A 1,153,433-nucleotide genomic window follows, 5' to 3' on the forward strand; every position below is an offset into this window, starting at 1 on the left:
ATCTCGAAAGGTAACTTGTTGATGATGTCGTTCACGAGTCCCTTTCCTTCGGCCACGTTCCAGAATCTCGGAGGCAGCGTGTTGATAATTTTAATAAGGTAACCTATGCCCTTGTCGTCGTTCACGATGAAGTTGGAAAGTTTGGCGCTGATCATGTCCACGATGCCAACCTTCTCGTTGTAGAAATTACGATTGCCTGCATTCTCCTCTCCTGCAATAACCAACAACCTGTCTATGAGCTTGCGCACGTCGTCCACCTAAACGAATTTTTTGGGTAACGTGTTGTAGCGTTTGACGCCGCTGCCTGTTTTGACCTGGTTCCAAATCGGTTTGATGAGATTCCTGTACTTCTCGCCGCTGCTCGATTTGACGCGATTCTGCGTAGCGTCGTTGTTTTGGTACAAGGCATCCGTCATGATCAGAATTTCCTTGTAACTTTGGTAATCTTCGTCGGTGTAATCTTTCGGCTGCTTTTTGGCAACGAGTTCCCACAGTCCCACCGTACCCGGATACCTGGTCCAACTATCCTTATCGCCTAAATTAACTTTAATGTCGTTGCCTTCGAAGGTGACTTTCGATTTTCCAATCTTCCACACCACACCGCCGCCTTCGTTGCTCTCCATGGTGGGATACAATCCGAACACTTCATCCTTGTCGAACTTCCCCGTGCTCAGGTAGTCTCGTGCCAAAGGTCCCAATTCGATCTTATCCGAAGACGACGACGTGCTACCTATGGCTCGACGTCGTGCCGGTACGTCCTTCAGTTCGAACGGCGTCGAAGGAATGCTCGAAATGGGCGTGGGTACGGCATAACTTTTAGCTGCGAGCGGTACGAGTTCGTTGATCAAATTTTTATTTTGTTCCGTGACGCTTTTAATTTCTTTACCTAGACCGCTGATGGCATCGATCACAGGTTTATCTTGACGTTTCTTCTCTTCGTAGGATCCGCGATTCTCGGATTTCCAACCTTTGAAGCGCTTCACGAGGTATTTTCGCAACTTGAGATTTTCGTCTTCTTGAAATTGACGTTTTGACATTTTGCTATATACGTTGAAACGTTTTTGAAACGTCGAATTCTCAGCCTATACTTTCGGTTCTCCTAGTTTTCTGCTGTCACCCGCTTGAGACTATCCACTTTTTCTAACACTCACTTTTTGTTGTAATGGTTATTTTATATATGCTTGTCAGACGTTTGAAAAAAAGAACGTTGTTTTTTTTTTTATTTTTTTCGGCTTGTTGCAAATCTGAAATTGTCCTCTTGTTAGTCTTTGAGACGTCTAGATAAACGTTTATTTTATTCCTATATTTTCCTTTCGTCTTCTTGAAATTGACGTTTTGACATTTTTCTATATACGTTGAAACGTTTCTGAAACGTTGAATTCTCAGCCTATACGTTCGGTTCTCGTAGTTTTCTTGCCGTCACCGCTTGAGACTATCCACTTTTCTAACACACACTTTTTGTTGTAATGGTTATTTTATATATGCTTGTCAGACGTTTGAAAAAAAAAGAACGTTTTTTTCAAATTTTATTTTTTTAGATTCTCACGACCTTTTGATTTTTTTTGGGGGGGATTTTTTTCTTCTTGTTGCAAATCTGAAATTGTCCTCTTGTTAGCCTTTGAGACGTCTAGATAAACGTTTATTTTATTTCTATATTTTCCATGGTTTGCTTTTCGAGTCATGTCGATGGTCACGAATCCGAAATCGTCACTGTTCCAACAGTGGGAGCAGAATTGAGAAAATAGATCGTAATTTATGTCAGCCCCTACGTAATCATCGTGTGCGTGTTTTAAATTGGTGTGGTCTTGTCGAAACAAGCAAATGAAATTAGCGTTGTCGCGTAGCAGTTGTTTCGGAACCTTGGAAAAAGTTTGTGCCAGGTAGAAACAATCTAATCTTTTGTGACGACCTCGAGTGAAAAAATTACGAATCTCGTTTTGATTTTCTAAGATCATGTCGTCGAACACCACAACGGAATTCTCGAGACAATCGTCCAGTGGAATGATTTCAGTTGCGAAAGTTGCAATGCCCAGTCCCTCGTACAGTTTCATAAGTTGCTGGTATTTCGGTTGTTCGAGACTTTTCGAAAATACGTAGAGGTGTCTGTTTTCCCAGTCTAGCCAATTGGGTGCGAGGATAAAATTATCAGTGAGCAGTGTCGTCTTTCCGCACCCCGAAGGTCCTACGATCAGACATCGTATGATGTCGGGGAGCAATTCGCCGATCCTTTTCTTCGTTTGATTTTCCGAATCAGGTAGACGTTTCACGACATTCCACGCACTCATAGAATCACTTCGTTTGAATCGATCCAACTCGTGTCCGGAAGTCCCAGCCATTTCACCAAAAGTTTGTCGCCTCTCTTGCGCAAAACTTTTTCGATGAGGTACGTGTCGGGGTATTTAGTTTTAGAGAGTTCCTCCTCGTAGAAGCGCCCCAATAAAATTTCACCGCCACTGTCCTTTATTATATACGTGTGACGGTTCCCGGGTAGAACTCGAACTACGGTAAAAAGTTCTGTGCTCCAGTTTCGTGTGAAACCCCTGTCGAACGTTCGCTTCAATTTACTGACCCTCACCTGGTCTCCAATTTTGTATTTAGCTTTCTTTGTCGTGGGTGCGTACTTTGGACAGTAAACGCTAGAAATTAATCGCTGCTCGTCGGACTTGGTAACGTCAGCTGGCTTCATGCCTATCGTTCCGTGCACCGTGTGATTATAGTCGTTAACGAGTTCCGGAAGAATGGTGACCCACTTGTAGTTTCCCTGAAGCGTGAAGCGTGACCACATGCGCGATTTCAGAGTGCGATTGAATCTTTCCACGATGCTGGCCTTGACGTCACTGAAGGTCGAGTAATGTCGAACGTCGTGTTTGCGAATGAACTTTTGGAATACAACGTTGTAAAATTCCTTCCCCTTGTCCGTGTGCAGAAACCGAGGTCGTCTGCCGCCGCTTTCGCGAAAAATTGTCTTGAATGCTTCCGTGACGCACGTTCCCGTTTTCGCCTTCAAAGGTAGAGCCCATGCGAATTTCGAAAATGTGTCTATGACGGTGAGGAGGTACTTGTTGCCCTTGTTCAATTTATGTACGTTTTTTAAATTGCCGCTGCTCATCTCGACGAGGTCGCTTTCCCAGAGGTCATCGATGCCCTTGGTTACCACCGCCAAACGTTCGTAGTTGCGGCGTGCAGGTTTATGCAATTCTTCGACGATGGCTTGCCTAGACATTTTTTTTTTTTTTAGAGATTACGTTTGAAGAGAAGCACCAGCGTGATGGGATTCAAAGAGGGTGGTACCTCGCTCGTGTTTTGAATGATCAGATTATCGCCGGCACTCACGTCGAAAACGGTAAGATCTTCGTCTTCGTGTATTTCATATATGTTGCGCGTTTCGTTCCAACGTGCCAGAGGAATGTTTCCTGCTTTCTGGACACCACGATTCGATATCAAAGTCATGGTGGGGACGCTAGCTTTTCTGCCGTGAGACCAGTACGAAAATTCGTTTATCTGAATCGTGCCATCGAGGAGAAACTTGTAGTACGGATGATAAGGATGCAACATGTAGAGTTTGTTACCTTCGACGAACGTGGAGATTCTCTGCTGATTGGGTACGCTGTTGATTTCGATGGCTTGCAGAGAATGCAGTTTAGCGAATTTAGTATCGACGCTAACGAGGTTGCTGTGAAGCTGTCCCAGTGTATTTTGTACGGGTAACAAATGTTCGACTATGGTATCCGTTACGGTAGAAAATGACGGTTTGATTTTCACTTCCACGTTCAACTGCTTGTAGTTTTCGTTGAGTTCTTGCAACTTGGCACCGAAAGAGGCCAGCGTCGATTCCTGCGTGGATTCCAGCACTCCAACTTGATCTCTGATGTTGACGACAATACTCTGAAGGTTCTCGACTTGATTCAATTTCGAACTTTTCTCGGTGAGATCGTTCACGATGCTTCGCATCTCGGTAAACTGCGTGTGAAGGTTGGCGACGCTCTGCGAAGTGGGCAGCGTCGACACCAGCGAAGCAAGTTCGTCTCGAATCTGTTCCACGTTCGCCGTTTCCGTTTCCAGTCGTTTCAGCATACGTGATATGTTCCTTTTCAAAGCGTGCAATTCTTTGGAGGTGGGGAGATTGGCCACCCTACTCTCGAGATCGCTCAACGAACTTTTGACGTCGCTCGATTCGGATAGTGCCGTCACCGCCGTTTTCAATTTTTCCAAATCTTCGCTCGAAGGTACGCTCGTCCGTAACGATTCCAAGTCACCCTGTATGTTGTCCAGTACGTGATGAAAATGAGCAAGATTGGATTCGACGTTCAAATTTTCTAAATATTCGATTTTCTGCTGAACCGTGCTTAACGTGTCTTGAATGCTCGTCAACGCACTCGCTTCAGCGTGAATATTTTTAATTTCTTCGTTGATCAACTCCAGAGACGCCTGAAGCGTAGCGATGGTGGTTTGAATGTGTTCGAAATCTTGATAAGCCTCCAATTGAATTTTTATGTTCGCGACGCTTTTACCGATGACCTGCAGTTCGTCTGACGATGGTAGGTTCGTCATGGTATCTTCCAAAGTCTGTAACTTGGATTTAATTTCTTCCAACGTGCCGGTGAATTCTTCTTGTAATTTGGAAACGACGACATGCAAGCGTTCTGCATCGATATCGTTCACGACGGTTTGAAGTTCAGAGAAATTCTTTTCGATTGCGGAAGTTCGTTCTTCGATTTCGAGTTTCAATTTTTCCAAATCTTCATTTTTCGATTGAAATTGCTGTAATTTGGCCAAATCATTTTGAAGCGAATCCACGCTCAACTGTATATTTTGAATGTTGTCGTAAGAAGGTACGTCGACATAATTTTTTATGAGCGTTTTCAGTTCGGAATCGATTTTCAGAATGGGGTCGAGACATTGCGTTTGGAGCGTAGCGATCTCGGACTCTAAACTTTTGTTTAAGGTCTCCTGCAAAGCGATCAAATCGCTCCTCAACTTTTTAACTCGAACGTCGAGCATGAGAATTTCTTCTGCGTGGTCTACACGCTTGGTGTGGCCGAAAATGTCGTTAGGCATTTTGTTAACGGTTATTTATAATAGGATAGGTGATTTGTAATTCTACGAAGAGAGGAATGAGTTTGTCGTAATCTACGAGGAGTTCCACGTACAGGTAATCTCCTGCGGAAACATCGTACGGAATGTTAGAAAGCATCTTGTCGTGCTTGATTCGAAAAATGTTCTTGCCGGTAGATATTTTGATTTCGCCTACGTTTTCCGGATTCAAGGTGATTTGAAGTTTCCCACCGATCGGAATTTCGTAAAAATGTAAATTGTTATTGAAGACGTAAAAAATCTTGCCCACGTCCTCATCCAATTTCGTCCAAATGCTGTTGAGGTGAATGATCAACAGACCGTTGAGTTTAGGTAACACGGAAGGTAAGAGGTTTTTGGAATTTGGTTGTGCAGTGTCCATGATGGTCTGTTTGCGAAAACCGAAAAGATTCATTGTCCTTGCTAGTTACTTATTGTGTATGTGAGACAGTTTAAGTTTATTTTTTTTTCATTTGCATTGCCTACAATTTTTACTAATTTCTAAACGATAGTGTCCCCAAGGCAACGTGTGGATTCCACAAGACAAAATACATCTTTTATCGTCATGCGGATCTAATGCTACTTTCCTAACTTTGTTTGTTGTAATCACGTGGTCTACACTTTGGATTCTTTGTTCTATACTTAGTATCGTCGATTGTGAGTAAAGGCAAACGATGTAATCGTGGAATGTGAGTTTGTTCTCCACCGTATTTTTGCCCACACCTTTTGCTTTCTTCGTGACGCTACTCTCTGTTCTCATGGCATACATCTTCGAACGCAAACCCGCGAACTCGACAATAACATCACCGTTACATTCATCTTTCAGTTTACCTAGGACTTTTTTGTTACGAGATGGAATCCCAAATCTGTTGGGTTGAGGATACGCAGAAGTATCGAAATACTCGAGCATGGAAGGATTTTTTATGTCTTCGTAGAGGTTAGGTGTTTGTATGCTGTAAATGAAGCTGTCGGTGTCCGTGTACAAAAGTGATATTTTATCATTGTAGAAGGGTTTCATCACGTCGTAATGAAATTCGAACATGTAAAGTTTCGACAAGTCTAGAACCGTTGCGCCAACGTAAATTGGTTTTCTGAATTTCATCAATTTTATATCAAGATTGAAAAGTGCCAAATTCTCGTTGTAAATTTTTCTCGACTTGAATCTAGGATCGGCTATCCACTTCCGACATTTATTCTTATCGGAAATTAATTTCACGTCTACGTGCTTTCTAACATTCTCCATGGTCTTTCCGTACACTGCATTGTTCATTAATTTAAAGAAGTCCTTGTCTAAATCGGAAGTGGCAGCTGTTCTATGTTCTGTGTTAGTTTCTATGTAAGGTCTTAACCACGTGGAATGTTTAAACTTTAGTATTCTTCTAACATTTACTATCTGAACACCCCAATCAAAAACCGGAGATTCTTGTAGTGGACGACGTATCTCTGTTTAGGGTCCAATGTTAACAAAAGCTTGTCTTGAACCGAGTCGGGTGGACATTTGATTTCGGGAGTCGGAGGCAAATCCGAAAACGTGTCGTGCAGGTGGTCGGAGAATTGGAGATCTACCTCTGCGAAGAAACCACACTCGCTATCGTCGAAGTGAATAATGTCTATCGAAGTGGGATCTAACCATTCGAATCCCCCGTAAGGAAGTTTCTGAACCATGGCATGTCCGTAGAGATTATTAACGTCGGCGTAGAAGATGTAATTCGATGCTCGATTTGAATCGTAATCTTCTTTCGTGTGTACGTTATTAGCTTTTGCATGTCTCTGTACGCATTGCACCATTCCACATCGTATCCCTCTTTCGATGAAAAGTAACATGTCAACGTCCGATATCAGTTCCAGCTTGACCTTTGTCTGGAATAACATTGCCGACCACGCTAATCCCGGTAGGCTGTAAAAATACGCTGGATCTAATTTATAAATATTCGTTGCCGTTTTCCTGAACGCTTGAAAAACATCCGCGAGTATCGTCACGTCTAATTTTAAGTATGCGTCGTGGTAGTCTCCGAGTGTCATACATTCTAATTTCTCCCACATGAGTTGCGCGTGTTGGTATTCTTCGTCCGTGATTCCTTTCTCTCTGAGTCTGCTGTAAAATTCTCTTGGAAGTGGAAGAGCGTCGTCGTTAAATTTAGAATTATCACTAACGTATTCGTAAGGATAAACCCCTTTACGTCTAACGAGTTCTATGTCTACGTTGGGAAAACTAGCTCTAGTTATTTTAAATTGATCGTCGGTGAGTTTGTTCGCTAAAGCATCCAGACTTGCAGAGAGAAATCTATACGAATCCAGGAAGCGCATCTCGATTGTATTTTTCGTTCCCGGAATCGACACTTGCTTGCTGAGACTAATGTAGCGTTCTTCATTCTCGGCCAAGACACCTATACGTTTCGGATCGTAGCCAAGATGTCTCACCAGGTGGTGAAAATCATATCCGCTTCCGTTGTGAAAGAATATGGGGATGAATTTAGGTTTCTGGATTTTAAGATTGCACGTGTTGCAAATTCCACCTATGTAGTTTCCGCTGAAATGATCGTGGTGGAATATTTTTTTGTTCTCATCAGTGAAACTTTGATCACATACCGGACACACCTCAGTGGAATTGTAATTTTGAAGTTCATTTTCAGTTAAAGGTGCCATCGGTTTTGATGTAAGCAGTACGCTACCAATTACCTCAACCTCCTCCACCATTTTTTCCAGGAAGTGTTCGATTACATTTGGCCCGCGGTATATATATGATTCATTTATTTTATCACGTCGCACAACAACATAGCCGAAACTATTAGGTTGATGAAGCTGGTACGGCGTTGTGGAGGAAATTTCGGGATCCGGTTCGCAGTAGGAGAGTGGTTTCAGGAAAGACTCGAAATCTGCGACGATGATTGCGGGATGTTGCAACAATGCCTTGTGCATTTTGAATTCTTCGACTTCGTTCGTTTCGGGCATCAACATTCTAGCCGGTCTGTTGTCACCACAATAAATTTTATGTTCGGCAAGTTTCTCGATAGCAATTTGACGTCCGGTGTAATTTCGATAATCGAGTTGTTTTCGATCGTCGAACGTGGTTAGGCATCTCGGGCAAACTTCGATGCAATGTTTATACTTGGTAGTTTGACTTCTGACCAAACGTGATAGAGAACGAATTAGCGTGTAGTGATGAACATCCTCGTTTGAAATTAGAAGAAGATTAATCACACGAGCATCGTCATCGTCGATATCGCTTATCCTGACGGGATGCACGAGATATTTATCTGACTTGAAGGAATATACATTAATAGCGATACGTTTTCCTGCACGATTTTCAAACTTTGTTATATCCGACAATGTCACCGGGTATTCGATGCCAGACATTACACTTTCAAATTCGGACTCGTATTGCTTGTAATGAGAAACCCGTTCTGGATTATTTGACCAATGAACAGGATGCAGTGCAGCCAATATACACCAGAGAAAACACTTGTTATCGCCGTTCTGTATATTTAACACAGCCCTCTTGTGTTGAATGTTCGGTGGAAGAGGAACGTAGCTGGAAGCGCGAAGAGGCGAGAATCGGTTCACGTAAACGGTTAACGTGTGAGGACTTCCACACAGAGACCATCCCGACCCTTTAGCCTCGAAACCGTCATGTTTCTTAACCAGCTCGTTGGAAACTTTATAATAGAAATTGTCCAAATTTTCGACGTCAGCAAAATAAAGTGTCTGGTTTTTTGTACGATGATAAAAAATACTCGTTGTGCCATCAACTTTCTCGTATTCGGAAAACAGAACAACGTATACTTTTATAGAGTTGTTTTTAAGTTTATCTTTCAAAATATTTAGTACAGATGTTTTCGTTTCGTCCCAGAAACTAAGGATGTCACGGCCTGCTTCTGACTTAATTGAAAAATCCTGGAGTTGGTCGTTGAATGCAGATCTAATTGATTTGCGTTCATTCGATAATTTAATTTGCTTGGAAGTGGAAGCTTCCGTATCTGCATTATCGATTTTCCTTTTCGATGCTTGTCCGGTCGATGGTTTGCAAATTTTGAGGTGTTTACTTAAATGTGCAATGCTGATCATTTTTCCGCATCGAGCACAAGGCTTAGAAGGTAACGAACGATTAATTCTCGAACCTGTTTCGCTACATCTTGCCCTGTGCTTGCTAATATTAGTTTTAGATATTAATTTTTCGCAAGTAACACATTTGATCAAACTGGTGGATTCCATTATGCTTTCTCAGATCACACAAACCAAAAAAAATAATTTCCAGGTATGTTATTTTATATGGAATTTCTCGGGGTGATTACAAAACTAAAAAAAAATTCAATCTATACTGTGAATACAATTTTCAGGTATGTTATTTTATATAGAATTTCTTGGGGTGATTACAAAACTCAAAAAAAAAAATTCAATCTATACTGTGAATAGAATTTCAGGTATGTTATTTTATATAGAATTTCTCGGGGGAACAGATCGTCACGAGCATCGTGTGGCCCACGGCGAAGGCTTACCTGGAGTTCGTGGAAAGGCACGCGACTCAATTCGATCTGGGGAGGAAGCTCGATCTGTCAGCCCCGTTGGCTAGTTTCAATAGCGACTGCATTAACGCTCTAGCTTGGCGTCACGTTTTTTTCGAGAAGGTTTTCGGAAAGGATCCGGCCAGGTACCTGCGAGCGATTTTCCCGAACACCGTCTGCGACGGCCACGTTCTCAACGAATTCACGTGGACGACCCAGCATCGTTTCCACACGCATTATACTTTCTCGGCTGGGGTCTGATCTATCGATTCTGCTGCATCATCCCGACGTTCTTCATCATACACTGCAACATCAATTACCTGGTGTTGCATTATACTGTTCTGGAAAACAAGTTGAACGTCCTGAAAGATTTGTACCAGGACGTAACCGAAACTGACGCGTTCAAAACTCAATTTCTGCGCCTCCTGAGGGCGGAAAAGAGAATATCAACCCAGTACAAAATCTTCGAACGGACGATCCTGCCCGATAATTTTCGTTTCCACCAGATCGTGGAGGGTTGTGGCAGCATCGAGCAGCAGTAGCAGCACGTGTGGTCCTGGGCCACGTACATCGATTCTCTCAACCTGGACGCCAGCAAAGAACGCTATTTCCCCAAAAAGGATTCCGCGTTCGTTCGGGAGCGCATCGAACGCGTGAACTGGGTAAAGATCCCCTCGCCGTGGGTCGAAGTCGTGCGAACGCTTTTTTCGTATTTTCACATGAAAGATGATCGCAATTTCGGAGCCAGGCGATTATTTGGAATCGAGGCGAACAGCAACAATACCGTGAAAGCGGTCGTTTCTCCGAAGTTGGGATTTAACTTGATCCTCGACCAGATAGACCAGCAGGAGAACGAAGCGTGCTGCTTGCTCCATTTTATTCCGGGCATTCGCGTTGAATTCTCCTGCTGCGACGTACCTGACGCGTGCTGCGAATTTTGCCATACGATGTGCTTCTTGCAGACGCTGAGCAACACAACCCCGACGCTCATTTCTTCGGATTTGAAAGTTATACTCGTAGGCACAGAATCTTCCTCGCTGCAACCCACCACGAACAATTACAGAGTATGCCAAAAATGCCGCGCCTGGTTTAGATCGTCGTCCGACGTCGATGCTGCAAATTTGCAATTAATTCATCATCCTAGTGGATTAGTTTTAGATTTGCGCCAGCCCGACAAAATTGTTTTGAATCCTTTCTTGATAGAAGCCTTATTGTCCCGAGACCGACGACGAAATTGAGATGACGAGCATCGCCAGCACGACGGACACCGCATCTTCGACCACGAGCCCCTCGCATACTTCGAGTACGAAGACTCCCACAAACCACCTTGATGGTGCGAAAAATAAATTTCCACACTGGTCCGAGCACACCCTTCCACGCATACGAAAGCATTTCGGCAGGCGTGTGTACAATGTGGATTTTCTCTCGACGGTGCTGCAGAACGACGAGGATCCTGTCGATAAGGCGCCTCCGATCAAATTAACGCTACACACTACTATCGGGATCCAATGTAAGTTAGTTCGGTGCGCAAGTAAAAAAAAATAATAACTCATGAAACTTTACAGAGGCATATGGCTTTGATAGCCATGACCATTTAGAACTTGGTGTTGGGCACCACGCACCCACTCTCTCTCTGGCGGGATATATTTTATTCTTTTTTTTAGGGTCTCTTAACAAAAATAATTTTGAATATCACACACACACACACACACCGCAGAAGATCACACATGAGTTTTTTTTTAAAAAAAAAAAACATCGTAGCAGATTACGTTGAGAGCACAAGGTCGTAGTAGATTACACTGAGGAACCTTACAATAAGAAGAGATAGACTTATAGGAAAATGTCGTAAATCATTTCAAAAGTGTAGGTCAAAAGACGAATTAGCATAAGAGCAGGAAGTAAAAAATAGCTTAAAAAGTGTGATTCCAAAGCTTTTTTTTCTGTTCATTTTTCTCTCATTGTAGGTTAATTTAATCCGTAAAACGTCGTAAAATAAAAAGTAGGTCAAAGGATGGGTCAAGAACGTTGGCTTCCACCTACTACTCGTCAGGCGCGGAACGTGGAGAGAAAGTGAATTTTTGAAGTTTTGATGAAATTTTTGTAGGTTTGCAACACTGTGGCTCACTTCAGTGAATTAAAGTGAGTTTTTCATGTTTTGGTGCTGTTTTCTTCGCTGCGAAACATCGTCAGCGCAATAAATGAGTCGCAGAACGTGGAGAGAAAGTGAGTTTTTAAGGTTTTTTTATCCTCACTTAATGACGTTCAACCGGTGCACCTGCACTACTTTGGTGAACACCAATTGATGTTTGTCAACCCTGGCACCTGCACTACTAGAGGCTTTCGTGTAGTTTAGCACGTAATAAAAAAGGATAGGTTAAGTTATATCACGTAAGATCGTGGCATTCGTACCAAGTGTGAGGTGGGGAAAAAAAAGGGAAATTTCACTGAAACATCGCTAAACGCTAAAACATCGACAAAAAATTGTCAAAATATGTCAAAAAGTGATATTCAATTGATAAAAAAGAGGCTAAAAAAGGCCTCGTACCAAGTGTGACTTTGAAACGCTCAATATACACTACTGCTGCTTCGGAAGCCGTGCGTGCAAGTGGTGAAAATCTCTCTTCGGAAGCCGTGCGTGCAAGTGGTGAAAATCTCTATTCGGAAGCCGTGCGTGCAAGTGGTGAAAATCTCTCTTCGGAAGCCGTGCGTGCAAGTGGTGAAAATCTCTATTCGGAAGCCGTACGTGCAAGTGGTAAAATCTCTATTCGGAAGCCGTGCGTGCAAGTGGTGAAAATCCCTATTCGGGAGCCGTGCGTGCAAGTGGTGAAAATTTCTATTCGTAAGCCGTACGTGCAAGTGGTGAAAATCTCTATTCGGAAGTCGTGCGTGCAAGTGGTGAAAATCTCTCTTCGGAAGCCGTGCGTGCAAGTGGTGAAAATCTCTCTTCGGAAGTCGTGCGTGCAAGTGGTGAAAATCTCTCTTCGGAAGTCGTGCGTGCAAGTGGTGAAAATCTCTCTTCGGAAGTCGTGCGTGCAAGTGGTGAAAATCTCTCTTCGGAAGTCGTGCGTGCAAGTGGTGAAAATCTCTCTTCGGAAGTCGTGCGTGCAAGTGGTGAAAATCTCTCTTCGGAAGGTAGCAGATTCGTAAAAGATTTCGTGCTTCGTACCCTGTTTGACATTTATGCTCCTACATTCATTCCAGGAGTCCTCGAATGCCTAGCAGTAATTGCTGTCGCATTGTAATCAAAGGGTTCTTGGTTAGGTACCAGGCTGGGCCTACCAGGTGGCCGAACGGTTTAAGTTGCCGATTTACTTTTTTGGCACTTAAGGTTCCTGGTTGCATTCATGGCCAGGACATGAATTTCATCTGATCATCTTCATCGCAGCGATTAGCCAAAAGTTGCAGAAATTAAAGAAAAATAAGAAATGACCTATGGACATGTTGCAGTGGTTCATATCCCAATTCAAACTACAGTCCAGTGACGTGTGTCTACGCACAAACAACACACAAGCATAGACAATGTAAACAACGAAGCAGCAAAGCAAAGGTGATCTGAGCATAGAGGGTAATAAGTAGAAATGTAAGAGAATTATTCTGCTTTCAATTGTTAAAGTGTGAGAGGTACATCGCACTCTTCTTTACAAGTCCAATTTCCTACTAAGAATTTAAACACAATACATGAAATATTCTAGCGACTCATTGATAAATGTGCTACTTTTGTCTCACGACATGTGTTATTGTATACATTTCACTTTTTCCCAACAGATGGTTAGAAGAGAACGTGACAGTTTTTTGCCTTCAAATCAGATATTGCATTTATTTTTCGTACAGTTTATATTGTCTACGTAGATTAATTATGTAAACCAACGCGTAGGTTACTTGATGACAACACCTGTAGATGTAGACTTATTGTCTATCCCACTTCACCTTTACAGACCAGATGATGCTATTGAAATTCCCATATTCCACCCCTTTATCATTAGAGGTGCTTCGGCAGAAGTTATGAAGATGACATCATTCCCATCACAACATCAAACGTATCCATCTCCCTCTTTGCAGCACCAGTTCGCCTCAGATTGTTTGCCTACCACCATGATACTGTTAGCGCCCTCATTGTCCGGCCTTCCAGTTCACTTCCCACCTCGGCACATTACGTACATCGGCGTCGCCAAGCATGAGCTCGTACAGATCAATGACGTCATTCATTATCATGCTAAGGCTACTTTTGCGGCAGCTAACAAGCAATTAACGAAGACAAGCAAAGTGAAACTTGATCGGGTAGAGTTCTTTGGAATGAAGGATCCCTGATTTTTTAAGAGGTGCGGTAGTTACCTTGGAAACGGTTCCCGTAATCCTAATTTCGCATGACGAGAACCTAATTGGTTCAGTTTCCATTTTACGTGGTCTTTGTCTTGAGTCATTGCTCGTTGGCAGTTTTGATCCCCTGGATTTATTTTTACTTCATTCATATCTCCTTTGCAAGATAGTAAAATTGGCCTCAATCAAAGACTATCCTACACGTCCATAATTGTGCTTTGCGCATTAGTTTAAGGGAAACTAAACACAAACAATCGTTGACGCAAGAAATTCTTTTTCTGCCCATTCCCTGTTAGTGGATGTTTCAACCTACCCCTTTGGTGGCCAGGTTGTAACATTTGCAACGTTAGTTTTGTTCTTTAATTTCTCACAACAGCTCATAGTTTGTTTGCAGTTGTTGCATATTTCTAAAGTCGTAATATATAGGTGTGGGTAAAATTTCGTTTATATGCTGCCACGGGTATACATCGGCAATATGTTCGAGAACAAAAAGTGTTACAGCCATACCCGCTCTTTCTATCTAAAGCCCCTATCACACGGAACTGGATTTCTAGTAGGAATGCCCTATTTGGCGCTGAACTAACTTTCTAGGTAGCAATCATGGCCGCCTAGCTGACTGCTTGACTGGTTTGGAGGAATGGACCATGTTCTAATTGCTACTTGCTTTCCTCGACTGGATTCTGTGGAACAGCCAATCAGAGCAAAGTTTCGCCATGTGAAGATAATCTGTGAGTGTGGAAAGGAGCGTTTCTGTCTGTGGTTTCCGAGTGTTACTCCAGCAATGTATAACGTATACAGCATGAAAGGCGCGTTGAGTTACACCATCTATGCTGAGTGCACGGGGTTTACATTTGAAACAACTAAAATATTCTTCCATACGTGTACAGTAAACGTTGTAAAGTATGTAAGCAGCGCCATTGTTTTGTACCTAATAACGTTTTATACGAAACGTTATTCCTCTCTGTTCAATAGTTATCGGCTTTTAAAAATGTGAAGTGATACATTGTTTACATCTCACGCGGCGGCCATTACAACTTCCCTCGTATGGGAACAAAAGTCTATCGACAAGTGCGCTGATAAGTATCGTGTGAGGCGAAAACTAAAAAATTGGTAGCCAGTGCAGCGCCAATTAGGGCATACCTACTGGAAATCCAGTTCCGTGTGACGCGAGCTTTACTTAACATTCATAGTTGGGCCTCCCCGATGGCGTAGTGGTAACGTCGTCGCCTTGTAATCAAGGGATCCCGGTGGAGGAACATGGCACAATGGTTCGGATCCCACTTTAAACTGTAGGTCCAGTCCCCATTAGCCTTTCTGCGCATAAAGTGGATTTATAACAATAATTTAATCAATTCAACATTCATAGTCAGGGCTACTACTATTCAATACGCTTTTGTAGCAAAGCTGAAGGACTATTTTGCCCATTCACACCATTTCATCATTTCACTTACCGTCCAGTACAAACGCGTAATTAAATAACACCAAAGGAATAAACTATAAACCGCCCTAAAGCAGGGATATCCTTCCATCTCGTATTACACATTTCTCCCCTCCTCCCCCAACTCGTCGACAAATGAAAAGCGACAGCCGGAACAGCATAGCCACTACGGGAAGAGGGTGTTTTCTGCTGTCTCTTCTGAGCAACGCCATATCACCGCGTAATATTGATCGCAAATTACACTTTTATCTCCTCTGTGTGTGTTTTTTGTCCCTTTCTGCTCGGAATGTAATCGCCCTGCCTAAAGCGCCTCGTTCCATGTAAAATCCATCAGGCTTATTTTGGAGTTACCGTGCCATTGTTTATATCCGTCAATTAACCGTAGCCATTTAGAAAACAAAAACCGTGTCCGCTTGCTTCCGACTGTTAAAAATAAGCACCGCATCTGTTCCTTTTCACTTGGTTTTCGCTCTATTTCCTATTCCTCTTTTCTACCCTCCCCGTGTTTTGTTGAGAGGATGCATGCTTTCATGTCAATATAATTAGGTCTTTTGTTGTCTTTCTTTCTTCGTTATTGTCTCTTTCTATTTCAAGTTTCCCTTTGTTGTTCGTATGAAGCCAGAAACTCGGACGACTTTTCCCATTTTGAAATTTGAACAGAATTATAGGAAATAAAAATCAAGAAGCTTCCCCTCCATTTTACGCACCATTTCGTCATATTCACTTCATTGTTTCCATCTTATCGGTGTCCGGAGAAGAGGCAAAAAATACTTTCCAATTTGAGCCATATGTATTTATTTATCCCAATCTTGTATTAGACAGGAAAATAATGAATTCTAACTATAGTGTAAAATGTAACTAATTTTAAATGTGATCGTCACCAATTAGCTTAGCGACTCCGAAAGCTATGAATTCGACGCTAATCTAGGTCATTTCTGGTATTTTTATCACCCCCTATCACCCCCCTATGCCGATAGGTGATGAACTTGAAGTTGAACCTCATTAGGAGTGTCAGGAAAACTATGGATTCCACACTAATATCGGTCGGTTTCGCAACACAGCCTGAATGTTAGACAACCCGAGAAACACTATCGTTGTGCGGATTGCATAGAGTCACAGATGTCTGTTTGTGCGGAATTTATTATCGGTCGTTTTCGATTATTTTTACATGTCACCCCCTTCACACCCAACCCCTACGGGTTCCAGGGGTGTCTTCTTCCAACAGTATTTATTTCCAGATTGCAAGTGATACGTGTACCAAGTTTGGTTCAAATCGCTCCAGGCGTTCGAGAGTTATGCTGGAACAAACAAACATACACACACACACACCCACATACATCCATTTTTATATATAGAGAGATTATTTAAATTATGTTTCTTTTTATTCTGCTTGTTAGGCAGTTAGGTTCAATGTAGAGATAATTGACAAGGAATTACACGTGAATAGCTTACGCAGCTAAGTTCAAAGCATCTAGTGCATCGTTTCTCAACCTATGGGTCGCGACCCACTGCTGGGTTCCGAGGGGACGTTTGGTGGGCCGCGAAGCCTGGCTCGAAAATGTATTTACTGTGTCTTAAAAACCTTTTACATTTAAATTACTAAGATATATTGTTTTAACAATTTAAATTCAACCAGTGTTGTACGTAGTCTGAACTCTTCATTTCTGTTATTCGCGCTCTTCCATTGTTTTTTTCCTGGCATATCTCTGATGTTTAACTCAAGTGAATAGGATATCTGTCGTTTTCGATTCCGTAGCAGCAACTAGTTCTTAATTATCTGTGTGGCACATGAATGTCGATTTAAGATGTCGCTTGATATTTCCGACCGCCATCCGGATGAGGTATTAAAGTTGCTCATGAAGTTCTCCGCCTCATATTTGTGTAAAAAGGGATTTTCATCTCCGATTCAAGTGAAAAGCAAGTATACAAATTGACTTAACGCGCACTCACATTTACGACTTAAGTTAACCACCATTGAACCCAACATACTTCCAGCTTATGCGAAAAAATTATTAACGTAAATTAGTCTTTTAAATTATACATTTACTTTTCTAGCATAAAGTTTGTGTAATTTGTTTAAGCAAACGTAAGAGAGGGTTTCTTAAAGTAGTGGATGTTAGCAAAGAGATGATTATAAACTAGGTGCACACCCCTACAAGTAATTCTGCCGCGCCAATGATTATGGATCCCGTGAAGCGTAATCTCCTTTAAGGTGGGTCCCGGACTGAAAAAGGTTGAGAACCATTGCTCTAGTGTATCAAACTGTGCGGTACGAATCACTTTGAACGATGTCAAGTAATACATGTGTTACCCTGCCCCCGTGTCAGGGCAACAGTTTTTTTTCTTATTGAAATATTTATTAATATGTTAATTAATTGGGTAATCAAGTGTATAAACATATATATGTGTGATTAGTGTAAATCAATTTATTATGCATTTTTAGGTTCGTATTATTCCATGTATAAATACCATGTAGCTCTCTGTTCTTTCTTCGTGTTTCGAACGTTCAAAAGAAAGGCGGGCAGTTTAGCTGTTAGAGATTAAAATTTTGAAAGAAGGGCCGTTGGCAACTGACGCCAACAAAACGTATATAAACTCCCAGCTGAGAGTGGGGGAGGTCGGCTGTTGGAACTGAGACTTGGAAGGGAGAGGCTGTTTTTGCTTCGGTCAGCTAGGACCGGAGGACAGGTCTCCCGAAACGGATGCTGTAAGAGATTGGATTGCCGGGCAAGCTAGTGCCTTGGCATCCAGTTTACAGGTAAAAAGGTAGTTTGTACTGGATGTTATTTTGAAGTAATTACGGTGCGCCGGGCAGCCTAGTGCCTTGTCACCGTGGAGTGTTGAGAAATGTACACGTCGGGCGACCTCGCGCCTGTTGAGACGTTTCTTGGAGTAACGCGAGTCTACCTTGTGACAAGCGTACTCCCGATGTACTTCATGAAATGTAAAGCATCCAGGTACAAACAATAGAGATTTCCAACATCAAAATTAGAGTTTTGGCCCGATAATTAGAGAAATGAACGTTCGGATACGACATGTATATACTTCAAATTTTACGTTAATTAAACTTATAGAAAATACCCAAAATTTCAGTTTATAATTTCACAAATGCTGGACAAGGTAATTTATCCCCCTGATCAAAAATGTTTCGCAAAAGGTTATCCGTTGTCTGTTGTAGTTAATTATATAATTATGTTGACTTGTAGCAACCCACGTGCATTGTCGTACAAATAAAGATACCCCTAGACAAATCAGAGCCGAGTACGAAGTGCACCGAACCTCTGGTGCGGAGATAAAGTGTGGGGGGCCAGGCTAGTAACACACGGTAGTGAAGTCGAGAAAGCGAGTTGACGGAGCAATCTAGTGTGCGCTGCTGCTAACGGGTGGTAGCTGCATCCGCGTTTTCTCCTCCATGCACTCACTTCCCCTCTCATACTTGTTTTCATTCGCTTGCTCCGGAGATTCCCGCAACATGGTGCAGGTTAATTTGTGATGCTTTCTTTTCTGTTACTTTGCAAAACTCAAAGTAAATCGAATTGAAGTGAAGGTGCTTCTTGTATTTTGCGAAAAAGTATTAAGTACTAATAGTAATAGTAAGTTTCTTCGTATTATACATATCCAATAAATCGGTGGCAACAATGATTTTCTTCCGTATCCTTGAAAATTAGTTCTAACAAATTTCACTAATATATTTGAGAGATTTTATTGCCGTAGGTTTCCGCTTACAATTAAGTGAGTATTATTGTTGAAATAACGTGAAAAATATAAATTTGCAGTCGCCTTGTGCGAGAATCTTAATGTTTCGCAATACATTCTAACCCCCTTAACTGTATATGTATTTGTGCATTTAGACATTATTTCTAGTTTTTACTGAGATATCAGAAGTCTACGGGTATCATTTTCATCTAAAATTGCAGAAAGATATTATTTAGTTTTTTCACAATAACTAAACCTCGGATTTTTAGTTTCTAAACAATGTGCTTTTTGGTTCCTAAAATAGGCTCTAAAAACCCTAAAATAGGTTCTAAGAACCTTAAATTAGGCTCGAAAAATCCTGAAATAGGTTGCAAAAGGACTTAATTTGGTACAAAATTCCTAAAAAATACTGATTAGATACAATCGTTATAAACAATATTTCACAAGAACCGTTAAAACCAAATATTAATTTTCTAAACAAATTTTCATTTCTTTATATCATTTTCAAAATTATATACAAATTATTATAATACTGAACTTGTGCTGTTAGAAAAGGTTACTTGTCGATATGAAAAATGAATTACGTATGTATAATTTGCTGCACAATATCAGGGTGGCTACTAACTTGGAATTCCTTGAATTTCGGGAATTACACGTGAGTTATTGGCTCCGGAAATTATGCGTGAATTATTGGCTCTGGAAATTATTCATGAATTTTGGCAAAACGTGAAAAAAGGTACAACCGGATGTTTTCTCTATTCCAATATTTTTTCCGTAAACTTGAACTTTTGCGACTTTTATTAATCCAAATCCCATTAAATTTAAACGTGTTTATAAATGCCCTGAGGCAAGTTTCTCTCATTTAGCTTTAATTTAAATTTTTTAGAAAGAAGAAGAAAGCTACATGGAACATAAAACAAAATTTTCTCAATACGTTTACTTTGTTAGTGTTTATTGCAGAACAATCTATCTGACAGACGGAAGATTATTACAAAATAATATATCTTGAAGTTGATTAGGTAAATATTTTGGTACATTGGAATCATACAAAACCCTTTACATTGTTAATATTTTTGTGTATGGAAGGGAGGGTGAGAGTCGGTAATACGTAAGGTTGGAATAGAGAAAACATCTGCTTGTATCCTTGAATTTTTGGAAAGTTCGCCTTGAAAACAAGCAATTACACTTGAATTTTATCATGGTTCTAGTGACCACCAAGAATACTTTTGCGTTATCCACACTCAAACTCCAACTTTTGGCTGTGAGGATCATTTCATATGCTGAAAATTATTTTCCAACAGAAAAATAGTCAGTACTGCAATTGTAATCAAGGGGTTCAGGGTCCCATACTCATTGGAGGCACATAGTGGTTCGGATGCCACTTTAAACTGTAAGTCCAGTCCCGATTAGCCTTACTGTGAATAAAGTGAACTTAAAACACCAAATCAATCAATCAATCAAAGCAAATTTGAATGCTAAAACATTACTTTGCAAGGCGTGAATGCCAAAAAGGACCAAATCTGGCACGAGAGTGAGCAAGGCCGCACAGATCAGAAGTTTGCGCTTGGGACTGTGCAGGCAGTAGAGATGATTAGGTGTTATAACTGAAAATGGAGAGGACGGGGGGTGGCAAAAGGTAGTGCAGGGGCAAAAAGTAAGGGGAAACTGTCCCCTTTTTGCCACTGTCTGCAGGTGACAAGGACGTCAGACATTTTTTGTTTTGTTTCAAGTTTTCCTAAACATCATATACTTGGAGGGAGGAAAATCGACAGAAAACATGTTTCAAACACGCCAGGCATTGAAATATTTCACCACCAAACCTAGTAAATACCTCTGTGAGCTATAAAAATCCTGTAAAACCTAAAAAAAATAGAAACATAAAAAAAGTTTAATTAGGGACATAAACCTAAAATAGGTTCTAAAAAGCAAAATAGGTTATTTTAGGCACTATAAAACTTCGTCATTTGTTTCGTTTTTAATGAAAAGCTGATATCACTTTTTTCTTATTTACCTGCAAAGGAAAAAAAATAGGTTAAAAACCTAATATCCGAGGTCTAACGATAACATAGATGTTCATTGTGTTCTGATTAGTCTATTTCTAGAGTATTATAAATTTAACAGGTGGTGTGTGTGTGTGTATGTGTGCTGCTATAAATGCACGGAAAATGTTGTTAATTGTTATATTCATTGTGTGATTGTTTTACACCGGTTTAAAAATCTATACCTAGTATAACACCATTAAGCCTTGTTTCCATTATATGAAAAACTCAATATGCTGACCAAGGCAGAAATTTATTTTATTATAAAACATTAGGGAGAAGAGAGTACTAGTGAGAAAATGGAAGGAGGCCAAGGAAATAGAGAAGAAAGGAGAAGACAATGAACTGGAATGGGGGACTCAAGATAAACAAAGAATGGAATAAGGTGTTAGAAAGAGTGGAAAGGACAGGAGCGATAGAGGAGAGAAGAAGGAAGAAAAATGAAGAAAGGAAGGAAAAAGAGAGTGAGATAAAGAGTCCAGCCACTTTCCACAAGAAAGGAAATGTTCATCCAAATCGCCTGTCGGGTGAAAGTACAGTTGACAAGGGAAGGCCATCTGCTGGAATGTTCTAGAGAGAAAACAACTTTCTAATAATCTTGTGTCTGGAGGGGAGTGATTTCTGTGTATATATATCTTCCTGTTTTGTACCTTGTTTGTACTGGGTACAGAGTCTGAAGAAGACCTTGCTAGAAGGTTGAAACGTTACGTTTAGTTTGTTTTAAAATACGTAAATAAATTTTCTGCCTTGGTCAGCATATTGAGTTTTTCTATACCTAGGTAGTTTAATCGCAATGAAATATGAAATGATGAAGTAGAAGAAGATGAACACAAGCAGGATAATATAGATTCTGACATTGCGTTGCACTAACCAGTCCGCCAGGGGGGGCTGCTTATTTTATTGTTTATATAATATTGGAAACAAAAATGTTGTTCAAGTACATTTGATGCACAGAGAGGTACCTGGACTGAACTTTCAATTTAAAGTGGGATCAGAACAACTATGTGCCTCCACCTGGAATCTAACGAAAGTACACATTTTGGTGCTGTTGTAATCTCTTTTACGGGCCATTCCAGGAAACCTGTCCTACTCATTGTCTAATTCCCAGAGTACTATGACAAGGGGCAAACAACCTGCATGAAGAGGAAAGCGCATTGATGATGACTGAGCTCGCCAGCAGCGCCCGAGCAGGTCACGGGATCCACGTACAGTTCGCGAGAGCGCGAAAACTGCCTACCGTGAAGAGAAACGAATCTACTCAGGGCCGCCAGAAGCCGTGGGTAAGCAGGCCCAGTCTGAGGCAAGACCCCTCAGACCACCCAACGGGACCAGCACCAGCCGACCGTTCCTACGCCGAGGCTTGATCCAGGAACCCGAGATAAGTTAATGCTAATAGGAATAAACATGGCCAATGGGAAATTGTGTTACGTAAATTTGCTCTACCTCCGTCTCGCCGCTCGTTGGTCAACTGGACCAACCCTTCAGGATAGAGGGTGAAATCCGGCACGGCTAAGATGAATGCCCCCCATTTGAGTCTCCATTCAACCGCTCTGGGATGGAAACCTTAGACCGTAACGTGTCGAGGTATCGTAAAGTAATACTAATTAAAATTTAGTAAATATAATCGAATATAACTTGCCCAGTTTCTAGCTTAGAAACAGTTTTTCGCCTAAGACGTTTGTGTAAGACCCGCGCGACATATATAGGGTGTTCCGTATGGGACGGCGAATTAGACAATTAAATGAAAATATTGAAAATATCATGAAAATAGTTATATTTCACATATATGTAAGAAGTAACATCTCCCATTTACGTATGAAAGACAATGTCAAGCATATGTCCACCCCTACTGAGTCCGCATGCATTTATATGCTCCAGAAAATTATTGATAACCTTCTCTCAGATGTCTGTCCCGATGCCTCCAATCACCTGTATGATATTCCCTTCAGTTCCAAAAGGGTTCGTGGTTTGTTGGCGTACACCTGTGATTTCACAAACCCCCATAAGAAGAAATCACAGGGTGTAAGATCATACTCCACCTGCCAAAACCCACACCACACAGTCGTTCTCAGCGGAAGGATGGATTTCACGCTCCTGGATTATTCGAGGATTTTTGGAAGGAAACCAGAACAAACGAGTCAAAACAATTGAGGCTACATTAATCTGCTTGACAACAGATGCCAACATTGCTAAGAACAGGTCTGCCAACCTCGAAACAAAACAATAGCACTCGATCCTATACGAAACACCCTTTACAAGTAGAAAGGGTCGTGTTTGAGTTTGTTTTTAGACTTTATGCATAGACAGACTAATCAAGAATGGACTTACAGTAGTTTAAAGTGGGATACGATTAACTATGTGCTTCCACCGGGTATCCAACCCGGCGCTCCTTGGTCGCAAGACGACGACGTTACCACTACGCTATCGGGGAGCCCCGCAGGAAGGGTCGTAAATAAAAAAAATGGATAATATATAGCATCAGGGAATTTCGGAAACGGCAAGATGGCGTTTATAAGCGAGGCGAAGCGGCGCGATGCGATGCGGCTTCACTGGATTAGAGACGGGGAGACTTTTACCGGGTAAGCGTCCGTACGCCGAAATCGCGGGGACGGGCCATCAGAAACAGTTCGAAATGAAATGGACGGGACGTTTCCGCGCATGTTCAACGGTTCGGAAACAATAGTTTTATGTGGCTGTAAAGGAGATGGTATTCTGAATGGGTTAGAAGGACGGCTGCTGGGGTGGAGGGGGAAATGGTACAGGTGGGGGAAGTTGCGGGTGGAGGGAAGAGAATGGACACATGTGCACGTGGTGTTTTTTTTTCTTTTTTGTGAGGGGATGGTCATTTTCGATAACACCGTTGATAACGGTTTTTATAACACCACACACCGTTTATCGACTGTATGTAGGCCATGCCTATGTCATAGTGGGCAAACGAAATGCGATCAAAAAGTAATTTTCAACGGGCGTTTGTTCTGAAACTCTTCTTTTACGGTTTTGCGGTTTTAGTTATGTTCATTACCAATATGTGCTGTTAGTTCTACAGTAGAGATATCCACATGTAGCAAGATGTATGTGTGCGTATTTGATTGATTGATTTGGTGTTTTAAGTCCACTTTATGCACATTAAGGCTAATCGGGTCTGGGTCTACAGTTTAAAGTTGAATCCGAACCACTATGTGCCCCCACCGAGTATCGAACCCAGGACCCCTTGATTACAAGGCGACGGCGATACCACTGGTATGTGAGCGTTTATGAGAGAGAGTGGAGAGAGAGCTGGACGATGTTAAATAGGACAGCCCTTGTTGAATGACTATCCTAACTAGCACCGCCAAAATCTTCGTCTAAGGTCGAAGATTGATCAGTGTCACTGCCAAATATTTTATTGTACATTTCCTGACGTTGCCTGTGTTTCGCTAACACTTTCCTCTTTTCTACTCGTCGCAGCCAACGAATAAGATCATCGAGACTAACAAACTCTTGTTCTGCCGTTTCAAGGTATTTCTCTCAAGTCCGCCTATTATCAAATAGATGAGTTTGTCCTTAGTTATGTTGGGTACAAGTTTACGCACTAAGACTTCTTTGCTTGCCACATAATTTGTTACGGGTTCCCCTTTCAGCTGAATTCTGGCTCGGATACGATCTTCTGCTAAATGCAAGTCCCCTTTGTCGGGAAACATTGCGGTGATCTTGTATTATCATTCTTTCTTTACACCGGCGAACCATTCTAATGCCACACTGCGCATGGCTAAAGCAAGAGCTGCCTTACATTTGACAGCTGACTATCCATTAAAGGTTGCTAAATTATCAAATCTTAGTAGAAAATTGTGCACGCTTTCACTGCTTTTTCCAGCAACGACGGGGATTTGAACGGGCTAGTGGCCCTCGCCATACTTTCTTCATTTGCGGATGTGCTTACGTTATGAGGGTTGGAAGGTGAATTATTGCCAATGTTGTTTTGCTCTAAAAGTTCTAAGTGGATATTACGCCTCTGTGCTCTAGTGAAGACTCTGTTGCAAATAGGGGTCGAGGCAATGACCAAGGTTTCCAGTTCTTCCAGAGTAGTTTCCAGTTCATCGGCGAGTGTTTGCGATCTTAACATTTGTTAATGTGAAAAATTTTATGAAAAGGCCGGGGTGGGGGGGCTAAAAGATCCGGCTAGCCTCCACCATGTACGATCTTAATTAGGACAGCCCTTGTTGAATGACTATTCTAACTAGCACCGCCAAAAGAACACGCCGAAACCCTTTCATTAGTTTTTTGGACTATGTTATGTAACTCCTGGAAAAACATGCCTGCTGTAATGCCCTGCGGTGTTGTCCTGCCTAGGGCTGTTGCTCACTCTCTCTCTCACACACACGCACGCACGTGTTTCCTAAAATTCCTGCATTGCTCATGACCAAACTATCTATCGTAGCCGTCTATCACAAACTGTGTCTATAATAAAACTGTTCATCGCAACTATCACAAAACTCTTGCTCGCAATTGTCTATCAACTGTCTATCATAAATGTTCCGCAAAAAAACTGAGCTTTCCTCTCCCCCGACTGCACTGTATATTTCTTACCCTTATTCTGTTGGCGAAAGTCTGGGGACAGGCACTTTAGTGAAATGCTGAGTTAACCCTAGACAGGAAACGAACTCGACACAACCTTGGCAGGCCATATACACCACAGTGCTATCTAGAGGAAACATATGCATGATGATTTGATTTGTGTAAGAAATAAATGAGAAGAATATAGTTATTCAGGCTATCGGCATACTCATAGATATCCTGAAATGTTATACCAGCTAATTGATTCTAATTTATTTCTTCAAAGTTGAAATGTGTATATTTACTATGTGGAGTGAAATGCACCCTCTTTTAAGTCTTATTTAGTAATAATTACAAACATCTCTTCTTTTTCAGGTTCCTAAAAACATTACTGAAAATATTCTTTTGTTCCTGAGTTCATCTGAAATTTTCCAGGTAAGTGTCACAAATATTAAAATTTTCAAAAGTTCCAGGCTTGATCTTAAAAATGACAGGGCTCCGCTACGCTAGCCCAATAATGCATCTTAATTATCGTTACTGCTTCTTCTGTAGCTCAACATTAATAAAAATATATAAAGACCTAATTATGATATTTCTGAGTAATGGGGTACGACTGCATTCGTAACATCTCTGGCTGTTCTGAATTTGCAACTTGAGAGCGAGCCTCAACTATCGAAGACGTCAATCAACTATTCATACGCTGACGTGATCTCAACCCAGCGCCTAGCGCTAATCCTCTTGCTCACTCTCTACACTGTTGGTAGGCTCGCTGGCCAGACTCGCGCAATCGGCTGGGGATGTTCCGAAAATAACGCGACTCTTCCTATGCAGCGTAATGTGCGTAAACGCAGTCTACCTCCGTGCTGAAACTATTTTTCCAGTCCACCTTATGCTCAGATGTTAATCGGGACTCGAGTTAACAATTTAAAGCCGAACTCGAACTTTGTGCCTTCACCGAGATTTGATCCCGATTTCTCTTGATTACTATGTCACAGCGTAGCTACTACCCTATCCGATTTGATTTTATTTTTGTTATTTAGCCTCGCTTTTGCGCTACTTTTGGCTAATCGCGACGATAGGAAGAATAATGATTTGATGTAAGTGATGAAGGGACTCGCAAAGAACAACCATGTCCAGGCCTGGATTCGAACCCACGACACCTGGCCTCGTAGTGCGCTGTACTAACCACTCCGCCGCGGAGGTCGGCTACTATGCTGTTCATGAGGAATTTACAATGTGCTATAATGCCAAGACACTTAGTGTGAAATCTTGTGATTGTATTTGTTCCTCATTCCATTTCTAGATTCATTATTCATGCTCGTCCTCTAAATTATATTAGAACTATCTGATTACCCGGCGTTGCACGGGTGTTTAATGAATTATAACTATGGCGTAAAATGTAACTAATTTTATTTACGGGTATTTAAAATTATAAGTACAGTATACAAATTATAAAGTAATATCTTTTACAATCACTATAATCTAAAATTGTCAAAACTTGATTATGAACAACATATTAGTTCCACTTCCAGGAGCAAGAATGGCATTGGTAGTGTCACTATTCATCTAAGAAACCCCGAAAACTATTGATTCCACACCAATATCGGTCCTTTTCGATTATTTTTATATGCCACCCCCTTCCCCCACCCCTAGGGGTGCCAGGGGTGTCTTGGAGTTGAACGGCTTTGGGAGTATCACTGTTCATCTTAGCGAACCCGAAAACTATGGATTCCACACTAATACCGCTCGTTTCCGATTATTTTTACATGTCACTCCCTTCCCACCCCTAGGGGTGCCAGGGGTGTCTTACCCCCCACAGTATATATTTCCAGATTGCAAGTGATACGTGTTTCAAGTTTGGTTGAAATCACTCCAGGCGTTCGAGAGTTATGCCGCAACAAACATACACACATACATCCATTTTTATATATTAGATTAACAAAAAATAGCGCCCACCTCAGTGGCAGAGTAGTTATAGCAGAGCTCGCTAGAACGCCAGGGAACCGGGGTTCGAATCCCGGCTTGGGAATGAGTATTCTTTGTGAATTGCCTTACATAACTTTCATCATAGCATCCCCATGTACGCGATTAGTCAAAGTGGCAGAAAAGCGACGCGTAATAAAAATAATAAAAAAGGTTGCGGTAAACGCTGCTTCATTGTTTTTTGTTTTTTTTCTGTCGCCATATCTATCATTGCATTTTCCAGTTTACCATGCGGCTGTGATTGTAACAAAGCAGTTTCGTCTCTTTTATGGTGATAACCGACTTCAAGACGCTGACGCAACCATACTAAATTTTATCTCGATTGGTCAACGTTGGACAATGTCCTCCATTACGGGTACCCTCCGCCTTCCAGCATCTAAAGAAAGGAAGGAAATTTAAGTATATAAATCCATACGTGCATGCTCACCTTAATGGTTGTAGCGTTATGACCCTATACATTATACCGATATGTGCGCAAGATTTTTTTTCTTCTTGCTCCTTTTTCCGTTACGACCAACGTAGCGGAAAGAAAACACGTATATTAGGATTTGGAACAATCGCTGGAGGCGAAATATGTACCCGTGAAACTTCTTTCGTGTCGGGGTTATATCAGGTCTTCTGGAATCTTTTACAATCTTTTTCTATTCCACCGCTCTCTATGTCACTCTTTGTCTGTTTCTCTCTCTCTCTCTCTCTCTCTCTCTCTCTCTCTCTCTCTCTCTCTCTCTCTCTCTCTCTCTCTCTCTCTCTCTCTGCTTCTGTCTCCCAACCTCTCTCCCTCGACCTAGTCTATTATAGAGAAAATGGATGTAGTTCATTGTGGGCCAATGTCCCGTCTTTTTTCATCTCTCACACACACTATCGGTTTTCTTTCGCGGGTAAAAGAACCTTCAGGCTTTTGTGTGAGGAATGTGTAGAGAGATGTGATCCATTGTACACTTCTTCGATGTGATCGGAAAAAATCAATTATAAGCATGGATCTTGTGCACACATAGGCTCGCCTCATACCTTGACATTACGTGGAATACTTGGTGGGAGTTCTGAAGTTGAATTTGTCTCGTAATCGTGACTATACTGCAGGAGGCCTTAGAAAGAGCACTTCGCGAGCTAACAGCAGCCGTCGCTCGCACACTGTTGCCGATAGTCTCGTGTCGCCTGCTTCTCAGCCGAACAAACAGGCCGAGGTAGCAAGAGGCAGAGGTTACTCACCCTTCCAGAAGGGTGCAGCGAGCTAGCTGTGGCAACCGGGCTCGCTCATTCGCGGACCTGATTGGTTCTCGCAGACACACCCCCATACTGTCGTCTGCTGCAAGCCCACGAAGCGATCTTTCTAAGGACTCGGAGTATAGAGAAGCATCTATAGTCCGTATTTAAAATAATGATCCCCTCAATACAAGTCAACCAACAATTTTGGGTGTACATGCTTCTATGTCGATAACCTAATCTATTTGTTGAGGAAACTTTTGCTATGCATAAAATTATGTTTCTATGGTGATTGTTTATTCATAACTTTGTTAATAATTATTAAATTACTAGTATTTGTAAAATGATTGAGCGAATTTTGAACTTGTAAAAGTATGTTGGGACTTAATAATTTATTCCAAAATGGTACACTTTATCGTCTAACAGAACCTTTCACTTCAATAATTAATTCTAAATATTCCACTCATACAATTCACTGTGTCATTCTGCACTATTACCTCATTACCGCTTTATTTTCCTTGTAACAGATAATTTTTCTCTATTTTTATTGTCCATTTACTTTATCTGACACTTCATCCTTTGAGGTCCTTTCCAACTCATTCTCGTCAATACTCATTTGTTCATAATTTCTAACGGAAGCTTCTCTTTCCTCTTTTCCAAATACATAATTTCCGCTTTGGCATATAAAAGCAGTCCGCGGAAAAATCTGCTTGGCAGCAACTTCCTTTTGGTTACAAATTTTTAATGCTTTTCGTGTTTTTTTTTTTTTTTTTGTCCAAGTTTTATCACTGCTCATTTTCCCACTGATTTCTACGAAGCACAACGATGTTGCGTTAATCAGTTGTCAACTTATCTATCTAGAACACTTTCCGTCTACAAAATTACAAAAGGAAATCGTACAACATGAAAATGAAATAAACTTGATTTCTTAATAGTGTAGTACTTGACCCAGCATTGTTGAACTAGAAGGAAATTTATAACACGTGTAAAACAATGTTAAGCAAAATATCCATAAATGTTGCAGGATATTTTGGGTCCGTGCCGAGTGAAATTTGGCGTTCTATAAATTCGACTTTATAAGATGTGGCTATGGAAATGATTAATTTGACTACGAGTCAATAACACAATCAACAGAATACTAAAGTGATGTTATTCTCTAGCTCTAGCTAACGATGCTGTGAAGACGTTTTCGAGTAGATTATGATGAAGGTCAATGCTCTGTTGTACAAATGCGACGATTTATTTATTCGTCTTTCAACTACCACCTCCTTTTAGTAAGGGAGGAATTGCATTGACCAGGTTTAGGTGAATCTTGCCTTCTTTTGGTCCAGGCATGGATGAGAAGTCCTGCTTATAGACGATCTCTGCAATTATCAGACTTACACAATGTCCTTATTCCATGATGGGTACCGAATCGGTTTAACATCCTCTCCAACCAAATAGATATCTTCAGCTATTATCCGTCCTTTGTAACCTACAGAAAACTGTTCACAAGCAATGATATTCTGGAACTAGACTTCATTTAACCTTAGTACTGATTTGTATTCTTTCTGATATAAAATGGCTTCTGCTGCACTGGAAATTTCTTTAAATGCATTAATAAAATAATTTTGGGTGGGCTTTAATATTAGCTTAAAAATTACCTGTAAGTCGTGGAAATTTTGATGGGGAATGCGGAAACTTTAGGGAGACCAGTGCCTTCCTTACGAATGCATTAGGGCACTTCCTTCAGTCTTTCTGATTAGTGCCCTACAATTGATGGAGTGTTGGTGGTACTCGGTAAACCATACAAAGCGTTAAGAGTCGGGAGCGAAAACAGCCATCTTGGTTACCACAAATATCTCAACACGTGCCGCGAAACAACGAACACGATCTAGCTCACCGTAAATAACAGGGCTTAGCATGCAACAGTATTTTACGACAACACTAGCTGCATCTCAAGCACACTTGTTTCCAGATCTGGGCAAGAAAAGGAAAGCTTATCTTTTAAATGAAAACTCCTTCAGGCGAACGGATTTGAATTGCAAATAATTGGAGACTTGCCTTCTCCTCTTGGCAACAAAGACGGCAACTGTAATCTGGTTGGGTCCTTCCACATCAGATTATTGAACAAAGTGATTTTTGATTACAACCCCCCCCCCCACCCAATCAGAAACCCCTCTGCCGCTCCCCACCAAAACAGATCTCCTCACGAAGGAACGCAATAGCATGTCACTTGAAGAATCACTCTTATCTCGGTTCGGTTGGCTGAAGGGCAAGAATTTCTCAATATGGATCTGTCGGCGTTATTCTTTACCCCTTTCGCTCCTTCGGTCCACTGGTCCCTTGGAACCGATATATTTTATCGGAATTCGCGACAATCTCGAGAACTGTTGCGGCGTGAGAAGGGAGGAGGGGAATGGGGTTTCGCAAAGGATGGCGGGAGAGGGGGCGGAGTGGGATATTGTGATTGCTTTCTCAAAGGGCAACAATGGCGTGCAAATTCTAACGCCTCCGCCACCCTCAATTTCCTAAGTTACACCGAAGTGCTGGGAGTAGGGGGTTGAAAGTGGAGTTGAAAGTCGATAACTGTCTCAGACCGAATTCTCGGTGCTTGCTAAGGCTCTCGTGCACAAGGCATTTGGCAGGAATTAAAGCTCATTAACAGTTCATTTGACTGAGCTGAAATGTTTTGTTTCTAAACCAGGTCACTGGATGAAACGCTGACTATGTCACTTGGTTGTTGATTTTAGGTAAAAATTTATTTCTATCTTACTTGGATCTAAGTCAGATCTCTAGGTGAATCTTCACGTTGTCGTTTTGTAACTAAGGGATCCCGGGTTCGATACCCGGTGGGGGCACATTACACAGTGGTTCGGATCACACTTTAGACTGTAGGTCCAGTCCCGATTAGCCTATATGTGCTTACGGTGGACTTAACAAAACTCTGGATGAATCTCGACCTCTCTTGGATTTTGCTTGTAAGCCAGATCTCAGGGTAAATATCTTGTTTAGGTCTTTTGTTATAAGCTAGATGAATCACTATAACACTTGGATCTAACCAAGATTACTTGGTTATTCATTTCTGTCGAGTTTATATCATTGGCGAGGAATCAGACTGAGAAATAATTTGACCTTCATATACTACAACAAACAGATTATACACATGTTACAGTGTTGATATATTTCAACAAACGTCATTTGTTAATGTTAATGTGATTCAGGATGTTGGTTGTACATCAATGCGTTTTTTGGGGCTTTACCTTTAGCTCAGTGGTAGCGTCGTTGCCTTGTATCCGAGGGGTCGCGGGTTCGATACCGGTGGAGGCACATAGTGGTTCGGTCCAGTACCGATTAGCCTAACTGTGCATATAGTGAACTTAAAACACGAAATCAATCAACCAATCAATGCGTTTTTTATCTTATTTCGTGAAATTCAATATGCTTAGAATTCATTTGGATTGATTTAGCTAAGTTGTATAGATTGTGTACACATACAACTACTTATTTTATCTCTATTGCTTGTAATTTTTATGTGGTAGACGAAGGATAATTTATGTATCACCTGACTGTTTGATAGTAGCGGATATCACACTATCACCAGACATTCATGAAAAAGAATCCAAAATGCAAAGTGTTCAAAGGAATAAATCTTTCTTTGCCAGCGCTATTTTATTTTCAGAGTTGGGTCCCCGCAACAAGCTCCCACGTAGCTTCCACACTCATCTTTGGTGCTAACGGTCCTGGATTCGATCTCTGCTAGGAGCTCCAAAAAGCGCTTGTCGGGCCTAGTCTCTCAAAGGACGGTCTCGCCGCAGAGTTCAGAAGTGGTTCGGACCCTACTTTAAACTAAGTCCAGTTCTGTACATAAAACCAAAACTCAAAACTGAAACTCACCACATAGTTTATTTTAATCCATTGAATCTCTAAATCTATATTCATATTTTCTACTATCAATATTTGTTTTCTCGCACTGATATTTTACAAGCTCTAGATATGTCCGCGTAGGTATAGGGACCATTTTTCCTCGGTCCCCACTTTGGACATTGAAAGAATATACACTATTTTATTCACTGCCTATATAATAATTCTTAATTGATCCGAAAGAAAACAAGTGCATCTAGGGAGAAAGGTAACAAATGCTTTATTCAAAGTATGCGCCATCGCTAGCTATACATTTTGCCCATCTGTGTGTCAAATTGTGGATGCCCTACCAGAATAAGCGTTCACATTTTGAGGTGATCCAGTCAGCAAGCCATTTTTCGACATCTTCGTAATTGTTGAAGTGTTGCTGGGAAAGTGAGTGAGACATCGATGAAAACAAGTGGTAGTCCGAAGGGGCTAAGTGTGGTGCGTATGGCGGGTGGGGCAAGAATTCCCAGTTAAGTGCAGAAATGGTGTCTCTGACGCCTTTCGCTGTGTGTGATGAGGCGTTGTCTTGCTGCAAAATCACTTTTCCGTGTCTTTTCGCTCAATATGGATCTTTCCCATGGCATGAAGACGATCAGATATGGTTTGGCGACCAACATTTAACTTCTCTGCCAGTTGTTGTTCCGTTTGCGTATCGTCTTCGTCCAACAGTGCTTGCAATTCGGCGTCCTGGAATTTTTTCGGCTGCCCCGGGCGATCTTTGTCTTTCAAGTCGAAATCACCACTTTTGAATCGTCGAAACCAACGCACACACGCCTCTTGCGTTAGGACATTGTCACCGTACGTTTCCACAAGGATACGATGGCTTTCACTCGCGTTTTTCTTTTGATTGAACAAGAAAAGCAGGACATGCCGCACATGCTCCTTGTTTGGTTTGAAGGTCGACATGTTTACTACACAAACCCTATATCACGATCACTCGCTCTCGGTTGCACATCCACGGTGTTTTGACAGGTACTGACGTAACAGTTGAGACCATGCACCAACCCTTGCTTCCAGCGCAATCCAGCGACGAAATTAAGAATTATTAACCGGCACACCTGTATTAGGCAGGTGATGTGCGTGAAGCGTTACAAGAAACATACGTTGTGAATTGTATTCAGATTAATTTCATTTGGAACCAATATCTTCACGGAACAGATAACTAAATCAAAGGCTTCGATAATAAACGCCAGAGAAAAGCAATATTCTTTAGCTGAAAACTAAATAGGAAACGTTTATATAAACGAAAGTACGCGTCGCGTAGTTTGCATTTCAATCGCATTGTTCCTGCATCCATATAAAACTCGCATCCATTGCGTTAAAAAGGTTTGTCCTTTTCGATAGTACTTCCCTGTTTTTTTTCTTTCTTTTTTTCCAGTGCGGCGGCAGAGATACATTTCCGTAAAATTGCCTACGGAACATTTCCTCGTTCCTTTGATCTCGTACGAACACTGTGCACATCATTTACTGTAAAACCTGCACAGCAAAGGCAATGCCAATTAGCGACTGGATATGCCATTTGCGTATTCGAGAGGACACGTTACACACGGAAAGAACCTGTCATACGATGGTCGTTCGTTTTTTCTCCGAGGCTAGTGGAATGACACCTATGGGAAAGTATCCTCCGCAAACGAAAAGGCTGCGTGTTTATGATAAGTTCACAGGTATCCACAAATAACAATAAACCTCCGTAAACATTAGAAAGTTACACAAATGCGTTGCTGTATTTCCACCACTTTCCTTAGCATTACAGTAATAGAGTCCGAGTTTTCTGGAACCCTGAAATAATTACTTTGGACAGATAAAATGTCCTAAGAGGTACCAAGTAAGGAACTGTTTTCCTCTAAGGAACAAAGAAAAACCTATGAAGTGGAATGTATGTTAACATTTTAATACTTCAGTTTCTAAACAGAAGAATAAAGAAGCTTTTGTCGAAAGCAATATTTTCTCGAGCAAGAAATGGATGTATCAAATTCGTCGACTGAAATTTATCTTACTTTCTCTCTAATTAAGGCGAATGGATCGTACCATAGATAGACTTGGTGATTAGGGGACTACTTTTTCGCTACGCCGGCAACTATACTGTTAGAAGTTACCGCATAATGTAATATGTACAGTATATGTACATATATGTGAGAGAGAAACATATCTACATAGGAAAACCTTTCAAAATTAAATTTGAATATATTTTCTTTCATAAAGATAATGATTTGCTCTTGTGTACACAGTAAATATGTTTTTTAAAACTGAATCATTAAAATTGTTAACGTTTCATCGCCTTTGATATTACCTTAAAAACGGTCATGAATATTTTGGCCGTAGCTGGATAGGATGGTTTTCAGCAATTCCTCCAACCACTTTTCTTTAATCTGAAGTCTATCTCTTTGTAGGATACTAACCAGCAAATCTGAAAAGTCGTTCCCTTATGTGTCTACCCGTTCGTTAGAGTCAACTATCAGTATCTTGCAATCTACTAGAGTCCTCAACATAACTTTTGGTGAATTAATAGGCCTACCTAATAGTGCCAACCCAGCCTTTCCTTCTTGGCTATTTTCCATAACGTTTTGCTCGAACATATGTGATTTCGATGCTACGAGCCTTCAAGAAATATCCTTTTTTATTCTCGTTATATGCAACTCCGACACACAAATTCACAACTCACACTGGCAATGATAGCCTATTCTATCGAGGACATCTAAACAAAGAATGCAAGCTGCATGACAATCCAGTTGTATTTCTGGAAGGAATTCTAAATGCAATATGAACAGATTAATGTTTTATCGAAAAAGTCTTTGCTCGAGACTGACCAAACATTCAGCGCTATCGCTATCTGAGGGAGCTTTCATACCGAACGGACAAACCACACACGTCTCCACTCTATAAGAAAACATTCAGTGCGCACGCGCGACCACCGGACCGAGAATACAGCCTTCCGAACGACATGCAAGCGACAAGTGAAGCTTTCCGTGTCACTTTGTTACGAAAGGTTGCATTTATTTCTGAAGTTTGGTTTCCAAGTGACACGTGTCGCTTGTCGTTTCGGTCTGTAAGCTCACTAAATGTTCTACGACCGTACAGGTTTCTTTGTGTGTGTAATATTCGTCAGCTCTTGGCTCATTCTTGGCCGCGTTTGAAAGAAGAATTCACACGTCCATAAACCATATCTCGTACATTGTCTAAGGATTTCTGGGAAAACCCTCTTTCACAAGTCACAGGTGACATCATCATCCCTCAAGGCTCATAGAAAGTATTAAGAGGGTGCCAGAGATAACGGCGCCCCCTGTCGAGGAATAAACTTCTTTCCCCGGGAAACTAAGCAGCTGCTCGCTTTGATGTGTGAGAAAGCGGATAGCGGTATCATGCAATGAAGAAAATGGAAAGCCAAAGGGGGAAAAAATGTAAAGAAAATCCGAACTCTTCTTTTTTCCCCACCTGTCTTTCCTCTCAATCCGGATCACTGCGATTCATTGCCTCCTTGAAAAAAAGAGATGTCTTTACTCACTTTTCGCTACATCAGTCTTCGATCTCCACCTCTATCCAGCATCACTATCTGAAGATTTCCTAAACTGTCTACTCCCCGGGTCGAATCTCATGTTACCGACGGTAATAGTTTCACACTACAGAGAATGTAACTCTAAACAATAGAATACTTCATTAATGTTTAATAACGCCAGACACCTTGCAAGAATTACGAGGGTGTATCAATAGTCCGTTAGTTGTTTGTCAAAGAAAGGCGTGACCTTGAATGACTTAGGAGATCAGCGCCACTGTTCTGGAACTATTCAGTTGATGAGAGTCAGCCATTCTGTTAGGACGTGTCTCTAGTGCTCCGCATGGAATTGAGGCAACAGCAGCGCGTACAAATCAGATTTTCTTTGTCAATATTGGAACTGTGTAAGGTCATTTGGTTCGTAAACAGTCTATAATCACTGCGCAGTACTGCTCTGGTGCCACTGAAGAGGCGTATGAAAACAGATATTCGTGAACACAATTTTCAGTCAGACGGTAAGCCGAACAACAATGTTTCGGGTGTGCCATAGTAGTGGGATTTGCAATATAACCAGGACCACTTACAAGTGTAGAAAAGAAGAGATTATTTGATTGAACAACCCGATTTGCCTACACTTAAAACAATGGCAAGAGGGGCTTATACTCTAATTCTTCAGGTGTGATATGCTCTAAATTTTTAAGAATTTTGAATTCTAGTGTAGAAAAGATGAAGCCCCCTCAGACAGATTTGCCTACACTTAAAACTAAGCCAAGTTCCCATATCATCTTATTGTTTATAGTATGTTTTTCTGTCAAAATCCCAGGAGACCCAGTAGAGTGTGGTGCATAGCCCCATGGTTTTTATTGTCTTGTAAACAAGAGGCTCTGGGTTTGAGTCCTGATAAAATGTGAGGCCTCCCCTGATTGCAAAATGTTAATATTGTTGCTTTGTAAACAAGAGGCTCGGGTTTGAGTCCTGATAAAATGTGTAAAATTGAAATACATGTGGCAAAATAATATGTCCACACGTGAGATTTTGAGAATAATTATTGCTAGTTGATATACAACTGATAGCTCCCAGATCTGAAACCTGGTAAAATGTGTTGTTCAACAGCATAAAAGAGCAAAATTATTTTATATTGGGGATCACCAGAGCCTAGTTATTGCTGTTGTTTGGGTATAAAAGCACCAGCTCAGCTATTAACTGCTGTTATAATTGTTTTGACATATTGTCCATAGTTCTGTTTTTTTGGACCAAGAAATTTTATATAAATAAACAACAAAAATGCCAAAACAAAAATATTGCAATCAGAGTAATAAAAATATATCTAGTTCTAATTGGGCTAGGCATTGCCATATTTGTAACCGTAAGAAATGCAGAAAGGCCACAAAAATGTGTCCAAGATGCCATAAAATATTAAGCAAGGCATATTACAAATGGCACAAGTGTAATTCTTATGTACAGTCATCAACATTGCCCTCACAACCATCTACATCTGGTCTGAAAAGAAAGCATGAAGCACCTGTTAATGCTGGACCATCAAAACAGCCACGCTATGCACCACCTATCCTTAGCAGTTTTAATGGCCAATTAAGGGATCACTGTTTTAAATCAGAGCCAAGATGTGGTATTAAGAATTTTTTGAACAGTATAAATCCTGATGTGCAGGCAATTCTAAATGCACAAAATGGCTCTTATAAGCTGTCCCTCAAATTGTTTACACAATATAAGAAACCAAACGGCACAAAATTTACACAGCCCCACATAACAGAAACTGTACCTGTATATTCAAATGCAAATTCAGACAAAATAATAAGCAGTTTGATAGATCAATTGAATATTAAACACTCTGAATTTGCAGCAAAAGAGTCAGGATGGAGCCTATGCGGATCTCCACACAAGTTATATGTTTATATTTCTGAATTCAGCCCATTACAAGGATCTACATATTTGCCATTACCTGCCAATATTAAAAACAAAACAGCCGTGGTTAATATTAAAAATAATGATGAGAAATGCTTTTTGTGGTGTATTTTAGCTGCTTTGTATCCAGTTTCAAGGCATCCTGAGAGAATAACTTATTACAAACAACATGAGCACGATTTTGATGATGCAATGGAGGGTTTAGAATATCCAATGTCTGTTCAGAATATTGATAAATTTGAAAAAAAAGGCCAGGCATATCAATGGTAAACAATTATCTATTAATGTATTTATTTGTTCCACTGGCCGTGGCAATTGCTTGATAGCACATCTCAGAATCAGTACATTTGATGATGATTCTGCTGTTCCGATTGATCTGCTCTTAATTGAAGGGGATGGCACATATCATTACACTCTGATACATAATCTTGAAGCTTTAGTGAGAACACAACTAGACAAATCCAATACAATATTCAAGTTGTGCAGAAGATGTTTAACTGTATTTGATGGTCAAAAAATGGTGAATAGGGTTCCGGAAGTGAATGCAATAATTGCTAAAAACAAGTTAATTGAACATTTAAAATACTGTAAAAATCACAAACCTGTTCATATGGTGATGCCAATGCCAAGTGAAAATGCAAAATTCAAAAAGTTTGAAGCCTTGTTGGAACACCCAGCATATATAGTCTGTGATTTTGAATCAAATCTCAAACCTCTTGCATTCTGTAGCCCAGACCCTGAGGAATCTTCAATTACAGCATATCAATTACATGAACCTTCCAGCTTTTATTATGTGATTGTACAGGATGGTGTTGTTAGTAAAAAAGATTCATACATGGGAGCAGATGCCATCAAAAAATTTGCACATAGAATAGAAAATGAGTGCTATGACATAGCATCTAATATCTTATTAAAATCAAAACCTATGTTGCCTTTAACAGAGAAACAGATTGAAGATTTCAACAATGCAGAAAAATGCCCGGTATGTGATTCTGAATTTTCAGATACAAATATCAAGGTGAAACACCATTCTCATATAGATGGTAAATTCAAAATGGCCCTGTGTAATAGCTGTAATATTAAGATCCAGAGACCAAAATTTGTCCCTATATTTTGCCATGGTGCATCCAATTATGATTTCCATCATTTGATCAGGTACGAGGGGTTTGACAAGCAGAATTTAAATATTTTAGCTGAAAATGATGAGAAATATATTGCTATTAGCAAAATAATTAAAGTTAATGGTGTTCCTATTCACTTAAGATTTCTTGATTCATACAGAATTTTATCGGCTAGCCTGGCTACACTGGCCACTAAATTATCTGATGATCAATTCAAAATCACATGTGCCTTGTTTCCAAATCAGGACCTGAAATTAATTAGGCGGAAGGGTGTATATCCATATGATTATGTTACAGATTTTTCTAAATTTGATGAGTGTGCTCTGCCACCACAACAAGAGTTTTACAGCAAAATCAGAGCATCTGGAATCACTGATGATGATTATCACCATGCCCAATTGATGTGGAACAATTTAAAATGCCAGACATTTGGTGATTATCACATGGCATATTTAAAACTTGATGTGACCCTCTTAGCTGATATACTGCAGGCATTCAGAAAATCTTCCATGCAAAATTATAAGCTGGATCCAATGTATTTTTACAGTGCTCCGGGCCTAGCATGGTCTGCAATGTTTTTAAACACTGAAATGCAATTGGATCTGATCCAAGATCAGGACATGTATCTGTTTATGGAGCAATGTATAAGAGGGGGCATGGTGCAATGCTCTCAGAGATATGCCAGAGCAAATAATAAATATATTCCCGATTATGATCCAGAATTGCCATCAAATTATATACTGTATGTAGATGCCAACAGCCTCTATGGTTATGCTATGATGGATAAACTGCCATATGCAGGGCTTGAGTGGGTTGAAGATTTCAATATTGAAGATCTTCAGGATTTTGATGACAGTGACTATGGCCTGTTCTTAGAGGTTGATCTGACAATTCCTGATGATTTACACAACACATTTTCTGATCTGCCCCCAATTCCTGAGGTTAAGTGCTCACCTGGCTCTAAACAGAAGAAATTAATGATGACTCTGGAGCCAAAACAGGGTTATGTCATATATTACAAAAACCTCCAGTTCCTGATGCATCATGGTGTTCAAGTGAGCAAAGTTGGCAAAGTTTTGAGGTTCAGGCACTTAAAATGGTTGAAGCCATATATTAATACAAACACAGAGCTTCGAACATCTGCAATGAGCCAATTTGATAAGGCCTTGTTTAAATTGATGGTCAATTCTGTGTATGGCAAAACTATTGAAAATGTCAGAAAACATACCGATGTTAAAATAATTACTGACCCCAGCCTGAGCAAAAAATTGGTTGCAAAGCCTAATTTCAATTATAGAAGAATTTATGATGAAAATATGGCACTCTTCAACATGAAAAAAACAAAGATTAAGTTTGATAAGCCTATTTATGTAGGGGCTGTAATATTGGAATTGGCCAAATTACGCATGTTAAAATTGTATTACAATGTGTTGAAACCTTTTTATGGTGATTGTGTAAAATTGATGTACATGGACACAGATAGTTTTGTTCTTGATATTCAGACAGAAGATGTTTATCAAGATATAGCACAGCCTGCATTGCTTGAATATTTTGATACCAGTGAACATACAAAGATTCAACCCCACAACAAAAAGGTGCCTGGCAAGTTAAAAGATGAGACACTTGGTGATGTTATTGTGGCATTTGCTGGGTTAAGTGCCAAGATGTACAGTTTTGAAACATGTAGTGGTGTTGTTGCCAAAAAAGCCAAGGGCATTGGCAGAGTAACTGTTGAAAAAGAGCTTGAATTTGAAGATTACAAAAATTGCCTCAAATCATGTAGCACAATCAGAACATCAGAATCCAGAATTCAGAGTGTGGATCACTTGCTGACTAGCAATATTGTAAGAAAAGTGGCTCTGGACCCACATGATGATAAGAGATGCATTTTGTCATGTGGAATACATACTCTACCATGGGGTCATTGTTATTTGAAAAATGGCAATCAATGCCCAATTACAGAGCATGATTTGAAATAAATAAACATGCCTATGAACTTATTTGGGTTCAAAAAACAGGCTATTATGGAGCTGCCAACACCACAACCCTCTTCTGATATAATATCTAAACTAAGTGCTTTGTTAATTATTCATCTGAACAGCATACTTACAGATGTTGATGATGAAACAGGTAAAACATTGTACATATTTAACAATAATTTTAATCATTACCAATTACCTGTAGGTGGTCAATTGCAATTTATTACAACCCCTGAGGGCAATGTCAAGATTTCAATAGGGAGAAATATTTATAGAATTAAGCACTCAAACATGATTTCTGGCACTGTATATACTGTTTCTGCTGGTGACTGCTTATATATTGAGGTCCCTGGATCCTATGACAAGCTTATACCCTTTTTTATAGAATTAAGAATTAGATATTCAATAATAAATAACCGCTAAAACAAAAATGCCTAATGATATATTTGGCCATACAAGGCATGAAGATCACAGTGATGAGATTTTGATGCTTGATGTCAGAGTCAAGAAATTAAGAAGTGATTTACAAGCTTTACAAACCACACTCAATGCCAGTCTTCAATTAGAAATTACAAATTTGCAATCACAATGCATGGACCCTCTTCTTAAAATTGACTCAGAACTCAAATTGCTGCTTCAGAAATATACTGATTTGGCCACATTGGATAATTTTCAAAGTTTAGAAGAGGCTGTAGCAGCTCTCAAACGAAATTTAAGACCCAGGCCACCAACTCTGAGCAATTGAAACAACAATTGGAAGAGCAAAAAAATAATGTCCAGGCACAGCTCCAAAAAATTGTCAAAAGCATAAAATCACAAGAAGATTTTGATCTAGTGATTTCCACTCTAAAAGAACAGATTCAGTCACTCCAAATACCTAATCTGGACCCTCTGAACAATGCCATAGCCGAGGTTAAAGAAAAAATTGAGACACTTGAAAATTTTATGAACAATTTGCCATCTTCTGATGCTTTGAGTGCAATAACTCGGAGTGTTGCCAACATCAAGCTGCAACTTGAAACATATGAAGATTTTGGAAAAATTCAAAGTACCATAACCCATCTTGAAGGTACAATAGCAGCAGTGCAAAGTGATTTGGCAAATGTACAAGAATCTCTAGAATCCCGCCTGCCCGGGATTGTAGATACCCTTGTTAGTGTCCAGCAACAGATCACAAAGCTTGAAAACCTCAACACTGAATCTGAGCTATCTCATTTTCATCACTTGATTGATGATATCCAAACAAAACTTGAAATTTTACAACAATCAACACCCTCTCAGGCAGATATAGCTCTGCTCCAAGATGCTATGCAAAATGTGGCTGATGCTTCTGAATTAAACAATGTAAAATTGGCACTTGAATCTTTGCAAAATACAGTATCAAATCTGCCTACATCACAGGAACTTAAAAATATTAAGAGAGCAGTGAATCGCATATTGAAATCAGAAGATATCAAGAATATCCAGGCAGAGATCAAACAACTCACTCAGACAGTGGCCACTCTACCAACTAATCAACATATTAATGAACTGCATGCCCTGTTTGAGGATGTCAGAAGACAGGTCCATGATCTTACTGCTCAAAATTCAAAATTGGCAGTTGTTGAAAATTTACAGCAAATTGTAGCCAATATCAAGCAACAGCTAGGGACCATGGAATCCAATCAAGCAAATGCTCTGTCTGTTTTTGCCACCCAGCTACAAGAAATTGTGCAACAATACAAGAAACTTGCTGTGGACATAAGAATCAAGCCGGGGCACGATGAGATTGTTAGGACCATCAATGAGCACCTTGAATCTGTAACAAGCAGATTGCTTACAGCAGAAAAAGAAATAACAGGCATAATCGAGAATCCAAAACATACAGTAATTCTTGAATTGTACAGCATCCCCAACAAAGAATATGATTCACCATTTACACCAGGCGGCAAAATATATATGCTGTCCCCTGCACAATTTTATTACCAGTTTTTTGTTGGGGGCACATTGAGACCAATCAAGATCAAATATTGGCTTCAACCACAGGCACACCACTACCCCACCTTATCAATAACAAATGCTGATAACAAAGTGAAAATCACCAGTGTAGAATTGGAGGATTTTACAGATCCCAATACATTGGAAACAGCATATGTTGAAGATGATGGCTCTCTGGAATTTAAAATACAAATAGGGGACAAATTATATTTAGAAAATCCTGTAGTATCAGCTGCTGAACACCCTATAGTTGCAATATTCTTGTTTACATATTATGTCTAGACAAATTATTGTTGATGAATTACACAGACAAGCCAGACATAATTTTAAGAGACTGCCAGTAGTCACAAAAGGCATAGATGATTTATGGCAGAGCGACTTGATTGAAATGGCAAGTGGACAGCTGAAAAACTTAGACAAAATCAACAAGGGCTACAAGTATCTACTCACTGTTATAGATACATTTTCAAAATTTGCCTGGGCTGTGCCACTCAAATCCAAGACTGGAAAATGTGTTACAGAAGCCATCAGAACAATCATCAATCAGAGTGGAAGATCACCGCGCTATTTGCAAACAGATAATGGCAAAGAATTTTATAATTCAGTGTTTCAACAATTTATTAAAAGCCAGGCAATACAACATTATTCGAGTTACAGTGACCTCAAGGCCTCAATTGTAGAGAGATTCAACAAAACCCTAAAAAATCTTATGTATAAACAATTTACACTTCAAGGTAATTATAAATGGATTAATATTCTTCCAGAACTTCTACATAAATATAACAACTCGGTCCATTCCACAATCAACATGAAACCCTCTGAAGTAACTTCTTCTGATGAGCAAAAATTGATCAGAACTGTTTATTATCCTAGATACCAGCCAACAACAAGAAAGGCCAAATACAGGGTGGGTGATCAAGTAAGAATCAGTAAATATAAGCACTTATTCAAAAGAGGCTTTACAAGAAACTGGAGCACTGAATTATTTACAGTGGTTCAAGTTAAACCTGGGACCCTTAACACATATATAATAAAAGACCACCGAGGAGAAATTCTCAAAGGCAGGTTTTATGAAGAAGAGCTCAGCAAAACTAAACAGCCTGACACATATCTCATAGCAAAAATCATCCGCAGAAAAGGCAACAAGTTACTTGTCAAATGGCTAGGACTCCCAGAACACAGCTGGATCGATGCAAACAAAATAATAATATGAACACCTGGGATGTTATAAAAAGGCTGCCAGAACCTGAACAGCAGAATAAGAGAAATGGCAAATTGCTACCTGATAATATTAGGTGTCTTATTGTTGGGCCATCTGCTTGTGGTAAAACTACACTAATGGTTGATAATTTTTTATTGGCACCCAACTGGTTAGACTGGAAAAACAGGCACTTGTATGTCTTCTCTAAGAGCTTGCAACAATTAAAATATCAGCAACTGATGAAGCTATATGATGGATTGGATATAGCCACTTTTGAACCAGATGTTAAGCCACTCCATGAATGTCTCTTTAATTCTGTTGTTGTGTTTGATGACATTATACTGGATAATCAAAACAAGGTTAGAAATTTCTTTACACAGGGCCGACACAAAAACATTGATTGCTTCTACCTGGCACAGACTTTTTCAAAAATACCCAAGCAGCTGATCCGAGACAACAGCAATTTTATGTGTGTTTCATCAAGACCATACCAACCTCAAACACATACATGATGAATATGTAGGTGGGGACTTGAGCTACAATGATTTTTCCAAGTTTTGCAGTTGGTGCTGGAACCAAGACAGTTATGGGTTTGTCACAATTGATATGACAAGAAAACCCAATAGTGGTAAATATAGAAATAAAATCAACAATTTTCTAGACATTGAAACATAAATAAATAACCATGAAAAGGCCAATTATTGATGATCTTAAATTAAGAGATTATCTTGTAAAAAGATTTAAGGGATGGAAATCAGAGAACCGAGGAATTTATGAAAAACACAAACAAACAGAACAGCCTATTATTGACGCTATTGGTGAATTAGGTAAAAATATCAAAACTGTTACACAGCAAAATCAAAATTTGATCACAGAGCTTGTACCTCTAGCTGCTAGGAACATATTAGATTATCCATTCACCCCACTTTCTAGTATTCATACACCTAGTCCTATTGCTCCTAGAAGAATTGAAGCTACTCAGGATCCTATTGAATTGGGTCTTCTTGCTCAAAAATATTTAAGCACATCTAAAGACAACAAAGATGAGGTTTTTGGCTTATATGCTGACACAGAGCGTGATGGTAGCATCATACATAGAACTGGCAATTTCAGAGTAACATTTATGGGAGATGATCTGATTGTATATTCAGAATCTCGTCTTGGAGAAAAAGGTGCTTTTGTTAAGTACCCCGGCACACCTGGATTGTGGGAACTGATGACTCGGAAAAGGCCTGGCAGCTATACAGATCAAGATTATGAATATTACAAAGAAATATTAATAAAATCAGATGCTCTATACCAGAACAATGATCCCACACAAAAAAGAGTCAAGTCTAGCAGTGGAGCAAAATACAATAATTTAATCAAGCCCATATGGTCTCAGATCAAGACTGGCAGTGGAATTAAACAATACAACACCCTGCCTAAAGAATTTGTGTGGGTTGATGATGTCAGGAAACTTGTAGATAGGTTATTGGTGATAGCTGGGGAGGAAAATGCTGGGAACCACAATTTTTACAATGAAAAGGTTGGAATTATGGACATGATAAGCACAAAATTGTCTAATTTTATAGTGAATGACACTAAGGGGATTGGATATCTTATAAAAATTATTAATACTCTACCACCTAAATTTTGGAATATTTCTGAGGGTCGGGGGCTTGTTAGTGACATTATAAACAAGCTGCCATTTGAACTACATATTCCAGGTTATCAGTATTGTGGTCCCGGTACAAAATTGGACCATAGATTAAACAGAGGTGATCCTGGTGTTAATCCCCTAGATGCTGCTTGTAGAGACCATGACATAGCATACAACACACATTCTGATCTTGACAAGAGACATGTTGCAGACAAGAAATTAGAAGAGGCTGCATTTGGTAGATTTGTAAGCAAAGATGCTTCTTTAAGTGAAAAAATAGCAGCATTGGGGACCACCATAGATATGAGCACCAAACAAAAACTGGGGTGGGGGTTGTGAATATGTATATAATAAACCTACAATGAAGGCCAAGGGTGTTATGTATCAAATACCTTATGCAGGTCTTAAATCTCTTAAAACTATTGACAGTCTTTTAACCAAAAAGCAGCGCAAGAAAAAAAATTCTTGTCTTGCAAAGGGGCATGGTATGAAATTGTTGCTTAGCACCCCCCAATTAAAAAAATTACAACAATCTAGAAAAAAATCACATGTGGGGGGATTTATATTTACTATCCCTGCCATCTTAGCTGCTATCGGGGCTGTTGGGAGCTTGGCTGGGGGATCAGCTGCCATAGCAAAAACAGTAATAGATGCCAAAAAGAATAAGGCAGAATTAGATGAGCAGAGGCGCCATAACCTGGCCATTGAGAAACAAGGCAAAGGTGTTAAGAGAGCCATGAATAAGTTTAAAAAAAACAAGAGCCGCTTACAAACCAAGATATTGAAGCTTTAATCAAGCCACTGGGCATCAAAAATTTTAGAGGTGTGTACATGTCTGATTCTTTACCAGAACAACCACTCAACAAAGAGTGTGGCATTGTTAATTTGGATAAGTACAAAAATCAGGGCACTCACCAAATCAAATGGCATAGGCACTCACAAACAAACTGGCATTATTGCAACATTTAAACCTAATTCTGAATTCATGGAGCCCATCATCTATAATCCATCCCCAACATTATATTTTCCTGTGTGTCATAATAGAATAGATAATATTGAATTGATGGTCACTAATGAAAAAGAAGAATTAGTTGATTTTGCTGGAGCCACAACAACTGCTATCATAGAGATTAATATTTAAATAAAAATACATACAAGAAAAAAATGGAAAATATTGAGAGTTATGAGCTACAATCATTCCCCCCAAACAAGAGGACATTTGCAAATTTAAATCAACCCAACACAGAGATTGAGGTTGATCTTGATGTAGGGGATGGCTTTATACACCCCCACAGAGCAGATCTATACATCAAATTTGATGTTGTAAAGCTCGATGGTACCGATTATCCGGCAAATTCAAATATAAGATTGGTGGACAATTTTGTGCCGCATCTATTCTCTGAAATTGAGATCAGAAAACATGGTGTTGTTATAAACAGAGTGGATTATCCGGGTGTTACCTCCACAGCTTTGGCCACATTAAAATTATCCAAAACCGAGGCTTCTTACTACAAAATAGGTGGATTTGAGGCTGGTGATAAGATATTATCTTAGAACCACACAGTGCTGTTCCCTATGCGCCTGTTGCCAGGATTCTTCTCAGATTACAAAGATATGTGGAAGGGTGGTTTAAGAATCACATTTAGAAGAGCTGCCAATGATAATAATGCTTTGATGAGGTACAGTGCATTAAACTCTACAGGGGAAGCTCTGCCTAATACCCTACCTGATGAGGGCAAATGCATTATTCAGACTATGGAGCTAAGAATCCCAGTTGTTGAATATGAGGCCAGTTATGCTCTTAAATACAAAGCTGATATAATAAAAAATCCACAGGTTCCTCTACAATTTTATACATATCAATGTGTACAGAAGCCCGCAACTGGTACCTATTATGAGTTTGATGCTACAAATTCATTCTCCAGTATACAATATGACATGCCGGATTTTGTGGTGGTACTGTTTCAGACTGGAAGACACAATAATCAGGAAAAAATTCAAGTAAATTTGATAACTGCAACATCAAGAACATATATCTTAAAAATGGCAGAAATGAGGTATTTCCTATAGAAAATTATAATTTAGACATGTCCAAGGATGATTTCCTTAAATTATATGAGGCATTTTCAGCATTCAAAAGGGTCACTACTGGCAATACTGACATGTATTACACACCAGATGAATTCAAAGCACAGAGACCCATGTTTGTAATCAACACTTCAAAAAGGAAACAAGTTGTGGTTAATGACAGGACAAATATTAAAATTATCTGTGAATTCCATGAGGCATTACCTGATGACACCATATGTAGTGTTATTCTCATAGGTGAAAAATCATATGTTTATGATGTAAGAAATGAGAGAGTCACGGAGCAATTCTAGAAGATATTTGCTCTATTATGCTGTTGAACAACACACTTTGCCAGGTTTCAAACCTCAACTGTATATCAGCTAGCAGTGAATATCTCATGTGTGGGCATATTATTTTGTTGTATGTATTTCAATCTTACACATTTTATCAGGACTCAAACCCAGAGCCCCTGATTACAAAGCAGCAATATTAACACTTCTCCATATGGAATATATCCATATTTTACTGGGTTCTGAGACCCAGAAGCTAATACAGACAAAATTGGATTTTGAACTATACAATGAATTATTCTCTAAGCCTTGCCTGTGCTCGTATTATCAGAATAATGCAAAACTAGAATTGGTTTCAGCATGCAAGGCAGTTCATTGCCACTGTGTCAGAAAATTTGTATCTTTATCTCAATGATCTTTGTTACACTTTTACATGTTGTCTTGCATGACTAAGAATTTTTCCCCTGTCGCACAGAAAGATTAATGGCCCCTTCAGTGAATTACACAGAAATATCATTAATGCTCCCTTCTAGCTGTGTAGATTATATCTCTTGTGTGCCGGCAAGGCATGCAAGCAAAACGTTAGTCTTTTGATAGATTAATATCAATTCATGCATTTCCGAGCTAAATAATTGCTTACCCCGAGCAATAGAATTGATCAGAGATTAGAAAAAAAGCAGGCAACAGCTCAAATTTTGCTTGCATTTTGTATTGAATTAGATCTGTAAGTTGTAGAGCATAGGAATATGGCCAAAAACAATATCAAAAGGGCCATATTTTTGACAAGTTTATGAACAACAATCACACAGATATAGCTTTTACACACATGGCCGAATCTGTCTGAGGAGAGGAGGGGGGGGGGTTCAGATCTGGGAGCTATCAGTTGTATATCAACTTGGAGTAATTATTCTCAAAATCTCACGTGTGGAGATATTATTTTGCCACATGTATTTCAATTTTACACATTTTATCAGGACTCAAACCCGAGCCTCTTGTTTACAAAGCAACAATATTAACATTTTGCAATCAGGGGAGGCCTCACATTTTATCAGGACTCAAACCCAGAGCCTCTTGTTTACAAGACAATAAAAACCATGGGGCTATGCACCACACTCTACTGGGTCTCCTGGGATTTTGACAGAAAAACATACTATAAACAATAAGATGATATGGGAACTTGGCTTAGTTTTAAGTGTAGGCAAATCTGTCTGAGAGGCTTCATCTTTTCTACACTAGAATTCAAAATTCTTAAAAATTCAGAGCATATCACACCTGAAGAATTAGAGTATAAGCCCCTCTTGCCATTGTTTTAAGTGTAGGCAAATCGGGTTGTTCAATCAAATAACCTCTTCTTTTCTACACTTGTAAGTGGTCCTGGTTATATTGTAAATCCCACTACTTGCCAGAATGCCAAATATGATTGGTAGTTTGAATGGTTGATTAAACGTTGGAATCAGAGTCACTGAGACTATTTTCTTTGTAATTGAAATTCAATAAAGAGAGCCGATAGTCTTAAATAATACTCTTAGTCCTGTTATTTTTTTATACACCTTCACAGGACAATCTTATGTATACAGTGAAGTACAAATTACGAAAATCTTATAGTTATTCCAAACAAATATCTACAAAACCACATTATGGTTTTATTACAAAAGCAGAAAACTTGATATGGTTATGCGAACAACCTTCTAATGGAAGAAACACTAAATTTCACTTTTCTCTCGCACGTTGCTCTTCCAAACACGAGTTTCACAGTGTTTTCCGCCTTTACACAAACAACCACACAACGTTGGTTGCGGTGTTGTTCCCTCGTTTACTTCAATTTTGTTAAACTATCAAAGTGGACCGGGAAAATATGTATTACTACAGTGTGTAACATGTAACAAAGCTTTCAGATGTAAACTGTGACGCACGCAACGGTTTCTGCAGTAATCGAGGAAAGTTATACAATTTTTTGACCATTTGAAGGTTACTAAATAGGTTGCTAAGAATATTATAAATACAAGTATAATAATTAAGTTTAAGGGGTATAATTTTGGAAATAAAAAGTATCTTTATGTACATAATTTAGGTTTGACATTCCTATGTTATTAATTGTTAACTAACGTTTTCATCAGAAGTAGTTGTTAAATTACTATTTTTTTTGTTTAAGAGACCATTACTTACTTCTCAGTCATCTGATGATTGTTGTATAATTTTTATTGCAACAGAAATGATAACAACTGCCCTCACAGTAATAAAAATGTGGGTAAACCTATTTTGAAGAGTACCACTCTTTGACTTGTAGGTTCGTCGCGATCTTGTAAAAATGGCGCCAAAAATTCACCTTGAAAATGAAAGAGAAGAAGAGAGACGAAGCGTAACGCCTAAGCATGGCAAGAGCTGTAGTCTGTATTGTGATTCATTGTTTCATTCACTCAATGCTATGCAACACGGATCTTACACACCTAACACAAAGTAGAAACAATCTGAATTTATGATTATTTACACTGAATATATGGTTAGTACATAAACTGAATTTTCTTAGGTTATTATTCTCATATTCTTTGTGGTATTTAACATTTTTTCAGTGGGAAGACATTTCAGTAGCTTCCCTCGAAGTATCCGGGTGTATTATATACATTGTATCAAGTATCCAAATTTAGCAACTAGAGAAGTCTCCTCTTCAAATACCACTCTGCTCATATTTTTTGTTTATTATGGAGCTGGAGGAGGTGTAAAATGTCTCTTGGAACTAGCTTTAGGTGTTTTTGTGTGTAAGCAGAACGGAAGTCCAAATCTATTACACACTGACGGATGTGCAATGAATGACACACCCTGGGCGCCACACACACACGCGAACAATAGCTTGTCCCAAGCTTACAAAAAGAGGGGATAGGCGAATGTGCAAAATGGCGAAGAGGACCATCACAGAAGTATAAGCCTCTCCGTTCCTCCCTGGGATGTCGCAGAGCATAGTCATACCCTGCGGGTAGGAAGGGGGGACGCAAGGGAGCACTCGCCAGAAGAATGCAACCTTAACCTAATTGTAGAGGACCTTGCCGTCTCTCTCTCTTCCCTCACCCCGTCTCTTTTTGCGAAGCTACAATCTAATTCCGGATTCTGTTCTCTCCTCATTTCTGCTTTGTCCTCTTCCTTAGGCGACCGAGTTTCAAATTTACGGTGGACGAACGGAGAGCAAAGCAACAATGCACCAGCAGGCAGGAGTCGCGTGAGATGTCGGGAGAGGGTTGGGGGTGATTTTAGCTTTGCTTCACTCTTCACTTCAATCAGGGCCTTGTCTGCGGCCCACTACATCGCCGCGGATAATGGACTCGACGAGGTAGCAACGCTTGGGTATTCTCAGTAGCACGAATAGGAACCCAAACCGCACAGGCCTGGGGGATCCTGCGTTTCATGATCCTCCAGTGAAAGGATCCTTAATTCGAGACCACAGCAAAAATAGCAGCAAGTCTGTGTTTCATTGGGGAGTCATCTTGACACTAAATCTTGTAGAGTATTTGTTCCCTAGCGTACACTGTATCTTGAATGACAGTGGCCCCTCCCTCATTTGTAGGTGGAACTTTGTTTGTTTTTAAGGCCACATTATGCACATAAAGGCTAACCGGGACTGGACCTACAGTTTAAAGTGGGATCGAACCACTGTGCACCTCTACCGGCTATCGAACGTAGGACCCCTTGATTGTCTAGGCTAAACTCTTTGCCCGGTTCTGATATTCTACAGAGCATTGCCTTACATTCGCTACGAGACTCGGCGGCAAGCAGCCCGGCGTCAGCGCTTGTCTTTCCCGGTGAACGGGGTCCGCGACAGTTTTCATATTGTGTACTAACCTTGACTACAGAAGGTGTTGAAAATGATGTCCCTCTGCTGCAACACATTCCTGGTATCTCCGAAGGAAATTGGGATTTACACGTGCATGTTCGTCTACTGTAATTCTCCTGATTTCTCGTAAAATACTCTCTTTTCACTCACGGATGGTGTGCGGATTGTCTTTGTATACTTTATTTTTTAGATTTACGAGGTTTAATATAGTGGTCCTATGTGGAACGTTAACACCAGGAAATTTCGTTGCAAAACGTCGTCGCACTTCTCCACAATTCCTCTTTCCGAAGTAACACTCGACAAAGATAAATCCTTTGTTGTAATGTAAACTTTTGTGGTGCCATATTAAGCCACAATCTTCAACACACGGACACGACACAACGCAACTTCCGAAGGAGGATTATACTGGCGTCAGTCTGCAACGTCAACAGAAAGGAAAAGAGAGCGAAGGCAGGGAAAGCGAAAGAAACAGACTGTAGCGTGCGACTGTCGCGGACCCGTTCACCGGGAAAGACAAGCACTGACGCCGGTCCGCTTGCCGCCGAGTCTCGTAGCGAATGTCAGGGAATGATCTGTAGATCCTGCGTGTAAGGGATGGGCGTTTCTGAAGATACCAAAATTTAAACCTCTCTCCACGTAGTACACCCTGGACTGCATTATCACACTAACGAGGCTCCTGCGTCTGGGCTCTCAGTCAGCATAATCCTCTGTGGGGCTACACTCTCTTCCAGGAATCTCTGGAGCAAGCGAATGAAAATAAGTGTCTGCGCAAGTAGTGATTCGAGAGGGCTCGGCCAGTGACGTGTGAAAAGGGAAGTGAGAGGACGAATGGGAAAACTAAGCTACAGCTACCAGCCGTCCCCCTTCACTACCTTTATGAGCGGCCTTGCTCTACAGATTCTCGGGACAGAGTATACTGTTTTGTCGCCCATACATGTTTATGACTGCCAATTCATCCTCATCTTCGCGATTAGCCAAAACAGAAATGAAACCAACAACAACATATCCGAGGTCCATTATTCACGGCACGGCACACTACTATACCAGAGCTCCTATGTTCGAACAAGGCTCAAATTTTGCTTGAAATGCCTATTTTGTTCCTAAAAAAGGTAAAAGGTAAAGTGCTCCCCTGTGCTTCGCACCACGCCATGTAGGCGTATAGGGGGTGTGGGGGTAACGCCCCACACTTTCTTGATCCGGTCATGACTGGGGGTGATGTGATCAGCATCACGCACCTGACCGCCTTTACCCCCCCCCCCAAAGGTTTCCCCCAGGTACCCATGTCATTCGACGCTGGATGGGCGCCGGGGATCGAACCCGGGACCTTGAGCATAGTAGTCAGACGCGTTACCGACTGAGCCACCGCGGCCTATTTTGTTCCTGTGAACAAATTTTTTAGGCTTTCAGTATAGAAAGTAATGCGTAACATTTCTTTCTTTTCGAAGATTTTGAACGTACATGTCACAAATGCTTCACAGTTAATTGCGATGCTCTCTGCAAGAAGAGAATAAAAACTAAAAATTACTTAATAAAGAAAATTCTCAAGAGTATACGCAGAAAACCTGCGTGTTTTTTTATTTTTTCAGATCATCAAATTAAGACGTGACGAAATACTCGTTCTAATTTATTTTCATCTTACATTTTTAGTTAAGAATTCTCTTAGGATATTCATACGGTTCAAAGAAGGCAAGGACGCAGATTTTTCCACTTGACTTTTTTGGAGAAGAAAAGTTCATGTCCTTTCGCCTCAAAAGCTTAGTTCTCCAAGTTCGTTGATCCAGCGAGTGAAGATAAAAAACGAAAATACCGGTTTGTTGGCGTTTGCTCTTTGGTGTAGCCTTAACTTCGGAGAAAGCCGGTTGGCCCGAAACTTTTTACAAAGCCTAGTTTAAAAAACCTTCTTAACCTTCGATTCAGTGGAAATTGATATTTTCTAAGGTCTTTACGAACTCTCTCTCTGGCTTGGCGTGAAGCAGTGGCCAAAATAAAAGTGGAGAGAAGGCAAAACCGAATTTCACGTCGTTACGTAGACCACGGGCTTAAATGACCTTCAGAATTGATTTGGCTGTTTGTTTGACTTTGTTTTTAAGCCTACTTTATTTACAGGAAGGCACTGGACCTACAGTTTAAAGTGGGATCCGAACCGCTCACGTATCCCCATTCAGGATTGATTGAATTAGTTAATTTACGTCGTTTTTCTGCAACTTATGGCTAATCTCGGCAACGAGGATGGGTGTTGATCAGATGAAATTATACAGGAGGCCTCGCAAAGGACTCCTATGTTTAGATATCCGGGTACTTCCAGGGCGAGGTCGACAGTCGACCACTTAAAGCATAGCGCCCACTGAGACGCGGCCACAGAACGCAACAGATCTTTTGTTGTCTGCTTCTTTTGACATCAAATAGTGTAACGCCCACTACAGGGAAACAAGCGAAACCGAAGCGGGAATTTCCGTGCCAGAAGTCTGCAGGTTATCTTAGTAACGGTTATCACCCACCGAGACGCCGGAAAACCGTGTGTTGCGTTGTGTTGCCGATTTTCTCGGCGTCTCTGTGGGCGTGAAGCTTAACGCAGTGGGTCAACGAAATGATGGCACTCCGTCTTGGCGTTGGCACTGATTTTCAAGGAAATTACTGACCCTTAACCTCTGTGGTTCTTCAGGCACAGAGTTAAAATTTACTCCTTTGAGCCCATTTTTATGATTGAACTAGCCGATTGCCTGGCATTGCCCGGGTATTTATTTATCCCAATTTTCTATTAGACAGGAATATAATTAATTGTAACTATAGTGCAAAATGAACTAGGAGTTGAACGACATTGGGAGTGTCACTATTCATCTCAGCTGCCCCGAAACTATATATTCCACACTAATATCGGTTGTTTTACATGTCACCCCCTTCCACCCCCACCCCTAAGGGTGCCAGGAGTGTATTTGAGTTGAACGGCATGGGGAGTGTCACTATTCATTTTAGCGACCCCGAAAACTATGAATTCTACACTAATATCGGTCGTTTTCGATTATTATTTTTACATGTCACACCCTTCCCACCCCTACCCGTAGGGGTGCCAGGGGTATCTTGGAGTTGAACTGCATTGGGAGAGAGACTATTCATCATAGCGACCCCGAAAACTATGGATTCCACACTAATACCGCTCGTTTTACATGCCACCCCTTCCCACCCCAACCCCTAGGGGTGCCAGGGGTGTGTTGGAGTTCAGCGTAAGTAGTATAGGTGGCCCGGTTCTGCGCCCGAAAATGGGGCTCGGTGGGGCTCGCCTTAATGGTGTGCTCTCGTAAGGCATGAGCCCCATTTTCTCGCAGTGTTGCCAACACCTTACTCGAAAAAATCACCAAGGTTTTTTTTGGGTCTAACCTAACCTAAAACAAGGAGCTGGCAACCTTGCTTGAGGCTTGCCTTGCAGCGTTGCCAACATCTTACTCGAAAAAATCACCAAGGTTTTTATCTTGGTCTAACCTAATCTAAAGCAAGGAGCTGGCAATTTTGCTTGAGGCTTGTCTTGCAGTATTGCCAGCACCTTACTCGAAAAGTCACCAAGGTTTTTATTTTGGTCTAACCTAACCTAAAGCAAGGAGTTGGCAACCTTGCTTGAGGCTTGCCTTACAGTGCATAAAGCAATTTGCCAACCTACTGGTACTTTTGCCATAGCCTTTTACAAAAAAGAGAGAGGAAAGAGAGGGGGGAAGAGTTAAACAACCGACAGTGTTGCCAACACCTACCTACAGCCCTTTTTTTTTTACTTGGCAAGGGCTACCTTGCTTGAGGCTTAGCCAATTTATATACTGGCGTAACATACACACACTGGGCAAGGAGAGCCGGCAACAAATATATACTGCCGTAAAAGGGAGAGAGGGATGGATGGATGGCAACACAGTATGTGTGTGCGTGTGTGTGTATAATATGTAGCATTATTAACTAGATTGTGTTGGCAACCCACCTACAACTAAAAAAATAGAGATGCCAATGTTGCTGTAAGATAAAGAGGGAGAGACCTATCGTGACCTTTGTAAACCTCTCTCGGGGGAAACACGATGTGCTATACACACGTGCGCGCGCTGGCGCCTCTCATTATTTTCGTATTGTGAGGCAAACAAACAAATAAATAATTGTTTTTTTTTTAGGATTCCTGGCCCCTATAACCTCGCCAGGGTGCGTGGTGCCCAACCAAAAAAGTAAAAGGTTCTAACGGCTGCGGTTCCGTACAGCCTTCGAACGTAGAATTGATTGACGTGGGGGGGCGAATCTCTTCCGGAATGTTTTTCAATTCGTACATCTGACTATACATGCTGTTTATCATCAATTTAGCCGTATTCTGTTTGTTGTCTATTTCGAGCAGTTTGCCCGGCGGTAAAGTTGTTGTTTATCGCGGCGTTATGAATCCAACAGGATACACGTGGAGACCTGCTTCTGTGCAGCCGGTGAGATTTGTGCTCCCGCGATAAACATCAATTTTTGTTCTGCCCAGCACTGTATTTCTCATGGGGACACGCTCAACGCGCCACGTGTATCCTGTTGGATTCATAACGTCGCGATAAACATCAACTTTTGTGCCGGGCGGAACGGATGTTTTGGTGTGGAATTTGCGCCACTCCCCAAGTTCATGTTGAAAGAGAGAGGAGGAGAGGGGGAAGGGGGGTGATTTTTGTTCTGTGGTGTCGATGTAGGTTAGATCAAACACAGTAATGTGAAAGCTTCTGCACAGAAGAGTAATGTTTTTACAACTGTACGCGATTATACTACTGTTTTGTGTGTGTTAAATGGTAGCAGCTTTTTGTAGGTAAGTTTTGTTTCTTGTTATTTCTCTTGCATGTGTGTGTGTTAATAATAATAATTGCGAGTTGCGTTAGTGAACAGAAAGTGTTGTTTTGATTAAACAACGAAATTATGCTAAACAAAAAAAATATGAGCATATATAACGTGCGCTTGAAAAAACTATTCTTCATCGCGAATAACATAAAAGCGAGGTAACAATCGGAGGGAGGGGTGGGACGATGATTATGATCATGTTAGTTTACTCATGGTGGATAGTATTGACGCGTGTACTCTGGGTTGGATTTGTTGTTTTAAGTCTATTTTATGCACAGTAAGGCTAATCGAAACTGGACCTACAGTGGGATCCGAACCACCTCCGCCGGGTATCGAACTTGGAGTTTAAAATTATACAAGTGTACAGAAGGAAATTTTATTTTTTGAATTTGTTGATACTTTGGGTTGGTTTTGTTGTTTTAAGTCTACTTTATGCACAGTAAGGCTAATCGAAACTGGACCTACAGTGGGATCCGAACCACCTCCGCCGGGTATCGAACTTGGAGTGTACAGAGGGAAATTTTATTTTATTGAATTTGTTGATACTCTGGGTTGGATTTGTTGTTTTAAGTCTATTTTATGCACAGTATGGCTAATCGGGACTAGGCCTACAGTTTTTTTTAAAGTAGGATCCGAACCACTATATATTTTTATCGGGTTCGAACCTAGGACCTCTTGATTACAAGGCAACAACACAACCACAGCACTATTGAACCCTAGTAAATATGTAGGAAAAAACAATGGTATATACATAATCCAAAGTTGCGTGGTTCTAGGCCCCATAGGAACCAAGAAAATCAATGTCTTGGAAAAACATCTTAAGATATTTGTCTTAATCTTTAAGAAAGTCGACTTCCGGTCTGTCAAGATGTTACTTCCGGTTTGTCAAGAAAATTTTCTTAAGACATTTGTCTTAAGATGTTTTCCAAGACATTGATTTTCTTGGCTCCTAATTGACCTAGGATGATGATTTTAAGTTTGTTGGATAGAATTTGACGAAAACTATTCGACTAGCAAATAAAATCGATTCCACCCCCTCAAATTTCAAAAATATAGACAATTTTTTTATTTTTTGAGAAACTTGATTTGCTGGTTTAGTTTTTACCCTATTTTGAAAATTTTAATAACATTTGATAAAAAATTAAATGTACTCTACAATCTATTGGAAACATAATGATTGTGCTTACTGTTTTCGAGTTATTTTAAATTTAAATTTCAAGATGTAATTTCTAAGTTGTTTTGTAACTCGAAAACTATGGGTCGTAGAAAACCCATTCTTGTTTTATCTGCTATTACCCGACAAATACTATAAACAAAAATAGTGTTTATTGTTTGATTTAAAAAATGGAGATCGAAAATAACTTTGTTTTCTGAAAATAATGTGTGTATGGAAAAAAAACACGATTGTGTAATTTTTTATGATGTATGTTTGCATGTAAAAAATAAGTATACCTGAAAGTTTTAGAATTTCAAAATAGCTATATATATATATTTGCTATTATATCAGCCAAAACAATAGAATATATGTAAACAAAAACATTTTCATAGTTTCACACCTCTACTAGAATGGTAGAAAAATATACTAATGGGCAATAAAATCTGAAGAATATTCGTGTCTAGCAAAAATAAGCTAAATAGAATTACACATGCATACAATATTTATTGTGCTTTTTCTATCTACAATCATATTTTTCTTATATATTTTTTTTTATTTTTTTATAGGGTTGATTAAAGCACATATTTGAGGAAGACAACACCACCTATATATAAATAAACCCCTCAAACTAACACTAATTAGAATTAGCTTACAAAATTTTTCTCATAAGGCATTTTTTGTTTTGTAAACACACTACCACCAACAGATCACATATAAATAAACATTTCCCCCCAAAAATGCGCTCTATGAAAAGTTGCCATGTTTGCAAAAAAACCATATCAAGCAAACATTTTGCAAGACATTGTCGTACCTGCGTGCCAGGCAGGCATTTGGCTGCCACTGAACTATGTTCCGGATGCAATAAATATATTACAATTGCGTATGCCAAAAAGCATAAGCTTACTTGTTTAAGCAAAAGTACATCTGGGGCTCAACCGTCGACCAGCTCAACCAAGAGGAAAGCGGAAGCCGACTCGCCACCATCCGCCAAGCGCATCAAGACTGTGGCGAAAGCGAACCAGTCTGCTTTCGAGCGTTTGTTAGAGGACTTTGTCCTCACTTCGGAGGGCTCATGCGACGTGCGTAGCTTTTTGGAGAACGTGCAAGCCCAAATTATTTCCATCCTCGGCGATGCGCTTGCAACGCACTCCACCAAATTCTACGCATCGCTACGTTGCCAGTACAAGAAGCCGTCTGATAAAATTTACAGCTTCTGCCACAACACCAAGGCGAAGACGCTGCATCTGGCGGATGTCGAAAACCTAGAGGCCATCTACAACAAGTTTGCCGAGGAGCTGGTGGCAAAGCAGGAGGAACATCAAGCCAAGGGCTCGGGGGGTTCGCTCTGCGGCGAGCCTCACGAACTGTGCGTCAAACTTTGCAAGTTTGTGCCTCTCTCCGCCTCCAGCTACGTCCCCTTACCATCTTCCATCACGGAAAAGAAGGCCGTCGTGAACATTCAGAACAGTGACGCCAAGTGCTTTCTCTGGTCGGTGCTTGCGGCGTTACACCCTGTCGACCGGAAAAACCATCCACACCGAGTTAACCACTACCTACCCTACGAGCCAGAGCTGGAAGATGCGATGGCTGGGATCGACTACCCGGTGGAGGTCTCGGATATTCGCAAGTTTGAGGCCCGTACACACAACCCGCGGTTGGCCATCAACGTTTATGGCCTCACTGACAAAAATGTAGTGTACCCCATCCGGGTGAGCGACGTAGACAACGATGATGCTCGACAAATCCATCTCCTACTCATCAAGGACGAGGCCCATCACCACTACACCCTTATTCGCTCGCTCTCTCGGCTTGTTTCGAGCCAACGGAGCAGTGATAGTCACCACGTCGAGGTGTGTCGCAGGTGCTTGTCTACATTTCGTAATCGAGAACAGCAGAATTACCAGCGCATCAGAGGTTCCAACATCGCTGCCGAGAAGCTCGCTAACCACAAACTTTATTGCAATGCCAACGAACCGGGTGTGGCAGTCTTGCCCAAACCTGGCACCGTGGAGCGTTTCCACAAGCACGGTGCCATGGTGGAGCACCCCGCTATCATCATCGCGGATTTCGAGGCCTTCCTCAAACCCCTGTCCACTTGCGATCCCGATCCAGAAGTTTCCTCCACCACCCCTTACCAACTCCACGAGGCATCCAGTTTCGCATACGTTGTAGTGCGACGAGACCAACACATCACCCCCGAGCCCTACGTGTACCGTGGTCCCGACGCAGCCAAACACTTCCTCGAGAGGATGGTTGTCGAGGCCATCGAGATAGGGAAGGTGCTGTTGGCTCCCAAGTCTATGCTCCCACTGTCTCCCGACGATCAACGTAGACACGACGAGGCCATCGCTTGCCCTGTCTGCGTCGAGGAGTACACCGCCAACAACCGTAAAGTCCATCACCACGATCACTTTAACGGTAGGTACGTTGGTCCTTGGTGCAACGGATGCAACCTCATGGCCCAGGACACGCGCTTCATCCCTGTGTTTTTTCACAATAGCTCGGGATACGACTTCCACCATCTGGTGCCTCACTTTGGGTACGACGACATGCAAATCAACGTCCTGGCGCAGAACGAGGAGAGTTACATCAGTGTGAGCAAACAAGTGTCGATCCCAGGATTATGCTCTACCGTCGAGCTTCGCTTTCTCGACTCCCTGAGGTTCCTCCCAGCCAGCCTCGATGCCCTGGCGAAAAAGCTCAGCGACGAGCAAATGCTCATCACCTCTGCAAACTTTCCAAACTTGGACGCCGGTCTTTTTAGGCGTAAGGGGGTCTACCCCTACGAATACGTCACAGACCCTGCCAACTTCGAGGAGACGTCGCTACCTCCCCAGGCGAAGTTCTACAGTCAGCTACGAGGCTCGAACATCACCGACGAAGAATATCACCACGCCCAGTCCATGTGGCGCGAGCTGGGTTGTCGAACTCTCGGGGACTACCACGACGCCTACCTCAAACTTGATGTGACGCTCCTCGCCGACGTGTTCCAGGCGTTCCGTGCAACTGCGAAGACCATCTACAAGCTGGACCCCGCCTACTTCTATAGTCTCCCCGGACTGGCGTGGTCAGCCATGTTTCTGGTGACGAAAGTCAGGCTTGAGCTTCTTTCGGACGTGGACATGATGCTGTTTGTAGAACGTGCCGTGCGGGGTGGAATGGTACAGGTGTCGCAACGGCACGCGCGCGCCAACAACCATCACATGGCTACTGGCTACGACTCCACCCAACCGTCGAGCTACATCATGCACACGGACGTGAATAACTTGTACGGGCACTCCATGATGCAGCCACTCCCCTTTAGAGGGTTCGAGTGGGCTGATCCTTCCAAATTTGACGTTGAAGGTTTCGACGATTCGGAACATGGGTTCTTCGCCGAGGTGGACTTTGAGTTCTCCGAGAAGCTGCAGGATTTGTTCTGAGATCTTCCCCCTGCACCCGAGTTCAAGTGTCCACCCGATTCCAACCAGAAGAAGCTCGTCATGGATTTCGAACCCAAGAAGAATTACGTCCTTCACTACCAGAATCTCCGGTGGTTGATGCAGCGAGGGGTCACGGTCCACGCAGTTCACCACATCCTCAAGTTCGAGCATTCTCCATGGTTGCGTCCATATATCGAAGTCAACACCAAACACCGCACCGCAGCCAGGTCCGAGCTTGATAAGGATTTCTTCAAGCTCATGAATAATGCGGTGTTTGGCAAAACCATGGAGAATGTACGGAATCGCGTGGACATAAAATTGGTGACGAGGAAAGAGCGATGTCGTCAGCTTGTCGCAAGTCCATTGTTCAAGTCTCGAACAATCTACAACGAGCAGCTGGCTCTGATTCACATGAAGCAAGGTGAGGTGAGGCTCACCAAGCCCATCTACGTTGGAGCCACGGTTCTGGATCTGAGCAAGCTCCACATGTTCGAGACGTACTACGGCATATTATGTCCACACTATGGCCACAGCATCTCGCTTCTCTACACGGACACGGACAGCTTGGTGTACCACGTTCGCACAGCCGACGCATATGGGGATATAGCCACAGTTCCATCTTTGGTTAACCTCTTCGACACCTCGGGCTACCCCCAACCGAACCAGTACGGTATCCTGGCTCGCAACAAAAAGGTGCCTGGCAAACTCAAAGATGAGAAGGACGGAGACGTGATTCTTGAGTTTGCAGGTCTTCGCGCCAAGGCCTATACCATCAAAGCCGAGGGCAGCGTTACCAAGAAGGCCAAGGGTGTCGGCAGACAGGTGGTTCGGGAGCATCTCACATTCGAGGACTTCGTGGATTGCCTCAAGACCAGGTCGTCGGTTCTAAGAGTAGAACAGCGCATCCAGAGCGTCGACCATGTGTTGACCACCAACAAGGTGAGGAAGATTGCCCTGGATCCCAACGACGACAAGAGGTGCGTCCTCGAGTGTGGTATTCACACATTGCCGTGGGGGCACTATCGCTTAGCAGAAAGCAAAACCTGCAACATATGCCCATCTTCAACAGAAGATTCATAAAAAAAAAAACAAAAAAAAAATCATTTTGTTAGTCATTACAAAAAAAACAACAAAAAAAAACACTGTTATTACAAAATAAAACTTTGACCGTATTCTTAAATAACCAGCATGCCAATGAATCTTTTTGGTTTCCGAAAGCAAACAATGGAGACTGTACACCGCGCGACGACAGATCATAAATTTCTACCTTCCATGTTAACTAAACTCAACGGTCTGTTGATCATTCACCTCAACAGCATTTGGACGAAATTGGACGAGGATGTGGGCAAAAACTTTTACGTCTTCAACAACAATTTACATTTTTACGAAATTCCGATCGACGGGAAACTTCAAATCACAGTGAATCCGGAAAACGTAGGCGAAATCAAAATATCTGGCGGCAAGAACATTTTTCGAATGAAGCACGACAAGATGCTTTCTAACATGGCGTACGACGTTTCCGTAGGAGATTATTTTTACGTGGAACTCCTAGGAGATTATGATAAACTCATTCCTCTCTTCGTAGAATTACGAATCGTCTATCCTATTATAAATAACCGTTAACCAAAAATGCCTAACGACATTTTCGGCCACACCAAGCGTGTGGACCACGCAGACGAGATTCTCATGTTGGACGTTCGAGTCAAAAAGTTGAGGAGCGATTTGATCGCTTTGCAGGAGACCTTAAACAAAAGTTTAGAGTTGGAAATAGCTACGCTCCAAACGCAATGTCTCGACCCTATTCTGAAAATCGATTCCGAACTGAAAACGCTCATAAAAAATTATGTTGACGCATCTTCTTACGACAACGTTCAAAATATACAGTTGAGCGTGGATTCGCTTCAAAATGATTTGGCCAAATTACAGGAATTTCAATCGAAAAATGAAGATTTGGAAAAATTGAAACTCGAAATCGAAGAACGAACTTCCGCAATAGAAAAGAATTTCTCTGAACTTCAAACCGTTGTGAAGGATATTGATGTAGAACGCTTGCACGTCGTCGTTTCCAAATTACAAGAAGAATTCACCGGCACATTGGAAGAAATTAAATCCAAGTTAGTAGACACAATTAGAGAGTTCTGCGCCCTCATTTGGGGCTCGAATCATCATGTGGGGTTCAGTGTTGCCAACTCACCCCACGAAAATTTCACCAACTGATATTTTGAAGCCTTTCACGGTGTATGTTAACCTCACAAGCAGTGTTGCCAACTCAGGCGAGGCGTAGCCTTTTATGGTGTATGTTAACCTTACCAGCAGTGTTTCCAACTCGACGTAGCTTTTCACGGTGTATAATTTTTTTAGCTTTTTTTGTGTGTGTGAGTGTACATGTGTTCGGGCGAGGCGTAGCCTTTTACGGTGTATCTTAACCCCACTAGCCTCAGCGTACATGAGAGTTCTGAATCATTTTTTGAGGCTCGAATCATCATTTGAGGCTCGTCGTAGCCTTTTATGATGTATATTTTGAGGGCACAGAGTTGGCAACACTGTGGTCTATTACTGTAGCTTTTTATGAGGGGCCTATGTGCGCCCAGTGTTGCAAACTCTGTGGGCCCTTGTCGTAGCTTTTTATGATGTATATTTTGAGGACAGAGTTGGCAACACTGTGGGCCCTTACTGTAGCTTTTATGAGGGGGGTCTATTGCTTTTTGTTTACATCTGGCAACACTGCCGTAGATTTTCTGACAGTGTTGTCAACCTACTGGGTTTTTCACTGTAAATTTTCATTAAAGGGCCTGAGGGGCCCATGTACCCTTTATGTTTGGCAACACTGTTGGGGGCCTAGTGTTGGCGACCTGTGGGCCCTTACTGTAACCTTTTATGAGGGGGGTTTGTTGTTTTTTATATTTGGCAACTCTATTGGATGTTTTTTTTTTTTTTGAGGCTTGGGTTTTGCCAACCTATTCGAAGAAAATTCCACTATATGATCTTTCACTGGCTAAGCTAACCTACAAATAGGAATTGGCAGCACTGACAAGGCTCGAATTATCATTTAAGGCTCGAATCATCATTTGACGCTCGAATTATTATTTGAGGCTCGAAAACAAATCGCTAAATATAAAATAAAATAACAATGCCTATGAACCTGTTTGGCTTCAGGAAGCAGGCTATGGAGGCATTCGCCCAAAGTGCACCGTCGCCACCTGCGAGCTTGGACCTGTTACCCTCCCTATTATCTAAACTCAACGGTTTGTTGATTATACACTTGAATAGCATCCTGACCCAGTACGACGAGGATGTGGGCAAGATTTTCTACATATTCAACAACAACTTGAATTATTACCAATTCCCCATCTCCGGCAAACTGCAGTTTGACATGAATCCCGAGAATAAAGGAGAGGCCAAAATTTCCTCCGGCAAGAACATCTATCGCATCAAACACGATAGGATGAACAGTACCACCACGTACGATGTATCTGCTGGCGACCGCCTGTACATAGAGCTCTTGGACGACTACGACAAACTCATCCCTTTTTTCATAGAAATGAAAATTAGCTATCCTATAATAAATAACAATAATGCCTAACGATATTTTTGGCCATACAAAACGCGACGACCATGGCGACGAGCTTCTCATGCTCGACGTCAGGGTCAAGAAGCTGCGAAGCGATCTGCAGGCCCTCCAGTCCACGCTCAACTCTAGCCTCCAGTCCGAGATAGCCAGCTTGCAGTCTCAGTGCTTGGACCCTGTACTCAAGATTGATGCAGAGCTAAAATCGCTGCTGCAAAAATACACCGACCTCGCGTCGATAGACAATCTCGACAAGCTGGCACTGAGTGTGGGCAATCTGCAGAACGAACTTCTGAAGCTGCAACAAACGCAAACCTCAGACGTTGAACAGCTGAAACAACGCTTGCAGGATCAAACAAGCAACATCCAGACCGAACTGCAAACTATCATCCAAAGCATTAAAACACAAGGCGACTACGATCGCGTGAACGCTAGTATTGCTAAATTGCGCGAACAGTTTCAATCTTTCGAAATGCCTACGTTGGAAAGCATCAAGGCTGAGCTTCAAACGGATGCTTTGCATGCGGCCATCAACGAAGTAAAAACTAAACTCCAAACGCTGGAGGATTTTATCAACAATCTACCGTCGTCCAGCGAACTGAACGCCATTGCCCGTAGCGTGGCCAACATCAAACTCCAACTTGAGACCTACGAGGATTTCGGGAAGCTGCAAGGCACCATAACCCATATTGAGGATGCTCTTGCTGCCATTAGAAATGATCTGGCGAACGTTCACGATGAGCTGGAAACCAAACTGCCGGGCATCAGGGATACACTGGCCAATGTCCAACAGCAAATCGCCAAACTGGAAAATCTGAATGCAGAATCTGAGTTGTCTCATTTCCATCACTTGATCGACGACATACAGACTAAGTTGGAAACCCTGCAACAATCTACCCCCACCCAGGATGACATAACGCAACTGCAAGAAGGCATACGTGCTGCTGCCGATGCCTCCGAGTTGGACGCGGTGAAAAAAGCTTTGGAATCGCTCCAAAACACGGTGGCCACCCTGCCTACTTCTCAGGAACTGAAAAGCGTGAAGAGAACTCTCAACAGAATACTCAAATCCGACGACATCAAAAACATCCAATCCGAAATTGAATCGATACGGGGGTCTGTCGCGACTTTACCTACCAACCAGAACATCACCGAGCTGCATGAATTGTTTGCGGAAATTAGAACCCAGGTCCACGACCTTGTAATACAGAGCTCCAAGTTGACGCTTGTAGAAAGCCTGCAGCAGATTATTGCCAGCGTGAAAGAGCAAATTGGGAGTATCGAGGCAAGTCAGGAATCGACTATAGCTAATTTCAGCACCCAACTACATGACATAAATGAAAAATTCAAGAGCCTTATTGTCGATGTAAAGATCAAACCAAACTACGACACTGTTGTTCATGCTATCGAGGAACACCTGGAATCGGTGAATGGCAGATTGGAGGATGTGGAAACTGAGGTTCGAACCAACGTAAACACTCTAAATACCAGCATCGACAATCTCAAGTCTACGATTGTCATCGAACTGTACAGCATACCAAACAGAGAGTTCTCCTCCCCTTTCAATCCAGGTTACAAACTCTACATGTTGACTCCTGCAAAAGCCTATCATCAATTTTTCCTCGCTGGCACACTTCAGTTCGTCAAGGTTTCCTACTGGTCTTTGCCTCACGCAACCCACTACCCAACCATGACCGTGACGAACATTGGCGATGAGCCTAAAATATGAGGAGTTGAGCTGGTCGATTTCACACACCCCGAAAGTCGCGAGACTGCCTATGCCGAAGATACCACTCAAATTATCGACATAGAAATAGGTGACAAGCTGTATATAGAAAACCCAGCATTGTCTGCAGCCAGAAATCCCATCCAGGCTATATTCTTATTTTCGCGCCATGTCTAGGCAGGGTATCGTGACGAGCTGCATAAACCTGCACGACGAAACTACAATCGACTGGCGGTGGTGACCAAAGACGTGGATGACCTTTGGCAGGCTGACCTTGTGGAAATGAGTAGCGGCAACCTAAAAAATTTACATAAAATCAACAAAGGATACAAGTATCTTCTTACTGTTATAGATACATTTTCAAAATTTGCGTGGGCTTTGCCCCTCAAGGCTAAAACAGGTGTGTGCGTAATGAAAGTATTCAAAACTATTTTCAATGAAAGTGGCAGGCGACCTCGATTTCTTCAAACGGATAACGGAAAGGAATTTTACAACTCGATATTTCAACAGTTTGTTCAGAAGCAAAATTTTCAACATTACTCGACTTTCAGTCACATCAAAGCCAGCATAGTGGAACGTTTTAACCGTACTCTCAAAACACGCATGTGGAAACGATTCACGCTTCAAGGTAACCACAAGTGGGTCAATGTGCTTCCGGAACTCGTAAACGACTATAATCACAGTTTGCATAGCACGATACGCATGAAGCCTGCCGATGTCAGCAAGTCTGATGAGGCACAATTGATCTCTACTGTTTATTGCCCCAAGTACCGGCCCACTAACAAAAAACCGAAATTCAAAATTGGAGACCAAGTAAGAATTAGTAAATTTAAGCGCATGTTTGAAAAAGGCTTTACCAAAAACTGGAGTACGGAACTTTTCACTGTTGCTCGATTGTTACCCGGTAACCGTCACACGTATATAATAAAAGATAATCGCGACGAAATTTTGAAAGGGCGATTCTACGAGGAGGAACTCTCTAAAACAAAATACCCCAATACGTATCTTATCGAAAAAGTATTACGTAGAAAAGGTGACAAACTGTTGGTGAAATGGTTGGGACTCGAGGAAAAAAGTTGGATCGACGCAAACGAGGTGATTGTGTAACGGGTGCTTGGGATGTGGTGAGGCGACTGCCAGATTTTCCCCCGGAGCGTCAGGCTAGGAAAAACGGCGAACTGTTGCCGGACAACATTCGCTGCCTTATTGTCGGACCTTCAGGGTGTGGGAAAACAACTTTACTTATTGATAATTTTCTTCTTGCTCCCGACTGGTTAGATTGGAAGAACAGGCACTTGTATGTTTTTTCCAAAAGTTTGGAGCAAGCAAAATATCAACAGCTGACAAAACTGTACGAAGGGCTGAGCATAGCTACTTTTGCCTCCGAAGTAATGCCACTAGACTGCTGCCATGAAAATTCGGTGGTGGTCTTCGACGATGTCATCCTGGAGAACCATAACGAAATTCGCAATTTTTTTACACAGGGGCGGCACAGAGGCATGGACTGCTTCTACCTTGCTCAGACTTTTTCTAAAATTCCCAAGCAGCTTCTCCGAGACAACGCTAATTTTATGTGCTTGTTTCGTCAAGACCACACCAATTTAAAACATGCTTACGATGATTATGTAGGCGGGGACATGAACTACAATCAGTTTTCCAAATTTTGCTCTTCATGCTGGAATCAAGATGATTTCGGATTCGCCACGATAGACATGACGAGGAAACCCAATGACGGAAAATACAGAAACAAAATAAACAACTTTCTAAACGTTGCGACGTTACAAGAAACGTCTTGACGTATTATAAATAACAAATAATGAAACGCAAACTCGCAGACGACAACTTGAAGCTGCGCGACTACCTGGCCAAACGCTTCAGGGGTTGGAAATCAGAGAATCGCGGAATTTACGAAGAGAAAAAGCGACAGGACCAACCTATTATTGATGCTATAAGTGGACTAGGTAAAGACATCAAAGATGTTACCGAGCAAAATAAAGATTTAATCAACGAGCTCGTGCCACTTGCTGCTCGAAATTATGCTGTGCCTACACCGATATCCAGTATTCACACTACCCCGTTCGAACTTGGAGCTGCACCTCTGAGACGTCAGGTTCTAGGCAGTACCTCTTCGGACAAGGTAGTTGAATTAGGTCCGTTGGCAAGAGATTACCTGAGCACCGGGAAATTTGAAAAGGACGAGGTGTTTGGATTGTACCCCTCTGTGGAAGCTAACGAGGGTGTGGTTTGGAAAATTGGAAAGTCAAAAGTTACGTTCGAAGGTGACGACGTGAAAATTAATTTGGTCGAGAAGAACAGCTGGACTAGGTATCCTGGCACTGTGGGCCTGTGGGAACTTATCACCAAAAAGCAACCTAAAGATTACACAGACGAGGATTACCAAAGTTACACAGAAATTTTAATCATGACGGATGCCCTGTACCAAAACAACGATGCAACACAGAATCGCGTAAAATCAAGCAGTGGAGAAAAATACAGGAACCTCATCAAGCCAATATGGAACCAGCTCAAGACTGGCAGCGGTGTCAAACTCTACAATACCCTACCTAAAGAGTTTGTTTGGGTAGACGACGTAAGGAAGCTTGTAGATCGATTGCTGGTTATCGCAGGCGAAGAAAATGCAGGCAATCGCAACTTCCACAACGAGAAGGTGGGCATCATGGACATGATTAGCACCAAGCTTAGCAACTTTATTGTCAACGACAACAAAGGTATAGGTTACCTTATCAAAATCATCAACACCCTGCCTCCCAAATTCTGGAATGTGGCCGAGGGTCGAGGTCTCGTGAACGACATCATCAACAAGCTACCCTTCGAGATGCACCTACCAGGTTACCAATACTGCGGACCGGGTACTAAACTGGAACGGCGACTGGAGAGAGGAGACAAGGGGGTAAATCTGCTGGATGCTGCATGCAAGAATCACAACATTGCTTACAACACATATACGAATTTAGATGCGCGTCACGATGCTGATAGAAAATTGGAGCATGCCGCGTTCGGGAGACTCGTCAGCAGAGACGCCTCGCTGGGTGAACGGGTTGCAGCATTAGGCACGACCATTGCCATAAATACAAAACGAAAATTGGGGTGGGGGCTGTAATTAAATAACATACAGTAAAAAAATGTCTACGCATATAACAGACTTACCAACAGAAGTGTTATACAAAATATTTACATTTACTTTCGACGATAGTCACGAGGATGTTAAAAAACTTATTGATTTAGTTAAAATAACACCACAATTTCACTTGCCCTGTGAAATGCTACTTCTGGATCATCTGAGAAAAATAAGCGGTGTAAAATCTTCTTCTTCTCCCTATGCTCTTTTTCGGGCTGCTGATGAAAAATTGGCTGATAAGATGGACGAACTTCACGAGTGGAGACAGGGGAGGAGACGATATACAGACGACTGGTATGCTTCAAATGCTGAAACCAGCAGGATCATCGATCACTTGATCGCATTAGGCAATGCCGAAATTTTTTTCTATAAATAACACACTGTAAAAATCTACGAGACCAAAAAAAATATTTCTTCGATATGAGTGAAAAAATTAGTGACGTCCAGGCATTAAAACAAATGCTAAATTTGTCAGTCGAATATATAAAAATTCAGGAATTGGAAGTGGACAAACCTTATGCAATAACTTCTGGTTCAATTGTTGCAACCCAGTTTGGTCCTAAAGTACGTCTGTTGCTCAACGGACAATACAGTCTATTTTTACCAGATCGATACGCTAGCATGTTATCCGACGAGAAGCTATCCATTTTAATCGAGAACACAACTCGAATCGTGTACAAGGGGACAAAAGAACTTCTTGGTAAGAAAGCAAAGCACATAATCGAATTTGTTTAATAGCTGCAAAGTATATATAAATAACATACCGTAAAAAAATTACACGGGGGGGGGGAAACAAAAAATCTCTGAACATATATAAAATAACATACCGTAAAAAAAAATTACATCATGAAGGCCAAGGGCGTCGTGTACCAGATACCATATTCGAATCTGAAAACGCTGGGTGCCCTCGATGGGTTACTCACCAAGAAACAACGCGAGAAGAAACGTTCATGCTTGTCTAAAAGACACGGAATGAAATTGCTGCTCAGCACTCCACAATTGAAAAAGTTGCAGCATTCGCGGAAGCAGCAGAAGATTGGAGGTTTCATATTTAGCATTCCGGCCATCTTGGCAGCTTTGGGTGCAGTGGGCAGCTTGGCAGGAGGCAGTGCTGCCATTGCCAAAACCGTCATCGATGCAAAAAAGAACAAGGCCGAGCTGGATGAACAGAAACGTCACAACCTGGCTATGGAAAAGAAGGGGAAAGGTGTGACCAAAAAGCGAAAAAACAACCTCGATGCTTTGAAGAAATATATAAAAAAGAAAAAGCCCTGTCCAACTTCGATATTGAATCTCTGATCGAACCGTTGGGAATAAGGAACTTCAGGGGTGTTTTCATGTCCGATTCTCTACCCTCTGCTGTGAAGAAAAAGGAGTATGGCGTGGTCAACCTGGACAGTTACAAAAATCCTGGTACACATTGGATATGCTACCTCAAAATTAACGATAACAATGCATTTGTTTTCGATTCGTTCGGTGGCACACCGCCTGCCAGGTTGGTGAAGTATCTCAGTGTTGCCAACCTCTACTACAATGACAAACGCATCCAGGGTTTCACCGATGTTAACTGCGGCCACCTATGCCTTTCCGTTCTCGCATACATGTCTAAAATAAATAACCCCTCAGTGGAACATTTTCAGAAAGCATTGTGGTACCTAAAACACCATGGGAGTGTTCCATCTTACCAGCGAGACTTCGGTCTTGAAACTCACGTTGCATGACGACATCATCTATCCTAAATCTATTGCTCTTCGTGCATTCTACAGCATGTACCTGATACCCAATGTCACGGAGCACAATAACAAAATTACTGTTGGAAATGAAAAAATAGTTATCACGCCAGGACAGTACAATCTGTCTACCTTGCAAGCCCAATTGCCAAGAAATATACTGCTATCTCAAAATTCTGTAACTCACAGAGTTGAAATTGTGTCTGCTACGGAAACAGTAGACCTAGGCACTGTTGGAGAGCTTCTGGGATTCGAGAACAACACAAAGCTTGAACCTGGCATCAAGCACATCGGTGCCAACATTCCTAAATTTCTAGCCATCGAGACTCTGAACGTACATTGCAATGTGGCAGAAGGCATGATCACCAAATCCTCGGATGGTATCCCAGGCAGCCACAAGCAAACAGGTATCATCGCTACGTTCAAACCAAACTCTGAATTCATGGAACCGATTATCTACACACCCTCACCACCGATATACTTCCCTATATCTCGTAATCGCATAGACAACATAGAATTGGCAGTGACAAACGAAAAAATGAGGTGGTGAATTTTGCCGGAGCTACTACCACCGCCGTCGTGGAGATTAACATATAATAAATAACAATCATGGAGCAAATCGAAAGTTACGAGTTGCAATCTTTCCCACCCAATCGTCGCACGTTCGCCAATTTGAACGAACCGAACAGGGAGATTGAATACGATGTGGACGTTGGGGATGGGTTTATTCACCCTCACAGAGCTGATTTGTATATCAAGTTTGATGTGGTGAAGAGAGACAACGGGGAAGCATTTAACGCCAATGCAAATTTAAAACTTGTGGACAATTTTGTACCGCATCTGTTCTCGCAAGTGGAAGTTAGAAAGCATGGCACCGTCATCGATAGGGTTGACTACCCTGGGATTACTTCTACAGCTGTGGGAACACTGAAGCTCTCCAAGACCGATGCAGCATACTACCAGGCAGGGGATTCGAAGCAGGTACAAAAATCAAAACTCGAAGCCACACAGTACTGTTTCCCATGCGCTTGCTTCCAGGCTTTTTCTCCGACTACACGGAGATTATGTGGAAGGGTGGCTTGCGCGTCACTTTTCGCAGAAGCGCCAACGACAACGATGTGCTGATGCGTTACAGCACCTTGGGTGCAGACGGTACAGCACTTGCCAACACACTACCCGACGCTGCCAAGTGCGTCATCCAGTCCATGGAGCTGCGCATGCCTGTGGTAGAATACGAATCTAATTACGGTCTCAAGTACAAAGCCGACATCTTGAAGAACCCCCAAGTACCCATCCAATTTTACGGCTACCAGTGCGTGCAGAAACCTGCTTCCGGCAACCATTTTGAATTTGATGTTACTACGCAGTTCAACAGCATCCGGTACGATATGCCAGAGTTTACCGTCGTGCTCTTCCAGACAGGGAAAGATAATAACCAAGAGAAAGATTCTAGCCAGTTTGATAATTGCAAAATTAAGAATGTTTACCTCAAAAATGGAAGGAATGAAGTTTTTCCACGCGAGAATTATAACTTAAACATTACGAACAACGATTACCTGAAACTTTACGAGGCGTACACAGCTTACAAGAGAGTGACCTCCGGCAATATGGACGTGTACTACAACCCCGACGAGTTCATAGCTCGCAGACCCATGTTTGTCATCAACACATCTAAGAGGAAGCAGGTGGTTGTCAACGATCGTACTGTGATGCACGGCTGAGGCTGTAGCTCGGTAGACGCGCCGGTAGAGCATGGATACTAAGCGAAAAGTCGCTGGAGTTGAAATAAATTTTGATATGCTCGTCTACCTCACCAAGTCGCCAGCCAATGCCCACGAGCTCTGCATTAGAAGAGGGTGATGCATTGGAGAAAAGCAAATAGTCGACTTTATACATATATTATATAGACACACGAAAATACTCTACAGATCCTATTACACAAGATATATATACAAACATAAAGCAACCATCTACGTTGGCCAACGTACCCCTACACATTCCCCCCTGGGCCCTTTTATAGTGTTGCGCGCTGTCACTCACAAAATCACTGTTGTGGGGATGGTGGCCACAATCCTACCTTGTCCGGCCGATGTATGTATGCCGTCCTCCGTCCAGCGCTGGTCCGTGTGCAGGGTCACAGGGTCACGGTGAGGTCCTCGGGTCGAGTCCCGACGGCATGGGGAAGAAAGCTCGGGCAACGACACTACGACTGCGGTCAGTGCGCGAGGTTACACTTCCGTGCGGTGTCACGGTCCACGGTCACTCGAACACATACGTAACCGACAGTTTTTCACCAACTCGGAAACTTACTTCTTTAATCACCAAAATGATGTCACCGGAACTACTTCGGTATATCTTCGCGGTAGTACAAGTGTCCAGAAACTCACTTCTCTATCTCACCGCGGTTCTAAGTCAACTGTCTCTTCTCTCTCAAAAATTGTCCTCCTCCGGTCCCCTTCGATTCCAGGGTTGCCACATATTTTGGCGTCATCCCCTCCTTTGGAATGACCACCGAATCTAAATGGGAACCAATAGACACACTTGGACCCGTGGTACTGCTGGAAGCGGCCCTGGGGCTGTTGCTCGTCGGGGCCCCAAAGATGTCCTTACCGTCCGGTGCTGCCGTCTAGGGACTCCTCCACGCAAACACGCACACACCGATGAACACCACTATTCCATTTGCATGTCTTGGGCAGTTATATTAATTAACCCCCAAATGCACTGTTTCATTGAACATAAATGTTCCCCCTTTAACAATAAAATAATACACATATCTTCTATACAATATCAAAGTCCCCCCCTTTAATAGTAAATACATGGTTCTCATTGACAAGCTGAACTACCCCTAAACACAATATTAATATTCTTACACCGAACTTATGCCGATTGTGATTGAAGGAACGTTTTCAACACGGAATATAAGTATAATTTAGATAGTAGATGGTGAATTTCTAAGGGGGTTTGCAATCGCTGCTGCGGGCAAGCGAAACGTGGTTGGCAACACTGGCATGGCACCTTTCGGCAAAAAAACAGACCCCTCCTTGGACGCAAGTGCGGAAAGCAATGAATCAAGGCTACCCTATACATTTCTGGACAGGAGAAGCGGCAAAACGATGCCCACCGGCGCTTAGGTTCGAGGAGAGATCAGGCGTCGGTCCTACGTTGCGACATGTCGTCAGTAACGAAGGACTTAGCCTCCTTTTTTAATACAAAAAAACAGAATTTGGTTGAAGACCGGGAGAGGCTAGCGCACGATTGGGGTGGAATAACGGTGCATGCCGATATTTAGGAAGAATTCCCCCCGTACCCGTGAAATTGGGAAAAGTGGATTTCGCAATAAAAAGTATTCCTGTAGCCGAACAAGGGTGCCGAAGAACGCGTTCCTCAACCGGCAGAGGGAGCGAGCAACGAGGCAGGCCAATGTAAAATATATCTATACACACACACCTAAAAAATTTGTATTTACATAAATCAGGAAAAAGCTGTACATTACAGTACCAACATCAAGATTGTATGCGAGTTCCACGACGCCTTGCCTGCAGATACTCTGTGCAGCGTTATTCTTATTGCAGAGAAAACATTTGTGTATGACGTCAAGAATGAAAGAGTAACTGAACAGTTTTAAATAAATAAAAAAAAATTAAAAAAATAGCACACAATAAGAAATGTGGAATTTTATATATATAAGTACAAATTGCAATTAGCAGTTTCCAGAAGTTTAATTTTGCTGTGCCATGCATGCATGTAATCGAGGAAGTGGAAGTAAATTAAAATTGTTTTTTTTTCTTTTCGCATTGCCTATTACTTTTTGTTACACTCTGGGCAGGCCTTACTAGTTTGGAGGCGATAGTGGCCCCACGGAAGTGTATGGACCCCACATTCAAGAATACACCTCTTGTCGTCGTGTGCATCCAGAGCAACTTTCCTGACAATATTAGTTGTAAGCACATGATCGACGCTTTGGATACGATGCTCTTTTTGTAAAATAGGCGATTTTGTTCTGAGGCACTCGAGGTAATCCTCAAACTTGAGGTGCTCCCGAACCACTTGCCTGCTTACACCCTTTGCCTTTTTTGTTACAGAACCCTCAGCCCGGATCGCATAGGCTTTGGGACGAAGTCCAGCAAACTCCACAATCACATCCCCGTCTTTCTCGTCCTTGAGTTTGCCGGGCTCTTTTTTGTTTCGGGGCAGGATGCCGTACCGGTTCGGCTGGGGATAGCCCGATGTGTCGAAGAGCTTGACAAGAGCTGGAACTTTGGCTATATCACCATACGCATCGGCCGTGCGAACATGGTACACCAAGCTGTCTGTGTCTGTGTAGAGGAGCGAGATATTGTGGTTGTAGTGTGCACGTAGTATGTCGTAATATGTCTCGAACATGCACAACTTGCTCAGATCCAAAACTGCAGCTCCCACATAAATGGGCTTGTTGAATAGCACCTCGCCCCGGTTCATGTGAATCAGAGACATCTGTTCGTTGTAAATTGTTCGAGAGCTTGAACAGCGGGCTTGCAACAAGTCGACGACACTGTGTTTTCTTTGTCACCAACCTCACATCAACGCGATTTCGCACATTCTCCATGGTCTTCCCAAATACCGCATTGTTCATTAATTTGAAAAAATCGCGATCAAGTTCCGAAGTGGCAGCAGTGCGATGTTTGGTGTTCAGTTCGATGTACGGCTTCAACCATGGAGACTGCCTGAACAAGAGCACGCTGTAAACTGCTTTGACCGAGACCCCTTGCTGCATTAACCACTGGAGGTTCCGGTAGTGTAGCACATAACGTTTTTTGGGCTCCAAGTCCATGACGAGCTTCGGTTGATCCGAGCCAGGTGGACACTTGAATTCCGGAGCAGGCGAAAGGTCACAGAATGTATCCTGCAGCTTCTCGGGGAAGTCAAGGTCGACCTCGGCAAAAAACCCAAACTCGTTGCACTCTTTTTCGATGTCGTGGTATAAAGGATCAACCCACTCAAACTGTCCTGTTGGGAGTGGCTGCATCATGGAGTGCCCATAAAGATTATTCACATCAGTGTACATGATGTAGCTTGATGGTTGGGAGGGGTCGTAACCAGTGGCCATGTGGTGATTGTTGGCGTGTGCGAAGCGTTGCGACACTTGGACCATGCCGCCCCGGATAGCTCTCTCGATGAAAAGCATGATATTAATATCGGAGATAAGTGAAAGTTTAATTTTAGTCAGCAGGAGCATGGCCGACCATGCCAGTCCAGGAAGGCTGTAAAAATATACAGGGTCCAGGTTGTAAATGTTTATCGCAGTCGCCCGAAACGCCTGGAACACATCGGCAAGAAGCGTCACATCAAGCTTCAGGTATGCATCGTGGTAATCACCAAAAGTTCGGCAATCCAACTTGACCCACATAGACTGAGCATGCTTGTACTCCTCGTCGGTAATACCTGAACCTCTCAGCTGGCTGTAGAACTTATCCTGGGGAGGCAGCAACTCTTCTTCGAACTTGGAAGGGTCGGTGACGTATTCGTAGGGGTAGACCCCTTTACGTCTGATGAGTGCGACATCTAAGTTCGAGAAACTTGATGTGGTAATGCCTAGTTGGTCGTCTCTGAGCTTCCCAGCAAGAGCATCCAGGCTTGCCTGGAGGAACCTCAAAGAGTCGAGGAACCGAAGCTCGATGCTCCTGCTTTTTGAGTCCGGGATCGGCACCCACTTGCTGACGCTAATATAACGCTCCTCGTTTTGTGCCAGGACATTGATTCTTGCATTGTCGTACCCTAGATGTGTGACCAAGTGATGGAAATCATATCCCGAGCCATTGTGAAAAAAGACCGGTATGAAGCGCGGGTCCCAGGCTCTCAAGTTACACCTGTTGCACCACGGGCCAATGTAGCTTCCGGTCCCATAATGGTCATGGTGGTGGACCTTTTTGTTATCGTCATTGAAGACTGAGTTGCAAACAGGACAATTTAGAGCCATTTCGTGCTGATGCTTGTCTTCCGGAGACAGAGGCAGCATGGGCTTGGGGGCCAACAGCATCTTCCCTATCTTGATGCCTTCCTGTTGCATTCTCTCCAGGAAGTGTTTGACCGGGTCGGGACCGCGATACACATAGGGCTCGGAGGCAATATGTTGGTCTCGCCACACCACAACATAGGAGTAACTCGAGGCCTCGTGGATTTGGAAAGGAATAGTAGAGGATGTTTCGGGGTTGGGATGGCAGTTAGACAGAGGTTGAAGAAAGGCCTCGAAGTCTGCTACAATATAGGCAGGATGCTTCACCATAGCACTGTGCATGCGAAAACACTCCACTGCACCAGGTTCGGGCAGGATAGTTCGTGCAGGCTTGTTGGTACCACAGTAGAGCATGTGGCGAGTTAGCTTCTCAGCAGCAATGTTGGGTCCTCGAGAGTGTTTGAATTTATATTGTTTTTGGTTGTCGAAAGTGGACAGGCACCTGCGACACACCACGATGTGACCATTATGCCTATTTTTCTGATTTGAAACAAGTCTGGAAAGAGAGCGAATAAGCATATAATGGTGATGGGTTTTGTTCTTGATGAGCAGGAGGTTAATTTGCTGTGCACTATCATCATCTACATCATTTACCCGAATAGGGTAGACGATGTTTGCCTCGGTCAGACCGTAAACATTGATGGCTAATTGCAGGCCCAACAAGTCGCGAGCACGAACCTCAAACTTGCGAATATGCGAGACTTCTACAGGGTAGGCAATCCCAGCCATTGCATCCTCCAGTTCCGACTCATACTGCTTGTAGTGTGCAACACGGTATGGATGGTTTTCCCGAGGTATAGGGTGCAATGCTGCCAGCACCGACCAGAGGAAGCATTTGGTGTCTTTGTTCTGAATATTGAGAACAGCTTTCCTTGCTTCAACCTCGGGTGGCAGGGCAATATAGCTAGACCCTGCCAGTGGCAGGAACTTGTTCAGTGTTAGACAAAGTTCGTGGGGGTCGCCACACAGCGAACCGCCTGAGCCTTTAGCCTGATGCTCCTCGTGCTTTGCCACAAGCTCCTCAACAAACTTGTCGTAGATGCTGTCGAGGTCAGTGACATCTGCCTGATGCAGTGTTTTTGCTTTTGTGGCATGGAAGAATTTATATATTTTATCAGACGGTTTCTTATACTTGCAGCATAGCACAGCATAGAATTTAGTGGAGTGTGTGGCCAATGCATCGTTGAGGATGGATATTATCTTAGCTCGCTCACTCCCCAGAAAACTTTGCACATCGCAGAAGCTGTCTGATGTTATGTCAAAGTCTTCTAATAAATGCTCAAACGCAAACCGGTCTGCTTTCTTCGCCAGCTTGACGCGTTTGGTAGGTGGCGATGCATCGAGGGAGGTTACTTCTACCTTTCGCTTGGAAGGTTGCGGTAGAGATGTTCCAGTGCTCTTGCAAGTAAGCTGGTGTCGCTTGAAGTTGGCAATAGAAATATTTTTTCCACACTTAGGGCACAGTTTGGTCGCACATATTTGTTTTCCCGGCACACAAGTACGACAGTGTCTTTGAAAATGTTTACTTGACACAGCAGTTTGGCACGTAGGGCAATTTTTTACAGAACGCATAATGCAGAAATTTTTTGGGGGTATGTTATTTAATATCCAATGCTGTGCAATGCAAAATATAATTGTTTATTTTTTTAACTATTCTCTATGACCTTACTTGGGTTTTTTTTTCGCCTATACAATACAATATACGTACAATATTGTCAACAGTATCATATTTGAGCAGGTCGCTTGTCACCTAAACACTACAGCTCACAGGTTGGTAAAATCTGACATGAAAGCAGAAAATACGCTTAAGTCTTATTTATATATAATTTTCACGGGCGTACAATATTGTCAACAGTATCATATTTGAGCAGGTCGCTTGTCACCTAAACACTACAGCTCACAGGTTGGTAAAATTTCACATGAAAGCAGATAATACGCTTAAGTCTTATTTATATGAAATTTGCACGGGCGTACAATATTGTCTACAGTATCATATTTGAGCAGGTCGCTTGTCACCTAAACACTACAGCTCACAGGTTGGCAAAATCTGACATGAAAGCAGATAATACGCTTAAGTCTTATTTATATGTAATTTTCACGGGCGTACAATATTGTCAACAGTATCATATTTGAGCAGGTCGCTTGTCACCTAAACACTACAGCTCACAGGTTGGTAAAATTTCACATGAAAGCAGATAATACGCTTAAGTCTTATTTATATATAATTTTCACGGGCGTACAATATTGTCAACAGTATCATATTTGAGCAGGTCGCTTGTCACCTAAACACTACAGCTCACAGGTTGGCAAAATCTGACATGAAAGCAGATAATACGCTTAAGTCTTATTTATATGTAATTTTCACGGGCGTGCAATATTGTCAACAGTATCATATTTGAGCAGGTCGCTTGTCACCTAAACACTACAGCTCACAGGTTGGCAAAATCTGACATGAAAGCAGATAATACGCTTAAGTCTTATTTATATGTAATTTTCACGGGCGTACAATATTGTCAACAGTATCATATTTGAGCAGGTCGCTTGTCACCTAAACACTACAGCTCACAGGTTGGCAAAATCTCACATGAAAGCAGATAATACGCTTAAGTCTTATTTATATATAATTTTCACGGGCGTACAATATTGTTAAGAGCGTCAGTTTCCGTAGAGCTCTCTTTTTCTATCTTCCCTCTATACAGTGAAGCTGTAGAAGACACAATTAGCTAACCTAGCATACAACATACTTTCCTAATTAACCCATCCGCTTACCTAGTCGTCGAATCGACGGCCTGACTGGATGTTTTCTTCCTGTACCTAATTGTCGAATCGACGGGTTCCTGATTTTCATCACGTAGTTTCTTTTTCATTCAATAGATGGCAGAGGTTGTATGATCTTTCAAATCTATGACGTATATGTTTGTGCTGCTAAGTTTTTCATACCATTTCAAGCGTGTTTTGTTCAGTAATTTCTTATGTAAACAAACCTTCAATTGTTACATCTTGCAAACATGTTGCTTAAGAATGTTGTAGATGATTCTGCAATTGAAAAGTTGCTTTTCGATAGCGATGAAGAGGAAAATGTGGATTTTGAAACGGGAGATGAACACGGGGGTTCATTTTATGTTATTGAAATTGAAGAATGTAGTGAAAGTGAGGAAGAGGTGGCTGTGGCAGGAAAAATATAAAAGGTTGAGGAATGGAAATGGAATGCAAAGATGTGTGTGATCAAATTTATTAGGTGAGTTTCTAATTATCTTTCAAGTAAACTGCATATGTGCATACTTATTACTATACTTCCACTTCAATATATAAAATTTTCACTTAAATTGCTTGAATAGTTTAAACAATATTTGACATCTTGTCTTGCTGTGCAACCTTCACAGGAGATAGCCAAATTTAAATGGTATTTCATAGCAAAAAAATTGGCATTTAAATAGTAAGCGGATAGGTTAATATGGATATTGTCACACATTCCTCTTATTTTATACTGTTGTAAATGGAAAAGATTATGTACGGTAAATGTTTTGTACATTATAGGGAAAAAATGCAAAATATCCCCCAATTTTAATTCGATCCACCTCTGAATCGAATTTTTACATATTCTCACGCTGGCACATATGTTGTTCTATTTTGCTTCTTTTACTTGCCTTGCTTAATTAACTCTCGCTAATTAGCATTTTTTTGGAAGAAGTCAACTAGAACAACATATGGCGGTATGAAAAATATGCAAATTAAAGAATATTTTAGTAATATAAGGGCCCTAGCAATTAGCTTCGTCGACTAAGAGTACTCTTTTAAACGTCTTCAGCTAGATCGTATTACTACGCGAGGACGTTTAAAATGTTTGGGTGTTGAAAAAGTTTGACCTACTTTTTATTTCTATTGTTTGCTAATAGATGGCGCTGATAGTACCTCCTCTCTCTCTCCCCTCTTCTCCTCTCCCCCTCTTTCTCCTCCTCCTCTGCTGTATGACAAATAGCACAAACATAAAATCAAGATTTTGGAGAGCAAAACATAAAATTTGCATGCATCTGATGTCGAACTAGGAACTTTATCTATCGGGGAGTCAACATTATTTTTTTACTCAGTCGTCATATAACATGAACACACGCAAACATTCACATGTGTTTTTATTATTTTGTGTTCGGTAAGTACAAGTATATTCTTACATAAATTATTGTTTAATTTAATAAATTGTAAACTCGGAGCCTGTTATACTAACACTCCTTCTGTGTTTCATTATACTATTGAAAGCGAATGTTGCGTGCATACGGAAATAACACAGAAAAAAAAGCGGATGGAAGCAATTTAAAATCAGTGGAGCAAGGTTAGTATTACGAGAACGTAAAAACATGTGCTTTCATTCAACTTCGAAAAATAAGAATAAATGTGTGCATACAGAACACATATGCTTTCTTTTCACAGTTGTAAAATCATATAAATTGTACATGAAGTAAGTTACGGGAAGGTTCTTTCTTTTATGTCTGTGTATATGTATGTTGTACAATTAGGTACAAGTATTGTACAATTAGGTACAAATTGTTGTACAATTATTTCCCCCAGTTGCCCAGTTGGAGTTGGGGGCATAACACTGGTACTATTTGTACTCACAGTGCTTACTCATGTATTTTGTTTAATATTTTATTTCAAATTCACTGTCAGAAACTAGTGTTGCCAGTTCCTGGATGTAGGTTTACCTACTCTGTTGGTTGTCACTGTCAAGCTTCCAGTATTCGTACAGCATAAAAAGCTAAAAATTATACACCGTGAAAGGCTACGACGAGTTGGAAACACTGCTGGTAAGGTTAACATACACCATAAAAGGCTACGCCTCGCCCCGAGTTGGCAACACTGCTTGTGAGGTTAACATACACCGTGAAAGGCTTCAAAATATCATATAGTAGAATTTTTGTAGAGTGAGTTGGCAACACCGACGAGCATCAAATAATAATTCGAGCCTCAAATGATGATTCGAACCTCAAATGATGATTCGAGCCTCAAATGATAATTCGAGCCTTGTCAGTGCTGCCAATTCCTATTTGTAGGTTAGCTTAGCCAGTGAAAGATCATATAGTGGAATTTTCTTCGAATAGGTTGGCAAAACCCAAGCCTCAAAAAAAAAAACATCCAATAGAGTTGCCAAATATAAAAAACAATAAACCCCCCTCATAAAAGGTTACAGTAAGGGCCCACAGGTCGCCAACACTAGGCCCCCAACAGTGTTGCCAAACATAAAGGGTACATGGGTCCCTCAGGCCCTTTAATGAAAATTTACAGTGAAAAACCCAGTAGGTTGACAACACTGTCAGAAAATCTACGGCAGTGTTGCCAGATGTAAACAGAGGGCAATGGACCCCCCTCATAAAAGGCTACAGTAAGGGCCCACAGTGTTGCCAACTCTGTCCTCAAAATATACATCATAAAAAACTACGACAAGGGCCCACAGAGTTTGCAACACTGGGCGCACATAGGCCCCTCATAAAAAGCTACAGTAATAGACCACAGTGTTGCCAACTCTGTGCCCTCAAAATATACATCATAAAAGGCTACGACGAGCCTCAAATGATGATTCGAGCCTCAAAAAATGATTCAGAACTCTCATGTACGCTGAGGCTAGTGGGGTTAACATACACCGTAAAAGGCTACGCCTCGCCCGAACACATGTACACTCACACACACAAAAAAAAGCTAAAAAAATTATACACCGTGAAAGGCTACGCCGAGTTGGAAACACTGCTGGTAAGGTTAACATACACCATAAAAGGCTACGCCTCGCCTGAGTTGGCAACACTGCTTGTGAGGTTAACATACACCGTGAAAGGCTTCAAAATATCAGTTGGTGAAATTTTCGTGGGGTGAGTTGGCAACACTGAGCCCCACATGATGATTCGAGCCCCAAATGAGGGCGCAGAACTCTCTAATTGTGTCTACTCAAGTTGCAGACTTTGGAAGATACCATGACGAACCTACCATCGTCAGAGGAACTGCAGGTCATCGGTAAAAGCGTCGCGAACATAAAAATTCAATTGGAGGCGTATCAAGATTTCGAACACATTCAAACCACCATCGCTACGCTTCAGGCGTCTCTGGAGTTGATCAACGAAGAAATTAAAAATATTCACGCTGAAGCAAGCGCATTGACGAGCATTCAAGACACGTTAAGCACGGTCCAGCAGAAGATGGAATATTTGGAAAATTTGAACGTCGAATCCAATCTTACTCATTTTCATCACGTACTCGACAACATACAGGGTGACTTGGAATCGTTACGGACGAGCGTACCTTCGAGCGAAGATTTGGAAAAATTGAAAACGGCCGTGACGGCACTATCCGATTCGAGCGACGTCAAAAGTTCGTTGAGCGATCTCGAGAGTAGGGTGGCCAATCTCCCCACCTCCAAAGAATTATACGTTTTGAAAAGGAACATATCTCGAATGCTGAAACGACTGGAAACGGAAACGGCAAACGTGGAACAGATTCGAGACGAACTTGCTTCGCTGGTGTCGACGCTGCCCACTTCGCAGAGCGTCGCCGACCTTCACACGCAGTTTACCGAGATGCGAAGCATCGTGAACGATCTTACCGAGAAAAGTTCGAAATTAAATCAAGTCGAGAACCTTCAGAGTATTGTCGTCAACATCAGAGATCAAGTTGGAGTGCTGGAATCCACGCAGGAATCGACGCTGGCCTCTTTCGGTGCCAAGTTGCAAGAACTCAACGAAAACTACAAGCAGTTGAACGTGGAAGTGAAAATCAAACCGTCGTTTTCTACCGTAACGAATACCATAGTCGAATATTTGTTGCCCTTACAAAATACACTGGGACAGCTTCACAGCAACCTCGTTAGCGTCGATACTAAATTCGCTAAACTGCATTCTCTGCAAGCCATCGAAATCAACAGCGTACCCAATCAACAGAGAATCTCCACGTTCGTCGAAGGTAACAAACTGTACATGCTACATCCTTATCATCCGTACTACAAGTTTCTCCTCGATGGCACGATTCAGATAAACGAATTTTCGTACTGGTCTCACGGCAGAAAAGCTAGCGTTCCCACCATGATGTTGATATCGAATCGTGGTGTCCAGAAAGCAGGAAACATTCCTCTGGCACGTTGGAACGAAACGCGCAACGTATATGAAATACACGAAGACGAAGATCTTACCGTTTTCGACGTGAGTGCCGGCGATAAGCTGATCATTCAAAACACGAGCGAGGTGCCACCTTCTTTGAATCCCATCACGCTGGTGCTTCTCTTCAAACGTAATCTCTAAAAAATGTCTAGGCAAGCCATCGTCGAAGAATTGCATAAACCTGCACGGCGCAACTACGAACGTTTGGCGGTGGTGACCAAGGGAATCGACGACCTCTGGCAAAGTGACCTTGTGGAGATGAGCAGCGGCAATTTGAAAAATGTACATAAATTGAACAAGGGCAACAAGTACCTCCTCACCGTCATAGACACATTTTCGAAATTCGCATGGGCTCTACCTTTGAAGGCCAAAACAGGAACGTGCGTCACGGAAGCATTCAAGACAATTTTTCGCGAAAGCAACAGACGACCTCGGTTTTTGCAAACAGACAACGGTAAAGAATTTTACAACATCGTATTCCAAAAGTTTATTCAAAAACAGGACATTCGACATTACTCGACCTTCAGTCACATCAAAGCCAGCATCGTGGAAAGATTTAATCGAATCTTGAAAACACACATGTGGAAACGATTCACGCTTCGGGGAAATTACAAATGGGTTGACATCCTGCCGGAACTCGTCGACACCTATAATGATGCGGTACACAGAACCATAGGCATGAAGCCAGCTGACGTTACGAAATCCGACGAGCAGCGTTTAATTTCTACAGTTTACTGTCCAAAGTACACTCCCACGACTACCAAGAAATCAAAATTCAAAATTGGAGACCAGGTGAGGATCAGCAAATTCAAACGCACCTTCGAGAAGGGATTCACAAAAAATTGGAGCACGGAACTTTTTACGGTGGTTCGAGTTTTACCCGGAAACCGACACACGTATATAATAAAAGATAGTAGCGGCGAGATTTTGAAAGGAAGATTTTACAAAGAGGAACTCTCTAAAACGAAACATCCTGACACGTACCTCATCGAGAAAGTATTGCGTAGAAAAGGTGACAAACTGTTTGTCATATGGCTGGGACTTCCGGAAAAGAGTTGGATCGACGCGAACGAAGTGATCTTGTGAGTACGTGGAACGTGGTGAAGCGTCTACCGGATTCGGAAAGTCAAACGAAAAAAAAGAACGGGGAGTTGCTTCCCGACAGCATCCGCTGTCTAATCGTAGGTCCTTCAGGGTGTGGAAAAACAACACTGCTCGTGGACAATTTTCTCCTTGCACCTAATTGGTTAGATTGGAAGAACAGGCATCTGTACGTGTTCTCGAAAAGTTTGGAGCAATCCAAATACCAGCAACTGATGAAACTGTATGATGGTCTGGACATTGCAACGTTCGCTTCGGAAATAAAACCACTCGACGATTGTCGTGAAAATTCAGTCGTTGTGTTCGACGATGTCATCCTGGAAAATCAAAATGAAATTCGCAACTTTTTCACGCAGGGTCGTCACAAAGAAATAGATTGCTTTTACCTAGCTCAAACGTTTTCCAAAATTCCAAAACAGTTAGTACGCGACAACGCTAATTTCATATGTTTGTTTCGTCAAGATCACACCAACCTCAAGCACGCGTACGATGACTACGTAGGCGGAGACATGAACTACAATCAATTTTCGGAACGCTGCTGCTCTTCTTGCTGGAACAGTGACGATTTCGGATTCGCGACGATCGACATGACGAGGAAACCCAACGACGGAAAATACAGAAACAAAATCAACGACTTTCTAAACGTTGCAACGTTGTGAGAAACGACGTGTATAAATAACGTTATGACAAAACGAAAAATCGAAGACGAAAATCTCAAGCTTCGCGATTACCTCGCGAAACGCTTCAAAGGTTGGAAATCCGAGAACCGCGGATGCTACGAAGAGAAGAAACGTCAAGATCAACCTGTGATCGATGCCATCAGCGATCTAGGTAAAGAAATTAAAGGCGTCACGGAACAAAATAAAAATTTGATCAACGAACTCGTACCACTTGCAGCTAAAAGTTACACCGTACCCACGCCCATTTCGAGCATTCCTTCGACGCCGTTCGAACTGAAGGAAGTACCGGCACGACGTCAAGCCATAGGTAGCACGTCGTCGTCTTTGGATAAGATCGAGTTGGGACCTTTGGCACGAGACTACCTGAGCACGGGCAAGTTCGACAAGGATGAAGTGTTCGGATTGTATCCGAGCATGGAGAGCAATGAAGGCGGCGGTGTGGTTTGGAAGATTGGAAAATCGAAGGTGACCTTCGAAGGCAACGACATTAAAGTCAATTTAGGCGATAAGGATAGTTGGACCAGGTATCCGGGTACGGTGGGACTGTGGGAACTCGTTGCCAAAAAGCAGCCAAAGGATTACACCGACGAAGATTACCAGAGTTACAAGGAAATTTTGATCATGACGGATGCCTTGTACCAAAACAACGACGCCTCGCAGAATAGGGTGAAATCGAGCAGCGGTGAGAAGTACAGGAATCTCATCAAACCAATATGGAACCAGGTCAAAACAGGCAGCGGCGTCAAACTCTACAACACGTTACCCAAAGAATTCGTTTGGGTGGACGACGTGCGCAAGCTCATAGACAGGTTGTTGGTTATTGCAGGAGAGGAGAATGCAGGCAATCGTAATTTCTACAACGAGAAGGTTGGCATCGTGGACATGATCAGCACCAAACTTTCCAACTTCATCGTGAACGACGACAAGGGCATAGGTTACCTCATCAAAATCATCAACACGCTGCCTCCGAGATTCTGGAACGTAGCCGAAGGAAAAGGGCTCGTGAACGACATCATCAACAAGTTACCTTTCGAGATGCATTTACCTGGCTACCAGTACTGCGGACCGGGTACCAAACTCGAGAAAAGATTGAAGAGAGGAGACAAGGGTGTGAATCCGTTGGACGCGGCATGCAAAAATCACGACATCGCTTACAACACCACGCAGACGAATCTGGATGCACGTCACGAAGCAGACAGAAAGTTAGAGCACGCAGCTTTCGAAAGATTCGTCAGCAGAGACGCATCGTTGAGTGAACGAGTTGCAGCACTGGGTACCACCATCGCCATGAACACGAAACAAAAACTTGGGTGGGGTATATAAATAACATAGAGTAAAAAACAACATGTCTCGTATAACCGATTTGCCGCACGAACTGCTATGTCAAATATTCCAACAGGTAGTAAACAGAGATGTTAATAAACTTTTAATCATAGCAAGATCAACGCCGGAATTTCACATCCCTTGTAAAATGGCTATCAAGGACCGTCTTCGGGGGATCAGTGGCATGAGGTGCGGTGATCTCTACACTCTTCTTTCGGCTGCAGGGGAAAAAATTAAACAAGAGAATGGACGAACTGCACAAGGCAAGGCAGGGAAGAAGACGATACACAGATAATTGGCGTAAGTCCAAACAGGAAACTGAAGAAATCATCACGCACATCATCGCGTTTTCCGAAGCACGAATTTTCTTCCTCTGTTAAAAAATAATAATAATATATATATACGTGTCAAAACTTGATATATAAATAATACACATCGTGAAAAAAAAAGTATATATAAATAACACACTGAAATTTCTCTTTGATATGACGACTGAAAAAATGAGTGACCTCCAAGCATTAAAACAAATGCTAAATTTGTCAGTAGAGTATGTAAAAATTCAGGAATTGGAAGTCGGCAAACCTTACGCGATAACTTCCGGTTCAATTGTTTCTACCCAGTATGGTCCCAGGGTGCGTCTGTTGCTCAACGCACAATACAGTCTATTTTTACCAGATCGATATACTAACATGTTATCCGACGAAAAGCTATCTATTTTAATCGAGAACAAAACTCGAATTGTGTACAAGGGTACAAAGGAACTTCTTGGTAAGAAAACAAAGCACGTAATAGAATTTGTTTAACAACGCTGCGCGGAGTATATCCTTGAAAAAAAAAATTACACAAAACAAAAAAAAATCTCGGAACATAAATATATATATATATAAATAACATACCGTGAAAAAAATTACACGGGAAAAATCTCAGAACATTTATATATATAAATAACATACCGTGAAAAAAAAAATAACAACATGAAGCCCAAGGGTGTCGTGTACCAGATACCATACTCCAATCTGAAAAATCTAGGTGCCCTGGATGGGTTACTCACCAAGAAACAACGCGAGAAGAAACGTTCTTGCTTAACGAAAGGACACGGAATGAAATTACTTCTCAGCACACCTCAATTGAGACGCTTGCAGCGTTCGCGGAAACAGCAAAAAATCGGAGGTTTCATATTCAGCATCCCGGCCATCCTGGCAGCATTGGGGGCCGTTGGAAGTTTGGCCGGCGGAAGCGCCGCCATCGCAAAAACCGTCATCGACTCGAAGAAAAACAAGGCCGAATTGGAAGAACAGAAGCGTCACAACCTGGCCATGGAGAAGAGAGGGAAGGGCGTGATGAAAAAGTTTTAAAAAAAAGAAACAACAGCACTCACCAACCGAGACATTAAATCTCTAATCGAACCGTTACAAATCAAACACTTCAGAGGAGTTTTCATGTCCGACTCGTTACCTTCGACCGTTAAAAGAAGAGAATGCGGCGTAGTCAACTTGGACAGTCAAGAAAATCCAGGCACGCATTGGATATGTTACCACAAAAATAATGACAATAACAAAGCATTCGTTTTCGATTCTTTCGGAGGCGTTCCACCTACAAATTTAGTCCATTATCTGAAAACAAACAAAACTTCTATATACTACAACAACGAACGCATTCAAGATTTCGGAGACGTGAACTGCGGTCATCTCTGCCTCTCCGTGCTCGCGTTTCTCTCTAAAATAAATAAGCCTACGATCGAAGATTTCCAGAAAGCATTGTGGAACCTCAAACACGATGGGCGTGTTCCATCTCACGAGCGAATCTTCGATCTTGAAACTCACGCTGCACGACGACATCGTCTATCCTAAATCCGTGGCTCTGCGTGCATTCTACAGCATGTACCTCATACCTAACGTCACGCAGCACAACAACAAAATTAGCGTCGGAGGCGAACACGTCGTCGTCACGCCAGGTCAATACAATCTTTCCACTTTGCAAGCTCAGTTACCCAAAGGCACGTACCTTTCTCAAAATTCGGTCACGCACAGAGTGGAAATTGTGTCCGCGACGGAGACCGTGGACCTGGGCACCATGGGAGAACTTTTAGGTTTCGAGAACGACACAAAACTCGAAGCTGGCATCAAGCACACGGCAGCAAACATTCCTAAATTCTTGGCCATCGAGACTCTAAACGTACACTGCAACGTGGCGGAAGGCATGATCACGAAATCTTCGGACGGATTGTTAGGAAGTCACAAGCAGACGGGGATCATCGCCACGTTCAAACCCAGTTCCGAATTCATGGAACCGATCATCTACACACCCTCTTCGCCGATCTATTTTCCAGTATGTCGCAACCGCATAGACGACATAGAGTTGGTGGTGACGAACGAGAAAGGAGACGTGGTGAATTTCGCAGGTGCAACAACCACTGCCATCGTGGAGATCAACGTATAATAAATAACACACATAGTGAAAATGGAGCAAATCGAAAGTTACGAATTGCAATCTTTTCCTCCCAACCGTCGCACGTTCGCCAATCTCAACGAAGCGAACAGGGAGATCGAATACGACGTGGACGTAGGCGATGGGTTCGTTCATCCTCACAGAGCGGACCTCTACCTTCAATTCGACGTGGTGAAGAAAGAAAGCGGAGACGCGTTTCCGCCCAATGCAAATTTGATACTCGTGGACAACTTCGTGCCTCATCTGTTCTCGCAGGTGGAGGTGAGGAAACACAACACCGTCATCGACAGAATCGATTATCCAGGCATCACGTCGACGGCAGTGGGAACATTGAAATTATCCAAAACAGACGCAGCGTACTATCAAGCGGGAGGATTCGAAGCAGGGACGAAAATATCGACGACAAGTCACACGGTGCTCTTTCCCATGCGTCTGCTGCCGGGATTCTTCTCGGACTACAAAGAGATCATGTGGAAGGGAGGATTGCGCGTCACTTTTCGAAGAGCAGCCAACGACAACGACGCGCTGATGCGATACACCAACTTGAACACCGACGGCACGCCGATAGCCAACACATTACCCGAAGCAGCCAAGTGCGTCATCTGGAGCATGGAGTTGAGAATTCCGATCGTGGAATACGAAACAAACTACGCCCTCAAGTACAAAGCGGAGATCTTGAAGAGTCCGCAGGTGCCGATTCACTTTCACGGTTACCAGTGCGTGCAGAAGGTGGCGTCGGGAAGTCACACGGAATTCGACGTGACGACGCAGTTCAACAACATACAGTTCGACATGCCAGATTTCGTCGTGGTGCTCTTTCAGACCGGGCGCGATAAGAATCAGGAAAAAAATTCCAGCAAATTCGACGACTGCAAGATCAAGAACGTTTATCTGAAGAATGGAAGAAACGAAGTGTTCCCGCGCGAGAATTACAACCTCGACATGACCAAAGACGATTACCTAAAACTTTACGAAGCTTACACCTCTTTCAAACGCGTGACCGAGGGAAACGTAGACATGTACTACACGCCCAGCGAATTCATAACCCACAGACCCATGTCCGTCATCAATACCACAAAGAGGAAGCAGGGGGTGGTCAACGATCGCACCAACATCAAGGTCGTCTGCGAGTTCAACAGTCCGTTGCCCGAGGACACCGTATGCAGTGTGATCCTGGTCGCCGAGAAGTCCTTCGTCCACGACGTGAAGAACGAGAGGGTCACAGAGCAGTTTTAACAAGTTTTTAACATTTTTTCTTGCACAATAAGAAATTTTTGTACTAGCACAATCAGTTTCAATGGCACAATACGAAAATTTCACTAGTTCAAGATCAGTTACAATATCAATTTCATCAGTTATCAGTTACAATATCTTTTTTCTCATCAGTTTTTGCACTATAGCACGAGACAATCAGAAATTTTTGCACAAAAATTTTGTTGTTGTTGTTTTTACATGAGAAAATTAACAATAAAATTCTTTTTTTATCGTTTCAGATGCTGTCGAACATCAAAAACACATACACATACAAACACACTAAAAAAAAACATGCAACTTTATTTGTAACACACACATACATTCTCCATCTTCATCAAAAAAATATTATAATAAACATAATTATTTTTATCTATCACACAATAAAACTCTATATCCAAAATATTACAACATCAAATAACACTAGAGTCGTTAGTACACGTTGCATGCATTACGGAGGTCCTCTGTAGGGTTTCATGGAAGTTTGGGGGAAAAAAAACACGTGAAACCCTACAGAGGTGCGGTTATCTACAACCGCAACCGTTAGAACCTTTTACTTTTTTGGTTGGGCACCACGCACCCTGGCGAGGTTATAGGGGCCAGGAATCCTAAAAAAAAAACAATTATTTATTTGTTTGTTTGCCTCACAATACGAAAATAATGAGAGGCGCCAGCGCGCGCACGTGTGTATAGCACATCGTGTTTCCCCCGAGAGAGGTTTACAAAGGTCACGATAGGTCTCTCCCTCTTTATCTTACAGCAACATTGGCATCTCTATTTTTTTAGTTGTAGGTGGGTTGCCAACACAATCTAGTTAATAATGCTACATATTATACACACACACGCACACACATACTGTGTTGCCATCCATCCATCCCTCTCTCCCTTTTACGGCAGTATATATTTGTTGCCGGCTCTCCTTGCCCAGTGTGTGTATGTTACGCCAGTATATAAATTGGCTAAGCCTCAAGCAAGGTAGCCCTTGCCAAGTAAAAAAAAAAAAGAGCTGTAGGTAGGTGTTGGCAACACTGTCGGTTGTTTAACTCTTCCCCCCTCTCTTTCCTCTCTCTTTTTTGTAAAAAGCTATGGCAAAAGTACCAGTAGGTTGGCAAATTGCTTTATGCACTGTAAGGCAAGCCTCAAGCAAGGTTGCCAACTCCTTGCTTTAGGTTAGGTTAGACCAAAATAAAAACCTTGGTGACTTTTCGAGTAAGGTGCTGGCAATACTGCAAGACAAGCCTCAAGCAAAATTGCCAGCTCCTTGCTTTAGATTAGGTTAGACCAAGATAAAAACCTTGGTGATTTTTTCGAGTAAGATGTTGGCAACGCTGCAAGGCAAGCCTCAAGCAAGGTTGCCAGCTCCTTGTTTTAGGTTAGGTTAGACCCAAAAAAAACCTTGGTGATTTTCTCGAGTAAGGTGTTGGCAACACTGCGAGAAAATGGGGCTCATGCCTTACGAGAGCAAACCATTAAGGCGAGCCCCACCGAGCCCCATTTTCGGGCGCAGAACCGGGCCACCTATACTACTAGCGTAATTGGGAGTGTCACTATTAATCTTAGCGACCGCGACAACTGTGGATTCCACACTAATACCGCTCATTTCCGATTACTTTTACATGTCACACCCTTCCCACACCCACCCCCAAGTGGGTCCTGCAGACTATTGTCGCTTTCTTCTCTACAGGTCTTTTGAGGAATATAAACATTCAAGTCGACGGATCTGCTTTTATATTCAGGAAACGACGCTTCCGCTGAGCTAATGGATGCTGACGTTTAGTTGCTGTCAGAAATGCTCGTATATTTGCTTCCGTAATTAGGCGTTTCATAACAGAACTTTTCCCGTTAGGCGTCTCTCAGATAGGAAACTGAGAAATGACATGTTTTCCTATTGTACATCAAGAAAGTTTTAGCTTATTCATTGAAGAAGAAAATACATGTAGACAAAGTAAACTTGATAATACATATATTTAAATATACAAGTCATAACATTGCCATACTTTTTGTTTCAACTTTCGGGTGCAAAGTAATTGAAAATGTATAATTTCGTTCATACGTTACGTATATCTCAGGCTAAATCAATATGATTCTTCATTGTACAAATTCCATGTTTTGCGTTTGAAGATACATCGACTACATGTCCATAGAAATAAGGAAAAGTCTAAAAATTTGTTTATATTCCTTAAAAATGTTCTATGTGGCTCACCAGGATCACATGGATAACATCCCAACAACAATTCCTGCCTTACGCGATTAAGGTTGTTTGTAGTTAACATCGTAAAGAATAGCAACGTCACACATATGTACGTAGCGTAGTACGTATCACATGCAATAGAAACGCATGAGTTTTCGAATCTCACCGATAGAGTGATCCATATTAGCATTTGTATGTTCGTCTTTTGTTTAACGAAGGTTCTGAACTGTTGGATTGGTCGCTCTGGATCTCACGGTATGGTGTCCTGCAAGTAGCCCGCCTGGTTTCTGGACCTAACCCCATGAGAATTTTTATTTATGGGGATATTCATTAACCATATTGTGTGTATGCCAGCAGCGTTACCCACAAATCTAGACGAACTGAACTCAAAGCTCACTTTCTTGGTGTTCTGGAAGCAGGATTTGGGTTATCGTATAGATGACCATGGCGAGTCACAGATAACATTTGTAAAGTATGTAAACAAAATTAAGGACTGCTTTTTTTCTTCTACGAACATGCAATAGCTGCATAATCAAAAAAGCAAATCGTACAGTTTACACAAGATGAACCATTTTGATTAACCCTGTATTATGCTGATATTGCAGTAATCATTTTAAAATGTGTAACCAAAAAACATCAAAGGACTTTTCACTCCATTCGTAAGTAGGTGATTATCCAGTGGTAACTTTGGGAATTTGTGTTTGGGAGTTGTTGTGGTTGTGGTGGTGTAGGGAAAAGACCCCGAATATGAAACCCTTTTGTTAGAATTCGATTTACATGTTAATTAAAGCACAAACGATTTATGTTGTTTTTTAAATATATTTTATAGGAAGTCTATTTTATGATACAAGGTATTGGAATATAAAAAAAAAAGTAACAATGATAAATTATATATTAAAAAATGAACACAAGTGCTACTGAGCTATATTTATAGGGGGTACCGAATAAGAGATCCCGACCTTGTTTGGGTTATGTAAATCATTTCTTGATAAGTTCAGCATTTGAACTAAATTATTTTTGAACTAAATGAACTAAATTATTTTTTTACCCAACTGTAAGTGAAACGAAATTATTTTTACACCATGTTGAAAAAGTTTAGGCTATTCTAAAAAAGAAACTGACTATTTTTACCATACTGTCCCAGTAGCTGTCATGTTGTCACCAAAATTGGTCCACTTCAAATGAAACTATGAAAAGTAATTGAACTTAGCCTATTAGGCCTCGGCCTACATTGTGTTACACATAAACTAGCTACCAGGTCTGATAATAGGACCTTCGCAGGGTAAACAGATGAACAGCGCTATCTCTCTTACAAGTGGAAGAAATGTAGCAACTCATTATATGATACAAACACTACGAAACACAGTAAAAAGGAGATCAGTAACAACTTACCTTATCCATTTTGAGCAGCTAATTTCAAAACGACAGCAACATTTCAAGGAGCACGTTTTCCTTTGCATATTCGCTCTGTCACCAACACTATACACAAAGAGCTCACGTGACTTCCAGTGCTATGGCGCGATTTCTCCTTGTGTTTTAGCTTCTTTCCGCCACGGCGCAGCTCTTTCTTCACAAGATACATGGGGGTATCATTTTAGGTGCATATCCTCATATTCGGGGTCATTACCCTATTCCCATCGAGGAAATTTTAGTTCAAATCTCGTGGTTCCCTGATTCATTCACAGCGAATGCTGAAGTGTTGTTATTAAGGAAAGTGACGGACTTTTTTTGGTACCATTTCCTTGTCTCTTTGCTAACATTCATCTCTTCACGATTAGCAACAAATAAGCGACAGGAAAATTGTGTAATATGGAGACTGGAAAACATTAATGGTTGCGAAAAATTGCAAGCAAATGTTCGACATTATCGAACCCGTTCTGAATACCAAGCATATGCATATGAACTCTCCGAGTGCTAATGACATTATGATTGCCAATTAAAAACCCATCAGTCGACTTTCTAAATCAGATGGTCAGCAAAAACGTTCACGAAATATTTACTTTTGCACATTTGAAACAGCACTCGCGTTGGTCATTTGATAAATATAACAATATAAACAAGAATATGTTCTGGTGCTGGAATCTCTGGAACGAGCAAAGAAAAACAAGTAGTGACTCGAGAGGTTTGCACCAATGAACGGGATTGCGTGGAGGAGGAAAATACTGGAGCTACCAGCCTTTGCTGCTTCGCTCCGTCCACTCGCTTTCCTCCCTTCTCTACCGTTATGCGCGACCTTCCTCCAGAGATTCCCGGCATACAGTATACATCAGAATACTAGCATTTGGAAAAGAAAATGGAAGAAGAAAGGAACGAATTTTGAAAAGGGGAAGTGGAGAGGGAGGGGGAGAGAGAGAGAGAGAGAGAGAAGGGGGGAGAAGGAAAAATTGTCGTGTCATTAGCACTTCGACAAATCAGGACCTTATCGTCCTCACATGAATATGTAGAGGCTGAAACACATTAACACTCCACCTAGTTATATCACAGCTCTGATTTCAGCAAGGGCTTGCTGAAATTTATGGTTGAAGTTTCAGCACGCAAGCGGCGTTCCATGCTAGGCTTCTTCATGAGAAGGGACGAAAAAAGAATAGAGAATGTTCTGGAAACGAAAATGTTTATTGATGAGTTACGGCCGAGATACGACAAGCGCAATAAACAACAATAATCTAAATTACCGCTTTCATGTCACCTCACGTGATGTCAGATTCGGCGAAATTAGATGCATTGCCTGAATGGGTGCTCGCAGCACAGGGCATTACCATCTTTCGTACACGTGGTTGATCTCGAACATTTCGACATGAGAACTTCCTTGGTAGGTTCTTTTACGCCACTTGTACATCTTGTAATTTTCTTTCTTGGAAAATATGCTAAGTTCATGAAGCAATGCTATTGAATGATGATACAATTCTTAATAGATTGATTTGGTTCGGTTTTTCTGCCACTTACGGATCATCGCCGAGGTAAAGGTAAGTATGATATGATAAAATTGATAAAGGAACATTTGCAATGAACACCGCCATTCGAAGCCGGGATGTCTGACGTCGTAGCGTGCTGTACTAACTATTCCGCCACGTTGGTCGGCGATTGAGTATTTGAGTTCACAGCCTTCCTTCCGTTAAGAATTGTGCCCAACACAAAAATTAATGTTAAGAAACATCCTGAAAGGAATCCCTAATATTGGGACGAAGTAAAAGTCAATCGAGATAATCTTCGGCCAGAAGTCTTCAAGCATCTTTTTCTGCATCCGTTCAACTTTGACGATAAAGAAGCCTGCTCCATGCAAGGACGTATTTAGGGGGGGGGGGGGTCCGGACCCCCCGAAAGATTTATCAAGTACTAAAATTAAATAATGAAAAATATATTCGTTTAGCCGTTGTTGTATAATTTCCTCTGAACTTATTGGAAGACAAGGATTATATTGGGATAATACGGCCTTGAAGGACAGGAAGGACGTATTTAGGGGTCCGGACCCCCCTCCCACACACACACACCCGATAGACTTATTAAGTATGAAAATTAAATAATGAAAATATACTCGATTAGCATTTGTTGTATAATTTCCTCTGAACTTATTGGAAGACAAAGATTATATTGGGATCATACAGCTTTGAAGGACAGGAAGGACGTATTTAAGGGGGGGTCCAGGGGTCCGGACGCCCCGAGAGACTCACCAAGTACTAAAATTAAGTAATGAAAATAGTAGTATTTGTTGCATAATCGATGGTTATTAATTTCCTCTGAACTTTTAGAAGGCAAGGAATATATTGAGATCATATCATATGGCTTTCAATGTCATTACAAAGAAGATTTATGTACACTACTACTCTAAATAATATGCATAAAATTTTAATCAGAAACTTACTTTTCTCCAACTACATGTAACATCATTTTTATTATTCAATAAATATTCAATTATTCAGCTATTTTACATTAATTTTATTTGCCAGGGCACTTGTTTTTAAGTAAATTAGTCCGATCTTAACTACAGGTAAGCTACGTAATGAATATGCACTCTTATATCTCTATTCTTGTACAGTATTTTTTCCTAATCGTGTAATAATAATACAATATTAATTTATGTATTGTAATTGGTATTAATTTGGTTTATAGTTACTTTAATATAAACATTATTATTAATATTATTTTTCCTGAGACACTTGGTTCGGACACCCCGCCCCAAAACATATTTTTAGATACGTGCCTGGCTCCACGGTATTCCTCCCCTACACGGGCGAGTACGATGCTCACGGCACGTCGTTCTGCGCAGGTTCTTTTGCATTGTCGTTGCACTATACAAGAGATTTCCCCACATCACAGTCAGTGGAACCAATTATAGTTATTACTATGGGCGCTGTTAAGAGCAAGAACCAATAGCAGCACGTTCCTCACATTACGTAACAGTCTATATATGGTCTATATGGATACAGTTAAGGACTCGCTGTACTTTCGACCTGCGCAGCAATGTTGCTTTCGAGAAACCTCTATGATATTCCAATTCTAAAAAAATAAAGCTTTTTATAATTCTCCTTCTACAGCATGGACACGAATTATCTTGTGGTTTTATTCCGCTGTTGTCTAAATATCTGATGGAAAATAGGCTTACCTATATTCCTTTTCCGGAATGTCTGGAGTAGCGATGCGCAGAGGCGAAAGCATGTGGGTGGGGCCAGACTATGCGGCGCTCTCCTGAATGCAGAATTCCCACAGAACTACTGGACCGCGAATGACAAGTCGAGTTGCCCCCTCCCGCTCAACCCTCCCCCTCCGCGCGTTCATTGGACGAGGCACACACCGCAACGTGCGCGCAGGACGCGTTCGCGTTCTCTTACTCCAGACATTCCGGAAAAGGAATATAGCCACTTTGATATCCTGGCCTGGATTTGTCCCTTCATCTGTAGCTTATCACCAGCTGATTAGCCGGCGTCGCCCAGGTATTTATTTATCCCAATCTTCTATTAGGCAGGGAAATAATGAATTCTAACTATAGTGTAAAATTGAACTAATTTTATTTACAGGTATTTAAAAGTATAAGTACAGTATACAAATTATAAAGTAAAATCTTTTACAAATTCACTATAATATTAATTTAACTCAAAACTTGATTATAAACAACATTTTTTAGTTTCACCTCCAGGAGCAAGAATAAATAAATTGAACGGCGTTGGGAGTGTCAGTATTCATCTTAGCGACCCCGAAAACTATGGATTCCACATTAATATCGGTTGTCTTCGTTTATTTTTACATGTCACCACTTCTCACCCCCACCCTTATGTGTGCCAGGGGTGTCTTACCCCCACAGTATTTCTTTCCAGATTGTAAATCATATGCGTAGCACGTTTGGTTGAAATTGCTCCAGGCGTTCCAAGAGTTATGCCGGAGCAAACATACACACACATACATCCATTTATATATATATTTCACCGTCACTGTCGGTATTAACCTGGTGAGATAGATATGGGAAGTGTAATAATGAAAATAGAAACTACACAAAACATCATAATAGGTGGCCACAATTAAAGTTCCCTTGCTCAGAGATGGATTGCGGTGAAACTTGATGTAGAGACTACGGAGACCACGGGAAAGCGAATGCTGATTTTCCCCACCAGGTGGAAATGTGGCGCTGAAGTAAGAACAACCTGTGAAATTTGAGTTTGTGAGTACAGCAGCGTGAATATGCACCCTGTCAACGCGAACGACTCTTTGGAATAACAGGAAAACGTCTAATGGAAAATATAATCAAAATTGAATTAGAGTCGTCTATCCCTTAGGATGTATGACGTCTCACATCACGCCACTGTCATTTGGACCCATCATTTCCAAAATCACCATGGGCGGAAGACACAGCTGATGACACAACGCGGTTTAAGTTCGTGACTCCGTGATTCACGCGAGCTTGAATTATTAATCGGCCAAAACGACCTTTACTTCCGGAACCACAATCTCCCTGGAGCCGGATGATAAGCAGAACTTTCAAACGATAGCACCTAAATAATTAAGAAGCCGAGGCTTCTTGGACCGAGCGAGAGAGAGAGAAAGAGAGAGAGAGAGAGAGAGAGAGAGAGAGAGAGAGAGCTTACGCGGGAACATCAAAGTGTGAGAGCCTGAAGGTCCGTGTGAGGTGTCTGGAAATAAAATAAATATCATTTCTTCCACTTCATATAAGCAGGATGCGAATTTACATACATCGGCGTTGAGGACGTTTCCAGAGACTGTTAGGAAAGCGCATTTATTTCCTTCTATTGTCCTTTCATCTCGTCAAGGAAATGATGTTAATTAAACAAACCGCCCAAACCACTAAAACCATAATACCGATAAATTAACCTCAAAAGCATGCGGTGAACGGCACAAAATGCGACGGAACGAGGTGAAACGAACAAGGGAACGGATCGGGACGTAACAAAACGGAACGAGGTGGAACGGATCGGACGTAACAAGACGGAACAAGGTGAAACAGAGCGGGACGTAAAAAGACGGAACGAGGTGAAACGGAACGGAACGAAGACGGAACGAGGTGAAACGGAGAGGGACGTAAAATGACGGAACGAGGTGAAACGTAGCGGGACGTAAGAAGACGGAACGAGGTGAAACTGAGGGGAACGTAAGAAGACGGAACGAGGTGAAACGGAGCGGGACGAAAGGAGGTGGAACGAGGTGAAACGGAGTGGAACGTAAGAAGACGGAACTAGGTGGAACGGAGCGGGACGTAAGAAGAAGGAATTATTTGAAACGGTGAAACGGAAAGGGACGTAAGAAGAAGGAATTATTTGAAACGGTGAAACGGAAAGGGACGTAACAAAATTGAACTAGGTGAAACGGAACAGGACGTAGTAAGCCACAATGGGGTAGAACGAAACGGAATTATGTTGAGCGGCACTAAAGGCTACTAGAAAAGAAAAGAGGGGTGAGAAAGATTGAACAGAACAGAGTAGGACGTAAGAAGACAGAATGAAATTGAACGTATCTGAACCAAATGGAATGGGAGGAAACCGAACTACATACATCAAGATGATATTGCATGCAGTGACCTGTGAATGACAAGGTGAAATGTTGCTTTATGAAACGGAAGAGGAGTGACACGGCAGAATAGTGCGAACGGGATTAAAAGGACATAAAAATCCTAAGTGAACGGTACTAAAGAAAAGTAACAACACTGAAGTCAACGGTATGGAACCGAAACGGACTTATAAATTCGAAATGCGGTTTCACGAAACAGACTTGCACTGAACTCAACTCTACGGAACTTTAAAGTGATACTTCCAAACGTCAGGCGACGATCAACAACTAAAATTATGCTCGTCAATACAATTTGCATATTTGGTTCTATTACAAGCATTTTACCTGTCCAAGTTAATCACAGCGATGAAGATAAATTCGAAAAAAACACGATGAATCGCCCATATTTTGACGGTAGATTACAACGAACTACAATCATATTTCTCTATTAATTTACGGGTGTTAAATTATGATGTACACCTCAGACTGAAAGAAGAGAAATTGACTTCATAAATCGAATCGATGACGATATTAAGTAGACGTCAATGTAGAATCGACAACGCTGAAGAGGGAGCATGCTATGATGAAAATACCGCGCAGTCCTTCAAGAGAAAAAAATAGGCCACATATGATGAATGCAAATTTCTTGAGCAGGGAAGGCTGGTCGTTTATTTCTGGCAAAAATTACTCTGGTGGAAGGTGATGTATGGAGCAATTTACCTCCTTCCCCCCTTCCAAAGAAAGAAACTCCTTAAGCGACGCATTTTTCGTCGGACCCCGACAAAACGAAATCGCGGAAAGAGCGGGGGCGGTTAGAATGTAACATTCATTACCGAAAGACAAGTGACACGCAATTTGCTTTTTCTCGTCGAGAAGACCGCAACCAAAAATAACCTCTAGGCGTCATTCTTGATGTCTTGAAAGTAACAGTATAATAGAGTTTAACAAGACAAGGAAATTAGTGACCCATCCTTGCTGCACCGGAGAGACAAGAAGCCTTCAACTTTGTAAAACGTGTCTGGGAGAGTGAGATACGGGGGAAAGTTGTTAGCCCAAGATTAATGGACAGAGAAGACGTAAAGACGTCCATGAAATATGGAACAATAATAGGGGTTGGCTTAGAAGAATAAGATCGTTGGGGAAGAAGAGGGGAAGGACGGCCAGAAGGAAGAAGGAACTACCCTTATTTTACCTCCCCACGGTTCGAAGAAATAGGGGAGATGAACAAGAACACGTGCAGTAAGCACCCGGTAGTCGCGAAGCGAAAAGAATTATAGCTACTTAGTTGCTTATAACCGTGTGTTTTTATGGCCTGTTCAGAACCTTAACGTATTGGACAAACGCTTATATTGGCAACTGACAATTAACTATCAAAACGTTACCGTTCGTCCAACAGTTCCGAGATTGTTAACAGGACATAAACATATGTGCCATTGTGGAATTAAGTACTTAGCTATCATCATAAACTCGACAAAGAAGTAAAACTTATAATAATGCCCAATGGAAGATCTAGCAAGGGATTTTCTATTAAAAAAAATGTCCCTCGCAATTTCAGCATCTACCATATACATTCCAGGAGCCAATTTCTCCCCAAGATTGAATTATCTACCCCTAAGTTCCACCTAATAAAAGATAAGAATATGTACGTTTCTAATTTCTTTGGTTTCAATCACCCAGTCATTGCAACTGCTCGTGTTACATAGCTCACTTTCGCGTCCATGTCATAAGTTATGTGAAATCTGCCACTTTTCGTAACACAAAACTTTATTCGGTAGAATTTTTTCCCGTTGTGGAGACTGACAAATATTACAAGCATATTGTATAACACGAACCTAATAAAGATACTCACTTCTTCCATATTAACATTAAGGCAGCATTGTGAAATAGAGGGGGTATGAAATACTGTGTTTTAAAGCTTGCAAATCCTGTATTTTACCCTAGTTTCGCATAACCAATTATTTTACAAAACCTTCGAAACCAGAAGAATTTTATAAGGGGGGCCCTAGTCTTGGCAGGTAGGAGTACACAAAACTTCTCAAAAGTTGGCAAATTGATACTTAATATTCAATTATGCTCAGTAACTATAAAGTTCATAAAATATTTGTGGCCTTCCCGATGGCGCAGTGGTAGCGTCGTCGCCTTGTAATCAAGGGGTCCCGGGTTCGATTCCCGGTGAAGGCACATACTGGTTCGGATTCCGCTTTAAACTGTAGGTCCAGTCCCGATTAGCCTTACTGTGCATAAAGTGAACTTAAAACAACAAATCAATCAATCAAATCATGAAATATTTGTAAAAATCAATATATTTAAACAATTCAGAAACATGCATTATGCACCAAGCGAGAGACACTGCCTCAGCGTAGTTGTAGAAGCAACCGGCAGAGACGCCACCAAGGCAGTGTGCAGTCGTGACGACGAACCAGGTCGAGAAAGCGTTTTGTGTACTACTACGTTGGCCACCAAGGTTACCGGACTTGACCCATACAATTTCTTTAGGACATTTCTTCGTTACCGAATCCCCACTAACTTTAGCACAGTCACTCCTGATATGATGGATCGGTTTGTGGCCAGAATGGACAAAGAGTGGACTTGCTGAACACTTATCAGAACTGTGAAACTCGAATTTGTTGGGTTTTCACTTAACCTATGATTCGTTGCATATATCTGAACAGTTTAATTATACTGATGTTGTCAAATCGTTCACGGATGCTGTAATATTTTCTTTTAAATCTTTGGTGCAGTCGCTTTCCTGAGGGGGGGGATATAGGGCCCCACCACTGCCCTGTCTCTTCCCCAAACCTATCTACGAGCGATTCAATAATGATTTCGCCCAAGAAAGTTACGCGGTTCTTCCTATGTACAGTCAACGGCAATAAAACTAGGACACGTAGATCCTGAAATACTCGCTTCCATGCAAGGCGTTATGTGTGTAACCTTACAGCGATAAGTGAATGTTAATAGCAACTTTTCAATGGTAACTTGTACCACCGCCGCAGATGTAGGCAGCACATATAACGCCTTGCAGTGCAGGGAAGCGAATATTTCAGGATCTACCTGTTATATTTATATTGTCGGTGACTGTACCTTCACAGCACGGTTTTAGTCCACAACCGTGTTAAACTTAGTGCCTAGCTACCAGAGAATTTAAAGTCTCTAGTATCATATCAGATTCACATAGAGGATCCGTTCCTCTTTTAAAGAACGCTGCCGTTCGACGAAAGGAAAGTGCTTCATTACCCGTAATGTTGTTAGTTTCGCATAGCGCAAGCTCCAAATTTGCTACCATCAAACTTATTTGGTAAACATTCACTTCGCTGCTCTTCTTGCCCCCTCCCACCCTCCTCCCTGGAGCAGCCAGCCTTTATGTTTCAATGCAGAATTCTGCAATTTGCTCCCGTAGTATTTGACGGTGAAGTCATTTCCTAATAGCATTTCGTAAGAACAGAACTAATGTAGTTTCCTTTGTGTTCGCGCGCAGATAAAAGACCTTCCATCTGCGGTACAAAGGCAACGGCATCATTGGGAATGAACCACTCTCTCCCAGAAAATTGCACAACGTAGAAACCAGGAAATGAAAGTCGTTCTACTCAGTCAAGAAGACAGAGAGAGAGAGAGAGAGAGAGAAAAATTTGCTTTGCTTGCAACATCTCCCAGATTTTTGGTAGGGAAATTGCGTTTTTTTCTTTATTTTTTTTATCATTTTAAAATTCTTGATAAATTTTACCTCAAGGAAAGACATTTTACCATAATATATATGTTTTTGCCAAAAAATGGTACAAGGACGTTCACGAGTCATTAGACTAATTGGCTTGGTGCGTTGGTTTTATTCTCTTCACAGGACATTCCACCGTGGACTCTTCATCAATTTACTCCAATCATCATTCATCTTCATCGTTGCGGTTAAAAGAGCAGGAAAGTGACATAAAATTATACAAATACAAAAATTGCAGGCAACAGACTAGTTGGAGAAAATATACTTAATGAGAAAATTATGAAATTGGTAAATGTAGAAAAGTACAAGGGAAAACAGGGAGAGGAGGGTGTTAAGGACATAGGATAGTTGAGTTTGTTTGAGTTTGTTTTTGAGTCCACTTTATGCATAGAAGGGCTAATCGGGATCCGATCAACTATGAGCCTCCAGCGGGTATCCAACCAGGAAGCTGTTGATTACAAGGCGACGACGTTACCATTACGCCTTCGGGGGGGGGGGTCTTGGAAGGATAATAGAGAAACGCAGGCTAAGAAGGAAGTCCTATGAAATAAAGTTGGAAGAGAAGAACAAGGTCGCGGAGAAAATGAAGTTAGTTAAAGGATGGGGGATGCCCCCCTCCTAAAGGTTGGTAACATACCATAATAAGTTGTCACCCTTTCTTATATCATAAATTAAGATGTTTAATTCGTGACCATGAAATAAATTGTTTCCAGCAGGGCTCATGTTATATTGAAATTATGCATAGCGAGGTATTTCTGGTGAAATTCTAGCTCATTTTGATGTTACGTGGCCATCTTTCCATATAAGAAAATGAAGTTGACTACAAAATTACCACTATGGAGGTAAGATAACCTGTATTCCTTTTCCGGAGTGTCTGGAGTAGCGACGCGCAGAGGCGAAAGCTTGTGGGAGGGGCCAGACTATGCGGCGCTCTCCTTAATGCAGAATTCCCACAGAACTACTGGGCCGCGAATGACAAGTCGAGTCTCCCCCTCCCGCGCGACCCCTCTCCTCCGCACGTTCCTTGGATGAGGCACACACCGCAACGTCCGCGCAGGTCGCGTTCGCGTTCTCTTACTCCAGACATTCCGGAAAAGGAATATAACAAGTTATCCCCTTTTCCTATCATTGATCAGAATATTTGATTTGGGTATTACCGCCTTACCTCTTCTAAATGTGTTCTTCAGCACACGCTGTATATACGTACTTTTAAGTATGTGGAGTTCTATGGTTCTGCAATACCTAATTGTTCGATCCCAGATAATAGAACCACCCAAAATGAAAATAAATGTTACTTTCTTTGTTCAATTGCCATGTGCCTATTGTCAGTTGAGAAAGTGGCACCTCCGCTCTGACTGTTTCCCTGTTGTTGAAACGCAAACGGAGCACAAAACCAGCCCTTTGAAGTGTAACCCGAAGCTTTCTATAACAATCCTATAGGTAGGGACGTGAAATTTTCTTTTTATATTTCCCTACATTTTGATGTTATTACTTACTGCAATTCGGTGATATTTTTCGAAGTTTAGGGCAAAGTTAGGTGTTATTAATTGAAAATCGGTGTTATTTTTATATACATTTTTACTATCCTTTCTATGCTTAAGATTTTCACATCGTTTTAGTTCTGGAAAATTCAGACAAATTTTAGTTTTAATGACAAGAAGAAATTATAGCTTACCTTTGTGAAAAATAACCAAATTTCTTCCCTTTGGAAAACTATTTCATCTCATCAGCCACTAAATATGAAATATTTATTGAACGACACAACACCCAAATCTTTGAACACAATGTTTCCCTAACAATGCCAAACGATCCCTCTGCATCCTCAAAATAATGTTTTGTGTACACACACACACACATATACACGCCCTCCCAGCCACCCCCTCCAAAACACAACAGATTCTTCTCGCTGAAAATTTTCCCGTTCCTACGAAATTTTCCTCTGTGAAGATATCCCCGAGCGAATTCTATTCCAGGACGAGGTTAAACACTGTTAGTCATGTCTGCGACGAACTGAAATAAATGAAGTATGATAATCTCTCTTTAATCGAACTATCACCAGCTACACTACAAATATCAGAATAGCGCTTCAGGTAGTTCTTTTTTAACAAAAAGAAAGTGTTATTTCGCGATTCCGAAACACCGAAAATTTGCCTCTTTTACCTACACAAATACATTTTAAGCACTTTATTCTGCTTTTCTAACTTGTCGGTGTTATCGTTTAAAACGAAAACTTAACGACCCTACCTATAGGTAATACATTCTTCCATAAGCTATCTGGTAGCTTAAGCTATAAGTGGAAACACAAGCAAAAACAAACGTGCGCAGACCCGCGACTGCTGTGAAACCGTACTCCCGCGTGGAGAGGAGGGGCAGAGTGGAACATGCTTCCTTATGGCCCGAGTTGGACGAAAGAAGGACAAGGTGCGCAGAGACTTTTCGCGGAAGGTTCTTTTCCTTGTGGTCGCTCTATAGTTTGATTTCGTCCCCTTGGTATGTTTTGGTTTTGTTTCTGTGATATTATACATCGAAGGTATTCGAAATGTTACTTCTAAAAGTAATTCGGTTACATTTACTCGTTTTTAAAGTAACTCAGTTACAGTTACTGGTACCTGAAAAACCAACTTTGTTACTTTTAGTTTCTATCTGCTGAAAATTTTCTTTCAAACAAATTACAATCATCCAACGATCATTAATTGTAATAAAATAAATATGTGGAAACTTACATGTGCTTCATTTATATTTCTGGTACATAGTATAAGTCTTTATATATTTCTATTATTACAACAAATAAATACCAGATCAAGAAGTTAGGTTTGTTTGAATGTTTTTAATTCGAAAATCGTACGTATGCCGACCACAGTACTTTGCATCTGGCAGCATCAGACACACTTTCACCTTCACATTTTACAACCTTGTCTTAGGCTATTCCCTGGAGATCCTGTCACCTCTGAATCCAGAGAAGTCACATAATTGGTAATTGGATACAGAGCTTTGGAATTTAGCTTTTTCCTCACATTACAAATTTTCGAGTCAATTTAAGTGTCATGAAATTACTATTGGTAACATTATTATATTATCTATTGCAAGATGGTTAATGTTAAAGTTCCAGATACTTAATTAAAAGTAGTTATAGCTCTTTTCAGTTCTTATGGCGGGCGCTCTAGAAGCTGGCAGGGGAAGTGGGGAGCGGGGAAGCTACCAATCCAGCGCGATAAGAAACTCAGCAGCCAGTAGAACGAGGTTCAGGTAGTACTTTTTTCTGCCGCGTCCTGTCACTCGGCGCCACTGCTGTTGTCTGGTTGGTCTGTGGCGTAATCCCCGCACCCCACTTCATCTGCCAGCTTCTAGAGCGCCCGCCGTAAGAACTGAAAAGAGCTATAGTTGCAGTTAGAATTCCTCAAAAAGTAACCTTTACTCCAAAACACTAACAATACTTTCGTGTAAGGAGTGAGACATAACTATTCTAAGGCTCTACGAAAATCGATCCGAAGAATCGTTTCGTATAACAGTTATCGAAGAAATATCTCCAGCAAAATCTGTCCGTTGTATTCCCCGCATCAAATACTGCTACGCAATTCCATTATTATGAATGATATGATGAGTGAATAATAGATCCAATGAGGTTCGAAAGGACAGCTGAGTCATCGAACTGATTCGATTTCGTCCAATAAAAACACGTTCTTACAAAGCGGAAACGATACAGGAAGAAATAATGAATATTTCATCATGCAGTGGAATGAGAAAAGGAAATGTTATGGGCGGAAGCGGATCAACTAGGGAGGACGGAAGGCAAGATGGCGGGGGGCGGGGGGAGCTGTCAGTTTTGAAAAATAGCATCTCGAATACATTTTGTTCTTCGTAAAGAAGTTACCCCTATTCATAACGTAGAGTGAGATGATCGTAATAATTAATTACTCGAAAAAAAAACACGTCTAGGGATAAATAATTTGGAAGACATTGTCTTGTTAGTCACGCAAATCCTCTTAAACCAGTAAAAGTAGTTCATCATCTGCTGTTCTCTCGTGTGATTTATTCAGTGTAAATGTCAGAACATGTCACCACACGTACATACACACTTTTTTTGCAGCAATTAATATTTTTCGGTGTTATTGCGTTTGAGAAAAATCAAGGCCACTATTTATACTCCCTTGAGGGTTTCCCCCTTCACCATGTTTGCTTCCACCCCCTTAATCCGAACCATGCTAACCCTGCTTTTACAACCACAACGATTTTCCAAGTGAATTCGAAGTACTTATAACAATAATTTCCTAAACGCTCATGCATGAGAATTATAGATACTAGGCTTACTGTATGTAAATGTTAACATTAGTTTTCCATAATAAAATACGACCTTGTTACTTTTTAGATGATTTTTCTTTGCGTTATTGTTACGTTACTTGCTGTACAGTCATTAATATTTTCTATGTAGCAATATATTAAAGCTTATTGTTTCCTGTGTTGTAAATATTTGCAGAACCTTTTCTTCCGAGATATAAATATTTATAGGGATGTTTGATACGTTCTAAGCACAATTACTTCACGCGTCGTATTATTTTACTATTAATATTAACTTAATAATACTCAGCGGTGAACGATGAGACTCGGTGAAGTACACAGACTCCTCTCAGGTACAGGGATAGTGTTAGGCAAAGACAATATTCACAGCACAGAGAAATAAAACCACATTTCTGCAGTATGTATAAACTGAAAGGTATTATTCTTTATTTATTGCAATTATAATGCAACTATACTTGAGACAAAGGCGAGGACTTCGCTTTGTCGATGAATTGACTCAACTAAAACGCATAAACTAAATGCGTGGCTATCGGCAAGTTTATGATCACATAGACCTAGCTTGCTTCCCGAACTACCACGCCAAGAGATATGCAATGATAACCGAGCCAATAATTGCTCTTTAGCCTTTTATTTCCAAATTAATCCTTAGGCTAACTTTATTATTTGACGTAGAATGGTTGCAGTATTGTGAATATCATCAATGCATGGCTATCGGCGTACCTATGATCACATAGGCCTAGCTTGCGCCCCGAACTACCATATCAAGATGTATGCACAACACCGAGGAGTTCTTTTTAATTTTAAAAGCTTTGTCGATCCGTGGGGAAAAAGTGTGATGATTCTTACGCGATATCCTCGCTTTTATACTATTTTCGAGAACACAGATTAAAGTACAGATGAATCATTCACTATCTACAAAAGGATACTATCAACAAAACTGACATCTATACATCTTTAGAAATACAAATTCGTATAGTGCACTCTTGCAAACATGAAGGTACATTAAACTACTCATAACAGAGCATAAAATACAATAAACATTAAACAAAAGATATATATTACAAACAGGGTGCAATATTACATATAATAACAAAGAAATTACGCTTTCTTTTACAAAAATAAATATATTAGTGACATATCTTCTACTGGTGACGTCACATAAAAATGTGGATCATATCATGTTGATGTCAACTTAGTGTGCGGTAACTAGGACAATTACGTCATTTTTTCATTAATTGCAGACGTGTGGTATTGTGGATGTCGCCATCTCTTCAAGGAGTGGGGTGTTCGTTTGGGGGGGGGGTTCGTTCAGCCCCCCAATCCCTCGATAAGCCCCCCAATTTTTGTTTTCCCTGTAGACATAGGCCAGACAGGTAAGGCAGATCCTGAATTTACCAGTATTGGTGTTCGTAACTGGAAAAAGGCTATAGACAAATTTAAAGATCACGAGAAATGTGCTTCTCATGTAATAGGAACTGAAAAATGGCTGACATTCCAAAGTACAGAAAAACTGGGGACAGTAGTTTTAACAAACTCCAGTGTGAATGAAATAAAAAAACGCCGTTCTTATCTTCATCGCGTTGTTGAAGTGTTATTGCTCACAGGTAGGCAGTGCATAGCACAAAGAGGCCATGATGAAAGTGAAGAAAGTTTGAATCAAGGAAATGTGCGTGAAATTCTGAAGACATTAGGGAAGTTTGATATTGATTTTAGTGTAACATTTCAAAACGTTATGCCAAAGAATGGCACGTATCATTCTCCAGACTCCCAGAACGTTCTGCTGGAATGTAGTGCAGCTTTGCTGAGAAAACAATATGAACGGAGGTAAATAAAAGTGGCTATTTTGCAGTTATTGCAGACGATACAAGGGACATAGGTAAGGTTGAACAAATGAGCGTGTGTCTTCGCTATTTTATTTATAACAAACTTAATGAAAGGTTTTTGTGTTTCTTGAATGTTAAAGATTTAAGTGCAATGGGACTAAAGGCACGACTTTGTGAAAAGCTGTCTGAATATGATATAAATAATGCAATATGTGTTGGTCAGGGGTATGATGGTGCCGCTGTCATGAGTGGCCAAAATAGTGGTGTTCAACAAACAGGAAGAACATCCCTTTGCACTATACGTTCATTGCTATGCTCACAGGTTAAATTTGGTTCTAGTTAACATTTGTACAGATATTCCTGAAGTTGGAAATTTTTTTGATATCCTCAAGTGCTTGTATACCTACTTTTCTACGTCCGGAATAGCTCATACACGGTTTGTAGAAATACAGACAGAGTTAAATGTTCGTGCAGAACTAAAAAATCTAAGTAGCACTAGATGGGCTTGCCAAATAAGGTCTGTACTTGCGGCGAGAAAAAGTTATGATGCTCTTTTGAAATATCTGAGGAAACCATCAGATTCAGCAGATAAATGTACAGCCCTAGGCCTTTATGAATTTTTGAGAAAATTCTCAACCATGATGTCTCTGTTTATTTTCATTGAGCTTCTGTCCATAACAGAAATTCTCAATAACAAGTTGCAGTCACCAAGCCTTGATATTGCGGAGGCAATTGCAGGTGTTAATGCAGTGCTTGACACTTTACGCGGTATGCGAAATGAAGAATATTTTAACTCTGTATATAAAGAGCCAGAGTCATTTGCGAAACAGAAGGTAACTCTCAATGAAACAAGTGTTGAATATTATTCAAAAGTTCATAAATGTGTTCACACATTACCATCATCACTGAAAGACCACGTTGTAAATGAAACCCTGGGGCACAAAACTGATACTGATAAACCTGCATTCTGCAGACTTTTTTACACTATCATTGATCGAATGATAAATGAGCTGGAAAGTCATTTCAAAGATAAAGCAACTTCCAGTGTTCTAGTTGGAATTCAGCATATGTCACCTTCTTTACTTACAACAAATTTTGACTTGTTTTTGAACCCTCAATTCTTGTGTGGTTTTTGTGACTATTTTCAATTACAAGTGCCGATCGCTGAAATACTGGTTGCAAAAAATTACCTAAAGAACTTGACATACACCATCACATCCATAGTACATTTAATGAACGCCATTCCAAAAGACATGTTTCCGAACTTAAGCAGAATGTTGCAAATTGCAGTGACAATTCCTGTGACATCAGCATCGTGTGAGAGGAGTTTTAGCTGTTTGAAGAGAATCAAGACATTTTTGCGTAATAGTATGGGCCAAGACAGACTTTCCTCACTTGCAATATTGGCCATAGAAAAGGAAGAGTGTCATGACTTGTGTGTGGATTGTGTTATTGATAATTTTGCAAGAAATTTAAAACCGCAGAGTAGCCTACAGCTGATACATAAAGACATAGTTCACCAGCATTAGAAAAACAGGACAAGAATATCAATCTGTTTTCATAAAATTAATGCAGTAAGCCTACGTTAGTTTTAATTCCTTATGCTTTTTATATATTATTGTCTTATTAATCACTTTGCTATTTTCAAACATTAAAAATATTTACAATATTAGTAAGTCATGTATCTGGTTGAAACCCCCCCAAATCAGATGGCCTAGCGACGCCACTGATGAACAGACTGGATCCTTGTCATTTTAGTATAATTTTGATGTTGATCCTACTATTTAGCCGTGTCCTTTTTCAATTGATCAACAGGAAAACCTAAGAGTATTGTTCGCGGAGTTCAAATATATTGAAGTGGACTGGAAATAAAGTCTCCATTAACAACTAATATGTACGCGAAGAGGGGAGAGGGAAGTGAGAATATTTTTTTAACTGACAGTCCTATTTAATTTACAATTAAAAATGAACTTCACGTGTAATACCCTTCGTTTTGAGGGTAAAAGACCTTATTTTATATTACGTTACATTACGAATTATGCATTACTGTTACTGCTTTGCTCCATATTGCTTTCGCACGTTTCTCAAGGCTTTCTGTTTCTTATCCTTCCAGTTTACATTATTTTACTTTTTTGGTCCATCACTTTCCATAACAATGTTAATCATGATGCCTGCACTACGATACCTGCCGGTAGGATTCCTCCTATTAGCGGAGACGCGAAACAAGCACCTATCACAACATGCGTAAGTCTACAGTTCGGGTCACAGGGGGGTATGCCTTTCTTCCCCGCTTAAAATGGTGAATCGTTTTTCACTTATATTTTATGTACTCATTTATGTCAAGTAGGGCATGTTCCATTTCCTGCTAGTTCTTTCCCATGTTCAGAGATGGCGTTATCTATCGGATGTGATCATTATCTCACTTTCTGTAGGATATACCCCCTTTCCAGCAGCCTCCTCAATTGTTATTTACGACACTTTTCAACTTACACAAATTGACATTATCAAAAAGAAATACCCCCTGTTTGTCGTGGAATATTGAGAGCGGCCTATAGACACACATGCGTGAACGTAGGAAATAGATTGGGTACTATTATAGTATAAGGGAAACATCTATAAATCATATATTTCGCACTTTTTTTACATTGCTAACGTACTATTTTGGAATGCGGAACATTTCCTAAGGTGAAATAATGCGTTTATAACTAAGATAATGTCTATTTCTTACATTTCCGAGTACTTACTGTTACTTGTTATTTCGATTCTGTAACACATTATGGCGGGCGATAGCGTACTGGTTCAGGGCGCGTTGTGAGAGTGTTTTGTCGATTTATGCAGTGTTATAATCGCGTTTACCGGAAAATATCTACTTTCTTGCCCGGATTTAGCCCCACAAACCATTGACGTTAACCCCAAAAACCATTTTCCGTAAGGTTAGGTTAAGTTAGGTTAGGCAATCATAGTTTAAAAAAAAATACTCGACCAGTCATGTTCTAGTGAAAACACGGCGAGGCTGAAACACTGACTATGGGGTTGCATCATCTTAACACACGGAACATTGTACTCTCGTGCAGAAGGCAAATGGCGGCAGCAGAAACAGCGTGTCGGACAGAGATTTCCGCAGAAAACGACATGTTTTCGCATTAAAATGGATCAAAACTACATTCACGAACTTCCACAACGCTACAGAAAATGATTTCCGTAAGTACTTTCTCCTGTAAATTTGAAGAAATCCGTTTCCCTTATACTATAATGTTACCATATTTTGTTACAAATGCGGAACAATATAGCAAAAAAATAAAATAAAAGTTTAAATGTGACATTTTCAGCAAAAGTGGATAACTTTACAGTGTTCCTTGTTTGTGTGGCGATTTAGCCTTTTCTTCTTATTGTCTACGACAATAGATTATATTCGTACTTACTTTTCGTGTTAATTTTTATTTTACATATTCTTTGCACTCTTTAGTTTCTTATGGCATGTTTGCATGCATATTTTGCTAGCTTTTAGAACATACAAATCCTCAGTCTAATCATGTGAAGGAGAACAATCGCAACCATATGTGCGTTATCCGTGGATCGAACTGAGAATCGTTATTTACACACACACACACTTAGACTATTAAACCACGCGTTTATAGATTAGTGTAGTGATACCGTCCTTTTTGAAAGCACAAAAAACAAAATCCTGCCTGGAAAACTACATAATGAGAATTAAGATACAATATATAATTTCATATGTTAAAAAATTTCACGTGCTGTTGCGTCAGTGTGTCGTAATTTCGCGCCTGTTTCTTCATTCAGTAAAGCTCCAGACGAAGCTTCTGTATAATTTGTTTCGCAGTGGAAAGCTCAAAATTAACATTTGCATTCTTTATGCTCTCGGTTCCTGTCCCCCTCTTCCCCACGCTCATTCCTTTTGTCTCCCGTTTGAGGTCGAGTGATGGAAATTTCATGGATTGCTGCTCTTCATGTTTGTTCTCCGGGGCATGATGCATGCGTTGAGTAATTCGTTCTTTCCTCTTTGGAAACCCAGCCTCCCTCTCCATCCCAAAACCTTGCTTCAAGAAAACTGGCTTAATGTGATATCACAGTTGCACGCTTTTGCTTGGAAAATCCCACAGTCGAAATGGAAATATAGAAATGCATACCCGTATAACATTTGGCGGTGAACCTTTTTCGTAACATGTAGGCAAGCCAAATTTTGCACTTTGAACAGAATCACAAAGACGCAACCTTTAGATCTCTGCCTTGGTTGCAGATAAGGTGGTGTCATTATAGTCCATAAGGTTATCTTGCTTTCCCGCCAAGACATTGTCTCTTGCGGGGCATTGTTGCCAGACTTTCTTTCTGCAAATATGGTGACTGTTGTTGCTCGAGTCCTTGGAAACCGAATCAAGTAATATAAATGAGCTCATCAATCCATTAGGGGGCAAATTCTTCTTCTCTCGACACCTGCAACGTCCCCTGGTTAAACACCAGTCGTCAGAAAGTTAGTCCGCTACCCCTTTAGTCAGGAACATGAGAATCTTTGCAAATCATCAGGGCTTTCTGGGTAAAAAAGAAACACAACACAGTATTCCAAGTTAAACGCAGTTTTATAATCACTTATATTTCCTACCGTATGTGGACTTACAAGCAAGGTACAGATTTGCTCACGTTTCTGCCTGAAGAGGAACAATATAGCATATTAAATCACATCACAATCACTAAACACACTTGCATATAGAATTAACGTTGGACAAGACAAACGTAAATACACGTAAGTTTCTGTACTTAATTATTATGTCCAAGTATAGCCAGAATGAAACGAAAGTAATTACCAATTACACTTTTCGGGCATTCCATTAACCGTTACCACGTTTCTGTTGATTTCTCACCTTCACCTGTTTTCTAACTGAGTCTGTCGTCAGGTGAAAAACATTCAGGTGGGTTCACTTCCTCTGCTGAGATGAGAAAGTGACGTCAACACGAACAGATTATGACGTATTTCTAAACATATACACAAGTTCCAACCACAACTGTATCAATCTAACTATAGTTGTCTGTGACAGCTTGCACATTATTTGAAGTAACAATCAATTTAAGAATCTTAACTACTTACAAATATAAAACCTTAAACTCTCAGGTACGTTACACACCTGACATGATCTTTTATGTCGATTGCCCTCCCCTCCCATTTGCTGCGAATGTGGCCAAGAAGTTTTCGAATTCCCCTTTTACAGAGAACTGTGAGCTCTGATTGGCAGCTATCTCCAGCGCTCATCCCTCAGAAGGCTCATTTTTGTATCGCTCCCGCCACTCGGTGGCCTGTCGTCTGCTGAGAGATCTTGCCAGCCATCACGTAAGAAATTCAACCCAAAGAGGAACGTTGGAGCAGGTGCTTTGCTCTCTGCCAGCCAGAGCTCGCAGTTTCCTTTACGAAGGGTATAACAAAAAAAAAAAAAAAAAAATACCGCGTGACATTTTAGTGGATTCTAATTATCTTGGAAATTACGTAGAATTCAAACTTCTTTATATTTTACACAACGAACTATTTTGATCACATAACATCTATTTCAATATTCTGACTTATTTCTTGAATATTCTAAAGCAAATTTCTTGGTAAATTGATGCATATAGTGGCAAGGGAATATTTACACACCAATATTGATCAATATTTTGAACAAATATTAATCATTGCAATTTTCAATTATCGGTTTCGGTTTGAATCTGTAAAAGTATTGCTCAAAGTGGTATCGGCTCAGCCCTAATAACTAGGAAAAGTCACTTGTCAAATTCAGTTTGTTTTCAAATGCAGGATTTCATTGGTACATGGATGGGAAACAGATGGTGGTTGTTAAAATTTTACGAACTCCTGAAAAAATTACAGATCTTAATCTTTCAACTTGAAGAACCGTGGCTTACAAACTCGTAATAAACAATGAATTTGTACCTGGCACGGACGGACCAGTCACGAGCCTTGGGAAACTGACCAACCCAACCCTCCTGGCTTCTCGAATCTGTCCAAATGTATATATATATTTCCTGGAATGCTGCGTTGTTATTTTGACCTTCGTGGAAAGTTAATCATGAGAAAAGGCATCTGAACTTCATTTATTTATTTGGTATCTATTGATTTATTGGATGTAAACTCACTAAGTGCTAATGGACTACTACTACTAGTGAAAGCGGACTGTTTTTACACTTACGCACCATTGCCAACAGGCAGTGCCCAGGATTTTCGTAAGGGGGGAGGAAGATGTGGCCAGTTCATATGACCAGCTTCTTCTGACAGTAATATGCAGTAATACAACTTCAATTATAAGTTATAAAGTGTAAGTACATTGAAAATCCACGTTTAATGTAAACATAATCATTATAATGAATTGTAACTAAACTTTGATTACACCTTCAATGTTCGCAATGAAGTATTTCCTCTGTGGATACTTCATGTTTTTTTTCCTCACTAGCTGATTGCCCGGGTATTTATTTATCCCAATCTTCTTTTAGACAGGAAAATAATGAATTCTAACTTTAGTGTAAAATGAACTTGGGGTTGAACGACATTGGGAGTGTCACTATTCATCTTAACGACACCGAAAACTATGGATTCCACACTAATATCGGTCGTTTTACATGCCACCCCTTCCTACCTCCACCCCCACCCCTAGGAGTGCCAGGGGTGTCTTATCCCCAAAGTATTTCTTTTCGGATTGTAAGTCAAATGTATACCAAGTTTGGTCATCGTCAATGTCACCAATTAGCTTAGCGGCTCGGCAAACTATGGATTCACACTAATCTAGGTCATTTGTGACATTTTATTTTTCAACCCCTCTCATCCCCCAATTTGGAGTTGAACGGCATTGGGAGTGTCACTCTTGATCTTAGCGACCACGAAAACTATGGATTGTACACTAATAGCAGTCATTTTCCATTATTTTTACATGTCACCTCCTTTCCACCCCCACCCCTAGGGGTGTCGGGAGTGTCTTGGAGTTGAGCGGCATTGGTAATGTCACTATTCATTTTACCGACCCCAAAACTATGATTCCACACTAATATCGGTCGTTTTACATGTCACCCCCTTCCCACCCCCACCCATAGGGCTGGCTGGGAGTTGAAAGGCATTGGGAGTGTCACTTTTCATCTTAGCGACCCCGACAACTATGGATTCCACACTAATATCGGTCGTTTTCGATTATTTTTATATGTCACACCTTTCCCACCCCCACCCCTAGGGGTGCCTGGGATGTCTTACCCCCACAGTATTTCTTTCTAGATTGTAAGTCATATGTGTACCAAGTTTGGTCTTCGTGAATGTCACCAATTGGCTTAGCAACTGCGAAAACTATAGATTCGACACTAATCTTGGTCATTTTTGACATTTTAATTTTCACCACCTCGCACCCACCCGCATCCCGATAGGTGATGAACTTGGAGTTGAACGACTTTGGAAGTGTCACTATTGATCTTACCGACCCCCCCCCCCCCAACTATTAATTCCACACTAATATCGGTTGTTTTCGATTATTTTTACATGTCATCCTTCCCATCCCCACCCCTAGGGGTGCCAGGGTTGTCTTCCCCCCCACAGTATTTCTTTCTAGGTTGCAAGTGATACGCGTACCAAGTTGAAATCGCTTCAGGCGTTCGAGAGTTATGTCGGAACAAACACACATAGACATACATCCATTTTTATATATTACATTTCACACTTATGATAATTTTTCTTTTCAATTCTTTTACCATGTAAAGGCTTACCACTTTAAAATTTTCAATTATTAATATATTTGATTATCATTTATTATAATATCACATTTAAACAGTAAAATATGTGTACTCTATTAGTTATGTGCAGTTCCGTGTGCCTGAACGCCATCGAAACAGCCGCTCATTGCAGTAGCATCATCACATCCTTTTTCATTAAACATAGGATTGAAAACCAGCTTTAACCATCAATTGTTTCAAGTTTTCTCACGAGAGAAATATGACCAGGGTAAATGAAGTTCATTACCTGGCAAATTACCTTGCCAAACATATTGATTATTGCAGGAACATTTTTGGCAGTTACCTTATTTCTTCGAATCTGAGGCGCACCTTTTTTCGTTTTTTGTGGTGTTCAAAATTTAGGTGCACCTTGGATTCGATAGTGTCTTGGATTCGAAGAAATACGGTATTACAACCGCTGGACAGCCAGACGTAATAACGTTATCTAAAGAAAGGGGGCGTTTTGATAATCAAAGACTTCCTGTAAGACTGAACACAATATGGTAATACAATTTCATAGTTATGAGAGACTTTTTTCCGCAATTGATCCTACCACAAAATATCTTAGATTCGTGTATGTAAAGGGTGTTCAATAAGTTTTGCACAGATGGTTATAATATTGTTATTTGTTGCAATATGATGATGAAATTTTAGGTGAACATACTTTGATCCTTTGGCTTTAAAATGATACTATTTTTTCCTATTGTTCACAGGTAAACCACAATGGACACTGAAGTAGACATCAGGACCCGACAACGGTCGGTAATGGAATTCCTGTTCAAAACCGGTGATGAATCAGCCACATCAATTCATAGGAAGCTGCTTCCGGTTTATGGGGATAACACATTGGACCGTGCCAGTATCCAACTATGGTTGCAGAGGTTTAAAGATGGTGATTTCACTCTTTTGGACAAACCAAGATGTGGTAGACAAGCCCCCCAGAGGATTATACTGACTGTGAGTCCAGGCGCCAGGGCCTCGTTGGTCTTTCAAGACTGTAGTTATCACGGTGCACTTCGAGAAAGTATGTTTATTTTGTCTTACTTCTGAATAGGCCACCCCCTCTGTGTCGCTCCTCCCACGCCAAATGCACTTATTGAACGCGAAACTATCGTTATACACTTTATCTCCCCTCCTTATCAGATGCAGAAAATATGTTGGGTATGCAGTGAGAACAAAGAAAATGGGATTTTTATTCGAATGGAGAAGGAAATTGTTTTCGAGGACTGACGACAACAACGCATGACAGCTCATGGTACGCTCAGACTGAGAGAAGCGTACAGACTGTCTTTTACAGAAAATGGATTCCGTAAATAGATGTGACGTACGTTGTGCCTTGAATTCTTGGAATCCGTAGGCGAAATATTCCTTTCACGAATAGTAATGTATGTATGAAGTTTTAAAATGTATTCTCGCTTAATTTTCTAGTTAGAGGAACGTTCTCTATGAACCGGCTACTAGAAAACATCTAACAAACAATTCAAAATAATGATGAGTGTTCTAACGAAGCAGATTGTTTGTTGCTGTGGTAACAAGAGAGGACAGAAAATCATATTTTAATAAGAGCGTGGGCCTAAACTTAACATATTCATATTTATTTGGAGCATTCTTATGAAACTGGAGGATGACAAAATGTTTATATTTTATACACGACTACACGAACATTAACAACACTTTCAAAAACTCGTGTTCAATAATATTCGTTTACAGAAAGGAATTCGTTGTCATATTTCTGTTCATATCAGGACATAATATATAAGTTCGTAGAGTAGTCACTCTAAGTCACTCAGGAAACATAATTAAACCCTGTAGATCTTCCAGTAATAATTTTCTTAACAGTAAGATGGTTAAATGCATTATTTTAATCGCTAAAATCGTGTTGACTGTACTTTCTGCAACTACAGTCAAACTTCGTTAATCCGGACCCCGATAAGCCGGACTTCACTTAATCCGGACAGGTAAAAGGCAAAAAAAGAAAAGAAAAATCAGAATGCAAAGTTTTAAGTGCGGCTAGAAGTCAACAAGAGAACTTCCCAAAGAAAAGGCAGTCAACCACTGATGAAATGCTGTTTTCCGCAGACTTTGTACTGTACTGTATAGTGTATTTAGGCCTATGCCCTTTAAATACACTTCGTTTGCTATAAACGAAGTTTTATTGCACTTTTTACTGTTCTTTTAGGTTGTTTCAGTTAATCCGGACCTTTGTTAAACCGGTCAACTTATCCCCCATTAGTCCGGATTAACGAGGTTTTACTGTATTTTCATTACGTAGAATTTGTTTTGTTTTCTGTACAAGATTTTATTGCATTGTTATTCGTGTTTATGCTTAGTTATGAAAAACTGTTGTTTGCCACTGTTGGGAATTTTGAATTATTAAAAATGGTACCGAGTATGGCCACCCAAGAAACGTAACTTCAGAATTAATTATAAAATTTAGTTGTATGTTCTTATATTCGTATCATATTTTACTGAAATTATGCTCGTAAGTTACCAACTCGAGTGCTACGAGCGGAGAAAAGAGAACTTGCCCCCCCCCCCTCCCCTCTATGAAAGCAGCTGCTACCATGCCTTCGTGAGTATGCACAAGCTTCAGCAACGTGACTCATTATTAATACAGAACACACAATTAGAATTTATTCTTCTTTGTTAGCTACAAATATCGCAGCTGAATTCATTTGGACAACGTTATTAACCTGTGCCTTAGGAGCGTGGCGAACACGCAAGTGGCCAGTTTAAATTTCGTCAATACGCAGGAGTTTGAGTGTATTTAATCAGATCCAATTTTAAAGCGAAACTTCTCCGGTTGCATAACTTCCGCTTTGAGCCTACAAATTTACCAAAATATGCTTATTAAATCAAGTACTGTACATTATTACAAACTGGACAGTTACAAGAGACATAAAAAATTTATTGATAAAGTCTTTGTTGTTTCTGAAGGTTACATACATTTCATTTCAAATATCAATACATAATTTATATAAATTATTGTCTTGTTTTACCACAACAATAACCTTTTTACCTTTACTGATTAAACACTTGTTATTGTTGAATTGAACATTCAAACCTTTACTTTTCCTACTAGCTTGTGTACAGACAACAAACTACCTCATAATTCCGGTACAAACAATACAGATTTAACAGTAATCTCTTGATCATGTTCAGAATTAGTACATTTCAGAATGCCTTCTCCTAAACCTTCTGCATCCAATGTGCTTCCATCTGCTAAATGAACTTTACCTTTTAAATTTGAATCAAGCACACTGAAAAATTCTTTGTTACTTGACATATGACAGGTAGCAGCAGAATCCACATACCAATTTTGTCAACTTAGATTTCCTTCACTTGCTTTAAAGCATGCATAACCACAAACATTTTTCTCTTCTTCATCACTATCTTGATCATGCTTCACATAACTTCTCACTTTGTTAACCTTATGAGCATTTCTTTGATATGCCTGGTACTTACCACAATTTCTTTTAAAATGACCTGGTAATTTACAAAAGTAACATACACACCTTTGTTCTTGAATACATCGTTTTTAGTGACACTTCCGGTTAATCACTGTGAGTACCTTGCACTTCCTTTCTTCGTTTATGTTCGCCTATTAGCTTACCTTAACCAAGTTCTAGTGTTAAATTTTCTTCAGGTCGAGTTTCTAGTGCTGTAACCAAGGTTTGATAGGTGTCTGGTAGACTGAACAGCAACCACTAAATGTTCTGCTAAAACTTCACCTAAACCAATAAGTTGATTCACAAAATTCAGCATCAAGTTGATATGTTTTTCCATATCACCTCCTTCATCGAATTGCATTCGACACAGTTTCTTCAGAAAGAAAACACTTTATTGGTCAGCGACAATTTTTCATGATATTTCTTCAAAGCTTCCCAGCAACCTCTACCTGATTCAAGCCGACGCACGTGCACGAGTTGATTATCTTCTTGTAACAATCCAATCATTGCTTTAGCTTTTCCATCCTTCTTCATTCATTCTGTATCTGGATCTGCAGGTTTCTCACTAGTCACGATGTTCCATGAATCTTCCTTTATTAATAACAGTTCTACCTTGTACTTCCAAGTCTGGAAGTTGCTATTATTGAACTTTGGAATCGCAAACTTCACAGTGTCCGCCATTTCGTGTAGATTCTTAATCCACTATGCGCCTGTGCTTCTCAAAACGAAATCCGAACTTCACGCACATTATATCCATGGCTGAGCCCATGAACTGTCGTTTTATTAGTCAAATTAGATATATTATACAAAGAAAGTTCATACACATGTAAACCAGAACGACAGAATAAATACATACAGGCGTATTCGTTGCATACGCTGTTCTTCTAGGAAAAAAACAAAAGAAGATACACAGGTCAAGTGCCCATATTTCGGATACTTAATTTCAAATTAGATTTTCAGTACCTAAATGTAAACAGAATAAGCCATAAATGTGTTGATAAACATTGAACATATATTTATTAATGTTTCTGAAAGTTATATTAACATTTATAAGAAATATTTGGTATATTTTATGAAACAAAGAATTGTATGCATATTTTTAGTCTGACAAAAAGGTTGCCTAATGTCGGATAGGGTATTTCCTAATTTCGGATAGGGTTACTAATGAGTATTTGGAAAGGGTGCACAATTTCGGATAGTCGAAATTAGGTACCTGTGTAGCATCCGAAATTAGGAAACCCAGTCGCATATTCAATATGGCAATTCTGTGCGTTCCCCCTCTGAAATAATGTGACTGAAACTACGTAATAATGTTTGCTGAATCTCTCAAGATTATATAAAATTTAGACAGAAGTGAGTAAATACTAAACTTCCAGTTGTAGGCCTTAAGTTTGGATGGTGAAATATTACATCAAAAGTCCGGAAAAGTCAGAAATATCAGCCACACACTAAAGAAACATTGCTCAAGGTCACGCGCAAGGGTGAAACTTTGGGACGAAGTAGGGTGTTAGTTAGCACTATCTGCACTTCGGCGCTGCTGTTCTAAGGTGGAAATTTCTTGGTATCCGAAATTAGGAACCTATCCGAAATATGGGCACTTGACCCTACTTCTAATAACCTTGAGAGCATAGATTATGCACAGACTAACAAAACATCGTAGGCTACATGCAGTGTCTCATCTCTTGACTTTATGGGTGTCGTTGCTATATACCAACACTCATAAGTAGTGAACTGTGTATACGAAACTCTGGTTCGTATTGATGGAATGGTAGGAAGGGCGCATTAGACGCTTTTAAAATATCTTGTGCATGTTCCAGACGTACTACGCTGTAAAATGTTGGAAAATTACGGTCCATGTTTGTTGTTGTAGATTATGAGTGAAGAAAGCTGCTCGGGGAATTATAATTTTATTATTTCATTTATGCAAAGTTATGTTTATATAGCTTACAACAAAGCTTAACATTGACTGTGTTAGGAAAAATATTAGTTGTTGTAAACAATATTATTTGATTAAACTCCTTTTTGCTTTCAAAAAGTAATGTAATTTGTTTACTATAGAAATGCGAAGGAGTAGTAATCGAGTTTCACAACTAACTATAAAAGTTTGCAGCTTTTTCTGAAATAATGTACAACCTCTAGACGATGATAGAAAAATCCTTCTTTTATTATTACCGTCTGATCTCACTGCGTTCCACCTACCGTAAAACAATTACCATGACTATTTTGAAGTATAACTGCTGTTACGTGGCTGTAATAAATGTAATTTTAATTATTAATTTTTTTAAAATTTATTTATGGAGCACACAACTGCAACTTATAATCATTAATTGTCTCTATGTAACTTAAATATTGAATAGACCTGTATAACAAGTATGAGTGCATTTCTATATTTAATATCCAAAGCAGTTACCAACGCCGTGTTTACATCGCTTTCTAACTACAGAACAAGGAAGTGATTATTAGAATGTGTTTACACTCACGTAGAAAAAATGTGTCCCATTTTTGTACATTATCAGCATAGTGAGCCAGCCAGCCACACAACCAAACATTTCTGTAGTGCGAGAAGGACTTTTGCCTAGGTGAAAGAGGGGCATCTTTGTCGACCTGAAAGATAAAAGGAAACGATAGCATGTGACAAAAATCAATGATGTTTATCAGCGATCGCTCGCTCAGTGTTTGCGAGTTTGACCTCGTATTTGAATGGACCCAATAAGTAAACTTTTGCCATCAAACTAATGGATGTCCTCCCTTCCTCCGTTTCCCTTACGCTGGATCGCATTCGGGAGGAGAAAGGTTGCTGATGTCCTCAAGATGGTTCGGTGCCTTGCATCTTCGAATGCAAATTCACCTCTCTCTCTCTCTCTCTCTTTTATCCTCGTTCTCTCTCCTCCTCTCGCTCTCTTTCGGGCTCTGTCCCTTTCTTCCGTGTAATGGATATCAAAGAAGCGGTGTGTGGAAGCTAACCAAGGAGTCCATGGACCGCTCCGGCTCCCATTGCAAGAGGACAGGCCTGGACACTAGCCAAGACAATATCTTACGGTGGCTGGGCAGATCAAACAACCACGCAGATATGGTCTTCAAGGGGATAGGATGCTATCTAACATATGGCGGGACCGAGAGGAATCCATTTCATTTTTTTTGCATGGTATTTTCAAAATCTTTCGTAACGCATTTTTATGTTCATTGTTACTCTCACGGAATGCTTCTGTAAAAATGGAATTCTTCAGTCTTTATTGGTAATTTCGTGCACCGTCCACACACCACGCATTTAGAAGATTATCGCGTACGCCCTTATTCAGCTTCTACCTAATCCTTTCGTTTTTATTCCTCTTTAAGACACATCCATTTGCTATCATTTCGTTTTGAATTTAATCATTTTCTTCTTATTGCAATTCTAGGTTAATGCTTTTGATTTTATACCAATTCGAGTTTAAATCTTTCGCTGTTTTTTCACTGCGAACTTAATACTTTCGCTCATGTACTGCTTAATCTATCTCTTATACCACTTCATCCATTCACTCTTACACCATTTCCAGCTTAGTCGTTCCGCTCTTATTCCACTTTGAGCTTAGACGTTTCGCTCTTATTCCACTTTGATCTTGGTTGTTTCGCTCTTATTCCACTTTGAGATTAGTCGTATCGCTCTTATTCCACTTTGAGCTTAGTCGTTTCGCTGTTATTGCACTTTGAGCTTAGTCGTTTCGCCTTATTCCACTTTCAGCTTAGTCGTTTCGCTCTTATTGCACTTTGAGCTTAGTCGTTTCGCTCTTATTCCACTTTGAGATTAGTTTTCGTTCTTATTTAACTTTGAGCTTAGTAGTTTCTCTCTTATTTCACTTTGAGCTTAGTTTTCGTTCTTATTTCACTTTGAACTTAGTTCTCGCTCTTATTTTACTTTGAGCTTAGTAGTTTCGCTCTTATTTCACTTTCAGCTTAGTTTTCGTTCTTATTCCACTTTGAACTTAGTTTTCGGTCTTATTTCACTTTGAGCTTAGTAGCTTCGCTCTTATTCCACTTTGAGCTTAGACGTTTCGCTCTTATTCCACTTTGATCTTGGTTGTTTCGCTCTTATTCCACTTTGAGATTAGTCGTATCGCTCTTATTCCACTTTGAGCTTAGTCGTTTCGCTGTTATTGCACTTTGAGCTTAGTCGTTTCGCTCTTATTCCACTTTGAGATTAGTTTTCGTTCTTATTTAACTTTGAGCTTAGTAGTTTCTCTCTTATTTCACTTTGAGCTTAGTTTTCGTTCTTATTTCACTTTGAACTTAGTTCTCGCTCTTATTTTACTTTGAGCTTAGTAGTTTCGCTCTTATTTCACTTTCAGCTTAGTTTTCGTTCTTATTCCACTTTGAACTTAGTTTTCGCTCTTATTTCACTTTGAGCTTAGTAGCTTCGCTCTTATTCCACTTTGAGCTTAGTCGTTTCGCTCTTATTCCACTTTGAGATTAGTTTTCGTTCTTATTTAACTTTGAGCTTAGTAGTTTCTCTCTTATTTCACTTTGAGCTTAGTTTTCGTTCTTATTTCACTTTGAACTTAGTTCTCGCTCTTATTTTACTTTGAGCTTAGTAGTTTCGTTCTTATTTCACTCTCAGCTTAGTTTTCGTTCTTATTCCATTTTGAACTTAGTTTTTGCTCTTATTTCACTTTTGGTACACCCCAGTAACTGGAATATTGCAGGCTTACTAGGCTCTGGCGCTTGGAATCAAAGCCAGTGTAATCCTCTGTGGGACTGTTGTTGTGTCATCCCATATATGTAAGTTCCTTCATACATTTCATTTCATCCCCATTCATCCCCATCGTTTAGCTAAAGTGGCAGAAATACGACGTTAAAAAACTAATTCGATTAATCGACTACTTCGATCTTAATCCTATCATTTTATTCCACTTTGAGCTTTATCCATTCGCTCATGTAGCTCTTATTCCGTTTCGAGATTGTTCTGTCGCCTTCATTTAACTTGGAGCTTAATTTCCTCACTCAAATTCTAATGAACTTAATCTTCTGTCTCCATCACGCTTTTAGCAAAACATTTTATTATTTCGTTTCGGGATAAACCCTTTCACACGTATTCCACTCCAATTTTATTCCTTTCGCTAATATCTTCATTTTTATTCTTTGTTGTTTCGGCACTCATATGAACCTATCATATTACGAAACTCCAACCCGTAACATTTCGTTACTTCTAATTTGTCATCAGCTCTTCCCAGTGTTGGGGTCGCCTATTTATATTTCCTTACATATTTTTACTCGATGCAGTTAATCTTCTGGACATGATTAAGTAACACGCTCAATGCATATTTTCTCTTTTCTATGATTAACATTTTACCCTGCAAATTGAAAGCGTGACTTCCTCAACACGTATCGGATTTCATATCATTATTTTAGTCCTTTCTCTCCGAATGGTTCCTGGAACCCTTTACCGTCATCCTGTTGGGTGAAATGGGCGAGAAAGGGTGCATTGTCCTTGCTTCTACACCCTCCGCCCCCACCTTACCCTGCGTCAACTTTCCCATTCTTGTGGTATTTGAGTAGCAGCTGTTCGTGATTTACTCCGTGGTTTCGCCAGCCAATGGGAGACAAAACCTGAGGAAAGCGACTCTGTGTGGATTTTAGAGAAATGAATTGTCGGGTGCGCGCTGGGGCAAGAAAACGGACGATAAGACACTCTAGCTTGCAAGCCAAGTGAAAACAAATTACATTCTGTTCTTGCTGGGAATGAAGATTGAAATTGGAGAGTATTATAAAAGTTTTTATTTTTACGTTCGTAAATTGGACGACTGAACGAGTTGGGTGAGCGGTTTAAATGACTTCCTCGTACTCGTGGGTTTGTGAGTTCAAGCTTTGGATTCCTGGCATCTTTTCATAGTGGATTCTAGGATCGTATGTTACCTCTAACGAAAGTCTTCTATTTGGTTGTGACTCTCTCTACGTCTTTTTGTCTTCTCACCCTCTATGTCGCGGCTAGCCAAACGCTATTCGTGATCCCAGTTATCTGATATGACAACTGTCGATAAATTTTGTAACTACTCTTTCCGTGTATGTTTGTTTCGTCATGTGTACGTAAATGAGGAAAATGTATGAAAAGTGCATTGATTATTGAGCGAGAATGTGTGTTTATATAGGCTTCAAAACCAACCACCACCACCTGAAGCCTCCTCAGTCACATTTCGATGTGCAAGGGGTCCCATAATCTGGATCCACAGATTTCCTAATACCTCTAATATTATTATTGGAGATCAACAATGTGTGAGTCATGAGGCACTTTTATGAAAAATTATATTCTCTGATGAAGCGAACTTTTAAGTTTCTTGGGCAGATACAGATTACAAGCAAATCCTCATTGTTGTGATACCTCCAAATAACAAGGTGCCCAACGTCTCGTGGTTTGGTGTGGAAGAACAGAATCATTGTTCCATTCTTCTTTGATAAGACTGTAGCCAGTGACATGTACCTCAAGATGTTACGGAACAAAGCTTGTCCGTATTATTTATTATTTTTTCCTATGGGTCCAGATTTATGGGACACCCTGTAATTCATATGTTTTCGTCGCAGCATGTTAATATATCTTACTGGTTTAAAATGGGAATAAAAAGAATGATAGAAATAATGTTAGAAGGAAAGATAGAGAGAGAGAGAGAGAGAAAGAAATCAAAGCGAAAGAAAGAAACTTAGCTATTATGACTGCCTAAGTGATCCATATGAAAATATTTAGTTTTCTGTTGAAACCACCCGAACGAATATTTGACAACGCCACCTCTCAACGATACGAACGTCTTACCTAATTAGCATGGAATACTTGAAAATACTTATTACTTACTGTTGAAGTTACGAACGAATAGCTTATTTTGAGAAACTTTCCAGACACTTATATTACGCAAATGGTATTAAATATACTAGTATGTCTTAACTATTTAGAGTTTCACTCTTAATGTTCAATTACAAAAATAATTCCTCTTAATGTGTGTCAAGAAAGTTTTGAGATGAACAAACTTTTGAAAGATTTCAATTATTTTGAAGAATGCTTAGTTCTCATCTTTGCTAATTGACTACTTCTATTTTTCAAACATGTTTCTCTTAATAAAGGTAGCATTCAATCGACAAAGTCATATAAAGCTCTAGCAATGTAATACTATTTTCTTCTCTTACTCAAACGCATTCTGTAGCGTTATAAAACTTGTCTTGAACTTTCACCAACAGTTTATAAGTACCTCGAATCTGTTTCTAGAGATTTGCTACAACATAACATTTTAATATTTTTAAAGACTTCTGTGTTCTATCTTGTAGCGCTGAGAAAGAACAGAAAGCTTATACTGGGTTGTTTAAACGTAGGGTTACCAGATCGCTGTAAGGGAAATGTAGGACATGCTGTCCCAAAATGTAGGACATTGAGTCAAAATGTAGGACACAAAATTGTCTCAATAAATAATACATATTTCTATAGAACACGTTAGAAAGTAGTTGAAAATGACACTTTTAAGATTTAAAAAATATAATAATGAATGTTTAAATGCAAAATTTCTAAACTTGCAATCATACTAATCAATGCACCTCTTACTACATGATTTAAGTGGTACATCTCAGAGGAGACAATTTCTATCAAAATTTCAGGTTTAGTCAAACTGTATATTTATGCTAGAGTGGAAAGTCAAACTCTGAAATTATAGGGACCTGTACCAAACATTTCACAGACTTTATGAAAAAAATAATTTCTCTCGTGAGTCTATTGTGCTGATGGTAATGAAAGTACTCTATCAACATTTGAATTATGACCTTTAATGGCAAACAAATATCCAGCAATTACCGTAATTTAAAATTGTTCCAGAAGTTTCATCTTGCGTAGTTTTTAGTTAAATAACAGGATCTCTACCAAAATAACACATCCACAATTCTTGACCTTTTCTGGACTTTTCTAGATCTTTGTTCCGTTTTTCTTAACGTTTATTAATTAAGAAGACAAATATTTATTTAATGAAAACCCCTACCAAAGTGTCAATTAAGATAAAAACTGAAGCTGAATTTAAGAAGATTAATGCATCCTGAACTGTGTTTGGCAGACAAGCGAGGCTTTGGTGTATATTTGCTTACCACCATTCATCATCATCTTCGCGATTAGCCAAAGGGACAGAAAAAGTGAAGTAAAATAAACTAAATCAACCAATCAGTTATTATGATAGCAAAACTTCTTGACCACAAGAATAATTTATTGCCTTCTTATTGACTTCTTGGCCTACTTGTTGATTTCTTTACTTTTTCTTGACTTCCATGACTTTCTTCACTGGCAGACACCCTGAATAACTTTGTTCTCTATACCCCTGCTTTACAATCAAAATATTGAATAAGAATGGGCAACACCTTGTTCCATCAGCATAAACCCTAAGGCAAGAAATTCTTCTCAGGCATTGAACAGTGACGTTATCAGAAAGTGGTCCCAAAACTTTGTTCATTAATTGCTCCGTTTACCCGTTTGTTTAATAGCAGGACAAACTTTTTTTCTTTCTGGGTAATGACTGAATCAAAATAAATTTCACTATTGAGTTTGGAAGCGCAGTTCATAGACTTGTAACTTGCATAATTTTTTTCTGTCACGTATTTTCATAATTAATATTATGTGACGCTCAAAATGTAGGACATTTATGATATTTTTCAAATTCCTCCCGGACGCCGGACATAAGGCTAAAATGTAGGACATGTCCGGGGAAAACCGGACGTCTGGTAACCCTATTTAAAACGTAACGATTGTGACTCTGCGTTAACGTCAATTGAATCAGCCAATGAGCGTAGTGTAATATCTACACGCCTCCACCATTTTTTTTTAAAAAAAAAACACCTTAATGCCGTGTAAGAACTGCCCTGAGTGGTGAGTTTGTGAAATGTTTCATGTACATTCACTGGAATTCTATAATGGGTTACATACAATATATACCTCAGAAAAGTTCATAAGGATGATACTAGCGCCGCAAAGCGGCTGAGTTGAACATAATCCAGTCCCTGGCCATAAGTCCAGCAGAAATTTTAAGGTGGACGAGTTTTCTCTTTTGTTCCTGTTAGGACATGCCTAAAGAAAGGAACAGATCTTGGGTAGACATCTGGCATACCGGTCCCAAGTTTTGTAGGGGCCCATAAATTCAAGAAGACCGCCGCTTCACACATCAACAAAATAAATCAATCATAACTAATTTAAAAATGTTTTTTTGACAATTTTTCATAGCGACATATTTTGTTCAGAATTGAAAACGGAACAAAAAATATTCCTATTTTCTTTTTCATATCTTGCACTGTTATGGATATCCATAAAATTGATCATCGCGAAGATCTCTATTTGAGTCTGTTCCTCTCAAATATTCTTCGACCGACACCTGTGTGCAAAGACCTCTGCGTGTGTAAGTGCTTCTGTAGAAGTCGTTACGCTTAGACTTTGTGGCGGGAATCTCTGGAACCACCGAACGAAAACAAGGGGCGATTCTAGAGGGCTCGACCAATGAACGCTCGAGAGGGGAAGTGAGCGTAGCTACTAACCATTTACAGAAGCGTGAACGCCTTTGCTCCGTTATGTGCGTGCTTGCTCCACAAATTCCCGTGACAGAGTATTTATAGTTTATTTCTCACCTTGCGAGTTAAAGTCGAAGAACAGTTTTATGGATGTATAAAAATGTACTGGTACCTTGTGTTACGACCCTACTTATTTTGTAACTTTGCAATTCCATGTTAAAAGAAGAATTGATATAGTGTTACATCGAGTTCTTGTTAATGTCTATGATACTACATGTTGAATGGCTCAGGTTGTGACGCAAATATGAACGCGCCAATAAAGGCGTTGTCGAACTAATGTATTAACCTTTCTGTAGCAATCTAATGTAGTTAGCTCGCTTAGAAACAACGGGCATTTATTATGATGTAAATATAGATTCGCCCATCAAAGATTATCAATGCTTGATGAACTAACCTAATTGTAATTAAATAATGGCGGAACATTTAAATTTGTATATTTCCAGAATGTAAGATTTTATCAACGTTAAATAAATATTTATTAACTCAAATGAATTTGTAAACTTTCTTTGTAAATTATTCATAGCCAAACTATGTATTTTTCAAATATCCTTCTGTTATAATTTGGAATATTGTAATAAGAAATTACCTAAAGGCAGGTGTTCCAGGCTGGAAATTTGGGTATAAATACGAAGCAGTTTGGTCTGTGAGGAGGTCTGTTCTGGTGGCAGTCTAGGAAGAAGTGAATAGGTGCAAGCCGCTCTTCTGTAAAACCTAGACTGGCCAAATAGGAACGGTCTAATCTAGGAAGAAGTGAACAGGTGTATGCCGCTCTTCTGTAAAAGTTTAAATTGACCGTCTCGGGTGATAATTCCAAGTCTGGGAAGAAGTGAACAGGTGTATGCCGCTCTTCTGTAAAACCTAGGCTTGGGCCACCCTAGTTTGACCTTTCTACTAAGTTTTAAATTATCTACTAACAATTGATCTCCAAGTTCCAATTACGAGTTACCTAACCACTGGCTGTAAGTACTCAAGCGGTAAATAAACATTTGATTAAAACTTCACGACTTTAGTTTTATTTGTTCTACACCTACCCTGAAGATAAGTCTCAGTGTAGTCCTTTAGAGCCTCAATGCTCCCGAGTATATGAGTTAAGAGTGAGGAAAGTTACTAGGAACGTAACACTTGGATTACCAATAACAGTGAAGAGAATCTCTCTGGTGTTGAAAAGTATGAACCAGTACCTTGGAGTTCCAGAAAATGGAATTGTAGATAAGGAATCTGCAAATTAGCACCGGTGACGTCAGCAGAGGACCAGAACCCCACTTTGAGGTAGCTTGAAGGTTACGGCCCGAGTTTTGATCCCGGCGTTGGAATGGAAATCCGAGCCAATTACACGTTGCTTCACAAACTAACTGGTCGCTTCAAGTTGGTTGAAGCAACAGCGCGGAGCTCATTAGCCACTAGTTGTGGATGTGCAGAAACCGTTTGCCCAAAATTCAGGGTGCAAGTTCGTCAACCTGCTCTATCCCTTCTGCTCAGTGTTGCTAAACGAAGTTATATTTCTCTAGGAGGAGATGATTTTGGGCTTCTCATTTTTTCTCAGAGATGGCAGCAGGAAATTTAGATATGTCTAAATTCGTCTGATTGTTAATATTTCTTCTTTTTACAGAATTATCACATGTATATATGTAGATTCTACTTCCGAGACTTTTTCTTTACTTTATAAATCCACATAATCGTACTTCAATTCACATACCTACACATTTTCGTCAAAGTGTCTCCATCAATATTCTTCTTGGACATCATCATCACCGTGCTTCTTCGATTTTCATTCTTAATGGTTATTTCACTAAATCACCCTGTATCGGCATCTCGTATCAAGTTTTCTTCGCCTATATCCCAGTATTCTTATAACATGTTACATGGTCTTCAGCCGAGAAGTATGCCGTCAACTCAGTAAAAAATATCTTTGGTTCAATTTCATTGTAAAGTTTTCTTTAAATAGAGCACTACTGGGACTATGTTGGACTAAGTGAGTCAACTCTCTTTCTAGTTTCATTTTCACCATAATGCAAATGGTTAAAAGAATCAAATCAATTTATTGAGTTTGATATAATTAAGGAAATATTACTATTTCTATTATTGTTTATATTTATAAAGCAGATTAGTAGCTGTAGTTGTAACAGAGTTACATTTTTTTATCTAAAGTTACCTTAAAACAGTTAAAATGTTAACTTGAAAAATTGTAACGTGGAGGAAGAGGTTAATTTTGTCACACTGTTTCCAACTATGTGTTGCCTTCTCTGGATGCTAAGATGCTTCTCTGGATGCTAAGATGCTTCTCTGGATGCCTAACGCTTTGTTGCATGCTAAATTTAGTTCACTACTTATCCCATCATTAATTTATGGTAATAATTTAAAGATATGAATACATATTATGTACCAGAAACATAAACAAAACATGGTAAGCGTTCATATATTTATATTATTACAATTAATGATCATTGGTTGGGTGTAATTTGTTAGCAAGAATTTTTCTAGCAGAAAGGAACTGTAAAAATAACTAAGTTTCTTTCCAAGTACCAGTTACTCAGCTACATTTTAAATTGAATAACTGTAACCGAGATACATTTTAAACTGAATATCTGTAACTCAATTACTTCTTGAATCAAACAACTGTAACTTAATTACTTTTAAAATTGACTACTGTAGAGGAATTTTTTTAACTGCTCGAGAGAAATTTTGTAACTGCTTGAGAGGAATAGTGAGAACTTTAGTACATTAATTCTAGGAACTTTAGGAGACGAATTGTGCAAATATTAGGAGAGGAATTGTGCAAATATTAGGAGATGAATTGTGCGAATATTAGGAGATGAATTGTTCGAATATTAGATGAATTGTGGGAATATTACGAGATGAATTGTGAAAATATTAGATGAATTGTGAAAATATTAGGAAATGAATTGTGCAAATATTAGGAGAGGAATTGTGCGAAAATTAGGAGAGAAATTGTGCGAATATTAGGAGAGGAATTGTGCGAATATTAATAGAGGAATTGTGCGAATATTAATAGAGGAATTGTACGAATATTAATAGAGGAATTGTACGAATATTAATATAGGAATTGTGCGAATATTAATAGAGGAATTGTGCGAATAGTAGGAGAGGAATTGTGCGAATATTAATAGAGGAATTGTGCGAATATTAATAGAGGAATTGTGCGAATATTAATAGAGGAATTGTGCGAATATTAATAGAGGAATTGTGCGAATATTAATAGAGGAATTGTGCGAATATTAATAGAGGAATTGTGCGAATAGGAGGAGAGGAATTCTTGGAATTTTGTGAAAGGAATTCTTGGATCCTTGGGAGTGGGATTATGGCAACTTTAGGAGATAATTTGTGGAAGGTTTAGGAGAGAATTGGTTAACAGTTGGAGGGATAATTTGTTGCTCGGAGATATACTTTTTTTCTCAAGAGGTGACAACACTGTTTCTCCACCTCTCCCTTTTTGAAAAGAGCCTGATTTTGCGGCGCGTGGATTTCCCAGTCCTCGTTTTGGAGAGGAAGGGAGTCGGCAACTCTCCAGGATTCTGCCACACTGACATGCCGGGATCTGCCATTGATAATAGGAATCCAAGGTGACGTTCTCCAGGGCTGATTTACACGGAGGCCATGATGTATCGCAACCTCCCGGGCTTCCTTGTTATCGGCATTGTTCGTCTGTGTAACGACATCACCCTGCAATCAGGTTGTTATGGCGAAAAGGCGAGAGAAATTCTAGTTTCTAGTGAAGCGTCGGTGCAGGAAACATCTGGAAACGAACATAAAACTGCCTGATTGTGATTAACGGCAATTGTGACTTATGAGAAAGCTGAATGATGCCTATTTGGTTATTAAATCGTGTTGTTAGACGGTGGACAGGTATGTGACAGTAGAAAATGCTGAATTAATGGAGATGTAACCGAATAAAGGGAATATCGAATACAAGATACTGTTTTATATTTCCGTTTTGGCCTTTTCGGTCGTGTTTCTGTCACTTGGGTTAATTACGACGCCTAAGACGTGTGATTAAATCGATGGGACATACCTAACGCAGGACTCAAATTGATTTTGACTTGTTTTATTTTTCGTCGCTTCCCTGCCACTTTTGGCTAATCGCGAAGATGAGGATGAGTGCTGATGTGATGAAATTGATGAAGGAGGCTCACAAATAAACACATGCTCAGGCCGGAATTCGATCACCTATCTTTAATCAGGAAAAAGTTATGACAGAATGATTGTAACACATGTATCATTTTCCAGGTGTGAGAAAACAATTATATATATATATATATATATATATATATATATATATATATATATATATATATATCACATCATCATGGACGCCGAAACCGGAGGGACCAGGGCATCCGGGCTCCTCTGGTTCTGCCCCGTCATCAAACGCGCCTATAAGGGGCCCAATGTATAACTTTCAAAATAATACATAACTTTTGCACACAGAAACTTCGCACACAACAAGTGGGAAATTACGCAGGATTTTGCTCTGAGATGGACAGAATCAATAACGTGTTTCAGTTTGTGTGTCTTTCTTGTGCTTATGAGTTTATTATTTCAGTATTTCCTATTTCAAACCCACAATGAATTAAGGAAAACGCATGGTATATTATGAATGAATATGTGTGAGAGTAGAGGAAGAAGCATGGGAATACTGCAGTCTTCATACTCTTGAATGAGCCAGTTCATTTGTTTCACTTTGGAGAATTCAAGCAGAAGTTGAAAATATTCAGTTTTCAATATGCCACAGCTTTATGGATTACTATTTTCTTTTACATGTACCTGTAAACATGTGTGTGCAACTTCATACTGCATTGACGTAGCTGAAAGTTGCATTGTTATGTTACATATTTGTACCAATGCTTAACCAACGTTCAAAACAATACGTGTATGTGTGTGTGTGAGGGAAGGGGGAGGCTTAAGCATACCCGGGGCAGCGGCGCCTCGACGGCGCCAGACCAGGGCTTCCCGATTTAGTAGAGCCAAACCCTTATTTCTGATTACATAAATGTGGATATTTGTTTCATAAAGAGTTGGATTTGTGTAGAGAAAAAAATAATTGAAGTTACTTTTCAATGACCAATGTATATTGAAAAATCATGTAGCAATTTAAACTAAGAGACTACTGTTATTTTGATATCAACCTACGATATACGCGTTCTTTGACATTAAGACATTGAAATTACAAGGCTATTATTTATCGTCTTTAAAACCGTAAATATACAGCAAGGCCATGATTTTTTTTATTGGCCGAAGGTGGAAAGTAGAGGTATCAGGGTAAAAAGATGAGGCGGGGGTGACAGAGTGGGCAGTTGGGATGACAAAAATCGCCTGGATGAAAATTTTATCTTGGGCCTTCTTTTTTTTTATGTAAATATGTGTGACGATATTAAACTCTTATAAAGGATTGTAGGAATAAGTATAAACCGATTATATTAATCAAATTCTCCGTCAAAAGTTAAATGTAAGGTATTATGATGTATAATTACATAATCACAGTAGTACAGTGAATTTTTTGTCCTGCTAATAAAGTTCGATGCACCATGATATATATGTTTTGTTGTTAAAGCTATTGCAATTACAATTTTTCAAAGGTTAACTCAAGTGCATTAGGTCCCCTTGAACAAGAGAAACCTTTGCCCCCGCAAATAGAAAGAAATCAGTATTTATGCTTTACTTAGCTTTGCTTCCCCCCAATCTCTGAAGAAATCGGGGCCTATGCACATCACCCCCCCCTTTCCATTTAAAAAAGTGAATAGAACTCAATATGGCGGACGTTCGCTTGGAACACACCAATATGGTTTCCCATAAGCCTAACCTGTTTCTATCATGACCAATTGTACGCAGCCTAACTACTTTACTTTGTGAAGAGGGGAGTTAAGGGACTTTTCAATCACCCTCTAGTTCCTTATATGTGACTTTGTCAACATGAGATCAAGAATTACACACACACATACATTATATATATATATATATATATATATATATATATATATATATATATATATATATATATATGAAAACACAATTGGCTTCAAACTTATTTTTTATGTGTTTTATTTCAATTCAAAGTTCTATCACTATAAAAAAAACACCCTATATACTCTATGTGATCAAAAATATCCGGACACTCACAGGAATTAGGGCGTAAAGTTTGAAGCATCCTCCATCGGATGCACTGGCAATCAATACCATGTAGGGCCACCCTTGACCTTGATGACAGCCTCCACTCTCGCAGGTATAATGGCAATCAGGTGGCGAAAGGTATCTTGGGAAATGGCGGTCCATTCTTCGCGGAGTGCCGAGATGAGAAGAGCAGTGGATGTTGGTCGGCATGGTCTGGCACGAAGTCGGCGTTCCAAAACATCCCAGAGATGTTCAATGGGATTCAAATCGAGGCTTTGGGCAGGCCAGGTAATAAGTGGGACGTTGTTCTCTTGAAACCACTGTCCCACACGGCCCACAGTGTGGAAGGGCGCATCGTCATGTTGAAACACGCAATCATCATCTGGGAACTGTTCTTCGATGGTAGGCAGCATGAACATTTGTAAAATGTCAACGTAATGATGTGCAGAGACAGTACCATGCAAAGCAACGAGGGGACCAAGCTCCTTCCAGGAAAAACATGCCCACACTGTCAACCCACCTCCACCGAATTTCACTGTTGGCACAACACAGGATGCTAAATGTTGTTCATGAGGCATTCGCCCCACTCACACACGATCATCGGATCGCCACATGGTATAACGCGATTCGTCACTCCACACCACGGATTTCCACTCTCCTAACGACCAGTTGCACCTCTCCTTACACCATGCGAGGCGGCGTTTCGCATTTCGTTGGGTGATGGGGGGCTTATGGGCAGCCGCTCGTCCATGGTAACCGAGTCGTCGTACCTCACGTCGCACACTCATGCTGCTAGGATTACATCCTGCCCTGGTTTGGAATTCCTGTGTGATGGTGGTGATCGCTGATTGCCGGTTCTCTCGCACTACCCTATTCAACACTCGACGGTCTCTGTCTGTCAACATGGGCGCTTGGCCAGAACGTTTTGAGGTTGTACACGTCCCATTATGTTTCCATTTTACTATCACACCGGCGACAGTGGATTTCGGGATGTTTAGGAGGGTGGATATCTCGCGCACTGACTTGTTACTCCTGTGGCACCCAATCACTTCACCACATTCGAAGCCTGTAAGTTCCTTCAACGGACCCATTCTGCTGTCTCGTGCACTATGCTGCCTGTAGTGGTCCCTTGCTTGCCTCACCTCACTGTAGATGGCACCACAGAGTGGCCTACTATGCACAACACACATTTTGACTGGTGTCCGGATATTTTTGACCACATAGAGTATATGTGTGTGTGTGTGTTTGAAGGTAGGTAGGTAGAGGGTGGCTTTGGTAATATTTTGCGGGGGGCCCAAGATTTGTAGATCCGGCACTGGCATGATCAGTTTAAATATAGTGAACAAGTTTTTGCAATATTCTAATTCGGATAGAAAAGACTGTCCATGTACTTCCTTCAAGTGTTCGAGAGTATTACTCACATTATTTATGGAACATCTCCAACTGACTGTGCTATTGTATCTAGCGAGCCTACCAATAGCATAGATACTGAGCAAGCGAATTAGCGATAGGTGCTGTGTTGAGATGACGTCATCGGCTTACTTGTTGATTGGAAGCTCCTGGGGTTGTGGATCGCACCAAAGCTGCTAATGCATAACAACCAGAGATGTAAGGAAAATAATTTGACTTTAACTGAGTAGTTAAAAAGTGTATTTATTTAAGCCGTTAGTGTAATAGCACTCACGATTGTCTTTCCTTTTTCTCAGATCTTAAGAAGAATTCCGTACAAGATCTCCAACTGAGAGAGATACATTGTCAGTGTTCCTGAAGCGAAGGCGTTACACATCTAAAAAGGTAGGATCATTTGAGACATCTTTCTCAAGTTAGTTTTTGGATTGTTTGTTTCTTGTTATCTTCCTTGTTAGGTCCTGTCGCTCACGCAACACGAGCATCAGTAAACACACAGATCTGCATTTATTATTGCCACAAGCTTCATAAATTATCTTATACGAGAATTGGGGGAGGGGAGTGCCCCCTTTGCCCCTCGTATTATTAACAAGAAGAGATCGATATACACGCCTTTACATGTAAGCAACATATTTCATACATTATTCAAATTATTGTCACTGTATTTTAATAGATTAAAGGTTTGAAAAACAAACGATTGATTTCTGGGTGTTTTAAAATGTGTGGATTGTAGTCATCCACCAACATACCGTGTTGCATACGTTGGGATATTTTGCACTCGTTGATTTTTTTAATCGCAGTAGATAAGCAAACTCGTATGATATGTTGACGCATGGATGGTTGCAAATCTTCCTCAACTCCCATGACGATCAAATTAAAAAAAGCATGTAGGCATCATGCTGGTTTATTTTACGCGTCGGCGAATACCTATCTCATTAATTATGGCGGCAAACGTAGCATTTGGAACACACCGTCCTACGAATGTTGTCTGAACTCTTCTCATTTCGCATGTACTTTCTACCGCATTGCACTGGGTTCTCTAACCAGTAGCGGATTTAGTCTGGTGCATATCTGACAAATTTACAATTCATGATGGATTAAAACAAGGAGATGTATTATCTCCATTGCTCTTTAATTTTGCCTTAGAATATGCTGTTAGGAAGGTAAAAGAAACTAAAGAAGGACTAAAATTAAATGGTGTGACTCAGTTGTTAGCATATGCAGATGATGTAGACTTACTGGGGGATGATGTGAATACAATTAAGAATAATGCTAAAATATTTTTCAAAACTGCTAAAGAGATAGGCTTGGAAGTTAACAAAGATAGAACTAAATTTATGCTTACAGGCCGAAACCAAGTGTTAGGTAATAATCAAAATCTAATTATTGATAACAACTCGTTTGAACCAGTATCCAAATTCAAATACTTAGGAGTAATATTAACAAATGAAAATTATATTAAAGAGGAAATAAAATGTAGGCTTAATTCAGGAAATGCATGTTACTTCTCTCTTCATAAACTTTTGTCTTCTCGTTTAATATCTAAGAAACTAAAAGTTAAAATATACAAAACAGTAATTTTGCCTGTAGTATTATATGGATGTGAAACTTGGTCCCTTACATTGAAAGAGGAACATAAATTGAGATTATTTGAAAATAAGATCCTTAGGAAAATCTTTGGACCTAAAAGGGATGAGGAGACAGGTGAGTGGAGAAGGTTACATAATTTAGAACTACATAATTTGTATTCATGTGGGCAGGCCATGTGGCACGAATGGGAGAGGAAAGAGGAGTTTACAGGATTCTTGTTGGGAAACCTGATGGTAAGAGACCTGCAGGAAGGCCAAGGCGAAGATGAAGGGACAACGTTGAGATGGACCTAAGGGAAATCGATAGGGATGGAAAGGAGTATATAGATCTTGATCAAGATAGGGAAAGATGGAAGGCCTGTGTTGCTGCAGCCGTGAACCTTCGGGTTTAAGAAGGCTAGAGAGTTAGTTAGTTAGCATATTTGACCTTGGAGTGGTTCTTTAAACACTAGTGCCTTACTACCTTGGAATGATGATTACGTGTGAAATACAGTGGCGGCTCCTAAACATCCTTTTACGGGCAATGCACACCTAACATTCCACAACCGGTTGTTCTAATTACACATTTTGTGTTGTGGGTGGGTAACTGGATGATTGCTAATCATTTGGGTGGGAACATATTTAAAAAAATGTATATTCGTAATTACCAGTCCACTTTCGTTTTATTATATCGCGAAATTCACCTATTACATTTTAGCATTGTGGCCAAACGATTCTGTCCCGATTTCGGACCACTCTTGGCACCACTACTGGTGATTGATTGATTGATTGAGTTTATTTTACTTCGCGTTTTGTGCCTCTTGGTTAATTTGCGAAGAATGGATGAGTGATGAAATGATGAAATTGATGAATGGACATTCACAAACAACCAAGCCCGAGCGGGATTCGAACCCGGGATTCTTGGCATCGCAGCGCGACGTGCTAACAACTCGGCCACAGGGTCCGATTGAGTTGGTATTTTAAGTCCACTTTTTGCACTGGAAAGCTAATCGGGACTGTAAAGTGTAAAGTGGGATCCGAACCCGCTGTGTGCCTCCACCGTGTATCGAACCCGGGACCCCTTGACTACAAGGCGACGACTCTATCACCACGCCATCGGGGAGGGCAGAAATAGTGAAACAGTGGCCATTGATCAAAGTTTTGGTTTGGAATCAGTAACCATAAAATAGTATGCAGCCTCCTGTTAGAAATGAAATTATCGACAAACTTCATTCAACGGCGACCCATATGGTAATACAGTAAATACTCGTTAACACAAACTCGTTTAAGACGAACACTCGCTTAACATGAACAAAATGTTGGTCCTTGCAGGGATGTCTTATATCTTATAGAAAGTTTTATCGGTTAACACGAATTTCGGTTACCACGAATTACGAACTGTTTTTTAGTCCGTTGTGTCATTAGATCTCATTTAACACGAACATTCAAAGTTTTTCATATTATTTTTTTTCTGTTGTTCCTCTGTCGTTCCCCTGCTTGGTATGTAAGAAATCGCTCAACAATCTCTATCATCTTGTCACCAATCAACTTATACAGTATTGCAACCAACAGATTCAGATCACAATGTGTTCAAAGGTGTTTTTCTATACTTTCAAACATAGCCAGTACGAGCAACACAAAGATTAAAATTTGGTTGCAATTGCTCGACAATCGCCATCATTGCAACAATGAGCTTATACGTATTTAATCAACAAATTCAGTTATGTGTTCAGATGTGTTTTGCTATTCTATTCTTTAAAACGTAGAAGACTGAAACCCGAAGTAGGAGAGTGCTTCATACAATAAAAGCTATCGCCTCATCCTGGGAATCTGTGTCATCACAACACATACTGAACTGTTTTTCACCAGAAAATGATCTGTGAGTACTTTTTTTAAAAGTTAATTACTGTAGTATTGTAGTAGTGTCTTCTATAATGACATACATAATACGTATTGTAAATTGTTAATGTGTAGAAAGAACTCTATATTTGAGTTCCCTGTCAACACGAATTTTTTTAACACGAACTCTTGATTTTTCGGTTCCTTGGAATTCGTGTTAACGAGGGTTTACTGTAGCTCTCTAAATATACTGTACTGTCGCTCTCAGTACATTCCGACTGCATCCTGTAGAGGTCTCTAGTAGTCTTATGAAATGAATGTTTCGACGATAAATTTGCTATACGTGTTGAAATTTAGCCCGAGTGTAGAAGACCCAGCTCGTCCATTTGTGTTTGCTTTTGAGTTGTACAAATGTGACATTGTTTTCAGTTCATATGACACAAATAACTGAAAGGAAGAAGGTGCTCTAGATATAAATCGTAGCCGAACGTTATTTTAGTCTTAAGCTTTTTGTTCACAGTCTCGATTAAAGGACGCTGATTGACATCGGGGTCCCTCGCACATGGTGACTGGTCCACATCGTCTCTCTCTGAAACTTTTGAACAGGCTTTTTACACAATGAACGATGACATGAACCATGTCGCGACACCGTGATGACAGACTGCATTTACTTCATAAGGTTCCGTTTCAAGGGGCCTGTCACTTTAATTTGGAAGTTGGGTTGAACAAAGGATCCTCCAAGACTGGTAGCAAATGGACAAATATTATAATTATTAAAATATCTGCGAAAAAATATACTTAGCAAGGTTGAGTTTGGTTTCAAGTCTACTTTATGTACAGATGGGCTAATCGGGATGGATCTACAGTTTAAAGTGCGATCCGAACCACAATGCAATGTGCCTTCACCTGGTATCGAACCAGGTACCTCTAGATTACAAGGCAAGGACGTTATCACAGCGCCATCGGGGAGGCAATTTAGTACAGTTTTAATCGAGAAATAAAATATAAGTACGAGTATTATAGACTTCTTTCGAATGTAGTAAGTTTATTAATTGAAATCATTTTATCTGTAAGGAACTATGAAAATCTCTGAAGTAATTCTACAAGTTCGTCGGAGTTCCATCGGAACTGGGTGATCAGATGAATAATGTGAAAACACAATACCTGTGGCGCACATTTAATTTTCATTCTCCGACATCATTGTACTTTTTTGATAGTTTTCTATATTTACTGAGTAGTACCACAACTTCCCGAGCACAATTGCTTTGACATGATCAGAAATTCCTAGGGAACGCTTTGTGTTAAAGTAAGCGAGTTGCGAACTGCAGCGCTGGGGAAACTTCGTTTGTTAGCGTCATATAAGACACAGTCTGTGTCAGCACTTTGGTGTCTTTCTACAAAGACCAGAAACAAAACCTTTTTTCAATTTTAAGAGCTAAAACTTGCTCAGCATGCAATTTTAATTGGCTTCGTCCATTGTCTACCGGTTCTACTACAGGGTATCCAAAAAATTGCCCGACAGATATTTTGAATATATATATAGTTCATTCAAATGAAAAGGTCCATTTTATTTTTTCTGAAAAAGCATTTTATGCGAGACAGTAATTTCATGTGTTTTGTATACCCACAGGTATATGTGACGTTTTAGTAATGAGGCATCTGCACATGTGCAAGTGTGTCCAGGTAGCACGTGTCCGTTATCTAATCACCTTCACTTTCTTCCCCCCAGGTGGAACGCTGTGCTGAACAATGGAGCTACCATTAAGGGATGTGTCCAAGGAAGAACAGCGGGGTGTCATTCGGTTTCTTCATGCGGAATGAGTACATCCAGCGGACATTCATAGGAGAATGAAAGTTGTGTATGAAAAATGTGTATCGGACAAAACAGTGAGGAAATGGTGTAGGCGTTTTCATGGTGGATGAAACACATTGAAGGACGATGCTCGGCTGGGACAGTTGAAAAATCGCATTCCTGATTGGACAGTGGCTGCTATTGACAACCTTATTCAAGAAGACAGACGAATATCCATGGCAGCCATTAGCGAACAAGTGAACGTGTCATTGGGTAGTGTGCATGACATTGTGAGGCACAGACTGGGTTACAGGAAAGTGTGCACACAATGGGTGCCAAAGTGTTTGTCAGAGGAACAAAAAATGTGCAGAATGGGAATGTCATTGGCTCATTTGATGCAATACAGGAATGAAGGTGAGGACTTTATCAGCAAAATCATTACTGGAGATGAATTTATCTGCCCGTTTACCAGCCAGAATCAAGGAGGGACAGTATGGAATGGAAGCATACAGGATCACCAAAACCAAAGAAAAGCAAGTCACAACCTAAAGTCGGCAAACTTATGATGACCGTATTTTTCGATGACCAGGGGCCACTGCTAGTAGAGTTCCTTCCGGAGGGACACACAATTAACGCAAACACGTACTGTGAAACACTGCATCCTCTATGGACATCAATCAAGAATAAGTGTCAAGGAAAACTCAGCAAAGGCATCATTTTACTCCAGGACAATGCTCGTCCCCATACAGCCAGACAGACACAGGATCTGTTGCAATCATTCCATTGGGAAGTGCTAGACCACCCTGCATACAGTCCCGACTTGAGTCCATGTCATTTTCACATTTTCGGACCTATGAAGAAACACCTCAGAGGACGATGCTTTGCCTCGAGTCCTGAGCTGCAGGAAGCTGTCAGGGAATGGTTTCATTCCCAGCACAAGGACTTCTTCTACCAAGGAATTCATAACCTTATTTCAAAGTGGGACCAGTGTCTTACCTCATACGGTGAATATGTGTAGCCAACTACTGTAATAAAGTTTCTGCAAGGAAATGGACCTTTTCATTTGAATGCACCAAGTACAGTGGTGGAAAAAAGTTCTTCCCCATAAGACGTAATGGCAGTAAATAATACCGGAAGGGTAGGCAACACACATTGCACCATTAGGTGATCGGGTGATTCTGTCTGTCTCAAGGAGCAACTCGTCTTTCATGCAATAGCCAACAGACACAGGAAATGTAGGAAAGTCACGTGACTTGTTAGGTGGAATGTTGTTCGTCATAAAATCGCCTTTTCTCAAGCCAGGTCGCAGAACCGACAAAAGTTATAGCCTATGTCTGAAAATGATTCCCCTAAAACCGTTGAACGAAACGCTAAAATAATTATTGCCTTAATTACAAAGGCTACTATACTATATGTGCCGCGGTAGCTCGGTCGTTAGGGAGTTTGATTACCATGCGAGAGATCTGAGTTCGATCTCCGACTGGGGAGAATTGGAATTTTGTCCACCTGTTCAAGTGGCTCCGGCGCCCACCCAGCGTCGTATAAAGTGGGTACCTCTAGGAAACTTTGGGGGGGGGGTAAAGGCGGCCAGGGGCGTGGTGCTGATCACATTAACCCCACCTTCGACCGTAACAAGAAAGTGTGGGACCCTAACTCCGCACCCCCTACACGCCTTCATGGCTTGGTGCAAAGCACAAGGTAGCACTTTGCTTTTTCATTTACTATACGTCCCGAGTTTGTCGGAATAGAACTTTCTAATTTCTATGTGGACTTTCCTCCAAGTTCCGTAGGGATGTGAATAGGATCCAGTTTTTTTGACACAATTCATCCATGTTATATTTCGTTATAAAAACCACGACCGATATCCTGTGTGTGTGTGTGGGGGGGGGGGGGGCTAAAATTCAAACACTACTCCATTCTCCGATTCTTCGTATCAGAAATAAATCTTAATTCCACACACTGAAAATGTAGCATTTCCTACATCTTAGCATGCAAATATCTAGCAGCAAAGTAATGTGTAGGCACATATTGGTTCGGATACCACTTTAAACTGTAGGTGCATTCCCGATTAGCTTACTGTGCATAAAGTGGACTTAGACACCAAATCAACCAACCAACACAATCCCGTTATTGTCCAGATTATCGAAACCAGAAGCTTCGTCGCGAATAACATAAGCAGGAAGACAATGTGAAATTACCGAACAGAAACAGAACCTAGAACGGCTAGATTGGATTAAATCGACGATACAGCACGCGTTCTGAAATGAAGAAGAATACGAAAGTTGAAGGACCTCGATACACACACACACACACTTTTCCTCCCTTCAATGGTAAGATATCTTTCTTGCAGAGAAGCCTTTACGTAGGCCTTCAAGGCCACAAGGAGAAAGTGTTCATCATGCAATGACGGGACCAAAACACAGGTCTAGTTTGATATGAAAGCTGTGTTCCTCCTTATTTCGTTCGTCATTGATAACAGGAACACGGGCCTCGTCTGCTAACCCTAGTTTCGTAGAGCAGACGCCTGTTCGCCACCCTTTGGTTCAGTGACCTTCGCTCGTAGTTAGCAAGAGTGAATGACTCACCAGATACCTGTTGCCTGTGAGCTTATACAAGAATAGATATTTCGTTAGCGTCTGTAAGTATTGTTTCATCTGCAGTTATATCAGTTAACGTTCGAATTGTTTCCTAATGGTTACGTTATTTATAAATTAGTTCTCGAGAGTGAGCTTTCTATCTATTTGTATGGGGGGAGGGGTATACAGCCTGCATGTATTATTTTTTTCGTGAAACAAGAAGAAATTCCAATACAAAAAAGATACATAGAAGAGTATTTAACAAAATGAAAGAAGATAACGAAAATGTAAATGTTTAAATAAATTATTTTATAGATCGAGTGAATAATATTTTCTCACGGTGCCTCTTCGATGGCTTAATGATAACGTCGTCACCTTATAATCAAGGGATCCCAGGTTCGATACACGGTGGATGCACGTAGTAGTTCGTATGTCATTTTAAACTGAAGGTCCAGTCCAGATTAGCTTATCTGTGCAGAAAACTAAAAAAAGAAATTGTCACAGTGTAAGAAAATGTCATGTTCAACCACATACAAAAACCAACACAATTATGGATCGCAACGTATTTTCTCAGATCCATTTTAATTATACGTGCATGATAAAATAACAGAAGTTGAGGAAAGATAAAGCCAAGCGAAACACAGATGCCTTCTCCAGAATTTCAAATCTCGTTACGTAAGGTTCTGGGTTGAAGTCCCAGGCAGGCATGGCTTTCTTGTTCTTGCCCTTTTATCTGCTTTATTTCATCATAAATCGTCGTTATTTCATCATAAATCGTGGTTTACCTACAGGGGAAGAATAATGACAATTGCCAATACAAAGCCAATAACGAACAGAACAACAACTCAATTAGGGAGATGTCAAGAAAGAAACAAGACTTTACAGTGTTTCCGTCCCTCGGTTTCTCGAATTGAAAATTGCTCTCCCTTTCTCGGTCTCGGCTAGTTAAATATAGAAATCGAAAAAGTATGTGAAGATACATATATTTCATATATCCCGGTTTTATAGGAGATTTCGTGAGAGATGAAATAAGTACTCTTCGATCATGTTTATTTTTATTAGTTTTGTTACGTAACATCGCTTTTCTTTGTAGTCGCGGACGAGTGATCATTACATGAAATTAATGACGAAAAACTCAAACACCTGTGACAAGAACGGTACTCAAATCCGGGAACTTTGGTGACGAGATCGAAGGTTGACCACTTAATGAATTTGCCCACCGAGTCTGCTTAACGTTGCTTGTGTCAGGTAATTCGAAATAACTGTCAATATCCCACATTCATTATCATTTGTTTCATAATTTATCTTATTGATGTTATTAACCTGAAGTCGAAGAAATAGTTGAAAGGCAATAATGCAAGATTGAATGTCTATGATGTTACTTCGTGCCGAATAATATGACGTGATATTATGATATGAATATATTAATAATGTAATATGCCTAGTCATTCCATTGATTGATCCCAATTGCGCACACAAAATATGGTATAATGTCCACTCCTAACCAACCTCCATGGCAGAGTGGTTAGCACAGCGCGCTACGACAGCATGGGCCCCTGGTTCGAATCTCGGCTTGGCCATGGGTGTTCTTGGTGAGTGTCCGTTAATCAATGTCATCATATCATCACTCATTACTCATCTTCATCGTCGCTATTTTCCAAAAGTGAAAGAATAGCGACACTAAATAACAAAAATCCAATCAAATGGAACATCTTCACCGATTTAATTCTGTACCGTACCAAATTCCCAGTTTATTACTGCTTCTTGCTTCATTTTACTGCATCTCAATTGTTTTCCGATTCGAAAAAAATTGGAATGTTGAGCAGTTGATTGTGCATTGTTTCGTTGTTTGGATTGTTTAATTAACGTCGCATTAATTAGTTTTAGACCAATCGTGACAGAGGGAATCGAGAGCACAAAGGAAGGGGAAAAGACAAGTTAGAGACCACGGCTCTCTTTAAAGGTAGCATTCCTTGAACACGACTGAAGTGACTGCAGAATATTATGGATAAAATTTGTTTCGCTTTTTCCTATTTCTGTTTCAGTTATATTATTTCGCTTTTCTTCTCTCACTGGCGTTAATCGTGTCGGTGAGGAAGAATTATAAACTCGTGAAATGGACGATGGGACAAAAAGTGCCTCTCCCACGGTTCGAAACTGTGACTACAAAATATTGTCTTATTTTTAAAATTTACGCCAAATATGGTTTCACTCGTCTCTTTCTCAAGGCGCTCCATTACCTCTCCGATGGCGTAGTGGTAACGTCTTCGACATGTAACCAAAGGCTTCCGAATTCAATACCAGATAGAGGAACATTTGGTTCGGATCCCACTTTAATCTGTAGGTCCAGTGCATAAACTGGACTTAAACCATTAACGTGTGGCATGTGGCCTGTGATGAGAACCATCATTTCAGTGAACCTTCTTGACAATGAGTAGTATCACTCGAAAAATATTTTCTTACCAGTAGATCTTGTTAAGAAACCAGTTGCTGAAATGTTCTTCTTGCTAGCACCCAGCTGTTGTTTGTTGTTGCTGGGGCGGCATGAGTCATGTGACTCATGCTATCAATGCTCAATCCTTCCCGAGAACTCAGATCCACCAGACAAACTTAAGCGAATAATTTGTTATTTGGGTTGCATAAACAACAGGCTTTAAGACGTTACGAAATTCTAGGTCCCGTGGCCCAGGTAATTCTTTCTCCGACTGTACAAGGGTTGGATAAAAAGTAATGGCAACACTGGTATAATTGGTACTTGACTGTATTGGCAGAGGAGCACGTGTTACATTCCTTCAAAGTAATCGCCCCTCATCTCTACGACCTTCTGTCACACGTATGGAAGGCGTCGTACACCGTCAGCGCGTCCATCTCTGTCGATGTCCCGCAGTGACCGCCCTATAGCACGTATGATGGCTTCGCGTGTGTCGTAGTGCTTCCCGCCCAGTGGTTCCTTCATTTTGACAAAACAGTCGTAATCCCACAGTCTCATACCGGTGAATACGGCGGATGTTCCAGTACCTCCCACTACCAGTTATGCAGGAGCGCCGTCACATTGTTCGCAGTGTGACACCTTGCATTGTCAAGCAGGATGATGGGACACCGTGCCGTCGCTTCCTTCTTAATGCGAGACGAAGGTGGTGTTGCAAGAAGGTGCAGAAGTAGGCTGCGTTGACCGTCTGCCTGAGAGACGGTGTTCTTCTTGCCTAAACATATTGTTAGGGCGCTTGCACTCTCGTCCTCTGCTTCAGAGCACTGCTGTTTTTGACTGAATAACATACAATCGCTCCCACTCACTATACTTCCTCGTCTGACATTCCTTTATCAGCCACGAAACGCTTGTGGCGCTGTGACTCACCCCTCTCACGGGACAGCAGTGTTGCCATTACTTTTTATCCAACCCTTGTACATAACTTTTGTACAAAATGTGATAAATACATTAACACTTACACTGGGTATTAACTTTGTCTAAGTGGATATTTGTGAAACATTACGCAAGAAAATCATACTCTACATCAACGTTCAATATGTGGAAAAGGTTACTAAGGTGTGTACGAAGTAAAAAGAAACATGAATAAAATACACCTGTGGTGTAGTTAGCACACTGGCTTTGGAGTAAAAGCCATACGTCTCCAAATGGTTCGATTTCCACCACCACCGTCAAGAAGTGTTCACCTGAAGACGAGAAAAGACATGCTCTCTCACAATGTATTTTTGGATTAGGTATTAATACACACACGGTACAAAGTAAATGCATCAGTTGAGACAACAATGCATAAAATGTGTACCTCAGACCAAATGTGTTAAGTGCATCATGGGGAAAGATAAAGGAATACATAAGAAACGCATCAGTTGATGCATTAAAATACAGCTCGCCATAGAGATACTTCCATCATATTGGCGTTACTTTTACACGAACTCTAAATCTCATTCTTGGCAAAAGCCAAAAACACACTTTAGTGCATCAATCTGTGCATTTCTGGTGAATCAAATCGATTTGATGCTTTTAGTTTTATGTGTGTAGTACATACTGGTGTGCATTGTTTGAAGGCTGACGAGGCTCCGGAACCTGGACCCACATCTAGGATAATCCTTTGTGTTGTATCATCCGCATATGTTTCTCATTATACCTCCATCCATCTTCTCACTATTCATCTCCATCGTCGCAAAGTGAACTAAATCAATCATTAAATAAGGCAATAAAGGATATACGCAGGCAATTTTAGATACAATAAAGTTCCCATACAAGCATAGTTATGCGGCGAGGGCCTACGAACAGAATAGGCATTTTGCATAAAATTCGGCTCCAACTTGTAATGTTGCTTTGGCGATTTGATAGCGGTGCAACCATTCCTCAGCCCCAGTTTTATTTTCGACCCGTTTCACGCATTTATCAGCTCAAAGCAGCCGGAATAATAACGCCGAGTTAATAATCAGGCTGTATTTGCCAACGTTGCAGAGATCGGCACAAAACATCCATCCATCGGTTTGTCGGGGACTTTCCTTTATTTCCAACGGACGGAGCTTTTTAAATTTTTCATTAATTTCCGTGCAACCGGGGAGCCATTCCCTTCGCTGCTGGCGTAATTGGCATGGCTTCGTGTTGGCATTACTCACGTACCGAGCGTTGGTCCATTTGGCCGGCTGGATCAGCATGAGATGCATCTCCTAGGCTGGGGGAGTTATACGGCATCTGTTGCTCTGCGGAGTGCGCTATTGATGCCGCGTTTTGGATACCGAGATGGCGTGGATGCGGTGTTTAATCAGAACTCTATTGCATCGGTGCAACCAGGGGGTTACTTACTATCCCGCAAGCGGACACCACATTGGTGCTGCTGGTGCACGATTTGATGAAAGGTATTCCCCTGCCACTAGCCATATATACGCCGTGGCAATATAGCAGACTCGTCCAACTGGCGTTATCGCGTGTAGAGTTTCTCGCTGTTCACCGTTCAATTTGATGGTAACTGCAAGAGATATATTACATGTAAAGTATATGTAGCTCCCGTCCCAATCTACATATAGGGGAAACCGGGGTATTTCCGAACACTTAATCTTTGATGGTGAATTATAGAATTATTTGAAAATATTTTAGATTTAATTGATTTGGAGTTTTAAGTCCTCTTTATGCACAGTTATGCTTATTAGGACTGGACCTACAGTTTAAAGTGGGATCCGAACCACTATGTGCATCCACCAAGTATCGAACCCGGGACCCCTTGATTACAAGGCAACAATGCTACCACTGCGCCATCGAGGAGGCCGAACTATTTTAGACACTGCATAGATTCTAAGGAAATCTTAATACCTTCACTTCAAAATCAACTCGGTAACAGTATTCCAAATCTATTTTGCACAAGAATTTTAATTTGATTTTGCACCCGTTACATTATACGAGGTCTAGCCCCTTATCGTTACGAATAACTCTAACGTTGAATAACTAAAATCTTAAAATATTCTGACTTCCGTTAAAAGCTGAGGCTGTAAACGGCACTCAGCGCACATAAGGATAAAAAACAGGACAACACACAGAAAATTATACTGGCCAGAGTGCCAGTCGCCAGAGTCTCGTTCGTCTACAAAACGCAGTCCAGGGTGTACTAACGTGGAAGTGAGGTTGACAGTTGGGTGTACTACGTCGAAGATCACCCGTTACACCCCTATTTTACACAAGAAACAAAAAAGGGACACAGTTGTCACGTTTCGCATTGCACTGATTTTTAGTTTTACAACTTTACCGTCGCGGTTAAATTGATAGTAAATATAAATGGCATTAATTAAATCTATCGATTTTACATTTTATCTATCTACACATTTATGTAGATATATAGTTAAACTTAAAAAAAACAGCAGGTACTTTGACGACAAGGCATGGGTGTTTTTTGTGAGAGTTCCTTCATCAATTTGGTCGTCAACATCTTCTTGGCGAATAGCCAAAAGTGGGATAAGAGCAAAGAAAACTAAACCAAATCAGTCAATCGGTCAATAAAAATAACAAATTTAACTTGAATGCATGACATTGCCAAAAGTCTTCATGAAATCACTTCTTGCGTAAACTCAAAGAGTTCCTTTATAAACCTAAGAATAGCATCGGTAATGAAGATGCTTTCTTTGAAGAAGGTGCCAATTGCAACAGTCCTTACGGGAATTGTTTGTCGTTCCTAAGAGAGGCGACTGTTTTGTTGACTAATTATAACAAAGAGACCGACGCCAGGAACCTGTCAAGCTTCCGGCGAACCGAGATGGAGCAGAGTGAAGACACCATCTTCGACCTTCAGATGAGGTTCGTGGGAGTGTTTTGTTCCGAGGTTGTTAATAGAGGATGTACACCGAAAGGAGGCAAGGTTCTCATTATTCCAAGCACGTCTCCGCATCGTATGTCTTTAAAAGAGACATTTTCCGTGTGGCTCTTGTCAACTCGGCAATTCTAACAACCGTCTCTTCCCCCTCCTCTCACTCTCCCGCGCGAACTTTGTCTCACCTCTTCCCTGCTTCTGTCGAATATCACTGACACATCCCTTTCTCGAGCGCCTCTTCCAATATGTGCTAGCCGGAGAGGCAAATGCCGAAGAATTCCTCCTTCCAGTTCCTGGAGACGGGCCGCAATATCCTGCAGGCTCCAGCGGAGCGTATAGAAAAAGGAAACTAGCGGCGTCTGGATGTCTACGTCACTGGTTTGGAAGAGCTCTTGACAAGGATGCTTTCCATGTGTTTCTGAAACTTGTTTTCTCCCCTCATGAATTTTCATATTTTCTTTCTTCCTGCCTTCGTTTCGAATGGCTGGTTAACGTACGTTATTTGTTCGGTGCAGGGTGACTCGAAAGCTGGGCCCATTTTTTTTGGTAAACGCTCCTTTTGTATACTACGATCCTTGAAGTAATTCCTACAGTTCGGTTTACTGGGCACAAAATGGTATGCCAATAGATAGGCAAAAGTCAATAGAAGTTAAGGGAAGAAAATATCAACAATAGGCACTTTTATTATTGTGGGTAAAAAAAATATTGAAGTCAAACTCTATTTTCCCTGAACATTAAAGGCGGGTATTCTTGTAATATTAGCAACAAATTGCGAAATTTTGATTAAGAGAAACCATAAATGGTTTCATTGTATAGGCAGTATCTAATATAATATCTTTCACTGGGAAGCGTGGTACATATAAACGTGTTCGGAGGAGTCATTTACATGTTCTTTCCCAGAATGAGTTATTTTGAAGATGACTCTATAGTGAAATCACTTAAGAACGCACTGATACACACAGTGTATCTCTGGTCTTATCGTGCTGTTCAGCGGCTTAAATACTCATGGAGGGTGGATGATACAATGGCTGTGCCATGCCATGAAATATTTTGTTGTTTTAAAACAAGAAGTCACATGCGCCTCAAATTTTCAGCAAGTTAAAGAGTTTTTCCACTACTACAGATACCACTACGCAAGGTTGTTTGCCATCTAGGGTAACACATTCAAACAGCTGTAAGTGATGAAAAACCACGCATCCACGTTCGATGTGGTGGCTATAGTTCTGCATTGCAGTTTTCTCTGCAGCTAGCTGTTTCGAAGTACAGGATATCCAGTATATTCCACTGCTCCTGGCAGGCTTTTCAGAGACCGTGCACGGTTCGCAGTTGTCTGCGTCCAAGGGCCTTTTTCAATAACCCAAATGCACAGAAAACCATTGACAACGCATCAGGTGATTTAACAGGGATTTCGCTGTAAGGGATGGAATATATTTCCGTTTCTCTCTCCCTATCTTCAAAGAATTGGCGGGTTGAAGCAGACGTGTGGGTTGAAACCTTATCCTGATGCTGCCAGACCTTAGTGGAATCTGCACCATAGAGAGATGGGATTTCATTTCTGTGCAAAGAATTGGGGTCAGAACATGAGTCTGTTAATAGGCAGAGTTGACTTTCACATTCGTAGCCACACAGCGAATGATTCACTTGCCGTGTCAATAATCTGCGCCATTACCAGGCAATATCGCCACCTGTTAATTCTGGGTCATTCCACGTCAAATCATCCAGGCCATGTCACCCACCATCCCCGATTTTGATGAAATTCGGTATACTTATAGAACTTTTGATGCTGATTACAAATATGACAACTTTTTTAAAATTGGTCAAGGGGTTCAGAAGTTACGCACTTTTTAAAATCTCAGTGTACGCCACATGCGGCTCTACTTTGAATGACACGCATTAGGTTATAAACGATCGTATCTTCCCGCAGGTTTGCCGTAGAAACTTCAACTTTGTTTTCTTTTGTTCAGAATAGTATAAGATTTCATTTAAATAAGGTTTCAGATGAATGCATCAAAAACATGTATTTTTATATATAGTTTTATGTATTTTTTTAGAAAAATAAATGACTAACTTCAAGAGCAAATTTCATGCAATGCCCCCCCTTCAATTATCCCCCAATTTTATACGTAGGTAGCTCAGAGTGTGTACTAATGTCTGATGGAAAAATTGGGATGGGCGGTTCAGAGACAGGGCAATAAAAATATAATTTGCATAAAATGACATTAAAAGTAAATCTTATTAAAAATGCTTATGTATTTAGCACAAAGCCTGAAGTACAATATATTTCAAGCTACAATATTCAAAATTTATGTTCACTATGTGTGAATGTAAGCATAGGGTTAACCTGGTAGGGGCAAAGGGAAGCACTTGCCCTCTCCCAAATTTATAATTAATTTTAAATTTGCAAGTAATAATTACAGTTGAACCCCAATTTAAGTTCCTCGATTTTACATTTTCCTTCATTTTGCATTCAATCTTGGTGGTCCCAACATAGCAAATTGTTTAGAAATTCTCCAAGATCTTACATTTTCTCGCGTATTTAGTTTTTCAGCTTGGTCTCCTGGATAACGTAAAATCGAGGTTCAACTGTATCTAAGTTAGTTTCAACTGTCTTCAATTTTTTTAAAATTATATATATTATATAATTATATATATATAATCATTATTAACATTCCCAAGTTTAGCAAATTTATCTTCGAGAACATTCTTTTTGTGCATTTTATCTCAATATGGAAGTTCTTTTTTGGCTACTCTTCATGGGGATACTAATATGAAGTAAGCATTAATACTAGACATTTGCGCTGATTGAAGTTTTTTCAAATGGAGCTTTTTCGCCACATACCACAGAAATATCCTTGTGACGGGATGGGTGGAACAGTAAAAATACTTCTATAGTATAAAGCAACAATACGGCAATTATGTACCAATTCCGTAGAAATAGTATTCAAGGCATAAATTTCTTAGTAATGATCTAAGGCGAAATGACAACAACCCACAGTACAATGTGTCAGCGATTGCAAAGTACTACAACAGTACCAGGAAATACCTATGCAGTATTTTGAACTTACAGGTTCCGTAAGTTACTTTTTACAAGTAACAGTTACAGTCACTCATTTAAAAAGTTACTCAGTTATTGTTACTGGTACTTGAAAGTAACTGAGTTTCTTTTACAGTTACTGTAACAGTAAAATACTGTTAATGATCATTGATTTGTGTAAAAGTTACACACAATCAATGACCATGAAGACTTCCGTGTTTTAATTATGTTTCTAGTACATAATATGTATTCATATATTTACATTATTACTGCTAATAAATGATGGAAAACACAGTCAGCTTTGCTTGAACGATTATAATTTTTAAAAAATCATTTGTATGTTGACCACAGCATTATGAATATGGTGTAATTGATTGATTCCCCTTCCACCTATTTCTCTCTCCTCCATTCCAAGTTCAACAAGATCCAAAGATCCACTCCCTCGACAATGACATTTTCCTAGCTGGACAACCACATTCCAAACGAACACAGCAGTCTACCAAAAACAATGGAGTTTTCACATACAATTAGAAATGAATTACAGTAAAGCGTGGATGTTCTAAATTTAGCATGCAACAAAGCATAGCTTCCTTGCCAGCAATTCCAATATATTTATGAAAGGCTAAAAATATGGAGGAAGAAATAGAAAAGAAAGTAATGAATTTGGAGAAAAAAGCGTTGGTAGAGTTGAGAAGAATATGGAAGAAGGTACATGGAGAAGAAGCGCCCCAAGAAAATTCTTTCATGTAGCATCCGGAGAAGGTACATATTTTATTTTTATAGTCTTGAACAGAATTGTCCAATTTTACTATTTCCCTACCGCAAAAAATAATTATGTTACCGTTGTTAACGTTACTACTACTTTTAAAAGTAGCTAGTTGCAGTTAGAATTTCTAAGTAAAAAGTAACTTACTTGTAACTTTGCAACTAGTTACTTCGAAACACTAGTTGTTTAACAGTCAGAGCAAAAATAGTAAGTGCTGATGTAATATGTTTTTTATAACTGTATGGTTTGACTTTTGTGAAGAACTGGCATTCCAAATTCCAACTGTAATGTAGTAGCATGTGTGTGCGTGACTCAAACTTCTTTGTAGTATTGCTTCAAAAGTCGACATGAAAATGGAAATGCAGCTATTAAATTCTTGCGTCCACTTGGTCCATCAACTTCCTACTACTGGCCAAAAAGTATGCTGTATCCAGTGGACATCAACAACACAAATGAAAGGACATATTTACTTAGTGATAAGTCAAATACTTTAGTGTGTTTGAAATGGTCAAAATATCCATCTAAAATGTGAACGGCACAATTTATAGTACATTAAATTTTGGCAATGCATAGAGTACAATTTTTAGGTACTATATTAATGGGTGTAACTTGGAAACTATCTTTGGGTTGAGATAATCATGAAGTTTTCCATCGCATAAAAATAATGTCCAGGATTATTTGATAAACACATTTGAAAAATTACAATTATTACTCTTTATTCATTTATTCCTCAAGTGCCAGGAGGATCACAAAATATATTTAACTTGTAAATTTTAATTAATCTATAAATTTGGGAGGGGGCAAGTGTTTCCCTTTGCCCCTACCAGGTTAACCCTATGCTTACATTCACACATAGTGAACATAAATTTTGAATATTGTAGCTTGAAACATGTACTTCAGGCTTTGTGCTAAATACATAAGCATTTTTAATAAGATTTACTTTTAATGTAATTTTATGCAAATTATTTTTTTATCACCCTGTCTCTGAACCGCCCATCCCAATTTTTCCATCAGACATTAGTACACACTTTGAGCTACCTACTTATAAAATTGGGGGGAAATTGAAGGGGGGCATTGCATGAAATTTGCTCTTGAAGTTAGTCATTTATTTTTCTAAAAAAATACATAAAACTATACATAAAATACATGTTTATTGATGCATTCATCTGAAACCTTATTTAAATGAAATCTTATACTATTCTGAACAAAAGAAAACAAAGTTGAAGTTTCCATGGCAAAACCGAGGGAAGATACGATCGTTTATAACCTAATGCGTGTCATTCAAAGTAGAGCCGCATGTGGCGTACACTGAGATTTTAAAAAGTGCGTAACTTCTGAACCCCTTGACCAATTTTAAAAAAGTTGTCATATTTGTAATCAGCATCAAAAGTTCTATAAGCATACCAAATTTCATCAAAATCGGGGATGGTGGGTGACATTTTAAAAAAAATTCTGGATGATTTAACATGGAATGACCCTTCTAGCAGTTAGTTTCAGAAATAACGAACTGGTCCATTTTACCCTCTGGTCCATCTCTCCCGGAATTACCCTACATACATGCATACATACATGCATGTACATGCATAATATTTCTCTAGATTGGAAAGTATAACAAAGATAATATTAAAAATACGAAAATAGAGCGTATGCTCACGTCTTCAGTTACTGCTGTAGCACGTGTTCATGAGCCTCCTAACTTTTATTAATAAAACCCATTGTCTATTTGATAGTGTCTTCCTTGTTATTTAGCAAATAGGTTTCCAGTTATTTCTAGGCCTCCCCGATGGCGCAGTGGTAGCGTCGTTGCCTTGTAATCAAGGGGTCCCGGGTTCGATACCCGGTGGAGGCACAAGTGGGTCGGATCCCACTTTAAACTGTAGGTACAGTTCCGATTAGGCTTCCTGTGAATAAAGTGGATTTAAAACAACAAAATCAATCAATCCAGTGATTTCTTTGTTTTACTATTATCTTAATATAACCAACCCAATTCCTGAGCTTTGATTTTCCTTATTATATTTTACAGTTTTATTATTACTGATTTCATAATATTCAGGCCGGACCCTGTGGCCGAGTGGTTAGCACATTGCGCTGCGACGCCAAGGGTCCCGGTTACGAATTCCGCTCGGGCTTGGTTGTTGGTGGATGTCCATTCATCAATTTCATCATTTCATCACTCATCCCCATCACAAATTAGCCAAGAGGCACAAAACGCGAAGTAAAATAAACTAAATCAATCAATCATAATATTCAGAATTCACTATGTTACGTACCCAATAGGACCAAGTAATGTGAATAGTTTGTCAAAGACGAATAGAGATGGCAGCACCAGGCGTGCAAGGTTAAGAATTGGCATAATATATGTGAATAATTTTATAAATAAGAACAAAGCAAATTGGAAAGATGAAAAACAATAGAATATATTATAAGAAGACAAAGAATAAATATGAAAGAAGTAAATTAATATATATATTTTATAAATCAAATCAGTGATCACATGTAAGTTAATATGAAAATTAAGGAAGTCAAAGCACTGATACAAGTTTGTGTCTGAACAGATATTGCATCTGTCTGATTGATTTACCATTCCCATAGGGGAAATTTTGTTCACATCAGTGGCGAGCGCGTTCTGATCGACGCCCCACAGCACTTTTTGGTTGCGCGGTTTAACGGTAGCACCTACTTGGATGCGCGTGTCAATCGTTTGCACCAAGTATACACTCTGTTGTACCTAGTTAGTGGTGGCGCGTTCCAATTGCAGCCCCAAGGGAGGATATTAGTATTATTCCCAAAGCTTAAAGGATAAAGGAATTCGTTAAATAGTCAAAACCTAAATAAATTGAAATCCAGAGGGAAGTTCACAAAGAAGACAAGAAGGAAGTCCAGATCCAGAACGTCCATTAAGAGGGAAGTCCAGATCCTCCATATTGAGAAGGAAGTCCAGATCCAGACCGTCCATTGAGAATGAAGTTCCGATCCAGACCGTCCATTGAGAAGGAAGTCCCGATCCAGATCTGACCATTACGAAGGAAGTACAAATAGAAGAATATCCAAATAGAGAAAATAAATAATAAAAAGAATATTGAGATGAAAATTGACTGTGAACGAGAAAATTATAGAAGAATGTAGCTTATCATGTAAATATTCTTACTCGCATCCTGTGTTTAAATAATATATTCGTTTAAACGTCTCCATTGGAAGGCATCCTGTCTTGTTTCGTTGTCTACAAAGAACCCTACCCTGTAGATAAGCTAGCTGAGTTTTAAGATTAAGGTTTATGTACCTTTGCACCAAATGAAGGTAGCAACTATTCACATATTTTGTCGCGTTTTATATTTTCCTCAAAAATTTATTTTCAAATATATTTAGTTTTCATATTATGTCGTCTTTGAGTATCCGATTTGGTAATCACAGGCTACTGTAAGAACTATTTTGAGTTTCTAAATTTAAGCTTGAAGTAAAGAAGTTGATGAAACCATCATACACAAAACAAAGGGTAGCAGTTGTACAGTAACGGGCACTTCTGTTGTCCGCATTGAAAATGAGTGGCGTTGTTACAACCCAGAAATGTCCCTGAGTGTACAGTACGTTGAAGTGATGGTAAACGTACCATGTTTTCGATCTCTTTCTCCTTTTTTTTAATATTATTTGCTCTGTGTTAGGATATTAATCTTGTATTTGGTGCAGGAATTAATCTTATTCTATGGAAGGAAATGGAATGTTTTCAGAAGGTTTGTATACTTCTGAATTTCAAACACAATGCGTTTACCATGATAAATATGAACTTTCAGGAGGACGGAAGCTCTCCTCAGGTTATTTTATGTTTACGCTATATTGAAGCTTGGTTTTCGCAAAATGTTTAGCGGGAGAAAATTTCCACATGTGCTGTTTATAAACATACTCTATCCATGGAATCTATGGAGCTAGGCCGCGCATAAAGGTAGAGAAGGGGAGACAGCGAGTGTGCGGAGCGAAGCAGTACACGCTGCTGCTAATGCTGTTAACTACAGTCACTTCTCCCCTGGACGCAATCCCGTTCCCTCCAGCGCGTTCGTTGGTCGAGCCCTATCGAGTCATTACTTGCGCAGTGACTTGCTTTCGTTTGCTCGCTCCAGAGATTTCCGGGACAGAGTATGGTTTATAGTATGGATGCCCGTAAGACTTTCTTTTCATGAGGGACAACGAAGATATGTCTTCCAATGCTGTTCTTCCTGGTGGTGCCAGATCATCATAAACAAGAACTTTGAGATGTCAGAAAAGTAAACCTTCATACACAAGAGGTTACTGTACGTATCGCCGAGCAGCTTGTTGTAATATAAGCAGAAAGGATGAACGTTTCGAATGAGTGGAAGTTTACAGACTTCAGCAACATGACGGCGCTGATGTGCATGGTAACAAAGGTGGTGATCTCGTCACAACAGCGCACACAGTATGTCGTATGGTATGCGAAATTTTCTAGTATTACATGCATGCTACTGCCGCGACGCAGCTGAAGTAAACCTAAAATCACTCGAAACTTACATCCTTTCTGCTTATATTACAACAAGCTGCTCGGAGATACATATATACATTAACCTCTTGTATATAGCGGTTTACTTTTCTGACATCTCAAACGGATCACCCGGTAGAACGTATTTATACATTACTAGAAAATTGAAACAAACATTTTCAGTTCAGAAATAACGCAGTTTTAGATGAACTCTTGAGTACAAATTTCTTAAACTTACAATCAAAAACTCTACTAGGTCTTGTAAGATAAGAGTTTACAAGCATGCTTATCTAGGACCCGAATTTTCTAAAATAAGTTTTTTTTTAAATTTGATCCCATTCTCTTGTTCTTCGACTGAAACATGTATTTTCTTAATGCATAGAGGAAAAGGACTAAATATGGACCCCCTTTTTTATGTTGTCATTTTCAGAGGAAAAAATTTTATATATCCAGCACCTGCCTTTAAAATGCATATCTATGAAATATGTACTTAAATGTAATAACATGCTAAAGTATAGAAGGTCTCGATTTTTCTAAAAAAAAAGCAATTTCCAAAGAATGGTAAAATGATGTATTTCAAAATTGTGGTCTAAATATGGGCTACTAGTGGCAATATCACAAAAAGCAATTAAAATTTAAAAAACAGTCGCTAAAATATTATAAAATTCACATTTATGAATAATCTGTTGTTTTGAAAATCACGCAGAATGGAAAAAATCGAAATTTAGAAAAACATCCCAATATTTGTTGAAAATGTGATATCAACATTAAACCTCATGTCATAGCCCATATTTAGACTATCACCCTATTTTTCTTCTTCAATTTAGTTTCGCTCTCTGCTATATATATTTCACAATCAAATCATGGCATTATAAAAGCCCACATTTGTTTTATGTATAACTAATATCATAACCTATACAAAGCAGATGAGAATTCAGAAAACGCTGAGTTAAAACATACCTGCAAAAAGTTTTCGGAGGTCGCAATTCTATAACATCGCCCGACCCTGTGGCCGAGTGGTTAGCACATCGCGCTGCGACGCCAAGGGTCCCGGGTTCGAATCCCGGTCGGGCTTGGTTGTTTGTGAATGTCCTTTCATCAATTTCTTCATTTCATCACTCATCCCCATCTTCGCAAATTAGCCAAGAGGCACAAAACGCGAAGTAAAATAAACTAAATCAAATCAAAATCTATAACATCGTCCAAGGCCAAAACTAACCACCACTTACTCTTGCGAATTGGTGCCGCAACCTTTGACCTTGTCAGATAACCAGTTCCAACAGCGTGTGCCAGGCTGCACCACCCGGGAGCGGTAATAACTCCAAAACCCATATTTAAACCTTCGCCCATATTTAAACCTTCGCCCATATTTAGACCTTCTCCTCTATTATACGGATTTTTTAATATTTTCAAATTTCTCCTGGACGCCGGACGGAAGATTTCAATGCAGAAGATGCCCGGGAAATAGACGAGGTTTGGTATTCCAAATTATTTACCTTCCAGAAATTGAATTGAAGTTCCGTACTTCGTGTGACGAACCTGTACCAAGGTTTCTTCGATATTTATTTGCCATCTTTAACAATTGATGTATTGTAATTGGAAGGAGACGCCGGGGTCCAGGAAGTATGGAGTCTAACCGCCACGCGAGAAACTCAGTTTCGATTCCCGGGGTGGTGATTGCAGTTGGGAATTCTTCATGGAGAGGCTCTCAGGTTCACCCAGCCTCTAATCAATGGGTACCTGGAGATGTGGTTAAGGTGGACGGATAATGTTGATTGCTTCACTCCTACAAATGGCCGAGATTGTGAATATGTGAGGGCCCTACCTAAGCATCCCTCCTATGTCTTCACCGCATGTTGCAATGGAAACAGGGTAGCTCAACCTTTCATTCTTTGATTGATTTAGTTTATTTTACTTCGTTTTTCTGCCACTTTTGGCTAATCGCGAAGATGACGATGGGTGTTGATACGTTAAATGGGTGAATGAACACTCGCAAAGAACATCCATGCCCATATTGGATTCGAACCCGGGACCCCTCCCGTCGTAGCGTGCTGTGATAACCACTCTGTCACGGTGTCGGATCTATTGTAATTGGAATGTAATATGTATGAAATATATAATTTTCGCACACAATCATTTTCCTGAGGACGCTCCTTCGGGACGAACATGGCTTGAGTTGGTGTTTTAAGTCCACTTTATGCACAGTAAGGCTAATCGGGACTGGACCTACAGTTTAAAGTGGGATGCGAACCACTTGTGCCTCCACCGGGTATCGAACCCGGGACCCCTTGATTACAAGGCGACGAAGCTACCACTGCGCCATGGGGGAGGCCCTAGGGACGAACATGGCGATTAGTATTCTGCATTAATTAATCTTAGGATGTAATTAAGCAACGCTTCCATTAATTTTTACTGTACAAACGAAACGCTCGTAAGGCGTGTACTGGTTCTTGGTACATGTCCATTGACATATGCACGGAAACACTACTGCTTTAACATGTTCCCCCATGTTTTCGGAGAAAATGTGCTATTGGCCTAGCCTCGGCAGAACACTTTTAAAGCTCGATCCCGTAGCCAGTACTATCAGCGGCCAGAGCACTTCCAATTCATCACAGCTTCCTCTTCGATCGCGCAAAAAGATAGCGTAGCCTGCTCTTAAGTATGCAGGCGATATGAAGTGGAAACTGCGTCGCTATCTTCCCGATACTTCCTGCTGGATCGGGCATCTTGGAGATGCATGCAAGTCGGAGTGGGGCTACTTCCCCCCACCGCCAGCCGAGCCCCGGCTCCATTCTGCGTGACCTCTCGTTGCATCCCCGCTTCCCGCGACAGAATCTCGTTCCCGGATCCCCCCCCCCGGTCCCCTCCCGTCTCCCCCCGGTTTCCCCGCCCACGGATCCCGGCGCTGGCGTCCCGAGCGGCGGGAACGAGCAGTGCTAGCCGGAGTTCCGTGGCAACAACTCGCCCAGGCCGCTCTCCCGAACTCAGCGCTTCAACCCAAAGAGCTCACCGCACACATCTTCTCTCCCGTCTCCTGAACGGTTCGGTATTTCCTCAGCCGGTGACCTCCGTGCGACCTTGAACTCGAAGTCACGTGCTCTTGCTATTGTTGCGGACAACAATGATTACAGAGACGGTCACGCATCGTGCTGACGTCAGTCGATACGTAACATAACATTACCGCAGCTCTCCCTCTCGTTGCTCCTGTGGATGTGTTACCGGAACTAACCGAAACCATAAGAGTGAAGGAGGCAACAATGTAATGTGAGTGTGGTAATCAAGCATTGTTAACGAAGTTCAACTCAGTATGACAGTGTGTGACAGTTCAGTGTTCGTGAGCGGTGATCTACCCTTTATCTACTAACGATTCATCTTGTTTTATAAATTAAAATATCATCAATACAAGGACTAATAACGAGAACAACCTGTACAACGAAGAAGTTGTAAATATTCAAAACTAAACAAGTGCGTGTGCGGTTGATTCATCTTATTTATTCCTATAATTCTTCTTGACAAAAAAGCGATAATTAATTTTGGATTTAGCATAAACTGTGTACTTTAAACCATTCTTATCTCGAGACTTAGGGAACTTACATAAGAAATTATAGCATGCTGAAATCAGTTGTTTAGACAGGTGTTTGTGCAGTTTTGTTGTGCGTTGCAGTGTAACACTTTCCATACATATATAACCTGAGTTTTTACTGGTGTTGCAAAGGACACCCTAACACACCATTGGGAGAAAAATTTCTGTCTAATTGTTCTACAATTTGAATCGAATATTGGTGTTAATAGTAGTGAAGACGTTTGCTACACTTGAAAGTCATAAAGGAAACTCATTTTCCGTTTCTGTTACATCTACGTGATATCTATTTTATCGAGCGAAAGTGCGTGAGTGTGTGTAAGTGCGTGAAGTGGTTGTCAATTCTTGTGTACGTTTCGTTCGTAACAACGTAAGACAAGTAAGGCACATATCTCTCTCTCGTGAACTGATACGAACACGACACAATGGGGAAAATGTCGAAGTCAAACGGACTAACGCATCTTCACGTTTGGAGAACGATGTTCCGTCTAGGCTGGATATGCATACTGTTTCATTTCTTAACGCAGGTCTCCATTACAGGTGAGTTTCTAGAGCAGAGATTGTAATTTCTGTGTCAGGACTTAATATTGTATATTGATTAGTATGCTTATAGTTTTTCCTGGTTGCTTATTGACACTTTAAAGTCGTGAATTTAACATTGAGTTGAACAATGCGAGACTTGAACCAAGGACTGCTAGCTACGGATCGTATTACTCCATACTATGCCAGCGGGGGTGCTAGGGGTGGTTACCCTCTTACGCTCCAAAAGAAAGGCTATTTTACATGTGGTTGCCATTTAGGCATCGTTAGCGTCTGTGTAACTTTTATCAGTGTGGGATGTGTATAATGTTGAGAAATGTCACTAAATATACACAGGGTCTTTCAAAAGTCACTATTTTGACTAATTGAAATTAAGAAAAACTGGTTTGAATTGAAAAATAATTGGAATTACGAGTTGTTTTACGATTGATTGCTGGGCCTACAGTTCAAAGTGGAATCCGAACCACTATGTGCCTCCATCGGGTATCGAACCCGGGACCCCTTGATTACAAGGCGACGACGCTACCACTGCGCCATTAGGAAGACCCTAGTTAGAATTACGAAAAACAGGTTTAAGACATGATCAATATATTAATTTCGAAGTATATGCCGCGAAGAATTAGTGGTTCGCATGGCGACAGAGATCAAAGCGATAAGTCAAACATTCACTTTGTGTGTCTCGTTGCCATTCAAGTAAATTTGTTGGTCTCTCGTCTGCCCAAATGTGACAATTATATCAATTAAACTTTCCATATGCGTGGAATCAGTGAGCAGAATTTTGTTGTGTAAATCGGCATCGTCAGTGATATGGGGCAGAAGACACAAACCAATTAACTTGTTTTTTTTAATACACAAATTTACAAGAAATCCTAATTACAACATAGCATTTTTTTTAGAAATCTAATTTCGCAGGAACAGAAAGTGAATTTTAAGGCACCATGTATTTAACCTGATAGGACTATAACTACTATATATAACTACTATAGTTATATTTTGCGTATTGCCGATATTGTGAGACACTCGTAGGCAAACAAAAAAGACCTGGTCGAAATGTATCGTTTCAAAACTTAGTTTATACTACACTCAAAGCGTTTGGTCACCTATATCCCTTCGGAGAAGAAACTCTGATCATTTTGACACAATATTTAGTCAACTTTAATAAACTTGCTATTATGCTTTATTTCTCATTATGAAGAAAATACGAGCTCAAAATATACATGTTGTCGCCACTTTCAGGAAATTCCTTATTGTTCAATATGAATTAATACTAAAGGTGGTGTGTTAACATCTGACAAAGATAGGAGATCATTCAAGAAAAAGGAACATGGGATTTTAAAATATGTGGGCGCGTCGGCACCTTGGTTAATAAAACAAGAACCGGGAAGCATCTTACCGGACAGACATATGATGCAATAAAGTTACGATTCTGTCAAGTTTATGGTAAGAAATAAAATGCCAAATAGAAGCTGAAGAACAAAGACATCTCCCATAAAAGCTGAAGTTGAATACGGCAGTGAAGGAGATCACCTTATAACTTAACAGAATACTGGTGTAATATTCTTCAATATGGACAAAGGGCGATTAATTTTAGCATTTGTACTTTTGGCCGCACCCTAAAGAAATATTGAAAAGTCAATAATACTTGGCTTGTACAGGGTGTGTCAAAAGTGATAGCGCAAACTGAAACAGTGAAAAGTACACGATGACAGAAGCAAAAAAGGCTCAATAACCATGAGTTCACAAAATAATCATTTGCGACATAATTGCGAATGTATGGTTACGAACCGCTACTTACTTGATTGTTTGTGCACATCGCACGCTTGTCTCCTCGCGCATTCCCATGTTTCTTTGTTTAAAACTGAACATTGCCGCACATGTAATACTGTACAATACAATAGTCCTTCGTAATAAAAACAACAGTAACGTCTAGCGAGGTGAACCTTTGAATTCTTTTTTTTTTTACTAAGTAGGACTATAGCACTTCACACGTGAAAAGCATACGGTGTGTTCAAACAATCAAGTCATCGACGCCATGCTTACTGAGACTTTTTTGATTCCACTATCGTGTACTTTTCACCGTTTTAGTTTGAGCTGTTACTTCTGATACACCCTGTAGAGGAAGCAATTCCGGAACCTAGAATTTAAGCGAACGGGCTACGAGACGAGAGGGGACGTATTTTTACCCAAGGTCCGTCCAACGCTAGTTTCCCCCGCAGGCGGCAAACCCAAGTCAGCAGACCTTGTGTTTTACCCACCGCCTAATGGAGATGCAACCCGTAGCACAACGAAAATAAGCGGGATTGCATATCGTGCGAGGATGTAAACTTGAGTTGGCTTAATTTGATTTGGTTTATTTTACTTCTCCCTTGTGCCACGTTCGGCTAATCGTGAAAATGGGGATGAGTGATGACATGATGAAATTTAAAAGGGACACTCACAAATAACACTCGTGCCCAGACCGGTATTAAACCCGGGACCCGTGGTTTCGTAGCGCGATATGCTAACCAACCACTCTGCCACGGCGGTCGGGAAGAGAAATGCGACTGATATTTTTCTGCGTTGAGTTGATTGATAAAGCAATTTTGGGGAAATAATTGTACGTAGAAATAGGCATGGCCTGTGCTCCCGTATCTTATCGTGCTGAACAGAGGGTTGGTGAGGATTATATTTTATATTTTCCCGAGCCTGTATTAAGAAGAAAGATCTTATATATACTGTACTTAGATTGTATAATGTAGGACTGTTCAGCAAGAAACCCGTATACCTCTCTTAAAGCCTCCTATCTCCTTGTGCACGCTAATGACTTCGTGAACTCTGCAATGTATGTATGAATGGACATTAGTACAGCGGGTTGGATGATTATATAACCTAATTAACATTACAAACTGTCCGGTATACGTAATGCTATAAACCTTGCAATCAATGGTTTACCGGTTTCGTTCTCGGTGGAGTTGCACAGTGATTCTGGTCCGAATGGCAACGTCCCTTCCATACAGCACACCCTGAAATGCGCCATAAGACTATGGGTGTCCGCTGTCTACACAGAAAAAGTTATTTGTTTGATTTAACTAAACGTGTGTGGTTCTTGTTTTTGGTAAAACTGAGGAAAATATTTGGCACCCTTACTAAATGTGTTAACTGAAGAAATATTTGGCAAATGGGCACGATTATGAAAATAGTTTGTTTCTGGTAAACAGCTATTTGCTTCCCGCATATTTAAACAAGTGTTTGGTGCCAATACACTATTTTTTGTTTGTGTCAAACAAACGTTTCTCTGCGTGAGGATCGACAGTGCTTTGACGTAAAACAAAATAAGCCAACCTACTAAACACCATCTTAGTTCTCTATATAAGTGTGGAAGGCTAACGAGACCCTGGCACCTGGACCAACAACCAGTATAATCTTCTGCGATACTGTGTAGTGCGTCCTGTTCGTTTATGTTTGTGAGTATTCCTTTGCAATGTCTGCTAATCACGATTTGAATTTTGAAATTGAATTGTTGTTTTAAGCAGGGTTGTTAAAGGTCCAGGAATTTTAAATGATTTCAATTCCGGTCCAGGAGAGAAAATCAGAAAGCGTAAATGGGTTCTGGACCGTAAAGAATCTTTCTATCTGTAACGTATTTCAATTCGGTCCAGGAACATTTTTTCCGGATAAATTTACATACGGTCCAGGAACTCTTTTTTCTAAACGAATTTAAATACGGTCCAGTAACCTTTTTTCTGGATTAATTTCAATACGGTCCAGAAACCTTTTTACCGAATTATTTTAAATAGAGTCCAAGTTCCGTATTGAAATGAAACAATACGCAACTTGGATCGATTACGGACCTGACGATAAACAATTATCCACTTGTGAGCATGAAAGACTAATCCAGATGCTGGCTGTCTCAAGAATCAAGGTACAAGGTAGAAACGAGCGAAACGCAAACGCTGCAGTTACGTTACCCCTCTCCATTTAGCCCCATTCTCTCGCGCATGTTCCTTCACTTGATTGTAACAACACCTCTGGCAACACTACCTGTCCCTGTTGTGATATCTGCTGGGCGGCTCCTATTGGCTGCAGTTCCTGGATCGGATGCCGGAGCAACACGTAACGGGTTTGTTTGAGCTCAATCTGACGACGCCACACTAATATAGTCCATTGCGTTATGTACAGTAACTCTTCGACAAGGGAGTTTTTGATCCTGACCCACGAGAGAACAACAGCGTTATTATTTATTCCCTGTGCTACGCTTTCTACAACCTTAGTGACAATGAAATTCGACCAGTCACAAATATAGGAGTGCGTTGTGAAAGAAGGAGAACACATGCATATGCTGAACATATTTTATTCAGCAGGCTACATGGAACAAAGGAAAACATAAATTTCCGCTGCAACGCAGCAATGTATGGTGTCCACACAAAATAAAACATTTTCGTCCATCTGCACGTGACATTGAAGTTCGACCACTGTTAGAGGGGATCCTGTTTACCATGGTGTCATGTGGCGAATAACTGTGGCAATGCGTCGGGGCATGCTGCGGACGAGTCGTTCAAGGTATTCCACATCGATGCGGTGCCATTCCTCCTGCAGGCAGGCGATAAGAGCAGCCACTGTCGTGGGTCCCCTCTGTTGCACACGTCGCTTAAAAACACGCCACACATTCTCAATGGGCGAGAGGTCGGGACTCGATGGTGGCCATGGCAGAGTTCGAACGTGATGGCGAGTCAACCATTCTCTTGTCAGCCGCGCTGTATGAGGCCTGGCATTGTCGTGTTGAAAGATGAGACGCCGCCTGTGGAACAGGTGCCTGCGCACTGTGGGAAGATGCCACTCCAGTATGCGTGTATAGGCGTGTGCATTCACAATGCCCTCACAGACGTGTAGTGGGCCAACCCCAGATGCCGTCATGCATCCCCATACCATCACTGACGCAGGTTTCTGTACCCGACGTGCATAACATTTTGCTTCATTCTGTTCCTCCTTCCGACAAATGACTGTTTTACGTATTTTCCCGTACACAACATTGAAAATGGATTCGTCCGTCCACAAAACCCTGTTCCACTGCCGAAATGTCCATTCCCGGTACATTCGTGCCCACCGTAGTCGATTGCCTTTGTTCAACATGGAAAGGAAGGGTTTACGTTTCGCCTTGTACACTCGGTAACCGCATCGCTGTAGGTAACGGCGAATGGTTCTGGTTGACACTTCAATGTGAAAGCGTTCTCGAGTCCACAGTCGTAATTCGGCCACAGAAACATGATTGTTGGTCTGCATATAGCGCCTAAATATCCGTAGGTCACGCACGCTCAGCAGGCGTTTTCGACCGGGGGCCTTACCTGGCTCTGTAGTACCCGTATTTTGGTGGTGTTTGATGATGCAGTGGACGGTTGACTTGGGTAAGTTCAGTTGGCGCCCTATTTCCCGTTCACTGAGTCCATCCCGTTGCAACTCCACCACTCTTCTCCTCACGGTGTTGTCAATAGGTTTGTCCCTGGCCATGGTGATGATGCACTGCGGTTCGTCGGTGCACAGCACGCGCTTATATACGGAGGACTCCCTTATCGTGTCTGTGACGTCATGCTTCCGTTGAATGCGCCACTATCTGGAATTTTTCCGTATGGGTCTGGTGCCTGGTCGAATTTCAATGTCAAGCGTATTGTTCCCCGTTTTCGTTCTTTACGTGACCTTGGGTGCAACATGCTGGGATCACGATTCTTGCCTGCTCACACGCCTCCTCTTACACATATGCGTCACTTCTGCGGGTCACCCATTCCACCGCATATGCCTCTGTGCATTCAATCACGTATTCCTTTCTGGTCGAACTTCATTGTCACCAAGGTTGTACAACAGCAGCGTGACATTCCGATGTAAAACATACTCGCGGACATTTTAGAAGGCAACTTTTAATCGGTCAACCCTGGTCCAGGAATTGTAAATAAGTTCAATCCCGGACTGGGAGAGAAAATCAGCAAACGGAAATGAGTTCCAGACAGTGCATAACCTTTTCATATTTAAAGCATTTCAATCAGGTCCAGGAACCTTTTACCGGATCAATTTAAAACGGTTCCGGAACATCTTTTCCGGATGAATTTAAATTCGGTCCAGGAACATTTTTCCAGAATGAATTTAAATTCGGTCCAAGAACCTTTTCCCCCACATCAATTTAAATAAGGTTCAGGAACCCTTTTTTCAGAAACAATTAAAATACGGTCCAGGAACGTTTTTCAATGTAACAATACGCAACTTGGACCGAATTTAAATTGTGCGAGAAAAAAGGTTCCGGTCCTGCAGCAGAACCCAATAGGACCCATTAGAATTTATTGGTTCCTGGATCTTTAACAACCCTGGTTTTAAGTTCACTTTATACACAGATAGGTTAATCAGGACTTGACCTACAGTTTAAAGTGGGATCCGAACCACTGTACAATGTGCCTCCACCGGGTATCGATCCCGGGACCCCTTGATGGCAAGGCGACGACGGCTTATCACCATACATTGCTCTCGTCTGTATTAGCCAAAAGTGGAATAAAAAGAGCGTACAGTAATAAATAGCTCGCAACGCTGATGCAGCAGTTTTCATTAATATTAATATTTGGAAGTATAAAATCGTTATGCAATAACTTCGAATAGAATAACCGATAACTTATACCTTCTAATAACTAAAGGCGGCAAACTACCAGGGGGATTATATTAGTTGAATATTCACGCAATATTTCGATGTGGTGGAGAGATTAAGCAAATGCACCATCCAAATCTGAGTTCGATTTTCATGTAGGATTTCTGCTAGCATTAGCCCGTGTCGCTCTTCTGATTTAGGATAATTCAATTGTCCATGTTGTGATCCCTGAGTAAATTGGAGAAATTAGCGATGATGATGATATAAACTATTCATCAATATACGCTGGATTTGAATTTATTCATGTTTAGAGAGACATTCATCCACTATACGCAATGGATTGTGCTATGAGTTCCGACGACTACCAGTTGACAAAAGATGAGCTTATTTTTTATCCTTGCTCCAACAATGAAAGCTATCTAGCCAAGGCTCTGCATTCGTGTCTCGAACTGGGTAAGCGTTTGGTCTGAACTGCATCACTCACGTCCATCCAACTTAATTGTTGCGATTACCCACACGTGGTAGAAAGCGACACGTAATTTTAAAAAAATGCAAATGCAAACATTTGCAAAGGCTGGTTAGTAAGAATTTATTGACAAGAAATTTGGCACTTTTCATTAATTGATAATCTAGTTGTTCAGTCATACAAAATGCCCGAAAGTGAGAAAAAAAAATCGACACCAGGTTCCCTTTCATGTTCTTCGTAAGCTTCCTTACATAAATTTCATCTTATTATCCCTAACCCTCATCGTCGTGACGTAAAAGAACAAAATTACAAATATGTTATTCAATTATTGTTATAAGTGTTGCAAAAAAAAGGAAGAACAATTCATGAAATATCAAAATTCAGTTGGAGTCAACAGTGAAAGATTCTATGTTCGAACACGGCCTGTTTGGAAATTAATGTGTAGTTTTATACAAGCTCTTCTTGAAGTGTTTGCCAATAATAAAAATGTATTATTTCCTCCTAAAAGAGATAAATTGCAATTATACTAATTTCCTCTGTAGCGGCATTTAGAGCAATCGCTGACTTGATTTGTTTGATTAAGTATGTCGCCATTCTGTCACCTTTGGCTAACTGCGAGGATGGGGTTGAATGGTGATGAGATGAAAGGATAATAGCAAAAGCAAATGGACAGAATACACAACACAACCTCGCAGAAATTATGTTGGCTATGGACCCAGGTGTTACAGCCTTGTTAGCCTGCAAGCATGCATTTTCCAGGGTGTACTGCGTGGAAAAGGTAGACATTTTGAGTACCGTTGTAAAGGTCACTCTTTACACCCCTACAGCCGTTATTTGATCCCAAAATCAAATGTTTAATTCACACATGTGAAACTGTCTAGTGTGGTTGCATACATAGGGAAGAGTGGGAGGTAATGGTGAACGCGGGGTATTCGCGAACACACAAGTATGAAGCTTCCGTTAAGTTTCAAAGAGGCTTGATCGGTGCTACCACCTTCCATATACGAGGGTAAGTCAAAAGTTATGTACATTTTTGCCACAACTTCTTTCAGGTTTGCCGCACTGCCTTCAAGCAGACCAGAGAAATCGTATCATTGATCGCTATTCTTGCTTCGTGCATACTGCCAGTGGAGCGACCATGGTTAATCTGTAGCAAAAGAAAGAAAAATGGAGCGATTAAGATCAAATCTCGGCCACATGACTACAGAAGTACAACCTTACAGCACACAAGCGCTGAAGGCAGTGTGGCCAACCTCAGAAAAGTTGTGGCAAAAGTGTAGTTAATTTTTGACTTACCCTAGTACAACTGGATATACTTCTCTTGTAACCTCACTACTGAAGAAAACTGTTCAGTAGTAAATCAGTTTTTTTTCTGTTCGTTTGCCATTTCTTACAAGTAGAAGACATATTTCGGAAGGCGGTTAGTGTTATTTGCTTTACCTTCATTCTAGAATTCACATATTATTAAAAACTAGGAAGTCAGAAGAGTGTTTCTGTATTTCTTGCATTGAATACGGAAGGTTGTAACTTCAGTATTGCTGGATAAAGTAAATGGAGAGTTTTTGGGTAATAACGAACAGTCCTCGTCCTCGTCCTCGTCATTATCTGGCGCTGTTAAGTGAAAGTTCTCTCTCAATATCTCTATTAAACTCTTATAAAGCATGTTTATTGATTGCCATTAACGATGATACATATAAACTGTGTTTGAATTGTTGGTTTTATGTTTTATTGGGTTTATATTTTGGCTTTTTTATGTTTCACATCACCTTCAAGGTTACAAAACTGTTGTTTAGAAATGGCATATAGATTTTTCTTAGTCTTTAAGTTAAATCAACCTCTTAAGAAGAAACAAAACTTGATGCATAACATATTTTTTTATATAATATCAAATTTGTTCAGCATTACCCCACGACATGCCACATTTCATGTAATGTATAATATGCCTGAACCAGACTTCAATGTAACATTGTCTGTGAGCAATGTAATTATTCGTCACAAAATACTGAATAAGCAAAGCATCATTCGAAGCATTTTAGTTGCTAAGTAGTAATCTAAAATGCACATCTCCCTTAACTGTTTACTATTACCTTACTCTTACTTACAGGATAAATATTAAGTGTTGCTTTTTTAGAGATTCCCAGCGCCAAAGCAAGCCCTTGGAGAAAACCATGTTCTTTAAAGAGTCTTATAGTTTGTCTGTTTTACAGTAACACCCTGTATGCATATATTTTTTTTATATATATATATACACACACGTATATGTACGTATGTATGTATGTAAGGGGTGATCCTTTCTGAAAACACCAAAATGTCAACCTCACTTCCATGTAATACACCCTGGATTTCACTTGCAGACTTACGAGGCTCTGGACCCATGGTTAGTGGAATCCTGTATGGGACTTGTGTACAGAGCATATGTGTTTGTCATTGTACTTTCATATATTCCATCTTATTACCATTACCATTATACATACTGCCGGACCCCATGGCCGTGTGGTTAGCACATCGCGCTGCGACGCTAGGGGTCCCGGGTTCGAATCCCGCTCGTGCATGGTTGTTTGTAAATGTCCATTTCATCCTCATCCCATGGAAGTGAATGGCAAACCACCATGGGTTAACCTTGCCCAGCGACCTTCCGGTCAAAAGACCTGCCTTCAGGCAGACAACTCATCATCATCATCATCATCATATATATACTGTATATATATCTTTTGATCGCAAAGTAATACTGTACACTCTACATACCAGTTCTTGAATGTTCGCTCTAGAGGAGCAACGTCTGCCGATGCTGGAATCCGACAAGATGCGATCGATGTGGCGTTTTTGTGAGTCGAACCGAGGGCCTCGGATTGGAACGACCTCTCCCTCTACGTCTTGCGGATCACGTTTCCGAGTTGTACCAGTTCGATCACACGGAAAGCGATGAAAGCCACAATCTGCTACGAGTCGGGGAACGCAAAACGAGATCCGCCTTCCATAATTCGACGTAATTGGAACCTGGGAAATCGATACTAACATAATAACAGCAGCAGCAACAGAGAGTTGGAGTAAGACAATAGACGTGTTTGAGGAAACTTCCGAAGGAACGTTTCTTAAAGGGTCTGCGTGGCATTCCTTCACTGAAGGAATCTACTTGTTCTTGGATAAGTTCCATAAAGAATTCTCAACTTGCTGAAGCCAAACGTTATGAAACAATTCTGGTGTATGTAGTTCCATAGGCCCAACACTTAGAAGTTGTAGAAATGCTGGAATGGTTTCTATCTTAATGTACAGGGCGTTTCAAAATGATTTATCGGTTTCAAGTGTATTCGGAGTTTACGTCAGCTTGATAAGTAATACGTCACTCTGAAGGAAAACTCATCACAATTCCCATCATACCTTACAAGTGTATTTGTTTGTTTCAAGTTCACTTTCTGCACAGATTGGGTAATCGGGACTGAACCTACAGTTTAAAGTGGGATCCAAACGACTATTTACCTGTGGGAACCCGGGACCTGTTGATTACAATGCGACGACGTTACCATTACGCCATCAGGGAGGTCAACTTCATGTGTCACAAACGTCATCATGTCCGTTCTTCCTGAACCCCACAGCAGTAACGATGCAATTTTTCAGCTCATGCACAGCTGTGGCAACGGTGGCAGGTAACAGCATCCTTACTGTATCGAGCAAGTCTGTAAGTTCCTGCAGTCTGTTTACTCCAAGATGGTTTTGGAGTTTGTAGCTTGGCACATTCATATTAGCAGTAAAGATAAAGCTATCTCATCTCGTACACATTGCAACATTCCATGGAGGCATATTAGTACAGGAAAGATAGAAAAAATAATGATCTATCATATAAATAATAGCAAGACAAATCGTTCTTGTACTCGATTGTTCGGAATGGTATAGTGAATAATATATTGAAAATCCAGCACTTTGGAAAATGATTGGAAGAACCTGCTTCTTGAGATATTTGAGAATTTTTTCATCAGCTTATTTATTTACATGCATATGTGCGTGCTTGTGCTTGAATTTTAGATATCTCTGACATGATTCAAATTGAAACTTTGAAACAATTTTCCTTTCTTCAAAGGCAATACTGAAAGCGCATGAAGCAAACAGGCTCCAGCCATTATTGTTCTGGCCACCATCTGGATCGATGGCCTTTCGGTCTGGTTTCGACTGCAATAGTAGAAAATTCTTTCGCGCCAGTAGCGGTGATGAATCGAACAGTCGATCTGGCGGGTTTGTTCCATTCTTCCTCAAAATTTGAAGTTTGATCGTTAGGCTCTTTGAGAGTTGGATGTGATCAGCACAGCTTTCTGGGTTGTTCTTGGATGCTCAATTATTGGAGGTCGTGTGAGCTCCAGAGCTGCTTCATCCTCGAACGTTGTTTGAGAACTCACCCACCAACGGAATCGAACCCGGACCAGTCCAGTCCAGTAGCTTCTCTTAAAATACGCTACTGGCCACAGTAGATTCAAACAGGCCACGTTTTCGGAGTAGTAGCTAGTGCAGCAGTGGAACAATATCCATTTGTATCAATTCTGAAGAGAAGGTCAACTTTAAAAAAATATTAACCAGGTTTTAATCCCTTTTAACATCACCCCCGACAAGATACACGTAAATCTCATATTTCAGAATAGTGTGTGTGTGTACAAGTTCCGCTCAGCCAAGTTAATAGGGGCAATATATTTCAGTCATTCTTCTTCCCTTCTAGCTAAAGACTGACAGTGAATTAGTGTATCGCTATGCATGCGAGCGGACGGGAGATTTATATTCAAAATCGGGAATATCTCCCTAAGAGCACAGATTCAAATATTTGCCCAGCGTGACTTGACAGCCGAACACGCCGCCCAGCCTCTCTGGGAGGCCGAAAGCGTTGGCAGAGCCTTGCGGATACAGGATGTTTCTGTGATGGAGAAAACGCTTTAATGTCGTGCTTTCTCGTTATATAGCGTTTTCGCTACTGACACTTAACAGAGTAAAGGACGAACCTTTGACGTTACCGGGTGTTCCATATAACCAATAGAGGTTTTCCATGTTTGAGAAATATACACACACACACCTCCCGCCCACACACACACACATATACACATACATTGGCCAGAGTAGAGTTAGCGGATCCCTACAGCAAAAAGGTAGGCCTCTTATTACTACCACTACATCTTCTATGACCTTACAGACAGTGAAGAAAGATCCTTTAAGTCATCTTTCTTCCAAATTCCTCGTCTTCATGTTTTTCAATCACCACTTCTCTGCACGCACCACCTTCACACACCGCTCCTCAAGCCGACCTCTTTGCCGGGGTTGTTTCCATCTCGCCAGGGGTCTCTTTTTCGCATCTCGCCCGCATGGATGTGCGGTGATGTGAGTGCCCATTGTGCATAAAGTGTACTAAAAACAAACTCAGTGTTGATTTGCTTATAGCAAATTTGCAAGGGTATAAGGAGTTACCCTTTCTCAAGATATACAAATGTTAACCTGATTTGCACGTAGTACACCCTGGACTGCATTTTAAAGACCAACGAGGCTCCAGGAATTCCACTTCGAGTGCCTATGCGCACAACACGCAACACAAATCTATTTTAGAAAAAAGATTTCTCTCCCACAGACTTCCCACTCAATATAACCACCTGCCATCAAGTGCTGATGTATTTTCCACAGAGTATGCCTTTCAGTCAACCATCAGAACATATGTTGCTAAATAATATTTAATTGTGCTATCTTGACTTATTTATATTAATATTTTGTCTTATTTTGTTATTTTTATTTTTGTTATTTTTTGTTCTTTCCATTGTTATTGATTTCAGTGTAAAATAGCTACGTGGTGTATCTGAAATTTTCTCAATAAATACGGCTATGGCGTGGGCACATGGCCAGTGGAATCCTCTATGGAACTTTTGTGCTGTCCATGTGGGTTTATGATTGTCCCTTCATGTATTTCATCTTATCACTAAGGCCCGGGACGTTATGCCCTATAAAACTGTAAAACGTGTATGTAATTATGTCATAAAGATGGGAAATTGTGTCACGGAAAATAAAAAATATGGCAGACATATTCCCAGTAAAGTCGAAGATATTCACAACAGTACTTTCGAATTTCTAATTATACAGGACGTCAGTATATTCCAGAGAAGATCGACTAGGGTTGGGGGTAGGTATTAAACTAAGTCAGAATTCCTTTAACCTAAGAAGAAAGGTACGAAGAATAAATTATAAAATAACCGATTATATGCAAGACAATTACGAAATTATGCAGGAATATATCTTATTATGAGAAAATTGAATAAATATGTTGTAAAAACGCTAAGTTGGTAAAATATGTCAATATATGCCTTTTCAAGTTCGTCTACTTTCGCCGATTTTCATTAGATATGTAAAGATATCACCCCAGTATTTGATCCGATTCCAAGTAAAAAACATGTTATAACGTAAAGTCCTGAGCACCTACTTATCACCATTCTAGCACATCATTGCAATTAGACAAGAGTGACAGAATCCCGAAGTAAAACAAATGAAATCATTCATTCGTTTATAGCAAATTTGCAATGAGTTCTCACACTGATGTCGTACTAAGAAACAAGAAGTTCATTGACTCAGTAGAAAATTAGTATCCTTGAATGATATGTTACGGTTACGGCCTATGTAATGTAATGTGTGTTGCTTACTCTAAGGATACACAATTACAAACTACAATTTTCCCCGAGACTGTACAACTGAGATATTTTGGAAGCTCATTACCACAATGCTATTTTCGTGCACCAAGGACATAAATACACGGCTCCAGCCACGTCTTCTAGTTTCAGATACCGCACTTGAGTGTTTCGATAAAAATGATCCCCATCTAGTATGCCGGGACACGGCTCAGATTTCATCCGAGAAAAATGGGATTCGTGACGTATGTGCAAACAACAGAGCACGAAGTTCATTTTGACAAATCATTAGTTATATTTACTCTGCAACCATTGCGACAAACCTTAAAATATCTTGCCGGGCGCGTACATCATTCTTCAACAACGTTTCTCGCTGCAGAAAAACATAATACACAAGTAATATTCCAAGTGGTGTAGGCTACGTGAATTTGCATCAGGGAGCAGACTGCATTTAACGCGGAGACGTATCCAAGTATTGCGTGGACTAATTTGGAGAAAAAGAAAGGAAATCGAAAAAATGTGCATTAATTGCTTTAATGGAACCTTTTTTGTGCAGTACGTGGAGAAGTCTTTAGGAAATCTATTTTTGTTCTCGATGTATTCTATTGCTTGGTTTGCTCACCTATGGCGGAGTAGTCAGAACAGCACGCTACGACGCAGGGTGTCCCGTGTTCGAATCCCGCCCTGGGCATAGGTGTTCTTTGTGAATGTCCCTTCATCAGTTTCATCATATCATCACTCATCGTCATCGTTGTGGTTAGCCAAAAGTGGCAGAAAAGCGTCGCTAAATAATAAAAAAATAAATGAATCCGCTATTGCATGGTTGATTTGCTTTGTTTGAATCATTCTAGGTTGCACGCAACGCAGAGGACGAATGATGAATTGTTATCGAATTTTGTTTTTTCGTTGCTTTTCTGCTACTTTGGCCAATTGCGACGACGATAATGAGTGATGATTAGACGAAATTGATGAAGCGGATACTCGCAAAGGACATCAATGTCCACGATGAGATTTGAACTCGTGAAGTCAGGTGACGAGATTGAAAGCCGGACACTTAACGATCTCACCCAGCGAGCCGGCTGCAATTAGAGTTGTAAGTTATTGATGTGAATCAATAAAAGATGATCCCAAGTTCGAGTTCACGTCAGAGTAAAAATTTAAGCAGCATTTTCTTGCAGTTTCTGTGCAATGAAGTATGAAAGTTAACACCTTTGATAAAACTACCCCTAAAATACTTACCAAGATTTGTAGCTGTACAGTTTTGTGTCAAGGGTGGGACAGACAAAACACTGCCTCTTTACCTAATAAGAAATTTATTTTAATTTCTGTGAATTGTCAAATGATGAAAAATAAATTATATAAGAGAAAGAGAATATTTGAATATTCTAATGGAGTTGAGGGCGAAATGTAACAGTTAAAGGAGAAATTAATTGTTTTTTGGTGTCATGGGTGGGACACAATAGAAAGCACAACTAAATTAGAAAGTTAAAATAAGCGAAGAATATGTAAAATACCATCTACTTTCTAACTGAATTATGTATAATACTTGAAGTTTTGTGCAAATGAATTTCAGATTGTTCATTCACAAGATAGGATAAAGTTACAGCATTGCATTTAATTTTAAAAATTGAGATTCAGGGTCACTTTCAAATGATCAGAATTTTCATTTTGTGTCTTCCCTTATTTACGTCGGTTTTCTGCCTTTAGGATAATCGCTACGATGGAAATGAATGAATGATTAGATGAAGCTTATGAGCGGACACTCACAAAGGAACACCCACATCAAGGTTAAAACTCGAACATGGAACTTGAGTACAGCACTAATCGTCTCGACCACCATGATGGCGAAGATTGTAGTCGTTTTGTATTTGATTTAAAGCAATATACAGGTCATGAAGTCCAAATTACATTAGAGTAAAGAAGAGATAGAAGAAATGAAAAGAACAAACATCCACGCCTTGCCTTGAAATAAAACCCAGTAACTCTAGTTTCTATACACATTACGCTAAGTATTACACCTCGCAAAAGCTTGAAGACAGAAACTGAAATGTGGCAATTAGTTTTCCTGGGCCAATTTTTACTAAAACTTCGCACAATATTCCGTTCGTTTTAAGGTTGAATAGTTATATCTGTAATGAACGTTCCACCCACAGGTGAAAGTATCGAGTAACTTCTAATCCCCGTTGCGAGCATGTATTACTACTGTCCCTGAACAAGAGGCTATTTGAAATTGTTTGGAATGGAACCCAGGACCGCTCGCACTAAAGGCAATAGTGCTAACCATTTGGCCGCAGTTCCAAAATGTTTCCTTAGCCGGAATCGAACCACGTTTCTCGTGGTAAAACTTCTTAATCACTTGGCTACACTCCTAAGTGGACTTCTTAGTAACCCTTAAAAGGTACAGATGTACTGTAGTGGAAAGAAAATCCTCAGAACAGAGCAAACTTTTCACAATAATTTTTACATACCTGGAAAACAGCTCGTTAAAACCAGTCCTGTGTGCGTCTTGGGGAACATCATACGGATACTAACTGTAAACCTACACTATACCCACCCAAGAATAAGTAGACTTCAGAGCACAATAGCTACACGTCTGGGAAGAGGGTGTGCGAGTCCTTTGCAATTGCATTTCGCGAATTATCGTCTGCCGCTACCTTTTATTACATTAGAACAAGTTCGTCCACCGCCGCAGCCTCTCCTGCGTGCTCTCCGTTCTTTGTCTTCCACCACCTGCTAAATTAATTTTGAGCCCAAGGTGACTTTCGAAAATTGCATTTACTTTCCTTTTCCGCTTGCTTGATTCGGATATCCCTCAAGGAGCGAAGACATCACAAAAGAAGCTGAAGAATATAACAACAAAGCAACCATACCAAAGAAGATGGAATTTTATTAAACTGGATGAGCAAATTCCGCTTCGCAAGCCGAACGTGTCGCGTGTCCCACTCACACTCTGCAAGTTATTGGGTCATGTCCCAGCAAGCACGTGTTAAGTATGCAGTTTTCCCTTGGACATTAACAATTGTCCATTTAACCCTTAGCCCAGGGGTTCCCAAACTTGTTCGTTTCACGACGCCCCTAGTGTTTCAAGATTTTTCCACGGCGCCCTGGTCAGAATGTGCGCCTATCCAACACTTGCAACGCTCAGTTAGTGTGTTTAGGTTGCTTTTCTTAGTTAAAAAATATACACATTTCAAATTCAGAAACATTTTACATGTAAAAAGTACTAAATACGCAAATATCTGGAACAATCATACCATTTCAGTGAAAATAATGTAATATTTCGCGGCGCTCCTGTAATCCAGCCACGGCGCACACTTTGAGAATCACCGCCTTAACTTATTAAAAGCTTGAGGTAAGCGATCGCTCAGTCCGGTGCGAGCTTCCCGACTAGAACTCAAGAACAGTTAGCTGTAGAGTAGAAGTGTGGGAACCGCTTGCGTTGCACTGTTACTCACGAATCAGAGTTTCCCACTGCGCGAACGCCCTTCTTTCCGCCCTCTTCAAACGCTACAGTAACGCTGTTCGCTTTGTAGTCTGCGCGTGCATTCGAGAACGATTTCTCTCTCTCTCTCTCTCTCTCTCTCTCTCTCTCTCTCTCTCTCTCTCTCTCTCTCTCTCTCTTTCTTCTTTCTTTTTTACAAACAGCGGGTTTGACCAAGTCTGATCTATTCTGAATCTATACTTCAAGAGATGTATTCTCTCATCTCCAGGTGAACATTTCTCCATCTTCTTGCCAGTGATTAGAAAAGAACTTAACGACAGGCCTGATTAGATTCCTGGAAGGCGTAGTAGTAACGTCACCGACTTGTCATGAAGGGCACTGTGCGAATTAAGGTGAGGAGGGACAATTTCGCACCAGGCATGCATTTATTTAAATATCGTCGGAACTGGCACTGCTACTAAAGAAAATCCACGCATAATTTGAGAGTATGAATTTCTCCCCATGTTGCAAGTGGAAGCGGTTTTTAAAGTTGATTATTAAGCTAGATGCCATGTTTGAAAAAAGTGATGAATACGTACTTACAGAATCCCATGTATTCCTTATGGAGAGACAACTTTAAATTGAATTTACGGCTAAACAAATGGGAGTTTCGACTATTTCTAGCGCAAATATCATCTTCAATGGATCCTTTACCCGATCATATATTTTTTTCCGCCATCGGAAGTTTGATATCTCCAAGAAAACGAGTAAAATAATTCTCCTATAAGCGTAATGTATTTCTCCTTGCCTCCTACAGCCATCCTGGCAGTGTCGCCAAACCTGATGTGCATAAAAGAGCTACATTTCACCAAGAGCTAAAGATGACTTTCAAGGATCTAGATTAACGAAGGCTGCATAAAGTGTCTCCTAGGGTAATTTAGGTGTCAGAGGGGTGGGGGCGCTGCTATTACCGTTATCTTTAAAGTGATGGAAATGTATTCTTAGTTTTCATCGCCTAGATTTGGCGGCATTACCCATCTCAATAATTTTATGATGTTCATATGAAATCGAAAATAAAGGATTCCCGGATAATAATATTGACATCTTCACCTTAAGCCACAGCTCCATATATAAAAATACCTGGGGAGGAAAGAGGGGTGTGGGTGACACAGCCTATATATGAATATCACGTCACGTGCAAAATGTACACTCATGACAAAGGTTGGTCCTTATGGGCCGGAGCCAGTGGTGACATCATGGTGGGGTAGAGGGCGGGTGCCACAGTTCACAGTAACGAGTGCACGAAAGAGCCAGATCTGGCTCCAAAAGAGCGAAGTTGTCAACAGTGATCGACAGCTGTCCCAGCGAGGGGAAATTGTCCCTCCTCGCCTTAAGTTTTTTTGCTTTGGGTGGAGGCCCACTCAGTGGCGTACTTGCGATTTCATTTCGTGAGCTATGTCTTTATCTATATGCAAATTTGTGTTGCCAGTCAGTACACTAAACCATTAGTTTGCGGCTATAAGTATCTTAGAATGAACATTGGTTCATACCAAGGTCATTAAATCTTATGATAACATAAATAAAATTAGAAACTGTATACAGGGTGGCGGAAAAGCCAGTTTACTCAAGAAGCACATTGATAATAGTATTAAGATAGTGAATGTGCTTCTTGTGCTAAGTAATATTTTTTAGGTATATGGTTGGCTTGTTGTAGTGTTGTTGTTTGTTGTTTGCAGCAAGATGGAGCTCCTCCACATTATGGACGTGATGTTCGATTTTTTACATGACATATTTCAAGAGTGGACGCCGTGGTACCATTGATTGGCCTGCGCATTGTTCTGATTTCACGCCATGCGATTTCGCTTTGTGGGAAATTGTTAAGGATATGGTATAATATCATCACCGGGAGATTTGGATTATAACACCATTAAGCCTTGTTTCGATGATATGAAAATCTCAATATGCTGACCAAGGCACAAATATATTTTATTACAAAACATAAACTAAACGTAAGTCTTCTTCAGACTCTGCACCAAGTACGGTACAGACTCTGCACCACAGAAAAGATATGCAAAGTGCTCAGGAAAGCGGGTATTAAAACTTACAGGAAGGGAGGGAGAAGAATCTTAAGAATAGGAAAGAATGCAAACAAGAAAAAGGAAAACAAAGAAGAGGAAGAGTGAAGGATTATCTACGAAGTGAAATGTAAAGAATGTCAGAGTGTGTACATAGGAGAAACGAAAAAGAGGCTGAAAGACAGGTTGAAACAATATAGGGATGATGTACGACTTAAGAGAGAGAAAAATAAGATATTTAAACACACGAGAGAAACAGGACATGACATAGAGTGGGATGAGGCTAAGCAGATAGGAAGGGAGAAGAAAATACTAGTGAGAAAATGGAAGGAGGACAAGGAAATAGAGAATAAAGGTGAAGAAGACACAATGAACTGGAATGGGGGACTGAAGTTAAACAAAGAATGGAAGAAGGTGTTAGAAAGAGTGGAAAGGACAAGAGAGAAAGAGGAGAGAAGAAGGAAGAGGAACGAAGAAATAAAAAAGGAAAAAGAATGTGAGATATAGAGTCCAACCACTTTCTAGATGAAAAGGGGGAGATATCCCCGGCATCCACCACCGTTAAATCGTACAGTAATCAAGGGAGACACATGGTGGTAGCAGTATCCCACTGTAGGCCCAGTCCCGATTAGCCTATCTTTGCATAAAGTGCGCTTACAGGGTGGTTACTCACCTGGAATTCCGGGAATTGTGGTTGATTTATTGCATCATGGAATTCTGCGTGAATTTTTCTCCGTAAACTTGAAAAATTTCAACTTTTATTAATCCAAATTCCATTCAATTTATACATATTTATAAATCCCCTGAGGCAAGTATTTTACAGTTTAGCTTTTATTTTTATCGAGGAAGGAAAAGAAAGCTGCCTGGAAAATAAAACAGAATTATCTCAATCCGTTTACTTTGTTAATCCCCTTTGCAGAACAATCTACCTGACAGGTGGAAGATTATTGCAAGATAAGATATCTCGAGGTTGATAGGCAAATTTGTGTTTGAAATTCTTGAAGAAATAACAATTTTTCCTAGATTAGTATATCTCACAACATTTGTGACTTGTCTTTGTAGATGTATTTCGAGTCTAAGTATGTGAAATGGCAAATACAAACTCCACGCCTTAAATTATATATTTTAAATCTATATTTAATTGAATTAGAATCTTGGATAGCTTGGAATCACACAGACCATTTACATTGTTACTATATTTGTGTGTGTGTGTGTGGAGAGAGGGGGGAATGTGAGAGGCAGTAATACATAAAGTTGAAATTGAGGAAACAAACATCTGCTTGTGTCTTTGAATTTTTGGAAAGTTCTGCTTGAAATACGGGAATTGAATTTTATCATGGTCCTAGAGTGGCCACCCTGTCTTAAAACAAAAACTCAATCCCAAACGACAAGCCTACCAGTTACTACCCATCCAGTGCGGTAACTACTATTCACAGGCTTGTTGCACGTTCGATTCTCACTTCAGCAAAAGGATCAGAAAAGTTCCCTGAAAATGAAAAGAAAAAAACATCTCGAAATGAGCAAACTATCGACAATGAATGTTCGATTAAGGTTGATGTTGGTAAAGTACTTTGTCACCAACATTCAAAAGTATCCTTGTACTAATTGTTATTTCATCTAATGCATTTGTCGCAATTAATGTGAAAAAGATTAAACTATCCACCTTTTGGTGGCTACATTGTAGGCTATATCCCCTAATCAACGAGCTCTGTCACAGAGACGAGCATTATCTTAGTGACTATAGAGCAACCTTCGGCCAAAAGTATCCACGCACCTTTTCCTCCATCCGTTCAGATCGGGCCATAAGGAAACATGCTATTTTCTCCCCTTCCCCTCCTCGAGGGAGTACGGTTCACAGGAGTTGCGGATCTGCGCAGGTCCATTTTCTGGTGGTTCCACTATAGCACATTATTTGTTGAAATACTGACGTTCTAATATTTTAGAAGTAATGCTCTAGTCACCAAGACAGTCGCTTTCGTGGTCGAGCGCATAGGGAACTGTACTCACAATTTCTCCAATATACCCTATCCCAGTTAACTGTAGAGAAAGGCTACGCATAGCGTCAGAGAAGAGAGGGAAATCTATTGGCCCGAGCGAAGCAGTAGACGCTGATGTGCTGGCTCGTAATTTCAGTCCCTTTCCCCCCACTCCACGAAATTCCGTTCCTCTCACGTGTTCATTGGTAGAGCTGTCTCGCATCTCTACTTGCGCAGAGACTTGCTTTCGTTTGCCTGCTCCACAGTTAGCTGGTGCAGATTATAACGTCCCGGGTTCGAACCTGGACATGGTTGTTCCTTTCTAAGTGTTCATTAATCCATTTCATCTTATCATTGTTAATCCTCATCGTCGTGATTAAGCTAAAGACGTAAAATAAGAAAAATGCAAGCAGAAGGATAGTAAAATTACGTTAAATAATTACAATGAACAATAGAAGAGCACGGACGCACTAAAATTGAGAAGGGGAAGTACAAAAATAGATTCTTTTTATTGTTTTACAGCTGAGCTAAGGGGCATGAATGATGTATTTGTGAAGGATGTGAAACCAGAAACTCTTCTAGAAGTGTGTGGAGCAAGCGAACGGAAACAAGTTCTCTGCGCAAGTATGGTGACTCTAGAGAGCTCGACCAATGAGTTTGTTAGAGGAAAGGGATTGCATTGAGGAGGAAACGTAGCAGCAGTTACGAACCGTTTGCAGCAGCGTGCACCGCTTTCTTCCCATCTCTACCGTAACGCGCTGCGTTGCTCCATTGACTCCAGCGCTCAATATGCATTCCCTCTGTTTACGCATTGAGATAGACTTAGTTCAGTAAGTGAAATTTCGTCACTTCAATGACGTATAAACTGTTTCTCCAGCATGGACATTTTCGCGCTCTTCCTCCCCACCCTTTCGTTTCGCAGTTCTCCATCGGAGTAATGAAATATGACTCCACCTTGGTTTTCACACGCCATGAGCACGCAGGACAACATAAGGGATGAAATGTAATTGTCGCCTGGACCACGGAAAAATCACCATATGGCGTGAGTGAAATATGGACCTGGTGAGGCTCGCGCTAATGGAAAATTCTGCTAAACGCAGCTGACCTTTCTGTTTTTTTCCCAATTTGACGGTGCATGGCGCAAGTACTGTTTAATCTTAACATAAACCCAGTTGAAAGCAAATGTCGAGAGAAGGAAAAAGTAGGGGGTAAAAATGGTAGGTTGCCGTAAGCCTGGGAAAAGCGCTTTCAAATCCGTTTATTAAAAATGTTAAAGGGAGAATTAATTGTACTGGAACGTATGTTTAATTGCTTTCCTGGTTCACACCCTAATTCTTCATGTGTCTTTTTTGTTAGACCGAAAGGTAAGCTAGATTACTCTGACACGAGCGAGAAAATGGACGTTGTTGTGGTGTTGACATGTCCACTACTTTGGCGAGAAACAGAAAAGTGTGAAAAATTGAAATTTGTGACTCGAAGATAGAAGAATGTTACCATCTCTCTAATTGAATTATGACTTATCCATAGACGTACCTACTGAGGGGACAATGGTGGGCTTCAGCCCATTCGAAATAGTTCGTGCACACTACTCCCCAGCCATATACCTTATGTGATAAATTTGGAATCTCATTTATTGCAGATCAAGAATATCACAGGTGAATAGTTAGAAAGAATAAGGCAGCAATTGAGATACAGGAGATAAAAGAAAGAACAGGTTAAGAAAGAGAGACTCTGGAATAAAGAAAAATAGAAACGAGTAGTGATGTTTGTTTCAATTTTTAAGTCCACTTTATGCACAGATAAGCTATCGGGACTGGACCTACAGTTTAAAGTGAGATCCGAACCACTTTGTGTCCCCACCGGGTATTGAATCCTGGGCCCCTTGATTACAAGGCGACGACATTACCACTACGTCATCGGGAGGCTTCTTTGCCATTACTATCCAACGTGTTTGTACCTATGATTTGTACGAGGGCTACTTTTTTCAACCTGCGATAGGGCATGAAATCAAAACCACAGTGAATAGCAAAATGGTGTTATTGACAAAAGTTACGTACACGTATAATCTACTTTTCAACGTAATGGCCAAGAAGATTCAGACATTTCTCGTACCGATGCACCAGCTTTCCAATACCCTCTGCAAAAACAAAAGGTGCCGCCTGTCTGTTGAGCCAGGTCTGCAAGGTGTCCCGAAGCTCCTCATTGTCCTCCCAACCACTTCTTCATTGCCGGGAAAAGATGGAAGTCACTCGGCACCAGGTATGGGATGTAGGGACGATGATTAAACACTTCCCAGTGGAATCGTTGAAGATGGTCTTGAGTTGGACGCAGCAACATGTGGTCGGGCATTATCATGAAGCAGGACAATGAAGACAGCATGCCTCTCCGTTTCTTCTGGATAGCTCTGCGTAGTCTGCGCAATGTCTCACAGTATGCAGCCGCACTGATTGTGGTCCTGAACTCCATAGCGTCAACCAGTAACACACCTCGCACGTGGCGGGAGAGTCGATTGTAGCAGACATCTCTACGCGCCCGTCGCTCAGCTTCAACTGAAGCGCTGGCCTTGGCATGGATGGTGGTAGTGGCAGGGGAGACACCAATCACGCTACGTGACGCCCCGCTTCCTAGAGCTTCACGGGCCACCTTGGCGGCGCCATCGGGGGTTGAAAAAAATAGCTCTCGTAAAACGATAAACAAACCACATGAAAATGTCTGGCGCTGCATGCGGTCACAGAATACTTACAAACTAACCAACTATCACGTCTCTCATTGTCTTACAATCAATCAACGTCGTCTTGTATATGTGATGTTGGACAAGCAACTTCTCTTTTGGATCAAAAACTACCAGTGTTGTCATTATTTTCTGACGCACAAAATAACCCCCGAACACCACTGACGTATGATAATCTATTGTTTACCACATTTTTTATTTCAACTCAAGGAAGATCAAATTGAATTTCCCTTAAACTCCACATTCTCGTGCCAGAAGACGAACGCCCTAGTTGCGGATGAACACCTCATGAGCGTTCGCCTCGGAGGCGCCTTTCCACGTTCCCAGCTTCTGAAAACAATCTTCAGTGCGTCAATTTAAGGATAATTTGGAAAGAAGCCTTGCCTCAGGGGCCTCCGTTTTAGACAGCGCGGAGGAGACGGGGACGCCATTTTCTTCGCCGACTCTTTCATTATTCAAAGTATATCCTTTCCGAAGTCACTTTTCTCCAAAAGGAGACCTGTAGCCGTTCTCTTTGACATTAAGGCAAGAGAGAGAGAGAGAAAGTGGCCGGGGTAGTCTCACAAAATGCTCTAGAATAAAATGTCTCTTATGGTACTTTTTAAAAGTGTTCTTTCCGAAAGGTGACTCGAGCGAGAAATAAAAGGACTGGAGAAAACTGGAAGCAAGCGCCCCCTCCCTCCGCCTCCAGGTGCAGTACACTTCCAGCCTAGACGCTGGGTTGTCTTGAACGTTAAAGACACTCCTGTATCATCTCTGGGAGCATGCAGCATGCAGATCTCCCCACTCGTTCCAGCATCTGTCTTGGAGGAGAGGTTTTTGGGCTGCAACGAATCGTGAGTGAAAGTTATGGAAATACTTCCCCTGCCCCTCGCTTCATCCCCTTTCCAGGGAGTCGATCCCATAAGGGGGACACAAAAGAAGAAGCGGAAAGCAGCGTCGAAGACGAAGAACAAGATTACACGAGGAGAAGTCGACCTTTAAGCTGCTGGAAATGAAAGAAACGATTCGAGCATCGATTTTACATATGAAAGAGTCCAATGTGCGAGGGAAACTTAAGTTTTATGACACTATTGTTATCATTGAAGAGATGGATTCAACTTGTCTTACATTTATAAACAGAAATGTACATAAGCGTGTTGGACGCAGATTTTTCAATATCAAAATGCCAAAGTCTTTTCTGAAATGTCCGAAGGACTATGAAAGGAATGAAGTAATTTATTGACCATAGAAAATAAAGGTCGTAGAATCATAATTCCTCTTCAATTTATTCAGCTTGCATCTTTCCTGTTATCTCGTATTCCGGAGCCAGGCCTCCCCGATGGTGTAGAGGTAACGTTGTCTTGTAATCAATGTGTCCCGGGTTTGATACCCGGTGAGGCACATAATGCATTCGGACTCCACTTTAAACAGTAGATCCAGTCCCGATTAGAATATCTGTGCATAAAGTAGAACAAAATTCATGTTCAGGAGGTTGCTGGTTCAGATATCGTAACCAGTCTACCTCAATAAGCTGACGAATTGGTGCCTATAAGGAAAAATCCGGATGTTCCCTTGCAGAAGGGACGTAAAATACTTGCCAAAGCCGCGTTCTCACAGCTCCACTATCACTTTTCTCTTATTTTCCTGCTGGTTTTACTTGATGAGACGCATTTTATCTGAGCAGGAGTTCACTTCGTGGCGAAACTCTTGTCAAGTACCACCGAGAAGTGATCGTGTGCTCACTTGATCACAATGTAACGTCGTTAACCATTATGCTATCGGGAATGCACAAAACCACTCTCCTTACATCATTAAGATCATCACCATGAGAACTAAAACGTTCTTGGAAAGATAGTGACGAAACTAAGGACTAGCAGATGTCAATAGCTATAAGGAAGTCAACATTATACCGTGAAATTATACCATTGGAGATAATCTCTACGGTGTAATCTCACACGCGGCCACTCTGTGTCGTGTCTTTGCTGTCATTTTTATCGGATATTCTCATTAAATGTGCCGATTTGGCTTTCCTCAGGAAAATTTTTAATCTTCCCAGCAATTTATTCTCCTTGTTGGGAGATAACGAGAGTGTTGCATGTTCTGGCTTTCTGAGAAGCGCTGGTATCCTCGACTGTCTGCGAGGAAGCTTTAAGTTTTCACAGTTTTTATCTGTTATTTGTCCAATGCCGTTTCCTTAACAACCTTGCACTTTTAACTTTTCGCCAGGGGATTTTTACACCTTTTTTTAATTCTTAGAAAATAATTTTAGATTAGGGGCTATATATCCCCGTATAGATTGGAGGGAGCAAAATGGCCGAAGCACCCAACAATTTATTCATGCATTCATTAGACTGTGTAACGACATGCTACACATTTGAGATATCCGTAAAAGTACTTCGTCATTGGCATTAATAAATAGCTGTAGATAAGTTTACCTAGAAGGCTAAAAGATGGAGCTAACACAAGTATATTCTGCTGAAAATGTCACCTTCTCTATAAGCTTATATTTACCTTCTTCCTTGTCTTCTCTTTATTGTTAAAAATATGAAACCACTTTCGAAATTACATAGACGTGTACCTCATTCGGAGTTAGTTTTATAATTACATTCTAGCTGAGTGTGATTGGAAATCTTCTATATACAGTGCGTCCATTTCGATCTTCAGCCGAGAGATCGGGAGAAGCGTGGCGGGAGGCGCTGACGGAGATGCCGACATTTGCGGCCTGTAATGCCCGCTTATTTTTATGGACATATGCAGACATTTATATAAATATTGCAAAACGAGCACTAACCTGTGTTATAAGAGTACGGTTTTAATTTTAGTAGCTTAGTGGCTGTATGTGCCGATGATTTTGACACGCCCACCTCTTGTGAAACACGGCGTAGAGGTTTGTTTGGAGAACATTCTAACGCTGCACCCATATCATCGAGTTTTGCTCCGGTTAGAATCGTGTTTTAAAATTCAATGATCCAGTTTCTCGTAATTTAAGGACAAGATGTCTAACCGTATCTCTGTGTGGAGTTGAAACGCCTGGGAATTTCTGTACAAATTGCCTACACACGTCTCGACACGAGTCTATTTTCACGTACGTGTCATACATAAAAAATCCTTGTTCTAACGTGAACCTTGCGGCTGGCATTCGAATCGTCTCACTGACACAACACACATACACACTGCAATAACACAAACAAGTAACTGCAAGTAACCAAGAATAACACTCTTGCGCACAGTACGAAATTAACACGCTCTTGGTTTACATTGCTCGCCACTATATTCACAGCTCTGTCTTCATCTAGTCGCGAAGGAACAAAAAAACTCGAGCTCGGATATTTCGGATTGCAAGGAAGCTCACGAAAACCATTCACTTTTAACGGTTTCGTCTGCAGCGTAATCTTGATACAGTGTTGCACATTCGAAACCTCCAAACGATTCTCATCGCCACAAAACTCTTTCAAGGATATAAACTTAAGCAGGACGTTACTGGTCAAAATTATGATTAAAATGTTCTATTATCTGTGGGTCTTAACGTCGTTTCTAAAGCGTATTTTTTGTATATATAAGGGCAGAACTTGGATGAATTACAGATGATAAATTATAACACAGGTTAGTGCTCGTTTTGCAATATTTATATAAATGTCTGCATATGTCCATAAAAATAAGCGGGCATTACAGGCCACAAATATCGGCATCTCCGTCAGCGCCGCCCGCCACGCTTCTCCCGATCTCTCGGCTGAAGATCGAAATGGACGCACGGTATATAAAAATGGATGTATGTGTGTTCATTCCGGCATAACTCTCGAACGCCTTGAGTAATTTCAACCACACTTGGTACACGTATCACTTGCAATCTGGAAAGAATACTTTAGGGGTAAGACACCCCTGGCACCCCTAGGGGTGGGTGGGAAGGGGTGACGTAAAAATAATCGAAGAAGACCGATATCAAATTCCGCACATAAAGATATTCGTCGTAGCTCTATGCAATCCCGCACAACGATAGTGCTTCTCGTGTTGTCTAACATTCAGGCTGATATGACTTTGTGTTGCGAAAACGCCCGATATTAGTGTGGAATCCATAGTTTTCGGAGTCGCTCCCAATGCCGTTCAACTCCAAGTTGACCTATCGGCATTGGGGCATTGGGGGTGAGAGGGGGTGAGAATAAAATGGCACAAATTACCTAGATTAGTGTCGAATCCATAGTTTTCGAAGTCGCTAAGCTAATTGGTGACATTTACGATCACATCTAAAATTAGTTACATTGTGCACTATAGTTAGAATTCATTATTTTCCTGTCTAATACAAGATTGGGATAAATAAATGCCCGGGCAACGCCGGGTAATCAGCTACTTATACAGTATATATATATATATATATATATATTCTGGAATCTCTTCGCCTATATCATAAACAAGCATCTATTTTACGTTTGTGTAGTCCAGTGATCCAGTGAGAGATTTGTGCTTTGGAAGCTTCCTGCCTGCACACTGCACCTCAAGCCAGGAAACACAACTGGTGGAGCCACTTGCATTGAGGATAAAAGTATTGCGAGCGAAGGCGTTCCATTTTGCGTAATCACGTTTCCTCTGCCATGATTATAATGCCACGCTGCGCTGTTATTCATGAATAAGACGGCTAGAGGTTTCCCTCCACCCGAAGGCGACACAGTACCGCTTCTCGCTCTGGAGTCCACACGTTCATCAGAGATAGTTCTTCCATATATACAGCGGGTTGGCGTGCACAGTTTTAAGAATTGAATGCATCGAGTTTTATTAAATACAATAGTTGATTTTCTTCGTGTCCACCAATTCTAATTATCGATATATGGCGATCTATAAAACTTAGAAAATGAAAGGTTGCCGTACAAACATAACTTTAACAGACTAGCTTAAACGTGAATATTTTACAATGAACTTCTGTGCGTTTAAAAGGAAGAACTAACCATGTATGGAACTTCTTTTTTTATCTGAAACACTCAATGGCTTAAGGCGTCAAATTAAGGGGTCTTTCTGATTTTGACTATATTAATGCCACTATGCTTCCCGATGCTATTCCTTCTACTAGCCATAATCTCTTAATAATGTTGAAACGTTAATATCAGGAAAGTTCTTTGTATATTACTGTCATTGGCCGGAAAATAAAACGTGCAGTGAATAATATAAAATACCAAATTGGGAAATAACGATTGATAGATACAAAGACGGAATTGCCTTTGACCCAAACCTTTCAGTCCTTTTACATGTAAAAAGTTTAAACTAGCTCTAAATACACCCTTTGTAGTTGTATTTACGCCGACCGAACATTACAATATACGTATGACTTTTTTCGGATATCAGCGCTTGCGAAATTGAAAATTACAGACTACATTAAATCTGTAGGTAGTTGATTAAGGTTTCCATGCAAGTTTATCATGAAAGTAGGTCATACCTCTTTAATGAACGCCTCAGGCTTATTTCACTCAATGACCATGCATGCAAATTGTATGCAGAGGCCCCACGACAATAAAATGTTCATTGAAAAAAAGCAGCTATTCATATGCAACGAGCTGGAATGCATGGATTCTGGTAACAAAGTTTCGATCATGTACGTTGTCATCTGCAGCGCGGGACAATGCGGCTATTCTGTCATGGAATGCCAAAGCTCGTCCTTGGGAGCGGCGTATAGGTGGGAAGAGTAAATTGAAACGAGCCAAATGTAATCGGTGGTGGCCTGGATGACTTTCGTTGGCTAATTTCGCGAGTTTTTATGTTCGCCCCGTTCCAGTTTTAATTTATCGTCACCGGATGCTCAGGTCGACCGACAGCGTGAAACAGTAAGCACTACGTAGAAATTTTGCGAAAAATTCAGGGGACTCGAACCCGGGTCTCTAACATACCTTCCCATTGGCCTTGGTTGCCGAGCCAGTCTTGTTGTCTGCTGATTTTTCATTGCCGCTGATTGCCTGTGAGGAATTGTCTCTGTTAAATGCTGACGGCAGGAGGTCCTTTGTGGTTGAAACACTAATGACGTCGACAGTGCCTTGTGTTTCCAAGCGTAGAATTGTTTATTACCTTATGATTGGCAAACAGGACTAGCTGCGACTGGCTGAAGTGAGTCGTGTGTGCGTGCGTGTAGTAATCAAGTGATTCCGGTTTCGATACCTGCTGGAGGCACTAGGGGTTTGGATCCCAGTTTAACGAAGGTCCAGTCTTCATTATCCTATCTGTGCATAAAATGGGTTTAAACTCAAGAAACCATTATGTTAATTAACGGTTTATATTGATGGAAATACAATTTGGGAAGCCAAATTTCACACTTCGAACACCAGAAAGATGTTGAGAAAAATTTAATAAAATATAATTGATTAAATGGAATTTTGAAAATAAATTTTGGAAAACAAGCTAGAAAAGATATTCAAATTAGATACCATAACATAATTTCAAAACCGGCTGTTCTATATGGTAGGGAATGTTGGACTCCTAGTGCACATTATAAGACTAGAATAAATTGTTCACAAATGTGATTTTTGTGGTCTTTAAGTGCAGTAACCTTTCGAGACAAAATTAGATATGAAGAAATTCAAAATAAATGGAAGGTCGAAACAATGATTAAAATATTAGTTAAAGTGGAATCAATATATTCTGAGAATGTCAGGTAGCCGTTTGCCAAGAAAATTATTAAATTACATGCCAAGAGGAAAAAATAAATTTATCAAGACCATATTGCCGATGGAAAGATCAATTTTTGTAGTCAAAGAGTGTGCTTTTGTTACCAAGACCTGTAAGAGGAGGAAGAAGAAGACGACGTTTTGATATTAGTTTCGATGCCTCTGCAATAGCGTAGTGGTAACGTTGACATCTTATAATCAAGAGGTCACTGCGACGAACCCCGATGCAGTTACATTTCACAGTAGTTTGGAACACAATTTTAATTTTTGGACCGAGCATAAAATGAATTTATGGTGAAAAGAAATGTCAAAATAGAAATTGCCATTTCTTTGATACGTGTTTGCAATCGTGATCGAATAATTTAAATCAACGTTATGTGAGTGATATCCCCATTTACTCTAATATTAATCGACAATTTTGTTGTATTTTTAGACCTTGAGAGATGTACGCCCTCCTATCTTTTAACCCTTACTACGCCCACGAGCTACATTCACTTGTGACATCCTCCTTAAATAAAACATGACATATTGTTTGTGTCATTGTTCAGGAATATCATCAACTTGACATGAGTCGGAAAACATCTTTTCTCCGGACGTCCGCGTCTCCTTGCGACCACCGGTGGTCCATTGTGTAGCGAGATTCTGTCGTAGGGAAACCTAATTTCGCCCCATCGGGCACCCAGAGTACGGAAACCGGAGATTGACTCTACTTTGGTCGTTACCGAGATTCCCCTCTGCTCCTCGCGACCCTATATCATGTTCGCTCTCCAGGCAGGCATAACTCAGCTCCCTATTCAATGGAGGAGACGTTATGCAACCTCCAGTGAATGTTCATTCTGGGAACTTTTCATAAGTGTTAAGAAATATTGTTATAATTGTTCATATTATTCCCTCTTATGTTGAGAAAAGGCAAGATACAATGAGGAAAATGAAAGAGTATTTGCTCTGGAAACATAGAGTATGCGTATGCTCAGAGAAAACCGAGATAGAGACAGTAGGAGAAGGAAGAAGGAGAAAGAAACACATAATTTCTACACAAAAAAGATACTGTATAGAGATATAGTGAAAGCAGACAAAGAAAAGGACTAAGAGAGGAAAGAGGAAGAGAAAAAGAGACTGTATAGAGATATAGGGAAAGCAGACAGAGAAAAGGACTAAGAGAGGAAAGAGGAAGAGAAAAAGAGACTGTATAGAGATACAGGGAAAGCAGACAGAGAAAAGGACTAAGAGAGGAAAGAGGAAGAGAAAAGAGACTGTATAGAGATATAGGGAAAGCAGACAGAGAAAAGGACTAAGAGAGGAAAGAGGAATATAAAAAGAGACTGTGTAGAGATACAGTGAAAGCAGACAGAGAAAAGGACTAAGAGAGGAAAGAGGAAAAGAAAAAGAGACTGTATAGAGATACAGTGAAAGCAGACAAAGAAAAGGACAAAGATAGGAAAGAGGAAGAGAAAGAGAGACTCTGTAGAGATACAGTGAAAGCAGACAGAGAAAAGGACTAAGAGAAGGAAGAGGAAGAGAAAAAGAGACTGTGTAGAGATACAGGGAAAGCAGACAGAGAAAAGGACTAAGAGAGGAAAGAGGAAGGAAGAGAAAAATGAAAGTAAAGAAGAAGAGAGATAAAGAGAGAAGGACGGAAGGAAGACGGACACACAGAGAAGAAAGCAACTGAGCCAGGAAAATACGTAGAAACACAAAGCAAATATACTCTATCCCGGGAATCTCTGGAGCAAGACAGTAGAGAAGTGGAGAAAACGTGTGGGCGGAGCGAAGTAGTACACGCTGCTGCAATGAGCAGGTAGCTGCAGTGGCCTTTTCCCCTTCCATGCAATTTCGTCCCCTCTCACGTGATCATTGGGCAAGCCCTTTCAGGTCACTGCTTGCGCAGAGACTTGTTTTCGTTCGTTCGCTCCAGAGATTCAGAGACAGAGTATAGAAATACCGATAATGAAGAAAATATGAGCTGGAAGAGAAGGCTGATGAGGAAAGAGAAATAAAGGAGACAGGGATTAGGAAGGAAGAAATAGAGCAAGCCAGTACAGGAAGGATTTTGATTTTGATTTGAATTAAAAATTTTGGGTGCGTCAGCATTTAGGTTATTTTGCACCCGTCACATCATACGGGGGCCAGACCCTTTCCATTACGAATAACAACTCTAACGTTGCATATCTAGAATCTTAAAATATTCTGACTTCTGTTAAAAGCTGAGGCTGTAAACGGGCACTCAGCACACACAAGGACAAAAAAGAGGGCAACACACAGAATTATACTGGCCATAGGGCCAGTCGCGAGAGCCTCGTTAGTCTGCAAAATGCAGTCCAGGGTGTACTACGTGGAAGTGATGTTGACCTTTGGGCGCCTACGTGGAAGGTACCCCTTACACCCCGGAAAAGTAAGGAAGATAGAGAACCAGTGAAAGGGGGGGCAGCGAGAATAGAGATACAACTAAAACAGAGAAAGGGGGTCAGACAGTCAGACAGAGAGAGAATTTTGCAAAAAGAACCCGTGAAAAGTTCAAGCGATCGATGTCAAACCTTATTGCGTGACAAGTTTGTCTATCTCATCAACTGGTGATCGATAGACTGTCTGCCGAGAATATAAATGTTTGAACGACGTGCCTGAAGTTATTGAATCGCCGTGATTGTAAAAGAATGAGCTTTCTTACTTAACAAGAAAAATATATAAAATTAGAGCTCCAATTTAAAAAAAAAAACTATTTCTCTGTGGATTTTCTAAATGTACAGTATTTGAAATTTCCTTTCATGATTTATCAACTTGTTGACTACTGCCATAGAGTTCGTGTGCGTGCGTGTGTGAACGCAGTTTACAAGAGAAAGCCGAAACTTTACTACAATCCAGCAGGTTGTTTGAAAATGGAAACTCTAGAATTCTTCAGAAGTTCTCGAACACATGTAAAGAAGACGTTTATTCAGGTAAAACATACAAATAAATTATCATTCTTGGAATAAATTTAATCTCCAGATATGTTTCTCTCATATCTTTCTAGCGATTTTTGATTCAATCACAACCATACTTGGCCAGTTTGAATGCCAGAAACTTTTCGTGCAGAAATTAAGTCAGAGGCCAAAAATGGCAAGGTCGGGAATGTAGGGTGTGTGTGGCACAATTTCGACCCTGTTCTTCCGCTGATCGCGCTGGAGCGTCGTCTTGGTGGAACAGTATGTTCTTTCGAGTGCTGGATAATAGGTGTAGAACTTTAGATCATATGGTAGGCCGTTTTCAATCAGCTCCTGCTGCAATGGACCCAGGATCTTTTGTTTGAACTTGTCCAACTTAATTGGTTCAAAGGTTCATGTGCCCTCCTCTACTTTCCTGTGAAAGAGCCAATAATAAAATTCCCACTAGGTTCTCTGATTGCTTTAGTTCTGACTTCAAATCATCAGTAGGTGTATGGTGCCTGGACCAAAATCCCAGATCTCCTTACAGTACCGCTAGTGTAGGTAAGATAAAGGTAAGTTCCCCGTGCATACAGAATCGTTCCAAGACGGCACATTTAGGGAACGTGGGGGTAGGTCCTCACACATTCTCGATATCGGTCATTTTGGAGGTGATGTGATCAGCACCAGGTTTCGGTCGCCTTCACCCCCCAGAGTTGTCCCCAGGTTGAGACTTTGTGAGCCCCAGAGCCACTTTATGCAGGGGCAAGGTCTTAGACCACCCACTACGGGAATCGAACCCGGTTCTCTTGCGTGGCAGACAGACACCCTCCCGACCAGACCTGGCTCTTAGGTAATTGATATTAAAAGGATTGATTGAAGTAATGTTATTTTACTTCGCTTTCCTATCACTTTTTTACTAATCGCAACAATAAGAATGAGTGATGATATAATGAAGTTCATGGAAGGACAGGCCGAGATTTGAACCCGTGACCACTGTACTACTCTACGGACATCGGCTATGTAACAGATATTTATGTGGCTTGCCTGCGATCGGTTATCGGAATTAACCAATGAAATTTGCCATTATTTACTTCGTTCCTTCAATGGATGAAGAATAGTTTGTCATTCGCTGCTCAGTGCTGCAAAAGCTTCAGCTTTCTCCCGCGAATAGCGGACACATTTTCTGACCAACAATAGACGGAGGAGGAAAATATGTAGCTACGAAAACACCGTCTTCCAAAAAAAGACGAAGTGTTAAACACCAGTTGATTGATAGGTTATTTCGTCCGAACGACAGCGTTCGTGTTACCCCCTTTGAGGACGGATATTGTGGAACACCATTATTCATTGTCGTCACCTTTCACGTTTCATCCCATCCACTCCCTTCTCCTTAGAGGAGTATGTCACGCCTCGCTCTTTATATCAATCTTTCTCCGCCTCAATAAGAGATGACGGCATCCCTTGCCGAAGCGGGGACAGAATTTTTGTCCTTGCCCAGCTTTTGGCCCGCTCACGCCCTGCTTGATTGTCAGGATGAATGAGGACGGGGCATCCATCTGACTTGACCCGAATATTGCGTCACAGTTAACTCCGCCGTCCTATATCTGCGCCGAACGAGGTCGCCTGCGTGTAGGGAGCGGAACGAATACAGGGGCGACGCTCCGTGATTCGAATATCCCTTTCTTTATCATCACTGAAAAGGGCAAAGAAAGATTCTTCTTTTTGTTATTTTGCCTCGGTATCAATCGTGCCTATGCGTCTCGATGACCGAGTGGGTCGCAGTAATAAAAATGGGTAACTCCTGAGCATCTGTTCAGCTATGGTGGAGCAAGTTCTCAAGAAGCGAGCTTCATTGTGTTCCTTCTTGCATAAGATACACACGACTATAGAGCGACAACAAGGAAATGAACCTTCGGTCAAAAGTCTCCGCGCACCTTCCCCTCCATCAGTTCAACTCGGACTACAACGAAGCATGCTTTACTCTGCCCCTCCCCTCCACGCGGGAGTACGATGAATAGGAGTCGCCGGTCTGCGGAGGCTCTTTTGCCTGTGGTTCTGGAATCTCTGGAGCAAGCCAATGGCAAGAGAGGGCTCAATGGTCGACCAATGAACGCGCAAGAGTGGAAGTGAGTGCATGAAGAGGACAAATACGGCTGCAGCTACCATCTGTTATAGATGACGCGTTTACATGGTTAACGTCCAAGATCTGAAGAGGGCTGCCGCCACGAACGTGGGTGGGGATAAACAGCGGGCGTTGTTTTCGTCCAGTCACACTAAACCTTTAGCTGTCATTCTGCTCGTCTACTCCACGTGGAGTCTCAATCACATGACTGCGGAAACGCTGTTTCCGTACTTTGCAACTTCAATGTGGACACCGTGGGAGGGAGGAGGGACAAGGTGCCGTAGACTAGATGTGGAGAGTAGATGTGTGGCAACACTGTGGGTTAAATGTGATTGTTGAAGCTGGTGGGCGCGCTCCGTGGACTTCAAAGCCAGCCGGTCGTTAACGTAGCTAGCGCTTCGACTATAGTAGCAGCGTGGACTGCTTCGCACCACGCACTCAATTTCTCCCTTCTGTAACGCGTATTCTCAACAAACTGTCAAAAGGGTGACGGTATTTCAAAAGTGGATAGGCAGATGGCACAAGTTCGTTCAGACGCAAGGACAGCACTTGGTTATTACCCTTGTGTGTTTACTATTTCGTCTGATTTGGCCCTCGTGCATTCATTCACGCCACTGTACAGTTGTGAATAACAACTAAAATTCAGGTGAAAATTCAGGTGCACCTTGGAACTGATGGAGTCTTGGAATCGATGCCACGTATTAGTGTAATATTGTGAAATCTGCTGTTATTGTTCAAATAAAAATGTTAGTGCTAATAACAATGGCAGTATTGTGAACTGGAAATATAGCATTTATATAAATTTAATACTACGGTATTGTTCTAATTTATTATCGATATTAATATTATGTACCACATGTTAAATTAGAAATAATTATTTTCTCAAAATCGGAAGCAAATGTGCCTTGCATTCGAAGAAATACGGTAAATAAATGAAAAGAGATGGTAGCACCAAACCTTTACAAACATCAAGGTGAAGCAATTGAACGAAAATCGGACAAATGTCATTAAAAATACAAATAATTAGTGCACCATATTGTTCTATGATACATGTGACCAAAGAATGCAAGATAAGTAAGAAGCAAGGGAATAATCATTAAATATAAGTACGAGTTCACAGGTGGAAATGAACACCAGGCGCTAAAATTCGGAACTGCCTGCGGAACAGAATGCTTACTCTTTTTTTAAAGGAATTACTCACGTGCTGTAGAATTTTGAAAAATGAGTAGTTGCTCGGTTTTATTCATGCGATTCAGTGGAGGCGATTAGGGTTAACGGGAGGGCGGTTTTGCAGGGTTTCTATAAGTTGATTATTAAGCTAGATATAATGTTTTAAAAATATAATGAATAAGAATTTTCAGAATCCCATGTACTCCTTATGGAGAAGAAAAAGGCAACATCTTCAAGTTACAGCTAACCAAATGGAAGTTTGGACTTTCCGCCTGTCAATCAAATCTCTAACCTGTCCTCTTTCCGTTGAAGTGTTTTTTGGTGCCATTTAAAGTTTGATATTCCCAAGAGAACAAGTAAACTAATACTCCCATAAGCATAATGCTAAATTGTCTCCTCTTGCGACCATCCAGCGCATAGACCTCTGTTTCTCCAGCTCTCCGAGGTACGGAGAAGCTGTTTAGGGTCCTCGCGTCTGGCCGGATACAAACTCTCTCTCCTGCCCTTAATGCCAAGCCTTGTCTACCAAGAAAAGTGAACTATCCTTGCCCCCTATTATTTTCATTCAATCACGGCTACTTATACGATCCAATGAAACACGCACGCTTTACTCTTCTTTACAACTATGCTGCCGGACCTCCCCGATGGGATAGTAGCAGCGCAGTCTCGTAATCAAGTGGTCCCAGGTTTGAACCGCGGTGGAAGCGCATTGTACAGTTGTTCGTGTTCCACCTTAAACCGTTGGTCCAGTCCCGATTACCCTATTTGAGCATAAAGTGGAGTTAAAACGAACTTTGATGAGTTGGAAGACTTCGTTCCTGCCTCTATTGGCCGCAGACAGGTAGTATCGGAAAGGGAAGCATTACCAATTTACATTACGTACTCCCAGTAATACGTATAAGATTAATAATAAATAAAACATTAAAAAGCTGACCAAGGAAAAATTTATAGTATAAAAATATACACTAAAAACTAGAATTTTTATTATGAAGAAGACCCTGTTAGAGGATGAAAACGTTACGTATTTAGTGTATATTTTTATACTATAAATTTTTCCTTGGTCAGCATTTTAATGTTTTATTAAGTTGGAAACAAGGCTTAACAGTGTTGCCATTAGTAATAATAAATGAGTAAAAACACTTTGATACGAGTGAAGGAAATAATTCAACAGAGCCGCAAGTATTGATAGTAAGGGAATCGTACACCTCCTCTCACTTTATAGAGTTCGGTTTTAAGTCCATTTTATTTATGTTCAGGAAGGCCAATCGGACTGGACTTTGTTTAAAGTGGGATCCGAAGCACGGTGCAGCCCACAGAACCCCATTACATTAAATCGTTGGGTGAGAACCAGAGGGACGTATCTCCAATTGATCAATCTACAGGAGACAGGAAATAATGTATTCTTAGGAATATGTCTGACTCGGAAGAATTCAGGAAATCTTTACTGCTAAGGATTAGAAGTGGAGATTCAAAGGAGAATCAAAAAGTAAGGTGAATATTGCATTTATTCTGAAAAGTGAATGAGTACAAATATGAAACTTCAGTATGTTATGCACATGGATGGTATCACACTACAATCCCACAGCCTGTCGTAGTGCTCCTCTGCGTTTTTGGCGTTTGGCGGTTTTAAGTCTGTCCTTAGTTTGTCAGTACCTCTCGGCTGTAATTGTTGTACCCTGTGGCAGGAACTCCACATCACCGAAACGGTCCCAAAACACAGTGGCATTACACTACGCACCTCCACTTTTGTGTAATGTTCCAGTTTCTGCGCCATGTTTCGACTGGCGTATTCAACGGAAGATACCTCGACACCTACAACATACAAAAAATATAATTACGCACGTGCAAAACAATCGATTGTACAGCTAAATTCAACTTATTTTTCGATATACTCTTGTTTACAGGATTCTTGTTGGGAAACCTGATGGTAAGTGACCTGTAGGAAGGCCAAGACGAAGATGGACGGACAACGTTGAGATAGACCTAAAGGAAATCGGTAGGGAAGGAAAAGAGTATATAGATCTTGCTCAAGATAGGGACAAATCGAAGGCCTGTGTTGCTGCAGCCGTGAACCTTCGGGTCTAAGAAGGCTAGAGAGTTAGTTAGTTAGTTACATATTGAACCCAGGAATGGCACGTTCAACAAAATGGAAAACTTCGGAATAACACTAGAGAGCAGTGTCATGACGGTCCTTTCATCAACAGCGAACGATCGTACAAAAAACCTGAAGGACCATGATGAACTGGAACTAGTCTGTGAAAAAGAAAAAAAAGAAACTCTGAGCGGTTTTGCAAGGGGGAATGCGTGACGCTTCACAAGTATCGTCGTTAGATACAGAGTGAAGGGATTAAAAAATACGGAACAAGCTTGGTAGAGGATTACTGGATCGAAACGTTAATGAACGTGGAACCTAAGGTGCTGGGAACAAAAAAAAAACTGAGCACAATTTATTATTCTACTCTAACGAAGATGTCACTAAAACAAAAGCAGGAATCTGGAGCTGGAATCACTTTTAGTTATAGTTTTTTTTTTCATTTGCGCCGACTAAAATGAAAAACGAAACAGGAACATCTGAGGGGAAAAGTCGGAAATCTGAAAGAGATGGTTCGAGGAAGGAAGAAAAAAGCGAAACGGGCCGAGGGACAGCCAGAGGCCTGTCTCCTTCGCTAATGAGGATTGTGACGAGCGGGATGCTGCAGCTGAGTCTTTCTCTTCTCATTTTTCCTTCCTCTTCCTCTTTTTTCCAATTTCGTTTTCCAGAAGCGACCGTAACGTTTGGCTTAAACTGTTGCTTTGTGTCCGCCATTGTTTTTGTCAATTATCCATGACATGTTATGTCTGTCTTGCAAATGAAGCTTGGAGAAGTTTAATGAGATAAGTGCCATGTTTGTTTGTTTCCCGTAATGGCTTTATTCTTGTCGTGTGTGATTGATTGAGTGAATTGTAGAAGGGTGTGTATCCGGTTGTTTACCACCTCTTGTCAACAGTGGGGCAGAACTGTTTTTATTTGTTTATTGAAGAAAATTCCAAATGCAGCTCTTACATTTTTTACCTTGCACAACAGGAAAAAAACAAAAGAATGAAGTATGTAAAGGAAATGGCATTTTTTCCATCTCAAGCGTGTTTAATTTACAATAAAAATACATTAGAGGTCGTTGTCATGGCTAGACGAATAAGTGAAAAGGTTGAGTTATTTTAGTAGAGCGAGAAGGCACTCGTTTATACTTTCTGCGTATCGTCGTATATACGAATTTGTGATCTGTAGGTTTGTCATCAGCAATGTGAATATTTTAACATTTTTACAAGGAAAGGATTTTGCAAATGTCCTGCAGATACAACTCGCTACGTTGTCAAGCCCGCCATGATAGTATTGGTGATCTCCAGTTATGGCGATAGTGTTGTTTCGTGGTGCGCAGCAGAAGACTGTTCCACTGCGCATCGAACGTCTGCTGTAGGAGACACCGAAACAAAAGTCAGCGAGCCACCTTCTTTACTGTTTTTTACGAGCAAAAATTCAACGACAAATCGATGGTATTAAGAAACACTAATTTTAAAATCAATTAAGGGAAACTAGTAAAATAATCGTAAAGATTACGTAATCAAAATACAACTACATTCTCATATTTGTTTGGTGCTTTAAGTCCACTTTATGCATAGGGACTGGACATACAGTTTAAAGTGAGGTCCGATGTGCCTCCAGCGGGTATCAAACCCGGGACCCCTTGATTACAAGGCGAGCACGCTACCACTGTGTCATCAGGGAAGCACTAGCTCGTCATAAGTTCAATAACCAGTCGAAACAAGGGAGCACACAATCAGACAAGAAACCACTTGACACCCAGGGACGACCTTTTGCCTGGATATTTCCCGGCCTCGTTCCCTCTTCCCAACACTTGTTTGCAGCCTGATATTTTTAGCTTCTCATATCGCGGAAAACATATGAAACTAATACGTTTTTGTAAGACGATATGGATTGTATGTAAAAGAAAGGGTAGAATGATAACATTACATTCTCTACACCTGAGGCGTAGTCATTCTTGTCTACTTAAATATTAACGACTTTCCTTTCTGACCAAACAATATTTTTGGGCGTGCTGATCTCGAAAGCAAAGCTCACAAGACCTCGAAATGAAACCTTTAAGTTGGGATTATGTAGATATGTACATGCCAAATAATGGCTTTCATTGTAACTCCACCACAATAAAGGAATTCATAATAATATAGTAATGATAAGCAATGGCTAGGACGAAATATACAACGGAGATCAGTTAGCTAGTTTGGGAGATCGAGAAACGGGTGTTTTACTGCCTTTCGATGTACCACGTGCCAAAGACCGGAAGATAAGAACACCAACCATCACGTACAGTCACCAGCAATAAAAATATGACACCTAGATCCTGAAATAATCGCTTCCATGCATGTCCTTATGTGTGTTTCCTAACTTCACGGCGAATAATGTATCTTAAAGGAAAATTCCAATGTACACTTCTGCTACCGCCGTAGACTTAGGCAACACCAACCTGCAGGGAAGAGAGTAGGATCTAGGTGTTCTCTTTTTATTGCCGGTGACTGTACCTAACCTACTTATTTAAGAGTATAATAGAGGGAAATACTTTTTTTACACCAAAGAAACATGTGACTAGGTAAGGTGGGAGGGAGGCCCCAGAGAAGGCATTAAATCAAGTTTTCATACATAACTTCCAACACTATTCAGTCAATAACCCATACGTACGTATGGTAAGAAACCCAGGGAAAATGTAATAAGGAAATCTGCCGCTGCTTGATGTCGAATTCCCTGCGCCAAGAATCGAAACGTGGAAGGTAAAATAAAACAAAACACAAGCGACGTGCGTGCAGTCAGTCAACGAATTGTAACTACACGAAATTGACTCTAGAGTGGGTCTGAAATGAAAAACTTGTCACGCAATGTATCTGCGATAACAAATAACCATGTTATCGCCTTGCAAAACCTTTCGTCGAAATGGGAGAACTGAGATAAAAATAAAATGACTGGGAAATATTGCGGTACGTAGAACCAACCAGTTTTACTTGTATACTCATTTCTTTCTCCTGTAATTGGGCGACAAGCTCCACACGCATAGATTTCTTCCACGTGAGATATTTTTTTTTTCTTTCTTGATCAATGATTTCTTCTTGTCATTTTCAATAGAAATTTGACATCTCATTTGGTTTAGTCAACACTTACTTCGTACAATGAAAGTAACTGATATCCATAAGTATGGAAGAACCTATTTTACATAACGGTAACTGAGCCAAGGGGTCAAGGCCGGTTGATTGAACACCTCCGATTGAACAGACTACCCTACCTTACCGACCTCGGCAAACAAACAAGGCCACAAGGTTACCACTGCGCTACCTTGGAGTTTGAGTTTGAATTTTTTTTATCTAAGTCCACTTTATACACAGATAGGCTACTGGGGATTGAACCTACAGTTTAAATTGGGATCCAAATCACTATGTGTCTCCATCGTGTATCGAACAATTCACCCCTGTATTACAAGACGACGACACATCACTACGCTATCCGGAAGTCTCCCATTACATATGTGAACATACTATACATCATAACTGTGTCGTCGTATTTCAGCATATATATTTGCAAAGAGATGTGAAGTTTACCCAAGGAAAATATAATTGAAGAACGTTAATGTTCAATAATATTCTCGTGAGAATAAACGTAAATATAGTGCAAATTTATATTTCTTCACTTTAAAATGTGCGCCCACAGTTTGGGATATTTTTTCAGTTAACATATTCCGTGTCGTGCCTATGTCTACAGAAGCAACAACTCTTTTTTCCAACAACATATAAGGAGCTCATAGCCGTGTCAGGCCATGCCGTTTACACACTGCCACTGGAGAAAATAAAATGTCAAAATAGACTGGAATCTAAGCCATGAAGTCGCAAGACTATGAAGCTTGAGGAAAAAAAAGGACAGACAGTAGGTGAAATGGGAGGGCAGGAAGATGCATCACTGCATTGTGGCCCTCTGTATTAACTCAGCTGTTATCCTTGCTGTCCTGTTCTCTTGGGGGGGGGGGGGGGTGAAGTAATGCAAGTTATATGTGGTGTAAAAACATTAGTTTTTGCTCGCTTGGCTTGTGTGGTAGGGGGCGAGAAATGGTTTCAGAACGGGCTATACATAACAGGTCACGCTTGAAACAACAAAGAGGAGAAAAATTTGCAGGGCTATATTTACCAGAGACGTGGTAGCTGGCAAGGCTGGTTGACGTTAACTTTTTAAAAAACATGGTGTGCAAGGCGGAAACCATATAACATTTAGAGTTTAAAAGCTAGGTTGCTGCATATTCTCAGCTGGGTCGTAATTTTTTAGTGTTTTTAGAAATAAAATAGCTCACTCAGGATTTGCGAGATAAGTTTATAGGCTCGTTGAATTAGCTTTAAAGTCAATCTTGTACGTAGAATTGAATTCATGCTGTGGTAAGTAAACACTGTACGTATACTGCATTGTTTTGTCACCCCCGTAGGATAATGGTTAGCACAACGTGCTACGATGCCGCATGGGTGTTCTTTGTGAATATCCCTTCATCAATTTCATCATATCATTCATCCTCATCTTCGCTATTAGCCAAAAGTGACAGGGAAGCGAAGTAAAATAAACTCAATCAATATTGCATCGTTTTATTTGTACCTCGTCTATACATAGTTACGTGGTTATCAAGTGGATGTGGGTTTGTACAGTCACGGACACTTCTGGGTTGTAATGGTCCCATTTAATTCAGCAGTGTTGTTACAACCCAAAAGTAGCCTTGACTGTATCAGAGGCCTCAGGGAGAATGCAAACCGCGGCCATCTTGAACTACTTCAAACATGTCTTCGATGCCATCTCTGTTGTCAGTATTGATGCGAAACCCAGGGAACGGAGGCAACTCTGGTTCCTCCAATCTCGGATCAACTCTTCCAGTTCACTGAGCGCCCGGCTAGAAGCGGGGGGAGGGAAGGGGGAAGACACGAAATCAGGACTGCAATGGAGGCTCTTGGAGGCGATCCAAACCAAATCCGATGAGTAATCGTTGGATTCATACAGTCTCAAGGCGATTCCGTATTATCACACATAAAAGGTGCTTTGCAAGGGGTCGTATACGAGATCTAGCTAACGAACTTAACTACGTGGGGATTGATCTTAAGTCTTCAACATAAGTCAGAAGTAATACCTCCCGGCTAGAATTTAGTGGGGTCTTCGGGGGCTACAACCCCAGGCGTTCATCTATGAACAGGGCACCACCGGGAAAGGACCACAAAATTAATAAAAAATAGATTTTTGAATGTGGTAAAAACATAGAACGTATATGAAACCATATGTCACAAATTGGCGTAAACATTTCCATTGAAGTCTTAACCGCGGGTCTTCACATACGTAAATCCAAGAAGGAATGGTTTATATTTATTGTGTTGAGTTGTTTTTTTAAGTCACCTTATGCACAGTGACTCCGTAGCGTATCCGCTCGGTTAAAGAAATATTGACCCTGGCAGACCTTGCCAGAGTCTGCTAAGAAATGTGTAGCATAAGACTTTTACAGAAAATGGTAAGAACACTGGCCTTTGTCTAGAGGTGACGGGAGGCCAAGGGAGGGATTAAAAAGGTGCGCATGAGAGCGACACAAGGTCTTTTTGCCTGGAATCGTCTGAGAAACAGGAGCTATTGGTCTATTTTCTAAACCGATCAGGGTAAGCTATCCTTCGCCCTTATCTGCCAATCGCATTGCTCAGTTCAGTATGAAACCTAATCATGAGTTTATATTAATGTTAATTTAGATATTTGTACCTGGCCCTTTCAGGGCTGTCTCTACCATCAGTAGTGATAATCGGGAAGGGCAAGTTACATCCCTATTTAAGATCCCCGCGTTCATGTTTGAACGCTACGACTCACCCTGTAGATAATCATTACCGTAAGAAAGAGAGTCATAAATGTTTCAAATAACTTTCTTGTCCATATGCAGCATACCAGATATCTCGCATATATGTGTATGTGGGCGTGTGATAGATTTACAAGTCAAATATTCACGAGGAGTTAACATTTTAGTAATTATTAAACAAATATGATAAAATACAAGTTTTCTGGCGACACACAGAAATTACTGATTTCTTTGTATTAACAAAACGCGTTTGGTTAAACATTTCGGTAACCATAAAGAAAAAAAAATATATAGCTTTTACTAAATTTGGTAATTTTGATCAATTTATTTCGTCAGTCTAAACAAATGTTTAGCTACTATTAATTTAAGGATTTTGGTTCTCGTGAACAATCATTTGTTTTTCGGTTATTTTAGCCAATATTTCGTTATTTTTTTTAGTATTCCTCAGCCCATAGATTGAATTTAAATCTAAGTGAATTATAACAGCCTAGAGATGAACGTTGTTTCCCCGTTATGCACTAGGCATTCATATATTCACGCACGCACTTATTAACAGGAGAAAGGCGGGCATACGCATGATGTCAATCCGCCGAAATAGAGATGATACACTCTCGTTCCGTGGAAACTGCAAAATCCGGACGTTCATGAAAAATTAAAGCATCGGATGCGAATGATGAAAGCGTAGGGGAAGTCAATTTTGGATGTTAGTAATGCTAATCCTAGAAACTACCTCATGGTAATGGTTACAAAACAGGGGGGAGTGCATTGCAGGGTGGGTCATTAGTGGGATCAGTTTTAGTGTTTAACGCGAACCGAAAAATAGCAAGAGTGGAATTTGGTGGTGGCTGGAATGCGTGCTCGTGTGGCTCTCGTGAGAGAGAAAGTGACCAGTAGATTGCAGCAATGCGGATCCAAGTGTTTTGTTTTGAAATGTCTCGGAGAAGCCTCTTCATGGTATTCTTCCTAACTCTCGCGCTTGCCTTGTTTCATGTCTTCTATCCTTTTCTCAGTTTTTCCTGTTCTTTGCTATCCCCCACTTTTTGTCTCGTTTTATCTCCCTTGTACCGTTTTTATCTATTTCTTTGTCTCCTCGTCTTTACCTTCCTCTTGTATTCACTCATTTTTGTTTATTTCTTTACCCTACATCCCTTGCTTTTCTCTCTATTTTAGTCGGCCTCCGTGCTGGGGTTGTTTGTACAGCGCGCTACGGCTCCAGGGGTTCCGAGTTCGAATGCCGGCCTGGACATGGGTGTTCATTGTGAGTGTCCATCAATTTCGTCGCATCATCACTTATTCTCATCTTCAAGATTAGCTAAAAGTGGTAGAAAGGCAAGATCAAATGAATGAATCAATCAATCATCATTTCAGTACTCTTTCCTGTCACTCTCTTCTTCTAATTCTCTCCCTAAAACGTCATGTTTTTGTTCCTCTACATTATTTTCCTTGTTATCTTTGTAATTCTCTTCCTGTCACGTGAGAAGCAATGAGCATAGCACTAGATGATTGCGTTTGCTGCCCGGTAGGGCCCTGATTGTCTCCCTGGAATGGATTGTATCACCATAGACCTGAGTTCACCGCGATCTTCTTGAGGTGTAAAGAAAATACAGGCACTTACTAAAAACTATAACGTTGTATTATAATAAATATGTACACATAACACGTAATTACACTGTCCTGCACTCCTGCCTCAGTAAACTGTGTATATGAAGTTGGAAGCCGATGTTATAATAACACGTCACTAGTTCTTCACTGAATGATATCAGCACTGTAATGTTCCTGTGATACTGAACTACATATCACTGCACTTCACTGATATGCCGAATGAAACGTAGCCACGTTAGGCTTACGTTTTTTTATGAATATCCGCAACGCGGCGACTTTCGGCTGCTGCCGGAGTGACTTCTGCACGAACACTGGCGGAAATAAGCTACCCCGCAAAGACGGCGGCAACTAGGCACCGCACCCGATATGAACTGACCAATGGGAGTGCAGGTTTCTTAAAGCACTGGATATACACAAAATAAAGAATTAAAGTAATATAGAAACAAAGGCATAGCAAAATGAGCAAGATAAAAGTTCTGTTATATTCGAATATAAGAATATATAAAAAAGATATATCGTGGTTAGTTTTTAGAGATAAATCTCCAACATTCATCATGTTTTTCTTCCTCTACATTATTTTCCTTGTTATCTTTGTAATTCTCTTCCTGTCACGTGAGAAGCAATGAGCATAGCACTCGCAGAGGCTTGTGTTGGATTCATTGGTCGATCCATCGTTTACCCGAGGGCTATTGAAAGTTAGTTAATTACAAATTTGTTGATTTTGAATAACCCGAGAGTCTGAATTTTAACTACTCTTGCACTTATTCGTACACAGTTGCAAATCAAGTAATTTGTGTTTTACTTATTCCTTAATGATGATGATGATGATAATGATGATAATAAGTGGACGAGGATCACTTGGGGTGGAGCGTGCTTCATGAAATGCATCTAAATGATCCACAGCAAACCAGTGGTTTTGTGTGAAGTTACCCGTATTTCAAACCTCTCATACCTTTACTCTTATGGATGGGAACGGTATGGGTTATTGCATGAGTTATCATATCTCCAGTGACTATAGCTCTTTTCAGTTCTTACGGCGGGCGCTCTAGAAGCTGGCAAGGGAAGTGGGGAGCGGGGAATTCGCTGCAGACCAACCAGAGAACAGCAGTGGCGCCGAGAGATACGACGTGGCGGAAATAAGTACTACGTGAACCTCGTTCTACAGGCTGCTGAGATTCTTATCGCGCTGAATTGGTCGCTTCCCTGCTCCTCACTTCCCTTGCCAGCTTCTAGAGCGCCCGCCGTAAGAACTGAAAAGATCTATAGTTCCCAAAAATGCATATCGTGCGCTATTCTCTACCTTCTCTTTCCCTCGCTTGCCGACTTTTATGCAGGAGTAATTAGTACAAGTCGCTATGGCACCAAAGGTCCCGGGATCGAATCCCGACATATGTGTTATGTCAGGCCGGTTCGGGGAAAAAGCACCCAAGTTAAAATAGTAATTTTACAACGGACATTTTTGTGTACTCCTTTAATAGCAAACATTACAGACATGATATAAAATGTTGGATCATCTCTGGTTACAATCTTTACACATTCCGAATACAAAATTATACTTATAATATTTTCTTCCATTGATTGAGTATGACTTAAGTGAATGCAACAGCAAATCGCATTTTTTTGACGTATGCGCCTTTTCCCGGACACCTTAGATTTTCGAGCGTTTCTTCATCAATTTCATCATATCATCATTCATCCTTATCTTAGCGATTAGCCAAAAGTGGCACAAAAGCGACATAAAATAACCTGATTGAATCAATCAATCTTTAGTTTCTCGCTTAGAGCTTTATTTTAAAACAAAGATGGCCAATCAATGGCACGCATGCCAGTAGTGGTAGGCTGAAACTTTGTTAGCGCCACCCTTGAAGCTACCACATTGAACAATGAGTGAACGAAATTAAATTGTCGTGTAGGTGCAGGAAATTTGACATGTAGTGGAATTATTTGTCCAGGCAGAACATCTGCAAACTACATGACCTACCTCCCTCGCTAGTTTCTTCTTGCATACTATATTAACTTTTATTTATCTTAATACGGTCATACTTAAGCCATACAATTCTTCATTTAATACACACACGTACGTATATTATTTTCGACAACGATGTTACGTTATGGTGGAGTGACATAATCAAATCTCTGCACATTAAAAGTGGCACATAGTGTACTGAGCTGGCTACCCCTGTTTTAAAACAGAGAGAAAGTTGAAAGAGTTTACTTTTTCAAGCGGTTGGCAACACTGCGCTCACTCCCCATTGCTCGTTCCCAGCCCTGTTCCTCTCATAATCTGGTTCGCTTGATTAAGCAGGGGGACTATTTAAGCTGGAAGAAGCACACATCGGCTGGCTACTCCTATCAGAGCACCATCATTCATAAATGGCCTGCTTGCTCATCGTAGTGGCCACTCCCTGTCCTTGGCGATTGACTATCGATTGACGCATTACGCAGTCACATTATGACGCATGGCCCTTCCGCTTGCGAATGCACGGCTGTCGACATGTGCACACTCCTATCTCCCTTGTTTTGCTTTCGTTGCAGTGGCCATCCCAAAAGCAAACGCAAATCTTATTATGTATATGGAACGTTCATTCATACGTGCTTTGCACAAGCATAAAGGGAGCCACGATGTTTTTGTTATTTACATATCAAATTAAAGAGAAGGATGGGGTTGTTATGTTGTTATGTCCAGCGCAGCTCCCCTATGCATGCTAAATCTAGTCTATTGTAGATAGAATGATGGCATACACTGTGATGAAAGGTCAAAGAGCAAAGAGACATGCTGCTTCTAAAGTAAAATTTCTGGAGAGAGTCCGTTGTGTCCCATCTCCGCTGTTAACTTACTTTCGAGACCATATTCCCCTCACATTGCTTTGAAGTAGCTCTCTAATTGCCCTCTTTCCATGGTGGATCGAACCGGTATCACTAGCACCGAAGGCTCGAGTCTTAACTATTCTGCTAAGAGCGAGTCCAGGATTTTTGTTCCAGAGGTCCAAGACTGCTCACCCCCACCAGAGTATCTTATTCACCAAGTTTTGATCTTTAATGTTTTTTCAGTGATGCAGATTTTAAATATTTTTGTGTGTGCATGTCAAAAATATTTACGTTTTTTTCGTATAGTAATTTATAACTAACCTAATTGAGGTTAACTACGAAACCAAAAGATGCACACACACACACATACACATAATGCCTCTGTATTAATTTACGATAAAAATATTTGTTAATTTTGAGGTTATTGGAGGATGGCAAGGATGCGTTTGCCCCTTCCTGAGTATATTTGAAGGGGTATAGAAAGTGCCATCAACGTCATTAAATGTTAATATGTAAATTACTTGTTGAATATTTTGTTGATCTGCAGCGAGGTTCTCGGCGGAGAATCGAGAGTATTTGTACAATCTACAATATAAGATCAATATTTGTTACTGTGGAAATTGTTTGTTCGAAAACCAGTATCTACATAAATAAGCATGGACGTTTGGATCATAGTCGCGTTTACTTAACCTTAAAGCACAGTATTACCCATTCTTCGTGATGTATCTCCAATAAGTAAACAGGTGTACCTAGAAATCCGTTTATCTTAGACGGAAGCAAGTGGGTATTAGCTTTATTATTTCGTTCTAGGATAGCTATCTAGTATGTTTTTGTTCGGGATACAAATTGGCTTAATGGTGTTTACGGAAGACCTTTGCTGCGTTTCTAAGGGATTTATTATTTTTCGTATTCTTCTTGTTTAGCCGCGTCTGACTACCATGCTAAAGGTTCCGGGTTCGATCCGCGGTCGGTTCAAATCCGGGAACTTTTCTAACGTTGAGAGCAGCGCCGGCGCCCACCCAGCGTCGAATGTCATGGGTACCTGGGGGGTATAGGCGGTCAGGGGCGTGATGCTGATCAAATCACCCCCACGCACGTCCGGATCAAGAAAGTGTACCCGCGTTACCCCACACCCCCTATACGCCTTCATGGCGTTATGCTAAGCACTTTACATTTTTTTATTCTCGTTTGTTTTATTATTCTAGGTTTTTGCTTACATAGGCTAATCGAATCTAAAACGAAATGCATCAAATCTATTCGATTCGCCAGAAAAGCATTAATTGATGCAATAATGTGTGTGATTTCTGGTCTTTGCCAAGAAGCAGGCTTACAGTTTTTTGCATGTTCTATATTGGTTGTATAGATAACACCAAAGTGCATCACGTGATGCAACGCAAGTGAGTATTTCTATGTCGAGCTGTACTTGAATGCAGGTGGTGCATTTTTTATGAACCTTCCTGCATCTTTCTCTATGATGTACGCACTTAAAAATTTGATCTTAGCCTCTCTGCATTTTATTTTTCAACTGATCCATTTACTTTTCTATGTCCCTTCACCGTATCGAACCCAGGACCTTTTAGTTACAATGCGTCGCCGTTACCACAACTTTATCTGGAGGCCCCTTCTGCTTCTTCATAAACAAATCTTGTTATATGAAGGGACGAGGAGCAGGTGCGGATGTTTCTCGCTTTTGCCTCAGTTTACGGGGGGAGGGGACAAAAATACATTAAAAAAGAACGCGAACGCGCGCGGATTACCACAAAAGGGGAAAAAAAATCGTGGTGGAGAAACTCATGTTTTTCACAATCATTTAGTGTCCGGAACTGTCCCTGACATCCTGGTTCCCTCCCCCTTCCCTTTCTTTCATTCCCTTCTCTGGCGCAATGCCCAATCCTCAGAGCGACCTCATAGCTCCAAATACATGGTGTGGACAATCCATGGAACAGTAGGTCGTACACGGCCCGCTGCGCTTCTGTAATTTTTTTTTGCGAGCTTGAAAGGAAGGTATCTTCACAGAAAACGGTGCGAGCCCGGAGAAGGGGGAAGGGGGGACCATCCAATGGGGGAGGTGGATATCCTTCTACCCAAAATCCCTTTGTGAGAAAGCATAAAGAAAGGGACTTAGGTTTGGAATCCTGATGGTTGGGCAGTTTTTGCACAAAGCTCCATCCCGGCGGGCGTTGGTCAGCAGCTTCGCGTTTCATTCTTCCTACTTTCCGGAAGGAATGAGGAAGGGGCTTACATTGTTCTGTATCTGGAACAACTTGGAGTACTTGTATTGGAAACCTCCATCCTTATAATTCTGCACTATCGCAAACTACACCTAGCTGTGAAGATGAAATATATTTTCATTCCGATGGATGTGAAGTATATGTTTCAGTTCCTTCCCGCCCCGTACGTTTACTGTCTTATTAATTCAGTGTTATCTTATTAGTGAATGTGATCGATTTCTGTCGTACGGTGGCTCCGAAGTCGCCAATACTATCTCCCGTGAATCTACGGAGCAAAGCCGCTCATAACGGTAGAGAAGGGGAGGAAGCGAATGGGCCGAGAGAAGCATGGCACTCTGCTTCAAAGGCTGGTAAGTGCAGTCGCTTTCCCTCCTTCACGCGATCCCGTTCCCTCGCAGATGGTCGAGTCACTACAAGCAGAGGCTTGTTTCGTTCGCTCACTCCATTCATTCCGGGTACAGAGAATAGGATTTTTACGTATGTATCTTGTCACCCTTCTAGCCAAACAAGCTAAATTGTGTAGAAATTTCAGGCAAAGATGCAGACTTTACCAGGACTTGACCGGATCTCTGGCATACCGTGCCATTGCTCTATCAACTTCTCTTTGTTTTTCGTCATTGTATATCTTAGTCTTTCCCATTTGTTAGTTTTCCTGAATTCTCTATTTTCTCATTTTCGGACTTACACGAACATCCTTGTCTTACCGGTGAGTCCTGGCGTCGTAGCGCGCTGTACAGTGGGATCCATGAGTATTACCGTGCAAATTGTCCATCACCATGTTCATGCACTTTATTTGAATCAATAAGAGCTTCAAGAATTAAAATAAAACTCAAAACAAGCTGTTGATAACTTCTGCACCAGCATACATAAAAATCCATCGCTTAAAAACACATGGAATGTAAGAGAAATGGTCATGGGCAATTTGTACGGTAACACTCATGGATCCCACTGAACTAACCACTTCGCCACAGAGGTCGACCCAACTGAGCTACCGAGCCAGCCATTGCTGAGCTTGATCTTTTACTGTCTCTTTTTACCTGTGTGGAATTGTTCTTGTGTGCGCCAAATGTGTGCTAAATTGTACTTACATAAACAGGGTAACACACCATATTAACATGCAACTTCTTGCATAAGAAAAACAGTGATGCAAGAGGTATTTAGAAGTTTGCGTCGCTAGAAAATGAGTCTCGTTGATTGACGTAATTACTTACGTTAAACAAAGCGGAGAAGATTAGAGGGCCGAATCAAGGGACACAGGAGGAGAGAAGGAACAGTAATTGAGAGGGGAATAGAAGGGATAAGGATGGAGAGAAGAGATAAAGATTAACCAAATTTTTTTTTAAGTCAACCCAGACAGGCTAGTCGCAACTGGACCTACAGTTTAATAAATTGAATCCGAACTTATGTGCAACCGGAGATCGAACCTTAGACTCCTTCATTACATGGAGAAAGGATTACCACTACACAATCGGCAAGGCCCTGGGAGAAAAGACAAGGATGTCAAGGAAGTAGAGGCAAGACAGTGATGAAGTCAAAACATGGATTGATGCAAGCAATAAAATTTAAAAGCAGTCACAAGAAAACAGGTGTTTTCGCCCTTCCTGTACATCTTGGTAGGTGGCCGCGGTGGCTCAGTCGGTAACTCGTCTGACTACCATGCTAAAGGTTCCGGGTTCGATCCCCGGCCGGTTCAAATCCGGGAACTTTTCTAACGATAGAAGCGGCCCGGCACCCAGCGTCGAATAACATGGGTACCTGGGGGAAACCCTGGGGGTAAAGGCGGTCAGGGGCGTGATGCTGATCACCTCACCCCCACTCACGACCGGATCAAGAAAGCGTTACCCCCACACCCCCTATACGCCTTCATGGCATGGTGTTATGCACAGGGGAGCACGTTACTTTTTTTATTTTACCTGTACATCTGGGTGTTCACCGACATGAGATTAGCCTATGTCCAAGGCGGAGTTGTTAGCACAGCGCGATACTATGCCAACGGTCCCGGGTTCGAATTCCGACCTTGGCATGACTGTTCTTTGTGTGTCTTCATCAATTTCATCATGTCATCACTCATCCTTATCTTCGCGACTACCCAAAAGTGCTATAAATGCGAAGTAAAATAAAGCAAATCAATGAACTGAGAATGGGTGTCTGAAAATTGTCGAACCACAAATAAGATTCATGCTTTTTGTGGAAGCTCGTTTTATAAACCAACCTTTTCCTCTCGGCGCGACGGTACAAGCATGTGGAAACATTAATTTTAATGAGTTTTGAAAAAAATCACCGCCAAACTCAGCATCACGTAACGATCGCATCTCGCGTGTTGTAACGGATATATCAACATCGTATCATCCAATCGGCAATGACTAGTTCAATAAACATCGACGTGTTTCATTCAAAAAGCCGGAAGGTGGGGGGTGGGAAGGAGACAAAAACGCCATCCCGTAAAAGCGATCGGCGGAATTCAGACGAGTGTAATTCATCATGCAATCAATATGCATGGTCCGGTCCCTCGGGTTTCCACAGTTATCAAGTATTGATGCCAATTGTGTCCAGCTTCCCTTCAAACCGATGCATGGTCGGGGCATTTCGGGGAGGGTAATTTCTGCTCCTGAGGCCATTAATTCCGTCCATGTCAAAGGCGGGAAATTACATCTTCTTGCAAGAGCGAATACTAGAAAAACGCAATGCCAAAATATACGGCATCACACACGCCGCTAAAGCATATTTCGTAATTTTAGGTTCTGAATGGTCAATATCTCGTGAATGCTGGAACAGGTGCAATTTGTCAAAGTGGAAAGGTAGCTTTTTGCGGCCTGGCTGTGAAAGGAAGATGTATAAATAGCGCACGGCGTTGGTGCTTTGTTGATTTTGCTGTTTTTTCCGCTTCTTATGTCTTTATATCGTGTAAATTACGTCAGATCACGATTGAAAATGGAAGTTCAAACATCTCCACGATGTTTCTAGAAGAAGTATACTCTGTATCGGGATTCTCTGGAGCAAGGAAGGAAAACAACTGTCCGTGCAAGTAGTGACTCGAGGGTAAATGGAGGGGTTAACGTATCTGCAGCTACCAGCCGTTTGCAGCACCGCCACTGCTTTGCTCCGCCCACTCGATTTATCTAATTCTCTGCCATTATGCGCTGCATTGCTCCACAGATTCCTGGGACAGGCTGTAGAGAAAAATATTGATCCACCGTGTACTGTGTTGTGAAAAATGTATTATTTACAAATATCTTCCCTTCTTTTTCTCATCAATGTAGTATGTGCGTTTCTTCTTGATCATTCATCTAACTTAATTCTGTCGCTTCTTTTTGTATAACTTGCTGATTACCCGGCGTTGCCCGGATATTTATTTATCCCAATCTTGTATTAGACAGGAACATAATGAATTCTAACTAGAGTGTAAAATGTAAATAATTTTAAATGTGATCGTGAATGTCACCAATTAGCTTAGCGACTCCGAAAACTATGGATTCGACACTAATCTAGGTCATTTGTGGCATTTAATTTTCACCCTCTCTCACACCCATGGCGATAGGTGATGAACTTGAAGTTGAAACGCATTGAGTGTGTCACGAAAACTATGGATGCCACACCAATATCGGTCGTTTTAGCAACACAGCCTGAATGATAGACAACCCGAGAAACACTATCGTTGTGCTGGCTTGCATAGAGTCACGGATGTCTGTTTGTGCGGAAATTAATATGGGTCGTTTTCCATTATTTTTACATGTCACCCTTTGCCACCCCACCCCTAGGGGTGCCAGGGGGTGTCTTATCCCAAAAGTATTCTTTCCAGATTACAAGTGATACATATACCAAGTTTGGTTGAAATTGTCCCAGGCGTTCGAGAGTTATGTTGGAACAAACATATATACACACCCCCACACACACAGCCACACACATACACACATTTTTATATATATAGATTTTTGTTGGTGGTGTGGTCCTACCGACAGTGGACAAAAATCCTATGTAAATAAGTGCCATTACTAAGTGAGGCAAGTGTACTACGTAGCTGCCTTGGTGGTCGACTCTGCTTCTAACCACAAACGGTTCCGAGTTCAAATCCCGATCAGGACATGGGGCTTCCCTTGTGAGTGTTCCTTCATCAATATCATTTAATCATTACTCATCGTGACAATTAGCCAAAAGTTGCCGAAAAGCGACAAAATAACAAAAATGCAAATTAATCAATTTAATGTAGTCATCTTGGCTGTTAACCTAAATAAATGGTTGAGAGGTAAAGGTAAATCATACGACAAACCCATCTCCTAACCTGAACCACACTACTCCTTACGTCTTCCATGAACTTCTCCACATGGTGTCTCCCTTTCCTCGTTTCTGTTCCTGCCTTCACATCCCATTGCGGCTTTTATCCGTAATTTGGTTTCACAACATGGAAAGCTTTAATAAGGGTTGATCCTAAGACTGAATCCAACCAGAGCAGACGCTGTTTCAAAGCGGAGAAACACAGCAACCCGCTCAATCTGTTGCTCCAGATTTTATGCGGATGATGACAATTTCCTCCGAAAATAGGCTCTTCAATTAGCGTGCGACTAGAAGTAGGATTCACCCCATCCACCCCTCTGTAATAGCCTTATTGTCACGGAAGGGCCTCCGCCCGAGGCGAAGAGAACTTCTTGAGGGCGTTAAGGGCTCTTGCATGCATCACGAAAGCCGCTCGCCCTATTATATAGATCAATCACGAAGCTTCTTCCTTCGCAGCACGTTTTCGAGTCAGCTTCTGAAGAGATGTCTTATCAGCTCTGACACTGTTAGATAACGCGGTTATTCTGAAGGTTTCTATTCATGCAATACGTCACTAAATCTCCTTCATATTTGTTTGCCAGCATCTTCACGATACTATCTGTCAGTCTCCGTGAAGGCCAGGGGAAATTATGGGAATGTATTATAAAAATTAGTGCTCAGAAAGTGCTACGAAAGTAACTCATCAAAGATATTGGTGTTGTTTTATTGAAGATAAAAGCGCAATTATTGTACTGCACAGAGGGAAAATGTTTGTTTGGGATAGCCAGAACCAAATTTCCGGCAACCGACAAACAAATGACAATTTAGTTGGATTTAGTACACATTTGTTGATAATTACTAGGGCTCGGATAGTTATTCACTAAAAAAAATGCAAAATATGCATGCAAATATGCACTGCAAAAGTATAAAATATGCACTTAAATATTCACTTTAAAACTAGTTTAATTTATAAACGCTCTTTTTACAAACTATGAAAGATTACATACCAGGCAATTAATATGCATTATTCTGAATGACCATTCGCTACACAGATTTTTTCAATTAATATGGTTCTGCGTTAAATGAAACACAATACATTACAGATCAAGATCATGATTGCATTTGATAACAACTTGATGTCTCAAATTTTCGAATTTGAAACTCCTGTTTTCAGCTAGAATAGTCCTTATATTCAGAAAACACATGTTCCACTTCGCAAGATACAAGTGGGCTGTATTTTAGGGCAACAAAGTCACACATCAAGTTCCAGATCATCCACACGTTGTCCATTTGTATGCAGAATTTTGCAAACTTTCACCATTGTTGTATACCCACTGTTCGTTTTCAATACTGCATCCAATTTCTGTACATACACAGGATCTTCAACCTGGGCGAGGGCCTCTTTAACGTCTTCAATAATTTTGTTGCTTGTTTGAAGTTGCAACCCTTTGCACACGGCGTTGGCAGCTTAGTCGATTGTTGAGGTGAGAATGACGTACTTGCCACATTTCATACAATCCAGGAAAAATGAAAGAAGAATGACAGTGAAAAGATAAAGAAAAGAGAAGAGAAGCGAGGAGAAGAAAAATACAGTATATGCTCGGTGTTGGTTGTGTTCACAAAAACATGCACATCAACTTATTTTCATACAAATATGCATCTGCATATGAAATATGCATTTTTAGTTAAAAATCCTTAAATATGCATTTTCATATGCATTATGCATTATTATCCGAGCCCTAAAAATTAACAAAGAATTTGGTCAAAATTACCACATTTAGTAAGAATTACCACATTTGTCCAAATATTGTCCATGTCATGTCCGAATATTATGGCGTGTAAGGGGTGACTTTTTGGAAAGGCACCCAAAATTCAGTCCCGGTAATTGCTTCATGCAGGCTAACGAGGCTCTGGTGTCTGAACCCGTCCAATATAATCCTCTGTAAGACCACTTGTTCTCCTGTGTTTTGTCCATATATGTGCTGAGTGCTCTTTTACAACCTCAGCTTTTAAGTACGTAAGAAGATATTATTCGTCAGAGACTAGTGTTAATTTTAGTTACGGTAAGGGGCTGGTGCAATGTGACGGGTGCAAAATAACCAAAGTTTTGACACACCCGAAAATTCTACTTCAATCAATGAATGAATTAAACTAAATATGTACAGCGTGTACCGCTTATACGTATAATAAAAGAAACATTCATAACTTCTAAACAAACTGTCAGAATGATGTGATTGTTGTTTCATTTTAAAGAATGACTCAGAAATTGTTTTTAGCAACACATTCAGTGGTAGTTGCGCATGCGCAGTAGCCAGAATGTCTTGAAAACTGATATTATCAGTTCCTCAGTAGCCATTCGTCACGTGGTCGCCACAAGAAAAGGTGTTTTGTGTTTTAACGTTGTCTGAAGTGAAGTCTGTGACACTTGTGCACAGACGATTTCGTGCACGTTATGGTTTAAGTGCTAAAGAAGTAGTTCCATCGTACATTTCAATAAAGAAATGGTAAAAACAGTTACGCGAAACCGGGTCATTTCTCAAATCTCGTTAGAGACTTCCTGGACGAGCATTTCAATAGAAAATGGATAGGAAGAGGTTCGAATATTATTGAATGGCCCCCACGGTCACCAGACCTCACTGTGTGTAATTTTTTGTTGTGGGGGTGTGTTAAGGACAAAGTTTACTGTACACCGGTTAGAGATTTGCAAGACTTGCGTGAAATAATTGTGGTTGCAGTAAGTAACATTACCCCGCACATGCTTCAAAACGTGTGGCTTGAGGCTGACAACTCTGTTTGACATTTGCCGTGCCACTAACGGTTCAGATGTCGAAGTGCGCTAGTTTTCTTGATTTGTAAAAAAAATTCTGAGTTGTTGCATGTTTGTACAAAGTTTGGACAAAAAATATTGGTAAATAAAAAAGTTGTAATTTTTTTCTTTTATTATACGTATAAGCGGGACACGCTGTATTATTAGAATAGTGACATAAACATGCACGTTTTGAAGAGAAAGAAGTTTTGCAAGTTTCGTGGGAAATTTGATGGCAAGAGATTTGTATAAAAGCCAGGAGTAATGTGTAGTGATAATATTGAGATGGGCACGTTTAGCATTTTTGTTTAAGTAAGATCGTGACTCGAGACAAAATAAGATCGAGGCCTTCCTTTCGAGACCGAGAAAACAGTTTAGAATTCTAGATGAGAACGGAGTTGGGATGAAAACTCGTGATAAGAGGAAGAAGTCAAGCATTTGTAACGGGACATACAGAGTCCAGACTTTTGAAACACACTGCACTGATAGAAACTAATAACAAACAAGTTCCTCGACAGTCCTTGAACGATGCCGACACTTCCCGCCCATTTTACATTCACCCTAATGTACATAAAAACCTAAAATTCATTTTTCTCCAATAACTCGCATTGAAATGATTTTATTAAATAAATAAGAATAAATTTATACCCCCGTTAAGTTGACTCCATATTTATGAAAAATAAAGATATTCCGAGGAGAAGGCTATCGCTCGCCCTGTTAACTTCTCATATGGAACCTTGCTGGTCTTTTCACAAGCTATGCCGCGCATAACGTTACAGAAGGGGAAAAAGCGAGTGGGCGGGGCGAAGCAGTACATGTTGCTGCAATCAGCTGGTAGCCGCGTTTTCCACTCCATGCACTTACTTCCCCTCTCACGCGTTCATTGGTCGAGCCATGTCGAGTCACTACTTGCGCAGAGACTTGCTTTCGTTCCTCGCTCCAAAGATTCCCAAGACAGAGTGTAGAGCTTCTCTGGTCTCAGCTCCAAGGTGCAGCATCGGAGATGATTTTGGAGGTGCTATAACAATTTTTAAATTAAATTTAGAATGAGAAAAAGTAATAGCTACAACCGGAAGTGTTCATGGTGTCATTAAATGTTATTGAATATTTTATTACTAGAAAATTCATTTATCCTGGCGTCGTTACAACCTGCCTACCAGCTCTCACTCAAAACTAAATACAAGAAAGCACCATTTCATCATTCATCATCATCATTTCGATTAGAATATACAGTTATAACACCATTAAGCCTTTTCCATGATATGAAAAACTCAATATGCTGACTAAGGCAGAAATTTATTTGATTATAAAACATAAACTGTACTTGGTGCAGAGTCTGAAGAAGACTTTGCTAGAAGGTTGAAATGTTACTTTAGTTTATATTTTATAATAAAATAGATTTCTGCCTTGGTCAGCATATTGAGTTTTTCAGAATATACAGGTAGAAGAACGACAGAAAGTACAGGAGATTCTCGAGACAAAGTGCTGTTTGAACAACTGTTCTCAAGCAAGAGCTTTTATGCTGCCGACGCAACAAAAGGAAAAGAAAAGTGAAACCATTAGCAGCGGTAATATCTCCGCAGACAGTATCTGTTGCAGCGTCTTCTGATGTCCCTTTGTCTCAGCTACGTGCCAACAGAGTCTGCAACCTCTGCAGATCTTCCCACCCAGGGTTCCTAATCCCTGGACAGAAGCCAAACGCGAACGAATAGAAATTAAGTGTCAGCCTCGTTGAAACCATGGTCGATCTCTCCTTATCTAAACGTCACCGCACGTTTCACACCACGTTCGTTGCTAACTGGCAGATGTATGGAGCGGTACCGCAGTCGGAGCTCTGTCTGCGGGGACGGGCGAAATCAACAACATCCCTTCTTCCCGAATTGCATGGTTTGGTGTGGATCGACTTCCCCGGAATGGCCATGAGTTGAGTTACCCCAATTCCTCCGTTCGGTCTATTTGCAGTGAACGGTCTTCTTCCCGTCTAGACAAAATTGACACGAGCTGGAGCTGATAGTCCCGATCTCAACCCAGTTGAAAGACCTAAGCGGCAAAGTTAGAGATGACCATGTACAGAAAAACATGGCTAAAACGCATAGTTATGTACAGAGTGTCCCAAAATAGTGTTTACACTCTTTGAACATTAATAACAGGGGCGCTAATAACAGGATGTATGAACTTTTCTTTTGGTGTCGCAAACCTTGAAGATGTGGATGTTCTAAATGACATAGCACATTGACAGCAATACATCATCTGCAATGTTGAATAGATCGACAGGCAGGAGCAGGTATGGTTTCCACAAGACGGGAAGCACGGTAGCCTCATTCGCATGTTTCTTTACATCTATTTAGCCCGACCCTCTGGCCGAGTGGTTAGCACATCGCGCTGCGACGCCAAGGGTCCCGGGTTCGAATCCCGGTCGGGCTTGGTTGTTTGTGAATGTCCATTCATCAATTTCATCATTACATCACTCATCCCCATCTTCGCAAATTAGCCTAGAGGCACAAAACGCGAAGTAAAATAAACTAAATCAATCAATCAAATCAATCAATTTACATCTATTTACATCGTTCTTCAGGGTTCCCCAAATTAGAAACCTAATGGTGTAAAATCAGATCTGGGTCGCCCTTCTTACGTTTCTCGAAAGATACATTTCTCACCTCTGCAACTCTGTGTACACTAATGCCTACTACCTGATGGTCTGTGACGGAACTAAAACAACAGCATGCCTGCATGTGCTCACACACACTCAACGAATACGTTTCAGCATCAAATATAAACAAGTCCAGTCAAGTTTTTCTGTTAACGTTATAGTGCAAACACTATTTTTGGACACTCTGTATGTGTCTCGTTCGTAACTAGTATGTTATGTTATCTCTGTACAGGGTCGAATGAACCTCGCACAAGACGTTGAATAACCCACTGAAAGGAAGTATCGTCTAGGAATAAGTAATGCTATTCCTTGCACTCGAAATTGACAAGCTTTTAATGACTTTTGTGGCATTTGATTGGTCCGAGAATCACCAATAGTTGGACTTCTTGAATAGATTTCTAGAATAATGGTGAACCAAGCTCTACGTAGTTTCTGCGCAGGAGTTCTTAACTTATATCCTTTGGAATCAAATAGTTAGTACTCTTTCTAAGCTTTTATTTTACTTGGAATATTTCAAATACTTTTATCTGACTGATGTAGCAAAGATTTGTAGTATATTTTCCAAATTTTCTGTAGTATTTTGAGTTCTGGCGTATGTTAGAATGTTCTTTAAGCTGTGAAGAAATTCTTTCAACTTCAGAGGAAGATAATGGATGAGATTTGCTCTATAAAGTTCATATTTTTCTTTGTTGTTTCGTACAGATTTTGGCTAAGTAGGACAATAAGGAAATCTACAAAGAGACCAAGACTCGAACACGGAACCTTCGGTGACGAGCTAGTAAACTTACCAACGCTTCTGTTACAGGGCTTCGGCGAAAGAGATGTTACAACCTTTTTCAGTCACCCTCAAATGCCATTACTCTTCATAAATTAACATTGGAATAAAACATTTCACCTCACCACTAACAAATATATCCCCTATATCTGCATTTCCACCTACGACAATGCATCACCAGCCACCCTACCACCAGAATAACCACGTCTCATCGAAAAACAGACAACTCGGTTTTTTTTTCTCTCCGATATGCAAATACGGAACCTTTCATACACCGAAACTAGGCCACTGCAGACCCAGTACATCATATGAATTGTGCTGTTTTGAACGTCACACATTACGGTGGAATTGTTACCATTTACGCAAGCGGATGATTAATATGTGCCGCAGCCGAATGTGGAGAACGACACAGTGCTTTTAGGTGTCTAATTGGCAATGCGTTGGAAGGGCGAAGTTTGCCAATACTGCTTTCGCGATAAATCAAGGTTCTAGCATAATATTTAATTATTGAATATACTATTTATGGACTCCCGGGTAGTTCAATGTCCACCTTCGTGGCCGAGTGGTTAGCACAACGGGTTACGACACCAAGGCCATCGTTTCGAATTCTTGGAAAGACATGAATTTTTGTGTTTGTCTGTCCTGAATGAAGAAGTAGAAAAAATAAGTGAAACTGTTAGGAAAATATGAGAAAATATAACAGAATTTCCATATTTTTTTTAAGAAAAGTTGGTTAGCTCTCTCGTCTTTGATTCAGAAGTCCCTGGTTTTGATTCCCGGCGAAACTCCTTAGAATTTTGGTGCTGACCTGGCATCGTAAGGAAAATCGCAGAGGTACTTGGAAACAAGTAGCGGGCTTCGATCTTCAGTCAAAAACAGTAGCGATGGTACTCGATGCCCTGACCACGCGTAACCCAATGAAAAAGCCGTTTGGTAGACCCTGGACCTCAGAGGGCTCTCGTGCTATCGATTTTATATATATTTTAAACACAATGATACATCCATGTCCTGACCAGGGTACGAACCTGACACCTCGTATTGATTTTTCGCTGACCACTATGTCACAGAAGCTGGCTGTTTATTGTTTTTATTATTAATATATTAATGAATATAATTTAATTTGTGTTCTTACGTTTACAATAGCAGCAAACTTTTAAAATTTCAGGTGTATTAGAGAAAAAAAAATAATGTTGTATAACTGACTGTTGATTTTCCCTTTTTACAAATACCTAGCTTATGCCTCAAAACGAATTAACACTTTTCCTTCTTAAAACTCAATAATAATATTGCGAGTTGTTACTCAATAATAGAAATTACTATAGCTCTTTTCAGTTCTTACGGCGGGGGCTCTAGAAGCTAGCAGGGGACGTGAGGAGCGGGAATTACGCCGCAGACCAACCAGACAACAGCAGTGGCGCCGAGTGACAGGACGCTGCAGAAAAAAGTACTACTTGAACCTCGTTCTACTGGCTGCTGAGTTCCCTATCGCGCTGGATTGGTCGCTTCCCCGCTCCCCACTTCCCCTGCCAGCTTCTAGAGCGCTCACCATAAGAACTGAAAAGAGCTATAGTAACTGTGTGTATATATATATATATATATATATATATATATATATATATAAATTTTTAAAGTCCACTTTATGCTCAGTTTGGCTAGTCGTGACTTGGCCTACTGTTCCAATTGACATCGGAACGGCTATGCCCCCCAACCGGGATCGAAACAAGTCCGCTTGATAATATATTTTCGAAGGTGAGGAAATAGGAATAAACTTATACATGCAGAGCCTAGGGAAAGATAATTCAAGGGAGAGTGGTAGGGGATTGTCCCTTGCTTTCTATTCGTTCGGTATCAACTCTGGTTATCAAGAGAGGGGTGTACATGGAGGTAACGCAATATTTTTGTAGTGTTACTTTAAAGATTTGGAATTTCTTCCGGTGACTCAGAGCCGTAGAGGTCCTTTACAGGGTCCCAGTAAACAGAATGACACCAGCAGCTTCTCGTCTGTTAGTGAGGTTGATTCGGAAACCTCGTAAGGTGTTTGCGGATGGACTTACATCCAGAGTGCGTCTCGCAGGAGGGAGAAGTGAATTTTCTCCTCCTCCCCGTTGAAGTGCCATCATTTGTAACGTCGTTTCGCCTTCAACGCGCCTCTGATGCCTCTCGACTCTTTCCTTTCCCCATGTGGAATATATCAGTTCGCTGCCTCTTTTGAGAGCGACGCACAACTTGGGGATCGGACCATTTCTGCGTAGAGCCGGGGATGGTAACATATTCGGTGCTGAGTGTATCGGCTTCAAGCGTAAACATTCCTCCATCAATATTTACACAAGCTTGACAGCTTGAGATTTCTGCGTTGTTCCGAAAATAACACAGTTCGCTTTATCTTGCTTTTCCTAATATTGGCAGCCGGGGAAAATGCTCTCAGCGTATGAACTGGAATTTTACCGAGAAGCGGTGAAGTATACTCTGTCCCCGGAATCTCTGGAGCGAGAGAACGAAACTAGTGACTCGAGAGGGTTCGATGAATAAATACGTGCGACGGAACGGGACTCTGTGGAGGGGGGAAAGCGACTGCTGCTACGCCCCTTGGGGGTACGTATTAAAATGTTATTTACCACGGCTATAGATATCTTAATCTCAGGGGGATAGGTTCTTATTTCGAGAATTCCGAATGAAAAAGCGTTTTATAGCCAAGAGGATATAGTAAAATGCGGATCTATATTCTGATAATCAATACAAAATACAGAGGAATATATATATATCTATTTCTTCTATAGGAAACAGGCTTCTTCTTCTTTTATCATTGAAAAGGCATCTTCTTCTTTTATCATCAAAAGGCTTCTTCTTCTTTTAAAAGGCTTCTTCTTCTTTGATTATCGAAAAGGTTTCTTCTTCTTTGGATAATCTTCTTTTTCTTTCTTCTACCTTTTATGACAATCTCTTTCTTCTATTTTTCAAAGAATAGTCATTCCCTTTTATTCATCGCTGTTTCTTATTTCCTCTATTCATAGCAATTGTTATTTCTCCTTTCTGCAGCAATTCTTATTATCTTCTATATTCCGACGAGATATTCTTATTTTCTCGATAAATTCTTCTATTTATTCTTTCCACAGCAAATTCTTATTTCTTCTATTCTTCTTTGCCACTGGAAAAAGTCTTATTTCTCTCATTGATCGCAAATATTTCTCTTTACCATATCTCTTCTCAATAATATAAACAAATCATTGTGCTGCATTCCTTGTAGAGAATTGAACCAAAGCTATAGAGGATTTTTAGGAGCGTCTAATCTGACAATAGCGCCTCTTTTTAAGACAACAACCAAGGGAAATAACCAGGATCGCTTATAACAAGCACTGCCGATGGCCCAGTGCGACTAATAAAGAGCGCAACCGTAAAGTGCTTCGGGGCGTCTAATTTGACAACAGCGCCACCGGGGACAAGGAACCAAAACATGGCGACGTTCTCCTCGCCAGAGATTCAAAAAGAGATAGATTTCTGAATTCGTTCGCTTACTTAATAACTTTCCTAAACGTTTCATGTGCGGCCATATTCTTAATTATTTTAATTTACTATATACAACATTCTATTTATTTCTTTTATAGTTTTTGAACTCTTCTTTTATATATTTCTCAATTTACTATAATATATATAATCCCTCTTCTCCGCTTTAAGTTTTTTATAATTTCTTTTGCTCCTCTTTATATAGCGTGCTGCCATCTCTCGTCGATTCCGAGAAACCATTCCTCCTTGCAACTTTCATTGTGTCATCGAAACTGGCGCGTGACAGCTGATATCATCCTTTGTAGCAGCCTGTACTGCTTCGCTCCGCCCACTCGGTTTCTCCCCTTCTCTACCGTTGTGCACGAACTTGCTCCAGAGATTATTCGGATAGAACGCAGACACATTAAATCATTTGAAAGTTGATGCTTTAATATCAGCCTGCAAGAACCTAAGTAGCTTTCAATCGAAACGACAGGCGACAATGGTCGCTTGTAAGGGAACCCTCAGTAATCAATGCAAGCTTTCGTAACGAAGCGACACGACAAGCTATCTGCACGTGTCGCTTGCCCGTCGCTCGTACTGCACCTTTTTTCTCAACGACTTGCATCATGTCACTTCGGGTTGTTCGCGCATGCGCAGTGAATGTTTGCTGATACGGTGAAGTCACCGTGTCGCTTGTCATTTCTTTTTACCTTTCTCTACCTCCTGTCGCGCGGAGCTTGTCGAGTGTTGCTTGAGTCTGAAAGCTCCCTGAGGAGTTTACAATTTCAAAAATCAGTGCATTAATATTAAGTTGTCTAAGTGGGAAAAGTACTACGAAAAACAGTTTACCCTGTGCGAGTGCTGACAATTACGATGACATGTTGCAGTAGGCCTATATCGTGTCCCAAATCATTTTTAGACCTCCCCGATGGCGCAGTGGTAACATCGTCGGACTGTAATCAAGGGATACCTCGTTGGATACCGTATGGAGGCACATAGTGCTTCGGATTCGACTTTGTAACCGATCTTGACGAACCCCTACAAAAGTTGACCCGCCCTAGCTGGGGGGAAAAAGGACGGTAAAAGCGGTTAACGTTTTTTCCAGGGGACGGTTGAGGTGCGTTGCAACACAACGCAGTTGCAAGCCGCGCGTTGATACGAGTAAGATCCGCGTCGGTTCATGAACTCAGTCTTTTCCACTCGGGTGTGCAGATTTAGTACATCATTTGGAATAAGTCTAAATGAAACTAAATGGAATACTGTTAAGACTAAAATTGTGAGGTTTACTGTAATTACTATGTTGCGATTAGAAGTTTTATTGGAAAGGAATCCAATCTATTGCTAACTGTTAAGAAGCAAAGTCATGTTCGTTTGAAAAGGAAAGTTCTTCTATCGCGAGCTGTGAAAGTACTAAAGGTCACTACAGGATACATGTGAGAATATTTACATATCTCTATGGAAGAGAGACAGGATCGGCGAAACTAAAGAAAGATAGAAGATAAACAACTGGGTTTTAGTCACCATCAAGATTTATACTCCCCCCCCCCCAACCCCCTCCATGTCTTTAGTGCGTCAGTGTGTTAATTGATTAGTATGTCTATAAAGTGGCTGAACCTTAAAAGTCAGTATAGAAGTAAATGGAGTACTTCTCTCTCTCTCTCTAATAGATACATGAGTTTTGCCAATAGCTCTGTCCTAATATACCACCGCTGTGTTGCGAGATGCTACAAAATTTACAAAATGTAAAAGTCAAAAAATTCAGACAGTGAAATCATTATCCTGTAGAGTTTTTTATGCTCTTTTTACTGAGGGCATTATATATATAACCTGTCATAAATTCATAAGATCTGAATCTTTCATAATTATGCAATTTTGAAAAACGCTTAATTTGTTTTCTAGTAAATACTTCAAAAGCCATAAATATTAAACCGCTTGAACAACTTCGCCAATTTTTTTCAACGAGATCTATGATGTTTGTAGATATGATACTCTTCGCCTGAGTCAATTAATTTGCTTACGAGAAGAGTTGTATACAAAATATCCAACGTGTGTGTGTATATATATATCATCAGACCGTAACACGAAAAAGTTGGTTAGCAAGAAACTTTTCGGTTTGTCGCGATACACATGCAGACCAAGCAAGAAAAGTGTTTACCATAGTTCGAAGTTATTTTTAGAATACATTGTTACTCCACAGCACCGTTATTTATTCCGCAATCGTAGTTTGTTTATGCGGGCTCTCTCGCGTATCAAATTCATTACGCGCCACCAAGGTTACAATTCAGTTGCAGACAGGTGTATCTTAATGTTTGTTTTGCATTTATTTAATTCTGTTTATGTAAAGGATACAACATTCAACGAAAGAAGTAACAATAGTTGCGTCGTGTATTACACATATAATGCAAATGTAAAATGGTAAATTGTTACGTCGAAATATAAACATTTACATTCAAATCTTGAGGTAACTATCTTTTTTTTTTTTTTCCAAAATGCATCAGATACATAGTTTAGATTTTGATGATTTCCTATACGATATTAAGGAAGTAATCATTAGCGATTAACAGCGATTCGATGCGACTCAGTTTGTTGATCTGGCAACGCCGCGCTCCATTTAACCCATACTGACTCTTAAGGTTGAGACGCTCTATAGTGTTCAGTGAATTTATTAAGCACCCCAAGGAAGTAAACGCCTGTAGTGATGAAATTAACAATATATAGTAACAATACAATAATAAATAAATAAAGATGGGTAGGTAGTTTCTTGCCAAGTGTAGTAGGCAACCTTGGTTACAACACGAAATAATAAATTTGTGTACGGTACAAAAGGTTATTGAAAAAGTGTTATTGTATCTCAACAATACAAGAAGCTTGCCGGTCAACGTATTCCGGAAACGTTTATAAACCGTTGATGTCAGGTACCTGGGCCTTGATTATTTACTAATACAGTCTTTAGTGTATTTAAAACACAGTTATATAGATTATTACAAATCCAATATATATAAAGCCACAATCCCACCACTGACTCACTGACTCACTGACATAAATGTTCTCCATGAAGGAAGCCCCGGAGGCGAAAAATGCCCGATTACGACCCCCCATGAAATCGTCCCAAAAGGCCGAGAAAATCCAAAAATCTCTCAATCGGCCCTCCTTAAGGGTGAAAATGCCCTTTTCTCACGTCCTTAGCAACCGTTGCCAAGGGCATTTCTTTTGCACACATTGTTTCCTTCAATTCTTAATTGTCTAGCTACATTATATTTCTCACAGATCAGTAACACACAGATGAATCAACCCCTGGTTAGAATTGATGCTTCAAATAAAAGTGACATCTACATAATAAGGAGTTTCAGTCCAGATACAATTGCGTATATATTGGTATACTCAATGCGAAAATATTATGTTCATCGGGCCTTTTTTAACTAAATGTTTGAGGCATAACAAACAATTCTCTAGAGCTTGCCGTGCTTGTTGTTGTCCATGGAAACGTACGTTGCTAGGAAACTTAAAAAAGTTTATTTTCACCCCGAAAACTACTGTAAGGGAATTATTCTAGACTTTTCGAATTTCAAAACATGAGCATCAGATTTTATTACAGAGGAGAGGTAGGAATTTGAGGGGAATGACGGAAAACAATTATTTTTCAATTACGTTTACAAATGTGAAAATGACAAAAGACGTAAATACTGCTTTTCCAATATAGTGTCACTATTCAATTCGTTTATATGAAATATCTAACTATTTTGAAACTGACAATATTTACCCAGTTTATTATTATGAAAATAGACAATTATGTGTTACATATTTGTACAATATTAGAGTACATACATAAAGTTATTTTCTAAAGTTTTCAAATTTGCAAATTTATACACTTGTTTCCCTTCATCCAATACAACATGCAGACATTTTCAAAGTCAATAAGGAACCCTGTGGCTGTAGATCACGCATGCGAGCGTATAAGACGTGGCCAAAGGCCACGTCGAAAGTACGCGAGTCCAATATATATATAGCCCCAATCCCACCACTCACTCACTGACATAAATGTTCTCCATGAAGGAAGCCCCGGAGGCGAAAAACTCCCGATTACGACCCCCCATGAAATCGTCCCAAAAGGCCGAGAAAATTCAAAAATCTCTCAATCGGCCCTTCCTTAAGGGTGAAAATGCCCTTTTCTCACGTCCTTAGCAACCGTTGCCACGGGCATTTCTTTTGCACACATTGTTTCCTTCAATTCTTAATTGTCCAGCTACATTATATTTCTCACAGATAAGTAACACACAGATGAATCAACTCCTGGTTTTGAAAAGGTGCCTGAAACAAGGGTGACATCTACATAATAAAGAGTTTCAGCCCAGATACAATTACGTATATATTGTTATACTCAATGCGTAAATATCTGCATCGTGCTTGTTTCAACTAAATGTTTAGGGGGTATAATGACATGCAATTCCTTAGAGCTTGCCGTGCTTGTTGTTCACCATGGAAACGGACGTTGCTAGGGAACTTAAAGAAAGTTTATTTTCACCCCAAATGCTAATGTAAGGGAATTATGCTAGAGTTTTCGATTGATTGATTGATTGATTGATTTGGTGTTTTAAGTCCACTTTGTGCACAGTATTAGAGTTTTCGAATTTTAAAATGTGAGCATCAGAATTCATTGCAGAGGAGAGATAGAAATTTGCGAAGAATGAAGGAAAACATTTCTTTATTTCAATTATTTTTAAAAATGTAAAACTGACTACAGAAGTAAAATGTTACTTTTCCAATTTAGTGTCGCTATTGAATTCGTTTACATAAAACATCTAACTAACTATCCTGAAACTGTTATTACTTACCCAGCTTATTATTAAGAAAGAAACCAATAATATTTTGATTATTTGTACATATTACAGCGCATACACACATAAATTTACGTTCAAAACTTTCCAAATAAGCGAACCACGTCGGCGAGCGCACGAGACGTGGCCACAGGCCACGTTGAAAGTGCGCGAGTCCAATATATATATAGCCCCAATCCCACCACTGACTCACTCACTGACATAAATGTTCTCCATGAAGGAAGGCCCGGAGGCGAAAAACGCCCGATTACGACCCCCCATGAAATTGTCCCAAATGACCGAGAAAATTCAAAAATCGCTCAATTAGCCCTTCTTTAAGGGTGAAAATGCCCTTTTCTCACGTCCCTAGCAACCGTTTCCAAGGCTTTTCTTTTTTGCTCACATTGTTTCCTTCAATTCTTAATTGTCTAGCTACATTATATTTGTCACAGATCACACATAGATGAATCAACACCTGGTTCAAAAAGGTGCCTTAAACAAGGGTAACATCTACATAAAGGAGTTTCAGCCCAGAATCAATTACTTACGTATATATTGGTAAACTCAATGCGAAAATGTTATCTACATCGTGGTTCTTTTAACTAAATTTTTATTGGGTATAATGACATGCAATTCCTTAGAGCTTGCCGTACCTGTTGTTGTCCATGGAAACGGACGTTGTTAGGGAACTTAAAGAAAGTTTATTTTCACCCCGAAAACTACTGTAAGGGAATTATACTAGACTTTTCGAATTTCAAAATACGAGCATCAGAATTTATTACAGAGGCAAGGTAGGAATTTGAGGGGAATGACGGAAAACAGTTATTATCCAATTACGTTCAAAAATGTGAAAATAACAAAATATGTAAATATTGCATTTTCAATTTAGTCGCTATTCAATTCGTTTATGCAAAACATCCAACTACTTATCTTGAAACGGTTATTACTTTCTCAGTTCATTATTAAGAAAATAGACAATAATAGTTTGAATATTTGTACCTTATTAGAGCCCATACACACATAAAGTTACTTTCTAAACTTTTCAAATTAGCGAACTTGTACACATGTTCCCCATCATCCAATACAACATGCAGACATTTGCAAAGTCATTAAGATCATTGAGGAACCCCATCTAAAACATGATTGCGATCACAACGTGGCCGAAGGTCACGCATGCGAGCGTACAAGACGTGGCCAAAGGCCACGTCGACAGTACGCGAGTTTTAAATATAAAAATCCACTGTTGGTTTTCATTTTGCTTTCGACGTCAGTCCACAACAAAACTTCAACTTCAACTACGTTTATGGAACCATACAACTTTAAACTGTAGGTCCAGTCCTGATTAACCTATCTCTACAAAAAGTAAACTTCAAACAATAACTCAATCTCAAATAAGTCATTTTTCAAATCTCTGTACTGACATAGCTGTTTTTACATTTAAAAAAAACACTGAAATATGAAGCATCAACAATGAAAGCAAATAGTGCCGCCTCTTAACAAATGTGTTGATGCATGGCCCCCCATCAAAACTTAACCCCTTCCCTCCAATTTTTTTCGATAATAACGAAACGAAAAAATGTCGCGAGCGCCATTTTTGCCTGGTGTAATCACGATATACCACATATTTACCAATCGGTCAAACAAACAAACAAATAAATCTCACCTTGACCCAAGAGAGTACATCCGATCAGAGCTGGATTGGGTGATATTTTTTTTACCTTCCGATATATTTTACCTTGACAACTTCCATGGGATTATTCTTCAGGGCTTTTGATATTTATTTTTATGGGGAGAGATTTTTGTCAGCTCCGCGCCCAATCTGTGACACATATGGCGGGAAGGGGGATCGCTAATTATTGGTCATCAAATCCATTGGACCTCAACTGGAGAACAGTATATTACTTGACCAACCGTACTTTGTCTCTGCCATTAGGGTTGTTTGTAGATTTATGACGTAATTTCTTTAATTCCCTGCAGTAGTGCTGCAAAAAATATTGACACAGATAGATAGCTACACACATACAATGTATGTGTGTAGCTATCTATGTATGTATGTCATACATACATACATCCCCGCACAGTCCAAGAACTGGGATATCTGGAATTGAAACAAAAAATGTGCTATTTTGGGAGATGCCTCTTCTCGTTTATTTCTTGAGATTTTTGAGATAAAAAAATGTGTCCAATTATTCTGTAAATTTATGTATTATTGTGAAAGTTACAAAATTATTATGTAAAATTATGTATAATGATTGATTTATTGATTTGGTGTTTTAAGTTTACCTTATGCACAGTAAGGCTAATCGGGACTGGACCTACAGTTTAAAGTGGGATCCGAACCACGATGTGCCACCACCGAAAAGTATGTATAAGTACATGCAAGTGTGAATGTATATACATATGTATGTATGTATGTGTGTCTGTCTATGTATACATACTTTTGAAACGCCAGAATGTCCAAATGACTTGCACCATATTTATGTATGTATATACAGTATATGGCTCCTATACATATATATGTGTGTGTGTTAGTGTGTGTATATACATATGTACGTATAATTATCCTAATATCAACTCATCTGTGCACTACAAAGCATGTTTTCTCCCCTCCATCAAATGACCAATACTTCCATGCAAGTACATTTATGTGTCTTCATGGGAAGTTACAAAAAACAAAGATTTATGACTGCATTTATATATCTCCAAATAAATAATTGCCATGAGGAGGTACATCGAAAGATTTTCAAATATCTCTAAATTGTACAGCAGGATCAGAAAGTAGGCTTCTGATTTCCGTTCATACACTTGTAAGGACTTATCGTAAACGTCTACAGGGATATTTTCGGCTGTCAAACTTTTTGTCCTAATTCAAATAGTTTGATTCCAAGACTCCGACCTGGAGGGCAGTGCTTACTATGGTGTTAAATTTATTCCTTTCGGGTACAATCCGAAGTTCGTTTCGTTTGAAGCAATAGTAGGTCTTAGTGTTATCCTCTCGTGGATAAGATTCGTCTCCCCAACTTCTACCAGTATCCTTGCCAGATAAGTAATTCCAAACCGTTCTGGTACGATCGCGGTTTTGCATTGCCCCCAATTCCTTCCTGTGTGATTTTGATTTTGATTTTTATTTAGCGTCGCTTTTCTTCCACTTTTTGCTAATAGCCACGATAAGAATGAATGATGATATGATGAAATTGATGAAGGTACACTCACAGAGAACATCCATGTCCAAGCCTGGATTCGAATCCACCCGGGATCCCTGGCGTTGCAGTCTGCAGAGCCCTGTGCTAACCACTCCATCACGAAGGTCAGTTAATGTATGCATGTATAATATGTGTGTGTGTGTGTCTACAATAGATACATGTATTTTCATTTTTCTCATTTTGCGCTTCTTTTCTGCCTCCTCTGGTTACCTTGCCGATGAGGATAAATAATGATTCAATGCAATTGATGAAGCAAAACTGAATAAAAAAACTGTCCTGGATTCGCACTAGGATCGATCTGTAGCGAGGCAATGTGTATATGTGCATTGATACATATAAGTTTGTGTATGTTTTAGTCTCTATTCCTCTAAAACTAATTTATATTTTTGTTTCGTTTCATTTCAGGTAAGCATTATCGGGCTTCTCCACGAACGACAATCACAATTTAGTAAGTGCTCTATTTTTTATCATAAAACATTTGTAAATTGTTATGTTTGTTGCGGTTGATACATTAGAGTGTGTTCCAGGGAGAGAGAATTTCGCAGTCGAATGATTTTTTGATTATTATAAGAATGGTTTCATTTTGCTGAACATTTTAAAGAATTCCCCAAGGGACTGTTGCAAGGTAATATTGTAAGGGAGGTGTATATATGTGTGTGTGTGTGTGTGTGAAGGAAGCTCCCAGGACGAAAACGGGCTATGCTCTGTCCCAGGAATCTCTGGAGCAAGCGAAAGAAAGCAAGTCTGTGCACAAGTAGTGACTCGAGAAGGCTCGACCAATGAACACGCGCGAAGGTTAGGGAAGAGCAACCGAAGCTACCAGCCTTTGCAGCAACGTGATCTCCTTCGCTCCGTCCACTCGCTATGTCCCTTTCTCTACCTTTGTCCTTGACTTTGTTCCAGAGATTCCTGGGATATAGTATACACGATCTTGATTTGTTATAGCTCTTTTCCAGTCTTACGGCGGACGCTCTACATGCTGGCAAGGGGAGTGGGGAAGAGACCAATCCAGCACGATAAGAAATGCAGCAGCCTGTAGAACGAGGTGCACGTAGTACAGGGTAAGGCAGTCAAACGGGAAGATTTGAAAAAATCACAAAAATAGAGAGAGCAAATATTAGTTAATTTTTTGAACATGAATGTACTGTACATGAGTGGAAATTACTAGTGCACCTGAAAAATGTTCATTTTTTAATATGGTGTCAGTAAGATGGCGTCCTTGGTTTTGCACACATTATCGGAGTCCCAGAGTAAATCCGCCCATCCGAAATTAATGCACACACTCTCCATGAAACGCCTCTCCATTCAGAAAAAGTGACAGTGTAGTGTAATCATCGGCCCCAACTTTTTCGAAAATGAACACGGTGACAGTAAACACTGGACGATATGCTGACATCTTCGTAACCTTTTTCCTGTCTGCCCTCGGTGGCTATGACCCAGATGAAGAAACACTCTTTCAGCAAGATGGTGCGACAAGCCTTACTGCCAGAGTGTTTATGGATGTGCTTAGACTCGCATTTCCTGGTCGTCTCATCAGCAGATTCGTCGATATTCCGTGACCTGCCCGTTCACCCGACTTGCCGGCTCCTGACTTTCTCTCTTTGGGGTTACCTCAAATCAAAAGTATTCAAGGACAACCCTCCAAGAACCAGGGATGATTTGAATGAGCGAATTCGGCAAGAGATCCACAACATTCCGTTGGAGATGCTACGCAAGGTCATGGGCGGATTTACTCTGAGACTCCGAGAATGTGTGCAAAACCAAGGACGCCATCTTACTGACACCATATTCAAAAAATGAACATTTTTCAGGTACACTAGTAATTTCCACTCGTGCACAGTACACACATGTTCAAAAAATAAATAATATTTGCTCTCCCTATTCTTTGTGATTTTTTTAAATCTTCCCGTTTGACTGCCTCCCCTGTACTTCTTCCCGCCACGTCGTAACTCTCGGCACCACCGGTGTTGTCTAGTTGGTCTGATGCGTATTCCCCGCTCCACATTTCCCTTGCCAGCATGTAGAGCGCCCGCCGTAAGACTAGAAAAGACATAGGTTTTTTTTTTTTTTTTTTTTTTAGTTTGTTCGGCCAATCGTTTCATCCTTCTAGCAATGAACATACAGAGATAGAAAGTAAACTAAATGACAAACAAATTGAAGATGTCAAATTCTGTAATACTTGACTCAAAGTATCCAAGCGCGACATGACATCGTTGGTTGCGGAACCCAATATTCCCGTCCAAGTTTAAAACATAGCGCTTGCAAGTTCACGAAAGAGTTCGCAAAGTCTGAATTTGTTACGCCAGCCTGTCGCGAACCGGAAGCAGTGACGTCACTTTTGGCGACATGAGGATGATCCAACCCCCGAAAGCTCGATCCGCCCCGAGTTAATACGGCCAAAAGCCCTCCCTCGCCCCCCCCCCCCCTGCACAAACAGGCCCTTCATCAGGCCATCGGAAAACTGAAGAAACAGCCGAGCATCAAATGTTGTTTGGGTCCTGCATTGTAATCCGGCGAGAGGAGATGATGCGGGATGTAATGGCGTGGGGATTTCCAGAGCCTCGTGATCAGATCGGGGGGTGAGATCGGGGGGTTGGTTTCCCACCACCGACGATAACAAAATGTCTCCCTGAGTCACGGGCGCTAATTATCCGGATGAATCACGTGACAAAAGAGAGCGCTCCACACCATCCGGGAGGGATACACGTCGAGCTAAATACAGAGCAAGGAGTAAATTGCACCCCCTCCGAACAATGCCCCCTAATAAACAATGCTGCGTCCAACACACGCGGGACTTGACTTCAAGCTAGGCAGCAGCGAACACAAAAGAAGTTGAACCACAATGCTTGCTTAACGACGTACAGTTTCGCCTTGCACTTAGATGCAAAACATCGGACACTTCTGTATCCTCACAGTGTGAGGGTAACATGGTTCTCTCGATGCACAAGGATTGGTTAGAGTTTGTCCTCCTCGTCACTTCAGCACTAAAGTAACCAATAATATTATTATGCTATAATACTATGTAAAACCGCAAAACAGAGTATAAATTCTCGTTCCAATACAAGCACAACGCGAAAAAAACTATTGATTGACATAGTTCATTTTACATCACATTTCTACCACTTCTGGCTTACAGCGACAATAGATTTGAATGATGATAAGATGAAGAAAAGCAGGAACCCCGAAAGCTTCACCTGCACATATTCGAGGGGGTGAGCATTCTATCTTGTTGCCTTAAATTTAAACCCTGATGTATTTTCTCAGAATTTTATTGGCCGCCTATCTTGGTTCTTGTTATTTTTTAGTTTCTTACATATAATGAAGGGAAAACCACAAAAATATGTATGGACTAAACAACACAAGCCCACACAGTGTTGTACAGACTATGGGTTCATGCGCCAGAGCCACATTCGACTGCAACATTGCAAATACCATGGTGTACTACGTGGCAGCGAGATTGACTTGTGGGTGCCTTCACCCCTTAGGCCCGTGAACAAATTAATGGAAAATATGAACATATGGTGTTAGACAAGGCAAAGTTTGTTTGAAGCCCCATTTTATACTCAAATAAATTGATAGGGACTGGACTTACAGTCAAACGTAGGATCCTACAACTGTGTAGTGGAAATACCTTGACCGCTACACTTATTATAGCAGGGATGGCCAACGCGTCGACCGGGAAGCCGCGAGAGGTAACACGAGGTGCTCCTGTCATATTACCTAGGTATACGGATTTATTATGCATAGTCACAAAACATTTTATCAGAAATATGAAAACTATTGCATGAAGACTTCTATCCAAATATTCGCAAACTGGGTTTTATTTGACTGCATTTTTCGGATCTACATATCTATGTGAGTCAGCGTTCTACAATGAATGCTATAAAATCAAAGGAGAGGAATCGATTAACTGATGATCATTTGATTTCCTGCTTGAGAGTAGCAGTAACGTCATATGACTTGCAATATGATAAACTCATTGGCGGAATGCAGTGTCAAGTGTCTGGAAACAAGTGAACTGACTGCTGAAAAGTACAAAATAGTTGTGTAATTTTTTTACTGGTGCCCAGCAACAAGTGAAATACTTTTCTTAAAATGAGTGTTTATGAAAGAATGAAATTGTAGTAATTATGTTTATGTAAAACGAAAATACCTTCTCATTAAAAGGATGAAGAGATGCTAATGATGAACTGGGGAGATACGGTCTAAAACAAGTGTCAGGCCCACAGTACTGAAGCCAAAACGTATTTATTAAATAAATAAGTAAATAAATAAATAAATACATAACATAAAATAAAATAATCAATGTCAGTTTTATGGTATTGGCCCTTTGCTTCCTTTAGGATCTCGTTGTTAGGTCTATTAAGATAAGTAGACCGCCAGTGATTCTTGGAATCTAAATTAGCTCTAAAACCAAAAAAGGTTGGCCACCGCTGTATTATAGGATAAGGAACGTCTGATACGAAAAACATGGTGGCTGTTAACTTTATGAGGAAAACTTTGGTTGCCTCGGCCAAGCTATACATACTCTTGCAATATACCTGTACACTGTCTCGGGAATCTGTGGAGCAAGTCCACTCAAAACGGTAGAGAGGAGGAGAAAACGAGAGGGCGGAGCAAAGCAGTGCGCGGTGCTGAAAACACCTGGCAGCTGGAGCCGCGCTTTCCAACCATGCACTCAAATCTCCTCTAACGCATTCACTGGTGGAGCCCTCTCGAGTCCTACTTGCGTAGAGGACTGGTTTTCGATCGCCTGCTCCAGCGATTTCCGGGACAGAGAATAGTATATGTGATCCCATGGCGAGTTTCGTCGTACATCTTGTTATGTAATTTTTAAAATTAATATCCCTTCTTTTCACACCTTGCGCACTTGAAACAGCAAGAAACATTTATCTCTTCTCTCTATATATAAGAATGGATGCATGTGTGTATATGTGTGTGTTTGTTTATTCAGCAATAACTCTCGACCGTCTGGAGCAATTTCAACTAAATTTGGTACGCGTATCACTTGCAACCTGGAAAGAAATACTGTGGGGGTAAGACAACCCTGGCACCCCTAGAGAAGGAATGACATGTAAAAATGATCGAGAACTACCTATATTAAATTCCGCACACACAGACATCCGTGACTATGCAATCCGCACAACGATAGTGTTTCTCGGGTTGTCTAACATTCAGGCTGTGTTGCAAATGGAATCCATAGTTCTCGTGACACTCCCAATGCGGTTCAACTCCAATTTCATTACCTATCGGAATGGGAGGGTGAGAAGGGGTGAAAAATAAAATGCCACAAATGACCTAGATTAGTGTCGAATCCATAGTTTTCGGAGTCGCTAAGCTAATTGGTAACATTCACGATCACATTTAAAAATAGTTACATTTTACACTATAGTTAGAATTCATTATTTTCCTGTCTAATACAAGATTGGGATAAATAAATACCCTGGCAACGCCGGCTAATCAGCTAGTATTAATATATAATCGACACTTTTCAGTAGTGTTGCCCACGAGACGAGACTTTGGCCTGTCTCGTCTCGTGGAGTCTCGTGGAAATGCTGTCTCGTCTCGAAAATATTCGTTTGTCTTATGACATGGTCAATCTCGTCTCGTCTCGAATTTTTAAAAGCCTGTCCCGTCTCGTCCCGTGGGCAACACTACTTTTCAGACACACCGAGATTTAAAGCCTGATTACGACTCTAGTTCTAGATCAAGGTTAGTCTAACTTGCCTTAACATTAGTTCGTGGCTCGAAGTGCAATACTAAATACTTCAAGCTGACACCCTCTTTAATCTTTCGTAATTGAATGTGGGTTAAGTTGAAAGAGGTTTTTATTAAATTGATAGTACCTCGTTATCTCTTCAAAACCACGGTTCTTGTGGGAATTCGTAGTTACTCGCAATGAACACGAGTTATAAGGTGGCGTGGAGCAAGAAAAATGATGGGCCAACACGTCACAATGCCAGCTGCGCATGAAACCTTGGAATATACTGCTCTGTGGCACGCTTATCCATCCCTGCTGTAAGTTTATTAAAGGGTTACGTGTTCCGTTCTTCCGAAATATAGATCACAAGTATTCTCGACCTGAAAAGAAATGAGCGCTGATGGGACTTCTGCAAGTCATCCGTTACAGCAGCAGCCGTAATTCTTAATTTCATTCCGTGGAAATGTAAAACGAAAGTGGAAAATTAGAATCTTATATTTTTTAAAACAAGGTTCAAAATTAGACTTCTAACTACTGCAATTGGTGACTAATGCATAACATTTAGGCGCCAAAATTGAAAATATATCGCCAAAATTTGAGAGAACGCTAATGCTCTTTGTCGAAATCGCAAACGATATAATGTTGTTTTTTTTTGCTTCATCTACGCAATCATCTGATACTATATACAGCCAGTACTGATATTTTGAGGATATTTGTAGTTCATATTAGAATTTTTGCTTTAGTCTCGGTGGCTTAGTTGTTAGGGCATCTGACTGTCAGGTGTAAGAGCCAGGTTCGATTCCAAGGGTGGTTGATATGACATGAAAAGTTTTCCGGTCTTATCCAACACAAAGCGGCTCTTGGGTACACTAGCCTCAAATATATGGGTATCTGGAACCGGAGCGTGGTGATAATCACATCAGCTCCACAGCCATCTCTGTGTTCTCATCGCACATTGAAATGAGCACCTTACCTTGTTGGAAATTTGGCGTAGAATGTATGCATTCTCATTGAACGAAATATCAAGTGTAGTGTTAAAAAGAATGTATCGAATACGTGTTTCTCTTCTTTGTTTTAATACACATCAAAAGGGGAAGGAATATGCTAATGAATCTGATTTTTATTTTTATAAAAAACATTCATTTTTGTGTTGATTTTACTATGAGACTTTAAATGCGAAATATATAGGCCATTGTCAGGAACGTTGATAATGTTTTCGGCTGTGAATCAATCCAGGACGCCTGGTATGAAATTCAGAACAAAGAATTCTTTCTGGTTGTTTTGTTATGTAGTTTATCTAATTGTCACTCATTCTAATCGTATCCATTAAGCCAAAGAGGCAGAAAGCGACCCAAATTAATCAACACAAGTCTAATACAATTTGTTTTCGCTAACAGGTGTAAATGAAAGTGCCACAATCCAATTATCTGAAATCAATAAATTTTCCACGCTCCTACTCTAAAATATCGAAGGAAACGAGCAAATTTTCCATCTTGTTTATGTGGATCAGAATTGTGTGGTTACATATTAAGACATGCTCATTTTGCGATAGCGATCAATTGACGCTGTTATCAACATGTGCAATCAAAATGTTAGTTTTTATTATCTTACAATGTTTATTGGACATTGTGTATTGTCTAGGGTCTTTACCTATGCTTATCTACGCAGTGGAGTGAGCGCAACGGATTTGTAGCAGGTAATGTCTGTCGTGGGTTCGATCCCTACCACTGACAAAATGAAATTTGTTCGCCTGAAGACGAGAAAAGAGGTACTCATAGAAACGTGGTGTTAGAATATTTAAAATATATCGACACAACCCAAAATGTGTTAATTGATACAAATATATTGACTCCAATAACACATTGAAGTGCATAAACTGTTAATGATGCACTCTTTTGGTGCAAAAATACAAACCGAACTGCATCACCTGCTGTTTCATGTGTTGCACTAGAAACACATTAATTGATGAAATCAGCCACAATAATTTCTAAGAGCTGTGCCAATTGATGCACCAAAAATGTATTAACACTAATTTGATGTATTCCGAGTTCTATGTAAAGATGAAACCAATGGACAGTGTTCAATTAACATTAACTTTCCATGTAGCTACAATCATGTTTGCTTGATATAATCTGTAGTAAAAGAATCGGAAATGTTATACAAGGTAGAGAAAAGAGAAATGACAAGAGACAGAAACGATCAGGGGTAGACAAAACTAAAAATAGTACGAGAGCTTCTTTTTCGTAGGAGCCAGCATTTTTTTTCTTTTTGGTACACGGGCTTAGAAAACCATGAATTCAACTAAGATATGCTATGAAATGTAATCACAAAACATTTAATTTATTAAAAAAAGTAAACATGCTGACCAAGTCAGTAATTTATTTTATTATAAAACATAAACTAAACGTAACGTTTCAACCTTTTAGCAAGGTCTTCTTCAGACTCTGCACCAAGTACAAATGTAATAAGGTACAGAAATAGGACGAGATATATACACAAACATTACTCCCCTCCAGACTATTAAAAAGTTGTTCTGGAACATTCTAGCAGGTGGCTTTCCCTTGTAGTACAGTACAGTGGAGGAAGATTATCTGGTAAGTTAGGGATCCTCAGGAGTTCCCTTTCCCATATTCTCTGCCATACAGTTGACAAGGGAAAGCCACCTACTAGAATGTTCCAGAACAACTTTCTAATAGTCTGGAGGGGAGTAATTTTTGTGTATATATATATCGTCCTGTTTTGTACCTTGTTACATTTGTACTTGGTGCAGAGTGTGAAGAAGACCTTGCTAGAAGGTTGAAACGTTACGTAAAGTCTATGTTTTATAATAAAATAAATTACTGCCTTGGTCAGCATATTTAGTTTTTCATATCATGGAAACAAGGCTTAATAGTGTTTTAATTTATTAATTAATTCAAGATTGGATTAAAAGTTATTAACTATTACCGCGGAGTGGCCTTCCTAAAGAAGCTTCAACTGGTAACAGCATGAATAATTATGCAGTACATTCTAATATATGGCTGACCTTACCATATCGCTACAGATTTAAAAATTCGGCTAGTAGCAGTGCAAGAATTTATAATATTTTATGATAAGTGAGTTTCAGAGAGCACAAAAACATTGTAACACACACTGTACTTATTATTTAAAAAAGGATAATCGAGATTTCCATAAGCGAACTCGAAATATTTTTTAAAAAATATTTTAGAACTAGTTGAAAAATTGAGGCGGCAAGTAAAATTTCTCAGGCCCCGTGGCAAGAGGGCCCCCTGTAGTTTTCTAGAAACGATAGAGGCAGAAGAGAGGAATTGCAGAGATAAGAGGGGAAAATAGTAATAACAGATACGAGAGAAGCAGAAAAGAGAGAGAGAGAAATGACAGGGATAAAAACAATAGCAGTAGAAGAAGAAGAGAAAGAGTGAAAGGGGAAGTAAAAATGAAGAGAATATGATACAATGACAGTATAGAAAAAGAGAGAGGGGCAGGGAGTATGTGAGAGGAAACCCCTGACGATCCCTACCTTACCAGATAATCTTCCTCCAGTTATCCAGATACATCTTTCTCCAAGATCCCTTGACGTCTATCTGCTTAAGTTCTCCTCTGCATTCTCCACTCTTCGACCTTCCTTCATTTCTTTTCTCTTCACATTTTCTTTTTAAAAAATCTTCATATTCTACTTAGTGAGTATGAACTCCTTCTAAATGTCACGCCAAGGCAGTAAAACCTTCTTCGTACTCCTCTTCCTCACCTTCTTGACGCTTCTTAATTCCTTAAGCACTTTTAATGAAATCCACACAAGAAAACAACTTGCAATCAGCTTAACCTATTCAAAATTTCTCCACAAGGCGATTCCCCATTTTGAATAACGCCGTACAAGTTCTTGAAACCTGAGACTGAACAATTGCCATCCGGTTTAGAGGTCTGAGGAAACAAGAAAATCAGTTTTTAATTGGTCGTCCATTGAGTTCTTTTGCGGATTATTACAAGAGTCGGTTCCAGAGTTCCAGGCTTCCATTGTCTACCTATTTCGAGGTTCGTTTCACTCGCGAGCGACTTCGGAAGTCCGGGAACAATAAGTGCTGCAAAGAACGGAAATTTCTTCATTGAATTGCAGTCAGATTTCTATGCATGGAATGATAATTACAAGTTCCTGTGTTTCCTTCTTCCAGAACTCCCCTCCCATCCACTCGTCTATTTCAGGGATTCAGAAAGAAATTTGCATCTCAATGTCTGTTGGTGTTGACGTTTCCTTTTTTGGTGACGCCCCCTTCCCCCCTTCGAGTTTTCTGCTCCTGACATTTAAATGTTGACTATGTATATATGTATATATGATAATGGCCTTATTTCATATGGATGAGGAGTTCCTGACGTGAAGAATGGAGCCGGCAAAAAATATTAATGTGAAGGCGGAAATGCATCATACATGTAGGCAATGCTCACAAAAGCGTGCCACGCAGTGTGCGTACGAGCGTCGACGAACAACAAGTGCTTACTGAAAAGAGTTTGTTCTCTTTTTTACAATTGCGACAATAGTGCGTGGACTGTCACAAATCTTGTCTAGGTTTCCATAGATCATTAAGACGTTTTAATCGTATTTTAAACATGCATATGTCAACGCAGATTTGTACTTAATTACATGTAGTTCTGCAAGAAAAATATGTTTGGACTGAATTAAAGAAAATAAAAAGACAACAAGCACCTTCTATTTTCACATTTATCAATGCGAATATTTAATCAAAGTAAGTATCAGATTCTTGTTGTGCAATACTCAAATTAGCCATTTCGAGCAATACAAAGAGAATTTTTTCTGGCGACGTTGCTACAGGACAGCCGACGTTCTTCATAGAACGTTTGCTTTGCAACTGATATTGCTGCCCTGTCCAATGCACACGATTTCGAAGACAATTGGCAGATAGATTTCGCTCCCAAAGTCAGACGCCAGTCGAAAATGCGTTCCGTAATATTTGGACTGTTGTCAATGGGCCAGGTATTGGGACGGCAGAAACGGCTGCAGGGAAGAATACGCAGTCTTTGTAGTTTAAACATTTCTGAAAAGCCCGAATAGCAGCTCAAGTGGATTGAATGATTCAAAGTTAATGGTTGTGATTTACCTAGAGAGGCAGAAAATTACGTAAAAGGACCAAAAAAAATAATATTCAAAGTTCAATCAATGACACCCGGATAAGAGTCAAGTGCAACAGAAACTGTCAGAGAATGATCAGAACAAACTGTTGGAGTTCTGTGAGTATACAAAGCCGTTGACATTTTAATTAATATTCCATTAAAACCTACCAAATTAATAATAAAGTGTGTGTGTCAGCGCGTGTTTTGTACATTAGTTTTAATCCATGAGGGAAAAAAAACAGTTTGTATAATTCTCGAAGTTTTCGACTACTCCGCTTGACGATTGAAAATAGCTTGTCATGTGTTAATAACCAACCACTCACGTACACGATGAAATCTGATTGGTGGAAAGGACGACAACCTCCATGACAGGTGTTATAATTTTCCAGTGTAGTGAATTTTGACAAATGAAGCATTGATGGAAGGTACGGATGACCGGGCATTTTGGAATTTGTGATCTGATGAAATCCACTCCGCTGATAACGGCCTGTCGTCCCTTCCCCCTAAAGGCACGCTGTTCCGCGGACCGAATCAAAATGTTTGTATTAAAACAGCATTGCCTGCTTCGAATTTTGTGTGTTATTTCCTCGTTTTAAACTGTTAGTGATGACAACTTTTTCTATTATGAGATCTCTTCTAACATGAAACCCTAAGCTTTCTCATCAGGATTGTGCCGAACTCTGCCGAAAGTTGTAGTTGGTCGTGTGCAGATGTGTAGCGGTGTACCCGCTATTAGGATGTGGGCTCTTGACATGCATTGACTTTACGTTTCAGCTTCAGGAAATTAATTCATTGGAGCTATTCTGCAACATGTTTCAGAACTGAAGTTCACGGGTTCGAGTCCCGGACTGAGCATGGATGTTATTTACGAGTGTCCAATGTATCACCATTCATTTTCATCGTCGCATCATCAGAAAAGCGACATAACACAAATACAGTAGAGCGTCGATTATCCGAAGTAATTGGGGGACATGGGTGTTCGGAAAACTGGTTTGTTCGGATAATCGAATTGTACATTAAACATTGCCAAAAAGAAGTACTGTACAGTAAATTTATTCATAAAAACAGGCATCTCTTTAAGTATGTATTACAAAGTAACGTACAAAGGCAACTTTAGTAGGAATATATAGTATGTGGTACAGTTTATTAAACAAAAATATGTACATATTACATACGCATTTTGCATGAACAATACACACAGTACACAAAATTAACGTTTAAAAAAATCCTTTATTTTGGTCTGTCTAAGCAAGCCTACACGCTTACGAGCAGCTAAGTCACGTACTTTTTTCATTACAGATATCTGAAAGTGAGCGAGTACACAGTTCGGTTAAGCGGTCGTTCGGTTGACCGACGTTCGGATAATCGACGCTCTACTGTACATACACATACGTTTGAACGTAGCTCATGTTGCTCCTTGTAATACATCCCAAGTACATGAAGCTTGCCTCAAATTCTCACTTTAATTTTTCTCCCTCCCCACCCCCATCCCCCACCCAATAACCATTGCATTTGTCTTGTTCAAAATTCTTCATCCCGAACTGCTCGCAGTACGTATTTAAGTCTTCTAACATACTATTTACCGCCTTGGATTTGAATTTAAAATGTTTGGTGCGTCAGCACTTAGGCTATTTTCCCCCAGTCACACTATACGGAGACCAGCCTATTATCATAACAAAATTTAAAGTATGTCTGTAAACTAAATTATATCCTTACCTGGGTAATGAGCTGAGGCTGCAAAAGAGCACTTAGCACAAACGAGGACAAAACACAGTCCTACAAAGATTATACTGACCGTAAGTCCAGGCAGCAGAGCCTCGTTAGTCTGCAAGATGGGGTCCAGGGTGTATTACGAGGGAGTGAGGTTGCCAATTGGGTGTACTACGTGGAAGGTACACTCCTTATCACCTTGGAGTAATTTGATAAAATACCATGTTGTCTTCAAATACACATCATATTTCTTCTTATTATTTCCCATCAATTTTTCTGGAATCAGTTCTTTACTAATTCTTCTAAGTAGATCTTGAATAGTGTGGCTGATAGGCAGAATCCTTGTACTATTCTCCCAATTTCCACTTCCCTCTATCATTTCTTCTATTGCTTTTGGAATGAATTTTCACCCTGTTTCGTAAATTTAACAAACAGTGCCAATTTCCAGCACCTACTTGGTTCCGGGTTCGATACACGGTGGAGGCACATTGCACAGTGACTCAGATCCCACCTTCAACTGTAGATCCAGTCCAGAATAACACATCTGTTCATAAAGTGGATTTAAAAACTCGATTTCCAGCCCCTTGCAATACTTACGATACAGTTATAGATTTTGAAACTCTTGAAATCCAAATGCAGGGCGAACTTTCTCTTGATCTCTATCTACAGAGAAGAGGAAGAGGAAGGGATTATCTACGAAGTGAAATGTAAATAATGTCAGAGTGTGTACATAGGAGAAACGAAAAAGAGGCCGAAAGACAGGTTGAAACAAAATAGGGATGATGTACGACTTAAGAGAGAGAGAAATGCGATATTTAAACACACCAGAGAAACAGGACATGACATAGAGTGTGATGAAGCTAAGCAGATAGGAAGGGAGAAGAGAATACTGGTGATAAAATGGAAGGAGGACAAGGAAATAGAGAAGAAAGGAGAAGAAGACACAATGAACTGGAATGTAGGACTGAAGATAAACAAAGAATGGAAGACCGTGTTAGAAAGAGTGGAAAGGACAAGAGAGAAAGAGGAGAGAAGAAGGAAGAAGAATGAAGGAAAAAGAGCGTGAGATAAAAAGTCTAACCACATTCTAGATGGAAGAAAATATGTTTAGCCTTTTAGATGAAAATACAGTTGACAAGGGGAAGCCACCTGCTAGGTTCCAGAACAACTTTCTAATAATCTGGAGGGTAGTAATGTTTGTGTATATATATCGTCCTGTTTTGTATCTTGTTACATTTGTACATGGTGCAGAGTCTGAAGAAGACCTTGCTAGAAGGTCGAAACTTTACGTTTAGTTTGTTTTATAGTAAAATAAATTTCTGCCTTGGTCAGCATATTGAGTTTTTCTCTATCTGCTGCATTACTCTCACAATTATAGCTTAGTCGAATGGTTAACGCTCCGACTTTTGTTGTGAGCGGTTTCAGATTCGATTCTCGAAAGGAACTGAAAATTTCCGTGCTGAACCAGAATCGTGAAGGCAATCGGGGGCTACTGGAAAGCAAGGCCTCAAAAGTCGAAAAACAGCAGCAATGGGACTCGAAGCACTGATCGCATTTCACCCAATGTAAATTCGCTTGGTGAGACCCGGCCCTCAGAGGCCGTTGGGTCACGGAGTTAGGTTTTTTAGTTCAAACACAGCATGTAAATGGGTGTAGCAAAATTAGCCCCGAGAATAATTAGACGAAATAATGCAACTGCACAGTGAACTAGAAAGGAGCGTGACATTTGGTGGTGCACAACGAGTTCTGATTCACAAGGGGGAAGAGGGCAGTTCCCATACGGAACAGCAGCATATGGAGGCATGGACCGCAATGCATCTCTCCTCTTTTTAAAACCGCAACAAGCACTAAATTAAATTTATGATGCGGGACGCTCTGATTTCTATAAAAGCCATATCCGGTTACATAGTTCCCATTAAGATTTATCGTTCCCAGCAGGGGAGAGAGGTCTTTCCTCTGACGAATATAATAGACAATGGTGCCCTGGGGAGGCCGTAGAAGATAGTGTGAAGGGAGGAAAGAAGATCAGTCCTCTGGTCCTGTAATTTGCATCGAACCGAGGTTGGAACTAATTCGAGACACACTTTGTCGGTGGTGAATCATTCGTCGATTTATTTGAACACTTAGCCGATGTCATCCCTTCTTTCTCCTTGTGAAAAGTTGTTCATTAGGAAGATGATCAATTATAATTTTTCCCTGCATCTGCTACGATACATCCTTTATATGGATAATCAGAGGCTGCTTTGGGTGATAAAGGTAAAGTGTTCCCCTGTGCATAGCACCACGCCATGAAGGCGTATAGGGGGTGTGGGGGTTTCCATTTGTATAATATAAATTACTTTTTTTTAAATCTTATATTAAATGTGTATAATGCTGGTTATTATGTCAGGTTTAAAAATACTTTCCATGCAACAGTTTCAGTCAGTTGATGCTCTCAATCAACAGTTATCTATTTACTCCCCTTAAAATATCCGTTAATCGACACACGTATACACACACACACACACATATACATACATGCATTCTATATTTTATTTATACCACTTTCCTCAATTTCATTTTTATTCTTTTTGTATTTTTTCTATATTTTCGCTTTTTCCCTTAGTCTTACAATCTCTTCTTCTGTACGTATTCCCTCCTTCTGTCTTTCTTTTTCGTCGTCTGTTGTAGTCTTGTCCCTGTTTTTCTCTCTCTTTTCCTGCCTTGTCTGTTTTGTGTTTGTTTTCTCTCTATCTCTTATTTCATTTTGATCTTACTCTCTCTCTCCTTTCTATTTATCTTATTATGTCTTTCTCTAGTTTTATTTGTTTCTTTGTATCTCTATCGCCTCTTTCATTTCTCTTCTCATTTCTGTCTTTCTATTCTGGTTATATTTCTTTTTCTCACTGTATTGTCTTTATCCGAATGCCTTCCAATGCATTTTTCTCATTATGTTTGCCGCTTCTTTCATTCCTTTACTTTTTCTGCATTAAAATATTGATATTTTACCAGTATATTTAAATATGGTGCAACACACTATTCAACACATAGCCTACTTCAAAATAACATCATTTGAATTTTGACTCTACTTAGAAGATATCTGCGGGGGTCTATTTACATACATACGAGCTGTGTATACACAAATAAAAATTGATTTTAATTGCAAATATTTGCGTTTACTGAGCCAACTGGTAACTCTACACTACTTTGTATGATAACAGAAATAGTTTTCCGTTGTTCTACATGGTGTAAGGAGTAATCCATCGTTTTGAAATAATGTTTGTACTGTGTCTGGCAAGAAAGAGACATTGGATCGCTCTAAGTTTGATGAGGTTTGTGGAAGGAACTTATTGTCTACGCTGAAGACCGCCGTCCACCCTGGAGGTTGCTGTCTATTCTGGATGTCGGTGTCTACGGTGGAAGTCATTGTCTACGCTGAAAGTCGCTGCCTACTCTAGATGTTCTCCATACTGGAGGTCGGTGTCTACGGTGGAACTCATTGTCTACGCTGGAGGTGGTTGTCTGTACTGGAGGTCTCTGTTTACGGTTGAACTCATTGTCTATGCTGGATGTTGCTGTCTGTACTGGAGGTCACTGTCTACTCTGAAGGTGGTTGTCTGTACTGAAGATTGATGTCTACGGTGGAACTCTTTATCTACGCTGGAGGTGGTTGTCTGTACTGGAGGTCTCTATCTACGGTGGAACTCATTGTCTATGCTGGAGGTTGCTGTCTGTACTGGAGATCGGTGTCTACTGTAAAGGTGGTTGTCTGTACTGAAGATTGATGTCTACGGTGGAACTCATTGTCTACGCTGGAGGTGGTTGTATCTACTTGAGGTCTCTGTCTACGGTTGAACTCATTGTCTACTCTGAAGTTGGTTGTCTGTACTGAAGATCGATGTCTACGGTGGAACTCATTGTCTACGCTGGAGTTGGTTGTCTGTACTGGAGGTCTCTGTCACAGATAATCTCTGTCTACGGCGAAACTCAATGTCTACGCCGAAGGTCGCTGCTTACGCTGAAGGTCGCGTCTAACACGACCACCAAAACTTAACGGTCTTTACCCTTTTGTCAAAGCTTAAATCATTCCATATGTTTCACCGTATTCGAGTAATAAATATTTACAGAACTGAATTTTTTTTTCGATGATTATGCATAAGAATTTTACAAAATAAAGAAATTTAAAGGACCTAGTTGATCTACGTGTATGCATAATTTAACTTTGGATCAAATATTTATAATCTGAAACTAGTTATTTACAGAAGTGGAAGTTGCAACATCGGTGCAGCATAATCTACCTGAAAGGAATAACCTCAGGATACTCTCGGGAGGGGGGAAAACTAGGAAACTAGATTCAATCCCTGTTGGTAAAAACTGAAGGAAACTTGAGCTTTAGAATGAGGAGCTTCGGTTGCAAATTGAAACACAGCTGCTAGTTTCCCTTACATAATTTACGGCTGCGCCAAAAGCGGGCTCAAGAGCAAGATGCATTCCTCCATCTCAAGTGATAGATTTATATTGACGAATTTACCTTACGTAGGCATCCATTGACTGGGGAGGGAAATAGGACGACGGACTGGAAAAAAATGAGAACAGGACGAAAGTTTAATTAAACGAAAGGATTCGACGCTGTCATTCCCCTAGACATCTTCCCTCCCCCCTTTTTTCCGGCTTTGAGAAAGAAATAGATTAAAGAGGGAGAATGGAGGAGGGGGAGAGATAGATTGCCATCAGTCTTTGTGTGTTCAATTGCATCTTCTGCCCCCGAGGTCCACGGGGCGAGAGAAATAAAAAAAAGGATAAGATAAAAGGGCGGGTAGAGAAAGGGGGAGAGAAATGGTAACGAATTTGCGATAGGTAGATGGGAAATTCAGATGAGCAAGTAAGGAAGCCAGATCGATACGTGTACAGAGGGAACCGTGAGATAAATGGGAAACCGATATAGATCAAGGAAAGCCAGAAGGCGACTGTAGGAAACGGAGTGGTGGAGAAATCAGGCTTGCAACACTCGCAAACAGTGGATTGGAGTCGATGGATTGCATCACGTAACTCTGAGGAACTAAACGCTGTCCCAGGAATATCTGGCGCAAGGCCGCGCATAACGATAGAGAAAGGGAGAAAGCGATTGGACGGAGCGAAGCAGTACGCGCTGCTGCAAAAGCTGGTAGCTGCAGTTGCTTTTACCCCTCCACGGAATCCCGTTCCATCTCGAGTCGCTACTTGCGCAGAAATTTGCTTTCGTTCGCTCGCTCCAAAGATTCTCCGGACAGAGTGTAGCTACTCGCGGGGGCTCGTGAATGAAGGCGTGGGTGGGAAAAGCGGAACAGGTACTAGCCGTTTGCAGCAGTGCGCACTGCTTCGCTCTGGCCACTCGATTTCTCCCATACTCTACCGTATTGTTCGGCGTTTTTCCACAGATTCGTGGAACAGAGTAGGTGTAACTTTAAGAAGTGAGAGGGGTTATTGAAGTGACAGGAAAGCGAGAGATCTATATCTCTCCCTGGAATATGTGGAGCAAGGTCACGAGTAACGGAGGAGAAGGGGAGAAAGTGAGTTGTCGGAGCAATGTATGGTAGTACGGCTGGTAGCTGCATTCACTTCCCCTCCCACGACTTCAATGGTCGAGCCCTCTCGAATTATTAAACCCTGTCTCAGCTAACTGTGGAGCTAGGCCACGGAAAGCGGCAGAGAAAGAGGGAAATCTAGTGGCGAAAGCACAGCGTTGCCAATCGTACGGTCCTGATCGTACATGTACGGAAATTTCATGGCATGTACCGACCATAGTCCGTACACTAAATGTACGGCTTGTCGAAATTTACACTTGCTGTTTTATTCCTAATATTTCCCTAAGAAATTCTTAAACCTCGAGACAAGAATACGGTCCGTTTGCCATGTACGTACGGTATTATCGTTTTCAAAAGTTTGCAACGCTGCAGATCAAAGCAGAGAAAGCGGGTACCTCCAGTCGTCTCTCGTTGTTCATTGGTGGAGCCGTCTCGCGTCACTACTTGCGCAGAGACGTGTTCTCGTTCGCCTGGTCTACAGTTAGGTGGTACATAGTATACTTGTGCAGAGGCTTGTTTTCGTTCGTTCGTTCGCTCGGCGAGTGGATAACACAGACCGCTATGACACCAGGGTTCCGTGTTCGAATCCCGGTCTGGGCATTGGTGTTCTTTGTGAGTGTTCCTTCATCACTTTCTTCATATCATCACTCATTCTCATCTTCGCGATTACGCGGTGGAGGACAAAGTGGTTCGGATCCCACTTTAAACTTTAGGTCCAGTCCCGATTAGCCTTTATGTGCATAAAATGAACTTAAAACACCAAGTAAATCAATCAGCTTTGCGATTAGCCAAAAGTGGCTGGAAAGCAAAGTAAAATTAACCAAATCAATCGATCGCTCGCTCGCTCCAGAGATTCCCGGAACATAATGAAGCTAATTACATTTCTAGCACGGTGCCTACGTATATTCCCGTTGGAATTCCTACTGCATGATTTGCATCCTTGCTCAGAGAGCAACACAGCTGAGCAACGTCGGCGTCGGGAGGGAGGTATACAACCGGTCCGTTGACTACCCTGGGAATTAGCATAAATCACTGCAATTTAAAAAAACAGAAAGCTATATTATTTTTCTTGTTAACAGAAATAAAGTTCAGCTAGTGAGTGTTCGAACAGAATAATCAACGTATCAATAGCATTAAAACGAAAATATGAGTGTAAAATACAAGTACGAGTTATGTTTTCATGCTCTACCATTTTAAAGCATAGAATGAATGGTTTCATAGTTTTCAAAATCAAAAAAAGTAGAGTTCTATGTGAGTGGTCGAACCACATAGACTTCATGACTAGAATTTCCAAGTAACGTTTAAAGTTTTTACTTGGACCCGGTATGTAAAAGTTATTAACAAAATAGAATGACAATGCATTTTAGTACAATAACTGAAGTGTAAAAGATAATGAAAAACAGTTGTGCTGGGGATTCAATCATCTCGTCGACCAAGTTGTAAAGTCTCCCCGAGGATATGATTGGAACACACCAACTGCAGATACAGGGTTGACCTCTGTTTATGACAACTTAATTATGGCTGACCCCCTGGTTATGTAAGGTTAATAGCTCGAACGTCATTGGTAGGAGCATTTCCGGTTTCGATCTTCGGTAAGAGCACCATACGTTCTGTGTTGATTGAGCATCGCGAGCACTTGTAGAGGAGTAGATGTCTCCGGTCTAGAAAGCAGGTGAGATACGCATATCCAATGAACAGCCACTATATCATTCTTGACCCTTCGAGGCTCTTGCACTACAGTTTATTGTGTAGTTAGAGACATGGACTCGAGATGAGTATTTATGGTGTTTGTTCGTCCTCAAACTCGCTTACATAAGAAGGCAATTGTTTGTATGTACACTACTCAAACACATTGTTACATAATTTGATATTTACAGAAGGGAATGTGATAGATCTTGCAGGGAATTGGATATGCCAGGATATGAGTCAGAAAGCAAATGCCTTTATTTGAAACCAAAGGCGACGTGTTTTACACGAAACAAGATTTTAAAAAAAATATACAATTGCACTGTTCAAAGCAAACCAAAACAACTGAGGTGCATAATGAGTATTAACAATCCCATTGGCCATTGCTGATGCATTTGTCCCTGCCCTTCAGGAGTCAATGGCTCCTTCCCTAGCACGTATGCAACTCACATGCCGTGGCATGCTTCGCAACAGGTTGTCCAGTGCAAAGTGAGTTGAGGTCCAGTGTATCCAGAGAAATACGATCCCATTCCTGTGGATGCCCTCAGTGAGCAGTCTGTCGTATGTTGGAACGATTATGTATTTTCAGGATATGACGAATTCCATTGTAACGGGTGGAACACCCAGACTTAATTTATGACATTAAGTAACTATTCTACTGATAGTTCTGTGCAACGAAACATGAAACTAAACACTGTTGATTTAACGTAAATACCCTTAAAATATTTTCCCAGATTTATAGCTTTTATGCGAACAATTTTGTTACTGGTGGGACAGATAAGACACTGGGTCTTCACTTACTAAGAAAGTTATTTTAATTTTCTGTGAATTTTCAAAAGATGAGAAATAAATCATTTAAGAAAAAGAGAGAAGGTAATTGATCTTTGAATATTCTGGTGGAGTGGAAGGGGAAATGTAACAATTTAAGGAGAAATTAATTGTTTTCTGGTGTCACGAGTTGGATACAATACAATGCAAAACTAAATAGAAAAGTTAAACGAACAATATGTAAAACATTCTACCTTATAATTTAATTATGTATAATACTTCAATGTTTAACCAAATTACAAGTCTAGATTGTTGACTCACAATCTAATATATAAAAATGTATGTATGTATGTATGTATGTATGTATGTATGTGTGTGTGTTTGTTCCGGCATAACTCTCGAACGCCTGGAGCATTTTCAACCAAAATTGGGACACGTATCACTTGCAATCTGGAAAGAAATACTGTGGGGGTAAGACACTCCTGGAATCCCTGGGGGTAGGAAGAGGATGACATGTAAAAATAATAAAAAACGACCGATATTAGTGTGGAATCAATAATTTTCGGGGTCGCTAAGATGAGTTGGCTACAATTTGGTTTGAGTTGCTTTACTTGACTTCGCTTCTTGTGCGACTTTTGGCTAATTTGTGATGATAGGGATGAGTGATGATATGATGAAATTGATGAATGGATACTCAAAAACATCCATGCCCATGCCAGAATTCGAACCCGGGACCTCTGGCGTCGTAGTGCGATGTGCTAACGACTCCGCCACGGGGGCCGGCTTGCTAAGATGAATAGTGACACTACAAATGCCGTTCAAGTCCAAGTTCATCACCTATCGGCATGGGGGGTGAAAAATAAAATGTCAAAAAATACCTAGATTAGTGTCGAATCCATAGTTTTCGGAGTCGCTAAGCTAATTGGTGACATTCACGATGAAATTTGAGAGAGAGAGAGACACTTGCTTTCTCGATCACGATCAACAAGTCACAGGGTAGTCTATTAAGTACTGCGGAGTGGATTTAAGATCGCCATGTTTCTCCCACGGACAATTTTAATAGAAGATTGGGACAAATAAATACCCGGACAACGCCGGGCAATCAGGTAGTATAGAATAAAGTTACAGTATTCAATTTAATTTAAAAAATTGAGCTTCAAGGACACTTTGATATGGAATTCCCCATATATAAATCTGCATATGCATTCCTTGGGCGTGGAGTTTGTAGGAAAATTCTCATGATTATTATTTCGCGTCGTTACGATGTGTATCATGTGTATCACAATATGAGTACTGTATTATATCGTTGGTGTTGCTAACACTGATCAATATAAACGCCGAATATTTTACTTATAGAAGCGGTTATGGCCGACCCTTAATAAAAGCTGCTTCCTTCCTCAATAATCCAAAGCTTGGCTCGGTATTCTTGCTGGAGGGGGAGGAGGAAGCAACGCTATCTTCCAGCAAACTTCATTAACTGCATGTGCTGCAGTCTTGGACGATGCGACTACAAAAATAAGAGTCCTTCCTTCCCCTCACACCACCATAACTGTCTTCGTCGCCATTAGGGACTTGGGGCCTTATCCGCATTTCATGTTTAGTCTTTCCGGGCGGAATTAAGGACCGAGCTTTATTCCTTTTTGCTTTAGTTTCCTCCTCCACCCGGAGCGTCCTCCAAAAAACCCTCCAAGGGCCTCCGACGTTACGGAGCGAGTCTTAGCCGAGTGGCTGCGGCGGGAATACAAATTGATGTTTTGTTCTTTTTTCTTGAGATTCCGTTCCATTTTTCCCCCATTCGACGTCCTTGTTTTCCTGTGCACTGTGGATATGTGTCGGCGGGGATATTTGTTTGCGCCTCTGCTAAAACCTTCCTTCTTCCTCTTGGTCTCCCGCTCTTGAGGGGCGGGTAAAAAAGTCTCGTCTATTGTTGGCCCTTAATGGAAATAATTTATGACTTGCAGAGGCGGCTAGATTTCTCCAAGTCCAAGAAACTTTTGCTGGCAGAAGACCTTATTTCCACAACCGCCTAATTATGTTTTTGTCTTCTCTCCTTCTTATCCATGATGGTGTCGCTTGCGGAAGGTCGTTGATGTAAACTCTTGATCGTTGGGGTTGCTCGAAGTCCATACGCCATTTTTCCATGGTCACTCCTGGCAAGTGGCAGAAAATTTCCTGTGAGTAACATTCAGTAGCTCTTACACATCCATCAGACTATATATCCTAGTTTTATAGTTGGATCTGAACCCCTGCTATGGGAATCGGCAGAAATTCTAATGGTTCTCTTAAAACTGTACCCATCTTAGTGGCGGAATTGTTATCACAGTGCATTACGACACCAGAGGTTCCGGATATGCATCGCTGCCTGGGCATGGATGTTCTTTGGGAGTGACCCTTAATCGATTTAATCATATAATTACTCATCCTCATCATTGCGATTAGCCAAGAGTGACAGGAAAGCAATGGAAAATAAAGAAATCAGTCAATGAATCAATCTTAACACTGCTGAATGATTTTGGTACACACAGTCTCTTCTTTATGCAGAATTCTTGTCCGAGATACAGTTAGACGGGCATTGTTAGGTTCTTTTTACGCGGAAGTTCTTACTCTAATTGGCTCTAATTCTCTTTGGTTAACGCAAAAACGTTTCTAATTGATCTTACAATAAGTAAAAATGAGTGCATCACAGTACGCTACATTAATTTACTGTACTCGTGGTTCAACTAGAGTAGCATTTTCTTTAGAGACGCGGTAGCATTGTGTGTTCGGAAAATTCGTTCATCAGATTGTATAACTTTCGATTCACCAGTTAGCAACCTTGGATCAATAATGATTCTTTCTTTCCCATAAGTGTTCAACCATGATGTAAGTTTACTAAAGCTTTAGATTGCTTCTTAAAAAAAAAATGTACGTTTCCAGTCATTTATATGCGTGTTTATTTCATATTTTGTCTTTCCTCTTCACCACGTCTTGGAATTTACGAAAGGTGTGGATGATACTGTTTTGCACTGTGTTGTTATTATTTGTTGCGTTTCTCGATTTGTCTTCCTTTTCCCCTTGACTTCTCTTAATGTCTTAATTTCTCTGTGCCTTTCTCAATTGACATGCTTAGAAATTTGTTTGATGTAGTCCATCCTGGACTTACAAGTGTTTCCCCTTTCTATTCTAAGTTGCTGTTTTTGTGATTCTTTCGTTTCTAAGGATATGGTGGATCTAACTTCATCATTTATCTTCCTTGAGATTCTCTTGCTATGTACGTATTTATCTCAGGACATCTTTGTTTGCTATTCTTGTGTATCCATTTGATCTTCAGCATCCTCCACCACATTCCCATTATTTTCATTTCAGCTTCAGCCATAGTGCTTAGCTTCGGGCAAATGCATTTAAGAACCTCTTCCTTAGAGTTAAATCTATATCCCTGGAGGTTAGTAATTGTTTTCTCTGGTAAAATGTATCTTCTCTGCACATCTTACTTGTTATCTGTGATTTATCATTCGTCACTATATTCCCAAAGTAGAAAAATTCTTCCACTTCGTCTACTGCTCTATTGTTAAGTTTGTTTTTTGTTACCTAAACTATTTCTTACATTTTTTAATTAGTAAAAGTCACTTTACGTGAGTTAGAAATAGTAATCTACGTACCTCAGCGCTACATTTGGAAATATTTGTGGATTCTTATCTCAGCATACGTTACTTCATGATTCTGTAATGCAGGGCTTAACTTAATCACTTTGCAATCAAGGAAATCCAGTGTTAATTCCTGGTAAGGGAAGCTGCCGAGGTTGTCATCAGTTCAAAATGTGGATTATGTACATTTTTCTTGTTCATACATATATTGTTTTCCTATATGGAGGATGTATTCGCATAACGCGAGAAAGTTTTATCCTCAAATGCTGCTGCGAGTTCTGTCTTAGATATTCAATATTTTTTTTTTGAAGGTCAAAAGTTACCGGCTTACTTTTAATTCAACGTGCGAGGGAGAGCAAGGGAGTGCAAATGAAATCTCGAATGTCAAAGGGAAGGAGAGAATCTATACACTGTACAAATACCTCTGTGAAACAGGAAGCGTTGAAACCTTCAGGATGGGGGAAGGTGATATTGATGTACCGTGAATGGATCTAACTCATATTTTAGGGTAAGGTGATGGTGAGAAGTGTGATTTATCACAATATCTCCCTTTGAATTATCCAGTGACGTCTTCCTCAATTTATTGTATCTATGTATGACAATGGGTACCCTTGCATCGTATGCAAAACTGTAATTTGTTGTGCATTTGGAGGTGCCTGATTTGGAGGTGCTTCTAATGTTATAACTGTCACTAGTTGTCATCTGTGTTTAGTATACTGTGACAATTCATCATGGCTAAATACACGCTTCAAGAACGTTTGGTTCTGGGCTTTAGAGAAACTTGAAACGGATCATAATTCTTGGCAAAAAATTATCATGAGATGAAACTCATTTCTGATTAAATGGATATGTTAACAAACAAAATTGTCGTTTTTGGTGTGAAAACAATCTACAAGAGATTCACGAGAAGCCCTTGCATCCGCAAAGGTCACTGTGTGGTTTATGGCATGGTGACATCATCGGACCATTTGTTTTCCTAAACTACGTAGGATTGCACAAGTCGTCGAAAATTGGGTTCATCGAATTCACTCGTGTGCACGAAGTCGAAGTGGACACTTAAATGGTGTGTTATTCAAAACATAATGTATTAAACTATGCTTCAAAATAATATAAAAAGTTTCGTTGTATCTGAAATAGTTTTTATGGCAATTCGGAAAAAGAACTCCGTTTGCGCATGTAAAATATCCCGGGATAGCGACGTCAGTCTTGTGGCGCTGTGCGCAGTAGTTCTGCAGGCAGTGAGAAGTGACAGGAGAAGGTTGTGTAGCAGATGACTCGTCCGCTACAACAATTGAAAATGAATGCTACAATAGAAAATCCCGCCAAATGTGAAGTTCGTGCAGTAATACGATTTCTGTGTGCGAAAAAACTTTCCGCAGCTTGATTCATCGCGAACTGTGCAATGTTTACGGACGAAACGTGATGAGTGAAGGTGTCATACGTAAATGGTTGTATGTTTAAAGATGGACGAACTGACGTGCACGATACGGCAAGAAGTTGGTGCACATCTGTAGTCAGCAATGAAATTGACAAGCGTCGGGGAATGCTGACTTCCGGTGTGGTGTTGGTTCACGATAATGCTCGCCCGCACACCGCTGGACACACGCAAGAACTTTTGGATCAGTTCCGTTGGGATGCGTTTGATCATCCTCCCTATAGCCCAGATTTGGCGCCGAGCAAATACATACAACATTGTTCCAGCTAATGACACCCGTGTGCACAACACTAACAGAGTCACACAATTGCTCTTCAGTCACATGAAACAGTGGCTTGCGTCGCACCGCTTCGACAATGACAATGCGCTTCAAGATGCTGTTACAGGGTGGCTTCATTCCCAGCGGGAAAGTTTTTTGCAGAACGAATTTCAAACCTTGTAAAACGTTATGACAAGTGCTTCAATTTGAATGGTAATTATGTCGAAAAGTAATGTAATGTTTTACTTTTCTAATAAAAGTTCTGTATCTACCAGTGTCTGTCATTGATAACCAAACGGAGGGATTTTTCCGAATTGCCCTCGTATTTCATGTTAAAATCATATCATTCTTATTGAAAAACCCTATACAAGTCGCACGCAATAGAAATATTTTCTACGTTGGTAGGTTGATACCTTGAGGTACACTGCACGGTGTAATGCTGACTTTTTCTACTATCGTGTTTATATGCGACGCGTTTTCCTTTTTGGTAATCTTTCATTTTCGTGCCGTCTTTATTTTATTGCCGTGATTAGAAATCTTCTTGATTCTATCATATGAAATTGATCGTGTAGAATTTTATGCACGAGTTTTAGCCGAGAATGTATGTTCAGTTTCCTGACCGCCATTTATTTGTGGCCTTTTATTATGTCATTCGGGAAGGCCTGACGTAATCTATCCGTCGACTTCCAGCTTTACGTTACTTTTTGCAAGATTCGGCCATTGGTTTGCTCAAAATTAATGTGCGACTACATTTAATGTGCAAGTTGTCTGTTCATGAAGCATCTATTGAGCCCATGTGACATTTTTTCCAAGGCGCACATCTGGTTGGGTCTCATATTTTTCAGCTTTTCTTCTTTCATCGCCTTAAAAAATATGTCATTGACGGCCCAATTATGGGTAGCTACGTACTTTAAGTCAATAATCTGTCCCAGGAGTCTGTGGAACAAGAGAAGAAAACAAGTTCTCTGGATGTAGTAACTCACGAGGGTTCAACCAAACCACGTGTGAAAAGGGAAAGGGATTGTATGGAGGGACAACCTAGCTCCAGCTACCATCCGTTTGCAGCAGCGCGCACCGCTTTGCTCCTCCCACTTGTTTTCTTCTCTACCGTTATGCGTGGCTTTGCTCTACAGACTCCTGGGAAAAACTGCAATGACAAGAATGAAAAATGGATTGGTGAAATAGTGTAGAGCAGAAGTCGTCAAACTTCCCGAGCCGTGGAACTCCTTCCCACATTTGAAACTGTGGCGAGCTACCAAGGGTAAACTGAATTTTTATGATAATTTCCTGAGCCATAAAAACTTTAAGATGTAATGAAATGACTTCTTTGCTAGAGATGACGGACGGGGTAATAAAAATTATGTCACGTTGAACTTCTATTTGCAAGAGCTCTAACATTTAGAGAATTTTATGTGATCTCATTTGCTAGTGTCTGTGATATGGGTAAGCTATTTTCCATCAATTGTTCACTGTCAAACATATCGATCGAGTTAGTTTATTTTATTTATTTTTATTTATTTATTTATGCTAGTATTATCCTGCTGAAAAACAGCTGGCTGGCCTTAGTACAGCAGTACGTATACATGTAAATACAAAAAAGTCATAAATTTATAATACAAGATTGAATGATAAAAATGTGACTACAAAAGAGGTACTAAATACAATAAGAGGTACAATAAAATATGAATCATAAATGCATTAAAATATACATGATAAGTCATTAAAATAGGCCTGGTGAATGATTAAAATATAATTGATCTTTAGGCTCGTTGGAAATCATTATAACTACTGACTATGAAGTTTAAAAACTCATTATAGTTATGATCTGTAGATGTTGTCAATAACGACCCTTTAGTGCGTACTCGATACGGCGTAGCTCGTGTAGATATTCTCGATAAAAGCGTAGGGACAGAGTAGTAACCGTCTAAAATTTTCTCAACGAATTTTATATCATTTCTATTTCTTCTAACTGAAAGGGATTCAACTTTTAACTTATTCAATAGGTTGTCATAACTATAAAATAATTTAAACAGTTTAAATCTAAAATATAAATAGGAAAGAAATTTCTTTTGTATATTCTCAATGATGTCACGTTTTCCAACACCACAGGAAAAATTCCATGTTACAGAACTGAATTCCAGAATGGGTCTAACAAATGCCATGTACATAACTAAGAGCTACTATTTGTTAGGTCTATCAGTCCAACAAAATGCATTTTTGTAATTCACGTGAGTTGCTGAAAGATCGCAGTTGAGACCAACGGATATGATGGGACCATAGGATCCTTTTAAATAATTAGTACCCTAAAAATCGTTATTCTTATTGGCACGTGCGTAATCACCGAATAAAGGTTTGTGAACTGACAATAATTCTAGTGTATTTGGAGGGTTATTGTTTCTATTGATTCTCGATATATGACTAGGCTCTCCACTGACTATGGCTCAATTCAATTCAGTTCAATTATTCTTTATTAAAGAGCGAGGTTCAGTCTGGAGCTGTTCTGCCACTTAACCCCAATGGATACATGTACTACACACTAGATACACATAAAAAACAATTATAACACCATTAAGTCTTGTTTCCAGGATATGAAAAACTCAATATGCTGACCAAGGCAGAAATTTATTTTATTATAAAACACAAACTAAACGTAACTTTTCAACCTTCTAGCAAGGTCTTCTTCAGACTCTGCACCAAGTACAAATGTAACAAGGTACAAAAAGAATATCGAGTATGGGGAAGACCACAGAGAAGATATGCAAAGTGCTTAGGAAAGAGGGCATTAAAACTTACAGGAAGGTAGGGAGAAGCATCTTAAGAATAGCGAAGAATTCAAACAGGAAAAGAGAGAAGTGAAATGTAAAGAATGTCAGAGTGTGTACATAGGAGAAACGAAAAAGAGGCTGAAAGACAGGTTGAAACAACATAGGATGATGTACGACTTAAGGGAGAGAGAAATGCGATATTTAAAATCACGAGAGAAACAGGACATGACATAGAGCGGGATGAGGCTAAGCAGATAGGAAGGGAGAAGAGAATGCTAGTGAGAAAATGGAAGGTGGCCAAGGAAATAGAGAAGAAAGGTGAAGAAGACACAATGAACTGGAATGGGGGACTGAAGTTAAACAAAGAATGGAAGAAGGTGTTAGAAAGAGTGGAAAGGACAAGAGAGAAAGAAGAGAGAAGAGTGAAGGAAAAAGAGCGTGAGATAGAGTCCAACCACATTCTATATGGAAGTAAATATGTTTAGCCTTTTAGGTGAAAGTACAGTTGACAAGGGAAAGCCACCTGCTAGAATGTTCCAGAAAAACTTTCTAATAGTCTGGAGGGGAGTAATGTTTGTGTAATATATCGTTCTGTTTTTGAACCTTGTTACATTTGTACTTGGTGCAGAGTCTGAAGAAGACCTTGCTAGAAGGTTGAAACGTTACGTTTAGTTTACGTTTTATAATAAAATAAATTACTGCCTTGGTCAGCATATTGACTTTTAATAAAGAACAAGAAGAAACTAAAGGAACGCACACCAAAGGTGAAAGCAAAGGCTTACTTACACAACAAAATTGGACAGGAGGATACACACGTGACTAGACGAGTTTGTGCTTGGTGTTATTCACGTACAATTAATGCAAATTAAGATAAGACAAACATAAGAATATGTACACGAGTGGTGAAGTGGTTAGCATAGAGCGCTACGACGGCAGAGGTCCAGGTTCGAATCCCGGCCTGGCCATGGTCGTTTTTTTTTTTTTTTTTTTTATTTCTTTAGTGTCCCTTCTTAATATCATCCATCACTTATTCTCATCGTCATTAGCCAGACATGGTAGGAAAGCGAGGCTAAACAACAACAGATATTAATAATTTAAAAACAGATTTTTGAGTTTGTCTTTGAAGTTGCGATTAGTGACAATTAGTGTGGGTGCAATCGGCATGAAGAAACGACATTGCCAAGCTTTATTTAAAAATAGGTAACAGAACCTGCAACGTACAACCAACCTTCCACGAGCCACTCAAAATACAGCCTGGACCAGCGGTAGCTCGCGATCCACGATTTGGCAATTCCTGCTCTAGGGAATTTAACACTCATTGCAAAGGGTTCGAACATGAAACTGCTGAAATATCTGCTGCTTTAGCAATTGACCAAACTTAATTCGAATGAACAGGAAAAAATGTCCATTGGCAGAGACAACCCTTCTGCGTGAATAATCACATTCATCATCTTCGGCTTTCGGAACATCCCCCCTGACTTATTGCTGGCGGCTTTCGGGGGTTCGATGACTCAATTGGCAGTTCATCATCGGAAGTGGCTCAAATCCCGAACTTAACTACCGAATTCGGCTCACACACGCTACGTCATCACTGATAAGTGACCTGAATTCGGAACGCGGCTTCCCCCATCAGTCTTTCTCCCCTAGCGTCCCTTGTATCATCCGATCTTTGGAGGACCCTTGTATGACTCCTGCAGGTGACGGAACCTTGATCGTCATCCAAGAGGGAGAAATTGATGGGCAGATCTAATAAATAGCCAATTCGACCACGATGCAGGACAGGACTGCATATTGGATTAATGTATTAGCAAGAGCGAGGCTTCTGATAATGCTGTATTATCATTATGCCACTCTCTTTTTCTTTCCTTCTTGTACTTTCTTTTCCTCTTAATGTCTTTCACATTTTAAGTTCTCTATCTTTACCTCCCTCCGTTTTTCTCTCTCATATTTCAGCTCATATATCAGCTTTTCTTCTCCTTCCCTTTCCCTGCCATTTCCCTCTGGATCTGCCACCCTCTCTCTCTCACACACACATACACACACACATACATACGTTACACACCCAGACAGACACACACATAATATACACACATATATTATTTCTACCTTCTCTCTACCTCTATCTATCTATTTCAATTTTTCTTTATTAGAGGGCAATGTACAGCCGGCGTCTGTTCTGCCACCTAACCCCAATGGATACATATACTACATACTAAATACAAATATGAAATAAACGAAACAAAAAGAGAAGAAAATGAAGGGAAGACACACAAAAAGAACAAATACAAAAGTGAGACCATAGGCTCGCTCACACACAAAAAAGGGAAGAGGCACATCGGATATCACTTTACACTGCAGGCCCAGTCCCGTTTGCGTTTCTGTGCACAAAGTTGACTTAAAAAGCAAACTCAACAAGTATCCTCTCTCTGCGGTTTCTCTCTCTCTCTCTCTCTCTCTCTTACTCTCTCTCTCTCTCTACCTCAGCCTGATCTCATTTCTTCTTTACGTCTCTCTCTCTCTCTGTACCTCAGCCAGATCTTCTCCTTTCCTCTTTGCGTCTTTCTCTCTCTCTACCAAAGCCTGATCTTCTTCCTTCCTTTTTGCGTCTCTCTCTCTCTCTCTCTCTCTCCCTCTCTGTATACCCCACCTTGATCTTCTCCTTTCCTTTTTGCGTCTCTCTCTTTCTCTCTCTCTCTACCTCAGCCTGATCTTCTCCTTTCCTCTTTGCGTCTCTCTTTCTCTCTCTCTCTCTCTTTCTCTCTCTCTCTCTCTCTCTCTCTCTCTCTCTCTCTCTCTCTCCGTCTCTGTACCTTAGCCAGATCTTCTCCTTTCTTCTATGCGTATTTCTCTATCTACCTAAGCCTGATCTTCTCCTTTCCTCTTTGCGTCTTTCTTTCTCTACCTAAGCCTGGTCTTCTCCTTTCCTCTTTGCGTTACTCTCTCTTTCTGTCTACCTCAGCCTGATCTTCTCCTTTCCTTTTGCGTCTCTCTCTCTCTCTCTCTGTACCTCAGCCTGATCTTCTCCTTTCCTCTTCGCGTCTTTCTATATCTGTCTACCTAAGCCTGATCTTCTCCTTTCCTCTTTGCGTCTTTCTATCTCTGTCTATCTAAGCCTGATCTTCTCCTTTCCTTTTGCGTCTCTCTCTCTCTCTGTACCTCAGCCTGATCTTCTCCTTTCCTCTTTGCGTCTTTCTATCTCTGTCTATCTAAGCCTGATCTTCTCCTTTCCTCTTTGCGTCTCCTCTCTCTCTCTCTCTCTCTCTCTCTCTCTCTCTCTCTCTCTCTCTCTCTCTCTCTCTCTCTCTCTCTACATAAGCCTGATCTTCTCCTTTCCTCTTTACGTCTTTATCTCTCTCTCTACCTAAGTCTGATCTTCTCCTTTCCTCTGTGCGTCTTTCTCTCTCTCTCTCTCTCTACCTCAGCCCGACCTTCTCCTTTCCTTTTTGCGTCTTTCTCTCTCTCTCTCTCTCTCTCTCTCTCTCTCTCTCTCTCTCTACATAAGCCTGATCTTCTCCTTTCTTTCCTCTTTGCGTCTTTTTTTATCTCTCTCCCTATTTCTATTTATGCGTGTCTGTCTTTTCACATCCCTTCGACCCCTCTCTGTCTTTCTCTGTCTCTCTACCTTTACCTCTGTTTTTCTCTTTCTCTATCTCTCTATCCCTGTCTTTTTCTTTCTCTGCATTTCTCTCTCTCTCCTTCACTGTGTGTGTATGTGTCCTTTCATCTCTCTCCGCATTCCCACGTGCCTTTTTCTTTCTATCATCCTCTTTCCCTTTTTATCGCTCTCAGTATTTCTCGTCTTCTGCCCTCTCCTTCCCTCTCACCCTCCCTTTCCCTTAGAACCCCTCCCCACGATCGAGAAATTTCCATAGATAATCGTTACCGCGTCTTCCAAACTTTAATAAACGACTATATCTGTCATCTCCCCCCGCTCTGGAAAACTGGGAGGATTCAACAAGCATGGAAATCAGTAGAGAGGAAACGGAGATAGAATTGGGAGGAAGATGGGGAGGGAATTCTTGTATCATGTGACATCCTGGGAGCTCTATGGAGCATTTCCTCTCTTTTTCCGTCTTCTTTTGAATACGTCATGAATGGGAGGAAGCAGTAAATAACATACGTACCAGAAAATATATGGTCGTTTTGCGAGAAAAAAATGAGGTGGAGGGAAAATTTCCTGAGTCGACTTTCAGTCCAAAAATTTCTAAATCGTTTCGCAGGGTGCCCGATAAGATTTACAACGTTTCCTACTTCCATTGCTATGTTATGGTGTTTCTGATTGAATGTGTAAAGGGTATTATGGGACGGTCGTGTTAATCCATCTTTTTGTGTCAGCTAAGGATATTTTGCTTGCTGCGAGAACTAGAGACGAATAAGCTTTCAAAATTCAAAGATTTTACTTCTCGAAACATATATTCAGTTCTTTTCCCATGTTGGTTGCTAGCTAAGTACATCTGTATCGTGTTTTTACTTCGTAACTGCTACCTATTTTTGATGTTGATTAGATAGATCGACAGAGTGACGATGAACACTCAGCTTACTGTCATCTATTGTTTGGAGCACAGTTCCACACACAGAGTCGTTGTAGATACCATAATTTGCTAAGTTCTGTTTATACGTGTGTAAATCACACGAGGCAGCAGGTTTGGAGCTTGTGAGAAGAATCTGCAGCCATAAAAAAAACAAAAATGGTAAAGTGATCCCCTATGCATAGCACCACGCCATGAAGGCGTATAGAGGGTGTGGGGGGTAACGCCCCACACTTTCTTGATCCGGTCGTGAGTGGGGTGATGTGATCAGCATCACGCCCCTGACCGCCTTTACCACCCAGGGTTTCCCCCAGGTACCCATGTTATTCGACGCTGGGTGGGCGCCGGGGCCGCTTCCATCTGCAGCCATTCAGGGTTAATTTCATGAGGTAAGAAGACAATTTTTCAGGTAATAGTTTTTTGTACGTTGCTGTATTAACAGTGTGCAATAATATTCCCAAGAGAAAAAGAAACTGAATTATATTTGGTGTAAAGATACGAGTCAGGGAAACATATCTGCAGAGTGAAACTGCCGCATGGTGCTCACAGTTGCCAACCCAGTGATTCCATTTTCTGCTTGTAGCTGTGGGGTGATATGCCCACAGAAATTAAGTACAATATGCCCATGGGCATTACTAATGTGACTGGATCCAGTGTAATCGTTGTAGTATGTGGATGCATGAAATATGTATCAAATTCACCTCCATGTGTCCAAAGTGCAATGCAATTTCTCACAAATGTAAACAGTAAAAGAGGCTATGGTAAATTCAAAATAAATGTTATTAGAAACGCTGTGCTTGTCTGTTCAAATGATGTTCTGTTTACGAAACAAATGTTATTAATCTTACAGTTAATCCTGTGTATTATTTTCCTTTAAATATGTCATGTCAAGTATTACAACAATGGTTTCCTGTATTGGGCATTTTACTCCTAATGGGTGGGCATTTTACCCAGAACACGGGGTGATTTGCCCAAATTGACGTTCATCTGTATATTTTTCTATGGTTCTTTTGCTATAAGTCTTACAGTAATAAAACTTATAGGTAACAATAACAAAACATGTAGCTTTCATTTGACATACTTTTCATTGCGACACTTCTTCATTTAGCGAAGCTATAAACCGCCGAAAAAAGAGTTGGGCGTATTCCTCCGAGTGACTCTTATCGTTTAATTTAATGTCAGTAGTAGGGTCAGTTTATTTGGGAAACATCTACAGCTGACTGCGCGACTGTAGCTAGTGAGCCTACCAGCAGTGTAGAGTGTGAGCAAGAAGATTAGCGATAAGAGCTGAGTTGAGATGACGTCAGCGACTCACTTGTTGATTGGTGGCTTTGGAAGTTACGACTCGCGCCCAAGTTGCACATGTAAAACAGCCACAGAGATGTGCAGAAAATAATCTCCCTACGTACATGAATTTTTTAAACAAAGCAAAGTAAGAATTGATTAATATCCTCCAATCCCACTAAAAGAGATCGTCCAAGTAAAATACAGTCAATAAATTGAGCACGTGAATCGAATAAAAAAGGTATGAAGTTCCCAATTAAGAGAAGAAAAAATACTTGTAAAGAAGAGGCAATAACAAGCATAAAACAAGGTTAATTTCAAAAAGAGGGGGGGGGGGATAAAATGCACTTTGCTAAAACAGCGAATGGGAGTGAAACGAAAGGACAATTACGAGAGAAAAATGTTAAAAAGAGAGAGTAAGACAAGGACACAAATCGTACAATAAAGGGAGGAAACTGTAAAGGGAATGTCCTGTTGCGATAACCTTCGTGGCATTTATTTCTCGTTTCGCTACTCCCCGCGAGTAATTCTCATTGTTCTCCGCTAACTTAATAGGCTATTAAGGCCGAATGGTTGGTGGAAAATGTAATAAATAGGACTGTAAAAGGTAATAAAGAAATGCACGGAATGTAACATTTAGCATACGACTGCATTATTTCGGACGTATCTGAACGTCGTTTATCCATTGTGCATGAATCGGTATGGAATAAATTCTTCTGAACATGTCCTGGCTGTTTCTGTGCCGGGAGAGGGTTGTTTCTGAACGGGAAATATATCGCTTGAGAATCATATCTTGGTAACAGCATATCCAGGATAGAATCATATAAAAATATTATGGAAAATTGGATTTCAAGCGGTCTGTCAATACTGAAGAAGAGCGCGCGCCCGAGAGACTGTCTTCATCCACAGATTGCCTGCCTCCGTGGCGGAGTGGTTAGCACAGCGCGCTACGACGCCAGGAGTCCCGGGTTCGAATGCTGGCCTGGGCATGGATGATCAATTTTATCATATCATCATTCATCCTCATCTTCGCGATTAGCCAAAAGAGACAGGAATGCGAAGTAAGATAAGCCAATCTAAAACAATCAATCCACAATTGTTATATCATGAGCTTCATCTTGCTCCTTTTATCATTGAAGGAAACCTGACATGATTCGCAGAGGATTCCGGGTTCAAGTCCTTACCTAGGCGTGGGTCATTTCTCTTTACAAATTTCATCTAACCATCATCGTCGCGATTAGCCAAGAGTTAAGAAAACCGATGCAAATTACTGAAATGCAGAAAGATTAATTCACACAACCAAAGATCATCTCCTTCCAATACTTAGTAACAACCTTCTTTCTTTCACTAGAAACAACACTTAGAAAAGCGAACATGGGAACTGACTTCATGTAGACATTCTTTAACGTTGTCAGGTCTAAACAGGTTTTCAAAATTAGTCAGATCTTCAGTTATGCGCAATCACTGTTACGAGAACCTTATTAAATATGTGGAGTTCGGATCAATGTTGATGCATGTGTCAGAGCAGGAAAGAAAAATAATCTCATAGCCTATCAGTAAGATAAATTATACTATCAATGAACATGGTGTTGCAATAAGAATAATATGTTAAGATGTAAGAAGAAAGATTGTAAGAGTGAAATTTGTCTAGGATATTTCGTTCTTCATCAATGACTATCAAGAACTGAAAACGCTGGATATGAGTTAAATTTCTAATTTAATTATGTTTAACGAAATTCATTCAATTTGGTGGGATTTGAAGCAATTTTCTGTACGTGTAACAATAACCAATTGCTAGCTAGCTTTTGTTGTTTTTCTCGGGGTTATCCATCGCAAGGTTCAGGAATTATGAGTAAAAGCGTATATTTGTAAAAAAATATGTATTAAAAAGAGAGAGGGTTATGGCTGGATTAATAAATCACCAAGAATATGTGATATTACACCTAATGCACATCAAATTTACTTTTGGATTCGATCATAAAAGCCACTTTATTGATAAGAGATGCCATACCATTGTGCTTCTGTGGTCGTACGTTACTTCTCTTGTCACCCCACGGGGATTTATTCAAGGGTCGTAAGCTCATCTGATCTATCAAAGCACCTTAAGACACATTGGGTGATGATCAAGATAGGATGCGATAAGTGGTCGCCAGGGGAGCGAGATGAAGATGTCCAAAGGGGAGGGGAGAAGAGAGAGATGTTTCCTGGGAGGGAGCAACCCCAGACATAAACAACCTTTCCTTCAGATTTCCTTCCTCCAGGTATCATTCCCTAAGAGCAAGGGGATGGACTATCTCTTTCGATGATGACGTAGAAAGTTTTCCCTCTTGTTAGATGACCCTATTGTTTTCCTTTCCTGTTCTTTATCTCTCGAGGTCTTTTGTGGCCTATTCGTTCTGCCTCCCCAGGGCCCATCCGACGCCCGGGCTGACATTTTTCTTTCCAAAGGCCGATACAGCAAAAGCCCCCGAAGCGCGCCTCTCGCAAGTCAATTTTGTTAAATCGGTCACGTAGGAAGTCGATGACCGACGCGTTCCCACTGGATTATTGTCAAGCCAACGTAATCTTCGGCAATCAAGTCTGGCCCTTCTCGATAGGCAGGCCGCACCATGCGGTTCGTATGGAGGGTTAATTGTTCCTAGGGTCCTAAAGAGCAAAAAAGTAAAGAGCGCCGGAAATTGTTCGCGCAAACTTTCGATGGTTATATCTACGCCATTTTCCTGCTCTTTAGTGTTCTCTCCTGTGTTCTTCTACATAAACCTCTCATAATAGACACAATTACGATATTTTCCAGTTCTTTGTTCAAAAATCTATGCAGCAACAGTGATTCATTGCGTATCAATCCCTAAGATTGTTTTTCTAAGAAAATACATGGAATTTGCGAACCTGGGTCATGTCAAGCTTTGCGATTTGACTTTTAAATTTTCAACATGGAATTTTTTTTCCACCGCGGCAGAACGTATCAGTCCCTAAGATTATATGTTTATTTTATTAAGTCTCTCTGAATGCTTCACGTTGACCAGGGCATTCACTTGTTTTTCTCAGTTGTCTCAACCTCTGAGGCATGTTTATAATGCACAGTGTTGCGCTATGCAAACCTCCTTAGCATTCAGGAAACAGGTAATTCTTCTGGTTATAGAGTCAGCGGTTTGCATGGTGGCAATTAAAAAACACGATTCGGCATAGAGGAAGGGCTCGATGGCCTAGTGATATAGAGGTGAGACAAGCTGAGAGGGGACTGACTTTTGGGATTGTAGTTGAGAGAAGAGGTGGTTAGCAGAGCAGTAGGTTAGAAGTGGAACGACGCTCTGGTCGACAAATTGGAGAAGCTAACAGAGGACTTCGCATATTATATTCAGCCTAATACTTCAGATAGACAGGTAATTATTAGTGTTGCCCACGAGACGAGACTTTGGCCTGTCTCGTCTCGTGGAAATGCTGTGAAATGCTGTCTCGTCTCGAAAATATTCGTTTGTCTCGGGATACATGATCAATCTCGTCTCGTCTCGAATTTTTAAAAGCCTGTCCCGTCTCGTCCCGTGGGCAACACTAGTAATTATCCTAACACCCAGCCGTGATTCAGGTTCAACGGTTCACAAAACCCAACGAGTGACCATTGTCTTTTCTGCAGTTTAGTTTTTTAGTGTAATTTTGTTCCTTTCGCATTGCCAAGCGTTGACTCGTCATGCCAATGACGAGTGCTCTCATCAGAGGATGAATGATGAGTAATTTACATCACCCAGCAATTAATTGCACACACACTGGTTTAGATCCCTTCATTCTTTAGAATGACACGATTGATTGAATTGAAAATTGTGGGTCTGTTAGCACTTAGGCTATTTTGTGTCCAGCCCCTTACCATAACTAAAATAAATGCGTGTGTGAGGGCTAAAATATTCTTACTTGTACAGTAAAACCTGTCTATCCCGAAACATGATGGTTCCGAGCAATATTATCCGTCTTAACAGTTTTCCTTCTTATACAGGGTTGACTTTAAATACAGCGCTGCAGGAAATAATGGAAAGACAGATTTACATTTCGCATTACTTTTAATGTAGAGTACTAATGCATATACGTACATGAATAAAAATGCGATACAGTCGAAATAAGCATAGCAGAGATTACAATTATGTAACTACACAACATGTTGGTACACTTTTTACAGTATTGTAAGAACGTACAGTTGTACTTATGTATCTTTTCGAACCCGGGACCCTGGCGTCGTAGCGCGATGTGCATAGAGGGAAAGATAAAGATTGAAAGATGGAATAAGAGAGGTGAAGAAAGATTGAGATAAGTGAAGAAAAAAGAAAGAAACAAAGAGAGATAACAAGATAAATAGAAAGATGACGAAAGAACAGAGGAGAAATAGACAAAAGGTGGAGAAAGAGGGTAAGAGATGAAAGAAAGAAACGTAATCGTAACAGCTATGAGTATTGTACCGCATTCTTTCATATCGACAATGTTACCGATAAGCGAGTGGCAACAGAGGCGTGTTCCACTTACAGTATTGCATTGTTTTCTTGCGAGCGAAAAATAAAGGAAGAAATTTCCGTCTAACTGAGAATAAAAACATCTGTATGGTGTTTAAATGGTGTTCCGTTTCCGCCCTAAGCAGGTCATTTTCAGGTATAAAATCGGTCCGTTCTGGGGACTTTTTTTTCCGTATTTTCAGGTTTCCTTCTTATAGAGGTTCCGGGATATACAGTTTTTACTGTATTAAAAGCAGAGACTGTAAAGGGGCACTCAGCACATATAAGAACAAAACCCAAAACAACACTATACCTCTAATAGTAATTATTGTCACGCATTGTGTTTCTTGGGTGTAAGATGTGACCCCTCTACGTAGTGCACCCAAATATCAACCACACTTCCACGTAGTACACCCTGCACTGCATTTTGCAGAGGAACGAGGTTCTGGCGACTGGCCCTTTGGCCAGTATAATTCTGTTTGTTGTCTTGTGTTTTGTCCTTATGTGTGCTGAGTGCCTCTTAACAACCTCAGCTTTTAACCGGTCAGAATATTTTAATATTTTAGTTACGACACGACATTACAGTTATCTTATTTAGATCTGGTAAGGGGCTGGGCGTCGTACACCGTGACGGGTGCAAAATAGCCTACGTGCTGACGCACCCAAAATTTTAAATTCAAAATAAAATAAAAAATCTAAATCTAACATATTTTATCTGTGTAATTTTGTACGTTTCTACTTGACTTAGTGCTATATTAGTTTCTAAACTGTGCTCATCACTTCACATATACTATTATTATTTGTATTATGCAATATTTTCAATATTTGATGTTAGTGATTTTGACATTGCAAGTTCCAAACACAGCCAAGATATCCACTCATTCATTCATTCACCGTCCTCTTCCTTAATATATAGGTTTTTTGTCTGTAACCGTCAGGTTTTTCTTACGCCTTACGCTTAATGTCAGTGTAGAATCCACTTACATTTACATCGTCCATCATCTGATAACTTCTTTTCTGGATCCGTTTACATTAAACCATCCTTCCAGTGTGTCTTTCAGCAGGCAGTTCCTGCTTAGCCAGTGTCCCAGTTAATTTTATTTTCTTTTCTTGATGTCTTCCAGCATTACTCTTCCTTCACCAAGTCTTTCCAACGACACTTTCATTTCTTACTTTGTCCGTTTTACACACTCCATTCTTCGTCACAGCCACATTTCTAAAGCCTCTATACTCTATCCCGGGTATCTATTGATCAAGCGAACGAAAGCAAGTGTCTGCGCAAGAAGTGACGCCAAACGGCTCCAGCAGTGAACACGTGAGAGGGAACGGGATTGCGTGGAGGGGGAAAGCGACTGCCGTTACTAGTCTTCAAAACAACGTGTATTGCTTCGCTCTGACCACTCGTTTTCCATCCTACTCTGCCGCAATCCGCGGCCTTGCTCCACAGATTCCGAGGATAGAGTATAGTCACTTATTTGTCTGTTATGCTAGTTGCGATCGGAGCACTAAACCTAACCTATTCACACATTTATTTCTGCTATTAGTTGCATGCTCGAATAGGTTAGGCAGTTTAGGTTTGGTGTTGTACTGAGCCGGCCACAAGTAAGTAGTCCGGCTCCACAGTACCCGATCCCAGCGTTTATCTTCTATATATTATTATTTTTTATTTTATTATATATATAAAAATGTATGTATGTGTGTTTGTTTGTTCAGCAATAACTCTCGAACGCCTGAAGCGATTTCAACCAAACTTGGTACGCGTATCACTTGCAATCTGGAAAGATATACTGTGGGGGTAAGACACCCCTGTCATCCCTAGGGGTGGGGGTGGGAAGGGTTGACATATAAAAATAATCGAGAACCACCGATATTAAATTCCGCACAAACAGACATCCGTGACTTTATGCAATCCGCACAACGATAGTGTTTCTCGGGTTGTCTAACATTCAGGCTGTGTTACGAATGGAATCCATAGTTTTCGTCACACTCGCAATGCGGTTCAATGGAGGGTGAGAGGGGGTGAAAAATAAAATGCCACAAATGTCCCAGATTAGTGTCGAATCCATAGTTTTCGGAGTCGCTAAGCTAATTCACGATCACATTTAAAATTAGTAACATTTTACACTATAGTTAGAATTCATTAATTTTCCTGTCTAATACTAGATAGGATAAATAAATACCCGGGCCACTCCGGTTAATCAGCTAGTTGTTAATATAAACAGAATCCATTTCCAACACATCTTATAGCAAGTGAGCATGTTACCAAGCCTTTACAAAAAATATGATTAACTGTAATAATGAGGGTATAAGGGGTGATCTTCCACGTATTACACCCAAATGTCAACCTCACTTCCACGTAGTACACCTTGGACTGCATTTTGTAGACTATCGAGGCTCTGGCGACTGGTCGTATGGCCAATATAATTATGCGTGTTGTCCTGTGTTTTGTCCTTGTGTGTGCTGAGTGCCTCCTTACAGCCTCAGCTTTTAACCTAAGTCAGAATGTTTTAAAATTTTAGTTATGCGATGTTACAGATATACATCGTAGAACGTGACGGGTGCAAAATAGCCTAAGTGCTGACGCACCCAAAGTTTTAAAATTCAAATTCAAACTGTAATAATGGTAATAATAAAGTAGTAGTTTTATATTATCCACTTGCTCGTTTCAGTCTGAGGATACTTTTTCATGACCCCATCCGCTTCTCTCTCTCTCTCTCTCTCTCTCTCTTTCTGTGTGTCGAAGTTTCTACAGCTGTCACTAGCCGTTAATGGTTTCAACACCCAAGACACAGCATGCTTCCCGTGCCCGGTCGAAAACTCAAACCAACGAAAACTACCCTCAGGTCCTGCACGGAAGCTGGGGCCAGAGATGACGCTCATAAATAAAGCACGTTTATATAGGTCCCGCCTGGAAGCGAGAGACCATGCTCAGAGCGAATACAATTTTACACAGCACGAGTTCTCCCTCTGAAGTCTTACTCAATGGAGTTGTAAAGAGGGAAGGAGGGGGACTTTCGGATTGCCTTCTCATCTCCGTGTCAGCCTCTATATCAGCCTGCTTTTCCAACAAACTGGCCATTCAAATCTTAAAGTTATGTCTCGCCCAAGGACCGTAATCTCGATATTATGTGTATCCTGCGGGAGGGTGTAAACCCTGTTCTCCCACGACATCCGTCCTCGAGGGATACCAGCGCCAGATATCTCCGCTAGGATGAGGCAGTTATGGTGCAAAAAAATGGAAGGGGTGAGCTAGGATCGAAAACTCCGGCCAAGAGATGGCACCCCCATCGCCTTCGGTTCTTCTTTTTTTTCTATCTCTTTTTTTTCTCCACTCTTGCCCACATGGCCCCGTTATCTCACCCTTACGCTTCGCATACCCGCATCGAATCTCATATTTATTCGACTCTTCCGTCTTTCTTTCATTTTTTATGGAGCTTCCAGTTCGTGTCTGTAAGTGTTGTCATCCATTAGAACTGTTAACTAACTCTTAGGCAATAGTTTGAATAGAACAGAACACCGATAGTAGTTTCTGTTTCATCATGTTAGGTGGATCACATTGACAACTCAACACCCAGTTCAAGTGCGTCTGGCTTCCAGACTTTGTTTCTTGAAAGTCAGTGCTCAATTTCTCTTTGCACATGTTTTACAATGTTTGGTTCACGCATCTCTAAAATTACAACACTAAAGGGATTATCGTGGTTCTCCTCTGGCGTGGATCTATTCAGAGGTCATCGGGAGATGCGGCAATGACAAAGCAAAATAATAAACATTTTGCTTTTTAAATATTTTAGAGAAGAAGTAAAAAAAAAATTAAGTCAGAATACTCGCATATTTGAGCGAAATTAGTCACGTGACGCCATGAAACAGCTAGAAATACACAAGAGATTCACTAAGTTTTGCGCGTCGAAAGGAGAGCCCAGTTCTACCCCTCGTGCCCAACCGTCCCGCTACGTTTCCTGTTGAGTGCAATGGTGTCAGGCGGGCCAAGTCATCGCAGCAGGTCTGCGAATCAAAGGTCCTTCGACCGCTTTTCCCCCGCTCTTGAAGGTCTGGTCATAAGACACCGTTTTTCAGCCCCCGTGTTTACAAACACGGCAGGGTTTCTGTGACGTCATCAAGATGAAACTTCTCAATGTCCAGCACTGTAGGCCTAAAGCATGCAACGCTCTTGTTTTTTTTAAAGAGAAAAACACACGCAACTTACACAGAATACATTAAAGTACATAGAAAAATATATAATAAGCAAAAACATAAATTTCTCCACGGTTAGTTCTAGAGAGAACTGGGAAAATAAGCAGTTCTGGATCCATTGTATTTCCTTCACAGTATTTCTCCTTTTCAATTTTTTTTTTTTTTTTTTTTTTTTTTTTTTTTTTTTTTTTTTCCTGTGGTTCAAATATCGATTTCGGAAAATAATGTTCTTGCTTTACAAAACACTAAGTACTTCCTGTTGTTTTGTGTTAGCTATGCTTACGAATGACAAGACTGATCCAAATTTTTGTTCTCGAGGTGACAGATATATGCTTACAGACCTTTTCCCTAACATATCTTACTTTCACACCAGGGATGGTCAAAAACATCAGGATTCATGAAAATTTTAAATCTTGATTCGAAAATTTTGCTGTCCGGAATTCGGAGGAAATTCGAATTTTGGAGAGAAAGGTTTAACAATTTTTCCATTTTTCGGGTAGAATTTAAGAAAGTTTAGTCTTCCTTATTTTACGATCATATACTCCGTAGAAGAAATGATTTGGCAATCTCTACTTCACACGTCTGTAAGAACACTGTTATCATTATTATCAATGTAGGAATCCCCCCCCCCCTCCAAGGTTGAAAGATTGACCCTGACGTTTGGCAAGTCTTGCGATTACTACGTAAAAATGTCACGCTTCGCCACTGGATCTATTGTAGCTGATCTAGCGGCTGTAGCTGACCTTGTGGAAGATTATATCCATCCAGTGGAGCGACCTGCCAATTTCCCTCATTTAAACCCAATAGAGCATGCTATGAGAGACGTCTAGCTTAGATCAAACCGCCAACAAGCACGGATCCTGAGCATTCCTGTCGCAGTAATTGTTCAATAGACTCTTCTGAGCGAGCCATGCATATCTGTTACATGGCACTAAGGATGTCAGAAACTTCGTGCGAGTATCAAATGATTTGCAGCTACGCGATATAATGCTTCATTCATTGACACGCATTAACTAAACGAACTCTCTAGTATTCCTAAACCTGAAGGTTTATTGTTGCAGCAACATATGTTTTCCACCTGTTTATATTCTTGAAAAGATCAATTCACTTTAGACCACCTTATCAATTTCCTTCAGGTTCATCTTAATATTGTCATTCGATCTTCGTCTCAGGTCTCTTACCATGAGGTTTACCAACAAGAACCCTGTAAACTTTTCTATCCTCTCCCATGCATGTTACATGGCTGCCCACCGAAGTCTGCTCGATTTAATTATTCTAATAATAGCAGGGCTTGAATAGAGATGGCGCAGTTGAGTATTATGTAACTTTCTCCACTCTCCTGCTGTTTCATCTGTTTTGGGTCCAAACACCTATCTTACTTATTTTATTTTCAAGCTCTCTTAATTTATGTTACATTTCTAGGGTAAGGAACAATGTTTCGTTGATATTACTCCTAAGAATTTAGAAACTGTTCCAAATGAATTGTTATTATAATTAGGTTTTAATTATTTCCTAACATTTGGTTTCGATATTTTTAGGATCAAATCTCTCCGCATAGCAGATAGAACAGGTAATCTGGTAATTTTACTGAACCAAAATGGGAGGGGGTGTTGGACCCGTTGAACTCCACCCCTTAAATACGCCCAATGATTTCACCTTAAGGCATAGCAATCGAAGAAGTTTTGGCACCTGATATTTTCCCTCTAAAATAGATGGCGCTCATGTGAAATATATGGCTTAGATTTGATTCATGAATCTCCATATCCTTTCATCACAACCATATATATATTCATAAATATTACATTCATATAAAGTCCGATAAACGTACCTCATCTAGGACTTAAAAAAATGTTTATCATTATAATTGAAAAGGTAATGACGTTTCCACAAGAATCGATGAACGATTCGAGACTATGTTAGGTTATAATTATGAAGAACAAACTTTGGATTCTTTACATTCATTCTAACTCGCAAGATACAAATAAACATCTGTAGAATCGAAAAATCGTGAAATGATCGACCAACCAAATAATAGCTAAATGCAATATAACGTAACGCGATCGGCACGTAGCCAGCCAGAACTGTAGGCCCGGGTATACGGCGTTAACGTGCGTATAGTTTCAGCTAGGCATGGCGCGGATGCCGGCAGTTTCGATCCGTAACGTCCCACTTATGTTTACGCACATATTTTTAGCATGCAGAAAATTGTATTTTCATTGCATTGCATTTCACTGTGTTCGCTAAGAGCACGTGTTCGATATGAGCACGTTCGCTAACAGCACGGCACCATTTTCCTCCATAATGAACTCACCTGCTTTGTCCAGTGTCTGATTGGTATCCATGGGCATGCCGCGATTGCACGACAAATAGAACTCAATTTTGTTTTATGCAGCAGCTTGCTAGAAATTTATCCTCACACTAAATATAGTAGGCCTACGTTTGTTTGAACACCTAAATAATATATTCGTAACTAATTTATAGATTTGTTTGCGTAGCTCGAGTACTGTTTCAGTAGAGGAATTTGTGCTTGAATCCGTACACTAGTTAGCATGATCGCAACAAAGAAGATAAAAGAACTAAGAAAGAACGGATGTGTATAAGGGAATTGAACGAAGCGTGTGTGGTCTTCGTTAAAGGTATCGCTCCGAAGTTCGCCTGGTTTGGGTGTATGAAACTACTGGGGGGAGAAAGAATGGGGAAGAAAGTGAGAATACAAGACAAAAAGGAAGGTAAGGAAGACATAGAAGCAGATTAGAAAATCATTACGTTAGGAGGAGGATGGGTAAGACAGGGAGAAGTGGAGAGACATTGTAAGAGCAGCCAGAGCACACCCAGAGCTGTAGCAACAACGGAAATATTCAAGTGAAGAAGAAACTTAAATCAAGTCGACTGTGAGCTCAAATAGGCTTATCGAGACTGGATCTACACTTTACATTGATAAGCGATGTGCAATGTGCCGAGTATGAAACCCGGTACCCTTTGATTACGGTATATGAGAGTTCTTATTATGCCGAGAGGCCAAGAGAGACTCCAGCTAACGATACAGAAGTTCCACATCGAAGTACAAGGATACCATCCAGTCTGTCCCGAGCTCCGTGGTTGAGTGGTTATCACAGAGTGCTACGACGCAGAGGACCCGGATTCGATTCCCGGCTTAAGCATAGGTATTCTTTGTGTGTGCCCCTTTATCAATTTCATCATATCATCGTTCTCGCGATTGGCCAAAAGTGGCAGAGGAGCGACGTAAAAATAACCTAATTGAATCGATCATATACACCCAGTCTCTAGAAAAGCATTCACTGCGCATACGCTAACAAGAGACTGTGGTGGCACGGTGCAAGATGAGAAAAAGGAGAAAACGCGCATATTATCATGTCGTTTTAGTGCGTAAGGTTGCATTTATTTGTGAAGGATGGTTTTCAAGTGACACGTGCCGGTTGTCCTATGTTCCTTCCGTCTCAAGCGCCTTAAGATTGTACACTTACAAGTGGGTTTGGATAAGAGTTCGAAAGAGCATTGGGAAGAAATGCCCTTGGAACTTGAACCAGATTAGAAATCATTCAGAAACAAACCATCATGTTCTATACTTTTCAAGTACACACTAACACTCTCCCAGAGGTCCTAAGTTCGAATCCCGGCCTGGGTATGAATGTTCTTTGTGAATGTCTATCCATCAATTGCATCATATCCTCATCTTCGCGATTAGCCAAAAGTGGCAGAAAAGCGAAGTAAAATAAACCAAATAAATCAATTAACTACCACCCCCCTGTTATCCAGCTATCAACCTATATCCTAGGCTTAGCACACTGGAATAATCCAAATCATTGCGTTTTGAGTTGAATATTTATAAGTGTGCACTTATCTATTATTAATTAAAGTGCAACCCACTTTTCAATTGACTGTACATGGAAATAGACACGCTTACTTGCTATTGCTGTGCATTTTTACTAAAGAGTATTCCAGACTAACCTCTGTTCCGGCTAGGCTGCATACATAGACAGCGCTTGGTTCTAATGCAAGCAAACCAAGGCTGTGCATCAATCAATATCTCCATGCAAATTTCCCAGAAACGGTTTCGAATGTTCCCTCACACGATGACATGTACATCTAATTTTTCCATACCCATTCCCGCCGCCTGGGGACCAGATGTAATTTCACTCGAAATCGGTAACACAGAAAAAAATAGAGAAGAAAAAGGTAAAAAAATCTTCTATAGAGTCCGTCGTCACCAATCAAATCCAATAACTGGAACCCATTGTTAGTCCGTCACCTATTCAACACGTATGATAGAACAATGCGATTATTTCCCGCCAAACGTGAAGATTCGCAGGTTCTCTCACAAAAGGCGTAGTTTGGTATTGGGAAGGGAGGAGTATGCCTCTGTATGCATCAGTTGGCAGTTTCGAATCCTTTTAATATTGTTGTAAGGGACAGATGTTTTTGCTTCTCGCAGTTTAAATTCATTCTCACCTCTTGAGTTACATAGATTTTTTTGTTGTTGGTCTTGTTGCAGTTTGTTGTCCTTCTGTGTTTTGTTGTTGTTTTGCCGCTGCTGTTCTGCTAATTAGATTGGCTTTTGTGTGCTCCATACTTCGACAATCATCTAAATTGGATTGTTATTAGCAAATAAACTGATTTCTACAAAAGCAATATTTTTCTATATTGTTGACGTATGTGATTGACATTTTTTGTACACGAAAATTTCCAAATGGGGAAAGTCCTTTTGATCCAATATTATCGAAGTATGAACGCTGCAAATTAATTCCTGTGTCGAGAATTGTAGCCCACGCTCGACTCTCATCAAAACAAATATCCAAATAAACGATTATTTTTATCCAATAGAATTACGAAAATGGATAAATATACAACAAATTGAATTATGAAATTGCACAGAACATCGTCAAGCATTTGTACTCCGTGTCAGGATTGCGAATAATGGAAATTACATTCGCACACCCATCTATCACTTAGTTCAGCCTGTGCCTGTGAATATCTCTCGCTGTCGAATCTTAAGTTTCCGAGATAAAGAGAAAACAGTGAAGTGTATTGGAATGATATTTTTAAATGGAGCGTAACGAATTCAATAGTGAAACTTTCGAAATATTGACCAAATCCCATTTCTTTAAAGGAAGACGAATATGCATCCCAAAGCATCATTATTTTCTAGACATGTCCAAAGATTTCTTCTTTGGACTAAAATCGAATTTCGAGTATGCTTCAAGTTAAAATAGAATAACAGAGTGCCCATAAAAGTTGTCTACAATTTCACATTTTTATAACAAGAATTATAATTGACATACAGAAGCACACTATGGTCCACACGATGCACCAACTCAAAGACTTTCTTGGTGTTCAGGCTACTTAGACATGTACACCTCACACTGTGCGTGCATCATCTTAACGCAGTTCCCATTCTTTCCATACTCGACGTAGCATGACCCCGTCAACAGTGGCAATGGTATTGTTTCTTATCATCTTTATATCAGCAGGAAAAATTGCAGGAGTTTTTGGTCCAGAGGGTGTAATATCAGGGGACCTAGAAAGCCAGGCAATTGGCCAACGTCAAGCAGAAGCTGTGTCCATGTATTTATTACTATTTCGATTATTAATTATTTTATTATATATATATATATATATATATATATATATATATATATATACAGTAAAAACTGCATATCCCGGAAGGAAACCTGTAAATACGGAAAAAAGTTCACAGAACGGACCGATTTTATACCTGAAAATGACCTGCTTAAGGCGGAAACCTCCTTAACGCGGAAACGGAACACCATTTAAAGACCAACAGATGTTTTTATTCTCAGTAAGATGGAAATTTCTTCCTTTATTTTCTTCGCTCGCAAGAAAACAATGCAATACTGTAAGTGGAACAAGCCTCTGTTGCCACTCGCTTATCGGTAACATTGTCGATATGAAAGAATGCGCTACAATACTCATAGCTGTTACGATTCCGTTTTTCTTTCATCTCTTACCCTCTTTCTCCACCTTTCTTTCTCTATTTCTCCTCTGTTCTTTCGTCATCTTTCTATTTTTCTTGTTATCTCTCTTTGATTCTATCATCACTTTTATCTCAATCTTTCTTCACCTCTCTTATTCCATCTTTCAATCTTTCTCTTTCCCTCTATGCACATCGCGCTACGACGCGAGGGGTCCCGGGTTCGAAAATATACATAAGTACGTACTGTACGTTCTTACAATACTATAAAAGGTGTACCAACATGTTGTGTAGTTACATAATTGTAATCTCTGCTATGCGTATTCCGACTGTATCGCATTTTTTATTCATGTACGTACATGCATTAGTACTCTACATTATAAGTAATGCGAAATGTAAATCTGTCTTTCCGTTATTTCCTGCAGCGCTCTATACTGTATTTAAAGTCAACCCTGTATAAGAAGGAAAACTGTGAAGACGGAAAATTTTGCTCGGAACCATCATGTTCCGGGATAGACAGGTTTTACTGTATATATATATATATATATATATATATATATATATATATATATATATATATATATATATATATATATATATACACACACACAGAGTGTTCCTCACTTTGGAACACCAACTTCAGGGGTCGGAATTGTTTTGGTCGTCATTTTGAAACCGATCAGTGGATTATAAAATCATGTTCGCATCCTTTTTACGTTTTATGTGACCTTTAAAACGAGGTATTACTCGACACCACCCCTTTTGCCATTTGAAATTTTCGAGTGCTTCCCTAACTTTAGATCCCCTTTTTTGGGTCACGCGGTTTCATCCTTTTTTAGTCCCGCAGTCATCATGTGGCATATCGTTGGAAAGCTTGTGTCCTGCACTTTTCGAAACTGTTGTGGTGCTGCACTTATCTTAATTGTTAAACTCGGTATACTCGATTTGGCTCACCTTCCTTTTTTTGCAAAACCATTTTCTACACAAAAAACGGTGGGTGGTACAGACAAATGTTTCATATGACAATCGTATTTTTTCCCCGCCTTTCCTAATGTGCATTCCAAACATACTCGTCCCATTTCAAAATCGCACGAACGGGGCATGTGCCTCCCACTAAAACCACAAAGGGTGGCTTTCGGGCTGTTGCAAATACTTTCTACGAATTCTTTGGGCCCAACTTAATGGTGCATTTTTTTGTTTCAACTTGATGCGATCTCCCGTTCTCGAGAAAGAGGTAGTGTCTGGGTCGCTCTGAAACACCCTGTATATATACACACACGTGTAAACCTTCTGTAATCAGAGAAAGTTCCATGTTTGGTTTTGAATCCAATTTATGCTCATATTGGCTAATCGGGAACTAGACCTACAGTTGCAATTAGGATATGAACCGCTCTGCAGTGCGTCTCCAAGACGGGATTGAAGCCGACGACAGAGTTGCCACTAAGTCACGTGGGAGGCCGCAAACTCAGCTCCAATTTGTCCTTCGCAGGTTAAGAGCAATTAATCTATGATTGATTACCCTAACATTCGATTTGCCCCTTTCACTACCTCCTAAGCATTCGGCAATCAGGCAAACATCCTCGGAAAGACGTGCGTACCGGCGTGACGCTCGTTCCAATTTACCGGTACAGACAAAGCTCATTTGAACAAGTGGATCATTAGCGTGTTAATTCATCCGTCACTGTCTCAGCTTTTCGATTTGCTAAGGAGACCTCGCGGCACCATGGAAACTAAACAGGCAGTCGGGTGTTCCATCTAAAACCACCCGTACACTCGTATCAATCATGAGCAAACCAACTGCTACAGTTCTCATCAAAGCTTACAACATTTTCAAGTTGAACCTCCTTTTTTTCAAGGGGTTTCTCCTCATTCTCTTCTGGGTATATCAATCTAATTTTCTCGTGGAAACTTTTCTTTTTCATTTTTGTCGTGTTGCGTGACTGAAAATTTCCTAGAGTTGGTCTGCGGAGGTAACAAGTGGATCAGTCGCTCACGTCAGCTGCCCTGTGTGACATTCTCGTCCAGGCCGTGCACGAAATGTACTATCTTCGTTTTCTCCTGTAAATATCAGCCAATCAGCTTCAGGTTTCTTCATTCTGAACTAACTGAATGCGATTGTATCGATCTATTAGGGATGGAAACGATTTCTTCCTCGTATCATATGAAAGGGAGATGTCCATATAATACGTGTATCGATATGTTAAATATGAAACTAATTGGCATTGCTTTTACTGCACAAGCGCAATTTTCTTCGTAAGCACTAATCAGAACTTTGTTATGTAATATATTCCTGAATACTCTATCCCGGGAATCTGTGGAGCAAGCGAACGAGAACAAGTCTCTGCGCAAGTAGTGACTAGAGAGGGCTCGACCAATGAACGCGCGAGAGGGGAAGTGAGTGCGTGACGGGGAAAGTGCGGCTGCAGCTACCAGCTTCACTCACGCACTTTCTCCGGCTTCTCTACCGTTATGCACGGTCTTGCTGCACAGAGTACAGACAGGATTTTTAGGACACAAATTTTCTCCTTACAGTTTCTTAATTTGAATTTAAAATTTTGGGTGCGTCAGCACTTAGGCTATTTTGCACTCGTCACGTTATGCGGGGTCCAGCCCCTTACCATAACTAAAATGACATAAGTGTAATGTCGTGTAACTAAAATATTAAAATATTCTCACTTCGGTTAAAAGCTGAGGCTTCAAAGGGGCACTCAGCACACATAAGGACAAAACCCAGGACAACACAACACTCCTACGAAGATTATACTAGCTGTAGGTCTAGGCGTCAGAGCCTCGTTAGTCTGCAAAATGCAGTACAGGGTGTAATACGTGGAAATTAGGTTGACAAATGAGGGTACTTTACCCTTAAGTAAGTCACTAGAAGTGAGGCCATGAAATTGGTACGCTATTGGACCATCAGTCCATGTTTAACTGACTTTCATGTTGATTACGTACTATTATTAACCATTGACTACTGACATGTATACGTATATATACCCTACATGCTTGATTTTAACACCAATATCGGTTACCAGCGGATATTAGGTAAACGACAGATATATCATACGGGTTTCCAATCTTCAAAGAGGTATTCTTGAGTTACCAGCCAGGTTACATCGGCGTTGTTCTCATTGTTCCGATGATGAGAACAGAACGATGTATGTGTTCGAAATGTTGGAAGTAATCGCCGTCTTAACGTTACTGGTAACCCAAGAACACTTGTTTGACTCACGTCGCCAGGAAAGCTGCAATTCATATTTTGGTATTCAAAAGTGTTTCATTGCGTCATATTCTAACAGGGACACATGCACACACAAGAACGTATCTGCCAATACGTATGCATGTGTACTACATACGCTTTACCTTTTAGATATTCTTGACATCATTATTGTAGGTCGGAGAACAATTTATTTCATGCTTCATATGAACTAAAAATGTAAATATTTGCATACATTATTAATATTAGTACTTTGTAATCGTTACGTTAAAAAAAAATGTGCATTAATTATGTTGTTGAAGATAATAAAAGTTTAGTTTACTGTGATACTAAAATAAAGTTTTAATTTTTCAGGTAAGCGGAATGAAATTTTCTTGGGTGTCTGCTGTTGTAACTTGTATGTAAGTACATTTATACTTTTCTGCTGTAAAATGTTGTTCAATTGTGGAGGCACATAGTGGTCCGGATGCCACTTTAAACTGTAGGTCCAGTCCCGATTAGCCTTACTGTGCATAAAGTGGACTTAAAACACCAAATCAATCAATGTTGTTCAATTAAAATAATAAAAATGCCAAGGAATGCGTGATGGCTTAAGAAGATACCACACCTAAGCGACACCTGTTGTATGTCAATCGAATATAGCCTATGCTTATGCAGCGTGTTATACCACAATTTGTAAAACCGGGGTTGCATCTGCTCGTTCTCAAATGATGTGTGTCGCATGTCGCTACGGTATAAAATCTCAACGGGGGGGGGGGGGGGATTTCAGATCGAACCGATGAGTTTCTCGTGTCACTTGGAAACCAACGTACAGAAATAAATGCAACCTTTCGTACTGGGAGGACACGAACGTCGCCTCGATCTGATTGCCGCACATGCGCAGTGAATATATTTGAACAGAAAGTAACTTCATTGTGAAATCTCCGTGTCGCATAAGTCTGAAAGCTCCCTTACGGCTAGGCCTTGACCGCCCGAAGACAAACACATCGCCATAACCCCTCAGGGAGCTCAAGCGTCGCTCTGCGCCCCTTTATCCTGGAAGAGGGTGTAATGAACGCCATCCTTACGGCACCCCCGCCCTCGACCATGTTTGCAAATTGCTTTGCTAAACAAGCTCTCCCTTTCGCGGACTTTCAGCCCGTCGCCAATTTTCTCCGAGCCTTGTTGATGACCAGATAAAAGTAACGTGTAAAATGAAGCTATACGTGCTGATGAGCCCTTCATCGACGCCAAAAGTAATTAAAGCCGCGCTTTTGAATATAAAGGATGGAAGGAAAACGGAAGGTGATAATGAGGAGACCATGAAAAGCGGATGAACCGGAATATAAAATCGAAGGGTGGGACCCTCTGTTTACGTGCTCCCTTCGCTTTTTCATGCCAACACGGAACATAGAGTGTATTCATATTTAAGGGGTTATCTGCAGATCGCCAGGCTTCATGTTCGGCATTGATTTTTCATGGTGTTTGCCAACCTTTATTCTCGCGGTACTTTACGCGAAGCTAGTTACTCCTCGAAAGAAAAATGTAAATGGATAATTAAGAAATCCTTTTACGGCACGGCTCTTCCTCAAGCACTCTCTGGAATGGCTTTAATCCTCTTTTCGTCCGAGATGCGTTCCAGCATTTTATTTTTACATTGTGTTTTGTTATTTATCTTCTCTGCCACTTTTGGCAATTCGCGACGAGAGGCCGGGTTTTGAACCCGGTCACTTCGATGACGTAATCGAAAGTCTACAATCGAGCGCCCTCGGACAGAGATTCAGTGAAATATTTGAGCAATTAATAAGAATACTAATAGGTCTAATAATGTATTTTGTACGATATTTGAACCTAGCATAATCGAAATGCTATCCAGAAATGTTTGAAGATGGATCTTTTCAATGTAGAAATGTATTTTTTTTTTTAGATTTCCACATTAAGAAGTACTACGTTGAAAATTAATTTCTAGTTATAGCTATAGAAAAATTAGTTTTAGAGCATTTTATGCTCATATACGTAGTCGAATCGGAACTTAATCTATAGATTAGTGCACTGAAGAGAGACACTAATGTTCAAGCGACACAGACAGTTATCCCACGTCAAAGTTTAACCTCATTGGTGCTTAAAAGGTATTATTACAACCATTTACGTCACGTTAAGTCAACAGCTCTGAGAGTAAACATTGACGTGGACATCCTGAGACCACTGTGTGCGTAGTTTTAAAACTATTATTTGTACAGTGTGGAATTCGAACCGCTGTGCAATGATTCTTCACCGCGAATCGTGCCTGGGACACCTAATTTACAAAATTAAGGTGTTTTCAGTGCTATCGAGGATGCACTTAGGGAGCTTTCAGACTGAAGCGACACGCGACTGACGCCCCGAATTTTCACACCGAAGTGACAAGGGTCCAAACCAATCTGCACAGAAGCATTCACTAAGCATGCGCTACCAACACACCGAGATGACACGATATTGAGAAAACAATCCAGTCCGAACGACACTTGCAACCTGAAACCTTCATCCTAACATCCATCCATCGACATGTCTGTATTTATCAATGACAACATCAATAATGAAGTACATCAAAAGTATGGCATAACCCTTCTTAAACTCAACGTTACTCTTTCTCAAGTAAGCCAAAGACTTCAAGTTCGACATGCCGTATCACTTTGCAAACTCTTTCTCCCGATATCGTCGATTGTTATCAATGCTGATATTGCAATAATTCTGCGGAATAGTTGCAGGATGGAAATAGCTTCCTGAACATGTAATACATAGAACGGCCTTGCACGAAAACGGGTGCTTGGCGAGCACGGCATGTTTTTATCTGCCTTCGTCTTTATGAGCGAAAGCACGAAAAAGCAATGTAAAAGTGTTTGATGGATCGTAAATTGTTGGTCAAATCTGTTGCGAAGATGGAGTTTCCTGATGCATTTTTTTAGTATTTTAAGTGAGAACAAGGTAACATATCAATATTACTCAATTCTCATATCGCACCATTCTATGTCGATTAACATGCATAATAAAATGAGGTCATGGAATTGAGGAAATTCATCCTATTATGCGTATTTTTTCCTTCTACGACACTGCAACTTTGCTGTGTAAGGTAGCCCCTTCAAGGCTCTCCATGCAATGGCTTTGTCGTCCATTCCACTATTCCTAGCATTGAGGGCCTCCTTGATAGCGTAGTGGTAACGTCTTCGTCTCGTAATCAAGGGATCTCGGTTTCGATAGCCTGTGGATACACATAATAGTTGCAATCCAACTTAATACTGTTATAACAGTCCTGATTAGTTTATCTTCTGACGTACGCAGGGGGTAGGGAGCCCCCACTCGAAATTTTAAGATAATAATAATTTTCAAATGAAAGCAGTTAATAACTGCAAAAACCAAAGTGGTCAATGCAAACCTCCCTTAATATCATCCCCGATTGGCATTTTCGTATTTGAACAACTTTTAGAACGAAGGCTAATAATGGTAATTACGAACTATGTACCCCCCCCCTCAGAACGCAGATATATACAGGGTGTCTCATAAGTAATAGCGTAAACTGACACAGGTGAAAGTACACGATAATGTCTCAGTAAACATGGGTCTGCAAACGAACAGTTTTCGAGATAATTGTGAATGTGTGGCTACAAGCCGCCACTGACTTCATTGTTTTTTGTAAACGTCGTCCTAGTTGGTAAAATGCTAAGAATGTTTTCGAATGTGTGGTTAATAGACGTCATTGATTGAATTTTGTGAACACCGAGTGCTTTACTCCTTGCGCGGTCCGAGGTTTGCTCTTTGTTTACAAAACAGAACATTTCCGAGAGGTGGCGTTGTAATCAAACAGGATGGATACAATCAGTACAGAGAATTGTACATGCTTGTGACCAATTCCTAAATTTACCGTGGGTGTTCGAAAGCATTTTACCAACTAGGACGACGTTTACAAACAATGAAGTCCGTTGCGGCTTGTAATCACACATTCGCGATTATCTCGAAAACGGCTCGTTTGCAGACCCATGTTTACTGAGACCTTCTTTCTTCTATTATCGTGTACTTTCAACTGTGTCAGTTTTGCGCTATTACTTTTGAAACACCCTGTAATATTATCCTTTACAATTCCAGCCCCTCCAAAAAAAAAATCTGCGTACATTAGTGAACCTATCTGTCCATAAAGTAGACTTAAACTTCAGCCCACTCATAGCTTTGGTGACACACCCTGGTTCCTGCACAAACTACTCCGAAGCTCACCCAGCCTCTAACCCAAAATGACCGAGATCGAGAATGTGCGGGACCCTTACATCCCTGATGGGACTGTTCATGCGTAAGAACCATAACACTTCGAATCCTCCTTCGCTGCTTCATCTTCTAGAATTTTCCACCGTTCTCCCATCCCCTACTTTATATCCTTTTCCCTCTTATCTCGTACTCTTTCATAAGATTTGCATTGGAGGAATGCATGTTATATAACTTTTTTGATGGCTGTATAAATATTATAGTGTTAAATTAAAAAGTGTTGATGCTGATATAGTATCTATCAGAAATCATTATTCTGAATAATTCATATCGTTACAAATAGGCAATAGTCTTCTTCCCCGAGTATCCAGTTACACAGAGAGTAGAAAATTACTGAATACACAATGTGTTACTAATTTTAAACAAAATCACATTTCAATTTCTAATTAACAAGGAAATGAAACAAATGTGTAATTATATTCGTTAGCCATATATATTTAAATTGGAGAGGAAATAAAAGAATATACTTAATTAGGCGTTTGCATGATTAACGATGTTAATGGATTTTTAACTGACGGTCCTCACACTTAATTAACCTTTATATGAAATCTTCATTATCATCGACCCTTTTGCCTGTACTAGAAGAGATTCATCAGAACCCGTAACAGGATGTAGCTAATTAGTTTCTTTCACTTTGTTCATTATACGGAGTAATTATCCTTTCATTAGCTGTACATCCAACCAATCGAAATCCTGTGTTGGTTTCTTAATCTATAGTTAACAGTAATTGCTGCCAGTATCAATGCTCCTTCCCGAATACATTATATATAACACACTTCTTTCAAAACCGCTCGAGAATAAATTGATTGTGTTTGAAGATACTATGTAGCTGATATGTAAACAAAGATGAAGACATAAGGATAATGGTAGAATGCTTATTCTTATGTACAATTACTTTATCTAACTGTGCTATTCTAATTAGATTCCAGGCAAACATTACAAATGTAATAATAAATTAATAGAAAAAAATTGTTTCATTGCTTTTGCGTTGTATATTTTATGTCTCCTTTCTGTCACTTTTGGCTAATGGCGACGACGAGAATGAATGAGGTTAAGATAAAATTAACGAAGGGACAATCACAAACGCACGCAAGTTCTACTGAGGATTATCCTGACTGAGTAAAAATGCCTGAGCCTTGTTAGTCTGCAAGCAAACAGTCAAGGGTATATACCACACTCTTTCCCGGGAATTCCTGCAGCGAGCAGTCAGCCACTCGAGAAGGCTCCACGAATGAACTTGTGGTAGTGAGTGCAGGTATCAGCCGTTTACGGCAGCGCGCACTGTCAACTTGATTTCTGCCCTTCTTTTCTTTTATGCGCGGCCTTGATCAACTGATTCCAGAAACAGTGCATACGTGGAAGTGACGTTGGCCCTTGAATGCATTCTAAAAAAGTGACCACTTTAAGCTCCATAGGGAAATTATAATAGAGAATTAACACTATACTATACCGCGTTTGTTACAACCTGTCCCGCTTCCCGCGCTAGCTGATCGCTGGGTTTTCTAGCATAAACCACGCGGCGTTGCTGCTGCAGACCGCGTGAACTCCGTGCTGGGGAAAGCCGAAGCCAGGCAGCAAATTAAAATACGCAACGTCGTAACAGCGTCTACGTAAGCTCCTCTCTTCTGGCTTCCATTCGCTCCTCGCTGTCCAGCAGACGACTTTTTCTCGTTTCTCATTGTCACCGAAACTGTCGAGCGATCGCTAGCGTGGGAAACGGGACAGGTTCTAACAAACGCGGTATACACTGTACCGGGAATCTGTGGAGCAAGGTCGCGCATAACATCCCAATCTTGTATTAGACAGGAAAATAATGAAAATCTAACTATAGTGTAAAATGTAACTAATTTGAAATGTGATCGTCAATGTCACTAATTAGCTTAGCGACTCAGAAAACTATGGATTCGACACTAACCTATGTCATTTGTGGCATTTTATTTTTCACCCCCTCTCAACTCCCATGCCGATAGGTAATGAACTTGGAGTTGAACCGCATTGGAAGTGTCACGAAAACTATGGATTCCATTTGCAACACAGCCTGAATGTTAGACAACCCGAGAAACACTATCGTTGTGCGGATTGCATAGAGTCACGGATGTCTGTCTGTGCTGAATTTAATATCGGTAGTTCTCGATTATTTTTACATGTCAATCCTTCCTAACCCTCCCCTAAGGGTTCCAGGGGTGTCTTACCCCCACAGTATTTCTTTTCAGGTTGCAAGTGATACGCGTACCAAGTTTGGTTGAAATCGCCCCAGGCGTTCGAGAGCTATTGCTGAACAAACAAACACATATACACACATACATGTATTTTTATATACGAGCTATCTCGGCCCAGAGCCAAAACGAAAGCACTGTATTTCAATGAAAGAACGTATTAAGTATATTTCTAGTATCTTCAGTGCTAGAGAATATAATTTTCTAACTTATTCTGTTACTATATTGGCAAGACAGGGTGTGAAAGGGTCGTTTTGTAAGAGGCTTTGTTTTAGATTTACATATTTATCTGTAGTCTTTCATTAATTTATATTTCAATTTTAGAAATTATCTGTTTTCTTTTACCTTGTTCCTTGTTCCAACTAATAAAATTTAATTTTGAACACAGTTCGTGTACATACCACACATTACCTGAATGTCATTGCAGAGGGCTGTCGCCAACCCGACAATATACGTCACTGGTTTGTGTTAACATATTTTGGTTCTCCAACTGTAAAAAAAATAATCATGAATTAAATGGGAAAGTTTTGTGGCGGGGTATTCCTGGAATTATAATATGAATTCATCCCACATGCCGATAAAGCTCTGTTTTCATATGTACGTTTCGCTTACACGTGTCCCTTATTATCACATAATCCCTCCTCCCTTCACTGGTGGCTTAAACTGGAGCGTTTTGCATGGCCAGATTCATTTCAACAAATCGTAGCAATGAACCATGCAAATGAACTTTTGTTCTTTCGGCTGATGTTAATTATTTCCCCTGTGATGTGCAGCATGTGTATCCTTGTTTATAGTTTATACTAATCACTCACTTGCGAACCTATTTCATGTTAGGTTCACTATCTTGAACCGTATAGTGTCTAAGGTCTAGTCCTGGTCTAGATATGATTGATCTTCTATTTCAACTAACCCCGTCACGATTAAACTAGTGAAAGGTAGAAAAATATATACCGATTCACTAAAATGCAAAACGTAATTGCGGCTCAGTCGGTTACGTACAGATTAATTAATGATGCAGAATATTTAGTAAAATATGAGTTAAAGACGTGAAATGTTCTTGGAGGCAATCTTGACTTAATTTATTGAAGAAAAGTCTCTAAAGAATGAAGAAAAATGTCTGGAATTGAAATCTCTAGCTTGGGGAATTTGGGGGCCGCAGGATTTTCGTTAATCTGTACTCACTTCCCCAAGAGGATGTAGTGCAACAAAAATCTTTAAAAATAATATGATATAAAGGTGGTATGTGTCGCCTAGGTAACACTGAAGGTTTCATATTCGAGTTCTAACTAGGGAATGCATGTCTCATTTTGAGCACTGCTTAATACAATCCATTTCGTCTAATTATCGTTCATCATCATCGTTGCGATTAGCCAGAGTATGCAGAGAAGCGACGCAAAGTAAGAAACATAATGTATAGCTATACTCGTAAATATAATAATAGTCTTGCAACATATTCTCCAGGCAGAGGTGAGCAAGATATTAAGAAAAAAAACAAGACATTATTACCCTCATGAAGAGATTCTCTCGGGGTGTCGACCAGGTGAGTTCTGGAAAAATCTCCAAGCTCTCGAGATCTAACATCACTCTCATCTTCATGGTAGAGGTAACATCACCTGAAGATGAGAGTAACATTAGTCCGATAGAGCTTTAAAATCTATGCAGAACTATCTATGGACACTCTGAGAGAATCTGTTCATCATTCGACACCAGAAAACTTAATGATTTACTTCATTGTATCATCCTTCCCAAAATAGCTTCAATTTGAAATTATGTAATTCTTGCAATGAACTCACACTCGGTGACGGTGTTGTAGAAAATGAGTCTTTGTAAAGAAGAGGGCAGTCGCATACCGTACAAAATGCACATTTTATCTAATAGAACATTTATTTATCTAGTTGTTCTTGTTCTCTGGGACCACTGGCTGCCCTTCTGGTATCATCACTGCTTACAGTCCTTTTGCAATGATTAGAACATTGCATTTCCCTTGTAATGAAATCTGTATTCACTTTCCTGGCTGTTACAAATACCAAGTGCCCAAAATTTGAAAACAAGTCGTTGATTCCTTCCTCTCATGAGAGTCTCGTGGACGCCGCTTAAGATATTTTTTCTATCCACAAAAAAGTCTAGTCCCATTCACTTCCCTCATATTTTTATCTCCACTTATCTTCCTTAAATTCTTTATCTTCTGGAAATCCCTCCCCTCCCTGGCTTGGAAATCGTAAAGTAGTTCCGCGATATCTTGGAGCTAACCACGCAGTCTTTAGAGCAAGCTATATTCGTGACCTCTGAGAGTTTCTCTGGGGAAATCTCGGTGGCCACAAAGGATCCAACTAGCTTGCGATTTACAGCCCTGTGTGGCCTCCCCCTATCCCCCCTCTTCCCAATCCCTCGCTTACGGACCTACTAACTCGGTGAATTTCTTCCAAAAAACTCCGCAGAGACTATTGATTTCGACAGAGGATCCAGATAGGGCCATAGATGGGAGTGTAGGCACTGGTCGGGAATGGGGGAAGGGGGTAGACCGAGATTTGTTGCAAGGGGGCTGAGATTGGATGTAATTAACGTAAGAGCATCGATCCCCCATTTTTCTGTCCGTTCTCGCCACATTTATCCTGCTTTTGGCTCTGCATAAGAAAGTACAAGTGAAGCTTAATTATCGGTGAGGAAATTTATACGGGCTTCTTTGCCTTCACGTGTAAATATTCTCCTTAATCCCTTTATTGCTGCGACATCGTCGTTTTGGGAAAGAAATTCTCAAGTTGAGTGGCCTCGTGGTTTCGTTATCTTAACTATTTTATTTTCCCTCCAAAATTTCCCGCCACTGGAAAGGGAGGAACCAATCGGATAGAGCGTCAACAGAGTCTGACTGAAGTTGATTGGTTGCTTGTCTCACGTGCGCGCTATTATATCAGAATTTTCTCGCGGGAAGTGAGTATATGAACTATAAAACAAGCAAAGTAAGTATGCGTTGATTCCATATACGTACTCAGCTCAACATAGCAGCAAGTTAAATTTGTTTACAACTAGCAATTTGTGGCCATATAGAATTTTCTGCAGAGTGAAAATATGAAACTTTTATACTGGTAACTGCAGTCACTCTTCTCCTTAACGAATCCCCGCCTCCTCGCACGTGTTCATTGGTCGAGCCCTCTCGAGTCACTACATGCACAGACACTTGCTTTCGTTCGCTCCCTTCAGAGATTCCCGAGATCTGTGGATACCTTCCCAGTTTAACACAAAAATTACAATCCACATTCTTGACGGTATGAGTAATCATGGCGATTTTGATTTTGTTGAAGTTTCGGCCCCTTCCGAGTCTTTCATCAACAAACAATAATCAATCCTCAACATACAGTGTGTCACTAGGCTCCCTCTTGCAACGCCACGCAACACAACGCTTGTGAACCATCTTTCAAGTACACGTTGGTGCAGATCACACCTCGCATCTTTGAATAAAGCACAACGGAATAACTTCGGTAATAACACAGATATTAATTATTAATATATTTCCGGAACGCTTCCAGCAAAGTTATACATTAACTGGTATTATTGATGATTTTTGTACGGTATAGTAATAATTGTGTTCAACGAACTATTCGTAATTTTTTCAAATAGCGAAGAAGACCCTGATTTTAAGAAATTTTTTTTTTTAAAATTTCAATGCCTATTTCCAATGAATGTGTGTACTAGTATGTTATTCTGACTTCTACTTATTAGAGACAAAAGCGCTTTCTGTAGAAAAGTGTGTTCAGTATAGTAATTTAGGTGTGTGTTATATAAATATCCCTTCCAGATTTTTGAACGGTTTTGCCAATCCCGTAATTTTTCTGTGGCTTTCTTTTAAAATGGTTGATTTACCCGACTTTTGCAGATTTTCTTGGATCTTTGTCGGTTAAAATATGTAGTTCTTATTAAATATGGAAGCTTTTTTTTTAAATAAAAACGCCAAATTGTATGAATTCTCGCAGTCTAATAATTACGGCAACTTTCTCTAAGGAAATCTAAGTTATTCAACTTCTCCAATTAAATTTGTAAATGCGACCCCGAACAAGACCGCCGCTTCAGCGAAATGGGAATGAATCATTGTTCCAGCTTTGCCTCCCTCTTAACCCTTTCACCAATGTATGGAGTTAAGTTGCATCTACTTAGACACTGGAGAACGCCGCAGCGGAAAGGGAAACCGGAATCATGAACGACCTCAGCTCTTCGCCCCTCCCCCCCCTCTCACCAGCTCTGTTTGCGTTCGCACCAAGGAAAGGTTTTATCGACCCGCTTCCTCTGAAGGTGCTAAGATTTGTGTAATTCCCCGCCATCTATGAGAAGCGAAGAATCAGGAGGAAACCCCCCTCCCCTCCTCCTCCCTCCCAAACTTAAGCGTATGGTCATATTTCCTTTCCTCTTCCACCCCCTTTGCTGTGCGGTTTCGCAAAGTCTCCGCCATCCGTCATCTTAGTCCCGACCTCTGAACAGCTCCTAAAAGTACAAATTGCTGGGCAAGTGCAATTTTCCATAGCGATATAAGATTGTGAAGAGAGATAGTCTAGTCTGGTGCACTAGTAACGATACCCGCTTTTAAAGTGTGAACTAAAGAATGTAGTGTGCGTCGAGACGATACAAGACTCTCTTGACATTTGATTTACATTAGGATATATCTAGCAAGTTTCTTAACATGTTCAAGAAGTTTTATGAATATAGTTCATGGAGGACATGGACTGTTTACCATTCAAAATCGCGTGAAATGCATTATAGGTGACGAGCTGTATCTTTGCGGGTGGCCTTGGCTACTCCACGCAGTGTGTGAGAGAGATAAGTTTATGTACTTGCCACCTACTCGCCCTTTGGGTGGTCGACAGCAAGGACAGAAAACAAGGATAATGACGCGCAGCCGGTAGCTCCTCCCCCTTGCTACTGCGCAGCCGAGCTTGGACAGGGTTCACCCGCAAAGATACAGCTCGTCAACTCTAGTTAATATTTTAATGATGAACTTACGGGAAATTTGGTCACTGTTCAATTGTGCCACAACAGGGCTGTTCAAATCTGTCCCACAGGGCTGTGACATACAAATCCACGTATTATAGAGAAAAGCTAATAGATATATACGTTTCAAAATAGTAGCACACAAACCTATTCATAAGCAATGATATTCTATTCCAAAAACAACACTTGGCCTTTTACGTGGTTGTTATCTTACAACTTTAATGAGTAGAATTACTTTTCAAGGAGTTAGACATACGATCTCACAATAAATGTTTACGAACTGATGAATGGTCCGACTATACCAGCTGACAGCGAATCTGCAGGGCTGTCATTTACGGCGGCTGCTGCAAACTCCACACAATTTCTTCGTTTTGCCGGTAAATTCACTATGTTCAAATCTGCTCCATGCTCAAATGTGCCCCAGTCTCCCCTACATTATAATGTTTAACCAGCCTATCAATTATAGAACTGTTTCCTCACTTATAGAACTGTTTGCTCTGATTGCTCCAGTAGTAACAACGTAATAGCGCCATTTTGTATAATTAGAAATCCTGAAGAATATTTCTGAATATTTTTTTCCATTACTGTAACTGTAATTAGGTATTAGTCAAGATATTTAAAATAAGTTGGTACCCGATTTTATGACATTTTGTTTCAATACTATCTAACATTAGATATACACGCACTCACATCAATGCACACGTAAAATATATTAAGCCTTTAAAATTGTAGAAAATTATTTTGTGACGTTCCTTTTCTGGTGTTCGCCACTGGATCACGGATTACTACGTCACGGTAGCTACCCAATCTCCCTGTGCGGCGGAGTTATGATACTCACCTTAATGTATACTACACTTGGTTCTCAGGACGAAACGATTTGAACAAAAAATTAGCTTCTTACTATTTTACAAATTTAATAAAACATTTTACTTTTAAACAATCACTGCAAATTAATAACAATATTCACCAACATAATCACTTTTGAATTAAGTTGCTGCTTTTCCTTTAAAACAGCGTTTTTCACAAAATAGACGTCATCTTCCGCAACTCAACTTATTTTTTTCTCTTTTTGCACTGTTGTCCTCGCAACCGAATCAATAAAAGATTGGACAGTTCTACACATCTTCACAAACCGGAAATGACTTCCACTTCCGATATTGCGTGTAACAAATGTACAACAAAAATTACAAATTTAAGCCAATATCAAAATATCAAACAACAGTATTGAAACTAACAAATAAATCAAATGTGAAATTAACAGAAAACAAATAAAATATTTCATATGGTCAAAATAAACAAAGCGTATCAATTTGAACTCCCTTTATTGATTCTATATTTTAGTACAGAAAGAATACCAGACTGGACATGAGTAATCTAATAGTAACAATAATAAACCTAGGAAAATCATGGCCCACAGAATTTTGATGTACTATATAAAGAAAGGTGTATTTAATGAAGGCTCTTTCCCAGGTGAAAAATGTGAAGGTCTGTCTAATTTAAGTTGTCACACTGACAGTTTTTGGCTTTTTGTAGTTCCTTGCTTGAACTGATCTTAAAGATTCAGATATCTTGAGTCAGCTTCTATGTTACAATTGACAAGATCCACCTCCTTATGTAGTTTGTGGAGCACACACGTTGTAGTCTGATGCGCACGTGCTGTTTTCCTCACATGTCAAACTTTACGAAATGAATCTCTTGGACGAGGGTTGCTATTTATGTATCCGGAATAACTAACAAAAAAAATTATGTATAATTGAAAATGGTTTTATTGTTTTTCAAAATATTCTCCATGATGATCGATGAACTTTTGCATACGTTTGAACCAATTCTCATAGCACTTTGTCCATTCCAATTGAGGTATCTCGAAAACATGCATTTTGAACGCATCAATCGCTTCTTCTGGCGTCGAAAATCGTTGACCACGTAGCTTATTCTTAACGTACGGGAACAAAAAGAAATCATTGGGTACTAAATCAGGGCTATATGGCGGATGACCGATCAATTCAATGTTTTCACCGGTCAAATACTGAGTTGTTTGGACCGATGTGTTGTCATGATCCTGCGTCGCTGGATGTTTCTTTTTCTGATTTCCCCAAAGACTTCTGGAAAACAAATGGTTGTGTACCATTCAGAATTGACGGTTCTACGATTCTCTAGTGGTACTGTAGCCACATGTCCATTTTCCCCCCAAAAAACAGGCGACCATTTGCTTCGAAGTGCTTCTTGCACGAACAACTTTTGTTGGGTTTGGCTCATCTTGGAACACCCACACCGTCGACTGCTGTTTGCTTTCGGGCTCATATGCATAGATCCAAGATTTGTCAACTGTGTAGATGTTATACAAGGCTTTTGAAGCACCACGATTGTATTTTGTGAGTATTTGTTTGCACCAATCGACACGAGTCTTTTTTTGAGCGACTGTCAAATTATGCGGGATCGAAAGCGAACAAATCTTCACGGTTAAAGGTTCATGCAATATCTTATGTACGCTAGTCATAATAATGCCCATTGATGCCTCAATCTCACGATATGTCACATGACGATCTTGCATTATCAGTTCTCGCACAGCATCAATCTTTTCTGGACGCCCTTCTTTAGATTAGTCCGACGGCCACGATTGAATTCACTAAACCAGTGATATACAGTGCTTTTAGATGGTGCTTCATCGCCAAAAGTCGAAGTGAGTTCATCGATGCACTGTTGTTGAGATAATCCACGTCGAAAGTCGTAGAAAATCATTGCTAGAAAATGTTATAGAGTTAATTCCATTGTTGGCCTCCGATGAAATTTTCAAGTTCCTGTAACAAACAAAAATGGCAACCGTAACCACAACGTTCTGGGTACATATACCATAGAAATGTCCAACTTTACGATTAATATATTAGATGTTACCTAGCAACATTAGTGTTGCAAGTTCCGGATACATAAATACCAACCTATGTACGTACCAAATAAGAAGGAATTTTTGGTTTGCTTCAAGTTTTATATCTAGTCTCTTTCAGCAAGAACACTACCATGCATTTTAAGACGGCCATTTCAACGTGGAGCTTCCCAACACGATGAGACTCTTATCGTCTTCACATAGTGTGAACCACTGAACCCAGTTCGATATTTTGAATATTGGTTGGTCGCATGCAATAATTGGAACTGTCCTGGTTTCAGAAGATTTACGATTTTTTGAGTGACGTCAAACACCCGTCACATCATTGCTACTTATTTAGTCATGCATTGTCTCTAAGCAGCAGTCCCGTTAGTTACATCACGTGGATGAGTTGAAGTTTGAACTGGTGTCCAAACACACTGCTTGTTGCACAGTGTGATTGCTATCAACTCATCTGAGCTAATGCAGTCCATAATATGTGAAAACATGCTGGTTGCTTTACTTGCAAGTTCTGATTGATTGATTGAGTTGGTGTTTTAGTCCACTTTATGCACAGTAAGGCTAATAGGGACTGGACCTACAGTTTTAAAGTGGGATCTGAACCACTGTGCTTTGTGCCTCCACCGAGTATCGAACCCGGAATCCCTTCATTACAAGGCGATGACGCCACCACTGCCCTATCGGGGAGGCCCTTGCAAGTTCTGAGCTCATCCAAACTTGAAGGCTGAAAGTTCTGAGGTTAAGTCATTGACTCACACTCTAGCCTTCTTACACCCGTAGGTTTATGGCTGCAGCAAGGCAGGCCTTCCATCTGTCCCTATCTTGAGCAAGATCTATATACTCTTTTCCATCCATACCTATTTCCATTAGGTCCATCTCAACATTAGCTCCCTATCTTCGATTTGGCCTTCCTACAGGTCTCTTACCATCAGGTTTCCGAACAAGAATCATGTAAACTCTTCTTTCCTCTCCCACTCGGACCACATGACCTGCCCACCTAAGTCTTCCTGATTTAATTATTCTAATAATATCTTGACATGAATACAAATTATGTAGTTCTAAATTACGTAACCTTCTCCACTCACCTGTCTTCTCATCCCTTTTAGGTCCAAATATTTCTCTAAGGATTTTATTTTCAAATACTCTTAATTTATGTTCCTCTTTTAATGCAATGAATCAAATTTCGCATCCATATAATACTACAGACAAAATTACTGTTTGTATATTTTAACTTTTAGTTTCTTAGATATGAGAGGATAAAAAAGTTTATGATGAGAAAAGTGTTCTGAGCTTAAGTCTTTCCGGAAATGTGTAGTTATGTTTACTCGTTTTGACATGGTGAGAATGAGGATTTTAGATTAATAAAATTTCTTATAGTCATGGGGTGCTTATCTTTGTTGTAAGTGCCGTTGATGTCATCCCCGCTCTACTGATTTCTGATGGAGGAGTACAGAGCGAAAGTGGTCCTTGGATACCTCAAGGCAAATTACGGCAAAACCACTGACATTATCGAAAAATTAAACAGATTTTTCTTGTAGCCCAGCTAATGCTAACTAACTAAACTAACTCTCTAGCTTTCTTAAACCCGAAGGTTCATGGCTGCAGCAACACAGGCCTTCCATCCGTCCCTATCTTGAGCAAGATCTATATACTGTTTTCCATCCCTACCGATTTCCTTTAGGTCTATCTCAACGTTGTCCCTCCATCTTCGTCTTGGCCTTACTACAGGTCTCTTACCATCAGGTTTCCCAACAAGAATCCCGTATCTGGACATGAATACAAATTATGTATTTCTAAATTATGTAACCTTCTCCACTCACCTGTCTCCTCATCCCAGCTAATGAGGATTAAGAATAAAAAGGATAACCTGCCTACGACCATTAGTTACGAAGATATAGGTCAATAACTGAGAGACTGCAAAATTGATGTTTGGGAGGCCGTTGGGGGGGGGGGGAAGCATCGCAGGATGCCCAGGTAGTTCTTGCACTCCCGTGTACACGCCTATGCAAGGTTCGCAAGATACCCCTGTAACATGAAATAATGTTATTTCTAGCAAGACCAACTCCTTTTCCGTATTGGCGGGGTTATGCACTCTCCGTAATGCCTTTTCCAGTCTTTACTATCATCTCCCCCTCCTTCTGAATTCGTTCACGCACGTGTGCCCGTAAGGTCGTTCTTTGCATTTCCTTCTCTTCCTATCTTATTTCCTTCTTGTCACTTTCACGTGAGAGATGTAAACTGGAAGCGCCAGTGTGGAAGTATTTCCGCGTCTCAGAGGAATCTTTTCCGTGTAGAAAAATCCTGGAGCTTGAGGAGGGAAGAGTCCCCGACCAGCATATGGCCGATTTCCCTGAAGGTTCGACCCCGTTTCTGCAAAATGAGAGATCTGGAGAAATCAGTTCTGCTGGAGACAACCTCATCCACGTAGAATACTAACCACGGGAGCAACGTATCAGAATAAATGTTTATGTATAGAAAAGGTTGCGATGGATGTGTCTTGTGCAGAAACATCATCTCATTTGGTCCATTCTCTAAATTTATCTCTGCATCTTTTGATCTCTGTGTGAGCAATGGTCCTTCGAGGTAAGGATAATTCGAGAAAATCTACTATTCATTTCATAATGATTACCCCTGATTTCGTGCCTCGTTGCTCATGTTGCTCTACAGGCACTATAAACGTGGCATCGTTACAGTGCCTTCTTTCCAGTCACGGATAAATATATTTTTCCTTCGCATATGTTTGAAAACTACAAAAATAATAAAATACAAATTTTTACCCTTTATAGTAAACTTTCAGGTGTGTAAGGGGTTAACACTGAGTGCGCTCAAATGTCTGCCTGCACCCCAATAAACTGCTTGTGCGGTTAAGCGAGGCTCTGGCGTGTGGACCTACGGCAAACGTAGTCCTCTATAGCTGTGTTTTGTCCTAATATGTGCTCACTGCCCCTTTACAGCATCACCTTTTAACCTAGGTAAAGAGATTTCAGTCTTCGGAAACACATTTTGATTTTAGCTATAATGTGATGGTGGAAATAGCCCAAATGCTGACTGACACAATCGAAATTTTCATTTTAATCCATCAATAGGTAGGTTTACAAATCCAAACGACCAAATTGTAGAAACTGTATGGCTTTACAACATTCTATGCACGAGATCCCTTCCCTACCACATGAAAAACTTTCTATGTGTTGCAGTGACAAATGCCGCTAATATAAATGTCAAATGCGGCTGTTGGCTTTGTCATAATAAATACCTTAATGCAGAAACTGGAGTACGAAGTTACCAGATTTTTTTGATGGAATTCTTGTCTTTTATATCAAAAGTTTACATATAACACGTAGCATTCTGACGCCTCATTCTGAAAAACGTGTGGCAACATGGCGACAGCATGCGCATTCTGCATTGTCATTTTTGTAGACGCCACCACGAGGCCCGAAGTAACTTATTTCAGTGATATACTAGAAATTAAATATAATTTCGTGTAAAAGTTAAGAGCTTACCCCTGTGAATTGCTTCGTGCCATGAGGACATTTATGCTGGCGGTGGAGTACAGCACACCACCATGAAAGTGATATGATCAGCACCACGTTCCAGGCCCTAGTTATCCCTCTGGGTTGTCTCAGATTCGCTCTATTTCTTGTAATAACCTGCATAGAATTATGAAGAAATTGAAAGGAAATGCAATTCTGCAGATTCGTAATTATTACCTTACCATCTTATTTGCATTGTAGTTTAACTCGCTGCTCTATAATCATAATTTCCTCGTCAATATAGTGATGCAAACATATTGAATGCGGATATATACATATTAATTAATAATATGTACACATTAAAAATAATTTGGTGCATTTTGCATTTGTTGTTCTTCCTTAATATCTTATTTCCGAGTATTTGTATTCAAGCATGGGCTGTTCGTTTTAAAATGCATTTAAATCTACAATACTTGAATATTTCAATAATTGAATATAATTTGCAACAATAACAGCGATTTTGGTAGATTTAATCATAGTGGAGGCCGTAACCCACCCATCTTCAAATCCCCCATGATTGTATATTAATTCTAAAAATATACCGTGCCGAATATATGAGTTTTGGAAAGTGAATTAGCGTTGATTGTCGTACGTTATCTCGGTGATTGTTGCATTTGCTGCGCGTTGAAGTGAGCTGAAGGTTTTAACAATGCCTCGCTCGCCAACAATGCTGGTCGATTAAAAATTTGTGGACCAAGTTGGAGCATCCTGGCGGTTCACATTAGCTAAATAGGGGGAGGGGGATGAGAGCAGGTGGTTCCCACTGCCGTGTATAATGACATCAAACGCTCCACAGGATTCGAACGATGAGAGTCCATTTACTTTGTCTACACGCGCAATTACCTCCGATCCACAAATCTCAGCCCGGGCTTTTAATGAATTGCTAACTCGTTTCGATTGAAGGGGATCAGGCGAATCAAACCGCCCCCTTCGGCTCATTTTTTTGTGGATGGAGAGTTATCCCCAGGGGCCACTCCCCTCAAGCCCCCACCCCCACACAATAACTTTGAATGCCCGCGGTCATTATCTAGTTCCGAAACTTCCTCTCTACTCTAAATTTTATGATAAAGGAATTTTTAATTCCATAGCTTGTTCCGATGATGATGGTTCCAGGCGTTCAGTCACATAGTTTCTGATTGGTTCAAGCCAATCACTGGCAGGTCTATATTAAAAAAGGGCCACTTCAAATAATATATCCCCAAGCGTCATTAGAGTGAAATGATGGTTGGACGCTGGAGGTACTGCCAGCTACGAAGGCGATTGGCAGAAAGCGCGAGGAAATCCGACGAATAGCGGACGAGCGCTGTTGTCATTTCTTCAACTTGGTTCATTCCCACGGTTCTTGGGCCAGCTTTCTGTTTGGGTGGTGATAAATTGGCCAGGCCACAGCCTAGCAGCCCGAACGTGGCCAGTGAAATACCCGAAATTTGTAGCAGACAATATAGTTGGTAACTTCCAGTGACGTTCGGTTTCGCAACAGCGCGCTCGTTCTCCAATCGCATTGCAGATTATCGACCGCTTTCTTAGTTGGTGCTTCGTATAGTCATGTTAGAAGAATTAATTCTACAGGATGTCCACGTTGGATCTTCCGAGTTTTAACTTGCAATTACACCACGAGCCCTTCGTGATCGCACAAAAATTAACACTTCCCAAATTTCTGTGCAAAATGAAGATGAGACTTTCACCACACGTGTTCTTTTAAAGTCGGGACGCGCTAGCAACCGGCGTGGAACCACCCACTACGTGTAGGATTTAGTGATGGGTCATGGCAGTTCCTTTGCGGGAAGCAGTTCACCGGAGCTCGCTCACCGAAAGGAAGCGTTCAAAGGAAGTCATTCAAAGGAACTACGAAGCCACGGAGCATGCTTTGCTCTCGGACGATGCAGTTCCTTTTAGAAAGGCAGTTCACTGGAACTTGCCCGTTGAAGGAGTCGTTCACAGGAGGAGCTACCATACCAACACAGCTCGAAGTTTGTTTCGTTGGGCGGAGGAGGGGATGTGGGAGACTGCTTCTGGAGTGGGTGAAAAGAATTAGAGGGGAGGAATCCACCTTCGCGCAAGAATGGAAGAGCACATAAACAGCTAAAAGAAACAATGTACTTACTGACCGACCGATAGCTGCTTTCATGGTGTGGGTGGGGAGGGGGGTGGCAATGAAAATATATTTTAATGGATAATTGAACCTTAGCGGACAAAAAGTCCTCATCGGAAAGTCGAAGGCAAGCCTGAACAAAGCGGAGCCGTTAATAAAGGAAAAGTTGGACAAGTTATATTCTCCCGTCCCGTCTTCCTTTTCAGAAATGAATTCCTACCCCTGCAGTGCAGCGCCTGGCGATAAGAGGGGGAGGGGGAATCATTGTAAATATTTTCAGCGAGAGGGCTCGTCACGACTCGCGTTGCATTCGTTACGTTATTACAGAAGGAGAGGAGTAGTTTGGATTTGTAATGAAAGTATACGACCTTCCACAAAATTAAGTTTTGTGTTTTGTAGCTTGGACATTTCTGCGTGTACGCACATCTTCGTAGCTGATTTTGATCCAGTAATGGCTACAAAATCTAAACCGCGGAAAAGTGAAATATCGTGTTTTTTTGCCGAACAAGCTAGCAGTTCAGCAAAATGTAACTTCTGTGCGAAGAACATCTCTTTCAAAGGAGGAAATACATTTAATCTGACCCGGCATTTAAGAAGAGTCACCCAACAGTTTCTCTATTCATTGAACGTTTGAGACCTGCATAGAACCCCCTGGATAGTGAAATTAACATAAATTGAGATTGAAATTAAATTATATGTGTAAAATGTACAAATTATAGGTTCAAATTTATTTCCCCACCTTTCCAAATGTTCATGCAATTAAATGGATATGCGGTGAAACAAACACCCATAAGAGAATGGAAGAAAGGACGCTAAACTTTGGACTACGAAAAATAGCATTCATTGTATTTTTCAAGATCTCTCCGCCTCCCGTACCCCACTTTTACTTTACGTTAATGGAAGAGCACGGAAACGGAACGTTGTCGTAAGTTTCATATGATGATGTTCTATCTGTCTTCCTTCTACAGTTCCTTGCAATGCGAGTTGCGAAAACATGCTACAAAAAAGGTTAAAGATGAATTACTTGCCAATCCCTCCCTCATTGTTGAGCTTCTGCAGCATTGCTGTAAACAGAGTTGTACACATAGCTACGCGGAAAACCGCCCCTCCAATATCAACATTCAGAAACAAAAGACGGGACCTCGTTCTCTCTCTCTCTCTCTCTCTCGAAGTGAGTCATCGACTGGAAGCGTTGGCAACATACAAGCAAAGCTCACGACTCCTGAGGAACTGCCACGGATCATGGCACTTCCTTTTCGGGAAGCACTTCACCGGAGATCGCTCACTCAAGCATTCGTTCCAAGGAACGACCAACTCCTCCTGATGTTGGTTTCGTGCAGCTGAAGTGAAGGGGGTGGGGGAAAACTTGCGGGAGTTAGCTTTTGTGAGAAGGATTAGGGGAGAGGGAACTGTGCTTACTACTAGACTTCCGACAAGAAAACCAGAGAACATACACAGCAATAACAAAACAAAACACGGTCGCTCTCCCTCGCAATGAGTCATCGACGAAGCTGGAACTGCCGGAGCGGTTGACAACGTACACGCAAATCTCACGACTCCTGGAACGAGGAACTCCTCGTTCACTCCGAAGGAGCGACCAGTTCACAGTTCCCAAGAGGGAGTAGTTCAAAAGGAACGGTTCGTTCACGAACGACCCATCACTAGTAGGATTAAACATCTGGTTAAATAGTCAACAACGGGACCCTTCCATTGTTCTCATTCCGACTTTGTTCATATTTGAAGGAACAACGTTAACTACTTCTCTTCTTTCATTCATTTTTAATGTTTTTTTTATACAGGTAGCTCGAAAACACATGTACCAAATGTATCACTAATGTTACAAAATTCGAGCAATTGCCAACCGTTTCGTTGTAATTTATTGAACTCTGCATTGCCAGAGCTTGTATTCTCATGTAGCTTCCCAAATTATCTCACTTCACACACCCACATGTGCCTCGCCGATGGTACAGTGGTAGGGTAAGCGTCGTCGCCTTGTAATCAAGTAGTCCTGGGTTCGATACCCTGTCGAGGCACATAGTGGTTCGGATCCCACTTCCAACTGTAGGTCCATTCCAGATTAACCGTAGGGTGCATAGGCACTTTAAAACACCAACTCAATCAATCAATTCACACACAATTGATTTGTCCTTGATAAATTCTTCTCCGTAATACAGTAACTCAGTTCTGTGAAATTCTGTTTTAGAGGTGAATTTTTGTAGGTTCCGCAAAATATAATTTAAGGAGTGTTAACGAAACCAAGTTGTACGTAATTTGTTTATACGTAATTAGCCCTAATTTTCAAAAAATCCATTTCATTTGTACGTTCTGAAGCTTCATCAATGTTACAGAAGTATAAATTCCATGTCTTTACAAAATAAAGGGCGAGTTTCGTATACAAAAACAATAGGCGGGTATAGCTGCGGTCGGTATCGAGTTGCGAAAAAGAGGAACGCCGCGGCGTGACAAAGAAGTCAAAGAGAGGCGGCATGAAATCAAAGGAGAACGATTTATCACAGTTGTTCATAATAACACAAGACGTATTTTCTTTTGTTTGTAATTGTGATACGATACAACACAAGTAAAAAAGATGCCGGTAGCTGATGCTTGCAATGTACCATAATAAAAACACAACAAAGGTTCTTTCAGTGAAGGTTTTCGGTTGCTGTGTAGAGCAGGAAGAGAAAATGTTTCATGCTTGCCAGAAAGTAAAATTCATACGGGAAGTTAACGTTAACCTACAAGAAACTTCAGATCCAAACTTCTAGATTCGTTAATTTATTACTTTACGACGGAAATAACATATAATAGCATACTGATACGTACGTGCTTAATTTGGCGAGACGTTTTATTTTTTCCCGACAGCTGATTAGCCTGTCTGCCTGCTTGTGTGAACGTGGCAAAACAGAAAACCCCCAGCCACATGGCAGCCAACGAGGAGACAGAATTTGGTCACGTTCTGCCGTTCTGCGTTCTGATTGCACACTACTTCTTATCGCTGCCCGACTGTAGAAGCGCACCCGATAGTCTATCTCCACTCAGCACCTATATTTGTCTTCTTTTGCAACACAAATCTTACAATTCTGTTTAGTCGCACGTTGAGGATGAATAACGATTAGGTGTAATTCACAAAAATTCATTTGTAAATTGAGTTGCCAATTTATCAGTGATGTGCGTCTACGCGTAAACAACGATAGTCTACATTCTACACGTAGACTATTTTATACACGTAGATTACGTAATCTATGTAAACAACATGGCGAAAGTTGATAACTTAGCAAAGGGCGCAGTGGAATTTAAAAAACATTATACTGCGTATCAGTTGCTGATGTGTAAGGTGAACTTTTTATACTATTTCTTCCAAATTCGAACATTTTCTCACCTAGGAAGAAACCTAATATAGGAAATATTCTAGTGTTTTATGGGGAACAAACCACTCTTGCTACACGACTGCCATCTGTTGTTGTTTTTTGCATACTATCTATCTTCTTCCATAGTTGGTAATAGAAGAGAAGAGAAATTTTGTTATAAATAGGGTTATTTTCATTTCGTTAGGAACCAATATAGTTGAAAATGTCACTTTCCTTTCAAGAAAGCCTTGAAAATTGATTTTAGTGCACTTTGGATTGTCTACGTAGTCTATGTAAACTACAACCCTATGTATTCTACGCGTAGATTACGTGTAGACAACGCATGTAGACGTAAACATATAGTCTACGGCACATCACTGCAATTTATTTAAATAAATAAATTCACCATCCCCAAAATTCTTCCAAAACTTGCTTTTTGTTTCTTATTTCAAATGAGAGACATTTTCTACAATGCATTTTCTTTATCTTCATACTATTCGAAGTTGGCAGCACTGTTCCATTGCTGGAACTTAAAACTACAATGGTGATATTGCTCTCGATCGTCTTTTCTTCCAGTTCAGTAACAAAATAAGCGAGTGTTGATTGTCGATGTTTTTGCAGCCAAGGTTCATGGAAGCGTGGCATTGTCGTGTTGATTCAGAGTGAGAAGGCAATCCCACCGATAGGGGCTTCAGTGTATACCTAGGTAGAGGATGTGATGTTCGGTATACAACACAGGAACTAGGTGATATTCGTGGTGGGCGTGAACAAAATAATGTCTGGGTCTCTGTCTGCGTCTTCTGCCCAAAGACTAAGGGTCTTTACTCCCGTTCTTTGGGTTCTTCTCCTGCTGATTCTTCATCCCGGGTTTGCCAGAGTTCCTTGCGTTGATCCAGAAAGTGAACCCGATAGCTGCGAGGCAATGTTCCGCTAGAACAACGAACGTTCTGTAGGAGGCTTGCGAGATCATGTGAGTGCTCCAGTAAACGGACGCTGTTCTCTGGGGACGTTTGAAAGATGGATTTCATGCTCGTATCCCGCTGAGGAATTTTTCTGTAGAAGAAAATGCATTGCAAAGTTTGAACTAATGTTATACCAGGTGGTTATAATTAAAGTGACGGTGTTCAGAGTGGTACAGCACGGGCTGTAATGAGAGTAGAAGTCTGAAACTTCGTAGATATGCTAATGAAGCAATGCGCTCGCGAATTATGCCAAAAAAAAGTAGTTCCAATTCTCGCCACCAGGGTAAAAAACGGCGCTGTAAGCAGTCAAAACGTGGAATTTTCCATAACTCTGACGTCAAAGTCGGTGAAATTGCCTAACCATTGTGTGAGCTCCGTGGTTGTTGTTGGTGACGCTTGTTGCTTTTTCCTTTAGTAATGTTCATGTAATTCGAATAGTGAAATTGTAGCGATATTTTATTACAAAGAGTATTGTTTTCTGCGATTTATAGTGTTTTTCCTGTAACTATACCAAGTTTTGACTGCTTACAGCGCCATTTTTTAACCTGGTGGCGAGAATTGGAACTATTTTTTTTTTTTGGCATAATTCGCGAGCGCATTGCTTCATTAGCATATCTACGAAGTTTCAGACTGCTACTCTCATTACAGCCCGTGCTGTACCACTCTGAACACCGTCACTTTAATTATAACCACCTGATACCTAAGGCACGAAAGGTGGGGGTGGTTTATTTATTTAAATGTATTTTAGGGAATGTTGCAGACACTTACAGCCATGGACATCAGAAGAATTTCTTCCATTGAAGGACACTCCAGGTATTTGTTTTCAAGGAGGGGGCAAACTATACCCTGTCCCGCCAATCTCTGAAGCAAGGCCGCGCATGGCGGCAGAGAAGGGGGTGGGAATCGAGTGGGCAGAGCTAAGCAGTACACGCTGCTCGAAGGCTGGTAACTGCAAACGTTTTTCCCATTCACGCAATCCCGTTCCCTCTCGTGTTTATTGGCGAGGCCGTCTCGGGTCACTATACTTCCGCAGACTTGTTTGCGTTCGCTTGCTCCAGATATAGCCGAATCAGACAGGGTATAGCCATATTTCCCCGAGGGGCGTGACTCCGATTTTTGGACGTCTATGCCTTCAGTATATAGAGGCAATTTTACACAGCAAGGTAGTACACACTTTTTTAAAAAAATCACCAATTTTTTTTCCAAAATGGCGTGAGTTAATTATTTGAAAGTATTTATTCTTATGGGGGAGGGGGTGTCTGTCTCCAGGCTATTTAAGCCGCTAACAGTACGAAAATGTATTGCTAAGAGCCCTAACCTAACCACATATGCATTATTAAAACTAGGCGGAAATGTAACTGCAATAAATGCGTATGTGATTAGGTTAGGAGGGCCAGGTTTAGAGCAATCAATTTTCGTTATTGTTAGCGGCTTGATGTGCCTGGACCCATTTTAATAGATGACCGAAGAAGTACGTATACAGTAAAACATATCAAACATATCCACAATTAGTAGTAATAATGGCGCAGGTGATCTTCCACAGAAAAAATTAAATTATGTACACATTATATTCTCTCAATTAGCAGTTGGTACTTTCCATACTGTTGTCTTCTATTTTACTCACCACCACTTTCTACAAGACCCCTTCCCGAGACAACGTTGGTTATTGTGTACATGCCGTTGTCCTGTCTGGATATTTCTGGAGAACTCTAATAGGGTTTACATAGCAAAACCTTACAACGCAACAATCGTTTCGCTCCCTTCAAAACCTCCTTCACCTTCACCCATTGTCTCCTGCAGATTACCTTGCAGTTGTTTACCTTCATTGTTTGCCAGCCATAATGCGAAACAATGAACGCTCTACAAAGGTGTGTGCTCCACATTGTGCTTGGATAATGTACTAACAAGCATTTGAACTCTGTGATTTGTTTTCCGAATTGTGTTTTCGAACATTCACCACAGCATTCAAAGGGAAATCATTTGGATTGTCGATGAGCTGGAGCAGCAAATTCTCGTTCTTCTGAATTACGTCCCCGGTACCAAAATAGTCCAGTAAAGGTCACGCCATCTACCTACAGTGTTGCCAATATGCAACAATTTCAACTTTCATTAATAAGTCCGAAAAAAATGCCAGAATATAGTACTTAACGTAAAGAACATTACGAGGTAATTTTGAAATTGAAATACAATCTTGGCCATTCAGAAAATAAATAAAAACGTTTCCATGAAATTCAAAAGGAAAATTATTTTTTTACTTCAAAACTAAAAACAATAGAAGCAGTGACACAAGAGAGTTGAAAAAAATAGTGAAACATTCTTATGGTTCATAGATGGTACGTATTATACGGCATACATAAGAATTATACATGTTTCTGTGTACATGGGTATGTTTGTAAATATAATTATGTCCGTATGTGTGTATCTTTGTTTATATATTTAACCTTCTAGCGGGCGCGTTCATAATCGTGTCACCAGCGGGCGCGTGACACATTTTTTGCGTCATTTAGTATCATTCATTATGAGCAAGAATTTTTATAATATAAACGAAAATGTTTTTGGGTCTACATTTATTTATATCATATCTGAGGTTAATATAAATTAAATATAATGAAATACAAGTTAGAATGCTGAAAAAAGAAAAAAACCGTACGTAACTTATTACATATTTATAGCGCACCACGCTTTTCATCAGCAGGCGCGTGTCGTACTTTTTGCGACATATATTCCTGCTGAAAACCTAAATGTTACAAGTCTATGTACAAACACTTTACATTCCAAGTTCAAGAGGGACCGAGTCGAGTAAAAATTCTCTACGTCATATGAAAAATTATGGGCAGACTATGGCAATATCCTGTGTACACACTCCCGCCTCCCCTTCCCTCCCCGCACGCGCGCGCGCGAGCACACACACACACACACACACACACTATATCTCGTATAAACTAAGTAAAATAAACCAAATAATAAGAACTTACTTTCACATTTTCGGATATGTCCTTCTCAAAACATCCTGGGAACGAGCCTAGCTACCAAAGTAGGTCAAGTCGCGATTAGCCTTTCTGTGCATAAAGCGGACTCAAAATCAAAATCAATCAATCTATTCTATTCGAGAAACTTGAAGGATACGCTGAATTTCGCTAACGTCTACGTTTTGTCTACTCATTTTCAACAATGACCTCACGAAATAATTACAGAACAGGAGCAGGCGCGCAGCGCAAACTTTACGACACGGTGTTCTGAACTGAAATAAACAACAATTGACAGAGCATAACATATGGATTAGTAACAATGACTTCTAATAAGCAACACAAAATACCTCTTTGAGGAATACATAAAAAGCATAGGTCGATAAATTCAAAGGAAACACAAGAAAATTAAAGAAAATTACTTTTGGCGTAAATTTTGCGCAGGCGCGCCCGCTCGAAGGTTAACTTAACGTTAATTACCATGAGTATTTATTCATCATAACATGCACATCCACCATAAAGAAGTTATGTATACTGTTATAATACATAATTTTCTGCTTCATTTATTCTTGTAAGAGTAGGAAAATATTAATAACAGAGAATTTTCAGACATCTGGAAACCCTGTTTGATACCACCCCGCTCTTGTAAAGTCGTTGTAAAAAAGTAGCCAATTTATAAAGGGGGAAGTTGTGAGTAGAAATTACCCCAACGACATTTTTTATTGGCTAAGACGATTTGCGAGATAAATTCCCCTCGAGGGTATAAAAGGGGAAATTGCTCCATACACTGGCGTGGGAATATTTCATCTCTTTCTTGTCCTGTCGTTTGGAGGAAGGAAGTAAGGACAACAGGGGGTGGCTCCGTCTTTTATTATCAATTGTTTTGTTTCCGCTGTATATTGGAAAGCACAGTTTGTCTTGTATTAAGCGATAGACATGGGCCGGGGGAGTAGGAATGGACCAATGAGGAAATTGAACGGTCTTCCCTTGCACGTAACAAACTGAAAATGATATTTATATCCGTAATAAGTCACACGCGAGGGGCTATGTTGGGGGTTTGGAAAAAACACGAATCAGAAGATTCTATTTCCCCCTGCTAGTATGGCACGTGTAATAATAGTAATAGTATACATATTAGTAATTTTTTACCATTCATGTTATGGCCGGCGTGCAGAGTATTTAAAAGAAATATTATTCAACCAACAGTGTTTCCATGCGTAAATAGTATTGGTCGAATGATGACGTTATATCTTTGTAAATATTTTTTCTGTGCTGGTTAACTGTTTTCTTGTTGTTTTTTTTTTACTTCGTTTTGTTCTGCCAGTTTTAGCGAATCGCGAAGATGAGGATGAAAAGTCATGAGATGAAATTGATGAAAGGATAATCACAATCACAAGGACATTGCACAACACAAGTTCCAGAAAGGTTTATACTGCTTACGAGTCCAGAACCCAGAGCCCCTTTAATCTGCACCCTTTGAAATGAATTTCATTATGGTGACAAAGGCTTCCATTTTGTGACAATCCCTAATACACGTGTGTACGTTTGTCAGCCTCCCCAGTGTCGTGGTGATAGTGTCGTCGCCTTCTGATCAAGGAGTCCTGGGTTCGATACTCGGTGAAGGCACATAGTGGTTCGGACCTCACACTAAACAGTAGGCCCAGTCTCGTTTGGTCTGCGCATAAAGTTGGCTTGAATAAAAAAACTCAAATATTTGTGTGTGTGTGTGAGCATGGTTTTACGAGTAATATAAATGGTTAAATTTAATACCACTTTCATATTAATACTATATAGGATGCCGAGACTTGAGAGAGTAAAATTGAAATAATCTGAACATATTTGATTATTTATGACACTCCAATTGTTTGCCCTAGGTATCCTCCTCGCATCTAAAGTCCGCCCCTGGTCCGGATCCCATCTTACATTTTCTGTTATACTTGAATATTACAGGTTTACGATAATTTTCATCTGAATTTTAACTTTTGTTTTCCAATTCTAATATAAAATATTCACAACATTAACATTCAGGTTTAGCAGCGATTACGATCTCAAGGCGCCTAGTTTCCTTTTGTTTTGAGTGCATCGAAATTTTCTCAGCTCCCATAAATATTAATTGTACATGCTCGGGTAATATCCTTCCATTTGAATCTAGATCCAAGAATCTTCGAAATTTACTTTAATCTTATGGAAATTGCGAAGGGTCGAGAAGATAAATCGTGTAACTTGAGAAAGTATACAGTGTGTTTCAATAAATTTGATATCATTTCGTAATCTAATAACGTTACAAGTTCTCGAGCAAATGATCTGAAAATTTAACAGTGTGTGTAGAAACACCTTAAAAGGCTATGTGCAGTGTGGTATGTTTTTGTTTTTACAGGAATAGACATGCCATTCACTGGAAAGGAAAATGCATTTTGTGTGTTAGAGCATGCTCGAACACAGTCGAACAAGACTTTGTAGCGTGCATTTGTGAAGGAATTTGCCACAAATGCACGAACTGCAATGCAGATATGGATGTGGCACAAAAAGAGCGGGTTCGGTACGCATTTGTTCGAAGCTCCAGGAAGTCTATAAGAAGAGCAAGTCAGGAAAAGCAGTTTGGATTGTCGTGAGGAAACGCTTGCTGAAGCTCGTCCAGGCCTTCAAGACAGATGACAAGCGAATGCGCAAGCAATTCTGTGTCGATATGTCATTCACCAGATCTAACCCCTTGTGATTTTCATTTCTTGGGCAATGTGAAGGACCTCGTCTATGTCCCCCCCCCCCGCCTCTTCCTACAAGCCCAGAGAAACTCCAGCAGAGAATCACAACCGCACTGGAGACTGTTACCAGACATGCTGCAGCGTGTTTGACAGGAGCTGGACTCCCGACTTGACGTGTGCCGTGCCACAGGTGGTGCGCATATTGAACACTTGTGAACAATCATTTGTGACATCCACATACCTTCGAATTTCTTATCAAATTTTTATGCTCAAATCTTATTGAGTTTAGCATTACACTTGTGTAGGTTCCTTTACCTTCACTGTGTAGTTTATGAGATATTTACATTTTGTAATGATATCAATTTTTTTAAAACGCACTGTACTTTGGAGAAACTCAGACCCCCCCTACCCCTACCCGCTGCATAAATGCAAGGAATGCATTTTACCTGGAAAGATGAGCTCCTTGCAGGTGCACCGCATAAACCAATACCATTCCTCTATTGAAATATTCGCGACTTGAAGACACTTTGCCCGATTCCAAGTTGGTTTCCGCGACTAGATTTACGAGTACGATTCTCTGTGTCTAAGTTGCATTTAGACGCAATTTAGAGTCATTAAGCGGTTTTTATTGCTACCAGAATGCAGTTTGTAACGTGGAAGCAAGTGCAAGCTGCACCGTTAAACTCGCCGTGTCCTCCCCCCACGTTCGGCTACAACGAGAGTTCTTACGACATCATAAATGGTAACGAAATTACTTCACTTCCTCTTCACCCCAGATGCTACGAAACGTCTTAACTGCTCATAAATCCTACAAGGACCAGTTTCAGTCATTACTGTTGTTACCTGCAGCTGAAACTTTTTTCTTCAGAATGCGGAATTGCTGAAACGTCCCGTCTTCAAGTTCTCATTTTACATCATCGTAGACAATGCGTAAAGTGTTTAGTGCCATTGTTAAGTATGCAGCAAGAATTTTACGCGAAGAGATAGGCAAGGTACACCGGGATTTGTGGAAACCCGATCTTGGTTGAAAGGCAAGATATACAGGGCTCACTAGATAGCGCCATTTTCACATTGTTTTCAGGCTAGTCAAATGGCACTTAGGCTATCGCTTTGTTCTTTAATAAACAAAGTATTTTCTGCATATTATCTTTATGACTGCGAATGTTCCATTGCTTTCAAACTAGATCATTGGAACAGTATACATTGCTTTCCTCGCGTCAGATTTAAAACAAACGTAAAGCATATAACTGTATGATATATATACAGGGTGACCATAATAACTCATCTCATTCCGTACTGTCGTGTGTGACGCTGCGATCGATCAAAGAGTGTAAATTAACTCTACGGTTTACAATACCTTAGAAAAGGGGAAAATGTTTAAGTAACAGATTGTGTTTTGTTTTATGTATGAAGTTTGTTGTAAAATGTTTAGTTGCTCTTGGTGTTAGTTAAATGATGTAAGATTATGCGGTACATATCTTTGAAGTATACTCGACACCTTAAATTAGATCTGCGTGTTTTTTAATACACAACATATACTAATAAATTTGAGGTGCTCTAAGTTTTGTGAAGATTCTAAGCATGTCTGCAGTCCACAAGTGACTCCAGAGTAGTCCTAGGGAGGGTCCTTTTACACTCCCAAATATTGTCTCAGTAGTTGTAATAATAATAAGTCCAAACTGTAGGTCCAGTCGAAATTAACAAAATTACAATTTACTGTTACTTAACTGCCATTGACAATTTCTTTTTATAAAACGAACGAAAATGGTTTCTTTCTTTGTTTTTAATAGCCCTCTATATACTTCTTGCCACAATACTTATTGTCTCGTTGTACATTGTATACTTTTAAATGTTAATTTTTCTGTTTTTATTTCAACGCAGTTTCTGTCGTTGGGCAAAAGAGGTAAGTTCCTCTTAAAGATTAAATTTGAGCCTCGTATAAATTCTGACTGAATGTATTCAGAAGCAGTTGAAAGTACACCTTATGTGTGAACACCGTATGCTCGATGCTTGCACTTGGAACATATTTATGTAGTAAATTATAAATTTATTATTCTACGTCATGTCTTGTTGCAAGAGATGGTTCAAAAAACTACCCTTCATGATACAAAAGGCACAGCTGCCTTCAGGGATGAACAAAATAGACTCTTCTGGAAATGAAACAGACATTACATTTGATTGTGCTTTCTGCGGGAGAAATTCGCTTCAAATATTACATTGTCACTCATTTCTTATTCCTTTACTCTGAGCACGGAAGGAGGAGAAGGGGACAAGAAGTGGAGATTTATGAATAAAGAATTAAGCATGAGAGCAGAATGAAACACCATATGCTTCCAGAAATAACTTACCGCTTTCCATTTACGGTGTTCTTTTTTCTCTTTCTTTTAATTTCTTCCAGAAATTAATTCTGTAAAAATTATTTCTTCCAAAACTTTGGTTGTTCTTTGCAGGAATACTTCTCTCTGGCTTCCACTTTTATTTTTAATACTTTCCGTTTCTCTTAAGAGGAATGAGAAAGAGAGAGAGAGATTTTTTCGGTACAAGATTATGAAATTTCGTCGACAGAAAAGAGTGAAGTTGTAAGGCGACCAAAAAGTTCCCATGAAATATTCAGGGAAGTTTCTAAAAGTGTTTTCCTTGTCTTACCATGAGAAACGACCAGGAGGAATAAGAGGATCCTTGTCATCTCCCGAAAAAACATGGATTTTTATTTTTTCCCCTTTCCCTCTGATATTTTTTAGCTTTTTATATCTTGTGTCAAACAGTGCAGCAGTTTTGTTTTCCATTTTCATCCTTCTTCCATCGGGTATAGGCTCATTCTTGATGAGAGTCAAACCTTTGTACTCCCGATTGGGGAAGGGGGATTGGTCCTCGAGCCTGCGAACATCGTTTTTCCATAGAAAAGTGATTTATGTTGAAATTACTTCGTTGTATACTTCGTTCTTAACTGTTTTTTCCATATTCTTATGAGAAAATCCTAATTATGTATACATATATGTTATAAAAATAGTGCTTCTTTTATGGATTCTATCATTGATTGATTTGCTTTATTTTAACTCTCTTTTCTGTCACCTGTGGGTAGTTGCGAAGATGAGAATCAAAGGGGATATATCAAAACTGTGAAAGGACAATTACAAACAAACATGGACAGGACACAAGCTGAGCTCCACAGAGGGATTATAACGCCTGTGGGCCCAGGCGCCAGTATCTCGTTAATCTACAAAATGCAGTCCATGGTGTACTAGGTGGAGGAGAGGTTGACATTTGATGTCTAAAGAAAGGGTCACCCCATACACCTCTTTGACTCCAGGAGTATTAGTGGAATGTTTGTTAGGAAGTTGCTGATAAGTAGAACACCGTATTAATGGAACATTACTATGGAGAATATTAACATTTAATAAAGTCGATTTATTTTTTCATTAACTTCAATACCTACGTTCATAATCTAAGTTTAGATTTTAAAAAAATAATATGTTGAATGACATGTGCGGATGGTAATTCTTATAAACATTGATTGAATGAAATATAATTTTTGAGTGCTTCGACCCTTGGGTTACTTACACCCATCATGATTTTGGTAACTAAAATGAAGACTTGTCTCCGAGGACTAATATATCCATACCTAGTTAAAAGCAGTGGTTGTTGAGGGGGACTCAGTACATACGAGGTGTGGCAATAAAGTTTCCGGATTGATTATCTTATTTATTTCAGGTTACGTCGATAACAAAGAACTGGATAGGGTACTGACCTGTGGACTATCCTCTGCCTGCGCACAAACTTTTACGCACATGCGTGGAACAGCCTGGCTGTATCATTTGTTAGAAGCGGACCGTGCATCTGAGCTCCGTCGGAATCATGTTAAGTTAAAAAGTGGATTAACATGTTAATGTCACAAAACTTGGGAAATCCGCCATGGAAACTTACAGTTAGTTGAAAGAAATTTGTGGTGATCAATGTTTACTTCGCACACTAGTTTTCGAGTCGTTTAAGAAGTTTAAAGAGGATAAAGAATGCGTTGGGGGCGATCCATGATCAGGCCGCCCTTGCTCTTCGAAAACTCAAGTCAGTATCGAGAAGGTCGCTAAAATTGGTATTATAAGAATCTTGGGGACCCTTCGTGAATGGGTGAGAAGGAGACCAGACATGGGGAAGAATGGCTCATGTATTCTTCATCAGGACTACGCGCTATCTGTGAAGAAGTTTTTGGTAAAACACAACATTCCAGTGTTGGAATATCAACCGTACTCGCCGGACCTAGCCCCGTGCGACTTTTTTCTCTTTCCAGAAGTAAAGTCTGCACTAAAAGGAACCCGGTTCGAGTCTGCGGACGCGGTGAAAGCCAAAGCGACGCAACTCATGAACAGCATATCAGAAAATGACCTGCAACACTGCTTCTAACAATGGAAGGTCCGCGTGGAGTGGAGTAGGGATCAAGGAGGGGACTACATTGAAGATTACAACATTTCGATTGTATAACTTTTTCAATATAAGAGTTACAGCATGAGTCCGGAAACTTTATTGCCATACCTCGTATAAGTACAAAACACAGAACAATACACAGGCGGCCTACAGAGGATTATACTGGCCGTAGGTCCAGATGCCAAAGCCTCCTTGGGCTTGCCGTTACCGGAGTGTACTTCCTGGAAGTTTCTACATAGCTTTTTTTTAAATAATAATGTGACATCAGCAAATTTTCAACTAACGTTTGAGCGAAATTACTTTATTGTGCTTCTCATGTACTGTTAACATCTACATAATGATCGGTATATTTCTTCTTAAACTTGAGAAAAGGACACCACCGACTTTACTGCCTCGGAGACATGAAATTTTGTGACACCGATTCCCGAACAAAGTACTTTTTGAAACTTTTTTATTGCTGATTCTCGTACGTTCGCTGAAGGAGGCTGGGGTGACAGCATGTACGAGCGGAAGGTGGACAGTAAACTCTGGGGCTCTGAAGAAATAAAAAACTTCCAAAGGCGGATGGATGAAAGGATTTCTTGTTATTGCCCTGGAAATGACCAAAGCGTTTGATGTAAACCATAAATAAGTCAAGTTCACTGATCGTAAACCAAATATGTTTCTCGTGTTTGTTCCTGTATTTTATGTTGTTGTTCTACCTGTACATTATAATGGAAATGATGATGAATCATGAAATGGTGCTTTTATGTACATAGATCTGACTGAAAGGTGGTGAAAAGATTGTAGCGACATCAGAATAAATATATTTTCTTGTAATAAAATATTCAATAACATTTATTGACATACTGAACAACTTTTCCCATTCATCATTTAATTTCAAAATTATTACATCAAATGGTGCTCTTGAGAGCTGATACCTAGAAGGTCTACTTTGTGAAATGACTACGATAACTGAAGTAAACATATGCAACGATGAGAATGCTAATTATAGTCCTTTCCAATAACTTTACGTGTAAAATGTAATTTGTATTTTATATTTCTTTATTTAGCGTGGCTTTTCTGCCACTTTTTGCTTATCTCGACGCTGAGGATGAATGATGAAAGTGAACACCCATAATCAGGACGTGATTCGAACCTTGTAACTTAGATGGCGAGTTCAAAAGTCGACCACTTAACGCGTACTGCCATAGAGTTGGTAGACAGGAACACCTGAGATGGAACCATTAGCACCTGTATTCACTGAAAAGAAGGAAAAACAATTTCCTCCTTAAAGTTCCCAAGAAATGCAAAACTTAATGCATTCTTCTAAACTACTAACAGCAAAATGATTTTTTCCTAAAACTAAAAGGCACAAAGGGGAAGGGAAATGTCTTTATATTGGCCCCCTTAACATTACCACTGAATCGTGTATGCTTCTTATTTCCTGTCAAGTAGGAGACAATTTTTTTAATACTTAACGTCAATTCATAATGCTAGACTGTAAGATACTATTTGTTGTTTTCTGAGTTAGCATTAATGGAAATGCTACACTATTCTTCGATTAATAATAAAACGAGCTTCTGTGACTAAATTCTTTTTTTCTTTTTTCAGGTAAGCCCTATGAACTTTACTTTGAGAACAGGGAGCAACTATGAGTAAGTACTTTTTTGTTGTTCTGTCGCTCAATTCGCCATTTGCTTAAAAATTGCATTATCTACACTAGCTTGCGTCACGTTTTTGTCGTCTTGAAGGAGTATTATCACAGATAAAGTGACCCAAATAAGGAATACAGTTTTGTTTTTATATATTTTTTTTGTATTTCATAACTTTGCCCTTGGAAATAAATAGGAAATTTATTGTACTGCCTGAAATGAGCGTTAGAATTCGATTACGTTCGAATGTTTGCAGTACAGACGTGTACTGCCCCATTACTATCTAACCTCCACTGTTTGTGTTAGGTAGAACTAACGAACGTTGAATTTGAGTACTTGTAGAGGATAATGTTGTCTTCACCAGTTAACAACTGTCATAAAAACGATCGAATTCTGAAGTTTCCAGCATGTAACAGTTTTGCAGGATACTCGATGACGCATTTCAATCTATCTCTCTCTCTCTCTCTCTCTCTCTCTCTCTCTCTCTCTCTCTAATGAAAGGCGATAAATCATCTCGATTACTTTATTGCTAATGTCAAAGAGGATATAAAACATGGCGGCATGATCGTTAATTCCTGCATAATGATCTCTCTGCAATTGTACACGTCACTTCATCCTTTTTCTATGGTGCTCTGTGCTCGGAATTTGAGAGAAGAAATCAATATTTTGCGTGAGACAACCAAACTTATTATCATTGTTTTCTGCCCATATTTTCCTACTGAAACCTACAGCTTTCTATACTTGACACTTGACTTACGTAAAATTTACAATATTGTAAAGTACAAATTTAACAGTCTGCCTGTTGATTTACAAAAGCGAGACGCAACCCTTTTTATGTCGGTGCTTGTATATTAATTTCGTCACTTTTCTGTTCTGTGGCTATAATGAGTAGCATGCATGCATGGCGTCGGTGGCCGTTTGGATTATAAAACACACACACTGCCATGTGTTATACATATGTATTGTGCAGCATTGAGAAAATAAAAACGAAATATAAATTTGAATATTTTATCCGGTATATTAGATAATGATTATAAATTTCAGTTGCGTGTCCCATAAATGCATTTTTAAGACTGAATAATTAAAATTTCATTATTTATGATCAACTTTCTAATAACCGTTAGTACTTTTAAAAACGTCATGGAAATAGTTGTTTTTTTTACCATAGGTGGACGGTAGTGAAATTTGACTATCTAAGATCGTAATTTCTCTAGTGAGCCTTTCACATTGTAACATTTTTTTTCCAATGCATCTTGTAACGGATAGGTCCATGTTATTAGCATATAATCTTAATTGAACACTATCCATTACATTTTTTTATCTACTGTATATTATATCACTACGTATATAGAGAGAGCACCTCCTCGCTTATCTTCAAGTGAAGAAATATCTTTCTTAGTAGCGTGCCCAGGATATTCGAAGAGGGGGGGGGGGTGCGTGTACTTTTTTAGTAGCCAGCCTTCATTTTGTCTTCTTTTCATGCCTTTGGCGTAAATGTTTTTAGGAATACTGTGGCTATAGGGGGAGTATGACTCTCGCCGAACACCCCATTGGGCACGTCAATGATCGTTCTGGCCTTGATGATGGGCTAACCAAGCGCTCCAATATGCACCAGATGTAACAAGATGACAGGTTTGACAGGTAGGCTTGATCTCCATCAAGGACAGAGGACGGGAGAATATGTGCTCTCTCGAAACGTAGTGATGGAAAATATAGTACAACTTTGTAATTTAAAAAATATAAACAATGGACAATGCCCCATTAGGATTTCATGCTAATAAATTGATTTTTTTTCTGTAATTACTTTCTTCCATCTCAAAATAATGAACTTGTAGGCTTCCTTAGTTCATTTTTGAGATGGAAACCCTTAGCTCCATCTTATGGCGATTTGACAAAACATATGTGGAATTTACCCAACACCTCAGGCTCAGGGTAAGCAGGACATGGAAATGGGACTAAGTGACCTTAAGCCACCCAATGAAGGGCAGCTTCTATGGAGGATGCCTTTACCCCTAATCGACAAGGGCTGAAGTACAGTCGCAGTACATGAGCAAAGCCTGCTGCTCTATTTACCGTGATGTTGCAAACTATACGGTTAAATATCTATGTACATGGATTTTTTTTGTACCTTATGATGGCATTGCCAGCCTTGAGGCACATCAGAGAAGCAGTTTAGAGAAGTTATAATTAAGAGCTTTGAAGAACAATAGGCACACAAAATTATGATCTTGACAGAATAACAACATACGTACGTATTATGTATGAGGGTGATTGATTGAAAACAAACTTTTGCAAATATTGAAAGCAAAGGACATTATTATCCAGAAATGACTTAGTGAGTTTCCAAAGGTAAAGGAAGATTATCTTCCACCTTCAAATATTCACTAATTAAAGATCTATTTGAAGGAAGAAATACGTTAAGAATTTCTGACTTACTTAATATTTCTAGGGCTGCTTCTACAAGGATAACTACCATGTAATGCCATCCCATACCTCTTAACCCATGCATGGACCACCATAAATTACATTACACCATAACCACGGAGAGCAGCTCTTTGAGCGTCTTTCATGTGTGCCTGACATGAAAGGCAACGTGTGTCGAGAACTTGAAGACAGCGCGATGCAAATCCATCTTGCAAAATGTGCAACTTGTTGAAACTTCGTCACGGACCAGAGCGTGGTTCGATGCCAGACGAACACCAAGAAACTTAACGTGCTTAGGAAGAAGGCATTAGGCAACCCCTGGAAGTCGCTTTATACTAATAAACCAAGCGAGTCCAAATTCAAAACCAACCTTCCACCATTGATCTACTTATATCCTTAACCCTCGGAGTAGAACGCTACTTCAAAGTTAGCTTTTATCCTTCCTCCCACCCCTACCTTCATCGGAGGTACCTGAAGCTTAGAGCCAGAATCCTATCACGGAAGAACTTTACGTACCCTCCCTCTCCCCATTTCCCCCCTCCTCTTTGGGAAACTTCGTAAGACGGAGGGAAATCTCTTAGTAAACTTGATGAAACTTTCTTAACTCGCTTTACTCAAACGTAACGTTCGTCTCCGAGTACATCCCAGTCGATCCTTCCCTGAATGCCGAAGTAGCAGAAAGGAAATTACGAATACCGACCGCCTCTGCAGACCCATCTCGTCGTTCTATCAAAAAGCGGGGTCTCTCTCCGTCAAAGGAACTTTATGGCAATTGTATGTAAATAATTTAGCTTCCTAAGCTTGCTGCCGTGATAGGATTTGCAACTTCCTCTCTTTTCTTTGTTATGAAAATTCCAATACTATCCTCGACAATTTATTGGTCTCGCACTAGTTAACTTCGTTAACATTATTTGCAGAAGTGTATAAGTTACACGAAGGCATCATAAATTTTGCATACCCACTGATTTTGCAAAAATTCCTTTGAGGATACAAATTTGAAACACATTATGAAGATGCAAACTTTTGTCCATGTAAAATTCGATTTTAGTGTTAATTATACCAACGGTTACTTTTCCTTGAATTTATATTTTTATCAAGATATATAATAGTTTACATTTACCTTTAATACAATTGCTCAGTGAAGGCACGGTAAACGTGGCTGCGGAGCACGTTTGCCGAAATTAAGACCCACAGCTTTGAGATGACTTTGGCACTGTACGCTTCAGTGCTTCAGTATCCAGATAGCTGGTGTCCAGTTTGCACGTGTTTGTGAAGTGCTAAGGTCCTGCCTTTCTACGTTCATTTTCCAGCGAGTTATTCGAAATTTTTACTGCATGCCCAGTGGCGGACGGAGAACTCGGGGGTCCGAGACCCAGCGTTTTCGAGCCTTTTTCGTTCGTTTTTCCCAAAAAATCTGAGCACTCCTGAAAAGTTTCTCACATTTTGATCACATTACCTGTCTTTATCTTTCCTTTTTAACCAACAATGGATTTTTTTTGCCATTGTTGAACTCACTTTGGCAAGAAGCACAAAGTAACCATGAGGGGAGCCTTAACCATTTTTGTTTCGTTTTCTGTACCGTGCCCTTTTTTCCCATAAGGTCCCAAGAATTGGAAATTTTGGAAAAATCGAAAGTTTGACACTCCGTAACCTAAAATGAGGAGAGAGGAAAATATGAGTCATAAACTTTGGGATCTATAAGTATTACCAAGCAAATTGTCCATCACCACGTTCACTCCCTTAGTTTTATGCAATGAGAGCTTCAAGAACGGGCACACAACATCAAACAATCTGCTTACAACCTCTGAACCATTATACGCAAAAACACACTCCTTAAAATTATGTAGGATGAAAATAAAAATAAACGAAAATAGTCATGGACAATTTGCTGAGCAATACTTATGGATTCCACTGTACAGTCACCAGAAATGAAGATAAGCCACATTGATACTGAAATATTCTCTTCCCTAAATGGTTTTAAGTGTGTTGCCTAACTCTACGTGGATAAAATAACTTGAATAGAAAATCTTCAATATAAAGTTCGGATAACCAGGGCGCTATAAGGTGCAATGAAATATTTCAGGATTTCTTTTAATTGCTGGTGATTGCGCATCACATGATAGCACGCAATGACACGCCATTTGTAGAGAAGTTCCGGGTGGAGATATGGGCAGATCCCACTTAAAGCCCGAACAGTGTCCCACAATTCGGTCCGAATCTCTCTCCACTCCTTACGTGCTACCTTGGTGGAGATGCTTCCATTGTGACGGCCATAATTACCATTCTCTGTGGCAGGAAGTGAGCCTATTGTAGATCTCTTCTTCGCCATCAGCGGAACGTTCTCCCGCAGGATACCATAACGCTGGAAAAAGGCAACAATTCGCAAGGGGAGAGCGAGTTACTAGGGATTGTAAAAATCGTTCATCCATTCTAATCCCCTCTCAGAAGGCAATAATGGAGCTCCCATTTCGAACTTGCATAAAGAGGGTTGTTTACTACAGAACCTTACACCAAGGTACCAAAGTGCTCAACATACAGGAATGGAGAATCATGTCATTACCAAGGCATACGGGGCGAAGAGGAAATGCGACATACCGGCGTATATGTCAAGAAAAATAGCATATATCATATTTTGGCAACATTATCGTTTATTATTATTGCACAATGCAAAATTACACTCGCTAGCCTGAGCACTGTTGCTATGTTAATGTGAACTCAAGCAGATCCATGGCCTCGCAGCCAATGTTGTAGGTATAACACACTAAGAGATCTCAGATTCGACCCCTCCGTAAGGCATTGATGTATCATTGTGTTTGACCCCATGAAAATTTATCAGTTCATTGTTCATTCTCATCGTTGCTATTAACCCAAGGGACAGAAAAATGACATGAAAGAACCGAAATAAGAAGACGGAAGAACAATTCTGAAGTTGCACCCCATTTCCCTCTGCTGTGCTATTTTTTTTTCTTTCCATCAGCTTAAAATTACTATTTTCCTACTGAAATATACTTACCGCTTATCAAATTATCTTGTACGTTTTATAAATTTTACTCCATTTTCTGCCTTTTCTTATAATAATGAAAGATGTGAAAATTAATTATTAATTCTTGACTTGAACCCCTAATTTTGCGAAACGACTGGAAGGAGTAGTCATATAAAGTTGATTGATTGATTTGTTTTATTTTGCTTCGATTTCCTGATACTTTTGGTTATACCTTGTCCCAACTTTCTCTGGAGCAAGGTCGCGCATAGAAGCAGAGCATAAGTGGGGGAAAACGAGTGGACAGAGCGAAGCGGTACACGATGCTTGGAAGGCTGGTAGGTGCAGTCGTTTTCTCCCACTCCACACAATACCGTTCCCTTTCGCGTGTTCATTGGTGGACCCGTTTCGCGTCACTACTTGCGCAGAGACTTGTTCTCGTTCGCCTGCTCCAGAGATGTCTGAAACAGAGTATAATTTGCGAAGATGAGAATGAATGATAAACTTGATGAAGGAACACACAAAGAAAGTACATGCCCAGATCGGAATTCCAACTCGGCTCTATTGGTACTCGCACAGGGAGATAATTTTGGAAGCTACTAATATTGGAACAATAGAACTATCTCCCCAATACCATGGCGGTAATGTCAATGTGAACTAGCTGGTCAAGAAACGGGTCCTCCACATCCTATCCATCGACCAGGAAAGTTTGTGTCCACCATGGCTCGAACCTGAATGGAGTAGTGAGTAGTGTTGTTCATATGAAATTGTTCCTTGAAACCAAAGAGTTGGAACAAATTAATATTATTTATTGTTACACAAAAACATAAATTGCAAACAATTTTCTTTTGCCGAATTCTTTGCACACATTTTTTGAATAAAATTCGTTTATGCAATGTTCTCAACGGAAACCAAAACTGTTATTACATAAAGGGAAAAAATGAATCTGAAACTACTAAATGTTTATAAATGTTCAAAGTTTGCAATTTTTTTACAAACTTTTTCGAACAAAAAATACTTCTTTTTCAACACGGAATCCAAATATGTAAAACGAATGGGGGTGTTCCGTTAGAAATTTCAAACTTACCCCCCCCCCCCAAGGGATGGGTGGCGGCGACGAATTTTTGCGGCATTGACTTACGCCCTCAATAGTATCAAACTTTTATTCTGTGCAATTTCTCGATTGGATGCATTCTGCATGCGATATTCCATACTATCATTATAAATGGACCACCCGGTATATGTTTATTAATGTGAAGGATGTGTATGTTTAGAAACGAATAATTGTGAAAGAAATTCCCGTAAAGGAATAAACGTGACGGAGTTTAACATAAATACAATAACCGCGAATAGACATAAATGTGATGCAGATAAGTTATTATTTTCAGGCATATTCATTTTAACGGGGGGTAAAACTAAGTGTGAAAGGATTAATAGAAAAATAATAACGGTGGGATGATGAAATGGACTGCGAATTTTAATATTTTTGAGAGGAACTGAAATGCACTAAGCGCAAGAATGTCCCTCTATCGTTCGTTCATTTCCTATCGCGGATATAACAGAAGCGCCTTTGGCTAACAAGTGAAATAGTCCTTATTTTTACATAAGCTTCTCTATGATTGCAGCAGGCTTCACCTTGCACAAGAAATAATGTATCACGAAATCTGCGACTGCAATACACTTCAAGTGCAATAGAGCCAGGAAGAGAGAGAAATGCTTATCGCTAAAAGTTGCGTTCAAAGGCATTTAAGAGGATTACTCGAACTTCTCTGCATGCAGTACCATGGAAACCGTTTATGAATTTCAGAAAGCACCGAAGGAGGTAAACAGGCATATGCAAGGGGCTACCAACTCTGCGCATGCATTCAACTCACATTCAAGTACATGTGCCTAGGGTTGAACAACACGAAGCCTGGAGTATAAGCACATATATAATTAAAACTTTGAGGCTAAGCACCTGCCCTTGATAAGAGAGAACTGAAATTACATTGAAAACTTACAAAAATCGACGTTGTTAGAACTTTACTGACAAATACGTTGAAATTTTTTGAATCGTGTTTTTCCTTGTGAGGGAATTTAGATCATGGGATTTTTAAGATATGTTTTAAAGTTTCCATGAAAGAAATTTGCTTCCGTCCGTACAACTGGCAGCAAAGATACCGCTAACCAAGTTAGGGTCCAAATGATAATGGTAGTCTCAGCATCAATACAATACTAGCTTTGAAGGTTCCGCTGGGCATTTAGCCTGAGTCCGTCAAGCACTTTCCGAAATCTTTCCATTCAAAAACCACTTTTATAATCAAAATTCTAATGAATTATATCTACTTGGAATTCCTTGTACAGCATTCACCTGTAATGGGGGAAAATGCTTTCATAGCCACGAATGAACCACATGAATAATCACGTGAATTCTCTGCAAGGAATTTCTGAGGAGATGTATTTTTTGAAAATTTGGAATATCCCATAGGTTTTTCAAAAGGGAGGAATTTTCGAAAACTGTTTTGCTGGCGTCGGCCCTTAATAATATGCAGTGCAAAACGATACATTGAGAAGAGCAATGGCCAGTTTGCTCTTTCTCTTTCCAGCTTTCGTGATGACGTAGTGGTTACGTCATCGCTTCGTGATTGTGATTCGATATGCTGTGGAGAAACAATAGTGGTTCCGACCTCACTTTAAACCTGTAGGTTCAATCCCGATTAGCCATTCTCTGCATAAACTGGGCATAAGAAAAAAACTCAATCTCTTTCTTTCCTTTGTTTCTCTATATTAATTGTCCTTTTTCATTTCCCCCTCTATATCTTTCTTTATTTCTATTTCTTCTTATCTTACATTCTGTCTGTTTCTGTTATCTTCTTCTATCCTTTCTCTCTCTACGTCTTCTCTCATTGTGCCAATCTCGTTTTCTCCTTTTGTCAGTGTATGCTTATGGGATTCTCATCTAAGCTAATCGACTGGACAGGAGGGAGAGATAGTGCCCATCTTTTCTCCTTGCTTGCGACGTCTCTATTTAGGATTTTCTTATCCATATTAACTCACATCCTGATAGATATGCAGTAAGATATGTTTGAAAGCAATTTAATTGCCTAGGCGTCCCACTCGTTATTCGCACATACGATAATGGTGGATTTGTCCCTCTGGCCAAAATATTTAGACAATTGTCAATCTAATGCTGTCTAACCGGTGTGAAAGTATAACAACGACGCGATCCAGAAAACACTGAACACCACCACATCTACGTCCCTTGCCAAATGTTCCTCCACTGTGACGTTCCCAGTCTCCATGGGTCTATGGAGGTGCTTGTGTGGTTTTATCAACAAGTAAGTTTTCATGTATGGAAACCTGAGAAGTCCGACGGATCGAGTTAGCAACCTAAGAAACAAACTCCCTCGTACCTCGACGCACAGGTTTCCAATGTCGCTCACAACTCGCTTCCAGAGGACAACTGGAGAAAGTTCTTGCATTTGCCGCCCAAACGTGATCCTTGGTAGGATTATCCGAGGCAGGAGGACCTTCCTTAAATATAGGTTCGTTACCCGGTAGAGGCACACAGTGGTTCACATTACACTTTAAACTGTGGGCCCAGTCCCAATTAGCCTTTCTGTGTATAAAAGTAGACTTAGAACTCAAAACAAACAAACGCAATATGATTTGGGAGAGAAGACAGCAGGTGTAAATATAGGCGGGCCTTAATGTACGCAGAGAGGCTATAAGCAGAAGCGAATCCTTATTGTTGACAGCACACATGAGACAGTTGTCGAATAGAAACACGAGGTTCCTTGGTGGTACAACACACATTAATCAGTGTTGCCGACTTGGTTCTTTTGTAGCTAGATGAGGGCCTTTTGGACTATCACTTACCTCCTAAAATCATGAAATTCTCCAAAGAGGAATTTAGCTCGAACAGGAAAATACTGCCTCCACGTATGTCACATTTTAAACTTAATTTCAATAGACAATTGGATGCAACTTTTTTTACGTTTCATATATTTACCGTTAGGTTATGTTATACGCAGAAAACTGTACAAGGGGTCAGAAATATAGGTTATTACATATCAGGCGAAAGAATGCAATTTTAGTTTTACCTCATATTTAACAGAGATTAGCTTGCATTCAATAGTATTTTGAATATCTCTGATAAACATGGCTTGTAGTTGTTTCGTCCGTATTTTTAAGCAGTTTTACGTGCTAATGAAACCAAGGCTTGAGTTAGATTTTTCGCAACGTCTCCAACGGAGTGAGTTTAGTAAATCTAAAGTATGAACAAAAGGGTAAGCGATAGGTGCTGCTTTGAAATGATGTCATCGAATAGCAATGTGATTGGAAAACTTGGAGAACTGGAAACATTGATAAAGATGAACATCGAGAGATGTTACGAAAACAACCTCACTCTACCTATCTTCGGAGTGTGCTGTGATAATCCATAAGGCATGAAAACCAATTTTTGCGCCTTCGTAAATCCAGCTTTTTGTTAGTGATTGCAGCTCCATTTTTATGTGCAATTATGCACATTTTTGAAAACCTATTTTGGCAACAGTGATGAGGTTAGGCTTGTTAATCAGAAGCCAAAGCAGTTCTCAGAAGTTTCATGTGTCCACTGAAACTAATTTAACTGTTCCGCCGAGAGCGAATATTTGGTTTTATCATCCAGCGCGAACGTTAAAACTAAAGTTTCTCGTTGTGTGTTACGTGATATATCGCCTACTACGTGCGGCCGTTTTTCTTGCAAGTAAACTCGTTGCGCGTGTGCATAAGGAGATGGTGCGTATTTTGTGCGTGAGAATTGTGTCGGTTAATTTGAGGGCCTGCGCCGACTTCCATGCGGGGAGGAAATGAGGAGGCATTATACGGCGGAATGCTTACGTTGGAATATTTTATGATTACCCGTTCTTCTCCTTCGTAGAGAGAAATTTCTCGCCATGACAGAAAGTAAGCTAACATTTTAAAATCCTCTTGGATCGCAGAACATTCTGCTTTGCTTAGCAGAAAAAGAACAAAAATAAATATTAAATATAATTTTACAGTCCACGCAAAATATTTCCATTGCAAATATAATGAAATCACGTCAGACAATAACGGAATATTAATAAAAAAACTAATAATTTAATGATGATAATAATGCATGAATTATTGAAAATATTCGCAAGGCTTTACAAATTTATTCGTGTCTCATAAATGCAAATACGTTTATTAATTTTTCAATTCATCGAAAATATTTTCGAAGCTTCCATATTTAAAGCTTAACGAAAATTTTCATGTCAGCGTACGCACAGTGAGGCGATGAGAGAGCACATACACATATACAGAATGTTAAAAAAATCTCACCTTTTCTAACTTGGGTGTTCACACAGATAGAGGCACTTTTTTCTCACCGGACGGTGAGAATATGTTCTAGTTAAGTTTTTGTCGAGGTAGAGTGAAATTATTTTCGTGACTTTTCTAGTAATAAATTTGCAGCTTACGAGCAAGTCGGAACTCCCAAAGAGCTCCAATCAAAGAGTGAGCCGGTGACTTAATCTCAACCCAGCACCTATGGCTAATCATCTTGCACACACTCTTCTACACTGCTGGTAGGCTCGCTAGCTAGCTACCGGAGATGTTACTAAAATAATCCTGGCACTAAATTTTGTTCCAATAATCTGTGCCAAAGAGCAATACTGCAGTTAAATATCAAAGCCGAAATTACATAACTGTGAAAAGCAATTAACATCATATCAGGTTCATATTATCATGCATGTGTGTCCAATGAGTCGAGCATTGCTCAATTATGTGCTTGAACAAATTGTAACGAAAGAGGATTCAAGTAACTGTTCAAGTGTTTATTTGCCGTCGGTGTTTCTCCATTTTGCTCGCCTTCGACAATATCTACCAACAGATCCGAACAAGCAGAACTTCCAGACTTGTACTTTCTCATTTGCCACTACCAGGTTTTGCTCCTCTTTTCTGTCCAATATTTAACATCCTCCCTACTCACCAGATCGCTACCCAGGACACATTCACCAGTACCTAATATAACTCTAAGATATTTTATTTTTCGACACTTAAAGAGGTTTCAAGGTAAATCGCACGTTTCGATAGCACATTCGCCTTGTAATTCAGCGGATCCCAGTTTCGATCTTCGATGGAGACACATTGAATAGTGGTTTAGTTTGAAATGTATGTACAGTCTTGATTAGTCTATTGGTACATAGAATGAACTAAACCAATTTTTGGTAAAATTTCTGGTGATGTGTTTCTTGAGTTTGAGTTTTAAGTACATTTACGCACATATAGGCTAATCTGGACTGGACCTACAGTTTAAAGTTTGATCCAAACCATCATGTACTATCACCGGATATCAAACCCAGGACCCTTTAATTACAAGGCGACGACGTTACTGAATCACCATCAGGGAGGCAAGGATTGTTACTGAAATACTTCTACAGCTAAGAAAAGAGTACTTCCAATTTGCTTAATAAGAACTGGAAATTTTGACCCGAACACAAGATAAATCGCCGGCTCAATGACTTGAGTGCTTTAAGCGGCCCACTTTCAATCTGTATACCAAAGTTTCCGGGTTGAAATCCCTACCTGGGCGTAGCTGTTATTTGCGAGTGTCCGTCCATGAATTTCATCTAATCTCTATCGTTACGATTAAACCAAAGTGGCAGAAAAAGCAACGCTAAATGACAAGAAGCACACCAAATATGCCTCCATTGCAATTTAATCTTTAAACCCTTTCTGATGGCAAATTCCACCTGGCAATATAAATCACAAGCTTGCATGTAAAGGCTCTTCGAGCTGTTTCCTCTAAATCCGCAGTCGATACTTTTAAAGACATGCAATAAATGAAACGGTGAGCCGTAAAAGATCGAATTGTTCGTGCTGTCGCTAATAAATGCTTTGGCGTTTTCGGAAAGTTTGTCCGCGACAGACATAACATAATGGAAAGCTCCTTTGGCAGCACGAAGGGTTAAACCGTGGCCCAAATGTAAATAACACGGGCGGAAGAATTGCGACCAATCACGCAACGCAATAAGCGTAAAATGGCTTTTGATTGGTAGCTATGCGGGTCACCATGCATCCCTATGCAGTCCGTAATGATAGGTTTTTGAAGAAGTCTCACTCTTGTCCCAACCAGAAGGCAAAGATGGAATATTGAAGCAGAGACGTGCACCGAATGACGTAAGGACTTCAATCTGAATGTTTCATTTATTGTCGCGTTTTTAACACTAGAACGGCGAAGGATCTGATACCTCCTTGAACAGCGGAAAGGGGTCATTTCGACCCCTCATAAAAAATGCTTTAAAATTCTAATTATTTTGGGATGGGAACTTATTTTTAATTTATATTATTTTCTGTGCTTTATGTATTATAATCAAAGTGTTTATGTGGTTTATGATACATTTCGATTGCAAACAAAAATTATAATCATGAACAACTGAACACTCACAGAATATGCACCATTTCACCACGAGAAACTGCTACTATGTGACATGTTCGGAGACGACCTTCCCGGTCCAAGAACACTACCTACATGACGACATGTAAACTGTGACATGTGGGAACATGCTGAAGACAGGTTGGCACAGGAACCACAACTTGTTATACTTGTTTACGTAATGTGCTATTGTAGATTTACTTTTTCACCTACTAGCAGGCCTTCGTCCTCGTGGAAGAAAAGCGAAGTAAAATAAAACAAACCAATAAACCTATACTCTGTCCCGGGTGTGTGCGGAGCTAGCGAACGAAAACAAGTCTCTGCGCAAGTAGTGATGTGGGAGAGACGACTCCACCAATGAACGTGTGGGAGGGAACGGGATTGCGTGGAGGAGGAGAAAGCGACTGCAGTTACCAGCCTTTGAGCAGCTTCGGTGTACCCACTCTATTCGTCCCCTTCTCCGCCATGCGCGGCCTTGCTCCACAGATTCCGGGGATGAAGTATACCATATCCAGAACTGTCACCAGCGCGGATTGCTATCACATCTACACATTCTCCATTTGGGGGGGGCGTGCGTGATTATCAATAGTTGACTGGCCTCTCTATGCAAGTTCCAAAAACGTCATGTAAAAAAGCTGCGAAATAGGTTACCAGCACGCGTCAAAATGTAAGAAAGTCTAAATACCATGTGTGCCTTTTACAGTTCTGAACCAATGAGATATTTGAAAAGGGCAAAACAAGCTGGTGGAAAACGAAATATGCGAAGAAATCATGGCAGTCTCTGTAGCTTATGAGTAGAGAAATTGCATAGGAGCTGTTTGTTTTGTGGCGTTTTCAGGTTATTACTTCCAATTATTGTAAGCATTTGAATAAATTTTTCCTGAAGGAGAGAGGTACAATTTTTAACCATCATTTCAACAGAGGAAATCAGTTAATATTGAAACAGAGAATGAGTTTATCAAAAGTCAAACTCGGACAGGCCTCAATACTCAATGATGACAACCGATGGTATTACTGGGCATGGCTTGGCTTACCGAGTTTCCAGTTATTGAATACATTGAATAACCATACGTAGTATTTTAAAGTTATCCATGTATGTTCGAACATTCCAATTCTTACATAGATGTTGCAAGTATGTTACAAAGTGACTTTCACTTCAAACTTCTTACGAAAATTCCACTTACGGAAATGAAGGACTAAAACGTTTTTCACATGACTGAAATATGCATTTCAACCTGTGTACGCACCACTATATTCTGGTTACGCGACGTCGTTTCAGAGATCATCCTATCTTGCGGATGATTTGCCTACTACGAGCCATCCTAATTTGAAACTGAACATGTGACGTAACAATCGGTCATTCACATTACGTGTACTTATGTGTAAAGGGTATAATCCCTTTACACAATTTCTGTTCCCTGTATATTTTTACTTGTTCTTGAAGGGATTTACATTTACAGAACACCAGCACCATCGTCCTCAAATTAACATCACACATACGCGCGTGGGAATCGGATCGGTAGGTGTGTGTATAATACCAGTGGCGTTCACTGCAAATAAACTTGGAAATGACTAGATTAATATGAATGAAAAATACTCAATACTAACAGCATACATTCAAGTGCAACAGTAAAGCTTGTAACACCAGTCCGGATTAGGCCAGGGTAGAACATGAGATACCTAGTGCTATTAAAACTGAATAACAACGTTAAGGTAAGAAAGGAAACGACTCATTTAACTCACAACTGAGAGTAATGATACTTCATATATTCTTGTATCATCAGGTTACACATGTTTGATACACATCACATATTCCTTTTAAGCTGTCTGTATATATATATATATATATATATATATATATATATATATATATATATATATATATATATTTGAAGATATTTCGATGTCTATATTCCTATAGGCTTCTTCTTCTTGTTACATATAACGTAGGGAAACTTCTTCTTATCATATTCTACTTCTTATATCTTATCTTACCTTATATGATCTTACGAGTATATGATATATAAAAGGAAAAAACAAATCCGAAATCGTTTCCTGACTACTTTAATCTTCTCACTGCGAAATATGTTATTGTTAGTAATCAATCAATCTTATTCTCCTTTTTCGTAATCCATTGTTGTCAGGTTAATATAAATCAAGCATCAATTATCTATTAACAATATATACATTTGACTTTCGTTTCCTTTATCTTATTTAAATCGTTTAAGCAATACGAATTCCAGGCTTTCTCTCTCTCAATTGTTGAATATTTCTTATCGGCTTTGATTATTTTACTAATTCACTCGCTTCACATCATTCGTCTTTTTGTTTCTCTTCCAATCTCCGTCATTAAACTACTTTTGACATCAGATCCAGAAGTTTTGTGAAAAATACGTCTTTCATACTCTCCACCTCCGTGTTAATTTTACTATATTCCTCTTTGTTTCTTTAGCTTTATAATTTTTCTCCTTTTTCCCTAACAGTCTAGCAATCTGTTCCTTTCCTCCTCTTCATCCTCACGTCCTCCTCACAATTATTCTTGTAGCCCGTTGTTGATTACCCACAAACTGATTTTTCCCTATTTTTTCCCTATTATTATAATACCTCTAACATTTCTTCCCTTTAAGTCCTTGATTCCTTCGAGATAAGTTATTCCTTCCATTATTCTTTTTCACATTTTCCATTATTCTCTCCTGTATTTTCTCATTCCCAGATTAATGTTCATAGCATTTCACCTATCTCTATCAATATCTATTACTCATTAATACCTGTATATGTTTGGTTCCCCGTGTCTCATTTTGTCAGAAGATTTACTACCTTTCTTTCGCCTACTGTCAATTTGTCCGTCTTCCCGAGCATCTCAATCTTTATTATTAATGGTTATGTCTTGTTCTCACGTTCCGAATCTAATTGCAAAACTTTCATATCTTCCTCCATTGTGTTTTCTTTATAAGTGTGTTTCTAACATGTATGTTTACTACCAATACTTTAACAAATTTTAGCTGTTGCATTTTTTCTATGTTTTCCCAATGGTCTGTGTAAGCCTTGTTTTGTTGTGTGTGTGTTCTAATCTATACATTTACAAGACATACAAAATACGTAGGTTCAAATTAAACAATATAACTTTAATACATGGAAGCCATTCACGTACATCTTACACACGGTTACTATAACAACCAATCAATAACATGCTGTAGAATACAAATTCTTCTTCTTCCTCTTATAATGCGTCTATCATCTCCTCCTGGAGTCTCTTTTTTTGTTTTAAGTGCTGGTCTCACCGTATCTATCAGGAGGTCTCCTAAGTCTATTCGATCTTCTGATTGGTGTGTGCCCAGCGTCTGTATATGGTTGGTTTTGGTTATCTCTTCCCTCTGCATCCTCCGGCTGTCCTTCTGGTATCGATTCATGGTTTGGATCAGGTAGATCTGTTGATGAGGGGTTTGGTTCACATTCACGTTTTCGTAGCCACCTGACGTGTACCGTTCGTGTCGATCCGTCGAACAACTGCACTTTATATATCCGGCTGTTGCCAACTCTAGACAATACCATCCCTGGTACATGCTTCGGAGAATTTACTTTCGGGGTCTGCACCCAGACTGGATCATTCGGAAGATATGCAAGATAAGTTTTGTCAAGTGTCTTCCTCTCTACTCGGCTCCGCCGTGATCCAAGAAATGGTGGGCGATCCATTCGCCTTTCCCGCTCAGTCATATCTGTTACCATCCACCAGAGTCTTGGTTGAAATCGCAACACGGAAGCAGAAGGCAAACTTTGAGTTTCTCCTAATCTGGAATTTCTCAAAAACAGAAGAACTTCCGCGATCCTCGCGTCCATTTGTAATGAACTTAAATTGGGGTGTTCCAATACCAATTTTCTCAAGTGGTCTTTAACGGTCCGAATATATCTCTCGGCCATTCCGTTACTCGGACTATGGTACGGAGGTATGGTTAAGTGCCTTATTCCATATTGTGAACAGAAGTTCTGGAAAGTTAGGCTACTGAACGCAGGACCATTATCTGACACAATATTGTCTGGTAGGCCTAAGTAAGAACAAGATTGTAATATCCAACGTATGGTTTCCGCCGAATCTAGAGAATGAACTGGCCATATGTCAACCCATTTACTGAATGCGTCGACTAGAATAAGGAATTTCTTTCCTCCGAAGAAAAAGTGGTCTACGTGTATTCTCTCTGCTACGCGTGAAGCTTCTGGCCACTCATTTATAGGGCCTTTTCTTACTTTCCTCCGTTCCGATTGACAAATATTGCAATTATCAACATATTTGTCTATGTCCTTGAGCATCTTTGGCCACCAGTATATTGACGAAGCTGCATCTTTCATAACACGAGATGCTGAATGATTACAATGTAGTAATTTTAATACCTTTTCACGTAATATGGATGGTACAACAATTTTTCCCATCCAGCTAAGGTAATCATCCTCCACAGATAAAAGACGTCGTCGCTCGAAGAAAACACCCAATCCGGATTGAATATCTTCTACAGATAATCTATTTGGCCAACCATGTTTGGCAAACAAAATTACCTTGTTTAACAGTGGGTCTTCTAATGTGGCTTTATTAAATTCATTCAAAGAGATTTTTGAATCACGTGTGTCAACGCTGTTGCAAGTTGTCGCGTCTATGTCTATTGGAGCTTCACTTTGTTGTGGTAACCGACTCAACATGTCCGCCACAGGTACATGCGATGAAGAAACTACACGGTAATTATACCCCGATAAGAATAATGACCATCTTAATAGTCGGTTCGATGTGTGTTTCGAGATACCTCTATCAGGATTAAATATATACTTAATAGCACTGGCATCTGACACAATTTCAAACTGTTGACCCTGCAAAAACTTATGGAATTTCTTAATTCCAAAAATTACACTCAATGCTTCACGTTCAATTTGAGCATAACGCTGCTCGGCTTCTGACAACGTTGTAGATGCACATGCAATTGTTTGAATTTTTCTATCTACTCGATGACAAAGTCTTGCTCCGCATCCATAAGGTGATCCATCGCAAATTAACACTACTGGTTTTGAAGGATCATAAGGTATTATAGGTTGTAGTTCTTTAAGTTCCTGTGATATGTGAGCAAACTCTTGAACGCACTCTTTCGACCAATCCCAAGTTACATTTTTCTTCAAAAGTCCTGTAATATGGCGTATCTTGGCCGAAAGATTAGGGATGAACTTTCTAAAAGTGTTCAACATTCCCAAGTATGAACGTAGCTGCGAAGTATTCTGTGGTACTGGACAATTAACCACTGCGTCCCAATTCTTCTCAGATGGAATAATTCCATCTTTACTAATAGTGTATCCGAGGTACTCAACTTGAGAGGCAACAAATACACATTTCGTTAAACTTGCTTTTACGTTATGTGCATCTAATTTTGACAGTACAGCACATGTTCTATTGTAACACTCACGTTCCGAAGTTCCACCGATGATTACATCATCAAAATAAAAGGAAACACCAGGAGTATCTCCTAATATCTTTGCAAGACACATCTGGAATATGTCACCGCTAATAGAGATTCCAAAGCAGAGTCGCTTTATCCGGAATAATCCAACATGAGTATTGACGACTGTGATGTGCTGCGCCTCTTCAGTCAACATCAACTGACAATAAGCCATCTGAAGGTCTATAATACTATAATGTGTACAATCCCTTAATTTTACAAAGATGTCTTCTGGCTTGGCTATGTTAAATTTCACATTTTCAGTCATTTTATTGACAGTACCAGAAAAGTCAACGCAAAGGCGTAATGAACCATCTTTTTTCTTAACTACGACGAGAGGTGATGCCCAGTCAGAGTACATAATAGGCTCCCAGAGTCCTATTTCGACCAACTTCGCTATTTCACTTTCCACTTTATCTCGTAGTCCATATGGAACTTCATAGTGTCGTTTAAAAACAGGTGAAGCATTCCTTCTCAAAGGTATATCAACTTTAAACGGTGTGATGGGCTTTGATAGATCACCATCAAAAACTCTAGCATATTTGCTAGATAATAAATTAGCTGGTCTCAAACCTTCACTTTCCGGTATTTTAGTATTAATATTTCCATTATTCTTTTGTTCAGATCCCGTGTTTGTTAACACAGTGTTACATTGTGTTAACAGTTTTCTCCAACCTGGATGAATACTGTCGAGCCATGAACGTCCAATCAACGGATAACGCAGTTCTTCTTCACACAATATAACCGGCAATTTATACAATACATCATTCAATGATAAATCCACTAAGGTTTGACCTTTCAACTTTAACGTATCATTATTCACGCCTCGTAACGTTAGTGAAGTAAATTGTGTTCGCCGATGTGGAAACAATTGTTTGAAATACTTGTTATTAAACAAAGTAACTGTAGATCCAGTATCTAGTTCACATTGTACAATTCGCTTATCAATACACAAATCAACTATGCACGGTTCTGCTGACACAAGAACATTAGTGCCATCTATAGCTTGTGCTCTTGGCTTGAAACTAACACTCCTTGCTTTTGAACGAGTGAGTGTTGCATCTTCCACTTGCGTATTTTCTGTGTTCGATGAAATAGTGCAAGTACTATCTTCTGGCGGATGAGAATCACTGACTTCAACGTGCAATAAAGACAAATCATGAAATTCGTTATGTTTGTTTTGTTCAACAATAGCTTCTAAAGGTTTAATATTAGGCGTAGATATTTGATCACTTGTAATTGTCTTACTCGCAACTCCACCATTATTTTTCCTAAACTTGCATTTTACATGCCAATGACCTTTCTTTTTGCAAAATGAACATATCGAATATTTTGCTGGACAATGTCCAAGATCATGTCTTCTGGACCATCTATCACATTCTTTAGTGCTTTTATAACTTCTATTCTGAGGATTAACGAAGTTCTTTTTGTGCGCTTGCGAGGACTGGAAACATGGTTTAAATTTCTGTGTCCCAGCAAATGCAACTACATTAGAACTGCATTCCTTTTCACGATGTGTGAACATTTGTGTTTCCCGTTCAATTAATTCCATTCGAAGCACAATATCTTGACATTTTGCTGGAGTCAATGTAGGTTCAGAAAGTAATTTCTTTCTAATGGCGTCAGACCGAACGCCTACAATTATTTGCTCTACAATGGCTTCCTGTAAGTACTGGCCAAAACTACATTTAAGTGTTTGTTGCTTAACACGTACCATAAATCGTGTTGCATCCTCGCCGCTTTCCTGCATGCATTGCCTGAACTTAAAACGTTCCACATATTTGTTTGTTCTCTGGCCATAATGTTTAAGCAGATTGTCCTTGAGGATCGAATACGTTTGACGATCTACTGGTTCAGGTGCAAGGATGTTCTTCAGCACTTTGAAAGCTTCAGACCCTATAACTGCAATCAGTATGGGTACCTTCCTGGCTTCATTAACATCATGAGCCAAGCAAGACTGTTCAAACCTCGTTAAATAATCTTCTATTTCTTCCGAATCTGGCCGGAACTCAGAGAATAAATTCAAACCGAACATATTCATAATTGTGGTAAACTAAACATCACAATATCTTAAACTCAATCCGTATCACACTGATTTAAACTTTGTTCTTGTACAATTATTGTAATCAATACACAAACCGTGTAATCTTGGTTCTTACCGTAGAAATTGATCAAGCCGACACAATTTCTGCTTGCATAAACCTATGCTGGAATGATGATCGTCGCGTACTCTTCGTGACGTCTTCATCCATACTTCTTCTTACGAAGAATCACCAAGAATATCCTGTACGACTGCGCCATAGATGTAAGCCTTGTTTTGTTGTGTGTGTGTTCTAATCTATACATTTACAAGACATACAAAATACGTAGGTTCAAATTAAACAATATAACTTTAATACATGGAAGCCATTCACGTACATCTTACACACGGTTACTATAACAACCAATCAATAACATGCTGTAGAATACAAATTCTTCTTCTTCCTCTTATAATGCGTCTATCAGTCTGCTATCCGTGAACAGATTAAATTACGCTCTTTTTCAGCATTTCCTTTCTGACATTTTATTTTTCCACTATCTCTCCTTGTATAATTTTTCGAATGTATTTTCACTATCATCTCTCCCTTTCCTGGCATTTCCTTCTTTCTCTCTGAGTCGTTTATAGTTCAATGTCGGATTTGGATTTAACCATCACACCACCTCTCAATTCCTTTCCTTCTGAGCAATTTGATTTTACATATTTTTTTTCTACAGAGGCAAGAGCATATTCTGTTCATATTTCATGTGCATCGATATGTTATTGCATTTTCCTTTTTCTTTCTACTTATCTTTATCAGCCTTTTTACTCATATAACATTGTATATCCAAATTAATCATTTTCAATAAATTTCTAGACATTTCTGTTGCAATATATTTCGTTCATATTTCATTTTCTTTATTTCTTTGTTTCTCAAATTATCGTCATTTCTATCTCTCTTGCTTGTCTTGTTGCTATAGAGTCTTATTTTTGATATTAGACTCTAACCCTCCCGCCTCCTCTCGCTTTCTCCCCAGCTCCATATTTTCCTTTTTCAATTACTCCTTCTCTGTCTAATCGAGTTTCCTTCATATTCTCTTCCAATTAACGTGTTTCAAATGCTTCTCTTCTTTTTGCTCTCTTGATCATATCTTCTCATTTCATTATATATAACTTATGGTTTCGAAAAGATTCAATCTCAGTTCCTCTCTCTCAATTGTTGAATATTTCTTATCGGCTTTGATTATTTTACTAATTCACTCTCTTCTCATCATTTGTCTTTTTGTTTCTCTTCCAATCTCCGTCATTGAACTACTTTTGACATCAGATCCAGAAGTTTTGTGAAAAATACGTGTTTCATACTCTCCACCTCCGTGTTAATTTTACTATATTCCTCTTTGTTTCTTTAGTTTTATAATTTTTCTCCTTTCTCCCTAACAGTCTAGCAATCTGTTCCTTTCCTCCTCTTCATCCTCACGTCCTCCTCACAATTATTCTTGTAGCCCGTTGTTGATTACCCACAAACTGATTTTTCCCTATTTTTTCCCTATTATTATAATACCTCTAACATTTCTTTCCTTTAAGTCCTTGCTTCCTTCGAGATAAGTTATTCCTTCCATTATTCTTTTTCACATTTTCCATTATTTTCTCCTGTATTTTCTCATTCCCAGATTAATGTTCATAGCATTTCACCTATCTCTATCAATATCTATTACTCATTAATACCTCTATATGTTTGGTTCCCCGTGTCTCATTTTGTCAGAGGATTTACTACCTTTCTTTCGCCTACTGTCAATTTGTCCGTCTTCCCGAGCATCTCAATCCTTATTATTAATGGTTATGTCTTGTTCTCACGTTCCGAATCTAATTGCAAAACTTTCATATCTTCCTCTATTGTGTTTTCTTTATAAGTGTGTTTCTAACATGTATGTTTACTACCAATACTTTAACAAATTTTAGCTGTTGCATTTTTTCTATGTTTTCCCAATGGTCTGCTATCCGTGAACAGATTAAATTACGCTCTTTTTCAGCATTTCCTTTCTGACATTTTATTTTTCCACTATCTCTCCTTGTATAATTTTTCGAATGTATTTTCACTATCATCTCTCTCTTTCCTGGCATTTCCTTCTTTCTCTCTGAGTCGTTTATAGTTCAATGTCTGATTTGGATTTAACCATCACACCACCTCTCAATTCCTTTCCTTCTGAGCAATTTGATTTTCATATTTTTTTTCTACAGAGGCAAGAGCATATTCTGTTCATATTTCATGTGCATCGATATGTTATTGCATTTTCCTTTTTCTTTCTACTTATCTTTATCAGCCTTTTTACTCATATAACATTGTATATCCAAATTAATCATTTTCAATAAATTTCTAGACATTTCTGTTGCAATATATTTCGTTCATATTTCATTTTCTTTATTTCTTTGTTTCTCAAATTATCGTCATTTCTATCTCTCTTGCTTGTCTTGTTGCTATAGAGTCTTATTTTTGATATTAGACTCTAACCCTCCCGCCTCCTCTCGCTTTCTCCCCAGCTCCATATTTTCCTTTTTCAATTACTCTTTCTCTGTCTAATCGAGTTTCCTTCATATTCTCTTCCAATTAACGTGTTTCAAATGCTTCTCTTCTTTTTGCTCTCTTGATCATATCTTCTCATTTCATTATATATAACTTATGGTTTCGAAAAGATTCAATCTCAGTTCCTCTCTCTCAATTGTTGAATATTTCTTATCGGCTTTGATTATTTTACTAATTCACTCTCTTCTCATCATTCGTCTTTTTGTTTCTCTTCCAATCTCCGTCATTGAACTACTTTTGACATCAGATCAAGAAGTTTTGTGAAAAATACGTGTTTCATACTCTCCACCTCCGTGTTAATTTTACTATATTCCTCTTTGTTTCTTTAGTTTTATAATTTTTCTCCTTTTTCCCTAACAGTCTAGCAATCTGTTCCTTTCCTCCTCTTCATCCTCACGTCCTCCTCACAATTATTCTTGTAGCCCGTTTTTGATTACCCACTAACTGATTTTTCCCTATTTTTTCCCTATTATTATAATACCTCTAACATTTCTTCCCTTTAAGTCCTTGCTTCCTTCGAGATAAGTTATTCCTTCCATTATTCTTTTTCACATTTTCCATTATTCTCTCCTGTATTTTCTCATTCCCAGATTAATGTTCATAGCATTTCACCTATCTCTATCAATATCTATTACTCATTAATACCTGTATATGTTTGGTTCCCCGTGTCTCATTTTGTCAGAAGATTTACTACCTTTCTTTCGCCTACTGTCAATTTGTCCGTCTTCCCGAGCATCTCAATCTTTATTATTAATGGTTATGTCTTGTTCTCACGTTCCGAATCTAATTGCAAAACTTTCATATCTTCCTCTATTGTGTTTTCTTTATAAGTGTGTTTCTAACATGTATGTTTACTACCAATACTTTAACAAATTTTAGCTGTTGCATTTTTTCTATGTTTTCCCAATGGTCTGCTATCCGTGAACAGATTAAATTACGCTCTTTTTCAGCATTTCCTTTCTGACATTTTATTTTTCCACTATCTCTCCTTGTATAATTTTTCGAATGTATTTTCACTATCATCTCTCCCTTTCCTGGCATTTCCTTCTTTCTCTCTGAGTCGTTTATAGTTCAATGTCGGATTTGGATTTAACCATCACACCACCTCTCAATTCCTTTCCTTCTGAGCAATTTGATTTTACATATTTTTTTTCTACAGAGGCAAGAGCATATTCTGTTCATATTTCATGTGCATCGATATGTTATTGCATTTTCCTTTTTCTTTCTACTTATCTTTATCAGCCTTTTTACTCATATAACATTGTATATCCAAATTAATCATTTTCAATAAATTTCTAGACATTTCTGTTGCAATATATTTCGTTCATATTTCATTTTCTTTATTTCTTTGTTTCTCAAATTATCGTCATTTCTATCTCTCTTGCTTGTCTTGTTGCTATAGAGTCTTATTTTTGATATTAGACTCTAACCCTCCCGCCTCCTCTCGCTTTCTCCCCAGCTCCATATTTTCCTTTTTCAATTACTCCTTCTCTGTCTAATCGAGTTTCCTTCATATTCTCTTCCAATTAACGTGTTTCAAATGCTTCTCTTCTTTTTGCTCTCTTGATCATATCTTCTCATTTCATTATATATAACTTATGGTTTCGAAAAGATTCAATCTCAGTTCCTCTCTCTCAATTGTTGAATATTTCTTATCGGCTTTGATTATTTTACTAATTCACTCTCTTCTCATCATTCGTCTTTTTGTTTCTCTTCCAATCTCCGTCATTGAACTACTTTTGACATCAGATCCAGAAGTTTTGTGAAAAATACGTGTTTCATACTCTCCACCTCCGTGTTAATTTTACTATATTCCTCTTTGTTTCTTTAGTTTTATAATTTTTCTCCTTTCTCCCTAACAGTCTAGCAATCTGTTCCTTTCCTCCTCTTCATCCTCACGTCCTCCTCACAATTATTCTTGTAGCCCGTTGTTGATTACCCACAAACTGATTTTTCCCTATTTTTTCCCTATTATTATAATACCTCTAACATTTCTTCCCTTTAAGTCCTTGCTTCCTTCGAGATAAGTTATTCCTTCCATTATTCTTTTTCACATTTTCCATTATTTTCTCCTGTATTTTCTCATTCCCAGATTAATGTTGATAGCATTTCACCAGGATATAGATATTAACGACTCGGAACGAGATAACAGGCCTTCTCACCCCAAAAGGAGTCCTGAGATTGATTCAGTAGATACACATTGTACAGTGGTTCGAATTCCACTTTATACTGGAGATCTTGTCCCAGTTACCCCATCTGAGCATAAATTGGACATAAAATGAACTTTGACAATTTTTTTAGTCGAGACCAAGACCAGAACAGGAACAGACATTTATAACTCGAGGCAATAACGAGAACGACCTCATCTCGATACCACTCCAAGTTGAAATGGAGCAGGCATGTTTCAGAGACATTTGCATGCAACTTTCATATTACTAACTTTTGATTTTCCATTTTATTACATTTCAAACAAGCTCAGAACGAGGTTCAGAGTGTCATCTGTTCCGGAATTATGTTTTTAAAACCTGAGTTTATAAAACTTATCTTTAAAATAAGAATACATTTCTAAAGAAATAGGTTCTACAAGTTCAGAGTAATTGTGAGCCCTGTGGTTGCTAAGGAAATTGCGACACACACCCTTGAACGCACCCCATGCTGCTTTCTCACATTCACTTCACAGTTCTTCAAAATTGGGATCGTTCATTTGTTTGTGTTTGTCTTGTGTAGTAGTTGTGGTGTGTTTGTGTTTATATTGTGTTATAGTTGTGAAGTGTTTGTGTGTGTCTTGTGTAGTAGTTGTGCTGTCTAATGTGTTTGTGATTGTCTTCTGTAGTAGTTCCTCCATTCATATTGGGGGTTAGGCGTAGAGCTGACAACTCTGCACTGTAAAAAGCCATGTCAAGAATCAGCAATATAAGGCCATGGATGTTCCCAAGGTAAAATATTCCGGAGGTAAAATAGTCCCCCGTTCGGATCTCCGGGTGGGGACTACTTTGGGAGGTCCCTGGACTAAGGATAAGATCTACGTTAGGAATAAGAAAAATATTAAATTAGGCACCTGGAATGTTCTGAGCCTTTACCGGCCTGGGGCATTTCAGTGTACAGTTAATGAGATAGTCAAGTATAAATTAGATGTAGTAGCTGTCCAGGAAGTTAGGTGGCCAGGAGAAGGGAATTGTAAAACTAAAAATTATACTTTTTTCTATGGTGGTACTGAAAATCATAATTTTGGAACAGGCTTTTTCATAAATAATAGAATTATCTCGGCTCTTAAAACAATAGAATTTATTAATGATAGGATATCATATGCAGTTTTACAGGGTAGGTGGTGTAAAATTATTTTAATAAACATACATGCACCAACGGAAGATAAAGATGATAATACTAAAGATGATTTTTATACAGAGTTAGAACAGGTCTTTGATAAATTTTCTCAGTATGATATGAAAATTCTGTTAGGTGACTGTAATGCACAGATTGGGAAAGAAGAGACATTTAAACCCACGATTGGTAAAGAAAGTCTTCATGAATTAAGTAATGATAATGGTATAAGATTGATTACTTTTGCAACCTCAAAGAATTTAATTGTGAAAAGTACCACTTTTAAACATAAAGATATCCATAAATATACCTGGTCTTCTCCAGATGGTAAAACTCATAATCAGATAGATCATATTCTCATTGATAAGAGAAGGCATACTAGTATAATTGACGTTCGTACACATAGAGGTGCTGACTGTGCCAGTGACCATTATTTAGTAATTGCTAAATTAAGAGAAAGACTCTCAGTGATAAATCATAAGCAACAAAATCTAAAAGTTCTAAAATTTGATACAGGAAAGTTTACTGATGAAAGAATTAAGAAAGATTACCAAATTAAACTGTCAAATAGATTTGATGTTTTGCAGGATTTAAATGATGATGAAAATATAAATGAAACAGACGTAAATAAGAATTGGGAGCACATACGTAATGCAATAGAATCAGCAGCTAAAGAAAGTATAGGATACCATAAACCGAGAAAAAGTAAGCCATGGTTTGATAATGAATGTCATAATCTAATAGAAATAAGAAATCAGGCTAGACTTAGGTGGATAAATAACTCTGATGATACAAATCTAAACAATTATAATAGAATAAAGCGAGAAGTTAACCGCACGTTTAGAAGTAAAAAAAGAGATTACTTGAAAAGCAAAATTAACGAAATTGAAACAAACAGCAAAAATAAAAATATCAGAGATTTATATAAAGGTGTAAATGAGTTTAGAAAGGGGTGGCAACCTAAAGTAAACTTGATAAAAGATAAAGACGGTGATTTTCTAGCTGACCCAAGCGATATTCTAAATAGATGGAAGAACTACTTTAATGACCTTTTAAATGTCCATGTAGGAGATAAATCAGAAGTGAATGAAGTACACACAGCAGAACCTTTAGTCCCAGAACCTAACTTGACTGAAGTTAAAGATGCTATTAAAAGGCTAAAGAATAACAAAGCACCTGGCATTGATTTAATACCAGCTGAGTTAATTAAATATGGTGGAAATTCATTAATTTGTCAAATTCATAAATTAATTTGTTTAATATGGAATAAAGAAGAAATCCCTCAACAGTGGAAAGAATCCATAATTGTTCCTGTGTTTAAGAAAGGTGATAAAATGAACTGCAATAATTACCGTGGAATTTCTCTACTCTCAACAACATATAAAATATTATCTAACATTCTTTTAACAAGACTAACCCCATATGCTAATGAAATTATAGGTGATTATCAATGTGGATTTAAACGCAACAGATCAACTACAGATCAAATTTTTCACATCAGACAGACACTTGAAAAAAGTGGGAATATAATCAAAATGTCCATCAGCTATTCATTGATTTCAAAAAAGCATATGATTCGGTCAAAAGAGATAAATTATATAATATATTAGTAGAGTTTGGAATACCTAAGAAGCTTGTTAGTATGATAAAAATATGCACCAGTGAAACAGAAAGTAAAATTCGTGTGGGTATTAATATGTCTGACAAATTTACAATTCATGATGGGTTAAAACAAGGAGATGCATTATCTCCATTGCTCTTTAATTTTGCCTTAGAATATGCTGTTAGGAAGGTAAACGAAACTAAAGAAGGACTAAAATTAAATGGTGTGACTCAGTTGTTAGCATATGCAGATGATGTAGACTTACTGGGGGATGATGTGAATACAATTAAGAATAATGCTAAAATATTTTTCAAAACTGCTAAAGAGATAGGTTTGGAAGTTAACAAAGAGAAAACTAAATATATGCTTACAGGCCGAAACCAAGTGTTAGGTAATAATCAAAATCTAATTATTGATAACAACTCGTTTGAAACAGTTTCCAAATTCAAATACTTAGGAGTAATATTAACAAATGAAAATTATATTAAAGATGAAATAAAAAGTAGGCTTAATTCAGGAAATGCATGTTACTTCTCTCTTCATAAACTTTTGTCTTCTCGTTTAATATCTAATAATCTAAAAGTTAAAATATACAAAACAGTAATTTTGCCTGTAGTATTATATGGGTGTGAAACTTGGTCCCTTACATTGAAAGAGGAACATAAATTGAGAGTATTTGAAAATAGGATCCTTAGGAAAAGGAAAATATTTGGACCTAAAAGGGATGAGGAGACAGGTGGGTGGAGAAGGTTACATAATTTAGAACTACATAATTTGTATTCATGTCCAGACATTATTAGAATAATTAAATCTAGAAGACTTAGGTGGGCAGGCCATGTGGCACGAATGGGAGAGGAAAGAGGAGTTTTCAGGATTCTTGTTGGGAAACCTGATGGTAAGAGACCAGTAGGAAGGCCAAGACGAAGATGGAGGGACAACGTCGAGATGGACCTAAGGGAAATCGGTAGGGATGGAAAAGAGTATATAGATGTTGCTCAAGATAGGGACAGATGGAAGGCCTGTGTTGCTGCAGCCATGAACCTTCGGGTTTAAGAAGGCTAGAGAGTTAGTTAGTTAGTTAGTTAGGCTTTATCTAGTGCTGTCATCTGTTAGTTACCTTTTTAGCTATTTACAATTTGTTTTACCCATACAGCCACGTGACATGTTTTCAAAATAAGTTCCCTGAAACATTGTGTTCTTAATACTCATTGCTTAAGAAGAAGTTTCTGTATTCTATTGCAATCAACATTTTATAACCCTGAAAGTGTAATCTCATTTAAATGATCTACTGAAAATTGTCAATTATGATTGAGTGGCTGGTAAGGGGAGGGCAAAAGATGTCCCGATTTGCCCACCATCCTAACATCGACCGCTATTCCTTGGTCAAGTGTATTATTATTGATTAGCTGAAAGTGTTTGTGTATGTTCATGGTGACAGATAAGATATTAAGGGAAATTCTACGTCTCATTGTAACTTGTAGTTTTGTTATTTAGCTTCACTTTTCTAATGATGATGAGTATTCAGATGCAGTTGATGATAGGACATTCTCAAGGACAAACCATATGAAGGCCAGAACACGAACAATAAACTTAGGTAGCGAGCTCAAGAGCCGACCACTTAACGCACTCGGCCAGCGAGCCGGCTTCATTGAAATAGGGAAATATTAGAGCTTGAACATGTTGGTAACATATAATTGCTACGTTGTTGCAGATATAATTTGGTAATTATCCAACTCTTCTTCTGCGTGTATGCTCAACGTGACCAGGAATATTTTTACGCGCTAGGGAGCCGTAGAATTACTAACAAATACAACAATAAAATTATATTTTCCAATTTGCAATATGCACGTACGTAACCACTACCATGGAGAAATTTTCTCAGGCTCAAATTGACTTGGCTCCGCACACGGAAAAATGAATATTAAAGTGTTTACCTTGCATTTGCTACGACCTTATGGCTTTCATGTACCCGAGGTACTCCAATTGGTTCCCAGCGAATGCACCATCAAAAACCGCTCTCGAGGCAGCCTGACCAAGGGTTTCGAAGCGGGACGTAGCAAATTGGGACACCATCGTGGAAATCCCCCGGGGCAGAATGTTTGCGCAATCTGCCCTGTTTATTTGGCTAAGTGAAAATTAGGCAGACATCGCGGTGCCCGTTAAATTTTGCATGCGGTTGCCCAAATGGATGGAGCTTTTCGCGAGCGATAACCGTTTCCGTATGTTAAACAAGAACGCGTGATAACTATCTGATAACTTACCGTACTGTGGCGTTATCGTTCGTTTACGCGGCTTAATCCGGCCATTCAAGCGAAAGTTAACGATGCACAACATTTGGAAACTTCCCTTCAGTGTGAATGTTGGGCAGTATACATATGTAACCAGGGATTTGTTCTATACAATAGCTGAATCCCATTGTAAATTGGTAGATTTATGAGGAGTTACAAGCCTGGTTTCCTTCTGTTAACATTAAGTGACGAGAAAGTGAGAGCTTAACCGAATTATAGTCCGTGGTGGTATGACTCTTTGTTATTTTCGCGCCAAAAATATTTACGTACGCTGCGCACGTGAGTGCATTCATCCAGCTTCATTTACTCGTTAGCCAGGACTTGTCTGATGGAGGAAATAAGTGAAACATACACTGTGCACTGGAAGGGGTGGCCCAATTTCGTGGTCGCCTCATCCCCAGATGATATAACCCCTATCAATTACCCCTACGTCAAAGAGGCCTTCCATTTTTCGATGCACCGAACACGGCTGAAATTTGAGCATTGGCTGCCAGCAACAAATTGTAATATTTTGGGGCGAAATACATCTGGATTGGTATGGTTTGGTTGATGGACACAATTTAAACTCAACATGGAGGACAGTAGTGAAGAAAATACAAAAATGCTACATTTTCCTTCAGTGTTAAGAAACAATGTATGCAGAAAAAAATATGTTAGGAAGATAAAGGAATCTAAATTTGAAATTATATGACGAAGTGGCTAGGTACGGCGGAAGAAGAGGAAAGAGGGAACAGTGATCATTCTTAGATTATGTCGGGTTAAGATGAGCAAATCCTTTGGGGAAAGGAGTGAAAATAAATGAATGCTGTTTATTAAATCTTCTAAGAATACCTATTAAATAAATTAGTGATAGTAGGAAATGAAAAGGTGATAGTTGTTGACTCATAATAAACGAATAGGTCAAAGAGAAGAAGTGATATAGAAAACTAATCTATTATAGTAAGATATGTTCAATTGTAAAACTTCGTACTTGGAATATATTCTATTTTAATCTCTTGTATAAAAATAACGTATCGATAATGGGACTAGTATCCTTCCTGGAGACATGATTCAAACATGTGTTCTGGAATTACCAGTAAGGTTATGTCGGCGTTTATTTCCAACGCTTCGAGAGCAACCATTGCTCTCACCTTCAGGTAATGTATGCACCTGAACAAATGCCAACTTTACCTAACTGATTACTCAAGAACACCTGTTTGGAACATAACGCGCTGCAAAACGAATCAAAGAAACTTCAACGCCTTTTCATACACTGTTGTCAAATTGATAGGAAACTTCATGGGCACCCTGTATTGGTAACGGCTTAGCAGCTTCCGCAGTGCCAAAACTTGAAGATTTTACCGACGACGACGGTGGTAATAGAAATACATTACGCATTATAAACGTCGCTGTACCCTTTGTCCTTGCGTAGAATCCAATAATGAACAGTGGAAAGCTACTGTAGCATAGATTTCGAGGGCGGCTGTATTTGCACAATACAAAAGCCGGGTTGACTCGTTTGTTTGTGAACCGTGTGTGAGGACAAGACCAAAATTACATTGTCAAGTTTGAATTGCTGCTTTCGAACATGAAAACAGCATGGTAACACAAACAACAATGACATGAGGGGAAACGAGTAATGAACATAGGGACTCTTGTTAAGTCCGCAATGCAAATATGGCAGGTTTTCAGTTGTGAAAAAAACAAAAACAAGAATCGTGTCGGTGCATTGATGAACACTGCACAAGGGAGCTTAGCACATCATAAATTATGTGTTAATATCTGATTTGAACTTCATAATTTAGGTTTCCGCTTGATAAGTCAACACCATATGGAAGCAGGCCATGCTTTCATATATATATATATATATATATATATATATATATATATATATATATATACTGTGTTTGAATATACCTTGTGGTTAAAATATTTCTATAATCCTTAAATAACCTCAATTGTTGGTATGAGAACAAACACAACATTGACAGAGCACAATTGTTATTTATTAAACAATGTTATCTCACCATCAATCACGCTGGCACAAAGGAAATTAATCAAAGCGAGAAATGCTACCTTTGATTGAGTTTAATTAATAATCTTCTTACCCTCGTGTTAGAAAAGTGAGAATAGCAATGGCAAAGTAAACCTTTAATAGCAGAAGTGGTTTGTGTTGAACAAACAACTTAGAGAGAGACTAATGAAGTATTTTGTGTAGTGTTGTATGATGCAAAAAACCTGGACGCTATAAAAAAAGAGAAGCAAGGCGACTGGAAGCTTTAGAAATGTGCCTCTGGAGAAGAATGTAGCGTATAAATTGAACAAAGAGATAAATAAAAGTGTGCTGGAAAGAGCTGGTGAAAGAATAGCAATGCTTGAAATAATCAAGAAAAGGAAAACAAATTGGCTGAGAGACTGGCTAAGCAGGAACTGCTTGCTGGAAGACCCGCTGATCAGTGAAACTTACAATGACATGAAGTGTAAGGCACAGGATAAGAGGTTGAGGTTGCAGTGAAAAACCTGCCTATAAGGAAGGAATGAATGAATGAGATTTTTAGGAACTGTATATAATGCAACAGATAAGATTATTCTGTATCAAGGTAAATTTACTAAATTCAAGTTCCACTGCAAGTGGTTTCCGTTTCAGTTCACAAAATCGTCGGAATGATGTATTAATTTCATTACACACACAGTACAAAACTAACAATGGTTGATTTAAATGTATGTTAGCGTTTTCGTTGTACGTAGGCTAACTTATAAAGTAGGGTCTTCCGGTGCGCAGTGGTAGCGTCGTCGCTTTGAAATAAAGGGGTCTCGAATTCGATACCCGGTGGAGATACAAGTGGTTCGGATTCTACTTTAAACTGTAGGTCCAGTCTCGATTGGAATATCTGTGCATAAAGTGGACTAAGCACCAAACTTGAATCCAATAACATACGACTTGACTCTTCATAATACCTAAACGTATTCGCAATAGGAAGCTTCAGAATCCAATGGATATTTTGAGTTGAATGTCAATCTGTTTCATCCGTTCGTCGTATTTGACTGCGAGGAGATGAAAGTGTACCAAGACCCTGTTAGGCGGAAAGTCAATTTATACGTAAGAGATGCGCGTTCGCAGCATAAGGACACTTGTCCCACTGTACAACAAGTCTTGTGATTCTGATTTTACACGCTCATGGAAGTTCTTCGGTAACCGGGTTAGAATGCCTGTACTATCTCTTGAACGTCACATTCAAAAGGCACCTTTGAGCTTACATGTGTAATTGTGTGCGGCGTCTCGGGTCATCTCTGCAGCTGGCATGTCCTTCCTTGCAGAGTTTGCACCATCGTTCCACAGTGGCCAACGAAATGCAATGCTCTCATTAAATTGCGGGCATGCGACGACATATTTTTCGTTGTGAAGCACCTTTAGCAGTCAAAAATCTGACCACACTACGCCGTTCCTCTAGCTTCCATTGCTTAACGCGCAGTAACCCCTGATACGAAGCACAACAATGCGCAACCTTACGCGCTGTTGCGTCATACACACGGATTTCCAAATCACAGGACGTAAACATTAGGCCTAGGGGGAGACTGGGTCACTTTAATTGGACTCGCTCTAACATGTTTGCAATGGGTGTACAAAAAAGAACGAACCTTTGTTATTTCATTTGGCGTACAACAATGATATATATTAAACACACACAGTTTTTTTGGTTCACAAATGTTCAATGTGTGATCCTTTTGTGACCCGGCACACATCCAAACGATAAGACAGCTCTTCCCACACTCTAACAAGCATGTCTGTAGTGATTAAGGTTGCAGCTGTTCGTATTCGTTTCAAATTGCTTATACCAACGTCTTATGTTCTTCGCAAGTGGAGCTTCAACATGCAACTTCGAAGGGAAAGCACGCTGCACAGATATCACTGATTCACATTTCACAAAGTTCAGAACACAGAAGGGCTTCTGCTCGGGGCTCACCATCTCTCTTCCTTTGCTACGCCAGCGCCGCCAACCTGGAAAACGGAGAACTAATGAACACCAACAAAATGTCAAACATTTCAAGTCATGAATGAACACTGTTCACTTATTCTACAAGAAGTTATAACAATTTAAACTAGAATATTCTTTTTTGTACACACTGTATATGTTCATTTTCGACTGATCGACGCTTTTTGCAGTTCAATGTTTACTTGCATATATTTTGAATGTAATCAGAATAAATTGTCCTAAATATTGCATTAAAGCGGATAGACGTTAACATTGGTAGTAACGATCGCCGACCGCCGTGGCGGAACGTTTAGCCGCTGTTACGCCAGAGGTCCTGTGTTCGAATCCCGGCCAGCGGTTTGATTGATCGATTGATTTTTATATTATTTCAGCACATAGGTTAATTTTCCCGTCACACAATACGGGGATACTGCCCTTAACTAAATAAAGATTGACTACGGATCCATAACAATAAAATAAAATGTTTGTGAAAATCTTCCTCATACAGTTTATAAAACAAGTTCATTCATTCATTACTAAACATGAACTAAAACTACTTTGTACCTGAGGGCTAAAATCTCCTTACCTAGGTTAAAAGATAAGTCTCTAAAGGGCCACTCAGCACACACAAGGACAAACACAGTACAGCACAAACCCCCAGAGGATTATCCTGGCCATGGTGCCAGGCGCCAGAGCGTCGTTGGCCTGCAAGAAGCAGTTACCGTAGTGTACTATGGGCAAGTAAGGTTGACATTTGGATTTCTTTACCTCTTACACGCCCGCCAGAGCATGGGTGTTTCTTGTGGGTTTATCTAATCACCTCATCCTCATCGTCGCGGTTTCTCAAACGTGGCATAAAAGCGACGTAAAATAATGAAATGAAAAATCTAGCACCGATCGAAGATGCCAAAAAAATTACACTGTTTTGCGACGTGATAAATTTCACTTAAGTAGAGGTGCAATGACTAAGTCTCTCTTGTCCTACAACGTAATTCCTTACTTACGTTCCAAAATCAGTATATCAACATGCAATGCAGTGATGTGTGTTACTGTATAAACCAGGATGGTTATCACGCCGAGTAATATAAATTAAAATGCGCACACGCACATATTCGCACATGCATATTTGTTAAACATATCGTTTGCAGGATAATCTTGTTTTTCTTGTAGGTTTAAATATGTCCCACATCGGCTTGATCAGAGTTTTTGGTTAAGCACCGTGCACGTGTAATAAAAATTTTCAGTTAGCATACCAACTTTGACATATACTAGGCATAACGTTCTGTAAATTTTATTCTATTAATATTCCACATTCTTAGCAAGTTTCTCAAAGGGAATGCGATAAGGACTTAAACATTGTAAATATACTTATATGTACACCACATTCCACTGTATGGACCGTGTTATATATGTCTCCGTCTCATGCAATCATTGTTCCCATGTCGGGAAAGAGGAGTGCATCGTCCTTCTCCACGTGGGTAAAATCTACCGAGCACTCGTTTTGGAAGCCGAAAAGATTTTTGTGCCCAGCAACGCTGATGATATCGCAGGTCGCGATGTTAATGCCTGCTTCCGCGTCCGTCCAATCCCATCATGAACTCTGCCAAGACGTCACGCACGCATGCACGCACATGTTTCCCAGAACATGATATTTCAAGGATCTGGGTCGAGTGGGTGCGTACGCGGGAATCATTCAATCTGGAGATTGTTAGGGACAGACTTGTGGATACGTGGTCGACATCTAAGTCTTACTGCGTTAGGATCGCGCTTTCTAGAGGTTTAGGGTAACTCATATTGTGCTTTGTTTATATATAAATTATGCTTACTGTTTTTGCAAATTATGTATTATTATATACTTTATGTGAGTTTTGTTACATGTACAGTGAGCGGCAATAAAAAATGGTCATCTCGTATACGAGGGGCGATCAGGTTGCTCCGACCCTAACATAGAAGGAATGACGTCACGATTGATTTTTTATTTTGTTATTGTTTAGTGATCCTTTATACGCTTTCAATCTGAATTGCAAGTCTAAGTAACGTACAGTTTTCTTTTTACAGGGGTTTAACTGAGTGAAGTTGTGTCAATGTGCCAGAATGGAGAAAACTGAAGTGAGAGCGGTGATCAAATATTTTGTGAAAAAAAGTGGACGGTATCCAAAATTCATGAGGACTTGTTGGATACATTAGGGGACAGTGCTCCTTCATACAGTATGGTGAAGAGATGGTGTCGTGAGTTTAATTGTGGGAGAGAGTCGTGTGAGGATAAACATGCAGGTGGAGCACCAAAAACTGTCATGACGACCGAAAACATTAACAAAGTCCACGATATCGTGCTGAAGGATCGTCGAGTCACTATCCGTCATGTTGCTGAGATGTGTGGCCAGTCATATGGCACTGTGCAAAACATAATTACCCAGGAATTGCAAATGAAAAAAGTTGCTGCAAGATGGGTCCCTCGAAACCTCACCCCAGATCAGAAGCGCACCCGAGTGCACATCAGTCAAGAACTTCTTGACACGTTTCGTGCTGATATAGACGATTTCCTTGCCTGATTTGTAACTGTGGATGAAACATGGGTCCATCACTTCGACCCAGAAACAAAATCACAAAGCATGGGGTGGAAACACCCACATTTTCCACCAACGAAGGAGTTCAAGGTGCAAACGTCAGCCAAGAATGTGATGGCCTCAATTTTCTGACACTGCAAGGGTGTCCTTCTTGTGGACTATCTACAAAGAGGCAAAACCATCACTGGCACATACTACAAAGACCTAATCAAGAAATTACGTGATTCCATCAAGAAAAAGCGGCGTGGGATGTTGAACCGTTGTGTGCTCCTTCACCAGGACAATGCACCTGTCCACACCTCACGCATTGCGAGGGCCGCTATCGCAGATGCATCGTTCAAATTGCTGCCCCACCCACCTTATTCCCCATATTTAGCCCCCAGTGATTTCCACTTGTTCAAACATTTGAAGAATGACATTCATGGGCAAAAATTTTCTGATGATTCTGAGGTGATAAGGGCTGTGGACTCATGGTTCGAGGACCAGTCGGAAGAATTTTTTTTTTGCAAGGTATCCACGCGTTGGAGCACCGATGGGAGAAGTGCATTAGAGTTGCAGGGGAGTATGTTGAAAAATAAAAAAAAATTAAAACCCTATTGCCGCTCTTTCTATGTTAGGGTCAGAGCAACCTGATCGCCCCTCGTATATTGAAATACTCACCTCTCTGCAAGGCGTTGTGTGTGTTGCTTAATTGTACGGCGGTGGTCGACGTTACCATTGACAATTTCTTATTAAAATCCACATACCGCCGTAGAGTTAGGCTACATACGTAACGCCTTACAAAGAAGTATTTCGGGATCTGTGTGTCCCACTTATATTGCTTACAGGCGACTGCAAAGATAATAGTTAGCAAGTTTTACACTATGTACAGCCGTGCGAAATATTATTGAAGAACATGCTGACAACTTGTCTGTCTTGCAAAACAGTATTATCGCTTGTTATTTACCATTAACTGGCTTCTCTGCCAGTACATTATACAGGGAAAGTCAAAATGATGGACCCAATTTCAGACATTTATTCTGTGAAATATAATAAACAAATGCTATTGTGGGACATGTGCTAAGAAAGGTAAACTGTCAAAGTTTTCTTCAAACAAATCGCAAGTGATCTATATGAGCACCTCGCGTAACACGGCACACATCAAGCCGATAGTCTATCTCCTGCCAAACCTTGTGTAGCATGTTGCGGTCAATATCAGCAATGGCTGCTGTGATGCGGGCACGCAGGTCATCGAATGTTGTTGGAAGTGGTGGTACGTAAACATGATCGTTGACAAAACCACACATGAAGAAATCGCATGGGTCAAGTCGGGGGAACGAGGTGGCCAATGAAGGAGAGGTCGATCCTCCGGAGATGCTCGGCCTATCCAACATTGTTCCAATGCCCCATTGAGATGGTCCCGAACGCTGCCATGGTAATGCGCAGGGGCACCATCCAATTGGAGAATTAAATCTGCGCTATCATCTGCAAGCTGTTGAAGGAGCCATAGTTGCAGCATATAAAGGAAAACAAGTCCTGTCTCAGTACGTTCATGGAAGAAAAAGGGCCCATAAATCTTTTCATGGGAAATGGCACAAAAGGCATTCACTTTGGGAGAATCGCGTTCCTGTTCCAGAAATTCATGGGGGTTAGCAGTTCCCCAAATTCTTACGTTGTGTCTATTCACTTTCCCTGAAAGGTGAAAAGTTGCTACATCACTGTAAATTAACCTCTCAGAGAACCCATCCTTTTCCATTAATGCGAGGAAATCAGCACAGAAGGACGGGCGCAAAGCATATTCAGTGTATTTTAAGGCTTGAACTAGTTGCAAGCGGTAGGGTCTCATTTGTAAACGTTTCCGCAGAACCCGCCAGATAGTTTTCTGTGGAAGTTGAAGTTCTCTCGCTGGCCGGTAGGTGAACTTCTGTGGACTCCGCACGAAACATGTGCGCACTCGTTTCACTGTCTCTTCCTCAGTCGACGGACGGCCAGTCGATTTTCGTTTACAGATGCAGCCCGAATCTCTGAAATATTCATACCACTTACGAATGGCCTTCCCCGTAGGTGGTTCTCTCCGATATTTGGTACGGAAAAGCCGTTGCTCACTAATCACAGACTTGTTCACATGATAATCAAGCACATAGAAAGATCTCTGTTCTCCAGTCAACGCCATTTTCCTGCTCGCTGCTGACTCCTAGCGGTAGAAAGTGGAAAAACCTCGTGGAAACTAAACTTTGAAAGTTAACATTTCGAAGCGCATGTCTCACACTTACATCTGTTTATTAGATTTCACAGAATAAATTTCTGTAATCGGGTCCATCATTTTGACTTACCCTGTACATTTTTAGTTTTGATGATTCCTTGAAAACAAAAATTTTCTCTTGACTGAATTATCTAAACATCAAAATTTATCTTATGCTTATTCTTCATGATATTACAATGTATTTACACTCCTCCTGACACGAGGGCGCACCATTACCAAAATTAGAATTTTCGTAAGCCTTCTGAATCCCTCCAAGACATACCTGTAAGTCAGACAACCATTGCGTAAGTAAAGTAAATGTGGTTGCTTGCGTTCAGGCGCTTAAAGCTCAGCTGGACACAATTATCTTGATTACCTGTTTCCTCACGTACCTCAAATTGCTGCGACTAAGTGATAGCAAAATAATAAAAAGTACCACTAGAGTATCTAAAAGAAACTGTTACTTCATCCAATGCATTACTTTTCTATTTTTTTTCTAATATGCAATTCCCGTGATTGCACTTTAATAGGTGACTAATTATGAATGAACAAGTTGAAGATTCCATTCCCCCTTTGTTATACACGACCTAATGGTTGACTCTCTTCACTTTTAATGCAAACCGTTCCATTTTGCTGGAACAGTAAGAGCTTCCGTCCGTAGCGAAGTGGTCTGGGTAACGCACCACGAATCCACAGGTCTCTGGTTCGAACACTGGTAAGGCCTGGATGAAGTATCATTGTGTGTTTCTCCATTCACTATCTCACCCGTTTATTATCCAGCTTCATCATCGCGTTAAGCATGTAGTCTGAGAAGTCGCATAAATTGTCATAAATAGAAAGTTGCCGGAATACTGAAGATGTGATTGATTGAGTTTTATGTCCAATTTTATGCACAGATTGGCTAATTGGGATTGGACCTACAGTTTAAAAGTGTGATCCGAACCACTATGTGCCTCCACTGGGTATCGAATCCGGGACTCCTTGATTACATTGCGACGACGTACTGATGTGTTACCATGTTTATTAGTCAAAACTTGGTCCAGCTTTGAAAATTTTTAATGTAGTCATGTGATCGACACCCGGTGAAGGCACAATACATACTTTAAACTGTAGGTTCAGTACCGATTAGCCTAGCTGTACATATTATTATTAATTTATTTTTGGACCTAACAGATTTTAATCCGTTTTTTGTTCATTATAAAATGCATATAAAACATACATAATTGTTTTACATTACAAATATATTTCCCCCCTATTTCACAGACATTAGATTAAAAAAGAAAAACATTCCCCTATACAGTTGTATGTTACACTTTCTTAAAAATGTTGTCAGACTATAACCCATCCGAATAATCGGATTGACAACAAAGCTTGTCACAATTATTGGAAGCTGAACTTATATTATATAAAGTTTTGTATAATGTATTTCGTTCCCTATTATACTTTGGACAGGCTTGAATTTGTCAAATGATCTGTATGATTTTCCAATCATTTTCTCCTTTACTCTAGGGAGAAGATCAATATAGTATGATGCTAGGTCCGTAATATTTGGAAGACAAACTTTTACCTTTTTAAGGGCTCTTTATGTATCCATAGCAACAAGAATTGTGTAAATATATTGTGACGGAATCTTGATAGCTAGCACCCATTCTTACCTTACTAGTACGCAGAATTGCATTTCTGCTTAAACATATTTTCTTCTGCGTAGGTGTTTCATCGCTTTAAAATATCCAGACAAGAATTCTGGGAAAGGTGCATTCATGGAAGAAAATACCCGTTTGATGAGAAACGATAGGAGCCTCATTTCATCCATATCCCGAAGCACACGCTGTTGAATATGTTCCCCATTGTTTTTTATATTAAATTGAAACGAGACAATGTCTTTATAGATGGATGATGGTGGAAGTCGAGATTAGACCGTCACAGAGGACGACGTAGGAGTAATAAATGGATGACAGAGTTTCATTGTCATCTTTTTTTTTAGTCCTTCGGCGTAGAAAGCTTTTTTGAATTTCTTCCAGACATATATCTGCTTCGCAAGCTGAGAGTACAAAATGCATTTCTTCTCGTACGACGAGATGAGTACGTCTATTGTAAAACAGGTTGGAAAAAAGGCTTGAGCCAAAGCAGGATCTCGGGCAATATAAAGAGAGGATGAGATTGAATTGATAAGGGGGAAATTGAATGTTGCTAGGCTTTCTACCGACTATGCAGTTACCATCTGAAAGGTTTTATGATTCTAGGAAGTGAAACTTAAAGACTGAAATTTCGCTCGTGCAGCGATTGTTCCAATTCCGAAACTACTGGCACTATAAATGTAAAATTTGCTTCGCTTTAAAGCACTTGAAACACTTGTTTTTTTATACTTTCCGCTTGAGTTTTAAGTCCACTTTATAATCTGGATTAGTCAAGCAGCTTAAAGTTAGATCCGAACCACCATGTGCCTCCACAGTGTACCGAATCCAAGATTCCTTGATTACAAGGCGAAGACGTTAACACTACGCTATCTGTATTCGTATGTAAGTCAGAATCTTCATTGAGTAATCTTTTCTTCGCATTTCTGCCATTTTTGGCTAATCTCAAAGATGAGTGATGATATGATGATATTGGCGAAGGGACACTTGATTCCCAGGCCGGGATTCGAACCCGGGACCTTTGGCGTCGTAGCGCGTTGTGCTAACCACTCCATCACGGAGCCCAGCGAAATTTAGAATTGACTAGATCCTCAAACAAAGTATTGCTTGATGGTTTGAAGCTGTATCAGATATCTATGCATTCCAAATTAAATATTCCTATTTAGCTGACCCATCCAACCATGAAAACTAATTGAATTTCAAGCTATTTATCGCCATCTGAGAAACGTCTGCAAATACGAAATATTTTCAGATGAAGCACTAGGAAAGTACTGGCGATTATTGGGGTATATATTATTTGTTGCATCTGACTGTTCAATTGCATTCTATACTTGAAAACATTTTAAAATTCAGCATATGTGGTCAGTTATTATGTCAGTGTGGGAAATGAAGGGGTATATATGAAAAATCACTAATCGCGACTATGGGGATGAATGGTGAGTAGATGAAATGAGCGAATGGTCAATAAACAGGCAATGATATTGGCTGCGTATACATACGCCTGATCCTCGTAAGCCTACAACAATGCCGGATGTACTACATGAGAAAGAGGTTGGTTCTGTGTGCCTTCCCAGAAAGTCAGCCCGTATGTACCAGAGAAATAGCGTAAAATAAAAAGAAATACACATCTCACAGTGCACAATTCATCTCATCCATGTTCTGCTATAGGCGTACCAAGAAGGGAAAGACCGTGGCCAACTCGCTCAGTCATTTGTATTCTTCTCTCACCCCCCCCCCTTTCGCTTGTACCCTAGTGCCCCACGATGGGTATCATATGTATAACTTCCCTCCCTTACTGCCTTGTCATAAACTTCTACAACGCTAAATATTACCTCTCTAATATCGTTGTGTACGGATTTTCCCTTCATGACAATACACACACTTGTAAAGGTGGAAACCATGTGATGATGAACGTCACACATTTTGGCAACGCAGGAGCAGTATTACATTGGGAGCAGTTGATTGCATCACTCAAGCTCGCTTAGATTTTTAAAAAAATCTTCTTGAATTGAAAATTGCTTTTCTCACACAGAAAACTAAATGCATCATATCGATTGATGCACTAAAGTGTGTTATATGGCATCTGCGAAGAATCAGACTAACATCTAATGCTTTTTAATGAATTTTTGTATATCATAAAAGAGACACCAAAGTTCATCATATGATGCAAGTGAGGATTTCTTTCAGTCAAGATGCACTTTAATGCACCCTCCTGCATATTTTTCGATGATGCACTTAAACGTTTGGTCTGAGATACAGACTTTATGAATTGGTTTGTTTTAAATGATGCATTTACTTATCTATGTGCTTGGTAAAGGAACCCCCCCCATTCTTTCTCTGTGTGTGTTGGTGTTTACATATCTTGTTTTTCATAGTTTGGCCCAATTCTCATTCACATGACACCATATGGATGAGATTTTTCACTGACACAATGTTTACTTCTATTGGTTCGGAGAGAATTATATCGGCATTTCCTCTCTGTCGAAGATTGTTCTTATTTGAAATTTTATCCCAGTTCAACTTCAACGACAATCACGCAAATAATATATATAATTCTTCTGAGTTCACATATAACTGGATTAAGTACCGTCAGCCCAGCTCCAAGTTTTTCATCCCTCCTTTCTGAGGCAATTTCCGAAATTTCCCTCCTGCGTCATCGCTTGAAGACCGTTGGCTTTTGAAACCCAAGCGCCAGACTTCTTATTCAGTCTGAGACGACCTCCAAGCCAGGGTTATTTCCATAGGAAAGAATCTCGACGAGATAAGAGAGGAAAATGGAGAGATGACTCTCCATCCAGTTATCCGCACACTGCTATAGACGTGATATTGCGTTTCACCAGTTCAGTTTGATGAAGAGAATCTAGAACAGAGAAAGAGGTCGGCTGTCCCGAACGGTTTTATTCGAAAGTTCAAATTTGATCTTATTCATTTGCTCAGTTCGTCGAATAAATATACGACAGAGAATATCTTACTCACGTTTCATAATTATAATTGGATATTCAGTATTCGAACATTTACATTACTCACCATTTGAGCTGATAATAATCCCCATAACCTCAGTGGTCAAGCATAATCCAGTCCCTGGCCATAAGATCCGCAGAAATTTTGAGGTGGACAAGTTTTCGCTTTTCATCCTGTTAGGGCATGCCTAAGGAAAGGAAAAAATATTGGGTAGACATCTGGTATACCGGGCCCAAGTTTTCTAGGGGCTCATAAATTCAAGATGGATACCACTTCACGCACCAACAAAGGAAATCGATCATAATTCATTTAAAATTGGTTTTTGACAATTTTGCATAGACATATATTTTGTTCACAATTAAAGGTTGAACTAAAATATTCTTACGGTTTTTTCATATCTTGCACTGTTATGGAGATATATCCATTGAAAGAATTCCGTACCCTTTTCTGCAAGAATTCTAAGCAATATTTTATATTGACAGCTCCTGGCCATAAAGCCCACAGAAATTTTGATGTGGACGAGTTTCCTCTTTTTATCATGTTAGGGCATGCCTTAAGAAAGGAAAATATCTTGGGTAGACATCTGGTATACCGGGCCTAAATTTTCTACTGGCCCATAAATTCAAGATGGCCGCCGCTTCGCCACGCACCAACAAATGAAATCGATCATAACTCCTTTGAAATTGGTTTTTGACAATTTTGCATAGAGACATATTTTGTTCCGAATTGAAAGCGGAAGAAAACATATTCTTACAATTTAGTTCATATCTTGCCTTGTTAAGAAGAAATATCAAGTGACAGAATTCCGTACCCTTTTCTGCAAGGATTCTAAGTAATATTTTACACTTTACTTAACATTCCGGCATATAAACGGCAAAAGAATTACTACCTGTGATACTTTGTTGATGCCTACTGTTGTGGCGCATGGCCTGTGTGACGTTATACATCAAAGATGGCTGGCTGCCTCTGAAGACATTAACAAAGAAAATCGACCATGTCTCCTTATCTCTCTCGAAGGCATTTTGACAATTTGTAGGTTCGTTGGGTTTTTGAATGAAGGGAAGACATGTGTATGGAGGATGCCTTCATTTTGAGGCATGCAATCATAAGTATAATGCTAGGTGTTTTGCTGGAAAATGTGTCAAGAGAAGGTACATGGCGTAGGGAATCCAAGATGGCCGCCACGGAGGTTCTGAGCATAAAATACTGTCCATATCCTGATTTACAGTTCGTTTGGTTTGGTTTGAGTTGGTGTTTTAAGTCCACTTTATGCACAGTAAGGCTAATCGGGACTGGACCTACAGTTTAAAGTTGGATCCGAACCACTTGTGCCTCCACCGGGTATCGAACCCGGGACCCCTTGATTACAAGGCAATGACGCTACCACTGCGCCAAGGGGGGAGGCCAGATTTACAGTTCGTTTATCAGATTTTTCCAAGCAAGTGAAAATATACAATTATAATTTTTGTAACTACAGTAGTGTCCAAAAGTCAAGCATGACGAAGATATGAGAAAATGTGTTGTTGATAAAGTGTCAGAACTACACAAAACATAGTGCAAATTAATAAAAATGTTACATGAATTAACAAGCTGCTGCAAAGGCTGGTAACCGCAGTCGCTCTTCCTCCTCCAGGCAATCCGGTTCCCTCGCACGTGTTCATTGGTCGAGCCCTCTCGAATCACTACTTGCAAAGACTTGTTTCTTTCGCTCGCTCCAGAGATTCCCGGAACACAGTGGTTAGATAGATAAAATTTAGGAAGGATGGGAAAAAAATCTTCTTTTCTGAAAAATGACGTAAACATTGTCGTGCTCCACTGCACTTAAAATTGTGGTGGGATGGAGAAGGTATCCAAAAGTGAAACTCACAATTACGTAGCACACCCCAGTGACTGCAGGCCAACGATGCTCTGGCGTCTGGACTCACAATTACTATATTCCTCTGTACAGTTTGTCTCGTCAATATGTGTTTGTCTCTTCATCCATTTCATCTATCACCATTCATTCACAGCATCGCCAATAGCCAAGAGTGGCAGAAAAGAGACATCAAGGCGTTCCTTTAATTTGAAGTGCTTTACACCGTTTATCTATCTCTGTGCTAATCGCAGAAACAGATGAATGATGAAATGAACAATCCAAAATTCGAACCTATGACACCCTGGTCCCTTTGCGTGTTACGCTAGTTACTTTGCCACGGAGGCTGCGTCAGGTCCTCCCTACCACAACCCCCACCAGAGAGCTGGAAGATGTCCCCCACCCCCTTGTAAACCTCCCGTAGAATCTAATATGCATGGCGGAAACGACCCCACCCCGGATGATGAACATTCAGCGGCCATCTTCGAAAACTACAAACCGAACTCGACTCATCGGGGGCTGAAGAAAGGACACTTCGCTCACGAGCCGCGAGACACTCCGTGACGGATTGACGTTCGGTCCTTTCTCATTGGCGGGAGCTAAAGGGTGATTTAGGACGGTTGTAAGGGCGAAGTTTTCGCGTAGGGACGGGAGGGGGGTTAGGGCGTTATAGAAGAGCACAAAATTTGCCTACCCATGTTTTATGCATGCCGCTACCCACTGGAACAGGGGGAGTTAAACGCTAAGCCCCATTTTTCCAGCATTTGAAGGGCTTTGAAGATGGCCAAGGGCTCTGTCAACTTCCTGGTATTAGTTCCCTTTGTTTCCCCCTCCCGATGGCCGCCCTACTGGAACCCTTCCCCTAAAAGTCCCCGAGATAGACAGAATAGGCAATAAGGTTGCAATTTCTGATCTGGCACCAAGTATCGACATCCCTTATGGTGCAGCATTCTCGTGAGCAGAACTTCATTAGGCAGTTTGATCCCAGAAAATCTAGGGAAGTTGTAGAGATAATTCATAACACCTCATCAAGTTTTATTGATCATTAGAATTTCAAGCTTCATCTGTGCTAAATGATAGCACGTTATATCGCCCGTCCGAACCATAGACGAGGGTAGGGTGGTGTTGTCTCTCAAGGCATTGCAAGACCTGCCTACATGGAGGACTGAGATTCGAAACGTTACTTAACAAATTATTAACACATGTCTTCTACATGCTTTGAAGGGTTGTCGATATTTTATGGCGAATGTGTGTAATTTTTTTTTCGCTTTACGTCGTTATGCTGTTATTTTGTACTACTCTGTAATAGTGATGTTGAGATTGGACGGTAATTAGACGATACTGATGAATATGTATACGAATAGGATGTAGCCTTTATGTGCATGGGCTTAAAATCAAACTCAAGAAAAAGAAAACACGTAGAATTGTACTGACTGTACTTGCTCCCTGCAACAATGAATTTATCATCTTGATTAGCTAAAAGAAGCACAAAATGGAATTAAAATAAACCAAATCAATCAATCAACCACGAATGAATTTTCTAGGGCTTATTATGTTCAAGGGAAGTTGTCATTTGAGGGCCTGTAAAAAGGCATCCTAACACACCACGATGAGCTGTTACGCGACAACCTATGTATATATTAATACAAAAACTCAATATGCTGACTAAGGCAGAAAATTTATTTTATTTTAAAACATAAACTAAACGTAACGTTGCAAGGTTTTCTTCAGACTCTGTACCAAGTACAAATGAAACAAGGTACAAGACAGGAAGATATATATATATATATATATATATATATATATATATATATATATATATATATATATATATATACACACAAAAATTACTCCCCTCCAGACACAATATTATTAGAAAGTTTTCTCTAGAACATTCCAACAGGTGGCCTTCCCTTGTCAACTGTACTTTCACATGACAGGCGATTTAGCTAAACATTTCCTTTCATCTGGAAAGTGGTTGGACTCTTTGTCTTACTCTCTTTTTCCTTTCTTTCTTCATTCCTCTTCCTTCTTCTCTCCTCTTTCGCTCTTGTCCTTTCCACTCTTTCCAACACCTTATTCCATTCTTTGTTTATCTTCAGTCCACCATTCCAGTTCATTGTGTCTTCCTCCCCTTTCTTCTCTATTTCCTTGGCCTCCTTCCATTTTCTCACTAGTATTCTCTTCTCCCTTCCTATCTAGCCTCATCCCACTCTATACCATGTCCTGTTTCTCTCGTGTGTTTAAAATAAATTATCTGCCTTGGTCATCATATTGAATTTTTCATATCATGGAAACAAGGCTTAATGGTGTTATAATATTACAGAACGATTCCTATCCGTACATATCATTGCTCTACTGCCTAGGCCTCCTATGGTAGAGTAGTGGTAACGTCGTCGCCCCGTAATCAAAGGTTCCCTGGTTCGATACCCGCTGGAGGCACAGTGGCTCGGATCCCATTTTAAACTGTAGACCCAGTCTCTATTCTTAAAGTGAACGTAAAAACAAAAACAAACTCTAATGCCTTGTCTCAATAAAATCGATAGATCCGACAGATTGCCAGGAAAGAACCGGAAGAAGATGAGAAGAAATGAAGAGAACGGGCGTACGAGCTAACTTAAATCAAACTTCGCAGGGTAAATTGATTCAATCTGTTATTTTCGTGTAAGCTTCATTTATCATTTAGAAGTCAACGCGGGAAAAGTTTGCAGAAACTCTAGTAATACGGAAGGTTGATTGGTTAGTAAGTAGCCTCGGACTGCAGAGGAGAGGAGATTGGGAAAAACAAGGACTGTGGGAGGAGGTAGGAGGAGAAAGTCGAAAGTTTATACCCCATCCTTCCTCTTCCCTTGGAGAAGGGAAAAGTGGGTATATAGGGTATCGGGTCGGAAGCACGGAGACGAGAAGAGGAATTAGACAGGAACTGTATAATAAAATGAAGTTGAAAGTTGTTCCGAAGTCATTACTATGGAGGAGCAGTTGATAGCTTTCAGGGAGAAGAAGTAATTCAATGAGAGATAGATTTGATCAGGAAATCAATGAGGTGTCCTTTTTTTTTCCTCCTTCCTATCTTTTTTGGTTTGCAGTTTTAAGAGGGTAAAAAGAATCACTTACCTCATCTGACTTTTGAACCTGGGCAAGAATAACTGCCTGTTTTATGAACCCGCATCACGTCATCTCGAGTTTCAAAGTTGCAGTGGGAAAGTTCGTCAATATCCGCGTTTCTTGTTCGTTTCTATAGGTTCCCCCCCACCCACCCCGAGTCGGGCGACTCTTTTAAGGTTCACCTGGTAAATAACATCAATTACGGTGAATATAGAAATAAAACTGGAATTGACTAAAGTAAAAAGTTGCTTTTATTCTTTTGAATATGTTTATAAACCCGTATTCAGACGGTTTTTAATGTATCTAATATCAACACTGACGCATATGCAAAGTGCTTTTGCAATAAATCAAAGGATACAAATGTATCGAGGAGGCCTCCCGATGGGATAGTAATCAAGGGATCCTGGGTGAAATACATAGTGGTTCACATCTCTCTTTAAACTGTAGGTACAGTCCCGATTAGCCCAAAGTACAGATTAAGATAAAATTCAAGATTACAAAGAAATTAAACAAGAAATTGCAATAAGATACAATAAAAATAAATCATAGACAATAGGAACAATTTAAGTACTAAATTGTAATATATAAGTAATTAAGTTGAATAATAATAATAATAATAATAATAATAATAATAATAACATCGTCTTTATTGAGAGGGCTTGTTTCGGCCTCGCGGGCCGTTCTTACAACAAACCCTTAAAAGAAAAACATATTACAATTGACACTTTACACTTTCACTTGCAGTAGAAAGAATAAAAAATGAAACATTCATACTTATAATGTAAACAATTAATGTACTGAAGGAACAGAGTTAAATCTAAAACCACAATTAGAATACAATTGTTACAGCTAAAACTAAAACCAATACCTCATTCCCATTCATTACAGAAAAGACAAATCCGGAGACTATTGTTTGGACAGTAGATGCTTCTTCAGGTTTATTTTGTGTGTTGCAGGGTGGAGCTCCCCTGAGGTCAGTGGTGGGGGAGGTTATTCCATTCTTTTATTGCGGTGACCATGAAAGAATTCCCATAGAATGTTGTTCTGTGTACAGGAATCGTGAATTGTGTTTCTTTGACGAAGGTTAATTTGTTTTCCTCTCTTCCTGTACGGAGCAATTTGATCATATAAATATCTTGGTTCCTTATTGTTCAGGATCCTGTACAATAACGACAATGCCAAAAATGTTCTCCTATTTTTAACGTTTAACCAATTAAGTTCCTGTAAGTACGGGGAAATATGTTCTCTTCTTTTGACATTCAGTATAAATCTTATGCAACTGTTTTGAAGTTTTTGTAGCTTGTAATTTAGGGTACTGTTGATGTTTATAAATACGGGGAAAGCATAATCAATTTTTGGCATTACAAGTGTGTTGCAAAAAATGTGTACGGCGTTCGAACGCCAAGCGGAACCCACAGGGTCCATTCCTGGGGTGGATGTGTGAGTTTTACAGTCAATGTCCCAACATAAATCTGCTCTGCGGCACTCCCAGCCTCTAATCAGTGGATATATTTGCATCAAGACATCTGAAACAGCTACTATACTTCGACTTCTCACGAATGTTACATTTTACTCTCTTTAATGGAACAACTTTTAATCTGACTTTTTGTCGTAAGTAAGTACACTTTATAAGGTAGACTAATAGGAACTAGACCTAGAGATTAAAGTGGAACCACTATGTACCTCCATTGACAAGCGAATCCGGGATCTCTTGATTACAAGGTGATGACCTTACGCCATTGGGTAGGCTTCGATTATATACACACACACGGGGGAAGCCAATAACTTATAAATGGCTCTTGTTTCGTTTAAACCAGTATTGAAATTAAAGCTTTAACGCGTGTCTTCTATCAATTTGTAGAAATTGATGAATTGTTTTTGTGGTACATTTAACATCGAGTGGTACCTGTTCCGTCAATTTCTAAAAATATTAATGCAAGATAACTGTTAAGCTTTTGATTTCAGTAACTGGTTTATACCAAGCACGTGCAACTTAGAAAAAATACTCTGCTAAAAAGAGAGTAAAAATGTAGCTAGCATGCGTGACAAGTCTTTGACCTAGCTTGGTCATATCAAGCACACTTAATTCCTCCAGCTTTGGCTCCAAAGTCACTTACACTAATGTGCTCTAACGATCCCATTAATTTACAGTAGTCTCGTCACAACGCATAAATGCCCTTGACTGTACATGTCATAGATACGTAAGGATACAGGCAGGAAGTTTTAAACCTACAACCCGTAAAAGCAGAACCGTCGACAAACCGTCGTAACGCGTAGATGACATCAAGGAGAACCATTTTTCACTATTACGGTTTGCTCTTGGAAACCCTGTTTCGATGCTACAAGCTCTTAGAAACAGTCCTTCTAGCCTGTGTGTATGCAATCTGGCGTTGATGTGTTGAAATTCATGGTTGCCAGTGACATTTATTTTCTCTGTCCGCAATCGACCAGATACACTGAATAGAGTGGTTAATATCTGGAGTGAGAATATGTCTGGAAATCTTGCATCAATGCAAGAGAATCAAATATTATGGTGATTCATGTATAGCTTAAGGGAAACTGGTATGAGCAAGGAGTTCAAACTCAGGGAGACCCTTCTACCATGATATTGTTGACTGATTGATTCATTTGGTTTATTCCACTTCGCGTTTCTGCCACTTTTGGCAAATCGCTACGACGAGGATGAGTGATATTATTAAATTGATGAAGAGACATTCACATTAAAACAATGACCAGGCCTGGGTTCGAACCCGGGACCTGTGGCGTCGTAAGGCGCTATGCTAACAACTCTTCCGCTGAGGTCGGCCATGATATTGTTTCCATCGTGTGCAATAGGCAATTGTTACGTCGTAGTGCCTCCTTTACTGCATGATTGAGAATAAATACAATGTTTGTTAACGAAGGCAGGCCTCCCCGATGGCGCAGTGGTAGCATCGTCGCCTTGTAATCAAGGGGTCCCGGGTTTGATACCCAATGGAGGCACATATTGGTTCGGATCCCACTTTAAACTGTAAGTACAATCCCAATTACCCTTACTGGGCATAAAGTAGACTTAAAACACAAACTCAATTAAAAGTTAACGAAGGAAATAGAGGGTGTCTAAAAAGGACGGTACATTTAGAAGGAGGTTTAGAGAAGAGAAAAATAGTTGCGTGAGGTTTAATCATGGAAATGAATAATGCAAAGGACACCATTACATGCGGCTGAAGAGATTGGTAGGTTTATGATTTGAGGATGGCGTCCAGTAGAGGACAATCATTTCTGCGCAAACATTCCTGCTGTTATCCTGCATAGCTTGACGTAACATGTTCGAATGAATATTTAGTTGTAGCAGGTATAGTCGAAAGAATCTGTGAGGAAATCGCTCAATGTACAAAACAATTTTTCCTTATTCATCACTCACTGAGAAGGGATTTTCCCAAATTCAACTCCAAAAGAGTTTGAGATCTTTTTACACCGAAAGTACCCCTGAGGAGCATTGGTGCATTCATATAATACAACATGTTGACATCGCACATAATATACAAGTATATCTATACATCAGTCGGGCACTATGTTTTTGTAATAGTATAAGAATTGAACGGTCATCAACACCCGAGGCGCTCTCAAAGGACCCCGACTGCCAGGAACCAGGAAAGCAGGCAGGATATGTGGAATCCGGAGAAGGAAGACTTCGCGCAGCTACGAAGTGAGGTAAGATTAGAAAGTGACGTCATCTCCACACACTCCCAAGGAAGTAATGCTCATAACTATTTGACGTTCTATTATCAAAATGTTCGCAGTTTGAGAAACAAGAGTAGGCCATTTTATGAGAACGTACTGAGCCGCAATCTAGACGTAGTGTGTGTTAATGAAACGTGGCTAACGTCGTCTCACCAGAGTTCCGAATACTTTGATTCCCGGTACACTGTGTACAGATGTGATCGAAGCCGTGACCTTAGTGGCAAAGTGAGAGGAGGTGGTGTCAGTCTAGCCTATCCCCAAGTCTCACCAAAGATCAAGCTTAGAAAATTATAGACCGATAGCAATCCTTTCTAGTCTTGCTAAAATATTCGAACAAATCATTTACAAGAGGATGTTAGCACACGTCAATCCAGTTATCTCTCCGTATCAGCATGGATTTACTCCAAAGAGGCCTACCGTAACAAACTTAGTTATCTTTACCCATTACGCATGCAATGTACTAGATAACACAGGACAAGTCGATGCAATATACACCGATTTTACTAAGGCATTTGACAAAATTGACCATGATATATTACTACAGAAAATTGCATCATTCAATATTTCACTTAATACTTTAAATTTCTTCGCTTCATATTTAGCCGATCGAACGTAAACTGTAATATACAGGAAAATCAAAAGTCGTCCCTTCACGCTACATTCTGATGTTCCCCAAGGGTCCAATCTTGGACCGCTTTTGTTGTTATTACTTATCAACGGCTTACCAAATTGCATACAAAATTCTCAAAAGTTGCTTTTCGCCGACGATCTTAAGCTTTTCCACGAAATAACTACCTCTGACGACTGCTTGAAACTACAGGAAGATGTAGACAGAGCGATATCTTGGTGTAAAAGTAACAAGTTGGATCTTAACCCAACAAAATGCAGCGTAGTCACTTACACAAAACGCAAAGCTATTTGTGTGTTTCCATACCGTATTAAAAATGTACAAATCACACGCAAAAATGAAATTAAAGACCTCGGAGTGACCTTCGACACCAAGCTTAAATTTAATAAGCATATTGAAACTGTTACTAACGACGCTTTCAGAAACTTAGGTTTCATAATCCGGTCAAGCCACGACTTCACGAAAATAGAACCAGTGAAAATACTTTACTATTCCTTCGTACGGTCAAAACTAGAATATGCGTCAGTAATCTGGAATCCCACTCAAATAGACTTAATTCATAAACTAGAACGTATCCAGTCAAACTTTCTTAGATATCTCAAATTCAAAGCCTGTGCAGAATATCCAACATTCGATTCATACGATAATCTAGTGTCAGAGACCAACTTCAGCAAACTAGCACGCCGACGACAAGTAAATGACCTGCTCTTTCTGTATATAACGGTATAATAGACGATTCCAAATTGTTATCAGCCGTATCATTGAATGTTCGCCTTCCCAAAACGCGTCCCAAGCACAAAATCTTTTATTGCGAGAGAGCGAAAACTTCAATTCTTTCTACCTCTCCGGTGTGGAGAGCGTGCAAATCTTTCAACACAATTTCATGTGTAAATAACTCAATTGATATTTTTGCAATGAGTTTATACAAAAATTTAAAAATACTATTACTGGAACACTGCAGTGAATCTATTGTAGTAATATTATGTAATTAGAGCACTATAATCGGGCTCAGCCTGTTGAGCTCTATCAATAAGTAAATAAATAATACAATGTAAAATCATGCAATGACAAATTATATCTTTAAGTGGACTAGTGTTGTAAAAGTACAATATTATATAGTATAGTATATAGTATAAAGTTATTTAATTCCTAAAATTCTTTAACTGAATATAATGTATTATATTCCAATAGTAAATTTTTTACCTTAATTTTAAAGGATGTGGTTCTTTCAAGATTTTGGTAACTATTTGGTAACGTATTGTATAACTGCATGCCTGTGTAAAATGGCCCCTTTGGTATGCAGATTGCCGAACTTTGGGAATGTTGAACTTATTTTCTTGTCTGGTATTGTAATTGTGAGTGTCCATGTTCTTTGCATAGTTCGATTTTGTTTCGTGTATGAAAGTAAGTGTTTCAAGTATGTACACTTTGGAAGTGTTAATAGGCGAATTTTTAAAAAAAGATGTTTACAAGTATCAGTTTTGTATGCATTTTCCAAAATACGCAATGCTCTTTTTGGAATTTTAAAAATTTCCTGCATTGTGCCGAGTTCCCCCAAAATTGTATACCATATCTCAAAACACTTTCGAATTTTGAGAAATAGATATTTAGCTGTATATACCGTCTTGGGTTCACTTTTTAATTCTCATACGTTTATAGTCCAAACCCCGTAGACCCAGAAACATGAAAATACTTACAAGGAAATGACCCCAACACGTGGCTTTATGTGTATTATACATCTCGACATGGTACTCTTTTACGGGGATCTGTATAAACGGGCTGATGAACACGCTTATTAATATGACGAATGTTAATTTCTGATAGTAACACACATTATTCTAATCTAATTGTTCATTATTTGTGGTACTCATTCATTCCATTTTGATGGAATTCATTTGGTTTGGGATAATTGACTTCAACGTCTCCTATTTTCATTGCCTCCTGTTAATAACTTTGATTCAATATTGATTCATGTCGTTTATCTTACATTGTTTTTCTGCCGCTTTTGGATAATACTAAAGAGGAGAATGAGGGATGATATGATGAAATTGGTGGAAGAACACACAAATAACACCCAGGCCGAGTTTCGAACCCGGAAACTCTGGCGTCGTGGAGCACTGCGCTAATCACCACACCACTGAGGTCGACTTGATTCAATATCAATAGAAGGGTCAGGAGAAAAACATTTAAGTCAACTATCGTCAAACTCCATAATATGAAATTACCATAGTGTTATGAAATAGTAGGAAATTGTCAAAAGCTAGACACATACACATCTTTATAATATTACAATATTAACTAAACGTTAACCTTGTTTTGAATATGCTTCCTGCAGTTTCATAAACATAAGTAATATTAGTAATAAAGTAATACTACATACAGACAGACACACACACTCACCAAGGTCCGTTGACCTGTGTTTGCCGCTCGCTTTGGAAGGTCCGTTCATAACGCGCCTTTTGAGCAAGCCGAGGTGGTTGTAAAACTGTGACGTCATAGACATGACAGATCGCTGGGGAAAGTTTAGTATCCGCTAGTTTTAGCAGGGGAAACGTGTTTCTGTGTTCTTTCCTTGCTCTTGTATTCGTGTATTCGCGTGTATTTTTAGTCATTTTGTTGTGTTTTCATATTGTAATGTGAATGATAATAATAATGTCTAACTGTGCTGTGAGCACATGTCGAAACTATCTCAGGAAAACTAAAAATTTTGATATTGTTTACCATAAATTTCCTCCCAACGAGAAGTTCCGAAAAATCTGGGAAAGCAAATGTTATCAAAAAGACAAATTTCAGGTTGCTAACTTGAGTATTTGTTCTTCACATTTTTAACCAGAATGTTATGAACGCAATTTAAAATCGGAATTATTAGGAATTACACCAAAGAAGAGACTGAAGAAAGATGCCATTCCTACATTGTTACTTCCAGTCACACATGTACAGGTCAGTGACGACAACAGCGTTCGTGCAAGACGTGCAAAGGCAAGATGTGCTAATAGGTAGTAATAGAAAACTGTGGTACGATCTTAGTGTCAAGAGCAGCCGTTTTTTTCAGTTCCATTGTCAGGCGAGAAAATTTGGGTTTTTGCGGATTTGCCACACTTAATAAAATTATTGAGGAATCATTTTATCGATAATGGGATCCAGAGGAATGAAACAGTTATGAAGAAAAATATCATAGAAAGATTACTCAAAATGGATTCTTCCGAACTCAGGCTTGCTCCAAAGTTAAATTGGATGCACATATCAGTGCAACAGAACGACAGACAAAGGGTTGCGCCAGCAATGGAACTTTTCTCCAGGCACACTACTGCTCTTATTGAGTATGTCTTCCCAGAGAATAAGGTTGAGGCAAATTTTTTCCATCTCACTAACAATTTTATTGACGTCATGAATTCAGGTGTGCCACTGAATTCTAGCAATAAAATCAAATGTGGCTTTGGCATACATTACGACGTACAAATGGAAGTGCTTAGTGAAATGGAGAAAGCAATATCAGAGGCAAGAGTTATGGGAAAACGCAATCTTCTTCCATTCCAACAAGGATTTCTTGTCTCCATCCACAGCCTAAGAGGATTATACCATAATTTAAAATCAAAAGGTTTGAAATACATTCTTACCAGAAAGCTGAACCAAGATGCTCTGGAGAACCTTTTCTCTCAACTTCGTGGGATGGGGAAATTTTACAACAATCCGCTACCGGTAGAAGTCAAGTGTGTTTATTGATACTAGGTTGCCGCCTGCCTCACCCGGGGAGTGCTCCTGTGGAAGATGCTGGGGAGACCACGATGCTTGCTTCATTGTTTGATGGTCTCGTCGATTCTCAAACAACTGACCAAAGACAAGAAGTGACCTTTACGTCATCATCTGTAGACTTGCCAGATGAAAACAGTGACATGCTTTACTTGATGAGAAATGAAGAAAAGGAGGCTCTGCAGTATGTTGCGGGCTATATCGCAAGAAAATGTAGGAATGTCGAAGCTGGTGAAATTTGTGCATCAAATTCATCGGGTGGACGATGGATAGAAAATTTGTCACTGGGTGGGCTTGTGTCTCCTTCTCCTAATTAGATGCAAGTTATAAAAGAGTGTGAGGGAATATTCCGGCAGTTCCACGGAAAAACAATAAATCAGGGAGCAAAAGTAATAAGCAGTCTGTTGGAAATTCTGAAAAATAGGTTTCCCCATGAAGATCCGAAGATGCTCAAGTTGTTTTGTAGAGCAAGAACATTTTTCCGAGTTCGATATCTGAATCGCAGGACCCAAGAAATAAAAAGGAGAAATGCCATGAAACAAAAACAATGTACCCAGAGCTGCGCGTCTTCCAGTTCTTTCCAGCTAGCCGTGGGTAAGTTTATGCTTTTAGATACTTATAATTCATCTATACACCATTACTTTCATGTATTCTGTGTAAGTTGTTTTGCGATGCTCTTCAGTATGTGTTTTTTCTCTTAGAAACAAGAGAGTTGCAAGCTTTACAGTGCTGAAAATAGCAGACACGCAGAGAGTATCATGCTGATGACGTCACAGAAACCCTGCCGAAGTTGTAAACACGGGGATTGACAAAAAGACCTGTTATGACCAGACCTTCTAGAGCGGGGGAAAGTGGGCTTCGACGGACCTTGCACACACACACATACTACGCGTAACAATACATAAATAAATGCAACTCCTGTTTGTACAGGGCGTCCAAATTGTCACGCAACAAAGACTTTGAACGGACGTAACTTTCGTACAAAAAGAGATAGAGACATAAAATAATACCTACACAGGGTATTAACTTTATCATGTTGATATATTTTTTTTAAATATTAAACAAGAAAATCATGCTCTACATGAACAGTGTGCGGAAAAAATTTACTAAGGTGTAAAAAGTTTCTTTACAAAGTTACAACAAACATGGATACAAGATAACTATGGAGTCGGTTGCGAAACATTTCGTTGTGTATCGATGGTCTGTATGGGTATTTGTCGAATTACACTACAGATGATTTATGGGGTTAATTATGTCAAATTCATAGAGAGGTTTTTTTTTTCGAAATTGACAACATTGGTCGTGTCAGAGGGCAGAACCAGGAGTGTCCGACAGCTGGCTATTTTATTCAATTAAAGCCCAGATGAAATAAAATGTTTGAAATTTATGGTACAAAAAATAGACAGGTTAGGTTTTTGTCCAATATATTTCAAATATTTTCCTTTTCAAAGACTCGGTTGCTTGACTTTTTGGACACCCTGTATTTGGGAAAGAGTGGTGGCTTTGGCAACTTTAGTTGCCGAGATAAGGTTGAAAGAAGAGACCAAACTGCTATGAACGATAAAAATGCTACACGGTCCTTAAGACAATACTGTAAATTACAGTGAAAACGAACGTAAAATTTTTAAAATGAAGAATTCACGGTGAAACCCATTGCCCTTTTTCGTCTCTTTCCTGTGAATCTTTCCAACGAACACGAACTTAATGTCAGACACGAACGGACAGATCCCTATTATTGTTTCACATATCTCCACCGTGCAAACAGGTCTTGCCACACACACGACCGCCTACTCTTCCCTTCATGTTCCAACACTAGACAAGCGGATTTCCTCCAAAGTCGAAGCTTCCGACCTCACGATACGCGTAATAATATTTACTTAGCTGGGAGCGCTCTTTTAATAACATTGTAAAAACGTCCGGTCTTTTTGATAGCTCACATCTGAATTTTTCGCTGGAAAATGAAAGCAGAGAGAGCGGCAGATTTTGCTAAGCCACCCGCCCCCCCCCCCCCCCAACTTGGACTTCCCCGAACGTTCCCCCGCTGGGCATGCACGCGGGAACCGTAGCTGGTTTAATAGGATTGTGCTCGTTCCATAATATCTCCTGAGGAATGAGGGTCGTAATGATGGTATTCGAAATTTGTGCGATTTTTGCTGATGTTGACTGAGTAATTTTAGTCTCTGGAGAGGTTGGATATTCGTGCTCGTATTGTAGTTACAGTTGTAACACGGGCATTGAAACTTACAGGAAGGGATGGCGAAGCATCTTAAAAATAGCGAAGAATGCAAACAAGAAAAAGGAAAACAGAGAAGAGGAAGAGGAAGGGATTGTCCACGAAGTGAAATGTAAAGAATGTCAGAGTGCGTACAGAAACGAAAAAGAGGCTGAAAGACAGGTTGAAACAACATAGGGATGATGTACGACTTAAGAGAGAGAGAAATGCGATATTTAAACACACGAGAGAAACAGGACATGAGATAGTGGGATGAGGCTTAGCAGATAGGAAGGGAGAACAGAGTACTGGTAAGAAAATGGAAGGAATGGAAGGAAATAGAGAAGAAAGGCGAAGAAGACACAATGAACTGGAATGGGGGACTCAAGATAAACAAAGAATGAAAGAAGGTTTTAGAAAGAGTGGAAAGGACAAGAGCGAAAGAGGAGAGAAGAAGGAAGAGGAATGAAGAAAGATAGGAAAAAGAGAGTAAGATAAAGAGTCCAACCACTTTCCAGATGAAAGGAAATGTTTAGCTAAATCGCCTGTCATGTGAAAGTACAGTTGACAAGGGAAGGCCACCTGCTAGAATGTTCCACAAAGAACTTTCTAATAATCTTGTGTCTGGAAGGGAGTGATTTTTGTGTATAAAAACTATAAAAAACGAGATTTCCCTCTTTAGAATAAAACTATGTGAATTCTCTCTCTCTATGCCTGTACTACGAAAACGACGTTCCAGGTGATAGAAGGTTTTTATTCTTCAGTCTTGATCCCAATAATTCAGCAGCATCTTTTGAAAGGCCCAAATCTCTAACAAGATAGTTTAACTCGTTCTGAGAAAAAAGTAGAGGCCACATAGAAAAATCAGAGCCAGAATCTTCCTGTGCTGGTATTGCATCTTTTTCTTCTGATTCCAATCTGATATCATCCAAATTAGGGGGTGGATGTGGTATTGGTATTTCGCTGGAGTTTAGGACTGGACGAATAGCTGAATTTAGGTTTAGGTAAGTTATTTCTTTTTTGTTTCGTCTATTGACACCTTTAACATTGACTGAACAAAAGTAGCAGTCATTACTGTGGTTCTGCAGTTCACGCCACATCATTGGGATGCCACAAAGAGAAGATTGCTTCTTACCCTTATACCACAAGCGGAGATCTTCTTCGCACCTCTTGCACACCTTATGGGGAGCCCAGGCCTTGTTTTGATCCCCAAGTTTCAGTTTGAAGTATTTGAAATAAACTTTCTTCACAAAATCACTTATGTTTCTTCGTTGTTCTTTAACAGTGTATTCGCCACAAATAAAACAAAAGCTATCCGGAGAAATGACACAGCGTCTTGGAGCCATATTGCGCGAAGATGAAAGAATCATACTGGCAAGCTTGAATGCAGAACTAGTAATGATGGATAAACAAATAACCTGTACGTACAGTTACTGAATAGAACATGTCAGGGCTTGTTTAATCTTGTTGTCACCCACACCTCCACGACAACGTTTCCCAAGAACCGAATGAATCACGTCAAGACTTGATGGTTCTGTGAGCTGGCCCAAATCCCCCTCCCCCACAATATCCAATCCATTATTTCCTTATCCTCTCCCCTCACTGTCCTCCATTTTCTCTTTTTTTACTCTTTATCTTTATTTTAGATATCATTTTTGAATAAGAAGTTTCAAATCGAGAATAACTCACACGATTTTTTGTTCAGTGTAAGATTCCGAAGTTATACACCCACAAAAACAACTTTTGCGAGAAACTGACGTGATGGATTTTTTAAAATATTTTTCCCGTATTCAGCATACAAAAATCTATAAGAAACAGTTGAAATATCCTATGCAGTTTTTTTGGTTGCAGACCTGTGTAATGGGCACGATGATAAAGGAAAGCACGGTGAGGCGTCCATGGCTTACACAAGATCAACCTTGATCTAACAACTTTGTCGCTGATGATGGAAAATTTTCGTTTCGAAGTCCATATCATGCACATAGATGCTAGTCTGGACTGTACCAACAGTTAATTGGTATCCGAACCACTGTGGCCCTGCTGTTTAGTGTAGTTGTTAACGCTATCACTTTGTACGAAGGAAGTTAATGGACCCTTCGTAAGTAAGACGTTCTGGATCGATTTCCATTGGGGCCACGTCGTGGTTCTGACCCAACATTAAAATCTACAAGCATCGATTTGTTTTTCCGTGCACAAAGTAGACTTAAAACAAACTTGGCCAAACAACTTTCGTGCAATGTTCCGCCACCTGTAATCCAAATCGTGACTTATTGATTCCAAGGAGACAGCCTTAACCACTGATCTATCACGCAAAAGCTGTGCCCACTTTGTAGACCGCTGTATACTACACTATCAGACAGATGATTCACGATTATGATATCATTGAGAACAAAAACACAGGAGCATCATGCATTAATCTGCTTTTCTGGACACTACGTTGACTACTATACGTGATCCTTTGATAAAAAAAATATACACTGTAAACTATAAAATTTAAGGACACGTATACAGACATCAACATCAGAAGAAGCACATCTACCATACTTTTATTCCCCATAAGGTTACCTAGAACGAAGCTTTACGTTTCTCGTGTATCCATTTCGAGATGTTTTCGCGGGACATTAGGTTTCTGTGCCGTGCATTAAAAAGATTGCTCTGCCGTTTCGAGAAATAATGCCCTTACGAGTCGACATTTACTGGAAATTCGTGGATGGACCCTTCCAACTTTGTGATCTGGAAAATCTCAAGAAAGGTCCCAGAGGAGTTCAGCTTTAATGTTCGTCCATATCTCTCTAGCCATCTTGAGATCCTTTCCTGCAACTTAGTTTACGATCAAAACTTAAAGATGGAAGAAAACACAGGAAGTTTGCTCTTGTGAAGGAGATTGAGGGAAAATGGTTTACGATCCTGCGTAAGTCACTTATATGGATGTTGTAATGTACTTACTATGGGATAATATTTCTAGTACTGGTACATCCTGGAATCCAATTTACACACTACCGAAGCTCTGACGTCTGGACTCACAACCAGTATAAACCTTCGTGGGATTCGTGTTTTATCATATTATTTGTTTGTGATTGTATCTCCATCCTGATCTTCGTGATTAGCCAAAAGTTGCGGATGGGCAAAATAAAAGAATCTACATCAATATATAGTACTAATATTCTCCCCTCGTTATTACTACAGAATGGTACTAGCTTTTATTTACTCTTTTACTTCACAAATATATATATATATATATATATATATATATATATATATGTATGTATGTATGTATGTATGTATGTATGTATACAGGGTGTTACTAAAGTTCGTTTCCAACGCTTAGGAGGTGATTCTACAAGTGAAAATAAACAAAAAGTTCATGTGACGAAATGCCGAAAACGGCACCCACTCGGAGTTATTGAAGTGGGAAAAGGTGGGAAAATTATGTTTACAAGGAAATAGTGGCACAACGGGCAAAGGGCGTTCCACAAAGAAATGCGGCATGCTCTATTCAAACAAGCCCATGGCAAGATGTGTGAAGTTGATGCGCAACGGATTCCCCAAAGGAAGCGAATGGGTCTGTTGAAGTCATGGGGGTAGGGAAGGGTTTAGCGAGATGTGTTATCCACGGAAAGTGATGTGTGAAGACTGACAACTAAGAAGAAAGCGAATATTCGTAGTGGACATCACCATTACGTAGAAAAACAAAGATGGTGGTGGTGCTGCGCTAGGTTGCATATGTGGTGACATGTTCATTGTGTGCAGAGTGGAGGTGCCGTGGGAACCACATCACAGACGATGTTCAAACAGTCTGCCATTAACTTCCACGCAGAGATGACAACGCCAAATCAAGGAATGTCTAGTGCGACCAAACAACCCCGCGGTGTCTGCTATCGTCGCTTCGACGACATTAATGCGTGACGAGATCCTCGGCCGATTCGACAGGTGTTTCGTATACGAGGCGTTTCATCTCTCCTCATAGAAGAAAATCGAGAATGTGTGCGACCCTACCTCCATATGTGCCTTCCTGGCACGGTGCAATGTGTACGTGGAACGTTACCTTTTACTTTAACTTACATGCACATACACGCAGCTACTTAATAACAACAAACACATTCACAGATACATTACAAATATGTCTGTGCACGCATACACTTTCATGTTGTTGTTGACTTGGTGCTTTAAGTCCACTTTATGCACAATAAGGCTAATCGGGACTGGGCCTACAGTTTAAAGTGGGATCCGAACCACTTGTGCCTCCACAAGGCGGCGACGCTAACATACACTTTCATATACAGGGTCTGTATTTTAAGTAATGAGAATAAATCCAGAAAACAAAATTTATTACAGATATCGTTACAAATCTTTAATAGTCTTCAAAGTATGCCCCTTGAGCGTCAACACACTTCTGCAGGCGAGTTTTCCACGCGTCGTACGCTCCCTGTAAGCCAGCAACTGGAACAGCCTTCAGAGCACGCGTGCAAGCCGCTTTGACCGCATCCAGGGTTCCGTGGTGGTGTCCTTTGAGGGCTGTTTTCACTCTGGGAAAGAGGAAAAAATCTGCATGGGCAAGGTCGGGGCTGTAGAGAGGCTGAGGAATCGTTGTGATTGCAGATTTCGTCAGGAACTCTAACCACGAAGCACGTGTGACATGGCGCATTGTCATGATGGAGCTTCCAATCAGCGGCACTTTCTGGTCGCACTCGTTTGACCCGTCTCTTCAACCTTTTTAACATCCCCACGTACAAGGAGCCAATGACTGTCTGTCCTGCAGGCACAAATTCCATGTGGACCACACCTTTCTTGTCGAAAAACACAATCAGCAATGCTTTGATTCTGGACTTGGATACGCGCACCTTTTTTGGTCGAGGCGACTGCGGAGTGTGCCATGCGGTGCTCTGCCGTTTTGTTTCGGGATCTTACTCGAAAATCCAACCTTCATCTCCGGTAATGACATTTTGCTCTTGCACACACTACTTTGCAGACGTCCACGCCACGCGTGATCATGCCTCAACGGACGCCAGCAGGCAACTGCCGCTTGGAGCGTTTTCAAGGTCACACACCCCACTACCAACTCCAACCGGTCCCAGCGGGCTCTGACGTCTAGTCGCGGCGGAAAAAAAAATTCTCATTACTTAAAATACAGACCCTGTATGCATGTGTAATGTACGTATATATGTATATATACACAGCATAAATATATGTTTACAGCTTATGTTGAAAATTATATAAAGTAACTATTATGAATATAGTTTAATGTTAGAAACTTCAAAGATACTCCTAGTGAAGAGATTATTTGTTCATATTCTCGATTGATTTGCACTTCTGTATTCTATTAATGAAATAGGAAAGTCTGCATTTTGATTTGTTGTTTTATGCTGTTGTACCATCAACTCATCCTATGTAGGAATTTTAGGTTTCCTGGCAACGCGATTCGAAGAAGTCTTGTCGGGTTACCATCCATGTTAATTCAGCGTTAACGCCTAAGACCATGGCTTGGGTTCCCTAGGGACTCAACGTCGAACTTGTCCTATACAATGGAGGCGCATAGTGGTTCGGACCCACTTTAAACTATAGGCCCAGTCCCGATTAGCCTTACTGAACTTAAAATATCAAATCAATCAATCAATCAATCGTCCTATACAAAGAAGATCGCTTGTATGTTTCATCTTTGGAACCATGCACAATGACCCACCAAGCAAGGCTGCGGAAAAATCTTGTCAGTGTATCCAACTACTAGTTTGAACTAGTGTTTCTGTTCGTTCTTGTTCCTCGCGAACTACCTGCGAAGTATGCTTACACATTAGTTAATCATTTACAAGTCTAGCTGGGTTGGTTCTAGTTTGACAACTTCTACAGCAGTAGCTACACGAAATTGTTTCTCGGTACTCGTGCACAGAGCGCCTAAAGGTATTGATCTCGTCTCCCGTGAGAGCTCGACTACGTCTCTACTTTTTTCTTACTCATTCCCGCCCTTTGTATCTCATATTTCCCATCTGTCTGTGCACTCTTTGCCTCACAGTCTCCAACCAGGTTAGATCTAATTTCCCTGCCGCGAGATATTGACCTGTAACCGCAAAAACCGAAGATGAAAATGAAGTTGGTTCTTTCTCCTGTTTCTCTCTCTCTTTTTCCCTCTGTCTCTGCTTCTGTCTCTCTCTCTTTATCTTTCTCTGTCTCTCTCTCTCTTTTCAAATTGCGATTCGCCTTTCCTCTGGGTACGAGTAAGCGGGATAGGTTTCCATTACGACTGTCGGTTCATAACATTAACCGTTCTTCTCCAGTGAATTTACAAAGCGGCCTCTGAAAGTCGGAAGGGCAATGTAATTTGAAATGAGACCCTTCGCTTGTACAAACTCAGGAATACGTCAAACGTTCCTACTGGTAAATGCTCTTTAAAAAAAGAAAGATAAACGTGCACAGGTGACGTCACAGAAATGTTTGAAGTTTAGTTTCAATTCGATTTAACGTATGCTCACGTTATAATGCAAGCATGTATAAAGGCTCTACGTGTGCATGTGTGTGTAGGCGCCGCCACCTACATACTTTTTTCTACCTGGAAAATTGGAGAAACTCTTTACTCTCCTCCTCTCAGTTCCAATATCTGTTTATGTATGCGATATGAATTGCATTAGTGGTGTTCACAGAATTTCGCTATTGTAGTTAATGGATGCATGGTAATCCTATCACAATTACCTTACAATATTTATTGTGTTTAATGCAGTTTGCAATATGGTCAGATAATTTGATGTGCTCTGTTACAAATGCGGCTGTTTGCCCAGGGCTGAGCAAATTTTGCGAGCCGTATTTCCTATTGATCTCTCGTTCATGTTTCTGCTCACATACACATTGGATTGTTATTTGCCTAGGGAAGAAGATCTGGTCATGCTGCCCTGTAACATGTAGAGCCAGGGTTGAAAGTATTGCATAAATGACCGTTTTTCGAAGTTTACTGACAAGTATTCATTCATTATGTATGAGGCAGGGGCTGCAGGACCGCTGTTAAGTGTAAACATAAGATAAGGAACAAAGAATAAAGAAATGCTAAACGACAGGAGAAAGGTAGCCCTTGAGATTAACAACAAACTTTTCCACACTGCCTGGGTTTCTGTTGCTTCTTAGCGGCCGAGTGGACTCACGAGAGTTGACAGCTAGATGCCACAAGCGGTGGCTGCTTGGCTTAGAGGTGCCTCCCAAGGGCCAGAAGGTTCGTGCTGAAACATTTGAGTCGGCATGCTATACTGTCCGTGAGGGTACACTCAAATAAGAGCAGCATAGCGAAAAGGACTGTCCAAAGCCACGATATGTTTTAGATATAGGTTACGTGCATGTAGTTTTTTGAAGCTTACAAAGGCGAAAAAGAGAATAATTTATATTCCGTTAGCTTCGGAGCCACTCGAATCAATACTTGTTCAATACTTTAGTTCATGCACGCTGTCAATGTTGCATGCTTTCGTTTCCTATCGTGAGATGTTTCATATGAATTTCACATTATTGTGTAGTCCGTGGTACTTTTTTCCTGCTGCCATAGCCACGCTTAAGTAGCAGGTACGCCGGAGGAAAGACCTATCAGGTAGAGCCTTGAAAAGTAACTAAATCTGATTGGCTGATCTGATTTGATATTGCGCGCAGAATTCTTGGCGGGAAGTGAGAGCCTGAAAAGCTATATAAAATGTTGTTGCAATTGTCGAGGCTTAATATCGTCATAAAACAGTGTATGATGCCCTACAGGTTGAGCACCCAATATCTAATTTCCTTGCACACACACACACAACTTGAAAAGCGCCAAATCAAGGTTTTTGCACTTTTGATGCATCAGTTGGCACAGGTAAGAGTATACTTTTGGTTTCTTGAAATGGTAATGTCTTAATTTCTCAATTGATGCATTTTTAATGAATCACACGAAATAGCAGCTGATAAAATGTATTTTTATGCACGGAGGGTGCATCATTAACAGTTTGTGCGTGTTAATATGTACTGGAGTCAACATATTTCTGTTAATTGACTTCCTCTCTACTTACTCACTCGTTCCAAATTCCATGCAGTGCGTGTTGTTCCAGGCGAACGAGACTGTGGGGGCAACAAGTGTAATCCTTTCTGTGGTTTCTTTTCTGTCCCGTCCATGCTCCCGGGTTCGATACCGGAGGCACTTAGTGATTCGGGTCCCACTTTAAACTGTAGTACAGTCCCTATTAGCCAATCAGTGCACAAAAGTGGACTTTAACTCAACTTGCCGCTCCCATTGTCCCGTGCATCACACAACGATTGGATCTAGGTGTGGTATTTTTATTGCAGGTGACTGTACATTCAATAAATGCTTAATGCCGGGTTTGCTGAGACAGAATTCTGGCGTCTGCGAAGAAGATGACGACGACTGGAAAAATAAATCGAACATGCTGTCACACGCATCAACTGCACTTCCATCAGAGAAAATCTAGCTCGTCTGGAAGCTGAATTATATTTTGTGATTGATTGATCAATTTATTTTACTTCGCGCATTTCTGCCAGTTTTGATAATCACGAAGGTCAGAATGAGTGATATGATGACATTGATGAAGTGACAGTCACATAGAACACTCGTGCCCTGTCTGGGATTCGAACCCGGGACCCCTGCGTCGTAGCGCATTGCGATAACCACTCCACCACAGATTTCGGCTCATATCTTTTGAGCCCTTATTACATCTTGCAGCACAGAAAGCTGCAATACAGGCTTTAGAAAAGGAGTCATATCACTGTACTAAATTCCCAAACTAGATGCCGTTGCTCATTGGCAGATGGCAGTGATGTAGTTTCTCCTTTCTGAGAGGTAATACTAGTACTCTAGAAACCACGGACCCATGTCAAGTAGAATTCTTTTTTCTCCATAACCGGATACTCAACACTCTATTTGGCAACCTGTATTCTCTCTGGCTTCAAGGTAATTGCTGCTTCCTGCAAATACCGCTCCCACCGTTGTCTCTCTGGTTCCGAAGTCCTTTAGATTCCTTCAAGTTCGCTGGAGGTGGCGAGCATCAGCTGGAATGTTTGATTAGCTCCGGCGGCTTTTGCTTGATGTATGAGCCGAGCAGAAGGAATGGCGTTTGGGGGAGGAGAGGATACATTGAGGTTGATATGGTACGTATCTTTACTAGGTGTTGAAGGAGGGTGGTGGCGGTGGGAGGAGGGGTATTGATTCCCTTGTTCCCGCGGTTCAGCTTCAGTCCGCGTTCCTCTTGTGCCCTTTTTTTTGTTCCCCTTCGGTGGATGGGAGGAACGAGGGGATGCGAAAACAGCAAGAGCACCTGGATTTCCCAAACCGCGACAGGGTATTACACTGGAGCAAACACTGGAAATGTGGGAGGAGGGGGAGCGGGTTAAAGCTGCTTCTTCACATCAATGTTACCGGAGGATATAGTAATGGAATTTCATCCCATTTTTATTCATGAAGTGTTTCTGAAGCTTTGGTTAACTCGTGGAAAAAAGAAGTATGAATATGGCGAGTATGAATTGTTAACAAATCATCGCATCGGGGATTAACTTTACGTCTACCGGCTTTGAAGGTATTCAGGATTGATGATAACTTCCATTAACAGAAGCTGGTAAGGTTCCAACAGAGTATCGACACGTCGTCGCCTTGTAATCAAGGGGTCCTACCCAGTGAAGTACATTGCACAGTGGTTCGGATCCTACTTTAAACTGTAGGTCCAGTCCCGATTAACCTATCGTGCATAAAGTGGACTTGAAAAAACAATTAAATCAATCAGTATCGACACTTAACCATTTTTTTGATCGAAAATTCAGCACCTAAATTCGAAGCTATACATGTTAAAATCTCCAACTTTTCATTTTTAAAAGCTTCATTTTTCTTACTTTTGCTCACACTTTAGTTAATCGTGTTGGAAGATGAAAACAAATACTACGACAGAACGTCTAAAGTTTGCCTGTAATTCTAACTCGGCACCCTCTAGGCTTTCTGGTGCAATGAGCTAATATTGCAGCTGGCTTCCAGTTTAGATTGTGGTTCAATGATTGATTGAATTATCTTACGTTACTTCACTTTTCTGCCACTATTGGATAATCGCGAAAATGAAGATGAATTGTGATAAGATGAAAAGACAGACACAAACACACAAGGAAGGTAAACAAGTCTCACCCACAGACGGGGTGTGACTTGTTATTCCAGACGCCAGAGCTTCGTTCGCCTGCAATGCTGCAGTTACCGGAGTGCACTACTCTTGGGTGCCATCAGCAAAGGTCTACCCTAACCCCCTTTTGATTATGGTGTAGGAGATAATGTGAAGTGTAGAGCAAAATGCCCCTAAGTGCTGGATGGAGACATTCACAGGATGACCCTCTGTGCAGGTATGGATCCTTGGAAATGCAGAAAAGATGGAAACGTCCTGATAATAAAAAATGCGATCAAAGAATGTCAGAACAGAGAAATCATGGCTTGTCTGTGGAGAGAGATGTATCCCAACTGCTTATTCGACATGCACGGACGGTACGTTACATCTTTCCTTCGTTGCAGCCAGTGCTCGAAGTTACACATGTAATCCAAGTAACAATTTACGAAACTGCTACACTGCACCCTTTTTAGGACGGTCCTATCTAAGTTAGGGATGGAAAAGAGTATATAGAACTTGCTCAAGATAGGGAAAGATGGAAGGCCTGTGTTGCTGCAGCCATGAACCTTCGGGTTTAAGAAGGCTAGGGAGTTAGTTAGTTAGTTATGTAAGTTATTCCTGTATGGTTTCTCAAGTTCAAATATGTTTCATCTCATTTCGTGGTAACCTTTTTGTCAGTTACTCCAACCGTTCGACAAATAGCGTTAATTCTATCAATCGGGTAACTTGTACTTGGGACGAAAACACAGTGCATGGAGTGTTGTGGAATACGTAGTTCCAGATGCATCCAGTTGGAGTATGTTTGTGACAGAGAGAGAAAGGAGAGATAGAGAGAGAGAAGTTGAACGCGAGAGACTGAATGAGGAGACAAAGAGAAAGGATATATTAGAGGCAGAGAGAACAAGACAGGGACACACACAGAAGGGGGCGGAGGAACACACACACACGTGCATAGAGAGAGAGAAAATACTACATAGATAGGAGAGAGGGAGAGAGACAGACAGACAGAAGAGGACAACAGAGGCACATATGAAGAAGACAAACACACACGAAAGGATGGGTAGGGAAGAGACAAACACCAAGAGACGGAAACAAGGACAGGAGAAGGATAGGCAAACAATTGAACACACATATGCTGAGAATCTTGTCAGAAGATTAGTCAAAAAATTTAGACCAAAAGATGGTCCAAAACTGGGAAAACTATACTACTCGCTTTCGCTCCATTCGCTTTAATCCCAATGTTTTATGTACCACTCACAATCTCACACCACTCACAGAATCTACCTAGGCATGTACTGTTATGAATCAAGGTGTAATGTATGTCTACAATTCCTAGTTGTCTGTGCAGTTAAAAGAAAAGAGGAATTGAGACACACAGAGAGAAAGAACAACAAAGAGAGTTGACAAAGATAGAAGAGAAAAACACACATAGGTGTGCACATAGACAAACACAGAGAAGGAGAACAACAACTAAGACATAGAGAGAGGAACATACCCACACAAAGAAGGCGTGGGAGAGAACGCATTCTTTGCAGGAATGCCTACAAGTGCCTTTGTTGGTATTCACTGTCCCTATGCTAAAAGCGTGGTGCAGTCCTGGAGGTGGTTGCTCCTGAGAGCATCCAATTCCCAGCACCGACCGTACACATCGGCTTCAGGCAGGCCGCAGTCTGACCGCTAATTAAATGGTCCAAAGCGTGAAGCACCGCGGAACATGTTGTCCCTGAGCCCACTGTTCATTGTAAGCAGTGAGCAAGACTATGTGACGTGCATTGCACCATATCTGGTGCGATAAGTTTTCGTGTTAATGTTGATCATTTTCAGATCTTTAGTACCGAAGGGTAATATTTAGAAACTGTATGTGCGAGTTTTGTTTCTAGAGAACTGGAGCATTTGATATTCCAACTTTTTTTTCTTAATATGTGCGTTCAATCCTTCTCATTCAATCCACTATCTGCTCTTCTCAATTACAACTTGGTTCTGTCTTTGGATTTTCCCGCACCCTTTTGCACAGTGCTCTTGTCGCACCCTCTTCCACTGTTTAAAACACCTTCACCCTCTGCCCCATCGATCATCCCTATTATTCTTTTTATCGGCTTTTATCTCCGCTGTTTGCATCTTGCTTCATTTCCAAGCCCATGTTCCATAAATAATTGTGTGTGATCTTTATGCAGGGTTGCAAGGCGTCATAAATTTCAAGGGACAGTCCCCTATTTAAGTAATATGTCTCGCGTTCCGTGAAAATCTTTCCCTGGATGCCTATTGTCCTGTATTTGAAATTATAATTTTCTCGACTGTGTCCATGTTTCTGAACGCCTGTGTGTTTGTTATTTACAGAACGACCTCAAGGCTGCAACACTGATCAATTGAGCTTCAAAACGCCATTTTTGTTGTTTTAAAAATGGCGCCGCGTCCACACACTTGTACAACTGAAGCGAAGTGTTTTCTTGCCCTATAGAAAGCCTCTAATTTATAGAAATTTTCCTCCAAATGAAAATTCAACATTCGTACTAAACCAGCAAGGTTACGAATGGAGGACGACGTTAGACAATGGCCTCGGTTCACAGCCAGATGGATGGATAGACTTTTTGAACTCTATAGGCTGTGAAAGTTTCTGAGGCTCGAAACGAGACCGAGAAGAGAGCGAGACAAGCATTTACAACTCGAGAGCACACTGAGAACGAGATAGACTTTCTCATACACAAGACGTGTGTTGATGGCCCCCGTTTCCCTGATTTCTATCCGGCCCTGGATTACTTCCCTTCTTTAATTCTTTCTAATCTCTCTCTTTCCACACCTCTCCCTGCATGTCTAGCGAGCAGAAACGCGTGAATTACAAAAGTGGGGGGGGGGGGGCTTACACATAAAATTATATTTTTCGTCCCTATGTTCTTTTACGCTAGTACAGAAAGTTAATAAACTATTGTTCATATGGCAGTACCTTTTGTTCATGGAGTTTACCTTCAAATCAAAGCATTACATCTATAGGATTATATAGGGTTTATTGTACACTGCTTCTATTTACATTATTTACAAGTTGCTTGCTTGCATTACTCCGAATCAATCAATCAAAACTCTAAATCAAGAAAATGCGCACCTATGGCTTAAGCCATTGGCACTTCCTTTACCGTAGGGTTAGCAAACCTATCTCTACGGGCCTACCCTCGACTTAACGATACTCCGATTATATTGCGTTCCCTTGCGATTTTACTTCTTTTCTTTAACTCCTGGTTATTATTATGCTATTAGCAAATATCTGAGTATGCAAAGCTCTTCTACAGGGGATTTTGGGGACAGCAAACAGGGGTTTGCTTACACCAAATGCTACGTTTTATCTAGTCTAGCCACCATAAGTGGACTAAACTAGAGGAAAGGTTCCTCGTCGTCGTCAAGGTGTGAAATAACTGTTTTTTAGTTAAGCCCAACTGCCCCTTTTTATAGTCGGGGGTGGGAGTATGTGGACGTTCACCCCGTAGCACTGGAAATTTCCACAGCAATGGTCTTTTAAAGATTAGCTCCCCCAACTGGGAAGATAAGAACAGGGGAATCTAATATCCAGTATACACCGTGTCCATAAATATACTGTCATACTTTAAAGTGGTATTACGTCGCTTTTGATAATCGTATTTAAATGAAATTGGTGACATTTGAAAGAAAAACTCAAATATTTTTCTGCATGTCAACAATGGACACCAATACCAGCAATGGACAACAATGAACGAGATCAAACATAGAAACTGAAATAAATTCACTCCTGACAACAATGGACGATGCGGGTTCATTGTTGGATATTTAGCAGACAGGCAGGTTACATGTGAATGTTTTCGTTTAAAATTGTGTTGTTATTACAGAAGATTTAAGAACGTAGTTGGTGTGTTTTGGAATATCATTACACGCATTACATGATCATAATGTCTTCTACAATTGGCCGCTGAGGTCACCTGACTTGAAGGTCTGTGACTTTTTTTATGGGGTTACATAAATGATTGTGTCTATGTAGCCCCATTGCCTCAAAACCTGCAAGAACTGCAAATTCGCATCACTTCTGCAATCCAGTCCATCCCTGTGGATATGTTGGAGAGTGTGTGGCATGAATGGGAATATCACCTTGATGTCTGCAGGGCCACTCGTGGGGGCCACATTCAATGTCTATGAGTTGTAAAATAAAATATTTGAGTTTTTCTTTCAAATGTCACCAATTTCATTTACTTACGATTATCCAAAGCGACGTAATACCACTTTAAAGTATGACAGTATATTTATGGACACGCTGTATATTCAATCCCACAGATAAAACTATACATATGAAAACATATTAATTAAAACTTAACCTTGTTGCTGGCCAGCAATTAATTAATACAAATACAACAAAGCCAGTGATGATCAGTCCGATCATTACAGACGAGAATGCACCAAGTCTCGTCTTGTCATTATCCCTAGCTTTATTTGGCCGCAAGAACCCTCAATGTGTTAAACGCCTCACAACGTACTGATTCACCAAGGAAAAAACGGAGGAAGTACATGCATAGAAGGGGAAGAAATTTTACCCCTCCACTCAATCTTCAAAAGGGAAAGGAGGAACTGAAAAAAAACAAGAAAAAAAAAGAAAGTGTGCAACACGATCCTCTTAGTTGTCGGGAAACTACGATTTTCGGCTGGATTTATGCGAAATTTATTCAGTGAAAGAATGCGGCTCCGGGTTGAAATACTGCGGCGAACTTTTATGTCTGGGCATCTGGGAGGATTCAAAGATCGTGCTGAGAAAAAGGGCGGGCAAAGTTTTTTGCTGGCTGCATGTATCTCCCAGTTTATTTCTTCTGAAGTGTCTCCCTCTTTCCGAAAATTCTCATATATTTTTTAAGTCATTCCACGACCTCTTGGGAATGGTTGAGTGTTTCTCTCTGCAACATTTTACTGTGCGGTACTCTACATTTTTGTACAATGTGCATGAAATTGGAACAAATTTCTTTGGTCTAAGTACAGGGTGTGACGTTGAAAGTAGAACAGATAGATTTAGTACATGCATGACATGGAAACCGTGAGAAAAGTAGCTATGAGTGCATTTATGTAGAAAAAGGATTGTGAAAGTGCCACACGCGAACAGTGTAAGGGCTGTATCTACGGCGATTCAGTAAATACAACTGTGTTAAAATCTCAGTGGGCGATTTAAAGTTATGCTTTTCGGTGGACTGACATCCCAGAAGAAAAATCAGTTTGGTATGTTATGAGCTGTTCAAACTTGTAATTTGATCATTTGATCAGTTAATAAGTTTCAACGTATGATCATCACATAGTATGCTATTTTTTCATATTTCATCTTTAGCCCAAGAACAATTCTGTAACTTCGTTCGTTCCTGAGATATGCTTAATTAAAAATGACCTGTTTGTAAAAATCAGCTGTTGAACAAACTCCATGTAATACAGAATCATCACATTTCAGCAAAATTCTTTCCCAGGTGTAGGTTTTGGAACGAAGCCAATCTGTATTCGAAATATCATCAAAAACATTATCTATGAAGCTCAACTTCTACATGATCTAACATGAGATGTCTCTCTCTCACACACACACAGATACATTACTATTTTACTAAAAACACACACACACATTATAATCAACGCGCTAGCTACGTTAACGACCGGCTGGCTTTGGAGTCCACGGACCGCGCCCACCAGCTACAACAATCACATTCAACGCACAGTGTTGGCACGCATCTACTCTCCACATCTACTCTACGCCACGTTGTCCCTCCCCCGGCAACAGCGTATCCGCAGTCATGTGACTGAGACTCCACATGGAGTGAACTAGCAGAATGACAGTTGCGCCCATTGGCTGAAGGTTGAGTGTAATTGACTCGCCCGCTGTTTATCCCCACCCACGTTCCTGGCGGCGGCTTTCTTCAGTTCTTCGACGTCAACCCAAACAAGTACGTAAAATAGTGTGAAAATTTTCTCAACAATTGTCTGCTGCTTAGTGTCAGTTTTAAAATATATTACAGTGTTGCCTTGGATTGGATTGTTGATATTTGAAAGCATGAAACGTTGGTTTGCTATATATTTGTTGCAATCTTCAGTGTTGGGGTTTTATTTCACTTGTCAGTATAATTGGTAGACCAACCAGTTCTCCATATTGATAATAGATGGCAGAAGAGTGAAAAATACTGTTTCTTACCTTAATTTTAGTTTAGAATCGTCGTCTGCAGTTTATATCTATTTTAGTAAAACTGGCGATATTCTATTGCACTTCCAATTAATTCAGTCTTCTTGGTTTTATGATGGTTGTTTTTTTATCTTTCGTTCCTGTCGACATCGTAGCATGTTCGTTTCTGTTTTGGTTCTTTTTCATAAGTGTACTGCTAGTCCATAATAATTTATAAAATAATTTATAAATGATTAGACGTTTTGATAAAAGCAAAAGACTTGATAGGATTAATGAGGTTCTATCTTATTTATATATATATAAAAATGGATGTATGTGTGTATATATGTTTTTCCGGTATAACTCTCAAACGCCTGGGGCAATTTCAACCAAACTTGGTACACATATGATTAACAATCTGGAAAGAAATACTGTCTGTGTAAGACATCATTGGCACCACTAGGGGTGACATGCCAAAATAATCGAAAAAGACCGATATTAGTGTGGAATCCATAGTTTTCGGGGTCGCTAAGATGAATAGTGACACTCCCAATGCCGTTCAACTCCAAGACAACCCTGGCACTCCTAGGGGTGGGGATGGGAAGGAGGTGACATGTAAAACTACCGATATTAGTGTGGAATCCATAGTTTTCGGGGTCGCTAAGATGAATAGTAACACTACCAATGCCGTTGAACTCAAAGTTCATTTTACACTATAGTTAGAATTGATCATTTTCCATAAATACCTGGAAACTGCGGGTAATCAGATAGTTTATTACATAATCGAAACAAATTTCAGTGCAGGGTTTATCGCTATCTTTCTATGTGATATTCTTCGGGAATGTTAGCAGCTACCAACGTCCGTTTCTCACAGAAATTCTCCAAACAGAGTCAACTTCCTTGATAAATCAATAACGCTATATTAAAAATAAAACTCCCTTTTTCGTCCGAAGGGCGGTCAGGTCAAATCGCAAATTTTGATATTATATTTGATAACAGTACACCTTTGGACGTATCAAAATATTTTATTTATAGATATGATTCCCTAACTGGATAAGAGCAGCGTGGAAAGATTTCGCAATACAGAGCCATGATCATCACCTCACCTTCACCTCTTCGTCACTGCTAAAATTATTGCCTCCGAGGAACTCCTTCAAGGCTCCAAACAGGTACAATAACCTGAGGCGAGGTCAGGACTGTAAGGGTGGTGTGGTAGTAACTCCCAACAGAGTTCCTGTAGTGTGAAAATCGTGTGGTAAGCAGTATGCGAGCGTGCATTGTCTTGCAGAAACAGGATACCTTTAGTGATCAAGCTAGGCCGTGCTGTCAGTAGGTGTTCATAAGTGATTGCTTTCAAAGATTCCACAGAAAGAAGCTAGTGTTTCGCAAGTTGGTGATATGTTATCCGACGATTGTCAAGGATCATGCGTTCCCCTTACTGAATGTCTACGGGAACGACTATAGTAAACACTGAGCCTGGCTGTCTTTAAATCGTTTGCACCGTTCACATGTTTTACTGCTGCTAAGTGTGAGGCAACCACCAGTTTAGTATTTCTTTTTAAATAATTATATACATATTATTTTTTTTGTATGTGTTTCGTGTGTAGTTTGCGCCCTTCTCTGGAGTGTAAGTGATCCAGTCAAGGAGGACTCTGGCGAGAAGGTGCGGGTAGAAATTTTGTATTTTAATTATATATTTTTTCTTGGGTTTATATTAAATATTAATCTATTCCTATTCTCCTGGGATATTTGGGTTATAGTTAGGGATTAGTTGAGGTCCAGTACTACCAGTGTACCCTCATATACGGTCCATAACAGATTACGGGCAGCTAGATGTGGAATTTTAACATGTAGTGTAACAAAATACGCAAGAGGGCAGCACCTCGTGTGACTGACCAAAAAGGACTCTTGTTGGACACCCCCTCTGCCGGTCAGTCCAAGAACCACCCCAGGGGGGAGAAGGGGGAAGTTTTTTTATGTTTTTTCTCTCTCTTCGAGGAGAGAGTCTACAAAAAGGAACAACAAAGATATAATATGGCGGAGTAGAAGGACATAGTAAAACAGCCTGTAGAGAGTGTGCATTGTGCAAATAGTGCGGATAAGGATTTTTTGACATGTGTAATATCGAAGCAAGGATCTTAGGAAAGGATTGGACACAGTGAAAGAATGAAGCCGCAGAAAGAAAGTGTGTAAAGAAGAGGACTGGACTAGCTTAGAAGGAGTATGCAGGTGAGAGTGCAGTGAATAAGGGCCCCAACGAAAGGCGCCGGGACTTAGTTAGTGTGTGTGCATGGGGTAAACAAAACAAATAGTAGAGGCCTCTAATAACTAAGACGGAACTGTAAATACAATAAGAAGCAAAAGTATATACTTATAATGTTCACAATCATTTAATCATATTCTTTCAACAACGCAGAAATAATAAATTCAATATTTGTATAAATATTATTGTACTAATTGTTTTTTTTTTGAACATCTTATTGTGCTCACGGCGGCGAGGTGGGGAAAGGGTTAACACCTACGTAAACTTTCATAAAGAGTCTCATGCCATCCCTTTCGCCTCTCCCCGTTGTGCGTCACATGGCGCCCAATAGCGTGGCGCGAATCCACGTAAGCTGTAGAAAAAGTGAAAAGAAGGAAACAATAGATCAGTAACACAGTTTTAAATCTGAAAGGATGAAAATCAAAATGCCAGTTCCGTTGTATCTGCCATGGATCGTATGTGAGGATGCATGCTGTAGTGTAGAATAGAAAGTAAATTTTATAGATAATTTTAAATCTTTATTTCAGGACTTAAGCAATTTTATATTTTTGTGGGGTATTTCTAAATTTGTGTTGTTGTTAGTGTTTTATTTAAAGTGAGAAAAGGAATAGATTCATGACTAGCATTATGGGGAGGCGTACGCGAGATAATGTCACGTCTAGTTTTATTCCTTCTCCAAAGGGTCCTCCTAAGGACGCCACTGTGGAGGGAACGCTGTGTCCAGAGAGGAGTGCTAACTGCACAGGGGCGGTTCATAAATCTGTCGGTGGTAATTGCTTGGGGGGAGGCCAGATAACTAATGAAGAAATTTTTGCCTTACTCCAAAATGTCCAAGGTACCCTGGAGGAAATGAAAAAAGATCAGCAGGAAACACGGAAGAGGTTAGAAAAAAATCATGAAGAGCTCCAGAAAAATCATAACAATTTAAAAGATGATGTAAAACGCTTGGAAAAAGGTCACCAAGAACTAAAAGGGGAAGTGAAGAAAAATTTTAAAGATTTGTCCCAAGCCAATAGGGTTGTTGAGGAAAGGATGGGTCAGCTTGAGAGTGAATTCATTGAGATTAATCAGATCACTGGCTCCAGAATAGATTGCGTAAGCGATAGGGCAAATAAATTAGAGGAAAGGGTCACCACTCTCCACAATAATATAACGGAGGATATACGCATCCACACAGGAGGTGACTGCGAGAAAACTGCAGAAAATGTAATACAAGCAGCGATGGCAGAATTCAACAACGCACTGCAGCAACAGTATGACGCATTCCATCAAGAGGTTGCTTTGTTGAGAGAGGAAGTGTCGGGCCTTAAAAGGGACATCGTATCTGTAAGAAAGGATACAGAATCGGCTATCTCCGCGGTCACTCGACGATTAGATACTTTCATAGATAAAGGTGAGAGGCAAAGTTCACGGCCAAGCTCAGTTACGCCCTCTAACAATGGCAATAATGCATACTTACATAGAGATTTGAAATTGCCCACCTATCACGGAACAGAGGATGAATTAAAAACTCACAATTACATGCAAGAAATGAGGACATATTTAGCGTTGTCTCAGGTACCATATGAGCAACAAGCCCAGGTCGCGGGGCTGTCGTTGAGAAACGCGGCTGCTAATTGGTTTACTATCCACAAAGGCAATATTACGGATTACAAGGGGTTTGAAAGTTGTTTTTCTCAAGAGTACCTGAGTGAAGAGAGACTCCTGAGACTGCGTGCTGAGCTCTTTACTTCTCGATACAATCCAGTCGACGGGAAATCTTTATGTGAATATGTTATGACCCTTGTCCAGAAGAACGCAATATTACCTTCGCCGCTCGATGACAGGATGTTAGCTAAAATGGCTATCAAGCAATTGCCTGCGTACGCTCAGAGGTGCCTCATTGGGTCACCGGTCGACACCTGTAAGCAGCTAATTAGCCTTCTTAAGGAAATCCAAGAAACGTCGCATGCTGCAACTTTTCAACCGAACAATAGAGCGAGGATGAGACAGGTAAATTCTGTGCGTGGCGGAGAAACTGATAGAGACAGACGGAACAATTACGTCAGCCCAAGTGCCAGTTATTCTCGCGACAATGAGAGGAATGTCAACAGGTTCGAGAGGCAACCGCCTCAGGGCCCCAGACCCTTCGCGCAGCAAGGCCGAGGAGGGGGGAGCTACGGCAGACGTAATGGTGGCAACCACGGGTCTAGGGGGGAGGAAGAGGCGAGTCGCGGACAACAGAGCTCGCGGTTCTTTTCTGCCAACAGTGTATCAGTGGCAAGGCAAAATGAGGAAGACTGTCCCTCCAATAATGAAGCATGACAAAAGGGAAATATCCGAAATGCGGAAAGACACTTAGGAAACCGGACTGCGATAAATGAATCTTTTGATTTATCTGGGGAAGAAAATACAAATTGTGAGGATGAAATGGAAGAATATGAAACTAAAGTAATGCAAGTTCATACAAGAGATGCAGTAAATATTAACCACAATAACAATGGAAATGGAGACGTTGTTTGTTCGATATTTGACCAGCTCATTCAGAATGAAAATGAAGTTTCGAAAAGCGAGGTGCTAAGAATGCCTATTATTTCAGTTGGTATAGGTGGAAGCCATTATCAAGCATTGGCCGACTCAGGGGCTATGGTCACTTGTTTATCAGAAGAAGTGTGGTTGGAAATAGTAAAATGGAAGCCTGATATCCCTCAGTTAAGCGTAGGGAGCATCAAAGTAATATCAGCCTTCGGCAACAAAGCATCAAAGGTGGTGACGCAAGCATACGTTCCGCTGTCATTTGGGGAAGTAACCACTGATGTCGTGTGTCTTGTAATTCCAAATCTAGTTAAACCGATGCTATTAGGATCAGATTTCTTGAAGGCGTGTCGAGCTGTCATTGATTATGATCGAAGTATTGTGGCGATGACAATAGAGCAACAATGTGTTGAAATTAAATTCTTGTCGCAGGAAGAGTTGCAAATAGCCGACGGGGTGCCGACCCTTTTTCTGTCTTATGAATGCAAGGAGCCTATATGTTGTTGTGGCGAGGCAGAGATCAAATCGTTAAGGAGTTATGTAAATGATAGTTTAACAAAGAACATGAACTCTAAGGAAGCGAAACCTCAAGTGACTGAGGCTGCCGTGTACGTGGGCACAATGGAAGACAATATCACGAAAGCTACAAGACGACAGATTGAGGATCACGTTATGGCTACAGAAGGTCTAACCGGAGATCAACAAGCGGCGCTTCAAGATCTATTAATAGAATTTAGGGATATTTTCGATGAGAAGCCGGGGTTGGTCAAGAGTTATGAACACGAGCTTGAAATTACTGATGATAGACCTTGGGGACAGAAGCTTTATCCTATACCCATGCAACATAGAGAGAAAGCTGACAAGCAAATTCAAGAAATGCTTCGTTGGGGAATAATAGAGCAGAGACCAACATGCTACCTGAACCCTCTAGTATGCGTGAAGAAACCCGGAACGAATTATGTTAGAATTTGTCTTGACGCAAGGAGAGCGAATGAAGTGCTGAAAGCACAGCATGACGCCCCGCCCACTCCAATGGAGATTTTACAGAAGTTTGAAGGTAAACGCTACATTACTTGCATTGACTTGACCTCGTTTTTCCTTCAAATACCTGTCAAGGAAGAACATCAGAAGTATCTTGGATTCATATATAATAATGTTACATATTGTTACAAGAGGATGTGTTTTGGCCTGAAAACTAGCATGGCGAGTGCAGTTCGATGCTTGAAAGCTGTACTGGGTGAAGATGTTAGAGAATACTGCGACGCATATTGTGACGATATTACTGTTGCTGATGATGACTATGAAGAGCACTTGCGTCATTTGCGGATTGTTTTCAATAAGTTGAGGGATAGTGGACTAACGTTGAAGCTAAGAAAATGTAATTTCGCTCAAGAGGAAGTATCGTTGTTGGGAATGAAAGTATCTTCCCAGGGCATAAGAAAGGACCCAGAAAAAATGCAAACGTTGCAAGATTTCCGAAGGCCAAGAAATGTGCGGGAGCTAAAAAGTCTCCTTGGCTTTCTGAACTTCTACAGAGCATTCCAGCACGATCATGCAGAGCTGACTGTACCTTTGGTAGAACTACTGAAGAAAAATAAGAGATTTATTTGGGGATCTCGTCAGGAAGAGGCATTCGTGAGAATAAAGGAGGCATTTTTACGTGATGTGATATTGCACCAGCCGTGGCAAGATAGAGAGTACTATCTAGAATGCGATGCATGTGACAGGTCTATTTCAGCGATTTTATACCAAGGAGACGATAATGGTGAACCTCGTATAATAAGTTGCTGTAGCAGGGTTCTAAATGATTGTGAGGGCAATTACACAATTACACAGAAAGAGTTACTGAGCATTGTTTATGTCATACAAAAAAATGCATTGTACTTGACAGATACGCATTTCATAATAAGAACTGATCACAAAGCTCTGAAATTCTTGTTAAGCTGCAAACTCGCAAATGCAAAGATAACGCGCTGGATTCTTCTTTTGCAAGGCTTGGATTTCGAAATACAGTATATCAAAGGGTCGGAAAATATGGCTGATTACTTGTCAAGATACCCTAGTGCTGTAAGAAAGGGTCCCTGTAGTGATCTGAAGGCCCCTGGAATAGTCGTGGCGGCCGTGCATTTCAACCCCCCGACAGAGCTTGTGCAATCCATGCATAGGTTGCCTAAGCTGCAGGCGGATGATCCAGTATTAGGTCATATTATAAACGAATATGTTGATAAAGGGTGTCAAGATGTAGTGAAGCAGGGGTTTCGATACACCATCAAGGATGGCATATTGTGTAGAAAGGAAGGATGCTTGCTAAAAATGTGTGTGCCCGGAAGTATTACGCGAGAAGTGATAGACTTTTACCACAAAAGAGGTCATTTTGGGGAGTGGAAAACATTCATGGCCATTTCAGAGCACTTCACATGGCGGAAAATGAGAAAACAAATCAGGCAATTTGTTTCGGAGTGTGATTTGTGCCAACGAACAAAACATCCTAATAAAGAGCTGAAAGGACCCATGCAAGCAGTGTTGGCAGAGGAGCCAGGAGTTCTAATTGCTGCCGACGTCTACGGGGCCCTGCCTAAGGCAAAATACGGCTTGCAATATTGCTTGGTTCTTTGTGATGTTTTCAGTAAATATGTTGCAATCTACGCAATGCGGAAAGTTACCACCAGTGCCATACTTAACAAAGTGTTGAATGAGTTTTTACTGCTGTGCCCAAATGTACAAACAATCATAACAGACCAGGGAACTCAATTCAAGGCGCATAAATGGAAGAGGTCGCTAGCCGATAGAGGTATAGAAGCTCAGTTTGTTAGCGTAAGAAACCAGAAAGCAAACCCGGTGGAAAGAGTAATGAAGGAGTTAGGGCGCCTCTTTAGAGCTTACACGAGCCACAATCACAAGCAGTGGCCTTTGCACGTTCCAGATATTGCCAGATGCATCAACATGGCTACACATTCAAGCACAAAAGCATCTCCGTATGAAATATTTTTCAACCGGACACCTGATCAGGAACTCGTGAAGCTGTTTCGCTTGCCTCAGCTGAACACTTCCCCTCCATATGAGTATAAACTTCTGAAAGTTAAAGAGAACATACAACTAGAAGCAGACAGAAGAAAGAGAATATATGACAAACATCATACAATATCCTACAAACCTGGTGATCTAGTTCTCCGAAGACCAACGTGTCCTCGGAGGTTGCAAAAGGGGTCTTTAAGAAGTTCGCCCAGCTGTACGAAGGGCCATTTTCGGTCAGAAATGTTGTAAGAGTTAATTCCTATCAGCTGTGGGACGTAAGAAACAACAAAGACGCCGGGGTTTATAACAGCAGCCATTTAAAGCCCTACGTCACGGCCCAGGAAACAGCCGGAGAAAGCCATGGAGGGTCGAGGTGAGAAGAGCTGGTCATACAAGAGACCGTATTGTGCCGCTGGCATTGGAAAAAGAAAAAGAAAAAAAAAAGGAGAAACAAAATAAAGTTCACAATTTTAAAGAATATTAGTGTTATAATCTTGTTCATGTGTATAATATAATGTTGTAATATCAATTTGCATCTATATTTCTTATTAGTTATTATGGCGTAGTTTTATAGGTAGCAGGGGATAGGTCCCCCTAAAAAAATAATAACATAATCATTTATTAAATTACAAGGAGTACGAAATCATACTGTAGAGGGCTTGCCCTACTGTATGATTACGTAGGGGGGATGTGAGGCAACCACCAGTTTAGTATTTCTTTTTAAATAATTATATACATATTATTTTTTTTGTATGTGTTTCGTGTGTAGTTTGCGCCCTTCTCTGGAGTGTAAGTGATCCAGTCAAGGAGGACTCTGGCGAGAAGGTGCGGGTAGAAATTTTGTATTTTAATTATATATTTTTTCTTGGGTTTATATTAAATATTAATCTATTCCTATTCTCCTGGGATATTTGGGTTATAGTTAGGGATTAGTTGAGGTCCAGTACTACCAGTGTACCCTCATATACGGTCCATAACAGATTACGGGCAGCTAGATGTGGAATTTTAACATGTAGTGTAACAAAATACGCAAGAGGGCAGCACCTCGTGTGACTGACCAAAAAGGACTCTTGTTGGACACCCCCTCTGCCGGTCAGTCCAAGAACCACCCCAGGGGGGAGAAGGGGGAAGTTTTTTTATGTTTTTTCTCTCTCTTCGAGGAGAGAGTCTACAAAAAGGAACAACAAAGATATAATATGGCGGAGTAGAAGGACATAGTAAAACAGCCTGTAGAGAGTGTGCATTGTGCAAATAGTGCGGATAAGGATTTTTTGACATGTGTAATATCGAAGCAAGGATCTTAGGAAAGGATTGGACACAGTGAAAGAATGAAGCCGCAGAAAGAAAGTGTGTAAAGAAGAGGACTGGACTAGCTTAGAAGGAGTATGCAGGTGAGAGTGCAGTGAATAAGGGCCCCAACGAAAGGCGCCGGGACTTAGTTAGTGTGTGTGCATGGGGTAAACAAAACAAATAGTAGAGGCCTCTAATAACTAAGACGGAACTGTAAATACAATAAGAAGCAAAAGTATATACTTATAATGTTCACAATCATTTAATCATATTCTTTCAACAACGCAGAAATAATAAATTCAATATTTGTATAAATATTATTGTACTAATTGTTTTTTTTTTTGAACATCTTATTGTGCTCACGGCGGCGAGGTGGGGAAAGGGTTAACACCTACGTAAACTTTCATAAAGAGTCTCATGCCATCCCTTTCGCCTCTCCCCGTTGTGCGTCACACTAAGAATCCCTTCACCGTACTGTGCTTGAAGTCTTTTGTGAATTTCACTTAGTTTTACTCCTTCATTCACAAGAAATTTCATCACAACACAATGTTTCACTTTTCACTCACATGGCTTTCCATCATCTTCTTTAACAAGTGACTCACATGGCCCGCAACGTTAGCGCTATGTTATTCTGAAAAATCTAAAGTCGCGCTTTGACTTGAACGAGCCTCGTATAATTACTCACTTTCCATAACATTTTATGAAAGCAACAACAAATCCTGACATGGATGTGATTGTCCCTTCATCAACGCCATATTACCACTCATCCTCATGGTCGCGATTAGTCGATGTTGAAGAAAAGCGAAGAAAAATAATCTAATTCAGACAATCATAACCTAAAGATATTGTGAAGTGACGTAAGTTAATTATAATTGATGAAATTGATATATTTGTAACTAAATAAATGAGCTTGTACAGTCAACGGCAAAGATAATGGTAGGCAAATTGTCCACTTCTATTTTAATTACTTTTTCTGTGTTGTTTTAAGGAATGAAAACTATGTTGTTTCAAAGCAGGCATTGTTCACTGCTTATTGACGTCATTATTTCAATTCATTGTCATCACAATGTGTAATAAAGACTGAAATAAAATGGTGGTGGACAATTCGCCTACTGGTTTTTTCGCCGTTTGGTGTACAAATAGTAGTAATGGATTACTTTTCTCACCTATAGGTTATAGATATTTAATGTTTAATGCTAATCCACACATTCCAATTTTATTAGACTTAACTTCTGTAGTTGCAAGACGCTACCATGTTATAGATCAAGGATGTCTTATTATTTTGGTTAGGACTGTGACCTGTATCAAGGCAATATTAAATGAAGGACGAAATAAATGGGATTTCAGATATGATGCCAGACAGTATCATTACGCTGATGGCTGGAAGGATTGGAAATTGCGGTTGGGACCTTCTGGATCTGCTGCTGGTAAGCCTGGTCTTCATTCTCTTTCCCAGCCTTGTTTTTGGTTGTTGCTTCGGGCTCCTCCCAGACCAAACTAATGGGTCTTGATCAAAATAAGTTGATACAGGCTGTTCGGTGGGAAAGGGGGGGAGGCTTTAATCTTGAAATAGAAGCCGCGGAGTGGGCGAGCAGCTCAGAGAGAGAGAGAGAGAAAGAGAGAGAGATAGAGAAAGAAATCTGTGAGGGCGAGAGGAGAAAGAAAAAAGATAGAGGGTTAGAGAGAAGAGAGAGAATGAGCTGGCGTAAGGAAAGGGGAACGGAGAAACGAAAAGAGAGAGAGAGAGAAACTAGATGAGGGAAATGAGGGAGCTGGAGGGGGAGAGAAAGTAGGCGTAGGATAAAAAGAGAGCGGTTGAATGAGAGAGAGAGAGAGAGAGAGAGAGAGAGAGATAGAGACTGAAAGCAGACGAAAAGAAAGATAAAAGTTTAAGAAAGAAAGAGGAGATGGGGGGCAAGCAATAGACTGAGAGGAGACGAAAACTGATTGATTGATTTGGTTTATTTTACTTCGCTTTTCTGCCACTTTTTGGCTAATCGCAAAAATGAGGATGAAAGATGATATGATGAAATTGATGAAGGGTTACTCACAAAGAACGCCAACGGCTAGACCGGGATTCTAATAGAGCTCGTAGCACCGTAGCGCGCTGTGCTAACCACTTCGCCACAGATGTCGGCTGTAAACGAAAAGAGAAATGAAAAGGACAAGAGAGAGAGAGAGAGAGAGAGAGAGAGATCTGGTCCAAGAAAAACAGCAGAAGGAAGGATAAAAAGAACGAGCGATGGATAAACAGATATAGAGAGGCTGAGAAGGAAATAGAACTGCCGAAACAGAGTAAGATCGGGCGATAAACACACACAGCAGCCGAAAGGGAAGGAGACAAGAAAGAGCCAGACAGGAAGAGAGAGAGAGAGATGGACCGCGTGTGAGTATACACGGGAGACAAGAGCAGAGGAGGAAAGATAAAATGTGGAAAGAAAGTAGGTGGAGGATGGAGAAAGATAGCGCGCAGAATCCGACATCCTCCGCCGTGCACGGAATTCTTCCCTTTTGGGTCCGTTCGGTGCGGTCTACGAGAAAGCCTTCGCTCTTCGTTAAGTAAAAATGCGCCCGGAATAGGAAACAAAATACGCTCTGAACCCACTGCAGCATCAGTTCGACGTCCGAGATGCATGCCTTCTGAGATAGATCCCACAGCCTCATTTTCTCTACTTGCCTTGCATATACATTGCACCTTATCTAAGGATGCGGAATCTAGCCTGTGGTACTGTAGTTCGATTACTGCACACGTTTAGGATCGATTATCGAATTGGTACAGTTCCTTAAGATAAATAGATAGGGAAAAATTGGGTTAATACCTTCCCACAAAGGTCTCAAAGTTTGGCGTCGTTGGCATCCACTTCCAACATGGTAACTTTTAAGAGAGAGAGAAGAAAAGTGTGGGGATCACAGATAGAATAGTGGTTAGTTCTTCCGACTTGTGACGTAGTGTTAACGCTGTTGCCCTGCAAGCAAAAGGCCTTGGGTTCGATATCCGGTGGAGACACCATGCTCTTTAAACTGTATGTTCAATTACGAGTAGCCTATCTGGGCATTGTGAAGCCGAAAACAACGGATACACCAATCCATTTGGAATGAAAATACACCTCGGTACACAGAGAGGGAAAATGTGTGAATTGACACACATATACTGTCTCCAGTTACACATTATCCTGCATAAAATTGCATAAAAGGGTATTTTTACCAGCTGCTGTTCTCGTGTGATGCACTGACTGACTGACTGACTGATTTAGTTTATTTTGCTTCGCGTTTTGTGCCTCTTGGCTAATTTGCGAAGATGGGGATGAGTGATGAAATTATGAAATTGATGAATGGACATTCACAAACAACCAAACCCGAGCGGGATTCGAACCCGGGACCCTTGGCGTCGCAGCGCGATGTACTAACCACTAGGCCAAACGGTCCGGCCGGTGTGATGCAATAAATGCATCATTTCGAGTTCTGTAGAATGTGGCAATAAATGCAGAATGCTAACCCGCTAGAAATGTGCAAAATAGCCATACCCAAAATTGTTAACTAATTCATTCTTCCAATACAGGCAGCACCAGCTTCGATTGTTTTCCCGCTTTTGGCAGAGAAATTCGCATCTGGATCCTCCAAAGAAATATTGACTCCACGCTTCTTCGTAAAGCGAGTCAAATGTACAGACATTGCCAACTTTGTACCGTTAAATAAAATGCTACGTGAAGTACGCGCATATTGCTTCCATATAAACACCTCTGCAGGTACAAATGAAAGGGTTATTTTTAACTTTATTGCTCTCCGGAACAAGCTCAGCCTCTGGAAGCCGAACAGCGGGCGTCAGATGTTTCTGAGAACGCAACCGAGCAAATTAAAACATCCAGTCGCAACTTCTTAATTACTAATTTAGGTGGGGCGATGAAGAAGGGAGTTACCCTCTGGAAAGGAAGTTCCGTACGCACTTCCGCGTTTTCGAGTGCGTTTTGCCAGAGAAACGCACCATTTAATCGCACTTGACACGCTGAATATTACCGTTCCCACTTGATTAATAGTCGTGTTCTTCCCCGCACTTTTGGGCTAATTGGAATCTTACGCATGTTATTTCGAGTCGATTGATTCCCCCCCCTTTCCGCCGAAACCCTCGAAAACTTTTATTTGAACTGAGGAACACTCCTTTTTTCCAGAAGTCGACAGAAGTTTCGAACTCTTGTCTTCATTAGCTTCCTGGCGTCTGGGAAGGAAGCGAACGGCAAAGTTGACGAAGGAAAATAATCTCTTGCCTTCGAGATCTGTGCTAGAGAAACCTTTCTACTTTTTTTTTTTTTACTCTCCCACCATTTTTATGCTTCAGCTGTGTTCTTGCCCCTCCCGGATCAGGGCTCTTGGCGTTCGGAAGACGCTATCAAACGCTTCAATCTTCTTAGTGGGGAAAACTTGGTGGTGGTGGTGGGAGGGTAGAGTCCTGAAGGATTCCTCTCCAGGACTTCCTCCTCTCCATGCAGTAGGAGAGTTATGCATTTTGTATGACGTCTATCACGACCGGAGAGACGCATGCAGAAAAGGAAAGGGTTAGGGAAGAGGAATGGGTATGGAAAGTAGACGAAAGTATTGCTGAAGGATGGAATGAATCCCTTCGCCCGCTCTCGGCGGGTTGGGGATTCGAGAAGTGCCACTTCTGAAAGGAACTGTTCGGCTCCTCTTCTAATCTTTCCTTGAATTTCCCTTTCCCTAACAATGGGGAAACAGGTGGTGGGGTTTCCGCAAGGTTTGTTTAACGAGTTTTCGTAAGTTTTGGGAAAAGGTCGTGCCTGACAATGCAGAAGTGACTTGGGGAATTTCCTTGGCGTATTCAATTTCATGTGCTCCATCTTTTCACAGTAAAACAGCAAATGCATGATGTGCAAGCATCATGCTACTAATTAAAAAAACAACCTGAAAAACATATCTAGCTGACTGCTCGACCCTAGTTAGCGAGCTTATGAACAGCGTGGACAGTGAGCTGGAACGTTAGCCATAGGTGCTGGGTTCAAATGATGTCAGCGGTTCGCGTGTTGATTGGTGGCTTTCGGAGTCACTACTCGCTCCCAAGCTGTAAATGTAAAATAGTCAGAGATGTTAGAAACATAATCTCAGTTTACATTGGCATGACAAATGCGACGATATACTATTTTCATTCTTTCTCGTTCTTCCTGGAAGGCCAGAATCCGTATATGTGTTGCGCTGGACTATAGCTCTTTTCAGTTCTTACGGCGGGCGCTCTAGAAGCTGGCAGGGTGTAAGCCCATAGTGTAATATTACTCATGAATGACGTATTGAGACTCAATAGACAGGTGACTCAGGAAAGTTATGCCATTGGCTGGGCTTCTGCGCTGGGCGAGCGAGAAGTTTAGCGTGGCAGATCCTTACCGACTGAGAGAGACTTTGGAAGGACTGGACACAGGCTGGACAGGCTGAGTATACTGCATTACCGTCTATCACCCTTTTGGGGCCTGCATGGCCGGGTGTAATTTACCTAAAGATAATAGAGTTATTTTGAGTTCTTAAAAGAGCAGAGCATGGTTACATGCTGGTTCTGTCTCTGGTACTTGTGTACAATTGGCTATCAATATATCAATATTTCTAGGTTGGTTAGACTGTAAAATGGTGCGGTAATATGGCTACCTCTCGGAATTATTATACAGTAGATATTACGGGAACAGTGGATGGGAGGAATTTTGTTCCGCCTTTTCCCCCACTTTCATCAACTCGTAGAGAACATTCTGCTTCGCAGTTGTTAAATGAATTTGTTGGACCCTTTCAACACACTCCAGAAAATGCCCAAGGACGACAAAGGGAGGGGGAAGATGTAGAAACGTACGTAAAGGTACCTTGTAAACCCCGGTGGGTGAATAAACGCCCAAGTAAGCCTTTGGAAAGTTCGTCGTCGTCTGATGAAGACGAACGAGTATTATATAATAGGTCCGATTTGAGAAAGTTAAATATGGAAATGGCCAAAGAAAATTTGACTCAATTAATAGCTACTGTACCTATAGTTAAGAAAATTAATGCTGAAAGCCTGTATAGATTTCTGTATGCATTGCAGGGTATTAAAGACAGAAAAATGTTTCCTTCTCACGAGATTATGCTCGCAGTTTTACCACAATTAAATTCTGAAATGGGTAAATTATGGATGAAATGTATAATTGAAAATATCCCTTGGAATGATGTAGTTCAAATGATCTTAAATAAGTATGCAACTTCTATTGGGAGGTAGTATTTATGTAATAAGTATGTAATGGGTAATCAAAGAGACAATGAAACTCCATTAGAGTATTTAGAAAGTAGAGGATTATAAGGGGAAGTGGGGAGCGGGGAAGTGACCAATCCAGCACTATAAGAAACGTAGCGGCCAGTAGAACGACTTTCACGTAGTACTTTTTTCGACCGCGTCGTGTCTCTCGGCGCCACTGCTGTTGTCTGGTTGGTCTCTTGCGTAATCCCCGTTCCCCTCTTCCCCTGTCAGCTTCTAGAGCGCCCGCCGTAAGAACTGAAAAGAGCTATAACATAATCGTAACCCTGTTCCTCTCGTACGTTATGCGAGATGATTAGCAGGGAATTGATTTAGATAGAAAACCTCTAGTCATCTGATTCGTGAGTAACAGTGCAGTGTGGTACTGTAATCATGGTAGAAGTAGTAGAAAAAATAAACAATTTCACATGGAAAATAATTTCAACACATATAATTTTTGTGCCAGAGTGTGGCAAAATATGTAATTTTCTCTGCCCAAAAAAATGGCTACCCATCTCTTTGAGGAAAATCTATCACTTGGAAAATGGTGGCAAAGGAGATTTTCATAAATTACTTAAAAACTGTTGGATAGGCCCACAAATACTTTCTTACTCACTATTTGCAGTGCCAATGGGCGGAAAATAATTAGAACGCAAAAGTTTTTTTCTGCTGGAATATTTGAAATGGTATAGCAAATTAATGGTTTATTTTTCTACTGCGTCCTTTTTATTGTATTTTTCTCATCTTTGTTATCCCCTCGCACGCACACAGTGAGGTCCTCTCACTGATTTCTGCTTCAAGGATATCCCAAACCAGTTTTCATCACGAGCAGAAGCAAACTGCTCTGGGGTATCTTTCCCAGTACGGAGATTTATTGAACAAATTCAATTATAAACAAACAGCATATCATGACAAACCTTGATAATTCTGTCCTTGAATCGTACTGATCGGACAGTTATAACTTCCGACTTCAGCTTATCGTTTTGACGAGGATTTGCCAGCGCTCATTCTCCACAACACGTACACATTGCTTGTTTCACGAACAGAACGTAATTTAAGAATTAAAGATGTATGTGTATCATACTCTTCTTTCTTCTCTTTTCTTAAAGCCGACAACCTTTTTCTTGTCACAAAATTATTTTCAACACTGAGTGAATTCTTTGGCCAGGTTGGATATTGTTAGAAATACTTCTTGCAGTAGCAGCGCTGGAAATCCTTTGCACACACTTTTCAGTCAGTACCACATCTTACTTGCCAATCCTCACTTACTTCCTCCCATTTTACTTTAATAAATAATTGCAGGAAGTACAATTGAATGTACATAACTGGACTTCCCTTAACCCTTCCGACTCTAACTCAATACTCAAGCTCCAAATTTTGAGGGAGATACATCACCGCCACTGGCGCCAAAGCGTTTTCTCTTATTGCCATCATTTTCGAAGATGGTTGATTTTCCTCAAATATTTGGGTGGTTGATTTTTAATGTATTATTACTAATACAGGACTTTATGTCCTATAAAACTGTAAAATATGTATGTAATTATGTCATATAAATTGGAAAATATGTCATGAAAAATTAGAAATATGTCACAAAAATGCAGAAATATTCCCAGTAAAGCCAAAAATATGTACAACAGTACTCTCGAATTTCTCCCATACCCGATAGAGTAGAGTAGGGACTGTAATGTACCTAATGTTATTTTTACTTTTGACTGATTTTTGTGAAAAGCGAAAAAGGCAAAGAAATGAGAACGAAACTTCTTTACTTCCCGTGCAACAATGATAGAGAACATTTTGCCTCAATAATGTTTGCATGGCTATCAATTGTCGACGGGATAATTATATTATATTATATTGTTCTGTACTAAGAAAAGACGGCACCTTCAGGACACACAGTAAGAATGGTGTACTCCTTGCAGGAACGTGTGTTTATCGTGAAAAGTTTTTGGAAAACTGATTCTGTTGTTGCCACGCAAAGGGTATTTAGAAACAAATTTGCCTCACGTTCTGCCCCAGACAGGAACACAATATTGTTGCTAGTGAAGAAATTGGAAGAAACAGGATCGCTTCTGAGTGAGACAGGGAAGCATCGGACCCCGCGGGCAGGTGTTGTGGAAGATGTCAGTGCTCGACTCTTGAGGTCGCCCAAGAAATCTCTCCGTCGTTTGTCACAAGAAACCGGCTATAGCTATTCAACATGTCAAAAGGCAGCGAAAACTGCGAAACTAAGGGCGTACAAAATTACAGCTGATCAAGAATTGAAGGATCCAGATAAAGTTAAACGTGTAGATTACTGTAATTGGTTTTTAATGTTTATTGTGCGTAATCCGTATTCTGAAAATAACGTGGTTTACTGATGAAGCTTGGTTTCATCTCTCTGGGTATGTTAATTCTCAGAATACACGGATATGGGCAGCTGAAAATCCACATAGTGTAATCGAAATTCCTTTGCACTCACAGAAAGTTGGGCTATGGTGCGCTGTTTCAGCATCACGTATAGTGGGTCCAATCTTCTTCAATGAAACAGTGAACACAGAGCGGTACAGGGCAATATTCATGGAATTTGTTGAAAGTTTGGACGACATTGAACTCACACAGGGTTATTTTCAACAGGATGGTGCTACATGCCATACATCGTATGACAGTATGGCACTCATTGAAAGTTTCTTTGCGAATAGGGTTATTTCAAAGGGATTGTGGCCTCCGAGGTCTCCAGACTTTACTTCACTTGACTTCTTTCTGTGGGGCTTCCTAAAGGGACGTGTGTACACAAACAACCCTACATCCCTGGAAATGTTGAAGCAGAACATTATCACTGAAATTGCGAACATTACCGCAGAAACACTATGTCAGACAGCCCTTAACATGGAACGGCGTGTTCGACTTTGTTTACAGGAAGGAAGTCGACACTTTCAGCACCTTCTTTAATGGTGAGATGTTATGTCATATGTCTGTGCCATAATTTTTATGTTTTATTTATGTTTGAGTGAATACAAAAAAAAAGAACTCATTTTCATTTTCATTAATTCAGTTTAGCAAAAATCCAATACTTCAATGTTATTGTAGGGTACACTGATGAATATTTGCTGTTTTTGTTGAGGCGTGGGCGATATTACCCGGGATGCATATAAACCGGTAAACATACTCCAATAAATCTCCCATCCTTCCTTATTCATTTGCCACAAACTGCATGGAAATAATACTTCATTTACAAATTTTACACAACAAAGAAAACCATGAGTTTTAAAAAAATCACCCTGTATTAAGATCTCACCTCAATAATAGATTTGAAGCCAATTGGAAAATATGTTATAACATACAGTCCCGGGCCCCAATTATTACCTATGCCATACCGCGCAATTCGAGTACAAAAACCATATGTGTTGCAATTATTTCCATGGTAGACCATTATTTTCCATCCGTTGCATGTACTAAAGAAACAGGAGGCAGTTTCGTAAGAAGGAAGGCGCTTCCCCGGGGTATTTTCTAACCCCCCTTACTTTCCCCGTGGCGGAGTGGTTAGCACATCGCGCTTCGACGCCAGGGGTCACGGGTTCGAATCCCTTCCTGGGCATAGATATTTGTGAGTGTCCATTCATCAATTTCATCATATCATCACTCGCCCCCATCTTCGTAATTGTTGCCAAAAGTGGCACAAAAAAGCGAAGTAAAGTAAAGCAAATCAATCAAACCAATTCTTACTTGTCAACTCACGCGGCTCACTAATGCCTCTGCCGCTTACTATAGCTCTTTTCAGTTCTTACTGCGGCCGGTCCTAGTTCTGCCAAGGGATTACGCAACAGACCAACCAGACAACAGCCGTGGCGCCGAGAGACACGACGCGGCAGGAAAAAGCACTACGTGAAACTCTTTCTACTGGCCGTTACGTTTCTTATCGTGCTGGATTGGTCGCTTCCCCGATACCCACTTTCCCTGCCAGATTCTAGAGCGCCCGCCGTAAGAACTGAAAAGAGCTATAGCTTTGAGGTACATGCGGAAAGTTCGTACCGCACGGGGCGCTTGTGCAGACATCCACTAGTGCATGCCAGTATACTGTAATTTATGAAATCTCCGTTAAACGTTTTTAGGCGCTGTAGTCGTGCAAGGCTGAAAGTGAACTTCTACTAGTTCGAATATTCGCGAGAACTAACGGAAATAGTCGAAAATCTCCGATTAAAGACAGATGACCGGGACTCGAAATACTTTTTTTTTAAATTTTCTTTTTCCTTTACAGAAACACCAGACAGGAAACCCCTTAAAAATGCAGCGCGTTAATTTGCAAGATTTGGAACGAACAAACAAGTGATCAAAAAAGATATATTAATTCTGCATGTGTTTGAGTCCCAAAAAACATGACAGGTCTTGCGTTATTCAGCTGTTTTTTCTTCCCTTTTCTTGTTCGCCGTGGACCATCGGGAACCAGTAGTAATTTCATTTCACGCGCCTCTGCCGAAACCTCTTGTACAGTTCTCGCTGGCGATCCGGGCAGCTTCCCTCCCCGAAATGCTGTTTGCATGCAAATGTGCCGTTTGGGAATTTTGCTGTAGCATTAATATGCATCCGCTCCCCCTTCGCCACTTTCCCTCCTCTCAAGGACACGGGTGGTTAAGTAACTTTCGAACAGCTATGGCAACCTTGTTTGGAAGCCTCGTTTAATTACTTGGTGTTCTAGTATTCTTGCATAGATCAACGTGAGGGTGAGGGTGGGGGCATAATGTGCAACACTTGTTTTCTATTTTCAATTCAGTAAACTCCTAAATTAACCTTTAAACTTTCTCGGTTTCTCCGTTTGTTCGGATTCCCTGGTCCAATCGGATGCTGGCTGTAGCATTCAAGTGAGTGAGTTAGGTTCTCCGAATCCTTGGTTCGCATTTGAGATTTAGGTCAGTGTACTGGGGTGACTTTCTTATCAACCTCTCTTCCATGTGGTTCACCCTGAACTGCAGTTTGCAGACTTAGGAGGTTCTGGCGTCTGAACTCGGATAGTTTAACCCTTAAATGATCGCCCGTCACCTATAGGTAACAGGCTGTATTTACGCCAACGACTGTCTGCCACCTATAGGTGACAAGATGCTTTTGCGTGTAGCACATGACTTTTGGGACATACTGTGTTCAGATATACATGTTCTTAGTTCTGCATGAGTCTTGATGCATGTGATAAACAACCAGTAAGGTTTAATTTCATTTGGGTTATATTGGGGGGAGGGGACAGTCCTCTGAAAATCTCGTTAATTTTTTTTTAATTTTATTATCGTTATTTTCTCAGTTCTAGGATATATAATAGCACTTTTACCAAGGGAACTAACGCACTAAAATAATAATTTTGCACATTTACGTCGCGGCGTGGTCGCGTGAGGGGCCCGCCGATTTTCAAATTTCGTAAAAAAAAACAAGTTTTTCTTCTATCTTCTTCTTCTACCCGATAATGAAAAATTTGGTTTAAATGTCATAGGCTTATAGTCACATCTGTAGTGAACAAAACGTGATATAATTTGTAACTCCAGATTTATTAGTTCCAGAGATATGAAATTTTATATAAAAGCATGCGGTAATTTAAAATTCCCGCTGAAAATGCCTTGTTGTTCGTGCATTTACCGTGAAAACACGCTCGGTCGTCTAAGGAATAATCCTCTGTAGGACTTGTGTGTTTTCCAAGTGTGTTTATGATCATCTTCATGAATTGTCTGACATCACCGCCAACGCCATAACGAAAAGTGACAGAAAAGCAAAGCAAACTCAATCAATCAATCGATAGATATTTAAAACGCATGTGATTACCAGATATTGATTGATTTGATTGATTTAGTTTATTTTACTTCGCGTTTTGTGCCTCTTGGCTAATTTGCGAAGATGGGGATGAGTGATGAAATGATGAAATTGATGAATGGACATTCACAAACAACCAAGCCCGACCGGGATTCGAACCCGGGACCCTTGGCGTTGCAGCGCGATGTGCTAACCACTCGGCCACATGGTCGGGCCATTACCAGATATGTATTTGCGCACAGTCTGCATGAATGTTACGTCGTAGCAGGTGCAAATAATAACTTAGATGGTGTCCCTAGTATTCCAAGGTTGGATATTAGGACAGGAGTAAAGGCTAAGGTTAGGACAGAGTTACGGAGAGCCTATGGTATTTAGGCGTCTTCGATATCAAGACGCCGTTGAATGTAAGGCTCACATTAATATTGCTTCAGCTTGGGAGAAAGAAAAATCACTTCCAATTCGAGGCGCACAGATTTACATAACGGCAATATCGTATTACATTTACATTGTTCTTACATTGTGACACTTACCGTTTACAATACTTCCATCAGCGTATAGGGTGATTTTTATCCAAGTCGCCATCGCACTTAAATTTTCAACATCCGAAAGCGAAGGAAATGTGCGCCTTACATTCGAAGAAATACGGTATATCTATTGTTCGGGATAAGTTTCTGTTGCATAACTCGTAGAGTGGTCGACTCACGTCCTTGCTACCGAAAGTTATTGGTTCAAGTTCCGCTCATTTACATCTGATCATCATTATCTCCCTATTAGTCTAAATAGGCATGAAGTTACGTAAAATTACAAAAGTACTTTATTTTCCATCTGAATATTTATTGCTATGCAAAATTGCTAAAAATGTTCAAAATACGATGGCTGTACCAACAGTAATGCAAATGGAGGCATAACATTATTATCGGTTAACATAAGTTATTCTAATTACCCACGTCGATAGATTAATTCTTTCTCAGCAGTTAACAAACTATTTCAAGGATAGAAAAGTGACCTTTGCGGAGCGTTTGAAGCCCGTGAAGACACGGTTCGTAATTTTCGATCTGTTAACAGGGAATGAAATGTGAGCGTATCTTGATTCCAAAACGAAGAATCAGTCCTTAGAATGCCGTCACATATCTTCGACAAAGTCTAAGAAGGTTGTGGGACACCGATGCACACAGAAAGTCATGGTGACAGTTTTTCGGATGATATTATCCTTGATTTTCTGGAGCCTGGTCGTCATGAGATTATTAGACATTGCACAACTGATTTTTGTTAAAGGTGATTCGAAGGTTGGGTTAAACGATGGTGTAAATGCATCGCTTGTGATGGAAACCACATTGAGCAGCATCTTACTCTACCAATTTTGTGCAATTTGAACGCCCAATATTGGTAAGAAAATGATGTCCCACTTTTGCGTTACTCTTGGTACAGCCCTCATATATTTATTAACATACAATCATCGCCACAAATGGAATATTGACATTCATTTACTTGATCAAATAGTAACAGATCACATCAGCTCAATATGCTTACCTTCATTCCCAACTCACAAATAATACTTATCTTCTATCATTACCAAATACAGATCCTCAAGAGACTTCCTTTTCCACTACTCTCCGGATGTTTCTTTCCGTTTCCAATATAGGGTGTATTATTGTTCCAAGTACATTTGAAGAAAGGATTTCGATTCTCAACATCAGGGGCCTCCCCCGTGGCGCAGTGGTAGCGTCGTAGCCTTGAAACTGTAGATCCAGTCCCGATTGGTCTTACTGTGAATAAAGTGGACTTAAAACACTAAACCAACAACAAATCTTGCCAACATCAGAAAATGAGAACACAAAAACTGAAAAAAAATAAAGAAATAAATTGATCAGAGGGAGGCGATTATAAATAATTAGGGGAATAAGGAAGCTGCGTTGCTAGTTATTATTCTTTAAGGAACTCTGTAAGATCCAGGGATTGCGTGTTGTTTCTCTGTATAGGTTCCAGGAAATGTTTTTGTTGTGAGTAGTTGAAGCCAATTAGTGAACGATAATTAGCAGATTTTCCTCACTTAGAACATTTGGTTTTGTAATTTTGTTTCGTTCTTTGTTTCCGTTCTGTAAACATCCAGGCGTACAGACTATTTCCTCATCTCTTTAGTGATAGGAAGTATGTCAATGCTCATCCTTGAGGCGAATTTGCAATACCTCCTCCCCTCCTCTGTATGTTCATTTTCTATGTTAAAAACTTAAGCCAACTCTTGTCAACTGTATTTATGGAAGAGCGCTCATGTATTCACGTGTTCACTGCAGAGCGAGCAGCGATACTGTAGCGTTGTAAGAAGCGCAGGAAGGAGGTTTCGTCGGTCGCGTTCGTCAAGTGCGAAATCTCTAGCCACCTGATACATGAGTACCAGTGCAGTGTTGAATTGAAATCGTTCTTAAGTCGTTAAAAGTTTTAACATAATGACAATTACTAACAAATAACATTTATTATTCCAAATTTCACGCGTGTTAATAATTAACTTGATAGTTTAATTGTGCTTGTTTCGAATTAATATTTTTTCTGTATTTTTGCAGGTAAGGAATGAAATCAATCGTCGAGTTGAATGCGATCCTTTCATAAGTTAAGGTACTGTAAATTTTAAGCTTGTTACTTGAAATCTTGTATCTATTTGTTTCGTATGTTATTCTATTCTTACTCGAACGTAAATTTTGCCAGACGCGCCACGAAAGACATAAGTGCACATACGTATATAACTGAACATCTACACATTTTATTGTTTCAATAAATTGTTTCTGATTGGTGATATATATTCAATTTCAGTAGTTCCAGCGTCCGTGATGGTTTGGTTATCACAGCGCAACATGACACCCCGGGTATCGGGGTCGAATCCCGGCATGGATTCTTTACGGGTGTTCGTTCATCAGTCTCATCATATCACCATGCATCCTCATCTTCATGTTTAGGGAAACGTGGCATAAAGCGAAGTAAAAAGCAAACAATCAATTTCAGTAGCAACGAGATGCACTTTCGTTACTTCCGATATAACTTTGATAGAATAAGTTGAGGATGACTGGATTCATTAGAAAGGTCAATAAGTCTTGAATTTATATGAAGAGAATGCCTATGTGCTTAACTTTCTAGCAACCTTCAACAACAACAAGACAATATCAAAGAAATGAAACCTGAATCATTCAATTACTGATTAATGAAGATTAATTCTATGTTGATGAGAAAATGTTAGACGGACTTTGGATGAGATTTTTCAGTTAGGACCAAAAGTGGGTGGCGGTTCGTGTGGTCTGCAAGAGACAGGGCACATTCAAAATACAGGCTATATCTTAGAACTAATGGAAGTCATATCAGCGGCATTTAACAAATTAAAAATATGTAATAGTTCAGAAATGTTTACGTTGTTATAATATTTCTTGTGTATTAGTTCTATTCTCCTATTCTTGGCTGTAGCGAAATTTCTCAGTCAATGTGTCTTTTTCGTTGAATAAAATGCACGGAAAACGAAGAAAAGGAAATTTGCTACAGAACACCGCATATCCATTCCCATTTGTTTATATTTTTATTAAATTTTCTGTTGTATGTTCTGTTTTTATCTTAATCTTTGAACACTTGATTTAGGCAAAAGCTCCGATCTTAGCCGGCCTAATTATTTGGCCAACAATCGTTCTTTGTGATTTATAAATTGACTTTGCAATATCTCACCTGATTCATTTCGGTTTATTTTCACGCGCACGGTAACTCGTCACTAAATAACACCTGTTTATAAATACTTTTCAAAGCGCATCGAACCTCGACAAGACTTCCCCGCCTCCTTCTTCCCAAGTATACCATCCCATTCATTTTGTTCGGTAAATGGACCCAGCTACCATCTAGCGGGAAACCGAAAAACAGCGCCCCCAAGTGTTGGGTTTCGACGATATTGTGACCATTCCCAATGATAACACCCATACCCCCTCTCCCCCGACGTCTCCCGCAGCTCAGAATGTAGAGGCAGGAAGTCCGCAGTTAGAATGTGACCATTGCTATGTTGCCAAGTTTGGTCCAAAAGCGTCTTAGCTCAGATGAAGACTGCTTTCGGCACACCATATACAACCATTGCAAACAAGTACAAATCATTATAATTGTAGTTCTTTTTAGATACATAATGGATGGAGGGGCACGTGACCGTGTGACCTAATGGTAGAACCGCGCCTGGGTTCAAGACGGGAAAATATATCATGATCTGCAAGGGAAGGAGAATTTGTTTTAAGAATGGCAAAGAAAAGGAAAAAAATAAACTTGGTAAGGAATGTGAGTAAGAACATGCCTAAGAGTTATAATCAAAGACACAATAGATTTGCATGATTCGTACAATATTCTTAAAATGAAATGTGATGCATGAAACAAATATAATTTTCGCGTTCCACTTCCAACCGTCATCCCTATTTTGGCGATGGACTCGTCCAGCTTGCGCATGCGCGCTTGCATCTGTGGTCACTACTGAAGCAGACGTACAGAATCTCTCCCTAGGTATAAGTACAGCAGTTAACACTCAAAGTATAACAAAAATCGTAAGAAATGTGTGTACTCTTATCTTAGAATAATTACGACGCCAGGGGTCCCGTGTTCGAATCCCAGCTTGCGCATTGGAGTTCTTTGTGAGCGTACGTTCATCAATTTCATCATATCAGTACTCGCACTTAGTCAAAAGTGGCAGAATAGCGAATAATGAAATACACCAAATCAATCATTCAACCCTTAAATAAATAGTTTCCGTACAATGAGTTACCAAGAATAACTAAAATGGCTGCAGCAGTGGTAACATATCTCACTAGCTAAATTTGAGCTATAAAAGTGGTTTTGCGCATTAAAAAGTTTAAAGTATAGCCGAAAGCCCTCGGAGGAACATTTCAAAACTCTCTTCCAATCGAGGTCTGAGTGGCGGAAAATTCAAATACAAATCTCCGACAGAGAATAAAACCTTTCCGTCCTGGGTTCCTTTTTCGAAGACTCTTCGACTTCCCCCCCCCCCCCCCCTCATCCCTGATAAAGCTCCTCGGGTACAATGAACGAAGTTAAAAAGTGGAAATTTTTGAGGATGGGCTTGCTCAACCTATTTCCCTTCCGACTCGCAAGCAGTTGTATCTAACGATAGGTTAGGGACCTTTTTTTCCCTCTTCTGCATCCAAAGTTATCCCACCCTCTACCCTTTCCCTACCTCCGCTGCCTTCGTTTCCAGAGGTATTCCGGGAGAGAAAGGACCTCTCCTCCTTTGAAAATACGAAAATGTAGGTTATGAAGCGACGCGTTGGGACATGCGGAGGAATCCGCGGATATGTTCTTGAAAAATTGAATGGTTTCCGAGCGACGGAGAATGCATGGCACTATTGGGCCCTAATTTTATTTTTTCCCCCTCGTGGAGCTTCTCTTCTGCTGACTGTCGTCGTGAAAGTACAGGGTGATCTTAATTTATTGACCTCATTTCAAAACAATTCTCTTGAATCCGGCAGATGTTACTTGAGAATTGTACTTTTCTTCTAAAATTAACTGTACGTTTTTGTGTTTTGATAAATTTTGTAGCACTAAGAAATTTAACAATTTAATATAGAACTGTATAAATGCATAGAAAATGCATACAGTCCTTTAAATATGATTATGTTCTGATGATAGTGCATTTTAATGGCTACAGTTGCATGAGGTGTTTAGAGATATACTTCTCTTAAGCAATGCTTTTTTGGTATTGGTTTGCTTCTAACGTTTAAATTACAATCCCATTAATGTTAGCTATGCTATTGTAGTGTACGGCAAATCGAATATTTGATTTCATTTCATTTTTGTTTTCTAGCGTCACTTTTTTGCCAATTTTGGCTAATCACGACGATGAGGATGAGTGTTAGAATGATTGTAGTGATAAAATTAATGAAAGGACACTCACAATGAAAACTCTGGTCACTTGGCGTCGTAGCACTTACGCTATGCTAATGACGCACCTTCCCTACACATATCGGTCAGTTATTTCCAAACCACTGTGTTTGCTATCGGAATTAAGACACCTGGATCATATTTTCTCAACAACAACCCCCCCCCCCTTACCTTCCTCTGTCCTTACTCTAACAATCCAGTGAACCTATTTTTTTTACAACACTTCAAAACATGTTGATATAACATCTGATATGCGTAAAGGATGTTGTAAGGATAATGGGCTTTCTCAGATAAGCCATTACAATACATAGGAGTAGATAAAAGTGAATACAGAAAAATCTAGTTGCCAACTCCATAAAAACTTTCATTAATAAAGTTACAGATTTTGAGCGAGTTTTCGGCGCCTTTTATTCTTTTGTTCAAGAACAAAATATTTTCCGCAAGTTTCACACAAACATTGTGTTATATTTTCACATATTTTGAGAACTATTAAATAACGTGTAATTTAAAAATTGTTGATCAGCATATCTGGAATTCAATATTATTATAGACTGTTTTGAAATTTATCAATGAACTACTAACTTTCCTTAGTAGACACCAAAATTATATTTATTTTTCAATTGGACACAAGGGCTCTCAACATTCCAATCGAAGGTAAAGCATGGACAAACGTATTGTCCCGTTATCCATTTCGTCAGTTAATCACCCATCTTCATCGTCCCGATGAAACTCTAGAGACAGAAAACTGACGTAATATAACCGAAATTGATTAGCAGTGAGAACGCAGCATAGGGTTATTTTGGTCCACCGAATAGAACCCCTGCCAGCTCCCCTTGTAACATTATGTTATCTCCATTCGCACAGTAAACTCATGTTAATTGCATGTAGCATGTATGTTCCGGGACCCGAAGACCGTTATTGCGATAAACACGGTTACTCGTGCTTATATCAGAACACTTGAGTATCAAGTATGTAGAGACACTTTCACGCTAGGCTGTGGATTTCTATTCAGAAATTCTGAATGCAAATTCCACGTAAATAATAAATGTATATCTCCTGCACTTAAGCAACGTGAACACGCAACGACGAGAAGCTTAAAAGAAAATGAATGACTTGAACATGAGTAACGTTTCATCGCTATTCTGTACATCTACCGTGTAATATTTTTCTCAATAAATAAAAATCTTTTTTACCATGTGTGTTTCAATGGTAATTTCAGTTAAATTGCTGCAGGGTGACAAGAAAAATCAACATCGACAGTAACATCTGACCTGTGTGGTATACCCACTAACGTATAGTTCAGAGACACGTATCCTAAATTCTTATGCTCTTTTGTATTTTTCTTATTTAACGTCGCTTTTCTCACCATGTAGGCTTATCACGACGACGAATATGATGAGTAGATGAACAGATTTTGATTGATTGATTAATTGATTGATTGAGTTGATGTTTTAAGTCCACTTTATGGTAAGGCGAGTCGGGACTGAACCTACAGTTTAAAGTGGGATCAGAACTACTATGTGCATCCACCGGGGATCGAACCCGGGAGTAGATGAACAGAAACAGCAAGGACTATAGGCATTTTCAGTTCTTACGGCGGGCGCTCTACAATCTGGCAAGGGAAGTGGGGAGCGGAGAATACGCAGCATACCAACCAGATAACAGCGGTGACGCCGAGAGTTACGACGTCGAGGGGAGGAACTACTGCGTGCACCTCATTCTACAGGCTGCTGCGTTTCTTATCGCGCTTGATTGGTCGCTTCCTTGCTCCCCACTTACCTTACCAGGGATCCCAGGGATTTCGAGTTGATCTCTAAAGTTTCTCGGCTACAGAGACGACAGCAATGTGGATTGGTCTTCCATAACTTGGATGAAAGTGCTTCGATGAAAGACATTGCCTGTTCGGTGTTGTTTCTAATCACCGTCGCAAATAGCTTACAAAGGTTTAAGCAACCCCAGAAAGCTAGATCTTGTCATTATATCAACTTTGGAGAGAATTGTACAGGGCGAAACAAAACTCATGATTGATTCATTGAATTAAAATTGTTGGATGCGTCGGCACATTAGGCCATTTTTCATCCTTCAATGTATGTGAGGAAATATCCCCTTATCTAAAATTCTAACTTAACATTTTAATACAATGTTTGTAAAAAGGCTCTTGGGAAAAAATAATAGTTCAAGTTTGAAAAGGGACCTGCAAAAATCAAACACAACAAATGTTAAAAATTAGGAATGAAGCAAAAGCTTCCTCATAGTGGAAGAGTCAAGCTCCTTGCAAGAAGCAAAAAGCATTTGGTTAAGCACTGTCATCTCCAAACAGAGATGACAAAAATCAGCTTACTTAGAAAAACATACGGTCGATTTGTAATGGTTACAGCATATATTAAATGTGCGCACCATCTTCTTGAATGCATGCTTTAATTTGACGCTCCCATTGCGTAAAAGGTCTGATAGTGTGTTGGGATTTGGGAGATAACGCCTGCGATGGTAAATGTTCTTAGCGTACGCCATGGTCTTTAAGTATCCCCACACGTAAACATAAAGAGGAGTAATGTCTGGCGATCGTGGTATCCTATTTTACTTTACTTTTGGCTCACACAGTACCTAACGTTATTGCCAGGATTCTAGCGGTATCAGGTTCGATTTCAAATGATAGCAGAGTAGTCAGCGTTGCACGCAACGAAACAAGGAGTCCAAGGTTCGAATCTTGAAGGCAAGGATGTATCATTGTTTTTTTTCCATCATTCTTATTGTCGCGATTAACCAAAATATAGACAAAAAAAGGTAAAGAGCTCCCCTGTGCATAGCACCACGCCATGAAGGCGTATAGGGGGTGTGGGGGTAACGCCCCACACTTTCTTGATCCGGTCGTGAGTGGGGGTGATGTGATCAGCATCACGCCCCTGACCGCCTTTACCCCACAGGGTTTCCCCCAGGTACCCATGTTATTCGACGCTGGGTGGGCGCCGGGGCCGCTTCCATCGTTAGAAAAGTTCCCGGATTTGAACCGGCCGGGGATCGAACCCGGAACCTTTAGCATGGTAGTCAGACGCGTTACCGACTGAGCCACCGAGGCCACAAAACAAAACCACGTAAATTACCGGAAGTAGAAAGAGGGTAAGGCGCATTTAAGTGTATGGGATACCATTCACTCTGCAATCGTATGCCAGTCCCGATTAGTATATCAGTCCATAAGGCGGCAAGGAAAGAAGGAATATTACTTTTTGATCCCCTCATCATACAGCAAGGACCCTCAACTGCGACAGAAACCCTTTATGCCTGATTAAATGACGTGGTGCCTCGCTCCAAGACCCGGGGGACCTTTAGATGCGAGATTTCTTTCGAACTACATCGACGGTTCGGTGATTGAGATCTCGCCCCCGCGGGGGAAGTGACCGCGACGTGATATATGGACTGCCTTGCACACAAAGTTTCCACCGGGTTCCCTGCGTGAGGCGAATACGGAAAGGGTACCGGAAAAAATAATCTAAAACCAGAGGAGAACACTTGACATCTTAAAAGACTTGTGGCTAACGTGTGAGCCTCTCGCTGCATCAAAGCATGTTGCGTTTCTGCTGGACAATTCATCTCGTTTTATTGGGTATAGTTGAGAAGCTTTTAAAGTAGGGTGCATAAGTATTACGAAGTAAATTGTGCATCATCTTGTTTATTCTCTTTGTTTTACGCACTCAGATCTTCAGGAATTGAAACGAAACGACATACAAGCTACTGCATACATTCATTAGAAACATGTAAAATGCAAGACAAAAATTTGTGAAAGTAGTAACATCAAATCAACGCTAAAAACAAAGACTTTGTCACCCACCATCTCAGATTTTGATGAAACGTGGTGTGCACGCTTCTCTTATTGTTGAAAGAAACTCCCTGAATTTTTTTCACTCTATCTTAAACGGTTTCAATCTTACAGCACTTTGAAATTCCATTAAATCTGTGTTGTGTGTCTGTCACTCTTAAGACCCTCGTCAGAAGATACCCTTGCTTACATTTATTTATTTTCTCCTTAACCAATGATCAGATATCTCTGATATTTTACGCAAAGCTCAATAAAATAATGAGGATTTCAGAAGAAAATCATCATCATCATCATGACTTCATAAAAGCCTCAAAAAAGACTAATAATGGCCTTGTTGCCTAATTTTCGTGGTGGAAAAACTAGGTTACGAAAACCTGAATTTTCAGCATGTGGGCATGATGCAACCGAAAGTTTTTTTATGTTGAAAATCATTGCAAGGATATGCTCTTTCTCCACAAAGAATGATTTTTTTTTACATGTAACAAAAATTTTACGTTTTTTGGACATTGCGGAAAAAATAACTGCTGGGTAGCCATTTTGAACAATATTCCTGCAGAAAAAATATTTCTAAAATTTTCCTTTTTTTCTTGTTGTAAGCCCTATGCGAGGGTAGTTCAAAACAGGCATTATGTTTCTAAAACTTGATTTGGTTTTGGTTGGCGGTCATTTTTGTTTCAAGACTTGCGGCAGTTTTGGCCTTCGCAGATAGTTGCAATAATTATGATAACTCAGCTACGAAAAATGATATAATGCTTGGTTAAAAACATTGTTTTCAGTACATTTCAAGCTAAATTCTATTTTCTATACCTCTTTTGACCATCTCTAATGCAATTGGCTGAAATTGAATGTCAAAACTGACATTCAATTTTGAAGAAAAATCAAAGTTTAGGATTTTTGTTAGTATTGGAGTAATGTAATATGAGAGATATATATTTTTGAGAGGAAACGTATACATCCAAAGTTTTAGAATGAACCCATGGCCAATTTGCCAAGCAATACTTGTGCATATCACTGTATGTCTTGATGTTTTGTTGTGCGCGTCGTTGCAAATGCAAGCCGTTGTATAACGCAATGGTCTAAGGATCGAATCCTTGCTAGACGTTTATTGTTATTCATTGTCATAAATTCATTTTCCATCCTCATTGACACGAAAAAGCTAGAAATGTTGAAAGTAACTTGACATAAAGAAAAGTTCATACATGTACAGTTGCGGAAAGAAGTACTTCCCCCATAAGACATACCATAAGAATATTGGTAGTAGACCTAGTGGCCGGGTTCTAAGCCATCATTTGAGGCTCGAATCATCATTTGAGGCTCGTCGTAGCCTTTTATGATGTATATTTTGAGGGCAGAGTTGGCAACACTGTGGGGGCACTGTAGCCTTTTATGAGGGGGTCTATTGCCCTCTGTTTACATCTGGCAACACTACCGTAGTTTGACAGTGTTGTTAACCTACTGGGTTTTTTTTCACTGAGGCTCGAATCATTATTTGAGGCTCGTCGTAGCCTTTTATGATGTATATTTTGAGGGGCAGAGTTGGCAACACTGTGGGTTTTTACTGTAGCCTTTTATGAGGGGGGGTGTTTATTGCCCTCTGTTTACATCTGGCAACACTACCGTAGATTTTTTGACAGTGTTGTTAACCTACTGGGTTTTTTTCACTGTAAATTTTCATCAAAGGGTCTGAGGGGTCCATGTATTTTTTATGTCTGGCAATACTGTTGGGGGCCTAGTGTTGGCGACACTGTGGGTTTTTACTGTAGCTTTTTATGAGGGGGGGTCTATTGCTCTCTGTTTACATCTGGCAACACTACCGTAGATTTTTTGACAGTGTTGTTAACCTACTGGGTTTTTTTTCACTGAGGCTCGAATCATTATTTGAGGCTCGTCGTAGCCTTTTATGATGTATATTTTGAGGGGCAGAGTTGGCAACACTGTGGGCCTATTGTAGCCTTTTATGAGGGGGCGGGGGGTTTATTGCCCCCTGTTTACATCTGGCAACACTACCGTAGATTTTTTGACAGTGTTGTTAACCTACTGGGTTTTTCACTGTAAATTTTCATCAAAGGGCCTGAGGGGTCCATGTATTTTTTATGTCTGGCAATACTGTTGGGGACTAGTGTTGGCAGCACTGTGGGCTCTTACTGTAGTTTTTTATGAGGGGGGGTCTATTGTTCTCTTTTTATATTTGGCAATTTTATTGGATGTTTTTTTTGAGGCTTGGGTTTTACCAACCCATCCGAAGAAAATTCCACTATATGATCTTTTACTGGCTAAGCTAACCTACAAATAGAAATTGCCAACACCGACGAGCATCAAATGATGATTTCGAGCCTCAAATAATGATTTCGAGCATCAAATGATGATTCGAGCCTCAAATAATAATTCAAGACTCGTCGGTGTTGCCAACCCACTCTACAAAAATTCCACTATATGATATTTTAAAGCCTTTCACGGTGTATGTTAACCTCACAAGCAGTGTTGCCAACTCGGGACGAGGCGTAGCCTTTTATGGTGTATGTTAACCCTACCAGCAGTGTTTCCAACTCGTCGTAGCTTTTCACGGTGTATAATTTTTACACGCACGCGCGTGTATTGTGACGAATGCACTCTCTCATCCTTGAAGGATGAATGCGCCTTATCGTAATTTTCCAACTGTGGGACCAAATGTTTATATATCGTGACCTTTGTAAACCTCTTTCGGGAACAATATGTCGCACACACACACGCGCGCGCGCGTGCCTGTATTGTGACGCAAGCAAACAAAAAAAAACTTTGCCTGTCATTACAAAAAAAACTTTGACCGTATTCTTAAATAACTAACAAGGACAATGAATCTTTTTGGCTTCCGCAAACAGATCAACATGGAGACTGCACCGCCAAATTTCAATAACCTCTTACCTTCCGTATTATCTAAACTCAATGGTTTACTGATTGTTCATCTCAACAGCATTTGGACGAAACTGAATGACGATGTGGGCAAAATGTTTTATGTTTTTAATAACAATTTACATTTCTACGAAATTCCGATCGACGGGAAACTTCAAGTCACCGTTAATCCGGAAAACGCAGGCGAAATCAAAATTTCTACCGGCAAGAATATTTTTCGAATCAAGCACGACAAGATGCTTTCTAACATTACGTACGATGTTTCTGCAGGAGATTATTTTTATATGGAACTTCTCGGAGATTACGACAAACTCATTCCTCTCTTTGTAGAATTACGAATCGTTTATCCTATTATAAATAACCGTTAACCAAAAATGCCTAACGACATTTTCGGCAACACCAAGCGTGTAGACCACGCAGAAGAGATTCTCATGTTGGACATTCGAGTTAAGAAGTTGAGGACCGATTTGATTGCTTTGCAGGAGACCTTAAACAAAAGTTTAGAGTCGGAAATCGCTACGCTCCAAACGCAATGTCTCGACCCCATTCTGAAAATCGATTCCGAACTGAAGACGCTGATAAAAAATTATGTCGACGTACCTTCTTACGACAACGTTTAAAATATACAGTTGAGCGTGGATTCGCTTCAAAATGATTTGGCCAAATTACAGCAATTTCAATCGAAAAATGAAGATTTGGAAAAATTGAAACTCGAAATCGAAGAACGAACTTCCGCAATAGAAAAGAATTTCTCTGAACTTCAAACCGTCGTGAACGATATAGACGCAGAACGCTTACATGTCGTTGTTTCCAAATTACAAGAAGAATTCACCAGCACGTTGGAAGAAATTAAATCCAAGTTGCAGACTTTGGAAGATACAATGACGAACCTACCATCGTCGGACGAACTGCAGGTCATCGGTAAAAGCGTCGCGAACATAAAAATTCAATTGGAGGCCTATCAAGATTTCGAACACATTCAAACCACCATCGCTACGCTTCAGGCGTCCTTGGAATTGATCAACGAAGAAATTAAAAATATTCACGCTGAAGCAAGAGCGTTGACGAGCATTCAAGACACGTTGAGCACGGTTCAGCAGAAGATCGAATATTTAGAAAATTTGAACGTCGAAACGAATCTCGCTCATTTTCATCACGTACTCGACAACATACAGGGTGACTTGGAATTGTTACGGACGAGCGTGCCTTCGAGCGAAGATTTGGAAAAATTGAAAACGGCGGTGACGGCACTATCCGATTCGAACGACATCAAAAGTTCATTGAGCGATCTCGAGAGTAGGGTGGCCAATCTCCCCACCTCCAAAGAATTGCACGCTTTGAAAAGAAACATATCTCGAATGCTGAAACGACTAGAAACGGAAACGGCGAACGTGGAACAGATTCGAGACGAAATTAGTTCGCTGGTGTCGACGCTGCCCACTTCGCAGAGCGTCGCCGACCTTCACACGCAGTTTACAGAGATGCGAAGGATCGTGAACGATCTTACCGAGAAGAGCTCGAAATTGAATCAAGTCGAGAACCTTCAGAACATTGTCGTCAACATCAGAGATCAAGTTGGAGTGCTGGAATCCACGCAGGAATCGACGCTGGCCTCTTTCGGTGCCAAGTTGCAAGAACTCAACGAAAACTACAAGCAGTTGAACGTGGAAGTGAAAATCAAACCGTCGTTTTCTGCCGTAACGGATACCATAATCGAGCATTTGCTGCCCATCGAAAATAAACTCGGACAAGTTCACAGTAATCTGCTCGGCGTCGACACTAAATTCGCTAAACTGCATTCTCTGCAAGCCATCGAAATCAACAGCGTACCCAATCAACAGAGAATCTCCACGTTCGTCGAAGGTAACAAACTGTACATGTTGCATCCTTATCATCCGTACTACAAGTTTCTCCTCGATGGCACGATTCAGATAAACGAATTTTCGTACTGGTCTCACGGTAGAAAAGCTAGCGTTCCCACCATGACTTTGATATCGAATCGTGGTGTCCAGAAAGCAGGAAACATTCCTCTGGCACGTTGGAACGAAACGCGCAACATATATGAAATACACGAAGACGAAGATCTTACCGTTTTCGACGTGAGTGCCGGCGATAAGCTGATCATTCAAAACACGAGCGAAGTGCCACCCTCTTTGAATCCCATCACGCTTGTGCTTCTCTTGAAACGTAATCTCTAAAAAAAATGTCTAGGCAAGCCATCGTCGAAGAATTGCATAAACCTGCACGCCGTAACTACGAACGTTTGGCTGTGGTAACCAAAGGCATCGACGACTTCTGGCAAAGCGACCTCGTGGAGATGAGTAGCGGAAATTTGAAAAACGTACATAAATTGAACAAGGGCAACAAGTACCTCCTCACCGTCATAGACACATTTTCGAAATTCGCATGGGCTCTACCTTTGAAGGCGAAAACGGGAACATGCGTCACGGAAGCATTCAAATTAATTTTTCGCGAAAGCGGCGGCAGACAACCACGGTTTCTGCAAACGGACAACGGTAAAGAATTTTACAACGCCGTATTCCAAAAGTTTATTCAAAAACACAAGATTCAACATTATTCGACCTTCAGTCACATCAAAGCCAGCATCGTGGAAAGATTCAATCGAACCTTGAAAACACACATGTGGAAACGATTCACGCTTCGGGGAAATTACAAATGGGTCGACATCCTGCCGGAACTCGTCGACACCTATAATGATACGGTACACAGAACAATAGGCATGAAGCCAGCCGACGTTACCAAGTCCGACGAGCAGCGTTTAATTTCTACAGTTTACTGTCCAAAGTACACACCCACGACAAAAAAAGCTAAATACAAAATTGGAGACCAGGTGAGGATCAGCAAATTCAAACGCACCTTCGAGAAGGGATTCACAAAAAATTGGAGCACGGAACTCTTTACGGTGGTTCGAGTTCTACCCGGAAACCGACACACGTATATAATAAAAGATAGTAGCGGCGAGATTTTGAAAGGAAGATTTTACGAAGAGGAACTCTCTAAAACAAAACACCCCGACACGTACCTCATCGAGAAAGTATTGCGTAGGAAAGGTGACAAACTGTTTGTCAAATGGCTGGGACTTCCGGAAAAGAGTTGGATCGACGCGGACGAAGTGATCTTGTGAGTACGTGGAACGTGGTGAAGCGTCTACCGGATCCGGAAAGTCAAACGAGAAAAAAAAAGAACGGCAAGTTGCTTCCCGACAGCATCCGCTGTCTGATCGTAGGTCCTTCGGGGTGTGGGAAAACGACACTGCTCGTGGACAATTTTCTCCTCGCACCGAATTGGTTAGATTGGAAGAACAGGCACCTGTACGTGTTCTCGAAAAGTTTGGAGCAATCCAAATACCAGCAACTGATGAAACTGTACGATGGTCTGGACATTGCAACGTTCGCCTCGGAAATAAAACCACTCGACGATTGTCATGAAAATTCAGTTGTTGTGTTCGACGACGCCATCCTGGAAAATCAAAATGAAATTCGCAACTTTTTCACGCAAGGTCGTCACAAAGGAATGGATTGTTTTTACCTAGCTCAAACGTTTTCCAAAATTCCAAAACAGTTAGTACGCGACAACGCTAATTTCATATGTTTGTTTCGTCAAGATCACACCAACCTCAAGCACGCGTACGATGACTACGTAGGCGGAGACATGAACTACAATCAATTTTCGGAACGCTGCTGCTCTACTTGCTGGAACGGTGACGATTTCGGATTCGCGACCATCGACATGACGAGGAAACCCAACGACGGAAAATACAGAAACAAAATCAACGACTTTCTAAACGTTGCAACGTTGTGAGAAACGACGTGTATAAATAACGTCATGACGAAACGAAAAATCGAAGACGAAAATCTCAAGCTTCGCGATTACCTCGCGAAACGCTTCAAAGGTTGGAAATCCGAGAATCGCGGATTCTACGAAGAGAAGAAACGTCAGGATCAACCCGTGATCGATGCCATCAGCAGTCTAGGTAAAGAAATTAAAAGTGTCACGGAACAAAATAAAAATTTGATCAACGAACTCGTACCGCTTGCAGCTAAAAGTTACGCCGTACCCACGCCTATTTCGAGCATTCCTTCGACGCCGTTCGAACTGAAGGATGCACCGGCACGACGTCGAGCCATAGGCAGCACGTTTTCGGATAAAATCGAGTTGGGACCTTTTGCACGAGACTACCTGAGCACGGGGAAATTCGACAAGGATGAAGTGCTCGGATTGTATCCCAGCATGGAAACCAGCGAAGGCGGCGGTGTGGTGTGGAAGATTGGGAAATCGAAGGTGACCTTCGAAGGCAACGACATTAAAGTCAATTTAGGCGACAAGGATAGTTGGAACAGGTATCCGGGTACGGTGGGACTGTGGGAACTCGTTGCCAAAAAGCAGCCGAAAGATTACACCGACGAAGATTACCAAAGTTACAAGGAAATTCTGATCATGACGGATGCCTTGTACCAGAACAACGACGCCTCGCAGAATAGGGTGAAATCGAGCAGCGGCGAGAAGTACAGGAATCTCATTAAACCGATTTGGAACCAGGTCAAAACAGGCAGCGGCGTCAAACGCTACAACACGTTACTCAAAGAATTCGTTTGGGTGGACGACGTTAGGAAACTCGTGGACCGATTGTTGGTGATAGCCGGCGAAGAGAATGCAGGCAATCGTAATTTCTACAACGAGAAGGTTGGCATCGTGGACATGATCAGCACGAAACTTTCCAACTTCATCGTGAACGACGACAAGGGCATAGGTTACCTGATCAAAATCATCAACACGCTGCCTCCGAAATTTTGGAACGTGGCCGAAGGAAAGGGAATCGTGAACGACATCATCAACAAGTTACCTTTCGAGATGCATCTACCTGGCTACCAGTACTGCGGACCGGGTACCAAACTCGAGAAAAGATTGGAGAGAGGAGACAAGGGTGTGAATCCGTTGGACGCGGCATGCAAAGATCACGACATCGCCTACAACACCACGCAGACGGATCTGGACGCACGTCACGAAGCAGACAAAAAATTGGAACATGCAGCTTTCGAAAGGTTCGTGAGCAGAGACGCATCGCTGGGTGAACGGGTCGCCGCACTGGGTACCACCATCGCCATGAACACGAAACAAAAATTGGGGTGGGGTATATAAATAACATACCGTAAAAAAACTACACAAGAAAAAATCTCAGAATATATATATAAATAACATACCGTGAAAATAACACATAGAGCATCAACATGAAGCCCAAGGGTGTCGTGTACCAGATACCATACTCCAATCTAAAAAATCTAGGTGCTCTCGATGGGTTACTCACCAAGAAACAACGCGAGAAGAAACGTTCTTGCTTGTCGAAAGGACACGGAATGAAATTACTGCTCAGCACACCTCAATTGAAAAGATTGCAGCGTTCGCGGAAACAGCAAAAGATCGGAGGTTTCATATTCAGCATCCCCGCCATCCTGGCAGCATTGGGGGCCGTGGGAAGTTTGGCCGGCGGAAGTGCCGCCATCGCGAAAACCGTCATCGACTCGAAGAAGAACAAAGCGGAATTGGAAGAACAGAAACGTCACAACCTGGCCATGGAGAAGAAAGGGGGGAAGGGCGTGATGAAGAAGTTTTAAAAAAAGAAACAACAGCACTCACCAACCGAGACATTGAATCTCTGATCGGACCGTTACGAATCAAACACTTCAGAGGAGTTTTCATGTCCGACTCGTTACCTTCAAGCGTTAAAAGAAGAGAATGCGGAGTAGTCAACTTGGACGGTCAAGAAAATCCAGGCACGCATTGGATATGTTACCACAAAAATGATGATAAAGCATTCGTTTTCGATTCTTTCGGAGGTGTTCCACCTACAAATTTAATTCATTATCTGAAAACGAACAAAACCTCTATATACTACAACGACGAACGCATTCAAAATTTCGGAGACGTGAACTGCGGCCATCTCTGCCTCTCCGTGCTCGCGTTTCTCTCTAAAATAAATAACCCTACGATCGAGGATTTCCAGAAAGCATTGTGGAACCTCAAACAGCATCACTAGGATGGGCGTGTTCCATCTCACGAGCGAATCTTCAATCTTGAAACTCACGCTGCACGACGACATCGTCTATCCTAAATCCGTGGCTCTGCGTGCATTCTACAGCATGTACCTCATACCTAACGTCACGCAGCACAACAACAAAATTAGCGTCGGAAGCGAACACATCGTCGTCACGCCAGGACAATACAATCTTTCCACTTTGCAAGCTCAATTACCCAAAGGCACATACCTTTCTCAAAATTCGGTCACGCACAGAGTGGAAATCCTATCCGCGACGGAGACCGTGGACCTGGGCACCATGGGAGAACTTTTAGGTTTCGAGAACAACCACCCAAAACTCGAAGCTGGCATCAAGCACGTAGCAACCAACATTCCTAAATTCTTGGCCATAGAGACTCTGAACGTACACTGCAACGTGGCGGAAGGTATGATCACGAAATCTTAGGACGGATTATTAGGAAGTCACAAGCAGACGGGAATCATAGCCACTTTCAAACCAAGTTCCGAGTTCATGGAACCGATCATCTACACGCCCTCTTCGCCGATCTATTTTCCAGTATGTCGCAACCGCATAGACGACATAGAGTTGGTGGTGACGAACGAGAAAGGAGACGTGGTGGATTTCGCAGGTGCCACTACGACGGCCATCGTGGAGATCAACGTATAATAAATAACCATACATGTAAAATGGAGCAAATCGAAAGTTACGAATTGCAATCTTTCCCTCCCAACCGTCGCACGTTCGCCAATCTGAACGAAGCGAACAGGGAGATAGAGTACGACGTGGACGTAGGCGACGGGTTCGTTCATCCTCACAGAGCGGACCTCTACCTTCAATTCGACGTGGTGAAGAAGGAAAGCGGAGACGCGTTTCCCGCAGCAGCAAACTTGATACTCGTGGACAACTTCGTGCCTCACCTGTTCTCGCAGGTGGAGGTGAGGAAACACAACACCGTCATCGACAGAATAGATTATCCAGGCATCACGTCGACGGCAGTGGGAACGTTGAAATTATCCAAAACGGACGCAGCGTACTACCAGGCCAGGGGATTCGAAGCCGGGACCAAAATATCGACGAGAAGTCACACGGTGCTCTTTCCCATGCGTCTGTAGCCTGGTTTCTTTTCGGACTACAAGGAGATCATGTGGAAGGGAGGACTGAGGGTCACGTTTCGAAGAGCGGCCAACGACAACGACGCACTGATGCGATACGCTACTTTGGGTCCGGACGGCACCACGCCGATAGCCAACACTTTACCCGAAGCAGCGAAATGCGTCATCCGGAGCATGGAATTGAGAATGCCGGTGGTGGAATACGAAACGAACTACGCCCTCAAGTACAAAGCGGAGATCTTGAAAAGTCCGCAGGTGCCGATTCACTTTCACGGTTACCAGTGCGTGCAGAAGATGGCGTCGGGAAGTCACATGGAATTCGACGTGACGACGCAGTTCAACAACATACAGTTCGACATGCCAGATTTCGTCGTAGTGCTTTTTCAGACCGGACGCGATAACGATCAGGAAAAAGATTCCAGCAAGTTCGACGACTGCAAGATCAAGAACGTTTATCTGAAGAACGGTAGGAACGAAGTGTTCCCGCGCGAGAATTACAACCTCGACATGACCAAAGACGATTACCTCAAACTTTACGAAGCTTACACGGCTTACAAACGCGTGACCGAAGGAAGCGTGGACGTGTACTACGCGCCCAGCGAATTCAAAGCACGGAGACCCATGACCGTCATCAACACCACGAAAAGAAAGCAAGTGGTGGTCAACGATCGTACCAACATCAAGATTGTATGCGAGTTCCACGATGCCTTGCCTGCAGATACTCTGTGCAGTGTCATTCTTATTGCAGAGAAAACATTTGTGTATGACGTCAAGAATGAAAGAGTGACTGAACAGTTTTAAATAAATAAAAAAAAATAGCACACAATTAGAAATGTGGAATTTTATATATATAAGTACAAATTGCAATTAGCAGTTTCCAGAAGTTTAATTTTGCTGTGCCATGCATGCATGTAATCGAGGAAGTGGAAGTAAATTAAAATTGTTTTTTTTCGCATTGCCTATTACTTTTTGTTGCACTCTGGGCAGGTCTTACTAGTTTGGAGGCGATAGTGGCCCCACGGAAGTGTATGGACCCCACATTCAAGAATACACCTCTTGTCGTCGTGTGCATCCAGAGCAACTTTCCTGACAATATTAGTTGTAAGCACATGATCGACGCTTTGGATACGATGCTCTTTTTGTAGAATGGGCGATTTTGTTCTGAGGCACTCGAGGTAATCCTCAAACTTGAGGTGCTCCCGAACCACTTGCCTACTTACACCCTTTGCCTTTTTTGTTACAGAACCCTCAGCCCGGATCGCATAGGCTTTGGCACGAAGTCCAGCAAACTCCACAATCACATCCCCGTCTTTCTCGTCCTTGAGTTTGCCGGGTATTTTTTTGTTCCGGGGCAGAATTCCATACCGGTTTAGCTGGGGATAGCCCGATGTGTCGAAGAGCTTGACAAGAGCTGGAACTTTGGCTATATCACCATACGCATCGGCCGTGCGAACATGGTACACCAAGCTGTCTGTGTCTGTGTAGAGGAGCGAGATATTGTGGTTGTAGTGTGCACGTAGTATGCCGTAATATGTCTCGAACATGCACAACTTGCTCAGATCCAAAACTGCAGCTCCCACATAGATGGGCTTGTTGAGTAGCACCTTGCCCCGGTTCATGTGAATCAGAGACATCTGTTCGTTGTAAATTGTTCGAGACCTGAACAGCGGGCTTGCAACAAGTCGACGACACTGTGTTTTCTTCGTCACCAACCTCACATCAACGCGATTTCGCACATTCTCCATGGTCTTCCCAAATACCGCATTGTTCATTAATTTGAAAAAATCGCGATCAAGTTCCGAAGTGGCAGCAGTGCGATGGTTGGTGTTCAGTTCGATGTACGGCTTCAACCATGGAGACTGCCTGAACAAGAGCACGTCGTAAACTGCTTTGACCGAGACCCCTTGCTGCATTAACCACTGGAGGTTCCGGTAGTGTAGCACATAACGCTTTTTGGGCTCCAAGTCCATGACGAGCTTCGGTTGATCCGAGCCAGGTGGACACTTCAATTCCGGAGCAGGCGAAAGGTCACAGAATGTATCCTGCAGCTTCTCGGGGAAGTCAAGGTCCACCTCGGCAAAAAACCCAAACTCGTCGCATTCTTTTTCGATGTCGTGGTATAAAGGATCAACCCACTTAAACTGTCCTGTTGGGAGTGGCTGCATCATGGAGTGCCCGTAAAGATTATTCACGTCAGTGTACATGATGTAGCTTGATGGTTGGGAGGGGTCGTAACCAGTGGCCATGTGGTGATTGTTGGCGTGTGCGAAGCGTTGCGACACTTGGACCATGCCGCCCCGGATAGCTCTCTCGATGAAAAGCATGATATTATTATCGGAGATAAGTGAAAGTTTAACTTTAGTCAGCAGGAGCATGGCCGACCATGCCAGTCCAGGAAGGCTGTAAAAATATACAGGGTCCAGGTTGTAAATGTTTATCGCAGTCGCCCGAAACGCCTGGAACACATCGGCAAGAAGCGTCACATCAAGCTTCAGGTATGCATCGTGGTAATCACCGAAAGTTCGGCAACCCAACTCGACCCACATAGACTGAGCATGCTTGTACTCCTCGTCGGTAATACCTGAACCTCTCAGCTGGCTGTAGAACTTATCCTGGGAAGGCAGCAACTCTTCTTCGAACTTGGAAGGGTCTGTGACGTATTCGTAGGGGTAGACCCCTTTACGTCTGATGAGTGCGACATCTAAGTTCGGGAAACTTGATGTGGTAATGGCTAGTTGGTCGTCTCTGAGCTTCCCAGCAAGAGCATCGAGGCTTGCCTGGAGGAACCTCAGAGAGTCGAGGAACCGAAGCTCGATGCTGCTGCTTGAGTCGGGGATCGGCACCCACTTGCTGATGCTAATATAACGCTCCTCGTTCTGTGCCAGGACATTGATTCTCGCATTGTCGTACCCCAGATGTGTGACCAAGTGATGGAAATCATATCCCGAGCCATTGTGAAAAAAGACCGGTATGAAGCGCGGGTCCCTGGCTCTCAAGTTACATCTGTTGCACCACGGGCCAATGTAGCTTCCGGTCCCATAATGGTCATGGTGGTGGACCTTTTTGTTATCGTCAGTGAAGACCGAGTTGCAAACAGGACAATTTAGAGCCATTTCGTGCTGATGCTTGTCTTCCGGAGACAGAGGCAGCATGGGCTTGGGGGCCAACAGCACCTTCCCTATCTTGATGGCTTCCTGTTGCATTCTCTCCAGGAAGTGTTTGACCGGGTCGGGACCGCGATACACATAGGGCTCGGAGGCAATATGTTGGTCTCGCCACACCACAACATAGGAGTAACTCGAGGCCTCGTGGATTTGGAAAGGAATGGTAGAGGATGTTTCGGGGTTGGGCTCGCAGTTAGACAGAGGTTGAAGAAAGGCCTCGAAGTCTGCTACAATATAGGCAGGATGCTTCACCATAGCACTGTGCATGCGAAAACACTCTACTGCACCAGGTTCGGGCAGGATAGTTCGTGCAGGCTTGTTGGTACCACAGTAGAACATGTGGCAAGCTAGCTTCTCAGCAGCAATGTTGGGACCTCTGATGCGCCGGTAATCCTGCTGTTCTCGATTATGAAATGTAGCCAAGCACCTGCGACACACCTCGACGTGGGTTTTGTCTTTGCTCCGTTGGCTCGAAACAAGCCGAGAGAGGGAACGGATAAGGGTGTAATGGTGATGGGTTTCGTCCTTGATGAGCAGGAGGTTGATTTCTCGTACCTCGTTGTTGTTGCTCACGTTGCTCACCCGGATGGGGTGGAAGCTGTGTGGGGAAGTATTTTTTCATGACTGTACAACTATTATAGGTAATGTTTTCAAACTAGTAAAAATAATTTAAATTCATTTATGTTATCTGCCTTACCTTTTCACACCACTTGTAAATATGGCAAACATTCTGTATAAAATTGTTTTATTAGTGCTACCGTTTATTTGGATTTAATAGGAGGTGTATCTACAAAATAAATTTTCCCACTCAAGTTTTCATCCATGCTGTGTGAGTTGAACCAGCAACATTCAGAGCGCGAGTCCATTATAACCACTTACCGGACACGTTCGGGTTCGTTTGAGTTAATGGTATTAACTAGTAACATGCTAGAGTAAGGTTACTTTACCAACGTCTTCCTCCGACTGCTATAGAATAGCTAGCAAACCTTGGTGCAGAACGATAGGTGCTGCGTTTAGATTACGTCATCGATCCACTATATTCCGCACTCAACGATTTGTGGCTTCAGTGGCTGTAACTCGCTCTCAAGCTTCACATGCAGAACAGTCAGAGATGTTACAAAACAAACAGCATTCCACCACATACGCATAATGAAAGAGTAAGCCCAATATGCACCATGAATGATTCAATAGTAATTGGTTGATCCCAAAGATTTTTGGCTTAATAATTTAAACTTAACCACAGGATATAAAAGGGTTACGGCTAATATGGGCTAAGCTCGCCCCAGCCAACTAAATATGTCTTTCCTTTTCACCTGTCGAATCTTTTAATCCAGAAAAATAGTGTTCGTAATGCTGAAACTGTCAATGTGTAATTATCATTGCTGGTTCACATAAGATGTATCCTTCATCCAAGGGTGAGATAGTTCCAGAAGAATTCAAAGTGACGTCCCTTGGTAGCTATTAAATGTGTCGATAAAGAAAATAATTTAAAAAATTGAATTGGTGTCTTAAGTCCACTTTTTAAGCACAGAAAGGCTAATCAAGACTGGACCTATTGTTTAAAGTGGGATCGATCTGAACCACTATGTGCCTCCACCAGGTATCGAACCCGGGACGATATAAAAAAACAGAATGACCCATGCGATTATTTTTCCGATTTCTACTTGCATAGGAGTAAGTGGTAAGAAGAGGTGCATAACAAATGAAGAAATTTAGGGAAAACAAAATTGGAGAGAAAGTAAAAGAGATGCAGAGGAGAAAAGCAGAAACAAAATGGAGAAATAAAGAACAACGATGATGAAGAAACAAATAAAACGAGAAATATTTTTAGTAAAATAAAGGAAAAGGAATATGGAGAAATATAGAAAAAATGTGTTAGGGAAACAGAGATATAAAGCAAATGAAAGGTAACAATTTGGAGAAAAAAGGGAAAGGGAAAAGGAAATGGAGAAAGAGATGAAGAGCTAAAGTACGGCGCTGTACCTAAAGAGATTGACAAACATGGGATAAAGAGTATTAAGAAATAGAAGAACAAAGGAAAAGATAAAAATAGAGAAACAAAGGAACAGAAAGAGAAATGGAGAAATAGAGGAAATAAGAAATAGAAATGAAAAGCATAGGAGATGGGTAAACAAATCAAAAATTAAGAACAGAGGGAAAAGAAAAAGATAGGGAAACAGAGAGAACATAGGTTAAAGAAACAGAGAAAAATATATATATGAGATAGTCATAGAGTAAGGAACAAATAGAAAGAATGACAGATAAACTGTGGAAGAGAGGAAGAAGCGGATAGAAAGAGTCAATAATCCTAAAGGTAGCAGAACACCTGAAAACATTTGTTCCAGACTTGGGCCCCCTGAACGAAATTGTCTTCAGATGACACTGTGTATCACCCATTTTCAGTCTTATTTTTCTATTGTCATCTATGTGACCTCTGCATAAATAAGCGACATTAATTAAGAATAAACTTGCTAAAACAGTTGAGCAAACAGTTGTAAATCACGTAAGGAAATCAGTTTCAACCCTAGCGGACTACCCCAAAGAGCATTTAGCAGCTGCATGGGAAACAGGGGGTTGTTTTCTGCTGCAAGGAAATTAGCCATGGTTGTTAACGCTGAAGCCTACAGCGTCACACTGTAGGGGATTCCCATAATCATAAACAACGTAAAACCCAAAGAGCGAGTTGTACCTCTGGCTGAGCTGGTTAATCGTACCGGAGAGACCAAAGAAAGGTTCGTTACTCCTGAAAGAGGATTTCTGAATTTCCGGGATGTAATTTCCTGGGTTTTGATCCCATTGATTGCTTATCGAGCGCGCGGAGCGATTATATACGTTGGCACAATGCGATGATGTTGATCTCTTCCAAAGAGATTCCCATAAAGGTTGTGCGTGTGGTTGTTTGTATCCTCCGTTTGCACAGAAACTTGGCTTTGGTGTGTTGCGGGTTTCTTTCTACTTCTTTTGTTCATCGGAACAAAGAGGGTGAAACAATGGGTTGATGAAATAGATGCTAAAAGAAAGGCAGAGATGCCTGCCACTGTCAGGTATAGGAAAAAACATTTGATACCCGATATGGTAGTTGGTGTCTCCGATGGATAGCGCCTTCTACTCAAGGTGTCCCAAGTTCAATTCCCGGTAGAGCACATTGCGTTGCAGTTCTGATCACACTTGCAACTGTAGGACCAGTACCCACTATGTGTCTAAGCATAAATTGGACATAATATGCAAGAAAATAAAGGGACACACATAAATTCCTAGTCACTGTAATGGTCCACTTCTTCATAAGGCTTAGAACCAATACATGAGAAGTTACCATTGCTACTTTGAGACATTAGTTATTTATAACACCATTAAGCCTTGTTTCCATGATATGAAAAACTCAATATGCTGACCAAAGCAAAAATTTATTTTATTTTAAAACATAAACTAAACTTAACGTTTCAACCTTCTAGCAAGGTCGTCTTCAGACTCTGTACCAAGTACAAATGAAAGAAGCTACAAAACAGGAAGATATATAGAAGAAGACGCAATGAACTGGAATGGGGTACTGAAGATAAACAAAGAATGACAGAAGGTGTTAGAAAGAGTGAAAGAGGAGAGAAGAAGGAAAAGGAATGAAGAAAGAAAGAAAAAGAGCTTGAGATAAAGAGTCCAACCACTTTCCAGATGATAGGAAATGTTTAGCTAAATCGCCTGTCAGGTGAAAGTACAGTTGATAAGTGAAGGCCACCTGCTGAAATGTTCCACAAAAAACAACTTTCTAATAATCTTCTGTCTGGAGGGGAGTGATTTTTGTGTATATATCTTCCTGTTGTGTACCTTGTTTCATTTGTACTTGGTACAGAACCTGAAGAAGACACTTCTAGAAGGTTGAAACGTTACTTTTAGTTTGTTTTAAAATAAAATAAATTTCTGCCTTGGTCAGCATATTGAGTTTTTCATTAGTTGTTTGTTTGAAAATCTCAACACCAGAGGTAATCACCGTATACTTTTGTATTTTATAACATACCTCTACGACAATAAGAGAATTACTCTTTGGTTTCATCACAGCGAACAAAATACTCAGATAAATTGCATCAGATAGCAGTAATAACGAAGGTCGTATGTATACTTAAATACAAGTCATAATGCAGTTTTAGTATTCTTCTTGTGGGTAAGTTGTTTAAGGCTGTAGGAGATGAAAAATTATGGGCCATACCTCCCATCTCCCCTATTTGTGCCCTCATGGTATGATTACAAAACGTTAAACTGAAGTGTAATGCTTAAGGGTATTTGAATATCGTAATATTAATTCAACTGCATTCTTCATATAATCGAGATTATGTTAGTAAAAAAATTAGTATGTGACCCTGAATGCTTTACAATTTCTACATAAAACAAGAAGGTATCGGAGTTGTTTTCTTATTACAACTTCCCAAATATATTCGTATGGTATGCCAATAAGTACAGCTTGCGTCTTGTTTGCTTCCCATACAGTAATATTTAATACGTATGCCAATGTTAGGCACAGATGTGTTTCTCGGAGCTCCACGTGAATATAGTTGGTATCAAAATCACTGAATCATATGCTGTTGCCGTTGTTTATTAATTATGTGTTTACTGTTATTAACTGAATAATATTTATTAGGGTTTGTGAAGGTGAAGCTAAACTTCTTTGGTGTGATTACATACCTAAATTTGCAATTACCTGAATATTTGTATAAATGAAAACCAGCAAATTATTTTATATAGAAACTTGTTTCACACTCTTCCACAGCTGTTATCTTTGTTAGCAACGTCAATGTTGCCAAGCACATAAACGTTATACAATTTAACATAGATTCGAAACAAACTTTATTGAACAGTAACTTGAACATTAACATTTGAAGTTTAAAATACATAACAATTACAATTGTGCATTTAAAAATTAACATAAGAAAAAATGAACTTGTGCTGTGCTGAGATACAGAACAGTCACAATCTAGGCAGAGACCAGTTCACTATAAGGTGCAATAGACTTAATATTTGAGAATCTGCCAAGAGTTAGATTGATTTTAAAAGAACACACACCTAGCGTGTGCATCTATGAGCATTTAACGTAACTTTACTTGTACCCACTTGGGTAAAGTGAGAAGTAATGGAAATCCCTTATTAGAGACTCGAACAAATCAGCATCCATCAGATCTCGGGGATTGTTTAAACCAGAAACGACATTTCTAGCATCACAAATACAAAGCAACATCCCTAACATCAAACATCAATGAAATCAATTATGATGGAAAGAAGGCTTCTATTGAAAGCGCTTGGATAATTGCGGCGTTCGCTGCAGTTCCAATTATAATTGTGATATTATGAGGATTGTCACTGCATGCTTGTAAATCTCTGTTAATGGGAAGCTTGACAGATAAATGCAATGTAACTTTGATTGTTGCGAAGTTGTCGAAACATTTTATGTATTTCACAGGTTCCCATTTTATTAACACGCGAAGATTTGTCTTCATTAATAAAACCACAGACCGTGATAACTTGTTAAAGATCAACCATGCAAAATTAGCTGAACACTTATCGAAGCAGTGTATTCAACTCCAAACCCATTTCCAAGATTTTTTTCGACCAAAGTGCTCTACATAGCATTTCTTTGGAACCACTCCTGAGTCATCTGGCTGTGTATGCTTCAAGTTGTGATGAAGTGATTCCTCGTTGAAGTCGGTGAGTTGTATCCCGCTTTAGACTAAAATGTGCCTTCGAATCGAATAACCTAACTGTGAATGAAGTGGACATGAACTTTTTTCACTGTGACAAAGCAATTCAACACAATAGTAGTTTGTTATGTGTATTATCCATATGACGTTTATTAATATATTACATATTCTTTCAATCTTTGCTCTGCATTTGAAACCTAGATGTAGATATAAGTAAACGCCACAATACAACTCTGCACTGTAATTAGGAACTTGATCTTCGGAATATCGTTTGCTGCACGTATTATGATTACGGGTATCATGTATCACTATAGCAGAGGGGTGAGCTCTGATTCACATTAAAGCACACCAAAGATTTCAATCCCTCCCGTATTCAAACATAGTTGCTCATCATTCTACTGTCTAACCTTATAACATGTGCCACTTTATTAGAACAGGATTGTACACAGTACATAGGACAAATAAATGATTCGAAACCAGATCCTTACCTACCTTTGTTGTCAGAGTTAACAGCGAGTAATGATTATGATTAGCGATCAGAATCAGAACACGCAAGAAGTGATAATTTGGTATCTCTTTCTAGTAAACCTATGGAAATATTAACCCGAGTTTAGAAGACATAAAATTTTTGAATACCTATTGAGAGCTCTTGCGTATCTGAATGGATAACACTTTTGCTTTGGTGAGAACAGACCTAGGTTCGATTCCCGGTGCGAGCTCCAACTTTCGGTATTGGGCTCCATTATAGAAGGGTAGATACAGCGGCGATGTTATTTGGCGCTCTGCCCACATATCACCCAATGAAACTCTGTTGCCCTGGCTATGAGGGAGGTGCAGCGCCTATGAGTTTGTTTTTATAGGTATATTGAAGTGTGACGCGGCTATTAACTTGGGGATCGTTAGTTTCAGGGGATGTAGCTAATTATTCAATGCGGCAGGTTTTCATTTTATAACTTAATTTGGCCTATTCTGTCAAGGAGTAGAAAGAAGAGTAATGCCAGAGCAAAGTTCTCTTCACACTACTTAGGTCCGACCGTGATGAAGATCAATGTAAAGTCCTGGGTTCGAGGTGCAACTTACTAGGGCGTCTCGCGCGTTAAGTTATACGCCACCTTGAACTTCCACGATCCCGCACCCACTATAGACGATTTCTTACTAACAACTGAGAGTGAGTTTTACCATGCGGAACGTTTTATATTGTTTTCCATATCCTTTGTCTCTCACCTCTCAACGAGAGGTCAAGGCCACTATCCTCAATGCAAAGTCCCCAGAGGATGTCAGGCCGAGATTACATACGCAGCGGTATGCAGCTAAAAGACTGAATCTATTCGCTGTGGAATTCAGCATTGTCGATGAATGGTCGGGTCGTTGGTCATTGTACAGAGGTGGAAAGTAGAGCTTTTCCAGATTTTACTCATCACTCTTCAAAATATTACAAAATGTATATTTAAATGACATCGTGGACAATGTTTGTGCTTGAATGAAACCTAAATTTGGTGTCTGTGCTATATTTTTATTGCGCAGAATTTAAAATTCAGTTCTGATCTCGTGTAGATATGCAAGAGAGTTTTTTTAAGTACGCAAATATCAAAGTCTCATATTTTACATGTAATATGATATTCTTTTATTAATGTAATAGCAACGACCTGCTAAAATAATTTATATATATATCAATTATTAGATGGTCTCGTGGCGGAGTGGTTAGCGCATCGAGCTGCGACGGCCAGGGGTCCCGGGCTCGAATCCTGGCCTTTGCATGGATTTGTGTGTGTCCATTCATCAATTTTATCATGTCATCACTCATCCCGATCTTCGAAAGTTAGCCAAAAGTGGCACAAAAAGCGAAGTTAAATAATGCAAATCAATCAATCAATCATTAACTATTATCTAATAGCAACTTCACTTTCACGTATTACATTTTGCACTGCATTTTTTCAAACTTAGGAATATCTGGTATCAGGACACAGTCAATATAATCCTATGTGCTGCGCCTGCCATATGTGTTTGTCCCTTCATCTCCATCGTCGCGATTAGCCAAAAGTGGCAGAAATGCAACGTAAAGTAAACTAAATGAATCAATTGTCTATTTTCTTCTAAGATAATTTTCAAGTTTTCTAGCAAGAGACGAAAGTGACAACGCACTTGTATCGTTTTCCAAAAGCAAATAGCATAGCCTTTTTCGCGTCGCAACAAGTTTACTTCTCGAAACACCAAAGGTTCTGAATCGAAAATTTGGCCTAACCATGTGCCTTGCACTGTGTACCTTAATCACCCGTATATTTGGATATGTCGAACTTCGCGGCGAAATGCTTAGCATACCGTGCACACGGATCCCTGGTTCGAATCGAGACTTGAGCATGGATATGATTTGCGAGTGTCCTTCGACAATCATTTTATCATATCATATCACCATTCATCCTCATCTTCGCGATTAGCTAAAAGTTGCAGATAATTGAAGTAAAATAAACCAAATCAATCTGTATTTTGGTTAAATATCTTCGTCGCAAGTAACTTTATCACGTAATGATGATGCATGGAGATCTTACGATTGATTGATTTACTTTATTTTACTTCGCTTCTTGTGCAACGTTTGGCTAATTTGCGAAGATAGGGATGAGTGATGATATGATGAAATTGATGAATGTACACTCACAAACACCCATGCCCAGGCCAGTATTCGAACCCGGGACCCCTGGCGTCGTTGCGCGATGTGCTAACCACTCCGCCACCGGGACCGGCGGTGATCTTACGAAATGAATGCTGTAGAAAGACGCAGCCATATATTATGTAGCATTTAAAACCAGTTCTTCTGGCCTCGTAGTGCGTTACTACCAGGTGGTTATAATTAAAGTGATGGTGTTCAGAGTGGTACAGCACGGGCTGTAATGAGAGTAGCAGTCTGAAACTTCAAAGATATGCTAATGAAACAATGCGCTCGCGAATTATGAAAAAAAAAAAAAAAAATAGTTCCAATTCTCGCCACCAGGGTAAAACATGGCGCTGTAAGCAGTCAAAACGTGGAATTTTCCGTAACTCTGACGTCAAAGTCTGTGACATTGCCTAACCATTGTGTGAGCTCCCTGGTTGTGGTTGGTGACGCTTGTTGCTTTTTCCTTTAGTAATGTTCATGTAATTCGAATAGTGAAATTGTAGCGATATTTTATTACAAAGAGTATTGTTTTCTGCGATTTATAGTGTTTTTCCTGTAACTATATCAAGTTTTGACTGCTTACAGCGCCAATTTTTACCCTGGTGGCGAGAATTGGAACTATTTTTTTTTTTTTTTGCATAATTCGCGAGCGCATTGCTTCATTAGCATATATACGAAGTTTCAGACTGCTACTCTCATTACAGCCCGTGCTGTACCACTCTGAACACCGTCACTTTAATTATAACCACCCGATATAACCACTTCACAACATTGTTGCATACGGTAATACAGCAAAGAAACTAGGCTACTACATAGCATTTGTGGCGTATGTAGAAACGAAAAAAGCGCCTGGATGTTATGCAACCTAAACTGCAGTACTGATTTGCGGGTTTGCCGCTTATCAGTTAATGCAAGATTATTAGTCCGAGGGCAGAATCGTTGGGCACTAGCTGTCCGTTCCACAGTCTTCTTGCGTTTCCACATACGTACGCGCACACTCACGCACGTAGAGACGCACTCTGCTGTCTCCGGTAGCCACAGGCACCGCCAGCTTTCTCGGCACGGAAGCCCGGAGATTCGGCCCACCGCTGATCAATACGGTTGGTCCGGGTGTTGCCATGGCGGGCTCTGCTCTTAGGACAGGCCCGTTTCATCGAGCCCCGGCTTCATAACGGGAAAGTGCACGGAACGCGGCGAGGAAGGGAATAACTAAGCTGCATTTTGCACAAAGCGTCAAAATGACGTGGAACTCTGCTGCACAATGAGCGACTCGCAATGAAATGCCGTCCCGCCAACGCTGTCTAGCTTGTAAATTACGTCATAACAGAAACTTGCGATCGTGCCGTAAACTTCCATTATTAACAGTTGTCCTATTACAGTGCTGCCTCTAAAACTATGGACGGTCACCTCGCATTTCCGCACGATGCCTCACTATGCAAATCGCGACGATAGAGATGAATAATGATTAAATTGATGAAGGTACAGTCACCGGCAATGAAAATGGGACCCACACATGCTGAAATACTCGCTTCCCTGCAAGGCGTTATATACAGGGTGGCCAGAATGAAAGTAACCCACCTCAGAGCCCTCTCTAGCCCCATTGAGGCATCGTAGAACTCTGAAATTTTGTGAATCCACTATGCAGACCATGGGGAAGAGGATGGCGATAAACAATAATTCAATTTTGCGCCACCAGGTTGAAATGTGGCGCTGTACTTCCATGATGGGTTGTAATAATGATGTAAACTGCTCCAATTGGTTATAGATTTGCCTTTACCTTGCAATCTTGTAATAAACGAGAGATTATTTTCTCGCAACTTCCACCCACTAACAAATGTCTTTCTAATTAATAACTCAGGTAAATCACTTAACGTGATTATTTGTACAACCCATCATGGAAGCACAGCGCCATATTACAACCTGGTGGCGGAAAATTGAACTATTTATTTTTACCGCCGTCCTCTTCCCCATGGTCTGCATAGTGGATTCGCCGAATTTCAGAGTTCTACGATGCCTCAAACAGGCTACAGAGGGCTCTGAATTGGGTAACTTTAATTCTGGCCACCCTGTATGTTGCCTAACTCTGCGGTGATAAGTGTATTCTAATAGCATATTTCCGATGGCAACTTCAACCATCGCCGTCGACATACGCAACACACACAACACCTTGCAGGGAAACTAGTACGTATTTCAGCATCTGTGTGTCCCATTTTCATTGCCGGTGACAGTACACTCATGATCAATGTGGGACTCCAACTCGGAACCTTTGCTCATGTTCATCAAGGTTGTGCACAACTCAACTAGTATGTAAAATCGCTGTTAAAGGCAGCTGCAACTACTGGTAGCAATAACGCATTTCCGGGTTTGAAAAAGTGTCTTGCAGATACTGTACTATTACCTTGCAGTGGTTCAACTCCCTCTTTAATTGTTAAGTTCATTTCCGTTGAGCATTGTCCGAAGTTTTCCAATTTTTTTTATTATTCCAAATTCCTAATAATCAAATTGATTGCTGTGTGCATGTACTATTGATAAAGTGTCAATGAATCGATTTGACGATAACTTAATCAATTCCATGATAATGAGTTATTCTCCGGGAAACCAAGCTTAGGCACCTGGCGACCATTTGTGTAAGAAATGGGGGGAGTGGGAATAATTAAAACCATTCCTGTTATTGACAAAACGATGTATGTAGTAATTGGACTAGAAGGACAAACACATTTTGAAGTGACATTAAGCCCTATCTTCATGCTACATTACGCATCTGATAATTATAATTAGAGGGCTTGTGAGTAAAACATGGTAAGTGACATTTTGGTAATTATTGAGTTACAAAGTAAAACGAGTTGTCCTTCAATGATTGCGTGTAATTACCATGTCAAGCAATTTGCATTGGTCTTATTGAACGCTTCTGAAATAGGTAAACACAACACAAGGCCATTTATCTGCAGGCCAACTTAATAATAACCAAAATGTCACGATGTTGTACCCCCGAGCTCTTCAATTACATCTAATGTATTTTATCTAATCTTTATTATTAAAATTCCATCAGTTTCACTCAAAACCAACGGCAATGTAAATGTCTTATGATAAGCCATTCTATCATCAATTACTAGCATTATCTAGTAATATTTTGTAAACTACCAATAAAGTGCACACGAAGAATTACATACCAAACTCTGACGCGGAGTTACCGCGCTGCCACGCCAGGGATCCCGGGTTCGAATCCCTGCCTGGACGTGGGTGTTATTGGTGAGTGTAATCAATTTCATCATATCACCCATCCTCATCTTCGCGATTAGCCAAAAGTGTCAGAAAATCGAAGTAAAGTAAACCAAATCAATCAACGAATAATTTCGTTCCAGCCTCCGAGACGGATCGGTTAATGTAACACAGAAACTAGGCTCAAATCCTGGTTGGGTATATTCATAGCAACCTACAATATTGGACATTCTGAGCGCAATTGTTGAGGTAAGCAACATGAGGACTTCATCAGTCCACACTGGAACCATCTCAGGCAGGCAGAATAAAAACTTTGAACCAAGAGATATGAGTTGAATCTAGTCTTTATTAGATGTAAGTTCATACAGAAACTAGGAGCGCGAGACTAAGAAATCGGGCTCTTTCGGATTTGGAAACACAATCACAAGTTCCGTTTCTTTGATATCCGACTGAGATCTTTCAAGGGAACTTTGCTCAGTTTTGCGGGATGTGAGAGACTCAACACTAGGCCTGGTAACAGACCCACGCAAGAGCGGATATCAAGAAACCACTGAATTTTACCATCAATTGTCATAGTATTTATACCCGATTTCTGTATTCTCGAACACCTGACTATAGCTCTTTTCAGTTCTTACGGCGGGCGCTCTAGAAGCTTGCAGGGGAAGTGGGGAGCGGGGAAGCGACCAATCCAGCACGATTAGAAACGTAGCGGCCAGTAGAACGATTTTCACGCAGTACTTTTTCCGACCGCGTCGTGTCTCTCGGCGCCACTGCTGTTGTCTGGTTGGTCTATTGCGTAATCCCCACTCCCCACTTCCCCTGCCATCTTTTAGAGCGCCCGCCGTAAGAACTGAAAAGAGCTATAGTAGGTTATAAACACAAAATATTTCTTCATTTACATTATAATGTGTAATATTTACAAAAGCTGAATTTGATAAATCATTCAAAAGGTTATAATACATCTTTTACTGTTAACAAATGTTTACACATTTATATCAAATAATTATACATTGATAAATGTAAGATTTAGAACTCCCGCCATTAACTTATTACATAAAGGTTAGTACATCAGCATCTTCTGAAATTTGATAGGAGTTCATTCAATTACGTCATAAAGTTTTATTTATCGGAATAATCAACTCTACTCTTTTTTGTCATAACTTATCATTTAATTTGCAATCTTTAACTTTTAACCTTATACATTTTCTATTTCTTTCTTTATAAATGTTGAACAAATTTATCAAAATAAGCAAGGCATAACTAGTAGAAAGTCTGATACTGCGGCGATGTGATTTGACACGCTACCCAATTATCCGTTGCCCTGCCTATCAGTAGGTCTAGTTTAGTGAGTTTAAGTGCTTATAAGCATATATTATGAAATGTAGATTTAAATAACATGGTGGAAAATGCTTGTGTTTGTATGAGCGCGTTAGGTTGTCGATTTTCGATATCCTCAGCGAAGTTGCCGGATTCGAGTCCCAGCCTTAGTGAGTGTTCCTTCATCAATTTCAGTTAATCATTATTCATCCTTGTTATAGTGTATCATAAAAAGACGAATTTGTAACTTCAACACTATTTATTCCGGCAGCCAAGATGTCCCAGGTTCGATACCCGGTGGAAGCACATAGTGGTTCGGATCTGATTTTAAACTGTAGGTCCAATCCCGATTAGCCTTTCTGTGCATAAAGTGGACGTAAAAACAAACTCAAACAAAGATATATTATGGCAGTATAATATCTTGCCTTTTCAATGCAACTTCCTGCTACAACATCAAATGGAAGAAATTTTCATAACAAAATACAATATACCCGTATTCTCATTCACCTTTATGCCTTCTCAACATTTCTCTCAATCTTCATCGTCGCGACTGGCCAAAGGTGACATAAAATCGACGCTAAATATAATATAATATAACAGGAATATAAGGAAGATAAGTGTCTTGAACAATATAAACACGTAGAATATTTTACGAAATACAATTTAATACATCTACATTGGATGAAAAATGGATCTCTCACATGGTGTACAGCTGTAACATCGAGAATAAATATTCAAGAACGTCGGAAAAATAGAAAATGGGAGGGGGTCGCGATAACCACCTCAAACTCTCCTGTTTCTCAATTTTGCTCCTGCTGAGCTGCAAGCTTGCTTTCCTTATCGCACCGTGCAGGCTGCTGTCAAACCCAATGATTGATGAAGAAAGTAGATTTTCTGAAATGTTGTGCGACGTTACCTTCTTGTTGTTGTTATAACATTGTCTTGTACTGAAGACGCTATAAGAGATGAAAGTAATCAAACTTAAATATAACTTCAGCACACGAAGTTACTGAACACGGACACTTGTTAATAACTTGGGAAGTTTCCAACGTTGAGGGAGGTGGAGAGAATTTGATAAGGAACACCCCACTCTTTAATCTTAGGTTATTATCGTTCGAGTGTCGCATTTCCTTATTGCGTATGTGCTTATGTATATTGTATTTCTCTAAGGTATTCTCTCAATATTTTGTCAAATTGTGACACAAAAGTTGCCATGGTTTTCCTCTCTCGCGTGTGATAGAAGCCACACGGCGTCTTATAATGAAAGTTACGGGCGTTTCCTATCGTTTCCCCCGATGACTTACTGGTAACGTCGTCGCCTTGTAATCAAGGGGTCCCGGGTTCGATATCCGGTGGAGGCTCATAGTGGTTCGGGTAGGTCCAGTTCAGATTAGTCTTACTATGTATAAAGTTGACTTAAAACACAAAATCAATCAATCAAGCTATCGTTCCCGTTGTTCGTTCTTTCAATTTTATCCTACCAGTACAAATACAAGGTGCTCATAAAATAATGGAAACTTATGTAGAAATATTTTATTTGTAATGGATTATCTTTAAAATGTGTTTCCAGGACGACTGATTTCAATATATATCTGGTCGGAAATATCACCATACGTAACTCCCTCAACTATTCTTTGGAGAAATCTCAAAGAATATGATCTAATATCATCCGCAAACAGCAGCTGCTGGCCGACAGTCAATGCCATCTGGACTGGATAGTGTCTGAAATTTTACAAACGAATTTGCAAATATCGTTTACTTTGTACATATGTACAATGATGGATAATTTCAGAATTTTTCATGAAATATATATATATAATACGAGGCATAGTCTGAAAATAAGTTTCCATAGTTTGCCATTTGTAGAGAGTTTTATGCTCGAGAAAGAAAATGACATGAGCAACAGAGCCACTATTTTTCTACATATTTCCCAGCAACATTCAGGCACTTGTCACACCGCTTCTAACGTTGGAAGCGGCCCCGGCGCCCACCCAGCGTCGAATAACATGGGTACGTGGGGGAAACCCTGGGGGGTAAAGGCGGTCAGGGGCGTGATGCTGATCACATCACCCCCACTCACGACCGGATCAAGAAAGTGTGGGGCGTTACCCCCACACCCCCTATACGCCTTCATGGCGTTGTGCTAAGCACAGGGGAGCACTTTACATTTTTTTTTGTCACACCGCTTCACAAGTTTCAAGAATCCCTGTTCGTAAAACTACCGGTCCTGTTTACGGATAAAGAGTCTTTGATTCAATGTTAAGAAAAATCAAAATTTTCATTTTCATTAACTTTGTTTATCCATCCCATGACGTATCAGAAGTTCCACCCATTCCTAGCGAACAACATCTCGTACTTCATCCTTTGTCCACTATTGCAACACACCTGTTCTCCATACCGGCCAGGAACACACTTATCAACTCTTTCTGTCTTCAACACAGAAGTACGCTGGCGCCCTCTGCAAGGAAAATGTCGTGCGTCAGACAACAAAAGATGGATAATGCCTGAACATCCACAACATATTTCGAACCCAAAATTTCCACGCTTTACGGAAATACACATGCGGGAAACTTTTTTTCCGACTATCTCTCGTATATATGTATATAGTCATGCGGTTAAGTTACTTTCTAAACACGTCCTGGGTTTGCTACCGGGCGGAGGCACATTGTACAGTAGTTCGAATCTCACTTGAAAGTGTAAATCCAGTCCCAATTATCGTATCTGTGCATCAAGTGGACTTAAAACAGCAATTCGACTTTCTAAACCGCCTGTATGTGTTCCTTAATGCATTACTAACTACCCTTCTTTAATTTACAATAATTAGTAGAATATTAAAAATACATTATGTAGTACATTGAAAACAGCAATGGTCTAACAAGAAACTTAAAAGGTGAAATTTTTATTGTAATTATAATCTGCTATTACAATTGTAATCTGCGAGTTGGTAATATTCCAGTTTAATTATGCTAAGATATATTACTCACCAGAAAAAAGTTGTACATACGTGAAAAAATGTCCATTTTTGGTAGTTAAAACTGTTTTTATAAAACATACAGCATCAAGTTTCCATTATTGAGATGACAGGCCTCTTGTATTATATGGAAAATTGTCTTTGAAATACGCTTATATATTATCTAAAAATACGTCATAATCTTCGCTTAGATGACACAAGAGAAGATATGATTTGAATCTCTACTCACCTCCACCCTGCATCACCTGACAACCGTAACCTTGGAGAATGATGGATCAACACTTCCATAGCGACCAAGCCATCCAAATGGAGTGATGAAACCGGACCGAGGGACATTCATTCAACTGCTATCAATACGAGAGGAAGAAAGTAGCGAAGCGCTGTTCTAATTTCTACTGTAATACATCTCCGGCAGGTCACAATTCTAAACACGATATCATAAACAGTCGCACGATAATATCAAATTTAAAATATTACACTTTATCTACACACGAAAGGAATGCTAGGTTGAAACTGTGTCAGTTTCCCGCCTACGCAACACACTGGTGCGACTGGAATTTTGAAATCCATGTTACGGTCCGTAACCTACTATTGATGACGTAGCATGCATACCAAGCGCCTCCGCACAGGCCTTATTATAAGAAGGTATTGACAGGTTCCCCTCCGGCACCGTTACGCAGCATCCTTTCGTCGCTTTGTCGCGGTCTGTTGCCAGCGACCACCGGCTACATCTGCATCAATTCTGAACATGTCGACGACAACACGTGTGTCTTTATATACGAGCTTTCGGAACCTGGGGGTCTCTTGAGATCCAAGCAATGTTTGTAATCCGTCGTCCTTTCTATGGTTCCTGGTTAGACCCGTCGCCGCCTGCATACAGAAGAGAGGTCCAACATAGATACCGGCCTGGCCACACTGATCTCGCACTCCAATCACGTACAGGCTGCGAGTCGCGCGCTGTTCTCAAAGTAGATGTAGCCGGTGATACACCCCCCACCTCTCACTTCTTCAGAGAAAAAAAAAACATATCGCCGGTTTCAATGAGATTCTACGTCACCAAAGGGTTCTTGCTATAAAACCTCTACTATCTCACAATATGCTGGAGACATGAAAATTTCAGAGCTGCAATATGGTGTCTGTTATTGTTTTTGATGCTATTTTGGTGCATATCTTCCCAAAGGGATTTTCCCAAAGAGCACCTCACGTGTGGAAAGGGATGTGTCCTTGTAGAACGATAGAACGATTCTCACACTACTGATACATTACGTACGATGTATGTACCGCACCACTTAAGACTACGATGCAGGAAAAATAGCTACCTTAAAGCTGGCCCACTTAAACTGCAGCCCAATATACATTATTTTGTCAGTACATACAAATAGACTTGACATGAACTTTTGCACAGCCATCCCTGTGACCGAGAGCATTGGTGTTTGACTCACAATTCGAGTCCTGGACGGAGCATAGATGTTCCTTTGTCAGTGTAACTTCGTCAATTTCATCTAATCGTCAATCATCCTTAACGTAGCCAGTAATGACACAAACCTGATGTTAAATACGATGTATTTCACTTATGTTCTGCCACTAATCGTAACGTTGATAGCAGACATCCGTGACGGAGTGGTTATCACAGCTCGCTACGACGCCCGGAGCTCGGATCACGAGCTGAGTATGGCTGTTCTTTGCAAGTGTCACTTTAAAAATTCCATCATATCATCACTCATCCTCATCAAACGTAAATAGCGATGAAGATGAGTGGTGCTAGTAGCAAACAAAATTATATGTGATACGAAACTCACGCTTAATAATTCTACTCTCCATTCACTGCAAGAACAAAGTTAATGTAAAGAAAACAACGTGACTTCTCATAATGACTCCATTCGTAAGTGTAAGATCTGGTGTTGTTTTGCCCATAAATATATTGGTCATAGATCTACAGCGTATATTAAAAGGTCTCGAAACTTCAATGTAGAAGCTACGTCGAGTGGCATGGTTTTATTTATTTTATTTATTTATTTAAACGGGTTTTTAAACTGCCGAGAACAGCTTTTCAGCCTTAGTACAGCAGATTACAAAAAATCGAATAACAAGTTACAAGGTACCCAAAACCACAGTATTGGACAAGAGACATTTCAAAATATTTAGCACACACAACCTAAAACTACAAAAATTTTAAAAATGCATTTAAAATATACAATTGATAGATGCATTTTGAACTATAAAACACTAAAAGAGTTCTTAAATAATTATTCTTGTATATGAAGTTGAAAATTGTATGAACAACATTATCAATATCTATCTCTGGGTATTCGAATTATAACTGTTTATGAGATATATAGGGTGTTCCGTATAGGACGCCGAATTAGACAATTAAATACAAATATTGAAAATATAATGAAAATAGATATATTTCACATATATGTAAGAAGTAACATCTCGCATTTACGTATGAAAGACAATGTCAGGCATATGTCCACCCCTACTGAGTCTCCATGCATTTATACGCTCCACAAAATTATTGTTAACCCTCTCGCAGATGTCTGTCCCGATGTCTCCAATCACCCGTATAATTTCCGCCATCAGTTCCAAAAGGGTTCGTGGTTTGTTGGCGTACACCTGTGATTTCAAAAACCCCCATAAGAAGAAATCACAGGGTGTAAGATCACACTCCACCTGCCAAATCCCACACCACACAGTCGTTCTCAGCGAATGGATGGATTTCACGCTCCTGGATTATTCGGTGATTTTTGGAAGGAAACCACAACAAATAAGTCAAAACAATTGAAGCTACATTAATCGGCATGCCAACATTGGTAAGAACAGGTCTGCCAACCTCGAAACAAAACAATGGCACTGATTCAAATTCTGCGTCCTATACGGAACACCCTTTAGAACATATTTGTTATTTTTGTAGTTCTTATCTCATTCAATATACTCCTACGTATAAGGTTCCTTCACAGCTGCAACTGGAACAACAAATACGATCTTTTTGTTTATATTGCCTTAGTTCTTACAGCGGATGGAGAATAACTGTGGGCCTAGGCTGTCTCGTACCTTTAAAAAAGGCCAGCACCAATTTTTTTTCAATTTTTTAAAACAATATCTGTACAGCCGTAAAATGTTGTGTGTGGCGAAGTTTATTAACTATTTCTTCCGAACCGAATTTACTAGAAGCGAGTCTTAACAGAGTCAATGTAGGCACATTTCTAACCTGCAAAAGACAAGGAAGCAAGCCCAGGGCCGCAGGAAGAATCTCGTTATGGGGTTCATCGATTGTTGCCCCCTCTTCAAGAAAGAGCACACGATGTTGGTTTTTCATTTACCAAAGCGCTCTCCGTAAAAGACGCGCTTTAAGGAACCCGTCTTGGAGTGACGTGCTTTGCACGACGTTTGAGAGCTACCTCAGAGAAATTAACTTAATCTCCCCACCCCTCTACTCTCCCTATCTGCCCGCCCCTGAGTAAGCTTCAGGCGAAATGTCTTTCGAGCGGCTTTCCGAACTGGTAGCGGAACGCTCCTTCTAAATCTAATTTAAGACGTTTATGATTCCCTATTTGAATTTTTTGGGAGAGAATTTTCGTCTGTTTATCCCGAAGTAATTTAAATATTCCTTCTTAATTTTATTTATTTGCGCAGATCAAGGCGGAGATCGTTTCATTTTTACCTCTCAGTGTATTTGTTTAAGGACTTTGAAAGAAGGCCAAATTCATAAATGTTTCTGGAGGATATTAGTTTTTCATTTAGAGCTGAAGAAATAAGAGTCAATGCTAAATAAACTGAGGTGAATATCAAGCGGTTTTATTCTCGCTTATAAATACTTAAAAATTCAGTTACGTCCTTTCATTTTATGGAAAATTCTACAAGGAAGCCTTATCTATTGCTTAACCAGTCTAGAAATAAACCTCCAATATGTCAATGAACATCTTGTCCCTGTTGAAAGGTAGACTGGGCTGTAATGCGTTACAAAATCATCTACAATATTGCGACAATATATGTTACTATGCTTTTAAAACATTCACGTACCACATTAGTATTCATGAGTTATAATTATGTGTAGTATTATATTTTATACTTTTCCTATTTACTTCCTCACACTTTTTTCCCGCTAATCGATCTCTCTCTCTCTCTCTCTCTCTCTCTCTGATTTCACATATAATTGCAAATAGTATTTATTATTTTTATTATATTTTAATGCATTGATCCCTATTTTTTCTATTTTTGTACAGCTTCCAATATTTATACCATTGTGAAAGTTTTAAATTTAATGTTTATCAATTTTTCATCTTCTCTAGTCCTCACAATACTGTTTGTATTTCATTTATATTTCACTTTTCTTAACTCTTTATAAATATATATTTTATCTGCATGTTTTTATTTTTGCGTGTAAACAATACTTTATTGTATTTTTTGTACACGTTGCTTATTTTTGTGTATATTTACAGTACGGTCGGAAATAAAATATACCTAATTGTAGAACATGTACTACTTTATATAATTTTGTAAGTATACTGTAAATATAACGGAAAATGTTACCTGTGTCAACAGAACGTCTAAATCAACACTTGTTTGTATCAACACAACAAGAGGTCCTGTACACACAACATTTAAACATAAATACAAACAGTGAGCATATATGTTCCAAGTGTCGTTCGTCCAACGCCGAATATTTTTTCATGTCGACCCTTCAAGTTTGTAAACATTGCCACAATTTGATTAATGCTTTGAGCAGCATTGGCATGTGTGTTGAACTTTCGAGCATGAGTTTCATAAATCTCCTCCAACAGGTCACGTGTTGTAACTAGTGGTCCGCCTCATTGGTCACTTCCACCATAAATATGCTTTACAACAGATTTCTTTCCTCGAGCACCAAAGCCATTGGATATTGTTTTCACTATACCTGTTCTCGATAAGAACCAATGTCACACTGTAGCTGCACCTCCTCGCTTCCCACACAATACCAACGATGTACAGTTTTGCCAATTTTCGGTATACTTAATTTCCATACTGTGCATCTTCTGTTGGTATCCCTGGTAATCAATTATGCTCTTTCTTTGCCACCTCATCAATGTGTCCTCCTTTACAAACCTTACACTTTCGTGTTCTAAGTTTTGATTGCATGTGTAACTTTATTCCTTGGTTGCAAAAATCTGAATCACATTGTGTGCTAGTAGTTAGTCGTTTGTTTTATTTTGGGGAAGTATTACGTCACAAGTCATGTGACTGTGGGAAGGGAAGTCTCTCGCGTTGTATGCAGGTCTCTCGCTCTTGTTCTGGCAGTCGTTCGGTTCACCTCACGCTATTCTTACCTCGGATCGGTGGAATCGGTGTTTTCTGAAGTGTTCGTCTCTGTACTGGTAATATTGATAATATAATTAAGTTTAATTTAAAGATGCATTTACTTATATGCGTTAGTTTATTGTTTTTTCTTTTGAGCACTATTTGCTCATTTTGTGTTTAATGCTATCATTACGCAGATGGTTATTTCCTTCCAATTTAACCGATATCTAATAATGTCCCTCCGCGTTCATTTAGATTTAGAATTTTCCCCTTGCAAGCTGCTAATTTATAGATATTTTCAATTTACCATTGAACCAACCCTAAAACAAGAAAATAACTACATTCTGATTCTGGTACACGTTCTGTTGGCCCGTATAAAGTATAGTTGTATTTATAAATGAAATTATTAATGTTAATCAGATTTATATATGATATGTGATACAGTTGACGAATTGAATTATTGTTTGGAAATGTCCTGTTGCTAAAAGCCTGGCTCTATGCAGTAGAGAGACAGACATGCGACGCGACGGTAAGAATGTGGACGTTTAGATGTCTGCAAGGCAACTCAAGGAGCATACATCGAGTTTCATTGACCATTTTCCTAATCACTGAGAATTTCTACATCAAGGTATGTAAAAGATGTATTACTAAACCATTAAATACACTTCAAATCATATTTTGTTTTTCGATCCCTCTAAGCGAAACACGCTGTAAATATAATCCAGTGCTTTGCAGTGGTTTTTGCATAGTTTGATGTGTCTTTTACAACTTTACGGCGCCCGCCTTCGAGACTACGTCTTTTGCACAGTAAAGTGACTGTTTCGTGTCCGGTTTTACGGCCTTAAGTGATTGTCTATTGTCCATTTCCTCCACCGCCGCCAACTGCCAGTGTAAACAAATTGTGCGGAAGTGCACTCGGGGCCAGCGCAAAGTAAACGGCGACGGGATGCGGCTGAAATTCAATCAGATGACTTGAAAGGACACCTCCGTGACGATGGCGGCGTTGCCCGTCGCACGCTCTTCAAAGTTGTTTCTGGAGGGAAGGTAAACTAACAGCTTATGTGCCATCACTAAGCTCCGTCGGTCGAGGTTTACGTCGTCAATTAGAACGAGCCTTATTGGCACTTTGCGCGGTGCCTGTCTAAGCCGGAGCCTAAACACGCTACAGATTTTGTAGAATAGGCAGATCAGATGATCCTGAGATTTCCTAAAACGGTTGTTAAGCCCTTGCACCATTTCGATGTGTACAAAAGAAAAATTGGGAATTTTGACGTCAGGGGAACTTTCATGTATTGCTTTTATTACTTTCAAATGCTTCAACGTGACTACCTTTATGTAATCCGCACACAGGAATGTAAATGCATCAGCTCATGTAACATTGAAAAATGAAAGGGGTAAAAGATTAAAGACTTAAACATAGTCTTTGCAGGACTTGCGATTATCTGCTTCCCAGACTGTTCAAACTAGCCTAGGCATTCCTCCCTTTGAATTTCGCACAGTATGCTTCTCAAGAACTTAGGCATCGTCAAATCTCGTGTTCCTTTACTTCGTTAACGCAGTGACAATTGGAACAAACCATTGGAAATTGGACTTTTACCTTGTCCGGGTATCCTAAAGGGTCATAGGTACATTCACTGGTTACAACAGCTGGAACGTTGCCAAAATTATACACGTTGTACATGTATTTATGTATAAGTGAAATGCACCGTATGCATACTTCTGGACTCTAAATCTCGCCATCGAAGTTTCCGGGTTCAAATCCTGCCATGGTTATGAGTGTTCTTTGTGAGTATCCTTTTAACAGTTTCATCACTCATCCAAAAGTACAAGAAAAGTGAAGCCAATTTTAAAAATTCCCAACAGGTACCAGGCAGAACAAAGGTATACAGGGTGAGTCACCTAAAATTACCACCGGAAATATTTCGTAAACAACAATGAATATCGAAAAACTGCTTTCGCAGATATATAGGTGTGAGAGGCGCTCATGAAATGAATGGACACAATACGTTTAATTACGTGATAAAATACGGCTTTCAACACAAACTTACTTTTTTAATGGAAACCTCATTTTATTTTCAGCTCATTTGAAAGTACGGAAAAAAATCATTAAGAATCATTTTAGGTGACTCACCCTACATTTGTTTAAAAAATTGTTAATGAGGATAAATTACAATCATTAGCAGTTTAAGCCGGTTCCAATACAAAATATTTTATGGATATTGGATTCGTAGCGTCTTAAAGAGCCAAATTGAGATAATTATCACCATTAAAACCACCGAATATATTTCCATTTAGATCGCTGTAATGCCTATTATACTATTGTGTCTTTATCAGAAAGACTGACAGAGAAAATGAGATGATAAGTATCTTATTACACTAATGCTTGATATTTGTTTCACTTCACAACATTTTATCTTTCTGTATATACTAGTTTAAGAACAGTTAGTGGGTATTGTTGGCAGGAACAGACGAAAGAATGGACAATTGGATAAATATATTGACATTTATGTATCTCCCAGTTGACGATGTTTTGAAGAACGTCGCACATTTTGGCAACACATGGACAGGATTACATCGTGAACAGCTATTTAAGTCTCTCATTCTCCCATGGTGTTTCTATTCACTTAAGGTTGCAAATTTGAACACAGCGCTAGAGGGTTCATCTCGTCTTGGTCAAGCCGTAGCTTTATTCACTTAAAGATATCGAAGGCTCGATTGTTAACTTCCGGCTGTCATAGATATACAGCCACTCCTTGTATAGAGATCATTTGGAAAATGGTGGGTATTATCGAGTAACATGACATTACGAGTGCAATCTTGTACTCTAGTTACGCTTCTCGATACCTTACCATATATTTGTTTGAAAAACACCTGCAAGTATCGATTTTCTTTCACAATAAAATATGCCATGGACGGACCTTCAAGTGAAAGCAAATATAAAGTGACAGAATTCTCCATGGCTACTTTGCAGAATTATGTCGGACGCAAGCAGCTGGCAACACTGACGGAAAGGGTGAAATTTAAAAACGAGCCAGGCCACGGATCTCGGTGGAAGGGTTGTTTTTTCAAATCTAAAAGTAAACTGGGACTCTCGAAAACAGGGCGGGGGTTGGGGGAAGTCGAACAGTGCAAACAGCCGAAGGCATTCTACATCAGAAAGCCATCAGCAAAGGGAGAAAAAACGAGACGGTGAATGCTGTCCAAGGTAGGGAAAATAATAATAACGTTGTATTTGCCAAGAAATACCACGGAGATTGGCGGATCCTTGAGTTTCGAAGGACGGGAGTGGAATCTTATTTGGACAGAAATCTTCATCAAGATTGGGAAAGTCAGTGTCAAATAACAAAAGCGATTTTATTTGTGGACAGAAAGTGAGTGCTTATTTTAGTTGGAAATTTCAGTACAGGTTTAGAAAACACAGACTGAAAACTATTCCTGAATAGTTCTAGACACAGTATCCGGGAGCGTTAGATGTTCGACTCACGATCCAAACACCTGCTAGTTATTTCGTAGTCACCTTGTAATTAAGAGGCTCGGGTTCGATACCCAGTAGAGGAACATGATGATTCGGACCCTACTTTAAAGTAGACCTCAATATGCCTAAAGTTACTTTAGAAAATAACGTATAAGGTCCAAGTAAGTTTTCAGGTAACTTCATTAGCTTATATTCACTTTGAAAATAACTTTAGTAGATGATAGTTACTTTAGAGGTAAATATAGTGGCTTATACTTACTTCGCAAGTAAATTTAACTCTTTAAAAATAACGTCAGTAGATTAGAGTTACTTTTGGGGGTAAATTTAATAGTTATAGTTACTCTGGAAGTAAATTGATTAGCTAATAGTTACTTTGGAAGTCAATTCAGTATCTGATTGTTACTTTGAAAATAACCAGTGGATCAGAGTTGCTTTCCACGTAAATTCAGTAGGTCATGGTTACTCTGGAAGTAAATTCAGCAACTTATAGTTACTTTGCAAGAAGTTAAACAGGTCATATTTACTTCGAAAATTACTTCAATGGATCATTATTCCTTTGGAAGTAAATTTAGGAGGATCATAAGTACTGGGAAGTAAATTCAGTAAGTCATAGCTAATTTGAAAATAATTTCAATAGCCTGTAGTTTTTTTGAGCCTCGTGTTGGTAGAGCATTTTAGTACTCTCGAATAAGTAGTTACTTTAACGTACTACGGAGACTACACTAACCACAAGAAGTTAGTATCTGATATCCCAATGTTGCCCATCGGTAACATGCGAGGGGGCACCTCTCGGTCGGAGATCTTCGATAGAGACGTCCGGATGGCGAATTCGATCGACCGGAGCTGGAGCATGTCTGGAATTCCTGGAACCCCTTTAACCGCTCTCTCTCTCCGCTGGGCAGCCCTTCCTTCATCTCCGGATGGAACCCTTAATGAAGAAACAAACAATGTCAGCCGACAATAGACTGAACGATGGTGTGAAAGGTTGCATACCACCGCTTCAAAGCTTTGGAAGGACCTTGCGATAGATCCTTGTTCGTCGGGTGAGACCGGATCTGTTACGGTGGAACGTATCTTCATGAAAGTGAGTGAAAAGCTTGCAGTGGTAGAATTTAAAACTTTTGTGACGGGCGTGTTTTGTCAAGGGAATGTTGTAGATTGACGTTTGGATATCAGGTACGAACTTCCTGAAGTTCTTTTTGATCCAAACGTAGTATAAATGCAGTAGACAGAAATGCAGCTGTTTATCTAGGGACCTAGGGTAGACTAGGGTATTACGGATCGCAGGGTATTACGGATCAAGCTAAGGTTATCGGGACGTATCTTGAAAACGTTTGCAGTTAAGAACATGAAAAAACAGCAGATGACACTGTCATCTTTCCTCTTACCGCGAACTGCCTTTCTTTGCTGTGGCAGTTGGCGCGCGTCTGTGAGAAGTGATTGTTGCTAAGCATGTTCATGAAGATTTCAGTGAGACTTGGTAACGTTTCATTTTGGACTTTAGTTGTGTAAGTTTTCATTATTTCACATATGAAAAGGTAGGATGTGTCATTGTGTTGTGTTAGTATTTGATGTGGCTAACTCAACTTGTTCCTACTTAATTGGGCTTATTTCAAAAGTAAGCAAATCAGGGCAATACGGATCACCCAAAACGGGGCAAAACGGATCTCCCGCTTTTAGTGCGTTTACCGTAGTGCTACTCAACAGTATATCTTCTAACACGACGCTTTCAACATACTAGTGATGACAATACAGATAGAACATTCGGTGTAGTAGCAACTGAGTAGCAGGCTGTGCGATCACCACAGAAAGCGATGTCTACTATAGTACAAAAAGCCATTGCACAGCACTTCGCCAAAACATACTGCAGCAATCAAGGCAAAAGAAAACACAATGATGTCATCTACTTTCAAAAAGGCAAGAGGAAAGCAGGAAGTTTCAAAAGACAGGACATAAGAAGAAATCTGATATCACTTGCCAGAAATTCTTGCAGATTTTGTTACATTTCATACGATGACCCAAGAAGTACGCAGATGGGAGTCTGCGACGGATTGTCAGTCCTGCAGTAAATGCTATCACGAGCGTTGCATAAATGCTGGCGGAAGAAATCAATATGTATTTAGCATATATTAGGTTCCACCACATTAATCCATCACTTACTTTCCTATCATATTTTATAGCCTTCTCATGTTATTATACTTATAATTTCACTGATCCATTTCGCCCCGTTAGTGATCCGTTTTACCCTTGTTTCCGGGCCAAAAAGGATCAATTACAATGTCTAACAAAATTTTTAATGTATTTTCAACTTCTGGCTCATATGATGTTGTGAACATGTAGTAGAAACTACAGTAATTTTTTGGTATAGTTTGGTATCACTAACATGATTCTGTAGGCTAAAAAAACTGTTGTAAAGCAGAACTTAATCCGTAATGTTCTGGTCTACCATACTCCGAAAGTGACTCCTGACGTAACCTCCAAAATAACTGTGTGCTACTGAGATTATTTCCAAATTAGGTATGACTTACTGAATGTACTTCCAAAGTAGCTATGAGCTGCTCAATTTACTTGCAGAGTAACTTCAAGCTATTAGATTTATCTCCAAAGTAACTGAGACTTACTTCCAAAATAGCTATAAACTGCTGAATTTACTTCCAAAGTAACCATGAAACTACTAACATTATATTTTATCTACTGAAGTTAACTTAACGTAACTGAGAGCTAATGGAGTTACCAGGAAAATAACGAAACGATGCTGAAGTAACTTTGAGCATCTATAGATATAATTCCGAATTACCAATTTATACAAGTTCCTTCTGTTACTTATATTGTATCTGTGAGTTCCTGTGGTTATTTTCATAGTAACTTTGAACTAGTTTTAATGTGAATTTTCTTTCACTTGAAAAATACATGAATGGTAATTAAGTCTTTTGTTTCACTACAAAAGTAACAGCAAACTATTTTAACATTTTATTACTATACGTAAGGTAAACAATTTGTATAATTTCAAAAGTTACCGAAAGTTATTTTTCAATGTATTATCCTGGTCGTGAGTCCAGACGGCAGAGCCTCGTTTGACTGCAAGCCACAGTTACTGGGGTGTATAACGTGGAAATTAGGTTGAATTTTGGGGGCCTTACCAGAAGGTTGCTCCTTACACTCCGCCAGTGAGGAGAGAATAACAAATGCTCTGTTTACATTAAAATTTCTAGATTTCTCTATATATCGGGTGGGCTGAAAAGTTCGTAGGCTGACTCATAGATGGCGTTACTAGAATTAAATCCATGTGATTTTTACTTAGTACTAACCTTCAAAAGATACGTGTATAAATTTCACAGCTGCCGGATAATTAGTTCGTGAGATATAGCATTGTGAGTGAAGCAGCTTTTGTTATTGTGAAAAAATGGATAAAAACAGAATTTCGTGTGTTAATAAAGCATTGCTTTTGGGCGAAAAAAAATACTGTTGAAGCCAAGGCTTGGCTTGATAAACATTATTCGGACTCTGCACCAGGAAAATCAACCGTTGAGAAGTGGTTTGCTAAATTTAAACGAGGCGAAATTAGCATCGAAGACGATGCACGCAGTGGACGCCCCAAAGAGGCTGTTACCGACGAAAACATCAAAAAAGTCCACAAAATAATTTTAAATGATCGTAAAGTGAAGTTGATCGAGATAGCTGAGACTTTAAAAATATCAAAGGAACGTGTTGGACATATTGTGCATGAATATTTGAACATGCGAAAGCTGTGTGCAAAATGGGTGCCGCGCGTGCTCACAATCGATCAAAAGCAACAACGTTTTGATGATTCGGAGCAATGTTTAGCGATATTCAACCGTAATAAACACGAATTTTTCAGTCGATATATTACAATGGATGAAACATGGCTCCATAACTACACTCCAGAGTCCAATTGACAGTCAGCCGAGTGGACTGCACGTGATGAACCGAATCCAAAGCGTGGAAAGACGCAACAGTCGGCTGGCAAGGTTATGGCATCAGTATTCTGGGATGCGCAGGGTATTATATTCATCGATTACCTCAAAAAGGGCCAGACCATCAACAGCGATTATTACATAGCGTTGTTGGAGCGTTTAAAGGATGAAATCACGAAAAAACGGCCCCATTTGAAGAAGAAAAAGTGCTGTTTCATCAAGACAATGCACCGTGTCACAAATCAATGAAAACGATGGCAAAATTAAATGAATTAGACTACGAATTGCTTCCCCATCCATCATATTCTCCAGATCTGGCCCCCAGTGACTTTTTCCTGTTTGCAGACCTTAAAAGAATGCTCGCTGGAAAGAAATTTAGCACTGATGAAAAGGTAATCGCCGAAACTGAGGCCTATTTTGAGGCTAAAGAGAAATCGTAATATAAAAATGGCATCGAAAAATTGTATGACCGCTATAATCGTTGTATCGCCCTCGAAGGCAACTATATTGAATAATAAAATCGAATTTTGTCAAAAAAATATTTTTTACTATGTTAGCCTACGAACTTTTCAGCCCAACTGTTATATTCTTCTGGATGGGCTCCTGGTGCTTATACTTCGCAAGAACATTCAAGATTGAATAGATGTTTATGGATGCCATCACTAGAAACCGTACAGAAAATGTAACCAACCTTCCAGAGGGGAAGATGATCAATTATTCACTTAAGCTAATCCGTGCAGTAACAACATCGTCTTTCTGCGCCTTTCTACTTAAAACTCGCAAATAATGCAAGAGATTGTTCTTCGTTCTCGATGAAGAGGATCTCGTACTAAAGCAATTAACTCCTTCAGAATCAGAGGTGCTATACTTAAATTGTGTAGACATGTTTTCTGGGTGTCTGTAACGAACTTAACAGTTCTCTCCTTGTTTTCAAGTTCGAAATGTTTCTAAATTATAGTACCTTAGAGGTGGAATCTACCCGTTCACCTACAGATAACTTTTCTTTTAATTTTCGCAAAAGCAGCATAATTTTGACACCAACGGAACAATTGTGTTGTTCCTACCTGGCGCCGTTGTAGATAATTTGTCCGAATCCTGGAGAGGGGGTTGCAATCGAAGAACAGTTACGATGGAGCCAGAAGGCATATAACTCTCAAACCTTCCTAAACCTGAAGGTTTCATGACTCCTGCAACACAAACCTTCCATCTTTCCCTATCCAGCGCAAGATCAATCCAATCTTTTCCATTCTTATCGATTTCCTTTAGGTCCATCTCAACGTTATCCCTCCATCTTGGCCTTCCTACACGTCTCTTACCATCAGGTGTTCCAACAAGAATCCTATAAACTCTTCTTTCCTCTCCCATTCGTGCCACATGGCCTGCCCACCTAAGTCTTCTTGATTTGATTATTCAAATAACATCTAAACATGGGCATAAAACCACATATGCTTCAAAATTCATATTATGTTTTGCACCTTAAATTGTTAACGTAGCAAGTGCTTGATATATCTTCAGTTTTATTTATCACAAAACGTAACGCACATTATATAACCGTAAGTTGAGTTATGGATAAAAATTTCTTGTAAAAAAAATAGTATATCCATATTCTTCCCGAAATTATTGGATTAAACTCATATATGTTGAGTTAAAAACTTATAGGAAGGTAATTTTGATATCTCCATACCTTATTGGATTACAGGACCTATGCAATACTTAGTATTACATTTGCGTTTTTCCAGGACTTACTGATGATGAATACTATATTCATATGTGTTTCTACATCATTCTAATTTGATATTATCCATCTTATGATACATCCAGCAGAGACGAGTTCTCAAAACAAATCAGAAATTGGTAACAGCTGAAAATAATATTTGCATTTAGTTCGCTAATGCTATTTTTTCAATTCAAATCCGAAACCCGCTTGTCCTTTTATATAAACCAACTCGAAATACAATCAAGTGTTAACTCAAACAATACAACAGATTAACTATTTTAAAAAGCCTTTTAAAATCCTGGAAAAAAAGGAGCAAAAGCAAACGCGAAAGATTTAAAACAGGCTTTTGTTTTTATTGCGTTTTATCTACTGTACCAAACGCTGCAGTTTATAATCTTCTTATCCCAGGAACACGGTGGTTCGTCAGGAGACATATTCACTGTTTGTATATTGGGTTTGCTTATCTGGAATAATGGCCAGATCCTGAACTCCCACGAACAGAGAGAATAAACATTGGCTTTTCGCCGCAACGATGCAAACAGTTGCACGTTGGCATTTATCTGAAGCTGTGGTCGCACACCAACAGAAATGACCATAAGTCACAGTTGCAGGACTTGTCCTCGCGAAAGCAGAACCGATTTCCCACAGTTTTCCTCATATAATTCTAAATATTTGAATGATATATCGGAAAAGGACACATGCTATCTCGTCGTGTTCATGATAATTTTATGTCGATAACCATCTCAGCCAATCATTAGTCTTTTTGAAAACGTGTGACTTAATAAGGAACTCCTACATCCTAGGCCAGGTTTTGTACTCCATAAGAACATCCACCAATCCCGTGTCAGATCTAAAGCCACTATATTCTCAAAGTTTCAAATCGGACATTTTTTTCATTGTTTTGTTTTATTTTGTCATTTTTTCTGCCACTTTTGGCTAATCGCGACATTGGGAGTGAATGTTAAGTTAACAATGATGAAGGAACAACCAACAAGTATATATGGCTGACACAAAATGAAACCCAACATAGGATTATGCTGACTGTGCTTCCAGGCACTTTATCCCCATTGGCCTACAGCACTGCAGTTATCTGGATGTACTAGTTGCAAATCAGATTGAACTTTGGGTGTCTTCTCAAAACGTTACTCCGGGACTTTCTGGAACACACACAAATATATTCGTATGTGTGTGTGTGTGTGCGTGTGTGATAATATGCGGGGATGATAGGAATTTTGAGTTAAGAATTGATTTCAGACACTGCTCGAAGCTTGAAAAATGGTTATTGCCAAGCGGATTTTCGATGACTGACGCATGAACATCTCGTCGAGTACCTTCGTTGCTTTTAACTGGATTTTATATCTATGTCTGCTCATCTTTCATTCAAATATCTTTCCTCTTCCTCTCTCCCAAGTGATACGCACTGGACTGCATTTTGCTGACAATTAGACTCTGGTGTCTACGTGTACTCTCACCGATTCTGTGACGCTTGTTTTGTGTTCTGTTGATTTGTGTTTGTGATGTCCCTTCATCTTATCATCATTCATCCTCATCTTTGAAAGTGACAGAAGAGCTAAGTAATATAAAACAAATCAATCAATCAATTGTTCTGATGCTCCTAGGTCGACAACAAGATTTTAGGTGCTCAGCTCTCGTGAAAGACACGACAGCTGACCATTCGTCTGCATTGAAGTTCTGTTGTTTTTGTAATGAAGCCTATCTGTACATTTCAGTCGCTCTGTTTCAATTAACCTGTGTGTTCCAAAAAAGATCGATCGTATGACGTCAACAACCCTGATTAATAGGGTTTTATTGGGTTCCGTTGAAGGACCGGAACCTTTTTTTCTCGCACAGTTTAAATTCGGTCCAAGTTACGTATTGTTTCATTAAAAAAATAAATGATTAATTTTAATTAATTATTGATCCGGAAAAAAAATATTCCAGGACCGAATTTAAATTGATCCGGAAAAAAGATTCCTGAACCGAATTGAAATACTTTAGAGATAAAAATGTTCTTTACGGTCCAGAACCCATTTACGCTTGATTTTCTATCCTGGACAGGAGTTGAATTCATTTAAAATTCCTGCACCTGTAACAACCCATTGCAGAAAGTTGTATTCTAGTCTCTTTGCAGTAATCACATAATTCATAATGATACAACCCTGTGATACGTTCCTTCTCCAGTACTCCATCTTAGTGTTCGTAAATTAACTTTTCGAAACATGAAATCTGAACCTCTTGACGAAACACACTGAATCTGCAAGAGACATTCAAAGAACGATACATATCTACCATTTATGATTATCACAAGACCGCATCCATCCTATTGGCCGGTACCGAGTGCAAATAGCCAATCGACTGTGCGTAGCCTGTGATGAGCTCAATGAAGCATAACACATTGCAATGAACCGTGATTTCCTAAAAATTGTTCAATTTGTGAATTTAATTGGCATATGAATGCATTTTTTCTTTCAATCAGGAAATGATTTTTTTTTTCGATGTGCTCACTGTATCAACGAGAGCGAATAATTGGAATTCGCCAACGAATAGGACTAGATATGCTCGGTGTTATATTTTCTCTCTTTTTTCAGAATATTGTACTTCGTTGGGGTTTTGCATAGCTTGTGTCGATATTCTAGTAGCAAAAATAAACTTCAATATGTTGTTCTAATGTAGAAGAAAAATATACACTCATTGCTTCTAATTATATTGTTGCAGCCGATGTTTCACATCCTCTCATAGACTTCTCCATAACTAGGAGTCTAGTAGGAACACAAGTTATTTACTGAAAATCGGTAATGGCTATGGCGCACTATGGGCCTGTTTGTTTATTTATTAAAATTTGGAATGGGTCCTCTATGAGCCAGTGTAAAAGCTGAACTGCTGATCGAATCCCTTGTCTTTCAGGAATAACTTGACTTAATAAGGCACTCCTACATTCAATCGTAAACCAGGTTCTGTAAGCTACTAGGTCTAAAGCTCACCATACTTTAAGTGTTTGAAATCGGGACTTTTTTGGAACGCATACACACACTCACACAAATATATAATGACGAATCTGAGTGAGGAGAAAAAAAAACATTTTAATTTAGAACTGATTTATAACACCATATTAGACCTCTCCCTTAACTGAGTATATTTCAGTTTACAGGAATTTTTATTTTATTTTAATTATACTGAAAGTGTTTGACCTGTTGCCGAAGCATTCTAAATAAGGAAACAGTCAAAGAGAAAGTTCAAATTGTTGCAACAAGATACAAATTTATTTGTTTCTTGTTTATTTCGCATGTTGGAACTCATTAAAATTTTAATTTGTTTAATGATACGAATCAGCAATATATGATTATTATGAAGAAAAATAGCATGTATAAATGGCTGCTAATAAAACTCTGTACATTTTTCACTTCCCGACTCCCATGATAATGTAGAACCATAGTCGGGTTCTACAGTATATACTTGCAATTGTTAATGTGGTGCAAAAATAAAAGGAAACCCTTTAAAATGGCGGGAAAATTGTCTTGAAAATCAAGTTACTAGGGAGGCTCATAACATGTCACCCTAAGTCAGATTCTCAAATTAACGCATGCTACATGTGCAGGCATTAGTAAAATATTAGTCTGTATGGTTATATCCTGTATGCTACTAGTACAATATTGCGGGAAAATTGTCCAACATTATTAGTGGAAAATTGCAGCAAAACATTCTCAAATATGGTGGAAAATTTGTCCCAACATTAGTAGTGCAATATAGTGGAAAAACATTCTCTTATATAGCGGGAAAATTGTGAAACATTACTAGTTGTGTCCAATATTACCTGTGGAATATTACAGGAAAACATTCTCAAGTATGGCGTGAAATTTGCTCAACATTTCTAGTGCAATATGGCGCGAAAACATTCTCAAGTATGGCTGGAACATTTGTCCAACATTACCCGCCTTGCTTGTTGCTACTTGCTTTTTTTTAACCTTTTGAGACACTTTGCCGTCAATTAACGGCATTGATGGAGGGGAAATTGGTAACTTATTCACTCCGTCTTGTTACTCTGCATTCGAATTGTCCCCCTCCCCCATCCACACGCACACCATTCTTCTATTTGCTTCACAAAACCCTTTAGCCGCCGTGACGTCATGGCGATTCCAATCACGTCCTCCAATTTTGCACCGAGAGCCAAGTAACTTAGCAACGGAAAGCGTCCACAAGGACAGATCGAAGTCGTTATCTGGACAATAAATTCAATTACATTTCAGCTTTCGTACGGTGAACATAACTTTTCCGGGAAATAAATGTGCCCGGGATGAAAAATGTTGGAATTCTTTCTATGCGGAAACGTGCTCTGTCCAGGCTTCCGTTCTTGTGTGTATTCGGGACAGAGGGGAAAAATGGTCACTTGATTTTCTTCCCGAATACCATTAAAGTACGTGCTCCGATTCGGATTAGTAGCTATTGATGAATGCTTAAATTCCAGGAATCTGAAAATTAGGATTTGTACATGATTGATCGAGAGTATCGTTAATCAATACTTCAAGGATCTTGAAGCTGGTTTACAGAAGACGGGGACCTTGTTTTACAATATCTTTGAGAGCTACATGTGTGTTTAAACTGGCTTAATGAGAAATATTGATTCATGTGTTACCATGGCGCCGGATTAAACAAGTTTACCGGTGCTAAGTATTTGAATTTGCATCTGCGTAAACAGGGTGTCCCAAAAGTCTCCCAACACAGGAACAAAATGACTAGAAAATGACTTGTAAGGAGCTCATCGCATGCCCGTAGCTAGAACTGACCTCCAGGGAGGCTCACGGCTTATCAGGGAGGGGCTTTGTAACCCAAGTCCATTTTTCAAAAGTTTAATAGTATTAATTGAAGGTAAATTATGTGTTTCGGGGGCAATAAGTTAATTTAAAATATAAAATTCAGAAATATCATACAAATAGGTACTACAGTTTTCTTTCTATCTTCTACTGCAAAACACCTCTTGAAGTGCTAATGACTGCTACTGACACCATCCCTCAATACAGACTCCATACTATTTTTTACGATACAGATATTTATATCATGCATGTTAAAATGTACAATATTCACGCCAATCATAGTGCCTACCGTACATTCCACCCCCGGCCATAGCAATAAAACTTGGAATCTTTTCACATTTGACGCAGATGAGGAAGGAATGTGTAAAATGACATCAAAGTCAGAGATTTCTGTCAAATGAGAGGCTGCAATAGGGGCAGTGAATATACAGATAAAGAAGCCTCCCTTTGAAAGAACTTTTTAAAGTCTAGAGAATCTTCTAAACACTTGCCGCTGCTAAGACAACTTCTGCCCATAAACAAGATGAACGAACGAAGTTGTGAACAAAATAATATATTCTGTCTATATTTTCACTCTTCACCTCAAACAAATTAGAACACAAAATAGTTTTACCTAATGTCAAGGAGGCTGGCAGCAGTGCCAGGGGGGGCTTAGCCTTCCCTGGCTCATCGACTTTTGGGACACCCTGCATTTACGTCGATTTTCTGCATATTAGAGTTAATGGGACGATGGATTGGATTAAAAACACAACTACGTGGTAACCATTTGTATAGTAATTTGCAATCTTGTCAAGAACCATATGCAGCCCGAGAAATTTATTTCGAAGATCATTGAATGTAATGTATTTTGATGTAATTTGATGGTGTGAAATTCAGTGTATAAAACGGGTAAATAGGAGGAGAATTTCAAAGATACCACAAGAAAATAGCAAGTAGATAAAAGGAAGCTCCCTGCAGGGCTGGCATTGGTCGTGGGTCCCATGCCGGGGCCTGTTCAGAGGAACGACATCCCCGTTAGTCAGCGGAGATCGACCTTCAACAGTCTGAACCGGTCTCCAACACTCTCAACCGGTCTCGACCTAGCAACGAGGCTCTAACCAGTAACTAGAGAAGGAGGATAGCAGCGTAGATAAGTAGCCTGCTCTCGTTAGTGTTCTCGCCTGGTCATCTTTCCTCATAAGTTGCATCATAAGTGAGGTAATTCTTTTGACAACACGAATTACACATTATAATTAGAAATCTCGTGATTATAATTTGTCCAACCTCTGACTCTCCGCCCACTGGCCGAAGAGACCTACCTTCCAGGACAAAGGCTGAAATCCGGTACGGCTCAGGAAAACTCCCCCCGTTAAGGCTCGGTTGGACCTTTGGCACCCGAATGGGAGAATTTTTTAAAAAATTACTCTCCATTTGAAAAACTGCTGATATATTCCAAAATATGAAAAATTACATGAGCTATTCGGATGCCAAATGTTCAGCCAACCTTACGCCGTAACGATATACTTATATACACAATTATTCGTGTGTTTGCGCGCGGGCATATGTGTATATATGCATATTTCTATAGATGACTGAACGTCAGTTCTCCCCCTACACCACCAAATTTCCTCGTGGCGACTTCATTAGTTTTATTGCCCCGGGTTGGAATCCCGGCCAGAGTATGGGTGTTATTTGTGAGTGTCTCTTCATATCACAACTCATCCTCATCTTCGCCATTAGCCAAAAGTGACCGAAAAGCAAAGTTACAATCAACCAATTCAATCAATCAATTAGTTTAATCACGACGATGAAAATGAATTATGATAAGAAGAAACAAACAAGAAGTCGAACACAGTTAAACCAGAATGCCACGACCACGATTCGAATCCAGACACTCTGATGGAGAAATCGCAAGGAGTTCCACTCTTCCACATACCAGTAAGCCTAGCTCTTTCGCAACTAAGAAGACCCTAAGAAATTCCGTACCAATACCGCAAGGGGATGTCCCAAACATGAATCCACAGCATATACCTTACACATTCTTACATGTAAAGCCATAGGACGAACCAGAAACAAGTTTAATCTGATTTCGCTAATCGGGATCGGGCTTAGCGATAACCGTGTCATCGGAATGCGTCCCCTCAACACCCTCCCTTTGCATTCAGTAGTCTATGAGGAGCGTCGCAGTGTCACTGGATGTCCTCGTGATTGGGCACGTAGGACTCCACACGTGACTCGATTCGGTAAAATACATAGGTTGCAGTTGTCCGCTGAGTAACTATATGCTATGGATCTAATCGTATGAATAATGCATTGAACAGCACCCAAACGTATACTAACGGCTTTGGCTGCCAGAATCAAGTTATATAACCATTTAGATTTTGCCCTTTGTGTTAGTGAACCTGTATTTATATTTCACCCTCAACGACCCTTAATGTTCCCAGTGCAGCTCAGTGTTAATTAGTATGTTATGGAACATGCATATATATATTGCGTGTGTCTCGTTTGAGCAGTGAAATCACACCCTTTAAAAATTCCTGATTGAGCTAATGATGGACTAGGTGGTGAATGTATGATTTGTCTTGAACACACACATGCACCAATTATATACGAGTATATATAATGTGTGCACTCACCACCTAGTATAAATACGAAATGTACACTCTTTAAATATGTGTGGTTATATATAATGTATGTGTACACCCAACGGCGAAAGAAACAGTAGGCAAATTGTCCATCAGCATTTTCATTCCATCTGAATTACACAATGTGATGTTAATGAATTGAAATAAAGACGTCAATAAGCAGAGAACAATGACTGCTTTGAACCAACATAGTTTCATTTCTTAAAAAAACACAAGATGGAGAATAAAAAAGTAGTGAAAATAGCGGTGGACAATTTGCCTACCATTATCTTTGCCGTTGACTGTACGTGTGTGTGTGTTCAAGAAAAATCATCCACTCACTACCTAGTACATCTCTAGCTCAACAACGAGTTTTTAAACAGCAGGGCAGAACTTCTTAAAGGATATTTTGAGTGCAATTGTATATGGGAGAACAAAGGGAAATGAATTCATTGCCATAATTGCTTCGGAGAAAAACAAATTTAAATAGACTTCTGATTTCCATAACCCCCCTTAGAAGGTAGTTGATGAATAATTCCTTTTGTGGCTTTATAGCATTTACTATTTACTTTCATCCACTCACCGCACTCCTGACTTCTGAATCAGCACTTTCAATGCACATTCATTATTTTATTCATCTACGAATACTGACACCGTTCCTCCTCTACCTCATTGCCTCTTTCACTCAACGTATTTACAAAACTGTATATTTCTTTTTATTTCTTATGCTTTTGAATAGGAAGTTGTCAAAAGGCAAATTAGGGCAAATACATCTGACGCAATTCTTCAAAATTTGACTATACAGCAAGTCTAAGCAAAGAAATCTGGTTATTATTCAGTAATTAAAAAAATGGATATCAGCGTGTTCTGAGATTGACTTTCGTATTCCTTGGAATAATGCCACGAGCCGAGATCAAGTTTTTCAGTGTGGTAAACTACCCGATGCGAGACGCGTTTGCAAATTCCTCACGTTCCGTGAGCTGGTTCCCAGCGTCTCTGGTAGATGTAATGCCCTTGCGGTAAGTATCTTCAAAAGATGTGGTAGGTATCTATTGTATTTTTGCTTCTTCCCAACGCTTTTCATCGCTTTTGGTTAATCGCGACTACGATGATGTATGGTTAGTTAAATTGATGAACAAGTGCATCGATGCCCAGGTCGGGACTCAAGCCCGAGATCTTCGGTGGCGACTCCGAAATGCCCTCAACCACTGAGCCGACCATTGATACACATAGTGTGCACATTACAGAAAATATATATTGTACAAATAATATGATGAACCAAAGTCGATAATACAGGGTGTTTCATGAATAATTGAGGGGTTTCAAAAATTTATTTCAAGTAAAGTATTAAACTTTAGTTATTGAAACCAGTCCAGAACGATCGAGGAACTCGAACAGTTTTTTTAACACTAACAAATGTTCAATTTGTGCACCATGGGTGACACGGCACATATCAACTTCTTGCAACACTCACTACATGGGCCTTTCCATAGTTTCTATCGCTGTGATGATTCGCTCCCTTAGCGGACGAATACCCTGTACTTGATGAAACCCCACAAAAATTAGTCATACTGTGAAAGATCCCTTGATCTTGAGGACCAAAACATTGCACAAAACATGTGAGAGGTTGGTTGATTTGGGTGTCGCCTAGGGGCAGGGATATGAACTCTCAGCCTAACGAAACATGCACGCACAAATTATTTGCGTTCCTATCGTGTTGATGCATGCTGTGTCACCCGTGGTGCATACATTGAACATTTAGGTGGCATACATTGAACATTTTTAGGTGTGAAAAAAAAACTGTTCGAGTTCATCGTTCGTTCTGGACTGGTTTCATTAACTAAAGTTAAATAGTTTACTTGCAAAAAAAATTTAAAACCCCTCAATTATTTCTGAAACACCTGGTATTATTGGCTTCCAATAACGAATTAACATAATAATTGCCTCGTATGTTATACACCATGAGGCCTTAAAAAGATCGCTTCGCGGGCTTGCAGCAGACGACAATATGGGAGTGTGTCTGCGAGAACCAATCAGGTCCGCGAATGAGCTACCCCGGTTGCCACAGCTAGCTCGCTGCACCCTTCTGACCTCTGCCTCTTGCTACCAAGGCCTGTTTGTTCGACTGAGGAGCAGACGACACGAGAGTATCGGCAACAGTGTACGAGCGACGTCTGCTGTTAGCCCGCGAAACGCTCTTTCTAAGGCCTCCTGCAGTATAAGAAATACTACATAGAAAATATATTTTGTATATTTGAATACAAAATTAAGCGTGGGTCTCCCTGTAGGGGTAGTGAAATCAAGGTCTCCCGGGTTGAATACATGGTGGAGGTACATGGTGATTCGTATGCCACTTTAAACTGTACGTCCAGTCCCAATTAGCCTATATGTGCATGAAGTAGACTTGAGACAACATCTTAACTCAACAAGAACAAAAAAATATATGCGAATATATTTTTGCAACAAATATATGTTGGAACTAAGGCTTGACTTTGGTTGAAAGGTTTTCATTTGAAAAATCATTCGCATGCCAGTTGCTGTATTTTGAACGTTCTTGTATTGATTCCGCTTGCACCTGTTTCATTCTCCTCTATTCCAATGTTCAACGAGATTCACTCCCTCGGCAGTGACTTCTTGGTTCTAGCTACACGACCACGTTCTCAATGAATACAGTAATAAATCCGAAACATTGAAATTTTCTTAACAGCTTCGCGAAAGATCTTCTGTGGTTTAATCAGAGAGGATTCTCTTCGTTAACCCTTCTTATGCCGGCTGCGAGTTGATTTAAAATACCTCCGCATCCACGCCGTAAGAAGAAAATTCCGCCGTTGCCAAAAAAAAAAATTTTACTGCTCCTCAGAGAAGCTAGTAATTAACGAGACAAGATTTTCAACAACGTTTTTCCCTCAACCACCAATTATCTCTTCCAACTTCACATTTCATCCAACCAGCTCGCCTTAATGCGCAGCGAACGCTTCTACTTCCTTCTCTTCTTCATTGTTTCGAAGCAGGAAGAACGCGACGAAGTCGACAACGAGAAACATACTTCAAACAAAAGTTTCCTTCTTTTGTTATTTGGTATTCAGAGCTTGTATAATTCCTTCGACGGAATAAAAGGGGGGGAGATAGAGAGAGGAGGAAGAGACAGTTCGTTCTCTTTTTCCCAGTGGAGACCTCTTGCGGAGATTGTCGGAGATGTATGTATCCCAGCGTCTTGAGAAAGATTGAATGTACGACTGAATAATTACGAAATGGGGAAAGTTTCTTAGCGAAATGAGAAAATGGAACATACGCGTAAACCTTTTGTCTGAAAAATGAAATTATTTATAAATGCCTGTAGCTTGTCCCATTTGTGTATTATCCGCAACTCGTTTTTGTCAGAAAATTTCTGTCGGTTGGTGAATTTGTATGCCGCAAACAAGAGATTCGAGTTATTAAAAATTTAAATTTGCAACAGTTTTCGCTCTGCTTGTTTCACCATTCAAAACTTTAAATGTAGGAAGCGTCCTGCTTTCTCAAGATGCTATTAGTTTTCTTCAGCGATTTCATCTCGCAGCTCCTAGTCTGTCTCCTCAGATGTTCTTAGTTATTTGGGATGATTTCTCCTCAGATCTCCTATGCTTTATTAAGATTTCATTCAAAATTCATTTAAAATTATTATTCCGCTCTCGTGTACACGAATGGTGCGCTCTTGGTGCAATCAGCTCCGGGTTCAATACCCAGTGGAAGCTCCAAAATTTTGCGGTTGGCCCACCAACGTGAGGTCAATTAGGGTGCTACTTAAAGGCAGCAGTGGCGGACATCTGTCTCAAAAGCCAGAAAGAACAGCGGAGATGGTTCTCGATACTGGTATAAATACCAATGTAAACGTTTCTTTATTATTTTTTTTATTTTAAAATAAATTGTAAAACAAAATATGTAAACGGGGGAACCGAAATTCTGAGGAAATGACGTTCTGGTTTTCTGTTTAAATGCACCAGGACATAAGCGCATACTCCCTGAATATATGCGGGTGGAGGCGGGCTTCTTTAGGGGGTTTCCCCCTTTATTATTGCTACTGGTACACGATACGCTGACCAAGCGTCATTCAATGGAAAGACGGCCTTATCCATCCAAGAGCTTTTTTCGGTTTGTAGGTTATTATTATTAAATTAATAACTAACCACAATAAATTGCATTCTCATGTGTCGTGCTGTGGAATTGTTTATTCTATTATCCTTACCAGCTAACTGTAGACCAGGCGAACGAGAACAAGTCTCTGCGCAAGTAGTGACGCGAGACGGCTCCACCAATGAACAGTAAGAGAAACGGGATTGCGTAATGGGCGACGGGAGTTACCCGATTTCTTCCTCCGCTATGCAGCGTTGCAAACTTTGGAAAAGGATGATAACGAACGCACATGGCAAACGGACCGTATTTTTATCTGCAGGTCCGTACGATTGGTTTAAGAATTTCTTAGAGAAATATTAGGGATAAAACTGCAAGAGCAAATTTTGACAATCCGTGCATTTAGCGTACGGACTAAGGTCTGGACCGTACTGTTGGCAACGCTGAGCTTTCACCACTCGATTTTCCTTCTCCTCTGCCGGCCCTACTATACAGTTAGCTGGGACACGGTATAGCATTTTTATTCATATTGCTGCGATAGAAATTCAGTTTTAATAACTATTAAGTACTATTTTGACATGTATGTGAAATTAATGCTTCCACTCTGTCCTGAAGAAGTATGGCGACTAGCCGACGGCTTAGCGATGACGTGATTGCCCAGTAATCAAGAGGTCCAGGGTTCGATGCCCGGTGGAGGCACGTAATGGTTCGAGGCCCATTTCAAACTGCAGGCCCAATCCTCATTAGCCTTTCTCCGCAAAGAGTGGACTTAAAACTCAAACTGAAGGACGTGTGGTTCTGATATCGGATCTGGGATTGGTATCCCGGAGGATTCGTATTGGAATCCACATCCGTAGTTTATAATGTAAATTTTTGTCACTAGGACATGACCACGTCAATTTGTCTAGAATATTTCTGTGGAATCGGAAAGAGGACTTTATTCCGAGTCCAATTAGTTATCAACCATCCTCCTATCTCATATGGAACGGAGATATGGCAATTTTAAATTTTCGCGGGTAAAAAAACGTGAAAATTTCATAAAACTCTAAAAATTTTCAAAGGGACGCTCTGCCCCTAATTGAGCTAGAGTGAAAGCGATTGCAGATTCGGAATCTGCACGTCAAGACCTTTCAATGCCCCCCTTCCATATACTCAGATTCCGAATCTGAAATCGCTTCCACTTTAGCTCAATTAGTGGCAGAACGTCTCTTTGAAAATTTTTAGGGTTTTATGAAATCTTCGTTTTTTGCAAAAATTTATAATCGCCATATGTCCATTCGTAATTGAGCTAGGAAGATGGTTGATAGCTCGTTGGACTCGGAATAAAGTCCTCTTTTCGATTCTACAATACAAAATGATGGTTTCCATTTAAACTTTCACAGTTGCTCCCGCCCCACCTCCAAGGGGCGGGGTTGCGGAATAAAGTGTTATATCATTGAATAGCTTTCTTTCACTTATAAAACACGTATTTTTTCGTTTTCCGACTCGATGTGTATTTCTCACGATATGTGACCGTTGCGGGACTTTTGGACCACCCGGTATGTAAATGATGAACGTTTTTTCACAATTGATACGCATGGCCGTACAAGAAAACTCTTGTGAAGAAATCAAAAGTCGACCGACCACTTAACACGCTCGACAATCGAACCTGTCTGTATTGGATTTAATTGCGTTCATATTTCAACAAGATGACATTGAATGTGATACATTTTGAAGTGTTAAAATGTTATGAGCACATAATGAAAAGCTCAAAACAGTCATCGTCAACCTGCTGTGACGTGCACGTGTGATTGATTTGATTTTGTTTTAAGTCCACTTTATGCACAGTAAGGCTAATCGGGACTGGACCTGCAGTTTAAAGTGGGATCCGAACCACTATGTGCCTCCACCGTGTATCGGACCCGGGACCCCTTGATTACATAGCGACGACGCTACCACTGCGCCATCGGGGAGGCCCTGCACGGGCACGTGTGGACAGCAGAGGGAGCAGTGGAAGTTAAGAGGGTCAGAAAGAAGGGAGTAAGCGAGACAGGAGGCTTAGTCGGTCGAATCCGTGCGATATGAAACCTCTGGTCATCTAATACCTGCGTAGCATTGCAATGTTCCATAATAATCATAACAGAATAAGCAGGTGGTAGTTTCGTGAAAAGAAGACCGCCTTTCCTCATCTGTTTCACCCTCAACGCAAGCAGCTCCCCCATCACCACCCCCACCCCGCTGCTTACTGGCCTTGAAGTTCAGTGTATAATTGAAGTCCTGATTCGAACGCCAGTTGTCACTTTGGCTGCAGTATTTAGACATCCAACACGAACTGCGACAACGTTTCACTCCCAAGGTCTCCACATTCCATAAAAAATAGCACAACGCAATTACACAACTTATCAAAGATAACCGCAACCTCACGTTATGAAATCTGTAAAGAAACTGAATTGGCAACATCTTATTTACTCCACGTGGACTTGACAAGTACTGTCAGTTCCTGAAACGGACACTATTGGTTGAGGATATACTGGGCTCCACGTGGACTTGACATACGGTTGGTTGTCAGAGGGAAGCTGATCCAGGGTGGCTGCTCACCGGGAATTCCTTGAATTCCGGGAATTATGCGTTAATTATTGGCTTCGGGAATTATGCGTGAATTCTACGTGAATTTTCCTCCGTAGACGTGAAAAGTTGTAACTTCTATTAATCCAAATTAATTCATACATTTACAAATGCCCCGAGGGAAGCTTTTCACCGTTTAGCTTTTATTTTTATCGAGGAAGGAAAAGAAAGCTGCGTGAAAAATAAAACAAAATACTCTCAATCCTTTTACTTTGTTAGTGTCCTTTGCAGAACAATCTATCTGACAAGGAGAAGATTATCACCAGATAAGTTAAATTTGATTAGGTAAATTTGTGTTTGAAATTCTTATACAATTAACAATTTTTCGTAGATTAGTATATCCCGTAACATTTTTGACTTGTGTTTGTGGATGTATTTCCAGTCTGAGTATGTGAAATGACAGAGGTAAACTCCGCAGCTTAAAATGAATATTGTAAATAGTACAGAGCATTTCCTGACATTCGCTACGAGACTCGGCGGCAAGCTGCCCGGCATCAGAGCTTGTCTTTCCCGGCGAACGGGGTCCGCGACAATCGGTAGAGTCTGCTTTAAAATTACAGTTTTCATATTGTGTTCTAACCTTGACTACAGAAGGTGTTGAAAATGATGTCCCTCTGCTGCAACACATTCCTGGCATCTCCGAAGGAAATTGGCACTTACACGTGTAAGTTAGTCTACTGTAATTCTCCCGATTAAGAATTGTAGCGGCTCTAGATGCTGTGGTTTTTGAAACACCCGTTTCTTGTGAGAGGCGCCGGATAGATTTCCGAGGAGACTGTTCAAACATTTGTCCTATCTCATCGAGTTTTTCCTCAGTAAATACACGTCGGTTTTCCTTTTTCCACCTTTATTCAGAACTGACCCTGTTACTCTAAACTTTTTTACAAGGTGTAATATAGTGGTCCTATGTGGAACGGGAACACCAGGAAATTGCGTTGCAAAACGTCGTCGCACTTCTCCACAATTCCTCTTTCCGAAGTAAATCCTTTGTTGTAATGTAAACTTATGCAGTGCAATATTAAGCCACAATCTTCATGACACACGGACACGACACAACACAACCTACGAAGGAGGATTTTTCTGATGTCAGTCTGCAACGTCAACAGAAAGGGAAAGAGAGCGAAGGCAGGGAGAGCGAAAGAAACAGAACTGTAGCGTGCGACTGTTCACCGTTCACCGGGAAAGACAAGCGCTGATGCCGGGCCGCTTGCCGCCGAGTCTCGTAGCGAATGTCAGGGAATGCTCTGTATATACACAATTAGTTTAACTAAATCAATTTTTTTGAATACATTGGAATCACACAGATCCTTTATATTGTTATATATACTCGTGTGTGTGGGTGTACAGTTGGGTAATACGTAAGGTTAAAATAGAGAATGCATCTGCTTGAATTTTAGGAAAGTTCGCCTTGAAAACCGGGGATTATACTTGAATTTTATCATGGTCCTAAAGTGGCCACCCTGTGATCTTTCGGACTTTAACTTCACAGGCGAGAAGCCTGTACGGAGTGTTCACTCGCCTCCACAAGTGCCAGCTTAAAACTGCAGTGCTTCAGCAATTCTATTTATCAGGACAATGTCCTTAATGGAAAATAACTACTCTTGAATCATTGAAATGTTCACCGATCTCGCTACTCGATACAACAAAAGCTTAGCAAACCTACCGTTTGCATCTCCCTCAACGAAACTTCTACATGAGAAAAGAAATGAAATGTAATCAATCTATGTTTACATTTTAGCACGAAGCAGCGTATTCCCATTGGTCGCATGGGTGAACGAGAAACGCGGGAACTCTGACAAGGCATGGGCGATGTTTAATCATATTATGTATTCCCCTAGAAATCATACCTCATGAAATGGAAAGCTGCGTGCATAGTTCCGTACACACCAGGGATCTTAAGGGCGAAAGTTCGTATGCTGTAAAGTTTTTTAATTGGTTTTGAAATCCAGAGTGGAAAATGCTTGGCCGCGGCACGGTTTAGATATGCTCGGTTAACCTGGGAGTAGATCTCTGGAGAATCTTGCAATAATAATGATTTTCCGTTTCGTTTACAGCAGAATTTTCATGGAGGAAAAATTGTAAATATTGGCTAACAGTTTTGCCGTAAAATAACCGGTGTTTAATCTGAAATTAAGAAAAGTAATCTCCGCACCGACAACTCCTTAGTGGTTCATAGTTCGAATGTAAGGGCCCTTACATATCATCGTAATTTTCATCCGAAACAATATCTTTTGAATCTGTACGAAATCAATGTTTGTGACTGGTAATCAAAAAAGAAAAGGAGTTTGTAAATCCCCGTAAGGAGGCCAAATAAAAAATGCAAAGACTATTTATATTTTAAACCAAGTTTGAGCCAACCTCCGTTAGCACAGTCCGATGAAGAGACGTTTCCATTGCACGAACGTGACGGAATATCAATCTTGTGTGTGTGTGTGTGTGTGTGTATGTACAGTATATTACAAATACAAGTGAAATATTAATGTTGTTATATTTCAGAACCTCGTCAGTTAAAATTGGATTGAATTGAGCAAATGACGGAAATATTTCTAGATGTTTGCCATTCTCAAATAAATCATTATCCAAGCTCCACATTATTTGATGGCAGAACGCGAAGTGGGAGTGGGATGCTATCCCACATGTAAAAAAATCTTCATAAAACATTCCCCAGCTAGAATAATTTGTGTAAGCATTATCTTACTTAGTGCAGTTTCTCCATGTCGATTCATACTAGCACCCCCACCTATTTTCAAACTGACCATGCATACACTTCGAGCACTGTGCACAGGGGAGATGTTTTTTGCGGATTTGTAACATTGTAAAATATTTTACACATACACAGGTGAATTAAAAATAAAGTGTTCCACTACAAGACAAAGCAATGTGATATTAATATGTATACTGATGTGAGAGTATGTATGGGTTTGTTATGTTGGCCGGTTTTATCGCTGAAAATGTATCTTCGCTTCTTTTAAGGAGAACAACAAGATGTTATGAGCCTAATCCGTGGCCACCTCAGACATGGGATAAACCTTAAGGTATTGGATGAAATATCATAAGCATCCACGCTACCAGTCAGTCAACACTAAATATATCTTCCACTGATGTTGGTTCTATATAATTTACACTTAAAAAGGACAACACTGAATTGGGAAATAACAATATTTATCTCGAAAATCTTTCCTCAAATACCTAAGTTCAGCACACACCTTTGCCACCCGTTCGAGAGACAACTCTCTGCTGGCCATCCCCTCCCACAAGACGTTTTATGAAAATTCCTTAACGGCCACTGCTACCAGAGCGTGGAACGACCTCCCCAATGACATAAGAAACTCTTCTTCCCTCGGCCAATTCAAATCCAAATTAACAAATCATCTTCTGGAGTCAACTTACCAGTACTAAAAAACAGGGAAATAAAATTAAACAGGGAAATAAACCTTCGTGTAAACTTATAGCACCAACACCCACCGACTTTTTCTGTAATTTAACTATGTTTGTTGTGTGTGTGTTTATGTTTTACGTGTATTTTTTTTACTTACTGTGTATGTATTTTTGCTTTTATTTTTTTATGTTTTTGCGTCTTTATCTTTTATTTTTTCTTGTTTTTCTTTTTTTGGTATCTTAATGTTATTAGTTCTTATATATTTCATTTCTTGGTATCTTAATGTTTTTTAGTTTTTATATATTTAACATACAGTTAGCTATAATATCAATTTATAAAATAGAAAGTAGAGATGGTTAAGTGGAAGAAAAGGCTTGTGCCTTAACTTCGCCATCCAAAACAAGGAATAAATAAATAAATAAATTATATAAATCATAGATTTTATTATCACGTAGAACATCCATGCCCAGGCCGGGATTCAAACCCGGGACCCCTGGCGTCGTAGCTCGAAATATGTATTTGAATCGCTTATAAGCTCCTCTTTATATAAAACTAACATCGCCTAGTAACCGGAAAGAATCTTACAGGTTAGTCAGTAACCATCAGGTAGGTTTACAGAATTGCGCCATAACAGAATTGTCGTCATAATTTGAGAAAAGTGTTGTTTTTAAATTTAACATTTTAAACGTCGCATTACCGAATTAGGCAGAGGCGGAAGAACTTTTCTATTTTAGAGTCAGTGAAATCGCTCTTAATTCTTGCCATTCCAATTAGTTGTTAGGTGACTGCTTCGGTTCTCGAGAACTTCATAAGTGACTGAGACAACACCCTTTGTTCCGCCTTGAACGAGGATAGTCTGTCCCGGCAAGTTAAACCGGGAATTGTCATCTGGTTAACAGATTTCATCGGCAGATAATTCAGAATGCCTGAAAGCGTAACCATCGGCAGTCGATTGCACTCGGCGTTGGTCGTCACTCACCTTCGCATTGCAGCGGGCACAGCGTCTGCAAACTTCCACCAGTTAACGTCAATTCTGCAGCGCCTGCAAACAATAGCCCCCTGGGAACAATGGCAGAGCCAGATTCTGCGATTGCCATCTCTGTGTCCGTTTTCGAGCGGTTAATATTCACTTCCAAGACTTCCACCTATTGTTCGCAAGAAGTTCCTGCGAGTTCCTTTTGAGCGGAAGGTATGGAGCCATCTGTATAACAGCTGACCAACAAGAGAGTTCTGGTATTTGTGTTTCAGTGTTGCCAACTCGTGTGAAATGTTACCGTGTTTACTAACCTGTACCCAACGCGCTCATAAATGGAAAATTGAATCCCATGGAACTAGATTGTCTATTAGAAGTAGCTAGCAAATTAGAAGAGCATATTTACCAAGTCTTTGGAAATACTAAATTGTGCTATATTTCCTTTCCTTGCATCTGTAGTCGTGGTGGGAAGAGCGAATCATAACTAACCTTCAACGAGAAATGATATAGCATAAGGCTAGCTGTCTCTAGGTAACTGTATGGAGCCTCTCGGGTATTTTCAGAAAGAAGATGGCCTAGGACAAACCATGAAGTTGTGCACTGGTAAACCTTGGACTTATTGCTTCATAAACCGTGTTTATTCTCTTTATTGGTAAATCCTTATTGGAGAAAATCCAGTCAAGTAGAAGTTAGATGAGAATCTCTCACACTATTTACAAAGCAGTTTTATTTTCAAACTGTTGTCCATCTACACGGAGATACATCAAAAGCTCTCATGTTTAACAAAGTTTACAAACTTATACCTATATTAATAACTTTAATTAACTCAAATTTGTATACAAGTTGAATTTCTATCTTTAATTATCTTTAGAAACATTACAACATAGAAAATCACCATGAATTAATAGTTCCTAATAGTTCCTTAAAAACAGTTTATGGACACAAATATAGATATTTTGTCTTTAACAAAGAAACGAGACTGCACAGACGACAGTCATGACAAAACTTACTGTTTTAAAAATTATAGATACTCAAGTTTGGACTCTTATTAGAAATTAAACGAGTTACTTGGAAATCTAGCTTATTAAATTCTGCGTTAATCTATGCTAACCAATGTTTTTTCCATTATGCCTTTTTATCGTGGTGAGAACAAAAAAACGTCTTTTTTTAGTTTTGCAAACGATCGCTATCTCCGAAATTCTGTAAATCAAAAATGGGTTGTCTGACCGTTATGAAATTCTAGTAGGTTGCAGGCAGATAGGTTTTAAACACAATTATTAATTTTCAGGTTTTGAAAATGTGTCAAAAAACAGTTTTTAGCAATTTTGAGAAACAACGTTTTCTTGGTATTTTGTAGTCCTATAAATACAAAATTGGTCTTGTTTTGAAGCTCTTTACATCTGTTTTTAAAATCCATTATCATTGTTAATTCACATTGCGAAACCGATTTTATACAGATATTTATTCAGCTGAGTAAAACTGAACGCGAAACGTGGCAACACGGCACACAACGATGTCCGTTGAACCGCGGAAACTGGAGGCGGGCGCTGCGAGTCAATGATTGCGGTGTTGCCACATTACACGTACAGGTTTACTCTGCTGAATGAAAATCCGTATAAAATCGTTATCGCAATGTGAATTGACAATGATAATGCATTTTAAGAACAGATGCAAAGAGCTTCAAAACATGAACAATATTGTATCTGTAGGACAACACAATACTAAGAAAACATTATTTCTCTAAATTGCTAAAAACAGTTTTTTGACAAATTTTGAAAACCCGAAAATTAATAATTGTGTTTAAAACCTTTCTGCCTACAACGTACTAAAATTTTATAACGATCGGACAAACCGTTTTTGATTTACAGAATTTCAGAAATATCAATTCATTTGCAAAACTAAGAAACGGCCATTTTTTGTTCTCACGACGATACAAAATGGAAGGCATACACGAAAAAAAATTGGTTAGCATAGATTAACGCAGAATTGAATATTCTAAATTTCTGTGTAACCCGTTTTAATTGGTCCTAACTCGAGTATCTATAATTTTTAATCCGATAGTAAGTACGTGTGTTCCAACTATTTGTGTGTCTCGTAACTTTGAGTAACAATTCGTCCCTAGTTCTTCAGCCAAAAATCGGGATTCTATTATTAAATCCAGGGCAGACGGTTTAGGCACTTGTTACAAAAGCGGCACTTTCGCTTTTAATTCTGTGGCGCTTATTCAATTTTCACTTCATTAGTTTGGAAGCTATTTCATTTCCCGCTTAACCTTTTCGTGGTTGTTCCATCCGTTCGTCTAGTTGTTTTAAATTGTTTTTGTGCTTAATTTATTTTGCCGATTTCTCATTCACGTTTATTCAGTTAACCAATTTTCCTTTCGCACTCAATCCTGTTGACCCTTTTGCTGTTTTTTTTTCATACAGTTATTTGCCGTTTTATAGATATTTTTAGTAGGAAATTGGTTCCTCCGACACCACGGAGCTATTGTCAAATCTCTAATCTCGGATCTGATAATCAAACGACGACATGTGTGTATTTGTGTGTGGCGAACAATATCTTCCCTTTGCTTTGTTTTTGTATGTACAAGACCCGCGTTCATACGCTTCAAGCTTTTTCCTGGTACAGTTCCTGCCACTCGGTGCTCTGTCGTCTTCTGGAAGAACTTGACAACTATCACGTGAATGCTTCCACCCACTGAGAGGAGCGCTGGAGAGAGCACGTGCTTGTTTCTCTGCCAACCAGAGTTCGCCGCTTTCTTTCGGAGGGGAATTTGAACACTTGGTTGCCACATTGACAGCAGAGGAGAAGGCAACGTTCAGACTCATATGGGTTACGTATTTCAGATGGCGAGCAGGAAAGCATTTGCCCTGTAAGGGCGTGATATTATTGCTAGCTCTTTCGAAGGACACGTGCAATAGAACGATCAATAGCCGTGTTTGTATCAAACATACGATTGGCAACAACATCCCGCAGAAGACTGAGCACTCGGTGGCGAGAATTGCACCTTCTGACCCGTAGCTGAATGAATGGAGTCTCGAGGAAGTGGACACTTCTGATTGTAATGGTCCCATTGACTTTCAATGAAGTCGTTACCTCCGAGATATGTCACTAACTTTACACCTTCCCAGAAAAGAGCGGGATTATTCCACAGGAGAAATCTCCTGAATATTCCAGGATAAAATCAAACAAGATCTAATTTTCATAATTTAAAATATCAACAATTGGAATTTTACTCTCAGAATTTTGGTTAGGTTTAACAATTTTAAGGGTAATTTTGATGCTTACATTTCATCTAACGAGCAAATGACCTTAATCAGTATTAGGGTTCATGATGAAGTCCCATATAGATGAAAGCGTGATCTGTTAACTCAGATGCGACGGTCCAGGGTTGGATCCTGGGTTTATTTCAGCATCGCGAGGACAACTTTAATTACTTGGAAACAACAATAGAGCCTGAGAAAGCGGCGATGACACTCGATTCTCTGCCCAACGAAATACGCTTTTGAGGCTTTTGGCCTTCGAAAGGTTGTTACGGCAAGGAGTTGTTTTAGTTCATAATAAGATGACCTATTTGTTAAGGAATAAAATTTGAAAGCTAGAGCCTTCCTTCAACGAACACTTCAACCCTAAAACTCGCAAGGCGAAGGGGTCTCGAACCCATATATACTATTTCTGCCTAAAGAGTGACTCATGTTGACACTTATTTCGTGGTAAAATTTGTAACTGTTCTTAATGACGTGTTCCATATTTTCAAGAAGAAAATATCGAATAAGTAAAAACAAAATTAAAAATCGTGTTTCTTTTTTGGGCCCTGGGAACCCTTCACCTCGTCCCCTCTTGGGAATATTAGAGGTATTTTTTCCTATATACCAGGCTGTCCCAGAAGTCCTGCACCATACAAGGGCGAAAATGAAACACAGAATATTAGAAACAAAGACAGATTTTATTCAGCAAAGTACAGGCCTCCATGTTCAATCACCTTCACCCATCTCTGCGACAACAGTTCAATCTGATGGCGATACCAGGTGGCAGATTTAGAATTGAAATACTCGCGACAGGCAGAATTTACATCATCATATGAATTGAAGTGCCGACCACACAGGAAATGTGTGAGACAGCGAGACAAACCGTAATCCCATGGTGCAACGTCCGGACGATAGGAGGGATGAGGTAACAACTCAAATGCGTTAAGCTCAGCCAGGGTGTTGGTCACTCTTCGAGACCGGTGACTGGGAACATTGTCATTTTGCAGCAGTAACCTCTTCCTCCTCGTTATTGCCGGGTATTTCTCGTTCACAATGGCATACACTCGGCGTAATTGTTCAGAATACAGTTCACCTGTTACAACATGACCTTCTGGAACAAGCTCATAATGGACAATCCCGTCAATATTACACCACACACTCAGCATGAGCTTTTCCCCCAAATATGTCCTGTTTCACATGGGCGATGGCCTCCTCTCTCTTTTCTCCCACTGTTTACGTGTATCAGGGTTTTCAGAAACACCCACATCTCGTCTCCTGTCACAATTCTCCTCCAAAAACGAAGATCATGCGGGTTTTGTAGCAATGTCTGGCAAATTTCAACTCTGCGCTGGGCCTGCACCTCTGTCAGCTCGTGCGGACTTTGTCGGGGCTGTTTTTTTGGCGTAATCCATGTCATGCAACCGACGGTTACTGTCGATTTGGATGCCCCAACCACTCTTGCTAACACACGTGTGCTGGATTGTGGTGTAGCATTCACAGCATCCTGCAGTGGATCGTTAATGTCCATCGGAGGTCACCCCGTGGGGGACTTGTCCTCGAGGCGTAGATCACTTGAAGGAATTTTTTTAAACCAAGGGGAAGCTGTCGACCGATTCACCACTTCTTCGTTCTCCACACGACAAATCTCCTCCTCAGCCGCTTTTGCTGTTAGTCGTTTGTTTTTTTCATAAAAAACGTATCACTGCACGAAGTGCAATTTGGTCCTCACTCATCGTGTCCACTTTAACTTCAAGGGAACACTCGCTACACATGCAATGCGTGCCTTCACTTGTGCCCACGAACCTGTCCTCTATGCCTGCCAACAGCCTTTCACCGGTGGCGCAAGCTACCCTTGCAAACTTCACCTCTTGGAGCTCAGTGTGCTGATGGTGCAGGACTTCTGGGATAGCCTGGTATATATATTATATGCATCTCTCTAGGTTATAACACATACTTAAAACATCATATTATGAAAGCATTACTATGCAAATTATTAAAAATAAAGTTGTATCACTTTTGCATTACTTCCAATGTTTATGTTCATTTCTTGAAATTGGAAATTTCAGAAGACACTCAAAATGGCAACCGTTCTTCTACATAGTACAACCTAGACTGTAGTGTTACAGACTAACAAGGCTCTGGCGTCTGGACACAGTCAATATACTCCTCTGTGAGGCTTGTGTTGTGTCACGCTCATGTGTATTTGTGATTGTCCTTTTATCACTTTCATCCATTTCATCGACATTCATCCTCATCGTCGCGATTAGCCAAAAGTGGAAGACGAGCAACAAAAAATAAACCCAATCAATCAATCAAAAGCAACATAAATGAATATTATGCTTAAATAACATGCCATTAAGGTCAAATGTTGATGTAAACATGTTAGTCACACATGCAGCCAATACATTAAGATGATGATCTCCTGTAGAATATTTAAGAACATTATACAAAGGAAAATGTGCGGGTTAATCGAAATATCTCTCCTCTTTACTAAACTAGCAGATAGAAACATAAGAGTTCTATGATTATCATTGTCATCATTGCATAGGTCGAGAATAAATCTGAACCCTTCATAAGCAAATGTAAAAAAACAACTGGTTTCAATTTTATTGTACCAAAGAACCCCTTTTATCTTCTATGAACTAGCTCAACGCGCCTCTTTGAATTTTTGTGCTTTGTGCGGCTGAATATTATCATATCGCTCCATCCTGACTAGGTTGACTGGAAACGCCAAGCTATCTTCCTTCTGGGATGCAACACTGTCGTGTACCTTGGGGATTTGGTTGACAAAGAGAATTCTGGCAAGTTCTACCAATTGCTATATCTGCTAACAATGCTAAGAAAGGAAGACACAGATAAGGAGAAAACGTCTTCCCCTGTCTTTCAACAAACTTCGCAAGATAAATCATGCTTCCACTGTCGCCGAGTTAGCAGAATTTTCTTTGGGGGCGGAGGCAAGGAAGGGGCGAGATTTTCAGGTCAAGAAACCCAGGGCTCGATTTTGAAGGCTGCCTGCGAGAGACAAAGCCGTATAAAAACAAAGTAGAGGAAAATGTCAGGATGTCTTTGTTCTCAAGTTACAAACCTGCCTATTTCCCTCATCAAAGAAGCATTGTCTGCGGAACGTAAGAATATTGGATGCTGGAACCGGGGGATAAACAGGAAGATGCTGTATCGGAGAAGGAATTTCAGATAAGTTTCAGATGAAGAAATGAAGATCTAGTAAGCTTTGAATACAAAATGTCACAAGAAAGATGTATTGTACTCTCTTGACTTTCAAAGGATCAGAAAATTCATTATTACCAAGAGGGTTTTCGAATGATTATTCCGCTGGTGTTATAATCATCTGATTTTCATCAATGCCCTTTCAAAGTTCATCAAAACACGATCAGCCAGGGTAATTTGTGACTGTACCGGAAATTGAACCGAGATTAATAATTGAACGATTTTATGAACAATTGAGCCATGTGAATCGTTATTGTAGTCCAAAATTATTATCTAGCTCAAGGGTTCCCCCTTGTTTTCTATTAGAATCTTGTTGTTTGGATGGATTGAATGGCGGGCTATTTTGTGATTATATTTTCCTTAACTTGCCACTCTTGTTTAATCCGGATGACCCGGTTCGAATGTGGATTACACTAAATTGAGGAATCGAACCCAAAATATGCAGTAGTAAGAACACAAGTCAACTATGAACTCGCTTCGCCACCCGGGTAACAAACGAGACAAGTAACAATAATTTCGTCCTTTCTATTACCTACATATTTATTTCTTTATATTATTTCGTGCTGCTTTGTATTGTTTTACATTGCATTTTATTTCGTATTATTGTTTTATATCCTTCTGACAATGTCTTTCACATCTTTTTACCGCATTACACATCTTCACATCCATACCTCAGCCTATTAATTTATATTAGGGTACTTTCCAGAAAATTGTTCCCTACAAATTTCTTTGTTTTATTTTCATTACCTTGTTTTTGTATTGCTTTTATTAATGCATATTTACTTTTCACTAATTTGTATTTATTTGTACTGCTTTATATCATTTGATATTATTTGAATAAATTTATTTTAATTCTCTATGACTTTCCATTATTTGCTTCTCATAGATTATTTTGATTTGATTTGATTTAGTTTATTTTACTTCGCGTTTTGTGCCTCTTGGCTAATTTGCAAAGATGGGGATGAGTGATGAAATGATGAAATTGATGAATGGACATTCACAAACAACCAAGCCCGACAGGGATTCGAACCCGGGACCCTTGACGTCGCAGCGCGATGTGCTAACCACTCGGCCACATGGTCGGGCGCTTCTCATAGATTACTTTGTATTTATTTTCATTAATTTATATCTTTGGTACTCTTTAATAATTCACATTAATTTACATTTCTTTCCACTTGTTTACGCCCTACACATAACTTTGTGTTATTTTCGCTACTTTATGTAATTTGGTATTACTTTTATTAATTTATGTAGCTTTCGACAAGTTTGCTCTCTATTGTATTTATTTCCACTAGTTTGCTCTCCATTGTATTTATTTCCACTACGTTGTCATTGGGTATTAATTTCTAATAATTTATACTGCTTCCCGCAGTTATTTCTTTGTATAATATTCACAGTACCCTCCCTTGTGTAGCACACCATGAAGTATGCGATCTTCTGTTCAAATCCTGAGTGTAACTTTGCAACGTTCCACATGCGTGCTACACACTGCACACTATACCAGTAGGTGATGCAAAAGTGTACCCATATACGCTAGCTTGTAACCAGCCATAGACATGCACTCAAAGTATCTCAGGGCTTGCGGGGTTTAGCAAAGAAAGTTAAAATGTCAACTTGTAGAATTTTATTAAATTTTACTCACACCTGTAAATTACCTCTTTAGCACACCAGATGTCATCACTGCTCTGAAGGTCTGGAAGATAAGGGAGGTCAGGGACCATACATTTGTTCCTCGCAGTGAGGTGCCTGGGGGGTATTAGGGACCTTTTAATTAGGGCATCAATTAGTGCTTGTATCCAATAGCCGCCTTTGTAGTAGTCACGTGCCGCGCTGACTGAGGACAACGTGCCCAAGTCAATTGCGAGGGACGGGCCGGGAGGGCCCGCGGATTCGCAAAGGTGTTGGGAACAAAGGACGCGGCGGGGTCACTCGGACTACTGCAAGGGAACGGACAGGTCCGTTGGTATGTCCAGGAAGTAGCAAGAGACGGCGAGGTACAAAGGATAGGTCTCTGAGCACACAGGAGACTTGGGCTTAGGTCGCCATGACCTAAGGGAAACCGTCCAAGCTCGTATTGGGAAGACCTGGTAGGGAGGTTCTCCTTCCTTCCTTCTAGCTGCTAGGCTATTGGAACCTGGCCGGGAGGTATACAGATTAGATCTGGGAACCAGGTCTTTCGCAGTCGGCATCTGGCAGTCGACCGCGCTCCGGATAATAAACCTTTTCTCGAGCAAGGCCTCATCTCCAGGAAGCTATCAACTCGTGGCAAGCCACGGCACCTAGCGACCTGTTGAGTGAGATGAGTCAAGGCAAAATGGATAATAAACCTTTTCCTGCTCCCACAAAAATAGGCAATAATTAGGCTGGAGAGTTCAATGAATGGGCCTCGCTGCTTCGCTTATATACTGTCTAGTGGCAGCACTGAGGCGGGTGGAGAATATCGGAACTAAGCTCGCTGCAGCGTTTCAAACTCCCGTCAATTTACGAGATTCAACTCGTGCGTTAAGAATTATCAAGTTTTTCATCGTAAAAACCACTAGCATGTGACGATACAAACTTAACACTTGTGTGTTAAACTAAACACGTTACAGTAATGATTTTACAATCTATGCACAAGGCAAAGAGATTCAACAACGCTAGTTACATATTTAGCAACAATTACTGCGCATAAGATTAAACAAAAGATAACTGAATGCGTAAGCCTCGCAGGGCATATAGCATGCTTTCCCAAACTAAATAGGTTACAATAAACTATGCACAACAATATATGTTTCATGCTTAACAACAATGCAGTCAAAATTAGATAAAGATAAACCAAAAGTGTAAGCCTCGCAGGGCATTTCGCAAGCATTAATAATTATACATTAAAGAATATGGCGATCACGCAGGATCGTTAAATGTGGTGACCATGGAGGGTCGTTACAACTTCTATGCATCGTGTGTTTAATCCAGCTCTTTTATCCGCTAGTTTTAATAGTCACGATTAACCTAAACATGTTGAAAAAGGGCGTACTCAAAATAGAAATATCAGCGTACATCTGTACATTCTTGCAATGTAAATTTTAAGAGCTAATTTTTGTTGTTTCTTTTCGTTGACATTTAATCTCGAGTAGGTTCTCAGCTTGACCGAGTTGCGTCATTCCGGCAAATGCAGGTCGGTGAAACAAAAGAACCCGCGTGGGGGTTTTAACTTCTGGCCTTCAAGTTAGGGATTTTTGCCCGTTCCTCTCTCTCTATCTCTCCCCCCTCTCTCTCTCTCTCTCTCTCTCTCTCTCTCTCTCTCTCTCTCTCTCCCTCGATCCACTATTTATCTTTAATCCTGGAACCTCCTGCATGCGAAATCGAGTCTGGTAGGGGATTTATTATTTTCAAAAATTTGGTCCGACAGTTGTCTGAGGTAGACGGTAATTGTCACAAAAGGCAGAAAGCTGTACGTTGTGAGGAAGAGTTAGAAGTGACATAGGTTTTCACTCCGACGGAAGCCATAGTGCGTTCTTCTGTAGGATGTCAGTTCATCCTCATGCATAGGTTTCCTTCACATAATTGCATACCTCCCCGTTTAATATTGAAAGGAGAGTTGGTCGGGTGGAATATATTGAGTTCCATTGTAATCGTTCTCTGCTTCGACAGTCTTCAGTCATTATGTGCATACTGTCTTATATCCTGCAGTTTTTGCATCTTTTCTATTCGCTGGAATGTGCTGGAATACGCTAATATTCTACAAGAATGGAGGATAATTTATACAGATTGGCCCGATATTTCTAAACTTTTCGATATGTACAGTAATATGGAACAGATAATACATTCTACGAAAGGTATTTCATTAAGGTATGCTCCTGAAGCGGTCCTCTTGCACAAGAAATTCACAAACACTCTTCGAACGATTTTTCAAAGAAATACAATGCAGCATACACCTGTATTAGAGTAAAATATGTCCAATATGAAGCGGTATAAGGAGAGCCACATATTTCAGCTAGTTCTTTAACATTCCTTTTTTGTTGTTGTACTTTTACCGTGGATGGTCTTAAAATTAAATTCCAAGAGCTCAGTATCAAGTTTTCTTTTCGGTGCTTGTGTAATCGGTGGAACTATTTCATTTTCGAATGCCAGCATCAAATTTGATACAGTTTGTTTTAGTGCATTTTCCCATTGGTAAATAACTATTGAGGAGAACTTCATTTCGGAATATATGCCTAGAGCCATCTCTCATGTATTGATCTCAAGTTACAGGACACGAAGTATATACAAGTGGCGTACAATAAGTTCGTGTCTTGGCCCACTTTCAGTTGTGTCTGGAACCAAATTCTGTAGTATTAATCATGTATGCTTTCGTTGAATGTGTTGCAAGTTTCAAGCATGTATATAATATTATTTGTGTTAGAGGTGTAAACATAACAGAAGGTGAGGCTACATTGGAAAATGGAGCCTTCAGAGTTGCGAGTTGTGATCAAGTATCTACGGTTGAAAGGTCTATAACCTCAATAAGTCCACAATGATATGGTGCAGACATTGGAGGATAAAGAACCTTCATATTCCACGGTATAGAAGTGGCATAGGAAATTGAGCTACGATCCTGAGTCATGCGAAGTTAAACAACGTACCGGAAGACTATCAAGAGCCATTACCTATGAAACTATCGAAACTAATCAACACTGACAGGAGGTTCACCATTAGGAAACTTGCTGACATTGTTGGCATATCAACCGGTAGCATTCATACCATTTTAACTGGCCACTTGGGATTAAAAATAGTAAGTTGTCGTTGGGTGTCTCGAATGTTAACAGATGCTCAAAAAGACGACAGGTGTAACCACAGCGGCTATTCAATCGTGTGGCTTCAAAAGCTTACAACGTTCACCTTTATTTCCAAGAAGTGGCAACTGCTTCCTAAACTAAAGGAAGAGCTGCGTGGTAAGAAATTTCACAATGATTCTGATGTCATGGACTCTGTGGAGGGATGGTTGCAGGAGCATGACAGAACATTTTATTCTAGAGGAATGGCAGCGTTAGAAATACGGAGTAAGTGTCTGGCACTCGAATGGGACTGTGTCTAAAAGTGATGCAAGAATTTCCTGATACCACTACCGGAAGCGGATTAGGACACGAACTTATTGTACGCCCCTCGTACATATATACAGGGTAACCTCAAACTCGACGTATTACTTTGAAGGCATGGTAGTACAGTGTTTTGCAAAAAATTTGACACTAAAGTGCCTTATACCAAGAGGGTCCATTTTTGAGATATTCCACATTTATTGATTTTGTTGAAAAACATCGGATTTCGAGGTTCAAAATTAAAATGAGGAAAAAGTGGTGATCGAATTCAAGTTGTTTTAATTTGTATGTCATGCCAACACGTTGACAATGTTTTATGAACAGAAAAACAATCAAAAGCGCAGAACATTTTCAAAGAGCAGGTAGAAACTCACTCGATGTTTAAATTTTTAATGAAATTGCTTACCAAGCAACAGCATATATCCCAAAATATGAATAAGACACTAAGCGTACACACTACTAGAAAAACTTCCTTGTTTTATCAGCTGTCCGACGACGTATTATAATGTTCACAAAAAATCAAAAAATCTGGAAAAATGTTCAATAACAACGGGACAGGTAGAGCGCGACTATGATGTAGAAATTGAAAGAACAATTAAATGAAAGAAAGTTTGTATGTAATAATGGATGTCGTTCACAAGTCTTTCTCAAAATGTTCTCCTCTATGTCGAATACACGCCGGAACCCGCTTCCTTACTTCTGTTTTAGTTACTTTTCAAGTGAAAGGACGTCGCATTTCTTCAGCAGCCTTGACGATTCTTGGTTTGAGATTTTCAACGGAAAGTAGTGGTGTTGAGTAAACGTTGGCTTTCATGTGCGCCCACATATCAAAATCGACAGGAACCAAGTCTTGCAAGTTACGGGATTAGCCCTACCCTACCAATCCATTTCCTTGGAAAAGTTGCATCCAGATACTGCCGTACGGTGACTCCATAGTATTACAAATTACCACCATCTCCATGTTTGTGAACCAAAAGCACAAAGAAACCCTGTAAAAGTGGAAGCAACAGGTTCAGAAAGACGTTTTTCTCTGAATTCATGGATGGGAGTAATTGAGAACTATTTGATTGAGTCCTACTTTCTGCCTCGAACTTTAAACGGGGGTGGCCGCGGTGGCTCAGTCGGTAACGCGTCTGACTACCATGCTAAAGGTCCCGGGTTCGATCCCCGGCCGGTTCAAATCCGGGAACTTTTCTAACGGTGGAAGCGGACCCGGCGCCTACCCAGCGTCGAATAACATGGGTACCTGGGGGAAACCCTGGGGGGTAAAGGCGGTCAGGGGCGTGATGCTGATCACATCACCCCCACTCACGACCGGATCAAGAAAGTGTGGGGCGTTACCCCCACACCCCCTATACGCCTTCATGGCGTGGTGCTAAGCACAGGGGAACACTTTACCTTTTTTACCTTTTTACTTTAAACGGGGAGAGTTACGAATAATTTTTAATAAATTAGCTCATGACATTGCTCGCAACAACACGACAAATGATATTCCAGAACGACGGCTGTCCAGCGCACTATCGAGTCACCGTACGGTAGTGGCTGGACGCAACTGTTCCAAGGAGTTGGATCGGCAGGGTAGGGCCAATCCCATTGCCTGAAGGAATGTCCCGACTTGTTTTCTGTCGATTTTGATGTGTGGGGGAACATCAAGGCCTTAGTTTACTCAACACCAGTACTTGCCGTTGAAAATCTCAAACCAAGAATCGTCGAGGCGGCTGAAGAAATGCGACGCCCTTTCACTTGAAAAGTAACTAAAACAGAAGTAAGGAAGCGGGTTCCGGCGTGTATTCGACGTAGAGGAGAACATTTTGAGAAAGACTTGTGAACGAAATCCATTATTACATACAAACTTTCTTTCATTTAATTGTTCTTTCAATTTCTACATCATAGTCGCGCTCTACCTGTCCTGTTGTTATTGAACATTTTTCCAGATTTTTTATTTTTTGTGACCATTATAATACGTCGTCGGACAGCTGAGAAAACAAGGAAGTTTTTCTAGTAGTGTGTACGCTTAGTGTATTATTCATATTTTGAGATATATGCTGTTGCTTGGTAAGCAATTTCATTAAAAATGTAAACATCGAGTGTGTTTCGACCTGCTCTTTGAAAATGTTCTGCGCTTTTGATTGTTTTTCTGTTCATAAAACATTGTCAACGTGTTGGCATGACATACAAATTAAAACAACTTGAATTCGATCACCACTTTTTCCTCATTTTAATTTTGAACCTCGAAATCCGAAGTTTTTCAACAAAATCAATAAATGTGGAATATCTCAAAAATGGACCCTCTTGGTATAAGGCACTTTAGGGTTAATTTTTTTGCAAATTCGCTGTACTACCATGCCTTCAAAGGAATATGTCGAGATTGAGGTAACCCTGTATATATATGAGAGAGACAGAGAGAGGGACTGTGTGTGTGTGTGTGTGTGTGTGTGTGTGTGTGTGTGTGTGTGTGTGTGTGTGTGTCCAAGAACATTTCTCCATTTCTATTTCAAAGCACCCTGGCGACTTCATTTCTGTGACCACGATAATCAAGGGTTGGTCTACATTGCTTTTAGCCCAATCTGCAAATTTAAACGTACCGTGAGCAAGCTATACAAATACAACTTTTCGCAGTTGATGCGCGGGCGAGGTATTTAGATTGACCAGAAACATGTGTGTCAATATTTGATGACGCCATCGCACAGATATTTTTTTTTCATTTCTTGATATTTCTGGAACGAATATACTACTTAGAAATTCGAGAGAATTGTTAGCCCTGCAAGAAAGGTTATTATCAAAATGAAAATCTACTTCACATGTTCATCATCCTATCTTGTTATCCGGATTAAGGGCGTAGACATAGGAAGGAAATATTACATTAACAAAAGAACAGGTGCGAAGGCATATTATCCCGCCAGAGCTGGATTACGAAAGCAAGACGCATCCATAAAATAAATTCATTCAGTGTTGCCAGGAGCTATACATCAGTCTAGAAACTCGATCGACATGCCAGACAACACTCTCTCTCTTTGGCGATGCCGTCACCAGACGCCATTATCTTCGTTATAGCTCCCACCCACACGCTACTCCTTCATCTTTCTGTGCCATTCATCACGAGGGGATGTTAGCCAATCTTGGGAGATAATACACAGCATCCAGTTTCGTCGGCATTGGGAAGAGTATCACGTGCAGCCTTTCCACACACAGAGGCAGGCTGCTCCTGCGAGCGTCTTCAGAATCGACCATACGGTCAACATGTACTCTGCAACCTCCTTCGCAGAACTTGGCGGACGTGGAAAGGTTTTCCAGCCTTCATATTGATTTCATCTCGCCTTCCTCTTCTCTGAATGAGACGACATCTACCGGCTCGCACAAACACTCTCACGCCTCTCCGACTGGAGCAGGAAAGTATCGCGAGACATGTCGAAAGCATTCATCAGGTCTGCGAGGCTTGTCCAGGGTTCTCCAACGATGATATCTTAAGGAGACAATTTTCTATCTTTTCTACACTCTGTCCCAGATGTCTCTGGAGCAAGCGTACGAAAACAAATCTCTGCGTAAGTAGTTACGCGAGACTGCTCCACCAATCAACATGTGAGAGGAACGGGATTGCGTGGAGGGGTAGAAAGCAACTGCAGTTTCCAGCCTTCCCAGCAACGTGCACTCCTTCGCTCTGTCCACTCGGTCCTCCCCTTCTCTGAAGTTATTCGCGGCGGCCTTGCTCCAGAGATACTTGGAACAGGTTATATTCCTTTTTTTTCTGTTAATTTCCGTCGTTTTTCTACCTATTGGGTTAATCTCAAACATAAGGTTGAATGATGAACTGACGAAATGGTAATTGGATAAACTGAGTGCAGTCGTACCTAATTGGTATTCGAACCTAGGACCTTCGGTTTCGTAGGACGTTACGGTGAATATTGAGCAACGGAGTGACGATTTAAGAGTTCTGTTTAGTTTTCGTATTTTCCTTACTTAGCGTCTAGTGATCGCAACGATGAGGATGAGAAATGCCTAGTTGAATGTGTTGAAGGTATAGGCTACTCATAAAGGAATATCCGGGATGGGACTGAACCCAGAACCTTCTGTTGTGAGACGATCATTCAACGTGCTAGGCCACGAGTCGGATGGCCCTTTTGCTTCTAAAGAGACAGTCTATATTTAACACAGCTATGAAATGCATATGTGAATGAATTCCCCGACATTATAACTTACGAGGCACGATATGTATGCCTCGGTGCCGTGGGTGCCTGTGTAGAAAAATAGTTGAAGGTATGCACTTTCAGATTAAAAATGTTTTGTTCAAATAACTTATTTGGTTCTCTTTTTATAACCAAAATGGTGCTACTTTCTACTTTCTGTACGTGCATCGCGCGCGCGTGTGTAGCGCGTGTGTACATAACGTGTATGTGAGTACATATATAGAGACATGCACACACACGTCCAGGACTGGATTCGAACCAGAAACCTTCGATGGTGAGATCAGGAGTATAGTGATAAAGACGTTGGGCCACAGAAGTTCTATCCTACTATTTCTTAAGTTTTTCAAGTGACGTCATCCCACTTAACTGCATAACATATGCTCAAACCTTGCAGAGAAACACCTTAGTAACAGACTTGTGTTTGAATGTCCTGAATTAGTTATATCCAGGAGAAATTTCGAACAATTAAAAACAATTGAAACTGAAAGACACGTCTATTTTGGAATACATTTATAAGTCAATTTTATATGTCAGACATACGTGTGTCACGTTCCTATCCTGTATTATTATACTATTAAACATATTATTATATTTATTAATAATGACTTAATAATACTCAGCGGTGAACGATGAGACTCGATGAAGTACACAGTCTCCTCTCAGGTACGGGGATAGTGTTAGGCAAAGACAATATTCACAACACAGACAAATAAAACCACATTGGATATGCTTTGTCGATGAATTGCTTTGTCGATGAATTGACTCAACTAAAAACGCCTAAACTCAATGCGTGGCTATCGGCAAGCCTATGATCACATAGACCTAGCTTGCGCCCCGAACTACCACACCAAGAGATATTCAATAATAACCGAGCAAATATTTGCTTTTTAGCCTTTTATTTCCAAATTAATCCTTAGGCTAGGTTTATTATTTAACGTAGAATGATTGCAGTATTGTGCATAACATCAATGCATGGCTATCGGCATACCTATGATCACATAGGCCTAGCTTGCGCCCCGAACTACCATACCAAGATGTATGCACAACACCGAGGAGCTATATTTAAATTTAAAAGCTTCGTCGATCCGTGGCGAATGTGTGTTGTTTCTTACGCGATATCCTCGCTTTTATACTATTTTCGAGAACACAGATTCAAGTACAGATGAATCACTTACTATCTACAAAAGGATACTTTCAACAAAACTGACATCTACACATGTTTAGAAATTCAAATTCACATAGTACACGCTCGCAAACATGAAGATACATTAAACTACTCATAATAGAGAATAAGATACAATAAACATTAAACAAAAGATATACGAACATTACAAGCAAGGTGCAATATTACATATAATAACACAACATTTACGTGTCCTTTCATAAAAGTATAATATATCAGGGACATATTTTAAAGTTGTGACAACACATAAAAATATGGATCATATCATGTGAACGTATATGTATCGCTCACTTAGTGAGAGTTAGTTCATCGTGTAGTTCTCCTGGGCCTCCACGATGGTGTAGAGGTAACATCATTGTCTTCCAATCAAGATGTGCCTGGTTCGATATTCAGTGCAGAGACATAGTGGTTCAGATCCCACATTAAACTGTAGGTCCAGTATCGATTAGCCTATCTGTGCACAAAGTGAAGTTGGAACTACTGTCAAACAATTTCATCTTTTATCAATAGGGTAGTGAGTTAATTCATCGATTTGCGTAAGTCGTTCATTATAAGTTCATCTCTTGCAATATTCGTTAGTAAGAGACAAGTTTCTATTCCCGGATAAAGTTATAGCCCCAGTGTTGGCGCACCCATAACCATTTCTCAATGTCAAATCATTCAACCATAACGTGTAAGTCTGCGTAAAACACGTACAAGTTGAGCAATATTCAAGTACGATTTCACACTGCATATTGTGCGCATTGTAGTTTGTCTATCCGGAGCTCATCGCTTTAACCATTCATGCAGAAACTTCGATTTGCGGTTGCATTATTGTAAACGGAGTAGACGTCATGTTATGCCCGTCAGGCATCTATTCATTCTGACCTGAACTGTGTGAACATTACGCCCACGAATTTCCTGATTGCTCCACAGTTTCAATTTGAACTTGGTCTCGCGAGTTTCCCCGTACGAAATCCAGCCACCGTTAATAAGCGGTTTGACTGCAGGAGTTTGCTGAATTTATTCCGGACCTGTGACGTCTGTCGCTAGTTCGTATCCTGAATAGTCAAACAGAAAGCATTGTACTCGCTGAGACGACCGGATTTGAATAAGTAATGGTCTATTTTGTGTAGTTGCTTACTCGCTTATTTTAGGTCCTGCAATTCTATCTTTAGGTTAACGACCATGGTACCTGAACGCCTGACGGTCTCCGTCGCGGAGTGGATAACGAACGCCACGCAAAACCAGGGGTACTAGGTTCCAATCTCTGACAGGGCATTTATTATTTGGTACTTTTCTTATTTTGCTTTGCTTTACAGCCACTTTTGTGTAATGATATTTTACTCTTCAATTTATTAACATTACTTTCCAGCGTGTCAATATTATTATTCCGCATGTCAATATTATTATTCAACGTATCAATACTACTTTCAAACGTGTCAATACTACTTTCAAACGTGTCAATAATATTCTTCAACGTGGTTAATCATGATGATGATAAATGCTTTTTAGAGATGAATATTGATGGACAACCGTAAATAAAAAAACAGTCCAGACCTCGAACCCTGAACCTATATTTGTCCTGGATTCGATACCCGGTGGAGGCACATAGTGGTTCAGATCCCACTTTAAACTGCAGTGCCGGTCCCGATTAGCCTTACTGTGCGTAAAGTGGACTTAAAATACCAAATCAATCAACCAACCAACCAACCTGAACCTACATTTACCAAATAGTAAGTTGACGGCTGAACACGGTCGGCTGACGAGGTGTCATTGCGTCGTCTCGATTACCAAAGACATTGAAAAGTAGCGTAACATAACTAAAATAGAAATAGAATGTAACAATTGTATCTGTTACTAAGCTCCAAAGACACATTTTTTTAACGTCTTAGGTGGTTGTTCATTGTGCGTATAAAATCACCTACAGAATCAATGGAAACATTTCAAAGAACCAAAATCGTATGACAATATGACAAGGCAATGAGACCAAAGCATATTGGTGTGAATGAAAACGACATACAGCAAAATACACTCTGGAAACGGAGATTAACAAGGTTGGAATGAAACAAATATCACTGAAGAAAGGTCCCCTAGAATGAAGAAGTTTTACACTAAACATTAGTAGTGCAAAAAAGAGAGGAAGAGAACATAAATAGTTCTAAATGTTACACACCTATTCGAAAAAAAATAATTAAATCTACCATTACAATAAAAGTAGCAGCGCGCTACGAAGCCAGGGGTCCCAGGTTCGAATCCCAGCAAACATGCGTGTTCTTTGTGAGTGTTCTTTCATCAATTTCATCATATCATCGCTCATCCTCTTTGCAATTAGCCAAAAGTGGCAGAAAAGCGAAGTAAAATAAACCAAATAATAATAATAGAAAAAATTGCATTAAAAAAGCACAACTTGAGTTATATCTGTTAAAACAACAGGTCATTTGTAGTTTTAAAAAAATACAATTTCCTTTTAGTTCCAGGATTTCCATCCTCTTCGCTAAAATTTGATATGCCGATAGCACCATTATCACTTTCCCGTCGTAAAATTATATTATAATAGGAAAATTCTTGATGAATACTGAAAATAACTGTAATAGTGCATGTATTATCGGAGAAGCGTGAATTTTATTTTCCTTGGATGGGATCCAATTTTGACATGTAGAGCCTGAGAAAGAGAATTCGGGGGAGGGGGGTTTACTCCCATTTAAATCAAACACAACCAGGATCAAGGGAAGGGAATGTACATACCTTGAACCATATATTTTACTTGATAGTTTCGAAATATTTTACCTAACATCAAATTATGATAATTTAAATTATTCAATATTTTTATGCGGGAATTTATTTTAGAATAGAAGATTTTAATAATAATCGTACCTTGTATATCAGGGGAATATTAAATTATAATTATATATTTTAATTGCCCCTATGTTACTATATATTACTTCACTTGTGATGTTTATTAGGTAAATAATCCACTTTCAGTCTTAGTCGTAGAATGAATATGTAATGTTATTATTTTTTTTAGGTGTTGAACGTCAACAAGCCTGTGGTACTTTTTCGCGCGGGTCGAGTCCATGCAAATCCCTGTGTGTAACAATCAGCCACAGGCTTGCATGCGGTCAATCCCTTGCCTGTGCGAGTAAACAGGAAACCGCGAAAGTGTGTACGTGCGTACTAGTAGTAGCGTGGAAAATGTTTTAAATTCCAAGAGTTTTCAGGGAATGTTTACGTGCACTGCATTTTCACATTTATGGACGAATCGTTGAACGTGCGTGAACAATCGTTAATACTTCTGAATAGAAACAACTTGTTTACTAGTTCCTTTCTGGTTCTTTTATCATGGTTGCAATATGTATTTTTCACTGTTAACTTGGAACTGGCTTCTTAGTGTGTTCAAAATTTTAGTTTCAAGATTACTCTTGACCGTGTCAATATTACTCTTCAACGTGTCAATATTACTCCTCAAAGTGCCAATACTAATCCTCAAAGTGCCAATACCACTCCTCAACATGCCAATACCACTCCTCAACATGGCAATACCACTCGTCAACATGTCAATATTATTTTTTCAACGTGAAGCAAACAATAAATCGCATAAAAATAATATAGATTATATCTTGTGTTTTCCGAAACTCACCAACAACAAATTACATAATCCTCGGTACTCATCTACCATAATGTGTGGTAGAGTGGTTAGCATATGACGTTACGAACCTCTTGTGTTCGAATCCAGAACAAGGAATGAATGTTTAACTTTCTATATATATTTCATAGAAAGTACTCAAAACAATTTTTTCATTCAGAAGTCATTATGAATTAATGCACAACATATAGTGACAGTTTAATTAGAATTGCATTTATTCGTTCATGTTTTAACCGAATATCGGATTAAATTAACTAAGTGCAACAATATTTTTTTTTAAATAATAAACATGAAAAGTGGTATTAAATCTCGGGTCAATGCTACACTCTATACATGCTTCTAAAAAGGCCAGTTTTGTTTTGTATATATATATTTCACATCCACTAGTTTATTCAAAATTTAATAACAAAAATCTGCATTAAAAGGTACAACAGAAATGGCCTAATCCTTGTTTCATTAACTTATCTCCCTGGTAATACGACCACGAGAAGGAAACTCATTTGGAGATTACCAGTGATGAAAATTTCCGATAATAATTAACATGTGATAGTGGCAAATTGTGACCCCATTTGTAGATGTTGAACCCAACGAATTTTTCCAATTTATACACGCACACAAATTCGAATCCACGTAATTGGGATACTTTGTTTGGGTTGATACGTTGATTGATTGATTTAGTTTCTTTTCTGCCACTTTTGGCTGATCGCAAAGATGAGGATGAGTGATGACATGATCAAATTGATGAGGGACACTCACAAACACCACTCATGCTCAGGCCGGGATTCGAACCCGGGACCCCTAGCGTCGTAGCGCGCTGTGATCACCACTCGGCTCGGACTGCTACGTTTCGTGTAAAGCATTGTAATGCATACAGGGTGTGACGAACCTTGTAATGGGCAAATAGTTTCCAAAAAGATAATAAATTACCCAAATTCTCAGTCAATTCACGAAAACACATCGGAGACACCAAGAGATGGATTTTGTACATACGTCGTGGTCCGATGAGGAGGATACACATAGAAAATTTTAAATAGTAAAGGAGGTCAAGATGCACCTCACTTCATAGGTTTATTAATTAGGAATATTCCAGGGTTTTCAAATCTGGGCCAGCTATTTCCATTTTCTTACCATCTGCTCTTTCTCAGTACCAATAATATCCTCCTGTTGCCAATTATTTTTCTAATAACACCACCTATTTCCTACACTTACCATTCATTTCCTCTCACCAATTATTTATTTCCTATTACGACTTATTCCTTTTCTCTCACTATCTATTACATATATATTGTCACTATTTTATCATTCTCCTCCTCCTATTTTCTCGCCATTACTTATTTGTCTTTCTCTCGCCGCCTATTTTCTATTATTGCTTATTCCTCACTCTTTCTTACTTAATACCCATTTCCTGTCTATTATCAGTTGTTTCCCCCTCTTATCCCCACCAAGTTCTTGTCCATTACCGTTTATTCCCTCTCTCTCTCTTACCACCAACTTCTTGTCCATCACCGTTTCTTGCTTCTCTCTCTCTTACCAGCCATTTTCTGTCCATTGCCTCTAATTTCTCCCTCTCTCTCTTACCACCCATTTCCTGTCCATTCCCCTTTTTCTCTTACCACCTACTTCTCTGTTGCCGCTTATTTCCTCTCTCTTTCTCTCTCTCTCTCTCTCTATCTCTCTCTCTCTTTCTCTCTCTCTCTCTTAGCAACCACTTCCTCTCTCTTCATCACAAAAAACACATAAGCATCTTTAGTTCTCCATTCTTCTTGTTTTCCCTCTTCGTTGCCTATTGCTGAGGCATCTAGGGTAAACTAATTCGTCCCTAGGCGATCGTATTATAATCCGTTAAGTCAGATTTAGCACGAGAGCATCGTTCAGTCGTCCTCATGGGAGCATACCCGCAAGGGGCTGATAAGGTCAACCGCCCAAACCATCCCTGGATCTGTCAGGCAATCCATCATCGGAGCGTTCTCTCATACCTTATCCAAACTCTTCCATCCCCAAAATCTCCCGCTCCGCTCTTCAAAAATCTGCCACGGACGGGAGAGCGAAAAAAAAAAAGTAGGGGAGCAGTGCGCGCATCGGCCATGATGGATTTCCTTCAGTTTTCCAATTCAACGCCCCCTCCCTCCCTCCCTTTCGCTATCTCTGCCTCGATCTTCCGCTTTCCTGCTTTTCATCTTTCTTTTCTTTACACCACCGCCCCCCCTTCACCCGTAAACCTACTCTTTCCTTTTCTTTCGAGAAATCCATTTCTAACCTGTCTTGAAGGTTTTCAGATTTACCCCTTCTCCTCCTTCGACTTTTCAAGGCGGCGAACCCCTCCCCCCCCTACGCCCCCCAAGATGGTACACAGTCTCCGGAGCATATGTTCCGCGATCGCTTCTCCTTTTCATCTTCCTTTTACGCAACATTTGAAAACTGGCCAGGTTCTCTTTCAAAATTTCATGTTTATTTATGCGTGTCGTTTTCGTATTCATTGATGTTATGCTAGCGAGATGGAATGCCTATCCAACACTGTGCGTGATATGGGAACTTCTGCTAGCCTGTCAAATAGTGTTTCCTCTTGAAAGTATTTTCGGTTCATACGTGACAGCGACGAGATGAAAGATGACTGTTCTTCTCTCTATCGCATTTCAAGCGCACACTGGCTGTCGCACATCAACATCAATGCATGCGAACCTCAATGTACTATATGTAATTGATCTGATGTATCGAATGCAGCAAGCACTATATCGGGGTTAAAGACCATCCTGGATTTCATTTTGCAGTCATTTTGCAGATTAACGAGGCTCTGGCGTCTGGACTCGCAGTTAGTATAATTCTCTGTGGGGCATGTGTTGCGTCCTGTCCATGTGTGATCTCTTTTCATCAATGTTATCACCATTCGTCCTTATTTTTTTTAGCCAACAGTGAACTAAAAGCGAAGTAAATAAAGCAAATTAATCAATAGTGGGACCAAAAACTCATACAAACCGATGGCTATTCAAATATTTGTATTTTGGTAATTTTACGTCGCTTTCTATGCCTCTTGTTACAACAATCAAGGAAACACATGAGAGAACGAAGAAAGAAAACTTATTTTGCATCCTGTACCCAGGGTTCGAACTCAGGATCTCTGTTTAAGAATAACGCTACAATAACCACTCCTGCAAAGAGGCTGCCGTTCCTTCATAACCGTCTCGGGGACTTTCTCGGACACTTATAAATATGTACTGGCAATGAGGGCAATCGGAGACTGGTATTGATCAAATTATATCCATCTTGACCGAGATGCAGAACGAGCGAGAATGAGTGAACAATCTCTGCATGCCTCCATGACAAGGTTGAATACATAGACTTGGTGCAGACGATGTGTTCTGAATGGTATAATTTTGAAAACACTTTCAAGAATGCTTAACAACATATTCACTAAGCAATCCGTACAAATAAACGGCCTGCTAAGTGATTTCAAATTCGTTTTACCGAATTATTAGGTACGTGCAAAAGTTCTACCCGTTTTTGGTGTGCAGATAGAAGTGCAAGAACACCAACTGTAACTCGCCTCGGTTGTACACAATCGCCATCGAAATTGATGACCTCTTGCCATCTTGCTGGTAGCAGATGAATCCACCACCGATAAAATTCCTGAGGTTTCGAGTGGAAGAACTGTTGTAAGGCAGTTATCACAGCCTCCACATCATCAAAGATTTCCGAGAGAAGGAGTTCTACAACGCGCAAAACAGGTGGTAGTCTGTAGGGGCAATGTCGGGAGAATAGGGCGAGTGAGGTAAAACATCCCAATCAAAGTCCATTAATTTTTGACGCGTGATGACAACAGCATGTGGTCTCCTTGGCGATTGATGAGGGCTGGCGCTTCGATCGCAACGCTGCTCGCAGTCTGTCCAACTGTTCAGAGTAGAAGGTGGCATTAATGGTTTGATTAGGTTGCAGGACCTCCCAGTGAATTACTCCTTTGACATCCCGCCACACACTCAACAACACCTTCTTGGGATGAAGTTCTGCTTTGGACGTCGATGGCTGAGTTTCAGAAATGGGGCACACAGTCTGCGACGCTGCACGTTCCGGTACATAATCCACTTCATCGCCCGTGACAATGCATGGCACGAACTGGTCATTTTTGTACCGGGAAGGCAAGGAGGCACAGGTCATGACTCGCCTCTCTGATGTGGAACCCAACGATCGAGTTTTGTGGTGAGACCTAGCGCTTTGAGCTGTCTTTCGACTGTTGTCCTGTGTACATGAAAGGCGTCCGCTAATTCCGCTACACATTGCTTCAGGTTGTTTCTTATGGCTTGGTAAAGATCCTCTTCAGAAAACACTGTCGGATGTCCAGACCGTGGTTGACCTTGACAGCTTCTGTCTCCTTCCCTGAAATTTGAAAACCAGCGTTGACATGTGCTATCGTCAACTGCATCTATCTGATTCACTTGTCGAATGTTGCGGCAGGCTGCGGCCGCAGTACAGCCTTCATCGAACTCAAAAAGTAAACAGTGTTTGATATGTTCCTTATCGCTATCCATTTCACCCACACGCTACTCTGTCCACTAAAAGCTCCTCCTCCACACTCACTGCCTGTTGCTGCTCTAAGGTTCACCCGATTAGGTGACCACAGATTTACGCACTGACACCGCCATCTATGAGGTCGGTACTCTGCTAAACGATGACCTGTCAAAAACGGGTAGAACTTTTACACGTACCTAATATTTCGTGTATTGTATAGTTATAATTAGTAAGTATAATTGTAAAGCATAACGAATTTGTGTACATAGTGCAAGAAACTTTTTAATATAGTTAAAAGAACAGCAAAAAGTAAATTCCAAGTTTCAAACTTGAAATATACTTTAAACAGAGTTTGTTAACCGGGATTGGACTTACAGTGTAAAGTGGGCTAAAGCCACTTCATGTTTGTACCGCGTATCGAACATGGGACTGCTTGATTACAGGCAATGACGTTGCCACTACGTCATCGGCGAGGCCACATGCACGGTAAAGTGAACCCCTACTGGAAATAAATAATAATATTTTAGTTAAAAATGCAGCTTAGATTTTTCTAATTTCGACGTTGTATATCCGCATTGAATTCAAGTTTGTATAATACATCTTTTTTTCTTTTCAGGTGAGGTGATACAACCAGAAAATTCACCATATTTGTAACGTACATTTTTATTACTTTCTACATAGTTTTAAGTAGGAATCCAATAGCTTTTCTAGAGTATATTCGTTCAGGTTAAATATCTAATTTAATTATAAAATCCCTTGTTTTCAAAAGTTTGTAGAGTAACTTTTCAAAATGTTTTCTTATTGTGGCTAATTATCTTCAATAAAAGAGGAATATAATAACTTAAATTGTTTTTTCATCCGGTATTAATATCAGCTTTGGAAGAATTTCACAGACAATTAAAAAGTTTTCCTACCTTTGATCCAAGTTTTCCACGACTACTTCAGAGAATTCTTTCGAACATTAAGTAATACACCTTCAGGTTTTCTTTGAAGACATTTCCTTATTTGCTTATTATTTTCTGTTTTTATAAAGATATTTATATCTATGGTTCTCTCAGTCTCTCTGAAGACAAGTAATACTGACATTTTTTTTCATATCATTCTTCTCTATATGAAACCTTGTTAATTCCAGTCGGAATTAATTACAGGGTTCTATTGAATTCGTGTCCGCCTACTTAACAAGATGTTCCCCTTTGATGAATATATGTAAATGTTATTTTACCTTTTACAACTGGTTTCAAAGCAGGAGGAATTCTTTATTTGCAATTAACTAGGTTTATAGACGTGTATAAATAATGGCAAAAAATTCACAATATTTCACTTTGTATTGCCTCTTTTTGTTCTACCGGGCGTTGGAATGATTCATGAATGGAAATCAAGTGGAATAAGATAGAAAGGCAAAATAACTGAAGGAGGGTAGAAAAGTTAAGTGAAATATTCAAATAGAAAAATGACGAAAGGGTATTTAGAGAATGTGGAAAGGACTGATGGAATGCAGAACGAGGAAGGAACATTTATTTATGTGATTTGTGGAAGAAAAAAGGACTGGAAGTGAACACGGGATGAGAAGGACGGAACGAAAACAAGGAATGAGAAGGACTGGAAGAGAATAAGGGAGGAGAAGAGCTGGAGGAAAAATAAAAGTGGAGAAGGGCGGGAGAAAAACAAGGTATGAGTATTACTGGAGCAAAATAAGGCAGATGAATAAGGAGAATGGGAGGGAAATAAAGCAAGAAACGAGGAAGACAAAGCGGGAGAATGAGGAGAACGTAAATAAAATAAGTCAAGAGGATGATGAGTATGAGATCAAAAGAAGGTAGGAGGGTGAAGATGGCGGGCAGACAACAAAACGAGAGGGTAAGTTGGAGAGAAACAAAGCAGGAGATGGTGGCGGGGCTTGAAGAAATAAGATGAAGGAAGAATCTTTAGTTACGAGGATTGATGAAGGAGAATCGGGTAAGTTGAAACTAGGAAGAAAATGTGGCTCGAGATTAATAACGAGAAGAGAGTGATATGGAGGGGAAGAAAATATCGGGAAAATTAGGAAGGCGAAAGGAGAACATGGAGGACATGAGGAGAATATGACAGAACACTGGACATAATTAGAAGCAAATAAGACATAATAATAAGAACTGTAGGAAAGGGGAGATTGCGAAGGAAAACGTGAATGACAATCATTAGTCAAGAGAATTGAAGAAAAATCAGATAAGAGAGAACCAGAAGGAAACAAGACAGGAGAATAGAGAGAAACTTGTGAGAAAAAATGATTGAACGTAGATATTATTGGCTGGATGCAAAAGGATATTATCACTCATAGACAGCAGATTCAAGAAGAACGATGAGACGAGAATTGTACATTTGAAAAGGAAATATATTATACATAAACATTTTCTTTGTAATGAAGTACCAACATTTAGATATATTAAAATAGACACCAACGTAAGGCAAGGAATGAAGGAAAATAAACAAACGCAACATTCATTAAGGTACTTCTTAGCTCCTTATTTCATTTTTTGTACTGGGGACGAATTAACAAAAAAAAAAAACAAGTACGGCCAGGAAGAAAACAAAGTGGGCAAGAGAGGAGCTCGTTCCCTATTCATGGATTCCGGCCCAAAAGAAAATTAGTCCTTCTTAATGGTTGGTCTCATCTCAGAGCTACGTGAGGGGTATGCAAATTCCAAAGTTCGATACTCGGTGTCCTCTATTTTCCCTCTAATGCTTCTAACAGTCCCGGGCAATAGGACATAAAAAGTAGCCGAAAGAAAGAACAAAGAGCATCCAGAAATAAATAAAAGACCAGACAATTTGAATAAAAACACAGTTCATTCTTGGAAAGCGCTTCTAATTTCGAAGCAAACTTACGAAGCCAATGGTGTTACTCCCCTTTAAACAAGGCTGCAAATTAAATGCATGTTTATGCACTCTATATGCGTTCTTTGATATGGCTACGAATATAATAATTTCTGATGCAATTATCTTGTGTGAAAATAGACCACAGCGAGAGTGTGTAAGTGCGTTTATGGATTGGTCGTTCGGGGAACTAAATTTGGCTTGGACATTTTTACATACTCTGGGGAACTTTCCTTGGGTTCCAGGGAGAAAATCGCTCACAATTCAGCAGGAAAATATGAAATAATACTCTGGTATAATTTTGAATTCATTCTAAAATGTTTCTGAAAATATGGAAAATTTTCATAAGCAGTGTGTGAATTAATACACATCAAACACTTAGCGGCAGCAAAAGTGTGTAAGATCTGTCTGTAGAATACTGCATGGAATCACTTTCGCTCTCTCGTACTCGCTCGAGAGCATAGACGGCTATAAAGGCTGAGCTACTGCTGAGCATGCGCACTCATCTGGTTCCCCTTGGACATCCTGTTACGCTGACGGTTCTATGCAGGTGCCTGCATTCTCGTATCACTCCTTGCTTTCGTTTTGAAGCCAGTGGGCGGAGCTTATGGTCTGAGTAAGATGGCCGCATGCTGCAGCCCGCATCTACTTTAACCGGTGACTTCACAGACAGAAGAACATCGCATCGGCTACTGCAGGCTCCTACTACAAACGCAAACTGGAGGTCTACTTTACACTTAAATACTACAAAACATACTATAACTAGATCTATTTGCTTATGGAATATTAAGATTTCCTGTCGCTTCTGTTAGTACAGCCGTGCGTTGAACAGGCACCATTGCTTCCTAAGTCTTATTCAAAAGTACACAAAATGACATGCTTTCTTAACGGCGTCTTCGAATGTTTTGGTCTGACTTCTCCGGTTTTGTCACGTGACCCGGCTCCAGAAAAATCGCGCGATGCTTGCTCCTTCCCCTACTTAACTCCATGGTTCTATGAACGCTATGCGAAACTGCGAAATGGAGATTCTTTTACAAGGAGAAGGGGTGCCAGCTGTGCAGCATAGGGTTGCACAGTTCTATAATGAACAGATTTATTGAATCAAGTATCACTTCATAGGTTTCCGAAGAAAACATACATGAGAACTTGTATGTCTGAATATACATGAACAAATAACTCTAAAACATACCTTTAAATATTAATTGATGAAATCTATAAATACCTTCTCGTCACATAACAAATATATGTGGTTTGGTCTTAATTAAATCACCATTTTATTGTGAAGCAATCAGAACAGTGAATTATTTTCATTTGTAGCCTAATTTTCGTATGGTCAAGCGTATGAGAATATGTAAGGTTGTAAAAAAGATAGATGTGTAATTAGACTATAATTAGTATTGCCATCTAACCTCGGGTTTGAAAATTTACAATGCAAGTCGAACTATCGTTGAACACTTTAAACGTATTCTACATCTCATTCGCGGGTAAGTTAAGGTAAAGCTCCACGTTATGGGCGCCACTATGCTACGACCCTGGGGGTACGTACTTAAATGTTATTTACCACGGCTATAGAAATATCTTAATCTCAGGGGATAGGTTCTTTATTCGAGAATTCTAAATAAGAAAGCGTTTTATAGCCAAGAGGATATAGTTAAATGCGGATCTATATTTTGAAAACTGTACACAATACAGAGAAAATATATAGCAAAGCTTGTATATACATTGAAATATATATATCTTCTGATTCGAAATTTACGTCGGTTATATTCTTCTTATAAATATATGTATAATTGAAAGGAAATCTTCTTCTCCTTTTCTTCTCACAATTTTGGGGAAAAGGCTGCTTCTTCCTTCTATTTTGGTAAAAGGCTTCTTCTTCCTTACTATCTTTGATTTGGGAAAAGGCTTCTTCTTCTTTCCTATCATTGACTAGTGAAAAGGCTTTTTCTTCTTTTCTTCCTTCTATTTGGGTAAAAAGCTTGTTCTTCTTTTCTATCTTTGATTAGAGAAAAGGCTTCTTCTTCTTTTCTATCGTTGATTAGTGAAAAGGCTTCTTCTTTTTTTCCTTCTATTTGGGTAAAAGGCTTCTTCTTCTCTTCTATCTTTGATTAGGGAAAAGGCTTCTTCTTCTTCTTTTCTTCTTTCTATTTTTGGAAAAGGCTTATTCTTATTTTCTTCTTTCTATTTTTGGAAAAGGCTTATTCTTCTTTTCTTTCTTCTAATTTATTGTCCTTTCCTTTAAAGCGTAATCTCATTTATTACATGTATACGCTCGCTTTCCCCGCTTCTTTGGCATTATACAAACGACACAAGCTATACTTATAGAAAGATTAGGGGCGTCTAAACTGACATTAGCGCCACCTCCTATGTAACGACCAAAAGGGGAATAGCCCAGGATCGCTAACAGCAGGCGCTGCCTATGGCCCAGTGCGTCTAATAAGGAGCGCAACCGTAAGTGCTTCGGGGCGTCTAATGGAACACAGCGCCACCGAGGGTCGGACAAACACAAAAGCTGACGATGTTCTCCTCGTCAGAGATATTGAATCAAATTTTGATCACTAGGATCAAAAAGGATAAATTTCTGAATTAGTTTGCTCACTTATTAACTTTCCTAATTGTTTCATATACGAGCATATTCTTAATTATCTTAATTGGCTATTTACAACATTTTATTCACCCCTTCTATAATGTTTATACTTTTCCTTTATGTATTTTGCATTTACTATAATATATATATAATCGCTCTTCACCGCTCCTAGTTTCTACAATGAACTCTGCTCTTTCTTATATGGCATGCTGCCATCTATCGTCGCTCTCGGGAAACATTTCTTCCTTGCATTTTTTTATTGTGTCGTCGGAACTGGGACGTGACACGTACGAAACGTTTTTTTTTTCTTAAATAATCTGCAGTGCACTTGCTCATTCAAAGAATTTAACAAGTTCACTCAAAACTTCAACAAATACTTTTCGTGACTATCGTTAGTCTGCGGCGCTATCATCGCATAACTGATGAAAACAAATGCTCATTTCTCATTTCGTATACTTGTGAACTGTACTGCAAACAACGGGAACTGACCAAAACCGGAAGTTCCGGGGGAACAAATGTTTATGTTTACATTTTTAACACGGTCTCTACAATGGAATATTATTTTAATCGTAGGCACATGTGTGCAAAATATCCGTCCTGGCAGCTTCAGTGCCCAATCAGCTGTTTCATTTTCATACATCACTGTATTGGTAAGATAGACTAAACTACATTTTAACAAGATAATGACTGTGTTTACTGTCAATTTCACTGACGGCCTTATTTCTTCTAAAGTTTAAGTTTCTAGTGGTATTATCCATAATTTGTTGTTTTGGATTAGCTGAGTATGTTTGCAAACTTAGAAACGTGTGATATTTTTCTCACAACCTTGTAGCATGTGTGAATTTAAATTTTTATAAAATATTTTCCAATCTACATTTTCTGGTGACTGTCCCTTCATCAACGTCATCTATTCCCAATCCAATAAGCCAAAAGTTGCACAACAGCAACCTGAAATAAGTATTTGTATTTTTGTTATTTGGCATAACCTCCCTTTCACATTTTGCTAATCGCGATGATCAGGATGAGTGATGATTAGACGAAGCTGATAAGGAACACTCTTGACTAGGCTGGAACTCGAGCCGCGGAACATCGACTACCGAGCCGGGTACCTCAGCTAAGAGATATACAAATATCTGTTTAGCTGTCAAACCCATAATTTGTGTCAACAAATATGTTTAGTTACGCACAAGTTATTTAACTTCTTTGTAATTAACATAGTTGGGGAATGCACAGTGACATGAAAACGCGAGACCCCAAACTCCGTACATATGGCCTCGATTTTGTTCTGTTAATCACTGTAATGTGGAAACCGGAACATGTTTTTCTAATGGGCCTAGCCATGATCTTTTGCCGAACGAAAAATGTATAATTACTTCGAGAAGGTTGATATTTTGTACATGGAAACTTCACAGGGATTTATTTTCTTTATTTACATTCTCTCAAATTTTTCTTATCGATATGTACCTTGCGTTCTTGCAGAAGCACTATAACTCTTGTAATTTCTCTGCGATTTCATCAAAGCATTTTACCTGGTTGAACATTTCCATTGTCCAACATAGAGTACCAAGAGCTACATTACAAAAACCACCAGAGAAACGCATCTAAAATTTACCTTCCCCCTTCCTTTTTAGAGGACCTCGCGTTAACAGAAATACATTATAAGCTTATATACTCTTCCCCCCCCCCCCCGGTATCAATTCTTCTTTTGTCCGAAGTTCGTTAACGGGAGAAAAAGAGACAGCGACGAAAAAAGTTTTACAAAAAATCAACTTGCGGTCTCCCCCGACGAAGATAATTGTGGATTTTGTCGCTTAAAATAAACAAGCAAGAAAAATTACCCACAGTATGAAATAAGGGGTGTTTGGAAGGGAGGGAAAGGGGAGTGTTGCCGCTCTGAGGACGAAACTTGACAATAGCAGAAGTTGCTCATTTCCAACCGAATTTCAATCCCTGCCCTGTTCATCCCGCTATTTCGCAGGGAAGAGAGGATGATGAAAAAGGAATTGGAAAGGATGGAAATAAAGGGAATTTCTGGCGGGAAATTGGCTGTTTCTCTCTCTTTGCCGCTTTTTTTCGTTTGAAAGGAAAACGTTTTCTTGCCAACGTCTGTGTTTTTATTTATGCATTAAGCTCTTTTGTTCTTTAAATCCCTAATGTTCTTCAAAATTTTAACTAGGGAACTTCACAAATTAAATGCGATATTAGGTATGTGAGGAAGTCAAATTAAAACCTTTAGAAGTCCGACAGCAATTACGGCACAGACTGTGTACAGCTCAAATGTAGACGAGGTCATATCTGTCATTTTCAAAACGACCTCATTACTGCAACACTGATCAGATAAGCTTCAAAGGGCCATTTTTGTCATTTTTGTCCCACACTCACTTGCACCACTCTGGAAGCCTCAAACTCGCTGCGAGCGCCATGTGCTATTGAAAATTCTTTGTAACTTGCAAGCTGCTTTACATTTAGCTTGCGAGAGATACGGGGATCGTTGCCCCGCACTTCCTCCACGTATCATTCCAGAGAATAATGGGATCGAAACCAGTCACCCCTAATGGGTAATGTAGCTTACTCATCATTCATCCTCAATGATGAGAGCACTCGTCATTGTCATGACAAGTCAAATGCTTGGCAGTGCAAAAGGCACAACTGTAACAAAATACCTTACCAACTAGAAAAGATAATGAACACTCGTTCGGTTTTATGAACTTTCAAACCTGAATCATGTCTGGGTTAGGATAATTACCTGTCTATCTGAAGAGTGATGATTAATTCACAGTAACGTCGAAAAAAATAAAACTAAGACCTCTCTAGGCTTCGTTGCTCGTTGACCAGGACTCGCCTCACTTTCCCTCAAGTCCTTTCTCCAAGCTCCTCTCTCTCTCTCTCCTCAATCCAAAACCAAAGTCAGTCCCTTCTCAGTCTGTCCCACCCCTATATCACCCAGGCCATGGAGGCCTTCCTCCATGCCGAATCGAGATTTTTACTACCTTTATTGCAAACAGCTGACTCCATAGGCTGATGGAACTTCCTATATCCTGAATACATCAGGAAGTTTGTAAAGCACAACACTGTGCATTATTTACATACCATAGAGGTTGAGACAACTGGAGTAAACAAGTAAATGTCCTGGTCAACATGAAGCATCCAGAGAGAGTTTAAATAAAATATAATCTTATAGATTAATACGATTTATTCCCACTATCCTTCAATCACCTGTGAAAATCTTTTCCTCCAACCATAACGTGACATATACCCACCCAACCGTCAGTAGATATAAAACGGGCATTTAAAAACAAACCGGTTATAACCGGTTATACAAGTGTCATGTGCCATCGGGCACTTAACAAGTGCAATCAGGTGACCCTGTGTCGGGATGTGCCATGTGCCCATCTTGCATCTTGGAACATGCATGTTAGAACATGTTATTTCCCAGTAGGGAACAGTGCATCTTGGGCTAAACTGGTTATAACTGGTTATACAAGTGTAACTTGTCATCGGGCACTTAAGAAGTGCAACTTAAGGCTATGCCTACCCCTCAGCAAGAGGCCACCCACACCCACTTCCGGTCCACTTCCGGTCCACTTCCGGTCCACTTCCGGTCTCTACTTCCGGTCCACTTCCGGTCCACTTCCGGCCCACTTCCGGTCCACTTCCGGTCCACTTCCGGTCTACTTGTGGCCAAGTTGTGGCCTATTTCTGGTTTATATATATTGCATCATGCTGTGCAACAAATTATTATCCAATAAATTATTAGATACGTGTTGTTTTCTGATTGGCTGCTTATGACATAATGTGATTATGTGTTATATTCTGATTGGTTTAAATAAGCAGTGTTTCTATTGGCTCTGTAAATCTATATAAGCCAGGGCACAGTGCAGATTCTTCACCATTGCTGGATCGGCAGTGGAACCCACAAGTGGGGGGCAGAACCTGAACAGGCTCCACCAAAGTATAGGAGACTTGAAGCATATAATTTGGCGGAATAACCCAAGTAAGGTCATAGAAACAATATACACTGATACAATAAAAGCCAATTTTTGGCAGGGGGGGCCAAAGTGGTTCCTAAATACAAAATCTCAAGAACTAATTGACATAGAGCTATGCAGTTTTTTTTTGTCTGCCTGGTACTCAAGTGCTCTATCATTGTAGACTATAGTCGAGAGCCCCAACTCAATTTTCTTCTCTGATTCTTGTTGTTCTATAGCTGGTCTAGGAGGTTTTTTAAGTGCTAAAGGTGTGTGAATATAAAGCTCTGTTCTTAAACATTGTATATTAATAATTTATTGCCTGAAATTATACAATTTGAAAAAGAAACCTATAAAAATAAACATATACCCCAGTATAAACTCTATTTCATGATATTTGTTGTTTTTTCTATAATTTTTATTAACATAAAATTATAACAATTTTAGTTAAGTGTGAGTTATTCCAACAAATTTTTCTAATTGTATATAAATAAACAATAGGTAAAAAAAATGAGTAACAAAATAATTAGATCAAACCAAAAACAAGAAATCTTGTATAGAAATGAATATACTACAACAGACATAGATGATGATCTCTCAGATATTCCAAATTTTCTGGCTAAACTGAAGCAAAAAATTATAGATGCAATTCAAAGCATGCTTTTGAAATGTTCCCTCAAAATATACTTCACTCTATCCTCACTGTATATAAATCCTCATGGTGAACAAGAACAATATTCTCATTGTACCCGTGTGTCAATTTTACACCGTGATGATATCACTTGTTTGAATGATATTTATGATAAAATGTGTGAACAACTTAAACTAAAACAACAAGAATTTGAAGGCAGAGGTTCAGGATGGCGATTGTGTAATACTTATCATAAACTTGAAATTAAATTAGCTCGATATACTCCCCTTGGTGGTGGGTCTAGTTATATTGAGCTGCCCAAAAAGATTAGAAACAAACATGCTGTGTTAAATATTCAAAATGAAGATGATATGTGTTTTCTTTGGTGTATTATAGCACATTTTTATCCAGCACCAAATAATAAACATCGTGTCTCTCACTATATGAAATATTTTGATGAGTTTGAACAAATAATGTTTGGTATCCAATATCCAGTAGGTATTTCAGCTATCCAGCAATTTGAAAAACAATATGAACAGCACCACAATCAACCATTAGCTGTGTTTGTTTATGGCTATGATGAAAAATTTCACATTAATGTACTTAGACACCATCCACCAGCTAATGATGCACATATTATTAGATTGCTGTATGTTTCTGAGGGAAATCAAAAGCATTATTGTTTGATACAGGATCTCCCAAAATTAGTGAGAAACCAAATAACATTACATCATAATAGAATTACCATATGTGATTGTTGCCTATCAATATTTCATGGCACAAGTATGAAAACAAGAGAAGAACAATTAAAGGAACATATTGAAAAATGTTACCTCTACCCCTGTGTGACTTATAAGTTTCCACTCAAAACTATAAAATTCAAAAATTTTAAATCACTAGTGCAGCATCCATTTGTGATCTATGCTGATTTTGAGACAATACAGAAACCAATGGCAGTATGCCTCCCAGATTCAAATTCATCATACACAACACATATTGCTAAACATGTCGCTTGTGGTTTTGCTCTGAAATTGGTAAACACATATCACACAAACAGTCCACCCCCTTATATTTATCGAGGTGAAAATGCAGCCCAAAAATTTATCCAAACTCTTCGAGAGTGGGTGGAAACACTTGCTCCAATTTTACATAACACAGAACAGATGAATGATCTTACACCAGAGCAACAAGACCAACATAATAATGCAACACAGTGTGCATACTGTAACAATAAGTTTGATTCACATTGCCCAAAAATTCAACATCACAATCACTATAGTGGGGATTTCATTGCCAGTATTTGCAATCCATGTAACTTGAAAATACAGAGATACAAATTTATTCCAGTATTTATTCACAATTTGCAAAATTTTGATGCAGACTTGTTTATCTCAGAATTGGGATATGATGCAGAGGATATTAATATTATACCACGCAGTAAAGACAAATATATCACCGTAGAGAAAACTATTAGATTAAAAAATGGAAAAATTGTTTCTCTCAGGTTTCTTGATTCATACCAATTTCTGTCTAGTAGCTTGGCAACTCTGGTGAAACAATTAACCGATAGTGAATTTGTTCACACGAAGAAATATTTTGGTGATGATAACATGAAATTGCTGAGAAGAAAGGGTGTCTACCCTTATCAATACATGGATAATTTTGATAAATTTAATGAGACACAGTTACCACCACGAGAACAATTTTATAATCATCTTCAAGATGAGGAGTGTAGTGAGGAAGATTATCAATATGCCCAGAAAATTTGGAATACACTAGATTGTAGAACAATGGGAGATTATCATGACAAATATTTGATTCTGGATACCCTCCTATTATCTGATGTGTTCGAGGCTTTTAGAAGTAGGTGTTTCCACATATATCAACTAGATCCTGTATATTATTACACAACACCTGGTCTATCCTGGCAGGCTATGTTTAAGTATACAGGAGTTGAAATTGGTCTTGTTGACAATATTGAGCAGTTCATGTTTATTGAGTCTGGTAAACGTGGTGGTATAGTACAGTGTCCTTTGAGGTATGCAAAAGCCAACAATAAATATCTAGCTGATTACAATCCTGGCAAATCTTCTACATACATACTATACATTGACATGAACAATCTATATGGTTATGTCATGACCCAATCACTCCCAATTGGGAACTATCAATGGATGACTAGTGCAGAACTTGAAAACCAGGATTTTCTAAATTGGGGTGAAGATCATCCAGTGGGTTGTCTATTAGAAGTTGATTTAGAATATCCATCTGATCTTCATGATGAACACCATGGATTTGCTATGGTTCCAGTTTCTCAGAAGATTCCGGGTACAGGGGAAACAAAATTGGTGTTATCTTTTGAAAACAAATATAATTATGTGCTTCATTATCGACTGTTACAATATTATGTCAAGCATGGTTTGAAACTCACCAAAATCCACAAGGGATTGAAATTTGAGCAACAAAAATGGTTAGCCCCTTATATTCAAGAAAATATAAATCGTCGCATACAGACAAATTCCAAGGTTGAGAAAAATTTGTATAAATTAATAAACAACTCTATTTATGGGAAATGTTTAGAGGATAAAAGAAATAGGGTGAGATGCTCTTTGGTGTCTGATCCTAAAAAAATCCAGAAGCTTATTAATGACCCCACATACAAGAGCTTTAACAGCATCACTGATGATCTAACTCTTATTGAGAGGAACCCTGTCAGTGTAATATGTGATGCACCAATAGCTGTGGGTGTTGCTGTTCTAGAATTAGCTAAATTGGAGATGTATAAGTTCCATTATGATGTTATGAGGCCCAAAAATAATATTCAGATAGCCTACATGGATACTGATGCTTTTGTATATGTAATAAAAATAGATGATTTATACAGTGATCTGTTTTCTATGAGAGAACATTTTGATTTTAGTAACTATCCAAAAGATCATCCACTGTACAGTGTTGAAAATCAGATGATCCCAGGAAAAATGAAAGATGAGGTGGAAGGGTCCATAATATCAGAATTTGCTGGCCTCAGGCCAAAAATGTACTTCTTAAAGATAGATGGCAAAAATGAAATAAAAAAGGCCAAGGGTGTCAGTCTAAGCTGTACTGCTAAACTCACAATAGAAGATTTCAAACAGTGCCTATTGAAATATGAAACCCTATTAATGTCAGCTCATCATCTTACTAATAGATGGGATGGTGTCCATACCACTATAAAAAACAAAATAGCACTCAATGGCAATGATAATAAATTGCAAATATTAGATTGCAATGTTCATACAAGAGAGTATGGACACTATAATACAAGCAAATCTTGCAACAAATGTTCATCATAGATAGATGTAACTTAAAAATTGTTATATCTCCATCCCTAATTGAGCTAGGAGGATGGTTGATAACTTGTTAAACATATAGAAATTAAAATTGTTCTATTATTCTTTCATTCTTCACATCATATATGTATGACTTCTCTACAATTAAAATTGCACTGCATGTAGTGTTCTCTGGTAGTGCATCATGAAATTCACATACTATTTTAATATTAGTTCTATCATTTATAACTACTAATTTTCTTTTTGAAGCATTTATTAGAAACATTGGCCTATGAGCTATGAATTCATCTGGATCATAATACATATTCATATTTCCTTCAGTAACTCTCTTAAAAGCAGAGTATCCTTCATACAATTTTAAATAATCTCGATTTGCTATGTTCAAATTGTAATTTTCACGGGGAAAGACTTCATTTCTACCATTTTTTAAATATATGTTTTTAATTTTACAGTCATCAAACTGGCTGCTGTCTTTTTCTTGATTGTCATCTCTTGCTGTTTGGAACAGTACAGCTACAAACTCTGGCATGTCATATCTTAAAGATTGAAACTGTGTTGTAATATCATATTCAAAAAACTTGCCTTCTACAGCTTTAGATATGCACTGGTAAGTATAAAAAACTAAAGGAATTTTTGGATTCTTCAAGATGTTGGATTTATACTTGAGAGAATAATTTGCTTCATATTCAACAATTGGCATTCTTAGTTCCATGGACTGTATAACACATTTTACAGCCTCTGGCAAGCTAGCATCATTTGCTGTACCATCTGCATTTAAAGTTTTGTACCTCATGATGGCATTGTTATCATTGGGTGCTCTACGAAATATGATGCTAAGACCTCCTTTCCACATGATCTCTTTGTAATCACTAAAGAATCCAAATAGCAATCTCATAGGGAACAACACTGTGTGAGATTTTGTTAGAATTTTTGTACCTGCTTCGAATCCAGCAGCTTTGTAGTAAGCACTTTCTGCTTTAGATAGTTTCAAAGTTCCTATTGTAGTGGATGTAATACCAGGGTAATCAATTCTGTCTATGACTGTGCCATGCTTCTTGACTTCAACTTGTGAGAACAAGAAGGGTACAATGTTATTTATAAGTTTCACATTAGCAGTAGGAGGAAATTCTTCACCAGTGCTCTTCTTAACAATATCAAATTTTATATACAAATCTGATCTGTGTGGATGAATAAACCCATCCCCTGCTGTGATTTCAAACTCGATCTCTTTGTTGGGTTCATTGAGGTTTGCAAAGGTCCTCCTGTTTGGAGGGAAGGACTGTAATTCATAACTTTCAATATTTTCCATTTTGGGTATTTATTTATATATTTATTTATTAAATATTTATTTCAATTACTGCAGTGGTATTGGCACCAGCAAAATCAACTATCTCATTCTTCTCATTTGTAATTGTTATCTCTATGTAATTAACTTTGTCATGTGAAACTGGAAAATAGATTGGTGGGATGGGGGAATAGAAAATTGGCTCCATGAATTCAGAATTTGGTTTGAATGTAGCTATGATACCTGTTTCCTTGTGTCTACCAACTGAATTTTCTTCAGCTTTGATAATCATCCCTTTAGCAATGTTGCAGTGAATGTTCAATGTCTCTATAGCCAAGAATTTTGGTATGAATTTACCTATGTGTCTAATACCTGGTTCTAGTTTGGTGTTGTTGGGAAATCCTAAAATCTCACCCATGCTAGACAGGTCTACCGTTTCTTGAGCAGACACAATCTCCACTCTGTGTGTTACAGAATTCTGAGATAGGAGTACACTGTTGCCAAGTTCTGATTGTAAAGTAGATAAATTATACTGTCCAGGGGGAATAACAATTTTCTCATTGCCCACAACTATAGAATTATTATAATTTGTTACATTTGGAATAAGATACATGCTGTAGAAAGCTCTGAGAGCTATGGATTTTGGATATATGATATCATCATGGAGATTTAGTTTCAAGATCGATGTCTCACTAGAAAGATGAAAAATTCCCATGCTTAATGTACCACACAGCTTTTTGAAAATCTTCTAATTTGATGTTATGTATTTTATTCAAAATTCTGAGCATGGTAACACAAACATGACCACATATAATTTGATTGAAATTTTGTATACGCTCATCATTGTAATAAATGTTTACATGTTTTAAATAATTAATTAATTCTGTAGGGGGCACCCCACCAAAGGAGTCAAATATGTAAGCATTGTTATTCTGTTTATAATAGCATATCCAGTGTGTACCAATATTTTTGGACATATCCAAGTTAACCACACCACATTCTCGAGCCCCCCAAGAGGGGGGGGTGGGAACTATTTTTAGGGAGAGCGTCACTCATGAAAACACCTCTGAAATACTTAATTTTAAATATTTTAACTAAAGATTCAATATCTTGGTTGGTGAGTGCTTCTTCTTTTTTTTAAATTTTCTGAGAGCTTTGGATTTCATACCACTGAGTACCCTAGACTTTACACCACTACCCCCTCGTAGGGGGCTCTCCATAGCTAGATTATGTCTTTTCTGTTCTTCTAGTTCTGCTTTATTCTTTTTTGAATCTATTACAGTTTTGGCAATAGCAGCGCTCCCGCCAGCCAAGCTCCCGATAGCCCCTAGAGCAGCTAAGATGGCAGGGATGCTAAATATGAACCCACCACTATGTGATTTTTTTCTTCTATTTTGCAACGTTTTTAATTGTGATGAGCTAAGTAATAATTTCATTCCATTCCCTTTGGCTATACATTGTCTCTTCTTCTCTTGTTGTTTTTTAGTTAAAATTGGATTAATTTTTAAATTTTTAAGATTATGATATGGAATCTGGTAGACAACACCTTTAGGTTTCATGTTGTTTATTATTATTATTTAAGGGTATTTATATATATTTATATTACAAACCCCACCCTAACTTTTGTTTTGTATTCATAGCAATTGTTGTACCCAATGCAGTTATTTTTTCACCCAACGAAGCATCTCTGCTGGTTAATCTTCCAAATGCTGCTTCTTCTAATTTTTGATCAGCCACATGTCGAGTATCAAGATCTGCATGTCTATTGTAAGCAATGTCATGTTCCTTGCAGGCTGCATCCAGAGGATTAACTCCCTTGTCTCCCCTCTTCAATCGCTTGTCAAGTTTGGTACCTGGACCACAGTACTGATAGCCAGGAACATGTACCTCAAATGGCAGTTTATTAATAATATCATTAACTAAGCCTTTACCCTCTGCCATGTTCCAGAATTTAGGTGGTAGAGTATTGATAATTTTAATCAAGTATCCTATGCCTTTAGGATCATTTGCAATAAAAGTAGCTAGCTTGTTACTAATCATATCTACAATACCCATCTTCTCATTGTAAAAATTGTTGTTTCCAGCATTCTCTTCCCCTGCTATCACCAACAGCCTGTCTATAAGTTTTCTTACATCATTAATCCACACAAACTCTTTAGCTAAAGTGTTATATTGCTTGATACCACTTCCAGTCTTGAGTTGGTTCCAGATGGGCTTCATAAGGTTCTTGTACTTGTCTCCACTACTTGATTTAACTCTGTTCTGACTAGCATCGTTGTTTTGATACAAGGCATCAGATAGTATAAGAATATCTGAATAACTTTGATAGTCTTCTTCAGTAAAATGTTTTGGTTGCTTCTTGGTTAAGAGCTCCCATAGACCAGGGGTACCAGGGTACCTTGACCAACTGTTTTCATCACCCAAATTGACTTTTATGTTGTCCCCCTCGAATGTCACTCTAGACTTCCCTATTTTCCAAACTGCTCCTTCATTAGGTTTCATAGTAGGGTACAGTCCAAAGACCTCATCTTTCTCAAACTTGCCTGTACTCAAATAATCCCTTGCCAAGGGCCCCAACTCAATTTTCTTCTCTGATTCTTGTTGTATAGCTGGTCTAGGAGGTTCTTTAAGTGCTAAAGGTGTGTGAATGCTAGATAAGGGGGTAGGAGGGAAGTCTGCATAGTTTTTAGCAGTGAGAGGCACCAAATCATTGATGAGATCTTTATTTTGCTCTGTGATGCTTTTAATTTCCTTACCAAGACCACTGATAGCATCTATAATAGGCTGATCTTGATGCTTGCGCTGCTCATAAAAGCCTCTGTTCTCATCCTTCCACCCCTTGAAGCGTTTAGCAAGATACTCATGTAATTTTAAATTATCTTCAATTTTATGTTTTGACATATTTATATTTTTTGATTGATGGTTATTTATAATGTTTCGACGTTCAAAAAGTCGTTGATTTTATTTCTAAATTTCCCATTGCTAGGTTTTCTTGTCATGTCGATCGTAGCAAATCCAAAATCATCGCTGTTCCAGCATGAAGAGCAGAATTTTGAAAATTGATTATAATTTAAATCTCCCCCAACATAGTCATCGTAAACATGTTTCAGATTAGTATGATCTTGGCGAAATAAACAAATTAAATTTGTATTATCTCTTAATAACTGCTTGGGAATCTTGGAGTAAGTTTGAGCTAAGTAAAAGCAATCTATTTCCCTATGTCTACCCTGTGTAAAGAAATTTCTTATCTCATTCTGATTTTCTAGAATCACATCATCAAAAACAACAACAGAATTCTTCAAACAGTGATCGAGAGGTTTTACTTTTGAATCAAATGTAGATATGTTAAGTCCCTCATACACCTTCATGAGTTGCTGGTATTTTGGTTGTTCTAAACTTCTTGAAAATACACACAAGTGTCTATTTTTCCAGTGTAACCAGTTAGGGGCCAGCAAAAAATTATCTACAAGCAAGGTAGTCTTCCCACAACCTGAAGGCCCTACTATGAGGCATCTTATGTGATCAGGCAGCAACTCACCATTTCTCTTAGTAGTTTTTGCTATATCTGGCAATCGCTGTACAACATTCCATGTTGGTGTCAAAGAATAACTTTGTCTGCATCTATCCAACTTTTCTCTGCTAATCCAAGCCATTTAACATAAAGTTTATTATTCTTTTTAAGTAATACTTTTTCAATTAGATATGTGTCTGGATATTTTGTTTTACTGAGCTCCTCTTCATAAAATCTCCCTTTTAGTATTTTATTGCTACTATCTTTTATCATATAGGTATTTCTATTCCCTGGCAAAACTTGAACTATAGTGAATAACCCTGTAGACCAATTCTTAGTAAATCCCTTCTCGAATAAATGTTTAAATTTACTAATTCTTACTTGTTCTCCTATTCTGAATTTTGGTTTCTTAATTGTATGTTTATATTTATTACAGTAAACAGTAGAAATCAATCTTGCCTCATCAGCTTTAGTTACCTCAGCTGGTTTCATGTGAATAGTACTGTGTACTGAGTTATTATAATTATGAACTAGGCTAGGTAAAATATCTATCCACTTGTAATTACCCTGTAGAGTAAATTGCCTCCACATTAGATGTTTTAATGTTCTATTGAACCTTTCCACTATACTTGCTTTGAGATCACTATATGTAGAATAATGTTTAATATTATACTGTTCCATTAACTTGCTAAATGTAGAATTATAAAATTCTTTTCCTCTATCTGTCTGTAGATATTTTGGTGTCCTGCCTTTGCTAAATATCAATTTAAAAGCTTCAACAACACAAGCACCTGTTTTGGATTTTAGGGGAATTGCCCATGCATACTTACTAAATGTATCGATAACTGTAAGCATGTACTTGTAATTATGATTTATCTTATGTAAATTTTTCAAAGTTCCTGTTGACATTTCTATCAGATCTGCTTGAAACAGATCATCTACACCCTTTGTCACCACACTCAATCGCTTGTAGTTGCGACGAGCTGGCTTATGTAATTCATAAACTATATCTTGTCTTGACATCTAATGGTATAAGAGAATATGACATAAAATGGATTATCCTCTGGGTATAATTGTTTCAATTCAAATAATAATTGATCACCTGCTTCTACATTAAAAACAGATAATTGTTCATCCTCATGTACTTTATATCTTTTTGCAGATTCATCCCAGTATGCAACAGGTATCTGAAGTGCTCTATGAACACCATCTTTTCTTTGTATGGTGAACTGTGGTACTTCAAAATGCTTACCACTCTTCAAGTAACCAAATTTGAGAAATTTAATATTACCATCGAGGAAAAATTCATGAGACTGATTGTAAGGGTACAATTTGTAAACATTGCCTGCATTGACATATGTCCAGCGACCTCTAGTATTTGGAATACTCTGTAGTCTAACAATATCAACAGTAAAAAAATGTTTTAATTCTTGTTCCTCCAACCTGCTTAATATTTGTTCCAGGTGTTCCTCTATGGTTTGTACTACTTCACTGTAGCTAGGTTTGATTCTCACATCAACATACAATCCTTTGAACTCTTCCTTGAGGTTGTGGAGTTGTGTGGTGAAATTAGATAATGCTGATTCTTGAGTAGATTCCAGAGTAGCAAGCTGTAGCTTGATGTTTGATATAATCTCTTGTAAACTCTCTACAAGTTTCAATTTGGTACTCTGGCTTGCAAGATCGTGCACTTGATTTTTGATTTCCACAAATAATGCATGAAGTTCATTGATTATCTGGTTGGTAGGTAAAGTATTAATAGTATTTTGAATTACACCAATCTCTTCCTGTATGTTTTTGATGTCCTCTGACTTGAGAATTCTATTCACTGCTCTTTTTACAGATCTTAACTCTTGGGAAGTGGGCAAATTAGCTACAGTGTTTTGAAGTGTGGTCAAGGCTTCTTTCACAATATTTAACTCGCTGGCATCTGCAACACTGCTCAAGGCATCCTGAAGATGCTTTAAGTCATCTTGGGTTGGTGTAGATTGCTGTAATATTTGCAATTTGTTCTGAATGTTATCTATGAGATGGTGAAAATGCGATAATTCAGTTTCGGTATTCAGATTTTCCAATTTGGTGATTTGTTCTTGAATAATGTTTAAAGTTTCGGTTATACTTGGCAACTTGAATTCTAGAGTTTCTTGTACATTTGTTAATTCATTTCTCATAGTAGTCAAAGTATCCTCAATGTGAGCTATGGTACCCTGTATCTTACCAAAATCTTCATAAGTTTCTAACTGTAGCTTGATATTGGCAACGCTGCGTGCGATAGCATTTAATTCTGAAGATGAAGGAAGATTATCGATAAAATTTTCTAATGTTTGTAGTTTAGCTTGAACTTCTGCTATAGCTGTATGCAACTGATCTGTTTGGAGTTCAGTTTTAATATTTTCCAGTGAAGGGGTCTCAAAAGATTGAAACTGCTCTTGTAATTCTGCAATACTGGCATTGAGCTGTTCATATTCCCCCTGAGTTTTGATATTTTGAATAATAGAAAGCAGTTCTGTGCGAAGAGTATTCGCTTGATTGTTTAATTCTTGTTTTAATTGCTCTGTAGCAGTTGTTTGTATTTGTCTAAATTTCTCAAGTTCAATTTTCAATTTGCCTACACTCTCCCCCAAGCTTTCAAGGTTGTCTATGGATGCTAAATTTGTATATTTTTCAAGTAGGGATTTGAGTTCACTATCAATTTTCACTATGGGGTTAATCAATTGAGTTTGGAGATTAGTAATCTCTGTTTGTATGTTTAAACTTAGTGAATTCTGTAAGATTAACAAGTCAGCTTTAAGCTTTTTTAATCTTTCATCTAGTCTGGCAATGTCACTTGAATTATCTGGTATTTCTTGTCTTCTTCTGTTTCCAAATATATCCATTATGTATATTAATTTTGAATATGTGTTATTTAATTTTATTTTTTGTTCACGGTATTTTTATATATTCATGAGAGAATAAATTAATTTAATTTCCATGAAGAAGGGGATTAGCTTATCATACTCGCCAATAATTTCTGCATAGAGATAATCATCTTTCTCTACATCGTATGTGCTGTCGGGGTTCATATTATTGTGTTTAATTCTATACAGATTTCTACCTATATGTATATTTACCCCCGTAGGGGGCCTCCCTTCCCCCGTGCTAAAAGAAACAGATATTTGAATTTTACCTGTGACAGGAATTCTGTAAGATGCAAGATTATTATTGAACACAAGCAATTGTTTCCCTGTATCCTCATCAACCTGATACCAGATACTATTCAGATGGATGATAATTATTCCTTTTAATTGGCGATGAATTTTTTTAATTACATCCATGTTTACAGCTGTTTTCTCTACAGGTTGAATATGTTTCTTAAATCCAAACAGGTTCATTGGCATTATTTTTCATTGGGTTATTTATTATCATGAAATAAGTATCAGAACTTTATGCCCAAGATGCAAAAATAGGTGTGGGTAAACTAGGACCAAGATGCAAGAAAGATCATGCGACACACCCTTGACACAGAGTCGCGTGATTGCACTTGATGTTAAGTGCCCGATAGGGGCAAGTTACACTGTATAACCGGAAGTGGACCGGAAGTGGACCGGAAGTAGAGACCGGAAGTGGACCGGAAGTGGACCGGAAGTGGGTGTGGGTGGCCTCTTGCAGAGGGGTAGGCATAGCCTTAAGTTGCACTTCTTAAGTGCCCGATGACAAGTTACACTTGTATAACCAGTTATAACCAGTTTAGCCCAAGATGCACTGTTCCCTACTGGGAAATAACATGTTCTAACATGCATGTTCCAAGATGCAAGATGGGCACATGACACATCCCGACACAGGGTCACCTGATTGCACTTGTTAAGTGCCCGATGGCACATGACACTTGTATAACCGGTTATAACCGGTTTGTTTTTAAATGCCCGTTTTATATCTACTACCGTCTTTGTACTCTATGTTAACACTCATCTTGAAACATGTTGGACAATACTTAAGAACATTTCTTTTAGAAATGTGTTACGTATTGAGACGCAGGTGAACAGAAGGAAGGTTCGGGGATCAAACCTGGGCCTTTTAGATAAAAGTAATTATTCTATTGGGGGTTAGCGGTAGCTCGTAAGCTCTCGCTTGGCTGCATCTGCATACTGCAGGAGGTACCTGAATGCACTTAAATTTACATAACACTTTATAGAATGGCAACTCTCTAGATTTGGGTTACAATGACCTTAAGCCTGCATTGGCAAAGGATGGCATTAAAAGTATATTACCTGTCTCTCTCTTTTTGGAAGCGTGGACCGAAGAGTTTCTAAAATAACTGTCACTCGCTTGCTGAAGTTCAGTTCGCCTCTTAAAATCTCACACAGCTTCGCTGCACTCCTCTCTCCAAAACTCAAAACCCCCTTCCTCTTACTCCAGAACCACTCTCCTGTTCTCTCCCAAAACTCAAGACCAACTCCAGCATCTGCCTCTCCTGTTCTCTTCCCCAACTCAAGACCAACTCTCCTCTTCTCTTCAAAACCCAAGACCAACTCGCCTGTCTCTCTCGAGCCAGATCCAACTTCCTTCGTCCTCATCAAAACTCCTCCCCTTTTTCTCTCTCATCAATTTTCCTTTGCAAATATTGGCGAATGCTTTTTGCTGAGCTGGTGCTGAAGTTAACACTTTCCTATACTTCCTGTCAGGCTGCTTAGCTAAACGTAACTCGAAAATGAAAATGAGAGATACGTGACGGTATCCAGCTGGGCGAAAAAAATTCCTTTGAATTTTTAAAACGTTTAGACAAGTTGCAGGTACAGTGCCGGTTATGCCAATGCAGTCCCTTAGAAGGTCTATTTATTTAGTGAAGAAAAATAAAAATACATTTCACATCAGTGAAAATGAACACTACAGACTAACTCTAAAACTAAAGGGGAGGAAAAAAATGCAGTCAAAATTAGATTTGGTTGACAGGTGTCAAGTCGTAATCTAATTTGGACTATCGAAGATCAAGACAAAAGCTCTGTGGGAGCAAACTAAAATTAAAAGCCGAGATGGCAATCAAAAATGAGAAGTCCAATGCCATATTTCGTTCGTCTCTAGCATGAATGAAATGAACGCGTGCGTACTACAATATTTATGCTGAGCACGCATACATTGGCTTCCAAGAAATGTTTATCAACACGAGCTAAGCGGTAATGTCAGCTCGGGTCAGAGAACCATGAAAAAGATGTTGATACATCAAACACACACCACTGAACTCACTTGTCAGCTGAACTGACGTTAGAATGGCCAAAGCCATAAGTTGTGGCTCCACCCACTAAGCATGTGGGGGGGGGGGGGGCTAACACCAAAACACTAGGAATATGGGAGCAACTGCTCACGCCACAATAAATTGCAAGACAATTTGCACTAATATAAGAGGATCCTGGTGAATATATATTGTATCGAAGCACACGCAAGTTTCTCCGTCCATTGAATCTCTTTGAGAGAATAATATATGTATAGAAGATATAAGTACCATCTTCCAATAAAAATGAGAGAAGAAAAAGATTGTTGAAAATATATCATATTATAGTGAATAATGCTATACTGCATTACGTATTAAAATACCAAAATTGTTCAACACCGTCCATTAAATATGAGTAGATATTTGAATACACACGTGATAAGTAAAAAAACCCAACTTAGTCCACTACAAATACATAATGAGTGGAATATCAAAATCAAATGTCCATTATATGTGTATATCTTGGTTAATAAAAAAAAATGAAAATCCTACAGTCCTTGCTGTATGGCGTAAAAGTTCCTATGTAAGGTCCGAAATGTTCTGAAGACACGCGAAAGCACTTGCGTGTAGTATCCACTGCATTCCATGGAGTCCGTGCAAAAGTGTTTGCAACTGCGAAAACCGGAACGAAGGTGTCACAATTTACATCCCAATCATCACTTGAAAATATCGGTCCTTTTGTAGCTTAAGGAACGAGAAGTGTTCATGATTGTACCACTGGATGTAAAATTCTGGGTGAGGGACGTTTGATGAGGGGTGGGGGGTAAATCTTGAAGATCGGCGGGTGAACAGAAGGAAGAAACAGTTGGATTAATTTGTGCTGCTAACTGTACTGTAGAATTCATCATCCAGGGGAGAATGCTGTTCACCGGACTAGGGAACCTAGTCTCGTAAAGTCTGCCTTGCTGTAGAAGTAACAGCTAAAGTAGGTGTGCTTGGCGGGTTGCATATGCCTGCACTCGAAGATGGTAACACACTTGTGGTGGGGACCGTATATGAAAGTAAAGCTGGTCTTGCTGCGTACGGGCGTCTGAATGATAACCAAATCGAAGGATACTGAAGACGGGGTAAAATGTGTCATGTTTTCTTCTGGCCACTTGAAACTTGTAGGCTGGGACACATGGCGGGAAAAGTTTTCATCCACTGCATCACTTTGAGCTGGAATGTAGTTCTGACTGGAATTCCAGCGGAAATAATGACAGTACTTTTGGGAAAAGGGGGCGTGTATCCGCTGCATCTTGAGGGCCGGAGCGTAGAAATGGGAGAAAACTGTAGGTGTGCTCTGGTGGATTGCACAAATCCCATCGGCCGACGGTCGCAGTGCAGTCCTGAGTTCGAGGAGGTAATGCGAAGTACTCGGCGGGTTTATGTATGCCGGGTGAAAACTGAAATTGTTGACTCCACGAACTGAGAGGCGATGGTAAATGGAGCTGCTCTCTGAAGGTCACCGGCGCGTAGAATTCCAATGTTGAAGGCGTCTCAGGAAGTCTCTGCTATGCGATGTAGACGTCATGGAGATACGAGACATTTTTAGGTGAGGATAGGAATGAGGTGGCCAATTAAAAAAAGGAACAGGGAAAGGTTTCAAAATACAGTCTTTAAAATCACAATAACCCAGAGTATGCCATTCAAATAAAGGTACAAAATCACTAAAAATGGGGCCTAATGTCAAATAAAATATAATAACTAATAATAAAAAGCAATAAAGAATGTAAATCAATTTTAAATAACTGATATACTAAAAATGTGAAGGTTCACGATGTGAGACATTATTTTACCATTACGGGAGTGTAAACGTGGTGAAAATATTGATTGAAGGCTAACAAAATTGCAATAATTGCCTCTAAATCTAAAGAGGTGATAATAAACAAAAGTAAATGAGCGGAACCAAATTTTTGAATTTATCTTCAAATGTTAATTATGTAGGTGACGTAAAAGGAATTGAAGTGACGCAATAATGACGTAGGTACTAGTCGAAGAGAAATAAGTAAACAATTAGAAAAGGTAATTGAACATGCCTCATCTCAATTGTCGTGTCCATTTATTGACGAATATGAACAATCTCATCAGCAAAAATAAAGTGTCAAGATACTTGTCATATCCATACTACATTATAGGCTATATCTGAATGCTTTATTTAAAGAACTCCAACAGTTCACCATTATTAGTACTGAATTTTTGTCTTAGATGTATGAAGATTTCGAAGTGCCAACTTGGAATTGATGTTTCGACGTCGAACGCTGGATCGAGTTATTATCCGAAGTACAAGAAAGTCCTGACGTCTGAATAACTCTCGGGGGAAAATTCTGGGGTGGGGAAATTCCAAAAGCTAAGCATGCTGGAACATGGTTCGATCTTGCCCGTCTGCGAGAGCAATAGAGTCGCCGCTAGGCAACAGATTATGCGAAGTCAGGAAAAGGTAACGGGAGATGTATCGTTTCTCAGAGTCAGTTCCTTGGAAAAGGAGCGGAGTTAGCCATTGTGCATTGTCATATTGCAATCCTGTCATTCTATCAATTTTCATCGTTCGGCCGGAACTGTCCAAGGTTACTGGATGTATGGGAACGCTGAACCGCAGCCTTCGGAGTTTGTTAGAATTAACTGACGCCGGTAAAAGGGAATGGAGGAAATTAACTTGCAAGAAATGTGAGTCGCCGGTATGGTACGAAGCTTCACTGGAAATCTGGAGTGGAAAGGAAGGGGGGGGTAAATTCTTGATTTGCAGCTCGGATTCATCGCGGCGCTCTGGACAGAAAGAAATAGTGGATGCGCAACATACATGCGCCAAAGATCCAAGCGCGTGTCGTTACGTAACAAACGTGACTACACATTTGTGAATGTATCTTGTTCGAGTTCTATGCAACGTGATCATAACAATGATTCCGTATGAAATGAAATCGTTATCTGGGTCATTCAGTCCTATGCTAATCTTGTATTTCAAGCTTTTCTTTTACAGGCTTGGAGCACGGGAAACGAGAACACAATAAAATAATCGTATTAAGAAAACATATGGCAAAGATCGCTATTATTAATACCTTATGCAAAGTACATACGGATACTGAAACGCTTCGAAAAATATTTCCGAAAATGATGACACCTGAACTGACGGGAAATTAAGATATAATATTATATTTACTAACAAACTATGCAAAGTGAAAATGTTGCAATCCTTTTTGGACCACTTAGTGCGCTGAATTCTCTTTAATTAGGCGTGATATGAGCTCTATATTGACATATTTAAAAGGATATCGTAGCTATGCGTTTCCTATTCTTTTATATTAATGCAAATTACAACTATTCTCTTTGGAACTAAATATATGTCGGGTGAGTGGGCAAAAAGGGGGAAAAAATATAATGCCTTAATTATGTGAATATAGTTCAGCCATTACTAGTTTTATATCACACGAAGGGTCAAGAAAACATTTTGTTCACGGGTCTCTATTAAAATATGCTTTGCATATTTATATATACGTAACATTTACTAAAGTCTTTATTCAGACTGGACATTATCGCCATTCTGCCGATAGCAGAAGGTACTTTCACCAGTTATTTGGGATACCTGGGTAACTGGAAAAAATGGTATTCACTGAGCGCATTTACATATTATTTCGTATTTTTCACCATTTCTTCATTATGTGTAGTTACTTAATAAATCTCACTGTATCAATGCGCATTGCATAAACTTCTAACGTCGCCCTGTGAACTCCACACTCTTCCGCCTGACTAGTGTGCATAATTGGCAAATAAATTTAGTAAATTACATCCATGTGTTGAATAACCAATAAATATTCACATATAAAATTAATACTTTTCGTAAAATCGCCCAAATAGCTGTTGGCTGTTATTCGTGTCCTTGTGATGGACAGAGATGATGTTACAAAACCTCTATGACTGCTAAAACGCGTTCTCATGTGTTAGTGCTTGCTCAATTTCCTACTTATCCTCCGCTTGTTAAGGGTCTGACTGAATGTAAACACGATGAGGTCTTAAGGCGAAAGGCGTACAAGATTCTGCTTTATTAGTTCTAAATATAGGTACAAATTCGCAAAACTTTAACATTATTTAATGAAAATTGATAATCAATTTTACCTTAATTTAAACAATCTCTAACGTCTATCTGTTATTCAGTGAGTAAGTGATTAACGTCGTGATTAGGGAAGCACAAATCTGTTAATTAACGCTAAGGAACGTTGATATTGATGAATGCCGTAACTCGAAATATAAATATCGTAATTGCGCGTCAAGTTTGAACAATATATATAATATAAATACACATGAAATTTAAGATATTAAAATTTGTCATGAGCTATAAAGTGAATGCGTAGGAGGAATATTCAACTGTCCATCAAAGCAATAGCTCAGAGAGGGTAAAAAATATAACATCAACAAAAAAAATCTCGCTAAATGTGAGAAACATCCGCGCCGTGCTCTCTTAATTGTGTCCAGTTAAATCATTATAAGTTGGCTTTGCCTAACTTTTGGGTGCTTGAAACAGAAATATATATATATATATATATATAATATGTGTACGTACTGTTTCATATCACTAAAGCCTATTCATTGGCTTAAAACATCTTACACTCTGCCATAGCAGACTGCTTTATTTATCTATATATGCGCTTTATTCACCATTATTCATTTCTCGGCCTATTTATGCATATAACTAAAGCACCTTTTCTTTCTAAACCAGAATCCACTAATTAATCGAGCGGTTTATACTCTGAACTAATGGTAGCGTCACTCTAACTACGTACGACCGGCGTACAGTAGCGGACATAATTGCTGCTTCATTGCCAGAAGTATAATAAGCGTTTCATTTCTTCACATGTCAACACATAGTTTAATAAAACAATTTAGTCCTTAATTAAGGTAACGTAAGGCAAAACGACTGACTCGTGAATTCCTCGACTATCTCCTGAAGCTAAGCATCCTTCTTTGAGGAGCTAGGAGCATTGTGTCATTACGAATATAAATGAGTCGACCGCGGAACCTTGTTCGTTCCCAAAACTACATTTACTTAAAATTAATATCCTCTTGGCAATAATCTGAACAGTTTATAGCTCATGCATTTTTGATCATCGACAAGTTACGGTCAGTTTTGAACGAAAATAAATTTTTAGCTTTAAAGACCTTTAATTAATAAACAACAAAAACAAATCGACTCAGCATACTCGCTGCTGGACTCAGTGAATACATAGTACAAATTAGTCGGAGTCAAGACTAAGTTATTTTCCTCCTTAGCGTTAATCTCACTATTCACTTTTAGTTAAGGATATAATTAATTAAAAGACATGAAAGGTAAAACTGAAACATGATCTGAGCAAAATTATCGGGAACATAAAATGTAAAAAAATCATTCACATAATTTCTGTAGCTTACTGCACTGTTATATCAATTATCACATAAATCACGTACAAAAGTCATGTAAAAAATTCAATCTAAATTTTGCGTCAAAGGATCATCAAATTTGAATTTGCACTTTTCAAAAGTAGATTAAATCCTGGAAATGATGAAAAGTTTCCAGATGGGAGATCTGTCATAGTCGGGGTACCGGGTTCGCGAGCGAACCACAGCGCTACCAGGAGCGAAGCGATAGGGAAACGTCCAAGGACGTCCCTGGGCCGGCCGCATTTTTGGCAAAATGGGCCTCCCTAAAGTCCGACAACACCTTCCGCGACGCGGGATGACGGACGCTCCCGATACAAAGTGCCAGCCCGACGCGGACAACCGCGACGAAGCTAGGGCGCTGGGCTGTACCCAGATCGCCCGCGGCTATGGAAGAAAACATTCTATTTTCTTGTCCTCCGCATTGTATTGCGCGTGACTGCAGCGGTGATTAGCCTATCAGGGTGGGAAGTGACTCAAATTTCAACATCTTACATAATTAACATTCGTATCGTCGCTGCCAATTTCTATATAAGACTTTCACGTTCACCAATGTAAGTTTAGATAGCTCCAATACGTGCAATTTGAAATAACATTAGTTACCGTTGATACTGCACTAATTACTCTAATTTGGAAGAAAGGGTGAATCTCCTGTTGTTAAAGGGGTTCGCTGTTGACTGTTATTTCACACATTTTCATCACATCCCTTTGCGTCAAAAGAAAAGCCAAATCGTTGGGTTAGGGAGGGGGGCTAAATGGCGTTAATTTTCATCACATTTCGTATAGAAATTGATGAAATTCCGCACCTGCACCACGTCTTGTGACAGGGGTTAGCGGTAGCTCGTAAGCTCTCGCTTGGCTGCATCTGCATACTGCAGGAGGTACCTGAATGCACTTAAATTTACATAACACTTTATAGAATGGCAACTCTCTAGATTTGGGTTACAATGACCTTAAGCCTGCATTGGCAAAGGATGGCATTAAAAGTATATTACCTGTCTCTCTCTTTTTGGAAGCGTGGACCGAAGAGTTTCTAAAATAACTGTCACTCGCTTGCTGAAGTTCAGTTCGCCTCTTAAAATCTCACACAGCTTCGCTGCACTCCTCTCTCCAAAACTCAAAACCCCCTTCCTCTTACTCCAGAACCACTCTCCTGTTCTCTCCCAAAACTCAAGACCAACTCCAGCATCTGCCTCTCCTGTTCTCTTCCCCAACTCAAGACCAACTCTCCTCTTCTCTTCAAAACCCAAGACCAACTCGCCTGTCTCTCTCGAGCCAGATCCAACTTCCTTCGTCCTCATCAAAACTCCTCCCCTTTTTCTCTCTCATCAATTTTCCTTTGCAAATATTGGCGAATGCTTTTTGCTGAGCTGGTGCTGAAGTTAACACTTTCCTATACTTCCTGTCAGGCTGCTTAGCTAAACGTAACTCGAAAATGAAAATGAGAGATACGTGACGGTTAGATCTACAATTATTAATTTTAAGATCTTAAAGTTAATGAGAACAGGTTAGTAATCGGAAGGTTAATACTTGTGTAAAGTGAATGACAAGGGATAAAAGAGTTATTAGGTTTGGGATTTAAAGTTGACAAAGTTATTAATTGGGAGTGGTAGGAAGTTTAAAAGCCTCTATTTGTTGTTAACTTTTATCTGTTAAAAGTTCTCCATCAACATGAAATAGTAAATGTTTAGTAAGAAGTGTGGAGATTAGTCAATTCGAGACGATTTGGGCGGGGGGTGAGAGGGTGTCTTACTGCAATCGCAATAGGAGAAGTGGGTACTGGAAAACATCCGCACGAAAAGGACCTCCTGGAGGAATGAGAAATCCTGGATACGTCAGGAGTATGTCTCGTACATGATGTTACGGGGTTATCTGTTGGTGGTAGTGATACTATCCTATGCTATGGGTCGAATCCTTGCTGTGATTACTTAAGAACAGCACCCACGCTCGTTGGGGAAAAAATAAGAATGCAGAGGAACTGGCGGATACGAACAGGTGGAAAAGCGCCAATGTAATCCACCAGCGAAAGAAATGTTGATGATATACATGTTCAGAAACATGAATACAAGGGGTGATGATTACAATGCGGGACAATTGACGTTTCAGGGAAGGTTGCTACGGGACATATTACTTAAATACGGGACCGTCCCGTAAAATCCGAGACGACTGGTAACCTTGTATGGGACTAGGGCCTCGTTAGCCTAAAATGTAAATTTATAAAACGGGACAATTCACGTCACGTAAGAGATTGTTACGGGACGCGGGACATATTACTCAAATAAGAGACTGTCCCGTAAAATCCTACCCGGTGGAGGCACATAGGTTTCGGCACCCACTCTAAACTGTAGGTCCAGTACCGATTAGCCTTACTGTGCCTAAAGTGAACTTAAAACACCAACTTAATCAATAATCAAAATCTTAAATCACTGGTAACCCTGTTTACGTTTAAAAAATTACAGAAACAAAAACTTAGGCCTCGTTAGCCTAAAATGTATTTTTTTTTTAAATACAGGGCAATAGTCTTCACGTATAAGAGTGTCACGGGACGTGGTACATATTACTTAAAGAAGGGACTGTCCCTTAAAATCGTAGCCTCCACGATGGCGAAGTGTTTCCGTCGTCGCCTTGTAATCAAGAGGTCCCGGGTTAGATACCCAGCGAGGGCACATAGTGGTTCGGATCCCACTTTAAACTGTAGGTCCAGTTTCGATTAGCCTTACTGTGCATAAAGTTGACTTAAAATACCAAATCAATCAATCAATCAAAAGCTTAAAATCCTAGATCACTAGTAACCTAGTATGAGACTCAAAAATAACATAACCAAAGCCCGTGGCGGAGTGGTTAGCACATCGCGCTACGACGCCAGGGGTCCTGGTTCGAATCCCGGCTTGAGTTTGTGTGTGTTTCCATTCATCATATCATCACTCATCCCCATCTTAGGGCCTCCTCCATGGCGCAGTGGTATCGCCATTACCTTGTAATCAAGGCGTCTCGGGTTTGATACCCGGTGGAGGCACAAGTGGTTCGGATTCCACTTTAAACTGTAGGTCCAGTCCCGATTAGCCTTACCGTACATAAAGTGGACTTAAAAAACCAACCCAACTCAACAACTCATCCCCATCTTCGCAAATTAGCCAAATGTTGCACAAAAAGCGAAGTAAAATAAAGCAAGCAATAAATCAAAACATAAACAAAGGCTGGAACGTCGTTAGCCTAACGAGTTCCGAATCCAGATGTTTCAACTAAAGAACAACACAACAGCATGCTAAGTCACCGATGCGAAATACTTCACATTTTTTCCTTCCGCTCCAGAACCCAAGAAAGGCCATCCACATGTAAATGTAAATATTAGCTCCAAGGCTAATAGTACCCCCAGTGTTCACGCCTTGATGGTGGTAGTATCTGTCTGGAGCAGGCGTCATAATCCAACGCCATCTGGAAGGTAATTGTGAGCTGGGTGCCACGTCAAGAACGTTGGCCAATATCATCCCACCGTACAGTACGCCTAGCGCATCGTTTTAATTTCGCGTAATGGAACCATACTTATTAGGGAGACGCCTCTGCTGAAAACGGCCGGATTAGGCAAATCGGAGCTTTGCCTGTCCTTCACAGGCCTTTCTGGTTATGTCACGTGATTCCACGTCAGTGGCAGCTACGGTGTCATCTGGAGGAGCGTCTTTCTTCCGAGATAACTGCCACGGGACCTTTTTAACAAAGAGAGCGTCTACTGATATTCCCCATTACGGTTCATACGGACTTAGGAACGAGGCAACACATTCTCTCCCGGCCAGCGCGCCTTGCTTTCCTCGCCTCCAATTAACGCCAAGGTTGTTCATTTAGAAGGCCTAATTTAGTGTCAATTAGAGCATGTGAGGACAGACTTGACTGCAACACACGTGCCTGAGATCAGCGCATAGAGAGAGAGAGAAGTGGGGGGGGGGGGGGTGTTGAACATACTAGTGTCACCCCACCATCAACTTCGACCGCGACTTTAAGAGGGTTAACTACTTTCTACCCCCTCTCCTTTCCTCGAGAAGGGAAGATATTACATCTATACCTCGTCCCGGAAATTTCTGGAGTAAGCAAAATAAAATAAGCCTCTGTGGTGACTTGAGAGGACTCAACCAATGAACACCTAAGAGGGGACGAGATTACGTGGAAGAGGTAAAGTGACTGCAGCTAGTTATTTGTTATAGTTATTTGCAGCAGCGTGAACTGCTTTGATCCACACACTCGCTTTCTCCCCTTCTCTACCGTGATGCGCGACCTTCCTAAAGAAATTCTAGGACTAAAGAATACTTATGTCAATCTTGGTAAACAATTTATATGCAGTTGTTGCCACTGGCTGTCGAAGATATGGCAAACTATTGCAAGACAGGCGACTAAGCACTATAACGAGACGAGACTTAGCAGTGCCTCGTTCTCGGTCTCGTATCAAGTCTCTTTTCTACCTCTTAGGTTAATCGCAACGACGAGAATGAAAGCTTAAATATAAATTGGCAATGGCATTTTCAATTCAAGCACAATTGTACACCTGAGCATTAGCGAGGGTTCGATCCTGGGACCTCTTGCTTCCTAGCGCGTTACACTGACCACTACGCCACGAAGGCAGATTCTGTCTCGGCTCAAGTCTCGAAACACAGAGCTTAAATATTATACGCAAGTGCCACCTCATAAATTTCCATAAAGTCACTAAGCTTCTTAATAGTTGTTTTTTTTTGTTGACGCCTCATTTCGACCGTAGGAGCGCTAGAAAAAAACGAGTTTTAACCTAAGTACCTGCTGTATATACGCCATGAAACGGAACCGATGCTTCTCACTTATACCACATGTTAGTTTGATATCTAAGCTACCTCCCAGTAAATGGACTCTTCCTTCCAACACTTGGCGCATGCGCAGTGACGAGAGGAATAGAGTATCGTTGGAGTTGGCGGTTTGAAGTTGTGCAGTCAGAACCCCAGTAATGCGAAATTTCTGGTGATTCTCGCCGTAACTCCTGGACAGACCGTCAATGCGCAGTATTACTGTTTATTTTTGGAACCTAACCAGCGGCATGCGTTGCGAAAGAGAGGAGGGATACTTTCTGCTGATTCCTCCCATAATTTTGCAGGAAAATGCTCGGGCGCATGTAGCGCAACCTGTGTCTGATTTGTTAGCTCGATGGGGCTGCCAGATGCTCTACCAGCCCCTGTGGCTTTGATTGGATCCATAAGGTGAAGCTTCCGAACTGTTCCAGAGATTCGTCAGGCAATAGACCGCTCCATTCAAGATATCAACAGAATAGGCGCTGCTACAGGTATACTACGACTTCCACATCGCTGGCAACAGTTATACACAATGCTGTTGACTACATCGAAGGGCAGTAAAAGTTTCACAGAGGTATCTCTTTTGTATCATTTGAGAATTAATAGTTGCCGCTATTAAATTTCCAGCCAACGTATATATACACAACCACGCAGAATAGGTCACAATTGCCACTAATGGATTGACTTTGAAATTACTGAGAACTGCATTCATGCCTATAAATAAAGAATCAGATAGAAATTCGTTTGGTACGTCCTAAGGAGCCGCGCAATAAAGTAAATTTGGATAGGTATATGCTTCAAATATCGTAGCCCAGTCTCTAACGAGCCCATGAGTCTCGGACACTTAGTGTCTGTCTCGTCTCGTTCTCGTTCTAGTCTCGATAAAATCCCGAGACGTCTTTTCCCTTTCTCGCCTCCATCTTATAAAATAGTATCGGTATTGTCACCAGCCTTGATAATATGCCTAACTTTTGCATCCTCAGTTACATGCATTATCAACTATTATAGATCAATGTTCGTTATACCTGTGAATAGACCAATAACACTGAAAGAAGTCTCAGGAAAGAGAAACGCATTTTGCTTTAATCAATCATGTAAATACAAACACAACAAAACAATCTGTAATATACCAGTGATAATCGGTCCGCCAGACGGTAGGGCGTCTAACTTCCATACGTGAAGCTCATGTTCGATTCTCGAAGTGGATGATGTAAGGTCGGAATTTTTCCGAGCTTGTCCCCGCATAAAACGGCTCTGGGATTCACCTAGCCTCAAACACATGGGTACCTGGGGTCAACCTTGGGGTGTAAATGTGGTAGGGCGTGGTGCTGATCACATCACATCCAAAAATGGTGAAGATCAAAAATGTGTGGTTCTTTATCTCCACATCCACCCTATGTTCCTTTATGGCACTCACACACACACACAAACACGCACATTTAAATGAAAACAAAGTGGTGTAATTTGTCATCAGCAGTGTGTATTACTTCTCACAGCAAAATAGAATTTATTTTACCGCTCTGTCATTTAAAGGTCTCCATCTCTCGTATAGTTAATTAATTTTAAAGCAAAAACAAAGGGTTATTTATTATTAACAAAACCCTGGAAACGAAAAAAATTCGCCCAATGAAATGAATTGTAGAAAATGGAAACAAATATTTGCCTAGGGTAAAATGCCAATAATATTTTCCTTGAAATCAATTAGCAATTTTCATCGTGCCACAGGGGATTTGAACAAGTGTACATATCCACAAGGAACACATTCACAGCATAGCTTTTCATACTTGTTTGTACAGTTGATGTAATTTGTTCTATCAGTTGAATTTTGCAATACGGTGGATTGCAGATAGAATTGCTATTGAAATATTTCAGCAAATTTCATTACGACAATTGTTCAACAAACCGAAAGTTGCTTTGGTTAGTACTTTTGAGAAAAAGTTATTGGGGCTTAGTTTATTGAAATTGCTTTCAATTTGCATTTATTCCTAAAATGGCGACTAATTTCAGAGAACCTTAAAGGTAAAGGGAATTTAAATCTTACTAGATTCATGAAAATAGTAGGGAAAGCGGGATATTAGCGAAGACTTAAGCTTTCATGGTGAATTATATAATTATTTGTAAACATTTTAGACACTGCGTAGATATTCTATGAAAACCTTAATATCTTCCCTTCAAAATCAATTCTGTTACAATGTTCCCAAACTATTTGCTTTGCACAAGAAACTAAGAAAAAGAGAGCTGTCATATTAGGAATTGGCCTGATTTTTCGGGGGTAATGCCGAACATCGTGCTCAACATTACTCCTAATGAAAAATAGTTACTATAGAGACGAATGAAGTCAATAATATGAAATATTGACCATTTTTAAGTATGCTGAGAACTTTTTGGTCAAATTTTTACTGCAGGAAAGCATGTTTATGGCAGATCTTTTGATTTTTTTATTTATTTATGTCATTTGTGGAAGATTCTTCTTTTCAAGAGTTGAAGTCTAATACAGAGTGTCCCAATATAGTGTTTACACTCTTTGACTGTTAATAACAGACAAACTATTAAAGATAACTTGACTGGACTTTTTTTTAATTTGAAGCTGCAATATCTACGTTCAGTGTGAGTGTGTGTAGGCATTCTCTTGTTTTTAGTTCCATCACAGCCCACCAGGCGGTAGGCATTTGTGTACCCAAAGTGGTAGAGGTGAGCAATGTAAGAAGTGTCAAATAACCATGATATGATCCTCCCGAACCATATCAAAGATTCGGTCCTATTTAATATTATTCTTAATTATTTTACTTTTTATATTCACTATAAAAACGTTATGAAAGATGAGATATTTAATAGTTGAACTAATGACCTAATTCTGTCATTCGAGAAGTTTAGAATTTGTTATTTGCAAGCTTCTTGAAAGCAAAATCTTTCATTGTTGACAATTAGTCAAAAATATGTGTTCTCAGTTTTAGAATCAAACTATTATGAAAGCCATAAGAGCTAAATTTCAGTTGGAGTTATTAGTAATATAAGCCTTATGGACATTGGAAAGAAGTTTTTAAGAATAGTAGAGAATATTATAGAAACTTTAAGGATCATAACTGTTGTTTTAGACATAGAAAAATGAACCTTATGGAACATACTGTTTAATCTTTAGAATATTGCCATTATACACAAATTAGTTCTGCATATCACAGCTGTAGCTATGTTTATCTTTTGTGTCACGGGAGGCGCTCTGCTTGACATGCGAGGATATAAATACAGCTTCGGAACCTAATTCGGGGGCATTTTCATCACCGACTCCGATGGATTAACATCTTAAATACTCAGCTCCCTTTATGGGGGGGTTCAAGAACTCAGTCTTCGTTCCCAAATTAGCTTAGAGACATAGTTATTCTGTCGTATGGGTAGGTTCGCCCTGTGGACATGCTAACATGTCACCATACGAAAGAATAAGTTCATTTCAACTTTATTTTGAAGTTTTCTGAAATTTTAAATAAAATCTTCACAAAATAATGTTAAATTTCGACTCAGAACTTACTGTTATTCTGACGCATGGGTAGGTTCGCCCTGTGGACATGCTAACATGTCACCATGCGTGAGAATAAGTTAATTTACGATTTCTTTCAACCTTTGTGATAATTCAGTTTCATCTCTTCGAAACTTATACGTAATATATTTTCAATTGTTGCATAATGCAACAGGACTTAATATTATTCTGCCGTATGAGTAGGTTCGCCCTGTGGGCATGATAACATGCCATCATACGGAAGAATAAGTTCAGATTATTTCGTCTCCATGATTATTATTTATTGATCAGGTTATTCATTATTGATATCTGGCATGGTTAGGTTTCGCCCTGTGAACATGCTAACATGTTGCCATACCTGATATCAAGTCGATGTCTCTAATATTTTAGAATTATAGCAGTTTGTATTTCTGCATATATCTTGAAGCCAGACCATAATGTCCAATTTATATTAAGATCGGAGTCAATACTTAAAACCTTCACCAGTCACGTCAAAGTCATGCTTCATTATGTCAAGGAGCGTTCATAAAGTTCCAAGCAAGCGCCTGGTCGTCTTTATATAACTGATATGACAGCTTGATCCATATTATGTAAATAAACTGCAAAAGTCGTGTAGATTTAATTCTAAGAAGGAAATCTGTTCTGTCCTTTATTTATGGAGATCTGTAACTAAGATGTAAATTTATAAAAGTATCTTGAAAATAAACCATCTTCAGGAAAATAATTGCCCATAAAGAAGCCTACTGAAGACGCAGACCTTTCTTCGGAAACAGATGTTATTCATTTATAAAATCTCCCTTTTCCATAGCCTGTCAAATGATTTAGTACATAACAGTCGAAGCCTCATATCCCACGTATTTCTACTACTATACCCGTACCTGAGAGGGGTCAGAGTATCCCATTAGCCCACTGAGTTTTAGCCGAGGTGAAGAAACAGATGACATAGGATATTGAAAGGTGATTGAAGAAATAGGAAGGTAAAGATGAGGATGCACGCTTTGTCTTCGTGATTTTTTTAAATGTAATAGCTGCGATTGTATAGTTTTTCGAAGGCGATTTATGCTCGAGGACGCTGACGACAGAGGGTGGCCTAAAGGTTCGAGAGAGGAACCGCCACAAAGCCTAGTTCAGTATGAGAGCAGCCTAAAGTGTCGCGATGGATGTTTCCGCTCACTTTCTTCGTCTCCTTCGAAGTTTAGAGCTGGCGATCGAGCGCAGGTCTCTCCCCAGCCATGCAGATAAGCAATGATGATTTCAAAAGGATGGTATTTGTTTTATTTTGATTTTGAGCATTTTCCCTCATCAGTTGTTATGCTTTCCTTCCTAATTTTGCGTAACGCTATGCGTCGCTCTTCATAGTCATTCACCTGTTGATATGTGCTGATAGGAATATTTGCAGCCCTGAGAGAAGCACTCCCCAGGAATTGAAGGGAGAAAGTGATGATCACGGCGGCACCTTACAACCACCCAGATCTCCCAAACACCGTTACATTTCTACCTCTGGGAAACTGAAGAACGATGTGTCTCCAACAAAGCCATATTAACTGCATGGCATGAAACATACGATAAACGCTAACTGTGCTTTCCTTTCTGCGTAAACCATATCTGCTGTTTGTTGATTTGTCGATCAACTCTATAGCATTGCAGAAAAGTATTGCTGCCAATGAGCATCTATAACTTTAAGGTATGTGACACCCAAAAAAGTTTATACTTGCTGTTGTCAGTGTTCCCATTATTAACATTCAAAGAGTATAAACACTTTTTGGGACACACTGTATAGACGCAAGACACTATGATTCTTATTTAATTCTTAGGTTTACAAAAGAAGCCGATTTTAAATTATAAGCTAACATAGGGTAAAGCCCAACACCTGTTCGCTATTACACCTTTCTGGGCCTTCTTGTTTTCATTATCACCACACGTGCTGTATATAATAAATATTAGAGTATTCCAGTGTGTGTTAAAATTGCCTACGTACAGTCTACAAGAGTAAACGACCAAAGAAAATAATATAACATTTTCCACTTATCTCGAAGTAAATACAGCACATAAATTACAAGTAAATTGGAAAAACAATCTTTGTCCTCTGGCTTGAATGTATCGCAGAATAATGACGCCACTAGGAGCTTTGCGCATTGTCCTTGACAGTTGCTGAGTGGCGGCGCCAATTTGATCAGTCTTATCAACAAAGCAAGGCGAAAAACTTGTTGTTTCCCATTAGCTCTCTTTTAGGAATTACCCCGGTATGTCATATTTAAATAGAAGAAAAGTGTACATAATAGTGTATACGAAAAGTTTCGCCAAATTGTAAATTCGCGAGCTTGACCACCAGGATCGAGGTGCGTGCGAGTATTGCACTATTGGTATCTTTAGTTCTCCAAACCGAAAGCAATGCCCATAACAATACAATCTCTGTGTAATCTGATTGAACAAATTCGATCTGGATCGCTGTTTTACACCGTATATTAGTATCACATCGGTCACATATGCGCAATGAATGCTACTTTGACGTGTGTAGTTTGTGGTGAAGCGTCACTTTCTAATTTGGTGTCAAACATTCGTGTCACCTGTGACTTGAGCTCTGGCACTACGCTTTAAGAGGCTTGACACTGACTTGACACTGACGACCTCCGAGGCAGAGCGTTTAGCACAACGCGCTTGTGCGCCAGGAGTCCCGGGTTCGAAACCCCGCCCGGTCATGGGTGTTCTTTGTGAGTGTCACCTCATCTTAATCATCACTCATCCTCATATCGTGATTAGTCAGTGGTGACAGAAAAGCGAAGAAATATAAACTAAATCAACCAATCAGTCTGAATTGGCACTGAATGTTACCCCTTCCAGGAAAACAATCCTTCTGCCTCCCCACTCACTTTCCTGGCTCCGTTTCTGCATATGCGACGTACCTCTTGGCGGTAAAACATGGTATATGGAATTTCATCATGAACATAATGTTGGAGACATGCAAGACGACCATAAGTTGACATGAAATTTACGATTGTTAGAGTTTTAGAATGAAAGTTGGTTTCTTTGACCTGGGGAAAATAGCATGGTGACTATACACAACAGATACAAGCACAGTCGTTGTCGCAAGAGTGTAAAGTAACTTTAATCCAACAGAGAGGGAGCTGCAGTCGTAACATTCTCTGAGATGCAAATGTCAGCCGCACTGCTACAACCTTACCAAGTTTCCAGTGCAGAGTTTTACGAGTAGAACTATCGCGTTACTTCATTTGTCACTGGAATGAAAGAAGGAGAATATCGCTGACGTGATGACACAGACAACAGACCTTCTACTGAAATGACATCTCTCTTTTGCTTCATCTTGAACGTTCCTCATTTTGCCGTTCAACCCTCAGCTCCCACCCCTTTCCTCCCCTTTCAGAAACGCTTCCGAAAGAAAAAAAGGCTTTCCTCGCGGGCGGAGAGAAGTTGATGGCCTAGTTCTTGACGTTTCCTTGTCGTTCTACATCTTGGCAGTTGCCTTTCATTAAGGCCAAGTTTCTGTCCCAGTGAGCGAAAAGATTCTGAATGTTCGGGGATGGGGATTTTGCTAAGGATCAGTGCTTCCATCTACCGTTCTTTACCGCTAAATCTCTACGCAATTTCTCACGGTATAGACTTCAGAAGTGTGTTGAAATGTACAGGTGGGTGCTGGTGGAAGATTGGAAGCTCCTTGTAAGGTAAAAATTTTGCTAAGCTGGACACAACACACACACACACAAAGAGAGAGAGGGGCGGGGGGAATAGACGAAGAAGATGGAGATAACAAAATAGAAGGAAAGGCATAGGGATAATGAAAGCAAAGAGCAAAGTTTGTTTAAAAATCCACTTTATGCTCAAATAGACTAATCGGAATTGTGTCTAGTATAAAGTCGGATACGAACCACTGAGTAATGTCCATAGCAGGAATTGAACTTGATTTGATTACAAGGCGATAGACTTACCCACTATGCTATCAAGGAGAAGAAGAAATGCATAGTTTATTTGAGTTTAAGTCACTTTTATGTACAGAAAGGCTAATCAGGACTGGATCTACATGACGGATATCTACATTTCAAATACTCGGTTTCGGAAACAATGTATAACGCAGATATTCAGCAGATAGTTAAATTATTTCTGAAACACTGATAGTACATATGTATTGAATTTCTTGATACCCCACATGACACCCTTGCCATTTGAAAAAATTGAAGTCGATCAAAAAAAATTCCGGACTTCATGATGGTAACCATGTCCCGGAAGCACCCTCACACATGGGCCCCTTACCTTGATGTACCCAGGTGAAGTTGGATCTGCCATTACCGCATCCGTTTCAGAGGGAAAAGGGTGTCCTGGGGAAACATCCTGTATATATTCGACACGAATATGTCATTTCGAATTGGCCATGTCTAAAATACATTTTGTGTGAGTGAAATGTACCCTTTCATATTGTAAACTTACAGTACAATTTTATTCTTCATGACTGTAAAATGTAACATTAGAACGTCGAGCTTCCTTGTTTTCCCACAGTAATCTCCATTACATTATTTCTCGGTTTTATTTTTGCCAATATTTACATTTTCCTGTTTGCTACATGTCTGTTGTAAATATTGCAAAAAATACACATTCGGTGTATGTTTGTAATTATAGTAACAGTGTTCTATATATACTTTGATGAAAAGGTTATCTTGGAATCATTTCCGCAACTCACCTGGTCGATAGCCCGAGAGAACCTTTTCATCATACGTCGCCAAGAAAGCGTCAAGATTTACTTTATACTGGGTGAGTCTTTTAAAAGAGGCCCCGTGGAAAATGCGCTCCTTGTATGTAGGCAACCTTGGTACACCGAAGAGAAGAGCGGGTTAGAGAACAGTCCAGGATATCGGTGCCAAGTATATTCGACAACATGACATGACATGACATATCCTGGACTGTTCTCTGCCCCGTTCTTCTCTTCGGTGTAACAGGGTTGCCTACAAGCAAGGAACACATTTTCCACGGGGCCTCTTTTAAAAGACTCACCCAGTATATACTTTGTAAACGAGAAAAAGTTTTACTTCCAACAAAGCACCAACTTCTTGTTTGTATGAGTTAAGAATTTACGAAATGATGATAACAATATGTATCACGAGCCGGAAATAAAATGCTTTGTCATCACAAAAACGCCAGCCAGCTCCTGGATGACGAGAAGTAGCCAGAGAAGTGTGAAGAGAGCGGGCAAGGCGAGCGGTTGGTCTAAGTGGTTGGGTAGTGCCCAAAGTACACACCGTCGACGGACCACACTCCGCCGACGCGACCAAGCCGACGGACCAAATCAGGTACAGTGATGAGTGATGACACTAGTAATGTTTACCGAGCCCATTTTGCCAGGTAAGCACGGCTGAAACCGGGCCAATTTTTACCAAAATGCAGAGTTTCATTTAGATGACTGTAGCTCGGAGGCTAATTGCCCTAGACGGACGAATCAAGTACCGTTATACGCGGAATGAACCAGAGATTCGGACTATATAAAATGTATGCACATTGAGTGTATAATATGGATGCAGGGGGGGAGGAACCGGAAAATTCGAAAATTTCTGAAGAAAAATGCCCCTCCCCCCTCCGCCCCTGGACAACAAAGTACAGCATATTGTCAACATACACATGGAAATGATCGTAGCAAACTATTTCCAAATTGAGGTTCAACTGCACTATTGGCACTATTGTAGTGGAACAAAAATTCCGGTCTTTGTTGGGCACAATGCTTTTTTCTTCAGAGGAAGCCGCCACAAACAAAGTCGCCATTTTCCCGTCTTTTTATAGAAGAAGAAGACGTGCAAGAGTCCTTACGGTGCAATATACATGTTAACAATAATATATTAAAAACAAATCGTAACTCCAAATAGAAATATGGACATTATGACGCAAAAGCTACGACTTTGTCGAGGTATCTAGCTGGTAAACAAGGGGTGTACCTAGAGGTATCTATTTATAGATAGCTCGTAAACAAAAGGTTTAGTATTGTTTAGTATTTCAAACACAGCTCGGATGTGTTTACCCCTTGTACCTGTTTGGCCTGTACATAATAAAGGTGAAGGATAAAGGAGCATTAAATAGTCCCCCTTCTCATATTTAAATCCCTCTCGTAGCCAAGCTGTTAGGCGTACGACCTAACGTAACATATGACATACCCAATGGTAGTCGACATCCGTAGTAGAGTTTTTAGCACACCGTTACGCAAGGGGTCCCGAGTTCAGTCGTGAGTTCATATACCGGGTAAGATGCTTGTGTTTGTCCTTAATGAGAAAGTAGAGAATTGAATAAAACTGATATAAGATAAGAACGGAGAAAGAGAATGAGAATGACCGGGAAAACTACCACTTATGGGATTTTTTTCTTTTAAAGAAATGGCGTAATGATATCGTCCTCGCCTTCTAATCATGGGGACCCTTGTTCGATACCTGGTGAAGGCATAGTGTTTCGTATCTCACTTCAAGCTGTAGGTTCAGTTCATATTAGCCTACACTCTGCCCGAGCAATCTCTTGAGCAGGCGAATGAGAACACGTATCTACGCAAGTAGTGACGCGAGACGGCTTCACCAATGAGCACGTGAGAGGAACGGGATTGCGTGGAGGAGGAAAAGCGACTGCAGTTCCCAGCCTTCCCAGCAGCGTGTACTGCTTCGCTCTGCCCACTCGATCCCCCCCGTCCTTCTCTGCCGGTATGCGCGGCCTTGCTTCAGAGATAGTTGGGACAGAGTATACTTGTGTGTAAAATGGACTAAAAAATCATCTCGTATGTATTTACAATATGTTTAACCAGATTCAAGTTTGCAATCATTTTCAATAAAAGAAAATATATTATTGTGTAATAATATAAATAATTGATTGATTGGTTTGTGTCTTTAAGTCCACTTTATGCACAGTAAGGCTAATCTGGACTGGACCTACAGTTTAAAGTGGGATCCGAACGACTTGTGAATATAAATAATTATCAGGCAACAATTGTCTGAAGAATTTACCATGAAAGATATATTAAAATCTCATTCAGGCCTGTCTAAATCGTTCTATATGCAGATACTAATTATTTATTTATTGAGAAAATTCCAGATACAGCACAGGAGGCCATTTTACACTGAAATTGTCAACAATGAAAAGTAAATAATAATTAAAAGTAACAAAATAACACAAAAATGGATAGCAAATTAACAAAAAATAAGTAAAAGATGGCACTACTTCATATTATTTGCAAACGTTTCTTGTAATAGAAGACCGAAAGACAAGCTCGGAGGAACAGTGACTTTTCTACCTTTGTGCAAAAAATGTAAGTCTAGCACATTGCACGTGAAGAAGGGAACTAATTAGGACTTGTAGTTTGCAACAGGTGACTGGAAGGAAGATATTAAGAGAAAATGGAGTGAACTTTTTTTTGCTTGTGGAGGTGGGAGGAAGAGCAAAGCTTCCGAGACTGCCTCAGGTGGCAAGGAGGAGTGACACGTGCGGAGCTGGGAATTTCCTATCTCAGGAAGACGACGGAGATATGTTTCCAGTGTCATAAAAGAACTTAAATGCGTTGACAGATTTCGTGGAAACTCCCATCTTGAATTTCGTCACTGCAAGGGTAGCAAACCTGGTATCTTAATAGCTTCATGAGTGAAGTGTTTCGCTTGCATTCTAATTGGCAATGTCCTAGCCTGAAATGTTACTTTGGAATATTCTGAGAATGCTCTGTTCCTTATTGAGAAAGTAAGCAAAGAGATATGTGAAGGTAAATCTACATTGCGCATCGAAAAAAAATAATTAAACTCCAGACACTCCGTCAAGACACTGAGGGAAACTGTTACAGTATCCTTGCCCTGACAGTTGGTGTCAACGAAAGTATGTGTTTGTAAAATAACGGAGGAAGCCAACAAAGGAATTTAAAAGTGGCCGTGATTTGTAAAGTAACAATGAAAGAATTGAAATTGAAAAACATGACATTAAGTGAAATAATATTGTAACACGAAAAGTTATAATAATAATTGAAAATATTAAAATAGATTTGGTAGATCAATGGCAAGTTATGCCAGACTCGGGCTTGAATCAAGGTCGACTGAATTTTTCGCTGTGATTTCTGCATAATCAAATATGTTCAATCTCTATTTTTATGTTTATTTATTTTTATTTTGCTGACTTCCTCTTATCTTCGCGATTAACCAAAAGTGGCGGAAAGCAAATAGAAACAATACTAGTCTATCTATCTTGCTCTATCTCTCTTCTTATTTATTTATTTCTTTTCTATAACTCTGTCATCCTTTCTCTCTTCCAATCTTTCTTTTTCTGATCCATTTCTATTTGTTTTAATTTTATTTCTTTGTTTTTCTTTTACATTTCTTGCTTTTGAATCTTTCTACTTTTTTCTTTTCCATGTCTCTTTTTTCCAATCTTTCCGATTTCTTCTTCTTTTCCATTTTTCTCTCTTTCAATCTTTCTTTCTTTTTCCTTTTCATTTCTCTCTATCAATCACTCCACTTTCTTTTTCTTTTCCTTTCTCTTTCTTTTAATCTTTCTACTTTCTTTCTCATTCTCTCTCTTTCAATCTCTCCACTTTTTTCTTTTCTTTCTCTCTTTCAATCTTTCCACTTTCTTTCTCTTTTATATTTTCTCTCCTTTAATCTTCCTACGTTCTTTTTATTTCCCATTTCCCTCTATTTCTCTTTGTCCCTCCATATTGACCTAATATACACTCAGTGGCTCCTGATAATTTGTAAACGTGTTAAAAAACACACAACAAGTTTTTTTTTTTAAATCGCATTCCTTCAAGCTTTCCCACAACAGTTCTAGTCACATAAAGCCATTTCTTTCCAGTGATTCTTTGCTCTGTACCTAAGGCAAATGTTTGCACAGAAGAGAATACTAGTGCAAAACAAGAAAGAGAAAGCATCCGTGGAAAACGTCCTGGAGCGACAATCTGATGCAAACGGATGTAAAGGGCCACGGCGTTTAGTTTACAAAACCACTTTTACGGTAACTCGTCCGGACGAGATGAGGAAACATCCTAAGAGGTTCTTCTGCATCCAGCAGATAAGGACACTGTGGAAGGGGAGGAGGGATTTGAATTATTTATAACACCCCTCGTCTTACTTCTCACGAGGGCGATCATTAAAAGGATTAATTTCCCCAAGAATCCCGCCAAATAGGAGTTTTAAAGGGATTAAAGTGCCGCTGTGAGACAGGAAAACAAACAAGGGGAGAGTTTGTTTGTTGTATTTAGCGGCCCTGGGAGTGGAGGGGCAGACGAGAGCCCGTTTTTGGAACTTGTGCGAAGAACCGCTTCTGTTGGTTTTCCGCTTAGGGAAGTTGTAAATAAATGAACAGCGTTTTTAATCTTGGCGGAGGATTACTTTACGCTTAAGGAACCGAGAACATCCTAAGCCTATCGGAGGAGGATAACGAAACGATGCGAAAATTCGATAATACCATTGTTGAAAAGCCATTCCCAAAAGGGAAATATGTAGAGGTGATGATTGGGGTACAAATTTTAAGATGGTGGAAATTATTTATTTCCGATTCAGGATTTCCCAGCTCAGGAACTATTGCAATTCCAATTTAGACAGTGCCATTTCAAGAACTGGTCTGCACCAGTTGGATATTTCAGTGAAATGTCTACCCAACTCAGGAAGTCCTACTAATTACCTCAGAGGAGGACGAATTGGTGTTTGAAATAGTTGATATTCTGCACAACATTCCGTGAAGACATTTGCACATCACAATCACAATCTCGGCAGTTTGCGGAGGCAATGTGATCAGCACCGAGCTCTAGTGACCTTTAGCCACCAGAGTTGCCGTCCCATGTACCCATTTATTGGAAGCTGGGTGAATTCCAGAGCTGCTCCATGCTGGAAAAATCACACACGCCGGGAATCGAACTTTGCCTCTTACGTTGGCAGGCTGAAACCGTACCGACCGGGCGTTACCAACTCAAGCACCACGCACAACTGTCAAACATACATCACATAACTTTAAAAACATTACAGAAGGTTGAAACAATACATTTCAATTTGTAAAATTAAACGTACAATAAGTAAGATATCAATGTCCATAATAACAGGCTCATAGCAAAAATTTAGTTGATAAATATTTTTGAAAAGTACATAAATATGTCTACAGATTATGATGTCGTAACACAGAGTAAATATTTTATTGTGACAGTTACGTTTTGATCAACAACATATAAGCACGTTGAATTGCATTCGTGGCTCTCGCGGATGCAGGTCTTGGTGGAATATGTCGTATTGGAGTTCAGCAACAGGGATACCGCTTTGTACGATACAAGGTATTTTCGATCCACGAATTTCTCGGTTATGTACCCAGCACTTTTCCATTCAGTTACCCTGGAGGTAGTGCTACATCATCCACCACGAAAGCTTCGTAAATCGCATACCATTAATAAACTATTAACTTAATTACTGCTCTCACATTTGAGGTGGCGGCCTCCTCGATGGCACAGTGGTAACGTTGTCGCATTATAATCCAGGGATCCGGGTTCGCAGACATAGCGGTTCGTATTCCACTTTATGTCATAGTGTTCAGTCCCGATTAGTCTATCTGTACATAACGTGAACTTAAAGCTCAACTGGATTCATCTTTCGAGATGGTGCTGTAAAGGAGGCAACGTAACCTGCCTAAGTTGAAGCTATTCTCCCAGCATTCTTCTGGAGAGGGTACAGAAAACCGCGGGATTCGAACCTGGAGTTATACACACAGAGGAGATTATGGGATGGCGTTTTCCTGCTTTGCGAGTATAGCCACTCTTCTGAAAACTGCGTTGTCCGACGAAGCTGATGAAGTGAACGAAAAATGGACTCTCTGGAGACTCGATCCCGGTCACCGCAAGCGATTAGTGCAGACCAATTTACCCTCCCCCGCCTATTGATCCGATACGGTGGAACGACGGTTAAAATGGTTACTGGTGTAAAACGGAAACGAACTGGCCACTGTGCTGTCCTCTGGCAGGATTTTGTTGAACTAGGACAACGTTCAGCAAGAAAATGAAACCCCGCCGCTCCCCGATAAATTACCTTAACCAGTCACTCAGGTAGTTCGGTAAATATGGGTGAACCGGTGACTTGTCTCAGAAAAGAAAAGCGTGGTGCTCTGATTTGAAAATCTGTCAGAAATATTTTTAATGATTCGTTATGGCTTCATTTACATGAATTTGGATATATGAAGTTTCATGAACAATTGTATATTTCTTATTTTACTTTGCTTGGTTTATAGGCAATTGATGACGGGGATGCACAAAGGAGCACCCATACCAAGATTCGAACCCATAACCTTCGATCAAGAGATGGGGCACTGACCACGCGATGCGCTAGGCTTGGTGCTTTAAAGATAAAAGAGTTTTACAAAAGTTCCAGCCAGTAACAGTTTTAAATAAGCAATCATAGAAGTGGCCGCGGTGGCTCAGTCGGAAACGCGTCTGACTACCATGCTAAAGGTCCCGGGTTCGATCCCCGGCAGATTCAAATCCGGGAACTTTTCTAACGATGGAAGCGTCCCCGGCGCCCACCCAGCGTCGAATAACATGGGTACCTGGGGAAACCTGGGGGGTAAAGGCGGTCAGGGGCGTGATGCTGATCACATCACCCTCACTCACGACCGGATCAAAAAAGTGTGGGGCGTTACCCCCACACCCCCTATACGCATTCATGGCGTGGTGCTAAGCACAGGGGAACACTTTACTTTACTTTTAGAAATAATACTTACTCACGGCTTATCTTCCATTTACGTCGACCTCCAAGGCGTAGTGGTTAGCACCGTACGCTACGACGCCAAGGTCCTTGGTTCAAATCCCAGCCTGGTCATGGGTGTTCTTTGTGAGTGACCTTTCATCAGTTTCATCATGTCATCACTCATCCTCCTCGTCGCCATTAGCCAGAAGTGGCAGAAAAGCGACGTAAAGTAACAAGAAGCAAAGCAAATCAAACCACCTTCCATATGCTATATGATTATCCTTCCCACACAGAGTTGATCATATTCAAAATTGGAACTTCATATTTAAATATATTAAAGCTTGTAACAAGGTGGAACCTTCTTAGAATACACTATTTCGTAATTCAGAGATGCCATGAATAATTTCCACCTCTGCCAACGTGCATTGTGTTGCATTGGCACTGGTGTATTCGAATCAAGTAATGATTTTGGCAGTCGTTGAATCGGTGTATATTGTAAATTTTTGACCTGCCAAATATAAGTAAAAATGTTTAACAGAGGAAACAATGGCTAATGCCTCTCTTTCTCCCTGACAGTAATTTTTCTGAGCAGGTGAAAGTGTGGCTGAAAAACACGCCACTGTTCGATGTTCGCCATCTATCTTGTGCCCTAATCGTCCTCCAACACCGTAGCAAGAACTATCCGTTTCTAGGATTATTTCTTTTGAAGAATCGAAAGGAATTATAGCAGTTGTCTGAACAATCTTATCTTTAACAGCCTTAAATTCTTATACACATTGATTAGACCACAGCCATTTCTCGCCTTTCCTCAGATATAGGTGTGGTATTGTAGATGACAAGTTGTGTAGAAAACGGCTTTGAAATGCAACCATTCCTAAAAAACTTTGTAGTTGCACCTTATCCTTTGGCTCTGGACTTTCTAGAATAGGACGCACATGCTTTTCAGTTGGTGTGATTCCATTTGCCGTAACACGTCTTCCTAAGTAAATCACTTCTTGCACTAGGAATTCAGATTTACTTAAATTGACTTTAACATTATAATCTTTAAAGCGTTCCAGAACTTGTTTTGGTCTTAGGAAACATTCTTGTAGACCTCCGGAAATGATAACATCATCAATAAATGCTGCAACTCTTTCCAATCCTGTTAAAATTGAATCAATTACCTGTTGGAAAAGCTGAGACGAAACATTTGTACCAAATGGTAAACGTTGCATTCTGTACAAGTGAGAATCATAATTTAAACATAATATGTTTTGTGAGTCTGGATGCAAACTAACTTGCAAAAATGCTGAACGTAAATCAAGCCTGGTGTAGTACTTTCCTACTTTAACTTTTTGTAAAATATCAGGAAAATCTGGTAGAGGATGCACTAAACCATCGGTCGTCATTGCCTTGTAATCAAGGGGTCCCGGGTTCGATACCCAGTGGAGGCACAAGTGGTTCGGATTCCACTTTAAACTGTAGGTTCAGTCCCGATTAGCCTTACTGTGCATAAAGTGGACTTAAAACAGCAACTCAAACCAAACTAAACCATAGGTTTAAAAATTTACCGTTTTCGAGTAATCTACACAGATACGTATAGAATTATTTGATTTCTTAACTGACACAATAGGACTAGACCATTCTGAATGTTCTATAGGAGCTATAATATTCTGCTTACACATATTATCTATTTCTTGTTTTATTTGATCTCGAAATGAATATGCTATTCTGTACGCTTTCCTGAATACATTCTTCTGTAAAGGTATTGATACCTTGAAATTTTTAATGGGTGTACTAATAGCCTCATTAAACAATTCTGCAAAAGATGTCAGTAATTGTGAACGACAGTCTTCAATGTTCATTTGTTTCATATTACTTGAATTATCTATGTCGGCTTTACGTTTGTTCAGAATCATGGCTTTGCTATTTTGCCCTTGCACATTTGATGTTAGTGAACATTTATCCACTTCATCAATCTTCTGTTGATGTACCTTTGGAGTATCCATTATGCCTGAACGCTGAATTTTCGAACAAGCATCTGGTAGCGAATCTTTTGATTCCAGGCCTAAGCAAGCATGTGTAGAATCTTCATTTTGAATGTAATCTGTTACAGGAAACTCATTTAGAAGTTTGCTACGCCAATCACCAAATAATATGTTAATTCCAGATCTACCAATGAATATATTTGTATTAATCTTCTCGCCAACAACAAAATGCATCATGTACATTTTGCCATGATAGTAAATTTGTAAGCTTAATTGGCCTAATAAACACAATCTTTCACCTGATATCGACGTATATGAATTTAATAACGGACTCAATGTGAAGTTGCCTAAAGGATTAGTTAACAAATCTTTGGAAATGAAATTAGCAAAACTACCAGAATCGACAATAGCTTCTAACGATTGGTCTTGTATTATAATATCAATGTATACAAAGGTAAACGTTCATTTCTCAATGAAATCTGATCAGATGCGTGTTGCAAATTAGAATTAGATTCGTTTGCTTTTTTATTGTACATTTGTTGCGTGTTTGTAGTTAAAAAGTATATGCACTATCTTCTTGCACAGATAATAAGCTATGTTGAGAATTGTATTCTCCATAACCATTACCTTTAGTATTCAAATTACTGTTTCTCATTTCACAATTTCCTTTATACATACTAGATAAATTGACTGCAGGTTCCTTGCATTGTTTATTTCTTTCGAAACATGCAGCCAAGAAATGTCCTTTCTTCTTACAGAAACTGCAAATAGCATTGAATGCAGGACAGTTCTCTTTGAATATACAACCTAACCTTGCACAGCGCTTACATTTTATATCATTTGCCTGATTTTGCCGTGATACAAATTTTTGGCTAAATGCAGTATGAGGTTTAGATTGTGGCATGCCTTTGTATGCATTATTTGTTCCGAATCTTGATTCTCTTGTATCTTGTTGATTCTTTGAAAAATTAGCTTTAGCAAACGAATTGTTTGTACTGAATCTACGTGAGCCTTGTATGTGTTTATTTTCACCTACCAAAAATGCATTTTCGTTGACTTTATTTTTATTTGTGCGTATTATCTCATGTTGGAGTACTACATCACAAACCTTTTCGAATGTGCTTGGCATGTCTGACAGTAATCTATCTTTTAGTATACTATCGGGTAGTCCGAACACGAGTTTTTCTCTAAGACGAGTGTCTAATTCATGTGTTGTAAACTCACAAGTTATTGCAGCAACTTTTAAACGATTTATGTACGATGTAGCTGTCTCACCTTGCTCTTGCTTTATTTGCATAAAAGCGAATCGTTGAATCCATTTATTAACCTGTGGTGCATATATTTTTCTCAATGTAGCAAAGGGTTCCTCCAAGGTGCAATCTTGTGGATCCTTTGGACTTAATCTGTGTTCCAGCTCTTGATATGGTAAACTACCGATTACAGAAATATGAGTAAACACTCGTTTCCTTTCTTGTATATCGTTAGCCTCAATAAAAACCTTGAATCTTTTAATATACGAATTTATATCCTGGCTTGGGTCATAAGCCTCAAATGCAGGTATAAAACTTATGTGTTTTTCCATACTGGCTCACTTGGACTTAATTACTATAATTCTACTTACAGTAGTAATTATTTATCTTCTTTAATCCTCGTCGCCATTTTGTTATGTCCTAATATTTATGACATAAACAGAAATAAACATCTCAAGATTGAAACTTCATAATTATATATATTAAAACTTTGTAACAAGGTGGACTACATTATTAAAACTTAAATCGTTCATAAGACATATAAAACAAGATGCATAATCTTTGCTAGGCAAGACTATGTACATTGGCCATAACTGCTGGTTCACCATATATAATAATATATTTTATAATATATATCACGAGCAACTACTGGTTGAGCTTCCAGAAAGACTGCGCAAAGTAATGTTTCCAGTTTTTGAGATGAACTGGGAATATCGAATAAAAAAAGTGATGGAGACTCACTTCAGCTGATTCAAGAACTGTTTCAATTATTTTCCCAGAAGCTGTCTAAAGAATTTCTGCTCCTCCTTAACGGATCCTTTGTGGATTATTTCCTGCTTTAGTTCCATTGTGTCGCGTCAGATAATTAATTTCATTCTCTTCAGAAAAGCTAACGAGGAACTAGTTTTGAATCCCAGATGACGAGATGTCTGTTGAAATAAAGCAAATATCTTCCACTTCTTGCTTTCCTGTTTCGTCTGTCTTCTGTTAATGAGCTAAGAATTACAATAAGTCTCAATAGATGGCACTGTTCTTTAAAAGAGTTTTTCTTTGGAACTCCACGAAGTGAAATCAATAAACAACATTCTTGTGACTTTCTTTCCAGTATTTATTTTGTAAGTGTTTTAAATGGACCAAAAATGCATTGTTTGAAATAGTAATTTTTTTGCATTAACCATACCCAATAGGCAACTGCCATTAGTGTTTATGAGAAATGCATCCGTGTTATCAATTGAATGAGCGTGCTCAAACATTTTAAAATGGCTGAATTTTTTCAGATTACGTTTTACTATACAGCCTTGCTATACACGATGACCGATGCATGAAACCGTGTGCGTGGTACACAGTAAAGAGTCACTTGAATGTGACAGCCAATCTGGGTCCCTTGTATCCTGACATTATGTCTCTGTCTGGATTAGTAATCAAGAGAAACTTAACTGTTTCTCGGAAATTAACAGTAAATATAAGGATATATTCTGACGATATCTAAATTTTGTAAATTTAGAATATGATGCGAATTTTTAAAACGAGAATATTTTTTTAAGAGACTATCTGAGACAGTCTTTTGATATGATCCATATTTTTGTGACGTCACAACTTAAAAATATGTCATTCATATATTATTTTGTGAAAGAACACATAATGTTTTGTTATTGTATGTAAATTGCACCTTGTTTCTAATGTATATATATATACACCGTGTATCAAAAAGGATCATCCGATTTAAAAGTTCTATATTTAGGAAACCAATGGACATAGAACCTTGCAGTAAGTTGTAAAATACATGTTGGAATATGAAGTTTCACTTACAATACGTTTTACGTTGTTGCAGGTAGGTACGTTCCGAAAATCTTAACGAAGCGAATTTAACGAAGGTAACTGGGCTCATCAACTTAGTGAAACGAGTTATTTTCCAGACTTATGGGACGCTCTAGACGAAAGCGCAGGCACAGCGTCCTCGTGGCGTCGAGCGGAAGGCATGTCCTTATGGCAGAAATAAACTCTACTGTGGGCATTGTTACTCATTTTAATCACATTGTAAGAACAGTTGAGGCACACTCGTCTTACGCATGTTGCTTCATATCGCTCTCTGTTAAAATTGTAATTTTTTTCCGAACTAGTGCAGTTTAAAGCCATCATGCACGCGCGTTGTCTGCACGCAGCAGACGATTCTCACCGAACAAACCAGTCTCCTGGCCCGTGCGTTTGGCGAATCTCGTTCTTGCACGAGAAGCACGGAAATCGACTTTTGGGACAGCATAACGAAATGCACGAGAGCATTTATGGGACGGCCATTTACCATAACTCGTTTAACGCGTTCAACTCGTGCGACTTTCGGAACGGGCGTCTGGTGCTGCTCACTCTTTAGTCCGCTTCAAGATGGCATCCCAACAACCGAAAGCTTTCAGCGTTCTCCACTTCAACAAATGTGGTCCGTTACAGTTATGCAGCGTGAGTTTCGTCGTAAATACGGTGCTGCACTACCTACTGCTCACAGTATTCGACGTTGCACGCAGAATGCTGCCTGTTGCTGGGTTGCCATCCTGACGCGGACTAAAGAGTGAGCTGCACCAGTGGCACCTACCTGCAACAAAGTAAACCTTATTGCAATCAAAACTTTATATTCCAGCATGTATTCTACAACTTACTACAAGGTTCTATGTCCATTGGTTTCCTAAATATAGCATTTTTAAATTGGATGATTCTTTTTGATACACCCTGTATATCTTGTTTAATATTTATGGTATTTTATGTTCTATTATGAGTAATTCAATGTATCTTTATATTTGAGAAAATACATTGTGTGAATTTGGAATCTAAACTTGTGTAGATGTCAGTTTTCTTTCTAGTATATTTTTGTAATTAGCAAGTGCTTCATCTGTATTTCATCTTGATCTGTGATCTTGAAATAGTATTAAAACGAGGATTTCGCATAAGAAATGAACACATTCGTCGCAGATCTTCGATAGATTTTAAACTCAACGAACTGCTAGGTGTTGTACATACATCTTGGTATGGTAGTTCGGGGCGCAAGCTAGGCCTATGCGACCATAGGTAAGCCGATACCAAGGCATTGAGATTATGTGTTATAGTTGAGTCAAGACACCGTTAAAGCGAAATCCTCACATTCATAAGAAACATATTTGCATTATAAGCAGTAATGTGGTTTTATTTCTCTGTGCTGTGAAATATTGCCGTTGTCTGTACCTGAGAGGGGTCTGTGTACTTCAGCGAGTCTCATCATTCACCGCAGAGCAATAATAATTTATTATTATTAAATACAATATAGCCACTGAATACCAAATATTATATAATACAAGAATACGTATCACTCTTAACAACAATTTCGAAAATTACATAAGTTACATTGATTAGTATTTTCTGCCTCAAATGATAGTGAAATTTGTCATATACTACGATACATGCATTCATATATCCAGATCAAAACCACCTTTGAAGTTAACGTTAATATGGTGCAGCCATACAAGATAGACAAACTTTCGTAGTGGATAGAGATTATCAAGAAGAACATACTTTTTCAGCAACGTTTTGTTTGTTGATATCTTGTTTCGATTCCACAAATATCGTAGTGTACCTCTCATGAGTTACACTTGACTTTGTAGAAGGCAGGAAATACGAAAGAATGCGTCTACTTCAGCAAAATGCATTTCCAGCTACAGGAGAGGTAACACGGTGTTCATCGATATTGTTAATGAACACTACCTCGTTAAATATGAACAGTGAATGTGACTTGAGCCTATCAATTAGGACAACGTTTATGCAAATCATCTTATCTATAATCGGTTTGCCTGTTTCCGAATAAGGGAACTTATTCCACAGTAAGAGGAATGAAGAGGATCATAAATTGAGAGTATTTGAAAATAAGATCCTAAGGGAAAAAATTGGACCTAAAAGGGATGAGGAGACAGGTGAGTGGAGAAGGTTACATAATTTAGAACTACATAATTTGTATTCATGTCCAGATATTATTAGAATAATTAAATCAAGAAGATTGAGGTGGGCAGGCCATGTGGGACGAATGGGAGAAGAAAGAAGAGATTACAGGATTCTTGTTGGGAAACCTGATGGTAAGAGACCTGTTGGAAGGCCAAGACGAAGATGGAGGGATAACGTTGAGATGGATCTAAAGGAAATCGGTAGGGATGGAAAAGAGTATATAGATCTTGCTCAAGATAGGGACAGATGGAAGGCGTGTATTGCTGCAGCCATGAACCTTCGGGTTTAAGAAGGCTAGAGAGTTAGTTAGTTAGTTATTCCACAGTAAGGCATTTTCTTCTTAACGATCTCGAATAGCAGTAAGGAAAAGTGTTGTTTTAAGAGGCGCGCTCCATCTTCACGTTCAGGTAAAACAACTCGATGAAAGTCCGTTGCTACTTGGAAGGGACAGGGTAAATTGAGGTGAAGCCAAGCTGTTCCTCTCCTCTTGTCAGCTTTTAAAACACGAGGGAGGGGGTTAAAGAGTTAGGAGGAAACCCTGTGGCTAGGTGGCGCCTACTCCATTACCGTGCATTATTTGCAAGTCGTGTTCCGAGGCTGAATTAAGCCATAAGTAGAGTCATGCTGTGACGGTGAAACGTATTGAGAAAAACAATAGATTTGTTGCTACACAAACACACTGTCGAGAAGTTGACAGATGTCTCCTTCAAGATACAACGTTGGGAGGCCGAGGTTTTGGATTCCAAATCATATGTATTTGCTCTCTACAGCTGGTAATGTAAGATAGAAACTTCAGATCATTATGAAAGCTCATTGGAAAGGTTCTTTCGATTAGAACTTTTGTAATGGGTGAAATAGGCGTACATTTTACATTTATTCGACTTATTAAATTGTGTTACATCGTCACTTGCCCAAACTGGAGATTAGTGTGAAGACTTACAATACATGTAGTTTGTCAAATACATCTATGTACATAAGAAACCTTATGACTAGGCCTCGAAAGGTGAAGACCTTAAAATAACCCAAAAAAGACATATAAAAAGACCTAAAAATATCAAAAAAGGACTAAAAAACTGAAAAAATAACGTATAAATGTGATCCAAAGTAATTAATTACTTCAGTTTTAATTACATATTTAATGAATTAAAAAATACAAAATTCTGGTAGTATGGAACACACTGCGAAAAACTGAAAGCTTCAAAACAAGAGAAGTTGTCACTTACAGCGCGACCTTCCAGACAAGTTACGGTTAAAGGACCTTGTACCGTACCTGCTTCAGTCGGTCAATATATACATATATATATATATATATTTATTTCTTTACTGCAGAGAGGATGTTTAAGAGGTGATGAACTGATGATGATTCGAATTGAGAATGGGCAGTAAAAACGTAGTCGAAAGAAGGTGAAGTTGCAAGAAAAAGCCGTTAAAACCTAAAAAAGGACCAATAAGCCAAAAAACGCCGAAAGAGGCCTAAAGGGACAAATAAACCCCACCTTTTTCTGGCCTACAATGACCCAAAATTAACATATATTATGTTGGGCCTCGTCTTCGGACACTAGGGAAAAAAATGATTTTTCATCAACTTCCGACCCCTACTTATGACTATACTGATCGTAAAATTTGTTTCTGGGTAAACTACAGAGCAGAAATATTGCTACAAATCCTTTGGTAACTCGATTAAGCCTTGTTTTCACAACAGAAAAGAAACACTTTCTACCCACTGACCGAGTCTTCCTCAGACTTAAGAAAATAAAAAAAAAGTCTGAGAAGATCCTGATAGAGGTTTGAAACGTGACGTTGTTAAGTGTTTTTATTCTCACTGAAATATGGACTGCCTTGTTCAACATATGTAGTACGTTTTCTGTAAATCCTTACATATTCGAATAAGTTAATTAAGTATATTCTGCATTACCATACTGGAAAAGTGCCTCCTCGATGGCGTTGAGGTAACGTTTTGCCTTGTAATCAAAGACTCAAAGGTTCGATACCCAGTGGAGGCGCATAGTGGGATGTATCCCATTTTAAATTATGGGTTTAAGACAGACTAGCTAAACTCTACGTAAAGCGGACTTAAAAACAAATTTAATATTTCAAACCACAATGAAAATTACTTTTTCGGAAGAACAAAAAACACTCGTGAACGTCTACAACGCAGCACAACTTCATTCGAAAGCTATGTTTTCAATTACGCCAGAACTGACCGTCGGTTACGCTTCTCTGTTCTTTTGTGGGGCCACTCCATAGCTTTCCTTCCTTAATTTCTCGTCTTCCTGCGCCCGCCTGAACGCATAAAAAATAATCGAGGATAAGAATATGATTTAGCAAATGGCACGACTGCTTAGTTGTGACAAATAAACGCGGTGCATGACCGTAATTTTTCTCCAGAAAAGAAAGAGAAAGGCAGTGAGGACCATGAAACCGAGAGAGAGAGAGAGAGAGAGAGAGAGGGGGGGGGAGAAGAAGAGAAAGGGGCTTCAAATTAGGTTACGGCAGACCGGAGAATGTAGAGGAAAGTATGCAACCGTGGCATCCAACGTTCGCTTCTTGTAAAGTGCGTACACGCACACAGCTTCGGGATAGATGCCTCGCGAAATTTCAACTTGGACTTAATGAATTGTAAACAGCGCCGAAGGCAGTCGGGAACCTTTTAAAAATTAAGCACGCCTCTGTCCTACTTCCATTAGCCAGCTCTTTTTTTCCTGTAGGCTGCAATGAGTATATATTTTATTACCAGCAAAATCCTCGATGTTCAAACGATATTGTGAACAATATCAAGTTTCCAGCAAAAGTTCTTCGAAAAATAAGCTACTCTTCTTCTAAAACAGAACCAATAACCTTCGTCAAAGTTCTAAGTTGCCCCCAGGCTTCCTTGCTTCAATTCATTTAATTAAGAAGTTCTACGCAGACCTCTGACAAGCAAGGATATGAACAATTTGTCCATTCACTTTCATTCTAATAATACCTCAATTTTTACGGCACTGCCTCGTCAATTTAAAGTAATTCCAGATATAGTGTTTACACAATACTGCAGAGGCTAACCTTATCGCCTAGGGCCCCCAAGTTCCCTATTGGGCGCATAGTATCTTCCTGTACTACTTAAAACTGTAGGACAATTCTCTGAAAAGTGAAACCAGGATATCAAATAACGAGGTTGCAATATTAATTATTTTATTCATTGTATTTAGGTAGAGTACAGTCTAAACCATCATGAGAAACAAAAAAGGTAGATATTTAGAAAATATAAAATGGAAAAATCTCTGAAAGTTGACCCAAGGTAGATATGCATAATTAGCATATTTGAATTATTTATTTATCAAATATGGTGTTACTTAACTGCACATTGGATATGGAAATAAAGGAATTACTGTTCTTATAAACTGCAAAACGGGCATTTTTAAAGTATCCAATGGCTTTGTCCCGTGAATCACGCAAAGTATTAACTTTTCATATGGAACAAGATTTTTTGTAGGAAAACATATCCAAACAAATATATTTTCAATATACAGCCTAAAGTACTGAAGATGTAATTATTACAATTTCATAGAAGCCACTGGAACACCAGTGCATATAGTTTGCGTGTCCCGTGCATCACACTTCAAAACTTAACATCTTGAAACTTGAACTCTCCTCTGGATTTAACTAGGAGAGGAGGCCTAATTTGTTTTACAATTTGCCTGGTTGGGTACAACAACTTATCAGTCTTCAAGGGCCACATGCAGTGGTTGGCATCACCAGTCTTTACCATATGATACGGTCAGGTATTAAGCGTATGGCTACAAGGTTTGGCCTTCACGGCTAAAAGAAGATAAACCGTAAGCAGATGTATTCTGTGTGTAATCTTTCTGTATCGTGACTCATTGTAGTACATGATTATTCCGGACATAAGTCAAGTTTGAATTAAATATGTTGTTTGTTCACCGTCTGGTTTTATCTTATGCAATTTATATTAACCTGCATTACCATGTCCTTAACTCGAACTTATCAATATGGATATCTCATATTCATCAGTAGATATTCTCCTAACTTTACCGGGACAGTGTTCGTTGTCATGTCTTACTATGATCCAGTCACACATGTTATAGCCTGCACTCGCATTCACATTAATTTCTAATTCAGGTGTTAGGGCATTTTCAAATGTATGTAGACCTCTATCTGGAATAGTTACAGAAGGTTGTTTCATGCTAATGGTAGTGAAATTCGTCCCCATTTTAGTAGGCTGTAAAACCCCGTTTCCACCAACGAGCATGTTCTATGTGAGAGCCCTGTTCATAAACAATAGCATGACAACGACGCTTGCTTTCTAGGAGACGACATCTATTGAGCACAGCCTGATGAGGTTTTCCCAACTCGTCCTTGCACACTTTACAAAGACCACCAAGCATAGTTGCGCGACGTTTTGTGATGTTCCGTTTCAAGAGGCCAAACACACAGAAGTCCATGGGTGCTGCATCAGGGGACTTGACAGGTATGTCTCTAAATGGGATAGCCTTCACACCTATCTGCTGTTCCATACGGGAGATGAAGGCCACTGTTCGTATGATTCGGTTTACAGTTGCTGTTGACCGTTGTGCACGTCTGGCTATGTCCCGTTGTGATGATGGATTCTCCTAGGTGACACACTGGTGTACCTTAGCAACGACGTCCTGACTGCGTTGTGGAGCCGGTTTTCTCTTTTGCCGCTTTTCACCTGGCAATGCATGGGGTGAAGGTGCATTGTGATGGATTGCTGCATGTATTCCCTTATCAGACACTGCGAAACCTTTCATCTGGCACTGCTTTTTAATTCGGCTATAGCTGTAGCCTATGTCGGAAAGGGCTACGAAGTAGACCTCACAAAAGGGGTGATTTCGATTATCCGCCGATTAAAACCAATATTCCCTTCCTATGGGATTTTACAAAATACTTCCTGATGAATCTTTTTTCTGTATTTTCAACAAAATTCTTGCAAAATCAAGCTAATAGATCTATATTTTAATTCTGAATATGGTCCATCCGACCATATAACATCATAAATATTAGGGATGGTCTCTCATTTTACTTCATACAGAGCACCAATAAAGCAAGCAACAGTATTTTTTCCTTCAAACCTTCTTCCTGAGCACGCAAGATATGTCTAACATTCACCCTGAAATGTTGAAACAGCTGTGAACAATGTTACACTTACTCTGCTGCAGAGTACAGGATACAGGAATTTAATGCTACACTGTTATCTGTAATACTATTATGCATAATTAAACAACAGATTGTAGAATATATTTATAAGGTTACCATTGTTTTAGGCTTAAAATAACAAATCTTTTGCCCTTGACATTCTTTTAATCAAGTGTTTCCATCTATTTTGAGAGTCAAACATTAACTTGCAGTGGAGTGAAAACATAATGGACAGAAATGTCCCGTGCATCACGCAAGATATATATTTTTTTCAAACATATAAATATATTGTTCATTGCATATTGTAGTACAAAGTCTATTTATAGCAAACACTATCTAAATAGGGTGCCCTGGAACTTCTTCATATCACTGAAATATTCAAATAAAAATAACTATGTGCTTCTCACACGTTTTTCTGAGTCCCATGCATCACACGGTTTTTTTATTTCATTTTGCATTGTTAATTTGAGAAAGGATTTTATTTCCTGCTACATGATAAGCAACCACAGCATTAAAACTGATAAGATAGATCAATGCAATATCAATTAACCAACACACCAGACTCATTTAACCACATACGAATGTCTCGTGCAGAAAATCTCCCTGTAGATCTAGTCCCAAACAGCTTATATGTGAATAATAATAATAATAACCCATGACACAACAGCCCTTGAGGGCCGGCGCGTACCTACCAACTGCCGGCATCTCTCCCACCTGCCTAAGCCAAGCGTCAGGTTAACTTTACAGCAGGTTTTCGCATATGTAGATCCAAACTTGCGCGCAGAATATAGTTCCACTGAGACGGGTTCTATTCCGACACAACTACATACTTGCAAGAAAACAGTTATTTAATTTGTAAAATACAGACAAAATAATACATCCATTAGCAGGTGTGGACTTGATCGGTTGCAGTCACTGTGCAGACGAAGTTGGATCCGCAGATTCGCCAACTGGAGTTTGTATTGAGCTGAGGAATCGCTGAAGCCCAAGTGCGAGTCGAGCAAGACTGAATACGTTGCAGAGCGCGTGGAATCCGTGATACCAGTGTTGCACATCCCACTATTTTAACCCTATGGTTATTGTGATTAATAATCGTGATATACAGCGGCGAGAATGGCTGAATCGAGGTCTCCTGTTCAGCGAGTGTTATTATGGGCTTCATCCGAAGGGAAAGGCTCTTCAAATCAAGCAAGTTGTTTAAAATGCTTAATTCTCCTTACGGAAACAAGATCAAAGTAAAACAGAGCGTGAGGTGTTGCCGTCAATGTGCGCACGAACTGTATCCCGGTTAGGAAGATGAAACGATTGTTTGTTGTTTGACGACAAAAGATTGTCCGCGGTGTTAAAAGATACCCCCGTGAGAAGAAACATGTTTATTATTTGGACCAGACGTGCTTTAACTCGGTGAGGGAAGGGGCGGGGGCGTACATTGATTTTTTTTTATATACCACCGTGCAAAACCAACGCCAGGGCTGAAGAAACTGACGAGAAAGTGTGAGGGGAAGGGAGAGGCTTATTGTTTCACCCACTGGCAGCAATGAAGTCTTTGTTGAAGGCGCATATTTACTGTTCCGTGCTAAGAAAGGGAAGGATGATTAGCAAGATATGGACAGACCAATATTTGAATCCTGGTTTAGTGGTGATTCATAAATTGAAACCAGTGTAATAACAGCAGACAATGCACCTGATTGTATATATCACCAATAACAAATCATGCTTTTTTTTGCTGGTATAACTTGAAGTACGTGTGTCTTACAGTAACCAAGTTTTTCGTAAATGTATTTTTTATAAACCAAAAACAATAATTTGTCATTAAATTCAAAAGGGCCTATCGTTGTTTACTTATATTTTTGTTTATTTTTATTTTTGCGTGCTCGAAATATACACACATGCTCATGGGCGTCAGGAAGGGAGGGGTAAGGGGAGCCGTGGCCCCCTGGAAAATTAAAGTCAACCAAAAATTATGTATTTCACACATATAATTTCATTTTAGCCACAATAATATGTATTAATTATTGCATTAACACTATAAATTCAAATTTAAGCAATGTTTTTTTTAGGGAACTACACTCTTTTGGCGGAAAATGTGACTTGTTTTCCCTTCTGGAAATAATCCTGTGCACGTGTATGCACATGCTCTCATGTTTCGAAGATATTTCGCATTTATATTAAGTAATGACACACTTTTAAAATAATTTATCCGCCAAAAGTACTTCTAAAATGTTATGTTTCAGTAGACAAAAAGAAGCAAAAATACATTCCGCTTGACATGCATGCGGGTTTTGATGTGTTGTGCGGTTGGCAATACTGTGGATATTCTCAGTGTCTGCGATGTAAGCAGCTCGGCGGTTGAGGCAAGACTGGCACGGAAGATTCTGAGCCCAGTTCTCGTGCGGATTGATACATAAAAACTGCTGCAAACTTAGCCTGACGCGCGGCTTAGCTAGGATATCATCCAACCAGTTACGGGGTGAAGTGTGGTCAGCACGACGAACCCCCAGTCGTTCTTGTTTGTTTTCTATTACCGCGTTACACTACTAATTCGTAACTTCCCAATTTTCTCACGATGGTGGGTAGGCAAGGTACAGGGGCCATACACAAGCTGAAATCTTAGGAGAAAAATTGTCACACTTTCCCCAGGACCTGCGCGGGTTCCATAGCCGGAGCCCAAAGCATGACGCCTTGGCCCACTTGGCCACGTTGAGGGACTTTGGTGAATAAATTAACAAATAAAAAAGACAATCTATGTGTATTTCTTATTTTTCGTCCCTTTTTGAACTATTAAAATCGCGACGATGGACATAAATAACTGTCAAATATATTTTAAGAAGGAATACCCACAAAGTACCGTACATATTCAAGCCAAGACTCAAACCTGAAGCCGTCCGTAGCAAGATCGTGAATCTAGCATTGTACGCGCTCAAAACATTGGGAGCAAGGCTGATCTGAGAACACTTCTATAACGCCCATGCAAAAAGGTTAAATTAAGTTAAATTAAGATTCTTGTATTTTGTTAGGATGAGTGATAATTAGATAAAATCGATGAACGCCCATCCCCAGGCAAGACCCAAAAGTAAGAACTTCAGTTGCGAAATCGAAAGTCGCTGGGACACTAACCCCGCTTCAAGTTTCTTGATGACCAGGGCTCGGATTTTTAGTTGTAAAAAATCAGAAAACATATTTATTTTTAGTGTGCTCAAAATATAGAAAAAATTTACATTTTACAAAAGGCCTCGTCGAAAGCGAATAAAATGTTAAAACTCGTAGACTATTTGACCAATCTACTTCGGGTAACTTTTGTTTTGCAGCTAGAACATTAGGGCATGTAACTGTGCAGGAATCAAAACGCCAAAGCCAATAAGAGGGGTTGGATGGGCGACGGCCTTCAACATTCAATGAAAAAAATCATAAAATTGGGGAGTTTGTCCATCTTTCCCCGCTATTTTGGGAAAGGGAGGCAAACTTTAGCCTAATTTTCAAAGAATGGTCCTTCTTAACCGAATGAAAGTCATTTCATCTTCCTAGGTGCATTACATTATCGAATATGTGAAACAACTCCCCATTTTTATGATTGTTTTCATTGAAAGTTGGAGGTCGCGGTCCACCCAAACCCTCTTATTGGCTTTGGCGTTTTGATTCCTACGCGGTTGCATATCCTGATGTTCTAGCTGCAAAACAAAAGTTACCCGAAGCAGATTGGTGAAATAGTCTCCGAGATATAACGTTTTTCTGAAATAAGTGTAAAATTTAAAAATGGCGCGTTATAGCGGCGGCCAGAGAGAGGCTACTTTCGAAAACCGCTCGGCAGTCTAAAGGCTAAGAGATATGTATTTACATAAGCAAATTAGAAAGTATGTGTTTTTATGGGAAATAAAATTTGGTATATAAGCTCCAGTTACCATGATAGGTATTTGTAACTCACTCGCGAGGTTATATCTACTCGCAGAAAGAAATATTTATTTACCTAAAAATCCGAGCGTTATTGATAGCAAATGAAAGCGCAGTTTTTTCTATAAAACATTTAACGCCTGAATGTCAGGCAACCCAATTAACAGTCTACTAGTTGTGGTTGCAGATATGCCAGGATAAATAACTTCACGAGCTTTGGCACAAACTTCACAAGAGCCAATAGATAATTCGAATCACTTAATAACACATTGAGCACGAAAACGCACTCAACACTGCCTTGGTCTCTGTGTAACCCATAAATATTTTAATTTTACGGGAACTTAAATCCATTAAGGTGTCAAGGTATAGGCCCGCTCTCCGTTCCGATAACTGCCCTCAGAATGAAAATTTTATTTTCCTTGAATGCATATGATGCAACTTACCCAAACAGAACAAGCAATTTCATACTTACGAGAAAAATTTAATTGCATTTTGTGCTGTACTTTGTACTGTAGTATGTCACACTCTTAAGCCCGAAGTAACCTCACATTATCTAGCACTACAATTTATCTGAACGAGAGTGTAAAATGTCTTCTTTACATGGTTTTGTAGATAGAAAAATTGTAATTAGTTTATTCTCGCATTTGTTCAAATGTATTCGAATCCTTATATAGTTCCAACTAAGCACTATGGTGCCAAACTTCGTTTTCCAAAGATACAAAGGATTTTCTTTGTTTTAAGTTTATATTTTTCCAAAGACTACCCAGACACCAAAAAATAAAATCGTACGCACAACATATTAAGATATACAGCACCGGACGTATCTAAGTACTTATCCGTCAGGGACATATTGTAATTTATGTCTCTCCTTATTAAATGTAGATTTCCTCTTTCCTGAACAGAAATATTGAAAGTTTTAACTGATTTTAATACATGTATTTCACTTTTAAACGCACACTATACTTATTTATACAATACTGTATTCTTGTGCTAAATATCAATTTCACAATACAACATATCACGTTTTCGTAAAACATTAAATAATATTCCTTACTTTATACTTCAAACAAATATCATAATTACTATGAGAACAATAAGTTACAAGATGTACATATTAAAGTGAGTCAACATTATCTGACATCATCACAATTGAGCAAAAATTAAATTAAACATAACAATCCTATACTTAGAAAAGAAATTAATGATTTGTCATGTTCCTACCAAATAATTTGAAATGTCGTTGCGATAGAAGACTTAACGACAGATGGTATCATCTTGAGCAGTCTCTTTAATATTGAGAACACGACACAGCATGGGGTTTGGGGAGAAGGGGGTGTAGTGAGTGCCGGGAAAGGATGTTGTGTACGTTATTATTTTATGAGCTGGAAGTCGTTACTGCCTCATGCTGAGTTGTATGCATATGCAAAAGTTAAAGCTGACATGTGGCTGTGACACGAGGCCAGGAAGCGTGAAAACTACAGCCCTGTTGGTGCTTGCATACAGAAGCTTCAGCTTTATAGAATTTAGGCGAGCGGTTAAAGCTGTGATCTCCAACTCGAAAGGTTGTGTGCTAAGATTCCATCAATGGAGTTTCTTCTGTGTTGTTTTCTTCAGCTACTCAAAGGACGGATTATGGTACGGTATCTTTAACAAAGGCCACGAATTCTTCTAGCCTCTGCCCTGTCCCTTCCTTTTTAACTTTTGCATTTTCTCTCTTATCGAAGTACACTCACCGGCAATAATAATGGTACACCTATATCTGGAAGTATTAGCTACCTTACAATGCGTTGTTTGTGTTGTATAACTCTACGGCGATAGCGAAAGTTTTTATTGAATATGTGTTATTGAAGTCGCTTATCGCTGTACAGTTAGGTAACACACACATCACCATAAATGAAAGCAATGAGTATTTAGCATCTAAGTACCCTATTCTATTGCAAATGTTTGTAGAGGTAAGGAACAAATAAAAATTTTCGTTAAGGGTTCAATCTTTCTTTGATATTATCCATTGCATAACAGAACGACCTCAATTAAAAACCTGTATTTCAATTCTAAACTTATCTTGCATAAAACAAATTAAATTAACACTTCATTGAATAATTTTCATGCTAATCTCAATAATGAGCATGAGCGATTTATTTATGAGTATATTGAGGACTAGTAGGCGCTAAAAGTTTCAAATTACGTAGGCAAAATGATAAAATAAGCAGTTAAAATATAATCTCAAATTGATTAACATGAGCGAAAGAATCAAATACGAAATTTTGGGTCAACTGATACTACATTACTTTTCAGGTGTATGCACTAAAAACACATACAATTATGGCTGAAACAGCCATATTCAAGACGGAACAAGCACAGAGAGTCATATTCATGAGGGAACAAGCACATAAATATATTCATAAGAGAACACTCGCAGAGAAACATATGCATGAGGAAACAAGCACAGAGAAACATTTGAATGAGGGAACAACCACAGAGAAACATATTCATGAGGGAACAAGCACATAAATATATTCATAAGAGAACAAGCACAGAGGAATATTTGCATGAGGGAACAAACACAGAACAAAATGCATCAGGGAACAAGCACAAAGAAACAAATTCATGAGCCAACAAGCACAAAGAAACATATGCATGAGGAAACAAGCACAGAGAAACACATGCATGAGGGAACAAGCTCATAGAAACACAAGCATGAGGGAACAAGCTCATAGAAACACATGCATGAGGGAACAAGCTCATAGAACCACATGCATGAGGGAACAAGCTCATAGAAACAAATGCGTGAGGGAACAAGCGCATAGAAACAAATGCATGAGGGAACAAGCGCATAGAAACATATGCATGAGGGAACAAGCACAGAGAAACACCCATGACTTCGCCATGAGTCGAACCTGGAACTTTACGTTGCGTTATGGTAACCACAACGGTACAAATGCCCGATGATTCAGCTTCTATTTTCGAGTATTTTTTAATGATGTCCCCCTAGCGTCAGCTGAAGCAAATATATTTTGCCTGGTGGCCTTTCCCCTGAGTGCACGGATGGCTACCTAACAGTTACCGCTCTCGCCGGGGATCTGCTTCGTCTCCTGCTCCTCGAAGCGTGACGGGAGAATCCGTAGAAGCCACGAGGGACCGTTTCTGCGGTCAACGCGGCGTTAAAATTAATTCCAGCAAATCGCTCAAGATGTGCTGACTGGAACATTAACTTGTCCTGGCGATCGCACCCGGCCTGTCTTTCATCCGCTTTCAACCAACGTATCAAGCAGCAACCTGGTAAACGGTCTCTCCGATTTTCGTCTTGCAAGAAGGGCGAGAAAAGTTGCATTGCAGTGTTTCCAACTCAATGTTTGAGCTACTGATTTAGAAGCAGTGTTTCCCACTGTCGGCAGTTGTTCATTTGGACTTGACACACTTTTGAAAACTACATGAGAGAAGAATTTAAGTTCGGAAGAACAAAAGTATAATAATATGACATTTAAAAATTCGAATTTCTCTTGTGTGAATTTAAAAGAAACGAAGAGTATAAACCTTTATTGCATTCCTTTGGTTAATCGCGACAAGGACGATGAATTATTAATAGTGTGCTTGATGTAGGTCACTCAGAATGGAAGCTCAAACCCAGGATAGGATACAAACGCACTTGGTGAATGTCCAATATCAATCATCAAGATAAGAAAACCCGGCTACGTGGCTTAGCGCGTTAAGTAATCGATCTTTCATAAAATTTCCGGGTTCGAATCTCGGCCTAGGCATGGGTATTCTTTATAAATGTCCGTTCATCAGATTCTTCTAATCATTCCTCATCCTACGTGGCAGAAATGGGACATTAAATAGCAAAAAGAAAAGGAAAACTACAAAAGAAATATAAAAATTATTTAAATCACTATTTACAGATTTACATTTTACGGTTTTTCAAGTATGGACTTTTTTTAAAATCCTGTATATATCTGAAGTGACTTTAATTTATTTATGACACATGCAATTAATAGTATTATATGATTATATCGGGTAGAGCTTGTTTTGCGCATCGAATTAGAAATGATGCAGATGAAAGCAACTCAATTACAAGTGACAGTTTCCTAAAAAGTGAAAGAATTTGCATACTTCATTTCATCTTCAAGTCAACGCAAGACGTGTTTGAAGAGGTAACATGTGTTGCCTCAGTTTAGAAGTAAGTCCACAAAAACGAAGGCCTTAGACTCGAAACCATCTGATCCTGTTGAAACCGCATGCGAATTGTGTGTTGGGCAGGTTGAACAATGTACTGGTAACATTTCTGAAGTATTGTGATGAAATCAGTCGCAAGAAGTTAATGGGTAGGTAGTACATTGATTTAAGCGATGTCACTTATATGTACAATTGCCCTGAACAGGCTTTAGAGAGTGAATGGAAAGGAATGATGAAGAGATTTTTATAATAACACCTTGTTTCCATGATATGAAAAACTCAATATGCTGACCAAGGCAGAAATTTATTTTATTATAAAACATAAACTAAACGTAACGTTTCAACCTTATAGCAAGGTCTTCTTCAGACTCTGCACCAAGTACAAATGTTTTGCCACCAGAGGTCAATAGAATCGGTTACGCAATCACGTAATAAGGAAGCCTCGGTGCAACCTCGCAGCCCTTGAGGCAGCGCATTTTGGATTCTGACCCACAGAGAGGAAGTAGTTTTCCTCAAGGTAGACACTTTGTGAAGGTGTCCTAGGAACTACGATATGTAGGAGAAGGATAAGTAAGAGGTGCGGCAGTGAAACGGGCGATTTGGCAACCCTGGAAATAGCAAGTTACGTAAGGAATCAGAAAACGGGAGTGGTGCCATCTGGACAACAAACCTTTGCCATTGACACTGAGATCGGTGTTCAGTCGAAATGGCGTCGTGGATCCGTGAAAAACGCGCTTTTGCCGTAAAGGCGTTTTACAAAAACGCTGCGCGGCGAAGTATAGCTGTCGCTGTTTTTGTAAAACGCCTTTACGGCAAAAGCGCGTTTTTCACGGATCCACGACGCCATTTCGACTGAACACCGATCTCAGTGTCAATGGCAAAGGTTTGTTTTCCAGATGGCACCACTCCCGTTTTCTGATTCCTTACGTAACTTGCTATTTCCAGGGTTGCCAAATCGCCCGTTTCACTGCCGCACCTGTTACTTTCCGTAATGTTTTAAGTTCCGATCTTGCACTCACTCGCTCAATTATATTTTGTTCATCATCTTTCTCGTCTATACTACATGAAGAAGTGACTTGACAGTCAAAAGACAGATTTAGTTCATTATTATTAATTAGTTAAACTAATATCCATCAAACTGGCCCAAGTGATAAGACAATGTTTATTTCAGCGAGTTTATCATCGAACAATCTTTCTTTATGTAGTCTTATTGTGCTTGCACATTATGTCAATAAACTCGCATAATTTGGAACAGTGCTGTATCTGTGTTGTATCTGTACATTCGAATGGCATAGCTGACCCATAGCTAATAAGTAGACCTTTAAGGCAGAAATCTTCCACTGCGCGCTTACTTCAAGGTTCGTATACATTAAACAAGTCAGTTTAACGTGCTTGGTGCAGAGTCTGAAGAAGACCTTACTAGAAGGTTGAAACGTTACGTTTAGTTTGTTTTATAATAAAATAAATTTCTGTCTTGGTCAGCATATTGAGTTTTTCAGATTTTTATAAATATATCATTCCACCAATCACTTTCAGAGACTGAGGAACAGAACCCATGAATGACCGAAACTACTATACGTGAAGTATGGAAGGACAAGAAACTTTATTGAATATATACCTTAAAATCATATCCAGAATAACTGTTATCATTTCCATTGCCAAAGAAATTATTTCATTGAAGCAAAACGTGTCAAGAGAAAAATCTGCCATCTTACGTCTTCAATAACTGTATCCACATATTAGAGGGAGGACTACAATAGTATGTGACTATAATCACTAACAACGACATGAATATTTGGGATTCGATAAAGTTTTACCCTGTAATCCACAAGTTAGATAAGATTACCTTGTATGGCAGAGTTAAAAAATTTAATAATTACTAAATGTAAGAAATAAACTAAAATAAAGTAACGCTTTAATAGCAGTGGAAACTATCAAGCGTGAGCTCGTAAACCCTTTTACATTTTTCCAACAAATGCAAAATTCAAATTAAATATATATATTACATAAGAAACTATATCTCTTTAACAACCAAATAAAGGCTTATTTTAAAATTACCTTAAGGGTAGTCTAGTCTACATTCCAAATCAATTTCAAATCATACCATAAACTCTTTTAATTCACAACAAAGAAATTGGGCCAAGTGTCTCGAATAAAATTTAACTAAACTACAAAAAAGGCAACATTACTTTAATTTGTCTCGAGGAGATCTTAATAAATAGAACTAACTAACTAACTCTCTAGCCTTCTTAAACCCGAAGGTTCATGGCTGCAGCAACACAGGCCTTCCATCTTTCCCTATCTTGAGCAAGATCTATATACTCTTTTCCATCCCTACCGATTTCCCTTAGGTCCATCTCAACGTTGTCCCTCCATCTTCGTCTTGGCCTTCGTACAGGTCTCTTACCATCAGGTTTCCCAACAACAATCCCGTAAACTCTTCTTTCCTCTCCCATTCGTGCCACGTGGCCTGCCCACCTAAGTCTTCTTGATTTAATCATTCTAATAATATCTGGACACGAATACAAATTATGTACTTCTAAATTATGTAACCTCATCCCTTTTAGGCCCAAATATATTCCTAAGGATCTTATTTTCAAATACTCTTAAATTATGTTCCTCTTTCAATGTAAGGAACCAAGTTTCGCATCCATATAATATTACAGACAAAATTACTGTTTTGTATATTTTAACTTTTAGTTTGATAGATATTAAACGAGAAGAAAAATATGTATGAAGAGAAAACTAACATGCATTTCCTGAATTAAGCCTGCTTTTTATTTCCTCTTTAATATCATTTTCATTTGTTAGTATTACTCCTAAATACTTGAATTTGAAAACTAGTTCAAACGAGTTGATATCAATAATTAGATTTTGATTATTACCTAACACTTGGTTTCCGCCTGTAAGCAGATATTTAGTTTTTTCTTTGTTAACTTCCAAACCTATCTTTTTAGCTGCTTTGAAAAATATTTTAGCGTTATTCTTAATTGTATTTACATCCTCCTCCAGTAAGTCTACATCATCTGCATATGCTAACAGCTGAGTTACATCTTGAAATTTTAGTCCTTCGTTAGTTTCTTTTACCTTCCTTACAGCGTATTCTAAAGCAAAATTAAAGAGCAGTGGAGATAATGCATCTCCTTGTTTTAACCCATCATGAATTGTAAATTTGTCAGACATATTAATATCCACACGAATTTTACTTTACGATTCACTGGTGCATACTTTTATCATAATAACAAGCTTCTTAGGTATTCCAAACTCTACTAATATATTATATAATTTATCTCTTTTGACTGAATCATATGCTTTTTTAAAATCAATGAATAGCTGATGGACAGTTTGATTAAATTCCCACTTTTTCTCAAGTGTCTGTCTGATGTGAAAAATTTGATCTGTTGTTGATCTGTTACGTTTAAATCCACATTGATAATCACCTATGATTTCATTGGCATATTGGGCTAGTCTTGCTATGTTGTGAGAAATTCCACGGTAATTTTTGCAGTTCATTTTATTACCTTTTTTAAACACCGGAACAATTATGGATTCTTTCCACTGTTGAGGGAAAGAATAGATAATAAACAGAAGGGCGATAAATTATAGATTCAGCAATGCAAGTGAGATGAAGTATCCAATGTTCGCGTAAAGATTTGGAAAAGATGGAAACTACAAAACCCAAACTAATTATAATAAATGGAATGGAAGGAAATGCCACGCACATAAGACACTTTGCCTGACCATGTATTACCAAATCCTCGTGAACATAAGGGAAACCAAAGAGCAGTGACCAAGAGTCTGCATCGAAGGAAAATGAGGGACAGTTAAGAATATCCTCCACATCTGTAATTTTTGTGATGTCACTCTCATCCCACACTGAGAAACTAACGGGTCACTGCGTGTGAAATACACTTCAGCTTGTTACTAGAAAACTACATTCCGTAGAATTCTCAAAATTGATATTATGGTGGACTATGTGAATACTAGTAATATGACACTTGGATTAAATTACATTAGCCAGTTTATTATTATAAGATACGGGTATTGAAGACCATAATTTGAAGCACTGGCCACAATAATGGCCTTTTAACAACCTGAATTAGTCAAAAACAGACTGAAGCTTATAACTTATTTAATGTACCCGATTCTAATGTTCCCAAAATGATTTCATAGATTCCTATGCGTTAGCATTTTCGTCTCAAAAATTTGTCTATTATACCTAGGTAAGTTCAATTTATGTTCAGATAGGCTAATCGGAACTGACCATACAGTACCAAGGTGGATTCGGACCAGCGTGCGATGTGCCTCCAAATGAGGCGACAGCGTTTGTTTGTATGCACTTTTTTCGTGTATATAGGCATACATTACGATGTTATGAAAGACATATATGGTTTTTCACCTTCCTTATTTTTACAAGGTATCGTACATATTGTCGGTTTAGAGTACACATTTTTTACATACAATGTGGTATTTTCTCCATCCTCAAGTGTTTACTGAGCAGTGCACATATATTTTTGAGAGAACATTCAAAATAAGATTTTTTCAAAAATTCTAGTGGAACAATAACTGCTATACTAAATTAGAGCATGTACAGTTCTCGGGTAATATTTAGGATGGAATAAGGCACAAGCGCCAAAAAAAAATATATTGAGTATTTATCTTAAACTGTGTATCGCTATACACCCACATTGATTCCATTTTGTTTGTTTTGCATGCTTTTCGCTTTCGATGACAAATGAAGGGTAGGCAGAAACCATTGGCTCATTTGCACAGCCACAAACAGAAATGCTATCCTTGACAAATGACCCCGGTCCCCATTAACGCAATCACACCTCTCACACCCCTCACCCATCTTCCTACCCTCAAAACTGTATTTCCATTATTTTCATTTACGGCTGTCACCGAATCGATCTGACCGACGCAATTTTTATTCACCCCCCAATCCCCCCTTCCCCTGGTGCGTGTCCGCCTGCTTTTACACCGACTTCAACACCAAGCCATTTGACACAGCACCGGGGAGAACCCATCCTCAAATTTAGAATTAGCAGATCCATCCCCGACGCGTCCAGAAATTGCTGTGACAGATGGCGTCCCTGTCTCTCCCATGATGCACTACCTCGTGTCACGTGACACTGACATGACAGACGACACGTTTGCTGCGATAGCCATCGTGCCAAATGGCGTTTTTTTCGTATTGTCGCGTTGAATGTTTCGAATACAATTCCCCTGTTGTCCGGCCTGGAAAGTAACATTGCTTTATAGAAAGCTCTGATTCAATAAGCGGTTAATATCAGAACAACTTAATGAAACATATCTCCATGGATAAATAAAAGCTTTAGATGAGTAGAGCAATGAGTGAAATACAAGCGGATCTACGACTTTTTTGTGGTAAATGTCCTTCAAAAAAGGATCAACGCATTGTTTGTTTACATTACCGTGTAAAGAAAGGCTCAACGAAATTTTCTATGATAAATTTCCTTCTAAAACGAGATCAAAGAAATGTTTGTTGTAAATTTTCTTCTGATGTTTTAAGTATACTTTCGTTATAGGTCTGAAATTATGGTTTAGTTAATTCTGCAACTTCCCCCGGTTGTACACCAGTCGTCAGAAAATTAGTCCGATACTCCTTTAGTCGGGAACATGAGAATATTTGCAAATCATTAGGGCTTGCTGGGTAGGAAAGAAACACAACACAGTATTCAAAGTTAAACGCAGTTTTATAATCACTTATATTTCCTATCGTATGTGGACTTACAAGCAAGATACAGATTTGATTACGTTTCTGCCTGAAGAGGGACAATTCTATAGCATATTAAATCACTTCACAATCACTAAACACACTTGCATATAGAATTAACGTTGGACAAGACAAACGTAAATACACGAAAGGTTCTGTACTTAATTATTATTTCCGAGTATAAATGAAACGAAAATAATTACCAATTACACTATTCGGGCATTCCATTAACCGTTACCACGTTTCTGTTGATTTCTCGCCTTCACCTGTTTTCTAACTGAGTCTGTCATCCTCTGCTGAGATGAGAAAGTGACGTCAACACGAACAGATTATGGCGTGTTTCTAAACATATACACAAGTTCCAACCACAACTGTATCAATCTAACTATAGTTGTCTGTGACAACTTGCACATTATTTGAAGTAACAAAAATCTTAAAAATCTTAACTTCTTACAAATATAAAACCTTCAACTCTCAGGTTCGTTACAATTCTTAATGTGCCTCTCATTTATAGAGTAGGATGAATATGTATTGCCAAGCCATTTGTCCATCACCATGCTTATTATGCATGTTTTACCCAATGACAGCTTAAAGAACTAAAGATAATCTCTTAAATTGTTACTGGCAGTCTGTACAACAGACGTAATAATATGTTCCTTAGAAATTCGCATGGTGGAAGAGCAAAATTAATGAAAATAGTATCAGAACATTTGCCGATCAATGCCTGTGTATTACACTGTACGTCCGAGAATAAATGTACTAGTAGGCAATTTGTCCATTGCCGTTGTTATCCTCTTTTCTTTGTCATGCTGTGCGTTTCAAATAATTCGATTAATCTGATGTTCAACTATACTTAACCCCTGCTTCTTTGGCTCGGATCCCATTTTAAACTGTAGGTCCAGCCCCGATTTTCCTATCTGTGCATAAAGTGGACTTCAAACAAAAACTCAACCAATGCGTTCCATGCTGGCAACATAAGGTTGCTCGAGCGAACACTAGTGTGAACGTGGTCTAATTTAATATCTGTGAACAACTCATTAAAACGACCACACGTACTCCCAGAAAACCACAATAGCTAATAATGATGCGACGAGCTCAATAAATGTGGTGGATGCTGTAGGATGGACCAGCTGATGGCATCAACCGTGAGGCGTAGGCAATAATGCCATCGAACAAGAGGGAAGAAAGAGTTGTTGTTAACGCGCGTGCTGACGAAGTTCGATCAGAGGGTTAAAAACTGTTCACGTGTATCCGTCTCCTGCGTGAATAGGAACGCGAGGGTGTGTATTGTTGCGGGCTGTGACGGGAGACGCGAGAACGTGCCTGAAACGGAAGGAAAGGCCCGTGCTCGTTTAGCGAATGACGAATGACTTGCCAAATAAAAGAAACTCCATTACGACGTATATGTGCGACGCCGCTTGAGGGAACGTGAAACCCAGAACGATTGAAGCATGGAGCGAGGGTGAGTGTTGCCATCCTCGTGCAAATTCCTTCAGAGGCTCAGAGTGCTTACGAAGTGAACTTTTCAGCGTCTACACTGACTTGCTTCCTTCGAATTATCGGTGTTCGGAAAGTTATTTTTTTAAAAGTAACTGAGTTACAGTTACTCATTTTAAGAAGTAAAGCTGTTGCAGTTACTAATGTACAGTTATGAGTGTTGTTTCAAGTCCATTAATCGGGACTGGACCTACAGTTTAAAGTGGGATCCAAACCACTATGTGCTTCCACCGGGTTTGATCCCGGGACCCTCTGATAACGTTACCACTACACCATCAGGGAGCAGTTACTTTCTGTCTGAAATCTTCTTGCAATCAAATTACACAGATCAATTATTATTAGAGGAGAAGGTCTAAATATGGGCGAAGGTTTAAATATGGGTTTTGGAATTATTAGCGTTCCCGGGTGATGCAGCCTGGCAGAGGCTATTGGAACTGGTTATCTGTCAAGGACAAAGGTGGCGGCGCCAATTCGCAAGAGAAAGTGGTGGTTAGTTTCGGCCTTGGACGCTGTTATAGAATTGCGACCTCCGAAAACATTTTGCAAGTATTTTTTAACTGAATTCTCATCTGCTTGTATATGTTATGATATTAGCGGTACATAAAACAATTGTGGCCTTTTATAATGCCATGATTTGTTTGTGAAATATGTACCACAGACAGCGAAAATAAATTGAAGAAGAAAACTAGCGTGATGGTCTAAATATGGGCTATGACATGAGGTCTAATGTTGAGATCACATTTTCAATAAATCTTTGGATGTTTTTCTTAATTTCGATTTTTCCAATTTCTCGTGATTTTCAAAACAACAGATTATTCACAAATATGAATTTTATAATGATTTAGCGATTAATGACTGTTTTTTAAAATTGAAATTGCTTTTTGTGATATTGCCACTAGTAGCCCATTTTTAGACCACTATTTTGAAATAGGCTACATCATTTTACCATTTTTTGGATTTTTGGTTTTAAATGGAGATCTTCTATACTTTTGCATGCTATTACATATAAGTATATATTTCATAGATATATATATTTTAAAGGCAGGTGCTTGATATATTAATTTTTTTTCCTGCGAAAATGACAACATAAAAAGGGGGGCCCATATTTAGACCTTTTCCTCTACTTGTACTACAATAAATACATGAATATTTAGATGTGCTTTCTTCAAGTTTTGTTTGTTTAAAATGTTTTTTAAGTCCACTTTATGCACAAATAGGCTAATCGGGGCTGGACGTACAGTTTAAAGTGGGATCCAAACCATGTGTAATGTGCCTCCACCGGGTATCGAACCTGTGACACCTTGTTCACAATGCGACAACGTTACCACTACCTCATGGGGATACCCTTCTTCAAGACATCATATATTTATGTTATTACAACAAATAAAATGATGGAACGAGTCCGCTCTGAATGATTCTAATTCGAAAAATCGTTCGTATCCACGGTATATGTAGTGGCACCAATTTCACTTGCACCTGTTTCGTCTTCTTCCATTCGAAGCTCAGCAAGCCTTACTCCTTCGAAAATGACTTCCTTCTGGGTCGACTACCATATTCGAAATGAATACAGCATTCCACACAAAGTACTGACGTTTTCGCGCGTAATTTACAAATGATGAGTTACAATTAAGCATGGATGTTCTAAATTTAACATGCTACGAAGCCTAGCTTCCTTTCTGTAGGCAATTCGACGAAAAGCCATCCACCTTAGCATTCGGATAAGACATGAGGTTGGAAACAGATTTGCCCAATTTAACTCTTCCCACAGGTTACAAATTTTAAAGTAAATAATTAAGTGGCCTAAAGTAACTATTGAAAACGTTACTTCAATTATCAAAAAGTACCTCTGTTACAATTACAGTTAGAATTCCTCAAATTTATTTATTTAGTTTATTTTACTTCGCGTTTTGTGCCTCTTTGCTAATTTGCGAAGATGGGGATGAGTGATGAAATGATGAAATGATGAAATTGATTGATGAATGGACATTCACAAACAACCAAGCCCGAGCAGAATTCGAACTCGGAACCCTTGGCGTATCAGCGCGATGTGCTAACCACTCGGCCACACAGTCTGGCTAGAATTCCTCAAAGAAGTAACTGTTACTTGCTACGGCGTTAAAAGTAACTAGACTCTTCCAGCCACTCCGACATGTACAAAAAATTAGCTTCATTTGACTACTTTCTTCTTATTTCCGTTATCTAATGTCGATTTTCTACCTCTTTCATCAATCACGATTGTAAAGATGGGATGATGAGGTGATGAAATGGATGCTGGGACAATCACAGATTTCGAATCTTGGACCGCTGGTAGTTTCGTAACATGTTAGCTTGAACTCTCCACCGTGTAGTCCGGCACTTGCCAATTCCAAACTGCTGTGGATCGCCAATGCGATTTTTTTCCCATTCAATCTTTACTTGTAGATTGTATACGGGGGTTGTACAATTAGTTCTGGTTTTCCTTTGTACGTTTCTTATTTTGTTTGTATTTTTGTTGTTTATTGTCGCTTTTCCACCACTTTTGACTAACCGCGAAGATGGGGGATGGGACATGATTAGATGAGAAGGGACATTTACAAAGATCCCATGTCCAGGCCGAGTCTCGAACCCGGAAACTTCGGCGGCGAGATCAAAAGTCAACCACTTAATGCTCTCAGCCACCAAGCCGGCATTTTTTTGTACGTGGAGCTTCTGTCTTATTATGCCAATCGTGACTATGAGGATGAATGGTGATCATATGAAAGTGATGGAGAGATACATTTGTACTCTCTGCAAGCTACCGTTTTGGTGGCAAACGAGGATCTGCCGTGTAGAACCACAAGCTGTGTGTTGTCTTCTGGAAGGCTTTTATGTGTGTGTGTGTGTGCGTAAACTGTTTTCCTTAGATATGGTATAGTTTAGTCTTCAGAAAGAGTTCATCTCCGAAATATTTATTATATTGCAAACAATATGTGTAGGGTGCAAATAGGCTACGGGCCTATGCACCCATATTAATACGTATTTTTTCATCCATCAGGTGTGTTATACGGTTCCTCTGATCCTACATAATAATTTATTGAGTATTTGGAGTTCGTTTATAATCAGCAGATAGCAACACTGCTGCCACCACACGTTTCCAAACTTTTGAAATAGTGTCTGCAGAACTTTCAGCCGTGTTCATGAAAGGCAGTTCTCTGGAGGAAGGTGTCTCCCTACAGGGGCGAGACAGGCATCGCTCGATATAACCTACTCCTAGAGACAAAGTAGCCGGTTGTGAAACGGGGTGGGGAAAGATATATCGAGACTGTCAGCTGTAGGTGTCACAGAAGAAAAAGCTCTTTTTTTTTTAAAGGCTGTTCTTTTCTTCCAACAGTTTTGTCAATATTAGGATACAACAAAGGCACATTGATATATATCGTAGAAGGATTATGTTCGGTTGATGTTTCAGATTTTGCTGAGCGCACCTAACGGCTAATCGGTGGCTGTGAAGGAAGAGGTTTCAGTTTCTTGTAGACTTCAATGCGAATTACTGGGTGTAAGTAGTTAACCGAAGCGATGGTACCGCCACGAGACAGAACGTGGCAGACCGCTGTCAACTCGAACGGAACCGAGAATTGTCTTGTGTGAATGTGTGTGTGCGGTGCTTATAAATTTTACCTAAGAGACCTATTCAGGCATTCGCCGTCTGTTATACTTTACATGAGGTAACTTAGAGGAAGAATGATTGAATTGGTATTTTAAGTCCATTTTATGCACAGTAAGGCTAATCGGGACTGAGCCTACAGTTTAATGTTGGATACAAACTACCATGTTGCCTCCACAGGTATCAAACCCGGGACCCTTTGATTACAAGGCGACGACGCATCCACTGCGCCATCATGGAGACCTTCAGGGGAAGACGTCATAATTAAGAGTTATGTTTGTTTATCACGAAAATGTGAAATGAAAAAAATATAAAAACTATCTCAATATATTGCCTGTTTATTTGATTGTTAACTGCAAAAGTAATAATTAATTGCAATAAGTGCAATTAAAGTAAATGCGTGGTAACTGACATCTTCCCCCATTATAAGGGGATGATCACAGTTAACACGGTGAAAGATGGAACAACATATAAATTGGTTTGAGTTGATGTTTTAAGTCCATTTTGTGCACAGTAAGGCTAATCGGGACTGAACCTACAGTTTAATGTTGGATCCAAACCAGCATGTTGCCTCCACGGGTATCGAACCCGGGATCCCTTGATTACAAGGTGACGACGCTACCACTGCTCCATCGAGGAGGCGGAACAACATATAAAGTATGCAATATTGTAAAGAAAACAAAGTAAATTTGTTTTTGCATTACAATGTATAGGACACATTATACAATGTAAATTGAACGTATAGTACTCGTGGAGCACTGAAGAAAACAGCATGAATTGTTCTGGATGCAAGATTCCTGTAGCCATTTCTTACATTTAATGCATTGATTGCAATCGCAATAGAATCCATTGCATTCAGCACATTTACTTTAAATACAAGTGTCGTTATGTTGAATTCGCCACAATCGTCCAGATAAGATTGATGGTAGATTTTAGACCGAAGCCACACCATGCATCCTTAAGAGAAAACATCCCAGTCTGAGTTACAAGCAAGCGACAAGCGATACGTGCAGCTTGTCGTGTCGCTTCGGTTCTACGTTATGCTGTGGTGAAGACAATAACAACTTAGAGTTCTTGTACTAAGCATATCTAAGTGTTTTTTGAGTATATGCTTGTTATTCATGCCCTTCGGTAGTTTGCTGTGTTCTCAGATACGTTAATAGAGACAGCGATATCAATTGTGAACTTACGTGTACAGGTAGAACATTTGGGAAAATTATTTCACACTAATACTTCATAATATTTATAGATATAATTCATGTTAATAATTAGTTGCTATTTTGCACCTTTTACTGTCCATCAGATATCCTTAGCATTAATAGTTTCTAAAATGTTTATAGATGACGCTGGTAGTCTTTTGATGTGTACTGATAAGCTATAATTATTTGATCAGTGTTAGGTGCAAACGTTCCAAAGAGAATTATGAATTATTAAGAAAACAGCTGTAAAATGTAAAAGAATCGATTTTGTTAAAGTTGTCTTTAAAATTAAAAGGATTATTTTGATACTCATGTAAGTATAGTTTATAGACTTTAGTAATCATAATGATGTCAGTTAGATATTTGTTAGAAGTTTTTGAAAATTTAACCTGCTACTGTTTTGTATGATATTTAACGAGGCGCATCCAGAAAGTAAGTTCCAAAAGTGCCCCAAGATGGCATGAGTGGTCAGAGCGGGACGCGCTTGCGCAGGAATGGAGGAGAAACAAGTAGCCATAACCTGGCGCGAGCGCAGTTGTGTCAAGTCAATGGTGATAGAATTGTGGTACGGGAAACATGGCTGCGCGCATAGAGTCTCCCGCCGAGTGCAAGGTACGTGCGTTAATTAGGTTTTTCTACGCTAAGAAGCTGCCTGCGGCAGAGATCCACCGGCATTTGTGTGAAGTGTATAGACAGAATGGCATGAGTGCAGGAATGGCCCGAATATGGTGCAGAAAATTCACAGCTGGCCGCACCAATGTGCACGACGAACACCGTAGTGGCCGACCGTCCATGGCGACGCCTGAATTGGTGGAAAGTGTGCAGCTAGCAATGCTGCAGAAACGGCGGTTCACAATGTCCGAACTCTCATGTCAGTTTCCGCAGATCTTCCGTTCCCTGCTGTATGAGATCGTCACCCAACGACTGCAGTTTCGCAAGTTGTATGCACAATGGTTCCAGTCCTTGGCGGCAGAATCCTTTGGCACGGGCATACAAAAGCTGGTGCCGCGTTACGACAAATGCCTCAACAAGGATGGTGCATATGTTGAAAAATTAGGTTATGTATCACTAACTTTACAGTAATAAAATCATTGTCTTCTGATGTTCGTTTTTCATTCTACAGTCCATCGGAACTTACTTTCTGGATGCGCCTCGTATTAACGAATGATATAATAGTTGCGATGATGTTAAATGGTAGCTTCTCACAAATAAGTGTCAGAGCACTAACACTTCCTAAAAAGTTGATAGTTTATACTGTAAATTATTTACTTGATCAATATTATACCCAAGCATAACACGGAAATTACAGACCCTGAAGAAAACAACCTAAAATATTCAGCAAAGGTTCACCTCTTAACTTGAACTGTCTTTGAAATCCAAGTGTCTGGATCACTTTTTGCAATTCCCCCAATCACACTTCAATTCGCCCCTTTCGGGCGATTGGCTGTTTACCCAGCGCTGCCCATCTTGAATAACGCTTCGGGTTACCACCGCACGTCGCGCGGATTGGAGAGGGGAGGGCGATATCTCGGAGATGATCTAAATAGACGGGTCTTTTTTGCAGAGCTTCGCTGCACCTTGGTTCCAATCAATACAGCTCTTCGAGTACTATTGGATCAGGATCCGAAGTTCCCGACCACTTCCGATGTTGTTCCCTCAAACACACAAACACGATCGTCCGGGCGGGTTGAGGCGGTCACGCAGACCATGGTGATTCGCAGCGGGGATCAGCTGGAACGAGTGCAGACACTGGAAAGAAAAACAGCGGTAGCCAACCAACAGATCAAAAAAATCACCATATTTCGAGTGTTTGGTTAAAAAAAATCGTATCTGCTTCTTACATATCGCAATTTTCAAGTTCAGAGCCATCTCTTTCGTACGGTGAAGGCATGTGGGAAATACGGAGGTAGGGCCTTAGGGCATATTTGTGTATGTGTAGTGATCAGCACCACACTCCAACCACCTTACCAGGTACTCATTTATTAGAGCCTGGGTAGACCCAGAGCCGCTCAACGTTGCTGGGAAAATTCCCATTTCTAATTACCTAAACCTGAAATCCAACCCTGGTCTCCTGTGTGGAAGTCAGACGCCTTAACTACTGAACCACTGAGTCTCTTAAAGATGTTGTGCATAAAGTTGCTTAACTATTATTTGTATTAATATTTTTTTATTTCATTTTGATTTGATTTATTTTACTTTGCCTTTTGTGCCACTTTTGGCTAATTTGCGAAGATGGGTATGAGTGATGATATGATGAATGGACACTCACAAACATCCATGCCCAAGGCGAGGATTCGAACCCAAGATTCCTGGTATCGTAGCGCGATATGCTAACCACTCCACCACGGAACGGGCTATTTATATTTTTAAATGAAACATTGTATGGCTTAATTGTAACCCTATTAAGATGATGATAATAATAATAAATACCCATTCAAATATTAAGAATAGATGTGTATAGCTCGAAGGGTCTTGTTAGCAGCCAAATGTCAACCTCTCTTTCAAATGTACAAGTATTACACCTTGGATTTCATTCTTTCAGACTAACGAGGTCTTGGTGTCTGGACTCGCAGCCATTATAATCTATTCTTGTGCGAGGCTTGAGTTGTGTTCTGTCCATGTGTGTTTGTGATTGTCATCTCATTGATTTATTGTTAACAACGTTCATTCTCATTTTCGCGATTAGTAGAAAGTGGCAGAAAGGCGAACAAATCAACAAGAAGTCTATGGGTGTGCATCCAATGAAAAATCCTTTTGCCTGCACCAAGATTCGTTTGTAAATAATTCCAGAAGTGAACGACATCTCGATTCGCCTCGGTTTCGAACGGTTGCGTCCGTATTCGTAAACTAACAGGTCCGCTGTTAAATATTAACTGTGGAATATTGTAATTTTTACGCTAGCTTCTAATGGTACGGTAAAGTAAAAAAAAAAAAAAAAAAAAAAAACTACGTTCCAGAAAGTAGACGTTGTAAAATCAGCGAAACTTGCGCAACGATAACGCGAATGGTTCAGAATTCGGCTTATTCTAATCCGGTTCTCTCATGTGTGAAAACACTGTTATAACGGCACGCATCAAAAGCTGCTATAAACCTCTTGAGTGGCCAGATCTCCAGATTGGCCCTCCTTACGAGGAACATTCGCTGTGTGTGTGATACCGGCGAAGGCCGCCCTGTAATAATGGAGACCATCAAAGCAACTTTGTTCCGACCGCTAACATCTGTGTATGATGAGTGGGGGTATAGCGTGTTAGTACGCGGTCGTTAACTTGCCAGAAACGACCGAAAGTAGAATGGAGAATCGCGTGACGGGGGAAACCACTTTGTTCAATCTTAAGCATTACTAGAAAACGTTACAAGATTTTTTCTAAGTTATTTTCACGGTGTAATAACTTAACTGTCCAGTTGTTGCCAATGGGTTTATGCCATCAAAGATAGCTGTGCCGCACCGAAAATATACGAACTTAAGGAAGCTATACCCTTATTTATTTCACCCTATCAGAGCGCGACGTACTGTTGACACATTGTTGATATTTTTACGGTTTTCTTTATATGCCTACAAAGTTATGTGGTATTAGAACACAAATAGTCGTTTAATAAGCTGGGGCCACACTCTGATTCAGATACATCTTTATTTTCAAATCGTATTCAAGGTATTGGGTAAGGAGGGACAAGTCTTCTGTCGTTCTTAGCATAGCAGGAATTAGAGAAAGGAATACGGAATAAGTAATCAGGCAAAGGTTAGGTGATTGACTTGAGAGGTGTATGTGGAATGAGCGTTGGAATCGTGCGGGTGTGGGCAGTTGGCGAGTGGACTGGATAGAACAAGGACGTTGGAGGGACAATTATTGAACAGGGGTGCATGAGGAGATTGAACTCTGACAGGAATGTCAGATGTGCGTAAATTACCATTATTGAGAGTACAAGTGTGGAAATAACTTTCATCTAATTGTGAGGCAAGCAATATCCTTGACTAGACAAATCCATATCGGTTCAGTCATGGAAATTACAGAAATCCAATTACTGTACATGTGAATTATTTTGCCATTCCTTTAAATGTAACCTCTCGTATACTATATCACATTTAGGCTAAGCGAGTGATAACCATCTGAAAGATGAATGATGAATAACTACATCACCCAATACAATATACTGGTCTCTAGTTCGATCCCAACACAGTATTAACATTGCGTTACGAAATAATCATTGGCCTCCCGATGGCATAATGTAATGTCGTCGCCTTCTAACAAGAGGTCCCGGGTTTGATACCTGATTGTTGCACCAAGTGGTTACTTTGAGTTTTTGTTTAAAGTGCACGTTTATGCATATATATGGTAATCGGGACTGGACTTACAGTTTAAAATTGGATCCGAACCATTATGTGCCCGGGTATCGAACCCGGGATTACTTGATTACATCGCGACGACGCTACCACTACACATAGTGGTTGGGATCCCACTTTACATTGTAGATTCAATCCCGATTAGCCTTTCTGTGCATAAAGTGGACTTAAATCAAAATCAATAATAATAATAATAATACTAATAATAATAAATGTTGCTGCATAAACACATACATCGCCACATGTTCAATCGCAAATGAAAATCCAAACTTACAAAGTGCCTTTCGTCGGCCACCGTGGCGGAGTGGTTAGCACAGCGCACTTTGACGCCAGCAATCCCGGCCTTTGCATGGGTGTTCTTTGTGATTAGCCAAAAGTGACAGAAAAGCGAAGTAAAATTATCCATATCAATCAACAAAGTGCCTTTCTTTTTTCTAACACCTATGAGTTTTCTTCAACTTTAAAGGTTTTCACTTTCGACAATTCGACACTAGGCCAACCGTTTCGAGGTAAGATCTGTATGTAGAGATGGATCATTACATTGTACAGATGTGCCACAGTTAACTATCTTCTTGTCACATTCAGCATTAGAAATATAGGGTGAGGCAGTCAAATGGGAAGATTTAAAAAAATCGCAAAAGATAGAGAGAGCAAATATTAGTTAATTTTTAAACATGAATGTACTTTATATGAGTGGAAATTACTAGTGTACCTGAAAAATGTTCATTTTTTAATATGGTGTCAGTAAGATGGTGTTCTTGGTTTTGCACACATTGTCGGAGTCTCAGAGTAAATCCGCCCATGACGCTTCGTAGCATCTCCAACGGAATGTCGTGGATCTCTTGCCGATTTCGCTCCTACAAATCATCCCTGGTTCTTGGAGGGTTGTCCTTGAATACTTTGGATTTGAGGTAACCCCAAAGGTAAAAGTCAGGAGCCGGCAAAATCGGATGAACGGGCAGGCCACGGAATATCTCCGAATCTGCTGATGAGACGACCACGAAATGCGAGTCTAAGCACATCCATAGACACTCTAGCAGTATGAGTTGTTGCACCATCTTGCTGGAAGAGTGTTTCTTAATCTGAGTCATAGCCATCGAGGGCAGACAGGCAAAAGGTTACGAACATGTCAGCATATCGTCCAGTGTTTACTGTCACCGTGTTCATTTTCGAAAAAGTAGAGGCCGATGATTCCACGAGATGATAATGTACACTACACTGTTACTTTTTCTGAATGGAGAGGCGTTTCATGGAGAGTGTGTGTGCATTAATTTCGGATGGGCGGATTTACTCTGAGACTCCGACAATGTGTGCAAAACCAAGGACGCCATCTTACTGACACCATATTCAAAAATGAACATTTTTCAGGTACACTAGTAATTTCAACTCATGTACAGTACATTCATGTTCAAAAATTAACTAATATTTGCTCTCTCTATTTTTTGTGATTTTTTTTATTCTTCCCGTTTGACTGTCTCACCTTATATATATTCAAAAAATCGATACAATTAAAATTGAGCAAAGAGTAGTAAAAAAATTATTGTGCCATAACTAGGGTGTAGTTTTGGACACCACATCAGCAATTCAAGCCGCTACGTTTCATTGCCCATCAAGGTACTGCGTGTCCTGGATAGAAACTTCCAATAATAATGTATAATACCATTGAAAATGCACTAGAATTGTATTCCCGTCAAAGCATGAAGCAAGTTAACAGGTTTCAATGGTGTAGCACTGCAATTATCTGTCGATAGATGGCAGTATTGTTCCGGATGAATGCATTTTTGGATCCTTCTCTTGCCTCAGTTCATCGTTCATTATCATTGCGATTAGCCAACGATATAGAAAGGCGACGTAAAATAGGAATAAGGAGGACCAGAGAAGTGATGCTTCCTCGAGATACACGGTGTTGTAATGAAAACTATCATTGGTCTCCAACGTGAAAATTGTTGTAACTGAACGCATCAAGGTACTGGTTAACTTTGGTAACTTAATATCTCGGGTGGAAACACTTAATCTGATTTCCAGATCAGGTCTTCAGGCAAGTAAGGTAGTCAGTGTTGCGTTCCTGGAGAATTTAGTACCTTCGAAGCAATGTTCTGATGATCGGAACTGGGGAAAGAGCTCTTTGAGTAGTTCTGACAGAGTAAATGGACAAATCCAGTGTGGTCCCCGAGGAGACTAAACCGTCTCTCTCTCCACAGTCCCAATGGTTACGGTCATTTCATACTTTAATCCATTACTCCACGTCGGAGCTTCCGTGACGTCATCAACTTTAGGGTGATTTGGACCTATGCCAGTCGAAATGCGTGAATGCTCTTCGATCCCCGTGCCCTCCATTTTTTCTCCATCCCTATCTTTTCTTTCGCTCTCCTTCTCACCCTCAGCTTTTCTCGCACTCTTCTTTAACCCCATTCCTCTCTTGGTCTCCCACTTTGTCTCCTTATCTTTTCCTTGCCTTGTTTCTATTCTTCCAGTAATGCTATGTTCCTCTTCGGTGATAACATCGCCGTTAATGCGAATAGAATTTGCCGCCTTCCCTCATACTTCTCCGTTAGATAAAGCAGTTAATTATGTGTACTGGCACCAAGTTCGCTCAAGATTTATACATTACTGCCATCTTTTGAGTAGAATCGGAACTTCGATAAGGAAATAAGGATTTTCTTGTGATGGATGGTGAATATTAAGAAGCGTAGGATAATTACTTATGAATTAGTGGGATATTTGAATTTAGCGCGGTCGGTTTGAGGCTGATGCATCGTTGTTAGTACATGTCGTAGACGCAAGAACTCATGCCCTGATTATACAGGGAATGCTCTAGCACTTTCCAATCCCACCGCTTGAGCAGTTGCTCCACTGAATTTGTTACGTGGCGCCTTGGGTTGTGGTGCAACACAATCGGATGTCTCGCCAGAAGTTTGGTCGTTTCCGAAGAATAACTGATCGAAGGTGATTTTGCGGAAGTTTACTGGAATATTCACGTCTACGGTAACTCTCCTAGTATGTGTCAAAGGTGAACGACCACATAGTCGTAGGCAACATGACAACAAGCTGTGTGCTTGTGGGAACTATTGCAGTCTTGGCAAATCAGTATGACGGACCACTGGATATGGAAGTGGCTTATCACAACAAGCTTGAACAAGTTCCCTGTGACACTTACCAGCATTACTTCCATGTTTAACTTGAAATTTGATGAACGCAGTACTTATTTCCGTGAGAACTTTATTTTTGAGCGCACTACTCAATAATGCTATGGTCAGTGCAGTGCTGCCGCCACATGTCAATCTGTGGAAGTATAAAATGTCACGTGTAGATGTGGGAATAAAGCTATTATCTAAATTCTACATTCATCATTGGTACCAATCACAAACAGTGGACATATTGTTGAGTCGTCATGATGGACCTCGCATGTAACCTGAAAGAGCACCATTAAAAAATATTTTAAAGTTTTATTTCAACGTGGCGTGTATTTTTCTTGTACCGTTTGTGTGTGTGTTCAGTGGCGCAACCCCAAGGGGGCGGAGAGGGAAATGCCTTCCCCAACCGTGGTCGGAAATGAGTTCGAAGGGGGGCAAACATTGACGGCCAAGTGTACCTGCAGGGGACAATTACCGCCCACAACTTCAAATTTTATGTTAATAAAAATACTTTTCGTAAAATTTTCTTGTTCGCTTCGCTCGCAATACCTACTTTTCTTAGTCTTATCAAGTTCAGAAACGTAGCTAGGGTACGGCGGGAATCGGCCCTGGGTGCCGAACGATCTAAATGAAAAAAGTTATTAAATTGATTGATTGATTTGTGTATTTTTTAAAGTGTACTTTATGCACAGAAAGGCTAATTGAGGCTGGGCCTATAGCTTCAAAGTGGGTTCCAAACCAGTATGTGTCTCCACCGGGTATCGAATCCGGGACCTCTTGATCACAAGGCGACGATATTACCAATACACTATCGGGGAGGCACAAAAGTGGTAAATTATATAATGCCATGGTGTTCCGTGAAATTATTTGCGTCCTATTAAATTAATATGGATTTCAGTCTGCAAAAAAATTGGATCCAAAAATATTCTTGCTCGCTTCGCTCGCAATTTATGTTTGTTCACTCTAATGCTTTGTAAATCACAAGACAGAGAGATAAGACTTGTCTTAATTGATTTTGTTTTAAATGCATGAACAATTGTTTTAAGGAAAGGGAGCGTGCACATTTGAGAGACAATTTATGTAATTTTTGCTGTTGGTTTATTGTGAGATGGATGAATTGGTTGGGTAATTATCAGGCATTTTCTGACTTTCAAAAATAATTTATGTGCTTATTTTCAATTATTAATGTGAAATTCAACGTGTTAAAAAAATTCAAATCGTTTGTTCAAACACAAAAATGCTTTAGCACAAACTTCTACCCCATTTGTTCGTAATTTAAATGGATAATAACGTCTTTGATACTACCACTACTGATAGTAATAATAATGTTGGTACTGGATTCGAATCCCGGATTGGGCATGGATGTTTGCGAGTATCCATTCATAATTTTCATCATACCTTCTTCACTCATCTCCATCTTCGCAAATTAGCCAAAAGTAGCACAAGATTTTGATTTGATTTGATTTTAAAATTTTCGGTGCGTCAGCACTGGCTATTTTGCACCCATCACATTATACGGGGTCCAGCCCCTTATCTTTACAAAGAACAACTCTAACGTTGCATAAGTAAAATCTTAAAATGTTCTGACTTTCGTTAAAAGCTGAGGCTGTAAAGGGGCACTCAGCAGACACAAGGACAAAAAACAGGACACAACACACAAAATTATACTGGCCAGAGTGCCAGTCGCCAGAGCCTCGTTCGTCTGCAAAACGCAGTCCAGGGTGTACTAACGTGGAAGTGAGGTTGACAGTTGGGTGTACTACGTGGAAAATTACCCCTTACACCCCAAAAGTAGCACAAGGAGTGAAGTAAAATAAAGCAAATCAACAGTAACAATAATAATAAAAATGTTATAATAACATTATTATTATTAACATTATTTTATTTACATTATTATTCTTATTGGTACGTTTATCCTGGTACTTGCCCCCAAGACAAAAATTCATGGTTTCGCCTCTGTGTGTGTTTCTTAGGAATAGTACGTAAAGCATTTGAGAGATTAGGTATGCATGAAAATACTAGAATTCTTGTATATATCTTGGTATGTTGTAAGTTTTGTATATTTGTGCTTATAATGTGAACAATGCAAATGTTATAAATGATTGTTGTGAGAAAAGGATTACTGTTTAACTTCACCACCACAGCACATATAAACAACAATGTGTTCTACACTCGAAATTTTACGAAATAAAACAGAATGTATATACATGTATATTTGAAGCACTAATCAGGAAATCATGTTCGGTATTTCGTTTTGTTTTTCTCTCAGATTTATGTTCGCAAATAAAAATTGTAACACGGGTCAACGATGCACAAGAAACAGAACGTGACATGTAAAATTCAAACAGTGTTTTTTTACCATTGTAAAAAAAAAGAGGAGGAGAAAAATAATCAATTTCAACTTTCGACATGGTCGCTGAGTTAATTTTATTTGCTAAATAGGAGTAGAGTTTTATTTGAAAGTATTTTTTTTATTTGTGCGTCCTTTATTGACCTTACGCGTGTGTGTGCAGGTGGTAAACAACATTAATGGGAATGGTAGTTCGATAACTGACTTTTTCAGAGTTCGCCAGTAAATAAAGCGCTTGACATTGTCCAAACTCAGTGTAGGAACAAGGTAACATTGTTGCGCGCGAACGAATTCGATTCCACATTATTGTTGTGATGTGTTTTCCCTTTTATATCATTTGTATTGACACGGTCGTGCCAGGTTCAACAATAGAATATTAGTAGCAGTAATAATAATATCAATATGTTAATGTATGAACAGCATGATCGACTATAAAGGTATACAAATTACACTTCTCAGAGCACGGAAAAATGTTAAGATTTGCAGTCAAACTCAGATTCATGAACTTATTTCTTAATTTTCGAATACGAAGTTATTATTTTTAATAACGCAAAATGTGCATAAGTGTACAAGGGCAAAACTATACAAAACAATAAATCAATTCAAACTGCTCTGTCAGTCGAAATGAGCATACAACGGCACTGACAAGATAAAAATGCACGAATATATCATCCCGAGACAACGGTCTCAACAAGAATTGAAGGTTCGAACCCAGACAATAATAAATTAAACAAATTCGTCCGCACACAGACCCTCAATAAGTATCAGGTCGAAAACGAGTTGTGTACAGTGGTGGAAAAAAGTTCTTCCCCATAAGACTTTAATGGCAGTAAATAATGCCGGAAGGGTAGGCAACACACATTGCACCATTAGGTGATCGGGTGATTCTGTCTGTCTCAAGAGCAACTCGCCTTTCATGCAAAAGCCAACAGGCACAGGAAATGTAGGAAAGTCACGTGACTTGTCGGGTGGAATGTTGTTCGTCAGAAAATCGCCTTTTCTCAAGACAGGTCGCAGAACCGACAAGAGCTACACGTTATATCTCCGAAAATGTTTCCCCTAAAAACGTTGAACGAGACGCTAAAACAATTCTTGCCTTAATTACTGTATGTGCCGCAGTAGTACAGTCGTTAGGGCGTTTTATTACCATGCTAGAGATCTGGGTTCGATCCCCGACGGGGGATAATCGGGATTTTGTCCACCTGTTCAAGCTGCTTCGGTGCCCACCCAGCGTCGTATAAAGTGGGTACCTGAAGGAAATTCTGGGGAAGGGGGGGTAAGGCGGCCAGGAGCGTGGTGCTGATCACATCATTCCCACCTTCGGCCTGATGAAGAAAGCGTTGAGCCACAACTCCACTAACTCCACACCCCCTATACGCCTTCATGGCTTGGTGCAAAGCACAAGGTAGGACTTTGCTTATTAATTTACTATACATCCCGATTTTGTCGGAACAAAACTTCCCAATCTCTACGTGGGCTTCCTTCCAAGTTCCGTAGGGATGTGAATAAGCTCCAATATTTCTTGACACAATTCATACATGTTATATTTCCTTATAAGAACAACAGCCGATATATTTTGTGTGCGTGTGTGTAGGGGAAGGGGGTATAATCCAAACATGTGAAGTGATCCTTTTCCCACTACCCACTCCATTCTCAGAAATAAATATCAATTCCACCCACTGAATATGCAGCACTTTCTACATCTTAGCATGCAAATATCTACATAGTAGCAAAGTAATGTGTGGAAAGAGAAAAATTAACGATTTGTAACGGCACTCTGGAAATTTTTTAGTTTATTTTCTTTCAATTTGAACTGACATTCATAACATTCATTAACAATCACAATATTGACAAAAGAATAGCTTAGTCGTTCTGCTACTTTCAATTCTTCATTATCGTAGTCACCGTAACTCTCTCTCTCTCTCTCTCTCTCTCTCTCTCTCTCTCTCTCATCCTTCCCGATGGCACTGTAGTAGAGGAGTCGCCTTCTAATCAAGGAGTCCCCGGTTCGATACCCGGTGGAGACACAGTGGTTAGGATCCCACTTTAAACTGTAGATGCAGTCTCGATTAGCCTCTGGGTGCATAAAGTGGACTTAAAATACCAAATGAAAATAAAAATCAAATTCACCGTAACTCTAAGCCAGAGGATCCATTTTTGAAACCTGTTGAGGCTTAGATGTAGCATTGCATTCGTATCAATACCCATCATCTTCATCGTCGCGATTATCGCAAGAGGTAAAAATGCGACACAAAATAACCCAAACAGAAGCTTGGAATCAATCTGAATATTGGTTACGTTGGATACGTGGTAGAATTGTTTTAAATATCACTTCCTGTGATGTAATAGGGTTTTTGATTAGAGACCATTTGTATAATACATATCGTTGTTGCGAACAATAAGTAGTTTCATGTTCACCACACTCTTCGTTGTTTAGAAATCGTAAGGAAGAAGGATCTCTAAATTTCCGCTTTCACATGACAATGAAACTTTAAAATAAGTTCAGTGTAGGTCACAAAAGAGATTTACATATTGTTATGATATCTTTTAAACACCACGAAATCTAATTCCAATAGAATACGATACTACTCCTTACGTTCCTGTAAATGTTCACCATTAGTCTGGCGAAAAAAAAGTAACGAAGATTTCCGTGTTTCCTTGAGGAAAGATAAGGCGTCTGCTTGTAGGAAGCAAGCACTAACTGCTTCGATCAGTGACCTTCACTGCCAGAGTGACTCACAGCTGGCCTTCCCTCGTTCCAGTGTGCGTATAAGACAGGTATTTTATTTCGTTCGTTCCAATCCACAGTTATATCAAGCTAACATTTTAATATTTTCGTAAAATATGTAGTAAACAAGTTGTATACATTATGGTCTTCCAGTGTGTTGTTGCCTCCTGCTATTTACACGCGGGAGATGGGGATGTTGTAAACATTTCTGAACCCAAAGGTCGAGCACGAAGAAAAAGTTGTGTAAGCATTGGAGGCAATAACAAGGTAATAGAAGTTGAAGGAAATGCTGGAATGAATTATATCAGAAATTGAGTAAAAACTGTTCTCATCACGCATAGGGCTATCAGATCGCTCTTCAGCGGAGAGTAAGACAAATTGTCTCAAAATGTTGGACACGAACGTATTTACTAGGACATCTTAGCATATAACAAGAGTATGACATCTTCAGCTCAAAAATTAATGTTGAAGTGAACGGTTGAGTTCAAAATTCCTCAACTGCTAATTAATAGCACGGCTGTATGTGATTTCAACTTGTGTATGTAAGACAGAACGTTTTTCGTCGATGTGGGGCCAGGAAGAGAAAACAATCCATGAATTCGGGAAGAAAAAAAAAACACAATTTCGTAAACAAAGTCTGGAAGTTCTTGTTTATTAATATGTAAAAAAAACTACTATACACTGGGAAAAAACAGAATTGTGTGCCTTATTTCTCCAATAAGGAGAAAAATTACTTTTTACTTCGAACAAATTACCGACACTCATATCAATAAAACTTCACAAAGTAAGCATTTTTATACATATATCCGGACTTTTCCGGATCTAGAAAATCGTGAAGTAATTTCTGAGCTTTTCCGAACATCCAGTAGCAACCATGCACACTTTTTGATTTAAGCATACTTCTCCAAGGAACCACGTTATCTTAGATTCCCCTCAGTTTTTCTGTTTCTCCATCTAATTTGAAGTTACGAGATGCCCAAAATACGTATAAGGCATTTGAGATTACTTTCAAATTCCTTCCGGAGGCCAGACACAACTATAAAATGTAGGACACGTCCGGAAATAAGAATGATTCTTATAAGTCTTTTTATTTTCTTATTTAGCGTCGTTTTTCTTTCAACTCTTGCTAATCGCGACGACGAGGATGAGTGATATGATGAAATTGATGAAGGGGCACTCACAAAGAACACCCATACGTACGACGGGATTCGAACCCAGGACATCAGACATCGTAGCGCACTGTGCTAACCACTCTGTCACGGGCGGAATTCTTATAGCCCTAATCGTTCCTCAAGCATTTTTCCTATCTTTAACTACACACGAAACATAAAGAACAATCTAAATAAACAGGTGCCAGTTCACACTCTAACCGTAAAAAAAACATATGCACGTGAAAATGCAAAATAATATTTATTTTTAGGTAGTTGTGATTTATTATTGTATATTAAAGAAATATATTAGTGATAAAATGACGGAAGTAGAGGAACATCTCCAATGAAAAACTCATGTCTTATGGATATTTGTATTTCTTGCCGAACAAGGTTCCGAGTTCGAGTTCCGACCAAAATGGGTTCATTGTGTATGTTCATTCTTGTCTTTAATGTAATCATAAATCGTCGTCATGAATAATTTAACTTCAGAGGAAGAAAACTGAGGTAATTACTAATAAAAACAATAAGAAAACAAATTTGATCTTAAAGCCCTGGCTTTGCGCAACATCTTCCATCACGGGGATCATATGCGTGCGCCCAGGGGGCCAGGGGGAGGGCAAATGCCTCCCTAATCATGGACGTCTGCAGATTTTTTCCACGAAGAGACAAGCAAGGTATTTTTCCATGGGCATATTACCCCGATAATAGTGTTGCATTATCGCATTCCTGCATCCTCATTATAATAATTAATGTAAATTATTATGACTGAAATCAAATTATACATGTGAAAACGTACTTTTTGGTTGACATTCGTTTTCTAAGGGGAAGATGTGGCAATCCTTGCCTCCCTTTCAGACATCTATGCCCCTATATTATTATATTTTCACCTAGAAATTTAGGATAGATGAATCCTATCGCCGTTATTAAACTATATTATACTCTTAAAGAAAATTAAGTATTTTCAAGCCGATGAAAGTTCAAAGCAATTACGGGGGAAGGGGGTGCAGTGGCGAAACCACAGCCCCCCACAAGCTTGAACGGAAATCAATTTTAGGGGCAAACATGGAAGTAAAGGAAAGCAAAAGTAGCAGAATCTAAGAGTAGCAGGACAAAAGGATACTCAAGATGGATTTTGTTTTCACGTCTTTCTTGCATTATTTCTTCCAGACTGCCAAAAGCACCTGCGGGGGGGGGGGGAAGGAACAGAGCTGCAATTGCCCCCTTGATTTCAAATTTTATACAAATATAAATACCTTTTGTAAAATGTTCTTGCTCGCTTCGCTCGCAATGTCTGCTTTTCTTGCAGTCTAGTCAAGTTCAGAGCCGTAGCTAGGGGTCGACGGGAGTTAACCCTGGACGCCAAACGATCTAAATGAAAAAAATTGTAAAAAGAGAATAATATGGCGCTCCATGAATTTTTTTCCCCATATTAAATCGACATTGTTTTCATTTTGCAAAAATTTGGATCTGAAAATTTATTGGTCGCTTCGCTCGCAATTTGTTTTCTGTAATGCATTTTATATTACCGAGGAGAGAAGTACTGCTGCTAAAAGGTTTTCTCTTAAGTGCATGAACAATTGTTTGGAGGAAAAGGAAAGCGCAGATTTGAGAGACAATTTATATGATTTTTACTGTTGGTATATAAGTATATACTATGTGTGTGTGTGTGTGTTTGTGTGTGTGTGTGTGTGTGTGTGTGTGTGTGTGTTGTATATATATATATGTGTATGTATTTATATGTGTGTGTGGGGCGGGAGGAGGAGTGTATATATAAACACACCCATCAATGCAATAAAATTTAAACAAGTGAGATGAAATTACGTTATTCTTTTCCGGCCTGAACTATCATTAAGGCTATCCCCCCTAATCAGACGGTCTGCGCACGCCTATGACGGGGACTGACACTTTACGTAGGTGTTGACACGCTTCGTACAATTTGATGATATCGCGATTACGTAATGGATGTGCAGCCACTTAACTGAACCCTCCAAAATTCACATTTTATTACTAAATTCTAAATTAGCATAATATCATATACTTTACCTATTCATACCTTTGGTGCACTTTGTGGATTGTGCATTAATCAACATCAGGTTAATCGCGGCAGGCAAAGTGGAGGGAAAATGACAATGAAACCCAACGAGGCCCTTGGTTCCCAATTAATGAAACTTTGTCTACAAGCAACTGAGTCGCTGCGTGAAATCGCTGAAAATGTCATTTATTAATTTATTAATTTTGCTTATTTTATATTGCTTTTCTAGCACTTGGCGTCAACAAAGGCGATGAGGATGATTAATGAAGTTATGAAATGGATGATAGGACATGATGATCCATGTCTTACACAAAATTCTAAGTTGGGACTAATGAATATCGATTCGTCTTATCATTTGTCAAGTAGTTACTTTTAACTCCAATCTTTTTCAAGGACTTCTGGGTTGACAGCATGTGTGTTGCGCGATGATGATTCGACGAAAACCACCATTTCAGTGAACTTTCTTGACAATGACTCTAATATCAATAAAGAGAACATTTTCTTACGAATAGCTGTTGTTAAGAAACCAATTCCTGAAACTTTTTCTGGTAGTCTCACGGCACAAAGTTGTCGTTTATTATGGCTGGGCCTGGGGGTATGACTCACCCTCCTGTCAATACTCAATCATTCCCGAGAATCCAGGTCCGCCAGGCAAACCCAAGCGACAATTTTGTTATTTGGGTTGCATAGACAACAGGCTTTATGATGTTACGATATCGTAGGTCTCGTGGCCCAAGAACTACTTTCCATGACTGTACAAACGAGAGGGCCGTAGGGTGTATTGCACTCCACACTAGTCCTCCAACAGAATGGAAATTACATAACAAAATGGATAAAAGACACAGTAGCAGCAGAAAATTATAGAGTGCATTTTGCGATTAAAACATTCTTTAAATAACTCAAAACTTTACCAGAAAACTATAAAAACTAATAACGTGACGTCAGCACCAAGATTAATATATTCAAGGTGGGACTGTGTACTTCAACAGTCTGACGTCACTCAAAGATATTGAAAGTAAATAAAATATAGAATTGAATCGAAATCTATAGCACAAATGGAACCTAAATTACGCAAAAACAATAGCATAAATTATGGCGTGCTTAAAAATGTTCACGGTATATGTCCTTTCATTTCAACCGAGAAACATACACACGATTCCATGGTGAACCAAACACGTCACGTCAAACTTCTTACATCGAGTTATGTGTTAGTGTTAACCACACACAGATACGGCACCAATATAACAGTTCGGGACAATCACAACGTATAAGGGCAAACTTCTCCCAACTAAATGAAATTGCTCTCGATCTCCGGACAACCACAAGGGCGTCCCAGAAAGGACATGTCATTATTTCTATAAATTAGTCGTAACCAAACAAAGATGACATTCCTTTTCGCTTGGTTATGCTTGCCGACACATCATCCACAGGAAATAACAAGGGTGACGATGAATCTTTCACTAACCGTGATCAAACATGAAACCTCTTGATTACTACACCACAAGAACCCACTTTAAAGCGGCAAGTCATTTTCACAAATTTCTTCAAGAGAAGGTCTAACATATTGGTGGAGATTTACTCAACAGAACATGCCGATACGGTGGTCGACATTCGATCTCGCCACGGAAGATCACGGGTTCTAATCCCGGCCTGGGGCATACGTGTACTTTGTGAGTCACTCTTCATCAATTTCATATAATCATCACTCATCGCCATCGTTGGAATCTGTCAAAAGTGACAGAATCTGTCGAACGTGGCACCCGTCACGACGTGTGCTAACCACTCCGCGACAGAGGTCAGCAGACAGGGTACAAAATATTCAACTAGAATTTATGGGAAAGTTATATTATTTTATATCTAACTAGCTGATTGCCCGGTGTTGCCCGGGTATTTATTTATTACAATCTTCTATTAGACAGAAAAATAATGAATTCTTACTATAGTATAAAATGAACATGCAGTTGAACGGCATTGGGAGTGTCACTATTCATCTTGGCGACCCCAAAAACTATGGATTCCACACTAATATCGGTCGTTTTACATGTCACCCTCTTAACACCACCACCCCTAGGGGTGACAATGTAACTAATTTTATTTACAGGTAAATGTCATCGCGAATGTCACCAATTAGCTTAGCGATTCCGGAAAGTATTGATTCAACACTAATGTAGGTCATTTTTGACATTATATTTTTCACCCCTATGCCGATAGATGATAAACTTGGAGTGTCACTACTCATCTTAGCGACCCCGAAAGCAATGGATTCTACACTAACATCAGTCGTTTTAGATTGTTTTTACATGTCACCCCCCTTCCCCCCGCATAGGGGTGCCAGAGGTGTCTTATCCCCATAGTATTTCTTTTCATTCTTTTCAGATTGTAAGCGATATATATGGGTACCAAGTTTGGTTGAAATCGCTCCAACTGTTCAAGAGTTATGCCGGAACAAACACACACATACATCAGTTTTATATATATATATATATATATATATATATATATATATATATATATATATATATATAGTATATATATATATATATATATATATATATATATAGTATATATATAGATTAACTATGCCTATAGAGGTCTATTAACAGACTTACCGTAATGTTGAGATAGACTTTTAATTGTGTTTAATCAATTGAAAAGTGACGACACGATTTTCAACTAGTAACTTCAAGAACTCACCGAATCTTTCCAAACCTTTCCGTTAATGTACAAATCGTCTCCTTCCTAGAGGACAATTTATACTTTAATTAGAAAGTAAGATTCTCTCCTCTTTCCCCATAAGGCTGATGTTTAAATGTCGTCTTCAACTTCTTGCAAAAAAAAAAAAAAAAAGTACCAGGAAAGAAATCGCCAAGGAGAATGTATGTTAGGAATTTAAATTGCTAAAGAGAAAAATCCTTATCCTTCACGGAAATGCTAAGCGGGACGTCTTTGTAAGCACAGAGACTTTCTCGTCTACTGCAAAAGTTCTCTTGGAAGATCGGCTGCAGGATGTCGGATTAGAAAGAGACCTGTCAGACACAGATTCGTGTCTCGTCCAATCACAATCCAAGCAATAAGGCCTGCGTCGCTTCTTACATTCTGTGGAAAAACTTTGTTGTGTGTATGCGGTGGTGGTGTATTTCAATCAGACATTTTAGCACTCAGAGGGACGTAATCAGACTGATCGCAAGTCTGCCTCGGTTCGTTCACCTATTTTGAAGTTGCTAACAGTCAGCTTCTTCATACCGAATTAAACCTACTGGTACAATGATGAGGGCCTTATCGCTAAGACACCTTGGGCATGTGTGTTATTTGTGTGTGCCTCTTCATCAATTGCATCATATTATCACTCATCTACATGGTCGCGATTACCCAAAAGTGGTCGAAATTCGACGTAAAGTAACCTAGTTCAATCTATTCAATCAATGAGGGCCTCCGAGATGTCTTAATGGTAACATCGTTGCCTTGTAATCAAGGGGTCCCACGTTTGATACCAGATGGAGGCACATTGTGGTTCGGATTGGATTGGATTTGATTGATTTGGTGCTTTAAGTACACTGTATGCACAGTAAGGCTAATCGGGACTGGACCTACAGTACCACCGGTTATCGAACCCGGGACCCCTTAATTACAAGGCGACGACGCTACCACTGCGACATCGAGGAGGCTAAAATGAACTTGAGAAACGCCAAATAAGCTCGTACAATAATGTCGTCATGGTGGTCGAAGAATGAATTTCATTTTTGTTTCATTCATTATTATTAATGAAAATCGTTTCTGTTTATTCTTTCACTGGATGGTCAAAACCTCAAACTCAACATCATTTTCCTCGAAATGCGCGCCTGATGGAAATATATCTGGGGAATAAGGCATATAGATAAAATATTTTGGGCACAGACAGACTGAGAGTTAAGTTTTTAAGTCGACTTTATTCACAGATAGGTTCATCGGGACTCGGCCTACAGTTTAAAGTGGGATCCGTGATTGACTGATTGATTTTTTTTTTATATTACATTGGCATTTCAGCACATAGGCTATTTTTGTCCGTCATACAATAGGGGATAAACCCTTTACAAAAACTAAATTGAGAGCAGGGTCTAACAAGAAAAGAAAATTTTGCCTGTTAAAAAATGTCTAACTTAATTTTTGAAACTAATCATTCATTCATTACTTAACACGAACTAAAATTATACTGTCGCTGATTACTAAAAATATCCTTAGCTGAGGATATATCCTTGACTTTTGAGTGCCTTACCAGGTCACTCCTAACACCCCAAAGTAGGATCCGAACCGCTATGTGCCTCTACCGGTATCGAAGCCGGGATTTCTTGATTACGAAGCGACCACGTTACCACTCTGCCATAGGGAGGAACTGAGAAAGGGTACGTTTTCCTCAAACACAAGGTAGAGCTGTCTGCAATATACTGGATCTCCAGATACACTGTGCGACTGCGGTCTCCTATATGGTCCTTCCTTATCCTTACTGTTTCATGTCCTCGAAAGAGAGAGAGAGTGTCTGGTTACCAGGAAACGCCGTTGCTATTAGTTATTGGCGTCTGGCCCTTCCCCCTCTTCAAACAGAATGAGGTCAATCCAACCACAAGGAATCAATCCCCAGAAGGAGAAATCTATCGCCACTATAAACAGTGGAATCGTGGGAGGTTCACCCGAGTGTATTTACGCATCTGTGTCAACTGGGAAGGCAAACTTCCTCTCTCCCTGGCGGGACCGCAGAATGCCTGCAGTATACCTTGCGAAAAGACTGACACAAACACGCCTTTTGGGTTCTCGATACCGTTTGGAGAATAGAGCAGCTGGCGACGAATGTAATTGCGTGGGTTCTGCGTCAACGAAATAGAGGTTCGAATGAAAGCATTACTCTTGTGGGCGTTATAATTAATGTCCAGCCTCGCAATCTTCATGTGGGCGTAGGCGGGAGAACGATTGGGTAATTGCCTCCTCCGTCCACCATCCTTCTCGCCAAGAAATGAAGAAAACAGCAATCCAAGCGAGGAATATCCACTATTTCATGTTGTGCGTGCATTGTCCAGTACGTTTCCATAAGATCTGTGAGCGTTTTCTCACCAGACGCTCTTAGAATATTAATTACAAATGGAGAAAGACTTTAGATTTAAAACATGGCGCCCACTTAGACACTGAGAAACGCGGCAACCGAATGCAACAGACCCGTTTGCGGCGTCTCAGTGAGTGATAGCTAGAGGCATGCAAATTTCGTTTTTGACGAAAACACGACGTATGAAGTAACATGCTATAATGTTCACTTTACATGTTTCTGAAAGGTGTGAGGTGCATTTTCCTACCCTGCTTTGTCACGAAATAATGCGAAATAGACTGTTAAACACGAAATTTACCGTTTATATATCGACGCGACACTTTCTGAACTCTGGAGTATCCTCTGAGTTATGCAATTCACGGGAAATTGCTTAATTCTGCTGTAAATATTTGAGAAGCAAAAATTAACCCCTTTACACAGAAATAAACTAGTAACTACATATATGTTCTATTAGAACGAATAAGTTTACTTTGTATAATAAGTGCAGTTTTTGAATCAAATTTTGAATTATATTCACAATTTTAAAACCAAAATGTAATTTTATATAGCACTTTTGATGTGATTATTCACCGCTATAACACTGATATGTTATATTATTTACCGCTTTTGAACCCGAAATCGACTCTGTTTTTGTACCGAAATTTGGCTTTTTCTTTATCAAAAATACGTGCCTCTAGGGATAGCCTTTAAGATAACCTGCAGAGTTCTGGCAAGGAAATTCCCGCTTCGGTTCCGCGCTTTTCCCTGCAGTGGGCGTTACATCATTTGATTTCAACAGAAGCAGACAACAGAAGTTACTATTTCTGAAGACATCTCAATGTCAACCTCTCCTCCACGTACCCTTGATTACCTTTTGCAGACTGACGAGGTTCTGGCGCCTTGATTCACAGCAACTATACCCTGTCTCAAATATCTCTGGAGCAGGCGAGCGAAAACAAGTCTCTGCGCAAGTCGTGACGCGAGACGGCCCCACAATGAACGCGTGATAGGGGACGGGATTTCGTGGGCGGGGTGATCGACTTCGCAGCTGCGTGTGCTAATTTCCTCTGTCCACTCGATTTCCTCTTCTTCTCTGACTCTATGCGCGGTCCTGCTCTAGAGATACCTGGGACAGGATATATAATCCTCTGTGGGTCTTATGTTGTCATTGCCCTTTCATCAGTTTCGAGTAGACGTCTCGTATCATGGCAATAGTTAAGCGTGACGCCGTATTCTTTTGGGTATAAGCGTAACGTACAATCACGAACACTTGTTGTTTGTAACAATATCATTGTCCTTCGTTACAACCAAGAAGTGTCCATGACTGTACAGTTTCCAATTTTCCTCAATTAACAAATACTCTGACGTTCCTAAAGCCGAAAGTTCGGTGGCACTGTACGGTAAGTCTTCGATCTATAACTATCCTGGCCAGCTCCTTATCAACTCTTTATCTTACAGATGTCCTAAGGTCCATCTCAATATTGCCATTCCATATTCGTTTTGGCTTCCATACCACCAGGTTATCTAAGAAGAATACTGTAAAGACTTCTGGCCACGAATATTTTCGGCGCCTTCGACATTACTATATATCTTCGGCGTATTCTCAGTGTCTATTTTTAGGTATGCGACATATGCCGAAACCCGGATATGAAAAACCCAGTACTTGTCAAAATTTGCCTCATTTTATAGAACACTCAACCGTAATGATAAGTTAGATCATGAAAAACTGACTTTCCTGTATTTCGCTATGTGTGTTGCCTAACTCTACGGCGATGAGCCAACCAATAGCAAGTCTTCAGAAGAAACCTTGGTCAGTACCGTAGAGTCATGCAAGAAAGCCAGTATTTCAGGATGTGTACCATTTTTATTGCACGTGACTGTACGTCAACTTTTCTGACGTTGAGTGTACATTAAAAAAAATCAAAACAAGTTATAGGAGGAAAACCAAGCTTACCAAAACAGCGCTGTAAAAAAGGTAATACTGTTCCGGAGACACTTGCGTAACCTTTGTGTGATCACAGCGACGAGATGTAAAAACTCATCCCTCTAATTACATATAAATTACACCGGCTTTGCCTGCATAATCCCCACCGCTAACGAATGTCATGCTGCTCGAAATAACATAAATAGAGTGAATTTTAATTTTATCCAGCGGCTTGGATTATGCGAACGTTGCACTTGGTCATTTAATTGTAAAAAAGAGATTAGGTACTCCGTACAGAATTGTTTTTTCCAAAGGCTGACGGGGGTGTTGGAGTCGGATTGAACAGGCCCTGCCCAATTACAATAGGCATTCAGAAATGTGTCATTGAAGGCGTAACCGCACGGCAATAGCGGGGTGTAAGGGATAACCTTCTGGTAAGGTACTCAACAGTTAACGTCACTTTCCCGTAGTACGCACCGGTAACTGCTTCTTGCATGCCAACGAAGCTCTGGCGCCAGGATAATCCTCAGTGGCGTCGTGCTGTCCTGTGTTTGTCCTTGTATCGCTGAGTGTATATTTACAGCATCTGCTTTTAATAGGTAAGTAACGAATGAATCAGTTTTAAAAATTGAATGAGGAATTTTTTGTGCTCATCTTTTATTTTCCTTGTTAGGGAGCTGTCCTCAAGTTTGTTCTACATAAGGGGCTTATCTTCGTATTGTGTGATGGGCAAAAATAGCTTCTATGCTGATATGCCAAAAATATAAAATCAATCAATCATCACCAGCACAGTTGAAATAAGGTCCAATTTTCTATTTCTATTCCTGGCTATTTCTATTATACGTCGCTTCTATACCTTTATAGGTTAACCGTGAAATAAAGTTGCAATGGGCTTATGTCCGACCCATCTGTACTCCATAGGTATCAGAGTGGTTTGAAGGTTAAGCATAGCACCTGGTCTGTTGCCGGAATTCAATACAGATGGAAGTTTATCTGTCCTATTCCCGAATTATAGATCCACTTCTATTATTCTTATTGTTCTCTTTTCGTGATAGATAACAATATCAATTTCTTTTACCTTGTCTAGGTTCACAACCTTCAGAATATCATCCTTAAAATGAATATATGGTTTTGATTATAGGACTGCTCAGATTCCACTGTACGTTTAGCAGAGTTTTCAGCATACCACCGATTTGTCGACGAATCGGATGCTAGGAAAAAAAAAAAGTCCGCGTCAAATCTCCTGCATATGGCCTTGAACGGCTTAGCAGCACCAGCGAATCACAGACGTGCGGCGTTGCCTAGTTCCGTGCTCTCCGTGACAAAGCGTTTAGCTTAAACACGCTGTCTCTTTTCCGTGTGAGACATGGCACCGCTGCAGTGCGTTGCTATCGGCTATCTTCATATGCAGGAGATTTGACGCGCACTCTAGAGATACAACCTGCAGTCACCAATGTAACTACAGTATATGTAGCTATTTAACCTGAATATCATGTATTGTGTAGAAGCTGTACATGTATTAATGCGGGAAATAGCCGCCAAAATGTTGGTTTTGGGTCTTGCATTGAACAAGGAGATGAACACTAAATTTTTCTGCTGCTGCGGGAAAGGTTTGATTAACAAGCACTGCATTGTACTGCACTGTGGCCCGCTGATCATATATCAACGTCGCTAGTTTCCTTAGCCTCATCTCATCTACCATCTATTGGCAGGATACTGTACTAAAAAGATGATTTATATGCAGATGTGCATCAAAATTGTATCAACATGTACGGTATTATCCTTGCGCACTGTGCACCTTCCGGCGACATGTTTATATTGTACTTTCTTTATTTTCGTCTCTCCTTTGACTCGCTGCGACGAGAATGAAACTGGTAAAGGGACGCACAAAAAGATAGAACTCGAACCAGAATCTTTCGAAGACGAGATTGTGTGCCGACCACTGAAAGCCTCGATCACTGAGACACACATGTCTCACCCTCCCCAAAGGAAAAGAAAGGTAAAGTTATCCCATGTGCATCGTAACGTACCATGAAAGCACGGGGTTTAGAGCTTCACACATTCCTGATCTTGCCATACTAGATGTGGCAGTACACTCTAAAATGAGTTTCCACCAAACGTGGTGCTAACAGAACACCCTTTTTGGTTTTAACATGGAATTGGTGATGTTTAACACGATTTTTGGTGTACTGTTACATCATTTGACGTCACACCACACTACATATAGGGCTTTTAACACTCGATTAGGTGTTGTGTTACACCAAGTACGGTGTTACAACACTTTTGGTGACAACTCGGTTGCATATTTTTTAGAGTGTACAATACGGCCACCGTAAAACCCCTCAAGAATATATCGTTTAGAGGCTGGGTCAGCCCGAGAGCGTTTTTACTCTGTGACATTTCTAGAAGAAATCCCACCTAAACTCATCTACACCGGAAATCGAACCGGGTTTACCTCGTTAGACGCCCTACCGACTTGACGTCCGCATCGTATGTAAAATATGGTGTGGTGTCCCACACTTTGCTTTATGACAGAATGTGTCGTGTTGTCCAAATATTGAAGTCGGGGCATTAACATTTCCGAGGAGTGATTAAAATTATGCTCCACAGTGCTGAGCGTGTTACGGCAATGAACTCGCCGCTTAGAAATGAGAGACATTAAAATTAATCGTTCCTGCACGACGCGCGGGAAACTGAGAAGACGATAATCAGGAGGAATGCTGGAAGGAGGTAATTATGAAAAACGGGCACGAATCCCGTACGGTGGCTGCAGTCAGGGGCAAAGCGCATTTCCGCATTTACTTTGCAGAGGCATCTTAGCGTCCTTCTCCATTTCTCTTCCCGCGAAGCCATTTATCTGGGAACGCATTGTGGAATGCTGCTAACGATATTGTCAGAGAAATGCTTTATTATAAGCACATTGCTGAGATTATTTTCGCGACGGCCCCTTCGTTTTACGTGACCTTGCTGTGACTTCAGAGTAGTGTTGCCAACTGTGAGAATTTAGGTACTATCTTTGGTTACTTTTTTAAAGATCCGTTTTACCTGTTTTCTGGAGCAAACACGACTCGCCTTATTTCCGTCGAAGGTTTTCAGTTCGAACCCCAGCCGTGAATGCTTCGTCAGGCTTGTTTCATCTTTATCGTGAGAAAGAGACGTCGAATGATTTAGAAATATTCCAGACCGAAGCGACACATGGATATCAGACTGAAGTGATAACCCACAAAACACACGGGCACCTCAGTTTTTAGGCACGAGACCGAGGCGACTAGATGCACGATATTGGAAGCTTTCAGACCGAAGCGACAAGCGACACGTGGCTCTTAAAGGGCCTTCTGGATGGCGTAGATATAACGTCGTCGCCTTATAATCGAGGGATTCTGGATTCGATACTCGGTGCAGGTGTATCGTAGTTTGGATTCCACTTTTAAACTCTAGGTCCAGTTCGGATTAGCCTTTCTGTGTATAAAGTGGACTTAAAACCTCAATCAAGGAAACAACCCAATATCTCTTATAAACTAACCTTCAGAAAAATGGAAACTTTCAAACCGAACCGACACAAGCTGCACATGTAGCTGGGACTGGTTCTTTATAACCTGCATCGTGTTGCTTAGGTCTTATGAAAGCTCCCTTGAGAACAAAATAGTGATGAGGATACATCATCATGAAATAAACACAATGAAATGCCGAAGCCTTGCCCAGCATATGAACATTGACTTCTAAGGGAGTTACTGCGCAGACGTGCTGCCAAAGGGTGGACGAAGGGGAGCTTAACCCCCGCCGTAAAATGGTCTTCGCCCAATCTCCTGTCTAGTCACATGAGAGCTTATCAGAAAAAGTGATGGAGATGCTTGAAGAAATAATGAAGGAAACAGAAAAGAAAGAAGATAAAAAGGAGAACAGGAATAAACAAAGAAAAAGAAAAAAAGATGGAGAAATGTGAGAGATAGAGATGCTTCCTGGGCATCTGTTTTTTATTTAGATTACTTACGTCGCTTTTCTTCCGATTTTGGCTAATCGTGACGATGAGAGTGAATGGTGATAGAGTGAAGTGGATGAAGGGACAATCACAAATACATGTGGACGACACAGCAAGAGCCTCAGAGGGGATTATACTGGCTCTAAGTCAAGACGCCAGAGCCTCTTTGGCCTGTAACATTGCGATTACTACGTGGAAATGAGGTTGACTTGTGGGTGCCTTCTGAAAATGTCACCCTTGCATCTGATCCATTCCTAGCTGTATATTGATTGATTGATCGATTTGTTAAGTTCACTTTATGCACAGTAAGGCTAATTGGGCACAGTTTAAAGTGGGATCCGAACCACTATGTGCCTCCACCGTGGAACTAGTGGAAGGATGGGAGAAAGAAAATAGAAACTGGAGCAAAGGAGATAGCAAGACAGAGAGAATCTTAGTAGCCATGACAACGAAGCAAGAAACACATGGAAATATTTCATCCGCTCTTCAAGCCCTATACGAAATTGCCTGTAACAAGAGTTCTACTATGGAAATTTAAAGTTTACATATTCTTAATACAATTTGATTACTTACTTCACCATTTGGCACCCACAGACTCATCTCAACTTCTATATGTCGACCTTAACGTTAGAACCTGAAATTTGTTTCACTTACCTCTTAACATTTCTATGTATTTTTTAGTAGTTTTTCTTGCATACAATAAATTCAGCAATACGAGCGAACATGCGAAGTAAATTATGCACCGAATTGAATCGTAAATCTAACCGTGCACCACAAAAAATAGAGGATGAGTTACAATCCAAAGAGCGAGTCTACAGTTCTCCGTTTCGAAAGGCACGAATATAGAGTTGAGAGTGGAGTTTTGTCAACTTTTTGTACAAAAAAAGTTTTAACTACTCTTTCAGAATGAAGTGGTCTAAATAATATGATTTTATACACGAAGAACATCCACTTGTACAGTCATGGACACTTCTGGGTTGTAAGGATTCCATTGAAAGTTAATGGGATTGTTACAAACCCAGAAATGTCTCCGGTTCGATACCCGGTGGGGGGGTTTGTGCCTCTTGAATAATTTGCGAAGATGGGGATGAGTGATGAAAGGATGAAATTGATGAATGGAAATTCACAAACAACCAAGCCCGAGCGGGATTCGAACCTGGGACCCTTGGCGTTGCAGCGCGATGTGCTAACCACTCGGTCCGGCAGGGGCATATAGTAGTTTGGATCCCACTTCTTACTTTCTAGTCTATACATTTAGGGACTTAAACACACAAATTTCAAACTAGAAATGTACTAACTGAAGCCACAATTTTTTCACATACACCACCCGCGGATACATTACGGTTGAGCAAATGCAATCAATTAAATCCCTATCGTATTATTTTCCAGCCTCTTTAGCGTATTCTCTAGTATATTCTGTAGTATATTAAAATATAATAACTAGCTCTTCAAGCAAGTATTCACCACTTGTTGTTTGTCGCTTCGGTCTGAATGCTGCTGCAAATGCAACTGAAGCTAATCATTTAGTGTAGATTGGGTCTCCTCGGTGGCGTAGTGATAACATCGTCGTCTTATAACAGATTATTTTAAGGACTGATTATTTCTTCCGAGAAGAAGGAGGATAGAGAGATTAACACCCCTCGGGCAAAATGAACTGTCCTTAATATGCATTGCGTAAAGGGACAAAAAAAACGCGGTGAAGTTTTTCGAGCAGTGTTTGTAGAGCCTTTGAGTGAAAGGCCGCGTTGCTTCGCGCGTTGGCTGCAGAAGTTTACATGCAGCAGTTGGCGTAGAGATCTCTGGGTATGGAGTAATCGCGAATTTAAATGTGCTATCGGCAGCAAGTTGCAGTGAGTTATTCGTGGACTGTTTTTGTAGATGTCGTCTGCCTAGTGGACAGTTAACAGTGACCTGTGTTCCGGACATTTGAACGTATCCGTGATTGGGAAAAGAGCGCGCGGAATTTTATTTAAATACAGACTGTTTTTCTCGTGGCAACTTTTATAGCGCGAGAAATGAAAAGAGCACTACAAGTGTGTAGTTGTGACTGAGAATTGCTAATCGAGGTGACGGCGTTGATACCAACTTTGACCTTTGAACTGTGAATTCGGCGGTGAATTACTTCGAGGGAAAGAAGAAGCGGCGGAAAGAAGACATAAAGGAGCTTCTGCCAATAGTGTCCCCCCAGTGTCGAGATCTCTCGAGATGTGTACTTTTATATCGGAAGTGTTGATTAGTAAGTAAATTTCCTAAGTAGGTCGACCATATTCTTTTAATTGAGGTTAAAGTGTTTATTTTCTGTTTATTAATCTATGTTACTAACCTAAGATTAATCTAAGGCAACTGGAGGTAATTTTTGTATTAGTTTTAACTATGTAAAACAAAGCCCTCCAGCTTTCCAGGGCAAATTAAAAATTTATTAACAGCTAGTTTATTTTAGAAGTTTTATAATAAAACTCAGTAAAGAATCCTTGGGTTTTCTTAAGCAGTTTTAAAGTGTAAACTAGAAATGTAAAACAACAATATGTTCTTGCGTAAACGAAACTGCGACACAAAAAGTCCAATAACAACTTTTAATGTTATAGTCTTGTTATCAAGGGGTCCGGGTTCGATACTCGGTGGAGGCATATAGTGGTTCGCCCTCAACTTTAAACTGTAGGTCCAGTCCCGATTAGCCTATCTGTGCATAAAGTGGACTTAGAACAAAACCTCAAACCTAAATTTGTTCCATAAAAACAAGGAAACCGTCGTGGTCGTTAGCGCACAGCACCGTAAAGGCAGCGGAAGCGTGTTACTTATCACTTTGCCTTTACTGTGACTAAGATAACAGTATTTTCCTCCACAGCCTCATAGTGTCTTCACGGCATGGTGCAATACACAAGCGGCAACTTTACCGTTGTCTTAACATTACTACAACTACGCTGTGCTTGTTCCAGAGCCCAGAGGATGAAGTTTACAGTTCCAAGTTGTTCCCGACAACCGTTCCAGCGCCTCCGAAACTGCGCCAGCCGGAAAGTTAATCACATTCCCCGTCGATAACGGTTAACCTCAAAGTAAAGGAAATCCGGGTCATTAGGAAACGTCAGGCGGGAAGGAAACCGGAACGTGTGCCGGAATTCTTTCTATCTCGCCGGAGTCCCCGGAATCCGCATCCACATGTGTGCATTTTCGCCTAATTACGATCTAACCGCATGTTCCTCTGCGCCTGATGTGTTTTCGGCCGCAAGAACGACATCTGGGTTCAGTGCAAGAAGGAGCTAAGCGCCAGAATTCTGCATGACGCTGTTGCTGTTTTCCGAGCCTGATCGTGGCAATCCTACGATCTGTTTTCCTTCAAATTAAACTTCCTCATCTAGGAAACCCCCCCCCCCTTCTCCCCGTCAGTTACGCAAAAAACAGGAGCGAAATAATTGGTGAATATAATTGCGACGCGAAATTTAATTAACAGACCATCACTAACATACGCCCTAATAGACATCATAAAAGGAAATTATTGCCGCTCTTTTTCAAGCCTGACAAAGAGTTCCTGCGCCAACACTGGTAGTTGTGTGGCTAATGGACTGAATAATAATTATGAAAGTTATCCAGATGCCTTTGTGCTCCCGCTTTTTAAAAATGCCAGACGAGTGTGAATGAAAATATGACAAAGGTTTTTTTCACTCACCTGTGAGCCTGTGGAGAAACAGGACGAGTTGTTGTGAGCCAAAATGTTTACTGGCCCATGCGACGTATGCTACGTTACAAATGGCAAAAGAAAGGCAAAGTTCTGGACCAGCGTTGGACTAAAGCTCAGAGAAGGAAAAAAAAGGACAATCGTTCACCGTGCGTATGTGTAGAAGTAAGCTTTCGTTTGTCTCTAACGGAAACGGACAATGAAACAAGGTCCATGCTTTGGGATAAGCCTTTAACGGAAAAGAACATTGAGGCAATGTGCGTGGGCGTGGAAATATTCCTTGGAAGGACTCGAACGAGAAAAAGGACAATCATACAACGTGCATGACTACAAAAATAAACCCAGTATTTAAGTCTACGATAGGTCACACTAAAAGTTTTTAGACACGCGCAAGTAAAACACTGGAGACCAAAAGTATGAATGCTATAATTTTTCAAATTATTCTCCATGACAGTTGATGCACTTGTTCATCCGCTCAAACCAAGTGTGAAAGCACTGGGACCACACATCTGCAGGCACCTCTTGAATGCACTGAACGAAAGCGGTGACTGCCTCCTCGGGAGTAGGAAATGAAGAACCTCGTAATGTATCCTTGATTTTAGGGAACAGGAAGAAATCACAAGGGGTGAGGTCGGGACTGTAAGGAGGATGAGTCATTTCTTCGATGTTCGAGGCTTTGAAGAATTCAATTGTTCGTACTGCTGTATGGATGCGCGCATTGTCTTGATGCACAATAATGCGACTTCGTGGGCGTTTTTCACGAACTTTCCGTACAATCTCCGGTAAACAAACCGTAGTGTACCATTCAGCATTAACGGTCCGACGTCCCTGTAGCGGCACTGTTGCAATATGGCCCGTCCGACTGAAGAAAGTGGCAACCATTTGTTTGCCAACGCTTCGTCCCTTCCTGACTTTTGTTGGTGGGTCTTCATCCGGGAAGATCCACTGCGTCGACTGTCGTTTGCTCTCGGGTTCATAACAGTACATCCAAGTTTCGTCACCTGTTACGATGTCATACACTGCATTTGATTGTCCTTGGTTAAATTTGTCCAGCATTTTCATGCACCATGTGACCCGTGCCTGCTTTTGCTCCTGAGTAAGATGGTGTGGGATCCATCTGGCACAGAGCTTCCTGACACCAAGGCGGTCATGCAGGATCGTTTGAACCTGACTCATACCAATACCCAGTGTTGCACTAATAACTGCATATGTCACCCGGTTATCCTCCTCTATCATGCGACGCACTCTGTCGACGTTTTCTTGAGAAGTTTCTGTCACAGGACAACCATCACGTAATTCATCACTGAGTTTCTGACGTCCACGTCGAAATTCTAAAAACCAATTAAACACAGTCGCACGGCATGGGGCTTCCTCCTGAAATGCATTTCGGAGTCTTTCATAACATTGCTGCTGCGTTAAACCTGCTCGAAAATCGTAAAAAATCATTGCTCTGAAGTGCTCCCGTGTTAAATCCATTTTACTGTACACACACGACAATAATTGACTAATTTCTGGCACACAACAATTAACAACTATAAATTCTGCAGCATTATCACACTTCACAGACTACTAACTTCAACATATCCTAGAGACAATATATTGCTGCAATCAGTGTTGCCGCATCTAAAAACTTTTAGTGGTGTCCCTTGAAATAAGTTTCGCACGGAGAAGGGCAATACGACAATGTCCATGTGTTAAAAATATACTTAGCCAAGTCTCGAATAGTTGAGGCGTTTCGATCCCGGGTTCGATAGCCGTTGTAGGCACATTGGAATATCACTTTAAACTGTAAGTCGAGTCCCGATTAGCCTACTCGAGTATAGAGTGAACTTAAAACATCAATTCTATCATTCATTCCTTCATTGAGGTGTGTTTCCTTAGTATAGCCAGTAAATCCTCTTTGGGTCTGTGTTGTGTCCTGACCATGTGTGATTGTGATTGTTTTCTTATAAATTTTATTTTATCACACACCATTCATCCTCAATTTCGCGATTAGCCAAAAGTGACAAAACATCGAAGTAAAGCAAATCAATCCCAAAAAATAATTAAGTAGTCTGTAAAGTAATACACGTAAAAAGAGCAGTTTTGATAATACCTGTAAAGTATAATAGTATAAGTCCTGTAAAATTCAGAGCAAAATTATAAACAATTAGAATGCCTCTTTGCGGAAATAATTCTTGGAAAATAACTGAGAGCCTTGTACCTACTAGGATACATCTCTCTACTGTTAAAATCTGAAGAAGTATGGAGTTATCGATATCTGACTCCGCTCAGAAATGATTTGGGAGTCTGAACGATGTCTGCAAAGGCTTTAACACAATTTTCGAGAAGTATGCTAGGGATTAATTTCGATCTTGGAATCTTGAGAGGACATATAGACGGGCTCCTGGAAAGGCGTATCAGCAGTTTGAGCACGTGAGAAAGATACATAAGTAATGTTGACCAACAACAACAACAACAACAACAACAACAACAACAACAACAACAACAACAACAACAACAACAACAACAAAAAGAGAAAATTATTATTTGGAAAGTACCGGTAATTCTGATAAGGAATGTTGTAGATTATAGTGAGTCCTCTAAATGGAATAATCGTGATAGCATCATTTCCTTTACCTACGATTGTCTATCCTATGGCATATTGATACCGTCGACGCCTTGTAATCAAGGAGTCCTAGGTTCCATAGCCGATGGAGGCACATAGTTGTTCGGATTCCTTTTAAAACTCTAGTTTCAGTCCCGATTAGCCATTCTGTACATAAAATGAACTTAAAATACTACCTATGCATTATTGTTGGTTCACATTTTATAAGCCGTAACACAGTTCCATGAAAAAATGAAACAGAAATGTCTAATTTTCTCATGTATTTAAGTATAGTATGTTATCTTCGTATGACACTGTCTGATACATTTATCATACTTCTGCTGCATGCTGGAATGTCATCAATAGAGAACTTAGACCCGTAAATAAAAAATGTTAGCCTGAAATATTTCAAGTATCCAGTAATTAGGGCACAAGAACAATGGTTTGCAATCTATACCGTAAAATCTATTAAAACTTCATCTTTTTTCAGCATCTCCACCACGTAACGTTCTACTAGGAACGTGGGATCGAAACAAGAACCTTCACCATTTGGTGGGTGATGTAGCTCGCTTAATCATTCATCCTCATTAGTGAGCACTCGTCCCTGGCAGATAGCTTGATGGTAATACACATTTAGAAATTGCAAAACACAAACATTTGGATTTATAGCTTCAAGTCTAGATCAACATGGTTGAAATAGGATAATACCTGTCTATCTCCGATGATTAAGCTCCCAGCTAACAGCTCTTAGAATCAATCCGCATTCGCTCGCTCGATCTCCCCAGTTGCTTCTCGTTCCAAGACTTTAGACAAAAGACACCACACCACCCGTTGCTCTCTAACTTATCCTTTCTTCCGATCCCCTGGCCATTGCCCTGCAATGCCAGGTGATCAGCACCGTATCTCCAACAAACCAGGAAGATTTGTTAATTACTGACGTGACATTCTTTGAATGCCTGAGAGAGCAACCGTCGGTGATTTAGGTTATGGATTCTGGCTTGCTATAATTCTCTATTTAGAGGAGATTGATACGATACTTCTGCTGCATGCTGCAGTGTTATCAATAGAGAACTTAGATACGTAACGAAAAAATGTTAGCCTAAAATACTCGTATTTCAATTATCCTGTAATTAGGGCACAAGAACAATGGTTTGCAATCTATACCGTGCAATGTATTAAAACTTCATCTTTTTTCATTGTTTGCACATCAAAACTTTTCTTGTTTGCCTGTTTATCTTGCAGAAATATTATTTTTAAGTGAACGTGTGTTACAGTTTGTATAGGTATATTGTGCTTTAAGCCGATTCTCAGCAACATACACAACCATACATTGTTGAATCCTTGTCCCGAGGTTCAAAACTTGCAGTACCTGAAGTTCTGTGGATGCTAGTTTAGGCAATAGACACGTACTTCTTCAAATCAAAACTTAACGCCCATTTCCTTTTAGATATATATATAGGTTAATTCTTGGCCGTTATTCGCAAAATCTACATTTCGGTGTACCCTGTTCCCCCCCTTCCCGAAGAGAGTGTGTGTAAACTCGCGTAGCCACTGGCTCCACGAGTAAAAAAAAATATAACCCTCAGTACCGAAAAAGGTGGCTGAAGGTATGTGTACATATGCACCCGGTTTCCCACATGAGATAAACTATTGGAATAATGTGAAAAGAGCAAGTGTGTGTATTAAAAGAAATAAAGTTAACATCCCCGTCGGTTCACATAGTAAGGAAAGATAGCTCGCCCAGCCGCTTCCCTCAGAGAAAAAGACACCTCCTTACCTCGCCGTATTGCACCAAAACATCTGAGGCCGACTGCTCCCTTCCCTTCCTTTTATAGGCCCCGCTAATCACCTAACCGTTACTGGGAACTTTCCGCTTGTCGGCTGTCCAGCGACACACCCAACGGCCAAGAATACGCACGTACATGAATACATAGACATCCACAACATTACCAAAATACATGACACTAAAACCCGATCGATCCAATTAAATTAATTAATTAAACATATAAAATAAAAGAGAATCAAGTAATGATTCGCCTCATTACAAGTTTCATTTAATGAATATATAAATAACATATACGATTTAAGCCTTAAAAATATAATGTAGATGTCAGTGCTGTAATACTTCGATGTGATTCTATTAAAAAATACACATGGTTAACTGTGGAATTGCCCTCTATTAGTATGATAAGAGAAAAAAATACATGCGACAAAATTACATTCAAAGCATTTCATAATGATAAGCCTATGGGAATTTTCTTCTTTTAGTGCATAGTGTGGCATATCCTTCCGTAAAGGTGGGGTGAAGATATTGCGTGAAGTCAGTGACGAAATGTTGCTGAATGTTACTGATTCCATTGAAATTACTTTGACGTTTTAGTCTATAAGTCAATATTATGATAAACTGCACACCATTTTGTGTAGGAAAATAATGGAATTGCAAATAGGAATATCGGCAACCTCCATGCTCCCTGTGCATGTAAAGAAGTCAGATTTCTCCGAAGTCGATTTTAACCTTGGCTAGGATGCTGCTGCAACTTTGAAGAGGAGAAAGCGGGAGAAAGAGAGAAGGGAGGATGGAAACAGAGCTGGGAGAGGGAACTGTTGAGTTACAAAGCACAAGGAAACCAGGGGGAGGAGAACTGTAACGTTGAGTTGTACCCTTGAGTACGGACGCGCCTAGTTAGCTCTGAGAGCAGGAATGTAAAATTCCGTCCCCTGCCACATTGAAGCCTTGGGAGTTCTCCGGAGGGAAAGCGGGAAATGTCTGAACGAAAGAACAGAGGAGCCTTTTCTGGGCCAAACGAGAGGAGAAGGTTGTAAGGGGAAACGGATGGGGATGTGCTGTCTGGCTTCATATCCGGACGAGGCAGTTCTCGTGCGGATATTGGCCAGATGCGGTGATGGTGATGCGCTGGGGTGTACGTCAGGATCAGTCGATTGTACGGTCCTGAAGCCTTGTTTCTTTTATCTAGATCTTGTGCAATGTGTAGGCGAAATTTATGAAACCATAGCACTGAGCTTTACCAGTGTTTGTGCGTAACTGGGTACTTGTAATGTTATTTTCTTTTTGGAATTCCAACTGTAACAAGCTACTTTTGCAAGAGATACTTTTTTTTGCCACTGAAGTAAAGTTATCAACATTTATTCTAGGGCACTTACATTGTTAATTTGAAAATTTGTAACAAAAGGGAAGAACTAAATTTGGCATGCCGGTTTCCAAATATGCGTTATCTGTGGATGCTAAGATGAAAGGGTTTTAGTTGAATTGTCTAAGGCAAGGAAGTTAGGCTACGTTGCCTGCTAAATTTATCACATACACGCTTTATTGCAATTCGTTATTTCTCATTGCGCTTGAAGACTTCACTGTTTTGTTCAATCTTATTTTTTTGTTGTCCTATATGGAAACAGATAAAAATAAAACACATGTAAGTCTTCATATATTTCTTTTATTACAATTAATGATCTTTGATTGTGTGTAATTTATGTGCAGCCAAAAGTAACTGGAGAAGTAACCTAGTTACTTTCCACGTACCAGTAACTGTAAATGAGTTACTTTTTAAATGAGTAACTGTAACTCGGTTACTTTTCAAAAGTAATTTTCCGATCACTGGATTTTATTTACTCTGCCATAATGAACGCTAGCGCGTGAAGTAAACTACTTTTTCTATAGGGCAATGTTGAATTCTTGTGTTAGGCTGAAATGCATGCAATCAATAACTTTTGAATGAGCTAATGGCATTTGATTATAGGCTCGATACAGTATTCTAATGTTTTTCTATTGTGAAACATTTCCAACATATTCTTGTCTCACTCCAACGTTGAGATTCCTTGATTAGTCACCTTGTAATCAACGGTTCCCGAATTCAATTTAGGCCTCCCCGATGGCGCAGTAGTAGCGTCGTCGCCTTGTAATCAAGGGGTCCCGGGTTCGATACCTGGTGGAGGCACATAGTGGTTCTTATCCCACTTTAAACTGTAGGTCCAGTCCAGGTTAGCCTTACTGTGCATAAAGTGGACTTAAAACACCAACTCAAACGAAACCAAACCGAATTCAATTTCTGGTGGAGGAAAATTTCGATGATTCGGATTTCACTTATACTCTGTCCCAGCTAACTGTAGAGCAAGGCGCGCATAGCGTTAGAGATGCGAAGGAAATCGAGTGGCCAGAGTGAAGCAGTACATGCTGCTGGGAATTCTGGGAACTGCAGTCTATTTCCCCCTCTCCACGCAAATCCGTTCCTCTTACGTGTTCATTGGTGGAGCCTTCTCGCGTCACTACTTGCGCAGAGACTTGTTTTCGCGTGCCTGCTCCAAAGTTAGCTGAGACAGAGTATAAGGCTAGTATAATCGCCTGTGTGCTTGTGTTGTGTTTTGTCCCTGTGTTTGGGATTGTTCCTTTATCCGTTTCATCTCATCACCATTCATATTCATCCTCATTCGTCAGGATTAGTCAAAAGTGCCAGGTTAAAAAAATTACTGTAATTCAATCGGTTGATCCATTAGCCAATCTGCGCATTAAAAATATTGACCAACGTACGAAACTTCACATTGTCTTGTAAATTGGACAAATGACGATGCAAGATACCACCTTTGACATTTACACCTGGCACGATTTCCTTTGGGAAATACAGTAATATCAGGACACACAGCGAAAGAACGTCAGGTGAAGCAACTTCAGGGAAACTTTGAGGACCAAGAAGAAGCTTTTCTTTTCATCAGACAAGGAACACTCTTCCACCAGAACATCGTTACTCTATCACTTCTCACAATTACGAAACAGACATTTTTGCGTCACGTCTAGCAAGAGGAAGATTATCGGGTTTCAAAGTTCGACGGAACCTTTTCCCCCAGAGAGGCTGCTAGATGCTGACATAGGAGGAAGCATTTGACAGGGAAAAGGAGACCAAAACCGTTACATGAGAGGCAAATGGAGAAAGATGGCTCTTTCGTATAAGGTAAGCAATTAACTGATAAAAGAGGCAACATAATGTAAACTTGCCTACTTCGAAGACAGAGAGAGAGAGAGAGAGAGAGAGAGGGGGAGAGAGAGAGAGAGAGAGAGAGAGAATTGAAAATCATTAATACAGGATTCCACAATTGAGAAGTTGTTTCTTCTACATAAGACATTTCCTCTAGCTTCAAACAGCTTTATCCTACTACTTTCTTGTAGAAATGGTACGGAGCAGAGGCAGTCTTATGAATCGAGACTGGACTAAATCCGTCGATACATGGCGAGACGAGCCGGACCCTGTGCCCAAGTGGTTAGCACATCGCGCTGCGACGCCAAGGGTCCCGGGTTCGAATCGGGCTTGGTTGTTTGTGAATGTCCATTCATCAATTTCGTCATTTCATCATTCATCCCCATCTTTGCAAATTAGCCAAGAGGCACAAAACGCGAAGTAAAATAAACTAAATCAATCAATATGGCTAGACGAGACCTTGAATGAGACAGACCCCTGTAAAATCGATATGTCACTGAACGTGCGACATTCTAAGCCTCACTCCAGACTTCTATAAACTGTAATATTGTAGTACTTTGCTATGCAACTTATATAAAATGCATCAAGTAGCAATTAATAATATCTTGCGTCGAGTGGATTTTGCCTTGCAGACCTCCTGAAATGCTCAGTTTTTGTTGCTGTTTAGGAACAATGTCCACTCATGGTCGTGTGGGTATATGAGGGAAAAACATAACTTATAATGCTCTTGTAGAATCATCTTTACTCTTATGGAAGTCTGTAACAGTAAGTGCATCCTTCAGAGCACGCAAAAACAAATGTTACTCAAGAGAGCGAATTTATTTCTTCTTGTTGGGCCGACTGCAAGTAAAAGAAATACAGGGTGTCCACAAAGTCCTGCTACCGTTACAATGAAACTTAACTTCTAAACTATATGAGATAAATACACGCAGTTTTTTGCAACTTGTTCTACATCTCTCAAAGTTTTATTTACAATTACAACAATTCAACCTGTTCGAGAACTTCTGCAATCCGTGTTTCTTCTCCTCATTGGTCTCTAGATGTGAGGGACCTTTTGGATAGACATTTCCCTGGGAGATGGATTGGCCGTAATGGACCAATCTCCTGGCCATTGCGCTCGCCTGATATCACTCCCTTGTATTTTTTTCCTTTGGGGGTACTTCAAGGATCATGTCTACGAAACCCCTGTTCCAGATCTTGTCACACTTCGTACACGGATTGCAGAAGTTCTCGAACAGGTTGAAGTGTTGCAATTGTAAATAAAACTTTGAGAGCTGTAGAACACGTTGCAAAAAACTGCATATATTTATCTCATATAGTTTAGAAGATAAGTTTCATTGTAACGGTAGCAGGACTTTGTGGACACCCTGTATATATAAATTAAAGCAGATCCGCACATAATTACATGAAGGTTTCCATAGTCCCCGACCCCAAATTCATCAAGAGGGATAACACTCTGGCATTCCTAAACCCGGAGGATTATTATCACGTGTGTTTTCCACGTGTTTCTATCCTGCAATTCACCCTTGACCATCCTTAACAAATTCCTTCAGGTACATCTTAATATTGTCAATTCATCTTCGTCCCGTAGAACTGTTTACGCCAGGCTTCGCAATAAGAACCCTGTAGACCTTTCTATTCTCACACAGGCGTGCAACATGGACTAGCTATCGAAAGCATCTTCATCTAAATATTATAATTACATCAGAGGATGAGCACAGATTATGCAGTTCAATATTATTTATATTTAACCTTCTCCATTCAAGATTTTATTTTCAAAAACTCATTTTTTCCCCTCTTTTCTTTTGTGTGCTGACCGCGTTTCACATTCATGCAATACTACAACCATAACTACTGTATGCCATAATTCGTTTGCCTCCACCCCTCGAAAATATTTGGATTATTTTTCTCGTCGTTCTGTGCCTGACATTTTCAACGATTGTCTCCGCAGCCTGCAAAATTCCTGACGGAAACACGTCGACGTGGAGGGAAGAAGGAAAATTCATTGTGGCGCCTTCCAGGGGCGACACAATTAAATTGTCAGGAACAAACCAAATTGATTAAAGGTTAGGACTGACTTCAATTACCTCACACCCTCCCAAATCTCCCCCCTTCCCCAGCACCAATCTTCCTTAATTCTTTGAGTAACAACAAAAGCTGTTTCTTTCCACCATTTTTTTTTTCAACAGAACAGATTTTGAAGATATATCTTGCCGACTGAGCAACGTGTGTTGGTAATGAGTTTATTGTATTTGCACTTCCCTGCTACAATCATTTTTTTGTCAGGGTTTCTAACTTTTTAAAAAACATATAGACTTTTTCGCAACCTTGTTCTTTCTGAAGTAATTTGTATTGTTCGTTCCTTATTCGAGAAAATTTATTAGTGCATAATTTTTATCATAGAACCTCCCTGTGCATTATGTTCGAATCGTCTTAATTCGGCTTTTGACCACTACCACGTTTCGGCGCTGCTATCGCGTATTGGCCGTAGGTTGAACGTTATTTACCCTCCCCCCGTCCTCTTGCGGACACAAATGCACACGGAAACGCGCCCCTCAACAATGTGTTGTCGGAAGCGTTCAACAATACCACTCGTCTCTGCATGTAACGATGTGTGATCGAAGAATCTCCCTATTTTAGAGTTTTGAACTCTCTCTACTAGACAATTCTATACCCGTCGCTGAAAAATTGATTTTATTTTAAGTCAAGATTTAAATCAGGTGGTAAACCTATTTTTTAAAATCACTGATATAAATAACTTTAAAAAATAATTTACAGAATAATGTATTTTGTAGATATCAGAATCACTTTTGGTGGAAGTACATTAATCTCATAATTATTGAATGGTATTATAGGGGAAGGTCGGGTAATATCGGACGCCTTAGCATTTTTCAAGATTTCATTCTTTTGGACAGCTAAAATTAATTGAGTTACACATTGTATGAAACTTCCTTTTTATTCCAATCCATTCCTTAAAACACAGTGTTCTAAAAATATGAACAGTTAATTTATTTTGCGGTTTCCAAAGTCGTTGTTGTTTTTGTACTTTTGATATTTGGAGGGTGATATCGGACAGAAACGGCATGTAAGGAAAAACTTGTATATTGACTTTATTAGGATTTCTTTCCCTGCTTCCACATGTTTAAATCTATCCCTTAATATGAATTTCGGAACCGAACATCTCTCACTTGCTTCCCTAATTGTCATTTCCTTAGTCATTACTCTCTGTATAGCTTCTTTCATGTTGCTCTCTTCCTATTTTCCTCGAATCTCTTTCCATAGTTATCTAAAACAAAGCACAATCATAAGAATCCACATCTCACTGATCATAAAAGATTGTCCGATACCAGCTGCGACCTCTTTGTCCGATACCACCCGAACGACGCGCCATCAAAAATCAACAACAAAACGAGCATTAACAAAACTAGAGAAATTTGGATCGTACAACTTACAGCGTAAGTGAACTAAAAACCTAGTTTCACTTACTTCAGATGAAGTTACTAGTCAATGAACTTATCTCCGTGCAGGAAGAAACACCAGAAACTTAACAGAATGTACCGCAGCTCACAAACGGCAAGGCTTTGACTTTCCATATGGTAAGGTCCCACGTCTCATAATTCAGTGAATATACCAGTTGCATGACAAGTTCTGCCTCAAGGAGCAAATGCTTGAAACAACTCTTGTCCGATACCAGCCGCTGTCCATTACTTCCCGACCTTCCCCTATTAGGCTCTGAGAAAGGAAAGGAAGGAAACAAAATATATGTGCTGATGGGGTGAAGCTCATACGAAAGGAAGTGTAATATGTAAACTGTAATCATAGTAAAATTTCTCTTGATTTAAAATTCAATAATTTTTATGGACAAAAATTGCAAACATTTTCTGTAGAATAACATCAAAAATACTATTCATGTTAACCATAATAGTGTAATTACCATTAAACCGTAAAAATGCCAAAATTCAGCTACGAAGACTGAAAAATATTTTAAGTTAACAATTAGTACATCCAGAATGTTTTATTTTTCACTGGAAGAAAAGTTACTGAAATTATTATAGTATTATTAACACACTCAACAAACATTTTCATAATAGGTTACAGAATCAGAAACAGAAAAATGTATATTACATATCATGTTTCTATTTGCTTTAATCAAAATGTTCAAATATTTTACAGGGCTGTAACGAGAAAAACATATGTCTATATGTATGGTGCCAAAAACCACACATGGAATTTTAAGCGTGTTTTTTTTTAAAAAAAAAAAATGAACAGAATCTGATTTGACTTTAAAAACTCACCAAAAAAGATTTTTCTAGTAAAATCATGAATTTTATCCACCCTCTTTACAGGTGATGTTTTATTATTTCTGCCCAAATATGCTTACAAGAGTAGGTTAGGCAGGTCACGCTTTGATGCTCTTAAGGTCCTGCATTTTCCATGTGGTTCATCGAAAGGCGTGGCCTGAATTTCATGTCTGTCTCTCGGGGCCCTGCAAAATGCATAAAATCAAGTTTTCTGACAACACTGCCAGGAATGCCCAGTCTATAACCTCATTTAACTCCTTTCCGATCGTAATTTTTATGCGAGTAAAGTGATAAGAAGTTTGCACACAATGTGCGATAATAACATTTCTTTCTTTCCTTCATGCAGGATCCACGAAGCACGGTGGGCCCTACTACACCCCCCACGAGGAAGGAGGCGAGGAGGATCCCCTCATGAGCCCCACCCCTGGAATGGGGCCTTACTTCGATACGTCGGCGTCGAAGAACACGACCGCCCTGGTCGGCAAGACGGCCGTGCTCAACTGTCGAGTCAGAAACATAGGCAACAGAACGGTAAGTACAAGAAAATGCATGAGTCATCATTGTTTCATGTACGAACGTATGTAACATGTTCGAGCTGCCATTACTGTATGAAGTGCGTAAGAGTTGGACGATCATCCAAGGGTGCGAAATCATTGAAAACTGGTGGAAGGAGAATCCCCCTCCACCACAAACATATGTGTATATTATACGATATACATATTTGTAATGTAATACAATACAATGTAATGTAATGTAATACAAGTAAAAATAACTCAATTAAAAATATATTATTATTATTAGTATTATTAATACTATTATTATTAATTACATAAAGTAAATTAATTTGTTACTTTTGATGTTGCAAAGAAGCTAATTTCTTTACCAACTGGTTAAAGATGATAATAAATTATGAAATTGTACAAGTGTTCAAGTTATTATGTGCACGTTTTTGTTTAGTTTGTGCTCTACACAAATTTGTGTGTGTTTTCGATATTAATCTTAGTAAAGTTTACTTGAAATTATAAGTAATTGTTTATCTTTTGCTTGTTATAACAAAAACTTTCCCCCTCGCAAATTTTTGGTGGGGGAAATCCCCCGTCCCCCCAGCATTTCACACCCTCCAACCGTTTGCATTACGTATATTATGGAAACGTGCAGCAGTTTTGTTGTAGAACGATTTTTCTGTGCAATTCAAGCATCTGTTTGTTGTTGGCTAGGTTCTGAACCAATGCTTCTCTCTCGCAGAAGTGTTTGTCTGTTTGCAAGTGTGTCCACTTAGATTTTGCAGGTTTAGTTTCACATTAGCATTTATTGAATGTTTGCATTGGTCTACTATACAGGGTGATTCAAAAGTATGTTTACATTTTAATCAAAAAGCATGCTGTTGACAAAATTGACAGCGCTGCTGAAAAGTACTGTAGAATAGAAGGCAAACTCAGTACATTTCAATGTGGTGGCCCTGTAAGTCTAGGCATACAACCAACTCTCTTGCGTAGACCGAAACAGATACTCCAAGATAGCTGGTGTGATCTCCCCTGATGCTGTGTCAGTTGCTCTATAGTGTTGATCTTTACTTGGTACACGCTAAAATTAATGAAACCTCAGACAAGAAAGCCTTGGGGAGTCAGGTCTGAGAGCGGAGCCGCCCACAGTCTTGGTGAGTCACGACCGTTACGCCAATTGGGGAATGTGTCAGAGAGGTAGTCCCGAACGATCCTGGCAAAATGGGGCGGTGCATCAACTTGTTGGAAAACAACAGTGTCTCTTATCCCATCTGAACACCATTGATTAGCGATAGAAGGAAAATGTAAAGAATTTTGAATCACCCTGTATAGATGCGCTAGGAAGATTAAAGGTACTTACAGTCTGGTGCTTCTTCATTAGAAGTGTTGTACAGTGTTTTGAAAACCGTATATTTTATTTCTCAAAGTAATGAATGGTATTTGTTAGGTCTATCATAAGGGTATTTTTGTCAACTCTTAGACCCAACTCTCACAAAATTAAATGTAAAAAATTATATTATAGAATCACATCAATATTTGTTTCCAAATTGTTTACACAAGACCTTTTATTGGTTGCAACTTTAAAATGTTTATTAGTAAGAAATATATAGTATGAATTCAATTATAACTACAGTAAAACCTCGTTAATCCGGACTAATAGGAGGATAAGTTAACCGTTTTAACGAAAGTCCGGATTAACTGAACTAACCTAAAAGAACAATAAAAAGTGCATTAAACTTATTTTTTAGCAACAAAACACGTTTATTATGGTGTATTTAAAGGGCTTATGCCTAAATACACTATATAGTCCAGTAGAAAGTCTACGGGAAACAGAATTTCATCAGTGGTTGACTGCTTTTTCCTTGCATTCCGCTTCTTTTTTTTCTTTTGCTTTTTTCCTGCCTGAATTAAGCGAAGTCCGGCTTAACGAGATTTTACTGTATTACAATTGAATTAATGAATGGGTTGAAATTTTTTGGGTGCTTCGGCATATTTGGCATTTTATATCCTTCAAACTATAGGAGATAATTCCCCTTATCTACATCGTTATCTGAAAGATAAATCGAGAAGGATTAACTGTGCCGGGCTGAAAGAGGACCTGCACAGAACATACAACACGTTAAAAAGGCAAGGACACATTGAAGTCTTCCTCAGAGGCAGTGTAAAAAGCCCGCTCTACTCAAGAAACAAACAAACGTTACTTATAACACCTTCATCATCTCCCAACATGAATGGCAGTTGTCGGGAAGATGGAAAGTTTGTCTGAGGACATTGCAATCAGCACATTCAACAAGGATATGCCGAAACACACACGGCACATAGGAGGATCCAATCCTTACAGCAAATGGCGATGCGTGAGATGACTGTGTCCAATGCAAAGCCAAGTTAAAATGACCTCTTATGACCTTAAAATGAGGGGGAACGCCGTATACTGATGGTGGGCTTGTTCCGGTGTACAATCCGTGGCCTGCCCTAAGTTGAGCCCATCCCATTATTTCTACGAGAAATATTTCGTATATATTGATGCGTTCACTGATTCTTCAGCGGATACGCAGGATCTTACTGTGAACGCTGTTGGACTCGGATGAAAGAGCTTGAGGATTAGGTTTATGGTCCCCTTACAATCTCCCTTATCAACCCATTGGCCGTGACGTGGAAGGAAACAGGGGATGTTATGCGTCGACCAACTCACCTCTCGATCAGGCAGTCCGGCGTAGACGTCGGGTATTAGATTCGTGTTGTACTCCAGCGTCCGTGAAGCCCGCAGCCTTCTGTTGCAAACTCATAGAAGTAAAATAATCCACACGAAAATCCAGCGTTGTTACAGGATTCATTACGTAAGGTAAAACAACGGCCAATTTGTAGTATAGGATACGCTGCCGCAAATGACGTCTCACTTTAAACCCAATGCTCTTTCTTTTGTACTTATTGCTTCACCTTTATGGTTAACTCTTTGCACCAGTAATCATTTTCCATAAGTTTGGCTTCTTTGTTGCATGCGAATTGAATATATTTTACTGGGGTCCGGAAAAAAATGGCGTATTGGTTCAATAAGCAAGATTATTCGCTAGATTGAATCGAATGTTATGTGGATTTAATTGAAGGACTTGTGTAGTAAGATTAAGTAGTGTTTAGATTATTATCTATTGTGATAGAAAAGGACAAAAGTTGATTGATAATAATCAAATCTATTACAATTTAAGACGTTCAATATCCCATTGGATTGTATTAGAGATGTGCTTTAACTGTCTCGTTTATTTATCATAATGGATCAAAAGGGAAGCAATATTGTTGAGGACGGACATAGTGCTATATAATATATATATAATACTATAACCAGTGATAATATTGATATAATATCATCTGATTCAAAACATGAAGAAAATGATGTAAATGATGTCATGGACATTTCACACAAAGTAAATGGGCCGAATAAAAGAAAGAACAATACAATACAAAATGAAATGGGTAACAAAAGTTCTAGGATGGAACACATTACCAATCATGAAGAAAAAATATACCAGTATGACATAGATGCCAACGAACCTTATTTAGTGATAATAGAAAGTAGAAACTAACAGTTAGGAAATTTGCATCCAGTTAAAGTTGGATATATGTTGATGGATAATAATGTGAAAGTAAAGTATGTAGATCAAAGTGGACGAAATAGAGTTCGAGCATTATTCAACACGTCACAAGAAGCTAATAACTTTGTGAAAAATAAAGTGTTATTAGACAAGTTAGGAGTAAATGCCAGAATTCCTCAATCTTTAGTGGAGAAGGAAGGCCTTGTGTTTGGAATACCCACAGAATTTGAAATGCAGTATTTGGAAAGCAGTATAGAAAGCCCAGTGCTAGTGACTAAGATGGACAGAATGAAGAAGAAAATATGGCGGAATGATGGGTCATTTAAGCTTGAACCTACTCAAGTCTTATGTGTAACTTTTAAGGGGACAGTTTTACCACAATACATAGCAGTTGGAAAACAAATAGTTGAGGTAGTGCCACGTGTGAAACCAGTGTTGCAATGTAATAGATGTTTCAGATTTGCTCACACAGGTCAACAGTGCAAGGGTAAAAAATTGTGTTATAAATGTGGCCAAGATTATCACGAAGGAAACTGCGAAATGAGTGAAACATGTATAAATTGCAAAGGAGATCATAACGCTTGCAACAAAATGTGCTCAAAATATCAGGATGAAAAGCAAATTCAAATTATTATGGCCGAGAAAAACATGTCATACTATGAAGCAAAAGGTATTGTGACGGGAAATAATTAAAAAAATATATCATGTGAACAAAAAATTAAATTATTTAGGGATCAATTTCAACATGAAACTGTTCGAAGAAGCGGATTGGAATTCCCTCCCATCAAAAAGAGTTATGTGAATGAGAAGAATGCACCAACAAGTGATAGTTGCAAGGAGGGCAGAGAGAGTTATTGTGCGAGTTTTGTAACTCAAATGGCGGAACAAAAGAAAATAGCAAAAGAGAATAGTGGTCAAAAAATGAGAGTACAATACAGCAAAGTTGTTACATCACCTCCAAAGAAGATTATGAAAACGGCTACAAGACGTATTGTACAACTCCCACGGGAAAACAAAAAGGATGTGAACGTGGATTCTTCATCCTCATCAGACACAGAAAAAGAACAAATAAAATACAAATATCCAGTATATTTGAGAGAATCCCCTTATAGTAAGCAAGAACAAGATATGGACAATATAAATTGCAGAAGATATTCGGATCGTAAATCAGTTTCTTGTAGACAAAAGGAAATATGTCAGTCATTGTTGGACCTTTTACCAGACATGATTGAATCAGTTCGTGATTTAAATTATTCCAGGAAGAAACAGAAGATTGTAATTTCAATGCAACAAATTATAGGAAAGATAATTGCAATATTACCAGAAAGTTAAACTTGTAGAAGAGGATCAATAGGTATGTCTTTTACAGTGCAATGGAATATAAATTCATTTACAGCTAGAAGATTAGAAGTATTACAAATTATAGATGAGCATCATCCAGGTATATTGAATTTGTCCGAATTTCGTGGTAGACAGCATCAATATTATCAAATACCTCATTACGAGTTAATATCTAATTTACATACTAAAGATACAAGAGGCGTAGGTTTATATATACATGAAAGTATAAAATTTAAGAGAGTAACATTACCAGAATCATTAAGGTTTATAAAATTATTTAATGTAGAATTAATAGCAGTGAAAATTAAGATGAACACATTAGAGTGTACAATAGTTTCAATTTATATTCCATCGAGTTATAAATCTCAACATATTAAAGTAACACACTTTAATGAATTATTATATTATGTCCACGACAATGTCATTATCACAGGTGATATGAATGCTCATCATGAAGCATGGGGTTGTAATTATAGAGATGCATTAGGATGTAGTATTTTGGACTGGATTAGTGATCGATCATTACATTTCATGAACGATGGGTCAGCTACTCATTATCCATGGAATGGTAAATCACCAACAGCCATAGATTTAACTATTGTGTCAAATAATATAATAAATAAATTGTTTTGGGAAGTAGATTTTGTGAATAGGGGTAGTGATCATTTGCCAATTTTCATTACACTGTTAAATGATGCACACTAAGTACCTAAAATATATTCATTACCAATTAGAAGGTGGCAGGTTAAAAACATCGATTGGGAATTATATTCTATAATTTTGGACTCTTATATCTCAATGGAAGATATTAAACAGGAACAAAACATAACGTGTCAACGTTATTTACAATTAATAACATATGCAATGGATATTGTAGCTAAACGGAAGAAAATTAATAATAAAAACAACTTTCCTACTATAATTTGGTGGAATGATGAGTGTCAAGATGCAAAAGAAGAAATAATAAGATTGTCTGAAATATTTGCTGAACAACCTTTGCCAAATAATTGGATAAATTTAAAACAAGTAATTGCTAAAGCAAAACGTATCTTTCATAAAGCAAAAAGGCAAGCATGGGAAGAATTCTGTGAATCATTATCACCATCTGTTAAAACAAACACAATTTGGAAAAAAATAAATTTTCTTAAAAAAGGACATAAAACTAGAGTTTCACCTATAACAACAATTTGGCAAGAACATTTTGAAAAAAAGTCTACACCTAGTTATGTAAGAAATAAAATACCCGAGATTATAAATAATATAAGTTCCAGCGATGAAATTTATTCAAAAATAACATTGCAAGAATTAAGAGAAACTCTAAGTAATATAAAATCAACTGCTCCAGGATACGACGGAATAACGTATGAAATGATAGGACATCAATCGGACAATGCATTAAAAGTACTTGTAATATTTATAATAATATTCTGAGAAGTGGAAATGTGCCACAAAACTGGAAAACACATCTGATACTACCTATACTTAAATCAACTAAAGATCCGAAAGAAGCTGAATGATATCGACCTATTACGTTGGCTCCTACAATTGAGAAGATATTTGAAAGATTATTATTAAAAAGATTAGAGTGGTATTTTGAGAAAGAACAATATTTTTATCCCTATCAGTTCGGTTTTAGGCTAAACAAGGGTTGTATTGATGCATTATCAACATTAACATTGCATGTTCAAAATGCAATGTATAAGAAACAATATACATTTTCTCACTTTATAGATATACAAGGTGCATATGATAGCGTTGATCCTCATATATTAGTTGATATGTTAAATCAGACAAATACTCCGAAAATAATTATGAAGATAATATGGAACTTGATGATAAATAGGAAAATATTATTTTGGTTTCAGGACACACTTAGTGGGCCCCGTACCACTTCACAAGGATTACCTCAGGGAAGTCCACTGAGTCCATTATTATTTAATATATATATGAGAGGAATATTTCAATTTCATAATTCTACAATAAAAATAATTCAGTATGCAGACGACTTGTGTATATTAGGATCATTTTGTAATCCATATGAAGGTATTCAGAAATTAGAAAATAATTTTTATAAAGTGAAATGTTGGCTGGAGAGAATGAACTTTATCATATCACAGAACAAGTCAGCAGCTGTATGTTTTAATAACAAAAGTGAACATAAATATCCAAATACGTTGACACAAATTGCTGGTATTCCATTTCAAAATAAAATAAAATATTTAGGAATTAATTTTGATAGAAAATTAATGTGGATGGATCATATAAGGTATTTACAAGCTAAAGGTGAAAAAATTTTCAACATGTTTAAAATTTTAGGAAATACTAATTGGGGTGCTCACCCAAGAATAATGCTTTTATTTTAAAAAAACTTTTTTAGGCCTAAGCTAGAATACGGATGCAGCATATATGGAAATACTACAGAAAGAATTCTATCTAAGATAGATAGTTTAGAAAGAAAAGTCTTGAGGAGATCATTGGGTCTCATGAATTCAGCTCCCAATGTAGGAGTTTATTTAGAATCCATAGAAAAACCTTTTAAGTATAGATGCAAATGGATTACAAATAAATTCGTTTTCAAGTGCTGGGAAACACAAGAACATCCAGTAAATAAACTTATGCAAGACCAATGGATTTTATATCAAGAGAACAAAATAAAGGGACAATATTCAACTTTCCTACAATGTAAAATAGAATTTCAAGATTTATTTTCTACAATAATAACGCATAGCAAACATCCAATTTATGAAATTTCATATGATCAAATACCGGTAAGGAATGTTTCATTAACAAGTTATGCAAATATTCAATTATATTTACAAAATTGGGAGAATTATAGATTCATATACACAGATGCATCAAAAAATAAAGAAGTAGGATGTGCTTTTATTGACTCTTCAAATGGAAATATTAAAAAGTTTAGACTACCTGGAGAGTGTTCTATTTTCTCGGCAGAAGCATATGGAATATATCGTGCATTGATGTACATTAATAATATTCCAGATAAAAGGATATTAATATTAACAGATGCTAAAAGTGTTTTGTACAGTGTGCAATCTTCATATAAAAAGTTATATAAGGCATCAGCATTGGTACTTTACATAATAAGATTGTATGGTAAGTTAACTACAGACGGAAGGACAATTCATTTTGCATATATACCAGCACATTCAGGGTTTCATTATAATGAACTGTCAGATAAAAATGCTAAAGAAGCAAGAATTATGGATCACAGAACGAATATATTATTATCATATACAGATATGTTACCAAGAGTTAAAAACAAAATTCAACAAGATTGGGAGATATGGGTCAAACAAAAATTTACATATATGGGTCATTCATATAAAAATGTACTAAATTTAAACAATAAGACTCCGTGGTTTTATACATTTAATATACCCAGAAAGTTTTTAGTTTTAATACTAAGATTGAGATCAGGTCACATACGTTTAAATCACCATTTATATAAAATTAATTTAGTAAATTCACCTATGTGCAAGTGCAATCTAGATCAGGAAGATACTCATCATGTTATATTTCAATGTCCATTTTATACCACTCAAAGGGAGATGTTATTCAAGAATCTAATAAAGAAAGGAATACCTCTTCCAACTTCTTTATGCTGTTTAATATCGTCACCAGATGTAACAATTGTATTTATCATTTGTAGATTTTTTCATGATATTAATATAGACATATGAAAATTGTAAATATTCAAAATGTGTAACTTGATATAGTCACCAGATATAACAATTGTATTTATTATCAATTTTAAATTTGTATGATAATGATGTAGATAAATTATGTATAAGAAAACTGTATATATTCAAAATTTGTAATTTGTGTAACAATGTCATGCATGACATATTTTTAGGACACTTGGTGTAGAGCTGGTATAACAGCTAAAACCAATAAAGTATGAATGAATGAATATATTTTACTTGCATTTTTTTAGACAAAATGATATATCATGGTAATGTATATTTCTAAGGTTTGATATAGATAGGAGTGTATTTGAAATTTGTTTGTAGATTTTATGCAAATTGTATCTTATGTAAATAAAATATATATACAGAGAATGGGTATAAACAGCTATATGCAATGCTGTAAGTTCAATAAATATATTGATGATAATGATCAAAACAAGACAAAGAAAGTTCGTGAATTTATTGTGGTTGGAAACTTTGACAAGCATCCTAATAACGACTTTTGTTCCGCCAATTATAGTGCACTTCAAATAACTTGGTGATATGGCAAGGCAAGAAAAGTGTGAACATTTTGTAGGAATATGCATTGTAACTTTTAATGAGCTTAGAGATGTGTGTACATAATGATATTTTATAACTTTGGTTATTTTCTAAAAATAATCATGTCAACAGCAAGGAAGTAGTGCCACTTTCAACATGGCGGTAGTCGGCGATCATGAATCAGCTGACGCGGAGTGATACATCGAATCGGTGAGACGGTTTGTTTACAGAAGGTCTCGGGGTTGGTGATTTACACTTAGGCAGTGGCACGTTCAGATCCACCGGCGACAAGGTTCCCCTCGGGACTCGCGGCGATGTAGATGATGCGGAGCAGGAGACGGCTAACCGCGTTCAGCTCAAAGAGCAAGGCTGGCTGCCGTTGGCGGAGTAGCGGTAGCACTCGGGTCTCCTTCGACGCTCGTCGCAGCGTTCTCGACTAACAGGATTCTCTTCGAACTCTTACTCTGGGAGATAGCTTTTGCGATCAACTGACTTCTCCAAAATTACTGGGCCTTTTAGTTGATACGTTCTTGTAATTCACGCGTTGTATTATTATACTATTAATATTAACTTAATAATACTTCAGCGGTGAAGTACACAGACTCCTCTCAGGTACAGGGATAGTGTTAGGGAAGGACAATATTCACAGCACAGAGAAATAAAACCACATTACTTCAGTATGTATAAACTGAAGGGTTTTATTCTTTATTTATTGTAATTATAATGCAAATATACTTGAGACAAAGGCGAAAATTTCGCATTGTCGATGAATTGACTCAACTAAAACGCATAAACTCAATGCGTGGCTATCGGCATGCCTATGATCACATAGACCTAGCTTGCGCCCCGAACTACCACACCAAGAGATATGCAATGATAACTGAGCCAATATTTGCTCTTTAGCCTTTTATTCCAAAGTAATCGTTAGGCTAGCTTTATTTCTTAACGAATAATGATTGCAGTATTGTGCATAACATCAATGCATGGCTATCGGCGTACCTATGATCACATAGGCCTAGCTTGCGCCCCGAACTACCATACCAAGATGTATGCACAACACCGAGGAGTTCTTTTAAGTTTAAAAGCTTCGTCGATCCGTGGTGAAAGTGTGTGATATTTCTTACGCGATATCCTCGCTTTTATACTATTTTCGAGAACACAGATTCAAGTACAGATGAATCATTCACTATCTACAAAAGGATACTATCAACAAAACTGACATCTACACTTGTATAGAAATACAAATTCACATAGTGCACTCTCGCAAACATGAAGATACATTAAACTACTCCTAATAGAGCATAAAATACAATAAACATTAAACAAAAGATATATATTACAAACAGGGTGCAATATTACATATAATAACACAACATTTACGTGTCATTTCATAAAAGTATAATATATCAGTGACATATTTTAAAGTTGTGACGTCACATAAAAATATGGATCATATCATCGTGTCGTTGCTCTGCTTGGTTTTTGCTGAAGAATCGTTCCGGGTTTTGTGTGTTTTGACGAGTCTGTTGCACCACAAAACCCGGTAGCGCTTACAGATATGTTGCATAGCCTGACGTCATTTACGCAGCGATGGAATGTGACTGATAACTTCCTGACCGAGTGTCGTTGAATGGTTTTAGAAAATTTGAGATTTTTATGATGGCTCCCTTGTTTCATTCCACGATATACACGCCTATCCTAATCCTAAACACGAAACAAAAAAAGCTAGAGGAAAGATCCTTAAATTTAATCTGGTAGAAACGAATGAAACACCGCAGCTTCAGCGATTGATTTACGTTTACACTGAACTCCCTTGTTAACGTGCAACAATAAGGTTGTTCCCAGTCGCAACGTTAACCAACACCTAAAAAAAAACCTTTTTGTTTCCGTCCCTACGTTCGCGAACAATTCGAAATCCGTTAGAAATGCGTCCCTTCCCGGGGACTGACAATCAAACAGTGGTCCCTCCCTGTCATTCACATGACCGCTAATACCTCGAAACGAGGCTCGGGGAGCGACGTTCAATGAAAGCGGGAGAGGTTTCACAAGTTTGACTTTTTTTCACCCCCCTCTTTCCACCCTTCGTTTGATTCCAACTCCCTCGACGGCATCAGTCGTACGCAAAGCCGAAAACCCTGGACGCGCGTTGCAGTTATTACGAAACCAGCCGTCAGATCCAATATCCAATTTTTGCCTGGTGACATTCTCGCAGGTGAAATTAGATCTAGTACGTTTGGCAATTTCCATTTAACAGTTTAGGATTGGACAACACCGCAACATTCTCAAGGTATCGACTCGGCAATGAAAAGTTTGCTTCGATTTCTCTTAAACATATTTTACCAATCTACATGGTACATTGAAGTTCAGCACAACCAATGATTTTCCATCAATACTTATCGTGGTGGGCTGATTTCTGAAACTCGCTGAGTCGCGTGCTTCCTGTCCTCTATTATACCATATTTCAGACACACACTCAGCTACAGATTAATGCCCAACTGCAAAAGTAGTAGGCGAGTTGTCGAACACCTTTTTCATTCAGTCTGTGCTACACAATTTGATAATCATGAAGTCACACGTCATCAAGCAGAGAACATCTGCTTCACTTCGTGAGATTCGGGAGGGGTAAGGAGGGGCTTGAACCGTTCGGTCCACCCAGTAGAAATTAGTATCATTACTTTCAAATTAGAAAAAAAAAGCAACTGCGGTTCAAGGCCCAATCTTTGGTGTCCGGCTACAAGACGCGCGCAGGTTCTAGTCTCGGCCTGTGTATGGGACCACCCACCATCGTGAGGAAACTGGGGAGCTACGAATGAGTAGCGTAACCCGGTCATTGAAACATACAACAACGGCCTGGGGGTTCGTCGTGCTGACCACACGTCACCCCGTAACTAGTTGGACGATCCACCACCTCGGATGAGTAAGTGACTAGAAAGAGGTGAATGTGAGGCCGGCAGTCGGTAAGTAGGCCCAGGCCATCAAATATCCTCACATGATGCTAAAATCAATGATATTTCATACCATCTTTGCGAATAGTAGTATATGAGTCCTAAAAGGCTATTTTTATTTTCCATATTTTACATATAATTTCAATATATTGAAACATTTCCCTGCATATATTCTCTATTCATGGTAATACTACATTTTCCCTTGTTTTGTTTAACACCAAGGATTTTCCGCTCATCTGTATTGTGTTCGTTTTGTACATTGTTTGAAATCTTCATAATTAGTAAGACTTGTGTTGTTCTAACATTCTTGTCAACAATAGAGAAGACAAGTTCAAGCTTTTGCTGTTAAATTCATTTCATATTTTAAATATGCTCCCGTTAATTCATGCTATATTGAACGCAGTTTCAGTTAATGTAAATATGTTATTAAATAAACCGGAAGAGATTCAAGTTTCCGTACTTGGAAACAAGAAAATAAAGCCCATTTTGCATTTGAATTTTGCATTATAGTCTGTCATGTAAGTCTAGTTTGGAAATAACAGAGAACGAAGCATATTTTGCATTTCAATTTTTCATTACAATTAATGTCGTGTAAACATAATAAATTTTATTTAATAATCCGCTTGCTTGATCAATTTTGCAATCGTAAGTCCATATTTAACATCATATTTTTTGATTAAAAATACCAAAGATATATTTACATATCCAACACCTTTTAGCACATATAAATCCATTTTCTGATAATTACACTTTTATAGGTTCCTAGTCAGTGGCATATCAATACAAATATTAAAAGGAGCAATTGTAGTTTTAACCCTTGATGATGCACGTTCATTATCTACAGGTATATTTGATTACATTGTTTTGCCTTTGTACCGCTAGTACTGCTCCAAGCCGTTTGTGACTAATATCTCCCCTCCCTACTTCTCATTGATTCGCGTTTGATATCTGCAAGAGCCGTCAGGAGTCAGGTGGGTTTCAATGCAACAATGGTCGGAAGTGATTGTTGTAGGCTGGGTTCGGAGGTAATTCCAGCGTCACTGCTTTCAAGCTGCGGATGCTTTACTGATCACCTGTTGTCGACTCTGGTTCGATGGAAGTGTGTACGCGACATAGAAACCTCAACAATGCGTGAACGATATTTAGTCTATTGTCGTTTAAACAAGGGTGTATGAACAAATGACTCTCGATTGTTTATTACTGCATTATTTTTTTTTCTTACTCGAACATGTCACACATCATGTATTTGGAACACCATTGTGCCCGCAGGGAGGGTGAAGAAGTTACTTGACCCCAACTTCGAATAAGGAATGATTGCTAATTCTCCTTCTTTCCTCTCTTTTATTTGTAACTCTTTTGTGTATTTCTTTCCTTGTATTTTCTTTCTAGCTTTCGTTCTTCTCTCAGTTTTAATAAATTTTCATTCGTGCTTACGTCCTCTCTTCTAGATCATTTATTTTTCTGTTTTATCTACAGTGTTCTGTTTGTTTCTTCTATATTCATTCTCTCTCTCTCTCTCTCTTTCTCTCTCCATTTCTTCCATTCTCACTCTGTCTCTTCTATTTCTCTCTCTCTCTTGCTTCGAAAGAGTATCTTCCCCTCTTCCTTCTTTTTTTCTTGATTTATTTCTCATTCTCTCGCTTTCCCTGTTCTTTCTCTCTCTGACGCGTCTTTATTTATTATGTATGTGAATGTGTTTGTCTTCCTTCTGTATTTCACTTTTTTCTCGCTCCCCACCTCTTGTCTCTCTCTCTCTCTCTCTCTCTCTCTCTCTCTCTCTCTCTCTCTCTCTGCATGTGTATGTGTGCAGTGTGTCACTTCTTTTTCTATCTTTCTTTGTGTGTGTCTCGCTTATATTTCTCTCTCTCTGTTTGCCTTTAATTCTCTTCCTTCCTCTCGTCATCTACCGCTTCATTTTTCTATATCACTTTAAAACACTGTCTCCTTAATCTGTGGAGCAAGGCTCCGCATAACAGCAGAGAAGGGGAGAAAGCGACTGGGTGGAGAAAAGCAGTGCACGCTGCTAAAAACTGATATTATCTGCAGCCGCGTTTTCTTCTCCATGCACTCAATTTTCCTCTTACACCCTCTCGAGTCACTAGTTGCGCAAATAATTATTTTCGCTCGCTTCCTCCACATATTCCCGAGACAGAGCGTATATTCTATACTCTATCTCGAAAATCTCTGGAGCAAGGCCGCGCATAACGACAGAGAAGGAGAGAAAGCGAGTGGGCGGAGCGAAGCAATACACGCTGCTGCAAAGGCTGTTAGCTGCAGCCGTGCTTTCCCCTCCAAGCACTCACTTCCTCTCTCACGCGTTCATTGGCCGAGCCCTCCCGGGTCACTAGTTGCGCAGAGACTTGTTTTCGGTCGCTCGCTCCAGAGATTCCCGGAACAGAGTATAGTCTACTCTTACTGTGGCCGATCCTATGCTGGCAAAGGAAGCGGCGAAGCGACCAATCCTGCACGATAAGAAGAAGACTCAACAAATGTCTGTCTGCTGCTTTAAACGAGCATTTGCTTAGTCAGCACGCACCACCTGACCATACGCCACACAGTACACCACTCCAGAAAGTAGTGCATTCAGTGTTGCCACAATCTGAGGGTAAAATTTCCCTTTGCAAGTGGCATAATTTTCCTTTTTTCAAACACATTACTTGACACCAAATCAACGAGGTAGATGAGTCGGTGTTTCACCGTGGAACAGTGTTGCCACATGAAGGGAAATTTCCCTTCCTGAAGGTAAATTCTGATCAAATTTTTATGCGAAAAGGGGAAATTTCGATTAAAAATAACCAAAATTTCAGGGAAATTTGAAGATATCAGACTCAACATTTTTCAGATTATATTATATTAGATGCCAGTTTCATATCTATAAATCTTATGTGTTACTTTTTATTTGCAATCCTTTGAGTATAAGCCTAATGCATGTTTATATTTTGTTCATTTCATGTTGCTTTTCTACATCTTCTGTTAATAGTGACGACGAGGATAATTGAACATACACAACTGTAAAATCATGCTTGACCAGGGTTAGAACCGGTACATCTGGCCCGGTAGAAAAAAAAAGGTTGGCTTAAACATGTACATGATGAATTGTAAGTGATTTGCTTTATTTTACTTTGTTTTTTGTGCCACTTTTTGGCTAATTTGCGAAGATAGAGATGAATGATGAAATTGATGAATGGACACTCACAAACATACATGCGCAGGCTGGGATTCGAACTCGGAATCCTTGGCGTCTTAGCAGAATGTGCTAACCACTCCGCTACGGTGGCTGGCTATATGATGAATCTGTCTACTATTATTACTTATTATTATTACTTGTATTATTAAACATATTGTTACTATTGTTATACGATTTCTTTAGATGAAGGGAAAATGTTAGTAAAAAAGGGAAATTTTGCCACTTTCAAAGGGAAATTTTACCCTCAGATTGTGGCAACACTACCGTGGAACCAACTATACGCGTCAGTGCAGAGAAAATCTAGAAGGGGCTACTAGCTCACGTTCCGGTCGCACTACCTATTCGTGAGAGGCTGGGTGAGCTCTAGAGCACTTACCGTACCGTCCGGACTTGTAATTGGTGGAATTTTAATTCAAATACCCATACGCGCTTGTTGTTTATGGGGCGGTGTTTCTTTTTTTTCCGGCCTACATAACCCTCTGACAGTCCGAAACCACACTTCAGGGCGTTCTGGGGGTGAATTGTCTGCGGAAGCCCTTAATTAACAACGCAACATGCACAGCGTGCGTTCTGTCATTAGACTGAATGTTGGTTTTTGCCTCGGTCACAGGCCAGTCGAATGAAGCATCTGAAATCGATTGCCGTGCTTTTGTTTAGAAAGTTCTGCACTGCTCCATCTCTTCGGAAAAGCCGATAAATAAATCAAACTGGGTAATTCTTTTTCATTGGTTCTCGGAAAGTTTTTTTTTTCTAGCAGCCTATCCATTATTCCTGAAGGTTATTGTTTCTCGTTCCGTGTATTACCCTGGCTGTTCGAATTAACCTTTTGGAGAAAACCTTGAAGATGCAGCTGTAGCTGAGATTAGGCCTTCGTAAGTTGTTTTGTTTTGGAGGAAATTATTGTTTACGATTCCACTGATGGGAAATTTGTAGCGATCCGTTACTGCGTTACCAGATACTAACATTATCTCTTTATGTAGAGAGCAATAATACTCTTTTAATAGGGCACTTTGCACCTTCCCAGTTAGGGATGTAAACTAGACCTAATGTAAAGGTTTGGAAGATGTTTATTTTCTGCACTACAATGAATGAATGGATTAATTTATTGTACTTCGCGTTTCCGCAATTTTGGCTAGTCCCATAGAGAATTACACAGACCATGGGTCCAGACGCCAAAGCCTAGCTAGTCGGCAGATTGCAGTCCAGGGTTTACTACTTGGAAGTGAGGTTGACATTTCGGTATTTTGATAAAGGGTCTCTCCTTACCCCCATTGCACTACAATGTTGTATTTTTCTTTTTCACAATTTTGCTTACAGGACTTGTGGCTTGGTCTCAGCCGAAAAAAAATGCCCTCAGGTCTGGATTCTACCCTTCATTTATACGCTCTGTTGTTATGGAGATGATGTTTCGTTGCTATGGAAGCTTGATCCAGGAAGGTTGTTTTTATACAGCTGGACTGGTGTTGGGAACTGCACCCTGGAAGATTTCAGTTCACTACCAGACGGCTCCGTACAGGATAAGATTTATTAGGGACCTTTCAGACCGAAGAGACACAGAACATGTGTCATTTGGAAATGAACCTTCAGGAATATATACTACCTTCCGTACCGTACTGACATAACAAAGTGCAAATGTCCCACGCTTCCCTCAATGCATCGTGTCGTCTCTGTTTCTTGGTCTCGCGTGCCAGTAAATGCTTTCTTATAGACTGGAGGTGCTCGTGTCGCATGTCGCCTATCCTTCGGTGTGAAACCTGCACTTGTCATCCCGTCTCTTGCCACTTCAGTCTGAAAGCTACCCAAAGGTAAGCGGCAGATTTTTTTTTACTAAAATTACATACACCATCTCTTTAATTAACTTTTTAAAACAATTTGACGAAGAACAGTTTAATTCTTCTTGTTACACTAGTAATCTGTGCGTTGCATAAATCCGGATCGTACAGATTATCAAAGAAATTTTATTAGTTTGTTTATTTTGCTTCGTTGTTTTTCCTCTTTTGAGTAATCGCAAAGATGAGAACGAAAAGTGTCCAGACCCTCGTTAGTCCGCAAGATTGCAGTCCAGGGTGTACGTCATGGAAGAGAGATTGACATTTAGATTCTTACAGAAAAGCCACTTCTCACATCCTAACAAATATAGGGCGTTTTTTTTTAGAGTGATAGAACTTTGAATTGAAACAAAACACATAAAAAAATAAGTTTGAAGCCAATTGTGTTTTCATTTTAAAGATAACTTTCTGACATTTACTTTTTGAAAATAATTTCCGGCATATGTCCACCACGACTAGCTGTGATGAACCGCATTCGATCAATCCAATTTTCAACCACTTTTTCAAGCAATTTGGGACGTATGTCGTTAATAACACGAGTTATGTTGACTTCCAAAGAGTCAATTGTTGCTGGTTTATCAGCATAAACCAGAGACTTTAGATATCCCAAAGAAAATAATCCAGTGGCGTTAGGTCCCATGATCGTGTGAGGCCAATTCACTGACAGCATCGATATTTCCGAAGTGCTCTATACGTTTGGCGAACAGAACATTGATTTTGGAAATATATTTCCACAATTTGTAAACGTTGTTGCGGCGTCAGTCTTTCCATGGTCATTTGCCAATGCTCACTGATACTAAATGACAAAACAACATGTTATCAAAACAAAACAAATGACAGCTATCTCTATCAAAAGTTCTATCACTCTTAAAAACACCCTTTCTTAACTTGAACACAACACAATTAAGATACAAGTTTCGGAATTGTTTAAAACTTATGTACGAGTACTGTCGTTCTGAAGTCCGCATCTTTGGAGAGAAACAACCTCTGCGTATCAACAGAAATGTGGCGTCTTTATATAACATACAAAGTATTTCCCGTCACCGTTCCCTTGCATGAAATATTATTACATACCTTTACAGCTCATGTATGGCATCCAGGACCACTAGGGATACAACCAGATCGGTGACAGAGTCCGTTAAGTGGTTGACTTCCGAAGTTCTCGGCTTCGATTGATTGATTTGCATTATTTTACTTCGCTTCTTGTGCCACTCTTTGCGAAGAAAACTATGGTATGAATGGACACTCACAAATATCCATGTCCAAGCCAAGATTCGAACCCGGGACCCCTGGCGTCGTAGCACGATGTTCTAACCACTCTTCTTTTGCCAGTCCCTTCCTCGTCAATGTCGTCTAATAATTTCTCATCCTCACAGTTTCGATTAGCCAAAAGTGACAGAAAAGTGACCCCAATTAACAAAAATACAAAAACATGAAACTTGGCACAAGTATCATGCAACCAGGAAAGTAATAAATTTAAAGTCCGGGATCGAGTCACGGCCTGGGCATGAGTGTTCACTCATCCTCATCTTCGCAATTAGCCACAAGTGGCAGAAAAATGACAGTGAATAACAAAAAATTCAACTCAAATATTGTACACACACATTATTAGGGTAGATGGCACCAAATTCGCCTGTGATTGTGACGTTATGACGGGTGGCTCAAAAAAAGGTAACCGAAATGTAGAACCGTTGTATTATGTGTTCGGTTACCTCTTTTTGGACCACCCTGTACAAGGAAAATGTGTAACTTCCCGTTAGTGCGTTTTGTAGAGAGGTCTTCTCTTTTCTCCAATTTCAAACAAGAAACCGGAACCCCTAAATCAGTGTCTGAACTCCTGACTGCTCCTCGTCTGAATCCACTGCAATGGCTTTCCGATGGCTTTTCGAAAGAGAGAGCTTCCATTAACCGTCAATCAAGGGGGGAAGGAGTGGATGGCTCAATGTGACAGCGAATTCTTCCCTTGCTCGTCTGCGAATCCATTTAGTGTTTGCCCTTTCTAGAGAGGAAAAAGGTGTGGTCTCTCGCAACTTTGATTCCAAATGGATCTTAAAGCTGGCCTTTTTTCTTCTTGTCATTTGTAAATTCAGTGTTTGTATTAGCTTCCATTGTTACATTTTGTCTTGCTTTCTAGTTCAGTTAAGCCAAAGGTTCCAGGTTAGAGCTCTGGTCAATGTATGGATGTGTTTTCATACAAAAGGTAGAAAAGTGCCATAAAATGACCGATATGGGAAGAAAACTATTTCTATTTTCACGTCGCTTTTCTTATCTTGAAGTAATCGTGACGATGGCTGTGAGAACTGATGAAATGCCTTCAGCAGGGTTCGAACCACAAGCCACTCGACTCGTAGCGCGTTACGCTCATCACTACGCCACGAAGGCCGGCCCATTGCTACGCGATTCATGTCTGCCGATCGTTTTTCGCATTCATTTCGTGTTTACTTTCCTGCTAGATTGATTGGTTATTTTTAAGAAATTGAAACAAGTGCATCAGCAGTGAGGCTATTTTCACCTATCACATCACGCATGCATGCGCATGCAATGTTAGCCTTGAAAAGTTCAGTTTCTATTATAAAGAGATATTGACGTTAACTACCTTCCCAAAACGTAACCCTTTACACCGAACCTTCCCTTTAGGGTGTACACAAACAGCCACCAGCCAACCTCTTTTGGTTTCCCTGGTGCTACGACGCCAGGGGGCCCGGGTTCGAATCCCGGGCTGGGTATGGCTGTTCCTTGTAAGTGTCCCTTCATCAGTACCATCATATCATCACTCATCCTCATCTTCGCGAAGTAAAATAAACCAAATCAAAAGACAACAAACGAACAGTCACCAATGGTGCCAGATTGACATCTACATGCACATGAAGAAATAAACGTGAGAGAAAATCTTATCTCCCATTCATGATTTTTCCTTTTGAGTGCACTCCGTGTGTCTGTGAATATGTTCAGATCCGTGGTCAGCAACTATTCATTCAGTGTCTCCTGCATTCGCACTACAGGATAATGTTTATATGTTAAGTGTAAAAATGACTACAGGATAATATTTATGTGTGTTAACTGTAAAAATGACTTACTACTTCTTACCCTGTGGCGGACTACATTAAAATTACAGTTTCTCATAGCTCGGATCAGCTACTGTATTTATTTCTATTTATTTATGTAACAGATGATTCCAAAAAAGCATCAGTCATTTTACATTTGAATGTACTAGGAACAGAAAATAACAACATAAATTAAAAATACATTCTTACACATTTTTACACAACATCTTTCTAAAAGGTGCCTAATTTTTAAAAATGTCTACATAGATTGTTGTACTTTATTGAACAGGGAACTATGTATGAGGCATAATCTTGTCTTCTGACAAGCGATACGTAGGAAAGTGACATCACTTGCAATTCTCCTTTTAACTGGAATGTCCAAACCAATATGTTCACATAATATACTGTGGATCTCTCTGTGACAAGGAATATTGACGAATGGCATTTGAATATTTGCCACTTTGTCGAGTACTGGAGGAGTTGAATCGACATGTAAAAGACAAGAGAATGAACACGAAATGTAAAGAAGTATCCTGGTCCTCTTTCCAGGAGTACACAAGCGACTTTAATGTACAACCTCCCTTCCACGTACTACACTCTGGCCTGCATTCTTACAGACTAACGAGAATTTGGCGTCTGGACCGACAGCCAGTATAATCCCTATGTGGGACTTGTGTTGGGGATATCCTGCCCAAGTGTGTTTGTGATTGTTCTTTTATCAATGTCATCTCATCCCTTTTCATTCTCATTTTCGCGAAAGTGGTAAAAAAGCTAAATAAATTAAACAAGTCAATCCTATTTGAAGTTTCCATAGTGGCAATGTTCTGGAGAGAGTAAAGAAAAGTCGCGGAAATATCTCATAGAGAAAAACTCAGAAACGATAAAATGTTTCGAATCGAGGTGCAGCTGTTTTTTTGAGTCGCTCCGCCCCTTCTAAAATGCATTTCTTGGTCTTTAGAACATAAAATCGACCTTAGTGGCAGAGTGGTTAGCACATCGCGCTACAACGCCAGGGGTCCCGGCGTCGAATCCTAACCTGGGCATGGATGTTCGTAAGTGTCCATTCATCAATTTCATCATATCATCACTCATCCTCATCTTCGCAAATTAGCCAAAAGTTCCGCAAGAAGCGAAGTAAAATAACGCAATTCAATCAATCAAGCAAGCAAGCAAGAGAAAGGAAGGACATGTCTGACTCTTAATTTTAATTGCCGTATCTAAAGACTGCTAACAAAGGAACTGAGACCGTGTAGAGGTTATGAAAACAGTAGTCAAATTCACTGGTCTAATGAAATCTAACTGTTCAGAAATTGATTGATTTTCAGTGCTACATACTTAGCAATAAAGTCCTGAACGACATCGACTTAATCAATATTTCCAAGATTTGGGCGCCTTAATCAGACAAGGAAATCTAAGTGTCCATATCCATATTACAATTGGACAGTTATTTTACACCACTTAAATCCTGCCAGCCTCCTGGCGGAGTGGTTAGCACACGGCACTACGACGTCAGAGGTCCCGGATTCGAATCCCGTACTGGGCATGGTTGTTCATAGTATATAGCGTCATCAGTTTCATCATATCACAACTCGTGCTCATCTTTGCAATTAGCCAAAAGTTGTAGGAAAGTGAAGTTAAATCAGACAAATCAGCCTATCAATCCCCCCCACCACCAAATCAGTGCTCCTCTAGACTTAGGCCTACTGGCCTTGTTTGTATCCGACATATCTTTACCCACATTTTGAAGTTCCCCACCATATGTTCACATACTGTTAACATAAGTCATTTATCATGTGAATCGGTGTTGGATTTCAATTTAATTTTTTCATATATCTGTCCCAATGATATGACGATGACTGTAGCTAGCACTGTGGATCATTTCTCGTAATGGAACAAATTCATGCAATCTCGCTAATCCGCAAAGGAAGTATTTTTTTATCGTGGGGAGAGAATGTGTGTATTATGCTACACAGTTCCGGAACAACCAATCCCACGTGTCCTCATGGGGTTTTCCAAATCAAATACACCAATGGCAAGAGAGGTTTCCGTGTGCTATATGAGGTTTAGCTTCTCCTACGGGTATTTCATCAACGCAATGTCCTGGTTCGCTCGCATTCAGCTTTCTAGTATCAATATTTGTCCCCTTCAACGACGCATGTAAAGTCATGGATGCGGGTTTAAACTATTCCCCATCCGACCGGTGAGTACGACACACACATTCTCAACAAAAAACGATATTTTTCAACCTCTCTCACCCACAAATAGACACACGCGCTTTTATATATCTCCATCTCCTTCCGTTCTACTTTTCTTTTTAACATTTCTCCCTTTCTAATTCCATCTTTGTCTCTTTCAATCTTTGTCTGTCTTCTGTTCCTGTTCCTTTTTCTCGCTCCTTGTTTCCACCTTTCTCTCTCTATCTCTATTCTTCAATATTTTCATTTTTCTCATCTTTCCTTTTATTTACTTTACTTTTATCTCTTCCTCTCCCTCTTTCTCTCTTCAGTTCTCTTCGTCTCCTTCCACGGCTTGCTGCTTCTTTCCATGTTTCTCCTACCTTTCTCTCTTTCGTTTCATCAGTATCTCTTTTTCCATTTCGTTTCTCTTGCTTTCCATCTTTCTCTCTTCTTTCATCTTCCTTCTTCCATTTTGTCCCAATTGTCTCTCTCTTTCCATCTCTCTCGTTTTCAATTTTCTCTCCTTTCCCTTTCATCTTCCATAGTTCTCTTTTCTACTTTCCGTTTTCTTCCTCTTTCCTGCAATTTCTCTCTATTCTATCTCTTTCTTTCCATCCTGTCCTTTTACATATCGATACATGTCTAAAAAGTGGATCACGAGTTTGGTTTCGGATTTCGACTCTTGCTAGAATGTACTACCTTAAATCCAGACCTATGTTGATACGTGTTTTTCCCACAATGGAAATAAACGCACAAATTTACCGATAAAATTATTTTATTTCCTCTTTCAAAGGAAGTAAAATAAATCGCTTGTGTGAAGATTTTCGGAAAGATTGCATTAACTAAGGATGAAGGAGTACAGAAATAAATAAATGGTCCACGTCTCGACTATACCACATCAGAAGCTTATGTACTACTTCATTGACTTTGGCGTCGAGAAAGCGTTTATCCTCGTCACGATGAATAACTTGTTTGACTTGATAAGGTGGCAAGGAGTATTACGACACTGACATGAATCATGTTAATCATAACTTCACGTCAATAAAAAGTGACTCTATGGGATATTACAAATTTATTTTCAGCTTAAAGGTGATGGTGGAAAGTAAACCGACCTTATGGTATAACGTAGGAAGTGTGAATCTTACAGAACAGAACGGGATAAGTCCTACAGAAGAATAGTATCTGCATTATGAAAGCCTCTCCATTAAGATATTTCAATTATATTCGATTGTCAGTTTGCTCAATACAGGAAATACCATAATTTAATTTAATTATTCAGAGTGACTTTTCCTCCCTAATGACTTTTTCCTTCTTTCGCGTTCCTTCTCTTAACATCAATCTCTCTTTCCTCCTTCTCATTTTACATATATCTTTCTCTATCTCTTCATTATTTCTCTTTCCATCCACATGTTTTTTTATTCTTTATTTTCATTTTTGTTCCTTTTTCTTTCCATGTTATATATTTATCTATCTTCATCTCTCTATGTGTCTTCACCTATCTCTTCTGCTTCCTTTCGTCTTTGTCTTTTGCTTTCCACCTCTTTTTACTTCCATCAGTATCTCTCATTGGTTTTTTCTCTCTCCAACGTTTTTATTCTTTCTCTCTCTCTCTTTCCATTGTTCTATCTCTTTTTCAGCTTTATCTTTCCTACTTTTCTTTTCCTCTCTCGTTCTTCCCTTTTCCTTCCCTTTCACTACCTTTATATAACTCCATTTGATCTGTTCTTCTTTGAGAGTGTTTCAGGTGCATTAAAGATTACTCCAGGAGATAAATTTCCAGATAAAAATTATGATACATGGTTTTTCGTGTAATTGGTGCATGTATGTGAATTGCCTGGTGATAAAAGGCTAACACATGATTGTGATTCGTATAATGTAGCTTGTCAGCTCAAAGGAATAGATCTTTAGACGTCTAGACACTATTGCATGTTACACTTAGGTAAGATGTTTGACTGACACGCACAAAGATATTGCCAATAGACAAAACATGCTTGTCGTGTCTGATGTTACCTTGAACAACCCAAATGGATTTCATTAGTGTGCTAAGTGATTTTTTTCTTATGGTGTACTTTGTGGATAGACTTTGTATTTGATGTATATCGCGGTACATCAAATATATATCTTCAGTCACTTTTAAGATGTCTAAAGGCCAAGATATAATTGGATTCTTCTAGGCACAGAGTTCCTCCCGATCAAAATTTTTTACTTCATGTTAGGTTAGTATCAGACAGATAGTTTAGTTCATCTAAATCTAGTTTCCGTCTCTATTTGCATATACTGTATTCAGGGAATCTCTGGAACATTGCCGTGCATAACGATAGAGATCTGTCTCTCGGCCTCTCTCCCCTCCTCTCTCTCTCTCTTTCTCTCGCTCTCTTACACACAACCACACTCACACATTTCTCCTTTTCTTTTTCTCTCTTCTAACTCCTTGTTTATCATAATTTGTCGCTCCTAATTTCTGATTTATCTTGCTCTCTCCCTGCTAACTATTTATTTATCTGTATTTCCCTATCTTAACTTCCTTCTCTTTTAACTATTTATTTATCTTGCTCCTAACTTCTTAAGTCTCTTCCTTTTCTCTCTCTCTCTACTTCTTATTTCTCTTTCTCTCTTCGAACTTCCTTCTTCACTTCAAATTGCTACTTTCTCTTCCGCTCTCTCTCCAAACTCCTTATTTCTCTTCCTTCTATCTCCTAACTTCCGATTTATCTTCATTCTTCTCTTCCAACTACTTATTTATCTTCCTATATCTCCCCTAACTACTTAAATCTCTTGATTTCTCTTTTATAATTTCTCATTTATCTTGTTTACTCTCTCCTAACTTTCTTTCCTTTTTCCCTTCTAACTACTTACTTCTCTCTCTTGTTCTCTGCTAACTTCATATTTCTCTTTCTTCTCTTGCAACGCCTTATTTCACTTACCTTCCTACCTTTCCCCTTTCTTCCTGTGCGTGTCTATGTGTGTGTTGATTTCTTTAAAATTTCTCTTTCCTTATTATTTCATTCCCTGCCGCTTTTTTCATATCTCCATTTTTTTCCTATTCCTTAAAGCGTTTTTTTCTGCTCTTGGAACATAAATATGATGCGAAGATATCCCACTTACGTGCTAGTTTTCAGTTTAACTCATTCTTTCCCTTAGAAAAGTTTCTGGGTAAGATCACATTCATTGCAAATGTTACAGAACAAAGCATCTTTCGTCGCAGAGCTATAATTTATTTGTGAGGCATCTATATAAGAATAAGCGTTGACCCCAAAACTCAGTCTCCAGAATCTAATTAACAATTTTCTTAGAGATTTCCTCCTTTTATGTAGGAAAAAAATCATTCTTGAATCGTGCATCCAGAGTATATCCAATCTTGTGTATGTTTTATGCATTGGCATCTTCTCCCTAGCGTCTAAGAATAGACCAACAGTGTGGTCGTAATTCAGTTGTTTTGCTTTTTAATATCTCATCTAATCCAATTAATTACCTCATTCCTCATTGTGTTGGAGCCCAAGGCCACTTCAGGATTTCTCGTTTCACGTTACAAGACTCTCCACTGCTGCTAATGTGGAGTGACGTACTCAAAAGTCTACATACGAAGCCGGGGATCTCTGAAAAGACCCCCACCCCTTTATATTTAATCAAAAGCCTTTCACCTTCGAGGACATTTCAAGCAACTAATTAAATTCCATAGAATTCTAACAATCATCATGGGGAAAAAGGTCACCTCTCATTAGATTTCTCACCCCCCCCTTTTCGAAAAAAATTCTTGGCCCCATCCTTTTTTTGAATTATCCCAGTCTTTCTACCGAATCCCCCCCCCCCCCAATTTCCTAACTGCGTGCTTTTCTTTCACCGAGGACGGACTCTCTCTCTAGGGATTCCAGAAAACAAATGAAGGTCCTAGAGTTCTTTCCACTCTCCATCCCCCCCGCCCACCTTTTATTGGATTACTTGAGACGCGGTGGATGAAAGAAGCGCGGGATGGAAAGCCCGGAATAGAATTTCTGAAAGGACGCAAATATGAAAAACATTCGCTCGACACCCTCCCTCCCTCTTTTTCCCGAATTATGTACGTAGTAATGCCTTCAAGGGTTGGGGCAGAGGGTGCTTTCGGAGCGCGTACTGGTTTTCATCACCCTCTCCCTCCCTTGTTACTTTTCAATATGGTTCTTTTCAGAATGTTTTCCCTCGTAGATGTGTTACGTTTTTTCCCCCCTAAAAAAGCATGCTCTTGAAAATTCAGCGCCGTACCGCTGTACATTAACAACGTGTATTTCCGTATCGGCGTATTTTTGGGCAGAGGCCCCCCGCATAAAAGACCCTTTTCAACTTTTACTTAGTATTCTCCTCAAAGAGCATACGCTGTGTGTGCAAACGTTCCTTGTGCACTGATAAACTCATTACATGTGAATTCCCGAAGTAACTTTAGAAGCATCAATCCTCTGCTTCTCTCACCTGTTTTTGAGAACTTTAGCTAGTTTCAATCCCATCACTGGATTAGACTGAAAAGGTAAGGAAAATACCAGAATCATCAATCTGTCAGCTTCCGAGATGGAGTGGTTAGTGTAGTACCCTACAAAACCTATTGCCATAAGGCCATATGCTGGGCAATGCATGAGACGTTCGTTTGTGGTGTTCTCTTACCTATTAGGGAAAATAAAAAAGTAAAAGCAATTTTCATATAACATCTCTATTTCCAAACAAGAAGAAGAACTACACATATCACTTTTCCACATATGACCCCTGCTCGGCAATGCACTTTTGGTATCGTGCAATCAGAATCTGCATCCCGTCCGCGAAAACGGTTTTTGGTTGCTCACGAAGCCACGTCTGCACCGCATGCTGGACCTCGTCGTCTGACCTGAACCGACGACCACACAGCTTTAAAGCGGTCCACCTACTCATACACCTTTCGTTGAGTCATGGTGCTTGCTCCATACTGCGCTAACAGCCGACGGTGGATGTTTGCCGGCTTGACTCCCTCCGACCACAGAAAGCACACTACGATGCTCTGTTCCTCGATGGTGCATTCATGAAGTGGTGCGTCCATACGTGTGACCTTTTTGCTCCGCAACACTCGACTGAATGGGCAGTGATGGATACTCCTGCTTCCACGTCACTCCAAGTATACACGTGGTGACGTCAGACTCACCCAGTCTTCGTTTATTCTTGCGAAAACACAAACTTGCCTATAGATTTTGATTTGACGGAGTGGTTTGAATAGCGTGCCACGACGTCGGAGACCCTGAGTTCGAATCCCAGCTCGGTCATGAGTGTTTTCTTTGCGAGTGTTCCTTCATCAATTTCATCATATCTTCACTCACCCTCATCTTCGCGATTAGCCAAAAGTGGCAGAAAAGAGAAGTAAAATGAATCAAATCAAACTTAATTAGTCCCGCACCGTAGCCATGCGGTCTATGGCGTCATCCTTTGGGCTCCGGGTACGGAAGGTGCGCAGGTTCGAGCCTCCCGAGGGAAAATGTGACAACTTTTCTTCTGAGATTTCGGCCCGTGTATGGGATCGTTGGCCACCAACCATCGCAACCATCGTGCGATTGGGGAGCTACGAATGAGTAGCGCGACCCGGTCATGGAAACTTACAACGACTGGGAGTTCGTCGTGCTGACCACACGTCACCCTGTAACCGGTTGGATGACCTCCTACCTCCGCAGGTGGGAGTGAGCCATGCAGTCGGTAGGTAGGTCTTGTCCCTCACGGCCTGTCGCACCACGGGTTGCTTATTAATCTTCATTAAATTATTCATCTTCTTCGCCGCTATTAACCTATGTCTAAGATAAGTCAAATTCTCCCTCTTATCTTCCATAGACATATTTTGGCTGGAAGAAAAACCGGTGAATCCAGACCTATCACAGAGCGAAATAACTGACCAAAAAGCCACAATTTCCCTCCTTCATATCTCTTACCAAGAATATAACAACGTTGTCAGATGTAATGAAAACAATTTTTAAGAAAAGTGTTTTGAGAAATGGTGATAGTGCTACTGCATGAGGAGTCGTGTCAATTGCTTCCATACACAATTTCAGATCTGTTACTGCAACGGTACAGCCAACAAATTGAGTAGAAGTATGTAATTTATGCAGCGCAGTTTTGACGTACCATTTTTAACGTTTTGCAAAATTACAAAAGTTTTCACGTTCATTAAGAAGAATTCAAGAATAATTGTACAAGGTAATAGAACATTCTTTGGAAACAAATCGAATGGTATTAGCCAAACTGCTGTTGCTTCATCTTCTTATCATAAAACCCTCAGAATTTGGTCATTGCTTCATTCACAGCTGATGCCAATTTTCATTGATTAACAGCTGTGGCGCTTTCACTCTTTATTTCCCTTGCCATCTTGTCTAGGCCTTCCTTCTCATCCCATTAGGTTGATCACCCCTGGAGCTCTTTCTTTACAGCTCTTTCCTCTGGTATTCTCATCAAGTGTCTAAGCCATTACAATCTCCTGGTTTTAATTGTTGTGACAGTTGTATTTAAGGTGCAATTTCTGGCTCATTCCTATACGCCATTCGCCATTCTCTCGAATTGACCCATATATCTTCGCAAATATCTTTCTCTTCCATGTTCTGCCCGACCCTGTGGCCGAGTGGTTAGCACATCGCGCTGCGACGCCAAGGGTCCCGGGTTCGAATCCCGGTCGGGCTTGGTTGTTTGTGAATGTCCATTCATCAATTTCATCATTTCATCACTCATCCCCATCTTCGCAAATTAGCCAAGAGGCACAAAACGCGAAGTAAAATAAACTAAATCAATCAATCAATCAATCAATCTTCCATGTTCTGGCAATTTTCCCTGCTTCTGCACCATATAGGTTGGTTTATTTTACTTCGCTTTTCTGCCACTTTTGGGAAGTGAGGATTTGGTAATAATACAGGGTGTACGGGCTAGAGGTATACAAAAATAACTGCTTATAATGCAAAAACTGCTCTTTTATTGTCTCGTAGTGAAGCTCAGTCTATTGACCATAGATCCAAGATTTCAGTAGTCCACTTGGAGATCAATCGTGCTGTTGAGTCACACATGCGCAGAAACTGCATGGCCACCGAGATCCCCAGATTTGACCCCATTAGACTTTTTTTGCATGGGGCTTCATTGAAGATGTGCACAATGGAAAGTTCACGATTTTGGTGATTCGAGACAGCGTATCGATTGCGCTAATAACGCCTCAAATGCTAGTCAACACTTGACACGAGCTTGACTATTCGTTTGGATATGTGTCGAGCTTCAAATAGTGCTAACATTGAGGTGTACCAACGTACATAAAAATCTTCTAAGTTACTTTGTACATAGCCAGGACAAAAAAGTTAATATACTTTACAGATGCTAACATGTATGTGTCTATTTTTGTATACCTCTAGCCCGGACACCCTGTATGATGAAATTGATGAAGGGCTATTGACAAAGAACATGCACCGTATAGGTGTATGTACTAACACCCAAGGAATTCTCTAGCATCCAGGAGTTCCTACCCCTTTTGGGGTGGATGTGGGCGCATGAAAACTAGTTTACCTCGGATATGGTATGGTAACCCTAACAGAAGAGTCCTTGGTCCTCCACGTCGGGGGTTTGGCGTGGCCTCGCCCTTGGATTAAAATATCGTTGAGAAACCAGAAGAACTGTACCTAAACAAAAATTCTGTGTATACGAGTTTCACTGACGTCATCGAAGTACTTATTGTGGGATTGAGCCACCATGATTGCAAGCCTACTAGATACACAAACGAGCCCTAACAATGGAGCGGGGGAGATAAAGATCGGGTACTGAAATAAAAGCTCCCCCCTGTAGTTTCATTCTTGTAAAACGATGTGCGTGTTTTCATCACACCAATGATTATTAAAACTAGATATACGAGAACTCAAAAATTGTTGACTAGAAAGCTCTCTCTATGGTCTGCGAGAATAGGCCGTGCCGACATTTATGAAACAAACAAAAATTACCGATCGTGTGGTGAACATCTCCGATAACTGCAATTATCAGGTAGCCTATTTCTCTGTACTCAAGAGTGAAAGTGGATCATATTAACGTGTTCAAAAATGTTAACCGGGTATCATTTTTTGTGTGGAAAGCTAATCGCCATTATTTCGTAAAGTAAGGAAACGTGTTCGTTTTACGATGTGAACATAATGTAAATTTAAGTGTTACAAGGAGACTAAAATAATAAAGTAAATAGTATTAAATCCATAGTAGATGGAATGGACAAGATACTTGTGTATAAGATATGCGGCATTTCAACCTTTGTCATACAGAACAATACTGCTTCATCTGTTCACCGTATCTCTTTCTGCCGATTGCGCTAGGAATTTGTGCATATGAAGAATCAGTAGTGATATTTCCACAACACTGTTCCCGACATTGCACACAAAACTAAAACTACTGTTCAATTTTCACTAAAGAAAAGCTCTCTAAACGTAATGCACGCGTACGTATTTTCCTACTATTTGTTTGCAAGGCGGTTTGCGAACATGGCGGCGTCTTGTGTTATGACGTCACGTGAAACTCGCCTACAAAGAAGCCAAATGTGACACTACTTGAGGAGAGATTGTACTCAATTTAATTTAATTTTTGTTAATTATCATCGATTTTCTGCCACTGTGGCTAATCGGGACGATGATATGATGAAATTGATGAAAGGACACTCCCAAAGAGCATTCATCCCCAGATTGGGATTCGAACCAGTGACCCCTGGCATCATAGCGTGCTGTGCTAACCACTCAGCCACAGAGGTCAGCGATTGTACACAAGATAAGTCGGGGATAAAAGACAGGAAGAGCAGCGTGTCACAGCGTGGTCTCAATGGGTTTTAGAAAAATCTAAATCTAAATATGAGTTGCCCGGTGAGCCCAGAGTTAAAAATATGGAGCCAAAATATTTGGCTTGTGCAGAGGCGGAAACAGGAGCACGTCCAGCGAAAAGACCAGGACTCAGGTTCCGGCAAAACGTGAGCAGAAATGATAAAAACCTGTAGCCGCGGCTACTCGGAAACCCATAACCCAATTCCGGTTGACGTTTACCGAATGCCGGATCCCCATAACAAGCATTACGACTCCGGGAGCTACCGAACAACACCTTTTCGGCGCGAAGGATGCTGGGAAACTCATAAGCAACCGTCGAGGGCCGTAAACGATATTTTGGGTGGGAGATGAGCCGAGGTTAAAAAACCGAAGGGTGATGTAGGTGTATGCTTCGTAGAAGGTCTCGTGAATCTTGTTGAATTATGTGCCAGTAAACAAGGGATCGTTACACGTAGACAGAAATAGTTTGCGGAGAGAGGCATTACCATCTTCTTGACGACCGGTTTCAAGCTGCTGCAATGATCCCCGACGTACGGCAATGATGGGGTAGTTGCACAGGCGATAAACCCGCCCTTGTTTTCGTTTACATCGAAATCGAACAATTACTCGTCCGAAATCCTCTTCCAGAAATCTCGCTTACACGGGATCGATCTCGCGCGAGATGACTCAGATCGATAATCTTGTTTTTTCCGACTATCCTGGAGATGCTCGGGGTAACGTTCGATGACGTCGGCTTTAATGCCGGATCTGTTAAAGGCCCGAGCCGCTGTTGCAGCTGAGTGGATGCACTTGCGCTTAAGTACTTGTAGCCCAAAATGTCGACATCGCGTAAATCAGAGGGAAATTAACGATCATGGCGTGGACTCATTTCTGGCCTAGCACGGCGAGAAAAAGTTTTTCGGGAACCGAACCGTCGGCTTTCGTTGAAAGTGCACGTAAACCGATGGAAGCTGATTTTCTGCTGAATCTCGCTTTCTCTTCCTCTCTACTATCTCTCCCTCCCTATGTCTCCTCTCTTTCCCTCTTTCTTGCTATCTAACTCTGTCTATCATTTTCTGTCTCTTTATCTCATTCTCTGTCCCTTCTCTCTATATGTTTATCTTTGTATCTTTCTATCTCTCTCTCTCTCTCTCCCTTCTCCTGTCTGTCATTTTCGGTCAACCTCTCTGTCTTTCTATATTTCTCTGTCTTCTCCCTGTCTATCGTTATCTGTCTCTCCATCATATTTTCTGCTCCTATCTCTCTTTCCCCCTGCCGGACCCTATGGCCGAGTGGTTAGCTCATTGCGCTGCAACGCTAGGGGTCCTGGGTTCGAATTCCGCTCGGGCTTGCATGTTTGTGTTCGTCCGAATAATGAGAAAAAATGTGAATACCGTGAAAATTGACATGTGTGAAAGTGTACGAATGTGTGAATGACGGGGGATACTGCCAAATAGGGATATTCCTTCATTAAAAAAAGTGGTTAGCACATCGCGCTGCGACGCCAAGGGTCCCGGGTTCGAATCCCGCTCTGGCTTGTTTGTTTGTGAATGTTCATTCATCAATTTCATCATTTCATCACTCATCCCCATCTTCGCAAATTAGCCAAGAGGCACAAAACGCGAAGTAAAATAAACTAAATCAATCAATCAATCTCTTTCCCCCTGTCTCTCAGTCTCTTACTCTCTAACTCCCTCTCCCCCCCCCCTTTCTGTCTCTCTATTGTCCAAAAGATAGTGCCTAGCTTCAGCTTTCCTGTAATGAACAGGAATAAGATATTGCTCTTAGTTTTAGTTTCAACTCTAAAATAATAGTACTCTAATTGTGGTATCACATTTAACTTTATATCTTCAGTATATTAATTGCTTACATTATAAATATATATGTTTCATTTTTCTGTATTTTTCTCTACTGCAACAGTGATTTTTGGAAAGTGTATAGTGTCAATTGCAATATGTGTTTGACAAAGGTTTGTTGTGAGGGTGGCCCGCGAGGTCGAAACACGCCAGCTTAATACAGGTGATTCTATTCTATCTGTCTTTCGCTCTTTGTCCCTGTTTCTCACTCTCTGTCTCTTACATTCTTTGTGTGTGCGTGTGTCTCTATCTCTCTCTCCTCCCCTGCGTCGCGTTCTCCTTTACTCTCTGTGTTTTCCTAAGTCTCCTCCTCTCCCTCTCTGTTCCGCCCCTTTGTTTGCGTCATTTTATTTCTTTCTCACCCTCTCTGACATAAATATATTTTTACCCTGTATCAGGTTCTCTCATTCTCTCTAACTCGCATTATTTCTGTCTCTCCCATTCCTCCTTTTTCTATCTGTGTGTGTGTGTGTGTGTGTGTGTGTGTGTGTGTGTTGTAACTAAGCTGTAAAAAAGGGCCTCATTGTAGTCACGCTCAATTTCAACTACATAAAGCAGGATCTACTGTATACAGAGTGCCAGTGAAAGTAAGCTGTTGTCCCAGTTGTCCCGGTTCATTCTTTGTTATCAACCACTACCTTGTTTTGATATGAATATTACAGTTTCATTGCAAAACGGTCTGAGTACTGTATCTGGAACGAGAAGTAAATATATTAATAAATGTAAAAACAAATACATTGGAGACAATGGAACTTCTGGCTTCTGGGACAGGTGTGGGCTTGGAAAATACAGACTATCACTTCTCATAGCATCATCTTGAGAGGCAATCTGTCCTTGTCAACTGCACCTTGTCTAAGCTAGACACCAAAGGTGTGACCGTAAGTTGAGTTCTTGCCCGGACCATCTGTGAGACAGTCGTTCAGAAATCAGGAAATATCCCCCAGTCTCTCCCCTCCCTGCAAGAATCACAACCCTTTATAAGTTACCACAGAGTCAGTGAACATTTTATTACATTTTTTTAAACTTGAGACACTGTTAATAGAGGGTAATTCACAAAGGTTCATCACATTTTAGATAGCTTTGAGCTTGCAGCGCCGGTCACTCAACAATGTAAAGGAAAGCTCTTGATATTTCATATGAAACCATGTAAGTGCTCTGTGTACTGTCGCCTTAGTAGCACCGACAGTAGCAATGCGGTACTTGAATTACTCCTTAGTTGGTGATGGTGGCACGTACACAGCTTTTTAACTTAGCCGCCTGGGAGGCTAATTGGATCACACATAAACTTACTGCCCCTTTGCCATTGTGCGCATCAGTGGTAATATCTAGCGGCGCAGTATAGAACTTTACGAGCTTTCCTTTACGTTCATGAACCTATCACTTTAGCATTGAGAACACTATATAGACATTTGCAATCGAATTGATCGTTTTTAATTAGCCTGCATATTAGAAAACTTTAGAATCATGAGGAAACGCAAATTAATCTTCATTCATCGTTATGTTTGCGATTAGCCAAAAGTCGCAGAAAATACAAAACAAAATAAAACAGATGATCAGTCCTTTCTATTTTTGGATATTTTACGTTGCTTCTCCAACTCTTGTGTTACGCGACAATTAGGATGAATGATGAACTTATGAATTGCTATGGAGCTAACACAACTATGCCGTACCTTGGTTCGAACCTGGGACCTCAGGCTTCGTGGCTCGTTTCCCTGTCCACTCCACCACAGAGGCCGGCGATTTTTAGGTAGGAACCTTCAGGAATAAATGCAATCTTTCGAACCGAAGAGACACGACAAGCTGCACGTGTCGCTTATCCCTCATGTGTCGCTCGGTCTGTTGTTCGTCCATATGCAGTGATTTATCTTGAGATTGAAGAGGCGTTTGTCGCCTGTTGGTTCGATCTGAAAGCTCGCTTAGGGATAATTCACACCGAAGGTGACGTGTCGCTTGAGAATTTCACCAATAAAACGCAGGCTTGTGCGGCCTGCCATGCCGCTAGGGTGTGAGACGTTGCTGCTGATTGGCTCGTTCCGAAGCGATGTGTCTCCTGTCGCTTGTGCAAGTTCTCCCTTAGCATTCAAGAGAAGTTTGAACGGTTTATTTTCAAGTTACAAAATGTCTTTAAAGTGTACCATGTAATATAGCTGAACTTTTTATGGTTTTTGTAAATTTGCGTCGATTTTTGCCACTCTTGGCTAATCGCGACGTGAAAATTAGTGATGATGAAACTCATGAAAGGACACTCACGAAGAACACCCAGGTTTGTATTTGAACCCGAGACACTTAGCTTTATAGCGCGCTGTGCTAACCACTCTGCCACTGAGGTCGGCAACAGAACTTCAAAAAATTACACACACAAAGACACCTACTCGCTTTTTCACACGAACCCGCATTGCCTGGCTGATCGTTGCCGGGAGGATGAGCTTTGGGCCAAGCTACGCAACAATCCGTCGGATTTGAGTGGAGTCATTGACCACTTCCCACTCTAATATACTACCGGGGTCCTCTTTCTAAAAGAGTCTCTTCCGGGTTAGCAGACCCGAAAGCGATTTCGGGCCACGAGAACGTAAATTCACAGACAATTGGAGCGAGGGATCGCGTTTCGAAACCGTTTCGTCTGTGGAAATCCCAAGCGGTCAGTCTCTGGATTGTATTCCACTCGTCGCGATGGGATCGTCATTACGGACTCCACGCTCCGGTAAGCATTACTCTGCTTCCTGCTCTGTTACCTTTTGCCTTTGCAGTGTTCCGGCTCCCCCACACTCCCGCACGCATTGACAGCACAGCTACATCCCTCTTTCCCTCTGTCTCTTTCTGTGAAACAGTCCTGTTTTCGAAACAAACATCCCCATCCCACCCCTCTGTGTTTCACCATGCTTATTCCCTTTGTGCGATCATTAAATCTATTTGCACTATTCGTCGCGTACGGAAACGATTGTGGGTTCTGGTTGCGTGGATGCCTCCCAACAAAATATCCTTTGCTGGTAGAGTTACAGTGTTTCCATTCGATGCATCTAGCTCATGGAAATCAACAAGGAAACAGCAGTCTCAATAAATCCACGTACAGACAAACAGACTTAGTTCTCATTATAACTACGTTCTTCTTACTTATATTCTATCGTATTATTCTTTCTGGCTTCCTCAATATTTAGCCTCCATGATGACGTAGAGGTAAACGCTCTACAGTCAAGAAGTCCCGTGTTCGAGTCCCGATCGAGTTCTTTGTTAGTGTCCCTTTATTGATTTCATCGTCACGATTAGATAAGAGTAACAGACAAGTCACATAAAATAACCAAATTAGAAATAAATAACTATTTTTAACAACGCGAAACTAAAAAAGAATGTTATTGCTCAGACTAAAAATTCAATTTAATTGTTAAGCCTTAATAGTCTTGAAGATGCAAGAGATTAAGGGTTGAGGGTTAATGAACAATTTTGGCATAAAATCTGTTTTTCTTCAACATCAAAAAATTAATGATGAAACTTACCATATAAATGGTAGTTGTAACTTTTAAGACAATTTATGTCAAAGAGTTAGTTATTGCTTAATATCACCACATTTCAAATGTAATTTCTACTACTTGTGTCCATTTTAAAAACCGTTCTACTATTTTAAAACATATTCTTAGAGTAATAATCGAACCAATTAAAAACATGGACAATTTTAAACGAACTGTGAACTATAAGAATTCTTTAGAAGGCAAAATCTTTCATAAAGTTTGACGTCATACTTCATATAAATAATTATTTATCATTATTTTTATATTCGTTAATTGCTCGTTTGTTTAATCGGCTGTTTACTTTTTTAATTTTTACTTAACTCATATGAGGTATAATACATTTGTTGAAAATAATTTCAACTTTGTTATATTTCGTGAAAATATTATGTTGAAATAATATGGGTGTAATTATGATCAATTCTGTTAAAGTAGATAAATAGGTGTGTTCATGTATGGAAATTTATAATATTAGAGTCCGAGTTTTCATTAAACTTGATCAAACTGTAAGCAGCTATTTGATAACTGATGATCCGATGAATTTAAGCAAAACTTCTTGCTTCATATTACAATGAATATTTGTTCTACTATACCTAATATATAATGAAATGGGTCTCCCATATCGCGCAGTAGTAGGGTCGTCGCCTTGTAATCAAGGGGTCTCGGCTTCGATTCCCGGTGGAGACAGTTAATGATTCGGATCCCACTTTAAACTGTAGGTCAAGTCCCGATTAGCTTTACTGTGCATAAAGTGGGCTTAAAAATGTAGGTATACAGTATATACCACTGTCGGCCTGGCATTGTTTTTTGTGTCGTACTGTATGTCGCAACCTTCAGGGAAGGTTTGAGGAATGTTGCAATGTTGATGGAGGACATTTCGAACACTTGCGTGACTAAAAATTGTTCATTAATTGTTGATGAATAAAGTCACTGGTACTTCATACCTATTTTTGGGCCACCCTGTATTAATCAGACCACCGTGTACATCAGCAGAAGTGTTTTTTTTCCGGGAAAAGAAAATAATTTCCAATCATACTAACACTACCACTTTTGCAATTAGTGTCTCTACGTACTTTTAAGGTCATTCAATCAAACCCATTTCCTGTTCCATTTTTAAAATAAACGCTTTTTCCCATGATGACGTTAACTAACAAGATTCGATAAGCTCAGGTAGGTCAATAACTTCATGGAAGTCCCAGAATTTTGACGTCATAGAAATCTGCGATAAAAATTAAACCAAAAAATTAGACCAACGCCTGGCGAAGGAGACATATAGTTCTGAAGGCGCATCTAACATGCTCTAACAGGAACACTTGAAGCCAGGGCTCTAAATCACATTAAGCTTTCGAGACAGGGGCAGAGTAGCTAATTTAGCCAAATATTTAATCTCTCTACTTTGCTGAGCATTCATTAACATTCTTCTTCCATTTCATGAGCCTCGATTGGAGTCGAATAAGCAGAAACGTGGATGTAGAAATTCAATTAACGAAACAACGATGAAACTGGAAGTTGCAGGAAACAAACAACGGCAGAACAATTTGAATTACATGAACTCTCGAAAACCTTCGTAAGACGACCGTTATCCATTTAATTAAGAATTTTCATGGCACGATATAGAGAAGATTTTTTTGTTAACAATAATCAGTTACCGTCCTTAACAATTCGCTAAAAGCTAGACCTTCCTTCTTAATTCCACGAAGACACACACAGAAAGCACTAAATGCAAGATTGTAAGTAACCTTTAGTTAGTTTACAAGTACAGGTTGTAGTTTCTGCATCCAGTTATAGTCATGAGAAATTTATAGCAGTGTATTTTTGAATCAGCAGGCGGTTCTTTACTGTAACTCGTCTAGACATGTTCTTACCAAATGCGTTAATTCTATTTTTATGGTAGGTAATTTACCTTCCTAGACTTTCCAATTGTTTAATAAGAGTTGGAAGGTCGACATTGTAAGATGGCCAGAGAGAAGAAAAGAGTAAAATAGTAACGATTTTTTAGTGAATCTACAAGATGACATTAAGGTAAGAAAAAAGAGAAAATCACAGTTGAATGGCGACAAATTGTCAGTAAGTTTAAATGCTTTAAGCAAAGCATACGGGAAAAACAAAAACCAAAAAAGTAACGCAGAGTTGAATGAGGACCAATTTTCAGTAAGTTGATGAGAGATGTTTTAAGAAAGGTATTAAAGAAAAAGGAAAAAGATATACAAGAGTTGAATGACGAGCAATTGTCAGGGAGTTAACATGTTCGAAGCAAGACACGAAGGAATTAGAAGAGAGGAAAACAGAGTTGAATGGCGACAAATTGTCAGTGAGTTGACATGTTTGAATCAATGAAGGAATAAGAATAAGAGGAAAGCAGTGACGAATGATGAAAAATGTTCAGAGAGTTGACATATTTGAAGCAAAGTATGAAGTAATAAGTATAAGAGGAAAGCAGTGATTAATGGTGAAAAATTGCCAGGTGAGTTGACATGTTAGAAGCAAGGTATAAAGGAATAAGAAAAAATAAAGCAGATTTGAATGGAGATCAGTTGTCTGAGTTGAAAAAAAGACATTTCATGTGATGTGTGAGTGAATAAGGAACAAGGGATAGCGGACTTTATTGGCGACTACTTGTCAGTTAGTTGACAAAATATGTTTTGAGCAAAATGTGAAACATTAAGAAAAAGGCGATGCAGAGTTGAATGGAGACGTTGAAGGGTGTGTTGCTGCTGAGATAGAAATGTTTGAACAATACCATAGAAAATTAACGTACCTGTATAATTGTGTAAATGCTGTAAAAACATCCGGGGTTGTTCATTCCATACCACTCGTTGCCATGGTAACGTTTTTCTCTAATACACCAAAGGTAGTAATACAATTTCCAACGTTCAAGTAAATCTAGGACACCAATTATGCATACAACTCAACACAATGGATCTGCTCAGGTGTATCCAAGCGCTTTGTATGCCTTTTGGGCATTTTGGGGAAATCCTGTGTTACATTTCACCAAAGCTCGATGAGAAATATATATTTTGCTTTGGCTGCAGGCTATCGCCGCTTTCAAATCGTTGTATCTATCTCTTCCCACCATCATACACACGGCTGAAAGTAGAGCACTTACTCGGAACATGTAATCGATCCTGGATGACTACAGGACGAATGATCAAAGTGTCAGATTTCAAAACAACCATTTCATCTCGTTGTTTTATGCTTTTTTTACAGCTTGTTATAAAGGATTTAATCCTACTCTGAAGACTCTCTTGGTGGTGTCTGAACCTCGGAACACGAATATTCACGTTTCTCATTATGTGTGTGTGCGTGTGTGTGTGTGTTGCGGTGTTTTTGTCAGTGAGGCGCCTGACTGCCACCCTGGTTCGATTTTCGAGGTGTTTGATTTCAGGTGAGCATTTTTCCTGCAATGTTCTTTCATTGAACGGCTCAGGGGTTCACCTAGCCTATACTTAATGCGTTTGATGCTGACCACATCACCTCCAGAAATGGCCGAGGTTGTTTATGTGTGATGTCCTGCCCCACATTACTCAATATGCCTTTACGGGTTTTGTAATGTGCAGAGGGTAGCTTTATATAGATAAGGTTAAAACGCTCTCTCTCTAGGCTACAGTTTTTGTGTTTGTTGGCTGGAACTTTCCTACGTAAGAAAAAGCTTAGAAACAAAGCACTTACTTATGGATGTGAATCGTATGAGCTCAATGTTTCAGTAGCCTTCAAGCTACCGAAAAGAGGCACTTAAGAAAAGTAGAAAGGTAAACAAAAATAGGAAGAATTAGAAAAGAGTAACATGTATTAGCCATAAGACTCAACTTCAATAACCACCAATGGAATCTTTATCATTGAAGTAGTTTGGGCATATCGAACAGACGAAGAAAGAATCTCTAGGAGTGTATGTAAGGAGAATGTTTGGAAGACTAAGACAGACTTGAAATAGCTGGATGATGCATCTTGTAAAGGAATAGAAATAGTTTTAAACAGTTGAAAAATCGTTAACCCCAGATAATGATAAAAGGAGAGCTCTTTGAAAACATGTATTCGTGACTGTTGAAAGAAATGGGCAAGCAAGTTAGATAAAATTATTTCTGCTAGCAGATAATTCTAAGGGTTTAAGGTTATTGAATTTTATTTATTTTTCCTGGCTAATGAAGATGAAAGCTGATAATATTAAATTAGTGAAAGGACAATCACGAACACACGGAGGCATGACACAACATGAGCCTCACAGAGAATTATACTGGGTGAGAATCCAGATGACAAACTCTCGTTAGATTGCAAAATGCACTCCAAGTTGCAACGTCCTCCTGTTGGTCACCAGTCGTCAGAAAGTTAGTCCGCTACTCCTTTAGTCGGGAACATGAGCATCTTTGCAAATCATCAGGGCTTGCTGGGTAGAAAAGAAAACACAACATGGTTTTCAAAGTAAACTGCAGTTTTATAATCACTAATATTTCATAATCACTTACAAATAAAGTACTAGAACATTCAATACTAATGTTAGGCAATTCACTCACACATCGCGAAAGTCTAATTATGTAATTAATTGCTTGCTTTCAACTTATCGGCAAGAAGAAAACTCGAAAACCGAAAACTATTCTTGAATTTACCCCGTTTCCAAGTTCGTATTGATTCCTCACCTTCACCTGTTTTCCAATTCAGTCTGTCGTCAGGTGAAAAACATTCAGGTGGGTTGACTTCCTCTGCTGAGATGAGAAAATGACGTCAACACGAACAGATTATGACGTATTTCTAAACATATACACAAGTTCCAACCACAACTGTATCAATCTAACTATAGTTGTCTGTGACAGCTTGCACATTATTTGAAGTAACAAACATTTTAAAAATCTTAACTTCTTACAAATATAAAACCTTAATCGCTCAGGTTCGTTACAAGGTGTACTACGAGGAGACCAGCCCTTACTCCTCTATTGAATTTGACCAAACTCGGATGACACGTTAGCCATTCTATATCGAGCTATATTGCTCTGTGGCATTCCACATTAAGTGGCCGACTACTGAAATTCACGGGTTCAAATCCTGACGTAGGCATAGGCGTTCTTTGTCAATATCCCTTCATCAATTCCCTTGTGTGATCACACGCACACATCGTCGCGATTAGCCAAATGTTGCAGAAAGCCGACGATATATAACATATATACCTGTATAGTGCCATAAAACGTTTTTCAAAAGTCTGCCTAGAGAATACTTTCTAGGAGTAATGACCTAAATTCACAAATTTCAATAAAACTTTTAATACATGATGCCCGTTAAGGAGCGTAGTTGGACTAAAATTGCAAACATCGTAACTCCGATAGCTGCCATAATTTTGAAGGTTTAGCTGAAATTCGTACCTTCTAGATACCAGAAGTTATTTGTCTCCTTTCGTATATTTTTTGGAATCGGTTAACGAAATTCAAGATGACGGTCAAAATTCCATTTTTTTAAAAAATCTTGAGAGAGCTTCAAATTCGGCTCATATTTGTCTAGACTATATTAAGAAACTAATGTCTGGGAAACTTTGGAGTATAATTTTTAAAATAGAATTATTTCAATAGAGTTTGTAGTTTAGGCGAGGTGTAAGATCGAAACTGCAGCAAATGTAGACGTTTTACATGAAATCCATGCAACTTGATACGTCAAGAAACTGGTCCGGTATTGAAGTTGCGCTAAATTGACCACAGTATTTAGATGATGGAGGAAGGTTCCTTGGAAATGGTTTAAAGATACTTTTAATATTTCGGGAATAGAAGTATGTGCGAGAGATTTAGAGGAAAAAAAAATCTCCCCAAAGACGTATATACAGCCATGGCTTATGGATTGGACAGCTAATTAGAAAACAATTATTAAACATTTTGTTGGCAATTACTATGCACAAAAGCAATGTAATGATGATTTTGAAATTCTTGAAACATACGGAGCGATTTCGTGTTCGCAGAGTTCTGTAAAAGCTTGGCCTTGTCGGCAGGTGTCAGTTTAAAAATATCATTGCCGCCGGACTGGGATGGAAAGGTCGTAATCCCGGCTTTAAACACCACGCTTAGGTGGGCATGCTTGCAGCAATGGAAGGGTGGGAATTGGAGCTTTAGTGCGTATTGTGGCTGGATTTCGGTCCGAAATGAGTGGTCCATATTAATTTTCCACACACATTGATTTTTTTGCATTGTTTTCCAACACCGTGCTTGTCGTATTCGTTTCCATGTGAGTGCGAGCAAGATGAAAATCGAGTAATACGTGTGAAATAAATCAGACTATACCTAGGTATTTGGAAAACTTTAAAGTGGACCTGGCTATATCGATCAACGAATGCCCTTTTATCACATACTAGCTGCTTGTCCGGGTATTTATTTATCCCAATCTTCTATTAGACAGGAAAATAATGAAATCTAACTATAGATTAATTTAACTTGGAGTTGAACGGCATTGGGAGTGTCACTATTTATATTAGCGACCCCGAAAACTATGAATTCCACACGAATATCGGTTGTTTTCGATTATTTTTACATGTCACCTCCTTCCAACACCCATCCTAGGGTTACCATGGGTGTCTTACTACCACAGTATTTCTTTTCAGATTGTAAGTCATATGTGTACAGCCAACGGCAAATTAAATAGGAGAAAAAATGTTTTCCCAACGGAAAATAAGTTGGCAATGCTGAGAACACCGAGGCATTCTTGATAAGACGCTTGAGGAGCGTCGAGCAAACTTTCTATTTCTCGCCATGTGATATCCTAGCTAAAGCACAATTCCAATATCGAAAGTCATGCTACACGTGGATTGGCAATTTTCGGGAGTATGCTGTCTGTCTGCACAGTTCTCCCCAAATGCCTGTTTGAAGATGAATCTTCTGCTCTCATTTAGTTCAGACATTCTAGTCATATTTCAATTATGTTTTTGTTCTTATTTTGCTTCGCTTTTACGTCACTTTATAATCGATCACAACTAATATGAAGATTGATGATAATCAGATTAAATTGATGAAGGGACACTTCATATAGATATTGCCAGACCAGAGCTCGAACCCGGAGCCTAAAGCGGATAGGTTGGGGAAGACCGTCCATAACTCCCGGCTCCGAACTGTCTTAAAATACTTGTAATTGCTCAGGAGTATTTTTGATCTGTTCATGCCTAATACCTGCTTTCGGACACTTAATTTATAAGTGACATTAATCCACACTTCGTTCGGTGGGGACAAGCCACGTATTGTTTGAGAGGAGGGACACATCTCGTTCATATACCAGATACAATCATGGCCTATACTTGAATTGATTTATTGAATTGATTTATTTTACATCGCTTCTTGTGCCACTTTTGGCTAATTTGCAAAGATGAGGATGAGTGATGATATGATGAAATTGATGAATGGACACTCACAAACATCCATGCCCAGGCCAGGATTCGAACCCGGAACCACTGCCGTCGTAGCGAAATGTGCTAACCACTCTGCCACGGTGGCCGGCACCTATACTTGAAATGTGACGTGCTAAATACTACTTTGTGAGATCATTTGGACATGGCAATTTTGATATAGAAGTTGTATTTTCTCTACTTAGATTCATTATGTCCAAATTGTATCCTAATAGATAATCTCGCAACAACGCAAAATGTTTTAATTGTCTCGAATTCACAATGACTGGACCTACATTTTTATATGCAAATCTGGGTGACGAAAATGTGTCTCAACACGAAATGAAAATTCAATTTTCATTCAATACACTAAAAATGCTGACCAAAGCAGACTTCATTATATATTATTAATAACACTACACATGTAATCATCTAACAGGATTTTCTTCGGAATAGGATTCACAAGGCTTAATAGGATTATCATTCACTACAAGGCAATAGCTTTGAGGAGTTAGTATTCTCCATAAGAGAAGTGAAGCAGGTAAAACAAAATACATATGTAAGGATGAGGTGTGTAAGTGTTAGTTTCTATGTGAAAATTGACTGAGTGGTAGAACTAGACGCTTTTACGTCAGGGGTTCCAGGTTCGAATACCGGCCTGGACATTGTTGTTATTTTCGAATGTTCTATTTATCATATGTTCACTTATCCTCATCGTCGCGATTGCCCAAAAGAGGAAGAAAAGCGACGCTAAATAACAAAAATAAAAATATATGTGAAAATTAAAAGGTGAATTAAGAGCTGATAGATAAAATATATTCATGAGCGATGTTCGATAGAAGTTCTGTTAAAATGTCAAACCTGTAGGAAACATATAGCAAAGTTGTGTGAAGGATTCACGATAAGCTTCTATCACATTTAATCTAAGCTCACACAAAAATAGCGACTGGGCGAGCCAGAGCAATGCAAAGCAAAGAAAGCACTTAATCATTGAGAGAAATAATGAATTTCATGGCTGCAAATTTCTGCAAATGTCAGAATTTGAACTCTAAAATAATAATTCTTATGTGACGAATAGTATCATGTTGTAGGTCAGTGGGGATTTAAGATGCTTTGTTGCTGTTCGAAATCATTTTCGTTGTTATTACAATAAGTTCTTAATTAGTTTGGGTTTTTGTTTCAAGTCCATTTTATGCACAGATAGGGTAATCGGAACTGGGCCTACAGTTTAAAGTGGGATCCAAACCTTTATGTGTCTCCACCGGGTAAGGAACCCAGGACCCCTTGATTGCAAGGCTTGACGTTATCACTACGTCATCGTGAAGGCCCTTCGTAATATGTTACATCTGCATGGATTAATAAAAATTCATTTTAAACATATTTCGGACACTAAATAAAGTTTATTATCACCACAGACTAGAAATAAAAATTTTGCGAAAGTACGAGGAATACCTATCGCTCTTCTCTTGTTACTATTTATTGGAAAATAAGAATTATTTAATTTCACTCTCACGGTCTATCTTTGCTATTGACTGACGAAACAACAATGCTTCAAACTCCGAATCCTACACCGAAGGTTATATTTTTGTTATTTCATCAGTCTCCGTTATTTGCGTTGATAAAGATTAAAGCTGTGATAGGTGGGGGTGGGATGAGGACCAGGTTCTAAACCCAGCTATTCGACTTTGAAACGCGTTATGCTAACAATTTGCTACCGGGTTGGCTTTTTCGTGTATGTCAGTTCATCAAATCACTCTATTCGTTAATCAAATCCCAGAGGTGGCAAGGCAACGTAAAATAACGAAAAGAGAAAATAATAACTTATACACTTATCATTACCCAGCAAATCCACACACAAACCTCTTTTGGCATTTGTTTTGCGGAATGGTCTTGGGGATTAAAGATCGTCCATTTCCTGGTTCCGCTCGAGACAATTCAGGTGCCTTATCAAAGCTGCCCTGAAGCACACAGGGTTTCTAACCCACTTCGCCGTGAGGTCTACTATTACCTTTGCCGTTGTTTGTGCCAAGCTTGGTTGAAATTGCTTCAGGATAGCAATTTCGCACCATCTTCTGGGTAGACAACCAACTTCGCCGTGCTGTGTAGCAGGAAGCATAACTTGCAGGATATGACACGAAAATGTCTTGCAACAAAATGCTATTTTATGTCCCCTTTTCACGCTCACCCCTAGGGGTGCCACAGTATTGCAAGTCATACGTGTACAGAGTTTGGTTGAAATTGCTCCAGGCGTTCGAGAGTTATGCCGAAACAAACACACACACATATATACACACATACATCCATTTCAATATATATAGAAGATTAACAGATTTTGTGGATATTGTCTGTTTAATTTTCAGGGCAAGAGAGTAGAGGAAGAACTATTGTAGACGTGACGTGATATAATGTGTAAGGAAGGACAATAACAGACGGGAAGAAGAGACCTCCCTGATAACGTAGTATCTTACTATTCGATTCCAGGGTGGAGGGACAATGGTTAACCACAATTTACTGCCCCTTCCATCTAAAACTACCCCTACCATATTAGACCCATGAGGAAATAACATTAGAAAAAGTCATGTAAATTTGAGATACTCATGTGGACAAGTCTTAGTACTGAATTAACCCAGGTAACTTTAAATGGCAAAGTTTGAGGAATAATTAACGTTTTAGACTGATATTAGTATTTCCGTAGCATCTCTGGCACCTTGGGATAGAAAATAAACAAGCGAGCCGCTGACCTCATCTCTACCCTGAACTCTTTTGCTCTCTTCTTACGCTGTTGATAGGCTCGCTAGCTAAACTCGCGCAGCCAGATAGCGATGTTACGAAAACAATTGGACTATTCCGCTGTATTTCTTCTAATTATACCAGCACCATCGCATATTCTGGATTCAACTTCCCGCCAGAAAAATTACAGAAACGTGATTTCTAATTAAATTTGAAGATGCAGTGTGAAGGAATTTATGCAGAAACACATTTATCGATGTAGACGCTCAGCTTCAATACAAGTTCATCTTTTTCAGTCGGATAATTACATTATAGAATAAACTGTACCTAGACGCATCCATCAAGGTGAGTCTAATAACCAGAATGATTATTATTATGCTCGCTCCAATTCCAATCACGAATCATTGAATTGAATTGATTTAGTGTACTTTTCTGCCACTTTTGTATAATCGCGAAGATGGAGATGAATGAGATGAAATAGACGAATGAACAAACACACAAGAACAACAAAAGCAGAAGCAACGCACACAACTCAAGCCCCGCAGATGATAATAATGGGTGTGGGTTCAGGCGTCAGAGCCTCGCTATAGTTTCCAAGATTCAGTCCAGGGTACACGTGGAAGTAAGGTCACCGTTTACACCCCTTTTCTAGAATCGGTATGACATTGAAGGTAAGGTGGAACGCATTGCCTTTGTGTAAGAAGAAACATTACATTAAAATTAAAGAGCAGAAAGAGATTCTTCCAACTTATTTTACAGTTTGGGAACTTCGGATCTGTTTAGCTCACTTTACATACATTTTAGGCACGTGTTCCTCGCGTAACAGTATATTCCAGCCCATTGCATTTTAATCTTCTTATAATTCAAATTTCCCCTTGCATGAGGATGCACGCTTATCCATCCCAAGATGTTGGGGGAAAAAGTGAGTTTTTTTTGTTTCCAGCATATGAATGGGCTGGAAGAAAAGAAAAACCGGACCCTCTTCTCCCCTCCCTTCCTAAAAGAAGAAGAAGATAACGGAGCAAGACGAGAAACGTGGAGTCGCCAGAGTGTGTTGGAAGTTAGCAGAAACTTGAGCCATCCTTTGGTTGTCGTGTTTCTGTTTTCAGATCGGCTTTCTCGGGCGAGGCGGGCAGGAAGCCAATATCCCCCTCCCCTCCAACCCCCTCAGCTGAATTTCGCGGGGAAAGGAGAAAGAGGGAACAGGAAAAAAAGGAAATTACAAAAAACGAGGAAAGAAACTTTTCCGGTAGCATTTCAAAACTTTCACTTCCTACTCGCTACGAACTTCGTTTCTGTGTTATATTTTCTTGCAGCGACGAAGCGGGCAGGAAAAAGGTAGGGAAGGATAACGCGCTAAAGAACTAGAAATGGAAAAAAATATCAAAACGCGTGGCGTTCAGCTTTCCATTTTTCTGTTATCCAGGAAAAAATGCCTAATGATAGAATATGAGGCACAATGCACTTCATTGAGACTTCAGGATGTGCATAATTATTTGTGTGTTTGTTTATTTATTTCGCTTAATTTTCCGTGAAGTGGTTAGAACAACGCGTTTCAAAGCCAGGTGTCCCACTTTCGAATCCCGGCTTGGATGTTCTTTGCGAGTGTTACTTCATCAATTTCATCATATAACACTCATCCTCATCGTCGCGATTAGCCAAGAGTTGTAGAAAAGCCATGCTAAATAACAAAAATAAAGAAAAATTAAAAATCTCCTTATTTGCCATGGCGAAGTTAAGGCTGTAGGAGCCTTATATACAAATTAACCATGGTTACATCTAAGTTTTTCTCTTCATTCAAATAAGCATTACACACAAAAAAATATTGACATGAAATTTCCACAGAAGATAGTACAAAGTAATTTCATAAATGAGAAAAGAATATTAAACTCAAAAATTCTGTACTAGAAAAAAGACATACGCACAAACACGCGCGCGCGGGCATGTCTCATTGAAATGAAATATTCGGCTAATATTGCAGTTTAGATTGTCATGACAAATAGCTGACAGATTTCACTGTCCTTTTCTGCAGTTGTTATGTATATTACATTTAAATTGATGTGTTACTGTTTGATAGGAATTATCACACCACTTGACTTTTAAAAAAGACCTTGAGAACGCCATCTGGATTCTGAAGGACAGTTTGTTCAGCAGCCAGGTGGGCAGTGGGCATCGTGTAAAAATTTTGTAACTTGACCAACTTGTAGACGGATTGTTTCTGTTTTATATTTACTGATTGAGTATTTATTTGCCGATAATTGTGAAGTTTCGTTTCCGTGACTTCAGTTTGTGTTGGCTGGCGTTCGTTTCTACAACCCTGCTCATATCGCTTGAAGTTCGTCCTTACAAGTACCTGTGGTCCTTAAAAGGACCGAAGGGAACCAGTGAATTGGAGTCTTATTGTTACACCATCCGTGCATCGTTATTCAATGCTTCTTATTTTAAGATTGGAATGTGTTCCCCTGCTGCTCTAGAATATTTCAACTTCTTGGGCGGTATTTTCTTCCAAAGGTTGAACCTTCAGGCCCTCCTGAATCTGTTGGTTGTTTGTGTATCGGTTCTTCCCCTCAATTATTCCCACTGCCTTATTTTCGAGGACTTGTAGTTTATGCAGGCTGGATTTGGTCACGTTGTGTCATGCTGGGATAGCATAGCGTAATGATAGCCGTACCATGGTATTGTAGATACTGATGTGCGTCTCCAATGATAGCCCTAACTTTCTGAAGATGGATTCCAGTCTTCCTAACCTCTTATGGCTTTTACGTTGTCCATCATCGACATTTCTAAAGATAAAGTAACATAGTTTCATTGTTATTCAACTATCATTTCTGCTTTTTGCATTGGACAACAAGATGTGGCTATTTCCCATATGTCAGTGTAAGTTTGATGTTTAAATGAATTCGTAATTATTAAAATGAATCGTAATAATGACTGCCTTTTAACATAATGACGACTGATGATATCTCTGAGCGACAACACAAAATTTCCGAAGAAGGTATTTTTCACGCAAGATCCATCTATGAACAAAGATATGAGTCTTTTACATCATGAACTAATAGAGGCTCTAGACAACAATGTAAGAGAAATATACATTTCTAAATTATGTAAGATCACTTTATGTATATACAAATTAATTCACGGCTCCTAAATTACTGTTGCGATTGCTGTAATTGGAACTTTCTCCGTTATGTTTTGACTCTTCAATACCAACCTAAAGAGATAAATACCCGTCTATCAGACTGCGTAACATAAAGAGACAGTATAGCTTCCCCGGTGGCGTGATGGTAATGTCGCCTTGTAAACAAGGGGCCCCGGACTCGATACCCGATAAAGCCACGCCGCACAGTGGTTCGGATCCCACTTTAAACTGTAAGTCCAGTCCCGATTAACCTATACGTGCATAAATTGGACTTAGAAGAACAGTTCAGTTCAATAAAGAAGCAGTAGTGAGAACGATGGGGTTCGTGAAGCACCACGTCTGGCATTGAATGCGCTTTGCATGTGAACTGATGAAAAATGAGGCTGAAGCGAAGGGAAGCATATCAACTGAGGGACGAAATTGAGAAGAAAAGACAATTTTCCAGCAGCGGGGCTAGCCATATGACATTGCTTCATGATAACGCGAGGCCACACACGGTAAAAGCAACTATGGAGACTTTCTGTTCATCGGGTTGGGAATTTTCGCCTCATCCTTCTTATTCCCCTGGTCTGGCTCCTTCAGATACCACATTTTCCGTTCCCTGCAGCACCATTTCAGAAAACTTCAAGAAGTGGAAAATATCATTGTTGAGTTTATAGACGCTAAACCGCCGTCATTATATCGCCAGCGGATTCGGAGAAAGGGTGGTAAAATAAATTTAACTTAATTCCTCGCTTTGGGGACGGCATAACTTTATGGATAAAGAAAAAATACCGCTAATATATTCAAGCTGCACAACAACACTGGACGCTACATATTAATGATCTTAAGGTTGATGAAAACCTAAATACTATGTGCCGTGTACACAAGGAAAAAAAATCTTATAGCTTCCTATTCTTGAGACCTGTAGGATAGTTGAAAGACAAGAATATGTTGAGTGCGGACCTTGCAGAATCAAAAGAAATGAGCGAACTTTCCTGCTCACAAATTGTATTTTCTGCTACTCATAGTGTAGTCAAAATAGGAAAAATAAAGGAACTAATTCATAACAAGCTGAAATTTGGTGTAGTGTCTTTATAGCATTGATAACAGCATACAAAAATTCCCTGGCGATTACCTTTACCCTAAGTCCATCATATTGGAAAATGGCGGACAATGAAAGTTTTCACGAAATAAGGGAACCATAATTCATAACAAGCTGAAATTTGGTATATAACATCCTAGTAACTTTAGTAACAACATACCAAAAGTCCACGGCGATTACTCTTACGCTAAGTCCGCCATATTGGAAAATGGCTTACAATGAAAGTTTTCACGAAATAAGGGAACTATCTATCATGTCATGCATTCAAGTTGCTATAAAATTCGTTAATTGTATAATGTAAATGTATACAAATTATTGGCTTTTTCCTGTTATTTTGAGTTGTATGCGAAACATTTCCACGCGCCAGTGTAATTTACAGAACAAACGGATGATTGAAAAACATGCAAAGAAGAGTGAAGAATACCTAGAAATAGGGAGTATCCCCGTTCTAGAGTTCTGTATAAACAGCGTGAATGGTAGATTTTCAATTAACCGGAATCAGCATGTTTGTAACTCAGTTACCTCTATTTACTGTATCGCCACGATATCTGTGCCCAAGGAAAATATACGAAACAAATGGTTCCAGGTGATTTAAACATACGACAATGGCACCACTGCTTCTAGGCCAGAAGTACAGTCAATGAATTTTTTTTAATACTGTGTACTTTATACATCGCAATTGTGATTAACTTATTTTAACTTTTTGAATTAATTAGAAACGTTTTCACAATTTACTAGTAATAATTGAGGCCTAATTCGTCCAAGTAATATAAACTTCTTGGAAAGCAATCAAGTAACTGGACATAACTGGAAAATTCATGTAGATCGTTTATGCAAGAGACTAGCCATACATTACCAATTAGGAACTCTAAAATAGTTTCAATACGGTATGAATGCTAAAAATATATTTTTCAAACTTCGAAAGCATTTTGAGATATGTTATCCAATTTTGGGGAAACTCGCCCCAATCACAGAGGATTTTTAAAATACAAAAAACAGCATTACGTATTTTGACAAATATATACAAAACGGATAAATGAAATATTTTTTTAAAAAAACGCATATTATACATGCTTCAAACACTTACTTTTACACACGAAACGAAATCGCACTATCCAAAAAAACATACACTCACAATTACAATACCTGACAAACAGAATACTTTCATATTCCTAAAGTTCGCTAACCGCATACCAAAAGGACCATTTTACACAGGCATCCAGTTATACAATACGTTACCAAATAGTTACAAAAATTTAGAGAGAAACACGGTCTTTAAAAGTAAAAGATAGTAAAAGTCAAGTGTCTCCCACGCCATGAATGCGTATAGGGGATGTGGAAAGAGTAAGGTGAAAACATTGCCATTGGTATATACTCTGTCCCGATTATCTCTTAAGCAAGCCCGCGCATAGCGGTAGAGAAGGGGGGAAATCCCATTCCCCCTCACGTGTTCATTGGTGGATCCGACTCGCGCCACTACTTGCGCAGAGATATGTTTTCGTTAGATTGCTCAAGAGATAGCCAGAACAGAGTATACATTATGTTCAGTTGAAGAATTTCAGGAATTAAATAATTTTGTAAAATAAATTTGATTGTATACATTATATAATAATGTGAAAAAGATAATAATAAATAAATATATGAAGAATGATAATACATAAAGAATAATTATAGACTTAGCTAATAAAAAAGGACAATAACATAAACACAAAGTAAGTTAATACTAAAGGTGACATTATTTTATGAACCTTATAAGTGAGGCTAATGGGCAAATACGGCGCATTTACCAACAGTGATCCCTAGAACAGAGCCCATACAATAATAACTCGTCCACCGAAACAAAATTCTCTGATGACGTCACTGCTAATGGGATGATATTGTAACTTGAACATTTCACAACAGGCGTGCTGGTCTCAAAATTTCTTTTGTACGCCTATTCTAGCGCTCCCCAAACTAAGCCCAAGACTTTCTTTGAAGTATCCAGCATTTAGTTTCGTTTCCTGAAAATGTGCTGTTGTACCCTCGAGAAGAACCCGAATCCGTAACCCCACAGGGATTAGGAATCCACCCTCCTCCGAAAGCTAACAGGGTATCTGCCAGAGGGTGTAACAAAGAGTTGGGGCTGAGAGTCGATAAATTGCGCTTCGCCTTGATTGTAGTAGATCTGGCATGCGGATCGCATCGCATCGCATCGCCCGCGGCAGTGACCTTGTCACTGTTTCTCCGGAACTGAAGAAAGAAGTAGGTAATTACGACAAAGTTTCCAGGAAACCTAAGAAAACGTAAAATCTGACCTGAATACTTGATTCTTCTAGATCTGATGCTGCAACGTACCTTTTTTGCACCGCCTCTCTATATTCCGGTTGCCTTTGTGGCGACCTTAGAGGCAAGTGCGCATGCGCTATCTGGATGAGTCCAGTGGCAAGTGAGGGATAAGGACCGCGTGTGGAACGCATGCGGGAACCAGGTTCTGTGAATATTGTCTGCTGGTGAAACAACGCAGAAGTGTTACTCATAGCAACGTCACTGACAAAATGTGTCAAGAAGAGAGTTAGGAGTTGTAAAAGCAATACAAACACAACAAAGCGATCGATAATAAAGACACTAAGCGAACGCATACACACGGAGCGATCTGAAGCCTACAACGTGTAGACTGGTCCACTCGATCTAATCTCGTCTTCCGCGGTCGGACAGTAATTCCAGTATACTCTGTCCCAGCTAACTCTGGAGCAGGCGAACGAAAACAAGTCTCTGCGCAACCAGTGACACGAGACGGCTCCACCAATGAACACGTGAGACTGACATAATTGCGTTGAAATGGGGGGGGGGGGGAGCGACTGTAGTTACCAGCCTTCCCAGCAGCGTGTACTGCTTCGCTCTGGAAACTCGATTTCCCTCGCTTCACTGCCGCTATGCGCTGCCTTGCTCCACAGTTAGCTGGAACAGGGTATAGTTACGATTATTACGAATTAATGTTTATTCCATCTGGGGATAATAACATTCGAAATGAAAAAGAAATTAACTCTCTGGCATTCCTAAATGATGTGAAGAGTAGATGAACAATGAATTCTCGTTTCCATTACCTTTGACACGCATCACATTTTCAACATATCTTCTTACTCCCAAAAGTCCATGTGACCTCCAAAATTCGAATCAGGACCCGTTAGTCTTGTATTATTTTTCAATTTAATCTTCATAAAATGTTAATTTGGTTGTCATAAATGTCAAGCATTAAAGTTAAAAGTACATATAAACCCCAAACACTAAAACACATCAAAATTTACAATGTCAATGTTAATTTATTTACACAACATTTGCCCAAAAACTGGATAAATTAAGATTACAATAGGTGTCAATTTACCCATTCCCAATGCTTTTTCAATACATTGTGTGTTCTATTCATCGGAATGCAGTTTCCTGTGTTCGTGTGTGTGTGTGTGTGTGTGTGTACATTTCCACATATATTGATTGTTGACACTTGAACGGACAGAACTGAACACTTAATGTAATTAATATCATTTGGTGATTAACACTTTCCTCATTTCTGTAGTGCTTTGTGTGCTATGCGTATGACAAGCCAAGCGATTTGATGTAATCTTATCTGCATAATTGCTAGGATTTCGTAAGATTTTCATTCTAAGTAATATTAGCTTCCTAGCTGTAATATTTCACGAGTTATCTGTAGTAATCGTGCAAGATAAAAGTATAATAAGGTAACTACTGTAAGCTCTAGTAGCCACCCAGCTAAAAACAAGCGGTGGCTAGTTTTACGTGGTATTAGGCGTAACTCTATTATCTTCCCGGCATTAAGTCAATTGTCGATACTCACATCGTCTACTTTTGTAGTGGAAGGCAATAAAGTTATGCCTCTTACCCTATAAGTAGTCTTCGATTCAAGATTTTTCTTTCACGCCTAAAAGTAACCATGTATTTCTAAATGTCTTTCTTTGCAGGTATCCTGGGTTCGACATAGGGATATTCATCTACTGACAGTCGGCCTCTACACATATACAAGCGATCAGCGTTTTGCTTCCATACATTATCCCCACACTGAGGACTGGATACTGCAAATACGGTATCCACAGAAAAGAGACTCTGGGGTGTACGAATGCCAAGTGAGTACCACCCCACCGGTTGGGCATTCGCTCTACTTGTCAGTCGTAGGTAAGTGTACTATTTTATCTCTTTCTCTTGGACCTAGAAGTAGATTATAGATAGGTGATGTGAGAATCTTGTGGTTTCCTGAATCACACACATAAAAATATTATTTTGATTGGATGTTTCATGGGCGGTATATATGTAATAGTAGGTAACTTTTCCATTGTTATGGCCACTGGACAAGTATTGTGAGATTTCAGGATGAAAATTACTAGGGAACATATTTATATGTACTAAAAAGTGCCAGATTTGTAAATATATATTTAGTTATTTTAATCAAAATGTGGAATTGAATATGGACTTACTATTCTGAAAAATTGCTCACCAATGTAAATAATATGCTTTAGGCATGCGGGACATTAATTTCAATGCAAACTACAAAATCTATTGTTTTCGTACCACGACAATTGGTTACCAAATTGTCTTTTCAATGCTGAAACGTGAAATTGACACCTGTTGTAATCTTAATTTATCCTCTTGCCCTCAAAGACAGGTTTGTGTTGACTAAAACTGCCTTCAATGGAGTATATTTAAAATAATGAATGAATTTCACCGCGATAGCTTGACCTTGTATTCCCTATTGTTTACAGGAATGATAGAATAACAAATGCATTGTCTATTGTCAAGATTTAAAATAAACGGAGAGAACAAATGGAACTGATTACATGCAGATTAACGGAAAACCTGTGGTATTTAATACAAGAAGGGAAAATTTAGTAGAAGCATGAATATTAAATATTTGTCGGAAAATGTTTGAAATATGGAAATTATATGTTTTAAAAAACTACAGGAATAAGCTATGTGCTAAGAGATATGTAAAAGTGTGGGAAGCAAAAGAACATTGATTTGAGCTTATATTACCATGATCCTCAGAGATAATACAAAATAACATTGAATTTAGCATCATATGTTACATACATCCCTAGAAATTACCAACGAGGATAGATATACTACAGCGTCAGTAGAATTCCCTACATTAGAAACACGGATGTGCAGTTAACTTCAGGAATGGTTACCACTACCAGATAAAGCCATTCTATATTTTTTGATGGTTCACAAACTAATACACACATAAAGATAAAATTCTTAGATTGAGATGGTACTCACAAATTTGACAGTAACAATTGGCATTAAAGTGGCTTATTCCTAAGAAATAGTATATACTTATCCTCATTGGATATTCGTTAAGCTGAGGAAACTGGGGTCATGACAATGTTCCGATTATTAATGAACTACGTAAGTACAAGGGATAGTCAAATTAAACCCTTAATTTGTCTTCGTTTTTATGTAGTAGATTTCTGCATGTAGAGTTTCAGAAGTTCGATGTATTTTAATACATATTCATTGCTGATCGACATATATTTTCTTCAAGTCTTTGGTTAGTGCCTGTATATCTCAGGAAGAAGAATCTTTGGGATGCACGCGCAGTCACTTGTCATGTCACTCATTGGGAAGGTGTTTTCACCCATCATTCTGCGAACTCAAGCAACTCGCACCTTCCGTAAACTTCCTGGCGTGGTAATCATGCATACAGATATTGAATTTTAATTTGCCGGAGAATTTCTACAAGTTTGAGGCTTCCAAAGGGCAAAAAACCACTGCTCTTCACTGGTGCAAGTGTGTGAAGGAGGCGCCATCTTTAAAAACGACGAAAATGGTGTTGTGAAGCTCAGTGTTGCTCCCTTGAGGTCGTTTTGTATATAACGGTTGATACCTGATGTAAATTTGACCTGTCTTTTGAGGTTTCATTTGACTCACACTCGTAGTACTAAGCTCGGCTTCCCTTGTGCAATTGTGATTATTTAAATTCGCACACATAACTTTGGGAACATTATTCGAACTGGAGTGACCCGTATCGTGGGGGTTAAGTGACACACTGTTGAAATCCTGGGCTCCCAAAGGCCGTGATCTCTCTTTGATGGCGTTCCGTCTGATTCGGTGCAGGTTTCGACTCAATCGAACATAACGCTGGGTATTCCGCGTATTGTCCACGCCTACACGATTATTCCGGTACATCAAATGTACATTTGTGTTTCCAGAGAACCCCGTCGGCTATCTTTTCCCCTCCCGGAAATGCAATATTGCTTTGGAGTGTCTCCACCTCGCGGTGGGAGAGTCTGCCCCTGTGATTTTGCGAGCCGGACAAATAAACGTGGCGACAGACAAAACACTGCCCTAGGAGGCGTTTCTGGAATCCGCTGTTGTGTTTAACAAAGCGAGTTGTTGTTCCCGTGCGCACCTGGGCAACCGCTTTTGCCACGCTTCGGATGATGGTGTTTGCAGCTGGCTTGTTCCTGCTGGCCGAAAGAGTGGCTTCTGTGCATTATCGAGGGATCGGAATTCCTCCTCTAGCTCTTGCATTGAGAGGATGTCCAACAGCCATCGAATTCTGCCGAAGTTCCTGAATTGGTGTGAGGATTTTAGGAATTGTATCAATTTGATTTGATTCTTGTTACTTCGCAACGATGAAACTTGTGAAGGGATGAATGCCCATGCCCAGGCCGGGATTCGAACCCGAGATTCCAAGCGTTGTAGCGAGCTGTGCTAACCACTCCGCTGCGAAGGTTGATAGATCTCCGTGGTATTGTCCATGGAGGCACATTGCACAGTGGTTCGGATCCCACTTTAAACTGGAGGTCCAGTCCCGATTAACCAATCTGCATGAAATGGACTTCAAGCAACAATTCAATTATTTTTTTCTCGGTTTGTAAATGTCTGTCTCGTTTTCTTCTCGAGTCATTAAGACAAAAATATTTTCTCAATGAGGTGTGTGTGTGTGTGCCTGAAAGCTCGTTTCGCCGCTACGAGCCCTCGGAAACGGACAAAATATTATCCTGAATGCATATGCAACCGCGTAGCTCAGAATTTTAGTTGCCACTAACGGTTGACTTCTAGATTACCTTAAAAACATATATGACTTACCATAAATTATCAGGCAGATATCCGCTTGGTATATCTGAAGAAGTGGCATATTAAATTCTCAAACAAGACGGATGATGTTGGGAAAAAACCTATTTCGTGTTCTCGTTAAACCAATTTCTTCTTCAAATTCTCCAAGTTTCACTTACAATATTATTATTGATATAAATCCAATGGCAACACTTACGGGTGCCCACCTGCATGACGGAATGGTCAACTTGATGTGCTACTAAGCCAGAGGTACTAGTTCAATTCCTGGATAGACCATGAATGTATCATTGTTTTTGTCGAACCTCTGTACGTTATACGTGATTTCTGGGGAATCCCAAAGGGACGTAGAAACTCTACAAAAGGACACACCTTTTCAGTACTTTCAGAGTTCTACACAGGGGGTCATTTTATGTGCGGTTCACGACGTATTCTGGTCATCAACTTTTACATCAAAATACATACAATGGAGAGTCAAATTAGAACCTGGTTCAAATCCTGGCCCGGGCATGGATGTTTCTGAGTGTCCATTCATCAATTTCATCACATCATCACTATCTTCGCAAATTAGCCAAACGTGACACAAAAGGCGAAGTAAAATAAATCAAATCAATCAAATAAGAACTTCAGTTTGGTTTTTCTTCTAGTATATTTCTGCATGTAGCGTTGCACAAGTTTGCTGCATTTTAGCATAGACTCATCGCTAATCTACATAAGTTGTCAGGTCTGAAATAGTGCCCGTACGCCTCTTTGCGATGCACCTGCAGGCTTTTATGAGCCACTGCAAAGGTCTTTCTACTCACCTACCTGCGAACTAAGGCCATTGTCCAACTTTCTCCTCCATTCGTAAACTTGCTGGTGTGGAAAGCATGCAGAGAGATACTGAAGGTTCATTTGCCGGAGATTTTCAGTAAGGTTTAGGTTCTTCCAGAAAACAATAAACCACAACTCTTCACTTGGTCAGTGTGTGGAGGCAGCACCATCTTTGAAAGGACAAAAATGGCGTTTTGAAGTTCACTTTATCAGTATTTCAGCCTCGAGGTCTTGTAAAAAACAGTTGATATGTCACATAAATTTAAGCTGTACATAGTCTGCCCTATAATTTTGGTGGGCTTTTAAAGTTTTCATTTGTATCTTCCTCCATCAAAATTTCTCTAATCACTCTTTCGTGTATTTTCACTACAAATGTAATCACAATTAATCGGATGGATTAAGACGACCGCTTGAAGCCATTTTGTTTAAACGTCTATCAGTATTGCACGTACTACAACATAGGAACTGTATTAATACGCTTGTTTGCCTCTGTGTAGCATTTGGTCTCCCCTCTTTGTGAAGAATCCAGGCATCGTACCATTCTTTGCGAAAACTGCTTTTGTCGTCCCCAAACACCAGGGTCCCACCCAGAAGCCGAGGTCAATTGGCCAAAGGGATGAACGAGGCAATCGATGCAGAGATTTCGTCGGAATGGCCCCCTTTTTTTCCGTTTTAAAGGTTTCTCTTGCACCACCATTTTGGCGGGAGAGGGGGTGGGGATATTCGACTCTCTCTCTCTCTCTCTCTGGTCCATTCTCGTTGACCGGAAGTAGACTATTTCCTTTCGATTTGTCCTTCTGTATGTGGTATGTGTAAGTGCAGAAGAACACAAGTAAAAGGAAATTTATGTATTCTTCAGAAACATAGTGGATAGAAAGTTACAAAGAGGAAAAAGCTTTGAGAAATCTTGAAAAAGAGAACAGGAAATACACCTATGTTCGAAAAAAGTGCATAATCTAGGAATTTCACATTCTTAACACTTGTGTTTGTAATGTCTAGCATTACAAATTGTAGACGCCAAGGGTCCCGGATTCGAATCCCGGTCTGGGCACGAGTGTCCCTTCATCAATTTCATCACATGATCACTCATCCTCATCGTCGCGATTAGACAAAAGTTGAAACAAATCGACGCTAAATAACAGAAATCGAATTAAAAATCACAAAAAAGTTTATCTGCATGTATTTGAAACGGTTCATGCAAAGCTGACCAACGTGCGTGCTGAAAATTGGTCCAAGAGTTTCCAATTAACAGTTTTAATAAACGCGACAATTGTGACCTAAATTCCCGCAAATTTGTCTATTTCATACAAAGCTTCCACATTTGTGTACTCTGAAAACTGGCCTACTACAACCCAATTGAACAGTTTCAATTTTTTGATAAACGCGACAATTATGATTTAAATGTTCTCGAACCCTTGCAAAAAATTGCATCCGTTTATAATTTGAAATGGAGAAAACAGACTGAACAAAATTACACCAGATGAAAAGTGATAATTAGTTGAACCTTTGTTGCCCTGATGGCAGCAGCATACAGTTGAAGCATTGACAGGTTTGATTTTCCACGACTAGAACTGATAGGTGGTCGTTCCAAACTCGAATTGTGGCTTTCTGCAGAGACCTCGCGATGCCAGCAGTTCTCCACAACAAATGAGACTCTGGAGTCTGGACTCAGGGTCAGTACAGTGTAATCCTCCGTGGTGCTCTTATTGTGTGTTGTCCTTGTGTGTTCGCGATTGTCCTCTCATCTATTGCGTCTTATCGCAATTCATTCACATCTTTGCCATTGGCCAAAAGTGGCAGAATAGCGAAGTAAAATAAATTAATCAACTTTCAAATGCGGTCTATTAGAACGACACACAATTTTAAGGAAACATCATTGTAAATATATCTTCAGAGTTTTTAGGTGTTGAAGTTATGCCACAAATACCTCGACTCAAGCAACTTTAATATATGCATCACAGACAGAGGCAATGGACATAAAAGCGTCTGTCTGTCAGTGTTACTGAAAAATTAGTGTAGATCGACTTAGAACCAATTGTGCAACCCCACTCGCAACAATGCAAGAAAGATTAACTTATGTGCGCATAGAGGAAAATTTGCCAAAATTGCTAGAAACATGATTTATCTATTGAACAGCTTCGGTGACAAACAGTCAATCACGTGCTCAGTTGAAGGTCGAAACAAAATGTACAAAATACTAAAGAATAAGAATGAGTTCATGATTGGTTCTATCTGTTGCACGAATATAACATATAATTCATTATAAAGATGTAGCACACAATACTTTTCATGTTTTTATACTCCTCATTTTTGTACCAAGAGTATCTCTCACGAATTCTATTCGTAATTTTGATAATACAAGTCTACTTAACGTCATTACATGAGCCATACTACACTATCTAGGTGTATGCTTGTAACATTCAACTTGGAACTGCTTGAAATCAGCATCAAGTGTAATCTTGGGAATTACGCTGTATGTCTGTTACAGTTTTACTGTTATAAACAGCCTTGTATGAAGCACATATCCTTACCCACATGAATCATTCGCTGCAGTCGGCAGCATAAAAGGCTGATAACGAAAACATTAAATGCGGTGACGTGATACATAAAATTATCAACCATGGAAAATTGATAAACTTCACGTGCTTCAGTGAATATCGCATGACGGAATAGAATGACTTTTATGAGATTTTTTATTTACTTTATGTTCTCATATCGATGCACGAACGTACACACGAGTGCGTGTAGACTGGTGTATTTAATTAACAGTTTCGTGTTAATATGGTTATCTGGGAATTGAAAGATAACACAGTTATTAGACGAAAAGGATATTCGGAATTTCTTTCTGGCTTTACTTTCGTGGAGTAGTGTTCGTCAATGCCTTAATTAACAGGTGCCTTGAATTTAGTTCCGAAGTATACACAGGAATTTGTAGATTAACCTTCTGTTCCACGGTCTTTAGAAATTTATTTGCGGGGGATTAGAATTTAGAAAACTCGAATTTCAATTTTATCGACAAAACGTTATATTTACGGCATGAAATGCATTATTACGCTGCTCACATTCACTCACACACATACACATACGCACACAGAGAAAGAAATATGGTAGTCACTACTGTAAAGAACGGAAAGGGAAAGAAAATGTACTTGGAAATGATGCATTCTGGATCTCGCTAACAACACAAGAAAACAAAGTGTTCATGGCAAAGTGTTATAATTGTTTTTAACATGACTGACTACTGTAGCGTTTGAACAGAGTATATTATAGAGAAGATGATAGGTAATGCAGTATTTTACATTTTCAGTACAGACGTGCCTACTCGGAGATTATGGAGCAGATACATCTAAAGAAAAGTACTTTCAATAGGAAGTTAATAATTTCTTTCTATACCCTGTCCCAACTATCTCTGGACCAAGGCCGCGCATGGCGCCAGAGAAGGGGAGGAAATCGAGTGGGCAGAGCGAAGCATAGACGCTGCTCGAGGGCTGGTAACTTCAGTCGCTTTTCCCCACTTCACGCAATACCGTTCTATCTGCTCCAGAGGTAGCTGGGAGAGGGTATACCAGAGTGGAGGCTATATTCAAATACTATGACGTAATCCATATGCTCATTTATTTATCCTTCTTTTTTTCATAATAATGTATTTGTCTTTCTCACTATTTTTATTTTCATTAATTTTACTATTATAATATATGATGAAATAATTGCCGTAATGTTAGTTGTCTAGCTAAATCTTAAATATTATATTATACTGTATTAACATTAGAAATGTAAATTTAAATTCGTTCCATGACACGGGTTAAGTGGAACAGCAGCCCCAGGTTTAACGTTGCAGGAAAATAGAGAATTTGAATTTTTATCCGATCATAAGTATGGGTGCTAGTCTTCCAGCTAAAATAGACAGAACTGTCACGGAGAGTTAGAAAAATTACAAATTCACCATTAATGAAATTCTGTCTACTATCCTAGTTACACAACCAACCTACATAAAGTTTCTAGGAAAAAGCAAAATATCTAACATCTTGGAATAATTGTTCATAGTTCAATTAATTAGGTAATTCAAACAACGATGATATGAGATGTTGAAATTTAATACCGTTTAATACGTAGAGTATGATCTGTTGCGTAGCCGAACGCTTAGTGCTATCACCTTTGGTGCCATCGGTCCTGGGTTCGATATCCGGTGATAGGTGCATAATCTCGGTGTTGGCACAGTATCGAGGACAATTGGGAAGCAAAGTTAAGTAGTGGACTTCAGTCGCGCTGATCATATGTCAGCCAGTAGAATGGTGTTTGGCAGGCCCTGGGTGTTAGAAGGTCAGTTGCGTCACAGAGTTTGAAATACGTAGAGAGTACAAGGTTAGTTGAACTGGCGGTGTGGTAACGTCTTCGCGTTGCAGCCAAGGGTTCCGGCGTTCTATACCCGGTGGAGGCACATACTGGTTTGAATTCAACTTTATACTGTAGATCCAGTCCCGATTAGCCTATATGTGCATAAAGTGGACTCAAAGCAACAACTCAAACAAGTTTTGTTGCAGTGTCAGAGTCGTCAATTGAAAGGTCACAACCCCAAAAACCAGGATATCGAGACAGTTTGTGAAGTTTACCCGGAAGCAGCTTTAAAACCAACTGAGAATTGGTTGCTGAGCGAACACAGGTTAATTAATACTCATATGCATACGTTTTAAATCAAGTTACGAAAAAAAGACGAACAAAAAAGCAATTAGATTCAGTTGCGCACACGCAGTATTAATTCCCCAATGCTTTCTTCCCGGTGAATTCACTCTCCAACATCCTGAAATTAATTCAGTCCATGCATTTGACTAATTGTGTACTATGAGCTCTATTATGGAGAATCTACGCAGGAAATATGACCATGCTTCCACACGGAGAGAGAGGGGCATAAAAAGGAAAGGCTAATTTGCCCGTTACTTTCAGAAATTTACTGCAAGTGTTGGTAAAAGCTCCATGCGCTGGTAATGTTTATCTTGTCTACTCAGGAATTTTGTGATGCATGCGATGCCAACGCGAGGTCATAATTGAATATTAACAAAAGCGAATATTCGCTCCGGAGAGAGCCAGCCCCCCCCCCGTACGAACGCTTCGCAAAGAACAGAGCTTGGATGAGAGAGGGGGGAAGGTGAGAGGTCATAAATTTCATGGGCTGTGCAATATTTCGGTAGAAGGTGAACGGTCAACGCTGAGGGTAGAGGAGGAGGGGGAAGCTGTTCGGTCTCTGTAAATTACTGTGGTACCTGCAGAATACAATGTTTCCCTTGGACATTCTCATCGCACTGAGTGACTTTGGCGGTTACGTTGATCCTTTACAAACAAATGACTTTATTTTTTAAAGGCACCGAGTAGAAAAGCTGTAAAAGCATCCTTATGTCCGTCCGTTGGGATTTCGGAAACTACCAGAGTTATAAAACCAAATTTTGGTGGACTTATGGGTATACCAAATAATTAGCTCAATCTGCCCGTCGGTCGGCCTGGCTGTGAGAGATAACAATAGATCGAAAGTGACCTGTCGTATATGGAAAAACTAGAAAAATGCAGGGTGCGAAATCCTGAGGGGGAGTAGGGAGGATTTCCTCACCACCAACAATATGTTCCTAAAAGATCTCTCCACCAAAAGTACGGTGCGAAAATTTAATAAGAATCAGTGATCAAGAGAGAAATAGAATGACGTAGAGAGAGACAGAACGAGCGAAAGTAATATGAAAGATACTAAAAAAGGGAGAAGCAACGATAGATATGAGAGAAAGAGGGGAGGAGAAATGCATTAGAGACAACGAGGGAAAGAGACAGACAATAAGAGAAAGAGAGAGTCAACAACAGAAAGCTAGGAACAAGATAGAGACAACGAGAAAAAGAGAGAGAAAGAGAACAAGACAAAGGGTAAGAGAGAGAGAGAACAGGACACAGACGAGAGAAAAGGAGAGACAACGACAGACATGAAAGAAACAGAGAAAGGACAAAACGGACAACGAGAGAAAGAGACGGTACGAAATAGAACGAGAGACATTGAGAACGAGAAGAAGAGTGAACGAAAGAAAGATAAAGCGAGAGAGAGATACAGAGAGAAATATGGGAAGAGAGAGACTGCGTGACATTCGAAAGGAATAAACAGTACACATGCTGCCTAGCGTATGGAACAAACTCCAGAAAAATAACCGTTATTAAGTGAAAATGAGAGGCGTTAAATTCGGTCCGGTTTTAAATAGCAAATTAGAGCCTCCACTTGCGGTCCGCTTGTAAGCAGTTGGTTGCGGATTGCTTTTTTTTCTCTCCATTTTTAAGGATCACCCGTCTCCCCACGGGCTACTAATCATTTGCTACACGAGTGGGGATCCTGTGTACTCTTAACGACGTGCATGTGTACCTGCAGGCCGACAGTGAAAACAAAACAATGTAACGTTCTTTTCATCTCATCATGTATATTCAATCTTCCACTCCCGGCGCCACCTCGAGAATTTTTAACACTTTTATCCTTGTATGAGTTCATAAATATTTCTGCTGGGGTTCTTGATTTAACATTTTCCTCAGAATGATAAAGTCTACCTCCACAAGACTGGATTGTGTAGATTGAAAAGAGCAACGTATTCTTCCTTAGTTTGCTCTGAAAATAGCTTCTCTTCTTTAAATTCTTGCTCAGTTACAAAGCAGAAATTCATGTTACTTCTCTCTTCATAAACTTTTGTCTTCTCGTTTAATATCTAAGAAACTAAAAGTTAAAATATACAAAACAGTAATTTTGCCTGTGGTATTATATGGGTGTGAGGCATGGTTCCTTACATTGAAAGAGGAACATAAATTGAGATTATTTGAAAATAAGATCCTAAGGAAAATATTTGGACCTAAAAGGGATGAGGAGACAGGTGAGTGGAGAAGGTTACATAATTTAGAACTACACAATTGATATTCATGTCAAGATATTATTAGAATAATTAAACAAGAAGACTTAGGTGACAGGTCACGTGGCACGAATGGGAGAGGAAAGAGGAGTTCACAGGATTCTTGTTGGGAAACATGATGGTAAGAGACCTGTAGGAAGGTCAAGACGAAGATGGAGGGACAACGTTGAGATGGACCTAAAGGAAATCGGTAGGGATGGAAAAGAGTATATAGATCTTACTCATGATAGGGACAGATGGAAGGCCTGTGTTGCTGCAGCCATGAACCTTCGGGTTTAAGAAGGCTAGAGAGTTAGTTAGTTAGTTGCAAAGCAGATGGATATAAATGTAAATATATTTTGCAGTAAGGAAAAGTAGCAAGGGAAAGAAGTTACTTCATCTGCTCCACATGCTGTAAAGCTATAAGAAATAAAGAATGTCTGAATTCTGATAGGACACGCTGTTGGAGTCACCGCGTAAGGAGCCGTGAGTAAAACACTCGTAGGACCTTCATTGAAATTATATCGAGTATTCCTGTCGTTAATTACCAATTTTATGTTTGTGTAGTAAAGAGTAGCTAGGCGCTTGAGTTTTCAGAACTGTTTATACATATCGTCGCAGGAAATATTTCTAAAGTGAAACTATGAAGTTCCACGTACTCTTGCACAGTCTTTACCCAGTTAAAATATTAAAAATTAATGACTATATTGAAACTGTGTGTTATATTATAGAACATATCAACTAGGATATGGTTCCCTGCATCTTACATTCCAATGCATACCTTTGTCAGGTTTTTCGAAGATAAACACATAATAGTATTTTAATGATGTCATTCAAAATTAATTAGGTATATTTTATGATGGGTTTTGCCATATTTGTATTAATTTAGTAACTTTGTGTAACACTCTGGAACTATTCAATGGGAACGAGTGCGATATTTCAATGAAGTATCAAATCTCTTGAGGAGGACAGAATCTTGTATATTTAGATTTGTTTCCTTTTTTTTTCGAGCCATAAACTTTACGCACTACATAGTTTTGATTTTTTTCTACAATATTTTGTTACATTTAGTTTTCTTTTAAGCAGTCTCTTACTTTGTCCCCTATATACACATTCTTCTCCTCCCCCAAACAGTTCTTCTTCCTCGCCCCACTTCTCTCTTCCTGCACGTGGGGTCCTCCCCGATGGCGCAATGGTAGCGTCGTCGCCTTGTAAACAAGGGGTCAAGAGTTCGATACCCGGTGGAGGCACATAGTGGTTCGGATCCCACTTTAACCTGTAGGTCCAGTCCCGATTAGCCTTACTGTTTATAAAGTGGACTAAACACTAATTCAATCAATCAATCTTTTTCTGCACGCTCATCAAAAACGCACAAATTTTACTTTATACACACTTACTCAATAAAGATAGCTCTGGTGGAGCATGATCAATCATTTTGCTGCCTTCTCTAATAGCTCCCCTTCCCTTTCTCTTACTTCTCCCATGTATTTCCCCACTTGCTGCTCCGTTTCCTTTATCTTTATTCTGTCGTCTACCACTTCCATCACCTCCATCCCTGTTACGCTTTTCATCCACTTGTTCCTTAGGTCACGTGTAGAAGGGCAGTTCAGTAGGATATGCTCGTCCGTCTCCTCCCTATCGCACAAAGAACATATCGTTTCCCCTGCTTTGTTTATCTTCCCTAATTGTTTCCATCCCTCTAATCTGAACCATGCCAGCGCGCCTATTTAATTTTTTCCCACCACCTGGATATATTTCGCTTTCCCCCATTCTCTTACTCTTAGCTGTTCCCTGATTGAGGTCTTTGTTTGGCAGTCTGCTATTATTTCTTGTCTGTCTATGTCCAGTAACCTAGGACAGAATTTTCAGGAAGCCCGTGGCAGCCCACGTACCTATCAACCCGTTGAGTGAGAATGAGACATGGGAGTATCTACAAACATTACGTGCTCCACCCATTTTGGGCTGGATTGTTTCTTAAACTAATCAGTCCTTTAATTAATGTGTATAAACATCGCTTGGTAGCTTTCCGAGTATGATATTCTCTCAGTAATGGGGCTAAATACAGGCTCTGGTCACAGTCAAATACTAAAATAAACCGAAACATAGCATCAATTTCGAATGTTGCAAGTTCAAAGGCTGGATATCCTATAGCACAGTACAGCATTGCCATAAAATATTTCCCTAATAATGAAAATGTATGGTGTGTAAATTAAAAGAGCCAGGAGAATGCGATTTTTTGACAGTACCTGACGTAATGATGTAACTTTTTATGACTGTACAGTGCTGCTTTCTTTGAACCGTATTTGTAACACTGCAGTCAGAAGTGTTATTTTTAGCATGTAAAGATTCAATGTAGTGCATGTTATGTTTATCTGATGGTAAAAAGAGAGAAAACAAGATGCTCATACGCCTAGTAAAAATCTATTGATAATACGATCATTTGAATAAAATGAAGGACAATGACTTGAATGCATACAGAAAACAATATGTGAGAGAAATTGTCAATAATATAGAACTTTTATTGTTTATTTAAGATCATTTATGGAACTGCAAAATTAATACGTTCCTCGTCAGTGATGACGTATTTTCGAGTCTACAATAAATTGGTCGAAACTTATTTAATCCGGTTTCACAGTATCGTATCAATCCCTAAGATTATGTGTTTATTTTATAAAGTCTCTCTGAATGCTTCACGTTGACCAGGGCATTCACTTGTTTTTCTCAGTTGTCTCAGCCTCTGAGGCATGTAAACAATGCACAGTGTTGTGCTATGCAAACCTCCTGAGCTATTCAGGAAACAGGTAGTTTCTTCTGCCTATGGAGTCGGCGGTTTGCATAGTGGCAATTAAAAAGACGATTCGGCATGGAGGAAGAGCTCGATGGCCTAGTGATATAGAGGTGAGACAAGCTGAGAGGGGACTGACTTTGGATTGGAGTTGAGAAGGGAGAAGAGGTTAGGAGAGCAGTAGGGCGGAAGTGAGACGACGCTCTGGTCAACCAATTGAGAAGCCAACAGAGGACTTCGTATATTTTATTCATCATAATTCATCAGATAGACAGTAGACAGTAACACCCAGCCATGATTCAGGTTCAAAAGTTCACCAAATCCAACGAGTGACCATTGTCTTTTCTGCAGTTTAGCTAATTAATCTAATTTGTACCTTTCGCATTGCCAAGCGTTAACTCGTCATGCCAATAACGAGTGCTCTCATCAGAGGATGAATGATGAGTAACTTACATCACACAGCAATTAATTGCACAATAACTGGTTCAGATCCCACCATTCTTTAGAATGATACGGTATAATTCAAAGGAAAATATGACAATTGGCATAAAAATTAGTAAAAATAACTGTGTTTGAAATGTATAGTGTAGAATACTGGAGATCAACGTATAAAATATCATACAATTGTGTGTACTCTTGATCCGCGTACTGGAAAATAGTGTACAAAAATATTATTTTGCAAATACCTCGCGACTCATATTACCAATACCAATGCCACTAACATCTATTCCAATACATAACAGTTTAACATGTTTATCCCATGTATGATATTTGTCTTTCAAAATGATAGCAATTCCATAGAATCCACCCTATGTTTCAAGTTGACCTATACTGAGGCTTATGTAACTTGCTTCCACTGGGGACTGAACCCGATATCCCTTTACTTCAAGACGACAGAATAACCACTACGCTAGGCCCCTTCCGCTTACTAAAAACCTTTAGAAGCGCTCTAAATTCAAGGCATAACTCTCTAATTTTCTTTATGCTGCTGCTTTGATTAGATTTCTTTACAGATTTCCAACGTTATGTTAAGCTATGCACATTCATATAAATGCCTAGAGATCTATGCATTGTACAAAGTAATAGACCGGTGCATTGGCTTAATAGATATGCAAATTGCTTCCTAGAGCCCTTTCGACATCGTAGTCCAAACGCTATTCAGAGCATCCTATAGTCGTGCAAGGGAAATTTCCCCACGGGTCTGTGTCGCATACAAAGGATTGCATATGCATTACGTCTTGTTCAATTTCGGGCTTCTATTATATGATGCACCGTTTGTGTGCATATTGCCAAGACATATTTATGGAGATAAGAAGCCGCTCGATTGTCCTTCTTAAGCCTTAGAAGGTAAATTAATCTGGGCCTACTGAGCCCAGTGCAGATAGAGGCGAATCACGAGCACCATCTAGCGTGCGCCGCCGAAAGTACAATTAACTCTCTATTACCGTGACACAGGGTTCTTGGGGTCCTGTGGGGGTACTTGGATCTCCTGATAGGGGAGGGAAGAGGGGCCGTGGTTGAAGGAAGCTGAAAGTATCTCCACGCCAGACAAGATGAGAATTGCCAAGGTCGATGAGCAAGACTGGGGTGGATGCTGGGGAGAAGTAGCAACGTGCTTTTGAAAGGGGAGTATGCAACTGTGAGGGTGGTTTGTGTGTCTTCTTTCTGAATTCCTAAGAAGGGGATTCTTTTCCGATAGCAAGAGGCGCGGAAGTTCTACTTGAGGTGACCCAGAAAAGGGAGGCACAAGTCCCTTCTGCATTGTTGTAGTTTGGCTTCCGTGGCGGAGTGGTTAGCGTTGTGGATTACGAAATCCGAATTTATATGGTCTTCTTGGTAATGCATGGAGGAAAGTCGAATGGGAATTAGGTAAAGTGTAATGGTGGAAATGGAATGCAGTTCTCTAAACGTGCGTTAAGATGAGAGATTCGAAATAACTTTACCAGGTGTAGATTAGCAGTAGTCTTACTGATTGTCGAAAACCAAACACCGCACCAAAATTCATATCCAGCAAATTGGATCGTAATTCGCCATTTTTAAACATTCATTTCAGGATCATAGATACATTTTTTCTTCCTTTCTTTAAGAAACTTTTTTCCATCACTATCCATTAATTTATGGGGTTGATTGCTTGTAATCTGGTGATGACATCAGGAAATTTAAAAATACGTTTTCCTAGAAGGTACGTTCGGCGAGAAAGACGCAGGTGGGTAAGCGCATCAGATTGAAACAATAGATGTGTCAAGGCTATTCGGCACCTTGCGTAGACGCAGTCGCCTACAACTAGCAACACTTCTAGGAAACATATCTTAGAAGTAGTCTATAACAATTAATGACATAGTTCGTGGCTAGGAGACGATTCAAATATGTAAAATAGAGTCTGTTGAATAAAACAATTATCTTAGCAGGTCATTGCTAGGAAATGAATCAAAGAAAAGAATTGGGAGTCTGTTGCTAGGAGACGAGTGGTCTTAATATTTTGTCTTCAATGTTCTTTACTGTGAAATGATTGAAATAAATGAATTTCAAATTCGCTTATTTGATACAAGTGGTCTTAACAATTCTACTGCTCGCCATTTTGATCGCCTTGTGCATAGTCCTACTGCATAATTTGTATTCATGTCCAGATATTATTAGAATAATTAAATCAAGAAGACTTAGGTGGGCAGGTCATGTGGTACGAATGGGAGAGGAAAGAGGAGTTTACAGGATTCTTGTTGGGAAACCTGATGGTAGGAGACCTGTAGGAAGACCAAGACGAAGATGGAGGGACAACGCTGAGATGGACCTATAGGAAATCGGTAGGGATGGAAAAGAGTATATAGATCTTGCTCAAGATAGGGACAGATGGAAGGCCTGTGTTGCTGCAGCCATGAACGTTCGGGTTTAAGAAGGCTAGAGCGTTAGAGTTAGGTCTTTAACAATTCATTGATAGGTGACGATTGAAATAAGCAAATAGACTAGGTTAGTCGGAGAAAAGTTGAATAAAGCAATCATCTTAACAGATCATTGCTACGAAACGAATCAAAGGAAAGAACTGGAGGTATGTTTCTTGGAGACGAATGACATATTGCTAGGAATCGATAATGCATTTCAAGTACGATGTTTTTAAACACGTAGTCTTTAACAATGTAAGTTAAGCGTTCGTTTCTGTGAGACGATTCAAATCAGTAAACTGCAGTCTGTTAGTAGAAACAAGTTGAATAAAACAATTACCGTAGCAGGTCTTTGCTAGGAAATGAATCAAAGGAAAGAATTTCGAGGATCTTCAGTTTTATTTACTAGAAAACGATTCCAGTAATTCATTTTCTTGAATTGAATTGTTGTTTTAAGTCCACTTTATGCACAGTCTAATCGGGACTGGACAGAGTTTAAAATAGGATTCGAACCAATATGTGCCTCCACCGGGTATCGTACCCTGGGATCCCTTGATTACAAGGCGATGACGTTACCACTACGTCATCAGGGAGGCCTAATTAATTAAATAATTGAATTGCAAGTCTACTTATTTCAAACACGTAGTCTTTAACAATCAAGTATAGAGTTTGAAGGGTGGCTACTCACCGGGAATTCCTTGAATTCCTTGTTTTCTGCGTGCGTGAACTATTTGCTCAGGGAATCATACGTGAATTCTGCGTGAATTTTTCTCCGTACAGTTGAAAAATTCCAGGTTTTATTAATCCAAACCTCGTTGAATATATAACGAATATACAAATGTCCTTGGCATATTTTTACAGTTTAGCTTTTATTTTTATCGAGGGAGGGAAATAAATCTGCAGTGAGAAACAAAACAGAATCTCTCAATCCCTATACTTTATTAATGTTCTTTGCAGATTAATCTATCTGGCAGACATAGCAAGTCATGGAAAGGCGCCAAACCTAATCTTTTTGAAGCTTGTAAGCTACGAGTTCATTTATGACCGAAATTCGACTGCGTTAGCATAGATACATTCCCTGTTGTTTGCTCAAGAGCATGTTCTTGCAGACGGAAGTGCTTTAATTTTCTTAAATATTGTTTTGTGTAATCATATGCATTTCGCTAATATGCTTATGATTACACACAGTAATAAGTAAGGTTTAGATAGAAGATTCATTTGCCTGTACCATTGAATTTTTATCCATTAATTTTTGGAAATTTCTCCTTGAAAACTAGGAATTATACTTTGATTTTATTATGGTCTCAAACTAGCCACCCAGGTTTGTTACAAGGACACGATTAAAATAAGCAAAAAGGAGTATTTTAGTGGGAGACGAGCTTTATAAAATTATTGTCTCAAGAAATGATTGCTAGGATTCGAATCAAAGAAATGAATTGGGACACTGATCGTAAGATACGAGTAGTGTTAGACAATAATGTCTTTGGTTTTATTTCCTAGGAAACGATTCAGATAAATGAATCGTAAGTCCACATACTTAAAACAATTATTCTTTAACAATTGAGTATGGAGTTCGTTGCTAGGAGACGATTTAAATAAGTAAACAAGCAAAGTGGAGTCTCCTAGTTGGAGACGAGTTGTATAAGATCATTACCTTAACAGATCATTGCTAGTAAATGTGTCAAAGGAAAGAATAGAGAGTTTGATGCTAGGAGACGAATGGTCTTTGTTAGGAAACGATTCAAATAATTGAATTGCAAGTCACCTTATTTCACACTCGTAGTGCGCCTCTGATGGCGCTGTGGTAGCGTCGCCGCCTTGTAATCAAGGAATCCCGGGTTTGATACCCGGTGGAGGCACATAGTGGTTCGGATCCCACTCTAAACTGTAGGTCCAGTCCCGATTAAACTTATTGTGCATAAAATTACCTTAAAACACCAACTCATATAATCAATCAAATCAAACACGTAGTCTTTAAGAATTAAGTACAGAATTCGTTGCTTAGAGACGATTCAAAGAAGCAAGCTGGATTCAGTTAGTGGCAATCGTCTTAACAGATCATTGCTAGGAAACGAATCAAAGGAAAGAATAGGGGGGGTCTAGCTAGGTATCTGTATCCATATGTCCACGACACAAATTCATACTGATTTTCCTGTTTTAGAGGAACAAATATTGGAAGTGCAAAAGTGGCTTGAAAGTAAAAAACTCTCGATTTCAATGGGAAAATCTAATATTACAATTTTTAGTAAAAAGGGAACACCTCCAATAGTTCACTCGAAAAACAAGAATTCCTATTACATCCAGAGTAAAATATTTAGGTGTCATCTTGGACGAAAAACTAACTTGGAAGGATCAAATTATAGCAATACAAGTCAAATCAGAAAAAGTGTTTAATTTGTTCAAAGCAATACCAAATACTCAGTAGTGATGTCATCCTCGAGTTATGCTTTTATTTTACAAGAATTATTTTCGGCCTATGATCGATTATTCTCTATTGGCAATGTGTAACTTGGCAGAAGGAAAATTGAATTCCATTGATGTCATACGAAGGAAATTCTTAAGAAGATGCTTAGGCGTTATGAACAACACTTCAAACATAGTAGTATGGAAGCGGGTGAATGTTCCATTTCATGTAGACAGAAGATGTTAGTAGCAAATATGCTCTTCAAAGTGAAATCATATTGTGACCATCCTTTCAACAATGTGCTAAAAAATATGATACACTTACATGAAACAGGAAAAATAACAAACAGAAAAGCTGCTATGTGGATACAATTGTATAATTCGTTTTGTCAAGAATACCAGGATGTTCTACAGATGCTTTACGGCCTGTTTTTTATTAGATTATCCTCAACAGTCTCTGAATAATATTCATTTCCCTCGTTAATCGCAAATATCGGAATATTTTACTCAATGGCCAAGTTTTTATTTCACATACACAGATGGGTCTAAAAGTGAGTCAGGAGTTGGATGTGCAGTGTACGATCCACAACATAAAAGAGACCTATTATTTCGGCTTCCACAAGACTGTTCAATATTTACAGCAGAATCTTATGGAATTTACCCAATTTACCAAGCTTTAATATATGTCCAAAAATTAAATTTCCGAAAGTTCTTAGTACTTACTGACGCGCTAAGTGTATTACAGGTGCTTAAATCTTCTTACAAGAGTCTTACAAATTATCCCTTATATTATAAATTGTATACAATTTGTCCAAACAATACAAAAATCTGGAAAAACCATTGAGTTTACTTGGGTTAAAGCTCATAGCAATATTACAGGCAATTCTCATGTAGATGAATGTGAAAAGAAAGCCGTGTGTCTTCCAAATATTATGAACTTATCATTATACTATGCGGATCTTCTCCCTAGAGTAAAGAAGACAATTCTGAATGAACGGTTTGATTGGTGTCGAAATGAACTTACAACAGTTTATTTATTTATTATTTATTATCTAAATAGGGTTACAATTAAGCCATACAACATTTCATTTAGAACAATATTAATACAAATAATGACTTGATGCCCTATGTTGTAATATATATATATATATATAAATAAATCCCGGTATCATTACGGCAACCACTATACTCTGCAGGAGTGTGGCAACCACTGGAAATCTTTGAGTATACTCGTTTTTTAACGTGTATATTTATATATCATATCGTACTGAGAAGCCTGTTTAACTTTATTTGTAAAATTTGGATAAATCTCTAGTAAATTCACTCCGATATCATTGTGAAGGCCATTCGCACCACTATCATTGTAACACCCAATGTATATATTTGTTATTTTGCTATCATTGTGGAACCATTGCAGCAACACTGCTACCAACTGTTGAATATCATACTTTTTGTCCCCGGCTTTGGTTATCAGTTGACATCACGTCTGTTCGTAATGAAAGACAAAGCAGCTTGACAAATATATTGTAATGATGGTCACGAAGAAGGAGAAAAAGAAGAAGAAGAAGTTAGCTGAAAGATGCTCGTATGATTTAATGTGGTGTACTGTGGTGTCAATGAAACCTTTTGAGCATAGCTGGAGTGAGTTGAAGGATGATTTGCGAAATTATTTCCCTCGCACTCGAGCATTGGAATTTTACATAGCATTAAATCGGAACAGTTCCGCATTGTGTATTTCAGGCTTGTATAAATACTGAACTTGTGTTGCAATTTGCAGGAATAAGTACCAATCGTCATGAAATGGCATATCTTATGGTGTATGGTACCTCAACGAAATCAATATCAAACATATTCAATACTTAATAGGTAATTGTGTGGTATGTAGAGACTGTAATGTTCCTACAAATTACTTATGTTTGCAACCCACGAAACTGAAAAAGTGCCATATATTTGCAGAAATAAATATTCCGAGTGAAAAATACGGTGAAGTGCACCACGAAAGTGAAAAAGTGCAATATAATTGGAAAAATAAATATTCCGAGTGAAAAATAAAGTGAAGTGCACCATTTACATTTATTATAGAATTGAGAAGGTATGTAGTAATTTGCACAAGATAAGCATGTTAATTGCAAACAATTATGCGCAGCAATTATAATTCTACTGTACAGTTTTCGTTATCATGGTTGATTCATTCTTGTGGTTTTCATGAACGGTATTTGTACTCGGTGTTATTGAAGATCCCTTGTTCGTGAAGTTTTATTAAATTATGTGCTAGTTATTTCAGAAGAAAAGGAAAATTTGTAAACATCCAAACTAACTTTTTTAAAAAATACATATGGAGGATACTCACTGCTAAAAATCTGTAGTTTCCAATCTGTAATTATATTTATCTTGAGACTTTATCTTCCTTAAAATCCTAAATAAACTTAGTGAATTTTTTCATCCACAGTTGCATTATTTTCTCTTGTAATTAGTTCTTCTTCATGCAAAAAGTATGACAATTATACATTAAAAAAGTGGGAATCAAGTGGGAAAATGTAACATTATATTTCATGTCATGTATGTAGCTGAACGTTTAAGGGAAACGTGCCCTTTCAAGGATGTTTTAATTTTGAAATCATGGTAAAATTCTGTCCCATAGGAGACGCCTGGAAATCATCGAATTTCGCGTATGTTAATTTGTACTTACTTATTATGCATTGCTAAACGTCGTCTGCATGTTTTTTTTTGCTGTTTTCACTTCAAAAACTTCGATTTCTGACAGTATTCTTCGATGCGTTTTCACTTACGTTACGCAGAACATAGCGACCAAATTTTGACGACCGTTGTCTGTGATGGACCACAAACCATTGGCGCTAGCTCCACACACCATTGGCACTAGCCCCACACAGCATTGGCAATAGCCCCACATACCATTGGCATTAGCCCCACAAATCATCTACAGGTAGCCCCACGCACCTTTCGCAGGAATGAGGTATGCCTATGAGGTTAGGTTAGGTTATATTAGCATAAATACAAAACAAAAAAATTCCCGTAACCCCCCCCCAAAAAACATTGGCATTAGCCCCACACACCATTGGCAATAGCCCCACACACTATTGACATTAGCCCCACAGACGATCCACGGGTAGCCCCACGCACCATTCACGGGATCGAGGTATGCCTAAGAGGTTAGGTTAGGCCTGTTAGGTTAGGTTCCATTAGCATAAATACGAAACAAATTTACAGATTTTCGTGTTAATCAGAAAAAAAACACACAGACTATGTTCAGCAATGCATAATAAGTAAGTACAAATGTAACATACATGAAATTCGACAATTTCCAGGCGTCTCCTATGGAGCAGAATTTTACCGAAATCATTTGTGAAAAACTAGAAGATTTTTTTTAAAAATGGAATTAGATGGAATGAATGTGTTTTGATATTTTATACCGTTGACCTGTTTTGTTGTGTGTTTATTTTAGAAGGGCACATGTCACAACACCCTTTTATTTTAAAATATTCCTTTGGTAAACAATTTCAAAGTTTTACATTCTGTAAATACTAGAAGAATGCTCAACGCTACTCAGCTGGCTTATGTAAATAGTATGTGTGAACACAAATGCCCAAAAAGATGAGATACATCCTTTTTACCAGTAACTGCAGACTGGACCAGCATTGGAATTAACTTTTATCTGTATTAGCACTTTCAAGTAAGGCTTTGAACTCAATTTAGCCAACACTGGACTTATACCACTTTCCCTTCTCTTCTCTCCCCCAACATGATAAATTTTTTACCAATTCTCTTAGCAGGAAGACTAATTTTTGTAGAATTTTGGCAATCATTGTTACACAAAATTTGAACCTTCATCAAAGTAGTGAGCACTGTTTGGATTTCGAAAAATGGGTAAAATTATCGCAAAGTTAAAACACTTTTCAAAGACATTTCTGTACAGTTTTTAATGGTCATTGATATTTCTTCTTGTGAAAAAACACATTCCCAGTTAATTACGATGTGTTTCTAACGCCAGAAACCATCTACGGATAGCCTCACACACCATTCACAGAGACGAGGTATGCCTACGAGGTTAGGTTAGGCCTGTTGGGTTAGGTTCCATCAGCATAAAAATACATTACGATGTGTTTCTAACGTCACAAACCATCCACGAATAGCCCCACGCACCATTCACGGAGACGAGGCATGCCTACGAGGTTAGGTTAGGTTCCATTAGCATTAAAATACATGATTTTCCTCTTAAATTAAGTTATTTTGCTTCTGAAAGTTTGCGTTCGAAAAGAATACACTTCCATAAACATAGGAGAGTCCACAGAAATGTGTTAAGGTAAGTAGTTTCTTGTGTAAAACGTAAGAAAACTGTTTTAACTCTGCGATAATTTTACCGAAAAATGTTATTGGTAAAATTCTTGATGACTGCGAACACTATTTCTACAGAAGAAATTACTTAGCAAGTTTCTGTACCATTTGTGATGTTTCTTGATGTTATTCCTGTAGAGTGTATTGTGTTTAACATGAAAATCGGTATATTTGCTTTCTATTTATGCTAATGAAACCTAACAGGCCTAACCTAACCTCGTAAGCATACCTCGTCTCCGTGAATGGTGCATGGGGCTACCCGTGGGTGGTTTGTGGGGCTACAAAATCGATTCTTGTTTCGCGATTAAACGTGATTCCCACGTTAAAGAATGTTTCGCAATGCATAATAGGCAAATTCCGATGGAAAAAAATAGAAAACTAACGTGGGAAACGTGCTCGCCGTCATCAACAGTTTTAATATGTTATTTATGTTTTAAAAAAAAACAACTTATAAATTACCGTATGCAAGTATGCACGCTTCCCATGGAAAATGTATTTTCCGTTGACAAGTGACTAAGTATCGTACACAAGTGGTAAATAATGTAGAAGTAAATTAAAACCTCAGTAGAATCCATTTACGGAATTTATATTGATGCTAAAGAGAATCAAACATGTCCTGCCTAACCTAACCAGGTGGTGAAGCTAGAATTTGAACTATTTTCACCAGATTTTAAAGTATGCACGTGCATTATCTACACTGTGGTCTGGCATGCTATATACATGTGTGTATTCTTCAGTTGTCAGTGTGCATTTATTTTCATGTTGGCAATATTTTTTTCTGCATGCCATGGAGTTGGAAAAATACTGCAGGGTGTTCTGATAAATACTGGTGCTGCTAATATGTCACAAGGCATTAGTATAAAGGGGCATTACATTCTTAAATGTTTTCATTGTTAGGTTAGGCCGGTCAGGTTTAGGGCTATTAGCATTAAAATTACTTCGTTAAATATTCCCAACACCATTGATGCAATTTCTGGTTTCAGTACTTTCTGCTACTGTCGCTACTTGGTGACTTGTTAGCAGTAAGTTCTACAACATTGCTAATGAATATAATGAAATAAGGTAAAATACAATGTACTGTTATGATTCAGGTAATTAATTTTGCTGGTGAAAATAGCCACATATGATTTTCTCAGCACTTGGCGAAAATATTCGAAGCCTTTGTTTATAACATTATAACATTATATATATGCTTCTTTAGTAATTTGTACACATAAAATGTTTCTGAAATTGAAACGTGTGTTTATTTTTAACTTCAGGCAAGCAACCTAACTACACTAAATGAGCATTGTAAGTGTTAGATAGGGATGCATTCTGACTTGAGCGCTACGGAAAAATCTTGAAACACTAAGGGTGCCGTGAAACCATGCTCTACAGCTTGTTAGTCTATGCCTAACGATTTATTATGTGTATATTTTTTATCAATATAATGTTCCACACTTTTGCGAGTATTGGTAAATGCATAATTATTAGATTTATCATCATACGCAAACAATTTTAGGCAAAAATGTTGCCCCACCTGTAAAGTTAAAGTGTTATTTGATGCTACGTGCATGTTGTGCTGTACTTTACAAATGCTTTCTTTTGTTTCATAAAGTGGCACACATTTCCACTGCTGAGCTATATAAAATGTGCGACATTATGTGAACAGGAGTGTACCAAACACATATGCTTTGAATTTGAGATTTAAGTCCACTTTTATGTTCAGTTAAACTAATTGGGACTTGACCAACAGTTTAAATTGGGAGTGGGATCTGAACCATTTAAGACTCAAACGGATATCAAGCCCTTGATTACAAAGTGACGGTGTTACCAGTATGCCACTGACGAAACCCTTACATATGCTTTGATCAATGAAAATGTTCAGTGAATGAAACAAAAGAAACCTAACCTAACCTTTTCATTTGTACATCCAGTACTGTTTTGCATTTAAAATATAATTTTCTATAGTTTGACGAGTGTTGACTTTTTCCCCTCTGCGACCTTTCAATTACTAATTTAGTCAGCAATACAGGGTTATTAGAACAATGGTTGCAAATTTGACTTCATGCTGCGACACCTTTAAGGGTCAGAGTATGCCTGCCAAGCAGATTCTTGTTGGTGACACATGCATCAATTTCCATACAGGTTGGCATGTTTAAAACTACTTGTTCTAAAAATTTAAAACACAAGACTTTGTTTTCTTTTAAAATACTTTAAACATTTCAAGCACACTGCTGTAAGCATGTTTTTTCAACTTTGTCTTGTTTAAAACATATTTTGAAACTTGATATTTGAAATTTTGTTGTTTTACTTATCCTTAATCTCTGTTATTTAGTTTACTGTGCACAGACATTGGCCAAATATGTATCCATTTCACAAAGAAACATGGCATTATGACTACCTGTAGGTTACATTTAAAACACGTGAATAGTGTTGTTCCGCACTCATTGTTTATTGTTGTTAATGCGATTTGTTTGCATCCACAATAAAATGTGATATTTGGGAAAACAGTAAAACAACTACAGAGATTGATTTGCTTTATTTTAATTGCTTTCATGCCACTTCTGGCTAATTTGAGAAGATGAGGGTGAGTGACGATATGATGAAGGGACACTCACAAACATCCATGCCTAAGCTGGGATTCTAACCCGGGACCCCTGGTGTCGTAGCACGATGTGCTAATCACTTCAACACACGTGTCGGCCACTAGAGTTAGAGTGGGGACTGACAACCGTGGATTAACTAAACCTTGAGCCTACATGTAAGATTTAAAAGTAATGTAAATAGATATTTTAAGAAGTTCTTCAAATGTTTTCCGTGTAACTAGAAATGCAGTCCTTCCTTGCATGATAAACATATTACTTATCAGAAATGTATTCTTGGCACTCTGTTTAAAACACATAGCTATTTTTTCTTTTACCAAAGTTTAAAACACATTTGTGGGACTGATACATGGATGAACAGTTTTGTTCTGCACTCAATGTACATTCCCCTTCCTGTAAAATGACACAAACTTTGTAGGGTTGTACAGTTAATGAATGTGTCACTTTATCTGAACTGGAATGTACATTATTGTTAATGTTTTTTTTTTTTTTGCATTCACAATAAAATGTGTGGTATTTCCGGCAACAGAGTGGCTAGTACAGGGATAGAGTGGATCCTGGTAACTGTGGATTAGTTGAACATTCTCAACAGCCAACATGGAAGACTTAAAAGTATAACGTAAGTATTTTAAGAAGGTACTCGGGTGTTTACATTATAACTAGAAACACAGTCTTTCCTTGGATGATTAACCCTAAACAGCTAAAGTGGAAAATCAGTAACAGTAACGCTAAAGCTAAGGCATTCTCATCTTGACGACCTTATTCTTTGGCTTTATTGGCTAGCAACATAATTTATTTCCGATAGTAACAAACAAAAAAGTTTTGACATGATTTAATGTTCATAGTTGCATTAAAAACAGCAATTTGTTTGGTATTTTCCACATATTGCTTTGGAACAAAGACTGCAATACATTTTTGTTGTACCCTCTTTTCCTTTGATGGTTATCACAGGTTATTTGGAAGTTTGATACATTGATGCTGTGGTGTGAGTTGTCTAAAGCAACAAAACACATATTTTTAGTTTTGTTCTGAAAAACAATTATTTTTTTTACCTTGTTGAAACAAAAAATAGATATGGCAAATTTGGTTACATTAAAGCCAATGCTTCGTCACAATGACTACCCACATAAAATAATATCAAATAATTTGTCAACTAGACAGAAATTGAACCCAGACAGTATCACTCCCTCTTTCAGAGTTTAAGGTCAGTTGAAAGTATCGAGGGTGCCAAGTATATCATGTGGTAAGAAAAGGTGGAAGGGGGATACCTTTTTGTATTTACTAGTCTTCATTTTGATAAAGCTTTATCTTTTTGGTTTAAGAGATAATTATCTGAATATGTTTCCTTGGCATTATGTTTTAAACATTATTTTCTTCATGGTCAAACGGCCTCCCCGATGGCGCAGTGGTAGCGTCATTGCCTTGTAATCAAGGGGTACCGGGTTCGATACCCATTGGAAGCACATAGTGGTTCAGATCCCACTTTAAACTGTAGGTCCAGTCCCGATTAGCCTTACTGTGCATAAAGTGGACTTAAAGCACCAAATCAACCAACCAACCAATCTTCGTGGTTTAAAATAATTTAAGAAAACAAGGAAAGTTGTTTCTTCATTAAAAAATGCGAACCCTGCTTTTATAGCTGCAATTATCTGGTATTGTTGACTTAAAAATGACAATTTTTGTTAACTTTTCCACTTGGAGTTTTTAAGTCTAGTCTATGTATAGTACAGCTAATTGGGACTGGACCTACAGTCCAAAGTGGGATGCAAACCACTTGTGCCTCCGCCAGGTATCAAACAACTTTAGCACTTATTGAAAACATTGAGTTACATAAAAATATGTCACTCTGTCCTACCTGTAATTATTAAATTGCTGATGGGCATTTGTTACTTCTTGTGTATTTCACAAATAGTGATTATATCGTTAATATTTGAAAAAATCTTAACAGCTGTGCCTTGATTTAAAAACTACTTTCTCCTGCTAAGACAAATTTCATAAGAATGATGTAAATTATAAACGTACATTGTTTCAGAAAATTTCAGCCACAGCACATGCTGAAAACATAATATTTTGTTAATGAAAGTAGAAGCTATTCATAACTTGCAGTCACTCAACACTTCTTTGTCAGCCACCATGGATGAGAGATATTTCAGCATTGGGGATTCCTTATGGTTGTCTGTTAACCTGTATCAGAACAAGAACATTTTTGCAAGTATTCTTGTGAAAGTGATTCATTAACTATATACATAATAAACAACTATATGTACAGACTAAATTCCCTGCAATGTGTAAAACTTAGTAAACTCTACAAAGTGTGTTGTTCTACCACCTTCAGCTACCATGAAAACAACGATACCATATGAGTGAAAAAGTGTTGTGAACATTTTCATTTTACACAAATAATTTGTATTGAAGTTTATATTTTGACTCACAATAAAGTTTATGTATCACAACACAAACCTATCTATACTTAAGTTTACACTACGACACCACAACGTGAAAAAACAAAACAAAAAAGATGTTGGCCAAACCTTGGAAACAGCCAAAATTACCAGTGCTTTATGTTCGTATATTTGGTAAACCATTTTTAGTATGGTTGGTCGAATGTCGAGCCAACTAAATTTCGCTAGTTGGGATACCACAATATTTTGTGAATTTCTTATGATGAACACAAGAAGAAAACAACTTCAAAAGTTCCAGAACCTTTATTCCCAGAAACAAGTCGGATTAGAAGCAACCCCCTTTTTTAGCACAGCTAGCACAATTTCAGTGTAACATAAAATTGCATTTTATCCTTAAACAAACACTGCATCCGAAGCATAAAATTTGCAATGTTTAACGTTTTTTTGTAAGTATAATATTTTCTCTTAGATATATTAACGATTTTCAATAGGCCGTAATAATTTTCAGTTACATTATTGTTGTTGAAACATTGCTTACAGAGAAAATAAGGAACTGTTGTGTGTACATAAATTATCAATTCTTGACTTGAGAAATGTTGCGAGAATGCATATCCAGTGTTTGTTTCAGAACATTCTTATTTTTGTTACAAGTGGAAAACATCAATCATTATGCAAAATTAACAGAAAATATTTAAATTGGAACAGGTGACATTACAAGTGTCGACAACATACATAATGGCTTACACAGTAGAAATTTTAATCATAGTTTCTGCAAGAAAATCACATTCTTCAATACAATATGTACTATGAAAATGATATAATGCATATTTGCACAGATATTTTCTATAATTTGTCCCTTACTTGCTACAGTTCTAATTAGAACTGATCAACAAAATTTTTATTTCAATGATATTCCAGGATATCATGTTTACAACATTCCGTACAAAGAATTATATAAAGGATAACTTACACCACATAACTGAATTCCAGTTTTGCCATGTACTTTTTTTACACAAGTTTTTACCATACCACATGCCTTTTTCAGGGGTAAGACAAGAATGGTCAAATAATAAAACTTGGGAACGTAAGTACATTTAAAAGATTAAAGTTGATGGTGAAGAACAGCAGTGACAGGGCACTCTGCTAAGGCAATCTGCCATCTAATAACTTCAATGTTGACCTTTTAAACCAACGTGCCTTCCCATATTTTAAACTTTGGCTAATATCAAAGAAGTCTTACATCTTTAGATAAGTGATAATTGAGTAATTTGTTAATCGAAGTGAGAGAGGCTGTGTGCACTGTACATGATTATTTTGCTGGTATTGTAGTTTACTTTATAAGTGTTTGAAGTTTCTTGGATAACTTTTTAGTGTAACAGTTCTGTACAAACACTTTTATTTTAAGCCAATTTTTATTGTTCAGTATTTCAGGATTTGCTTCAATGAACATCTCACATTCGAGTCTCCTTGGTGGCTTCTTTTTGCAAATATGGTTTTTGAAAAACTTCAAAACCACCTTCTTTTGTTCATCGGTCCAAGGTACAACCTCTCGCTTTGTGCCTTCTACATATCCTGGAGCTCTTTCCTTCCGTTTGACTGAAATCAAAGTTCCCTCAGATTTTTCATAAGTTTTTAGTGTCCTAACATTCTCATCCATTTCTGTGGCTACTTGTTCATGATTGTCTTCATTTTCATCTCCTGAACTAGCAATCTCATTCTCACTCAAGTTGGTTTCTTCCGATGCTAACAAATTTTCTTCAATGTTGACATCTATTTCATCTAGACTTTTACCTCTAAACTTAGAAGCTGCACCACTTTCCATCATCAGAAGTAACTTACTAATTTTGGCTGTTTGAAAGATATGATCAGGTAGTCTGTATTCACTCCGGTGAATGCCACCTGTATGTCCCATAAATGTAGACAACTGTTCAATGTCTTGTTCTGACATCGCTAGCAACTGGCTGATTGTTGCAAGGTGTTTCCTTAATCTTCGTGTAGTTATAGCATCAGGATTTTGGAGTCCTGCTCGTTTGGCATGATTGGTTAATACCTTGTATCCAGCAAACGGATTGGTTGATTTGGTATTGCAAAAGAGATAAGGATTATCTTCTCTAACGAATTTGCTCCTTAACTTGATCAGAAGGTCAATATGTTGCTGAACGTCCAAGCTGAACAAGACTGGCGTCGTTTTCCGTTTACCTTCTATCACAACTCGCTTAAACTTCTTAATCAATATCTTTTCGGTTTGTTTCACAGCATCTGAAAATTCTTCATACCCCTGACTGTTTCCAGTATTTTGATAAAGGTCAACTGTAAGCCTAGCAAGTTCCCCAGGTCTTTTTCGACATAGCAGCATGACTCTGCAATACACAGTTTCAAGCAAGTCTTTGTAAGCAGTCTCATCATCGTTGTTCATTTCCAAGTGGGAAAATGCAGTTCTCCCTTGATCTATTAGAAAGTCTCTAAATTTTTTCAGATCACTCGCCAAAGGAATTGTTGTAATTGTATTCATTTCTCTTGTGCGCAGGTTGTTTGCAGCCTGGTGCGACACTTCATATTTCCAGTTTGATTTTATGAGCAAAATCATTGTTCGAAGGTCAGCCTCGACTTCACTTCGCGTGTGTTGATCGAATTTGTTTTGTCGTTTGTAAATGTGAGAAATCGCTATCTCACAACATTCTTTTAAGGAAGTACTTATATTCATAGCATAAGTAGGGGCATTATATCTGTCTTCATCTCTGTCATATCCTGCTACAGATTTCACAGCTTCAACTATTAGATCAAAATGTTTTGGTTTTAGAGCCTGCAATAAGCTTTCTATTGTGGCATTTCTAGTCTTGATTTCTTTTAAAAGTTTACCCAGCTCTCTTATTTTCCTTGACGTTACATTTATTTGATGTCTTTGCCGGTGTATTTTGAGGAAACGTGCACCAAAAGAGCATATTAATGCATCCTTTTTAGCAGCAAGTGAAACACTGTCTGCCCGCATTCTTGGGAAAACACTTTCTTTCAGCTGTAGGTCAACATGTGTACCCTTAATGAGGTAATCTTGTGCATCCAGTTGTGCAGATGTCTTTTTTGCATTGTCAGGTTTCTGTAGGCAGTGTTTTCGATGTTTCCATAGGTGTTTTCGAGAATAAAACCCAAGACAGTAAGAACATGGTAATACATTACTTGGAGAATCATTCAGTACTGATTTCCTTACTGGTTTGATATTTCCTAGGTTGCAGTTAAGGTAATTGCCTTTTTTTCTTAAAACTGTGATTAGATGTTTCCGTTCTTTACTTTTTAATGGTTTTGACAAAATTCTTTGAACTTCAATTTCACATTTGTGATTTCTTGCAATGTGTCTGGCAAATTGTGTGACTAATGTTTCGCAAAAGAAGCAAAAATCTCTCTCTCTCTTTCGGGTTTTCTTTTCTACAAAGGTATTATGCATTTCAATTGAACCTGAATTTTCATGAACTGGAGTGATAGAATTTTCATGGATGTTGTTGTCCTCACTGCCTGTCTGAGGTGATGGAAGTGAACATGGTGATACTTCGTCTTGTAGTCCATGAAGATTTTTGTCCAAAGTTGGGTTCTCTGAGTCTGTGCTAGTCTGAGGCACGTAGTCTGGATCTTTTACACTATCATGAACAGTTGAACAAGATGAAGATTCAAAATCATCATCAGTTTGAGTTTTCAAACAACCTAAACTCTGTGGTTGAAAATTTGTGAAATGATCCCCTGCGACATTATTTATGCATGAATCTGCTGTGTTACACACATCACCCAAATCATATTGCTGCACTGTCATCATGTTATCACTCAAATTAAGTCCTTTCACGTAGTCTGGATCTTTTACACTATCATGAACAGTTGAACAAGATGAAGATTCAAAATTATCATTAATTTGAGTTTTCAAACAACCTAAACTCTGTGGTTGAAAATTTGTGAAATGATCCCCTGCGACATTATTTATGCATGAATCTGCTGTGTTACACACATCGCCCAAATCATATTGCTGCACTGTCATCATGTTATCACTCAAATTAAGTCCTTTCACACACATGAGGAAATTGCTTTGCATGGAATGGGAATCTGTGAATGGATCATGAAGCAAATATTGCTTGCATTCGTCACCACTGTACACTGTCGAGGAAGGTGAAGGTGGAACAACTTCTTCAATTTTCACTTTTGGATCACTGTGTAATAATAGTCCATAACCTCCAGCATCTTCTAAAACTTGGCATATTGTCTCTGAACATGTTACGTTACTATTTACACTCCATGACATGGGTTCGGAAACCGTATGAGGTTTATTTTCACAGGACCTTGTTTCACTGTTGCTCACATCCAGCATTTGGTAAACTAAAAATAAATACATGAGAAAAAAATAGTAAATACTATCTTAAATATCTTTAAGCGAACTACAGTGAATGACCATTACAGTTATCATAAAACTGTATTCATGAAATTTAAGCAGATTTATTAATAGGCACTATTTTGGGTGCATTCCGAAAGTCTTAACGAAACAAACGCATCCAATGAAAATTACTGGGCTTGTGAATCTGTTGAAACCTGTTATTTTACAGACTTATGGGACACTCTAGGCAAAAGCTCAGGTGCAGCGTTTTGTTTAGAAAAAGTTTCCACATGGCGTCTAGCGGAAGGAATATCCTTATTGCAAAAATAAACTCTACTGTGGGCACTGTTACTCACTTTACTCACATTCTAAGAACTGTTATAGTCATACTCATTTTGTGCATGTTGCTTCATATCGCTATCTGTTAAAATTATAATACATTTTCCGAACTAGTGCAATTTGAATCCAACAGCACGTACGTTGTCTGGAAGCAGCAACTATTCTCACCGAACAAACGAGCCTCCTGATCCATGCGTTTGGTGAATCTCATTCTTGCATGAAACACACGGAATGAGACTTTTGGAACAGCATAATGAAACTCACGGAAACACTTATGTGACAGCCAGTTACCATAACTCATTTAATGTGTTAAACTCGTGTGACTTTCGGAACAGACCCTTTGTTATTTTGTTTATGAATAAAAACATATAATTCATATCTCATGTTTTGTACATGTTTATATTCACTGTTTGTTTTTCAAAGGCAATCAGATTGCAATCACTTTGTCATATACATTAATTAACGATGTGAATGAACTATTCACATTTTGCTATGCATTGAGGAAAGAAATCTAAATTTCAGTTTGTGATGTACAAATTGCCATAAATAATAATAATTTTAAGTCCAGTACATTTCAGGCAGGGCTGAAGCACAATAGCTTCCCTTAAATGAATAATTGGTGTGACATACATAATAGCTGATTTGGGGGGAGTTCATCTGTGCTTAAAATATCTGATGGTAAAATCTTGTATTTTTTTTAACTCCAGAGAAATTGTACACATGCTTGAATACTTCTATTGCCATTATTATATGTATGTTTGAGAGCAAATGCATATAACCTACATCTCACAATGTTTGCAAGATGATGGTCGGGTGGAGCATTAACAACCAAGCAAAATGCATTACAAAAAGTATTGCTAATGCAAGAGAGAAACATTGCTCAGTGGTTCTCACAATTTAGAATATTAATATTGTCGAACATTAGAAATTCCTCAGAATTAATGAAATGGTACAAATAATGTAACTGATATTGTGTCAATTTATAATATAAAGTTTTGGAGTCAGAAATAGTTTTGTTGCAATATCCAGAACTGTGGACGTACAGTATTTCGAAACCACATAATTCATTTTATTTTTTATTCAAATGTGTATCTTAATAAATATATTTTGACACTACTATGTAAGTACAGTGTTGGCAATAACTATTGAATTTGCATTATATTACGTACTGAGACATTGTACCATTATGAAGACCTAAAGACTCAATCCCATCCCTCCCTCCCTCCCAGTTGGCTTGTACAAGTGTAGTTAAAGTAGCAATCGAATAATACATAACAATTTGTTTGAGGTAGTACATATCATCTTATCTGGATTTTTTTTAAAGAGGACATTATAATATTTTTTCATAGCAACATTCGAATATTATCCACAAAATGTTGTTTTCGGCTCCTCACTCTCCTTTCCTCAAGGTTCTCATTTGAAAATAATAGTAATGGCAGCAGTAATGAAACTTCTGAGAGTGCCATGAAGATTTGTACTGGTGTTCTTTTTTTCAAAACACACAAATTACACATGAACTCACAATGAATTACAATTTCTAGGAACAACCATCTGATTTGTCTGCATTGATTACTTCATGAAATACCAAATGCAAGTATACAGAAAGAGAGCTGTTTTTTTTAAAAAAATAAATAAATAAATGTTCATGTTTTGAACTACATCATAACGTTTTTTGTATGTACACACATTCAAGCGCCTGTTCACTAGGCAAGAATGCAATTCAACATCAACAGCATATTTTCGTGAGTAGTTTGGGTTTCATATATACAAGAAAATGAATTAGTCTGATCACTTAAATTTTAGTCTGCCATACAGACTGAACCTACAGTTTAACACAGAATCCAAATCTCAGGACCATTTCGCACATAGGAGCAGCTTAGTTTAAGTTTCAGCCTGACAGGCAATGTGCTAACAATTATAGCAATGTGATCCTCAAAAGTGCATATCATATAGTAGCATGTAATCAAAATATTATGCAAATCCAAAATTTTCAGACTTGGTAAAAATTAACTTCTTTAGCCTTCTTGGACCTGGATAGCAAAGTAATACAGAGTCCTTATTGTGATTTCACAAATGTCAGTTATTTAGCAAATAATCGTGAACTCTATATTTATGGGATGGCATTTTTTTCGATTCTGGCCCCCAAAGTTAAGCTTAAAGTAAGATTCTGCCCCTTTAAAATTAGGCCCCAAGTTACGTCCATGTAAACAATCGTATAAACAAAGCCTACAGAAACAAAGAAACTTACAATTTTGCAAAACGCAGCTTCTTTCCTATTCTGACAGTCCTTTTGTGCTTTCATATTTTGGTTTCCATCCAGTTAGGGTGTCTTTTCCACCACCTCTACTCTTCCGAACCATTTGTAAGATCTTTTTCGCTCTCGACGCCTGGAAATAATAATAAAGCTTTTAATGGTATGTTGTTAAAGGTGTGCATGCTTCTACTGTAACACGCTATTCAATAATTTATTAGGGATCCCTGGTTCGAATTCTGGCCTGGGCATGAGTGTTCTCTGTGAATGTCCCTTCATAAATGTCATCACTCCGTCACTCATTCTCATCGTCGCGATTAGTCAAAAGTTTTGAAATGGTACAAAAACTCATTTACATTGATTGGAAATATATTGTAACGGCATGGGAGAGATTCATATCGCAAATATAACATGTTACAAGATAATAAAAAATTGAATTAAAAACATTTATGGCAAATTTAATGTAAATCATTGCCACTTCTATTTTTACAGTGCTTCGCCATCCTAATACTATGTATCTCAAACTCTGGTCTTAGAGATTACTTCGTACACAGATCATGAAATAAATTAATTTCATGAGCATTCAGGCTACTAATAGACGGCTCTTCTATTTCTTATTTTTTATGCAGAAATAAAGCTTTCCAGCCGCTGACAAAATAGGACAAGAAAAAGCAGCCCTAAAAATATGAGAACAAAGGCTTATCAAATAATGAGTGACAGATTTGTAGGAACAGAACATGTACCTTGGCTTTCTGATGTATTTGTTCGTTTCCGTTTTTTTTTAAAAAAAAACAAAAAAAAACGATGTTTGCAATCTGCGCATGAAATCATTGATTTGATTTAATTTTAAACGTGGAACATACAAAAGTCCGATCTCACTGCAGTAGATTTAAATTAAAATCTCCACAATCTTACGCTAATAATTTCGGCCTCCCCCTCCTCCCCACACACATACACACAAAGTAACACCGATTTTAGCTTGATAACCTCATATTTTGTCTGAATTGAGAATATTCTAGTTACTTACGTACGTGCAATAGTATGCTATTTAAATAAAGTTACTGAAACTTCAACTTACCATAGTTTTATTTGAGTTTGTACTTCTTCGTTTTCCTTGTCGGAACGCTGCAAGCAAGACAAAGCATTCACATTAAATATCACTCCTGCTTCTTCGCGTTGGTGGACCGTGTGCTCGGTAGTCTGAAAGAAATGTATACGAACGCTCACGTGGTTTATCCAATGCTACCAACTTTGTTTTCGGTTGCCACTTTAATGAAACTATGAACAAAGTGTATAAAATCAACATATACAGCGACCGACTGTCGCGCTCCAAGCGGAGGAACCGTGAACTAAAAAAATATACAATCCAGACATTCTGCTACCAATGTGGCAACATGGTCGAATTTTCGATGACAGTTTATTGTACTATTACTTCAAAATTTCACAATTTTGACATTCTACTATCATTGTGGCATCAATGACGTATTTCCAACGACAGTTCATTACACTCTCTCGAGTATCAGGAAAACGATAAGCAGGGATGCCTTCATGGCAACCGTATACGGTCGTTCTAAACACCCGGTCGTCACTTTAAATGGAATTTTCAAATTGACGGTAGTCACATTGGTTGTCGGATAAATATATATATATATATATATATATATATATATATATATATATATACACTACATCTGAGGAAGATGAGATGATCATACAGACTATTTGCTGAATTCAAAACACACAAACCATGGTTTCATCATGTAAGTGCTACAAGAAATGTAATTGTATTAATTAATAGACTGAGAACGGGCCATTTGTGTAATAGGGAACATTTATCCAAAATTGGAAAAACGAACAATAAGAAATGTGAATGTGGCTGGGAAAGTGCAGATGCACAACATATAATACTGGAATGCTCAAAATATAATAGAGAGAGAAATATCTTGTATAGAACTTTAAATAATCTAAAGGTTCAGTTTCCAACAAATTTGTTAAGTTTAGTTGTTAATCCAGATGTGCGGATTGGTTACAGTTTTTTATCATTTTTAAAGAAGTGTAACATACAATTGTAAAAGGCAAAGTGTTCTTTTTTTTAAAAAAATCTAATATCTGTAAAATAGGGCGGAAAGACTGATAATTTTAATGTAAAACAATTGTGTACATTTTATATGTGTATTGTTATGGACAAAAAACGGCATAAAAGCTCTTAGGTTCCAAATAAAGGAATGAATAGCTAGATAACGAGCCTTAGTTAATTATGTTCAGTGCTCTTGCTACGAAACAATTCAAAATATGAATTTTGGGCCTCCCCCATGGCGCAGTGGTAGCGTCATTGCCTTGTAATCAAGGGAGGCACCGGTGGAGGCACAAGTGTTTCGGGTCCCACTTTAAATTGTAGGTCCAGTCCCGATTAGCCTTACTGTGCATAAAGTGGACTTAAAATACCAACTCAACTCAAACCAAAAATATGAATTTTAAGTCCACTTATTTGAAATAAGTAGATTTAACAGTTATGTATAAAGTTCATTGCTAGAACACGATTCAACAAATCAAACTGAATTCTGTTTGAGACGAGTTGTATAAAACTTTGGTGTATTTGGATAGAATGAGGAGGGAGGAACTGTAATAAGAGACAGCACGAGCTGGAATGAAGAGTGGAATGAAGTGACGTAGAGAGGTGAATGGTGACGAAGAATTACCTTAACAGTTTATTGTTAGGAAACGATTCAAAGGGAAGAATTTGGAGTCTGTTGCTAGAAGACTAGTTGGTTTAGAACATTGTATTCGGTGTTCGTTCCTGGGAAGCGATTCAAATAAATTAATTTCAAGCCCGCTTATTTGATACAAGTAGTCTTTAACAATTAAGTAAAGAGTTCATTGTTATGTGATGATTGAAATAAGCTAATAGACTAGACTAGCGGAGACGAGTTGCATAAATCAATTATCGTAGCAAGCCATTGCTAGGAAATGAATCAAAGGAAATAATAGGGATTCTGTTGTCCAACACCATTGTCTTCAATGTTCCTCGCTAGAAAAGAACCAATGAAATGATTTGCAAGTACGTTTATTTGAATAAAGTAGTCTTTAACAATTAAGTGTAGAGTTCGTTGCAAGGAGACGATTCAAATAAGCAATCTGGTGTATATGTTAGTGGGAAACGAGTTGTAAAACACAATTATCTCAACAGATCATCGTTAGGAATCGAATCAACGGAAATAATTAAGAGTCTGTTGCTAAGAGATTGGTGACCTTAATTTATTATATAATAGGTAGTTATTTTCAATTAAGTATAGAATTCGTTGCTAGCACATGACTCAACCAAGAAAACTAGAGTCTTTTAGTGGGAGAGAAGTTGTATAAAGCAATTAACTTAACAGTTCATTGTTAGGAAACGAATCTACATAAACATTTGGGAGTCTGTTGCTATAAGATCATTTGTCTTTATTCGTTCTCTTCGTTCTTTGCTAGGAAACGAACAAATAAATGAAATGCAAGTCTTCTGAAACGAACAGGGTTGCGATCCACAAGCAGAATAGGATTTTTGAGATTTTATACTTAGTAGTATGCAACCAACCTTGCTTTATAGTAACATTAGTTGCATAACTCTCAGGATTTTCCGCCTTCCGAACGAAAATGCAGCCACTGTGAAGCCTATTTCAGTGCGCCTATTATTTTCAAGGAACATCGGTCGTCTCATACACTGATAAATACAATAATTGATACAGTGTTTGATAAATACAGTGACAAAATACTGGTGTTAAATGGTGGTGATTACAACAATTTAGGGGTGGTTCACCCGGAAGGCAAACGAATGTCAACCTGTCTTACTGGTAGTACACAGTGGACTGCAATTTGCAGACTAATGAGGCTCTGGCGCCTTGACCTACAGCCAGGATAATCCACCTTAGGAATTGTGTTGTGTCGTCCATGTGTGTTTGTTGTTGATTTGGTTAATTTATTGCTTTTCTGACACTTTTGGCTAATCGTGAAGATGAGGAAGAGAGTTGGTATGATGAAATGGATGAAGGGACACTCCCACAAAGACCATACACGGCCAGTCCGTGATTCGAACCTTGTACCTTTGACGTGTTAGCGCTCTTTGCTAACCACTACGCCACGGAGGTCGATGTTTGTGTTTGTTCCTTCATCCATCCCATTGTCACTATTCATCCCCATCGTCGTGATTATCCAAAAGTGACAAAAAAGCGATGTAAATTAATCTAATTCAGCTGAGGCTAAACGTTGACCAAAATGTCGTGGGAACCTTCTTCACTTTTTACAGTGTACAGTCAAGGACATTTCTGGGTTGGAACATTCCCATTGAAAGTCAATGGCAGTGTTGCAACCCAGAAGTGTCTGTGACTGTACAGTATCGTTAACAATTATTTCTTGGAACTTTTAACGAAGAGAAACATCCCGAAGATGTCTCCAATCATTATAAACAAACAGACTGATGCGAAAGTGGTTTCCTTGCGAGGTTTGCAAGAGGCGAGAGAAATACACCATCTTGGCTCTCGTAAATGGACATCGTACATTTCCAATGGACTCGTAATGCTACTCTTTTGTAGACCTTTTTTGGCAGTGAAAGTTATCACGTAGAATGGCCATTCTGCCATGGCAATTGGCTGGCACACTTTTTTTTTACAACAAAAAAGGGAAAACCTCTTTCGGCTTTTCAGAAAACCAACCGTGGGGACAAGGAGATCCCGCCATAAAATTTGAATGCCAATCTTTTAGTGCCATTGGTTAAGGGGAGAAGACTCAGGTGCCGAAAAAAACTGGTATTGATCGAAGTAATGGGATAATAACTGGTTCGCGGATGGCTTCGAAGAAGACGAAAAGAACAGCATCTATCCCGACGACGTCCTAAGAGAGGCTGTGGGAAAAAAGAAGAGAAGAAGGAAATTAGAATTATGTTACCCGTGTCTGGGGAGGGACATTTCGCTTTATCCCACGCGTTGTCGGATGGTCGTGAAGCCATTTATTACAGGCGTGGCGGTAGAATTTCATAACTCTTTTAACTTCTCCGATCTCGCACCGGCCGTAACTCGACAGTACATAAATGGGACAACAATGGGGGATATAGAAGATGGGAATATCGACTGTCTCGCTGTCTGCGGTGGGAATATTTTTTTTGGCGCAGGTGACATTTCTCCGGCTTTTAACATATTGTTAAAGCCGATGGAATGAAGAGTAACTTTAAAAAGATGTTCCCCCACGATAAAGATAAGATTTCCTTAAGGAAAAATAGAACGGATTGAATACAGGGTGATTCCATGTGAAATGGTCCAATTTTCAATAAAGTTGTTGCTGTTTTCTTATGACTCGGCTGGACCTTTGGCCGATGCCCTGGCAGCTGTTTTATTATCAATACCTATTTAATTAGCAATAGTTTAATAACTACGTAACTACGAAACTATTGAAAGAACATACAGGCATAGCAAAGCAAACCACACGAAGATTCACATGATTTTTTTTAGATTTTGGAATGTCATAACGATTTACAGAAAAGAGAAGAAGATTCGAAAGCAGCTGCAGTTGTGTCGGCCAAAGGCCCAGCTGAGCCTTAATGATTTTGGATAGGATTTGATTAGGGCAATATCATATTATTCACAAACGAATTTGACGTAAAGCGTTGTCGTAGGCTGAGAGAAATGTTAATCCTCATCACATGCGTTGCCCGTTAAAAATTGGTCTGTTTTCCGATAGAGGTCAGTAATTCTCAATACTGTGTTTAGGAGTCAGTTTTTTCTATAGAGCTCCTTCCGAATGCTTCAGTTGAGGACTTGAAAAGAGAAATTATTTCGTGTCTTTAGAAAAATCACTCCCGAAATGCCGAATCCGGCTGTGCACCGAGAATGATAGTCAACATACCGAGAAGTTACACTATTGAGAGTTGTATTGAAATTTATCTCATATGTATGCTTGCTGTATTTCACTCTTTAATGTATCTTAGTTAACAGTTCGTTATATCGGAGACACTTTTCTTCAAATTTACAGGAGAAACTACTTACGGAAATCAGTTTCTTTGCATTGTCGAAGTTCTTCTAGGTATTTTCTTTCATCTTTCAATCTATTTCAGCCGGAAATCAATTCCCGTTGCTTCAATTTAAGCGAAAACGTAACCACGCAGTTTTTAAACTATGTTTGCCTAACCTAACTGAACCTAACCTAACCTTCTGTGAATGGTCCGTGGGGCTATCCGGGAATGGTTTTTGGGGCTATTCGTGGATGGTTATACGATCCCAAATGGTTTTTGGGGCTATGCGTGAGTGGTTTTTGGGGCTATCCGTGAATGGTTTGTGGGGTTCGCCCCGTGACGTGCGTTCCGTAACACTTCGAGAAATGGCTTATTTTAGTGTAAAAAATGTTTGTAATCGCGTGAAAACCTTAATGGCACCTTCAAATATGTTCCGCAATACACAATTGGTAAGTACGAACCATACGAAACACAAAATATCCGATATTAAAGTGTCTCCGATATAACGAACTCATACCGTATCTTATGTTCAATACAGTTTCTACATTGATTACTGCATTTTCTTTCACGAATATCATAATATATGGCTCACACTGTACAAATGTATTGATTGATTTGGTTTATTTTACTTCGATTTTTGTGTCACTTTTTGTTATTTGCGAAGATAGGGATGAGTGATGACATGATGAAATTGATGAATTGACACTCACAAACATCCAGGCCGGGATTCGAACCCGACACTCGTGGCGTCGTAGCGCGATGTGCATACAAATTTGTTCGACGGGTGTCACAGATGTTATAGTTTGACACGTACGTAAGTAACACACGTTTGATAAATGATTAGATTTATTGAAGAAAACGTGCTAGAGCTACAGTTTCAGTAATATGTGTCATTCGTGCCACCTACGGTCAAAATTCAGCACCATTTCCTCTTACCGGGTAAATAATCTTCAAGTTAATTTTTATAATTTCTGACACTGGCAGAACAACGTCGGTAGGACGTCTGACTGGCCGGGTTCGAATCCCTGGAGGGGCGAACTTCTCGCAAGGTACCCAAGTATCAACTTCTCCTTCCGCGAAGTACACCCTGGGCTGCATTTAGCAGACTAACGAGGCTCTGGCGTCTGGAGTCGCAACAAGTATAATAAAATAGAAAAATTAATGCCACTTCATGACAAGCAACAAAGCTTTTTCAGCAAGACTGTGACGGAAACGTAGCTCGCAACATGAATATGTGATTGGGTCATCTAACTCGTGCAAAGATTTGATGCAGGCATGAACTCTGGAAGTTTCATACCGAGATACCCATACCGAAAACAAAAGCTAGTTAACTCTCACCACCTTTAAGAGCTCCTGAGAGGGCGATTTCTGCGTCTGAGAAACTTTGCATCCTTCTCACCGCGTCGAGTACCAAGTCGCTCTGAAGTTCCAGCAATTTGTTTGAGTTTGATAATCTCTAGTCGCTACCCCAATTGACCGCCGGCGTTGCATATCTCCCGACTGCAGACATGTTTGCAGCCGTAGCCGCACGGAATCGATTTCCAAGGAAAGTTTTCCGTGGAAAGTTCCATCTCTCGTTGAATGTAATTATAAGTTTTGATTCTTCCTCCCCCTACTACCAACTTTTCAGTTTTCATTGGCTTGTCAGAGGGTGACGATCTTGTCCTGTGTCTTGGGGACAAGAAATTGGTCTTCGAGATTACACATTACTTCTGGCATGTCGGAAGGAACGTGACGGAGATTTTCCAATCTACATGCACTATCTGTTTTTTTCCTTCTTAGCTCATCCTGCTTTGTTGAATTTCCCATATATCCGTTCATTATCCAAGTTTGCTTCCTGGTTAGATCATGTGACTCCTTACCGAAACCCCCGGTAACTGCTTATTGCAGGCCAACGAGGCTCTGACGGCTGGACCCAAGACCAGGATAAATCCTTTGTGGGATTGTGATGTCATTTGTTTTTCCTGTGTGCCCATTATACAAATTAAAGTTAGGGGGAAAATAACTGCATATTCTTATTTCTGAGAAAATGCAGATGTAAAATGATATGCTGCATGACCCCCCTCCCATTTGAAAATTTGGATGCAATTCCAAGATGGCGGCTTTCAAGATAGCCGCCATGATACACACTAGCACCATCTAGTGTGCCGAAATTTCATCGCCCTCCCTCAAGTCATTTTCAAATCAAAAGGGGGAGGCCGGACTTTTGCCTCACCCTATAGTTTTAGCTTTTAACGTAGGTAAGGATATTTTAGTCCTAGGAGACAACATAGTTTCAATTCTTGTTAAGTAATGAACGAGGTAGTTTTAATAACTGACTAAGGAAGTTTTAAAGACTTTTGTTAGGGGCCTCTACATAATTTTCTTTTAGTTAAGAGGTTAAACCTCGTTTTGCGTGACTGGCAAAAATAACCTATGTACTGAAGCGTCCTTACTATAGGCTAAGAACCATTTGGCCTCCCCGATGGCGCAGTGGCAGCATCGTCGTCTTGTAATCAACGGGTCCAGGGTTCGATGCCCGGTGGAGGCACATAGTGGTTCGGATCCCGCTTTAAACAGTATGTTGAGTCCCGATTAGTTTCACTATGCATAAAGTGGACTTAAATCACCAAAACAATCTATCAATATAAAAATTATTTGAAAAACTTACACAAACGGGTACGGTGTTCGATTCATAATCTTCGCAACGTAATATTCGGTGTTTCGTTCCGTGAATACGAAATCTGGCTAGTGGAAACGGACAATAATAGTTTCTTTCTTGAATGACATAACGGTTCATAGTGTCGGAAGCTGTATGTACACTTCTGTTCATATAGAGGGGCACGTACTTCAATTATTCGACCTTATAAAATGTGCCACTTTATTTGAGCAGGAGTGTACCATGAAGGAAGGTACAGACGGTAGCCTCTCTCACCTGTAAGCCTCTGCGGACGGTAGGTTTCTAGGCGCGCGTTTTTCAAACTTGCAGTAATGCATGACACATATCGTAGCAGAACTACGCGTATTTGCAGTAGAAAGGTGGCATCTACCCAATGCAGGTGAAATTTATAGATTTTTCCCTTCCCTAAAAAGAAAGCGAGAAAATAATATGAAAGATCAAATTTTACACAAAATTTATCCTTCCGCATGTGGTTATGGCCACCGGAATGAACCAAAGTGAATAAAAAAGTCTGAAAGCTCCCTCCCTAAGTGATCGACTTTAACTCTGACCATCGAAGTTACCTGGTTTGAATCCCGTCCTGTTGTTCCTTTACAAATATCGTCTTATCGATCTCATCTAAGTATCAGCATCGTCTCGATAGCCAAAAGTAGGAGAAGAAAAAATCAAATCACAAGTATAATGTTACAAATGATTTTCAAGAGTTTTCGCTTGGATGGATCCATGATTTATATTTTGGAATCATTTTCGCATTTTAGCGCCCACCTTCTGCCGCAAACAGACAACCTCCACGTGCCAACATGTCGCAACCTAAATTTCCAGAATAACGGCGTCATGTTTCCACCACAGTACTCCGTGCCAGAAGGAGTTCGTGCACGTGGACAAGTTGGAAATCCGTCTCCAACAGCCAAGCCACAAAATTGTGAGTGCCTGCGTGCGTGTGTGTGGCGGTGGGATGGGATAAACGCAGGCAAATGCGTTTCTTTTCTTTGCGTTATGTGGTTGGTAGTCGTTGCTAACTCGTCGCGTGCCTTTGATTATAAATTAATCCGTCGTGTTAAATATGCAAGCCCTGTCCACTACTCTTTCTGAAGCCGCCAAAATTGCATTACACACAACTGCCGGACCCCCATGGATGTTACAACAGTTATAGGAATTGTGCATCTACCGTGAAGCGTTTTCCCATAGAGAGTCATGTAAAAGGTTTTTAAGGTACTTTTGAATATGTTATGGAACTCTAAAAATGATAACTTGCATATTCACGTTTAGATTCGCTTTCGGACTAAAAATGGGATGAAATTTAGAAGCTCTCAAATTTATGGTCAGCCTGTTTTTCATCCATTATCGAGATATCCCCGATAACATAGTGGTTGACTCTTCAGTCTCGTAATAATGGTTTCCGTTTTTAAGTACCAGTTGGAAGCCCATACTTTAGTAGTTGGAATCCTGCTTTACATAAGTACAGTCCGATTAGCTCATGTGTGCATAAAGTTGACTTAGTGTTCAGTTTGTGGTCAAAAGAAGCAGCTCTAATGAATTGGCAAATTGGGGCAATGACGGGGACAAAGTCGATCTGAGCGTGGTGCTGATCACAAGATTGTGAATTTGTGGGGTCCCTACCTCCACACTCCCCTCCCACGTTCTATCAGGTCATATTGCAATCCTAGCTTCACTTTTCGCTTATCTCACAGAAACTAGTCATGTCGTTGTAAGGCGAAAAATATAGATTTAAAAAAAATATTTATTGCAAATAGGCATTACGGTGAACACATGTAGAATAAAATAAATTATTGGATTTGAACTGAATTCATGTTAGACTGGATCTAAAAATAACAAGTCAATTGCCTTAATTATGTACTAAGTAATGTGAAAATAAAGTAGTTTGGTATTTCAAAATATCCTTCACACAAAGATTCCCAGAAGCAGTCAAGTGTTACACCATAGATTCGAATTACACGTTTCTGCAGGGTTATTTGTTGTTGATGCGCCGAGAACAATGTTTGTGTTGGTATGCAAATCAACAATTCATCAAAGCATCAATATTGTATTAGAAGTACTAATCAACATTGAACACTGATATGAAATTTGTTTTCTTACATTTGAATATGCATATTGTTTTCAGCTCCTATTAATCAATGAAATGTATAATAATACGAGGGCGCAACAATAATTATCTGCACTGCAGTTATATTTGTGTCTTCGTTGACAGCATGCATCACTAGGTGTGTTCTATGCGACTCACTTCTTTGAATTTGAATTTGATTTTAAAATTGTGGGAGCGTCAGCACTTAGGCTATTTTGCTCCCGTCACATTATACGGGGGCCAGCCCCTTATTACAAAGAACAACTCTAATGTTGCATAATTAAAAATCTTAAAATGTTCTGACTTCTGTTAAAAGCTGAGGCTGTAAAGGGGCACTCAGCACACATAAGGACAAAAGAACAGGACAATAGAAACAAAATTATACTGGTCTGGGGGCCAGTCGCCAGAGCCTCGTTAGTGTTCAGTCAAGGGTGTACTAACGTGGAAGTGAGGTTGACATTTGGGTGTACTACGTGGAAGGTCACCCCTTACACCCCGCGACTCACTTCTGTGCAGAGTTAAAGTTGCTCGGTCTGTCGCATTATGTTTTCTGTGATGTTAACAATAACACTCGGCTTTCCATTTGCACCAAAGCGCAAAAGTTCAGTTATACATTTTTTACTGTCTGAAGGTATATCAGGAGCCGAAATCCACAGAGGCTATTCAGCACTGTTTGTCTACAAATGGATTGTTACGAAGAAGGCGACGGTTCCCACATGTGCGACCATTATGGAACTTTTCAGTCCATTCGTAGGCACTCAATTGCGGCAAAACATTGTTTCCATGCTGTGCTGAAAGTCTTGGGTGAATGTCGGTCCCTGATACGTCTTCAGACCGCAAAAAGCGGATAACCGAACCGAACGCTGTCCTTTGGCGCAAATGGAAAACGGAGCGATATTTTTAACGTCACATCAGCAACAATGCAATAGACTAAGCAGCTTTAAACCTATGCAGCAGTGGGTGACAGAAAACACCCCTAGTGATACATGCGATGGAACAACATTGCTGCCAATAGAAACCCAAATATAACTTCACTGTGTATAATTATTCACTCACCCTCGTATAAAGAGCCTAATGATATTTATAACATTGACGTTTACAATATTGAAAACGTTCCTCATAATTTAGCGACGGGTCCCTTACCTCCATCAAAAATGGACAATAATTACCTAACTATTACCATTTTGTGACTGTCTTCAACTCTCACAAGAAACAAGCATTTATTTATTTTCTCTTGTACATATGTTTATAAATTAAAAGGGGCTGCTAAGATAATGAACGCTGTATCAATGCCAATGTAAAATTTGTTAATTTCGATTCGTTTATGTTTAGTAGAAAGACCGGTTTTCAAGTAATGTCTTGTATTAAGGTTGCAAATTGAATTTGTGAAAGATTATTTCAAGTGAAATCAGAGATTAAGGAGTATAAACTGCTTTAATTCTTGCAACGTTAACTTTTAAATTGTATGAAACTCTGCTCGTTGTTCGCAATTATCATATGAACTATAAACTCAGTGTTATGCACAGTTGCAATTTGTAATTATGAGTAAATTAGATTTTGATTATTGAATATGTGTACTTTCGTTATTCACGCGAAGTATACTGACAGATTTTGAATTTATCAATGCATCTACTACACACACCGCTATCTTTCTCTTTCAGAGCCCATTACGAGTATCCTTGGAGGACCTGATATGCATATCAATAAAGGGAGCACGATCAACCTGACCTGCATAGTGAAACACAGCCCCGAACCACCCCCAGCTATACAATGGACGCACAACGGAGACGTAAGTAGTTTACCGTTTGAGAAATAGTAATTCGAACAACATATTTGGACACTTAATGTTTTCTGGAAACTTAAACGCAATCAATTTCCAACGTTCTGCCAGTCGTATTGAATATACAGACCACGCTCTCATCGATGGCATAGAGGTAGATGGCACCTCGTAAACAAGGGGTTTTGGGTTCGATCCCCAGTTAAGAGACAGTCTACAATGGTTCGCATCTCACTCGAAATTATAATTTCAGCCGAGATTTGCCTGTCTGGGTTTAGAGTGGACGCAAGAGAATCTAGTAGGGTGGAATTAGGGTCGATCCCGGAAATAATTACTACAGAAATGATCTTTTGGGGTGTTGTTCATCTACTTCAGGGTAACGTATGGCCAGAATGCCAAAACCGTACCTGTTGGGCAAATCTAGATATCTAAGGAACAATAAGATCATGAATATTATGTTGAATACTTTTTTTTACAACAAAACCTTATCAGAAGGTTATTACGTATCCACATATTGTATCAGTAGCTGAAATGTGTTACATTTCAATGTAAGAAGGAAAGCGTAAAATTCGAATTGTAGAAGTATAGGGTGGCACGTAAGTCACATTCCACATGGAACTAACGACGTAATGAGGAAATAAAGATCAAAAGAGTTCGCTGATAGTGATATTTCGTGATCCACTAATAGGTTGGCGGTGCCATTAGATCTTGCTTTGTGGAGAATGGTTAACAACATGGTATACTCCTAACAAACGACAGACCTAGCGTGATTGTGTGCCTGTTTGAGTGAGCTGAATTTCTCGCCACCCTGTATTAAAGTGAAAAAATACACTGGTTGTTGTAACGTAAATGCTTTGAAATGTTTGAAGTCTATAATAATTATAAAAGTGTATGAGCATACGCGTAACTTGGAGGTGGCAAGGGGGCACTTGCTCCCCGCCACCAAAATTTTCAGGTTTATGTAAGTTCATAGTAATTTTGTTAACCTCCTGGAACCTGAGGAGCAAAGTAATGAGTATTTTTTAAATAATTTTTGAAATGTAACAGTCATTTATAAAAATAGTCGTGGATGATATGTTTATGGGTTTGAAAACTTGTTGATTCTGCATTCCATTGTTAAGCTCTAAGTTCTCCTCTGCCCCCACCCACAAGTTAGGCCCCAAGCTGCGCGTATGTCGATGAGAGTTAAATAAGAGGCATGAGAATATAGTGAAATTAAATATGTTCATCGGAATCCATGTGTCAATGCACATGTCAAGCTAGGTTTTCAGCAGGAGCAACATAACTCTTTTCCCTTCGCTTTGTAGCGGCAGCGTACTACATGAAGCAAACTATATGGTGCCGGTGGTTCAACGGTTGTAGCCTGATGAAGATGCTATCTTTAAGCGTCCACCCCGCATAACCTGCTCTGACTTGCTAGTTGATAAATATTTCTACTGCTATATATAGTATATGTATTCGGGCAAACTTTGGTAACGAATTGCTGTTTGAGATGAAACTTTTGAGGACATTAAAACCTGCGCGTTCCATAATAATGTGCCGAACATTTAAAATAACATCAGAGTGGAGGGTTCAGATCTTGCAGCAAATAACAATAAATGAGACGGCCGTGTCCAATGAGAAGTTCATTTAGAATCATCCCTTCTCTGCCGGAGGAACGTTGTGAGGAACTTCATGCACCAATGATCCCCTTTGCCCTATCCTGCTAAATCTCAAGGAGGAAAGAACTGAAGGTCCCTGGCCGATGTAAGGTGGAAGCACTTAGCTGCCTCCATCAGCAGACTTCGGCAAGAGCAGCAGCTGCTTCGTTGCCTTTAATGCCCACACTGACAGTGAAGGACGTTAACCGTCGAAAAATTCACTGCACTAGAGGTTGTCCGGAAGAGAGTGGTTCCAGGCTCTGGAGCACACTGAAGGAACCCGAATAAATGAGGACTCTCTGCAAAGTGTGAACTTCAGCAAAGTACAGAACTTTTAGTATTTCACAGAGTTCTGCCATGTAGATGGAAAAAGCAATTTGCAATGTAAAGCAAAGCTGTAACTGTGCGAGTTGACGAGGCATAACCCACAGATTGAACCTATATGGACCAACCTGAATAATAATAAAAAGTAAAATTGAGATATTGTAATCAAAGCTCTAAAAAAAAACATAATTTCCCCTGCCTTTGGGAAAGCAGTTCGAGACAGGTTAATGGGAGATGCAGGTAATTCCCAGTGGAGAGAGACGGAAAAGTGGAGGGACGCCAGGCAGATCGCTATCAACACCAAGTTCTGAGGATCTCGTAAGCATGAACACAGAGTGGCATTGTGACGACACGAGAATGTAGGCGGTACACAGTCAACCCTCTCTCATCAGAGACTGTGCTAAGAAAGATGGGATGGCATCGAGCGTAGATGGTGGCAATAATGAAGCATACGTTGTCATTGTAGATATAGGGAATGCTCCGATACCTCCATAAACAAGTAGACGATTAGACTGATAGGAAATACACCGGAACGCAGACGAATACCAGCACAATAAACAGAGTTGACGATGTGAAGTTGAGAAGGACGAGCAAAGGAATCCACAGTTTCGACCTAATGAGAGAAGAATAAATCGAAAGAGAACAATACGATCAGCACTCCAACATGTATAACTTAACACGTAGAGAAGGTTAAAAACTAGTAGACAATATTAATTCAGATGGCAGAGATGAGATTGCGAGCAGCCGATATCCATCGTAAGCTTAGGAAAGTGCTAACCACGACAAAGTGTGTTCGAATGGATTGAGAACTTCAAAAACGGTCGGACAAGTGTTGAAGACGAAGGAGCAGCAGATATGCCAACGCTTGGGTGCAGGTAGATAGATCTCATAAAAACTTTACCTCGAAAGCGCTTAGTTTTGGCGCTCTAAGTGCTTAAATCCTATCCTGTATGTATGCAACCCAACACAGCAAACACCGCTCTGACATAACTCCAGGGGCGCGCGGCAAAGGTTGCAACTATCGTCACTTTGCAGTCTTGCCTGAGCAAAATACAAAATAATAATGACACTTGCGATGTTGAAAGAAATATTTAGAGTACTTACAAACTTACCAAGGCAATGAATTTCCAATAAGTGAGGAATGAAATTCAAGAACGCTCATTACAGAGAGTCTCCATCGTGATTCAACTGTCATGCAATATGAATAATCACAAGAGAGGCTTCCGACAGATGTTGATGAAATCGACGAACTAGCAAATGCTAACATGATGTGCTCGCTGCTTCTTTTCGAACATGCAGACTGTAACAATTTATTTGGAAATTATACCTTGGCATGTAGAGTAATATCTAATCGAGGCCGTCACATAATACGAGGGCAAGCCCCTCACTGAAAACAAAATAATGTTAATGCCTTTTGCAATAAAATGAAAAAAGTTGTTTAAACATACATTAATTCAGAATAAATTTAATAAAGGGATCAACTGCTTATTAAGCGCCGGCTTCCGTGGAGGAATGATCCCCGCAGCGCGTTACGATGCCATGGGCCTCGTATTCGTTCACCGACCTTCATCAATTTCATCATATCATCATTCATCCTCATTTTTGCGATTAGCCAGAAGTAGCATAAATGCGAAGTAAAGTATACCAAATCAATCAATCAATCCTTATTTAGTCTTTAAAGACAAATTATCCATGCTTATGTCAAGTGCCGAGCTGTATAGGGCGTTTTGAATGCACAATGAGGAAACAAAAAACAACATAAAACCACGCAAAGACATATTCTGGAGCCGGCTCATGGACACGGAACACTCATTACCAAACATTTCGGATTCTATAGTTCCTGCCTGGACAAAGGTGTCACTGCGTCATTCGTTGTATTTGCCTGGAGAGGGAGAATGTTAAGTAAAATAAGAAAAGTAGAAATACACGAGGATTACCCTAGAAACTGATCTCCGTGTCAGAAGCTCGTCTTCTTGAAAAGGCGAATTAAAATGTTGAAAATTGGATACCTTCAGAAAATGTCAGCCTTTACAATGTATAAAGAAAAATATGGGCAATTTATGACCTGTTCTCAGTTTTCGTTTGCTTAACAATCTTTCTCGTTCGATGAAAAAAGAATCAGCTTTAAAAACACCAAATAAGGAAACTAATTCCCACATGTAAATACAGTATGAATTACGAGAATCTCTGTTTATGAAACAAAGTCATTCTATATCGTGAAGTGTTGAATAGACTTGTACAGACAGGCACCGAACTCGTTGTAATTCGTTTCGATAAAGACATAAATTATTCATATACCTCATTAATAGAGCATTTGAGATGACCCAGTTTGCCTAGATATTAGAGAGAGAAAGCGAGCGAGCGAGAGAACTTGTAACACAGTTTTTAATTCGCATGTTCCTATGGGATTGATACTACAGGATTGAATAGAAATAATCTTGAAACCCTCTTTCGCAGTGGCGGCGCCAGGATTAATCATCTGGGGGTGCTGAGGGGGTGCGAAATAAAATTTAGGGGTGATGTTGAAAATAAAGAAAGCATGAAATATGCATTCATGTTTTAGCAGATGCGGAACCACGAATTTTTGTCGGGTGGGCGAGGCAATTACCAGGACAAAGGTGTCCATAATAATAATAATAATAATGACATTATTATTAAGGCTGGTTTAGATTGGCCGAGTGAGCGGGAGAGTTACTGCGACGAGTTACTGGCCTGTCTGCTCGTTCGACCCTTCTATGGCGAGTAGCTGTTAACACACTTTTTACTAGACTCCAGCAAAGTGGGATAGTAGCTGCAGCTGTCGGGTGCTCTTTTGACAGAATGAACCATCAACGTCGTTGGCGATTTTTTTAAAAAGTTCTGAAACCGTTTACACAATTTTTTACACGAGAAATGAATACAATAATGCACGAGGACATGTCTGGAAAGAAGACTAATATCCTTGATTTTTCAATTTTCGATCGTTCTTGGTTGTGTACTGTAGAACGTAAATTACTTATTTTTAATTTTATTTCTACGCCAAATACCTCAAGTCTTATCTCCTACACTTGTAGCTTCATACGCCCGTAGTTTATTTGGTTTGTTCCTATAATCGACAAAAATTCCATGGACATTGGACACTCGCACAACACAGACTCTATACTGTCCTCAGAAAGCGTTTACATGGACCGAGTGGTCTGTGTAGTTTACGAGCTAGTGAAAAAATCGATGGGAGAGGAAGCAACTTGGTCGAGTCGCTGCCCTGCTTGGACAGCCACTCGACTGTCCTGACTACTGGAGCGAGTACTGGCTCCAGTGCTCTCCCCAGTTGTTTACACGGAGAAAGTAGCTCGCTTGACCCTACTCGCTCCAGCTACTCTCCCGTCTACTCGACCAATGTAAATCAGGCTTTATTAGTGTAGTAGTAGAGCCTCCCCGATGGCGCAGTGGTAACGTCGTCGCCTTGTAATCAAGTGGTCCTGGATTCGATACCCGGTGGAGGCTCATAGTGGTTCGGATCTCACTTTAAACTGTAGGTCCAGTCCCGATTAGCCTTCCTGCGCATAAAATGGACTTAAAACACCAAATCAATCAATTAGTGTAGTAGTAGTGGTGGTGGTATCAAAGCCGTTATTATCATCGTAAATAACGCAAGAAGGGGAGAAGTATTTTGTTCGACAAACTATTTGAAATATTTTTTCAACACGTTCCATTTCACATTAGCTAATGATTGAAAACATGCACACATTTTTGAAAGACATAAAATGCATGACGAATATAATTCTTTTTGTACATATAACACGTATAACTTTCATGTTCAACATATGTTTTACACATATGCAATATGGAGTGATGCAAAATATAAGAAAATACATATGCAACATGTTAACACTAAGTAGTGCACATATTCTAAGTTTTTTAATATAATTTATATAGAATATTATTTAAATGCATTACATAACCAATTCATCCGCTTCAGGACTAGCCAACAGCAAAAATGATATAAATATCTCAAATGTGCGCGCTACTTTTCATCCAAACAATTGTTCATGCATTTAACACCAAACTGCTCAGCAGTAACAGTCTGAAGTACATAGTTGGTCTTACTTCTCTCTCTGCTCATTTATAATGCATTAAAGCAAGGAATGATATTGCTCGTTGCTTCACTCGCAAGAACATTTTTGAATCCAAATTATTGCAAGCTGAAAACAATATTAATATAATTGGGCGGCGCATTCTCTCTTTTATAACATTTTAATTTAGATTATTCGCCACCCCCTAGCTACGGCTCTGAACTTTTATGAATTTACAAAAAAAAAAATGTATTTTTATTTGCATAAAATTTGAAATCAAGGATGAAAATTGTCTCTCTGTGCTCCCCCTTCCCCCTTGCAGGTGCCCTTCACTGTCTGGAAGAAAAAAAATACATGAAAACTTTTTTTTACTTCAATGTTTGCCCCCTTCACCCATAGAATTGATTTCCGACCCAGGTTTGGTTGGTAATGCTCTGCTGTGGTTGCGCTAATAACAAGTAGGCAGACAATAAAACTGTTTATCAACAATGCCAAAGAAAGAACTCACTGAGCTGTAGGCAAATATCGAAAAACACAATCAGGTCAATTGAAACAAAAGAAGAAATTATTATTAACAACAATACTGACGAAAGAAAAGAAAACGGCCTCTGATCTTTATAGCGAGTGCTGACAGTACAGGAAATTACGGTGGCTTCTCTTTCAATGCTTGGCTGTTGTATACAATAACAGCGGTCTTACTACAATACCTAATATTCGCCCGCTCAATGTGACTACGACATATGACACTGTAAGAGTTAATGTTTTCAACATAGTGATGCACGTTATAATCCGCCATTTTGTTCTTGGATGAAAACTATATTATAAAGAAGCTTTCAATGAAATACATATCACATAAAAGGTTACACTTTGAAAAAATGTACAGCAATACATGCTCAATAAGACCACCGTTGTTACTTCTAACCTCAATCAAGCGAACAACAATGTTATCAGTTAACCTACGAAAAATGAGTTCCGTAATTTCACTTCGCTAACTTTTTCATGAAAGACTCGTGGAATCTCAGTTACCAAAAAGTGCACATTTTGTTTGTTAACCACACCATCCAAATGAAACTGTGCCTCAACAGTGTTGCGTTGATATCCTCAGCCCAATGAACGAAGGCCATTCTCTGCTGTTTGTGTTCATTTGTGAGTTTTTGCACCACGGTACGGATAAATATGGAGATAATTTTTAAGAATCATTTTGATATCCCTAGTTGTATTTCTGCTTTTCTATCCGATTTGCCGGGATTCACCGGTATAGCAACTCGAACAGCTTCAATATTCTCAGGCGAACACACAGGATTGGGACGATCATGCTTCGATCCCAATACTATTCCTTCCATTCGAAACATTTCATGTAGTTTGTGAATCGTTTTTCTAGAGGGGGCCCACCGAATATGGAAATGTGAACGAAAACGCCTCTGAGTCACAACAATGCTTTTTGTTTAAGCAAAAAATAGCACAATTGCTGGTTGCTGTTGCATCATAAGTCTTCCTTTGTCTGCCATGTTGTCTTCTCTAGCCCCCTAGCGACAGCATCATGAATTACGCTTCACATATTATCACGCGACTTTTCCAGTGACTACTGCAACTGCTGTTGACACACATGGCGTGATTCCTCATCTCGGATCCGAAAAAAATAAAAAAAATAAACAAATGGCGGATCATATCGTGTGCCACCCTGTAGGTATTGAATAGTAGGTACTTAAAGAGGTGCGCAAGAAAATGAAGGGTGTGCGGAAGCACCCCTTCGCGCCCCCCAGGCGCCACCTCTGCTCCTTTGTAACACCAAATAATTTTCCTCACATGCATATCAGTTGTCACTGTCACTGAAGTTCACGTAGGCAGTACGTGTTTAGTGAATCCTTCTTGCCATTGTTTTCCAGAATTCCTATTTTATGTTGGTTATTTTGTTACCTTGGCCTCATAACGCTTTGTTCTCTGTTTCTTACGCGGGCGCTGTAGATACAAATCTCGAGTTTCTTCGTACGGAACGAATTACTCCCGTTTCGATGAAACCAGTTTATCTGAATGTACACAGAATACTTTACCTGCATGAATAATATGTTTCCTTCAACAGAATGATGTTAATTTAGTTTTCTTTAAATACCATTATCTTATGCAGCTCAGCGCTTGATATATGTATCGAATTAGTTCCTAATAAGGAGTTTATCCCTTTGTTAGTTTTATTCTGAATTGAGTTATGTTTAAACGACGTTATTCATTTTATTGCAAGAGCCATCATCATTAATTTATTTTTACTACGGGGCTTGCTCCCGTATTAAGTACGGACTGTATTAGAAATTACACTACAAGCCAACGTATAATTTCCAAATAAATTGTTACAGTCTTATGTTAGCATTTGTTCGTTCGTCGATTTCATCAACATCTGTCGCAAGCCTCTCTTAAGATTATTCATATTGAATGACAGTTGGAACACGATGGTAAAAAAAAAAAGTAAAGTGTTCCCCTGTGCATAGCACCACGCCATGAAGGCGTATAGGGGGTGTGGGGGTAACGCCCCACACTTTCTTGATCCGGTCGTGAGTGGGGGTGATGTGATCAGCATCACGCCCCTGACCGCCTTTACCCCCCAGGGTTTCCCCCAGGTACCCATGTTATTCGACGCTGGGTGGGCGCCGGGGCCGCTTTTACCGTTAGAAAAGTTCCCGGATTTGAACCGGCCGGGGATCGAACCCGGGACCTTGAGCATGGTAGTCAGACGCGTTACCGACTGAGCCACCGCGGGAACACGATGGAGACTTTTCATAATGTGCATTCTTGAATTTCATTCCTCACTTATTGGAAATCTTTTGCCTTGGTGAGTTTGAAAGTATTCTAAATACTTCTTACAGCATCGCAAGTATCATTATTATTTTGTATTTTGCTCAGGTAAGACTGCAAAGAGACGCTATAGCGTCGTCGGCTTGTAATCGAGGGGTCCCGGTTCAATACCCGGTGGAGGCACATAGTGGTTCGGATCCCACTTTAAACTGTAGGCCCAGTTCTGATTAGCCTTACTGTGCATAAAGTGGACTTAAAACTCCATCTCAATCAACCAATCAAAGAAAAGAGACGCTAGTGGGAACCCTGCCGCGCGGTCGTTTGCTGTGTTGGGTTGCATACATACAGGATAGAATTTAAGCATTTATAGCGCAGAAAATAAGCGCTTTCGAGGTAAAGTTTATAAGGAAAAGATATTTGTTTTTATGATATCTACCAGCACCCAAGCGTTGTTGCAGTTGTTTTGCGACACCCTGTATAATGTGCGTGATAGAGTGATAGAGTTCCTTGGAATGAGATATGGAAATCTTTAGAGAAGAAAGGAGTGGATAAAAACCTAATAAAAGCAATCCAAAGTTGGTACAAAGGATGCAGATGCTACGTGAGGACGAGAAACCACCAGTCAGAGGAATTTGAAATAACAACAGGAGTTAAACAGGGAGATATACTATCACCATATCTATTTATAATCCTATTAGATGAAGTAATAAAGGAATGCCATATAAAAATGAAACAATTTCATGTAGGATACTGGAATATGAAATCAATTAAACTAACAGAGCTCATATACGCTGATGATATTATACTAATAGCTAATACACAGGCTAGTTTACAATATAACCTAAATATTCTTAATGAAGAATTAAAGAAAAAGAATATGGAAATAAATACGGAGAAAACTAAAACAATGATAATTACCAGAGAAAAGACAAACCATAAGTTAAAACTGAATAACAAACCTTTAGAACAAGTGACAAATTTCAAGTATCTTGGAGTAATTATAAACAGTCAAGGAAAAGAAGAGGAAGAAATAAGAGATAGAATCATGAAAACAGGAAAGCTATATCAAATGATAAACCGAGGATTTATAGGCAAAAAAGAAATATCTACCCAAACAAAATTCACTGTATATAAAACAATTTATATACCAACACTTACTTATAGCAGTGAAAATTGGACAATGACTGGAAAACACCTGCAAAGTGTACAAACAATGGAAATGAGGTACCTTCGAAGAATAAGTGGGAAAACCAGGAAAGATCGGATAAGGAATCAAACCATCCGGCAATCTTTAAATGCTCAGCCACTACAAGAAACAGTTGAACGTAATCAACTCAGATGGTTCGGCCATTTGAGCAGAATGAGTGAGACGAGACTGCCAAAACAGATATGGGAAGCACGTCCACAAGGAACAAGACCAAAAGGAAGACCAAGAAAGACATGGAATATGAGTGTCAAAGAGATTTTGGAGAAACGAAGCATAAGATGGAAAGAGGCACAGGAAAAGGCGATGGACAGAAACGTCTGGAGAACTCTCTGTAACCCCTCGACACCAGCAGGTAGAAGAGGACGCGACTAAGTAAGTAAGTAAGTAAATGATATCTACCAGCACCGAAGCGTTGTTGCAGTTGTTTTGCGACACCCTGTATAATGTGCGTATATAAAAATAATCACCAAGGGTTCCCTCCCCTCCCCACCCCGTTAGTGTAAGCGCTTAGTTTTGGCTCTATAAATGCTTAAATTGTATCCTGTATGTATACAACCCAACACAGCAAACGACCGCGAGGCAGGGTTCCCACCACTCTAGTCTTGTAATCAAGAAATTTCGTCTCCCATTGAACAAAGAGTAGTTCTGATCCCACTTTAAACAGTAGACCCGGTCTCGATTAGCCTCTCTGTGCACAAAGTGGACTAAAATAAACTTTGACTCATATTCACTTCCCCTACTCCCCGACTGTACCAATCGTTTCCAGATAATGGTATTTCAAAGTAGATCTTACGCAGATATCGGACCGTGATCTATCATTTAGTACGAGGGAGAATCATCGATACTTTGCATAAGTGGAGGGGGTTAACCACGTGAGATAGTGATCCGCGAAGCACCTCTCAGTTTGCTGATTGGTCGCTTAATCAAAGGTCCATTGCGGTTTGGTGCCGATGGTTCAGAAATCCAATCGGTCTCGCTCAGGTTTTGCGTTGCAGACCGCAATTATTAATGAGAACGTTCCACGTATAATCCCTGAGCTTGAATACATGGAAACGTAAGCACTCGCGTTTTATGTGTAGGCCACGTTGTGGAATTTCTATTGTCCACTTTCTCTTTATTTATTGCCCACCATTAATTCTGCAAAATTAATTATTCTTGTTAGAAGAAACCAAGCTTGATTTTTCGCATAATCACTTTTTCGAAAATTTCGTAGCAGATAAAGCAAGCGATTCGAAGATTCATCAGAATACTTGGAATTAATTCTAAACCGGTGAAATTTTGCACATTTAGGAATATCATAGCAGTTTTTCGAAAAATACTTTGCTAATGGATATCGCATGTCTAGTGGCATTTTAATTTCGCTGTTGTGTTTGGACAGTGTACGTCCAATTTTACTACGTCTGTTCATTTAGGTTCAACTGAACACATTTCTGAGTTTATTTTATTTTATTTATTTATTTATTTATTTTAATTGAAACACAACAGGCGCATGCCCAATTACAGTGTTCAATATGGGATGATACCATTACATAAACAAGAACATAACTAAGAAAATTAACAAGAAATATGAATGATGCAATATACATTTTACTTTTAAGAACAATTGTGAGAAATTAACTATTAGATTATAGAAGCAAAGGGAACACAGAGACAAAACAATAATAAATGACGCTAAACTGTTGGATATAACCTTACAAGCTGAATGAAAACCAAAATTTGGTGAAGAACAAAACAAAACAAAACATACAGAAATTCAGCGAATAGATCTAATGTTACAATTACATTTAAATAGGTCTACGCTTGGATTATTCTTAGAAACTGAATTAAATAACTCGCACATTCTCCTCATGGGTTCAGCTTCGGTCATTTTGGTTCTTCCAAGGGGGATTTGAAAGAGATCAGTTCTGGGCCTTAACATACAGTTTGGCACAAAAATTTAAATTCGACAACAGATTAAAAAAATCAATTTTACCATTGATAAGCTTGGAGAGAAAAGTTATTTGACTTGCTTGCCTCCTTTCATCGAGTGACGGAATATTAAAGATTTCGCGTAATATGTTGCTAGGAGTGAGTTTTGGATATGCACCATCAAGTTTAAATAGTAGATATCCGAGAAATTTATTTTGAAGCTTTTCTAATTTTTCGATATCTTTCTTGAGTTGCGGGTTCCAAACAAGAGAAGCATATTCGAGTTTAGATCTGACGAGCGTATTTGTTTGCAAATCTACGCCATGCACAGAAAAGATAATCGTGGCTGGACCTACAGTTTAAAGTGGTGTTCGAACCTCTCTGTGCCTCCAGAGAATATCGAAAACCGGCCGCCTTTATTATAGATCCTCCATCACTTTTGAAACCCTGGAGGTAGCGGCGCTAGTGTCGCTGGGTTACGTCACAGTGAAACGAGCTGAGCGATACATGCTAAGAGTAAACCTGGCCTACCTAATCTACTCAAGTATATATCTAATAGCCGGCCCTCGTGGCGAAGTGGTTAGCACATCGTTCTAAAACGTCAGAGGTCCCGGGTTCGAATCTCGGCCTGGGCATGTATGTTTGTGAGTGTCCATTCATCAAATCCCAGGATTAGCCTCTCCTGGAGTTTCCAGAATAGTCAATATTGACGCGCTCTCAATATACTATTCCCCCTACGTAAGACACTCACACAACATACATCCCCCTTATCACACTTCACACTTTAGCCAAAATCCAAACTGTTAACCCTCTCACTTAATAAACTTCTTCTCCCTGCCTTATTACCTTTAATCAAATAACTTCCCCTCTCCCTTCACACACACTCACACATCAACAAAAACTACACACACATAAACTCACCAAACAACAATACAACTTGTGAGCACGTCCACACAACACATAACACTTTCTCAGTCAAGTGACGTACTGAAACACACACTACATACCTTAGGACCACAAAAAAGTATCATATTAACAACATTTGTAAATCGGGCTTGTTCGGTAATCCAGAAGAACCTCGTTACCAGATCCTGAAGATTACATTGTAACTTGCAGGAATATATTTATATGTATTCTTTGAACCAAATAAAGCCACGAGGAACATGTAAAGTTTTCGTTATTTATGCTGTTACATGCATACCTGAGTAGGTTTGGTAGGTCAAGTTTAGTGTTAGCATAGGGTATATCTCCAAGTTGTTATAGCTGTCGCTGGCTGTTCCTGTTTTCTGTAGTTTGCATATTTTTCGAAATCTTGGCGCTATAAACAAGACAACGACGTTACAATTACGCCATTGGGGAGGTATTTAACACATTTCTGCTTCCTGGTATCCATTTCAATTTTTAATATTGTACACAATGATTGTATTAGAAACCTTCTAAATAATAAGTATTGAATTGACAATTTTGACTAACATCAATTTGACGGGAACTGCGTATCCAAAAGTAAGGGATGTAAAGTAAGTGTAAAATATAGATTGTTGAAGGCAGTGCTCGAAAAATTTTCTTCAAAGCTAGGCGCCAACTCTGAAAATCAGGTGACAAGAAACCACCTACTAGCAATTGTGCATACTACAGATTGTTTCAAAAGTCAAACAACCCAAACTTTGAACATGTATATCATGAAAACGTAAGAGATATTTACGCCTGGTTTTCTGCACTAAACTGATCACTGGGTTAATAAATTTATTTTAGCATTTATCCAAATAACAGGAATTACATTATTTGAAAAACATTGTTAATTTGAAGAGAACATCTGAGAATTGATTTTCAACAATAAATACCAACACTTGAGAATTTGTGGGATCATTTGTTGGTGTTTGACTTGTCGTAAAACATATGCTTTGTGAGGTACTGCAGAAGCAGAGCATTTTTCTTTGAAAACTTCTTGCACCTGAGTGTAAGAATTAGTAGTAAAATACCCTTCAGCAAAGCACACACGCTGCTCCAATGTATACGCCATGCTGAATCAATTAAAAAAACAGGCACAGTAGCGGCGAAAGTGAGCGAAGAGAATTCACGATAACCAGGGGCAGTCTAGGATTCTCTCAAGAGTTCAATTTCGGCACAAAATCTTGATTTATGCTTTTTCATGTAAATGTATAGCCAATACTTAGGCACATGTTGCATGCGTCTGTTGACAATATTTCGAGCTGCTTATGTTGCCATCTACGGAGATATGTCCCAAACAATGTCACTTTTTCACTCAAACCATAAAATCGTCAGTCAAAAATCCATCAAATATTGCATATGACCAATATTGGTTGTAGAGATTGACATGGTATCAGTCATCAGACATTTAATTATGACCCTTCGATAATTTCTTTGATATTTTTCTCACTCAAAAGTTCATTTCTGGAAAAATTTTAACCCTGCCTTCCGCCAGTTATTAATTTATCTAATTTTTTATATGGCGTAAACTGATTACTGAATCTATGGAATGTTCACAACGTTGATAAAAAAATGCAAACTTACGCTGCACTAAAATTTGAACTTCAAAATTTCGTACATATTACAGCAAAAAATTACAGTCGCCAGGCTCCATGGCGACCTGGCAACCGGGATTTTTCGGGCCCTGGTTGAAGGAGCTGAGGAAGATATCGATAAATTGCCACCCCAGTAGCTGAACGGGAGGACTGACTGATTAACATTAAAATGTTGGTGAATCAGCACTAAGGCTATTTGCACCCCGTCATGGGGAGGCCAGTTCCAAAAGTAGAGCAGCGCTATCGAAAACATGTACTGAAGAAACCAGCACAAACGTAGTTAAATTGGTTAAATTTCTGAACAAATGGCGGGCTAACTTCACTGATCTCTAAACGTTTGCATTTCAGACCGTAGGTTCACAATTCTGTCAGTTTGTGCATGCATTGCTCCCCAGACTTGAAAAAAGAACATTTGCATGTGTATTAACCAACTGGTCGACTTGAGGACAAAGCCTGATGTTGAAACTATTCATTTTGACCAGTCGCTTTTATGGTCGAACATTTAATGCCGACCATATGAAAGACACTCGCTTGCTGGGATATTATTCTGCCACGACTTTGTATCTTGTCAAAATTAATGAGTTTTTCATCCGTTCTCCCATCCAGTAATGTACACCCTCCCTATGCGCGTATGTGCGTGTCGCTGCACTAAATATGTGAACATGCATGTGCTTCTAAATTGCACTGCCCATCTCACCTCGTCTCCCCCTCTACCACCACTCTTTTCAACATTGTTTCAACCTTTCTCCTCGACCAATGCACACCCTTCCCCTTCCTATCTCCGAACCGTTATGAAATTGGAGAAGGCTTTTTTTTCAGCGATCGGTTTCGCTTTGTGCGTTGCCCTGCGCAGATAGCATTTTTAATCTTTCTAAGCTTATTATTTCGTGATCTATACAAACGTAATGGTTTTCTATTAAAGACCATCCATGCAGCGTTTTATCTGATAGATATTATATGGAAGTTTACGCATTTGGCGATTAATTTATCACGTGATCGTCTATTTCATGAAACTTTTAATTTTCCAGTGATGGGATCCTCTAGTTGTTATACTCTTGAAAGAATGGATACATACATACATATATATATATATATATATATATATATATATATATATATATATATACAGATAGATATATATATATATAAATATATGCGGGGGGTGTACAGGGTGTTTCCGGGCTGATGAAACAAACTTTCAGGGATGATGGAGAACGGCACATGTTTCAATTTGAGATTAGGAACCCTGGTCCGAAACGACTTAGTCGAAAGTTATAAGCGAAAATCGGTGTATGAAGATGTAATACTTTTACATGTATTATCTGCACAAGTTTCACAAGCTGCTACATTCACAACAGTTGTTCAGAGTGGCGTCCTCCAGCTTCGCTGCAGGCATGACATCGTCGCACAAAGTTCCGGCGTACCCGTTGGAACAACCCTGGAGTCGCTCGAACAATGTCACAGGCAGCGATAATTGTTTGCAGACATGATTTTCGTGTACGGACAAGTAAATGGAAACAGTAGGGAGGCCGAAAGGTTTTATCGGGCCAAGTATCCACGTAGGAGACATCCGACCGACACCATGTTTCCAAGACCGTTCCAACGGTTAAAAGAAACAGGGCTGCACATGAAATGGGTGTCGCGCACAGTACTGTGTGGAAAATAATACGGGAACAGCAGCTACACCCCTACAATCGTCAGAAAGTGCAAGCTTTGACCTCACGTCGAGTTCAGCCAACGGTTACTGCAACGCTGTATGATCAATCGTAACTTTCCTGCGTATGTTCTCTTCTCGGATGAAGCCTGTTTCACCAGAGACGGAGTACAGAATACTCGCAACAGTCATGTATGGGCTACAGTTGTGACGAGCCATCTACAAAGATTTGCAGTGAACCTGTGGGCGGGCATGGTCAATGATTATCTAATCTTCTGCCTTCCCGCTTAACTGCACCAGTGTACCTTGTGTTTCTGCGAGACATACTCCCCGCGTTGTTGGAACATGGCCCACTTGATCTTCGTGAACGTATGTGGTTCCAACATGATGGAGCCCCAGCTCACTTTGAACGTACTGTTCGTAAACACGTGCGCCAGACGTTCCGTGAAAGGTGGATAGCAAGGGGAAGTCCTGTGCCGTGGCCAGCTCGGTCACCTGATCTGACCTCAATTGATTTCTTCTTGTGGGGTCATGTGAAAAGTCTTGTGTACGAGACACCTGTCGAGACTGCAGATGATCTCCTGGCAAGAATTCTCGCTGCCTGTGACATTATACCCGGGGTTGTTCCAACGGGTACGCCAGAACTTTGTGCAACGATGTCATGCCTGCAGCGAAGCTGGAGAACGCCACTTTGAACAACTGTTGTGAATGTAGCAGCTTGTGAAACTTGTGCAGGTAATAAAAGTATTACAATCTTCATACACCGATTTTCGCTTATAAATTTCGACTAAGTCGTTTCCGGACCAGAGTTCCTTATCCCTTTCAGGTACATGGGACATATGTGTCCCATGCCTTATTTTATCCACATTCTTCATATGATAGGGGTTACATGGACGCAAATATTATTATTGTTTCTTCCTAGATATATATTATTAGTTTCAAGTGTTTTTGTCGTCAACACGTATTATTTATACTGTTTTAGAAGCATCTAAATGTGGCAAGTATATAGCCTTGCATTTTGGATTATGTTTCGTAAAATATCTTGCAATTGTTTTCTAATTCACAAATACAATTCTGGTATTTGTAATTATTAACGTTTGTACAACATATTTTGATGAGTTTTATGCAAAACTATTAAAACAAGCTTTTAATCCAGAATTTAAGTAAAGTATTCAAAGAACGGTTTATGTACGTCACTGATCGTTCTCATTCGCACCCTTCTAACGACCGTGTTTCCTCCCTGATTATACGTTAGGAGGGCGAGGGAATCGAAGCTATTTAAAACCACGCGGGGTCAGTTCCACCACTGCAAACAGCTTTGGCAGGAGAAAACAGCTTGTTGCTTCCTGCTTTCTGCACCGCGCTTGGCAGAGACAGTGTTGCTACATGAAGGGAAATTTCTCTTGTGCAGGGATATGTAGGTACAATTTTACGTAAGATTTTATGGAAAATATAGAAGTTGCCGGAAGATTGGAAGTTGTCCGATTTTGTTTGGTTTGTTTTTCTTGTATGCCTGCATTAGTGTTTTATTTCTGTTATAACTAATAAATCTAGATGGAATAAATATATAGAATAAATAAGACTTGTTGCTGTAAAGCAGGTGAATTCTTCAGAATACGCCACTGGAATATACCATGTGTATCACCTAATGATATAATTTGCCATAGAGAATATAATTATAGCAAAGAAAACTGTGATGGATTTCATGTGGGCCTCAGGGTAACCGTGCCAACGATAGCGAACAAAAATGCACAATCGAGTAATTAGAGTACCGTAACAACAGATTTTGCCATATTGTCACTGACGAGAAATAATTGATTTTCGGCGCCTACACTAAACACTTAATAACGTCATTCACTGCTTTGTTGGGCAAAGGTTTGAACTCCTTTGTGAACGAATCACTTTGAAGGTCCATGCAAGGTTGGAGTGCTTCACACGAAGATCTGTATCGTCTTAAAGTTTCCTCAAAAACATACTTAATTATTTATCGTGCAGAACCAACCCTTGTAATGTCCTCTCTCGGAAAACGCTTAAATTATTCATTTGGGTATCTGTCTTGTATGTATATTTGTGATGCATTCTTGTGGGTTCTTCTTAGATATCTCAGGCACCTTCAGTACATTTCTATTACTCTCATGTGTGGTAATTTCTTTCTTTATCTTTTTCTTGCCATGTTACCAACCTTACTTTGCTTGTAATGTTATTGATTGCTCTCCTTACACCTTTTTCTCTTTTATTCTACGCTATTTATGTTCTGGCGTGCTTACACTTGACTGTTTTCATTCGCTTTTCCGTCTACTTGATTATTATTTTATATCTTTTGAACAAAGCTTATGTACATGAACCCAAACTGTGTCAATCGACAAAAACATGTTGACTTCAAAGTGCATAAACTGCTACTGATGGACTCTTGATGTATCAAAGTACACAAAGAAATGCATTTAACAGCTTCTGTTCTGTGCGATGCATCAAAATTGCATCAACTGAGTGCAGACAAGATAATTTCAAAGAAATCAAAATTGCATGTTGAACCGTGTCAATTGATGCATAAAAAGCCGTGACGTCGTTAATGTGGGCGGGACACTGTCACCTGCAAACTTCCACATGCCCCCTAAAATTTTCCGTGGTTTAGATTAAGTTTTTCTGTAATATTATAAAATCCCTCCAAATTATTCATTAGAAAACTTTTTATGTAGTACACAATCTGTTTCATTTTGGAACTATTGTATTATTGTGTGTGTGTGTGTGTGTGTGTGTGTGCGTGTGTGTGTAATTGCCATTATATATTAAAAACTTACAGAAAACTAATAAAAACTGTACATGACTACCAATCTCCATAATTCCCAGCTAAATACTCGTTAACATTAGGATCTCTTATTCTTGTTATCCTTGTCACCAATTGCAGTAATTGTTATTTAATCAAAACTGTAACTTCAACATTATTCATTAGCACTCTGTTTTACAACACCTCAGAAGGACAGTTTCATTGACAAAGCACGATAAATACCAGCACAGTCTATCTTCACATCTATTTACTGTCTATTTATAAAACCAAATTTGATCTCCCCAAAACACATCACCCCATCATCCCTGACCAAAGAGTGCATTAATCTTGATTCGATGCATTGCAAGTTCTGTGTGCATTTACAACATAAAGGATTTTTTGTATTAAATCCAATTTGTTTTAATGCAATTTCAATGTATTTTTTAATATAACAATCTCATTTTAAAGTAGAAAATAACAAGGAATATTAAAATGAACAACTAAAACAATTTGTATTATCCGATGAAGGATGAGCTATTTACAATGTGTTTTCTGTGTTTCAGGAAATCAACTACGACTCTCCACGGGGTGGAGTGAGTGTAATCACAGAGAAAGGTGACATCACCACGAGCTACTTGCTGATCCAAAGAGCTAAAGGTGCGGACTCTGGGAAGTACACGTGCAGCCCTTCCAACGCAAACCCCAAAACACTCATGGTCCATGTGCTCAACGGTAAGATTCATGCTTAACGTTTTTTCCTCATTGGCATTTATTGAAATATAGGAAATACCATTTTATTATCCTTGAACGTTATCTTCCATGCATTGATGATCTGTAGTTCTGGTTGCCTACATGCCAAGGGGCACATAATACTGAATACAAGTAAAAGGTTTCTACAAACTTTTATTGGTGGATAACTTGCAATCATTTTATTAGTAAGATAGACACAGTTGAAGCTTTTAATGGGAAATTCAGTTATGTTTTCTGATCAATAAGGGGTGTAAGGCCTGACCATCTGGTAAGACACCCAAAAGTCAATTTCACTTCCCCGTAGTAAGGGAAACCAGGGTAATCTCGAACAGAGAGGTAATGGCTAACACCAGGTTTTCTGCTTTGCTTCCTTGATAAGAGTGATCCAATTGGTGCTGCCACCTAGCGCCTGTCACAGATAATACGTTAAGCTTCTAGCAGGGTCGTTATTCTGCGAGGCATCGGAGCCAGCGGACAAAGATTTTTGTTTTCAACTTTGCTTGTAATGTATGTGCTGTGTTCGTTTCGAGTTAACTGGAGAATGTTATATTAGTTTTTGATGTCGTTTACTCTTGTAGATTGTACATTTATTTAGGCAATTTTCAAACACACTGGAATGCTCAATACAGCACGTGTGGTGATAATGAAAACAACAAGGCGCATAAAGGAAGTAATGGTGTTCGGCATTACCCTATATTAGGGTTCAACTCTTCAAAAGGAAAACCTTGAACAAAATATGTGTAGAAGTTATACATGAAGAGACCTGTCACCAACAAGCTTCCTGCAATAAAAATTGACCGAAGAGTTTTCTGCAGATACTTAAAAACAAGGTCAATATTCCTTATTTTTGACTATGTTTTATAAAGGTGAACGGCGAACACGATGTTGTACATTACCCAGAAAATTCCTGGCAATGCAGAACATGACAGCTGTGTCTTTTTCTTAGTTTCTTGTACAAAACAAATAATTTGGGAACCTTGTTAGTGTTACCTAATTGATTTTGAAGGGAAGGTATTAAGATTTCCTTAAAATCTGTGCAGATTTTTAAATATATTTTTAATATTTTCAAAGAATTACATAATTCGCCATAAAAGCTTAAGTGTTTGGCAATATCCCAGTTTCCCCTACATCCTGATAACTGCAATGTTGCAAGCCAACGAGGCTCTGGCGACTGGAACCACGGCCAGAATAATCCTCTGTGTTTGTTCTTATGTGTGCTGAGTGCCCTTCTTTACAGCTTGAGCTTTTAATACGTAAAGAGATTTTAGTCCTCGGAGAGGTGAGAGTTTTCGTTCCCGTCAAGTAATGAATGATTGAATAGTTTTAAAAATTGAAATAGCAAATTTTTAACAGCCATGTTTATATTCTTAGACACTGTTCTCAGTTTTGTTTTAGTTAGGGAGGTATTAACCGCCTATGCTGCAATGCCCATAATATAAAAAGGTCGGCCAAAAAGTAACGCACAATCCACTGTAGCTCGGGAATGGTAAGGACTTGCAACGTCCCTCTAGTGCACTTCTTAAAGTAAATTTATACCACGGCTACAGATATCTTAATCTCAGGGGATAGGTTCTTTATTCGAGAATTCCAAATAAGAAAGCGTTTTATAGCTAAGAGGATATATTTAAATGCGGCTCTACCGTATATTCTGAAAACTATACACAATACAGAGAAAATATATAGCGAAGCTTGTATATACATTGAAATATATATATATATATATATATATATATATATATATATATATATATATGAATAATTGAAAGGAAATCTTCTTCTTTCTTCTCGTAATTTCTGGGAAAAAGGCTGCTTCTTCTTTTCTTCTCACAATTTTGGGAAAAGGCTTCTTCTTCTTTCCTTCCTTCTATTTTGGTAAAAGGCTTCTTCTTCTTTTATCAATCTCCTCTATGATAAAATATGGAAAGGCTCTTTCTTCTTTCATCAATTTCTTCTATAGGAAATAAAGGCTTCTTCTTCTTTCGTCAATTTCTTCTATGACAAAATATATTAAATACTTCTTCTTTCTTCAATTTCCACTTCTTTTCTTTGGTAAAAGGATAATCTTCCTTTCTTTCTTCTACCTTTTATGACAATCTCTTTCTTCTATTCACAAAAAATAGTCATCCCCTTTTATTCATCGCTGTTCTTATTTCCTCTATTCATATCAATTCTTATTTCTTCTTTCAGCAGCAATTCTTATTATCTTCTATATTCCGTCGAGATATTCTTATATTCTCGATAAATCCTTCTATTTATTCTTTCCACAGCAAATTTTTATTTCTTCCATTCTTCTTTGCCACTGGAAAAAGTCTTATTTCTCTCATTTATGGCAAATATTCTCTTATCATGTATCTTCTCAATAATATAGACAAATCATTATGCTGCATTCCTTGTAGAGAATTGAACCAAAGCTATAGAGGATTTTTAGGGGCGTCTAATCTGACAATAACACCTCCTCCTAAAACAACAACCAAGGGAAATAACCAGGATCGCTAATAACAAGCGCTGCCGATGGCCCAGTGCGACTAATAAGGAGCGCAACCGTAAAGTGCTTCGGGACGTCTAATTTGACAACAGCGCCACCGCGGACAAGCAACCAAAACATGGCGACGTTCTCCTCGCCATAGGTATTAAATCAAATTTTGATCACTAGGATCAGAAAGGAGATACATTTGTGAATTCATTTGCTCACTTATTAACTTTCCTAATTGTTTCATATATGAGCATATTCTTAATTATCTTAATTAGCTATTTACAACATTTCATTCACTCCTTCTATAATTTTTATACTCTTACTTTATATATTTTGCATTTACTGTAATATATATAATCGCTCTTCTCCGCTCCAAGTTTCTACAGTGAACTCTGCTTTCCTTCATATGGCGTGCTGCAATCTATCGTTGCTCTCGGGTAACAGTTCTTCCTTGCGTTTTTTCATTGTGTCGTCGGAACTGGCACGTGACAGACTATGGAAATGAAATTTTGTAGGTAGAAGCATTGGTTCTTTAGTCCTTTGGAAATGTCACTCAATGTATGATCCCTGTGCTTCAACTCTTTAGGTTTGTCTTGACACCACTTTATCACACACGCAATGAGCTCGTTGTCATCTCCAAACTGTTTTCCGCGCAGATGAGCCTTTAGTTGTCCAAACAGATAGAAATCCGATGTCGCTAGTTCAGGACTGTATGGGGGTTGTGGCACCACTGTCCACCCCAGATGGCCAATCTTCTGAACTGTCATGATTGCAGCATGCGTTTGTTCGTTATCGTGATGCAACTTGATGTCCATTGCGCGTAACTCTGGCCTCTTTGTTCTTTGTTAGGTGTTGGTTAGGTGGTAAAGGACCAATGCTTCTACATACAAAATGTCATTACCCTAGTCCGTACCATTCCCGAGCTACAGTGGATTGAGCGTTACTTTTTGACCAACCTTTGTAAAAACCAATAAATCAATTTCTGATCAAAAATGCAACTATAACTCATTAAGTAAACTTCTTGGAAATGAAATATGATTCTCATATTATATCATTTTACTCTGTGAATTGTTCTAACTATATACACATACTGAATATAGCGTTATGGGAACAGGCCTATAGTAATTTATTAGATTAGATACAGGGGCGATGAAAACAATGGGTTTCCACCAGTGATGTGCCATAGGAAACACATCACAATTTTTTTTCAATACTGCTGTCACAATATTAAAAGTTACCCCTTGCAGTGGGAAATAAATACCAAATGATAGGTTTGGACTCGATGTAGCTTAGTTTCTGCTAGTGGCGTCAGCGATAATATGGTCCATTCTCAACGCTTTGCGAACTTGTAACTAACATTGCCCATTTTCCATCTTCACAGGCGAACATCCTGCAGCGATGCAACACGGAGGACAATTGAGGCTAGAGTATCCAGTGAGTGCCTTTCTCCTCAGCGTGATCGTGACCCTCATTGGCTCCTGAGTGATGACGTATTCAAACTTCCAGTAAGAACCCCGATTGTGCCTCCAACATTTCATAAACGAAACTCCCAATACGTACGAGTTCGATTCAAGAAGTGACAATTAAAAAAAACAATGAAAAAATCTGTGAAAAATAATTTTTGTGTTTGAAAACAATTTCAGTTGTTACGCAACGTAAGGGATCAAACGATCGATTTTTTTTAATGGATTCTAGAAGAGAGGACAGAGATCCATAATAACATTTGAGTGTCAGCGCGAGGATAGGATACGAACTAATGTTATTTGGAAGTGATGTTCCTCAGTGTGTTCAATGTGTCCACAAAGAATGAAAGAAAATTGATGACGTGACCCGAGTACGGAGAACTACTTCAGAATTATCGTTTTCTGATTATGTGTGGTCAAGATGTTTTTATGAGTCCGTCCTGTGGTGATTTTATAAAACAGAATGATCGGAAAAACAACTGAGCATCAGGTAATAGATTTATCTTAGTGCTTTTTCTTGACAATTAATATGTTAACGGACACAACTGTTGGATTTGTTTCAGTGATAACGAGTAATTTCTCTTGATACTGTTCTTTGGTTACCACTATACCTGAATGTAATTACAAATTAAGCATATGCGAATTTCCTTTTTTACTCCTAGCTCTTTTCAGTTCTTACGGCGGGCGCTCTAGAAGCTGGCAGGGGAAGTAGGGAGTGGGGATTACGCCGCAGACCAAACAGACAACAGCAGTGGCGCCGAGTGACAGGACGCGGCAGAAAAAAGTACTACTTGAACCTCGTTCTACTGGCTGCTGCGTTTCGTATCGCGCTGGATTGGTCGCTTCCCCGCTCCCCACTTCCCCTCCCAGCTTCTAGAGCGCCCGCCATAAGAACTGAAAAGAGTTATAACGAAGCCTTTTTCTTAATATTAGTTTAAAAGTAATCTAAAACGCTTTATTTGTTAAAATAAAATCTGCACTTGTAAAGTCAGTCTGGCGAAAGCTTTATAAGCACAACTAAAATATGGCAGTTGAAATAATTTGATTGCTTCGTTTGTAATTATATTGAGATTAGTGTTCTGCATTATATATATATATATATATATATATATATATATATATATATATATATACAATTCAAACAGTTAAGTTTGTATACATATATATACATAGTATAATATATGTGTATGTGTAGAGTGGGAAATGTGGAACCTTCCATGTAACATACCAGCGTGTCTCAACCCAACCAAAGGGTCGCTGCCGTCAATTATACTGGGCTGTTAGATCATTAGATCCGGTAGTTTGCAACTAATTTAAACACAATTTTTTTTTTTTTATCAAGCCTGGACGTAATCGAACTACTACTCTTTATGACGGTTATAATTCATTTGTTAATATTTTGATTTCAAGGGTGCATATTAAAAAAGGTAAAGTGCTCCCCTGTGCTTAGCACCACGCCATGAAGGCGTATAGGGGGTGTGGGTGTAACGCCCCACACTTTCTTGATCCGCTCGTGAGTGGGGGTGATGTGATCAGCATCACGCCCCTGACCGCCTTTACCCCCCCCAGGGTTTCCCCCAGGTACCCATGTCATTCGACGCTGGGTGGGCGCCGGGGCAGCTTCCAACGTTAGAAAAGTTCCCGAATTTGAACCGGCCGGGGATCAAACCCTGGACCTTTAGCATGGTAGTCAGAAGTGTTACCGACTGAGCCACCGCGGCCACTATTAATGTATAAGGTTTTAAAAATTAGGAAGGCATCGAGACATCGACTTTTTAAAACTTTAGTTTATTTGGGCGTGGTCTCACGAAACCACTGTAATAGATAATCAGGCAGACCCAACAATCCATTGTCCTGAAACATTAATTATCCCTTCTCATTGTTGATGTAAAAAATGAACGTAAAATAGCAGAAATAGGGAATTGTAAAGTGGACAGGACACTTTTGGACACCCTGTACCCGCTCCCATTGAGCCAATTGCGTCTTTCTCCGTCGCTTACCTTGTACGCACCATGTAAGTGCCGGAACCTACATTAGTACTGTTCACTTAAGATATTTCTCCACCGTTGCTTCCATTAGATTTTACAGCATCCCATCTGATCTTCTGCTAAAACAAAAGTTTCCAGCTTAAAGGAAGGGAAGAGGACGGCCCATAACAGAGGCGGCCAATCTAGTTTCATCTGTTGTCGAGGTGGTGGCCGCTCCCTAGGGAGGCCGGGATGTCTCCCGACTGACCTGCAGGAAAGACAAAAAGGATCCCGCGTTGATCCTTCCCGTAATGGCTAGATCCCTGACCATGTTCGACAGTGTTGCCAGATCTCGTATGGGGGAAATCTCAGGCTTCTCCGATAATCCCCTGGTAAAGTAAAGCAGGATATAATGACGCAAATTGAATAGAACAGCAAGGGGGGTTTTGGAAGATGGGGGTACGGAAAGCAAGACGGATTAGCTTTGTCCCTTCGTAGGTTGCATTCCCTCCCTGGCGCCGAAACCCGAGGCAGACATGTTTCTTTTCGAGTTTTACTTTTAATTTTACCGGCGATGTGAATTGGGTTCGACTCTTCTCGTAATTTGATCAAGGTACAGGCTTTCATTTGGATTATGCACCTCCCGTACGCTATATTCGCCGTTGTGCTGTTTGTTTATGAATTCTGTTCTTCTTTACCTTTAGAAGATACTGTAAAATTTACAATACCGTTAAAATTGAGGTGCAGTCATGACGTCACCTTTCTGTGCTGTGACTAGAACGAAAAGTAAATACAGGGTGTCTCATAAGTAATTGCGCAAACTAACACAGGTGAAAGTACACGATAATAGAAGCAAAAAAGCCTCAGTAAACATGGGTCCGCAAACGAGCTGTTTTCGAGATAATTGTGAATGTGTGGTTACAAGCCGCCACTAACTTCAGTTTGTAAACGTCGTCCTAGTTAGTAAAATGCTAATAATGTGTGCGAATGTGTGATTAAAAGCCGTCACTGATTGCATTTTGTAAACACAGAGTGCTTTACTCCTTGCGCGTTCCCAGGTTTGCTCTTTCTTTACAAAACAGAAGATCTCCGATAGGTGGCGTTGTAATCAAACAGGATGGATACAATCAGTACAGATAATTGTACATGCTTGTAACCAATTCAGAAATAAACCGGGGGTGTTCGAAAGGATTTTAGCAACTAGGACGACGTTTATAAACAATGAAGTCAGTGGTGGCTTGTAATCACACATTCGCGATTATCTCGAAAACGGCTCGTTTGCAGACCCATGTTTACTGAGAATTTTTTTCTTCTATTATCGTGTACTTTCACCTGTGTCAGTTTGCGCTATTACTTTTGAGACACCCTGTATTGAGCAAGTAACTGCTTGGAATGTTATACAGGCATTCATGATGTATTTAGTAGTCATTTATCTATTAGTCTTTACACTTCTGCAGAGGATTAAAACCTCCAATTACAGAATGTGTAGACTTCTATGCGAATTTATAAACACATACTTACACACACATCACATATAACACACACATGCTTATAGGCCTATGACCTTGTCCCTTTTTATAAGTTGGTCTTTCCGATGGCGTCATCACCTTGTAATCAAGAGGTCCCAGGTTCGATACCCGCTGCAGGCACATAGTGGTTCGAATCCCACTAAAACCATAGGTTCAGTCCCGATTAGCCTATCTGTGCATAAAGCGGACTCCAAAAGAAACAAAAATAAATAATTCTATAACCTTTTAATCCTTTTGTCTTAACCTGTTAGTTTGTTTGAATATTTTCTCCAGACCAATACATCCCAAGTAGAGGGTTTAACTTTCTATTTAATGATTGACAAAGAATATTTAAATTAAAGGATTGGTTCCCGACGCTTGCGGTTTATAAAGGCTGCCTGATACGTAAGGCGAGTCGGATTTTGGTTGTTAATCTTAGTCTACTTAGCTAATCGCAACGATGATGATGAGATGAAACTCATGATGGTTCATTCACAAAGGTCACCCATGACCAGTCCTGGACTCGAACCCGGTAACTACTCTGGTGAAAGTCGACCACTTTCGTCCACTGAACATTCTTGGAACTGAAACACACATTTGTTTACACATATAAAATCAATAAAATCCGGAAGTTTGAATTGCGTTGCAATGTCATAACTCGGGAACGAGTCAAAAGAAATAATTTATTTCAACAAACCACACATGGTACAGCGAGTTTCATACATTCCACTTAATACACGTTATTCTACATTGACCAGCAACAGCAATTAAATTACATTGCTATTTCGGGTCAAAGAACTGGAACGTCAACTGCAAACATTTCAGTTTCATAAACGTTAATTTGCGCTGTTTTCTGTTGTGGTCGCCGCATCATGGACTCGTAATGAGTTGAAAATGTAGCCAGAAATTTTGTCTGACCGCAGCGTTTATCAGTCATTTAATCCTTACCTTTTAACCCGCACACGAGCATGCACGTCCATTTGCTTAACGCTTCGTAGGATGCAAACAACAAGCGCCATCTACCGTTCGCTGAAACTGGGTGGTGCCACTCGAACAAGCCTTCGTCGAATGCTAAAGTGGATATTCTATATCATAGGGTAAACCTATAAATCTCTCCGTGGTGTACTGAATATCGTGACTGGCTGCGAAGCTACAGGCCCCGAGTTCGAATTCCAGCATGTGTGTTCTTTGTATTTCTTCATCAATTTAATCATATCATCACTCATCCTCATCTTCACGAATAGCCAAAAGTGACACAAAAATGAAGTAAAGTAAACCAAATGCATCAGTCAATCAACCTTAGAAGCAAATCATATATTCTGACCGCTGTAGGCTATCCCAAGTTAAGGGTTTAGTATGGGGTCTTACGGGCTTTTACATTTGAGATCATCACCCCCAAATAAGACTGCTTTTGTTAGTAAGGGAGGACGGCGTTGACATTCAAAGGCAAACGAAATTAATATGCACTAGGTATATTGAATGTAATGTTATCATTTTCTACCTTTTCTCTAAATTCCACTCAACTTAGAAACACGTATTAGTTTCTTGCCTTTTTGCCGATTTGGGGGCGGGTAAAAATAACAGCCCGCCAGAGGGAAGGGGAAGGGAATGTACAGCAAAGATTGGTCAATTAGGCTTCCGTGGGTGTCAAATGGCTTCTTCCGTATGTTGTTTCGAGTGGTTCTTGAAGCTGGTAGGAGGCAATGAACGGTTTTGCTCCTTTGGAATAAGTTAATATTATTCTAAGTGCAAAATTTTTATGATTATTTTACCAGCTCATCTTAATTTCTTTTAAGATTAAGTGTTCCCCAGAGCCATCGATTTGTCTTGCTCGTAACGGTGGCACACTAACTTTTGTTTCTCTGTGTACCGCAACAGCCATTTAATGCGCAGTGGAACCTTCTTCTTCTGCTGCGCATCATATGGCAACATTGTCTATATAAGCACCACGCTGTTCTCTTAACTATGAATCGTCAACAGGAAGGCTGGATTGTTTGAAAAGCAATGTAAAATAAAACAAAATGCCTGTTTCTTTTTTGCGTCTCTTTTCTGCCTATTTTTGGCTCAACTCAACGTTGAAAATGAATGATGCTTAGATTAAATCAACGAAGGGGCATTCACAAAGAAATACATTTGCAAAGGGGGTATTTGGTGGGGTCATCACCCACTCCTTTGGGTCAGCATTAGTGAAATAACAAGAACTTCCAGATGCAAGAAAGAGCTGGTAGAAGTTGCCTTAAAATTTACAATATTTTACCGTTAAAATTGAACACTCTACCAGTCAATTTACTAAAACCAAACGAAATCGTTATTTATTAAAATTTGGGAGCGAATTTACAATACCGGAAGTATCTTCAATTGCTTTCACATTCGGCATACTCACTAAATTTGGCCTTGTAATCACGAATCTGCAGTTAAGATTTGGCGGTCACGTCTAGAAACTGCAAAATAAGTCGAAAGAAGTGGGTCTGTGAACGGAGTAAACCTTGATTTATGAAGGAAACAAGAATTTTCTGAAATGATTAGCGTTTAAAAACTATGTTCATGATGATCCTGAATTTTAACTATGCTTGCGTAACCTAACCTAACCTAACCTTACCGTGAATGGTTCGTAGGCCAAATATGTTTCTGTTTTTTACGAAAGACGCCATTTTCTCACTTATTGCACAACACTTGAGCAACCTTCGCATGTCACTTGTTCATATCATAAAACATGGTTGCCATGTTAGTGTATGGACAATCAGAGCGGTAACTTCTGCCCGTTATTTGCAATTTGTAGACGTGACCGCCAAATTTTAACTGCAGATTCATGATTACGAGGCCTAAATTAGTGAGTATGCCGACTTTCAAACAAATTGGAGATACGTCCGGTATTGTAATTGATTGATCGATTTAGTTTATTTTGCTTCGCGTTTTGTGCCTCTTGGCTAATTTGCAAAGATGAGGATGAGTGAAGAAATGATGAAATTGATAAATGGACATTCACAAGCTACCAAGCCCGAGCGGGATTCAAACCCGGGACCCTTGGCGTCGCAACGCGATGTGCTAACCACTCGGCCACAGGGTCCGGCAGTATTGTAAATTAATACCAAAATTTGAATATATTATCATACATAATGATAGGTAATGATTATAAATTGCAGTTACGTGTACATAAATATATTTTCAAGAACTGAATCATTACAGTGTCTGTTAATACTTCATAAACGGTCAAAATAATATTTCAGCTGTAGTTGGAGATTGACGATCTTGGTTTGATTTGATTTTTTGTTATTTATCGTCGCTTTTCTGCCACTTTTAGCTAATCGCGACAATGAGGATGAGTGATGATATGATAAAATTAATGGAGGGACATTCACAAATAACACCCAACGCGGGCCCCTGACGCTGTAACCATTCCGCCAAGGAGGTCGGCCAAAATCTTGGACAGTCATTTTTCCAGTCAACATCATACAGGGAAGATGTACAAATATAGGGCTGACTATTAAAAGAGAAGGCTCCTACCATGATCCTGGACACTCCACTGTATGCTGGCTGGGACATCAACTTGGTACGCGCAAAATGTCATTAATTAAGAGATCAGTGACTAACACCCCAGCAGCAAAAACTGACCGATCAAAGGAATCATATTCATTAATTTTAATTTCAGACTAATTAAATTATTTGTAAAACAGCTCATCCGTTTCAATATGGGAAGTTGGAGAGCAGGAAGTTATTTGGAATTTTTATTAGATTCTGCGGAACTGCATTCATACATGCCATCCAATTTTCCGGTCTGGAAAACAGGATATCGTGAAAAAAATCCTCTAAGAATGCAATAGTGTAACAATCGGGGTTACCCGAATATAGTACCAAGCGATATCTTACCAGAAGAACCATAAATGCACAAATAAATTGGCTTGGAGGGGGGAGCGAATGTAGGAATGCCGGGAGAAAAATTCAACGAATTTCAATATCTGTTCGAGACAGAGAAGCGCCCCCCCCCCCCCATCTCATTAGTTCAGACCTCCCTCTCTTCATTTTCCGTACTTTCCGAAAACCGCAGTCATTTAGCGCTCGTTTCCAAGATTCGTTGAAAAAAAAATGCATCGACCGTTGAAATTAGTTCCTGCGTCGGCATTGCAGGCACGGGCAGGGTTGCCAACCTAGCTTCCGGGAAGATATGCACTTCCGCTCGGTAAGTTTTGGTCGTGTGACCGTACACTGCTTGCTGTGGGGCAACGTCAACGCGCAGGCGGGTTTATCTCTTTGTTGATTGGCTGTTTTACGTCGCTTTCTGACCCACTTGGCAATGGTCAGGATGAAACAGAACAAGAGAGCAAACGCAACAAAAATCCATTACATGTCGATGATTCGAAGCCAGGAGCTCTGGCTGTGTAGGCATTTAATGAACATTGGGATTATTAAAATGTCTTTGTTGTGTACACAATTGCAAGTTGTAACTGTCAACTATCTTCATGTAAAATAAAATATTTGAATTTTTTTCGTATATACGCGTATGTCTGAATATTCTGCTATAGTTTTGAGGTTCGGCAAGCCTCCGGAAGTACCTGGTGGAAATCCTGGGGAGTGAGGTTCGGAGCGTTGTGCTGATCACATCACTACCGCAAATGGCCAAGATTATGGAGGTGTGGGGCACTAACTGCACTTTCCGCTCTATCAACTAAGAAGATTTGAATGAAGTAGCATAATAGGAAATGGGTGAACAATAATTCTGAGGAAATTTCCTAGCTTTAAAATATCAACAAACCAGGACAATAAGTAGCTACCCCTGAATGTATGCGGGTGGAGTAAGGTTTCTTCAGGGAGTTTCGACCCCTTGATGGGATGTTGTAATGTGCAAGGGATATCTTTACCTTATTATATTGTTAGGGAGAGTGAAGCGATCCATGGTAATCTACTTGCGAGAAAGATCCCCCGAACCCCGTCCTCATGTTTCACTCCGAATTTATAGTCACTAACGTTCTCGCATTTGGTGCGAGCGGTCTTGGGTTCGATTCGCGCTTTGACGCAGCGTCGTGAGGGTAATTGGTGAACTGCTTGAAACGAAGTAGCTAGCTCCAGTCTCGATAGCCAGAAAACAGCGGCGAAGGGATCCGATGAGCTCACTAGGGACACCTAATAAAAAGGCCGTCCCCGATGGCGTAGTGCACTCAGAGAACTAAATGCATCATATCGATTGATGCACCAGAATGCATCGATTGATGCACTAAAGTGTGTTTTGTAGCTTCTTCAAAGAATTAGATTCACAACTGATGCATTTTGGTTCATTTTTGTACGTCGTGAAAGAAACACCAAAGTGCATCATTTGATTCAAGTGAGGATTTCTTTTAGTCGAGATGCACCTTAATGCATCAGCTGATGCGTTTTGATGCACCAGAATGCATCTTTTTTGATGATGCACTTAAACGTTTCGTCTGAGCCACATAAAGTCATTAGCTCAGACCAAACGTTTTAGTGCATCATCCAAAACGATACAGGAAGGTCCAATCTCAACTGAAAAAATCCTCACTTTAGTGCATCAATCGATATTATGCATTTAGTTCTCTGTGTGTTGTAACGCCGCCGATCTTTAATCAAGGAGTCCCGGGTTCGTTACCCGGTTGACGCACATTACACAGTCATTTGGATCAAACTGTAAACGGTAGGTCAAGTCCCGATTAGCCTATCTGTTCATAAAGTGGACGTAAAACTGCACGCAAACAATGAAAGATCACTCTCCCCGGACTTAACACTTTGAGGGCTATTGCACTATGGAATGAAATAATTTATTTGTCAACGTTTAATATTGTAAAGTACACGATGAGGAAAATGTCTCATTAATGCTAATGCAAATAAAATTTTCGATTGCTTCGTCGTACCAGATCAAACTTCAAACTCAAGGAAGCGAGAGAGAGATTCTTGACTTACTCAAAACCGCATCTGCAATGAAATTGTAGAAAACACGGCAATGATGCTGTAAGCACAGTCTTCACTAATAGTATAATGCTTTCCTCGTTGAATCAAACCTGAATAATTAATTTCGTTGCTAATTAATGCATTGGAAAGAGATTCTCTGAGCATCTTAATCAGATGGGAGCAGTCGTGGAGAGGTATTATATATATCGCAACGGAATCTCGGCAACATTCGTTTCCAGGAAAACTCCAAATCATATTTTAATTAGTATATGTCTTAACGAGCTCTTTTTAAGCAAAACTGTTTATTAATCTGTACTTAGCATTAAATCTTTGCATTCAAAAGTGGCAAGCCGTTAATTACCTTGAATTTTGCAAATGTGAAGTTAGAAGTGTATAAAGAACTCATAGATGACACCACAATAGCAAATCATTATTCTTGCTTAAGATTACGCCGTTGTAATTCATAGAGACTGTAATTGCAAAGAAAAATTAAGAAATAAAGTGCAAGCTATGTTTCCATATATTTTACGGTATTGATTTGTAAGTAAATGCAACATATGATACATTTTCCTTTCACCTTTATAAGATACTAATTAATTTCCTCCTATATGTTCTAGAACTTTCTATAATAAATGTATCCTCCGACAACAAGCCCTAAACTCACCACCCCACGGGAAGTACAAACGATTTTGAAGAAAATCCCAAAAGGGAAAGCTCCAGGACTAGACAAAATAACACGGAAATGCTAAAGAAGATCCCAAGGAAAATGTTGGTACTAATCACCAAACTCTTCAACGCAATCCTGCAGACAGGCCACTTCCCAGATATCTGGAAAACATCGAAAATTTGTGCCATACTGAAATCCGGAAAGAACCCCAGGACGCCCAAAAGCTATAGGCCAATAAGCGTTTTATCACATCTCAGCAAGGCCATGGAGAGGATCATCCTAAAGAGAATCAAGAAGCAAGTGGAAGAAGCAACTAACCAACTTCCAATTCGGGTTTAGGACTGCTCATAGTACGACAGGACAGCTAACAAGACTGGTGGATCATCTAACGACCAGATTAAACAGATAGAACTATTCCGTCGGAGTCTTTCTAGATGTTGAGAGCGCATTTGATAGAGTCTGGATACCAGGACTCATCAGAAAACTATTCCAGATGCCTCTCCAAGACACACACATCCACCTGCTAGCCAGCTATCTACGAGGAAGATCATTCATCTCCACAATCCACGGAGCTGCATCATTGGCCAGAAACATCAATGCAGGAGTTCCCCAAGGTTCCACACTAGCACCAATACTGTATGCTCTCTATACAGCCGACTTACCGACAGTACCAGAATGCTTCCCAGCGCTATTTGCAGATGACTCTGCTTTCTTCGCATCCAGGCGCCAACTTAAATTTTGCTACAAAACACTGAACCAACAACTAGAGGAATTACAACAATGGTCAACTAAGTGGAGGATAGAAACAAAAGCAACCAAAAACACCGCAGTCATCTTTGCCAGCAGAAGAAGACAAGAACAGCAAACATTAGAGCTCTTTGGCCAACAGATAACACATGCCAAGACAGCAAGATACCCAGGATTAACACTAGACAGCGGGCTAACATGCAAGATTCATGCAGAAGAAATGCATCACAAAGGCAACCAACGAATAGGAGGATTATATGCCATCAGGAATTTACAACTATCCCTTGAAACAAGGATAACATTGTACAAGACAATGATTCGACCAGCAATACTCTACGCAATTCCAGCATGGCATCACGCAGCAAAGACATCCATAGGAAAACTACAAATCATACATAACAAAGCTACAAGGATAATCAGTGGCCATGATAGATTCACAACCAATCTAGAAATACACGAAGACCTTGAGATAGACCAGATAGAAGATACAACCAGATTCTGGAACGAACTCAGAAGGCATCTTAACCCCGCAGTCAATCTAATAGGCACAGCGGCCATCATGCACCACACTCACCACACACCACGGCCAGAGTGAATCCAACGTAAGATAAACAAGAAGATACACTCCTCGAGCGACAGTTGCAGAGGAAGACGCTGTAAGATCATATACACAACATAGAAACTGGGGGAAAAGTCAATTAGAAGTCAAGGAAACGGAACTTCAAAAATTAAACGCGAAGAAAACATTAATTTATTCATTCAATAAATGTATATGCAGACAGTCAAATAATAATTAAGGAGTATAGTACTGAAAATAAGTGTAAAGAGGAATGGACAAGACGAGGATCAATTTATGCATACAGAGCTCACCAGATGCAAGCACAATAGCTATTTTGCTAATCATGCTTAAGATAACCCCGTTATATTTCTTAAAACCTGTAATTGCAAAGAAAAATTAAGAAGTAAAGTACGAGCCATCTTTGCAGATCTTCCAGGGTATTGTTCTTGTAAGAAAATGTTACGTAAGAACTAGAGTGCTTCATCGAGGTTTTTTTGCTCGATCGTCTAATTGTTCGCAGGGATGACGCTAGATGGCTTACGGAATCTACTGTTTCTTCGCTCGAGCGAATAACGCTCGAACAGGCAAACGATCGGTATACGCTGGAAGCCCAGTAGTTCACGTGTAACCGTAATTTGTCAGTGGCAGTGGGCCTTCAAATATGCTTCGTGAAGTGAAAGACGCAGTAAAATTGAAACTGAAGTGAACATAGTTATCATCTCCATGTTAAGATGGAATTTAGTCTATCCTACCAATACATAGCAATATATGAAAATGAATAGATGATAATGGGCTGAAACTACCAGCACGAATTTTACATATACGTAGGATTATTGTCACATTGAAATGATATTTGACATTCTATATATTCGAGCGAATCACGCTCGAGCGTGGGAGATTCGATCGAGTTTGAGCGAGCGAAAGTGGTCCAATGCAGTACTCTAGTAAGAACCCTTTCGCTTCTTTTACAGTTTGAGTATACTTGAAATTAATTCGCTCCTACATGTTCTAGACTTTCCTACAAAAAATGTACATGCAGACACAGCCTGATAATAATTAAGGAGCAAAGTACTGGCAATAAGTGAAGTGTAAAGAGGAAAGGACAAGACAAGGGTGAGTTTAAAAACAGAGAGAGAAAAATTAAGGAAGGCGAGTCAGAAAACTTCCATCAGAATTTCTCATTTTACACGAAAGTTCCACTTGGAAAAATGTAATTTAAACAAGCCTTCAGGACACCATCGGGAAAGGAATTAAAACAGGAAAAACAAGAAGGAAAAAAATTGGAAGGGTAGAGAAAAGTTTATATAACAAGAAGATACTTCTACCCGGATTGTTTTCTCTTTTCCTACAAACCTTTTCGACATTCTTACTTCTGAAGCGCTCGTTACAATTTTAAAAATCGCTCAGCTATGAAGAAGGGGGTGGAAAAGGCTGGAGAAATAAAAGAAAGACAAATTCAAATTATTTCGAGGATCCTTATGCAAACGATAGTCTGCCCGGTGAATCACTGTGAATAATGCATGGTTTTAACAAGAGTGGTTGGGATGGTTTGGTAAAATGGCAGTCCTTTTCCTGTTTGAGTAGTGTCATCCGTTCAGATACGTTGAAATAATTGTAAAAATAAAGAGATATCTTTCTTTGAGAATCAAAAATCGTAAGAGCGGAAATTGAAGTTTTCGGCTAATTTTGCTGGCTCTTTCGAGTCGCGTAATCCGTGGCTGTTTCTTATTGCAACCTCGAATGTGGGTAGTTTCATTGGGCGTGCCACCAAATGTGAGCGGAACGGTGTTGTGTGATGATTGTGCCATCTGCGTTCATTTAACGGCATTGCATGATCGTCTTTAATTGAAAGTACTGAAGATCCTACAGAAGATTACCACAGGGGAATGGTTTCGAGAGGAGACGAGAATGAGAACTACTTAGTCTCGATTTGATTTCTATAGATCGGTGTCGTTCATGCCTTGAACGCACCACAGCACGCTACGAAGCTAGGAGTCCCGAGTTCGAATCCCGGCCTGGTTCTTTGTTGGTGTACCGTCATCAGTTTCATATTATCACTCATTGTCAACTTCGCGATTAGCCAAAAATGGCAGAAAAGCCAAGGAAAATAAAACAAAACAATGGTCTTTAGTTACGAAATACACGATATAAGTAACATATTCAGCGCGTCTCCAGAAAATTTCACACCATATAGAGGTCATTAAAGCAAACATGTTTCCATGCTACGAACCTTCTAAAAACTTAGCTTTAGTCTGAATGTATGTAACCACGCTGAACAGGTTCAAACACGATTTCTACTAATGGGATTAACTTTGGAATTACAACAAACCAACATACGAGATGACCTGTCTGTAAATAAAATCCGTTGCGTATCAGTTTGGTTTGTCTGAATTGAAAGCAAAGTAAATCAGGTTTACAAATATATGTTTTGCCAAAGTCTCGGGCCCCAAGACGCTTCGATTTTACACAGGGGTCTGCCTTGTTCTCGTCTTGAACAGTCTCTATGGGTCTTGCATTACTATTCTCTCGATTTTTAAAAAGTGTCTGTGTTGCAGGTTGAGGAAAATTTCAGCAACAACCATTCGAGCACGTTTTTCCTTCATTTCTGTTGGGGAAAACGACTTATAAGTCTTCTACCTTTCTGATTTTGGATTTGCCTGATTTTTAATAACAGTTTAGTTTGTGTTCTAAACTCCCTCAACCTCCCACATCGATCCTGATTTCTCTCTGATTCAGGCAAGTGAACAGGTTACGAGAGAATAAACAGCACACACACACACACACAGAGAGAGAGAGACACGCACGCACACGCACTACATCTTTCACATTTTCCAGTTTAATTAGTTATATTCCTTATAGATTTTTCGTTTTGATCTCTGCCTCAATTTAAAAACAAAACCTCATCATCCGATTTAATGAATTTCCAGCTTTACCTGCTAATATTGCCTTAAAATTCCACATGCACGCATAGACAGGATCCAAGCCATTCTGGCACTTATCGATTTATGGATTCTGCACAGTGAATACGCTTCGCTGCAAACGACATAAAGTAGAAATGAGTGGTTATATTTCCCAGTGATGTTTGTTGGATAGAGAGCTTTATCCTAAAAGTGTAAGCAGTATGGTGAGAAATTTGTTTACTAGCCTGTCTCTCATTGATGAAGTCCAACTGCTTTTTTTTACAGAGACATCAAAAAAAGTAATTTACCTGATTTACTTTGTGTGTGGGTGTTGGGGGGGGGAGGTTGTAAGCCCAAAAAGTAGGTTTTACAACAGAAGGAATAGTATTAGGTTAGTTTAATTTAAGTTAGGTTAATTAAGGTAAGAGATGAAATTTAATATAAAGTTATGTGGGAAACTTCAATTAGTCCAGAAAATAAACAAAACTCATTTCTGGCAGAATTGGACTTATACCCTTTCCCCACGACATACTACCCTGCTCATTTCTATTATTAAAGGAACGATAAATATCCATGTGGAGAGAGATTTCATTGTTAATGAATAGAGGTACAGTTTTGTTCTAAGGATAAAGAGAATCGGCGTCTGCCTGAACAATTTTTGTGGGGTGAGTCCGTGGGATTTTACAAGCTGTCTGTGACTATACGCCCAGTTCTAATTAGATCAGCTTGTCATAAAGTACGAGAAATGTGAAATGTCAAGAGAACTATATTCCGTCTCAGGAGACTGTTGAGCAACGCCGCGCATAAGGGCAGTGAAGGGGAGAAAGCGAATGGGCGGGTCGAAGCCGTGCGCGCTGCTGCAAACGGCTGGTAGCTGCAGCTGCGTTTCTCCCCCTCCATGTACTCACGCGCTCATTGGTCGAGCCCTCTCGAGTCACTACTTGTGCAGAGACTTGCTTTCGTTCGCTTGCTCCACAGACTCCTGGGACGGTGTGTGTGTATCTAATGTAGAATACATTCGTAGTTTTTTTCTAAACCTGAAGACTTTTCCTAAACATAAAACCTTAGAAAACTCTACCTCCAATTGCTGGTCTACCATGAGCATTTACTAACTTGAAATTCTTCATTGCTATTTTTGCTTTCTCTCTTTTCAGATGGAATCCGCGTGGATGTCGAAGACTTGGTCTAAATCAAAAGAGATGGAAGTCAATGCATTTCAGTGTATCTCGTGGGGGAGGGGGGAGTAACTGTAACTGTCGATCAATCTCTTCAGTGTTTCTTTGAATTCTTGTTGAGACCTTCAATGCTCAAGGACAACATAAATGTGAAGACAAATAACGAACTGTTATTGATGAAAAAAATAATTTTTATTTTGGTAAACTGCACTGGCAGCAGTTGGCAACACTGTGCAAACAGGGAAGATTTTCTTTTGGTGTTCGAAAAATTGGGAAGAAATTCGCTTTTTTTCTCTCCATGGTTGAAACAGATTTATACTGTAAAGAAACTTTGTATATGAGAAGGATTTTATGTCCTTTTCCCATTGTGTCCGAGTGTTTTTTTTTCTTTCTTCCCTGGGACTCTTTTTGTTCCAATTTTGTGTTTTTTGGAGAAAAAATACTATGGATTCAATAAACTCATATCGCCTAGTGTCGTATTTCAGATATCTCCCTTTTTCTTCTTGTGACAGCAGAATTTCAACATAAAGTAACATTTAATCAGTTTAGGCAATGTATGGGAATAAAGCATTCCTATGATAATTCATATTCGTTGTAACCTTATTTCCTAACATGGTTTGACAGAGCTCCAAGTAGACTGCAGACTGGATAGACATATTGCTTGAACTGTAAATTTTGGATGACTTATTGGGTTTTGGGACAGGGCGACAGTGTTTCTCTCAGCTTTATCTTCATCCCTCCCCCTCCCTTCTTCCCTCTACTTATTAGAGAGAAGGGGAATTGCTTAGTGCTATTATACTCTTCTACTGTAATCTGCAAGTTTCGTGTTTACTATTCCGCCTTTGACATCTTTTCCTTCACATGTGTTCCTCTTTCCCACTGACTTGATTGTCCTATATAAGTATACCCGTGCGTGCTTATGTGGCCTGCCTTTTGCTGCGAATCTCCAGCAAAGTAAAAAGGAGAAAAACTGTTATAGGATCTACCTAAATACGAGGGCAAATCATAAAATAGGTCGATAATGTTGGTAGTGTAGCAAGATGTCAGTAGATGGCAGAACATATTCAGATTGGTAATACGTTATGTAGTAAACGTTACATACTTATTGCGCAAGCGTAGTTCTGTATCGAATATTACGATCTTGCTCCAGAAGTGTGCAATAGTAGAATAATGACCTGTTGTGCTTTTTGTAGGCAAATGGACTTCCTGCAAAATATATTCACGAAAGAATGCTTTGTTTGCGGTGGGAAGTGCAAGAACGTTCGAGGTTACAATGAGGACGCGTCCTTCACAGTACGTTATGTTATGTTTTGCGTATAAAAATTTTCACGTTCATATTTCACATACGAAGGTGTATCAAAAAATAACTGGCTCTCTTCCTGAATTTTAAATGTAAAAACTTTCAAAATACTCTGCTTCTGAATTGATACACTGATTCTAAGGTTCAATTCGATTTTCAAAGCAACCATTGAAGGTCTTCTTTGACAGTCTGCTTAGCACATCCGAAACACCTCACTGCTTCACGAAGCTCTTTTTTCACACGTCTATCAGAGATGTACTGCGCAGTAACGATAGATTGTTTACTAACCACACCATAAACAGCTCTTACCTTTCTAACTGATTACCACGCGCTGCTGTTCAAATTTACGCTGAGTACTAGAAGCACGTCCTAACTGAATGGCTGCCTCTTACGAAATGAATAGTTTCAGAAGAGTGGTGCATGTGTCGCGACGTCATTCAAGTGACAAGTGACAGACGTTAGCGCGCGCACATTTAAACAGAATTAGTAATTTTTCAGTGTACTTCCACGTCTATGTATCAAATATTTTTTGTAAATCATTCGCTACGAAGCTATTCATGGGGAATAAAAGAAATAATGAAAGATGTTGAGATTAACTAATCTAGTAGCTACGAGGTTCTCAGAGTAATCTTACCGTATTCTCCATTAAGCCTGTGCGTTGTCTACAGATCCCAGCAAGCTTCTATAGCGATCTTTTCAGGCATGTCCTATTGACCAAATCTTCCAACAGATCTTTCGGAATTTACAACGTCATAGAAGTAAGATCGTTACTTTTTCCTCTCCTACATTACCTCCGTTATCTCGCGGGGACTCCCCCTTCTTTTCTTCGCTTTCTCCTGATTTACGTCACACGACGATCCTAATGGGCAACAATAAATCTACCGAAGCGCCGCCTATTAATTGCGTCTAGAAAAGAAAGTACATCCTCGCTTAAAGGAGAAAGGAGGAGGGTGGCTTTTCGAAGGGGGGGTGCGATGAGATATCAGCCATGACCCTTTTTCCCCGCCCACCCATCCTGTCATTAGAGATTCAATCGAAATTAGAAGTTCGCCACGATTGCCAAGTGGAAGAGACAAGGTGTTTTCGTGTTTTTTGCCGAGAATGACCCACGCTGGATCTTTTAGTTTCAAAATAGTTGATTTGGTAATCTGCCCTGTAAAGTTGTCAGCTATTTCCGGTTAGAATACACGGTAACTTGCCTCGTTGTTGGTGGTGTCGTATTACTTTGTAAACTTGCTTGGAAACATCTTACTTGTCAATTACAACCACCAGGATGCATGATCATCAGACAAGCAAGGATTTAAAACCACAACCTTCGGTGGAGAAAGTCCAACGTGCTTGCCCACGAAAGCGGCGCAGTAACTATCTAACATGAGTTTGAGGTTTTAAGTCCACTGGCTGCACAGATAAGCTAATCGGGACTGGGCCAACAGTTTAAAGTGGGATCCGAACCACTATGTGCCTCCACCAGGTATCCAGCCGTTGATTACAAGGCGACGACGTGACCATCATGCCATCTGGAAATAGATTATCAACCTAATCTATTATCAATTTGGGTATGTACTGCCATCTACTGACACTTTTCGGCACTATTGAGCTATCCTATAATAGTTTGCGACCAATTATCTGGCTTTCCCTCGTACATTATGTTATCGATAAGGCGTCTGTCCTTGTATGACGTAACGGGGCAATCCAACCTCAATGATTGCAGGGTACACTCAGAGAACTAAATGCATCATGTCGATTGATGCACTAAACTGTGTTTTGTAGCTTCTTTAAAGAATCAGATTCACATTTGATGCATTTGGGTGCATTTTTGTATGTCGTGAAAGAAACACCAAAGTGCATCCATCATTTGATTCAAGTGAGGATTTATTTCAGTCGAGATGCACTTCAATGTATCAGTTGATGTTCCTTGATGCACCTTTCTGCATCTTCTTGGATGATGCACTTAAACGTTTGGTCTGAGCTACAGAGTTCGTGTAGCTCAGACGAAACGTTTAAGTGCATCATAAAAAGAGATGCATTCTGGTGCATCAAAACGCATCAACTGATGCATTGAAGTGCATCTCGACTGAAATAAATCCGCACTTGAATATAATTATGCACTTTGGTGTTTCTTTCACGACATACAAAAATGCACCCAAATGCATCAAATGTGAATCTGATTCTTTGAAGAAGCCATAAAACACACTTTAGTGCATCAATTGATGCATTCTGGTGCATCAATCGATATGAAGCATTTAGTTTTTTGTGTATAGCTTACTGGAGAATCAGGACGTCCTCAAGAACCACCCACGAATGAAAGACAATGGAAGACTGAGAGAGTTTTAATGAAAGAATATGACTGCATCACCCTGTATGACCCTATCCCAGCATCCAATAAGATTGCAAGCAAATAAGATACAACCCATACTGAGTGTCTAGTGACATTGGTACTTAATAAGCATAATCGGAAACGTCTGGTCTGCACTTTACATATTCCAACACAGTTTCCAAAGACCAGTTCTGTTCTTCTCAGAAGAGGTTCTTGCCATCTTGCCAGTGGTTGTTCACAATGCCTTTAACTCACTTGATCAGTGCTATTTCTCGGGTTCGATCCTCACTGTCAGCAGAATGAACTGTCTGAAGAGATAAGAGGTGCTAACTTTCGCATGAGTAGTAGTTGGCATAGCGTGTTAAAAAGTTAAAGGTGTCAATTTTTCATAGGTTCAAATCCTGGGTATGGTATGGACATTTCATTGTCTTTCATCGATTCATCCTCATCGTCCCAATGAGCCTGTAAATATGGAAAGTCGACGTTAACCAACAGATATCATATGAAGGTCTCGGGTGTAAAACATGGTAAGTGACAATTTGGTTATTTCTGAGTCCATCAAGAAAAAAGGTTATTAGAAGCTATACTGTAGATAAATTGTTTTCGTGTTGGGTTTACTAATTACAGGATTCTTCACTGAATCCAATGCAAATTGTTTGACATGGCAATTTCACTCGAAAATTGAAGGATGGAACATTTTACTTGGCACTTTTACAGCCGAGCCAGAATTTATTTCCTGAACATGCCTCTGTTGTAGAAAATATTTATCAGATACATTAAAGGGTAATAGAGTTAGACGGGTTTCCCTCTTTAAAAACAACCGGGCTCTATATTTTTGTTTTCTTGCTTTCAGGGAAAACAAGCAAACCCATTGAACATTCACAACACACTAATAATAAATTAACACTCGCGCAATGTTCTTGATAATTAATTGCGCTGTGAATGCAGCTTGTGGAATTATAAATCATTTTCCTCAAACTGCATACAATACAAATGGGGTATTATTTAAAAAATATGTGAAATCTCGCACACATTTGTTACGGATAAATTATAAATTGTGATGCAATGGCTAATTTGCTTATGGAAGGATTGCAAACTCACTAGACGAATTTATAACTGTTATCCCAACACTAGAGGTGAATACTGGTGATTTAAAGAAGACATCATTTCAGATGTTTCTGGATGTAAGTAATGGAAATATTCTGTGAAACAACTATAACCTTTTTGAAGGTAAACTATAATACTATCTTCTGTAATAGTGAGCTTTTCATTACAGGATATGTTCAGGATTAGTGTGAGATGTGAACAACACGAGGAACCAAAACGAAATATTCTTCTAATGCGAGAGAATGGAAACCGCCACGCCAAGGTCAGAAGTCTATTTTGACTATTGTACAATCGGTTAAAGAAGTGGTTACAATTCAGCAACAGAATAGGGAACTCACAATTAACTTGCATTATAATTGTTACATCTTTAAAGGCTATGCAACCTGATACATCTACAGAGCGATGTGATTGCATATTTAGTGTGTCCTCTTTCTTTTGGTAAATTTGAACCACTTTCTACGCCGACTGTACAGTAGTATTAATAGAGGCGGTTGTAGTACTACTACAAAGGTAGCAGTAGGAGCACAATTGGTGGTGGTTTTCTGGTTTATGGGGAATATCAGAAGTACTGGAATGTTAGAAAAGTATGTTATTTAAATTTTACAATCATTTTCTCGTCAGAATACTGTTCACTTCTTTCCAAGTTCATAGACAGGTCTTGAAGATAAGGAAAGAGGAGCAACCAGAGATGTGTTAACGTATGGTTTATTTTACGTGGCTTTCCCGAAGCTTTTCCGAATCGCGACGATGAGGATGATTGGAAATTAGATGGATGCATGAAGGGACAATCGCAATCACACGGACAGGACACAAACACCGCTGAAGATTTTTCTGGCTGCGAGTCCGAGGACCAGAACCTAGTTAGTCTTTATAAGAAATTTGATCATTTTGTGTGCCTTCGATTAGAAAGCCCAATATACCGCGTGTCCCAAAAGTCCATTGACCGAGAAATAAATATTTGTATTTTTTGAATTACACCTAATGTTGTTTAAAAAATGTCAACTGTGTAGCCGAATGCATTGAATGCTAGACTCCAAACTTTACAAACAACGGTGGCAGGTTCGAGTTCTGCAATGCGCATGTGAGTGTCTCTTCACTAGTTTTATCTAATCACCATGCATCCTCATCGTCGCGATTAGACAAAAGTGTCGTAAAAACGACACTAAATTAACTACAAGTACATAATAATACGAGGGTTGGAGAGTAAGTCATGGCAACCCAGTAATAATTCGACAATATAAGGATGTATTAAAAATTTGTTATATACAACTGAAAGAGTATCCAATATGGATATTTTGTTGGTAGAAATCATGAAAGAAAAGCCAAGCAACCCTGAGACATACACATGTGCACATGTTACAAAAACTTGTCTGATTATGACAAACCTTCGAAATAATCTCCCGCATTGTCCACAGCACGTTGCCATCGATGTGGAAGACTTCCTGCAGCGACATCTACGACGTGCCGTTAGGGAGAAGCGTCCAGATCTACTGCATAATGCAATCATACCCCACGATAATGCAAGGCTATATAAGGCAGCTTGTGTACGAGACCTACTGCGCAGCGTGCTGTGGATAATGCGGGAGATTATTTTGTCATAATCAGACAAGTTTTGTAACATGTGCACATGTGTATGTCACAGGTTTGCTTGGGTTTTCTTCATGATTTCTACCATCAAAATATCCATAATGGATACTCTTTCAGTTGTATATAACAATTTTTTAATACATCCTTCAATTGTCGAATTATTACTGGGTTGCCATGACTTACTCCCCAACCCTCATATATTCTTGAAATCATACTTGTTGGCATTGATTATGCATTATGGCGTTTCGGATAAATAATTTGGTAAGTAATTCTAAGTATAGCAAGAAATTTCTTCCCAAATTTATCAGAAATTGTAGGCATCCCTCACATATACAGGGTGGTGCAATTTGTACCTAACCAGTGTCAATTGGCAACCGACCCGAACACACGCACGCATGCGCAGGAATCTCCCATTCTTAAGCAGCTGTATGTCTCGGAAATAATCTGCCTCTGAACGTTTGCCAGTTCAGACACGAATCGAAGCAGTGATGGCATTCATTCGAACAGGTTCCGTTCAGGATACGCAGCCGGCACTACACAGATAAGCACCAGTTTCCCACATAATATACCTCCTTTGTTAATGCGCACTGGCAGGATGCCTCCCCGATGGCATAGTTATAACGTCGTCCCCTAGTAATCAAGGGGTCCCTGGTTCGATACCCGGTGGAGGTACATAATGGTTCGGAACCCACTTTAAGCTGTAGGTTCAGTCCTGATTAGCCTTAAAGTAAACTTAAAACACAAACAGAATCAATCCATTAGCTCTCCATTTCCTGATCCAGTTCAGCATGCTGTGTCGCTCTGGTACTGGTCGATGACGTCGTAGTATTTTTTCGGATGAAGACCTCCACTATTTCGATTCGTGTCTGAACCAGACAACGCTCCATATCAGATTCATTCCGAGCCTTGCAGCTACCATAGCGTGGAAGATGTTTGCCCTGCGCGTGGACAGTGTTGCCAACTGGCATTGGTAGATACAGTATGCGTCGCCCTGTATATCCCTAACAAACATATCACCGAAACTCTCAAGGGTGTTCTTTCTTAAAATGGTATACCAAGATGCAGTTCTGTGGCTAGCGTAACTCACAGTAAAGTTGGGGTTTGTGTGTTCGTATTCAGGCTGATCATTCATGATTGAGCTTTCTTATATTACATCAACTTACGATTCGATTGGTTCTGAAATTTAGAAAATTAAGTAAAATTAGATAAAGTCAAGGGCTAATGCAGAATGATGCGGTGGATATTTGAACCTGATGCATGTTCCTCTGCTGGTGGATTCAATTCCCAACGGGACGTTGGAGTCTGGAGTTTAATCCAGACTTTCTTTGCTTCATTGGAGGAGAGAGGATTGCCGAATGGGGGTGGGGGAGGTGGTAGTTCGTCATCTATCTGCTGGTGCTTTTGGAGTAACATATCTCTAAGGCTATGATAGCTGAGAGCGCTAGCCTTCTCTTCTCCAACCGTTCCAGATAAACAAAAATTTCTGTTCTCGGAATCCCTCCTTCCCCTCCCTTTCAAGCATGGTATCTCGTCTCCTAGGCGCCGTCGTGATCCCAAAGGCAGCATCACGGAGTGACAAATGAAATCCCCTCTCCTCTCCTCTCTCTCTCTCGGGAACCGGTCTGCTCCGGCAGTGATCGTCCTTCGCAGCATCTCCGAAGTCAAGATCGCTACACGTCGAGCCAAAAATCCTTGCTCCATCGCGCCTGCGTTCCTAGTTACTGGGGCTTCCTATAATAAAAGTGAATGAAGGTTATCTCCGTCGCTCTTGCTGATGTTCCGAAGGGGAGATGAAGAATGAAGTTGCGAGGGGGGAAAGGACAACAGGAACGTGTAAGTGACATCTTCTCTTCTTCATCTGCTGACGTGAGGATATTCAGTTTGGGGTTTCAAGATAATTTTCCTCGCCTCGCAGATGGAGTATTGTCTGAACTGTACGATTTCGAGGTTCTAGGAATGAATACTTTTCGCGTTCTGAGTGCAACAGGGTGTCACAAAAGTCACCTCCTGTATTAATTTTGTTAAGGCCAATTGCACATGAAAATGCTTTCGTTATTCCAGTGAGAAACTTGACCACCTCTTCCAAATAGCAACATAATCTCTTTCTTTCGTTAAGATAGCAACCTGGCGAAACAGAGCTCCAGCCAGAGCTAGAAAATCAACTTGGACACCTTGTTTCATATCCTGCTTTTTGATTAAGTTTTCATTAGCACCTTCCAAGTAGAGTAATACTGTGAAATCTGATCAAGCCGAATCCAATTATATATACTAATGTCCAAAATTAAAGCAACAAACGGAAATTCTTTCCCGTGTGTCCACATAATACGATCAGGTGATAGTAATATCTATGATGTCATAGACAACTGGTTTAAGATAGAATATAAACTAACCTTAATGTGCTAGGATTTATCAACAAAAAAAATCACGATGGCAACATTTTAAACTTGCCAAATTTATCCAAAAAAAATCACACGAGGAAAGGATTTCTGTTTGTTGCTTTAATTTTGGACACTAGTGTAGATGTATTCATGAGAGAATTTTAATCAATAACGTGTATCTAATTTTAAACTCTCAATATTTCTATTTAGTCTCTGTCATAGTCACATATATCGGACTGTATAAATTTCATCACCATACGAAACTAAGAAAAACATAAGATTCTTTTAATTTGTCAATAAATATCTTCAAATTTAGATGTAACCGCACTTGTTTACAAATATTTTTGTATTTTGGTACATATTTTAAACACGACATTTCTATAAATAGTCAAGAAAACATTCAGCTATCAAATATGCTAAATGTATATCGTTACATCTACTTTTACTTGCAAAAAGATTATGGTATATTCTGCTTAAATATGAACTTCTTCATGTGAAAAAACTCCTCCAGAATCTTTTTCTGGCCACTATTAAGGTGGAGTATTTCAATGTCGAATCAGACTTTAATTGTTATTCAATTGTTTTAATGTCGGAAAGTTCTGAACAAAACTTCTCATACAGTAAGTAACATTCTTATTCGTACACACGGATTTTCAAAGAAAATGTTTTAATATCTGAAAGGAAATACACTCTTTTGAAATTGTTTCTTTACAATTCAATAACTAATATCATTAGGAACATAAAATCTTACCCAAATTCTGTATAACCAATGACAATAATAAATTAAATTAAATTGAAAGAGAATCATGCCAATTTTTGTACAGCTTTTCTATTCGTACACTTAATAATATAAAAGAAAAAGTATATTCAGAGCAAATTGACTGACAGTTCTAATACTTTGATGCGTATCCTTTGGCTTTAATTACTGCTTGACACCTGTTCTTCATAGAATTAACCAGTTTCCGACATGTTTGAGAGCTTATTTTATTCCACTCGGCTTGCACAACAGTTTTCAACTCTTGTTTAGACTTGACGCCTGCTTTATGGACTCGCCTCTTCAAAATTGCCCATAAATGCTCAATGGGATTTAAGTCTGGACTTTGAGCTGCTGTTTATAGTAGTTTGGGCACATTCCATATAAGCCAATTCATGTTAACTCGCGCCTTATGCTTACTGTCATTGTCTTGTTGGAATCTGTAGATAGGCGGCATGTCCATTTTTTGGGCGCTCTGCTTTACATTGTTCTTCAACATGTACAAATAGACATCCATGATACCATCAATAAACTACAGCCCCAAATCATTAATGACCCACAACCGTGTTTAACTGTTGGAACTGTGTTAATGTGATCATTGTCTTTATTTGATTTTCTCCAGACCCTATTTATTCCATCTGACCCGTATATATTAATCTTGGACTCGTCTGACCATAAGACACTATCTGAAAATTCCTGGTTCTTGTGGATGTGCTCTTTCGCGATTGAAAGTCTATTCCTGCGATTCACCTTATTTACATACGGCCTCTTTGGTGGTATTCTGCCATCATATCCATGCTTCCACAAGGCACGTCGGACAGTTTGATCGGACATCATCTTGCTAGCAACATTTTCTACTAACGGTCGTAACTGAGGAACACTTAGTCCGGGGTTTTCTCGCACTTTTTTTTAAAAATAAAGCGTTCATCACGTTTATTCAACCCTCTCTCTTTTGGTTTTCTCGGCACATTCTGTGTTTAACCTTCCTCTCTAAATTTGCTTACTATGTATTGAACTGTGGAGTGTGATTTATTTATAATAACATCCTTCAGATCGGGACTAAGTTCCTTCACCTTGCTCATTTCGAACACGCTGATAGGCCTACAACAATACCTACGCCAGCATTCCGCTTGACGGGGAGCGCGCCTGCATGTTAGATTGAAACTCTTACCTGTACGAATAACAATGTTGCATGAAACAGCGTGTTTTTCTCTTTTCACACAAATATTATGCTCCGTTTATACACTTTGAACATACATTTTTATTGACATTTGTTGATGAAACTTCATTAACATTAATTTCCAGGTACATACGAAAATGATTATATTTACTAGTATATATGATATTTTTCCTCGGAAATTCTAGTGTACGAATAACAATGTTACATACCGTATTTGTTGAAACTTTATCAAAATAGAGCTCAAGCTTTGCATTCAACTGGATGAGTAGAAAATCTGCAGAAGTAACCTCGAAACTAATGGTATTTTCGTAACCCCAATATTTAGTTGTGAATGGCAAATTAATGTTTTTGCCCGGATTCGGTCGAAATAAACATTTCATTAACTTCAGTGCACTGTCGTATGTGGCGCTACGGTCGTTAAAGGATGACTGTACGGTATAAAATAACTTATAATATGGAAAACTGTTTAGAGTTATGGATAATGCTTTGTTTTACTATGGAATTTGTTAGAAAATTATAGTGGCAGTTTAAAGCGAGGAATAGATAGGACAAGATTACGTGATTCTTTTAATTTCAAAGTGATCTCAACACATGAACACATAGAGTATGATTAACATGTTTTAGATGCACAATAGCATGAGTTTGTTACCGTATGAATAAACCTGATCTCCCTTGTTCTTATGAATTGGTCTGATCTCCTCACATATACAGATTCTAAAATATCAATAGAGCATGTTACCTCAGTACCTAACTAGAACATATAATCTACGTTTGTAGATCGTACCGTATTTACATGGATTTTATGTGACTAGTCCATCTCAAATGAGATAATATATACCACTCAGTGTGAGAATTATTATGTTTTCTGTACGTAGTGCCATCTATTGCTATTTTTACATCTTAACAGAAAATGTGCCGAAACTTTTCCAACAATAAAACACGACCAAAATGATCTTCATTATATCTCTATGGTTAAATACTGTATAAGGTTTGTCAGAAGACCCGGATTTTAAGTGACAGTCCCATTTTTATGTAATATGTCCCACGTCATTATTTCCTGAGATTTAAATTATCCCGTACTTGAAAATTACTTGGCTCTGCTGTATCTAAGTTTCTGAACGCCTGGATCAACTTTTGTTTCACCAATGAGGTGCATTGTGGGACAGATATTAATTTTAGTTTCGCTTCCCCACCTGTTTTTGGCCGCTAGACTCCTGCACTCTTTCTATTTTCTTTCTAGCGAGGGTTGTGCGTGAGCGGTGTTGTAAGTTCTGTGCTGTTCAACGTGTTTCAAGATGAGTGCTAAACGTGGAGTCTATTTGTACAAAGGACGAAACGACTGTGTATATCTCGCACATTATGATTGTAGGAATAAAATTTTCGCCTGTGGTTGAAGGACAGTGGGAATAAATATATAGCGGCTTGCAAATATTGAAACAAAGAATCCTCAATAGCACTTGGTGGTCTGTAACGCTCTTCGGGGGATAGAGACGTTACGTCGATTTCGTAGCTCAGTTCTTAGACATTTGAAAATACAAGACACTATTTCATATTTCTTACAATTTATTCACCAAAAGCTTATACATAGAGTATTTCAAAGTTGTTTCCCTAAACTAGCTAAGTCTAAGATCTCTGTAGGAGACTATTCAAGATTTCGTCTAAGTTAGTAAAAAGATGTCCATTGCCTTGCTCAGAGGTATGGCTGGTGCAGTCCTGCTTCGAGCAGCAATTTTCCTGGACTAGGATACTGTTCCATATTTGGGGTGGGGGCGGGTCCCTTTGTTTACTAGTGATCCTTTCAAAATCATTCCAATCTCAGTGGCTCTTTATACATAAGTCCATTTCCTCAATTTGCTCATGATGGGTAATCACCAGATTCCCATATTTAGTCCTAGAGCAATTATCCATATTTGGGAAATCACAGGTTTACTGTTTTCCTTGTTTTTAGATAATCTTGAAGTTGTTTACTACTTTTAAAATAGTTCACCCTTCTATGGGTTAGCCACTCCTCCTTATTCAAACCTTTGCCTTTGGCCAATGAATTGGACTTATCCCTTCTTTCATGCTGCTGGTTCGAAAAGAGGCAGAGACTGTATGCTTTAGTGTTGCATGCTGATATGCGTAAAAATAAAGTAGACTTCCAGTATTGTTGAGACTAGCACCAAGTCAATATCCATGAGCTTAAATGTATCAATAAAAATAAGTTGTGTTCTATTAATTGGTTTCTTTGTAAAGGATAGTTGTAAAATCCATCCGTTACAGGTCGCTGTGATATACGTAATGGAGGGAAATGGAGCACAAAAATTACGAATTACCTTCTTAATCTACAATATCTATTAGTAGTTTTTCCATCAGCATGAACTGTTTTGAAGATGAGAAGGCGAGTAGTGATTTTATTAAGGCTATATACTGTGTGTTTGCAATTTTATCCATTATTTTGAACTTGTGGTTGTGGATATTGTTAAGAAAATGAACTTGAAACCAATATGGCAGGCTTTGTATCATGTTTGTAGCATCTTCTTGCAAGTTTACCTCTGTCATGTATCTGGACATTTCGTCGTGTCTTCCTATAATTTGTTTCAAGTGAGTGTTTACACACTTACGAACCACCCTGTATATAATATCAGTTTTAAAATAATAAAATGTAAACATTTACGCTTATATTGTTATGAGAGGGGATGTAAAGTCGTTTATGATAGGCTTGATGAAAATAACATTGGTTTTCATGGAAAATCCATTGATTCATAACACGTGTCGGCCCCTCTGGCGGAGTGGTTAACACAGCGCGCTACGATGCTTGGAGTCCCGGGTTAGAATCCAGACCTGGACTTGGGTGTTCTTTGTGAATGTCCCTTCATCAATTTCATCATATCATCAATCATTCTCATCTTCGCGATTAGCCAAAAGTGGCAGAAATGTGAAGTAAAATAAACCAAATCAATCAATCATAACAGGCTTGCTACATCTTTAATATGGCCCATCATGCCACCCGGTGGCCTAGTGCGTGGAGTGTTCGACTCACATTCACCCAAAGGAGATTACGAGTTCGAGTCCCAGAATAGGATGTTACGTTCCCCGGTTTATTCTCAATCAATCTACTTACTTTATCAGTCTACTTTGAAGCCCTCAGGTTGTGGGAAAACAGATACGGGTAATTTTGCATAAACCTTACTAACTCTCGCACACCAAAAATATATTTAGACGTAAGTTAATGTTAATATATTACGCTTGCACTCGCAATTAAACTCCTTATTACAAACAAAATTGTATTAAGATCATAATTGTTCTTGATTACACAAATTAACACATTCACATTTCCAAAATCACTTCCATCATCCAGCAACATTCATAATATCTCTCACTCCCTCAAACCACAATCAAATGTTTTAAGGTTAGTCCATAACCATAACAGACTACCCAATTGAACAAAACAAATTACGTCATCATAAACATTAAACACTTAAAATGGTACAATAAGTGGGTGCGTATCAATTGATAGTTTGTTCGTTTCAAATCTGTCATAAAAGCACATGATTCTACGGCATTTGTCATCGTTCTGGAGTGGACTAATGGTGCCCACAAAGTATCCATGCAATTTTCAAAAATCATTCCAAATTAGAATGTATTGTACATGAGGCGAAAAGAAGGGGGTGGGCGAGGGGGAGGCTTAGTCGGTCACCAGCTTCCTCCCCCCCCCCCCTTGACCTTGCTATTGACCTTGAGGTGCAGTGGTCAGTGAATATGCAAGCCAGAGTCATCTCATTAGGTTGTAATTGTATTCTTTCTCAGGTTGTAACGTAATGTCTGCTACTATACTATAATATGTGTGTGAAATGACTGTGGTGGATGGTTAATTAAAACTGAATTTACCATTTACCCAAGGTTGTAAACGTTAGCAATATTACGGTTGCGAATGAGATTTCTTCAACCTTATTGGTTAATAACGTTTAGAAGTTAATAAGGTATGAACCATTTATATCTCGCTTTCGTTAACTTTTATGAATAATGTAGCAATTTCAAGAATATTATCTTCCTACTCACTCAGTCGTTGGAGCGTCTGACTACCATGCGAGAGACCCGGGTTCGATCCCGCCCGGGGAGAAGCTGGATCTTTTTCCACCTGTTCAAAGGCATCCTGCGCCCACCCAGCGTCGTATAAAGTAGTATATTTGTTCTTTATCTTCACTTTTCTCTTAGCAATATTATTTGAACAAATAAAGAACTTTCCACAAGGAAAAGAGAATTAACTACTTACCGAGTAACTTATACAAACTTGAACAGTGTGTGATCGGATCGTAACTCATTTCTTTCCCTCTTAACTTTAATGCTTCCCCATGGTGTTTTCTCCTAACAGATTCTAAAAGTTTTGCTTTATTTTCGCTTCTTAGGAGTTCAAAAGAATAAAAAAAAATATAAGGAATACTTTATGCATGCTTCTTTTCCATTTGTCTTCTTCTCCATCTTTTGTTTACTCCCTTCCACTATCCTTAGATCGATTCTCTTCTGTTCCTGTTCTCTAGTCACGAGATGAGTTACTTCCTGAAACTTTTCAATAAGTTGAAACCCTTTCAGAAAGTGCGATGTGAAAAATATCACAAGGCCAGGTATAGAGCATCTCGATCTTCATTCGTTTTAATCTTCTTCTTCTTTCGACTCTTCTTCAACCTCCTGTTCGATTTCCTTTATCGTCGAGTAACTTTGGAAATTTACTTTTTCTCCTCCAAGACATTTTTTTTAGCTGGACTTCATCGATGTTCTGAGAACTTCGATGTAAATTACATTACGTTGTAACGAAGATTTTGGACTCCTAACAACTTTCCTTATTGGCAGGGAACGGATTTATATGTATTGGGTTGATGCATAAGTTCGTAGCATTTGTGTTTGGTATAGCAACACTGCGGTGTTAGGAGTTTGTTTATCGTTAAACGTTAATCACTTGGAGTGGCATTGTTGTGCTTGTGAATACGCATTGAATTTTACACATTTGAATGGGCTAAAGAATAATAAGTAGGGCTCGGCTCGGATAGTTATGCACTAAAAAAAAGCAAAATATGCACTAAAGAAGTGTAAAATATGCACTTTAAAACCCTGTTTCATTTATAAATGCTGTATATTACAAACTATGAAAGATTACGTGCCAGGCAATGAGTATGCATTATTCTGAATGCTCAGTCTGTATACAGATTAAATGAAACACAATACTTTACAGATCAAGATCATGATTGCATTTCATTACAACATGATGTCTCAAATTTTCTCTTTCTGTTTTCAGCTAGAATAGTCTTATATTCTGAAAACACACGTTCCACTTCGCAAGATACAAGTGGACTGTATTTTAAGGCAACGAAGTCAGACACATCAAGTTCCAGATCATCCACACGTTGTCCATTTGTGTGCAGAATATTGCAAAGTTCCACCATTGTTCATAGGCGCCGACTCCATGGGGCTTCATGGGACTCCAATGTTAACGATAATTTTGCTTTAGAGGATCTAATGTATTATTGTGCTTTTCTTGTAAAGTTTACTCTGAATTGTGCCACATGAACGTAACTTTAAATACACATTTGAAATGTTCTAGACCATCAATTTGGGGTTCTGAGACCGCTAAACCATCAACTTTGGGGGGGGGGGGGCTATGACCAGAGACAGCAAAACACACATTATATACTAAGTATGTAATTATGAGTATTGTTAAAATTTTTACTTAAAGAGTTTCAAGAGACGATGTGCATGAACTAGGGTAGTGGATGGAACGTTTGGGCTACAAATGGCTCTAACATGACATTCAGAACGAGATCATTGATATATTAGGGAGATCTGTTTTGCGCTCCGTGGTAGCAGATATTAAAAGTCGGGAATATTTTGCTATTATGGTTGACGAAACTTGTGACATATCCATCCGTGGACAATTAATATTCTGCATTAGAACTGTGAATAAAATTTTTTAAATTTTTGAGGAATTCATGGGCTTTTATGAGATTCCGAACTCTGAGGCCAAAATTTAAAAAAAGGGGAGAGAATGAGTCATTCATTAATTTATTTCAGTGATCAGACCCACCCCCCAATAATTATGACAAGTCGGCGCCCCTGCCATTGTTGCATACCCACTGTACTTTTTCAATACTGCATCCAATTTCTGTACATACACAGAATCTTCAACTTTGGCGAGGACCTCTTTAACGTCTTCTATAATTTTGATGCTTGTTTAAAATTGTAACTTGTTTGAAGTTGTTGAAAGAAGAAAGACAGAGAAAAGATAAAGAGAAGAGAAGCGAGGAGAAGAAAATTAAATACAGTATATGCTCGGTGTTAGTTGTGGATACAAAAATATACACATAAACTTATTTTCATACAAACATGCACCTGCATATGAAATATGCATTTTAGTTAAAAATCCTTAAATATACATTTGCATATGCAATATGCAAAATGCATAATTATCCGAGCCCTAATAATAAGTGTCCAGTGGGAAGAAAAAAAACATTTCCGACATATTCTTCTGTCTGAGTTTAACATAGGGGCTAAGGTAGCGGAGGTGGCTTGAAACATTTGTCCCTTGTACGGGGAGAATGCCAACAGGGAAAAACAGGGCAAGAAAATGGTTTTGTCATTACAAAGAGGGCATTTTTGACTTATGAGTCATTCCATGCGAAATCAACACAGCCTTTGACCTGACCATCTCCGATTTTCATGAAATATGGGGAATTGAAACTATGCATGGAACTTAGTAAGTATGAACATTTTTAGTTTCGTGCGTCTTGTAATTGTTAAATTATTCAAGGTCAAAGTTAGCATAAATTGCCCTTTTGAGCCCGCTTAGCTATACTAAATCTGCTGTAACTCCGCCCCTATTTTGCCTAGAAAGCTCAAATAAAGCTTATTGTACAGGGAATTGAACATGCTTTCCAGTGATATATAACAAGCCTACCTTTGGATAACAATATAATTTTGTCACGTGACCTTGACTTTTGACCTTGAATATCTCAAAACATGTCATCACCAAAAATCGTGAAAAAAATATATTTGGTCCCTCATACCATACTCTAAAACATACCAAAAAATCATTCTGGGACTGCAATGGGATCAGAAGATACAAAATAATATGTGACTGATAAAAGCCCGATTATATGAACTATGAAGAGTCAAATGTCCCTTAACACTCCCTACAAAATGTGAAGGAGTTATCCTGGGTATAATTGGTCATAAAAGAAATAGGTTAGGCACAGGGAGATCCCTAGCCGTGTGTGTCAAGCGCAGGTCCGGCATATTGTTGACCGCCATATTGAATTCAACGCAAAAATTTCAAAGGAAAGGGGGTTATGTGATATATCAAATGAGGCTAGAATTTCACGAGAAATGAAGTGACGAAGGATTGTCACGGTATCTAGTGACATGTATAACACAGTTCGATAAAAATTATTCTTGTTTATTGATTCATTTATGTTCAAATATATAAGTGTGAGGTTCTTGTATTTTGTGGATAAACTTGTATCCGAGGCAGACGTCGGGAGCTGGGAACGGGTTTTTCTTGAGTGACAGCGGAACTGTCTTTTCGGCTTAGGACATGACATATTTGCACCGACACGGAGATACGAAAGGAATTTTTTCGTCAAGACCGGGCTTCAAGTCAGCGGGCGGTCGAGCCCATGTTCACGGATGACCAGGAAAAACCAGCTGGAGCTCAAGCTTGCAAGGATCGACGACGCGCACTTGACCGCGTTTCAAGACAATGGAGGGAGGTCATTTCCATCCCTCTGAAACAGAAGCCAAGCCACGAGAGCGTCCTTTTCAACGGAAGAATTCGAATCTCTTATATATAGGCAGTACTATGATCCCAGAGACAGTTTTTACCCGGATTTCATAGAGAGAGCATCTCCGCGCTACACTCTCGCGTGATCATTGTTTTGTGTCCGTGTACTTTGTTTCCTTACGTACCGCGAGCGAGTTTGCAGATAGGGAGTTACCAGTGTGCGCCTTATTTTGGTGAAGATTACGCGGTGATTTGTTTTTGCCAAGCGTGGACTACATAAGGATGGAGGGCTAAAGAAGATAGAGAAGGGGGCGTCGCTTCCCTGACGCCTGCAACGACGCCGAAGCCAGCCAGACGACGCCAAAACCAACCACTGCCCAAAGCCCGAAGGACGCTTTCAGATCGACGTCCCAACCAAAGCCCGAAGGACGCTTTCAGATCGACGTCCCAACCAAAGCCCGAAGGACGTCTTCAGAACGACGCCGACCGAAGCCAGAGGGAGAGATTGAAGGACGACTCCAGAACGACGCTTCCTGAACGACGCCGAATCGAAGCCGTCACCAGAGAGATTCCGAACCGACGCGTGACCACGTACACCCGACGCTAGTGACGAGATGAACGCCCGAAGTTCTAAGGAGGTGCAAGTACACCAGATCGTCGCAATTATTCTTCGTCGCGATCGACCCCGGAGGACAATTTCGCCACAAAGGAACCGTGTGCAAGTCCCGCGTCCAGGAGAGATGAAGGACCACGCCATGTAGCAGAGTCTGGTACAGTATACTTCAGAGGGTCTCATGTACATGTAAACGTGCGTCGTTAGTATCAACACCGTACAGTTAACGCCGAAGTCTCACTTATTCGCAAAGTTACTCAGGAAAAACCTAAACCTAACCCCGCGTCTGATAATTTTTGGTATTGTTATAAAAAAGAGTTATTTCATGTTCAGATGTGCTAATTTAATTGTCTGCATTCAGCGTTAGAAGCTCCATTTCATTTCTTTAATAGTTAGTATAAATTGTCAAAGTGTGCTCCATTTCTTGTGTAACCGACCGCCCCGTCGCGCCATTTAACTTGTCAATACTTGACGGATGAGTCCTTTTTAATTGTGGAAAGCGTAGTTGTTTTTATTGCAAGGTCGTGTGCGTGAAATAGTATTATTTGTTGCATAGTGGTTTTTAAGGTAATTTTTGCTCGCGCCGACGATTGATTAGTGTATTCCGGCAGCTGGAGCCAATTAAGTTTTTGCATCACTATGTAATTGAGTAGTTGTTCTCATTGGACGAGAGAGGCTGATGTGTAATACCCCCGTCCGGGAACTAGTATAAAGTCGTGCTTACGACTGGATGCATTCGTTATTAGGACGAAAGATTTAACCACGCCGACCCAATTGTCTTAGTTAACCGCTTTCCGAGGGCTGGCACTTAAGTTAATTTAAAAGAGCACAGGAGCTGGCAGACAAATGCCCTAAATTCACATAAAGGTTTAAAAATTAAAAGGAATGATATGTTAATGAGATCCATGATTTGTATCCATACTTCACATGTAAAAATACCTCATGTGTGTGAAAGAGAGATAGCGTGAATGTTGTGAGAGTGAGGAGGTTTTGTAAACAGTTGTTGATTGCAATATTTTATTTGTTGTTACAATATATATTCACTTTTTACCGTTCGTCAGTGTTGTTATTTGATTTTTCAGGTACCAGATATTATACTATTAGTGTGTTATGAATGTTCGAATCTACATATCAAAGGTAAACCAAAGTGTAACATTTCAAGGTATTTATCTCCGCCTCGCAATAGTATGACAATAAACGACCGTCTCAGTACCGAACTTGATAACTGGACCGTGAGTCACGACCGGTTTCCCGTACACATAACGACGTTTGGCCCCGTGCCGGGGTATGATTGACACGTCATTTCGGGGATCGGGAGTGCACTCGTTACATTTGGCGCCGCGAACATGGGACGGCAACTTTTGTCATGTCTTTCCAGGAAAACCAGGTTGCGAGAGCGGTAGAAATTTCATTGTATACGTCATGCATAAAATTCTTGTGTTAGGTTCCTGGTTATTTGTGTGTTTTACGTTTTGTATTTCGAGGGTTATTTTCATGTATTTGTCGTATGTTCACGTGTAAGGACACGTTATTGGGCGTAATTGGTAACAATAGGGCAGATATTTTTTTCGGCGAAAGCAGCAAGGGCAGCTGCATAGGGCATTTTTTATGTACTTTTTGTGTATTTTTTTGGTTGTTGGCATAATTTATGGCATCAGGCTGAGTTGCGGGATAAGGGATTCCCGACGGACCTCCTTTTCTTTTTATGTATCGATTTGTAATTCACATTTTGTGTGAGCTCGCGTAAGTTTGCGTAACTGTTCCAAAGTGCGACAGAAGATTGAGCAGATAATTAACGAAAGGCCTTCATGAGATTAAGAAATCGTCGTATAGACTGTTTGAACAAGAGTGACGTCATGATGGTTTGCGAGGCTTGTGGAAAGGAATTTGCTGATTTCGAAATCGACAGCGAGGGGGCCAGACCGGCTTGTCCCCAGTGCAAGGGCCCGTTGGAAATGGAAAGGGAGATACCAAGTGCCCAAGGGGGTACATCGTCACGTGCGGACAGCGACCACAGCAAGGAAGAAGATGACGTAGGAAGTGGCAGTGGTGCCAACCAATTCCAGCTGGTCCTCCAGATGCTCCAAGGAATGGAAACCAGGATGCAAGGAATGGAAACCAGGATGCAGACCGAGATGCGGACCAACATGCAAGGAATGGAAACCAGGATGCAAGCCAACATCCAGGGATTGGAAACCAGAGTCCAAACCAACATCCAAGGATTGCAGGCTGAGGTGCAAGAGATGCAGACCGACGTACGAGGGATGGAAGAACGCCTCCAAGGGACGGTTCGCGCCTCCGGAGAAGAAGTGACACAACAGCTCCTTCAGACGATCCAAGAATCCGAGGCTCGAATCGAATCCAGGATCACCAGGACCGACGCTCGCATCGATGAACAGGAAGCCAAGGTGGCAACACTGGCGCAGAGCGTGCGTGAACAGGAAGGAGCTTTGCAACACATCGGCCAGCAGTGTGCACAGCTGGAGACGGCCTGCAATCGGAGCAACGATGCCCTCGAGCGACAAGTGCGGCGAGCAGCGAGCATAGCGGAAGGGAATTCCGACAAGATAAAGGAAATCGAGGATAAACTGCAACGACTAAACGTAGCCGACGTCCCCGGATCATCGCGAGAGCCGGCAGCCATGACGTCATCGCAGCCAGCTGCGGTCCCCTCGTCTTCAAGGCGCGCGAGTGACGCAAGACCGACTACGCCTGTCAACGGGGGAAGCGAAGTGGAACCTGGACTACATCTTCCATCGCCGCGACCGTTCGAAGCACAAACTTCAAACCGGGAAGATATACGGTCTGAACCGGCACCAACGAGAAGAGCTCTGTTCCCGCCGGAATATAAGAAACATTTCAAGAAGTTCTCCGGGGCCGACAGGATATTGCCGTCTGCTTTCGTCGAGGAATTCGAATCAACAGCGCGGGAGTTAGGACTTGAGGATGGGGAGCGATTACTCGTGCTGAAAGGCCTAATGCAAGATCGGGCAAAGAACTGGCTGGATCGGAATGAAAGACATTTTCATTCATACTCGGCGTTTAGGGAAGCGTTCTTGACACACTTTCAGCGCCCCATGCAAGTGGAAAGGATGCTTATCCAACTGAGGAACGAGAGGTACGACAGGAACGGGGGACTCACTTTTGCACAATATTTCTGGCGTAAGTTCAATGAGTTCCAGGCCCTCCAGCCACAGATGACCACGTCGGAGATAATTGCGGCCCTAATTTATCATTACCCGCAAGAGATAAGACGGCATCTCAACGGGGCGTGCGTTTTCGATGCAGAAGCCATGTCGCTCACGCTAGAGAACCTGAACCAGTGCGAAGAGGAACGTGAGAGGACGCGGAGTGACAGATGGAACAAAAGGAGACGACCGGAGGATGAAGGAAGCCGAGGAAATAAGCATCCACGCGTCCATCTGGTCCAGCAAAGATACGGTGGGCAGCAACACGCTCCAGGAGCCGAAGTAAGCCGTTTTCAAGACAATCCGCCTTCACCGCGACGCAGACGCCAGTGCCGAGGGAGGAGACGTCGAGGTGGACCGAGCCGTAGGTCGCCGGGTCACCATGGCAACGGCGACAACAACAACTTCTTCAACGGGCGGGTAAGCAACGGCTATTACCAACGTCATCCGGACAGTAGACCGGGGAGCCCGCGTTCTGACAACGAGAACACAAGGCGCGGCCAGATGGGGGTCCAGAGGAGCCCGACTAGGAATGCGAACGGCCCGGGTTCGAGACATGGATCACCGCAGCCGGGGCCGTCAAATTACCACCACACGGGAAACCGTTAGGAGTCTCGCGTCAGGGCTCAGATGCGGGACAGACTGCACCCAACCCACCTAAATTCGAGCCAAACCACCCAGGAGAAAAAACCACGCCAATCCGGATTCGAGCTGCCTGGTTGGGCGAAGATATGCACGGCGATGAGGATGCGGAGGAGAAACGCGAGGACCATTGGCCTACGAGATCACCGTTAGTGGAGCTGCGAGTTGGAAACGAGGTGGTAACTGGGCTTCTGGATACGGGATGCGAGGCAAGCCTTTGTTCCGAGGCAACATGGCGGCGAGTAACAGAAGGGGTACGCCGGCCACAACTTCGCCACCTACGAGATTTCAGACTCGTAGATTTCTCCGGGAAAGCGAGAGAGAAGCCGCTTGGACACACAGTTCTGCATGCGTACATGAACGATCACCCTGTAGAAGTTGAAGTTTTGGTGGTCCAGTCTTTGTCTGTCGACTTGTTAATCGGGATGGATTTCCTCAGTCGATATGCCTCGGTCCTGAATATCGGCAAGCATTTCGTAACTCTGGCTAATCGCGACGAAGAGTTTGACGTCGAGTTCATGAAGCCCGGGGAAGGAGAAGAGAGTGGGTTCCAGCCAAACGTTGCATTGTGCACCGAGGTCAACCACCACGAGAAGCTTAAAGAGAAAGTGGATTCAACGGTAGCCTCCTGCGGAAGCCTCACCATAGGGGAGAAGACAGTCTTCGCCGAACTATTGGAGGAAAATGCCGTCGTTCTCGCCGAGATACCAGGGAGGTGTAACAAATACGTGCACGAAATCGTCGTTGAGGGAGAAAAACCGGTAGTCAGCAAACCTTACCCCATCGCTTTTACTCACCGCCCGGAAGTGCGTCGGCAGTTGCAGCAGATGTTGGAATGGGGCGTCATAAGAAAGTCACGTGCGGTGCATGTAAATCCCCTCCTAGTTGTGAAAAAAAATGACGGTAGCCTTAGAATTTGTGGCGACTTCCGCGGATTGAACCAAAGGTGCAAGTTAGAGCGCGTCCGGACATTAAAATTACAAGACACCCTGCAGTTGTTCCACGACAAAAAGGTATTCTCGAAGATAGACATGCTGTCTGGATTTTGGCAAATATCTCTAACGGAAAAAAGCATGCCATACACCGCCTTCGGGTTTGAGGATAACCTGTATGAATTTACTGTTGTTCCTTTTGGCATATCAAACGGGGTACAGGCCTTCACGCACGCCATGGCGGAGGTACTAGGGGACGAAGTCAAAGATTTTTGCCTGTGGTACGTGGACGATATATTGTGCTTTTCGAGGGACGTGGCGGAACATTTTGAACATTTGAGCATCATCTTCACCAAGTTGCGAGAAGCGGGAATGACGATCAAGCTCGAAAAGTCGGCTTTTTTCCAATCAGAGGTGAAGTTTCTGGGACACGTGATAGATGAAAAAGGTGTGAGGCAAGATCCAGCGAAGTTCGAGACGATCCGGAAACTAGAAGCCCCCACGACCAGAAAAGGAGTGCAGCGCCTGCTGGGAATCTTCACGTGGCACCGCCGCTTCGTTCCGAACTTCAGTGACATTGCGAGCCCACTCTTCGAACTTCTGAAGCAAGGGAAAAAATGGAAGTGGACCGCCGAACATCAAGGAGCCCTGGATAAGCTGAAGGACGCCGTCTGTGAGCAGCTTTACCTTTATCACGCCGACCTCTCGGACACGTTTTATGTGCAGAGCGACGCCTCGATTTCGGCTCTAGGGGCGGTCTTGTATCAGGAAAAAGAGGGGGAAAAACGGATCATCCAGTACGCCAGCCGTTCCCTGAGAGGGGCGGAAAGGAACTACTCCGTCGGCGAGCTCGAGTGTCTGGCGGTAGTTTGGGCACTAGAAATTTTTCATGTTTACCTGGCCGGAGGGCACTTCGTCGTAAGGACAGACCACCGTAACCTACAGTGGCTGCACCGCGCGAAGAACTGGAGCGGACGCCTCACGAGATGGAGTCATCACTTACAGAAATATTCGTTTGATGTGGAATATGTGAAGGGGCGCGACAACGTAGTTCCAGATGCCTTGTCAAGATACGTCGAAGGAAAGGGACTAACCAAGGTGCGCGTGAATCTTATGCAATTTGATTCACCGTACTTAACCATCTTCAGTCGTGAGCGATTCGCCGAAATGCAGCGTGAAGATGCCGAGACCGGGGAGTACTACCGTATCCTGGAGGGTCAGCAACCCGTCGAAGCCCGCCGCCAGCGACGCGTAAAGGAGCATTTCGTTATCTCGAACGGGATCCTGTGCAAGGTAGACGTCCACAACCCCGAACGCCTGAGGCTGTGTGTTCCAACTGAAGCGAGGGAGAAAATCTTAGAAGAGGCGCACGACAAGTCGGGGCATTTCGGCGGGAAGAAGATGTGGAGGCATCTCGATCACCTCTATTTCTGGAGAGGGATGCGCAAGGATGCGAAGAGATGGGTTCGAGACTGCGTAATCTGCATGCAGACGAAACCTAACCGTGCGAAGGCGGCCAAGAATCCGACGTCGCTAGTGGCGGAAAAGCCGCGGGAGATAGTCTTCGCAGACTGCGTGGGACCGCTTCCAAAGAGCAGTGACGGAATGAGGTACATTTTCACCGTTATGGATGGATGCAGCCGTTTCCTCATGGCGTACCCAGTCCGGACAACCACGACGAAAGTACTACTTCAGAAATTGACCGGCACCTACTTCGCACACATGGGGACCCCACGCTACGTGCTAACAGACCGTGGAGGCCAGTTTACGAGTAGCCTATGGAAGAAGACGTTGGAAGAGTATGCTGTCAAGCCCATATGGACACCAAGCTACCGACCGCAGGCGAATAAAGTAGAGCGCATGCATTGCGAAATGAATCGTCTGTTACGAGTATTTTGTCACAAGCAGCATAACGAATGGAGCAAGCATATTCCATCTATTGTGCTCCTTCTCAATAACACGGAGTCGGACACCCTAGGTTTCGCGCCCGCAGAGCTTCAGTGGGGTAGCACGCAGCGAAGAGACGTAATCCGCCACTTCGGTCTCAAGGAGGGTGACCACGACCTAACGGCCAACCAAAAGGTCTTAATGGCCGTGGAAAGGACGAGGAAGGCAAGACAAACAGCAAACGAGAAGAGAGCACGAGACGGCGCAGGGGTTAAAGCAGGTGACCTCGTGTTCGTGAAAAATCACGGACTCAGCTCGCAAATTGAGGGAAAGATAAAGAAGCTGTTTTTTATGTACGACGGGCCGTATTTTTGTAAGAGCAAGCTAGCCACCAACATACTTGAACTGGTAGATTGCACGACCGGAAAAACGCTAGCGCCGCAACATGCAGAGAACTGCAAAAGGTGGAACTGCTCCGACGAAAAGCGCCAAGAGTGGTTAGCGCGATATAAAAGCACGAGCGAGTCTTTGGATTGAATTCTGATTAGGATGTGAGGTACATTTATCCTATTTTTGTGTAAATTATTGAGTGTATAATATGTTGATTTATTATGTAAATTGGAGGTATCATTTATATCAGGTGTTTTGTGTTATCGAACTGGTTGACTTTTCTTGTACAGGGTGTTAAAAAATTTGTAGTCAAAATTTCATGCCCCTGAGTAGTGAAAAATTTTATTCGCCTACAGAATTTTTTGATCGGAAGGAGGGCGAGTTGTCACGGTATCTAGTGACATGTATAACACAGTTCGATAAAAATTATTCTTGTTTATTGATTCATTTATGTTCAAATATATAAGTGTGAGGTTCTTGTATTTTGTGGATAAACTTGTATCCGAGGCAGACGTCGGGAGCTGGGAACGGGTTTTTCTTGAGTGACAGCGGAACTGTCTTTTCGGCTTAGGACATGACATATTTGCACCGACACGGAGATACGAAAGGAATTTTTTCGTCAAGACCGGGCTTCAAGTCAGCGGGCGGTCGAGCCCATGTTCACGGATGACCAGGAAAAACCAGCTGGAGCTCAAGCTTGCAAGGATCGACGACGCGCACTTGACCGCGTTTCAAGACAATGGAGGGAGGTCATTTCCATCCCTCTGAAACAGAAGCCAAGCCACGAGAGCGTCCTTTTCAACGGAAGAATTCGAATCTCTTATATATAGGCAGTACTATGATCCCAGAAACAGTTTTTACCCGGATTTCATAGAGAGAGCATCTCCGCGCTACACTCTCGCGTGATCATTGTTTTGTGTCCGTGTACTTTGTTTCCTTACGTACCGCGAGCGAGTTTGCAGATAGGGAGTTACCAGTGTGCGCCTTATTTTGGTGAAGATTACGCGGTGATTTGTTTTTGCCAAGCGTGGACTACATAAGGATGGAGGGCTAAAGAAGATAGAGAAGGGGGCGTCGCTTCCCTGACGCCTGCAACGACGCCGAAGCCAGCCAGACGACGCCAAAACCAACCACTGCCCAAAGCCCGAAGGACGCTTTCAGATCGACGTCCCAACCAAAGCCCGAAGGACGCTTTCAGATCGACGTCCCAACCAAAGCCCGAAGGACGTCTTCAGAACGACGCCGACCGAAGCCAGAGGGAGAGATTGAAGGACGACTCCAGAACGACGCTTCCTGAACGACGCCGAATCGAAGCCGTCACCAGAGAGATTCCGAACCGACGCGTGACCACGTACACCCGACGCTAGTGACGAGATGAACGCCCGAAGTTCTAAGGAGGTGCAAGTACACCAGATCGTCGCAATTATTCTTCGTCGCGATCGACCCCGGAGGACAATTTCGCCACAAAGGAACCGTGTGCAAGTCCCGCGTCCAGGAGAGATGAAGGACCACGCCATGTAGCAGAGTCTGGTACAGTATACTTCAGAGGGTCTCATGTACATGTAAACGTGCGTCGTTAGTATCAACACCGTACAGTTAACGCCGAAGTCTCACTTATTCGCAAAGTTACTCAGGAAAAACCTAAACCTAACCCCGCGTCTGATAATTTTTGGTATTGTTATAAAAAAGAGTTATTTCATGTTCAGATGTGCTAATTTAATTGTCTGCATTCAGCGTTAGAAGCTCCATTTCATTTCTTTAATAGTTAGTATAAATTGTCAAAGTGTGCTCCATTTCTTGTGTAACCGACCGCCCCGTCGCGCCATTTAACTTGTCAATACTTGACGGATGAGTCCTTTTTAATTGTGGAAAGCGTAGTTGTTTTTATTGCAAGGTCGTGTGCGTGAAATAGTATTATTTGTTGCATAGTGGTTTTTAAGGTAATTTTTGCTCGCGCCGACGATTGATTAGTGTATTCCGGCAGCTGGAGCCAATTAAGTTTTTGCATCACTATGTAATTGAGTAGTTGTTCTCATTGGACGAGAGAGGCTGATGTGTAATACCCCCGTCCGGGAACTAGTATAAAGTCGTGCTTACGACTGGATGCATTCGTTATTAGGACGAAAGATTTAACCACGCCGACCCAATTGTCTTAGTTAACCGCTTTCCGAGGGCTGGCACTTAAGTTAATTTAAAAGAGCACAGGAGCTGGCAGACAAATGCCCTAAATTCACATAAAGGTTTAAAAATTAAAAGGAATGATATGTTAATGAGATCCATGATTTGTATCCATACTTCACATGTAAAAATACCTCATGTGTGTGAAAGAGAGATAGCGTGAATGTTGTGAGAGTGAGGAGGTTTTGTAAACAGTTGTTGATTGCAATATTTTATTTGTTGTTACAATATATATTCACTTTTTACCGTTCGTCAGTGTTGTTATTTGATTTTTCAGGTACCAGATATTATACTATTAGTGTGTTATGAATGTTCGAATCTACATATCAAAGGTAAACCAAAGTGTAACATTTCAAGGTATTTATCTCCGCCTCGCAATAGTATGACAATAAACGACCGTCTCAGTACCGAACTTGATAACTGGACCGTGAGTCACGACCGGTTTCCCGTACACATAACGACGTTTGGCCCCGTGCCGGGGTATGATTGACACGTCATTTCGGGGATCGGGAGTGCACTCGTTACAGGATTTTCCAAAGTTTCTTACGCCAGCAAAAAGTTATACACATATCTTTCACTTACGATATATGCACATTATAATGTTGTCAATGTTCCTGTGAGCACACTCGTTGACGTCTCTCACACTCGCATAGAACATTTGGTAATGTAGCATGTGCAACAACATCGCAAGCAGCAACTATGCCTTTTCTCAGATGGTCAATATCAGGGACTTTTAGTGCATGCTCCATTCTCTTCAAATGTTTCTGAAGGTAAAAGTCCTCCTAAGATGTTAGATCTGGGGAATGTGCAGGCCTTTTAATAGATCCCCGTGTGCCCATCAATCTACCAAGAAAATTACCATGAAGAAATTGCGAAAATGTCTACATAGTGTGGTCACACTCTGTCCTGTTTCAAAACTCTCGAAAAGTGCCATATCCCGTAAGCAAGGGTGAAAAAACCTGTTCACTTAACAAATCCAAGAAGCCCTCACCATTTAAGGTTCCGTTGTTGAATATGGACCAACCATTTCCGTTCGCCATACATTATACCACATAATTACCTTACCAGCAACAACCATTCGACTGAGCAAATCACAGGTATTGCATATTATTTTTATTAACTTCACCGTGAACATAAAAATTTGCCTCGTCGCTGAAGAATTTTTCATTCCAAAGGAAGTGTCACGTAATTGTTTGAGATACTTTTTCCCAATATTCTTCACTATTCAACTATTTGGTGAATGTAGCTGATTAAAATCATATGTAATGGTGCGTATACTTCTTTCTCTCCCAAGATGTCAGCGTGATCTCGATGAGTTCCTAACACGTTAGGAGAATTCCAATGCTTTGTTTTTAACACCTCGAAAAGGAGAAAATGATTACAAGCATGCAGTAATAAATTTTTGCTGGTTAAATATATGTTGGATAAACCTTTGTCACTTCATTTCTCGTGAAATTCTAGCCTCATTTGATATATCACATAACCCCCTTTCCTTTGAAATTTTTGCGTTGAATTCAATATGGCGGTCAACAATATGCCGGATCTGCGCTTGACACACACGGCTAGGGATCTCCCTGTGCCTAACCTATTTCTTTTATGATCAATTATACCCAGGATAACTCCTTCACATTTTGTAGGGAGTGTGTGGCCTCCCCGATGGCGCAGTGGTTGCGTCGTCGCCTTGTAATCAAGGGGTCCCGGGTTCGATACCCGGTGGAGGTACAAGTGGTTCGGATCCCACTTTAAACTGTAGGTCCAGTCCCGATTAGCCTTACTGTGCATAAAGTGGACTTAAAACACCAAATCAACCAATCCTTTTGTAGGGAGTGTTAAGGGACATTTGACTCTTCATAGTTCATATAATCGGGCTTTTATCAGTCACATATTATTTTGTATCTTCTGATCCCATTGCAGTCCCAGAATGATTTTTTGGTATGTTTTAGAGTATGGTATGAGGGACCAAATATATTTTTTTCACGATTTTTGGTTATGGCATGTTTTGAGATATTCAAGGTCAAAAGTCAAGGTCACGTGACAAAATTATATTTTTATCCAAAGATAGGCTTGTTATATATCACTGGAAAGCATGTTCAATTCCCTGTACAATAAGCTTTATTTGAGCTTCCTAGGCGAAATAGTGGCGGAGTTACAGCAGATTTAGTATAGCTAAGCGGGCTCAAAAAAGGCAATTTCTGCAAACTTTGACCTTGAATAATTTAACAATTACAAGACGCACGAGACTAAAAATTTTCGTAGTTACTAAGTTCCATGCATAGTTTCAACTCCCCAAATTTCATGAAAATCGGAGATGGTCAGGTTAAAAATTGCACATATCTGTGTTGATTTGGCATGGAATGACTCTTATGCGTTTCATCACGTTCAGGAAGATCATCGGGCTTTAATGAACACTGTTTAAACGCTTTAATCCACGAGGATCCACATCAGCCTCGACTCGAGAATTAGCAAATGTGATGAACTGTGACCATTCAACCATTCTGCGACATTTGCATTCCATGGGTAAGGTTCAGAATACCGCACGCTTTAAATGAAAACAACCAAATTAGCGAGTAGGCCAGGAAGACAGCATCAAGTGCTGCTTCACGATAATGCACACCCACACTTCGCTAACATGGCAGAAGCTGCAATACAGGAGCTTGGTTGGGTAGTTATTCCACATCCTCCTTACACTCCCGATCTTGCGCCCTCGGATTGCTTCCTTTTCAGCTCTCAATCCATCAATCTTCAAGAAAGTTCCTTTGGTGACGAAAATGCTCTTCAAACTTGGCTTGACGACGGTTTTAACCCCGACTCAGCTAATTTCTTCAGGCGTTGAATTGAAAACTGGCCCAGCGTTGGTAGACAGTCACAATGAAGGAAAATATATTACTCATTAATATATGTGTTTTGTTCATCTCAAATTAGTATCAAATTAAAATACTTTTGCCGCGCTGAAAAAAAAGCTACGAACTTATGCATCAACCTAATAGTAAAAATGAGATGTGCTGAATACGTAAATACATATTTAGTTATTTTCACCAAAATATGGAGTATAATAATCCAAAAATTTACCTTTTCAATATAAGACACTGCATAAGCCACATAGAATACAGTATGCTTACATTGACATTAATTGTTAAAGAACACAAAATGTGTTTTCTACTTGTAGCAAGGGTGGGGCTGCTTGACTTGGGGCTCTTTTCCAACGTTGCCAAAGTAACGTTCGTAGCAACCAGGATCAATGCTTGAGCTCTCATTCTCTATTGTTGACAACAATTGCAAATAAACAGGGATTTCAAGTGTTTTGCAATTGCAAAAGCAAACAATTAGGAGGTGTAAAATTGAAAAAAATATATTATTGTTCCGATGACAGAAAACTTGTAATTAACGCAATTGGAAGGTTAAAAAATGCTGTATACTTTCGTTTGTTTAACGTCGCTTCAAACTTTATCAGTTAATAGCTGATTGCCCGGCGTTGCCCGGGTATTTATTTAACCCAATCTTCTATTAGACAGGAAAATAATGAATTCTAACTAAAGTGTAAAATGAACTTGGAGTTGAACGGCATCCGGATTGTCACTATTCATCTTAGTGACCCCGAAAACGATGGATTCTACACTAATATTGGTCGTTTTCGATTATTTTTGCATGCCACCCCCTTCCCACCCCCACTCCTTCGGGTGCAGGGGTGTCTTGGAGTTGAACGGGATTGGGAGTGTCACTATTAATCTTAACGACCCCGAAAACTATGGATGCCACACTAATATCGGTCGTTTTACATGTCACCCCTATCCCACCCTCACCCCTAGGGGTGCCTTGAAGTTGAACGGCATTGGGAGTGTCACTATTCATCTTAGAGACCCCGAAAACTATGAATTCCATACTAATATCGGTCGTTTTCGATTACTTTTACATGTCAACCCCTCCCCACCCCCACCCCTAGGGGTGCCAGGGGTGTCTTACCCCCACAGTATTTCTTTCCATATTGCAAGTGATACGCGTACCAAGTTTGGTTGAAATCGCTCCCTGCGTTCGAGAGTTATGCCGGACCAAACATATACACACACACACACACACACATCCATTTTTATATATTAGATTCGCAAGAAATTCACCCTACTCTTTCGGTTACACGGGGACTTATAGTTATTGCGCGAATGTAGAGCATATGTTGAGAAATGTTCAGATATACGGAAATAATATGTAAAAATAACTAAAATATGTAAAATATGAGTTATAGCCTAATATAAGTACATACAAATATGGAAAATAAAAACTTAATTTTTCGAGTTTACGTGCAATGATGCGCAAAGATAATACAAAATACAGTGTAACTGATTTCAGCTCCATACATAAATATGTATCTATACATGTATAAATCCGTTCCCTTCTTATAAGTAATTATGAATGTTAAGGTAGATGGACTGTCAGGCCATTCAATATCATGAACTCCTTCAAAGATGATGTTGCTGTAGAGCTCTGAGAAAATGCGATAGTTCAAAGAAGTTTAACAACAAGGTAGGAATATTAATAATATTACCAAAACAGTAACTGTATTAATATCCTTATTTCGGAGGGGTTAACACTTCGCCTTACGACGTCAGAGATACCGATTCCAATCCCTGTCTGAGCATGGGTGCTCTTTGTGAGTGTCCCTTCATCATATTATCACTCATCTTTTCTTCGCTATCAACCAAAAGGGGCAGAGAAGCTAAGTAAAATCAACCAAATCATTCAATTAATAGCCTTATGGTTTAATAACCGAGGTGGGCAAATTTCAGTTTTCGGTTTCGAGAAGTACTTGTATGTCGCTTTTATGCCACTTTTGGCATCGCAACGTCGAGGATGAGGAGACGTATTAAATTAACTCACATACCCAATTGATAGATTGATTGATTTGGTTTAGTATACTTTGGCTAATCGCAAAGATGAGGATGAGTGATCATGTGCTAACCACTCCGCCACGAAGGTCGGTCCAGATAGGCGAACGAAATCTTCAATAGTGAGGTCTTCTAGGCATCACATAAACAATTTCTTAAATGTCCTTTTTTTATTCATTGATTAATTTAGTTTAGTTTACGTCACTATTCTGTTTCTTAGGATAATCGTGACGATGAGGATGACTCGTGATAAGATGCAATTGATCACAAAGGTATATGGACGACACAAGCTCCACAGAGGATAATCTTTGTGTAGCTCCAGCGCTAGAGACTCGTCAGCCTGAAAAAGATGCACCAAATGATGTACTGGGTGCAACTTGTACAGCTATTTCAGTGCGTTTAGAGAATGTCACCTACTTCGTAAATACAATGCTCTGTTAGAACCTAATGTAAACAATTTAAAAATTAATTGTTGACATTTACAATTAACAAAGAATTCCACTTAATACTATTTCACTCCTGGTTTCCTGATACCATTCGGCACCAACGAATGATGCAATGCGGCTAATTGTTGCTCTTAAATAGGTAATTTCCCTAATAGCTCCTCTATGATACGCGCTCAGCAAATAAGCATCGTTACGCAGTCAAATGGAGTGGGCGGTAATTGGAAATGCGGTTGAGACCAATTTGACCAATAGGAATCCCATATTGTGCAGTGTTGTAATCAGCGAGAAAGCGACAGGCTCGCGGGACCTTTCCGTGAATATGTCGCTATCATCTTTCGATCCTTTTTCATTGTTGCCAAGTTTGGAATACCAGCAGGTGATGGATAATAGTATCTGATTGTTTCCACTGATATGTCTGGTTGCTGCGCTTTTTGTGTTTTCGAATGTATTTCAGGTCATTAGCTAATGACGACATTTTCAATTTCATTATGATTTGATTTATTTTACTTTGCTTTTCTGTCATCTTTGCCTAATCGTGAAGATGATCAAAAGTGATGAGATGAAATAAATCACACATTGGCATTATACAACACAATCTCCACCTAGTTTGCTGTTAGTTCAGACGTCAGAGCCTTCTAGTCTACCAAAGGCAGTCCAGGGTGTACCGGGTGGAAGAAAGGTTGGCATTTTGGTGTCTTAAGGAAGGTAACTTCTTACACAACTTATAAAGTTTCTAAGTACAGACACGAAACTAGAGGAACGAAGAAAGAAAGTAGAGAGAGAGAGAGGAATAATTAGAGAGATGGAAAGATAGAAAGAGAAGATCTAGAGAAGAGCGAATGAAAGAAAGTGGACAAGTAGAAAAAGATAGAGAAACGATGATAGATAGTAGAAATGGATAAAGAAGGAGAGAGATAAAGAAAAAGGTAAAATTGAAGAGAGAGAGAGAGTTAAGATTTAAAGAGAGAAACAGAGCAAGAAAAGTAGAAAGAGAGAAACAGAAAATTAAAGAGAAAGGGAAAGTAGAAAATAAAGAAACAAAGAAAATAGAGAGAGTGAAAGAAAGTGGACAAGTAGAGAAAGATATAGAAACGATGATAGATAGATAGAAGAAATAGAGAAAGAAGGAGAGAGATAAAGAAACAAGGTAAAATGGAAGAGAGAGAGAGAGATAGAGACAAGATTTAAAGAGAGAAACAGAGCAAGAAAAGTAGGGAGAGACACACAGAAAATTAAAGAGAAAGAGAAAGTAGGAAAATAAAGAAACAGAAATTAGAAGGAGAGAGAGAGAGAGATAAAGGAACAAAGAAGATAAGAGAGAAACTGAAGATGAGGATAAATAGAGAAATTAAAATGGAAGAGATGAGGTGAGGTTTAAAGATAGAAAAGATAAAGAAAACTTGAAAGAGAGAAAGTCCGGTCGAAAGAAGAGCTATAGGAGGTGAGGGACCACTGGAACAAGAAAGAAACAAGGAGAAATAAAGAGGAGGTGAAAAAGAATATTAGAAGCCGTGATTACTGAAGCAAGAGGCCATCATCTAAAAATATATCGTTCTCCAAAGAAAATTCTCTGGAGACCACACTGTCAGATGTCATCATCGACGCGAGACTCGGCTTCCTGGTCCGGTCCTTTCATCGTGAGATTGTCTGTTTTGCTTTTCTGACTAAAGGCAGCGTACCATATTCCTGTCCAACACGGCTGTATATTATTCCCTATGTCGTTTATCTTGTTATCTCCCCGTGATATTGATTGTTTTTAACCAGCACACCGGAGGGCGTGGATGTGATTTATGTTTCCGTAACGCCCGGTTGTCAGTCCATCAAGTTTTATCTTTGTTGACATCGAAGTTTCTGATATAATGTACCTTTTTGCTTTGTGTTTACTCTGCCGCCGAAGAGAGGTAATTCGTCAGTTTCTGGAAGGCCATTGACGCTATTGTGTTGTAATGAAGAGGTCCAAGGTTAGTTTCCTGGATTCGGACTGGTTCTAACACCAGGCATTCCATGTGAAATCAACCAATCAAGAGACACTTTTCAACCTCACATAATATGATTCATTTGAAACCTGCCATGCTGAAAGGGCCACTTGAGGTAGGAAAATATGCAAAGTTGCAGATCCATATCTTTTGTATTTTCGACTTTAAATTGCAATATTTCGGCAACCAGGCCACCTACACAAGTGATTCGGATGGCGTTGGAAAGGTTATGAAGGGCTCTTTCACACGAGATATTGCATAAAAAACAATTGAAGGTGATGTAAAGAAAACTTTGGTAGCCATTTTCTCAAAAACGGGTCTTTTAATTTTTTTCAAGAAATATATGTCATACATACACCATTACTCAATAACTGTACAAAATTTGAAAATGGGACGCCAATGGGATCCGGAGTTATATTTGATTTAGGGCAGAGTAGGTTAGGTTAGGTATTGCATGATAACATATTTTGAGACAAATTCCTAATGTTCAAAAGTAAACGTCTAACAAAAATGAAATACAATATTGTTTGAATTAACGTACATAAATCTAATGTTTAAATTCACAGTTACAGGGTGATTCAAAAGTCCTGTCCCATAGGTAACTCCAGCCTCCCCGATGGCGCAGTGGTAGCGTCGTCGCATTATAATCAAGGGGTCCCGGGTTGGATACCCGGTGGAGTCACATAGTGGTTCGTATCCCACTTTAAACTGTAGGTCCAGTCCGGTTAGCCTTACTGTGCACAAAGTGGACTTAAAACACCAAATCAACCAACCATAGGTAACTCCGTTATTACGGCACGTAGCGAAAAATGGAAAGAAGGGGAAAGATTGCTGAAATATTGTAATTTAAAGTTAACAAGATGTTGGAAAAAGTTATTAAAATCACATAGTTTGCAACACTGAAATGTCGAAAATACAAAAGATATGGATCTGCAACTTTGCATATTTTCCTATATCATGATTGATTGATTGATTTAGTTTATTTTACTTCGCGTTTTGTGCCTCTTGGATAATTTGCGAAGATGGGGATGAGTGATGAAATTGATGAATGGACATTCACAAACAACCAAGCCCGAGCGGGATTCGAACCCGGGACCCTAGGCTTTTCCTATCTCAGTTGGCCCTTCCAGAATACCAAACTTCAAATGAACCAAAAATATAAGGATGAGTACCTTGTTGATTTCACATGGCATGATCCAGGTTCAGAAACGACTGATAGGCCTGTGCATAAATACAAACGTAACCATACATTTTTCTAAGGTCACGTACGTACATCAATAGACATGAAGTTGTTTTTGTAATTAGTTACCACTTGGGCTATAGCCGTCGTAGCTCAATCGTTAAGGCGTCTGACTGCCATGCGAGAGACCTGGGTTCGATCTCCAGCGGGGGAGAACCTGAATTTTTTCCACCTGTTCAAGCGGCCTCGACGCCCACCCAGATTCGTATAAAGTGTGAACCTGGAGGAAACTCTGGAGAGGGGTTAAAGGCGACCAGAGGCGTGGTATTGACCACATCACCCCCACCTTCGGCCGTGATCAAGAAAGTGCGGTTCTAACTCCACACCACCTATACGCCTTCATGGCGTGGTGCAAAGCACAAGGGAGCACTTTACATTACTTTCTGGGCTAGTATATATTTATGCATTACTTACATAAATAATTTCCAAAATATGCAATTATGAGCTAAAATGTTCTTAATGTGTAAAACATTGCACCACTTTAAATAACTTCCATATGAGCTCCATGTGTGACATGTAAAATATGCTGGCGGTATTCAGTTACGAGTATGTGTTAACAATGTGTTACGTAGTAAGCAGTTATTCCTGCAATGTCTTCACTGATTCATCTTTTTAGTTCATTAATGTCACCAACTTTCGTTGCGTACACCCTGTCCTTGACCAACGTCTAAAGAAAAAATATTCAGAGGTGTTATGTCGGGGAATCGAGGTGGCCAGGGAATCGGTAATTTAAAGTAGTGGTATGTTGCACGTGTTGTACATAAAACTGTTCAATATGGCCTATTAAAGACCCAAAACAACTTAATGTGGGTACTTTACTTTGATCTTTGTCTTCATCCTTGATATGTGCTCAATAATTTATAACCACCCTGTATATTTCTTTCTCTCTCTCCTTTATTTCCGTTACTTTACGCAGTTTCTCCCCCTTAGATTGATCGCAACGATGAGAATGAATGATGAAAAGGACGATGGGACAAGCACAATGATACTCCCTTGGCTTATCCAGAGTTCGAACATGAGATCTCTGGCTTCTTACAGTACTCTTCCTCAAGATAACCACTCCGCCACGGGGGCAGATAATGGTTCGGTTTACACTGCAAGTGTATGACGAGTCCCGATTAGCCTACCTGTTCACAAAGTTCATAAAATTTACTTCCCTAACTTCCTCAACGGGCAATGAACATTTTAGAAGGAACTAAATCCATTTCTTAGGAATAGGTAAGTGTATATAAAAAGGCATAGGCTTGAGAATGCAAAATATGTGGTGAATATATCCGGAAAGCTTTAAAATATGCTTAATAATGTATAAATGTCCAAATATGCATACGTAAAACGATTTTCCTTAATTAGTTTTTGCAAAACATGAATTTCTAGATATTTCAGAACATACTCGTATCATCTATCATATATACAGAGTGAGGCAATCAAACGGGAAGATTTAAAAAATTCACAAAAATAGAGAGAGCAAGTATTAGTTAATTTTTTAACATGAATGTACTGTACATGAGTGGAAATTACTAGTGTATCTGAAGAATGTTCATTTTTTTAATATGGTGTCAGTAAAATGGCGTCCATGGTTTTGCACACATTGTCGGAGTCTTAGAGTAAATCCGCCCATCCGAAATTAATCCACACACTCTCCATGAAACGCCTCTCCATTCAGAAAAAGTAACAGTGTAGTGTGCATTATCATCTCGTGGAATCATCGGCCCCTACTTTTTCGGAAATGAACACGGTAACACGGTGACGGTAAGCGCTGGACGTTATGCTGACATGTTGGTAACATTTTTCCTGCCTGCCCTCGATGGCTATGACCCAGATGAAGAAACACTCTTCCAGCAAGATGGTGCAACTAGCTATACTGCCAGAGTGTCTATGGATGTGCTTAAGACTCGCATTTCCTGGTCGTCTCATCAGTAGATTCGGCGATAATCCGTGGCCTGCCCTTTCAGCCGACTTGCCGGCTACTGACTTTCTCTCTTTGGGGTTACCTCAAATCCAAAGTATTCAAGCACAACCCTTCAAGAACCAGGGATGATTTGAAGGAGCGAATTCGGCAAGAGATCCACAACATTCCGTTGGAGATGCTACGAAGCGTCATGGTCGGATTTACTCTGAGACTCCGACAATGTGTGCAAAACGAAGCACGCCATCTTACTGACACCATATTCAAAAAATGAACATTTTTCAGGTACACTAGTAATTTCCACCCATGTACAGTACATTCAAGTTTTAAAAAAATACATAATATTTGCTATCTCTATTTTTGTGATTTTTTTAAATGTTCCCGTTTGACTGCCTCACCCTGTATAACATAGAACGGCGGTGATTTAGTGGGTAGACACGAGTTCGATTCTCGAACAATGTCCATGCATAGAACGGCTCTTCTACTCACCCAGCCTCTAATGAAAGGGTAAAGGCGGCCGGAGTGTGGTGATGATCACACCACTCCCACTGTAGCTGAGAAAATCGTGAATATGTGAAGCCATACCCCATACATATTTGTACATATAGTTGTATATGTGCTCCACGTATTGACGATTGTGTGTGGGAGATTGTATCTCTATGTCTGTGTGTTTACACATACATATTTCTGAATCCCTTAAGTAACACAGAAATGGTCGCAGAGGGTCTAATCTGGAGTGACTCTAGAATTGTTGTCAGTGAGGATTTGGTTTATGTTAATTCGTTTTTCTGTAGCTCTTTGGTTAATAACGAAGATGAAGATGAGTGATAATATGATGAAATTGATGAAGGGACACTCATAAAGAACACCCATGTCTAGGGCGCGAACCCTGGCGTCAATGCGCGCGGTGCTAACCACTCTGCCACGGAGGCCAGCAGTCATAAAGACCTTAACCTAAAGTGGTGGTATATTGAGGTAATCGAAATGTAAGAAGAATTGTTATCAATGAAGCAGCTAAGGATATACATGTTCCTTATTCACCAAGGCAGTAACATCGCAGAAATATAAGTAACACCCTCTACCAGGCTATCAATTGAAGCAGCAAAACGCTGTTCCAACTTTGTTTTCGTGATCCCTTGAGTACACGGGATGCAATTGCATTGAAATGCACTCGAAGTTCAAATTGCTTCTGGGGGGATCCGAGAACACCAGAGTAATTGATGCATAGGACTTGCTGGCAACCAACCGTTGCAACGGTTCTATATGCATGCTCCTTTCAAAGGAAACTGCTGCAGCTAACGAAGCCTGATTATCTTTAAAGGATCCTAAGCCTAATGTCATCAGCAGTTTGTTAACTAAATTAATCGAATCCTTTCAACCCAAAAGAGCAGATAGATCGAAGATCACTTTCAGAGGAGCCTGAACGATGATGTGATGCTAGGCAATACTTTTTCTTAACTTGGAGAAAAAAGGGAATTGGTATACTATAGGACACAAGGAAAATCCTACTTATATTGCAAGTGTATATATGGCTTGGCTGGGAGAACCAAAGTTATCCTCACAAAGTTCATAGCCACCAGCATGCTGCAGCAGGTTAGGAATTCTTTACTTGCGAGGCAGCTCATGGTTGCACTTTGAAAACTACGGAAATTCCTCTGCATTAAACTACATATTTCCTCAACCCCTGACTCTAACGGCACAAAACAAAACCCAATATCTAGAGGAAATTATAAGCTATGAATTTGGTTCAGTGACTTTAGGACGTAAATTACATAGTTCCTTTAATATTTGCTATTTTTGTGTCGGAAACCAACTTTTACGCTAATTCTAAAAATTAAAGAAAATATTTGAATTTTTCTAATTCAATTAATATGTATGATAGCTCTATCAAACAAAAACCATAATTTAGCAAATTTTATGCTCGTTCATTTTGGTTATATTCACTTTTTGTGTACAATGCACCGTTTTAGATATATATATTTTTAAATTTTTAAGGTGAATTTTTCCGCCATTTTCCAAGATGGCGGATTTTTAATACGTATATTATCCACTATACCATTCCGCTCAATCTGGCACAAAAGACATTTCCGAGCGAAATCGTTCATTTCCTCTACTATAAAGCGGAAAAAGAGGGATTAACCAATGACCCTGATAGGTCTGAAGAGCAGATCAGGCCGTGTCCAAACTTGAAGCAAACATACTTCGAGAATGGCTTCGCAGTGTAGTATTTGAATCCCTGAACTGGAGGTAAAAATCTATCGAATTACACTAATACACCCAATACGACCAGTAGATAAAACAAAGAGCACATCGTTTTTCCCGCGTTAGAGACACTTGTTTTTCACCATAGAAATCACATGGCATTTGAAAATGTTCAATAGAAGAACTACAACCAATACCTGACTGACTTTCGATTTCCATGATTTCAGACAAGTGAACAACAACAGAACGAGTGTAGTAAACAAGTGTGCATTGTCGCGTACTGTATGCTGCGGGCTCGATTGCTCGTTTAATTGACACTTTCAAACTGCATTAGGTGAAGTCACTTCCGACAAAACCATACTTCAAGACTGGTGTTTGGCCTATCAGTGATCGACTTTCGATACGGCCACCGATCCCGGAGTTAGAATCCCGGCTTGGGTGCCACCTTATGTACAGATAGGCTAATGGAGATTGCACCTACATTTCAAAGTATGATCCGAAGCACCACGTGCCTCCTCCAGCTGTTCAAGACAACGACGTTGACACTACGTCAACGGTGAAACCCCTAATCCCAACCTGTCTATGGGTGTGAGTGTCAATTTCACCTAATCTTAACTCATAGCTGCAACGCGAGTGAAATAAATTGGCTTAAAATAACATAAGTTAAAAAACAATAATATTTTAATTATGTTCATTCGTGTCTTTCTTCCACTTTTTGGTTAATCTCGACGTTAGGCAAGTGATGAGATTGATGAAGGGACAGGACACTCACCAAAGAACACCCATGGCAATGCCTGGATTCGAACCCAGAACAGCTGTCGTCGTAGAGGCTCGTGCTATCCACTACGCCACGGACGTTGGCAGAACAAAAATACTAATAACTTGCTGTAAAAAGGAGTTCATTCCTTACAGGTAAAAACACCCTTCTAATGTTCTATTGTTTATTTTTGCCAAAGCATTGTTGACGCAAACAGGAAGCTCTATTATCTGAGCCATTACGCTCGTCACCTCCCTGTTCTTGCGGGACCGAAGAGCTACGCTCAGATGAGCGTAAATAACAAGTACCAATTTCCGCAAATTGCAGTGGAAGCTCGTCGGATGCCAGCAACGGTTGATGTAGTTCATACAATTGACACCAAACAAATTCACAAGCGTAGGTTTGTGTAAATACTGAGATATGCACATCAAAATTAAGAGTTGCGTTTGTGCATAAATTTCAAAGGAAAGCGAGAAGTGTGTGTGTGTGTGTGTGTGTTTACAGGCTTTACAGGGTTTACAGGGTAAATATATTATTTCGTAGATTTTCGGGCTTGTAGGTGAATTTCAGGGGTGTTAAATTATTGTAATTTTTCTGGTTACTGAAATGAAGTTCTTAAATATGTGTGTGTGTGCACGCAGAACCGAGCATAGGAATGGTGACACCTTGTGCAGACACTCTTTACCACGTTTAGTGGTGAGTGCTTAGAGTAACGTGCTACAGAGCGATAAACCCAAGCAGCAGGTAACTTGATTGGTTGATTTGGTGTTTTAAGTCCACTTTATGCATAGTAAGGCTTATCGGGACTGGATCTACAGTTTAAAGTGGGATCCAAGCCACTTGTACAGTACCTCCATCGGGTATCGACCCCTTGATTACAAGGCGACTACGCTACCACTGCGCCATCGGGGAGGCCCTGGCAGGTAACTTGACGCATATCTTCGAAAGGGAGGAGACAAAACATGATTCTGAGGTTTCAGGAGGTTAAAGAAAATAACATATGCTTTCCTTGTAAGTTTTATTAAGCCTAAAAATTTGGGATCTAGCCCCAAAGAGAAGTACAAAATTGATGTAAATGAACCGAAGTAGAGAGACACACCTGGTGGTCAAAATTTGAACACTTTTTTCATTGTCATTCTCTTTCCCATGGTCTACATAGCCTTTACACTAAGTTTCACTATAATCCGATGCTTAGAACGGGCTCTAGAGCGCTTTGAATAGGAAACTTTAATTCTAAGCGCCATATTTCCACCTGGTGGTGAATATTTGAACGATTTTTTCATCGGCATTCGCTTCTCCGTGATCTCCATGCCTATATACCAAGTTTCACCGTAATCTGCTGCTTTGAATTGTTTCCAGAGGGCTTTCAATAGAGGAACTTTAATTGAGTACATGGTGGTTCCGATCCCACATTAAATTGTAGTTCCCGTCCTGATTAGCCTATCTGTGCATGAATTGTACCCAAAACAAAAGTTCAAAGTAAAATGATAAGTCATAAACACCCACCGCACCTTAAAGCACATAAAATGCAATCAGCTGAAGATACTCGGCCAATCTTCGTTACTTGAGAAAGACGGATGCCCCTCTCTCGCGTTTTTTGTGCGTGAAGAGCCTCTCTGGAGAAGACGGGAAGATTTCTCAAGAACGCTTAGATCTTTGGAGACACAAGAGAAGGAAGACATTCCGCAAATTCTGAAACGTGACCTTAAAATACTTGAAATACCACACTTTCCCTTCCTCATGTGCACATGCTCCCTCCACCCCAAATTCTCCAAGACCTCGCATTGCGTAGCTGTGGCGTCATCGACTTCTGATTGGCTGATATCTCTCTCTCTCTCTTCCCCTAGAAGTCCTAGGAGAAACCACGAGATATTGGTCCTCAAGATTTCGCTAGATTCTAGCTTAATATGTTAGAAAACTATGTTACCCACATAGCCTGAAAATCAGGAAACAAAGTTTTATTAAGCCTTATTGAGGGTTTGTCAATCACTCTTATCTTTAATTAGGTTTTGCCAATTTATATTAGCCGACCCTAGGACCGAGTGGTTAGCACATCGTGCTGCGACGCCAAGGGTCCAGGGTTCGAATCCCGGTCGGGCTTGGTTGTTTGTGAATGTCCATTCATCAATTTCATCATTTCATCACTCATCCCCATCTTCAGCAAATTAGCCAAGAGGCACAAAAGGCGAAGTAAAATAAACTAAATCAATCAATCAATCAATTGCCAATTTCTATTAAACTCTGCCTAGGTCAAACCCCGCTTCCTAAGGAGCTGGATTTCCTATTAGAAAACGTTTCTGACTTTTGGAATAGTTATAGTTCGATTATTTGTGTAATATCTCCAGCTCATTACGCGAATCTAAATGTAGTTAGCGAGCGAGCCTACCAGCAGCGTAGAGCATGAGCAAGAGCGTTAGCGATAGGTGATCGGTTGAGATGACGTCACCGGTTCTCTTGTTGATTGGTAGCTTCGGAGGTTACGATTCGCTCCCAAGCTGCAAATGCAAAACAGCCAGAGGTGTTGACGGAAATAACTTTACTTTACCAAATTGTTAGTATGCGACTAGTTTTTGCATCGCACGGTAGCCTACTGGGCATCCATATGTATTCTTCTTTATACAGTGCATTTGTAAATGATTCAATTCATCTGATATTTTTTGATTTGATATACAATGTGGCGCATATTGTGTAACCAATATCAGTTGGAAAAACTGTCGGAACGCAGGTGCGCATGCGCAAAAGTCTCCCGTGCTTAGGCAGCTGCAAGTTTCGCAATCAGTCTGCCATGAGACGTTGGCCTGTTCAGACACAAACGTGGCAGTGGAGGTGTTCATCCGATCGGATTTCATTCAACACCGAGAAGCATCAGAGAAAACACCTCATCCGATTTGAAGACTTCCGTTCCTGTACGCTGCCATTGGCTCTCTCTATTGTCTGAATCATCGTATCATGTAGCACGAGTGAGTGACCTTCATTATACCATCGTCGCAGTTCCCGCTACGTCATCTAAATGGAACCCGTGCGAATGACCCCCCCCCCCACCACGATTTTTGTCTGAACAGGCTAAGTTCCATGGCAGACTGATTGCGATACTTGCAGTTGCCTAAGCATGGGAGACTTTTGCTCATGCGCACCTGCGTTCCGACAGGTTTGCCAACTTATATTGGTAGACACAATGTGAGCTACCTATAATTAATGTTGGTTTTTTTTCCTGAAATCGTACAAGAAAAAGGGACATATTACCGTTAGGGCTATATTACAAAATGCAACTGCCTTCAATATTCGTATGATAATTCGGGCCTCCCCGATGGCGCAGTGATAGCTTCGTCGCCTTGTAATCAAGGGATCCCGTGTTCGATACCCGGTAGAGGCATATAGTGGTTCGGATTCCACTTTGAACTGTAGTTCCAGTCCCGATTAGCCTTATTGTGCATAAAGTTGACTTAAAACATCAAATCAATCAATCGTATGATAATTCAACTTTCACATAACCAGTTTATCCGTGGAATTTTAATGCATCTGATTCATAAAATAAAATTGTGAAATTAATTTGTAAGAGTACCAAACTGTGTATTAAATAGCTGAAAAGAATATTGAGGATTCTGGAGAATTCGGGGAAATGTCAGTTTTTATCTGTCCCTCTCTCTCTCTCTCTCTCTCTCTGTCTCCTTCTCTTTCATCTCTCTCTCTTACCTTCTCTCTGTCTTTCTTTCTCTGTTATCTCGTTCCCCTTCTCTCTCTCTCTCTCTCTCCCTGTATGTCTCTCTCCGTCTTTGCGTCACTGATTAGCGGTTGGACACCACGTGTGTTACACACCCCCTCCAGGGCTGCGCGACGGCTGCAGTTGGGTGAAAACCAAAAGTGACTTATTACTAATGAAAGTACCAAAATCCCAAGTAGGTATCTTGAGCAGAAACATGCACCATGAAAAATGTTGTATTCTTACGCAGTTGTGAGCCTGAAAGGCTGATTAATTCCGACATTTCGACATTAGAATCAAAACTCGTTTTTTCATGAAATTCTTGTTCAATACGTTAATCGCGATACTGGAAATAAATAAGGCTGCTATGAATGGTCATTTAGAAATATTAAATTATCTGGGTACAAACAGCAAAAGCAGAAGTTGATGTGGACTTTGCTCTAATGTAGTTATATTTACTGTCGGAAAAGATAATTTTTGTTAGTACACGGACGGCCTGTGCAACCATTAAAATCAGTGTGAGTACTTCTGGGCAACATTTACGAAACCAGGGAATATATATTTAGAATTTATGTTGCAACCCTGGAAATGTTCTCATTCTCGCCAAAGAGAATACCTGGGCTTGCCTAACCTTGATCATATCCTGAAGAATGGGTTCTGCTCATATTTATTATTTTACCTCAAATGAATTACGACGTGAGATCAATACATATGTTATTGTATATTTACAAACCAATCCATTTGCGTGTTGGCACCATTTAATGTATAAACAAAAACAGCCAAGTCAAAACCACAACAGAATAAAGGCTCTCAATTCTCATTAATGTTATCCTGTTCTATGGAAACATATACACTTGTTCCACGAAGCTCTGTATAGAGAAATAAATGAGAATGGTCACCGCATAATTGGGTGTTTGAGACAAACCGGAAACTTTTGAAATGCTCCATCAAAAGAGCCATTCATGTGTAAAGCGCCTGCCTAGAGCTGAAAGACTGTAAATTGGTTTCTCTCTGTTCATCCATTAATCAGCCAGGCTGACTTTTTTGTGCCATTAAGCATAATTGGTTTTTCAACAAAGTAGAAGGATTGGTCGCTGAAATCTGAGCTTCTTTTCTCTTCATTGCCGTGTCAAGTGTTTTCAATGGTAACAATCTTTTTACTCTCCTCCGTAATATATATATTTTCGAGAAACAAGATATAGAAAAATAAATGAGAAGATGCGTTAAGGAAGAACTTATAAGAGTGTGTTTTTTCCTCTGAAAGAAAGCATTTCTTGTGCTTTATGTTGTTTTTGAGTTTGTACGAGGGCAGTTAATAAATTGGTTACGAGTAGTCATCGGATCCCCGATTCTAGTTTCAAGAGATGTCACTAGATGGCAGTACGATAAATGACGCGAAATATTTCCTTCGCATGCGCAGATCAGTATCCACAATGGCGACCGTGTTTGAGGAGTGCACAACTGAAAGGACACGTGAATAGTGCTTGTTTGGAGGAGGAGGTGGCTCAAGAAATTCCTGCAAAAAATATTCGTAATGAATACTTCCTGATTACAATGAGAAGAAATGTGATACCAATGAAGACTGACCTGATCGTCCTGTTGAAGCAAGTATAGAGAGGGCAGCAGAACAGGCTTAAAGTAATCTTAAAGAATTTCGGAGGCGCAAGATATGTGTGTATGGGGTGTGTGTATGTGTGTGTGTGTGTGTGTAGATGGCGGTGTAGTTTTCTCATAATTTAGTCTACAGTATAATATACGATCGTCTGATGACTGAAGAGAATCGACATTGTCTGTCCTTGCAAAATTATCTGCCCAGTAGAACTATTGGACGAAAGAAACCCCTATTGCACTACACACATCGTCTTGCAGCGCGGCTGGCGGCTTTCAGATATGAAAGTTCTGCTCATCCCGAAAGTAGTTCTATTTGGAGACAATCGAGAGTAACCTGAGCAGTACGACAACCCGTCGGAAGAATGTCCAACACACTATTGTATCAGCTTGTAGTGTGATCATTTTCCGAAATTATGGAGCAAATCCTATACTCCGCTTGTAATCTGGGGTTAGCTTTCTGGGCACATAGACCAGTGTGTGAATTAACCTTTGAACAGCCGAGTCGGTTTTTGTGCGCGATTTTTAAATTTTTACACTTATTTCAGAAAAATGTTATATCTCTGAGACTATTTGAGAAATCTACTTCTGATAACTTTTCTTTGAAAGCAAAAACATCGGAGCACGCGACCGTGTACAATTCAGAAAGCCCAAGTGAGAAAAACGGGGTTGGGAGGGGCCAAGTCCCCAAATATCAATGAAAAAAAAACATCTGGCGTTCGCCCCTTCTTCTCCAGTTATTTTCAAAAAAGGGCACAAACTTTTGCATTGTTTTGAAATAATAGACCTTTTGCAACAAAGGGAAACTTTTTTCAAGTCTCTAGTCCTCATACAGGCTGAAATATGACGCAATATGTACAATCCTGCATTTTGGCAAAAATTACTAATTTGCATATTAGAGAATAAATTAATATATCTCTGAGACTCTTTGAGCAATCTACTTCGGATAACTTTAGATTGAAAGCAATAACATCGGAGCACGCGACTGTGTACAATTCAAGAAAACCCAAGTGAGAAAAACGGGGTTGGGAGGGGCCAAGTCCACAAATATCAAAGAAAATACATCTGGCGTTCGCCCCCTCTTCTCCCGTTATTTTGGAAAAAGGGCGCAAACTTTTACATTGTTTTCAAAGAGTAGACCTTTTGCAACAAAGTAAAACTTGTTTCAAGTTCCAAGTTCTCAGGCTGAAATATGACGCAATATGTACAATCCTACATTTTGGCTAAAAATAGCTAATTTGCATATTAGAGAAAGAAGGAGGGGTGGGTTTTCTTCCACATGACATTTCAAAAACTTATCTCAACATCTGTCAGCGTTTACAACCTCACATACAAGTATGAAGGTCCTAAAAGCACGTGAATGTTGTAATCGGCACCATGGGTCATATATGACCCATTGGCTGTTTTCGCCTATACTTTCTGTGGGTCATATATGACCCATTGGTTGTTTAAAGTTTAAGGAGCGGATGTCCAGCAAAAGAAAACGATTTTAGCCCCGCTATGTATATTTTTATCCCCCTCAAAGAAAATGGAATTGAAAGTATATAGTATACCATTTCATAGCTATGTAACGAACACTACTGAAAAAGCATTCGTGTCTATTAATGGTTCGTTCATCAAAAAGTTCCCTGCCGAAAAGTATGTAGCCTTGTGGATTAAAGAAAGACACTATTCTCCAATTGATCAACCACGCTGAGTCAACAGCAAGTCGTTTTCCATGTTTCCATGGCATGGTGCTGATACTTTACATGTATTACAGTGTTCACAAGAAACCTTTATGTAGGTTAGAAGTTGACAATAGAAATTTGGTCAAGTTTTCGGTGTTATTATTTCTATAGCTCTTGTATGAGTTTGGATATTCTTAGAATGTAAGTATATGGATGTTTCAATTACGTGTAAATGTTATCATAATGGCCTAGATTAGAACCAATATTCTAAGTAAGGGAATAGTTTAGTTTATTGATAACTAGACATCGGATTTTTAGGTTCTAAAAAGTGTGCTTTTAGGTTCCTCTAATAGGCTCTAAAAATACTAAAATAGGATATAAACATCTTAAGTTAGGCTCTAAATACTGAAGAACGTTCAAAAAATGTTAAAATAGTTCAAAATTCCTGAAAAATGCTGATTCGGTATAGTCACCGGCAATGAAAATGGGGCACCTATATCCCGAAATGCTTACTATCTTGCATAACGTTATTTGTGTTGCCTAACCCTACGGTGATGGCAGAACTTACCATTGGAAAGTAGGTGAAACCCAACGTTCTGGAGCGGTCTTTTGACCTACTTTTCGCCTTACGACATTTTACTATAAGGCTGTCTCCTCTTACGATATTTTTCTGTAAGGCTAGACCGGTCCTTTGACCTACTTTTCGCCTTACGACATTTTACTATAAGGCTGTCTCCCCTTACGATATTTTTCTGTAAGCTCAGTTCTAGAGCGGTTCTTTGACCTACTTTTTGAGTAGGTGGAACCCAACGTTCTAGAACGGCCCCTCCCCTACTTTTTGCGCGCAGTGTTGCCAACTCCTCACTCGAAAAAATCACCAGGGTTTTTGTTTTTGGGTATAACCTAACCTAAAGCAAGGAGGTGGCAACCTTGCTTGAGGTATTTTCTCGCAGTGTTGCCAACTCCTCACTCGAAAAAAATCACCAAGGTTTTTTTTCTTGGTCTAACGTAACCTAAAGCAAGGAGGTGGCAATTTTGCTTGAGGCTTGCCTTACAGTGCATAAAGCAAGGTTGCCAACCCACTGGTACTTTTGCCATAGCCTTTTACAAGAAAAAAAAAAGAGAAAGGGAAGAGTTAAACAACCGACAGCTTACCCACAGCCTTTTTTGCTCTAACCTAACCTAAAGCAAGGAGCTGGCAACTTTGCTTGTGCAATCAACCCGGTCGACCGCCCTCAAGTGGAGATAAGCGTTGCCAACTCCTCACTCGAAAAAAAAAATCACCAAGGTTTTTTTGGTCTAACCTAACCTAAAGCAAGGAGGTGGCAATTTTGCTTGTGCAATCAACCCGGTTGACCGCCCTCAAGTAAAGATCAGCGTTGCCAACCTACATATACTAAACAAGGAGAGCCGGCACTGCCGTAAAAGAGAGAGAGAGATGGGTGGATGGTAATATAGTATGTGTGTGCGTGTGTGTGCGTATAATATGTAGCATTATTAACTAGAGTGTGTTGGCAATTTACTTGCAACTAAAAAAATAGAGATGCCAACGTTGGTGTAAGATGAAGAGAGAGAGAGAGAGAGAGATTTATGGCTGGCAACAGTAACGAGCGAATGCGCCATATCGTAATTTTCCAACTCCGTATATCGTGATTTTTGTAAACCTCTCTCTCGGGGGAAACACGATGTGTTATACACACGCGCGCGCGCGCCTGTATTGTGACGCAAACAAACAAACAAAATAATAAATGTTGTCTTTTAGGATGTCTGGCCCCCCTATAACCTCGCGAGGGTGCGTGGTGCCCAACGCAGTTCTAATGGCCGCGGCTAACAAAGCCATGCCTTTGTAGAGTTTCATGGGTTCTTTTTTTTTCCTCCCACCCCCTCAATTTGTTTAAGAAATTCGATTTGATCCTAAAAAACATTCTGCATCCTATTGGAGTGCTTTGGATGTGTTTTTAGATTAAAAATTTTGTAATTGGGGAATGTAGAAAAGCTATTCTTGCTTGTTGGCGATATTTTTTAAAACTGCTCTGTGACCCTCTCGTTCTTCACGTCGTAGGCGAAGGACTTCTCTGCAATCAGGATGACGCTGCATAGGGTATCCTCGGGCAAGGCATCGTGGAACTCGCAGACGATCTTGATGTTGGTTCGATCGTTGACCACAACCTTTTTTCTCTTAGATGTGTTGATGACGGTCATGGGTCTCCGTGCTTTGAACTCGCTGGGGGTGTAGTACATGTCCACGCTTCCCTCGGTCACGCGTTTGTAAGCCGAGAACGCTTCGTAAAGTTTGAGGTAATCGTTTTTGGTCACGTCGAGGTTGTAATTCTCGCGCGGGAACACTTCGTTGCGTCCATTCTTCAGATAAACGTTCTTGATCTTGCAGTCGTCGAACTTGCTGGAATCTTTTTCCTGATTCTTGTCCCTCCCGGTCTGAAAAAGCACTACGACGAAATCTGGCATGTCGAACTGTATGTTGTTGAACTGCGTCGTCATGTCGAATTCCATGTGACTTCCGGACGCTATTTTTTGCACGCACTGGTAACCGTGAAAGTGAATCGGCACCTGCGGACTTTTCAAGATCTCCGCTTTGTACTTGAGGGCGTAGTTCGTTTCGTATTCCACCACCGGCATTCTCAATTCCATGCTCCGGATGACGCACTTTGCTGCTTCGGGTAGAGTGTTGGCTATCGGCGTGGTGCCGTCCGGACCTAAAGTAGCGTATCGCATCAGTGCGTCGTTGTCGTTGGCCGCTCTTCGAAACGTAACGCGCAGTCCTCCCTTCCACATGATCTCCTTGTAGTCCGAGAAGAACCCCGGCAGCAGACGCATGGGAAAGAGCACCGTGTGACTTGTCGTCGATATTTTGGCCCCGGCTTCGAATCCTCCTGCCTGGTAGTACGCTGCATCCGTTTTGGATAATTTCAACGTTCCCACTGCCGTCGACGTGATGCCTGGATAATCTATTCTGTCGATGACGGTGTTGTGTTTCCTCACCTCCACCTGCGAGAACAGGTGAGGCACGAAGTTGTCTACGAGTATCAAGTTTGCTGCTGCGGGAAACGCGTCTCCGCTTTCCTTCTTCACCACGTCGAATTGAAGGTAGAGGTCCGCTCTGTGAGGATGAATGAACCCATCCCCTACGTCCACGTCGTATTCGATCTCCCTGTTTGCCTCGTTCAGATTGGCGAACGTGCGACGGTTGGGAGGGAAAGATTGCAATTCGTAACTTTCGATTTGCTCCATTTTTTTTTTTCACTATGTATGTTATTTATTATACGTTGATCTCCACGATGGCAGTGGTCGTTGCACCTGCGAAATCCACCACGTCTCCTTTCTCGTTCGTCACCACCAACTCTATGTCGTCTATGCGGTTGCGACATACTGGAAAATAGATCGGCGAAGAGGGCGTGTAGATGATCGGTTCCATGAACTCGGAACTCGGTTTGAAAGTGGCTATGATTCCCGTCTGCTTGTGACTTCCCAGTAATCCGTCCGAAGATTTCGTGATCATGCCTTCCGCCACGTTGCAGTGAACGTTCAGAGTTTCGATGGCTAGAAATTTAGGAATGTTGACTGCCGTGTGCTTGATGCCAGCTTCGAGTTTGGTGTCATTCTCGAAACCTAAAAGTTCTCCCATGGTGCCCAGGTCCACGGTCTCCGTCGCGGATAGGATTTCCACTCTGTGCGTGACCGAATTTTGAGAAAGATACGTGCCTTTGGGTAATTGAGCTTGCAAAGTGGAAAGATTGTATTGTCCTGGCGTGACGACGATGTGTTCGCTTCCGACGCTAATTTTGTTGTTGTGCTGCGTAACATTGGGTATGAGGTACATGCTGTAGAATGCACGCAGAGCCACGGATTTAGGATAGACGATGTCGTCGTGCAGCGTGAGTTTCAAAATTGAAGATTCGCTCGTGAGATGGAACACACCCATCCTAGTGATGCTGTTTGAGGTTCCACAATGCTTTCTGGAAATCCTCGATCGTAGGGTTATTTATTTTAGAGAGAAACGCGAGCACGGAGAGGCAGAGATGACCGCAGTTCACGTCTCCGAAATCTTGAATGCGTTCGTCGTTGTAGTATATGGAGGTTTTGCTTGTTTTCAGATAATGAACTAAATTTGTAGGTGGAACACCTCCGAAAGAATCGAAAACGAATGCTTTATCATTATCGTTTTTGTGGTAACATATCCAATGCGTGCCTGGATTTTCTTGGCCGTCCAAGTTGACTACTCCGCATTCTCTTCTTTTGACGCTTGAAGGTAACGAGTCGGACATGAAAACTCCTCTGAAGTGTTTGATTTGTAACGGTTCAATCAGAGATTCAATGTCTCGGTTGGTGAGTGCTTCTGTTTCTTTTTTTTATATTTCTTCAAAGCATCGAGGTTGCTTTTTTGTTTTTTGGTTATACCTTTCCCCTTCTTCTCCATGGCCAGGTTGTGACGTTTCTGTTCTTCCAATTCCGCCTTGTTCTTCTTTGAGTCGATGACGGTTTTCGCGATGGCGGCACTTCCGCCGGCCAAACTTCCAACGGCCCCCAATGCTGCCAGGATGGCCGGGATGCTGAATATGAAACCTCCGATCTTTTGCTGTTTCCGCGAACGCTGCAATCTTTTCAATTGAGGTGTGCTGAGAAGTAATTTCATTCCGTGTCCTTTCGACAAGCAAGAACGTTTCTTCTCGCGTTGTTTCTTGGTGAGTAACCCATCGAGGGCACCTAGATTTTTTAGATTCGAATATGGTATCTGGTACACGACACCCTTCGGCTTCATGTTGATGCTCTATGTGTTATTTTCACGGTATGTTATTTATATATATATTCTGAGATTTTTTCTTGTGTAGTTTTTTACGGTATGTTATTTATATATTTTCAAGGCCTCGCAGTCGTTACACAAATTCTATTACGTGCTTCGTTTTCTTGCCAAGAAGTTCCTTTGTCCCCTTGTACACGATTCGAGTTTTGTTCTCGATTAAAATAGATAGCTTCTCATCGGATAACATGTTAGCGTATCGATCTGGTAAAAATACACTGTATTGTGCGTTGAGCAACAGACGTACCTTGGGACCATACTGGGTAGAAACGATTGAACCGGAAGTTATCGTGTAAGGTTTGTCGACTTCCAATTCCTGAATTTTTACATACTCGACTGACAAATTTAGCATTTGTTTTAATGCTTGGAGATCACTCATTTTTTCGGTCGTCATATCAAAAAAATTTCAGAGTGTTAGAGAGAAATTTAATTGTTTTTCACGATGTGTGTTATTTATATATACCGAAGATTATTTTTTTCACGATGTGTGTTATTTATATATCAAGTTTTTTTTTGCAATTTGTATCGTATATATATTATTATTTTTTTAACAGAGGAAGAAAGTTCGTGCTTCGGAAAACGCGAGGATGTGCGTAGTGATATCTTCCATCTCCTGCATAGACTTGTACCAATCATCAGTATACCATCTTCTTCCCTGCCTTGCCTCGTACAGTTCGTCCGACCTATCGTTCAATTTCTCCCCTGCAGCCGAAAGCAGAATGTTGAGATCACCGCACCTCAGGCCGCTGATCTCCCGAAGAAGGTCCTTGAGAACCATTTCACAAGGGGTGCGAAATTCCGGCATCGTTCTTGCTATGTTTACAAGTTTATTAACATCTCCGTTAACTACCTTTTTGAATATTTTAGATAGTAGTTCGTGCGGCAAATCAGTTATGCAAGCCATGTTGTTTTTTTACTGTATGTTATTTATATACCCCACCCCAATTTTTGTTTCGTGTTCATGGCGATGGTGGTGCCTAGTGCGGCGACCCGTTCACCCAGCGATGCGTCTCTGCTCACGAATCTTTCGAAAGCTGCGTGCTCTAACTTTCTGTCTGCTTCGTGACGTGCATTCAGATCCGTCTGCGTGGTGTTGTAGGCGATGTCGTGATCTTTGCATGCGGCGTCCAACGGATTCACACCCTTGTCTCCTCTCTCCAATCTTTTCTCGAGTTTGGTGCCCGGTCCGCAGTACTGGTAGCCAGGTAAATGCATCTCGAAAGGTAACTTGTTGATGATGTCGTTCACGAGTCCCTTTCCTTCGGCAACGTTCCAGAATTTCGGAGGCAGCGTGTTGATGATTTTGATCAGGTAACCTATGCCCTTGTCGTCGTTCACGATGAAGTTGGAAAGTTTCGTGCTGATCATGTCCACGATGCCAACCTTCTCGTTGTAGAAATTACGGTTGCCTGCATTCTCTTCGCCGGCTATCACCAACAATCGGTCCACGAGTTTCCTAACGTCGTCCACCCAAACGAATTCTTTGGGTAACGTGTTGTAGCGTTTGACGCCGCTGCCCGTTTTGACCTGGTTCCAAATCGGTTTGATGAGATTCCTGTACTTCTCGCCGCTGCTCGATTTCACCCTATTCTGCGAGGCGTCGTTGTTCTGGTACAAGGCATCCGTCATGATCAGAATTTCCTTGTAACTCTGGTAATCTTCGTCGGTGTAATCTTTCGGCTGCTTTTTGGCAACGAGTTCCCACAGTCCCACCGTACCGGGATACCTATTCCAACTATCCTTGTCGCCTAAATTGACTTTAATGTCGTTGCCTTCGAAGGTCACCTTCGATTTCCCAATCTTCCACACCACACCGCCGCCTTCGCTGGTTTCCATGCTGGGATACAATCCGAACACTTCATCCTTGTCGAATTTCCCCGTGCTCAGGTAGTCTCGTGCCAAAGGTCCCAACTCGATCTTATCCGAAGACGACGACGTGCTGCCTATGGCTCGACGTCGTGCAGGTGCATCCTTCAGTTCGAACGGCGTCGAAGGAATGCTCGAAATGGGCGTGGGTACGGTGTAACTTTTAGCTGCGAGCGGTACGAGTTCATTAATCAAATTTTTATTTTGTTCCGTGACACTTTTAATTTCTTTACCTAGACCGCTGATGGCATCGATCACGGGTTGATCCTGACGTTTCTTCTCTTCGTAGAATCCGCGATTCTCGGATTTCCAACCTTTGAAGCGTTTCGCGAGGTAATCGCGAAGCTTGAGATTTTCGTCTTCGATTTTTCGTTTCGTCATGACGTTATTTATATACGTCGTTTCTCACAACGTTGCAACGTTTAGAAAGTCGTTGATTTTGTTTCTGTATTTTCCATCGTTGGGTTTCCTCGTCATGTCGATCGTCGCGAATCCGAAATCGTCACCGTTCCAGCAAGTAGAGCAGCAGCGTTCCGAAAATTGATTGTAGTTCATGTCTCCGCCTACGTAGTCATCGTACGCGTGCTTGAGGTTGGTGTGATCTTGACGAAACAAACATATGAAATTAGCGTTGTCGCGTACTAACTGTTTTGGAATTTTGGAAAACGTTTGAGCTAGGTAAAAGCAATCCATTCCTTTGTGACGACCTTGCGTGAAAAAGTTGCGAATTTCATTTTGATTTTCCAGGATGGCGTCGTCGAACACAACAACTGAATTTTCGCGACAATTGTCGAGTGGTTTTATTTCCGAGGCGAACGTTGCAATGTCCAGACCATCGTACAGTTTCATCAGTTGCTGGTATTTGGATTGCTCCAAACTTTTCGAGAACACGTACAGGTGCCTGTTCTTCCAATTTAACCAATTCGGTGCGAGGAGAAAATTGTCCACGAGCAGTGTCGTTTTCCCACACCCCGAAGGACCTACGATCAGACAGCGGATGCTGTCGGGAAGCAACTCGCCGTTCTTTTTCTTCGTTTGACTTTCCGGATCCGGTAGACGCTTCACCACGTTCCACGTACTTACAAGATCACTTCGTTCGCATCGATCCAACTCTTTTCTGGAAGTCCCAGCCATTTGACAAACAGTTTGTCACCTTTCCTACGCAATACTTTCTCGATGAGGTACGTGTCGGGGTGTTTCGTTTTAGAGAGTTCCTCTTCGTAAAATCTTCCTTTCAAAATCTCGCCGCTACTATCTTTTATTATATACGTGTGTCGGTTTCCGGGTAGAACTCGAACCACCGTAAAGAGTTCCGTGCTCCAATTTTTTGTGAATCCCTTCTCGAAGGTGCGTTTGAATTTGCTGATCCTCACCTGGTCTCCAATTTTGTATTTAGCTTTTTTTGTCGTGGGTGTGTACTTTGGACAGTAAACTGTAGAAATTAAACGCTGCTCGTCGGACTTGGTAACGTCAGCTGGCTTCATGCCTATCGTTCTGTGTACCGTATCATTATAGGTGTCGACGAGTTCCGGCAGGATGTCGACCCATTTGTAATTTCCCCGAAGCGTGAATCGCTTCCACATGTGTGTTTTCAAGGTTCGATTGAATCTTTCCACGATGCTGGCTTTGATGTGACTGAAGCTCGAATAATGTCGAATGCCATGTTTTTGAATAAACTTTTGGAATACGGCGTTGTAAAATTCTTTACCGTTGTCCGTTTGCAGAAACCGTGGTCGTCTGCCGCCGCTTTCGCGAAAAATTGTCTTGAATGCTTCCGTGACGCACGTTCCTGTTTTTGCCTTCAAAGGTAGAGCCCATGCGAATTTCGAAAACGTGTCTATGACGGTGAGGAGGTACTTGTTGCCCTTGTTCAATTTATGCACGTTTTTCAAATTGCCGCTACTCATCTCCACGAGGTCACTTTGCCAGAGGTCGTCGATGCCCTTGGTTACCACGGCCAAACGTTCGTAGTTACGGCGTGCAGGTTTATGCAATTCTTGGACGATGGCTTGCCTTGACATTTTTTCTTAGAGATTACGTTTCAAGAGAAGCACAAGCGTGATGGGATTCAAAGAGGGTGGCACTTCGCTCGTGTTTTGAACGATCAGCTTATCGCCGGCACTCACGTCGAAAACAGTAAGATCTTCGTCTTCGTGTATTTCATATATGTTGCGCGTTTCGTTCCAACGCGCCAGAGGAATATTTCCTGCTTTCTGGACACCACGATTCGATATCAAAGTCATGGTGGGAACGCTAGCTTTTCTGCCGTGAGACCAGTACGAAAATTCGTTTATCTGAATCGTGCCATCGAGGAGAAACTTGTAGTACGGATGATAAGGATGTAGCATGTACAGTTTGTTACCTTCGACGAAGGTGGAGATTCTCTGTTGATTGGGTACGCTGTTGATTTCGATGGCTTGCAGAGAATGCAGTTTAGCGAATTTAGTGTCGACGCCGAGCAGATTACTGTGAACTTGTCCGAGTTTATTTTCGATGGGCAGCAAATGCTCGACTATGGTATCCGTTACGGCAGAAAACGACGGTTTGATTTTCACTTCCACGTTCAACTGCTTGTAGTTTTCGTTGAGTTCTTGCAACTTGGCACCGAAAGAGGCCAGCGTCGATTCCTGTGTGGATTCCAGCACTCCAACTTGATCTCTGATGTTGACGACAATGTTCTGAAGGTTCTCGACTTGATTCAATTTCGAGCTCTTCTCGGTAAGATCGTTCACGATGCTTCGCATCTCTGTAAACTGCGTGTGAAGATCGGCGACGCTCTGCGAAGTGGGCAGCGTCGACACCAGCGAGGCAAGTTCGTCTCGAATCTGTTCCACGTTCGCCGTTTCCGTTTCCAGTCGTTTCAGCATGCGTGATATGTTCCTTTTCAAAGCGTGTAATTCTTTGGAGGTAGGGAGATTGCCCACTTTACTCTCGAGATCGCTCAACGAACTTTTGATGTCGCTCGATTCGGATAGTGCCGTCACCGCCGTTTTCAATTTTTCCAAATCTTCGCTCGAAGGCACGCTCGTTCGTAACGATTCCAAGTCACCCTGTATGTTGTCCAGTACGTGATGAAAATGAGCGAGATTCGTTTCGACGTTTAAATTTTCTAAATATTCGATCTTCTGCTGAACCGTGCTCAACGTGTCTTGAATGCTCGTCAACGCTCTCGCTTCAGCGTGAATATTTTTAATTTCTTCGTTGATCAATTCCAAGGACGCCTGAAGCGTGGCGATGGTGGTTTGAATGTGTTCGAAATCTTGATAGGCCTCCAATTGAATTTTTATGTTCGCGACGCTTTTACCGATGACCTGCAGTTCGTCCGACGATGGTAGGTTCGTCATTGTATCTTCCAAAGTCTGCAACTTGGATTTAATTTCTTCCAACGTGCTGGTGAATTCTTCTTGTAATTTGGAAACGACGACGTGCAAGCGTTCTACATCAATATCGTTCACGACGGTTTGAAGTTCAGAGAAATTCTTTTCTATTGCGGAAGTTCGTTCTTCGATTTCGAGTTTCAATTTTTCCAAATCTTCATTTTTCGCTTGAAATTGCTGTAATTTGGCCAAATCATTTTGAAGCGAATCCACGCTCAACTGTATATTTTGAACGTTGTCGTAAGAAGGTACGTCGACATAATTTTTTATCAGCGTTTTCAGTTCGGAATCGATTTTCAGAATGGGGTCGAGACATTGCGTTTGGAGCGTAGCGATTTCCGACTCTAAACTTTTGTTTAAGGTTTCCTGCAAAGCAATCAAATCGGTCCTCAACTTCTTAACTCGAATGTCCAACATGAGAATCTCTTCTGCGTGGTCTACACGCTTGGTGTTGCCGAAAATGTCGTTAGGCATTTTTGGTTAACGGTTATTTATAATAGGATAGACGATTCGTAATTCTACGAAGAGAGGAATAAGTTTATCGTAATCTCCGAGGAGTTCCACGTAAAGATAATCTCCTGCAGACACATCGTACGTAATGTTAGAAAGCATCTTGTCGTGCTTGATTCGAAAAATGTTCTTGCCGGTAGAAATTTTGATTTCGCCTGCGTTTTCCGGATTCACGGTGATTTGAAGTTTCCCGTCGATCGGAATTTCGTAGAAATGTAAATTGTTATTAAAAACATAAAACATCTTGCCCACGTCCTCATCCAATTTCGTCCAAATGCTGTTGAGGTGAATGATCAACAGACCGTTGAGTTTAGTTAATACGGAAGGTAGAAATTCATGATCTGTCGTCGTGCGGTGTACAGTCTCCATTGTTTGCTTTCGGAAACCAAAGAGATTCATGTTGGTTATTTAAGAAAAAATTGAGAACGTATCTAATATAAATAACACCACAAAAAAAAAATGTGTGCAATTTAGTAACCATCTTTTTTTCTTAGCAAAAGAATGGAGAAGAAGGAAGCAAAACGTGCATGCGACCAATGTGGGAAATATATATCCATTTCTAACTTGAGAAGACATCGGAAGGATGTGCATGGCAAAGGATCAAGTAAGAGAGAGCTCGATGTTGACGATCAAGCGCCACGAAAGAAGCAGAAGAGTGCCGGCGAAAGTATTCGAAATATTTTAACCGAGGAGACTTTCCGATCTGAAGAAACATCTGATCTAAACAACTTTTTTCGCTCGGTCAAAAGCAAGTTAATTTCGTCTATCACCGAAGCTTTGTTGCAATGCTCGTTGAAAATCCACCTCATCGTTTCCGCCATTTACGGAAACGTAAAAAAAGAGCGAGAAACTTTCCATCATTACACTGGTGTAAAGAGCCTCCACGCCGCCGACGTCGATGAGGTGGATGCCATTTGCAACCAGATGATTGACGCTTTGTTGAACAAGCACGAGACTTTCCAAAAACGTGGATCGGGTTGGACACTTTGCGGTTCGTCTCACACTTTAACTTTGAAGGTGGCACGATACAACCCGATGGGAGCATCCAGCTACATCAATTTGCCCCCGGAAATAGCCAGTAAGAAAGCCATCATCAACATTCAAAATGAGGATAACAGATGCTTTTTGTGGTGCATCATTGCCGATCATCACCCAGCCAATGATGACAAACATCGTTTATACCACTACAACAAGCCGGAATATCTCTCAGAATTTGAAAAACCTATGGCTGGCATTAATTACCCCGTAAATCTACGAGACATTAGTAAATTTGAGGCACAGTACAAGACAGATAAAAACGAAAATATAGCAGTACACATCTTCGGATTAGACAAAAACAACACCATCTACGTTCTCAGACACAGCAACATTAAAAGTAATCGTGTCATCAGATTACTCCTGATCGAAGATGATGATAATTATCATTACTGTCTAATTCAGAATCTTCCAAAATTAACAAGAAGTCAAATTACCACAGATCACCATAAAATTGGAGTATGCGACAGATGCCTGAGTATATTCTACGGTCAAGGAAAAAAGAATGCTGATGAAGAACTCCGAGATCATCATGAAATGTGTAGTAAACATTCGGCTACGACTATCAAAATGCCTTCTCGAGACATGACATTTTCCAACTACACCGCATTACTCTGGCATCCCGTGGTGATATGCGCCGACTTTGAAAGTTTCCAACTTCCACTCGCCACATGCGAACCGAATCCCAGCGTATCGAGCACCACCAAAATTCTACATCACGAAGCCTGCGCTTTTGGATTGATGGTCAACAACACAGGCGATGTTATTTTACATCGTGGCAATGATGCTCCACAAATATTCCTTCAAACCTTGAAGCAGATGGCCATACAATTCGCTCCTCCACTAAGAGAAGACAAAGCAATGGAGCCTCTTACCCAGGAAGAGAAGAAAGCATACGACCTTGCCTCTCAGTGTGATGTGTGCGAAAGTAACTTCACCCTCGAAAATGTCAAAGTTCGCCACCACAATCATCACACGGGAAAATATGTGGCCCCCCTGTGTAACAACTGTAATCTACAAATCAAAAAACCGAATTTTATTCCAGTATTCATTCACAATTTGGAGGGCTACGACGCCAAAATCTTCATAAAGGAGATGGGATGCGACGCTCAACCCATTAGCGTCATAGCTCGCACCAACGAGAAATTCATTTCATTCAGCAAGAAGGTGGACGTTGGAAATGGCAATCGCGTAGAAATTCGCTTCTTGGACTCCTACAACTTTCTGTCTTCGAGTTTGGCGACACTCGCGTCTCAACTCACCGACGATGATTTGATCGCCACCAGGAAATGTTTCGGCGACCAACATTTAGCACTGTTGAGACGCAAGGGTGTTTACCCGTACGAATACATGACGGATGCTTCCAAATTCTCAGAAACATCATTACCACCAAGAGAAGCATTCTACAGTCGTCTTAGCGACACCTGTTGCAGCGAAGAGGACTACCATCATGCTCACCTCGTGTGGTCTACATTCTCTTGTCAAACCATGGGTGACTATCACGATCTGTATCTGAAGCTGGATGTTACGCTATTGAGCGACCGTTTTCATCTCCATCGCTCGAGAGGAATGGCAGCATATGGTTTGGACCCCGCTTTCAGCTACACCACACCGGGTTATTCTTGGCAGGCGATGTTAAAATCCACGAAGGTGAAGATAGAACTCATCAAAAACGTCAATCAACTTTTGTTTGTCGAAGAGGCAAAACGTGGTGGAATCGTCCAGTGTCCCCTTCGATACGTCAAGGCCAACAATCCATATGTTGCCGATTTCGATGCAGGGAAACCGACAAACTTCTTGGCATACTGGGACATGAACAATCTGTATGGTTATGCCATGTCCGAGACTCTGCCTATCGGAGAATACGAATGGATGAGCGAGCAGGAACTTCAAGATTGTTTGGAATGGAGTGAAGATCATAAAAATGGATGTTTCCTGAAAGTAGATTTGGAATATCCTGCATCGCTTCATCGAGAACACCATGGATTTGCGATGGCACCTGTGATGGAATCGACTCCGGAGAAGAAGCTGATGCTCACCTTCAAGAGCAAAGAGAATTACGTGGTGCATTATCGCCTCCTACAATTCTACCTCCAGCATGGATTGGTTTTGAAGCGCGTGCACTCGGGATTGAAGTTTAGACAGACCAGGTGGCTAGCACCCTATATCGACGGCAACACTCAACGTCGAGCATCAGCTTCTTCTTCCGCAGACAAAGACCTATACAAGTTGATGAATAACAGCATCTACGGCAAGAGCATGGAAGATGCGAGGAAAAGAAGAAATATCAACTTGGTCTCCGACCCGAAGAAAATAAACAAGCTCGTCGCTCAGCCCACGTACAAGAACTTCACGATACTGAGCGACACGTTGGTATTGATCGAACGTGCTCTCCGCCACATAACATTCGACAAACCAATCGCCGTGGGAGTCGCAATCCTCGAGTTGTCAAAGCTGGCCATGTACAAGTTTCACTACGACATCATGAAACCGCGCTATGGAGAGGCAATCGAGGTGGCGTACACCGACACGGACAGCTTCGTGTACAACATCCACACCAATGATCTATACGAAGATCTAAAAAGCATAAGCCACCATTTCGACTTCTCGAACTATCCAAAAGATCACGCGCTCTTCGACGACAGCCAGAAAATGACGATCGGGAAGATGAAGGATGAAGTCAACGGCCGCATCATCACAGAGTTTGCGGGTCTTCGAGCGAAAATGTATGCCGTGAAAATCCAGGACGAGACCGAAATAAAAAAAGCAAAAGGGGTGGGGCGTTCGAGCACAAACAAACTGACCGTAGAAGATTACAAGTCGTGCTTGTTCGACAAAAAAATCAAACGCATGACCGAACATCGGATCACGAGCACCATCGACCAGTTGCATACATCCACGATCAACAAAGTGGCGCTTGATCCCCACGACACCAAATTGAGGCTACTCGACTGCAACATCCACACCCGAGAATGGGGATGTCATGACGAGGAAGAAACCTGCTCGCACCATTAGACTTCTGCATCAAAAAAGTACGTATTATTTCTTGCACCACTTTTTTTAAAAAAAAACAATCATTCAGACTAATTTTTGTATTCACACTTTTTTTTTATATTTTTCTATCATTTTTTTTAAAGAAAAATAATCATTCACACTTTTTTTTATATTTTTCTATCGTTTTTTTTTAAAAAAAACAATCATTCACACTAATTTTTGCATTTACATTTTTTTTATATTTTTCTATCATATTATGTACACTATTTTGAGGATATTTTTTTTTCTTTCAGATGCAGCACCCTACGGAAACTTTTTTACTTCTTACACTTTCTATTCTTAACCAAAATATTTTTCTTCTCTTCAATCATAAAACACACACATTACACACGGAGGTCCTCTGTAGGGAGTTATGGGGGGGGGGGGTTAAAAAAGAACCCATGAAACTCTACAAAGGCATGGCTTTGTTAGCCGCGGCCATTAGAACTGCGTTGGGCACCACGCACCCTCGCGAGGTTATAGGGGGCCAGGCATCCTAAAAGACAACATTTATTATTTTGTTTGTTTGTTTGCGTCACAATACAGGCGCGCGCGCGCGTGTGTATAACACATCGTGTTTCCCCCGAGAGAGAGGTTTACAAAAATCACGATATACGGAGTTGGAAAATTACGATATGGCGCATTCGCTCGTTACTGTTGCCAGCCATAAATCTCTCTCTCTCTCTCTCTCTTCATCTTACACCAACGTTGGCATCTCTATTTTTTTAGTTGCAAGTAAATTGCCAACACACTCTAGTTAATAATGCTACATATTATACGCACACACGCACACACATACTATATTACCATCCACCCATCTCTCTCTCTCTTTTACGGCAGTGCCGGCTCTCCTTGTTTAGTATATGTAGGTTGGCAACGCTGATCTTTACTTGAGGGCGGTCAACCGGGTTGATTGCACAAGCAAAATTGCCACCTCCTTGCTTTAGGTTAGGTTAGACCAAAAAAACCTTGGTGATTTTTTTTTTCGAGTGAGGAGTTGGCAACGCTTATCTCCACTTGAGGGCGGTCGACCGGGTTGATTGCACAAGCAAAGTTGCCAGCTCCTTGCTTTAGGTTAGGTTAGAGCAAAAAAGGCTGTGGGTAAGCTGTCGGTTGTTTAACTCTTCCCTTTCTCTTTTTTTTTCTTGTAAAAGGCTATGGCAAAAGTACCAGTGGGTTGGCAACCTTGCTTTATGCACTGTAAGGCAAGCCTCAAGCAAAATTGCCACCTCCTTGCTTTAGGTTACGTTAGACCAAGAAAAAAACCTTGGTGATTTTTTTCGAGTGAGGAGTTGGCAACACTGCGAGAAAATACCTCAAGCAAGGTTGCCACCTCCTTGCTTTAGGTTAGGTTATACCCAAAAACAAAAACCCTGGTGATTTTTTCGAGTGAGGAGTTGGCAACACTGCGCGCAAAAAGTAGGGGAGGGGCCGTTCTAGAACGTTGGGTTCCACCTACTCAAAAAGTAGGTCAAAGAACCGCTCTAGAACTGAGCTTACAGAAAAATATCGTAAGGGGAGACAGCCTTATAGTAAAATGTCGTAAGGCGAAAAGTAGGTCAAAGGACCGGTCTAGCCTTACAGAAAAATATCGTAAGGGGAGACAGCCTTATAGTAAAATGTCGTAAGGCGAAAAGTAGGTCAAAAGACCGCTCCAGAACGTTGGGTTTCACCTACTTTGGAAATTTGCTATTAACATGTTATCCACAGTCAAACTCAGCAATTTTGTCTGTGAGGATCATCTGATATGCTGAAAATAATATTTCAACAAAACCTAGTCAGTGGTGCAAACTTCAATGCTGAAATGTTAGTTTACAAGGCGTGTATGCCACAAAGCACCGAAGTGACACGAAAGTAAGCGACCACTTTGTATTGTACAGGTAACAGTGGCACCAGACATTTTGCTTTGTTTAGAGTACAGCGCCTAGAATAACGTAGTATGGAAAACGGCATGCTTCTGCGCTCTCCGGATGGTTCCACTCGAAAATGATCCGCTAGAGGCGCTGGTGTTGACCCCGGTGCTTGGTGTTCGACTGCTTATAATGGAAGTAAATGGAGTTTTCGCTGCAACGTCTGATTCTTTTACATGAAGCATTTCTATGAATGTGATAATTGCTATGATATTTGGTACAGTGGTCGCGAAGATATTAACGAACATTCTAGACAGTCGACCACGTCCTGTTATCGTCATACTTTCGTTAATAATACGGGAGAAAAAATACGCGTGGAATGCTCTTGGCAACTAAATTTTTGTGTATGAATTAGGTTCGTTATTATTATCATCATCATTTCTTTTAAAGATATACACACTGAAGCATTTGTATTTTTTATATTTACTGTCTCTTTTCTTCCGCTTTAAACTAATCGCGGCGATGATGATAATGATGATTGCATGAAACGACAAGGGGAACCCCACAAAACTTTCTAAGTGCAATCGACATGAGTGTAAGGAAACTTTCAAACCAATGGGACAAGCGACACGGGATGTTCACACTGTCACACTAGTGAAAGACACTTCCAGACTATAAAATAGCATTCATTGCACATGAGGGTCCAAACAGCAAACGACACGTTCATATGGCGTATTCGCGTGCTACTTGTTACTTCGGTCGGAAAGCTCCTTAAAGGAAGTGTGCTGAGACCGAACCGACGCGCTACAGGGGGAGTTCCCAACTAAGTGACAAGCGATATGGTGCCTTCAGTGTATTAGCAAGCGTTGCTTGCGAACAACAAATAGGTGACACCATAAACCGCACATTACAACAACAGATCTAGGCGACACGATAAGCCACACGTGTCGCTTTGTCGCTTGTGCATCGCTCAAACTGGGCAATTTCTTCAATAGCTTGCAACATGTTGACGTGGTTTGTTGTTCGCGCATGCGCGATGCAATGAGTGTCTTGCTTTAGTGAGATTGCGTACGAAAGCGACAAGCGGCACGCGACACTTATTGCTTAAGAATTTTACCAACCGAACGCTGGCCTGTGCTTCCCGTCATGCCGCTACGATGTGAAATGTTGCTCTTGATTGGCTCGTTTCCAAGCAACATGTGTCGCTCCGGTGTGACCGAAGGACCGAAGGACCCGTGTCGCTTTGGTGTGAAATCCTCGTATCGTTTGTCGCGTGTCGCTTTGGTGTAAAATCTCCTTGAGGAAACGGTGCAGTCAGAGCTTGTGTCCCTACGGTTCGAAAGGCTGCATTGATTTCCGACTGCTCGCTTTCAAGCGACATTTGTGGTTTGTCGCCTCGGTATGAAATATCTCTCAGGATACTATTTATATTCTAATAACATAGAAAAATAAACTCTAATACACAGTCCAAGACCTGACGTCCGGAATCACATTGCGATGTTTCTTCTTGTGTTACGCATGCTATTTATTTATTAATTTTATTTTACTTTTCTTTCCAAATTAATGCCATTTCGTGACTGCAAATCACTCCACAAATATAACTGTTTCCATCAATTCACTTACCGCCTTTCTAGAGAAACAAATCTACACAATATGTTCCAAAAACTAACTAAGCCGCATTACTTTCATAACAAAATTAGCACCTGGGTCGATCGCACTGCCATCTACTTGTCATCGTCTCGGGGAACCAGTTTCTTGGGTCGTTTTCCACACTACGTTATTCAAGGCGCTGTAGTTTAGAGCTTGCAAAAATCACCGTGGACTTGGAGGAAGGGAAATCGACAGAGAATACGTTTCAAACGCGTTCGTCATTGACTTTTTTCGTGGCCAAACAAAGCAAATGCCTCTGTATGACTTAAAAATCCTGTAAAACCTAAAAGAAAGGCTTGATTTAGGCTCAGATACCTAAAATAGGTTCTAACAAGCAAAATAGTTTTTTTAGGCACTATAAAACTTCATCAGCTGTTAAGTTTTTTTTTAACGAAACGCTGACATAACTTATTATTTCTTACCTACCTGTAAGGGAAAAAATAGGTTAAAAACACATACAAATTTGCATACCCCCCAAAAAACTACCTCCTTAAATGAAGTCACAAATACGCCATTGAATGGGCATCCCCCCAAAGAAAAAAGCTTAATTCGCACAGTGATATTGACCCCTATTACACCACCATCTTGGTGCGTGACAAGATGATGGTGTGTTATTTTGAGGATTATCCCGTTATGCAATATTGTATTTGCGATTTTTCCCCACGTTTGAATCAGCCTGAAACCGTCAACCTTCTTTAACATAAGATATATGTATATACAGTAAAACCTGTCTATCCCGGAACATGATGGTTCCGAGCAAAATTTTCCGTCTTAACAGTTTTCCTTCTTATACAGGGTTGACTTTAAATATACTATAGAGCGCTGCAGGAAATAATGGAAAGACAGATTTACATTTCGCATTACTTATAATGTAGAGTACTAATGCATGTACGTACATGAATAAAAATGCGATACAGTCGCAATAAGCATAGCAGAGATTACAATTATGTAACTACACAACATGTGGTACACTTTTTACAGTTTTGTAAGAACGTACAGTACGTACTTATGTATCTTTTCCCCACAGCTGCTTCAAAGTTGGTTGACATGTTTTGCTCACAACACGACCAAGTACATAGTTCTCTACATCTTGCAAGAGTTGTATCAATTCAGAGTCGTTGCGAGAAGCAGCGAATTCTTGTAGTTCGTTGACATTGAAGAGTGCATGTTTGTAACTGGATATCTTCAACTCGCGTGGCATTTCTTCTTCCCCTACGTCATCCTCTTCTACAACATCGTCGTCTTTTTTCTTCAATGTGCTGCAGATGAAATGAATCGACAGCTTTCTCTACGTCATGTCCTGTTGGCAATTCGCTGTCGAAATTTATTATGTCCTCAGCTGCAATTGTTAAATTAGCCTGTTTACAAATGTCGGCAATGCAACCCAAGTTCTCTTCGACTTGATCATGCTCGACAGTTGTCTCCTCGAAAGGGAAACCTGCTTTTACGAAGCATTTCTTTACTGCTTCTGGGGTGACTTTCTTCATTGCTTGGTGACTCAGTCGGTAACGCGTCTGACTACCATGCTAAAGATCCCGAGTTCGATCCCCGGCCGGTTCAAATCCGGGAACTTTTCTAACGTTGGAAGCGGCCCCGGCGCCCACCCAGCGTCGAATAACATGGGTACCTGGGGGAAACCCTGGGGGGTAAAGGCGGTCAGGGGCTGATCACATCACCCCCACTCACGACCGGATCAAGAAAGTGTGGGTCGGTACCCCCATACCCCCTATACGCCTTCATGGCGTGGTGCTAAGCACAGGGGAGCACTTTACCTTTACCTTTTTTATCCATTCATCAATTTCATCAAATCATCATTCATCCCCATATTCGCAAATTAGCCAAAAATGGCACAAAAAGCGAAGTAAAATGGACACTCACAAACATCCATGCTCATGCTAGGATTCGAATCCGGGACCCCTGGCGTCGTAGCGCGATAAACATAGGGGGAAAGAGAAAGATTGAAAGATGGAATAAGATAAGTGAAGAAAGATTGAGATAAAAGTGAAGAAAAAAGAAAGAAACAAAGAGAGATAACAAGATAAATAGAAAGATGACGAAAGAACAGCGGAGAGATAGACAAACAAAGGTTGAGAAAGAGGGTAAGAGATGAAAGAAAGAAACGGAATTGTAACAACTACCGATAAGGGAGTGGCAACAGAGGCTTGTTACACTTACAGTATTGCATTGTTTTCTTGGGAGCGAAAAAAATAAAGGAAAAAATTTCCGTCTTACTGAGAATGAAAACATCTCTATGGTCATTAAATGGCGTTCCGTTTCCGCGTTAAGGAGGTTTCCGCCTTAAGCAGGTCATTTTCAGGTATAAAATCGGTCCATTTCGGGGACTTTTTTTTTCTGTATTTACAGGTTTCCTTCTTATAGAGGTTCCAGGATATGCAGTTTTTACTGTATAAAAAAAAATTGTAAAATTTTAAAACTGTCATTTATAAACCTGTTACAAGATGGCGTCATTGGCAGCTTTATTCATTTCCCTATTATATAATATTTAGACGTCATTGTTGGGTGAAAATGAGTAAGATATATTGAAATAATTTAATATAAGTAATCCATAGAACATAAGACCATAGTGCATGGCATATGTCTTATGTCGCCACTTTAACATTATGTAGTTTATGCATTTATTCATTATATACAAATATGGTTTATATTTTCAAATGGTCTCGTATTGAAAATTTTCAATATTGTGGAATTCTTTTCCGCAGGCTATTGAAATTACACTTTTTTATTTTAGAAATGCTAAAGTACAGTAAACCCTCGTTAACACAAACTCGCTTAAGACGAACACTCGCTTAACATGAACAAAATGTTGGTCCCGGCAGGGATGTATTATATCTTAGAGAAAGTTTTATCGGTTAACGCGAATTTCGGTTACAACGAATTACGAACTGCTTTTTAGTCCGTTGCGTCATTAGATCTCATTTAACACGAACTTTTAAAAAAAAGTCTGAAGAAGACCTTGCTAGAAGGTTGAAACGTTACGTTTAGTTTATGTTTTTAATAAAATAAATTACTGGCTTGGTCAGCATATTTAGTTTTTCATAATCATGGAAACAAGGCTTAATGGTGTTATAATTGAACTTCAAAAGTTTTTCATATTTTTTTCCTGCTAGGTATGTAAGAAATCGCTCAACAATCTCTATCATCTTGTCAACAATCAACGTATACAGTATTGTAACCAACAGATTCAGATCAACAATGTGTTCAAATGTGTTTTTCTATTTTTTAAAACATAGCCAGTACAAGTAACATCAAGTTGCAAGTAGTAAGACGGGAGTCATGGCTAAGAGGAAGCAGACAGGCATACATCTGCAAACAAAACTGGAAATTCCCGGTTAGAATGAATTCCCTTAACAGGAACTCTTGATTTCTCGGTCACTTGGGATTAGTGTTAACGAGGTTTTACTGTAATTACTTTAGCGAGAAATAGTATATATAGCTAATTCGAGATTTTTAAAGTTTCGGAAAAATCCTGGGGTTTTTACAGTCGCGGAAATTTCGCGTTTACCGTCCAGAACGTTGAGATTTTCCTAATTTACCTGTCTTAATTCCATCCCAACCCCATCCAAAAATTAATTTCCACACAACCCTATCTGTAACCCAACGTATTCGCATTCAGTAGGTCACAGATTCATATCTCGCTGGCTACTCCAGTCTTTCCCCGTGGTCTTACGCGTACTCAGTCACGCCAGACGAACGCTGGACATTTAACATGGACGGTTCCTTGCGTTTCCTTGTTCCCCTACTTCCATCATTTTCTCACATGATCGCCACTGTTAACCTGGTGGTACACGTAAGTGGTGATAACGTAAACCAGCCAACGCAAGCTCTCGCATTGGACGTAAACATTTACGGCAACCGAAACCGCCGTGACGTATTGCGTCCAATAATAGCTGGGCATTTCTCATGTTTCGGTCTGGTTGAATGTTGAAAGCCATTTAGCAAGGATTATTTATGGGGACAGGAGCGAAATGTACTTTTAGAATGAATTACGAGTTGAAAGGTGTCGGCGCGAGCGGCCGCCATTTCGTTAGAGTACTCACGCACACAATCGTGGCGGTCACCATGCATTAGATGACCGATAACGTGCTATTGTCCTGTTGTGTATTTTGTGAGGCAGGCATCCTAGTGGTTGTTTCGACTTCAGTCCCTTATTGCTTCAAGTCTCTGTTAACTTATACTTTGGTAGCGTCGTCGCCTTGTAATCAAGGGTTCCCTGGTTCGATACCCAGTGGAGTCACATAGCGGTTCGGATTCCACTTTAAACTGTAGGTCCAGTCCCGATTAACCTTTCTGTGCATAAAGTGGACCAACTTATACTGGCAAGAGAAGGACCACGAATGTTTCCAAGGCTCTGTAAAGCCAGGGACTCGGGTATGATTCACGTATCTGTGGACAGTTTATCTTCAGGGATGGTAATCTGGCGGTTGTGTCCGTCTGTGCGAATCAAGTATATCAAAAGCTATCCAAGCTGTATGGACAAAGTTTGATGGATTGTGTATCGTTACGAACACTGGCATACGTAGATTTCTTCTTTTCTTTTTTTTTTAAGGGGGCTGGTATTGTATGAAACACCCCGTGGCGCAACAGCCCATTTAAAGCCAGGGCCTACCTACCCACTGCCGGCCTCACTTCCACCTCATCCTACTTACTCACTTACTCGAGGTGGAAGATCATCCAACCAGTTACGGGGTGACGTGTGGTCAGCAAGGCGAACCTCCAGTCGTCGTTGTAGGTTTTCATGACCGGGTTACGCTCCTCATTAGCTCCAAATTTCCTCTCGATAGTGGGTGGCCACCGGCCCCATGCACAGGCCGAAATCTCAGGAGAAAAGTTGTTACGCTTCTCCCAGGAGACTGGAATCTGCGCGCGTCTCGTAATCGGAGCCTAAAGTCTGACGCCTTAGACGGTGCGAGACGCTGGAATTCTAAGGTGTGGATATGAATTACATAGCTGCACTCTTACAAGCTATAAAATATTTCATCATTGCTATTTTTAATCTTGGTCTTAAGAGTTGTTCAAAGACAAAAGGTTGTAATTGGGTGTAATTTTAAGGCGGGGTTGCATTTAGTCTTTGATTTTTCTCGAGTTCTTAACTGCTTTCATTTGAACATTTTGGTTTTCTTAAAATTTCGGGAAAGGCTGTAGTCCCATATGCCCCCTTTCTCTGCGGACGCCAGTGTGTATGATGAACGGTAACATCTCGAGATTATGACCACATTTAAAGAAGGGAAGCTTGTTCAAACCTTCCTATCATCGAAACTTCTGCCATGTTGATTTAATTCAAGTTCAGAAACCAAAATCGGCAACTCATTCTCAAACTCTTATCCAAAGCTTATTAAAAATAAAAAAAATATAAAAAACGGGAGACCATGCCAACGGAAACCTTCCTTAGAACAATCGAATTAGCATTTCCAAGTTTTTGGAATTCCTGAGACTTGTATGAAAAACAGATTTTATTCTTGGAATCACAGCCTACCCACAACCCCTTCCCTTTCACTTCTGGCCGTGCTCTTTTCAGCGTTGTTCCTAGTTCAGACTGAAAATTCACTTATGATGGACAGAAATTTTTCTGTGTTGTTGAATCCCCCCTTGACAAGAGTTCAAACTTTCGACCTCGGTCCCATAAAACATATGCTTGTGTAGTGCATAGTGATTATATATAATATTATTAGAAATAGGATCAATTATGAGTGACTCCCCTCTCCCCTTTCGGCCATGTTTTAAATCTATACATGAAATATAATCCAGATCGCATATCCTACACTGAAAGCCCCACATTAGTTTATATTCCTTTGAACTGGTATCGTTGGTAGCCGGACAATTGCGGTGGCTGACAATTGCGATGACTGACAATTGCGATGAACACAGTTAGAAGTGAAAAGGCGGATGGACAATTGAGATTACATTTTAAGTCTTCTATCAAATTGAAGGGTGACTTAACACCCCGTACAATACCTCTTACATAAGAATTATGTGAAATATTGATATTTTCGAATAGAACACTGGGTCATCTCACACTTTCTCCAGGTTTGATACTGGCAAGGTAACTTGTAAACGTACTTGTATTGCAACCACTTTGGCTTGTTCAAAATCAGTGTTATTCCACACATAGTCAGTAATTGGAAATTTAGTTCAAGCAAGTTTTTAAACATGGGCTAGAGCCAACAGACACCTTTGAAGTCACCCGTTTCTTCATACGTGCTAATACACTTTTCAACTCTCTCGTCGATTTTAATGTCACGCTTCTTCCTTTTCTGGCGTTCTAGATTAAGTTCCATCCGCATGTACTTGATGTAGATGTCTTCTGCTTGGCTCTTGAGGCAGGCCTGAACTTCATGATGTTTTGGATGCCATATTCCAAGCCACCTATATATTTTGTTGTAACCTTCTACAGCATTATTAGTTCTGTGGTGCCTTTGGTAGCAGGTTCACATATCTACCGGAATGTCTTCGTTTTCCAGCCACTGCGAAACAAAGTAATCCAAAAAATCCTGCAATTTATGGTTAGGGGGAATGAATGAAGAGCCAGCCTTCGTCAATGTCCTCGCGTTTCAGGAAAGCGAGAGCGGCACACATCTGGATAGTTAGCGCTATCTCTTTTTTTTCATTGTCCTTGTACTCAGACACGAGACCTACATTTTGAACTTTCCTCCATAAGCACTTCTTCATATGAAAGTAACAACCATTTATTTCTGCAAATGGAAAATTTTCCCTTAATGCTGAAATAGCTGCTGCTTCAAAATCGACGTTGATTTTCGTGTGTTTCCACTCTGGAATGCTCTCAATTAACATTCTGAAGATTGATTGATTGATTGAGTTGGTGCTTTAAGTCCACTTTATGCATTTTCCGCGTCCAAGATTATGTCTTGCCGCGTGGTGGGTTCTGTTTGTATTCCTTGGGCCTGGCTTGTTTGGCGGCGCAGAGTTAGTTCTCTTAACCGACGAGCTATCTGCAGGGACGTGAAGTTCTTGTTTTATTTTTCGCTAAAGTTCAGGGTTATTTTTTATTGCAATTCGGTGTTATTTTTCGCGGTTTAAAGCAAATTTCGATGTTATTAATTGGAAATCTGTGTTATTTTTACATGCTTTTTTGCAGTTTGTTCTATGCATAAGATTTTCACATTGCTTTAGTTATGGAAAATTAAGGCAAATTTTAGTTTTAATGACAAAAATAAATAAATCGAAGGCTTGCCTTTGTAAGAAATGACCAAATTTCTTGCATTTGGAAAACTATTTCATCTCATCGGTCACTAAATATGAAATGTTTGTTGAAGGATATCAGCCGAATCTTTAAACAAAATCATATTTCAAACCTTTCACTCTCACAGAATAAAATTTTCAAATGTTTTCTTGAATTCACTTTTCAGTTTACAATAACATTGATGATTTTCCACGCACAGATGGTGCGTAGTAAAAGTTCACAGTATTCACTCACCACACTTCCTATATAAAAAAGAACTTCTAAATAGAAAGATCGCAGCTTGTTTTTTTTCATTCACTGTAATGGAAACAAAGGCTTCCACAGTTCGAAGTGTGATGTACACTTGTATTCTTTTAAGCTTCTCGAAGCCTTCGACGACAGAAAGTTGCCGGTGTGTTACACGCACATTACTTTTGTTGTTGGACCTCCCCGACAAGCCGCCGCCTTGTAATCAAGTGGTCCCGGGATCGATACCTGGTGGAGGATTCAACAAACTGTAGGTCCAGTCCCGATTAGCCTTTATATGCATAAAGTCGTGAAACAGCCTCTCACTTCCATTGCGCTTAATCAAGGAATCCTTCCTCTCCCATGTTATTTTGCAATTCAGTAATTACAAAATAATGTAGGTCTATCTGAAGCATAAAGTCTTTCAGAAGCAAACCAATGCATTGACTGCTGGCTTTGGGATGCTGCGAAGTACACCATAGAAGGAAAAGGAAATATAAAAGATACTGCACAAACCATGCAGCTTCAGTGATTCTGACTGACTGAAATTTCCCTAACAATGCCAAGAAATACCTCTCAGACCTCAAAATACCGTTTTGTGTACACACATACACCCACACCCCTCCCCACACAACAGGTGTTTCTCCCTGAAAATTTTTCCGTTCCTGCAAAACTTCCCTTCTGAGATGATCCCCGCGGCGAATTCTATGTCAGAACGAGGTCAAAGCACTGTCAGTCATGCCTTTTTAATCAAGGGTCAACGGAAGAAAATAAAATTCAATTCAATTCAATCCTACGCCAAACTGCAATACACGAAGCATGACAAACTCTTTTGAATCGAACTTTCACTAGCTAGACTAGAAATGGTTCTGGTAGTTCTTTTTGAACAGAAGAAGTGTTAAGCCCAGTTTATAGTGCATATTTCGCGACGTTTTTTGCGTTAAAGTGCAAATTCGGTGTTATCAAGAAACACCAAAAGCTTTCCTCCTTAACCTACCCAAATACATTTTAAACACTTTGTGTTGCTTTCTTCAACTTTTCGGTGTTATCGTTAAAACGAAAACTTAACGTCCCTAGCTATCTGGCATTTCAGTTACAAAGTCATAACCTCTGTCGTGAAGAGTTCCCAGTTCTTCGGAATACACTTTAGCTGCGGGCGTAGTTTCTTCTCTAACCCTTTTCTTCGCATTGAAGATTGATCTCATGACATCTAACTTGGCAGCGTCAGGAACACACGTGATCGGACACTCTGATGACTTGGTTGTTGTTACTCACTAACCTTCCCTTACAATGTTCAGCTTTCTCCTGCAGACACACCCACGTAACATTGCCATTTTTCTTATTTACAGCAACTACAAGCCGGGAAGGAATGACTTGTCAGTGACGTCACTCCCTGCTAAGTCAGCGTTGGCAACTACTATGAAAGAAACCATGGCACGAGTTAAGAGTACGAGCAATAAAGATCGCGGTGCAAACTTCCACTCTTCAATTTTATGTTTGTTTATTTTAATTCTTTCATATAATTCTGCTTTCAGCAAACCTTCTGCATGCGGAATATTGTGAAGTGACAGCCACGACTTCATTTCATCCTTCCTGCTGTTTGATGTTGGAATTTTTTCCACTAACTTCTTGTGGTACGGAGCATTGTTACACACAATAACAGAGTTTGGGGGCAAATTGGGAAGAAGCTGTTCTTCGAACCACAACATAAAATTGTTAGTGTTCAACTCCCCATGATAGTCTCCAGAAGTTGTTTTTGAAAGGAACACTAACTTCGCCCCCTTAACAAATCCACTTTCCTGTTGGCACTTTTAACCCCCCCCCCCCTTCCCGAATCTTTGGAATCCAGCCAAACTATGGGGACAGTGTAGTTTGCTCTGTGCGCAGTTTTTTAACTTCACGCAAAAATGATCGCCGCCCGATTTTAAATCTGAATCCATTTTTTCATATAATCATACGCAACGACCAACGCCAACCCTTAAAATTAATATTTTCTTGCAGTTCCACGGTGACAACAACGCCTTTCGTGTATAAATCATGGATTGTTCGGCGCACGACTGCTTCATCAAAAGAATCCAGATTTGTGACATGTTGCTGGGCGTTCGGTCGGTTTTTCCCCAGCGTTGAAAAAGGTTTCCCGCTCGCACTCGCAATACTTTTGTCTTTCGTCTTCAAAATTCTCCACACAGATCTTTCACTGACACCTGTCGTCACAGACGTTCTGTAAATAGCTGTGGTTTTGTTTTCATCGCAACCAAAGTACTTACACATTGAAAACTATTTCCCTTGAATCGCTGTGCAAGGGCTTACCTTTCTTTACGCCACTGCTCATTCTACAACAATGACAAAAAAAGAAAAAAAAACTCGCTAACAAAGAAACAAAATAGCCTGCAATCCCTCGCTCGTAGCTGCGGTTTGTTAGACTAATGTAGCAGTGTGGGTGTTTGTACGCCTGCATCGCCCTTCTCGGAATGATTTCGATTGGTTTGCACGTCACCTTGTCGTCCGCTCTAGCGAATGAGCCTTCGCATCTGGAAGGAGAGGTGAAGGTGGGAGGTGACGTCACTGCCAAGTTATTCCTTCTGCGCTGTAGACGATAAGAATGACCATCGTACAGCGCCGCAGGTTTTACTTTCTCCGTTTGAATAACTTCCATAATTAAGTATGCTATCCGAATTACTACTAAGTGAAGTGCACCAGAGCAAGTAAGGATCAGAAATGGCAGATTTTAAAAAAATTCACTACTTAGCAAACTTCCGCTACTAGACGGGATTTCAGATATTTGTGACACCTGCAAAAAAAAACCTGTATTCCGCAGGACAGAGAAGCAGACGCCTGTATTCAACTTTCTGTGATTTCAGACTTAAGGCTGGTCCACACGCTACGTCTTACAGTATGTCTTGCTTGCGCAGTTCAGGAAGAGATGTTGCAGTTCTGGCGCGTCCACACGCTACGTCTTGCTGTACATTTTTCCTACTCAGTTCTACGCTGTCCATCATGGAGGATGTGCTACTCTGGTCAATTTTCGCAGTTTTTCTTCCAAAGAGAAGGCAAATTAGACACCTTAAGAGCACGAAACGTTCAGAATGGTACAGGCATTAGGTACCGAATATGCACCAATTTTCTCACGTCACGTTACTTCGTGAAGTGTGTGGTGAGAAACATGGTGCTTATTTACTTATCACCATGTCCTCTTATAAATATGTAATTAAATAAACCTTTATTTTAAACGTTTAATATTATATTAGCACTACCTAATAGACTATTCCAATAGTTCACTAAGATTAGTTTTCCTAATTCCATAGAATACTTTACAATGTTCAAAAATAAAAAGTTAACATAAATACCCTTTCTTGATGATTCTCTTATGAAAAATGTATTTATAATTCAGCTTGCTTAAAATATTTCCATTATAAATAACAAATTAATTACAATGTACATTTTTTTTATATTTTCATTACTTCATGTCGCTCTTTTACCTCTAGGATTAATCGCGACGATGATAGTGTATGACGAAGTGATTAAATGGTGATGCTACGAACACAGCGATATACAAGCACATGGCTGTGGTTCGAACTTGGGACATCTGACTTTCTAGAGCATTACTCATACAGCATTGTCATGGAGATAGGTAAGATAAGTTTTTTTAAACACACTTCCTGCGGGGCTGAAAAAAAGTACCACCTTGTTACCATTTGTGGTTTGGCTTATTTTACTCCGCTTTTCTGCTATTTTTGGCTAATTACGAAGATGAGATGGGTAATGCATGATGGACACACAAACACCATGCCCAGGTCGGTATTCAGACCTGGAACCTCTGGCTTCAGAGCGCGATGTGATAACCACTCCTCCACAGACACTAATATAGGCTAATCCGGGCTTGGCTAATGGCGACAGAGTTACCGTGGTGACATCGGTTCAATAAAATCAACATTCGAACTTATCGTTGCGATTAGCCTGGGAAGATAGAAAATAAGTCGTACTCTCTCTCGGAGGTTCTTGATCAGTCAAAAATCCAAATAAATGATATTACCTTAACATTGACTTATAAACATCAGCATCCCCAGCACCAGAACGAACTGATTGGTTTGTTCACCTTGGCCAACTCTTTTCCGTAAACACTCCTCATGGAATTGATTTTTCTTACTACTGTACTTTTCGCTGAAGCGTCAACCTCTTTCTATTTTTGTAATAAGCTTTCATAGGCCCGATTCTTCTTGTCCTGGTCATTTAGTTCTTTGATTTTACTCGCTACAAACACGGAAATATCTTTTAGAGTTCAATGAACTCTGACGAAGATTTTTCATAGTTGTACAAAAACGAATTTATCAAGAAAGAAAGATAGCAACATTTTCAAATTCCATTAATAGTGTTTCAGCAGTCGGGTAGAAGGGAATTGAGCAACAGGGGGACAAAAGACGGAGAGGAGCGTCCACATGCACAGACTTGTTTGCGCAGATGTTTGAGATTTGCGCAGACATCTATGCTACTTGGGTTCAGTCTTTGGTTGACAATTTCCGCATGTGCGCAGTTCTAAGGTCCACACGCTACGTCTTGCATTCACAGTTCGTGCATGTGCAAGTAAGACGTACGTTAAGACGTAGCGTGTGGACCGGCCATTGGGGCGGGGGGTAGGAATGAAGGGTTGTCAATTATGGTGCACCTGTGGGGTAGTCATCCTGATCGTCGCAATTGTCCTACCATTCATTTTAAAATTACCTTCACCGTCAAAATCATCGCAACTGTCCGTGATTTTGTCTTCATCGCAATTGTCCCAGATTCGGTAACGTTCAGTGTTTGGATTGGAGTCATGAGTTTTTGTTGCCTTTTTTATTAGTATTATTTATTTATTTAAGATATCGTTTTGCACGTCTGTATTCGTCCCCCTATTCGGTTGGCAAACATCGAATATACGTATATATATATATATATATATATATATATATATATATATATATATAATTTGAATGTGACAATAAAGGTAGACACACATATGTATATATATAGTGCGAGAAGCAGTCAGAGTGATCTTCACTTCCTACTATCCTGTAAACTCCTCTTTCCTCTCCCATTCGTGCCACATGGCCTGCCCACCTAAGTCTTCTTGATTTAATTATTCTAATAATATCTGGACATGAATATAAATTATGTAGTTCTAAATTATGTAACCTTCTCCACTCACCTGTCTCCTCATCCCTTTTAGGTCCAAATATTTTCCTAAGGATCTTATTTTCAAATCCTCTCAATTTATGTTCCTCTTTCAATGTAAGGGACCAAGTTTCGCATCCATATAAATATTACAGACAAAAATTACTGTTTTGTATATTTTAACTTTTAGTTTCTTAGATATTAACCGAGAAGACAAAAGTTTATGAAGAGAAAAGTAACATGCATTTCCTGAATTAATCCTGCTTTTTATTTCCTCTTTAATATAATTTTCATTTGTTAGTTTATTAATACACGTATTTGTCTGTGGTTGTGGGCCATCAAATATGGATTTTGATGTAAAAAACAAAGTGAAATTGTTACGTGAACATGGTCGTCATTGTACTGTAGTTTAGTCTATCTTACTAATTCAGTGATATGATTATGATATAGATTATTGTGGGCTGAAACTACCAAAGGTTTTTTTTCTTTACATATGTGTGTCTACCATTATTGTCACATTCAAATGATATTCCATTGTATACACTCGAGCGTAGGGAGACTCGAACGAATACGAGCGAGCGAAAGTGGTCTCGTGCCGTACTCTAATAAGGAATATGTCATGGTGGAAAATATGAAATTTGGTTGTTAAAACTCAGTTCTGTTCGAGGGCCTCCCTGATGGCGTCGTCGCCTTGTAATCAAGGGGTCCCGGGTTCGATACCCGGTGGAGGCACATAGTGGTTTGGATCCCACTTTAAACTGTAGGTCCAGTCCCAATTAGCCTTACAGTACATAAAGTGGACTTAAAACACCAACTCAATCAATCAGTTCGGTTCATAGATGAAGGAGTTAAGATTATTATCACACTCCTTAGTTCTCGTTAGTAGGGGCAAATAGAGAGTACTGGGCCCTCAATTGGGGCTCGAATCATCATGTGGGGCTCGATCGCCTTAATGGATTTCTCTCGTAAGGCGCAGTGTTGCCAACTCCTTACCCGAAAAAATCACCAAGGTTGTGGCGCTCGTCGTAGCTTTTTATGATGTACATTTTGAGAGCAGAGTTGGCAAGACTGTGGGTTTTTACTGTAGCTTTTTATGAGGGGGGGTTTATTGCCCTCTGTTTACATCTGGCAACACTACCGTAGATTGACAGTGTTGTTAACCTACTGGGTTTTTTTTCACTGTAAATTTTCATCAAAGGACCTGAGGGGTCCATGTATTTTTTATGTCTGGCAATACTGTTGGGGGCCTAGTGTTGGCAACACTGTGGGTTTACTGTAGCCTTTTATGAGGGGGGTCTATTGCTTTTTGTTTACATCTGGCAACACTACCGTAGTTTGACAGTGTTGTTAACCTACTGGGTTTTTTCACTGAGGCTCGAATCATTATTTGAGGCTCGTCGTAGCTTTTTATGATGTATATTTTGAGGGGCACAGTGTCGGCGACACTGTGGGTTTTTACTGTAGCCTTTTATGAGGGGGGGGTTTATTGCCCTCTGTTTACATCTGGCAACACTACCGTAGATTTTTTGACAGTGTTGTTAACCTACTTGGTTTTTCACTGTAAATTTTCATCAAAGGGTCTGAGGGGTCCATGTATTTTTTATGTCTGGCAATACTGTTGGGGGCCTAGGAATAATTGTACAACAATTTGTACCTAATTGTACAACAACTTGTACCTAATTGTACAACATATACACAGACATAAAAGAGAGAGCCTTCCCGTAACTTACTTCATGTACAATTTATATGTTTTTACAACTGTGAAAAGAAAGCATATGTGTTCTGTATGCATACATTTATTCTTATTTTTCGAAGTTGAATGAAAGTACATGTTTTTACGCTCTCGTAATACTGACCTTGCCCCACTGATTTTAAATTGCTTCCATCCGCTTTTTTTTCTGTGTTATTTCCGTATGCACGCAACATTCGCTTTCAATAGACAGAAGGAGTGTTAGTATAGCAGGCTCCGAGTTTACAATTTATTAAATTAAACAATAATTTATGTAAGAATAGTAGATGTATTTACAATAGGATGAGCGCCAGAAAGGAAGAGCTCTTCTCATGCAGATTTGCTATATTTAAAACAAGCTCAACATGCCCATATGAGCTTTTTGCTCAAGTGTGGAACCCTTGCCTAATCCAAGATTTTTGTGAAAATGCCCTCGGGAATTTTTCAGAAAGGAAGAGCTTTCTCAGATTGATTTATCTATACTTAAAACTCTTATCATCTTATTGTTTATAGTATGTTTTTCTGTCAAAATCCCAGGAATCTTGAATTGATATCTATTGGGTTCTGAGACCGAGTGGAGTGTGGTGCATGGTTTTTATTGCCTTGTAATCAGGAGGTTTTTGGGTTTGAGTCCTCATAAAATCTGATGGCAAAATGTTAATATTGTAGTTTTGTAAACAACGGGCTCTGGGTTCAAGTCCTGATAGATGTGGCATTCCATATGTGAGATTTTGAGAATAATTACTGCTAGTTGATAGCTCCCAGATCTTAAATTCTAAATGTTATACAGCAGAGCAAAATTATTCTCTATTAAGAATCACCAGAGTTTTGTTATCTGGGTAAAATATCAGCTCAACAATACGGGCAAAACTGCCTGATCAATACAATAGAATGGAGGTCAAGTAAACATTCCATGTTCTTTCCAATCTTTTGATCAGTCCCATGTTTCTGCCAACAATTAATCATGCTTGCCCGGGAAATTAATGCCAATAGATATAATCTTTATTGTGTCTTTTCAGAGAGTTATTCATCATCAAAGAGACATTAGTAAATGCATGAGTGATTATATCTGTTGATATTACCTACACTATGCCTTTTTCCGAGGGAAATTACATGTCATTTGTCATGGAACTCAAAGAGAAATTCTTATCTACACTGTGCCTTTTCCGAGGGAAATTACATGTCATTTGTCATGGGACTCAAAGAGAAATTCTTATCTACACTATGCATCTTTTCAGGGACCATTCCATCATATTGAGGAAATTTCTTCATGGATATTGTCATGCAAAGGTTTGGTCTTGTTGTACACAAGTCTGTAACTTACAGAATAATTATTACAATATTTCTGTATTTCAGCTTTTGGCAAATGTGCTGGGTAGGTAAAAGCTTTTTTGCCACGAGCAGAGGTGCTATAAAATGGGTAGGTAACTGACGGTAAAGTATTGTTTTATATCCAAAGGGCTTCTGTGTTTGAATCGTGCTTCTAGAACTGCTCTGTGACCCGCTCATTTCTTACATCATAAACATATGATTTTTCACCTATGAGAATGACACTACAAATGGTGTCTTCAGGTAAAGCCTCGTGGAATTCACAGATAATTTTAATGTTTGTCCTGTCATTAACCACAACTTGTTTTCTTTTTGAAGTGTTGATTACAAACATGGGTCTCTGTGTCTTGAATTCATCTGGTGTGTAATACATGTCAGTACTGCCAGTAGTGACACGCTTGAAGGAAGAAAAAGCCTCATATAATTTGAGGAAATCATCCTTGGAAATGTCTAAATTGTAATTTTCTCTAGGAAAAACCTCATTTCTGCCATTTTTAAGATATATATTTTTGATGTTGCAGTTATCAAATCTACTTGAATTTTTTTCCTGATTATTGTGTCTCCCAGTCTGAAACAGTACCACCACAAAATCAGGCATGTCAAATTGTATGCTGGAGAATGAATTTGTAGCATCAAATTCATAATAAGTACCAGATGCGGGCTTCTGTACGCATTGATATGTGTAAAATTGCAGAGGAATTTGTGGATTTTTTAGGATATCAGCTTTGTATTTAAGAGCATAGCTGGCTTCATATTCAACAACAGGGATTCTTAGCTCCATAGTCTGAATAATGCACTTGCCCTCATCAGGTAGGGTATTGGGCAGAGCTTCTCCTGTAGGGTTTATGGCACTGTACCTCATCAAAGCATTATTATCATTTGCAGCTCTTCTAAATGTAATTCTTAACCCACCCTTCCACATAATTTCTTTGTAATCTGAGAAGAATCCTGGCAACAGGCGCATCGGGAACAGCACTGTGTGGTTCTTGGTTAATATCTTATCACCAGCTTCAAATCCACCGATTTTGTAGTATGAAGCCTCTGTTTTGGATAATTTTAGTGTGGCCAAAGCTGTGGAGGTAATGCCGGGATAATCCACTCTGTTTATAACAACACCATGCTTTCTGATCTCAATTTCAGAGAACAGATGCGGCACAAAATTTTCCACCAATCTTATGTTTGAATTTGCCGGATAATCTGTTCCATCCAGCTTTACAACATCAAATTTGATGTATAGATCTGCTCTGTGGGGGTGTATAAAGCCGTCCCCTACATCAAGATCAACCTCGATTTCTGTGTTGGGTTGATTTAAATTTGCAAATGTCCTCCTGTTTGGAGGGAATGATTGTAGCTCATAACTCTCAATATTTTCCATTGCATGTATTTTTATTTAAATGTTAATCTCTATGATTGCAGTTGTTGTGGCTCCAGCAAAATCAACTAATTCTTCTTTTTCATTAGTGACCATCAATTCAATGTAATCTATTCTATTATGGCACACAGGAAAATATAATGTTGGGGATGGATTGTAGATGATTGGCTCCATGAATTCGGAATTAGGTTTGAATGTTGCAATGATGCCGGTTTGTTTGTGAGAGCCTATGCCATTTGATTTGGTGATCATACCCTCGGCCACATTACAGTGAATATTCAGAGTCTCTATGGCTAAGAATTTAGGTATATTCATAGCAGTGTGTTTGATGGCCGGTTCAAGTTTCGTGTTGTTCTCAAAGCCTAACAGCTATCCTATAGTACCCAGATGCACTGTTTCTGTAGCAGATACAATCTCTACTCTGTGAGTGACAGAATTTTGACTTAACACTATACCTCTGGGTAATTGAGCATTTAGAGTGGAGAGATTATATTGCCCTGGAGTGATGACAATTTTTTGATCCCCTACTGCAATTGTGTTGTTGTGGCGTGTAATATTTGGGATCAGGTACATGCCGTAAAATGCCCTGAGAGCTATTGTTTTGGGATACACTATGTCATCATGCAATTTGAGTTTCAATATTGAATTTTGGCTGGTGAGATGGAATACCCCCATGATGTTTCAGATACCACAAGGCCTTTTGAAAATTTTCAATTGATGGTTTATTTATTTGAGACATATATCTGAGAACAGATAAACACAAATGTCCGCAATTAACATCTTTGAAGTTTTGAACACGGGCATTATTGTAATAAAGATTAGCCGATTTTAGATATTTTACTAAATTTTCAGGTGGAACACCTCCAAATGAATCAAACACAAATGCCTCATTTTTTAAATATTTAAGATAACAGATCCAGTGAGTGCCCTGATTTTTGTACTCATCCAAATTAACAATGCCACACTCTTTGTTGAGTGGTTGTTCTGGCAAAGAATCAGACATGTACACACCTCTAAAATGTTTGATGCCCAGTGGCTTGATTAAAGCTTCAATATCTTGGTTTGTAAGCGGCTCTTGTTTTTTTTAAACTTATTCATGGCTCTCTTAACACCTTTGCCTTGTTTCTCCATGGCCAGGTTATGGCGCCTCTGCTCATCTAATTCTGCCCTATTTTTCTTGGCATCTATTACTGTTTTTGCTATGGCAGCTGATCCCCCGGCCAAGCTCCCCACAGCCCCGAGAGCAGCTAAGATGGCCGGGATAGTAAATATGAATCCCCCCACATGTGATTTTTTTCTTGATTGCTGTAATTTTTTTAATTGGGGGGTACTAAGCAACAATTTCATACCATGTCCCTTTGCAAGACAAGAGCTTTTTTTCTTGCGCTGCTTTTTGGTTAAGAGACTGTCAATAGTTTTAAGAGATTTGAGACCTGCATAAGGTATTTGATACATAACACCCTTGGCCTTCATTGTAGGTTTATTATATACATATTCACAACCCCCACCCCAGTTTTTGTTTGGTGCTCATAGCTATGGTGGTTCCCAATGCTGATATTCTCTCACTCAAAGATGCATCTTTGCTTACAAATCTACCAAATGCAGCCTCTTCTAATTTCTTGTCTGCAACATGTCTCTTGTCAAGATCAGAATGTGTGTTGTATGCTATGTCATGGTCTCTGCAAGCAGCATCTAGGGGATTAACACCAGGATCACCTCTGTTTAATCTATGGTCCAATTTTGTGCCTGGACCACAATACTGATAGCCTGGAATATGTAGTTCAAATGGCAACTTGTTTATAATGTCATTAACCAGGCCCCGACCCTCAGAAACATTCCAAAATTTAGGTGGTAGAGTATTAATAATTTTTATGAGATATCCAATGCCCTTAGGGTCATTCACTATAAAATTAGACAATTTTGTACTTATCATGTCCATAATTCCAACTTTTTCATTGTAAAAATTGTGGTTCCCAGCATTTTCCTCCCCAGCTATCACCAATAACCTATCCACAAGTTTTCTGACATCATCAACCCACACAAATTCTTTAGGCAGGGTGTTGTATTGTTTGATTCCACTGCCTGTCTTGATCTGTGACCATATGGGCTTGATTAAATTATTGTATTTTGCTCCACTGCTAGACTTGACTCTTTTTTGTGTGGGATCATTGTTCTGGTATAGAGCATCTGATTTTATTAATATTTCTTTGTAATGTTCATAATCTTGATCTGTATAGCTGCCAGGCCTTTTCCTAGTCATCAATTCCCACAACCCAGGTGTGCCGGGGTACTTAACAAAAGCACCTTTTTCTCCGAGACGAGATTCTGAATAAACAATCAGATCATCCCCCATAAAAGTTACTCTGAAATTGCCAATTCTATGTATGATGCTACCATCACGCTCTGTGTCAGCATATAAGCCAAAAACCTCATCTTTGTTGTCTTTAGGTGTGCTTAAATATTTTTGAGCAAGAAGACCCAATTCAATAGGATCCTGAGTAGCTTCAATTCTTCGAGGAGCAACAGGACTAGGTGTATGAATACTGGAAAGTGGGGTGAATGGATAATCTAATATGTTCCTAGCAGCTACAGGTACAAGCTCTGTGATCAAATTTTGATTCTGCTCTGTAACAGTTTTGATATTCTTACCTAAATTATTAATAGCATCAATGACAGGCTGTTCTGTTTGTTTGTGTTTTTCATAAATTCCACGGTTCTCTGATTTCCATCCCTTAAATCTTTTTACAAGATAATCTCTTAACTTAAGATCATCAATGATTGGCCTTTATATGTTTATTTATTTATGTCTCAACGTCTAGAAAATCGTTGATTTTATTTCTGTATTTGCCAGTATTAGGTGTTCTTGTCATATCAATTGTGACAAACCCATAACTGTCCTGGTTCCAGCACTTGCTGCAAAACTTGGAAAAATCATTGTAGCTCAAGTCCCCACCTACATATTCATCATGTATGTGTTTGAGGTTGGTATGATCTTGATGAAACGCACATATAAAATTGCTGTTGTCTCGGATCAGCTGCTTCGGTATTTTTGAAAAAGTCTGTGCCAGGTAGAAGCAATCAATGTTTTTGTGTCGGCCCTGTGTAAAGAAATTTCTAACCTTGTTTTGATTATCCAGTATAATGTCATCAAACACAACAACAGAATTATCGAGACATTCATGGAGTGGCTTAACATCTGGTTCAAAAGTGGCTATATCCAGTCCATCATATAGCTTCATCAGCTGCTGATATTTTAATTGTTCCAAGCTCTTAGAGAAGACATACAAGTGCCTGTTTTTCCAGTCTAACCAGTTGGGTGCCAATAAAAAATTATCAACCATTAGTGTAGTTTTACCACAAGCAGATGGCCCAACAATAAGACACCTAATATTATCAGGTAGCAAGTTGCCATTTCTCTTATTCTGCTGTTCAGGTTCTGGCAGCCTTTTTATAACATCCCAGGTGCTCATATTATTATTTTGTCTGCATCGATCCAGCTGTTTTCCGGATGACCCAGCCATTTGACAAATAACTTGTTGCCTTTTCTGCGGATGATTTTTTCTATGAGATATGTGTCAGGCTGTTTAGTTTTGCTGAGTTCTTGTTCATAGAACCTGCCTTTGAGAATTTCTCCTCGGTGATCCTTTATTATATATGTGTTAAGGGTCCCGGGTTTAACTTGAACCACTGTAAATAATTCAGTGCTCCAGTTTCTTGTAAAGCCTCTTTTGAATAAGTGCTTATATTTGCTGATTCTTACTTGATCACCCACCCTGTATTTAGCCTTTCTTGTTGTTGCCTGGTATCTAGGATAATAAACAGTCCTGATCAATTTTTGCTCATCAGATGAAGTTACTTCAGAGGGTTTCATGTTGATTGTGGAATGGACCGAGTTGTTATATTTATGTAGAAGTTCTGGAAGAATATTAAGCCATTTATAATTACCTTGAAGTGTAAATTGTTTATACATAAGATTTTTTAAGGTTCTGTTGAATCTCTCTACAATTGAGGCTTTGAGATCACTGTAACTCGAATAATGTTTTATTGACTGGCTTTTAATAAATTGTTGGAACACTGAATTATAAAATTCTTTGCCATTATCTGTTTGCAAATAGCGCGGTGATCTTCCACTCTGATTGATGATTGTCCTAAAAGCTTCTGTAACACATTTTCCAGTCTTGGATTTGAGTGGCACAGCCCAGGCAAATTTTGAAAATGTATCTATTACAGTGAGTAGATACTTGTAGCCCTTGTTGATTTTGTCTAAGTTTTTCAACTGTCCACTTGCCAACTCAATCAAGTCGCTCTGCCATAAATCATCTATGCCTTTTGTGACTACTGGGAGTCTCTTAAAATTATGTCTGGCTTGTCTGTGTAATTCATCAACAATAATTTGTCTAGACATAATATGTAAACAAGAATATTGCAACTATGGGGTGTTCAGCAGCTGAGACTGCAGGATTTTCTAAATATAATTTGTCCCCTATTTGTATTTTAAATTCCAGAGAGCCATCATCTTCAGCATAGGCTGTTTCTAATGTATTGGGATCTGTAAAATCCTCTAACTCTACACTGGTGATTTTAGGTTTGTTGTCAGCATTTGTTATTGATAAGGTAGGGTAGTGGTGTGCCTGTGGTTGTAGCCAATATTTGATCTTGATTGGTCTCAGTGTGCCCCCAACAAAAAACTGGTAATAAAATTGTGCAGGGGACAGCATATATATTTTGCCACCTGGTGTAAATGGTGAATCATATTCTTTGTTGGGGATGCTGTACAATTCAAGAATTACTGAATGTTTTGGATTCTCGATTATGCCTGTTATTTCCTTTTCTGCTGTAAGCAATCTGCTTGTTACAGATTCAAGGTGCTCATTGATGGTCCTAACAACATCATCATGGCCTGGCTTAATTTTTATGTCCACAATAAGTTTCTTGTATTGTTGCACAATTTCTTGTAGCTGGGTGGCAAAAACAGACAAAGCATTTGCTTGATTGGATTCCATGGTCCCTAGCTGTTGCTTGATATTAGCTACAATTTGTTGCAAATTTTCAATAACTGCCAATTTTGAATTTTGAGCAGTAAGATCATGGACCTGTCTTCTGATATCCTCAAACAGGGCATGCAGTTCATTAATATGTTGATTGGTTGGTAAAGTGGCCACTGTCTGAGTAAGTTGTTTGATCTCTGCCTGGATATTCTTGATATCTTCTGATTTCAATATCCTATTCACTGCCCTCTTAATATTTTTAAGTTCCTGTGATGTAGGAAGATTTGACACAGTATTTTGCAAAAATTCAAGTGCCAATTTTACATTGTTTAATTCAGAAGCATCAGCCACATTTTGCATAGCATTTTGGAGCAGGGCTATATCTGCCTGAGAGGGTGTGGATTGTTGTAAAATTTCAAGCTTTGTTTGGATATCATCAATCAAGTGATGAAAATGAGATAGTTCAGATTCAGTGTTAAGGTTTTCAAGCTTTGTGATCTGTTGCTGGACACTGACAAGTGTGTCTACAATTCCAGGCAAGCGGGATTCTAGTACATTTGCCAAATCACTTTGCACTGCTGCTATTGTACCTTCAAGATGGGTTATGGAACTTTGAATTTTTCCAAAATCTTCATATGTTTCAAGTTGCAGCTTGATGTTTGCTACACTCCGAGTTATTGCATTCAAAGCATCAGAAGATGGCAAGTTGTTCATAAAATTTTCAAGTGTCTCAATTTTTTCTTTAACCTCGGCTATGGCATTGTTCAGAGGGTCCAGATTAGGTATCTGGAGTGACTGAATCTGTTCTTTTAGAGTGGAAATCACTAGATCAAAATCTTCTTGTGATTTTATGCTTTTGACAATTGTTTGGAGCTGTGTCTGGACATTATTTATGTGCTCTTCCAATTGCTGTTTCAATTGCTCAGAGTTGGTGGCCTGGGTCTTAAATTTGGCTTGAAGAGCTGCAACAGCTTCTTCTAAACTTTGAAAATTATCTAATGTAGCCAGGTCAGTATATTTCTGAAGCAACAATTTGAGTTCAGAATCAATTTTAAGAAGAGGGTCCATGCATTGTGATTGTAAATTTGTAATTTCTAATTGAAGACTGGCATTGAGTGTGGTTTGTAAAGCTTGTAAATCACTTCTTAATTTCTTGACTCTGACATCAAGCATCAGAATCTCATCACTGTGATCTTCATATCTTGTATGGCCAAATATATCATTAGGCATTTTTGTTTTAATGGTTATTTATTATTGAATATCTGATTCTTAATTCTATAAAAAAGGGTATAAGCTTGTCATATGATCCAGGGACCTCAATATATAAGCAGTCACCAGCAGAAACAGTATATACAGTGCCAGAAACCATGTTTGAGTGCTTAATTCTATAAATATTTCTCCCTACTGAAATTTTAACATCACCCTCAGGGGTTGTAATAAATTGCAATTGCCCACCTACAGGTAATTGGTAATGATTTAAATTATTGTTAAATATGTACAATGTTTTGCCTGTTTCTTCATCAACATCTGTAAGTATGCTGTTCAGATGAATAATTAACAAGCCACTCAGTTTAGACAGCATATCAGAAGAGGGTTGTGGTGTTGGCAGCTCCATAATAGCCTGTTTTTTGAACCCAAATAAGTTCATAGGCATGTTTATTTATTTCAAATCATGCTCTGTAATTGGGCATTGTTTGCCATTTTTCAAATCGCAATGCCCCCATGGTAAAGTATGTATGCCACATGATAAAATACATCTCTTATCATCATGTGGGTCCAGAGCCACTTTTCTTACAATATTTGAAGTCAGCAAGTGATCCACACTCTGAATTCTATTTTCTGATGTTCTGATTGAATTCTGGGATTTGATGCAATTTTTATAATCTTCAAATTCAAGATCTTTTTCCACAGCTACTTTCCAACGCCCTTGGCCTTTTTGGCAGCAACACCACTACATGTTTTAAAACTGTACACCTTGGCACTTAACCCAGCAAATTCCACAATAACATCACCAAGTGTCTCATCTTTTAACTTGCCGGGCACTTTTTTGTTGTGGGGTTGAATTCTTGTATGTTCACTGGTATCAAAGTATTGAAACAATTCAGGCTGTGACATATCTTGATAAACATCTTCTGTTTGAATATCAAGAATAAAACTATCCGTGTCCATGTACAATAATTTTACACGATCACCATAAAAAGGTTTCAGCACATCATAATACAATATTAACATATGTAATTTGGACAATTCCAATATTGCAGCCCCTACATAAATAGGTTTATCAAACTTAATCTTTGTTTTCATCATGTTGAAAAGTGCCATGTGCTCATCATAAATTCTTCTATAATTGAAGTTGGGCTTTGCAACCAATTTTTTGCTCAGGCTGGGGTCAGTAATTATTTTAACATCGGTATGTTTTCTGACATTTTCAATAGTTTTGCCATACACTGAATTCACCATCAATTTAAACAAGCCCTTATCAAATTGGCTCTTTGCAGATGTTCGAAGCTCCGTGTTTGTATCAATGTATGGTTTCAACCATTCTGAGTGCCTGAACCTCAAAACTTTGCCAACTTTGGTCACTTGAACACCATGTTTCATCAGGAACTGGAGGTTTTTGTAATATATGACATATCCCTGTTTCGGCTCCAGAGTCATCATGAGTTTCTTCTGTTTAGAGCCAGGTGAGCACTGAACCTCGGGAATTGGGGGCAGATCAGAAAATTTATTGTGCAAATGATCAGGAATTGCCAGATCAACCTCTAAGAATAGGCCATATTCACTGTCATCAAAATTCTTAAGATCCTCAATATTGAAATCTTCGACCCATTCAAGCCCTGAATATGGCAGTTTATCCATCATGGCATAACCATACAGGCTGTTTGCATCTACATACAGTATATAATTTGATGGCCGTGCTGGATCATAATCAGGCATATGCTTGTTATTTGCTCTGGCATATCTCTGAGAACATTGCACCATCCCTCCTCTTATACATTTCTCCATAAACAGATACATATCTTGATCGTGGATCAGATCCAATTGCATTTTGGTGTTCAAAAACGTTGCAGACCATGCTAGGCCCGGGGCACTGAAAACATACACTGGGTCCAGTCCATAATTTTGCATGGAAGATTTTCTGAATGCTTGCAATATATCAGCTAAGAGGGTGACATCAAGTTTTAAATATGCCATGTGATAATCACCAAATGTCTTGCATTTTAAATTGTTCCACATCAATTGGGCATGGTGATAATCATCATCAGTGATTCCAGATCCTCTGATTTTGCTGTAAAACTCTTCTTGTGGTGGCAGGGAACACTCATCAAATTTAGAAAAATCTGTAACATAGTCATATGGATATACACCCTTCCGCCTAATTAATTTCAGGTCCTGATTTGGAAACAATGCACGTGTGATTTTGAATTGATCATCAGATAATTGATTTGCCAGTGTAGCCAGGCTAGCCGATAAAAATCTGTAAGAATCAAGAAATCTTATGTGAATAGGAACACCATCAACTTTAATTATCTTGCTAATGGATATATATTTCTCATCATTTTCAGCTAAAATATTTAAATTCTGCTTGTCAAACCCCTCGTATCTGATCAGATGATGGAAATCATAATTGGATGCTCCATGGCAAAATATGGGGATAAATCTTGGTCTCTTGATCTTAATATTACAGCTATTACACAGGGCCATTAAGAATTTACCATCTGTATGAGAATGGTGATGTACCTTGATATTTGTATCTGAAAATTCACAATCACATACCGGGCATTTTTCTGCATTGTTGAAATCCTCAATCTGATCCTCTGTTAAAGGCAACATAGGCTTTGATATTAATAAGATGTTAGATGCTATGTCACGGCACTCATTTTCTATTCTATGTGCAAATATTTTGATGGCATTTGGTCCCTTGTATGAATATTCTTTAATAACAACACCATCCCGTATAACCATATAACAAAAGCTGGAAGGTTCATGTTGCTGGTATGATGTACTTGAAGATTTATCAGGATCTGGGCTACAGAATGCAAGAGATTTGAGATTTGATTCAGAATCCCAGACAATATATGCTGGGTGTTCCAACAAGGCTTCATACTTTTTGAATTTGCAATTTTCACTTGGATTGGGCATCACCATATGAACAGGTTTATGGTTGCCACAGTATTTTAGATGCTCAATTAACTTATTTTTTGCAATTTCTGCACTCTCTTCACGAACCCCCTTTACCATTTTTTGACCATAAAATACAGTTAAGCATCTTCTGCACAACTTGAATATTGTATGAGTTTTGTCTAGTTGTGTTCTCACCAAAGCTTCAAGATTATGTATCAGAGTGTAATGATATGTACCATCCTTTTCAATTAAGAGCAGATCAATCGGAATTGCAGATTCATCATCAAGTGTACTGATTCTGAGAGGATCTATCAAGCAATTGCCAGTGGAACAAGTAAATACATTAATAGATAATTGTTTGCCATCGATGTGCCTGGCCTTTTTTTCAAATTTATCAATATTCTGAACTGACATTGGATATTCCAAACCCTCCATTGCATCGTCAAAATCGTGCTCATGCTGTTTGTAATAACTTATTCTCTGAGGATTCCTTGAAACTGGATACAAAACAGCTAATATACACCACAAAAAGCATTTCTGGTCGGTATTTTCAATATTGACCACGGCTCTTTTGTTTTTGATATTGGCAGGTAATGGCAGATATGTAGATCCTTGTAATGGGTTGAATTCAGAAATATTAACATATAACTTGTGTGATGAACCACATAGGCTCCATCCTGATTCTTTTGCCGCAAATTCAGAGTGTTTGATGTTCAGTTGATTTATCAAGCTGCTTATTATTGTGTCTAAATTTGCATTTGAATATACCGGTACAGTTTCTGTTATGTGGGGGTGTGTAAATTTTGTAGCGTTTGGCTTCTTATATTGTATAAACAATTTGAGAGAGAGCTTATAAGAGCCATTTTGTGCATTTAGAATTGCCTGCACTTTAGGATTTACACTGTTCAAGAAATTCTCAATGCCGCATCTTGGCTCTGATACAAACCGGTGATCCCTTAATTGGCCGTTAAAACTGCTACGGATGGGTGCATAGCGTGGCTGTTTTGCTGCTCTGGCATTAACAAGTGCTTCGTGCTTTCTTTTCAGACCAGAAGTGGATGGTTGTGCAGAGCAAGTATTTTTATGTGTATATGTGAAATATTCCATGTTATATTTTCTATTGCATTTGGGGCAAATTTTTGTGGGAGTTTTGTATTTGTCTGGATTACAAATTTTTTGATGCTTGGCCCAATTGGGGCTGGATATATTCTTATTGCACTGATTACAATATTTTTTATTCGGCATTTTTGTTGTTGTTTATTATATACAATTTCCTGGGTTTCAATTCAAAACTTTATACTGAACAAAAAATATCAGTTGGGTTCAGCTGTGTGCTTTGTGTGTGTGTAGGTGTATATGTGTGTATGTGTGTTAATATTTTTGGCTTTGGTATTTATATAAAATTTCCTGGGTTTTAAATCTAATCTCTATGGATTAATATTAATAATATTAATCTTATGACAGGTTGTAAAGCCAATAGCCCACAAGTGTAAAATCATTCACACTGACCCAGCGCAAATGCCTGCACAAACATGCATATCTTGAATAGCAATAACCTTGTTATGTATAACAGGCTGGGACAAATATAAGCTTGACTCTAAATATGAGTGGATTACAACAAATAACAGATTTTATATTGTTCAATATGAATTTAAACCAGTAAGTATGAGAAGCACTGTATCAACACATCTGTTCCCCTCAGTCAGTCTCACAATACTGAATGATGCAATACTCGGGAATTTCTGTAAATACTGGCGCTGAGGGCAAGGCAAAAATCAATACTACCGTCTCGGGAATTCCACACACTGACACAGAGGAGAAACATGCAAACATATAATATAAGAAATAGAGTGTCACGGAGCAAGCAAATTGAACCTAGTATCCAATTAAACTTAAACCGGAAGTAAATATGTGTGTGTATGTATGTGTATGTGCTTAATTTCTGGTGTGGCCAAAAATATATCACTTTTTGACAAGTTTATGGACAAAAATCTGGCTGATGCAACTTTTGTAAGTATGCACAAATCAATCTGAAGAGCTCTTACTTTCTGAAAAATTCCCGAGAGCATTTTTTACAAAAATCTTGAATTATAAGAGCTCCACACTTGAGCAAAAAACTCATATGGGCATGTTGAGCAAGTTTTAAGTATGGCCAAAGCTGCTGGAGGGGGGTTCGTACTTTCTCGAGTTTATAGTACAGTCAATACCACTACTAAGAATATACTTGTACTTACCGAACACAAAATAATAAAAAGCACATGTGAATATTTGCGTGTGTTCATGTTATATGACGACTGAGTAAAAAAATAATGTTGACTCCCCGAAAGATAAAAGTTCTTAGTTCGACATCAGATGCATGCAAATTTTATGTTTTGCTCTCCAAAATCTTGATTTTTATGTTTGTGCTATTTGTCATACAGCAGAGGAGAAGAGGGGAGAGGGTGGGGAGGGGGTACTATTAGCGCCATCTATTAGCAAACAATAGAAATAAAAAGTAGGGTCAAACTTTTTCAACACCCAAACATTTTAAACGTCTTCACGTAGTAATACGATCAGCAAAAGACATTTAAAAGAGTACTCTTAGTCGATAAAGCTAATTGCTAGGGCCCTTATATTACTAAAATATTCTTTAATTTGCATATTTCTCATACCGCCATATGTTGTTCTATTTGACTTCTTCCAAAAAAAATGCTAATTAGCGAGAGTTAATTAAGCCAGGCAAGTAAAAGAAGCAAATAGAACAACATATGGCGGCGTGAGAATGTGTAAAAATTCGATTCAGAGGTGGATCGAATTAAAGTTGGGGGATATTTTGCATTTTTTCCCTATAATGTACAAAACATTTACCATACATAATTTTTTCTATTTACAACAGTATAAAATAAGAAAAATGTGTGACAATATCCATATTAATTAGAAAGGTATGTTGTATGCTAGGTTAGCTAATTGTGTCTTCTACAGCTTCACTGTATAGAAAAAAAATAAAAAAAGAGAGCTCTACAAAAACTGGTGCTCTTAATAATATTGTACGTTCGTGAAAATTATATATATAAATAAGACTTAAGCGTATTATCTGCTTTCATGTCACATTTTCCCAACCTGTGAGCTGTAGTGTTTAGGTGACAAGCGACCTGCTCAAATATGATACTGTCGACAATATTGTACGCCCCGTGAAAATTATATATAAATAGGGCATAAGCGTATTATCTGCTTTCATGTCAGATTTTCCCAACCTGTGAGCTGTAGTGTTTAGGTGACAAGCGACCTGCTCAAATATGATACTGTCGACAATATTGTACGCCCCGTGAACATTATATATAAATAAGGCATAAGCGTATTATCTGCTTTCATGTCACATTTTCCCAACCTGTGAGCTGTAGTGTTTAGGTGACAAGCGACCTGCTCAAATATGATACTGTCGACAATATTGTACGCCCCGTGAAAATTATATATAAATAAGGCATAAGCGTATTATCTGCTTTCATGTCAGATTTTCCCAACCTGTGAGCTGTAGTGTTTAGGTGACAAGCGACCTGCTCAAATATGATACTGTCGACAATATTGTACGTCCGTGAAAATTATATATAAATAAGGCATAAGCGTATTATCTGCTTTCATGTCAGATTTTCCCAACCTGTGAGCTGTAGTGTTTAGGTGACAAGCGACCTGCTCAAATATGATACTGTCGACAATATTGTACGTCCGTGAAAATTATATATAAATAAGGCATAAGCGTATTATCTACTTTCATGTCAGATTTTCCCAACCTGTGAGCTGTAGTGTTTAGGTGACAAGCGACCTGCTCAAATATGATACTGTCGACAATATTGTACGCCCCGTGAAAATAATATATAAATAAGGCATAAGCGTATTATCTACTTTCATGTCAGATTTTCCCAACCTGTGAGCTGTAGTGTTTAGGTGACAAGCGACCTGCTCAAATATAATACTGTCGACAATATTGTACGTCCGTGAAAATTATATATAAATAAGGCATAAGCGTATTATCTACTTTCATGTCAGATTTTCCCAACCTGTGAGCTGTAGTGTTTAGGTGACAAGCGACCTGCTCAAATATAATACTGTCGACAATATTGTACGCCCCGTGAAAATTATATATAAATAAGGCATAAGCGTATTATCTACTTTCATGTCAGATTTTCCCAACCTGTGAGCTGTAGTGTTTAGGTGACAAGCAACCTGCTCAAATATAATACTGTCGACAATATTGTACGTATATTGTATTGTATAGGAGACTAGAAGCATATAATTTGACGAAAAAAAACCCAAATAAGGTCATAGAGAATAGTTAAAAAAAGTGAACAATTATATTTTGCATTGCACAGCATTGGATATTAAATAACATACCCCCAAAAAATCTCTGCATTATGCGTTCTGTAAAAAATTGCCCTACGTGCCAAATTGCTGTGTCAAGTAAACATTTTCAAAGGCACTGTCGTACTTGTGTGCCGGGAAAACGAATATGTGCAACCAAACTGTGCTCTAAGTGTGGAATAAATATTTCTATTGCCAACTTCAAGCGACACCAGCTTACTTGCAAGAGCACTGGAACATCTCTACCGCAACCTTCCAAGCGAAAGGTAGAAGTAACCTCCCTCGATGCATCGCCACCTGCCAAACGCGTCAAGCTGGCGAAGAAAGCAGACCGATTTGCGTTTGAGCATTTATTAGAAGACTTTAACATAACATCAGACAGCTTCTGCGATGTGCGTAGTTTTCTGGGAGCGAGCGAGCTAAGATAATATCCATCCTCAACGATGCATTGGCTACATACTCCACTAAATTCTATGCTGTGCTATGCTGCAAGTATAAGAAACCGTCTGATGAAATATATAAATTCTTCCATGCCACAAAAGCAAAAACACTGCATCAGGCAGATATCACTGACCTCGACAGCATCTACGACAAGTTTGTCGAGGAGTTTGTGGCAAAGCACGAGGAGCATCAGGCTAAAGGCTCGGGCGGTTCGCTGTGTGGCGACCCCCACGAACTTCGTCTGAAACTTAGCAAGTCCCTGCCACTGGCAGGGTCTAGCTATATTGCCCTGCCACCCGAGGTTGAAGCAAGGAAAGCTGTTCTCAATATTCAGAACAAAGACACCAAATGTTTCCTCTGGTCGGTGCTGGCAGCATTGCACCCTGTTCACTGGAAAAACAGTCCACGCCGTGTTAACCACTACACGCAGTATGAGTCGGAACTAGAGGATGCAATGGCCGGGATTGCCTACCCTGTAGAAGTCTCGCATATTCGCAAGTTTGAGGTTGGTGCTCGTGACTTGTTGGGCCTGCAATTAGCCATCAATGTTTACGGTCTCACCGAGAACAAAAATGAGGTCCATCCCATCCGGGTGAGCAACGTGAGCAACAACAACGAGGTACGAGAAATCAACCTCCTGCTCATCAAGGACGAGACCCATCACCATTACACCCTTATCCGTTCCCTCTCTCGGCTTGTTTCGAGCCAACGGAGCAGTGATAGTCACCACGTCGAGGTGTGTCGCAGGTGCTTGGCTACATTTAATAATCGAGAACAGCAGGATTACCGGCGCATCAGAGGTCCCAACATTGCTGCTGAGAAGCTAGCTCGCCACATGTTCTACTGTGGTACCAACAAGCCTGCACGAATTATCCTGCCCGAACCTGGTGCAGTAGAGTGCTTTCGCATGCACAGTGCTATGGTGAAGCATCCTGCCTATATTGTAGCAGACTTCGAGGCCTTTCTTCAACCTCTGTCTAACTGCGAGCCCAACCCCGAAACATCCTCTACCATTCCTTTCCAAATCCACGAGGCCTCGAGTTACTCCTATGTTGTGGTGTGGCGAGACCAACATATTGCCTCCGAGCCCTATGTGTATCGCGGTCCCGACCCGGTCAAACACTTCCTGGAGAGAATGCAACAGGAAGCCATCAAGATAGGGAAGGTGCTGTTGGCCCCCAAGCCCATGCTGCCTCTGTCTCCCAAAAACAAGCATCAGCACGAAATGGCTCTAAATTGTCCTGTTTGCAACTCGGTCTTCACTGACGATAACAAAAAGGTCCACCACCATGACCATTATGGGACCGGAAGCTACATTGGCCCGTGGTGCAACAGATGTAACTTGAGAGCCAGGGACCCGCGCTTCATACCGGTCTTTTTTCACAATGGCTCGGGATATGATTTCCATCACTTGGTTACACATCTAGGGTACGACAATGCGAGAATCAATGTCCTGGCACAGAACGAGGAGCGTTATATTAGCATCAGCAAGTGGGTGCCGATCCCCAACTCAAGCAGCAGCATCGAGCTTCGGTTCCTCGACTCTCTGAGGTTCCTCCAGGCAAGCCTCGATGCTCTTGCTGGGAAGCTCAGAGACGACCAACTAGCCATTACCACATCAAGTTTCCCGAACTTAGATGTCGCACTCATCAGACGTAAAGGGGTCTACCCCTACGAATACGTCACAGACCCTTCCAAGTTCGAAGAAGAGTTGCTGCCTCCCCAGGATAAGTTCTACAGCCAGCTGAGAGGTTCAGGTATTACCGACGAGGAGTACAAGCATGCTCAGTCTATGTGGGTCGAGTTGGGTTGCCGAACTTTCGGTGATTACCACGATGCATACCTGAAGCTTGATGTGACGCTTCTTGCCGATGTGTTCCAGGCGTTTCGGGCGACTGCGATAAATATTTACAACCTGGACCCTGTATATTTTTACAGCCTTCCTGGACTGGCATGGTCGGCCATGCTCCTGCTGACTAAAGTTAAACTTTCACTTATCTCCGATAATGATATGATGCTTTTCATCGAGAGAGCTATCCGGGGCGGCATGGTCCAAGTGTCGCAACGCTTCGCACACGCCAACAATCACCACATGGCCACTGGTTACGACCCCTCCCAACCATCAAGCTACATCATGTACACTGATGTGAATAATCTTTACGGGCACTCCATGATGCAGCCACTCCCAACAGGACAGTTTGAGTGGGCTGATCCTTTATACCATGACATAGAAAAAGAGTGCGACGAGTTTGGGTTTTTTGCCGAGGTGGACCTTGACTTCCCCGAGAAGCTGCAGGATATATTCTGTGACCTTTCGCCTGCTCCGGAATTCAAGTGTCCACCTGGCTCGGATCAACCGAAGCTCGTCATGGACTTGGAGCCCAAAAAGCGTTATGTGCTACACTACCGGAACCTCCAGTGGTTAATGCAGCAAGGGGTCTCGGTCAAAGCAGTTTACGACGTGCTCTTGTTCAGGCAGTCTCCATGGTTGAAGCCGTACATCGAACTGAACACCAAACATCGCACTGATGCCACTTCGGAACTTGATCGCGATTTTTTCAAATTAATGAACAATGCGGTATTTGGGAAGACCATGGAGAATGTGCGAAATCGCGTTGATGTGAGGTTGGTGACGAAGAAAACACAGTGTCGTCGACTTGTTCCAAGCCCGCTGTTCAGGTCTCGAACAATTTACAACGAACAGATGTCTCTGATTCACATGAACCGGGGCAAGATGCTACTCAACAAGCCCATCTATGTGGGAGCTGCAGTTTTGGATCTGAGCAAGTTGTGCATGTTCGAGACATATTACGGCATACTACGTGCACACTACAACCACAATATCTCGCTCCTCTACACAGACACAGACAGCTTGGTGTACCATGTTCGCACGGCCGATGCGTATGGTGATATAGCCAAAGTTCCAGCTCTTGTCAAGCTCTTCGACACATCGGGCTATCCCCAGCTAAACCGGTATGGAATTCTGCCCCGGAACAAAAAAATACCCGGCAAACTCAAGGACGAGAAAGACGGGGATGTGATTGTGGAGTTTGCTGGACTTCGTGCCAAAGCCTATGCGATCCGGGCTGAGGGTTCTGTAACAAAAAAGGCAAAGGGTGTAAGCAGGCAAGTGGTTCGGGAGCACCTCAAGTTTGAGGATTACCTCGAGTGCCTCAGAACAAAATCGCCCATTCTACAAAAAGAGCATCGTATCCAAAGCGTCGATCATGTGCTTACAACTAATATTGTCAGGAAAGTTGCTCTGGATGCACACGACGACAAGAGGTGTATTCTTGAATGTGGGGTCCATACACTTCCGTGGGGCCACTATCGCCTCCAAACTAGTAAGACCTGCCCAGAGTGTAACAAAAAGTAATAGGCAATGCGAAAAAAAAAAACAATTTTAATTTACTTCCACTTCCTCAATTACATGCATGCATGGCACAGCAAAATTAAACTTCTGGAAACTGCTAATTGCAATTTGTACTTATATATATAAAATTCCACATTTCTTATTGTGTGCTATTTTTTTTTATTTATTTAAAACTGTTCAGTTACTCTTTCATTCTTGACGTCATACACAAATGTTTTCTCTGCAATAAGAATGACACTGCACAGAGTATCTGCAGGCAAGGCATCGTGGAACTCGCATACAATCTTGATGTTGGTACGATCGTTGACCACCACTTGCTTTCTTTTCGTGGTGTTGATGACGGTCATGGGTCTCCGTGCTTTGAATTCGCTGGGCGCGTAGTACACGTCCACGCTTCCCTCGGTCACGCGTTTGTAAGCCGTGTAAGCTTCGTAAAGTTTGAGGTAATCGTCTTTGGTCATGTCGAGGTTGTAATTCTCGCGCGGGAACACTTCGTTGCGTCCATTCTTCAGATAAACGTTCTTGATCTTGCAGTCGTCGAACTTGCTGGAATCTTTTTCCTGATCGTTATCGCGTCCGGTCTGAAAGAGCACTACGACAAAATCTGGCATGTCGAACTGTATGTTGTTGAACTGCGTCGTCACGTCGAATTCCATGTGACTTCCCGACGCCATCTTCTGCACGCACTGGTAACCGTGAAAGTGAATCGGCACCTGCGGACTTTTCAAGATCTCCGCTTTGTACTTGAGGGCGTAGTTCGTTTCGTATTCCACCACCGGCATTCTCAATTCCATGCTCCGGATGACGCATTTCGCCGCTTCGGGTAAAGTGTTGGCTATCGGCGTGCTGCCGTCCGGACCCAAAGTAGCGTATCGCATCAGTGCGTGTTGTCGTTGGCCGCTCTTCGAAACGTGATCCTCAGTCCTCCCTTCCACATGATCTCCTTGTAATCGGAGAAGAAACCAGGCAGCAGACGCATGGGAAAGAGCACCGTGTGACTTTTCGTCGATATTTTGGTTCCGGCTTCGAATCCCCCGGCCTGGTAGTACGCTGCGTCCGTTTTGGATAATTTCAACGTTCCCACTGCCGTCGACGTGATGCCTGGATAATCTATTCTGTCGATGACGGTGTTGTGTTTCCTCACCTCCACCTGCGAGAACAGGTGAGGCACGAAGTTGTCCACGAGTATCAAGTTTGCTGCTGCGGGAAACGCGTCTCCGCTTTCCTTCTTCACCACGTCGAATTGAAGGTAGAGGTCCGCTCTGTGAGGATGAATGAACCCGTCGCCTACGTCCACGTCGTATTCGATCTCCCTGTTCGCTTCGTTCAGATTGGCGAACGTGCGACGGTTGGGAGGGAAAGATTGCAATTCGTAACTTTCGATTTGCTCCATTTTACATGTATGGTTATTTATTATACGTTGATCTCCACGATGGCCGTCGTAGTGGCACCTGCGAAATCCACCACGTCTCCTTTCTCGTTCGTCACCACCAACTCTATGTCGTCTATGCGGTTGCGACATACTGGAAAATAGATCGGCGAAGAGGGCGTGTAGATGATCGGTTCCATGAACTCGGAACTTGGTTTGAAAGTGGCTATGATTCCCGTCTGCTTGTGACTTCCTAATAATCCGTCCGAAGATTTCGTGATCATGCCTTCCGCCACGTTGCAGTGTACGTTCAGAGTCTCTATAGCCAAGAATTTAGGAATGTTGGTTGCTACGTGCTTGATGCCAGCTTCGAGTTTGGTGTTGTTCTCGAAACCTAAAAGTTCTCCCATGGTGCCCAGGTCCACGGTCTCCGTAGCGGATAGGATTTCCACTCTGTGCGTGACCGAATTTTGAGAAAGGTATGTGCCTTTGGGTAACTGAGCTTGCAAAGTGGAAAGATTGTATTGTCCTGGCGTGACGACGATGTGTTCGCTTCCGACGCTAATTTTGTTGTTGTGCTGCGTAACATTGGGTATGAGGTACATGCTGTAGAATGCACGCAGAGCCACGGATTTAGGATAGACGATGTCGTCGTGCAGCGTGAGTTTCAAGATTGAAGATTCGCTCGTGAGATGGAACACGCCCATCCTAGTGATGCTGTTTGAGGTTCCACAGTGCTTTCTGGAAATCCTCGATCGTAGGGTTATTTATTTTAGAGAGAAACGCGAGCACGGAGAGGCAGAGATGACCGCAGTTCACGTCTCCGAAATTTTGAATGCGTTCGTCGTTGTAGTATATAGAGGTTTTGCTCGTTTTCAGATAATGAATTAAATTTGTAGGTGGAACACCTCCGAAAGAATCGAAAACGAATGCTTTATCATCGTTTTTGTGGTAACATATCCAATGCGTGCCTGGATTTTCTTGACCGTCCAAGTTGACTACTCCGCATTCTCTTCTTTTAACGCTTGAAGGTAACGAGTCGGACATGAAAACTCCTCTGAAGTGCTTGATTTGTAACGGTTCGATCAGAGATTCAATGTCTCGGTTGGTGAGTGCTTCTGTTTCTTTTTTTTAAACTTTCTCATCACACCCTTGCCCCTTTTCTCCATGGCCAGGTTGTGACGTTTCTGTTCTTCCAACTCGGCCTTGTTCTTCTTCGAGTCGATGACGGTTTTCGCGATGGCGGCGCTACCGCCGGCCAAACTTCCAACGGCCCCCAATGCTGCCAGGATGGCCGGGATGCTGAATATGAAACCTCCGACCTTTTGCTGTTTCCGCGAACGCTGCAATCTTTTCAATTGAGGTGTGCTGAGCAGTAATTTCATTCCGTGTCCTTTCGACAAGCAAGAACGTTTCTTCTCGCGTTGTTTCTTGGTGAGTAACCCATCGAGGGTACCTAGATTTTTAAGATTGGAGTATGGTATCTGGTACACGACACCCTTGGGCTTCATGTTGATGTTCTATGTGTTATTTTCACGGTATGTTATTTATATATATATTCTGAGATTTTTTCTGGTGTAGTTTTTTTACGGTATGTTATTTATATATAAATGTTCCGAGATATTTTTTTTTACGGCCTCGCAGTCGTTACACAAATTCTATTACGTGCTTCGTTTTCTTGCCAAGAAGTTCCTTTGTCCCCTTGTACACGATTCGAGTTTTGTTCTCGATTAAAATAGATAGCTTCTCGTCGGATAACATGTTAGCGTATCGATCTGGTAAAAATAGACTGTATTGTGCGTTGAGCAACAGGCGTACCTTGGGACCATACTGGGTAGAAACGATTGAACCGGAAGTTATCGTGTAAGGTTTGTCGATTTCCAATTCCTGAATTTTTACATACTCGACTGACAAATTTAGCATTTGTTTTAATACTTGGAGATCGCTCATTTTTTCAGTCGTCATATCAAAAAAATTTCAGAGTGTTAGAGAGAAATTTAATTGTTTTTCACTATGTGTGTTATTTATATATACCAAAAATTATTTTTTTATGATGTGTGTTATTTATATATCAAGTTTTTTTTTTACTGGATGTTATTTATATACCCCACCCCAATTTTTGTTTCGTGTTCATGGCGATGGTGGTACCCAGTGCGGCGACCCGTTCACCCAACGATGCGTCTCTGCTCACGAACCTTTCGAAAGCTGCATGCTCCAATTTTCTGTCTGCTTCGTGACGTGCGTCCAGATCCGTCTGCGTGGTGTTGTAGGCGATGTCGTGATCTTTGCATGCGGCGTCCAACGGATTCACACCCTTGTCTCCTCTCTCCAATCTTTTCTCGAGTTTGGTACCCGGTCCGCAGTACTGGTAGCCAGGTAGATGCATCTCGAAAGGTAACTTGTTGATGATGTCGTTCACGAGTCCCTTTCCTTCGGCCACGTTCCAAAATTTCGGAGGTAGCGTGTTGATGATTTTGATCAGGTAACCTATGCCCTTGTCGTCGTTCACGATGAAGTTGGAAAGTTTCGTGCTGATCATGTCCACGATGCCAACCTTCTCGTTGTAGAAATTACGGTTGCCTGCATTCTCTTCGCCGGCTATCACCAACAATCGGTCCACGAGTTTCCTAACATCGTCCACCCAAACGAATTCTTTGGGTAACGTGTTGTAGCGTTTGACGCCGCTGCCTGTTTTGACCTGGTTCCAAATCGGTTTGATGAGATTCCTGTACTTCTCGCCGCTGCTCGATTTCACCCTATTCTGCGAGGCGTCGTTGTTCTGGTACAAGGCATCCGTCATGATCAGAATTTCCTTGTAACTTTGGTAATCTTCGTCGGTGTAATCTTTCGGCTGCTTTTTGGCGACGAGTTCCCACAGTCCCACCGTACCCGGATACCTGTTCCAACTATCCTTGTCGCCTAAATTGACTTTAATGTCGTTGCCTTCGAAGGTCACCTTCGATTTCCCAATCTTCCACACCACACCGCCGCCTTCGCTGGTTTCCATGCTGGGATACAATCCGAACACTTCATCCTTGTCGAATTTCCCCGTGCTCAGGTAGTCTCGTGCCAAAGGTCCCAACTCGATTTTATCCGAAGACGTGCTGCCTATGGCTCGACGTCGTGCCGGTGCATCCTTCAGTTCGAACGGCGTCGAAGGAATGCTCGAAATAGGCGTGGGTACGGCGTAACTTTTAGCTGCGAGCGGTACGAGTTCATTAATCAAATTTTTATTTTGTTCCGTGACATTTTTAATTTCTTTACCTAGACCGCTGATGGCATCGATCACAGGTTGATCCTGACGTTTCTTCTCTTCGTAGAATCCGCGATTCTCGGATTTCCAACCTTTGAAGCGTTTCGCGAGGTAATCGCGAAGCTTGAGATTTTCGTCCTCGATTTTTCGTTTCGTCATAACGTTTATTTATACACGTCGTTTCTCACAACGTTGCAACGTTTAGAAAGTCGTTGATTTTGTTTCTGTATTTTCCGTCGTTGGGTTTCCTCGTCATGTCGATCGTTGCGAATCCGAAATCGTCACTGTTCCAGCAAGTAGAGCAGCAGCCTTCCGAAAATTGATTGTAGTTCATGTCTCCGCCTACGTAGTCATCGTACGCGTGCTTGAGGTTGGTGTGATCTTGACGAAACAAACAAATGAAATTAGCGTTGTCGCGCACTAACTGTTTTGGAATTTTGGAAAACGTTTGAGCTAGGTAAAAACAATCCATTCCTTTGTGACGACCTTGCGTGAAAAAGTTGCGAATTTCATTTTGATTTTCCAGGATGGCGTCGTCGAACACAACGACTGAATTTTCACGACAATCGTCGAGTGGTTTTATTTCCGAGGCGAACGTTGCAATGTCCAGACCATCGTACAGTTTCATCAGTTGCTGGTATTTGGATTGCTCCAAACTTTTCGAGAACACGTACAGGTGCCTGTTCTTCCAATCTAACCAATTCGGTGCGAGGAGAAAATTGTCCACGAGCAGTGTCGTTTTCCCACACCCCGATGGACCTACGATCAGACAGCGGATGCTGTCGGGAAGCAACTTGCCGTTCTTTTTTTTTCTCGTTTGACTTTCCGGATCCGGTAGACGCTTCACCACGTTCCACGTACTCACAAGATCACTTCGTTCGCGTCGATCCAACTCTTTTCCGGAAGTCCCAGCCATTTGACAAACAGTTTGTCACCTTTCCTACGCAATACTTTCTCGATGAGGTACGTGTCGGGGTGTTTCGTTTTAGAGAGTTCCTCTTCGTAAAATCTTCCTTTCAAAATCTCGCCGCTACTATCTTTTATTATATACGTGTGTCGGTTTCCAGGTAAAACTCGAACCACCGTAAAATGTTCCGTGCTCCAATTTTTTGTGAATCCCTTCTCGAAGGTGCGTTTGAATTTGCTGATCCTCACCCGGTCTCCAATTTTGTATTTAGCTTTTTTTGTCGTGGGCGTGTACTTTGGACAGTAAACGGTAGAAATTAAACGCTGCTCGTCGGACTTGGTAACATCGGCTGGCTTCATGCCTATCGTTCTGTGTACCGTGTGATTATAGGTGCCGAAGAGTTCCGGCAGGATGTCGACCCATTTGTAATTCCCCCGAAGCGTGAATCGTTTCCACATGTGTGTTTTCAAGGATCGATTGAATCTTTCCACGATGCTGGCTTTGATGTGACTGAAGGTCGAATAATGTCGAATCTTGTGTTTTTGAATAAACTTTTGGAATACGGCGTTGTAAAATTCTTTACCGTTGTCCGTTTGCAGAAACCGTGGTTGTCTACCGCCGCTTTCGCGAAAAATTAATTTGAATGCTTCCGTGACGCATGTTCCCGTTTTCGCCTTCAAAGATAGAGCCCATGCGAATTTCGAAAACGTGTCTATGACGGTGAGGAGGTACTTGTTGCCCTTGTTCAATTTATGTACGTTTTTCAAATTGCCGCTACTCATCTCCACGAGGTCGCTTTGCCAGAGGTCGTCGATGCCCTTGGTTACCACAGCCAAACGTTCGTAGTTACGGCGTGCAGGTTTATGCAATTCTTCGACGATGGCTTGCCTAGACATTTTTTTTTAGAGATTACGTTTCAAGAGAAGCACAAGCGTGATGGGATTCAAAGAGTGTGGCACTTCGCTCGTGTTTTGAATGATCAGCTTATCGCCGGCACTCACGTCGAAAACGGTAAGATCTTCGTCTTCGTGTATTTCATATATGTTGCGCGTTTCGTTCCAACGTGCCAGAGGAATGTTTCCTGCTTTCTGGACACCACGATTCGATATCAAAGTCATGGTAGGAACGCTAGCTTTTCTACCGTGAGACCAGTACGAAAATTCGTTTATCTGAATCGTGCCATCGAGGAGAAACTTGTAGTACGGATGATAAGGATGCAACATGTACAGTTTGTTACCTTCGACGAACGTGGAGATTCTCTGTTGATTGGGTACGCTGTTGATTTCGATGGCTTGCAGAGAATGCAGTTTAGCGAATTTAGTGTCGACACCGAGCAGATTACTGTGAACTTGTCCGAGTTTATTTTCGATGGGCAGCAAATGCTCGACTATGGTATCCGTTACGGCAGAAAACGACGGTTTGATTTTCACTTCCACGTTCAACTGCTTGTAGTTTTCGTTGAGTTCTTGCAACTTGGCACCGAAAGAGGCCAGCGTCGATTCCTGCGTGGATTCCAACACTCCAACTTGATCTCTGATGTTGACGACAATATTCTGAAGGTTCTCGACTTGATTCAATTTCGAGCTCTTCTCGGTAAGATCGTTCACGATGCTTCGCATCTCTGTAAACTGCGTGTGAAGATCGGCGACGCTCTGCGAGGTGGGTAGCGTCGACACCAGCGAACTAATTTCGTCTCGAATCTGTTCCACGTTCGCCGTTTCCGTTTCTAGTCGTTTCAGCATTCGAGATATGTTCCTTTTCAAAGCGTGCAATTCTTTGGAGGTGGGGAGATTGGCCACCCTACTCTCGAGATCGCTCAATGAACTTTTGATGTCGCTCGATTCGGATAGTGCCGTCACCGCCGTTTTCAATTTTTCCAAATCTTCGCTCGAAGGCACGCTCGTCCGTAACGATTCCAAGTCACCCTGTATGTTGTCGAGTACGTGATGAAAATGAGCAAGATTCGTTTCGACGTTCAAATTTTCTAAATATTCGATCTTCTGCTGAACCGTGCTCAACGTGTCTTGAATGCTCGTCAACGCTCTCGCTTCAGCGTGAATATTTTTAATTTCTTCGTTGATCAATTCCAAGGACGCCTGAAGCGTAGCGATGGTGGTTTGAATGTGTTCGAAATCTTGATAGGCCTCCAATTGAATTTTTATGTTCGCGACGCTTTTACCGATGACCTGCAGTTCGTCCGACGATGGTAGGTTCGTCATTGTATCTTCCAAAGTCTGCAACTTGGATTTAATTTCTTCCAACGTGCTGGTGAATTCTTCTTGTAATTTGGAAACGACGACGTGCAAGCGTTCTGCGTCTATATCGTTCACCACGGTTTGAAGTTCGGAGAAATTCTTTTCTATTGCGGAAGTTCGTTCTTCGATTTCGAGTTTCAGTTTTTCCAAATCTTCATTTTTCGATTGAAATTGCTGTAATTTGGCCAAATCATTTTGAAGCGAATCCACGCTCAACTGTATATTTTGAACGCTGTCGTAAGAAGGTACGTCGACATAATTTTTTATGAGCGTTTTCAGTTCGGAATCGATTTTCAGAATGGGGTCGAGACATTGCGTTTGGAGCGTAGCGATTTCCGACTCTAAACTTTTGTTTAAGGTCTCCTGCAAAGCGATCAAATCGGTCCTCAACTTCTTAACTCGAATATCCAACATGAGAATCTCTTCTGCGTGGTCTACACGCTTGGTGTTGCCGAAAATGTCGTTAGGCATTTTTGGTTAACGGTTATTTATTATAGGATAGACGATTCGTAATTCTACGAAGAGAGGAATGAGTTTGTCGTAATCTCCGAGAAGTTCCATGTAAAGATAATCTCCTGCAGAAACATCGTACGTAATGTTAGAAAGCATCTTGTCGTGCTTGATTCGAAAAATATTCTTGCCGGTAGAAATTTTGATTTCGCCTGCGTTTTCCGGATTCACGGTGATTTGAAGTTTCCCGTCGATCGGAATTTCGTAAAAATGTAAATTGTTATTAAAAACATAAAACATCTTGCCCACATCGTCATTCAGTTTCGTCCAAATGCTGTTGAGATGAACAATCAGTAAACCATTGAGTTTAGATAATACGGAAGGTAAGAGGTTATTGGAATTTGGCGGTGCAGTCTCCATGTTGATCTGTTTGCGGAAGCCAAAAAGATTCATTGTCTTTGTTAGTTATTTAAGAATACGGTCAAAGTTTTTTTTTGTAATGACACGCAAAGTTTTTTTTTTTGTTTGCTTGCGTCACAATACAGGCACGCGCGCGCACGTGTGTGTGTGCGACACATTGTTCCCGAAAGAGGTTTACAAAAGTCACGATATATAAACATTTGGTCCCACAGTTGGAAAATTACGATAAGTTGCATTCAAAAGTTTCAAAATATCATATAGTAGAATTTTTGTAGAGTGGGTAGGCAACACCGACGAGCCTCAAATAATAATTCAAGACTCGTCAGTGTTGCCAATTCCTATTTGTAGGTTAGCTTAGCCAGTGAAAGATCATATAGTGGAATTTTCTTCGGATGGGTTGGCAAAACCCAAGCCTCAAACAAAACATCCAATAAAATTGCCAAATATAAAAAAAAGACAATAGACCCCCCTCATAAAAGGCTACAGTAAACCCACAGTGTTGCCAACACTAGGCCCCCAACAGTATTGCCAGACATAAAAAATACATGGACCCCTCAGGTCCTTTGATGAAAATTTACAGTGAAAAAAAAAAACCAGTAGGTTAACAACACTGTCAATCTACGGTAGTGTTGCCAGATGTAAACAGAGGGCAATAAACCCCCCCCCCTCATAAAAAGCTACAGTAAAAACCCACAGTCTTGCCAACTCTGCTCTCAAAATGTACATCATAAAAGGCTACGACGAGCGCCACAACCTTGGTGATTTTTTCGGGTAAGGAGTTGGCAACACTGCGCCTTACGAGAGAAATCCATTAAGGCGATCGAGCCCCACATGATGATTCGAGCCCCAATTGAGGGCCCAGTACTCTCTATTTGCCCCTACTCTCGTTAGTAATGAATAGGGCTAAGATTTTCATGACAGCATATTTTTTTTGGGTAAGGGTGATGTGTTCCCTAATCATGTAGAAATTCATATTATGAAGAAACTAATTAAATTAAGGTGCCTTTTAAGGGTATATTTTGGCATATTTGACCATTTCTGCGTGATAGAGCATATTTTGATGGATTTTCGGTCATATTCAGCATCATTAAGCCTTGTTTCCATGATTATGAAAAAATAAATATGCTGAGCAAGGCAGTAATTTATTTTATTAAAAACATAAACTAAACGTAACGTTTCAACATTCTAGCAAGGTCTTCTTCAGACTCTGTATCAAGTACAAAAGTGATACAGAGTCTGAAGAAGACCTTGCTAGAAGGTTGAAACGTTACGTTTAGTTTATGTTTTTAATAAAATAAATTACTGCTTTGGTCAGCATATTTATTTTTTCATATTCAGCATATTTTTTGCATTTTCAAGAAATATACAGTCATTTTTGAAGTGGATTCGTTCTTACTCCCATTTTTTACTCTAGAGTTTCTTTTTGTTTGTTTTGTTTGCACTGTAGCAAAATCTTTTTTCATTTTTATTTGAAAATTTAGAGAAAGTAGTCATTGTGTATTGCAACTCAGGCCCATAAAGTGAACTACAAATACAGTACATATGTGAAAATATCTCAGCATGTAGATATTGATGTTTGAAACAGTCCAGTTATCAGGGCATATTTTTCAAATTATAGTGCATATTTTGTAAAATTTTAGGTCATTTGAGCATATTTTATTTTGCAGATGTTGGTGATTTTTAGGTCATAAAAATCCAGCCCTAATGAGACTGTGTAGGGTGCATAGAGTGGCTTTTTCAGAAAGCACTCACTTCCACGTATTGCACATTGGACTGTATTGTTGCAGACTAACGAGGCTTGTGTTGTGTCCTGCCCATGTGTGTGTGTGTTTTTCGTCGTATATACCAATGATCATTGTCGCCGCGATTAACCAAAAGTGGAAGAAGAGCAAAATCAATCCGTCAGTAAGGCTGTGTAGGCAGTTTGTGATTATATTTTGTTGATTATGTCACTGTGTCCGTCAAAAGCGACATATGACTCAAGTACTACAAATAAAACTATACTATTCGTGTAAAGTTTGAGGGTTGGTTTAACTCCTCTACTGCTTAACCTCATATCTCATATGGAACTTTCTAGCTTTATTTTATGTAAAGAAAGGCACCGTACTTCCCAGAGTACAGTTTGAATTGTCTCATATTTTGTGTTCTCGTCGTCAGACACATGCAATTTCCCCTACCGCTGTTTTCTTCCCTCGCAATATATTAACACCAAGAAAATCTCACACGTAGACATTGCGGGTACTCGCACAAAAAGATGGAACGCCAGGGGGAGCACATTATCGTTACCTTTCCGGAACCGGCCTCTTGAGACACTTCCTGAAGACAAACGTCCCGGCAAATTATAGTCAACCAAAAGGATTTTAGCAAGGAGGCAACATTGGGTTTGGAACCGGTCCAAACAGGCAGTTGGCAACCCGCAATAGCTGCGTTGGATGTCAAACTACAGACCTCCTAACGATATTTTCTCGTGAAATTAGATCCAACAGTTCATATAAGAAAAAAACGGGATCTGGTGGAAGAGAGGAGAGGGGAGGGGGATTAGGGAAAACAAGAATGAGAGGTCGTTTCGTGGGGCGGGGGAGGGAGAAGTCGGCGAGGAATTCACCACGATTCTTTCTTCTGACGCAATTTCGAAATTCTGAAAAGAAACGTTTTCTCCTCTGGCCTGGAACTAGATCAGAACAAGTTCCGTTCGGTTTCCCTGGAACTCAACAATAAACCAGTTCACTCGTGATACGCTGGGATATATACTTCTTCTTTTCTCGAAGCACTAAAGTCTCCAATTCCAAAATTATTTAGAGGACATCGCTATACAGGGTTATTCATATGTCAGTGTCACATTAGGGGAACATCGTGTGCGTGATGTATGAGACGTGCGAGTCCGAATCATGTAAGTATGGAATCAGAAACTCTCTAAGTTTGTGTCACGTGAACAGCGCATGTTGTGGTGACGCGGTTGACCGTTAGGCGGCAGCAGTGTACAATATGGCGTTCTCAGGTAACGAGAGAGCATTTCGGTGGCCGCCAAGATCCTCAGACTTCACACCTTGTGATCTCTTTCTCTGGGGATATGTGAAGGACAGGGTGTTCATTCCACCGCTTCCAGCTGATTTGAACGACCTCCGAGTTCGCATTACAGCAGCGATAGCAACGATAGACCGTGACATGCTGGTGCAGGTGTGGGCAGAATTGGACTGGGCAGAATTGGACTATCGCCTGGATGTCTCCCGTGTAACCAAAGGTGCACACATTGAGCACTTGTAAGGTATGATAAACAAACTTTTTGAGATTGTCTTTCTTTTCTTATATCATTCATGCTGATATGTCATGTACTTATTTCACAATAAAACTCCGAAATGTGACATTGACTTATGAATAACCCTGTATAATGTTCCTTCATGTGCGTGACCAATCAAGAAAGACAGTTCAGAGAGAACTAGAAATTATGGTGCTCACATATTGGTGCGCAGGCCAGTAACAAAATCAGTTCGATTTCAGCCACACAGGGTAGGATATCTTCCTGGGAGTGACTAAACTACAAGCAAAATCAATATTTTGCAAAGAAGCCAGCAACAAAATCAGTGTGCTTCCAACAACATAATATACATATTTATATTTTGAGGGTGGTAACAAGAAAAGACTTTTCTGTCAGAAAATATTTACAGTACACAGGCTCAAATACTAACAGCCTTGTAATCAAGGGGTCCCAGGTTCGATACCCGGTGGAGGCACATAGTGGTTCGGATCCCACTTTAAACTGTAGGTCCAGTCCCGATTAGCCTTACTGTGCATAAAGTGGACTTAAAACACCAAATCAATCAATCAATCAAATACTAACATTGATATTGTGCTGTGATATTTTATACACTTGTTGGAAGATAGTAATTACTAATTGAGTAGGATGACCATAACACACTCCCCACAATAAGTTTGGAATATTGTTATAGTAGGCAATAGGTGATATGGTGGCATATGTCGGCGAGACCACGAGAACGTTAAGCTGACAGATACCATGTGCTGTTGCCTTCTTTTTGTGAGGAGTGTATATTGACCCAAAAACGGGACATCCCAAGGAGGTCAGTTTACCCCCGCCTGAAAAATCGGTTAGGCGTAATTATAAAATTATTAACGTATTATTATTTATTAAAGTATGATTGACTGATTGATTGATTTAGTTTATTTTACTTCGCGTTTTGTGCCTCTTGGCTAATTGGCGAAGATGGGGATGAGTGATGAAATTGATGAATTTCAACCAAACCCGAGCGGGATTCGAACCCGAGACCCTTGGCGTCGCAGCGCGATGTGCTAACTTTTTTTTAATACCCCTACGCGGTGGTATTCCCTGTCATTCACACTTTTTCAACTTTGACACTTTTCAATTTTTATAGTATTCTCAGTTTTTCACGTTTGGACAAACACAAATACCCATGCCTTACCCGGGACTCGAACCCGGAACCCCTGGCCTTGCAGCGCGCTGTGCTAACCACTCCACCACGGATGTCGACGACCACTCGGCCACAGGGTCCCGCTTATTAAAGTATGGGTTACATAGAATGATACATCATAAACATTAAAGATAATTCCTAGACTTTTATAAATATAATACTGTTTTTTTAAAAAAATATCAACAGGACGACCGGGATACGCCTCTGAAACGGGACTGTCCCGATCAGAACGGGACACACTATAATTGACGCCAGATGAATGTATAGTTTTACTGCTGTTAAATCTTGGGCATCCATGAACACGGATATAATGCAAAGAAGCCCGAATAAAGTGAATACATTCGTAAGTTTATTCAAAAGTTTGCATGCATTCAGAGAAACACATTGGGCTGAATTTAATCGAGTGACTTGGTAGTACATGCATTGAAACCCAGGTCATTACGCGTATCTGTTCATTCTATCCCTTGAACGTTCAAGAAAAAAATTGCGCGTGCCAATTAATGCATTGCATACTAGTTTGTTCTAAATAATTAACTTCAATGAATATATGTAACTAGTATATAGATCTTACCAACGACATTGGAAAAATTGGCAACCCACTTAAACCTTGCAAAAGCGTATTAATATACGTATGTGTTTTCAATCCTTTAAATAGATGGCGCATATTTTGAAGATATAATTTACACAACACATTCTACTACAACATTCTTGCACATCTCTTGTTTTATCTTTTTCTACTTGGCATTTTTAAAAAACACTTTTTTTTATTTAGTCGCCTGTAAGGAAACAGTCATAAAATATAACACTTGCAAAATATTTTATTATTCATATAAAGTTTCAAATATTTAATGATTTATGATCTAATGTGTTTTATCTAAACATACTTAAGTATCTGCCTTGTTATTACTACTATTATATTTGTTTTATTACTTGTCTGTGCGACCAGAAATGGAAAAAGTTGAAGCTTAGGGTAGGACTGACACGTTGCCCAAGGAAATTGGACAGTGGCGCCATCGGCACGTGGAGTTGACAATAACAAGGATCCGAGAATACTCTCGTTGAGTGATCTTATGACGCAGCAAGCATATGTAGTCGTGGATTTCTTGAAGTGGTGCAGTCCATAACCACTTTGCATACATCTACTGTGCGGAACTACATCCAGATTATGCTAGTCATTGCCAATAACTAATTTACACTGTAAAATTCGCACGCTACCGATGCAATATAGAGAATGAATTACAACGTTTAAAATTTTATTTTTTGTAGGTAACAATATCTGTGACATTATAAATCATTTTCGTAGTAATAGCAAGGCATAGAATGGTTCAGTGCACTGCACGAATGTTGCTTGGCAAATTGTTCATCGCTATTCTCATGTATTTTTCCTGTACATCTTGCATGTCTTGAAGTCAGCGTTATGTACAGAAAGGCTAATCGGGACTATAGGTCTTTTCTACTGCGGCCGGTTTTGTTCTGGAGGGAAGTGGGGAGTTGGGATTACGCCGCAGACCAATCAGACAACAGCGGTGGCGCCGACAGTTACAACGCGGCGGGAAGAAGTACTACGTGAACCTCGTTTTACTGGCTGCTGCGTTTGTTATCGTACTGGATTGGTCGTTTCCACGCTCCCCACTTCCCTTGCCAGCATTAGGATCGGCCGGCGTAACAGTAGAAAAGACCTTTAGACATACAGTATAAAGTAAAGGAATTATGCTAATGCTGGTGTTGATGTTGTCAACGGCTTCCTTAGCATTTTGTTTTGATTCTTCAACCTTGCATTGCGTAAAACTGAGTGATCAAACACGGTGATGGACAATGTGCCTGGTAATACTTATGAATCCCACTCTACCGATGGTGATACGGGAGTATCTTCTGCTTCGTCCAAAGATTTGTTTCGATCCTTGAACCTGACACTGCACAAAACAAAGCCACTGAATATGATGGACACTGGGCATACGTAAGTATGAACTTGGCCGTCCGATGCTGCAGATAATTCGGAAATGGTCCAGCGTTTGCTCTTTTCTTCTCTTTGATGTTATAAAGAACCAAAACAAAAGCGCCCTTAAATAACCTTAAACTCGCCTTCTACGATGCAGTGCTTGCCTTCAGAAACTTCCATAAAGCATCTAATCTCCTTCAATCTAGCGAAATTTTCCAATATTTTTTCACGTCTCAAGCGCTATCGCAACACACCGGCAAAAACACCGCAGGCGCTTTCAGAACTATGGGCGTGAGTGTCCAGGGGTGAGGAGGGGAGGTCAAAAAAAAGAACCAAACCCATTTACGATTCCATAACCTCATCATTCGGAGGGAACTCGGGCGCAAACCCTCTACGACTCGTTTAATAGTCCTCATCCACTTGGAAATAACCAACGGCTATTCGTCCATATTGTAGCATCTTCTCTTCTCCTCCTCCTGCAGCCATTTTGCGTAGGAAAAACAGCCACTCGCCAACATCAGTCGTCAAGGACTATTCCCGGAATCGCCATTCCGGAGCAAGCACCCCCCACCCCTCATTTTTTAACGCATCGCCTTTTCCCGCCAGCACTTGATATAAAAGAAAGGCACCTTCGTGTACATTTATAAAGATAGTTGTCGTTAAGCAGTGAAAATATATTTACGACCCAGCGCTCTCGTAATTTGACTTCGTCGTAAAAGTGCATGGAGCTGGTGAAGTCGATATTTAACTGCCAGGGACTCTTGATTGTGATGTGGCAGATATGTTCACGGGTAGATTAACATCGGGACTGAAACAAATTACCTCATAGGCTTCGAAACGACTGCTGCTCTTATTATCTCATTCGCAACAACACATTCTTGAAGTACAACGCTGACCTCAACAAAGAAAGGTGTTTGTTCGTTGGTGATCATCCAAAACGAACTCGTAGAGAAATATAGGTCATAAAACTAGAATTCTAAAATGATCCATATACTTAATATTTTGTTATTTAGAATTCAATTACGGATAGCAATAGGAGCGAATTAACTACAGTAAAACCTCGTTAAGCCGGAATTCGCTTAATCCGGACAGGCAAAAGGCAAACAAAAAAGCAGAATGCAAGGTTTTAAATGTGGCTAGAAGTCAACAAGAGAACTTCCCAAAGAAAAGGCAGTCAACCACTGATGAAATTATTTGTACTGTACTGTGTATATATAGTGTATTTAGGCCTATTCCCTGTAAATACACCATAATGACCGTGTTTTGTTGTTACAAACGGAGTTTTAATGCACTTTCTACTGTTCTTTTACGATATTTCAATTAATCCGGACTTTCGTTAAACCGGTCAACTTATCCCCCCATTATTCCGGATTAACGAGGTTTTACTGTATATGATCCTAATTTAATTCGGAAAAATAAGTATAATACAGGGTTCTAAGTCCCCCAGTCGCCCTCCCCTCCACCTTCGGATATGTCCTTTGTCATGCTATTTTAAAAAGTGAAGAAAATGAGTTTAATACAAGCTTGCATAGCAATATTGTAAACATTATTCTAAAATTCTTAATCCACATGCCGACCGCTCCGTCACGGAGTGATTAGCACACTACGACGCAAGAGGTTATCGGGTTCGAATCCATGGCTGGGTGTTCTTTGCGAGTGTTCCTTTATCACTCATCCTCATCTTCGCGAATAACCAGAAGTAGCAGAAAAACAAAGTAAAACACACCTTATCCTAATCCATCCGATAGTGCAAATGCCGCCATCTTGGAAAAATGGCGTCAACTCCATGTAATTGCACTTTTTCGATCTGACGTAAACTTCGAATACATACAAGTCTAAATAGCTATAGACACTGGTTTATGATATAATTTTGATTTGAGCAATTACACATTCTTTTTAGCAATTAGCTATGCAAGAAAAAAATTCAAAGAAATAGCAGGAAGTATTTACAAATTACATGAATTATAATTATATAGTTTTCATTATTAATAAAAACATGTATAGAAAGGACTTTTAAGTTGGCTTTCGTGGCTGTCTCTCTCTCTCTCTCACTCTCGGAGATATTCCTTTACTTAATTTCATTTCCTCCTTCCCCTTCTTTCTCTCTCTCTTCTCTCAGACCTGTTGCCTCTTCCTTGATTGCGAATGTTTTCATCTGTTTGCAACGATGGCTATCAAGGAAGACCGGCAATGTCTGACAAGACATTCCTTAAATGGTTCTAGCAATTTCCTGATTGGAAAAGTGATGGCTAAATGTCTGGGATTGTAGAGTTCGCTGTACGTTATATTTAAGAGATTCTACAGATCGTTACGCTATATTCTGAATAGAATATAAAACAAAGACCAGTCCTCAGGTCACGCTGGCAACATCTCAGAATTCCAGACAGAGATTACTGTAAGGCCAAGAAGTTATATACATTTTGTTAAGCAATTCTGTCACTTTTGGTTAATCGCGAAGATGATGATGAGTGATGATATGATGAATTTGCCACTCGCAAAGAACATCCATGTCCAGGCCGGGAATCGAAACAAGGACCTCTGACGTCGTTGCATGCTGTACTAACCACTCAGCCACGAACATTGTTAATAAAATTCTACCTAATATTACGCAAATGTGGGAAAGGTTAACAAACGTTCGGGTAACGACCTGTGAAGGAAATGTGTGTGCCTGTTGAAGACAAACAGCTAAGGGTTTGCTTCCCTCTCCAGCTACTGTCAATCAAGAATTGAAACAAAGGCCACCAACTTAACGTGTCTCCCTCAGGGCAACCCTATCTTCTATGAAGCCGCAGAAGTCACAATCTATTAACCTTCCATTGTGTCTGAAAGCTTTCCAATTATCAAAGGATTTGCCAAACCGGATCTCCTCAGAACATTCTAGGATTATTCGGCGGTGCCTTTAGGAGCAAACGTTTCACTCTTTCTCTGAAGACAATTCCACTAAATACTCTCTTGCCCCCGTCAAAAGAATATCAAAGCTACTAAAGCACACGGCTCGTTTTTATCCTCCTCTGCTAGTGGCATTAAATTTACCCCTCTCCCCGTCAGACGTCACTGGCAGCGCTGACGATTAATATCACCTTTCATGAGGAAAGAGCTTCCTTCTTTGTTGGACGGAAGATCATGTACAGATATAGTTTTTAGTCTTTTGTCTTGCCCCAATCTACCTAGTAAACATCTTCCATGTATAATGCAAGAGAGTAATAGCTGACCTCGTGGCGTAGTGGTTAGCACCTCGCGCTACGATGCCAGGGAAGCCGGGTTTGAATCTGTCCCTTAGCAAGTTCATCATATCATCACGCATCGTCGTCTTCGCAATTAGGAAAAAAATTGCAGAGAAGCGAAGTAGAATATATCAAATCAATCAATCAATTTATTTATAATGCTAACTATGGTTTCGACTGTTGGTAGAAAGAATACGCTAACCCAGAACGGTTATATTAAGGTTTTAATTCAGATTTAAGGAATGTCACTCTTTTCATAAATATTTGTTAACGTTAACTTCCGTGAATGAGCGTATTGAATGCTCAACTCAGGGCTCGATTCAAAAGATTCTGGATTCCAGTCTAGGTTAGGACATGGACAGGAGTGAGGAAATAATGCCTGACTCTTAAAAAGAGCCAGTTAATTGGAGATACGTGACTCCACCACATTGCTAAGGATTAGAAGTGGCGATATGTCGATGTGACTTGACTACACATAGAGGAGCTCTTTAGAATAGTTTACTTAAAAATAACCGAAAACAGCATTTTTGGAATTATGTTCCTCTGGTTCTCATACGGCAATAAAATAACGCGAACATATTATGGAATACATTGATACGTTCTAAGTTTTATTATTAATACGTATTATTATTAGATTTGTTACTATGTCGTTGTATTATTCTTATTATTAATAACTCGGTAATACTCAGCGGTGAACGATGAGAGTCGGCGAAGTACACAGACTCCTCTCAGATACAGGGATAGTGTTAGGCAAAGGCAATGCTTCACAGCACAGAGGAATGAAACCACCTTATTGCAGTAGACAAAACGAAAGGATTTATTCTTTATTTATTGCAATTATAATGCAAACAGGCTTAGTACGAAGGTGAGGATTTTGCTTTGACGATGAACTAAAACGCATAAACTCAATGCGTGGCTATCGGCATGCCTATGATCACATACACCTAGCTTGCGAACCGAACTACCACACCAAGAGATATGCAATAATCACTGAGCCAATATTTGCTCTTTAGCCTTTTATTCCAAATTAATCCTTAGGCTAGCTCTATTTCTTAAGGTGGAATGGTTGCAGTATTGTGCATAACATCAATGCATGGCCATCGGCATACCTATGATCGCATAGGCTTAGCTTGCGCCCCGAACTACCATACCAAGATGTATACGCAACACCGAGGAGTTATTTTTAAGTTTAATATCCTCGACGATCCGTGGCGAATGTGTATTGTTTCTTACGCGATATCCTCGCTTTTATACTATTTTCGAGAACACAGATTCAAGTACAGATGAATCACTCACTATCTACAAAAGGATGATATCAACAAAACTGACATCTATACATATTTAGAAATACAAATTCACATAGTGCACTCTCGCAAATCTTAAGATACATTGAACTACTCATAATAGAGCATAAAATACAAGAAATATTAAACAAAAGATAAAGGTTACAAACAAGGTGCAATATTACATATAATAACACGGAAATTACGCTTTCTTTGCTCAAAATAAATATATTAGTGACATATTTTAAAGTTGTGACGTCACATAAAAATATGGATGATATCAAGCCTCTGTTTACAACGTTTCTGGATATTGGTGCGGTCGCTAAAGCTACGTTTCTATTCTGACAAGTTCCAGACTAATGACGACACTACTTATGAAAAATACGCCTGCAACAACACTAGAGTGCAGGATCGCAGTATAGCGTTGTGCAGTGCTTTAGAGTAGTCAGTGTTTCTTCTCTTGTATTGTAATAATTTGCTGGTGATTTAACTTGTGTAAAGATGGACAATACAGCTATGGCGGGTTTTGTGGTTATGGCAAGCGCGTACCATGAACTTCTAAAAAAGAGGCAAAAACGACCCAGATGACGGATTAGAAATTTTCTAGCGAAAAAAAACTAGTTAATGAGAGACTTGCGTCTTCAAAGTGGATCCGAAAACTTTGTAAGAATGACTGCAAGTGATTTTCAATTGTTATTAAATCTTGTTGGACCAGAGATTGTAGTCGCGTCGTCTGTTTCTGCTTTAGTGCGCATGCCCGTGCCCCAGGAACTTGCTGCAGGCTGTTTCAATTGTCCGCGGCGCATGTTGTGCATCAAAATCGTTTGGGTCCCTGGCACTTGCACCGCGGCATGCTGCAGACAGTTTCCATTTCAACAAATGCTTGGCACATGCCGCGTCACGACAACCATGTGCTCGCTGTTCGGACTGAAGCGGCGTCAAGACACAACGTCCTGTTATTTGAGTGTAGTTGTTGTAGTTGGTTGCGTCGTCGTACGTGAGTGTTTGTTTTGTGGACAATGTGGAGTGGTCGAAACATAAAGTAGTAAAACTTATAGATATGAACAGGAGTCAGTGTTGTGGAATGTCATCAGTACGCGCCTGCCATAACCACAAAACTGTATTGTCCATTTTGCACAATTTAAATTACCACCAAATTATTACAATACAAGAGAAGAAACACTGACTACTCTAAAGCACTTCACAACGCTACACTGCAGTCCTGCACTCCAGTGTTGTTGCGGGCGTATTTTGCAGAAGTAGTTTTGAATTGGAAACAGTGCACTAAATGACGCGCAACATGTTTCGCGTCAGGAGTCTGGAACTTGTCATAATGGAAACTAGGCTTAAGGAGACTAGTTTCTTAGCAATGAGTTTACACGAATGACATTAAAAAAAAATTGCTTGTTAATTACATTTGTTGGCATGGACAAAAGGAGTTTGTGTTGGAAAGGGTAATCGCTCCCTTGGTGACTGTCACTAAGGATGATATTATAAAAATACAATTGTTAATAACTTTCCTTCATAAAAAGAACTGATGAGTTTATATTATAACGATTAACAACTGTTGCAAATTATGGATTTTTAAGGGAATTCAATTGTGACATTTGTTAAAAAAACGATTGTTAAGAAAAATCTGTCTTTGTCTACGGTTTCTAAGCACTGCTTTTAAATGTCACAGAGGAGGAAATTAATTCACTTCCACTGAGAATCAGGTTGACAACCAAATTTGCCTCGTGCATACACGCTACGAATTGTATATTTCAGTAATGATATACAATCGTGTACACACCTGCGGCGGCGATTGTAAAAAAGAGACGAAAACCTCCGTTTCACAAAAAAAAAGTGATTCGTGTACAAATTCATCCGGAAATTCGTGTTGAATTGGTCACAGATGGGGTCCATACGTTGGGTACATTATGATGCAATTAAGTTAGCAAAATGTCCTCTTCATTCTCGCATATTTCCTGTACATTTGGTCCCGCCATGGTTTTGCGTACTGCGTATGTTTTATGTGTCACCGCAGCGGAACAGAAGACGAAAAAGGATTAGTGGTTCTCTGGTTTCCGGGGACGTTCGATGGCGCCACTGGTCTGGTCCATATCTCCCCATCCGCAGCATTCGTTTTCTTCCGCCTGGAGCCGTTGCTTGCAGCTCTGGGTCATTGGGCCGGGAGATCAGTTATCAAAGGATGGCCAGAACGTTTACTGGATCTTCTGGAAATATCGATTAGTGTGTTCTTAACTGTTTGTTTGGCGCTGGGGACTTCTTGTTGTGATTCACGTTTGTTCCTCTTTCCGTTTTAATCCTCTTTGTTGCTGTTCCTTTCATTGTTGTTCCGTTTTGTGATTAATCTTTACGCGGTTGTTCCTTGGTGGTTGAGCTATACTGCACAATCGACCCTTGTGTTTTACAGTTTCGCCGTCAAAAAAAAAAAATATTCACTCGTAGCACTCAATTCGTGTTTCAATTTGGCACTATGCATTTTTCAATTAGAAGTTCATGCTCTGTGAAATAATATAAACTTTCTTACATTACTTGCCGTAGGAGCTTTTCATTATCGTATTTCCATCTTGTAAACACACAGTATTGCCAGGTCCAACTTTGGTTTTTAACGTGGATATGTATGCGAATTTCCACTAGGATTCAACTTTCTTTATTTCGTTTTTTCATCCATATTTATGATTTTCATTTTATTTTTGGGTATTGAAGTTTTTATTTTTTTAATAGCTGTAAATTATTTTCGTAAATTTAAATTGTTTTCCTTCAATTTGTTTGGAAATATATGGTTTTTGGTGATTTTATTGTTCAAGGTTGTCCTAGCCTTGTGCTTATCTCCCTTATCACACAAAATAAAGACAACCTTCTGTTGTGACGTCACTCGAAGAATTCGTACGTTGTTAGGTAAGGTCTGTTAGGTTTGGTTCTCTTAGCATAAATACACTATAAATGTATTTTTCATGCGAAGATAACTAAACCCAAGAAACCGAAAATAACAAATTATGCATCTAACCTTACATCTGCCCCCAAATTAGGCTCATTATGTTTAATTTATAATGGAGGTTTCACAAACTTAATACTAGGTTTTTCCCACTTCGTCACCCTAAATCCTACATTTCTGGAATCCTTGATTTTTTACGCTTTCCAACGATGTATGATACATGTTTCTATTATGAAGGGTCGATTCGACATCCTTACCATTTTTTGTACCCTGACTACGTCTCATCTACTGCTAATCTCTTTGAGTCATGATTACGTTCATAATTCGCGCTGATACATAAACGAATAAAATTATTGGATGTAGCTACAGTTCCTACTTCCGGCAACCTTCACTCCTGACATCTGTCAGCAAGATAAACTACTCTCAATTTAAATTTTGTTGGATCACCTGGCTGAGAGGGCCTGACGTGCACGTAATGCCAAGCAGATTGTGGTGATAATAGAGTTGCAATGTTCTTGACATGAGTGATATGGTGTGCATATATTGCACATGAAGTTGAAGATACCGTGGGCTATTTAAGCGAACGAGGGGTATAAGAATCCCAAAACTGCAAATACTCTGTGTTCTGGAATCAAATTAGCGTGCTTGTGAAAACAGAAACGGGGTGAGGGGGCGCTTAAGTCAAGATAATCCACAACCTTGGATGCTGTACACTGTGTCCTTCCACTAATTCAAAAGTAACAAGCTCTGTGCTCGTAGTAACAATCATTAAGATTCAGATTTCAATACTCAAATACAAAATTAAACTATTCTCTGTTGCCTGTAGAAACGAAGACAATAGTAGTAGTTGAATACGATAGTGGATGTTGCTATTTAATATTCGCAATTCATTTGCACGTACTTATAACTAATTTGCACGGGTTTTAATTAATTTGCACGTACTTAGAACTCATTTGCATGTACTTAGAGTACTTTACATTTATGTATTTGCATGTTTATAACTTTATATGAATATATAATTATTTATTTTATGAAAAATATGTATATAGAAGGTAATTAGAGGTACTAAACGCTATGCATATGGTTTTATATTCATTACTGCAAAGTATGTAATGTATGATTCGATAATATTAATGTTTATAATATTGAAAATAAGAGTTTATGGTTTATGAACCGCTTTGAATGGTGGTAATGGTACGAAAGAAGACGGTCCCGCTACTCGAACCCGCGATATGTAATATTATTAATTAGTACTATGTAATACTGTTATATGGCATGTAATATATTGAGCGAAGACGAACTATGTATAACGTGTGAGCTGAGTCTGATGCCAGACAGACAAGGGTGAACTCCGCGCAGGTAGACGAGAAAGGAATTTGGGGGAAGCGCGTTCAAGGTCAAATGACGTCAGAACGTCAGAACAAAGGAAGAATCTGATTGACCAATCAGAGAACGCGTCGGTAGGTTTTCAGAACCGGTTTTTTCAAGGTTAACCAGTACGCAAGAACAGGGGAAAGCTATGCAATATTGTAGGGCAGGGGAGGGATTGATCCAGACAACAAAGGATGTCTGAGAATGCGCAGCAAGGGTCAAATCTCTGAAGCTATGCGGTTTCCGCCGCCAATTAATATTCCGCTCAGGTTTGCCTCCAAGGCACAGGACGCTTTAGCGCAGGTTTTTTTTATCTGTACTATGAAGAAGGGAGAGCTATTAGGGACGGGGCCTACAGTTTTCACCATTTGCTTTTATCACGGGGTAACGAACCTAGGACCCTTTGATTATTGATTTAGGTAGTAAATGTATGTTACTGTGTGCTATTTAACTTAATTTTGAGTTTATTTTTTACCAAACTTTGACTTTATGTCAAACATTTTCACAGCTTATCCTTATTTTTACCAAAATAACACTATTTGTACTATTCAGGCAACACTTTTATTAAATTTTGGACTCACAAAGACATTTTTTTCTACGTTTAACTTATTATTTTACAACTTTATATTAATTTTTTACCAAAATAACACTATTTGTACTAATCAGCAACATTTTTTATTAAATTTTGGACTCACAAAGACATTTTTTCAACTTTTAACTTATTATTTTACAACTTTAAGTTAATTTTTTTACCAAAATAACACTATTTGTACTATTCAAGCAACATTTTTTATTAAATTTTGCACTCACAGACATTTTTTCAACTTTTAACTTATTATTTTACAACTTTATGTTAATTTTTTACCAAAATAACACTATTTGTACTATTCAAGCAACATTTTTTATTAAATTTTGCACTCACAAAAAACATTTTTTCAATTTTTAACTTATTATTTTACAATTTTATGTTAATTTTTTTACCAAAATAACACTATTTGTACTATTCAGGCAACATTTTTTATTAAATTTTGGACTCGCAAAGACATTTTTTCAACTTTTAACTTATTATTTTACAATTTTATGTTAATTTTTTTACCAAAATAACACTATTTGTACTATTCAAGCAACATTTTTTATTAAATTTTGCACTCACAAAAAACATTTTTTCAATTTTTAACTTATTATTTTACAATTTTATGTTAATTTTTTTTACCAAAATAACACTATTTGTACTATTCAGGCAACATTTTTTATTAAATTTTGGACTCACAAAGACATTATTTACAACTTTTTAACTTATTATTTACAATTTTGTACCTATTTTTAATCTAAATAACACTATTTATACTATTAAGGAAAGACTTTTAGTTATATTTTCGACACACAAAGTGTGTGTTCTCAACTTCTATCTGTTTATTTCACAAGTTTAGGCTTATTATTATTCAAATAACACAATTCAATCTGTTCAGGAAAGACTTTTAGTTACATTTTCGGCACACAAAGTGTGTGTTCTCAACTTTTATTTGTTTATTTCTCAAGTTTAGCCTAATATTTACTCAAATACCACGATTTGATGGTGTCTTTTATTACTTTTTGGACACACACACACACACACACAGAGAGAGAGAGAGAGAGAGAGAGAGAGAGATTTCCAAGTTTACAGGATTATTCTCCAAGTTTACTCAAATAACACAATTTAAATGTGTTGTGAATTAGATTTTGTACACACGACGTGTGTTTTGTCAACTTTAACCCTTTCATTTTTAAGTTTATTTTACCAAAGTAAGACGGCTTAGTCTATTCAAGAAAGTTTTCAATTATATTTTGGATGCAAAAGTATATTTTGTCAAGTTCTACCCTTTTATTTTACAAGTTTAGGCTTATTTTTACTCAAATAACACAATTTCATCTATTTAGGCAACATTTTGTTTCTTATATTTTACTCACAAAGACATTTTTTTTCAATTTTTAATGTATTATTTCACAAGTTTATGTAATTTTTTATTCTAATAACACAATTTTAACTATTCAGGCAACATTTTTTATTGCGATTTGGATTTACAAAGAGATTTTTTTTAAATTTTTGTATTAAATTTTCTATTTATTGTATTTCACATTCACTAATTTTTAAAGTTTTACTTTTTATTTTTATCTAAAAACTAAAGAAAAAAGTATTTTTAACTAAAAGTTATTTTATAGTTTTCGGTTTTCAGATTTCCACAATGCTATTTTTGGTTCTGTATTTCTATATTAGGATATTACAGTTCTAAGGTGTGTATAATATTTCAAAGTATTTTCAGGGTGTATTTGTTAATGCATTTGGATGATAACTATTAGGTTTTTGGACGAACTAATGTTAAGAATATTTCAACCAATCAGAAAACGCGTCGGTTTTATTTCAACCAATCAGAGAAGGCGTCAGTTTGCTTATGAGGTATAAAAACTGCGTAAAAGCAAGCAGAAGCTATTTTGAGAAGTATTTCTGAAGCATTGCGTCAGAGAAGACATCAAGTTGTGATTATTGTCTGAGATTTGAAGACAAAGAACTCAAAAGAAGCTATAATTAAGGTAAGTGAATTGTTACATATATGTATGGTGCTTTTAAATAATGCGTAAATGCAAATATTGAAACGAAGAAAACGTCAATGCAAACCAAAAAGAATATGCGTAATGTGAACAAGTACTACAACTATTTTTCTATTTTTCAGGTGCTTCTAATTTTGTATGTGTGACTGAAAGGGACCATTAGTAAAAGATGGCGTCTTCAACCTCCACAAACAAGGCTAACCACACTGCGGTGAGTACCTCGCAAGAGATTTTACCACTGGAATGTATATTTCTCCAATAGTTTTTGAAATAATATATAAATCCAGAAAACAAAGAAACGAAAAAAGTAAATACAGAAATGAATATGCGTAATATAAACAAGTACTACAACTATGTTTCTATTTTTCAGGTGTTCTTATTTGTGTACCTGTGAGTGGAAGGATCTATTACTGGAAATAACGCCAACAAAGTAACCAACAAGGACATGAGTCAAATAATTGCATCATGTCCATGTTTTTCCAATTATATCTATAAGGACTGTGTGTTGGAGACTTTGAAGAGGTATACACCTGGCAAGTATATTATATGCTGGGGATGTTATTCTAATCAAGGCAACCAATTAGCCCACGATTGTGTAGTTAACCATTTCTACGAGTGTGAGTGCGTATGCTGTAAAGATGAAGATTTACTCTCTGAACGTTATTTTATTTGCCGAGGAGAACGCTGTTTGAATAAATGCCAACGATGTTTTAAGTGGATGTGCGAGAGAATCCAGTATTATTTACAGGACTTGGATAACACAAAACATATTTTTGATTTTTATATTACTAACCATGAGGATGTTGCGGATGCTTTGACGGCACACGAGGTACAGACAGAATACAAAGCTTTTTATAGTGTATTATGTGAAATTTCAAACAATATCGAACTAGTGAAAACTCTTATAGATGCTATACGCTCAGCAGAGCTTACTTATGGTAGCACAGGATTTTTGTGAGAGTTGAATAGAGACTGACTAATAACACCGAAAATGGTGCAATACATTATTGATGTACAAGGATTTATTTATAACAGAAAATTTATATTGCGTGAGATTTGTGTGAGTTCTACAAATTTGGACACTGTGTATTATGCGCTTGTGAGTGTTCCCGATTATTTCAAAGAGAACAAAGAATCGCGCTGGGTTAAAGACAATCTCCATGCATTAATGTATGATATTCCTTGTGGATGTGAAATATACTATGTCCGGAGGGCAGTTAGGAACTTGAACTGTCAAGGTGGTACATTTTTCTGCAAAGGAAAATCCCAAATTATCAAAGATTTGTTTAATATTGATAACATTGTTGATTTACAAACTGTAAACTGTCCATCCCTTAAGAATTTGTATATGTTTCAAGGAGGATTGTGCAAGTATCATTCTGATACTTCTCCCCCAGCTGAACAAGGTTGCGCATTCAGAAATGTTCAAAGACTTGTATGTTGGTACAATAATAAAAATATTAATGTGTAATGTATTTAGTGCAAATAATAAAGATTTGTGAAAAAGAAATGTTTTCTATGTTGTTATTTAGTTTTAAAGCCTTTATTCAAGGTATTTTCAAGTATTACTGGTTTTTTGGCTGCATCAACACATGGGTTATTTCTATTTGGTTTATTATACGAGGCTACAATCACTATATGTCTATGAGGACTAAAATCCACTGATTGAACCTTAAAGCTTAGGTTTACTATGTATATTGATTAAACACAGGACAACACGAATCTTACAGAGGATTGTAGGAGGCATAGGCCCACACACCAGAGCCTTATTAGCCTGCAAGAACAACTTGTATGTTGAATTGTGACTGTTTAGCAATAATATTTATAAAGTTTAAATCATTTTCATTAGATTATATATATATTTTGGATTCAAATAAAACACTCAAGTTAAGTTTTTTAAGTTTATTTTTATTTAATATACAAATATAGAATATATCAAATTTACATATATGAAAAGTACTCTACCAAAGAGCAAAAGTCACATAGGGATTACGATTTAGCCGATGCTGAAATTCTTCCATGAGGGATTTGTAGTAAGAGAGAAATTTTTGCCACTGTTTAAAGTTGAGGGTGACTCCACCAGAGATGCTGGTGATTTCCACTTTTATATTTTCTCCACTGCCCTCGAAGGTGAAGTAAGGTTCTCCTATAATGTCTATAGATCTGAATCTGTCTTTTTGTGTGGGGAATCTGTTTTTGTAAGTGTCGAAGATCACATCTGATTTGTAGACGCATGATGGGTACTCTTCTTTATTTAGGACAATGTATTTTTTTCATGTTTCAAAATCAATTCAGTGTCTGCGAAAGTACCTCGAATAATGATATCCATGTTGGCATCGATGATGAATCTGGTTTCTGGTTTTATGTTGTTCATTTGGTGTGTGCCTCTGATAGACTGCATTTTGGTTTGGTATCAATAAAAAGTTTTAAAAATATGCAACTAGTGCTACAAAAGGAACGGAAATTATCGACAATTTCTGGATTATAACTAAAATTCAGTTTGCCTTTTACATATCCAATATTTACATACCAACACTAACTAGACTTCGATTTATATAAATGTAGCAGGAACTATATTTCTGAGAATCAAACTATATTAGGATTATATGTTAAACTTATACAAAACCAAATTATTCTATGTAAGTATATTTATATTGACTGGATTATTTAACAGATCAAACAGAAAGAAGGCAAATTCCACTAAACGTAGGTGATTGCATGAAAATAACTAGGTCAAGGAGTGACCAACAGTGAGCTGAGGTTATATATAGAGGGTCGCTCTTCATAATTCTTACCTTCGCTGGATCGGCGAAGGAACGCACTTGTGGGCGGTAGAACCTGAATGGGCTCCACCAAGACATCGGAGACTCGAAGCAGATGTCTTGGTGGATGAACCCAAGTAGGGTCATAGGCGCTAGGGTCAATTTGGTTATTTCTTCTTGTATGAGGAACCAATTTGGCCAACTCCCCACATTAACTTACATTGCTTATAACTAATTAAATTTGAAGAAAAATTATAATCTCTTAGACTGTAAACATATTTTATATTTAGGCTGCACAAGATCCAATGATAAAATTAAAAAAATGGTAATCACCCAGACAGGACAAATAATGCTAAAACTCTCAAATTTACTGTCATCTCATCAACTACTAGCAAAGTTTTAGTATTATATGTCCGTAATTAGATATAGTGTAACTTGTTATGCGTGCCAAACACAAAAACTTCAACATATTGTACTATGTAACTTCAATTTTGAAAGCTAACTGAACTCTAGCGTTTCGAATTACATATAGTAAAAACCTCTATAGTGATGGTAAAATACATCCAGTCTGTAAAATTTTGGAAATGCTGTCTCCTTCTCTGTCGACCCAGACCAAAAGAGTTCTCAAACGATATTTCTTAACATAACTAACTTTTCAAAAAAAAGAATACCTTGTGCTCAGATGGGTTTTAACCTATCTGTCCAGGGTTCGAGTCCCTGTCTGGGTGATTACCATTTTTTTAATTTTATCATTGGATCTTGTGCAGCCTAAATATAAAATATGTTTACAGTCTAAGAGATTATAATTTTTCTTCAAATTTAATTAGTTATAAGCAGTGTAAGTTAATGTGGGGAGTTGGCCAAATTGGTTCCTCATACAAGAAGAAATAACCAAATTGACCCTAGCGCCTATGACCCTACTTGGGTTCATCCACCAAGACATCTGCTTCGAGTCTCCGATGTCTTGGTGGAGCCCATTCAGGTTCTACCGCCCACAAGTGCGTTCCTTCGCCGATCCAGCGAAGGTAAGAATTATGAAGAGCGACCCTCTATATATAACCTCAGCTCACTGTTGGTCACTCCTTGACCTAGTTATTTTCATGCAATCACCTACGTTTAGTGGAATTTGCCTTCTTTCTGTTTGATCTGTTAAATAATCCAGTCAATATAAATATACTTACATAGAATAATTTGGTTTTGTATAAGTTTAACATATAATCCTAATATAGTTTGATTCTCAGAAATATAGTTCCTGCTACATTTATATAAATCGAAGTCTAGTTAGTGTTGGTATGTAAATATTGGATATGTAAAAGGCAAACTGAATTTTAGTTATAATCCAGAAATTGTCGATAATTTCCGTTCCTTTTGTAGCACTAGTTGCATATTTTTAAAACTTTTTATTGATACCAAACCAAAATGCAGTCTATCAGAGGCACACACCAAATGAACAACATAAAACCAGAAACCAGATTCATCATCGATGCCAACATGGATATCATTATTCGAGGTACTTTCGCAGACACTGAATTGATTTTGAAACATGAAAAAAATACATTGTCCTAAATAAAGAAGAGTACCCATCATGCGTCTACAAATCAGATGTGATCTTCGACACTTACAAAAACAGATTCCCCACACAAAAAGACAGATTCAGATCTATAGACATTATAGGAGAACCTTACTTCACCTTCGAGGGCAGTGGAGAAAATATAAAAGTGGAAATCACCAGCATCTCTGGTGGAGTCACCCTCAACTTTAAACAGTGGCAAAAATTTCTCTCTTACTACAAATCCCTCATGGAAGAATTTCAGCATCGGCTAAATCGTAATCCCTATGTGACTTTTGCTCTTTGGTAGAGTACTTTTCATATATGTAAATTTGATATATTCTATATTTGTATATTAAATAAAAATAAACTTAAAAAACTTAACTTGAGTGTTTTATTTGAATCCAAAATATATATATAATCTAATGAAAATGATTTAAACTTTATAAATATTATTGCTAAACAGTCACAATTCAACATACAAGTTGTTCTTGCAGGCTAATAAGGCTCTGGTGTGTGGGCCTATGCCTCCTACAATCCTCTGTAAGATTCGTGTTGTCCTGTGTTTAATCAATATACATAGTAAACCTAAGCTTTAAGGTTCAATCAGTGGATTTTAGTCCTCATAGACATATAGTGATTGTAGCCTCGTATAATAAACCAAATAGAAATAACCCATGTGTTGATGCAGCCAAAAAACCAGTAATACTTGAAAATACCTTGAATAAAGGCTTTAAAACTAAATAACAACATAGAAAACATTTCTTTTTCACAAATCTTTATTATTTGCACTAAATACATTACACATTAATATTTTTATTATTGTACCAACATACAAGTCTTTGAACATTTCTGAATGCGCAACCTTGTTCAGCTGGGGGAGAAGTATCAGAATGATACTTGCACAATCCTCCTTGAAACATATACAAATTCTTAAGGGATGGACAGTTTACAGTTTGTAAATCAACAATGTTATCAATATTAAACAAATCTTTGATAATTTGGGATTTTCCTTTGCAGAAAAATGTACCACCTTGACAGTTCAAGTTCCTAACTGCCCTCCGGACATAGTATATTTCACATCCACAAGGAATATCATACATTAATGCATGGAGATTGTCTTTAACCCAGCGCGATTCTTTGTTCTCTTTGAAATAATCGGGAACACTCACAAGCGCATAATACACAGTGTCCAAATTTGTAGAACTCACACAAATCTCACGCAATATAAATTTTCTGTTATAAATAAATCCTTGTACATCAATAATGTATTGCACCATTTTCGGTGTTATTAGTCAGTCTCTATTCAACTCTCACAAAAATCCTGTGCTACCATAAGTAAGCTCTGCTGAGCGTATAGCATCTATAAGAGTTTTCACTAGTTCGATATTGTTTGAAATTTCACATAATACACTATAAAAAGCTTTGTATTCTGTCTGTACCTCGTGTGCCGTCAAAGCATCCGCAACATCCTCATGGTTAGTAATATAAAAATCAAAAATATGTTTTGTGTTATCCAAGTCCTGTAAATAATACTGGATTCTCTCGCACATCCACTTAAAACATCGTTGGCATTTATTCAAACAGCGTTCTCCTCGGCAAATAAAATAACGTTCAGAGAGTAAATCTTCATCTTTACAGCATACGCACTCACACTCGTAGAAATGGTTAACTACACAATCGTGGGCTAATTGGTTGCCTTGATTAGAATAACATCCCCAGCATATAATATACTTGCCAGGTGTATACCTCTTCAAAGTCTCCAACACACAGTCCTTATAGATATAATTGGAAAAACATGGACATGATGCAATTATTTGACTCATGTCCTTGTTGGTTACTTTGTTGGCGTTATTTCCAGTAATAGATCCTTCCACTCACAGGTACACAAATAAGAACACCTGAAAAATAGAAACATAGTTGTAGTACTTGTTTATATTACGCATATTCATTTCTGTATTTACTTTTTTCGTTTCTTTGTTTTCTGGATTTATATATTATTTCAAAAACTATTGGAGAAATATACATTCCAGTGGTAAAATCTCTTGCGAGGTACTCACCGCAGTGTGGTTAGCCTTGTTTGTGGAGGTTGAAGACGCCATCTTTTACTAATGGTCCCTTTCAGTCACACATACAAAATTAGAAGCACCTGAAAAATAGAAAAATAGTTGTAGTACTTGTTCACATTACGCATATTCTTTTTGGTTTGCATTGACGTTTTCTTCGTTTCAATATTTGCATTTACGCATTATTTAAAAGCACCATACATATATGTAACAATTCACTTACCTTAATTATAGCTTCTTTTGAGTTCTTTGTCTTCAAATCTCAGACAATAATCACAACTTGATGTCTTCTCTTACGCAATGCTTCAGAAATACTTCTCAAAATAGCTTCTGCTTGCTTTTACGCAGTTTTTATACCTCATAAGCAAACTGACGCCTTCTCTGATTGGTTGAAATAAAACCGACGCGTTTTCTGATTGGTTGAAATATTCTTAACATTAGTTCGTCCAAAAACCTAATAGTTATCATCCAAATGCATTAACAAATACACCCTGAAAATACTTTGAAATATTACACACACCTTAGAACTGTAATATCCTAATATAGAAATACAGAACCAAAAATAGCATTGTGGAAATCTGAAAACCGAAAACTATAAAATAACTTTTAGTTAAAAATACTTTTTTCTTTAGTTTTTAGATAAAAATAAAAAGTAAAACTTTAAAAATTAGTGAATGTGAAATACAATAAATAGAAAATTTAATACAAAAATTTAAAAAAAATCTCTTTGTAAATCCAAATCGCAATAAAAAATGTTGCCTGAATAGTTAAAATTGTGTTATTAGAATAAAAAATTACATAAACTTGTGAAATAATACATTAAAAATTGAAAAAAAATGTCTTTGTGAGTAAAATATAAGAAACAAAATGTTGCCTAAATAGATGAAATTGTGTTATTTGAGTAAAAATAAGCCTAAACTTGTAAAATAAAAGGGTAGAACTTGACAAAATATACTTTTGCATCCAAAATATAATTGAAAACTTTCTTGAATAGACTAAGCCGTCTTACTTTGGTAAAATAAACTTAAAAATGAAAGGGTTAAAGTTGACAAAACACACGTCGTGTGTACAAAATCTAATTCACAACACATTTAAATTGTGTTATTTGAGTAAACTTGGAGAATAATCCTGTAAACTTGGAAATCTCTCTCTCTCTCTCTCTCTCTCTCTCTCTCTGTGTGTGTGTGTGTGTGTGTCCAAAAAGTAATAAAAGACACCATCAAATCGTGGTATTTGAGTAAATATTAGGCTAAACTTGAGAAATAAACAAATAAAAGTTGAGAACACACACTTTGTGTGCCGAAAATGTAACTAAAAGTCTTTCCTGAACAGATTGAATTGTGTTATTTGAATAATAATAAGCCTAAACTTGTGAAATAAACAGATAGAAGTTGAGAACACACACTTTGTGTGTCGAAAATATAACTAAAAGTCTTTCCTTAATAGTATAAATAGTGTTATTTAGGTTAAAAATAGGTACAAAATTGTAAATAATAAGTTAAAAAGTTGTAAATAATGTCTTTGTGAGTCCAAAATTTAATAAAAAATGTTGCCTGAATAGTACAAATAGTGTTATTTTGGTAAAAAAAAATTAACATAAAATTGTAAAATAATAAGTTAAAAATTGAAAAAATGTTTTTGTGAGTGCAAAATTTAATAAAAAATGTTGCTTGAATAGTACAAATAGTGTTATTTTGGTAAAAAAATTAACATAAAATTGTAAAATAATAAGTTAAAAGTTGAAAAAATGTCTTTGCGAGTCCAAAATTTAATAAAAAATGTTGCCTGAATAGTACAAATAGTGTTATTTTGGTAAAAAAATTAACATAAAATTGTAAAATAATAAGTTAAAAATTGAAAAAATGTTTTTTGTGAGTGCAAAATTTAATAAAAAATGTTGCTTGAATAGTACAAATAGTGTTATTTTGGTAAAAAATTAACATAAAGTTGTAAAATAATAAGTTAAAAGTTGAAAAAATGTCTTTGTGAGTGCAAAATTTAATAAAAAATGTTGCCTGATTAGTACAAATAGTGTTATTTTGGTAAAAAAATTAATATAAAGTTGTAAAATAATAAGTTAAACGTAGAAAAAAATGTCTTTGTGAGTCCAAAATTTAGTAAAAAATGTTGCTTGAATAGTACAAATAGTGTTATTTTGGTAAAAAAATTAACTTAAAGTTGTAAAATAATAAGTTAAAAGTTGAAAAAATGTCTTTGTGAGTCCAAAATTTAATAAAAAATGTTGCTGATTAGTACAAATAGTGTTATTTTGGTAAAAAATTAATATAAAGTTGTAAAATAATAAGTTAAACGTAGAAAAAAATGTCTTTGTGAGTCCAAAATTTAATAAAAGTGTTGCCTGAATAGTACAAATAGTGTTATTTTGGTAAAAATAAGGATAAGCTGTGAAAATGTTTGACATAAAGTCAAAGTTTGGTAAAAAATAAACTCAAAATTAAGTTAAATAGCACACAGTAACATACATTTACTACCTAAATCAATAATCAAAGGGTCCTAGGTTCGTTACCCCGTGATAAAAGCAAATGGTGAAAACTGTAGGCCCCGTCCCTAATAGCTCTCCCTTCTTCATAGTACAGATAAAAAAAACCTGCGCTAAAGCGTCCTGTGCCTTGGAGGCAAACCTGAGCGGAATATTAATTGGCGGCGGAAACCGCATAGCTTCAGAGATTTGACCCTTGCTGCGCATTCTCAGACATCCTTTGTTGTCTGGATCAATCCCTCCCCTGCCCTACAATATTGCATAGCTTTCCCCTGTTCTTGCGTACTGGTTAACCTTGAAAAAACCGGTTCTGAAAACCTACCGACGCGTTCTCTGATTGGTCAATCAGATTCTTCCTTTGTTCTGACGTTCTGACGTCATTTGACCTTGAACGCGCTTCCCCCAAATTCCTTTCTCGTCTACCTGCGCGGAGTTCACCCTTGTCTGTCTGGCATCAGACTCAGCTCACACGTTATACATAGTTCGTCTCCGCTCAATATATTACATGCCATATAACAGTATTACATAGTACTAATTAATAATATTACATATCGCGGGTTCGAGTAGCGGGACCGTCTTCTTTCGTACCATTACCACCATTCAAAGCGGTTCATAAACCATAAACTCTTATTTTCAATATTATAAACATTAATATTATCGAATCATACATTACATACTTTGCAGTAATGAATATAAAACCATATGCATAGCGTTTAGTACCTCTAATTACCTTCTATATACATATTTTTCATAAAATAAATAATTATATATTCATATAAAGTTATAAACATGCAAATACATAAATGTAAAGTACTCTAAGTACATGCAAATGAGTTCTAAGTACGTGCAAATTAATTAAAACCCGTGCAAATTAGTTATAAGTACGTGCAAATGAATTGCGAATATTAAATAGCAACATCCACTATCGTATTCAACTACTACTGACAATGTAAACAAATATCCGTGGCTTCTGGGAAATCCTATGTTCGAATAACCACTGCGCAGGAATCTTGCGCGTAGGAATATAGTGCAAGTGATAAAGTTACACCACTCAACTGCCATATTGAAGTTGTGGGACTTTTTATTAGCCGATGCGTATCATCCCAGCTCGATATTGTATATAATCTTGCACAAACTTGTTCTAACTTGCCCAGACCTGTAGTTGGATTTTGTTGAAAAAGACGTTTTGCCACAGGAAACGGCGAGACGCTTATCTTGGGGAAATGTGAGTCAAGGTGGCGCAAAATAAGCAAAACGGGGAGAATCGGCGACAAGGGGCTTTTTGGTTGATAATCGCTAAGAGGTGAAGACGGGGAGAGAGAGGTTCTGCACGATATCGAACAGGGTGAGTTATCGTTATTCCTCTATCTGCAGTGATGTACCGTAGACTATAAGTTTACATCTACATACGTTGTCTACACGTACTCTACACGTAGATTACATTGGGTTGTAATTTACGTAGATTACGTAGACAATCTAAAGTGCATTAAAATTAATTTTCAAGGGTTTCATGAAAGGAAAGTGACATTTTCAACTGTATTAGTTCCTAACGAAATGAAAAGAATCCTATTTACAACAAAATTTATCTTCTCTTCTATTATCAACTATGGAGGAAGATAAATAGTATGCAAAAAACAACAACAGATGGCAGTCGTGAGGCAAGAGTGGTCTTTTTCCAATAAAACACTAGAATATTTCCTATATTAGGTTTCTTCCTAGGTGAGAAATTGGTCGAATTTGGAAGAAAGACTATGAAAAGTTCTCCTCACACATCAGCAACTGATACGCAGTATAATTTTATTTTAATTCCACGGCGCCCTTTGCTAAGTTATCACCTTTCGCCATGTTGTTTACATAGATTACGTAATCTACGTGTATATAATAGTCTACGTGTGAATGTAGGCTATCGTTTACGCGTAGACGCACATCACTGTCTATCTGTCATTCTCAGTCAGAAGGGTTGAGATAAGACAACTATTATGTCATTTACTTAAGTTAGATCAGTTACCTTCGTATCTGGCCCCTGTCGGGGCCGTCGCGGCAAGCAAGTGGTGTAATTTAGGGGATGAGCTACAACCTCATTGGTTCGATCCCCCGTTCTACAGGGTAAAATGCCACGGATGGGCCAACTCCGGAACTAACATGTTGGGAAGGAACTTTTTATCAAAACTCGTGTGGTTTTGTTTACATTACATTCTTTCTTGCAGGAGATGGAGCTCAACCCTTTGGCATACTTTAAACCCTAAGATTTATGTCCGAATCCTTCCGTCAGATTCTACCCTGAAGATAATCATTCGCATTTTGACTATCTTAGTTCATTTCCTTCAGGCCCAATTCAATTACCTGTTAAGAAGCATAAATGTGAAACTACTTTCGTTAAATTTTATTCAGTAAATGAAACCATAGACGAACGTCGTCTGAAAAGTTTTTCCTTCATTATGTTTCGTTGCTTATTTCTATTGTGTCTATCAGATATGATCCTTTACATTACAAAAATCACTACTATAGCCTTTATGTATCGTATCGTACCCAAGGTATTGGGTAAGAAGTGTCAAGTCTTAACATAGCAGAGAAAGGAATGCTGAATAAGTAATCAGACAAAGGTCGGGTGATTGACTTGGAAGGCGTATGTGGCATGAGAGTTGGAAGGGAGAGAGAATGGACAGTTGGCGAGTGGAAGGGATAGAACAAGGAAGTTGGATGGACGATTATTGGACAGTGGTGCATGAGGAGAGTGAACTCTAACTGGAAGGTCAGATGTGTGTCAATTACCATTATTGAGAGGACAATCTATGGAATAACATTCATCTATTTGTGAGGCAAGTATTATCCTCTTCTTATCAATATCCATATCGGTTCAGTCATGGAGAGTACAGAAGCTCAATTACTGTACGTGTGAATTCTTGTGCCATAACTTTGGATGTAACCTTTCGCATACATTATACTTTAGGCTAAGCGAGTGATAACCATCTGAAAGATGAATGATGAAAAACTACACACCCAATACAATCTAAAGGTTCTTGGTTCGATCCCAAACGCAGCATGGGAGTTGCGTTATGGTATAGTATATTATTCTATAATAACCAAATTTCGATAAAACGCTCTTCTTTAAAACCTATATCTTATGTTCAGGCAACGGAATTATATGAACTGAGATGTATTAGGTATGTAAATATATATTTAGCTATCGTAATCAAAACATGGAATAAAATTTGGACTTAAAATTGTGAAAATGACAGTTTTCATTAAGTAAGTGGCTCACCTAGTTAAATAACATGCATTAGTTTGTGATGGAAAATTAAAATACAAAATGTGCTTTATTATTTTTCCAAAACATAGGCCTTTCTTCGAAGTACTGAAACGCGAATCTCCCCCGTTGTTCCTAAACACATAAATTTATATTGACTGAAACTGCGTTCAAAATCTTATGAATTAATGGGAGTATATTTAAAATATGCAATGGATTTCATCGCGAAAGCTTGAGTTCTCCATTCTCTATTGTTGACAATGGCGCAGTGGTAGCGTCTTCGCCTTGTAATCAAGGGGTCCCGGGTTCGATACCCGGTGGATGCACATAGTGGTTCGGATCCCACTTTAAACTGTAGATCCAGTCCCAATTAGCCTTACTGTGCATAAAGTGGAATTAAAACACCAAACCAAGCAATCAATCTATTGTTTAAAGAACGTTAGAATACCAGATTGTCAAGAATTAAAATAAACAGAGTACAAAACGAACATAATACAGATGAACGGAAAACCTTTTATATTCAACTGGAGAAGGAAAATGTAGTAATAGCGTGAATGTGGAATATATGTCGAGAAATATTTGAACATATGGAAATTACATGTAGGTATAAATAACTATTTGTAAAACGTGTGCTAGAAATGTTAGCTATGTAGAAATGTGGAATATAAATATGGCATTTTTACACACTACGATTAGGAAAGTACTTGTAACATTGATTTTGGTAAGATTTTACAATACCGGACGCTTCTGTAATTTCTATCCTACTTATACTCACGAAATACGTAGTCCCGATGAAGGATCTGAGGTTAACATGTGGGGGTGACGTGTAGAAATTGTTAATTGACGTGTATCAAGTTGTAAAATAAGCTTTTTAATTACCGCGATAATTCTCCGTACCGTACACAAGCATGGAAACCATGTTTCATGATATGAACACGTGACGTTCTCGTATGTTACGAAAATGGCGTCTTCGGTGAGGAAAAATTGTTTGCCGTTATAGTGCTACAAAACTAAGATTTCGTTAATGTATGTGTTCACACTTGGCTATCAAACAATTCCCTGATATCCCAACGAACCATTCCAGGTAAGGTTAGGTTAGGTTAGGCAAGCATAGTTAAAATTCTGTTCCTAAAAAATTTCACATATATTTCGCAAAAAAACACATTCTTTCAGCTTATTTCCCATTTTCGAAACGCGACCCCCACATTTTAACTTCAGATTCGTGATTACGAGGTAAGATTTTATTAATGATTATGCCAAATAGGGTAACTTCGGTGATTAACGCCACCAATTGGTCATTTCGTTCTAGAAGTCGTACATTTTTATTGTTAGGAACATGAAACTTACATGTATAGGAGAATGAACTTTCCTCTATTGTGTAATAATAAAATATTGATTGCACTGTTATAATGAAAGCAATAAAATACTAAATTCTGTGTTAATGCAAAATGGTGTTATTTCCAGACCTGTCGGGTAATAACGCCATGTTCTTAATTACAAGTAAAACATTCACATTATCCTAATTACAAGTAAAATATTCACATTTTCTTTACTAAACTGTACTTGGAAAAATAATTACTGTAGTAAGTTATTAGAAAAAAATATGTTTTTTTTTGTCTTTTCGCGATACCCAGTCCCTCAAAGTTCTGCGAGGAATTTGGAACAAACGTGCAGCACATGCTATCTTCATTCCTTGTTTGACGGCTGCCATAGCTTGCCTAAAGTCATCTACTGACCATTTGGCCTGTATATTTCTACATTTTCTCGCCATCTGAAAGAGGAAATTAACCGAGAATAAATATCTGTACGCCTCGAAGGTAACTGAGCAAGAATGAACCTATTTTCGAAATCAACATTTCCTTAAATTTGAGTTTAAATTGAGTGGCGTTATTCCCCGACACGATGATGGCGTTATTTTCCGAAACAACAGATTGCAGTTTAACCAACTGTTCTAAACTTACGACACCGACCATGAAAACCGTACACACATCATTCACTTACGTAATAAACGTATTGTGTACGTACAGCATTGTTAACATTTAAAATCTAATCCTACAATAGAAAAACACTCACGTTTGTCGGCGCGATGAAAATGTGGACCATTTTCCCTCGAAACGCAACTCAAACGTCTACACTGTTCAAACTGTTTCTCTTAAATGAAGGCTCGACAATGGCAACCATTCTGATCAGCAATGCTACCAGACACCATTGTTTATCGCACAACGTTTAGTCACCCCTTAACTTTACATGCGTCCATGCTTTCAGAATTTAAACTTTGAAATGGCGTTGTTTCCCGCCTGGCGTTATTCACCGAAGTTACCCTATGAAAGAAATCGGAGAGGCGTCCTGTATTGTAAAATCGCTCTTTGATTTTAGTTAGAATCATGTGAAGATATGTATTTACACGGTGGCGGCGATTATGGGGGCAAAGGGGGATGTTGCCCCCACCTTTTGCCCCGCACTGTTGCCTCGTAATGCTAAGCCTTGTCTACCAAGACAAAGTAAACTGTTCTTCCACACACACACACATCCCTAATTTTGGCACCCAATCCACGCCCCTGTATTTACATATCAGTGGATAAACTCTATAAAATAATTTACTGTTAGCATGTTGCAGTTTACTCCCATCTATTATAATAGATGAAAGGAACACATACTGTACAATAACCTTAAGGTTTCTCGTGTTCCAGGCCTAGGTTCAGGGCAAGCTTGAGACGCTACAATCCTGAACTTTCAACTACTTTAATGAATCCTTCCCTGGGAAAAAATTGTTTTGAAAAGAGCCACAAAATGAAGAAATAGATAGGGTTTAAATAACCATCTGACATAACTTGTCGTAAAAGTAATAACGGAAATTACAGATACGAGATCCTTTCGACCATTTTAGCCTCAGAACTTGTGACGTTCCTTTCTGTTGTTCGCCACTCGATTACTACGTCACGGTAGCTATCCAATCTCCTTGTGCGGCGGAGTTATGAGACTCTCCTTAATGTTGTGCTACAATGAGCATTCTCAGGACGTAACGATTTGAAAAAGAAATAGCTTCTTGTCATTTACAAATTTAATAACACGTTTTACCTTTAAACATTAACTGCAAAATAACAACAATATTCACAAACACAATCACCTTTCAATTAAGCTGCGGCTTTTCCTTTATAACAGTGTTTTTCACAAAATTAACATCATCTCAAGCAACTCAACTTACTTTTTCATTTTCACGCACTGTTGTCCTGGCAACGGAATCAATAAAAGATTAGACAGTTCTACAAACGTTTATAAACCGGAAATGACTTCCGCTTCCGATATTGCGTGTAACAAATATATACCAAAAATTACAAATTTAAATCAACACAAACAACAGTATTGAAACTAACAAATATACCAAACAGATGTCTGTGAAATTAACAGAAAACAAATAATCTATTACATATGGCCAAAATAAACAAGGCGTATCAAACTTCACATATGTAAATCCAGGCCTGTCTCAGCTTAATGTATAGACGATAGAGTCCTGATAGAGAACATTTGAGTCCTCTGTGATGAAGTTAAATGTTGTCAGGTGTCTGGCGAGGATCTCGAAAGTCTTGGGCACACTATTATGGCCTTGAAACCTAGATGGAGTCGAAAGAATGTAAACATTCCTTCTCCCCAACCATATCTGTTTGTGTTTACAAGTCGGTAATGTTACCACTGCATCATGGGAAGTCCCCTTGTGCATTGCACCATGAAGGTGGGTGTGAGTAGGGTTTCACATGTTATTGAACTGGACGTAGTAGTGATAGAGTGATCGACACCACCTTTCAGGCTCATTTAACATGTATGGTACTCACTGAGAAGCTGAGGAAGCCCCAAAGCTCTTATGGGATGACATTAATGGAGAAATTCACACCCATCCAAGAAAATCGAACCCACATCCTCACCCAACCAGACCACTGTTGCTACATCTTTAAACTGAACAATTTATGAATCTCATGTGTATGAGTTTTGAATCCCCATGCACCTACACTAACCTTGGCGAAAGCTTACTGAAGGGGAGCTTCAACAATGATAATTCCATTTTGCAATACTTTTGGTTTTTTCATTGTTACAATTCGCATGTCATGCGTTGTGCACACACACGCCGCTGCATTAGCCAGCAAACCTCAGGAGAGCAGAATTCATTCGATGATAAGTGTTGCCAACCACTGCTAACAAGAAAAGCCTGTACACACATACCAAAACATATAACATACGAAGTAATATGTATACAGTTCTCGTACGTAAAGAACATTGTTATTTTATTTATGATAAATTTGTTCTCTCCAAATTCGTGGTGGCTAACACTGTATCCTTGTAATGATTGTCTCTGATTTCACTACCGGTGGGGCCATAGTATCAATTAGTCTAAGCATTAAGTGAGCTAAAATGATGATAGTTTATGTAAAAATTATCAATTAGTTTTACGAAAATAAGCCAAAAAGATATTCTAATATTTGAATCCACTATAATCAGTCCACGTTTTGACGTTGTTAAATTCATACTCTTAGAACACTAAAGATCTTTTAAATTATGAAGAGATATTTAGAGTTTGAAATACGTTCAATTCAGTTTCCATTGTTGTAGAAATTTTTGTAGTCATTCACATGTGTCTCCTAAAGAATGTTTATGATTTTTTATTCGTTTGTTGGAAAGAACGTTTAACGTCTATGTTTAAGTAAGTAAGTTGGACTGTGCTTAAGTAAGTGTAGTGTTATGTATTTGCTTGTACGTGTGTAAGGGCAAAACTATGTATCTATATATCTATAGGTTGCATTACCATTCTTATATGTATTTTTCTTTGTATTTTTTATTTCTCTGTAATTTTTATATATCTTATTTATTTATTTCTTTTTCAATATTTTAATTATTTCACATTCAAATTTTTTTGTAAACATGGTCAAGTGGAAGAAAAGGCTCCACAGCCTTAAAATCGCCATGTAAAAGAAGATGAAATAAATAAACGTCATTGTTAAAATTTTTGGTATTGGCGGGAATTTGTAGAAGTTGCATTTTGCCGTCTTTGCCCAACATGTCCACGATTATGTAGTGGCAACTTTTCCATCCCTAGTTTAATATTGTCCTAGCAATAGTAAGACCACTTAAAAACAAAGCATTGATTGAACGTGACATTTAGTTTCACAAGCAGAAAAAAAAATCTTCCTCGAAGACGATTCACAGTGCCCAAAATGGCTATTTTGGGCACTGTGGCCAAAATGGCCATTTGTTTGACGAAAGAACCTTACACAAATGTTCGAAAAAAGAGTAAAGATGCTGACGTAGGCAGTCTATATTACATAGAAAAACTCTGTACATCCGATCCGAACCAATTGTTTGGTTCTTTGTCTAAAGTAGACTTTGATATAGGGTTGAAACTTTAAGTGTATAGTGTTTTTGTGCAATAAAGGTTGCCTAGTTCAGCATCTTTAGTGTTTCTTTAACATGGAAACAAGGTTTAAGCGTGTTACAAATGTTCGATTAATTTGTTATAATTCACAAATGAGTCTGCACTTACGCGAGTTCTTCTCCATCAACAAAGCCCGTGCCGCAGTTTGTTTTCATGCGGTGTTATCTAGTGAGCCGAAATATTTTAACAACACACACACTACTCTCTCAAAAATCCCCATTTCAAATTGGACATCCGTTGCTAAGTGTTATATTGGGCGCATTGTAGTTACCATATTAATTCGAGTTGTTTTATGCAATACGAATTTCAAGAACTTTTGGTGGCATTTTCAGCAAGATTTTGGTCTGGCATATTTGATAACCATAAGAATATGACAAACAGAAAAACTCTTCTTTTTCAATTTTGATCTTCTTGCCATGTCGCCATCTTGGGTACTATCGACTTAATTTCCCATTTCATGGCCTCCCCGATGGCGTATTGGTTACACTGTCGCTTTGTAATCAAGAGGTCCCGGGTTCGATTCCAATGGAAGCACGTAGTGGTTCAGATCTCACTTTAAACTTGTATATCCAGTCCCGATTAGCCTGTCTGTGAATGAAATAGTATTTTCTGGCCTCCCCGCTGACGCAGTCGCTTTGTAATCAAGGGACTCCGGCTTCGATACCCGGTGGAGGCGCATAGTGGTTCGGATTCTACTTTAAACTATAGCTCCAGTCCCAATTAGCCTATTTGTGCATAAAGTGGACTTAATACAAAAACTCAAAACAAACGTTTGCAACTTACAGTTCCACACGATGAAACATGTATTTTGTGTCAAATGCGCGTGTTCTCACCGTTGAAAGTTGCTTTGAACACTTTCTTCAGACGTGTAGAAAATCCCTTTTGTCCCCTTCCTAATCTCTAAAATTCAATATCTTAACGGGCCTCCCCATGGCGCAGTGGTAGCGTCATTGCCTTGTAATAAAGGGGTCCCAGGTTCGATACCCGCTGGAGGCACAAGTGGTTCGGATCCTACTTTAAACTGTAGGTCCAGTCCCGATTAGCCTTACTGTGCATAAAGTGGACTTAAAACACCAACTCAAACCAAACTCAATATCTTAACGGTACGCCCATACTGGACACGAGATCACCCTACATCTAGTGTCAGGATCGCGGAGTTGGCAACCCTGCTGTTAATTGCACTGTCACTGCATTGTCAGGTTCATACGCAGGATCAGCTATTAGATGCGAGGAATGGGACGCAAGCGAATGCAAATTTCAGGGCAGATGGTTGCATTCACGTGCCGTTTGATACCCGCAATACAATACTACGCCTCATTTTAGGGACCATAGCTGTGCAATGGTTCGCGGAGATAAGCATGGCTTGGATGTGGAGCTCCCGAAGCGTAGACACTAAGTGCTGGTCGATTCATTGTCATGTGTTACGTAACTAAACACTATGTATTTGCACTAGTGATGGGCATTAGTTGGTTTTTAAAACCATCGTCTAATGAAAATTAGTCGACTGAAGAAATTAATCGACTGGGAAAACGAGTCATTCGACCAATGTTAGTGGAATTAATCGTTCGACGAATACTAATCGAATTAGTCGTTCGACCAATATCAGTCGCGGCCTCCCCGATGTCGTATCATCGTTGCCTTGTAAACAAGGAGGTCCCGGGTTCGATTTCACACTGGTTCGGATCGATACTATAAACTGTAGGCCCAGTCCCGATTCGCCTATCTGTGCATAAAGTGTGCTTAAACCAAAATCTCAAACAAACTAATATCAGTCGAATTAATAGTTCGAACAGTATTAGTCTTATTAATCGTTCGATTAATATTAGTCGAAGTAGCCGTTCGACTAATATCAAATGCAGTAGTCGTTAGGTTAATATCAGTCATACCACAGTTTACTACAATTCCGACTAATATTTGTCCAACGACTATTAGGCTTGTACTCGACTAGTATCAGTCTTAACTGTGGCGTCCGGATCCACAGCCAGTACAATCCTCTGCGGAACTCTTGTGGTGTTGTCCCTATATATTTGTGACTGTCCCTTCAACCATCTCATCATCATTAATCATCGTCTTCGCGATTGAAAAGCGAAGTAAAATAAACTTGATCAATCAATGTGTACGCAATTGCCTTCCCATCCAAGGCGGAGTGACTAGTGCAACGTCATGTGTGATTCATTCTTTTCCGTCCGTGATGTTTGGTGGGTGTTCTGTGATTTCAGTACTTTCCTCATGGATAAATAATGAAATAATAGTTTCTTCTAAAGTAACCTTTGTTGAAATGGGCGAAAAGACAAATTATTGTTCACCAGAAATAAGTTCCTTTAATAATGTCGACGATTTGGTTACAGGAACAAAAATATTTGCTCCAAATTACTAAATTTAGTAAAAATTGCAATCGTTTTTTTGTTTGTGGTTACCGAGAAGCCTAATACAAATAAATCCTTTTTCTCTGTGACGTCATGGCAGTGTGGGGGAAAGGATAATGCATTCGTAAGTGCAAGAACAGACGTATAGTTGAAGTCCTGATTCAAACGCCACTTTACTTCAAATAAAGTTCTGAAAGATCAGTTGCCTCTGTTACAGGAGTAAACAACCATCTGTCAGATCTGCGTGGAGCCCAGTATGTCCCCCCCTCAAACCTTTCCCACCAATAGCGTCCGTTTTAGGAACTGACAATACTTGTCAAGTCCACGTGGAGTAAATTAGAAGTTGCCAATTCAGTTTCTTTACAGATTTAATGACATGATGTTTTGGTTAACTTTCCTGGGTTGAATCATTGTGTTGTGCTATTTTGTCATGCAATGTGGAGAGCTCGGGAGGACAACGTCATCGCTGTTCGCGTTGCATGTCTCAACACTGCAGGAGCAGTGAAGTGACAACAGCGCTTTTCAGAAAAAAAAACAGGTGCTGACTCGATACAAGATACGCTTCGGTCGCCTTACTCTCGAGCTATGCCAAAGTCACCGTAACAACACGTTCTTCGAGCCCGGTTCGTCACCATGGAAACTGAAACCTTGTTTACAAATGAACCTCCCTCGTATTTATGGTTATTCCAGCAAAATCTATCGCCCATGATCCTTTTCGGTACAGAGCCGTCCAGTCAAGACACGTGCACTCTTAATATCCGCATTGTTTTATTGAAATGCCATGGAAACCTTGACAAGACTGGGGATTCCATCATGTAGTTCCACTCGTCCGAAGATAGGATCCGGATTGTTCGGAGAGATAAAAAAAAATCAACAAAGCTGTTTTAGAGAAAGAGCATTTGACATCGAATCACCGAGCCTAATATCCCCTCAGAAATGGCCAATCTCTTGTTAAGAAGTCGTTGAAAGCATTCCGTATTGTCAAAATTGAAATCCGTCTGAAGTCGTAAAAGAGAACAACAAAAGATTTCGATAGACGAAGAATGGCGAGGATTGAAAAAGCAATAAGAATGGCTGCAGGGGCTTCGAAGGAAGAAAAGAGAAGACGAAGTACTTCTCGCATTATGGGGAGTTCTTTTTACGTCCAAGAGAACAAGCGTTGAGAGGAGATAGAAAAGGTTTTGGAGAAAGGTGAAACCAGGATCCATAACCGAAGTCTGGCGGTGAACAAAGAACTGTGGATGGGGTTTTGGAATCAATAGCAGAGTGAATGGGGTATCAGGTTAATGCGAGTTGCCAACCCTATGATTCTTCCTAATGATGATCCCGAAATAACGTGGGCCTTTGTCGTATAAATGTCTGACAAAAATAGAAATAAAGCTGTCATTGTGACGTAACAATCGGACGCCAATTAAATATAGCAGTAATTGAAGAATCAGGTATCATGTTTACGCCATAAGCTTTCGTAGCAAAGTGGGCGACTAGGCGTGGTTGTGTAAGAGAGCTCTCGTATGCACGCGCGGACTGCAGAACGTGCAGCGATGCTGTAAACGTTCTAAGAGAAGTGGGAAGGAGAGAGTGAGGTAGGCAGGAGGCTTCGTTAGTCGCGTTCGTGCAGAGGAAACTTCCAACCATCTGATTCGTGGGTACCAGCGCAGGCAGAAGAAACATAAGGTGGTTCCGCAAAAAGAAGGATGTCTTCCCAGCGGTGTTTTACATCTCTCAAGGCAAGCAGCTGCCTCACTCCTCTGCTGCTTTCTGGCCGGTAGGTTTAGGGTGCAGGCGGGAGTCTCGCACAGCACGAAGCGCTCGCTAGCCTTTACAAATGCGAGCTACATTCTCCAGTCTGTTCCAGCGATAAACTTAAAGCAACTTGAACTTGTATGGTTCCACCTTATCATGTATCCATTTTGTCACCAATCGTTTCTCGAACTTAAGTTTCTTTTGTTTCCATGTGAACTATTTTCCCCTTCTCTTTGTTTGTTTGAGTTTGTTTATAAGTACACTTCGTGCACAGAAGGGCTAATCGGGACTGGACCTACATGTAAAAATGGTATCCGAACCGCTATGTGCCTCCACCGGGACTCGAGCCCGGAGGCCCTTGATTCCAAGGCGACGATGTTACCACTACGTCAACAAGGAGACCTATTTTTTCGCCTTCTTTTGAAAGCTTAGTAGATTAATGATCCAACACTACAAAGAAAGGTCCATTGTTCGATTTCATATCATAGTAATATAGAGTGAATGAGTAGTACACCCTAGATAAGATAAGTGGTACTCTTTCCATTATACAACGTTAGAATACAATAGAAATTATGCTCATTAATACTGCATTCTGATGTAAAATAATTATCCCTAATACTTGGACGCCTGTTTAACTTCTTTTTGAAAGTGCAATATTCCTGATCTATGTTTGATTTTTCTTATTTAGCGTTGTTGCTAATCTTAACAATGAGGATGAGTGATGATAAGACGAAATACTCACAAGGAACACTCCTGCCCAGGCCGGGATTAGAACCTGGGACCTCTGGCGTCGTAGCACGATACGCTAGCCACGAAAGTCGACCCTTAATTCGTGCTGTAAAGAAGGATGGTAAATTATATTTGATTTGTAACAATTTGTAGCAATGTGGAAATAAATGTAGAAATTTACCAGTACAAGTCAATCCGTAATTGTGGTCGAAATTCTTCTTCTTTTCTCTCTTATTCTCGAAATACATTTCGCTCTCCCTTTCCTCTTCCTCATTTTCTTCTCAATAAGAACTGGAGAAAACACATAAAGTGCCGTGTAAATCAAGGGAAATGGGCCAAAAAAGATTCGAAGCAAGCCGTAAATCAGGTCCCTGATATTTGCCCTCTCGCCAAGTGGAGATAGCATTCGGAGCAACTGAATGCAGAAAGTTTTGAAGGTCAGTCCCTTTCCTGATGCGGTATCTAGGTTCGGTGAAATGTCTCTTGGGAGGATGTCCGTGGGTTTACATCTGGATTGTACTTGGAAATACTTCATATCGCTTAACCTTTCTTCATCACACAACAGTTTGGTGTTTCATCTTTGATATATTAATTGATTTCTACGTATTAAACTTTAAAGAGAATTCAAAATTGAATTCTTTCCTTTAGAAAGAAAAGTTTGCGCAAGTTTAACCATATGTGTTGAAAATCTAGGTTTTTCAATCCCGACCTAGAATGTGTGTTCTTCGTGAGTGTTCCTTCATCAATTTCATCATATCATTACTCATCATCTTTGCGGTTAGCTAAAAGCGGCAGAAAAGCGAGGTAAAATAAACCAAATCAATAAATGTTTTTTTCAAATCCATCATCACCTTTTCTGATGACGTCATACTCCCAACATGCAATGCAAAGCAGATGGACCAACCTTTATGTAACTGCCTGAACATGTCAACATCTCTGCAACCTGCAATCCAACAAGCAAGCATGTGTCATCTGTAAAATTGTATAAATACAGACGCTACGTTTAAGAGATTAATACACAGCTAAATGAAGTTAATACACAGGAATAAATCTCCGCATACAGGCTGTTTAGTTGTGTCCCCCTAGTTGACCCGACTGTCACTCAAGTATTTTCGTTAAAGGTGAAATATATCTGTGTTGCTCTTTGGTTAACACATAAGCAAGTATGGAATCTTTGTTAGTTTTTACATTAATTCATTTTAAAGACTTCTATGTTTTATCTACAATTTGAAAAATAATAGAAAATTGTATTATTCTTTAAAGATATTCCTTTAAATCGTGAATATATTGTGTATGCAATATCTATCTATCTTTCTCTCTCTCTCTCTCTCTCTCTTTCTCTATACATATATAAATGGATGTATGTGTGTATATATATGTATGTATGTTTGTTCCGGCATAACTCTCGAACGCCTGGAGTAATTTCAACCAAACTTGGTACACATATGACTTACATTCCTGAAAGGAATACGGTGGAGGTAAGACACCCCTGGCACCCCTAGGGGTGGGAGTGTGAAGAGTGTGACATGTAAAAATTATCGAAAACGACCGATATTAGTGTGAAATCCATAGTTTTCAGGGTCGTTAAGATGAATAGTGACACTCCCAATGCCGTTCAACTCAAAGTTCACCACCTATCGGCATTGGGGGTGAGAGAGAGGGGGTGAAAATTAAAATGTCAAAAATGACCTAACTCTCGAACGCCTGGAGCAATTTCAACCTAACTTGGTACACACATGACTTACAATCTAGAAAGAAATGCTGTAGGGGTAAGAAACCCCTGGCAATTTGAGTCAATTTAGCTTATTTTGAGGCTAGTAACTTGTTAATGTTCAACAAAAATTTCTATTGTGAAATAAATTGTGTTGGGGTGTGATAAAAGGAGGTGGTTTTGTAAGCTCTGAGACATTTATCTCGATTGTCGCAGGGGGCAGAGCGGGAAGCTACTCTCATCCAGTGATTAAATTAAAGGGGGGATACCGGGGATTGGCCCCCCACAAAATATATTATCCCCAGCAGAAGAATTTGTTTCTAATCCCTGCCCGGGATGTTTTTCCCCCCACAAAGAAAATGGAATTCAAACAGCATACAAAGTATGTAATTTTTTAACTATGAAACAGGGCCCCCGAGATGGCGCAGTGGTAGCGTCGTAGCCTTCTAATCAAGGGGTCCCGGGTTCGATACCCGGTGGAGGCACATAGTGGTTCTGATCCCACTTTAAACTGTAGGTTCAGTCCCGATTAGCCTTACCGTGCACAAAGTGGACTTTAAACACCAAATCAATGAATCAATCAATTTTAACTATAAAACAAACACCACTTAAAAATCATTCTGGAGCAGTTTCATGTCCAAGCATCCATTCCCAAGCCAGGATTCAAACCCGGGACCCCTGGCGTCGTAGCGCGATATACTAACCACTCTGCCACGGGGGCCGGCGAATGAATGAGTGAAAGAAGGAACGGATTCCAGAGTGTGTAATTTTTAGGAAATCGACGTAATAGTTCTGGGGCTCAAAATACTCTATTAATTAAAAAAACAACTTTCTATTGTGGAATTATAATACAAAGCTCTGACAATAATTCTAAAGCAATACTTTTTGTATTCCTTTTGCTTCTCACTTGAACGTAGCAAGCAATAAATGCCGTTTTTAAATATTACAAGCCAGTTATTACTTGATTTAACATTACTATGAATTCAAGGTAAGTGTTCTGACCATAAAAATATTTACATTAACAATTCTCGATAATAAATTTTAAGTAACACAACATGTTCTTCAAATAGTAGTGAACATGCAACCTGTAATATGAACACAAAGAATTGAAAAGCATTTTTCTACAGCACTGGTAGTTAGTATCAGAATGTTCATCACATGCAGACTGCATGGATGTAGGTCATAATAAAATGATGTCATACAACTCATTGCAGTCTTCTGGTACTTAATGTACAATTTTATCCACTTAATAAAACATTAACATGCTGACCAAGGCAAACTTTTATTGTATAAAAAATATACATAAAAACGTAACGTTTCCACCCTCTAACAGGGTCTTCTTCAGACAAATACTCACAATAAATTTATTACGTTTTTATGTATAGTTTTAATACTATAAACGTTTGCCATGGTCAACATTTTAATGTTTTATTAACATGGAAACAAGGCTTAACAGTGTTACCAATTTTATCCATGTCCTCAATTTTTTAAAATTTATTAATGTTTATTGGAACTCCCCACCATAAGCATTAGTAGTAGCAAGAACAATTTCACCGTCTTGAATACTTCTCCTAGTATGTCTATAAACTCTTGTGCCTGCACTTGCTAATTGGAAACACTTCTCTGCTTTGCAAGTTTTAATGTTCTTGTTATACAGAGTAAACCACGATTGCTTAAAGTCGATTATTTGTTGATTTTCAACACTTTTTACTTCAAATGTTGGTTGGGCGCTTCTTTTCGGTGCTGATAGCTAAAAGGCAGACATTCCAGGAAAGTTTTCCTTCTTCCCCTCAATGGGATATTCTAGTGACTACTACTACGAGCTGAGAGGGAGAATGTTTGCTTTCTCTGTGTCAATTGATGCAGATTAGCTATAGTAAATATATGGTTATCTTAACTCAAAATGGCCAAAATGTGGAACTTTCTTTCTCTCGCCCATTCAATTGTATCTACATCTCGTCCAAAGGTTTATTTTTAAATAGCTCATTGTTTACTTGTTCGTATTGTCGTCGGGTGCAGAGGTTTTAAACATAGCTCCCGGACAAGCGCCGTTGCACTGCCCATTGTTAAATAAACTATGAAAACCTGAAGCAATGGCAAGTATAGTTAATTTCGTCAGCTTTATCACATTTCTCGGCGCACACCGTCATTGTGCTGCACGGGCAATAGAAATTGATCAAGTTTTTTCGGTAGAATCGTAGAATCTAAATGTGCTAAGTGTTTCTAAATTACGTGCGAATGTTAGTTCACTAACTGGTAACATACACAGATTTTCATACGTCCCAAAAAACTACCCCCACCCTCCGTAATGAAATCACAACTATGCCACCGATGCCTGTTGCTACCTCCGCCAGTTTGTTCGGCTGAGGAGCAGACGACACGAGAGTATCGTGTAAGCCCATAGTGTAATATTGCTCATAAATGACGGATGTAGACTCAACAGACAGGTGACTCTGGAAGGTTCTGCCATTGGCTGGGCTTCTGCGCTGGTCGAGCGAGAAGTTTGGCGTGGCAGATCCTTGCCGACTACGAGAGACTTCTGACGTACTGGACACTGGCTGGACAGGCTGAGTATATTGCATTACAGTCTATCGCCCTTTATAGGCCCTCATGGCCGGGTGTAATTTACCTAAAGTCTATTGATTTATTTTGAGTTCTTAAAAGTGCAAGAAAAGGAAATTGTTTTAGTTTAGATTTTTTTGGTGGATTGCTCCGGGTCATGTTGGCTGTGGGGGGTTTTGGGCTGGGTTGCGATTTGCTCTGACTCGTGTAGCCTTTACTTACCGACTGCTGACTATCAAATGGGACAAATGAAACTAGGTTAACTGGGAGATAATCCATAGACATTTCTGTTGATTTAATTGTATTTGGAAAGTATAAGTACTAATATGTATTGTAATAAATATTGGGTTAACGAATATTAAGTTCCAATTGTATACTTTAAGTACCTAATATATGATCATCCACTGCGCCGATAAGACAATCCTCGTCTCACTTCTTTGGTATTAAAGGGGAAACAAGAGACGTAGAGGATTATAATCGCCAACAGTGTGCGAGCGACGTCTGCTGTTAGCCCGCGAAGCGCTCTTTCTAAGGCCTCCTGCAGTATAGCTCGCACTAATCGAAGCCTCCTCCCTGTCTCCACACAATCCAATCAAGCACTCCCTCTTCTCCCCCGACTCCTCGCCTATTGCATTCTCTGTCCTTGCGGAAGTCGGGTCAAAAACCTTCTCATCTGCTGACTTAATATTGTATGCGCAGGAAGCGAGCTAGGGTAGGCGATCATGCAGCACAGTTATAAGTCATTAAGGGAAACTTCTAATTCCGTTACGCTATCTTGCGATGCAGTTTTATAACTACAACAAAAACCTCTCAAAGTCCCGAGGGGCTGTAGACGATCTGGAGTATTGCACAAGTAAGGATATTGTAGGTGCACACAAGAAGGACAGAGTGACCGTTTTCCATAATAAAAAGACTACGATTTCCCCAAGGAACAATAGCGTAGCTTTTGGAATAGGAGGATTTCGAGTCTGCCTTTGGGAGCCGTAAGAAGACGTGTCTCCTGTATCTTGCGAGGATCGTTGGCGTTTTATGTGAACGTTCGGCAGGATGCATCATCTACCTCAGTGCCGATAGAGAAGAGCTAAACCACCACTATAACCTCCACGCGATCCTATTCGACTATCTATTTGTTCCTCCGAATAAGATAGGATAAAATTCTGTTCTCTCTATATCGTCATAAGCATAGATTCATCCGCTAAATATTTGTCTATGGGAAGCTGTCAAGTGTTGTACTTGGGTTATGAGTGCATATTCGTGCAATTTCTCAGCCAACCCTCCTGGTGGAGTGGTTAGCACAGCGCGCTACGACACCAGGAGTCTCAGGTTCCAATCGCTGCATGGGTTTTCTTTGTGAGTGTCCCTTCATCAGTTTTATCCTCATCGTCGTGATTAGCCAAAAGTTGCAGTAAAGCTACGTCAAATATCAAAAATCAAATAAAATCATGCTCTATATAACAGAATAACTTTGATTCGTACATGGCGAACCCCTGAAGACACCAAAATGTCATCCTCTCTTCCAAGTAGTACGTTACGTCCTCGTTGTAGACTAGTGAGGCTATGGCCTCTGTGACCAGAATAGTCCTCTGTGGTGCTCATGTTATGTCGTCCATATATGTTTGATTCTCCCTTCATCCATTTAATCTTATCATCATTCATCCTCATCACCGTAACTAGCCAAACATAGCAGAAACGCCACGGTAAATAAAATAAATTAATCAAAATGCATGAATGGAATAGTCCAGACTAAAGATTAGTAATCAAAATGTGTGTGCATGCCTTTTGTCTGTGTTGACAAAAGGACAAAAAAAATAGTGATAATTGGTTTCAGAAATGTCAAAAATTCCCTATCTAATGAAGTTTCGGAAATTTTCATTGTCCGAGAAGTTTCAGAATTCTCCATTGCTAGATAAGTTTCAGAAGTTCCCATCTCTAGAGAAGTTTCCAATGTCAAATAATTTTTAGATGTTTCCATTGTTAGATAAATTTCAATAGCAACATGGATAAAATTCCATTCCATCCATACTTCTCCATAAAAGATACATTAGGTTTTATACTTATAATTTTAATATTAATACAACTCTCATTAATATTTCCAACAACCAAGCTTCAAATGCTAGAGAAGTTTCAGACGTTTCCACTGCTAAATAAGTTTCAGACGTTTCTTTTTGCTAGAAAAGCTTCCATTTCTATAGAAGTTTCGGAAATTTCCATCTCTAGAGAAATTTCAGAAATTTCAATCTCTAGAAAAGTTTCTGAAATTTCAATCTCTAGAAAAGTTTCTGAAATTTTCTTCTCTAGAGACGTTTCTGAAATTTCCATCTCTAGAGAAGTTTCAGAAGTTTCCAATGTCAGAGAATTTTCAGAAGTTTCCATTGCTAGAGAATTTTCAGAAGTTTCCATTGCTAGAGAATTTTCAGAAATTTCCATTGCTATAGAATTTTCAGAAGTTTCCATTGCTAGAGAAATTTCAGAAGTTTCAAATGCTATCTAGAGGAAGTTTCAGAGGTTTTCATTGCCAGAAAAGTTTGAGGAGTTTCCATTGCTAGAAACGTTTCAGAAGTTTCCATTGCTAGAAAAGTTTCGGTAGTTTCCAACGTTATAGAAGTTCCAAATGCTAGAAAGGTTTCCACTGCTAGATAAATTTCAGTAGTTTCATGTTTCATAAGTTTCCATTGTTGGAGAAGTTTCAGAGGCTTCCATTGCCAGGAGGCTTCTGAATTTTCCATGGCCAAAAGGTTCCTGAAGTTTTCTTGGCTATAGACTAGGTAGTATGAGTACAGATTATCTCACTTTAGCAGAGGTTGATGTCGTATATTTATTCCTAGATGAATAACTGTGAGAAAGTAACTGGGTTCATGGCCGCAGTTATGCACTAATCACTAGACCACGAAGGGCCGCAATAGACTCACCAACGTGACAAATATATGAGCTCGCAGTTGAAACTGTAACTATCCGGTGCGTGTTTCACTCTCCCGAAACGTAACATCGTGAGCACGTAGTGATCTACTTGCGCCTACATCAACTCGTAGATCAAAATGCTCATCGCGAGTAATTTATGGCTCAAAAGGGAAGCTGATTAGCCGCAAACACACTCTATCAATCACATCCCAGGGTTGAGTGTTAATTCGGGAGATAAATATTTATCCTAACCAATTATGTACTTCCGACACCCCATTCGGACACGAACACAGTTGCGTAAACTTTCTAGCGTCGTCTGACTTCGCTACGCACGTCTAGCACTAAGTAGCCAATTAGGAAAAAGAAAACAGAGTTGGGACTGTGTTCGCGGCAGCAGCAGAGGTGCGATAAGATTAAGCACGAAACTTACTTCAAGAGTTGCTGAGTTGTAGTTACTTATCTCAACATGTAACTCAGTTGTAGCTATTCTTAATTTTTTCAAGACTCCAAGATACTTTACCGTTACTTTCTTCTAGATACTTCTAGATCTCTTGAAACGTGCTGTTGCCTTTTTCCTTAGTAATTGTCATCTAAAAAATTAATTTAAAAAAGTAAAGTGCTCCCCTGTGCTTTGCACCGCGCCATGAAGGCGTATATGGAGTGTGTTGTTGGGGTCTCTCAATTTCTTCATCAGCATCACGCCCCTGGCCGCCTTTACCACCAGAGTTTCCTCCACGTACCCCCTTTATACGACGCTGGGTGGTCGCCGGAGCCACTGGAACAGATGGGGGATCGAACCCAGGTCTCTCGCATGGTAGTCAGACGCCCTAATGACTGAGCTACCGCGGCTCTCTCTAACAATTTTGCTTAAATTATAACTCTCACGTTTTTAATATGAAAATACAGAGGCAAGATATTTTGTTAGTAAACTCTTGAAGGATTTACGTCTCGCATAACATTTACTCGTAAGAAATGTGTATGTGAACTACAAACCTTTCATTCTATTTCTTGTAAACCATTATTACTTTATTACTGTTGAAATTCAAAGAAAAGTAACTGCTAATTTAGTTACTAAAAACCTGAAAAAGTAAATTAACTACAGCTAGTAAGTACTTTCGTTTATCATTACTCGAAAAAAATGTTACTTGTGGCTTCATTTCAAGCACCTCGTTACGTCCAAAACTGGCCTGGCAGTAGTTGTAACTACCAAACTATATACTTTATTACCCAAAATAATAACAACGATAGCTTTACCGCAGGATTTGAGAGAAAGCGCCATAGGTTTCATCTTCACATCAAGAAGCATGATATAATAGCACAGAAGGGTTTTACCGTCTAATACATGTTGGTGTGCATACTGAACTTCTTTGAATGTAAAGTGCCCATATCTTTCAGTAATTGAGCGGATTAAATGAGGCTTGTCAGCTGTCCTCAACAAACTTTGTGGTATGAAATAGGGAACCGTCGCAATTGGCCAACAGTTGTAGGAAAACTAGATGAAATAATATGATTTAAATCAAGCCGACTGGAAGCTGCAGTCGGTATGGCGTCTGACTGCCACGCAGGAGAACAGAGTTCGATTCCCGAATTTGGTAATCTAAGGTTTGGAATTTTTCCGGCCTTGTTCCTGCATAAAGCGGCTCTGGGATTCACCCAACCTCAAATATATATGTACCTGGGGGCAAACCTGGGGAGTAAAGGCGGCCGAAGCGTGGTTGATCACATAACCTTCAAAAATTGCCGAGTTCGAGAATGTGTGTGCCCTATGTGTCCTTCACTGCACTGGAAACTTTACCTTACTTTACCTTATCTTAAATCAAACCAAGTAATAGAGAGAGTTCGTAACACGTGATGACTTCATGTCCCCCTGCGAGAACAATCCAAGAACTACGCCTAATTGAGCGAGTAATTATTAAAAAAAAGTTGTATTTTTGAAAATATTGAAAATATGCTGTATTTGAGTTCGTTTTAAATCCGCGTTATTCTCACACAGGCTAACCTGGGCTGGAACTGTAGTCGGATATAAATCACTGCGGGATCGAAGCACTACGCTATCGTAGAGGTTCAAAATAGGATGCTCCATGTGCGAAGCTGTGTGAATCAGACTCATCCTGTCCCCACGTGTGCATTTCCAAAGAGAAAATGGGAAAACTTGCAAGTTTCATTGAATATGTCTCACGCTGTTTCTCCCCTTCTCTTAAAGGAGAAGTCCTTTATAAAAAAGGACCGACAACCTACAACCAAGGTTGTTCTCGGAACAATGGAATGGATTTGTTTGATTCTAAGCACGTCTCCTCTCTTGATACGCTTCAAGTGGCACGTAAAATCGCTTATCAAGAATTCCTAACCCTCTCCGCCAACCTTTTCCTTCCCGATTTTCTTTTCTTTTTTTATTACAGTCTCTCATTTCATTTCCGTTTTCATCATCCGCGCTCATTTTTCTTTCTTTCACGTGGAAGATGTTCGAAGTGGTTTTTGATTTCTGAAAGACTTTGTATCTTAAGTTTTAATACCCATTTCTCTAAGTTCTCTCAAGGAACGTTCACTTCACTTTTTTTTATACATCCACGAGATTTTCGTCCTTTGATTATCTTTCCATTTTGGGATATGCCGGATTCTTCAAACTAAAAGATTCCTGTATTTTGTTTCTCTCAGGCTTTTCAGTGGAACAATTTCTGCAAGTCTGAAAGCTTGCTTGAAAAAAAAAAATAGCATCCATTTTCATGAAATTCGTCGAAGTGTAGCAAACCAAACTGTAAAATCATATTAGATATTTTTAGGAAAGGTAGTACAGTCGCAAGAAAAAGTGTGTTGTGTCTAGTAAGTTCCGTGGCTAAAGGCGGAGTATTATTAATTCGATGAAAAATTGATAAATGAGTTTTAAGAAACTTGAGAGAACTGGAAGCAGTATTGACGTCATATTGTGTGTGTCAAGATTTCTTCTCGGCATCTGTTTGACTGATTGATTTAGTTCATTTTACGTTGCTTTTCTGCTTTCTGGATATTCGCGATGATAGGTGGGAATGGTGACAGGATGGGATGGATCAACGAACAATCGCAAATATACATGAGCGACACATCACGAGTCCCGCACAGAACATTACAATGGAATTGGTAGGGACACAAATTTATGGTAAATAAAAACTGAGGAGAGCGGTAAATAAAATGTTAGATCAGCGGTATATACCAGCGGTGAAAAAAAAATGCACACACTTTTTCATTATGAGAGGAAACAACATACAAAAGAACTATAAATTGATAAACTACTTCATTTTTATATACTGTACACATGCACAAGTACTTAGTTGTCCAACCAAAAAGAAAACATCAACACAAAATCACTTCATTTCTAAATTGCATATCTCAAGTGATTTATTCATTGTATGTATTTAAAGGATATCCTTGCTGTCCAACAAATAAAATAATCACTTCTGCACATACACAAACACATGTTAAAAATCACATGATGATAAACAAAATTCATTCATGACTGAACACAAATTACACCATTGTTTCCTTTGATGTGCGGGAACAGACTAATCTTATCGCTGCTACAGCTAGCAAGTTCAATGAAACTGGAAGTTGAGTAGACATTCGGGGGAAGAAAGGAATGCAGCTTGACAGGGAGCGAAGTTTTCGAACTGAGATTATGTGCATGGGAAATCCCAATTTGCAGCGTCTTCCTGATGTGATCGAAGATAAAACGTTCTTCAGCTGCTAGTGGTAGGAAACTTTAGGCAAACGTTTCGTTACAAATCGACAGTTTGCGCGCGCAACCTCGATTGCCGGTTTTTGCGTGTTTTCTACTTAATTTGATGATATTTCACGGTTATTTCGCGAAAAAGCGTTCATTTCGTGGAAAAGCACACATTTCGCATTACTTCGCGAATAAAACTCATGCATATTTCATAATTGGGGGTGTAGTTACGTGCAGAATGTTCAAAATTGAATCTTTTTTTTCTACATTTCGCGATTTCGCGCATCGCGAAAATTCAATGTCCCTAGGAATTGGGTTCAGACGCCAGAGCGTCGTTGACGTGCAGCATTGCAGTTATCGGGGTATAGTGGAAGAGAGGTTGACATTTGGATATCTACAGAAAGGGTCACCCCTTACATCTCTCCTGGGCATCTGAAATTGTTTCTCAGTAAGCTTAATGAAATTTGGAATATATAATCGGACAGAGACACAGAGAGAGCGAGAGAAGACGGATGCACAAAAGAGAATATTAGAGAGAGCGATGAAGAGGGAAAGGAGGGAATATATGACGAAAGAGAGAGAGAGAGAGAAGGAAATCAAAGATACAGCTGAAGGAGAAAAAGAGTCACACAAAGAGAGAAAGAAGGCACCGGAGACTAAAGAAAGTTGGAGGTATCCAGAAAGAGATACAGAACATATATAAGTATGGAGAAGAAAGAGAGAAGACAAAGGCACATGATAAGGGAGAAAGAAAAAGACTGAAAAATTAAAGAAGAGAGAAAGAGAACGCCGAGAAATGAAATCACAGAGAGAGGGGGGAACAAGAATGAACACAGAAAGAAAAAGGACAGGTAGAGAGAGGAAAGAAGAGATAAAAAAGAGAGAAATGGAAAAAGAGGAGATGTGGGAGAGAAAGATAAAGGAGAAACCAAGATAGAGCAAGAGATACAAAAAGACGGAGATAGAAGGAATAAAGAGAGAAAGATACAGGCAGGAGAGTCTGCGAGAAAGAGGAAGCGAAAGGAACATATACTTTCGTGATAAAGACGAGAGATAATCTTTGAGCTTTCTGTTAGAGAACCTTGCGTCTTATTACAGATGGCTTTGTGCCGAAACTTCAGTTTCTCTCGGGAAAACCTTACTCGTCGGATTTCCTTATCATCAATGATTGAAGCCTCGTACCCAGTGTTCTTTCCGTTGAAAGAGCTTCTTGCTTGCTGTCCACTGAATGGCACTGGCCCAATCCTTCTTAAAGAGTTCGGAGGAAGTCACCGGGATTAATTTAAGATGTGAACTGTATATTCTGCTCAAAGGGGGAAGATGGCCATTCATATGAACAGTAAACAGAAATTAGCATCGAACATCAAAAGCAACTTGTTTCTGTATTTGCGAAAGATACCGTATTTTGTACGATCCGTGAAATATAGTGTAAACAAAAAGTTTGGCCTAAACCAACCTTTTCTTACTTGCTAATGTATCCATCTTCCTTCAAAGCCTATCATTTCTCACAGAGAGAAGCTGTTGCTAACTGATAACCAACTCTGATGCTGCAATGGGGCTTATTATTGTGAGTTTTGGCTTGTGTGTTTTGTCAGGATTATATAAATACAGTAAGGACTGACACGAATATCTAATTTCACTCTTACATCGTGTAATGATGTCGTGAGCATTTGGTTGTTTCCATGTTAAAATTTTAATATCTTCCCACCCTCTCTCCTTTGTTCTCTCTCTTTATATCATTATCCCCCTGACTCTCTGCTTCTCTCTCCATCTCAATATCTCGGTTAATCTTTCTCCACTGCGTCTGTCATTTCCTTCTCTCTCTCTCTGTCTCCGTCTCATGTGTATGTAAGTGTCTTTCTGATGCATTCTGATCGTAATCTCTGATGAATCTCTTTCTTTCTGTCTGTATCTTCTTTCTCGCACTCTTTCACTGTCTGTGTGTGCGTCTTACTTCATCTCCCTTCCATTTTCCATCTCTTTCTCTCTCTCTCTCTCTCTCTCTCTCTCTCTCTATCTCTGTGTGTGTGTGTGTATGTGTCTAGTTACTTAGCAATAGTTCCTAATCTTATCTTCTCGATCTCTCACTATCTATTTCTTTATTTGACTCCCTCTACCTCTTTATACATGTCCATCTGTTTCTTAAACTCTCTTTCTACCACTGCCGAAACCATTCTATTTCTGCCCCTGTCCTATCCCTTTTTCTCTCCCTCCCTTCCGCCTCTCTCTCTCTCTCTCTCTCACTCTCTCTCTCTCTCTCTCTCGCTCTATCTCATACTGTCTCTCTCTCTCTCTTTGTCTCTAATGTTTGTGCGACATTCAACAATTTGTGAACTTGCATGCATGAACCTCTCTCTTGGGGTGTTACCATATACAAATTATTATATGTAACTCAGTCTATCTTGGTCCTAATCATAATCTTCTCTTCGTGCACAACTCACTCAAGTTTCTATCCAATGATGGCAATTACGAAAATTATTGACAAACCACAGTAGAACAAGGGGGCGATTATAGGAAAACAATGTTTTAAAAAATATGAATAACACTCTCAATGGATCAATAATAATCGAATTCTTGCTCTGTTTCTTTCTCTTTCTTCCCATCACTTCTTTTCGTGCGCTTCTCTCTGTCTTTTATCTCTCTCTCTCTCTCTCTCTCTCTCTCTCTCTATCTCTGTGTGTGTGTGTGTGTGTGTGTGCCTATGTGCTTCTCTCGCTAGTTTTCTTTCCGTCTTTCTTTCCCTCTCCTCTCTCTCTCTCTCTCGTTCTCCTTGTCCATAATTTTCCTTTAAAGGAATTTATATAATTAAGAACATCTAAACTCTCCATTGATATCACCTGTGTGGTTGGTATGGCAACCGCTCAGTCTCCTTGGAAATGTAAATAATCTTGAAACCCACACAATGCCTTTTTAGCCTCGAAGCTGTAATATGTAACGTGCGATATTGGCTCGGCGTTGTTTTCCACCGACTTTGAAAATCCCCATAAACCTCCTCAGAAGCAAAAAAGCAAAGGAGATACATAATTTAGTCCAGTGCCCTTTTATGAGAAGAGGAGAAATATTATTTTGCTCAAGGTTGGAAACAAGGTTAATCCCATTCCAAGAAAACATCCTAAAGGACGAGGCGAGAGTTATGAAACCCCTCGGAGCGTGTGTAATGCCTTATAACGAGACCGGATGGAGCTTCCTCTCTTCCTTCAGGCAATGTGCGTTCGTGTCCTCTCGTTTTAATTCAAAATTCGTCTTCTTGGATGTGCAAACATAAGTGGAAAGACTGTGAAATTGTACAAGCAATAAAGATTAAGAGATCTCTTCGGCTTTGAGAGGTCAGGAAAACATACAATTTCTAGAATCAGCGTTGAATGTCACCCATTTCTTTAAAATGAAGCATCTTCTTTTAAAAATAATATGTCGCACTCTGTAACTTCTCCAAAGCTCAAACACGATTCGGATATAAGTTCCCTGCGCCTCAAAATTTCTTACTTATTATTTACTGACTTCTGAATAATTATAATACAGTAAAAACCGCATATCCCGGAACCACTATAAGAAGGAAACCTGTAAATACGGGGAAAAAAAGTTCCCAGAACGGCCGATTTTATACCTGAAAATGACCTGCTTAAGGCGGAAACCTCCTTAAAGCGGAAACGGAACACCATTTAAAGACCAACGAGATGTTTTTATTTTCAGTAAGACGGAAATTTCTTCCTTCATTTTTCTCGCTCGCAAGAAAACAATGCAATACTGTAAGTGGAACACGCCTCTGTTGCCACTCGCTTATCGATAACATTGTCGATATGAAAGAATGCGCTACAATACTCGTCATAGCTGTTACGATTCCGTTTCTTTCTTTCATCTCTTACCCTCTTTCTCCACCTTTCTTTGTCTACTTCTCCTCTGTTCTTTCGTCATCTTTCTATTTTTCTTGTTATCTCTCTTTGTTTCTTTCTTTTTCTTAACTTTTATCTCAACCTTTCTTCACCTCTCTTATTCCATCGTTCAATCTTTCTCTTTCCCCCCTATGTACATAACACAACGACGCCAGGGGTCGCGGGTTCGAATCTTAGCATGGGCATGGATGTTTGTGAGTGTCCATTTTACTTCGCTTCTTGTGCCACTTTTGGCTAATTTGCGAAGATGAGGATGAGTGATGATATGATGAAATTGATAAATGTATCGCATTTTTATTCATGTACGTACATGCATTAGTACTCTACATTATAAGTAATGAGAAATGTAAATCTGTCTTTCCATTATTTCCTGCAGCGCTCTATACTGTTAAGAAGGAAAACTGTTAAGACGGAAAATTTTGCTCGGAACCATCATGTTCCGAGATAGACAGGTTTTTCCTGTATTTGACATCTAGTGACATTTTCAACTTCCGTGGCGGAGTGGTTAGCTCTGCGGTCTACAAAGTCAGTAATCGCGGGTTGAATCCGGGCATGGGTGTTCCTTAAGAGTGTCATTTCATCATATCATCACGCATCCTCATCTTCGCGAACAGTCAAAAGTGGCAGAAGACCGAAATAAAATAAGCCAAATCAATGAATCAATACAACCCAGCAACATTGACGTTACAGAATAATACCATCTTCCAAAATTCTCTGTAACCGAGAGTGTAAAAGAATTAATCGTATATTATGTCTCACGAACTAATGTTTAACCTCTATTGTCCAAAATATTCATCCATTTTAGGAATTAAGTACTAGGAAAGATAAGAACAACCTTGTTGATATTCTAGACATAAAGGTTCGCGAAACAAGACTAAATAAACAAGACACTTCAAAACTACGTAAGCAAACTACCGATTCTTCAACTGCAGTTTCTTCAAATTAAACTTATATGTTCTCAACAAAGCAATATGCTCTTATGTCTGTGAAGAAGTCTTTTTTACTAGAATGTTCGAACTCAAAAAGAATAAATAGGTCCTTCAGCTAAATATTGAATTAGGAGGATGAAGGATAGAATTCACTGATGGCTGTTTTCAGAAGTCTAAAGTGATGACCATTTTGTACAATAGCTTGCATTTATTGCTCGTTTTTCTGGTAAAAAAGAGGTTCCTTGCTCAATTGAAAAACAAACGTGCATGGATATGTGTACATAGCAGTGACGAAGATATATTTTTTGTTAAGATTTTGATTGTGGAATCCATTAATATCAGTAAAGTGCAGAATGCTTCAAAAAGAATATCAATGTACGTGCTTATCAAAAATCCATCTTGTAGATTCTGCGTCAATGTTCTTCTCCATTACAATGTATATTGTATATTATTGAAGGGTACACAACACGACAACTTGATGTGTGATTTTGGTTTCATAACTACAAAATCTGACGGTTATTCATTTTCCTTCTCCAACTTGTCTTATTGCTTATTGTGAAATCCAACTCTCATTTTCTGCTGAGTGAGTTTGCGATTATGTGGCCAACAGAATTTTAATTTTTCCAACTTCTAGTTTTCAATTGCAATGTTCGACATTTTTGGTCGCTAGCAGCTATCACCATTGCTTAGAAGTGTCTTCATTTACTTTATAACTCATGATGCCATGTGATTATGTAAATTATCTAGCGTTTATAAAGGTGCTAGGAAATGTTGACAACTGTTTTGTTGGAAACCGAACATTACTTACAATGATTGATTGATTGATTTAGTTTTATTTTACTTGACGTTTTGTGCCTCTTGGCTAATTTGCGAAGATGGTTATGAGTGATGGAATGATGAAATTGATGAATGGACATTCACAAACAACCAAGGCCGAGCGGACTCGAACCCGGAAACCTTGGCGATTGCTAACCACTTTTTTTCAAAGGAAAACCCCTAAGCGGAAGCTTACCGCATCACACTTCATTCTAACTAACTAACTAACTAACTCTCTAGCCTTCTTAAACCCGAAGGTTCATGGCTGCAGCAACACAGGCCTTCCATCTTTCCCTATCTTGAGCAAGTTCTATATACTCTTTTCCATCCCTACCGATTTCCCTTAGGTCCACCTCAACGTTGTCCCTCCATCTTCGTCTTGGCCTTCCTACAGGTCTCTTACCATCAGGTTTCCCAACAAGAATCCTGTAAACTACTCTTTCCTCTCCCATTCGTGCCACATGGCCTGCCCACCTAAGTCTTCTTGATGTAATTATTCTAATAATATCTGGACATGAATACGAATTATGTAGTTCTAAATTATGTAACCTTCTCCACTCACTTGTCACCTCATCCCTTTTAGGCCCAAATATTTTCCTAAGGATCTTGTTTTCAAATACTCTCAATTTATGTTCCTCTTTCAATGTAAGGGACCACGTTTCACACCCATATAATACGAGCACTACAGGCAAAATTACTGTGTTGTATATTTTAACTTTTAGTTTCTTAGATATTAAACGAGAAGACAAAAGTTTATGAAGAGAGAAGTAACATACATTTCCTGAATTAAGCCTATTTTTTATTTCCACCACTGGCCGCGGTGGCTCAGTCGGTAACGCGTCTGACTACCATGCTAGAGGTCCCGGGTTCGATCCCCGGCCGGTTCAAATCCGGGAACTTTTCTAACGATGGAAGCGGCCCCGGCGCCCACCCAGCGTCGAATAACATGGGTACCTGGGAGAAACCCTGGGGGGTAAAGGCGGTCAGGGACGTGATGCTGATCACATCACCCCCACTCACGACCAGATCAAGAAAGTGTGGGGCGTTACCCCCACACCCCCTATACGCCTTCATGGCGTGGTGCTATGCACAGGGGAGCACTTTACTTTTTTTTACTTTTATATAATTTTCACATGTTAATATTACTCCTAAGTATTACTTCATTCACTCACATCATTTCATTTACATTTCTATTTCAGGACTTTTCAGGACAGACAATCACAAATACCCATGCCTTACCCGGGACTCAAACCCGGAACCCCTGGCGTTCTAGCGCGCTCTGCTAACCACTTCGCACGGAGGTTGACGACCACTCGTCCAGGGGGTCCGGCGTTAATTACAATGAAAACCAAATAATGATATACGTAGGTTTTAAGTTATATATAGATTAAAAAATAGATAATAACTTTGTCCTCCTTGTTCATATTGTGAATATCAAAGGTTTTTTGACAAATATTCAATTCCTATTATGTTTCCATGAGTAGGCACTTTTGTTTTAAATCCACTTCATTCCCAGATAGGCTAATTAAGACTGGACAGTTTAAAGTGGGATCCGAACCACAAGGCGCCGTCACTGGGTATCGATCCCGGGGTCCCTTGATTGCTAAGCGACGACATTACCATGCCATCGGGGAGATCTATGTCCATCCTGAAAAGAGAGAAAAGTAGAAGAAAGTGGTGGACATGTTCATTTCACTCGGAAGAAATTTCCAAATTTCCGGGACTGGACGTTGGTGTTTAGCGGCCTGGAAATAAATAGTATCGAAGATCATGACCTTGAAACGCCCTTTAGTGAACATCAATATCATACGGTGTGAGAGAACTCGGCTCGGGGACCATGTACAACTTTGGACACAAGCCCAAGGGATGTATTTATCAGAGTGACGTCGTCTTTAACGCTTTTACACGCTCAATTGAGCATCATTAGAGCTCAAAGCCTAAGTCATGCCGCGGTAAGGGTTGAAAGAGGGAAAGCTAAGAGAGCGCCTCTAACATGCCAAATTCTACCAGAGACCTTTTAGAAGATGCTTACCTAGGTAAATAAATTTGAAGAATCAACCGCTTTGGTTGGTTTCAGCAAATTTATGTATGCTCTATCTTGCAAGATAACACGCAGGAAATAAGGAAAAAGTATTTGTAAAACACTGATACACAGCATCCTAAGGAAATTATTTCAGTAAATCACATGAACAAATTGGAGAAAAGTGTGATGGATAAGATATAAACAATTAACGTGATAAAGCTACTGCTGTGCATTTTTTGATAGGAGCTTGATTGAAAGTTATTTTAAATGCACTTCATGCACAGGTAGGCAGGCTAATCGTGACTTCAGCAACCCAACTAGGTGCCTCCACAGGGTATCGAACCCGGATCTCCTTGATTCCAAGATGACGACGTTACCTCTACGCCATTGGAGAGAACCCCGTGAAGATTTAAACATTCCATGAATGTGGAGGTGATGTGATCAGCACCGCGCTCCCGCCTAGGGACAAATAAGTATATTAGAGGCTGGGTTAACCCAGGAGCCGGTTCTTGTAGGGCAATTGCTGGTTAAATTCCCACATGAAATCAAATCGAACCCAGGTCTTCCGCATGGCAATCAAGACATCCTACCTAATGGTACACCGCGCTCTAAAAGGAAATGTACGGAAAGAGACAGTTTATGCAATATATACATCTTACAGTACTTTCCAATCGTCACATATCCCCCATAAATTAGAACAGGCACTGTGCAATTAATAGTAATCATTAGGGAACATAACTTTATGTGCTAAAAATCTCAGAAATATTTATTTTTTATGTGTCATAAATGTTGAAAATATGTGATAAAAACAGAAAAGCTTCTGACAAAAATAACAAAAACATTTGGTAACAAAAACAAAATATGACATGCATTTTAAACAAATGAAATCAGTTTCTAAATGCTTACCTCTTAGTGAGCTATTTCTTGGAAGAGTTGCAGTGGATCACCATAGTTTTTTCCAAATTCTCCATTGTAAATCTGTGACGATTATCTGTAAAAAGCATCTTATATTGCGAGAAAGATCGCTCCACGTCACAAGAAACAATTCTTGCATATTTGAACCACGAAATGCCAACACTGAAGTTTTCCAAATCTTCCTCTTCCTCTACTTCACCTTCCAAAACACGTGCAATTTGGCACAAAGTTTGAAAACCTTGGTTTTTCCCAAAAAATTCTGTACATTTAGACATTAGCACTTGTGCGTTAGATCCAGTGGGATATTTTCCCCAATACGATCTTAGGCGAGGCGCCAGAAGTCTGCCAGCGAGCGTGTTCAAAGACAAAACAAACCTAGCACTCTCGATATGAAAGAGGTGCGGAGAATAAACATTTTTCCTTCGAGGATTTCGAGGTAGCTGAAGTAAATGAGCGATTTTATGTATTAAAAATGAAAATTCGCAAAATATGTATTTACATACGGAAAACTGGAAAATATGTGTTTTTATGTAAAATAAAATTTGCTGTGCTGACATATAAGGCTATAATCAGAATTTTGGCAAAAAAGAGGGTCTCTATCTTATCGCAGAAAAAACATTTATTTACCTAAAGTTCCGTTCCCTAGTAATAATGATCTTGAAAAGCAGGGGCGTTGCCAGCGAGGTGAGAATGTGCATAAACCCGAAATAGAAACTTTGGTTTTTTCCTTGTTTTATACCGTTTCTCTTACTTTTTGACTAATAGCGATAATCATGTTGAATGATGATGAGATGAAATTGATGAAGAAATACGAAGAAATGCCCAGGTGAGGACTCGTCTCTGGAACCTTCAGTAGCGGGTCTACGAGTCCAACATTCAACGTGTTCGGCCAACAAGGGTATGGAACTAGTCTCCTGTGTGCTTATAAATGTCCAGTTAGCACAATTCAGTATCGTAATAATTGTATTTAGTTTTATTAGTTAAATATTTCGCATTTTAGCGTAATTTGTCATCTCTACCTAAAGGAAAATTATCCAATAATGTTTAAAAAAAATTGTATATATATATATATATATATATATATATATATATATATATATATATATACACGTATATAACAATATGTCATTGGCGGTCTAAACATTATTAACAAAATAGGGAGAATGGTCCAGTATATTCCCACTTCAACTTTCTAAAGCTAAATTCTTAAGAAATCTTGATGGTATTGTACGATTGATGTGTCATATTTAATAGAACCAACTTTACTGATCCCGATAATGTGAGGTTACACGGTGAAAGCTGATTGCACAGTGGTTCGGATCCCACTTTAAACTGTAGGTCCAGTCCCAATAAGCCTATTTGTGAATAAAGTTGAATTTAAAACCAACTCAAACAAGCAAACTAAAAGCGAAGAGATGAATAGTGACAGAGGAAACAAAGGACCTACTTCAGAAGTACTTTGATTGATACAGCATGTATTAATGACACAAGACATCAAATATAGTACAGTGACCAACATAAAATTCTTCACCTTAATATGAGTAAGTTTGTTTTAACACTGTACTCTGCTTATGATATTAACAATGATACTTTTTCACGGACATTAGGTTTACTAAAACCAAAGTTGATAATTCACTGTAAAAGAAATGTGTAATGCATTTGGGTAGCGAATAGTGATTTAAATCCACTTCAACAATTTCGGTACATCCAGAATTGTATGTGGGTGTGTGCTCCCACATACATCATTTATTTTGTTATCGCAATCCGACATTGTTGCAATCCTTACTAGTATTTTTGTTTCGACCGACTACACTTTTCTCATACAGTCTCCCTAACATATTTACCTCTTAACATAGTTATTTAATATTCAGGGACTTTAAATTAACTTTTATATTTCCTTAAATTCCCGTGTGTTAAATACCTAGAGCTACTATTAAATGCATAGACTTAATAGGATAAATTATCTATGTGGAACTCTTTAATTCGTCTGGCTGAAGGCGATACAATGTACGTAGAAATTTTTGCATATTGTCTCCGAAAGGCTGGATTTTAAAACAAATCTAACATAGAACTGAACTTGATTTACCATTTGCAATTTGAGTACGTGTCTCACGATGGTGTATTAAGAGTGAATCCATGATGCAATAAGAACGTGGAGAAATCCTGTTAATTTTTGTTCCGGATACAGTCTGTTGCTCAGTTACAAACAAAAACAATCATATTTTTATAGAAGGAAAATAATTGCGTTTCTGTAAATAGAAGAATTAATAGACGCAAACAGCGGACAAAGAAGTTCAATATAATTTCACTGAACCTCGTCAGAGACGAACAATCAACATTTTCATTCGCGGAATAAACAAGGGATATTATTTTTCCGTCGCCAGGACCAACTGGAAACTTGGATAGCTCCAGGAAAGAGGCAGGGGGTGGCTTATAAATCTCGTCAATCACGGACGGCCATGTTCAATTTTTACACCCCCTTCTTTTTCCCATTCATTCATCCCCATGTCCCTCTTTCCTTTTTCCCCGAAGCGTATTCGCTCTTTGAGGGAGTTTTTTTTATACACCATAATTAATTCAACATTTCGATTTTTTGATAAAAGTGACCATTGAGGGGACACCGAACTTTCAAAACACACCCCCTCAGGCATAACTAATTACTGGAATTCCCAGGTTTGTGTATCCGCGAACAATGGGGATTGGGGGAAATTACAAAAGAAAGCTTATAATTACGTTTCTATCCCTTTTTTGAACCTCCCTGAATAGAGATACGTCAATATTGTATCTCCGAGGTATTTTACTCACTCATATTAAATAATCTTTCTCTGCTTTCACTCTGTTTTTCAAGTAATTTCCAAAACATTTCGTAAATTGTATCCCTAAATTCCTATTACATAACCTTGAATCTAACTTTGTTTTTCTTAAGTGTGTAATAAATAGTGTTTTTGTAAAAGATAAAGGGATTTTGGCGTTTTACGAATGATATTTTGAGTATGCACGTTCCATGCTCATTTACTTTTCTAAGTATTGAGGAAAGAGTTCATGATATCTAATATAATCATTTTGCCATATTAATCCCTTCATCCGTTATTGCGTTTTTCCTTTTAAAATATTGTCCATGTGTGTTTCTTTCATGTTTGCTTTCGAATCAAGCTAGGTGTAAGGAGTGACTTTCCCGTAAGCATCCAAATCTCAATCTTTCTTCCACGTAGTATGCCTTGCTGCATTGTTGCGAAACCAGCGCGGCTGTAGCGTCTGAATTCTCAATAAGTGTAATCCTCTGAGGGACTTGTGTTATATTTTCACCGTGTGTGTTTGTGATTGTCCGTTCATCAATTTAATCACCTTCTGCGCGATTAGTCAGAAGTGAAGATAACACAAACGAAGATAAACGAATGCAAAATCTTCAAACGAAAACATACATTTTTCAACATAATCTAGTTTAAGGTTCTCCCACTCCAAGGAACATCTTCTTGCAGGACTCTATGGCTGAGTAGTGAGCACAGTCCGCTTGGAAAGTAGACCTTGGCCCATCATCTATTTTATTACTCATCATTCATCCTCATTGCAGATTTACCCAAGAAGTACATCAGCGTGAAATTAACACAACCTATTCCATCCAACTTCTCAGATTGCGATAGTATCCTGCAACTTATGCAATATATTTTACACTGGAAAGCAACGGGTTACATACAATTCAGGCGGTGAAAACTTTACTGTGCACTAGTAACGAAGGAATAGAATTTCCGATTCTACTTTCAAAAGCTTTCTCTTACGTAAAATATTATTTTTTCTCCCACACTGACATTGCTCATTTACATCTAAGGATGGTTAAGAAGTGCGTGTGTGATATTTAAGGAATTGACTTAAGAAAAATCCATGTGTTTCAACAAATTTGATTATTCATTTAACGCACTCCCTCACATACACTGTTCCTTCTAAAATCTATCAGGTAGTGTAACACAGCATCCAAGAATTACCATCTGTGGCAAATTGACGAGCATTTTCATCTTCTAGGAAAGTCTTAGCCATGAGTGTCTAACTACAGGATTGGACACGTTGTTAGAGGAAACGCTAGCGTTCAAGGTTAAATGACTTGTATCAGTTACAATAAATATGGTGATATATTACTGATAAGAAGAGCATGAGATTTTCTCTTCACACTCCCGGCTTTCTTAATATGCAAGGTACCATTTGGAAAACAACTTGGAGTATGTTTCTTTCTTAATGAGCTTTAAAATGAACGCAGTGTTGAAATTCCGTAGGAAGGGTCATTTTATTTCTGATGTTAGTTTTCCTTTCTTAGTTTTTGTTTCTTCTCCTTTACTTTCCCTCTTTCTTTCTCCTTCACTTTCCAATATCCTACCTTCTTGTTCTCTTTACTTGTCTAATTTAGTATCTTCTTGCTTCTCTAATTCCCTCTCTTCTTTCCAATTTTCTTTTCCTCTCTTCTGCTTTCCTTTATTTTTTCCTTTACTTTACTTTCCTATATTTTCGTTTATTTGCCCTTTATTTTTACCTTGCCTAAAATACCTATATCTTTCACCGACACAATATTTACGTATTTGGATAATTTAGATGAGATTACATCCAGATGTTTATTAACAAAAACTGTTTTCCTGCTTTAATAAACTATTACTATCATGGCATCAATACATTCTGATGACATTCTTTAAAAACAATATTCTAAAAACTATAATGGTTGGAAACACTTCTACAAGGGATTCTATAATATTACAATTATCATTTCAATTAACAAAGTCAATTTAGCCACATGTTCCGAGGAGACAATGCGTGTTCTCATCATGTGAGGAACGTTCATCGAAGTTGACCCGGTATTGGGATTGTCTGTTTTCGCAACGCAAACACTTGATGAGATCCTGCTAAGATAACATCGTGTGTTTGCCTATCCAATTTCAATAATATCGTGAGTACAATGTATCACTTCCTTTGGTCTGTTTTGGTTGCAATCTCTGCCGTTAATACATTGCCCCGGGTAGACCTGTTCAGTTCAACGGAAATGTTCAGTATATTTTCATTTTTGTCTCCAAGATTATTTTAGAATCTTAACCGGAACATATGTGTACTGAAATGTGAAAGCAAATAACCTAGTGACTCATACGTTAGAAATACAAACAGTAATACTCACTTTGCTCAAGGGTTGTTATCATTATCAACTCTCATCATTAAATAGTGTATTTAACTTACAGTGACAAGCACGTAACGCAAAATACTTCACTACGTGCACACGTATTGTAATAGCAACGGGTTTCCCCGATGGCGTAGTGGTAACGTCGTCGCCTTGTAATCAAGGGGTCCCGGATTCAATACCCGGTGGAGGCACATTGTACAGTGGTTCGGATCCCACTTTAAACTGTAGGTTCAGTCCTGATTAGCCTATATGTGCATAAAGTGGATTTAAACAGCAATTTATAATAGTCAACGCTATCAAACCTGAAGATCTTACGATCCTCGGTGGTGTTATCAGTGTGTCGTGCAGAATATCTTGGTTTGTTTCCCGTAATAATTTATCTGAGTTAGGAACTTTGATTCTCCAAACCTCTCGTCGACCTCCGTGGCGGAACGGTTAGCACAGAGCGCAACGATGCCAGATGTACTGGGTTCGAATCCAGGCCTAGGATTGTGTGTTCTTTGTGAGTGTACCTTAATCAATTTGTTACGTCCTTGCACATTTGCGTAACATTGCACCATAATTATAAATACACACGTTGAAAGGTAAAAGATTTACTATCGCCTTGATTTCTTAACAATGTTTATAAATTTACATGTTGTATGACTCAGTTTGTGACGTAACCGTGAACTCACCAATCAGGATGTTTATGATCTAATGAACTAACTTTTATGTACTGTACTAATGAAGTCAGCTCGTTTAACGAAATATGCATATTACTGTGATGCAAATATAAGCTCGCCAATCAAAGTTTACCAATGTTAATGAACTAACCAAATTGTGATTAGATAATGGCGGAACGTTTAAATTTGTAATTTTCCAAAATGTAAGAAGATTTATCAACGTTAAAGAAATAATTGTTAACTCAAATGAATATGTAAACTTTCTTTGTAAATTACTCAAAACAGAACTATGAATATTCCAAATATCTATCTGTTATAATTCAGAATATTGTATCATAAAGTTAACTAAAGGCCTGAGTTCGAGGCTGGGAACTTGGGTACAAATACGACGCATTTTGGATTCAAACGAGGTCAATTCCAGTCTAGGAAGAAGTGAACAGGTTTACGCCGCTCTTCTGTAAACCCTAGATTTGGGCCACCTCACTGTTGATCTTCGAACTAGTATCTTTTTATCTACGAGAAACTATACTCATGTTCCGGTTTTCGGGTTGCCTACCTACCCATTGTAAGTATCCCAGTGAAAAAAATAAACATTTACCTATAACTAAACAACCGTGGTTGGATTTCTCTTAAACCTACCTTGAGATGGGTTTCATTGAAAACCATTAGAGTCTTGGCGTCCACGACTACTGGAGTAAAGGGTAAGAAGATTTACCAGGAACGTAACAAATTTCATCATATCAACGCTCATCATCATCTTAGGGATTAGCCAAAAGTGGCAGAAAAGCGAAGTAAAATCAATCAAATCAATCAACCACCCTTTGGAACTACCATACCCGTAAAGGTTGGTTGAGCGTGAAATTGATCACACCACTTGCATTACGGCTGATACGAATGGGGTTCCACTTCCCCACTCCTCGTGCCATCATGGCATGGTTTGTTGTTGTCAACTTTGTACACAGATAGACTAATCGGGACCGGAACTACAGTTTAAAGTGAGATCCAAAGCAATGTGGCATCGGGGACCGAACTCTGAAACTCTTTACAACAATACGGTAACGTTACAACTATGCCATTTAGAGAGACCCGTATCGCATGGCCCACTTGCGTGGTGGAGTGGTTAGCACGGCGAGCCTGGGGTCCAGGGTTCGAATCTCAGCCTGCGCACGGGTGATCTTTGCGAGTGTCCATTCATCAATGTTATCACATCGTCACTCATCCTCGTCTTCGCGATAGCCAAAAAAATCAGAATAACTAATAAACCAAAGCATTACTACCGTTGGATATTGCATAAAGATTTATTTCTATTGCTTGTGCAAACAGCGTTACTTCGATAGCTTCTTCAGTCTCTTCTTCAAATCTGGAATTATGGACTGGCACGTACGGACAGACAGGCGGACGCCAGGAAACCCAACAAACATGACAGTACGTTCCTTCCCTTACAAACCAAAGCAATAAAAATGTTATCATTTCTCGCAAACAGGAAAGAAGCAGTGTTTATCGTGTAAGCCGTTTAAATTCGGTAACTTCCCCCCTCTCTCTCATGGCAAGTTGGTCCACTGACCGGAGAGTTTCATCCAGAACCAATCTATTTAGAAGCTTTCTTATTAGCTACCAGCATCTCTTTGGACTCATCTTTGCCATTCCATCTGTCTCGAGCCACATTCCGCCAAATTCTTTTCTCTTTCTTTCTTTTTTTTTGTTCTTGCCCGCAACTTCTTTCCACTGTTCCGGAAATTGCCTTTAGTTCTTTTTGGTTCCTGTCTTTTCTATCTCCTCGCCCGCCTTCAATTTTTGTACTCTCTCTCTCTTTCTCTCCCTCTCTCTCTCTCTCTCTCTCTCTCTTCCCGTTTCTAGGATTCGTCAACCAAACCTTTGTGGGGAAGACCAGCAAGAAACCGTGCTACGAGCTTCGACCAGTTTGTCAGGTTCGTGCTTGGAGATTCATCAGTGAAATCTTTTCTCGTTTTCCCTCTTTTTTTTTCTATCGGCGTTTTTCACTTCGCCTCTTCGACCGCACAAAAGAGGACAATCAAGAGTCACGTGAGGTTTCCTCTCTCGGTTTCGTTTGTTTGCTCCCTTTTAAAAAAAAGAACGGTTTATCCCCGTTAGCATCTTTGCTTTCACAGACACTGGGAGGCTGAGTGGCTCTGGAGCCAACTAAATTATCTCGGGCGCTGCAGCAGTCACCGAGATCGCCCTCAGACAACGCCGTCGAACTGGAGTGTCGAGTATCCTCGAGCATCCTCATGTGGAATTTCATCCGAGATAGATCTTTTTGGGAAACATTTTCGCAGCGCTTTCATCTCCCGCGGTTCTGAATGCTCCAGTTGCATTTTTTCCTGTCAATACTTTCCGAATACCACGGAAATGCTGATCTACAGTTTCAACAATTACGCACAATAAGTCGACCTGCCAGTTTTGCACCACGTGTGCATTTAGTATGAATTTCTCCCCATGTTGCAAGTGGAAGTGATTTTTCAAGCTGATTATTAAGTCGGACATGATGTTTTAAATATATGATAAATAAGAATTTTCAGATTCCAGTGCACTCCTTATGAAGAAAAACCCAACAGCCGGCTAATCAAATTGCAGTATTCGACTTTTTCCTACGATAAATCAAATCTTCATCGTTTCTTCTTTCCATTCATGTGTTTTTCTACGCTATCCGAAGCGGCCCTGATGGTCACCTACCCTCCTATAAATGAATATTGTTGGCAAATCTGGGAGTAAAGGCGACTGGAGCATGTTACTGATCACATCGCCTCCACAAGTGTTCGAGATTGTAGAATATGTGGAGCCCTATCTCTGCAGGGCATGTTGAAAAAGTACTGGGGTTAGCTTTACCTTGTACCCGGTATAAAAAGCAGAACAGGAAACTAACCCGTTACAACGCTTTGCAAAATTGTCACTAATCTATAGAAAATATACGGGGTGTCCATAAATTATTCACCCCATAACAGATCCAAATATCTTGACTGAGAAAAATAAAGGAAACAACAGACATGGCATTACATTCATTGACTCAAAGAATGTTAGTGAACATACTTCTCATTATTAATAAACCTCTGCATGGGCACCCCGTGTGGCTTTCACAATATCAAGTCTATTGATAAATCCACTCCATGCGTTGCGGATCATATCCAGGGTGATTGATGCACATCCTCCTCGACCCTGTACTTCAATTCCAACAAGTCCATAACTTTCTTGCTGTAGAAAATGTCTTTCACGTAACCTCACGTAAAGAAATCTACGGGCCTCAGGAGATTTTGTGTCCCACAACCACAACACACACATTGCCTTTTTTTGCACCGCCGCCATTTTCGCTGTTTTATTGTTTTGCCGCAATGCATGATGGTACCGAGTGTTGCCAAGTACATTGACGATACTTTCTTTAGTTGTTCTTCATGTTAATACTAATGACCTCCATTCCACTTGCATAGGAGGTTTTCTTATGGACAACATTTATGGGATGAATAATATCTGGACACGCTGTATATCGGAGCTTTGTGATATCATGCACAGGTATTTCAAATAATCAAAAAATTGGTAATTTAATATGATATTCAGTATCTTCAAAACCATACCGCTAACCACTCCGCCACAGAGGGTGGCTCCAACTAAGTTTATTAATATTAATTGTTCCCTCAATTGAACCTCCTAATCCTCTATTCATGGCGCATCGATCGATATAATGGAAAATATCTCATTGACGTTCCCGTATAATGTCGGTCCTTCTAACTGAAGACCTCGTTCAATTCTCTCCACGGCGCAAAGCTGAGCAAGAGAATGGCTTTGATTAAATCTGACAATGCGATTCAATATGCTTCATTTAATACCTTCTTGCATGGAATTTATGTCTGTTCTCTCCATAAAAGATTCCCATCTGGTTTAACTCATCAGATCCAGATCAGAGAAACGAATTTCTCCACGAGCAATTCACGAACAGAATGTCAGACATTTTTGAGTTAGGGATGGGCGGATTGGAATCATTGAAGTATCGGTTATGAAGATTGGAGTACAGGGGAATTGTGAATTTGAAAGTTGGGCAACTATTCCTGTATTTTGAAATCGGTTAACGATTCCTGGATTTTGTGGCGGAGTGATTATCACAGCATGCTAATGCACCAGGAGTTCCGGGTTCGAATCTCTGTCTAGGAATTGTTGTTCTTTGTGAGTGGTCCTTCATCAGTTTCGTCATCATCACGTATTCTCATCGTCCCGGTTAGCCAAAAGTGGCAGAAAAGCGACGCTGAATAACAAAATAAAATCAAAGAATCCTGGATATTGAAATCGGGTAACAAATGTTGGATACGGTGATCGGGTAACGAATCTTGGATTTTGAAATCCGGTAACGTATCCTAGATCGGTAATCTGGTAATATATCTAGCAATGGCGCATACTAAGTCCAACATCTGGGCTATCTCACTATGTCACGTGGTGAATAGAAATAAGTTTATCAACTCCTAAGAAATCAGGTTGCTAACTCATAGGAAATCATGTTGCCAACTCATAGGAAATCATGTTGCCAACTCATAGGAAATCATGTTGCCAACTCATAGGAAATCATGTTGCCAACTCATACGAAATCAGGTTGCCAACTCATAGAAAATCAGGTTGCCAACTCCAGAATCACCATCATCATTTCACTGATATGAATAATTTTATTTACAATTTCTGATCGATTTTTCTCCTGTATTTTATTCTCTAGACTTCAGGCTTCGCAGATAGCCTATATAGCCTAGAATATACGCTCCTGATATCTAGGATTTGAGAATCGAGTAACGATTTCTGAACTCAAGAATCAAGTAACGAATTATGGAGTCGTGAATCAAGTAACGAATCCTGGACTCGAGAATGTAGTAACGAATCTTACATCCTAGAATCGAGTAAAGAATTCTGGATTTGAATCTCTGTAAAATTATGCTACTAAAGTGCGCGTCGAATCTCCTGCATATGGCCTTGAACGGCTGAACAGCACCAGCGAATCACAGACGTGCGGCGTTGCCGTGCTCTCCTTGACAAGGCGTTTCGCTCAACCACGCTCTGTCTTTTCTGTGTGAGATTTCGACATGGCACCGCTGCAGTGCGCTGCTATTGGCTATCGCCATATCCAGGAGATTTGACGCGCACTCTAAGATCCTATCTCTCTTTCTCTCTCTGTCTCTCTCTCCCTCCCTCTGTATGTCTTTTTCTGTTTCTTTCTTTCCCTCTTTCTCTCTTACTTTCTCCCCTTTATTCCACTAGTTCTCCTTTTATTATCCCTTTTCTTTTTTCTCTTCCTCTATCTCTTTCTTTCTTTCTATACTGCTTCCTTCACTCCTCTATTCCTCGCTCTGTTTCCATGACGTGCTCTCGGTTACGGCTTCCCATTTTCTAAATGTCTTTGTATTCCTCTGTCTGTGCGCGCTTCTTTCACTGCTATAAATAACATTGACTTTTCTGTAGGATTTATGGGTGAGTAGGAAGGAATAAAGTCCAAGAATACCTCGTGATATGCCACAGCCTACCTTAGCCTAATTAGTGGCAACGTCCCTGACAACAGTGTCGTATTAGGAACATTACTATACTGTGAAAGACCAGTTGCTAGCCACTTGCACACTTTGAAAATAGATAAACTGTTATGACACAAAACGTAAAACGTACGAAATCAGAACTACAGATTAAAATCCGACGAGAAATATGGACATTTTCTACCTCCATTAATGAACGAGCTTCCCCATAAAACAAGATGCGGCTCCCAACAGACAATCTCTCCACCCCTCCCTACTCCCCCCGTTTGAATCCCCCTCCCCCCCACAAAACCTTTCCGCCGTGTATTGCTAACCCCACCCGCCCCCTATTGCGCTTGCTAAACTATTAGGCCACTTGTAATATGTACCAAATGAAATTACGCGACCCCTCAGGAATTCATGAATTTTGCATGAGCGCAACTCTCTGTGTGGATCGCGGTATGGCAAAGATGGAGACGGCTTTTCAATGTTGCTTGAATATATATTCCAGCTCTCCCCCACCCCCTTTCGCAACCTTTCCCACCTCTCGAATGTTAGCATGCCAGATATATCATTCCGCAAGTGGTGTAAAATGCTACGGTGGCACCCGCGCTGCTGTCAGTGTTGCCAATTAACTATAATTGTCCAAAACTCTCCTGGCAAAGGAGACAGGCTTGGAACTTAGCACTGAGAAAGATAAGCGCATGCTTACAGGGCAAACTTTCAGACCTAAGGAAAAGGCACCACCTATATCTTGTGGTTAAAAGAAAATAAGAGGAAAATCTAGACTTCTGAAAGATAAAATGTACATAGGGGAAAGTGGCGAAAGACGAAGTACCGGTGCTTTTTCCACCACGTGGAGATATCCATTGGAAATTTTTTAACGATATCAGTAGGAACTAGACGTTTGGTTGACAGCTGCTGTGCCGGGCTACGTGGCAAAATGATTAACATAGCGCACTACGATGCCAGGGTTGTTGGGATCGAATCATGGCCTGGGCATAGGCAGGGCCGTATCAAGGTTTGTGGAGGCCCCTGGGCAAAATGTTTTGTGCGGACCCCCCATTCTTTTATTATTTTTTTACTAGGAGCTTTATTAGCTCAATATGTTAACCACCAATTTTCAGCAGTTGAAATGGTAGACCTGATTTTAGAATCAGTAGTCATGCACAACCGAACATATCGCAGATAGGTTTGCAGGGAGAATAGCGCAGTAAAATAAAATTACATGACGAAAATTGTAGCGCTATAGCAGCAGTAAAATTCTGCGTTTAAATGTCTACAGTAGCTGTATTATGAAGAATGAACACCGTAACTGCAATATATAGTAAATACTAAGGGGATTCAGACGGAAGCAGAGAACTGAGCAGTAAACTGTAATTTATTCTAAATGATATTATTTGCAATTAAGCGTAATATGTCGTCACTACATATGCACGGTCCATCTACTGGACAATTACCGACAGGTTCATTGTGGAAACTGTAGTAACTACACTTTCTTCAAGAAAATTCCCAAGGGCTTAACACTTATAATAGACATATTTTTTTTTGCCTTTTATCCATTGTATAAAGTATACTGAGCTTCAGATATCTACAAACAGATCGACTGAGAGCTGTGCTACAATTGAATTCAGAAGAGTGTAGACATAAGACAATATTGAAGTTTATTTGATTTTTAAAATACAACTTCTTATGTAATTTTTCACAAGCATACCCAACTAGTTAAAAGATTTTTTTGGTAGAGGCCCTTCACAGCTTCCTTTTGGTGGGGGGGGGGCGGAGCAATTGCCCCAGTGGCCATAGGTTAATACGGCCCTGGGCATAGGTGTTCTTTGGAGTGTCTATTCGTCAACTTCATCATATCATTACCCATATTCATGGTCGCAATTAGCCAAAAGTTGCATAAAGCGACGCTAAATAACCATTTTTTTAAAAAAAATTCTTACAGGTGCTGACTTCATGCCGAGGCGTCGCTCGTTTCGCCATTTACATTAGTCGAGTTCACACCGTGCACTGTTGTACAAAACAAATTGGAAAACTAGTGTCACGATGACACCTCAACGAAAAACTGAAATTTGATAATAACTCTCACTTTGTAGTTGTTCATGAGAAAGCCAATCAACCGTCCATGGAGCCATTGTGGAATGAGGAAAATGAGAAACCAATGAAAAGAAGACTATTGAGCCTTAGCTGGAAATAGTTTCGCGCTTCAGCAACAGATGGCACCAGTGCGCATACGACACGCATCAATACATAGCTTAAGCGCGGTATGAACTGTCTTATGGTCTCTGGTGTTCTCTTACCAAAAATCAAAGAAAATCAAATGAGCAGAATGGCAACAGTGTTTCTTCTAACGCTGCAAAGAATTTGCGAAAGTGTCACGACAACCCATGGACAACAAACGGAGAAAATAAATAACCAATCAAAGGAAGACTACTGTACTCTAGCAGAAAATAGTTTCGCGCTTCAGCAACAGATGGCACCAGTGCGCATACGACACACATCAATACATAGCTTAAGCGAGGTATGCATTGTCTTATGGTATCTGGTGTTCTCTTGCCAAGAACGAATTATATCAAATCAGCAGACTGGCAACACTGTTTCTGCTAACGCTGCAAAGAATTTGCGAAACTGAAATGTCACGACGACCCCTGGACGACAAACGGAGGAAACTGCGGGGAGACAAGCGCCCGGCATCAGCCTATCGCGTCCAGAGCACATGTTGCACAACTTGAACGTCGGCTGTGCCGGGGTCAGCAGCAGCTCCCTCGGTGGACACTGTTGACAAGAAAAGAGTCTCCCTTCCAAAATTAAGGCCCTCGGGAGACCGTAAGGGGCTTTGGGGTCAATGGGGAGCGAGAACTCCAAAACGCTGAGCAAAGGGATACAAACAATTACGATTTTAATAGAAAGAGGTTATATTGTAGGGTGATCTCGGAAAAGCAATTAGTGAGTTTCAGGGGAGTAATAATTTCGATACGTGAGCGTTACTCGAACGTGAGGATGTTCCCGGGGTAACTAATATATAATGGAAATTGGCAGAAAAGTGTCTGTACCCTATTAAACTTCGGTAAATTCGTTTTCGAAACACCGGGGCTGTTCCCATGTTCAATTTCGGATTTGTTGTTCCGTTCTGGATCGTGTGAGCCACGGATAGGACCGGGACTAGTGTGCACAGTGGTGTATAGTTAATTGCGTAGTGGGTAGGGTGACCAGATATTTGTTGACCAAAAAGAGTATAGTCTATAGGTTGAAGGTACGCATGCACAAAACAAAAAGAAAACTAAAATAAGGGTGGCTATTTGTTATTTCATCTATTATAGCACCTATAAAATAGGCCTACACTATACAGATTCAAATTACTTATGGGTCTAATGTAATTAGCTAATTACAAATACTTACTCACCAATGGGCACCATCATTCATACTTCTGGGATGATTTTGCTTTCTTGAGTATGTTTAAATCGTCCTTTATTTTGGTCATGTCCACATTGAATTTCACTTTCATTACTTGTTCGAGTGTTGACACCAGGAGTGTACTTTTCTCCTCTCGCCAATAAGTTTTAATAACACTGAAGTCTTTCACAACCAACATTTGTACCAGGCAGAGTAAACAAGAATTTTATAAGAGGCACAATCACTTTTAAATTTGACCCAGACTGCACTAAATCTTTGCACACTGACCTTCACTTACATTGATTCTTTCTTTCCCCCCAAACTTCAAGATGTTTTTAATCGGCTTTTGAAATTGCACAGTAATATCATTATTATTCTGGGGAGTCAAAAAGTTGTGCTTCGACGTTGTAGTCACACATATACAAGCTAGAGAGTATGGAAAAAGTGAAGATAAACAAAAATAAGCAGACACACATTCACACGGAGAGACATATACTAGAAACAGAAACAAAGATAGAAAACAGAAAGGAGCGAATTAGAGAAGCCATCGGAAGAGAAGGGAAAATAAATAGAGATGCCAAGCAGAGAGAAATACAAAATTGGAGAGAAAAGATTCGCACACAAAGAAAGAGGTAAACGAAGCAAAAACTAGAAGAGAAGTAAAGAAAGAACACAGAAAGAAGAAAAGTAGAGAAGCGATCGAAATAGAATGAAGAAAGTAGAACAGAGAGAGACAAGGAAAAAGTTAGAAACTAGGAATCGGAGAGAAAACAGAGAAAGAAGCTATCAATAAGAGTGCTAGTAAGCAAGAAGAAGCAAATACTTAGACTGAGGTAAGTAGAGAGCAAGCATGAAAGAAGATACAAGAAGAAGAAACAAAACAGGGAAAATATATAGTTATCCTGCAACAAAAAAGTTCAAAATGCAGTTTTGGCATTATTTACTTGTTTTCTACGGGTTAATTTACAATGTGTTAACTGTGCATTATATTGTGAAAATGATGCATGCGCTTTAACTATTATTTTATTATTGACTTCCCCACCACATTAATCAATGCAGAGAGTATTTTATATTTGAACTAATCGGACATGATAAGTGCGTTCAAGCTATAATAATCTCGATGCTAGCAAAATGAAGAAGAGTATTTTCTTAGATCTATTTCCTTTCACACTTCACAGATTGATTGAATTTATTTTACACTGGTTTTCTGACACTTTTGGCTAATCGCGAAGATGAGAATGAGTGATACAGAGACATTTACAAAGAACACCCATACCGAGATTTGAATCTTACAATCTTACTTACAGTGTTAATTTGTTAGGACGTCAATACTGTGGTGAATTCAGTACTTTATGTAATGTCTACTGCTACGGCCTGTATAATCCTGTGTAGGACTGTATGTTGGCCTTAATCCTCAGAAATGTACCACCAAGACCTTCTCCTTAGAGAAAAATACATTTCTATATGCAATTTTCATATAAAATTATTGCGTTCAAAGGGTTGCCGCACAGAAGGACTTAAGCGTCATATTTGATGAGAAACTCTCCTTTTCTGACCACATCTCTGCAGTCAGTAAGGGTTCCATGTGTATGCTGGGTCTCCTCTATCGTTTTACTGAAATAAACAACCTGTCTGCTCTCGGCACGTTTTACAAATCTTTCGTTTCACCAAAACGTGAATACTGTTCTCCGATCTGGTCTATGGCATGCCCCTCAAAATTAGACTAAATTCTGTTCCAAATTTCTTCCTGGCCATTGTTCGCCACCGAATTCCGCCCACAAAACATTTCCGTAAGTCCATCCTTCTGAAAACTCTTAATATCCATACCCCTCATGATAGACACATACTTGCAGACCATATTTGACTCCATAAAATAACCAATGGGAGCATAAGAAGTGATCGCCTTCTTCAAGAAATTCACTTTTGAGTACCGTCCCGCACCACAAGGAGCACTCAGCTTTTCACATATCAGAAACCAAGGTTAAGCCTAGTACAGCGTTCTCTCTTGCACAGACTACCCGGCCAATACAACATTCTACCAAGCCAAGTTGATATTTTTGAAAACCAGTCACGTTTTAGAAAGCTAATGTGTAATCCACTTTATCTCATATGTATGAATTTTTAGTTTATGTTATTATTCTTTATTGTTAATTCCAATGTTGTTTTTTGTTATTTCCATTGTTATTACATTCCAATGTAAAATAGCCAAAGCTGTATTTGGAATTATCTGGTAAATAATTAAATAAATAAATATGTATTGAGTCTGAGTGTCCATTTACAGCTTCAGCTTTTAGCCTGGGTAACGAGATTTTAGTCCTTGGAAAGAAGTGTCAATTTTAGCTATCGTAAGAGGCTTGGTCCATTATAATGCGACCGGTGCATATAGCCTACTTGCTGACGCACCCACAATTTTCATTAAAAAAAAAATACTTTCTATGGGCAGCGCGTGGTTGAAAAAAAAGCCCAACACATATGTTTCTGCCTTGCGATGCGCGTCACAACTCAAGAAGCAGTGTTGCTAATGGAGCAGATAGAAAAATCGCTGCCGTTTCACCGATGCACAGCTGTTACGTACAACAAGAAAATTAGAGAATTCAGGTCTATCTAACGTTGAGTTTTAAACGTCATGAATTGTACCAGGACTAGGATTAATATGTACTAACAAGTGGCTTTGTATGTAGCTACATACATATGGAGTAAAAATTCACAAAATATGGACTAACACATACGTAAAATTACCAAAAATGCTGCAAAGAAGACATCTTCATAGTGATTCCCTATTTGAGTGATTTCAAACAAAATAAAAAAAATATTATTTTCCATTGCATTAATACACTGTTCACTCCCAAAACCCGTCTACACTGGTACGGAACTGCAACGACAGATAATACACGACCGACACTACCACTGCTTTGAGAACTAATAACATGCGAGCGTGTTAAACCGCGACAATTGGACCACAACACTCCTCCTCAAGCAGTATTATTGCCTCTCTTTGATCGGGGACAGTCGGTTGCCTTTGTTGTACATTTACAAACGATGTCGGCTTCCACAACAATAACAAGTACATATACTGCCACTAGACGAAAAGCTGCGCGTTTTTTTTTGTTGTTTTTTTTCTATGAACTTGTCACCCACCAAAGCATGGCAATTTTAACACAGAAAACAATATGCATCGCATTAAGCAGCAAAATGACAGCCTCTTCTATGCAATTTCTACTAGAACACGTGCCGGAGCCAAGAGTTGAAATGCTCATGGAGCCACATAATTTATTTCTGAACAATTTGTGAATTTCTCGAGCTTGGCTATGCAAGGTTTTTGATTTCAATTTTGACAGAGCTGGAGGCATTATGGAATTTAACGTTCATTAACAAACACACACTTTCACATACACACACGCAATACACGCACACAACGTCAAACCGGTCAAATAGTATAAAATAAAAATATGGTGCTTCCAATCCAACAAAACTCACCGTCACTTTAACTGCCTTTCTCCTTCCGTGACAGAAATAGTGCTTCATTATTACAGTTGGCAACACTAGTTACTAGCTTGTCAATGAACATGCACTGCATAAAAGAAGCAACCACTTCGTCATGCTATATTGCCACATTACCGTCCCTGCCGAACGGTGAGAACCGCGAATTGGAGCGCTATTCAATTGTTTTCAATCATGTTCGCGCGAGTGTGTCCAGGAATGGAATGACAATATGGCAACAATGGCGAAGGTTGGCGAGCAGCGTAGAACACGTAATGCTAAGAGAGAGGGAGACGAAACGAAAATTGGTATGTGCGCAACGGCAAAGATATGTGTGTTGCACTCTAACTCTTCAATTTTTACTGCTTTTTTGTTCGTGCATGGGCCCGACCACCCCATGCCTCCCTCTCCCTTCGATACTAATTGGCCAACTACACACAGGGGAGGCTTGTATAATCCTGTAGCTGGTTAGGGAGCCGAGTGCGTTAGTTGTCCACTTTCGAACTCTCCACGAGAGTCCTCGAGTCCCGGAGATGTTCCTTGTGAATGTCCATCAATTTTATCTGTTCATCCTCATCGTCGCGATTAGGCCAAACTGGCAGAAGAGTGACGATAAACAGCAAAAATACAAATGCGAGTATCCTGCATCACGTTATTACATCCCATAGTGACTTTATGTGAGGCAAGGTATCTCGAATCGTCCACGACTAGATCGATAACATACAAATGTAATGAGGCAAAAAAATAATTTAAAGTCCGAAAATTTTTATCCGCAAATTACCACTGGATCGTGTACGAACATTGGACGATTATGTGTCATCCCCCGTTTCCGCATCCACGAACATCTGCAGTGAGGTTAGGCTAATTACAAAATCAACGCTGTTTGCCATTCTGGCTCTGGTCTTTGTAAATATTTCATTCGAGGCCTTTCATTCGTGACGTCACATGCGTGCGTGGGCGCAAATCGCTTCACCTTTTCGGCTTTGGTTGTTTATTAAGCGCGGTGAACTATAATGTGGCAGATAATTGCAGACTGACTGAACTGTTCTCCCGAAATACACTGTTTTTCTTCTGTCCCATAAACGTAATACTTCTGCTTAAAACTCTGCTATCTCAGTCTCCGTGGTGGAGTGGTTAGCGTAGTTAAATCCGCCGTGGTCTTAGTTTTGATATCGTCTCCGCAAAACGCATGTCTGGGGTTAGCCCAATGGGCAAGGAAGCCGGAGGGTGGTGCTGATCACATCGCTTCCAATGTGGCACAGATCGAGAATGTGGTACAATATCTTCACACACCCCGTGTGCCTTCATGGCACGGTTCAATATACAGGGGTGCCTCCCCTTTGACGAAGTGGCTACACTGTAAGCAAGGGTTCTTAAAGATGAATATGTTTAAGTCAACCGGAAAGCAAATAAAACTTTTTTAATTGGTACAACATACAAATCACATGTGTGTTTGTATCTCAATTAAATTGTCATGTTATTAATTTCTGAAGTTGTTAACAATCTTTATAAACACACTAAACTGCAGTGTTCACGTCTACCAAATTATTATTTTGCTAATTCTGACCACGAATAAAAAAAATTAACTTTGTTTAATATATTTATACATTGGAAATAATACTTTTAAAAATAAACGAATGGTATATTAAACGAATGGTCGTCGCCTTGCAGTCAAAGGGTTTTGACTTCGATACTCGGCGGAGGCACATAGTGGTTCGGATTTTATTTTAAACTGTAGGTCGGCTCCCAATTAGCCTATCTGTACATAAAGTGAACTTAAACCAAGCTTGAAGTATATAAAAATGGATATATTACAAATTTTAATTACGTTTCGTGTTTAACTACTTCAAAGAATGTGTTTCTTTTATTGGGCAGTAAAAAAAGGTAAAGTGCTCCCCTGTGCTTCGCACCACGCCATGAAGGCGTATAGGGGGTGTGGGGGTAACGCCCCACACTTTCTTGATCTGGTCATGAGTGGGGGTGATGTGATCAGCATCACGCCCCTCAAAACCTATTTTGCTCATTTTAGTAGCTTTTGTACCATTCTAAGCTAATCGCGACGATCATGATGTTGCTTTACTTAAGATTCGATCTTAGGATCTGGGGCGTCGTAACGTGGTACGATAACCACTCCACCAAGGACAGGGACCGGAAATTGGGTTTGTGAATGCTCTATACGTGAAGAAGATGCACAGCAAGGAGATTCAAATGAAGAGAAGTTTCGTTATTGTGTCGGATGAAATTAAATTCAGGAGACTACAATGTCAAGAAACCTTTCCATAATTCTTAGGGGCTCGAACAGGCATTCAACATGGGGGCTGTTCGCTCCAGCAAGTGACGTTCTAAAGTTAACGAATAGATTCGGTTTCACGCACTAATTGCACATCTAAGAGACGATCAAAACAAACTTAATTTATTCTCTCTCTCTCTCTCTCTCTCTCTCTCTCTCTCTCTCTCTCTCTCTCTCTCTCTCTCTCTCCGAGCACACAAGACATCTTCCTTGATTGCGTCACGAGGAAAACAGATGACGAACGCATTTCGAATCCCAAGTGACTACGGATAGTTCATCAAGTTAGAATTCCCTTGCGGCGATATCTTCTGGGAGGTTAATATCCCACCAGAGGAATTTCCCGAGTAGCGGGAGAAGATGCCCCCTCTTCCCCACCCCTATTAACCCTGTTATCTCGACTCAAGTTTCGCTTCCGTTTCTCAAGGAGATTCATGCCGCCTCCAAAAACAAACATGTTGCCAACCTAGGCGAAATTTACAAAAGACTAATCACCAGCCAATCCGGCTTTGTAGCTGAGCGCATTGGATTTCCCTGTAGATCAGTGGTAACGTTGCTTATAATCAATGGGTCTCGGATTCGATACCTGGTGCAGGCTCATAGAATGGACCCGCGAATTCGTTTGCCATAGGAACCCCCTGCAAAAGGCGCCCTCTGTGCTTGAAAGTTCATGGCAGCGCGCAGAGCTCCCGGGTTCAAATCCTAGGTAGCACTTATATGGACAAAACATAGAACAATACACAGGCCTACAGAGCATTACACTGGCTGTAGGTACAAGCGCCAGAGCCTCGCTTGCCTGCAAGTCTTCAGTTACCGCGTTGTACTACAAAGAAGTCAGGTTGACCTTTTGGTATCTTCTCAAAAGACCACTCCTTACACCTCATGTGTTCGACTTTAGGATTGGCCACATGCAAGAGTCAACTGATTTTCATTTGTGCAAGTGTGTGCAGGAGGCATCATATTTAAAATGACAAATATTGTGCTTTGAGGCTCAAGTGATCACTTTCGCAGCATTGAGGTCGTTTTGTTAATACTTCATGTAAATTTGTGCTGTATATAGTTCTATAATTGTTGTCGAACATTTCATTTGACTCTCCTTCAAAAGTGCAAAGCCAAACAAACAGTGGAATTGTGAATTCGGGATGGGATTCTGTTTCTCGAGGGTTCGTAGCGTACAAGCGAGGCGTCAAAATAAAAAGTCATTAAGGTCATGCGATACAGTCTCCACGGAACTCTTCCCAAGCTCTTCCGTTCTTGGCAGTGTGCAAACTTAGCTCTCTTGGAGCCAGATCTGGCTCTTTGGTGCACTCGTTCGGCTGTGAACTGGGACGCCCAGCCCCGTGCCCCACTATGATGCCATCACTGGTTCCGGCCCACGTAGACCAACTTTTGTCATAATTATACATTTTGCACGTGACGTGATATTGTTATATTGGCTGCGTCACCCCACTCCCTCTTATCTCCCCAGCTACTTCTTTATATCGCCGTGTTTGACGTGAAATTGACATAATATTGTTATCAGGAAATTCTTTATTTTCGATTTCATACAACCATCGGTGGTTGATTATTGAGATGGGCGATGCCGCCGGATCTTGACGTTCAAAACTAAGAATAAATTGTCATCAATTTAGAGTTAACGATAATAGCAGTGCACCCACCCCTTTGACAGCTAATATTACCCTAGGAGGCACTTTATGCAGCCTTCGTAAATCTAGCTCCATCTCCATTTAAGGCGAGATTTAGTTCTTTAATGCGCATCAGGTTTAGCAACACTGCCAGGAGGCAAGGAGAAAAGCATTGATCATACGGGAGTATGATTTAATTCGTTCTCTTGGGAATATAAAATTTTCGATGGAATAGAAAAATATGTCAACGGAAAGAGGGTAGTTTGAAGATGCATTTCACCAGCGGAAAAGTCAAAACTTCCATTTGATTAGCCGTAACTTGATGTTGAAGTTGATTCCCTATAAGGATTACATGGGATTCCGAAAATTCTTATCCATCATATTTTTCAAACATCGTGTCGAGCTTAATAATCAATATGAGAAAAACGCTTCTACTTGCAACTTGGAGAGAAATTCATACTCTTGGATACACCCAGGGTTTCTTTTAGTAGCAGTGTCCATTCGGTCGATATTGAAATAAATGCACAATTGGTGCGTAACTGTAACTCATCCCCTTAAGAGAAGTAAGAGACGCGACCAAGACTTTTTTCAGGACACCCAAATGTCGACCTTCCTTCGACGTAGTACCCCCTGGACTCCACTTTGCTGACTAACGAGGCTCTGGCGTCTGGATCTACAACCAGTATAATCCTCTGTGGAGCTCTGTCCACATTTCTTCTTATCAACATTCATCCTCATCTTTGCGATTAGCCAAAAGTGGCAGAATAGCAAAGTAAAATAAACCAAATCAATCAATCAATCATCATCATCGCGATTATTCTATTCCTGTAAAACCGAATGTAAAATAATCAAGATGAAAGTACAAGGACCATAACTTCGAAGACTTAAACTATATTTCTTTGGATCCTTCTGTGGATGGTCCAAAGTTTCTCGTGGCTTGTTGTTTGTAACTAATTTGAGAGGCTGGATACACCAGACACTTTTTAGGACTTTAGGTGGCAACACTGCTTTCTAATCCTAGAGGCGTGAGAAACGGGCAGTGGAATGAAGAACAAGCAAGCAATGTAGTAGTGGTGCCCTCCACTTGTTACAACTTGAGGGAGAGAGGAATTCTATCACCCGTTGGAATGCCAGCTGATGAAATTCAAAAGAGGCGAAACAATATGGTCACTGCGGAACTCCAAATAACTTCCTTCGTAACGAGTTTCTGCTTTCGGTGGAATTCCTGCCAAGAAATTTCAGGGAAGGAATCCTCCCGAGACCACCATCTATCACCACACCAAGGCTGCATTGAAGATACCTTGTTTTGCAACTGCTTTTGATTCATGGACTGCGCCCCCTGGTGTTACTTGCCTCGTTACAAAGCTGTACGGTTGGAGGATGTTGATGGACTTGTTAGAGCCCTGCTGTGATCTTGCCGCATGCCGTGAACTTAAAAGGGTGGAAAAGAAAGTGTGAATTCCGATCATACTAAGTACGAGAGCTAAGCCAGAACTTCCTCGATGGTTTAGTGGTTAAGGACACGCGTTTTCGATACTCGGTGAAAGCACATATAGGGTGACCCTAAACTGACTGACCCTAAAACGAATTCAATATTAACACAAACAACAGCAGTAAACATACAATGGATGATATTCCCCCAGAATTCATTTATTTATTTATTTATTTATTGAAATTTCCAGTACAGCAGAAGCCATTTTAAACCAGAAAGAAACAACAATAAAACAATAGACTAAGATTAAAAACAAAAGAACGGATAACATAAAATAAACAAAAATAAAACAAGCCAAAAAAGTACTAAGGTAAAAAGATCAGTTTCACAAAAGCATTACTTATGTACAATTTTTTCTATGTTTCTGGTAAAAAATGAATATGAAGTGAATATATCTATTTGGTTTGAGATTATATTGATCTGATTCGGTAGCCTATGGAATAGTGATCGTTATATGAGTGAGAGCCTGGGAGTTGTAGTGTGGAAAGTTTCCTTGCTCCGTGTTTTATATCTAGGCACTCTGAATGAGAGTTCGTGGAGTGGGATGCTGCATCTTAAGTTTCCATTTATAATCGTATATAGCAATTTCATGTCTGCAATGTATCTACGAGTTTCTGGAGTATTAATATGCAGATTTACAAGCAGATCTCTCTTAGGCAGGTGTCTTAGGGCAGGCACTCTATATCGAACGATGGAGAGGAAAAAGCTGAGAACACTGTCGATCTTGGAGGTATGAGAATGGGCAGCGATGTTCCAGATTGGTGAACAATATTCTAGAATGGGGGACACAAATGTCTTGAAGTAAATGGAAAGTGCTTTCGGGTTATTGATTTCGGTGAATCTGTAAAGTAGGGCTAGCATACGCATTGCCTTTTTTGTGATGGTTGATATGTGATTATCGAAATTTAGTTTGGAATCTATGAGGATACCTAGATCTCGGTGTTGTGCTTCTTTTGCTAGAGGGAGGTCGGTGAGTGTATAATTGCCTTCAAGAATGTTTTGTTTCAATGAAATTGTTATGTATGAGCATTTAGAAGGGTTTGTGGACAGTTTCCATCGCTTATACCATTCAGGCAAACTTTTTGCAGCACAGACTGAGAGTGTTGAAACACGTTTGATAAGCATTGCGCTCACAGCTTTTGTTGCAGTGATTCAAGGTACCAAATATAACGATTATAAATCAAATGTAGACTTTCACATTAGATTATACCAAACGTAGACTTCAACAATGACCAGGGTATCTAAAAAGCTGCTATTTGCCATAAAACAACGTTGTATAAAGCTATGTAACATACGAAAAAAATGCAGGACTATGGAGCCTGTTTCTTATGGAATTTATCGGACCTATCCGATAGTGCAGTGGCTAATGCTATCTCCTTGTAATCGAAGGATCCGGAGGGAATTTTAAAGAAATTAAAAATATTGTTTTTTGAAAAAAGTGTATTAAAGCAAACTTTGTCTCATGAAAATGATAATTTATAGAAATGTTCGGAAGTACAAAATTGTGTACTATTTTGTAGTTAGTATTTCAAATTTTCTGTGAACATTATTAGAGATCGTACAACAACCACACGCGTTGCAAAGCATGCGGATCTAAAGAGTAACAGAAAGTCATGTAACGCTAGCCATAAACGCAGTACATGCAGTTCAAATACGATTCATATTTCACCCCGGATTGCAAAAATCACGCCATCTTGACCACCGACGAAACTGTGTAAAGGTATGATGTTCTCTCACAATTAATACATAAACAATGACACACACATACACAACACATTAATTCACCAAAAGGAAACTTCATTGCAAAATATACAATAATAGTAATACAATTAAAATTGTCAAACATCGGGTCATTTTCAGGCAGGCAGCATTTGCTTAGCTTCACGCTTGCTATGGCTTGCCGGACTGAGTGCCGGAGCACGTGCGGTTTGGCCTGATTTCCCATCATGCTCTCCGCCGCTGACGTCACATTGAATATCATCCATTAATTGATTCTTTTGGTGTATTATACTTCGCATCTACCACATTTGGCTAATAGCGAAGACAAGGATGAGTGATGATATGATGAAATTGATGAAGGGACACTCGCAAAGATCACCCATGGACAGGTCGGGATTCGAACCCAGGACACCTGGAATGAACATATATATAAATGTGTATATATACCCAGAACATAATCAAGGCATTACGCCCGCTTTACAACGAAGCATTTTTTTTAACATTTTTGCTAGCATAAATGCTATGTAAATGTTTCAAAAACATTTATAGCAGATAGTACTTTCCACAGAATCATTTCATGTAACATTTAGATTAGCTTTTGCGATTACAATGTACACAGCTCTAAAGGCACATCGAGTTACACCATCTATGGTGAGTGCACGGTGATTAAACTTGAAACAACTAAAATATTCTTTCATACGTGCACTGCATAGGCTATAAAGTATGTATTAAAGTAGCGCCATTGCTTTGTACTTAAAACATTTTTATATGAAACGTTATTCCTTTCGGTTGAATAGTTATCGGCTTTTAAAAATGTGAAGTGAAACATTGTTTACATCTCGCGCGGCCGCCATTACAGGTGCACTTGTGACCTAGAGGTCGTTTCTGATTGGTTACGCTACGAAAAATGCTACGGACCGAGCCTATCCTTGAGAATTGCCATGAAAAATGCCAAGTAAAATGCTTTCGTCCAAAGTGGAATTTAAAGGAAAAGCCTTCTACTTTCACCAGATGTACAGTTTGAAACAAGCGCATCTCTTTGCTAAACCTCTGTTTTCATTTCGAGATGAAAGCAGCCTCGTGGAAGTTCGTTCCTCGCAATTATAGCAATGAAATGTCAACGTCTCTTCTCTGATGGCCCCATCTTCTTGCTCTGAAACATCCAAAACCTTCAGCATCTTCTTCTTTCGGTCATCGTCTAATCTCCGGATCTGATTCCTCTTGAAAAATCTCGGATTCTTTTCTTTTCTGGAGCCTCCAGTTTCTTCGTTTCTTAGGGTGCCATCCGCCTGGACGAAGACAAATGAATATCTGTGAATAATGGAGCAAAGACTGGAGAGGCCGAGAGTGTAACAAATGACCCTCTAAATGCGTAGCCAAAGGGTTTGGACTGGTTATTGGAGGGTTCCAACTGGAAGAGATTTCCTGGTGGAGGATGAGCCTAGATCTCTTTTCCGTTGCCGTGACGTTTCTAGCGTGAAATACTCTAAATAATTATTATTATGAAAGATAATTTTAATTAAAATGTTCATTTGGGACATTATGTTTGTCAACCTAGAAACAAATGACCGTGTCAACCTCTTCCAAAATTATTCTGCGTATGAATTCGTACAACACATATATATTACCAGCAAGAAAGTTTAGGAAAAAGACCCGAACATTCAAACATTTGTGTGTGTACAAAAATGTTTTTTTTGTTCGTCACTATGGACTACGTACATGAAGCATCTTTAGCAATAAAATAATGACGAAAAACAACTACTTAGAAGTACACACAAGTATTGTGACGTAGATTTTGTTCACGTTTATATATTCTCTTCGTCAAATGCACGGTTAACTGTTTCAAGCATAGAAGAAATTCTGAGACTGGTGAGTAGCGTTGGTGTGCCACCCACTGCAGATTTCTGCTCGCTTCCATCGAGCTCATCCCAGAGAAGCTCGCGAGGGTTCAAGTCGGGCGATTGCGACGGCCAGGTCATGACTCATGTCGCTTCCTCCCTACTGTTTTCTTTTCACGATGCAATACGATGATTTGGACCATTTTTACCTCATGCAATGTCTTTCCGAAGCAATTTTTCATCCTTACCACATTGGACAGTGGACAAACTTCGCAAAGACAGGTTGATTCTGACCAGTATGAGCGCACGCACCTTGAGTTGTACTGGCACTGTTCCACCGTATGTGTGCTGCACAGAGCGAGTAGGTGAAAAAGACAACAGAATGACAAATTGTGCACCTTTCCTTCCCCAACTCGCTCTAAAGCATTGTTTTTGTGTGTGCTTTACCTTTTATTGCCAAAGCTACATACATACGAGTTCTTATATATTTCGTGCCTTGTACGATATATCTTTGTGCTCTTGCTTCTAAACTTTTTACTGTGTGTGTATATATAGATAGAAAGATAGATAGATATAGATATAGTGTTGCATACGTGTCAATGTCAATGCGTAAATATACGTACCCAGAAAATTATGAGCAGCAATATTCTTTCTTTTGTTTTCAGGCTATTGATGCTGTACAGTGTTTCGTTCATTCCTCGTATGACTTCAATGGAAATTTCTAACAATGCGCGCCAAAAGGTGGTGGGTTTCTACTAAAGGTAAGCTATATTTCCTTTATATCGTATTCAATAATCTTTTTACATAACTGCTTTATTTTATTTCTACAGATATTTAATACAAGGGTTGGATAAAAAGTAATGGCAACACTGCTGTCCCGTGAAAGGGGTGAGTCACAGCGCCACAAGCGTTTCGTGGCTGATAAAGGAATGTCACACGAGAAAGTATAGTGAGTGGGAGCTATTGTATGTTTTTCAGTCAAAAACAGCAGTGCTCTGAAGCAGAGGACGAGAGTGCAAGCGCCCTAACAATATGTTTAGGCAAGAAGAACAACGTCTCTCAGGCAGACGGTCAACGCAGCCTACTTCTGCACCTTCTTGCAACACCACCTTCGTCTCGCATTAAGATGGAAGCGACGGCACGGTGTCCCATCATCCTGCTTGACAATGCAAGGTGTCACACTGCGAACAATGTGACGGCGCTCCTGCATAACTGGTAGTGGGAGGTACTGGAACATCCGCCGTATTCACCGGTATGAGACCGTGTGATTACGACCGTTTTGTCAAAATGAAGGAACCACTGGGCGGGAAGCACTACGACACGCGCGAAGCCATCATACGTGCTATAGGGCGGTCACTGCGGGACATCGACAGAGATGGACGCGCTGACGGTGTACGACACCTTCCATACGTGTGACAGAAGGTCGTAGAGATGAGAGGCGATTACTTTGAAGGAATGTAACACGTGCTCCTCTGCCAATACAGTCAAGTACCAATTATACCAGTGTTGCCATTACTTTTTATCCAACCCTTGTATTATGTGAGATGAACAAGTTTCAAATACTTAAAATGTTAAAAGTTTATAATTGTGATAATATAAGGCACTGGAAAACACTGTGAACTCGATAATCTACTTGGACGAATAATTTACGTCATGGATCATGAGAGAAAAAAGTATGGGACAACCAGGAGTCGAACCGGACCTCGAGATACGACCTCATTACTTGTGTTCAATGCCTATGAATGAACATATCCCTCGTGAGGCAATATTTCATGTAAATTATCTCAAATATGTATGCGACTTCTAAAGAAATCGAATAGAAACCTTACTGATAGAAGAATTCGAGAAGAAACTTTGGTGGGAGAGAAATTCATATTGAAACTTTATTACGAATGCAAATGGAAACTTTATAGATGGAGAAGTTAAAGTTTAAATTTTAGTGTTGGAGTTCAAATTTTATTTCTAAACGAATTGAGATTAAAACTTTATTGATAGAGGAATTTAAATTGCAAATGTCCTGGACAAATGAATTCAAATTGATGCTTTATTGATAGATGAATTCAAATTGAAGCTTTATTGATAGGGGAATTCAGATTGAGACTTTAGTGATAGATGAAATCAAATTGAAACTTTAGTTGTAGGCGGGTTATAGTAACAACTTTTCTTATAGTTGAATTCAAATTGAGACTTTAATGATGGAGGAATTTACATTTCAAATTCAAACTTTGATGAAGAAATTCAAGTGAAAACTTCATTGATAGAAGAATTCAAATTGAAACTTTAGTTATAGGTGGACTATAATACAAAATTTAGTGAGAGGGGAATTCAAATAGAAACTTGAGTGATAAGAAAACACCATCCAAAGATTTAGTCATAATGAAAAAAACCGACGAAGAAAAGGCTATGCGATTCACTTTTAATCAAAGAATTTCTGGCTTCTTGGGAAATGACAAAAAAAAAAGACTGGCGCCTCCAGAGGGGCATGCCATCTGTTGCAATGGGAAACTGGAATGAATCGAGCGGATGTGATGTCACTGAAACGCTTTGTGGATTGCGGAGAGGGGGGATAATAAGACAGGCAGAGGGGAACGGAGCATGGCAGCGGTTTACAAGGAAGGGAAGGTTACGCAGGAGTAGAATCGATAAATAAGACAATCTCCCAAGCGAAAGGGTGTTAGTATTCAAGTCGGAGCAGAACTCTGCAGACCGCAGATGTTCTGTAAATATCTCATATCGAAGCTCCTCTAAGTCTATCAGCTTTTGCCTAGAATGGAGTCTGAAATGAATTTATCGATGAACCCCCCTCCCTTTTCTATCTTTTACAAGCACAGCAAAGAGAATACCTTATCGCGCCTATTTTCTCCATTGAAACATTACTCTTCATATTATGAGGGCTAGTCAGATGAAAACCTTAATTTGTGTTTGTTTTTTATCTATACTCTATCCCTGGAATGTGTGGAGCAAATCCGCGGATAAAGGCATAGTAGGGGAGAAAGTGAGTGATCGGAGCTGGAAATGCTGGTAACATCAGTTACTTTCCCTCCTCCACGCAATCCCGTTCCCTTGCACGCATTCATTAGTCGAGTACTCTGGAGATTCCCGGGACAGAGTATAGTAGATTTCTGTAAGTATGGTTGCGCTAGTTTGCTGCATATTATAATAGACCCATAGCTGATCCACATATACGTATTTTCAAGTCTGAGTTTGTGTATACCTCAAGTAGAAGAATCCTTTGGATGCAGTCTTATATGAGCCGCTACGAAGGTCTTTCTACCTATCTGCCTCCGAACACAGGCCACTGTCGAACTTCCTCCTCAATGTGTACCTGCTGGTGTGGTAACCATGCATAGACAAGACATGGAAAACCTGGAATTCTCAAGGAATTTGAAGAAAAGTAAAATCTCAAGGAAATCTCAGGGAAAATCATCCAATTATCATTGAGTCCCAATTAAGCACATTATGAAGGACTAAAATATGCTTGTTCTTGTACTAATCATTCCAACTTCACTAACTTGCTTTATATGAACTATTTTGCAGTTGTAGGTTTTATGTGTGTTCACATCACAGATTAATTGATATTATAACAGGGTGTCTACCAGTGAAGAAATCAATGGGTAGTCAAAAAAGTCAAGAAATTACGCATTAGGTCAAGAACTTGATAAAATTCAATATTTGGAAATCTAAAATTGCATTGAGTTGTGTTTAAGATTTCTTTACTTTATTTCTTACATGCATTAATAATTAAAGCAAGTCTAAATCTCTTCTTAAAGTACAGCTTCAGTTTTCGTCGTAATCGGCCTTAGGACGGAGTTTTTATTGAATAAAAATATCTAAATATCTAAAAGTGTTCTACATATACACACCCAGTCTTCCCATATAAATATTTCAAAGCTCTAAATGAAATAACGAAAGTTACTTTTAAGATAATATATACTACGGATATGTGTTACGTGGATATATTGTGTACACAAAGCACAAAATGACCGCCTTTGACCTGCGCATAGGACCTAGTCTCTGTGACCACTCATCAATTGCATTACGCCTTCCACTGCCTCCACAAGATAGTGGTTCAAAGTGACAATACTGCATTATATCTTCTTGCAAATCATGTCATGAAGTACAGACCACAATTTCTAGTCCAGAGAGCTGAGGCCTGCATTGCCAGCTGATCCATCTGAAGGGGAAATAAAGTTGAGCATATTTGTCTCAATCCACTGCTGAGTTGTTTGAGCCGTATGAGCTGGTGCATAATCCTGCTGAATAATATTGCTTAGATCCTTGACAATTGTCTCCCTGACTGTCTCCTGGTACACTCAGGCTGATGTTGTTACCCCTTTCTTGCAGAAAAGAAGCTGAGTGATGCTTACATAATGCTCCATTTCCCACCACACCAAGATTGAAGCAGAATGTGGCCCCTCTGGACCCTTATTACTAACTTCTTGTGGCATAGAACCTGTCATTCTGTAAGTTGAAAGCTGCCTCCATGATATTTCTTCTGTGCAAATTTATGCTTTATGGTCCAGTAGGCACTTTGCCTTTATTGCTTTCTGATGCTAGAAAGTGGTCTGTGTGTTGTTTGTAAGCTTTCAGTCCTAGGTCACTTTGCACCATACGACACATGGACATTTTGGAACTGACCAGTTCACAAGCCATCACTGAAGCTTCCGTACACTGATCTTTCCAGTTGCACAGTCCTTATAGTACGTGGCTCTCCTTGGGTCCGTCTTTCACTTTTCCAGTGTCACTGAAATGCTGGACAGTACGATACTTCAATCACTCTGGAAGATTTGAAGCTTCTAGAGAATTTCGTAACTGCTCGTTTCCATTATGACAGCTAGACACAAAATATTCTATCACTTCTGTAGGTCAACTAGCAATAACTTTGAACACAACGTGATGAGCCACCTCCCAAAGTTTGTGACGGAGTTTGAAATTTATTTTGTTCATTTGAGTGCTGTAAAAAAGTGTGAAAATTCCCAAAAAACCTTACTCCTTAATTAAATGCATAAAGATATCATATTATTCTTTAATTTGTTTTGTTATTGGCTAATACTGATAAAGTACCGATATAAAATTGCAAGTGCTCCTTGAATGGTCGATGAATGGTTCATTTTCCTCCTTAATTAATGTATATAACCGGATGATTGTGGTGGGTTTTGCCTTTGAAAAGGAACTACGTATTGAGACATTACGTGTTTTTATTCATAAAATAAATAACAGATGGCAGAATATTGCACCAAGTTACAGATTATTTATAACTATATCAGATCAGTAATGTTGCTGATAAAACAGATACACCATAGGTCATTGTAAAATATATTTAGAATAGTAATGTACTGGGTATTGAGTATTCTGGAAAAAGTGAGCTGATTCTGGAAAATTCAGAGAAATCTCAAGGAAAATGAAGTTAGAGTTTACGTGGGAACCCTGATAGAGATATTGAATTTTCATTTTTCATTTGCCGCAGAAGTTCTATAAGTTTTATCTTCCAGAGGGCAAGAAACTACTGGTTTTAACTGGTACAAGTGTGTGGATGAGGCGCCATCTTGAAAATGAGAAGAATGGCGTCTTGAAATTCACTTGATCAGTGTTGCAGCCTTGAGGTTGACATTAGAGCTGTAACAGTTGGGCTGAAAAGTTCATAGGCTGACTCATAGATGGCGTTACTAGAATTAAATCCATATGATTTTTTACTTAGTACTAACCTTCAAAATATACGTGTATAAATTTCACAGCTGCCGGATAATTAGTTCGTGAGATATAGCATTGTGAGTGAAGCAGCTTTTGTTATTGTGAAAAAATGGATAAAAAAGAATTTCGTGTGTTAATAAAGCATTGCTTTTTGGCGAAAAAAAATACTGTTGAAGCCAAGGCTTGGCTTGATAAACATTATTCGGACTCTGCACCAGGAAAATCAACCGTTGAGAAGTGGTTTGCTAAATTTAAACGAGGTGAAATGAGCATCGAAGACGATGCACGCAGTGGACACCCCAAAGAGTCTGTTACCGACGAAAACATCAAAAAAGTCCACAAAATTATTTTAAATGATCGTAAAGTGAAGTTGATCAAGATAGCTGAGACTTTAAAAATATCAAAGGAACGTGTTGTACATATTGTGCATGAATATTTGAACATGCGAAAGCTGTGTGCAAAATGGGTGCCGCGCGTGCTCACAATCGATCAAAAGCAACAACGTTTTGATGATTCGGAGCAATGTTTAGCGATATTCAACCGTAATAAACACGATTTTTTCCGTCGATATATTACAATGGATGAAACATGGCTCCATAACTACACTCCGGAGTCCAATCGACAGTCAGCCGAGTGGACTGCACGTGATGAACCGAATCCAAAGCGTGGAAAGATGCAACAGTCGGCTGGCAAGGTTATGGCATCAGTATTCTGGGATGCGCATGGTATTATATTCATCGATTACCTCAAAAAGAGCCAGACCATCAACAGCGATTATTACATAGCGTTGTTGGAGCGTTTAAAGGATGAAATCACGAAAAAACGGCCCCACTTGAAGAAGAAAAAAGTGCTGTTTCATCAAGACAATGCACCGTGTCACAAATCAATGAAAACGATGGCAAAATTATATGAATTAGACTACGAATTGCTTCCCCATCCACCATATTCTCCAGATTTGGCCCCCAGTGACTTTTTCCTGTTTGCAGACCTTAAAAGAATGCTCGCTGGAAAGAAATTTAGCACTGATGAAGAGGTAATCGGCGAAACTGAGGACTATTTTGAGGCTAAAGTGAAATCGTACTATAAAAATGGCATCGAAAAATTGTATGACCGCTATAATCGTTGTATCGCCCTCAAAGGCAACTATATTGAATAATAAAATCGAATTTTGTCAAAAAAATATTTTTTACTATGTTAGCCTACGAACTTTTCAGCCCAACTGTTATACAGTGTGCCCTACAACTTTTGTTGAACTTTTAAGTTGCTCTTTCATCTCTTCCTGCAGTAGTATTTGTGTATTATCCATGAACCAAAGTATGCTTCACTCTTCAGAACCAATTTCCTTCCCACGTGCAAAAAAAAATATTCCATCTGTTAAGATAAAATCGAATTGAAAAACCCAAAAGTGTACAACTTGAGTCAAGATCTTAGAATCGCCAAAGAGTTCACTTCGTGTTTATAACCCCAGACCCTCCCTGCTAGAATTTGGCGTGGCAAGAAAAGCACCCATCAATTACACCATTCAAGATGGAGGTGCTCTCCTTTTCGTGGAATTATGTCTTATTTTTTTCTGGATTATGCTCAACGATATCAATTAAACGGGACATTAATTTGATGGAGAACGGCTGTAATGAGACTTTCTTTTGTTAACTTGTATCCTTGCAGAAACAAATGAATGCTAATTGGTATAGTAAAGGTGGGTGGAGGGGAGTAGACGAGACTATAAGCAAAGAAGAGAGGAAGAAGAAAAAAGTTGATGTAGATTTCGTTCTTCATTCAAATTTCATTTAATTTCTTCTTCTTCTATTTCCACGGGCTCAATGTTCCTCTGCTCCTTGCCTACTTCTCTCCCTTTCTCTCTCTCTTTACTTCAATCCATTCAGAAAGATAAATGATTCGAAGATAATTGTCTATTTTGATTAAGAGGAAATTCAGACCTTTCTCCTAAATTATCGTCCGAAAAGTAATGGAGGAGTCATTGTTCCCCGAGTACTTTCTTAAAGTGGAGTTATTTTGTTCCTTCTTCAATTCAGGGACGAGACGTGAAATAGCACAGTCTCGGTCTCGTTTCGACTTGGAAATGCCTGTCTCGTTCTAGGTCTCGTCTCGAGCTGCAAACGACTCCTTTGCCTCTCAATTCCAAGGGAAAATTCTCGCTTTCGTATATTTTCTGTTTGATTCCTCACTTCGACGCTACGAATCCCCTATAAGATTAATTTTATCCTGAAAATATGCAACCAAGTACAACAGGCTTACAGGTTCTACTAAAGTAATGACTTTGAAATTACTAATGCAATATACGTACATGACGTGTTCATCAAAATCCGGCATATATCGCTTAGTGCAGCTTAATCATTTAAGAATGCCCCAACAAACTCGCGAACTAAAGTGCTCAGCCATTTAAAGATAGAAAAATGCAAGCAACAAATTATGACGATTTGATTGATTGATTGAGTTTATTTTACTTCGCTTTTCTGTCACTCTTGGCGAATCGCAAAGATGAGGATGAATGGCTATGAGATGGGTGAACGGACAGTCACAAACATACAGGGTGGTCCATAAGTCAGTTTCCCCTAGGAGGTTCTTTCTTTCTCCTAGGGTTTGGTTTGATTTGGTGTTTTAAGTCCACTTTGTGCACAGTAAAGCTAATCGGGACTGAACCTACAGTTTGAAGTGGAATTCGAACCACTATGTGCCTCCACCGGGCACCGATCCCGGGACCCCTTCATTACAGGGCGAGAACGCTACCACTGCGCCATCGGGGAGGCCTCTTTCTTCTAGGAGAAACTGACTTTTGGGCCACCCTGTGCCCCACATATTATTATACTGGCTGTTGCTGTGAGTCTAGAGAGCATGCCTAGTCTGAAAAATGCAGTCCAGGGTGTACTACGTGGAAGAGAGGTTGATATTTGGGTGTTTTTGGAAATAGTCACTCCTTTACAGAGCAATATTTAAATTGATAGTATTTAAAGTATTGTTGTCTCAAATTGAAACAGATCTTCCCGTGAAACAAACAAAACTTCAAAGATCTAGTGTTAAATGTTAGGGGAGAAGGTGTCAATAGACAAGTATATGACTCTGATTATTTTCACGTATTGCAGAGGTAAATATACTCATTGATATTGGTATCACCAAATGTATATTCAAAACTGTGCAGTCATTTTGGAAATATACAATTTAAAAAAAAACCTTGTCAAAATTGAGGGCATGGAAAATGAGGTGGTAATATGAAATAATTGTAAGGTTTAAAATAAAAGCCGATCGACTGATTGATTAACCAATAAAGTGTACTCTATGATAATTACATAGCGCTACATGTTTTTCTTCTTAGGACAAAGTTGTGTTCGTGGCATCGTGTACCTGAAACAATGGAAACCAGGATTGTAATATGGAAAAGGTATTTCTTACAAATTCAAAGTGTTCCATATTACCACCAGCAGACATTTTCCAAGCACCGTCAAAAACTTTACCTCCATCTACCGCTTCCCATTCAATACTACATTAGTACGGAAGTCTCACCTGAGTACTTTCGAGAAAGCGTTACTTTGTGTTGCTAATAAAACTAATAATGCATCAAAAACATGCACAATTCTTACCTTATTGTTTCATGGTCGAAAACCTGCCGCTCTTGCCTATGACGACGTCGCTAACTCAACTGCGTCCAACGCGCTCTAGTGAGTAATGGTGAGTATTTTGCAAGTATTGCCAACTGCCAACATTAGTTCGCACCAGTGAGTAGAAAATTATAGCGAATTTCATATTACAACCATGTTTCATATTCCCACCTCCTCCCCTAAGCATCCTCTATTTGTCTCCGTAGTGTTAAAAACAACTTCTACATCCCTGTGCTTACAAGAGCATCCACATGGCAGAAGACGTTTCTAACTCAGTGAAAACAATTTCCACAAAATGAGTCTCTTTAAGCCGAGGATAAACTAGATATTCGTCACATGAGCCTAACATTGATTTACTGCCGCAGGAACGACTCCGTGATAACCCAACGATGCTTTGTGGGAGTAAGTAAATCTAGAACTCCTTATCCCCTTGATAAAAACTCCCCCATCCCTAGAGCCCCAAATCCGCGAAAGCATTTTTAAATTATGAAGAGCATTATTCGTCTCCTTTTCTTTCGGATTTTCGAGCCCCGTTCTTTTGTCCTTTTTTCCCCCATGCTTCGTTCGTATCCAGCGATTATAATAGTTAAAGTGATGTATGGTCATTGGAGAAGACCCCGAGAGCAAGGGGATTCTTCTCCTAGGCAAGGTCCTCCGAATCGATGAAGGAGTGCGCACTCCGTTGTACGTGGCTGAATGGACTCCCGGGATTTGCATCTCTGTAAAGGAAGAGCTCATAATTCGTCAATCAATATCCATTATCATCTTTCTTCTTCTTTCTTAATGGGGTTCAGATTTGTGAACTTTCCGTCGTGTGAATGGAAGATAAGACATGATGTTTTCGTAAAGGTTGATGTCCTTTTTATTTGGGAGAGAGTTCGGTGATGCTGTTTTTTTTCCTCGAGCTCTTGGGCTTCTGTTTGGCAAAAAGTTTGGTTTTCAAGCCGACCTTTTCCGACATAAGGTTTCCATCTGTAACTGTGCTTGGAGAACTTGAATTGCATCAGGTCAAGGGTGACGCACTTTTGGTGCATCAATTCACACGGTTTCTCTGCACACACAGAAAACTAAACGCGTCAAATATATGTGATGTAGAGTCCGAGTGCATTCGGAACATCTCCAGCTGACTGCGCGAGTCTAGCCAGCGAGCCTACGAGCAGTGTACAGCGTGAGCAATAGAGTTAGCCATAGGCGCAGAGTAGAGATGACGTCAGCGGATCACTTCTTGATTGAAAGCGTCGGGAGTTATGACTCGCTCCCAAGATGCAAGCGCAGAATGGCCAGAGCTGTTACGGAAATAATCTCACTCTACCAGAAACGCATCGATTGACGTAATAAAGTGTGCTTTTTGAATTTTGTCAAGAATCAGGTGTGCACCTTGATGTATAGCTCCTTTGTGAAGGTAACTCGAAAGTGAGTCAATTGAGGCAAGTGAATATTTATTTTAAATTCGAGCTGTTCTCTAATTTATCAATTGATGTGTTTTTTATGCACCTTCATGCATCTTTTTCTTAAAAATTTGGTCTGAGCCACAGACCTGCATTTTGTATTTCAACTTATGCATTTACTTTTGTGTATACACGGTTCGTACATGATCGTCTCAATTGATGCATTTTAGTGCATTGCCTTTAATGTATTTATGTGTATTTTCATGCATAAAAAGTGCATCATTAGCAGTTTATGCAATTTAGTGTGTTACTGGAGACAATATATTTGTGTCAACCGACAGATTTGGAGTTCCTTTTGTATGTTACTTTAATTCAGTTTTCCTAAGGTATTTTTCGTGTTTCTAAAAAAGAATTAGAAGGCGCACGAAAATATAATAGGTCTATATATATTTTCTTCAGTTTTTCCACCTGTAAATCTTAAATAATTATTTATTTTGACTTTACATGGATATTGTGGATATGTAACATGGTTAGTTTTCATACATAACATGACGACAGTTCTTTAGTATGCAATTTCAATTGTACATTATCCATTGTCTAGTGTTTTTAACTATACCTATTCTAACGCTCATTTTCGAGAGAGCACCTCTTCTCTCGTCTTCAGCTTAACTAATTTATTCATCCTCATTGTCCCGATTAGAAGAAAGTGGCAGAAGCGACGCTAAATATTAATCAAATCAATCAATTTTCAGTAACACTAACCGAGTAACTTTTTACAATGAGTAACTATAACTTAATTTTTTAACCAAGTAAGTGTAACCGTAACTCAGTTACTATTAAGACATAACTTTCTGAACATTGAAAAAGACGTAGTGAAGCAGAAAAAGGGAGAGAGAAGAAAGAGATTAGAGCATTGTAAACTTATATTAGTACTCTTAGGCATTTGCTCAGGAACCACGTACCTCATGAAAGCTTCGTCACTCCTTCCATGCTTTCATTATTCCAGCCAGTGACGGCGCCAGGAATAATGATCAAGGTGCTGAGGGGGTGCTGAATGAAATTTAGGAGCTACGATGTTGAATATAGAGAAAACATGAAACACGCACGCGCACGCCCAAATAAATGTGCAATGTAATTGATTTTTATTATATTTATTCATTGAAAGTTATTTCTTCAAAACAACAAATGTTCCCGGGCCACACCTAAAGGCCTGCACAAGACCTGGAGCAGACCCGTTCGCGAGACATCGCTCCTGAAATGCCATGCAACCTGCGCAACACCCTCGCTTGAGCAGCTTGTATGCCCACCTGCACAGATCGTTCCTGGCAGGCATTGTAGACCCGCCGGGTACCCGCAGTCTTACGATACCTAGTAGGTCTCAGTTCGTTCTTTCCATCAACTGCAGACCCCTCCCTCTGCATGACGTAGTTGCTTCGAGTAGAAACTGCACCTGGCCCACACCGTTCTGCAGTGTTGCCAACTGCAATAGATTTTCACTACTTAAAAAAAGGGAACTCGAAGCTTCGTAAGCCACATCACCAATGAAATGAGATTTACGAATGTTGCTACCCCCCACACACATTGAAATAGGTTTTCCGTGGCGCAGGATCCATAAGTATATGTCGTAAACAACCAATATACGTATATATAGTGATATAGGACAGGACTGAAACATGTCACGTTCAACGCTGAGGTCGCGAGTCGAACAACACACTGTTCTACTGCGAACACCAGGGCCGTAGCCAGCCAGGGCCATTGCCGTTACCCTCGTTTGGGGGTAGGGCCAAGTACTTGGATAAACGTGCCAACAAGAACAATCACAATAATAGTAATAAAGTAGCATGAAAGGCATTATAATCCTCATAAATCACACAAAAAGGGGGTAGAAGTCGGTTCTCACGCGAATTTGTGTTGAAACAGAGGATTAGAAATATTTTTTTTTCAACACGTCAATTTCACATTAGCTAATAATGGAAAACAAGCACACAAACTGTTTTTGAAAGAAAGAAAGTGCATGATAAATGCATTCCGAATGTACAGACATATGGCATGTAAAATTTCCATCTACAATATTTTCTTTTCACATGGAGCGACGTATTACATAATCAATTCATCCAACTCGTAACAAACCAACATTAATAGCAAATAATATCACGGGCCGCCATAGCATTCTCTGTTTTAAAACTTTTCTCACTTAGATCGTTCGGCGCTCAGGGCCGACTCCCGCTACCCCTTTGCTACGGCATTGAACTTGATGAGACTGGATAATATTTTATAATATATTTCTACTTTCATAAAATTTGAAATCAAGGGGTTGCAATTACCCCTCCATTCCCCCTCTGCAGGTGCCCTTGGCCGTCTGGAAGGAAAATGCAAGAAAAATATGAAAATTAATTCCATCTTGAGTACCCTTTAGCCCTGCTACTCTTAAATTCTGCTAGTCTGTTTTTTCTTGTACTTTAATGTTTGACCCCCACCCTGACCCTTCCGCTAGACTTAATTTCCGTCCAAGGTTGTGAGCAATGCACCCTACCCCCTCTGGTTGCGCCACTGCGTGCCTGGTTAAGGCACCATGCAATGAAAAGCAATTAGTTTTCAGTGAGGAGATTTTTGTTTGCTCGATCATTCATTTAAATAAATGAAGCTGTAATACTGCGTGCATTTCCTGGCAATAAGATAAAAACTGCTTACGCTGAACTGAAATCGCTAAGTATATAAATTCTCCTTGGAGGAGAGAGCTCCTCCTAGGACCTCGTAGGATTTACGAGCTACGTAAGTAGGCAACACTGGCTGAAGCTGTCCACGTGGTGATGAAACACCTGGAGCGACACGCTGCCGGAGGGCTGTTTCCTTCCAGCAGGTTTTGCAGGCGCCCGGGTCTTGTTGAATGCCCAGTTACCTTGTAAGCGCAGAGCGCCTGGAAGACGACGAACCCGGGTAAAGACGCAAGTCGACTCGTTGCCGTGGGTAGGCGAGCAGGTATACCTGTCCTCGCGGCAAGCGGGCAGTGGGTAGGTAAAATGCAGATTATGCTGGCCTCTGGCCACACCACTTTCCACTTACTTCCTTACGTCAGCTTTTCTACCTGAGTAACTCGCGTCGAATGGGCATGAACCAGCATGAACACAATTGGAAAATGCACACAGCTGCACATCGAAATGGCGCTGTGTTCGACGGCGGGTAAAGGAAGCAGAAAGGCTTTTATAGCCTGGTTCAAGGGCTTTCGGACTCGCTTCGCACAAAAAATTGTGACATAGTAGCTATGAACTAGGGATGACCAAGCGTATCCGGATCCGTTTGGATCCAAAAGTTCCGGATCCGGGTCCGAAAGTTCCGGATCTGGATCCAGATCCAAAAGTTTCGTATCTCAATCCCATTATAATATTACCACACCTTAGATTACAAAGAAATTTTTCATTAGTTAGTCCTACAAGATTTTTTTCAAGTATTGTTCCTAAAATACTTTGCTACGCATCAGCTAACACACTCGTGCACAAAAAAATCTTATTTGTTTAACATAAAATGTCAGAGGTGATTTTGTAAATGCCATTGAAACGAATGTGTATTCATTCGAATGTATTGGAAATGGAAACACACATAAATGTGAGACATTCCATTCCAGGATGAAACCTTTAACACATTTAACAAGATAGAAATGTTATTCAAAAATTATACAATTGTTCTACAGTTACAGTTTTAAAAATTAAAATAAAACATTATAATATATGCAGTGTTATATAATTACAAAGTGTAAGACTAATATAAGTGTATTAATTACAAATCGCGCACACACTCCATATATATATATTTATATATATATACGTGTATATATATATGGATATGCGCTGTTCCCTCTTCGTCATGTAGTGTTGCAATCTTTCCACTCCTTGCCGTGTGACGGAGTCGAGAGCAACCATGCATCATTGCAAATTGAGGGATTTTTTCTTAGCAAGGGAAATTTTGATCTCTCTCACCTCAAGCGGTTCTGAGCAAAGCACTAAAATCTGAATTAGGGGAGGGCAGGAAAGAAAGGGTAGAGGGCGTGGGGTGTAGTGACGAGCGTATTCAACCATGCAAGGCCCAGTTGCGATGAGTGGAATACGTTGATACAGATGCTGGGAAAATAATTTTGTAAAATGTCAGCGGTTTGAATTAAAAACATTCACAATGTCCTAGGAATTGGTGCATTTGGAAGTTCAACGAAAATTTCAAATAATCAAAGTTTAATCTTGTATTTTTGTCACAGAACAGTCAATCCAATTCTTTATTCAGTGCATATGAGAATCTGTAACTTGTACTATTATGTCACTGATTTGAAATAATTTTTGTAAAGGTGCTGGCAAGAAGTATTTGCATTTGATTAGGGTTTCGAGGGTCCTTATTACAATGACTAAATTGAATAAGTACATTAAAAATGGTAATTAGCTTAAGTGTACGATGAAATGTTTGTGGCATTAAACTTGGGTGTCTGATGGGACATATTTACATTGAAGAAAGATAATATACATTATTAAAACACGACAATTACACAAAATTTTGGCAATATTATTATCCTTTACAAACCATAGCAGTTTATCGGTATAGCGTTGCGAGTGATTTTGTCAGGTCGTTGAATGCTGAATTTTCTAGAGACCAAACAACACATCTTCTCTCGTGGTCGATTAAAAGAATCACTAGGGTATTTCGATTCTGTAATAAACCTTGTTTTTTAAAAATTTTCTTGAAATATAACTCTGCTATCGTCTCATTATCAGGGAAAGGTGCGTCATAACTTGGATTGCAAATGCGATTAGCAGAAACGGGCAGGAATAATTTAGTGGGAATAGCAACACTTCTTCTGGACGCGAGGCCAAGGTGCACACCCATAGGCCCAAACCACGAGCCGCCACTACATCAAATTTTTGTTGGCGTCTATCATAAAATGCCAATGAAACTGAATATTTGATTTTTGTAATTTAGCGTCACTTTCCTGCCGCTTTTGGCTAATGGCAACGATGAGGATGAGTGATGGTATGATGAAATTGGTGAGAGATAACACACATGGCCAAGCCAGGATTCTAACTCTGGTCTCCTGGTGTCGTAGCGCATTGTGATTTCTACCCCTCGTATCATATGCGTTCATTCACATAATACCGGGAGCTCCCTGATGGCGCAGTTGTAGCGTCGCCGCCCTTGTAATCAAGGGGTCTCGGGTTCAATACCTAGTGTTGCCCACGAGACGAGACTTTGGCCTGTCTCGTCTCGTGGAAGTCTCGTGGAAATGCTGTCTCGTCTCGAAAATATTAGTTTGTCTCATGACACATGGTCAATCTCGTCTCGTCTCGAATTTTTAAAACACTATCAATACCCGGTGGAGGCACAAGTGGTTCGGATCCCACTTTAAACTGTAGGCCCCGTCCCGATTAGCCTTACTGTGCATAAAGTGGACTTAAAACATCAAATCATCATCACATAATACCTGGTATTGAACTCTCAACCGGGTTCGATATCCGGACCCTCGGCGGCACATGGTGATTCTTATCCCACTTAACCTTTAAACAGCCAATGGGTCATATATGACCCATAGAAAGTATATGACCCATGTTGTGGTGCCGATTACAACATTCACGCGTTTAGGATTTTCATACTTGTATGTGAGGTTGTAAACGCTGACAGATGTTGAGATAAGACTTTGAATGTCATGTGGAAGAAAACCCCCCTCCCCCCTTTCTCTAATATGTAAATTAGCTATTTGTAGCCAAAATGCAGGATTGTACATATTTCAGCCTGTATGAGAACTTGAAACAAGTTTCACTTTGTTGCAAAAGGTCTACTCTTTAAAAACAATGCAAAAGTTGCGCTCTTTTTCCAAAATAACGGGAGAAGAGGAGGCGAAGGCCAGATTTTTTTTCATTGAAATTTGGGGACTTGGACCCTCCCAACCTCATTTTTCTCACTTGGACTTTCTGAATTGTACACAATCGAGTGCTCCAATGTTTTTTCTTTCAAACAAAACTTATCCAAAGTAGATTGCTCAAATAGTCTCAGAGATATAACGTTTTTCTGAAATAAGTGTAAAAATTTAAAAATCGCACGCAAAGGCCGCGGCGAGAGAGGGGTTACTTTTGAAAACCGGTTAAACTGAAGATCAAGTCCCAATTAGCCTATCTGTGCATAAAGTGAATTTATAACAGCAATTTATAATAGTGAATGTGGCGGAGTGGTTAGCATATCGCGCTAGCACGCCAGGGGCACCGGTTTGGAATCCCGGCATGGCCATGGATGTTTATGAGTGTCCATTCATCAAATTCATCATATCATCACTCATCCCCATATTCGAAAATTAGCCAAATGTGGCACAAAAAGCGAAGTAAAATTAAGCAAATCAATCAATCAATACAAGAAAGTAAATGTGGCTTTTTTTTAGATCAATGCTTACCTGTTGTTTACAATAACAGCCGTCTCACTTCAATACAAAACATTGGACGCTCAATATGACGACATTACATAATATGACATTGCAAGACAGTGTCTTCCGTTGAACATTGGTTTTGAAAAAGGGATGCTGATGTGGGTGCGGAAGAAAATTATCGCACCCCAACCCCCTGGCGCCACCCCTGCCAGAAACCCACTGATCTCTCTCCCTTTGCTTCCCTCAACGCAATGGAATTGCTTATAACGCGAAATCTATTTCGCCAATGTATGCACGATTCAATTCATTTGCGATCGTCTCCGGGGAACTATCGATTAATATCACAACGGAGGATGGGCAATTCCAACCGCTTTCAATCCACCCTGTGTTGTTACATGACGAGATATAGTGGAACGTTTGATCGTCGAAGCTGATCTGTGCTGAAATCATGGTAAAACCGCTTTCGGAACATGACTTTCGATTGTTTCAATTCATTAGATTTTATGTCAACGTATCCCTTTCTCCATTAACTTTTATAGTTTTTTTTCATTCATTTATTTATATATTTCGTAGTCTTGAATGATGGATTTAGGACATATGCTTTTTCAGTGGTTTCTTTGACAGTTATATTTCAGAAACGTTCCTGGAATTAGAATGCAGATATACAACTGAAAACATGGATAGACAAAATAAATGGCACACAATGTACAGTCACCGGCAATAAAATGGTGCACCTAGATCCTGAAATGCTCGCTTCTCTGCAAGATGTTGTGTGTTGCCTAACTGTACGGCGATAAGTGGATTTTAATAGCAAATTTCCAGTGACAACTTCTACCGCCGCCGTAGAGTTAGGCAACACACAACACCTTGCAGGGAAGCAAGTATTTCAGGATCTAGATGCACCATTTTTATTATTGCCGGTGACTGTACATAAAACATAAAACAAGATTTAAGAACCCTTCAACATCCGTACATCATGACGTCCAAAATAGTAAAATGAACTCTATCGTAATAAAGACAGACTAATGAACATATTGTTTTTACATAATACATAATATTATACACCTGAATCACAACAATTCCACCCTTAACAGAAACATAATTGAGACTTAAGTTTATGTTTTAAGTCACCTTTACGCACAGACAGGTTAATCCAGACTGGAGTACAGTATAGATTGACATCCGAACCACTATGTGTCTCCACCGGGAATCGAATTCGGTACCCACTGATTGCAAGGAGCAACGTTACCTTTACGCTATCGGGGAGGCCCTAGAAACATTCAAGTAATGAGATACAAAAGTTACACATGAAACAAGCACACACATCACACACACGTGAAGAAATCAGGGAGACAAACGCACGCACACATACACAAAGACTTACCTTACGAACAAATAGCAATACACAGTCAACTCCAATAATAATGGACCCTAACGGTTTAGAGACAATTGGTTCACTATATGCGATGCTTACTAACAGCGAAATGTATTTCCTTAATTGAGGTTAGTACTGACAGAGAAATTAAAAAACCTAAGGCAGAAGCAGTTTGATTGACACAGAATATTTACTGAAAGAAAATAGCACAGTAGAGTACAGTATCATACAGTATTGCAACGTCCCCCCGGTTGTACACCAGTCGTCACAAAGTTAGTCCGCTGCTCCTTTAGTCGGGAACATGAGAATCTTTGCAAATCATCAGGGCTTGCTGGGTAGAAAAGAAACACAACACAGTATTGAAAGTTAAACGCAGTTTTATAATCGCTCATATTTCATAATCACTTACCAATAAAACACTAGAACATTCAATACTAACGTTGGGCAATTCACTCACATATAACGAAAGTCAAATTACATAATTAATTGCTTACTTTCAACTTACCGGCAAGAAGAAAAATTGAAAACAGAAAATCTATACTTGAATTCTCTCCGTTTCCCAGTTCTTATTGATTCCTCACCTTCACCTGTTTTCTAAACTCAGTCTGTCGTCAGGTGAGAAACATTCAGGTGGGTTCACTTCCTCGGCTGAGATGAGAAAGTGACGTCAACACGAACAGATTATGACGTATTTATAAACATCTATACAAGTTCCAACCACAACTGTATCAATCTAACTATAGTTGTCTGTGACAGCTTGCACTTTATTTGAAGTAACAAACATTTTAAAAATCTTAACGTCTTACAAATATAAAACCTTAAACTCTCAGGTTCGTTACAGTATACAAAATCAGTGGTTAATATCCTTGATTTACTATACCTTGAAAAAGTGAGTATATATACATATGTGTCTTCTTAAAGTATACTATTATAATGAATAGATCTTGATCCCAACTTAAGAGTTCATTATAGGGCTTTATGGGTTTTTACTTTCTAGATCACCACCCCCAAATAGGAGTGTCTTTGTCAAAAAGGAAGATCGTTAATATTTGAAGAGAAAAGAATGAATACGCACCAAGTATATGATTGATTGATTGATTTAATTTCTTTGGGGTGCGTCGGCACTTAAGGCCGTTTTGCACCCTCTATGTATACGGGGAAATATCCCCTTATCTAAAATTCTGACTGAAAACTTAAAGAGGGGTGTAAATTAAAAGTGCAAGGTTGTAAAAAGACCTGCACGGGACAAACACAACACATTAAAAAGTCAGAAACAAACTAAAAGCCTCCTCACAGACAGTTGAAGAGACCAGCTCTTCTTAAAAACCTAAAAACATTTGAAAAAATACTGTTGTCATCACCCAACAGGGATGACAAACAGCCGGAAAGGGTAAAAGTCTGCCGCAGACAAGCAAGATCGGCACATTCAACGAGAATATGTCGAACGCTCTAAACATCATTACAAAGACGACACAACGGAGGGTCCAGCCCTTGCAGCAAGTGACCATACGTTAGACGGCTGTGTCCTACGGTACACGCAGGCGGGTAAGAATAACATCTTCTCGCCGAGAGGGTCGGGACGAGGAACGCCAAGCACATATGGTGGGCTTTCCCCGTTACCGTATCCCACTCAGCCTGCCAAGTGTTAAGAACGCAACAACGGAACACATTCTGTATGTCCATAGCTGGCAAAAGGTGGACGAGAACGTCGCCATCTGCATCAGCAGACTTGGCGGCACCATCAGCTGCGCACCAAATATATGGATTGTAATGTTACCATATTCTACACTTTCTCTTACAATCCAGATCATCTTAGAAAAACATATGGATCGGCAGTCACTGTTTCCAGAATCAACAGGGGTTATTTGAGATATACGGCAATAGTGATGAACATAGTACACTTCCGTTCATATAAGGTGTTCAACTGTTCATCCTATAAAGTGTGCCACTTTATGTAAACAGGAGGGATGTAAGGGGTTCTCCTTCCACGTAGTGCACCCAATAGTCAACCTCACTTCCACGTAGTACACCCTGGACGCAGACTAACGAGGCCCTGGCGACTGGCCCCATGGCCAGTATTATTCTGTGTCGTCCTGTGTTTTGTCCTTACTTTTGCCGACCGCCCTTTTTAGCCTCAGCTTTTAACCAAGGTAAGGAAATTTTAGTTTTCAGACAGGCTTTTATTTTTGTTATGATAAGGGGTGGACCCCGTATAGTGTGACGGATTCAAAATAGCCTAAGTTCTGACGCACCCAAAAAGTTTTAATTCAAATTCAAATTTATGTCAACAGGAGTGTATATGCGGTACCTTCATGTCTGCAGAGTGATTTTCATGGCTTAAGACAAGATTAATGAAACTTATGTGATTGGTATGTCCCAATTGGATGAATTACCGGATTTTTAAAAAAATCATAATTTTGAATGTTCTTATATTTGTATTTCTTCGAAAAATTGCGCAAGTACCTCATTTTATGTAAAATTATGTACTCTAAATTGAAAATATGTAATATGCATCAAGTTATGTTGAATATGTAACATAATCCGGCTTCCATGGGTTCGAATCCTGGACTGGGCATAGGTGCTCTTTGTGAGTGTCCCTTCATCATATCATCATCACTCATCCTCATCTTCGCGACTAGCCAAAAGTGGCACAAATGCACAAAGTAAATTAAACCAAATCATTCAATATGTAACATAAAATTCATTGCACGTACGAACTGTGGCGTTTGTATATTCACAACTTACCTTTGAGATGTTCAACTATGTGAACATATTTTGACATATTTTGAGGTACATTGCATATTTTCCTCTTTTCTCTACTTTTCATTGAGACATGGAATATATTTGTGGGGAAAACACTCAAAGTGTGATTACTCTAAATATTGGATTCTTATATTTCCTCAAAGACAGTGTTATGAATATTCGTATATCTCGCAACAGTTGAAGAATAAAGCCGAGATGTATATTAACTTCTGTGAATGGCTTTTTCTTTACGCTCTGAAAAGCATAGTCCATTCCCATCGTGGACAGTAGGGTCTCAGCACTTCATTAGAGTTAGTAATCTGTGAATCTATGGTATGCGGATGCCCGGTCCGCACATTCCTCTATTTCCCCAGGATTCTTTAGGATCTCTCTTTTCTCGGAACATTTCTCACGCCATTAGCGCTGAAATTAAGAGCTTCATTACGAAAAGACAGTCCTATCAGTGCACGAGCCATTGATTTCACTGGCTCCCTCTCTTTTTTATGTCCTTTTTCTGGAAAACATTTTCTGGGGGATAAAGCGCGCATTTGCAGGGAAAAGCAGAGGACTTCACTAATTTTCTTCCTCTCTAGGATAAAAAAAAATCCTCATTAAAACTGCCTTCATAGACATTCGCTTTACGGCGACATAAACCATTTCGTTCCTGATTAATTGAGAATCGATTGTGTTTTTTTGAAAGGATTTCTCCTGTGCTTTTGTTTTCTGTGTCTTCACTGTGTATGAAAAGATTCCAGTTTCTATTTTTGTTTTACTGTCTTTTATGCAAACAATTGTTAAGATAACAATGTCGTTTTTAAATAATAATTTAAAGACAATAAAGCCATACAGTGTATCTAACACTCTGTCTTGGTATCCTCACGTATTAGGCCACCCGTTAATTTTCAATGTACGTTGTGTTGCAAACATACTAGGGTGAAGCGTCAGAATGTCCTATTTTGCCGAATTGCACACACTTTTGATGATAAGTGTACAATAATGCAAGCACTTTAATCGTTTCCAGAGTGTACAAAATAGCAATTATATAGATATAGTTTACGTACCCGTGTTAATCCTACGTTTATACAGGGTGTCTCATAAGTAATAGCGCAAACTGACACAGGTGAAAGTACACGATAATGGAAGCAAAAAAGTCTCAGTAAACATGGGTCTGCAAACGAGCTGTTTTCAAGATAATCGCGAATGTGTGATTACAAGCCGCCACTGACTTCATTATTTGTAAACGTCGTCCTAGTTATTAAAATGCTAATAATACAGTAAGAAAAGTGACTCCCACAGTACGATTAGATTGTGTACTGATTGTATCCATCCTGTTTGATTACAACGCCACCTCTCGGAAATCTTCTGTTTTGTAAACAAACAGCAAACCTCGGACCGCGCAAGGAAGAAAAGCACTCGGTGTTTACAAAATTCAATCAATGACGGCTTGTACCCACACATTCGCAAACATTATTAGCATTTTACCAACTAGGACGACGTTTACAAACAATGAAGTCAGTGGCGGCTTGTAATCACACATTCGCGATTATCTAGGAAACGGCTCGTTTGCCGACCCATGTTTACTGAGATTTTTTTGCTTCTATTATCTCGCACTTTCACCTGTGTCAGTTTGCGCTATTACTTTTGAGACACCCTGTATAGATGAACCGACACTAGTTGTAATTTTTACATTGCATTGAGCTTCATACTATTAATAACTTTCATTTGTTATAGTTTCCAAACTATTGATTGATTTATATTGTTTTACTTTGGTTTTGTGCCGATTTTGGCTAATCGTTTAGATGAGAATATAAGGCGATGAAATATCTGAAAGAAAGAATGATAAACAGACATGGACAGAACGCAAGAGAAGACCCACAGAGGAGTACACTGGCAGAGAGTCCAGACGGCAGTTAAAGGGTAAAGAAACACTGTTCCAAGATGACATGTCCTTCCCGGACGTATGAACAGACTGTTGAAGTACACCATCCCGCCTGATAGATATGAATCTTGTGCTGGAAGTTACGAGATTAATGAAAGTGTATGAGAGAAAGATTGTGCTGTTACTGTGATTTCTTTGTGAGTTTCGTTATGATGTAACTTTGGTTCTTTTTAAATTGCATAATCAAGATAAATAGATTCTGAATTCTTATGTTAAAACTTAAGGTCTGTGTTTTTGTTTCTATTTACTGCAAATCTTAATGTTTTCCCGTGTCCTGGGAGGTATCACGCGTATACCAATATACAGTCTCATGTTGCTCATTCTCAATTTGTATTGAGATAAATATATTCTTATGACTATTAATATCCTATGGTTAAACCTGGCACAACCGTGTCAAAGAACAGGCCGAGGTTCAAAAATAAGACGAACAGTCACAAGAATTCACTTTCAATGTGAATATAATTACCGAAAACAAAAATAATCACACAAGGAGAAATATATAAACGCAACATGTGCGAAACGAATGACTACAAAAAGAATTAAACACTAAACCCAAATTCAGTAATGGTAGATGGCAGCACAATAGCTATATCCGTGCGTTTGAGATGCTCAACTGTTCTCCCATTTATGGATGACAAAATAAATGTTGTTGTTATGCTAAATTGCACGTTAAATTTGATTTTACCCCGAGAAATTTTCGGAACACCATGGATGAATAATAAGTGCTTTAAAACAACATCAACAATATGGTCAACGCCAGGGAAAATACTAGAACTCAAGAAACGTAATATTTACATAGTATTAGTATTTCTTGCGCCTGTTGTAATTTCACAATTTAATGGCTTTATTATTGTGATTGCGCTAAAGAATACTATTTAATGACATACGAATTAAGTACGATTGCACTTTTATTTTTGTTATTGTTAATAATTAACTCTTTTTAATGAGAGGATAGTATACTTTTCGAGAAGGTTAGTGCAAGTTGTCCCGTTGTTTTCAAGAGAATTCCGGGAGAGATGCCCCAACTAAGAAAAACTGGCTGTAAAATTGTTCAGGATATAATAATAAAGACCTATATTAAAGTACATGAAAAGATTGGAATTTATTTCAATTATACTGTTATAAAAATGTGCTTATTAAAATATTAAATGCATTAGTTTGAAAATTAAAAATGTAAAACCTATACGTTCGGCTATCTCTCTCGAATGTCCTGGTGAGATGCTTCATCTTCTGGGAGAGATACCTCACCTACGAATTACATTTAGATCACATTACATAAGAAATGAAACTTATTATAAATGACAAAAGTACTTCACTTAAAGTATGCTTTCGAGATCAGTCACTACTATTGATCCTCATTTCTCCTCAGGATACAGGATCGACACCGCAATATTGGAGCTCCCACCGGCGAATCTAACCAAGGACCTACAAAACAAGAATTTCTTAGCCTCGGGGAAATAATACTTTTGATTGGACAGTTTGTACGTTAAGAACTGGCCTAAATGAGCAACCATAGCTGGGGACTCGTGAATTTCCTTTACAACTTCGTGTCTAAGTTTCTGTGGGATACACAAAACGTTGATCTTAGTGTTTGCGAGTCTGTGACTGCGAGAGAGTTTCCCATCGATAATTTGGAACTGATATGATGCTCTAAGGTATCTCGGGTCTGCATTCTCGTTTCTTGTGAGATGATCCAAAATTTTAGAGAAATAGGTGTCTTTAGTTTGCATGTCCCGTATATTAAAATTCGGACTTTCCAAGAGATGCATTTTTATATCTGTCTTGTCTGTGTCTTGGTCCTCTGTGGGTTCCAGTGGCTGTCTTGATAGACTGTTGGCCATTTTCTTGGCCGACCCTTTTATGTGAACGGGAATTACTTATTTTAAATTCCTGTATATTCTGACTCCACTTCGCCATTTAGGAATTTTGGGAGTTCTTACTGTTATTCAAAAATGTTAGAGCACGGTTATCCGTGAACAGATATACAGGTTTTCCCAAGAGATAGTAGCGAAAGCTACGTATAAATACATTCCAAGATTTCTAAAGAGAAAGTGTCGTATTTCTTCTCAGCCTCTTTCACAGTACGGCTCGCGAAGCAGATAGGGTGAAGTTCATTGACGGAGGGCTGGCAGAACACACCCCTTATCCCACTTCTTGAGGCTTCCATGAATAAGTAGTTAGCTTTTTCTGGTCGTAAGGAACAAGAACGGGTGCGCTTATAATTTTCAATTTCAAGCACTGAAATGAGTTTTCACACTCGGGTGACCATACGAATTTTACGATTCTCTTAAGGAGTCTCAAAAGTGGAGCTGCATGAGAACTGAAATCAGAAATTATAAGTTCTTACAAAGGAGCAAATTCCCAAGAACTTCCGAACGTCCTTTGTACATTTTGGGGTGGGATATTTGGTGACGGAAGCCAGAATTTTCGGAGAAATTTCAAAACCCGTGGCACTAACATTATGTCCTATGTCCTATGTTCATTATTAATTTTCTTATTTGCAAATTAGGATTTATCGATGTTCAGTCTCAGGTTATTTTCTCTAATCCTAGTAAATGCATTTCTCATTATTTTAAGCAACGTTTCGATTGAATTTGCACTGAGAATTATATCATCCACATATATGGAAACCTCTTTCTCGTCGACACCGCTAAACACGAAGCTGATAATGTGGTTGAACACCTGTGGGGAATTTTCGTACCCCATACGTAAGAACTTATACTGATAGGAATGTAAATTGAGGATGCTGAATGCAGTTTTGTGTTGGGAGTAGTCACTGATTCGGCATTGGTAAAAGCTAGATTTGAGGTCAAGTTGTGTGTAATATTTCTTACCAACTAAGTTATTCAGTGTGTCGGAAATACAAGGCAATGCAAAGCTCAAGTATGGCGTTTGGCTATTGAGCGACCTGAGGAGAATTGTACTGCGAGCCTATAGACTTGGTTATAATTCCTTGACTTTCCATTTCCGCTAGTTGATTCTTTATTTGGCCTTTTAGGTTGGCGGGTATCGGAAATTGTGCCTGTGGAACGCCCGATTAGTTCCTGTGACATGTTCATAGTCCTCAAAGTCTCCCTTGTACCTCTCGTCTTAAGCAAACGCATCGGAGAATTCGAAAACTAGTTCTTCTATTTTACTTTTGTCCTCCGCGCTTAGATCTATATTTATGTTCAGGCGTTTAACATTAAATTTTTGCCTGGCGATTTTTGCTTTTTCTGCTGTTTGTCTTTCTGTAGGTTTCTGACAAGTTTCCGGGTGGTCGTTGCCGGAGCAGCTATGAGGTTCGGCAAGGACTTCCGTAGGAAACTACATTATGATATCGCCGGTGGTTAATTTTCCCAGAGGAATGTGCTTACTGATTTTAACTTTTTCTGTTTTGGGATTAGTGACATTCAGTGATGCCCGTGGAACTAAAATATCCCTTTCAAACAACGGAGGGTCAGGTTCCACGATATTGCAATTCCTGTTAGAAGTGTTAATAGTTGTAACTGGCACTGCCATTTTTGGGCGTGGGGGTATTTGAATATTTCTAGTTAGCAACACTTGCGGGTCCTTTCCTTCGGCTATCTTTTGAACAATGTGGTCTGGCAAAATATTTATTTCTACTTTTTCTTTTAGGATGTTAAATTTTGTTGTTTTTTTCGAAATGGGTTACTTGAATGATGTCGTTTCTAGAGTCTACTGTGAACTCTTTGGTCATCCAGAAATCATTTCCCAAAAGCGGGAGTACGTCGTTTATGTGCACCACTCTGAAGGGATGAATGAGCCGTATGTAACATAATCTGAATATTATCAAAGCAATTTCTTTTATTTCCATCTGATTACCTGTGACGCCTCTAATGAATGCGTTTACTTGAATATGTTTGGTTCCGTAAGGGATCAGGTGACTGGGAAATATGGATGTCATGGCCCCCAGAACTACGCAATATTTAGCGTAGTTACCTTGGTTATTCCCTAGTTTCATGTTGACCCTTTTGCTCGCTTCCACATATCTTGTCCCCCGAATATGTGGCGTTTGCGCGTTTAAAGGATGGGTATTCTGGAGTTGTAATTGGGTGTTTTGTGCGCTTCTTTCCCACCGTTGAGAAAAATAACGTTTGGGCTTTCTTCCGCCCATAGCCCTGCGGGTGGGATAGGGAGGGGCCTCTGAATGTGCCCCGGTTATTGCCATAAGCCAAGGGATTAAAATTTTGTTGTCGAGGTATTAAAATTTTGTTGTCTGTTCGGGCCATGCCTATTGTTGAAATTACGGGTTGTCTAAAATAAGCCCGATTTTGTCTGGGATTTTGTCTGTTGCCTCTGTTTGGTTGAGCCTGTACTTGTAGGATCAATGCCGTCTGTTCGCTAATGTGATTGGTCACTGAGTTTATGAGCTCGCGATTAGCCAAGTACAGTTTCTCGACCTGAGCTGCAAGTGCATTTACCTCCGCGCGAGTATCTGTTTGTTCTTGCATTTTGCTCGCCGCGGAGTGTAAGGTGTTGGGTGATGGACTTTGGCCTGCAGCCGGAGCTGCTGGACTTCGATCGGCAAGCGTGGCGTTCACCGCCATTTGATGATGTGTTCAAGGTCTACAAATTCTTTTTCGGCCACCTCTAGATATTCATCTTTGAGGTCCACGATTATGCTGTACATCAGCATACCGAACTAGACTTCGATGGATTCAAGTGTTGTATTAGAACGGAAGAAGTTTGAATGAATGTCATGGACAAAGGCAACTTAAGAACTTAGAACTCCCTTGTTGGGAACTATTCTTCCCTTGGAAATTCCCTCAGGGAAGCCGAAGATGAAAGGATAAGGAATCTTATCATATCATCTATTCAAGAAGTCCGACTTCCAAACATCCTCCACTGCCTTCCAGAGTAGGGAGTAGATTGAAAATGAAGAAGAAATTATGGAACCCTCAAGAGTTAAGGTTACACCAAGAAGCCAGACTAAATCCACAGGCGAACGATCCATCCAGAGCTCCGATGCCAATGGTGCCTCAGGGATCCCTGTGTGCCACCCAGGTTACAAGGAAGTTACCAGAAGTCAAGAAGCCACCAGAAGCCAGGAAGACTACAAGACTGGAACTTCCCATACTTCGGGAAAGTCCTTCCTTGGGTAATTCCCTTGTTTTCGGGAAGCTTTAGGTCGAAGGACCTGTAATGCATATATTACCTATTTATCTGTACACTGTTATTTTCTTGTATATATTTATATCTTGTATTTTACATAATCTATTCATATTATTATATTATAATATTTTCTCTATTAAAATGTATCTAATATATATTAGATTACACAGTCTAAGGACTAATTTAGTAAACACTTATTGCATTTTGAACATCTTAACTTATTGCTTATTTTCTTTTCATTCATATATTCTTCATCTGAGTCATAACTAATTAGTACATACACCTTGGTTTATAACATAGGTATCAAGGTATAGAACCCACTCTCCTTTCCCTGTCCTTACCTATTTACCAAGCTGTAAATCTCTTTACTTGCATAATGAATAACCCTTCTCTAGTTTCCATAATACATAATTGGGACGAAACCGCTCTCAGGTATAAAAAAAACTAAGCTTGATATGCAAACAACGTAAATAACCTGAGAGAGAAGGTGAGGTTGTGAGAGAGGCGAGAGGAGGTTGGAGGACCTCGTCCCTCAACGTCCCAAATCCTGTACATTAGCTTGTCTCCCGCGATGTTCGGAATTAATTTTCATATCAATGCCGACTTGGCAGCGATGTATTGTAGGACAGATTCGTTTTCCCTTTGGATGCGGTTTCTTATCCTATCCTCGGCCATTAGAAGATCAGCCTTTTGTGGAAAGGTGTCTTTTAGGTGCTGGGCAAACTGTTCGAAAGTAATGTTTGCGTAACCGGGAGTTAATTTTACTGCTGTAAACCATTCTAACGTTACCCCCCTAAGATTGATTGATTGATTGATTTAGTTTATTTTACTTCGAGTTTTGTGCCTCTTGGCTAGTTTGCGAAGATGGGGATGAGTGCTGAAATGATGAAATTGATGAATGGATATTCACAAACAACCAAGTCCGAGCGGGATTCGAACCCGGGACCCTTGGCGTCGCAGCGCGATGTGCTAACCACTCGGCCACAGGGTCTGGTTTTATGCCCCTAAGAGACAATGCGAACGCTGTCTTGTTTTTTGCTGCGTTTCAGCCAGTATACTCAGCAACGTCTTCAAACATGAGTAGAAAGTTATTCACTTCCTCTTTTCCCTTACCGGAGAATACCGGTGTTCTAAATGACGTGGAGTTGGCCATGCTGGGATTTAGGATATCCGTAAGGGGATTTAAGTCGCTGGGTTGGGTTGCACTATCTGGATGCAGTTCTTCTATCCCAGACTGTGCTAATCTAACCTGCCTACGCGTAATTACTCTACTCGCCTCAAGGGGGTTGATGGAATAGCCAGCCTAGGTATTTCATCCAAAGTACGATTGAGCTCTTCTTCTAGCGGACTTATGCTGTCCATCGGACACGCGTCATTATTAATTTAGAAAAAGGGGCTTAATATTATTGTTATTGTTAACATAATTTAAGCAAAACACGTAATCTATGGTATGCCGTTGCGTGCGTGACAATTTTGACCTAACAAAATGTTGCCTTTGATATCAATTCATAATGTTCAAAATTTTGATCGCGATTCCTCCGTTATTTATGCTGAAAATTTGATCTCTGCGCCTCCACCATTTAGACTCAGCTCTCCCCGAGGGAACGGCATCCTCTATGATGCTGGATCGTCGCATCACGAAGCTCTACTAACCGTGTATCCTCTGGGAGAGTAGAGACCGGGATAAGGCAAACAGTAAATTACAATGACCGATACTCTCTCCACATTAGGTTATTGATGTGATTGGAGTTAGGGATTGTAAACGGACGGCACACTCACTCACTCACCTTGCCTAATTCGGCGACGCTTCCTTGAGCACAGTATATCCCAAGATCACCAGTCCAATAGCTTAGGCGTAAACTTCGATGACAAAAGAGAGTTCCATGTAATTGTTCTCGTGCTTATATAGCAGGTAGGTCCATGACCTCCCTGTCGCGCTGGACGTTTGACGTCGAGCTTACGTGGGCATTAGGCAAGGTTCGGGCGTCGCTTGCACCCTACCGTCTACACCAGTATTTAAAAAAAAAAAGTCTGGCTGCCTTAGCCGAGACCATGCATGCGCCAACCGGACGTGTTCAGTGGCTAAATAGGGGTGACCTCACTTTGGGCAGGAAGCGGGTTCCTTGAAAATCGTCTGCTGTGGAAGCAACAATGAAGTTTCAACGTAGTAACATCGCCGGGAAAATGCACAGAGAGATGTTTACGATTGATGTAAGGGTTTAGAAAGAAATTAAAGCTATACCAAACAGAACATTTCAGAAAAGTATTCATCACGTCACATTAGTAGATAACGAAATACCACAGGCTACTTTGACGAGTGCTTCTCCCTGCTTCCCCTCTCGCGTTTGGAATCGACCTTTCCAGGTAGTTTCGTCTTCCTTGGCCGGACTTGCATAATTCTCTTTGGAGTTCATATTGTGTGCTGTCCTTGTGTGGTTGTCCCTTAATCCATCATTACCATCCATTATCATCATTCAACCTTATCCTTTTCGATTACGCAAAAGTGGCCGAAAAGCGAAAAATAGATCAGATCAAATCAAGCTAGAAGGATCGAATAGCTCATATATAATAGAGCCGATTAAAACAGAAATCAATAGCTATCTATTCATTTTCTTATGTACTGTCGCCAGCAATAAAAATGGGACACCTAGATCCTGAAATACTCGCTTCCCTACAATCCGTTACGTGGGTTGCCTAACTCTCTGGCGATAAGTCTCGACGGCAACTTATGGCGCTACATAGAGTTAGATAACACACATAACGCAGTGAAGTGAATATTTCAGGATCTTGGTGTCCCCATTTTTATTGCCGTTGAATGTACACATAACATATCATCATCCAGGAGAGATGCATAATATTATGGAGGAAAAACAAGCAATGACTAGAATACTATCTATCACATAGACCGCCAAAGAACTCACCGGAACTTCACAAAGGCCTCCGGAATTCCTTTGAACATGAGAAAGGAAGCTAGGCATTCACCCTTTAAGAAGATTAACAATCTGAAGAGTAAATATAATTTTATCGCATTATAGTATCTCGCTCTGTTTTCTTCGGATATTCCGTCTTCCCATTTCTCTCAAAATGCAAGTGGAAAACCCTGTTGGGTGTCGTTCTAATTCAGTAATTCCTCCATGCTCTCCACTTCCTCCCGTTGAGGACATAAACTGGGAAAAGATATAATTTCCACTTTCAAAATATCTTCATTTAACATCATTTATAAGCTCATTAAAAGACCGCAGTCGAGGATGCTGTGTTTAAGAATCTGTGTCCTTGGGTGTATATACACTTGCTCTGTTCTCTGAACCTTCCCGCTAAAGGGATCCAACGAACCGTTTTAGCTTTGCTTTGCTGAATCAGTATATAATCTCTAAGCAGGAACAGCCATAGGTTTCTTCATGATGTAAATTGTTCCATTTTCAAGATGTTTATGGTGATAATAGTTGTTCATAATTCACGCCATGAATTCTGCCTTCATTACGGCCGAGTGCTGTGTGCAATATACTCACGATCTCCCCACTGAAGATTACGAGTTCGACTCTTTGCCTGGACATGGGAGCTCCTTTGCAAACATATCACTTTTATCTAATCATATTCATTCCATCGTCGCGATCAGCCAAAAAAAAGTAGCAGAGAGCGTTAGGCAATCTCTGAAAGTTTACATCCGAAAGAGTAGAGGAGAAGGTCTAAATATGGGCGAAGGTTTAAATATGGGTTTTGGAGTTATCAGCGCTCCCGGGTGCTGTAGCCTGGCAGAGGCTATTGAAACTGGTTATCTGTCAAGCACAAAGTTTGCTGCGCCAATTCGCAAGAGAAAGTGGTGGTTAGTTTCGGCCTTGGACGATGTTATAGAATTGCGACCTCCGAAAACTTTTTGCAGGTATGTTTTAACTCAGCGTTTTCTGAATTCTCATCTGCTTTCTATAGGTTTTTATATTAGCGGTACATAAAACAAATGTGAGCTTTTATAATGCCATGATTTGAAATATGTAACACAGGGAGCGAAAATAAATTGAAGAAGAAAAGTAGCGTGATGGTCTAAATATGGGCTATGACCTGAGGTCTAATGCTGAGATCACATTTTCAACAAATATTTGGATGTTTTTCTTAATTTCAATTTTTCCTATTCCGCGTGATTTTCAAAACAACAGATTATTCATATATATGAATTTTATAATGTTTTAGCGATAAATGACTGTTTTTTTTTAAAAAAAAAATTGCTTTTTGTGATATTGTCACTAGTAGCGCATATTTAGACCACAATTTTGAAATACATCATTTTACCATTTTTTGGAGATTGCTTTTTTTAAAAAAAATGGAGACTTTCTATACTTTAGCATGCTATTACATTTAAGTATATATTTCATAGATATGCATTTTAAAGGCAGGTGCTTGATATATTATTTTCTTTCCTCCGAAAATGACAAAATAAAAAGGGGGCCCATATTTAGACCTTCTCCTCTAAGAGGAGCGAAGTAAGAAAAATACTATAAATGATCACGAAAGAAATCTCTCAAAATGTATTTCCAAATAAAAGTGACAGATATACATGACGTTAAGAAGACAGCAAAAAATAATTCTGAAAGAAATCCTTGATCATTTATTTTTTAAAAAGTATCAGGAAAGTAAGGTGAAATTAGAAAAATACAAAAGCGTGAACTCATATAAAACCTTAAACGTTTATTTTCAATTTTAACGTATACTTTGTTGCATTTGAAGTTCCTATTTCACTGTTCCTCACCTTTTTAGCTATATTGCTCGTTTTAAAATTCGTCCTTCCCTATTTCCTTAAATAAATACCCTGATACTGTAAAGTAATTCGCTCAATTAGAAATACCAGTTTTTTTAACTTATCATTTTCAACAACTTGCATGTTATCCGAAAAAAAAAGAGGTTACATAAAAATTAAATTAACATCAACAGAATGTGACGAATTCACCATTTGCCTCAAACTCAGTTCTGCAGAAGAGTCGTACTCCTTCCATTCCAGACAACCGTGTTTCGAAATGTGAACAAGGGAGGTATAATTGGAAAAGATTCCGAGAGAGAGGGTATTAGTTGGGTGTTCAAAGACGTAACAGGTGTGAGGAATTGAAGGCTTTGAGCTTCTGGCCGTTCTAAGTTCCTGGTAGTCATTTAGAGATAGTGGACGTGTGCTGTGTTGGCTAATGTTTAGGAGATCCTAAGAAATGTCATTAATTTTATAAGATGTGAACGGACCTTTCCCAAGAAGCAGTAATAAGGAAAATGGCCAAGGCAAGATCGAAAGTTCGGCGGATACAAACTTTCTTAGAAATTTGTCTTTCCCTCATCCATCTTTTCTTGCTCACCATCTCCCTCAACCCTTTTACCCCTCCCCCCTCATTCCCGAGTAGCTGAACGATGACCCTTTCGTGCGAGTTGCATTGTGTTGGATTTCCAATACACCCTGCGCAGGCTACTACACATTGCTCTTTGTTCTACGCATACCTGACGTGTCCAACAGGGATAAGGAATAATGAGAATGTAATGCTGGTGTTTTTTTTTTTAATTTTAGTAGTTAGTTTATTTACACTACTTTTAGTTATTTTGTATAGAAATAGTCATAGTAAATTATTTGCTTTCCTTGTTGGGCAATTCCGTAATGATCGTAAACTCAAATTGGGGATATCACATCACTCGAACATTCAATTTGAGATTTATATTATTATTATTATTATTATTATTATTATTATTATTATTATTATTATGTTATTATTATTAATCCCCTTGAAGTTCACGTACTAGCAATGCTATCCATGAAGGTTGTTATTTAGAGGGGCAAACAAATGCAAGTCCGATGGGGCTAAATCAGGACTGTAGGGGTGTGGGGCATTACTGACCACCCAATTTTAGCAATGGCCTGTGAACAACCCTCTGTTTGCAAGATCTGAATTACAGCTCTGTTTTCTACTGCTATTCATGTTGTTTATTTAGTTACCTGCAAGTGAAAATTGTGTGTATTAGTAACATATCGCATTATATGTGTGTGAAGTTTCAATGCATCCGATTACTAAGGTGAAGGCATTAATTTCGGGATGACCTTTGTACATTTACTGGCTTGATATCACTGACCTTCGTGGAACCTGATGTCGCTGGCTAATAGCTGCTGTTCGTCTGTGTTGTGGGTAGGTAATGAAGACCCTAAAAGTGTATTGAAATTTTACAACGAACGGGTTAAGCCGTTACCTTCTCAATCTGAAAGCCTCATGGCTTGCTCCGGTCACGTGACTAAGCGTCATCAACTGGAGGCGAGATAGCCGCCATGTTTGATTTGCTTCTTCGGAATCAATGTTGGACCTTTTTAGTGAATATGGAATTGTAATGCAAATTTAAGAACTGTAATCGAGTTTACATGACGTGTAAATATGCTTAAATGTGGAAGAGGTATGGTGTATAAGTCTTGTGTACTCAATTGCAGAGGAAATTACAATGAAAAAGGTAAGACTAACGTTCACATTTCTTCAAGATGTTGTTAAAAATGAGAAATTTTTAGGGCAATTCCATGTGATTCAGTCACTACGAAAAGATACAAGTTAAGTAACAAATGTTTTATACTAGAAAATAAATAAGAGTAATAGTTCATGATGTAAACATTTCATGTGTCCGGAATAGGCATCAAATATACTCGTAAATGTGGACAACATGTCAACATGTTTTTAGAAGTATCAAATAATTTACCCTGAATTACAAACGATGGTTAATATTACGTCTACCAAAGCAATTTGTTAGTGTAAATTTTATGCAAGCATTCGATAAATTATTCATATTATTTACACAAATTTTCAGTTTCAAAATGTGCTTAATGAAAGAAAGCTATACAACGGGGCAAAGTGTGTACATTTATTCTTATTTTATCCCGCTTTATGCTCCTTTATGCTAATCGGAGGCTAATGGAAGATATGTGGTACATTCAAATACAAAGGTGCGATGTGTAACAAGAACTTCGATGAAATATTCGTGTGTAAAACTATCCAAGAATATATTACTTATGTTTCAAATACAAATGTTTTCACACAGAAAGCATTTTGTTACCTAGCTATGTTAATATGAACTACAAATGTATTAATTTTTTAAAACTGTTTCATATGAACTGCTTTTTATTTTTTGTCTTTGTGAAGCTTCAATATTCGTAACTTTGATTATTAAATCAGTGATAATGTTTATTGTTTCATAATTCATTAACATTCTTCACGAATTTTTTTTTAACAGAATGTAAAAAACAGTGTAAGGAAATATTCCAAATGTTTATTTCCCAGGTGAACGTTAAAATGGAAATATTAATCTGCTTTTTTCTTCAATGAAACTCTTAAGTTATTGTCACAGATCTTACTGACGACAATGAAAAGATTCAATTTGTTTATTATCTTTCGTTCAATAAAGTTAATAGGATCAAAATTACAATGTGACAAATGATTTAGGTTTAGTCTTTATCACAGAAATGTAACATTGCCCTTGTACCAGTTTCTTTCGCTTTTGCTGCAAGAATATAAAAAAAAAAAGATTGCATAGCTACACAGAATATCTGCATTATCTGGTTGATTAATTTTGGGTAAACTTAAAGACAATTTAATTGATTAGGTAACTTGGAAAGTTTACGGTCAACCTAACATGTTTTTTGTTTTATTTAATCAATTGATTTTACATACAAAAGTGCATACAAAAGCGGTTACGAGTTTTACTGTAGCTAACCAATGTTCCCGATAATATTTTTCAAAGATATACAATGTTTAAATTTTTCCGCCAGGAAGTTTCTAACGGTTTTCAACTCTTTTTTTGTGCTATGGTAGGAATTTTTGTGGTGGCCATAGTGACTTCCTGAATGAAAATTTTGGTGTAAATATTCAATATTATATATTTTTTTCTAACTATATTCGTCGGGAGGGTAAATGTCAAAATTTAACTTCATAAGAGAAATAAATATACCTTAATTATCTACGGTAAAATTACGACAAGGAGTTTACAGCGTTAAGACGATCGCCTCCAGATGATGACGTCTTGACTGAGCGCTGTGGCCTGAACCTCAAGATGGTCTTGGTTAAGCCCGCTTTAGTCAAAAGCGTTTTCTTTAACATTTTCGCCATGACTAAAATGCTACCGTGTAAAGTGAGAAATTTTATGGCATTTCAGATGCCATGGCATATTTCATGACATATCTCAAGGATAGGATCCGTCCTATTTCCGTAGCATTTTTCGTAGCATAACGAATCAGAAGCGACCTCTAGGTCACGAGCGCAGTTGTAATGGCGGCCGCGTGAGTTGTATACAACGTATCACTTCACATTTCTAAAACACGATAATTATTCAACCGAGAGGAATTACGCTTCGTATTAAATGGTTTTAGGTAGAGAAGCATGGCACTGATTAAATATATACTTTACAACGTTTACTGTACACGTACGTAAGAATATTTTTTTTTCAATTGTAAACACCGTGCACTCGCTATATACGGTGTAACTCGGCGTGCCTTTCATGCTGTATATGTTATGCATTGTAATCGCAAAAGCTAGCCGAAAAGTTACATAAAATGCTTGCGTGTAAAGTACTCTCTGCTATAAGATTTTTGGAAGCTTTTACATAGTATTTATGCTAGCAAAAATGCTAAAGTAAATGCTTTCGTCTAATGCCGGCCTTAGGTAGAGAAGAATGACGCTGATTAAATACATACTTTACAACGTTTACTGTACACGCATGGAAGAATAGTTTAGCTTTTTCAATTGTAAAACCGTGCACTAAGCATTGACGGTGTAACTCGACGTGCCTTTCGTGCTGTATGTATTGTACAGTCATGGAAAAAAGTTCTTCCCCATAAGGCTTTAATAGGAGCAAGTAATGCAGGAGGGTAGGCAACACATATTGCACCCTTCGATGATCGGGTGATTTTGCCTGTCTTAACACCGAGAAATGTGTTCCACGCGAAGGTCAACATGACAGGAAAGCAAAGAGGGTCACGTGACTATTGGTTACGTGGAGTGTTGTGCTCCTCCACGTCCCCAGTTCTTGATCCACATTGCAGAAAAAGTAGAGCTGCATGCAATATATGAAAATAGGTTGTTTTCAACTACACGCTTAATTATGATTTTCCCAATTGTAAATCTATCAGACGTGTCTCCCGATTTAGTCGGGACAGTCTTTTACTTTGAATTCCTGTTTTTTCATAGGCGTAACTTGACGGGAGCAGAAAGGGCATTTGTAACCCCCCCCCCAAAAATCAGGTTTCTTAAAGCTGCTAAAACAGGAATTAAATACTATGATTTGACGCGTCCAAAAAAAGTATTATATTGAAAGATTTTTCCCAAATACGTAGATAGCAATTTAATACTTTGAAAGTGTCTCAGATTTGTTTATTATGTCACATCTTAGTGTGGCACAGGTCTACTACAAAAGTGGAATTTCGTAACAGAAATATGAACCCACTCCTTTTATTTCGTAGCCGATTTCATCTTGAAACTGAAATTAAGAATATTAGTTAACAAGGTAAAAAGGTAAAGTGTTCCCCTGTGCATAGCACCACGCCATGAAGGCGTATAGGGGGTGTGGGGGTAACGCCCCACACTTTCTTGATCCGGTCGTGAGTGGGGGTGATGTGATCAGCATCACGCCCCTGACCGCCTTTACCCCCCAGGGTTTCCCCCAGGTACCCATGTTATTCGACGCTGGGTAGACGCCGGGACCGCTTCCACCGTTAACAAGGTCATTGGTAAACAATAAAAAAATGTGTTAGACCCAATTCTTTAATACCTTATCATAATCTTTATCGCAATTTTAAATTTTGTTGTAAGTCCACTTTATGCAAAAAAAAGGTAAAGTTCTCACCTGTGCTTAGCGCTACGCCATGAAGGCGTATAGGGGGTGTGGGGGTAACGCCCCACACTTTCTTGATTCGTTCGTGAGTGGGGGTGATGTGATCAGCATCACGCCGCCCCATACTTTCTTGATTCGTTCGTGAGTGGGGGTGATGTGATCAGCATCACGCCCCTGACCGCCTTTACCCCCAGGGTTTCCCCCAGGTATCCACGTCATTCGACGCTGGGTGGGCGCCGGGGCCGCTTCCAACGTTAGAAAAGTTCCCGGGCTTGAACCGGCCGGGGATCGAACCCGGGGCCTATAGCATGGTAGTCAGACGCGTTACCGACTGAGTCACCGGCACAGATAGACTAATCTGAAATGCATACAGTTTAAAGTGGGATCCGAACCACTATGTGCGATCACCTGGTATCGTACCCGAGACCCCTTGATTACAAGGCCTTACCACTACGCGATCAGTGAGGCGCACACAATCTTTGTATTTCGACCTTTTTAAACCTATATGTATCATATAAGAGGTTGTTTAACGTTGCTATGCCTCTATGGATTATATATAGCCAGTATTCGAGCACATAGCGTCAGGTTTCATAGAATATAAGCTTCTCTTGCATGTTTATGGTTTCCTGTCTGCAGTAGAAAAACTGGCAGGTTCCCGTAGCTTTTCTTTCAATAGTCTTCCAATGGTTGCATATCATATCACTCAAATTTGATTCATTCGTTGCGAACACAATCCCCGATGGCGGAGTGGGATCGTGGGCGCCTTGTAATTAAGGGATCCCGGGTTCGATACTCGGTGGAGGAACATAGTGGTTCGGATCCCCCTTTAAACTGTAGGTCCATTCACGATTAGCCTAACAGGACATAAAGTGAACTTAAGACACCAAATCAAGCAACCAACACAATCCCGTTATTGTCCAGATTATCGAATCCAGAGCCTTCGTCGCGAATAACATAAGCAGGAAGACAACATGAAATAACCGAACAGAAACAGAACCTAAAACCTACATCGGATAGATTGGATTAAGTCGACGATACAGCACGGGTTCTGAAATGAAACAGAATACGAAAGTTGAGGGACCTCTATACGCACCCACTTTTCCTCCACTCAATGGGGAAGATATCCTTCTAGCTGAGAAGCCTTTACGTAGGAGTGCCCTGAGGGAACTTCAAGGCCCGGCTGTATTTCTTTTTTTTTTAATATATGTATGTATGTATATATATATATATATATATATATATATATATATACACATTTCCTCGCAATATTCTTCCAAACCAATTTCGATGCATACATTTCCTTGCTTCCAGCGCGCGAATACTTCCAATCGTTTGCCGCCGAATGTCCGGGAACCTTTCTCCAGCCGGTGGAATGACTTCAGGGAATCTCACCCTGACGTCATTCCTCCCGCTTTCCTTACAACCCTTGGCGAGGAGGGAGGAGAAAGGAAAGAGGGGGAGGAAACACTGCTTTTCAGGCGCGGTGATTCCGTGCCCAGGGTAAGCTCCTTCTTGTGAGAGTCCACCGGTCGCACTCTCAACCTTGACAGCCTTTCCGTTCCCTCCGCTCAACTAGGGAAAACATACCCGGTAGAGTGCGAAGAACAGGAAAACTGAATAACATGGGCAAACCAATTCTACGCTAATTTTCACTTTACATTTGCTTCTGTCTTGCTGATTTCTGTTACTTGAACATAAATTTATCAAAAGGGAAAAGCTTAAATATTGAAGATGAAGCAAACTGAATTAAAATTCAAGGCTTAAGCAATTAAAGCACCTATTTGCTGACTCCCCCCATCCTTGTATTTACAAAAATAGTGATTGTTTCTCCTCTCTAATCTTCAAAAGCAGCGAGAATACTTATCTCACGGAACTGAATATTTTTTTAAAGGGAAACCCCCCTCCCCGAAATCCTACAAATATCTAATTTAAAAAGTGTATAGTGGTAATTCATTTTACTTCATTAGCAGGATTAAACACTTTGCTTAATACGTTGTAATAATCTGAGATTCATCTTCAGGACTTCTAACCCCACTGTTTCAAATTTATGTGGCGGCTGATAATAAGGGATGATCCCCATCCCGAAATAAAATTCTGACTCTGACCTGCAATGATTCGAACTTTTAAAAACCTGTCATTTCGAGCTCGGAAAGGGATTTTTTTTATTATTCATAGGGAATTTCATTCTGAGCCAGGAACACAACAGAAGTTTGGCGCGTGAAACTGAATGCGTGTAGTCGTTGGCTTCGTGCTGTGCTTCGTGTTTATTATTTATTTAGGTGTTAGTGTTTGTCGTGATAGTGCTGTGTTAAAGGGTAATGGATGTGATACAAGATTTGCTGGTGAAACCTTTTGGAACAAAATCTTTTCAGGAGAAGTTGCAAATTGTTAATACAGGTAGGCCAGTGTCATCGCTTGAACTTATTTCTACACACAAAGACAAAATCGGGAATATGTGAGGCATTTTTGCAAGCAAATTATGACAAAACACCATGGTTGACAGGAAGTATAAGTGTTAATAAGCTTTGCATTTTTGTTCGCCGTGCTTACTTTTCGGGGCTGAAAAGAATGTATGGACGCGTGACTGTAATCTTTGCAACACTTGTGCCAAACATGAAAAATCCAAAAGTCACATAACTTCCTTTGTTAAGCTGCAATCTTTCGCCCAGACACGTATTGACGTGCAACTGGACAAACAGCGTGCTTTGGATGTAGTACAGCACAAGTAATCGGGTCCTGGAGTAAGTTGAATTTTGCACTTAAATTAATATTGCGGGTTTTTATTTCACTAGTGCACGTCTTTAATTTTTATATTTCACAGGCTGTTTTTTTATAGCTTTATAATACTGTCTTGTTTTATTATTTGAAATTCTACGCGTATAGTAAACTGCAATAACGAGAATTAATTGATTGTGATCGTAGCAATAAGACAAACATTCCGACACAATATTCCTAAATCCAATATGGAGCGTGACATAAATTGCAAGGAAACTTTTGGAGTTTGAGGATCAAAAGGTCGGAGATTACCCACTCGTTAGAACCAGCATACGCCACTGTCTACGTGCAATGACGGGACCAAAACATACGTCAGATAGCTGTGTTCCTCCTTATTTCGTACGCCATTGATAACTGGAACACGTGACCTCGTCTTTGGTAGAGCACAAGCCTGCTTGCTTGCCACCACCCTTTAGTTCAGTGACCTTCGCCCGTAGTCAGCAAGAGTGAATGACTCACCAGATACTTGTTGTCTGTGAGGCTACACAAGAATAGATATTTCGTTAGTGGCTGTAAGTATTGTTTCATCTGCAGTTATATCAGTTAACATTTCAATAGTTTCCTAATGGTTACGTTAGTGATAAACATGTAAATTAGTTCTCGAGAGTGAACGTTTTATCTATTTGAACGGGGGATTTTTATAGAGCCTGCATGTATTATTTTTTCCTGAAACAAGAAGAAATTCGAAGACGCAAAAAGAGTTGTATAAGAGTAGTTAACAAAAGGAAAAAAGAAGAAGAAAACGAAAATGTAAATGCTGAAATAAATTATGGTAGAGATCGAGTGAATAACATTTTGTCATGGGGCCTCCTCGATGGAGTAGTGATAACGTCGTCGCCTTGTAATCAGTGGATCCCGGGTTTGATACACGATGGATGCACATAGTGGTTAGTATCCCACTTTAAACTGAAGGTCGAGTCCAGATTAGCATATCTGTGCACCAAACCAAAACTAAGAAAGAAATTGTCACAGTGTAAGAAAATTTCATGTTCAACCAGATACGAAACAAAAGGGAATAATATATTGCAGGTTGGAGTTCACATCTGTAGCATCTAACCAGCACAATTATGAATCGCAACATATCGTATGAGATCCATTTTTATTATACATGTATGATAATATAAGAGAAGTAGAGGAAAGAGAAAACCAAGCGAAACACGGACGCCTTCTCCAGAATTTCAAATCTCGTTACATAAGGTTCTGGGTTGGAGTCCCGAACAGGCATGACTTTCTTGTTCTTGCCCTTTTATCTGCTTCATTTCATCATAATTCATCGTTATGGTTTACCTGCAGGGGAAGAATAATGACAATAATTGCCAATACAAAGCCAATGACAAACAGAACAACTCGATTACGGAGGTGCCAAGAAGAAACGAGACTTGACAGTTTCTCCGCCTCTCGGTTTGTCGAATTGAAAATTGCTCTCCCGTTCTCGGTCTCGACTAGTTAAATATAGAAATCGAAAATGTATGTGAATGAATATACATGTATTTTATATATTCCGGTTTTGTAGGAGATTTCGTGAGAGATGAAATAAGTACTCTTCCATCGTATTTATTTTTATAATTTTTATTCCCTGTTCGATGATCGCGACGATAAGGACGAGTGACCATTACACGAAATTGATGACGAAATAGTCAAACACCCCCGACAAGAACGGTACTCAAAACCGGGAACTTTGGCGACGATATCGAATGTCAATCACTTAATGAGCTTGACCACCGAGCCTGCTTAATGTTGTTTCTCTCAGGAAATTCGTAATAACTGTCAATATCCCACATTCACTATCATTTTCTTCATAATTTATCTTATTGTTGTGATTAACCTGAATTCAAAGAATTAGTTGAAAGGCAAAAATGCAAGATTGAATGTCTCTGATGTTACTTCGTGCCGAATAATATGACGTGGTATTATGATATGAATTTATTAATCATGTAATATGCCTATTCATTCCATTGATTGATCCCAATTGAGCACACAAAATATGCTATAATGTCCACTCCATGGAGGAGTGGTTAGCACAGCGCCCTACGATGCCATGGGTCCCTGGTTAGAATCTCGACTTGGGCGTGGGTGTCCTTGGTAAGTGTCCCTTCATCAATTTCATCATAGCATCACTCATCTTCATCGTCGCTATTTGCCAAAAGTGAAAGAATAGCAAATCTAAATAACAAACATCCAATCAAATCGAACATCTCTACCGATTTAATTCTATACGGTACCGAATTCCCACTTTATTACTGCATCTTAAGTCATTTTACAGCATCTCAATTGTTTTCCGATTCGAAAACATTTGGAATGTTGTCTTGTGCAGTTGATTGTGCATTGTTTCGTTGTTTGGATTGTTTAATTAACGTCGCATTAATTAGTTTTAGACCAATCGTGACGGGGGAAGCAAGAGCACAAAGAAAGCGAAAAAGACAAGGAAGAGACCACGGCTTTCTTTAAAGATAGCATCCCGTGAATACAACTCAAGTGACTGCAGAATATTATGAATAAAATTTATTTCGCTTTTTCCTTTTATTTCTGTTTCAGTTATTTTACTTCGCTTTTCTTCTACCACTCGCGTTACTCGTGTCGGTGAGGAAGAATTATAAACTCGTGAAATGGACGATGGTACAAAAAAATATATGCCTCTCCCACGGTTCGAAACTGTCAGTACAAAATATTGTCTTATATTTAAAATTTACGGGCAAATATGGTTTGTCAGGTAGCAATTTTCGCTTATCTCTTTCTCAAGGGGTTCCATTGCCTCTCTGATGTCGTAGTGGTAACGTCTTCGCCATGTAATGAAAGGCTTCCGAATTCAATACCAAGTAGAGAGGCTTTGGTTCGAATCCCATTTTAATCTGTAGGTCCAGTGCATGAACTAGACTTAAACAATTAACGTGTGGCATGTGGTCTGTGATGAGAACCATCATTTCAGCGAACCTTCTTGACAATGACTCTAATATCACTTGATAGAATAGTATTTCCTTACGAGTAGCTCTTGTCAAGAAACCAGTTCCTGAAATTTTCTTCTGGAGGCATCGTAGCACCCAGCTGTTTGTTGTGGCTGGGGCACGAGTCATGTGACTCATGCTATCAAAGCTCAATCCTTCCCGAGAAGTCAGAATCACCAGGCAAACTTAAGCGAATATTTTGTTATTTGGGTTGCATAAACAACAGGCTTTAAGACGTTACGAAATTCTACGTCCCGTGGCCCAGGTATTTTTTTCTCAGACTGTACATTGTAATTGAAACAGCTAACCGAAATGTTCCATAAAATGCTTTCGTGTAAAGTAACTATCTGTTATACGATTTTTGGAAGTATTTTCGTAGATGTTAAAGGAAATGCTTTCGTCTAAAGTCGGCTTTATAATTCTCAGATAGGCTAATCGAGTCTGGACATACAGCTCAAAGTGGAAATCCCGACCAGTGTGTGTGTTCCGGTGACCGAACCCGGAATCCCTTGCTTACAAAGCGATAGAATAACCACTACGACATCGGTTCACCATCTAGTAGATTAGTCAATCCGTGATCTCTCCAGAACTTGAAGTTAGGCAAAATGAATTAGGCAAATTGCTGTATTTATATAGAAGAAAAAATTCTTTGTGGAGGTAAGACAAGATGAAACAGAACAGAGGGAAATTTTGTTCGGAATAGGAAGAAACAATGTTGCGGAAGACCAGAAAAGGGTGAAGGGATGAATGTACCATCTTTTGCGCAGGTAAAGGAGTGGGGCTTAGTCTCAATTCAATTTCAGGGACCTCGATTGGCAAAATCTTCACTGCTACACTGCAGATCTTGTTCGCAATGATGTAATTTCGATTCTCTTCTCCTTAGTTTAGGTCGAAAAACGAGCGTAAGAAAGATTGGAAGAGAAATTTCCTTCTGCTATCTTTACGAGCTGCCTTAAAGAAAAGAATAAAAAATAGAAGATTCAGCCTTCGGAAGAAATTTGGCTTCATATAAAGGGAAAAAGAGTTACGTCTCTCTCTTTTGCTGCCGCCTAGAGGAGTATTGAGGAAGTAATTTTCGAAAGGAAGCACCGTTGACTTCCTAAATATAGCTTGGGGGATGTGAGGAAAATATTTTTTTGCTTTAATATGACACAGGATATTTCAGTTTTCTAAAAGGAGGAAAGCGTGGATACTTTTTATATACAGTCTAATAAACAACAGCCAATCACGTAGCACATTTAAATAATAGCTTACGCAGATTGGTTGCTTCAGGGGAAAGAATTTTCACCAGTGCCACGTATTGCCAAAGCTTCACTCACTGTGTAGTGTTCGTGTGACTTGCAACTTGCTTCACGAACAGATTCATTTATTGTATATGTCTATATAAATCCCACACCTTAAAAAAAAAACAGCAACTTTGGCTTTCTTTGTCGTTGCGTCCGTCATTACTTTGATGCAGGGGACGCAATGCAGAGTCAAAATTCTTCTAGCTCAGAAAAAATGACTTCAGATTGCAGCACGGCAAAATATTCGTGTCAGGGAACCTATTACAAGCATCATGCAGCGCGGATTTCTAAGCAGAATATTCTGGACATCTCAAGGGGTTGTTCTGTGATCAAAACAATTAAGTGACCCCTACATAGTAGGACAGTAACCCACGCGACATTTCATACGAATCAGCTTGAAGTACAGGTATCTGAAAATATCAAAGAACTATGATGTTTGAGCTGTAATATGATGGCTTTTTGAGCAAATTCAACCCTATTAGACAATCATCTTGCCGCAAGACAACTGACGTAGGCCTTCTACGCTGCAAACTGGTACAGCCAGTAACTGACACTAACACTAATGCCCTTGAAGTAGAGAAACAGCTTGTGTGGAGATCTGGTGATTCTTGCCTCTCCTTGAGTGGAGATCTGGTGATTCGTGCCTCTGCTTGTATGGAGTTACTGTGATCCTTGCCTCTGCTTGCATGAAGTTCTGGTGATCTTTGTTTCTGTTTGTATTGAGTTCCTGTGATCCTTGCTTGAATGAGACCCGGTGATCCTTGCACTGTTAGAAGTTACCGTGAAATTTAATACATCCTACCGTAAAAATTTTACGGACTCGACCGTGGAATCGGAAATACTTCCATACCGTTTTAGACCAAGCCGCGCATGCGCATTTGTGTCGCTTGTCAACTTTCACAGGCCAACATGGCCGAAGCGTATGTTTTTGTTGCTGTGTTGTGCTTCTTTATCGATGGTTGTGCTTCGAATACCTGCGTGGAAAGTAAATCTACATAACTCAAGGTAAGTATAATGTTTTTATATTTTAACATAATGGAATGAAAATTCATTGTAACACAGTTTATTAGTGCTATATTATTATTATTGTACTGCTGTACTATGCAACGAAGCCAAAACCACGTGCATTTATTCAATTTGCTTGTGTAGTGGAAGATATAAATTCATCGATGTCTTTATCACATGTACCACATTGCAAATACCGGTCACTTTCATTAGGTAGTATACAAACGATATATGAAGTGCGTGTCTGTTGTTTACAAGTAGTACTCAGAAATTTTTGAAAGCAGAAACTTGCAATAGCCGAGTTACGGATGGTAGAAATGTTTAGTAACAGTCTCTGAGGTACAATTTTTTCTTACTTGACAGGTTTTGATGTTTTATGCAGGCGCGGCTCGTGCATAATTTTCCTGGGGGTTCACCAAAATTATGCAAAGTGGACTTATCTAAACCTTTTGAGACACTACACGCTTTGGTTCGTAGAGATAGTACTGGGAAAATTATCAAATTTTGACCGGTAGATTACTGACAAAGTTAATTTGCTTTATGTTCAGATAACAGTGACAGCACCAAGGAGTGTGTGTGTAGGGGGCGATCATTTTAATTTAAGATTTTCGTATGGTATTGTATTTAGGGGTATCTCAATTCAGAAAATATTCTCGCCTCAATTTTGCCTTTTCCACTCTTGCCAACTCTTTTCTGGTCCCACCACTGTCAAATAGACTATATTATTGGAACTGGATCCTGAACCTACAGTTAAAAATACAAATCTCTGCCTGCTAAAATGAGTATGTATCAGTAACCGAACCCAAGACCCCTTGATTACAAGATAATTCTTATATAACTATTCGAAAGTATATCGCTAAATCAAAGCGATTCGATTATATTCTATGCAATATGTTAACTTCGCACACAGCAACAAATACACTCCTTCCAGTACACAATCCACCTCCCTCCACTCAACGTATCATCACGCCAAATATATTTCAATTACCAGCCACGCACTTCAAAACAAACTAACAAGTATGGAGGCAATGACACGTAACAAAGTCAATCGCGCGCGTCCCTTCGAACACCCTCTCCTTACAGCTAGTACTCTCGTTCTAGCGTATAACTGATCGCACGAAACCAAAACAACTTTTTGGTCGTCTTCTGACGTAAGTGCGAAATGCCTTCATTGTTAGGTTAGGCTTGAATAAATAGTAAATACTACATTTTTGGTCAAGCACGGTAAAGAAACCGAAAATTGCAGTGTATATATTCTAAGACAACTAAACCTAAAAAGCCTAACATGTCAACGAAAGCATTTAGTCTGACGTAAGAAGACCAAAAGGTTGTTTAAGTCTTGTCCGATAAGCGACCACTCGCCCTCGCGCTATTTTTGACTTTTCGGCTCCTTCCACCTGAAGTGTTTCCATCTTAAAGAAGAAAACTCTGAATGTGTAGGCAAGTTGTTTTCTATCATATTTACCTTATTTGTCCCATCATCTTTACATCTAGCTTTCGTTTGGGGTCACCTCTACATTTACATTACATCCTCTTCATTAATCTAATAAGTCTTGTAAAATATAAAAATACAAAGAGAATGCCAAGTAAATTCAAATTGAAACACACAGTGCAACACTGGAAGAGAGAAGAGCGTGATTCACTCCAGCTCGCTGGTGATCCTACGAACTGCGCATGTCCGTTTTGACGAGACGACCTTCCTGGAGTAGCCGACTGCATGTATTTTCGCCATATGTACGCGTCGAGCTTCTGCTAGCCGTCCTAAGCTTTTAGCATGGTAGGGGTTGTTTTGCGGAGGTTCAGCGGAGGCTTTGCACGAAACGGAACTAGAGGGGAGCTGAGTGGCTCTGGCCCGCGGTTCTTCTCACTAAGAGAATTTGGCACTCTACGCTTATGAACATCTCAGTTATTGTTTATTTTGTATATTACTGGGGGTTCACTGCACATTTGCGCTATACAGCCAACCGCGCCTGGTTTTATGTAACATAGAATGTGCTTCTAAGCGCGGAAAGCACGAACAACCGCGATATTTGATCCCAAACCACAGCTCACGTAAATTAAAAACCTCCTATCTCGGAGTACTTTCGCAACTTTTTATTGGTCAAAATTGGTGTATGCACATTCAAATAGCTTAAAATACGTGCAAATGATAACGTCATCAAACTTAGCACTACTAACAATAGTTACACTTCTATTTTGGTTTTGTGAGTTTTAAGTCCTTCGTGTTTGATTTACTTTATTTTATAATACATTTAAAATGTAAAATTAATATTTATTTTCAATTATTGACTTTTATTATTAATATTTTGGGTGCACTTGCACAAAGCCTTCGAGCTTCCCTGCTTCTGGCTAAGGAAACTAGGTACTTTACTTCACCATAACTCATTTCCCTGAGCTAAAAACAGCAGAAAAGCTACATAAACAACTTAATCTTTATAAAAAATGCAAAAACTTTCACTTGGTGGTACAGAAAGTCAAGGGTACCTAACTATTCATCTGGCATAACAGCCTAAAAGTACTGGCTGAAATTGTATGGATTTCATCAGTAGTGACTGAATGATACTGTTAATCCTGAACCTCCACACATAAATAATTCCAGGGAAGGGTTTAAAAGCTTTACGGGAAAAAAATGACACGGTGTGCTTCAATTGTCCCCTTCCTTCACTTATCCTGTACACTGAAAAAAAAATCATGGAAATTAGCCGAAATTTATCTGAAAGTCCCAAAATTATAGTAAAATTCAATATTGGGTTCTAGACCCCATCAGAGTAAAGATATTTTGATCTAGCTAAGGTTATCTGTTGAGAAGTATTTAATCCCATGGGAGATTTATAAATGAAGAACTGGTCTCCCAATATTGTTCATTTTATTCATAATTTTGTATTTAGGTAAGTAGAATTACATAATTTTGACAAAATGTCAAGTGAATGGTTAAAAATACAAATTTATGAGTAATTATAATAGTGCACATTTACACAAGTTGGAGGTGTTATATTTAACTTTGTATGTGAAAACAAAATTGAAACTTAGAAATTTTTATCTGCGGAACACTGAGGAATTTTCTAAAAAAATAAGATGGCAACATTGATTTTCACTAATATTAACTATTTGGATGTTCCATAACATATTGAGCATCCAGTTAAAATCCTTCTGCTAGTTCTAAGCAAATAATGTGAAGTAAAAGCAAATTTTTTGTAATAATTCAAAATTCCTTCGGTTTTGCGGCATTTTCCAAGAATGACACTTTTACATAAAAACTGAGTGGTACTGACATGAAAGATGTTAGTTCTTGGTGTTATTTTGTATTTCCCTTCAAGTTTAAACTGTTTATGACTGCAACAATTAGCATTCATGCATATTTAACTGTAATTAGGTATCTTATGACTGATTTAAAATTATTTTTCTCTCGCAAGAATTGCAATTTTGGACAAAATTTGGATTTAAAGTTCTAGTAATCAAAACAATGACACAATATAAGTTTAATACAGTAGATTTAGGTAATTTATGGTTTGATTGTTATCATTAAGTTTAAACCTGTTCAAAATTGTTAATAATTTATGGTTTTCATGCTCAAAATTCATTTAATTACAGGTTTTTATGAGAAATTCTGATTTTAAGTCTGGAAAGTAAAAGATATGCCAAGAACTGTGCCAATGGGTAGTGAGCTGTGAAATTTCTGTGGGAGGTCCTAGAAACTGCATTGGAACCTCTTTTGGACAAGATCCACAAGTAAGTTGCTTTTCATGTTTTCAACTAGAACCTGAAGCAACAAAATACCCACCCCTCCTCCCATTAGAAATGGATCCAATAAGTTTTTATAAGAAATTTGAAATGTTACTCACTCAATGGTTGGAAGTTAGCTTGAAAGATAAATAAAATAAATCATGGTAAAGGTTATTGAAAGTTTTCAATCTTGTGTTCTGACAACTATTATTCAATCCCTTTACCTTTACTTCCCATGTGAATGGCTGTATGTGGAAAGAGTGGGTCATGGAATTGAACAATTACTTGAATTGATACTAACACACAGGGCCTACTTTTTTAAAAAATGCTGCCAATTTATCATACAAACTCCTGTAACTATTTAAGGTCAGAGTGGGCTTTCCTTAAAAGTGGGCCAATTGACATTCTTTGAAATAACCCTTACGTGTATTGAATGCAAGTTGTTTTTTTTTTGTTTGTTCATATATTTGATATTTTGAATGAGATTCTTAAATTTATTATTGTTATTACAGGATCGTCCCTAATAGAATGCATGGAAATTATGCTTTCAATTGAGCAAGGATTGATAGAATGCTTGGCTTCCTAAATGCTATATCAGTATCCATTTCAAGCATGCAACACATTGGAGTTTGGCAAAAGGTATGTTGTATCATGTGTGAATGGAACACTGCACAAACTTTCACATAATAATTAAAAAGCTCCAAATTTGTAGTTCAAATATTTTTAATTCTCCTGAAATATTCACATCAATTCAGTGCATAAAACAGGTGGTTGGGTCAGTGGCAATGTGGTTTTAGTGCTAGACCCATACTTTAATCACCAAACATTCAGAGTTTGAGTCTCTTGTCAGTATGGATGTGGTTTGTTGTACAATGAGATGCATAAGAATTGCAAAGTAAATTGTCCATCGCCATGTTTATTGCCCTTGTTTTACGAAATGAGTGTTTAAAAAAATGAAACAAAATGTCAAACAAGCTGCTGAAAATTTCTACACCAGCACTTGCATACATAAAAGGTCAGTCCCTAAAAACACGAAAGAAGCAAGAGAAATATGAATGAAAATTGTTATGGACAATTTGCTGACCCAATACTTGTGCATCCCACTGTACCATTTATTATTTAATCATAATATTGGTCATTTCTCATCTTAGTATTGTCTCTTAGATCTAAAAGATGAATGGTTTAAACACTGAATGCAGTACTGGGTTTACCATATGATTTGGCACACACGGAACGGAAGTAAGGTAAAGCCCATCATGCACCATGACATGAAGGCACAGCGCAATGTGGAAGTTGGGCCCCACCAGTGCTGTGATACCATAATTTACCACAGCTATACACTAAATTTCATGAAACGTTAAGTGGAGACCATGTTTCCATTAAATATGGATTATGTTTCTATTAAATATATGGATGAAATCTGCAAACTTCTCTAAAAATGTGGAAAACGTGGTGGAATACTGATGATGATGATGATATATGTCATTTTACAAATAAAAACAAATATGGAATACATATTTTCATGATTGCATTTCAACATGCAGGCTACAGTACAGCATGTTATTGTATCTCCATTTCTTGTTTCATTGCTTTTTTGAATTTTAGTTTTGTTTTCTGTTAACCACTTTAATAATACTCGTAATGACACTGAAAATGAAAACTTGCAAAAACGTACATAAGAAGTTCTCTTCTTGTTTTGAACTGACATAATGCAGACTTCAATTGTCTCATGGCAGTAAAGACACCCAACTAACTGGATTGTCATGGTTCACATAGGAGATGTACTGCGTAGAAATTTTTGCAAAGAAAATTCAGGCTTGACCAGGACACAAACCAAGTTCTTTGGCATACCATGTCATTGCTCTACAGACTGAAATAAACCAGGGCTGGCTTAGTAGCTAAGTTAGTATAGTTACTTTTTCAAATTAGTTTACTCTATGGGTAACTGGGAAGGGAGGGGGTGAGACAGCTGAAACATGGTACTGATCACATCATCTCCACTGTAGCCAGTAGATAATGTGGAACCATGTGCCTTCATGGAATGGTGACAATTTCTGCCACCTTTCCACATATGTATTTATTTTTTGAGGGAACTGTATCAGTTGGGAAACTACTACTGAGCTTACGCACCACTGAACACCTTTGACAATGTTATTCTGTTACTTGAGAATTAATGAAATTTTAAATTTATGCTGCTGCAATAGCATTTGGTTTTGTATCAAATTCCTTAATGATATATTTCTTCTTCCCAGGTGATTTAATCCAGCAGAAGGGTCCTAAGTTAAGAAGAAAAAAGCACAAGTGCAATGTAGTAATTATTTGACAAAATGCAAAGAAACAAGTGTAAAGTGAAAATAAATAAAAAGTAAATTATAATTATGTACTTGGTTGATTTGAATAAATTATTTATATTATTTGAATTATTATATCTCATTTGAAAATTCCATTTTTAAAACTGAAAAGTATTTGAGGATTGCACCAATAGCAGGGATGGAAGATTGGTAGTAATGTCAGTAAAATCCAGGTTTTTTTAAATCTTATTTTACTTATTTATTTATTAATTTTTTATGTTGAATTGATTCTCTTGGGCTATCGATCAAGTGGGTTCTGCAACTGTTTCTGAGCTTTTGAGAATAATGCCACTATCTGCAGGCTAGAATTACTTCTTTACCTTTACCCTGAAGATGAGAATAAAGTCAGATCTAGGAACTTCTCAGACTTTTGTAGAATTCATGTGGTCAAGGAGAGAGAATCTTTTCATCATTTGCCTACAGAAAAACTTCGGCTTATTATAGTATTGTGTGTGTTTATGAGTGCAATTTGTGATTTACTTGTTGCATTGTGAGGAACTTGAAGTGAAATTATTTTTTTTTCAGTTCAATTACAGATATTTTTGTAATATTTCCTAATTTAAGTAATAATAATTATTGTACTAACAAAGTAGTCTCATTATGGAAATGTATTTCCATAAATGCTAAAACATTGAAATTTTAAGGTTTGAGGGCTATGTTTTCCTTTCTGCTTTCTATTATGTTATTCACAGGCATGGAAGTCCGCAGAATTTTTTCCAGGGAGGGGCAAGTAAGGTAATTTTTTCCAGGGGGGGCAAAGGACACATATTTTCCTCCAAAATAGTGGTGCCCTCTCAAAAACAATATTTCAGTCTGAAATTATCATGTTTCTTCAACGAATTTATAATAATTAACATAAATTACTGTGACTGAAATGAAATTATGTGTGAAATATATAATTTTTAGGTACACATTCATTTTTCAGGGAGGGGCCATGGCCCCCCTTGCCCCCCTTCTGGACGCCCATGTTCACAGGATTCCTGAATATCTGAAAACACTGAGAATTTGTTTTTTGCTTGGAAGGATTTTAAACATATTTCACCTTTTCCTCATAACTGTTTTTCTTTGTGAATGTATCATATCCTTACAATGCATTCGCGCACACACACATATGAAGGGCCAGGGGGAAAAACGATGAATGTCGATTTTTCGCCCATTTTGAGATCGCAACGCCATCTGATAGTTCAGAAGCTGTACTATAAGAATGAGAACGGCCTTGGTTGGGAAACGATGAGAAGTGCCTGAAAAACGCATTATTATTTTGGCATATATTAACGTTCTTATGGAAAGAAATACTTTGTTTTTCATTTCCTGGCAAATTGTCTCGAATGAACATTCATCGTTTTTCCCCCTGGCCCTTCATATTGTAGTAAATGGAGAGGTATAGTTTCAAGTCCACTTTATGTTCAGATAGGCTAATTGGGGCTGGACCTACAGTTTTGAAGTGGAATCCAAACCATTGCATTATGCCTCCACCAGGGTATTGAACTCAGGACTCGATCACAAGGTAAGAATAATAGCATTGTGCCATCAGAGGGCCTGGAAGTATCTAATAAAATAATTAAAACATTGCCTTCAAGAACATGTTAATTTTGTCCAATGAAAATGTATGACATTGATGGTTATGGAGTTGGTGAAATGCTATTTTATTTATAAGTTGTAATTATTATTTTGGTATTTTTGTTTCTTTCTGCATATTGGGTTAAATGTGATAATGATTATAAATGACGGAATGGGTATAATAAATACAATGATACTCATGTATGAACTGGGTTTCATACCTGGCACATGTAGCTTTATGGGACGTTAGCTCACCAGTCCACTACAGAAGCCAGAAGGGGACTCTAATACGTAATTCGTAGTTCAGTATTTCCCCCTAGTTAAACAGGTAATTTTTACTTTCTAACTACTGTCGACCTGTGCAAGGGTACGTAAATCAATTGTGTGTTGTGCAAATGTAAAATTCTCTCTAAATGCCTTAGTATCGTGGAAAACGATGAACTGTGCTGCCAAGGAGTGTTTTAAGCACATACATTGGCAGTGAAATTGGAAATTTTATACCTATGCCAGAACAAAATCAATCATCAATATGTAATGTGAAAATAACTTTTTGACATTGTCTGGCCAAAAAGGTATCATTTTTTACATTATGCAAAAAGGTATTCCATCTAAATACAGCCAATTATTGTTTAAATTACGGCATTATGCCGTATTTTTTAAAAAACAAACTTGTTAAAATTACGGTATATTACCGTTTAATATACAGGTATCCGTAAAAAGAAATTTACGGTCACCGTAATTTTTACGGTATCTGGATGGCAGCGAGAATTGACGGTCTTGGACCGTTTTTTTTACTGTCAACTTTTTACAGTGTGCTTCTGCTTGAATGAGACCCGGTGATCCTTGCTTCTGCTTGAATGAGACCCGGTGATCCTTGCCTCTGCTTCTATGAGACCAAATGATCCTTGGCTCTGTTTGTATGTGACCCGGTGATCCTTGGCTATGTTTGTATGAGACCCGGTTATCATTGGCTCTTTTTGCATGAGACCAGGTGAACCTTGCCTCTGCTTGAATGAGACTCTGTGATCCTTGTCTCTGCTTCAATGGAACCCTGTTATCCTTTCCTCTACTTGTATAAGACCCAGTGTATCTGTTTGTATGATACCCGGCGATCCTTGCCTCTGTACGAGTTCTGTTGATCTATAGAAACAAGTAGTCCCTGAAATATTTGAAAATGCCACCGTTCAGGCAGAATTTTAGGTGAAAATGGAAAAGGGAAATTTCATAAAATAAATTTTATTTCTCTTTCGCTAGCTTTATACCCTAAATATCTTTAATTAAATATTTTAATTTGTAGCTTGAGAAAATAATACCTTATCATTTTATCAGCTTTTAAAATTATCGTATTGTAGGGGCCTCCCCGATTGCTTAGTGGTAACGTCGTCGCCTTGTAATCAATGTTGTCCATGGTTCGATACCCGATGGAGGCACATTGCACAGTGGTTCGGTTCCCACCAGTGTCGGATCTACAAATCTTGACCCCCCCCCCACGCAAAATATTACCAAAGACCCTCTCTACCTACCTACCTACCTATACACCTCCCCCATATACATACATACACATATATAATGTAAGTGTCTGTAATTCTTGATCTCATGTTGATATAAAGACCTACAGAGTGATTCAAAAGTCTCTTAACACCCCTTATAAAAAGTAAACGAGTTTGGCTGTATATAATTGGCCATGACATATGTCAGGCTTAGGGGGGACCACATTGGTGTTCCAAATTGTCCTGATTAATGATAGGTTGAAGAAACCTTCAACAATCCATTTCTCGTGAAATTCTAAGCCTTTCACGCGGGAAACCTAGGGTGGGTGATCTCAAGTCGGAAGTGTCCGGCTTTGTCCCTGCATAAAGCGGCTCTAGGGTCCACCCAGCCTCAAATCAAATGTTCCCCGGGGGAAGTTGGTAAAGGCGCCGACAGCGTGATGCTGATCACATCACCTCCAAGATGACCGAGCTCTGCAGTCACATACCCTAAATGTGCCTTCATGCCACTGTGCTATATGCGCAGGGAACTTTAACTTTACCTGTATATATTGAATTCGTTTCTGTACCCCCGAGTAACTACGTTTACTTTTTACATACGCATATACGAACCCTCTACTATGTCAATGATTTAGAGCCCCCTAAAGGCTTACTTGTCTCCGGGCCCTCCAGGGTTTTGCGGCTTGTAGATGCGGCACTGGATCCCACTTTAAACTGTAGGTCCAATCCCGATTAGCCTATCTAGACAACAGCGAAGCACTGAATAATTGGGAAAGCGATTGGGGTCAAGTTATAAGTAATTCAATATGCGTTTTGATTGTACTTTAAAGTACAGGGTGTTTCACTCGCTCTCGGTCCCTGATTTTCGCTTATAAACATCAAACTATTTGTCATAATGTAATGCAATTTGCTACGGACATATCTTGGTGCATGAGAAGCATGGTGACGTCACAGCGATGGTTGGAAGTGGTCGCCATTAGCATCAATACATGCCTGCACACCCCCTCTCCATGTTGCAGAAGGTAGCCACCAACACATCAGGAGTCACAGCGTCATTTTCCCGTCGAATGCTGTCTTGCAGTTCCATGAGTAGTCCGTGGCTTGTTGGGGTAGATCTTTTTAATTACATCATGACCAATAGTTTGATTTTTATAAGCAAAAATCAGTGGCCGAGAGAAAGTAAAACACCCTGTATTTATGTTGTTTTGTAACACTCATTAATAACAATGAGTGCTATGCAAAAAAAATGCAGTAGAGGAAAGTCACCAAAATCGACATACCATTTTGTTTTTTTACTCTTAACTCTTAAGTAGAGGATGAATTTTCCGAAATGGAATACATGAATGTATACATCAATTCCATGCCCAAGTATAAGCTGTCTAACAATGTCTATTACAACAACATATTGTTCCACAAAATAGTTTTTTCACAAAAAGTACAATTATAACCATCTGAGGAAATAGGTTCCTAAACCGACATATCTCTTGAAATAAGGAATTAAATTACGAAGCAACACAAACAAATAGATGTAAATAGTTTCTATTAGAGAATAAAGCAATTCCTTCAATCATCATGAAACAAATGCAATATTTTTGGACTATTGAGCCCTCAATGGCGAGTCATTTACAGAAAACACAGAACGTTGGTCATGTTCTGCACTTGCACATTGAACATGAGCCCGAAAATTGCACATGATACACATTATCCATTCTTCACCACTGGCATCTTCAGAATAAAGTCCTTCGCCAAAATACATTCAGCATCTAGAGTATCTTCATCTCTCGTAACGGTTTAGGGAACCTTATTATTGACGAAAGTCAGTTTAGGAAACGACGCCATCATAATAATAACCTAAAAAATTTACAAATGCCACATCTTCACAACTAAAAGAAATACATGTTCGGAATCGTAAAAAATTTACTCACCCTTCCAGTATGAATAATATAGTGTTACGCACAAACAAATAAAAGTATTGAAATCACCCAAAAACAATAATCTCTTCCTATAAAAGGAAAGCCGTCAGCAGCGGTCATTTCACTGGTCGCACATTATCTTAGAATCCTAAAGAATAGAGTTACTCAGTTGTCGTGAAGTGTCAGGACTTCTCGGCTGTGAAATGGTGGTATGTCGGTTTAGAAGCTATGTCAGTTTTGGTGACTTTCTTCTATGTATATATTTCCCATTTACACCTAAATGTAGCATAACATGCCACTTGAAAAGGAAAGATCATTACACTTTGGTATAATGAAACACAACTAGAGCCATCTAGGAGCTAGAATTTAAAATACCTAGAGCTTAGGCGCAGGGAATATGTAAAACCTCTATTTCACATGGGTTTAGCTTTTTAGCTTGTTGCTGAGGCATTCACTGACGCTTAGGCAGGTAGACTTAATTATCTTAATTTCAAGTATCGTTCCTAAATTAAGGAAACAATAAATTGCCTCTCTGCCAGCCCTTATTAAAGAAAAGAGGAAACGGCGAAATGGGGAAGGTGTCGCTAGAGAGCGTCCTTATTAAATTAATTATTCAAAGAGGAATTTATCTTACCTGTTTAGAGCCAGAGGGGGTACGTATGCGAGCTTCTGTTTTAATCTCATTGTCTCTTTGAATAACGTGCTCTTTGAAGTGACATCTAATCTTGAGCTGTGGGAGGGGGAGGGGGAAAGAGGGCATAAAGGCAACAGGTTTTCTAAACACAGGAGTCGCAAAAGCGTTAATTATTTGCACCGTGTACTATTTCCTCACTGTGTCGCCATCTTTCCGCGCCAATTCCCGCTGTTTGACTCGCTCCCAAGCTCTCATTCGCCCTCTTGCTTGGCCCGCTCACCTAATTTGCCGCCGAAACTTCCAATCTGCTGCAGTTTACCGTGGGATTACTCTTCTCCATGGCGCTCCGGTCTCGCTCGGAACGTTACTTCCGCTCCTATCGCCAGATGGAGTTCTTATAAGATTTCCGCTCACCATGTTGTACAGTTCATAATGATGCAGTAAGCTGCTTTTCGAAGAATCTTTCCCCCTAAACAAAAACCGACTCATCCATCCTTCTCTCTCTTCAAAGAAGGCTAGAGATGATGAAAACTGGAAGAAAGGGAAGAAGATCACATGACGGAAACATCCACTTCCTGAGCATGACCTAATTTAGCAGATATCTTGCGTCAACTCAACTGATCTCTCTTCTGCGTCCTTTATTCTAAAATCAAGTTTCTATTTTTAACGACACTTCTGCGAAAAGACAGAAATTGCCAAGGAAACATTATTTCTCAGAGATGATAAACAAAAGATATTTTCTTACACTTGTTGTCACATCCCGAAGGAACTTTCAGTACTTAAAAAAATGTTGCTTTTATTTTTGCGACGACACATTAATACACTTAGCACTCCTTGCAAATCCGAAACAAGAAACACAGAAGATAAATGAATTGTCTAACCCAACCCCTTGTAACGACCCTGCGTGGTCGCCATTCACTTATTATTAGACCCTGCGTGGTCGCTATATTCTTTTTAATTTCGGGTGAAAGAGTTAAGCGAAATGTCCCTGCGAGGCGTACGCGTTTAGTTTAAATGTATTCTGTAAACGTTAACGGATCCACCTCTAAGTTTATTAGCTTCACTTATTATTAGACCCTGCGTGGTCGATGTATTCTGTAAACGTTATCAATTATTGTCATTTACACTGTTCAACTCTTTGTTTAGTATTGCAGAGTCCTGCGTGACTCATTATTAATTGTATTGTCTGAATGCACACAGTTTTAGTTTATTATGACACGTGCATCTAGTGATTTTCCCACCAGTGATTTCTCAATATCAAATCTTGATAATTCTCAGTACGGAGTTTGCAATATGTAAAAAAATGAGTTGGCAACGCGTACTTTTAGTTAGAATTTTGACCGCTCATGCGCCACCACAAGTATAAAGCCAGCGCAGCGAGGCCCGGAGCTCAGTTGGCTCCCTGATGTCAACGGCAAATAGTGTTGCCCACGAGACGAGACTTTGGCCTGTCTCGTCTCGTGGAAATGCTGTCTCGTCTCGAAAATATTCGTTTGTCTCATGACACATGGTCAATCTCGTCTCGTCTCGAATTTTTAAAAGCCTGTCCCGTCTCGTCCCGTGGACAACACTAACGGCAAACATCCAGAGTTAATCAGCCTTCCAGCCTGAAGACTAGTAGCCATCCCAGAAGGAAGGAGGAAGAAGAAGAAGAAGAGCCTAGCAGCAACCTACCTACCTGGTCCGATCGCTTCAGCTGATAGGTGCTCAGGCTCTACCTGCCCGGCTTGTCTGGGATACCAGCAGTGGCGTAGCATGGACATTTCGGGTGGGAACGCCAAGTCCGAAGGAAGAGTTGGCCCTTTCTTGCTTAATAATTTATTTATGGTATTAGTCGCCACAGGTATTATTTGCCTGAAGTAAGCTGGGTTTTCAATAAAACATCATCATTGCATGTTTTAGCTAGAAAATTAGATGCCTCACTATGCCACAGATGTTTTGAACTCTGGTGTTCTATACATTTTTTTTATATCTTTCTGCATGACGCAAGTCATTAAAAACCTACCTGAATCACAAGCGCCTCTGCACAACAGTAGACGTCATTGTTGTGGGCGATCCAACTACTGATTCATTTGGTTTATTTTATTTCGCTTTTCTACCACTTTTGGTTAATTGCGAATATGAATATGAGTGATGATATTGATGAAGGGACACTGACAAAGAACACCCGTGCTCACGCCGGGATTCGAACCAGGGACCTCTGTCGTCTCGGCGCACTGTGAAAAGCAGAATGGATGATCCAAATATCGTACACTCTACTGACGTAACAGTGCCGATTAGTAATTCAGACCACTGTTTATTACATCTTGAGAATGCTGATAAACATTTTAAAATAATTTTCTCCAGAGACAATTCGATGTTAAGAGTTTTCAAATGAATGGTAAACATTTCCATTGACACAATATTAAGCAGTTAGATAATAACGAAAAAATAATAACAATAAAAAAATAATAGTTTTGAGGGTTAAGTGGTAGAGCAGCACAGGCTGAATTTCTACCACGAGGACTTCACCAACTTATTTGACAAAAACTGTGTTGATCTTTTAGTTTCTAATACACATCGCTGTTCGTGCGATAAATTATACAATGCAGTGGCAATTAAGAAGCAGTATATTTGAGATTGGTAAAGTTACGTCAGTCAATATTGCGTATTGTAGCATCACATAGCACGATTTGCATGCGCGCGAAGAGCTAAGAACCGGGTAGGAATTCTGCCGCTGTCGTCTGCTTCAGAAGGCAGGAAGGGTCACATGAACCAATCACGGTAGACCTCTCGTACGCGGGCGTAAGAGAGCCCATTTACGCGCGTGCTGTAGAAATGGAAGCTTTCCCTCCATAAAGGCAGCAAGGAATATAGGAGTCCTGTACGCCGAACCTGCTCGGCGTCCGGCTGGGAAAGGCATTGAAAAGAGATGCTAGAACGAATGTTGAGAGTGGAGCGTTGCAAGCGGATCGCGAAAAATAGCTATTATAATGCCATGAAGGTCAAACATATATGAAATTAGTCACGTTTTACTTTATAATCACAGCACTTAAGCATTTTTGAAATTGTAAATCTGGGAATGCCGGGCGTACGGGCGTACTATAACGCTACGCCACTAGATACCAGGACCTTTCCTTCCTAACCTGTCGTCCCTGCATAGGAGACACCGGTTGGCTCGCCAATTCCCCGCTAACGCAGGGGGGTGTCGCGGCATCCTTTGAAGCTTTTACCCACCGCCCGCCATTCGGGGGTACCGATTGGTTTCGGCCAATTCCCGGCTGTGGTTGGGGGTACTACGCGCAACCTACTCTCTCTTGCAGGGGAACCCGTGACGTCAGCGGCGACCAGGGCCTTAAATAAAATTAGGTCCCCATGCTCCCCTGGCGCCTCACTGCGAGGAATAAATTGAACGTTCCTGCACCCAAAAGTGGTGCACGTAAATACACGTAAGGGTTACAGGTAAAGACACGTGTGTAAATGTGCTAACGGACATCCTTGTGTTGTGATTATAATAAACATTATAGATATATATATATAAACCTGGTATAACCTTTCTTTACATCCAGCAAGCCCTGAGATAATTCTGAGTCCATGTTCTTCGACTGATAAGAAGTTAGCACGTATGGGCAGACTTTTGCCGTCCTCCTAATTTGAAGTGCTTAGAGTGTTGTAATTGTGTAAAGAAGAGGACGAGGACGTTGCACCCTTTTACAAAAGTCATACTCTTCAAGTCCTAAAAACACATTTACAGTACGTGAGGAATTAGTTTGTTCTCTTGCAACCACGTGATGCAAGGAGCCAATCATCTATCGCTAATGTTCATTCTGATTCGTAGTTTCACTGTCGTGCTTTACTACTGGAGTTGAACTTCGTAGTAGCAGCATAGCTATCGATTTCTATTAGTCGCAAGTTTGCCGACGTTTCGATTCGCATCACTTCAACAAGAAATTGTTAACGTTGTTCCACTTTCTATATTTTTAACACGTATACGTTCCTTTTTGTTTGTTATTTTCCCATTAATCCTTTTTAGGGGCATTCCAGCTTTGCGCGTGTGGGATTTTATGCACAAAATTTAAGGTTCTAAATGTGAGTTCGGATTAAAATATTCATATTAACTCATTTCTTAGAAGTATGAAGTACTTCCTAGTGTCTGATAATTAATGAAACAGACTTAAGTATGATGCATAGGCTGAATGCATCGAAAGCATTAATAAAAATGTGTTACGTGTGTGAATGTAGCAAATTATATGAATTCACAAACATCTAAACCTTAATGCAATTAAAAACAATATAAATTCCATATTAATTCATCTTGTTTTTTACATTGAATAGAACCACTTTTCGTGTAATTATTGATTTGTTTGTGTTGTTGTTGTTGAATTTATAGTTTTCTACTTTATGCGGCGAAAAGAAATTGTTTAAAAGATAGCCATTTCCGGTTTTGAAGAAATTTCTAAAGATAGGATCTGTTATTGTAGGAGTTGCCATGACAACGTGTTTAATTAGATAGAACGTAGTTTGTGTTATGAGTGAAGATGCGAAATTTGAGGATAAGGCCTGTTTTAAAAAAGTAAGTTTCGTAAGTGACAAAAGTGGTGTTATATCTCCGTGACTGTTTTTTACTGATAAAACAACAATAAACTTTTGAGAAAAGGCAAGAAATTATTGTTTAATTTTTCCAACATCACGTGCTGAGGGGCTCATTGGAATATAATATAAAGGAGAGTCACATAACTCTACCGCGAACGGAGATTGGGCAGCTAACGTGACGTCGCAATCCTTGGTTCCGACAAAAAGGAACGTCACAATGTGAAGACGAGAGAAGAGGTGCTCTCCCGAAACGAATCACACGGAACTGGATTTCCAGTATAAATGCCCTAGATGGCGCCTTGACTGGCTACCTGGCTGGAAATCATGGCTGCTTGACTGGTTTTTTGACGACTAGGCTATGTTCTACTTGTTTTGTCTGCTAGATTCTGTACAACAGCCAATCAGAGCACAAGTTTGGCCATGTGAAGATAATCTGTGAGTTTAGGAAAGGAAAGTTTTGTCTGTTGTTTTGAGTTGCTGTTTTAAGTCCACTTTATGCACAGTAAGGCTAATCGGGACTGGACCTGCATTTGAAAGTGCCGCCACCGGGTATCGTACCCAGGACCTCTTGATTACAAGGCGACGACGCTACTACTGCGCCATCAGGGAGGCTCCTTTTGTCTGTTGTTTCTTAGTGTTGGTTGTTTATGATGTGCATTTGTGTTCATTTCATTAGTATTTACGAATTTACCCACAGCGATGAGATTTTTACGCGACAAATATTTATTTATTTATTTCACCCATAACAGAGCTTACGCTCCAATTACAATAGGCGTACGTATATTTTAAACAATTAAAAAATTACAATATCAACAATACATTCAAAAAGAGAAGAATACAAAACAAAAAAAGAAGAAAGAGAGCAAAACTACAATATTTATTTTGTAAAGAATACTAACACAAATTTTATAGAGAACATAAATCTAAAAATGATATTTACAGAGGTAGAACAAGATACATATCTACATACAGACATTCGTAACTATACACATGTAAATACTCATATATATAAACAAATATACACACATACAGGCATAATTGTAATCTACAAACATACCCATGTACACAGAAAACATCTATAATTGTTTGATTTGTTCATGACGTTCTTCGAAGGACAGACAGAAACTGCTTGAATGGCATAGCGACATCCAAGTCTCCACCGTTTCTGACTAGTTCGTTATGTTAAATACATAGCCTTAGAATGGGCGAATTCTGGTTTACTGTTGAGTGGGATTTGCCGTAATAAAATGGCTGCCTGAACCGTAACATGTCCGTCTTAGCATTAAAGTTTAATGTTTGGAGGAGTCTTGGACTGTCCACTAGCCCGTTGACTAACTTATATAAAAATAATTGATTGGCCGATAATGAAAATCCTTATAATTACAAGTGTATTAAGTGTTTGACATGTTTAGTTGAACAAATTATTTTTTTATGAATGAATGCTGAGAATCTCATGTATGAATATCCATACCCGAATTCATTAAAAAGCTTGTTCAGTACGTATTGATTACTATATTTTCTTCCGAGCCAATTTCTAGTTTTTCTTCTAATTATTTTAATTTTTAATAACAGTAGTAGATATTCTCCTACAACGTTCTTCAAATCGCTCGTCTTTTTCTTATCTTGACTCCTCTGCGCAATGTCTTGTGGGAATAAAAGTATACAGACAAGTACGTTAACAACTATCGTGTGAGGCAAAAACTAGCAGCTGAGCAAGTACCACACAACTAGTCCAAGTCCAACTGGAAAATCCAGCAGGAGATCTAGCCTCGTGTGATGCAGGCCTAAGTACAGGTAAAACCACTAGACAATGGGTAATGTCCATTTAGCATAACATACCAACAATGTGATCTCATCACACTCTCTTGTCGTCCATTATCGATAAGCTGCCACAATCATGGAAGTTTTCTATTGTTTGGGGATGTACCACTTGACAACCACAAAAAACTAAACAAGAGTGTTCCTAAATGGCAAGGATTAGAACCCTGTCCATCATCAGTACCGGATAGATTGCGAGCATGAAAGAGGCTCGGAAACAAATAATTCCATCTGCCGACTGTAATATGACGTCACCCAGGTCGAAGGCTGAGTGATTGATGGGCTGCAGGAGGAACCAATCAAATGGATTCGGGATCTGCTTCTCTCGCATGGAGGCTAAATGGTTTGTTAATTGAGTTCTCGCGATCAGCTGCGCAAAAAAAAGAGACCCTGGACAAAACATGAAACATCTGCGCTGACAAAATGTACAATCCGGATCGGTAAAAAGATATGTTCTCCCCGTACTGGACGATTCGGCTTGTCCATCTCATGGTTTCCCATTAATTCTCATTTCAAGTTGATCCTTCTTTATGTGCATGTTATCGCTTCACCTAGATTGTCTACCCTTACGTAGATGTACCCTGGGTCTATACTGAATTGTTTTCAGATTCCTGTCTTTTATTTACCTTATTTGTGTGTATAATTTCTCATTTACAAGGGTATAATGGTGTGCAAAGATAATGGTTAGCAGAATCTGGTTAGCTTCAGAATCGAAATACCCAGTGACAGAGCGTATTAAGTGGTCACTTTCGATCTCGCCACCAAAGTTTCCGGGTTCGAGTCTCGACCTGGGCTTGTGACATCGTCATAATTAGCCGAAGGTGGAAGAAAAGTATCACAAATATAATAAAGAATACAGAATCGAAATAATGCCTGCAAACGCCTTCCTGATGGCGTATTAGTAACGCTGTCGATGCGAACGAACGGATTCAGAGTTCTATCCAACTTCAAACAGTCTTTATTAGTCTATATGAGCATAAAGTGTACATTAAAAGAGAAACAATCAAATGAGTATGGATAGTTCTTTATAATTGTCACTTAATCAGTTTATCATTTATCGTCGTCGCGGTTATCCTAAATAAGCAGGAAAGCGACGTAAAATAAGAAAAATGTCGCATAGCCATGAGGTACCATAATCAATATCGAAATGCAGTATAAGATCCTGAGTAAGTGTTGCCAAACAACATCCGAAAATTCCCTTGCCGTGTCGGGTGATTTTGATCGCAAAATGCTGATGATTCTGGTCTGAAACAATCCGTTTAGAATGAAATGATTCATTTTATTCGTCTAGGTTTTCTTCAGATGGGTACATCAGGTAGAGAGGGGGCTAGAGAGACATGGGTGAAAGGTTTCATGACATAAAAGAAGCTTTTATTGGATTCTGTGTTACACTGTTTCAGGACCACATTTTGGTAATGGAACAGGAAAATCCTTGAGCAATGATGCTCTGTACTCTAAAGAAGCTGCTCATTTGGGTACGACCTTGTCAGGAAGAATTGGATTTGTTTCGTCTCCAGCTTGTGACAGTGACTGCACGCAGAATTCAAACGCCGTTGATACAATTATAAACGTGTAATTTTACTTTCTCTCAAATGGTCGTTTCTGATCTTCTCATCTGATGCATTTTAAGTGCGAGACACAAAAGAGCACCTGAAAAGAGTACCATTTTTTGCATTTCTATACGTATTTTAATGGACCAAAATTGCATCATTAGCAGTTAATGCACTTTAATGTGTTAATGGAGTCAACATATTTGTGTCAGTTGACACATTTTGGGTTCCTCTGCGTAGTGGCAACACTGAGGAAACGTTTGTGTAGTTATAGTTACGACAGATCTGTATTAAGTGTCATAGAATAGGGATGGACTAGTAATACGAAAAGAAGAGTGTGCAGAGTTAATTTGAAAAGACTTTCCATCAAAACTTTAAGATAATAGCCTACCATTTAAAGCTAATTCTGAGCACAGAACAGCTCTAAAATATATGAAAATATCACCTTTCTAGTAGTTCCAGATTAGAATACTATACGGGCACGCTAAACCCTTATTGCTTTACCAATGCATTACCGCTATTTCACGACACTGTTCCGGCTTCTTTTTCAGCGGCAAATGCTTAAATTAGCCCCTCGTTCTGGCTGTGTTTAAACGGTGTGTTTATGAACGCACATAACGTACATCCGAGGACGTTGCGTAAAGGATGGGGCAGAACCAAAGCATTGCATTACAGAGGCTTGCTGCGACCACGGTGTTTGAGAATCTGGGTAAAGAACTAGGAGAGTACTTCGCTAAGTACATATCGGTGCAGCACGCGAACTTATCTCTTCATCTCGAGAGGAAAAGGGGGTTGGGTTGGACATTATGATGGTGCGCGCATCAGAGGGCGTTACCAGTGCATGAAGTACTGGGCCTGTCCCTGGCAATGCTCTCGGACCGCCAAGAACGTCCATCAACTAGGAATTGAAATTGATTCACTCCACTAGAAGGAGGGGGGAGAGGGGGGCGCAATGGCTGTGGCCAGGACATAAAGATTTATACGCGCAGACAAACATTTTATCTATCTCACCCCCTCCCCTTTCTATTTTCACCCCCGGCACGAAAAATCGATTCCCGGTCAGGATAATTCGTTACGCTTTATCGTCGGCTGTGGTTGGAGGACATTTTGCGGATGAGTACGGAGAGTTTGCGAGAATTACGATCGGTCCAGAGTAATGACCAACTTTCTATCAAGTTTCCGCACTTCACCACCTCCCCCCTTACTCTCGCTGGTTCCCGCAAAACCTCATCCCGTAGCAGTTGCAGGGGGTTTGCATCTGTTTCGCTGCGTTCGTGAGAGGGCGAGGGTTGGTCAGAATTTGTCTAATTAGATTGTCTTCGGCAGACTTTGAGGAAACTACATGAGAGAACCTTCAGTCAATCCTTCACGTATTAACTGGTGACTGTAATGGGGCAATTACAAGTAATGTTAATGAAAATATTCCGCAATTACTTCTACGATAGTGAAGAAATTATGCATCAAATCCTCTTTGCCAGATGAAAACAATCACATTACGTCACAACAGTTGACAATTTAAACCTGCACGAACTGCTGAATGTACGTTCTCTCCAGATGCCGCCATGTTGCATTGCACACTTCTATTGGCGAAGTGTGGAACCAACGGTGTGCGGGACACGAGTGTCTAGCAACAGCCATACCAACTTGGAAATACATGCTAACAGCACCAAACCTGGCCTGCCTAACCTATCCACGTAGGCATATAATAGCAGAAATAAGCATGTAAATAGGTTAGACGGGTTAAGTTTTATCTATTTGATATCTAGATCCTCTATTTGAATAAAAAAACTTGTGGTCATCAGGCACAGATGTAGTACATCCAATAAAGATGATGTATTCCATAAGTTCCCTTAAATAAAATCACGAAACCAAATAATTATTTTTGAATAGGCCTGTACATAATAAACTCAAGAGCGGTAAAGAAAACGAAAAAGCCAAAGCTAGAAAAATCATTTCACAGCACTCATTTCAAAGTATATTCTCGAAGGAAATTCATAAATGCATAATACAAAGTGGGGGAAACCCCTTGACGATTTTTTGGAATCCATACCCCGTTCTTCCGTAGATGTATTTTCCAACGACTTCCTGTTATTCTTGTTGTTTATTATGCATACAAATGTTAACACATGCTGAAATGCAAAATAGAACTAAATACCCTTTGAAAACGCAAATTAATCTAATTGTGGTGGCCTTGGTTGCGAAATTATGTACACTATTTAATATAAAGGAAATACATAAATTGTAAGAATTTTGAAAATGAAATAGATAAAAAGCATCGAATATTCTGTTTATGAACTTCCTTATGAACATAAACATTAACCTTGTCACTGTGAAGGACTATTCATTTAATGGAAGCATCACACTGTAATTGTTCGCGACAACCATTCATAATGCACAGCTCTACATGGATGTATCCGATTAAAATCGTGTGCAATGGCATGCGAACTTCTCTCCCTAGACGTCACTTTGATCTCGATGCGTTACCAATGCGCTAAACAAATTTTAAGGCCTTTCTGTAACACCTCGAAAAGGAGCAAATTGGTACAAGAATTCAGTCATAACGTTTTCGTGGTTAAAGACACATAAAAAAAACCTTCACCATTGCATTTCTCGTGAAATTCTAGCCTGATTTGATATATCATATCACCCTCTTCGCATTTCAAATTCTGAAGTTGAATTCAAGATGGCGGACATCAAGATGGCCGCCGACCGTGCGGGTGGCGTCAATGTGGTTCCCCCTTGGCCTGGCAACGATTGGTCATTACCATTTCTATGTTGCGCGCTGCAGTGGCCTTGTACCGAGCTTGTTAAGTGACTTTTTGAGCCACCCTGTAGAACGTTTACTTCTAACAGAAATTGATGTCTAGTTTTTCTCGTCATGGTTTAACTTACGGCACACTTCTCAGCCACCTTTATTTCTCAAGCCCCGCCCTTCGTCTTCCGACGTCACGCTTTCGTTGATAGGTTAGGCATGTTATACTCTGTTCCGGCTATCTCTGGAGCAAGCGAACGAAAACAAGTCCCTGCGCAAGCAGTGACGCGAGACGGACCCACCAATGAATGCGTGAGAGGCAATGGGATTGCTTGGAGGGGGAAAAGCGACTGGCGTTACTAGCCATCGCAGCAGCGTGTACTGCTTCGCTCTGCCCACTTGATTACCCCCCCCCCCCCCACCACCACCACCATCTCAGCCACCATGCGTCATCTTTCTCCAGAGATACGCGGGACAGAGTATAGGTTTATTGCTCTTAGCATTAATATTCGGCAATTTCGTGACGTCAGAAGTCTAAGGACGGAGCTTGGTCCAAAAGGTGTTTGAAAAGTGTCCAATAAGTGAGACAAATTTCATGAAGAATTGGACAATTTTTTTCTCGTTTAGCCCCGAGAGAGCTGTTAATTATTGACTAGATATTATTAATCTATCATGTTACGGTTTTCAAGTAGCTTTTGTATTAGCTTCCACATTGAAACAAAGCTTTGAAATACCTAATTTTGTTGAGGCAGAATACATTAATTTTAAGTAAATAGTTAATTTTCAGACGCTAATCTACTAGAATATAACTAAAATCTATTTCAGTAACATGAAATAGAGTCCCACCTACCGGATAATTTAGCAGACATACTGGTCACAATGGATCAGGTTATGTGTTGTTCCAGCGAATTAGTGTGCTTCGGTGACAGATGGCAGGTATCATTGTAAATGCTGTTACAAATCGCGGAGGTAATTTGGATTGTGCTTAACAATGGAAATGCAGATTGTTCTCAATTACTGCAGCATTGTTGTTTTGCCGGAAGGTTTTATGGTTTGATAAGGCACTTAGTTAAGTTAATCTCTTTAGAGGCATCTCAAATAGATTGAAACAATACTAACAAGGAGAATGCAAAATGTGATATTTAAACATAAATGTAGACTTTAGCTGACGCTGGTTCGAGACATGAAAAGATTTAAGTGCAGCGTTCCATTCTCTTGCAACCATTCTGTGTGTTTGTGTGTGTGCGTGCTCGTGTTTCTCATTGTTTCTCTCTATAGTTTTCTTTCTCTTTCTCTCACTTTTCTTCTTTCTCAACTCTCTCCTTCTCATCCCCTCACTGTTTCACTTCTCCATCCTTCCCTATCTCTCACTAGCTCCTTCCTTCCTTCCAGTTTCCAGTTTCTGCAGAACCTCCCCGATGGCGCAGTAGTAGCGTCGTCGCCTTATAATCAAGGGGTCCCGGGTTCAATTCCCGGTGGAGGTACATAGTGGTTCTGATCCAACTTTAAACTGTAGGTTCAGTTCCTTAATGTGCATAAAGTGGACTTAAAACACCAGTTCAATCAATCAAGCAAAAATCCAGTTTCTGCATCTCTCTTTTTCTCTGTGTGTGTGCGTGTGTCTCGATTATTTCTACTTCATTGTATACCTCTTCCTCCCAACCTCTCTCTCTCTCTCTGAGTGTGTGTGTGTGTGTGTGTGTGTGTGTGTGTGTGTGTGCGTTGGTATACCCGTCATTAGGAGGAACAAGATCAGAAAAATTACCAGCATTAAGAGGGACTTTTTCATTGCGAGGTAATTTTGGTGGTTCCTCGGAACGAGAGAGCACATTATTTAATATTATGGCCGAACGGGCAAAGGAAAATTTAATGTCGTGGAATTAATCGACGAAGGGGACCAAGATCTATATTTTGATAAAAGATAGAACAATGTCCGACAATTTTACTCGGAGTTATGCTACAAAACAGTGCATTTTTCTGGTTCCTCTTTTCGGGGCATTGTGCCTGTACGTGTGTAGCAGGTGTTTATCGGTTCCTCTCAACGGGGCTCTGTGCTTATCACCTACACACAACGTGTGTGTCGTTTGTGCGACGCCAGAGACATCTGCAGTGTGTGAAAAATTGCGGAACTACATCAGCGGTGACGTCAAGGCGGAGCGAGGAAGATCGTAGGGGGTGGGGCCTGCGGTTGCAGAGAACAGTGTTGTCGGATCTCCGCCTCAACTTACATGACTCAGCATTTTTCACTGACGGCTGTGAACGTTGCATTGTTCGCAGTGCTGCATAAGTTGCAACGCTGGAGAATGCAGCGTTGCTACATCATTGCCTACATGGGAAATGTTAACGGCGCTTCACGATTGCGTTCTGAGAGGGTTCGTTGTGTGATAGTAGCCGTATTTAATATATCGGTTTGAGCTTGGGCAATTATGTCTCGTATTTCTCGGAAAATATATATATCAACGAAGAATTGTAGCAATCTGCCGGAGGGCGCGTGTGAGCGAGCAAAGAATATTGTAGGAAATGCTTGTGTATTTCCTCATCAAGAAAGCAAACAAGTAGGATTTCTTCTTGTATTAATTAACAAAATATTCAACCAGAGTTCCTATGCTAGAATACTGGAAATGATTAATCTGACTAAAACACAAAAGCCAGATACAGGACAATATAGTACAAAAACAACATACATTTTTACGTTCTTAATTATGGTCTAACTATTCGTTTTCTCCGTCTACTCCACTGGTTAAAAATTTGCTCCTCCTCTGTGGTGACAGTGGCGTATTTAAGAGTACGACTTTAATCTCCTTCCCGAAATACCTTCCACCCTTAAAATGTTTCTTTCGTCACTAGAATGCAGATGCATATGTTCAAAAATGGCAAAATTCGTAGTTAAACATTAATAAGAATAGGTTCTTCACTAACATTTCAATATTTTTCGTAATACATGTCTCTAAACTAAGGTAGAATTCACACCGAACTTACAGGCGACACGTGTTGCTTGAGGATTTCACCAATCCAACGCAAGTTTCTGAGCCCTATTATGCCTGCCGCTACGTTATGAAACGTTGCTGTGGATTGACGCGTTTCCAATCGACATATGTCATTTGCACTTGCTCTTTGGAGTGAAATCCACATGTTGCTTGACGTTTCGGTCTGAAAGTTACAGGCGACAAGCAACAGGGAGATGCCAAGCAGCTTTCAGACCAAAGCGACACACAACACATGTCGCTTCGGAACTAGTCAATCAATATCAACGTTTCACACCTTAGCGGTAGCCCCAGAAGACTGAGTTCGACTGGTGAGATTCTCAAGCACTACATGTCTCTTCAATGTGAAATCTCTCAATGAGAGAAGAGCCCAGTTCGAGAGACATGTAAAAGCTCACTAAAGCAACACATACACCGCGCACAAGTGAACAGACCAAGTCAATTTGATGCACGGCCCGAGCGACATGGTGATTTCACACCCAAGCGACAAGCGACACGCAAAAGATTCATTGCGTATGCGGGAACAACAGAAACAGGTGACACGATGCACCGTATTGAGAACATAGTCCAGTCCAAGCTACAAATGCATCTTGTGTCGCTTCAGTTCAAAATTTTTGTTTTCAAGAAGCACGTTACATGGGGATTTCACACTGAAACGACACGACACGCGTGATTTTGTGCGAGCAATAAAGGTTTCGATTTCCTGTGGGGCATAGCACCTTGCACTGGCGTACGCAGGGGGGTGCTGATGGGGCTACTGCCCTCCAGAAATTTTAAGAAAATCCAAATTTTTAGATGAAAATTTGTTAAGAATTCAAAGAAAGGAAAGATGTAAACGCAAACCTCCCTTAAAGTTAAAATGACACCCGATAACCATTTCTGTCTTCGAGTACAATTTTAATAGAGTGAAAAGTTCAAAATGTACGATAGCCTATATATTTTATTCTGTATCCCACAATTCTAGAACAAAGCTATATACTATACACCTTTACAATTTCAGCCCCTCCAGAACAAAAATCCTGCTTACGCCAGTGGCACCGTGAGAACAATTGGAGCGGACTATGATATCGAAAACCAGAAAACTACGGCGACTCAATTGTATTTAACTTAGTATATGGCACATGTTTTCCCTCTTCTCGAGTGGCAGCAACGAATCGTCCCCTACGTATGGTCAGTGCATCGCCCACTGGCTTAATACATGAGTGAGGGATGAAAGACAGGCCTGTGGCAAGGAGTAGCAAGTCTCCATTTTGACTTCACAGCCTAACAAAGAAAACTAAAGGTGGCCAGGAGGGGAAATTTCCTTTCGGCTCAGGATCGTGGTGTGTGTTGCAAGGCGTGCTGTCGACAGTGGCGGCGATTGGGTTCCAAAACTGGGTTGGGCAAAGGAACTTTACTTTTCCTTTATAGATAAGCTTTAGCATAGTATCGGATCAAAAGTGGCTAAAAGTGGGGGGGGGGGCAACTGCCGTCCTACGCTCCCTCAGTCAGTAATGATTATTCGACTGTGAAATCAGTTGAAATATTGGAATCAGATTCTTTTCTCATTCATCCATACACATTCTATTTCATTTCGCTTTGTAATAAAAATAAGCACTTGATAAATTTTAAAAAATATATATTTTTAAAATTGTTTTTAAAATCAACGAAATTAGACAGAAATATGACTGACACATTTTAAGAAAGAAGTTACAGTCCGTGAATTACTTTTTCACAGTGTTCAATAATTTTATTAGGAAGCGCTTTTCTGCCATTTCATTTAACCGCAACGGTGCGGATGTGTGGTGTTTAGAATAAATTTAGGAAGGGACACGTCATGCCCAGGCCGGGATTCAAACCCGGAAACCCTGGCGTCGTATTACACTGAACTGACCTCTCCCCCAGATTTTGGAGGACAGAAAGTAAGATATTAATATATACGTAATATACAAGATGTAATATATTATATATTACATATTATATAATATAATATTCGAACCAGTGTATAGGGCCTCCCCGATGGCGCAGTCGTTGCCTTGTAATCAAGGGGTCCCGGGTTCGATACCCGGTGGAGGCACATAGTGGTTCGGATCCCACTTTAAACTGTAGGTCCAGTCCCGATTAGCCTTACTGTGCATAAAGTGGACTTAAAACACCAAATCAAACCAAACCAGTGTATAGTGCACCTCCACTGCATATCGCCAGTTTACAAGGCGATTCTCATATTCTCTATACCCTGTACTATTCACAGTTACAATACAAGTGTTAACCCATTGAGAAACCTAGGTTTGCCATTTTGGAATCTCTCTCTCCAGGAAGTAGTGTAATCAAGGGGTCCAGAGTTCGTTACCCGGTTGAGGCAATTGCATGGACGTCCGCAGGATTTTTTCCAGGGAGGGGCAAGGAAGGTATTTTTTCCAGGGGGGGCAAACGAAGGCAAATTTTCCCCAAAAATTGTGTTGTTCCCTAAAAAACATTGCTTTAATTTGAATTTATGGTGTTCATACAATAATTAACACATATTATTGCGGCTAAAATGAAATTATATGTGTGAAATACATATTTTTAGTTGACTTTCATTTTCCAGGGGGGCCACGGCTCCCCCTTGCCCCCCCTTCCGGACGCCCATGGGCAATTGTGGTTCCGATCCCACTTTAAACTGTAGGTTCAATCCCGATTACCCTTTCTAGGCATAAAGTGTACTTAAAAACAATCTTACATTGAACTCGATTGAAATTACATTTATGCTTGCAAGTTTGAATATGTATATTAATATTAATAATATTAACAATAATTACTTTAATTAATAGAGTACGTAATGAAGTACGAAAACATTGAGATCTGATCAAATTGCCCTTTGCTTATAGAGATGTTACTGACGCAAGTATTGATGGAATGAACTGCAATGAGTTATTTGCTACCCTTGAAAAAAAAAACGAACCAAACGAAAACGCCGCCCGCTTCCCCCTCCCTGTCCTGTTTAAGGGGAGAGAGTGGTCAGACGTTCAGACCAGACGCTTGGCAACTCTGAACTACCCTTTCTTTGTCAGTGCCGGGGGGGGGGGGGGGCGAAGAAGTGTTTGCGCACCTTTTAATTTTCTTCCGCACACATTTTTCAACCAATAACACCAACTCTTAAGAGTGCCATCTCCGGTGGAGGCACACTTTAAACTGTAGGTCCAGTCCCGATTAGCGTTACTGTGCATAAAGTGGACTTAAAATACCAACTCAACAACAACAACTCTCAGAGTGCCATGCTATCTCATGTCATATTCACCGCCGAATGTTACGTTCTAAAGTGAGACCGCTGTTATTGTTTACAACAGGTAAACACCGATCGCCGATTTCTTTCCTGTACTGTCGGCAGTTTATAAAGGCAAGCCGCCATTTTCGTTCTTTTGTCAGCATTGTTGTTAAGAATTGTTTCTTCTTATGTTTCACGTAGTCTGTGTTTGTCGATAAGTGTCAGGTGCTTTGTGTTATCCTTTGCGTTGTCGATACACCGTTTTTGTTGTCTGCCTACTGTCGGATCAAAAATTATGTATACTCGAGTTTTGGACTCCAATTAAAAGTTAATCAGTAGACCTACATAAAAACGAGTTACATCAAAATTTGACTGTTTCAATTCTGTATTAAGCTATAGTAACCAATTCTTTTTCGAGTATGATTCGATTTTTAGTCGTCTTGAGAATAAAAAAAGTGCCGTTTTTTGCGTTTTCCAAACAAGAAATCCAAAAAATTTAAAAAATCGTCCGATCGTGATCGAATTTAAATATGCAGATAGAAAGGTTGTAAATAGAATTCTTAATTTTCATTTCTTTTTATTGGGTAAAAAGTCAAATGTGTCTTATCAATTTTCTGAAACATATTTCCTCCCATCCCGTGGGAAAATACCTTGCTTGCATTTCCTTGGAAAAAATCTTCCAATTTTTCATGTATGTCATTGGCCTCCCTTCAACAAGCTGTTCTTTTCAAATTTTTGGCCTCTCCGATGGCGCAGTGGTAGCATCGTCGCCTTGTAATGAAGGGGTTCCGGGTTCGATTCCCGGTGGAGGCATATAGTGGTTTGAATCCCACTTTAAACTGTAGATTCAGTCCCGATTAGCCTCACTGTGCACAAAGTGTACTTAAACACCAACTCAATCAATCAATCAATCAAATTTCTAAACATGTCTTGTACTAAAACCGAGCAAGAGTGAAGCAGTTGGAGTTTTAAAATCCACTTTATGCACACTAAGTCTGGACCTATAGTTTAAAGTGGGATCCGAACCACTGTGTGCCTCCATTGGGTATCGAACCCGGGACACCTTTCGCTAGTTTTATCCACTTTCATTGGCATATTATTGGAATTTCAATTAGTGGCTAAAACATGCATGCATGTTTCATGTTTTCTTTATTTTCAACACCGCCCCCCTTAAATTTCATTCCACACCCTCTCAGCACTTCTACAGAGCATTCATTCCCCGACATTCGCTACGAGACTCGGCGGCTAGCGGCCCGGCGTCAGCGCTTGTCTTTCCCAGTGAACGGGTCCGCGACAGTCGCACGCTAGTCTGTTTTTTTCGCTCTCCCTGCCTTCGCTCTCTTTCCCTTTCTGTTGACGTTGCAGACTGACGCCAGTATAATCCTCCCTCGGAAGTTGTGTTGTGTCGTGTCCGTGTGTAGAAGATTGTGGCTTAATATGGCACAACAAAAGTTTACATTGCAACAAAGAATTTACGTTGTCGAGTATTACTTCGGAAAGAGGAATTGTGGAGAAGTGCGACGACGTTTTGCAACGAAATTTTCTGGTGTTCCCGTTCCACATAGAACCACTATATTAAACCTCGTAAAAAAGTTTAGAGTAACAGGGTCAGTTCTGAATAAAAGTAGAAAGAAAAATGGGGAAATCTAAAAAATAAAGTATACAAAGACAATCCACACACCATCAGTGAGTTAAAAGAGAGTATTGTACGAGAAATCGGGACAATTACAGTAGACGAACTTGCACGTATAAATGCCAATTTCATTCGGAGATGCCAGGAATGTGTTGCAGCAGAGGGACATCATTTTCAACACCTTCTGTAGTCAAGGTTAGTACACAATATGAAAACTGTAATTTTAATAGCCGACTCTAGCGACTGTCGCGGACCCCGTTCACAGGGAAAGACGAGCGCTGCTACCGGGCCGCTTGCCGCCGAGTCTTGTAGCGAATGTAAGGGAATGCTCTGTATATAATTAATTCTGGCAACACACCAAGATTTACGGTTGTGGTTTTCTCTCCGTTGGGGACAACGAGGACGTTTATGTAAGCAAATAAATAAAATAATAATAATAAACAGTTGTGTTTATATACGTACGTATACGTATATAATTTGTATCCCCTCCTCCACATTCACCTGAAAGTGCCAACAGTTGTGATTCGTGGGACCGTCTGCTCAGTTGATATCTATGTTTTGGCTTTTTGAGTGTGTGCAGTATTCCCCAAGGCCCTCTTCTCTTGTTGTTGCTGTGCAGAAACACAATAATCCTGAAATCGCTTGTATAGCTAGGAATTAAGTGACAGCGTTGAAGAGATTAGAGGGAAGAAATGGTATAGCAATGATCGAAGTTGCCAAACGAAGAATGTGTGTATGAGAAATTACTATTGTTTTTGCATGCTTAGTTCGTCATTAACTTCTTTCCTTTTGTTGCAACATATGATTTTTACTTCGAGACTTATAATAGGTCTGTGTGGGCCTCCCTGATGGCTCAGTGGCAGCGTCGTCACCTTGTAATCGGGGGTCCATGGTTCGATACCGTGTGGAAACACATAGTTGTTCGGATTCCACTTTAAAATGTAGTTCCAGTCCCGATTAGTCTTTCTGTGCATAAAGTCGACTTAAAACAACAATTCAATTCAATTATAATGAATGCTTTCATTATACTTTAATAATCCTAATTATTATGCATTGAAATATATATTGATACAATCAACTCCATAAAATGCTGAAAATTGATATTGGAAATATTAATAGATTGAAGAAACAGGTGTATATAACTTTACTTTTCTTGTTTAAAGTAATCGAATTTTGAAGGAAAATGTAACTCACTTCCCCTTTTGTTATTTAGTGTCTAGTGGAGTGACTTACTAATTCTGACAGCAAATTCAATGAGTCATGATATTCATCCTGGTCAGGCAGGGTGTGGCTGCCTTTAGATTGTGTTTCATTTATCACATATTTAATAGTTCATCCTCATGCCGCAATTAACCTGTATACATATAATTTTGACCATAAATAGCAAAATGCAAGTAAAAACTTCTTCAAATTTACGATTTTCTTCGCATCTAAATTGTGGACATACGCCTAGTAGGCTCCTGTTGTCTGCAAGAAAAAATCTGGAATTTTATGAAATTTCTTGCCGCGTCTCATCGGGCTTGAAATGTATTACTTCACAAGAAAATTTTGAACAACTGTACTATCTTGCATTACGAGTTATAAAAGTAAGTAAATTCATCAAAAACTTTCACAAATCGTGTTTTAATACTGTCATAAACAGAATAGTGAATTGAAAGTGTCTGGGTATGGTTTGTGGAGGAGGTTTGTGTCTTTTTAAAGGTATCATTATCGTAAAATCTGATAATAGTCATTTAAATGTTTTTAGTGAAAGAATAGCCTCACAGTTTCCATACGTCTGAATTACTGGCTCTACAATGGCTTTTGTGATAGTTCAACGGTTTGAGAGCTTTGATAAGTATTGATTGTGCCAAGCTCGCACTGCCGTACCCATGTAGTTGATGGGAGTTATGGCCCCGTATTTGACCCAGGTTAAAACAAAATAGAAGTCGAATAAATGAGAAGATGGCAAAATTTTAGACTGTGTGCTAAGAAGAATAAGCCATAACCAGTGGCGTAAATAACACCCCCGCAACCCCATCGTGCGGGGGAAGGGGGCCGAGCTTCGGGGGTGCATTAATTTTTGTTGATTTGGAGTTTTTTTAAGTCCACTTTATGCACAGTAAGGCTAATCGGGACTGGACCTACAGTTTAAAGTGGAATCCGAACCACTATGTGCCTCCATCGGGTATCGAACCCCGAACCCCTTGATTACAAGGCGACGACGCTACCACTGCGCCATCGGGGAGGCCCTGGGGGCGCATTACGAATGACTGATAGTTCACAAGTTTTCTTTTTGGCGTTAAAATATATTTTCAACCAAACATGTATTTTTATGCACCTGCAACTGCAAACATAAAATGTTAATCACTAGAAAAGTAGAAACCGAATTACCAGATTAGAAGAAAACCCTTCATTAGCTGTATATTTCCACCTCCGATTATTATACCCTAGTACTTAAACCAGACAGAAACGTCGTCGCCTTGTAATCAAGGGGTTCCGGGTTCGATACCCGGTGGAGGCACATAGTGGTTCGGATCCCACTTTAAACTGTAGGTCCAGTCCCGATTAGCCTTACTGTGCATAAAGTGGACTTAACACACCAAATCAATGAATTAAACCGGACAGAAAAGAGAGATTTTGGTTATGCTACTCCTCTATTTTAGACGCTGTTTATTGTGTTGGTTGGTTTCTTGTGTTTATTAGTTGTTTGCCAATAGGTTCGATAAACACTTTAATGGTGCATGGTGTAAAGGTAAAATTAATGATTGGATAGGTTTAAGTAAAAAAAGAAATCAAAGAACACCAAACCGATATCACATGATATATTTGATGTTGCGATATTTTTGCAACTATTAGTTACAAGTACGAAATTTGGTGATTTGAATTAACTGTGAATTATCAAGTTGATACAATATGATATGCCTATTCTAGATCAGCCTGTCTGTTTGCCTGTTTTACTCGGCCCAACAATCGAACCCAATCTGAACGTAGCTGTCACGATCTACGTAACTCAGTTCTGCGTAATTCGGTTTTATACGTAAATTACTGTAGGTGTCGGGAAAATATAATTTTAAAACGTGTTAATTAACCTTTACTTGTACGTAATGCATTTATAGGTAATTCTGTGTTATACCTATAACATCCACTTTAAACTGTAGGTCCAGTCCCGATTAGCCTTACTGTGCATAAAGTGGACTTTAAACAACAAATCAATCAATCAATCAACCTATAACATAAAATACAGTTGATTTGTACGTAACCAAGCTACAACAATGTCACACAAAAACACAAATACGCAACAGGATAGGTGGATATGGCGGCGGTCGGTCTGGAATTGCGAGAAAGGGTAGTGCGGCGCGGCGGTGTCACAGAGAAGACAACAAACAGAGGCGGCACGCGGTATGAAATCAGAGGAGATTTGACGCAGTTGTTGAGAACAAGATACGAATTTTATTTTGTACGTACACTAGGTTGGCCACGTTTTCTTAACAGAAAATTAGGACATTCATGGATGCTAACAGGGGGGGGGGGGGTTGTAGCTATAACTAAAAGAGCACAGGTTCCAGTACACCCCGCCCCCCTCTTTGGCAAAGAAAAAGTCATGCTGCTTATATGTTTCCTGAAACATTACATAATTCTCTTTAATCTATTTTCCTCTTGATTTTATTTGATTTTTGTTATTTAACACCGTCTTATTGTCACTTTTGGCTAATTGCAACAATGAATATGAGTTTAAATTCATGAGAGAGGAAAAGTTACCTGCTTGGTCAGAAAGTAAATTGTATACGGGAAGTCAACGCTAATCCACATAAAACTATTCAAGTGACAAATGTAATGCACTTAAGAATTAAACTTTTAACTTGTAAATTCGTTAATTTAGCACTTTATTACAGAAATGACCTGTATTATACTGTATGTTGTAACTCAAAATAGATGCAGTTATTTTAATAATGGCGTGTTATGTAAATCTGATTTCTAAGTAATTCTCAGTTATACGTATTATTTTCTCTTCACCTTGACATACGTATAACTCAGGTTCAACTGCATAGCCATTGTGTTTTTCAACTCCCGTCAATAGTAGCATCATGTATCTGTTGGGATCAGATTCAATGGTAAACCATATTGCTCGAGGAGTGATGCCCAAAATAATCAATACCACCCTCTGTGAGGCAAAGGGTCATAAGATGGAGGGGGGCGCTAGTTGTCGTGGTGGATTCATTCTTGTGTAATATTCGCTTATTTCCAATTTCCAAAAAGTAACCTCAAGAAAGGTACTAAACTGGAATGTGTGATCTCACGTTTGGAAATATGGCATTTCTTGCTTACAATTTAACTGTTCATTTTATTATAATTTTTACACTATAAGGCAGAAGTGTTTGAAATTTGCAACGGGAAGGTGAAGATTAGACTATGTACTTAAGTAAATAGTGGAGATGGGTCAGTGCTTCGAAGTAATTCGTTACTTATAATGCCGCCGTTTGCAACTAATACTTAAATTCATCGAGTACCTAACTGTAACGCAGTTACCTTCCAAAGGGAATAACTGCAACTCTGTTACTTTTTAGGTAAATGTAACAGTTTTTTTTTAGTTACTTCTAAAGTTACTTTTCCCGGTAATTATATGCTAACTTTGCGAACAATAGGACGAAAGAGAAAACATGACAACTCTCTTTATGATTGCTTGTGTCTCCGGGAATCTGGCTTAACCAGATATAGAGGAAAATACGATACAGTCAGTACCTTTTCATTTCTATGATCAATTTAGAAGCATGACGTACGAGTATCGTAAGTAGTAATGTAGTATAAAGATAATACAACAAAAATTGTGACATGCTTAATTATCTACATCTGAATCTAGAACTGTAGATTCGGATCTTGTGTGAAAATAAAAATCGGGTATCCGGAACCGAAAATCAGAACCGGATATCAGGATCCAGTATCACCCGAGTTCCAGATCTAGCCATCCCAAAAGCTAGTTCCTTTCCTTGCGATAGATCCGGCCTCAGGGTTGGCTGCGCCCTGTTCGAGGAAACAAGCTGGCGCCCACCTCTTCATTTTCAAGGATTATCTTGTGAATTACATGGGAGTACATTACAAAGTTGTTGCAGCAAAACTATCGATAATTTCCTCATTTTGTACCACTTTGAAATATCGGACACACAGGATGGAATTATGGTAGACTTTAACCACTCATCAGCAATTCACGAACGTAGTCTGCTTTTAATGATTCTTATGACACTCCTTGTGCATTTTGCAGAGCAACTTGTCACTGGTATGGTGATCAGAATTTTATACAATACCTGCACATTTGGAAAGGTCGAAAACTGGACAACAACAACGTATGGTCTAAAAAAGCGATTCTTAAGGGTTAATGCATTTCTGCTGATCGTACATAATCTTCAGAACCTTTCATGTCGCCTGTGCCTGAACTGAACTTTCACTCTCTTTTAAGGAGTTGTGCATAGAGACAATGTTTGCCACTGGTCGAGATGCCAGCAATCGAAAGGCGCATGGCATTCGAAACTGTATTCGCATTGCAGTTGAAATTAAAAGACACAAGATAGAAAAGGCACGGCTCACTTTCATCTTTGCTAACATAAAACGTACAAAACTGCTGAGTCTCACTGCCATTGTTAGTGTACTGAACCTTATTATTATCAGTTTGTTTGCTTGACTAACCTTGTATTAATGAGAACAGCATGTCCCCCACCCATCCAAACCGATTCTAAAGGCATGAGAGGGGGTGTTTAATTTCTATCCCATCGCCGTGATCAACCACAGGTAGGTAGATAAACTGTACATAATAACAATCATAACTAAAAATCAATAACAAGTGAATCAAACGAAACGATCCCCACATTTTTGTGTGAAGATATGTATAATTGGTAGCTAAACTATAAACTGTTGTCCCCCCTAAATATTCCCATGACTCAGGCACGCCATGAATCCCCCTTGTGAGCACTCCTGGGCCCCGATCAAGAAAAGAATTCGGCGCCACACATCAACTTTAGGAAGAAAAATCTTTTAGTTCTGTCGGAATTAGTTTTAAGAGAAGAAACATTTGATTGATTTATTGAGTTGGTGTTTTAAGTCCACTTTATGCCAATATGGCTAATCGGGACTGGACCTACAGCTTAAAGTGGGATTCGGGCCATTTTGCGCCTCCACCGCGTATCAAACACGAGACCCAAGGCAGAAACATTTGATGATGCCTAAAATGTTTTAGAGTGCGAGCAAGATTTTTTTTGGCAAATATGTTTATTTGCAAACCAAAAACAACATTAGTTTGATAATGCACCAATATTTTTAAAGTAATAGACCTAAGTATAAACTTGGTATGTCCCTTTTCAAAACATTTGTATTGCGAGTGTAGTGAGCAAAAAAAAAAAAAATATGATCTCTCAAACATTTCCCACATTTTTATTTTTCGTTCATGGATTTGGGGATGCTGTAATCCCATCAGCCCCTTGCATCTGTCTCTTACAAATATGACATGCGAAATTAGGAAGTATTCCGTCATATCGCGAAATATATCAGAAAGGGTGGTTTTAGTGCAGAGGCAACACAACAATCAAATTAATCTTAACTGACGCGCCACCACAGCTACAGCGCCTTGATGCGGTGGCACCGTTTGCATCGCCCTAAAGCCGGCCCTGCCTTGCGATCTAGCTCAAATCGTATATCATAAGGAGAAAAAGTGTGCGAAGTTCAGCAGTCTGCCAGTGACGTAACCGATAATATGGCCCATTGATTTAGTTCGTTAGTTAGCAGGATCTTAGAAACTGCCTGGATAAATTTAACCCAACGCGTGCTCACACGTTTCAGTTTGGTGTTTCAACATGTTATTTTTTTTCTCGTTTTTATCAATTGTGTGATTTCATTCAAATGTTCGAAATTAATAAAATTAAATTAATCAATAAAGGTATTACTAAGTACAAGCTTTAAAACAATTAAAATTATACAGCGTGCGTCCTGCCGGGTTAACAATTGCAAGAAAACAACTTGCAAGCAGAACAAATACGTCTCGATTCTCCATAGAGGCACACAGTGATTGGGATAGCACTTTAAACTATAACCCCATCTCGAATAACCTATTTGAGGATATAGCGGACTCAAATATTGACTTGGAGATCGCCCACCTTGCAAATCAAATCCGTGTTCGCCGCGTGGCAGCGTAACACACTCCCGATAGATCCACCACGGGTACATAAGATTAAGCTATGATATAAATACGCAATCATTATTTTTCCATAATTCACTCGTTTCATAACATGCAAATCGCATATAAATGGTACTGCGAATTTATTTTTATGAAGACACGTCAACTTTTCCAATAGTAGATTTACCGCTTCTGGTGGAGAAGTATTTTCAGTAATCAACTCACGACCTATTACACAGGAGTCTAGTACTAATTCCGGCATGCCTCATCATAAATTCCATCCAATCATCGCTATTAAACTAAAAAAGGGAAAACAGCAACTCAGAAGAATACAAATTACAACAATCAAGCATAAACCACTCAGCAATATACGTGTTTCTGTCTGAATATAAATAACTTCACTTTGGAATCGGATGTACATGTATCTCGATAACCCCCCCCCCCCCCAATTTTCATTAAAGCAATTCACGGGTTTGCTTGTCCAAATTTTTCTGTACCCCATACAGTGGTATGTCAAGGATTTTCATAAGGGAGGCTGATGCCTTCACTTTAAAGGAATGCTGTGGCAAAGGGATGAGGGGTATGGCCCAACCAACACCTGCTTTGGCACTCTACTGACACTAGAAGATTAAAAGCATGCTTTCTTGTATAGCATTGATCCGTGCAGTGCTTTTGTAAGGGGTCTGTGAGAGAAGCTACCTCTGGATAGGTGACCCCCAGTGTCTTTGAAGTAACTACCCGATAAATATGATATGAAATGATAGATGAAAAAAAAAGTTTTTATATTTTCCAGGACTTTTTACTACATTACCATGAATTTTGAGTAGCTGATTTTATTTCCTTTGAACGTACGTGTATGAAAATTCGTTTTGTACTGGAGTGTTCCACGTACAGAAGAACATGTAATAGGTGAAAAATCTTCAACGGAATTGCCCAGGTACGATTTATCTCAGTGGCGCCAGTGGCGCCAACTGTGGAGCTCAAGACCATTCAGCAATTTGTCTCTTATTGTTATTATATTTTAGAAATAAAGTCCCAGCATTTAACAAAACAAAAATTTTCATAATTACAGCATACCCTTAAAGAATTCTCACAACTTAATTACTGCTCATAATCATCCGTTAGATTTTCAGTTTGATACTTGTCAGTGTTCTATATTATTAACACTGTTCGTGGTCATATCGTCATCATGCAAATAAGGGAGAACAAGAGCTTAGGGCATGTATTATGTGTAGGGCCCAGGACTTTATGTCCTATAAAACTGTAAAATATGTGTGTTATTATGTCATAAAAGTTGAAAAATATGTCACACGAAATTAGAAATATGTCATAAAAAATGTAAAATGTCAGAAAATGCAGAAATATTCCCTGTAAAACTAAATATATGCACAACAGTACTTTCAAATTTCTCATTATTCGGGGAAGATGGATTAAGGTGGGGTATTAAATAAAGACAGAATTCCTTTAACCGAAGAATGTGGTGGGAAAATATAGGAAATGTCGTGAGGTTCACTGCAATTATTCTAAGGAGGGACAGAGTATACACACTGGCTCCAACGACAAGATATCTTGAAACTCCTGTACTCGATTGCCGATAGAGTGGGGGCTGTAATGTACAGAATGCTATTTTTGCTTTTGACTGATTATTGTGAGAAGCGAAAAAGGTAAACAAACGAGAACAGTTGACACTTGTTTACGGTGAGTCTTGTGCATGCACAACAATGACAGAGTACATTCTTTCCTCAATAATGTTCGCACGGCTATCAACTGTCGCGGGATAAAAAAAAAATCGGGGGGGGGGGATATTATTGTTCTGCATTAGTTGGTAAGAAAAGACGGCATCTTCTTTTAATTTCTTTGTCCTTAATTTAATTATACTGCCATCGATAATATAAACTATCCGTTGCGTTAAAGGTACGAAGAATAAATTATAAAATAGTGATGGGTCGTTCGTGAACGAACCGTTCCTTGTTCCAGGAGTCGTGAGCTTTGGGTGTATGTTCTCTGGTTTTCTTGTGGGAAGTCGAGTAGTAGTAAGCGCAGTTCCCTCTCCCCTAATCCTTTTCACTCAAACTAACTCCAGAAAGTCCTCCCCCACCCCCTTCACTTCAGCTGCACGAAAACAACATCGGGAGGAGTTGGTCGTTCGTTCCTTTGAATGGCTGCTTGAGTGAGCGAGCTCCGGTGAAGTGCTTCCCGAAAAGGAACTGCCATGACCCGTGGTAGTTCCTCAGAAGTCGTGAGCTTTGCTTGTATGTTGCCAACGCTCCTATTGGATGACTCACTCCTACGAACCTGAGAGAGAGAGAGAGAGCGAGGTCCATTCTTTTGTTGCTGATTGTTGATAGTGGCGGTTTTCCGCGTAGCTATGCGTTCAACTCTGTTTACAGTAATGCTGCAGAAGCTCAACAATGAGGGAGGGATGGGCAACTAATTCACCTTTAATCCTTTTTGTGGCATGTTTTCGCAAGTCACATTGCAAGGAACTTGATAGATATAAGATCATCATATCAAATGTTCCGTTTCCGTGCTCTTCCATTTTCTCAAAGTAAAAGTGGGGCCGGGAGGCGGAGAGAGCTTGAAAAATACGAATGCATTCTTCGTAGTCAAAGATTTAGCGTCCTCTCTTCCATTCTCTTACGGGTGTTTGTTTGACCGTGTATTCATTTAATTGCATGAAAGTCTGAAAAGGTGGGGAGGGGCGACGGCCACCCTAGAAAATAAATTTCAACCTACAATTTGTACATTTTACACATACGTATAATTTCATTTCAATCTCAATTTGTTAATTATTAGAAGGGCGTTACAGGTGCATGCTAACTTCAAACTGAACTCTTTTTTTTAGGAGATTATACTATTTTGGAAGAAAATATGCGTTTGACACCTTGGAAAAATACATTGTTTGCCCTTCCCTGGAGAAAATACAGCGGACGTCCATGTTTAAAATATTTACAATTATTTTTCCTAATCTATCACCAGGCGCTGTAATGCACTGCGACAACAAGGGGTAGGAATTCATTTTTGGAAAGGAAGAGAACTTGTCCAACTTTTCCTTTCCGATGAGGACTTTTTGTCTGCTAAAGTTCAATTATCCATTAAAATGTATTTTCATTGACCCCCACCCTGAAAGCAGCTCCCGAACCTCGGTCGGTCAGTCGATACATTGTTTCCTATAGCTGTTTAATATGTGCACGAAGACGGATTCCTCCCCTCTAATTCTTTTCACCCACTCCAGAAGCAGTCTCCCACATCCCCTCCTACGCCCACGAAATCAACTTTGAGCTGTGTTGGTATGGCTGTGAACGACTCCTTCAACGAGCAAGTTCCAGTGAACTGCCTATCTAAAAGGAACTGCCTCGTCCGAGAGCATGCTCCGTGGCTTCGTAGTTCCTTTGAATGACTTCCGGTGAACGCTTCCTTTCGGTGAGCGAGCTCCGGTGAACTGCTTCCCGAAATGGAACTGCCATGACCCATCACTATTATAAAATAACCGATTATGTGCAAGACAATTACGAAATTATACAGAAATATGTCTTATTATGAGAACATTGAAGAAATACGTTGTATAGACGCGAAATTGGTAAAATATGTTAAAATATGCCTTGTCAAGTTTGTCTATTTCGGCTGATTTTCAGCAGATAAGTGTAGATAAGTATTCGATTCGATGCCAAATGAAAAATATGTTATAACAATAAAGGCCCTGGCCGTAGTTACGTGTTGTATAAATTTGTAAAACAAATCTCAAGAGTACAGCCCACCATAGGCGTGGGCAAGGGGGGCAGTTGCCCCTTAATACTGCCGATTAGAAATTTAGTGTAGAGGAATATTATCGACAATATATAACCAGGTGGTTATAATTAAAGTGACGGTGTTCAGAGTGGTACAGCACGGGGTGTAATGAGAGTAGCAGTCTGAAACTTCGTAGATATGCTAATGAAGCAATGCGCTCGCGAATTATGCAAAAAAAAAAAATAGTTCCAATTCTCGCCACCAGGGTGAAAAATTGCGCTGTAAGCAGTCAAAACTTGGTATAGTTACAGGAAAAACACTATAAATCGCTGAAAACAATACTCTTTGTAATAAAATATCGCTACAATTTCACTATTCGAATTACATGAACATTACTAAAGGAAAAAGCAACAAGCGTCACCAACAACAACCAGGGAGCTCACACAATGGTTAGGCAATTTCACCGACTTTGACGTCAGAGTTACGGAAAATTCCACGTTTTGACTGCTTACAGCGCCGTTTTTTACCCTGGTGGCGAGAATTGGAACTATTTTTTTTTTTTTTTTTTTTTGCATAATTCGCGAGCGCATTGCTTCATTAGCATATCTACGAAGTTTCAGACTGCTACTCTCATTACAGCCCGTGCTGTACCACTCTGAACACCGTCACTTTAATTATAACCACCTGGTACTACTAAAGAAAAATGAAATATCTTCATGTCAATGAGAGTTCCAAGCAATTACGTAGGGGATACATTATTTACTATGGACTTTCCCATTTTATACTCTAACAAATTTATTGTCATTAACATTCCAGAAAATTTCTTGCTTTTAGCACTCCCTCATACTTAGGTGGTTGAATGATTCTGATACTACGTCAAATGCGACATGTACATTTTTTCTAAAATTCTGTCCACCTTAAATTATATGTATTTCACACAATTTCATTCAGACACACTAATTTTTGTTAATTATTATTAGGGCATTGAAGGAACATGATAATTTCAGACCAGGGGCGCCGACTTGTCAAAATTATTGGAGGGGGCTCTGATCACTGAAATAAATTAATGAATGACTCGCTCTCCCTTTTTTAAGTTTTGGCTTCATTGTTCGGAATCTCATAAAAGCCCATGAATTCCTAATAAATGTCAAAATTTTTATTCACAGTTCGAATGCGGAATATTAATTGTCCACGGATGTATATGGCACAAGTTTCGTCAACCATAATAGCAAAATATTCCCGACTTTTAATATCTGCTACCACGGAGCGCAAAACAGATCTCTCTAATATATCAATGATCTCGTTCTGAATGTCATGTGAGAGCCATTTGTAGCCCGAACTACCCTAGTTCATGCATATCGTCTTTTGAAGCTCTTTTTAGTAAAAAAATTTAACAATACTCATAATTACATACTTAGTATATAGTAATAAGTCATGTGTCTTGCTGTCTCTGGTCATAGCCCCCTCAAAGTTGATGATTTTGCGGTCTCAGCCCCCCCCCCCCCCCAAGTTGATGGTCTATAACATTTCAAATGTGTATTTAAAGTTCAGTTCATGTGGCACAATTCAGAGTAAACTTTACAAGAGAAGCAAAATAATACATTAGATCCTCTTAAGCAAAATTATTTGGAGGGCTCTGCCCCACATCTTTAACATTGGGGGGCTCGAGCCCCCCCAAGCCCCGTGGAGTCGGCGCCTATGTTTCAGACTGAAGCAGTGTTTTTGAGGGGTATCACTATTTTGGGGAAATATATGCCTCCTTTGCCCCCCCCGCTGGAAAAATTACCTTGCTCCTCCCTGCGGACGTCCATGACCGCCACTGCTGAAGATACTTTGTTTTTCCTGTGACAAAGTTGTTCGTGTGAATGGGTGTTCTCTAAGATGGTGCAATATCAGATACCCGTTTAAACAGCTTAAATTATCTGTTGTTGCCTTATGTTAAGCAACATTTTGTCGCACAGGATTGTGTCAGTGACATTGGAGGCGTTTGAAACTTCTACCAACTGTAAGAAGACTAACGTTGTAGTATAAGATATTCTCCTAAGACGGCAAAAGTTCATTCTAATCTTGGACGATCAGTGTTTACGTTATCCAATATTTGTAAAAATATATGTAAAAATATGAGCCTTTAATTTGCAAACGTGTGCGTAGTGAAAGGTTTAGTTAAAGAAGGGTCGGGAATTTTTTTCAGATTCGGCCAGTCGTCTCCATCAGTGTCCCGACTTTCATTTTAACTGCAATTGTGCTGCGAAAATGCAAAAATGTTCTATTGGTTAACTCAGAAAAAGAAATTTTTTTACTAGAAGAATCATTGCTAATGCGCATCATTTAATTTATAAATATATTATTATCTAAACCTAGAATTATCATGGTTGTTCAATGGTGCTGGTGTAAGAAAATTAATGGAAAATTGAAAACACAATTTGCGGAGGAAAGTACTATTAGAATACTTCTGAGAATTGAGTGAAAAATAATCACTCAGTTGTACGCTGTGTGACAGACTTTGTATGTGAGCGACTGTGCTGTTTATTGCCAGGTTTATTGTTTATTTTTCTCGTTACTTTGGACCATAATTTCAACTCTACAATTATATATCTGCTTGCAATACCACCATAGCATTGATGGTGACATCTAATACTCCAACAGCATTTCGCCTACAACCGTGGCAGAGTGGCTAGCGTATCACGCTCTGACGCCAGGTTGGAATCTCGGTCTGGACATGGGTGTTCTTTGTAAGTGTTTTTCATCAATTTCATCATATCATCACTCATCCGCATCGTCACGATTAGCCAAAAGTGGCAGAAAAGTGACGTAAAGTAATTTAACTCAACTAATCCAACTGCATTTTCGGCCCTTCTCTTTGTTCCACATTTTAGGATCTCCCCCGCCCTAAAAAAAATCTGGGTATGGGCCTTTGATATGGAATGAGGTTTTAATTTCCCGACTGGATTTTCATCAAGGCTTTTGCCCCCTCCCCCTAATCAGAGTGTCTGCGCACTCCTATGCAGCCCACAGACGAAGTACTCGTAACGAAAAACAAACACCGCTTCAAATGCCCTGGCTGTAGCTTGAGCAGATAAAAGAAGGGAGGGAGACTTTCAGGCGGCAAGGCTTTGATGAAAGGTGAGAAGCCGCGATGGAAACAACCAGCCAAACTCTCCAATAACACTAAAGGTGGGAGGTTATGTTACGATTGTTGTGTGGCAGCTAATGTCTCCGAGAAATTTAGTTACAAAGGAAGCCTGCCGATATACTTTGTCAGTAATTCATAAATCATTGTCACTGTAGTGCGGTGCATATGTTTGCGTCTTTCATTTCATTCAATATCTCAAAATCCAGAGTATTTGAGTAGTGCAAAAGGTGTGACGAAGTTTAGCATTAATATGGCTGTTAATTAATTAGCGAGAGGACGTGTCACGTAAAAAGGCCTTGCGACGCCAAGGAGTTCACATTTAAGCTGATTTTATTCATCTGTTGGGAAAGGGGGGGGGGGGGGCTACTGCTGCATTCATAACTCTTACGAGTTTCACTCCATGAGTACATATAATTTGTTCACTTAATTTTCCTTCGATATTGTTTCTTTGTTTAAGTTTGATTTTAAGCCCACTTTATACACCGAAGCCTAGTAAAAACTATTGAATGATCAAGAAATTGATGTATCTTCACCAAAAGTGATTCTGATATTTACAAATTACTTATGTGCATTATTGTATATTTATTTTATTTTAAAAGAACACTGATTTTTGTCAATCACACAATTTAAATCAAACTGATTTAAACAACCTCGAAATTTTGTAAGCATATCATGCAATTTGTCATGTAAAGGCTTGCTCAAAATTGTAAATGACTATTTACGTTAATGGTTTTTATATTTTTCTTCACGAGTAGCTTGGAGAGAGAAAAGGAAACATTGGGAACTTCTCTGTACTTACATTTAAATTTCGCACATAGGCATGAACATGAAAACTTGAAAGAGAGAATGTTTTCTTTACCAAGGAATCTTTCGATTTTTAAGCCAAGACCTCTCCCCGATGGCGCAGTGGTAATGTCGTCGCCTTGTAATCAAGGGGTTCTGAGTTCGATACATGGTGTTTCGGATACCACTTTAAACTGTAAGACTAGACCTGATTAGACTTTCTGTGCATAAAGTGGACTCAAAACAACAACTCAAACTCATTTTCAGCTGATAACCGCGATGATGGGAACACGAGCACTCAGATTTCATTGTTCCATTATTAATCCCGGAACTCCGTAAATTGTTACTTAGAAAACAAACAACTGTTGCAAAAAGTGGAAAGTATAATTTTCCTTTGCATTATGAAAAATTTCCATTAATCCAAGGAAAAACTAAAACACGATCACAAAACTTTATGAAGAAAATACGGTTTTACCAAGTAAGAAGTTTGAAATATGTAATTATGAAAAACGGATAATTCATGCCTCCATTCAGCTTGATTTTAATATGCAACGACTGTATCTTCAAATATCTCTGCAGTTTCGATCTCTTTTCACCAACAGCGGCGCCAGAATTATTCATCTACGGGTGCTGAGGGGTTGCGGAAAGAAAGTTAGGGGGTGCGATATGTATTACAAGAAAGTGGTCATTCCATGCAGTGTAAACATTCAGATACACGTTGCAGTCTTATTGAACTATGTAGTGAAATACAAAATAAAACCATCCTGCCCTTAAAAAGACAATTTTTGAACCTTCTCAATGTAACCAATGAAGGCACCGTCTGCCACAAGACAAAACGCGAAGAGTACAGGAACTGTGTCATCTTTAAAATCCCTTCTGCCGCACTATCCCCAACAACGAACTGTAAAATTTCTTCGTGAACATTGGGCATCTTCCTAACAGTCTTGGAAAAAGTTTGAAATGGTACGTTTACTGGACATTAAACGTGGAACAAATATATAGAACGTATTAAGAAGAACAGTACCCTTCATGTTACAACTCGCATTAAATAATTTGCAGAGCACGACCTGATGAGGTGATACCTTAAAAGTTCCTGAATTTTTTGCTCCAGTGTAAGGAAGAACAAGTAGACGGAAAACAAACCGTTTATGAACAATGCAAGAAAGAAAAAAACATAACTCACATTAATCTATAGCCAATTATCAAAAACCACGAACAGACCACTTGAAGAAACAAATGAAGAAAAAATTGATAACGACAATGCTGACGAAAGAAGAAAAACGGCCGCTGATCTTTACAGAGGCTGCCGCAAGTACAGAAAAGTATTGGTACCTCTTTCAGTGCTTGCCTGTTGCATACAATAATAACCTATCATTCGGCCATCAATATGACATGACATAATATTACATATTAATGTTTTCAGTTGAACGTAGGGTGTGCTGAAGGGATACGAAGGAAAATTAAGGGGCGCGCAAGCACTCACTCACGCACCCCTGGCGCCGCCACTGCTTTTCGCCTAAAATTTTGTCTCAATTCTCCTGCCCTGAGGGAAGTTTACCTTCGCATAGCAACACTAAACTGCAACCATGATTTATACCAGTAGGATGGGTGAAAAAAAACGAACATTGCTTGCCTGCTCATCTCTTTCCTGGCGACAGGAACGTACGTTTAAACGTGAAAGCTTAAACCCCCTCGCCGCACTGTAATGGACGAATCCTGAAAGGCTGGCCTTCGTGGTGGATGGTTAGCACAGCACGCTACGTCGCCAGGGGTCTCGGCGTTCGAATCCCGCGGCCTCGTCATGGGTGTGTGAGGAGTGTTCCTTCATCAATTTCATTGTATCGCCACTCATCCTCATCTTCGCGATTAGCCAAAAGTGGCACAAGAGCGAAGGGAAATAAACAATATCACGAATCCTGAAAGTTCGAATTGCTTTGTAATTTTTGTGTGCATACTTCTTTCCAACGGTAAGGGACTCAGGGTATAAAATATATAGGATCACAGTTAATCCAGTGGCTAGTGAGAAAACTCTAGGAAGGAATCTCTTCACGACGACAACAGCAGTTCCAGCATATCATGACAGGTCGGACAACCCTAAGCCTACGTTCGATTGGTTTTATATTTACAAAACAAGTGTTTTCAATGTGCAATGCATATTTTACAAGTATGTAAAAAAACAATGTAATCAGCGATCAGCAAAAACAAGGTAATGCACAAAATTAACAGTATTGGTCTTTTTAGGTTGCACCGCGTCCTCAACGATTGTATAGGTCGAAACATCTCGACACTCACTCTCTTTTTCTTCAGTTATTTTCGTTGTTTTTTATCTCTTGCGGTGACGATGAGAATGCATTTACGAGTGTACAATGGGACAAACACAACTATACACTCTCATGTCTCGCACAAAATAAAAAATAAAATTAAAAGGGATTCTTCTTTCGCGCCTTGATAGCTTTGTAACGACTGGGGCAGCCAAAGAGACTAACTTTCCATTTAAACTTACAGACCGTCAATTTAGGTTTTAATCTTGCAAAAATTGTGTGAATCTGAAAATTTGCACATCTGTTCTATTTCATGTCAAAACAACATATCAACAGCCCTTTCCGCATCCTGAAATTCCAGGCGGTGGTAAACTTTGAATGCTGGAGAAGTGCAAGTTATCACTGGAATGAATGTTACGTGCAAGCAGCTAAACCCACGGATTTGAAATAGGGCTCCACCGAAAGAGGAATAAGCGGGCTTTAACTATGACTACACATATTGTCTTCCAGGACCGCACAAAAGGAACAAAAACTACCAAATTCGATTTTTTTTTCTATTTATCATTCTTGACGCTTTCTTTAAACTTTCCGTTGACATCTTTGTAGACCATGTGCAGAACTGTTACGCCACGGAATTTATTAAGCTCGTGTATTATTCTGAAAAAAAATAATAAATCATGAGGCTTCTTCTCTGATATAGCCTAAGCAGCAACAAAGCTAGTGAAATAAAAATCAAGTGCAGAGAAACAAGAGGGAATATTCTTTTCTGGATATTACGTCGCATTAAAACAGTGAAATTCATTTAATTAACATTTTTGTCGTGCCGATTTATGGCGAAGAGTTTTTGACAGCAGGGGATCTAAATTGTGAACACTTTTCATGCAAAATACAAATGGATTGTCAATAATTCAGACATTTATATACATCGATAATACAGCCTGTAAGTGTAATTCTTGTTTACAAAGAAAGTTACTTCATCATTCTTTGAACAATTAATTTTTAAGGTATTCATGAATTCTAAATTAATGATATTACACTTTACTAAAGCTGACGCCAAGCAGTGTTTTCAACTCTAGCGAGAAGTCGCTAAATCTGGCGGATCTGGCTAGCTGGCGACAAAAGACGTGAAAAAGTGACGAGCGACTTTTCTGGCTACTTCGTGTGCTCTTTAGCGACTAATTTGGAGAATTCACAAAATATCTGCGTAGGTACGTCTAAATGCTTAAAAATGTCCGTTTTATAGTTATTAAATAAGGAAATACCCTCGTAATTCACTTCTGATGCACAAAGAGAAACTGAAGCAAAGCGTACCCCCTTTTCCAGTATGGTTTGTGATGTTTGTAAACATCACTGTTCACAGCTCATTGTTATCAGACACTCCTCCTGGCGCCATTGCGGCTGCCTTATTATAAAACAGAACGTTTGACTTCGCGGTCGCGTCGTACGTGGGTTCAGATAGGAGTTTTTTGGGTAGTGTGTGGTGGGTGACAAAGGAAGTGCTAGTGTAAATTATAAAGTTCGTGTGTGTTTGTGCGCAGGTCAGCCCAGGGCAGGGCAGTGTCCAGTGTGGGGAAAACCGCAATACAAGAAACATTATCGGAAGGAGTGGGAAAACTACAAATGGTTAACCCCTGTCGATAGTGACACGGCGAAAGCGTATTGTAAGTACTGCAAAGTAGAACTATCTGTATGCCCAAACTACTGATCTGAAAAAAAACTTTCGAAACACAGAAACATAAAGTCAGATCTGGTTACTTCTGTTCTGCAAAACAGAAGAAAAACAGTTCAAACCGGAAAATTTAAATACTTCTACTGCTGAAGCTATTTTAGCTTTATTCATTGCCGAACACTGTTCTTTGCTAACCGTGAATCACTTGTCCGAATTATGTATGAAAAGGTTTGGTGACTGACAGCTGCAGTGCACCATGCATTCGCCTGCATAAAACCAAGTGCACAGAAATAATAAACAACGTTCTTGCAGTGCATTTTCTCGATGATTTAGTATCTGACATCGTAATCAGTGTGAAGTGCAGTGTTCAGAGGAAGAGGAAAGTAACGAGGAAATGTTGCTTTTATAGGCAAGTACTCTATTTTTTCCACCTTTTTGCTATTTTTTAGAAGTACATTTCATTTTGCGACTTTTTCTAGAGCCTTTACATTTCATTTAGCGACATTCTAACGGATTTTCTAAGGACTTTTCACGACTTTTACGTTCAAGTTATTGGCAATACTGACGCCAAGTATACTCCAGTCAAGGTCACTCGCTTTCGGAGTATCCCCTTGCCTCCTCCACACCCCTGGCCCTCTAGGGTTGCCTCGCTTGTTCTAAGCTGTTAAGTTGACACTTTGCACGTTGTACGGTCAGGGACACTTCTGGATTATAACAATACCATTGACTTTCAATTAAATCATTACAACCGACAAGTGTCCGCGACCGTAGGTTTGCGGTTGATTTCGTTTTCGATGTTGTTTTGTGAAAGGGCTATTTGGTTACGATTAGGAAGGAGGCGAGGGGGGGCATTTGCCTTCCACTTCTCGCCACTTTTGCCCTCACACTATGCTAAATCTTATCTACAAAGGGAAATATACTGTCTTTGCCCCCCCCCCCACCCAGTTTTGGTACCTTGACCCCTAGTTTTGGAACCCAATCGCCACCACTGAGTATTGAGGATTGAGGAACAGCGTCCTACGTGTGGAACATTTGCCAGTGAAAGTGAAGCGAGTGCCTCCCGAAAGGACACTAGAAAGCAACATTTATTTTACTTCGCTTCTTGTGCCACTTTTGGCTAATTTGCGAAGATGGGGATGAGTGATGATAGGATGAAATTGATGAATAGACATCACAAATGTTCATGCCCAAGCCAGGATTCGAACCCGGGACCCCTGGCGTTGCAGCGCGATGTGCTAACCACTCCGCAAGGGGGCCGACCATCTTCTAGGTCAACGTGACGGTACACATATTTTATGTTAAATAAATAAATATAAGTAAATATCAACATGACTTAACGGCGTTCTAATGGAAGTTAAGAAAAAACAGTTTTATCTAGACATCCCAACTGACAATACTAACAGCGATCAGCCTCCAATCCATCACAATATCCATCGAAATAATATTATCTGTTGCCATGCAATGGTGGTGGTAGATGCACATTGCACGGTGGTTCGGTTTCCACTTTAAACTGTAGGTCCAGTCCCGATTAGCTTTTCTGTGCATAAAGCGGTGTTAAGAACTAACCCAAACAAGTAACAATTCCATGTGATGAAAATTCAAATATATTCTTTTTATAAGAATAATTTTTCATTCTACCACAATTTAGTCTATCTCCCTAAGATACATCTCCCCATTTATGTCCTTTCACCTTACGTCGACTAATTGCGCGAGGTAGAAAATGGCCACCGTACGTACGTTCCTCGCCTGTCGTACCGCTTGCACCGTTACTAAGCCATCCGAAACCAGCTTGTTCCACCCCTTTTGGCGCGGAGACGCTCTCGCACATTGTTGCAACATTTATTCCCATATGATTTGGTATGAAGGGCGGTGCTTGGGTTGCCGCGTGATCGACGGCAGATTGCTGACAGGTAGCGCAGCCAATGGGGGCCGAGTTAGGAACGTCAAACACCAGCGCGCGCTTCGAATCACCCGTCACTCATCATAACGTGACACGTAGTTCCTCTCTATTCACGTTTTACGGACACTATTGTGTTTAGTTGGTTCCTCGCTTCGGGGTTTGGTGCTTGTGGCTTCCTCTTACATAACGTTTCGTCAACGCAGTGTGTGACCTAAGAAATAACAAATGAATAACGATTCCTCGCAATACTCTTAAGTTTGCACCTTCCTCTCTTGGGGGTGCTGTGCTTGTCCGCCCATTCATTGTCAATATCTCAACTTCCATGGAGTGTATAGCAGCCACACCCAGATTCCCGCTATCCTCGGGAGTACCTCTATTACGTATAAAAATCTCAGTCCAATCAGAGCACTTTTAAAACTTCCTCGCTTTGGCGTGAAAAGTCGAGCTTCCTCTTAATGGAGGGTGGGAAAACAGGGGTGTGTGTGTGTGTGTGTGTGTGTGTGTGTGTGTGTGTGTGTGTGTGTGTGTGTGTGTGTGTGTGTGTTTGCGTGCGTGTGTGTGAGCATGTTCTCTCTCATTCTCTTTCTATCTTCCTCTCTATTTACCTCTATTTTTGTCTGTTTACCTCCATTTTCTCTTTTCTTACATCTCTCCTTGTGTTCCTCTCGCTGTTTCACTCCGTCTCCATCCCTCCCCTATCCCTCGCCCATTCTACATTCCCCCTTGTGCATCTATCCCCCCTCTCTCTCTTTCTCTGTTTGTTTACTTCTATCGTTTCCTCCTTCCTTAAATCTCTCCTTTCCTCCCTCTCATTGTTTCACTTATCCATCCTTCCCCACCTTTCATACCCTTCTTTCTTTTTCTCCATCCCCCCTCTCTGCATCTATCCCTCACTCTCACTCACTTCTCCTCCTCTCTCTCTCTCTCTCATCAAAATTTTATGCCTTTGATTCTTCCATTTTTTGAAGCAACTGATACCATACAGCTTTAATTTTTGATCTAACTGCACCATGCCCTGAGGGAAGAAAAACCATGTCATATAAAATGATGGATTCATCAGATAAAAGCCATTATTATGCCTTCCTCCCTCCGCTCCCCCCTGTCTCTCACACACATACACACACAAACACTTCGTCCCGCCCATCCAAAATCACATCACTCCACGCAGAGGCTGTAACTGGAAGTGAAAAAAAATCCATGTGATCGAGTGAAGGATGTCACGTACATTCAGTTGAATAACGACACCACGATGTTGCTGTATTCCATTCGATTATCGATAATGGTGCCTTCTATTCTATGTCTGGCCCTCGTCACTCTATTGACAAATACGATGTGACGCTTTGCACTGATAACGCTACACAAGAGTCATAATTTATGAGCATTTATTGTCGTTTCCAGAGACTGTAACACCGGTAATGCATTATTCAAGCAAATGCATGTGTGTGAGTGTGCGTGTGTGTGTATATATATAAAAAAGAAAGCTGAATTTTTCTCCCTGTTCAACTTGAATATCTTATTGTTGTCCATTGCAATGCATGCTCGTTATCAGCGATTCTCTGTCGGCTAACATGTAAATCAGCGACCTTATGCTTTCGAAATGGTCGCTTCAGTGTGGTATAATGGAGGATGAAATGCTGTTGCGCAAATAACTGTTTCCACCAGTCATTGTCGTTGCTGAACCATAATAGCCGAATGCTGTGTGACGTAGACAAGTAACGTATTGCAGTTGCTATCACAGCCTCCACGTCTGGTAATCCCAAAATGCAAATTCCCGAGAAATTAGGTCCTAGTTTATCGGACAGCGACGGACTTACAAAGACAGTTTTTTGAGCTTTTCATTGTTACAGATTGACAAACACACATAAAGTTTCATATTTCAGGATATCTACAATATCGTAGAAACAATATTCCCTAATTTTTCCAGGATTTCGAAACCAAGAACCACTATTTTCCATACCAAGTCATTAGGGCAATTTAGTACAAGGCACATTCAATATATAACCGGAAATATGTTGTAACAAATATTTATTACAAGCACCAAATGAACTACAGTACTATGTTTCAACATAGTTCCCGCCCTAGTTCAATGCACCTATGCCAGAGCTTGTTAAGGGCACTGATTCCATGGGGTAAAAAATCTTTTGGACGGATTCGTAACCACTTATGCACCGCTGACTCGACTTTGTCGTCATTCTGGAACTTCGATCCACTTAGTGCATCTTTCAGTGGGCCAAAGGTGTGAAAATCGGAAGCTGCAAGATCAGGCGAATATGGAGGGTGGGGTAAGCACTCAAATCTTAGGTCCTCGATGGTAGACAATGTGACACTGGCAGTGTGCGAAAGCACACCAGTGGACACCAGACCACGTCATCTTTGCAGAATGGCTGGCTTCAGTTTTTCACGCGAAAGTTTGGAGTAGGTGGTACTGCTTACATTATGACCTCTGGGCATGTAATGTTCAAGATTGACCCCTTGTGGTCCCAAAACAAAGTTAACATGATCTTTCCGGCGGTCCGTTGAGCACGCACTTTCTTCGGTCTGGGAGACGAAGGATGTCGCCATTCCATTATTGTCCTCTTACGTTCTGGTTCACAGAAATGAACCCAACTTTCATCTCCAGTGATTATACGATGAAGAAATGCCTCACAGTCAGCTTCATAACGACGCAAAAGCTCCCTGCATACATCAACACGTCTCTCCTTCATTTCCGGTGTCAAACGTTTCGGAACCCACCTCGCACACACAGTCCTGAACCTCAGTATGTCATGACTGATATGGTGGGCTGATCCTACATTTATTTCCATCTGAAAAGCTATTTCACTGACAGTAATACACCGGTTCTCCCGTATCAAGTCCTCCACTTGAACAAGGTTGCTTTCCGTGACTGCAGTGACAGAGCGACCTGGACGCGGAGAATCTTCAACACTGGTTATGCCCTGTTTGAACTTCTCAGCCCACTCGTACACTTGTAATCGACTCATACAGTTGTCACCGTACTGAACTGCCATGCTGCGATGAATTCCTATTGGGTTCACGCCTTCACTCAACAAAATTCTCACGACACCTGGCTGCTCCAGCTTGAAGCACTCCTGTTACGTGCCGCCATCTTGTGTAACTGTTTCCCAGAGTTCCGTGCGCGAGGCAGGAATGCCAGCCCCACCTATGAATAGCTAGCTTACAGCTGCCTTCACAAAATTAAAAACATATAACATTCACGGTCGTATTTTAGATTGTGTTGTATTTATACATGTGTGTAAGAAGGCCAGTATAGTTTAGCTAGGTATACTTGGAATCTCACTTAACCAAGTTTTACTTCACATACAGGGTGATTGTAAAGGTATAGTACAAACGAAAACCACAGATACCTCCCATGAAATAGAGACGAAAGTTCCCCTTCCACTTTGCCGAGAGATGCCTCCGTGAGGAGCTAGACAACGTCGAAAACGTATGAAAATGAACTTCACACCTCTGTACAGCCAGTACCAGTGACGATTGAAAGGCGGAACAAACGAAGTCAAAAGGAACACCAAAGTCGCCCATCCGAAAAACACTAGGCGGCAGCTGCGCAACGCATGCGCATGGGGTTCCACAAAGGAAATAGGAGTGTCCCGCAAGACAAGTGAAGGGAAAGGGTAGCGATCGACAACGGTAGGGACAAAAGAAGCAATGAAGCATGAAGTAACAATTGCACAGCGGGAAACAAACACATGCAGCGCGTGGGGAGTCCCCAAACACAGTGGGGAGACACCGCAGCAAGAACAAAGCACGGTTCAACAAAAGAGAAAGAGGACCGGACGGGGAATGGTACCTGTTAAGGAGACAACAAATGCGGGACGAGGGATTCCCCGTAGCAGCACAGAGGGGATGTCACACAGAGGTCGTGCGCCAGCAGGACAAACACAGCAACTACGGGCACAGGAGGTTTATTGCCACGCAAAGGTGCACTTACAGATAGGAATAGTACGTAGTACGTAGTCGTACCCCGGACTGACGTTGTTACAAAAGTTGCTCAAATTGACGACCACCACATTCAATGCAGGCATTGCAGCGTCGCAGGAAATTCTGGCGAACCCTGTGAAAAATCCCTGGCATGGTACACATCTCGGCCGATGCTGCAAGTATCCGCGCTACCAATGTTTCCTTGTCAGGCACAGGGGTCTCGTAGACGAGTGTTTTCACATGGCCCCACAAGAAGAAATCCATTGGTGTGAGGTCAGGCGAACGGGCGGGCCAGGGGACGGGGCCCTCTCTGCCGATCCAGCGCTGTGGGTAGGTACGGTGCAAAAGGGTTCGCACTGTGCCATCAAAATGTGCAGGCGCTCCATCCAATTGAAACCACATACGATGTCGCACGTTGAGGGGTACATCTTCTAGCAGCTCTGGAAGGACTGATGCAAGAAAGGTGCAATAGAGGCGGCCATTTAAACGTGGTGGCAGCAGGTATGGACCGATAATCTGTTCATCGATGATACCTGCCCAGATATTCACTGCAAACTGGGTCTGATGGTGCACCTCGACTGCTGCATGTGGATTTTCATAATCCCACACATGGCTGTTTCGGCAATTGAAGATGCCCTCACGGGTGAATGTTGCCTCGTGCGTGAAAAGCACATGGCGCAAAAAACGGGGATCGTCGGTACAAAACTGCAACAGTCGTTGACAGAATTCCACACGTCGTGGGTAATCCCCAGCCTGCAACGCGTGGACTCGCTGTGGATGATAGGGATACAGCAGATCATCATGAAGGACACGCCAGACTGTCGACTGTGATACTCCCACTGCACGTGCAATGCTACGGGTGCTAGTGGACGGTGTGTCGTCCACGCGAGCAAGTACGTCCTCCTCGACCGCCGCGGTGCGCACATGTCTTGGGTGACCGACATAATGGCCTGCACGTAACACACCCAATTCACCAAGGGTACGGTGCACGTTCGAAAACAACCTGCTGTCGGGTTGTCGCCTCTCCGGATACCGTCCGCGATAAAGGCGTGCAGCTGCTCGGCCATTGCCATCTGCAAGGCCGTAGACAAAATGCATGTCCTCAGTTCTACAAATGTGTAGCGTTCCATGGTACGGTGAGGATAGTGCCAATTATGGAATACTGTACTGCAGTGCACAGGTGGCACACACACACACACTGGTCACAACGGCTTCGAAACAACGTACTCAATTGTCGTACGTCAAGCACACCACCACCGCACCGGCTCTTTCACTGACACGCTCCCTGACGCTCCACTTCCAATCAGCCCACACGTCCGCACGGCGCTGTGGTACAATCAGCTGACGTTCCTGAGCCACCCGTGCCTGTGCTCTTCACTACCTGACCACTGCCGTCAGGTGGGGCCATGTACTCTGGGGCCTTGTCATCGTGGAACACATGTAGCGTCCTTCATTCTTGCCCCATTCACCCACAACACGTACTTCGTCCGTCTTGCTCGAGCCGACGGGGAGCACTACGTACGATCGTGTGGTGTTTGTGTACACCAATGTGGGGTAACCCAGCAGTTGAACAGACGTGCATACCCCCACGTAGCTTCATTACACGATTGTCCCACGCAGTTTATCTGTCCAGCCTTGCTCGGCCCGGTCTCACACCCACGCGGCAGTGTGCGGCTGCGGTGGTGTGAGGCCACGCTTGGTTTCGGAGCGGAAGGCTGCGGCCGAGGAGGGACTCGAGTTGTTCGGCTGGGGTTGCGCTCGGAAGCAAGCAGCCGCGTCAGGTCTGGGAACGGTGGACCTGGTGATCGGGATGGAAACATTCCGACCTCGTCCATTAGTGTCGTCCACCGTACGGAGTGGTGGGGTCCGTACGACACTCCAGCAGCCTTTCGCCCGCTCCCACCCAGCGATGTGCCTCCGGCTTCATTTCTAAGAGGCTGATTGGGCCCCATCACGACGTTTGTTACAACGTCAGTACGGGGTACGTGGTCCTATCTGTACGTGCACCTTTCATTAGCAATAACCTCCTGTGCCCGTAGTTGCTGTGTTTGTCCTGCTGGCGCACGACCTCTGTGTGACATCCCCTCGGTGCTGCTACGGGGAATCCCTCGTCCCGCATTTGTTGTCTCCTTGGCAGGTACCATTCCCCGTCCGGTCCTCTTTCTCTTTTGTTGCACCGTGCTTTGTTCTTGCTGCGGTGTCTCCCCACTGTGTTTTGGGGACTCCCCTTTCGCTGCACCGCCAGCGCCGCCATTTCTGACCCGAACCATGTACGCGTCTGTTGCCTGTCGAGTGTCACGGACCACTTTGCTTGCATTCTCGGTGTGTTTTTACATCCTACGTCGTCCTCCCGTGGTTCTGCAACCCCGCACTACTTTTCTCGACTGCACTGCTTCAGTCATGGTGTTTGTTTCCCGCTGTGCATTGTCACTTCATGCTTCATAGCTTCTTTTGTCCCTACCGTTGTCGATCGCTACCCTTTCCCTTCACTTGTCTTGCGAGACACTCCTATTTCCTTTGTGGAACCCCATGCGCATGCGTTGCGCAGCTGCCGCCTAGTGTTTTTCGGATGGGCGACTTTGGTGTTCCTTTTGACTTCGTTTGTTCCGCCTTTCTATCTTCACTGGTACTGGCTGTACAGAGGTGTGAAGTTTATTTTCACACGTTTTCGGCGTTGTCTAGCTCCTCACGGAGGCATCTCTCGGCAAAGTGGAAGGGGAACTTTCGTCTCTATTTCATGGGAGGTATCTGTGGTTTTCGTTTGTACTATACCTTTAGAATCACCCTGTATAAAAGTAATAACGAGAAACTGAACAGAAATTGACTGTTGGATAGGGGTGATTTTTGTTATGCTTTCCACCATGGGCGCCCGGAAGGGGCAAGGGGGGCCGTGCTCCCCCCCTGGAAAATGAAAGTCAACCAAAAATTATATATTTTTGACATATAATTTCATTTCAGCCACAACAATATTTATTAATTATTGTATGAATATGATAAATTCAAATTTTAGCAATGTTTTTTGAGGGAACAATACTATTATTGGGGTGCCTTGTTTGCCCCCCTGGAAAAATATACTTTTCTTGCCCCTCCCTGGAAAAAATCCTGCGGACGTCCATGCTTGCCACTAATGGTTAACAAAGATTTATTTTTTATGAAAAATATAACAATTATAGCATAAATAGTACATAATTATAATAACATTTCGTAATATTTGTATTAATCCTAATACGTGGTTTAAGTCATAAGTCATGGCAAATATTTTTTTCTCGCGAACAGGGGACAACACTAAAAATCTAAGATCTTCGTTTGAAAGTGTATGGAATGTACTTTCGAAAGAAGCCACCAGATGGTGTATGTGAAGAAAGGTGGGGTAATAAGCACGCACCCAAGTTCAGTCGGTGAGTGACAGCGTTCGAAAATGGAGGCCATGAAGCAGGAGCAACGTTTTCGTGCGTTAAAATAGCAGTTCTCCGCGGCAGAAATGCACGGGAATGCCATACAGAGCTACGGGAAGCATTGGGTGTGCATGCCATGCCCTATCGAACAGTGGATAACCTGGGTGAATACTCTGAAGGTTATTGAACAGTGTAGTCTTGTGTACTTGTTGTTCATGCCATAATACGACACTGTTGTCCTGTGTTCTGCCTCTTCCTTACGAGAGTCTCCTGCATCCAGACTTCATCTAGTGGCTTCATTCGAAGGTTCATTCCATACACTTTCAAACGTATATCTTATATTTTTTGTGTTGTCCCCTGTTCGCGAGAAAAAATTAGTTGCCTTGACTTATGACATAACCCTCGTATCTAGAAAACACAACTCAAAAATTGCAATAGGAAAGTGGTCAATTCCAATACGGACTTCTAGTAATAGATTTCTACATGAAAATAGTTTAAAACATGGTTCCTTTTCCTGGAGTATTTTTTACACAATTTATACTGTAACTACCGGTAATACTCAATAAATCAAACTGAAACACCGTTTGTTCACAACAAATTAAAAATGTATTTACTTTTTCTCTGTCCGTTATCAGAACGAAGGCAATATCAACAAATGTGAGAAATCCTATTGGTTGTTCCAATTACACCTGCGCAACAAGCTTGCTCGTAGGAATGTAGTGCATGATAAAGCCATACCGCTCAACGTTGCTGCTGCATTGAAGTTATAAGCTGTACAATTATAATCAATCGGTATTCATGGACAAAATAACACCAGAATTAACTCATGGGAAAGAACTACGAGAGTCATAAAAAAAAAGACATTCTGGTATAAAACACAAGCGACAAATGATACGTGCAAAGAATTTATGGTACAGAAACTACATACCTTACTTTAATCTTCCACATATTCGTCACACCCATTCAAGGACTTATCATAGCACAATACCAGTTTGTTGATAACATCATTGTACTCGGATGCAGCTAATGTATTGAACCATGCAATGACGGCGATTGAGTTCCAAAACTAAGGGGGCAAAGTGCCAAAACTGGGGGGCAATTGCCCCCATGTCCCCTCTAATCGCCACCACTGCAACCATGTAATGAGAATGACAGTGTGCTCCTCAGTCAGCACTCGAGGGATCCATATGGCAGAGATTTTCTTGATCCGAAGATGTACTGTAACGATTTCGTGAAGAAGAGATCGTGAAATTGCAGGGAAAGATTCATGCAGAATCTTGAAACGTCGGTCAGCCTCAAATGCTTCATCGGTCTTCGTCTTCAAGTCCTCTGTAGGTGGAGTGTGCTATGTGCTACAGTCGAATGTTCCTTCTTTCCAGAAAGCACTTTGCCACGGCTGATACATGTTTGAATACATTGGCAGTAACCGAGTACAATGACGTTATCAACCAAACTGGTTGTTTGCATTGACTTGGTTCTTGCAGTGAATGGAGAATAGAATTTTGAAGATTACAGTAATAGGAAACTCATACACACAGATTATATATACAGGATGTTTCAGAGCGACCCAGACACAACTTTTTTCTCGAAAACGGAATTATTTTGGTCGCCATTTTGAAACCGGTCAGTGGATTACAAAATCATGTTCGCATCTTTTTCACGTTTTCTGAGACCTTTAAAGCAAGGTATTACTCGACCCCCTTGCCATTTGAAATTTTCGAGTTCTTCCCTAACTTTAGACCCCCTTTTTTGGGTCACGCGGTTTCATCCTTTTTTAGTCCCGCAGTTATCATGTTTAATATCGTTGGAAAGCTTGTGTCCTGCACTTTCCGAAACTGTTATGGTGCTGCACTTATCTTAATTGTTAAGCTCGGTATACTCGATTTGGCTCACCTTCCTTTTTTTGCAAAACCATTTTCTACACGGAAAACGGTAGGTGGTACAGACAAATGTTTCATATGACAATAGTATTTTTTCCCCGCATTTCCGAATCTGCATTCCAAACATACCCTTCCCATTTGAAAATCGCACGAACGGGGCATGTGCCCCCACTAAAACCACAAAGGGTGGCTTTCTGGCTTTTACAAATACTTTCTACGGATTCTTTGGGCCCAACTTAGTGGTGGAATTTTTTTTATTTTTTTTTTTTTTGTTTCAACTTGATACGATCTCCCGTTCTCGAGAAAAAGGTAGTGTCTGGGTCGCTCTGAAACACCCTGTATATATGGACGGGATGTTTACCGTGACGTTCAACAAACCCAAGGATAGAGTAGCACGAGGCTGCCAAGGTGAGTTTGAAAAATGGAGAAAAGAAATGAAAGCCGGCGAATTTAGTCATCCCCGAAGTGAAGCTAGCTCCAGAAAGACGAACCTGGAACAAAACACCTCGGGGAAATTCGATTCCCCGACCCTTGACGTCTCCAAAGGATACTACGATGCAAATCTCTTTCGGAATATCCCGGTCCTCTCGCCTTTCCAAATTCACCTTTCACCTCGTTTTATCCTGTTTACCATCTCTTCCTTCCCTCTCCCTACTCTCCACATATTCCGTCTCTCTCTCTCTCTCTCTTTCCCTATGTCAACTCCCTCTCTCGCTCTCTCTCTCTCTCTCTGTGTGTCTCTTCCTCCACCCCTTTCACGTTCTCGCGAGGTTTGTGCACATATTCCGTTTCCCTCTACCCTCTAACAAACCTTATACCGCCGCCTCCGACTGTCAAAGTACCCCCGCTTCCTCCAAATCTCGGGTTTCCTGTCAGACCGCGGTTTCTAAACTGGATGAAAAACTTCCCCCGGATTGGAGACAAATGATTACAGCGAGGTGGCGCTGAAGAGCGGGAAGATACCACACCTGAGCTTACAATTTCGGTGAAAAACACAGATTCTCCTTCTGTTAGCTTGCTTCAGGTATCGAAAAAGATAGAGGTACTCGTTGAAACTCTCAAGCATTTGCCTTTATACCCTACCAATATATATTTAAATGCGAGAAACTACCATTTGAATAATTGCATGCAGGATAAGAATTACATAATATGTGCAAAGAATTATTACATTGTTTTGGCACATGTACGAGAATTATTTCAGCGCTAGATAACTAACTTCCTGGTATTCCTAAATTCGAAAGTTTATTGCCGAAACAAGATATCCTTTCACCACTTAGCCTGCGCAAGATCAAGCCGCTCTTGAATAGTAATGTAATAGACTATAAATCTACGCCTATGTTTACTAGTAGTGTAGGTGCCTATAAGAGTACGCACTTAGTGTTTAAAGTCATATTACGGGAACGTAAACAAACAGAAACACAAAACAACTGCACCTACTTCTTAAGTAGTATCTTTACTTTCATATGGAACTAAAAATAAAATGAATGGAAACAAAATATAGGATATACAATTATCTCTTTAAATGGATGCCAAATAGTACTCTTAGGGAACTAGTCCTTAAAGAGTACGCAACACGTCCTCTAAAAGTACGCACTTGAAAGTGTCGTGGAGATGAAGGAAATATAACCTATAACACATGTCACACTGAAAGGCACCCTGTCCTTCATATGAGAGCTTCATGCCACCATTGCTCGCAACCTCCACATTGAATCCCGTGTTCTGTAATTGGTTCCCCGTAGATTTAGTAGCATCCTGGGCAGTTGACAACTTCTTGAAGGTCTGTAGATGTGGAAGGCACAGCAGCATCAAATTTTAAGCGCTTTTTCCCTTTGTAACACTTGCCTCCTTATCTTGGCTCCGTAATTTTTTATGATGGACACTCCAATGTTGCTCCGTATGGTGATGATATCATTATTTCGGATTTCTTTCCGCATCTGCTGCGCATCAACTTATGCTTGGCTTTGGACAGTGGGAACAATTCAGAAAGAGATACTCGTAGGTCAACTTCTGTCTGTCTGTTGCTGTCATTGTCACTTCGACAGTGAACATCATCCTCACGAGGCTGAATTGAAATATCTGAACACTGATTGTTTTCCTCCTGGAATTCCACCATCTTACGGTTTGTTTTCCTTTTTGTACCTGACATCTTTCCTGTAGATGAAATAATAACTATTGTCACAAAGTTTTTACGTATGAATTTATCCACATAGGATACTGTACTTTCATTTTATTTGTGATTCAATCTATGTAAATTCTTCTAATTTTACAGAAAATTATTGAGAAATTGTGACCTCAGACAACTTTTAAAAAATATCACAGATTCAAGGAATTTTACTACGTAGAAACTTCCCTGTCCCTCAAGAGTAAACTATTTGGGCACTGAGAACAACGCCACATTTAATGTTTGGTCACCAGATGGCAGAATTAATCAGACTAGACATGTGAAATCCACACCTATGTATTTTCAAGGCATGCACAGATATTTACTATACAGGTCATTGTCTTCCCGTTTTAGCGTTATTGGGCAGACGTTATATTCTACAAGCGTAATATTATACTGAAATGGCATTAAAGTACTTACCTGCTAATTACTCAGTCCCAGCAGCCGCTTGTTACTTCCTTCATGCTCATACACAACCTTCCGTACTGCTGCTTGCTAACGTCTAGAAGCTACCATCCCACAATGCTGCCAACTTTGGAAATTGGCACTGCGTACTCTTTCAAGACCGCGCACTCTTATAGGAAGCTACCCTAATCTAATTACTCTGACTTATAGTTTATAGCTAGTTTTTCTTTGTAATTTTATATTTCTCTTTTTATATTTTAAAATTTACCTTTCTATGTAATGGTTTAAATGTTGTTGTAAACATGGTTAAGTGGTAGAAAAGGCTACAAAGCCTTAACTTCGCCATGATAAACAAGACGCAATAAATAAATAAATAAATAAATAGTCCTCATAGACAATGTAAACTACAATGTTCTGAAAAATAGTGTTGGTTTATATCTAGATGAAGACAAATGAATTACGACATAAATTTCCAGTATTCTTTTCCAAACACTATCTGTTAGAGAAAAATAAAATGTAGACAATAAACACGTGGCAATCGTGATATAAAAATATAACATTTTTCAATTAGTCACGAGAATATTTGATACATTGTATTTGGCACATAGAAGAAAATCGTTTGTAATTGTAAAGAAGAGTAAAATTTCTATCTGTCTGTCCATATGTCTGTTAATGGAAGTCATTAATTAGCAACACTCGACATTATAAATAGCTATCCATGAGCAAAATAAGTCAAATGCCGGAAAGGTAATCATTTTAATAACTTTTTCTATTTTGGAAGCTATAAGTGTTACAAATGTTACATTTGGTATAATGAATTTGGATGTAAGTTGTTATTAATAATTTCAATTAATCTCATTAACAATTTCGTTAAAAATCTGTCTGTAACCAGTATACATAGGAATGTGCCAATGTACTCTATAATATCCATAGATCATCAATAAATGCATCTTCAACTTGTATAAAATTAATATTAGCCAGTGTAGCTACTCCTCGAACAAAGACAAAGAAAATTCATATCATGGCTTCCTGAAGAATGAGTTCTGCTTGAAATGCTGAAAGTAAAATCATTTTCCTGTCATTTATTAGATTTGCGTAATTGAATTTCCTTAGTTTTAACATTTGTTGTGGCATTTTTACCCATCTCTTCATCAACTTGTCAGATTATTTTACCCTCTTCAGCGGTCACAATGACAGCTGTTGAAAAGCAGAAATATTCGCTGAGGTACAATCAGGCCACTGTGGAAAAAATAGAATGGCATTTGAGGCGAATGAGGGATTAAAAAAGATGGGAAAATCCCCAGGGAAGGGAGGAGAAATTCGTCGAGAATAGAATAGGGCGTCTTGGAAAATTGAATTTTTGTTGGCTGAAGGACTTGCGTTGTTCCGAAAGTAATCAACTACCAGTTAAAAAAATTAATAAAGTAACTCTCACATCCGCTTAAGATGCGTACGTAGGTCGAATTCAGCGGCAGGAAAATTGGAAAAGCGGGCTCCTTTGATGTGGAGGGAGGAGAGAGGAGGGACTTACATGCAAGTAAAGAAGGAAAAGTTTGAAACAACGTGCAAGAAGAAGTCTGTATAATTTGAGGCGAATAATTACATAATGCTCCAGGGAGCTAAATTCTTCGTCAATTTTCTGCGGGACTTCTGGCGTGTCTCTTGGGGAAAACGCGCGCCAAGAAGTTTTTTAGGTTATCTCTCTCTCTCCCTCTCCCTCTCTCTCGCTCTTTCTCTCTCTCTCTCCTTTTCTCTCTCTTTCTCTCTTTTCTTTATTTGTTTGTCAATTTTTTATCTCTCTTCTTCTTTGTATTTGTTTCTTTTATCTATCTTTCGTGTTGACTTTCTTTTCTCTCTCTCTCTCTCTCTCTCTCTCTCTCCCTCTCTCTCTCTCTCTCTCTCCTTTTCTCTCTCTTTCTCTCTTTTCTTTATTAGTTTGTCATTTTTTCATCTCTCTTCTTCTTTTTATTTGTTTCTTTTATCTCTCTTTCGTGTTGACTTTCTTTTCTCTCTCTCTCTCTCCTTTTCTCTCTCTTTCTCTCTTTTCTTTATTAGTTTGTCATTTTTTCATCTCTCTTCTTCTTTGTATTTGTTTCTTTTATCTCTCTTTCGTGTTGACTTTCTTTTCTCTTTCTCTCTCTCTCCTTTTTTACTTTCTTTTCTCTCTCTCTCATCTTTTTTCTCTATTTCTTGCCTCTCTTTCCTACTCTATCTCCATCCCATCTTTTTTGTCTTTCTCTCTATTTCTTTCTCATTCTCTCCATTATATTTCTTTCTGCTTTCTTTTATTTGAAAGGCTCGGGTGCAAAACATGTTAAGTGACATTTGTGACACTTTGTAGTTATAAAAGTGCATCGTGTAGCCCATCGTAAATGGAGTCGAATCGTACTCGAAGTGTTTCATTTCGTCAACAGATGTCAGAGTTAGACGTGTTGGAAGTTATGGTATCTACCAGTTGTTTCATGTAAAGTATGGTAAGTAGCAAAGATGGAGGCGAAACGGCGGTTATTGAATTGCAGCGTGTCTCAGAAAGTTCCCGAGTATTTAGGCCACAGCAAAGATGAAAACGAGTTAGAAATTGTATTTCATTTCCATAAAAACCCGGAATATATACCACTGAGAAAGAATGAAAAGGTTACCGATGTAAATGCAAGTAAAACTATGCATGGCCACGTATATTCTATTTCATGTAAAACGTGGTATCTACTGTAGATACCATTGTTTACATGCAGCAGTGCTAATAATGGCAGTTTCGAAATAAATGTTACTCTCGTACTTGGATGTGATCTAGCAGAGAAGCATATACTTTTCTTCTACTAGATATAAATAACTGTAGTCACATAGAAATTCGTTTGATTTTCGATTGGGTATGCGCATAAAAGGCTACTTAAGATACCATGCTTTACACTTGAGGAATATGTGATATGATATTTATTAGAAGTGTTTAGTTGCTTTATCAAATATTTCTTTCATAAATTGCAATGCGCATTTTAAAAGTTATGACACTTTTATAGTGGACCTAATTACCTATTTGTAATTTAATTTACGTTCATATGATAAGCATCGTGACTTTGATGAAAGTAAATTATTTTATTGATATGCAAATATGCGTTCTGCTTGGTTTGAAATTATAACTATTTTAATCCATAAGAGGTAAATTTCAGTGAAAACTATTAAAAACGTAAGCCCTCTGTACATTTAAAATCATTCTTTACAAATATGTCAAGTTAATGAAAAATATAACAGAAAGCTACAAGGGCGTAATTGTTGTCTTGATTGATTTTCTTTATTTTACTTCGCCTTTTGTGCCACTTTTGGCTAATTTGCGAAGATGGGGATGAGTGATGATATGATGAAATTGATGAATAAGCACTCGCAAACATCCATGCCCAGGCCGGGATTCCTGCCGTTGTGGCTCGATGTGCTAACCACTTCACCATGGGAGCCGGCAATTGTTCCCTTGAAGATGGAGATTTAAACCTTATGTATAAATTGCTTATTGAATCACAAAAATCTAATGTTGGCATTGTACGCAATTTGCACAGTCTACGTAACACAACTTTGTATGAAGAGAAACTGAAAAAGCGTTCATATAAAAACATCTTTTTGCAAATATTGATCTCCATATAGAGATAAGGAAGTTATTTTTAATCACAACTATTCAGAACTAAGTGGAAGAAATAACTTTTCTAATGGTGTTGATTTGAGTCATAGACATAGGAAAATAAAAGCTTGTTACATAAAGTAGCTCAGGTTATTGTTTATTTAATAAAATTATTATTATTAAAGGCTTTAATTTTTGTATTTTAAATTGTTATGGTTGCTATAAAATGTCAAATGTCAAAATATTACTGAACTGACATCATAAGTGAGCTTGAATAATGTGGTATCTGATCACTCATTTTGATAATGTCTTTGCATATAAAGCATGGTAACTACAACGATTCCTTGAACAACCCTCAAACAAATTACATGTAGCACCACCGAAAAATAATATTTTGGATGAAATATCGTGTTTGTATGATAGTGAACATACAAGTGAATCACATTATTTGCTGTAAATAGTTTAGAAATTTATTTTAATTTGTAACTCACATTTTTTTGGAACATCAAGTTTCAATATTTCGAAACCTGCATTTTGTCACTTACCATGTTTTACACCCGAGCCGTTCATTTATATTTCTTTGTATTCTCTTTTCTCTCTTTCTGTGTTCTCTCTCTCTCTCTCTCTCTCTCTCTCTCTCTCTCTCTCTCTCTCTATCACACACACATTCACACTCCACCTCTCTATTTCTCCTCTTCCTTCTTCTTTCTCTCTACCCGCATCTTTTTCGTCTATCTTATCTCTTTACCCTCTCTCTTTCTGTTTCGCTCTCTCCATCATCTTTTTCTCTCTTTGTACTCTCCTTTGTCTCTCTCTCTCTCTCTCTCTCTCCGCATCCCTCTTTTTGGTCTCCCCTCTTTCTTCTCTTCCTTCTTTTTCTAACTCCCTCCCGCACATCTCTCTTTTTCTCTCTATATTTCATCACTATCTTCTGTCTCTTTGAGTCAGTGAGAACCGACATGCTGGAACGAGTATGGCACCAATTCCTCTATCACTTTGACATTGTTGATAGGAATTGTAGTGTTTTCCTTCATATTTACGTATTACTTACCACTCTGACCTTGTAAACTTGAAATAAAGACAATTTGAAATCAGATTAATTATTTTGCAACACCCTGTATTATTCTCTGTAATACCAAAACGATTTGATGCAGACAAAGAAAACGTGTCGGATATTGTTATACACATACAGAAACTGCAATATGAACAGATTTTAGAGCAGCCTTTAAGCACACACATGCCTATCGAATATGTACAGTGTGTCGTAAAGTACTGAGTTTCCGGAAGACGTTTGGAGAGGGTTGTTTTTCATTGCTTCATATTTGCAAGTTGTTTTTCCATATAGTCTTGCATAAAGTAAAAAGATGGGATATGTGCGGAAATCTCAGTCTCCTAACTCATTTCCTATGCATCTTATCTCCCCTTTTATATGGACTTTTCCCCTTTTTTATGTCCTCCGCAGTAATAAACGTCTTACAAGACACAAAACATCGAAGTCCATTAGAGCCGTAAACGTTATAAATACACGTCGCCCTATCGGAGCTGGCTTTCAACCCAGAAGAAGAGAGTCGTTAGAGCAGGAGTGAGTGATCGAAGGAGTAATCAGAGTACATCTCTGTCGTCGCTCCTCTTTCATCCGAAGATTCCTCCCCTTCCTCTTTTTCTCCTTGTCACAATTTTTCTTCTTTTCATTTGCTCCTCGCCTTCTCTTTTGGAGACTTGCTTCATGTCAGTGGACGCGAGTATACAAGCGGAGATAAGTATTCGGATAGATTATGCCATTGTTTTTCTTTTTACCGGCTAACTCTATAGCTATCGTAGAGTTTGGGAGCAGTGGCGGAGGAACCTGGGTGCACAGGGGTGCATTGCACACCCCTAAATCCCTTGATCCCTGCTTCAAATAATTTGACAGACTCAAGATACTGCAGTTCAAATAGTTTTGTTATTAGTAGCTAATACAAAGGGATTCTTCTGTCATATTTATCTATGCATAAGAATTAAAACCATCTTGACTTACTAGTTAACGAACTTGATCTGTACTCTTGGAAGAACTTTATAGGGCAGAAAACACTGGTCAAAATTAGTTCGAAAAGATTTAATCAAGCCAAGAGCTTATCTGTTCCTGAATTTTGCATGTTTCAAGAACCTGCTAGAAACTGTTTTGAAAATAGCCTTATTTTTTAATAAAAAAATCAAATTATCTTGTGAATGTTGCTGCTTTTATTGGCATGCAAATTGGTATGCAAATGTTATTGTAGGAATTGAGTGTTATGTGACAAATACACACAAAAATTCATACATACAATATATGCAGCTATGTGAAGGTTGAATTTACTTCCCCAATCACAAACATTCTTTCGCCACTGTTTGGGAACAAGTTTAAACAAATAACCAGTTATTTTTTTCAGTAAATGTGTTCGTATTGCGTTACTGAAATTATGTAAGTTATCGTAACGTTAATCTTGCTTTGCTTATATAGTCCGATTGAAATTTCTAATATGCTAGAAGTATCAAAGGTACTTTTCTCTTCCTTTGGGTACTGGAGTGAAGAAAGTGTATTTTGCCTCAGAGTCGACATTTATCATTGAATATTCTTCAGTACATACAATTAGTTCCAATACGAAATACAGTAGTCTAAAGTATCTCTTAGATCGACAATGTTAGTTCTTTGACATCAATACAATTTATCTAGAAGTCTGCAGCTTTCAATCTCAATGTTTACGTCTTGGAAGTGTATGTTTCTTTCAACATGTCTATCTGGAAGTGCATAGTCTCTAAAACGCGTGGTCATCCGTATAAGATCTTCCTCCACTCTCTTTCAGAGCTTTCTCAGTATAAATCCGCGAAGATTGATAGATATGAGTGAATACCGTTACGGATCGAGCAAGAGAGGAATCCGTCTTTATATGAAACTTCATTTGAAATTTAAATTGCTACTGTCATTTTCTTCTTCTGCAAAATTCATTCTATCCAGATTGAGAGAGAAGAAAGCTGGAGGGGTATTGTTCTATCCAGATAAATTGAATGGCAATCAAAGTGAAGGATTGTTGAGAAAGGGGGGGTGGGGAGAAAAACACAAGAGAATGCCGATACAAGGTCGATACACCCCTCCCATCACGTGCTCACGCGGAGAAGTGGCCCCTTGAAGTATAAAACACACACATCAGCCAGATTGGATTGGGAACTATCGAATAAATCAGGTAAGGCTGGTGGAAATCCTTTGCCTCTTTCGATACGATAGACGCTCGCAAGAGAATAACAATTGCTATAGTTCTTTTAAGTCTCTTTTTCGTCTGTTCGTATCTAACATCTGAAGTATTGAATTTGCAAGTGAAGTAGAAGATGTTGAAATATTTGTTGCCCTAAGAATGAAATAATGTAAAGTGTAACATCTTTAAGAAATTCCTTTCGGCTCGGTGGCCGAACGCGTTAAGTGGTTGACTTTTCGAAGTTCCGGATTCGGGTCCTGGCCATTCTTCAATTTCATCTAATCATGCTCATCGTCCCGATTGGCCAAAAATGACAGAACAACGACTTAAAATAAACAAGACAATCAAGCAATGCAGTAAATGAACTCCGAATAGCTATTAATCGCAATGTTGAAAATAGTATTAGCACTTTGGCCTCACCGGTGGCGTAGTGGTAACGTCATTGCCTTGTGCGCATGGCACATGGTGGTTCAGATTTCACTTTAAACTGTAGGTCCGGTCCAAATTAGGCTACCTATGCACAAAGTGGACTTTAAACAAACATCAGATCAATATTGAGACGTTATTTAGTCAAAACCTTTAAATAAAGAGACTTTTGAACTTGAAAATTTAGTACAAATTGATGAAAATGCAGGACGCTCAATTCAAAACTCTAATTTTACTTTAAAATAACGAACTAGTACTTGATTAGAAAACATATTCATAAATATGCCGTGTGTAGAATAAGTTATAATCGTCAGACATTAAAATACGTATTATGTATTTACTTAAACCAAATAACATGTAAAATTATTCTCCACATGCAAAACAAAGGGGATTTTTTTTTCCAATTGGCAACAAGAAGAGACTGAAAATTGTATAATTTTTTAATGTTATTTTACGAAATGGATACTCAAAAATATATAAATTGAAATGTGCAAAATTTCAGTGACAGCCTAAAATATTTCTAAAGCTGGATAAATCGAAAATAATTACATTCGTCCAAACACTAACTTACAAAGTTGGAGATGCTTTGTTGAAACTTAACACCCTCTTTCTGACTTTTGATACTGACTGGGATGGTCCGAAGAAACGCCCACTATCAGAGATCAGCGTATTCAGGGTTTTCTTGCGGAGGGTCTGGAATTATAAAGGTGGATATTACATAGTTGCGTTCTAGGAGGCGGGATGTACTGTAAAATATTTGGTAATTACCATTGTAACCTTCGTTTCAAAATAAAATATTCAAATACAAAAATAGTAATTGAGGGTTACTTTAAGGAGGATTACTTTTATCACTTTGCTTTTACTCGAGTTCTTCCCTGCATCCATTTGATGTTTTTTCTTTTAAATTTCCGTGGAGCTGTAGCCCCACTAGATCCCCGTGCGCACGCCTGCGCTGTCAGATTTATCACAGATTTTAGTAGTTTAATCCTTGTTCACCTGTAGGGTCCGTCATGTAAGTTCAGTTTTCTGTATGTATATAACTCGTTTGCCAGACAAAAGATGTCGCAGTTGTAACGAGCACAAATGAAATGTTATAATGACTTTCCAATGTAATTTATGAAAGCTCGTGTCTAGAAATTGTTAGTCAAAATAGCAAGCAATTAGTAAAAAGTTAAGTACTGGATATATGCATGAATGCTAGTGATGAGTACAGTTAAATTAATATTGAAAGGAATAAGGAATACAAGTATAGTTGTATATCCAAGTACAAGTATATCCGGCACTGTCCTACAGGAATTTCATCTCATCTTCATCGTCGCGATTAGCCAAAGGTGGAAGAAAAATGACGCTAAATAAAAATTCAATAAAATTGTGTTTAGACCTGCACGTTCTTAAATTTACATTGGAAAGTCATCATAACGCAGCATTTCAATATTTCTGTTCGGCACTTGGTCTCTTACTGCATAGTGTATTACCCGCTTTAATGTACAAAATACTACCCTTGACGTCAGGTAGGTTTGGGTGGAATGAACTCGGAGATTTGTCTTATAATGTTATGCAATAGTGTGCGTTGTAACTCACAAGTAAGCTGAGAATTTGCTCTAAAATGTATTTTTTGTTCCTTGGCCAGGAAATGTAGACTTACGCGTTTAAAAACAGCTTCAGACGATTTCTGAGAGGACTACCTATATAAATTTTATAATGGCTGTTTTTGCCTGTTTTAATCATAAGGGCTTATTTCGAGTGTTAGTTTTTTTTAGTGCATAATCTGTGATTTCTATGTTCATCCCTTTTAGTGCCTATTTTGTATTTTTGTTGCTTTTTTGCCTGTGTATTTTGAGAGTTTTTAGTGCCAATCGATCCTCATCGTGATTGTAAGCGCTTATCCTCCTTGACTATCCTAATAATGATGTGCCCATGGATGGTGTAAATACTTGTAATATATAGGACACTGATATCATATTGGAAATGTAACAAATTATTATGGAATATTTTGATAACACTCAGTCAGTAATTACGATTGTGAGAGTTTGTTTCTAAATTTATTTCTAATTTAATAATTTTCTAATTACAGGCAAATTATTAGGTGAGCTTGAGCTCTACAAGTGGTACCAGTTTCATAGATCAGAGACACATTAAAATCGGATATTTTGTGTTTCGCATGGTTCGTACGTGCCAATTGTGTATTGCGGAACATAGTTCAAGGTGACATTATGCTTTTTACACGAAAACAAACGCAATTTTCCACATTCTAAGTGCTTTTTTTAAATTCCTTTCTTCTCTTCCGGAACACACAATATGGCGGGCACATCTTGACTCACGTTGTGGGTATGCAGTGTTTCAACCTTCTTCACCGAAAAATACCTACTATCGTGTTCGTCACTGGTGGAAATTATACATTATGCACGGGTAGCTGATGGATAGCCCCACGAAACATTCATGGATAGCCCCATGAACCATTATGCACGGTAGCTCACCGATAGCCCCACGAACTATTCACGGATAGCCCCACGAACCATTTCCGATAAGGTTAGGTTTGGTTACGTTAGGCAAGCATAGTAAAAAAAAGGGGGGTTTGAAACACTGACAGGGGCTTACGTCATCAAACGTAAGCAGCATCCGGTTGTCGTAGGGCAAGCAAATGAAAGCAATAGCAATTGTGCGTCGGTGAGATATTTATCTTGAAAAATACACGATTTCCCGGTCAAATATATTCCACAATGAAAGAAAATACCTCGACGAACGTTGTAAACCTTGGAGAAACTCATTTCCGTAAGTAGTTTCTTGTGCAAAATTGAAGAAATGTGTCTCCGATGTATGAAACTGTTACCCTACAAGTTCATGTAAGTTGGCGCCACTGAAGGCTTCTAAGCCGAAACATAAGTGCGCCAAGGATCATCCCCCGCCAGAGATCTCGCAAGGGGCTATCCTCAAGGGCAATCGGTGCTTGTCAACTCCACGCGGCCCAAATCAAACACCGAAGGTGTGGCCCAATTTCAGTTTCCGCCCGGTTCCCTTTGTGAGACGAGCTTTTCGGCAGGCCGGAAGATAGCAAGCACACTGGCAGATGAAACCAGAACAGCTCGTCTGGAATATGTGTTCTTGTTGAGAAAGAACTTATACAAGGAATTATTCGTAATTGAAATCTCAAAATAATAATCAATTTCTGTGAAGAATAAATTAATAAGAAATTGTGCAAGAACTGAAAGTCGCTTCTCTGATACTTTTAGCTAGTCGCGGCTATGGGGATGAGGAATGATTGCATGAAAGTGGTGAAGGGACACTCGCGAAGAGCAGCAGAAACTTCGGGGACGAGACCAAAAGTTAACCACTCAATGCGATCGGCAACTGAGCCGAGAGATGGATCACGTTACATTGTTTCGTTCTTAGAGAAAGGAATATTTCAACATCTTCTACATCACTTGATCAAATTCGCAAGAAAGCAAAGATGAGGATGAGTATGATATGATTAAATTGATGAAGGGACACTCACAAAGAACACCCAAGGCCAGGCCGGGATTCGAACCCAGGACGCCTGGCGTCGCATCTCGTTGTGATAACCATTCCCACCACGGAGGTAGGCGAACAAAGCATACGAAAATGTGTACATAATTTCGCAAGTTTGGAATTTTCGATGTAATATCAAATTTAAAATTAGGCTATGAAAGCTTTCAAACATAGTCAATTATTACTCATTCATAACAGGTTTGTGAGTGCACAGTTTGACTAATCGGAACAGTTTAAAGTGGGATTCGAAGCCGAAACCCTTGGTTTATATATAGTTAAAATAGTGTTTAGTAGTGTTCTGGAGAGGAATTATGGTTATGTTAAATAGCATAAGTAGTACTCTCATGGGCGTCATCAGGATTTTTTTCAGGGAGGGGCAAGCAAGGTATTTTTTTTTCAGTGGAGCCAAACAAGGCACATTTTCCCCCATAATAGTGTTGTCCCCTCAAGAAACATTGCTTCCATTTGAATTTATCATGTTCATGCAATAATTAAGACATATTCTTGTGGCTGAAATGAAATTATATGTGTGAAATATATAATTTTTTGTTGACTTTCATGTTCCAGGAAGGGGACGTAGCCCCCCACCTTGCCTCCCCTCTTAAAAAATCTACCTGCTACAGCTTTTTTGGTTTCTGGAAAGACTAGTCGATAAAATGACATCACTTTTGATCCCTAAAGTACTTATTCCATGTGTTATTGAGATAACTGAGGGATACTGAAGCGAGAGTGGTCCTTGTAGAGTAGCTCTGAGGACACAAAGGAAAGATATAGACCCAATTCTTGACGTCACGTGACTATATTTCATGACGCCGCATCATAAATTGCAGAGCACTGACGTCACTACTAGCCTCAGCGTTTTTATCTCGTCCTGTCCTTTCGTTTCATCTGTATCCACGCTTGCCAATTCTATGTCCTCCTCAAGATTTCTATCAGAGTCTCTGCTTCCATTATCCTAATTATGTCCCATCCAGGGAGACGTAAAAGTGGATGTGTTCGTACATAAATCATCCATTGTTCCTTCGGTGCTTCTTCATGGCTGCCACCTGCGCTCCTTCCATTACCATGATTCCATTATCAGTGTCACCTTGGTCTTTCTCTCTCCCTCCTTTTCATGGTTTTCGTGGGAGAGGGTTGTTGCCGGGAATCGGGGTTAATTTCGGAACATTCCAGCGACTGTGAAAGGGTGAGGTGGCTTTTTCTTGAAATGAAACTGCTGCAAGGTACACATCCCGATGCTTTCAACGGGATGGAACTGAAGGTGTTGAATAGCGCCATCTTTTGGGTGCGCTTTAAGCTTTGATGAGAGTTGTGCTTCAAATTTTTGCTGCTTTATGGAAACAAACACGGACGCTACTTCCTTGATTGTTATCAAACTGAAGAGTAGACTGGGCGATTGGTTTTGTTGCAAAAATATTTATTTCGTTTGCTCAGTGTGTACCAGCACTGTACGAATTATGCTTTTTCATTTTGGCGAGGGAGGTATACCCACTCAGTGGCGTATTTGTGACCATTTCTGGGTGTAGTTTTTTTGGGAGGTATGCAAATTTGTACATGTTACCAGTCAGTATATTAAACCGTAACGCAACTCCCATGCTGCGTTTGGGATCGAACCAAGAACCTCTAGATTGTATTGGGTTATGTAGCTATTCCTCATTCATCTCTCAGATGGTTATCACTCGCTTGGCCTAAACGTGATAAATGCAAGAGGTTACATTTAAAGGAATGGCGATAGAAATTAACTTAGGTTAGATACGGGTTTTATACTCTCCATGACTGAACCGATATGGATTGGTTAAGAAAAGGATATTACTTGCCTTACAAATAGATGAAGATTATTCCTATACTTTTCCTCTCAAATGCGATTGTCTGACCTCCCTGTCAGACATCGATTCAATCACACACCATCGTCCAATAATCGTTCTTTACTTTTCTCCTCTCTCACAATCCGCATACCTTACTCTCTCTCTTATTCTCGGCAACTGATCACACCTCCTGACAATTCCAGCACTCAAAGCCTCCTCGTCTCCCAAGTCAATCACCTAACGTTTGCCTAATTGCTTATTCTGCATTCCTTTCTCTGCTTCCTGCTATGCTAAGACTTTATACTTTTTGCATGGGCAGAATAACTACACAAATACGGTAAATGTTATTTTGCCTAAATGTGGATTTAGGAATGTATTTAATCCGGCTGCCCCTCGGTACCACTTTCTTGTTTCACTTGGCTAATCCGCTCATGACCATTTGTTCATTCTGTTCGGTGCCAGAGCAGTCAGCGCGGACATGAGATCAGGATTACTCGACAGTCCTCTTTTTCACTTCGTCCGCCATCATAACATATTTTGAAGAAGGGTGGGTAATCCCTCTCCCTTGTGTCACTGAGTTCAACAGCACCATGGTCAGGGGCGGGCAGAGTGGCCGTTATAATGTCACTTGCAGTTGGCGTCACCACATCAATCTTTTTGATGGATCGTCCTTCACATACATGTAGGAGAGCACAACTATCTTCCTTCTAATTCGGTAGTAATTGTACACTGATCTCAATCATTTATGTAAAATGTGCGACGAAGCGAAATGCGTCATTGCTGGGTAAAGGTTGAAGAATCTCCATTCTACACCTGCACTTATCTCTCTGTATCAGGTGGATTCACATTCGCACATTGTACCCATTCCTGTTGCACCAGGAACCAGAACCAGACGGTTCTGAAACTGCTGCGTGGAACACTTGGTGTTCTGCGAAGAGATTTGAAACTAAAAAAGAAAATAAATATGATAGCATCTCAAAAATTCTGGATTTCTTCGAGGTCATGAAGTTGTATAAGTAAAAATTGGGGTAGAAATTATTGGGTTCAAGCAGCGTGGTGTGAAGCAGATAATCATTGTATGCGTTCCATGTGTAAGCTTTTACCCACTCGCGAAACGTCTTCTACTATTAACTTCATGTTTAACCTACCCGAATACTCACAATACTGCTGTCATTAGGTTAAGCATCTACACAGAAAGAAACTGATTTTTTTTTAAAATTAAAACGCGATTGATTAATCATTTCAGTAACCGTAAAAACAAAATTGTTAGCCTTTATTAAAAGAATTTGGTTCCGGTGAACTATCATTTCTTTGTCTCTACGAGAAACTATTTTTTGGCTATTCCATAGAAACCTCTTTCTCTGTGTTTGAAAGTACTAGGTGAAAATAACGTCAGCCTTATGCTAAAGACACATATTAATGACGTTTTCAGAAAACTATATACTTAAAGCTTCAATTGTTTCCTAACTTTGAATGGAGAAAAAATAAGTTTAGATCCTAATTCAAGTTACCTATAATTCCTAAAATAATTCGTACTCTTGACATGATAAAATATCTCTAACAACTTGAAGAATACAGTATGATTATCAAAGAATCAACAATGCACTTATGCGCGCCCACTTTAGTACTGAGACGCTTCTTCCAAGGTGCGGTTCGAGCGTCATCATTCGATTGTTTTTAAGTAGAAATGTCTGTCACTTCGAGTAATTAGTCCTTAATACTTCTATGTGAAAGTGAAAACTTTTCTAATCAATTTCAAAAAACATTAAAGTGAATGCATTACAATGACACTGTATAAATTATATAATATAACTGATTTCGTTGACTGTCCGTGTCTTTGACATACTCCTTCGTGACGAATTTCTCTTATGAATAGGGCTCTACATAATTGCACTACGATTTTCCTAGCTTAGAAAAGGAGAATATGTAGCACCAAGGTGTTATGAATTTATTACGGGATGATATCTTGTGAACGCTTCTAACTAGCGTTGACGATGCTAATCAAAAAACAGTGCGTGGAGTCCAAAGGAGAATGCTCATATTTATTGAAAGGTATTTCCCTCAATCTTAAATGTTCATTTCTTGAATTTCTTCGACTACTGGCAACGTCTGTTGCTGTACTTGTAGGATTCATATGCTACGTCTCCGGCTAGGAGTATGAGCACTCTTCTACACCAAGGGCTTGCTAGGTTTAAGTAATAGTTTTAATATCGCATAATTAACGATTTATTAACAGCAATAGCTTTACTAGCAACTAGTTAACAACACACGTGACTCCACGCGTTTAAAAGACACTTCCACGAAGACACTTAGTTTACACAACCCTTACAGAGGCCAATATTTTAATTAAATTCCAGCTCTGCTATTTCCAACAGATTATAAGCCATAAAATAGTCACAATATTATCACACAAAAGGACTTGCAATAACACAAACTTAAACTTACATTCATGTCATCTTTTCTTTGTTTGATAACCTCACCCCAAGGAAGCAAGAAAATCTCTCACTTTTCCCATCGTTACCAACTCGCTTAATTTTGCGGAGTAGCCAACCTCGCACAGAAAATTATCATATGACCATACAGGCCTATACGATACGAGTGATAACACTAGAAATCTACTTTTACCATACAGGCCGTGTTATACAATGAACGAATAACATTTGGTTAAATAAACCTAAGCAGAACTAATAAGTATTTTGCTACGACAAAACTTGGGTCGTTACACATACAACACTAACCAGTCATCCTCCTTGTTGGAGTGGTTAACACAGGGTCCAAGGGCTCCGGATTCGAATCCTGGCCTGAGCGTTGGTGTTCATTGTGAGTGTCCTTTTATCAATTTTATCATGTGATCCATCACTCATCCTCTCGTCGCTATTAGTCAAAAGTGACACTAATTAATATTTTTTTTTTTAAAAAAAAACTATATCACTGCACTACCATACTTATCCTGCAAGTTTTCACATTCAACGGTCACGAACAGAAGAAGCTAGTGACGTTACCTAAACAACACTGTGTGCTATACATTTGTTTTATGATACACCTTTAAGTAGATAGGTAGCCAAATTGTACACAAGTGGGTAGTGGAGTGCTCACGACACCCCACAGAAAAGATACACTTATAGTTATATTCTAACAATTATAATTGTAATATATGTAATTTCACATTATTTGTACGGTTGTAAGATTGCGAATAATGAAAATAACTAAATTTGAAACTTTTTGAGGACATTTTTATAATTTTCCTTTTTCCTTCTATTTTTAGGGACAATTCCTTATTTTATTATATTTTTTTTATTTTCCTTACAAACAGAATACACAATAGTTACTGAAAAGTAGCATATGTATTAAACAAATGTACGAGGATTTATATTTAATCATTACTGATTAAATGGTAACACATAAACATGAATTTGAGGCTACAAAAAATATAGAAAACAGACACAGGCCTATAATTTTTTAATAACACTACAGTTCACCTACAGAAAACTTGTCACATAAGGATCTGCAAGAGCATTTACACTACTAACCACGTCCAAAAGCTCTAATAGCTTTTTGACACGTTCCTGTTCTTTCTTGTATTCCATTTCCAAGAAAAGAAAAGCCACAAGTATTGCAACACTCGAGCAAAATAAAGTTTAAAACAATACGCAAGTACAAGGGTCGTTCAAGGTTGACCGGGATTTTCGTACGTAAAAAATCGATGAATAGCAGGATCATGATGAAACGTGCGGGTGACGTAATGTATTCCTTCGCGAGTAACTAGCGCCCGGCATGACGTATTTCGCTCATGCGCAACAGTTGCAGCGAACATGCCGGCAAGCAGTGTGTCTGTGGCTGTGGAGCAGCGGTGTGTAATCAAATTTCTCGTGAAGGAGAAAGTGAAACCAGCCGAGATTTGCAGACGATTGCAAGCACAGTATGGTGAACAAACGATGTCGCGGACAAGAGTGTACGAATGGTGTGAGCAGTTTCGAGAAGGACGGGAGCTGGTGACAAATGAAGCGCATGGACACATTCGCCCGACTGCAGTCACACCGTGAATATCGCACGTGTTGAGCAAATGATTCTTGAGAACCGGCGAGTAACAGTGCGGGATATTGCTGCCGAGGTGAATATCAGTGTCGGGAGTGTTGAGACAATCATTCACGACCACTTACGCTTCCGCAAAATCTGTGCAAGGTGCGTTCCCCGCCAGCTGACATTCGATCAGAAGTGGACCCGCAGGACGGTCTGTGAACAGCTTCTGAATCGGTTTCGAGCAAAAGGTGATGAATTGTTGCAATCCATCTTCACGTGTGATGAAACATGGTTGCACAATTCAACCCCAGAGACCAAAAGACGCAGCATGGAGTGGCGGCATAAAGGTTCCACGCCCCCCAAGAAAAGCAAAACGCAGCCATCCGCTGGAAAGATCATGGCAAGTGTCTTCTGGGACATGAAGGGCGTTATCCATGTGGATTTTCTGGACAAAGGGAGCACGATTAATGCCCAGTATTACTCCACATTGTTGAGTGGTGCTGTACGAAAGTCAAATTCGTAAGAAAAGACATGGGATGATGTCTGGAAATGTCATTCTTCTCCATGACAATGCCCGCCCTCACACGGCCAATGTGACAACAACAACTCTGGCCGACATGCGCTGGGAAGTTCTGCCCCATCCCCCTACAGTCCGGATTTAGCCCCCAGTGATTATCATTTGTTTGCACCCCTTAAAGACCATCTGGGAGGGAAGAAATTCACGACAGACGAAGCACTGCGGAGCGATGTCCTCCAGTAGCTACGACAACAACCAAGTTCTTTCACCGCCAAAGGAATTTGGGAGCTGCCAGAACGATGACAACGGTGCCTCGGCACGCACGGAGAATACTTTGAAAAACTGACATAGTTTGGTGTTTCTTCTGCTACCTATTTCCTCTGCAGAAATAAAAGTCCCGGTCAACCTTGAACGACCTTTGTAGATAGGTGGGATGCTGATAACACCCCAGAACGCAGAGCTCTTTTGTTATTGTAGACCAGCGCACAACAATCAGGTTATCTAAAAGACCAACCTTTCAGGGAGTAAACAACATGAAGGTAACGGAAAGATGAACAGTGTTGCCAACTTATAAGACTATTTTTTTTAACAATTTTTAGACCTGGGGTGTTGTGGCCACCCCACATACCCACTTAAAGGTTAAGCAAAGATTCTACACTTTGCTCTGCTACTTGAGTATTAATTTGGAGCCTCGGTAGGGCAGCTGACTGACACGCGGGAGGCCTGAGTTCGATTCCTGATGTATGTGATCACAGGTGGGAATTTTTCAGCCTCTGGTGTTCATAGGCGTGCGCAGACCCTCTGATTAAGGGGGGCAAAAGCCTTGATGAAAGTTCAGTCGGGAAAGGGAAAAAAACCTCATTCCATCTCATTTTTATTGTATTGATGTGTACGGAAGAGGGGTGTATGTAAAGTGTGCATCGCTGTTTTAGAAGAATTCCAACTTCCATCGCACTGTTTTCTGCCCCTTAATGTGGTTCAGAGGCTAATAAACATGTTTTCGTAAAGCAGATTCAAAACGACTACACAATATTTATTAATTTCCAATGTATGAGCAATTTATTCTTCAGACACAGATAACACAACTAACGAATAAAATATGTGGGAGTGTTATTAATAAGAAATTCGCTAGAAAACAAAGAGTGATAGTTTTGTAAGAAGGAAATAATGCTCCCCCCTCCCCTCCGTAGTTGCTTGGAACATTCATCTACTTTATTTTTTCCTTTGAGAGCATAATATTGTTTATAATACATATCTGTGGCAAGATTCCTTTACACTAAATTCCTAAACGAGAGTATTAGGAGGAGCAACTGCCCCCTCTTGCCCCCCTGTGCGCACGTCTAGGCTGGTGTTCACATAGCCTCTAACAAAATGGGTACCTGGGAGGTAAAGGCGGCCGGAGCGTGGTGCCACCAACACCTCCACATTGGCCGAGATAGGGACTGTGTGAGGCAGTGTTGAATCCAACCACTTTCCTTCGGGGAGATATCAAAACTTCCTGGAAAATGTCATAGGCTCAAAATTATAATACTAATAAAAACAATACTAACATTATTAAATTGGCCCTTGCCTCTGATATGTAATTAAATTGAATTAAGTGAAAACTTCGATAAGACTGCACGAGCACGTCGATATCATTCCACAGCAATTCATTACAACAATAGAAGCTTACATTACACCAGCCCTGCCACTCTACACGTGGCCATTGTTGAGTTATAATAACGGACGATAATTTACATCCGTTCATTATTTTGACTTTGAATTTTAAAGAGAACTGAATCAGTGCTTATTATTACGAGAAAGTCAGAAAAAAGTACATTCTACGTTAAAGTAAAGTACATGAAAGAAACCCAATGTAAACATAGTTGCTAAATTTCTTAGCTATTGTCCGAATGCTATACCAAGTTATTGTAATTTTCGGGGGGTCGTCTCTATTTTCTGAGGGGATTTTCCCCCCAGGTGTGGAAGCCTACCTCAACTTCCCTTATGCCCCTTGAATATAACTTAAACATCCATATAAACTATACTTCATTACAAGAAATAACGGAACTTTTTTTTTTTAAAAAAAATAGGATTTTCGTTACTTTACATAGACACTCCTTTAGCCTTTCCTAGCATCCTGAATCTTGTTTAGATCGACATGTGCTGTCCTCTGTAGAGAATACTTGGAAACAGATGGTCTCTGTTTCCGAACACCTCCGGAAGCTTTTACCTAGAGAAGAAAATTTTGGCCATTACAGGCGGAAGTGTACAGACAGATAGAGGACTTCCGACCCTCGCACCCAAAAGGCCCTCGGTCACGTGATCCAGAGCTTCTTTTTTTTTTTATCGTTCCTCTTCCTTCGAGATACTCTTTTTCGGCACGAAATAGGAGATATGTCTTGAAATTTATTTCCCAGTTCCAGCAGTAACACATGGAGTAGTCGGTAACCTTTTATCTGAGATGGAAAATAAATTCGTCCCAAAGGACTTAAGTGAATAAAATTATCGGCTGAGATCTTGCTGGGAGGAAACTGGGGAATTGTATCGAGATGGTCTTGTCTCGTTATCGCCTCAGTATTTAAGGGCAAGTCTCGGTCTCGGCTCGCCGGATCCTGTGGACGAGTGGTTAGAACATCGCGCTGCGACGCCAAGGGTCCCGGGTTCGAATCCCGCTCGGGCTTGGTTGTTTGTGAATGTCCATTCATCCATTTCATCACTCATCCCCATCTTCGCAAAACGCGAAGTAAAATAAACTCAATCAATCGGTCTCGTCTCGAATCTCGAAATATATTGTATAGTCACGGACACTTCTGGATTGTAATAATCCCATAGTAACTCGGTGGGATCGTTGCAAACCAGGAGTGTCCGTGACTGTACAAATCATATATACAATGTGCGACCGCACAAGCTTTTCCAGCGTATAGAGGTTGTTAAGCCAAACATCTTTTCTTACAGAATCTTCGTTGGGTGGCACATTTAGGCCTACATGTTATGGGCCCTCGAAAATGGACGTTACCCTGAATATATATGCAACCACACAGCACAGATTCACCCACTAATGAGTTGAATTTTACTTGGCTGTAAACCAAATACAGCGGAACTTCTATGTAACGGACACCAATATTAACGTTAATATGTCCGTTATTGAGAAGTTTCCGCTATTCGGATATAAACTTACAATGCTATAAAACTTCAATTTGAGCAACAAAATGCTTTATGTATTTAAAAGCTTTGAATATCTTCTACGTTTAAGGAACAAAAGGTATCATGCATGTAAATTTTCCATATTTATTCTAATGTACAATTGTACAAGATATTTGTAAGTTTATTTTTCCTGGTGAGTTCGACATTTTCGTTTAGAGTTTATTGTTTGCATGTCTACTTTCTTAACTCACGTACCAAATAGCTACTTCATAAGGTAAAAACGGTATGCATCTTTAAAACAATGAGCTTCAACAATTAGCTATGTACCCTTCAAGCGTGAAAAATATGTTAATACGTCTGGCCACCGCCAAATCGTCAAAACGTCTGGTGGGAAAGATATTTTGTCGTTGTTGCAACACTGTTACCTCGAATTTCCGAAATCGCCATTGTTGTTGCTTACGATTGTCTGTTCTTCGGATGTTAGCTTCAAATATTGGTTCCCTAACGTACAACAAATATATTAGGATCATCGAAGTCAGAAATCCCTCAAGACTTCCTAAGTAGGAAGGAGAAAGTAGCTGTTATAGAAAAAAGTTTATTGCTATTGATTCCCGATTCTAGTATCAAGTATCTTCTTCGCGACTCCGTTAAGAGGGTAAAAGAGTTGTCTCAAGAGAAAGACAACTACCGTAACTTACTTTCCAAAAGGAGGAAAGAAGTGGAAGTGATATTCGACTGTAAAGGGGAGGCTGAAATCGTGTGTCTCCTATTGCGCTAGATCAAAGCAGAAGAGATATCATAAAATGCAAGTTGTTTTAGCGTGTTAAATTCTTTTTCTCCGTCTTCCTTTTTCTCAACTTTCATTTTCTCTCTTACACTCCTACCCCTTCTTTCTCTCACTTTCATTCTTTTTTCTCTTTCCCTGTCTCTTTATGTCTCTGTTTCTCCCTTTCTGTCTTCTTCTACCTTTCTCTTTCCCTATCCCTTTCACCATCTCTTTTTCTCTCCATTTTCCCGTCTCTCTTTCTCTCTTCTCTATTCTGCTGATTCCTTTTCTTCCACCTGTCTCCTCTTTCTCTCGCATCTCCTTCTATCTCACTCTCTGTCAGCCCTTTTTCTCCTTGTTTTCCTTACTCTCTTTCTCTCTGTTCTCTTCTCTCTCACTCTGTCTTCTTTTTCCTCTGTTTCTCTCTGTTTCTCTTCCTTTCACTGCCTTTTGATCTCTGTTTCCCTTCCCCTCTCTCTCTCTCTCTCTCTCTCTCTGCCTCTTTCTCCTCCTTTCTCCCTCGTCAGTCTTGCTCTATCTTTCTCCCTCTTTTCTCTCTTTCAGTCTCTTTCTCTCCTTCTCTTTTTAACTGTATATTTTTCTCCCTTTCTTTCACTCTGTCTTCTCCTTTCTCTCTCTCTCTCTCTCTTATACTCTCCCTGCTACTTTCTCTCCATTCCTCCATGGTGGCCGCGGTGGCTCAGTCGGTAACGCGTCTGACTACCATGCTAAAGGACGCGGGTTCAAATCCGGGAACTTTTCTAACGATGGAAGCGGCCACGGCGCCCACCCAGCGTCGAATAACATGGGTACCTGGGGGAAACCCTGGGGGGTAAAGGCGGTCAGGGGCGTGATGCTGATCACATCACCCCCACTCACGACCGGATCAAGAAAGTGTGGGGCGTTACCCCCACACCCCCTATACGCCTTCATGGCGTGGTGCTATGCACAGGAGAGCACTTTACCTTTTTTTACCTTTACCTTTTACCTCCATCTTTTATCTCATTCACTCTATCTTTCTCACCTTCTCTCGCTCTCTATGTCTCTTTTCCTCTCCTTCTCTTTCGTTTTCATTGTCTGTAGTTACTAATGTGCGGGATATCGATTATTTATATGGCCGGATGGACCAAAAACTTGACATAAAGTTGCTCTTCTGCTTTCGTGATTGGCTAAAATTAAAATATCGCATTGAGGTCAGGCAGAGATACGTGGGGTTATGAAACATGTACGCATACCTGTCTTGATTGTCCTTAAAGGGTCAAAAGGGCATGGTTAGATTGGGATAGATTAAGTATGTGTTCGCACACATACCTATCTGATCTACCTGTCTTACATGTGTTCGCAAACCTCACGAAAAAGATAGTTTTCCCTAACAATACGTTCGCTTCCCCCCCCCCCTCGTAATCAGCTGAACTTCTCTGAGAGAGAGAGAGATATTTGTCATCAAGAGGACAACCCTCTCATGAGGGCAGACCTCACCTTCAGCCTCCGGAAGACTTAGGATGGTGAGGGTGTGTGAGATTAAATAATCTGAGGGCGTGTAAGATTGATGGTGAAGGCGTGTGATGGTGATTGTGAGGGCGATGTTGGGTCGTGAGAGTGAAGGGGGTTATTTTAAAATTAACACCTCTGCTCTGAGAGCATGACAAAGTTTCATCTTTCTTGCTGTTTCATTATTAGATACCACGCTATTAGCATGCTTCACTGATCTTCTGGTTTAAGCAGAATGTTACGCCACATTTAACTGCTCGTAAAAAATTACCCAGTTCCCCGTTAATGTTTCGGTGCCTCTGACCTGCAAACCAAAACTTCAGTTTTAACGTCCTTGGACTAAAATACGTTTTCCCTTCTCCGCCCACTGTTTCGATCGGTTCATCGCCTTGGACACGTTCCATGTACGAGAGAGAGAGCGGTAGAGAGAGAGAGAGAAGGCCAGCATCACAAGTATGAGGATGGTGACAGAGAAACTGCAGATGATGACCAGAGAGAGAAGAGGCCCACAAATCTCGAAGCCATTACGTCACGCAAGAGAGGACAGAAGATGTCCACTGCAGTCGACTTGTCCACAAACCGAGTTTATGATCCCGTCCATGATCCGTGCAATATGGGACATACATGGTCAGCATGATACGTGGCCGCTATTGGTGGGTAGATGCCTTTGACAAGAATGTGAGGCTTCTAAACCTCCAGTTTGATCAAGGGAAAGACTATTAGGATGTGGACCGCATCTTAAAGCTATCCACTAGAAAGATCGAACTCGAAGCTGCTCACCGCAAACATGCAGACCAGTATGGAACGTTGAAGAGATGTAGAACAATGTGACGGGAATAGAGAAAATCTAGTCTAAGAAATTAAAGCACAATTAACTTGTGGAGACCTTAAGATGTGAGGGTGATATCTTAAGTAATAAATGTTTCTTAAGCTCCTGATTTTCATTTTCCAAAGAACTAGAGCTCTTTTGTGGCGTTTTATTTATCCGTAACAAGACATAAATCATTAATATATCGTATTTCTTCTCAAAAATGAATATCGAATTATGATTATCTTTATTGCAGAATATTGTTAATCTCTTTCTCTCGTATCCATTTTCCTTCCTTTATCTCTATATCTTTATCTATCTATCTCCCCACCTCTCTCTATCCCTCACGCATCTTTAGTGTTTGTTTTCCTTGCTTCATTTATTCATTTCTGCCTGCTTCTCTCTACCTCTCCTTCCTCTCTCCTTTTGTCTTTCATCCTTCACGTCTATTTTCCTTCTTTCCTCTCTTCTATCTCTTTCTCTCCATCTATCTCTCGCATCCTTCGTGTCTAAATTCCTTCCTTCCTTTCTATCTTTCTCTTTTCTTTTTTCTATTTTCTCTTATCCTTAATTGTCCTTTATTCTTTCTTTTCTTTATATCTATATTCCTTCTTTCCTCCTCTCTCTGTCTCTCTCTCTTTCATCCTTCGTGTCTCTTTCCTTCCTTCCATCTGTATTTCGTTCCAATATTCTTTGTTCTATCACTCCCTGCCTCCCTCTATCCCTCCCCACACATACTGTTCTGCCTTTCTTTTTTTTCTCACTTTCCCTCCTTCTCCCTTACCGTTCGTGTTTATTTTCATTTCGTTCTTTCTTCTCTCTCCCTTTCTCATCCTTCGTGGCTAATTTCCCTCGGGCTTTTCTCTCTGTCACTCTTTCTCTCTCTCACACACACACACACTATTCTGCCCACAGCACATGCCGTTGCAAATTCTTCACTCCAGTACGTCCCTGTTTCCTAGCGTCTCCTCTTACACCGTCCCGGAATGGATTTCTTCCTTGGAAGCCGACAAATGGAAACCATCATCAGTCTGAAGATAAAATGGAGATCTTAGACAGAGGGCTTAACTCGTGTGTCTTTGATAATCCTGTTTTGGAATTGTTCAGTCTCTCTCCAGCGCCAGAGCGAGCCGACTTTGTCCCGAAATTAATGGCATATAGACCGATGCTTTGCTCGTCTTCGAATTTGTCTCCGTCCCAAGGGAAGGGAATTAGAGTCAATTAGATTAAGAGGGTCTTGTTCCTGCGGACAGTACAAGGAAAGCACAGTTATCTCGGTAGAGCAGGGAGTTTACAATTATCACAGACTCACAACCGGTCCTGTAAAGTAGTTCATTTCGCGGAACACCGTTACAAGCTGGCTTGTAGTAACGGAGAAATCGGTCAAGAGACGTCGCCAGAAACAGTTTCCTTGATAAATATTTAAAAGATACACGCAAAAACATAATTTGAAAGTTTCTTTTGTACACAATTTTAGCTCTTATATTATTTGCATTATATTCTCATCTGTTTTTATATTATTCTTGTTTGCAATTGCCCTGTTTATTCTCAATTGTCATTTCCTGTATATTTTTTCCTTACTAGTTCTTATTTATTAATTCATTCCTATCGTATTATTTAACTAGAAATAGAATACATTAGAATATAACTTTTTCTTGGAGGGGCGAACAATATGTTGCCTCTTCTCACAAAGTAACATGTACAAAACGAATTGTTCTATTTTCACCAACTGCTACGTCTGGTCAATTTGTGTGTGTGTGTGTGTGTGCAGTGGAAACTGGTACTACTTTACCGGAGACACCTATCAATGATTTAATTCGCAATTTTTTACATTGCTAACGTACTATTCTGCATTGCGGAACATTTCTTTAGGTGAAATAATGAATTTCTAACGAAAATAATGTCTATTTCTAACAATAACGAGTACTCACTCTTGTTTTTTATTTCCCACAAACCTTCCACGGGCAGCCCCAAAAACCATTAACGTTAGCCCAAAAATTCACGATAGCCCCACGAACCATCACGGGGACGAGGTATGCCTACTAGGTTAGGTTAGGCCTGTTAGGTTAGGTTCCATTAGCACTCCTTTCGTTCAATTTAGCTTATACGGACAATACGAGAGCGTATTGTGCTCTCGTGCAGAAAGCAAATGGCGGCAGCAGCAATAGCGCATCGGAAATAGATTTTCGTAGAAAACCACCTGCTTTCGCATTAAAATGGATCAAAACTACATTCCCGAACATCAACAACGCTACAGAAAATGATTTGCGTAAGTACTTTCTCCTGTAAATTTGAAGAAATCCGTCTCCGGTATAGTAAAGTGTTACCAACTGCTTTAATGTACATTTATTAATACTGATTCAAACAGTGAAATAAGCTTGAAACTTAAGAATTCACTTTCTGTCACAAATATCGGAAGAATCGACCTTCTCTGTTATTTCAGCTGTCTCCATCTTCCTTCACCGACTCAAATTTTAAAAGAGTTTGTCGAGGTGTTGGGTGACCCTTTCTCAAGATACAGAAATGACAACCTCACTATCACGTCGTACATTCTGGACTGCATTTTGCAGACTAATGAGGCTCTGGCGTCTGAACTCACAGCCAGTATAATCCTCTGTGTTGTATGTTGTCTACATGTGTTTGTGATTGTCCCTTCATCTATTTCACCTTATCATCATTCATCCTCATCTTCGCTATTATTCACAAGTGGCCGAGACGCGAAGTAAAATAAATCAAATCAATCAATTAACAAGTTTGTCAAAGATTTTTTTAGAGATCACTTCATGTTCAGATAGGATAATCGGGATTGGGTCTACAGTGCAAAGAGTGATTCGAACTAGTGTGCGATGTGCCATGACCCGCGGATTACAAGGCGACAACTATACCCGGAGGGTTCTCTATTCCGTTTCCGGTGGTCGCATGTTTCAGGGTACAGTGTTAGCCTATTTTATTAAACTTTGTTTTATTTATTGACTATGTGAAAGGATATGCTCAAGGGAATTATTGAATGATTCTATTTTATGTTGTTGAAACATTTTTGCTTGTTGGTAATACATAACATCGTCACTTTTCATAATACTTAATCATCTCCTTTGGGTAAAGCACGTGCCCCTGTGCTCCCCCTCTAAATCCGCAACGTCCATAGACATTCATTTCTCTATTATAGTGCTTATTTCCAAATTGTGGTAACTATTTCCCTCTTTAAGTAGACATTTCTGAATTTTAAAACTAACTCCACCTTGTTAGTAACTTCTCTGCGTTATTGCATTTTGCTCTCTCTATATCAATAACCCTCTCCTTTAGAAATGTCCATTTATTACATTCTCCACCCCTCTGTGAGTAAGATCTCGCTATCTATTTTTTTAATATATTTACCCTCCATTTAGCTCTAATCTCAAACGTTTAGTAGTTATTTTCCTCTCTTGTAGACATTCAGTAGTGCTTATGTATCCATTTAATAAATGCCATTCTTCTCGGCAGAACGTATGGAAAATCCCGGACAATGTAAGGTCATTTGAATAACTAAATTCCAACAACGTTCGAGAGTCCTAGGATATCAGACAAAATTAGTCTTCTTCCATCAGTTAAAAGGGAAAGAAAGCTTTTCAAATCTGGGAAGTAAAAAAGGCAATTTCCTCAACCAGACATGTATAGGAGTGGAGAAGCGGTCGATAATGGATTTGGCTATGTTCCTGGGAACAGTTCCGACCAGGATGACTCGCAATTATGGGAATCATTACTGAATACAGAGACGTCGGCTTCGTTGGTTTCCTAAGAAACTGAAAGGAGAGAGAAAAGACCAATTCGGCTTAAGGCGATTTATCCCAGTGAAAGTTTCGAGCATTTTCAGGCCTGTGTAAGCTTATAGGGGTATCTTTGGTCATGATTATCTACAGAACCAGTCAACGTAGAATTTACAAATTTTACTTGAACACTGAGAAGGAATGTAGCTAGAGAACCACTGTTTGATATTTTTACTTACTGCATCAGTATTCCTTAAAATTCATTAATTAATTCTATCTTCGAAATATAGTATTTTTTTTTTACTTCTCTTGACATGGCAACCCTGCATATTCTATACAAATGTTTTACGAATTATTGTGAAATATTATGTTCAGCAAGAGTATTAAGGATTTTTTTGTCTCAGATTTCTTTGTAGAGTTCTCGCCTGTGCTTTGTGCTGCCACTTGTAGACACATGGAAGGGATACCACCAGGATATCTAATCATGAGCGCCTAGGTGAGCCCTAGTGCAGATTATGAAGGATCATTTGAGGAAAAATTAGAACCTCAGGATAGTTTCACCTGGAATCCAACCAAGGTCTGCAGCGTTGCAGCCAGATGACCTAAGAAATTTATCACTTTCACTCTCTCCATACTACAGCATCCATCACAGGTAACTTTCCAATGGAGCATCCATCACAGTTACTTTGCAAGAGGAGGATGCATCACAGTAAATTTCGCAGGAGCTCACTGATGTCACGTAATTTTCTTGGAAGAACATAACTCACATCAAACTTTCCACAGGGAGCACCAATCACAGCTAATTTCCAAGGGGAACATCCACCACTAGTAACTTTCTAAGGGGAGCATCCAATTATGCAAGAGGATCATCCATCACAGGTAATTTTCCAAGGAGAGCATCCATCACAGGTAACTTTCCAAGGAGAGTATCCATCACATTTAACTTTCCAAGGGGAACATCCACCACTAGTAACTTTCCAAGGAAAGCATCCATCACATGTAGCTTTTCAAGGCGAAGCATCCATCACAGTTAGCTTTTCAGGGGGATCATTCATCACAGGTAACTTTCCAAGGGGAGCATCCATCACAAGTAACTTTCCAAGGAGAGCATCCATCACAGGTAGCTTTTCAATGCGGAACATCCATCACAGGTAGCTTTACAAGGGCATCATCCTTCTTCTTCTTCTTCCATTAGCATCACAACCCTTTGTGGGTTTTAGCTTTCTCAGACAAATCGTTCCAATCTTTCCTCTTCTTTGCCATTTCTTTCCAATTTCTAACTTTGAGAGTCTTTAAATCTTCGCATACATCTTCAATCCATCTCATCCTAGGTCTTCCAATTAGTCGCTTTCCCATAGGTTTCCATTCTAGTATACGTTTTATAGTTCTCATGTTATCCATTCTTTGTATGTGGCCTAACCATTTAATTCTTTGACTTTTAATATATCGTATAATGTCTGCACCATTGATTAATTTTTCTAGTTCCACATTATTTCTTATTCTCCATATATCATGTTCTATCTGTACCGGGCCAAAGATCTTCCTTAAAATTTGTCTCTCAAATATACTTAGTTTGTTTCTATCTTTCTGTGTTAAGGTCCAGGTTTCAGCAGCATATGTAACCACTGGTCTTATCACAGTAAGATATATTTTCATTTTTGTATTTCGTTTCAGAAGTTTCGATTTTAACAGGGATACATTTGCATAATAGGCCTTATTACCTTTCTTTATTCTTTCATCTATTTCAGATTCTATTTTATTGTTTTCATTAAGTGTAGATCCAAGGTATGTAAAATTACTAACACATTCAAAGGAGTAATTATTTATTAATATTGATCTATTATTATTCATGTTTGTTCTATTAATATTCATGTATTTAGTTTTCTTTTCATTAATTTGTAGTCCTACTCTTGCAGCTTCCCCTACTAGACTTATAAACGTTTCTGAAAGAGCTTTCTTACTTCTTGCTACAATAGCTAAATCATCAGCATATGCTGTGACTTGTTTTAGTCTAGTACTGATGTCTCCTCTCACATCTAATCACCGAGTCCAAAACTAAATTAAATAATGTTGCTGAAAGAGGATCTCCATGACGGACTCCTGTCATGACATCGAAAAAGTCTGATATTGCATTTTCAATTTTAACTGAGGCTCTAGTGTTTTGAATTATCATTCGGATTAATCTTACTAATTTATTTGGTATTCCAATTTCTTGTAACCTTTGTAATGTTGTTGGTCTATATATTGAATCGAAGGCTTGTTTGAAATCAATAAACAAAACATGCAAATCTATATCATATTCATAGCATTTCTCAAAAATCAAACGCATCATCAGGATGTTATCTGTAGTACTTCTATTGTTCCTAAATCCACTTTGATACTCTCCTATAATGTCTTCAGCATAATCAGTTAGTCTGATGTTAATTATTGCTGCAAGAATTTTATAGGTTGTTTAATAGTGATATGCCTCTATAATTTTCACAGACTGTTTTTTCTCCTTTTTTAAGTATAGGGCACACTGGTGCTATGTTCCAATCATTTGGCATTTGTTCTCGATTCCATATATCAATTATAAGTTTATGTATTCTACAATACATTTCTTTTCCAGCTGCTTGTATAAGTTCACTATTCATATTGTCAATTCCTGGTGCTTTCATCTTTATAAAGTTTTTAATTACTGTCTCCACTTCTTCGTATGTTGGTGCATCAACTAATATGTTTTCATTATCCTGCTGATTCATCGTATTCCAGTAGGGCACTTCTAAGTCCTGGTTGTGTTGAACTCCCTGGAAATGTTCTTTCCATCTATTCATTATTTCTGCTTGTTCAGTTAGGATTTGACCGTCTTTGGATTTTAAGTTTCTAGTTCTTGGTTTATACTGTTGTGTTATAACTTTCTGGGTTCGATAGAATTTTCTATATTCTTTTTTGGTGTTTAGTTCTTGTAACATTTCTATTTGTGTTTTTACTGCTGTTTTCTCTACACATTTTCTTAGCATGCTTTTTCAGATTTTCATATTTTTCTCTATTTGATCTTGTAGTTCTATTAAAACATCTATTTCTAGCTTCATTTTTTGCTTTAACCACCTTTTTACATTCTTCATCATACCAATCTTCATTTTTTCATATGCTTTGGTTCCTAAAACCTGATTAGCAGTACTATCTATGATGTTTCTTAAATTATCCCACTCCACTTCTACATCATCTTCTTCCCCTGTTTCTTCAAGTTTCGTTTGTATTTCTTGTCTGTATGTGTTTTGTATAAAAGATTTCTTCAATTTTTCTATATTCCATTTCTTAGTTTTCTTGTATATTCCTTCATTAACCATGCTAATTCTTTGTCTTATTTTAGTTCTGACAAGATAATGATCCGTATCACAACTAAGTCCTCTATATGTTTTGACATCAATTGCTCTCCTCTTGTTGATCAATACATCGTTGTTCACCGGGTATTTTCCAAGTCGCTTTGTGGATTTTTTTATGCTTAAATCTAGTGCTACTGATATCAAGGTTTTGTAATTGTGCTAGTTGTATCAGCCTTTCTCCATTGTCACTTGTTTCTTTGTGTAGGGAAAATCTGCCTGATACTCCACTGCTGCTGGATTCATTACATATTCTCGCATTAAAATCCCCCAGTAGAATTAGTGTATCATGTTTTGGTACTCTATCACATACATCTGACAGTTCACTATAGAAATGTTCAATATCTTCTTTGTTTGTGTCTTCAGTTGGTGCATATATACATATAAAGGTCATATTGTTGAATTTTCCTTTTATTCTTAATTTACATATTCGGTCATTTATTGGTTCAAATCCGAGTATACATTTCCTCACATTTCCAGTAACTAAAAAACCTGTGCCATTTCTTCCTTTAATTGTTGGATGCCCACTATACATAACAGAGAATTCTTTCTTTTTAATCCATCCATCCCCATTCCATCTTATCTCTTTGATTTGATTTTGATTTGATTTGATTTAGTTTATTTTACTTCGCGTTTTGTGCCTCTTGGCTAATTTGCGAAGATGGGGATGAGTGATGAAATGATGAAATTGATGAATGGACATTCACAAACAACCAAGCCCGACCGGGATTCGAACCCGGGACCCTTGGCGTCGCAGCGCGATGTGCTAACCACTCGGCCACAGGGTCGGGCATCTTATCTCTTGTAATGCTGTTATTTGCATGTTATATTTTATTAATTCATCTGCAATTTCATTCATTTTGCCTGCTTGGAGCATGGTACAGACATTCCCAGGTTGCCACATTAATATCCACATTCCTTAGCCTTTTACATTGCGTGGGTCGTCTCTTAAAGATCCGTCCGGCTTTGCTTGTCTGAGAGTTCGTAGCGGGAGGTTGTTTTACGGGGTAAGGGTGCTGGCCTTACGCCCAACCCCCAACCTGGAGGACCAGGGATTTGTATTCGAGGTTCCTACCCCTAGGAAGACTGGCTTCACCACGCCCAAGGGCTCTTCCTACCCCTTGGTTTTCTGTCAGGGTTTTCCTTCCCTTAGCCTTTAGATATCCCTCTCTTACCTGCAAGGCAGCAGGGGCAGTACTTATTTAATGGCGGCACTTACTCGCCATGTCTCAGTGTCGTCGCTGGATTTTTGTGGTTTCTAGATGAGAGTTATCCTGCCAGAAATAACTCTCTCCACATCCTGTTGACACTGACGCTCCTTGTCCGCAACTGCTTATTTGTCGCAGCTAGCCTACATATCTGTAGGCCGTTCCCCTATCCGCAACCTGGGGATGCGCTCGGCAGCATAGAGCTCTGCTCCTGGGAATGTTGCCCAGTACCGAGAAGGGGATCATCCATCACAGGTAATTTTCCAAGGGGAGCATCCACCACTAGTAACTTTCCATGGGGAACGTCCACCACTAGTAACTTTCTAAGGGGATCATCCATCACAGGTAACTTTCCAAGGGGAACATCCACCACTAGTAATTTTCCAAGGGGTACATCCACCACTAGTAACTTTCCAAGGGGAACATCCATCACAAGTAACTTTCCAAGGAGAGTATTCATCAGTGGTAACTTTCCAACGCGGAACATCCATCACTAGTAACTTTCCAAAAGAAATATCCATCACAGATAACCTCCATTGCAAATAATGTTCCAAACGTTACATCGCTCAAAGGTTTGAGAAGCATTATCGTACACAATGACAAATGGCATAAGCAAATACCGAAGTTTTCTGCACGGGGCACGCCCCGGAGGCAAAATTTAATCAACACTCCACAAAATAGAGATTCTTTCTCGAAATAACTGGGTGAAGTTCTGCAAGATGAAAAGCTGCTGCAAGAGAGGAGAAGAGATCCAGAATTTGCTGATGCTGATCCTAAGAGATGAGTCCGTATCCGGGAGCTTGCGATGCTCAGCAAAATTTCCATTCTCCCCTTTTCCGGAGGTTCTATTACTTTCCGTATAGGTGGCTCCGGAGGAAATGAGGTTTAATCTTCTCACAACAAAGGAAATTTTATGATGGAAGTGTATTGCGTCTTAAGGTTCCCCCAAACTGGGAAGATCCTAGGCTCAGTGACTAGCTGGAAGCAAATTGTCTCTGCGTGGTTTAATTTCCATTCGAGTCAAGGTTCTCGAAGAGAGAGGAAAAGAAGGCGGGAAGGGAAGAAGAGGAGCAGAAAGAAGGGCCGTGTTGGAAGGAGAAAGGGTTGGCGGTTCTGAATCGAGGAAGCCCTTTTTCTGCAGAGGCCGGTGGGCGATCCTTGCATTAAAACAAAGCTCGAAAGCGAGTTTGTCGCACCCTTCTCTTGTGTTGTGTCGACCGTGTGAGGAAAATTAAAAATGGAAATTGGCGCCTTTGTGTCTCTTTGTTGGTCCACTTGCCTTCCTTTATCTCTTCTTTGTCCTCTTCCAGTGTGAAACGCCTACTATCCCTAAACGCTATCTACTCCACTGTTTGCTTCAAATTCGAAATTATTTGTAGAACAAGTTTGGGAGGTATCTGACGTACTAGAATTTTTTAAACCTGTGATTAACCTCAGTCATTAAAAATACAAAATGCAATCTATCCTCCAATTTTTGTAAAGTAGATTTCAAGTGGTACATTTGGCATGTGTAACCTTTGACATTTGGTAATACGAGTACTATCCAATGTGGGCGTCTACAATTACACGCTGATTCTGCTAAATTCAAAATTTACCTATATTTGTTGTCGTTTTCTCAGTTCACGTCGCTCTTTTGCCGACTTGGGTAATCGCAACGCCGAAAGAATTATTGGTTGGAATATTATTTGATTTTTTTGTTACTTAACGACGCGTTTCTGCCACTTTTGGCTAATTGCGACGATGAGGATGAGTAATGAAATTGGTGTGAAGGGGCACTCGCAAAGAACATTCACACCCAGATCTGGATTCGAACACAGGACCCCTGGCGTCATAGTGCCATGTGCTAACCACTCAGCCACGGATTTGATTAAAATAACGAAGAGAACTAGACAAACAAAATTCCTTTCTGTCTCTATGTAATAACATATTTTGCAGGGGCGTAACGAGACTCTTGGGGGCCCAGGGGCAGACTACAAAAGTGCCCCCTCCCCTAGTTACTGCTATTATAATAGCCGTATCTACGAATACGAAATACGCGTAATTTTAGGATATGTGGTGTAAGAAAATATAATTTTATTTTTTATGTTTAAATACGTGTTCAGACGAATAGCATAAAATAACTAAAAAAATAGATACTGCAAAATACATTCATTACTCATGACAAATTAAGATTAAATGCTTACATTATATATTCATTTACTATCATTTACGCAAAAGCATCGATTACTTTCTTAAACTTGATTTTTTTGGCTATGTCGTTTTCAGTTGAAAGTAAAGCCAAGCTGCTAAGACGTTTCCGACTCATAGTACTGCGTATATAAGTTTTTATAATTTTAAATTTAGAAAATGATCCCTTTGCGTTTGCTACTGTGGAGGAACATTAAGGTATAGTCACCAGTAGAGCCCGGAAGTTCAGGCATTTATTTTCGTTAAAATAGGCAGGCAAAAAGGCATTTATAATGTGGAAAATAGGCACTAAAAATAAAAAAAGGCAAAATAAACAAAAAAAAAGGCACATTTGGAAGTCGCTTACTTATACCTATAATTTATGGCAAAATGTTAAAATCTACATTGGGAAGATCATTTCAATTTTCACCAAATTCACGCACGTAACTTACCACTTAATGGCACACTAAATTTTGGCATGATGAAAAATAAACGATCGTTTCCCTCCAAAGTGCAGAACTAAACTAAAGACAGAGAACTTGATTTTGGAATGCACGCAAAGGCCCTCGGGCATTAGTGCTGTTTCTTGTCAATAACGTCCTGACACGGACGTGATGACGTAATTGTGCAGGTGTTCTGCAACAGGATTTCAGCAGTCAATCATGCACAAGGAAATGTTAACCGAAAGCCAATATCCTAACTCAGCATGAAATACTTTTCTCTCACACTTTTCTCCTTCAGCAATGTTGAAACATGCGTGAGTTCAATATTACTTAAATAAAGCGAAAATTATTCACATAATAAACGGAAGAAAAATAAATGCCAACAACGTTTTTTGGGAGAAAAATAATTTATATACACACTTTTTTTAATAAAAAAAAATGGTCCAATTTCATTGAAAAAACCAAAAAAAGGCATATTCAGGATCTTGGTTTCCCATTTTATTGCCGCTGACTACATGAAACAAACCGTGCACGCATCAGGAATTCTGGAAGTCAGTGAACTATATTGTATCACAAGGAGATGTACAAGCTCTTTCACATCACCATGTCCTTTATCTTGGGTTTGCAAAACTTATTATATTTGTGACTGAAATAAATGTTTGGAAATGTTTTAGCATTTTTTCAGCTTCTTTGCGAAGGTCTGTAGATCTTGACAAAAAGAAGGCTGTATCAGTTTGTGTATACTTACAACTCCTTTCATGCCGTTAACGATTGTCCAGTTGTGTGCAAATTGTGTCTTCATTGGGTAAAGTAGGGATGTGACGAAGCTGAAAATTTACCAATGCCGATGTACTCGCCGATAATTTTTGAAACCGATACCGATGCCGATATTTAACCGATTCTGATACATAAGATTATTAAACCTAAATAGGATGTTATTTTCAGCATGACAAAAATAAATTTGCTATGTACATTTCTATTGCATGTCATATGAATATACATATATATTCTCAAGAGATGCGAATGTACATTTGCATCTACAAAATGTTTGTGAACCTTTAAGAAGAACATTGATTCTCAAGAGATTTAACATTAGTACACAAGCAGTTGTTTGAAATGCAAAATGAATTCCTGTTCTGCCAAATTCAACTTCAGAAATACGAGATTTGGAAGCACTTCAGGAAGTAACATAATTCTTCTCTTATCGCAAATCTGTTCAGCAACCCTGAACACTCAATCACTGAATACTGATGCAGCAGGTATGCCCAAGTATTTTCTCAGGACTTGCTTCAGGTTTGAATACTCATTTTTGAATTTCCAATACAACAGCAGATCCTGGTTCAACAATGTACTGTTTTATTTCCGATTTATAGTTAGGTTGATCCTCTGAATGAGTTTGCAATAATTTTATTACAAAAACTCTACAATAATGACGAATCATAACCACATTTTCAATAAATCTTACAAAACTAGAATATAAAACTTATTAGAAGGCAAAAACTCTAGTATAATCTGTACCGGTTTAAATATAGTTTCTTGCCGATTCCGATACCGATGCCGATGTGCCAATTTCGGCCGATTTTCATACAGCTGTAATCGGCTTCGGCACATCCCTAGGGTAAAGTATTGATACGTAGAATCAAGCTCTCTCTGTTGGCAAGTCTTTTAACAGACTTCGTCCAACGTGATTCTTTATTCTTTTGTCAGAGAATTCGTTTGAATGCATGCACAGATTTTCATCTTCCTGTCCGTCGTGTTGGATTAAGTGTTTTGAGAGTTAAGTTTGGCTTATTTCTTGTTCAATATTTTAACTCTTGCCATCGCAGAAAACTGTTATAAAGGAAAATATAAACATTTTGAACTTTTATAAAAGGAAGAAAACAGGACTTTTTGGCCCGTTAGAGGCAACGCGTTTTCGGAACATCTCTGAGTTCTGTCGCTTCGCTAGTCAGCGAGCCTAAAATGGTCTCCTTCCTTCTGACGGCGTAGCAGGTTGCGCAGAACGACATGCTCAGAAATCATTCGTGAAAGTGATACCGAGGTGCGAGGATCTGGTGCTAGACTTGAGCGTGCTGCTGAGTGTATGGAAGTGCGATTTCGTAGTGTGTTCCTCACATAAAATATGCCTCCTGTTCATTCCAAAGTTTATCGTAGAACGCTTAGGGGACAAACGAGGGAAGTTGTGGCAAACGTCTTGCAATTCATGCAAGAAGAGGCTGACCAAAATGATTTAAAGTTGCCTCTTAAAAAAGTCATTGACCGTGTTTGTGCTGCGACAGGTGTATCTTTAAGTACGGTAAAATCAATTAAGAAGGAAAGTTCGGCGGTTCGTGCTGGATCATCGTCATCATACAGTACGCCCCGTAGAAATAAAAATCGTCCGCGGCCGTGTACAGATATAGATGATTTTGACATGTGCGTTGTTCGGAGAACAATTAATGAATTTTACACCGTAGACAGGCAAGTCCCAACAGTAAAATCTGTGCTTGCAAAATTAAGGAAAACCATCGGATATAAAGGGCAGGCAACCAGTTTATTGAAGATCTTCAAAAAACTTGGGTTTAGGTGGAAGAAAGTGGAAACTAATAGACGTGTGCTTATTGAGAGGAATGACATTCGGAATGCAAGGATTGCTTATTTACGGGCCATCAGTAGATATCGTCGGGAAGGCCGTCCTATTGTATACACCGATGAAACATACATTCATAGTTCCCACACAACCACTAAAACATGGTGCGACGATAGTCTCGAGGGCCTGAAATCTCCAATATCCAAAGGGCAACGTCTCATTATTGTCCATGCAGGCAGCGACAAGGGGTTCATCCCTAACGCCCTTCTGATATTTAAATCCAATCAGAAAACTGGAGACTATCACTCGGAGATGAATTCCAGCAATTACATGCGGTGGATAAGAGAAATGGTCATTCCAAATTTACCCTCAAATTCCGTCTTCGTAATCGACAACGCATCCTACCACAATATTCAGAAAGAAAGATGCCCTTCGTCTAACACCAAGAAAAAGGAAATGCAAGAGTGGCTATTAAAAAACAATATACCATTTACGGACGATATGTTCAAGCCTGAACTATACAGCCTTATAAAACTGCACAAACCGAAGATGAAATCCTACATTTTAGATGAACTGATGAATGAACATGGCCACACAGTCCTTCGCTTGCCTGCATATCATCCCGATTTAAATGCTATAGAGAAAATTTGGGGCATTTCTAAACAATGGGTTGCAAATCGCAATGTGACTTTCAAATTAAATGATGTGTGGGAACTTTGTAAGGAAGCGTTTTCGGTGATTGGAGAGGAGGAATGGGAGTCATGTTGCAGCAATATTAGAAAAACTGAGGAACAATACATTCGGACGGAGGGTTTGCTGGAACCAGAAATAGAGCGTCTGGCTTTCAGGGTTGGCGACAGTAGCAGCAGTGCGGACGATTCATTGTCGAGTGCAGAAGATTCTTGTTGCGAAATGTCCGATTCAGGTTCTGAACTTGACGGCATAGAAGACCTGGAATAAATCATTGGTTTCTTCATTTGATCGTATTTGCAGTATTTACAACACATAAGGTAAGCTTATTGTATTGTTTTCGCTAGTGAGCTTTTGTTGTTCTACAATTCTGCATTGAGTCATTGTTACCCACTGTTTTTTTGTTCACTTGCAACGCTGCTTGAGAATTGTAAACACGCGCCAACAGTCGCGCGTTGCAACTCCCTCTCCAGCTGATTCGGTTTCTGTGCGACTCGCTTTCAACTTGCGCATAAGAACACCTCAGAGATGTTCCGAAAACGCGTTGCCTCTACCTTCTGAAGTATTAAGAACCAAATTTAAACCATACGAAACCACCAGCTCTCGACCTCACACGTCATTCTGCCTGCAGCGGGCCAGTCTAACAAAAAAAAAACATTACTGTCTTATGACCTTTCGGGGCCCATTCACCTCGGGGGCACCGCCCCGGCTGTACCAGCTTAGTTACGCCCTTGATATTTTCTCACATTTTGTCTTGCATTTCCTCTTAATAGCTACAATGCTAACTGTTCACTTGTATATCATCTGTTTTCTTCCATTGTGTAGATCCCATCCGTTAGCTATTACTTCGATGTGATTGCTATCTGTATACCTCTCTCTTTCAGATATTATTTCCTTCCTTAATTAATTGTTTCGGGACGTTTTATGTCAATTTTCCTTCTGTTATCACCTTGTTTAGTACCCATTCGATCTTTCACTGTTATTTTCCAACGAGCAACTACCGACAGCTTTAGCAACTTGGAGATACACTGTCAGGAAGACTGTTATTGTCTGTTGCAAAAACTCTAACAGCACTGAATCTGTATAACCTATCCACATTTCCTGCATTAGTTGCTTATTCCGCCGATAGATGTCAGTATATCTCTGTAGCAGTTATTACTGTATTATTTTCTTTCTTGTGGTCATTTCACCTCGTCTAATGTTATCTTATTTTGTTATTTATCTCTTATCTTTTATCCCGCTTTCCTTCATCATCAATATTTCTACAATATATTCACCATGTTTATTTTGTGCAAGTAAACCATAATTACTTGCTCAACCTTTTAAAATATTACTGAACTATCCAGAAGTGCGTTATCCGTCAATCCTATTCCACAGAGCTCGAACATAAAACATGCAACAATTGCCTTGTTAATATATTTCCTATTGCTGACACGATCGAGTCACATGTTTTGAATGCCTTTCCTCTGTCACATTGAAAAACTGTTAAGTGGAAAGTTAATTTGTGAATTGAAATTTCCACACACATCGCAAATGACATCGTCGTTGATATGCACATGTTAAACTGTACCCGCCAATAAATCATTCCAAGCACACATGAGCAGTTAGGGTCATGTGTGCTTGTTGTTCGTACGTTTAATTCAGTACGTGTGTGTGACTTCGACTGTATAGAGAAAGCGTGACTGTAATGTAAGTATCACGTTCATTAAATAATTGCATATTTATATTCGTGGCTTTTCCCCTTGTTGAGAAGAGATAAATTTAATTGTGAATTTATATTATTCTTTCCATCCTTATTTTACAAATCCTGAGTTTGTGAAAACTCACTCTAATTAGTATGAACTCAAAGGATAATTTTTAAATCTAATTTACTATTCATATGTATTGTGACAAATGCTATAGACGTTTCATTATTCAGTATTGTATTGCATGTGTTTGATTCCGGCTAATTCTGTCATGGTATTTCTTGCCACAGAATGTAGACTGTAGAGATTCTATGAATCTCAGGATAATGTTTTTTGAAGAAAAACGTTGATGAACTGCACTTTTCATATTCAGTTCATTAGTCTTGCAGTTAGATACAATCTTTATAATTCTAGAGTGTTCGGGAAAAGGCACATAAGTCACAAAGTGCAAATGTCTGTTACTTTCTTTTAATTCTCACTTAACTGATTAAATGTGTAAAGATTCTAAGTATAATGATCCAATGTGTACACGTGTCTGCACTGTTTGCTTTCGAAAGAATAAACGTACAAACTGTCTACTGTAAAATTGCATTTTTTTACTTAAAGTACTTTTCATGAACACCCTCGAATTGTCAATTCGTCTTCTCTTCCTTACTCATAATATCTGTTTTCACGATTTTATTCTTTCTTTCCTTTTATGTCTTGCTACAGTTATCTTGCTCTCTCTCTCTTCTTTTTCTTTTTCGTACAATTCTCTTCTATTTTCACTGTCATCTCCTCTCTGTATTTTTCTTTACGTTCCATTTCTCTTCCTCTTTTTCTCTCCGTCTTTCCTTTCTCGACCTTTTTTCATCTGCGCCCTCTCTCTATTAGTTTAATTTCTTGCTTGGTAAAACTATCAAAGCCGGGAAATGTCTGTAACTCGTTTATTCTGTAATTGTTGACATTCGTACTTAGCCTACCTATTCTGCATTGCGAAAGATTGTTTAACAAGGGATTTCGCTTTTTTTTTAACGAAATTAGTATCTATTGTCGACATATCGAGTAATTATTGTTCGTTCTCTTCTCGCTTCCTCAACACGCAAAATGGCGGGCAAATCTTGACTAGCGTTGTGTTTCAAACGGCAAAGCAGTGTTTCAACCTTCTTAACAGAAAAATTCCCGCATGGCCCCGAAAACCATTCCCGCATAGCCCTAAAAACCATTCACGCATAGCCCCAAAAACCATTCACGCATAGCCCCAAAAACCATTCCCGCATAGCACCAAAAACGATTCACGCATAGCCCCAAAAACCATTCTGGATCGTATAATCATCCACGAATAGCCCCAAAAACCATTCACGATAGCCCCACGCACCATCACAGTAAGGTTAGGTTAGGTTGCTTTAGGTTGGGGAATATAGAGAAAAAACTGTGTGTTTGGAAACACTTACCGGGGATTACGTCATCAGATGCTCGCAACATCCGGTTCAAGTACATGGATGGAAATGCAAGCAACAGCTCTCGTGCATCAGACGGACATTATTGTAGAAAAATACATGATTTAGCGGCCAAATACATTGAAAAATGTGAGAAAACACTTGTACGGCCTTCCAAAAGTACACAAAACTCAATTCCGTAAGTACTTTCTCCTGTAAATTTGAAGAAATCCGTTTCCCGGCTTTGATAGTTTTATCTCTTGCCTCACTTTCTACACTCTCTTTCATTCCCTCGCTCTTCTTCTTGTCTTACCTAGCTCCTTCTTCTTCATATATAATTAGGCAGAACACGACGAAGTCATAATATGCAAGTGTCGCATTTTACTTTTCTCTTCAGGTGTCCCCGGTAGTGTAGCAGTAACGTTGTCGCATTGTAAGCAAAGGCTCACAGGTTCGGTACCAGGTGGAGGCACACAGTGGTTGGTTTCCCACTTTAGAACTGTAGGCTCAGTCCTGATTGGCCTAAAGTGGACTTGAAAACAATTTTTTTTCGACTTCTTTCCTTCGTTCACATTATAAACATATTGTTTCGATTTGAATTTTTGACGTTCCTACGACAAACCTGTGCCTGCTATACTTGAACTCTTCATGATTTCCTCCTATCAGTAAATTTCGTGGATAGTAACCTTGCTTCCCGCCCCCTCCACCCCCCCCCCTCCCCGTTGAAGTAAAATACTTGCTATTTCAGGTCAGGACATCTTTTTCCTCCTTTCTGTGCTTCTTTTCTTGCATCATATTTCTAAATTTTATTTTTCCTTTCTATCTTGGTATTCATTTCTTCTTGCTTATTCCTACGGTTGATTATTTCAATATGTTTTCTGTCTCATTTTGTCTTCATTCTCTCATGCTCCCTCTCTCTCCTCCTGCTCTTTTATTTCTCAACCTCTCCCTCTATTTCTTTCTGTATCTGTCTCTACTTTATTTCATCTTCCATTGTCTGTCGTTCATTTAAATTATCTTCTCTTTCTTATAACTTTTCCTCCTTGTGGTGGCAAATAAACAACCTTAAAAGGTGCATAACGAAGTGCAACGATCACATCACAGTCAAATTACTTAATTTCAATTAGTGCCTTTGCTTATAAATGCCTTTAAAGAAAACACGATGGTGAGAATATTACATCTTTAGGTCTACTTGTGAAAAATGCTCGATACGGTTCACTCTTGACTCTATTAGCTTTTTCCGTTAAATACACCGCTATTACCTGACCTCCTATTTTTCATCAAACGAAAAAAATTCAAATTTAATTTACACAGCGCTCAGTGAAAATGAATAACATAAAACATTATCAAAACGTTGTAGAAAAGTAATTATTATACAAATTTTCAACTTTTATAGTGAGTTTATCATCTACCATATAATCATATTGTTAGGGCCCATTACATAAATTAATGTAAAGTGGTACCATGTGGCTTGTGAGAAATAGTTCTTTTTCCTGTGTATTGCATATGGTGTTATTTTGCCCATATTGTTCGTAGCTGTAAAGTTCAAAATGCAAGGTTCCATAACTTTAATACAGCATCTACACTGAGTGGTATGGCTTTATCGTATGCGCAATATTTATGCACAGATAACCAATAGGATTTCTCGAAAGCCACGTGTAATTGCTTTCATTGACTTCGTTCTTACAGCTGACAAATAATAGTTAAGTTCATCCACATCTTGAGGCAGATACTTTTGACCTCCCCATGTCTCAACCCTCATCTTATATGAGCACTTCTTTCAGCAGACAAGTACCCTGCTTCACATACTAAGTACCCTACCGTCGTCTAGCAGAGCAAGTTCTAACAAGCCAAGGATCTCCAACTCAGATGAGCAAGTAACGAAAATTCGGTCCTCTCCCAAAAAGAAAGATGAGGCAACTGATAAAGCAGCCCTGGGTATTCGCATCAAGATGAACACTACAGTTTCTTGCTCGTTACCCTGTGGTTTTTCCTCCACTTTCACTTATCTGCCCCTTCTCCCCCTTTTCTTGCCACACCCTTCCTTCCTCCTTGCGCGTTATTGCTTTCACGTGGCAATTCTTGGTCACGGGTAATCCCCTCGGTCTTGTCTTGGAACCGAAGTCCTTATTATACATTCCACACGTACGCAGCGAACGTTCCCATGGAAATTATCACCAACAAACCACATCGAACACGACCAAAAAAAAAAAGAACACGGGGCTTATATAGCTAGCGCAATGCTCAGTGTTGCAAACCATCATCATTAAAATGTTATATTTGGTTTTTAGATGAGGGTGTAAAGCTCAACGACAAAATTGCCGTTGGCACTTTACCAGAGGGTGTGCAAAAAACCGAAAGATGGCGCCTTTCGCTGGCCACCTGCCTAGAGAGAGGCATGACTAGTATACGGTGGCAAAGAAATGCATTGTTTCAGAAATTAGCGTTGTAATATAAGTCTGTTTATTTATGTACGTAATTGTAAGAAATTTTGGAAAATGTTGTAGATGTTGTTTCTATTTGTGGGACCTGCCAAGCCTACTTTTACTGACATGTCAAATAAAGGAGAAATGAGAAGAGAAATGTCATAGTTCTCTTCAATACCTAATCCAGGGAGCGAGTCTATCAAAAGTGTACAGCGTGAACAACAGGCCTAGCGATAGGTGCTGGGTTGAGTTGAAGTCAGCGCCTCTTTTATTGATTCGAGGCTTCAGGAGTTCTGACTCGTCCCCCAAACTTCAGATGAAAAACAGTCCCAGAGATGTTACGATAATAATTTAACTCTACCTCCATTAAAATGAGTCAATTCAGAATGAAATCATCTACACACCAATATCTAAAGCCTCATTGCTAACTGCATAAAAGTGACCTAAACAAACATTATATTGTAAAAACTGTCCCTCCTGCCTTCATTTTATTGCACCATACCCGAGATTTTGTTTGTATGGGGATTAATTCTGAATTGAGGAAATACATGAAGGTACAAAGACAATATAACGTCCATGCCTTTACCAGGAGTTGAACCTGGTACCTCTTACTAGCGTTAGGCTGGCCAATCCGCCATGTCTGAGAGTAACTGAAACTGGATTTCTTGTACAAGTAAGTCGATTGTAACTATTTTTAGTGAAGCTTATTTTGGATCCAATTGTGCTCCTAGAAGTTCCGAGCTTCACCAGAGCAAAAAATTTCGAAAACACAGCCGCAGGAGCGTTGCGTTGACCACATCACATCCGTGTACTGTAACGATAGATAACGAATAATGCATAGAGCGCTTACGTAAGGTAAGGATGGCTTCGAAACTCGTCTTTTCTCGCCTCGCTAATGGAGAAGTCTCTCTTGCTCGAGTTGGTATCAAATTGAATAATATCGGTCTCGTACTTGGTTTCGTTTCGTACTGAATTGCAGTCTAGCTTTCATCTCGCCTACAATATCTACATAATGGATAAAAAAATGTAAAAATCTACTTATTGAAAGAAACTAAGAATATTAGTTATTCCATATTTATTTATTTATTTCCCTTCTACAGAGAAAGGATATCTCCAATTACAGAGTCATTAATATAACATAAATAATGTGAATTTGAATATAAGTTAGATTAAATAGGATGCATACATATTACATAGTTATTAAATATAACATAAGTATACTTATATAACGTAATGATGTGCTCACACAAATGTATATATACAACACACATAAATTATCCATATCTCCACAACCAATATTATCACATTTTTCATGAATGTACAAAATAAATGTGACCATAATAGGATAGAAACAATAATGAAATAAATACATACACATATTAATGGACACATATCCATAAGCTAATCCACATACATACACTAATGTCCAAAATTAAAGCAACAAATGGAAATTCTTTCCCGTGTGTCTATTTGGCCACATAATATGGTCAGGTGATAGTAATATTTAAGATGTCATAGACAACTGGTTTAAGATAGAAAATAAACTAACCTTAATGTGCCAGGATTTATCAACAAAAAATCATGATAGCAACAGGTTAAACTTGGCAAATTTATCAAAAAAAAATCACACGAGGAAAGGATTTCTGTTTGTTGCTTTAATTTTGGACACTAGTATATATTTACATTATACACACACACACACACATATTTATGTGGATATAGGGATACATATAGAACATATTCTACAATAAATAATAAATACAATAAATAATCAACCATTTCTGAAAGTATCTCTGTTAAGTGTGGCTTTTTTAGCATTTTTATATTCCAAAATGTTAAGATTAAAATCAATATTTGGATTTGTGGATGTTATTCTATTATACATACTACTCATTCTAATTAATGGTGATTGTTTGTGCTTTTCAGTTTTATGGATATTTTATAGCAATAACTTTCTTATTCTTAAATTACATGTGCTAGCATTGAAACATATTTAGTGAAGAAACTCTCTATTATCCAAAAACCCAGTTATGATTTTATAAAGAAATATCTGTTGTCCTAATTCTCTTCTGTTGCTGAGTGTCATACATGAGAATTCCTGCTGTAAAAAGTCATACGAAACTCTGTTTGCGTATGCAGACATGTTGAACCTCTTGTAATATAGGTATCTCAAAAACTTTTTTTGCACTTGTTCTATTTTTTTTATGTGGGTTTTGTAAATTGGCGACCAAACAATAGATGCATATTCTAGTTTTCTTCTAACTAAGGCACTATAAAGAAGCTTGATAGAAGTAGTACTGCTAAAACTGAGACAGTTTCTTATTAGTAAACCCAAAGATTAAACAGTTTATAACATATTTGCATTCAGACGGACAACCCCTTTGAAATGTTCGAATTGGAGACAGGCGAATTCGAATTCCAATTATTCTAATCCGAAATTATGTGTATCCGAATCCCTAATCCTGGATCCGTATTCCGATTCTCGACTCCGGGATACCAATATCGAATCTTAGGTCCGATATCCGATTCTCGAACCATGTATCCTATATTCGAGTCTTTATCCGAAGCCATTTGGTTCCGATATCTCTATCTGAATAGGCCAAATTGTAATTCAGTATAGCAATTTTGGTTTATAGAGATGTAATTTTTATATTTACTAATGCTTCAAACAGGTCGAGACTTTTGGATATTTTCGGTTTGTCCCGACAAGTTTCGACGAGCCTGGTCTTCATTATCAACGTCACGTTATACTTTGAGTTAATTTACGTTTCTCCTTCTTAAGATCATTCGACAATAAATAGCTGAAGAAACATACCCAATTAGATGTCTACACTTTACTCAGGATTCGAACCTAGAACCTTTAGCTTTGTAGTACGCTATACAATCCACCCCGTCACTTGAATCTGTTGGTGTCAAAGATGTGAAAAAACATTGCCCTTTCCCTTTTTTTTCATATACGAGGTGTTACTTTAATATAAATAACCTTCATTAAAGTATAATAAACCTCTCCTGTAATTATGCCTGTAAAAGCAAGAGAATGCGATTTCAGAACTTAGCAAGGAAGTTTAATACCACCACCAGATGGCTTTACTCAGCTCCAGGCCAAGCAAGTAGACATGTGGGAAATTTATTGCAACCAAAGAAGTCCAAAACTTAGCATCATCTGCAAACAGGTGTTTAAATAATAATAATAGCTATTCTTTAACCGCACCATAGTCCCTTGGAACAGAAGGGAAGGAAGATTACAGGAGATTTTCTTTCGCGGAAGATCGTAAAAGCGGAGGAGAAAGATTACGGATGCTGGGGAAGGTGGGAAGGAGGGGGTCCTGCCCCTCTGGGATTTGGGTGAAGATGCAGAGGCGGTTGGAAGGGAAAGAGGGGGTGTAGAGCTTGCGTGGTGTTCCTTGTGATCTTACATGCAAGGCCTTGCATGCGAAAAAAGGTTCCAAGCGTGAGTTGCAATTTTATGTTGTTGTTTCTTTGGTTATTTCCAGTCGATTTTTTACCTCCATAGGTTAATCCTGGGGATGAAGATGAGCTGGTTAAACACCAAACTTCAACTGAAAAGTTCCAGACAAAGCGTGCGAAACGCGGATCTGCTTTTACAGTACATGCAAAGAGAGGGAGGCCAGGAATTCGTCAAAGGACATTTGGTTCCTCCACGGCACCTGTTTCGCAGAAATGCTTCAGGGAGTATCTATTTAGCAACTGCAGGCAGTTATCTGAGTGCACCGACCTCTGCCCCCTCCCCGGAGTATTGTTAAAAGCGAGCGCACCTGTTCAATACCTGGTGGAACTCGAAACAGAAGTAGCGAATTCCTAGTGGGAAAGGGAAGGGGGAAAATTCACGTTCCACTTTATTTGAAGAGACCAAACTGCCATTCGTAATCTGCTTAGGGATCTGTCAGTCACGTACTTCCTGTTCTTGCTGTTATCAGAAACTTGAGTCCAGGTTCATTTAACGAGTGCAAAAATATTTTCTCAAAATTTCTTCAGAATCAAAAATAAGGTAGAAACATATAGTCTCATTTTTCAGGGCGCGACTGGGGGGGCAAAGAGACCATATTGCCCCCCTCATTGAGGAGTTGGGAGCATGTTGCCCCCCCCCCCCTGGCACCTCGTTTCCGACGTCCCTGCACGTGCAGTGACATCGTGAAACCGCTTCAATCATTTGCGGACACCCTGTACAGTGGTGGAAAAAAGTTCTTCCCCATAAGACTTTAATGGCAGTAAATAATGCCGGAAAGGTAGGCAACACACATTGCACCTTTAGGTGATCGGGTGATTCTGTCTGTCTCAAGGAGCAACTCGTCTTTCATGCAATAGCCAACAGACACAGGAAATGAAGGAAAGTCACGTGACATCAGGTGGAATGTTGTTCGTCATAAAATCGACTTTTCTCAAGCCAGGTCGCAGAACCGACAAGAGTTATAGCCGATGTCCGAAAATGATTCCCCTAAAACCGTTTAACGAAACGCTAAAATAATTCTTGCCTTAATTACAAAGGCTACTATACTATTTGTGCCGCGGTGGCTCGGTCGTTAGGGAGTTTGATTACCATGCGAGAGATCTGAGTTCGATCTCCGACTGAGGAGAATTGGAATTTTGTCCACCTGTTCAAGTTGCTCCGGCGCCCACCCAGCGTCGTATAAAGTGGGTACCTCCAGGAAACTTGGGGAGGGGGGGTAAAGGCGGCCAGGGGCGTGGTGCTGATCACATTATCCCCACCTTCGGCCGTAACGAGAAAGTGTGGGACCCTAACTCCGCACCCCCTACACGCCTTCATGGCTTGCTGTAAAGCACAAGGTAGCACTTTGCTTTTTTCATTTTTTATACGTCCCGATTTTGTCGGAACAGAAATTTCCAATTTCTACGTGGACTTTCTTCCAAGTTCCGTAGGGATGTGAATAGGCTCCAGTTTTTCTTGACACAATTCATCCATGTTATATTTCGTTATAAAAACCACGGCCGATATCCTGTGTGTGTGGGGGGGCTATAATTCAAACATGTGGGTGATACTTTTCTCACTACACCATTCTCCGATTCTTCGTATCAGAAATAAATCTTAATTCCACACACTGAAAATGTTGCACTTCCTACATCTTATCATGCAAATATCTAGCAGCAAAGTAATGTGTAGGCACATAGTGGTTCGGATACCATTTTAAACTGTAGGTGCATTCCCGATTAGTCTTACTGTGCATAAAGTGGATTTAAGACACCAAATCAACCAACCAACACAATCCCGTTATCGTCCAGATTATCGAAACCAGCAGAAGCTTCGTCGCGAATAACATAAGCAGGAAGACAATGTGAAATTACCGAACAGAAACAGAACCTAGAACGGCTAGATTAGATTAAATCGACGATACAGCACGCGTTCTGTAATGAAGAAGAATACGAAAGTTGAAGGACCTCGATACACACACACACACTTTTCCTCCCCTCAATGGTAAGATATCTTTCTTGCAGAGAAGCCTTTACGTAGGCCTTCAAGGACACGACGAGAAAGCGTTTTACATGCAATGGCGGGACCAAAACACAGGTTAGTTTGATATGAAAGCTGTGTTCCTCCTTATTTCGTACGTCATTGATAACAGGAACACGGGCCTCGTCTGCTAACCCTAGTTTCGTAGAGCAGATGCCTGTTCGCCACCCTTTGGTTCCGTGACCTTCGCTCGTAGTTAGCAAGACTGAATGACTCACCAGATACCTGTTGCCTGTGAGCTTATACAAGAATAGATATTTCGTTAGCGTCTGTAAGTATTGTTTCATCTGCAGTTAGGTCAGTTAACGTTCGAATTGTTTCCTAATGGTTACGTTATTTATAAATTAATTCTCGAGAGTGAGCTTTCTATCTATTTGTATGGGGAGGGGGAGTATACAGCCTGCATGTATTATTTTTTTCCTGAAACAAGAAGAAATTCCAAGACAAAATAGGAGTCGTAGAAGAGTACTTAACAAAAAAAAAGAAGAAAACGAAAATGTAAATGTTTAAATAAATTATTGTATAGATCGAGTGAATAATATTTTCTCACGGGGCCTCCTCGATGGCGTAATGATAACGTCGTCACCTTATAATCTAGGGATCTCGGGTTCGATACACGGTGGATGCACGTAGTAGTTTGTATGTTATTTTAAACTGAAGGTCCAGTCCAGATTAGCTTATCTGTGCAGAAAAACTAAAAAAGAAATTGTCACAGTGTAAGAAAATTTCATGTTCAACCACATACAAAAGGGAATAATTTATTCCATGTTGGAGTTCACATTTATAGCATCTAACCAACACAATTATGGATCGCAACGTATTTTCTCAGATCCATTTTAATTATACGTGCATGATAAAATAACAGAAGTTGAGGAAAGAGAAAGCCAAGCGAAACACAGATGCCTTCTCCAGAATTTCAAATCTCGTTACGTAAGGTTCTGGGTTGAAGTCCCGGGCAGGCATGACTTTCTTGTTCTTGCCCTTTTATCTGCTCTATTTCATCATAAATCGTCGTTATGGTTTACCTACAGGGGAAGAATAATGACAATAATTGCCAATACAAAGCCAATAACGAACAGAACAACAACTCAATTAGGAAGATGTCAAGAAAGAAACAAGACTTTACAGTGTCTCCGTCTCTCGGTTTCTCGAATTGAAAATTGCTCTCCCGTTCTCGGTCTCGGCTAGTTAAATATAGAAATCGAAAAAGTATGTGAAGATACATATATTTCATATATCCCGGTTTTATAGGAGATTTCGTGAGAGATACTCTTCGATCATGTTTATTTTTATTAGTTTTGTTACGTAACATCACTTTTCTTCCTACTCCCGGACGAGTAACCATTACATGAAATTACTGATGAAATTCTCAAACACCTGTGACAAGGACGATACTCAAATCCGGGAACTTTGGTGACGAGATGGAAGGTTGACCACTTAATGAGCTTGCCCACCGAGTCGGCTTAATGTTGCTTGTGTCAGGTAATTCGAAATAACTGCCAATATCCAACATTCATTATCATTTGTTTCATAATTTATGTTATTGATGTTATTAACCTGAAGTCGAAGAAATAGGTGAAAGCAATAATGAAAGATTGAATGTCTATGATGTTACTTCGTGCCGAATAATATGACGTGATATTATTATATGAATATATTAATAATATACTATGCCTAGTCATTCCATTGATTGATCCCAATTGCGTACACAAAATATGGTATAATGTCCACTCCTAACCAACCTCCGTGGCGGAGTGATTAGCACAGCGCGCTACGACAGCATGGGCCCCTGGTTCGAATCTCGGCTTGGCCATGGGTGTTCTTGGTGAGTGTCCGTTAATCAATATCATCATATCATCACTCATTAGTCATCTTCATCGTCACTATTTGCCAAAAGTGAAAGAATAGCGACACTAAATAACAAAAATCCAATCAAATTGAACATCTTCACCGATTTAATTGTATATCGTACCAAATTCCCAGTTTATTACTGCTTCTTGCTTCATTTTCCTGCATCTCAATTGTTTTCCGATTCGAAAAAAATTGGAATGTTGAGCAGTTGATTGTGCATTGTTTCGTTCTTTGGATTGTTTAATTAACGTCGCATTAATTAGTTTTAGACCAATCGTGACAGAGGGAATCGAGAGCACAAAGGAAGGGGAAAAGACATGTTAGAGACCACGGCTCTCTTTAAAGGTAGGATTCCTTGAACACGACTGAAGTGACTGCAGAATATTATGGATAAAATTTGTTTCGCTTCTTCCTTTTATTTCTGTTTCAGTTATTTTACTTCGCTTATCTTCTACCACTCGTGTTAATCGTGTCGGTGAGGAAGAATTATAAACTCGTGAAATGGACGATGGGACAAAAAATATATATGCCTCTCCTACGGTTCGATACTGTGACCACAAAATATTGTTATTTTTAAAATTTACGTCAAATATGGTTTCACTCGTCTCTTTCTCAAGGCGTTCCATTGCCTATCCGATGGCGTAGTGGTAACGTCTTCGACATGTAATCAAAGGCTTCCAAATTCAATACCAGATAGAGGAACATTTGGTTCGGATCCCACTTTAATCTGTAGGTCCAGTGCATAAACTGGACTTAAACCGTTAGCGTGTGGAATGTGGCCTGTGATGAGAACCATCATTTCAGTGAACCTTCTTGACAATGACCAGTATCACTCGAAAAATATTTTCTTACGAGTAGATCTTGTTAAGAAACCAGTTGCTGAAATGTTCTTCTTGAGGCCACGTAGCACCCAGCTGTTGTTTGTTGTTGCTGGGGCATGAGTCATGTGATTCATGCTATCAATGCTCAATCCTTCCCGAGAACTCAGATCCACCAGACAAACTTAAGCGAATAATTTGTTATTGGGGTTGCATAAACAACAGGCTTTAAGACGTTACAAAATTCTAGGTCCCGTGGCCCAGGTAATTCTTTCTCCGACTGTACATGAATAATTCTTAGAGATGAAAACAGTAGCGCTATTTAGAAGTGCTCCAATCCAGTAGACGCGGAGAGACCATTTTGGGTACTGATAAATGTGTCGTCAGATAGAAGACAAAACTAGAAAGTGGAAAATTTGAAGAAGCATCATGTCATGTGCAATCAAGGACTATTTCTTAATGATTTCCAAGGATTATTGTGTGCTAACAGTGTTAAATCAGAATGTCAGCACGTATTATTTTCTTTGGATTCGGTCCCGTGATATGAAGTGTAAATCCACATGTCTACTTAGGTATGATGTTCTAATTAAATAGAACATGATTTAAAGCTTGTTTCCCTCAAGCATTCCACAGGTGCTTGGATTCAATTTTTTTATGTTCGTTTGAAGATTATTTCCAATGCTTTTATTTTATTTACTAACTAACTAACTCTCTAGCCTTCTTAAACCCGAAGGTTCATGGCTGCAGCAACACAGGCCTTCCATCTTTCCCTATCTTGAGCAAGATGTATATACTCTTTTCCATCCCGACCGATTTCCCTTAGGTCCATCTCAACGTTGTCCCTCCATCTTCGTCTTGGCCTTCCTACAGGTCTCTTACCATCAGGTTTCCCAACAAGAATCCTGTAAACTCCTCTTTCCTCTCCCATTCGTGCCACATGGCCTGCCCACCTAAGTCTTCTTGATTTAATTATTCTAATAATATCTGGACATGAATCCAAATTATGTAGTTCTAAATTATGTAACCTTCTCCACTCACCTGTCTCCTCATCCCTTTTAGGTCCAAAGATTTTCCTAAGGATCTTATTTTCAAATACTCTCAATTTATGTTCCTCTTTCAATGTAAGGGACCAAGTTTCACATCCATATAATACTACAGGCAAAATTACTGTTTTGTATATTTTAACTTTTAGTTTCTTAGATATTAAACGAGAAGACAAAATTTTATGAAGAGAGAAGTAACATGCATTTTCTGAATTAAGCCTACTTTTTATTTCCTCTTTAATATAATTTTCATTTGTTAATATTACTCCTAAGTATTTGAATTTGGAAACTGGTTCAAACGAGTTGTTATCAATAATTAGATTTTGATTATTACCTAACACTTGCTTTCGGCCTGTAAGCATATATTTAGTTTTCTCTTTGTTAACTTCCAAACCTATCTCTTTAGCAGTTTTGAAAAATATTTTAGCATTATTCTTAATTGTATTCACATCATCCCCCAGTAAGTCTACATCATCTGCATATGCTAACAACTGAGTCACACCATTTAATTTTAGTCCTTCTTTAGTTTCTTTTACCTTCCTAACAGCATATTCTAAGGCAAAATTAAAGAGCAATGGAGATAATGCATCTCCTTGTTTTAACCCATCATGAATTGTAAATTTTTCAGACATATTAATACCCACACGAATTTTACTTTCTGTTTCACTGGTGCATACTTTTATCATACTAACAAGCTTCTTAGGTATTCCAAACTCTACTAATATATTATATAGTTTATCTCTTTGGACTGAATCATATGCTTTTTTAAAATCAATGAATAGCTGATGGACATTTTGATTATATTCCCACTTTTTTTCAAGTGTCTGTCTGATGTGAAAAATTTGATCAGTAGTTGATCTGTTACGTTTAAATCCACATTGATAATCACCTATAATTTCATTAGCATATGGGGTTAGTCTTGTTAAAAGAATGTTAGATAATATTTTATATGTTGTTGAGAGTAGAGAAATTCCACGGTAATTATTGCAGTTCATTTTATCACCTTTCTTAAACACAGGAACAATTATGGATTCTTTCCACTGTTGAGGGATTTCTTCTTTATTCCATATTAAACAAATTAATTTATGAATTTGACATATTAATGAATTTCCACCATATTTAATTAACTCAGCTGGTATTAAATCAATGCCAGGTGCTTTGTTATTCTTTAGCCTTTTAATAGCATCTTTAACTTCAGTTTATTTTATTTACTTATATTTTATTTAAGAGACCCGGGCTCGATACCCGGCGGGGGAGGATTTTTACCACCTGTTCAAGCCGCTCCGGCGCCCACCCAGCGTCGTACAAAGTGGGTACCTGGAGGAAACTCTGGGGGGTAAAGGCGGCAAGGGATGTGGTGCTGATCACATCACCCCCACCTTCGGCTGTGATAAAAAAAAAGTGTGGAGCCCTAACTCCACACCCCCTATATGCCTCCATGGCGTAGTGCAAAACACAGGGGAGCAATTTACTTTTATTTTTTTACTTTACTATTCCTTTGATTGTAATCAATGTGGTATTTAAGAAATTTCCAGTTGGGGGAATTCTACTGACTGTCCAGGGACAACATGAGATAATGACTTTAATAACATTTCCCCCACGGATAAAATTTATCAAGCAGAGGGGGGACACAAGTACCAAGAGGGGGAAATCCCCATCCACCCTACAATTACCACCCTGATTGTAATAACGAAATGCTGAGGCTGATATAGAATAGATTTCAAATGAAGGAAGGGCACTAAGTTCTGTATAATCGTCGTAAGAGAAAACTTTGTTCTATAAGGGAACTCCGCGATGGTACAGTGGTAGCGTCGTCGTTTTGTAATCAAGGGGTCCCGGATTCGATACCCGACTTAGGTGGGCAGGCCATGTGGCACAAATGGGAGAGGAAAGAAGAGTTTACAGGATTCATGTTGGGAAACCTGATGGTAAGAGACCAGTAGGAAGACCAAGACGATGGAGGGATAATGTTGAGATGGAAGGCTAGAGTGTTAGTTAGAGTTATTTTATTTGCTTGCCTATTTTGTAGATTTTAGTGCCTATTTAAGTGCCTATGTTCCAGATTATTCGTGCCTTTTTGCCTAACTATTTTAAATTTTTTAGTGCCTAACATCCTGTCTCTACTTATCTCGATCAGTTGCCTTTGAAACACTGATGACGTCGACAGTGCCTAGTTTCTCCCAGCGTTCGAATCTGAATTTTTCGTTGAAATGTAATACATAGTACATCTCCTATGTGTGCGAAACATAAATAAATATGCAGCTCAATTCTGAGAGAGATGTAGACGTCACCAGTGTCTTAAGGGCAACAGATGTCGTAGCGGTAGCACAGATAGAGAGAATTTCACACAGTTAAAACAGCGACAGATAAAAAAAAACAGGCAAAGCCCAGGCTGGCTCGGAAGCTCTGCTGGTGGATCAATGGCACGCAGCGGTTCGGATCCCACTTTAAACTGTTGGTCCAGTCTCAAGTAAACAACTTGCAGTCTGCAGCAGCTGCTACCTTAGGGCACTTAACACTGATACAGACACATTCCTTTTGGGTCCAGATTTCCTTAAAAGATAAACGTCAAATGCAAGAATAGGTGGCAAGGTATAAGATTGACTACTGTTTTTACGCCGCTTTTCTGAATGAAGATGACTGATTAGATTAAATTGATGAAGAGCTAACTAATCATGCTCGGCCAGCATTCGAACCAAGAACCTTAGGAGGCGCAATCGTGAGTCGATCGCCTCGGCCACTGGCGATATTGATTGGCAAGAATATAGACATATTACGAATACCGTTAGGTTCTGTTTCAATTCTTGTTATTTTCCGTCAATTTTATATTTCTCTATGTAAATTGCGACGATGAAGATGAACGAACTGATGAAGAAACAGATGAATTCACGAACACGTGTCTTGCCTAGGATTGGAACCGAAGGTTCTCGACTCTACCTAATGTTATCCAACAATTGGAAGTAACGGTACACAACAATAGACTTAACCAACCTGTTATTACAGGCGCCAGAGCTGCGTTAGCCTGCATGTGAACAGCTGCGTGGGTGCCCTGAGAAGAACCACTGGCATTGGAGTGGTCGGTGGTACTTAAAAGTCCACCGGAGAGAAAAAGAGCAAGAACAGAGCATCAACTTTTAACCTCATAATTTTTTCAGGTATCCTGTGGGAATAACACGTGGCAACCAAGACTTCCTATATTGCCCTCCGGGAAGCGTGCTTTACTCCAGAAACCGGTGCCAAAAATAGGTGGCAGCACTGTAGAAGGGACCATTGCATTAAGTGAAAGGTCTGGTCCTCGTAAGAAATCGAGCAATTCGGGACAGAAACTGCGCCGATTCTCCAGGAAGAAGTCAAGAGACGAGATGACTACTTTCCATAGCACAGACTCGTCACCAGTGAAAGCTTCCGACTCATTCTCTCCCACTAGGCTTCTTAGAAAAACCTTGAAACGCTATACTGGCGAGATTTGTGCTTCTTTTCTCTTCCCCTTTATCCTTTTCTCTTTCAATTTATTGTGCAAAGGCTTAGAAGAGGCCAAGCCAACGCCTTTCGGCAATTGAACGCCAGATGGAGTTAGTGTACGTAGGGTTAAACTCGCTCTTTAGCTCTCGTGGACCAGCAACAGGAAGAAATTGACATACGACAGGATATCCTTAAGGGGGAGGCATCTCTTTTGGAAGTAGCGTTGCTTGCTCCTAGATGGCAGCACTTAAACGTCGTAAAAACAACCCGTGAGAGAATGAAATGGTCGATGCGATGGTGTTCTTTTTCTGAAGAGCCTACTAAGTAGGAACATTTTCTGGATTGCACGTCGCAACAAAATGAGCTTGTTGACTTCTATACGTCTCGTGATGAAAATTATTGGGAAGCTCTCGCAGAATTTAATTTCGCTTCTTATTTCAAAATGAAATTTACATGGTGCAGTAAAAATTTCACTCGGATAGTTAGTTAGTTATTTATGCTTACAATAGATCTTGTTGACTGGTTTAGTTTATTTTACTTCGCATTTCTGCCACTTGTGGCTAATCGCGTAGATGAGGATGAGTGATTATATGATGCTATTGATGAAGGTACATTCACAAATAACACCCATGCCCTGGCCAGGATTCGAACCCGGAACCCCTGGCGTCGTAGCGCGCTGTGATAACAACTTCGTCACGGAGGTCGACAAATTCAACTTGTAATATCTGCAATCGATCATATTAGCCTGTTGGGAGTAAAACCTGATAACCCACAAATTATGAAAGCGGCAGTGTTGCTATATGATGGAATTTTTTTAGGGAAATTCGATCAACAATATGAAAATTTTATGGAAATTTGAAGACTTTGGAGTCAATATAAGTATATATTATTATTATTATTTCAGTTTCATATCCATATTTCTTTATTTCTTATTTGCACTTATTAATGTAAGCCTGTATGCCTACTTCTGTTTCTGTTTTGCTTATTTCACGCCACTTTCCAACAGTTCTGTTTATAGCGACGATGAGGATGATGAACTTATGAAAGTGTGGTGGAACAAATATAATTTCACATTCTTCGGACAGCCCGGTAGCGAGGAGATTAAATTGTTTAACATTTTCCATATACGAACGCGGTCAACGAAAATACAACTACTACATATTAGTAGTAGTAGTAGTATTATTACTAACGATTCCTTTAAATGAAGGGGAAATTTGGACATAAAACGGAAAAAGGGATATTTTCGTCCTTAGATTCTAGCAACACTGTTAAAGATTTGTCCATGACATTGTGGCTTATGAACAGTGATATGCCGTAGACTATAAGTTTACGTCTACATGCGTTGTCTACACGTAATCTACGCGTAGATTACATTGGGTTGTAGTTTACATAGACTACGTAGACAATCTAAAGTGCATTAAAATTAATTTTCAAGAGTTTCATGAAAGGAAAGTGACATTTTCAACTATATTGGTTCCTAACGAAATGTAAAGAATCCTATTTACAACAAAAAATTTCTTCTCTTCTATTGGAAAAAGATAAATAGTATGCAAAAAACAACAACAGATGGCAGTCGTGAGGCAAGAGTGGTCATTTTCCCATAAAACACTAGAATATTTCCTATATTAGGTTTCTTCCTAGGTGAGAAATTGTTCGAATTTGGAAGAAAAAGTATGAAAGTTCTCCTCACACATCAGCAACTGATACGCAGTATAATTTTATTTTAATTTCAGGACGCCCTTTGCTAAGTTATCACCTTTCGCCATGTTGTTTACATAGATTACGTAATCCACGTGTATAAAATAGTCTACGTGTAGAATGTAGACTATCGTTGTTTACGCGTAGACGCACATCACTGCTTATGAGTAGCGATGTGAACACCGGGAAGTTGAGGAAAGCAAATCAAAGTCTTTATAGTGTATTTTGGTTGGTTAAGAAGTCAGGTTTTTGGTATTTCGGAATAGCGAAATAACGCGAATTGAACCATTTTCCAGAGTAACACCAATTTGTTTTTACACTTTCACGCGAGAAACGCCGCAAACCCGTATACTTCTGTTTGAAGTTGCCTGAAGTCCTATGAGTTCTATTATTTATAGTTTAACTTGTGGTGTCTGCTTCGTAGACATGGCAGGTGCTACTACGTGTGAAATGTCTATTACAGACACAATAGGAAAGTATGCGATTAAATACGAAATTTCCAGGTGTTTCATAAATAATTGAAGGGTTACAAAAATTTATTGCAAGTAAACGATTGAACTTTCGTTAATGAAACCAGTTCAGAACGATCGAGAAACGCAAACATTTTTTTTAACACCAAAAAATGTTCAATGTATGCACCACGGGTATAGCCACGATTGTGTCTGATTTAGCGCGATACATGACAAAGTGTATTCAGTACCTTGCAGTTCAATTGGGAGAGCTTACAGTGTTGAGCGGACAAATTAAATTTCCTTGTAAATTTTCTGGAGGAAATAAATGAGCAACCTGAACGAAGTTGTAGTTAAAATGAAGTAAATACAAGATGAACAAGGCCTTTGTACAGCCACTGACAGGTCTGGGTTGTAAGGATTCCATTGACCTCCAATGAGAACGTTATAACCCAGAAGGAGTCCGTGAGTGTATCTCCAGCTCCTGCAAGAGAAGTGTCCAGATGGTCAAAAAAGCTGCTTTCATTATTCCCTGCTTCGATAAAGGCAATTTCGAATTCGTGTTTTTATTCTGTTTCTTACCTTGCAATGTACAGTGAGATGCGTAAGTGTTGCTAAGCACATTGTCCAGCATATTTTTCTTCCAACCCAACCAAAACTTGAAGAATTGAAACAAAACTCCAAACAAGCAGCTGCAACGCTGACAACCTATGCACCAGAGGCCGTTAAGAGTCCATTGCTTGAAAACACGGATGCAAAAGAAAAATTATCGCAAATAGTGGTATTCCACTGCACTGTACAGGAACGGCTTCAAGAGGTGGAGTTTTGGCGCCCCCTTACTTACCATCCTGTCCCCCCCCCCTAATCTTTCTACCTTCTTAAAAATCATGACCATGCTTTATGTTTACGTTCATAATGACGACAAATAATAGCCTTGGTTTAAAAATACTTAAAGTGTTAAAGAGCAGGTATGTGTTTATTTAACACCTACATGATTGCATCAAAATAACACTAATCTCTTAGCTTAATTTCACACATGAGTTTGCAATGTACTTATTATATAATGCAGTAGTAACTTCAATTAATTATTTAAACAATAAATACAACTTTTTTATAAAGAAACAGCCACGCACCCGGTGGAGGCATCCCAATTTAAACTGAGGTCCAGTCCGGATTAGCCTTTCTGTACAAAAAAGTGGACCTTAAAATAAACAAACAAACAAATAGCCACGCTTATGTAATCAGAAATAAGGTTTTGGCGCTAATCGAGGGGAATTCTCCGGTTTGCACCCCCCCCCCCCCAGGGCGGTGCCCTGGGCAGTCGCCTGATCCTTTAGCCGCCCCTAGCAACGTACATAAAAGATGCTGTAGATGTGTTTCAAACAGAAGACATGAAAGCCATATGAAATGCAGGGGTCAACTTCTTCCTTCCAACATGGCGTCGGTGCAGGTACACTCAGCAAGAGATTGAACAGTGCATCAAATTTCGTAACCCGTATTAAATTTCTTGAGGGGTCGTGTTATGCAACTGCTAACCTTATTGCAAGCAAACTTCCAAACTTCAAGAATGGTTTGCAGGCAGTAACATTAGGATGCTTCTCAGTTGCAACCAGTGAAGCCTTATCTGAGGGAAACAAGCTTATACACGTCTTCAAGCGCACCTCTCCTGTCACCTCAGAAATTAGATCCTCTCTTGGACCATTGTAAAGAAATGTTCCATCTCCTGCATAATGTATTCAATCTTTAGTGTATTATGAAAACTTATGTAACGCTGAAATGCTAGACTCCCAATCCAAGCAGTAGCGCAGCCCTACTTGTCTTTGAAAACCCTGTAAAAAAAGAAAGTAGGAAACGTTTAAATATGAACTAAAATTTGTGTGCACTTCAGAAAACCAGAGACGGCGATTGGGTTCCAATACTAGGGGGGCAAGGTTGAAAAGTGGGGGTAGGGACAGTTTACTTTCATTTGGTAGATAAGGTTGAGCATTGTGCGGGGACAAAAGTGGCCGCCGCTGCAGAAAACACATGAGGATTTCGCGATTTGTGCTCTTGAAGTAATTGCAATATTGTTAGCTCCAAACGTAGAATCGGAAAGATTTTTTTTCTGGGGTAATCACAATGCGAAGACAAAATCGTTCAGAAGAAAAAGTGAAGGGACATTCCAGAAGTGAATGGGAACAAGCTGCAATATTCTTGTTTGAAAATGTGTTTTCTATAGGAAGTGTTAATGCTGTGAACATTTACCATGATATATGGAAAACCACCGATGTGACTGTAAACTGAAAACGGGGATTTGAAATACAGTTGAGTTGGTGTTTAAGTCCACTTTATGCACAGTACGGCTAATCGGTACTTGGACCTGAATCAAACCACTTATGTGCCTCCACCGGGTAACGAACCCGGGACCTCTTGTTTACAAGGCAACGACGCTACCATTGCGCCATCGGGGAGGCCATAGGGAATTTTAAAAAATCAATTTTTGATTATCTTTTTTTTCTGTGATAGTAAAAAGTGGGAATATGAATGCATTCAAATACCCTTCAATAAATATTTAGAGGAAGATGAGATGAAATTGTTTTACAAATGGAAATGTTTGGTCATTTCTAACAAATTAACTTCAATTTATATTTCTGTCATTAAAATCAAGCTTTGTCTAAACTTTGCAGAAGGAACTGATAGATGCAAATTATAAAGAAAAGGTAACCAAGTGTATAGTCTGTGTGGGTTACCATGACTACAAGACTTTGTTATATGGAGGGATGAACATGGAGTGAAAGTATACTTGAATACGTTTTCATTGTGTTACATTATGTGTTAGTTTTACACAATTAAACAGGTGCCATCATCGTTCGGTGTTGTACCTAATGACTTTTATTTATCATGATGTAAGCCTAAGCAACGGGGAGCGAGATGATATCAGGAACAGTAAAATTAAATATAATAATAACACCGGTTTTAAATTTATAACACCGAATTTTGCACAAAACCGCGAACAATAACACCAAATTGCAGTAAATAATAGCATCGAATTTGAGGGGGAAATAAAACTAAAACTTCAGTACCTCATGTGCTCCCTGTTGCTTTCAATTACCGGCTACTGAATGAATTTTAAACCAACTGTGGGCCAGAATAGGACACGTTCCAATCAAAACCAGACTTGCCCATCATGTTCAATTGTATGTTGTCTAAATGTTACTATTAGTTACTGTAACGCAAATTACAACATTACAATGAATTAATCAATGTAACAAACGTTGTGAATTAAATTCTGTGCAAGGGGAAACATAAGATCCCATTTGAAAATATGAAAAATTAAGCTGAAACTTCCTATAGAAACGGATAGATAATGGAAGTAATAGTTTGCATTATCTGGCTACATTGTCGTCAAATTTTTGAACTGAAGAAAGCAAGTAAACAAAAGAAAGGTTATGTGTAAAATAGCGACAGAATTGATTTCTGCGTCGATTCAGCCATCCTGCCGCACACAAAGGGAAAATGTGTTTCACGTTCGAGCATGACTTTTATTGAAACCGCTTTGTTAGAGGACAAGAAGGGTTCGTTCCCATTGGTCATTCACGGCTGACGTCAAAACAAATGTTTATTGGAAATCGCCTGTCAAATAATTCACCTGAGAATTGCATTGTACACTTCTCTTTTTGGTGAAAGAGACAAAAAAACTAAAAGAAAAACTTTTCTTGCATAACGTTTAAGGAAAAAAGAACTATTGAGAACTACGAATACTGCTTTTGAACCTCCTATTGATGAAGGAACAAGCGCGATTATTATTCGCAAGGATCGTATATACGAGGTAGGGTCAGAATGTTCATGGAATCCTTTCATTGTAGTTAACAGCAACGAGATATGGCAACACTGATAAACTGAGTGAAATGTGGCAACCTTGTACCCCATTCCGACAGTCGGCGATGCATCGTTCATTCTTAAAGCAAGTGTTGGGTGAAGATTTATCATCTGTCTGTATTTTTTTTTGTGGATCCCAATTCGTATACTTTAGTTTGAAGAAGTGCTAATTTATTTAGTAGGAGTTTGGGAGTTGTGGCGTCATCAACTTATATCTCTAGCTGAAATAAATCGTGTGGGGGGGGTGGGTGTACACGCGCGCGCTAAGCAAAATTCTATAATGCGTGTGGTAGTGGTCTGCAAGGAATAAAAGCGATTCTTATAACGCAGAAAACTCTTTCTTCCAGTCAGTGACAGAGCCCAAGGGGGAGAAGGGAGGCAGACGGCCCTGTCCGACAAAGAAGAAAATTCGAGAAATGAGAGCTCTTTTGGCCCAAATTTGCTCTTTTTGTATGCTATTTAGTGTTATATTAAATGTGGCTGCCCCCTCGGAAAATATTCCCGTCTCCCTCTCCGCCACTGCTCACACTGGTACTTTTAAATATACCCTGGAGCCCGTGCACAGAAAAAAAAGGTGTGGAAACGCACCCTTTGAGGTAAGTTTAGCTTATCCCAAATGAATTCCCTAAAAGGTGAGTTTTCTCACCCTAGCTTAGGGTGTGTTTTTCCTCACTACCTTTGGGGAGAAACTTTCTCTATGGACCAATATTTGCAGAAAATTAATCCAGTTGTAACGTATCATGTCTCGGAGAATTATATTTTTGGCCATATTCCTATTCAGTTACATATATTCTAAACCTTCTTTCGTCAAAGTCCATTTCACATTTTCCAGCAAACACGCTTGCCTCATTCCTTTGCCTCTCCAATAGAAGCGGTACTTTTTCATCCCTTACCCCTCTCTCTTCCTCTCCCGCTCAGGATTCGTCAATACAACGACGTGACATCGTGACATTTCGTTCTGTTTCCATGACAATTTTTATTTTTCCGCACATGGATTTCTATAGCATTATTCCCTCTCTAACTCTACAAAAAGGAGAGGAAAATGTCTTAATGAACTGTATCGGTTCAAGCTCGATGTTCAAATTATTAAAAAATGAGAGTGATGTTCGCTTGTTATGTCTATATATATGCACTAACAAGGTTTATTTTCTTGGTTGTGATCAAATGCGTTATGAGGATAAAGGATGATAACGAATTGAAATCGAGCAAGGTAAGAGGATAATAAATATCGAGCAAATAGAAAAGGTAATTGATTTCTGGTTTTGATATAGGTAATTCTCTTATGGGTGTCCCTTCGTCAAAGTCATTTAATTATCTTACATGATAATCGCGAAGATGAGGATGATAAAATTGATGAAGAGACACTTGCAAAGGACGCCCGTGCCTAGATCGCTATTCGAACTAGGGATGGCCAAACGGATCCGGATCCGAAAAATCCGGATCCAAAAGTTACGGATCTGGATCCGGATCCGGATCCGGTCTGAAAGTTTCGTATCTCAATCCCATTATAATATTACCACACTTTAAAAGGTATTATGATCTTCGATTACAAAGACATTTTTCATTAGTTTGTCCTACAAGAATTTTTTTCAAGTGTTGTTCCTAAAATACTTTGCTACGCATCGGCTAACACACTCGTGCACAAAAATAATCTTACTTGTTTAACATAATATGTCAGAGGTGATTTTGTAAATGC

General features: G+C 39.7%; 2 protein-coding genes and 1 long non-coding RNA gene across 4 annotated transcripts; 2 read left to right on the forward strand and 1 right to left on the reverse strand.

The window, feature by feature from the left end:
- Positions 1 to 138,156: 138,156 nt before the first annotated feature.
- On the reverse strand, positions 138,157 to 138,759 carry LOC145994961 (uncharacterized). The gene has a single exon (XM_083131494.1). The coding sequence runs from the start codon at positions 138,757 to 138,759 to the stop codon at positions 138,157 to 138,159; it is 603 nt and encodes a 200-aa protein (XP_082987620.1).
- A 25,550-nt stretch (positions 138,760 to 164,309) lies between these two features.
- On the forward strand, positions 164,310 to 785,492 carry LOC145994662 (zwei Ig domain protein zig-8-like). The gene is made up of 7 exons (XM_083130785.1): positions 164,310 to 165,450; positions 643,441 to 643,625; positions 698,339 to 698,549; positions 745,885 to 746,012; positions 765,440 to 765,608; positions 769,481 to 770,052; positions 784,963 to 785,492. Exons 1-6 carry the CDS (start codon positions 165,336 to 165,338, stop codon positions 769,579 to 769,581), a joined length of 909 nt encoding a protein of 302 aa, XP_082986911.1. The 5' UTR covers positions 164,310 to 165,335; the 3' UTR covers positions 769,582 to 770,052; positions 784,963 to 785,492.
- Positions 785,493 to 1,027,390: 241,898 nt separating this feature from the next.
- LOC145995157 (uncharacterized) lies at positions 1,027,391 to 1,033,625 on the forward strand. 2 transcript variants are annotated; one of them, XR_014442414.1, is made up of 4 exons: positions 1,027,391 to 1,027,482; positions 1,031,074 to 1,031,211; positions 1,031,718 to 1,031,844; positions 1,033,458 to 1,033,625. It is a non-coding gene; the product is annotated as an uncharacterized LOC145995157 (long non-coding RNA). The 2 variants fall into 2 exon arrangements; XR_014442415.1 differs by lacking the exon at positions 1,027,391 to 1,027,482 and adding an exon at positions 1,027,655 to 1,027,821.
- The last annotated feature ends 119,808 nt before the right edge of the window (positions 1,033,626 to 1,153,433 follow it).

The sequence above is a fragment of the Lepisma saccharinum genome, chromosome 11, assembly GCF_977018435.1.
Source record: "Lepisma saccharinum chromosome 11, izLepSacc3.1, whole genome shotgun sequence".
Classification (NCBI taxonomy): Eukaryota; Metazoa; Arthropoda; class Insecta; order Zygentoma; family Lepismatidae; genus Lepisma; species Lepisma saccharinum.

Bases quoted from the DNA above. Each gene is read 5' to 3' on its own strand.
- LOC145994662 (XM_083130785.1), top strand. From the start codon at position 165,336: ATGGGGAAAATGTCGAAGTCAAACGGACTAACGCATCTTCACGTTTGG. The intron at 165,451-643,440 runs GTGAGTTTCTAG...TCCTTCATGCAG, and splicing joins AACGCAGGTCTCCATTACAG to GATCCACGAAGCACGGTGGG. The intron at 698,550-745,884 runs GTAAGTGTACTA...TTTCTCTTTCAG, and splicing joins GCTCTACTTGTCAGTCGTAG to AGCCCATTACGAGTATCCTT.
- LOC145994961 (XM_083131494.1), bottom strand. From the start codon at position 138,759: ATGTGTGTTGTGCATAGTAGGCCACTCTGTGGTGCCATCTACAGTGAG.